This window comes from Pelodiscus sinensis, chromosome 14, assembly GCF_052426305.1.
Source record: "Pelodiscus sinensis isolate ZL-2025 chromosome 14, ASM5242630v1, whole genome shotgun sequence".
NCBI classification, from domain to species: Eukaryota; Metazoa; Chordata; order Testudines; family Trionychidae; genus Pelodiscus; species Pelodiscus sinensis.
In genome coordinates, this window is record NC_143065.1 from 470,065 (window position 1) to 1,588,292 (window position 1,118,228).

General features: G+C 43.5%; 8 protein-coding genes, 2 long non-coding RNA genes and 1 other non-coding gene across 19 annotated transcripts; 2 read left to right on the top strand and 9 right to left on the bottom strand.

Annotated features, from left to right (window-relative positions):
- Nucleotides 1-26,194: 26,194 nt before the first annotated feature.
- THSD4 (thrombospondin type 1 domain containing 4) lies at nucleotides 26,195-713,414 on the bottom strand. Of its 2 annotated transcripts, XM_075897743.2 has the most exons (18): nucleotides 713,206-713,414; nucleotides 676,100-676,208; nucleotides 667,378-667,447; nucleotides 632,554-632,984; nucleotides 587,900-588,332; nucleotides 553,873-553,975; nucleotides 447,960-448,096; nucleotides 201,726-201,930; nucleotides 146,386-146,561; nucleotides 139,214-139,310; nucleotides 138,056-138,298; nucleotides 124,175-124,304; nucleotides 120,995-121,199; nucleotides 111,602-111,775; nucleotides 82,410-82,583; nucleotides 60,061-60,240; nucleotides 35,875-36,019; nucleotides 26,195-33,639 (listed from the first exon to the last, which is right to left on the bottom strand). In XM_075897743.2, the coding sequence occupies exons 2-18, from the start codon at nucleotides 676,126-676,128 to the stop codon at nucleotides 33,497-33,499; spliced, it is 3,075 nt and encodes a 1,024-aa protein (XP_075753858.2). In that variant the 5' UTR covers nucleotides 676,129-676,208; nucleotides 713,206-713,414; the 3' UTR covers nucleotides 26,195-33,496. The 2 variants fall into 2 exon arrangements, with proteins under 2 accessions (XP_075753858.2, XP_075753859.2); XM_075897744.2 differs by lacking the exons at nucleotides 447,960-448,096; nucleotides 553,873-553,975; nucleotides 587,900-588,332; ... (2 more) ...; nucleotides 676,100-676,208; nucleotides 713,206-713,414 and adding an exon at nucleotides 321,740-322,825.
- Nucleotides 89,630-94,927, bottom strand: LOC149523565 (uncharacterized). The gene is made up of 2 exons (XM_089781859.1): nucleotides 94,014-94,927; nucleotides 89,630-93,846 (listed from the first exon to the last, which is right to left on the bottom strand). The coding sequence occupies exons 1-2, from the start codon at nucleotides 94,925-94,927 to the stop codon at nucleotides 92,304-92,306; spliced, it is 2,457 nt and encodes an 818-aa protein (XP_089637985.1). The 3' UTR covers nucleotides 89,630-92,303.
- Nucleotides 171,502-173,786, bottom strand: LOC149523566 (uncharacterized). The gene has a single exon (XM_089781871.1). It carries the CDS (start codon nucleotides 173,563-173,565, stop codon nucleotides 171,775-171,777), a length of 1,791 nt encoding a protein of 596 aa, XP_089637997.1. The 5' UTR covers nucleotides 173,566-173,786; the 3' UTR covers nucleotides 171,502-171,774.
- Nucleotides 713,415-785,408: 71,994 nt separating the features above from the next.
- LRRC49 (leucine rich repeat containing 49) lies at nucleotides 785,409-915,152 on the bottom strand. 4 transcript variants are annotated; one of them, XM_075897737.2, is made up of 18 exons: nucleotides 914,936-915,152; nucleotides 912,425-912,487; nucleotides 911,606-911,693; nucleotides 908,235-908,432; nucleotides 904,449-904,551; nucleotides 901,267-901,470; nucleotides 884,654-884,720; nucleotides 875,216-875,359; nucleotides 862,030-862,091; nucleotides 849,298-849,420; nucleotides 849,052-849,199; nucleotides 842,788-842,871; nucleotides 826,146-826,300; nucleotides 800,171-800,408; nucleotides 797,837-798,022; nucleotides 793,559-793,668; nucleotides 790,187-790,340; nucleotides 785,409-786,451 (listed from the first exon to the last, which is right to left on the bottom strand). In XM_075897737.2, exons 1-18 carry the CDS (start codon nucleotides 914,984-914,986, stop codon nucleotides 786,248-786,250), a joined length of 2,382 nt encoding a protein of 793 aa, XP_075753852.2. In that variant the 5' UTR covers nucleotides 914,987-915,152; the 3' UTR covers nucleotides 785,409-786,247. The 4 variants fall into 4 exon arrangements, with proteins under 4 accessions (XP_075753852.2, XP_089637998.1, XP_075753853.2 ...); XM_089781872.1 differs by lacking the exon at nucleotides 914,936-915,152 and adding an exon at nucleotides 914,437-914,843; XM_075897738.2 differs by lacking the exon at nucleotides 849,298-849,420 and having other exon boundaries at nucleotides 914,936-915,148.
- A 5,729-nt stretch (nucleotides 915,153-920,881) lies between these two features.
- On the bottom strand, nucleotides 920,882-921,971 carry LOC142818366 (uncharacterized). The gene is made up of 3 exons (XR_012895870.2): nucleotides 921,830-921,971; nucleotides 921,253-921,379; nucleotides 920,882-921,084 (listed from the first exon to the last, which is right to left on the bottom strand). It is a non-coding gene; the product is annotated as an uncharacterized LOC142818366 (long non-coding RNA).
- A 144-nt stretch (nucleotides 921,972-922,115) lies between these two features.
- LARP6 (La ribonucleoprotein 6, translational regulator) lies at nucleotides 922,116-933,454 on the top strand. 2 transcript variants are annotated; one of them, XM_075897741.2, is made up of 4 exons: nucleotides 922,116-922,340; nucleotides 930,587-930,782; nucleotides 931,860-932,154; nucleotides 932,323-933,454. In XM_075897741.2, the coding sequence occupies exons 1-4, from the start codon at nucleotides 922,222-922,224 to the stop codon at nucleotides 932,928-932,930; spliced, it is 1,218 nt and encodes a 405-aa protein (XP_075753856.1). In that variant the 5' UTR covers nucleotides 922,116-922,221; the 3' UTR covers nucleotides 932,931-933,454. The 2 variants fall into 2 exon arrangements, with proteins under 2 accessions (XP_075753856.1, XP_075753855.1); XM_075897740.2 differs by having other exon boundaries at nucleotides 922,118-922,340; nucleotides 931,860-933,454.
- Nucleotides 933,455-937,056: 3,602 nt separating this feature from the next.
- LOC149523567 (uncharacterized) lies at nucleotides 937,057-941,626 on the top strand. The gene is made up of 5 exons (XR_016350624.1): nucleotides 937,057-937,137; nucleotides 937,417-937,490; nucleotides 937,627-937,717; nucleotides 939,241-939,330; nucleotides 941,439-941,626. It is a non-coding gene; the product is annotated as an uncharacterized LOC149523567 (long non-coding RNA).
- A 1,364-nt stretch (nucleotides 941,627-942,990) lies between these two features.
- On the bottom strand, nucleotides 942,991-943,174 carry LOC112543684 (U2 spliceosomal RNA). The gene has a single exon (XR_003086899.2). It is a non-coding gene; the product is annotated as a U2 spliceosomal RNA (small nuclear RNA).
- Nucleotides 943,175-952,615: 9,441 nt separating this feature from the next.
- Nucleotides 952,616-971,746, bottom strand: MAPDA (N6-Methyl-AMP deaminase). The gene is made up of 10 exons (XM_075897732.2): nucleotides 971,590-971,746; nucleotides 967,228-967,358; nucleotides 966,539-966,599; nucleotides 964,944-965,031; nucleotides 964,180-964,261; nucleotides 960,326-960,452; nucleotides 959,060-959,140; nucleotides 957,583-957,718; nucleotides 955,617-955,717; nucleotides 952,616-954,208 (listed from the first exon to the last, which is right to left on the bottom strand). Exons 1-10 carry the CDS (start codon nucleotides 971,638-971,640, stop codon nucleotides 954,014-954,016), a joined length of 1,053 nt encoding a protein of 350 aa, XP_075753847.1. The 5' UTR covers nucleotides 971,641-971,746; the 3' UTR covers nucleotides 952,616-954,013.
- Nucleotides 971,747-987,449: 15,703 nt separating this feature from the next.
- TM2D3 (TM2 domain containing 3) lies at nucleotides 987,450-998,517 on the bottom strand. Of its 4 annotated transcripts, none has more exons than XM_075897736.2 (6): nucleotides 998,499-998,517; nucleotides 994,015-994,113; nucleotides 992,902-993,059; nucleotides 991,380-991,554; nucleotides 990,498-990,573; nucleotides 987,450-988,807 (listed from the first exon to the last, which is right to left on the bottom strand). In XM_075897736.2, exons 2-6 carry the CDS (start codon nucleotides 994,100-994,102, stop codon nucleotides 988,642-988,644), a joined length of 663 nt encoding a protein of 220 aa, XP_075753851.1. In that variant the 5' UTR covers nucleotides 994,103-994,113; nucleotides 998,499-998,517; the 3' UTR covers nucleotides 987,450-988,641. The 4 variants fall into 4 exon arrangements, with proteins under 4 accessions (XP_075753851.1, XP_075753848.1, XP_075753849.1 ...); XM_075897733.2 differs by lacking the exon at nucleotides 998,499-998,517 and adding an exon at nucleotides 996,816-997,109; XM_075897734.2 differs by lacking the exon at nucleotides 998,499-998,517 and adding an exon at nucleotides 996,816-997,030 and having other exon boundaries at nucleotides 994,015-994,110.
- Nucleotides 998,518-1,001,977: 3,460 nt separating this feature from the next.
- On the bottom strand, nucleotides 1,001,978-1,036,026 carry TARS3 (threonyl-tRNA synthetase 3). Its single transcript, XM_075897731.2, has 19 exons — nucleotides 1,035,670-1,036,026; nucleotides 1,033,110-1,033,202; nucleotides 1,031,746-1,031,936; nucleotides 1,030,267-1,030,390; nucleotides 1,025,757-1,025,878; nucleotides 1,023,996-1,024,113; nucleotides 1,023,487-1,023,551; nucleotides 1,021,844-1,021,922; nucleotides 1,020,951-1,021,097; nucleotides 1,012,961-1,013,059; nucleotides 1,012,013-1,012,179; nucleotides 1,009,925-1,010,087; nucleotides 1,009,095-1,009,232; nucleotides 1,006,989-1,007,066; nucleotides 1,006,781-1,006,881; nucleotides 1,005,420-1,005,524; nucleotides 1,003,214-1,003,286; nucleotides 1,002,828-1,002,942; nucleotides 1,001,978-1,002,460 (listed from the first exon to the last, which is right to left on the bottom strand). Exons 1-19 carry the CDS (start codon nucleotides 1,035,895-1,035,897, stop codon nucleotides 1,002,312-1,002,314), a joined length of 2,355 nt encoding a protein of 784 aa, XP_075753846.2. The 5' UTR covers nucleotides 1,035,898-1,036,026; the 3' UTR covers nucleotides 1,001,978-1,002,311.
- Nucleotides 1,036,027-1,118,228: the final 82,202 nt, after the last annotated feature.

Sequence of the window (1,118,228 nt, forward strand, 5' to 3'; positions counted from 1 at the left end):
CCCAGAGCCAGGCACCCCCCCACAACCCAATCCCCCTCCCCTTCCCCAGAGCCAGGCACCCCCCCACAACCCAATCCCCCTCCCCTTCCCCAGAGCCAGGCACCCCCCCCACAACCCAATCCCCCTCCCCTTCCCCAGAGCCAGGCACCCCCCCCACAACCCAATCCCCCTCCCCTTCCCCAGAGCCAGGCACCCCCCCACAACCCAATCCCCCTCCCCTTCCCTAGAGCCAGGCACCCCCCCACAACCCAATCCCCCTCCCCTTCCCCAGAGCCAGGCACCCCCCACAACCCAATCCCCCTCCCCTTCTCCAGAGCCAGGCACCCCCCCACAACCCAATCCCCCTCCCCTTCCCTAGAGCCAGGCACCCCCCACAACCCAATCCCCCTCCCCTTCCCCAGAGCCAGGCACCCCCCCACAACCCAATCCCCCTCCCCTTCCCTAGAGCCAGGCACCCCCCCACAACCCAATCCCCCTCCCCTTCCCCAGAGCCAGGCACCCCCCCACAACCCAATCCCCCTCCCCTTCCCCAGAGCCAGGCACCCCCCCCACAACCCAATCCCCCTCCCCTTCCCCAGAGCCAGGCACCCCCCCCACAACCCAATCCCCCTCCCCTTCCCCAGAGCCAGGCACCCCCCCCACAACCCAATCCCCCTCCCCTTCCCCAGAGCCAGGCACCCCCCCCACAACCCAATCCCCCTCCCCTTCCCCAGAGCCAGGCACCCCCCACAACCCAATCCCCCTCCCCTTCCCCAGAGCCAGGCACCCCCCCACAACCCAATCCCCCTCCCCTTCCCCAGAGCCAGGCACCCCCTCCCCTCCCCTCCCCAGAGCCAGGCACCCCCCCCCCCACAACCCAATCCCCCTCCCCTTCCCCAGAGCCAGGCACCCCCCCCACAACCCAATCCCCCTCCCCTTCCCCAGAGCCAGGCACCCCCCCACAACCCAATCCCCCTCCCCTTCCCCAGAGCCAGGCACCCCCCCCCCACAACCCAATCCCCCTCCCCTTCCCTAGAGCCAGGCACCCCCCCCAACCCAATCTCCCTCCCCTTCCCCAGAGCCAGGCACCCCCCCCACAACCCAATCCCCCTCCCCTTCACTAGAGCCAGGCACCCCCCCCCCCACAACCCAATCCCCCTCCCCTTCCCCACAGCCAGGCACCCCCCCCCAACCCAATCCCCCTCCCCTTCCCCAGAGCCAGGCACCCCCCCACAACCCAATCCCCCTCCCCTTCCCCAGAGCCAGGCACCCCCCCCCCCACAACCCAATCCCCCTCCCCTTCCCTAGAGCCAGGCACCCCCCACAACCCAATCCCCCTCCCCTTCCCCAGAGCCAGGCACCCCCCCAAAACCCAATCCCCCTCCCCTTCCCTAGAGCCAGGCACCCCCCCACAACCCAATCCCCCTCCCCTTCCCCAGAGCCAGGCACCCCCCCACAACCCAATCCCCCTCCCCTTCCCCAGAGCCAGGCACCCCCCCCCACAACCCAATCCCCCTCCCCTTCCCCAGAGCCAGGCACCCCCCACAACCCAATCCCCCTCCCCTTCCCCAGAGCCAGGCACCCCCCCACAACCCAATCCCCCTCCCCTTCCCCAGAGCCAGGCACCCCCCACAACCCAATCCCCCTCCCCTTCCCCAGAGCCAGGCACCCCCCACAACCCAATCCCCCTCCCCTTCCCCAGAGCCAGGCACCCCCCCCACAACCCAATCCCCCTCCCCTTCCCCAGAGCCAGGCACCCCCCCCCCACAACCCAATCCCCCTCCCCTTCCCCAGAGCCAGGCACCCCCCCCCACAACCCAATCCCCCTCCCCTTCCCCAGAGCCAGGCACCCCCCCCCCACAACCCAATCCCCCTCCCCTTCCCCAGAGCCAGGCACCCCCCCACAACCCAATCCCCCTCCCCTTCCCCAGAGCCAGGCACCCCCCCACAACCCAATCCCCCTCCCCTTCCCCAGAGCCAGGCACCCCCCCACAACCCAATCCCCCTCCCCTTCCCCAGAGCCAGGCACCCCCCACAACCCAATCCCCCTCCCCTTCCCCAGAGCCAGGCACCCCCCCACAACCCAATCCCCCTCCCCTTCCCCAGAGCCAGGCACCCCCCCACAACCCAATCCCCCTCCCCTTCCCCAGAGCCAGGCACCCCCCCACAACCCAATCCCCCTCCCCTTCCCCAGAGCCAGGCACCCCCCCACAACCCAATCCCCCTCCCCTTCCCTAGAGCCAGGCACCCCCCCACAACCCAATCCCCCTCCCCTTCCCCAGAGCCAGGCACCCCCCCCCACAACCCAATCCCCCTCCCCTTCCCCAGAGCCAGGCACCCCCCCCCCACAACCCAATCCCCCTCCCCTTCCCCAGAGCCAGGCACCCCCCCCCACAACCCAATCCCCCTCCCCTTCCCCAGAGCCAGGCACCCCCCCACAACCCAATCCCCCTCCCCTTCCCCAGAGCCAGGCACCCCCCCCCACAACCCAATCCCCCTCCCCTTCCCTAGAGCCAGGCACCCCCCCCAACCCAATCTCCCTCCCCTTCCCCAGAGCCAGGCACCCCCCCCCCACAACCCAATCCCCCTCCCCTTCACTAGAGCCAGGCACCCCCCCCCCCACAACCCAATCCCCCTCCCCTTCCCCACAGCCAGGCACCCCCCCCCCAACCCAATCCCCCTCCCCTTCCCCAGAGCCAGGCACCCCCCCCACAACCCAATCCCCCTCCCCTTCCCCACAGCCAGGCACCCCCCCACAACCCAATCCCCCTCCCCTTCCCCAGAGCCAGGCACCCCCCCCCAACCCAATCCCCCTCCCCTTCCCCAGAGCCAGGCACCCCCCCCCACAACCCAATCCCCCTCCCCTTCCCCAGAGCCAGGCACCCCCCCCCACAACCCAATCCCCCTCCCCTTCCCCAGAGCCAGGCACCCCCCCCACAACCCAATCCCCCTCCCCTTCCCCAGAGCCAGGCACCCCCCCCACAACCCAATCCCCCTCCCATTCCCCAGAGCCAGGCACCCCCCCACAACCCAATCCCCCTCCCCTTCCCCAGAGCCAGGCACCCCCCCCACAACCCAATCCCCCTCCCCTTCCCCAGAGCCAGGCACCCCCCCCACAACCCAATCCCCCTCCCCTTCCCTAGAGCCAGGCACCCCCCCCCCACAACCCAATCCCCCTCCCCTTCCCCAGAGCCAGGCACCCCCCCACAACCCAATCCCCCTCCCCTTCCCCAGAGCCAGGCACCCCCCACAACCCAATCCCCCTCCCCTTCCCCAGAGCCAGGCACCCCCCACAACCCAATCCCCCTCCCCTTCTCCAGAGCCAGGCACCCCCCCACAACCCAATCCCCCTCCCCTTCCCTAGAGCCAGGCACCCCCCACAACCCAATCCCCCTCCCCTTCCCCAGAGCCAGGCACCCCCCCACAACCCAATCCCCCTCCCCTTCCCCAGAGCCAGGCACCCCCCCCCCCCCACAACCCAATCCCCCTCCCCTTCCCTAGAGCCAGGCACCCCCCACAACCCAATCCCCCTCCCCTTCCCCAGAGCCAGGCACCCCCCCCCCAACCCAATCCCCCTCCCCTTCCCCAGAGCCAGGCACCCCCCCACAACCCAATCCCCCTCCCCTTCCCTAGAGCCAGGCACCCCCCACAACCCAATCCCCCTCCCCTTCCCCAGAGCCAGGCACCCCCCACAACCCAATCCCCCTCCCCTTCCCCAGAGCCAGGCACCCCCACAACCCAATCCCCCTCCCCTTCCCCAGAGCCAGGCACCCCCCGCAACCCAATCCCCCTCCCCTTCCCCAGAGCCAGGCACCCCCCCACAACCCAATCCCCCTCCCCTTCCCCAGAGCCAGGCACCCCCCACAACCCAATCCCCCTCCCCTTCCCCAGAGCCAGGCACCCCCCCACAACCCAATCCCCCTCCCCTTCCCCAGAGCCAGGCACCCCCCCACAACCCAATCCCCCTCCCCTTCCCCAGAGCCAGGCACCCCCCCACAACCCAATCCCCCTCCCCTTCCCCAGAGCCAGGCACCCCCCACAACCCAATCCCCCTCCCCTTCCCCAGAGCCAGGCACCCCCCACAACCCAATCCCCCTCCCCTTCCCCAGAGCCAGGCACCCCCCCACAACCCAATCCCCCTCCCCTTCCCCAGAGCCAGGCACCCCCCCCCCACAACCCAATCCCCCTCCCCTTCCCCAGAGCCAGGCACCCCCCCCACAACCCAATCCCCCTCCCCTTCCCCAGAGCCAGGCACCCCCCCACAACCCAATCCCCCTCCCCTTCCCCAGAGCCAGGCACCCCCCCCCCCACAACCCAATCCCCCTCCCCTTCCCCAGAGCCAGGCACCCCCCCCACAACCCAATCCCCCTCCCCTTCCCCAGAGCCAGGCACCCCCCCACAACCCAATCCCCCTCCCCTTCCCCAGAGCCAGGCACCCCCCCCACAACCCAATCCCCCTCCCCTTCCCTAGAGCCAGGCACCCCCCCCAACCCAATCTCCCTCCCCTTCCCCAGAGCCAGGCACCCCCCCCCCCACAACCCAATCCCCCTCCCCTTCACTAGAGCCAGGCACCCCCCCCCCCCACAACCCAATCCCCCTCCCCTTCCCCACAGCCAGGCACCCCCCCCCCAACCCAATCCCCCTCCCCTTCCCCAGAGCCAGGCACCCCCCCCCACAACCCAATCCCCCTCCCCTTCCCCACAGCCAGGCACCCCCCCACAACCCAATCCCCCTCCCCTTCCCCAGAGCCAGGCACCCCCCCCCAACCCAATCCCCCTCCCCTTCCCCAGAGCCAGGCACCCCCCCCCCACAACCCAATCCCCCTCCCCTTCCCCAGAGCCAGGCACCCCCCCCCACAACCCAATCCCCCTCCCCTTCCCCAGAGCCAGGCACCCCCCCCACAACCCAATCCCCCTCCCCTTCCCCAGAGCCAGGCACCCCCCCCACAACCCAATCCCCCTCCCCTTCCCCAGAGCCAGGCACCCCCCCACAACCCAATCCCCCTCCCCTTCCCCAGAGCCAGGCACCCCCCCCACAACCCAATCCCCCTCCCCTTCCCCAGAGCCAGGCACCCCCCCCACAACCCAATCCCCCTCCCCTTCCCCAGAGCCAGGCACCCCCCCACAACCCAATCCCCCTCCCCTTCCCTAGAGCCAGGCACCCCCCCACAACCCAATCCCCCTCCCCTTCCCCAGAGCCAGGCACCCCCCACAACCCAATCCCCCTCCCCTTCTCCAGAGCCAGGCACCCCCCCACAACCCAATCCCCCTCCCCTTCCCTAGAGCCAGGCACCCCCCACAACCCAATCCCCCTCCCCTTCCCCAGAGCCAGGCACCCCCCCACAACCCAATCCCCCTCCCCTTCCCCAGAGCCAGGCACCCCCCCCACAACCCAATCCCCCTCCCCTTCCCCAGAGCCAGGCACCCCCCCCACAACCCAATCCCCCTCCCCTTCCCCAGAGCCAGGCACCCCCCCACAACCCAATCCCCCTCCCCTTCCCTAGAGCCAGGCACCCCCCCACAACCCAATCCCCCTCCCCTTCCCCAGAGCCAGGCACCCCCCACAACCCAATCCCCCTCCCCTTCTCCAGAGCCAGGCACCCCCCCACAACCCAATCCCCCTCCCCTTCCCTAGAGCCAGGCACCCCCCACAACCCAATCCCCCTCCCCTTCCCCAGAGCCAGGCACCCCCCCACAACCCAATCCCCCTCCCCTTCCCTAGAGCCAGGCACCCCCCCACAACCCAATCCCCCTCCCCTTCCCCAGAGCCAGGCACCCCCCACAACCCAATCCCCCTCCCCTTCCCCAGAGCCAGGCACCCCCCCCACAACCCAATCCCCCTCCCCTTCCCCAGAGCCAGGCACCCCCCCACAACCCAATCCCCCTCCCCTTCCCCAGAGCCAGGCACCCCCCACAACCCAATCCCCCTCCCCTTCCCCAGAGCCAGGCACCCCCCCCCCACAACCCAATCCCCCTCCCCTTCCCCAGAGCCAGGCACCCCCCCCCCACAACCCAATCCCCCTCCCCTTCCCCAGAGCCAGGCACCCCCCACAACCCAATCCCCCTCCCCTTCCCCAGAGCCAGGCACCCCCCCCCCCACAACCCAATCCCCCTCCCCTTCCCCAGAGCCAGGCACCCCCCCCACAACCCAATCCCCCTCCCCTTCCCCAGAGCCAGGCACCCCCCCCCACAACCCAATCCCCCTCCCCTTCCCCAGAGCCAGGCACCCCCCCCACAACCCAATCCCCCTCCCCTTCCCCAGAGCCAGGCACCCCCCCCACAACCCAATCCCCCTCCCCTTCCCCAGAGCCAGGCACCCCCCCCCCACAACCCAATCCCCCTCCCCTTCCCCAGAGCCAGGCACCCCCCCCACAACCCAATCCCCCTCCCCTTCCCCAGAGCCAGGCACCCCCCACAACCCAATCCCCCTCCCCTTCCCCAGAGCCAGGCACCCCCCACAACCCAATCCCCCTCCCCTTCCCCAGAGCCAGGCACCCCCCCCCCACAACCCAATCCCCCTCCCCTTCCCCAGAGCCAGGCACCCCCCCCACAACCCAATCCCCCTCCCCTTCCCCAGAGCCAGGCACCCCCCCCACAACCCAATCCCCCTCCCCTTCCCCAGAGCCAGGCACCCCCCCACAACCCAATCCCCCTCCCCTTCCCCAGAGCCAGGCACCCCCCCCCCCACAACCCAATCCCCCTCCCCTTCCCCAGAGCCAGGCACCCCCCCCACAACCCAATCCCCCTCCCCTTCCCCAGAGCCAGGCACCCCCCACAACCCAATCCCCCTCCCCTTCCCCAGAGCCAGGCACCCCCCCACAACCCAATCCCCCTCCCCTTCCCCAGAGCCAGGCACCCCCCCACAACCCAATCCCCCTCCCCTTCTCCAGAGCCAGGCATCCCCCCACAACCCAATCCCCCTCCCCTTCCCCAGAGCCAGGCACCCCCCCCACAACCCAATCCCCCTCCCCTTCCCCAGAGCCAGGCACCCCCCCACAACCCAATCCCCCTCCCCTTCCCCAGAGCCAGGCACCCCCCACAACCCAATCCCCCTGCCCTTCCCCAGAGCCAGGCACCCCCCACAACCCAATCCCCCTCCCCTTCCCCAGAGCCAGGCACCCCCCCCACAACCCAATCCCCCTCCCCTTCTCCAGAGCCAGGCACCCCCCCCCCACAACCCAATCCCCCTCCCCTTCCCCAGAGCCAGGCACCCCCCCCAACCCAATCCCCCTCCCCTTCCCCAGAGCCAGGCACCCCCCCCAACCCAATCCCCCTCCCCTTCCCCAGAGCCAGGCACCCCCCCCACAACCCAATCCCCCTCCCCTTCCCCAGAGCCAGGCACCCCCCCCCCACAACCCAATCCCCCTCCCCTTCCCCAGAGCCAGGCACCCCCCCCAACCCAATCCCCCTCCCCTTCCCCAGAGCCAGGCACCCCCCCACAACCCAATCCCCCTCCCCTTCCCCAGAGCCAGGCACCCCCCCACAACCCAATCCCCCTCCCCTTCTCCAGAGCCAGGCATCCCCCCACAACCCAATCCCCCTCCCCTTCCCCAGAGCCAGGCACCCCCCCCACAACCCAATCCCCCTCCCCTTCCCCAGAGCCAGGCACCCCCCCCACAACCCAATCCCCCTCCCCTTCCCCAGAGCCAGGCACCCCCCACAACCCAATCCCCCTGCCCTTCCCCAGAGCCAGGCACCCCCCACAACCCAATCCCCCTCCCCTTCCCCAGAGCCAGGCACCCCCCCCACAACCCAATCCCCCTCCCCTTCTCCAGAGCCAGGCACCCCCCCCCCACAACCCAATCCCCCTCCCCTTCCCCAGAGCCAGGCACCCCCCCCAACCCAATCCCCCTCCCCTTCCCCAGAGCCAGGCACCCCCCCCAACCCAATCCCCCTCCCCTTCCCCAGAGCCAGGCACCCCCCCCCCCACAACCCAATCCCCCTCCCCTTCCCCAGAGCCAGGCACCCCCCCCACAACCCAATCCCCCTCCCTTCCCCAGAGCCAGGCACCCCCCCCCCACAACCCAATCCCCCTCCCCTTCCCCAGAGCCAGGCACCCCCCCCACAACCCAATCCCCCTCCCCTTCCCCAGAGCCAGGCACCCCCCCACAACCCAATCCCCCTCCCCTTCCCCAGAGCCAGGCACCCCCCCCACAACCCAATCCCCCTCCCCTTCCCCAGAGCCAGGCACCCCCCCACAACCCAATCCCCCTCCCCTTCCCCAGAGCCAGGCACCCCCCCCCACAACCCAATCCCCCTCCCCTTCCCCAGAGCCAGGCACCCCCCCCACAACCCAATCCCCCTCCCCTTCCCCAGAGCCAGGCACCCCCCCCCCACAACCCAATCCCCCTCCCCTTCCCCAGAGCCAGGCACCCCCCCCCCACAACCCAATCGCCCTCCCCTTCCCCAGAGCCAGGCACCCCCCCCCCACAACCCAATCCCCCTCCCCTTCCCCAGAGCCAGGCACCCCCCCACAACCCAATCCCCCTCCCCTTCCCCAGAGCCAGGCACCCCCCCACAACCCAATCCCCCTCCCCTTCTCCAGAGCCAGGCACCCCCCCCCCCCACAACCCAATCCCCCTCCCCTTCCCCAGAGCCAGGCACCCCCCACAACCCAATCCCCCTCCCCTTCCCCAGAGCCAGGCACCCCCCCACAACCCAATCCCCCTCCCCTTCCCCAGAGCCAGGCACCCCCCCCCCCACAACCCAATCCCCCTCCCCTTCCCCAGAGCCAGGCACCCCCCCCACAACCCAATCCCCCTCCCCTTCCCCAGAGCCAGGCACCCCCCCACAACCCAATCCCCCTCCCCTTCCCCAGAGCCAGGCACCCCCCCCACAACCCAATCCCCCTCCCCTTCCCCAGAGCCAGGCACCCCCCCACAACCCAATCCCCCTCCCCTTCCCCAGAGCCAGGCACCCCCCCCCACAACCCAATCCCCCTCCCCTTCCCCAGAGCCAGGCACCCCCCCCCACAACCCAATCCCCCTCCCCTTCCCCAGAGCCAGGCACCCCCCCACAACCCAATCCCCCTCCCCTTCCCCAGAGCCAGGCACCCCCCCCACAACCCAATCCCCCTCCCCTTCCCCAGAGCCAGGCACCCCCCCACAACCCAATCCCCCTCCCCTTCCCGAGAGCCAGGCACCCCCCCCACAACCCAATCCCCCTCCCCTTCCCCAGAGCCAGGCACCCCCCACAACCCAATCCCCCTCCCCTTCCCCAGAGCCAGGCACCCCCCCACAACCCAATCCCCCTCCCCTTCCCCAGAGCCAGGCACCCCCCCCCCACAACCCAATCCCCCTCCCCTTCCCCAGAGCCAGGCACCCCCCCCCCCACAACCCAATCCCCCTCCCCTTCCCCAGAGCCAGGCACCCCCCACAACCCAATCCCCCTCCCCTTCCCCAGAGCCAGGCACCCCCCCACAACCCAATCCCCCTCCCCTTCCCCAGAGCCAGGCACCCCCCACAACCCAATCCCCCTCCCCTTCCCCAGAGCCAGGCACCCCCCCACAACCCAATCCCCCTCCCCTTCCCCAGAGCCAGGCACCCCCCACAACCCAATCCCCCTCCCCTTCCCTAGAGCCAGGCACCCCCCCCACAACCCAATCCCCCTCCCCTTCCCTAGAGCCAGGCACCCCCCCACAACCCAATCCCCCTCCCCTTCCCCAGAGCCAGGCACCCCCCCCCCACAACCCAATCCCCCTCCCCTTCCCCAGAGCCAGGCACCCCCCCCACAACCCAATCCCCCTCCCCTTCCCCAGAGCCAGGCACCCCCCACAACCCAATCCCCCTCCCCTTCCCCAGAGCCAGGCACCCCCCCCACAACCCAATCCCCCTCCCCTTCCCCAGAGCCAGGCACCCCCCCCACAACCCAATCCCCCTCCCCTTCCCCAGAGCCAGGCACCCCCCACACAACCCAATCCCCCTCCCCTTCCCTAGAGCCAGGCACCCCCCCACAACCCAATCCCCCTCCCCTTCCCCAGAGCCAGGCACCCCCCCACAACCCAATCCCCCTCCCCTTCCCCAGAGCCAGGCACCCCCCCACAACCCAATCCCCCTCCCCTTCCCCAGAGCCAGGCACCCCCCCCACAACCCAATCCCCCTCCCCTTCCCGAGAGCCAGGCACCCCCCCCACAACCCAATCCCCCTCCCCTTCCCCAGAGCCAGGCACCCCCCCCACAACCCAATCCCCCTCCCCTTCCCCAGAGCCAGGCACCCCCCCCCCACAACCCAATCCCCCTCCCCTTCCCCAGAGCCAGGCACCCCCCCCCCACAACCCAATCCCCCTCCCCTTCCCCAGAGCCAGGCACCCCCCACAACCCAATCCCCCTCCCCTTCCCCAGAGCCAGGCACCCCCCCCACAACCCAATCCCCCTCCCCTTCCCCAGAGCCAGGCACCCCCCACAACCCAATCCCCCTCCCCTTCCCCAGAGCCAGGCACCCCCCCACAACCCAATCCCCCTCCCCTTCCCCAGAGCCAGGCACCCCCCACAACCCAATCCCCCTCCCCTTCCCTAGAGCCAGGCACCCCCCCCACAACCCAATCCCCCTCCCCTTCCCTAGAGCCAGGCACCCCCCCACAACCCAATCCCCCTCCACTTCCCCAGAGCCAGGCACCCCCCCCCACAACCCAATCCCCCTCCCCTTCCCCAGAGCCAGGCACCCCCCACAACCCAATCCCCCTCCCCTTCCCCAGAGCCAGGCACCCCCCCACAACCCAATCCCCCTCCCCTTCCCCAGAGCCAGGCACCCCCCCCACAACCCAATCCCCCTCCCCTTCCCCAGAGCCAGGCACCCCCCCCACAACCCAATCCCCCTCCCCTTCCCCAGAGCCAGGCACCCCCCCCACAACCCAATCCCCCTCCCCTTCCCCAGAGCCAGGCACCCCCCCACAACCCAATCCCCCTCCCCTTCCCTAGAGCCAGGCACCCCCCCCACAACCCAATCCCCCTCCCCTTCCCCAGAGCCAGGCACCCCCCACAACCCAATCCCCCTCCCCTTCCCCAGAGCCAGGCACCCCCCCCACAACCCAATCCCCCTCCCCTTCCCCAGAGCCAGGCACCCCCCCCACAACCCAATCCCCCTCCCCTTCCCCAGAGCCAGGCACCCCCCCACAACCCAATCCCCCTCCCCTTCCCCAGAGCCAGGCACCCCCCCCACAACCCAATCCCCCTCCCCTTCCCTAGAGCCAGGCACCCCCCCCCAACCCAATCTCCCTCCCCTTCCCCAGAGCCAGGCACCCCCCCCACAACCCAATCCCCCTCCCCTTCCCTAGAGCCAGGCACCCCCCCCCCCACAACCCAATCCCCCTCCCCTTCCCCACAGCCAGGCACCCCCCCCCCAACCCAATCCCCCTCCCCTTCCCCACAGCCAGGCACCCCCCCCCCAACCCAATCCCCCTCCCCTTCCCCAGAGCCAGGCACCCCCCCCCCAACCCAATCCCCCTCCCCTTCCCCAGAGCCAGGCACCCCCCCCCCCACAACCCAATCCCCCTCCCCTTCCCCAGAGCCAGGCACCCCCCCACAACCCAATCCCCCTCCCCTTCCCCAGAGCCAGGCACCCCCCCCACAACCCAATCCCCCTCCCCTTCCCCAGAGCCAGGCACCCCCCCCACAACCCAATCCCCCTCCCCTTCCCCAGAGCCAGGCACCCCCCCACAACCCAATCCCCCTCCCCTTCCCCAGAGCCAGGCACCCCCCCCACAACCCAATCCCCCTCCCCTTCCCCAGAGCCAGGCACCCCCCCCACAACCCAATCCCCCTCCCCTTCCCCAGAGCCAGGCACCCCCCCACAACCCAATCCCCCTCCCCTTCCCCAGAGCCAGGCACCCGCCCACAACCCAATCCCCCTCCCCTTCCCCAGAGCCAGGCACCCCCCACAACCCAATCCCCCTCCCCTTCCCCAGAGCCAGGCACCCCCCCCCACAACCCAATCCCCCTCCCCTTCCCCAGAGCCAGGCACCCCCCCCCCACAACCCAATCCCCCTCCCCTTCCCCAGAGCCAGGCACCCCCCCACAACCCAATCCCCCTCCCCTTCCCCAGAGCCAGGCACCCCCCACAACCCAATCCCCCTCCCCTTCCCCAGAGCCAGGCACCCCCCCCACAACCCAATCCCCCTCCCCTTCCCCAGAGCCAGGCACCCCCCCCCCACAACCCAATCCCCCTCCCCTTCCCCAGAGCCAGGCACCCCCCCCACAACCCAATCCCCCTCCCCTTCCCCAGAGCCAGGCACCCCCCCCACAACCCAATCCCCCTCCCCTTCCCCAGAGCCAGGCACCCCCCCCCCACAACCCAATCCCCCTCCCCTTCCCCAGAGCCAGGCACCCCCCCCACAACCCAATCCCCCTCCCCTTCCCCAGAGCCAGGCACCCCCCCCACAACCCAATCCCCCTCCCCTTCCCCAGAGCCAGGCACCCCCCCACAACCCAATCCCCCTCCCCTTCTCCAGAGCCAGGCACCCCCCCCACAACCCAATCCCCCTCCCCTTCCCCAGAGCCAGGCACCCCCCCACAACCCAATCCCCCTCCCCTTCTCCAGAGCCAGGCCCCCCCCCCACAACCCAATCCCCCTCCCCTTCCCCAGAGCCAGGCACCCCCCCACAACCCAATCCCCCTCCCCTTCCCCAGAGCCAGGCACCCCCCACAACCCAATCCCCCTCCCCTTCCCCAGAGCCAGGCACCCCCCACAACCCAATCCCCCTCCCCTTCCCTAGAGCCAGGCACCCCCCCCCCCCACAACCCAATCCCCCTCCCCTTCCCCAGAGCCAGGCACCCCCCACAACCTTATGCCCGGGTCCCAGAACCAGAGCTGCTGCTACCTCCATGCGCATTCTTCTAAGGGATTGGTTGGGATCGGTCCTGCCTAGAGCAGGGGGCTGGACTTGACCTTGTGAGGTCTCTTCCAGCTCTATGATTCTATGGCCTTGTGAACTGAGTGGCCGGTTTTAAGCATGTGCTGCTGGCTGGGATGCTGGTATGCCATGTGCACCCGCCCCCAATCTGATCCCCCTTCCCTCGAGCCAGGCACCTCTTCCTCCCCTCCCCCCAACCAATCCCCGTCCCCTCTATAACCGTATGTCCAGGTCCCAGAGCCAGAGCCTCTTCCACACCTGGAGCCGGAGCCAGCGCTCAGTGGCCGGCTGCTAGCTCGTGCAGGCTGGGACGCTGAGTGTGACCCGGTGTGCATGTGCAGGATCTGGCTGTGAGTGGAACGGCCTGGGCCTTGAGCACGCATGCGGCTCAGAGTGGCCCGGCCATGAGAGTGGCTGACCTGAGCGGTTCCAGGTTCAGTCCCGGTTTCGCCAGGAGCTGCAATTTTTTTTCTTCGGGAGCCGCATGCAGCTTGAGAGCTGCGGGTTGGCCACCGCTGGCCTATACAGTCTGTGGCTTGCCCTGGAGTCAAGGGCCTACACTTTGGGGCTGCAGCTGGCTATCTTGGCTAGTGTACAGACTGAGGACTGCTGATATGCCACCCCCAGAAAGGGGCAAGAATGGACTGGTGGGCACTGCTGGAGGGAAGTATCCTGAAAAGGACCCGTGGGCCAGGGAGCGATGTGAGCTCTGCGCCAGAGCGTGGAGACAGTGGAGCAGAATGACGACGGGCAAGTCACTGGCCAGAAGGTGGTGCACTCCAGCCAACTGAGCTAATTTCCAGTGTGACCAGCAGGAGGGTTGTCATAGCACAACAACCCCATTAAATGGCCTACCTATACCACAAGAGCCCAGCCAGGACTGCTATGCCTCTCCCCTGCAGGTGGGCACGCAAGGGTAGATTCTTGACTTCATGGGTCTGAGTCAAAAGTCATACTTGTGAGTCTGAGTGTCACGTTACTGGAATTGGAGGGAAGCAGCCGGATCGTGGCTGCACCCATAGGTGGGGATGCTGGCCCCAACAATGATATAGAAGGGAGCCATGTGGGGTATTGAATGGGAGCTTGTTGTTTGCTGATCCTGTGTACGCTGTTTATGTGAGTGTCTAATGTCTGTGTGTGTAGGTAGGAATCTGTAATCTGTGTGGAAGCTGAATATTTCTCCGAATGTGGTTGAGCATGGCTATGGACAGGCTGAGTAGCGAAGCCCTGTGGGACAATGGCCCTTGATGGGCCAAGGACACACCTAAAGCATGAGGGCGGAGACCTAAGAGCTGCCAGCAGAGAGAGGCTGAGGACCAGGTGACCGGCTGAGACCAGAAGAGGCCAGGAAGGGAGTATAAAGAGGCCATGTGGTCGAGGCCATTTTGTTCTCAGCTCAGCACTTCATCCCAGAGGCAGCACTGCAGGGATTGAAGAGCCCGGAAGACCTGTGAACCCATCCTGATCTTAGGATGTGCAATAAGGACTTTTAAACCAGCAGCTGCAACATCTCTGCTAGAGCCTGCATCGAGAACTGGGAGATTCGGTGCATGTAACGTACTGTACTTTAACAACCTTACTCTCAGGCTTTTCTTTCTTGTGTTAATAAACCTTTAGATATTAGATTCTAAAGGATTGGCCCAGCGTGATTTGTGGGTAAGGTCCAGAGGGTAAATTGACCAGGGATCTGTGGCTGGTTTCTTGGAACCGGACAGAACTTGTTCGGGGTAGGTGGGATTGGGTGCTAGGACCCCCCACCTGTGTATGAGGCCCGGGGCCATCTGGGGCACGGATATTGCTGGGGTGTCGGAGGGGTTTTGCTCGGGAGGCTTCAGGCAGGCTGCTGAAGCGCTCTGTGGGACTGGTTTGTGGCCTGTGTGGAGAGGTCCCCAGTCTGGGGGCTGTAAGGAGCCCCGGATTTGAGCAGTTCACCCTGAGCGGACGCCCTCAGCTGTGCCCAGACACGGCCCGGTCTGTCACACTGAGCCAAAGGGGTAATTGTAATATGGCTCAGAAAGGAAAGTAGGAACTGGATGGTTGCAATTGATTCTGCTTCGCAGCTCTTCCAATGCAACATTAACCTGGGAGGAATCCAGGTTCCAGCATTCAGTCCTATACGAAGACACACACAGTTAAACAATATCACACTCTGATTTCCTTGCTTTTTGTGATTATATTTTAATCACCATTACTGCAACACGGAAGCCTACTTGCATTTCATGATTTTAAAGGCAAACTACAGGACTAGGACTTTCAAATGCTGACCTGATATCATGGCGGGAGGAAAACATCCATAATTCCATGCCTTGGACAATTTAAATGTGAAGTGAATCATGATTTCCAAGTTTACTGGATGCTTAAAAGCAGATATTTTTCTGAGGAATTCAAATGATCATTCTGAACCAGGTCCTGTAGTGCTGTAGGCTTTCATTTTGGATACATCCTATTCATTTTATATAGGGGTTTGGCCACATCAATTTAGTGCACGACAAGCCAGGATGCAGCTGGACAATGGCTTTGGGCCTGATCTTGACCCTACTGACGTCAATGGGAGTCTTGTCATTTACCAGTACTTCAGTAGGAAATAAGGTCACACGCACTAAGGCACTGTGCAAATCTTGCTGTCACACATTAGAAAGGTCCATAGAGCCCATTGGCTTGCTGTGTGACAAGGCCTCAGATTCAGCATTCATTATCCTCACACATGGAACCAAACTATGGTTTGAGGCAATATATTGTCATCATTTACATATTGTAAGTAGGTTGCCCCCCATGTACCTCCTAATGCTAAGACAGTGCTGCAGACCCTTTGCCTCAGTTTCCCAAACCTGCTTTTGTATATCAGTGGCTCTTAATCGGGGGTACACATACCCTTGGGAGTAAACAGAGGTCTTCCAGGTGGTACTTCAACTCATCCAGATATTTGCATAGTTTTACAACAGGCTACATAAAAGCACTAGTAAAGTCAGTACAAACTACAATTTCATACAATTACTTGTGCATACTGCTCTGTATATTACACTCTGGAATGCAAGTACAATATTAATATTCCAAATTATTTTTTTATACTTCTATGGTAAAAATGAGAAAGTGAGCAATTTGTCAGTAATAGGGATTTGTCTGTGACATTTTTGTGTTTTTATAAGCAAGTAGTTTTTAAGGGAGGTGAAACTTGGGACAAATCAGACTCTGAAAGGGGTCCAGTAATCTGGAAAGGTTGGGAATCATTGTTCTATATGGCTTGGTCCTCCAGGTAAATCACTATGAAAGTACAATCCCCTGCCAGGGTAGCAGAGTCCATAGTTACAGTCCAGACAAATAAAACAACACTCTGTTCTAGCTTGGCTTAGTTCCCAGCCCCTGTAAGAGTCGTCATCCATCCACCCTTAGGGCTCAGGTCTGTCACTTCCCTGCTCCTTCAGTTGAGATGAGAACCCATTGCCAGGACCTGACCCAACAAACCTTCCTCAGGTACCTCTCAAATCCAATGTTTTCCCCTCTCAGATCCAATTTCCTCAAAGAGTCGACTTACGACCAACCTCCCATTAAGCGCATTACAGCTGGTTCCTGAGTTACGAACGGGCGATCCGTGCTTACAAACTGCGTGGTCGCATTTAAATGAATGGGGTCCGACTTACGAACAGATCAAGTTACGACCAAGTGTTTGGTACGTAACTTGTTCATAAGTCGGGGACCAGATGTATTCACAACTCAAGCACGGATCGCAACTTAAGTGTGGTAGCATATACATGCAAATATATATGCATATATATGCAAATAGCTTTTCACACTGACAGGCATGAATACAAAGATTAAGCCTTAAGCCACGGCATCAGACCCAAACAGCTAGAGTGAGCCAGGTCAACACCTCTCAGGCTCTGCCCACAAGGCTCAGCATCCAGCACTGCCTATAATGCCCAGGCGCTCCTAGCACCTCCTCCCTGGGAGCTAGAAATGCCGACACCCTGTATCCGTCTGTTCCAGCCAGCCCATCCACTTGCATCTTTCAGTGCTCACCCCACCTGGGAGACACCTCACTGTTGTGGAGTGTTCCCAGTGGAGGCCATGTTCAAAGGATCCCACCCACAGGCTGCGCGTTGAGTCCTGCATAAACCTAAACTGCATTGCAGGCCGCAAACAAACAGGCTCCATGTGGCCCACTGGCCACATGTTGAGTAGCCCTGGGTTAAAGGAACTGGACTTGGGGCTAGAGAGACCACTTGGAAGCCGTCTAGTGGCAGTTTCATCAGACACACGGTTAGAAGCTCAAAACTCCCCTTTGACTTGCATGACTCTGTTTGAGCACTAATAAAGCCTTACAGCTTTACAGCCAGATTCTTTCACAAACTCACAGAGCACCACAGTCCTGGCCATCCCGTACCTGTGGAGAGACAGAGGTAAAGGGAAATATTCCCCTTCACCCAGGAACTAGCCTGAAGGCCTTGCCACCACCATCTCCTGGGCACCCAGCCTCTGCGGACTGAATGGCTTTGTGGGCTGCACTTACTACACCTGTGCACAGCAGGAAACCCAGAGCCCTGCCTTTCAGCCCCGTTGCCTTACATAGACGAGAACAGAGAGGCTGCAGTTCTGACGGGCTACTGGGGAATGATCCTTAGCTCCCTCTACCGAGGTGGGAAGCTACAGACAGAATCTAGCCCTTGTTCTGTTCAAGCCGCCTAATAATAATGGCGTTTGCAGTGACCTGTCTGCAAGCCGAGTCACCGATAGAGGGCCCCCTTGTGCTTTGCCAGGGCTCAACAGGCTCTGCTTCTCTAGCACTCTGGTCAGCAGCTTCTCCCGGCCCTGCAACCATCTAGTTCATCTTGCACCTTGGTCCTCCAGCCAGGTCAATGTTAGTTCCCCACATTCAGGGGGAATGAATCAACTAAACAATACCCATAATGCCTCTGCCCTACCTGGACTCGCTCCTCTGCGGTCTCTCCACGGCTCCCAGGCTCTGCAGCAGTCGTCTTCCAGTCTCACGCAGCATGAGGTCTGCCAGGGCTACGTCCCTCGCTGTCTGGCCTCAAGCTCCAAAGTCCTTCTCCCCTCGGCTCAGGATTTACAGCACTATGGGTAGAAGTACCTAGGCCTCTGGGTTTTGCTTCCCTCTGGGAGTGTATAATTAGTTTTGGATTTTCAGTGGGACTGGAAGCTTTTTTAAAGGAAGTGAAGGGGGGGGGGGGGGGAGAAAGGGAGAAAACCCCAAAAGATTAAATCATTCTTTTCCAACAGAATCGCCTTTCTATAAAAGCAAGTACTAGTCTTTGATCATAATATTAGAGTAAAATGATCCTTCCCAACACATTTTGCATAGTAATAAAATTCCCATGTTTCTGCCTCTTCTTACATGCACTTTCAAATAAAACAAATGTGACTGAGGGAAGAACTGTAGATTGTTGCTAGTGAGGAAAAATGTTTCTCTAATGTCGAAATTTATCTAGATTGTTCACAAAAATCACATTGCAATTTAAAGGGAACAAATAACCCTAGGGAGTAGGAGGACAGAGGTATCTCCCATTAGTATATGAAAGTTTGCTAACACGCTGCAAATTTTGTGTGTGATGGACCTAACTACAACTGCTATAGGAGGCCATGGCCACACTAGGAAACTATTTCAAAATAATTAAATTTGACTTAGTAACTACCAATTTTACAAACTCTAACTAGCGTGTCCCTACCTCGGGGAAGCCTCAAAATTAGTCTGAGGCAGGCTCCCTTAACATGGATGCGCTACCTTGACTTAGAGCCTCAGGAAGTCTGAGCAAGACACGAGAAGTCATTCTGCCGCTCTACTCTGCGCTGGTTAGGCCTCAGCTGGAGTACTGTGTCCAGTTCTGGGCACCACATTTCAAGAAAGATGTGGAGAAATTGGACAGGATCCAGAGAAGAGCAACGAGAATGATTAAAGGTCTAGAGAACATGACCTACGAAGGAAGGCTCAAAGAATTGGGTTTGTTTAGTAGCAAAGAGAAGCTTGAGGGGGGACATGATACAGTAGACTTCCGATAATCTGGCACCTTTTGGACCTAGGTAGTGCCGGATTATCAGATTTGTCGGAGAATCGGGAGGTCCAGCACAGCTGCACGGCTTAACAGCTGGCCAGGACACAATATCCCTCCCTCTCCCCTCCCCCTTCGCGTCTCTCTCCTCCCTGCTGTAACCTGATCCTCCTCCCCCCCTTCCCCTTCGCTGAAGCAAAATGCTCTTCTCCATACTGTAACACGATCCCACTCCCCCCCTCTCCCGCAACCTTATGTTCCCTCTGGTTACAGCCAGCACCTGTGCTGAGAGGCAGGCTTTTTAATCAGCTGGTCAGGAGCTCTTGGCATTTTGATGCCGGAGTATCAGGAGTGCCAAACAGTTGGATGCCGGACTATCGGAGTTTTACTGTAGCAATTTTCAGATATCTAAAAGGGTGTCACAAGGAGGAGGGAGAAAACTTGTTCATCTTGGCCTCTGGGGATGAAACAAGAAGCAATGGGCTTAAACTGCAGCAAGGGAGGTTTAGGTTGGACATTAGGAAAAAGTTCCTAACTGTCAGGGTGGTTAAATATTGGAATAAATTGCCCCGGAAGGTCGTGGAATCTCCATCTCTGGAGATATTTAAGAGTAGGTTAGATAAACGTCTATCAGGGATGGTCTAGACCCGTGGTCCCCAACACGGTGCCCGCGAGGGCATTCGTGTGCGCCCGCCACGTACTCGGGGCTGGCCTGGCCCTGGGCACGTGGGGCATGCACAGTGCCGGAGCCGGCTCCAGGCGCATGGTGAGCGCCGGCCCCGGGGGGGTGAGCGCCGGCCCCGGGCGCACGGCGCTTGGGGGGGGGGGCGCTGGCCCCGGGCGCTTGGGGGAGGGGGGGCGCCGGCTCCGGGCGCGCGGCGCTTGGGGGGGGCGCCGGCCCTGGGCGCTTGGAGGAGGGGGGGCGCCGGCCCCGGGCGCGCGGCGCTTGGAGGGGGGCCCCCAGCGCTTGGAGGAGGGGGGGCACCGGCCCCGGGCGCACAGAGCTTGGGGGGGGAGGGGGCGCCGGCCTCGGGCGCGCAGCGCTTGGAGGTGGCCCCGGGCACTTGGAGGAGGGGCGGGGGGGCGCCGGCTCCAGGCGCGCGGCTATGGGGGGGCGCGCGGCTATGGGGGGCTCCGCCCCCGTCCCCTGGCGCCCAGCGGGCGAACGGCCACGCCCCCTGGCGCCCGGCAACCTCCACAGGTTGGGGACCACTGGTCTAGACAGTATTTGGTCCTGCCATGAGGGCAGGGGACTGGACTCGATGACCTCTCGAGGTCCCTTCCAGTCCTAGTGTTCTATGATTCTATGAAGCATTGGGGAATAAATAGTTCAAATTACTCTGGGGAGTAGTTATGTCAAAATAGTGGCACTGGAGCACTATTTTGAACTATTTTGAAATTAGCATTATTCCTCAAGAAAAACATGAGTACAGATTTTGAAATAAGCGGCCCATTATTTCAAGATAATGGGCTTGGTACTATAGACATGTAATTACCAGCAGGCAGACTTGAACCTGGGACCCCCTAGAGGTTAGTGTAGGAGCCTCTACACTATAAAGCCAGCTGACTCTCAACTTAGGCTGTAGAGCTACCTTGTTCTTATCACTTGTTGTAAGTGATCTAAGTGCCACTATATGGGACAGTGAATCACTCTAGGGGCTCGTCTACACTGGCCCCTTTTCCGAAAGGGGCATGTTAATTTCACAGGTTGTAATAGGGAAATCCGCGGGGGATTTAAATATCCCCCGCGGCATTTAAATAAAAATGTCCGCCGCTTTTTTCTGGCTTCTAGAAAGGCCGGAAAAGAGCGTCTACACTGGCCCCGATCCTCCGGAAAAAAGCCCTTTTCCGGAGGATCGCTTATTCCTACTTTGAAGTAGGGGCCAGTGTAGATGTAGCCTAGGTGTGTGGGTTACAGATGCTCCGCTTATGCATTCGACCTAACAGGGGTTATTTAAAAATAAAGCCCTAAGCTATGTCTACACTGGCGCATTCTCACGCAAAAACTGTTTTGCGGAAGAGTTCTTCTGCAAAAACTCTTCCAGAAGAGAGCGTCTACACTGGCATGTGCTTTTGCACAAGAGTATCCATGCCAGGCTATGTCTACACTGGTGCGATCTTGCGCCACAGCTATGCAACTGAGCAGGGCTCGCTGAGCCGGCGATCTGTGCCTGCGCCGATCGTTCTGTTGCATGCGCAGATCGCCCGAACCCGTCTCTTCCGGGTTGTAATCTACTCGCCATGGGTGAGCAGATTACATAGATTGTTGAGCCCTGCAAATGAGGCTAAGTGTGGAATATCGCCGAGCCTCATTTGAATAGCTAATGAGCTGCCACTTTGCGGATTTTTGTAGCCACAGCCCTAGTGTAGCCCAGGGTGAAGAGATTGATTATCTTTTGCACAATGGACTGCTGCAACATTGACTGGGTAAATTTAAGGTGGTGACCGTTAACACTGACGGGCCTGGCCAAGGACCACAAGCATAGCTTGCTCTTTTAATATTCATTTGCATGTCTGGATTTAATAATCTGACTTTGAAAAAGGCTTTTGCTCAAGGTTTTCCAGAGCTCAGCATTCAAGCCAAGCCAGAAATACCCATAGGGATGTCTCTACCACCAAGTGTATTTTTGCCATTCTGACCCAGGCAGTTAAAAGCAAAGCCAAAATAAGGCAATATTTAAAACACACACACAATTTTAAAAGCTCAATGCTTCTACTTTGTTATTTAAATTGCACCCATCCCTAGCTGTGCATCATTACAGCAAGATGCTCTGTCAGAACATAAGCTGCTCAAACTGAGAATGGTGAGAACCTGAGCTTTGACAAGGAAATAACATCAGCCCTGAGTTGGGTAGGGAAAAAGGTACACGCCATATTCTGATAGACACAGATTCATCATAGGCCGGGTTCCAAGTGGATTTGGAAATGGACTGTGCCTATTTGCCAAAGCTTTTGGTTTCAGATTTTATTTGGTTATTACACCATGATATGAATCAATCGACTTAGCTTTACTGCCAAAGCTGCCGTTGAGCAGGTTTCTATTCTGTATCACGAATGCACAATGACAGTGCACTGTAAAAATCCACTGTTGTAGAGCATTGGTCTTGCTAACTAAGCTAGACTCGTACAACGTTCAACACAATGTTTTCGGAAAGTACACAGTAATGGCAGTTTGTTTATGTTACTGTACAGTCGGTCTCACACAAACATGTGCATGCACACACTCAAGCTTTTTTCCAGTAAACTGTTTACAGCTAACTACAGGTTGAAACTCTTTAGTCCGACATATTCTGGTCTGGCATTATCTGTGGTGAGAATGATTTTAGTTACCCAGTAGTCCACCTATCATGGGTGTGGCCATCAAAAACCCAGAAAGATCGGCTGATCACATAGAAAATTACTGAGCCCGAGTTCTTTTGCTCCAGGATCTCTGTCTACCTGCTCTGAATATCACTGCTGCTCAAGTCCTTCTGGTCCCCATTAGATAGCTCCTAGCTCTGGCACAGACAGGCAGTAGGTGGACCACACCTCAGAGTAGCTGACAGAGGAAGCAGATGACCAGTGGGTTCCCAGAAGGATCTGTACTGGGCAGACCCATTTCCAGGGGGCAAGAGGGGCTCCAAACAACCCCCTCTCCACCTCAGGCCCCATTCTCCCCCTAAGTGCCCCTGCTCCACCCTGCATACCCCATGCCACCCTTCCCTTAAGCCCTGCTCTGTCCTCACTCTCCCTCTTCCCAGCCCTGCTCCTCTCTTCACCCCCATTGCACTCCTTCCCCAAAGCCCTCTCCCCCGAATGATACAACCCAGGTAGTTACCAAGGGGCCTGGCATGGGGCAGTAGCAGAGGACAAACCCCCGCACTCAGCAAACCCACTGTGCTCTGCTCTCCTGAGCCCACAGCACTCGGGGAGTGGCGCTGGCTGTGGTTGGGTCATTTGGTTTCCCACTGCCAGAGAAGCAGAGCAACTCGGCTGGGAGATGGTGGTGGAGTGGAGCAGGCTTCTGAGCGTGTTGCTCCTCTTCCTGTGGCTCCCACCACTGGGGTGAATGCACGTGGGCCCAATCCCTGCTGCTGGCTCCAGACCCCCTAGGTAATCCCCCAGGTCGCTCTGGCCCCTGCAGGCTACCTCCATATGGGGGAGTGTCTCATCCATGGGACAATAGGAGGAGCTGCCACAGGACCCTCAAAGTGACTGCCCTGAAGTGTCCGATGGATGGGATCGCTCTGGTACTGGGACTTGCTCGCTTCAACGTATTCACTGTTAATCTAGAACGAGAGAGGAACAGACAGTTTGAAGAGGATCCAAAGATGCTCAAAAATGTGAAGTCCAAGAAAGAGCTCCACAGGGATCTCACAAACCCGGGAGCTGGGACCAAAATGGCATTGAGCAGCACAAAGTAATGCTCATGGGAAAGGATAATCCCAGAGATACAGATGCACTGATGGGTTATGAGATCTTGGAGTCACCATAGGTAATTCTTTGAAAGCTGCTACTCCTTGTGGAGCAGCAATCAGCACAGAATGCAGCCGGGCAGCTGCGACTGGCTCAGCAGGGCTCCGGCCCGTAACTTGCTGGCCGCGGGTGGCTCCCCGCCCAGCTACCCCCTGGGCCACTTCTCGTCCCCCCCTTCCCCGGTACCTGTAGTTCCGGCAGATCCGTCGTGGAGTCGAGGTCGGTGTCGTCCCAGCAGGGTCCGGGCGGCCCGGTCGAGGGGTTGGAGCTCTGTAGCATCCCGTGGGCTCGTCCGGCCCCGGCGTTCCAGTACCCAGCGGGGGTCCAGTCGGTCTAGTGGTTCGGGCCAGTCCTCTGGGTCCTTGGGTTGTTCTGCTGGCTGGCGTGGCAAGGCCTCAGTAGTCCCGGCAGGGAAGCCTTGGCAGGCCTCCAGGGAGGTGGCTGAGAACGGCCTAGCCCAGGTCTTAGCCTCCCGAGGCAGGAGCTCTGGACCAGCCTCCAGCTCCCTCGGAGGCTGGGCCCTGACTGAGCTCCCAGGCAGCCTTCTTATAGTCCTAGTCCCGCCCTTTGACTTCCGGTCAGGTGAGGGGGCGGGGCTAGGCTGGGCCCAAAATGGCTCCCAGAGGGGTTCCTCCGCCTCCGGCTCAGTGGGTGGCCATTCCACCCCACTACAGTCCTGCAAAATGGACAAAGGGCAAATTTTAAAATTTGAAGCAAGAAAGCTTGGCAGAGTTTTCCACTAGTCACCAAACTAGGCACAAGGCTGTATCCACTGTGGGATTATAGCACATTTCAACCAAGCTGGAAAGCCAACATGATTTTAGTCATTGCAGAAGAGGAAAAAATATCGCCATCCAACAGTTCTGTGAAATGATCTGGAAGAGCCACACAGTCCAGTACGCCTGGCACGTCAGCAAGCTTGAATAACTCTTAATGTCTACACAGCACAGTGTTATGGTCACATCTTGTTAAACATGCAAATTACAAACAAAATTAAAAAGACATTCTATCGACCCGCCTACAGAAATGCAAACATCACTTGGCTTCTCCCCATTAACAACCTTCCTAGCTTGTTTAATTAGAGTTCTAGCAGATGCTAACAAAAACACCTGTCAAGCTTACAGTCACACTGGTAGGTCAGAGTCCGTATTGTCTGATTTCTGGATTCAAAAATAGAAGCAAGAGGAAGACCAAGGACAGAGCAATAAAGAGGGAAAAACAATAACAGAAAATGTAGAAATGGCAGAGGTGCTTAATGACTTCTTTGTTTCAGTTTTCTCCAAGAAGGTTAGTGGTGATTGCTTGCCTAGCATAGTGACTGCTGGAGAAAATGAGGTAGATTTAAAGGTGAAAATAGGAAAACCACAAGTTAAAAATTACTTAGAGAAGCTAGATATTTCCAGTCACTGGGGCCTGATCAAATGCATCCTAGAATACTCAAGAGGTTGATAGAAGAAATATATAGCCATGAGCTATCATTTTTGAAAAGTCACATAAGATGGGAAAGATTCCAGAAGACTGAAAAAGAGCAATATAGTGCCCTTCTATAAAAAAGCGAAATAAGGACAATCCAGGAAACTACAGACCAGTCATCTTAACTTCTGTGCCAGGAAAGATAAAAGAGCAAATAATTAAGGGAGCCATTTACAAATATCTGGAAGACAATAAAGCGATAAGTAACAGTGTACAGTTTGAATCTCATCTCAAAGCAAAATGCAAGTAATCAACTGTGTTTTAGCCTGACTTATGAACACTTTGAGTAAGCCTGTACCATGAAATTCCACTTAACTACCAAACTACTAGCTGAGGAGTATTCAACTATCCAGGGATTGGGCCTCCTCAGTCGCTCTGAGGCCCAGGTCCTGCAAATACTTAAACGTATTTTACACGCATGAGCTGCTCTATTCATTTCAGCGAAATGCCAGAACTGATGTTGTGAGATACAGAAAGGTCACCATTTAATTTACACACAACAGCAATACTTAGCCAGGCTTACAGAATCCAGGAACTAGGCCAGATAGTCTTGAGCCCCATCAACTGACTTATCTATTCACTGACCACTTTTATAAACACTGACACTGAACACTCTCAGAGTGGTACTGCTCATGTGAATGGAATTACACCTGTTCTTCAAGGTTTGCCAGCTCTGGTCCTATAGGACTGCCCACATGTGGAAAGTGAAACCCTTCTAAGTGTGTTTTAGGACCAAGCCTAGCCTACTAACTGCTTAAACATCCAATCCAACCACCCACAGGAGTCACTGGAGCTCTTCCATGGATTTCAATGGATATTGTATCAGACCCTCGGTTCTGAATATCTTTATATTAGGAAGCAGTGGACAAATTGGAGGGAAGTCAGACCAAAAAAAAAGTTATCAAGGACTTGGAAGGGTTGATATTGGAGGAAATATTAAAATAATTATTGCTATAGATGTATATGCAACCTAGTCAGAGAACCACTGGGGAAATATGCTAATCAAACAGTAAAGAAGAAATGTGTATGCAGGAAGTTAGAAGTTATAGAAGAAAAGTGAGCAAAGGAAATGTAGGCTCGATAGCACAAACTGCTTTCTAATGTGGAGGTCTGTAGGAATCTTCTGAAGCAAAGTGGCAGGAGAAAATAATTTACAAATGGGCAATGTGAATGAAAACATACTGTGAGAAACAACCTGGATCGGAGACAGAGAGGAAACGACTCCCCCACCCCCCGTGTCTTATGTGTATGATTGTTTATCAGGAAATCAGGATGTCACTGTCAATATTCTATAAGGTTATGCATAGTGTTACTAGATCAAGCATGTTTATTAGCTCTCTCCAGGGATCCACTCATCCTTTGATACATGTGTTTAACTCCTATGTACAGGAGTTATCTGGGGTTCACCAAACAGGAAATAAACCATATCACAGTCACTGATCTTTAATTACTTTATTTTTCACAACAATAAAAAATAAATTAGTCATAAACAAAAATAGTTAAATTTTTCCATCCGAGAAAAAATGTATACAATATGAAAAGGATGCTGTACAATTCTGGTTCAGGTGCATTGCCAGGGATACAAATTCCTGAACTAGTCACAAAGTACTTTAACTTATATCCCCCCTTTAAATCCACTGAAGGACCTGACTAATTAGAAAATTGCAAAATGGTAACTATGGATTTACAGTATGACATAAGCTATACAATATATTATACAATTCTATGAAAAGTTGGGTTAGTATGATGAAAGACCAGGACAAAAATATAGATGGCATATGTAAATAAATACACATCAAGTCCCTTTAATAAAAATCTGCATATTCTAAATAATTGAACTATTTTGGTGCAGTGGCTTGTTCTATAGACATAGCTCAGAATACATATTTCCTATAAACATCTTGTATTTACAAAGAACAAAAATAAGTTATAATAAAGTATATCCTTCTGCCCAGACAGATGACTGGGTTAAGGTGAACTATAAAGTAATTTTACATATATAAAGGAAGTTTTTATGCATTATTCAAATTGAGGCTTGATGATCTACACACTTAAGGCCCTAGTCCTTCAAGACATAGTGCTGGAGCTACAGGTGATGGGGGTGTTTCTGCACCCCCGGCTTGAAGTAGTTTCCATCATATACAATGGCTCTCAGCAACTCCACTATACAAATTGTTCCAGCACCCCTACTTCATGATGCCCCTAATGACTTCAGGGAGGGTCAGCAAGGGCACCTAGGTCTACCCATGGTGAGCTCATTGCAGGGTCAGTTCTGAAGAGACCCATGCAAAGCACCATGACAAAACAGACTAACAAAAGCAATGTTGGTAGAAAGGTCACTGGGGAAGTATTGAATGTTAAAGGAGATAATCAAGCCCCCAAAATAATGGGAGTTTTCATTTTCCAAACCATTACAATTCCAAGGAGCTTCCATTTAAAAATATTTAAGTAATAGCACTCTAGATCCTTGTGTTTCATTAAAAGTTGACCAGCCAAATTCAGAGCTAGTATTAGTGGATGCATTTTCTAATGAGATTGCAAATGCTTTCACCGGATCAGAATAATTGTATCTTACAATGCAAAGTAATTGGCCCTATTTAAAAACACTAAAGATGAAAAGTTAGCACTCCTCCCCCGCCACACACACTAATATATTCTGTAAGCCATGTTAGGAACAAAGGAAGTTTACTTTCAGCATTCACTGTTTGAAGTTCCCAATTAACTGTCAAATAGACTGATCACAAATCAATTTATAGAGAGGAGCCAAATGGCATTAAACACAGCTGTTCTATAAGAACCAAGTCCTGCAATTATTTTGATTTATTTTTTTGCTATTGACTCTATACCTGATTGCTCTAATGGAATTTTTAAAACAGTAGATGCTGTATGAGAGAATACTAGAACAATACACACTTTCATAATTGTGCAATTATAGGTACTCTGGGTTCATTGCCCAGGAATTCATTCAGTAGTTAGTTTAATAAAGCAAGCCACTAAGGGTTCAGGAGCTGGTTGAACTAGCAGGAGTCTGCTAATAACTAGTCTTATTTCTGATGCAGACTGATAAAAACCTATCTTGTTCCCTCATGCTATAAAACTAGTATTAATTTCTGCACCTGTGCCAGCTAGTCAGTTCAAAGGAAACAAAATCACTTAGCACTGCTCTGAACATTACAATTTCTTGCTGAGTAAGAAGGTATGGCAGTAGCTATTAGGCCCCCAAACCTTCAAACCTCCTGAATATGAACAGTTCCACTGAACTTAGCCAAGTTGTGGTGATCTCTTCCACATCTGCCTTCTTTATGAACGTCTCTAAAATAATAGTAAGTGTTTTTCTACTTAAAAGAACCAAATCTTGGGTCTGTCCCACTTGGTCATGGAAATGGGATCATATAAACATTGGAAAACAACATGAATGCAAAACCCTGTTTATGCAACCTGATGTACTATGCCCCAAAGATAAATCAATCCCACTACATTAAGTGTAATTAATTGTATGTGTTTTGAAACCAGGGCTGGGTTGTGTGCTCTACACTCTCATTTTTGCATCACTCCTCAAACTCTGCCTCTCTCATGTAAGATCAGCAAAATGGGTTCTCTACAGATGTGTGAGAAGTCAGACGGGGGGCAGAAAACTTTTGCCTGCGCGCCCATGGTTGTATGCTGTCAGCAGTTTGCTTTATACTGACAATCCACATATTCCCCACATGCTCTGGTCTTCTATTTATCCCAGATCATGTGACCTTAAGAATTGAATGATGAGAAGTAATGTTTTTCTACTACGTATTAACACACTATACAAAAAGCTGGCATTCAAATTCATGAGCGTGGTTGTACACTTGCTTATGCTTGTTTTATACCTGTGTAACTCCATTGAGCGGATTAGCGCCATTTCTGACTTACTTCAATGATAGTGAAAGAATTAGGAATGATACATGGTTTCAGGCTAAACTGGTTCAAACACTTGTTATAGCTAAAATGCAGTAACTGCTTTAAACAAATAGTTTTAAAAGTGCACTTCATGTGACAATGTAATATTACTACAGATAATTTAGTCCTTCTATATCAGTGTGCAGAGGAAAGGAGAGTGGACGAGTGTATATCGAAGAAACATGCATCATTATTATAGTGAAACTTGCCAGTGACAAAAAGAAATTAATCTGGCCACAATCAGGGTCACTCCTTACTAAATGGTGTTTAATTAGGTGAGATTTGATTTGGCAAATCAAAAAGTAAAGAAGTTAATGAGGGCAGACAAACAAGCTTTCATGGAGGACCTTGCAACAAAAGCTGAAGATGAAGCTAATCAAGGGGAGCAAGGAAACATGTCCAGAATCACCAAACTTGTTTGTGGCAAGTATCGTGGCAGGACAAGTGCCCCCATTAAGGACAAACACAGGCAGTTACTATCAACAGAGAAAGATCAAGAAGCACGCTGGACAGAACATTTCAGAGAGGTTCTGAATAGACTACCACTTGAAGAAGCAGCGGACATTCAGGAAACTGAGGAGGAACTGGATATTAATATTGATCCACCAGAGAAAGAAGAAATCAGTGCAGCCATCAGATCCCTGAAAAATGGCAAAAATCCAGGACCTGACAACCTGGACACGGAGTTGTTTAAAGCAGACACAGAAGTTTCAGCCACCATTCTCCAACCACTGTTTGTAGCAATTTGGGAAGGACAACAAATACCCAAGGACTGGACCAAAGGAGTCATCATCAAGATTCCTAAGAAAGGAGCACTCAGCGACTGCAACAATTGGCGCGGGATCACCCTTCTATCTGCACCCAGCAGGATCCTAGCCAAGGTCATCATCCAGCAGATCTCAGATGCTGTCAACAAGTCTCTGAGGAAAGAACAAGCCGGATTTCGCAAGGGAAGAGGATGTATAGACCAGATTTTCACCCTGAGAAACATCATAGAGCAGTGCACAGAGTGGCGGAGACATTTGTACATAAACTTTGTTGAATTTGAGAAGGCTTTTGACAGCATACACAGAGAAAGCCTTTGGTGCATTCTGAGAGCCTACAGAATCCCTCTACAAGTGGTCCAGCTCATTAAGAGTTTTTACAGCAACCTCACATGTAGCGTGGGATACTGCGATCTGTCTTTCAAAGTCAAGACTGGGGTCAGACAAGGATGCACTACTCTTCAATGTGGTGATCCACTGGGTGATGCAGAGAACAACAGCAGATGCGTCAAGGGGTAGCAGATGGACACCTTTTTCCACATTGGAAGTCCCTGACTTTGCGGATGACCTTGAGTTGCTTTCCAGTACCCATGAACACATTCAGGAAAAGACACAATGGCTATGCAACTTTGGATGCCAGGTTGGACTAAGAGTTAGCCAGAAGAAAATAGAGATTATGATTCTCAATATAGATTCGCCAGCACCAATCAAGATAGATAATGCAGACTTACCCAGCACAGACAGCTTTATGTACTTAGGCAACATCATCCGCCATGATGGAGGCACCAAGAATGACATCCAGAGTAGACTAAGCAAGGCGAGAAATGGCCTCAAGAGTATGAACAAGGTATGGAGATCTACACAGTACAGTGTCCTCATCAAGCTTAAGCAGTACCAGAGCTGCGTCATATCAACACTATTATACGGCTCAGAGTGCTGGCGGATGACAGAGTGCGACCGTGCCAAGCTCTCATCCTTTCATACCACCAGCCTTCATAAGATACTTAGCATTTTTTGCTGAAAACAATCTCCAACCATGACCTGCTTCTGCAATGCCACCAGGAGGACTTGACCACTATCATTATGAGAAGATGCTGGAGATGGATAGGGCATGTGATGAGAAGGGAGGCAGACGCCATTGTAAAGGTAGCACTTCACTGGATGCCTGAAGGACGACGGAAACGTGGAAGGCCCACGACTACATGGCGGCGTACTGTTGAGGCAGATATGAAGAGAATGAACTACAACTGGGACACACTGGAGAAAATGGCCAAAGACAAACAAAAATGGAGAATCTTCATTGCTGCCCTACACGCCAGCGAGCATAATAGGCATTAACTAACTAATACTTCTTAACAGTACATATGAAAATTGGCCTTACATCAGATAGCGGGGTTTATATAACTACATATAAGTCACCACATTCAACTAAGAAAGCAATGAACCTGAAGAGCAATACAGGGTTTTTACTTAGAATCACAGAACAGAACTGGAAGGGACTAGTCTCCTGCCCTCATGGCAGGACCAGGCACCATCTAGACTAAGGATGTTAAAATGCCATTATCTGGCCAATGGTATAGTCGACACAATTTGTATCGGCCATACGACTAGTTGACAACCATTGCTGTGCAGAGTCACAGCGGAGGTAGAGCTGGGAATAAGCAGTCCTGGCTCGTGCCAGCTTCGGCGTCACCTGCGCTGTGGCGCTGCATTTCAAATGCAGTAGGAGCTGCTGGGCTCTTACTACATCTAAAATGCAGAGGCACAGAGATCAGCACCAGCCAGGCCTCCTCTGTCCTAGCCTGCACTGAGTACAGCAGCCCCTTTGGCTCCTATCAACTCTGCCTTCTTTAATGGTAAATTAATGGAGCCCACAAAAAGATAAATCCCTATAAGCCATCCCAACTGCCATACATTCAAGAGCAAATCATTTTATAATTTGCCTAAAAACCCTGTAAAGCACCATGTTCACATACTTATCTACCAACTCACTATTTGGCTTAAATTATTCACTTTATCCACAAGTACATAGATGCGAACTATTTATGGGTCATATGTTATTGTTGTGTGAACTATAATTTCTTTCTTCATTGGGGAAGCAAATAAGCGTTACATGCTACAGATCCTTCCCTAAGGCTGATGAAATACACTTTCCTTAAGGCAAAAGAGACTAAAAAAATAGTTTAAATATGTCAGGATTTGTTGCAATGTGACATTCATCTAAAATTTATATTTTCTATCTTTGGAAATTTGACATTTGCTTATGCTTCATTTTCTCTCCATAATTCTTTGGTCTAAAATCTACTGTAACCAGTGTAATTTCAAATGTTCAAAGGGATCATTAACTTTAAAAAGTTATATAATTACCCTTTTGAATTCCATACCGGTCTCCCATTGTTTAATCCAATTAATTAAAGGATAAGCATAATTCTAACAACATTTAATGGCTCCAGTCACAAAGAATCATTATTGTGACATCAAATTTTAGAGACAAAGAAGAACTTCCACTGATTACAATGATGTTCTCCTGATCAAACACAGATAGTAATCAACACAGGAGTAGCATAATAGTCAACAGTAAACATGTATCACATATAAATGGGATTAGCTGGCACCCATTTATATCTGGATATTTAAAAAATGGACTCAGGAATAAGGATTTCACTTGGGTTTGGAGTACATTCCAATGAGTAATTCAACAAGCAAGGTATTTCCCTCCTCCTCTCCCCAAGAGAAGTCTGTGCTACTATTTTAAACAGACTCAATAAAAATGGATGAACTCTGAAATTTTCAGGTAGTTTAATACCTTTAATCTGCACTGAATGCCTCATTCTGTTTAGCTCTCCCAAATCCCAGGACTGAATACAGCAAGTGTAGAAAATGAAAGCTCATCTAACCCCAGGTGCAAATCTGTAACCACTCTTGAATGGAACAGGACGAGATGGTGTAAACAGATGCTATTCTTTAAGTGTAAGTTTACTGAGGAACATGGCAATACAGGATGAAAGCAAGACAAGTTATAGGGTAATAAGCCTTCAACAGCTGGGCATCAGGATTTCCTTACTACAGACAAGACTCCTTTGGTGGCAGCTACAGAAACAGGTGGCAATCCTAACAGAAGTTTATACACATTTGAAATGATCAAGTTACATGATGATCAATTCTGAAATGAAAAATTATTCTGCCATGAGCTTGCTATATCATGGGGGAAGATCCTCTGCTGGTCTAAACTGACAATTTAGATCAGCGTAGGAATGTCACCCATGAATTTGAGCTTCCGCTATTTGCTTCACAGGTTAGAGAAGACTTAAAGGACTTAAGGGCACTGTGTAGGGTAATATATTGCTTTCAACACCCATATAAAATATAGGCTATAACTTTAATGCACTAATTTATGAATTCGATACAAGGCACTTACAGGCAGCCAAAGTTTGTGTACATTTGCTGCTTTGTTGAAGGCAGAAAGTGTCACTACAGCAGAGAATGCTTAACCATGACACTAATTTAGTATGAAGGGTTGAGGTAATTAAACACAGGTATTAGGGTGCTGGGCAACTGATCTTAAGTGGGTCGTAAGAGTGCTGTTTTGTTTTGCTTTTTGACATAACACTTCTAGTGTACATGTTCTATAGATCCCATCTTAAGACTGAAACACCAAAAAAAGGTTGGCACTCAGCAAATAATGGTGTTACTGTGCCTGTATTGGTCAAATATCTTCAATAAATGCATTTGACTGAGTTTCCTTTTGTTCAGTTCATAGTAAGCAGGGTGGGGCGATTTCCTTAAATAACAATTATTTGATGAACAGATGCATACAATAATATCAGTAAAAATAATGCTTTAAAAATCATGGTTTTACAATGAACATTTTAAAAAGCCAGAAAGCTCCTATTATATGCTGCATGTTATGTGTGAGACATAACCATAGTCTTGATGTGCTCAGCAATATGGGAACCATCTCTTTAAAGTAGAACCTGTTGTAGTCCAAAGAGTAACACTGTTTATGTTCCCATATCGAAGTTAAACATGGGTGATGGAGTAGTTGTTATCTGCGTCCTAGAAACCCTGATTGTCTGTTGGCCACTCTTAAGCAAGATGCACAACAAGCTGTCTTGTAATAGGTATAGACACAGAGCCGGGCCTGTACCACCACATTGCAGTTGTAGTATTTGTCTTTGCAATTTTCATCTGGGGGAAAAAAAAGAGAATTACAGACCTTTATGAGTCAGAAAGATTAAGTTATCACAACAGATTAAGGTAGATTGCAAATTTATTTTTAAAGGTTCAGGTGAAAAAAAGCATTTATTTAAAAATAGCCTACTGATGTACGTAAGTTAGATTATTAAAACTACAAGAGATTTTTAAAATTAGAAAAAATTAGAAAAATGTGCATGTTTTAAAAATCTACTTTACTTTTAATGATTTAGGGTTGCTTTTTACACTTACTTTGCCTTGAATAATGAAAATAGACAGTATTTATAGTCAGGTGTGTGTCATTTTCACTTTGCGGCATGGTATTTATGGTATTACCTGAGAATCAGAGTGGTTAGATGGCTAATGCTTCAGGGGGATATTAACAGTAATGCCAACCTCCAAGCACTGAAAGGTTATGTGTCAGGCTTCCCACAATCACAAGACTATGATTTGAGACTTTTAAAAATAATAAATGTTGGGTTTACACTTTTGCCTTTTGGGTTCTGAGCTGCAAGGATGCATTCCACTCACATTTAAAAACTCTTAGGGCTAGAAACGTGCCTTTTTGATGAAAACCGATAGATTCTTATATAATCACATAACTCCAGAAGCAGGAGTATTAAGAAAAAGATCAAACAGCACAAGACACACAATAAAATCATTAGACTTGTCGGTATTAATTTGTTTTAAACAAAACTGCTTCCACTGGGGAACAACAACTATATCAGTCTTAGGCCACAAAATCATTACAAAAATTTAAATTTATGAACAAATTTGACCTGAAAGTTGATGCAGAACCGAATGAGGAGAATGAGGTTGAAACTGATTCTCCTCTTCTCTAGCAATTCTAATTAGTAAAAAAAATTAATACATAAAAGTTATGAAAAAATCCATGACAGTATCAAATTCATGCTAGCATGTTATATTTTTGTTAACAGATTTAATGAAAGAAATTTGACTCTGCCTTGATATCTAAGGTTGATATTTTAAAAATCAAGAAAAAAAATGAAATTCAGAAATTATTTTGGGGAAGTTCCATGGCCAGTATCATAAAGGAAGTCAGACCAGATACTTACAATAGTCTCTTCTGGCCTGGGGTCTATTAATGTATGCAGCTGCACCAGGAAGTTCACAATAAAGAAAATCCCTTTTGTATGCATAGTTCCTTGTAAAAGGTATTAGAACACATAGAATACTGTACATGCTCCGCCTTTCTGGGTATTACTGCTAAAGCAGTAAGAACTCACCAAAGCAAACATTTCAAACTAGAATGAATTTTCATAAAATACCTGCTAAAATTACTCTAAATGTGCCATTTTAGCAGATCCAAAAATCTCTCTTGCTCTCTGGAATTTCAAAGAGAAATCCATTTCTGATAGAGTTCAAAGAAAATGTTTTAATCAGGAAACTCCAAAAGCTTGGCTTTGGATTGTGGGGAGATATGACTACTCTCTATAATACATCAGGAAGGGAGAGGAGTAATTTAAGTTGTGTGCCAATGTGGACGCAAGAACAAATATAAACTAGCCATCAACAAGTTTAGGCTTAGAAAAAAGTTTCAGAAGAGTGAAGGTCTGGATGGCTTTCAAAGGAGAACAAAGTTGGGGTGGGGGGGGGGGGGGCAAAACTGGCTTCCAGAATGAGCTTGATAAGTTTATGGAGGGAATGTTATGTTAAGTCTGCCTACAATGGCACATAGTCAATCTGCGACTATTAACAGCAAAAATTTCCAATAGCTGGTGATGGGACACTAGATGGGGAAGGCTCTGAATGACTACAGCAAATTCTTTTGTGGTATCTGCCTGGTGAGTCTTGTCACATGCCCAAGGTCTAACTGATCACCATACTTGGGTTTGAAAAGGAATTTTCTACAGGGTCAGCCTGGCAGAGACCCTGGGGATTTTTTATTTTCCTCTGCAGCATGGGTCACCTGAAGATCTAAATGATTCTCTGTAAGTTAGAAGTCTTTAAATCACGATTTGAGGACTTCATTAACTCAGCTTTTATGGCCTGCTATGCGCAGAGGGTTAGGCTAGATGACCATGATGATCTCTTCTGGCCTTAAAGTCTATGACAACTTACTGTACCTTTTTCAAAAGACAATCTTGTTTTGTTTTAAAATTGCAACAGAAAATAATCACAGAATCCAGCCTATATAGGACTGTTAAATATTTTCTCCACTAGATGGTGTTCCACAGTCATGACTGTCACATTTTCCTGTCTCCTTACCTATTTCTGGCATACAATCCTGAGTGTTACAAAGTTCCTTTTCTTCTGGTTTAAGCTGTGGCTCACATTGGTTACTGGGTGTCAGGTCATCTGACAGACATCGCACTTCTCGAACCCGGAATCCTCCTTCACAGGATTTGGAACACTAAAAGCAAATGAATTAAAATTCAGGAAGGCAATAACATTGTACTAGGAAACTTATGCAGAGAAAGGGGGCATATGGTCTTATCCAAAGATTCCTGACCTCTTTCCATTGACTCCAGTAGCACTGGGATGCTTAAAATGCTGACTAAGAAATTATGAGAGTCATTTCCTGTAAAGGCACAAAAAAAATCCCTGCCCTCATGATGAGCAGGACAAGACTCTGTCTGGGAGAAATCACATCCATTGAAATATTCTCACAGAACCCCCTTCTGGAATATATAATCAACCATCCTGCTAGCTAGTATCACTGGAACAAAGTTATTTTGCCTTGAATAATGAAAATAGACAGTATTTATAGTCAGGTGTGTGTCATTTTCACTTTGCGGCATGGTATTTATGGTATTACCTGAGAATCAGAGTGGTTAGATGGCTAATGCTTCAGGGGGATATTAACAGTAATGCCAACCTCCAAGCACTGAAAAGTTATGTGTCAGGCTTCCCACAATCACCAGACTATGATTTGAGATTTTTAAAAATAATACATTTTGGGTTTATATTTTTGCCTTTTGGGGTCTGAGCTGCTAGGATGAATTCCACTCACATTTAAAAACTCCCTGATCCCAGGGCTTCATAGCTGCCCCAAGCAGTGACCCCTGCCTGGGGCAGTGAGGAGCATGGTTGGGATAAAGCAGTGGGCGCCCCCCTGCACCCTCTGGAGTCTGTCTTGTCACCCAGAAAAACTGGATTTAAACAAAAAAAAATCACATCACATCAGGTTGTTCCTAGTCCCAGATCAATTGGTACTCTAATCTTACCCAAAGACAATGCTAGTAGCCAATTCTATAGTAAACTAACAGAAGGTTTATTGTCCCAGACGGGTATATATGTGATAAATCCCTTCAAGTGTCAGCAATGCCCCTTTGTCCAATTTGGATAATATATAGGCCAATCTCTGTGACAAAAGATAAATGGACACAAATCAAACATTGGGAATGGTAACACCCATAAACCTGTAGGGAAACATTTTAATCTCCCTGGACATTCAATAATGGATTTAAAAGAAGCCATTCTTCTACAAAATAATTTTATCACCCAATTACAGAGGGAGACAGCTGAACTGGAATCACAAAATCACCGAATACTAGAACTGGAAGAGACCTCGAGAGGTAATCAAGTCTAGTCCCCTGCCCTCATGGCAGGACCAAGCACCATCTAGATTATCCCTGACAGATGTCAATACAACCTGCTCTTAAATATCTCTAGTGATGGAGATTCCACAACATCCCTAGGCAATTCATTCCAGTGTTTAACCACCCTGACAGTTAGGAAGTTTTTCCTAATGTCCAACATAAACCTCCCTTGCTGCAATTTAATCCCATTGCTTCTTGTCCCATCATCAGAGACCAAAGAGAACACTTTTTCTCCCTCCTCCTTGTAAAACCCTTTAAATACTTGAGAACTGCTATCATGTCCCCGCTCAGTCTTCTCTTTTCCAATCTAAAAAAGCCCAATTGTTTCAGTCTTCCCTCATAAATCATGTTTTCTAGACCTTTAATAATTTTTGTTGCTCTTCTCCGGACCTTCTCCAATTTCTCCACATCTTTCTTGAAGTGTGGTACCCAGAACTGGAAACAATATTGCAACTGAGGCCTGATAATTTACAAATTCATTTTTAGAAGTTTGACACTTATCAACTTGGGCTCAAATAAAGATATTAACTCGGGGTAAGCAATAAAACAGCAGCAGTTCACCAGGGTTAGCTCCTGGTGGGCCGCGACAACTGTATTTTCCTGAGCCTCCACAGGCATGGGCAAAGACAGCTCCCATTGCCCAGGAATGGCAGTCCACGGCCGCTAGGAGCTGTGGGTCCCCCATATCGCTGGAGGTGCAGGTAAATAATGGCAGTGTAGGAGCCCATCGGGGCTAACACTAGTGGACCAGTTCCAGCCCATGAACCCGTATTTGCCCATCCCTGTATTAACTGGTTAATGCACTACAAAGGCAATTTTCCCCACCTTTGATATTTGCATTTCCACAGCAAATGCTATAAAGGTTTGTTAGTTAAGAAAAGGAAGTAAGAATTATGGCGTGGTTAAAGCAGGCAAAATATATGGAGACCTGAGTCACAGTGTGTAATTTCATGTACTGGCAGTGATGTAATATACTGCCAGTTTCCCCAAAATATTTTCAGAATTCTCAGATTGCACCTGGGGATGTCCACTTTGCATCTGGTACACATCTCTGTCAGAATCCAAACAATCCAAAGATGACAGGTCTTTCCCCCATCCTTCTACAGGAAATAATTCAATAGGATCACTACCCATATGGGCTTTTCCTTTGATGAAGGAGAATGAGGAACCCATTTTGAATCTTTGAACTCTGATCATCAAAATGACCTCTTGCTTCAATATGACCATTTTTCTGCTAAAGTACTTCATCTGCATTCCACAAGGCTTCTTTCTCCTTTGATTACTGAAAGAGCTTACACAATGTATATGTATATTATTTCATTATACTAGGATACAGACAAGCAAAAACAATGCAAGTAACATCCCATTAGTTTTCATGAAGTTTAAACACCAACTACGCTCCTATACTTTAACAATTACTTGGCTTTATACTAATACACAGGTGAATTCGTCTGGGTCTTTGGCACAAGATGGCATGTGGTCTGTCAGCATCACTGTGGGAAAAAGAGGGAATGTTTGGGAGAGAACTTTCAGTTCCTAATCCCCAAATGCACTACATTTTCATATGGCAACTATAACTTACTCCAATGCCCTTTTGATCAACACATACACACAACTTTTTAAAACAAAATACGGCCTGCATGAAATGTATGCAATTGATAGACCAGGAGTCTTTAATTCACCCCCTATCTACAGAAAAGATTCTGCAAAAACAAAATCACATTTTCTCAATAGGAGAAAAATATTTATGGATACCATAAACATGCTGCAATATGAAATGTATGTGCATCATGCTTGATTGTAACAAACAGTTCTTGCACTGCAGAACAACATGGGAGAATGTTGGAAATGAAAAAGAAAGGGAGGGCAGATGGTACAATAGCAGCTGAGTCTTTATAGCTCAATGGCAGATGTAGCAAGCTGTAATTTCAGGAAAGGTTGCAGACCTACTTGTCATGTCTCTAAGGTCAGCCCAAGGGAGCAGTAAATATCATACATCCTCCCACATACCACGCGGCAGAACTGTAGGGACAGAATTCTCTTCTGTGTCCTTTCTACTTCCTGGATCATCCTACTCCGCATAACCACTGAGGTGCTGCTTCATTTTGGGAGCCAAGAGGACTTCACCAAGTTCAGATTCACTGAGTCTAAAGTGAGTACCATTCTATCGACTGTGGTGCAGCTGTGCCAGGGCAGACATGGGCTGAATTTGGCCCTAAGAGAAGTTATCACATTCAGATCACAGATTTACAGTGTGACTTATTACTGTCGCAGCACTTGCTTGTATGCTTGCACATACCGCTTCTAATTGCTAATAGTTCTGCTCTGGTTCCTGGAAACTGTAAATCAGACACAGAAAGAGCACTTTCAGGTATTCTGGAGACCTCCCTAAGAGGATTAAGTGTTTTAAACAAAGCAGCCAGTATCTTCACAAAGGCCTTTAAAAATTCCAGTCTTTGATAGTGGTTTCTGGAAACTGAATTAGAAACGTTATGTGGGTGTTATTACCTTAAACTCCTTTTAGCAGAGGAAAGTGCATTGGGGACTGCTATGTATCCCTCGACCATTAAATGAAAAAAAAACATCTAATCAGAGAAAAGCCAAAATAGGCACAAAAGTAGTACCGATAAATGGTAAAGGAGCCAAATCTAATTTATCTATTGTAATGGATAAATTCTACTTTCAACCAGAAGTTATGCCTCTTCACTCCATTAAAAAAATAAAACTTAAATTAGATCAAATTGACTGTGAGTTGAACACTGATGTAGAACAAGGCTACTCAACACACAGCCCACGGGCTGCATGTGGCCTGTGGCCTGTTTGTTTGCGGTCTATGGTGCCATTTGGGTTTAAGTAGGGCTCAATTCATGGCCTGCGGGTGGGGATCCTTTGAACATGGCCTCCACTGTAAACATGCTCCACAATGGTGAGGCATCTCTCAGACAGGGTGAGCACTGAAAGACGCAAGCAGATGGGCTGGCTGGAACAGACAGGTACAGGGTGTCGGCATTTTTAGCCTCTAGGGATAGGGTTGCCAGGTGTCCAGTATTGTACCTGACAGTCCGGTATTTACACTCTCTGTCTGGTAAAAAAGATCAGAAAATACCAGACAAGTGCAATGTCTGGTATTTTCTGATTTTTCCGGCTGCGCACCGGATGGAAGCCTGGTGGGAGTGGCTGGGAGTCCCAGCTAGGAGGCGGGGCCGCGATTGCTGCCGGGCGCCCTCAATTGGTTGAGTGTGAGGAGGAGGGGAAGCCTCCTCTTCACTCATGTGTTGTCAGGAGCCTGCATAGGACAGGCAGCAAGTACCCAGGTCAGTCCCGCTCTCTGCCGGCTGATTTGCTCACTCCCCCCGCTCCTTCCCGGTCGGCTGGTTCTCCCCCACTTCCCATCCTGATCTACCCCGGCCAGCCCCCCTGCACCCTCCCCCCAGCTCTGCTTCCTGCCAGCCCATTCCTCTTCCTTTTCTCCCCCGGCCAGTGCCTCTGCACCTCTCCCCGCCAGCTCTGCTTCCCACCCCCCCTTCCTCCCAGCCCCCCACCTGCTGCACCGCTCCCCACCCCCGCCAGCTCTGCTTCCCACCCCCCTTCCTGCCGGCCCGTCCCACACCCCTCCCCGCCAGCTGTGCTTCCCGCTCCCCCTTCCTCCAGGCCCCCCCGCCCCACCCTCCACCAGCTCCCAACAGGGCTTGTCTCCCAACAGCAGTTTCTCAGATGAAGAAACTCACCTCTGCTTTGCTTTGCTTTGGAGAAAGGTGGAGGTTCCTGCACATTGTGAATATGCCATTTCTCTCTAAATTATCATTCAGTTTTAAATAATCCTGTATTATGCAAGGGAGTGCATGTCCTGAGATTATCGGGTGGTTAACTTTATTGCAACTAAAAAATAAATGAAAACTCAATGCAGGAAATAGCTAATGAGAAACCTTTAATAAAATATATTTTTCTTGAGATATTATACCATAAGCATTAACGAAAGGAAAAAGCCATCTCAGAGGAAAATACTCTGTTATTGGATTTTGATCAATGTACTATTAAATAATAATCTAGCTTTTACCTTCAAATTTCTTCCAGGACATCACAATCTACTTTGGCTTATCAAGGGAATGTTGACACATCTGTTTAAAACCCATGGCTGGCCGATACCAGCTGACTTGGGCTTGTGTGGGGCTAATGAAAAGGGTCTGTTTAACTGTGCCATATACTTTCAGGCTTGGTGGGGAGGTAGAAGGCTTGAATTCCACAATTAAATAGTCCTGCCACCCAAGCCCTGCGAGCCTAGGTCAGCTGACATGGTATAGGAGCAGGTATCTAACTGCAGTGTAGACATATCCCAGAACTGCAAAACCTGGCCACTAGTATTTCATATAAATTCAGTGATCATAAAAGGTGTCAGCCTATCTGATCCCGGAAGCAATGGTGGAACCCATTCAAAAGGAACATTAGCAGCCATTCCACAACAAAGAATTAGGACTGGGAAGGTTACATAAGGGATCAACTAATTAGCAGAGAGAATGAATGGCAAAAACAGGAAGGCGTATGCAGGTAACAGAGTTAAAAGATGGGAACCAACAGGGGACAGTGAACAGAGAAGTCCAGACAATACCCACTGTTCTGAAAAAGAATCTAGGGAATCAGTGGAGGCACCCATAAAAAGTGTCAGTTTGTCTGTCCTGGAGACTGGCGTCTTCTTTTTATAGGGACAAGAGGTGCAATAAAGATGGAAGTACCGACAGGCTACCCAACTATGTGTAGCCCATAGGTTGAGGACACTTATTTCAGCCTATATGTTTCCTTTAGTCTTTGGCTTCTCTCTTGAGAGTGCCAGCAAGTTGGGAATGAGTATTGATTATCAGCAGAGTTCTTACAGAGGGACACTTGTTCACTAGCAAAATGACTTCACACAAGTCAACAAATAGCCACCATTTGCTAATAGATGTCAGTCTCCTGCATACGAAACTGAATATGAACTGATGCTCTGGCTATTGAAGATTCTGTTAACCTGTGCACCATCTGGTTCCCTTGAAAAATTGAATTCAAGCCCGTGCAGAAGTGAAATGTGGTGTTTTTCCAAAGAGGTGCACAAAATTCTATTCTATTCTATTCTATTCTATTCTATTCTATTCTATTCTATTCTATTCTATTCGACAGTAGGTAAATCAGCTCTTTCACTGCGATCTCACACTGACAGTTCACACCATCTACTCTATACTAGGCCCTTGCACTTGCACTGTGTTGTATTGACCTCCTTCGTAAGGTGCTTTGAGAGAGACTGATAAAAGGTGCAACATAAGAGCAAGGTATTACCCTCATCTACTGAAAATTTGGAGAATCCTGAGTGTTAGAATGAGCTCAGAGTAGTGTTCCACCCCCCCCCCCCCCCCGACCTGATTAAGTGGATATTCATGAGACATTCACAGCCCGTGAATGTGAAAGGTCACCACATTTTTCAGTGCAGAGTATTTAGAATCATCATTAACTGTCTGCTTTCAAACTAAGTCTGCTGCAAGATTCATGCATTTTTTCAGGCTGCTGCTTCACACATGGTGCGATGTTGTAGGTGCTGGGGTCTTAACTGGTGACTAACTTTTGCACAACATATGTTAAATAATGTATTGTATTTTAACAGTTGCCTGGGTGGTACAGCTCCACATTATTCCCTAATCACTAAATAGCACAATCTAGCCCTAAATAAATGTTTGCAAAATGTTCCCTTATTAAATCCTTCTTAAAACACTATTGCGTTCCTCCAATCATATATAGATTTACAGACTAATTTCACAGTCCTTTTCAAAATAATGTTATTAAACCCCCCACATAGAGGTGTTTTAGGGTAGCAAGTCATATCAGTCAACATTTCACTAACACCTTTCCTCATTTCCTTCAACATTGGTGGAGGACAGTCATTTGGATCTGGTGCTCTGACTGCCATAAAGTCATTTCTTTTCACCAATTCTCTAACTCCTGCCAAGAAGTCTGGGGTTTGTTTACATTTTTGTCATTCTTGACCAACTCCTATATCTTTACATTCTACAACAATTTTACAATTTGGTAGAAACATTCTCTGTAATTTTATATCCTGTATTATTTTTTCTGTCTCCTCTAATTATTCTTCTTATTTCCATTTGCTTATTTTATATACTTCTCCATCTTTTTCATTACCACACAATATATATTTTAACACTTTTAAAAGCCTATTGTTTACATTGGTTTAGTTTTTACATCACTATTTAACCACGTTGGCCTCCATTTCCCTTTCCTCTCCATGCACATTTAACCAAGAAGAATTACAATGTCTTTATCTGCAGCTGACTATTTCCCATGTGCCGCAGTGAATAGGCTTGCTATACATTACCTTTCCTGTGAGGTAGGGAATATCATCAATCCCATTGTACTCAACAGAAACTGAGGCACGGAGAGGGTAAGCATATTGGCCAATGTCACACAAAGTTTGTGGCAGAACTCAAGACTTGAATCCAGGTCTTATTTTTAGATTGATTTCTACTGAGTTACTCTGGATTTCATAGAATCATAGAACTCAAAGAGACCTCAGGGGGTCATTGAGTCCAGCCCTCTGACCAAGGATGGACAAATCCCAGTTAAATCAACCCAGCCAGGGCTTTGTCAAGGTGAGACTTAAAAACCTCTATGGATAGAGATTCCACCACTTCCCTAGGTAACCCATTCCAGTGCTTCACCACCCTCCTAGTGAAATAGTTTTTCCTAATATCCAACCTGGACCTCCCCCGCTGCAGCTTGAGACCATTGCTCCTTGTTCTGCCATCCATCACTACTGTGAACAGCCTTTCTCCAGCCTCTTTGGAACCTCCCTTAAGGAAGTTAAAGGCTGCTATCAAATCCCCCCTCACTCTTCGCTTCTTCAGACTAAACAAACACAAATCCCTCAGCCTCTCCTCATAAGTCATGTGCTCCAGCCCCCTAATCATTTTGGTCACCCTCCGCTAGACCCTCTCCAATGCGTCCACATCCTTCCTGTAGTTGGGAGCCCAGAACTGGACACAATACTCCAGATGTGGCCTCACCAGAGCCGAATACAGGGGAATAATCACTTCTCTGGATCTGCTGGCAATGCTCCTCTTAATACAACCTAATATGCCATTAGCCTTCTTGGCTACAAGGGCGCCCTGTTGACTCATATCCAGCTTCTCACCCAGTGTAATCCCCAGGTTCTTTTCTGAAGAACTGCTACTTAGCCATTCAGTCCCCAGCCTGTACCAATGCTTGGGATTCTTCCGACCCAAGTGCAGGACTCTACACTTGTCCTTGTTGAACCTCATCAGATTTCTTTTGGCCCAATCCTCCAATTTGTCCAGGTCATTCTGGACCCTATCCCTGACCTCCAGCATATCTACCTCTCCTCCTAGCTTAGTGTCATCTGAAAACTTGCTGAGGGTGCAATCCATCCCCTCATCCAGGTCATTAATAAAGATGTTGAACAAAACCGGTCCAAGAACAGATCCTTGGGGCACTCCGCTAGAAACCGACCGCCAACCTGACATTAAGCCATTGATCACTACCCGCTGTGCCCGACCTCTAGCCAGCTTTCTATCCATCTTACAGTCCACTTATCCAATCCATATTCCCTTAAGCTGTTGGGAAGAATATTGTGGGAGACTGTATCAAAAGCTTTGCTAAAGTCAAGTTATATCACATACACTGACTTTCCCATGTCCACAGAGCCAGTTACCTCATCATAGAAGCTAATAAGATTGGTCAGGCACGACTTGCCCTTTGTGAATCCATGCTGACTATTCCTGATCGCTTTCCCCTCTTCCAAGTGCCTCAAAATGGATTCCTTGAAGATCCCCTCCATGATTTTTCTGGGGACTGAGAAGACTGACTGGTCTATAGTCCCCTGGATTGTCCTCCTTCCCTTTTTTGAAGATGGGCAATACATTTGCTTTTTTTCCAATCATCCGGGATCTCTCCCGATCTCCACGACTTTTCAAAGATAATGGCCAAAGGCTCTTCAATGACATTTGCCAAGTCCCTCAGTACCCTCGGATGCATTAAATCCAGACCCATGGATTTGTGTATGTTTAGTTTTTCTAAATAGTTCCTAACTTGTTCTTTCCCCACCACGGGCTGTCTACCTTCTTCCCATACTACATCACCTAGTGCATTTGTCTGGGCGCTGACTTTGTCCGTGAAGACAGAGGCAAAGAAAGCATTGAGTACTTCAGCTTTCCCCACATCGTCTGTCACTAGGTTACCTCCCTCATCCATTTAGGGCTCCACACCTTCTCTGATCACCCTCTTTTTGCTAACATGCCTGTGGCAATCTTTCTTGTAACCCTTCACATCCCTTGCTAGTTGCAATTCTGACTGCGCTTTCTCCTTCCTGATAAGTCCCCTGCATTCTCGAGCTATACATTTATACCCCTCCCCAGTCATCTGTCCAAGTTTCTACTTCTTGTAAGCTTTCTTTTTGTGCTTAAGTTCACCAAGGATTTCCCCATTAAGCCAATCTAGTCACCTACCATATTTGCTTCTCTTGCTGCGCATCGGGATGGTTTCTTCCTGTGCCTTCAATAAGGTTTCTTTAAAATACAGCCAGTGCTCCTGGACTCCTTTCCCCTTCATGTTAGCATCCCAGGGGATTCTGCCCATCAGGTCTTTGAGGAAGTCAAAGTCTGCTTTTCTGAAGTCTGTATTTTACTACTCTCTTTTCTTCCTTTGGTCAGGTTCCTGTAATCTACCATCTCCTGATCACTGCTTCCCATGTTGTCACCCACCTCTACTTCCCCTATTAGTTCCTCCTTATTTGTGAACAGCAAGTCAAGCTGCGCATGGCCCCTGGTCGGATCTTTCAGCACTTGTACCAATAAGTTATCCCCAACATTCTCCAAAAACTGCCTGGATTGTCTGTGTACTGCTGTATTGGTCTCCCAACAGATGTTAGGGTGATTAAAGTCCCCCATGAGGACCAGGGCCTGCGATCTGGAAGCTTTTCTCAGTTGTCTGAAGAAAGCCTCATCTACCTCATCCAACTGATCCGGCAGCCTGTAGCAGACACCAACCACAACATCACTGCTGTTGTTTGCATCTCTAAACTCCCTGCAGACAGGGGAGTTGAAGAGGGAGAGCAAAGCGACCCCACCGCCGAAGAGGCTACCCGGTGAGAGTACAAGCTGTGGTGTGAGTGTGTGTGTGTGCCTGACTGTTTGAATTTTACAGTTTGAAGTGGTGTGAATTGAGTCTGATTCCAGGTGAGTGCTAGCAGTTTCAGTTTCAGCTTCTGTGGCAGTTGGGACTGAGAGCCTGCCATTGTTCCCTTGATTGCCTCTGATTAGCCTCAGGCTCAGCCTTCCCCTGTGTGACTCAGAAGGGGGCAGGCCTGACCTAGGCAAGCAGGCTTTAAAAAGCCAGAGCAGTACGACCAGGGGAGCGAAGCGGACAGGGGACTGCAGACAGGGGAGTTGAAGAGGGAGTTGGGCAGAGGGAGTGACTGATGGTGATGAAGACCCGAAGCGCTTGTGCCAGTACTTCTCCTGTCTCCTCCACCTGTGCCTGTATCCAGACAGAGAACCTGAGCATGGATGCCTCTACCCAGGTCCTGGTGTGGTCTTGCTGTATTTGTGGCTTGCAATTCCCACTGAGTGATCTCCAGGCTGGGGGAGACAACCATTGTGAAAGGTGCCTGCTAGTGGAATCTCTCAGGCAGCAGGTGGGAGAGCTACAGGAGGAGGTGGCCAGGCTGAGGAGCATTCGAAGCCATGAGGAATTCCTGGACAGTATTCCTGTGGAGTCCACGGAGGTCACTGTCGTAGGATGTGGGACTGTTGACCAGCCACTTATGGAGGAGGCAGTGGTGCAGGGTGAGCACTGGCAGCTGGTTACTTCCGGCAGCGGGCAGTGTTCCACCCCTGCTCCTAACCCTCCCACTGTGTTACATAACCGTTACACTTTACTTTCAGCAGGAGAAAAGGAGTCATCCCCCACAGTGGAGGAGACCAGGCCTTGCACCACCAAGGTTGAGCAGTCTCCTGCCACCACTGCGAGGAGGAAACGTAGGGTAGTGGTGGTTGGAGACTCTCTTCTGAGGGGAACGGAGGCACCCATCTGTCGCCCTGACAGCTCATCTCGAGAGGTATGCTGTCTGCCAGGGGCCCGTATCCGAGATGTTACGGAGGCATTGTCGAGGATTATCCGGCCCTCTGACTACTACCCCATGCTACTCATCCACGTGGGCACAAATGATACTGCCAGGTGTGACACTGAGCGGATCAAGTGTGACTACAGGGCTTTGGGAGTACGGGTGAAGGAGTTTGGAGCGCAGGTGGTATTCTCTTCTATCCTTCCTGTCAAAGGTAGGGGCCCGGGCAGAGAGAGGTGCATTCTGGAGGTGAATGCCTGGCTGCGACGATGGTGTCACCAGGAGGGATTCGGCTTCCTTGATCACGGGGTGCTCTTCCAGGAAGGACTGGTTGGCGGAGATGGAGTTCACCTTTCCAGGAGCGGGAAGGCCTTGTTTGGACACAGACTGGCTAACCTTGTGAGGAGGGCTTTAAACTAGGTTTGTCGGGGGCAGGTGAGCAAAGCCCACAGGTAAGTGCTGAATGTGCGGGACTGGGAGATGGGTTGGAAATAGGGGGGACTACGGCCTATAATGGCAAGGAGAAAGTAGGGTCAGGGCACAACAGGGAGGCAAGATCAAATCAGTATCTTAGATGCCTATATACAAATGCGAGAAGTATGGGTAATAAGCAGGAAGAACTGGAATTGCTAACCAATAAATACAACTATGATATCATTGGTATTACAGAAACCTGGTGGGATGGGACGCATGATTGGAATGTTGGTATGGAAGGGTACGGCTTGCTCAGGAAGGACAGACAGGGAAAAAAGGGAGGAGGGGTTGCCTTGTATATTAAAAATGTACACACTTGGACTGAAGTGGAGATGAATGTAGGAGATAGCTGTGTAGAGAGTCTCTGGGTTAAGCTAAAAGGGGTAAAAAACGAGGGTGATATCATGCTAGGAGTCTACTACAGGCCACCTAGCCAGGTGGAAGAGGTGGATGAGGCCTTTTTTAAACAATTAACAAAACTATCCAAAGCCCAAGATTTGGTGGTGATGGGGGACTTCAACTATCCAGACATATGTTGGGAAACTAACACAGCGAGGCACAGGCTATCCAATAAGTTTCTGGACTGCATTGGAGACAACTTTCTGTTTCAGAAGGTTGAAAAAGCTACCAGAGGAGAAGCTGTTCTGGATTTGGTTTTAACAAATAGGGAGGAACTAGTTGAGAACTTGAAAGTGGAAGACAGTATAGGGGACAGTGATCACGAAATAATAGAGTTCATGATCTTAAGGAAAGGTAGAAGGGAGACCAGCACAATTGAGGTAATGGATTTCAAGAAGGCAGATTTTGATAAGCTCAGAGAACTTGTAGGTAAGGTCCCATGGGAAGCAAGACTGAAGGGAAAAACAACTGAGGAGAGTTGGAAGTATTTCAAAGGGACGTTGTTAAGGGCCCAAAAGCAAACAATTCCGCTGTGTAGGAAAGATAGAAAATATGGCAAAAGACCAGCTTGGCTTAACAAGGAGATCTTGCATGATCTCAAAATAAAAAAGGAGTCTCATAAAAAATGGAAATTAGGACAAATAACAAAGGATGAATATAGGCAAGCAACACGGGAATGCAGGGGCAAGATTAGAAAGGCAAAGGCACAAAATGAGATCAAATTAGCTACAGGCATAAAGGGAAACAAGAAGACCTTTTATAAATACATTAAAAGCAAGAGGAAGACCAAGGACAGGGTAGGCCCACTGCTTAGTGAGGAGGGAGAAGCAGTAACAGGAAACTTGGAAATGGCGGAGATGCTCAATGACTTCTTTGTTTCGGTCTTCACCGAGAAGTCTGGAGGTGTGCCTAACGTAGTGAATACAAGCAGAGAGAGGGTAAGTTTAGAAGATAGGATACACAAAGAACAAGTTAAAAATCACTTAGGAAAGTTAGATGTCAGCAAGTCACCAGGTCCTGATGAAATGCATCCCAGGATACTCAAGGAGCTGATAGAGGAGGTATCTGAGCCTTTAGCTATGATCTTTGAAAAATCATGGCAGACAGGGGAGATTCCAGAAGACTGGAAAAGGGCAAATATTGTGCCCATCTATAAAAAGGGGAATAAGAACAACCCAGGAAACTATAGACCGGTCAGTTTAACGTCTGTCCCAGGGAAGATAATGGAGCAGGTAATTAAGGAAATCATATGCAAACACTTGGAAGGTAATAAAGTGATAGGGAATAGCCAGCATGGGTTTGTGAAGAACAAGTCATGCCAAACTAATCTGATAGCTTTCTTTGATAAGATAACGAGCCTTGTGGATAAGGGAGAAGCGGTGGATGTCATATACCTAGACTTTAGTAAGGCATTTGATACGGTCTCGCATGATATTCTTATTGATAAACTAGGCAAATATAACTTAGATAGGGCCACGATAAGGTGGGTGCATAATTGGCTGGATAACCGTAGTCAGAGAGTGGTTGTTAACGGTTCTAAATCCTGCTGGAAAGGGATAACAAGTGGAGTTCCTCAAGGGTCTGTTTTGGGACCCATACTGTTCAATATCTTCATCAATGATGCAGATATTGGGATAGAGAGTACGCTTATTAAGTTTGCAGATGATACCAAACTGGGTGGGGTTGCGACTTCTTTGGAGGATAGGGACATAATTCAGAATGACCTTAGCAAGTTAGAGAAATGGTCGGAGGTAAACAGGATGAGGTTTAATAGAGAGAAATGCAAAGTGCTCCACTTAGGAAGGAACAATCAGTTCCATACATACAAGATGGGAAGCGACTGTCTAGGAAGGAGCATGGCAGAAAGGGATCTAGGGGTCATAGTGGACCACAAGTTGAATATGAGTCAACAGTGTGATGCTGTTGCAAAAAAAGCAAATATGATTCTAGGTTGTATTAACAGGTGTGTTGTAAGCAAAACTCGTGAAGTCATTCTGCCGCTCTACTCTGCACTAGTTAGGCCTCAGCTGGAGTACTGTGTCCAGTTCTGGGCGCCACATTTCAAGAAAGATGTGGAGAAATTGGAAAGGGTACAGAGAAGAGCGACAAGAATGATTAAAGGTTTAGAGAACATGACCTATGAAGCCAGGCTTCATGAACTGGGCTTGTTTAGTTTGGAAAAAAGAAGATTAAGGGGGGACATGATAGCGGCTTTCAAATATCTAAAAGGGTGTCACAAGGAGGAAGGAGAAAATTTGTTCCTCTTGGTTTCTGAGGACAGGACAAGGAGTAATGGGCTTAAAGTGCAGCAGGGGAGGTTTAGATTGGACATTAGGAAAAAATTCCTAACTGTCAGGGTGGTCAAATATTGGAATAAATTGCCAAGGGAGGTGGTGGAATCTCTCTCTCTGGAGATATTTAAGAACAGGTTAGATAGACATCTGTCAGGGATGGTGTAGACGGAGCTTGATCCTGCCTTGAGGGCAGGGGGCTGGACTCGATGACCTCTCGAGGTCCCTTCCAGTCCTATGATTCTATGATTCTATGAAACTTAACCCATAGACTCTCAAGAGGTTTTTCTCCCTCTATATACTGGAGTTCTGAGCATTCATAGTGCTCTCTTACATAGAGTGCAACTCCTCCTCCTTTTCTCCCCCACCTGTTCTTCCTGAACAGTTCATCCCCTTCCATGACAGCGCTCCAGTCATGCGAGTCATCCCACCAAGTCTCTGTTATCCCAATGAAATCATAGTTCTTGGACTGGGCCAGTGCCTCTAATTCTTCCTGTTTGTTACTCAGGCTTCTTGCATTTGTGTATAAACACCTTAGATAATCAGTTGTTTGCCCTACGTTCTCCATTCGAATCAGGGGTCCTTCTTTGTTGCTCATTCCTCTTTGCATTTCTTTCTGGTATCCGACTTTCCCACTCACCTCAGGGCTTTGGTCACCCCCCCCCCAATGAACCTAGTTTAAATCCCTCCTCACTAGGTTTGCAAGCCTGCCCACAAAGATGCTCCTTCCTCTCTTGGTTAGGTGGATCCCATCTCTTCCTAACAATCCTTGTGCCTGGAACAGAGTCCCATGGTCTAAGAAACCAAAGCCCTCTCTCCGACACCAACTGTGCAACCACGCATTTACTTCCTGAATTCGACGATTCCTACCCTTCAACAGGGAGGATAGACGAGAACACCACTTGCACTTCAAATTCTTTGATCCTTCTTCTCAGTGCTACATAATCTGCACTAACCCGCTCAAGGTCACTCTTGGGCGTATTGTTAGTTCTCACATGGAGAAGCAGGAAGGGGTAGCAATCTGAAGGTTTGATCAGTTTTGTAAGCCTCTCAGTCACATTCTGAATTCAAGCTCCCGGTAAGCAGCACACCTCTTGAGATTCCAGGTCTGGACGGCAGATGCATGACTCAGTCCCTCTTAGGAGGGAGTCCCCGACCACCACCACCCGTCATTTTCTTTTGGTTGATTTAACTGAGGGTGGGTCTACACTGCACCGTTATTTTGAGATAACCAGCATTATTTCAAAATAACAATGTGAGTGTCTACACAGCCATTCTGTTATTTCAAAATAATTTCAAAATAACGGACGGTTTCTTCCAAAATCTGTAAATCTCATTCTATGAGAAATAATGCCTATTTCAAAACAACTATTTTGAAATAAGGTTTGTAGACGCTCCACTGCTGTTATTTTGAAATAGCCCCTCACCAGGACCATTCTAAGTTATTCCTCCCCACTGGTTTCTGGGGCTCTAAATTGAGATGACATGTCTACATTAGGGAAGTCTGCTTCAGACTAATTTTGAGACTTCCCTGCAGTATAAACATGCTATTTCGAAATAAGCTATTTCGGAATAGCTTATTTCAAACTTGTCATGCAGTGTATATGTACCCTGAGAGCCAAAGGTGCATTTTTGTTTTCAGAGAAGCAACCATTAAAGAATTTGAGAGAGAAATCTGGATTCTGCTCAGTTGTTTTGTTTTGTATTGTTTCCCCCTCTGAAAGAGGGAGGCTAATGTATTCTCCCTTCTTTTCTGCTTTCCTCTTGATGCCCTCGGGGTGGCCAGATAAATGCAAACAGAAGGACAAACAAAAAGCAATTTCTATCCTTAATGTCATGTGGGAAAAAAATGTCAGAAAGGATTTAGGATATTACTTTCAAAGGCACATGACTAAAGGTTTGCAGAAGGAAAATCAAAATGTGGCTCTGCACACAAAGGACTGTCATTTAGGATTTGATGTAAGGCCATGGAAAAGGAGTAAACTACAGCATTTGATAAGATGTCATCTAAGCGCTCTTTAGACACATCATATGTTCTTCTGAGGCAACACTGGAGATTGGGGTTTTTCATTTTTGTGACAAATGTTGATTTTTCATCATACTTCCAATAAGCTATTTTGTCAAAGACGAGCAATGTTGGGAAGATATATGGAACCAAAGTCACTTTAACAGCTTCCTCTGGAAACTGTTGCTACATGGCACGCTCTACAAGTAAGTTTTACACTCAGTGATCCCTGTATTGTGGATTGTTTTATGGTAAATATGGGATTGCTTTGGGTACTGAAACATGTCTATCATTCGTTAGTGTCCCTTAATTTTAAATGAAGCCCTAATTCTTGAAAGAGGTATGTCTTAATGTGTTAGGTAGTATCATTAAGGGATGAAACCACTTAACAGAAAAAATATATTATTTGCAATAATTATACTCAACTATAAAGGGCCAAATTTGTACCTGGTGTAAGCAGGCCCAGCATCTTTCTAATCTGTCTGAACTATTCACTGAAGGACTGGAAGGATAACTCAATTTATCACGCTTGATTTTGATCATTTACACCTATTTCACTGGAATGGACTTCCCAAACAGACACTATGGACAGTATTGCTCTTCACACAGTAGTCAAATGAAACATAATTCATACTAGGAAACTAGGGGATAATTCAAGACACACAATTAATTAATAGAACATTCATAGGTGGAGTTGTAAGAACATTTCCATTTTTGCAGAACTAATTTTCCAAGTACGGCATGTATCAATTAGTTATTTGATCATCTTCAGTGCTAAATACTTAATAGCCATTTTTCAATGCAGACTTAGTTTCAAGAAAAAAACATCTGTACCAAATTTTAATTTTAGTCATGCTTATTTCATGATTATTCAGAAATAATACCGCATACTAAGAAAGTCAGTAATGAAAAAGTGCTCTCTCTTGACCCACAATGAAATAACAAATGGAAAGTCACTATAGGCAACATCCTGAAACACTGCCACAATGCATGGTTGCTCCCCTTCCTTTGTCTCATAAGGGCTATGTCTAGACTGCAGGCCTCTTTCGAAAGAGGCTTTTTCGAAAGTATCTTTCGAAAAAGCCTCTTTTGAAAAAGAGCGTCTAGACTGCAAGCAGTACTTTCGAAAAAGCAAGCCGCTTTTTCGAAAGAAAGCAGTGAGTGAGTCTGGATGCTCTCTTTCTAAAAAGCCCTGTTGGCATTCAAGAACGCCTTTTTTCGAAAGAGCACTTTTGAAAAAAGGCGTTCTTCCTCGTGAAATGAGGTTTACCGCCATCGAAAGAAAAGCCGCGTTCGTTCGATTTAATTTCGAAAGAACGCAGCTGCAGTCTAGACGCAGGTGATGTTTTTTTGAAAAAAGGCTACTTTTTTCGAAAAAACCCCTGAGTCTGGACACAGCCAAGGTGTATTCAAACCCACATAAATATGACAGGTTTCAGAGGTAGACGTGTTACTCTTTAAGCAAAACCAACAAGGTGTCTGATGGCATTTTAAAAACTGACAATTTTATTATGGCATAAGTTTTTGTGCATTGCAACTCACTTCATCAGTTGCAAGTCACAGAAGTTTATGCCATACTCACATTTTTAGTCGTAAGGGTGCCTCCGGACTCCTTGTTGTTTCCACATAAATATGATGATAGTAACGGATTACTGATCTGTGTATAAAAAATGTTTAGCTAGAAAATCCTTCCTCTCTTTCATTAGGAGTGGTCAGTTAGGACTCCAAGGCTATGTCTACAATATAAAGGAAAGTTGGAAAAAGATACGCAAATTGTGAATCACAATTTGCGTATCTTTTTCCACTTTTCTTCCAAAAGAGGCTTTCCTGACATTTGGACTGTCTACACGAGGTCAAATGTCAGAAAAATACCCTCTTCCAGAACATCCCTTTTTCCTCGTAAAATGAGGGATGCCAACAAAATGTGTTCTGACATTTTTTTTCCAGAAAAGCAGATGCATTCCTTGGACATGGCAGAGCTTTTTCGGGATACCTCTGGTATCCCAGAAAAGCCCTGTAGTCTAGACATACCCTAATAAAAAAAACAAGTATACAATAGAAAACCTACATAGCATTTGGTTCTTTCCAACAACTTTATAAACCTTTAATTTCTATTTCTTGGGATAAGCAGCATTTCCTTTATACATATTATTCCTGCAAATAGTATTACCTTTTCTTAACATGGTTTAGTTTTTAGTTAGTTAGTCACATAAAATACTGGGATTGTAGCAAAATTTCCCAAATGCCTGTTGAGACAGATATGATGCTGGTGATATTATTTATTATTTATAGAGTATCCTAAATTGTGATAGGCACTTTCTAGGAAAAAACTAAAGGCATTATATTGGAAGAAGTTCAAAACAAATGACCAGATCCTGCAAACATTGACAAATGAATGTAGTCACTACTTGGGGAGGAACTACGGTGTTTTCAACAGAAACATTCATAGTTGTAGTTCATTTTTGTAGTACTGGACCCTTCTAATGGGAATTATTACATGAATGGGTGGGTGTGAAAAACAACAGCAGGGGTGAGGTAAGACAAAATTACAATATGAACATCACTTCTTTAGCTTCAAGGGGTAGCTGAATTAGTCTGTTACAGAAAAAAAAACATCAAGCAAATGGTCTGGTAGCACTTGATAGACTAACAAAACATGTAGATGGATTCATGAGCTTTCGTGGGCTCAGCCCACTTCTTCAGATGACCAGAGTTATGACTAGGGGATAAGAAAACTCGAAATAAAACTCACTTCTTTACTTAACTATGATATATGCACATCTTAAAGGTTGCACTCAAGTTCCTTTTAGGTTAAAATAATTCCATAAATCTCTGTGTATAAAAACTGACACATTAACTCCAGTGGGCTGCAGCATGTGTGTTATCAATTCCACCAGTAGCTGAGTGGTTTAGATCCTAATCTCCAAAAACTTTTAACTCCTTTCCAAATCTCTTTTGCCCTGTGGTGCCATTCTTTTCCTTGTATGAATACATACCAGCAAGTGTAAAGCTACAATGCTGCTTACAAACATCCTCACAGGAAGTCTCACTCAGCTTAACATTAGGACATGCTCTTCTCCTAGTGGGGAATTTCTCTGGTATAGCCTGAATATTCCTGAACATTTAGAGACAACTTCACTGCACATTAAGCAGACAATATGGTAAAATGGCACACACTTCACTCTGCAATTTTTTCTGCGAAGCAATAAATTGTGTTAGACAATCCTTGACCTGCTCTCTGAAATTTCTAGTCATTGTAAACTCATTTATTAGCAATTATTTCTGTCAAGTTATTTAAAAAATTAATCACAATTAACTGTGCTGTTAAACAAAAATAGAATACCATTTCTTTAAGTATTTGTGAATATTTTGTACATTTTCAAATATATTGATTTTAATTACAACACAGAATACAAAGAGGAAAGTGCTCACTTAATTTTTATTACAAATATTTGCACTGTACAAACAAAAGAAATTGTATTCAATTCACCTCATACAAGTACTGTAGTACAATCTCTTTATCATGAAAGATGAACTTATATAGAATTATGTACAAAAATAATTGCATTGAAAAATAAAACAATAGAGCATACAAGTCCACACTGTCCTACTTCCTGTTTAGGCAATCGCTCAGGCAAACAAGTCTACTTAAAGTTTGCAGGAGATAATGCTTCCGGTTTCTTGTTTACATTATCTCCTTAAAGTAAGAACAGGTGTTCACAGGTGTTCAGGTGATACTGTTGTTGCCAGGGTAACAAGATATTTACATACTAGATACACTAAAGATTCATATGTCCCTTCATGCTCCAACTACCATTCTAGAGGAGATGTGCCCATGCTGATGACAAGGTCTACTGAATAACAATGCAAAGTAAAGCAGACTGAAGCATGTTCATTTTCATCATCATGAGTTAGATGCCACTGGCTGAAGGTTACTTTTCTTTTCTTGTAGTTCAGGTTCTGTAGCTTCAGGATAGAAGTGGTGCTCTTCTAAGACTTCTGAAAGCATGCTCCACATCTCATTCCTCTCAGATTTTGGACAGCCCTTCCAATTATTAGATCTTGGGCTGAGCGCTGTAGCTACTTTTAAAAATCTTACACTGGTACCTTCTTTGGGTTTTGTCAAATCTTCTGTGAAAGCATTCTATAAACAAACCTGTGCTGGGTCATCATCAGAGACTGCTGCAATATGAAATGCAGGAAAAACAGAACAGGAGACATACAATTCTCCCCAAGGGAGTTACAAATTTAATCAACACATTATTTTTTAACGAGCATCATCAGCATGGAATCATGTTCTCAGAATGCTGGCTGAAGCATGAAGGAGAGTATGAATGTTAAGCACATCTGGCACATAAATACCTTGCAATACTGGCTACAAAACTGCCATGCAAACACCTATTCTCCCTTTCACGTAAATGTAAACAATTTTTTCTCTTTGAGATTGGCTGACCAAAAAGTAGGACTGAGTGGAGTTGTAGGTTCTAAGGTTTTCCATTTTTTTGTTTTCGACTGCAATTATATAAAACAGAATCTACATTTGTGAATTACACTTTCATGATAAAAATATTACTCTACAGTATTTGTATGAGGTGAATTCAAAAGTACTATTTCTTTGTTTTTTATAGTGAAAATATTTCTAATAAAAGTAATATAAAGTGAACACTATACACTTTGTATTCTGAATTATACTAAAAATCAATATATTTAAAAATGAAGAAAACATCAATAATATTTAATACATTTCAACTGGTATTGTAGTGTTTAACAGTGTGATTAATCTCAGTTAATTTTTAATCATGATTATTTTTAGTTAATTACGTTAGCTTTAATTGTCAGTAGAGTTAATGTATCAAGCCCCTTAGTAAGTTTAGCATATAAAACCTAAACAAATGAAGAACATTAAATTATATGGGTTTGGACCTAATCTCAAAACATGGAGATTCCATAGTGAATGAAAAAGGTCTGAAGGTGTGTTTACATAGGTTAATTTATCTGGATTAAGATATTTTGTGGATTTTAAATGAAATAGCTATTCCTGATAACTCCCTGTTTGGGTGGTCTTATCCCAGAATAAAATTGCCTTAATTCAAATGATCTTGCTCCACTTGGATAAAGATAATTCAGAGTCAATTTTTTTTTCCACCGTAAGAACATCCAGACAGTCAATCAGGAATAGCTAATACAGAATAACTTCCTGGATTGTTAAACCTGGACAGAAATATCTACTTCCTTTTAATTTAAAATTGAATTTGCTGGTGATCAGTATCTTCCAGGGTTACACCATATATCATGAACAAATATCGCCCCATGATTATTTTAAATTCAGTCACAAAGGGACTTATCGTTTCGGAGGAAAATGAATACCAAATCAGACTCTCAGACTCTTGATTGCACCGGCCTGCAACTGAAAACTTATTTAATCAATTTTATTGCAAGAGTTTTCTCTTGCAGGAACACATGCCCTCATGGAGCAACTTGAAGTATTGTAGTTTTCAAAAAGGCAGCTGCAGAAGGGAGCATTGTTGCATTATTGATTAAAACGGACAGCTAAAACCACAATCATGCACCACGAAAACACTGCACTGACTTGATAGCTGGGCTGCTGCAAAGCTGTGGTAAGATTTTTAACCTAGTGTCACAGAAAACTTGCTGACATTAATTTAATCAGTTAAATAAATTCCTTTCTACTCCCCTTTAGGAGAAATGTCAATAAGTATTTACAGTCATTTCTGTTTTCTGAATTTAGCCAGAAGTATTTTCTTGCTATTTCTTACAGCTCAAATATCTAAAAGGGTGTCACAAGGAGGAAGGAGAAAATTTGTTCCTCTTGGTTACTGAGGACAGGACAAGGAGTAATGGGCTTAAAGTGCAGCAAGGGAGGTTTAGATTGGACATTAGGAAAAAATTCCTAACTGTCAGGGTGGTCAAATATTGGAATAAATTGCCAAGGGAGGTGGTGGAATCTCCCTCTCTGGAGATATTTAAGAACAGGTTAGATAGACATCTGTCAGGGATGGTGTAGACGGAGCTTGGTCCTGCCTTGAGGGCGGGGGGCTGGACTCGATGACCTCTCGAGGTCCCTTCCAGTCCTATTATTCTATGATTCTATGAAATACTCTTTCCATTGAGGAATGGACCGACCAGTTCATAAAAATCCTTAGACATTTTAATTCACAGATATACCAGTCATACAAAGCTGATTCTTCAGATTCTCAGCAGAGCCTTTTCCATTTTTCCCTTTCAATAGAAACAGTTAGAAGGGCTCAGCTGTCTCCAGCTTTCAGGCAATGCACTAGGGGGTGGGGCCTGGAATTGCCTTGCAGGCTGGATCAAAGCCCTAGGAGGGCTGGATTTGGCCCACTGAGAGGCTTTTGCCCACCCCTGCCTGAGCCCCACCCAACTTGGATCTGCACTCATAGTACCCCTTACCTGGTGAGGACTCACCACTTCTTCTTTGGACAGGCTGAGCTTATATACTTCCCAAACCACCTTCAGGTAGGCTGATCTATCCCAGAAGACGAAGGATTCAGAGGAAGACTATATGTGGAAAGTTACCTCAGCTTAGAGCATCCCAGTAGAGTCAAGACCAGGTGACAGCAACAAAGACCCCCAAACACAGAATCCTCTTCTGGAATGGTGTTGGTGGGACCCCTCAAAGCAGTGGATTTCAGACCTAACCATTAATATGGATGGTGCAATTTCACACTTTCCCAAGATATTTTTTCAGGCTGTCTGCAGACTCTGGCAGAATCGCTGTACTGGTTACACTTGAGTTTTCACAATCATGACAACCAGAAACTTGATACTTTAGTTAAAATTCTGAAGTAGTCACATAAATCCAGGAGCATGGTCCTATAGGCCTATAGTTCCCATGGCTAATATTATTGACCCTGAAATGAGACTTAATATTCTTGGTATGTAAATAATGTGGTAAATAAAATGTGCTTTATGCTGTGTCAGCTGGAAAGCAGCTGGAAATCTTCCCGACGGGGCAGCCAGAGTCCCTCAACAGAATGGAATCTGGCTTGTCTCCACAGTATTTCAGATGTGTACTTTCTCTTTTGTCTGATTAACTAAACCCCGTGTTAGTTCACTTTCTTTGCCGCTGAGGAGATCTAAGGTTTTGGAGGAACCAATATACAATTCTTCTGCTCCCTTGACCATGGGCAAGTTGGGGGCCAAACACAGCATAAAGACCGATCTTGATGATGTTGTCTTGCAGTGATCCCATAGAGGTCAGGATCAGATGAAGCGGCTTGAGCCCCATCCCCTCAGCATGCCACCAATGTGGAGGGGGACGTGAGAGAGGCAGAGGAAGAGGCACTGGGGACCTCTTTTTATCGTGGGACTCCTTGGCTGTTCCTGCAGGCAAGATTTCCAGCTGCTTTGCCCCCGGAGGCAGCCCAAAGCAAGGCCTATTAACAATATAATTCATGTGCAAAATATATGAAGTCTCATTTCAAGGTCACTATTACTCCCCCAGTGCTGTTTTTCAAATAAATACAAAGGAGGTGGAGAGAGATGCATCTGGCTTGAATATAGAAAAGGAAAAACAGGACTTACTGTGCTCCACTCTGTATTAAACCACTTAGCCCCACAGGGTTTGAGGTAGCAGGATTGCTGGCTGGGAGGTCTTTCCAAAAATGAACATTCATAAGGGTTTAAAACATCAAAACTGCCTTCTGTTTTTCTAATACAAATTACTTCTCTCTGCTGGGTTCCGCTGCCACATTCAATTGAACACTGCATTAGGGAACAGAAAGAGGGGTGGAAGTCACATAAGAGCATACCTCTGATATTCCAGTCACATACTCTAGCTTCTTTCATAAATTATATATGCATTTTAGGCTAGTGTTCGGTGTCACCAGGGAGATAGACACACTTAAATAAGTATTAATCTTCTGAAGGAGGAACTTTCAAAGCTTGGTTTGCTTATGCTCCAAGTCTTGGGATACAAATCTAAAGCCTAAACATTCTAAAGTCTTCTCCTTGTACATCCTTCCTCCCACTGACGTGGATCTTTCTGCTCATCCCTAGCACTAGCGACCTGATCTTTCACTCTTTCCAATGCACTGCCCAAGGCCCAACTTTGTTTTACACTAGGAAACTGAAGGTAAAGGGTGGACTTGAAATATTGCTGCCCTGGGAAATATTAGACATAGCACTTAATCGTGGCCCCTGAGGCCCTGATTCAGCAATGAACTTTAGCGTATGCTTACTGTGGAGCCTCTGAGTAGTCCCACAGAAGTCGGTAGGACTGCTCATGTGCTTCAAGTGAAACCTGTGTTTAAGTTCTTCATCAGATCAAGGCTAGACGGCCTTGTCTCATATTTTCACTAGGGTAGAGTGGTCAGCTGGGCAGGGAGGTGGACTCGATCACCTCCTGAGGTCTCTTCCAGCCCTATAATTCTATGGTTCTATGAACTGTGCTCTGTGTAAGAACTTACGTGTTCAAGGTTTGTAAGTTCTGTCCTTTGAACTGTTCCCTATGGCTAACCAGTAAACAAACAATATACACGATTTCTATTATTTCTTTATTTGATTTGAGCACCAAATCCCATTTTTCAAAACTGACCATTATTACTTTGTTTGTTTTTTAAAGCGATCCTTTCACCTGTCTCACTGAAGCAACTAGAGCAATAATTCCAAGCTTATTCATTTAGAAACACGTAATATTTGTCATCTTAGAAAGCCTCCTAATCTAATTACATATGTCCCGCCTTTTACAGTGGCATTAAGTCCATTAATTTAACTGAAGACTAGGAAAGAGAAAAGAAAACAAAGCACTTTTTAAAAAGCATACTTTTCAACCTGTTCGTAAGACACAAGACGTCATGAAACCATTAAATTTTATTTGAAATCAGCAGCATACATTTTTTATTTTACCCTGTTCCTGTTACCCAAAATTAGGGTCAAATTTTCAAAGGTGCCTAAGTCCCATTGATTTTCAAATGAAAATTAGAGCTAGTATACACACAGTTTTTATAATGTTTTATTTATATCAGCTTAGAAGTTTTATACTAGTTTATCTGCATCTACTGTTTGTACCATGACTTTAATTGTACCAGTTTCTAAACTGGCAAGGATAGAGCAGCAAAAACCAAACCAAAACAGTACCAGTATGCAGAAAATTCTTCAAGCTCCTGAATGCCTATGCAACTTAGAAAAAAGGACTTTGGCTCCTATCACTCGGATAGTTTTGAAAAGTTTGACTCTAAACCAGAATACCTACCATTTAGATCACTCTGAAGCAACAGACAACGCATAACATTTAGTCAGCAGGTGATGAAGCAGAGTGTTCAAAAATACAGTTGACGGATTTAGAGAAAACCAACAAAACATTTTTTCCCAAAAAACTTCCAAAAAACCCCACATTCTGACGGATTCCTGTAGAGGATATGGCAGCTACAACCACTGATTTGAATTCAGAGCATGAAGTTCCAACAAACACGAACTAAATATTACTAAAACTAAGCCAAAATGGATACTAAAGCCATGACATTATTAATTTAGTTTCATGGGTGTCATTTCAGATTTGGGGGGGGGAGGGGCGACCTGCACATGCTATGATGTGTTTGTGGGGGGGGAGTGATGGCATGAGGGAGGTGGACTGAGGACAGAGACTTCAGCAGTGTTATACCTCATGCTCAGTACAAGCTAATCACCAAATGAGGGGCGGGGACAACCCCATCTGCCCTCTTCTCCTCCCACCACTCTATCCAGGGACTACTGAGGTACTGGAAAAGTCTAATTTTGGGGGGGGGGGGGGCAGATAACTTAGCAATTAGCTGACAGTAGCACTATATCTAACTCCTATATAACAAACTAAAATTAATTAAATATTAGACCCACTCAGCTCTAACACTAGTAAATTCTGACATCTTGTGGCAAGCCACGTAAGGGACACTGGTTAGCCTTAAAATTGTAATGCATATTCTTACTTTTTTAACAACTCAGTGGAGAGAGAGACCGACCCCATCAGGACTCCTGGACTCTATCTCAGCTCTGGAAGAGGAGTGCAGTCTACTAGGTTACAGCAGGGGGTAGATACATTTAAACTCTATAAAAGAACATCAGAATGGCCATACAGGGTTATACCAATGGTCCTTCTAACCCTGTGTCCTGTCATAGAATCATAGAACCATAGAGCTGGAAGAGACCTCAGAAGGTCATCAAGTCCAGCCCCCTGCCCAAGGCAGAACCAATCCCACTGTCTTCCAACAGTGGTGAATGTCAGGTGCTTTGGAAGGAATAAACAGAAGAGGAAATCATCATGATCATCCCATCGCCTAATTTGTTTGTTTAAAATCTGCTGCCTATAAATTGAATTGGATCATCTTCTTGTTTAATGTTAGTGAAGGAATGAATAACATTTCTTTATTCAATTTTTCCACACCCTTCATGATTTTCTAGACCTCTAACACGTCCCCCCCTCTGTCATCTCTTTTCCAAGCTGAAAAGCCCCAGTCTTGCTAATTTCATCTCATATGGAAGTTGTTGCTTACCCCCTAACCATTTCTGTTGCTCTTTCTGTACCTTTTCAGAATAATATAGATTTTTTTAGGTGGGGTGACCAGATCTGCATACAGTATTCAAGATGTGGGCATACAATGATTTCATATAGAGGCAAATATGGTATTTTGTCTTATCTATTCCTTTCCTAATGATTCTCAATATTCTGTTAGCTTTCTAGTCTTTAGACTGCCACTACACATTGAACAGATATTTTCAGGGAACTATCCACAAGGATTCCAAGATCTCTTTCTTGAATGGTAACAGCTATTTTAGAGCCCATCATTTTTGTATCTATAGTTAGGATTATCTTTTTCATTCATGCAAAATGCATTACTTTGCACTTATCAATACTGAATTCCATCTGCCCTTGTGTTGCTCAATCACCCAGTTTTGTGAGATCCCTTTGTAACTCTTTGCAATCAACTTTGGATTAATCCTTGTACCTCTTTTTCAAGAACATTTATGAAAAGTTTAACAGCAGGGGCCGAAATGCAGATCTGTGCAGCACAATACTCATTAATCCTCTTCCCCCCCCTTTTAAGTGGAGTACTCGACAATGTTCTCATGATGATCTAATGAGCCTTCAATTACTTGAATGCTCAGCCTTTTGTTATTCTTAATCTCTCTGCCTCCCTCTTTTTCTAACAAACTCCCTGCCCCCAATGGTAAAGCTGCAAGGAGCTCAAACTCTGTTGCTTTTAAGAGCTGTCTCTGGAGTGAAGACAGAGGCTTTAAGCAGACCTCTGAAATCCAGGAGCTCCAACCCTGGGAGGGATGGCTCCTGACCCCTAGTCCCCCAAATGGCACCCTTGTTTACTTTCACAGCTATGCTGTGGCTACGTCTACACTGGCCAGTCTTGCACAAGAACATATGCAAATGAGGTGTGGCGATGAATATCCCTGCACCTCATTTGCATACTTCATGGGCTGCCATTTTTGTGCAAGGAGCTTTTGCGCGAAAAGGAACAGTCTACACTGCTCCTTCTTGTGCAAAAACCTCCTCTTGCGCAAGAGCTGTTCTGCCTGAAAATAAGCAGCAGAATGGCTCTTGAGCAAGAGGTGGGTTTTCCACTCTACACTGCTCCCTCTTGCACAAAAGCCCCTTGCACGAAATGGCAGCGCATTAAGTATGCAAATGAGGCATGGCGATATTTATCTCTGCACCTCATTTGCATATGTTATTGCGCAAGGCTAGCCAGTGTAGACGTAGCCTAAAAGTAAACAGTAAACAAGCAAAAGGAGTAAACACGGGATTCCTTTTTATTACATTTCACAGCTGTTTGATTTTTATACTTGGTCTCAGCTTATTCTAATGATATGGCAGTTTCTTTTTCTTACTTGTAGGAATTGGAAGGTCCATCAGTGCTTTGCACACATTTTATTACAAGGACTGATTTTGCTCATAAAGAAAAATTTACAGGAAGCTTAAGTTGAACTTTGAGACCATATACTTTCACTAAGCTAAAATATCAGTTCATGATACTAAACTGAAATTAATTTGGAGGCTTTCTACTCTAAAGAACTATATTGTTAGATTTGAACATGACTGGTTACATTAACAGGTTTGTAATGTGAAAATATATAATATATAACTTGAACCATGTCGGTATGGAATACATGTTTCTGTGACAGTCTGTGAAAAGGCGCAACAGGAATGAGACATTTATTCATTAGGTTTTAAGAGGAGTCAATTTAACATTCAGCAGACATCTGAAAATAAGGACCATAGGTGCAGTCTGACCAAGGTTCAAATAGGGATGTGAAAGTATAACCATGTACACAGTTAACTGATGAGCCTAGACTCATCAGTTAGCATTCACGGTTACACACAGCCTCCCAGTCTGTGCGTGGAGCTGGCTTAAAAGTCAGCTACCTGTGCACCCTGGCTCCCAGGGAGATGCCTAATACCCCTCCCCCTGTCACTTCCTCTGTACCAGAAACAGCAGCATGGGGTAGGGGAGGTGGGAACCAGTATGCTCAGTTACTGAATTAAATAATATTCAGTTATTCAGCAAACTAGCCTCTACTGTACCAAATGCATGATGATAGCCTAACCCCACACGGCTAATACTACCACAAACATTTCCCATTTTCCTATACACAATTATTTGCCTGCAATAGTGTTAACAGACAGAAAAGGTCTTGTGACTGTTGGTATGAATATGTATTTCAGATTGCAAGAATATAGCAATATTTTCATACTTACAATCTTACATGGACTATTCTGTAAGATGGACCCTAATATTAAAATATTTTCCCTGGCTATGTCTAGACTGCAGGCTTCTTTTGGAAGAAGCTTTTCTGGAAGAGATCTTCTGAAAAAACTTCTTCCAAAAGAGAGCGTTCACACTGAATGGACGCTATCTTGCATTTAAGCTGTGATTACTATGGACAGAGTGGCCACCAGGGCACCTGTGCTTTTTCCTCTTTCCTCTTCTTTTGACAGAACTCCCTCTTCCCTGTTCACACATGCCTTTTTCTGAAAGAGCTGTTTCGGAAAAAGGCTTTTTCCTCATAGTAAGAGGTTTACCAATGTCGGAAAAACCCCGCTGTTCTTTCGATTTTTTTCAAAAGAACATGATTGCAGTGTGGATGTAAGTGAAGTTTTTCCGAAAAACCTCTGCCGTGTAGACATGCCCCCTGAGCCTCCATCATACATACAGCCAAAAGAAAACACTGGGTTGCCTCCACTGGTCTTCCATCAGAACGCATAAGAGTAGGATAAAATACAGTGATACCCACAGGTATTGACAGGCTCCAAGAGCCATGCTGCCAAATATGCTGTGGGAATGTGGTGGCATGTCCAGTTTCATCTCATGAACGTTGCTTAACCAACACATCAGGCTTTTCATATGCTTTGTCAGTGGCAACTACTGGGTATCAAATGTCTCAGAGGAGTAGCTGTGTTATTCTGTAACATTAAAAACTACGAGTGCTCCTGTGGACTCTCAGAGACTAACAAACATACAGGATCATGAGCTTTTGTGGGCAAAACCCACTTCATACAACTCATCTGATGAAGTGGGTTTTACTCACAAAAGCTCATGATCCTGTTTTTGGGTATAAAATGGTTTGACTTTATTAGTAATAGGGATGTGTTATTGAGAACTAGCCTAGAGAATGCCCAGGTCATCAAGGGCCACTGTCCGCTGGCACTTTCTGGGCAGACTGCCTGCCTTTCTGGTCACAAAAGGTTCCTGAGCTCTGAAACTTGGTCTTGATGTCAGGAGGGGAGCCTCCCAGGCCATGGACTGATAGTGGTCACACAGTCACCCACATTTAACCTAGCTGCTCCAAATTAGTAATAACCTGTGGAGCTCTTAAATGCCTGGAATAAAACCACTTGGTGTGGACATTGACACTTGACGGTATGGACCTAAATGTATTACTGCTGAATGTCACCTATGCAGCTGCACTTCCTCTCCAAGTTCTGATATTAGGCCCTACAAGGTTTAATAACTGCTCTTATTTAACATCCTTTGGTAACCAGTAAGATATTTTGAAGACACAGGCTGTAATGACACTATAACCCTGGTGACATGCAGCTCCATTTATTCTTTTCACAAGCTATGGACAATTCTTTCTCCCTCCTCTTTTGGTGCTTGTGGAAATTGGAGGCTGGACAGAAAACTGCAGACTCAGACAGAAGCCCAGTAAGAACAAAGTGATGCTAGTGGAAAATGAGATAGCTTCAAGAAACTGGTGAGCACCATCAGCTAGACCACAGACAAAGGTATCTTGCTCACCTGCAGTTAGTATTTATTTTTTATAATGCAGTGGCACGTAGGAGCTACAGCCATGGACTGGGACCCCCTTGTGCTAGGCACTGTACAAACACATAGTGCAGAGCCTAATATTCATAGTATGGGATCACTACCAATATAAAAGGTGACAGTCATCAAAAGTTTTTCTGTTTCTCGTTAACAAGATCCATCCATTCTACTATGAATATGGCTTGGCCATGGCGGCTCTTGCATGGTCTACTTATTGTAACTCTTGGATCTAGACAAGATGTTTAAGAGGAAGCTGCAGCTGGTATATAGTAAGTGGGCTGAATTGATGAGAACAAATTACACTTGTATGCTACAGCTTGAAAGACATAGTCACACCTGGATCGACTTCAAAAATCTCTGACTGCTCTACTAATTCCTACTGGGATTAAACCATATTATTTCAAGGACCAGCTATTTTGGGACCTTGCAAAATTCTTTACCAATATTCACTTCATTGCACCCAATCTTTACAGCAGCCTCTAAGTTCTGAAACACTCCCCGAAATGAGACTAGGAAAACTCATCTTTGCAAAACATGTGCCTTCACCAATGCATTCCTCCAAGGGTCAGAGCAGAAGAGAAGACAAACCCAACAATATCCTGAAGGACAGAGATCTCACTGCTTCCTGTATGTGACTATAACGATCACAGGTGACATTCAGAGAGGCAGTGTGACCTAGTGGATACAGTGCCAATGACCAGCTGGGTAACCCACGGCAAGTGCCTACACACTCTTATCACGCATCCTTCCCATCTGTAAAATCAGGACTGCTGTTGTATCTACTGGTGAAAAGCACTATATGAAAACGAAGTATTATTATCATGGCTGATCTTTTCTCTTCTATACAACAGTCCTTACATCACTGGGTTACCTAAAATGTTACAAGCCTATATGACCTGTTGTTTGCGAATGACTTGTTCCTACGTATGTTTGTTTCTGCAAACACCGAGCAAAAGAAAAAACCCAACTGATAAAAATCACCAAGCAACCCCATAATCTCTAAATTAACTCCACATATCTGCTCTGTGCCTGCAGGGATTCAGTGTCAGAGGGAGTAGTCCTCTGCAACTCTGCTGTCTAGGTCCCCTTGCTCATTCCAGTGACACTCCCTGAGCTACTACAGGAGCCATCCAGCAATAGGGTGGCCTCCCATGTGACTGAGGGCTTGTCCTCCTCTCAGTCCTGGCCAGTGGGTCTCTGCTGTGTATTCCAGTTTTCTGCATTATCTGAAACCCCTCCTTGTCCACCAGCACAAGGTAGGAAGGGAAGGAAGGCATTCTGATCGCCTCAAAGCTAGGATAGTAGTGTTTTGGATGAATGGTAGTATACTGTACCTGCACTGGATATATTCCAAAAGCCTAACCTACTAAGCTATGACATTTAAACATAACTCTCCCTGTCCTATCCTGAGTCCCAAACCTGCTGTGGGGAAGGCAAAAACCCCTGTCCCACCTCACCCAGATTGATGGTGAGGGAAAAGGAGCAACTTGTGTAATACCCAGAGCGAGTCAAGAAGAACCCAGGTTATGGGAGGATGGGTGCTTCAGACTAGTCCAAGCGAAAGAGAACTTCTCCAGGACTGTGGTATATATAAATACTTTCTTGGTTAGCTGGAAAGGCAGTGTCCATCCTCCCTCAGTGCTGACCCATTCCATCTGTTTCCCACTCTATCCAGTAAACTTTTCCTTACCTGCCCCTTTGCAGTAGTTGCAGAGGGAGTCCTTAAAGGAGACAACAAGCTCTTTTTCCTTCTGGCCAGCCAGCCCCACCAATTACAGAGATAGTGAGCCCAGCCAGCCCCACCAATTACAGAGGTAGTGAGCCCAGCCAGCCCCACCAATTACAGAGGTAGTGAGCCCAGCCAGCCCCACCAATTACAGAGATAGTGAGCCCAGCCAGCCCCACCAATTACAGAGGTAGTGAGCCCAGCCAGCCCCACCAATTACAGAGGTAGTGAGCCCAGCCAGCCCCACCAATTACAGAGATAGTGAGCCCAGCCAGCCCCACCAATTACAGAGATAGTGAGCCCAGCCAGCCCCACCAATTACAGAGATAGTGAGCCCAGCCAGCCCCACCAATTACAGAGGTAGTGAGCCCAGCCAGCCCCACCAATTACAGAGGTAGTGAGCCCAGCCAGCCCCACCAATTACAGAGATAGTGAGCCCAGCCAGCCCCACCAATTACAGAGGTAGTGAGCCCAGCCAGCCCCACCAATTACAGAGGTAGTGAGCCCAATCTGTACCTACTAGAGAACAGTATGTTACACACGGGGGAAGAGGAGACACTTTCCTCTGATACTGACCCCTGACAGAGACCGGGTCATGGGCAGGATGTACTGTAAACCTGATCCAGTCTGGCAATACCCTATTTGGTATGGGCCCAATCAGAATTCCCAGAGAAATCCAACACTGTTGCTACCAGCACACTTCTTTGTATGCCATTTTTAAAAAGGAGGGGTGTGTTCACTGATGCTGCTTCTCATGCAAGCAGGATTATAATCCCTAGCCCTGTGAAGGTTAGTGCTCATTCCTGCAGCTTTACAAATGCTCATTCGATGTGGTTTTTAGAAAACGCCTGAATCTGCCAGATTTTCCTTTAGTGTTTGCACATATCTATGTGCTGGTTCTAGTTCCAAAATGGAAATTTGGCTAATATGGGCTCTTATTACTTGTTTAAAAATTAAATACACACATGATACTGTTCCTGGCATTGTCTGAAAGGCCTTTAAAAGATTATTCCAGCAGCATGTTGGTTTCTGGGTTTCATAAAAGGGTATGATTTTCAAAGGCTTGTTCTGACCTAAAACAATTGAGTGTTATTAAAAATGGGGATTTTGTTTGTGTTTTGGGTGGAATTTTGTGATCCTCTGACCCGATACCCACAAAAACGTTGGCACCAATGAAAAAGCACAGGGTGATTTGAGAAAATCAGCATACAGTTTACTCAGGATATTTTAAAATGCACATAGAGGGGAATAGCTTTGAAACAGCAAAAGCTCCAAATCATCCAATTCCTGCAGCAGAGAGGCTGTGAACTACCTTAACAGCACAGCAATAGGCACGGTGTCAGATTCTTACCAGGAAGAACATGAGCAAATGAGCTACTGGAAAGAATGGACAACAGGAGAAACAATGTAGCTACACTTTCTTTAACGGCTGCATAGAACATCACTGCCCTTCCCTCCTTCAGTGGCTCTACCCAGAAAGCTCTAATAGTCATCCAGAGCTTCAGAAGCTGCCCTGCTTGTATCCCTTTCACTGGATGGAACAGAGCTCGTGTGCTACTATTTCTATTTCAGAGAAATGCAGTTCTATGTGGTAACCTTGGTTCTGTCAATAGAAGTTCCGCTAGTAACTTCAGCAGGTTCAGAATTTCACCCATGGGCAGTGCGGTAACTGTTGGCTATGGGAAGGCAGCCCCCCAGGTTTGCCCCTTACGCTTGAGGTCCAAGCCCTTAGGCATTCCCTCACTGGAGCCCAAAGTCCCCTGTGCCCCCTCCCCACACTGCAGCCAACAGCCCCAGAGCACAGGATGGAAAAGACCTGCACCTGAGTGGAAAAGATCAGAGGAATATTGGTGGGTGGCACAACCATAGCCCCTGAAGCCATGGTGCAAAGGGAGAGTGGGCAGCACGGCCACAGACCACCCTCTCAGCCCTGGAGTGCAGGAAGGTGGGTGGTGTGGTCCAAGCCACCCCTCCACATCTGGGACTCCTGCTGAGGAATAGGAAGTGGGGAGGCTGGGGGTGGAGCATGAGTGGGACCACACCAGGCTGTTCGGGGAAGCACAGACTCCCCCAGCCGCTGATACCAGCTATCCAGGATTTCACCCTCTATACAGATGTGTATACAAGTAAACTATGATCCAATGTTTCAACAGATTCATTTTCTCTCAGTTTTTAACTTATTCAACTCAAAGGAAAACTCAGAGTGGTAAGTGTGTAAAGGACAACCGGCAACAAGTTGCAATCCATATTTGCCACCTTTGTTTGGCTTGTCCTGGTCCATCCTCCACAAATGCAAGTCGATACGACATCATTGCACTTTGTCGCAAGCACATTCTTTCCATTTCATAAGAGTTTGGTCATGGGATCAGCCCACCATGATTCCGGTTTGCCTAGTGGCTGTTTGTGGTCTCTGGGGATCCAGTCACTGATGCAGGCTGTCCACCTACAGTCCTGCCTGATGACTACACAACCCACCCATCTCTGCTTTGTGGCTTACATCACTAGTACTATATCAGTCATGATTGTACTCCTTCTCATCTGTCCATTCAATATGTGATCAGGGAGTGAAATATTACACATCTGCCTTGCCATTGCTCTCTGGATGACAATACATTTTCTTTCTGCACTTTCATTGTTGACCAGCTTTCTGCTCCATGTAGCACTGCTAACAGAACAGTGGAATTAAACAGCTCTCGTCTTGTCTTCATGGGTTGGTCATCGTCTACTAAGAGATGTCTTTCTTATGTTGAAACTCACCCAACTAGCCTTTCGCCTCCTGCTGCATTCCCCTTCAAATGCATTGTGTCTATTCAGTTGCTGACCCCGGTAAATATATTTGTGGACTTCCTCAATTATTTTTCTAATTTACAATGATGTTTCCTGCTACGCAATGCTCATTCCTCATCCACTTTGTCTTTGATGCGTTCACTTCCCAATGACCTTGGAACCCAATGACCTTGGAAAATGTTTGCAAAATTGCTGCAATTTGTTTTCCAATTCTACTGTGTCCTTTGCCAATATTACAGAGTCATCAATAAAGAGAAGGTGTGCGAAGTATTATCTGTCAATTCTAATTCCTTCTTTCCAGTTCAGTTTGTCAAACATCAGCTCTGGTACTGTGTCATCTTGTCAGACTCTTCTACATATAGTAATAGTCCACAGGATATTGAATAATGATATCTCTGTCAAACAACTGTAGTTAATGTGTTCCAGCCAATAAATGTACCTCAGATTGATTCAGAACTTGCTGAGCGTGTTGAGCACAGCATTAATTTCCACGGAGTCAAAGGCATTTTTATAATTGACAAATGGAAGACACAATAGTACTTTGTATTCCTTTTATTTTCCAGTGAGCTGCCAAACTGGGTGGATGTGATCAACTGTTGAATACCTAAGCAGAACCCAGTTTATTCTCTACTTTTATGCATTTCAAAGTTCTTTTTTAAGCCAATTGAGTATGACATGAGTGTAGACCTAATTCACTTGTGAGAGGAGTATGATAAGATAACAGTTGCTCCACTCTTCTGGATTGCCTTTCTTCATCAATAGCATTGTTTTCAATTTCTTCTGTGACACACACTTGCTATTGATGTAGATGGTGAACCACTGCACCAATGCTTTAAAGGGACTATCTTCCCCTGCTTTGAGATATTCTGGCCAATATAATCTATTCCAGGGCTTTCCTCTCTCTTTATGTTACAAACTGCATATTTGATTTCTTCCCACATAATGTTGGGATCTTCTTCTGTAGCCTCCTGCCTTGATACTGTATGTTGGACATTTCAATGCGAGAAGAGATCATTGTAGAATTTTCATATTTCATTCATCTTGCTGCTTTTTGATGTCCTTTCACAGTTTTCATTTTCAATGCTGCCAGGATAAACTTTTTCTGCCCAACATCTCTTTCAACCTTCTTCAGACACTTGTTCTTTTTGGCTGCTTCTCTTGGCTTCTTCTTTCTGAAGTTTTCCTACCCTTCTTTGATCTTCTTCGATGATTTCCTTTGGCAATAGTCTGTATTCTTTACCAATTCCTCTTTTAATTTCATGCATGACCGCCTCACCATCAGATTCAGTTTTCTTGATGATCTTCTGCTTGCATCCCATCATTTTCAATATCTTTGCCTTCTTAGCTGCTGAGTTAATCTGAGATAAAATATCCATATTCCTCACTGATGTCCTTGTTGGCCTAATACTCAAGATCCATTTCACTCACTTCTTCTGCAGATGCTTCTTCGTTGAAGTACTATTTTCGCTTTGGTTTCTGGTTTCTCCTGACACAGTCTTCATAGGCACTGTCAACACATATTTTTGAGCACAACATACAATGATCTGAGCCTGTGTAAATGATTGATTCTCTTATTGCCACTACATCATTGAAGAGTCTTCTGGTATCCATCCATCCATAATCTGATTCAGGCTTTTCCATGTCCACTGCTGATGTTCTTTTTTAAATATTGTGTTCATTATGTGGAGATGGTTTGTCTCTATGAATGCAAGCAGACATACTCTGTGATTATTTTTTACAATTTTCCCCATTTTTCCCCACATACTTTTCCTTCTCACTCTCCTTACCCTTTGGGTGATTGGGTAGGTGGCTCTTTTCTACATTTCCTTACCCAGCTCTTCATAGAAATCTTCCATTTCTTTGACTTCTGTTTGTTGCATTGTGCGTACCAGAGTACCCTCTAAGCTGTGCAGTAGCACAGCCCCGCAGCTGCTTAATGAGCCCCGTCCAGCCAGGGGCTCAGGACTCACACAAGGAGCTGCCTGGCAGGAGGAGAGGCATTTTTCAGTGACAGCAGCAGCTTCTTGATGAGGAAAGAGCAGCCAGTCTCTCCCAGTTGGTAGGGACATGTCCCCTCTCTACCTGCTGGGAGACTCTCTGCTCTGTGCTCAGCAGAGAGCTGCTGCTGTCACTGTGGGAGAAGTTCCCCTTTCCCACCAGGCAGCTCCATGTGTCGAGCCCTGGCTTACAGGATCTGCCGACGAAGGGTTCTGGGTTGCAGCTCCCCGTCTAGACTGCCACGCTGAGTCAACAATCAGCCGATCGGCACAGCGTGGCGGTGGCCATTTTTATTTAAATCGCGGCTTCATTTCCCTTTGCCATCCTGACTAATCTACATGGCTCCGTCAATGGAGCCATGTAGTTTAGACTTACCCATACTGTCTTTGCTCTCGTGTAAAAAATTTTCCTACGAATACTTGCTCTCCATTTTTCCATTGTGCCATGAGTCTTTTGTTCTTGTTCTGTTTATCTTCATATGATATATGCTTTCACTGATATTGTGATTTCAATGTCAGTATTGATTTAATGATCAGATGATGGTGTTCTTGTGTTGTGACCTGCAACAACTAGTTGGACTGTTCTTTCAGTCTTTTCTGTTTTACATCCTGTGCTACCCTGGGTTGTGAGCACTGGTGAAGGTAACCCAAGTATCTGTGCTCAATTTCCCAGTTTACTGTGGTTTGTGTGGCATGTTTGGCAGAAGAATTTTGCAGCAGTGCATTCGGGCTTCCAGCCCTTGTGCCTTGTAACTATGGTACTCCCTCCACTTTGGCTGGGTTGCCCTAGAGAAAGAGAGGCATGGTCAGACTCCCTGCTACTCTGAATGCTACCGTAGCACATTCTCAGCTTGGTAAGACCTGCCAGAGCATACACTAAACCACACTTTGCTGTCAAATTCCATTCACTCCAACACCAACTCTGAAGTAAGGAGGAAGGATTTTGTGGGTAAGTTGCATAATACATTGTAATAGGTCAGTGAAACAAGGAAAATGTAAGTGGAAATGGCAAATGAAAACCCATATGCTATGTGTCTGATGGAGAAGCAATGCTTTTTACTATCTCAGTGGTATGCTATCTCCATTTGTCCAGACAGTCCATTTCACTCTCACTAATATCCTCTAAATTCATAGAAATTCCCCATTTGTATTGTAGTATTGTAGTTTCAAACTACTCATTATTAGGGGGACACTTTGTGTGATAAGAGTGAAGAGATTTTTAGTCTTTGGTGCAGTTGGAACCTTCAGAGATGATAAAGAAACTGAAGTGAAATTTGGGATCTCATGTTTCAGAGAGACACTACCTCTGGCTTAGTTCTAGATCCCTGTTTCTCAAAGCACCACTGGCCTGCTTTGAGAAAGTTGCTAACAGGCCAAAATTGCTAACTTACTAAATAAACAAACCAGAGTGGTCCGTTAGCAGCTCTCTCAAATTTGGCCTGCGGCTCACTCTGAGAAACACTGTTCTAAATCAGTTATGCTGTTCAAGCTATGAAACAGATCCTGTGTGTTACAAATTTGTAATCAATAATCACAATTGTCAACATATATCTGTTTGAGCAAACTATATAACATGATCCTTGTTTGGTGTACTTTATTGTAACTGCAAGGATTTGAAGCACTAACAGATTTTTGGCCTGAATCCTAGGTGAAATGTGTATGAGAGATTTTCTTCTGCTCCAGTATAGCTACAAAGGAAACAGATGCACAGATTATGACTAAGGTTTACCACAGGACTCAATATAAGTACAAAATAATAAATTACGTTTGCTAAGAACTCTGATGAGTTACTATACAGTAAATGAGATTTGATCAGGAAAAAAACGGAATGAATGAAATTATTGATTTTTGCAAGAGATTAATTTAGATGTTTTATAATTATTTTAAACTGATTACAGATCCATGAGCTTTGAGTGCAATGTCCAGGTCTTAGAAATGGGACTGTCTGCTTTTAAATGGGCATGGGTAGACATTTTCTTCGAAAGGAATCCAAAATTGAAGCCCAGTTAGATTCAATATCTGGTTTTAAACCTTAAAATGCCTTTTTTTCCCCATTGCCTCAACTTATGCCCTGCACAATATGTGTTTTTAATTGAAGTAAAAAGCTTTTATGATTTAAAACTTTGGAATACTGCTTCCCAGCTTTAGGGTGGGAGGTGATAACCACTGCATTGTCTCAACATCTCTGAAATTCTATAATGACTTATTTTTTAAAGTATTTTGGTATATCAGATAATTTAATTTAGAGGTGGTTTCTGAAAATCTGTTGAATAAAGCACAACTCCTCGGCAAATCAGTTGGAGTCCTGTTGCTATTTTATTACTGATTTTCACAATAATGGTGGTGAAAGCTAAAACTATAATTTTATTTAATAATAAACTGCTGTTCTTCACAACATCCAGGACTTGAGCAACAACTGTCAATAAATCATTACCTAGTATTTAAACAGCGTGCAGAGCAACATATGTGATTCTGACTGCAGTAAGATTTCTCTTCGTAGAGAACACATTCTAGCCACTTCTGCAAGAAACCCACATGCACATAGATGTCAAAAACACTTCAACAACTTTGGAGAGAGCTAAAGACTATTCAACTGTAACTTTGATATATGCCAATGTTAATGCCCTCCTCAAGTTCCATTCCCTACTACAAAATACCCACTATTGACAGGATTCCTAACTCGTGATCTGGTTGCAATTAGCTTTGTGAAGGAGCAGCATTTATCCTCCTACTAGCATCTTGCTCCCAACTGCAACACTGTGTGTCACTGAATGCTCACAAATGTAATGAACAGACCTATGGAAAGATGTAAGAGGCCTGCAAATGTTCTGTACAACTGCTGGTATCCAGTGTTCAATATGTTTAACACCTTTAATTTGACAGCAATTCACTGAGGTATCCTTAAGTGTTCTAAGTACATTTAAAATGGAAGGCAGCCTTTGGTCAAAGACCAGTAAGATTTGGGAAATATCTCATAGCACTTGGAATTCAGGGGAAAACCTGAGACACAACAGACAATATTCTCAACTTTTGTTAATGCCTGAAAGAATTTTCTACAGGAGACAGCCACTGTTCATCAGCAAAGGAGAAGCTGCAGCTGCCATTGCAGGTGCAGTATTGTTTTCAGATAGCAGGGATTCTTCTTCCTCAGCAGAAGTTCACTAAAAGTTGTGGGGTGAAGTGTCTTTCATCTTCTTTGCTATATAATCTAAATTGGGCAGCAACAGACAGAAAGACAGACAGGCCTCTTCTTCCTTTCCAAGTACAAACAAATGGACATCATTCCAAAAGGGACTGAAAGTGAAAAATCCATTACAATCAACATACTACACAGAGTACATTGAGAAACTGCCACACACTCTCCAAGAAACTACAAGATCATCTGATCAGCACCCTCTACAGCTGTGGTTCCCAACTTTATTTATGCAAACCCATTCACAAACCTTTGGTGGTCAGGTAACATTTTATTTGCAGATTCCTTATGCAAATAAGGAATATACAAATATGGAATACAATTGACTGAGCACATAGTACCAAACCAGGTCCTTGCTCCCCAGTGCCTAACACCTTTCTACACCTCCCCCTACAGCCCATGCCCTCTATAGCCCATGCCAACACCCACTTGCCCCATGATCCCACCATGCCCTCACCCAACACCCCTTTGCTCTCCCTAGAGCGTGCATGGCTGTCACTGCTGCGTGTGCCCTCTCTCCCCAAGTGTGTCCTGCACCCCCATGGGCGGGGAGGCGCAGAGCGCTGGTCGGGCTGCCATTACCCAGGGGGGGAGGTGCCTCCTCCTCCTCCTGCTGCCTTAGCGTTGCCAGCGGCAAAAGCTGAGACTCAGGAAGAGCACGGACCCCTGGATACCTGCCATTACAGAGGAGAGAGGGAGGCGCCTCCTCCTCCTGCCACCGCTTCAGCCCTACTGCCACCACTGGCAAAAGCGGGCAGGGGAGCGGCCGTTGGCGGCACATATGCTCCCTCCCCCTTCGCGCGCCCTCCCTCTCCAAGTGTGGAGGAGGGAGGAAGGTGCCTCCTGTTCTGCCCCCCCTGCTGTGCCTCAGCCACTGCTGCTGGAGCTGAGGCACCGTGAACAGCCGGCTTGAGCTCTGGCAGCCCGGCAGCCAGCTGACCGGGGCCCGGCGCTTGGGAACCACTACCCTATAGAAAGCAGGAGAAGATCAGGAAAGAGCCCTCAGATGGAGAGACTCTCTTACAAAACCAACCTTCCACATGGCTGGGCTTTATAAAACAAGGTAAGTCATTTACCACACACACATTTTACTTCTCTACAGAAAAAAGGGACCCTACGGTATCCAAACGCCTACACGCCACAACGGCCCACAATAACGGTACCCCAGACTCAGCAGCATTGTTAATCTATCCAGCTACACACTTAGGCTGGCAGAAGAGTCTGTCCTATTATGAGGGCTCTTTTTCTTTCCCTCCCCCTGCACATTCATGAGACAGTTCTGCAATGACATAAATAAGGGCACTGTTTTGGGAGAGAAGGGGGAGGGGCAGTAGCTGTGTGTACTGGGAAGTAACTTGCTTTTCTTTCTATTCCCCTGACTATCGGAGTGAGGAGAAACTACTTGGATTCTGTGAATACTCCTCTGCCCTCTCCCTTCACCACCCAGGAGTGAGAAGCATGCATGGAATCCAAGTACTTTCCTCTCGCTCCCTGATAGTCAGGGGAACAGGATGAAAAGCAAGCAGTGTCTTCCCAGTACACATGGCTGCTCCCCGCTCCCTGCTTTCCCAAAACGGCGCCTTTGGACATAGAAGCCTACTTTTGCTGTCTCTAATTCAGGGAATATTTCCACCACTTCTCTGAACAGCACACTGCCCTATTGATACCATCCTACCAACGCTACAAGAACTAAGATTCTACGTGGACTCCTCCTGATGGTCACACCGATGTGTACAGTCTGAAATTTTGGACAAGCAGCATCACCTCCTCACCCCATAACCTCAGACATGCAGAACACCATGCCATCCACATCCTCAAGCGAAACTATGATATTATAATCAAAAGGACTGACAAAGGAGGCACTGTAGTCATCATGAATAGGTCAGATTACAAACAGGAGGCTGCTTGATAATTCTCCAACACTGCACTCTACAGGCCACCATCCCTCTTATCCCACTGAGGAGTACCATAAGAAACGACATCATCAACTAGTGTAATATATGTCATCACATGCCAACAATGCTCCTCTGCCATGTACATCGGACAAACAGAATACACAAAAGATACAAACCAGATATTAAGAATGGCAACATCCAAAAGCCAGTGGGGGAGCACTTTATCCTGCCTGGGCACATAGTTTCAGACTTGTAAGTTGAAATTTTCAGACAGAAAAACTTCAAAAACAGACTGCAGAGAGAAACTGCTGAGCTGGCATTCATATGCAAACTTGACACCCTGAATCAAGGTCTAAATAAATATATGGAGTAGATTTTGCATTACAATAGGTAATTTCCATTCAGGTACTCTCACCTTCTCCACTGGGAACTCTTGTATTTTTCAAAGCTGGTATGCTGCATGCAGCCCAGGGCCAGCGGGATGTCCCCAGGGGCTCTTGTGGATTTCAAAGGATAAGTGCCCTCGTGGAGCTCGGAGTCAGCAGGACTTCCCGCTAGCCCTGAGCTGCACGCGGAGTTCTGCATTCCTCCTTTGAAATTCCATTGACTTCTCAACTAGTAAATTACTCGTTAGTTAACACCCTTAGTGTAACCCACACAACTACAGTGGTTCACTGTCCCATGCGATGGCACTTAGACCACTTACAGTAATAGATAAGACCAAGGCAGCTCTACAACATAAGCTGAGGACCAGCTGGCTTTATAGCTCAAGCTGTAGCGGCTCCTCTGCTAAGCTTTAGAAGTCTCAGGTTCAAATCTGGTCCGGGGCAGATACATCAGCACCACTTTTATCTATTCCTGCTTAGTGCTTTAGTGGTGACTTTGGGTACATCTACACTGCAACACTATTTTGAAATAACCAGCAGTATTCCAAAATAACTTAGCCCATGTCTACACAGCAGGCAGTTATTTCAAAATAGTGTCAAAATACTGTCAAGCTGGAGGACTTCTTACTCTGACTCATGTAACCTTCATTGTATGAGGAATAAGGGAAGACAGAGGAAGAGTGCTCTGTCTCAAAATAAGTGCTGTGTAGACGCTCCCCATCTCAAAATAAGATACACAACTGATGTAGCTCAATTTGCGTAGCTTATTTGGAGTTAAGCCTTACATTGCAGACACACCCTTACATGCCTTCCTGCTGGTGTCCCAGCCTGGCAATGGCTGTATGATGATGGGTCAGAAGACACAAATGCTGGGTTTTGAATTCCCTTAAATGCCAGAAGCAATGTCCATAGCTTTCTGACATTCTCATTTTTCTTAGGAAACTGGGTCAATATATACTTCACAAATTAGAGTACTGTAATGGGATTAAATTAAATTAATTCAGGCTGTGTCTACACTATGGGTTTTTTCCCCAGATACCACCGGTATCCGGGAAAAACTCTGCTGCGTCCAGGGAATGCATCTGCTCTTCCACTTTTTTTTTCTTTTTTTTGGTGTGTGGAAACCTTGTCTTCCAGAAACCCTGTTCTTTCGGAAACCCTGTCTTCCTCCTCCCATGAAAGAGGAGGCTTTTCTGAAATTTGGCCCAGTGTAGATGGGCCAAATTTCAGAAAAGCCTCTTTCGAAAAAACTATTGGAAAAAGGTACGCAAATTGCGGAGCTCAATTTATGAACCTTTTTCCAATACATCAGTGTAGTGTAGACATAGCCTCAGTTTCCAAAAAGGAGACTGTTTTGTCTCTACTTAGGAGTTTTTCCATATTAGCTAAGACAACACGGAGCAGCAAAACTCCACTAGTGTAGCTAGGGTTATACCAGTATTAAAGCTTTATATCAGCACAGCCCGTCTTGATTTGGCAAAGTGCCTTTCACCAGTGTAGCTCCACCTACAGGGTAGATTTACCAGAAAAGTTAGGTTGGCAAAAATGACAGGACCTAAATAGAACTGGACTGGCGCTGGTGGTAGAGAGGAATCCTTTGTAATTCTTTCACTCGTTAATCTTGCTGAGCATCATCAAGTAGTTCTACAGTAAAGGTTGGGCTATTATAAATCTAAGGGAATATCACTGAATAGTTTTAAGTGTGGCAAAGTAGTAAGAAGAACTTGTCCTCTTTTTTTTTTTTAAATTAAACAAATTCTTTTCACTGGTGCCTGAAAGCAGTCATTAAACTTATAAATATCAAGTGTAATGGAGGCATGTTTTGCTATTGGTTTTTTTGCATTAAGTTTCTGATATGTTGTGAAAAACATCACTCCAAAAGAGTTCTGGGAACACAGCCTATATTAATCAGATTGTCCCTCCCTGTTTTTATTTTAAAATGAAGAAATATTGCATTTAAAAACCACTGTTTCATTAAGTCTTGTTGCTTATAACTAACTTAGTTAGAGATTTGTAATATTATATTAGTTACTGTTAACAGGACTGTGTTGTCATACAATGAAAACGATATACCTGGATTTGGGAAGGTGGGTAGCCCCAACTTTGCTTTCCATGCTTTTGAATAGTGGGGCCAAACAAACCCCATATGAAACATAACTCAGCCTAAGTGATGGGCTAAGTTACGCTGGCTAGTCCAGTCCTCTGCTGACAGCTTTGCCAGCCAGGGCAGCGTGCCTCACCATATTCACTCCCTGACTCTGGTCTCCTCATTAAATACAGGCAGTCCCCGGGTTACGTACAAGATAGGGACTGTAGGTTTGTTCTTAAGTTGAATCTGTATGTAAGTCGGAACTGGCATCCAGATTCAGCCGCTGCTGAAACTGACCGCCAGTTCTGACTTACATACAGAATCAACTTAAGAACCCCAGCCGTCCCCAAGTCAGCTGCTGCTGAAACTGATCAGCAGCTGATTCCAGGAAGCCCGGGGCAGAGCAACTGTGCCTCGGGCTTCCTGTAGTCAGCGCTGGTCAGTTTCAGCAGAAGCTGACTTGGGGACGCCTGGGGCAGAGCAGCTGGGGTGCTACTGGACCAACCCAGCAGCACCCCATCTGCTCTGCCCCAGACGTCCTGATTCAGCCGCTGCTGAAACTGACCAGCAGCGGCTGAATCAGGACCTGGGGCAGAGCAGCTGGGGTGCTGCCGGGTTGGTCCAGTAGTGCCCACGGGCGCTGCAGGACCAATCGGCAGCGCCCCAGCTGCTCTGCCCCAGAGTCCAAAACAAAAGCCTGGTCTGCTGGGGGGGGGGAGCACACTAGCTGCGCCCCCCCCCAGCAGACCAGGGACACGGGGAGCAGAGCCGCAGCGGCAGCGGGGTGCCGCGCCTCTGAGGCTTTGCTCTGGCAAAGCTTCAGAGGCGCGGGACCCCCCCGCGGCTGCGGCTTCAGTCCGGGTGCCTGTGGTCTGCTGGGGACCGTCCCCAGCAGACCACAGGCACCGGGTCTCAAGGGGCAGCAGCAGCGGTTCCCGCGCTTCTGAGGCTTTGCTCTGGCAAAGCCTCAGAAGCGCGGGAACCCACCCGGTGCCCCTGGTCTGCTGGAGACGGTCTCCAGCAGACCAGGGGCACCGGAGCAGCTTATGAACGGGGCTTTCTCGCCCCGACTTCCGGGGCGAGAAAGCTCCGTTCGTAAGTGCGGATCCGACGTAAGTCGGATCTGCGTAAGTCGGGGACTGCCTGTAATTGCCTATACCATGGGGGAGGGAAAGGGTAGCATAGAGCTGGCTATGCTGGGTTTATATCCCTCTGCAGAGGGATCCTCAGCTGTCCTAGGGCAGAAGCATAAAAAATATTAGAGAGAGATACAACAGTAATAATACAGGAAAAAAGGAACAAAAATCTTATTTTCATGCAAATCATAATAATTTCATCCAAGTGATAAAAACAGGGGGAGAAAATGACTGCAAATACGTATCCTACCAACTGAACAAAAAATAAACACACAACCAGTTTGTAATATGCTGCATGAGATACAATTAGTCCTAAAGGTGCATAAGCAAACTGCTTTCCCACTTTAAATAATTGTCATGTTGATAAAAAATGGCTGTGAGAAATAGAAATACATCATTTTGATGTAAAACTTACCTGACTCCAACTTCCAGCAAACCACTCCACTTTACCCACACACGGTCCATTGTCACAGGGGGTTGTCTCAGGGGGTCTGTTATTCCCACATCCCTCCAGTGGTAGGCTGCTGACGTGGTTGGTCATGCAAACTACTGACCGTGTTCGCACTCCTGTACCACATTCTGCAGAACACTGTACCATGGGAGATGAAATAGACATTTATTAGCCACGTTCTTTCAACAATGGGAACACAATGAAATGAAGAGCAAGAACTATCCTGGAAGTGTTAATGATACTATTCAATGCTCATTAATATTATTTGTATTACTATTGTGGCAAAAGGCCCCAAATCAGGTCAGGGCTCCATTGTGCTAGGTACTATACAAACATAATAAAAGACAGGTCCCTGTTTCAATGAGCCTACAATCTAAACGAGCAAGAGAGATGAAAGGGTGGGGTGGAGAGGGAAGGATGGTATAGGCACGGTGATCAGAATTAAGTTATGGTAGTTCTTCAAAGCTCTTCTCCTCCATTCCAGATTTTTTTCTCCTTACATAGACACACTCAGTGGGCGTGAGCAGAGAGAAAGGGGAATGGATGAATTCAATAACCGGTTTCTCAAAAGAACAGCACGAGACATACATGGCTCCATTTTCAAACTTTGGGGCTTGAGGCAGGACACCCCATTTTACATCTGGGTGCTCCAACTGGCATTTATATACAATAGTGACAACCTAATGCTGGCAAAGAGGATGGTGGCTGTGAGGTCTTTTCTAGACCCCTGGCATTGATATTGAGATGGATTGCAGAGCATGGCTTGAAGTCTATCGGTCATGCTGCAGGGTGCGACAGCTAGAGCCAACACAGAGTGATAAAAAGGTTCAGGAAAGGGTCAGCCAAACCCAATCCAGTGGTTTTCAAACTATGGGTCATGACCACGTATTGGGTTGTGTAATGTCAGGCACTGGGTCTTGTGGCTGCAGGGGGATCAGGTGACCAGACTGCACAGCAGGCTGGCTCCTAGGTGCGGGGGGGGGGAAGAGAGAGCACACAGGGACCATGCACTGCCCCTGCCCCAAACATTAGCTCCACACTTCATTGGCTGAGAACTTGCTGCTGGAAATTTCTTGGACGCAGCATGGTCTGGGGTGCCAGGAGAGGCAGGAATCCTGCCTTAGTATCCCTGCTGTACCTCTTACCAGGAGCAGCTCAAAGTAATCCCCTGTTGCCCCAGTCCTGAGCCTCCTCCCGCCAAAGTCAGAGCCCCCTCCTACATCCCAAAGCTCTCATTCTCAGCCTCACCCCAGAGCCAAAATTGCAGTCTCATTATATTGCGTGGCAGGCATCAACAATTTTCTTCAACTGAGTCATGAGAAAAAAAGTTTGAAAACCACTGTCCTAATCCAATCATTGTTAACCATCACTAATTAGTAAACAAATCATTTCAGTGCAATACTGTTGGTTGCAATTCTTCCAGAGACGTTGCTTCTGTGGTACATTAACATTCACATTTTTTTTCCAATGTTACTTCTTAACTATATACTTCCTGCGTATAACTCAAAGCATGTTTTCTCAACTCTTCCCTCCTCCCCAATGCATACACTCACTTTCTCTCTTTCTCTCTCTCTCTCTCTCATATCTTGTATCATTCTTGTACATCATGTTGGTTCAGAAATTTCCAAAAATACCTCATTAACAATATTACAATGGGCACTCCACCTCACTCTTGAGTAACATTGCAAAGCTTCCTCTTTTTACTTCTAACAGTTGAGATTTTCAAAAGAGCCTGAGAGTAAGGGATTCAACTCCTTAGGTGCTTTAAGTAGCCCACTCTACAACTTACTTTCTTTTTAAAATTCCCTTTGGGCTCACATATTTCTGCCAGGGTCCTTGCTTTAAGAAATTTGATGTTTTTAAATTTCATTTTCAAGATTGATTGGACTCCCTTCAGTCAATTTTTCCCATTATATATCTATATCTATATCTATATCTATATCTATATCTATATCTATATCTATATCTATATCTATATCTATATCTATATCTATATATCCATGCTATTATTTTTCCCAGAACACAAATCTACTGCAAAACCAATATGGAAGTAGATTTCATGGATGACTTTTGCTAGGATTTTGCTACTTTTGATTGGATCAGTCAAGGTTATGGGAACTACTGAGGTTCAACCTGTAGTTCAACACTGTGGTGAGCTTCATCTGTTGCCATCAAAACAAACCAACCTAATGTGCTGATGTTTAATTTGATATTTTGTATACAACAGTCTCTAAATGTCTTTGTCCATTTTTGTTCTTACTATTCTCATTTTTCTTTTTAGCATTTGATCTTTTGTGTCTGGATTATTAAAAAAGAAAGGAAAAATACGCACAGATTACTGAAAGATATGTGTGCTACTAAATTTAAACAGCTACAAGCAATTATAATATATTACACATGGCAAGAACACCAGAAATAAGCATTTTTACATGGTAAAAATAAGCTTGATTGGCCTTTGCAATTTTATTCTTATTATAAAACTTCATTAGCTAGGAGGAGCTATGCTTTGCTGGTAGTTCTGTATAAAACATTTCTTGGGAAAGAGGCCTAGCTCTATATTGTTTAGTGGATCCTAACTGCATTTTTTAAAGGGATGATTCAAGGAACTGGTAATGGAACACAGACCTGGTCTCTCCTAGTTTGAATCTTGCTCCATCTGTTTACAGACTTGGTGATCTATGGAGCTAGAGATTTATGGAGTGGGTGATCACCCTCTAGTTCCAGCTGTCCACATTACAACGAACAATTACAACTGGCATTAGCTGACTTCCCTCTTGGTCTACTCAAGAAAGGCCAAAGATTGGAGGGGTGATGGGAAACAAATTACCCTCTCACCATCCAGACTGATGCATATCAGTAGGGTAATGAGGGAAACTTAAACAGCTTTTGTTACTGTTCCATGGATTGATACCAGTAATTTAGTTTTCACTGCCATCCAGCCTGTACCTTTTACAAAGCACTGAAGGAAATGCCTGGTTTAAGCACACAAGTACTTTGCTGAACTGAGACCTTGCGGAAAGTAAAGTGAGTTAACTGTTACAAAAAATACTAATTATAATTGAAATATAATTTTGGAGCTGTTGCAAATTCAGGATTTAAAACATACACTTAAGTATTTTTCTGAATTAGGATTTGAATGTCTCATAATTCCTTCTGAATCTGAAAAATAAAAATAATTCAGTTTCTTCTAAATTATGCCTGAAAGCATGGGCACACTCAACCCTTTCCCTACTGTCTCCCTCTTGTCTTCTCTCCCCTTTCCTGCTCACCCCTTCCAGCCAGTTACCTGTAAGTGACATTTGAAAAAAACACCCCTTGAAGCATGTTTTCCACTGTATGCCAGCTTGGACATGAAAAAGGTACCTAATTAAAAGCACCAAATTTGGGAATAAAAAACATCAATCACAGATTTTTTACAATACCTTGAAGTTTGTCACAGGTTTATTTGCAAAAACTTTGTAGGAAGCTGTCCTGATAAATACAAGATTAAATATTATAGACTACACGATGTACCTCTTCTGATTTACATTTTCTTAATCAGTATTTCTAAGATAATTTTAAAGTGTACTCTTAAGCCTGAATAAAGTATTCGTTTCAGATTGCTGCATACTTAATGCAGTGAAACAGACTTTATTCTAAATGAATCAGTTAGAGCAATTTAGTGTGTTCATAACAAAGTTCACTGCTTTTAGAAAAAGGGAACCCTAATTTATTTTGTGTGATTTCCATAACAATAGACATATGTATGAAATTTCACCATATGTTAATATTAAAATATGTTTCCAAAGATTTTAGGCCTAACAAAAGATTTTATATCTTTCTAACCAGTGGCAATGCATGGAAGGGAATGGGGGGGGAAGAGGGCTGCGCACCCCACCTCTCTCCGCTCTTGCCCTGCCTGTGCTCCATTCCTTACCACCTGCCTCTTCTCAGCACTCCCCAGAGCAGCGAGAAGCGGTGCCATGTGGGCTGGAACTGCTGGGCCTGAGCCCTCCCTGATACTGGTGCGTGAATGAAGCAAGCGGGGGCAAGTGTGTGTGTGGGGGAGAGGGGCGACACCCACTATGCACTGCCTATGTTTGTATGGTAATGATTTTGGTGGAGGCTGCTTTTAAAATTAGTTACTCAAACAATCAAAAGTAAAGAAAGGGAAACATTTGTCCAGCTATCTGGAAGAAAAGGGATGTTGTCCCTTTAAGGGCTCTCTTCAACAGGGGCCCTTGAAAGAAGACAGGGATGGACAGAAAGGACAGGAAGAGTTTAGAAGCGAGTTTTCGTGCTCTAATAATTAACATTAATATGTATATTTTAGATAAGGGTAGGCTTTGGGAGAATTTATTTAAAAATTATCTCTGAAGATCTAAGCAATGTACTCAGTTTGTGCATCCAAAAATCTGTGCAAGGGTTTAGATATGTGATTTTAGATATGTGATTTTATAATCTTCAGCCACAAACTAATGAAATATTTGAAGCAAATTTTAAACTAATATTCTGTAGACATAGTACAGTAAAGCACAACTATTTTTGTCAGGTATCAGAGGGGTAGCCGTGTTAGTCTGAATCTGCAAAAGCAACGAGGAGTCCTGTGGCACCTTATAGACTAACTGAAGTGTAGGAGCATAAGCTTTCGTGGGCAAAGACCCACTTCGTCAGATGCATCTGACGAAGTGGGTCTTTGCCCACGAAAGCTTATGCTCCTACACTTCAGTTAGTCTATAAGGTGCCACAGGACTCCTTGTTATTTTTGTCAGTAAATTCAAAAACTGATAGTATATACCTAGATTGACCATGCCTGTTAAACATCTTCATTACCATTTAATGGCTCTTTCTGAGGGTCAATGTTTTGTTAATAGGTCTGGGAAGATGCAAGATTCTCCAGGAACAGCCTGCTGTGGGAGCCTGCTCAAATGGTCAGAATAGGGATAGGAAGAGGGGGGCGGTTGAGCATGAATATCCAGGAACGGCATTGTCTTCCCTTGCCTCTTTTAACTGCCTGCCACTCATTGTTGCAAGTAACAGATACAATCTCAGTTTCTTTGCATGGTGCACTTTTCAACCAGGCCCAGTTGCTAAACTTATTAAAATGGTCATATGAACATTCGCAGCTCTCACACTTATCTCCCCAGTATGCTTCTATGCCATATGATTACGAATGGCAGCAAAGATGTGCAATAAAAATGGTGGCAGTTTGCCAGGCTTATTCCCTGGCAGGCTGCCACTTCTATATTTACTTGCACCTTTGCAGGTACAGCCAATGGCATCTCCTGTTGGCCTCATATCACTGTTCTCTGCCAATGGGAACTGTGGAAAGTGGCACAGACTGGGACACGGCAATCTGTGACCAACGGGAGCTGTGATCACTCATACTGCAGAGGTGCTGGTAAATACAGTGGCAGCAGCCTGCCAGGGGCTAACCCTGGTGAACCGGATTTGACATTAACAGGAGTGTTATGAGCAAGACACGAGAAGTCATTCTTCCGCTCTACTCTGCGCTGATTAGACCCTAATTGGAGTATTGTGTCCAGTTCTGGGCACCGCATTTCAAGGAAGATGTGGAGAAATTGGAGAGGGTCCAGAGAAGAGCAACAAGAATGATTAAAGGTCTAGAGAACATGACCTATGAGGGAAGGCTGAAAGAATTAGGTTTGTTTAGTTTAGAAAAGAGAAGACTGAGGGGGGACATGATAGCAGTTTTCAGCTATCTAAAAGGTTGCCATAAGGAGGAGAGAGAAAACTTGTTCATCTTGGCCTCTGAGGATAGAACAAGAAGCAATGGGCTTAAACTGCAGCAAGGGAGGTTTAGGTTGGACATTAGGAAAAAGTTCCTAACTGTCAGGGTAGTCAAACACTGGAATAAATTGCCCAGGGAGGTTGTGGAATCCCCATCTGTGGAGATATTTAAGAGTAGGTTAGATTAATGTCTATCAGGGATGGTCTAGACAGTATTTGGTCCTGCCATGAGGGCGGGGGGCTGGACTCGATGACCTCTCGAGGTCCCTTCCAGTCCTAGTATTCTATGATTCTATGACCTGCAGGCTGATATTTACTCACTTCGGAATTACAGTATATTGGGATATACAAGAATAATGCTTTGCAAAAAAAATCTAGCAGCTAATTTTGGATGCAATTTAAAATGGATCCTTTAAACACCGCTTAATTTGTAAGGAAAGAGGTGCCTGGACTCAAGCAATTGTTTTATTTTCCTAACGAAGGTTGCAAGTCCAGAACATTTTTTTGGGGGGGAGGTGGAGGCAGGGGCGGCCCGTGAGCTAGGTGAGCTAGGCAGCTGCCTAGGGTGCCGCTGGCCCGGGCGCCCGATGATGACATCATGGGGCGCCAGGGCACCCTGTGATGACGTCACGGCCATTCAGGCAGGGGCGCTGATTGCGCCTCCCCGCCTAGGGCACCAGCTGTTGCAGCTGGCCTCGGGCCGCTCCTGGGTGGAGGGCTGTGAAACGTGAAGCCACAGCTGTGGTGCTGGAGCTCAGCAAGTCCTGTCACAAATTAAGAACGATCTTTAAGGATTAAAAAATATGCTGGTCCACAATGTAATACTACAAAGTGCTTAACTGAGCCCCATAAACAACTGTATTCCAAACCAACTAAGCAAGAATGTACAGTGTTGCGTTGCCATGTCCCAGGATTTTAGTGAGAAGGTGGGTGAGTCAATATCTTTTATTGGACCAATTTTTGTTGGTGAGAGAGGCGAGCTTCCTCAGAGTAAGCTCTAAAGCTTGTCTCTCACCAACCAAAGTTGCTCCAATAAAAGATACCACCTCACCTATCTTAGCTCTCTAAGCAGGAATGTGACTGCTGTCAGCTCGGCATATTACATCAGGAGGAGGAGGGTCTATTCTGTAAACTAGTGTTTCCCAAATGGTGTTCCATGGAACCCTGGGTTCCGCGAAGTGAAAATAAGGGTTTCACGAGAAAATTCCATTACAATAACATTTTATGATTTAAAAAGTATTAATATTTAAGCATTTATTAATTTTATTGAAAACAATTTTCATTTGTGTTTGCCACGATAAGTGTCCCTGTGTAATACCAGCTTAGGCAGAGAGTGGGGACGATGATGTCACTACTCAGCGCTGCGCGCGCAGTCACTCAGTGGTGCGATCACCTGTTAAATACCACCGTGAATCCCCATTCTCATTCTCAGGGAGCGTGGATCACGTGGGTGACTGAATACGAATATACTAGCACCGCGTCGGACAAAGCTTCAGCTGTCAAACCAGTTGTTTTCCTGGGATTGCACAGGCAGTGCTCTCACGAATACTTTACTTCAGTAGAGTTGCATGATTTCTTGTATTTAAAAATTTAACCATGACTAATACAAATTGACTATGAGAGATTAATCTAGATGCAATTAAACTAAATGTTAATCTCATGACCTTGATTAGCATTTGTTTATTATTATCCTTACTTATTTGTGGTCTACTTTTTCAGCTTCATATATAAGACTGTTATGAAAGGTTCCGTAAAATTCTTTCAAGTTTAAAAGGGTTCCGTGGCCAAATAAAATTGGGAAATACTGTTGTAAACAACTGCCTCATTTCTCAGTAATTTCCATTTGACTATCTAATTTACTTCTCTGCTTCCCAAACAAATCAGAGTTAGGAACTAGCTCAATCTGTGAAATTCTCCATACGTTTCTGTTTTAAATGAGTATGGATGAGTTAGACTAATGTCTCAACTATCAAAGGAAATACCAAATGGGAAGGTATTGAGCTATCCCACTCTGGGCTGTGAGATTTTACTATAGATTGGCTACCCACAAAGGACCTGAGCAGCAAACTTAAAACATGAATGTTTCTTAGTTTAGTGTTTGGTTTTCCGTGGGTTTTTTTCAATAAGCAGAAACCTCCTTTGTGAAAGCCAGGGTTCCGAGACCCCAAAGACAGAGCCCTGTGCAGGACTAGTGTAGAGTCCGGCAGCTAGAATCCCAAGTTTCCACAGGACCTGCTGTCAGAAGAGCAGGAATGTGTGGACGCAGAATTAATAAAACAATCCCACCGAGAGTTCTACCCAAAGGGAGGGAGAGAGGGTATTCGGAGAGAGCTATGCTTTTCCTTCTACTTTTTACAGCTATGTTATGTTGCTTTGTATTCCCACCATATACATCCTGAAATTCAGAGGCCTGCTGTTTCTTTTCTTCACCAACTCCCTCCCTCCTCAGTTCAGTTCTTACAAAAAATGAAACCAGTGTTTGGAAAAGTTGTCATCTCTTGGTAAAAACTGAGGCCTGATCTGGCATCACTTGCTAGAAATACACTGGTGGTGGAAGACAATAATAGGGTGGCAATAGGAATTAGATCTGACTAGTGACTGTCCTAAATCACAACACAGTAACCTGAAGAACCATTGTTAGTGATGTAACTTAGAACAACTGGAAAATCACCCCCTCCCCCTCATGAGCCTGAACCTTGCTGAGAGTCAGACTTCTGAAGATGTATGCAAATCCTGAGGGAGCAAATATTTTTAGTGTAGTTTGTGAAATCTGGTGCGCTATTGTACTTTACTTAAGTGTTTTCTGATGAAGTATGAGCTTGTTTTACTGTAATTCTAATCTCTATGTATAGTTTCCAGTAATAAAATGTCTGGTTTTATATTAATGTCTGAAAATATAATAGCATTTGGTATTGACGAATGACTGCCTGATTGCTTATAAACAAACCAATTTGTTTTTGGCACTCACATGGTTCCTAGGAAATCTGAAACAGCTGCATCTTGTGAAAGGGAAATAAATTGGAGAGGGGAAGGACTTTTGTTAGGCATTGGCCACACTTCTTCTATCAACATGTCCCTCAAAATTAGGCTTCTTTTGTATTTCATTGAAAACTATATACTGACTTACGGCTTTCTACTGAAACAATGCAAAACTGGTGCTCTTACAGGGTTTCAACCCAAATGAGGGAAAACTTGACACATAGACTGAGTTTTACTAAAAATTCAGAAGAAAAAACCCACATTTGCATGATCTTTGGTGAGGTGCAACATCTGCACTTTCCCATGGCTCTCCCCAGGCCTTCTTTACCCATTGCTCTGCCAAACCCAGGAGCATTCTATTCCACTCACTGTTAGAAACAAATTGTTAATCATAATAGACTGTGGGATAGGGCTAACTAGGGTTTCTATTGCTTCCCCCAAGCAAGCTAGTTAAGTTAGTGTGCCAAAAAGGTCGACCATACAAACAGCCCCCGAACATCACACTGCTCTGGGCCAGTGTCTCTCAACCAGTGGTATGAGCACTATTAGGGATACTTGAGAGAAGTCTGGGGAGTATGTCAACCCAACTGAAATTTGGAGAAAACTGAATTTTTATTTTAAGTTTTACAGTGCTTTATTATTTATGTACTTTTTACACCCAAAAATTTCATCGCCCGCTCGGCTACGATTAAATTGTTTAAACAAATGTGTTGCAATGGTAGAAAACATTTTTGTGTATCTGAAAAGAAGAGGTTACTTACCTCGTAACTGTAGTTCTTCGAGATGTGTTGCTCATGTCCATTCTGATTAGGTGTACACGCGCCGCGTGCACGGATTCAGGAGCTTTTTTCCCTTAGCAGTACCCATAGGGCCAGCAGGGAGCCCCCTGGAGTGGCGCCGGTATACCGATGCATATACCCCTGCTGGCCCTCCCACCCCTCAGTTCCTTCTTGCCGGCTCCTTCCGACACGGGGAGGTGGGTGGGATGCAGAATGGACATGAGCAACACATCTCGAAGAACTACAGTTACGAGGTAAGTAACCTCTTCTTCTTCTTCGAGTGCTTGCTCATGTCCATTCTGATTAGGTGAGTCCCTAGCCGTGTCCCCCCTCCGGAGGCGGGGTCGGAAGGTGACTAAGTATTATTTTATTATTCTGCAGAACACAGAACTGCGGTCCCAACAGCAGCATCCTCCCTGGCCAGCTGCGTGATTGCATATTGCTCTGCAAAGGTGTGCACTGATGACCAGGTTGCTGCCCTGCAGAGCTCCAAGATCGGCACGCAGGCCAGGAACGCCGCCGACGTCGCCTGGGCTCTAGTGGAATGTGCTGTTATGCGCGGCGGTGGTCTACGCGCGCCCTCGTAGCACAGTCGAATGCAGGAAGTAATCCACGAGGATATACGCTGCGTCGAGACTGGCTGACCATACATCCTTTCCGCCACTGAAATAAACAGTTGATTTGACTTACGAAACTCTCGTGTCCTATCTATATAAAAAGCCAACGCCCTCCTAACGTCCAGGCAGTGCAGAGCCTGTTCCCTGGGCGACGCGTGTGGCTTAGGGTAAAACACTGGCAGGTAAATATCCTGGGACATATGGAAGTGTGAGACCACCTTGGGAAGAAATCCCGGGTGTGGACGCAACCTCACCTTGTCTTTAAAAAACACCGTGTAAGGTGGTTCTGAGGTGAGAGCCTTAAGCTCAGACACCCGCCTGGCCGAGGTAATGGCCACAAGGAAAGCTACCTTATAAGACAGATGTGTCAGGGAGCATGAAGCTAGGGGCTCGAACGGGGGCTTCATAAGGGCAGTCAGGACCAGGTTAAGGTCCCACGCCGGTACCGGAGGCCTCTCATATGGCATGAACCTGTCGACTCCCTTTAGAAACCTTTTAACCAAGGGGTTGGCAAAGATAGACCTCTGGCCGCCCCCGGCGTGGAAGGCTGCTATGGCCGCCAGGTACACCCTTAGGGAGGCTGTGGCCAGGCCCTGTTTCCGCAGGTGGAGAAGGAATTCCAGGACAGTCGGAACCGCCCCTTCACCTGGAGTGAGTGTCCTGCCCTCCAGCCAGGAAATAAACCTCCTCCACTTAGCCTCGTAGAGAGCTCTAGTAGACGGCTTCCTACTTTCCAAGAGGACCTCCTGGACATCCCTAGAGCAGGCTCGCTCCGTCACTGAGAGCCACTGAGGAGCCACGCTGCTAGGTGGAGAGATGGAAGGTTCGGGTGGAGTGCCACCCCGGTCTCGCAGCTCTGAGTGATTAGATCTGGCACTAGGGGTAGCCTGAGCGGGCCCTCCACAGTCAGATCCAGCAAGGAGGTGAACCAGTACTGTCGAGGCCACACTGGCGCTATCAGGATGGCCCGAGCCCTGAACCTCTGCACTCTGAGGAGTGTGTCGTGGATCAGAGGGAACGGGGGGAAGGCATAGAGTAGGCCCCTGGGCCAGCTGACCTGCAGCGCATCTCCCCGAGAGCCCTGCCCGTGCCCCATGTACGAACAGAACTCCCCGCACTTGGCGTTGCTCGGAGTTGCGAACAGGTCCAGGCGGGGAAACCCCCACCTCTGGAAGACCTCGTGAAGTACATCCCCCCTTAGCACCCACTCGTGTGCCTGGATTGAACGGCTGAGCCTGTCTGCCAGCCCGTTCCTGGTTCCTGGGAGGTGAGAGGCCTCCAGGCAGATGCCGTGGGCTATACACAGTTCCCATAGATCTAGGGCTTCCCGGCACAGGGGAGAGGAACGCGCCCCACCCTGTTTGTTGATATAGAACATGGCCGTAGTGTTGTCTGTCAGTACCGCCACCACTCTGTTCTGTAAGTGGGGAAGGAACGCCCTGCAGGCCAGCCTGACCACCCGCAGCTCCTTGATATTTATATGGAGGCGAGCCTCCTCTGCCGACCACGTACCTTGTGTCCTGAGGTTGCCCAGGTGAGCGCCCCATCCCACGTCCGAGGCGTCCGTGACCAGCTGCACAGACGGGGACGGCTTGGTCAATCGGACCCCCGCACACACCGTGCTCTCGTCCTTCCACCAGTCCAGCGAGCGCAGAATGTCCTGAGGGATGGTTACCACCGCATCCAGCGGCGACCTCAAGGGGTTGTGCGCTACCTTGAGCCACCCCTGCAATGGGCGCATGCGTAGCCTGGCGTGTTGGACCACATAAGTGCCCGCCGCCATGTAGCCTAGCAGCCTCATGCAGGTCCTTGCCGTCGTAGTCGGGAACTCCTGCAGCCCCACTACCAGCGATTGAATGGTCGAAAATCTGTCTTTCGGTAGGGACGCCTTGCCTACAGGCAAGTCCAGATGGGCCCCCACAAAGTCTATCACTTGCGTGGGCTCTAGCAGTGATTTGGCCTCGTTTATAAGGAGGCTGAGACCCTCGAACAGAGCCCTGGCCCTTGAGACATGGTCCAGTACTTGTTCTCGAGACTTGCCCTTTATGAGCCAGTCGTCCAAGTATGGGAACACTTGGACCCTGTGCCGCCTCAGGAACGCGGCTACCACGGTCATACATTTGGTCAAGACTCTCGGGGCCGTACACAGTCCAAAGGGGAGGACCGTAAACTGGAAGTGGTCCTGTCCCACCGTGAACCGGAGGAATTTTCTGTGACTTGGAAAAATTGAAATGTGGAAGTACGCATCCTTTAAATCGAGAGCAGCATACCAGTCCCCCTTTCTGAGCGATGGGAGGATGCAGGCTAGCGTCACCATCCTGAACTTTGTCTTCCTTATAAAGGTGTTCAGGTTTCGGAGGTCTAGTATGGGACGCATACCCCCTTTCGCCTTGGGTACTAGGAAGTAGTGGGAGTAGAAACCCCTTGCCCTTACGTCTGGAGGCACCCTTTCTATGGCCCCTAGCATCAACAGGTTGGACACCTCCTGCCAGAGGAGTGTCTCGTAAGAGGGGTCCCTGAAAAGGGACGGGGCTGGGGGATGGAAGGCAGGGTAGGAAAGGAAGGGGATAGTATATCCCTGCTTCACCAGGTCTAGGACTGCCGCTCATGTCCATTCTTCACTGCCGCTATGATGTCCACCATCGGGTCTAAGTCCTCATGAACCTCCTTGTGCTGGACCGCAAGGTTGACCGCCAGCCTCCGGAGCAGCTCCTGGTGCGCCCTGGAGTCCATAGACGGGGGCTGAGGAGCGGGGTCGGCCAGGGCCTCATCTGGAGAGGACGACGAGAAGTCCTTTGAGGGGATTGTCTCCTCGGTCATCTGTGCCTCTGGTTTCCCCTGACCAATAACCGGGGGTCTCGGCCCCGAAGCCATGGGCGAGCCACCTCCAGGCGGGGGGGCTGTCAAGGGGGTGGCAGATGGGGTGCTACCTCTTCGAGATGACCCTGCTGCCGGCCCCGTAGGGGGAGGCCCCTGGGCCTGATGGTATGCCCAGGGCGTCCAGAAAGCCCACTGAGGTTGCCCCTGTGACTGCTGCTGGACCATCGGATCCCGGTGAGATGATCTGACCGACGAGCGGGACCTATGACGGGGCCATGACCTATATGAGGGCCCGGTCGAAGCCACTGACTCAGCCTCCGACTCCAAAGAGTACTCTGATGCCGACCAGGGAGGGGCCGATGAAGCCTGCACCCTACGTTGGTCTGCCATGGCCGATGGCTTGCCCCTGTGCACCACACGCGGTGCCGGTGGTGGCATGAGTGGAGGCCTTTGCTGCGGCGGTACCGCGCCTGGGTGCATCTGATAGTCCGGTGCGTACCCCTCTGGTGCCGTCACGTGCACCGGTGCCGCGCTCTGCTGCTGTGCCCCCAAGGAGTAAGCAGGGATCGGTGCCGGGAGAGGCATCAGCATCGGTGCCGCGCGGGGCGCCTGTTGCGGCACTGCAGGTGGTGCGTAATACTGTGTGGGGCCCTGCACCGCCCAGGGAGCCGTCTGCGGCACCTGACCCTGCACCGGTGCCAGTGCCGTTGGCGTAGCGAGCCCACACGGTCCCGGAGTCGCTGCCGGTGCCGTGGGGAGCGGGCCCAGGGTCGGTGCCGGTGCCGTGGGGAGCGGGCCCAGGGTCGGTGCCGGTGCCGTGGGGAGCGGGCCCGGGGTCGGTGCCGGTGCCGTGGGGAGCGGGCCCAGGGTCGGTGCCGGTGTTCATCCCGGCTCCGGTGCCGGTGTTCTCCGCGGCACCGGGGGAAACTGCTGCTGCTGGGCCGAGGCCTGCCCGTCGCCCAGAGGGTCCCACGACTCGGCCCTGTCCTGCTGGGGGGCACTAGAGGCCTGTGCCGGCGTGGTCCACTCCTGCGGTACCCGGCCCTCCCCTTCATCCACCGCCATGTGGATGAGGTCCCGGGCTGCCTCAAAAGTCTCTGGGGTGGAAGGCTGACGGACCTCTCCTAGCCCCACTGTCTGCCCAGGGCTCTTGCCCTTGTCCGGGCTGTGCCTCTTCCTAGAGGACTTAGAAGAAAGGTGCCCCTCCTTAGGGCGCACCTTCTGGGCACACCTCTCTGCCGAGCGACCCCTTGAGCTCTTGGAGGCCCTCGGCACCGGTGACGGCGATCTGCGCCTCGGTGCCCTGCTGTCCGACGGTGCCGCCGTCGGTGCGCTGCGGGCGGAGTGAGGCCGCTCCTCGCCCTGAGGCTGCAGTGCCGACTCCATTAACAGGAGTTTCAGCCGGAAGTCCCTCTCCTTCTTAGTCCTGGGCTTAAAGCTCTTGCAGATAGAGCAGCTTTCAGCTCGATGAGCCTCACCCAGACACTTTAGGCAGTCAGAATGGGGATCTCCGCAGGGCATAGGCTTGGAGCAGGAGGCACAGGGTTTGAAGCCCTGGGGCCCTGGCATGCCCTCCCCTCGCGGGAGGGTTCCACTGCTCCCTTATCTAAATAACTATTTACAGTACTTAACAACTACTTAACTAGAAAAGAAACTTCAACTATAATACAAGGGATAAGAGATAAGCTGCTAAGAGATAGGCAATAGCCTGAAGCACGCTCCAGCTACCGTCACGGGCGGTAAGAAGGAACTGAGGGGTGGGAGGGCCAGCAGGGGTATATATGCACCGGTATACCAGCGCCACTCCAGGGGGCTCCCTGCTGGCCCTATGGGTACTGCTAAGGGAAAAAAGCTCCGGAATCCGTGCACGCGGCGCGCGTACACCCAATCAGAATGGACATGAGCAAGCACTCGAAGAAGAACTGTAGGTACTGGGGGTACTTTTATATTTTTTTAATTTTGAAAAAGGGGTACTTTATAAAAGAAGGTTGAGAAACCACCCTGTTCTACCTCCTTTGTAGAGTCAGCTTTAGGAGGATAATTGGTCCACCTTTATTATTAGAACTGGGGGCACTTCAGAATAATTAACAATTTGGAAGATTATATTATATACTGATTTCTAAATACCTCCTGGAATTCCTAGGGTGAATCTCTCAAGTGATGGAGAATGCATTGTCAAAATGTATGTCACTAAACAGTTTCACTGAAATGTACATCAGCTAGTTCTGCCAGGTTACAGAGCAATAAACTACAGTGGCTAGGCCTAGTTCGTTGGTTGAAGTTCCACCATACATCTCAAGCAGTATGTTCAAGACCAGTAAGAAGTCAGTGTAAACAGGAATAATCTTCCTAGGAGTATAAATTATCTGAAATTGACACTGAATTTTAAAAGTAGCAGGTAACACTAAAACTGGAAGGCTCAAAAGTATGTAAGTCCAGTTGGAATTTAAGCTCTGAGCTGACTTAGTTGCTTTTAAAAATGAGACTTAAGTACTTTTGAAAATTTACTAGAGACACAAGGGTGGGTAAAGTGGCCAGTTAACCTCTCTCCAATCATGGGGGTATTAGGAAACTGTGTGTGTAAGTGGGTTATCGCATGCTGTAATAAGCCATAAACCCAGTGACAAGGTAGATGAGGTAATACCTTTTAATGGACAAACTCTGGTGGGTGACAGAGACAGGTGTTCGAGGCTACACTTAGGAAGCTTATCTCTCTCACCAACAGAAATTTGTCCAAAAAAGATATGGATTCACCTACCTTATCCTGACACCGACAAAGCTACAACAACACTGTATACATAAATCTAGTGTCTCTATTTAGTCAATGGTTTTTAATGTTTACCAAAGTTATGAATTTAAAAAACCCAGGCTCATCTTTTTTTCCAGGTTTCCTTTGAGGATAAGGACCAAGAGGCCAGATATAGAGTGATTGCTTTGCATAGGCGTGTGCAGCACATTTCATTAGGGTGTGCAGGGAATTTTATTTTTTATTTTTTTTAAAGGCGAACATTTATTGAATACTCAGTCATTAAGGACATTATTTTTATTCATCAAACAAACTAAAGAAACTAAAACTTAACTAAACTTAATTTTTTTTAATTAACAACTAAACTGTAAAAAATACAAACTTAAGTATGGGACATTGTACTTAGTTTGTTTTTTACATGTGCAATTTGGCGCTTATTGCATAATACAGCAATCCATACTTTAAAACTAAAAGAGCGTATCATGTGATTAAATTAAAACGCAATGCCACTTTTTTTTGAGACATTATAGGGTTACCAGGTAGTCTTAAAAAAAAAATACCGGACACACTTCATGGGGGGGGAGGAGGGGAGCACGCAGGAGGGGAGCAGGGCTGGCCTGGAGGAAGTGGGGGGGAGGCCGGGAAGCAGAGCTGGCGGGGTCAGGGTTGGGGGCTGGCCGGGGAAGATTGGGAGGAGGAACCGATTGGTGGGAGGTAGAGCTGGCGGCGGGGGTGGGGGTTGGGTACAGCAGGGCTGGCTGGAAAAGATCAGGAGAGGAGGGGAGAACTGGCCACCAGAAGCAGGGCTGGCGGCAGGTGCAGCAGGGCTGGCCAGGGAAGATCAGGAGGAGAAGTTGGGGAGAACCAACCGGCCAGCCAGAGGGAGCTGGGGGGGGGGGGAGAGGAGCATGTTAGCCAGTGGGGACTGGGTCTGACCCAGGTAGTGCAGATCCCAGGGTACTCTCCCCCCCCCCCCGCACGGTCCAGGTGAAGTGCGAGTCAGTCCAGCTCCACCACGCGCTTGACCTGCGCGCAGGAGCGTGGACCGGGCTGCCCCTGCTCCTCACACGCAACTAGCCCTCCAAGCACCAACTCCGCCCCGCCTCCCAACCACTCTCTCCACCAGTCTTCCGGGAGCCCAGTCCGGTATTTTGCGCACGTCCAGTATTTTCTGGATTTTTTACCGGACAGAGCCCAAAAATGGACTGTCCAGTAGAAAACCGGACACCTGGCGACCCTAAGACATTAGGGTTTGCCTGGGCACACCCGGCACAACCCGTACACACGCCAGTGCTGCTTTGTGAAAAGCATTCAGCTACACTGATACTTTGTTTTTGTCTCTCACAAGTTTTCTTTGTGAGTTCATTCGAGAGTGTAATAATTATTTCGTTTCACCTACATGGCTGTTACGGGGGAAGTTAGTGGACTGGATGAGGTACGCCACATGCTGTGATTAGGTATGTTAAATTTAGATTAATTGGCTAATCGAATAGTCGATGCAAATTGCATCGACTATTCCACTGGTCGATAAGGGTGTTTCCCCAGGGCTGTTGCTACACTTCAAAGGTGAAAGCGCTGTGGGGAGCACGGCGCCAGCAGGAGCACTATCGATTAGCAGTATCAACTAGTCGCTTTCCCCATGCTATGGCTCTGCATTGTAAAGCCCAGGGAAGCTGGCACGTGAAGTCGCTAACTCGGCCCCTGCTCCATAGGTCTCTTTTCATTCATCACATTTCTCTCTCTCTCTCTCTTACACACACACACACACACACACACACACACACACACACACACACTTGAGACTCTGCACCCCAGGAAAACCTTTGTGCGAAGTCACTAGCACGGCCCCCACCGTGAGGTGTGATGAATAAAAAGATACCCACAGAACAGAGGCCATGATAGTGACTTCATGCAAGACCTCCCTGGGCTGTTTAATGCAGAGCTGCAGCTCAGTGTGTGAGGTGTGACGAATGAAAAGGGACCCACAGAGTGGGGGCCCAGCGGGTAGTGATCAACGGCTCGATGTCAGGATGGCGGTCAGTTTCTAGCGGAGTGCCCCAAGGTTCAGTTCTAGGACCGGTTTTATTCAATATCTTTATTAATGACCTGGATGAGGGATGGATTGCACCCTCAGCAAGTTTGCAGATGACACTAAGCTAGGGGGAGAGGTGGATACGCTTGAGGGCAGAGCTAGGGTCCAGAGTGACTTAGACAAATTGGAGGATTGGGCCACAAGAAATCTGATGAGGTTCTACAAGGACAAGTGCAGAGTCCTGCACTTGGGACGGAAGAATCCCAAGAATTGTTACAGGCTGGGGACCAACCAGCTAAGTAATAGTTCTGCAGAAAAGGACCTGGGGGTTACAGTGGATGAGAAGCTGGATATGAGTCACCAGTGTGCCCTTGTAGCCAAGAAGGCTAATGGCATATTAGGTTGCATTAAGAGGAGCATTGTCAGCAGATCCAGAGAGTGAGTGTTCCCCTTTATTCGGGTCTGGTGAGGCCACATCTGGAGTATTGTGTCCAGTTCTGGGCCCCCCACTACAAAAAGGATGTGGACGCATTGGAGAGGGTCCAGCGGAGGGCAACCAAAATGATTAGGGGGCTGGAGCATATGACCTACGAGGAGAGGCTGAGGGACTTGGGTCTGTCTGCAGAAGCGAAGAGTGAGGGGGGATTTGATAGTAGCCTTCAACTTCCTGAAGGGAGGTTCCAAGGACGATGGAGAAAGGCTGTTCTCAGTAGTGACAGATGGCAGAACAAGGAGCAATGGTCTCAAGTTGTGGTGGGAGAGGTCCAGTTTGGATATTAGGAAAAACTATTTCACTAGGAGAGTGGTGAAGCACTGGAATGGGTTACCTAGGGAAGTAGTGGTGTCTCCCTCCATAGAGATTTTTAAGTCTAGGCTTGACAAAGCCATGGCTGGGTTAATTTAGTTGGGATTGGTCCTGCCTAAAGCAGGGGCCTAGACTTGATGACCTCATGGAGGTCTCTTCCGGTTCTATGATTGGCACAAAAACTTCCCTGGGCTTCATAATGCAGAGCCACAGCTCTGTGTGTGAGGTGTGATGAATGAAAAGACACTCATGGGCTGCGTCTAGACTGGCACGTTTTTCCGCAAAAGCGCCTACTTTTGCGGAAAAACTTGTCAGCTGTCTACACTGGCCGCTTGATTTTGCTCCAAAGCACTGACGTTCTACTGTCCGAAATCAGAGCTTCTTGCACAAATGCTTTGACGTTCCCGTTCGGGCAAAAGCCCTTTTCCGGAAATGCTTTTGCGCAAGAGGGCCAGTGTAGAGAACTGAAAACTTTTGCGCAAAAAAGCCCCAATGTAGAAAATGGCGATCGGGGCTTTCTTGCGCAAAACCGTGTCTAGATTGGCACAGATGCTTTTCCGCAAAAAGTACTTTTGCGGAAAAGCGTCCGTGCCAATCTAGATGCTCTTTTCCTCAAATGCTTTTAACGGAAAAACTTTTCCGCTAAAAGCATTTGTGGAAAATCATGCCAGTCTAGACGTAGCCATGGCGTAGGGGCCGCGTTAGCGATTTCCTGTGCCGCTTCCCTGGGCTTTACAATGCAGAGCCACAGCTGGAGAACCAAACTGAGTGCTGCAACTGCTTACCACTGTCAAATAATCGACTAGTCAACAGAAAATCTATCGACTATTTGATTAGGGAAGTAATTGCATTTTAACATCCCTCGTCTGGCACTGCTTTGAGTCGGTATGTCCTGGTCCATGGGGAGCTTGCTACTGATGATATGCTTGGAATGGGGGATATTGTAGGCCAGAAGAGGAGATTCAGAAAATATTTATTGCAGGATGTGGTCCTCACCGAGTATGGGTTGAAACTGTTATAATGACAACCTGTCTGAATTGCAGTGTGGGATGGTAGGTGACAACTCCGGAGTGCATGGTTTGTGGGAGGATTATTCCTGTATTGGAACAGATTCTCTTGGGGGTATTTTGGATAATCCATTTCATGATTCAATTTACTTCTCTCATGGAGTGAGCTTGTTTCATGAAGGTGCTTTGAAGTGTGTTTAGATGTATATCTCAAACTTTCTCTTCTGAGTTTAGATTCTGGTGCCTAAGTCCCTGGCTATAAATAACAGATTTCTTATTATATTTTGGAGTGGCTACTGAATCTATCAAGGTAGATGTGGCAATCTGTGAGTTTCTTGTATATAGCTGTCTACGGGATTCCACTGTTGAAGCTGATTATGGTGGTGATGCTAGTGTAGGAATGTTCTCTATAGTGAGTGTTTAATCAATAGGTGGTGGTTATTGAAAGTTGTGATGGAAATCTAGGATGGAGTTTTGATTATCTGTCCAGAGGGTGAAAATATCATTGATCAAGCTCAGGTATATATTTTCATATTGGGGCCTTTATCCAGAAATTCTTCCTCAAGGTGTCCCATGAAGAGATTGGTATATTGAGGAGCCATCCTAGTATTCTAACTCTGACGGTTTGGAAAAAGTGTTTTCTGCTGTGGGTAAAGGTGCAATGGATGACTTTGGCAATGTGTTTGGGATGGATGCCTGACTAGTGTCCATTGTCTTGTAGATAGTTGAGGCAGGTAGTTGAAGCAGTCATTGGGAGGGATTAGCGTGGTGTTAACTGAACACTTCACTTTCAGCTGGCCTTTGAAATATGTGTTAACTAGTTACGCTAACCCATCTGTTCCATCTTGTCTTTAGCAGTGACACTCTGAATACAGGTGCCATACATGAAGAGGAGCTCTGTGTGAGCTTGCAAGTGTGTCTCTCTCACTAACAGAGATTGGTCCAATAAAAGATATTACCTCACCCCCATTCTCTGTCTAATATTCAGGGACCAAACTGGCTACTACAACAACACTTCATTCATCTTCTCCTTGTCTCTGTTCTGCCACTCAGGCTTGAAGATATGTCATTGCACTCTCTCAAGTCAATGTTTCACTTGTTGTGACCTACTGTTTCTTTATGGAATTTAACTTGCATAACTGAACATATGGTATTTTGGTTATAAGGTACAGGACAGGGATTCAAGTGCCCTGAGTTCTTTTTCCAGCTTTGCTACAGAGTCACTTTGTGACCCTATATATAACACTTATCTCCTGAACTTCAGTCATGGTAGGCAGCTGCAAACACATGGCAGTCAGATGCTTAGTACCTCTGACCCTATAAGGCTTTCTGTGGAAGTACTTTCCTACACAAGAGGTAAAGTGGAACTCATTGTCAGAGGTTGTTGTGAAAGCTAAAAGTATAACTGTTAAAAAATAGATACATTCATGGAAGATCGGTCCCTCACTTGCTATTAGCCAAGATGGGCAGGGATGCAACCATAGGTGACTCGTGGAAGCACTTGGGAGGTGCACCGCCCCGCTGTACCCCTGCCAAAATTTTAATTATGAAATGGAGTGCCTCCTCATGCCCCCTTCCTGTGCCTCTGGGTGGCCCTCCTTGCACCTCCTCCCCCACAGGTCTCTGGGTACAACCCATGCTCCAGGTACCTCTAAGCCTCAGACTGCCAGATGCTGGGACTAGAAAGTGGGATGAATCACTCAGTAACTGTCCTGTCTATTCCTTGTAAAGCATCCAGCAAGAGCCGTTGTCAGAGACGGGATACTGAGCTAGACAGACCACTGGTTTGACTCAGTGTGCCTGTTCTTCTGGGTTTCCATTTCCTCATCAGTTAAATGAGAATTACATCATTAGTGTCTGTGAACCACCCCAGAATTCTCTAATGGGAGAAGCAAGGTAAGTATTATTATTTCATTTTTCTGTAGTGTAGCTGAGATTCCAAGTTAGTTTTGCTTTGTTGTTCCCTAATGCACAGTGTTGTTTTCTTCTTAGCTTTTATTTTGGCTTCAAAATATCGTTAACATTTTGAAAGCACCCTCTCTTTTAAATGTGCACTTAAAGTAAAATGCGAAACAAAAGAGAACAAAAATATGGTAATGAGGACCAACAACGGAGCACTCTGGGTAGTTGAAAAGAACATGGGTGATTTCCCAGTGTAGTAAAACAGGAGAGTGCACATTCCCTGCTTCTCATTTCCCCATAAACTGAGCTACATATCAGAGCCACATGGACCATTAGCAACAACATTTCCAGGCCACATGGATCTCATCTAAATTTTGCCAGCCTAGTTTTGTTGTTATGTTTGGTAAGGGTCAGCAACCTTACACCCTGGCCTGGGTTGATTTATGGTTTTGAATCCAAATGTGGTAAAACACTGTTTTAGCATAGCACTATTTTGAGTTGCAAGAGATATTTGGGACATCAGAACCTATGCAAATGAGTTTGTGCAAACTCATGATAGTAAATTTACCAAGGTACTGAGCTTTACCATAAGTTAAAAAAAATCACAGATAATGTAAAGGTAACCTCTGGAATTTGGAGAATTAATGAAGCTGGCCAGCTTTTCTTTTTCCAGAAAAAAAAAGAAACAATGAATGTACTATGGCAAATAGAAATAGATTGAAACTTTAAATACAGGCAGTCCCCAGGTTACGTACGAGATAGGGACTGTAGGTTTGTTCTTAAGTTGAATCTGTATGTAAATCGGAACTGGCTCCAGATTCAGCCGCTGCTGAAACTGACCGCCAGTTCCGACTTACATACAGAATCAACTTAAGAACCCCAAGTGTCCCCAAGTCAGCTGCTGCTGAAACTGATCAGCGGCTGATTCCAGAAAGCCTGGGGCAGAGCAACTCTGCCTGGGGCTTCCTGTAGTCAGCGCTGGTCAGTTTCAGCAGCAGCTGACTTGGGGATGCCTGGGGCAGAGCAGCTGGGGTGCTGCTGGGTTGGTCCAGTAGCGCCGCTCCTTGGCGCTACTGGACCAACACAGCAGCACCCCAGCTGCTCTGCCCCAGGCGTCCCCAAGTCAGTCGCTGCTGAAACTGACCAGCAGCGGCTGAATCAGGACGCCTGGGGCAGAGCAGCTGGGGTGCTGCCGGGTTGGTCCAGTAGCGCCCAGAGTGGCGCTGCGGGACCAACCGTCAGTGCCCCAGCTGGTCTGCCACAGGCATCCGGAGAAAAGCCTAGTCTGCTGAGAGGGGGGGGGGGGGGGAGGAGGCGTACTAGCTGCGCCTCCCCCCCCAACAGACCAGGAAGACGCGGGCGGCAGACTGAGACGCACCGCGGTCCCGCCGCCCGGGTCCTCCGCGGCTTTACTCCTTGTCTCCCTGGTCTGCTGGAGACCAGCAAACCAGGGAGACGGGGATCAAAGCCTCTGAGGACGCTGGCAGAGGGACAGCCGCGGCGCGTCTGGGCTGCCCCCCTGCCGGCTTCCCCCGAGGCTTTGCAAAGCCGCGGAGGGGCTCGGGCAGCAGAGCAGCCCCTCCGCGGCTTTGCAAAGCCTCGGGGGAGGCCGGCAGGGGGGCAGCCCAGGCGCGCATGGGCTGCTCCGCTGCCCAAGCCCCTCTGCGGCTTTGCTCCGCGTCTTCCTCGTCTGCAGACCAGGGAGACGCGGAGCAGCTTTTCTCACCCCGGAGTACACAGGCGGCGGGACCGCGAGGTCCCGCAGTCCGTGTCCTCCGGGGCGAGAAAAGCCCCGTTCGTAAGTCGGGGACTGCCTGTAAATGTTCTGGGTTCAATCCTGTTCTTGTCGACTTTGATGGGAACAATATTTAGTGTTTAACCCACCAGGGCTCTCCCTATTTCCTATTGAAATAAATGGATATTTCTCTGTGGGCATATCTACACTTTAGATATATCTACAAAATATATCTATTTTGAAATAACAAGGCGAGCGTCTACACTACTAAGCCTATTATTTTGTAATAAGGGGCTGGTTATTTTGAAATAACAACTCTTGCTTTCCTTGGGGCTATAGCCCTCTAAATTGTAACTGTCCTATCCTGGGTTTTTTTATATATGTAGATTTGGATAGTGGCAATGCAAGGAACCTACAGAATTAATTCTCTGTGTGATTGCTTTTTAGCAGGAATATGGTAGCTGGTAATAAATTAAGATTTATGTCTTGTTATTTTCCAAAAGATGTATGAGGAAAGAGCTTTGCGGTTGAGATGACAGGTTATTTTTTAATTTTGATCGGAATCAGCAACAAAAGCTGCTAACTTGCCAGTAACTGCCATTCCATACTTCCGTATGAAATCAGATGCCAGATTTCCTGGTCAAAACCGCAAGTTCCCGCTTTTTCTTGGCCATTCTGGGATGGAACCCAAGAAAATGTCATTCATGTCTTATACATACTAATGAACTCCACCAGTATTTCCTCCAATTAGACATAGCACCCACAGAAATCTTAGGGTACCCAGCCCAACTATGGGCAAGTGGTTGAACATCTGGCACACTTTGGTGCCAAAAAGAGTATTTAGGCCCAGGAAACTGGGAGAAATCCCGTCGCTCACAGGACCCACTTCAGAGTGTTTATCTTTTAAGGTCAGAAACCAAATACCTCTATTTTATCTTTGTGTTTCTATCTGCATCTTTTATTTTGCTTAAGTTTTGCTTTTAGGTATCTCACCCACCACGTGCTCCAAGGCCTTTCAGGTGAAGGGAGGCTGGTCCTTCCACACCCAGCCTTGGGGGCATTAAGATCGTCTGTATACCTAGATAAGTTTTAGTTTGATTTTGTTAATGCCATCTGGGGAAGGTATTCAGTTAATCTGTGTTCTCGTTGCCATATTTGTTATGGTTGTTATAATTGTAATCCCCTTGGCAATAAAATTGTTTTCTATTTCATTTCCTGAGTTGAAGTGTGATTGCCATCGATCGCCTGCTGGCCCTCATGAAGGGAGTCTTATGGTTCCACCCCATTGTAACCTGGGAGAGAGGACAAACTAAGAATTTCTGATCAGACTAGCGAGCCTGACCCATCTAAATGTCACTAGAGCTCCTTCCTAGGCTACAGGGCATAAGCTTATTTCAAAATAGTTATTTCCGGAGTTATTTTGAAATAATTTCCCAGTATAGCCTGGCGGGAAGCAGGGCTGGCCGGGAGGGGGTCGTGGGGAGTGGGGCTGGCCGGGGAAGCGTGCAGGGGGAGAGAATTGGCCGGGGGGGAAGAGCTGTGGGGAACTGGCTGGCAGAGAGCGGGTCTGGCCGGGAGGAGATAGGGGGGAGAGAATTGGCCAGCAGGGAGCAGGGCTGGCCCGGGCTCACGCACATCCCGGGGTGCTGCCCGTCTCGCGCATGGCCCCGGCAGAGTGCATGAGCGAGTCCGGCCCTGGGGATTCCATCCCGCCCCACTCCCCTCCTCTCTACTGCGTAGTTGCGTACTGCCTAGCTGGTAGACACGCAGCGTGACTCACAGAGTGTGAGCGTGTCCACCAGCCAGGCAGCATGCAACTACATACTGATACTCATAATAATAAAACTTACTTAATTAGAAAATACTGGACATTTATGTGTCCGGTATTTTCTCAATTTCTTTCCCGGATAGAAAGCTTAAATACCGGACTGTCCGGTTCAAAACCAGACACCTGGCAACCCTACTTGGAGTACAAGAGTTTAAGAAGAAGAGGAGTGTTAGGAGTGTGACCATTACTGCACCAACATCTCAGTTAGGGATATAATTCAATGTAATTTTTCATTCATTTTCCTGCTTTGGATCACAGAGTGCACACTTCACATCATCAGATTCTAGGCAGCCCTCTCTGTACTATGGCTGAGGTGGGCAAGGTTGGAACCCTTCAGCTTGTGTGAGGTTGTTCTGGAGGACGACGTCTCCATCCACCTGTCCTTATTGAATTCCATCCTATTTATTTCAGAACATTTTTCCAATTTTTCAAGTTACTTTGAATTCTAATCTTGTCCTCCAAAGTGCTAGCAATCCCTCACTGTGTGGTAACATCATTCACAGAATTTATCCATGTTCTCACTATGCCAAGATCCAAATAATTTATGAGGCTATCAAACAGAACTAGACCCAGGACAGATTCCAGTGGGACCCTACTTGATACCCCTTCCAGCTTGATTGTGAACTACTGATAACTACTCCCCAAGTAGAGTTTTCTAACCAGTTTGCATTTGCATTATAGTAGATCTGTTTAGACTATGTTTCCTTTCATTTCCAGGCTCCTTCCCTGTTCACAATCTGCCTTCTGCTCCCTCCTTAGCCAGCCCCCTGTTCCCAAAGACTCTCTCTTTAAGGCCTCTAGCTCCTTAGAAAGATAATTTCTGCTTAGTCCAGCTATTGGATCCCACCAACTGTAGCAGACAATAACGGCTTTGCTGTATTATGCAAAAATGTATGCAAGAATTGACTGCAAAGTCGTCAACGCCCAGCAGATAGACAAGTGAACCTGCAATATTTATTTGTGGTGGGAAAGTGTGCTGTGAGCAAAGCAAATCATTCAACTGTGAAGGAGTAAAGTGAGATAGTCAAATGTCATATGGAGGAAAGATAGATACAGCACAGTTTGGGAAGAGAATGACCCCCAAAAGTGATGCATAGTGAGAGACATTTTAGGTTCACCCATATTATATCGTAAAACATTGCAAGTGGCAAAATATGGATCGTTAGTATTTCCGAAAGGCACTTCTTTTGACCTGCTCTTGGAATCATCATATTCTATAACTACAAACTCTGGAAATTAAAACAAAGGGAACGAGAGTCTGTTTATATTGATACTCAAACACCTAGACTATTATTCAAATACTTTTTTGGGGCTCGATTTTTCTTGATCAGTGTTTGAGTCGCTGTATTCCTTGTGTAGATTGATTTTCACTCTGTCCCCCACTGTAAAACAACATTCCATTCAGTTTACACAAATCCATCTCATGCATACCGGACAAAGGCTCTGGGAAATAACATCCCACTATTTAATTTTTCCTGGTACTTCAGTGAGTAACAGAATCTACAATAAGAAAATATTGTCTGTGTAGCATATAGTGGCATAGATCCATACATAAAGTTCTTGCTAGATACCTCTAGACCATGACAAACTGAGAACATTCCACCCCAGAACAATATACTGGCACTGCCTGGCAGATCTAATACCCAAAGAAGAGCTCTGTCTAGTTTGAAAACCTGTCTCTTTCACCAACAAAAGTTGCTCCAATAAAAGATATTACCTCAGCCACTTTGTCAGATCTATGACAAACATCTGGAGATAAAAATCATAACATCTATTCATATGGTGAATCTACATCCATATACTCTAAGTAACTGGAAACTTTTTCAGAAAAATAAGTCCTGAATCTTCACCAAATGCAGTAAACACATTTGAACTGAACCATTTTAAGGTTCCAAAGTTGTGAAAGGTTGTAAGTTCTTTCACTTAATGGTTTCCAGCCACAAGTGCCACAATACAATGAAAAAGACTGTTCTGTGATATTTTCAGCTGGGAGTGGAAGTAGACATGTAATAAATCTCACAAAGAAAGTCTGTTCTTTCTGAGATTTCTACCACAATTTTGCAGACTCAGGACATTTTATTTTAGCATCTGAACTTTTGGCTGCTTATCTGAACTATTTGTGGGTCAACCATCGCTGATCTATACTTCTTGCTGAATTGTGGTTTGGCTTAATATTTTTTAAAGAGTTGCTTTAGGAAATTAGAGTAAAAGTTATAAAGCCTACAAATCTGGGAATGCATATCATTTAAAACTATCTACCTAAATGTTCGCAAAAAAATATGCCTGGTACAAAGAGGAGAGAGGTGACATGCAAACATAAAATCGGTGGTCACAGAGCCAGATTTGTAGAGCACTCTAAGCTCCTGCTAATTTCAGGAAATTGCTACTGGTCAGAACTCCGAATATTTTATGTAAGCCCCCAACAGAAGGATCCAATATGAAAATTTTGGCCTGTATTTTTTTGTGATTCATGTAATCCTGTTCCTTTTATTCTTTTCACAAATCTAACTAAACACATTGTTGGCAGAGCTGCTGTTGAATTATGCCAGACACAGTAGCAAACATTTGGAAATCATTAATTTGTTCGCTTACTTCCATTAGCTGAAAAGGTAATAAGCCCATTATTTAGTATTACATTTTAAAACAGTCACAATAAAAAAAAAATGTTTTCAGCACAGGCAAATTCATTTTTAGGCTCTCATTTAACATATATAAATACAGTAAAATTTAAAAACATAACTCTAGATTCCAAAGTTTCCTTCCCAGCATGCAAACTGTTTTTATTGATTTTAATTTTTTAAGATAAACATTCTCAGCTATTAAAAAAGCCACACACTTAATCCTGCAGAAATGAAAATGTCAGGCTTAGAGAAGAAAAAATAGATCCCTAGTTGCTAAAGATGCGCTTCATTGAAGTCAATGAGGCTATAGCAAGTTAAGCCATCTGAGGGTCTGGCCCAGCATGTTCTCAATAGGCTAGTTAAGCTTTTCTATCTTTGAGGATAAAATGTTTTTTTTTCTTTCCCACACATAAAATATCACTTGAATTTTACAAGGAATCCAGCTCTATATGCTAGAAAAACAAACATAAAAAGGCACTCTGTGGTTTACAATATAGCAATAGGATACACTTTAGCTGTTAACTTCTGGATTACTGGCGAAGAAAGTACTTGAACATTATCTTGAGTGAGTAACAAATTCCTTGAAAATTTTAAATATTCTAGGATGCAATGAGACATTCTCCTAAAAAAATGGTACTAGGTTCCTTTTATTTCATGGCAGTTATTAGACTGTGGAGAACTGGCAAGCAATATTGCTTTCACAAGATGATTTCCACAATATTCCATTGCAGCACTAAGATTCTCTCTCAAGAAATCTATTTGACCAGGAAGGCTTGCTCTGGAGTTTGTAATTCAGATCTTAGTAAGAGTCTAATCATTCCTGCCAATTATGAAGAAGTGATGTAGGAGCCAGCTTTAACTGAGCATCTTTTCCTACTCTTGGCTAGGTAATTCCTAAAATTTAAGACATACCAACTTTTGAAGAGCAGGAAAGCCTCTATGTCATCAAAATGAGTCATACGGAATCAATAAATAATCACAGCAGGAATTAAAATTCATAGCAGTTTGACCCTGTCTTTGCCACATTGGAACAAAACATATATCCACTTTTCCTAAGAGGGGAGATGTGGAAAGAATCTTTCTGGAGCTCAGAAGGGTAGGGGCCAGGTATTCTTTTTACTGAATGGGCTCAAACCAGAACATCTCATCTCATCTTAAACCTCCCTGCCAGGAGAACCTTTGGGCAGTAACTGGTTTCAAACTTAGGGACTTGAGCCTAACCAAAGCAAAACATGAATCTAACCAAAGAAAAACAACAAATCTGAACACACCCAGACAGTCTAGATTCAGATCAGATTCCAAATCCAGACATTGGGACTTCAGCCCACAGTCTTGTCCCTTTTAATCACTTCTTGAAGCTAAAACAAAATCAGGAACTAGTTTGTGTCTTTATCTGCATCTGCCTACATTACAAACTTAATCAATTCAGTATAAGTACAAGTATCACGATTGCCTCTTTTATGACTGATACTTTATATTGTGATGTACTTAGGTCAATTTACTCAATTCTTATATCTCAGAATGGGTTAGCCCCAAGAAAACGGAGAAGTCTTACCCTGTCACTCCACTCCGTGAGGAACCAACTCTTAGCGCAGGGCCCCATGTCACAGTTCTCAATGTCATTTGGCCGTAGCTTCATATTACACTCCTCGTCATCAACAACGTCTCCAAGATTGCTGACACACTTTACGTCTCGGGTCCTCTGCCCCACTCCACACGGCACTGAGCACTGTAACGAAATAACTGTGTGTCAGCACTACATTCAAGAACTAGCAGCCATAATCAAGATCTATCTGGAGATCATCTGCCCATTTACCTCAAATACCATGTGTGCAAAAATCTACATGAGCTGCAGAAATACTGGTTGCTAAGGGGAAGATATTTCACTAGTTCTATAGACATACATCTCTATCCAATGCATTACATTGATGAGTCTGGAAATATACATTTAAAAAAATAGGGGCAAACCAAGCCATGACCATAAAAGATCTAACCACATTGGGACTGATGTGGTTTTGAAACACTGGGAAGCTTTCTTACACTGAGAAACTACCCCACTAAGCCCCAGAAAGTTTGTCTCCAGGTTTCCACATATACTCCTTGTTTTTGAGCTGCACTTATGGGCAGGAGATAAAGCAAAGAGCAACAGAAGGGAGCCCAGTTGTTCCTGATCCTCAGTTGAGCTCTTCACTCTGGTCTTGTTGCATGGACTGCTGCTCCATACAGCTGCCAATAATGTCTCTTCTTGGTAATACAGACAGCTCAGATCATGAAGAAGGAGGGCAAAGAGAACCACAAGGAGTCCTGCCTAAGCAACTTACTATCTGTTGTGCCCCAAACCTCGGATGAGACACAATCAAATGTAAAAGAGTCTAACACATTAGGAAATGGCAGACAGATAAAAAGTGACAAATTATTTAAGTGCTTGTACACAAATGCTAGAAGCCTGAATAGTAAAATGGGTGAACTAGAGTGCCTAGTTTTAAAGGAGGATATTGATATAGGCAACAACAGCAAGGAAACTTGATGGAACGAGGACAATCAATGGGACACAGTCATACCAGGGTACAAAATATATCAGAAGAAGAGAACAGGTCGTGCTGGTGGGGGAATGGCACTATATGTGAAAGAAAATGTAGAATCAAATGAAGTATAAATCTTAAATGAACCAAAATGTTCCAAAGAATCTTTATGGATAGTAATTCCATGCTATATAAGAATAAAGCAGTAGGGATATACTAGCCCTGATCAGGACAGTGATAGTGACTATGAAAGGCTAAGGGAGATTAGAGAGGCTATCAAATTAAAAAACTGGATAATAGTGGGGGATTTCAACTATCCCCATATTGACTAGGTACACGTCACCTCAGGATGGGATGCAGAGATAAAATGTCTTGATACCTTAAATGACTGCTTCTTGGAGCAGCTGGTTCTGTAACCAACAAGGGGAGAGGCTAGTCTTGATTTAGTCCTAAGTGGAGTGCAGGATCTCATTCAAGAGGTAAATATAACTGGAACGCTTGGAAATAGTGGCTATAATGTGATAAAATTTAACATCCCTGTGGTGGGAAAAACACTGCAGCAGCCCAACACTGTGGCATTTAATTTCAGAAACGGGAACTACACAAAAATGAGGAAGTTAGTTACACAAAAATTAAAAGGTACAGTGACAAAAGTAAAATGTCTGCAAGCTGCATGGAAATGTTTCAAAGACACCATAATAGAGGCACAACTTAAATGTATACCCCAATTTAAAAAACATAGAAAGAGAATGAAAAAAGTGCCACCGTGGTTTAACAACCAGGTAAAAGAAGCAGTGACAGATAAAAAGACATCTTTTAAAAAGTTTAAGTCAAATCCTAGTGTGGAAAATAGAAAATACCATACACTTTGTCAAATGAAGTGTAAAAATACAATAAGAAAAACCAAAAAAGGAGTCTGAAGAACAGCTAGCCAAACACTCAAAAAGTAATAGTAAATTGTTTTTAAGTACATCAGAAGCAGGAAGCTTACTAAACAGGCAGTGGGGCCCCTGGATGATCATGATGCTAAAGGAGCACTCAAAGATGATAAACTCACAGTGGAGAAGCTAAATGAATTCTTTGCTTCAGTCTTCACGGCTGAGGATATTGGGGAGATTCCCAAACCTGAGCCATTCTTTTTAGGTGACATATTTGAAGAATTGTCCCAGATTGAGGTGTCATTAGAGGGTTTTGGAACAAATTGATAAACTTAACAGTAATAAGTCACTGGGATGAGATGGCATTCACTCACATACACGCAAGTGGTGCAAATTAAGGTTGCAGGCAGTGTTCCCGGTAAGGGTGCTTGCAGGGGCAGCCTTATTTTTGGTATGTCCTAATTTCTGAGTGCTTGACTTTGCAGCCTTAACATTCTCTTAACATATGGTTTGGGTTTGGGTTTTCTTTTTCTAAATTACTGGTTATATACATTGTTGCAAATGCCTAGTGCCAACAATTGAAACATTCATTTTCCCCACAGGGACATGGTCTTATCTAAGCAACTTTGAAAACCATAAAAGCATCTAGCAGTAAGAACATCTCTCATGTAGGATTGCAGCTGTTTCTCAACCGCAGGATAATTGCAGAAATCCAAGTTAGGTTTGTGAAATGCTAATGCTAAACCTAATGCACTGCAGACATACCAATAACACCATGATGATGATGATAACACTACTGAGCTTTTATATGGCTCTGCATGCATATAGGAATGGTAGAAAGGAGAACAGAAAAACAGACACAGTGGATTTCAGGATGGCAGGTTTTAGTAAACTCAGAGAGCTGGTAGGTAAGGTCCCACGGGAAGCAAGACTAAGAGGAAAAACAACTGAAGAGAGTTGGCAGTTTTCTAAAGGGACATTATTAAGAGACGAAAATCAAATTATACCACTGCGTAGGAAAGGTAAGAAAGTATGGCAGGAGACCACCTTGGCTTAACCAGGAGATTTTACATGTTCTAAAAATCAAAAGGGAGTCATATAAAAAGTGTAAACTAGGTCAAATTACAAAGGATGAATATACGCAAACAATGCAAGTATGTTGAGACAAGATTAGAAAGGCAAAGACACAAAACAAGCTCAATCTTACTTGAGACATACAGGGCAACAAGAAGACATTCTACAAATATATAAGAAGCAAAAGGAAGACCAATGACAGGGTAGCCCCACTGCTCAGTGAAAAGAGAGAAACACTAAAAGGAAACTTGGAAATGAAAGAGGTGCTTAACAACTTCTTTGTTTTGTCAAGATGATGATGATGGGATGCCTAACATAGTGAATGCCAATGGAAATGAGGTAGGTTTAAAAGTAAGTTAAAAATTACTTAGAAAAGTTAGATGTCTTCAAGTCACCAGGGCCTGATGAAACACATCCTAGAATACTCAAGGAGCTGATAAAGGAGGTATCTGAGCCTTTAGCTATCACCTTTGAAAAGTCATGGAAGTCGGGAGAGATTCCAGAAGACTGAAAAAGGGCAAATATAATGCCCATCTATAAGAAGGGAAATAAGAACAATCCAGGAACCTATACACCAGTCATTTTAACTTCTGTACCAGGGAAGATGACCAAAACCCTGAGGGGAGTGGGAAAGTCGGATACCGGGAAGAAATGCAGAGAGGAAGGGGCAAGAAAGGAGGACCCATGTTTCGAATGGAGAAGATAGGACGATCAACTGGTTACCTGAAGTGTTTGTACACTAATGCGAGAAGCCTGGGCAACAAACAGGAAGAACAGGAGGCCCTGGCCCAGACCAAGAAATATGATTTAATTGGGATAACAAAGACTTGGTGGGATGACTCGCATGACTGGAGCGCTGTCATGGACGGGTATAGACTGTTCAGGAACAACAGGCAGGGGAGAAAAGGAGGAGGAGTTGCACTATATGTAAGAGAGCACTACGATTGCTCTGAACTCCAGTATAAAGAGGGAGAAAAACCTGTTGAGAGTCTATGGGTTAAGTTTAAAGGAGCAAACAACAGCAGTGATGTTGTGGTTGGTGTTTACTATAGGCCACCGAATCAGGTGGATGAGGTAGATGAGGCTTTCTTCGGACAACTGAGAGAAGTTTCCAGATCGCAGGCCCTGGTTCTCGTGGGGGACTTTAATCACCCTGACAGCTGCTGGGAAACCAATACGGCAGTACACAGGCAATCCAGGAAGTTTTTGGAGAATGTTGGGGATAACTTCTTGACACTGGTGCTGAAGGATCTGACCAGGGGCCGTGCGCAGCTTGACCTTCTGCTCACAAACAGGGAGGAACTAATAGGGGAAGCGGAGGTGGGTGACAACCTGGGAAGCAGTGATCATGAGATGGTAGATTTCAGGATCCTGACGAAAGGAAGAAAAGAGAGTAGTGAAATACACACCTTCGACTTCAAAAAAGCAGATTTTGACTCCCTCCGAGATCTGATGGGCAGAATCCCCTGGGATGTTAACATGAAGGGGAAAGGAGTCCAGGACAGCTGGCAGTTTTTTAAAGAAGCCTTATTGAAGGCACAGAAAGAAACCATCCCGACACGTAGCAAGAGAGGCAAACATGGTAGGAGACCGGACTGGCTTACAGGGGAAATCCTTGGTGAACTTAAGCACAAAAAGGAAGCTTACAAAGAGTGGAAACTTGGACAAATGACCAGGGAGGAGTTTAAAGGTATAGCTTGAGAATGCCGGGGGGTTATCAGGAAGGCGAAAGCACAAATGGAATTGCGACTGGCTAAGGATGTGAAGGATACAAGAAAGGTTTCTACAGGCATGTTAACAAGAAGAAGGTGATCAGAGAGGGTGTACGGCCCCTAATGGATGAAGGAGGTAACCTAGTGACAGATGATGTGGGGAAAGCTGAAGTACTCAATGCTTTCTTTGCCTCTGTATTCACGGACAAGGTCGGCTCCTGGACTTCTGCACCAAGTGACGCAAGATGGGATGAAGATGGACAGACCGTGGTGGGTAAAGAACAGGTTAGGAACTATTTAGAAAAACTAAACGTACATAAATCCATGGGTCCGGACTTAGTGCATCCGAGGGTAATGAGGGAGTTGGCAAATGTCATTGTGGAGCCTTTGGCTATTATCTTTGAAAAGTCGTGGAGATCGGGAGAAATCCCGGATGACTGGAAAAAGGCAAATGTAGTGCCCATCTTCAAAAAAGGGAAGAAGGATGATCCAGGGAACTATAGGCAGGTCAGTCTTACCTCGGTTCCTGGAAAAATCATGGAAGGGATCCTTAAGGAATCCATATTAAGGCACTTGGATGAGAGGAAAGTGATTAGGAATAGTCAGCATGGATTCACAAAGGGCAAGTCGTGCCTGACCAATCTGATTAGCTTCTGTGATGAGGTAACTGGCTCAGTGGACATGGGGAAGTCAGTGGATGTTATATACCTTGACTTTAGCAAGGCTTTTGATATGGTCTCCCACAATATTCTTGCCAGCAAGTTAAGGGATTGTGGATTGGATAAATGGACGGTAATATGGATAGAAAGATGGCTAGAAGGCCGGGCCCAGCGGGTAGTGATCAATGGCTCGATGTCAGGATGGCGGTCGGTTTCTAGCGGAGTGCCCCAAGGTTCGGTTCTAGGATTGGTTTTGTTCAATATCTTTATTAATGATCTGGATGAGGGGATGGATTGCACCCTCAGCAAGTTTGCGGATGACACTAAGCTGGGGGGAGAGGTAGATACCCTTAAGGGCAGAGATAGGGTCCAGAGTGACTTAGACAAATTGGAGGATTGGGCCACAAGAAATCTGATGAGGTTCAACAAGGACAAGTGTAGAGTCCTGCACTTGAGACGGAAGAATCCCAAGCATAGTTACTGGGGACCAACCGGTTAAGTAGTAGTTCTGCAGAAAAGGACCTGGGGGTTACAGTGGATGAGAAGCTAGATATGAGTCAACAGTGTGCCCTTGTAGCCAAGAAGGCGAATGGCATATTAGGGTGCATTAAGAGGAGCATTGCCAGCAGATCCAGAGATGTCATCATTCCCCTTTATTTGGCTTTGGTGAGGCCGCATCTGGAGTATTGTGTCCAGTTCTGGGCCCCACACTACAAAAAGGATGTGGATGCATTGAGGAGGGTCCAGCGGAGGGCAACCAAAATGATTAGGGAGCTGGGGCATATGACTTATGAGGAGAGGCTTAGGGACTTGGGTCTGTTTAGTCTGCAGAAGCGAAGAGTGAGGTGGGATTTGATAGCAGCCTTCAACTTCCTGAAGGGAGGTTCCAAAGAGGATGGAGAGAGGCTGTTCTCAGTACTGACAGATGGCAGAACAAGGAGCAATGGTCTCAAGTTGTGGTGGGAGAGGTCCTGGTTGGATATTAGGAAAAACTATTTCACTAGGAGGGCGGTGAAGCACTGGAATGGGTTACCTAGGGAAGTGGTGGAGTCTCCATCCCTAGAGGTGTTTATGTCTTGGCTTGACAAAGCTCTGGCCGGGTTGATTTAGTTGGAATTGGTCCTGCCTAGAGCAGGGGGCTGGACTTGATGACCTTCTGAGGTCTCTTCCAGTTCTATGATTCTAAGATAATAGAGCAAGTAATTAAGGAATTCATCTGCAAATATCTGAAAGAAAATATAGTGACAGGTAACAGCCAGCATGGATTTCTGAGGATTAAAGCATGTCAAACCAATATGATATCTTTCTTTGATAGGCTATCAAGCCTTGTGGATAAGAGAGAAGAAATGGATGTGGTATTCATAGACTTTAGTAAAGCATTTGATGCAGTTTTGCATGAACTTCTTATCAATAAACTAGGAAAATACAACCTAGATGGTCCACTATAAGGTGGGTGCATAACTGGCTGAATAACTGTTCTCAGAGCGTAGTAATTAATGGTTCTCAATCATACTAGAAAAGCATAACAAGTGGGGTTCTTCAGGGGTCTGTTTTAGGACCAATTTTGTTTAATATCTTCATCAACGATTTAGATGATGGCATAGAGAATACGATTAAGATTGCAGATGATACCAAGGTAGGAGGTGTTGCAAGTGCTTTGGCGGTTAGGGTCACAATTCAAAACGATCTGGACAAACTAGAGAAATGGTCTGAGGTAAGTAGGATGAAGTTTAATAAGGACTTCCACTTAGGAAGGAACAATCAGTTTCACACATACAGAACGGGAAGTGTTTGTCTAGGAAGGAGGACTGCAGAAAAATATCTAGGGGTTATAATGGACCTCCACTAAATATGAGTCAACAGTGTGACACTGTTGCAAAAAAACCAAACATGATTCTGGGATACATTAACAGGAGTTTTATGAGCAACACATGAGAAGTGATTCTTTTGTTCTACTCTGCGCTGATTAGGCCTCAGTTGGAGTGTTGTGTCTAGTTCTGGACACACATTTCAAGAAAGATATGGAGAAATTGGAGAAGGTTCAGAGAAGAGCAGCAAAAATGATTAAAGGCCTAGAAAACATGTGCTATAGGGAAGACTGAAAGAATTGGCTTGTTTAGTTTGAGGGGACATGATAGCAGTTCTCAAGTATCTAAAAGGGTGTTACAAGGAGGAGGGAGAAAAATTGTTCTCCTTGGCCTCTGTAGAAGCAATGGGCTTAAATTGCAGCAAGGGAGATTTAGGTTGAACATTAGAAAAAACTTCCTGTCAGAGTGGTTAAACACTGGAATAAATTGTCTAGGGAGGTTGTGGAATCTCCATCACTGGAGATATTTAAGAGGAGGTTGGATAGACATTCGACAGTGATGATCTAGATGGTGTTTGGTCCTGCCATGAGGGCAGGGGACTGGACTTGATGATCTCTTGATGTCCCTTTCAGTTCTAGTGTTCTACGATTCTATCCATAATCTCAAAGCACTTCATAAAGGAGATCAGTTTCATTCTCTCTATGAATATGTCTACACTGCAGAGGTATCCTGGAAAATTTCTGCCGTGTCCAAGGAATGCATCTACTTTAAAAAAAAAAATGTTGGAAAAGCAGATGTGTTTTTTGGCATCCCTGTAAACCTCATTCTATGAGAAAGAAGGGATGTTCAGAAAAAAGGTTTTTTTCCAACATTTGGCCTCGTGTAAACAGGTCAAATGTTGGAAAAGCCTCTTTTGGAAAAAAAAAAAAGCGGAAAAAGATACGCAAAGTGTGGTTCTCAATTTGCATATCTTTTTCTGACTTTTCTTTGTTATGTAGACATATCATATGTTACTAAGGCACAGAGACAAAGTGGCCTGCTCAGTGACCCAGACGTCGAATAGCAGACCCAGGAACAGAACTCAGCTTTTCTGAGCAACAGTGCCAGTATTCTTTTCAGTAGGTGAAAGTGACGGTAAACTTCCTTAAATGAGAAGTGCCATCTTCTCTAAGCAGAATCAGATCCAAGCATCTGTCATGTATGTTTCTGTGATGGGGAAAATGGTACTGTGCTAAATTGCTAAATATGTGTTTGTTTTTAAAATAAGGGACTTTCTCCAAAGTGAAAACCTACTTGTACTCTAGTAAGCTAACATAAATAAATGCTATATTTAAACCACAGAGTTTCCAAACCTAAATACCTCTCTTTTTGCAGTAAGTCCTTTACTCCTAATGCCAAAGTATTTTTTTCAGGAATAAATTAATTTAATAAATTAGCCAAAATTTTATTTTGATTGTTGTTTCATACTACCAGCTAAAATTACTAAAACAGTATTTGATTTATTATATTTATTTATTTACGTTGCTTCATAATACATATTTAAAGAAAAAACAACTATGCGAGCCTCCAATATCTTTGCATTTAAATATTATTCAAAATACAACTGAATAAAAAATAAAAACAAAAAAACGCACCCTACCAGGTACTGCTTCTTATACCAACACATATAATAATCCTGTATGAAATCAAATCCTGGATGATAATATATGCCCCTTAAGTATAAAGCAAGTGTTTATCAATTCTTCCCTCCCTGAAAACACACTGATTTTGCAAAGCCCCTTAATGACCATTGAATTATCTGTGTCTGCCCTGCAATCCAAGTCATGACTGCAGTTCAGATAGGCATACTTGTTAAGTATACTCAGATAACCTTTAGTCTAACTAACATGACAGTGAAGATGCAACTGCACAGACCCTGTTGTGGTCTGTACAGCTCCATCTGGGACATTGCTAACCCACAACTGATCTGTGTCATCATATCTTCACTACTATTTTTAGCCACACTAGCTAGGGTAAAGCTACCTGGGCAGGTCTGCAGAGTGCGTGTTCCTTCTCTCTACACAATCTGGTCCTAAACAGCAAGTTTTAATTCCTCATAACCACATGGCTTGTTTCAATTGTCTAAGATGACCTTCCACCTCTTTTGAAAGCTTTCCCACATTCCCATCTGTGGTTTTTAATGAAAGCCAAGTGTAATCCAATCACATCTGATTAGAGTTCTCTGGAGGAATGTTCCACTCCACTGTAACCCCCCTGAGATTTCATGCTCTGAATGAACCAATCATTCCCATTTACCGAAGTCCACTCTGTCTGAATTTGCCATTCACTGCATATCTTCAGCTGGCATGTGCTGGTTGTTTCTGGCTTTTCTAGGTGATGACATCTGTATTGCTGAACCATCAGAGTACGGTTGGCATACACTTGTCGGCACAGGACTTGTCGGTGCTGCATACCAAGACCACATGTTTTACTGCACTCAGACCACTCTCCTATATCCCAACTATTTGAGAAAAGAAAAAGGAGAACAAAATAAACATCAAATGTTAATAAAGATATTGCCATATAGTAGACATTCATTACAAAATTTGGATGATGTGCTTTGGGACCATAAAACCCACTTACACCTCTGTGAATACTGAAATGAATAATACTTATCCTTTATGTAGCGGGCCACTGCATACTTACAAAGGGTCTACTTGTAGGTAGAAGTATTACACTGGGGCTACGTCTACACTGGTATGATTTTCCGAAAATGCTTTTAACGGAAAAGTTTTCCGTTAAAAGCATTTTCGGAAAAGCACGTCTAGATTGGCAGGACGCTTTTCTGCGAAAGCACTTTTTGCGGAAAAGCGTCCATGGCCAATCTAGACGCGGTTTTCTGCAAAAAAAAGCCCCGATCGCCATTTTCACAATCGGGGCTTTTTTGCGGAAAACACTACTATGCTGTTTACACTGGCCCTTTTGCACAAAAGTCTTTCAGAAAAAGACTTTTGCCCAAACGGGAGCAGCATAGTATTTCCGGAAAAGCATGAGATCGTCAGTGCTTTTCCGGAAATTCAAGCGGCCAGTGTAGACAGCTGGCAAGTTTTTCCACAAAATCGTCTGATTTTGCGGAAAAACTTGCCAGCCTAGACACAGCCTATGAGTTGTAGAATTGGGTCCACAAGGATCTGAGTATATTGTTAGAAATTGTCTAGCAATATATATTATTTCTGGTGCCTTGAACAGCACTTCCCAAAACACACAAAAGCAAGAAGCTTGACCTGAGGAGCTTACAGACTTTTTCTGGACATGACACAGGAAGAGAAGTAACCAGACAGTTGTCTGGAGAAGGAAGGGCAGATGGATCCCCTAAATCAGCATTAACTTGCATATAAAAATAAAATGGTATGTGGTGAATAATGAGCAGATGCATTTCATTTCAGTGACAATAAGGTTCCTTTTTATACTGTATTCATTTTCAATATGATTTTATATATGCATTTGTTTCATTCATATATTTTCATCGTCATGTCATTTTTGGTGTCATGCTCAGGGATGAGGGTGCATGGCTACTGCAAAAGCCCTTCATACTGTGATCTTCAGACTTGTGGAGAGAGAGGGAGATCTCACACTATATGCATTCCAGTTTCCCTGACAGAATTCCGTCTGACTAGACAGAGCTGAATTAAAACAAAATGCTTGAATGAAAGTTTATTAAAAAGAACAAGCAGGAAACCAAGCTGTGGCTAGCGATAAGAGATCTCTGGGGAAAGCCTTTAGAGGGCAATTCAGATAACACTAGATGTATTACTTGGAAATGCTTACCTGGCTCCAGCCAGGTCACAGCCCTATTTTTCCCAACAGAGAAGGCCTAAGATCAAAAGTGACATTAAACCATAAAAAATCCCAGGGCTGGATTAACTCTTCTGTGGGCCCAGGACTATTAATTTTTGTGGGGTTTCTGTCTACAAGTCTTTTTTTCCTAATTTAAAACAAAATGACCACTTGTGGGGCAGACACTCATGGCTTCCCCTATTTTCCAGGGTGGAGCCAAAAATAAGGGGTTCAGAGTGGAGGGGGCTACAGGCTGGGGCAAAGTTTTGGGGTGCAGGAAGAGTAAGGGCTCTGTCTGAGGGTACAGGCTCTGGGGTGGGTCTGGAGAGGAGGGATTTGGGATGCAGGAAGGGCTCAGGCCAGGAGGTTGGGATGGAAGTGTGGGTTCTGGGTGGGAGTGGGTTCAGGGCTGAGATGTGGGGTCAGGGAAGGAGTTAGAGTGTGGGAGGGGGCTCAGGACAGGGTCATTTACCTCAGGCAACTCTCATTTGGTGGTGCAGAGGGGCTGAGGCTGCTGCCAGCATGTCTCTGGGGTGGAGGGGTTTCATATGACTCCAGGCACTTCCCTTACCTGCAGACACCGTCCCCCCAGATTCCACTGGCTGCAGTTCCCAAACAATGGGAGCTGTGAGGGCGGGGGCACATGTGGACAGAGCTTCCCCCAATGAGCCAACGGGACCAGGCAGGGTTGGATCAACACAGGTGCTTTAGGGGCTGCAAGCCAGGCCCCGGGCTAGAGTGGCTCTGCACAGAGATCTTTTTCCGGGGCCTACCTGCTGGGGAGGAAAGAAGCTGGCGCAGAGCGACGCCGCGGGAGCAGTCGCAGACAGGGGCCCTACAGAGTGTCTGAGACAGGACTGACTCACCCGACACTTACCCTTGTCTCAGCGTGTAGGCAAGGCCCAAGTGTGCAGCGCTCTGCAGTGCTAACTACCTTTGGGCGGATGCGGAGTGCGCTGCCTGGAAGGAGCTGTTCTGAATCGCGGCAGTTAGCTGCTGATCACTGGCTCCTAGAGGGAAGCGCCTTGTAGTGCCGGGCACATTTAGGACTAGCTCAGTGAGGTGGAAAGAAGCTGGGGGGCTGCCATCTGGGGATCCAGTCTACGGTGCTAGAACTGGGTGGGGCTGCATCCAGAGAGCAGAGAACCTGTTGCAAGGGTCACTCTCGTGGGGGGCTGCAAAGGGACATAAGGCATCACTCGACAGGATGGGGGGAATGCAGCCTGATGATTCTGTCTAAAGCTGGTGCGAACAGTGGAGATCTACTCTAGAAGAAGGGCAGCAGGAAGCCTCTCTCTCGGCAAGAACACGCAGTGGACTAGGGGAGAGATCACGGGGCAGTGCACCCCCAAATATTGCTGTTCAGAAGGGGCTGCACTTAGCCCATTGCAAATGATCCCCGGTCTCACCCAATCCCTTATCTCACATGGCATAACAGTCCTGGGATGCAAGATAAATTGCTATGGGCACCACTTCCTCAGAAAGGAGCACAAGCTACCTCCGGCCCCAGGTAGCCATCAGCCGCACTCCATGTCACAAGTGGAAAATACTTGAGATGTTCACCCTGTTTTCCTATTTAAAACAGCTACTCCTCCTTTGTCTAAGCTTCAGTGATACTGCTCCCTTCTCTTCCCCATATATTTTCTGGCACTGTCTTACAAGGCTGGGCACGGGAAGATGTTGCAGGCTTCTTCTTCTGGTGTGGGCTTAGTGCTGATGTCACAATAACTCTCAGGCACCTCCTCATGTGAGATTCTGTTTACACAGCGGAGGATTGGGTATCGTGACCCTGAAATGGAAAAAAAACCTCCAGTAAAACATTCAATATATATGTGGTTTAGCTACGGCAACAGGATCTAGTGCAGAAAACCTAAACACAAGAGAGCAAAATGACAAGGAAACCAGGCCAGATTAGTAGTTTATCCGATGTACATAAACACAGATAAACACAAGTGGAAGATGAATGCTTTGCTGCTTAAAGTAACACATCAACTGGAGATGCCTGCAAATACAATGCATAGCATAGCTTTGCAATAGAGGTTGAGGAAAATGCTGTGGTTTTGCTCCATTACCTGTGTATGGGGAGAACAGTGCCTACCGTGGGCCTGCACTTGATTTAAAAGATGCCGTCCAGCAGCCTGAACTCAGGACTGGGAACAGGAACTCGTGGGCACTAATCCAGCCTCTGTATCAAATTCCTTTTCTTTTTGCTTTTGGGAAAGTGACTTACTTCAGGATTAACATCAATTAAATGAGGACGTAAAAAATATTACCTATCTCAATGAAGTGTTGTGAGGCTTCATGAGTTAATGCTTTAGGGATAACAAGTACTGGATAGCTGTTAAGTATTTTTATTTCTCTCTCTCTCTCTCTCTTTTTTAAACTGTTTAGTCTCTTTAGTTAAGTTTTGCACCAGGCAGAAAGGCAGAGACTTCCTCTGCTTGTGTACCTTGTCCCTCAATTTCCATTAATCTGGGAATTTTCACCATTTCCACCAGCTCAGAGACTCTCACAGTTCTAGTCCTGAGGTCAAAGAAGAGTTTGTACAAATTCCCTCAAAGCCCACAGAGTTATTTCTCATTTCTGCTGCACTGTTCCAAAGATCCTTGTCAAACTTTTCCATTGCCATCTGTAGCCAATTTATTCTACTTCTATGAGACTCATAAGGCATTTTCTTCAATAGAGTGTCATAAGGAAAAGCACCCCAAATCACTAGCAACTTTTGAATACTGAAGCCCTGTTAGTATGGAGACTTATGGTGGACAAAAAAAATAGAGTGTGAAATTAAATTCTGATCTGAAAAGGAAAGATCTCGGTTAGGTTAGAAGTACGTTTATACCTCAAAATGAACTGACCACAAAGAGAATACATAATTAAAACAGCAACGCAGATAAATTGTTTACCCTTCTTTCCAGAGACATATCCTGACATTCTGTCTGTATTTTACTAACTTCTCTCCGTATTTAGGGTTTGATTCTGTTTTCCATTGAAGACAACAGAAGTTTTGCCATTGGCCTCCATGACAGTTGGGGTAGACTTTTATTCCTGAAGTAAAACTAGGGTAAAACTCTACTGAGTCACATTTACGTTAGCCACTGCTGGCTCGGGAATTTAGGGAAGAACAGTAGAAGAGAAGAGAATACAAAGGTCTGTAGAGTCCCCAGTGGGTTATCAGACACACACACATCTATCAGATCATAATAAACCAAAATTAAATTCATTCACAAGTTTAATTTTCATGCCAATGGTTTGAATCGAGATACCGGAAGGCTGGGTCATTATCAACCAACCAAACAATGAAGGTGTCGATAGTTCTTTGTCTGTGTAGATTCTGGTGTTAGTACTCTTCCTCCCTAAATGCTAACTAATAGTTGTTATCTGCTTCTTTTAACTATCCTGTCTTTAGATGTTTTGCTTGTTAAATACCAGCTCGGTTTTCTCTTTGATATTTATATACCCACTGTCTCTTTTTGTCCCCCGCCCCTCCCGTTTTTTTCCTTCCTCCTCCCCACCTTCCTTCTCCCCTATTTAATTTTGGTTCTGACATCCAACACTTTGGTCATATGAAAAAGTGTGCTGTGCCCAAGAAAGCTCACGATACCATCCATGTGTTTTGCTAGTCTTTAAAGTGCTATCATACTATTTGTTGTTTTTAAACTTTATCGGCTACCCCTCTGAAGCTATCAGATCATGTTTATGCTTCATCAAGCAGACTCTTGTTGCAGCTTTCCACAGATCACATTGCATGGCTCCTACTCTTACCCCAGACTAGCAGTTCTTCCTGCTATATCAGGACTCTTGAAGGTACAATCCTTTACAGGCAGTCCCCGGGTTACGTACAAGATAGGGACTGTAGGTTTGTTCTTAAGTTGAATTTGTATGTAAGTCGGAACTGGCATCCAGATTCAGCCGCTGCTGAAACTGATCAGTTTCAACAGCGGCTGAATCTGGACACCAGTTCCGACTTACATACAGATTCAGCTTAAGAAACCCAGGCGTCCCCAAGTCAGCTGCTGCTGAAACTGATCAGCAGCTGATTCCAGGAAGCCTGGGGCAGAGCAACTCTGCCTCGGGCTTCCTGTAGTCAGCACTGGTCAGTTTCAGCAGCGGCTGACTTGGGGACGCCTGGGGCAGAGCAGCTGGGGTGCTGCTGGGTTGGTCCAGTAGCGCCAAGGAGCGGTGCTGCGGGACCAACCGGCAGCGCCCCACCTGCTCTACCACAGGCCCCGGGCTTTGCTCCACGTCTCCCTGGTCTGCTGGGGGGGGGGGGGCACTAGTTGCGTCCCCCCCCCAGCAGACCAGGGAGACGCTGAGCAAAGCCGCGGAGGACCCGGGCCGGACCCGCGGCGCTTCCAGATCAGCACCGCAGGTCTGGCCCAGGTCCTCCGCCGCTTTGCTCCCAGTCTCCCTGGTCTGCTGGCTTCCCCAGCAGACCAGGGAGACGGGGAGCAGCTTTTCTCGCCCAGGAGGAGGCGGGGAGCGGGACCAGGCGTCCCGCCGCTCCAGTCCTCCGGGGCGAGAAAATCCCCGTTCGTAACTGCGGATCCGACATAAGTCGGATCCGCCTAACTCGGGGACTGCCTGTACATGGTAAGAGATCAAAACACCAAAGAGAATTTACTTCCTCAGAGGAAAGAGAAGCAAATCCATACAGGAACGATGTGAGAAAGTAGGGCAGAAGATATTAGCGTGGCAGCTTAATTCCTTTCTTTCACTATAAAATATGCTTGCCTTTATTTTAGAATCAAACTATGTGTCCAGAGTGCAGCAACCCGGCTGGATGTTACAGGGAGCAGCACAGGTTGCAGGAGGCACCAGAAAACCAGGTTGTATACAAATACCAAGAAAACTAGCTGCTCCTCTCTGACTAGTTCTCTTATCAACGAGCAATTTAGCTGTAGAAATATGGAGTCCTCTCCTGTTATTATCCAGCATGTAACATATAAAACATACACATGCAGAAATCAAAACTGCATAACTCTTTGTAAAATCCAAATCACACAGTTAAAAGCCTGCACAACTATGAAATTGGATCATTTGCTGACAATATGTAGCTATCTCTTTTTGCTTTTGGTGTATGTGCAGGGAAGAGTGAACAAGAGTTAATTGTAATAGCAACCCCTGGAACATCTTGCCTAATGTGGTATAAATTAGAAGCTTATTATGCTGAGTCCATCCATACTGCCACTGGCTTATATGATTGCTGACCATGCAGACTTAGGTCACTGATTTGAATTCTTGGTCTGCTCCAGCTCCTCCTCTATTTAATTATATACTTGAATCTGCAGTTTAAGTCCAGCATCTGTTATTAACTAGCCCACATTCCTACCTCCCAGTGTTCTAAATCTCAATTTTAATGGTAATGTTTGGTCATTAATGAAAAGTTTTTAACTGTGTTAAAACATTTTCTCTCTCTGTCTCTCTGGGTTCATCTTTACTGCAGCGTTATTTCAGAATAACTGATATTATTTCAAAATAACATAGTGTGCATCTACACAGCAAGCAGTTATTTCGGAAATTAGCAGTAGGGATATATTACCGACCACCTGACCAGGATAGCGATACTGACATTGAAATGCTGAGGGAGATTAGAGAGGCTACCAAAATAAAGAACTCTATAATAATGGGGGATTTTAATTACCCACATATTGACTGGATACGTGTCACCTCAGGAAGAGAAGTGGAGATAAAATTTCTCAATGGCTTAAATGACTGCTTCTTGGAGCAGCTGGTGCAGGAACCCACAAGGGGAGAGGCAATTCTCGATTTAGTCCTGAGTGGAGCGCAGGATCAGGTCCAGGATATAACCGTTACAGGACCGCTTGGGAATAGTGACCATAATATAATAACATTCAACATTCCTGTGGTGGGAAGAACACCTCAGCAGTCCAGCACCCTGGCATTTAATTTCAAAAAGGGGAATTACACAAAAATGAGGAGGTTAGTTAAACAGAAATTAAAAGGCACAGAAACTAGAGCCAAATCCCTGAAAGCTGCATGGAAACTTTTTAAAGACACCATAGCAGAAGCCCAACTTAAATGTACACCCCAAATTAAAAAACATAGCAAGAGACCTAAAAAAGAGTCACCGTGGCTTAACCACCATGTAAAAGAAGCAGTGAGGGACAAAAAGTTATCTTTTAAGAAGTGGAAGTCCAATCCTAGTGAGAGGAGGTGGGAGAGGGGAAGAGAGAGGCTGGGAGAGGGGAGGGCAACTAAAATGATCAGGGGTTGGGAACAGGTCCCATATGAAGAGAGGCTAAAGAGACTGGGACTTTTCAGCTTAGAAAAGAGGAGGCGGAGGGGGGACAGGATAGAGGTCTATAAAAGCAGGAGTTGGGTGGAGATGGTGCATACAGAAAAGTTCTTCATTAGTACCCATAAAGAAAGACTAGAGGACACCAAAGGAAAGGAATGGGTAGCAGGCTTCAAACTATTAAGAGAAAGTTGTTCTTCACAAAGCAAAGAGTCAACCTGTGGAACTCCTTGCTGCAGGAGGCTGTGAAGGCTAGAGCTGGAACAGAGTTTAAAGGGAAGTGAGATCAAGTCATGGAGGTTGGGTCCATGGAGTGCTATTAGCCAGGGGGTAGGAGTGGTGTCCCTGCCCAAGGTTTATGGAAGGCTGGAGAGGGATGGCACGAGACAAATGGCTTGGTCACTGTCTTCGGTCCATCCCCTCCAGGGTCCCTAGTGTCGGCCGCTGTCGGCAGACAGGCTACTGGGCTAGATGGACCTTTGGTCTGACCCAGGACGTCCACTGTAAGCTCAGGGCTCAGGGTCGGGGGTCTCAGTGGACCCCCTTGATTCTCTTGCACACCTGCTCCTGGGTGGCCAGGCTGGCAGCTCTCCTGCCCAAGCCGGCCACTTTCCTGTGCCTAGTGCGGAGATCGTGGACGAGGTCCACAATGTCCGCACTAGCCCAGGTGGGTGCCCGCCTTTTGCGGTCCCGGGCAAGCCGCCAGCCTGGTCCCGGGAAGAGGGGGAGGGCTGGGGGGCATCGGGTGGGTGGCTCGATCCGTGCCAGGTGCAGGGTCTGCTGGCTGGGTGCTGGCAGGCTTGCACCAGGCACCGTAGCCAGCCCGTGCCCCTTTAAGGGGTCTGGGGCCGGGAGGGGGGCAGTAGAGTTTCCCTGGTGTTGGCCAGAGTGGCCACCAGGGAAACCTGGGGAGGGCTAGCCTCCCACTAGTTTGAATTAAGGAGCTACACACCCCTTAATTCGAACTAGCTAGTTCGAACTAGGCTTAATCCTCGTGGAATGAGGATTACCTAGTTCGAACTAAGCGCTCCGTTAGTTCGAATTAAATTCGAACTAACGGAGCGCTAGTGTAGCGCCTATGAAAGTTAGTTCGAACTAACTTTGTAGTGTAGACATACCCTGAGGGGGGATATGATAGAGGTCTATACAATCATGAGTGGTGTGGAGAGGGCAGATAAAGAAAAGTTATTTATTAGTTCCCTAAATAGAAGAACTAGAGGACACCAAATGAAATTAATGGGGAGCAGGTTTAAAGCTAATAAAAGAAAGTTCTTCACACAGTGTGTAGTCAACCTGTGGAACTCCTTGCCAGAGGAGGCTGTGAAGGCTAGGACTATAATAGAGTTTAAAGAGAAGCTAGATAATTTCATGGAGGTTAGGTGCATAAAAGGCTATTAGCTAGGGGATAAAATGGTGTCCTTGGCCTCTGTCTGTCAGAGGCTGGAGCGGGATGACAGGAGACAAATCGCTTGATCATTGTCTTCAGTCCACTCTCTCTGGAGCGCCTGGTGTTGGCCACTGTTGGTAGACAGGCTACTGGGCTAGATGGACCTTTGGTCTGACCCAGTACGGCCATTCTTATGTTCTTATGTTATTAATATTTCAAGCTGGAGGACTTCTTACTCTGACTCCTGTAACCCTCATTTCACAAGGAGTAAGGGAAGTCGAAAGGGGAGTGTGCTTCCTTTGACTTCCTGCTGTGTAGACAGTGTCTAAAGTCAAATTAAGCTATTTCGACTTCAGTGATGCAATTGGCGTAGCTGAAGTTGCATAGCTTAATTTGACTTTTGCCCTGCAGTGTAGACGTGCCCTCTGTATGTGTGTGTGACAGACAGAGAGAGAGAGACAGTGTGCACACAGTACATGCAAATAACTGTGTTTTAATTGAGCTACACTAAAGTTTTGTAATAGCTTTAACTAACGCCCATGATTTAAATAAAATAAGGGTGGTTCTCCTTAATGCTAACTGTTGGCTGACATGATGGCATTTGCAATAAAGGAAATTAAAAGCTTACACATCTGCCCAACGTACATTCAGCCAGCAATATATTTAAATGAGACGTATCTAAAATGCTAATTTACAATAAAATTGTGTCGGAGCTATCTTCATTCTCCCAGTTCTAGTAGATAGTGGGTAATTTAGCAATCAGCAGGATACTCTGCTCATTAACTTTCTTTATGAATTTGTTCTTTCAGTTAAGAACATGAGGCATACTGAGTAACACTGTCACTACATTTTATATAGTATTCATAGCCAGATTCACTGTAAAGAGTTTCCATTGACTGCTAAGCTAAGGACTAGATTGGGGTTTTAAGCCACAGTTGGTGCTGGTGGACAGGGAAGGAGGACTGCTTTCAGGAGAAGTTTCTGTGGTTCTTGGAAGGTATGAATGAGCAAGGCTCATGCTCTCATATATGTCTGATGCACAGAGTTGGTGCCATACAAATACCCTCTCAGGGGATGGTAGCAGTTTCCACAAACATGGCCCTGGTACTAGAAAGCTACAGCCCAAGACAGATCAGGTGGAACAAGAGTTGGTTGATATTTGTCATCTCGGTAGCCTGGGAGTGAAGAATAAGATAACTGATGTGGGTATGGCTTGCCAGTCTGACTATATGGTTTTAGGCCTGTCCTCCTAATCTAGGTCACAGAGGTTGACAGCCCTGAAGCTCTATTTCTAGAGGCAGATCTGGGTTCCCACAACAGCAGCCATGTTCACAATGAGGATGGTACCAAATTAAAACAATTTTTATTATGACTGGTATTAAGATGGTAAACAATACAAAACACACAGCACTGATCTCACAGATTGATTCAATCATCCTGGAGCACAGCATTAACCAACTTTGGATATAGATATAACTACAGACCAGGGGGACGGGGAGCAAAGCAGAGCAAAGCCACGGAGCCCGAGGGCAGCAGGACAGCCACGGCGCGTCTGGGCTGTCCCGCTGCCCCCGTGCTCCGTGGCTTTGCTCCGGACACCTGTGGTACAGCAGCTGGGGCGCTGCCAGTTGGTCCCGTAGCGCCGCTCTGGGCACTACTGGACCAACCGGGAAGCACCCCAGCTGCTCTGCCCCAGGCGTCCTGATTCAGCCACTGCTGGTCAGATTCAGCAGCGGCTGAATCAGGACGCCTGGGGCAGAGCAGCTGGGGTGCTGCTGGGTTGGTCCAGTAGCGCCGAGGAGCGGTGCTACTGGAGCAACCCAGCAGCACCCCAGCTGCTCTGCCCCAGGCGTCCCCAAGTCAGCCGCTGCTGAAACTGACCAGTGGCTGACTACAGGAAGCCCCTGCCCCGGGCTTCCTGGAATCAGCCGCTGATCAATTTCAGCAGCAGCTGACTTGGGGATGTCTGGGGTTCTTAAGTTGAATCTGTATGTAAGTCAGAACTGGCGGTCAGTTTCAGCAGCGGCTCAATCTGGACGCCAGTTCCGACTTACATACAGATTCAACTTAAGAACAAACCTACAGTCCCTATCTTCTACGTAACCCGGGGACTGCCTGTACTTATCTAAGTATACAGATATAATTACCAACTATAATTCCATACTCTCATACCTTGTCCCAGGAGACCTGGACCTTAGAAGGGCAAGCCTCCTTCCACTGGTAGAACTTGGGTCTCAGTGAAAGGTGGAGGATTGAAACTTAGAAGCTGAGAATCTTAGAATAAGAGAAGTGAAGCATCAAGCTTTGAAAGATGTGAAGGAGATAAATACTTGATGAGGAAGAAGATTCCTCTCTCTCAACTACTGCAATAGCATTTTGTAGACCTCTTTGGGTGCATTTACACTGCACCCATAGGTTGAAATAAGGTACGCAATTTGAGCTACTCAAAATGTGTATCTTATTTCAATCTAATTTTGAAATAGCTTACTTGAAAATATGGTGCTATCTACACCGCTCCAAATTTCAAAATAAGGTGCTATTCCAAAACATCCCTTAATCCTCATGGAATGAGGGTTACAGGGACGGTGGAATAGCATACCCGTTATTTTGAAAGAAATTTCAAAATAACGTGCACATTTAAAGATGTGGAATAGTTATTTCAGGATACTTCCGGTATCCTAATATAGGCTACGTGTAGATAGTGGCGCTTTGCGTCATCTATAACCCAAACCCTTAATGCCAAGAACAGATTTTTGCACCCTGAGATATTGTGGGTACACATACTTGATTGTATGATGATATTGGGACATCTTTTGAATATGTATGAATAAGATTACTCAACGCCCCTCTTGGACCAGTACCCTGAAGTGGGAAAAGCAAGAACATTGCAGTTGGGTGCAATGCCTTCTGTTTCCTTGATCAGGATGTCATTTTGGCTGGGTCTTGCATTTTTGGGCCTCATTTTATATCTCACGAGGCGGTGAATCACATATCTTACCCTGTCCAGCCGATATGTATGTTCTGACCAAACTGAAGATTTCACCACAAAGCCTTTCACAACTTCTAAGGAGATATTAAGGATATTTAGTTTAATTTCTAAAAAAGATATTAACCCTTACTTACACACTACACTACTGCTAAAGCCAACTTCATACAGGGTAAATCCCGTAGCTTTGCATTACTGCCAGAATATAGTAAAAGGGATAAGATAGGAAAGTATAGATTTGCAGGCTAAACTGAAAAATATTTTTTATAAAGATGAATAAAATAAAAAGTCAGTGAAAAGTACATCCAATATTTATAGTTTTTAATTACAAATCAATCATTTTCTTCTCCTTTTTCCTTGATTCCAATCTGCCCTGGAATGAAAGAGAGGGCGTATCTAGACTACGCGGAATGGTCAAAAGAGGATATGCAAATTGCATGGGAAAGCAGAGCATTCGAAAGTGAAATTAATTAAGACGTGGCTTTTTCAGCGAACTGCCCCGTGTGTAAAAAAGCTGCTTTTCCTCAAAAAAAGGAGGTTTATACGGCTTTTCGACTGGGGGAAAGGGGAGTTTGCTGAAAAAGCTGTGTCTTAATTACTTTCACTTTCGAAACTCTGCTTTCGAAAGTGCAATTGGAAGAAGATATGCAAATTCCCGCAGAATTTGCCTATCTTCTTTCGACCATTCCCTATAGTCTAGATGAGCCCAGAATGACTGTCATTTAGGGGCATTTCTTTTTTTCCTTCTTCCTTTTGTGAGTCAATGACTTTTCAGAGTCGGGGAACTAGTGAAAAATTATAGAGTAGGAAAAGAAGAAACAGACAAAAAATAAACAAACAAACAGGCCAAAAAAAGAAGGAAAACAATGCACTTTTTTTCCAGTTGAAAAGAAGGCAAATGTGGAAAAATGAAAATCTGAAAAATTACCAAAAAAAAATCTCAGATTGTTTTAAAAAAGCAATTAAAATGGTCCTTAAAAACTCTGCAAAAATGGAAACTACTTCAAAATTTGAACTTTGTTTCAAAAAATTCTTTAGCCTCTCTTTACCATTTCATTTTGGGTAGAGAGAGCAAAAACCTGTTGGATCTCAACTGCCTTGGAATATTATATGGACACAGGTAGTCAACCAAGTAACTTAGGCCTAGTTTTGTAACAAATGTTCAATACTATCAGCAAATGATAGTATTCCCAATACAATATACTTCAGCAGATTAAATGTGATAGAGTGCGGGACACAAGTTTAGGACCTAGGGAAGGTATATTTATTTCAGACATTCCTCCTCTATAATTGCATGCAGTAAAGTCTCAGTTTAATACAGGGGTGGGCAATAATTTTTAGTGGGGGGCCACTCCAAGATTTTGGAAAGTGGCCGCACTTTTCTGTGGAGGGGCTGCAGGGTCTAGGTTGGAGGTTGCCCGTGGTACAGGATTGGGGTGTAGGAGATGGTGTGGGGTCAGAGTGTTTGGGTGGAGGAAGGGGTTGTGACCCGGGTCTGCGGATTGGGGTGTAGGGTCAGGGAGGGAGTGAGTGCAGGAGAGGATTCTGGCCTGGGGAGGGGTGTGGGAGGAGGTACAGAGTCTGAGAGGGAGTAGTCACCTGGGACAGGGGTTGCAGAGGGTTTGGTTGGTGATCTGGGGGAGGGAGCTGGGGTCCAGGAGGGGTTGGGGTGCCAGAGGCAGGTGCTGGCTGGGAGGAATTTACCTGTGTGTCTCCTGGCCAGCAGGCTGCAGCACCCCCAAGGCAGGCTGGGCTCCCCGCCTGCTGCAGCCCAGCCCACTTGAAAAGGCTCCCTCCACGTGGCTCTCTACTCTGGCGAGGGGGGGGGAGGCTTTCACTGCATCAGTCTCTCAGACCAATCTCTCAGCTCTGATTGGCTGGCTGTTTCCAGCCAATAGTAGTTGAGAGATTGGCAGAGGTCAGTTCTTATTGGCCAGTTGTTTCTGGCCAATAGGGGCTGAGGATTGGACTGGGGGCAGGGAGAGCGCACGAAGCCTCCTCCTCCCTGCAGAGCAGAGTGCCGCAGGGAATGTGTTTTAAATCGCGGCAGCTACATGTGCTTGCGGGTTCCCGCAGGGGAGTCCACGGGCTCGATCGGGTGGCTTGGTGGGCTAGATCCAGATCCGGCTCCCGAGCCATATTTTGCCCAGCCCTGGTTTAATAGCATGCTGACGCTTTCCTGGGATATTATATTTTTCTAGTGTTTTACTGTTTAATTTGGATTCAGATTCCATGGATGTTTCTGCTGTCAGATATTTAAAAACAGCAACATTCTGATCATAGCAAACACAAAGGAGAGTTTCCAACATTCTTCCTGTGAAGCAAATGAACTTTTTTTTACACCTGTTTACGTGCAGATTTTATTGATTTATTGATTGAATACTCCAACACTCGGTTCCTTTGCACAGAAACTTCAGCTTCCACCTTCTGAAAATATGATGGTCCTGATCCTCATTGTTTATAAGAGAGTTTATGTCTATTGACAGTGGCAGAGGATCCTGCCCACGTACCCTAATCTAAAAGCCAATTCCTAGAGCCATACAAAACAATTCTGCTTTACATTCACTGTCTTTCCCTTCCCCTCCCACCACTGCAAAGAGTCAGACCCTCAAGAGTTCTGATGTTAATAGGCTATGATTTTAGTACTGTACCATTTCCACCATAATTTCCCTGAGTAGGTCGGACTTCCCAGTGATTGTCCTGGACCAGCAAGGAATAACAACAAAAAAGAGAGCATTTGATGCACAGTGTTTAATGACCAGCTTTCCTGCTTATCATTTGAATTCATTATGATGATGATGTGCATAAGGATCAACGTGGCATTAATATTTCATGTGCTACCTCAGCTTCTTATCTTGGAGCAAGGAAAGAGCCCTAAGGAAAACTAACTAACATTTTCCCCCACAGGAAACAGGTTTGCAGAACAGTCATCTCTCTCTAACAGCTCAGTATTCTCAGTAGCAGAAGACACTATCAAGTCCCTATAAATCACCACCTTTAATTGCCTTTTCCCAGCTCAGGAATATTCTCGCTTCCAGAAAGATATTACTTTTCCTCTAGGTCCAAATTTAAATTGTCCTTTATTCTAGCTCAGACGAACCACAATATTCCCAGCAGCTTTAATTATATGGAACTTATAGAGGTGAGGTTTTTTAGGTATACTAGTAGCCCTGACACACACCTCAGTGGCCCATCTCTCAGAAAGCCCTTCCAGTCTATAAAAAGATTAGCTAGGGGGACTGTATTGACCATACATAGAGTTAAGCTTACTGGTGGCAGGATTTCTCAGGTGAGCTTCCCTATCAGTAGAATTTACTCCCCTTGGAGGTCTGTTTGAGCATGACGGAAGACACTTTCATTTGGTTTAGACTATATTTTATTTTGATTGTTTGTATAATTTACTCTTGGGATTTATTCCACATAAAAAGGTCAGTATGTACTACAGCACCCAAATTTTGGTTATTTTTAAATATAATTTGCTGATTTCCAAATAGGAAAAGGCTGTTCAGCTGCTACAGCAAAAGAGGCTCTAAAGCATTAAAACATTTTTTGAACTTCACAAATGTCTAGAAACTATACATTAGTTAGTCTTTAAAGTGCTACATAGTCCTGTATTTTGTTTCAGCTACACCAGACTAACACGGCTACATTTCTATCACTATATATTCTACTGTCTCTTATTCTTAAATAGCCAGGTCCTACCACCTGTTCTGTAAAATGTATCACTAACTTTGTCAAAAACATCAATACCCCTGTTCCTACCACTGGCTATTTCAACCAACCGTCTATGCTCCATCATGCAAAAGGTTCATTAAAGGGATAGAACCTGCCAAAAGGTGTAATTCACACCACTTATATTGTAATGGCATCTAACTGGCAAATGGAGCTCTGAAATGAACAGCAGTGGAGGAATCACTGCCAGTAAAGGTGCAATCCAGGCAAAGAGCAGGAAGATACAGACAGAGGTGCAAGAAGGACCAATGAAAGTGGAGAATTTAAACAAATGAGGAAAGGGAACCAAAGAATGCTGAGGATTAATGGTAGTGCTTCAGGGAAACATAAGAGAAGCAACTTGGGGCAATTTTCCTCAGCCATAAAAGACTGCAATAGTTCTCATTTCAGCAACAATGTCATATTTGGTTTTGTAATTAGGCTTTGAAGAATAACATTTATATCAGTAAACAACACACACACACACACACCTCTGAAAAATATTTTCATCAATAATAATGGAAATTTACAGACCAGCAAAGAAAGAAAAATGTTGCACAAGAACTTATTAGAATTTGATTTGAGGATGTTTACTATGTGTATTTTGATGGGTATTGACAATTTCTCTTCTAATGGGCATAAAAGCTTTAACTTTTTGAACATCAGTTTATATTGCCATTAAATATTTATGGACTGACCCTACTGCTCCACCGTACCCCCCCAGTAAGAGGCTGCATCCCCACCTCTTCTTGCACCCACTTTTCATTATGCATTGTTGGCTGGTGGTCCATGAAAAGGTCTGCATTGAGCTGGGTGGGCTGCAAGCCAAAAAATTTGGGAACCACTGATTTAAACTGATAAAAAACAAATGCTTAAAAATAAACATCAATATTATCTGTCAAAATGATAAAAAACTGCAGTCTGCCAAGCCTGTTTATAAACTATACGCACCATGCTCTGTTTCTTTTTCTTTTTGAATTATTTTTAGTGACATATATTTGGAACCCATGTTGTGCTACAGATTTGTCTGACTTTCTCCCAGTGAGAAACAACAGAAAGCAATAGCTCAAACATATGTCTAGTGCATACAGGGATTTGCTGGGCTTTCTAATATCCTCTTTTCCCCCATGTTTTTCTCTCCTGGCCTGGAATCCTCCTGTGTGTGATGTAAACACTGTTCATGCACTAGAAAGCATTTACCTTTCCCACATGAAGTGGTACACTCCGTTGTTCCAACCTGCTTCCAGTTGTGCTCTCGGTTTCGTCGTGGTGGCTGCACAGCAGGCACCTGGTTGTCAGGCTGATGAGAAGGAAACCGTCCTGACTGAATTACAGGAAAGTTGCCTGCTGACTGTCCAGTGTGCATGTCTGTTTCCCTATGCAAATCTTCACGTTTGGGATCTGTACTGTCTGTCACTTCTAACTGACCATTGAATGGCTCCCCTGGGGACAGGACAACAACAAGAAATTAGAAGAGTGAACATCTCCTTCAAACATTAGTGAATGCATTCAGCAATTAGCGACTTCAACAATGGTCTACAGAGATGTCAAGCTTTTATCTCCATATTCAGACTTGCTGGGTTGTTCTGCAGACAAAGATTTTGCTGCTTTTCAATGAGGCACCTGATTCTCAGCAAGCAAACACACACACAAAAGCAGAAATTCTCCAGACATTTTTAGCATGGCTGTTGTGCCTAATGTCAATCAAGTTTCCCAAGGATTTTTTTCACCATGCTCCATGTTCTGTATCTCTGTGTCAAATTCCAGCTGCTCCTCATTAAGAAACAGACCATGTAGCCAATACAAATCTGACGAGGAGAGTCAAGAACCTGAGTAGTAGTACCACATTTGCCTGCCAATTTCTTTTTTTCCCTTTCACAATTGCTGGTACAGTTAACATATTTCCATGCTATCAAATTTTAAATAATTCTGTCTAGAGAAATTTTAGCTTTGGGGGCTTAAACATTTCCACAGGATTACAAGAGCGAAGCTGAGAAAGGTTATTTCAAAATATCAAACTCCAAAAAGAAAGAAAAAGCAATTTAATTTCTGAAATACAGGCACAAACATTCAGCTTATAACAGTAACTGATCAAGAAAAAGTCACAATGTGTTCTTATTCCATGTGACATGTTAAAGACAAAATTACCATTCAAAATGGAACTATGGGACTAGACCCTCAACTGGAGGAAATCAGAGTAAACCCACCGTGGCCAATGGAGTTCCACTGCTTTATATCTGTTGAGCAGTGGGATGAAATCCTGGCCCCACAAAGTCAACAATAACATTTCCATTGATTTCAATCAGGCCAGAATTTTACTTCTGGCTCCTAAAGTTACAGAATGTTAAAGCGATTTACCTGGCCTTCTGTGAGGAGGCAACTGAGGGCTAATGATGTTGGCTTCTGGAATGACATACTCATAATGTATACCTGGGTTAGGCTGCTGATGTATCATCTAAAAGGTAAAAGAGCCAAACAAGTTTTATCCGATTCACTATAACCACCTATTAGGTTACTCCAGTTTAACAGAAACAGAAATGTAAACCAGTGAACAGCACGATGCTTGCTAGTACCAGAAAAGGCAAAGGTCTGTTTGGTACATGTTAGTGAAATATGAAAATAACCCATTAGTTTCTGAGAGGCTCAGACAAAAGTAAGGAAAAGATGCATTTCCACACCTGCACACTGCACTACATTGTAATAAGGAGCAGCTGTTACTCAAACGCCGCACTATGTACAGCTACATCATACGCATTTTCTTGGTACAGGTGCAAAATATGAAAATACAGGGGTGTTGTTAAGAGACTTTCACTGAAACACTGGGTGGCGAGAGAAGTTCATATGACAAATGGGCTGAGAATGAAATAACTGACCAGATAGGTAACTGAGAAAAGGAACTAAAGAAGGTGGGGGAGGGGAAGGGAAGGCTTCAAATCCAAATGCTTAAACCCCTGCTAGTTCTCTCCTCAAATGATTGTCAGTTCTATTTGACTAGAGAACACCCAGCTCTTCTGCCTTCCCATTGCATGGGCCCTGTTCCGTTCATTCTGGAGCATCTGGCTCTGAGCACTGTTGGAAGGCAGGGGCTCTATGGGCTAGATCAGTGGTCACCAACCAGTAGTTTGGGATCTGTTGGTAGATCTTGGAACCCATGTCAGGTGATCCTGAGAGGTTTGGCTGGGAAGGCTGTCAAGTGCTGGCACTTCATCTGCCCCTCTCAGTACTGCTGTGCTGCTCCTGCCCTCTTCTGTGGAGTTGTCTCTCACCTCCGGGAGCCTTCTGCTTTCTGTGCAGAGCACAGGAAGAAGAGGAAGGGGGGTGCTGGTGTTAGGGTGCCCCTCCCACCACTCTGTATCCCATCTCTATAGAGCAGAAGGGGGCAGGAGTATTTCAAAGGGACGTTGTTAAGGGCCCAAAAGCAAACAATTCCGCTGTGTAGGAAAGATAGAAAATATGGCAAAAGACCAGCTTGGCTTAACAAGGAGATCTTGCATGATCTCAAAATAAAAAAGGAGTCCTATAAAAAATGGAAACTAGGACAAATAACAAAGGATGAATATAGGCAAGCAACACGGGAATGCAGGGGCAAGATTAGAAAGGCAAAGGCACAAAATGAGATCAAACTAGCTACAGGCATAAAGGGAAACAAGAAGACCTTTTATAAATACATTAGAAGCAAGAGGAAGACCAAGGACAGGGTAGGCCCACTGCTCAGTGAGGAGGGAGAAGCAGTAACAGGAAACTTGGAAATGGCAGAGATGCTCAATGACTTCTTTGTTTCGGTCTTCACCGAGAAGTCTGGAGGTGTGCCTAACGTAGTGAATACAAGCAGAGAGAGGGTAAGTTTAGAAGATAGGATACACAAAGAACAAGTTAAAAATCACTTAGGAAAGTTAGATGTCAGCAAGTCACCAGGTCCTGATGAAATGCATCCCAGGATACTCAAGGAGCTGATAGAGGAGGTATCTGAGCCTTTAGCTATGGAAGACAGGAGAGATTCCAGAAGACTGGAAAAGGGCAAATATTGTGCCCATCTATAAAAAGGGGAATAAGAACAACCCAGGAAACTACAGACCGGTCAGTTTAACGTCTGTCCCAGGGAAGATAATGGAGCAGGTAATTAAGGAAATCATACGCAAACACTTGGAAGGTAATAAAGTGATAGGGAGTAGTCAGCATGGGTTTGTGAAGAACAAGTCATGCCAAACTAATCTGATAGCTTTCTTTGATAAGATAACGAGCCTTGTGGATAAGGGAGAAGCAGTGGATGTCATATACCTAGACTTTAGTAAGGCATTTGATACGGTCTCGCATGATATTCTTATTGATAAACTAGGCAAATATAACTTAGATAGGGCCACGATAAGGTGGGTGCATAATTGGCTGGATAACCGTAGTCAGAGAGTTGTTGTTAACGGTGCTAAATCCTGCTGGAAAGGAATAACAAGTGGAGTTCCGCAAGGGTCTGTTTTGGGACCCGTACTGTTCAATATCTTCATCAATGATGTAGATATTGGGATAGAGAGTACGCTTATTAAGTTTGCAGATGATACCAAACTGGGTGGGGTTGCAACTTCTTTGGAGGATAGGGACATAATTCAAAATGACCTTAGCAAGTTAGAGAAATGGTCAGGGGTAAACAGGATGAAGTTTAATAAAGAGAAATGCAAAGTGCTCCACTTAGGAAGGAACAATCAGTTCCATACATACAAGATGGGAAGCGACTGTCTAGGAAGGAGCATGGCGGAAAGGGATCTAGGGGTCATAGTGGACCACAAGTTGAATATGAGTCAACAGTGTGATGCTGTTGCAAAAAAAGCAAATATGATTCTCGGTTGTATCAACAGGTGTGTTGTAAGCAAAACTCGTGAAGTCATTCTGCCGCTCTACTCTGCACTAGTTAGGCCTCAGCTGGAGTACTGTGTCCATTTCAAGACAGATGTGGAGAAATTGGAAAGGGTACAGAGAAGAGCGACAAGAATGATTAAAGGTCTAGAGAACATGACCTATGAAGCCAGGCTTCATGAACTGGGCTTGTTTAGTTTGGAAAAAAGAAGATTAAGGGGGGACATGATAGCGGTTTTCAAATATCTAAAAGGGTGTCACAAGGAGGAAGGAGAAAATTTGTTCCTCTTGGTTTCTGAGGACAGGACAAGGAGTAATGGGCTTAAAGTGCAGCAGGGGAGGTTTAGATTGGACATTAGGAAAAAATTCCTAACTGTCAGGGTGGTCAAATATTGGAATAAATTGCCAAGGGAGGTGGTGGAATCTCCCTCTCTGGAGATATTTAAGAACAGGTTAGATAGACATCTGTCAGGGATGGTGTAGACGGAGCTTGGTCCTGCCTTGAGGGTGAGGGGCGGGACTTGATGACCTCTCGAGGTCCCTTCCAGCCATAGAATCATAGAATAATATGATTCTAGGAATGGAGAGAGTTTGCTGGCTGCTTTGGGAGTGGTGCAGGACCAGGGTAGGAGTGAGCCTACATTAGCTTCCTGCATCACCACCCAGAAGCCACCCCGGGTAAGCGGTCCCCAGCTGGAGCTCGCATTCCGAATCCCAGCCCCAGTCCTGAACCCCTCCTGCACATCAAACCCCTGCCCCAAGCTTGATAAAAGCGAGTGAGAACAGGGGAGGGAGGATGGAGTGAGCAGGAGCGGAGCTTCAGGGAAGAGGTGGGAAGGAGGTGGGGCAAGGGTGTTTGGGTTTGAGGTAGATCCTGGATTGCACTTAAATTCAAAAAGTGATCTTATGCTTTAAAAGGTTAGAGATCACTGGGCTAGATAGATGTGTCCCACTATGTTCACTCTTATGTTCTTATTAACTCCTGTGTTCTCTCATATACCAAGTTGTCCCCTTTTATAGCACTCACTACTCTACTGATAAAGCAGCATGCAAAACAGCTAATAATAACTGTATGAATATTTCATTTATATAGCAGGTGTTTAACAGTGCTCAGGTAAATAGATAAAAGTAATTATATATCTATATCAGCGATAAAGTCACCACATTATGTATACATAATAAATACTACATGTGATGACTAGGGTTATAAGAATGGGTAACTGATAAGCATGAGCTTATTGGTTACCCAACTGGCTACACAGCTATACATGGCTCCTGGACCAGCTCCTGGGGAGCTGCCTGTCACCCCGTGCTGATACCTCTGAAACAGAGGCAGCAGTGTGGGGTAGCAGGTGGGAGCTAGAATGCACAGGGAGCTGGCTTAAAAGCTGGCTCCCGGCATGTACTGGCTCCCAGTGAGCTGACTGCCGCTCCATGCTGCTGCCTCTGTATTAGAGGCAGCAGTGTGGGAGTAGCGGTGGGCTTCCCAGGAGCAAGGCTGCAGGCAGGAGCCAGAGTGCACCAGGAGCCAGCTTAAAAACCAGTTCCCGGTATATACTGGCTCCCAGGGACGTGGCTGCTGCCCCATGAGTGGTGACTGCATCACTGGTACTTGTCTTTGTTGAATCTCATCAGATTCCTTTTGTCTCCAGATTAGGAGCCAATGGTCTGGGTTGTTTCAAGAAAAGCTCTTCTATGGCTCCCATACTTCTTCCACAGTGTTTCCCAAAACAACTCACACGGAGCTAGCGGCAGTGTAATCTTTTGTAACGATTGCACTTTATTCTATTTGTGCTAGATATGTAAGCGACTACTCAAGTAGTTGACTAAGCTTATTGGGTAGTCGAGTCACTACTTGACTACTTGCTTCCTACCCACCCTTGCTGCCTCCGCAGAGGCAACAAGCAGGGGGAAGCAGGAGCCAGTACTAGCGGGAGCTGCTTAAAAGCCAATTCCCCCCAGCACCATCTCCACAGTGAGGGAGGTGGCAGGGGAAGCAGAGTCACAACTGCTCATTCCTGGTTCACACTTCCTCTGGGAGATAACCCCGCTGCGGCTTTGCAGTTGAAATATGGCAAGAGCCGAGCTGCCTATGCGTCCGACTCCTATTACATATAAATTGCAGAGCCACAGCAGGGGTAGCGAGCGCCCCTTTTATTGAGTAATCGATGGAAATTCCATCGACTACTTGAGTAGTGAATTAATTGCTACTTAATATCCCTAATTTGTACCATAGCTGGGTTATGTGCATAACAAAATTGGGCCTGATTTCCTATTCCAGCTTATCTATCTGTTTAAATTTTGCATCCACAAAACTAGAGAGCCTTTTCCTGTGCATGTGAGCTATGTCTAGACTGCAAGCCTCTTTCAAAAGATACTTTCGAAAAAGCCTCTTTCGAAAAAGAGTGTCTAGACTACAATCAGTACTTTGGAAAAAGCAAGCCGCTTTTTTGAAAGAGAGAACCCAGGCAGTCTGGATGCTCTCTTTCGAAAAAGCACAGTTTGCATTACATAGCACCTTTTTTTCGAAAGAGCACTTTCAAAAAAAGGTGTTATTCCTCGTAAAATGAGGTTTTCTGCGGTTGAAAAAACAGACGTGTTCTTTCGATTTACTTTCAAAAGAACGCGTCAGCAGTCTAGATGCAAGGGAAGTTTTTTCGAGAAAAGGCCACTTTTTTCTAAAAACCCCTGTAGTCTAGACACATCCCTGGCGAGGGAAAGAAAAAGACTGCAAGAACTAAGACAAAAGACTGACGGCCTGTTGGAATTACCATCTTCATAGCCCTTCACCTGCATACAAAGCTCCCAGGGTTCGGAGCTAAAGAGAAGTAGAAGATTCAGAAATTGTAAGACCAGAACTGCCAAGTTCAGGGAGGTTGAGGAATTGAATACTGGTTTATGCTAATATTAGCTATCTTTGCGTAGCTAGAAAGTCATAACCCAGGCGAGGGTGATTATGCTATTAACAAAACTCCTATAATTTTCTTTCATCTAAAACTTTCTGATCCCCATCGTAGAACACACCAGCACAGATGGCTCCTCAGGCACCCCAAAATGCTGTGAAGGGGAGAATGCTGATCTATAGACCAGCCTAGATGAGCCTTTAATGGTCCTAGCATCCTACAGGAAACATGAGGAAGGGGAGGAGTGATGCCAAACCAGGGGGCCAGTCCACAGCAAGAACCCACAATTCAAGTCACTAAGCTCTGCCCAAACCCATGACAACCTTGCTATTTTCATGGCAAATAAGATGCCACAAAGGGGAAAAAAAGAAGGGAGAGAAACAGGGAAAGATTAAATCAATAAATAATAGAGGCACAAATGGGCCATGAGATATAAGAGTTCTAAAAACCAAAATGCATTTTATTATGATGAATAATTTAGGGTGCTGTAAAGTTTTTGATTATACTTATTTAGGAGCACCTGCATGAATCACACATGGCTCCTTTCCTTTCTCTCTCTGGGAAAAGCAGTCATTGTACCTTCTGCACCAATTTCTTGGCAATAAAAACTTCACAGCATCTCAGCTCACACCACCCAATATTCTTTATGTAAGTGTCATAATATCCTTTTTTTTTCCCTTTGGTAACATGCCCATTTATCTGATTGTCAAAAATTCACATCACAACAAATAAAAAATCATTCCCCATCTCACATGCTATGCCTCATTAAAGCAATACATTAATAATACAATTTGTAAATAAAGCAATACATTTGTTAATTTTAATTATTTTGCCATTTGTAACTTTTCCAGTTATTGGAGCCAATGCACTTTCTATAAAAATGTCATGCACTAATTTTTGTATCATGTGTCATCACTTGTTGAGATTAATGACAATCAAACGCTGGCCAATTAAAACAACCAATATTATCAATTTGGACTGTATACCTACACTACATGTGGCCTTACAGCCAATATATTTTATTTTATATTTGTTATGGGGGTATGAATATGCCTATATGCACAATGTATTTATAGTATGCTATATTAATGCACAATTGCATTTTTATTTCAATGTTGAATAATAGCAAAAATTCACTGAGTGAAATTCTGATTCCATTGAAATCAATACTTTTGCCATTGAATTCAACGGAGCCTGGATTCCCCTGCAATTTGGTTCTGTGATGGCTTTGCAGAGTGTCTGCTGCTCAGGATTTCCAAATGCAGCATGCTGTTACAACACTGCCCAGGAATGATTCATCTAATACATACAGTAGCTTTCATTTATATATATAGTTTTTAAAAATATAGAACCAAAAAAGCTTGAATCTGCCAGAGCTCTTGACCTGCTTCACACATTTGATTTGAGTAACTATAAATCTAAACTAAGTCAAATTAGCTTCAGTAGAAAAGTGTCTGGAGGAAATCCAGCTCTCATGAAATAAAGAATATAGTATACTTTGCCACTGATTTTACTCAACAAATAAAATTGGTTTTCCTGGGTCGCTAAACTCTTGGGGTAACACAAGTACCTTTTACTGTTTAGATTTCTTATGATCAGAGGCAATTCAGAGGTACCAGCAAAGGACCTTTATTGTAACATCTAAAACAGTCATCTTTAAGGATTAAACTGAATGCTGGCATTTATTTATTGTTATTGCTTATGTTTTCAGTGACGTGTGTGAACAAAGACCAGAATTTTTGTTTTACACCAGCAAGATTAATCTGAATTTGACAGACTTACATAGACATCCAGAATCTCGTTTGTTGGACCCTCTGCTAAAAAGGACTCCCCTGCAGTGCTTGAGATTTCATTTGGGCGTTTATATGTGAACATAGTTCCTCCTCCTTCATATCTCCCGGGTCGATCAATTGCCCAATTTCCATTGATGATGGACCGTCCTGATCGACTCCTCAGTGCTATCAGGGGAAGGAAAAAAAAACACACTCTCAAATGCTGATCACAAGAAATCATTTTTATATACTAGTTTTCAGATTGTTAAACATGTATACAAATACATTCATGTATCTGGATTATACTGCCGTATAGCCTCTGATTTAATGGAATCAGTCAATATTGCAAGAACAAAAAATATTGCAAATTGCATCAATACATGTGTAAAAAAACAACTTAAAAAACCTGACATTTAAATATGTGAATTTTATTTTGCAGGAAGAGAAAAATACAAAGCTACAATAGAAAACTCATTTTTCACAGAATATCATGTTGTGATTCTGTCTCAGCTAGCCAGACGGGTACATTGAATACACATGAATAACAGGGAAGTGGTTTTCTGAACTTCCTTCACATTCATGTGAATCTTTATTTAGTGGTTTGGAAACTGCAAAGAACTGAAGTGGATACAGATTATCACAACAGCTACACTATGTAGAACCACCACCCCTACAATTTATGAACCAAAAAATATCTTGGTTTGCCAAATATTTCAATTATTCTTAATGCAGACTTTGGCAAATGTTTAATTTTCCTTTACAGAATATACATTTTGCCAAACATCTGCAAAATTCTGTTCTGTAGAAGTGCTTGGGGTGACAAGTATTCAAACTCCATTGTACCCTATCTGTAAGATACATAAAATAGAATAGGAAGATCCTGTTGCATATTTGTGTGAAACATGTGACTACCTTTACACTTACATGGCTCTAAAGTAACTATCTAATCCCAAAACAAGGGTATAGGTATTATATACCATTCAACTACAACCTCTGTTCAACGCATGGCTGCAAGAATTCATAGACTTCCTCTGAAACATTTGGTTTTGGCTACTGTTGCAGACTGTTGCAGGGTACTGGACAACATGGACCCAGATTTGATCCAGTATAACATTAGCTCAATGACCACACTGTAGCAACATATATACTCCAAAAGAGGAGAGCTGTGAGCAGAACACACAGGCTATGTCTAGACTGCAGGCTTCTTTTGGAAGAAACTTTTCCGGAAGAGATCTTCTGGAAAAACTTCTTCCAAAAGAGAGCATCTACACTGCAAAAGCACATCAAAAAAGCCATCTGCTTTTTCAAAAGATAGCATCTGCACTTGCATTTCAGCTGTGATTACTATGGATGGAGTGGCCACCAGGCCACTTGTGATTTTTCCTCTTTCCTCTTCTTTCAAAAGAACATCCTCTTCCCCATCCACACACGCCTTTTCTTGAAAAAGATCTTTCGGAAAAAGGATTCTTCCTCATAGAATGAGGATTACCAATGTTGGAAAAAGCCCTCTGTTCTTTTGGTTTTCTTTCAGAAGAATGCAACTGCAGTGTGGAAGTAACTGAAGTTTTTCGGAAAAAAGGCCATTTTTCCGAAAAAATCCTCTGTAGTGTAGACATTCCCCCAAGAGCCTGAGGGGGTGTAGGGCATCTTCCGTGGCTGATCCTTTCCAGGTTAAACAGCTAAGCCTAAATTTTGGGTTTCTCTCCTTTTCTATGACAGTGCTGATATTTTGCCTTAGGGGAAGTAGAACAAGTGTAAACCTGTTGGTGAAGCCTACTTCTAGGAGATGTCTCCATGCTGGGAACATAATAAGAAATTATTGTTTTAATGGAACTATGTAACAAAACACACATACTATGGTTATATGTAATGAATTAATAATAGTCATTTATTATTAAGAAGCAATGGTAATCTTAAACTGCCAGTTTTCAAGTCTAAATCAAACAGAATTTGTGGCATGTTAGTGACATTAAGTCAGTTTGCATTGTTCTGCATCATAAACTGACACAAATGAGAGACAAAACCATCTTTTACTTGTATTTCCCCTCCTGTCAAAAAAAGGTCCCTTGACTAGATGGGGATGAAATCATGAGCAGAATAAAATACATATGTTCATATAGTTGGTTCAGTGTTATCAAATGGGAGAATATTAGAATTCTAAACACAACAAAGAAGTGAGTATTGAAGTTAGACAGGACTTAGTAATCCTTTTAGTAACAAACAGACACAGTGGTGGTGCCAGAAATGCTATTGGCCCAGGAAATTTTCAAATACATTCACCAAATATATTTTAACAACAAGTGATATGTGAGGAATCCATGAGGGAGCTGCACAAGAATATTATGCAAGCAAAGTACACATAATTCATTGTGATTTATTCCCTCAGCTCCTGCAAGAAAACATTTTTAATAGAAATAAATCTGTTTACCTTTAAAAAGAAATCAGTAACTAAACAGTACAGGTTTCAGACTACAGCAACTGCAATGAGGGTATTAGATTTCAGCCTACGGGATTCCCTCCACCACAAGCCGTGAATTTAATATAGATCTGTTTAACAAACTATAACTTCATAACAATGTGACATAGCAAAAACAGTGACAGAAGTGTCTAGCTAAGGCCAGATTATACTTACCTGTGAGAGAAGGCAAAAAGAAACCTCCACTTTGTGCAGGCTATGTAGAGGTTAACTATCATTATAATCCCTGCTCTTAAGGGAAGATAAAGACTGCTCAGTTACTACAGGCAGTCCCCGGGTTACGTACAAGATAGGAACCGTAGGTTTGTTCTTAAGTTGAATCTGTATGTAAGTCGGAACTGGCATCTAGATTCAGCCGCTGCTGAAACTGACCAGCGCTGACTACAGGAAGCCCGAGGCAGAGTTGCTCTGCCCCACGCTTCCTGGAATCAGCCGCTGATGAGTTTCAACAGGCTGAATCTGGACGCCAGTTCTTACATACAGATTCAACTTAAGAACCCTAGGCGTCCCCAAGTCAGTTGCTGCTGAAAGTGATCAGCGGCTGATTCCAGGAAGCCCGGGGCAGAGCAACTCTGCCTCGGGCTTCCTGAAGTCAGCACTGGTCAGTTTCAGCAGCGGCTGACTTGGGGACGCCTGGGGCAGAGCAGCTGGGGTGCTGCTGGGTTGCTCCAGTAGTGCCGCTCCTCGGCGCTACTGGACCAACCCAGCAGCACCCCAGCTGCTCTGCCCCAGGCGTCCTGATTCAGCCGCTGCTGAAACTGACCAGCAGTGGCTGAATCAGGACGCCTGGGGCAGAGCAGCTGGGGTGCTGCTGGGTTGGTCCAGTAGTGCCCAGAGCGGCGCTACGGGACCAACTGGCAGCGCCCCAGCTGCTGTACCACAGGCGTCCGGAGCAAAGCCGCGGAGCACGGGGGCAGCGGGACAGCCCAGACGCACCGCGGCTCTCCAGCAGACCAGGGAGACGGGGAGCAAAGCCTCGGAGGACGCCGGCAGTGGAACAGCCGCGGCGCGTCTGGGCTGTCCGCTGCCCGCGTGCTCCGCGGCTTTGCTCCCCATCTCCCTGGTCTGCTGGTCTCCAGCAGACCAGGAGCAAACCCCGTTCGTAACTGCGTATCCGACATAAGTCGGATCCGCGTAACTCGGGGACTGCCTGTATTCCTCTAGGCATCTGATCCTTCAAAAGGGTCTGGGATTTGCAAGTACTCCTCTTTCATGCACACAATCCAATGAAAGTCTCAGAAGGGTAACCATATTAGTCGGTAACTTTAAAAACAACAAGTAGTACTGTGGCACCTTAGGGCACATTTACACAGCAGTGTTATTTCAAAGTAATTTTGAGATGGCAGACTTCTTACTCTGACTACTGTAACCCTCATTTCACAAGGAGTAAGGGAAGTTAAAGGAAGAGTGTTCTTCCTTTGACTTCCTGCTGTATGGCCAGTGCCAAAAGTTGAGTTAAGGTACTTCGACTTCAGATACGCAATTAAGGTAGATGAAGTTGTGTATCTTAATTCAATCTTATACCGCAGTGTATACATACTCTTAGGCTACGTCTAGACTGCAAGCCTCTTTCAAAAAAGAGCGTCTAGACAAAAAGAAGATTTTTCGAAAAAGCAGCTCATTTTTTCGAACGAGAGTCTAGATGCTCTTTCAAAAAAGCCCTTTTTATGCAATAGTGCCTTTTTTTGAAAGATGACTTTCAAAAAACGCATTATTCCTCATAGAATGAGGTTTGTCGCCATCGACAAAACCGCTGCGTTCTTTCGATTTTTGTCAACAGAACGCAGCGATAGTCTAGACACAGGTAAAGCTTTTTCGGAAAAAAGTCACTTTTTTCAAAAAAAACCCTGAAGTCTAGACACACCCTTAGAGCCTAACAAAATTATCATGAGCTTTCCTTGGTAAACCCACATCATCAGATGAATTGAAGTGGAAATAACAGAATCAAGCCCAGCATGTGTGTCAAATTTGTAGTTTCCTGGGTGAGCATGAGGAACCTCCCCCTGAGGTGTGGTGTGTGGCTGCTGGAAACAATTTGCTTCACTTTGGGGAGGGCAGAGGTTGTGTGTAGGTGAGGACTGACCTGTCTCAAGGTCTATAAGAATGAGGGATTGTTTTCCAGGATAGATTGTGGGTTGTCAATAATGTGCTGGAGGGATTTAAGCTGGGGGTTTTATGTCATGTAGGTGTAAATGGTGGTGTTATTTTCCTTCTTGGGCCTGTCTTGAAGTAATTGACCTCTGTGTACTTGTCTAGCTCTTTCAATATCCAGGTGGATATTTAAGTTTTAAGAATTCCTGATAAAGATCTTGTAGGTGTTTGTCTCTGTCTGTGGGAATGGAGCAAATCTAATCGTATCTTAGAACATGGTGGTAGACAATGGATCATGTGATATGTCTTGGATGGAAGTGAGAGGCATGCAGGTAAGAATAACAGTCAGTAGGTTTCCGGTATAGGGTGGTGTTTATGTGAACATCATTTATTTGTACTACAGTGTCAAGGAAGTGGCTCCGTTATGTGGACTAGTCCAGGCTAAGTTTGGGGTACAAATTGTTGAAATCCCTGTGAAATTTTTCTAAGGTCTCCAGCTATATACAGGACACATCCAGACCACTTAAATAGCTTCATTAGCAGGAGTCCTACAATTGACAGGTACTTCTTTTGCTGTTGTATATATCTTGGATTCTGTTATTTCTATTCCAACTCATCTGATGAAATGGGTCTTATCCACAAAAGTACATGATACTATACATTTTCAATAGTCTCTAAGGTGCCACAGGACTACTCATTGTTTTTACAATCCAATGAAGTTTATTAAGTTTACCAAGGCTAATAAACTGCACCCCAGAAAAGCTGCACCCACCCTGCACCTGAGCACTGCTGAAGGCATTGTGTCTCTTCTGTCTCCCCTTGGGGAGTGGTGGCTCTGCACTGCTGCTAACACAGCACTATGTAAAAGGCACAAGCAAGAACTTAGAATACCAATTAGTAACGACAGTAGTGAAGGATCAAGCCCCACAATAGTATATTAATTTTTATTGTAATTTTACCATTGCATTGTAATGCATGCTATATGCTTTCTATTGTGATATCTTTAAGTCCATTTGTTTTCTGGATCTCTTATTTTCTGAGACACGTATTACTAAAATGAAGAGTTTCTGTATCTTTGGATGTTGGCTGATACAAATAATATATTTCATGTAACTTTTTTTTTTTTTTTAGTTTAGCCATATCATTATACCCTCCTTTCTCACGTATTTCTGGGAAGCAAAGTGAAACTTCACACACTGTAAAATATGGGTTATTATAAAATACTGAGAAAGAAAATAATAGCTAAACAACTTTCTATTTACAACTATTAAATTTTAATTCAAATACCTGCAGAGCAGGACTGCAATGCATACCATAGTTATCCTGGGTTTCCATTATTTTTAATTTGGAACACTTTTAATAAAGGTTTAACTTTATGACCTGGATTTATTTCTTAAGTAGCTACTTTTAAAAATCTGCATATCAAGGGCTGAGGAATGAAAAAAAGTGCTGGCAAAGATTAAATTATTGTTAATAATAAAGCTGTAGAAAGATGGCTGTCTGGAAACCAATAAGTCTATTATATTTTAATTTGACATTCATTAGATGACCAGTCTGAAAGAGGCCTCCACATAAGAAAGGAAAATGTGCCTCTCATTGTGTTTTGATCATCTTGCATTGATCACTTCTATAGTCCTCCATTTAGAATTTTTACGGCGTTTTTAGCCAAAGCATGAGAGCATAAAAAGCATCACCAGATTCCTCATTAAGGTACAGTCTGCTGATTACATCCACATTACTTGTCAGCTTCTTCAATAAAACTACAGAGTTTATAATATCCATCAATAATACTTTGCGCCAATCGTTTGTTACATCTCAGACCACAAAATTCTCATCAAAACTTTAGTTTGGGCTGGGAGTCAATGGGGGAAAGCTCAGTGTGTTATAAAATAGATTCTGAACTTTGGGTGTTTTAAAAACATTCATTTTCTCTACTTCAGCATGCTTTGCAGTGCATTTTGAAAATAAATAATTCTTTAGAATGAACAAACAAGAGACATGAAATCTTGCAAATCCTGTTGAAATGTCAATAGTAAAGATGCCAAATGGTTTTCAAGGGAGACATAATTCCAATCATTGGATTACCCACAGGGGGATGCTTACTGTGAAGTTTAGGAACATAATGTGTAATTTGAAAATTAACTGGGTGGATAGCAGAGGACTCATACAGCATATGTAGGCTTGGAAGAATTCAGTTTTTTACTGGTAAATGTCGAAAAAGCATCTATTTAATTGTACACACACAATCTTATGAAAAATATTTCCACTGATAGTAATCAAAACACAAATAGAGGGAAAGTAAGAAAAATGCTGCTTAAGAACATAAGAGTTTGATTTTGACATATGATGTTGAGAGTTTGTTTTTTAACATTATATAGCTAACTTTTTGAATCGTAGCAGCTACTGTCATTATTGTCAGACTCTTACATAATTCTATTCAACTGTGAAAATGTGAAAAAGGCTTAAAAATAAACCCATATTATCCATCAAAATGATGAAAAATCAAAAATAAAATTCTGGTAAACCTAAGCATATAGCAATGCTAGGGTATTTTTTCTATTTAGCGGGCAACTATAAGCAATTAAGCTTGTGAAACTTTTAATGGTGAGTCTCATAAATCCTGCTTGGTAATGTAACTCTGACTAATTCTTTTTTTTTTAATTAAAATACTTGTGTGTTTTATTCTCTGGAAAAAAAAACAGGTAAGGTTAGTTACTTGTTAATTTATTATATTAAAAAAATCCATGTGCTGCAAGACCTGGCAGATGTAGTAGGCAGTTTGTCATATCTAAGAACAGGAAGGGAACTAAAATTCATATGTATGAAAAAACTTGTCTATCCACATATTAGCTTCTACAGCCTTCATACAATCCTAACTCCCACTGAAATCACAAGTAAGGATTTCAAGCTATAGATCTCTCTCTATATCTATGGAAAGAGGAACAGTTTCTGACTGACATGACAAAGGCATCACGGGGGTTACAATGTTAGTTGGTATCTACATAAACAATTAGGAGACATAAGAACAGCCATGCTGGGTCAGAGCAAAGGTCTATCTAACCCAGAATCCTGTCTTCCAATAGTGGCCAATGCTAGCTGCCCCAGAGGGAGTGAACAGAACAGGTAATCATCACATGATCCCTCTCCTGTCATCCATTTCCAGCTTTTGACAAAGGCTAGGGACATCATTCCTACCCATCCTGGCTAATAACCATTGATGGACCTAACCTTCATGAATGTATCTAGTTCTTTCTTGAACCCTGTTAAAGTCCTAGTCTTTACAACATCCTCTGGCAAGGAGTTCCACAGGTTGATTGTGCGCTGCGTGAAGAAAAACTTCCTTTTGTTTGTTTTAAACTTACTACCTAGTAATTTCATTTGGGGTATGTCTACATAGCAGGGCAAAAGCCAAAATAAGCTATGCAACTTGAGCTATGTCAACTGCATAGCCTAAGTCAAAATAGCATGTTTCAGCTTTTGGTGCTGTCTACACAGCAGGAAGTCCAAGTTTAGAACACTCTCCCTTCAGTTTCCCTTACTCCTCATAACATGAGGGTTACAGGATTCGGAATAAGAAGTCCTCCAGCTTGCCATTATTTCGACATCATGTTGAAATAACTGCTTGCTGTGTAGACATGGACTGTGTTATTTCAGAATAACGTCAGTTATTCCAAAATAACGCTGTTGGGTGGACATAGCCTTGGTGACCCCTAGTTCTTACATTATGGGACCTGTGGCATCTTGAAGACTAACAGATTTATTTGGGCACTACAAAGCTTATGCCCAAATAAATCTGTTAGTCTTTAAGGTGCTACAGGACTCCTCATTGTTTTTAAAGGTTTTGATTGTGTAGGTGCTCAGGATAAGCACGAAGGTAGGATTAATTTACCAAGTTTTACAATTTTTTTTGACTATAATCAAAACAATAAAAGCAATTGTAAAATGTTGTTAGAACCCTATGCTTCTTGGCTTCATGCTGCACCTTTGGCATCTGGGTATCCCTTTATAGCTGCACAAATAGAATACATCTATGGCAATGGTTCTCAATCCGCAGCCCAATTAGCACACAGCTGTGGCCCATGTGACATCCTCCCGGCCATTCCGGAAGTATTGGATGTAGCCCACATCACACATTGTGGGCTACGTATGCTGCCAACAATGGTTAACAGATGGAGAACCCCTGATCAACTGAGTGCTGAGTAGCTGCAGCTCTAATTGCAGACAACTGGACCTGCATGTGAGGAGCACTGGTAAGAATCTGGCCCAAGAGTACGAGTACAGGAAAGAATAGAGTTTCCATTTTATTCATCCAAATTGATCTTACAGAAAAGATTTTGGTTTAGCATTTATGTGCATTACCAGAACTTGCCTCTAGAAAGTCAAGCACAGACTATAATATGCAAGTTATATCTGGTTAATTAATGCAAATTCACAAGACAGCTTCTGAAAGATTCTGGATAATCCCATAGGGTACGTCTACACTAGCTCGTTAGTTCAAGCTAGGTAGGGTAATTAGTGCAAGCGGAGTTGCAAATGAAGCCCAGGATTTAAATATGTTTAAATATGCATGTTCCTGGGCGCCGCCATTTTTAAATCCCCCTTAGTCCGAACGCTGTGCCTCATCCTCGTGGAATGAGTAGTAACGGTAGTTCGAATTAGGATCTTTAATTTGAACTACCTATTCCGTGCTGCGTGTAGCCGTGGGCACAGAGTTCGGACTAACGGGGATTTAAAAATGGCGGCACCCGGGAACATGCAAATGAAGCCTGGGATATTTAAATCCCGGGCTTCATTTGCAACTCCGCTTGCCCTAATTACCCTACCTAGCTTGAACTAACAAGCTAGTGTAGACGTACCCATAGGTATCTGCCTGGTGTGTCTTGCCCACGTGATCAAGGTCTAACTAACTGCCATACTTGAGATGGGGAAGGAATTTTCCCCAGGCCTTCCCCAGCACAAGGAGGGGGCATGGGTCACTTGTAGGTTTAAACTAGTGCAAATGATGAATTTTCTATAACTTGATGTCTTTAAACCAGGATTTGAGGACTTCAGTAACTCATCCAGAGATCAGAAGTCTATTTGAGGACTGAGTGAGGTTCTGTGGCCTGCAAAGTACAAGAGATCAGACTAAAATGATCATGAGGTTTCCCTCCCTATGAGGAAGGAAACAGAATAACCAGAGCTTCCTTTGGACTTCAGAGAACCCTGATCATCTCCAGATCCAGGATTGGGATTCTTTATTCCAATAACATCTTATTAAACCGTATTTTTCAAGATAGTTTACATTTGAAAACTTGAAGAGAGAGGGTTGTCTGTGTGCATAGATGCATTACTGAATAGAAAGAAAGAGAAAAAAATGTATACTGGCTGGTTTTTCATCTTAAACCATTCATCCAGCACTGTAATATGTGGGCTCTGTACTAATAAAAAGATTCACACACAAATATTTTTCCTTTTTCCATAAACATCTCAAAATCTGTCCGTACTATGGATAAAGAAATGTAGCTCATCTATTTCATATCCTAAGGACCCCACGGACTGAGGGAACAACATCGAAAGTCCTACTTAATTGCTTCAAAAACCACATGAAACCTTCACCAGATGGACACAATTTGATTCCCCTTATATTAAAGAGGATGCAAAGTATGAGAAGAGAGCGAGAGAGAGCTGTAGGGAAAGAACAGAGGAAGATACGGTGATGCCATCCTCAACATGATTTCTTAAGAAGGATACTCCAGCTTGACTAAGACCTTCCTTTACAATCATAAAATGAAGGAATACTTCCTTTCTTTTGGGGAGACAACTATGGGACTTACATTTGACCGGAGTGGGAAATACTGCCCAATTGAAATACCTGGCTAACATCCCACTGACTTCACTGTGGTCATGATTTCGCTCAGGTAATCCAACCTTCATCACAGGAAAAATGTACTACAGGCTAAATTCATGAATTTGGTGGTCCTAGCTCTTACTATTTCTCTTACCACTGTTATGTAGCATAACTTTTTAAACCAGTGATAACTCCTTCATGTCTGTAGATTATGAAAAAAACCTCTCCCTTTAAAATGCAAAAGTGCATTAAAAACTTTTAGGACAACAACATTTTCAGTATTCAAATATTAGAAAATGTAGCTTTCTTCTCATACTGCAGGATTAAACACACATTAAGGGTACGTCTAGACTACAGGCTTTTGTCGACAAAGCTTCTGTTGACAGAAACTTTGTTGACAAAGAGCGTCTAGCCTACATTAAGCGGCTAGACGAAGTGACCCGCTTTGCTGACAAAGAGCATCCAGACTGCTGGACACTCTGTCGACAAAAGAAGGCACCCGGAAGTGCTTCTGGAAGGTCACAGGGGCAGCCTTACAGCCCAGGCACTGCTGCATGCTCCCTGCAGAGATGCATGCTTAATGGGATCCTCCTGGACAGCCATTGCTCTACTCCTGTTTCTGGCTTGCCTACCTCCTCAAGGGAAAGCCAAGCCGCTGCAGTTCTTGCTCTGGTTTCCCTGCTTCCTTGGACACCACAGCAGTTTATTTGCAGGTTTGGTTTTTGGCTTTTCACTTTTGTGCTTTTTGGCCAGAGAGTCTGAGCTGCTCCTGGGAAGGCGATGGCTTCTGCTGCATGCTCAGAAGAGCTTCATGACTTCTGCAGCAGAGCTGGATCCTGCGCCCAGCTTTGAGCCTCTCACTCAAGCTGCAGCCCTGCTGCCCTTGCCCCCAAACTTATTTATGGAGAGGCGAGTTTGGAGGCTGGACACCAATTCTGACTGGTGGGACTGGCTAGTTATGCAGTAGTGGGACGATGACCAGTGGCTCCGAAACTTCTGGATGCGGAAGGCCACCTTCTAGGAGCTCTGTGTCTGGCTCGCCCCTGCTCTGCAACGCCAGGACATCCGCTTGCGGGCCGCCACCCCTCTGGAGTGGCTGCCGACAAAGGGCTTTGATGTTGGCAGGGGAGCGTCCAGACTAGCGCGCTGAGCAGACAAACAGCTGATCAGCTGTTTGTCGGCTCAGCGCGGAAGCCATGTAAATTTTAAATGAAGCCGCGATCATTTAAATCGCAGCTTCATTTGCCTTTGCCAAAACAACAAACCTACATGGCTCCATTGACGGAGCCATGTAGTTTAGACGTACCCGAAGAGACCTCAGGAGGTCATCAAGTCCAGTCCCTTCCCAAAACAGGACCAACCCCAAAAAATCAGCCCAGCCAGGGCTTTCTCAAGCTGGGACTTTAAAACCTCCACAAACAGAGATTCCACAACCTCCCTAGGTAACCTATTCCAGTTCTTTACCACCCTCCTAATGAAACAGTTTTTCCTAATATCCAACCTAGCCCTCCCACACTGCAACTTGAGACCATTGCTCCTTGTTCTGCCATCCGTCACCACTGAGAACAGCCTCTCTCCATCCTCTTTGGAATCTCTCTTCAGGTAGTTAAATGCTGCCATCAAATCCCCCCTCACTCTTCGCTTCTGCAGACTAAACAAGCCCAAATCCCTCAGCCTCTCCTCATAGGTGATGTGCTCCATCCCTCTAATAATTTTCATTGCCCTCTGCTGGGCCCTCTCCAACGCATTCACATCCTTTCTGTAGTAGGGGCCCCCAAAACTGGATGCAATACTTCAGATGTGACCTCACCAGAGACGAATAAAGGGGAATAATCACTTCTCTGGATCTGCCGGCAATGCTCCTTCTAATGCACCCTAATACAGCATTAGCCATCTTGGCTACAAGGACACATTATTGACTCGTATCCAGCTTCTCATCCATTGTAATCCCCAAGTCCTTTTCTGCCAAACTGCTGCTTAGCCAGGTGGTCCCTAGCCTGTAACAATGCTTGGGATTCTTCTGTCCCAAGGGCAGGACTCTGCACTTGTATTTGTTGAACCTCATTAGATTTCTTGTGGCCCAATCCTCCAATGTCTAGGTCACTCTGGACCCTATCCATGCACTCCAACATATCTTCCTCTCCCCCAGCTTAGTGTCATCTGCAAACTTGCTGGGAGTGCAATCCATCCCCTCATCCAGGTCATTAATAAAGATGTTGAACAAAACCAGCCCTAGAACCAATCTTTGGGGCACTCTGCTTGAAACCGACCGCCAATCAGACATCAAACCACTGATCACGACCCGTTGAGCCTGACAATCTAGCCAGCTTTCTATCCACCTCACAGTCCATTTATCCAATCCATACTTCCTTAACTTGTTGGCAAGAATTATGTAGGAGAGAGTAACAAAAGCTGTGCTAAAGGAAAGGTATATCACATCCACCAACTTCCCCATCTCCTCAGAGCCAGTTACCTCATCATAGAGGGCAATCAGGTTGGTCAGGCATGACTTGACCTTGGTGAATCCATGCTGAACATTCCTGATCACTTTCCTTTCTTACAAGTGCATCAAAATGGATTCCTTGAGGATCCATGATTTTTCCAGGGACTGAGGTGAGGCTGACTGCTCTGTAGTTCCCTGGACTGTCCTTCTTCTCTTTTTTAAAAGATGGGCACTATATATGCCTTTTTCCATTCATCTGGGACCTCCCTTGATTGCCATGAGTTTTCAAAGATAATGGCCAAAGGCTCTATAACAACATCTGCCAACTCTCTCAGTACCTTTGGATGCATTCAATCTGTCCCCATGGATTGGTGTATGTCTAACTTTTCTTCCTGGACACACAATTGCAGATCTAAAAGTAGCCATCCTGCAGCAAAAAAACTTCAGGACCAGACTTCAAAGAGAAACTGCTGAGCTACAGTTCATCTTTAAGTTTGACACAATCAACTCTGGATTAAACAAAGACTGTGAATGGCTTGCTAACTACAAAAGCAGCTTCTATTCTCTTGGAATTCACACCTCCAGATCAGCTGCTAGAAGTGGGCCTCATCCTCCTTGATTGGATCCACCTGGTCATCTCCAGCCTGATCCTGGCCTGCATATTTATTCCTGCCTCTGGAAATTTCCACTACATGCATCTGACGAAGTGGGTCTTTGCCCACGAAAGCTTATGCTCCTACACTTCAGTTGGTCTATAAGGTGCCACAGGACTCCTCGTCGCTTTTGCAGATTCAGACTAACACGGCTACCCCTCTGATACTTAACTTTTCTAAATAGCTCTTAATCTGTTCTTAAGAGAGTCCTGGGAGCTGGTGGCAGGAGACCTCCTTTGGTCTGGCAAATTCTCTCGTTCCTGAGCATCAAGTCCTGATGGTGCCGGATCAGAGAGGTCCAACCGGTACTATTATTATTTATATTAAAGTAGGGTCCAAAGCTCTAAGTGTAGGATCAGAACTCTCATTTGCTAGGTCCGATGCAGCTCTGACCCCCAAAACTTGCACTCTAAGAGTATGTCTAGACTACAGGGTTTTGTCGACAAAAGTGGACTATTGTCGACAAAACTATATCTGTGTCTACACTGATGCTGAGTTCTGTCGACGTAATGTCGACAGAACTCAGCACTTTTGTTGACAGCTGTAAACCTCATTCTACGAGGAATAATGCCTTTTGTCGCCAGTGTTCTGTCAACAGAAGGCGTTATTGCATCTACACTGTCATGTTGACAAAGCGACTTGCTTTGTTGACAGAAGCTTTGTCAACAGTATCTGTCGACAAAACTTCTGTTGACAAAAGCCTGTAGTCTAGATATACCCTAATGTATGTATAAATTTTAAAGAACAAAACACATATACGCCTCTGCACTTCCTCGTTTCAGCCAAGAGCAGAAGCAGCCACACCAAACAACCCCCCAACACCTTTTATTTCAGTGTTTATAGCTAGGCTGAAACAGAGTGAACCTTATCATGTGAGATTTCCAGCCAATTCTCCAAAGCCTAGAGTCTAGATCCCTTCAGATAGGCATCCAAAACTTCCGAAACCTCGAGTCACTGGACAGTATGAAGCTGTCTGAGAGCTTTGTTCTCTCCCATGTTTCCCCAAATAACATTCTATAGTGCCCTGAGAGAGCTTCATATCTATTGAGAATTTTAAAATATGCCCTTTAAGAACCTTATAAAGGATTTCTCTCCTGGGCTTCCAGATTCTCCCATGTTGTAACCTCCTGCACCCACATTGCTTCTTGTTCTCCAGAAACTGATTCTTTATAACATTCATGACATGAACTTGTAAATTCCATTTCTTGAACTACAGGTTTATTAACACTGCTACCAATAAATTAATATTTTTGAAATCCACAGTAGGTGATAAAAGTTCTGTAAACATAGCAAAAATAGAAATACAAAAACACACTTAGGAAAACAATCATATGAACACCAGAGGGACTATTTGTTTTCATTGAAAGATTAATCATTTTTGTAATTAAAATACTACATAGGGAATCATAGTGCCACAAATATATACAGCTTGGGAATAATTTTGTAAACTATAAAAAAATTAATTATCAGGAAAATAATAAAATCATTATTTCCAGTTTATTATACTGTATGCTGGTGATTCTACTATGGAAAGTGAACTATGAAACTTGAATTACAACAATAAAAATTGCAATGTGGGAATTATCAAAAAAAACCCATTGAAGACAAAGGGAATTATTTCATTCATTTCAAAGGGCTTTGGATCCGGTCTTATGTTTGTTTGTTTTCAAATGTTGCTGTTTCAACAAACAAGTTAATCAACTCTGTGTTGGGTGGCATTTTTTGTGGGGGACGGGGGTTTCACAAATAGAAAGAATAAATTTAGCTGTGTTCCTGTCTTGTTGGAGAACTATTTTTTTCATTTACGGTGCCTGCAAATACCTGTCTGTGGCTTATGTTATCACATTAAAATGAGGTTCGAATGTTCCCCATTTCACTTCCATCAGCAAGGGACTTAAGTATATTCACAGATTAATATTTCCTTATCTCGTTCACAAATTAGAGAAAAAAGATATTAAAAAGTACAGTAACGAAACTATCATGACAAGTATTTAATAGGTTCTTTTATTTTTTGATGAATGCAGTAGAGGAGATGTGAAATAACAAAATATGGACATACAATGCATGTATTGCTAAATCAGGTTCCCTTCATTATCTGAACGTCAGCTCTTGATGATTGCACTATCTCTGTCAGCATGTGATAAAATGAATACATCTTTTGTTGGTGAATTAATTTAGTGTTGATGAAAGATGCAGGACTAACAGTTGTTGAGATAGCAAAGCATATCAAGCCACCACCAGCTACTGTACAATTTACAGAAATGCTGGTCAGACAAACCAGTCCAGGGGAGGGGAATGGTGCCCTACCATTCTTACTTTGAACAGAGAATGGTGAATCCTACAGCTGACCTCCCATGGAGACAAAATTCCTGTGGTTCCCTATAGAACAAATGCAGCAAAAGCATAAGGAAGCACTTCATACGTTACTCCAACAATGTGCCTCACCACTGATCCAGAGTGACTACCTCTGAGGGTGGGAAGATAATTTGGCTCCTGTATGTTTATTCCTGGGCCTTTCCTCTGAGACTGATAACTAAGAAGTCAATTAACATCACCTCAAAATGCTCTTTACAATATATGGACAGCTAGCCATTAAGAACTGGACTGGTACCACCACCTCATTTCACTTACGCAAATTTATGGCAGCAGATTGTACTACTGAACTTGGATTCTTACCAATTTGAGGTGGCTACTAGAAACAATGACCCAGAATTGAAAGCCACTACAAGCCAGGATGACACTATGAAACATCTAAGCTAGACATCCCCTTACATGAAAGAAGCTATGTTTTGATAAAATCACTTCTCATAAAGGATATAGCTTTGTGTTCTTTCACCAATGGGTAATGATACAGGCAATTAGACACATTATCTTAACTGCAGTTGCTTGTTATGTTGAACCCAATATTATTTAGGCATTAAGTACTAAGTAAAATACTTGGTACATTTTAAAATCATATACCTCAACTTACGGGGCTGTAGTACTTCTAAATTCATTCAAATTACACTTTTTTATTAGATAAAGAATTAAAAGGCAATAATAAAATACATGAGAATTTACTGGACACTTCTTCAGGCAGGAATGTTTTCTAATTAGACAATCAAGAGCAATTAACTTAGTATTTTCTTGTGTGGCAAGTCGATTAAACTCTGCAAAAGGTAAAAAGTGAATGGAAATTGCCGCATTCTTAACTGATGTGACAGAAGAAGTTTATAGGATCAGTGTTCTCTTTTTCGGTCATTGTCATTAGACCTGTCTTTTTCCAACTATAGTATATCATTTTGTCCCTATCTTTACAGCACACATTGTGTCCCTTTTGAACTATGTGTTTTTATCCAAAATGTTTATCAATAAAGCTATCATCAAAAAGGCAAGAAGGCAAGCGGTAAATCAGTGACGTCTGTTTCCTTTTAGGAAGAATCACATAGAATAAGTGGCATGAAATACTTTTTACCAAGTTTGCCCACAGAATCTGGCTTTAGCAGGTTCTTCCCTTTCCTGGTAAAGCAATTAAGAAGGAACTGCATATATATCACAGGACGATACTGTTCCCAGTTAATAAGGTACAGCCTTTTTTTTTATAGCAGTATGTGACCTACAATGTTTGCAGCAATTTGAAACACAGATACATGCATTTTCAATCACTTTGAATGAGACTTGATCTGTATTCAAAAAAATTAATTGCATTGGTAGCTAGATAGTTATGCTAAAGAACATTAATCTTAAATCCAGAACACTTCTTATAAAGTAGTCAAGAGGCAACAATTTCTGTGAAACAGTCTGGACTTGCCCGATTTCTCTGTAAGGGTGAGACTACACAGCAATATTACCTCGAAATAAGCAAAACAATTTGAGCTAAGCAAATTGCATAGCTTATTTTGGGGTTATTTTGAAATAGCTTATTTCAAAATAAAGCACTATTCCGACAAGTCATTTAACCCTTATGGAATGAGGGTTACAGGAATAGCACGCCCGTAATTTCAAAATATATTTTGAAATAACGGGCACCTTTAAAGAGACAGAATTACTATTTCAGGATACATCCAGTATCCCCGAATAGCCCTGCTGTCTAGACATAGTCTAAGTGAAATAGATGGTTTAAATCAATAGACTGCTAATTTTAAAAATGTCTCCTATACCACCTTGAATAACACAACATGAAATATTCAGTTTCATCTAATTAAAATTGAAGTATTTTTCTTTTCTTTGTTTTCTATTTTTTAAATCCTAGTCCCATTTATTTTCTGGGTTTGTAATACACGTTGGCTACCTTTTACAGATTCATTTTGACAAAGTTAGCCTCATTGTTGATCAAAACAGATGACGAATTTTACTGATTTTCCTTATAGACAATATTAATGATAGAATGCTTAAAACACTTTGCAAATCACTTATTACTATTTTTCATGTCACCTTGTCTTACAGTATTATTCACATCTTTAGTTCAATATTTCTATTCAATTGTATAGGAATTTCCATAAAGGTAGGAGATTTGAAAGCACCAAGTGAAATATTGGTTTCATTGAACCAGGCAATACTCCCACTGACTTAAATGGAATCAGTATTGTACCCATCATCCTGAAAATACCATGAGAAAGGGGACACAGTGGGTGACACAAAGGCTAGAAAAGAGAAAATAGCAAGGTGGGGAGGAAGGGAAAAAGTAGCATTATAGAGAGCAGGAAAGAAGGAGAAGACCATCCATATAATAAATCTGACATTTGATTCTCCACAGAAAATACAGTAGATATATTCAGAATTGTGCCTCTGCGATTCTGCTTTAGGGCAGAAGTTATCTTAAGTTGCTCGTCTGGTTCAGGATGTCATAATAATAAAAAGAACCCCAGCTCAAAACCTTAAAGCTGCCTGTTATTTTATAGCCAATTTGTAGGGGTCTTTTCACATGCCTAGATATGCATCTTTAATTTCCTGCTCTAGAGAATTCAGGACACAATGAAGGTAAACATTTTAAGGACCAGAGAAGCAGATTCTCAGCTGGTATAAGCCCACACAGTTCCATCTACTTCAATGGAGTTGCACTAATTTACATCCATTAAGGATATGGCCTTGAATGGAGGTTCTTATAAAACAGGAAAATATTCCTTCATTGTGGATACCTGCAAATTCAGCACTCAGAAGTAGTGGCCAATATTCAGATCTGGACATTAGAGGTCTCTGACAAGGATTACTTTACATTGTCACGTAATGTTTTACTTACTCGGCTTCTATTAGATCTGTGAGCTATTCTGTGGCCATTTTATTTACAAAACCCAAGACTGAATCTGTTTCTTATGTTACAATAGTTGATCAAATGGATTATTAATGGTCCTAAATACGTAATTTGTTTCTGTTCAGCTCCACAGCACATTAACTAGCTCACCATAGAAACGCCACACTCATTTGGCATAAATCCTAAAACTGGATAAACTCAACTGAATTATTTCCTAATCCAATCACAATATGGCCACTTAAGTCAGAACACACAGTTTAGTGAAGTGCACATGGGCACCTACCCCTTACTTTGATCCAACTGGCACAACAGAAAGTATTTTATAACTCTTTCTACAGCACTCCCAACTATTGCCAAGGGCGAGGAGCAGTACAACACAATTAAATAAAAACAGTGGATTCTGAAATCTGGGCAGAGCGCCAATGCTCCTTAAAATGGAAAGGCGAAACATGAAAATTAAAAAAAAAAGCATTTATAGCAATGTAAAAATGGGATTAATTAATAATTACAAACTGTTTTGAATTTCAGAAAGTATTTATCAAGAATGTATCTGTACCTGTAGCCCAAGGTCCAGTGTGATTCAGGAGCAGCCCGTGGAACTACAAATTGTATTTTTAAAAAGTTTTGCTAATACTTTTTGGCTACGTCTACGCTGGCCGGTCTTGAGGAAGAACATATGCAAATGAGGCATGGTGATGAATATCAATGCACCTCATTTGCATACTTAATGAACCACCATTTTGCACAAGAGGCTTTTGCGCAAGAAGGAGCAGTCTAAACTGCTCCTTCTTGGGCAAAAACCCCCTCTTGCGCAAGAACTGTTCTGCCGCTTATTTTCAGTCAGAACAGCTCTTGTGCAAGAGGGGGTTTTTGCGCAAGAAGGAGCAGTGTAGACTGCTCCTTCTTGCGCAAAAGCTCCGTGCACAAAATGGCGGCTCATTAAGTATGCAAATAAGGCATGGTGATATTTATCGGCATGCCTCATTTGCATATGTTCTTGCACAAGACTGGCCAGTGTAGACGTAGTCTTTGAGTTTTTGGTTACCCGTTCTTCAAATTTCTTTTTGACCTTCATAATTATATTTTTACACTTCATTTGACAGTTTGTAGGCTCCTTTCTATTTTCCTCACTAGGATTTAACTTCCATTTTTTAAACAAAGCCTTTTTATCTCTCACTGCGTCTTTTACTTGATTATTAAGCCACTGTGGTACTTTTTTGGTTCTCTTACTGTGCTTTTTAGTTTTGGGTTTGTGTGTGTGAATTATAGGCAGCTCTTATATGGCCTACTGCCAATGAGTCCCTTTTGACATGCAATATTTGTCCATATTCCTTAATTCCTCAGTTTTTCTATTCCACAAATTAGAGTCTCAGACCATTTGATATGCTTTAGAAGGCAATACTTCAATTGTCTTGCTAATTTTATCTAAAAGTTGAACAATAAATTGATTTCCTGAATCTATCCTGCCCCCATATAGGGAATTAACTTTGGTTCTTGGGGAAAAAATAAAGAAAATATAATATATAAAAAGTCAATTTAATAGTGTGTCAAAGGTTAACAGTAGGATAACCAAAAGTTCCCAAAGGACAAATGTTAGTATATTTTGTTTATAAAAATGGGATTTAAATGCATGTTTTTATTTGGATAAGTGGAGACTCGAAAAGACTGAAGAAATTCTAAGGGACCTAACAGTGGAAATGTGAAACAGTGATAGAGGTGGAAATTCACTGTTACCAAATGAAAGGTAATGCATATTAGGATTACTTTGAATTTATCAGATAAAATGCTACATTCATCATGAATTGTAACCACTCAGCAGGGAAGAAAAAAACACAATAAAATAAATCTAGGCCTCGGCACAGAATGCTCAGTGATGATCTCTGCTCTGCGTGCAGCAGCAGTCAAAAAAAATCAAGTGTTAGTGCATATACAGAATGTGATGGAAAATAATAATGAAAATATTATGCTGCTATCATATAAATCAATGACATTCCCTCACTTGGAATTCTGTGGTTAGTTCTGGTTATCCCATTTTATAAAAGATATTGCAAAAATAGGAGTAGAGCAATGAGTGATAAGAATTCATAGAGTCCAAGGCCAGAAGGGATTATTATGATCATCTTGTCTGACCTCCAGTATAAAAAAAAATAATGCCCAGGGCAGATCTATTGGAAAAACATCCAATCTTGATTTAACAAAAGTCATTGATGGAGACTCCACCACAACTCCTGGAAAGTTACTTACACAGTTAATTACTATGTTAAAAATGCATGAATTTGTCTATCTTCAACCTCCAGCCATCAGATCATGTTATACATTTATCTGGCATACTGATACATTATTAAATATTTGTTCCCTAGATACTCATATACTGTAATCAAATCAGCCCTTATCCTTTCTTAAGCTAAATTGATTGAGTTCTTTGAATCTATCACTATGAAGCACTTTTTCTAATCCTTTAATCATTCAGCAATTTAGCATCATCCTTCTTGCATTGTGAGCACCAGAATTGGAAAAGTAATCCAACAGTGGTCCCAGAAGTGTCAAATAGAGAGGTAAACTATCCTCTTTATTCCTGCTTGAAATTCCACTGTTCACACATCACAGGGTTGCATTCGTTCTTTTGGCCAGAGCTCTGCGAGCTCATGTTCAGCTGATTATCCACCATGACCTCCAAAGTCTTTTTTTCACGGTCACTGCTTCTCAGGATGGTCGCCTCCATCCTATATGTATGGCCCACATTCTTTGTTTCTGGATGTATACATTTGCATTTAGCCATATAAAAAAGCATATTGTTTACTTACCAAAGATCCAATTGCTCTGAAGCAGTGATCTTTCCTTTTAGTTTTTTTTTACTATTCCCTAATGTGTGTGTTACTTGCAAACTTTATCAGTGATAATTTTATGTTTTGTTCCTCATCAATGATAAAAAATATTAACTAGGAAAGGGCCAAGAAATACTTGATGAGCTTCCCTTATTTGCAGTTACATTTTGAGACGTATCAGTTAGCCAGTTTTTAATTTATTTTCTATCATGTTATTTTTATATCATTCCATTTTTTTAAATCAAATTGCCATGCACTACCACGTCAAAAGCCTTGCAGAAGTCTAAGTATACCAAGTGTTGCCAGGTATCCAGTTTTGAACTGAACAATCCAGTATTTGAGCTTTCTGTTTGGGAAACAAATTGATATAAATATCCAGTATTTTCTAAATAAGATGTAACGTAAATTGTGATGTAATGTCAAGTGTGTCTGGTATTTTTGTTGAAACCATCTGGCAACCCTATACACAACACTATTATCGTTATCATCCATATTTGTAATCACATTTAAAAGGTATCAAAATTTTTTAGGAACTATTTTTTATGAACTCAGTTTGATTTGCATTAATTATATTACTTTTAAAATCTTTATTAGTCAAGTCCCGTATCATCCATTCCATATTATTGCCCAGAACTGATATCAGGCTAACAAACCTATTATTACTGAGGTCATCCTACTGACGCTTTTTAAAAATGGACACATTAACTTTCCTCTGGTCTCCTGGAACTTCTTCACTGTTCAAACACTGAACAAAATCAATATTAACAGTCTAACTCACTCCTCAGACAGCTTTTGGCTGCAAGTTATCTGGACATACGGATTTTAAAAGTCTGATAATACATTGGAAACAAATTTGTTCTTGAGTTGTGCTTCTAGGGCACATAATTTGGGTTTACTCATGTACATTCTCTCAAATGATAATGATCGCAATTGTCTGCACAACTAATTGCACAAGACTGTTGCATGTTCCAAAACTCTGTCTCCCAAGAATCCTCCGCACAATTTGGCTTTGTGTTAGTTACATCAGTGGTTTTAATATTTCCATTCAAAGCCCTCACTCAGCTGCCAGGAAGAAAGGAAACAGGGACTCACTCTCCTTGCACATCAGCATTACACCAGCACGTCTCCACTGATTTCAGTGTGGGTGAAAGGTCAATTATATTCACAGTATAATAGGGAGTACTACTCTCCCATCACGTTCCCTAAGTCTAGTGTGAAATAGTCTTGTGGATGTTCTCACAAATGCATCTGGTTCATTTCCTGGGAGGACCTGAAACAAATAGAACTATCTAGGAAGGAGTCATGAGTTGACCAGACTTGAATGAGTTGACCAGAACTATCCAGGAGATGTTTGATTCTTTATCTAATTTGTCTGTGAAAGAGGATGACTTAGTTTTAACCTTTTCTATATACTTAAGGGATAGGAAATTTAAAGCATCTGTACTGTATTTCTTGGCTTATGTCACCTCAAATGAAAAATGACTGGCTATATATTGACAGACCACATGCTGAGGCTAGTTAGTGTTTTCATACATATATTATTCATTACACAACAGCCCAAGTGATGTGGATAGCTTAGAGCTACTTCATTTTGAATACTGTGTATAAAAGAACAAATCCAACTACCACAATATTTTTTTCATTACAAAAATGTTTCATTCTTCACTTGTTCTCCATTCCAATAAAAGCTGACAACTCAAATAAATTTTGGGTTTTAGCTTAAAACAACATTAATTTATTAAGGATCCTCCCTAGCATTTGGATGCCAGCAAAGAAAAATAATATATACTCTAGTGGAAAGGGTGTCTCCATTTACCTACAAACTCTTTGCAAAGAGAATTCTTAGCAGTGTACGCTGGGTGGTCAGAAATAGTTGGAAACTCATCATGTAGGCTCATTATAGATATCTGTTTTCTGATACATTATTTTTCCCTTAGCAGTCTCAAGTGAACATTATCCTGTCAATGTTATCATTTTATCCTGTCGATGTTATCATTTGTCACTGCTGTATGCCCTGCACACCAAAAGTTAAGAAGATCCACCGAGAATGAAAATAATTTTCTTTTCCATTTGAATAAAGTTATCAAACTATTTGAAACAGATCTCCTGTAACTATAATCAAGGTATAACCTGAGGCTACAACTGGACAGTGTGGAAATATCTTGCTAATATGCACACTAACTTTTTGTTACTGAAAATGGAGCAAGTAGCCAAGGGGTGGCCATTTTATACTTGATTCTGACAAACAGGGAAAATTTGGTGATGCATCTGAAGGTGAAAGGCGATTAGAGTGACCATGATCATGAGATGAGTGATTTCAGGATTCTAAGGAAACAAAGGAGTGAGAACAGTCGATTAACAAAGTCTTTAAAGCGCTACCAGATTATTTGTTGTTTTTTAAGTTTATGCTATACAGACTAACTCGCCTACCCCTCTGAAGGACTTGAAAAGGCAGACAAACTCAGAGATCGGGTAGGTAAGGTCCCATTGAAAGAAGACGTAAGGGAAAAAGGAGTTCAGAACAGCTGGCAGCTCCTCAAGGAGACAATATTAATTGCAGTTACAAAATATTCCAATGCAAAGGAAAAAGAGGAAGAATAGCAAAAGACCAATGTAGCTCCACTGGGTGCTCTTTAATGATATTAATCATAAATCATAAATTAATCCTACAAAAAGTGGAAACATGGTCAAACTGAAAAGAGTACCGAAAGAACAGAACAAATACTTAGGGAGAAATTCAGAAAGGCTATGGCACAAAATGAGTAACACTCAGCAAGAGACATAAAGGGCAATACAATATTTTAAATATAAGAAGAATTACAGGTAACATGTATAAACGGTTATACAAGGTAACATTAATAAAATAACATTTTTAAAAGGCAAAATATACCAGCTGGGAAGCATTTTTGGCTTCCTAATAAAAGAGGGAAAATGTAACAAGATAATTATGTACACCAGAAAGAGTTCTGTTCCTTTTAACTCGATGTCATTTCTACATAGATCTTCTAAAATATACGGATAAATCCTCAACTCATGGAAGAGGGATGTAGCTCCATTGAAGTCAATGGAGCTATATTAATTTACATTGGTTCATGACCAGGTCTGTAAATTAGCATTTCCTTAAAATACAGAATTATTCAGAGAAAACTACCAGTGTTACAAAGCCCTCAATGAAATGAATATTAAATTCCTTTCTGGTTGTGCTGAGTAGAAGCAGCAGGCATGTGAGAGATGGGGAAATGTATTTCTGTCATTTTAGTAGCTAAGGGTTTACAGGCTCTCCTAGGGTATGTCTACATTTTTAGTAGTTGAGGATTTACAGTCACTACTAGGGTATGCAGACACTCGAAACTGCAAATGAAGCAGGGATTTAAATATCCCGCGCTTCATTTGCATAATTGCATTATGGCACTATTTTGAAATAGCGCTATTTTGAAAGAAAAAAAGAAGAGGTTACTTACCTCGTAACTGTAGTTCTTCGAGATGTGTTGCTCATGTCCATTCTGATTAGGTGTACGCGCGCCGCGTGCACGGATTCAGGAGCTTTTTTCCCTTAGCAGTACCCATAGGGCCAGCAGGGAGCCCCCTGGAGTGGCGCCGGTATACCGGTGCATATATACCCCTGCTGGCCCTCCCACCCCTCAGTTCCTTCTTGCCGGCTCCTTCCGACACGGGGAGGTGGGTGGGATGCAGAATGGACATGAGCAACACATCTCGAAGAACTACAGTTACGAGGTAAGTAACCTCTTCTTCTTCTTCGAGTGCTTGCTCATGTCCATTCTGATTAGGTGAGTCCCTAGCCGTGTCCCCCCTCCGGAGGCGGGGTCGGAAGGTGACTAAGTATTATTTCATTATTCTGCAGAACACAGAACTGCGGTCCCGACAGCAGCATCCTCCCTGGCCAGCTGCGTGATTGCATAATGCTCTGCAAAGGTGTGCACTGATGACCAGGTTGCTGCCCTGCAGAGCTCCAAGATCGGCACGCAGGCCAGGAACGCCGCCGACGTCGCCTGGGCTCTAGTGGAATGTGCTGTTATGCGCGGCGGTGGTCTACCCGCGCCCTCGTAACACAGTCGAATGCAGGAAGTAATCCACGAGGATATACGCTGCGTCGAGACTGGCTGACCATACATCCTTTCCGCCACTGAAATAAACAGTTGATTTGACTTACGAAACTCTCGTGTCCTATCTATATAAAAAGCCAACGCCCTCCTAACGTCCAGGCAGTGCAGAGCCTGTTCCCTGGGCGACGCGTGTGGCTTAGGGTAAAACACTGGCAGGTAAATATCCTGGGACATATGGAAGTGTGAGACCACCTTGGGAAGAAATCCCGGGTGTGGACGCAACCTCACCTTGTCTTTAAAAAACACCGTGTAAGGTGGTTCTGAGGTGAGAGCCTTAAGCTCAGACACCCGCCTGGCCGAGGTAATGGCCACAAGGAAAGCTACCTTATAAGACAGATGTGTCAGGGAGCATGAAGCTAGGGGCTCGAACGGGGGCTTCATAAGGGCAGTCAGGACCAGGTTAAGGTCCCATGCCGGTACCGGAGGCCTCTCATATGGCATGAACCTGTCGACTCCCTTTAGAAACCTTTTAACCAAGGGGTTGGCAAAGATAGACCTCTGCCCCCCCCCAGCGTGGAAGGCTGCTATGGCCGCCAGGTACACCCTTAGGGAGGCTGTGGCCAGGCCCTGTTTCCGCAGGTGGAGAAGGAATTCCAGGACAGTCGGAACCGCCCCTTCACCTGGAGTGAGCGTCCTGCCCTCCAGCCAGGAAGTAAACCACCTCCACTTAGCCTCGTAGAGAGCTCTAGTAGACGGCTTCCTACTTTCCAAGAGGACCTCCTGGACATCTCTAGAGCAGGCTCGCTCCGTCACTGAGAGCCACTGAGGAGCCACGCTGCTAGGTGGAGAGATGGAAGGTTCGGGTGGAGTGCCACCCCGGCCTCGCAGCTCTGAGTGATTAGATCTGGCACTAGGGGCCTGAGCGGGCCCTCCACAGTCAGATCCAGCAAGGTGGTGAACCAGTACTGTCGAGGCCATACTGGCGCTATCAGGATGGCCTGAGCCCTGAACCTCTGCACTCTGAGGAGTGTGTCGTGGATCAGAGGGAACGGGGGGAAGGCATAGAGTAGGCCCCTGGGCCAGCTGACCTGCAGCGCATCTCCCCGAGAGCCCTGCCCGTGCCCCATGTACGAACAGAACTCCCCGCACTTGGCGTTGCTCAGAGTTGCGAACAGGTCCAGGCGGGGAAACCCCCACCTCTGGAAGACCTCGTGAAGTACATCCCCCCTTAGCACCCACTCGTGCGCCTGGATTGAACGGCTGAGCCTGTCTGCCAGCCCGTTCCTGGTTCCTGGGAGGTGAGAGGCCTCCAGGCAGATGCCGTGGGCTATACACAGTTCCCATAGCTCTAGGGCTTCCCGGCACAGGGGAGAGGAACGCGCGACACCCTGTTTGTTGATATAGAACATGGCCGTAGTGTTGTCTGTCAGCACCGCCACCACTCTGTTCTGTAAGTGGGGAAGGAATGCCCTGCAGGCCAGCCTGACCACCCGCAGCTCCTTGATATTTATATGGAGGCGAGCCTCCTCTGCCGACCACGTACCTTGTGTCCTGAGGTTGCCCAGGTGAGCGCCCCATCCCACGTCCGAGGCGTCCGTGACCAGCTGCACCGACGGGGACGGCTTGGTGAATTGGACCCCCGCACACACCGTGCTCTCGTCCTTCCACCAGTCCAGCGAGCGCAGGACATCCTGGGGGATAGTTACCACCGCATCCAGCGGCGACCTCAAGGGGTTGTGCGCTACCTTGAGCCACCCCTGCAACGGGCGCTTGCGTAGCCTGGCGTGTTGGACCACGTAAGTGCCCGCTGCCATGTGGCCTAGAGCCTCATGCAGGTCCTCGCCGTCGTAGTCGGGAACTCCTGCAGCCCCACTACCAGCGATTGAATGGTCGAAAATCTGTCTTTCGGTAGGGATGCCTTGCCTACAGGCGAGTCCAGATGGGCCCCCACAAAGTCTATCACTTGCGTGGGCTCCAGCAGTGATTTGGCCTCGTTTATGAGGAGGCCGAGGCCCTCGAACAGAGCTCTGGCCCTCAAGACATGGTCCAGTACCTGTTCTCGAGACTTGCCCTTTATGAGCCAGTCGTCCAGATATGGGAACACCTGGACCTTGTGCCGCCTCAGGAACGCGGCTACCACGGTCATACATTTTGTAAAGACCCTCGGGGCCGTACACAGTCCAAAGGGGAGGACTGTAAACTGAAAGTGATCCTGCCCCACCGTGAACCGGAGGAATTTTCTGTGACTTGGAAAAATTGAAATGTGGAAGTACGCATCCTTTAAATCGAGAGCAGCATACCAGTCCCCCTTTCTGAGCGATGGGAGGATGCAGGCTAGCGTCACCATCCTGAACTTTGTCTTCCTTATAAAGGCGTTCAGGTTTCGGAGGTCTAGTATGGGACGCATACCCCCTTTCGCCTTGGGTACCAGGAAGTAGCGGGAGTAGAAACCCTTTCCCCTTACGTTTGGAGGTACCCTTTCTATGGCCCCTAGCATCAACAGGTTGGACACCTCCTGCCGAAGGAGCATCTCGTGAGAGGGGTCCCTGAAAAGGGAAGAGGCTGGGGGATGGAAGGCAGGGTAGGAAAGGAAGGGGATAGTATATCCCTGCTTCATCAGGTCTAGGACCCAACAGTCCGACGTGATCTTTAACCATCCCTGGAAAAATAGGGAAAGACGGTCCCCAAAGGGCGGACAGATAGGCGCTACTGGTACTCTGCTCTCTGGCATACCTTCAAAATGAGGGCTTAGCTTGGGGACCGGGAGACGGTCCTGAGCTTCTCTCGGAGTCTGACCGAGGTCCCCTACGCCTGCCCCTGAAAAGGTCAGGGCGGCCATTGTTGCGGCCTCTCCTGCAACCCCTGTCGTTGTTCTGCCCCCTTCTAGGGTAGGGTCTAGGCTGGAAGGGGCGCCTCTGAGGCGCCGGGGTGTGTATCCCTAGCGACTTCAGGGTTGCCCTTGAGTCCTTCAGGCTATGCAGCTTGTAATCAGTCTGCTCTGAAAACAAGGCCGGCCCCTCAAAGGGCAGGTCCTGGGTAGTGGTCTGCACCTTGGGTGGGATGCCAGACACCTGCAGCCAGGCACTACGCCTCATCACCACCCCTGTGGCCATAGTGCGGGCTGCTGAATCGGCTGCGTTCAAGGCCGCCTGGAGAGAGGTACGCGCCACTGCTTGTCCCTCTTCCGTCAAGGCCCCGAACTCCTGGCGGGATTCAGGAGGAAGCTGGATGGCAAATTTTTGCGTGGACGCCCACATATTAAAAGCATAACGTTCCAGCATCAGTTGCTGGTTAGCTATACGTAGCTGGAGGCCCCCTGAGGCATAGGCCTTCCGGTCAAGCAGGTCCAATCTCCTAGGCACCTTTGCCTTCGGAGTGGGGCTTGGAGGCCCTTGGCGCTCCTTCTGCCCAGCGGCCTGAACCACTATGGATCCCGGAGCCGGGTGGGTAAACAGATACTCATGCCCCTCCTGGGGTACATAGTATCGTCTCTCGACCCCCTTCTGGGTCGGTGCAATAGAGGCCGGCGTCTGCCACAGGGTTTTAGACAGCTTGTCCACCGTTTTATTCAGTGGGAGCGCCACCCGACCAGGGCCCGCTGCCGCTATGATGTCCACCATCCGATCTAAGTCCTCGTGAACCTCCTCGTGCTGGACCGCAAGGTTGACTGCCAGCCTCCGGAGCAGCTCCTGGTGCGGCCTGGAGTCCATGGACGGGGGCTGAGGTGCGGGGTCAGCCAGGGCCTCGTCTGGCGAGGACGACGAGAAGTCCCTTGAGGGGATTGTCTCCTCGGTCATCTGTGCCCCCGGTTCTCCCTGACCAATAACTGGGGGTCTCGGCCCCGAAGCCATGGGCGAGCCACTTCCAGGCGGGGGGGCTGTCAAGGGGGTGGCAGATGGGGTGCTACCTCTTCGAGATGACCCGGCTGCCGGCCCCGAAGGGGGAGGTCCCTGGGCCTGATGGTATGCCCAGGGCATCCAGAAAGCCCACTGAGGTTGCCCCTGTGACTGCTGCTGGACCATCGGATCCCGGTGAGATGATCTGACTGACGAGCGGGACCTATGACGGGGCCATGACCTATATGAGGGCCCGGTCGAAGCCACTGACTCAGCCTCCGACTCCGAAGAGTACTCTGATGCCGACCAGGGAGGGGCCGATGAAGCCTGCACCCTACGTTGGTCTGCCATGGCCGATGGCTTGCCCCTGTGCACCACACGCGGTGCCGGTGGGGGCATGAGTGGAGGCCTTTGCTGTGGTGGTACCGCGCCCGGGTGCATCTGATAGTCCGGTGCGTACCCCTCTGGTGCCGTCACGTGCACCGGTGCCGCGCTCTGCTGCTGTGCCCCCAAGGAGTAAGCAGGGATCGGTGCCGGGAGTGGGAACAGCGTCGGTGCCATGCGGGGCGGGGCGCCTGTTGCGGCACTGCAGGTGGCGTGTAATACTGTGTGGGGCCCTGCACCGCCCAGGGAGCCGTCTGCGGCACCGGACCCTGCACCGGTGCCGGTGGCGTCGCGAGCCCACACGCTCCCGGAGTCGCTGCCGGTGCCGTGGGGAGCGGGCCCGGGGTCGGTGTTCATCCCGGCTCCGGTGCCGGTGTTCTCCGCGGCACCGGGGGAAACTGCTGCTGCTGGGCCGAGGCCTGCCCGTCGCCCAGAGGGTCCCACGACTCGGCCCTGTCCTGCTGGGGGGCACTAGAGGCCTGTGCCGGCGCGGTCCACTCCTGCGGTACCCGGCCCTCCCCTTCATCCACCGCCATGTGGATGAGGTCCCGGGCTGCCTCAAAAGTCTCTGGGGTGGAAGGCTGACGGACCTCTCCTAGCCCCACTGTCTGCCCAGGGCTCTTGCCCTTGTCCGGGCTGTGCCTCTTCCTAGAGGACTTAGAAGAAAGGTGCCCCTCCTTAGGGCGCACCTTCTGGGCACACCTCTCTGCCGAGCGACCCCTCGAGCTCTTGGAGGCCCTCGGCACCGGTGACGGCGATCTGCGCCTCGGTGCCCTGCTGTCCGACGGTGCCGCCGTCGGTGCGCTGCAGGCGGAGTGAGGCCGCTCCTCGCCCTGAGGCTGCAGTGCCGACTCCATTAACAGGAGTTTCAGCCGGAAGTCCCTCTCCTTCTTAGTCCTGGGCTTAAAGCTCTTGCAGATAGAGCAGCTTTCAGCTCGATGAGCCTCACCCAGACACTTTAGGCAGTCAGAATGGGGATCTCCGCAGGGCATAGGCTTGGAGCAGGAGGCACAGGGTTTGAAGCCATGGGGCCCTGGCATGCCCTCCCCTCGTGGGAGGGTTCCACTGCTCCCTTATCTAAATAACCATTTACAGTACTTAACAACTACTTAACTAGATAAGAAACTTCAACTGCGAACTATAATACAACGGGTAAGAGATAAGCTGCTAAGAGATAGGCAATAGCCTGAAGCACGCTCCAGCTACCGTCAGCTACCGTCACGGGCGGGCGGTAAGAAGGAACTGAGGGGGTGGAGGGGCCAGCAGGGGTATATATGCACGGGTATACCAGCGCCACTCCAGAGGGCTCCCTGCTGGCCCTATGGGTACTGCTAAGGGAAAAAAGCTCCGGAATCCGTGCACGCGGCGCGCATACACCCAATCAGAATGGACATGAGCAAGCACTTGAAGAAGAACAGGGTTATTTCGAGATAAAACCCTTCCCTCGAAATAACCCTTACTCATTTTTTGAGGAATAAGGGTTATTTCGAGGGAAGGGTTTTCTCGAAATAACACCGTTTTTTCTCTCAAAATAGTGCTATTTTGAAATAGTGCCATAACATGATTATGCAAATGAAGCACGGGATATTTAAATCCCTGCTTCATTTGCAATTTTGGGTGTCTGCATTTGCATTCCTTGAGAGAGAGAGAGAGAGAGAGAGGAATGAAGGATAGACATACCCCTAGTGGCTACATAAAGATGTTTAACTGGATGGAAGAAGAGATGGACCTCATGGGATTCCACAGGTGTAAGCACAGATGCGACAGAATGTTACGGGACTGCGGAGAGATCTGCAATTGCTCTTCTCTTACCACATACAGAGGTTGAAACCCTGCCTTTCTGGAAACCCAGGGGAGTTTTGCCACAGACTTCAATGAAGCCAAGATTATACCCAGTGTTGTGAGGGACACAATATCCAGAGCACCCTTATTCAATTAGAAAGTTTTAAGAGTGACCACAATCAGTAATTAAATGGTCATACTGAAATACCGTTGTATTACATGACAAAACTATGTGGTTAAATGAGAATTACATCTTCATTTATTCTGGTCTTACAACAAAACATAACATTTATTTCTAATTAGGAATGAGGAGGCTGAGTAGGATGAAGAGAAAATACCTGAAGATATCCCCAATTCCCATATCTAATAAAAGTACAAGCCCTCAGACCAAACATACCTAGTCAATCTTTTTTTTTCTTTCATATGGTTTGAGTAGGTAGCAATAATTACAAATTTATACCTAGAATTGATAACCAGCATGTTGCCACAGAAGTGAATTGGTGAGTGTCCTTCAGGCCCCTGGAAAAAGAACGAAGGGGACATATCATGCGCTCCATCATTTGTGCCTGGTGACCACAGCTGCATACAGATGTTTGCTTCGTTTTCTACTTAAAGAAGGTTTCCTATGAGCTGTCCTGATGCAATTCAATTTGTATTAGTCCTTCTGACATAAGTCAAACACCCTTAGCTCTGGAGCAGGTCAACACCGAGATATTGTTTTCAGCAGTTGAAAAGCTCTATGTGGCTCTCCCAGGAGCCTCTGCTTTAAAATTGAATGTAAGGGTCTCAACATGGTTCCACAGAGGACTGTGAGATTTTGATCTTGTCTTTACTGGGTTCTATAGGTCATCATGCAAAAGGATCTTCATGTTTGCCTTGATGTGGTTGGGAAATCAAGATTTCTGTGCAACTCTTTTAATCTGTGGAAGTAGGATGCACTATAGGACTGAGAGCCAGTCAACTGGAGTTGATTTCAATGTCCCTGTGCCTGGTATTACTGAGTTGAATATCAAGACGTTTAGTGTAACTGGCGAGAGACCACACTGGCACATAGCAGTCAGTCATAGAATATTCCAATTGTTGCAGTTCTGGAGCACCAGGATATTGTAGCCAATGACAGTATATTACATGTAATCTCTTTTAAGGAGTGCAAAACCACCAATATATGCCTTCAGTCCTCATGTACCTTTGAGACATTCTGCCTCTGGATATTATGAATGATAAGTAGATCTAACAAAAGGCATCTTTTCAAATATAGGTAAAACTATAGTAGGTTGTCATTCCATTGAACCACATCTTAAACAAAGAATCAACTAATTACTGCTTATTTAATGCTTATTGTGCGTTTTGTCATCCACTGTGATTTATTCCAAGTTGCCAACAGAGATTGGGTTAGTGAGAAAAACAGAAACATCAGGTACAGATAAAGTAGGTGTAAGAGAAAAAAAGACTGAACTAAAATGAGTTTCAAGGATCTATGGAAAGATACAGATAAATTTATAACTCAAAAGATAAAAAATGGCAGTATTTTGACTTTCAATAACTTAAATGTGCAAATTTCCAGTACCACTTTGAATGTAATTTTGTCAGTTTTCCTTTAAAGCTATAGCTAGTATAATACAAAATCCTTGTCTCTGTGCTCTGAAAAAAAAGTACATAAAAGTCTGATGAGTTCAATCTTCTTCCACTTTAATGGGATTTCTCCCATACCAATATTTCTTCATAATTATCAAGAAGGATTAGCTGTAGGCTTAGGGCCTCTTTAAATCAAAACAAATGTGGAGTAATCCTCAATCTTTTGTCAGCAGATGAGCCAACTTGACTCATTTGACTTTGATTAAGAGGAGGCATTCAAATTTTATCATTTTCCCTTTTGCCTTCTGAGTGAATAAAAGTGCATTTTCTCAAATGCTCAAATGGGAGAACATTGTCCATACTTAAGACCGAATAAAGAAATGATCCTTTCACAAGCAGTCTCTGAGGGGAACATTACTAGATGACATAGGTTATTAGAGAGTAGGGTTGCCAGTATTGACCTAGACAGTCCGGTATTTTCACCTCCTATCTGGTAAAAAAATTCAGAAAATACCGGACACCTAAAATATCCAGTATTTTCTGATTTGTTCCTGGCCACGAGGCGAAAATACCAGATGCTCCCCTTTCGCAGAGGAGCTGTCTGGCCTGGAGCAGGGAGAGAAGATGGTGGTGTTTCTCAAAGGTGCCACTCTGGTTTTTTTTTTTTGGTGGTTTGTTGGTGGTAGTTTTTTGTGTGTTTGGGAGGGGAGGTGGGAAGGGAGTTTCAGTATTTTTGGTTAAACCATCTGGCAACCCTATTAGCAAGGTACAGAGCCGTCAACTTCTAAATCACCAGACTGAATCTGACCCAAGGCAGAAATGCTAGCCAATGCAAAATTGCAGAAGTAGTGGTTTTAGTTCAGTTCTTTGTGGGCAGATGTAAACATCACCATGCCTGCCATCAACAATAACAATCTCAGTTCAAAGAGGAAGGACTGAGAGTCAGAGATAAAAATCTTTCTAAATCTTTCCACAGCAAGAACCATCTTACCTGGAGATCTCTCTCATACGCAGGCACATGAGCACCAGTGTGAGAAAGCCTGAGTTTTCCATGCTCATGCTTCACCAGTTGTGAATAAACAGAGGATTTCCATCTGGCACTCTGCATGGGCCAACAAGCTGAGCGTGGTGACATAATTTTGTTCTGACCTTAAATGACAGCATGGGCTGGAGAAACAAACTAAGATGCAGGACCAGAGTCTCTGGTTCCAAGAGGGGCAAACTGAACTTAAAGCCACTGGACATTTTTCCTGGAGAATTTCCTTTCTATATAGGGGAATCTCTGCCAGTGCCAAGCCCGATTCCACCAGCTTCTGCTCGGTAACACTGCCCTCCTGGCATGAGGCTAAGCAGGCATTGTGCTGGAAACAGGAGGAGTGTATCAGAGGGAGCATGATGGAGCGAGGCGCTATTACGCCCAATTCCTTGCCGATGACAATGAAAGCTGACCCTCTGTAGCTGTAACATGCACCAGGCCCAAGTGGCTAAGAGTCACAACTGACTCCCTGTCATTTCCCTTTCTCCACTGTGCCTGAGCTCTACATCAATAGCTCCACATGGGGGAGGCAGAAAATCAGGCTCCACAGGAAAATCCTGGGTCCACTGAGGCCAGTGGCTACAATAAGGCCAGGATTCATCCACTAAATCTAATTCAAGTCTGGCCATTTTGTGTCCCAGAATACTTGGGCATAGATTCTGAATAATCTAATCTGGGGAGCACCAGTGTGAAGGCTACTCTGCTGTTCCAATATGAATGTTAGAGCTAGCCTTGAAAACGTGTTGTAAAGCTGGAAGCAGATGAGAAAACAACTTGGAACGTTCTATGGCCAACCAGCTAACCACCAGGTTATTTCTGGCTTTTAGTTGTTTAATGTCAACTCTTAAATTGGAAGCATATAACCAATTTACCTATTTTTACTGAATAGTGAAAGTCTGAAATGGCCCAAGTGCTGGCAAAGACCCAAGGAAAACAAGTACTGAGGCGCAGCAAGCCCCAGAAAGTCAAACATATAACCCTAAGACAAATGTTAGCATCCTGAAGGGTCCTGGAGCATGTGGTATTTAAACAGTTTATATGGTGATATAGTGCAATAGCTGGTAGTTGCCAAAGTTAGCAAATGGTTGTTAGCTACATGTGGTTTGAAAAGCAACTGGATCTAAGACATATGCATGTAGCTGTGATTCATAATTACTTCTATGGATTCAGATTGTTGAAGGGATTGATTAATACACTCAAACCAGCCAAGAAGACAAAGGTCTTTGGCAGAACTGACCACTTGCTGTACAAAAACCAATACAAACACATTGTACAGTAGTGTAATACACGGTAACACACTCTATTGACATTTAACAACACTAATATATGTTTAAAATGTATTCTTAGCATTAGATGGGGGTAAATTGGAAGGATAAGTGATTTGCATGTGGTATTTCTTTTTCCCACCATTCACTCTTGCTTCCTAGTCTCCATTTTCTTTTTTTAAGCTTTTCCCCCTCTTTATTCACTTTATGCTGGCTTCTATTGTTAAGTGCCAAAAAATCAAAACTTGCGTATGGTCCCTGCCCAACTCATCCAAAGAAACCAAAACCAGCTGATTTAACAACAGTAATTTTCTCACTCAAGCCAAAAAAATCAGAGTACACATCTGCACTAAAGGCATTCTCTGCTTAAAAAAAAAAAAAAAAGTAAGAGTCATGAACTAGTACTGCACATAGCTATAATATAAATATTGTGCTGGCTGAACAAAATACATAATGGTTTTGAGTGGCATATCCGATGTAGCCAAGAAGCAGCAGAAGATCTCTAAAACTCACTTTTGTTTTCCAGCTAATTATTTAATGGAGCCTCTCTCATCAAATGAAAAATACAGGACTTTGTTCAAATATATCAGGCACATGTTCACTTCTGTTCTATTTCCAATTGTGTAAAGTGAACAGAAAGACCTTAAGATTCCCACTTAGTGTTAATCACACTATCATGTTGATTAATCCCATCGTTACTTGATTAGAAGCACAGGGAGAAACTCAATACTTTACCTAGCAAATAACCTTCTGAATTAGGGAAGAGTTTCAGTGTTCAGACTGGTGATTTAGAATGGCTTCCTACCTTAGTGTGGGGCGTGGGGGAGGGAAACAACAGAACTTTACCGTGTGCACAGAGCAACAGGGGAACACATTTTGAATTTGATTTCCTTCCACAGGTCTAACATCACCGATGCCAAGTTTCTTTGGGTGGTCCCCCGAGCTCTGTGTGGAGGGATGGTAGTCACAAACATCTCCAAGGCATAAGGCACTGCTGCCTCTTTCTTCAGAAAATCCCCGCTGTTAACCTGACTGCCAGCTGGGGTTGGAGGTGGTGAAGCAACAGCAATGTGCTCAACTTTCTATTTGTATGTACACACAGACTCCTGCACACACACAATCCATATAGCTTTGGTTAAATACCTGTAACGCCGTCCCCAATCTCTTCATTTCCCCTTTTCCACAATAAATCAGAGAAATTGCCACTGCCAGGATAAGAAGGCAGAGAGAGGATCTGCAAATGAGTGCAACTGCTGGTTCCAATTTCAGTCTTACTACCCTGAAACACCCTGCTGTGATCTGTCTTCAGGGATGAATTCTCCATCCTCATATTGGTTACAGATCACTGTTGGGTAATGTTAAAATAGAGGGATTGGTAAGCAGGCTAAAAAATGTCCTCTGTCACTGATCATGAGAAAACCGCTGGTATTGGTGTTTTATTTATGTGGGTCATGAATAACCTCAGTACTTGAGCTTTCTTTCAGCACATAAAAGAAATAGTTAATAAGATAGAAAAAGGAAGCTTAAAGGACAGAGCTGATACAGAAATGTTCTGACAATCACAATTCCAATAACCATAAGATAAGAGAACATCTCTTTATGCTGAATATACAATTCCCCGTTGGAAATGTCAGACTGAAATACTATTTATATTGTTAACAAGATACATATATGATCTTTATTTAATCAATCTGCATCTCAGTGCTTTCAAATACCATACATATGTACTGATTGGCCTGGAATCTGATTTCACAAAGTGGACCATTAGCAATCATTTGTTTTCCAAACAAAATAGCATTGTTAAAAAATACTTCCTAATTATTAAAAATAAATCTGTGATTTGATAACATATTATTTAAGCAGACTATTAAAGAAAATGTGTTTCCAAAGCAGACCAACTTAACAGATTTTTTAGGTGATGCGGATGTGCATAGAAAAAATCTAATTAGTTTCAAATTTTCGTGCATATCCTTTAACATCTATTGTCCTAACACACTATACACATTTTAAAGATTGATTCTAATAGATAGAAGAATTAACCACTAATTTTAATAAAAGAAGGACCAGCCCTGGAGAAATGCACTACTGATGCAACTTCTTAAAAAAATCAAATCACCATTTGAAATGAAAATGTTCCTAATATTGAACTGGCAAATGTTTTCAAATAGTCATGAAAATGTTGATATCAAAAAGCAAAAACTAGTAGGTTGGTGCAGCTTTGTTCATTCATTTATTGTACCTTAGGTTCTCCTATCAACAACCAGCACTCATGTCAGGGTTTTAGGACTTGATCATAAGAGTTTGAGCATCCTAAATCCCATTAAAGTCAATGGAAATTGAAGACCTGCAGCATTTTGGGGGGATACTCAGCACTTTCCAGGATCAAGCCCTAATTACTAGCCCTGATGGCAATGTTTTTAACAACAGTTCAAGATGCTAGTAAACTCTAAGATGCTTGATTTGAGTGAAATTTAGAGAGATCCTGAATACACTGCTGTTTTGCTCTGTGAAACAAAAGCTACGGTATTAACACAGTGAACAAAACCACCATCAATTTACTTTCAGAAATAGTGAGTTTGAATGCTTAGATACACATGGTTTATATCAGAGATGGGCCTGAACCAAAACCCAAGATCTATAGTCCCCTGAACTTTGAGGATGTTCAAGTATGGGGTAGATTCTGTGGCTTGATCCCTTATCAAAAGTATTTACAATGAACAGGGTGAGGCTCAAAACAGATCACACATTCCAAGTTGTAAAACAACCTGGTAAGAAGTAAACGATGACTCCCTCTTTGCCTGGTTCCAATATTTTTTTTTAAATCTCTGCCAGCTAACATTAGCCAAGAAAATCTACCTTAGAAGAATGTGATTCTCTCAGGTTACAGTGTCAGATACCAGAAGGCGTCAGCTTCATTAAATTCTCGACAAATGTACAACACCCAAATAAATGTGCATCTTTTAAGATGTTGCCAAGCAATCACAAGACTGTTTACTTAAAGGTCTGAACCTTTGAAATACTCTTCTGGTTTTATTGTTACAATTACACTGCCTTGTGCTTGCTGTTACATTCATTTAACCATCTATTATGTAAAGACAAATGACAGAGACGTAATCATCACCCGCCTGAGTGTGTTTTCTGAAAACATTATCATGTGTGCTGCATGGCCTAGACAGTATAGTCCACCCTGCTTTTGTTGCTTTTCTCATGCTTGGCCCATAAAGATTCTGTCAGAAAGAAGTTAGCAAGCATATTATTTTGTATACAAAGAACACCGGCACTACAGGCAGAAGCATTCATCACTATAAATTGTGTCATTTTTCCATTTCCTTTTTAGTTAAGCTACCAAGACTATTCACTGGGATTATATTAAATCATAAACATGTAAAGGGTCAGAATCAGCCTTTTCTACAAATCAGTACATGGGAGGGAGCCTTGAGGAGGAAAAAATCTGTCCCCCTTGCAGAGTTTTCTACAAAATCATTCCTTTGGGAGAAGGCTATGGAGACAGCAATGGAAAACCCCACAAACACTGCATATATAAGGGAAAGAGTGAAATACCTCTGCACTAGCTCTGAAGCACCATGACTCCTTTTTTTTTTTAGCTCCATTGGAGCCAAACTAAATGGTCACTCTGATTAACTGCTGTCCCTAAATTCCCTTTGGAGAAGGCATAATATAAAAGTTAATGCAGCTTGACTGATGCCCTGTATGGAAAGGTAATGTGTATGTCCTGCCCCAGCCAAACATGGATGCCTGGTGCTACAGACTGGCAGGTAAGATGATGCTATGGAGGTGACTGACTGCCACCTGACACAAGTAGGGGATTATGGCTGCACGAAAGGAAACCCTTTCTTGGTCTGAAGTTGCATTAATCAAGACTGGATAGCAAAAGAAAAAGCGTCTGGTAAAAGCAACAAAAAATCTGAGCAGATTATTAATTTGGAAGCCTGGCAACCTCTGCTAGACCCGCCAGAATTACAAGAAGGGAAAAAAATCAATTCCCCTAAGCTTTGGACTACAAACCTGAAAATGAGTGCTGAAGAAAGAGCTGAAACAGATATTCAACGGTTACTTTAAAGGTCTGCCCTTATTGAAAGATTCTTATACAAGAGTTACAGCTGCACATCTGCAGACAGATTACAGATTTAGACATTGTTGTCTCAGTTCCTGTCAAGCAATTCATAAGACAAATGTTGGACTGCTTATTTGGCCAATAAACATATATCACTTCCGAGAATTTTCCAAAGCTCTTAAATTGCTTTGCATATAAATGCTCTCAGGTTTGGGGTAGAGTCCTACATACTCATAAGCATAACAGATGTGTTTACCTGATAGGATTACTAGCTTTCTTTTTAATTTGCTGGCAAAAGATATAGAAAAAGCTTTCAAATGTTTAATACACCAAAGAACTTCAGTTTTGCTGGAATCCACATATTGAAAAACAAATTCTGATTATATAAATACATAAATAACATTGCCAAACAAACCACAGTTTCTTGTTTATCTACACATATCTGAAGACAGATTTTACTACAGTATCTCAGAATCAAAGGCAGATACATACACATGTAAATTCAGGGTTTTTTAAGCTATGGGGATGTTTAAAGTTGCACACTTACAATTTCCCATATATACACATACTAGCAGATGTACCTAACATTGCTCAGGCCTTTAAATGAAGTAGCTGGTTTTGGGGTTTGTTTGGAAAATTAAAGGAAAATGTACATGCTTTATTTAAATGATTGCATTTTTTTTAAAACGAAGGGCAAAAAACAGCTTGTATTAATAAAAGACGGAAAAAGTGATTCAAACATTTGATAGAGCTTGTTGGTAGACAATCTTTGCAGCTTTTGGAGCTTTGCAGCTTTTCCAACAAGGCTTACATGATCTGCCGACGAAGGGTTCTGGGTCGGCAGATCCCCATCTAGACTGCTGTGCTGTGCTGACAATCAGCTGATCGGCACAACGTAGCGGCCATTTTGATTTAAATGAAGCGGTGATTATTTAAATCCCAGCTTCATTTCCGTTTGCCGTCCTGCCTAATCTACATGGCTCCATCGACAAAGCCATGTAGTCTAGACACACCCTAAACGTCTTAATCTGGCCCTGGGGGTGGTGCCAGAATTAGGGTAGGGGATGGGGTGCAGAAGTGAGGCCAGGAGGCTGGGAAGGTTGGTGGGCTCAGGATAGGAGGTGGAGGGTGCTGGAGTGAGGGCAAGAAGTGGGGGCTCATAGTTCAGTGTGCAGGGGATGGTCCCCCTCCAACTTCTCCAGAAGGAAGGTGGGACTCTGTGAGCCAGCCCTAACCTCCAGCACACATACCCCACAGCTAGTTGGGGGGAAAGGGGTTCGGGGACAACCCCGGCCTCCAGCTGCTCCCCCAGCCTGCAACCTCTCCAGGGAGGGTAGCTGGAGCTTCATGGGCCATCCCTGGCCTGCACATACCCCCTGACACAGCAATGCAGCTGACTTTGGGGGCGGGAGTGAGAGATCTCTGGGAGCTTGGGGAGGGGTTTTCTTTTTTACTGTGTAATATATAGAGCAGGGGGAAAAACAATGCCAGTTTAATGAAACTGCATGTAAAAGGGTTTCTACTGAGACCCTTCCACTGGGATTACTCTCTATGGGTATGTCTACACTACCCTCCTAGTTCGAACTAGCGGGGTAATGTAGGCATACCGCACTTGCAAATGAAGCCCGGGATTTTAATTTCCCAGGCTTCATTTGCATAAGCGGGGAGCTGCCATTTTTAAAACCCCGCTGGTTCGAACCCCGTGCAGCGCGGCTACATGGGGCACGAACTAGGTAGTTCGAACTAGGCTTTGTGAAATGAGGAGTAATGGTAGTTCGAACTAGGAAGCCTAGTTCGAACTACCTAGTTCGTGCCCCGTGTAGCCGCGCTGCACGGGGTTCGAACCAGCGGGGTTTTAAAAATGGCGGCTCCCCGCTTATGCAAATGAAGCCTGGGAAATTCAAATCCCAGGCTTCATTTGCAAGTGCGGTATGCCTACATTACCCCACTAGTTCGAACTAGCGGGGTAGTGTAGACATACCCTATGTGCTTTAATAGATCTCCGTATCACAAGAACTGGTCACATAGCCTGGAGAGACCATATTCTAGTTGGGTGACAGCAAAAGATAAGGAAAGGAAGCCAGTTAGCTTCAGGAGCTGTGATTTTGGAAGCATGCAATGAGTGGCACTCCAAAACAAAAAGCAGGGAGAGGGGGACTACTCGCTAAACAATACACCAGAAGTAAAAATGAAAGAGCATAGAGGATGAAATAATTTTTGTGTTCAATTTTCTTGATGCTATCCAGGATTAGAAAAAAAAAAAGACTGAAAAAGTCTGAATTTTCAGACCTTTGGGTCTGATGAGAAGCAGGAAATTCTGACACTCTTACAAGAGAGAAGCAGTTGTCATGAGGTTTCTCGCCCAATTTTGCAGAGTTAAGGACTTTGGATAGTTATATAAACAGACTTCCGGGTGCTTTATAGGGCAAACAGAACTATCAGTTCCTTTGAGCTTTCCCTTCCCTTTCGCCCTCCCCTCCCTCTCAAACCAACCTTTCTTCCTCTTCCTCTTTGTTCTTCTTTTGATGTTGTTGTTCAAAGCCATTATTTTAATACAGATCTTACACAAGTGAGACTCCTGGCTCCTGGTTGTGGTTCAGATGACATATTTACAAGAGAGAGCATCAAAGCACCAGCAGATTGCTGTCGGTGCATAACTATAGGGAGAGCTGTTTTTATATTAATGCTGCTTACAAGTAAACGGTGAAATGACAGTAAATACTAACAGTAGAAATAAGAATGTTCCCAAACAAAATTAGGGACACATGAAGCAAAAAGGATTTGCCTAAGCCACAAAAGTCAGTCATTGTCATCATCAGGAGCATACTCAGTAAACACGCTGACTGGATGAGAAGATTAGTGTCCTCCTCCAACAGATGTACATGGATCATCTATTCCAGGGAAAGGCCAACCTACCTATGGCACTAGAGAAGAGATGAGAAGTAGAACTCTTCCAGGTGTTTATGCCTGATGGAATGTCACCATTAACTGCTGGCAGGGCAAATGTTCTCCCTCCCTCCATGGACAGATGTACCCCAGTTCTTCTGAGCAAAGGGGAGCAAGATTTAGAAAGATCACACAACAGGTCTCCATGCTGCCACTGTGTGATGGGAAGGCACTCACTGCACTGCTCCAGGGCATAGAGAAGGACAAAGGACATGCAAATAGTGGTGGAGATGGACAACTGATGCATGAAAGCTGCTCCAGTCATTAGGCTCAATAGCTGCCCTGTGGCCTGGAGGACAAGGAGTCCTCCTCTACATTCCTGATCTTATCTTCTCAGTATCTAATTTGGTGTGGGTGATGGGGAGAACATTTGCTCCTTAACAATTACTAATGAGGAAGGAAACAAATCATCCTTCATTTCCATGAGGAAGGGTAGTAAAAATGCATTTAGAACCCTACAGAGTCAGATCACAATTGCCTTTTCAGTGAATTTAGAAGGGAGGTGGCCACCTTGGAGCCTATTAGACCTTTCAAGAAACTCCTGAAAGGTAATTTTTAGGCAACATTAGAATAAGCAAAATGCGAGGTCAGCAAAGACTAATGCACTACATATGCTTTTGTTCAATAACTACCTATTGGGCGCAATGCATAAATCACTGGAAGAAATTATTGTGCAATACCTTTGAATTCATTGGAATTGCACTCACTTCCACCAGGGCTGAATTGGACCTAATGGTTTAACAACTTAAAGTGTTTAGTAAGCAAGTGCCTCAGCCAAGAACTACAGGTGGACACAATGGACACAACATTTATTTAGTAAAACAAGCTCTCTCTATAAAAGGTCAACATAAACTCATTAAAATTATGGGATTTTTTTTGAAAAGGAGAAAAATGCAGGCTATTAATATTTATCTGGATAAGAGATATTACAGATAAAGATTGAACCTCTCCAATCTGTCATTCTCTGGTCTGCCAACATCCCTGGTCCAGCACGATTTTAGTTAGTCGGTTGTCTGCTTATTGTGGGTGTGGCCCAGGTTTCTGCAGTCCCATAAAGTGTGTTTACAGCTACCAGTACTGGCTTTCAATGTTCTGTGCTGCTATTTAACTCTAAATTACCCTGAAATGTCTTTTAAGAGACCAGTAAGCAGTGGAAGAATTAGCAATACGGCTAAGGGAAAGCATGTTTTTTTATGTTTTATCTACTTACTTCCTTGTGCCAGTACAGTATGAACACTAACACTTTGTTATGAAGAGAGCTGATATGCCTTGGCTAGGCATAGGTTATATAGGTTGTATCACTACAGTCATTTATTATTAAGCAGTACTGTAAGCATTGTGCCAGGTATTCGCCTAGGTGAAATAAAAATAAAAAAGAGAACCATTTGCTGTAATATTGACCTCCTGTGATTCAGCAAATTCTCTGGTTTTCTGAAGATGTAGGACTAGAGAAATTCAACCTGTACCAGAACTGCCTGTCAGCTCACTGGGTTAAGGAATGCCTTTGGACTCAGCCAGGCAGGCTCTGTTAATCTGCAGCCAATGCCAATCCTGGAGGAGGGAGAAAAGAAGAGAGCCGGGCCGAGCTCAGTGATGACAGGAGCTAGCTATGGCCCTACCTGAAAGGAAGGATCACAAGCCTGCCAGCCAATGCAGCCCCCTAGGGAGCCTACTCCCCTAGGGAGCCTACCCCCACTGCCTAAAAGACTGAGGCCTCCTGACCAGGGAAACAAAGGTCTGGAAATCAGACATGCCTGGCCTTCCAAGCACCTTGTTACATCTAGAAAATAATATCTTATAGCCAGCTTGTCACGTCCCTTGAGTCTGAGAAAAGATAGAATGTGGTTATAATAAATACAAAGGGGCACCTTCACTGAGGCTGTAGACAGTAGTAGAAAAAAACCTGTAATCTGAATAGCCCTGTAATCTAGAATAAACCCACACATATATGAGCTTTAGCCACTACATTCAGGACTTTAAAAAAAAAAAAAAGAACATTATAACAGCAGCAGAAGGAAGGGCTGTATAAACACCACAATAACAAATTTTAATTGAAAGAAAAATAAGGATGAGGATTTTTGCACAAAGCAGTGAGCCAACACCTTAACTTGGCCGTGTCTCTTTAGATGGAGAGAACCCAAACGTGCAGAGACAGCAATATGATTACACAATTCAAAAACCAAGTCTAGACTGACCCCAAGATTCTTGACAAATTATACTGCCAAAATTTCTGTCACGTCAAAATGTATGTCAGGGAATCTCGGTCCTCTTTATCACTATCTTGTATTAATCAAATGCAGCTTGGCAGCTTGATTGCCTGAATTAAAGCCAGCATGATTACAAACTGTGCAAGAATGACTCTCAAACTATTAAATGGACTCTCTGCCAGGTCTTATTCCAGCACATAAACGTACCCTCCCAGAAACAGCAGAAGGACATTTTTAACTTGTAAAATTCAGCTATCAAAAAGCTATAGAACTAAGAGGTCCAAAACAGGACCATTTAGGCTGAGATCCAGCAGAGAAAGTCCACTGAATTAATACCATCAATGTAACCACAGAGATTTTGCCAGAATTAATAATCATTTTACTTACTTTTTGATTTATAAAATAAAACCCATTCCAAGTCTCAAGGCAATAATCATAATTCAAACAACATCCATCCCAAAGTGAGGTAACATAATCAGTATTATACCAATTCTCATATAATGGAGATGATAATTTTTTAAGATTATTTATTGGACCACAGCAAAGATCAGACTCTGCTTCTCGGGCAAAACCACAAATAAGAAAGGGACCTTCGCTGTACAATCTGGTATCTCTCAGTTCAGGACAAGATTAACTGTGGTCTTCAACTCCATTTCTTGGAGACATGCCTGTCTTCATTCAGCATATAGACCTATGCTCTTTCCATACTATGGATGACCCAAGTAAAAAACAGATTGCAATTGACCATAACACATTTATGAATCCAGGAGAGTGTGGATCTATTTTCTCATTTAAAAATAGCAATTTGAGTATCAGATGAAATATCTGATCTATTTTTCTACATATAGCTCTTTAAGTGCCTCTCAAAAAGTCCATTTCTAGCCTCATTTGAGTCCATTTGCCCTCTGCTCTATGTCAATACATCAGAACATTTAAAGACATTTCAGAGCTTTTGAATTTATTAATACTTTTAACCAAACATGTGTATCGTACAAGGATTTTTCTGGTCATATTCTAGCCTTGGTAAAATGTTCACATCTTGTTCTACCTTGAGGCCTGGTCTACACTACAGTGAAGGTCGAGTTGAGAGACACCATCTATTCAGCTCCTGTGAAGAGCAGGAGTACTGGTGCTGACGTGGACACCTTCTGAGCTTGATTTAGCAGGTCATCACTAGACCCAGTAAATTGAATCCCATGGCAACATCAATCTTCCACATTGTATAAACGTGCCTTGAGATATTTAATTATGGCTATAATAATCAACCAGTAGCAGTATAGTAAGAGTAGGTGATCTGGATTGGAAAGAAATAAGAATTTGTCTGTGCCCTCACTCATTTTTAGAGTGGCTCTAGATTAAAACCTTCTGAGCTGGTCAAAAGTTGATTTAACTTTCTTTCCTACTTGATTTTATGCTGTAGTTGCAAATCCAGGCTCTAGCCAGAACTAGAAACAAAATGCAACAAGGAACACTGTTTCCCACATTATTTCTGTTGGGACCTCTAGTTGATATGCCAGAAATCTTGCAGAAAGTCTATTCTCATAAGCTGAGCAACCCAACTCTATATACTGAGGCAGTGAAAACAGTTTGGCTAAGATGGTCTTAGGAATCCAGGGGAAAATTCTGATGAAAATTTAACTCTTCAGAAAATTTATCAAAATCAGATGAATTACCCTAGATTCCTATTCATATAACTGAGAACATAATCTGACCCCACAACTTTTCTGTACATCTGGAAACTGAACCCAAACTCCAGCCTTTTGAAAAACTGCATTAGTGGGCACCATTTTCATGCATCCAGCACTGCAGCTGTCAAAATCTGGTTTACTCAATGTTTGGATTCTCAGTTAAAACAAGCAGATAACTTCCATAAGCAAATGTATCTTTTAGAAGGAGAAAGGAAGAATTTGCCTGAAAACCTCCACTGAAACAGGAAGACATTTATGATTTCACATTGACCATATTACACTGACACAAATGAGGTTTTCACTTTACAACAAAGTTAAGCAACTATTACCAAATACTGCCTGAACCCAGTTCAACACCTGTATTCAGCTTCTGGACTCCTCATACAATGAGGTTTACCAGTTATTTCGAGAGAAGGGTTTTTCTCTCGAAATAACGCGGTTACACAGGACATTTTATTTCGAAATAGCACGATTTCAAAATAGCTCCCAGACGTGATTATGCTAATGAAGTGCAGAATATTTAAATCCCGGCTTCATTTACTATTTCAGATGCCTACATTTGCATCCCTATTTCGAAATAGGGTGCAAGTGTAGACATACCCTATTAGAGCATTCTTTAAATTCCATACTTTTTACAAACAGGTATGAAATCTTTGGCATTTATAAGCACATGAAATTTGAAATACATTTATAAATAGATTATTTTAATTATTCCCTAAGAAACAAATGTCAATAGTCTCAAGTAGGCATATGAGGTATCTGGGGAACAAGAGAACAAATAAATGCTTTCAAAAGTTTTCAAAATTAAAATGAAATGGAGGGTATTTTATTTAGCGGTACGATAAACCTAAAAGTTTGCTGGGTTAGAAAAAAATCTTTGTAAATGAATTAAAGAGATATGAAAATTTACTAGTGAAAGGAAAATCTTGCAAACACCAAGCAAAAAGAATCAGTTACAAAAATAAGCTGCATGGTAAAAAATAAAGAACTAAAAGTTATCAAATACCATTTACCTTAATACATTCTCTTGCACTACATCTGTTGTTAACAGTTCTTCTCTTTAAAAACCATATTGTACAGGTGCTCATGATAAACAGATTACAAATGCCTGTCACTGTGCCGTTTTACCTCAAATGGGCATATTTTAGTGATATTAAAGCAAGTCCTATAGTTAACTTTGCATAGAGGCTTTGTTTTTAACCGCCTGTATTCACGCGCATATAATTTTCTCAGAAATTCTCCTTTTGATCTGAATTCCTATGCTTAGTTTCAGCCTGTTTGTGAATTCATTTCTTCACATCTTTATTTTTTATACACTTTTAGCAAGAGATCCTTATTCTGAGAATGAGAAAAGTTCAGTCAAGTGAGGCAGGATTAGTGAGCAGAATGAATGTAAGTCACATATGGGTACAAGACGGTTTGCGACAACCTAGATATCATCAAAAGCTACAAGGAGTCCTGTGGCACCTTACAGACTAACAGATGTATTGGAACATAAGCTTTCATGGGCAAAGACCCACTTCGTCAGATGCATGACATGACATGCATCTGATGAAATGGGTCTTTGCCCATGAAAGCTTATGCTCCAATACATCTGTTAGTCTATAAGGTGCCACAGGACTCCTTGTCACTTTTACAGATGCAGACTAACAGGGCTACCCCTTTCATATTGGATATCATCATTGCACCTGTCATATGCAATACATATATTATGATGCATGCCCCATATAGATACACATCTCTCATGCATATGTTCTCTCTCTCTCTCTCTCTCTCTCTCTCACACACCTCTCATGCATATGTTCTCTCTCTCTCTCTCTCTCTCTCTCTCTCTCACACACACACACACACACACACACACACACACACACACACACACACTAAATTAATCTTACATATGAGATCAGATCTACAGCAAAGTTTCCCAGGGAATTTCAGCAATCACAGCTATGTTCACAGTGCTTTGAACTGTGCTATGCATTGTGAAAACAAAATAAAAATTGGGAGGGATTTGTCCCACAACGGAATTGGAAAAATCATCAGTGATTCACCCATGGCTCTCACTAGTAATCCAAGATTTTCATTGAGCTTAACTAACAGCAGAATACCATTACATATGAGTTCACTATAAGAAAGATCCCTTTGTACATATCAAACTTAGTTAAATAAATTATTCTCCTCTGGCATGAGACTAAGCACAAGCAGTATCAGATCCAAAGAAACTTGTTTCTCATGTAGTCAGATGGCATTTTGAATGAATACTTGTTTCACCCTTAACAACGGGTCCATGAATGTAATTAAATCTACCCTTGGATCCCCTTCCTTCTAGTTAGTGCTGGATCAGACTCCTGGTGCTTAGTTGTATCCTTGATGTTGGAAATTTAGATCACTGTGCTGATTTTCTCCTTTATTTTCATAGCAAATTTCTCTCAGGGGAAGACTACAATGCAATGCTATTTCGGGATACCGGAGTATCCTGAAATAGCTATCCTGCATCTTCACAGCAAAACCGTTACTTCATGCTCGCTATGCTGACATCCCTGTAAACCTCGTTCTACAAGGAGCAAGGGATGTTTCAGAATAGCGCTTTATTTGAAAACTTGGCGCTGTGCAGACAAGACCAAATGATGAAATAAAAACTATTTTGAAACAGCATCTAAATAAGATACGCAATTTGTGTAGCTCAAATTGAGTATGTTATTTTCAAGTTATGGTGCAGTGTAAATGCACCCTTAGTGACCTCATACCACTCATACATCCTAATTCCAAGCCTACCATCCTCAGACTAGCTGTATTGTACCTATTCTGTATAGCACACAACTAGTCATTCACCCTGATGGTCTGTATAATCCTATTATAATCTTTAACAGCAACAAAAAATCTCTATTCTTTACATTCTGATTATAAATACAATCAAATAAAAATGAGCTTACTTAGCATAACACAAAGCAGTCAGTCAGTCACAAATTACCTTGACATTTTAGAACTTACATGATTTAATATGACATGGGAGTACCTTTAATAATATTTATCTTCAAACTCTTCTGCAGGAATTTAAAGTACTAACCCATTTATATGCTGAAGATGTACGTACATTTGTTTAAAAATGTTATTTCAAGCTCTAGGGCTGCTAACAATTTTTCTCATGAGACATTATGTTTGAAATATTATATCTGCGGCAGGGGATATTGAATCAAAATATTTTTCACAGAATCTTTTCTCAGCTTCTTTGGCTTCATCCACTCTCATTTTCAGAACACAAATTCCTTAAATCCACTTAACCATTCAGATACACTAAGCAATATGTCCAGTTCAAGAGGACACTAACTATATCTTCCACACTTTGTTTTAAAAAAATCTTGACTTACACTTTCCAATACTTGTTTAAATACACATACTCCACAGTTTGTATTTATTAGAGGAAATAAAGCTTCAATTGTGTCACTAAACATCTAAACGTGATTCTGTTAAATATATGCTGAGCAAAATGGTTATTAATTCTAACATGACACGTATTTCTTAATGGCTGCAAAGATGAACCATTCCAGGAAGAAATAACAATAAAGACAAAAATTATCACATTTTATCTGATCATTTTAAAGTACAGGTTGGACCTCCCTGGTCTGGCATCCTTGGAACCTAAGCAGTCCCGAACCAGGGAGTCTGCCAGACCAGGAAAGGTCAATGTTCCTCACTGCAACTGGACCTTCTGGGACATCAGTCTCAGCCACTGAGCTCTGCTCCTGACCGGAGCTGCGTTCCCTGCCATGCCAGCCTTCCTGGCGCTATCCCCAGCCGGGGCTGCATTCCCCACCCCACCAAACCTGCTGCCAGGAGCCCTGGCTGAGGCTGCGCTTCCCACCACGCCGGCTCCCAGCCACCAGACCTGCTGCCACTGGCCACCCTCACTCCCAGCCAGGCTCTCTAGTCCTGCAATATCCAGACCATAGATGTTGCCAGAGCATAGAGTGCTGGATTTCAGAGGTTCAACCTGTACTAATTGTAAGAGCAACAGAGGTCAATTGTGCAAATCCTGGTCCCATCTAAGTCCAGCACACTATTTCCATTGATACCAACGGAAATTCACAATTGAGATAAAAACAATAGGCCTTCACCCCATTTCTATGTGCAGCTGCCCCTCCAGAACGTCTGTATGGGCAACTGCTCTGTTGCACCAGATGTCTGTCAGACATTACACATTGCTGAGAACCGCTTTCAAAAGAAGTAATACAAATCATCACATGGAGATTTCAGACTGCATTGAGACGAGTCTAAAACTAACCTAAGGTAGCTAGTGTGAAGGTAGGTAATCTCAATTGTAACTCGTTTTCAAACTGCACTGCTGAGGCTAAAATGAGCGAGTTGGAAACTATGCTTAATACTACTCACTGTTTAGAATAAGCAGCACCCAAGGTGAAAGTGATGCAGCATAAAATGAAATCAGAACCAAGACCATCTGGAAATTCATAATACAATCACCAGGAAAGTTTTGAGGTGTTTTTTGAAGGATACATAGCTAATAGAATTATACTTGAGACCTTCTGATAACATAAACAACCCTGAAAAAATCTAGGAACACTGGCCAAGCATAGTATGGAGATTTCTTCTGAAATGTCAAATTTAAAGACAGATGAGGTAAACTGTGTTTAAATATTTAACTTTTGAACCAGTCTGTCCTGACCTTGTGATATTTACTGTATGTCCTCTTTGAATCTGAATTTTCTGAATACCTGGACAATATCACATGTTCTGGAAACACTACAAAGGCTGTTCAGAACACTAGGGTTTTGTTCTAAAGACAACATATATTATTGTTTTAAAGAAAAAGCAACTTATAGGTCATTATCCCCTAATTACTGTCTTTCATGTAGATATTAGCCTGAACAAATTGCTGAGAAAACTACACTTAGAACTAGCAAGAATGAACACGTTACCCTCGTTAAATATTGCTGTCAAAGCCATTCTGCTTAGCACACTCTGGGCCTGCTCCCACTTACACTAAACTTCATTATAATTAAGAGTGATCAGTCAGCTTCAAACGGATTGCAAATCAGTGAGGAGAAGCATACAAATGTTTAGATGTCTGCATGAATTTTAGGTGAATTTGAATCTCTTTGTCAAGAAATCCCACTTGAAACATCACAGATGGTTTCTCCTGCCATTTCTAATACTTCCTGGTTTCAGCCAAGCTAGAAATACTGGATTGTGAGGAGATTTTTTTCTCACTGCATTATGGGATTTTATCATGGACAAAATTGTAAAGTGTAGAAGTGTGATACATTTGGTGCTATGCAAAAACTATGTAATGAAACCACATGAAGCACAGATGGTTTCTATTTTTTGTTATAAATTGAATACTCAGATTAGGTTCCCAGGGTGTGTGCTGAAGTGTGTGAACCTTTTTAATAACCCTCGGCTGACTCATGATTCTGCACTGAAAGAAAGCACATGCAACCTACATATTGTGCGACAAAAAATAAGGACCCAATTCTACCTTCTTTATAGCAAGTCCTGGTGATTCCAATGTGATTACTTGTGTGGTAAATTTCTGTTTGGTGTGAGTAAAGATGTCAGAATTGGCCCTCTAAGCCACAGTTCAGCAAAGCTATTAAGTATGTGTTTTACTCCTGATTATTTTTAAGCAAAAGTGTTACTATTTTTCTAATCTGCACATTCAAAAAAATGTTCATGTGGCCCAGCACATTTCACAAGCTGTTTTCAGAAATTGACCTGTAGTTTTAAAAGAAAAATTACCTGCAGTTTCATAGTTTGACAGCTTTCATTATGTGATGACTTCCAGTGGTTTTCCCAGCAAACTGCATTTTTGCCCATTTGATATAAGAATTCCATATTTTCTTCCAAGCATGCTGTATCTATGGAAGTTGCTCTTACAGAATAATTCATTCCCTTCACCACCAAATTAGTTAAGAGATGGACTTCGCTCAAAATGTTCAGAGAGGAAACCAAAACCTCATGCTTATATACAAATTCTTCTATAAAATTCTTTGATTGGAAAGTAGCCAAGGTCAGAAATATTACATGAATAGGCTCTCTTACAAGAGTTCCAGGATGTCTAGGTTTTAGTATGTCGGCAGAACCACAACATTGATCTTTCTTGTATTAGTCTGAAGAATCATACTTTTTAGTCAAAATAAGAAATACAAAGGGCCATATTGCAATATACAGACCTTTAGCTTTCCCCACATCCAAAGGCTCCTGTCTACACACAGAGATTTCTGTAAAACTAGTTAAATTCCTTTCCACCTCTTGCTCACAACTAGAAGAAGGAGTAGGAAATGCAAATAAAAAGCAGAAAGGATAACAAGAGACAATGGGGATAATAAGTAATCCCCTCCTTTCTGTTGGTTAGCAGTGGCAGACACATTAGAAACAGATGATGGCCGGAGAGTTGTTAAATAGAAAATTTGGACCTGAAGCTTCTAATGTACTTGGACACTTCTAGGACTGACGGCTAAGGAGGACAGTAGTAAAGATTTTAAAAAAGATGGAAGGAGGGAGATAATCAACTGAACACAAGCTCACACTCTGATGTGACCAAAAGGTTTGTTGAAATTCTTCCACAGGGAATCTGAAGTAGGAAGAGAGAGGTTATTTTACCTCTCTATTGGCACTAGTGTGACTGTTGCCGGAATACTGCAGCCAGGTTTGGGGTCCGCAATTCAGAATGGATGTTGAAATATTGGAAAGATTCAGAGAAGAGGCATTTGAATGACTGAAGGATTTGAAAACCTATTATTATGACAGACTTCAGTTCAATCTATTTAGCTTAACAACAAGAATGTTAAGGTGTGATCTGATTGCAGTTTTTCTACCTATATGGGGAACAAAAATTTCACAATGGACTCTTCAGTCTAGGGGACAAAGGTATACTGTGATCGAATGACTGGAAGTTCAAGCTAGAGTAACTCAGACTGGAGATTTTTAACCATGATGATGGTTAACCATAGGAACAATTTGCTCAGGGTCATGGAGACAGACTTCAGTTCAATCTATTTAGCTTAACAACAAGAATGTTAAGGTGTGATCTGATTGCAGTTTTTCTACCTATATGGGGAACAAAAATTTCACAATGGACTCTTCAGTCTAGGGGACAAAGGTATACTGTGATCGAATGACTGGAAGTTCAAGCTAGAGTAACTCAGACTGGAGATTTTTAACCATGATGATGGTTAACCATAGGAACAATTTGCTCAGGGTCATGGAGAATTATCCATTACTGACAACTTTGAAATCAACACTGAATGTTATTCCAGAAGATCTGCTCTACAAATTATTTTGAGAAAGTTCCAGGCCTGTTTTATACAGGAGGTCAGGCTAGAAGACACAATGATCATATCTGACTTGGAAGCTTTGAAAGCCCTCAGGCAGAGATCCACCGTTGTTACTGTTCACTAAAAGCATTCACGGTAAGTGCTCCAAGATCATTGGATTGGCTTTAAACAGTTTAGATTTGGTTTAGGCAGGAGTGAGTCTTGATGACAGACTTAAATGAGAACAGCCAGGAGTGGGGAGGATGAGTTGTGTGAGATCATGCCACTCATATAGAGTCAAATAGGAAAAACTCACTAACAGTGGACATGGCAGGTAGATGTTTGTAAAACAGGAAGTTCCACACCATCCCTCATGCCAGGAACCATTCAGCTCTGAAATCATATCTCCAGATGTCTAGTGTTAACTGACACTCCCAGATTATCATTTCCAATTTAATTCTTGTGGTATTTCTTAACATCTGAATGACACTGTATTCTGAAGATGCCTTCCCAACACAAACACACACACCCTCATCGGAGATACTCAGTTCTGTCACTGAGCAGGGTACCTTTTGCACTGAAAGGACTGCATATTGTGATGGTGTTTTTTAAGGAAATAGGACGATCCTGTTTATATGGCTATCAACTGACTAGCAGCCTGCCTTTCTGAGGAGACAATGGTCTCACTAATATTTCAGAGAAGATTTAAAAGTACTAAGTATCTTCCCCTCATGGGAGCCAATGACTAGGGAAAGTCAAAGCAAGATCAAATCGACAGGGCAAGAGAAAAAAATCATGTGGCTTGTCCTACCAGTATAACCCAGTATTACTAATAGTGAGTTAGTATTCTTGTCAGAGAGTCTGGGCAATAATGTTCATGTATGCCTTTGCCTGTCTCTCACTTTGCTGAGAGAGCACTAACTGGGACAAACCTCCAGACAAACTGCACTATAACGTGGCGGGTACTCACCTCCTTGGCATCTCCCACTGCGGGGTTGGGAATTACCTCTTTTCCAGCTCCTTTGCTCTACCACGAGTGGTTTCATGCTCTCTGTTTCTTGCCTGTCCTCACGGGTCAGGCAGTGACTAGCCTTTTCACTTGCCTCAGTGGCCCAATGCAACACCCAATCTAGCTCCTTGCTCCAGGGGCATATTGTAGTCTGATTTGGCCATTCTCATCACTGGCAAAGGGAGAATGGTCCAGGCCTGCTTGCTCCTCTGGACACAGACTTAGGGACCCTCTAGCAGCAGCCACTACTGCCTTCTTCCTATTCCCCCTTACTGTCTTCTTCCCTGGGCCACTTTCCTGTAGCCTCAGCACCTTCAAGGCCCTTCTATGTCAGAGTCTCAGTCTAGTGGTCATCAGGCTAGTGCTCCGCCAGTCTCCTACTAATCTGCACTGCTTATCTAGGTGCTCCTGGGCAACAGGACCCATTTTCCTCCAGTTCCAGACAGCAACTGCTGAGCAACTTTTTATATAGCCTTTCCCGGATCTGATTGGCTGCCTCAGCAAATCTTCTTATTAGCTTACAACAGGTCCTTTAATAATTGGAGGACTCTGAGCAGGTTCCTCTTGGCCTGCTTTAATCCTGCCTACTTACTTCTGAATGGACAGCTACACCACATGCACCAGCACACCAATCATGTTTTATCTGAAATGAAATACAACTTACCCAAATAGTTGTTGCTCTTGTACATCTCGGTAACGTTGATTTTAATGGCTCCTTCTGGAATTTCTACTATTTTGTGGTAGCCAAGGTTTGTTAGAGTGTGTTTGAAAATGCCAGAAACAACCTTGCAACCAGTGTTGTCCCCTCCGCATATTCCGCATTTATCGGCCACTTTGTCTGAGCCCAGGTAGTCATCACAGCCAATGCTCTGCAAAAATCAAACCAATATTTTTCAGAGTTTACAAATACTGTCTCATGAATCCTTCAGAATAGTAATCAACATAAACAACATCATATATGACTTTCACTGAATATAAAGACTTCATAGAGTCAATGAATGGCATTCGGGATTATTTTATTTCTTTGCTTTTCCACATGCTGAATGTAATAAAGTAATTACAAATATCCAAGTCACAGAACAGACAAAGCGATGCTCCATGACTGGAATTTTCAAATGAGCTTAGGGGTGTTGCAGCACTTGATCCTACCATGTCAGAGGGACTCATGCTCATCACCGTCAAAGCAAGTTTACCAAATGATGGACACTGCTGTGACACAGTGGCTGTGTCTAGACTGGCAAGTTTTTCCACAAAAGCAGCTGCTTTTGCTGAAAAACTTGCCAGCTGTCTACACTGGCCGCTTGAATTTCCGCAAGAACACTGACGATCTCATGTAAGAAATCAGTGTTCTTGCGGAAATACTGTGCTGCTCCCGTTCAGGCAAAAGTCCATTTGCGCAAAAGCTTTTGCTCAAAAGGGCCAGTGTAGACAGCTCAGATTTGTTTTGCGCAAAAAAGCCCTGATCGCAAAAATGATGATCGGGGCTTTTTTGCGCAAAAGCGCGGTTCCTTTTCCACAAAAAGTGCTTTTAAAAAGTGTGTTTAACCTACTGAACATCAGCAAGCAATGGCTTAATTTTATGCTTATATACACACAGGATGGATAATAAAGGAAGGCTGGGGAGTTTAGTCTCCATCAGCTACTCAATGGAAAGCCAAGAAGCCCCAAACAAGCAGTTATAGTAGCTGGTTGTCAAAGGCGAAACAAAGCAATAGTTGGAGACAAGGAGGTTACTTGCCTGTAACTGAAGGTTCTTTGAGATGTATGGTCCCTATTTGTAGTCCACTGAGGGTTTACACGAGTGCCATGTGTTTGGAGCCAGAGAATTTCAAAGTGGCATAATCCATTGATCCACACATGCACCCTTGTGTCACCTTATGGAGTAGTCCAAGGTGATAAAGGGCAGGGTGGACCGTCCACATCTCCAGTTCCTTCCCCACTGAAAATCCAGCAGATCTGCAGCAGAGCAGGAATTGGACTCTAGATAGGGACCACACATTGCAAAGAACTTCCAGATACAGGTAAGTACCCTCCTCTTCTTCTTCAAGTGATGCCCTCTATTGTATTCCACTAAGGGTAATCAACAAGCAGTTCCTAACTCAGAGGAGGATGAAAATGGAACAGTTAAGTGGAGGAAAGTCATCCATAACAAAATTCTGCACCAAGGCATGAAGATACTTGCCAAACTTCATGTAGCTACCCTACATATGTCCCAAAGCAGCATATCATGGAGAGTGGCCACCATGGATACTTGGGCTCTCATGGAATGGGCCCGTAGCCCAAAAGGTGATGACAGTCCTGACAACTAACAGCACAATGTAATGCATCCAGAAATTAATTTGGTGATTCTCTGTGTGGAAATTGTTGTTCCTCAACTCTCAGCTATTGCAATAAACAATTTAAGAGACTTTGTGATCAATCTTGTCCTCTGCAGGTAGAAACCCAAGGCCCAGAAGTCGTCAAGGGAGTCAAGTCAGTGCTCCTCTTTTGAGCCATGAGGCTTCAGGAAGAAAGCACATAAATGGATGGGTTGTTTGAAATAAAACTGAGAGGTGAATTCTGGTATAAACTTAAGATGTAGGTGCAGAGAGTAGTAAAAGGAGTGGGGGGAATGCCATTATGGCCCCAAGTTCTCCTATCCTTCTCAATGAAGTGATAGTCACAAGGTAGGTGACTTTCATGGAAAGATGGGTCATAGAGCATGAAGCCAATGGCTCAAAGTGTTGTTTAATCAGTGCCAACAGAACAAAATTGAGGTCCCATTGGGGAGCTATAAGTTGTACAGATAATACATTCACAGGAGATCTTTCTAAAACCTAGTAGTCAATGAATGTATAAATATGGAGTGTTTTTCCATGGCAAAATGGATCTTTAGAGAGTTTAGGGCAAGCCCTGACATCTTTAAGAATAGGAAATAATAAAAAAATTAAACTGTAAGTCCTCTGAGGAAAGTCCTTTTTTTGATGGGCAAAGGAGAAACAGCATTTCCACTTAGCCCAGTAGGAATGCCTGCTGAACGTTTTTCAAAATACTCAATAAGATGCCTTTTCCTTCCAACGGGCACTGTTGAATTGGGATAGCTCATCCTGCTGTTGTGTTGCATTAGCAGCTCGGAGAAAGTGGGAATGAGAAGTGGGGGACAGGCTGGCATGTACAGAAAGTTGGTAACTCTCTAGTGGTCTCAGAAATATCTTTTCTAAAAAGGACAACCCTCTTGTACATATGAGGATGAAGGCTGTGAATGCAGACCTGACGGACAAGATTATGGTTCTTCAAGTGCTTGCTTGTGTGGTGTTTCAGATTGTTTTTGGTGGAAGAAATGGGAAGTCCTGAACCATAGTCTGTGTAGGTGGGCAGATAGTATAATGTCTGCTTGTCTGCAGGTGTGAAGGCACCCATCAATTGAAATGAGGCTCTTAATCCTACAGGGGTGTTGGTTTCTTGTTCTGAAGTATTTGCTTTATCTTCTTTCATTTGCATTACATAGCATATGCATATTGTTAGACGGCAATCATGTACATATTTCATTTGTGCCTTTTACTTAAAATGTATTTTACTTGCTTATAATATAATGCTTTTGGACACACACAGATATTACCAGTGTGATGCTCCATCAAGATTTGAGACATTCCTAGAGCAATCTGAGAAATAACGTGCTCTGGATTTAAGAATTTTGCATCATAAATACAGATGATTGAGCTCTAGCCTTTTCCCTGAAGGATCTGCACCGTTTTCATTTTAAGTTTATCCAAAAAGAAATGTGACGGTGCTTATCCTCCCCTTAGGTTATCCAGTGATATTCAGGATATCAGTATATAGAGCAATCCCCTTCACATATGACATGGTGTACAATATGCACTGCTGGATTCAGTGTTCTGTGGTTTTCCATACTAATATTCTGTCTTCTATGGACTAATACAGTTTTCTTAATTCAAACACACAAACAAGCTATTTTACAGAATAAGTATTTTAGAAATACTTCAAAGGGTTTTAAATTTTTAATTGGTATATTATTCATATCCTTCTGCCTGTGAATGAAGGTGCCTTTACATGAGTACTGAGATCTGAGAGATAAGAAAATTATAATGAATCATTTAAAAAATTTCTCTAAAATTATCTAAAATATTTTAGCCTGGCATAACAAAAATGCTTGCATAGCCCATACTTCCAGATACGGTAAAGGTAGGAACATAGCAAGGTGTTTCCCCCACTGGATCAATGCAACTTTCTAGCTGTACAAAACACATATTTCTAGCATTGAACGGTCATGAGCAGTGTTCCCTTTACACCAGTGTTTCCCAATTTTATTTGGCTACGGAACCCTTCTAAAGTCGAAAGAATTTTGCGGAACCCCTAATAATAGTCTAATATATGGAGCTGAAAAAGTAGACCACAAATAAGTAAGGATAATAATAAACAAATGCTAAATAAGGTTATGAGATCAACATTTAGTTGCACATATTTAAAAACAAAAATCACATAATATTAATTAAAAAAACATAAAATATTATTGTAATAGAATTTTCTCACTGATCTCCTATCTTCACTTTGTGGAACCCCAGGATTTTGGGGAACACACAATGTTCTACACTGCGTGGCAGCACAACTTCATAGTTGATTAATCAGCCCCGCCCAGTCAGAGGCTCAGGGCTCTGTGCACCAAGCTGACTGACTGTGTGGGGCTGATTAATCACCTGAGAAACTGTGCTGCCACACAATGTAGAGGGAACACGGTCACGAGATCTTAGATCTGACTCTGTCACTGGTCCAGGACAAAATACTGCATTCCTTGGGCATCGGGCCGGAGTAATTTTCAGATGAAGGAAGAAACATTTTTCTGGAAAGTTGATTCTGAGCTTCTTTTTTAAAGGCAGCTGTTTGAAGCTGCTCAGAGGTTTGGAATGTTAGAAATAGCCTTGGTGGAGCTAGATTAATTAGTGGAGTGCTGAAGCTAGGAAAGATGCATGATATTGAATGGATCTCTCTACCACGTGTGTGATGTAGTATGGCCCCAAAGCACAAGCTTAAGCACTTTGCACTTATAATTTTCTCTATATAAACACAAACACATGCAATAATGAATGAACAAGGGCCAATAAACTTAGGAAATGAAAAAAGTTAGCTAGCTCAACCCCAGAATAATTCTCAATATATTCAGCATCCAGAATTAATGACTTGATGGCCCTGGATTTCAATGGCAGAAAATTGCCTGGAGTAGTAACAGCAGCACAATCCACAGAAGCGACCCACACTGGCCTTTGTGCAGTGTGGCCTGAAGCCAAATTGTACAGTCCAGAAAGCAGGCTGGGCTGGCTAGGACAAGCAATGAATCACCTAATATGGTTGTTTGGTAGCATGAAGTGAATGAACTTTTCTGATTAGTGTTCAGCTAATGCACTCCTCCTGTGCTATAAAAAAGTCAGTATTTTTCCTGAGGATTTCTTGGAATTATGATTACATACTTTGGAGCACCAGCTTGTTATTTCATTAGCAATGAAGCAAATACAAATGTTTAAAAAAACTCAAACCTCTCTTCTAAACTTTCAAATTCAATTGCTGGCATTCCATATAATCACACACCCCAGTTTGGATTGTTAACACATTGATTTGTGGGCACATATAAAGAAAGACATGGCTTGCCTGTGCAATAAGAATTTTCTCTTGCCCGAGCTTATCTTTCTTATGATCATGCACGTGCAGCTGTTCTTGGGTTCCAAGGGGAAAGGAGTACTGGGCATGTGACTCCTAAAATAATGTTTTATTTTACAAGTCTTATACTTTAAAAACTGTATTACAAGCCAAATATCTTCACTGTTTTCCAATAATTTTTGCAATATGTTTCAAGAAAACTTTATAAGTTACAGGTTAGCACTAAAGAGGCTATTCAAAAATTATACACAATCGTGTGCCAAAATTAAGTTAAATGAAATCTCTGGGAAAAACAAGGGACAATCTGGATGAAATATTCAGTGGTGGACTTCACAGGGATTTAGTACTGTATATGCAATAGAATGGGTTTAGTGCCAGGCATTTAAAGAGATGAAGTGCTGATTCTTGAAATGGAAAGCAGATGTTGCAATTTCAGTGCTAAATGAATGTACTAAATAACTAAAACCTTTGTTGGTACAGTGGCATACACAATACAAAGTGCTGTGCTCTAGCTATATTTGTTTATGAATGATAAAAATAATTATGTGTTAAAATATGCTGCTAATGTTCATTTCTAAATGATTTCACTGAAAAAGTTCAGACAACTACTTGGGAGACTGTGTGCTCCAGTGCCTGTGGAGCAAAGCAGATTGCTACAAGTTATACTTAAGTGTAGTTGAAAACTCTTGCGCCTATGCCAAAAAGACAACTTGACAAATACACATCTGCCACAAGTGACTTAGCCACTAAAGACATGGGGTGTGTTTACTGACAGAGTGAAGGGAATCAAGATATGTGATCCAAAAACACCCCTGAGGAAGTTATGTGGAAATCAGTATTATAAACGAGTGGTGCAACAGAGCACCAAGATTCAAATATAACTGATGACCTAAAAGTTGTGAATGCTACTAATCTCAACAGAGCAGAGCCTCTCTGGGGATCTGCAGAATTCTGTTCTGCATGGAAAACATAACATCCAACTTCAGACAGGTAGCATCAACAGGACCAGCGAAGGTCTTGAACTCTTCCTCTTGCAATAACGGTACAAAGCTCAGCTGTGCTATTGCATTGTGGGTGGTATTTGTCTTAACAGAGCAATACCACCAGATAGTGCCTTTATTTTTCTGTGCAATTTTAAGGCCATGTCTCTCTCTGTTCTGGTAAATGTTCAGTGTGAACTTAATAAGATGCTGCTTTGCAAAATTACCCCCCAATCGGTCAGACATATTTTTTGCAGATTTCTAGTCATTTATCTAAAGAATAGCATTGACAGCCCCGATACTATATATTTTTGTTAGTCTCTAAGGTGCCACAGGACTACTCATTTTTAAAGTTGCAGACTGACCTGACTACCCCTCTGAGACTCTATAATAAGAACAGCCAAGTTCAATTCGACTTTATTGAATTTAGTGTGAGGTGAATGATACCACATAGAGGCACAGAATTCCACTGAACAGTAGCACAGTGAAAGAGCCAACATGGAAAATATCTATTGCACTCCATGATGAACCGGCAAAATGGCTGATTAGATTATTCATGGACCTGACTGTGGTAGTAATATTTTTTGGATGGTCACTGAAAGTCAAAGAATAGTCTAGTGTAACACTGAGGTAGAATGGCTTTGCTTGGGTTAGTCATTTTCCAATGTGGGAGATGTCTAATTCAGGTTTAGTGCTTACATTGTAGAAGTGAAAGGTGCTTGAAACTGTCAGTTACACTTGGTTGGAAGCACAAATAGCTACAGTAAGCTCCCATCTTGGCCAGGTCGATATTCAAATTAAATTAAGTGAAAATAGCTTTGTGGCAAAGTCCGATTTTAAAAATAGGAAAAGTATCTTTACATTTCTAAGGTAACGTACATGGCAGTTACAGAGACTCTCATTTGAATTATGTATTGATAATGCTATGGTTTAGTCCCAGGTATTTTTAATAAAGGTCCCGGCCAGATCATTAGCAGTGAACAAAAATTCATGGCATGTTACCTGTCCGTGACTTGTACTACATACCCCGACTAAATCTTGAGTGGGGGGGAGTGCAGGTGCTTGGGGTGCAGGCGTTGACAATGCTGGAGGGTGAACGTTTGTGACAGTAAAACATTCCTTTATCTACCAAACTAAGGCATACCACGATCCAGGGGCTGGAACATGAAGCTAGTCAAATTCAGACTAGAAATACGGTGCAGATTTTGAACAATGTAAGTAATTAATCACTGGAACAGCTCACCTGACAATACTGAGCGTCTCTAATAATGTACTATAGCTCAATCAGAAGTCACAGGAAGGGATCTGACATTGCGGTTTATCAGCTAATTGAGTAGTTGTTGGAATTTCCATCCACTACTCAATTCATCAATAAGAGGAGGGCAGCAATCGCTATCCCAGCTGTGGCGCTGCAATTTAAATGTAGTAGGAGGTGGGCATGAGGCAGCCCAGCTGCTACTACATGTAAACTGCACAACCACAGTGGGGTTAGCTCCCGGGGCAGTATGAGCTGGGACTGAGCAATCCCGGTTCGCACCAGCTCAGGAGCTAGCCCTGCTGCGTCTCTTCAGCAGGGTCTTACTACATTTAAAAGGCAGAGCCACAGTGTCCCAGAAGCGGCGCGGAGCCCTGTGGCACCTTACAGACTAACCAAAGTGTTGGAGCATCAGCTTTCGTGGGCAAAGACCAACTTTGTCAGATGCGGTGTCCCAGAGTTGGCATGAACTGGGACTGCTTACTCCTGGCTTGCACTGGCCCCGGGACATAACCTTGCTGCACCTCTGCCTTTTAAATGTAGTAAGAGCCGCCAGGCTCCTACTACATTTGAAAGACAGAAGCACAGCGTGGGACCCGGCACAAGCAGGGACTGAAGTAATCCCCACTCGTGCCAGGTTCCTGGCTTCTGCGTCTCTGCTGGATCCCATGCTGCGCCTCTGCCTTGTAAATGAAGTAAGAGACAGGGGTTCTTACTATATTTAAAAGGCAGAGCCGCAGCCTCACCTATTACCCCCTTCTCCACCGCAGAGACGATGCTGTGCAGAACAGGCTTTTAAAGCCAGCTCCCCCCAGCACTGGCTTCTGCTCCCCCGCTTGCTGCCTCTGATAAAGAGGCAGCAAGGGGGTGGAGGGAATGCGAGTAGTTGACTCAACTACCTATTAGGTAGTCGACTATTGGACTACTTTTACATCCGTAGTTACAGGTTTGATGCCAAAATAACTAGCCAAAATTCTATGGTTCGTGCTATTCAGGAGGTCAAACCAGATTATCATAATGGTCCTTTCTAGATTTAAAACTGTGAAGTTATATGGCATGACCTATTAAAAATATCTAACAAGAGTAATAACATTATTATCCAAATACGATAGGAAATGTCTCTGATTAGGTTTTATCTCAGCCAAACCAACTATGTAGTCTGAGCTATGTTTAATTTATAATGGAAATACAGGAATTGGGTACTTTTGATATTTTTTCAAAAATCATATTTAATTTGACATTGAAATTAATAACACCAATGAGGAAGAACAGCTTCTAACTAGCTAATTTTTGTATTAAATATGACTGATTCCCCTTACAGAGATCTGGCATTTGTTATATGTTTGTAAATCTTACATACATCGCACACTGCAAAAACATCATACTGCTAATCAAACTGTCTTGGGGGAAGAAGAAAAAAGATGGACTAGTGGTGAAATCATCATTTTCCTGCCATTAAACGATGCTGAAAAAACAAACAAGAGGAGGAAAGTGTTTTAAAGTGGACCTGCAAGCATGTAACAAAGGTAAGGTTGTTCATTAGAATCTTCAAATAAACATGTTTTTTTCAGCACATTGCTAATGTTTACTACATTTCTTGTTGTTGCTGTTTCTAAGATCTGTGAAGGGCAGATCTCTGCTTCATGGTCCATGGAACATTCACACCCACACACTTCAAGCTAGATCTTGTCTAAAGGAATAAGGGAGCCCTGACTTTTCCAGATCTCAAGGTATTTTTGTTGCTATATTTATTATTTTATTAATAATTATGATTATTATAGTTTAATTACTTATATCATATAGGGAAGATCCACGCCCTAGAGATGTTGAATTTGTGGAAACAGACATGAAAAATATATACTTGCAAAAGGCAGTATGTGCTTAATGAACTGGGGAAAGCAACAAACTAAAAAATGAAAACCTTAAATTTGTGCTGAACTGATCCTTAATCTGTCTATTTAAAGCGTAAACAAGTATTATTAGGTCTGTAATATTTGAAATTATATTTACAGACCATCTTTCTCTATCTGCCTCTCTCAGACATCTGGTTTCTCTTGTCTACCCATTCTAAACAAATGAACTGCCACATAGCATGAACTGAAAAATGGAACAACAGAGATTCACAATTATTAGATTTTGCATTTGATGTATACAGTGCAGTCTCTAGAATTTTTTATTTTCTGAACAATTAGCAAGTAGCATGTTCCATCTCAGGCTCAACACTTGAGTTCAGACTCTACATTCTGTTAATGTTCAGATTTACTATCAATCTCAGAAATGGTTTGGAGTTACTTTTGTTTGCATATGAACATGCACAAAAAATATAGTACAGGCAGTCCCCGGGTTACATGGATCCGACTTACATCAGATCCCTACTTACAAACGGGGTGAGGTAACCCCGCACTAGCTGCTTCCCCCCAGCAGACCAGGGAGACGCGGAGCGGCTTTTCTCAGCAGACACCTCAGCTTGAGAATAAAGGACTGAGGGAAGTGAGGTGTGGGAGAATAAAACTGAGCTCTGGAGAAATGTTTGGCTATGGTTTCCCCTACAATATGTACCAGTTCCGTCTTACATACAAATTCAACTTAAGAACAAACCTACAGTCCCTATCTTGTACGTAACCCGGGGACTGCCTGTACCCAACATGTAGCACTTTCATAAAATGTTTAATGTAGCCATAATATGTCTTTTACGTTTTGTTAGAAGTACCTAGGCTCAGGAGACTTTTGCATTTTCTTACACCACCACATCAATTCCCTCATAGCACTGCATTGGCAACTAACACTGTATTTGCACTAGCCTCTTGATATGGTAGGGTTGCCAGATGGTTTCAGAAAAAATACTGAAAAAAAAAGGACCCCGAGAGTTGTTAAGCAAAAAAAACCCCCCAAAAAACAAAAACAGCGTGGCCCCTTTAAAAAACATGTGGTGAGGCTTTTTGGCCCTAACAGGCTGCCGGCGGCCGCCCGCCGTCTCGCCTCCCTGTGCGGAGCCGGATAGCTCCCCTGTGGAACCTGGTAAGCACTAGGATTGTCAGGCTGCCTCGGTATTGATCCGGACAGTCCCAGATTTTCGCCTCCTGTCTGGGAAAAAATCAGAAAGCACGAGACATTTTAGGTGTCTGGTATTTTCTGAATTTTTTTTACCGGACAAGAGGCAAAAATACCAAACTGTCCAGTTCAATACCGGACACCTGGCAACCCTACAATAGTTCTATTGGCCAATTAGCATTATGTAGCAATAGTCCAGGATATAATGGCTCATTTGTCCCTGTAGCTTAGGTTTAATGATATTTCAGCAGGAGAGGTCCAAGAAGTTCATAGTAACAGCAATGGAAACTAAATGCCTCAATCTTTAAAATTTTCCCCTAAAACCTGTAAATGCCTGCTAAAATACAAGGCAAATTAAGCTCATGCCAAAGTAGAGCCAAAATAGCTGTGAGGTGTTGGTTGTGGATTAAGATAGCAATGTTTTTAATGGGAGGAGAGAAGTCAGAATCAGTGCTAGATAAATTAAGGGAAATACAGCTCTCCAGGCTAAAGCTGAACAGTGAAGAAAATACATCAAATGAGAAAGTAAATCTCCCAAGTCCTTCCACCATTTTCTCCTTCTTTCTACCAACTGCTGTATCTTCTTCTTTCTAATTAATCCCTGCTCTGCAGTTTTCATGGTTCCGAGAAGGCCTTACTGTTAGAATATCATCTTTGATCTTACTTCATTCCTGCTTTAATAAACAACTTCCTTGTGTTTAGCCAACTTTCTAATATAACCATGGCTATCATGTTATGTTTGATATCTTCCCCATTCATACAGTTTGATGTTTTCACTTCCCATGCCTTTCAAAAGGAAAGAGAGTAATATGTTATTTTAAACAATTCAGCCAGTCATACAGTGGACAGCATTAAAAAGTTAGTGTGGCCCCTGGGTATTTAGGTAAAAGTAACAATTTTTAAAATATGTGAAGTGGCTTCCCACAAGCGAAGACTAATGGGACTTTTTCAGTGGCTAATGGTAACAGAAATCTCCTTTTACAAAAACAATAGCTACTATATATTTTTGTAATGGTTTCATTAAAAAACAATTTCTTTAAAAGACAAAGCCAGCATCTATTCTGCAAAACCACAAGGAAGCAAAGCAAAGCACTATGTTAGCAAGCTTGAGGAGAGATTTTTGTTCCTACACTCATGCAGAGGATGGGTTCACGTATATCCCAAAGGCTGAAATAGTTTGAGACCACGTATGAACAAGCAGTCATACTGGTCATTAAGTTGCTATATAAATGTCTCAGTAGGAAACAAACTTCATGATATTCAGTTTCAAGAACGTACCTCAGGTTTGTACCTCAGCAAGATGGATGGGCCTCTCCAAATGCCCAAGATACACAAGTTATGATTAAAAAGTAATGTATTTAGTAATGTCTTCTACCCAATATTATTAACATATTCAAGATAACAACTAGTTACAGTCAGAAAAGTGATTACATGTACCTTACTCCTCAGATTTTATTATTATTTGTATTACAGAAATGCCTAGAGGTTTCAACACAGTCGGAGCTATGTTGTGCTTGATTAATTATATCACTAATTATGCATATACATTGTACAGTCCTTGTCCAAAAGAGCTCACAATACAAATAGACACAATGGACAATAGGCAGGAGAAAGGAAGTACAATTATATCTACTCTATACATAGGATTGCCAGGTCCAGTTTTCAACTGGACAGTCCAGTATTTGAGCTTTCTGTTTGGGAAACAAATTGAGAAAATATAACTGAGAAGATATAACTGTCCAGTATTTTCTAAATAAGAGGTAATGTAGATTGTGTGTCAAGCGTGTCAGGTATTTTTGTTGAAACCACCTGGCAACCCTATCTATACATGGGGAACATTGGGATTACATGACTTCCCCAAAGGCACAGAAAATTGGTAGCAGAGCTCACTACAGTATCCAGACCTCGAGTCCCAGACCAATGTCTTAATTAGCAAATTATTCTTCATCTCTTCTCTGTGTCAGTTCAGAGTTGTATCTTAGCACTAAAGAACTTACAGAAGCACAGAAAAGGAAGACTGATTCTTTTCTGTTTTATATATCATCAACATAATTATCAACTAAATTTCAATTCTAGAATATTTACCCTGAGCTGTAACATTTTAATAGTTACTTAATGACACCTGCAAGTTCCTTATGTGAGCCAGCGTTACTGAAAGAAGCTGGTTGAATCAGTTTCTGCAAGCAACACATGTCCTTGATTTTTACCCTTTTAACTGTGAATTATCTACACACAGATAACGCATTTGTGTACTATTTGTAATTAACCGGGGGACTATCTGAGTAGTGGATGGTCATCTACGTCCACACTATGATAAAAATAAGTTCAGAGCAAACTTTTATAGAAACAAAAATGCTTATGCTGCTTTGGTTAAAAAAAAAAAAAAGGAACTTTACTGCTCATGCCACAATTCAGCCATCGATTTTCTTACTGATTCATTTTCTACATGCAAGTCCGCTCACCCCAGTTGCCCCAGAGCTTGTCATGATTTCCATTTCAGTTCAATATGCTTATAACAAACCACCAAACTGCAATAATAAATGTGAGGGCTACTGAACTCTGGATTTCCCAGCATTCTAATTGTGCATCTGTGTTAAATGATGCTGCACTGCTTCATTTGAAATGTCTCACTTAAGAGCCTTTGGTTTAAGCATGCTCATTGTGAGTTAATGAGATGAGCACTGCAGCAATTAAATTGAGCGTGAGCTTCCCAAACTTCATAAGGACTTTTTCCCATCTTGCCCTCCTTAGCCTCTGTTTTACAGGCATATTCATTCAACTGAATTCCACTCCTGACTTTTGAGTAGAAAGCCAAGTCTTCAAATGTCTGTCGAATAATAATCACTTTGTGGAAAAACACATTTTTGGCACTGCCAGTTGGTTATGGCCTCCAATTCAGTTCCCAATGAAGCCAACAGAAAGGTCAGGCAAAGCCTGCTTATTCCTGTTCTTCAGTGGGAGTGTCATCTATACCATGTGTCAAGGTAACTATTTCACTAGCTCCTAGGTTCACTAGAAGCAGCTTACTTATTTAACAAGTATTCATACTTGTGAATTATTATGTATATGACTACTATGTTATTAACTGTGAAAGGTTTTCAACATGTAGTTTTAAGGTTAATTATGTTAGTAACTATCATCGTTAATGCCCTTTCAGAGTCCTTTAAACTCAGACTCAGTATGCTAGCTCAAGAAGAACTGGTACATGTATGTCTACCTGATCTGATCATTGCAGCTCCATGCTGCTGTGTAGACATACTAGAGGTGTTAAATTTTGATTAATCAGCTAATCAGATAGACCCATGGCTCTTAAACATTTCAAAGGGAGAAAGACAGCAGGATAGCAAACGCCTCCCTTATCAAACTAATCACTGGATCTTTCCCTTTGAAATGTAGCAGGCGACTCTTGTACATTTCAAAGGGAGAGAGGCAATGGGAACCTATGCCAGAGGGGACTGAAGGAGTCCCCACTGGCACGGGTTCCCTTCTGTGCCTCTTCCTTTGACATGTATAAGAGCTGTAGGTGGGAATCTGTGCCAGCTGGGACAGGCGCGAGGAGGGACTGTTTCAGTCCCCCTTCGCGCTGTTTCCTCACTGTCTTCTTCTTCTCCTGTGCCCCGCAGAGATGGTGCTGGGAGCAACCAGCTTTGAAGCCATCCCCTCCACCCCAAGCACCAGGCTCCCTCTCCCTTACTGCCTCTATCTGATAGAGGCAGCAAGGAGGGGAAGCAACTAGTTGCATTCCTACTCAGCTACCCAATTAGCATTTGCTTACATCCTTAAGACATACCCAATGGGACATAGCATAAAACATAAAAGGGCAGAGAAACTCAACTGTAAAAAAGTGAACCTCTTAATGAAAAACCAGTGGCCCATTATGGAAGGGTCCTGTGTGCTACATGGGAACATAGGAATTGCCAAACTTTGGTCTGTCTAGTCAGCATCCTGTCTCTGAGAGCAGTCAGCACCATATGCTCTAGATAAAGAGACAAAACTGACAGAGGTGAAAGAATCTTCAGCAAGACTAGTTAGTTTTTGCAAGGAAAATGGCTAAGAAAATTCTGACTCTATACCACAAAATAGCATTTATGTACAAATAAATTCACTTTGCTGATGGCAAAAATTACTGCTGACTGGAAAATATTACTTTATAATATCTGCTGTGTTCATTCTACAAAGTCTCTTGGCTTTTAACAGTGATGTTGAGGCACCCTGGATGGCCTTCATGGACGGGATGGTAGTATTCATTTAGGTTTCACCCAAAGCCAGTGAAAAGGCTCTCTTTTCAGTAGTAAATTTGGATTAAGCACCTATGCATTTTGCAAGTATCAGTTAACACTCAAATATAAAATAAAGAGTTATTATAATAAAGAGCAAACAGTATCAATCCATTTACTTTCTCACACATTTTAACATAAATTACAATATCTTACCCCCCACTGAATTTTATCCTATAAACCTTAATATTTTCACCCACAAGGTGGCACTTAAAACCTTTACAAAGTAATAACCTAAACTGAATTGAAAAAGTCTTGTGCAGAAAAAGAAAAAAAACAGCACAGGGTGAAGATTATTTTAATTCATATTCAAAAAGTAATTATAGTTCTGCAAATGAGGCTACTGTTCAGACACACGTTAAATGTCTAATTCTTTATTATAAGGCACTATTATATAGTATTGAAATATTGTATATTCTGTGTTTACGTGAAACAGTTCATGCTCATAGCAACTCAGCAATTTTTGTGTTCTCCCCCTTTGGAGTGATCAAACACCATTTGAGTAATATATTTCTGACAGCCATCACTCAGCAATTCATAGAAGTCTATAACCTCGGGAGACAGCTTAATGGGAACCAGAAGAATATTGCATAGACCAGGAATGAAAGAAAATCTTGGAGCTGCTTTTTTCCCTCCATCAGCTGCCCTTGTTCGTCTGGAGACCAGGTGGGCTCCATTTATCAGCTATAAAAGAAAGATTTTAGGCCAAATCCTACAATCCTTCCTCAAGAAGAAATCCTATTGACCTCACCAGTTGACATTGTTTGAAAATCTGCCTGAGTAAAGTCAAGAGAAATTGGCTCTAGTAAGGTTTAACAGATAAAACTATTTCAATGCTATTCTCTTTATAACCTTTTTCAATGGATCACACATAACAGAATATAATTTCCCAACAGACTTCAATGAGACACCGCACAAAAATACAGACAGCTCACAAACAAAAATACAGACAGCTCACAAATAAATATCACGCTATCTAGCTTTTTTCCCCACTCATATTACTTCACACATAGATAGAGATGACTGAAGTTCACCAATTATTGTATTAACGTTGAGTCAAAAATTGGAGAATGAGTAACAAAACTGGCAACGAGTGAACAGGTTCAGGCAAAGCAAGAATCAAACTGAACCTTGGTCCGACATTTGAACTAACTCTTACCAAATCAATTTGAGGTTTTCAGAAGTTTGCTCAGCGTCTTTCCAACATAGACATTCAGCTGTATCAGCATAGCTGGTGCCAACAAGAAACAGAAAACAAAGCCAAGCAAATCAAAATAACACAGAAAGTCATATTATACTTTTGATCTGACTGATAGCAAAAAAGTTTGGAAATCTGAAAACCAAACAAAATTGGATAAGGTGTGAAAATCATGAATCAAAGGTCAGAAAAGAGTGAAAGTGCACAACACACATAAAAAGAAGGAACATATGTATGAGAGACAGAGATACATTCATCCACTCCTTGAAGAGATTTCTGGGGAATAAAACATACCGTATTTTCCGGCGTATAAGACGACTTTTTATACTAAAAAACATCCCCCAAAAATCGGGGGTCGTCTTATACGCGGGGTATAAACATACAGGCAGTCCCCGACTTGCAGGTACGAACGGGGCTTTTCTCGCCCCGGAGGACACGGACTGCAGGACCTCGTGGTCCCACCGCCCGTGTACTCCAGGGCAAGAAAAGCTGCTCCGCGTCTCCCTGGTCTCTGCGGTTTTGCAAAGCCTCGAGGGAAGCTGGCAGCAGGACAGCCCAGATGCGCCGCGGCTGTCCCGCTGCCGGCATCCTCAGAGGCTTTGCTCCCGGTGTCCCTGGTTTGCTGGAGACCGTCCCCAGCAGACCAGGGGCACCGGGAGCAAAGCCGCAGCAGCGGCGGGGTCCCACGCCTCTGAGGCTTTGCCAGAGCAAAGCCTCAGAGGCGCGGCACCCCGCTGCCGCTGCGCTCCCCGTGTTCCTGGTCTGCTGGGGGGCGGGGGCGCAGCTAGTGCGCCCCCCCCCCAAGCAGACCAGGCTTTTGTTGTGGACCCTGGGGCAGAGCAGCTGGGGCGCTGCCGGTTGGCCTCTTAAGGGGGGGTAGTCTTATATGGCGAGTATAGGCGAAAACCTATGTTTTAACTAGAAAATTAGGGGGTCGTCTTATACGCCCAGTCGCCTTATACACCGGAAAATACGGTACTGTACTTGGTTATTTTTAATTTGTACTATGATAGCACCTAGCACCATATGGTAGCGCCGTAAGTCTCCAATTTAGGTCAGGGGCCCATTAAACAAGACACCCATATATACACATAATTAAAACTTAATTTCTATGCCAAATAATCTAAATAGACAAGACTGAGAACAAGTAGGAGAAAAGAAACATGATCATGTACATTTATAGATGGGGAATGGAGACACAATAAATCAGTTAGTCTATAATTTGTCACAGAACTCGTTTATTCAGATGTGGTTATGGACAAGTACTTTAGACAGAAGGACTGACAGCATTTATTTGTTCGTAACTGTAATATCTAGTTCCTTTTGATAACACCTCCTTGCATTTACATCATCTGCATCTCAAAGAGGTTTTACAAGCACTAATTAAACCCCACATGCCTGGCTTAACAAAATCCAGGACTCCTGACTTCCATGTAACAGTTATAACCATTAGAAATATGGTATTTCCAATAGTCCCTCTAGTATAGCACAATGGAATGAAAAATTCTTCGCCATTTACAGGAGTTGCCATGCAACACGATACATGTCTGTAGTTTGAATTTATTATTCATAGAAGGGGCAGGTTAATAGCATTGGTACGACGTGACAGCAACTAAGCCATGCACCATTTCATGCGATGTGATCCCTCCCAGATGTGATGGTAATACTGTATGTCTAAGAATGATCTGAGAAAGATCTCAAGCAGAATGAGCATAGGAACTGTCATTTGACTTACAAGAAACCAGGGCTTCCCACTCATATGGAAGATGTTCTAGGAAGTACTACCCCCCCTCCGAGAGTTGAGAGCCACATGGAGGGAGCAGCCTGCATTTTCAAGTGGTCTGGGACTGCTACCATATGGGCCCAGGCTGCCTTGAGGGTGCTACAGGGCTGCTGTCTGGGAGATGCTTGGGTAAGCACCTCGCAGCCACAGCCTGCCTCGGGCACCCCTTCCCCTCCTGTGCCCCAACTCCCTCCCCCAAATCGCCATCAAAGTCCTCTGCATTCCCCTGTCCTAGGTCACAACTTCCTCCCAGAGCCTTTATCCCCTTCTAAACCTCTCCCTCAGCTCAGAAGCCTCTTCTGCACCCATATCCCCTCTCTGACCCTACATCTCAATCCCCTGCCCCAGATCAGGACCCCCCTCCTATACCCAAACTCCCTCTCAGACCTCACACCGTCTCCCACACCTCAGTCACTTACACTGTGCGCCATTCTGTATCCAACCTCCATCCTAGGCCCTGCACACACACATACCCACAGAAAAGTGCAGCCCCTGACAACTTTCCAAAATCTTGGAGTGACCCCCTACCATAAATTATTGCCCACCCCTGACTGAGGGCATCCATATAGGCAGAGTTCTGTAGAAAAGAACATTGCTAATGCCATGGGAGGTATAGCTGTTTGTGAAGTCCACAAAGTATCACCTTCTTGGTGCCTTCTGCAGCATTAATGCTTATTCACTTGAGAATTGCACATCACATATTAGGCTGCAAATATCCTTGTGAATCACTATGTGATAATGTGTGGTTGAGGAAGGGTGGGGAAATCACACAAGGGTTTGTTATTTTTTCTCCTGCTGGCCACTATTTTCATAGTAGAATTTGCCAATATTTATTTACAATTTCATTTCAAAATCTCTTCAGAAATTGGAACCAGGAAGTTGGTTAGTGGGGTGGGTCAAGATTATAAAAGATGCTTGAGTCATTTTAATTAAATTAATAAATGTAAACATATGAAAACATAGAAGAATCGGGGAGAAAGCACAATAAAATGAAGCATTTTATTAAATGTTTCAACCAGACACCTTCAATCTGCATCTCTTCCTCTTTTATATTTTCTATTCAGTTAGATCTATGGCTGCCAACAATGGCTCTTCCTGCCCTCTCATCATTTCCTCTTTTATCCTCTTGGTCAGGTTTATGAGATGCAATCATTCTACAGCAGGCAGCAAACTTGATTAAACTAGTGTTAAAAACCATATACTTTTAAACTAACACAAATGTGCATTCATGGTGATGGTCCTTTACTATGAGTTTACTCTCTTGCTGCTGGGCATGCCATTCTAAAACAAGCTTTACTCCTGCCTTCTTTTTTATTCTAAAGCTCAATTCATGATCATTATATAGAAATGGTGGAATTATTCTAATTCTAAATATTTAAGATAATAAGAAAAGCTAAGGTTTGCTGGCAAAAATAGCCATTGCACAAATAATTTTCTTCCAAGGAACATATAGCTCATTGTTTTGTGCAACCATGAAATTTAGTTTTTCTCATAATTAATAATTAAAGGAGAAGATTTTTAGAAGTAATTAAAATAGGGACTAATGAAGAAGATAATAAGCTGTGTTTGAAAAAAAATATAGCTTCATACACCATTGTTATAACAGAAATTGCTAGCTCCATTTTGTTCATTCTAAGCACTAATGTCCACTCTGTTGCCTTATTTCACATCAGAGGTTCCATCTTGTAGAAAATGTATATTCTCTCATTGATGCACATGTGTAACTTCCATTAAGGATGGAACATATTAATGAATATTCAAAATGTGAATATTCCTTTAAAATAAAAAAAACAAATTCAGGAGCCTAATGGTCTGAATCTAAGGATGGGCAAAATAGTTTGGTTAAAATGAGAGAGCCAACCCAAACTTTAAAAAACATATTTGTCACCAAGATTAAGACTTATTAGAGCAGTCTGAATCTTCTAAATTCCTTTTTGTGATTAATAACATTTCACATATGGCACAGATGGAACATTTAATATGTGTGTGTGTGTGTGTGTGTGTGTGTGTGTGTGTGTAGGAACATTTCAGCTATATGAAAGGTGGGATTTCTAATGAGTCAGAGCTGTTACACACAGTAAAATTTCTGTAACATTTTGTCCAGTTAAGACCTAATCATAACAGGTTTTTATAACATGATGGGCACAACCTCAGCTGCTATTAATTGGGACATCCCCATGCCAATTTATACTAAAGGAGGATCTGATCCTAAAGGGAAGATGCCTTTAATTTCTGTCCAGTGTAATATACAGTCATTGAACAGGTTGAATAATTTATTTAATTATTTTTATATTTCTGTGTGAGCCCTATGGCTCTAGTTAAGTGTTAAAACAGGCACACGAGGTCCCTTCTATTGTTCACCAAAGCTCAACTCTGGTCTCCTGAACAGCTTAGGAAAACAGCTTCTGTACAAGGAACAAGGCCTGGATAGAGAAAGGAAGCCATTCTCTTCCTTAATTTGGTGACAGGGTGTGTACCTCTGGAGCAATCCAAATTCCCAGACAGAGATAAAGATAATCCCATTCGCTGAGATGTGTCTACCTGCGTTTAGCTATAGCAACCATTTTTGCCTAAGCACTTTATCCTATGTAGGCATTCAAACATTTTCTGCTGTCTAAACCCTAACACTCACAAATCTTTGATTCTATTTAAAAACTTTTTCAAATAGTTTGGAGTCACATTTGCTTGGTGCTACTTCATTAATTACAGATTTTCCACCTGCACAGTAGGTATTTACATTGCTTATCTGTATTTGATGCAGTTCTTCATTTTACCAGTGATATCTCTCACATCAGACAGAAGCCAACTGTTCCTTTCAGCAATCTAAGAACCCAAATGACATTTACAGAATGTGCAGAAGTCTAATGAAAAAAGCTACTGCGAGAAAGACATACAAAGACTCTTGCAAAAACACATGGATTCATCAGTTTATTGCAAGCTAGAGATTTACGTAAGGAAAAAGTTTTATTCATGATAGAATGGAAAAAGTGAAGCTATCCAGGAAAAGTAATCATGTGAAAAGATATCAACTAATAACAGCTAATAAAAAGGATTAAAAATCAAAAACATGCCTCTCATGTTGATGTTTCTGACAGCACAGCTTGAAAGCTTGTCTCTTTCATCAACAGAAGTTGGTTCAATAAAAGATATTACCTCACTCATCTTGTCTCTCTACTGGAGGAAAGTTTATTGTCAAAGAATAAGACTAATAAGCATCAGTTATGTGTTATACAAAAGACTGAAAAACATATGGTGAAGATGCATGCAGCGTTTAAAACGCCTTTCTCTTCATAGTTGGAAGGTCTGAGGTACAATACAGTCAGTATCTTTTAAATTGGGCATAGTCACTTTACTAGATTAGATAAAATGGTGCATTTTGAAAGTGAGGCTCGGGAAATGACTTAGAATAAATAAGACCCAAATGTTTCTTGAAGTTTGGAAGATTTCAAATAATGTTTTCTTTTCAGACCGTTTGTTTGAAAAATTAATTACAGTCATACTTAGTTCCAGCTACAGACAAAAAAAAAATCTCAAGAATGGCTATTTACATAGAATTTCCAATTCAAGTAGGGGCATGGAAATTCAAGAGATTCCATGACAATTTGCAAACTCTAAAGGTTCATACAGTGACTCATCCAAAACCCTATTGAAGTCAATGGGAACCTTCCCTCTGCTTTCCACCGACTTTGGATGGATCACGACCACTGCACAGAGAGGCAACCCAATTTAAGAGCTTATCTGAAAACAATCTTTTAAAATGTGGGCTCACTTATTGCTCATGCTAATTATTAACATCAGCATGCAACACAAGGCACAATGGAGATTTCATCATTGTCTCAACAAGGTGGGTAAATTACATACTCTTGATACACTAAGCATTTTTTTCTAAACTGTTCTAGCCCTCACACCACAAAAACCTGCCATTCAGCATTGCCTTGTAAAACAGCAGAAAAATCCTTCTACTGAGAAAACTATAACATGGTAGATTCACATTCCTAATTCTACAGTTCCTCAGATGGGAGCAAGATAAATCATTATTAGATGCCTGGTCTTCAGCATTTCAATATCTGAACCTCAGAGCATTCATACAACTTTGTGCAAAGGTGAAAGATCATTGCATTTCTGGAAGAGTAACATCTTGTTTCCCAGATTCTTCACATTAAGGTCAGATACATCTTTCTTTAAGTTGATCCTCACTACCATCAAATTGCTCAGAGCTACAAAATCTCCCATGAGATTAATAAGAACATAAGAATGGCCATAACAGGTTGACCAGAGACCCATTTAACCGAGTATTCTATCTTCTGTCACTGGCCAGTGCTGAATGCTTCACAGGGAATGAACAGAACAGAGCAATAATTAAGGGATTCATTCATCATTCAGTCTCCGTTTCTGGCAGTTGGAGATTTAGGGATACCAAGAGCACAAGGTTGGGTTTAGATTTAGAGAGACAGGTCCAATTCCATTCAGCAAGAACTCTGCCTCTAAATCCCCATAACAGCTTTGAAAATCTCACCCAAATTTGCCTTGGGTGGCAATGCTGCTGAATGCCAGATTTATTTGGACAAAATGGATATGTCTACACTACATGGCTCCATCAATGGAGCCATGTAGATGAGGGTTGTAGACATAGCAAATAATTTAAATAATCGCCGTTTCATGTACATCAAAATGGCTGCCTCGCTGTGCCAATCAGCTGTTTGTCGGCACAGCGCAGGAGTCTGGACGCTCGGCGGTTGACATCAGACACCTTTGTCGACCGCCCCGTTATGCCTCGTGGGATGAGGTATATGGGGTGATCGACAAAGGCTTCTGATTTCGACTGCCGAGCGTCCACACTCCCGCGCTGTGCCAACAAACAGCTGATCGGCACAGCGCGGCAGCCATTTTGATGTAAATGAAGCGGCGATTATTTAAATCGCCGCTTCATTTTGCTATGTCTACAACCCTCATCTACATTGCTATGTCGATGGAAACATGAATTGTAGACATACCCAATATGTGGTAAGAAGGCTAGAAGAACACAGATAACTCCAGCTATGAAGTTAGTATCAATCTTGTGATATTTATGTTAGGGATGTGATAGCATAAACACGTAAACAATTAACCTTCATAGTTATACACAGGACTCCTCCCCATCCCCTCTCTGTTGCCTCTGTGGTACAGATTTCACCCCTGTATGTTCCCCTATAAGTGCTGTTTCTTGCTTTGCCTTTTTGCCACATTAAGAATAGTGGAAATTGTTCCCTGGAGAGAGCTATAACTGAGAAACTTCACGAACAAGAAATCTGCTGAACCTACATACTTTTGATGAGTTTTACACCTTTTACGTATAACAGATTTTATATCCTCTCAAGGCCTTATTTGAGACTACAGTGCACGGATCTTAAAATTCCACCTGTCCTACTGGAAATGACAAACTTTAAAAAAACTTGGAAAAATATTTATTATTCAAAATCCCCTCAGGACAAGTAGAAATTGAAGACTGTAGACCTTTATTCTCTGCTGCAGTCTCATTTTCACCTGATTTTTAAAAAAGGAAGGGCTGGATTATGGCTCTGTCATACTAGTTCAGTACATCTAATATTCAGCCACCTGGATTCTTGGCTGAGCATCACTGCAATACAGGAAGGAGGTGTGGGAGTCCAAAAGGGAGGAGGCCATGGAAGCAGAGGATGTGATGGCATAAGACAGCTGCTTTCAGAGTATCACAAACAGCAGAATCAGGAACACCCATTTCCTATGAGTCTAAGCAATTCCTTGAAAGAGATGGCTTCTTTGTGGGAAACTCTCTCTGTGGGTAACTTACATGTGATCCTAAGCAACTGTCAAACTTATTAAGTCTCTATGGGTATGTCTACACTACCCCACTAGTTCGAACTAGCGGGGGTAATGTAGTCATCCGCACTTGCAAATGAAGCCCGGGATTTGAATTTCCTGGGCTTCATTTGCATGAAGCCGGCCAGCGCCATTTTCAAATGCCGGCTAGTTCGGACTCTGTACAGCGCTGCTACACGTGGCATGGACTAGTTAGTTCAGATTAGGCTTTCTAATCTGAACTAGCTGTACACCTCGTTCCACAAGGCTGGCTTAAAAGCCCATGGGCACCAGCTCTCACCTCCCCCCCCCCCTTGCTGCCTCTGATACAGAGGCAAGGAGGAGGGGTGCAAGTAGTAGATAAGATTAACCAATTTGGTTAATTATGTTGTTGACTGCACATTGACATCCCTATTGCATTTGTCTGGTTTTCAACGTAAGGTTATTATCAAGGACTAAGTAGAAGATCAATACTGGGGTTCATGGCCATTCTAATAATTTCCAGGTAGCAAGATACATAAAAAGCACTTTCCAGATGCAGTCCAAATAAATTGAAAGTGTAAACCATGTCCAAGTGAGACGGTATAGTCTGCCTAGGACCAGCCTATCCTGTACTCATATAATCTTTTTATTTGTCACCTTGCAGTCAAAGAATTGTTACCTTGTGGCCTACATTAGATTCTCATGCTGTGGTGCTTCTTTCACTCAAGCTGACCTAGGCAATTATGTATTCAATTGTCCTTTCTGTGTAAGGGAACTCTTCCAGTGTGAGCAGCTCAAATACCTTTCTGGCTCTCATTAATGTTAAATAATTGTTTTAAAGAATCTATTTATTTTGTAACCATTCCTACAATTGGGAGTTCCTCTAACAGAGTGAAATTCACATTGAGTAGCGACCCAGCTGTGTAAGATAATATCTGGAGTTCAAGATCTCTCATCTCTAGATAATTTGGTAGAGGCAAGTAATCAGAAAAAGGGTGAATGAACACCAGCCCAGCTAACAGAGTCCCTCTGTAGGGGCCTCTGGAGCATATTTTTGGAAAAGTTCGGCTCATTTCTAATTTTACTGTCTCTCACTCTTTTAATTTTGTTTCCTCACTCAGACCTTCATCACTAGCAGATACCTGGTGGTTTTTAATGCACCAAGGCCTGTTTTTTTCTTACCAGACAATGGGAACTCCACTGTACGAAACTGAAGGGAGCCATGTTTAATGTCGAATATGTAAACTCTCCTGATTATACATAAGAACAAGTAAGGGTTGATTACAAAACCTTATTTTGCTTTACATTTTATTGGCAATATTATAATTTAAAAGGAAAATGAGAATAATTTAGAGATCATGTTTTCTTTTAGTGTAAATGTGTGCAGCTCTCTTTACATCAATGTGACGTACCTGTTCACTACTCCATGTCCCAGCCCAGGGACCCTGTAAATGTCTACCACTTGCTATATCCCCTCCAACTCTCCTCTGGACATCCCTGTAAGTCTCCCTGGGGCAGTTCCCCAGAGCACTGTCTTTGCCCTTGCCTCAGAGCCTCAGCCTGCAGATCCCTGAAACATGCCAGGAGCTGCCTTTAGCTCCCTTGGTGTCTGCCTACAACACTGTTCTGTCCCAGGTGCTTGCTGTTCCTCTGCCTGCAAGGAACCCAAGTCCTCCTCCCGGGAGTAACTGAACATGCTCTGCAGTCTTTATATGGAACAGACTGACAGTGACTGGTTTCACCTATAAGCTCTTCTGTGATTGACTGCCTTCTGTACTGCCTTCCTCAGGCTCTAGTAATCTCGGAGAGCCCAGTGTAAGGCCATCTCCCATCACAGTGCCATATCTCCAAAGTAAATTTATCAACTTCATAGTTAAACTATTTCAGAAATAAATAAAGCTCTGAGCAGACAAAAAGATCACTGTGTCACTCAGAAATATGAACACATTATCTTCAATTACATTTGAACTTTGACTCGGACAAAGAATGGACACCTTCATTCAGATATGGACAGGTGGAGAGATAACACACAACAGGGTTTGATAAGTATGAATCTTTACTCAAAAATAAAAACCAAGATGGCACATCTTTAAAATCTCGAAATAATGTAAAATAAAGCTCAATTCTGTTAAACACGAGGTACACGTGGGAGACATTAGGTTTTGTGAGCCAAGGAGGTCTGTAAAAATATATTTGGGAGTTTCCTGTAAAACTTTTCAGCTATCCTGTGGTGACACCTATCTGGATCACAAAACCTAAATATTTTTCACATTTGAGCAAATGACAGGATTTGTCTTAATTACACCTGCTGTTTCAGTCATTATACACATTTTACTCTATGCTTTCACAGAGACAGGAAATAGCCAGCTCCCCATGTCAAGAAAAACATGTGAACAGGGTTTGGTGTTGACCTGCCGGAGTGCAACATTTGAGCTTTCAGTGTGATGTCATTTCTCTCTCTCTCCATCTGAAGATAACAGGAACCAGAACAGGCCTAAAACACATTAACCTTTGCCAGTAAACATAACAACTATTAAACGTGTTAGCCAACAGATTTCTCTAAAATGCTGTCTATATACCAGCTCCCCAGGGTTTATCCAGTAACAGAGGCAAGAAGCATTCCTACGACAGCCCAAGTTAGGTCTTTACAGATGTGGGAAATGACTTTTTACTGATAATTTTTATACCATCACCTCCCCATTGATTCTTTTGAGGGACCAACTAAATGTTGTGAAGATCTCCAGCAAAGTAGAAGCCTTATTGTCCTCAATGCTCTTGATACTTTCAGTACTTCTCTGACAAGAATAGGCTTAGATAGTGGATTCCTGGGCTTGTTAAAAGAGCTGGAAGTGACACAGGGATAGATTTCACTGGCTAGCAGTAGAAAGACAATGCAGCAAGCTTTCACTACTCTATACTGTACTTACTTATTTTTAATGACTGTGCTTTTTTATACAGATACTTACCACCTATTTTTAAGTCCTGCGAATCTATAGGTAAGAAGGTCTACATTTAAAAACCAGGTTTACCCCACATCTGTGTATCAATTCTTCTTCTGGCTTTTTGACTATGAATGGAAGTGGAATGTTTAGTTGATTCATGTGATTCTAAGGGTCAACTGTATATCCAGGAGTATAGCTACAAAACATCTTTCCTCTCAGATAAAAAATACAATAATTACTCCTAACTGAAAATATATCAAATATACCTCCGATGATCACAAAGAGAAGACATGGAGGAAAGACAGAATATTTCCAGGAAAGGAGTTAGATATTTACCAAATATTGGAGGAAAGGAAGAAGAGACATGATATAAATATGTAAAGTAAGGAAGGTTGTTCAGGGAGTTTTCCCTGTTTCCTAATATGCGAACAAGGGGGACATTCAATCAAATTGAAATGAAGCAAATTTGACATTGATTAAGGGAATTTTTTTTTACACAAGATTAGATTACTTAACTCATTGCCAAAAGAGGATGTTGAAGTCAGGAACTTAGCAAGATTCCAAGAGGATTGGGTCATTATATGGACAGCAAAAATATCCAGGATTGCTATAGTAAATTTGAAAGTAGTATTTTTAAAGGAATGTAAAACCTCATACTTTGGAGCTTCAGCCAGTTACTAATTATTAGGGTTTAGAAGGAGATTTTTCTAAGGCAAATTATTTCATATTCCATTTTATAGGGTTTCTTGAACCTTCCTCAGAAGCTTCTAGTATAGTCCGTTATTGGAGATGGAACAATAGACTCTCCTATCTATGGAGTCATTCAGTATGGCAGTTGGAGCTCTGGCTTCTACATGCTACCATAATACAAATAACCTACATTGCTGGTGATAGCATGCTTCCCAGTGTGAGGAGACAGTCCCATGATACTGCTTAAGCTGTTATGCTACAAACAATAGTGTACCTGTAAATAGCAGGGACAACAGCTTTGGCTAGCCGCCCAAATGCATAGCTATGGGACCTGGATGGGCTTGTACTCAGGTGGCCAGCACGAGCTATCACCTGCACTCGATCCATCTACACTGTTCTTAGTGCACTAGGTTCAGGGAGATGGGAAACATTCCCAGGTGCAAGGCAGACATACCCTAAGAATATAACAAGAGAACACCAAGCAGAGAGAGAATATTACTATTAATAATCAAAACAGAGACTTTAAACACTAAAAAGAAACTGTCCAAAAATCTAGCTACTAATTTATTTATTAGGATTTTGTCACAGTGTCCAATCCTAGTCAAAGGAAACTAAAATAATGTAGTGGTACATTTTAGTATGGTATGCTTTCATCAGTACCCTTTATATTACTGATTTGTTGTATGACATCTATGCACTCATACTTTGTGACAGTTTGGGCTAATTGAATGTTTAATAAGCATGTGTGGTATTCTTTCAATAAGAAATATTCAGTTTATTTCAGCACATTTTATATACTTAGGTACATAATAATCCACTATTTTAAACATCCCTTTAAAAGTATTCTAACAAACGATCTCGGAGCAATGATGTCAAGTTTAATCGTCTGCTTCCTTTGAGAACAGCTTAGCTCCATTCTCTTTGGAACCCCCCTCTTCAGGTAGTTGAAGGCTGCTATCAAATCATCCCAATTCTTCTCTTCTGCAGACTAAATGAACCCACTTCCTTCAGCCACTCCTCAAAAATCATGTGCCCCAGCTCCCCAATTATTTTCTATGATCTCCACTGGATTCCTTCTAATTTGTCCAAATCCTTTCTATAGTGGGAGGGCCAAAAAAGAATGCAATACTCCAGATTAAGGATATTAACTAACATGTATTATGTAAATGTGTAACTGCTGGATTGTTTAGTGGTTACACATTTACTCACAGAGGGGCAGGCGGGAGCAGTGCTCACAGGAGCTGGCTTTTAAGGATCCTGCCTGCTCCTCTACACGCTGCCTCTGGTGCAGGGGACCCCACGAGAGCTAGTATGCACAGGGAACTGGCTTGAAAGCCGGCTTCTCGTGAGCACCAGCTCCCACCTGCAAACATGCAGCTGCCGTTCCTCAGTGGTCGCATGAGGTGTTGGAGAGAAGACTAAGAAGAAGATATCCTAACCCATCTGGAAAGTGGAGACTACCTTAGGAAGGAAAGCAGGGTGGGGCTGCAGCTGCACTTTGTCTTTGTAGAAGACCTTGTATGAGGGTTCCAAAAACAATCAAGGACCACAACTCGGAGACTCTTCTACCTGATGTAAAAGCCATGAGGAAGGTCATCATCCATGACAGGTGCAGAAGGGAACACGTGGCCATTGGTTCAAAGAGCAGCCCAGTAAGCCTGAAGAGGACCAGATTAAGGTCCAATTGGGGAATGGGGGAGGGGGGGGAACACATGTCTCCACTGCCCCTAGTCTAAACAACCCTTCAGCTTCCTGAAGAAGTAGCATCTCATGAGAGGGGACCCTGAAGAGATACCGGGAGGAAAGGTGGTAGGGGAGGGGAGGGGAGAGCTGGAGGATATAGCCCTGCAGCATCATGGCGAGGACCCAGCAATCCTTAGTGATAGAGCACCAGGTCGGAAGAAAAGGGAACAGATGGTGTGAGAATGTCACAAGGGAAAGATCCTGTGTATGAGTGGTGAGTCTTCCTCAATCTTACCCTCAAAATGGGTGCTTGGAGGCAGCCGTGTGATAGGAAGAGCCAGGCTGCATGGAAGAGTGTGAGTTAGACTGTTTCTTCCTAAACCCCTTGTACTTGCTCTGTTCCAAGACCTGTCAAGGCTAGGAAGGCAGAGCCACTGGGATTGGAGGCCAGAACTTCTTACAAGCTAGTCCTGGAACATCCAGGCCCTGGGTGAGGAGGGTCCTGTGGGAGTCTTTTAGTCTGTGGAGCAGGGTGCAGTGCTGATGCGGTGAATGGTTCTGTGTCAGGGACTTGTCTCTCGAATGATTGCCAGACAGTAGGAAATATCGGTCCCGAGTGTATCATCCATATTGGGGAGCACGTGCCTCTGAAGAGCTGTACTGAAGTCAGATAGGGAATATTGATGCTGCGGAGGCCAGAGCGTTACCATGGGCAGATTTGTGTCACAGTCCTGCAACTAGTGGAGTGGGCATCACCAGCATGGACAAGATGTCCTAGGCCACATGCAAGACCCCCAATAATCATGTCTATGGCCCCCTTCTAAGCACTGCAAACAGTTGCAGTGGGTATCACTCGGTCGCATGGGCTGATTATAGCTGATACACCTTGAAGCCCAGGGAATGGGGCATGGTTCAGCTTGAGGCTAAGCACCTACCAGACTTACACTGGCTAATCATTTAGAACAGTAAGTTTGAAAGCCACTGCTATATAGCATGGCATGTGTGCGCCGCTCCAGAGGCGCCTGATCCAACTCTCCTATGGGTACTTGCCAAGGCTCAATTCTGCAACCTGGCACTTCAAATGTAGATATGGGGGCCAGCTGGCAGAATAAACTCTGTAAGAACCTGTCTCTGTAGCTCACAGAGACAAACTTGTCCCGTCTCCATTTTCCTGAGATCCAAAAAGAAAAAGATTGATCACTGCCACCATCATGGTCTGCTGCCACCACTGCGATTAGGAAACGTAGAGTAGTGATGGTTGGAGTCTCTCTTCTGAGGGGGATGGAGGTGCCAATCTGTTGCCATTTCATCTTGGGAGGTATGCTGTCTGCTGGGAGCCCGTATCTGAGATGTTACGGAGACATTGTCGAGGACTATCTGGCCCTCTGACTACTACCCCATGCTACTCATCCATGTGGGCACAAATGATACTGTGAGGTGTGACACTGAGAAGATCAAGAGTGACTACAGGGCTCTGGGAGTACGGGTGAAGGAGTTTGGAGTGAAGGTGGTATTCTTTTCGATCCTTCCTTTCAAAGGTTGGGGCCCGGGCAGAGATAGGTGCATCCTGGAGGTAAATGCCTGGCTACAAAGATGGTGTCAACAGGAGGGCTTTGGCTTCCTCGACCACGGGATGCTATTCCAGGAAGGACTACTAGGCAGAGATGGCTTTCACCTTTTAAGCAGGAGGAAGATCCTATTTGGACACAGACTGGCTAACCTAGTGAGGAGGGCTTTAAATTAGGTTCGACGGGGACAGGTGAGCAAAGCCCACAGGTAAGTGGAGAACATGGAGACCTGGGAGATGGGTCAGAAATGGGAGGGAGCGTGGGCTATAATGGCAGAGAGAAAGGAGAGTCAGGGCAAAACTGGGAGGCAAGATCAAATTAATATCTCAGGGTATGTCTACACTAGCCCCCTAGTTCGAACTAGGGTGGTAATGTAGGCATTAGAAGTTGCAAATGAAGCCTGGGATTTAAGTATCCCGGGCTTCATTTGCATCTTCCTGGGCGCCACCATTTTTAAAAGTCCTTTAGTCCGAACTCCGTGCCCGTGGCTACACGCGGCACGGAGTAGGTAGTTCGAATTAGGATCTCTAACAGTCTCACAAACACACACTGTTCTTCACTCTCATCTTTCACCCAACACACATGTGAGGGATGGTTGTTACTTCTTTTACTGCTTGCAAAATGGGTTATTTTTGGTTTTGTACTGGCCTGTACATTCCATAATTTTCATTTCCCTCTTACGCTTAAATTTAATTCTTTGAGCAGTGAGTTCTAAAATACCGAACCTGTCCTAGCTGGGGTAATTATCTCTTTGGTAACTGCTGCTCCTGGAAGTGGCTGGCTTGTCCCTGCAGCCCCTGAGAGAGGCAGAGCAGGGGGTCTCCACATGCTGCCCTTGCCTGCAGACATCACTTCTGCAGCTCCCATTGATCAATAATAGGGAACCGTGTCCAGTAGAAGCTGTGAGCTCAGTGTCTGTAGATGAGGGGCAGCACATGGCACTATGGAGCCATTGCTGTACATGCCAGATGCTTTCAGGAGTGGTGCAGGGCCAGGGCAGAAGTAAGCCTGCCTTAACTGGACTGCTCGACCTGGAAACAGTCTTAGTTAAATGGAGCCCAGACAGAGCCAGCTTCCTAAACTCCTGTCCCAGCCCTGAACCTCCCCCTGCACCCAACCTCCAGCCCCAGACACGAGTCCCTCTGCACCAAAACTCCTTCTCAGAGCTTGCACCCTGAAACCTCTCCTAGACTCCAAACCCTCACCCTGGGCTAAGCCCGGAGCCCCTCCCACATCCCAAACCCTTGACTCAAAACCAGAGCCTGCACCCCAACCCCTTACCCCAGCCTGGTGAAAGTGAGTGAGGATGGGAGAGGAAGGCGGATGGAGTGAGCAGGGTGAGGCCTCCAAGAAGGGTGTAACAGGGGCAGGTCCTCAAAGAAGGGGCAGGAAGGAAGCGGGACAAGGGCATTGGGGTCTGAGGTAGATCTTACAATGCACTTAAATTGAAAAAGTGATCCTGTGGTTAAAAAGGTTGGAGACCACTGGTTTAGAAGATAAAATAAAAAAAGAACAAGTTAAAAATCACCTAGAAAAGTTACATGCCTGCAAGTCACCAGGGCCTGATGAAATGCATCCTAGAATACTCAAGGAGCTGATAGAGGAGGTATCTGAGTCTCTAGCTATCATCTTTGGAAAATCATGGGAGACAGAAGAATGAAAAAGGGCAAATATAATTCCCATCTATAAAAAGGGAAACAAGAACAACCCAGGAAACTACAGACCAGTTAGTTTAACTTCTGTGCCAGGAAAGATAATGGAGCAAGTAATTAAGAAAATCATCTGTAAACACTTGGAAGGTGACAGGGAACAGCCAGCATGGATTTGTAAAGAACAAATCATGTCAAAGCAATCTGATAGCTTTCTTTGACAGGATAACGAGTCTTGTGGATAAGGGAGAAGCAGTGTATTCAGTAAGGAGTTTGATACGGTCTCGCATGATATTCTTATCAATAAACTAGATAAATACAACTTAGATGGGGCTACTATAAGGTGGGTGCATAATTGGCTGGATAACCGTACTCAGAGAGTAGTTATTAATGGTTCTCAATCCGGCTGGAAAAGTATAACAAGTGGGGTTCCCCAGGGGTCTGTTTTGGGACCAGCTCTGTTCAATATCTTCATCAATGATTTAGATATTGGCATAAAAAGTACGCTTATTAAGTTTGCAGATACCACCAAGCTGGGAGGGGTTGCAACTGCTCTGGAGGAAAGGGTCATAATTCAAAATGATCTGGACAAATTGGAGAAATGGTCTACGGTAAACAGGATGAAGTTTAATAAAGACAAATGCAAAGTGCTCCACTTCAGAAGGAACAGTCAGTTTCACACATACAGAATGGGAAGTGACTGTCTAGGAAGGGGTACAGCAGAAAGCAATCTAGGGGTTATAGTGGACCACAAGCTAAATATGAGTCAACAGTGTGATGCTGTTGCAAAAAAAGCAAACATGATTCTGGGATGCATTAATAGGTATGTTGTGAGCAAGACATGAGAAGTCATTCTTCCGCTCTACTCTGCTCTGGTTAGGCCTCGGTTGGAGTATTGTGTCCAGTTCTGGGCACCGCATTTCAAGAAAGATGTGGAGAAATTGGAGGGGGTCCAGAGAAGAGCAACAAGAATGATTAAAGGTCTAGAGAACATGACCTATGAAGGAAGGCTTGAATTGGGTTTGTTTAGTTTAGAAAAGGGAAGATTGAGGGGGGACATGATAGCAATTTTCAGGTATCTAAAAGGGTATCATAAGGAGAAGGGAGAAAACTTGTTCGTCTTGGCCTCTGAGGATAGAACAAGAAGCAATGGGCTTAAACTGCAGCAAGGGAGGTTTAGGTTGGACATTAGGAAAAAGTTCCTAACTGTCAGGGTGGTCAAACACTGGAATAAATTGCCCAAGGAGGTTGTGGAATCTCCATCTCTGAAGATATTTAAGAGTAGGTTAGATAAATGTCTATCAGGGATGGTCTAGTCAGTACTTGGTCCTGACATGAGGGCAGGGGAGTGGACTCGATGACCTCTTGAGGTCCGTTCCAGTCCTAGTATTCTTTGATTCTATGATTCTAAGTGTATGTAAAAATATAAAATAAATCCTTTTCCAGAGAAGAAACCACTTGGAATCCCTTCTATGAGGCAAAGCTCTTCCCCATCTCCCCCAACCTCCGTTTTGCTTGGAATTGCAAAAACAAACAAAAGAACAATGGGGCTTTTAACATGGTTTCACTTAGGCACCTAGGTTTAAGGACACAAACATCAACCAATACTAGTTAACCAAAACAAAAAGAAAACACTTTTGTTATTAAAACATAACCACTATTGCAAGCATAGTAGACGACTGAGTGTTAAAAGTCATAAATTGAAATAGACTCAGGGAGTCTCGCTGGGCTGTAATTCTTAGTTACAAAAGAGAAGAGAAAAAACAATTAACCGGCTCAGACATGATTTCCAAAACCCCAGACAAGGAAAACAATAAAACCTGATGGGCTATCTAAACTTTTCCCTTCTTACACATTTTCATGAATTCAAGGAGTCTGTTCCTGGGAAAGTCCATCTCCTGCTCTGTACCTGGGGAAAAACTGCTGCTGACTACCAACAAAGGAAAAAAATCTCTCTTGTTTGTAATTCCTTACCCGCATTTCATTGACTTCATGCCCAAAGCCCCCTCTCTCAGGTGCAGAGCCTCAGTTAGCTTAACCCTTTCCTTGCCCTCCAGGTAAGTCAAACTCTCTCTTTGCAGCTCCTAGTCATAACAGTACAGCTAAGGGAAAATCTTCCGGCACTGGTGTATGTGGCAAGACACACACATCTATGTTGAATGAACATAAAATAAGGAAGCACTCGAAGAAGAAACAAATGTTTTCATACATCATTTAAAGAAGTAAAGACTTTCACTACATTATATATTTAATTTGATTAGCTTTATAATTAGCTACTGTGCACTCATCTCCAACATGGCTCATCCTCAAGAATAGAATTACCACTAAATGTATTGTGTTAATATTTAGGAAAAACAGTCTTAATAGAAACAGAACAGCAGACATGCACTTTATATCACATGCTGTAAGTATTCACTAGGGAATTATTTCACATAATGTACACTTTTCTCAGTATGGTATTTTCAGTCATAAAACTTGAGAAGAGTACTAAAATCCTACAGGGGTACTTGCTTTTCATTCTTTTCTCACCGCAATATATCAACAGTTTAGGAAATTATAGCAGTGTTTTGATTCCCCGCTCCCAGGTAACAGCTGCAGCAAAGCCTGCATCTACCTTCCTGTGAATGCCAGCCATCTAAAAACACATGAGTGTGTGTGAACAGAGAAAGGCAACAGGAAACTTTTCAAGTTAACAAATTAACTAATATGGTGTAACCCAGAGCCTGCTGCAAAGACATACTATTCAACTGCATACAGCTGGGTTCAGTTTTTCACCTCCTGAATCACCAAAGGATTATTTATATTTTTCTGTTTGAACAACAACTTGAAAAACCCTTTGATTTTGGCATCTTTTCAGCTCCAAAGAGTGAAGTAGTCGCTTTGGAAAGTCCTGCAGTTCACCATGAGGGATGATTAGCTGAAGTTGGCTGTCTTGAACTCATTTAGCCTTTGAAAACCTATCAGTCCTGAGTACATTCATTACCTCCTTTTCAGAGGGTCTTGATCCCTTTTGAGTGTTCACAACGACAACAGCACAAAGATATTTGTCATTAAGTGACCCCCTTTCCAAAGGTCTGACGATATTACTGGCCTTTAAGTGCATGAGGCTATTCTTCCCTGAACCTTTTAGTTTTATCCTCTTCCTCAGCATCACCCTGAAAAGCAGGTGGCCTCCAAGGCTATTTGTACTTCAAATGAGTTAGCATGCATCACAGCCACACAATGGCAGCTAAATCCTCATTGGCTTACAATTCTTTTCTCATCAGAGGCAGACAATAGTGCCAGAGGAGGACCTTTCAGAGTTACTGATGCAAACAGAGGTCTGCTTGTGTTTCAAGTGTCCATGTGGCTATAACAAGTGGCTGCATTGCTAGGTTTTCCTAATATTTCTGATGAGAAATCTTCATACATAAATGGCACTCCACTTTTCTTCTTTTTTGCCTCCCAAATGTCCTTAGCCTATAATGGGGCCATCTTCAACTAGCACTCCGAAGTGCACGTATATGCAATAATAGGCTCACAATTAAATATGCTGTCAGATTCACCCCTCCCAACACAAAAATGACAGGAACTAGCTAGTAAAAGAAGATGGGGTGACTAGGGAGGAGATCTCATTTTGTTGTGATACAACGAACTACCTTCGGTGGCAAAGTTCTGAAAGGGCCCAATTTCAATGGGACTTGATGATGTCACTTCTACAGAGGTGCCTAGGTTTAGCACCAAACTGCTGAAAATGAATAGCTATAGTACAATTCAGTACTGAAATTCTCAGGAGCTACACAGTTGGGGGAGATATGGTTTAAAGATGCTGTGGTAGAGATGACCAGATTTTCATTTGAAACCTATTTGGTTTTTTTAATAGCTTCTTTATCAAAACAAATATTTACGTGAAAAGTCCAATATTTTGGGAGCTTCTTAGAGAGAAATAAAAGTCTTCTGGAAAACAGGCTTGACCAATGTTTTCTTTTTTCAGTCTTTTAATTTTTCAACAAATACTGAAAACTTTTGAAGTAAAAGGTTAATAAAAATGATAATTTTTGCTATTCTCAAAATTAGACATGGAAACGAAAATCAACTCTAAAGAGGACGATTTAAACACGGTGGATACGTCTATGCTGGCATGATTTTCTGAAAATGTTTTCAACGGAAAAGTTTTCCGTTAAAAGCATTTTCGGAAAAGCACGTCTAGATTGGCAGGATGCTTTTCCGCAGAAGCACTTTTTGCGGAAAAGCGTCCGTGGCCAATCTAGACGTGGTTTTCCTCAAAAAAGCGCCGATTGCCATTTTCACAATTGGGGCTTTTTTGAGGAAAACACTACTGTGCTGTTTACACTGGCCCTCTTGCACAAATGATTTGCGCAAGAGGGCTTTTGCCCAAACGGGAGCAGCACAGCATTTCCGCAAGAACACTTATGATCTTACATGAGATTGTCAGTGTTCTCGCGGAAATTCAAACGGCCAGTGTAGACAGCTGGCAAGTTTTTCCACAAAATCAGATGATTTTGCAGAAAAACTTGCCAGCCTAGACACAGCCTGTAGGCCCAGAGGATTATACACAAGATCATGGGGCTCACAGTGGGTATTTTAAAATTTAGGTGAAAACAAAACTGGATGCTGAAATCAAAATAAAAAAAAACGCCTTTCTTCATTCAAATTGAGATAGACAAGATGAGTGAGGTAATATCTTTTCTTGGACCAACTTCTGTTGGTGAAAGAGAAGCTTACAAGTTCTACAGAATTCATCTTTCAAGTCTACCTTAAACCTGAAAAAGAGATACATGGAGTTTTTTCCATCTCTGGGTTCTTTGTAGCTTGATAGCTTATCTCCTTCATCAACAGAAGTTGGTGCAATAAAAGATATTACTTCACTCCCTTGTCTCTCTCATATATCTACAACAATATTGCAAACAACTTTTAAAGATAGGACATTTAAGATACTTTGTGCGAAATCCTAGCCACACTGAAATCAATGGTGAAATTCCTATTGATCTCAATGAGCCCAAGATTTCACCCTTTCACTCTACTTGAAATTTCTGAAACAGAAAATAAAAATTTGTTTTGGGGACTTTTTTTTATGTCCAAGCCTAGTTTTTTATTTATTCTAAAAGAACATTAATATTAGTATTTAGTACTCCCTCACCCCCATTTACTGAACAATGGCTATGTCTAAAACAATAGGTGTTGACTGCTGGTATGTGTCTTCAGTTTCTTATTAGATGTGGTCACCAAAGCCCAGATCTCCATATGCCCTGTGCATCCTGGGACAGCAAAATAAAGCTGGTTAGGGGCTAAAAAAACTGCAGGTCCTCTGCTCTTAGTTCACCCCGGAGGACATATATTCTTTAAATCCCCAACTGAGTTACATAGGCTGAGGACAGCATTGCAAACTACATCCAAGCTGTTGATTGGGATCTAGAACTACACCAAGGTTGTAGATTGGAACCAGAAAAGAAGATGATCAATCCATCGAACAGTACGAAGTAGCATAGGACTGGAAGCAGACCCTGGGACTTACAAATCTGAAAAGATTTGCCGACCAATTGGATTTCTCTACTGATATACTTTTAAAATTAGCAGGCCAATGCAGTGTTTCATAGTAGTGTCTTTAAAAAAAGTACTGCAGGTCTCAACAGCCACTGTGCTTTCAATTAACTTGTTTATACAATGTTCATCAGCAGGCCACTGGATTTCAGAAGAAACAAGGTTTTCAAAAGGATAATGTATGACCTAGAAAGCTGAACAAAAGCTTACTCAAAGGGAGGTTTGGTTTCTATAAATTATACGTATTTAAGATCTCAAAATCTTATTATATTAGACTGATGCAACCACAACACCAGACAACAACAGCAGAGGAGGTGAACTTTCTCCATTTTCCTTTAAAAAGCTGGAAAACTCAATTGTTGGACATTCTTTGGTAACTAGGCCCCTCTGCACTGAGCTTTCAGAAGCTCCTACTTCATGCATTAATCATAAAACAAATCAAGGACTAAGGTCTACTTCTTCAAGCAGCGAGTAGTCTATTGGTGTTACTTTTCTTACAGCCATACTTCAGCTCTAGGCATCAGAATGAGGGCTGCAAACTGAAACCATATTAATTATCCACGTGTCTCTATAAACTCAGCAGAAGCTTCCTGGTTAAAAACCTGAAAGGAAATACGATGCAGTCCTGTTTCATCACCACTCCATCTGGAAAAAAGAGGGCTGGCAGAACTTCTCTCTTGCTGGTATAAGATGTTTAAAGATTGTACACATACAGGCAGTCCCCGGGTTACGTACAAGATAGGGACTATAGGTTTGTTCTTAAGTTGAATTTGTACGTAACTCGGAACTGGCTCCAGATTCAGCCGCTGCTGAAACTGACCAGGGGCTGACTACAGGAAGCCCCAGGCAGAGTTGCTCTGCCCCCAGCTTCCTGGAATCAGCTACTGATCAGTTTCAACAGCGGCTGAATCTGGAGCCTGGGACAGAACAGCTGGGGCGCTGCCAGGTAGGTCCCCCCAGGACCAACCCGGCAGCACCCCAGCTGCTCTACCCCAGGTGTCCACAACAAAAGCCTGGTCTGCTGGGGGGGGGGCACTAGCTGCGGGCCCCCCTCCCCCCAGCAGACCAGGGAGACCCGGAGCAAAGCCGCGGAGGCGGCGGGGTCCCGTGCCTCTGCGGCTTTGCTCCGGGTGTCCCTGGTCCGCTGGGGGGAGGGTCCCCAGCAGACCAGGGACATCCGGAGCAAAGCCGCAGAGGCATGGGACCCCGCTGCCTCCAAGGCTTTGCTCCAGGTGTCTCTGGTCTGCTCGGGGTGTCCCTGGTCTGCTGGGAGGGGTCCCCAGCAGACCAGGGACACCCGGAGCAGCTTTTCTCGCCCAGGAGGACACGGTGGCAGGACCACTGCACGTCTGGGTGGTCCCGCCGCCTGCGAGTTCCGGGGCGAGAAAAGCCCCGTTCGTAAGTGCGGATCCGACATAAGTCAGATCCGCGTAACTCGGGGACTGCCTGTACTACCAAAATTAAGGCACTGATTCACAAAAGCACAAGCTCCTACTTAAGTCTTACCCACGTTAATAGAAATTAAGCACATTGTTAAATGCTTCACTGAATCAGGGCCTTGATCGGGGCGGGCAATAATTTTTGACAGAGGCCACTCCAAGATTTTGGAAATTAGTCGAGGGCCGCACTCTTCCATGATATTAATGGAGGAGGTGTGGGATCTGGGATGGTTAGGTGCAGAAGGGAGTGTGGGGTAAGGGACTGGGTGCAGGAGGGAGAGTGGGGTCTGCGAGGGAGTTTGATGAAGGAGGCAGTTATGACGTAGGGCAGGGGACTGGGGTGCAGGTTATTGGAATCTGACCTAGGGCAGGAGGGGGTTGTGACCTAGGGCAGGTGACTGGGGTGCAGGGGTTTTGGTTTATGACCTAGGGAAGGGGACTGAGGTGCAGGAGTTTGGGAGTAGGAGGGGACTGTTATCTCAGGCAGGGGGATTGGGGTACCAGTTCTGGAAGGGAGTATGGGTGCAGGAGGGGAGCAGAGGGTTTGGGTATGTTGAGTGGGTGGTGGGAAAAGGAGGAGCTGGGGTGCTAGAGGCAGGAGACTTACCAGTCAGCAGCCCAACCAGCCTACCTGCCTGCAGAGCTAAACGCTTGCAGAACTTAAAACATTTCTCAGCCTGCCTGGCTGGGTTCACAGGCTGCGGGGCCATGTGCTTGTATGTATAACTTAGCCAGAAGGGGTGTGTGGTGCTTCATGTGCTGTCTGTTATTTAAGCAGGCAGCTCCCATTGGCCAGTTTCTGGCCAGAAACCAGCCAATGGGATTGTGCCTTCTCCCCCTTCCCTCAGGGATCATAGTTTTGAAAGAGAAATGGCCCTGCAGATGCTTTTCTGAGTGGCATACATGGCTGCGGGGAAAGCCGGGGAGCCTGCCTGGGGCTCCCTGCTGTGTCCATGGGCCATATATTGCCCAGGCCTGGCCTAGATGAACAGCACAGTCAGCAACATGAAAGCAAACCACACTGACTATAACAGACAATTCCTACTGAATTCTTTAGACATTTCAGAAAATTCCCAAAAGCATGTAAATTGCAAAGAACAATAAGTCACGTGGCTGTACCTTTACCCATTGGCTTTGAAAATATTCCTCAATTATATACATTATCTACTTCTGCTAAAATCATAGGTAAAATAACCTCTGGTTTCTAATATCAGACTTCTCTGGCAACTCTGACGTATTTGTGAGAGTGTTATTAGATGCAAATTGCCACCAAATTCATGTAATATTCAGCAACTGTCCCATTACTAGGGCCAAAATAGTAACAACAAATCATAAAGTAGGCCTCTGTGCATTAGTATGAAGAAAAAGGCAATTTCCACTCTCTCATAATTTATTCTTTATAATTTCTCCCTCCACTTTAGTTGATGCCAGGATTCCCAGAGATACTTGTTTTCCATCATCTCCTTAACTTTACGTTCATGTTTTTCCTTCTTCATCTATCACCATGAAGATGTGCCCTAGTAGGCTATAAGTACTGGACTGGGACACCAGGGGTGGTTTTGGAATCTTAATCACTGGAGGTTTTGAAGAACAGGCTAAGACAAACACCTAACAGGAATAGTCTGAGACCTTCGACATATTGCAGCTGTGAGATAAATCAATCTCTAAGCACATACCCGTTGATGCTGGTACTCCACCAAGATGAGAATAGTAGCCGGTGTTGATGGAAGAGCAGACCTTGCTGACCTTACCACACACAAGATGCCACAGTATGCTGACTTCAGTCACACTACTTGCGTAGCTGAAGTAAATCAAAAGTGCCCATTGGTGTGGACAAGACCTAAGTATATTTGTTCCTACTCAGCACGTGGCAATGGACTAGATGATGTCTCGAGGTCTCCCATCCCCCCCCCCCCCACATCTCTGAATCTATGCTGAACAGTAAGAGACTAATTGTGACAAGCTGTCTGAATTTATACTTGACACACGTATGTGTGTGTGTGTGAGTGCATGGCACTAGTTTTACAATACATCATAGAGATTTCCATGACTCAGGCCAGGAGGATAAGAAATAAAATTGATACAGTCTCTGAAATGATCTATACCCTTTTTGAAATGAATTGGAGAATTCAGTCCTGTTTCATGCAGATTGTGTCAGCGTGTCTCAGGTTCCTACTGCAGATGGTATTGATTAGCAACCTTGTTGGCACACTCAGCAGAGAAGCTTAGAAAATATTTCAGATTTCAGTATTTTTCCCAACCTACATGATCCCACATGTAAATTGCAAACCTTTTAAAAGAACGGGGCAGAGAAAAAGTGCTTTTATATGGTTAAAATGGCGAGGGCAAAATATAGAAATATAATATTGTACATAATTTATGCAAAATCATGTAATCCATATATAAAGCACACTGAGATTATTGTGTATCTTTTCCTTGAAGAGTAGTTCAAGTGCATTCTTTTACTTTACCTCTACAATGAATGTCAATGCAACTATTCATATGCTTAAAAGTTAAGCATGTAAAATATAGACCTAAAATCTCATCTTAAACCAATGTTTATTGCAAGGACACTACAGAGAAATATTTAAAGGAAGCCTTTTCAGCACAGCCAATGGCTGACATTTTGTTTAAATTATACTATTCATTGTAAGGAAGTGTGTAGAGAGTGGGGAAACAGGCAGACAGAAAGGAGTATTCTGCACCCTTTCTCTTCCAAGACTGATTGTTGTTTGCAAAGCAGATGGCAAACAAAATGGGGGAGGGTGGAGAAAAGGCCAAGAACCCATTTGGATAACAGATGTCAGATAACAAATAGAAAAGCTAGAAACTTAAAGTTGTAAAAACACTTGTCATTCCAGTGGAAGCCCACAGGGAGAAGGTTTCACAGTCACGGCTGCACTTTTTGTATGAACATACTTGGATTAACGATATAGAAAATCAGAAAGCAACATCAAAGCCTGAGTCAGGTTATTTTCCCGCCTGGAAATCTCTCTCATCAACGAGGGAAGCCTGATGGAATTTAACTTGGCTGAAATTACTGTAACGTTCTGTTTTTATACACACACACGCTTTACTCTGTTACTTCTGCTCTTCATTATCTCTAGCAGAAATGTTGCCAGATAGATGTGGTATTACAGTCTCAAAGACAAACAGCTACATTCTTATGAACACTAAGTCCCCTTTACACTGCCATAGTAGTATAAAAAGACCTGTGTACAAATGACATCTGATCTTAAGAGTGAAATTCAGACCTGTTCAAGTTGGTGCAGCTCCTCTATCTTAGCAGATTTGCCCAATTTCACCATGTCTGGATCTGGCACCATTTGAAGGTTGCATGTTTTCAAATAACTTGTATAGAATAAATGCCAACAGTTTCACACGTGGACTAGGTTGCACCTCTATAAACCATGATTCTCTGATTTAGCAGCATCTGTGGTCCAGCAGGATCAGAGAGTCCCAACGCACTGTGGAGGATGGGGGGACCTGGGAGTCCAGTCTGATGCTGGGGATGGGGGAGGGAGCCCAGAGCATGGCCCAGCTGCTCAACTGGGGAGGAATGGGGAGATGAGGCAGGAAGTCTGGTGCATGGATTGGCTAGGCTGGGAGGAGGAGCCAGGAAGTCCACTGGAGCAGCAGGGCAGGGAGCAGAGCCAGCATCAGGGGGGCTGAAATGACCTCCCCATGTCCAGCAAAATCTCTCACCCAGGACCAGTCAGGTCCCAGGGGTGCCAGACCAGGGAAGTCCAACCTGCAGCAGCTGTAAGTGCCTACCTTGACACCTTAAAGGGACAATCATTTTTGGAAAGTGCTCAGTATCCTAACTATGAAAACCAGACTCCTTCCAGGTGCACCCGAAAACTGAGATATCTAAAAATCACTAAACATTTCAAATGTTGGCCAATGTGCATTATTACGCGGGTATCTTATCCATACACACGCTCTCTCGCTTTAATAGATATGCCAGGTAGGGTACACCTACACTTACATTAAACACCTGCTGCTGCCTCAGGCCTGCTGACTTAGGCTTGTAGGGCTCAGGGTGTGGGGCTGTGTATTTGCAGTGAAGACCTTTGGCTTGGGCCAGAGCCTGGGATCTGTGAGGCGAGAGGGTTCCAGAACTCAGGCTGCAGCCCAGGCCAGAAGCTTACACCAGTGGTTCCCAACTTTTGGTCTGTGGACCAGTGCCGAGCTGCGAACCGCTGGCTGCTGAGCTGTAGCAGCTATGGGGGCTGGGGTACACTGCCCCAAGCCTCCCTTCCCACTGCGGCTGTTGGGAAAGGTGTGTTCTGCCCTGCCTCTCAGCCAGCCAGCAGCTGAGCAGGGGCAGGACAGCTGCACGGAGCCCAACATGGCAGCCTTAGAACAGCCGTGACCCAGGCAGCAGCACTCAGCTGGCGGCTGGAAGGCAGATCAGGTCTAGGTGAGGAGAAGGAAGACTCAATCAGGGAAGGAGGCACAAAAGAGGTGGGTCAGGGTGGGAAGAAGCATGGTGAGGGTGGGGCTTTGGGTAAAGGGTGGAGTGAGAGGAAGCCATAGTGGTATAAAAAGACCTGTGTACAAATGACATCTGAGTGGAGTGGAGGGAAAGGTTGGAGCCCCCCTCACAGTTAGCAGGATATCTGGTTATTATGAGTGGAGACAAGTCTTCTGCAGTGGGGGAAAGTCCTGCCAGTCCCAGCTCTCAGAGTTCTCTGCTGCATTTAACTGTGATTTTCTCCAGGTATGTCTTGTAAGAGACCAGCACGCAGTGGCAGTGCTGGCAATGCTGCTAAGCATAAGATGTGTCAATATTGATACAGCAAAAGGTGGAATTGGAAAAGGGTGCATTAGTGTGTTTTGTGTGACTTACAATATAGGGTCATCTATAGTGTGTGATTTGAAGCAGCAAAATGATACAGAGGCAGCAAGTGGGGGGTGGGAATGCGTGTAGTCAACAAGATTAGCCTCAGCTTATTGGTTAGTCATTATAGTCGATTACATGTTGACATCCCTAGTGGCCAGCCCTAATGCTTGAGGTCAGTCCTGACATCAACAATGAGTCCGAGTTCACTGGATTTGAGGCATCTGAAAACCAAAAAATTGCTGAGTCAATGGAGTATGCCAATGGTATGTCCCATCCTGTAGCACGTGAGCCTGCCAAGGATTTGGGAGAGGAAAAAGTACTAGACTGGTTGAAAGTTAACAGAGATGCACCAATCGCCAATTAAATGATCAAGAAATTGGGCAAATAGTACAGAAGGGGAAAAAAACAAAGAAAATGAAAAAGCCAGTGATGGTGATAAAGATGATGATGAGGAAGCCACAGAAATAAATTCTATCAATAAATGTATTCAGTTGGCAACTAATTTAATAGATGGACTGGAGCAAAGACATTTAATTTCTAACAAGCAGTTGTGTCGGTAAACGTGATAAGAAAAAAAACTTAAATAAAAACCAAAGTACATGAGACAGAAGATTGGTTAATTGTAGCAAGAGCTGCAGTGAGTAGCACTCTACAGTCGAAAGATCTAGTGCCTCAAATTCATCTACTGCATATATCTAAAGCAGAGCATTTACACCCAGCCCCAGCTTCCCACCTCCTGTTGGTCCCAGTAGCAAGCCCCAACTCCTTGAGGTCCCAGCAGCTGGCAGCAGGTTCTAGCCCTTGGTCTCAGCTCCCCAAGGTCCCCGCTGCTGGCCATAGCTCCTCGCTATCTGTGAATCCCAGCAGTCCAATGCAGGTTGCAGCCTCCAGCCCCTGCTCCCTGCAGGTCCCAGCGGCCGGAGGCAGGTTGCAGCTTCCAGCTCAAGTTCCCTGCCGCCCATAGATCCAAGAAGCCCCCCGACTGCAGTTCCCTGCCTCCTGCAGGGAGCTGAGGCTAGGAACTGGGACTTGCCACTGGCTGCTTGGATTTACAGGCAGCAGGACCTGTAACTTTTGGCTGCGATCCACTGTCAGCTGATGGGACCCAGGGACAGTGGGGAGCTGGGGCCATCGATTGGGATCTGCTGCTGGCAGGCAACTGTGACCCTTATGCAGGGCACAAAATCTGGAGGAGCTGCAGCACCCTCCCTCCCCCCACACAGACACCCATACAGAGACCCATTGTCTCTCCATTCACCTTCCTGGGTTCGGAAAATTCTTTAGTTAAGCACAGCTCACATCCCGACTATGCCAGACTAGAGAATTTCCACCTGTCTACAAGCTAAGCTCCTGACCCTAAAAGCGACTCCATATAGATGTACTACCGTAGCCACAGAATTGCCATTCTCTAGGTGTCCCTAAATAAATGACTGCCAGAAACTGACTGGACCACACACAATGATTGTCCTTTTCGGTTCATTCCCTCTGAAGCAATGGCACTGCCCCGTTGGAACACAGGATATCAGAGTAGGTGGACCAAAGGTTTGATCCAGGATGCCTAGTCACATGTTCTTATGTGAGGCTATGTCTACACTACAGAGTTTTTGCGCAAAAGCTCGCAGAGCGACCACATCTCAAGTGCATTTTTGCGCAAGAAAATGTCCAGTGAATCGACAGAACAGAGGAGTTTTTGCGGGATACGTACTCCTCTTTCTACGAGGAATAACTCCTTTTCGTGTGAGAGCTCTTGCACAAAAAGGTGTGTGGGGATGGGAAACAGGGTTTTTTGCACAAAACCAGCCTATTGAAAGAAGCACAGGTGCCCTGGTGGCCATTCTGTTAATGGCAATCAGAGCTTTCTTGCGAGAGAGGGTCCATGCAGTCCGGACACGCTCTTGCACAAAAGCGCATCGCTTTTCCAATGCGCTTTTGCAGTGTGGACGCACTCTTGCGCAAGAAGATTTTGAGGAAGATCTCTTCCGCAAAAAACTTAGTGCGCAAGAAGCCTGCAGTGTAGATGTAGCCAGGGCCGGATTGAGGGGTGGGCGAGCCAGGCAGCTGCCCGGGGCGCCAACCAATGTGGAGGTGCCTGATGGAAGCTGTAAGGGGCACGCTGCCATCAGGCGCTGTGTGCCTGGCTACCACCCCCCCCCGATCCCCGCGGCGCAGGCCAGCAGCGCCCTTCCCTCCACGGCCATGGGGTCCTGCATGGCCCGGCGCACGCGCCAGCAGCGATACCTGGGCTGGGCTGGGCAGCGCGTGTGCCATGCGTCCGGGGGTGGCACCGCACTCCCAGGCCCAGGGCACCAAAATGGCTCAGGCTGGCCCTGGATGTAGCCTAACATGGGATTTGCCATTGACTTAAAAGGGCAGAGTATCAAGCCCATTCTCCAGAACTGATACATTCAGTATGCTGCACCTGTACAAGCACACAAATTCAGTTGTGAGCATTCAGCACAAAAAGATCAACAATTCACAGGTCCAGGCTTTGGGAAGCGTTGAAGTATGTATTTAAATACTCCAAATCTAATTCAGCAAAACAAGTACAGACGTGCTTAACTTTAAGCATGTGCTTAACTACCATATGCCACAAGCTTATATGTTCAATTTAATAGTCTAGAGCTCTGTGAAGAACCAAATTTGGGTCCGAGCCACACAAATGATCTAGAGATATAAAGCAGATATCTGGGTTTGCAGGGTTCTGTTAATAGTAATGTGCTTGCTCATATGCTTTAAACTATGCATGTGCTTAAATAAATTACTAAGTCAGGGTCACACATATACAAACCCTTTCAGCCAAGGATCTCAAATTGATATACACACTTTGATTAAGTTTCACATCACCCTTGCAAGGCAAATAGCAGTAGCAGTAGAATAATGAATGGCAAACTAGTTTTAAAATCTACAGCATAAGGTTGCTATATTATGTTTCCAGAAATACTGCATAGACTAAATGGGTGATGATGTGAACCCTCCAAGCTCACAATGCTCTTCATGTGATAAATGATCAACTCAGACTCCAGTGCCATTCCTTCCACAAGAAAAGTCAGGGAAACTGTAAATCAAATACCTTTAAATAAGGTTGTCACAGGCTCTGAATGAAGCTTCTACCAGTCATTTTCCAACTGGGTCCGCAGTATGGTCAGTGACAGCAGCCCATAAATAAACAGAGTACTTTGGGGCCTCTGAAGCATTAAAGATATATTTTTAAAAGCCATAAAAAAGTGCCTTGAACTTTCTGAATATCCAATAACCAACACATATACTAGATAACTTTATACCGGATAATCCCTGCTTTTGTTTAATTTATATTCCCACTTACATTTATGGCTAGAGATAAGATGATGACTTTCTTCTGTTTCCAATAACTTGTGTGTGCCTATGCTTGTATTTGCCAAATCAGTGTTCACTCTCCATATGAGCTTACAGGGCTCAAGTATCTTTCCTTATGTCACTACAGAGCTCTTGGAGACAGTTGAGAGATTTATAAATAAGAGGAATATGGGAGGTTACATGTTTCTAAGTAGCAGGTCAGAAACATACAGAGAAAGAAGTAAGTCCAAAGAAAACAAATATACTGAAAGGGATATCAATCAAATACAATGTAAAACACGTGGGCTACGTCTAGACTGGCATGATTTTCCCCAAATGCTTTTAACAGAAAACTTTTCTGTTAAAAGCATTTGCGGAAAAGAGCGTCTAGATTGGCATGGACGCTTTGCCGCAAAAGCACTTTTTGCAGAAAAGGAACCGTGCCAGTCTAGACTCGCTTTTCCGCAAAAAAGCCCTGATTGCCATTTTTGCGATCGGGGCTTTCTTGCGCAAAACAAATCTGAGCTGTCTACACTGGCCCTTTTGCGCAAAAGGACTTTTGCCCGAACGGGAGCAGCACAGCATTTCCGCAAGAAGCGCTGATTTCAGACAGTAGGAAGTCAGTGTTCTTGCGGAAATTCAAGCAGCCAGTGTAGACAGTTGGCAAGTTTTTCCACAAAAGCAGCTGCAGTCTAGACACAGCCATCTAGTTTGTAGGTAATATATTTCAAAAGGAATATTTCAATACACATTCTAACAAACAGAACACTTACTGTGCACATATATAGAATATTGTCATCACTTTAGTCCATAATGTTTTATAAAACTATCAAGCAACATGTCTTCACAAACAAAAAGATATTAATAGAGCAGCAAAGCGAAGCAATCCAAAGGCAGCAAATGACAACATCAGGGTTGTCTGTGCACCTTAATCCTTTTTCCTTGTGTGCGTGTTATGATGACTAATTATGTTGTCTCATATTATTCTGCAGACAGACGCAGACTCCATGGGTGCTCCAACCCCAGAGTGCCCACGGGGAAAAATTAGTAAGTACTGAGCACAAAATCTCCCCTATAAGCTCACCCCAACTCTCAACACTGCTGGCCTGCAGGAAGGCCCTGTGGATCAGTGCCTCTCCCCTCCTCCTGCCACCTCCCTCAATCAGCTATTTAGCAGCGTTCAGGAAGCTGAAGGGGAGCATCCCCGACTCCCACCCCTTCCCCAGCACTTCTGAAAAGGAGTGCCTGAGATTCTGCAAGACTCTAGCTTCATTCAGTGCACATGTTGGACAAAAAACTAGGTTCTTTCATTCTCAAATTACACTACAAATAGGGCATTCTTTGGGCCTCTGTGGCCGATTCAATGCCCATTGAAATCAATGGAAAAACTTCTTGACTTCATTTGGCTTTGGATTGGTCCCCATATTATTCCCTGTTATATCTGATAAATAGTCTATAGTGGAGTTTCACAGGTGTAACTAACTAAAGTCCAGTAAAATATCTCAGTCAGACTTGTATTCTGATGGATAAAAGGGTACCCAGGACCTACACCGGGGTGGGCAATAATTTTTGTTTGGGGGCCACTCCAAGATTTTGGAGGGCTGCACTCTTTCATGTTATTAATGGAGATGTGGGGTCTGGAATGGAGGCTGGGTGCAGAAGGGAGCTTGGGGTAAGGGACTGAGGTGCAGGACGGATACTGGAGTCTGGGAGGGAGTTGGGATGAAGAAGGCTGTTGTGACCTAGGGTAGGGGACTGGCATGCAGGGGTTTGGGATGTGACCTAGGGTAGGAGGGGACTGTGATCTGGGGCAGGAGAATGGGGTGCCAGATCTGGGAGGGGGTGTGAGTGGAAGAGGGGGACAGAAGGTTTGCGTATGTTGAGCGTGTGGGGGGACAGATGGCTGGGGCAGGAAAGGGCTGAGATGCCAGAAGCAGGCTGTGGCCAAGAGACTTACTTGTCAGCTGCCAAACTAGCCTGCTTGCCTGCAAAGCTTAAAGTGTTTCCCAGCCAGCCAGCCTGCCTGTCTGGCCATGTGCTTCATGAATAACTGAGCAGAGAAGAGGGGCGTGGTTCTTCTTGGCTGCCTGTTACTCCAAGAAGCAGCTCGCATTGGGTGGTTTCTGCCAGAAACTGGCCAATGGAAATGTGCTGGGGGCAGGGTGGCTCCTAAAACTTCCTCCTCTCCCCTCCATTTTACAACAGAAATGGAGTCCGGCAGGTGTGTTTCTGCATGGTGTGTGGTGCTGCAGGGCAAGCTGGGGAGCCTGCCTGGGGCTCTCCACTGCCTCCACAGGCTGGATCCGGTGGCTTGGCAGGCTGGATGCAGCCCGCAGCCCGTATTTTGCCCAGACCTGACCTACACGGTAATTCATAAAAGGAAAGTAAAGACTATTAGCAAAATCACCTCAGGTGTTCTGAATTGAAGTTCTGCATGGAGAAATATCACACATCAACAATTTCTCTTGAAAATACAGGAAAAAAGTAAGGAAAACTTATACTACATTGCTAATGACATTCTTTGTATCCATAAGTGCCTCCCATACTCTCAGTGGACAGTGTCTAAGCTTTATAGGGTGACTTATGAAGAAAAAGACCAAATTTAGCATGAGTAAGGTCTACAGAATCTGTCTTTTTATGTTTCACTTCCATTGGTCACTTTCACCTAGACTATTTTTAGTAACATCTTATGTTTGCTTCTACCACAACTTAGTTGTTCAATTTCTAATCACAATGCAATAGGAAAATGTTCTAACACTAAAAGCCTGATAATCTTCCTTCCTCTAACAGTCACTGTAAAGCAATAGTGGGTGGCCTGTGTGCTGAATGTGGCCCATCATGTGTGGCCAGCGAGACATTTTGTTTACTGATACCCATGAGCGGTTTTCATCTGCGCAGTTTTTTTCCTGACAAAATTACTCAAGTGACACATGCATAAAGCAAAGGCTCGTGAAGTGAGATGCATGCTGATTGCAAAACATGGACTGTGAGAAATGTGTTCTCTATCTACATCCAATCAAAGTGCAGCAATAGTTCGATTGGCACACACTACGAATTGTAGGTATGCAAGTTCAGTTAGCAAAACTACCCTGTCCTGGGAGACTGTCTTGGTTATATTCTTGTAGCACGTTGAGAGGAAGGAGGAACACTCATGCAATCCACTCACCAGCCTAGGTTGCCCATCACTGTTGTAAATGATTACTTAATTCCTCATCCCTGTCCAATCTGTATTAACACAGTTAGGTTGTCGCCTATTTGCCACCATGCTGTGGGTAAGGTAGCTAATGTTAGCAAAGCATTTTACAGTCTGTGCATACGCACTGGTAAATAAGAAACAAGTACAGGTTTTTTTAAACACCTATGAGCACAAGCCTTAACAAGAATTAAGCAAAACACTCAGCAAAAATAAGCTTGTTTTTTGACGCTCGAAAACTTTTCCATCAACAAAAGTTGATCCAATAAAAGCTTTCTTCTTGTCCTATGCATTTTTGTCTAGTATGTTATTTAAGGAAACACAGATGCATTAATATAAATTTTCCCCCAAATGCAAGACATTTTTGTTTCCTTAATGGATTATTTCACAGGACAACTACCGGATATTTTAAATGTATTAGTTTAAATTCAATTAAAATTCAATTAAAACAAATGAAGAGTTGTTTGATTCCATTTTCTAAACTAATCGGCGTCTAGACTGGAAAGCTTTTCCACAAAAGCTACCACAGGAGAAGCTGTTCTGGATTTGATTTTAACAAATAGGGAGGAACTAGTTGAGAAATTGAAAGTGGAACACAGTATGGGGGACAGTGATCATGAAATAATAGAGTTCATGATCTTAAGGAAAGGTAGAAGGGAGACCAGCACAATTGAGGTAATGGATTTCAGGAAGGCAGATTTTGATAAGCTCAGAGAACTTGTAGGTAAGGTCCCATGGGAAGCAAGACTGAAGGGAAAAACAACTGAGGAGAGTTGGAAGTATTTCAAAGGGACGTTGTTAAGGGTCCAAAAGCAAACAATTCCGCTGTGTAGGAAAGATAGAAAATACGGCAAAAGACCAGCTTGGTTTAACAAGGAGATCTTGCATGATCTCAAAATAAAAAAGGAGTCCTATAAAAAATGGAAACTAGGACAAATAACAAAGGATGAATATAGGCAAGCAACACGGGAATACAGGGGCAAGATTAGAAAGGCAAAGGCACAAAATGAGATCAAACTAGCTACAGGCATGAAGGGAAACAAGAAGACCGTTTATAAATACATTAGAAGCAAGAGGAAGACCAAGGACAGGGTAGGCCCACTGCTCAGTGAGGAGGGAGAAGCAGTAACAGGAAACTTGGAAATGGCGGAGATGCTCAATGACTTCTTTGTTTCGGTCTTCACCGAGAAGTCTGGAGGTGTGCCTAACGTAGTGAATACAAGCAGAGAGAGGGTAAGTTTAGAAGATAGGATACACAAAGAACAAGTTAAAAATCACTTAGGAAAGTTAGATGTCAGCAAGTCACCAGGTCCTGATGAAATGCATCCCAGGATACTCAAGGAGCTGATAGAGGAGGTATCTGAACCTTTAGCTATGATCTTTGAAAAATCATGGCAGACAGGGGAAGATTCCAGAAGACTGGAAAAGGGCGAATATTGTGCCCATCTATAAAAAGGGGAATAAGAACAACACAAGAAACTACAGACCGGTCAGTTTAACGTCTGTCCCAGGGAAGATAATGGAGCAGCTAATTAAGGAAATCATACGCAAACACTTGGAAGGTAATAAAGTGATAGGGAGTAGTCAGCATGGGTTTGTGAAGAACAAGTCATGCCAAACTAATCTGATAGCTTTCTTTGATAGGATAATGAGCCTTGTGGATAAGGGAGAAGCGGTGGATGTCATATACCTAGACTTTAGTAAGGCATTTGATACGGTCTCGCATGATATTCTTATTGATAAACTAGACAAATATAACTTAGATAGGGCCACGATAAGGTGGGTGCATAATTGGCTGGATAACCGTAGTCAGAGAGTTGTTGTTAACGGTGCTAAATCCTGCTGGAAAGGGATAACAAGTGGAGTCCCGCAAGGGTCTGTTTTGGGACCCGTACTGTTCAATATCTTTATCAATGATGTAGATATTGGGATAGAGAGTACGCTTATTAAGTTTGCAGATGATACCAAACTGGGTGGGGTTGCAACTTCTTTGGAGGATAGGGACATAATTCAAAATGACCTTAGCAAGTTAGAGAAATGGTCAGAGGTAAACAGGATGAAGTTTAATAAAAAGAAATGCAAAGTGCTCCACTTAGGAAGGAACAATCAGTTCCATACATACAAGATGGGAAGCGACTGTCTAGGAAGGAGCATGGCGGAAAGGGATCTAGGGGTCATAGTGGACCACAAGTTGAATATGAGTCAACAGTGTGATGCTGGTGCAAAAAAAGCAAATATGATTCTAGCTTGTATCAACAGGTGTGTTGTAAGCAAAACTCGTGAAGTCATTCTGCCGCTCTACTCTGCACTAGTTAGGCCTCAGCTGGAGTAATGTGTCCAGTTCTGGGCGCCACATTTCAAGAAAGATGTGGAGAAATTGGAAAGGGTACAGAGAAGAGTGACAAGAATGATTAAAGGTCTAGAGAACATGACCTATGAAGCCAGGCTTCATGAACTGGGCTTGTTTAGTTTGGAAAAAAGAAGATTAAGGGGGGACATGATAGCGGTTTTCAAATATCTAAAAGGGTGTCACAAGGAGGAAGGAGAAAATTTGTTCCTCTTGGTTTCTGAGGACAGGACAAGGAGTAATGGGCTTAAAGTGCAGCAGAGGAGGTTTAGATTGGACATTAGGAAAAAATTCCTAACTGTCAGGGTGGTCAAATATTGGAATAAATTGCCAAGGGAGGTGGTGGAATCTCCCTCTCTGGAGATATTTAAGAACAGGTTAGATAGACATCTGTCAGGGATGGTGTAGACGGAGCTTGGTCCTGCCTTGAGGGTGGGGGGCTGGACTCGATGACCTCTTGAGGTCCCTTCCAGTCCTATGAGTCTATGAAAAGTGGCTGCTTTTGCGGAAAAACTTGCCAGCTGTCTATACCGGCCTCTTGAATTTGAGCAAGAACACTGATGATCTAATGTAAGATTGTCAGTGTTCTTGCGCAAATATTATGATGCTCCCACTCAGGGATAAGCCCTCTTGCGCAAATGTATTTGCACAAGACGGCCAGTGTAGACAGGGGAGGACTGTTTTGCACAAAAAAGCCCCGATGGCGAAAATGGCGATCGGGGCTTTCTTGCGCAAAACCGTGTCTAGATTGGCACGGATGCTTTTCCACAAAAAGTGCTTTTGCACAAAAGCATCCGTGCCAATTTAGACACTCTTTTCCGCAAATGCTTTTAACGGAAAAACTTTTCCGTTAAAAGCATTTGCTGAAAATCATGCCAGTCTAGACGTAGCCATCAAGTTTAGCCTATCATTTGGCAACTGAAGTTTACTAGCCTGGTTTATTGTCTTCCCAATCAACAAGTTACAGACAAAAATTTACTAAACTCAAATGATTAGTCTCCTGGGGACTTCAATTTCAAAATATTAAGTGGGAAGTAGGGATGAAAGCAGCTAGTCGACTATCCGATAAACAGAAGTTTATCAGATAGTCAAGTAGTCCCTCAAATAGTCACTTCCCCCCCTTACTGCTTCTATCAGAAGCAGCAAGGGGGGAGCAGGAGCCAGTGCTGGGGAGAGCCATCTTAAAAGCTGGTTCCCCCAGCACCATATCTGTGGGGGGCAGGGGAGGCAGGGGGGTAGCAGTGACCAGGCACAAGCCAGGAATCAGCTGCTTCCTGGCTTGTGCCCCATCCCAGATTCTGCACCTCTTGGTTCTTAATATATTTAAAAGGCTAAAGCGCAGTGGGGGGACCCAACAGGCTCTTAATACATTTAAAAGGCAGAGCCACTGCGTGGTTAGCTCCTGGACAGGGAGATAACCCCACTGCAGTTCCCCCGCTTATCAACTAATCGACTAGTCAATGGAAAATCCATTGACTAGCTGATTAGTTGATTAAACTAAATTTAACATGTCTAGTGGGAAGGTGTGATGTGAAAGGTTTCACATAGCTGTAACTCCCATCAAAAATTCATATCCAAATTTTGAACAAACAGAAAGTCAGCCTTCATATGCATGTATCCACATATAATGGGATGCACGCCCCTAAATTGGAGATACCCATTTTCAACATTGAAAAATATACATTTGTAACCACAAACCATTTAGCTGAGGATTCATCCAAACTATGGCTTATAGAGCAAATGACAGGCAGACCTGGTAACTAAGGCTATAGCTAAGGCTGCCTGATATGTTCTAGTATAAAACTCTGTTTTCGGTTGCTTCAGTTGCTTTCCCTCCCCCCGAATTTTAACAACTTTGGGCGGAAATTTTTTACACATAGAATGCCTGCCACTGCTGATTGTTATTGGATTGGATTTTTCAGTTTCAGCAGAAACAGTTCTGCCATTTCTGTGAACAAGACAGGGAAAGACATATTGTTTCACCTATATTAAAGAAACATGTATCTGTTTCATTGAGAAGCTTACTCTGGCACTTCAATACTTTACAGCAGGGAATTGAAATTTAGCAGGAAGTTCTTTCCAGTGTCAGGGATGTGCGGTTTTTCGTCCCTGTGAAATTCACACAAATTTAGTGAAGTTATTAACCTATGAGAATCACCATGTTTAGATGCTCAACAGAGGTTCGTTAGCATTTGACAATAACATCCTCTCCTGTTTCCATCTGTACCGAGCACGGTCCAGGGACAGATGAGGACTGTTCCAGCAACTGCTCCCCTTACCAGGACAGGCTGCCATGGTGCTGGGAATCAGAGTGCCCGATTCTCCCGAGCTCTCTATGCCCAGACATCACGACGGAGACATTGAAAAAAAGCTGGAATGTAGTGCACCCTATGAGGGACAGAACTATAACAAGAGGGATGACAGCAAGAGAGCAACAGGAAGTGGGGAAAGAGTAAGGGCGACAGGCTGAAGGGGAACATTCTAGAAGCTAGGGGCAGAGGGCATGGAAGCAATCCACGAGGACATACACTGCACCGAGACTGGCAGCCCACTCATTCTTTCCGTCACTGAAATAAACAATTGAGTTGACTTGCGGAACCCTTGCGTCCTGTCTATATAAAAAGCCAACGCCCTCCTAACGTCCAGGCAGTGCAGAGCCTGTTCCCTGGGGGGTGCGTGTAGCTTGGGGTAAAAAACCGGTAGGTAAATATCCTGGGAGATATGGAAATGCGAGACAACCTTGGGCAGGAACCCCGGGCGTGGACGCAGCCTCACCTTATCTTTAAAGAACACCGTGCAGGGCGGTTCTGAAGTCAGCGCCCTAAGCTCTGACACCCTCCTGGCCGAGGTAATGGCCACGAGGAAAGCTACCTTGTAGGACAAGTGCTTCAAAGAGCACGACGCCAGAGGCTCGAACGGGGGCTTCATAAGGGCAGTCAGGACCAGGTTAAGGTCCCAAGCCGGGACCGGTGGTCTCTCATATGGCATCATCCTGTCAATTCCCTTCAGAAACCTTTTAACCGTGGGATTGGCAAAGATGGACCAAGGTGAGAGGCCTCCAGGCAGATGCCGTGGGCTACACACAGTTCCCACAGACCTAGGGCTTCCTGGCACAGGGGAGAGGAACGCGCCCCACCCTGCTTGTTGATATAGAACATGGCCGTAGTGTTGTCTGTCAGCACCGCCACCACTGTTCTGTAAGTGGGGAAGGAACACCCTGCAGGCCAGCCTGACTGCCCGTAGCTCCTTGATATTTATATGGAGGGGAACCTCCTCTGGCGACCACGTACCTTGTGTCCTGAGGTTACCCAGGTGAGTGCCCCATCCCATGTCCAAAGCATCCGTGACCAGCTGTGCTGATGGGGATGCTCTGGTGAATGGGACTCCCGCACACACCGTGCCCTCATCCTTCCACCAGTCTAACGAGCAAAGAATGTCCTGAGGTATAGTCACTACCGCATCTAGCGGCGACCTCAGAGGGTTGTGCGCTACTTTGAGCCACCCCTGCAATGGGCTCATGTGCAGCCTGGCATGTTGGACCACGTAAGTGCCCGCCGCCATGTGGCCTAGGAGCCTCATACAGGTCCTTGCTGTCGTAGTTGGGAACTCCTGCAGCTCCGCTACCGATGAGCGGATAGCCAGGAATCTGTCCCTTGGTAGGGACGCCGTCCCCGAGGGTGAGTGTAGATGGGCCCCCACAAAGTCTATCACCTGCGTGGGGTCTAATGACCATTTGGCATCGTTTATGAGGAGGCCGAGGTTTCCGAACAATGCCCTTGCCTGTGTGACGTGACCTATCACCTGTTCTCGAGACGTGCCCCTTATCAGCCAATCGTCCAGATATGGAAACTCTTGGACCCTGTTACGCCGCAGAAACACGGCTACCACCATCATACATTTGGTAAAAACCCTCGGGGCCGTACACAGCCCAAATGGGAGGACCGTAAACTGGAAATGGTCCTGACCCACCACAAACCGTAGGAACTTTCTGTGACTTGGAAAAATCAAAATGTGGAAGTACGCATCCTTGAGATCGAGAGCAGCATACCAGTCCCCCTTTTGGAGCGAAGGGATGACGCAAGCCAGCGTCACCATCCTGAACTTTGCTTTCCTTATGAAGGCGTTCAGGTTTCGGAGGTCTGATATGGGATGCATGCCCACTTTCGCCTTGGGTACTAGGAAGTAGCGGGAGTAGAAACCCTTTCCCTTCACGTCTGGGGGGACTCTTTCTATAGCCCCTAGCGCCAACAGGTTGGACACCTCCTGCCGAAGGACTGTCTCGTGAGAAGGGTCCATGAAGAGGGAAGGGGAGGGGGGGTGGGAGGCAGGGTAGGAAAGAAAGGGGATAGTATACCCCTGCTTTACCAGATCTAGGATCCAATGGTCCGACGTGATCTTTATCCACTCCTGGTAAAAGAGGGAAAGACGGTCCCCAAAGAGTAGGTAGGTAGGTGCGACTGGTACTCTGCTCTCTGGCGTACCTTCAAAATGAGGGCTCAGTTTGGTGACCGGGTGACGGCCCTGTGCCCCTCTCGGAGTCCGACCGAGGGCCCCTACGCCTGCCTCTGAAGAGGTCAGGGCGGCTATTGTTGCGGCCTCTCCTGTGGCCCGTCATTGTTTTGCCGTCTGGGATAGGGTCTAGCCTGGAAGGGGCGCCTCTGAGGGGCCGGGGTGTGTATCCCTAGCGACTTTAGCATTGCCCTTAAGTCCTTCAATCTATGAAGCTTGGAATCAGTCTGCTCTGAGAACAGGCCCGACCCCTCAAAAGGTAGGTCTGAATAGTGGTCTGCACCTCGGGCGAGATGCCAGACACCTGCAGCCAGGCACTATGCCTCATGACCACCCCCGTGGCCATAGTGCGTGCAGCTGAATCGGCCGTGTCCAAGGCCGCCTCGAGGGACGTACGCGCCACTGCCTTTCCCTCCTCTGTCATAGCCCCGAACTCCTGGCGGGATTTAGGGGGAAGCTGGCTGGCAAATTTTTGCATTGATGCCCATGTGTTAAAGGCATGATGCCCCAGCATTAGTTGCTGGTTAGCTATACGTAACTGAAGGCCCACCATGGCATAGGCCTCCCGGCCAAGCAGGTCCAATTTCTTGGGCTCTTTTGCCTTCGGGGTAGGACCTGGGGGTCCTTGACGCTCCTTCTGCCCTGCGGCCTGCACCACTATGGATCCCAGTGCCAGGTGGTTAAAAAGATGATCATGCCCTGCTTGGGGTACGTAGTACCGTCTCTCAACCCCCTTTTGGGTCGGCGCAATGGAGGCCGGCGTCTGCCACAAGGTTTTCGACAATCTGTCCACTGTTTTATTCAGTGGAAGCGCCACTTGAACAGGGCCCGCTGCCGCTAGAATGTCCACCATAGCATCTTAGTCCTCGTGGACTTCCTCATGCTGGACTGTTAGGTTGACTGCCAACCTCTTCGGAGCAGCTCCTGGTGCGCCCTGGTGTCAGGGCCGCCAGGGCCTCATCTGGCGAGGACGACGAGAATTCTCTTGGGGGAACTACCTCCTCCTCACCGAGCTGCGCCCCTGGTTCCCCTTCAGCCAAGATGTCCATATAGACCGAGCCCAGCTGGGTCATAGCCTCCTGCCCTTGACCGACTACCGGAGGTCTCGGCATCGTCACCATGGACGAGCTGTCTCCAGACGGAGAGGCTGTTAATGTGGTGGCAGATGGGGTGCTGCTCCTTCGGGATGACCCTGCCACCGACACCGCAGGGGGAGGCCCCTGGGCCTGGTGGTAAGCCCAGGGCGTCCAGAATGGCCATTGGGGTTGCCCCTGCCACTGCTGCTGTTCTACCGATTCCTGGTGAGATGATCTAACCGATGAACGAGACCTATGGCGAGATCGAGACCTGTACGATGATCTGGCTGATGTCACCGATTCAGCCTCAGACTCCGATGAATACTCCAATGCCGACCGGGGTGGGGGCCGATGAAGCCTGCACCCTTCGCTGGGCCGCCACAACCGATGGCTTGCCCCTGTGCTCCGCACGCGGTGCCGGTAGGAGCATAAGTGGAGGCCCTTGCTGCGGCGGTGCCGTGCTCAGCTGCATCTGGTAGGCCGGTAAATAACCCACCGGTGCCGCCACGTGCTGCGGCACCGCGATCTGTTGCTGGGTTGGCGCTCCCAGGGTGTGAGCTGGGATCGGTGCCTGGAAAGGCAGCAGCTTCGGTGCCGTGCGGGGCACCAGCTGTGGTGCCGCGGTCGGCGCATAATACGATGCGGGGCCCTGCACCGCCCACGGGCCCATTTGCAGTACCGGTCCCTGCGCCGGTGCCGGGTACCCAGGTGCCGGGGCCGTCGGTGCCGCAAGCGTACTCGCTCCCGGTGCCGCTGTCGGTGCTGCCAGGTAGGGTCCCGGAGTCGAGGCCGGTGTTCGTCCCGGCTCCAGTGCCGGTGCCCTTGCCGGCACCGGGAAATGCTGTTGTTGGGCCGAGGCCTGCCCTTCGCCCAGAGGGTCCCACGGCCCGGTTGTCATAGCCTGCTGGGGGGCGCTTGAGGCCGACGCCGGCGTGGTCCGCTCCTGCGGCACCTGGCCCTCCCCTTCCTCCGTGGCCATCTGGATGAGGTCCCGGGCCACCTCGAAGGTTTCTAGGGTGGAGGGACGATGGACCTCTCCTATCCCCACGGGCTGCCCCGGGCTCTTGCCCTTGTCTGGGCTGCACCTCTTCTTCGAGGCCTTAGAAGATAGGTGCCCCTCCTTAGGGCGCACCTTCTGGGCACTCCTCTCTGCAGAGCGTCCCCTCGAGCTCTTGGAGGCCCTCGGCACCGGGGACTGCGATCTATGTCTCGGTGCCTTGTCGGTCTCAGGTCGGTGCTTGGCTGACACGGGTGCCGCCGACGGTGCGCGCGGACAGAGAGAGGATGCTCCTGAGGCTGCAGTGCCGATTACATTAACAGGAGTTTCAGCCGGGAGTCCCTCTCCTTCTTGGTCCGGGGCTTAAAGCTCTTGCAGATAGAGCAGCTTTCGGCTCGATGAGCCTCTCCCAGACACTTTAGATAGTCGGAGTGGGGAGCTCCACAGGGCATAGGCTTAGAGCAGGAAGCACAGGGTTTAAAGCCCTGGGGCCCTGGCATGCCCTCCCCTCATGGGGAGAGTCCTGCTGTACTCCCCATCTAACTAATTACACTATTTACAGCACTTAACAACTACTTAACTAGATAAAACTTGAATTAGAACTATAATACAATGGATAAAGAAATACAGCTGCTAAGAGATAGGCTAATAGCCTGAAGCACGCTCCAGCTACCATCACGGGGTGGTAAAAAGGAACTGAGGGGGTGGAGGGGCCAGCAGGGGTATATATGCACCGGTATACCGGTGCCACTCCAGGGGGCTCCCTGCTGGCCCTATGGATACTGCTAAGGGAAAAAAGCTCCGGAATCCGTGCACACGGCGCGCGCACACCCAATCAGAATGGACATGAGCAAGCACTCGAAGAAGAACCAGTAGCTATCTGTAACCAGAATCTGAAATTCAACCCAGGATTCCTGAGTCTCAGCATTCTTTGCCAACTAGGGGGGTATATCTACACTTGCAGCCTAATTCGAACTAGGGCTGCAAATGTAGGCATTCAGAATTGCAAATCAAGCCCAGGATTTAAATATCCCGGGCTTGATTTGCATCTTCCTGGGCGGGTGCCATTTTTTAAAATTTACAAGCCCGAAGTAACTGCCCTCGTCTACATGAGGCAGTGAAACGGGTGTTCGAAATAAAGCCCTAGTTCGAACTACCTGTTATTTCTCCTGCAATGAGGTTTAACAGGTAGTTCGAACTAAGGCTTTATTTCGAACGTCCGTTTCATTGCCGCGTGTAGACGAGGACAGTTACTTCAGGCTTGTAAATTTCAAAGATGGTGCCCGGCTGGGAAGATGCAAATCAATCATGGGATATTTAAATCCCGGGCTTGATTTGCAATTCTGAATGCCTACATTTGCAGCTGTAGTTCGAATTAGGCTGCAAGTGTAGCCATACCATAGTAAACATCTAAAGCTCATGTCTTATTCCCTTCTCATGACTGGTTTATAGAGATAACAGCTTTTAACTGTTGCCAGTTACTCTGTTAGCTTAAGCAGCAGTGGTCTGTGGCGTAGAAGAACTACAGGGTTTAAACCAGCTACTGACCGACCTGTGGGTCTGTGATAGAATTTCGGGGGGCGAGTCCTTTTGGTTTGCTGTTCTTAAAAATACAGGAGAAACCACACAAAGAACTCCACTGAGAGAACATTAAGGTTGCAAAAGTCAGTCACTCAAGCCCAAAGAAATGCCACTTTACGGCCACACCTACGGCCCCTTGGTGTGTATGATACAGATACCAATTATATAATCACATACTATTTTTCCACAGGTATTTCCTTGATACTCAGGGCCAGATGAGGCCCTGATGTTAGGTTAATGGCAGCTTTAAGTTCTGTTTAAGTTGACTCAGCATTTACGTACTGTAAGTAATAAGGGCTCATTTCAGACTCATGAGCCTAGCAGTGCTGGATGGAGACAACACCAAGTGCCCAGCCAGTAGTGGCCAGATATAAGGTTCTCTACTGAGCAGGAATCCACGTGGTAGAAGGCAGTTGCTCCCCTATCCTACTTCGGGGCTGTTCCTGGGTCATACGTATTTATGGGCAGCCTTATGTCCCACAGCTCAGAGTAGAGAAGGCTAAGTCACTCCTCCCCTGCCTCTGGCTATACCTCAGCTTGTCTCTAGTGCAGGCAGAGTGCAGAAAGAAAATCTAAAGCTACTTACTTCAGTCCTCTACCACCCCTTCCCCAGAGAACCATTTCAGCCCTTTAACAGCAGGGAAATGGCACAAAGGAGCCACAAAAGGAGAAAGAATCTGTTTTCAAAGGATTTGTTGATCTATTCATTTAAGCATTTCTAGATACCTCTAGAAGCAGTGGTGGAAGTGTGGGGAAGAGCATCCCTTGCTGCATATGAACCAGTCACAGCCCGTACCCTCCTTCTTCCCAGCAGAGCGATATTGATTCAAAGACATGAGGCAATAACCAGCTCTCTTCCTGCCTAAGCTGGTTGTAGTAGTCCCTGTCTGAGAGGAGCTCAATTATGCCCGGTCACTGCACAGACACAGAGTACCAGAAGGAAACAAATCTCCCACTACATTCTCCAGCCCATGAAGTTTGGGCCTAACCTTTTCCATGATGGAATACCACAGATTATAGGACCGATTCTTCAAGAATCCTTCCGCAAACGTACATTCCACAGTGTTGTAGTTCTAACCCGATTTCAACACGGGGAAATGAGCTGCAATACTTACACTGTAATGGCAACATGTACCTCTCTACAAACAGCTCCTTCACTTGTCATAGCTCCACTGTCAGAATTTATAATTTATTGGTTACTAAATTACCCCGGCTGCAGGTATTAGGTAACACTCGCCCAATCTCTCATTTCATGGCAATAATCAATCACAGTGGCTGTGTCTAGACAGGCAAGTTTTTCTGCAAAAGCTGCTTTTGCGGAAAAACTTGCCAGCTGTCTACACTGGCCGCTTGAATTTCCGCAAGAACACTGACGAGCTCATGTAAGAAATCAGTGCTTCTTGCGGAAATACTATGCTGCTCCTGTTCAGGCAAAAGTCCTTTTGCGCAAAAGGGCCAGTGTAGACAGCTCAGATTTGTTTTGCGCAAAAAAGCCCCGATCGTAAAAATGGCGATCGGGGCTTTTTTGCGCAAAAGCACGTCTAGATTAGCATGGACGCTTTTCCGCAAAAAGTGCTTTTCCATTAAAAGCATTTGTGGAAAATTATGCCAGTCTAGACATAGCCAGCAAGAGCAGTTCAAGTTATCTTTGAGACCCTGTCAAAAACATTTGCCCCTTCCTATTCATGAACTCATCGATGTAATTACGTCACATTGCTATTACTGGGACGTCAAGGCTGGAATTAGCAATGGATTTCCCCTTCACCACAGCTTGTCAGTGCCTGAATCCCAGCTAAAGCACAATCATGGCTTTATTAGGAACTTTATTCTTTAGTCTCTCTCTCTCTGTACTATGGTTAAATTGTCAAGAAAATATGCTGAAGGAGGTCAAGGTACTTACTGTATTTTTATTCAAAGTGAATCCTCAGTTAGGACCCCAAAGGAAATAAATGTGATCTGATCCCAAAATTATCTTTTTCTCATTTAATTGTGTATCCCTCCCACTTCTTTCAGTCAATGATTTGCAAATAAAAAGCTGCTTCTTTCACTTAGTTCTGCTAATGCTTATAGTTCTTTATTAAATGCTACACAGGATTCAAGTCCCCATTTTTTCCCTCTCTCCACACTACCCACAAATCTTTGTTATATATATTATAAGGTATAAGATTGTTATACTTTACTGCTAAAATACAAATTTGTGTCAGTCCCATTTGTAATAAATTCAGTGGAAATTCTGCCACTGTCTTCAGTGGGAAGGGGGGCTTTCTGCATTTGGCTTTACTGAAAGCATAAGAAGTACTTTATGAATTAATAGCTGTTATTTTTTCAACCATGGCGCTCAGCAACAGAAAATGGGAATGAATGTACATTGCCCAGGCAAAACTCCCAATGCCTTTTTGGTTTGTGATTTATTGGCCTGGACTTATGTGACTTGCGTTAGCTTTGTCTGATATTTAGGTTGCTGTAGTGTTTATGACTGTCTAGTGAAAATTCAAATGTCTGTCACAAAATGAATGATTCAAATTCTCTGGAGTACAGCCAGACACCCTGGACAACTGTCCTACTGAACAACAATATATAGTCCTTGCTTTGTCTTCAGAATGCCACAACTCAAAAGCTTTGGAGCTATCCACCTTCAGTGAAAGGTAAAGCCAAGATTCTGAGTACTTGTATTCTTTAAAGGTCCCCTGGAACGTTTTGTATGAGAGGAGGTTTTAACCTCGGCACCCTGACCAAATTCCAACTTGCCTAAAAATACTCCATCTAGTTTTAGTAGGAAAAATGTTTCACTTCTCCTGAAAAATACTGTGCAGTTACAACAGTCCAGAATCCTGCTCCACGGATACCACAATATGACAGTATTTTAAAAAAAGCAAAAGATAGGGCCTGGAGTGGGGATATGGGATTTTCCAACTGAATCCTCCTCATGTCAGACATTTGAAACCTGCATAGAATTGTGGTGAGATTTTTTGCTGAGTCATCTTTCTTTAATTCCAAATTGGAATATTTCTCAGAGTCAGAGGAAAAAAGGAACTGGGATAAAGGGGGGCCTTGCAGCTTAGCTTAGGAAACTTAAGCTTTGGCTTATGTGACAGATTCCATGCCAAATGAAATACATGGGAACCTTTCCACTCACTCTGATGAGTGTTCGATCAGCCCTGTATTTTGTTGGGTTTTTTTAAGTTAATAGTGAAAGAAAACCCAGGAAGGAGATGTATTTGAATCATATCCAGAGTGGTTATACTTAGTTGAGAGCAATTCAGATAAGAGTCTGCTCCAGCAAAAACTGGCCATCAGCAGTGGGTGTATATTCCATAAAGAGAATAGAAAAGGCTAAAATTCTGCCTGTTGATCCTAACATCAACAGAAACTATGTAGAAAGTTACGAAGTTTTTCCTAGTGCCCAACAAAAACCATGATGCAGTTTAAGTCCATTGCTTCTTGTCCTATTATCGGAGGTTGAGAAGAATAATTTTTCTCCCTCCCCTTTTAGATACTTGAAAACTGCTATCATATCCCTTTTTCAGTCTTCTCTTTTCTAGACAAAACCAACCAAATACCTTCAGTCTTCCATCATAGGTCATGTTTTCTTCTCTGGACTTACTCCAGTTTCTCCACATCTTTCCTGAAATGTGGTACCCAGAACTGGATACCGTTCTTGAGTTGAGGGCTAATCAGCATAGAGTAGAGTGGAAGTATTATTTCTCATGTCTTGCTCACAACATTCCTATGAATGCAACCCAGAATGACGTTTGTTTTTTTTGTCACACAGTTGACTCATATTTAGCTTGTGGATCGGTCCACAATGACCCCCCAGATCCCTAAGAACATAAGAATGGCCATACTGGGTCAGACCAATGGTCCATCTAGCCCAGTATCCTGTCTGTTGACAGTGGACAATACCAGAAGCCCCAGAGGGAGGAATCACAACAGGTAATCCTCACATGATCCCTCCTGTCACCCACCTCCAGAGAAACAGAGGCTAGGGACCCTTCCTACCCATCCTGGATAATAGACATTGATGAACCTAACCTCCATGAATCCATCTAGCTCTTTTTTGAACCATGGTAAAGTTCTAGCCTTCACCACATCCTCTGGCAAGGAGTTCCACAGATTGACTGTGCATTGAGTGAAGAAAAACTTCCTTTTGTTTGTTTTAAATCTGCTGCCTATTAATTTCATTTGGTGACCCCTAGTTCTTATATTGTGGGAATAAGTAAATAACTTTTCTTTATTCACTTTTCCATACCAGTCATGATTTTATAGACCTCTATCATTTCCCCACCCCTTGTCTCCTCTTTTCTAAGCTGAAAAGTCCAAGTTGTTTTAATCTCTCTTCATATGGGACCAGTTCCAAACCCCTAATCATTTTTGTTGCCCTTTTCTGAACCTTTTCCAATGCCAATATATCTTTTTTAAGATGAGGCAACCACATTTGTAGGTAGTATTCAAGATGTGGGTGCACCATGGTTTTAGACTGAGGCAATAAGATATTTTCTGTCTTATTCTCTATCACTTTTTAAATTACTCCTAACATTCTATTTGCTTTTTTGGTTGCTGCTGCACACTGAGTGGATGTTTTCAGAGAACTATCCACAGTGACTCCAAGATCTCTCTCTTGAGCAGTTATAGCCAAATTAGTCCCGATCAGATTGCACATATAGTTGGGATTTTTTTCCAATGTGCATTACTTTACATTGATCAACATTAAATTTCATTAGTCATTGTTGCCCAATAACTTAGTTTGGTGAGATCTTTTTGAAGCTCTTCACAGTCTGCATCAGTCTTAACTATCTTGAGCAGTTTGGTATCATATGCATATTTTGCCACTTCACTGTTTACCCCTTTTTCTCGATCATTTATGAATAAATTGAATAGGATGGGTCCCAAGACAGACCCTTGGGGAACCACACTACAATACATTTCCGATAATCCGGCACCTTTAGGATCCAGGGGGTGCCGGATTATCAGATATGCCGGACTATCAGAAGGGGGGCTATGAGGGGTCTGGAGTGGGGTGGGAGGGGATGCCACCCCAGACCCCTCATAGCCCCCCCTTACGATAGTCCAGCTCTGCCCCAGGCGTCCCTGATTCAGCCGCTGCTGGTCAGTTTCAGCAGCAGCTGAATCGGGGATGCCTGCAATAGAGCAGCTGGGGTGCTGCCAGGTTGGTCCCGCAGCACCAGGGGGCGGCGCTACGGCACCAACCCAGCAGCACTCCAGCTGCTCTTGGGGATGCTTGGGACAGAGCAGCTGGGGTACTGCCCTGTTGGTCCCATAGCGCTGTCCCTCGGGGCTGCAGGACCAACCCAGCAGCACCCCAGCTGCTCTGCCCCAGGCGTCCGGATTCAGCCTGCTGGTGAAACTGACGCTGCTGGTCAGTTTCAGCAGCGGCTCAATCCCGATGCCTGGGGCAAAGCAGCTGGGGTGCTGCGGGGTTGGTCCTGCAGCGCCGCCCCTCGGCGCTGCGGGACCAACCCGGCAGCACCCCAGCTGCTCTGCCCCAGGGGTCCCCAAGTCAGCCGCTGCTGAAACAGGGGCAGCGCTATGAGACCAACCCGGCAGCACCCCAGCTGCTCTGCTCCTGGCTTTCCCGATTCAGCTGCTGGTCAGTTTCAGCAGCAGCTGAATGGGGGAAGCCTGTCCGGCTGCCCCAGCACTTCCGGGTTCCTGATGGCGCAGGACCATCAGGAGTCCCGGAGCATTGGATGCCGGACTAATGGAGTTTTACTGTAGTTACTTCTCTCCACTCGGAAAACTGACCATTTATTTCTACCCTTTGTTTCCTGTCTTTTAACCAGTTATCAATCCACAAAAGGACCTTTCTGCTTGTCCCACAACAACTTACTTTACTTTTTTAAGATCAGGCAACCACATCTGTACATAGTATTCAAAATGTGGGTGCACATCCCTTTGGAGAGGGACCTTGTCGAAGGCTTTCTGGAAATCTAAGTATACTATATCCACTGGATCCCCCTTGTCTACATGTTTGCTGACCCCCTCAAAGAACTCTAGCAGATTAGTAAGGCATGATTTCCCTTTACAGAAACCATGTTCACTTGCCCCCAACACATTATATTTATCCAAGTGTCTGACAATTTTATTCTTTACTATAGTTTCAACTAATGCACAGTACAGATGTTAGACTTACCAGTCTGTAATTGCCAGGATCAACTCTAGAGCCCTTTCTAAATATTGGCATCACATCAGCTATCTTCCAATCATTAGGTACGGAAGCTGATCTAAAGGATAGGTTACAAACCACATTTAATAGTTCCACAATTTCCCATGACTCGTGGGTGAATGCTATCTGGTCCCGGTGACTTGTTACTGTTAAGTTTATCAATTTGTTCCAAAACCTCCTCTAATGACACCTCAGTGTGGGACAATTCCTCAGATTTGTCACCTAAAAAGAATGGCTCAGGTTTGGGAATCTTCCCAATATCCTCAGCTGTGAAGACTCAAGCAAAGAATTCCTTTAGCTTCTCCACTAAGACTTCATCATCTTTGAGGGCTCATTTAGCATCTCGATCGTCCAAGGGCCCCACTGGTTGTTTAGCCAGTTTCCTGCTTCTGATGTACTTAATAAACATTTTACTTTTACTTTTTGAGGTTTTGGCTAGCTGTTCTTCAAACTCCTTTTTGGCTTTTCTTATTGTATTTTTACACTTCATTTGACAAAGTGTATGGTATTTTCTATTTTCCTCACTAGGATTTGACGTCTACTTTTTAAAAGATGTCTTTTTATCTGTCACTGCTTCTTTCACCTGGTTAAGCCACGGTGGCACTTTTTTGGTTCTTTTACTGTATTTTTTAATTTGGGGTATACATTTAAGTTGGGCCTCTATTATCATGTCTTTGAAAAGTTTCCATACAGGTTGTAGAGAGTTTACTTTTGTCACTGTACCTTTTAATTTCTGTTTAACTAACTTTCTCATTTTTGTGTAGTTCCTCGTCCTGAAATTAAATGCCACAGTGTTGGACTGCTGAGGTGTTTTTCCCAACACAGGGATGTTAAATTTTATGATAGTCACTATTTCCAAGTAGTCCAGTTTTATTTAATTACCTCTTGAATGAGATCCTGTGCTCCACTTACGACTAAATCAAGAATAGCTTCTCCCCTTGTTGGTTCCAGAACCAGCTGCTCCAAGAAGCAGTCATTTAAGGTGTCAAGAATTTTATCTCTGCATCCCATCCTGAGATGACGTGTACCCAGTCAATATGGGGATAGTTGAAATTCCCCACTATTATCCAGTTTTTTAATTCGATAGCTTCTCTAATCTCCCTTAGCCTTTCATAGTCACTATCACTGTCCTGATCAGGTGGTTGATAATATATTGTTAAAGCTATATTCTTATTATTGGAGCATGGAACTACTATCCATAGAGATCCCTTTCTGCAGTACTCCTTCCTAGGCAGTCACTTCCCATTTTGTGAAACTGATTGTTCCTCCCTAAGTGGATTACTTTGTATTTCTCCTTATTGAACTTCATTCTATTTACTTCAGACTATTTTTCCAGTTCGTCCAGATAATTTTGAATTGTGACCCTGTCCTCCAAAGCACTTGTGACCTCTCCAAGATTGGTATCATCTGCAAACTTTATAAGCATACTCTCTATGCCATCCTCTAAATCATTGATAAAGATATTGAACAGAACTAGTCCCAAAACTAATCCATGCCAAACTCCACTTGTTATGCTTTTTCAGCATGAATGTAAACCATTGATAACTACTCTCTGAGAACAGTTATCCAACCAGTTATGCACTTAGCTGACAGTAGCCTCATCTACAACACAAAAGCTGTCCTGGATAAATAGCAGAATATAGAGAAGGTTAAAAAAAAATCAACAAAATTTTATAATGTAATAGTTTCTAAGCACCTTTTTTAACAAAATGTCTTACAAGAGCATGGAGCACTCATCTAAGCTAAGCAATATATTTAACTATCCCATTCTAACATATACTGGTAAGCTTGCAAACTCCCCATAAGATAACACCTGAAGTCCTAACTTAGGCACTGTAAGTTTTGATTGTACTAGAAATCTTAAGCTGAATAAAGGAGCCTTCAGGAGCGTCCTTCATCTTAAACTAGTTATAACTTACTTATTTTACAGTATGTAAAAATGCACAGAGAGGTTCAATAAGCCCCAACATTTTAGTGTAGATACAAATTACACTCCAGCTCATAATACAATAAATGTAATTCCTGTATCTTGTGCTCTGACATACACAACTAAGACCTAGGAATACAGATAAGTCTTCCAGCATGATCCATACGTAATAGACTCAGGCTCCTCTAGACAAGCAAAAGAATTCCAGAGGCAAGGGCCTTTCCCTAAAAATGTTATTCTCTCCGAGTATGTCTACACTACAGTGCTATTTCGAATTAACTTATTTCAAATTAGTTAATTCAAAATAAGCTAAATCGAAATAACGCATCTAGATACAAAAACTAATTCGAAATAGCATTTTGCTATTTCGAAATAGCGCGTCCACACTGATTGGACGCTGGATCGCATTTAAGGGCAGCTGAAACTGGTTGCAGCAGGGCATCAGGTCAGTAGTTGCTTTGTGTGGCTGCTGTCTGAGGCTAGCTAAGGCTCGTGCGTAAAGGGACCCCCCTGGACAACCGGTTCTCAGCTTTCCCGTTTGCTTGCCTACCTTGCCGAGGAACAGCAAAGCGTTTTCCTCTCCATCTGATTTGGTCGCTCTCCTTTGGGACACCGCAACACTCAGCACCATGGAGCCAGAGCCACCCCTGGGCACTCTGGTGCTCATGTTAAATGTCTTGCTGCAAGCCTGGCAGCAATTGCTGGAGGCTTCCTGGCACCTTCTGCTACAGGCCAGCCCCCTGGCTCTCCCCCTGCCCCCCTGGAGGAGCGGCGCCCAGACGCCAGCGTGCTCTGCCGCATCTGGCGTCTGGACACCAGCAGTGACTGGTGGGACCACATCGTCCTGGAGTGCTGGGGAGACCAACAGTAGACCCAGAACTTCAGGATGAAGAAGGAGCTCTGCGAGTGGCTCACCTCTGCTCTGTGGCGACAGGACACACGCATGAGGCCCGCCATTCCCCTCCACAAGCGGGTGGCCATCGCCTCTGGAAGCTCTCCACGCTGGATAGCTACCGATCCGCCAGGAACCAGTTCGGCGTGGGGAGATCCACCATCAGAGCGGTGCTCATGCAGATATGGCACTCACTGGCCACTGGGCCAGGATGGGGGGCTGCAAGGAGGACGTGGGCTGCCCCAGGGAAAACGGGGGGGAGGTGGTGTAAGTGCCCTCCCCGGGAGGGCTCGGTCCATTCCGGTCGCACTACAGACCGCCTGCGGTGACCAGGATTATAGCGAGGGTTGCTCCTGGGAGTGGGGCACGGGGCAGTGGCGGGGAAAGAACACTCCAGCCACCTGGGCACCCCAGTGACACTCGGTTTTGTGCATCTCTGTAACTGATTAGTCTCTCGCACCCCACCCAAGTCCGGGAGGAGGCGATACGGTCCCCTCGTATCGAGGGACCCCTGGCCGGCCTTTTGGCATAGCTGCTGAGATCGGTCGCAAGGCGGGCCGCACAGGGAGACCGGGGAGGGGACTCGGGCCCTCCCTCTCTCCGAGTCCCAGCCCAGGGCCCTAAGGCAGGGGAAGCTCTCCCTTGACAATGGAGGGGGTTGAGACCCCTTAACCCTCAATTCACGGGGTCCACGGCTCTGCCCTGGGCCTTCTCTCCCCGGTCCGAATTAATTCACCCCCCCATCGTGGTGAAAGACTCACTGCACGCTGCCTCCTCCGAGCCCCCGCAGGGGTTTTCGGCTCCTCCGGCTTGCCCCCTTCCACCTGTCCCTCCCGGCCCTTTTGAAAGGGCCGCCATTCAGCGTCCCCTGCTGGCTCCGCCCCCGGCCGCGTCATCCGGCTCCCCGGGAGTCCCAGGGTGACGTCACGGGGGACGTCATCCAGGCGCGCCGGTCTGGGCCGCGGCCCCACCACCATGGCCACACCCGCTGCGGTCGGAGCAGCCTCAGGCTCCCCCGTGGCTCCCCCGCCGCTCCTGACAGTGCGGAGCAGCATGGTGAGACTAGCTGCCCCGTCACAGTCTCTCTGCACGTGGTCAAAGCCATCAACAGGGTGCTGCTCTGCAGAGTCGTCCACCTCACCAACCTGGACGCGGTCATCCAGGGGTTTGGTGCCCTCGGCTTCCCCAACTGTGGGAGGGCAATCGACGGGACACACATCCCCATCTGTGCCCCGGACCACCAGGCCTCCCTCTACGTTAACCTCCGGGGTACCTGGTGCTGGCCATTGTCAGCAGACAGCCTACTGGGCTAGATGGACCTTTGGTCTGACCCAGTACGGCTGTTCTTATGTTCTAAGCTCAAGGTCAGGGGTCTCACTAGACCAACTTGATTTTCATGAAAACCTGCTCCTGGGCTTGCATGTGGCCTTTGGTGGCCAGGCTGGCAGCTATCCTGCTCTAGACGGCCGCATTCCTGTGCCTAGTGTGGAGATCGTGGTCATTGGAGGCCTCCCCCCAAACCTTGATGAGGTCCATGATCTCTGCACTAGACCAGGGAGGCGCCTGCCTCTTGCGGCCCCGGGCAGGCTCCTGGGAGCCGCCAGCCTGGTCCTGGGAAGAGGCGGAGGGCTGGGTGGCAGCGGGTGGCTGGCTCATGGTGTGCCAGGTGCATGGTCTGCTGACTGTGTGCTGGCAGGCTGGCAACTGGCACAGGCACTGTGGCCAGAGTCTGCCCCTTTAAGGGCTCCGGGGCTAAGTTTTTCTGGTTTGGCCCAGAGTGGCCACCAGGGGGAACTAGGAAGGGCTGGAGGCCCCCTAATTCTAAATAAGTGTCTACACAGCACTTATTTCGAATGAGCTATTTCGAATTAGGTGTTGTTCCTCCTAGAATGAGGGTTACCTAATTTGAAATAAGGGCTCCGCTATTTCAAATTTATTTTGAAATAGCGGTTTGTATGAGTAGACAGCTATTAAAGTTAATTCGAAATAACGTCTGTTATTTCGAATTAACTCTGTAGTGTAGACATACCCTCCAAAGCCACTGAGAAATTTTTATTGGGGGTCAAACAGAGAAAATGGGTATACAGTGAAGGGCTAAATTAGCAATGAACATTACTTGGAACTGTCAATTCAAACAACGCTAACAAAAATGTTGGTGCGCATATTCCATGGATGAAAGTCTGCTGTCAGTCACATGTATGCAGCCTCATGAATTCCAACAGATTGCATGCGCTCAGCAGGGTCTTTTTGTTTAGTGTGTGCCTAGCACAATGAAGTCCTTATTTATGAATGCAAATCAATTAATCAAGCAGCAATAAGATTGCATGAATAAAACAGGAGTTCTAGTTACCTGTACAAATCAGATCCAACACGCACACATATATCAATTAATCCTTCTGATGAGGTCATGCTAGTCACTTCAATACATCATTCTTCCTGCACAAATAATGGCTTACCCAACTGGAAGCCACAAAGTTCCTCATTCTGGTTTTTCCTAAATACTTAATAAATAATTCTTGGAAAATCAGACTGTAACTGCAGCATGCACCCTTACTAGTGTATATATGTTGAATGAAAAAGTCCTGAATAATTTCCTCATTTCAGTCCTATAGTGAATCTAATATCATGCAGGGGAGTGAGTGAATGAGTGGGGGGAAGGGTTAAAACTGCTATTTTCCCTAGCGTGAAGGAGTAGAAAACGTTTAACCACAAAAGCAGGTAGAAGTGTGGCAATCATTTTTTCTGGCATGGTTAGGGTTTTTTTCCATTTCGAGACACTGCCAAAAGATATAAAAAACCAGCCCAAGAAATATCAATAGCAAGCATGGAACTAATCATTCAATAAATATACCACTAGGTTCTCTATGTAGGACAGAGAAGTTAAAAAGAGAGAGAGAGAGAGAGAGAAAGAGAGAGAGAGAGAGAGAATTTCCACCTTGTGCAAATTTATAATATTGTCCAGAGTATGGAAGTTGGGGAGCTGTATTTGCAAGTCTATCAAATTAATATCCTGGATCAAATTTGCAAGTTCATGCATGTATCACTTTGCACTCACTCATAACTAAATAAATACTTGCAAAGCAAAAGGTGATTGTTCAGTGCACAGCTCTACTTTTGTCAATGAGAACCCCAGACATGCACCAGAGCTGTATTCCCTGAAAAAGTAAGATGATTCCATAGAGCTGTAGACCTCCAATCCTGGAAGCTGCTCCATATGGAAGATACCTGTGCCAGCACAATCAGGATCCACCAGTGGAGAAAGGCTTGCAGGACTGGTGCCTGAATGCATTTCTTGTAAATAACCACTTTGCAGTCAGAAGTTCTGAAAGCGAAAAGGAGACCAACAACAGACGAGTCATTAAAACAGGGCTGGGCAAAATACAGCCTGGGGACCAGATCCGGTCCCCCAAGCCACCAGACCCGGCATGCAGACCACCGTGCCAGGACCCTCAGGCATGCAGCTGCCACGGTTTAAAGCGCAGTCCGTGTGGCTCTCTGTTCTGCAGGCAGGGAGAGGCTTCGTGTGACCTCCCCGCCCCCAGCCCAATCCTCAGCTATTATTGGCTGGAAACAACCAGCCAATAGGAGCTGAGAGATTGGCCTTGGGAATGGGGGCAACACAAGCCTCTTCCCATTCCCAGAGCTGAGAGTCAAATGGAGGGAGCAGCCCACAGTTTCAAGCGGTCTGGGGCTGCAGCAGGCAGGGAGTCCAACCTGCCTTGGGGGTGCTGTAGGGCTGCTGGCCAGGAGATATTAGGTAAGCACCTCCCAGCCAGAGCCTGCCACTGGCACCCAGCCCCACCTACACCCCAACTCCCCCACCCAGGTCACCATCCTAACCCTCTGCACCTCCTTGCTCCAGGTCACAACTCTCTTCCAGACCTTGTACTCCTCCTGCACCCCTCGCTCAGGCCTGAATCTTCTCCTGCACCCATATGCCCTCCCAGATCCTTCATCCCTTTCCCCTCCCCCAGGTCACCGTCCAATCCGCTGCAGTCTGCGCCCCCCTTTTCCCTTCTCCCAGACTTTGCACTCCCTCCTATAGCCCCTCCCCCAGGCTAGAATCCTCTCTTGTACCCACTCCCTCTCTGACCCCACACCCCAATCCTCTGACCCAGCTCACAGCCCCCTCCTTCTCCCAAACTCCCTCTCAGACCTCACACTGTCTCCTTCACCCTATCCCCTCACACTCTTCTGCACCCAACGTACATCCTAGACCCCACATCTCCAAAGAAAAGTGCGGCCCTTGACCACTTTCCAACATCTTGGAGTGGCCCCCCACCAAAATGTATTGCCCACAGCTACATTAAAAGAACTAGGAAACCCCTTCACTCTGTGTAGAAACACCCCCTGTTAAAATACACAATAGGAAAACCACTGCAAGCTATTTATCCAAACCAGGTCAGTGTGCTGGGATGCATATTATTATTTGAATCATAATTGTAGCTATCTGCTTCATTTGTGGCATCATGTAAAACAGATAACTGAATCCACAAGAATCCACATGCTTCTTTGTGCAACAGGGTGGTCATTTACTGAGCATCCCCTCATGGCCAGAGGTCACTTTGCAGGCTCTCTGAGCATTAGCCCCATCCTGTAGGCCTCCCAAGAATCATTCCGTTCAAAACAGGGATGTTAAATATTGGTTGGTTAGCTTCATGAATTCTTATTGGTTAGTCAACTATTCCATAGTCCCCAGGGAGCCTCTTGCCAACTCATGTTGCTGTGTGTCTATCAGAGGCAGCAGTGCGGGGTGCCAGGTGGGAACTGGTCTGTGAGAGAGCCCCTTGCAGACTGGTGGCAGCAGCCTGTGTCCAGGGTGGGCAGTGTCTGAGGTCCCAGACCTAGCGCGAGTCGGAACTGAGCTGCGCTGCCTGTCCGCCAGACTCCCAATACACTTTAAATGCAGAGCTGCAGCAGGGGTAGGTCCCGGACCTAGTACAAGCCGGGACTGAGCTGGATTGCTGGCGAGCCTGCTAAAAAATGTAATGGCAAAGGGTGGGGGGAAGAGGGGAATGTGTGTAGTCCATAGCATTAACTTATAAGCTTTTGCTTATCAGTTAATTGGTTAATCGACTATACTATTACATCCCTAGTTCAAAGGTTTGTTCCCCCCGGGACTGGTACTGCAGGCATCAACCCTCATTCAGCGTCTCTCTCTCCTGATGGTCCACAATAATAAAGTCTTCTGAATAGAATGCAAACTCATACAAACTTCCTCCCAGGTTCTGCAGGACACAGCCCCTCCTCCTGGAGGGAGTGTCCTTCCGCTTTTCAGTACCTCCTGTCAGGAGTCTGCCCTTCTCCCTAGGTGCCCTCAGCTAGTGCCCCTGCTGCAACAGGGCCCTGTAAAAGCCTTCTTACTAGCCTTTGCAGAGTCTACCAACAAACTACTGGTGCTTCCTCCCTTATCTTGCTCCTTTTATACCGGAATTACTGATTCCTGTCAGGTGAGGGTCGTTCTGTCATCAGGGCTGACATAGCCTGGAAATCTCCAGCTCCTAAGACTAGCCATCCTGTTACATTGTGCTGTTCTTGTGTTGTTCCCCTGGACATGTGGAACACATTCAGTACAGTCTTTATAATTCCCATCCTATTACTAATATGAATCTTCCCATCTCATATTAACAAAGTAGGAGAAGAAACATCTGCCTGATGGTTCAGTTGAAATGAATCTCCAGAGAAGCACCAAACTCCAGACTGCACACTGTCACTGTAGAGGTTTGTAGTAGCCAGGAAATTACAGACAATAGAAGGGGAATGACAGCATGTTGCATAATAATCCTTCATTGCAGTTTTAGTGGCAAAGGACCCAGTTGTGAAATCAGCAGCAAATGCAAAAATTTCAGTGTTAGCAGAGATAAGGTACTTCTAAGGGAAAACTATTAAAATATTAATTACTAGGAAAATAAAGGCAAATTAGATCAGCTTGGTCTACACTGGAAGAAATTAAAAACCACATTCACAATCACTAGAGGGTCCAAAATCACATAGGGTACATCTACACATACAGCAGCAACATGTCAAAATAACTAGCATTACAGTGAACCCTCGCTACTTCGCGGTTCGACTATCGCGGATTCACGACTTCGCGGACTTTTTTCATTACATTATGTATATACGTGAATCCGCGATGGTCGAACCGCGAAGTAGCGGTTACCAAAACTTTAAAAAGCCTCCGGGGAAGCCGGCGGGGGGGCATCCCAGGCGCGCCTGGGCTGCTCCCCCGCCGGAGCCCCTCCGCGGCTTTCAAAGCCTCGGGGGAAGCCGGCGGGGGGGCATCCCAGGCGCGCCTGGGCTGCTCCCCCGCCGGAGCCCCTCCGCGGCTTTCAAAGCCTCCGGGGAAGCCGGCGGGGGGGGGCATCCCAGGCGCGCCTGGGCTGCTCCCCCGCCGGAGCCCCTCCGCGGCTTTCAAAGCCTCCGGGGAAGCCGGCGGGGGGGGGCATCCCAGGCGCGCCTGGGCTGCTCCCCCGCCGGAGCCCCTCCGCGGCTTTCAAAGCCTCGGGGGAAGCCGGCGGGGGGGCATCCCAGGCGCGCCTGGGCTGCTCCCCCGCCGGAGCCCCTCCGCGGCTTTCAAAGCCTCGGGGGAAGCCGGCGGGGGGGCATCCCAGGCGCGCCTGGGATGCCCCCCCCCCGCCGGCTTCCCCCGAGGCTTTGAAAGCCGCGGAGGGGCTCCGGCGGGGGAGCAGCCCAGGCGCGCCTGGGATGCCCCCCCCCCCCCCCCGCCGGCTTCCCCCGAGGCTTTGAGGATCCTACTTCTACTTCGCGGATTTTCATCTATCGCGGTAGGGTTTGGAACCTATCTACCGCGATAAACGAGGGTTCACTGTATTTTGAAATAACTTTGTCCGCATGTACACAGCAGGCAGTTATTTTGAAATAAATCGAAATACTGTCAAGCTGGAGGACTTCTTACTCCGACTCCTGTAACCATCATTGTACGAGGAGTAAGGGAAGTTGGAGGAAGAGTGCTCTATTTTGAAATAAGTGCTGTGTAAAAACTCCCAATTAAGAAAGAAGCTACGCAACTGACGCAGCTCAATTTGTGTAGCTTATTTCGAGTTAAGCCCCGCTGTGTAGACGCACCCTATAGGCAGTCTGTGACAGAGTTGGGAATTGATTCCAGTTTTCCCAAGTTCCAGTCTATTCTCTGAGCCACAGGACCATCATTCATCTCTTTACAGCTGCTGGGGATCTGTGCCCACATTATTCTAGGTAAATTTGTGTATTACTAGCACAACTACAAAGCTGCAGAAATGCCTCCCACCAGAGTGGGAGAAATTGATGGTGGTGAAAGGTGGACAGTCCCAGTAGCAAAGGAGGGAAACACTCCTCAAGGGACAATAGAGGGCTCCTCCTCCTCCCTGGAAGTCACTGGCACCCATTGGCCAGTAAGAAGAAGGCGGTGCTGACCGATAGCATTCCCCAGCTCCCAGGATTTAGCTTAGTGCAGTCACCACGTGGAGCCTCTTTTGGCTCCATACCAGCAGTCCTTCTATCCTCCAGACATAGGAATGAAAACCTAACCTGATGGGGTACAGTCAGTTTGCCTGTTTAGAGGGTCAGGAAGGAATTTTTCCCCTATGGGCCAATTAGCAGAAGACCAGGGAGCTTTTTCCTTTAATCACAGCTAGCCTAGCCTCGGTGAGGTACTCGTGTGTTGTTTGTATGATGTAACTTAAGGCCAGTATTCAGTACAGGATATATGGGTATGGAGCCCTGTAATCTTGGCTCTTGATCTTGGTTATATGGTAAAAAGCCCTATAAAATGGTATAGGAGTGTATGGGTGCTGGAACAAATAGCACAATGGAGGGGTACTAAGTTTAATAAGGATTGCAGCAAGCCACTTCAATCCATGCATGTTGTCTGTCCTCATTTTGACACTGTATTCACATCAATCAAATATTAAACACTCCATTACTACGACCTTGATATTTTTTTCACTGCTCCATGAACTGTCTTCTTTCTGATTTCATGTTATTCCCTCAATGGAAAAGTCTAATTGCTGTAGGTACATTTACCCTTTATTTCCATTGTACACAATATTTCATGTTTCAATTTTCTTTTCTTCAAGTGTTTTAACCATCTTCTAGTGTAAAATGATTCCTATTTCTGGAAATGAAGCAGAGACCCATTTATGACAAGAGAAGCCAAAAACAACACAAGGAGCTAATGTTTTTGGTGGATGATTGGATTTTTACAATGAACAATGTGTTACATAATGACATCATTTTTCACAAACTTTACAATACAGTAATAATAGAAAAGGGAAAATAATGGAACAGTCAAATGGATGGAATTGCCAGCGTCCAGAAGAGGACTGGGAGAATGGAAAAGAACATTGAGTTTCATGCAATGCAGTTGTTTTTTTTGTAAGTCCCAAGATATTAGGCAGTCAACTCAGGTGAGTTAATTGTGAGTGGTTTCCCCAGGGAACTTGGAACACCACTGAGATCTCCAGATTTACCAGCCAGGACTCCCTCTCATGCTGTGACAAGCTGCAAAGACCTCAAGCTTGCATTTTCACCAATACATACAGGTAGGGACACACCCAGCTGCACATGCTCTCTCATTAGTTCCTGCATGGGATGGCTGCAGAGTAACTTTCAGCTCCTCAGGAACATACCCCATCTGGAGTATAAGCCCAAAATTACAGTATGATGGGGGCTAATTTGGCTATGACAAATCAGGAAAGAGATCTTGGAGTTATCGTGGACAGTTCTCCGAAAACTTCCACACAGTGTGCAGCGGCGGTCAAAAAGGCAAATAGGATGCTAGGAATTATTAGGAAAGGGATAGAAAATAAGACCCAGAATATCTTACTGCCCCTGTATAAAACTATGGTACGCCCACATCTTGAATACTGTGTACAGATGTGGTCTCCTCACCTCAAAAAAGATATTTTGGCCTTGGAAAGGGTTCAGGAAAGGGCAACTAAAATGATTAGGGGTTTGGAACGGGTCCCATATGAGGAGAGGCTAAAGTGACTGGGACTTTTCAGTTTAGAAAAGAGAGACTGAGGGGGGATATGATAGAGGTCTATAAAATCATGAGTGGTGTGGAGAGGGCGGATAAAGAAAAGTTATTTATTAGTTCCCGTAATAGAAGAACTAGAGGACACCAAATGAAATTAATAGGCAGCAGGTTTAAAACTAATAAGCGAAAGTTCTTCTTCACACAGCGTGTAGTCAACCTGTGGAACTCCTTGCCAGAGGAGGCTGTGAGGGCTAGGACTATAACAGAGTTTAAAGAGAAGCTAGATAATTTCATGGAGGTTAGGTCCATAAAAGGCTATTAGCCAGGGGATAGAAATGGTGTCCCTGGCCTCTGTTTGTCAGAGGCTGGAGAAAGATGGCAGGAGACAAATCACTTGATCGTTGTCTTCGGTCCACCCTCTCTGGGGAACCTGGTGCTGGCCACTGTCGGTAGACAGGATACTGGGCTAGATGGACCTTTGGTCTGACCCAGTACGGCCGTTCTTATTATATTGTCTTGTACTTCACAGGGAACTGTATAGTGTAAGCCAGAGGTGGGCAATAATTTTTGGCCGGTGGCCACTTCAAAAAGTTTTGAAGTGTCCCCAGGCAGCTCAGAAGGGGCAGGGCCTAAATCGGAAAAGGTGGGGCCAGTACACTTCTGGGCTACCCCACCCACAGACCATAATTGGTCTGTGAGTGGTGGAGCCCCTTTGCCCACCCCCTTCCCACTAGGCACCCACGCCGGTCCCTGTTGCATGCTCCTCGCAAGGCGAGGGTAGGGTGGGAGGAGGCTTTAGGCCTCCTCCCGCCCTGCGAAGAGCAGGTGGCACTTTGATGTGCCGCGCGCGAAGCGTCCTCCCGCCCTGCAAGGATCATGTAGCACTTTGATGTGTCGTGTGCTCCTCGCAGGGCCGGGGCAGGGAGTAGGAAGTTTTGTGCAGCTCCCCCGCCCCAAGCTCTGATTGGCCCGGGGGTGGGGGAGCGCCCAAAGCCTCCTCCTGCTCTACCCCTGCCCTGCGAGGGGCATGTGGCTCTTCAAAGTGCTACACGATCCTCGCAGGGCAGGAGGACGCTTGCTCCCCCCACCCCAGGCCAATCAGGGCCCGGGGGCACAGGAGCGGCGCGAAGCTTCCTTCGCTCTACCCCAGCCCGGCACGAGCACTTTGAAATGCCATGCACTCCTCATTCGGAGGGGAGGGGGAAGGAGAGCAGAGTAAACTTCGTGTGTTCCTCCTGCCCCCAGGCCAATAGCAACACTACTGCACTTGTTGGCAATCTTCTTTCTAAACACACAGTTTTTGCAAGTTCATAAGGAATTGACGTTGAATAAGAGATGATCCTGATTCTATATTTCTCTAGTTAATAAACTACAGGGGCAAAAATACTGACATTCCAAGATGGAGTCCAGCATCATGTGGCCTGGTCACATGTCCTTGTAGATACATAGCAACCATCATTCACAGGCTGTTTGGAGCCTTCACAGCAGGGATCATGAGGTGAGAGATAAGCTTCTCTTAAGGCCCATTGTTCTTTCTAGTGGCTCATTATCCCAAATAGGTCCTCCCCAACCACACATCTAGTCTGAAAGCATCTTATCTAGTGGACATTACCCATCTGAAATATGGATATTTAGTCAATATTCATAACTTCAGATACAAAAATAATATACACATAGAAATAATATAATCATAGTTCAGCAAATCATAACTTTTCTAGTGACACCTCATATGACTTATCTTGAATAAAATATATCGTAATTATACTATAATCATAGCATGATAATATCACTATGAAGAATATAGGATGAAGTATTAATAATATCTTTTATTGGGCCAACATCTGTTAGTGAAAGACAAGCTTCTGAGTTTACACACAGGTGTGCTGACACAGAACCCAGATCTGAAGAAGAGCTCTGTGTAAGTTTGAAATTTTGTTTTTCACCCATAGAAATTGGTCCAATAAAAGATTTTACCTCGCACACCTTGTGTCTCATTTACTGTCCTTGTTAATCAAAAACACAGGGAAGAATGACAAAATGGAAATGGCAAACTGGAGCAGCCCACGAGATGGGTACCACTCAGAAGAAAACTCTTCCAGTGTGTATTCAGCCAGACTGAGCTGCCTGGTAAGCACAGAACCTTATATTCTCAGTCATATATTTCTATTTAGAAAAAGTGGCAGACTGTTCCCCACCATCCTGGACCCCACAAGTTAGAAAATGAGGAGATGAAGGAGCCCTTCCCATCCCTACTGACTATTAAACAGATCACGTGGGAGACATGCTCATCCATATGCCAAATTAGCAATCAATCTCCTGCAGCTTTTGGCAGTCTTCTTTCCAAGTACACAATTTTTGCAAGTTCATAAGGAACTGTGGTGACTGACAAACAAGGAAAGGGACAAAAGAAATCCATCCTAGCTTCATTTAGCATTTTTTCCCCCTGGAATTTCCAAAAGAAAAAAGATGAAAAAGCTTTTAATTCTAAGTCAACCATGGCCAGCAGCTGCCTTGCTGAAAATACAATAGCAATTGGGATGCTAACACAATGGCAAAATTTCACATCACTAACTCGCTTTCTGGTTTTGCTTTAAGAAGCAGAACCTGACAGCCTATTCTTTTTAAAATAAAACCTCTTGATTTGTTGAAATCTCTACTATTATTTAACTTTATACAACTACAGGCTAATAGCTTGCCTGCACTTGACATTAGGTTCCCACTCTACTATCACTGAGTGCCTTTTCTGCAATATGAGACGCAGAAGGTTTGGAAATGTGGATATAAGATTAAAAAATTCCGGCCCATATCCTCCACTGGTGTAAAATGGCACAACCCCATTCCCATCAGAATAGTAATAGAGATGTAGCCATGTTAGTCTGGTCTTGCTGAAACAAGAGACAGGACTATGCAGCACTTTAAAGACTAACAAGATGGTTTACTAATAAACCATCTTGTTAGTCTTTAAAGTGCTGCATAGCCCTGTCTTCCATTCCCATCAGCTGAGATCCTGGACATCCACCTTTAAATAGAATTGGAAATGCATGAACTTCACGGCACATATATTTTTAGATTTCTGTGCTGAGCAAACCAAGTGCAGCTCTTCTAAATTGTGGTATAATTTATTCATTACCTTTTAAATGATCCTTTTACTACTTCTTATAAAGAGTTAGATTGTGTCACTATAATGTTGTTGGGTGGGCTGGCTGCAGAGGCTCTGTTAAATTGAACTTAATATGCCAATCTTCAACTTTCTGTATCTCTAACAACTAAATGGCTGATATTGGCTTAGTGCGTAATAGCCCAGGCTGGCAGTTAAATCTTTTACAGCAATTAAAGTGCTTAACCTTCTAGTTCAGATAGTATTTATTGTAGTCTCAAGCTGAAATGCCAAGAGAAAAAGGAAATGAGCCAAGAGGCCTCAGTAGCTCAAATGTGACAAAAGAAAGGGTGTCTGCATTAGTGTTCAAGTGTTTGTAGAAGAAATTTCCTTTGTCATCTGCAAGTCTTTCAATCTGACCCCAGTGACAGAGAAATAAAAAGAACATATAAGGCAAATAGTTTATATAAAAGACATTTGTCCACAGCAGTTCATGAGGCAACATGGAAAGCTTCTCCAACTTTTTTGGAAATGTTATGTTGGTTTCAATAGCATGACACATTTGTGCAGGGCTTAAACTTGACCTCTGAAAGTATACAGCTGGGAACTGTACTCCAGAGAAGAGAGAACGATTACATGTCCAGTTTTTTCAATATTCCATCACTGTTGTATCATTGCAATGAGGGGCAGGGCAGGGCTAGGCTAAATAGGCCAATCTCATCACTCATTATCACCACAATGTCACTGGCTGAGAAATGAGTCACACTGAAGCCTGTTTGAGTGGAGAGAAGAATTATAACTGGACCTTATTTTCAGCATCAGCTTTGTATGCACACTAGCTGTTGGCCATATTTAGTAAGCCAGCCCATTAATAAAAGGATGCCTTGGCATTGTCACACAGCTAGACATTATTTCTTCACGCCTTTTCTGTAAAAGAAACCACAGAGAAGTTCAGTGCAGCTCAAGCCAAGGATTGATTTATTTTTTTCATGATCTGTGATTGCTTTTCCCAGCTTCAGCAAAGGTACAAATGACCAATTGTTAATAGGTTTTCCTGGGTTTTCCCTGGATGGATATGGTTTCCCTGGTTTTCCTTGGGCTGGTTGGTCCTTTCTGATTAAAGTTAATGTTTTGCAATTTGGTCAGTACCGTGTGGCAGTCCAATACCCAATGAGATGGAGCCTAACAATGTTTTAAGACGGGGTGGCCAACCTAAACCTGAAAGGGAAACAGAATTTACCAATGCCCATTGCCAAGGAGCAAGTTCTATGTCACCAGCCCTGATCATCTCCCCACCACCACTCTTAGCACATCCCGCCCACGGGCAGCCCCACTGGTCAGTGCCTCCTTCTCCTTTTCCTCCTGCCCACTGTGATCAACTCTTTCTCCATGGGAGACACTGGAGGGGGAAGCATGGGTGTGACTGGCTCAGTGGAGAGGGAAGGAAGTGGCAGGATCCTAGGGGGGGAAAGGGTGGAGGGGGACAGCGCCAAGAGCAGAGCTGGGGGTTGAACAGTGAGCACCCTCCATCCCAGTGGAATGTTGGTATCTGTAGCTCCAGCCCTGGCTTTGGTACCTCTGTGAGGAGCCGCGTGTGCTCTGGAGCCACAGGTTGGCCACCCGTTTTAAGACTTAGCTTCCAGGGGGAAATGGCAATTAACAGACACCTTCTCTTTGAAAAGAAGAGTCTCTCCATGGCCTTTGTTAGTTCTGCTTTTTCTTTAATATGTAATGACAGTTACAATCATCCCTTCCCTCCCATGGAAAACCAGAGCCCTGGCAGTGCCATGGAAGGAACAGGGAAGCTGTGTACGGTTCCTGCTATTGTCCCCTAGTGTTGCAGTGATTCTAGTGAGGGGACGAAATGGGCACAGCATGGCACAGACACAGCACCCTATGCTGCATAGGCACCAACTTCCCCTGCAGCGGGGGGAGGGGGGGGGGAGGGGAATGCTCAATGCCCCCTGCCAACTCCAGGCCTCACTCTCATTCTACCCCTTCCCCCAGGGCCTTGCTCTACCCAGCCCCTGCCCTTCCCCAAAGTGTGCCCATCCCTGTCCCTCCCCCTCCCTCCTGGAGCTTTCTGAACATCACAAATCAGCTGTTCGCCTTGCGCTGGGAGGGTGGGGAGGAATTGTCAGCAGGGCCACCAGTAGGCAAGAGGCACACAGGGAAGGGAGATGCGGGGGAGGGAACTTGGCTGCTGGTGGGTGCTTAGCACCCACTAAAATTTCTCTGTGGGTGCTCCAGCCCCGGAGCACCCATGGAGTTGGTGCCTATGCACTCTGTCAGGATTGTGCCACAAAGTTCACCTCTACTGGAAAGTTTGACTCAGCATTTACGTACTATAAGTAATAAGGGCTCATTTCAGACTCATGAGCCTAGCAGTGCTGGATGGAGACAACACCAAGTGCCCAGCCAGTAGTGGCCAGATGTAAGGTTCTCTACTGAGCAGGAATCCACGTGGTAGAAGGCAGTTGCTCCCCTATCCTACTTCGGGGCTGTTCCTGGGTCATACGTATTTATGGGCAGCCTTATGTGCCACACTGTCAAACCAGCACTGAAGAGAGTTGCTGAGCCAAGTGCATGCAGGGTTTACAGAATATCAGTGCTGGGAGAGCCATGGTGTAACAGAGGCCAGCTGCAACCTGGGATTCCCTCCCTCCATACTCCTGGGATTGTACCTGGGATTGTACCTGGGATTGTCTTTCAGGTCATACACAAAATCTACTCTGCAATAAAGGGGAATTCCCCTCTCCTTCACTTTGCTGAATAGGGATGCGTAGAAAACCCAAGGGCCGCTTTTGCGGAAAAACTTGCCAGCTGTCTACACTGGCCGCTTGAATTTGCGCAAGAACACTGACGATCTCATGTAAGATTGTCAGTGTTCTTGCGGAAATACAATGATGCTCCCGCTTGGGAAAAAGCTCTCTTGCGCAAATGCTTTTGTGCAAGAAAGCCAGTGTAGACAGTTAAAAACTGTTTTGCACAAAAAAGCGCCCATGGCGAAAATGGTGATCGGGGCTTTCTTGCGCGAAACCGCGCGTCTAGATTGGCTCGGACGCTTTTCCGCAAAAAGTGCTTTTGCACAAAAGCATCCGTGCCAATCTAGATGCTCTTTTCCGCAAATATTTTTAACGGAAAAACTTTTCCGTTAAAAGTATTTGCAGAAAATCATGCCAGTCTAGATGCAGCCAAGATGTTTCTTCACATTAGCACAACTTTCTTGTTTGTAGGGCCAGAAAACTCTGGCTAAAGATTGCAGAATTTGGCTTGTTATAATTGTACATTATCTGGTAAAATGTAACTGTTTTTCCCCAAACCAACATCCAACACCAAGAGGTAAAATAATTAAAATGTGCACTACAGTCTGTTCTACCTGGCTATGCAAAAGGTACAATTTCACTAAATCAAGACATTAGCAAATGACAAAGGATTAAAAATCACTGCTTCCAACACGCTGATTTGTATTATTCTGAACACAAAGCAAACTTAGGTAAGGTAACCAAAAATGTCATTTTATGGCAAACATACTGCGAGAATCTCAGAAACTCTGTGCTAGAATTAAGAAATTATCCAAATATTCCATTTTCTAGCCTATAGAAAAATTAGCAGCACTTTGAAGTTCTGACACAAAATCTTCAAAGTCTGTTTGTGAGAGTAGCAAAGAGTCTGGGTTGAACTTTGCAGTTAGAAAGGGACTACAAAATTTGTAGGGCTAAATAAAATATTCTCGTTTAGATCCAACTCTTCCATTCTCTCTCCTCCCGACCCCCATTCCCTACACCCTCACCCCCTACACACAAAGTTCTGTGTGGCTTCAGACCTCCCTGACAGATTTTTCTTCCCCCTACCTTTGGCCACAGGACCTACCACTGGATTTCTACCCTGAGGCAGTGATTCAGGATTCCAGGGATCAGCATGAGGTTTCATCAGCCTCAACCCATTTCACTGCTACATTCTTTTGTGCTCTCCAAAACTATGCAGAATCCCAAAGATTACAGCATCTGTGGCACCTAATCTAACCATCTAATAAAAAAAGCAGATAAATGGATCCTGCTAAAATAAAATAAACCCTTATCCACAAGACCTACCAGCCACTGGCTTGGCTTCCTCCAACATTTCAGCAAGAATCATTTATGACACCCTGCCTCCAGCCTCCACCAACTAGCAGCAAGAAAAACAGATCCTACTTTCAGTTCACCTTTGGTCTAATTACCCAAATATTTCTTTGGAGGCTTTGAAAGTTACCAAACCTGCATTTTTATGTGAGTACTCTAGGAGCCTGATTCTACTTTACCTTGAATATTTTATATTCATTTACACAAATGAAAAGGGGATGTAAAACACTAACATTCTGACAACTTAGCATTTTACACCATTAAACACCTGGTATCCGGGGACAATACAAAGTAAAAGAGAACTGATCCCTCAGTGCATATTTTGGAAGGCTGGGCAAACCTTAAACAAGCAATAAGCAGCAAACAGTTATAAGATGGACCTTTGGTATATTTGTTATATTGGGTAAATAAATAGTGATTTCCTGGACCTTGTTCATGGTTTTTGCATATGAGGCTTATTTGCACAAATAAGTCTCTGTTTTAAACTTAAAACGAGAAAAAACAAGCTCTTTGAAAGTACCCTGTTATTTTTCACAGAACATCTATTCTGTAACCACATGACAAAACACTGACCAAGCTAATACTTCTTATAATTCATTAAAGAGTATCTCCTTGTACTTGGCAGTAAAAGTACAAAGAATTCTAAATGTAATTCTCAACATCCCCTCTCCCAGATGCTGGCACAGTTCAGAAGCCAGGGTTTTCTCAGAAGGAATGCTTTTAACTTCAGTACTAACAAAGCTGAAATTATTGTAGAGAGAAGTGTATTTCCTTTTTGTTTCCAACACCCACCGTCTTTGGTGCAATCCAGTCCAAGGTTATAGAAAACTCTATGTTCTAAGTTTGGTGATCCAAATCCTTCAGTCTTTATTTAGGCAGAACTCCCACTGAAGTCACTCGGAGTTTTGCCTGGGAAAGGACTACAGGGTTTGGCTCAGCATGTAGACGTATGCTCTAGAAACCAAGGATAATGTGACCAAGATTCAATGTTGCATGTATATAGCACATAGTCCCAGCACATACAAATAAGATGCTTTGCACCCACTATCTGGAGTGGCAGGCAGTTGTCCATGCATGTGGTGCTGGCAGGAGCAGGGAACACAAAAAAGTGTGTATGGCTGCAGGGCAGCAAAGTACCTTTTTGGTAACCAAGATGCTCGGCCCTATTTCTGAGTATGTTCACTGCCGTTCAGCACAACCCCCTTCTTCCTGCATCCATTTCAAAACACCTAGGAAACACCTAACAAACTTCAAATATGAGGCAGTGGCTACTTAACACCTCCCCTCCCACTCAATGAGGCTGCAGAAAGGATTAGCCCTCATATTTAGCCTGCTCTCTGGCTCATTCTATTACCCAGTACAGATATTCTCCCTCATAGCTCACTGCCCAAGAGATCTTTGGAGACCTTTAACTAAAATGGGATGATTCTCAGACATATTTTTATAAAAGCCACCTGCTGAGATAACTAATAGGTGGAGTAATCTGTTCTTCCTGCTAGGACTGATCCCGTTGCTGTGCCTTCGAAGTAGCTTAGTGCACCCTCTGTTTCTCACACACCCACTGGTGCAGTGGCTATAGCCCACCTTCCCTTCTGCACAGCCACGCTTAAACACCTCTGTTTCTGGACTGTAGCCCATGTTCTCTGAATACTTCCTTTTGAAAGAAGTTTATTTTTCTTTGCCTTTTCTTTTCTCTTTGCACCTTCCTAAAGTAGTGCGAACCTCAGAACCCTTCTCGGTTGCTCTCAGGATCTTGAGCTCTCCCCAAGCTCAGACATGTGGACAGCATCATTTCTCGTAAAATACTAGAGTTCAACTCAGACTTATCAGTGGGGTTCTGAGGCTTAGCCAAACCTCTTCTGCCCTTGAACCAGATCCTCTGCTTCTAGAGGGGAAAACAGAGCAGCAGTTCAGCACTTCCCTCTTTCTCAATCACTTCCCAGCTTTCATAGCTCAGTTCGGAGTAGAAAAACAAAGCCCTCCCATGCCCTCATTCTCCCTGAGAAAGCAAACATTTTCTGGGTTCCATTCTGGGATCAGCTTCCTTCCTTCCTTCTCCCACGGTGCAGGAGCAGGCCAAGCAGAACAAGCCAAAGACCAAGCAGTGCTCCATCTGTGAAGAATTTCGCTAAGGAAGCACTGAATGGGAGCTCTGCCACAACTGTTTCTGCCTGCAAACGATCACGCTGCCAAGTAAAAGGCCTGGGTCAAAGCAGCACATTGGAATCCCCTCAGCACCTCCACAAGAACAAACGGGGATAATACTTGGGAGTCAACAAAAATTGGCTGGATCTGGACTCTTGAGGTGGATACCTCCTGCCTTTCAACTGCAATGATACATCAGAGCACAAGGTACATAGATAGCAGGTTTAAAATATACAAAAGGAAGTACTACTTCATGCACTGCTCAGTCAACCTGTGGAACTCCTTGCCAGAGGATGCTGTGAAATCTAGGACTTTAACAGGGTTCAAAAAAAAGTAGATAAATTCATTGAGGATAGGTTCATTAATGGGTAGGAATGGTGTCCCTACCATCTGACAGAAACTGGGAATGGGCCACAGAGGTAGGATCATCTGTTTTGTTCATTACCTTTGGGAGCACCTGGCATTGGCCACTGTCAGAAGATAGGATAATGGGCTAGATGGACCTTTGGTCTGACCCAGTATGGCAGCTCTGATGTTCTTTTAACTTTAGGGCTTACCCTCCCATATATGTCTTAGACTGATCCTTTCTCTCTCCCCTCCCAGCTATCCCTCCCCACCATCTTCAGACTCTTGTTTTTCTCGTAACCTCCAGCTCCTCTCCTGTAGAAGTGGAGAGCTCCCAACGTGACTGCCTGAGTTAGGGAAACATGGAAAAGAAGGTTAAGAGCGCCATCAAGATTCATGCATCCGGCAAGATAAAGTTCTGTTTTAACTAGCCTGTGTATAAATCACACCATTTTCTCTTTCACATAACCAGTTTCCACTGTATAGCAGGGAACAAAGGATTTAGTTTAATCAATTCATCGATTTGATGGAATTTCCATTGACTAGTTGATAAGTAACTAACCCTACTGCAGCTCTGCCTCATAAATGTATTAACAGCTGGCAGGTCTTAATACATTTAAAAGGCTGAAGTGCAGCTGGGGGCACCCGAAACAAGCCAGGACAGCCTTTTAAACCTATTAAGAGCTGGCAGGATTAAGAGCTGGCTCTTAATACATTCAAAAGGAAGGGCCATAGCGGGGGCGCATGCCGGGTCCCTCCCCCCCCCCCGCCCCCACAATGCACTCTGCTTTTTAAATGTATTAAGAGCCAGTAGGCTCTTAGGGCATTTAAAAATCAGAGGCACAACATCTGGGACTGGGTGAGAGCTGATTCCCGGCTTACGCTGAATCCCCCTTGCCTCCCCTGCCCCCCAAAGAGACGGTGCTGGGGGGGAACCAGCTTTTAAGCCAGCTCCCCCCAACACCGGCTCCTGCTTCCTCCCTCCCACTGCCTTTCTCTGACAGAGGCAGCAAGGTGGAGGGAAGCGACTACTTGAGCATAAGCTTATTGGATAGTCAACTAGTCGCTTACATCCCCACTGAGAACCAGCTAAAATCCCATCCAAACTGTAGCTAATAAGGATGGTATTGCAAAACATACTACCTAGAATTGTTTGATCTTGGAGGGCCACTGGAAGGCAGACTTCTCAGATGCAGATGGTCAAGAAACGGGTGCAAGTAATTCAGACACGAAAATTATTTTACTTCTATTTTAGACATGGCTGGAATGCAGCATAAGAGGGAGGATAGAAAGCAAAACAGATGCCTTATGAGATTTCACCATATTTTTTCATCTCACATGCATGCTGGGTTTAAACTTTAGCAGCACAAAGTTATGTTTAAAAGTAACTCTTCCTCTTCCCTCATTCCTCTAGGAAAATATCTAAATTGTGCTGCTCCACGTTTTATCAAATATCTTTCCATGCATGTGAGAGCAGCAGAACAGCTCAACTCCTAGTGCTGCTGGAGCAGCCCAATCCAGCAAATCTTGATAGAAATCCAGCCCAATTCATGGAAAACAAAACATTACAGGACCAACAACCAGGCCTTCCAGCAATGCATTCTTCTGACGGAAAATATACCCCGCATCCTTTCCCTTCTGGTAGCCGAAATGGGTCTCGAGGACAGAAATGACTTTACGTCCTTACATGTTCCCATCTCCGAAAGGCAAAGTTGGAAGTAGCTAAGCATTTGCTTGCAACTGGTACCTGGCTATAACTGCTACAAAATCAGTATTCATCCGGCTCTAAGTATGTGGAGAAGGATGGGTTCAGCTCCTCGGTGACAAGGAAACCAGATCTGTAGCCTGGCACAATCACGGCCTGGAAATCTGCCACAATTGTGCATTGAGATTAGCTGAACTTTAAACCGTTTGTATTTTTAACGAACACAAATAAATTTATAGCTACATAAAAAATGTCATGCTGCAGGGATTAACCTTTAACAGCCCTTCCTGCTATGTTAACAAAGACATTTAACATCTGCCTCTCCAAGTTACATACAACCCACCCTAAGAAGGCAGCTCGAAAACAAAGTAGGGCCTCATTATATCTAACAGGGGATTAGTGACACCAGAAATTGTTAAAACTATTTGTGGACATTTTGTTGCTTGAGCCATTGGCTTGATTCATCCACCCACTCTACCTCAGGTATCCTCCGCCTATGTTTGAAACACAGTTGGGCAATTCTTCTTCATGTTAGAGAGGAGAAAGGTGTATTTTACTCAGAAGGTGAAACAGTGATTTCGAAGGAGGTGGTAACAGTAATCATCTCTCACAAATGACTTTTCCTCCCTAGAGCTCCAAGTATTTTACAAAGAAAAGGAAGCATCATTATCCCCATTTAAAAGTTAAAGAGAAGTGATTTGCTCAAGGACCTCAACTTTGTTGCATGAATAGAAATGAAGCTTGCAAGAACAATGGGCATCTAATTATAAGAAAAAAAGTAAAAATTATTTTGCAGCAGAAACTCAAAATAGTCTTTTAATCTCCAATCAGATTACTTGTGTCCCAATCTATGGAATGTGGAGAGACTGTGTTAATACTATAGAATACTATAGAGCATCTACTTTCATTAAGCAGGGCTATTCTTTGGGGAAGTAGCAAACTGGCTAACGTCCTATAAGAACTAGCTCTTTTTGGCCACATTTTTCGGGTTATTTCAATGTTGGAGAATACACAGAAATGACTTATCCATGCAGATTTAAACCATGGATGTTCACTGAAGTTTGTAGGACAGTTATCACTAATGGTATAACGCACCAGGGCCATGTTGTAGTGCTAAAGGGTAAGGTCCAGTGAAGCTACCAAACAACTATGGGAGATGCAGAAGGACTCTATATCCAGGTGCGTCCATGAGTAAAGCATCCACAGAGCATCAAACACAGTACTGTGCGTCAGAATCAGGTGAGACCAGTTTTGTTTTATATCTGCTAAGTGACCCTTAACAGCCTGCACTTTGACTGAAATCCAGACCTGCATATCATGGGCAACAGGTGTCGCTTCCACTAGGGGAACCTAGCTCCCCATTCTGCCTCTTCTGCCCGCAGCCCTGCCCACACTCCACAGCCCCACACTTCCCCAGGACTTGTCCTTCCATTTGGTGTCCTTGCCACCTGTCCCTCCTCTCCTCCCACCCCACAAACATTGCAGAACCTGAATAAGTAAAAACAACTTGGGAGAGCATTCGCTGTCCCCAGGCACTGTAATTGCCACTGGCCTGCTGCTTACCTGGGAGCACTCGAAAGGGCTCTGGAGTGGGGGAGGGGGGAGGGAGAGGGTAGGAAGAAGAGAGAGAAGAGGGATGCATGAGCAGCGGCTACAGATGGGGGACAGAGGAGAGGAGGGACACGGCAAGCAGTGGGGACATCCAGAGACGGGGGCTGAGTGGAGAAGAGCTGGAGAGGAGGAGCCAGGCAGTAGCAAGCAGTGGAGTAATCAAGGAAGGGGCGGAGAAGGGACAAGAGGAGACAGGGCCTCCCTGTGCTCTTATACCCACCCATGTCCCAAACCCAGTCTAGGCAGTGGGCCCAAGTGCTGGGAAGATGCATGGTAGGTAAGTGAGAAAAGACTATTTGCCAGGCCCCAGATCAACTGCAGAACCACATTGCAGAGGCTTCTTCCGTCCAACAAGTCGAGTAGCCCGCATGGGGCAGTTATAAGATTCTTTGCCATACAGCAGGCATCGGCAATAATTTTTGAAGGGAGGCCACTTCACCAATTTAGGAAGTGGCCTTGGACCAATCCGGAAGGGGCCGGTTGAGAGCTACCCTACTGGGAGCATTGCTTGGCCTGGAGTCTTGCCCCCCCCCCCCCCCGACTTCTGGCCAATGGAAGGGACCTGGAGCAGATGGGAGAGTGCTGGGGACTAGACTCCTTCCAGAGTTGTCTGGGGTAGAGGCTTAGAATTCACATACCATGGCTCGCAGCTCCTGGACCCTGCTGCTAAGCTGTTGCCTGGCAGCTGCCTGGCAGGCACAAGCCCTTTGAAGAGAAGCAATTGAAAGGGCTTGTGCCTCCTGGGCAGCCCCCAGGCAAGGGACCAGTAGGTCCGAGAGATGTGAGCCCTTTCAATTGCTTCTGTTTAAAGGGGTTGCACCACCAGGGTGGCTGTCAGGCAATGCAGCCACCCAGCAGGCGCAAGCCCTTTAACAGAAGCAGTTAAACTCGCGTGTCTCCAGCTCCCTAGCAACGCGCTGGAGGGGCCGGGATCTTCAAGCCCTTTTAACTGTTTCTATTTAAAGGCCTCTCCTGTTCCCCGCAGCTGCCAGGCAATATGTTGCCCAACAGGCAAGGGGAAGGCACAAGCCCTTTAAATAGATGCAGATAAAAGGGCTGATAGCTCCGGTGCCGCTTGCACGTTGCTAGGGGGCCAGAGACACATGAACCCTTTCAACTGCTTCTATTAAAAGGGCTCACGCCTTCCCCGGGGCTGCTAAGGAACGTGCTGGGAAGTCGCGAGCCTTTTTAATAGAAGCAATTAAAAGGGCTCGCGCATCTCCAGCTCCCAGGCAATGTGGTAGGGGCGGGGCCTAGAACTGCCTCACAGGCCAGATCCAGCCTGCTGAGAGGCGTTTGTCTCCCCTTGCCACACAAGGAAGCCTTCATAGCGACTGATCCTCGGTCTGCTGTGCGCGGATGTCCAATGGCCTGTGTAAGCTCAAGTTCCCACCATCCATCCTCTGCATAGCAAATGGCAATGCCTCCATTGCAAGCGGGCCTGTTTGGCGAGAGAGGAGGGAGAGGGATTTCCTGAAGAGAAGTCAGTGTGAGTAAAAAGCTGGCCGCTCATTTGGGATACAAACCCCTGGTAAGAACTGAAACATTTGCTTGCTTCATTTGGAATCTTAGCCACATGTTCTGGGCCTGAAAACCATTAGCACAAATCTAACTTGAGCAGGATTCTCTATGGGCAAAAATACCATTAAAACCAATTTTTAAAGGGATTTTGGCACTTCTGTTTCTTGCTGAAATGCAGAATAAAAATATGTAAAAATGCCAAAATAATGAGAAAAGCTAACTACACTTTCCTGAACTTCAAATAAATTTAGTTTGGTTTAACTTTTGGGCACAGACTCAGAGCACAGGCGTTCTTATTCTATCTGACATGGTTCTACCCCTCCCTCACAGTGAACCATTTCATGTGGACACATTTTAAAATCAGTATTGAACGTTTTTAAAGTTTTGATAAATTATTATAGTACTTTTCCTTAGTTATAAGATGCAAATAAAACTGAGTAACACATTATCTTTGTGGTTATCAGAGAGGCAGAATAGAAGCCAGAATCACACAAAAATGTCCAGGAACAACTAAACAGTAAAAGAGTGAGTGCGAAATTAGGGCTTCCCTGAATGAATTTGGTATTATTCCTACAAATGAAAGCCAATGAAGCACATGTGTCCTGGGGAAAAAAAATTTCCAGGAAAGAGATGCAATTCTGATGTGTTTAGTTGTTTTTTTTTAAAGCATGAAAAAATATTGTTCATTTTATGGCATGATTGTGTTTTTCAAATAAGTTTGTCTTAATTTTAACAGATCCTTTAAAACTTTGTTGAAGATTGTAGTACAAAAATTTGGGAATAATATATGGGAAGTATTTTCAGGGGAAGCCAATTTACAAGTAATCACATTTACAGGCAAAAATATAATGCTACTATAATGTTAGGAACAAATGAAACTGTAATTTTCTATTTAAATTAGTGAAGAAAATTTTCTAAAGCTAAATAATAATAATTGAATAATCCAAGAAACGTGAATCTACCCTATAATGATTGTATTAGATGAAAACTGTATAATGCAAAGAGAGTCAGAATAATAATGTGATTATAAAATTCATAAATTTTGGTGGACAAACTTAATGACTCCTGTTAATGACTAAATGCTTATTGGATAGTCGACAGGATAGTCGACTAATCACTTCTCCCCTCCCCCCTGCTGCCTCTATCGGCAGCAAGGGGGGGAAAAGAGAGGGTACTTCAAAGCGGCAGAACTGCACTCCATGCAGCACTGCAGCTTTAAAACACTACATGCTGGTGTCCCCAGCTGCACACGGCATTTCAAAGCAGCAACGCTGCATGGAGCCCAGGGTCAGCGAGTCCCCAGCTGACCCTGGGCTCCACATGGCACTTTGCCTATGTAGTATAGCAACAGCCCTAGGGCAAAATGCATCGACTATTCAAAAAGTTCGTTACCCGATACTTAACTTCCTTAATGAAATCAGGGTAAATACTTACCCAGCTTTGACAAATATTTCAGAACAAGTGTATCAAATGTACAGACTACCCTTATGTTTTTTACTTCTAAACCTGTAGATTCCTAATGAATGCAAATACAGACTGAAAACTAAATAGAATGGTAACTACTACAGGTGCAGTATTTGACAACCCACTTTTAAAGTGAAAGGAAAACAACACAGAGATATTTAACTGGTTCTGAAACAAACGGTATCTGCTGATTGCCTGTAAACCCATTAAAAATGGAATACTGAAACCAAAAGAAGACAACCCTTACTGAACAGAAAATGGGATTAGTACCATTTCTCCATTTTATGATTCAGAAGTTCTGGGAGACCATTGTTATAACAAGAGCAATCGAAGACTTTAAAACATATTTCAGGGCTATACTCAAAAAGACCCAGGTAAGAGAGATCTGTTAAAGAAGCCATTTTTTCCTGTGCAACAAAACAAACCTATTAGCATAATGAGCAATTCAGATACAGTCAGCTATATACCCTTCACCGATAGCTTCTAATAAAGCTTCTGAATTCGCTACACAACCCCACAACCACTATCTTATTTTGAATATGTTTGGTTTCCAAGCCTCAGACTCGGAAGTCTAGATAATTTCAGGCAATTCCTTTAAAGCCTTTTTTGGAACATTAATTGTTCAAGAACAGCTCCAGTCTCCCTCTGAGCTTACATAAACACTCTCCACAAGCCTTCATCAAGTTTCTCTCTAATTGATCAGGCCAAGTCAAAAGCAGAACTGTTCATCTGAAAACAACAAGCAGTCCTGTAGCACCTTAGAGACTAATATATAGATCATGAGCTTTTGTGGGTAAAACCCTCTTCTTCAGATGAGTTTGAGTGGAATTTTCAGGATCAAGGGGATATATAAGAACAAAAGCAGTTAGCTGTCAATTGTAGGAACAGTGTTAATGAAGCTAATTTAGTCAGGCTGAATGTGTCCCATTCACAGCATTTGATATGGAAATGTGAATATCAAAGGCTGTGGGAATTACCTTTTAGTGCATTAACCAATTAATATCTTTATTCAAGCCCAAGTTGATAGTGTTGGACTTGTAAATGAACTCCAGTTCATCTGTCTCCTTCTGTAATAGGATGATTAAATTCTTTAGTAGAAGAATGGCTATTTTAAAATCCATTATTGAAAGTCCAGGGTGGTTAAAATGTTCTCCTACAGGTTCACATGTGCTACCATTCCTGATGTCTGATTTATGTCCATGAATCCTTTGTCATAGAGACTGTCTGGTTTGGCCAATATACATGGCAGAGGGGCATTCTTGGCACTTGATGGCATATATAACTTTAGAGGATGTGTGGTAGTATGAGCCCTGGATGTTGTGGCTTATGTGGCTAGGCCCTGCGATGGTGTCACTTGTATAGATGAGTGGAGAAAGTTGGCAACAGGGTTTATATGACAGTGGTTAGATTTATAATTGATTTTATACAAACTATTTAAAATAAACACAACTGTATACTCAAAGTAGGTCATTCAATACATCATCATGATTTTACTTCATGCACCATTTTTACATATCCACAGTTTTGCTAGGGAACTACAAGACAAATAAATGAATTCTCAACGGTTTTTCTGGGTGCCTTGGAATGTTAGCTCTTTTTATTTGATCCAGATGAAGTTTATTTTTAAACTGAATTTATCTTTTATTCAGGTGTTTTTGTAGGTGGTTTTTTTATGCATATTCATGTTATAAACTAGAAAATCTAAAAATCATTTTCCTAAAGACATGTTTATTAAAATATCAAAAGATAGTCTTTCATGATATCACTAGCTGATGTCTACTAAATACTAAGAGTTTATTACACAAATAGGAATGCAATGAAATATATTTAGAAGAAATATGCATCTTTCCTGAATTTATTTCTATCCTTAAGTTAAATTTAAATAATTTGTACAAGATTTAAAATTATCAGTATTAGAGGTTTAATTAAATGAGCTATCTTAACCCCGGAGCAAGCATGACTTCTCCTAATGTGGAAAGTCTATCCTGGGTTGGCATGGACCCAGTGTTAACACAATGCAAATAATGCATGAACATCTAGGGCAATTCCATTTACTAATTTCCTCTTCCAGAATATCTTGATATACTTAGAATTATACATGTCATTCATTGTTTAATTATAGAGAAGACTAAGAGCCTGATTCAAAACCCACTGAAATCAATGGAAAACTGTTTTTGTCTTAAACATGCATTGTATCAGGCTCTATGACAGCAATAATTTTTATGTTTTGTATAATATTTATATTTTTCTGCTTTTAAAACATTGATAGGCTGGTCTTGTTTTAAAAAAATGGTCCCGACTCCAGTAAAAATGGTTTTCATTCCTCCCTGCCTACCCCTCCTGACCATCAGACCTAACACATGATGTTAAAATACTGCTCTCCATCACTCTGTTGTATGCAACAGAGGCTGAACCTCTCTACTCCAGCAACATCTGTGACAAATGCTTATCGGATAGTCAGTTGACTAGTCGATTCTCCCCCCCTTCTTCCCCCCGCAGCCTCTATCAGATAGAGGCAGAAAAGGGGAGGGGGAAGGAAGGGTACTTCAAAGAGCTGGGGATCTCTTGTGCGGGCGCTGCCACTTTGAAACCCAAGGCAGAGTTGAAACCCAAGGGCAGCCGCCAGGAGCCTGGGGTCAGCTGGGGACTCCCCAGATGACCCCGAGTTCCATGAGGCATTTCCCTAGAACTCAGAGTCAGCTGGGGAGTCCCCAGCTGATCCTGGGTTCTGCTGAAATGCTGCGCGGAGCCCGGGATCAGCTGGGCAGTCCCTAGCTGACACTGGGCTTCACGGTGCTGCCCCTTTGAAATGCCAAAGCCACAGCACCCTCATGGAGCCCGGGGTCAGCTGGGGACTCTCCAGCTGACCCCGGGTTCCACGGGGCATTTCAGTGGAACCTGGGATCAGCTGGGGAGTCTGATCCAGCCCGGGTTCTGCACGGCATACAGCGCAGCATGGAGCTCAGAGTCAGCAGGGGACTCTAATTCCCCTGCTTATCCTGGGCTCCTTGAGGGCGCTGAGGCTTTGAAATTTCAAAGCAGGCATGCCCGCATGCAGCCCAGAATCAGAGGGACTTCCCTCTGGCCCCAGGCTGCACGCAGAGTTCTGCATTCCTCCTTTGAGATGTACATCTCAAAGGAGGAATGCAGAAGTGCATATCGTCTAGTCGAGTAGTCAATGGAAATTCCATCGACTACTCAACTAATCAATTAACCGCAATTTAACATCCTTAATCTGTGGTCTGCAGGATTTTAGTAAGTTGGATGTCCACTTCTCATGGGTCCCATAAAGTTTGTTTTTAGCCACCAGTCCTGGCTGTTCTGTGCTGTTTTTTAGCTCTAATCTACTCCTAAATGTCTTCTAATTGCCCAGTAAGCAGTGGAAGTGTTGGTAATGCTGCTAGACAATACTGACGTCCCATTGTTTAGCAAATTCTCTGGTTCAGTACCAATCAGGTCCAAAGGGTGCCTAACTAGAGAGGTTCAACCTATACATATGAGAAGCATAACTGGGCTTCACATAAACCCATCGCCATCAAAAAGTGGAAACGAAAGCACTATTTAGTACGGTCCCAAATGAACTAAATACTCAGTGACTGCAGTGGGATTATTCACATGCTTAAAGCTATGCATATATATATATATATATATATATAAATACATTGCTGAACTAGGGAACCTGTATTCAATTCAAGACACACTTTAAAAATGCTGCCTTGTTTTTATTTAAAAAAGCTGTTGATATTGAAGAGTGGCCACTGATAAAAGAGGGACGAGAAAACAGTAAATATGAGTTATCTCCCTCACTATTGGAGCTAGCAGGAAACAGTTTTCCTACTGCAGAAGGATTTGAGATTCAAACACATTTCTTCTTCATGCATTAGGACAAAACTTTTAAAAACTACCATTTCAAAAAGATTATGGATTAAGTCAATTGAAAAGTTCCATTTTAATAATTTTGAAATATTTTGTTTTATTTTGTCTTCAAACCTTTTCCTTTAGTTTAAATTAAGTAAAACGTCAAAATGAAACCTTGGTGTCAACCAAATTTTTATATTTTCAAAGTGTTGAAATTAAATGTTTCAACAACATTTTTCATTGCATTTTTTAACTTGGGAAATGTGTCAAATCCAACCCTTTTCTATCCACAATTGCAATTTAGATTAATCAGCCTCATCCAACCTCAAAAATGTTTCATTGGAAAATTCCCAAACAGCTCTAATCACAATGGACAGTCTTACTGCATCAAAAGTACAGATGGGAAAAACAGAGCTTTTCAACCTTACAAACAAATGGGAATCCTTACTACTAATTATTGGATGAAAACACGTGTGGTTGTGTTTTGCTGAATTGGGGCCTAAAATTTATTGGCTTACCAACTCAGCAGCAACAGCTAATAATACATATTCTTCGAAAGAAAAACCTGGCACTGGTTAGAACTATCTGAATCTTTACCATAGAGGAAGTTTTAAAAGAAATAAAAGTAGCAGGATTTTAATACATCACTAGAGAAGACAGCCTAGTAAAAACCATGGAAATACTATTGCAAATGAAATTGCCGGACTGAGATAGATCAATCTGAACTGGCCTTGTCAAACTGATTAAGAAAATCTCGACGGAGCTCAGACACAGAGGATATAACTACTGGAATCACTGGCTGATTACTGTAGGCCAGCCACAGGGAGTCATTCTTTTTAAGATGTGGTCAATAGTGCAGAAAAATATGAGGTAATTAAGGTTTGACAAAACAATAGGTTATGCACATTACCTTTCATCAAACTTGTCAGATCTATAGCTCCACGGAGGATGGCTTTCCTCTCCTTTTCATCTACTGTACTAATTTTTTCTGTGTGTTGTTCTCCTTTTGACCCCTTCAGTATCACAGTATCCATGCATTTCAGCAATGGTTTTAAACAAAACAGCCACTCATTTGAAGGGAACAGCTCATCTACATACACCACCAGTAAGAAACATCTGAAGCAGGAGCTTCCTGCAGGAAAGGGGACGCAGGCAGCTTACACTGCTTGGCCCCACTGAGAGAAGGCTTTTGGCAGGTGAGAAAAATCATTGCTATAGACCTTTAATAAAATTTTCCAACTATGACCTGTCCCCTTGCTGACATAACACATTCTTTATGACTAAGAGATATGTAAAGAAAGCCTCGAAGTCTCAGCTCACCAAAGCTGTGAATCTGAAATTGCCCATCTTCTATGGTCAGTATGGGAATTTTGCAAATAAAGTGGAAGAGAAAGACACGTTATTTTGGCACGGCTATCTATGTTCCAAGTCATTGTCTCTTTCATATATACTGACCATCTCCATTACAATCTCACAGGTCATGCATGAGGCTTCACCTTGGAGGGTTTTTGTTTTGTTGTCTTAAGAACATAAGAACGGCCATACTGGGTCCATCCAGCCCAGTATCCTGTCTGCCAACAGTGGCCAATGCCAGGTGTCCCAAAGGGAGTGAATCGAACAGGTAATAATCAAGCGATCTCTCTCTTGCATCCATCTTCACCCTCTGACAAACAGAGGCTGGGGACACCATTCCTTGCCCATACTGACTAATAGCCATTTATGGACTTAACCTCCATGAATTTATCTAGTTCTCTTTTAAATCCTGTTATAAGGGTTTTATTTTTCTTAACTGAAGAACTCAGTATGAAATAAGTACAATACTATACTGCTAGTCTTCCCCAGAAGCACAGGCTTATGGTGGATCCTTCTTACCTTAAAAAGCTGTTGCCAGCCATAAATTTGCAAACAGCTGCATAAGATTTAGCTATTCAGCTCATATTGCCTTTAGAATTATTGGTAGCAAAAGTCACCCCTCACCCTTAAAGCATCTGCAAACAGCTCTCTTCTTTCTCTATGTTGATCAGTATCAACATTTTCTCCAGGTCTTTCCAATCTAGGAGTTTGAATTCAGTCCAGGTGCAAACACACCTTTCTAACAGGGATGTTAAAATTAGATTATCAACTAATCGAGTAGTCGATGAAATTTCCATCGACTATTTGATTAGTCGATAAGGGCACTTCCACTTTGAAATGTAGCAAGAGCCTGCCCAGCTGTTGCTCCATTTCAAGGGCGGGAAGTACTGTGCAGTGTTCTGCTATTGAAATGTTCAAGAGCCCCGGCAGGAGCTCTTGTGCATTTCAAAGATTGAAACGCTGCATGGAGCCTGGGGCCAGCAGGGGACTCTGAGTTCCCCGCTGGCCTTGAGCTCCATGTGGCACTTCTGCTTTCAAACGTACAAGAGCCCCACCGGGGATTCTTGTACATTTCAAAGGTGAAACACCGTTGCTGCGCTCCTGCCCCCTCTCAGGGAGCTGGAGGCAGCTTTTAAGCTGGCTCCCCCTAGTACTCCTTCCTTCCCCCCTCCCCATTGATGCCTCTTTCTGATAGAGGCAGCAATGGGAAGGAAGCGACTAGTGGACTACTGTGTGTCGACTAGTTGCTTACATCCCTACTTTTTGAACAGAGTATAGTACACTTGGCCTTGACATCTCTTCCCTCAGCTCCTGCGTGTTGCCTCTCTGCTGGGATGAAATCCTGGTCCAATTGAAGTCTATGAAAGTTTTGACATTACCTTTCTCCCTGTTGTCCTCATTTTGGTGTTCAGTGCTTTGCTCCTTTTGCTTTCTTTTTATGCACCCCTACTGAAGTCCCCAATAACTTCCACAAGACCGACATTTTTAACTCATTTCCTTACTATCCTGTTGAGAATCTAGGGCAATTTTGTTAAACAAACAGCTAATGTATTCAATACCTTTTCTTTCATTATTTTTGAATTTTTGCCAATCCATTTGCAATAACGTGGAATTTTTTTGTTGACCTGAAGCAGAAACATTAACACCTTCTGGCAACATTACTTCCCTGTCCAAGAAAGAATTTAATATATTTTAATGGAAGTCTTGAAAGTTCTGCAGGGTTTTATGGAGCAAAGAAACACAGTCCTGAAACTCATGTGGAAAGAGTGTTGTGCTGTTGTAAGTGTTGAAATTTACTCCTGCCAGCCCTGAAGTGTTTCTCTTTCACTTAAATACTGCTTTACCAGCTTGCTTGTGCTTATTTAGCAGCAGAAAACAGCTGCAGATGTTAACTTTTGATCTCATCTGCTCTCAATCAAATCTTAAGAACAGTTGCGTCGAACGCTGGAGCTCTACCAAGTGCCATTCCTCACTTCCATGGACTAACGGACTTTTCAGCATTGCCATTCTGACTTCTGATAACATGGAAATACATATTACTTCCTACAAGTTAACTCCTACCTGGTCAGCACAGTGCACCTTGTCTTGCATACACAGGTTTAATTTTTTCCTACCTGCCTTTGAGGAAAATTGTAAAAGAATTAGAGAGGTCTTTGTTTCACAAGTAAAATAGATGATAACTGAAGTGACACAATTAAGATTAACCTAATGAATGATGTCACAACTAGTAAATCCAAAAGATTGAATGGAAAATAAACTGCGAATTACACTGACATTGCTCAGTAATCTCAAAACTTGCAGTTTTATGTCCTAGCTAGGCAGCTACATGTGACAATATGTTACAGTCCTTGGTTCTGAAGTTAAATAAAAGAAAATATTAGCACAGGACGAAGGTCAGAGGACAAACAAACAGATATTAGAGTATGGACTCCGAGAAACTAGAACATCTATACTGCACTAAGTAGCTCTGTTGTATAGGAACAAACATTTTACAAATGATCATTTGTTTTTAACATGATGTATTGCTAATGAAAGGGGTCAGACCAACATCCTTTGTCAGCATAATTCTTTGCTTATCCAGCTGACAGGCATAGGATACACACCAATGCATAAGACTCCTTATGGCTCCCTAATGTGTCTTGAACTCAATTTGTTGGCATCACCTCTCAAGGCAAAAGGAATAATCCACTCTTCATTGCTCTTCAGTCAATGGATCATCTAGACATCTCAGATACCCGAGTTCTCTCGATTATTTCCCTTATGCAACTGACCAGCTCTTTCCCTAGTCCCAAGCATGTGCTAGGTGCCAAGTCTTGCATGGAAGAGGCTGTGAATGTAGCTTTTAAGCTTCTATCCACCATTTTCCAGAGTCCCATAACTAAGCACAGTGAAAAGAAGTTCTGTGGGGTCCAAGTACCTGAACAGCCTTTATTTTAATTCATGGAAATGCGTTAACTACTGTTGCCCAATGTTTAATACATAGAAAATTATACCTAATAGTAAGAAATACATTCAAAGCTGGTGGATAAGTGCTGAGAAGAATGAACAATCAAGTGTAGGTCCAGATAACAGTGGTCTGAACAGAATATTTCTTTTATTTGCTAGTAATGCCACAATGCCCGTTCTGATACAGTATAGTAATAGAGATGTAGCCGTGTTAGTCTAGTCTAGCTAAAGCAAAATACAGGACTATGTAGCACTTTAAAGACTAACAAGATGGTTTATTAGATGATGAGCTTTTGTGGGCCAGACCCACTTCCTCAGATCAAACTGTGGAAGAAAATTGGCACAACCATATGTACAAAAGGGATACAATAAAAAAAATGAACACATATAAAAAGGACAAATCACATTTCAGAACAGAGGGGGGATAAGGAGGGGAGGTTAATGTCTGTGAGCTAATGATATTAGAGGTGATAATTGTGATATCACAAAGAAAAAACAGTTTCTTGCCATTTCAATCAGAAAGGGCATTGTCTCAACAACTTGATTACCTGCATCCTGCTTCAAAGACATTTTAGCACCAGACTTGAAAGAGAAACCTCTGAACTGTCATTCATGCTTAAATTTGACATTTTATGCCTGGGTCTCAAAGATGCTAATTACCTTACCCATTACAAAGATAGCTTCCCCAATTATCACCTCTAATATCATTAGCTCACAGTCATTAACCTCCGCCCCTCATCCCCCTGCTGTTCTGAAATTTGATTTGTATCCCTTTGGTGTATATGGTTGTGCCAATTTTCTTCCACAATTTGATCTGAGGAAGTGGGTCTGGCCCAAGAAAGCTCATCATCTAATAAACCATCTTGTTAGTCTTTAAAGTGCTACATAGTCCTGTTTTTTGTTTCTGATACAGAGTGGCTGCTGAGGGAGGCCAAGTAGGATATTACAGGCTGCAGAAGTGGCTAGAGATTCTAGAAAAACCACAGGTGTTCCCTGGCCTCTCCAGTTACACTGGAGCAAAAGAAGAGAGAAGTCAAGCATTACAGAGATTAAGAGGATGCAGTATCCTGCCCCTGAGAAGCCCTTCATTTCCTCTCTTGACTCCTACCTTCTTGAAGCAGGACTACATGACTGGGACAGCCTGCCCAGCACAGTTAGAAGAGTTAACCGTTTATCTTTGCCAATATCCACCTGTATAGGGCTCTAGATTGCTATATAAATATGTTATATTAATCTTTTTTCCCAACTGAGCTTTCTAAATGTCATGGCAAAGGCCAGTGCTTTGACCCTAATCATCCTCTGATCCAATAACAAATCAATAACTATAATAATATGCACCAGGAGGCAATGTCTTTTGTTTCTAGCTCTTAGAAGGTTTAGTTAAACTATTAGGGTCACTGGTCAAAATTCTTTATGGCCTCTTTAGTATATATTACCTCAAAATTCAAAAGGTCTGTAATGGAATCAAGAAAAAAAATAGCAATAATTAAAAACAATCATTTGGCTGTCATTGGCCACTTAATTAGATCTACTGCGTGGAAGAAGAACCTAACTGAAGACTCGAGACATAAAAATGTTATTGATCAGAACACTAGAAAATGTGCTGCAAGACATAATTTTACATTCACAGAAAGATGTATACAATGGCCCAGTAAGTCTTTTAATTCCCTAACTTCTATGGTGCATCTCATGCTATCAGATCTCTTCTACTTAGCAATGTCTGCTCCAATAATCATTGAATTTGATGTTTGAAACTCTAGATAAAGCACTTTTCTCTGTTTCTCAGAAGCCAAGTGACCTATGAAACGTGCTATAGATTCACCTGAGCACAATGAAATTAGAGCCTCATGCAGTTTGTAAAGTTCTAAATAGGTAACAAATACATTAAAAGTGCCAAGCTGATGTGTGTAAGCATTCTAGATCCAAAGATGTTCTTCAAACCATGAGCTCTAGAGGGATTCCCATGCTGGATCTGTTTGCCAGCCCTTCCCCATCCACCCAAACTCCTACGATATAATTATGCAAAGTTGCAGCTGCAAGGGATGCCCTTTGAACAAGTCCCACCAATTTGCCACCTTTTCCCCTTGAAATGTGAGGGCATTGCACCTGACACAGGAACAATAAACCAGCCAATGGAGCACTATCACTAATGCTCTCCCCACCATAGGCAGACAGATCTACAGGCTTGTCCAGGGCAATCCCTCCACATTTTGCACATGCTGAATCGAATGGTTTTCCCAAGTCTTCATTGGAACTGAAATCCAGATTAATGCAGAGTTTCTGTCTCACTTTAGTAGTTTGTCTATCTATAGAAGTTTATGAGTGCTGCAACCTTTTGTATGACATGACTTTTCAATGTTATTTTTTTACGCTTCTCTCTTTTCCTACCCTCTTGGCATATGGCAGCCAGGTGCTGGCTCTATGGGAAAGAGAACCATGTCCCACCAAATACCTTTCAAATATTTCTAACATTATGACTGTATGCCTATATCAAATGCTGACAGACAAGATGTTTCTTCTCACTTCTCATTAATACCTGATGTGAAGTAATTTCTCCAAATCATTAAAGCAAGAAAAAAGAGTGTGTTCATGGAAAGCTGTGAAGAAATTACAGTGAGTATTTTTGGGCAAGACGCTCTATTTTCATGGCATTTCACTGGTGAGAGTAAATGATGGTTCCTAAATGAATAAAAAAGGACAGTGGCCAAAGGATATTGGTTCAGAGCACTTGGTGCCCTGGCTAAAAAACTTCACTATCACCTGCTCATTGGAGCACTAAAATAAATCTCATTTTCCAAGCACCTACAAGCAAGGGCTCAGCACACCTGTTTGAAGTGTTTTATTCATGTACAGATGTTATATGTTTCCCACCCACTAAATGCTCATCTAACAAGAATCTCGGTCTATTTTCTCTCCAATGGTTACATTTTATTACTGGTTTCCAGAACTCATTCAAGTACAGCGTATTGTTTAATATAAACAGTACCAATATAATCAACAGAACAGAGGTGTTAGTGCTGGTTTGTGCTAATGCCCCATTTTAGGAGATAGTTTATTGCTGATGAAATCAAGTTAACAAAAACATCTTACGTAAAGCTAGGGAACCTAACAAAATACTAAACTAAGAGAGAGAAACAAGATACTTTATTTAGTGAGGGTAAATTCTTCTGCTGACTGTATGATATTAAAATGTAGCATGTCTTCATAATTTTAATTTCCAACAAGCAAGGAAACAATCATATGAACGTTTTGCCTTCCCAACATATCCTTCCTCCTTATCCACACACAGTCTCTTCTCCCCCCGGAAAACAGTTATTTGTCTTCGATGAAAAGACAGATCAATAGCTCGAGGCAGACAAAAACAGATCAGCCTTTTAGTTTAATGCTGTCTTGCTCTTTCTCCACTTTAGGGTTGCCAAGTGTCTGGTTTTCACCTGGACAGTTCGGTATTTTGGCCTTCCATCTAGTAAAAAAACCCAGAGAAGACCGGACATGTAAAATGTCTGGTATTTTCTGTTTTCCTCGGACTGAAGGCTGGCGGCATCTGCGAGAGTGGGGGGAGTGAGGAGCGTGGTCATTTAGAGGTGTAGCAGCCTTTTTTTTTCTCAAAAAGATGGCCGGCAGCATCTGAGGGCAGAGGGAACGAGGAGTGTGGTAATTTAAAGACTCAGAAACCTCTTTTTTTTTTGCTCAACTAATTTTTCCCTGACTGTTCAGGATCTTTCATAAGGGTATCTGGCAACCCTACTCCACTTTCATGTGTCTCATTTTTAAAACGTCTTTAAAGAGGAGCAAGGTAAATGCTATAAATGAGATAATGCTATGTTGGTAAATAAGAGTCTTACGACACACACCTGAGGATGACATCTGATTTCTGGGGTAAATACTCCGCAGTGTGAAGAACACAGTACATGCATGCCAGCCTGTCTCCTGACCCCTGTCCATTGTATTTCAACAACACAAAGACAATATGCTTTACATTGCTGATCCCCAGCTCCCCCAGCACTGGCTCCCATTTCCCCTTCCCTCCTCTTCTCCCTGCAGCCTTTGTCTCAGAGGCAGCAGTGTGGGGGAGCAGTCAGCTCCATAGGGAGCACACTTGGAGCCAGGTTGGAAGCTGGCTCCCCACAGGTACTGGCTCCTGCCTTTTCCTTTCTGTCCCACACTGCTGCCCCTGTATCGGGCATGCATGGGGAGCCTCCCCTTTACCGCTGCTGCCGCTGATACAGAGACAGCAGCAGGGGATGGGGGTGCGTGTAACCGAGAGGGTTACATAAGAACATAAGAACGGCCGTCCTGGGTCAGACCAAAGGTCCGTCTAGCCCAGTATCCTGTCTGCCGACAGTGGCCAGCACCAGGTGCCCCAGAGAGGGTGGACCGAAGACAATGATCAAGCGATTTGTCTCCTGCCATCCTTCTCCAGCCTCTGACAAACAGAAGCCAAGGACACCATTTTATCCCCTGGCTAATAGCCTTTTATGGACCTGTGGAGGCAGGAAAAGGGAATAAGGGAATTTGTGTGCAGCCATCTTGGTCTTGTTAACAAGAGAGCAAGAGTCAGGCTAAGTCTGTGGCCTGACAACGCGAGATCTGTAATTAGACGCTGCCTTCGCCTCTCGCCTCCATACGGAGATAAGGATAGAATGCTGACTCTGGTAGGGACCTTGAGATAAGGAGCATCTGGGTGGAACTAAATAACTGTTAGCCATTGGTGTTTGTAATGGGAAGGAGACTAATTGTTATTGTTATTATATTTAATAGACACTATATAAACTGCTTCATAATTGCTTGTATTCGAAGATCTGCCTCGGGGGGGGGGTGCCCCCCCTGTCCGAACCAGTTTTTCCCTTGCTGCAGCTCGTAATAAAACTGCCTCTGGCTACTTGTTGCTTACAAACTCAGAGTGAGGACAATGGTTTCTTCCACAGACCTAACCTCCATGAAATTATCTAGCTTCTCTTTAAACTCTATTATAGTCCTAGCCTTCACAGCCTCCTCTGGCAAGGAGTTCCACAGGTTGACAACACGCTGTGTGAAGAAGAACTTTCTTTTATTAGTTTTAAACCTGCTCCCCATTAATTAGTATTTGGGTTTATTTGGTGAGCTGGGTTCATTGGTTAACCATTTACTCGGATGCATACTCGCATCCCTATTGCGCAGTCAGGTGAGGCAGACAGGTTTGAAATGGGCTGGCTGCAGGAAAGCTGTAGGGGAAGTGGGTGCACTTCCGGCTGGACTCTTCACGTCTACACCCCTGTCCTGCTGCCCCTCCCTCGCTGCATGCCAGGCAACACATGGGCAGTCTGTGGCGCGCATTACTGCTGGAGGTCCATGGGAAGAAGCTAGGGAAAGGGATCAGCAGGTCAGGGGGTTCTCGCATCACTGTCGCTTTCCCTGAAGCGCTCCCCCGCGCGCACACACACACACACACACACACACACACACACACACAGCCGGCCCACAGCTCAGCCAACATCCACCAGCCAGGAAAGGTGACTCGGCAGTGACTGGGGCTTCTCCAGCACACTCCCCCTCCCCGGCCAACACCCCCCCCCCCCCCCCCCCAGCCCCCTGCCGTGATTCCTGAACCCTCCCCCCACACCCCAACCCTCTGCTCTGAACCCCTCACAACCCTGAATCCTGCAGCATCCAATTGTTTAAATCTTATGCTGTCTATGTATATAATGTCTTTTGTCTGTGAAAAAACATTCTCTGTAACCTAACATTAACATCATGGGGAAATTGGATTCGCTTAACACCTTTCACGTAAAGTCGCATTTTTCAAGAGTTAGTGTGTCTCTGCGGCCTGAACTGTGGGCTCTGATCCACAGCCACATGAGCATTGCTAGTAACATGACCAGATCATTGTACCTTCAGGAAAGCTTGTCGTAAAATTACAGTCATGACATGACATAGCACGGTGTGTGTTAAGTAATAGCAGCATGTGTGTGTGTGGATGGTGGGGGAAGGTGCACGCATGTGCGAGCTCTTATTTTTGAAAGGGTTCCCAGGGGAAGAGGCTGGATAATTCCATTAATGCACCAACTTCCTTATATCTTCTTCAGAAAATGTATACCATAGATGCAGAGAGAGAGAGAGAGAGAGAGAGAAATACTGCTGTGCATGAGAAATAAACCCAAATACTAAATGAGGGAGCTGATAAAGGAGATATTACCTAACATAGTCAACAGCCAGGAGTTTACAAGAACTTTAAACATTCCTATGCCTCCTAATACATCAGAGCATTCAAAAATCAGATCCTTTATAACATTTCCATAAAGAGAGAGGAAAACCAGAGAAATGATCTTTAGAAGAAAGTACTATTTGTATAACAACTATATGATTTAAAAGTAATTATGGCGAATTATTTTGCTTTTGTGGCATGGATTTTTTTAAGTGAGTATCTTTCAATACATCATAATGTAAACTACCCAGCCTTGTACATTCATTGTTCCATTTTTATATTCAGCATGTTTGGATCAAATCGTAACATTCTTAGAAACTTTCTGCTACTCAAGATGAACTTGTTATGCCAGAATAAATAAAGCCATTAATATTACATTACTAAGTCTAGTCTAAATGCTGATTAATGTATTTTAAGAGGTTTATTATTTTAAAGCAAAAGAGCAAAGAACATCTAAATAAAGCAAGTAAACCACAGTACAATTTTTAAAAAGCATTTACTGTACTATTAGTTTCTGAACAACATGGTTTTCCATGTGTAAAATTCCTGTTTAAGTTATTTTAAATATGTGCCTTTATCTAGTAAGTAGTCCAACAAGTTTTTCAGAGAAAAGTTTTCTGTAAAAATGGTCTATGAAATTTAAGAATCAATGAGCTAACCAATCAAGTTTAACCATTTATCTGCCAGTGATCACATGATTTATTTAACGTATAGTGGACTGTAAGTATGGGGATATCCTTAGAAGTTATAAGCACTGGTATAAACTAATCTCTATGTTTCTCAGACGCTGCAACATAACCAAGAAATATGATATAAGCCTGACTCAGAGCCTATTAAAATCAATGAACTTTGAATTAGATCTTAAGGGCCAAAAGCTATTACCATGTTACTGTATATTCACAACTCAATGCCAGCGCACCTCACTCAGATCTGCAGTACCCCCACAAAGCAGGAGAGGATCCAGGACCTGGGAAGGATGCATGGGAAGGAATGAAGAATTATTGAGGATTGTGGGGGAAAAGAAAAAAAATTATGAAATATGAACAAATCATTTCAGTATCATTTCTACAACAATATAAATGACAACTGAGCTGATTGTAAATAATCCTAACATCCATTTCCATAGCAAAGGATAACTGTATTAGTACTGAAGTTAAAGTTGAGAGACAGCAATAGCCCCTCTAGCGAGGGTGAGTGTAGTGTAACACAACACCGTAGTACAGTGGTCACCAACCAGTAGATCAGGATCCACCCGTAGACCTTGGAGCCTCTGATAGCTGATCCTGACTGGTGCTGGCACTTCAGTTGCCCCTCCACCTACTATCATGTTGCTCCTGCCCTCTGCCTTGCAGCTGCCGCTTGGGAGCCTCCTCCTTGCTGTGCAGGATGTGGGAGGGAGAAGAGAGGGAAGCTGATGTCTGGGTGTCCCTCCTCACCCCCACTCCTGTACCCTGTCTCCACACAGACAGAAGGGGATGAAGGGAGTTTGGCAATGCACATCTCTGTCACTCACACACACTATGCATATGTCTGTCTGTCTCTGTCTCTCCTCCTGACCCAACACGTACATTGGGGGTTGTTACTACTTTTACTGCTTGCAAAGTGGGTTAGTTTTGGTTTTTGACTTGTCTGTGCATCTCATAACTTTCATTTCTCTCTTACACTTAAATGTAACTCTTTGAGTTGTGAGTTCTAAAATGCCAAACCTGACATATCTGGAGTCATTATCCCTGTGGTAATTGTGCTCCTGAAGGTGCCTGGCATGTCCCTGTACACCCCAGTCCTGCAGCTCCTACTGATCAATAACGGAGAACCCTGGCCAGTGGAAGCTGTGGTGTTGGTGCCTGTAGATGAGGAGCAGCACATGGAGCCACTGCTGTACATGCCAGATGCTTTCAGGAATGGTGCAAGAGTGAGCCTTAACAGGACTGCTCCATCCCTAGGGCAGCTGTTGGGCCAATCCTAGGGTGAGACTTGAACCCCTAACTCTGCCCACCCCAGACAAATGCCCTATCCCCATGTCTACTCCAGAACACACCACCCAGGCCCACCTTCAGCAGGTCCCTTATCCTGCCTTCCTAATGCAGAAGCCAGCTCCATCCCTGGGGAAGCCTGTGTTGGCTGTCCTGCTTCTCCCAGGGTGGGCAGGACTCAAGCCCCCAATCCTGCACTCCTGAGGCAAATGCCATATCCCCTAGTCCACTCAAGAACCCACACCGCACCTCCCTATCTTCAGAGAGTCCCTTATCCTCTGTCTAGACACTCCCTGTGTGAGCAGGGACTAAGCTGTCTGGTGGGGGGGTGGAATAGGACTCAAACACACCACCCTATGCTCCCCAGGTGACAGCCCTATCTCCCAGTCCACTCTAGTCCCCACCCCACCTTCCCTTACCGTGCTTTCCGAATGCAGGAGCCATGTCTATCCCTGGGGCAGCCTGAGTAAGTAGCAGAACTTGAATCTATCACCTTGTGCTCCCCAGGCAAACGCCCTAACCCCTAAGCCACTCCAGAACGCACCCTACTTCCCTACCTTCATTAACATCCCTTATCCTGCCTTCCTACTGCAGAAGCCACCTCCATCCCTGGGGTAACTGGTGTGGGCTGCTAGGTTGTTTGCCTGAGGCAGGGCCAGGGGGTACTTGAGACCACCACCCTATTCCACTCCAGAATCCACCCCACCTCCCTAACTTCAGAGGATCCCTTCTCCTGCTTTCCAAATGCCAGCTCCATCCCTGGGGCAGACTGCATTGGCTGTCCAACTGCCCCTGGGGTGGACGGGGGGTGTGTGTGGAAGGACTCAATCCCCTGTGCTCCCCAGGCCAATGCCCTATCACCCAGTCCACTCCACCCTCCCTTACTTCAGCGAATCCCTTATCCTGCCTTTCCCGTGCTCCCCAGGAAAATGCCCTATCCCTTGGCCTACTCAAGAACCCACACCACCTCCCTATCTTCAGAGGATCCCTTATCCTGTGTTGGCTGTCTGGTTGCTCCCAGTGGACGGAGGTGTGGGGGCAAGACTTGAACCCACCACCCTCTGCTACCCAGGCAAATGCCAGACCCCCCCAAGCCACTCCAGAACCCAGCCCACCTCCAGCAGGTCCCTTATCCTGCCTTCCTAATGCTGGAGCCAGCTCCATCCCTGGGGCAGCCAGTGTTGGCTGTCCTACCACTCCTACCGTAGGCAGGACTCATAACCAACACCTGTACTCTCCAGGTAAATGCCCTATCCCCTAGTCCCCTCCCATACTCCGAACCCCTTGGCCCAACACCAGAGCCTGCAACCCAACCCCCTACCCCAGCCTGGTGAAAGTGAATGAGATTCGGGGGGAAGGGAGAGGCAGTGAGCAGGATGAGGCGTCGGAGAAGGGGTGGAGCAGGGTGAGGCCTCAGAGAAGTGGAGGAAGGAAGCGGGGCAAGGGTATTTGGGTTTGAGGTAGATCTTACATTGCGCTTAAATTGAAAACGTGATTATGTGGTTAAAAAGGTTGGAGAGCACTGCCATAGTGTTTATGCACAACAACAAGAGTCGATATTCACAGATTGGCTGCATTTTGTGCTGTGCATTTCTGTTGGGTATGCTATAAACTTCACAGGTTCAATCCAGCCTCTTCAATTGCCCATCCACAAAGGTTCTGCAAGATTCCCATGCATCACAATGTAAAGATGACTATCCATGGTATCTTATGGGAAATCTCCTGTGCATGGTAGGAAGGCTCATGACTGAAAAGAATCAGTGCTGCTTTATTTTAGACCCATTTTACAGATGTTTCTTGGTGGGCTACTGAAATGAATGTTAGGACAATGGAAAAAGCCTACACAGCATTAAATTAAATAGTTCACCACTCTGTCAATATATTGTTAAGTTAGATGAGCAGCCACACTCCCCTGCCCACATAGGATTAGGTTATCTATTCCCTCCCCTGGCCCACAACATGTTTCCCCTGATAGTATATTTTCATTGAATCTGTTCAGTCTAGTTGTAAATCTCTTGAGCCATCAGCCCCCCACACCTTCCCCTGGCAATATTCCATGTTCAGAGTTGTTCTATTGATGTTTGTTTGGGGACAATATATTTTTATTATCCATTCTGCCCTCAGGCTAATCATCATTTAGATGAACAATTTCAGTTTAAATCTTTCAATCTCCCCGGCTTCTTAATCATTTTTGTTCATCTTGCCTAAGCACTCTTCGTTTTGATAGCAAAGTGCCCAAAGCCTAATGAATGATGGGTAAGGCAAAAGACTATGGAGAGTTAGACTGGTATAGTGGTTAGAGTGCCAGCCGAAGACTTGGGTTCAATTCCTTGCTCTGCCTCAAACTTCTGTGTAACTTTGGGCATGTCACTTGGAAAACTGAGGCACAGAGAGCCTGTTTGCAGTATCTGAGTAAGAGCACATTCCTGCCTTAACAGGAGTAATGTCCATAGTCACGCACCCCATAAATAGAGCAGAACGGGGTATAAATACATTACATTTGTGAAGCACTCAAATGCTACAGTAATGGAGCTACACAAGTACCGTATGTAGAAAGTTGAAGACAGTAAACCAGTTACAGGGGGAGGCATTATCTGCTCTATGACATGCTTTGCACATATACAGCCATGTTAACTAACTACTCCATGCTGTCTCTTCTCAAGGCACCTGACACAATTTGTGGGGCCTTTTATAATGACACCTGCAGATTCCTTTGAGTGTGCTAAAAAAATTGCTCATACATTCTACATCAGTGCAGGAGAGGAGTGAATTCTTCCATGACAGAACAAATGTTAATCAACTGGGGAAAAGTTGGTCTTTTAAAAGGATCATGGCTTGATATTGTTTACAGGGTTCTTCACTTGCCCAAGCAGTCCATTTCTCATAACAGTGAGGGAGCACATGATGGAAATACAGCCCATGGGCTGGATCCAGCCTGCCAAGCCACCGGATCCGGCCTGCGGAGGCAGTGGGGAGCCCCCAACAGGCTCCTCTGCTTGCCCCGCACACTAATCAGAAACGGGGCTGCAGAGTGCTTTCTCTTTGAATCCGGAGGGAAGGGGAGACAATTCAGACACCGCTCGCATCCCCAGTACAATCCCATTGGCCCGTTTCTGGACCGACACTGGCCAATGGGAGCTGCCTGTTTGAACAGCAGGCACCCACAAAGCACAACCCTTCTGCCCACTCACTCAAGCACATGGCCAAGCAGGCAGAAACATTTTAAGCCCTGCAAGCCTTTAGCTCGGCAGGCAGGCAAGTCTCCTGGTGAGCATCTGCCTCTGGCACCTCAGCTCCTCCCTTCCCCAACTCTCTGCCCCACTATTCTACATGCACCCATACCCCCCTCCCAGATCTGGCACCCCATTCTCCTGCCCAAGATCACAATCACCTCCTACCCTAGGTCACATCCCCAAACCCTGCACCCTAGTACTCTGCCCTAGGTCACAACTACCTCCTTCGCCCTTCTCAGACCCCATTCTCCCTCTTGCACCCCAATCCCTTATACCCCATGCTCCCTTCTGCACCTAACCTCCATCCCAGTCCCCACAACTCTTCCATTAATGCCATGGAAGAGGGCAGCCCTCGACCACTTTCCAAAATCAAATATTATTGCCCACCCCCAATTTATACCCTCCTATATGGAACAAGAGTCACAATGCTGGCATCAGCCGTGCTATCTGGCTGACCTCAGAAATAGGCCTGTCAGCCAAAGACTACTGCTACACGAGCAACAAAAAACCTGAAGATACTTTTAAAAGAAGGCTGTTAAGTGATTTGGCTCCCACGACCCAATTCAGGAAAGAATTAAAAATGTATATGTATTTTTAGAAACAAAACCCCAGCTAAAAGTTGGCCCCAAGAAACTCAGCTCTATCACAGGATGGGAAACAGTGTAATTAGATCAGGATCTGACTTGAAACTTTGGCCTAAATTTGAACCAAAGAGGTTTTTTAGGTGTGAATAAATTAGTCTAATTGAAAAGATTAGTATATTCTATTTATTTTTATGCATGCTTGCACTTCCTGCTCCTGGCTAGAAAAGGGATCAGACATGCTGAAGTACTGAGTACTAAGGAAAAGTTGTTCTCACAAGTTTTTTATTTCAAAGTTTGCATGGTTCAGATAAGTGAACTGACACTTTGAAGGGCCACCCATGATGGTTTGCCAGAGCAAGCCAACCTTTCTGCTACATATGTTGGCCACCCACAAAGCAAGGACCTGTATCTCCAACAGTTGCAACTTGCAACCTTTCCAGGGAAATATTAAGTCATGACTAGGGTTTGAATCCCAGGATGTGGGCAAGGAACTGATTCAGGTGGGATCAACTGCATTCCTGCATATCTCCTCCTGCTTTTGCAATCCATGATGCCTTGTGAAACACTGTCTCCTAGCAACAAGCCTAACTCCAACTTAGCCAATTAAAGTATCTGAAACACATTGTTCACACATTGCATCTTCTACAGTTTCAGAGGGCAGGGATACAAAGAACCATAGATTCTGTTTCCCATTTTTGAATGTTCACTTTGCTGTCTTGCTCCCTCCCCCATACATAAACTCGGGAAATGATTTGACAATCAATAAACTAATAAAACGCGTTGTATTTCTGACAGACAGCTAATGAAACTAGCCTTAAGAATGTGGTTAGATTTTCTGTGCTGCATGCTGATTACTGTAGGAAGTACAAAGCAAATGACATCCCATCTGTCTGAATAGAAGTTCTGCTTCTTTAACAAATCAAATTATTACAGTAACTGCAGAAAAAATAATGTTACCTGGACACAATATCATCCCATTGCTGAAAAGGATTCAGAAAAGAAGTTTACAACCTAGTTCCCATCCATTTAAATGCACCAAAAGATTAGCTAGAAATATACTTTGATGAGTAGTTCTTATATCAATGAAAACAACAGATGAAGGCAATGTTTATTTTAGCTTTGAGGCTAATTTGTTTGTCATGTCTATACTGTACATCTATTTGTGTGCCAGGCAATTTTAAAAATGCTAATTGCAAACAGTACTAACAACAAAGACATTTTACTAATTGCCCTCGGTTTTGTATCATATGGGTTTGGATAGGACTTCTCTAAGGAGCCAGGCTGAGTGAATTTCTTCATAAAGATTTATGCATTTCCCATAGGTTTTATTTTGTGAAGTCAGTGGGAACAAGCAACATGGAACATGTCTACCCAGCAAAGGCAAACCTGAAGTTGGCCCATGCCAGCTGACACAGGCTCTCAGACTGTTTCATTGCTGTGGACACCTGCGCTCAAGCTGGAGCTTGAGGTCTGGGATCCTCCCAACCCACAGTATCCTATAGCCTGGGCTCCTGCCTGAGCCCGGAAATTTACACTGCCAAGAAATAGCCCCAGAGCCTAAGTCAGCTGGCACAGGCCAGCTGCAGGTGTCTAGCTGCTGTGTAGACATTCTCTTAGGGCTCCATCCTGTTATAGAATCCATTCTGGCAGACCCCTATGCCCAGTCAAGCTCCACGAACTGCACAGGTGCTCTACACAAGTGCAGGGATCTTTAATATTGTGGCACAAGGGTGTAGGGATTACATTACAACATATTAAAGACAACCAGGTTGAAGACCACAGAGTTTTTTAATGGGGGAGACATTTTCTCAAACTTCTAATAAATCTGAAAAATAAGACTAGGTATAGGTCATGGTTAAAATGCCAAGAACAACCTATGTCTGTCATCCTCTGAAATATTAAATATGCTTTATGAAACCTGCTCTTATATTTCTCTACTTGTATTTAACTCCCTTGGGGTCTGATCCTCAGCTGGTGCAAGTCAACATAGCTCCACTGACACCTACAGAAATCAATAGGACTATTCAAGGAGAAAGGTATATCTCAGTATAACAGAAGTGCCACAATTCGGCCCTCCTATGTTAAAAGCCATTGCCACAATGGGAGAGGGAGCATTATTTGAGTATTCAGCTGAAAAGATTTAACCCTTACACAAGTTGGAAAGACTCCCTTGAAATGTTCACCTTGCAAACTGCAAAGGGGATATTTAAAATTCTGTGTATTCTGAAATAGAATGATGATTTTCATCAAATATGATGCAATTGTGTGCTAACATCTGAACCAAGGAATGAGGTAACATACAGCATGCTACCTGAGCTCTCAAAGTCCCCCAGAACTATTGGACGAGAGACTTCCAGATGCACATGGAGAATTCCCAGGACAACCTACCTTGCTGCACCCTGATACTCTGGCTCTGGACAAGAGCTCCAATGACATAGTGGAACTCAGTGAATGGTCACAGTGGGAGCTATGACACAGGGCTTGGAAAAAGAGCATTCTGAAAAAAAAATCTCCCTGAACTATTATTTTAAAAGTAAGAACTGGGCACTGCACTTTCTGAAGTGTTAAATTTAGATTTAAATCTGCTTCTCTTCTTTGTGGTTTTCTTATTATCTTCTCTCCAATGCCAAATAAACTTTGCTTCTTTCTTGGTCACAGCTAGTTGTATAGTCTGTTGGTGGGGACAACTACTCCTGGACAGCCAAGAAAGGAGGAGTCCATACCCTGGCCTCCAGAGACACTAAGTCACTGGGATTCTGAGCATCCCAAAGAGAGTTGCAATTTCCTCACAAGCAGTTCCAGAAAGGGTTTTGGGACTAGACTAGTGTGAGCATTTAGCATGTTGCAAGGTTACATTCACATGAAGGCAACCCCCCCCCCCTCCACCCATCCACCCTCCCTCCAAAAAACAAACAAAAAAACCCACCTAGAAGTCAGGAAAAGTGTTGCAACGCAGTTGAAGTGACATGGCATTGAGTCATTTGCTATCCCAATGACTAAAAGGAATTTTTTAAGAGTCAGGAAGGAGGAAATTTTAGCAGCTGGATTTTTTATGAAATAAAAATAACCAAAGAGCATGTATTAGAATGCAGGAAACACAGACACAAAACTATAAGGCAATACAAACATTCATAGAAGACATGCAACACTTTAAATCAGCACACTGTTATAAGGGCCACTTTTTAAAATGGCAGTTTCCTTATTTTCCCTCTTTTATTTTACTGTCTTTCCACTAAAGGAAAAATCCTAATTGAATAAATTTCCTAGAGAGATAATATTTATGTAGCCAAGATTCTGCAGCTGTAGCAGAAAAATGCACGTGATTATCCATTGGTCTCTGGCAACTCAGAGACAAAGGAACTACTCCATCACTATTAGACATGGTGTATTTTAGTTATTACAGTATATGGCTTTCATAAATAGGCATATAATCAGATTAAAAAAGCAGACTTCTCATTACTGCTTTAAAGCATATGATAAATGATATAGTTCCAAACCCCTTTTCATATGTAGTCTGCAGTATTAGCTGAAAAACTCAAGTTAATAGTATAGCAACATTAAGTATATGGTATAAGGATTACAGTTCTAAAACATTCCACATTGCACTTCTACTGCAACAGTTCATTTCCAGGTAAGAACACAGAGTTGCTTTTATTTTATTCACTAACAAGGGTAATTGGCAGGCAACACTGCGCTGCTGCTATAGATTTACTGTTTATATGGATCTCTGAAGACCACATGTGCACGCAGTGCGACAGAAATATTTTCCATATGAGCCGCCACACATTTCAAAGTCACTGGGCCTGACTAAGGTGAGTCCATTTATCATTTTCTTTATTCAGTAACAATCAATGGGAAAGTTAAAACCTCAGTGACAACTAGAGGGCAATGATTAGCTTCCAGTCACTCTGAACATCAACCCTTTTACATTCCCTGAGCCAGTGATGAAAACTTGTCCTCACTTTTTAAATTAGATCGAATACTGCATTTCCCAGCACAAGATTTCATTAAAATAAACCTAGTTTCTGGAATCACATGTTACCGTTCCTTTTTAAAAATACTCTGAAAACAAAACCCACCACTACCAACCCAGCTGCTTTTGACTTAGATGTGTTTTCAGTTCACCTCCACTTTCTTTTAGCAGGGAAAGTAATTGCTCTGGGCTTTATAAGGCTATTATAACCTTCTGACAAGAATTACAAAAGTCACAGATTTAAAGCAGAATCACCATCCTTCAGAAGATTAAGTTTTCATTTAGCTCTTATGTATGCTGTTGGCATAAAGGAGAAAAAAGGCTTATTAAAGGATAGCATATTCATTCGTTCTTTAAAATTGCACAAACATGCATCACATTTTAGTTAGGGTGTGGGAAAAGAAGAGTATCAAATGTATCGAGGAATGAGTATGTTTTTGCCAGTGACTTCATTAATAAGGATATTTCATATAATTATGATTATATAACTATATCATTATGATTGCCGAATTCTTTCCGAAATGGAAAATGACTATTTTAAATTTCTGCTTCAGTATGCAATAAGGGCTTGATGCAGAACTAGGCTGATCTGAGTAAAAACCTGGAAAAGTGCATGTAGCCCGTGAAGCAGCAATGTAAAATGTGTAGGAATGACTGTTTCATTAAATCACTCAGAATTCACATATTAATAGGAATACCACAAAATCCCTCTAAAATTACCACACATATTCTAAAATAGGGATAGTTTTTCTAACAATTCACACACACATGCAGAGGCTAGGTATAAATATATTCCATACAAGGAAACTTTACTGTTTTACACAAGAAAAACAAGTAGCAAACTTTTTTCAATCATGCATCTTTCCTGCAGAAAACTTCAACGTAGCATTGTATATCGTCAGCACTACACACTGTTACAGACACTGTTATGTATTTCTATGTATTAGCAGAGAAAAAAAGCCACACACACAAAACAAGATGTGTTCTCTGTGCAACATTTAAAATCAAGCTGGTTTTCAGTAGGGAGTTTCATTGGATCAACTACAGAATTCTGCAAACAACCATTTTCAGACAGCAGCCGACAATGCAATTCTAATATGGAATGCTTCACATTAATCTTACACAACATACAGTCATTTACAAGCCCTGTTGATAGATAGAAGAGGAAATTAAATTCTGACAAGATGATAATTTTTGACAAGACTTTACACTAGGCTTACCTCTCCCTCAGGTCTTGCTAACACTGCTGTTTGAAAGTGCAGCAATGTTAATATCAGGTAGCTGACAAACATTATTACCCAAAGTTAGAACTACCCTAGAGGAGAAATCCCTCTGCCAAGTACTAACAGCTAGCAGATGCACTTGTGTCTGAGTATCACAGCCCTGTAGGTCTGCTAGGCACCAGGCTCTCCCCTTCTGACTCACTGTACTACCAGGAGCTTTGCTCAGCCACTGCACTGAAGACAACTGGTAAGCTGATCTCTTCATGTAATGACTTCTCCCTGCTGGGGGAGGGGGCTTGAGGCAGCAGTGAGCTGGGGGCTGCAGCAGTTTGTACAAAGCAAAGAAGGGGAGGGACCGAAGTGGTCAATGCCAAGTTATGCATCTGCTCTGATTCATAGAACAAGCTAAAAGGTAACCTTTAATACACAAGGAAGCCTGTCAGTGCCTTATTAACTTAGGTAGGCATGACTGAAGAACAGAGGCTAAAGCAGCTTGCAAAGATGTCTGTGGGTGCTTAGACTGAAAGAGTTAATTAGAAGTGTGCCTTTACTAAAGAAGTTTCTAGCAAATTAATCAACTGATGCCCTAATCAAGAACTTACCTATTACCTCTCAGGTTATAAGCAGCCTTACATCAGCACAGCATTAAAGCACTAATGGACCCATCCTGCAGGGAAACACAATCAGCACTACTTCTAGGAGTAGAGGGTGCTCATTAGCTCTAGGAAGTTGCTTCCTTGCTTGCAGAAATGCACTTGATAGTAAGATTAACTGGGGTCCTTCATAGTAAATCTTGAACACCACCAATACACTGTCTCTCTCTCATGTTCACATGCAGACCAAAGACATTTTGATTTGAAGTGATACAAACCCCATCAAACGATAAACTGCTTTGACCAAGTGATCAGAATGTCAGCGTTTCAAAAATAAGGAAAGATGGAGACATTTTTTGCTTGGTTTGTTGTTAGTTGGTGATCAAGACATATTTTCAAGCAAATACTAAAACAATATACACATATGGAACACAACTTTAGTATCCAATCTGGCAATAGATGATTATATGTCTCTCTCAGAAACTAGCAAAGATGCACAGTAAGAGCCATAGAGAATCAAGTGGTTCCTTTTGCTCAGCATGCCTGTCCTCTGGAGGATGCTCCTTTTCACTGTCATAAAGAAATGAATACACAATATTTATGAAACATAAAAACACTACTCTAAAGTCATCTTGACTAAATGCATCACACTCAACTGAACATTTCTGTAATATTTAAGGTTTTTTGAGATCTCTATATCAGCCCTAAAATTCTTCTCCTTCCCTTTCTCATTTTCTTTCTTCTAATGAATACTAAAATCTTGAAAGCTGAGATTTGGTGTTTTCCATAAAGCCCTGGCTCCTGAAGTCAAGTGATTACAGGACAATCTGAATTTTCATTTAAAAATGTTGCTACCCTTTATGGTACATATAAAAGCTCTAAAACATGTCCATGTTGTAAGGTCTCAAATATAGAAGGCAAAGACAAAACAACCCCAAATTTATTATTTTTAAAGATCACATGATTTTTGTGCTAATGATGTGATTTCTGAGTGTTTGACTCATGACTTGAATTTTTGGGCTTTGCAATACTGTAACTTTGCATTTAATCCTGCATCTGTTTTGTGCTTTGGTTTACTTCATCCACTGTCTTTGCTCCATTTTTATCATCAATTTATGTACAATTTTGTTTAATACTTAACTCCACAACAATCCTTTCCTGGAGAAAGGTTTGCATATGTGGCTTCCTTGCTTTAATTTTCAGACGTTGCCCAAGGAATGACCAAGTACATTTATGTAAAATGAAGCTTGAAGATTTGTAAATTCATAAATACAATCAGACTTCTAAAAGATATCAGAATACAGGTATTCTTCTAACTGATTCTGACGAACTCTAGTGAGCAAAACTGCCACAGAGAATTTTGATCAACTAAAGGCAATAGAATTTTCATAAGAACATAAGGGCTGTGTCTACACTAGCATCCCTTCCGGAAAAGGGATGCTAATGTAGCACGTTGGAATAGGCAAATCCGCGCGGGATTTAAATATCCCCCGCGGCATTTGCATTAACATGGCTGCCGCTTTTTTCCGGCTTGGGGAAAAGCCGGAGAAAAGCGCCAGTCTAGACGTTATTCTCCAGAAAATAAAGCCTTTTCCGGAGGATTTCTTATTTCTACTTTCAAGGACTTTCAAGTAGGAATAAGAAATCCTCCGGAAAAGGCTTTATTTTCCGGAGAATAACGTCTAGACTGGCGCTTTTCTCCGGCTTTTCCCCAAGCCGGAAAAAAGCGGCAGCCATGTAATGCAAATGCCACGGGGGATATTTAAATCCCCCGCAGATTTGCCTATTCTAACGTGCTACATTAGCATCCCTTTTCCGGAAGGGATGCCAGTGTAGACACAGCCAAGGGCTGTACAGGGTCATCCTCAACCCCAGTATCCTTCTTTTGACTGTGGCCATTGCCAAGTGCTTCAGAGGGAATGAAAAGAACAAGCAATCATCTAGTGATCCATCTCAGTCATCCACTCCCAGCTTCTGGCTGTCAGAAGCGAGGGACACTCAGGCCACGTCTACACTACAGGTTTTGCCAGAAGAGGCAATGCAAATGAAGCGCTGATTAGCATTTTCTCACACTTCATTTGCACAATCTCTTCCAATCCGTTTTTGCTCAAGGGGTTTTTGCGCAAAACCAAGCAGTGTGGACGTTTCCGTTTTGCGCAAAAACGTCCACACTGCTTGTTTTTGTGCAAAAAACCCTTACACCAAAATGGATTGAAAGAGATTATGCAAATGAAGCACGAGAAAATGCTAATCAGTACTTCATTTGCATTGCCTCTTCCGGCAAAACTCATAGTGTAGACGTAGCCTCAGACTATGGGATTGCATCCATGACCATTCTAGCTAAAAGTCATTAATGGATTGATCTTCCATGAGCCTATCTAGTTCCTTTTTTATCCCAGTTATAATTTTGGCCTTCACATCATCCCCCAGCAAAAATTCCACAGTGCATTCGTAAAAAAAAGTATTTTCTTTTGTTTGTTTCAAACCTGCTATCTGTTTATTTCATTGGGTGACCCCTTGTTACTGTGTTATGTGAAGGAGTAAATAACATTTCCTGATTCATTTTCTCCACATCAGTCAAGATTTTATAGATCTCTATTATGTTTCTCTTAGTCAACATTTTTCCAAACTGAAAAGTCCCAGTCTATTTAAATTCACCTCATACAAAAGCTGTTCTATACCCCTAAGTCATTCTTGTTGCCCTTCTTTGTACTTTTCCAATTCTAATATATATATTTTTTGAGTTAGGTGACCAGATCTACACACAATATTCAAGATGTGGGCATACCAAGAATTTTTATAGAACCATTATGATATTTGTCTTATTATCCCTTTCTTAATGGCGCCTAACATTCTGTTTGTTTTTATGACTGACACTGCACACAATGATTCCAAGATCTCTTTCTTGAGTGATAACAGCTAATTTAAACCCCATCATTTTGTAATTATAGTTGGGATTATGTTTTTCCATGTGCATTGTTTTGCTTTTATCAATTTTGCCATCTCACCGTGTATACCTTTTTAAAAATGCTTTACGCATATGTTGAACAGGATTGGTCCCAGTACAGATCACTGGGGGACACACCTCTATTTAACTTTTTTCATTCTGAAAACCGACCATTTATTCCTTCCCTTTGTTTACTACCTTTTAACCAAATATCAATTCATGAAAGTACCGTTTTCTCTTAACCCATGAATCCGTACTTTGCTTAAGCCTTTGGTTAAGGACCTTGTCAAAGACTTCCTGACAGTCTAAGTACATTGTATCCACTAGATCTCTCTTGTCCACATTTGTTGGTCCAAAGAATTCTAATAGATTGGTGAGGCATGATTCCCCTTTTACAAAAACTATGATGACTCTTCCACACACAAAAAAATCACGTTTATCTGTCTGATAATTTTGTTCTTTTCTATAGTTTCAACCAATTTGCACAGTACTGAAGTTAGGCTTACCAGCCTGTAATTGCTAGGATCTCCTCTGAAGCAGTGTTTGTTTTTTAAATTGGGATCACACTATCCTCCAGTGATCTGATACAAAAGGCAATTTAAAAATTTAAACAATAGCAAGCCAAGTCATCAGTTATGTAATTTCTTATTTGGCCAAAAGTTATTTACATATTGTTAGCTCACTAACCTAGTTCCTGAGCCATTATTAACAACAGAGAATTAATTGGCTAATGTGTAACTGATGACAGAATCTGTTTATAGAAGGATTTCTGGACAGTATAAGGCAAATACTATTAGTAGAGCTGGCCAGAGGATGACAGTTCTGGTTTTGGACAGCTTTTGAGGTTTTTAATTTTTTTTATTTCATTGTACAATGGATATAAAACTTTAATAATGATTTTGAGAAACAAGTTGAAATATCCATTTTCAGATCAAAAAGGTCAGTTTTTCCATTTAGACTTATCTCCCTTCCTCTTGTCAGAAATTTCCAAATACCCTAAAACCCCTGAAACCTTACCATCTATAACACATTCTGTCTCTGTAAAACATTTCGGCATTCATGACGCAGCATCTCTCGACAAAAATGTATTTTATGGAAAATGCTACAGCCAGTTCTAAAAACCAAAGTTCCTCAGTGGAGCAATTCGCAGCATATCCTGTCATCCTAGTAATAGACCTTTTATCTCCTGTGTTGCAGAGAATATAGCCCAGCAGATGATTTTAACAACTGGAACAAAATTTGAAGGATGAAGATGAAAATGAGTAGTATGAGATCTCATTTTGGTAAGAGAACAAATCTAAAACCACATTTTAAAAAAATTGTCAATTATCTACTCAGTAGTGAAAGTTCACTTAAAAATAGGCAATTTTTCAAGCTCTAGTGATTATGCAGTGAAAAATGTTACAAATTCACATTCTCAAACATCTACTACATATATTTCCTTTAAAGAAATATAAAAGAAATAGTGAAAAATGTCCGCAATTTCACACAGCCATATCTGTGGGTAAATCAGGTACTTGGGCAAGATCTGTAGGCACCCTGGAATGCTGGGTAATTACATTCTAACCTTGAAATAAATAAATAAATAATTATATATATAAAACCAAATTTAAACCATGTTTGTTATTTTATTTAATAGTATCTGTAGAGTTTTTTTAACAAATATCTTTACCCCTTACAGTAAATAGGAAAGTCTGTTGATTTCTGTGGGGTTTGGATAACTTGCAATGCTTTTCTCAAATAAATCGGGGTCAAACATTGTTCTTCCACAAACCACCAGACAGACTAAATGGTATCCAACTGGACTGGCAAGCAGGTGATCTGTGTTTGGTACCTAATCCTGTAGGCTAAGTAGAGCTGGAAGTAACAGGGAGGCAATATACTCAGCTCCAGGAGATAAAGGATTTAATTGAGTCTCTCATATGATAGCATTAACCAATTTCAGAGAAATCTGCATCCAGCCTCCTTAGCTGGATGCAGGCCTGTTAGAATCTTGGAGGGGAAACACGTATTTAGGAAGCCTAGAGTATTCCTACAATAAAGGATTTTAATCCTAAGCTAAAAGCCTCTACTGAGTAAAATAATGTAAAAACTTTGTCTAATCAAACAAAGTGGGAAATTAAATTCTTCAGCAGTTCACGTCCCTCCCCTGGAAATTCACGTGCAGAGTTACTTTTCTAGCAATCAAGGAGAGGAGAAGATGATAAGCTTGCAGAAATGCCCCTCCATGAGTAGTCTGGGCACAAGTCTCTGCAGATTCTAAATGTGAGGTGAAAGGTGGGTGAAGCTCTCTACAGAACTATGAGTAATCTAGATTGGAGGTAGTACAGCTCAGCCTTCTATTACCCCCCTCAGGGTCCCCTGAATAGCTGGTACTGAGCTGAAAAAGAGGACCAGCCAATAGCAGAGTTGCTGCAGCAAGAGGTGGCAGCCTAGCTCATTGCTGAAAACTCCACCACACAATTCTTTGGGAAGTATAATGATGCTTATGGTAAAAACTATCCAATTAGCCCGTCATAAGACGGGATTTTTAGGTCTCTCTTCCACGTTGGTCTTCTCTCCTGAGCCTCCTCTCTCTCGCTCCGTCTCTCTCTTTCTCTTTTCCCCCTCCTTCCTCTCACACCCTCTCTGCTCTCCTCTGTCTCCGTTGGGGAAGCACGCTCGTCCAGGCCCTGCCCTCTGGGCGTGTACATTACCGCCCCGCCCCCTTCACCTCCCACTGTGGCACTCAGTTAACTTCTGCACTGCTCAGCCGGACCCCCGCGCGGGAGCAAACAGTGCAAATGGCCTCTCTCTCTCTCTCTTCTCCTCCTCCTACTGCTTCGCCCTCTCTTTCTGTCAGCTCCCCTCTGCCTTCTGCCCCCCCCCCACCTCTCACTCTATGTTTCTCTTCTCCTCCTCTTGCTGCATCTCTCTCACATGCTCATCCAGGTCCCACCTCCTGGCTGTTCCCTCTAGGTGGCGCTGTTGCCTCCTGCCTTGGCGCTTGACTGACTTCTGTGCTGCTCAGCCAGGCCGCCGCGTGGGAGCAAGTGGCGCAAGCGGCTGTTTGGGCCCCACGTTCCCCATGTAGCACCCTGCTTGTGCCACTTACTCCTGCACGGCAGCCCGGCTGAGCGGTACAGGAGTCAGTCGAGCACCACGGCGGAAGGCAACAGCGCCACCCAGAGGGAACAGCCAGCGGTTCAGCATTACAGAGTGTCAGACATTGGGCTCCTATATATATGATAATTCAGCATTATCTACATTTCTTAATCTTCTTAACAAGGCGTTTTTTAATCAGATGGGGAAAGGAGTAGTTTAAGTCACCATTTTATGGTCTACAAGCTAAATAAGGACGGGCTTATGAAATGCAGCACCAAACTTACATCTCAGTAAAGAGCTGTCTTCACAAGTATGTGTATGTGTTAATTGCCCTTGGCAATATGTTTGAACTACAAATGTAATGTCAAATGAAACTGAGAATATCTTTGCTATGAAATTCTGTCAGCGAGCCAACTTGTCCTTCAGTGTTTTCATAAGGACCTAAACATACCACAGGGAAAAATGCTACTGAGCAAATTTTCACATAATTATATCTAACAGAATTTTACACAAGAGAGCTCTTCATCTGAACCTCACAACTGCAGAGGATCAGTTATTGGAAATTAAGACTTTCTATGGGACAAACATTGGTATTTAAACGTTACAAAGTGACAGTTGTTTCATGAGTTGCAAACCAATGCCTCAATTCTGCAAGCAGCTGTATGTGGATTTACCTTGGCTCCTGCATGGAGTCCACTGAAGTCAAGAGGGTTCTGGGTGGTCAGAGAATGTCTGTCTGCACAGAACAACTTTCATTATTATGATCTCTCTCTGGGATCCCTCAAATGGAGTAAGATTTTCCTTTGGACGCCTATAACTGATGAGTACGTAGATAATTATTATGATAAACACATACTGTCTGCAAACAAGTATATTTTCTTTTTCTAGGTGTGGCAGGCAAAATGGTGGTGACCACAAAAATTAATAACTTCTTTTGCTGTTGTCATCACAAAGTGCTGCATTATTTTTCAGTGTCTAACAATATACTTATCAGAGACAGGGCTTGTTTGCTTGCTTGCTTTTGAATGGGCGAAGTGAATTGTATTCCATATCCATCTTGTATAAACCAAAGTTTGTAGATTGAATTTCCTCCAGTCCATATGCTGATATTTTGTGTATAATGTATTATCCATTTAAGCAAGGATTCTCACCAACAGAAACTACATTTACCTTCTCTCCCCTCTACTTCAAAAAGAAAGAAAAAAGATTGAGATACACACAGATATAATGGTGACTGGCAGAAAACGTAAGCAACAGACTTCCTTAAGAATGTCTGCTAAGGAAGAGGCAAGCAAGTCTTTAAATTCTTGATAAAGATCAGCAGAGACGCCATTACACTAGAACATCTTGTTTGCTTCATGGCCCTGAGTATTCACTACTTCTTCAAGGTTAGTTTTGCTGTTACGGACCATTCTAGGAAAAAATAATCTTATTACAGTAAAATGCTTTTTAAACATCAGTAATTTTGAAATGATTTTTGTAAGGTTATAAAATTATAAATAAAATTTTGCAATGGTAGCCTTTGTAGACAAGGCTCAGAGGAGTAGCCATGTTAGTCTGTATCTGCAAAAATAACAAGGAGTCCTGTGGCACCTTAAAGACTAACAGATTTGTTTGGGCATAAGCTTTTGTGGACAAAGACCCACTTGTCAGATGTATTAAGTGTAAGTTACAGAGACAGACATAAATATACTAGGGCATGAAAAGAAAGGAGTTACCTTATCAAGTGGAGGACCACTGCTAAGTAGGCCAATTCAGTCAGAGTGGACGTGGCCCAGTCCCAAAGAGTCAATGAGGAGGTGTGAATACCAAGAGTGGGAAAATTGCTTTTGTACTGAGCCAGCCATTCCTAGTCCCTATTCAAACCCAGATAAATAGTGTCAAGTTTGCAAATGAATTGCAGCTCTGTAAGAGATTTAAAAGCGGCCACCCTTCAAAAAAAAAATTCAAAAACAGACTTCAAAGAGAAATTGCATAGTTGCAATTCATTCGCAAATGTGACACCATTAATCTGGGTTTGAATAAGGACTAGGAATGGCTGGCTCACTACAAGAGCAATTTTCCCTCCGTTGGTATTCATATCGCCTCATCAACTCTTGGGACTAGGTTGTTTCAGAGTTAGATCCAGATTATTACTGGAATAATTTCATTCCTGGAGGCTCCCAAGGCACACCATTAAGTGTGTACAGGGCCAGCCAGGTGGAGGCACCGGCAATGTATATTCCTTTAGGAGTAAAGGACTACAGCAAGGGGATGGACAAGGAATCTCCAACTATTCATCATCATCACTGGGGTACTCAGGATCTCCTTTTATGTTAAAAACATCAGGCACCCAGACACACAGCTTTGTGTGCTGTGGGGTGGAGGGAGGGAATGTGAATCTACACAGGGTAGAGGGTGTGCCTGTGTATGTAGCTGTCCTAGAATGGCACCATACTGTTCATTATATCTGCCATGGTCATCAAGACTCACTCTTGGTTCTTCACTTCCAGCTCCCTGCACGTTCTCCTGTCCTCACACTCTGCTCACATCTCCAGCAGCAGCATATTCGTCCACTCACTTAAGTGCTCCCTGTCCAACATCTAACTGCAGATTGCATTCACTCCTTGAACATGTCACCTCTGCTCTGTTTTCATCTGTGGAGTTCTGCTAGCCAGACAGCTAATGGAGCTGGACAAGCATGCAGCATGGTCACTGTTGAACCCACTGAAGCAAAAAGCAAAGGGTAGAATTTATGAGAGATAAATTGAGCATACAACCTAATCTGCAGACATAAAAGGAAGCTCTCTCTAAGGACAATAGGGAACTGTTATGTACAAGGACACACTTATGCCTTTAAGCGGCCACTATGCAGCAGGTACACCAAAGAGATCTTAGAGAAGCAGCTGGACTTGATTTGGTGGCAGGAATAGTAATGGGCAGGCCAGGAATTGAGCCTCCAGGAAAGTGGGGATCCTGACATGGCAGCAAGGTATAGCAGGGACTCGTGTGGGGCCCATGTGTTTGGCACACACACACCCATTTGCTGGGAGAGCGCAACTTTCCCTTCCCACAGGACCAGGAGAGTACAGAAGGAAAGGTACGGGCATGGCAGCAGGGCAGAGGCTCAAGCCATGCTTCATTGGGAATGATCAAATGGAGGTTTACTACACAAGCATCAGCCAATAGCTTCTCCTGCTTCATCCAAATTGCCTTGAGAGATATCAGTCTTCTCCGAATCACGCAGCACGATAGGGAGCAGATGCTGACTGAATGTGGCGAGAAACCTGGACCATATGCTGCAATGCTTTGCTCTGCAATGACACCAGACCATTTATTGCTGGGTTGGCCTGGAAAGGTGTCTGACCACGGAGGATGGAATAAGGCAGACCTCCTCAGGAACCCTGTGAGAAGGATGAAAGAGTTCCTGTATGAGAGCTTTTGGAGATGTGAAAGGAGGATTCCCGCTCCTTCTCCAGACACATTAACAAGGTGTTCTGGGGAGCACCCACTGTGTAGATCACACCCAACTGCCTTCACCCATGATAAAAAAATATGAATTCACCAGAAATGCCCTCTCTGCCATCACTGCCTTGCTGCAAGACGTCTTAGGAGGAGGGAATTGTCTCCAAAGGTATAAAAAGGTCCTGGCTGTCAGTGATATCTGTTGTTCCACTCATCTGCTAACCATTCTCCTCCTCATCATCAACCACACTGTCCTCCACACTGCTGTCTATGGCTGCCAGAGGAATGTCTTGGAAGGAATCCACAGACTCGCTTGGGAAGCTGGTTGGGTTCCTCCCTAAGAATCACACGCATCTGCTCCAAGAGGTGGAATGTTTGCGGAGATGATCCAGGATATCTGTTTGTCTGCTTTGTCTTTTGGTACAACAGCCTCAGCTCCTTTATTTTCATGAGATTGCCAGGAGTTCCTGGCATATCCTTTTATCCCCATGCCCTTTGCAATCCTTTTGCTGGTTCGTAGTTCTGTGAGAACAGATTCCTCGCCCCACACAGCAATAGGGTCCAGGATCTCCTGCACACACCATATTGGTGCTCATCTGTGATCCTGGGAATTCATGGTCAGGTGTTGCTGAGATGCGCTGCCTGCTCTGAGATCTGCTCTCCATGTTGGCAGCGTAGGAAATGAAATTCAAATTTTTCCAGGACGTTTCCTGTTCATCTGGGACCAGTAGAGTTCAAAGTCCTGGCCAGAGCGGTCACCACAGGGCACTGTGGGAAATTTACCATAGGCCAAGAAAGTCAACATTAACAGCACTGCGTCTCCACTACCGTAAAGTTGAGCATGGAAGGTCGAATTTAGCATTACTCTTTGTCAAAAGCTGAAATACTAAAATCAATTTTAACAGCCCTTAAAGTCGATGAACGGGCTTGGTAGTATGGACTTATTGTTCAGAAATACAACCTAATGCGGCTAAGTTCGACCGAAACTCCTAGTATAGACCAGACCTAAAGGCTGCCCACCTGAGGCTTGTTGTTTGGGGGAAAGAGCAATGCCCATATCCCCCCAAACTCCTCCCATAATTTTAAGACCATAAGAGACCACTACCGTTATGCAATCTGACCATGACCTACACATGTGGTATAATTGAACAACACAAAATTTCACCCAGAAATTCCTTCATCAAACCCATAATGTAATTTGAGCTATATCTTGGTTTAAATACTTCAAGTGATAAAGAATCTACCACATCCCTAGGTAAACTAGCAATGGTTAATTACCTTTACTGCCCCCAAATTTGTGATTTATTTTAAGTATATTTAGCTACAACTTCTAGCCATTGGACCTTGTTTTACATTTGTCTGCTATAGAGTCCTCCCCATTAATATACTAACAGACCAATCAAATCATCTCTTACCCTTGATAAACTAAATAGATTGAACTTCTTTAATCCTTTGCTCTTGCATTAATAATAATCACACTTTGCTCCATCTTACTATTGGGTTACACATGTACTGCAACATAGTCAAACGCCTGCAAGATGATGCCTACTATAAAAACCTCACCTCTTTCATGCCTGTAAATATAGGTTACTTTGAATAAATTCTGGTACAATGATACAAACCTGCAGAGTCACAGACACAGCACAAATAGGTTCACCCCAAAGAAGCCTTTGTAAGCTGTGAGCAAACCCATTACAAAATGTCTTATCACAGGCCAGCAAGCACAGAGCCTGTAACCTGCCCAAAAGGCATGAGAACCGCTGAAAATTTACATGCAACCTAATATGTAGAACTTAAAAAACATTATTTATGTAAAATGCTTCTGTAAAGATAACTTCATGATGCATTTTTAAAAAACATTTTCATACACAAGATTTTTTTTTCAAATGGCAGAGACAGTTTCCATATAACTATATTTTTAAAAATACAGTGTTCTTCAGCTGTAGTCTTAACTCAGGGCAGAAATTAATCAGATCAAATAAACTATTTCTCTCATTTTTAAGGACCTCATTATAGGTATTAACAAGCATTTATTTCATTTTCTTTCAAGGTTGCCCCCACTGTGATATTATTTAAATAGATACATTTCTGAAGGGTGGACTGATTCTAGAAGTTCTTCCATGCATGTAGATATGGAACTAGCCACTTTAAAAGCAATTTGGATATTATTCTCTCCTTTTTCTTGAGGGATCTTTCTTCCCTTCCAGGAGAAATATGAAATAAAAACAAAATATTTATTATTAACAACATCTTATGATGCTTTCTAGTTGATTGCTCAACTACGTGGTAAAACTGCCTCCATGAAATATTTCTGCTTCTGCTAGTACTCCAGCTTATAGTGAACAAATATTCTGGGTCTTCTTATTTCTTTTGCATCTTCATCCAGCATTGGTCAAGAGTAACCAAGAATCTACAATTTGGCCCAAGAATTTGTCTGAAGTTTTTCCATGTCTTGTTCCAATCATACTGAGCTTTGCAGGGGAAACTCTGAATGGGGACATAGCATCATGTGCTTTTTAGTTAAGCAGATATTAAAATATCTTCTTGGATTAGTCCCAGAGTGCTCAGCAACTTACAGGATCATAGCTGCAGATGAATTTAAAATCCTTTGTTGAGCTTTCTCATTTATATAAGGATTTCAGGAATTAATATTTTTCTCTCTCCTTCCCAAATTATCTACATTCTTCTGCTTTTCTGCATGTTGTATTTCTTGCAAAATACGGTACTGAGATGATGATGTTTGCTTGTAGTACTTTTGTATTCCTATATATTGTGTAATACAACAATCCTTCTTCAATAATCAATTATGGATTAATATGTCCACACGGGCTTCATGAATCCTTTTACTTAATGGCTGCTTTATGGCAGGGGTTTTCAAATTCTGAGTTAAGGGTTATAAGGGTAAGCTGCTACAGCTCCCATTGGCCAGGAATGGCAATCTGTGCAGAGGTGCAAGTAAAGAAAGTGTCTCATGGGCAGCTAGTGGCTTACCCTTACAAGCCATGACTTATGGTTTGCCTTGTTTATATCCCTTCTATTTCTAAATTCTCATGTAATTACAATGTTTTTTGTCAACACAAATGTGACACTTACTAAGCTTTTTCTGTTCTATATATTGAGACACAGAGCTATACAATTACTCTGAAAAATGTATTCACCCTTTTAATAGTTTTAAAATTGTCATCCTCAACTTTCACCAAATGTCCCCTTGTATTCCAAGAAACATTAAACAGTATCCAATTCACTGTTACCGGTTGGGGATCGACTCGCTAAGCAGCAGTTCAGCAGAAAAGGACCTGGGGATTACAGTGGATGAGATGCTGGATGTGAGTCAACAGTGTGCCCTTGTAGCCAAGAAGGCTAATGGCATATATGGGTACATTAGAAGGAGCCTTGCCAGAAGATCTAGAGAAGTGACTATTCCCTTTATTCAGCACTGGTCACAACTAGAGTATTGCATCCAATTCTGGGCAGCCCATTACAGAAAGGATGTGGACACACTGGAGAAAGTCCAGGGATTAGGGGGCTGGAGCACATGATGTGTGAGGAGAGGCGGAGGGATTTGGGCTTGTTTAGTTTCCAGAAAAGACAAGTGAGGGGGGATTTGATGGCAGCATTTAACTACCTGAAGGGAGATTCCACAGAGGATGGAAAGAGATCCCAAGAGATTTTTAAGTCCCAGCTTGACAATGCTCTGGCTGCAATGATTTAGTTAGGGTTGGTACTGCTTTGGTTTGGGGAGTGGATTCAGTGACTTCCTGAGGTCTCTTGCAACCATATGATTCTATGATTCTTTTCCCTGCCCAACACTACATTTTGACTAAAACCAAGTAGCAACCTTGCTTTGTACTGGAAATGCTATTAAAAACCCATTATATGGGATCAAAGATGTTTAGATGTTAAATTTTCACTGCTCTCAGAATAATACATCAAGCTCTTTCACAACATACCTTGGATTCCTTTAAAATATTGTTTTTAGGGTTCCCGTTCATAAAATCACAATCACAAATTTGTGCCCTCCTCCCACTTCCTCTCAGAAGTAATAAAGCCTTACATTTGATCAATTTCTTGTTTAAAATTTACAATGCTACACCATCAACCATGTAGATTATGGCTATGAGGAAGTAAATGTCTTTCAGACATATCTGTGTAAAACATCGTGCTTCACATTTAGCTTCATTCACAGATTCTCGCTCTCAAACACACACCTCAAGAAAGCAAGAGAAAAAGCACAGTACAGGCAGTCCCCGAGTTACGCGGATCCGACTTATGTCGGATCCGCATGTCGGATCCGCAGTTACAAACGGGGTTTTTCTGGCCCCCGAGGACAGGAGCGGCAGGACGCCCAGATGCACCGCGGTCCCGCCGCCCACGTCTTCTGGGGCGAGAAAAGCTGCTCCGCGTCTCCAGCAGACCAGGGAGACACAGAGCAAAACCGTGGAGGACCTGGGCGGCGAGACTGCCGTGCATCTTGGTCCACCGCCCTCGTCTCCCTGGTCTGCTGGGGGGGGTGGGGGGGGCACAGCTAGTGCGCCCCCTCCCCCAGCAGACCAGGCTTTTCTCTGGACGCCTGTGGTAGAGCAGCTGGGGCTGCCTGTTGGCCCCGCAGCACCGCTCTGGGCGCTACTGGACCAACCCGGCAGCACCCCAGCTGCTCTGCCCCAGGCGTCCCCAAGTCAGCCGCTGCTGAAACTGACCAGTGCTGACTACAGGAAGCCCGAGGCAGAGTTGCTCTGCCCCGGGCTTCCTGGAATCAGCTGCTGATCAGTTTCAGCAGCGGCTGACTTGGGGACACCTGGGGTTCTTAAGTTGAATCTGTATGTAAGTCAGAACTGGCGTCCAGATTCAGCCTGTTGAAACTGATCAGCGGCTGATTCCAGGAAGCACGGGGCAGAGCAACTCTGCCTGGGGCTTCCTGTAGTCAGCCGCTGGTCAGTTTCAGCAGCGGCTGAATCTGGATGCCAGTTCTGACTTACATACAGATTCAACTTAAGAACAAACCTACAGTCCCTATCTTGTACGTAACCCGGGGACTGCCTGTATCTGATCCTGTTACTTTTAAACAATATTCATTAATCCAATGTTTCATCTTAATCTGTAGTAAACAAGAATCCATTTACAAATGTATACACATTCTTTTAAACACGTCTAGAACAGAAATGAACCAAGTAAAATCATGATGTTTTCAGGGATACAATTTTGAACTAAGCAATACCCCCTTAAATAAAATTAAACCCAGTTTTCCCCATCCCATGCTAATGGTTTTGAGTTTAGTATTGGAATCACTGGTACATGAGGAACATGGTGTGAAATACAAGAAACTAACCTACAGCTATTCCTCTCTTGAAAAACCCAAATACAAAAAACAAACAAAATATAATGGAGGAGAGAATGCAGGGTTCATTTCTTTTCAAATTATAGCTTTTAGTAATTTAAACATTTTAAAGACAAATTTGGACTGCATAGTAAGCATTAAAATACCTTATTAATGATAGATCAAAGCTAATGTATCCAATATATATCAAAAAAAGCTTTCTAAACACGGATGGGGAAAATGGGTCTATAGACCTTATTCCTTTATAAGATCTGCCTTGTATAATCAAATAAAAATATGTGAGTGCCAGCAAACAAGAAAGATAGCAGTTTACATCTGATTTAGAGCTCAATCCACAGACTGTCAGAAAAAGGAACTGGAGGGATGTAATCAATTTTGAGGAGCAGATGACAACAAAAGTTCATTTGCTTTTCTAGGGCTATAAGAACCATATTGTGCTCTAGGGGTATAAGAACTAAATTGCCATCTCTTGAGACTGTTGGGACAGTGACAAATTAGAGTGACTCATAAGTGAGGGAACACCAATATTCACAGGCTAACCAAAGATTCTCTGGCTCTTCAGTTGTAAGCTCTTTGTGGGCCTTGTGTCTAGTTTTTTGTGCTGATTGACTCAGTAGGATCTTGGCCCAGATCAGATTCTCTGGCACTAGAATAGTACAAAATAATAACTGCAGTCAAGGGGATTCTTTCCTCATGCCCAAACAGCAGCAAGACTGATGGATCAAGAAGAAGAATACACAAATGACCACATTCTACTACTTGCCCCCATGAGTTCCACCTGGCGAATGAAATCTGGTGGCATATCTGCAAATGCTAAGGAATAAAACTTGACAGTCTTTCTCCATGAAGGAGCAAATAATTTAGGATTCCAGAAGGTAACCAATATACTTAACATCCTGAACACTTGTACCAAGTATGAAGCACTTGCAAGTTCTCACTGGCATAACTTCTCGGCACTGCAGTACACTGCACTTCAGAAAGCCTCACTGAGGTCATAATTGTAACTTCAAGTAAAACACATTACAGTTATCTGGCACATAGATTGGAAAATTGTGGTGATGCCCATATTTGAGGAAGCACATAATCTCTTGCCCAACTAAAGATGTAAAGAGAACACTATAAAGACCTGACTTATGACTTTCAGTCTTTGCTGTTAGCTACTGCAGCACACTGGATACTTTATAATGACACAGTAATGTTACCCATAAAGTCTCATCTGTAGCTAACTGTACATAGGAATAGCAACAATACAGATCTATGGAACAAAGTAAAGAGGGTGAAGAGATAGATTATAAAGTTGGAAAGGGGCCTCAAATTAAAGAAATGCGCTTGGAGAAACAAAGTATGTCACACAAGCAAATGCAGACATACAACTGGACAGGAATCCCAAGAGAAGCCAGCCCGTAAATATCACAGTTGGAATGCCATCAATGAGATTTATTTCTCTAGAACAGTGTTTCTCAGCCTTTTTTTTTTTAAAGTAATTCTTTTTTAAAAAATAAATATATAAGTACCTCCAGTACCTATAGTTTTCAGACACACAAATTTTTTTTCTACCGTTGCAACACATTTGTTTAAAAACGTAATCATAGCCAGGCGGGTGATGAAATTTTTGGGTGTAAAAAGTACAAAAATAATAAAGCGCGGTAAAACTTAACACAAAAATTCAGTTTTCTCCAAATTTCAATTGTGTTGACATACTTCCAGACTCCTCTCGAAAGGTAGTCGTACCACTAGTTGAGAAACACTGCTCTAAAAACACATAGACCAACTCTCTGATTACATCAGGGCAGTGGAATAAAGCAATTCCCTCTTTCAGTACACCAAGTTTCTATTCTACCACATAAATGCTCTTGGTGAAAACAGACATTGTGGCTATGTTGCTAAAGATAATAAATACATTTGGCTGAAGACTGGGGACTCAATTGCAGTATTGATCAAAACACACTAGAATAAACTTTGTTCAGTATGTATAAATGAAAACCCACATCATTTCATCCTAAAACAAAACAGGAAAAGATATTCCAAAGCCATTCACCACACAGCAGAGAAATCAAACGAGCGGTCAGCGAGAACTAATCCTGTAGCAATGTTATTGATACTTTGGGCAGCAACCGCATGTTGCCTTTCCCATCCATTTAAAAGACCTCAGAGTCATGGAATTAGCTACACATGTCAAAACTCCCCACAGACCATCCACTCCCATCTTCTTAATAAAACTGTCAGAGACTGCTCTCAACATGCTATAGAATACATCCCAATTCCAATTACACTGCAAATTAAAAGAATTAACAGGCCTAGGTCACAACCCTAACTTGTTAGTGGGCTGGGGCTCATTTGTCACTGGTTGGGGTCTATGCCAGGTCAAGGAAACACAAAGCACCAACAGATCAGTTACACATCACCAGTGCAAATTAGAAGCATGATTTTGACGCAAGAACAAGGCTTTAATTTTCCCCAGAAGTGTACGGTGTCAACAATGATCCCTTTTTAATTAAAGAGAAACTGTCTAGCCCTACTTGTGACCATCCTGAAGAAAATTAAAATCTGAGGAAAATGTGCTTGTTTACATAACAGACTTCTGAATAGTTTCAGCTTACACGTCTGCTTGTTTTTTAACTAATTACATCGAAACACATGTTATCTGTCAGACCAAAGGGAGTATCAGCACGTTGTAGGAAGTGGTCACATATGCTGAAAGGGTTTGCAGGCAAACATAGAAGAGCCGTCATTTTGGGGCACTGGTGATTCATCTAGGTGCCTTCCATTAAGGAAGACAGAACAACTATTTAGATGTATAGTGTAAATGATCATCTTTATTGTTCCCTATTGTTCTTCGCTCCTGGTGGAACTGTGGCACCCCCTCTCCCAAGTTGCATACATGCATGCCAAAATCATTCATACATATATATCTCACCCATGTGGCACTGGCTTTCATTTAACCTCACCTGACATTTTTTGGCTAACCATGCATGAATACATGACTCATGAGATTCTTGTAACCCCTTCCCAGATGACATTGGTAGACTCTTAGGTAACAAGTAGATGTGATCAAAACTATGCCATTTTGTCCAGGAATAGGATTTGACCCATTTATGCTTACATGTTTTACTTATGCCATTTGCTGCTACCGCTAACTTTTTGAAAGTCTATATTTTTGGACACTATCATATATTAAATAAAAAAGTAGAAAATCCAGATTTACCTACACTGATGTATTCAAATGTCATGGACATTTCCACAGAATGTCTTAAAACATCTGTAAGATGCCTACTCTGAATCTAAGATTTGACCAGTTAATTTCACTTGGGGTTGTGAAAAAATATTTTTGTCATAGTGCATAGAGTTTTGTTTTCAGATTAACTAGGTGAATGGCTGAAATCAAGATGCACTGTTCATTTCTATGGTATCATGATTTTAGCAACTGCATATTTTCTACGGTTCACTTCATTCCCTGCCAAGGAAATGTACCAACTGAATAACAATAGTAAGTTCTGTAACTTTCTTGTTTCTCTTATACATCAATAGAGTCCCAAACTGAGTTTTGTGTTTCAGTTTTATCAAGTTTGATTTTTTATCATCTTCATTTTCAGTCCTTCATCCTGCAAAGAGATGCACACAGGGAGACGGTTGCCCCTAAGTCATATATGACCAATAGGAGATTCTCTCACAGTCTTCCCTTCGTCTCCTAATTTTTCCATGCACTTTTTTTTCCAATTTTGCAAGTTAAATCTTCACCGTCAATCAATCACTTTCTATTCCCTAGTGAAAAATTTCACTATCATTATCCAAGGTGATAGCTCTGATATCTTTGACCTTAAGCAAATCCTATTGTTACCATGTACACTATTCTGATCCCAAAGCATTAGTCTCTGGCCTGTCATTAACTCTCACCTTGATTACTGTAACTGATTAAAAACAACAGCTATCTTGCAAAGAGCTGACACAAGCAGTCTAAATTTTGGGGGACCGGCTTTTGCAGGAAAACATTGTACTAAAAACAGAACCAGAAGCATTACTTATAGTACAATATAAAGGCTTTACATTGCTTAGTTTTCTCTCTCAGTGATGTGCCTGGCAGTATTTTCATGTTAGAAACAGCAAGCTGACTCCAGTACACTTGTCATAGTGTCACTCTTAATGGTTATTCTGACTTTAAAGGTAGTAGAAAAACAGTCACAGCAAATACAAGATTTATATCAACAGTGGTCCATCCAGCTGTCCTCTTAAAACTCTTTCACTAAAGATAATTTAAAGTCAGATGTACAGTATTTTCACATACCCAACTAAACATAATGAAGTACTTCTGCAGCAAACAGACCAAATTTCTAAAGGAAATTAAAGTTTGCCAACAGATCTGTTTCAAACACTGATACACATGCTGTGAGGGACTGCATGGTCTACTAGCGGTCTCTGTTGGGGTCTAATTTTAAAGCTAGATCCAAACCTAACTGGAATGTGTCAAGTCATTTTCAGACCTAACACTTCCTGCCAACCTACATCAATGCTGCCACCAGGTCCTTGGAGCTTTGTCTTAGGGGGGTTCCTGCTCCCCAGACCCATGACAGTAAGCCATATCTTTAGGTACTTCAAGCCAGTGGGAATCACATAGTAGCAGCTTCACGCCCCATTTCTTCCAGTTGCCACAGCCACCTCAGTGCACTGTGCACACTCAGGAATCATCTTGAGCCTGAGAGGTTGTTTTCTAATCCAATACAAACCTAACACCTGAAGGCCAGTCCAAAGGCTCTGTGGTCAGCCATAAGATTAGTAGTATCATAACCCAAGTTTCATCAGCACTTCCATCCAAGCAAGTCACTTGACACCTGTTACCAAAAAGGCTTTTAATGGTAAGAATAGCGAACATTGCAAATGTTTCATGTTGCAATTCCTATCAAGTTTTGGAAGCACTGAAACTTCCTCTTCTCTTGTCACAAAATCCACCAGCAAAAGAAACAATCATTGTGTGGTAAAACTGAAATGGATACCAAAGTCACCAGGATCATGTCACTGGTGGTCCTTTCACAAACTCTGTTCATAGTCCCACAATAAGCAAACATTCTACATAAGCAGCTTAGCAAAAATGACTCTCTATTTTATTTATTTCAATTAACAAGAGCAAAAGAGGGCAAGGAAGAGACTATCAAATCTGGAATTTAAAAACTAACATTCAAAACCCCCCTAGCCAATGAATGTCTTTTGTAACTATGGGTTTACTTTTTGGATAGTCCAGTACGTTGTTTTCATTGGAAGAGTACTCTGCTTTTTAATCCAAAAAAGAGTCCTCATGTCATGCTTAATTTGGGTTAACATTCCTGTTACGAACCGAGAAACAATAGAAGGGGAGCTCGATTGGTTGTGGTATGATATATCTGATGTTAAAAAGATAAAGATCAACACCTCCCAACTAGAATTTTTAAAAAATGTTCCCAAAGCAAAATCTCATTAAGTCCCTCTGGGTAGATCCACAAAGCAGTGTTATTTCGGAATAATGTCAGTTATTCTGAAATAACGTATTGCGCATCTACACATCAAGCCCGTTACTTCAAAATACATTCAAAATAATGGGCTTCTTACTCTGATTTCTGTAAACCTCGTTGTATGAAGAGTAAAGGAAGTTGGAGGAAGAGTGCTATTTCGAAATAAGTGCTGTGTAGATGTGCCAAAATTCGAAATAAGCTATTTCGACTTAAGCTACACAATTAGTGCAGCTCAAGTTGTGTAGCTTATTTCGAGTTTAGCCCTGCTGTGTAGACCTGTGACAGTGCCCCCAACCCTGCACCCTCATCCGCAGCCAGATGTGACTCTGTCAGCCAGTAGAAAAGAAGGTTTTATAGCTTCTCAGAGATACAGCGCAGCATAGGCTCGATGTTAACATCAGAGCCAGGGCAGAGCCTTAGTCCTCTTGGGGGAAAGGGTTCACAGGCCCCTGAATCCCTCTGTACTGGACTTAGTCTGCTCTCTTCTTGCTTCCCCCCGCCAAGGCTAGGTGGAGGCTATTTGAACAAAGCAAGGGGCGTGGCTGCCCCCAACCCCCAGCAACTGGTCCCTTAGCCCCCAGGCAGCCACGCCCCTTGCTTTGTTCAAATAGCCTCCACCTAGCCTAGGTGCCAGAAGGCTGGACCATTGCCTACCTGCCTCCCCTCAGGGATCATCCCCCGCTGGGCATTGCACAGACACACACAGAATCTCTGCAGACCAGCATAGGGCAGTAGGAGTCACACAGCACAACACAGCAACCAGTGAATGCAAAGCCAGAGTGGCTCCAGGGCCACAAGAGTGGATGGCACTCCCACTACGTCGCAGTACCCTCTGCATTTAAATACATGAGATACAACAGTTGACAACTCAACCTGGATGGCTCAAGCTGATCCTTGAAATGCATGCATGACAGGGGAAAAATTAGACTCTGCACATAGGTGCTGTGCAGTGCTAACTAGTGCTCATCGATCAGGTGTGCCCTGACATTTGGGTAGCTTTATTTTTTAAAATGGATTGAGCTCTGATTTTGCTATGGCTACAAGGAATATTTTTGATCTGTTGTGGAACGATGTTAGAAACCAACATATAATTATGGTTATACAACATGTTTGTCATAGCTTGTATGTGCGTCAGGGATACAGTGTTTTCCATCTTAACCATAATATGTGAGCGTGTGTGAACTTCTGAGCTGCCAAATGGTGGCTACATATGACCTTTTGGATCCTTGCATTCAGTGCTTTAAAAATACATATTTGGAGTGAACACAATTTTTAAGTCAAGCTGAATGGCTAAGTACATTAATAAAGTAGGACTATTAAGTGCAAGATAGGCGCTACTATCTTGCGCAACTATAGCTTGGTTTACACTACAAAGTTAGGTCACCTTGTGTCAATCCATTTGTGCAAATATCTATATTCTAATTTGTTCCTGGCTGATATAAGTGCTTTGTTAATGTGATGCAGTCACATCACCTCCCTAAATGGCACTGAGCAATGTTTGACTTGCACTGGTCCATGCAGTGTGAGTGAGAGACTGTGGAACCAGTGGCAACCTGAAGAATCCACCACTCTGCTCATAACTGTGAATTCAACTGCCCAGCTGCCGTGGAGACCAGAATTCACCTCCCCCTTTTAAAGCACCATGTATTGTTGAAATCCCTGAATTGCCAAGCTTGGGAGCACACCTTGCAGGTCTCCAAAAAATAATGCCAGTTCCACACTAACAGCGTATTTTTTGTCTGTGGCAAAGACGCTGGTGCCAAAATAGGGCTATGCATGCTTCCTCTTTCATCACTGCAGTTCAGGAACCCCATTGCTGCCAATCTATCCACTATGACCTGCACTTTGCTTAGAGTCACAGTCCTGCATAGCAGGATATGATTAATGGCCCTGCACATTTGCATGACAAAAGCCCCAATGAGGACTTTCCAACTCCAGAATTATTTCCCTCTGCCCAGTAGAAATGCAGTGTTGCGATCCACTATGTGATTGCCACTCACGTCTCAACTGAAGTGCAGCTCTCTTTCTGGGGTCTCTGCCCTGGAGGGTTGGGGCAAGCTCAGCACACAGATCCAGGAATGTAGCCTTTTGTGTCTGAAAGTTCTGGAGCCACTGCTCATCATCCCAAATCTACAGTCAGTGCTTGTCCCTTCATAACTTGTCCTCCAAGAAATAATCATGTCCCTGTGGGTTTTCCTGCAGATCTGCAAATACCAGAGGCCCCTTTTACCTGTACTTACAACATTCATGTGACTAGTGCAGAATTAGGCAAGCTCCATGCTACTGTCAGAGAACAGACAGCAAGATGTGCCATGTGGGTTTGTTGAATTTTAAAAAGGGGAGGGACCTATGGAATATAGATGCCATTATGAGATGGAGAAAGTTGCATGCTACATACTTTAATTCCACCTCCCAGATATCCCCAAGCAAGTTTCTACACCACAACACACTGCATTGGAAAGCAGGAATGGCACACTGGAATACCTACTTGTGTTGCACTATGCTTTGTATTGACACAAATATTCCTGGTGAGTATGTGCAGTGCCAGCACAAGCAGCCAAGTATGCACATGCATGAGCAGTACAATAATTGTGGTGAATTAATTCAGGTATAAATTGTGTTGACAAAGATTGTAGCCTGGGCATGCTCTAAGTATCAATCCTTCACTTTCTCCATTGATTCAATGAGAACAGGATTAGGGTTTAAAGTCTATATTAAGTAGACACTTGCTCCAATTCTTCCATCCCACTTGTGCTTAATCTGAACACTGTTATGTGACACTGAGCTAACAAGTCCATGTGGTTTATCTTCATGGGTACTTTGTAATAGTGAAACTCCTCACCCCTTTAATAATAAAAATAAATAAACCAATTAATATTCCCACAAAAGCACTTGGAATAAGCATTCAACATACAACAGTGAAAACAAATACAATAAAAGCAATATAAAATACCACCAGCAACTGCTAGTATTTTTCTCAAATAAAATTGCTGTTGACTTTTTAAGTCATATGTTTTGCCAACAGCATCTTATGCTTTTTATAGTAGTTTCCCATCACTGTGTGTATCTGACTTTTCAATTCTTAACAGTGCAGCTAATTCCTATTGTCCTTATTTGACAAAAGCTACGACAAATCTGAATTCTTGAAAGAGATTTTACATTCCCTCTCTTTAGTAGATCAGACGGTGACCATTATACAATATTTCCCTATACATATGCAAGTCTAATTAAGGAAGGGTTTTAACATATATTTAGAAATTGTATGAGAAAATACTTCCGCATTAAATCTCCGACTGCGATTAATTCCACATTTTCTAATCACCAATGTCAAGGGTCACCTTTTAACTTATTTTACACACACACACAGCTGAACCGTTCCTGGCAGAAGTTTTACAATGTTTAATAGGACAGGACTCTGTCCCGAGTTTGGTTAAAATATGTGGTGCTTGTCGACCCCAGAGTCATGGGAAAGCTGGGCAGAAAGGTTGAACTCTGGCAAATTCAGATGTGGACATGAAGACTTCTTTTCCCCGTACAAGGAAAGTTTTCATGGACTTTCCATTTTGTATGCAATATTTTCCCACAGTCTGAGAAACTGTTTGGAGAACACTTCAACATTATGGGCCAAACCATTCCATTTAGATTACAGTACACATTGCACATAGCGGAGAGCCTCAACTTCTTCAGAGGACTCAGACAGATCGTGCACTGGCCCTGCCTACAATGTTGCATAGAGAGAATTAGTTCTGCTATTCCTACTTGTAGAAAGGACAGGATAGTATGGGGGGAGGGAAATGAACGCATACATGGAAACACTTAATTTGACCCAAACCTGCCATAGCTCAAGCCGCATAGTCCATAGCCTAGAAAAATAAAATTGGCCAGATTGGTATAAACTACTGGTCCATCAGTTGCAGCCTCATATACTGCCTGTTAGTGGCCAATACTCTGAGCAATTCAGTTTAAAGGAAGGCCGAAAGTAAAATATAATATGGATGCAATCAAACAGGAGGATTTTTTTCCTGTTTTATGCAATGAAAACTTTATGCAGCTCTGAAGATTGACCTTTGACCACCCCTAATTTCACCACAAACAGCAGCGCTGACTTTTGGTTTTCTTGTTAAGTGCTTTCCACCTTCCCGTTTCACTGTGTACTATGTGCATGCCCCTGCTACCTAGTAGAGCATCTCCTTTTTTTTTTTTTGTGGGTGCATGAGCCCCAGAGCATCCACAACTTCAGAGCTTATGACTGCAAATACAGGGGCCAAGATGACATCCCCTTGCTCACGCTGCATAGGGTCATGCTCTAAAAATATCTCATTGAAATAAATAAGGGACAGTCATGGAACAAGACACCATCCAATAAAAGTAAGAGGTCCAGCATGTAGCCCATCTGAATACCGGCAGATGTCTTTCAGGTCATGTTTAAAAATACATAGACCATATAGGTAAAATATATGAGACTATATTTAAAGTATTTTAAACTATGCCAAAATTTCATTGCATTAATAAATGTTCAGCAGAGCACAAACTACTGAATAATTACAATATAATCTCAAATGGACTGCACACATTTTAAATCCCATGATACATTTACTAATGTTGCATATAGTCACAGATGCAGCATCTTGAACACACGCCATGTGCAATACAAATAACAGATATAAGACAATTATATTAAAATCCTGAATTCTCTCAGCATACAAAACATCAACTGAATCTGCAGACCACAGCAAAATAGTGCCCTATAAAAGTGCCCCCTCACCTTTTGTCTTACAGGCTGTGCATTTGACTTCCCTGATCTAAGAGTGTATTAAAATTGGTATTTAAAGGAAGTAGAAAAAACTGCAGCAGTGCCAAGATTGTTATAAAGGTAATATATACGGAGAAGAAGGTGACAAATTTGTGCATGTGTTTGGTAACTGATAATTTCGGTTCTTTTGTTTAAGTCCATTTATCAACCCACCCTTCTTCCCCAACAGTTTAGATGTACACCAGAAAGGTAATCAGTGATAAGAATGGTGGGTTTTGTTCTGTATGTTTGTTCTATATGTTCTATATGTTTTTCATGGGACTCCTGAAATCTGGGATCTGTTCCTTAGATCTGAGGCAATTTTCTTAATTGGAAATGGACTGAGCTGGCTGAGTTTAGACTTAGACCTGGTTCTGAATTAGATTTAAATACAAGATTAGGGCTCATGGCTAGAATTCAGGTTCAGATTCAATCGAGACTGAGCTGCTAGGTGCAATTTTGGCCACATCTGGAATGGGAAATTCCAACCCAGAAGCAAAACTATCTTGTATGATTCAGACTGGGTAGGTGGATGGGTATTGGATCCAACCCCATCTTCCAAAATTCAAACAGATTAAAATCTTTGGTTCCCTTTTGGCCAATCTCTAATCTTAACAATGTAAAAGTAAGAAAATAACTGATTAGAACATTTTAGGAACCCCAGATGTTGCTTCCCCAATGAACAATGACAACTTTCTCTCTTCTAATCTGTTTCAAGTGACTGCTGCTGGCAAGGCAACTATCAAAACGAGCTCTCTAATTGTGTTTGTGTGTGTGTCTGTCACCTCGTTAAAAAGAGTTGTGAAAATGTACTTGTGAGTTGTCTGCATATTCTTTATTAGGCCAGTTGAATATGTTAGCCAAGTTATTTTTCCAGGGTATGCTTCCAACCCTGTTGCTGCTTTTTTCTGTTCCAGATGCCTAAATCACAAACAACATATAAGCTAAAGACTTTGTAAAAAGCATGAAATGGTCTAGATATCACTGAAAACCAGTTGGAATAGTACAAGTTGCAGCTGTGTGCAAATGTTTCAAAATGTGAGATACGGTATATGGGGAGATAGGGGCATGTAAGTCCCACAGGAAAACCACAAAAGGTTCCAAGCACAAACTGCACCCAGAGCTCATGCAATCCATGTGGGAGATGTTATATTTCATGACTGTTAGTGTAGTTTTACTGTCCAGCCATATGCTTGACATACATATTACAAGAAACTATAAAACTGCACATACTATTTAATGGTAGTTTAGTGATTGCAAATGGGCAGAGGCCCTATCATGCAGACAACACATACATACTAATGCCCAAACAGGGGTTTGGCTTTATTGGTAAACCAGCACAACTATATGAGCAATCTAAATTTCTCCTTTTAGTTTAGCTGTCCTTTAGGGTTTCCTCAGAATCTACTCAGTACTAGCTCCATAACATTCTCTTATGCAGTTAAGGTGGAGTAAACAAGTCACACCAGCTACATCCGCGCTAAAAAAATTCTACCATTTTCTATCAATGGTGCAGGAAATAGCACTAGCAAAAGTGTAAACACTAATATAGGGAGGGCTCCAGGATTTTTAGCAGTGTCATGAAATCCCACTCTGTGTACTAGACCCATAAAATGAGAAAGGGGAATAAAGCCTAGCATAGAGGAGTAGGTTAGGCTCACATTTTGATACAGGATACATCTAGACTTGAATAAAAGATCACCAGCATGTCCAGGTCAACTGATTTGGGCTCACAGGACTCAGGCTGTGGTGGCAAAAATGGCTGTGTAGATAGTCTGGCTCCAGCCCAAACTCAGCCATGTCCATAGCAATTTTACAGCCAGAGCCCTGCAAGCCAGAGCTGAAAGACCTGTCCAGTCCTGGGTATTTAATTCCTGCATTGACATACCCACAGAGGCCAAGCACGGTAAAATAAATCCTATGAATTGCTATATTTAGGAGAAATCACTAGATTTTACATTTATTTCTTCAGACCAGAGATGGGCAAAATACAGCCTGCGGACAGTATCCGGGCCCCCAAAAACATTCAGATCTGGCCTGCCATGATCCTTTAGGCCGCTAATGTCCCACAGCCCATTGGGACCCTCAGGCAGACTCCCTACCTGCTGCAGCTCCAAGCACTGCTCAAAGAGGCCATGTGTCTCTGCATGGTACACACCCCTTTAAGGGAGCACGGTCTCTGCATGCTGCCCACACCCTATAATCCACACAGCTCCCATTGGCCAGTAACTGGAGTGGCATGGGGCCGTGTCAGGCAGAGAGCCTGCCTGAGGGTCCCACTGGGCAGCTGTCTGGGAGCCACCTAGGGTAAGTGCCTCCTGGTCAGAGCCTGCACCTGGCACCCCACTCCCTCCTGAACCCCAACCTCCTGCCCCAGGTCACAAAACAAACCCCCGCACCTCTACCCCGGTCACAACTCCCTCATGGTCCCCTCCAGTACACATCCCCCAGATCAGAATCCTCTCCTGCACCTATATCCCCTCCAAGACCCTATACCCCCTGCTGCATCCCAATCCCCTGTCACAGGTCACAACCCCCTCCTTCACCTAAACTCCCTTCCCAGACCCCATTCTCCCTTCTGCACCCCAATCCTTTACCCAGAGCTCCCTCCTCTACCCGACTTCCATCCTAGATTCCGTACTGCCCCCGTTAATGTCACAGAAAAGTGAAGCCCTTGACCACTTACCAAATTCTTGGAGTGCCGACCCCTGCTTTAGCTGTAAGCATTTTGGAGTCAAGACAGACATTTATTATATATGTATACAGTGTCTGCTGCAGTGAGGTTCCGTACTGATTAGGGACTCTCAGTACAGCCACAAAAATAAATTATTGTTTGTGTTAAGTATGGTTAAAAGCTAATTTTGTATTTAGGCATAATTCTATCACAAAAATATTTCTCATTTATTTGGAACCTATTCTGTCTATAATTTTTGATACTCATAATATAGTATTTAAAACATTTATGATACTTTCCTAATATGATTCATCAGAAGTATCAATTGTGAGTGATCATATAAACTCAATTTAAGACTCATACATGTAATATATACAGTAACCTTTTGTTGTTTAAAGAGCTTAAAAGCTGGTTTTCTTATTCCCCCATTCTCAAGACAATAAAAAATTCTACTTTATGAGTTACTCAGTTGCCAATATTTTATAAATATTTAATTGTAAATGTTGAGTAAAAAAGCATCCGAAACTAGTAAACTTTCTGTGGCTCTCATAAATCTGTTATTTGTAACATATATGTTTTCTTTAAACTTTCTCCAGCTCCAACATATATTATGGTTTTTAGGCCAGACACATAAATACATAAATTCTTGAAAACAGATGTTTATACTTCAAAACTCTTTAAAATCCTAAATCAACAGAATTAATGCATGAATTAAAAATGAAAACAGAGTTGGCAATCATCTTCTGCTTAAACTACTTTCCGAGAGTCCAGTACAGTGCTGTCCATAATAGTGGATAGTATCTTGACATTGCAGCAGGCACTGCAAAGGACACTGTGAGGCTATGTCTATGCAGAGCTTTTCTGGGATACTGGAGGCATCCCGGAAATGCTCTGCCACGTCCAAGGAATGTGTCTGCTTTCTCAGAACAGTTTCCAAAAAAGCAGACATGTTCTTTCACCATCCCTGTATTCCTCATTGTATGAGGAATAAGGGATATTCCAAAAGATGAGGTTTTTCTGAAATTTGACCTCGTGTAGATAGGCCAAATTTCAGAAAAGTCTCTTCCGAAAAAAAGCAGAAAAAGATACATAAATTGCAAACTGCAATTTGCGTCTCTTTTTCCGACTTTTCTTTGCAGTCTAGAGTGAAGGGGAAAGAGTTGGTTTGGGATCGCTGAAATCAAGGTTTGCAGGACAAACACAGAAATTAGAAGTGAAGAACCGTTTAGATTGTTTTTAAGGTTGAAACACACAACTCAGAAAAACCTCAAAAAGTGTCAAGTTAAGACTGACATATTAGTAGCACTAACCAAGCCCCGTCTCATGGCTGTGATGCACCAAGCTGGGGGCAGCAGAGATGGGAGGATGCAACAACAAGGCGGGGTGGGTGAGCGGGTGGCCCGGGGGTAGACATGATGGAGGGCAGTGCACAGGGAGGGCAGGGTGTGGGAAGACCCGGGGGCACCTGCTCAGGGGCCAAGGGAGGCATGGGCAGGGTGCAGTGGGCAGGGACTTACTGCCAGCCCCACCACTCACAGCATCTCCCGCTTCTCTTTGTCCCCGGGCCTGATGTGCCACTCAGAGAAGTGATCATGCTGCAGCAGCAGCTGCTCAATGGACCGTGAGGCGCTGCATCTGCCATGTTCTCCTGCCCCACTGCCTCCACCTCCCAGACACACTGCCCCCAGGGCGCAAGCGCAGTGCAGGGCCCTGGCCTGCGAGCTGCCCACCCTAGTGGGCACAGCTCTGCATGGTACCACCACTGCCACAAGCTCCCCGCTGCACCTGCCAGCCACTTGCTGGGGAGGCACCGAGCTCCACCCCGAGCCCCTGCCAATGGCAACCCGAGGGTAGGGGCTCCTGCCACACATGCCCAACCCAGCGTGCCGGGCCACCTGCCTCTGCACTCGCTGCCACCGCAGGGTGGGGTTCCCCTCAACTCATCATCTCTCACTCATTCTGGCATTTTCTAGAAACTTCTCAAGTCTTCCACTGTGTTCTCATCTGTCCATGACAGACACCTCTCCTTTTAGAACAGCAGAGATGCCCGGTTCCTGCTTCCCCTGTGTTCTCATCTGTCCATGACAGACACCTCTCCTTTTATAACAGTAGAGATGCCCGGTTCCTGCTTCCCCTGTATTCTCATCTGTCCATGACAGACACCTCTCCTTTTAGAACAGCAGAGATGCCCGGTTCCTGCTTCCCCTGTATTCTCATCTGTCCATGACAGACACCTCTCCTTTTAGAACAGCAGAGATGCCCGGTTCCTGCTTCCCCTGTATTCTCATCTGTCCATGACAGACACCTCTCCTTTTAGAACAGCAGAGATGCCCGGTTCCTGCTTCCCCTGTATTCTCATCTGTCCATGACAGACACCTCTCCTTTTAGAACAGCAGAGATGCCCGGTTCCTGCTTCCCCTGTGTTCTCATCTGTCCATGACAGACACCTCTCCTTTTAGAACAGTAGAGATGCCCGGTTCCTGCTTCCACTGAAGTAAACAGAAATTTGTCATTGATTCACTAAAAGAAAGAGAAGTACAGAAGCACTGACGTCCATTAGCGCACTTCTCTTTTCTTGACAACTACATGGAAGTTCAATGTGCCAGGTGCTCTGCCTCAGACATCTTTGCATTAAGCAGTCAGGGACTCAAAAGAACAACGACTTTAACCTCAGCTGAGTTCTCAAGAGGCTCAAGTCTAGAGGGTTCAGCAAGAAGCACACAGACATGTAAATATTCCCACTGAAGTCAATGGAACTTCTCAATGTTCGACTATTCGCTGGAGGCAGGAAGCCTCACTCTCAGGACCTTGCAGGCACACGATTCTGTAAGGCTTCGTGGATTTAAAACCATTGAAATGATAAGCTGTTACTTGAAATGTTATAGGATTTTTCTTGGTCTGGCTTGAAGGCTAAGGGGCTGTGAATGCATTCCGGGCAGAGCTGCAGTCAGCCAGAAGATAAACAGCCTAAAGCAAGATGGGGGGGGGGGGGTTGTACACTGAGGGAGCAACTTCTTTCTTTCTTTCTATTTGGGGGCTCTTATTTTTTAGAACGTATGTGTTATTGTTCTAAAGTAGCATGTCATTGCTGCCTCCTAGCAAGAATATTTATGTTTGTGTCTAATTTGTCTGGTTGTATGCTGTAAACATAGCATAAAGGAATCTTGTTCTGCTTACATATGATAAAATCCTTTTGGGTTTGCTATGCAGCAGGGCCCATGCCCAGGGCACTACCAGAGGGTGTGGGTCAGCTGGGCATGGGTGTTGCTGGGCAAAGAGGGAAGAGGGTACTGTGCTGGGGGCAGTGTGGCAGGACATGCTGGATGCACTGGGCTGGGGCAGCGGGCACAGGTGGGAGAAAAGTGCAGAGGTTACAATGAAGGGGGCACTGTGAATAAATTAGGGGCAAAGGGGGCACAGGATGTGGAGTCCATGGGTGACACAAGAGTCGGGGGCATCAAAACACAAGTTTGCACCAAATTTGCATATCTTCTTTTGAAAGTGAAAGCAAGTCTAGACATGCCCGAAAAGTTTTATCTATTTTTGGACTTTGAATACTCAGGCAAACTTAATATTAGTCATATTTGAGCTAATTAAAAATGATAATTTCTTGCAAACTTGTTTTTTCCTCTATTTTCAAGCACTCAGTTTCTGAGGTATTGGCCGCTCCCTAGAAAAATAAAATGTTTTACCAATCAGTTTTCAGTTCCTATCACTGCAGTTTTATAAAGTGATTTGACTAAATCTTCAGTGTTAGAGTCAAAGGTAGCTATGGATGGGAGATGTTGTGGCAGGGGAAGTCAATCAAGGATGAAGTGCAAAAATGTAAAATATTTTAAAATATTCTTATGGAGCCCTTACACAGCAGGAAAGTTATTGTGAGTTTGAACTGACCATGAGCTAATCAAAATTTAACCTTTTAATTAGATGTGCTCTTCTCAGCTTGCAGTGCTCCAGGAGCAAGGCAAATATTCTCTCTCTCTCAAAATAGGGCAGTTTATGAATTATTCATAAGTTCTTCTAAATACTCTACAACAGCTGTATGTATTCTAAAACAATATAACCAAACAGTATTTTACATATCAGTTTATACTGAATGACTCTTAACCAGGAACTGGATACATGTATTGTCCATCGGCCACATCAAATTTTGAGTATAGGGAACAGTTAGTATGCTGGAAAAAACTGATGCTGATGTTATTTTTTAAAAAGCTTCTGGTAGCAAGTTTGCAAATTAAAATACATGCGTGGGTAGGGCCATGCACAGAAAAAGGTAATGGGGTCTGTACAGGGGTGGCCCGTGAGTATAGGCCTACTCAGCCATCGCCTAGGGCGCAGCCTTCAACAGGGTGTCCGGGAGGGGGGGGGGGGGCAAATGATGACGTCACGGCATTGAGGGCCGTCCAGGCGGGGGCGCCGATCGCGCGTTCCGCCTGGGGAGCCAGCTGCCACAGCCCACCTCTGGCTGCCCCTGGATCTGAACTACACATACAGGATGTTCTCAAATGTTATGGATAATCTTCTTGTTCCTTGCACAAGTTCCACCTATGCTTTCTTTTGTGTGAAAATGAATGGCATTGCTATAGGGGATGGTTCCAATGGAAAATGGATATGGGGAAGAGGCTGATGCAGTTTTCAGGCCAACTCTTGTTAGTGACAACAGAGAGAATACTAAGGTACAGAAGAGAAGTTGAATGATGATGCTGAGAACAGAGGTGATTGTTGAATCAGAATTGGTCATGGAACCATAAAGTGTGTATTTAAACACAAATATATGCCCAATTTTGCATCTAATCTGTATATCTGGTCTCTCCAGGTTACAGCATCCTTGTGAGACAGTGATAGAGATAGATCCTTGTTAGACAGGTAAGGACAGTGTCTCCCCTTTGCTCTTTAACCATGCCTACTTCTTACATCCAAGTTCTGCTGTGGTGATCTTGGGCAAAATGCAAATCAATCTGCTGTTCCCTTCTAGCCACATTCCACCAGAGAAACTTAAGGATAGAGAGAGATGTCATCTGTCTATTTGGAAATCTCTGCCTGCCATAAAACCTGATGTCTATTTGTTATTTAAGGGTGTTATTAATGGTAGATTCCCACAGCTAAGTTTTATATACACAGTAGAAAGATACCATCAACATGCAATGTAATCCCTATTTAGTCACATATTATTAGCACTCTGAGAGTATATTAGGTATAATGTTTTTACAGTGACTATCTCAGGAAATACTAAAATGGGTAATATAAAATAATTATTCAAGGCACAATATTAAATATTTGCCAAATACAACAAGAACAAAATGGGAAGGAAAAACATTCCGATTTGCAAGTTTCATAAGGATGGATTATGAACAGCAAGCAAAAGGTACTTTTTATTTAAAAAATTATTGGCAGGATCCAAGTGATGATTAGACACCCACTGTAAAAATGTGACCAATATTCTTGCCAGAACAGAATATTATTACCTTCAAAAACAAACAGGCACAGGGCAGGATCAGTCCATATTGAGGCCAGAAATCACACAATCCTATCAGGAAAAGAGAGGATTTTTTTCTAATGCCTGTTAGGGTCACTTACTTTTATGAACATCTGAAAATAAGGTATACAGAATTCACCTAACTAGTAAAGCATTTCAATTTTAGTCAACCAGCATTTGAAAATTTTCCAAATGTTGTAAATAACGGACTGTTTTCCCCAAGGGACACAAGTTAATAAATATTACAATGGAAAATGTAAAAGAATTCGTACATCTATTTTCGGCACTCAATGAAGAAATGAATACGAATACAGTTCAGTCAAAACATTTTAAAGAATAACTGCTTTTATAAGAATGCTGAATAAAAAAAAATCTGCCCATGATTAAAAAATCTTGGCAAACTAGGAATCTCATTCTTGTCCTTCTCTGGTTACCAGGCACTAAAAAGTCCTTCTCACTGTAATGGATAAAACTGCTCGAGAGTGGTATTGTATTAACATTACAGTCCTTTATCCTGTCCAGTGATAAAAATGACATTGCGTTTCCATTGTTTTCCTAAACATCTAACTATTTTCTAGGAGACAGCCATATTTTCTCCATTTAATTTCAGAGAGAGACCACGAGACAAACTTTAAAAAAATGTATAAACATAAATCAGTTTCATACTAGGTATGCTTCCTGTTTTGAAGTCCTAGGCAATTACCAGCAATCCGAATAAAGATGCACTGTAAATTTTCCTAACAGAAAGTAGTATGCATAGTACTGAGGGGTGCTTGTTAAACATTACCGTATATGCTGCCTCTTGGGGTAGGAAGGAGTTGTCCTTAAGTTAAAACACTTCCCTAGCTTTCTTGAGCTTTCTTCTACAAAAAGGCATAATATTAACCTCAAAGGTAAAGAGGAAACGAAGGAATCAAATACAGAGGGAATTTAATTCTCTGCACATCTTTATTGATTTCACATCCAACCAGAACTAGTGAACAGCCTTGCCAGATGGTTTCAACAAAAATACTGGACACATTTGACATTACATCACAATCTACATTACATTCTATTTAGGAAATACCAGACATTTATATTTTCTCAATTTGTTTCCCGAACAGAAAGCTCAAATATTCGACTGTCCAGTTCAAAACCGGACACCTGGCAATCCTAGATGTGTAACAGAATACATCTCTCTCCTCATGTGATTCACCCTTTATGCTTAAGATATGTGAAGAGAAGCTAATTAAACTCATTAAGCCAAAAATCCACTGTGACCAGAGTCTCTCCTTGGCTCAGACAGACTACAACCAAAACTTTACTCAGGTGCAATGAAACAAAAAGGAGTTTATTGTACTGTCACCCCCATGAGATGGAACATTATGTGCTGCAGTTTTTCTCTACTGCAACAACTAAGGTATTGTGTCAGGCCTACTTCCTTCAGGGAGACTGAGAGAAAGCCAGCTCTCAAGCAAGTCTCTAAGATGACACTGTAACTGTAGTCTGATGTCAAGATGTCAAGCCAGGCCTCCTAACTTCCTTCAGGGTTAGGGTTGCCAGGTGTCCGGTACTGACCCGAACAGTTAGGTATTTTTGCCTCCTGCCCGGTAAAAAAATTCAGAAAATACCGGACACGTGAAATGTCTGGTATTTTCTGATTTTTTTTCCCGGCCAGGAGGTAAAAATACCAGACACCTGGCAATCCTAGCACCTGGGCCTGAGCCCAGTCCGCGCCTGCCCCACCCCCTGGACTCCGACATCCCCAGGCCCCTGCTTACCTGGTTCCACAGGGAAGTTAAGTTCTGGCTTGAACAAGAACACAGAATGGCCGCCGGCAAAAAGCCTAAAGACCAAGGGGAAGCAATGCCTTCCCTGGGTCTTAGTGCTCAACCGCTCTCCTGTTCCTATCCCTATTCTAACTCTGCAGTCACTGTGAAATGGGCCATGCTATTTTAATTTTAATTTTATTTTATTTTTTTGCTTAATAAGTCTTGGAGTCCTTTCTTTTGCTCATAAACTTTGGTCTCCCCCCCTTTTTTTTCTCCTCAACAGAATTTTTTCCCTGGTGTTTTTTTTTTTTTTTTTTGAGGTGGGGGGGGGGGGCGTGTTTGGTATTTTTGGTTCAACCATCTGGCAACCCTATCAGGGAGGCTCTGACTGGGAGTCAGCTCTCAAGCAGTTCTAGAGCAAGAGTTACAGAGTTAGACCACAGAGTTAGAGCAAGTCTTCTGCTCTCTGTCCCAGACAGTCTCCAACTGAGCTGTGCTCTCTTCTTCAAATGGTCCCTCCAAGCAGCATACCTACTGCAATTATAGCAAGGCAGGGCAACCTTGAATCTTCAGCAGCTTGTTAACCCTTAGCAGGCCAGTATGAGGGTTTCTACACCTCATCACTCACACCCATACTTCACAGAAGAAATTTTCTCAAATGTCTAAAGAGTTTGATAAAAGTACAGTCCTTCTAAAAGTCAGTGGTATCCATACGCCTAAATTATTTAGGTGATTTTAAAATCTCTCCTTAAAACAACTACAATGGGCTGAATATCATTTATTTTTAAAATTAAACATTCTTCATAGTCTGCTGTGTTTTTCTGCATATACGGAATCTGCAGGTATAGGTTTCATTTCAGGATAAAAGTCAGTGTTTTCATTTACCAATATTTTTGTGAAAGGAGATTTTAATCAAGTAATTTAGCGCACAAATTCAAATTAAAAAACCTTTTCACAAAGCCCAATTAAATGGTATGCATGTGAATAAATAAAACTTCAGAGGAACATTTTCAGAACTGCTCCAGTGACGTAGGAGCCTAAATTCCATTTCAAAAGTGTTTTGGACACCTGAGTAAAATTATCATCCAAATTCATCCTTTACAGTTTCTTCAGCTATGATGCTTACAAAACTGACTACTATCCTGGCTACTCAGATGGAAAGCTGTGGCTATATCTCTTCCCCGTCTTTTCTTTTCCTACTCCATTCCTCTCTACCTCTAACCCCAAATATTAAACAAATAAATACATAAATAAATGTAAAACAAATATGTATTGCCAATCATAATAGCACAATGCAAATCATAATAATATTGGAACAATAAGCAATAGCAACAGGTGTTGCTTTTCTGCATTATTTAATGAAAGACAATTATAGAAGTATTAATAAGCAAGATATGATGTTTGAGATAGGGGAACAATTATAACAAGCAGGATTCACTTGCTCTGCAACCAGTTCTAGATGAACTGAAAGTATATTAATAAGGCACATCATACAACAAAAAAGTGACCATTTTTTCCCCTTGCACCAAAATATTAGTTTATTTATAGAAGTCAAATTACTATTTTTTCCAGATGATGAAAACTGAAAACCAATATTGCAAAGAGATGGATAAACCAAGATTGAATATGACATTATTTTCACCAAAAAGTAACCTTCCCCCACACCTCCAACTCTTAGCTATCATTCTTTTCTATTTGAGAATTATTTTAGGGTACATTGCTACTGTGTTCCAGTGAATATTTCACATAAAAACTCATACCCTAAAAGAAACCTATGATGGCACTTATGATGTTTGAATCAGCTTTGCTTGACCATTTCAAGTCTTAATGCTCCTAATATTTTTTAAGTTGCTCTACAGGTACTGCTACTTTAAAATGTTCACCAGCTGAGGAAGGGAAGTACACTATTTTACAACATTAAAGTATATACATTAATTTATAACATTCTCACTTTCATTAAGAAAGAAACATATTTTTATAAATCTCAAGCTTCCATTTCTATGCATCAAGTTGGAAATATCAAGAATTCCTAGAATGAAATCCCAATAGGATCAACCCAGCCTTTCATTGTTTTGATTCCCCAATGTTTGCAATGTATTTCTCATTCAGATGAGAAACTCAGCTCCTATCTGCTTTGCACGGACATAATAGATCCCACAACTATTGTAGTAAGAGCAGGGTTTATCTCAGGGTATTAGGCTACAAAAAAGGCATCTGGAAAATTGACAGGGCTGTAAAAGGAATAAATCTGTCCCCCTTCCTCCCTCCAATTGTTATTCAGTGTACTGCCTGAATGTTGTCTGGCTAGTTGATGAATTCCACTGCAGAGGTAAGGACACTTCAGTGGTGAAGTGATGGCATAGAATCTGGTAAGTGTATTGATATTCTTAAGAATTCACTGCTTGAGTATATGAAATTATTCCTTCTTGTAGCGATGAATCCCTTTTTACTGAAGACTAAAAACAAGCCACAGCTTTACTAATATACACACAGCTGAATGCTGTATATCATTACCTAGGTATACATTCCCTGCCAATTACTCAAATGCTCAAATGAGTGTGAGAATATGGGTGGGAACAGGGAGGGAAGCCAAATGTAAAAAATCCACTAAAACTAAAGTTTAACATATGAGACGAAATATTGCAAAGATCTCAAGCTTACTAAACACAAGTGAATGTTGGCATGTTTCTCATCTCCATTAATCAAGAAGTCCCAAAGCCAAGTGACTTCATCCTACTAGTGTAATAACTACTGTTTCAGCTTTTTTGGAAAATGTTTCATTATTAAATACTCTTTGAAGACTTGAGTATGGCAGCAGCAATCTATTTCTCAAACCAAAAATATTCTATCACCGTCCTTCCAATTTCTTCTTCTTACATGTCAGTTCATTGATGATCAACATGCTACTATTTTATCTATAATTAGTTCTCATACTTTATCCTTTAATGTGAAAAGCATAAAGAATCTCATTTCAAAGTGACAATTGGAGCTTTGTTACTTTCTCCTGCTTTCCAATCAGTCTGATTTCTATAATTGTAATTGTTACTTATTAGCTGGGCTCGACAAATAATGTAATCTACTCGCCCGTGGAGATTACAACCCGGAAGAGCAGCGCAGAGCTATCTGTGCATGCGCAGAGCACAGTATCACGCAGCTGGCGAGTGGGGCTCTCCACCGATGGCGAGCCCTACTTATTAGATTTTCTAAAATGTTTTCGCCAAACAATTTTCATCATTGGAGTAGTTATTCCAAAATAACACAGTGCACATCTACAGTACAAGCCTTTATTTCAAAATAATGTCCACCAGAGGACTAATTACTCTGACTCATTGTAACCCTCATTTCATGAGGAGTAAGGGAAGTTCAAGGAAGAGTGTTCTTCCTTCGACTTCCTGCAGTGTAGACAGCACCAAAAGCCAAATTAAGCTATTTCAATTTAAGCTACGCAATTGACGTAGCTGAAGTTGACTTTAGCCAACACAGATAAGGGACCCTCTGAAGGTAGGGAGGTGGGGTGGGTTCTGGAGTGGACTAGGGGATACAGCATTTGTGTGCGGACTGCAGGGCTGGGGGCTCAAGTCCCACCCACCCTGGAAGCAGCTGGACAGCCAACACAGGATGCCCCAGGGATACGTCCCGAATGATCATTAAGAGTGACCAACAAATGTAATTGTAACTTATTAGCAGGGCTCGACAAATAATGTAATAGTTAATGAATAGTCCTGTTGGCTCAGAAATGCATTTTTTACAAGTGAATTCTTACATGGACAAAAACCAGTTCCTGAAAAAGATGGAAATAAGTAAGGGTCACACACGTGGATGAAGTACAGCTCTTTGGGATTCCAGCGACTACTGGTAGAATATTGCTAAAAACAGATTTTCACCATTTCATTATTTGAGCTCTGAACTTGCTTGGCACGTGTGTAGGAGTGATGCAAATGAATGGTTGCTGCAACTAAGCTGATCTAAACCACTGAAGAAAGAAGGTTTTGCACTGCTTTTCAGTGACATCCATCACTTACTTAAAGAAGTTTCACTAGCCACTGAATAACTTACTTTCATAGCTTTGCTGTGCATTTTGTAACTATTTCAGATGTATAAAATAGATCTCACCGATAAAATCACAAAGTCGGTATTGCTTTTGAAATTTCAGCCTATTTGCCATAAAAACATAAGAACGGCCATACTGGGTCAGACCAAAGGTCCATCTAGCCCAGTATCCAGTCTTCAAACAGTGGCCAATGCCAGATGCCCAAGAGGGAGAGAACAGAACAGGTAAAAATCATGTAATTGCTCTCCTGTCATCCATTTCCAGTCTCTGAGGCATACCATTCCTATCCATCCTAGCTAATAGGCACTGATGGACCTAACCTCCTTGAATGTATATAATGCTTTTTGAACCCTGTTAAATTCTTGGTCTTCACAACATCTTCTGACAAGGAATTCCACAGGTTGACTGTGAGCTGCATAAAGAAAAACTTCGTTTGTTTTAAACCTGCCACCTATTAATTTCATTTGGTGACCCCTAGTTCTTACGTTATGGGAACAAGTAAATAACTTTTCCTTATTCACTTTTTCTACACAAGTCATAATTTTATAGACCTCTATCATATCCCCCCTTAGTCTCCTCTTTTCTAAACTGAAAAGTCCCAGTCTTTTTAATCTCTCCAAACCCCTAATCATTTTTGTTGCCCTTTTTGAACCTTTTCCGATGCCAAGATATCTTTTTTGAGTTGAGGCAACCACATCTGTATGCATAGTCAAGATATGGGCGTACCATGGTTTTATATAGATGCAGTAAGATTTTTCTGACTTATTCTCTATCCCTTTTTTAATGATTCCTAACATTCTGCTTGCTTTTTAGACTGCCACTGATCATTGAGTGGATGTTTTCAGAGACCTATCCACAATGACTCCAAGATCTCTCTCGAGTGATTGTAGCTAAATTAGTCCTCACCATATTGAATGTATAGTTGGGATTATTTTTCCAATGTGCATTACTTTACATTTATCAACATTAAATTTCATTTGTCATTTAGTTGCCCAATCACTTAATTTTTTGAGATTTTTTGAAGTTCTTCGCAGTCTGCTTTGTTCTTAACTATCTTGAGCAGTTTAGAATCTGTGGGGTTCCACAGTGGTCTGTTTTGGGACCGGTTCTGTTCAATATCTTCATCAACAATTTAGATATCGGCATAGAGAGTACGCTTATTAAGTTTGCAGATGATACCAAGCTTGGAGGGGTTGCAAGTGCTTTGGAGGATAGGGTCATAATTCAAAATGATCTGGACAAATTGGAGAAAAGGTCTGAGGTAAACAGGATGAAGTTTAATAAGGACAAATGCAAAATGCTCCACTTAGGAAGGAACAACCAGTTTCGCACATACAGAATGGGAAGCGACTGTCTAGGAAGGAGTATGGCAGAAAAGAATCTAGGGGTCATAGTGGACCACAAGCTAAATATGAGTCAACAGCGTGACGCTGTTGTAAAAAAAACTGAGAAGTCATTCTTCCGCTCTACTCTGTGCTGGTTAGCCTCGGTTGGAATATTGTGTTCAGTTCTGGGCACCACATTTCTAGAAAGATGTGGAGAAATTGGAGAAGGTTCAGAGAACAGCAACAATAATGATTAAAGGTCTAGAGAACATGACCTATGAAGGAAGGCTGAAAGAATTGGGCTTGTTTAGTTTGGAAAAGATTGAGAGGGGACATGATAGCGGTTTTCAGGTATCTAAAAGGGTATCACAAGAAGGAGGGAGAAAACTTGTTCTTCCTGGCCTCTGAGGATAGAACAAGAAGCAATGGGCTTAAACTGCAGCAAGGGAGGTTTAGGTTGGACATTAGGAAAAACTTCCTGCCTGTCAGGGTGGTTAAACACTGGAATTAATTGCCTAGGGTGGTTGTGGAATCTCCATCTTTGGAGATATTTAAGAGTAGGTTAGAATAATGTCTATCAGGGATGGTCTAGACAGTGCTGGGTCCTGCCATGAGGGCACAGGACTAGACTCGATGACCTCTCGAGGTCTCTTCCAGTCCTAGTATTCTATGAAAAATCCATGATTTTGAAGCCCTATACAGTCTTGCAGCAATTCCTGGCAAAGTTCAGGCTTTTAGCATCAGACTTGGGCTTCTGAGAGACTTTTCAAGCCTATAAGACTGTCTAAAAAAATCTCAGGTCTTTTAGGCTGTTCTGCACCGAGCGTTTTGGCAGCAGGAAGTGATGAGACTCACACTGATGCTGAATAGGATTAAAGGGGGAAGAGCGTGTTAAGGAAGACTGCGAATGACTGAGCCACACACTGCTTCACTGAAAACAGATGCTCAATTATTTCCCATATTTAACAACACTTTCAGAAACCAACCAACCAACACAAAAAATCAAAGCAGACAAGCACTGAGGCCAGCAAAATATCAGACTTTTTGACTCATCCAGCATATTTGAAACTCATGAGTGGGCTTTTCCAACAGCGAGTCTGGATCTGGCAGCAACTCATGGCCTTCCACCATTCTCAGGCAGCCTGAAGTCTGGTAAATTATAACATTGGCCCTGGAAACAAGGCTGTAGGTCACCCAGAGTGTAGTGCTGCCACCAGCTGAGCTGTGCATGTGGAAGCTGTACCAGCTCTGATACTTAATCCTTTGGTGCCAGGAGTCAAGTTCCCCCACACACAAGATTTGTTGGCAACCCTGCCAAGGAACTAATCTAAGGGCCTGTTTAAATCACGGGGCTTTTTTATGTGACTCCAGAGCAAGACAATCTGAACAGAGAAAATAATAACTATAAAACTGCTAATTGGGCTTTTTAAAACCTTATCACAGAAATTTATTTCTGCAGTGTGGGAACTGGCAAATGATTTCCAGAATGGTTACACTCTTTTAACTTAAAGCCATAGGTCCAGTGACTGAGATGATATGCCATTTATTGAAATCTGAGCTGTAGCAGTAATAACTTAAAGGAAACATATTTATGCAAATCAGTGTTTCCATTCCAAACAATCACCACAGAGCAGTATCCAAAGGTATTTGCCTACAGCTTCCCGTCCCCGGATGTGTAGGTCCCAGCAAAAGAAGCTGTCTCACAGGAAGAATGCAGTGTATTTTTAATTTACTAATTTTACCAATTTGCATATACAGTAGGCAACTTTGCTGGAGCTTTAGACACAGAAGCCTTTCTACAGAAACTCTTTGTCATTTACCATTTTGCTGTAACTCATTTCTTACCAAGGGGCAACATTTTAGGAACTAGATGACAAATAATGCAATGTAAACTGGAACATTTAAGCACATTCATATCCATGGTTTGTTTATGCTGCTGGAATTTTTTGCGGAAAGATTTTCAATAAAAGCTCCCGGTAGGAACAAAACCTCTCAGTCTGGGGCTGGATAGGAAGAAACCGATTCGACATTCCAAAGGGGTACATGAGGGATACATGGAGTAAACTAAAGCCTATTCTCCAAATTCAGTGGACTTTTCTGATTTAGACTTACATACAGTCTAGAGGTTGCTTTTTAAAATGTCATTGCCCTCAACAATTACAAGTTAGAATAACACTAAAAAGCACAGTTGCCTGTCTTATAGTATGCTCCCATTACTGCTCTTTTTATTAATTTGGTAAAAAGGCTTAGACAGCAGTTTAAAGATAGCTATAGAAAGGTGATGTAGTGATCTGTTCTGAAGGATAGCAAACAACATAACATGGGGCCTATTTTCTGATCAGGGATTTTATCTGAACACCTCATACTACTAGCACAATCTCAACAGCGCAATTTGTCCCATTTCTTGTGTGCTCACACTGAAATCATATCTCATCTGCCCATTAAGGTCAGCATTGCAATTCAGCTGCAACAAGAGGTCCCTATCATTTTAGTTTGATCTCCTGACATGAGAAATGCAATGGGTTCTTCTAGAGTTACTGATGCTTTCCCAATGGGAGATCCTGCATTCATTCCAAAACTAGCCCTACCGCTGCATGAGGCTCTTAAAATTGTACACTGTCAATCAAGACAGAATAAGAATCACTACTTATAGGAGGTTGCTAGTTTGCTGCTATTCTCAGCGTCCATCTCAGTTGCTGCTATTGTCTAAGAAGCAGTAGGGAGCTCAAGATGAGCTTCTGAAAATGGAGACAGGGTCATCTTTGAAAATACTGCATCCTCTATTTACCATTGGATACACAGAGGTAAAGCTATGTGAGGCTCCATTAATTTGTGACATGCTTTGAGAACCCCAGATAAGTGGTCAAGTAGAAGTGTAAATTGGTCTGTTCTTTCAGCTGGCATTAACATAATACTGGAATAACTCATCTCCTAATAAGCAAATAACTTGTTTTGAAAAAATGCATTTGCTGCCCAGTTCTTATACAAGTCTCCCTAGAGAACAGTTCAAATGGTAATGACTTTTTTTCTCAATAACCTGAAACACCTTTTGTAGCACACACTGAAATCTGTGTGAGTGCCCTGGGAAATACACAAAACTAAGAACAACAAACCAATCACAATACCCAAATTGGAAAAAACTGCTATGACTGTATACTACTGTTATTCAGTGATGAAGCTCCAGATAGAACCTCAGTCTTGTAGTCTAACTCAGGGGCTCTCAAACATTTCCCACAGTGTGACCAATACCAAATAGAGATACCCTCAACTCCCATTTGCAACCCCCAAAATCATTAAAGGGGTGTCATAGACTTTATTATTCCAACAAATAACAGAGATTCTCTTTTAGTTTAAGTGGAAGGGGTGTCTGCTTTCTGAACAGAGGGATCTTCTGGTATCCCTATTGTCACCACGAACTTCCTGGAAGCCCAGGTGCGAATCATGAATTCAGTGTGGCCATGTTACAATATCCAAATACTGATGCATTGTTAAGCTGATAAGAAAAATAAATAGTATCAAGACACTGATGAAAAGTGAATTATTCGTTTACTTTCATGCACAAAAGTGTAAGTGAATATAATTATTGAATGCTTAAGCACTGCAGATATTAAGAGTTACTACTGCACTAATTAGCTATATAAGCAAACAGCTTATAAGGAAAACCTATTCGTTTTAAGCACTTCAACAGTTATCTACTTATTTTTCATGAACCCAGAGGAATTTTTTCCTGTGATTTAGTGTGGTGATTTAAAATTCCTCCTCAGTACAGAGCAAGGGCTGAGCAAACCAGAAGAAAAACTAGCTCAGCAGCTTACATTGGGCTTCAAATCTAAAATAGTATAGAGTGTTAGTCAAAGGGGGACTATCATCTTTCTCTTGTTATAATTAAATCCTTAAATTGTTAAAAAACATCACACACAACATGAAAAATGAGGTAATCCTGTGAAAAACACAGTTATACTTTTTTGTTGCACTTTCTTGTCCTTAAGAGACTACCCAAAGCAGTAGGAAACTGCAGCTTCACTTCTGACAGGGTGATGTGCACATAAATAATGGCACGGGAAAAGACATATGAAAAAAACAGAATGGGAAACTGTCCCATTAGGATGACGATGGCATATGGACAGGTTTCAGCATCATCCCACATGCAAACACAGCTGCAAAAGATCACTCCCTTTATAGGGAACATTTCATTTAGCATCTTGTTTTATGCATTTAAACCAATGATGAAGCAGCAGGTGACGGCTGCAGAAGAAAACGAAAAAAGCTGACATCAGAAGTCTGAGCACAGCATCCCCAATTAGTGGGAAGGTTCAAAGCTGAGCCCTTCACCTTTTAAAGGGCATGACATATGCAGTCTGTGGTTGAATCTGGCTCCTGATGGCACACGGCTTTTTTTTTTTTTTAACTGCTTTGTGAGCAGCCTTTCTCTGATGATTAAAAATAGTGTGTGTGAGGTTGGGGATGTGGAACAAACTGTCAAGAAGTGTAATTATTAATATTTTTTCCTCCTTCAAAGGCAGTTGTTATGGCCGCCTGCTGAAGCCTGTCCTCTAGTAGGCAGATGGCCTAGAACACTCCCGGAGCTGCTTATTTTCTCTTGAAAGGCATTTTGAGTAATGAGTTCTGATGGCCTTGTCATTCTCCAGAACCATTTAATTTACAGCCCATTAAAAATTAAATGGATTTCCATTAGTGATTATTATCTTAATGAATAAAAACTGTGTTCCTTCAAGCAGATCCACCACCTATTGTTAGACATTTAGGCTTCCCACCAACCATTTCCCATTACAGAATAGGTGAATGATTACTTTCTATGCTGAAGGTTTCTTTGGAAGTGCAGAAAAGTTCATGCAACAGCCCATCCATCACTCAACCTGGCATCAGAGACATATCACTAGATCACCTCCATTCAGGTGAGTCCTCAAGCTGCCAAAGGGTCATTATCCTGCCCCTTAAGAATAGAATTGCTCTCCCATGCAAAACACTGTCCATGTGCACGGTATATTAGCACAGTAATGCAGACTCCTGAGCAAGGGCGGAAGGTGCCAGCAATTAGCAATCATGATTACCATGCCAAGGCAGAAGCAGTGACCACAGACACATGTTGGGCCTCATCAGTGCAGCACAGATTCACAGGAGCCCAAGAAGCTGTCAGCCTTGTAGAAATACAAAATGTGTAGTTTCAGTTTGCTTACAAAGGAGGAAATAGTTTACAGAAATACAAAATCATAAGCGCTCTGGGCACTGTTCTTACTGCAAACTGCCAGAAACCTTTTTTTCAAGCATCTACTCTTCAGATGTACTGTAAATCCTGAACCTACGTACCCCCCTCTCTCGCCTCCTTCCATTACAATGACAGGCCCTTCAGGGTAAGCCCATAATTTATACCATCTAATAAATCCTTTAGGTATTCTGTCATTACTGATTGCATCCACAACCATCACATGCATAATAATTAGTTACTCCCAAACCCAAATAGTTTCAGGTCAAACCTCATTTAATGTGAGTCCCCAGAAAAGAAAACTTTCAGTCTTTAACGGCTTTTACATCCCTGGTGCTTGAGAACTCTGACTAAATCATTTAGCGCCTGATTTTCTATGACAGCATTTCATTCTGGGGAAGCACAAGCCCCCTGACTAACTAGTTTCAGCATAGGCCAAATTGAAGTTGATTGGCACAGTGTGTTCTTCCTTCCATACTTACATAAAAGGCAAAGCAGCTAAAATGAGGTTTAGCAGCTGCTGTCAAACTCCTCAGCACAACATGCTAATCTTAGAATAATTAAATCATGTTTGTTTTCCCACACACAGATAAAGGCAGAAGATTTTCTTAAGACCTCCAGGAATACCCAAGACCCTGCTTTCACTAGCATTTTGAATCACACCATCCTTCAGAGTATTGTTATTCCAGGTACAGCAGCCTTTTCATTCACTGTGTAGCAAATCATATCTTCAAATATGCTGGCTAGGCAAGGATTTTCCCCAGCCAATGAAAGGAAGGGATTCCCTTTTCATTCAGATCAATGAAAGGAAATTATTCCTTTTAATGCCAGAACAAAACAGACCATCCTGCAGTTTGAAATGGATAGGGCTGGCCTCTTAAGCATAATGTTTGTGGAAACCAAAGGGTTCATTTCTTTGTAGTTCATAAATTTAAGGAAAGCACTAGCCCATCACCATGAAACCACTCACTTCATCTGTTCCCATCTTATCTCAATCAAGAATACTGTCTAAAGGAACAACTAAGCTCACCAGTAATTCTCAGTTCTGGAAATCCTACAGCAACTGCTTATCTTGTATTTGAGTGGAACAATTTCATCAGGCTCTAGATCACTTATGACACTTGTTAAATATAAACTTCCTGATAAACTTGCATTGTGTGCCAGAATACCATTAACAGACAAGTTTGCTTTTATGATTAGTCTAAATTCTGAGATGAAGTCTTTCTGCTCCCTTATCTCTCAACGCATGTGCTTTTCTAAGGCGCGTCTAACATTTTTAAATACACGGGGACAAATTCATCTCTAATGAAACTACACTAAAGTCAATGGAGTTAAACCAGTGATGAATTTGTCCAGTAATCTGTTACAATTTTTGTGACTGCACAGGGTTATAGGCACATCCAAAATGGTTTACAAAGTCCTTTATATAATTGAGAACAAGGCCTTTATACAGTTTAGAACAAGGATCGGCAGCTTTCCGAACCCTCATGTCCTGGGCCACGCCACCCTCCGGGGCGGGGAAGGGCTCTCTCTACCATGCACCCTGCTTGGTCTCCTGCCCTGGGCTCCAGCTTTTCTGTGGGGAGGAGAGGAGAGGCGCATGCGTGCTTCCCTGCATGCCGAATCCAGCGCAGAGTCTTGGGGTTTCTTCCCCTTCCACAGGAAGCCAGCACTGGCTCCAATCATGCAGGGGGCATGATACGGGATTGCCAGTATCGACTCCCCATTGCGGGGGGGGGGGGGGGGAGTGAGAAGGAGCCCGTTCGTTGTGCATGCCACTGAAAATCATCTTTCATGCTACTTATGGCACGTGTGCTGTACGATACTGACCCCTGGTTTAGAATATGGTATTTTACTGTATCATTTTTCTAACCATGGAAGAAATATGCTACTTCAATTAGTGCGCGTGTGGGGGGATGAGAAAGTAAAGTATTTTATACTTGTGAGGGGGTGCACTCACCACCGTAGCCCCCCTGCCGTCTGTCCTCAGGAACTGGCTCCCTCGGCGGGTAGGGTGCCTTCTCTGGGGTGGTGTTTCCCCTCTTTACTCCTGGCCGCGGCGTCCTCTTCACCACACTGCCCTCCGGCAGTGCCCAAGTCAGTCTCTGGGCCCCCCTTCCGGGGGTTGTTGTTCCTTCATCGGGCCTTCCTTCAAGACCTGCAGTCTGGAGATTTGCTGGCCAGAGCTCCCCTAACCTGGCCTGGCCTCCCCAGCCCTGCCCTAGCTTCAGGGAGCCTCCTCCTCCCCCAGCAGCCAGGTTCTCACTGCTCTTCCATGAGCAGCAGCCCATCCTCTGTCATAGCTCCCAGCTGGGCCCTAATGGACTAATACAGGCTCAACTGGGGCTAAACTCCCCGGCCCTGCTTCAGGCTGGGGCTTGTCCTTAAAGGGCCAGTGCAGGGCAAACGCCCTGTCACAATACTGTTACTTTCTTTTACTAAAACATGCTGCAATTTCTTTTCTAGGTGAAAATTTTTTAAATTCTGTTTACCCTACAGTATTTGGAAGAGGAGTTCTGTGGCTTTTAAGTAGTGATTTGCAGATGGACATTTTCAAGCACACATGACTAATACAGTCTCAGATTTCCCAAGACTAAATGTATTATAAAATAATCTGTCTTCAAAAAGATAAGCACTGTATACAATGCATTATATGATTATTTGTTAATAAATCCATCTAATAGCAAAATATATCAACCACAGATTAGCAGGCTTTGTTCTCTGCCTGTTTTTGCTTAATCAGCATGGCAGACATCTGTTATGCAGAAAGCTGGTTCACCATGTCTGGTATCCTCCTAGTTCTAGTAGTGGTTAGTACTAGATGCTTCAGAGAGAGGCTTGCAAAACAAAACAAAGCCAAACACCATGTCATATAAAACACTTAGCTATTTGTGTAATGACATATTAAGGAGGATGACAGAAAAGGAATTCATTCTCATGTCGGGGTTAATGATCTTATGTCCCACACTGTAAGATCTGAAGATGCTCTTAGTATGTAAAGTGATTCCATTTACTTTAAAAGGCAATAACTGGATTCTCAGATTAGTAATTTCTGTTAAATATGGCCCTTTTTAATGGTGGTCACTAACAAATGTTAATTTTGGCCAATAAATTATACATATATACAGTTACATTATATTTCACTTTGACTTCTCATTGCAACAAACTCCACAGGTTGACTGTATGCATTACAGTTACAGGATTACTTGATTTTAATTTCAAGTTCAAATTGTTCCTGCATTATCATAGAATCATAGAACTACAGAGCTGGAAAAGACCTCAGAAGGTCATCAAGTCCAGCCCCCCGCTCTAGGCAGGACCAATCCCAATGTGAGTGTTCTAAGGACTGACATTACATAATGGGTAAGAAGATTACCTAAAGCTAAGAAATACATGTGAACTGTCAGCTGTTGTTGATACTGCTGACTGAAAAACGGAATATGAAGTTATTAGTAGGGAGCACCATGAAATGATGTAATGTTAGTATGGGAGTGACAATATTGTGAAATGGATATTGGGCCTCATGTGAGCTGCATATGCTCCCAGGCACTGGAGCAGGTTCAGTCTGAGCTAGATGCGCATCCGGTTAACAGAGATGTCCTTCCTCTCCTGGAAAACCTGACTCAGAGGTTCTAACTAAACCATCTGCAGTGTCAGAAGCTATGTCAATGGAACAGTTTCTTCCAGCAACACAACTGGATTTGCATGGAACCCTTGCAGAAATTTTGAAACAAATCTCAACAGTTCTAGTTGAAAACCACTGGAGGGAGTGGATACAGTGAACTTGTGTGTTTTTTTTAAATCTTACTTTAACATACATTTCAAAATCCAAAATTTAACTGACATTCAAAAATAAACAAAACAAAACTAACACGTCTCCTCTTTTCCCATCACTAGGGACAGTTGTGAAGAAAATATTTGAAATGGTTGTTAGGTTTCTCTCCTACAGCTATATAAGAGCAAGAGGAAGAAAGACAGAGGATTTAGACATTTGTTTGTTAAATATCATAATAAAGAGTATGATACCATCTATTTAAATATCACCATGCAAATTATTGTTGTTATATAACAGCAACAAATCTTGCATAAAACGTGGCATGTAAGAGGTCTATGGAAAAGCTATGATTTGCTAAATATGATTATACCATTTGCATACAAGTATCATTTTTGTATATGAATCTTTGAATATTAACTATGTATCTATAGTTCAAATGTTTGCTCATGTGGTACCCACAAGCTGTTTTGGCCTGCACAACGTGAAGGGAGTATTCAAGTTAAAAGGTCCATCAGTGTATACTTCACTCATATCGGACCATGGTAGATGCCAATCCACACATGATGGACTTTCCTGTGCATGTTCTAACTAGAATATGAGCAATGGCCTCTACCTTGACTAAATAAAGCATGCATGGACATGTGACTTGCCCATGACTCCAAACTACATCTCCTGATTACCAAAAATTTTCTACAAACTAGAACAATGGGTTTCTTTTCATTTGACAGAAGCTATAAAAGGCCCTTGAAACATTTCCATTTTGTCTCTTTTCTGCACAAACTTCTCAAGTATGAATTTATACTAATTGGAGCATTCTAGCCAAGGGATTGATAAACTTCCAAGGATTTGGAAGCAATCAGAGCTTTAGTAAGCCAGCAGTTTATTCCATCACTAATACAAGCCTGAAACAAGAATTTTTTACAATTATTGTATGCATTTGATTTCTTTAGCCAATCATATTAGGAACTAAAATATTGGCAACAGCAAGATTACTGGATAAGATTTGAATTACATATTGACCTGGGTATGTGGCTGATCCTTTGGGATCCGACGAACCCTTTGGTTCTGGCAATTGGTTTTAAATAATTGCTCATTAAGTCTAGTGTTTTTATAGTGATGCAAGGACTAGAATATCTAAGGAGGCTGCTCTTCTGACTTCTTGTTAGCCAGTTAATGAAACAGAATTTTATTTTTGTTGCTGGCCGAGTATATCTTATGATGGAACAACCACCAGTTTTAGGGTGTGCCTGTCCTATTTCTCAGTAGTTTGTCCTGAATTTGCTATTCTCTTACAATCTAGACACAGTGACAAAAGGCTATAAGAATTACTTAAAGCTTAAAAGAGTGAACTTGAAGAACCAAGATTTACTAATAGAATTTGGGCTTGTGTCTAGTATACAAACTTACAACTCAAGCACAAACTAACTCAGCAAACAAACTGAACTTTACTTCAAGCCACAGATATGAGTTCTAAGTCACCTTGTGCAGCTACAATGCCTGGCTATCTTTGGAGAAAAAATAAAATTAGAAATGAAGGGAACCAGCATGGAAATGTAAATAAGAATAAATGGTTTTCTGAAAGGTAATTTTATAAGAATGGCCATACTGAGTCCAACCAAAGGTCCACCTAGCCCAATATCTTGTTTTCCAACAGTGGCCAATGCCAGATGCCCCAAAAGGGGATGAACAGAACAGGTAATCATCAAATGAACCATCTCTGCTGCCCATTCCCAGCTCTGACAAACAGAAGGCAGGGACACCACCCTTAATAGCTTGTCTAATAGCCACTGATGGACCAATCCTCTATAAATTTATGTAATTTTTTTTTAATCCTGTTAAAGTCCTGGCAATATGATATGATCTTATGTTTTATCCCTTTCTTAATGATTCTCAACATTCTGTTTGCTTTTTTTGACTGCTACTGTACAGGGGATGTTTTCAGAGAACTATACACAATGATTCCAAAATATCTTTTTTGAATGGTAACAGCTAATTTAGGTTCCATTATTTTATATCTATAGTTGGGATTAGGTTTTCCAGTATGCATTACTTTGCTTTTATCATCATCTTTTAAAGCATATTTCAAATCATGAGGCAAGCTTAACCCATAATTAAGGAAATTATCTATAACCGAAGTTAAAAAAAAATGGCACAGAAATCTAAAGCAGAACTTCATATTCACGATACGCATTGGGGAAGTTGAGAACATTTCAGTCAGGATCTGTACTTTTTGTAGAACTTTCTTCTACAGGGGTGGGTAAATATTGGCCCACAGGCTGGATCCAGTCTACCGGGGTTAACTCCTGGTAGACTCTCACCTCTTTATTTACCTGCGCCTCTGCAAGAATGGGTGATCGCAGGTCTCAGCCAATGGGAGCTGAAGGAAGCAGTGTCCCAGTCCGTAACACTTCCTGCCTCTCCCATTGGCTGCAAACAGCAATCTGTGGCAAATGGGAGCTCTGATTGCTGGTCCCCATGGAGGTGCAGGTAAATATAGCAGCAGTGGCCTGTCAGGGGCTAACCTTGGTGCACTGTCACCATTTTATTGTCCACTGCTGTTTTAATATACAATTTGCATGCCAAGGCAAATAAGTTTTCAGCTACTTTTAAAAATTAGTATTGTTCTGCTTTCAAAAAATAAGATCTTGAGTCAGGAAAATGTGTAAGCCTGCGCTTAAGTCCTAGTATATTCAGGAAATCACTTCAGCACATTCTGATCTGTTAGAGGTTAATGCTATGCATCATCTGTGTGACATGTACAGCATATCCTAGCCATTAAGTTAAAGATGTTTGATATAAATGCCACAGATTCACATACAAAAATCACAGGTAGAAAGAATTTTCAAGATCTATACAATCTGGAATGAAAATTTCCCTAATACGGGTTAATAAATTCTCCATTATCTTCTGAAGTAAGATAAAATATATTTCCTGAACAGATAACTTAAAAATGCACTTAATAATCTGGGGGAAAATAGGAGTTATTGAAAAGAGATAATAATCTGAATACTGAGTTAATACTTCCAAAAGATTTCTAAATGTCTTGGGCAGAAAGAGCAGCCAGTTGTATTTGCAACAAGATTCCTAAACAAAGTTTTGTCCAGACTGAAAAGGAGATGTAGGCAATTGTTTTTCTTTGGCTTGAATCATACCAATATATACTGGATCCCTCCTAGCTTTTGCCAATGTATTAAGATGCTGTTGATGAGTAGGGTCTATGTTCTTCAGTACAGGGGAGTTGGAGTTAATGTGATTATTTCTTAATTTCTATATTCATACATTCTCCCATAGACTTTTCCTAGGCACTCATTTTATGAACAGTAAAATTAATTAAATAAAAAGTGTCCTAGAAGGTGAGAGATTCTGTACTCATCTACTTACTGTCTGGGGAATCATGTATCTGTGCATACTAATATATTTTTTAAAAATTTAAACACTTGACTGGGAACAACTCTTCCTCGGGCTTCCTGTAGTCAGCGCTGGTCAGTTTCAGCAGCGACTGACTTGGGGACGCCTGGGGCAGAGCAGCTGGGGTGCTGCTGGGTTGCTCCAGTAGCACCGCTCCTCGGCACTACTGGACCAACCCAGCAGCACCCAAGCTGCTCTGCCCCAGGCGTCCTGATTCAGCCGCTGCTGAAACTGACCAGCAGCGGCTGAATCAGGACACCTGGGGCAGAGCAGTTGGGGTGCTGCCGGATTGGTCCAGTAGTGCCCAGAGCGGCGCTGCGGGACCAACCGGCAGTGCCCCTACTGCTCTACCACAGGCGTCCGGAGAAAAGCCTGGTCTGCTGGAGGAAGTGGTGCACTAGCTGCGCCGTCCCGTCCCGTCCCCCCTCCCCAGCAGACCAGGTAGACGTGGAGCAGCTTTTCTCGGAGGACGCGGGCGGCGGGACCGTGGCGCATCTGGGCATCCTGCCGCTCCCATCCTCCGGGGCGAGAAAAACCCCGTTTGTAACAGTGGATCCGACATAAGTCGGATCCGCATAACTCGGGGACTGCCTGTACATAATTGTATGTAGATACATTGGCCTGGGTGAGGTCGCATCCACATTTAGCTTGACAGGGTTTGTCAGCTCGCAATAATGGGAGGGGATTTCTGGGAACCCTGTTGTTTCAAGCAGTGCCCCATTCCATAAAAATTACTGCATTTCTGGTACAAATACTTAAATGTGAGGTCAAAATTCACTTTCCACAGACATCTGTGAAAGTAAAACTTGTTCACTGAAATGGTCATAGAACATGAATAGAAATAGGGCATGGACACAGCCAAAGTGCATTTATATTTAAAAACAGAGCGAGAAGCCATGTTTGCTTATGTGATTTCTGCACACTTGAACCCTAACAAATTATAATGGGATAGCTTCAAAAGCATTCTACTTCAGACAATTGATAGGTGCACCTGGTCACGTAAATCAGAAGAGAATTACAGTTTCAAATTGTCTAGTCACAAAAATTTGTGAGTCTAACTCACCTCTGATGGAGAAATGGGAGTTTGGGATGGGATAATGAAATCAGCTGTGAAGTAAATTGGAGTTCTCATCCCACCTATGCTAAGCCCCAGCTCTGGAAAACACTTTGCCATGTGCCTAACTTTAAACACATTGATAGTCACATTTCAATAAATGAGAATACTCACATGCTTAAAGATAAGCACATGCTTAAGTACTTTGCTGGACTGTAGCCATGACTCCCTTTGTGCCCTTGACTAAGTCCCACAAACTCTCTGATTCTTTTTTTTTTATCTGTATTAAGTCCAGTATAGCAATACTTACCTTCCTGTGATATTGTGAGGATTGTGTTTAGAGAGTTTCCGAGATGAAACGCATTATGTTGTACATGATAAGTATCACCACATGGCTTTGTGGTGACAAGATATTTACATAGTTATCAGAACTATCATGGCAGCAGTAATTCAAGTTACCAATGTACTGTATTTATCAAAAAATCTGGATTTTTCATACATTTACATTAGGTTTATACTGGCTGAGATCCAATCCCAGTGCAAACAATACCCTTTAAGAAAAGCAACACATTAAGTACATTCACAGACAAAAGCTACATTGAAAGAACATTAAGGCTGTGGCTTAAACCTACAAGGCATTCACATTTAGGGACCACACTTTCGCTATTCAGTCACAACAGGAAGTCACATTAGTATGGCTTAAATGTACTGCACTGTATCTAGTGAACATCTGATTCATAATTATTCATTTCCTAACTCCGATAGATTCAGATGTAAGACAGGTCTTTAATGTTTTCTTTTGGTCATTTCTGAAGCAAAAATAACCATGTTTACAAAATCTAAAATACTGCACAGTGCAACTATTTTCTCGTTATTATTGTTAGCAAAATAAGATGCATGTTACTGTACTATTTATCTTAGAGTATTTGACTCATCCCCAAGTTCTGTTGCTAGAAATTCAGTTTAAGGATTATGGCAATCAACCAACTGTAATAACATACTAGAAGATTTACCAGGTGTTGCTTGGGTTCTTCAGGGCAGGGGCTGGAGGTGTGAGGGATGCAGGAGTCTGTCTGAGGCTTGGAGATATGGAGGACTCAGGGAAGGGGGCTGGTAATGTGGGGGGTGCAGGAGTCAGGGTTGGAGGATGAGGGGATGAAGAGGGGCTCACGGTAGGGGGCAGAGAATGCAGGAGTCAGGGCAGGGATGTGGGGCTCAGGGCAGGGCTGCCGGCTGCTCCCTAGGGCTGGCCCGGGACAGCAGGGACACAGCTCTTCAGGGCTATCAGGGTGGTGGGTAACCTCTCCCCTGGGCTGGATGGCGGGGGGAGGGGAATCTTGCCCAGCTGTCAACAACTCCATGGCTCCCCGGGGCTGTCGGGACAGCAGGGGTACTCTTGATTGCTGACCCCCCTGTGGTCATTCTGGGATTTAACTGTCCTCGATGCTTGCTGCCAACTGTGGTCATTCTGGAGCATAACTTTTTCTGCTATCACAGCCCACCCTGTCCGTTTGATGAGAAACAATCACATTCCATTGTCCTGGCACAACCAAATCCAGACCTTGCTTTAAGTTAGGATAAGAGGAAGCTGCATACAAAATTTGGTGGTCCTACCTCTTACCGTTTAGAAGGAGTTCTTGAACAAAGAAACTCACAGATGGATAGACAGACATGCACAAACTCTCTCAAATACATTGTAGAGTCAATTAGAATACTTTATACATGACCAAGGATTTGAAGCTGGCATGTGCCAAAATGAATACAAACCATAGACAAATCTAATTGTGTTGCTAATCTCCTAAATATGGAACCAATTACCAACTGATGTAAGAACAATGGAGAGCTTTTCCCACTTCCAGATAGATGCGTATATCTAAGGGTGTGTTTGGGGACCAGGGTTTACAAATGATATGGCCAATTCCTTTTTTGTTCTTGTCCATTTATAGGGCTAAAAGTTTCCTGCATTTGGCAGCCCTTCTCCCAGAATGGGAGTTTCTCTTTTGCTTCTTCAACGTCGTACAGATTAAACACTATCCTTCCAAACCTTCTATTATTCTGCTTCACAATTCACAAAGTATCACTTTCTGAGGCATATCAAGTACATATCATACTATTTAGAGCTCTGTCCCTCCCCATTAGTGTAGAATATGTTTATAAAAGATTGTCATAACTCAATTGGTCCCTCATGTTCTGAAAACATATTTTTATTTCTATCTTGCACTCATGCTGGTTAGAGGTCTTTCAAAATAAAATTACTATTTATTGGTATCTCACTATTTCCATAACAGAGAATGCCTGTGTGTCATTGGAATAATTCAGACAAACAGCCAGCTTCTTCTCTAATATAAATCTGGAATTAACTCACTGTGAGGGAAGAATCATTTAATTTTAGAAATATAGGGCTGGAAAGGACCTCAAGAGAGTCATCCAATGTATATCAAGTATATCTAGAAATATACCTAGAACATCCCTGACAGTGTTTGACTGATCTGTTCTTTAAAAACCTACAGTGGCAGGGATTCCACAACCCTCTTTGATGAAATATTTTGGAATTTAACTATTCTAATAGTAAGTTTTTTCTTGATATCTATCCTAAATCTCCCTTGTTGTAGATTAAGCCCATTACTATCTGTCTTACATTCCATGGACATGGAGAACAAGTGACCATTAATGTCTTTATAAGAACCCTTAATATTTTTGGAGACATCTCTTGGTCCCCCTCTCACCCTCATTTCCTTCATCTTCTTTTTTCAAGACTAACCTTACCCAGTTTTATTAAACTTTCCACTTAGGTCAGACTTTCTAAATCGTTTATCTTTTTGTTGCTGTTCTCCTCTGTTGTCTCTCCAGTTTATCCATTCTTTTCCTAAAATATGGTGCCCAGAACTGGACATACTACTCCACAACTGGACAAAGTACTCCTCAAATAGGGAGGGTCAATTACCGCTAGTGTCTGGTATATAACACTCTTGTTACCCACAGATCCTCTTCACCAGCACAACTGCCTAACTAGTTATTCACCATTTTGTATTTGCCCATTTAACATTTCCTTTTAAATGTAGCACTTCACACTTGTCTGATTTCATCTTGTTGGTATCAGATCAATTCTCCAATTTACCAACACCATTTTTAAACTCTGACTACGTGGGAAAGAATCCAAATCTTACAGATAAATATAAACACAAAGCCCAATACATAAAAACATGTGGGAGTGGGAGAGGGAGTGTGCTCTGGTGGAAAGACTGTAAGGTAGGAAAGTTAGGCTGTATTCTTGGCTCTACCCTAGGCCAGCTATGTTACCTTAGGTAGGTAATTTTTTCTTTCTGCATTGCTACAGCCTCTCCACCCATCCTTTGTCTGCCTTGTCTATGTAGATTGTAAACCCATGGATGCAGAGACTGCTTCTCACAATGTCTTTTGTAACATACTAGGGATTTTACGTCTCACTCTTACTTACATTACACATAATAAATATAATTAAATGCATATGCTCATCTACATTATACTGCATCAATTTGCCATCTCCTCTTATTCACATTAACTCTCAAACTCAATGGTACAAACTAGAAATACCAGAGATTTTGCTGATATCACAAAACATTTTCCAGTGTGCAAAACAATATTTGTAAATTCTACTCTACTTGCTTCTCAGCGACACTCACACACTTACTCTCAGATTAACTCAGTTTACAAATTAAAATACTTTATTGTTGTTGCTGTTGCTCTAATGAGCAGCCCTACAAATAAAGTTTGACTTCCAATCCTTGGTTGTGTTCATTCCTTCACATTCACCAGGAGTAATAAAAGTACTAAAGGCCAAATTCTGCCTTTACTTGTGATGAAAATTTTTTTCTTCAGCTGCTTAAGTGTCTTACTAAGTTCTAAAGTGGACTCATCAGAAAAACTGCAGAAGAGGTTTAAATTGTGCTGAAATTGTAAAATACTCTAATTGATATTAAATGGGTGGTGATAGTGTGGATCCTTCGATATCTTTAAAACAATGTTTGGTTACAAAAATAAGAGTTTAGCTGAATAAAAATTAATAGTTTAAATTACTGTTCAGTAATGACAGTTACAAGGGTGATGCAATAAGAATGGGAGCTCATAGCCATCCATTGCATGTGATGTAATACTTTTACACCTTGTGATGGAATAGTAAATTCCTCTTCCAGTGGAAAATGACTCAACAAACCCTCAGAGATACACATTTTAGTCTATAGAAACCAATGGGGCTTCTAGATAGGAAGTAGCTAAGGTTCATCCAAAGGTCAACTGGAAAATCCCATATGAATGCATTGAGCCCATAGGCCCATATTTAATTCTATGAACAGATCCATGTGATCCATGTGACGAGGTGATGATATCAGAGCTCAACTCCAAGATGATTAGCTGTTAGGAAATGAGTATGTAAAACAAGTTAGAAGCTATTTGGTGAGCTGGAATGTCACATGTCAGTACACTTGACAAATTAGCATATGCAAATTCCTGAAAAAGATTAGCAGAATTATGATAAATATATAATGAGCTTGAATAGTTTAAAAGAGCCAAAGCTTTGCAGGGGTTAAGCTATAAGGGTATGTCTACACTACAGTGTTATTTTGAAATATCTTATTTCAAAATAGTTAATTCGAAATAAGTTATTTCAAAATAACATGTCTACACACAAAATGCATTTCGAAATAGCGTTTGCTATTTTGAAATAGCGCAACCACACTGAGTGGACGCTGAATCGTATTTAAGGCCAGCCGGAACTAGGTCCAGCAGGACATCAGGTCAGGAGTTACTTTGGGTGGCTGCTGCCTGAGGCCTGTGCTTAAAGAGACCCCCCCCCCCCCGGACAGCTGATTCTCTGCTTTCCCTGCTTGCTTGCCTACCTTGATGAGGGACAGCAAAGCATTTTGTCTCTGTATGCTCTGGTTGCCCTCACTCAGGGCACCACAGCACTCTGCAACATGGAGCCAGAGCTGCTCCTGGGCACGCTGGTGCTTCTCGTGGATGCGTTGCTGAGAGCCTGGCTGCACTTTCTGCAGGCTGCCATCTGGGCTGTCCATCAGGGGGCTGTCAGTATCCAGGAGGCCCTGCAGGAGAGCTTCCACACTGAGGAGCACTAAGAGCCTCCCTGGTCTGCCCCACTGGGGGCTTGTGACTCAGTCCACGTCCTTCCATTTACCCCTCCCTAACCCCCTTTCCTGATGTCAAATAAAATACATGTATTTTCATGAACACAAACTCTCTTTATTTAACAAAACTGGGCTGGCAGGCTTCGAGCTGGCACAGGCACTGTGGCCAGAGACAATCCCTTTAAGGGCTCCGGGGAGGGGAGAGGGAAAAGAGTGTTCTTGTTTGAGGCTGGAGTGGCCACCAGGGCACCCTGGGAAGGCTGGAGGCCTCCTATTTCGAAATTAGCTATTTCGAATTTGGTGTTATTCCTCATGGTATGAGGTTTACCAAATTTGAAATAAGCGCTCTGCTATTTCGAGTTAATTTTGAAATAGCGGTTTGGCTGTGTAGACGCTAGTAAAGTTATTTCAAAATAACTTTGCGGTGTAGACATATCCTAAGAGTTCTGCAGAGGAGCTGGAGAAGATACCAACACAGAAGAATTCCTCTGAGAAGTTGCCTGGAAATCCTGCAGAAGAACTGCTGTGGAGGCCTCCTGCTGGCTGGGTACATAGAGAGTTGTTGCTAAGCCTTAGGCTCAGGGGTTGCTTAGTAACAACCACTCTGGATACCCTGCCAGCAGGAGGCCTCCACAACTGCCCCACAAACAGAGCCCAATGGGCTTCTATATCTTCTACCAGAGCTGAGCTTTCAACCTCAGCAGCAACAGGTCACCGCCTCGCCCAGCCCTGTGTTCCTGTCACCGCAGGCATGGAGCCTCAGCATCACTCCTAAACCTTCTGACAGAGAAGAACGACCTAAGACCATTCCGAGGGAATTATAAAAGCACCTCTGTAAATAAATAAAACCCTTTACTTTGTAACATACTGAAGTGTATGGGTTTTGCCTGTCAATAAGGCTGGATGCCTGAGTTTTGTATGAGATCTTCCCCTACCCATCTGATGATTGCCTAATCAGCTCTTGTTAGATGCTTAGTGTTAAGTATTTAATTTAAAGGCTGTTGCACTGTTCTATATAATGGATATTATGTCATAAGTTTGTTAGCTATATTGTCATGTGCAATAGATTTTGGTAAATGATTATAGTTAAATTGTTATATGCCATGCAGCAGGTCTGGGGAAAATATGACCCGTGAGCCCGAACCAGCCTGTGGATGCAGCAAGGGACCTCAGGCAGGCTCCCTGCCTGCCCCCCACATCCCTGCTGTGGGGCCCTGTTTGAAAAGCTGAACAGCTGCAAGGCCGGGAGGGTGGCTTCGTGTGCTGCCCCCCCACCCCTGGTACAATTCCATTGGCCAGTTTCCAATCAATGGAGCTGCAAAGAACCCTCCCCTTAGGTTCGTAGCTATTCAAAGAGCACATTGCCCCTGCAGCCAGTGCAGGGAATCTGCCTGAGAAGGCTGCTGGCTTGTAAGTCAAGCATGTAAGTTTCCAGCCAGAGCCAGCCTCTGCCCCCCTACTACTCCACATAACCCAAATCCTCTGCCCCTCATCCTGCAACCCACCCCTCTCCTGACCTAGGTCACAGCCCAGGTCACAACCCCCTTCTGTCCTAGGTCACAGCCCAACTTCTCTGCCCCCCTCCCCCGGACCTCTACCCTATATAAACCGAAACCCTCTGCCCCCTTCTGCACCATATCCCCTCCCAGATCCTGTACCCCAATCCCCTGCCCGAAGTCACAATCCAAACCCCTTCACCCTAGTCCCATGCCCCAGGTCACAACCACATCCTTCACCTGAACTTCTTCCCAAACACCACACCCTCTCCTGTATCCCAATCCCTTACTGCAAACTCCCTTTTTTACCCAACCTCCATCTCAGACCCCACACCTCCTCCATTAACATCATGGAAGAATGCAGCTTTTGACCACTTTCCAAATTCATGGAGTGGCCCCTCATCAAAAATTATTGCCCACCCCTGCCATAGAATTAAGTGAAGTTGTTATTGTAGTGTTCAGTATTTACTATACCACTTTCTTTAGAACTGTGTATTACTTTTTTTCTATTCTTTTTTTGTTTTAACCTCACTTTCAATAAAAATATTTGTTTTTCAAGAACTTACTGCTTACTGTCCATTCTTTACTAAAGAGGTGTATATGTGTCCTATGGCAGAAAGCTAGTTAACTGTGTAGACATACACTATGACTCCTTTGTTCAAACACATATGTGATTTTAAATAAAGACCTAAATGGGAATCACCTCTGCACATTTTTCTAGCAATATCCATATTTTAAAATGTGCAAATATCTCCAAAATCAGCACATTTCCAGACCATACATTTTCAGAACCACTATTCATGAAGCAAGGGCAATGTATACTACACAGTTTTTATCAATTGCTTTTCACCCCACTTTTTTATCCATATATAGGTACCTACCGAGTCACAAACATCTGATTTACAAACACATACACACAGCCCCTTATAGGAGCACGTATTCCTCATTTGCCATCAATGCAAATCTCCCAACCCAACTTGGCTGATGGCAATTTTTTACAGAATATCACTGAGTTCAAACGTCCCTGGGATTTGCACTCTGTTGCCATTCTTTTTTTTTTTTTACATTCACGTCTTCTTTTGGCTTTTTACATACCTGACCTGATGAACAGCACCCCTGCAACTGCACAAGATTTCAGCTACTAGCATACTATAGTATGCCAGTGTAACCTTAAAGGCTACTATTGTTCTTCTTGCATGATTTTTTTTAAATTATATGCAATAAAAGAAAAATTGCCAAGTCTTTTCTGCACATTTCTAATAAAATTATCTTTAAAATCCTTGTACATTTTTCATCACTTCTCTGTGCTGATCTTACTTTCCTTTTCAATAGCTCATAATAGTCTTCGATAAATCAACATACTTTAACTAACCAGAAATTAACCAAAGAAAAAAAATTAACCAACCAAAAACTATGAAGAAGCGGAAAAACAAAATGTATTAAGAGTGAATTTGCCCTTTAGTTATAATTTTTAATGTCCTAATCTTCTAGAGGTAGCCTCTCTCAGCTCCTGGATCATGAACAAAAACAATGGCTCAGTTTTAAGTTTGGAAACATGGGGAACTGTTCTATCCCAAATCTCTACATCTACTAACACAATGAGCTAGCTTAATCTTTACTGACAGTTCTAGCTTTTTCCTTTCTTTTAAACAAAAATTTCATGGCATCCAAGGAAAACAATACCTCTTTGCCAACATACAATATAATGAGCAGCTGTGAACCCTTCCCCCTTAATTACATATTTGCATTGTGCTTGCAAAACGTTTCTTATGTTTCAATATCTGCATGAGAAACAATACATGATATGGAGAAAGAACATGGCATGATTTAAAAAAAAAATCAAAAGCTATTCAAATGCAGCTTCCATCAGTACTACATTAAGAATTTTGAGCTCTGCTCAGATGAGAGTACAATAAAAAGACATCGGAACCCCAAATTTCTGGACGTGCCAACACTGACTTCATCAATGTATATTTCCTTTACACACCCATCTTTACAAAAAGTTCTTCTTTCTTTTTTTCTATAAGATGTTACTATAAAGTGACTATGTTGCCATCAACAATTTCACAGAAACCTGGTTTCCAAGATACTGGAAAATTAGCTATTTTTTCCAGATCAAAGTGATGAGGTTTGGATACAAATTTACTTTTTCTGTAGTTTCTGTTTTAATAGCTTTTAGACAAAAACAGTGCTTTGGTGAAATGAGACTCATAAGTACCTGCTACATTTTGTGAATGCTGGATTTGAAAACAGGCTCAAATAAAAGACAGTATCAGAAGAAATCCCTAGTCAAGTCAATGACAAACTCAATGCCGCATAATAAAACCCACAGAATTAGTAACTGCTCATCCTGTGTTAATAAAGGATTAAGAACGTATCCTAGGTTTGTTTAAACTGCTTTCATGGAACGTTCTGCTGAGAATTCTGTGAGCCTGAAGCTTCCTAACCACTCTTAATTATTTGGATGGTTTGTAGCATGAAAAGCAGATTACTCTGTTTTTTCAAAAAAAGCCCCCTTCATGGGCTAGTCAACACTAGAAGAGCTATATTAGTGCAGCTCCAATGATGCAGCTGGGCTATGTTTAGACAGCGGAGCTATTCCTTGATACCTGAAGTATCCCAAAATAGCTATTCTGCATCTTTAAGCATGCACTATTCCGACGTCCCTCTAACCCTCGTTCCACGAAGGTAAGGGACTTGTCAGAACAGCGCTTTATTTCGAAATTACCTCGAAATAAGCTATGCAATTTGCCCTTGTAGGCGCACCCCTGGTGAAGATGCGCTATGCCAATAAGAGAGAGTTCTCCCATCTGCAAAATAACTCCACCTGCCTTGGACTGGGAGAGCTTTCCCTTCTGACCTAGCGCTGTCCACACCAGTGCTTACGCTGGAGTAATTTACATCATTGGGAAGAGGGTATCTTACTCACACTCCTGAGTGGCATAAGTTATAATGACATACGGGGTACAGACTCTAAGACCTTGACCTTAGTAGAAATGCTGAGCACTCATAGCACTTATTAATATTCATCAGTATTTCAGAGTGTTTAGCACGTTACAGGATTGACACTTATGTTTCCATTCACTGATTTCTAAGAAAAAAAAACCTTACTGAGAAAGGACTTAAAATAAATTAAACAAAAACTAAAATCTAAAGAGCTGCTTGGTACTGCTGTGTGATTTTTTCCTTACATTAACCACAGTTCTGTTTTACAGATGTGCTAGTGTTTTAAATGAATAGAAATTTTTCCTTAGCACAGATGCAAATCCACAAAATAAGGCAATATAATCCCCCAGGCTGGGAGTATAGATATGGCAACATACTGCAGTTCTGGGGATTATTACGTTGCACAGTGATCCCACTGTAAAGTGGAGGGGAACCACTCTAAAGAGACTCTCACCCAAATGGAAAGGTGAGTCGAAAGGTGAGTCTAAGTGCAGTACCTCAGGGTTGGAAGAGCTGGATCAAACCATTAACTACTTCATGCATGCCCTGTACCTGATGCCTCAGTTGGGGGTGGAAGAACCCAAAGCAGCAAAAGAGAACTGTGCAATGCCAAGTACAGGTTGGAAATTCCTTAAATCCCTATTTATGTTTTCAATATTTGGACAGTGTGTACTGCATAATCCCTCTTTGATATCCATATTAGTGTCAGCAACTTAACTCAAATTTGGAGGGGAGGGAATATCTTCTTTGTCTGTGTGACTATGTCTAAACTGCAGGCTTCTTTTGGAAGAAGCTTTTATAGAAGAGATCTTCCAAAAAAAACTTCTTCCGAAAGAGAGAATCCACACTGCGAAAGCGCATCGAAAAAGCAATCTGCTTTTTTGACAGATAGCATCCACACTGAATGGATGCTATCTTGCATGTAAGCTGTGATTACTATGGGTGGAATGGCCACCAGGGCATCTGTGGTTTTTGCTCTTTCCACTTCTTTCGAAAGAACTTCCTCTTCCCCACATGCCTTTTCCCGAAAGAGCTCTTTCAGAAAAATGCTTCTTCCTCCTATAAAAAAAGTTTACCAATGTCGGAAAAACCCCTCAATTCTTTCAATTTTTTTTCAAAAGAACACAATTGCAGTATGGATGTAAGTAAAGTTTTTTGGAAAAAACGCCGTTTTTCTGAAAAAAAACTCTCTGTAGTGTAGACATACCCTGTGAGTACAGTCCATAGCACAATGAGGTCCTGACCTAGGCTCCTGGGTGCTACATTAATAAGAATAGTATATAATAATTGGTAGGAACAGAAATTTAAAATGTAACTGGTTGCAGTATGTCACTAGTGTTAACTATAAAGAGAAGTTTAGTCACTAACTTTAACGAAAAAATGACTCACATTCTAATATGCATGTTTATGGGTAATCATACAGAACACAATAAAAAAAGGAAACAGCTAGGTTTGTCATTTGTCAGAACAGGAAATGTGGTTATAGTAAGAATGATGAATGAGAACATATGTGTCCTAATCGAGAACACTGGTTGAAATATTCATTTATGGGAAATAAATGTGCTCGATCATTTGACTGTAATTAATCCTGAATGATTTTACTCGGTGTCTTGGAATAATGTATCTATCTTAGATATTCTAGGAGGTATGTCTAGTTTGCTTTAGCAAATACTAAATATGCTATATTGAAATTTAAAATGTGCAGATGGAAAAAACAAATGCTTTCTAGAACATGAAAGGGAATAGGAAAAGCCTCAACCATCAAAACAATAGATCTAACTTTAAAATATATTAATTATTTTCTAGCATTACTTGCCATTGAAATTCTCACAATATATAGGACATGTCGATTTGAAAACTAGTCTATTTCAAAAAAGGAGCTTAATGTAATTTCTGACTCTATACCTGTCCTTGTGTCTCCCTACAAATTTTGGGGTTTTTTTCACTTACATTTACCTTAAAAATGTCCTTTCCTGACCCATGAGTACAAAGGAAATCCACACAAATGAGGAAAACTGCTGACTTTCTACACCAGGAAAACCAATGAAACCCACTACATGCAATGTTGTCAAACAAACAAAGTGGACTAAGAAGAGAGAAAAAGCACCTTTATCCCTAACTTCCTTCTGTGAAGAGTAAAACCCTGCAGACGGACTATGATCCCAAGGCACCTGAAGGACCTCACTGCCATAATAGCGGGAGTAGGTAAAATGAACTTTTCCTGGTGGGGGAATTTTTTTAAGACTGTGGTAATTTGTGGGAAAATATAAAACCTTTATTAAAAAAAGATGTATGTACTTACATTTGAGTGAGAGCTAGGGATCTGATGTCTATTATAACAAGAATTAAAGGATTTTACATGTTTTAAGCAAGATTTGTTTTATTCTTATAGTGGTAAAAATTGTCAGAATTCCATTTCTATGTAAAATATAATAACCAACTGTAGTGGGCTCTTTGCTATTTTTGGTAGCACAGCGAGGAAGGAGGTGTGGGGGGCGTGGCCTCTCCGTCAAGGGATTTGTTGGATCTAAGGTTTTTCAGGTGGGAGTGAGATAAAAATGCAACAGACAATGTGGGAGCAGGTGGGAGTGGACATTGGAGGGCAAGCCAGGAGAGGAATTACCAAAACAGTCCCACACAGGGTTCTAATGAAGAGGCCCATTGGGCCTTGTTTATGTAATCTGGTGTTTTGGCATATCTGCCCTCTCAAGGCAATCCTGTAAATATGCAAGTCATTCACATGCAAACATGAGACCAATTCTGTTGTATGTACAGCTGTGCAGAGAAAGGTGATGCTGTTTGACAGAGGATTTATAGATTTTGAAATCTGGTTGCATTCCAATTTGAAAAAACCCCACAAAAACAAAAAATCTCTTAGTACAAGGAAATGGAGCCTGCCTGCTTGGCTGGTCTAGAGCAGCAGATCCTGGAGTCTCCAATTCAGAGGCAAATCCAGCTACTGGGCATCTTTGGGGTCACAGAGGCAATCTGGTCATCATGGATAGAGCACCCACAGCAAAAAGCAAAAAAATAAAAATAAAAATGCAGCCATCTCCCAATCAGCTCCTCTCCGCAGTGCCTGCTGCCCACTGGTGGTCCTGCCAATCAGTGCTTTCCCCTCCCCACACTTGGGGGAGGGGTAGAACAGTGCACAAAGAGGCAGGGAGCAGGATGAGAACCCCCAGATACATTTGACAGTCAACACCAATGAACCTGATCAGTTGGCTGCTCCTCAGCAGCCTGGCCTTCCAGGAGGAAGCTAAGGAGGAGCTGGGAGCCTCAGCTGAGCCTGGAGCTCCTCATAGCTGGGATGGAAATGGGGGGGACTACGGCCTATAATGGCAAGGAGAAAGGAGGGTCAGGGCACAACAGGGAGGCAAGATCAAATCAGTATCTTAGATGCCTATATACAAATGCAAGAAGTATGGGTAATAAGCAGGAAGAACTGGAATTGCTAACCAATAAATACAACTATGATATCATTGGTATTACAGAAACCTGGTGGGATGGGACGCATGATTGGAATGTTGGTATGGAAGGGTACGGCTTGCTCAGGAAGGACAGAAAGGGAAAAAAGGGAGGAGGGGTTGCCTTGTATATTAAAAATGTACACACTTGGACTGAAGTGGAGATGAACGTAGGAGATAGCTGTGTAGAGAGTCTCTGGGTTAAGCTAAAAGGGGTAAAAAACGAGGGGGATGTCATGCTAGGAGTCTACTACAGGCCACCTAGTCAGGTGGAAGAGGTGGATGAGGCCTTTTTTAAACAATTAACAAAACTATCCAAAGCCCAAGATTTGGTGGTGATGGGAGACTTCAACTATCCAGACATATGTTGGGAAACTAACACAGTGGGGCACAGGCTATCCAATAAGTTTCTGGACTGCATTGGAGACAACTTTCTGTTTCAGAAGGTTGAAAAAGCTACCAGAGGAGAAGCTGTTCTGGATTTGGTTTTAACAAATAGGGAGGAACTAGTTGAGAACTTGAAAGTGGAAGACAGTATAGGGGACAGTGATCACGAAATAATAGAGTTCATGCTCTTAAGGAAAGGTAGAAGGGAGACCAGCACAATTGAGGTAATGGATTTCAGGAAGGCAGATTTTGATAAGCTCAGAGAACTTGTAGGTAAGGTCCCATGGGAAGCAAGACTGAAGGGAAAAACAACTGAGGAGAGTTGGAAGTATTTCAAAGGGACGTTGTTAAGGGCCCAAAAGCAAACAATTCCGCGGTGTAGGAAAGATAGAAAATATGGCAAAAGACCAGCTTGGCTTAACAAGGAGATCTTGCATGATCTCAAAATAAAAAAGGAGTCCTATAAAAAATGGAAACTAGGACAAATAACAAAGGATGAATATAGGCAAGCAACACGGGAATGCAGGGGCAAGATTAGAAAGGCAAAGGCACAAAATGAGATCAAACTAGCTACAGGCATAAAGGGAAACGAGAAGACCTTTTATAAATACATTAGAAGCAAGAGGAAGACCAAGGACAGGGTAGGCCCACTGCTCAGTGAGGAGGGAGAAGCAGTAGCAGGAAACTTGGAAATGGCGGAGATGCTCAATGACTTCTTTGTTTCGGTATTCACCGAGAAGTCTGGAGGTGTGCCTAACGTAGTGAATACAAGCAGAGAGAGGGTAAGTTTAGAAGATAGGATACACAAAGAACAAGTTAAAAATCACTTAGGAAAGTTAGATGTCAGCAAGTCACCAGGTCCTGATGAAATGCATCCCAGGATACTCAAGGAGCTGATAGAGGAGGTATCTGAGCCTTTAGCTATGATTTTTGAAAAATCATGGCAGACAGGGGAGATTCCAGAAGACTGGAAAAGGGCAAATCTTGTGCCCATCTATAAAAAGGGGAATAAGAACAATCCAGGAAACTACAGACCGGTCAGTTTAACGTCTGTCCCAGGGAAGATAATGGAGCAGGTAATTAAGGAAATCATATGCAAACACTTGGAAGGTAATAAAGTGATAGGGAATAGCCAGCATGGGTTTGTGAAGAACAAGTCATGCCAAACTAATCTGATAGCTTTCTTTGATAGGATAACGAGCCTTGTGGATAAGGGAGAAGCGGTGGATGTCATATACCTAGACTTTAGTAAGGCATTTGATACGGTCTCGCATGATATTCTTATTGATAAACTAGGCAAATATAACTTATATAGGGCCACAATAGGGTGGGTGCATAATTGGCTGGATAACCGTAGTCAGAGAGTTGTTGTTAACGGTGCTAAATCCTGCTGGAAAGGGATAACAAGTGGAGTTCCTCAAGGGTCTGTTTTGGGACCCGTACTGTTCAATATCTTCATCAATGATGTAGATATTGGGATAGAGAGTACGCTTATTAAGTTTGCAGATGATACCAAACTGGGTGGGGTTGCAACTTCTTTGGAGGATAGGGACATAATTCAAAATGACCTTAGCAAGTTAGAGAAATGGTCAGAGGTAAACAGGATGAGGTTTAATAAAGAGAAATGCAAAGTGCTCCACTTAGGAAGGAACAATCAGTTCCATACACACAAGATGGGAAGCGACTGTCTAGGAAGGAGCATGGCGGAAAGAGATCTAGGGGTCATAGTGGACCACAAGTTGAATATGAGTCAACAGTGTGATGCTGTTGCAAAAAAAGCAAATATGATTCTAGGTTGTATCAACAGATGTGTTGTAAGCAAAACTCGTGAAGTCATTCTGCCGCTCTACTCTGCACTAGTTAGGCCTCAGCTAGAGTACTGTGTCCAGTTCTGGGCGCCACATTTCAAGAAAGATGTGGAGAAATTGGAAAGGGTACAGAGAAGAGCGACAAGAATGATTAAAGGTTTAGAGAACATGACCTATGAAGCCAGGCTTCATGAACTGGGCTTGTTTAGTTTGGAAAAAAGAAGATTAAGGGGGGACATGATAGCGGTTTTCAAATATCTAAAAGGGTGTCACAAGGAGGAAGGAGAAAATTTGTTCCTCTTGGTTTCTGAGGACAGGACAAGGAGTAATGGGCTTAAAGTGCAGCAGGGGAGGTTTAGATTGGACATTAGGAAAAAATTCCTAACTGTCAGGGTGGTCAAATATTGGAATAAATTGCCAAGGGAGGTGGTGGAATCTCCCTCTCTGGAGATATTTAAGAACAGGTTAGATAGACATCTGTCAGGGATGGTGTAGACGGAGCTTGGTCCTGCCTTGAGGGCGGGGGGCTGGACTCGATGACCTCTTGAGGTCCCTTCCAGTCCTATTATTCTATGATTCTATGACAAGCTAATTTAAGGAGCCCATTTAGGCAGATATTTAGGTATCGAGTACTTGATGGTGTTATCCACCAGCTCTGTGATTCTTGGGGAACCAGAACATGGTCACCTGTCAGCCTTGTGCTCTTGGGGAGCCAGGGAGTGACATTCATGGAAAACCATCCCCCTCCCTCAGGCCTTTGCTAGAATCAAAGACAAAGCAATGAAAAGCCTGGGAAAGACACACCTAAACTGCTTCAGACAAGGGTGATACAATTAAGGAAACACCCCAGCCTCATTTGCATTAAAGATGGAACAGAGGGACATCTCATTAGCATACAGAATGGAGAGCAGCTCTTCCAAGGCAGGAACCGCAGTGAACTAGGGGACACCGAAAGCAGAGAAGCACTGCCTGATGGGAAATCCTTGCTCCAGATGCTAATTAACCTAGGCCTGCTCACACCCAAATTAGTCATTATCAGACCAATTCTAGTAAGGATCCTATTGACATCTAAAATACTGACACTGCCAAGTTGCATTGTGAGCTCGTTCAAGGAATATCACCCATAACCAGGGGTGATCAGTCTCTATTCTCTCTCCTCTTTCTCTTTGAACTATCCCTATAAAAACACCTATCTTTGCCCCAAGAAAAACTGTTCTGATACCTGGACTTAAATTGCATCAGTTCCATTGAGACTTCTTCATCTCCTGTCTGATCGTGCTGGGGGCTCTGTTCTGCTTGTCTCCTGCCCTCTGGACCCCCGGCTACCATCATCATCTGGGAATCCCAATCAGTGCAAGCTCCATGGAGTGGTGAGGTCTCTCTCTCTCTCTCTCCCCCTCCCATCAACTATCTCTCTAAGCATAGCCTTCTGACCCTGCCCTGTGTAAACTGTTATATGGTTACCTAATATTTGTAATCAGTTTCAATTTAATTTAATATTGTAATTGTTAGATTTAATATTGTAACTGTTTGACATCTATTCACTACTCAGAAATAAATCACTTTCATTGTTAAGCTGGTTGCTTCTCTCTCTTTCTTTCTCTTTTGCTCTCTCTTCCTTAAGGGGTGTTGTTTTGGCTTCCCCATTCGCTCTGCAACAACGCTTCTTGTACCTAAGCAAAAGATCCCTGTAGTGCACAAAATCCTGTGGGGTTTGCTCATCATGTGGTTTACCAGTGAATGACTGTGGTGTGAAAGTGGGCATAGTGGGTGCTGAACCTGGGGGCTTATGAGGATGGCAGCTTAAAGTGCTGTTTAATCCAGCCCACGGAGTCCAAAGGCACATGAGGGTGCAGTGTGGCATTGCTGTGAAACCCAGCCAGCTGAGTCCAGGGACATATGAGGGGGTCAGCTTGTGAGTGCTGAGTACCCAGTCCTCTCAGACATGCTCTGATTAATGGGGGTGAGTGTCTGTGTGTGTTGCCAAGGTGGTAAGAACCCCATCCTTAGGAACCTGGTACCTGCAGGAGAGCTCCAGTGGGAGGGGGAATTGGCAGCAGGGAGAATTCAGCTCCATATGAGAGCACAAGTAAGCACCAACAGCACACTGATAGAATTGTTAACCTTCCCCCAGTCCCATAAGGGTAACCCTGATAAATGAGCATACCCCAGAGTATTGGGCAAATCTGGTAACAATGGTCACAAGTACAGGGAGGTGCTCACAAAGAGCATGGAAGCAGGGGCTCTGAGGATTGAAAACCATGGCCCGCATAGGTACCTCATGAGCCTAAGGGGAGAAACATGAATTGAAGTTTATTTGGGACTTAATAGAGTAGAATCCCAGTAGGGGAATATTGTCTTACATCCCATTTGGACTGCATGGAGTTCTTAAAGAATCCGGAGATGAGAGGAGAGGAGAGGAGCGGAGTGAAGCGAAGCTAAAGCAGGGAGCATCTGCAGCACCAGTCTGCTGCTGCAGCGCAGGCATGTCTGCTCTACCACCGGCCATCACAAAAGTGTTTTTCAAGTATTTGTCCTGCGTGTACAACTGGAGTATGTGTTTTCTATAGCAGGTGGTACCTTAAGCCTACAGAGTACCAGCCTAAAGCCAAAATTAGTATAGAACCTTGTTTCATTGAGACTTACTAGACACAATAACTAAATTGTATCTGTATTTGCCAACAGCAGTGAGGTTGGGATGGTTTGCTCATGAGTGGGGATGCACAGAAATGGCAAACAAACTGTCAGGGAAGCTTCCTGTGGCATCCTGACAAATATGTTTATTGCAATCTGTTACTTAAAAATAACTGAGGCGGAAAAATCACAAGAAAAAGCATACATAGGGATGGCAGATGTTACATGGCTTTTATTACATTTCCTCTCATCTAGCGCATCGTGGCTTTAATCCCCTGAAGCAGGGGTTATAAAGCTTCTTCACAGAACCACCACTGAACAGAGAACCCTTCTTTTGGACTACTCTCCCTCCTGCTCCTAACTGTTTGGACCAATCCTTTTCCATAATATCCCAATGATACCTTCCGTAAGTGCTCACATGAAGCATCAAAGTGTTACGGATTTTAGATGGTCTTTAATGCAGCACGTTTCATCCTTTTAAAAGCATGCTAGTCATTGGGGTCTTTTTTTTTTAAACTGCCTAACTGATGTGGGATCCTGCTGAGACCTATTTTCAAAAGTGACTTTGGAAATGAGGACATTGAGTCCCACTGAAAGTCAGCAAAACTAGACTTCTAAGTCATTGGGCCAACACTGTGTAATCTTGCTATCCCATTTTTAGTCTGGTTTAAGCAAGGGTGGAATCAGGTTCACAGACCCCAGTGCATTACTCATGACTCTACCCTCAGAAATACAGTTTGTTGCCTTGCCAAACATCCTGATCTGGATGGGAAGTTGTGATTTTTTAAAGAGTCATTCATATCCTGTTTATTTGCTAATTTCGAGCAATGATCTACTTAAATCCTGCTGGCACGGTCTCTCATTGCTATTTCATTTTACAACTTCAGTCATCTAAACTGTCATAAAGTGAAAGGATAACCCTTAAAAATAAAATCCCCCGAACCCATAAAATGTGGAGAAAAAATTGTGTTTATCATCTGTAGTCTGAACTGAAGATTTACTTTTTAATATTCACATCCACTTACTTTTCAGAAAATAAAATATGCTCTAAAAACAAACCAGTATATTCTGGAAACATCTAATACAACAAGCAATAGAAATGCAACTGTTCAGTTCAGCACTGAAAATAAAGTCAAACAAAGCCAACTGCTCCATCAAACCTCCCTCACTGGGGCCGTGTCCAGACTCAGGGGTTTTTTCGGGAAAAGTAGCCTTTTCCCGAAAAAACTTCCCCTGCGTCCAGACTCAAGCCGCGTTCTTTCGAAATTATTTCAAAAGAACGCGGCTTTTCTTTCGATGGCGGTAAACCTCAATTTACGAGGAAGAACGCCTTCTTTCGAAAGTTCCTCTTTCGAAAGAAGGCGTTCTTCAATGTAAAGAGGCCGTCTTTGAAAGAGAGCATCCAGACTCGCTGGGTGCTCTCTTTCGAAAAAGCGGATTTCTCTTTCGAAAGATCCGCCTGCAGTCTAAACACGATCTTTCGAAAGAGGCTCTTTCGAAAGAAGCCTGCAGTCTAGACATAGCCTGGGTGGAGAAACATCTTGTTTGCTGTAAAATTTAACAGCTTCATATCTGAACGAAAGTTCCACTCAAAAACACAAAACCCATTAAAGTCTTCATTGCACAATGTAAAATTCATAGAAGTTCGCTGCTGCCAACAGCTGCTACTGTTCATCTCAGCTTGTTTGCGCAAGGGACCATAATGTTGAATGTAATTAATACAGCAATAAAAATAACATGCATTATTAGTCTCGCTGCCACACTGACAGCTATTAAAAAAAGCAAGTATGAACAAAACAGGACATACAGTGCAAAAGTACCCCAAAGACGAGCAATTTTTCTAGACCAGTAGTCATGAGTAAGTCTGACAGCTAATTATAAGCTCTCAAGGCAAATCGTCCTATAGTATCATAGGGCAAATGTCAATGGGAGTGATTGCACTAGGGGACATGAAAGCGTAGTTGATAAGCAGGCCACACCCGTTGCTGCTCTACACTCTTGAAAGGAAAGAAGAGGCGCTGGCATGCAAAGACACTGGCTCAGTCTCTGGTCCCCCGTAGAGTCTCAGGACAACCCTCCCCTGCGCTGCCACTCTGCATTCTGAAAGGGACAGAGCAGCGGCAGCTCGTCCTGCAGATCTCTCTCAGCACAAGCCGCCCCCTCACTCCCCCGGTGCCACTCTGCGCTCTTGAAGTGAGAGAGACCCCGCCGGACGGGCTGCCGCTTCTCTGTCCCTTTCAGAATGCAGCGTGGCAGCAGTGGGAGGGGACAGGAGGGCTTGGGCTGAGACACCCACGGGACCAGCTGCCGCTTCTCCGTCCCTTTCAGAATGCAGGGTGGCAGTGCGGGGGAGGGTTGTTCTGAGACCAGGCGGGGGACCAGAGACTGAGAGGGCATCTTTGCACTCCGGCTCCTCTGTCCCTTTAAGAGCACAGAGCGGCAATGGCAGGATTGGGGGGCTTGTGCTGAGACCCAGAAGTGAGCCGCTCCCTAACGACTAGTTGAGTACTCAATGGAAATTCCATCAACTACTCTACTAGCAAATTAATCGCTACTTAACATCCCTAATTTGCACATATCTAAAGGGAGAGTTTGGCGCTTTAGCAACTAATCAATCTCACATCTTTGTTACATGTCTGATGTCATACAACACAGAAAAGAGGCAGGATTTGTACAGATGTCTTTCTTTAATCCTTTTAGCCCAACTCAACTTTCTGAAAGCTCGAACTAAAATGGAATCATCATAGTATTAGTATCCTCTAGTCCTAGACCTGCACCAGAACATTTACTCATCTTAAAAATATTTCCAAACTCCAGAACGCAAACTGTGTGAGCAAGGAGTTCACAAACTTGGTTCTAAAGAAATATGTCCCAGGGTGACAGAGTCAGATCTAGAACACAGAATAGCACAAATTGGTTCATTTTATCATCTTCAAACAATCTTCCTCTTTGTTTTAACCAGAACTTTGTCATCATCCTGCCACTCTTCACTTCATTTGCAATAAATATATGAGGAGCTTACCTGCCACAATGACTAGATTACATCAATATTAGCAACAGCAGAGGGGTTGGGACAGTTGGATCATGAGCAGGGTCTAGACTCTCACAAATACACAGGCTCTGTGTATGTATTGTGAATGTAACGATAATAGAGAACTATTTTAAAGATTGGATACATTTTCCAAATTATTTCTGTTTTGGCACTAGATCCGGGATTGCTTGAAAGCCACAGTTAACATAGGTATATATTGTAAAAACTGAGGAAGTTGTTTGTGTAGCAACAGGAACCAAATGAAATTTCCCCCAAGAGTAGGAACCCTCAGTATGGTTTCCTTTCTGAATAGCAAGTCCACAAAGACAACTGGAATCTAGGTCTGGATTTTCTATTTTTTTCACAGGAGAGCATGCATGCCACAACCTCTTAAGGCAGTGGCACCACCAGTGCAGTAAAATCCAGCCCCTTTCTGTCCAGTTGGAAACAAGAAGCCATGGCTATACAGGTTGAACCTCTTAAATCTGGGATTCTCTGGTCCAGCAACATCTGTGGTCCAGCAGATGTTGCTGGACCAGAGAGCCCCAGTACCTGGGAATGAGAGTCAGTCAGGGAGTCCAGTGGAGGGAAGCCCCACCATTAGACCGGTGAACCCTGACCCTGGAGAGCCCCGGCCAGGCAAGGCAGCAGCGGGATCAGTGAACCCCGTCTTTGTGGAACCCCGTCCCAGCATGGCAGCATTGGGGCAGCCACAGAGCCCCGTCTCCAGAGAGCCCCAGCCAGGGAGAGCAGCAGTGTGACTGGAGAGCCCTATCCCCGGAAGCCTCGGCGAGGCACGGCAGCAGTGGGGCAGCTGTGGAGCCTAGGCCTCGGGAAGCCCCAGACAGGACAGAAGCAGGGCAGCTGTGGAGTCCCATCCCCAAGAAGCCTCGGCAGGGTGGGGCAGAAGCAGGGCAGGGCAGAAGCAGGGAGCTCCATCTCTGGAAAGCCACAGCTGGCTGGTGGCAGCATGCCAAGCCCAAGCCCTATAGCATCAGGCCTAGAGCCCAGTGACAGTGGGGCTGGAGCAAGCCATCTAGAGGGAGGAGTAGTATCCTGGGAGGCTGGTGGCAGGGGACCTCCCCTGATCTGGCAAATTCCCTCATTCGGGACCGAGGCTGCCTTACTAGGGAGGTCCATCCTGTATTTGAAAAGATAATGAATTCCAATTTGGCCACAGCTCTGTGAAATGATTTAATGACGCTTTCTCACTTAACTCCACCCAGACAAAAGTTCTAATGCTATAAATACCAAGTATGGCAAACTATAGCCTTGTATTTTTAGTGTACACAGAAAAAAATGACCAAAAATGACTGGCAGAAAATATCAATTCAGTGGTTACACAAACACAGGTGCTTCCATTTCCAGAACATACAATCTATTTGGATCAGATATCTGTGAAAGGACTGTCATAAAATAGTTACTATTTTCCTTTAAATTTCAATGTTGTGTAATGAGCTCTGTACACTTTTCTTAGACATTTACACTGACTGTAGTGTATTATGTTCTGGATCAGTGAACTCTGATGTACAGAAAAGCAACAACTAAAAGTGAATAAATGTTAGTTATGGATCAGAGTTTGAACAACAAAAATTTAGGTTAAACCTAAACTGTATCTCCTCTATATAAATACAGTATATCCATATTATTTTGCACAGCTATAAATAAAGCTGTACAAAATAATATGGATATACTGTATTGCATTTATATAGAGCCTTTCATTGTGAAAGATCCTAAAGCACTTTTCAATGATACACAGGAGCATGTAATTCATCAGAGAAATATAACTACCTTTAAGGGTGTGTTTAACAGTGCACATTAACATTATGCACCAGTTTTTGGACAGAAAGTAAAAATATTGCAGCAAACCACAGAGGGAAACTAAATAGGCAAGAAGCAAACACCGGAAATGGACAAAGCTCTGTATCTCCTACAAAAAGTGCAATCTTTAAGTAATCAGATCTCAGGTTTACAGCTCATCCAAACACCTCCCCCACTCTAGCATCACTGAGCCCTGACATTTTAGGAAGACTTTCAACTGCTGCATCACCAAAACCTGCAGGATCAAGTGATTCTTGGAGACCTCCCTCAACCAGAATTTAGTTAGATTATTAAATACTACTAAATGGATGAAAAATATATGTTAATCTTTAATTTACCAGCTCAGGGACAATCATCTGATAGTCATTCAGCATACTATAGCTGTAACGTGATGATCAGGAAAAAAATTATATAGATGAATAAATTCTAGAGGCAGAGACTTTCTGTATTTTCATTACATCACTATTAATAATGCATTTTATTTCTAGTCTATGATATCTTAGAAAAGGATTCCATGTAGCTTGATTAAAAACATTCTGCATTTCCCTTTTGAAAGCAATAAATATATGCTATAAACATTTTAATGATTTGCTGTAGACAAACTGCTTACAGGCAAAAGTTAATGTTTGAGTTAATAGTTACTAAATCTTCAGAAAAAAAGTTATCCTCACTTTTGCTACACAAAACATTTCCCAGTAGAGCCAGAAACAAAACACCATCTACATTAATAAAATGCAATATTTGTACAAAAGTAGGTAAGGCACATGAATTACAGGAAAAATCCTTACTACACAGCTAATCTGGAAATCTCATTCCATAATTACTATTCTGTTCAACAGCTGGTCTACATGTGTAAGCTCTCTCTTGTAAAGTTACTTTTCCTTGGTTTCTCTTACTTTTGTAAAACCACTGCAAAAGTTGTAGCTGCTAGTGGTAAACTTGCCTATTTTCAAATGCTTACAAAAATCCAAGAGTTTGTCTACCTGTCCAGTAGGTACCTATTTCGTCATAATGTCTAAAATATTTCCCAAGTGTGTAAACATAGAAACATCAAGCAAAACTCTCCATTGTTCTTCCTTCCCAGCCTGCAGGAAAAATAGTTTGATCTTCTATGAGATTACTTATCTGTAACTGAAGGTTCTTAAAAATTTGAGGTCCCTATTTTTATTCCATACAAGAGAGCACATGCACACCATATGCCTGAGTCTGGAAGTATTTCTTAGCATTGTATGTTGTCTCACATGCGCGTAGCATGCCCCCTCGTGTTCACAGCCGAGGGTATAATAGGTCATGTGAGTCAATGCTCCTTTCACAGCTGTGCAATCCAGTCCACAGCAGAGAGGATGGAGGGTTAGTATTACAATACAAAGAGGGATAGCACATCTTGAACAACCTCCAGTTACAGCTCAACTATCTCCTCTTCAAGTGAGGGTCCCTGTATGTACTCCATATGTCGGTGTTTTGAAAGCTGTGATCAGCATCAAGGTGGGTGATGGGATTGGGGAGCATTAGTTATGGGAGTGTCAGATCCTCTGCCAAAATGAGGATTCCCAGCAGTTCATGGAGATGCCAGATGGCCCAGAAACCCTGTGTACCTGCAGTCCAGATCCACATGACCCCTGTTTCTGCAGAAATGCAGTTAAGAAGAGACACAAGGACAAAGCCAAGGGACTAACGGCTAAGCAGATACACCATCCATTTTCTAACAATGGGGTCACAGGTGATGCCGGTTATATTTATTATATATATAAGTCTTAGGTGGCTAAGGAGGAGTCCCATAGCAGTGGGGTCTTGATGTTATAGATCAGGGCTACCCAACCCACAGGCAGCCCTCAGCCTGTTTGTTTGGGTTTATGCGGGACTTAACACGCGGCCCGTAGGTGGGATCCACAACGGCGAGGCATCTCCCAGGTGGGGTGAGCATTGAAAGATGCAAGTGGATGGGCTGGCTGGAACAGACTGCTACACGGTGTCAGCATTTCTAGCCCCCAGGAAGGAGGTGCCAGAAGTGCTGGGGCATTGTGGGAAGTGCTGGCTGCTTAGCCTTGTGGGCAGAGCGTGAGAAGTACTGACTGGCTCACAATGGCCACGTCTGGGTCCATTGCTGTAGCTTGAGGCTTAATCTTTGTATTTGTGCCTGTCAGTGTGAATGAATCTATTTACATATATTTGCATATACTGTATATTTGCATGTATATGCAACTGCACTTAAGTTGCGGCCCTCGGTTGTGAGTATGATTGTGGCCCCCAGGGCTTCCAAAGTTGAGTAGCCCTGGATTATAGCTTGAAAAATGAGTTCTACACTCGTAGAATTTAATTTGTCCTTTGTAAGGTAACTTACTACATGGAGCTAAATCTCCTGAGAATAACAAGTGTGCAATTCCGACAGATGGGAAGTTGGACCTGTAGTATAAGCCATATGTAGTCCTGCAAAGGTTATATTTCTATTCCTCTTGGCCAGCCATGAACTCTTCTGGCAAAAACACCAGGGCTCTGTCTACACTGGCGGGTTCTTGCACCAGAAAGATGCAAATGAGGCTAAGTGTGGACTATCGCCGAGCCTCATTTGCATACTTAATGAGCCGCCATTTTTGCAGAAGAGGCTCTTGTGCCAGGAGGAGAGTCTACACTGCCCCTTCTTGCACAAGAAGAACCCTCTGGCGCAATGCTGTTATTCCTGAAAATAATCAGCGTTGCGGCACTGCACAAGAGGGTTTTTCTTGCACAAGAAGAGGCAGTGTAGACAGCTCTTTCTAGCTCAAGAGCCTCTTACGCAAAGATGGCGGCTCATTAGGTATGCAAATGAAGCTCAGTGATATTCCACGCTTAGCCTCATTTGCACACTTCTGGCGCAACAACCTGCCAATGTAGAAATAGCCCAGGTGTTCTTTATCAGACGACCTTCATTACCCGCAGGCCTCTACTTCCTAGTGGAGAACCAAGTACGGGATAAATAGCATGACCTCAGTTCTCAGCTCCATGTGAATGTTGAGAGAGGCACCGAGTCAGTGCGTACACACTTGGTAAACAGCTAAGGTATAAGATCAAAGGGAGTCCCACCCCTGGTGAGTTTCACCTGGGAACCCAACCTCCAGAGTGCCCGGATTTCCCCCAGGTGGAGCCACGTCCACTGCAGCCCTGGTCTGAGGTGACAGGGACAGGACTCCCCACAGACTGAAGGGAGGTAAGCATCTCTAAGTGCCTGTTACTCTTTTATGCATTGCTCTGCCTGTGCTTACTGATGTGTCACTTTGCCGTAGCTGTGTAACCATCTGGCAGTATTAACCCTGTAATAGTAGTGTCATAGGGAAATTAATAAAAGCAACTATCCCTAATTGACTCTGTGTTGAAGCAAATCCATAATCCTGTTTGTCCATGGCCCTGTGAGCTGACAGACCATTCTAATATTTTGCCATAAGTTACAAATATTCTTAGAATCATAGAATCATAGGACTGGAAGGGACCTCGAGAGGTCATCGAGTCCAGCCCCCCACCCTCAAGGCAGGACCAAGCTCCGTCTACACCATCCCTGACAGATGTTTCTTGCTTATATTTTCCCCTTATACCATAAACTCCATTTCAACCATGAAAACTGCAGTCACCAGGTAACATGTATCCAGTGTCCTATTAAAATTCTAATTTGAGTACAATCAAATTAAACCAATTCAGTGTTTGGATGAACAGGTAAGTCAGACATTCACTGGATCAGAGAGCAATGTCAATATTGTTAGTGCCAAATACCCCAAAAAGTACACTGGGATTTAATAAATCACCCTTTGCTGAATGGCAGATTCTATGACATCATAACATCAATTAATTAACCCACACCCTTTAAGAACGAATCATACTTTATATGTTCCTGGTGGAATTCTGCAGCTGTTTCATTTTGAACTATAGGAGTTATGCAGCTCTCCAACAGGAGCCTATATAATATATTTTAATTCATAACATTTTTGCTCAACTTTCCTCTGGCTTCAAAATGGTAAAAATTTAGGGCGACAATATGATTTGAAAAGAGAATTTTAGACAAAATACAATGCACCAGGATGTCTTTGCTGCGCTGTACATGTATTAGGATTTCAGTGTTTGAAAGACTCCAACATATTTGTGGTTAAAAAGTATTGTGCACATTCTTTTGAAATATGGAAGAAATTATCCAAGCATAAACAATCATACAAATATTAACAATGTCATATTCACGCTGTGGAAACAGCTTGAGAGAAAGACTGTTCAGAAATCTTTCAACACTAGCTAAAATTGTTTTTAAAATGCCAAACAATGCTTCATATTTAGCTGATTTGTTTGGAACCACTTGGATCTAAATTCATTATTGTTTCTCAGATGAGCAAATTTGTAGAGAGATTACCTCAGAGGAAACACCTTCCATTTCCCTGACAATGAACTGCCTACTTAAAAAAAAGAGAAAAGGTGAGGGAGGTATTATGTTTTCTGAGACTAACTTCTGTTAGTGAAAGACAAAAACTTTCGAGAGGACCTGAAGAAGAAAGAGCACGGTGTACCTCTGTTCTTTTCTCTCTCTTCTCCCATTGGTAGCGGTGGGTCCCACTGCTGGCCGAATCCTTGCTCATCAGCAGCCCAACCATGAGTTGTAACTGGGAAGTCCAGTGGCTAACAATGGGGGTAAGTGATTGGGCAAAGCTGCAGTACGCAAGGCTGGCTCTTGGCCAGGAGGCTCTCACCTTACCCCTATGTGGCGTCTGGTGAGTGTGGACTGGTGGTGGCTGCTTACGTGTCACCTCTGCTGCCCACCTATCTGTCTTTTCTATGCTTCCCTACTTACTCTCCTCTCTTTGCTGTCCCTGTTCACATACACGCCCCTGACCCCGCTGCTCCTGAATATCCCTCCAGCAGGATGTCCCCCACTGCTGGCCTGTGTGGAGAACCAGCCCCTAGTTGGATCATTCCCCTCACCAACAGCCTGGTTGGCAGGCTCCTTTCCTTCCGTGGGCAGGCTCCAGGGGAAGCTCAAGATCCTACAGCCCAGGGCACTGACCAGGAGGAGCCAAGCCCTGCATTTGACAAAGGCCCCACAGCACTGGAATGGGGAAACTTCTCCACCCTTCCACTAAGCTCTGCAGTGGCGGAAAAGAAGCTCTTTCCAGCCTGTTTGCGCCCCAACCATGCAGGCTCCTTAGCAGCTCCCTGAGCAAGGGCATAGCACCCTGTTCACACACTGCTCCTGCCCTACGCCCTGCCCCCCACACCCATCAGGGCTTGCAGGACTGCTCTGTCCCCTAGGCACCCTCCCCAGCTAAGCCACCTCTCTGGCCAGGTTCGCTGAATCCCCTGCAGTCCGGTTCCCTGCGCCCTGGTGCACAATGCATCCTTAGGGCTTCACTCCTTCCTGCCCACACTTTAGTCAGGGAACGGGTGGTGGTTGGGTTATGTTGGTGGCTAGCAGCAGCTTGAAGGTGTTTGCTGCCTTTCAACACTATGCAGATAGGAAGGGACAAGCTGCTTCCAACCACAGGGGAGCATAGGAAAAGGAGGGAAAAGACCTCTCCAATACAGAGGCCAGGTCATCCCTGCCCTCCACTCCCATGTCCCTGCAGCTGGAAGCAGCTCCCATCCCTTCCCTCCCAGTCAGTGCTGTAAGGCAGCTGTTGGCCATGCTTTGGTGTAAACCGTGATTGACAGCCGAGGAGGGGGCCCATGATCCTGTGTGCCCCTCACATGTTGTCTCAAGATAACGCAGCACCAGGTACCAGGAGAGGCAGGTCCAGCCAGACATGGAGGGTGGAGAGCACTGGGCAGGAAAGGTTGGGTCAGGTCGGTCAGTCACATCCATCCTTGTGTGAGGGGAGGGAGTGTGTGTGTGTGTTTGAGGGAGAGAGAGAAAGACTGACTTCTCCCCATGCAAATCTTGTAAAAAGGTAAATAAAAAGACGCCAGCTACACTGTATTTCTTTGTAATGGGGGATTAGTCAACTTCATGTTAATTTCAAAGTTTGTGCTGAATAGTTCGGATAAATTGCCATTTAAAGCACTTGAATACAAGTAATTTTCCCAGGTGTCCCATATGAAGCATAGGGAAATATGGTCACCCTATTTACTCTACATTGCCAGATCATGTTGGTATCACTACATTGACTCATGGGTGTGGAAAATTCAAACTCCTGAGTTACGTAGTTATACTGACTTCGCCTCCAGTGTAGACAGCATTATGTTGACAGGATGGCTTCTCCATCTACATAACTACTGCCTCTTGGGAAGGTGGAGTACCTATGCTGATGAAAGAAGCTCTCCTGTCAGCATAGGTAGCATCTTTACTAAGCACTGCACTGTAAGTTTAGACAAGCCCTCAGAATGATTCACTTCATAACACCACCCAGCATGAGAAAGAGCCATCGCTTTTTAGAATTAGAAAACTTCAGGCCTGTCTCCTGTTAAACAAAAATGGCTTCAAGAAAAGCAAATAAGCTGTCTTCAATTAGGCAAGCTATCCTTAAGTCAGATAACATCATTCTCAAAGTGCAAAACTGAGGCAATGACTCAGTCCACAACACTGATGGGTTTTTTTTATTCATTTACAAAAAAATTATGTGAGAAATACCAGAATCACATCTAGAAATTTCCCTTAAAAGGAGATATTCATAATACAGGCTTTCTGAGCTCATCTGTAAGACTCCTATCTTGCCCACACCTAAGCCCTTCTTAAGAACTTCCACTTCTGCTACACTGTCTCCAGTGAATCAAAGTAACTTGTAAATATGGTTTATATCAAATGCCTATTATTGCTCTCATTCCCCAGATCCGTGCCTGATTAATGAAGGGTGGACTAGAAACCTAAGACTGAAGAGCTGGGGATGGCTGATGTTCCCATAGTGTCACTAGGAGGCCATACAGAGCCATAACCCAGGGAGAACTATTAGGTACCACAAGAAAAACCATTCAAGGGAATCAGGGTGAGAATACCCTGTAGAACTCTGATTGGCCAGCCACCTTCTATAAATCCTAGAGAGAATGTCCCAGGAAATTGCCTGGACAACATGGACTTTGGATCTGCTATGGCTCCAGAATTCACCTCATTTCCTGATCTCTGGCCTCTGATCCCAGCCTGACTCTGATCCTGGTTCCCAACTCATTCTTCCAGCCTGATAATGCCTGTATTCTCTGACCCTGGCCTCAATTTGACCCCAACTTTAATGTGCAAAGTAATATACATGAGAAAACATAATCCCAATTATACAGATAAAATTATGGAATCTAAATTACTTGTTACCACTCAAAGGAGAGCTCTTGAAGTCGTCATGGATAGTTCTCTGAAAACATCCGCTCAATGTAGTAATCAAAAAATGCAAGCAGAATGTTGGGAATCATTAAGAAAGGGATAAATAATAAGACAGGAAATATCATATTGCCTTTATATAAATCCATGGTACGTCCACGTCTTGAATACTGTGTGAAGATGTAGTCACCCATTCTCATAAAAGACATATTGGAACTGGAAAATGTTCAGAAAAAGGCAACAAAAATGACCAAAATGAACAAATTCCGTATGAGGAGAGAGAAGAAAGACTGGGACTTTTCAGGTTGGAAAAAAAATGATTGAGGGGTGATATGTCTGAAGTCTATAAAATCATAACTGATATGGAGAAAGTAGATCATAAAGTGTTATTTACTCCTCAAAGCACAAGAATTAAGGGGTCATAAAATGAAATTAATAGGTAGCAGCCAGTATTTCTTCATGCAACACACAGTCAACATGCAGAACTCTTTGCCAAAGAATATTGTGAAGATTAAAACCATAACAGGGCTCAGAGAAAAAAAGATCTAGATCAATTCATGGAGGATTGATCCATCAAGAGCTACTAGCCAGGATGGTCAGAGAGGGTGTCCCAGCATCTGTTTGCCAGAAGTTGTTCTGTTCATTCCCTTTGAGGTATCTAGCATTGGCCACTGTTGGAAGACAGGACACTGGACTACGTGAACTTTGGTCTGACCTAATATAGCCTGTCTTAGATTCTTGTGAACCAGGCTCAAGTGATTCCTCTCACTCCCATTCACTGACCACCGTCCTTGGGGTAAGGACTCCAGCTTGACTGTGACCAACAGGTTTGAGTACCTATGCCAGAGTCTCTTACAGTTTACTTGTTTTCCTTAGATTGTGAGCTCCTTGGAGCAAAGATCAAGCTTCTTAATAATCTGGAAAGCACCTAACACATTATGAACACTACTGGTGGAAAAAGCCATTACAACTACTTTGTTAAAACAGATTTCTGTCCTTTTATAATGAAGGAATAATTCTTCCAATGCCATTCATATCACAGAAGTACAGGGTCAGGTGGCTGAAATTCTGCAACACACACCAGGTTTTATGACTCAGCCAGACAAATTCATTACAGCTTAATGCTGGAAAATGCTGTCCACACACCACTCAAAACTACTTCAGTGAGCATTAAACTGGGTCCATCGTTTCAACTGCAGGGTCTGATTCAGACATCTATTCAACCCCCTTTGAGTAACTAATGAGAGGATTTGGCTGGCTGAAATTGAAATGGCGGGAGAATGACTGTGTAACACAAAAAGAAGCAAGTTTTATTTCCAGTTTTAAGGCAATGTTTGCAGTGCTCGCAGATGGAAAATCCATGGGCCCGAGCCTGCAAACTACTACGCACATATGCAGTTCTATTGACTTTAGAGACACTACTCATATAGCAAAGAGCTATCACTGTGAATAAGAGACTGAGTTAACAGGATCCGGTGCCATATAAACTGATTCACTTACATCTAGCGATCACAATGCTATTTCTTACATCACTTTTCAGATTGCAGATGCATTTTAAGGTTTGGCCAAACTATCAAAAACCATGCATTTGTCTCTTTTTGTAGACATAACTTCTGCCCAAATGCATCACCCTTCCCAAAAAAAACTCTGGGTATTTCTCAGCATAGCTCAGCTGTGCCTCTGCAAGCTACCACAGTTACATTGCTATTTAAACTTGACTTAACTTAATAAAAGCTAGAAAATATATGTGCCTGAATAGGGCAATCATGCCCCTTGCTTGTAGTGTAGACATAGTCCTAGTTAGAAAGTTTTTCCTAACATGTAATCCCTATGCCAGGGCTATTAACTTTGGAAGCCCCCGGGGGCCACAATGATACTCACACCATATGCCGAGAGCCGCAACTTAAGTGTGGTTGCATATACATGAAAATATATGTAAGCAGGGGCTGAATTGCTGCTTGCTATCAGTCAGCTAACAGGAGAGAGCTGCCCTGGGGGTGGGTATGCTCACTCAAATGGGTTAGCTCTGCAAGATAATTAACTGTTGATATGTAAATACAGCTCATGCCAGGATGGGGAAGGAATCCGAGGTGTGGTTATGTAAATCCAATTCAGCCAGGGCTGATAGAGGATCAGTTGTTAGAATGGAATGTGATGTATTATAACTAATTTGGGCTGTTGTGGGGGTCACAAATCATGCTATCCCTAAATGAGAGAACTGTAAAATATGACACCAGTGTTTGCAGGAGAGACACCATCATTGTAAGAGGTCTCAGATGAACAAGCCTCCCCTTTCCAGAGTTGAGTTGGGGGAATTGGGGGGAAAGGGCTTGAGCCATCTGGCTTCATGCCTGCCAGGTGTGAGCTGTAAGACTGGTTCAAGCTGCCTTTTCCCCCCTTGGTCTAAGGATAGACCTAAAGCAGACTCCATCAGGAGTCTTTTTGCTAGTCCAGTGGAAGGTGGACTCTCTTGCCAGCCTAGATGGTGGCTAAAGAGTTGAAATCACTAAGAGCTTAAGTCACTAGTTTGGCCTGAAGTCAGACCTATTGCAGCCAGTGGAGCTACTGGCGGGAATGACCGGTGGGTGGCCAGTAGGACCGGTGGCAGGCAGCCAGCAGAGCGGCTGGCGGGAACAAACAGCGAGCGGCCAGTAGGTGCAGCAAAAGGTGGAGCAAGTGGACCACAGGAGAAGCTCAAAGGTGACATGGCCTCAGGCTCAATGAGTGGAGTCATCAGGGTGATGTGTCAGGGTCTGCACTGACTGGACAAGAGCTGTAAGTGGGGTGTTTGAAGTGGGGTACGGAGAAAGTTTGGGTAAGTGAATGGAACCCTTACCTTGTTGTACTGGTGAGCCTGAGGGGCAAAGGACATTGCTCAATCCCTTGGAGCCGGGATGGCTACTTGGGAGGGGTTATGAACTCTGTTTGTAGTATTTTCCCAAGTTAATGCCATGTGACTTCTCTCTCTCTTTCATTAAAAGTTTATTTTCCACACACAGACTCTGTGCTTGTGAGTGGGGAAGCATTGCCTCTCAGAGGTGCCCAGGAATGTGTGAATTTCCCAGGCTACTGGGTGGAGGCTTGAGCCGGTTCTGTGTGAGATGGACCCCTAGATATTGAACCTGGCCCTGGCTGCTGCCGTCCCTACCCGGCAGAAGGGTTACAATATATGAAAATATATGCAAATAGCTTATTTCACACTGACAGGCATGAATACAAAGATTAAGGCAAGACTACACAACATGCAAGCCCCATTTAAGTCAGATCTGCTGATATTAATAAAATGCAATATTTACTGCCCATATGACAGCACTTTTAATGAGCAATGACAGTCCAGGAATTTAACTACTAAAACACATATCAACAGAAGACCATTATGTTGACTTGCCATTGTGGAGCATGCTCCCAGTGGAGGCCACGTTCAAAGGATCCCACCCACGGGCCACGTGTTGAGCCCTGTGTAAACCTAAACCACACCAAAGGCCACAAACGGGCTGTGTCCCACATGCGGCCCACAGGCCATGTCTTGAGTAGCCCTACTGTAGGGGGTCACCAAATGAAATTAATAGGTGGTATGTTTTTAGTAAACAAAAGGAAGTTTTTCTTCATGCAATGCACAATCAACGTATAGAACTCCTTGCCAGAGGATATTGTGAAGGCCAAGACTTTAATAGGATTTAAAGAAGAGCTAAATAAATTAATGGAGGTTAGGTCCCTCAATGGCTATTATCCAGGATGAATAGGAATGGTGACTCTCGACTGTTTGTTAGAGACTGGGAATGGGTGACGGGGTGGAATTGCTTGATGGTTACCTGTTCTGTCCATTCCGTCTGGGGCACTGGGCATTGGCCTCTTTTAGAAGACAAGATACTGGGGTGGATAGACCTGGTATGACTCTGTATGACTATTCTTATGTTCCTATGTTATGTTCTTATATCGTAGCTGCAGATTAAACACATTATTTCTTGCCCTACTTTCAGTGGACATAGTGAACAAACGATCAGTTGTTTTTGTAACAGCTCTTAACAGATCCTCCTGAGTATGCTGTACAACGCATGCTGCCACAACTTCACTGCTGAAGTTTTCTTTTCTCAAGACTAAACACACTCCAGTTTTTTAACCTTTCATCACAGGCCAAGTTTTCTAAATCTTTTACCATTTCTGTTGCTGTCGTATAGACTCTCGTTTTTGATGTGCGGCACTCTAAACTGGATACAGTACTCCAGCTGATTCCTTACCAGTACTAAGTAGAGCAGGACAATTACCCTTTGTGTCTTACATCTTGACACCCATGTTAATACAAAGGGATATTAGCTTTTTTTGCAACTGAATCACATTGTTAGTTCATATTCAACCCCCAGATCTTTCTCAACAGTACTATCAGCTAGCCAGTTATTCCCTAGTTTGATTTTTCCTCTCTAAGCATACTACTTTTCACTTGTCTTTTCTGCATATAATTTGGTGATTTCAGACCAATTTTCACAAATGGTGATCCGCGGCCAAGAGCTGCAATCGCCTGATACCTGCGGAGGCGCAGGTAAATACAGTGATGGCGGTCTGCTGGGCCACCATTTTTTTTACGGCCCACTCCATTCTAGACTCTAGTTTGCTTGTGAGACTGTCAAGTAGGACTCTTTCAAGATACCTGAGATCTAAAATCTTGAACTGTGCATTAGCAATTTCTACCAAAACCACAATAAATCCCAGTATGTCCACGTCGTAAAGAGGGAGTTGCACTGCTGGTTTCCAAAATAAAACACAATTGCCATCTACCATTAGGTCACAGACAATGGCCAGGAAGGAAAGCGTAGTAAAATGTAAATCCGTCATTAAAACTTTTTAACCTAGAAATGGCTTTACAAAAGAAATACTGGTCAGCACAAAATCCCATCCCTTTCTCTGCATGCCAACATCTCAAAGTTCTCCTAATTAACTATAATATAGGTGCCAGGTTACAAGATCAGAGCCAAAGTTCAGTAGGAAGCTAAAATGCATAGCTCAAAAGAGATTAAATTTGCATATTGTGATGCCACAGGGCCAGCACATTAACAACAAACTCAAACACACACCAAAGAATTGTAGGCAGATCAATGAAATCTCTCCCCCATCTTTTATTTCCCTAAAAAAAGATCCTCCATCCTCTCAGTCCCACAGAGACTTCTGTGGACATCACAAAAACATCACTCCTATAAGGAAATGCTGCCTACATTGCCACAAAAGATCTTGGAGAAGCAGGTAACAAGTAAAGACTGATGGAGTAGGGAAGAGCTGTGGACAATTAATACCAGCTGAGGATTTTCCCAAGGAAAAGCTCTGATCTTGCAAAGAGGATAGCAAGTTTATTCTTTTTTGTAAGGTATTTGAGAAAAGATCAGAAGGGCCACCATGTGACTGTTCTGTACTCCATATTTAGTGTTCAGTTCTGTTCAAAACAATACATAATACACAATGTTAGTCAAGATTTAAAACGGGCATGATAAAAGTGAGGGATTAGCTAATACATATAAAGCAACTGTAAAACATTACAAACCAAATGCCTCCCAATGGAATATCTTTGGCTGCAGAGGAATTACAATAGTGAAAGACAAACTAAATAAAATTGCCTCCATATCTTTCCAAGATCTTTAGGTGGACTCTGCTGCAACTGCCTGGAGCTTTTCCATTTCAACTGCTAAAAACTAAAAAGCTACTAGGAAAAAGACTTATGTGACTGGGCCTGTTAACTAACCTAACCAAATTCACTCTCTAACTTGGAACAGCAGTGTCACTGCTAGGAAAGAACCCCTCCTCCTTGTTTTTATAAAAAACAGACTTTGGCTAGCCTACCATTAAATAGCCAGAGAGAGGTCAACACTCAGAATATAGGGTCACCCAGAGAATTTGTTTGTTGATTTTTCGTGGGCCAGTATAAATCACAGAGACTTTTGTCTCATGTGTATCACTGTCAGCTCCAGACAGAAGTTGTGACTTAAGAAATGATAAACCAAGCTACTACCTCCATAACTCTTGGTATTGGCTGAGTATAATTACCCCCTGCTGCCATATAGACATAGTGAATGAAGTGTATGCTCTTCTTTCTATTTTGATTCAAAGATCTGCAGACCATCCCACAAGGGTTTTATTTGTGTCTCATTAATAAATGGTTTGGTTTATTTAAACCTCCTTTTTGTATCTTCTGTAACACGTTTCTTTTCTTCACCATGCACTTCAATATCTCCCTGAAATATGGCCACTTGAACTTTCTATTAACATGGCTGTGCCTAGAGGAATTTTTCAGTACTACAATGCTCACTCAGTCACAAAGGGCATGTCTATACAGTGGAGTGAGTTGACTCAGGCTCTGGCTGCAGGGTTGTAAACTTGCAGTGGAAGCATTCAGGTTGGAGCAGGTGTCAGCTGACCTGGGGCAACCACTGGGATTTAACTGAAGAAATTCCCTGAGACTCTGATTCATCAGGTCTTAAGGACAGGTCTAACCGGAAGCACATGAGCAAGCCCTTCCTTGACTTGTTAGAGACACGTTTAAGAACCCTGTTGAATCAAAGCCTATGTGAGCTTATTTGTGCTATTTGGAACAGAACCAGGACTTCATGAAAAATAAAACTGCACAATGTTGGAGAATAATCAATTATACCGTAAGAACTAACCCCAGCTTCTGAGAGAAATGTTTCACTGTTAACAACCAACTTTTAACTGGTGTTGCTGAAAATCGTAACAACTAGATTCCATTGGGAGGTCTCTTGCTGGGTCCTCAGTGTGGCTTCCCTTGCCTCAAATGGGCACTTCCCAGTGTGTATATGTAGTGAAGAAGCTGCAGGTGGAGCTGACAATTACCCCAACTGAGGACTGAGCAAGAAGACAACAAAAGTGCAAATGTTAGGCACTTCCCTATAGAGTTTATATTTTTTTCCATGTGGCTCACCCACTAATGGACAAATGTATATGTGTCTGTACCATACACCTAGGGCAGGCATTACACATTCCATTATTTGCAGTGACTTATTTACCAAAAATGTTTTCTTTACAAATAAAATAAATAAAACTACAAATATTACCTTTTGCTACCTGCATCTAAATTTGGTGACTTAGTTTCATATGTATAAATATAATCTTTACCCTGTAGAGATGCAATTCTTGTTAAGGTTGTACTCAAAGGAGAGCTTTACTAAACCTAAACAGGAATGCAAATAACTTTAATTGCAATGTTGGAATTGTGGTATATTACAGGGCTTTGTCCTTGTTCCTTACCCTCATTTCCAGTGGTATTCTAGACCTTCAGCCACCATTCTCTCGCTACTGATTCACAAATCTACCTTCACTCTAGCCTGTTCTCATCCATTCCTGCACTCCTCCTCTCTCCCCCACACCTCTTCCTGAATGTCTCCATGTCAATTTAAGATTAACATGGCCCAACCTAAACTCCTTCTTTCTCCTCCCAACTGCTCTCCAATATTGATACCACCCTCTCACTCAAAGCCATATTCCACAAGAAGGCATAATCTGACTTCTCCTTCTTGCTTGCTGCCCACATCCAAACCATGTCCCAGATCTATTCCTTGCTCCTCCAAAACTTTTCTTTTTATCCTTGCAGTCTGCCCAGGATAAGTCTCATCATCTTAATTACTGTTTTCTCTGCTTTACTATAGACTCTGTCATTTGCACAGGTCCTCAAATCTAAACAAAATGCCACCACTAAAATAACTATTCCTTACCCCCTCTTCCCAACCTCCTTTTCTGTCAATTATTGGCTTTACAAATCAGTGGTGGAAGCAGAAATGGTTTCAAATAGAGATGGTTGAAAATGGAAAGAAATATTACAAAACAAGAGTCCTTTTCATTAAAATGTCAATTTAAATTTTCAAATTTTGGAAAAAAGATTGAGTTCTAAGACTAATAAAAAACAAGATGAATTTTTATGATCATTTTCCTGAAAAAATCATCCCAATTTTCATTGAAATGTTAACAAAAAATCCATCCAAAATTTAAATTGGGAAAATTTGAACCCGCTATTAAAATTGCTGTTCATTTCACCTTGCTCACATTAGTCTGAAAAAAAACCACGCACCGCTCCAAAAGTGCATAATTTTTTCCACATGTTTGAAGTCCTTATGTACAATAAACCATGAAATGAGGTCTCAACACAAACACGTCACCTGGGTTAAGAATCCACACGAAACACTCAAAAAATATCAACATTTAGCAGCAGTTGACAAGTCTTTTTACAGATGGGGGTGAATGGCCATTATCACTCTGCTAGATCCAGTTGGCTGCCTTTACTCCTCTTTATTTACTTTGGGACAACTCCATGGAATTTTATGCAGACTGTCATTCATTATTGGATTTTTATCCAGGATACAGGGACATGCATCTCAACAGCTTTAAAAGGGGACACAGTTTTCCAGGTTAAATTGTGAGCCGTGGCATCTACATTTGAAAAGGGTGCTGTACTGAGGTACTTAATAGACAATCTATGATTTATGTTTGTGCTAATGGGCTTCTGTCCAAAGTTAGAACCGGACTGGCCTGTAATTATCATAAGTGGTCAGCGTCTCTTGTTTGAGTCTCGTTGTTAAGATAACGTCCCTACACCATGTTGAGACTTTGTTCCATGCCACCCCAGAAGAAAGTGGGCCCCATACTGGATCTTTCACACCACTTCTTATAATACCTACTTTGTTGCTGATGATTTTTCATAATGCCTCTCAAAGTACTTACTTGGCCCAAACTCATTTAGTTTATAACAGTTGATTAAATCAGACCAAACTAACTATATCAACATCTTAAGAATCAGAAAGTTTTTGAATTAGTCATCAACATATCTCTTTGGATAAACAGTAAGCATGCACATATACAATATGTGAACATATATAGTGTTTTAAAAAATACTACTTTTTTTAGTCCACAAAGTATTCTCAAACAGACAAACTAGAATGATTGAGAACACTATGTAGTCATGAAGTCAACAAAAAACTCAGCAATTTTAAGGGGAATAATATTTAAAACATTTCCAGGATTTAAATAATGCAAACTAAGTATATTAGATATAAATCTAAATATCAGGGAGTAAACCCCAGATGACAGTGAGGACAGCTTAGTATGGAGAGCCTGCTACCCCTTTTATGCATAGATATAAAGTAAAGCAACCAAAAAGAAAAAAAAAACCTTTATAAGAAAAGATACATGCAAATATACCCAAAAATGTGCAAAGAAAAAATGAATACAGGAAACAACGAGCAGTTAGCATGTAAACAGAAGCACAACTTTCAAATTATATAAAAAAACTACCCCAACCAATTGTGTCACTGGAAAGAATGAAGTATTAAAAATATTTTAATTCTTTGCTACTATATACTTGAATGCTGCTATTGCAATAAAAAAAATGCACAAATACCACTTCAAAATAATCTTTTTCCCCCGTATATTTATTTCTGAGAATGAAAGTTTAAGCCCTATAAATTATTTTGATTCAAGGCACATGAAAATTTCAACTGCAAGTTCCAACTTCCAGCCTAAATATAGTATCTGTGCAAATTCATTAGAGCTCATAATAGAAATGAGTGACCTACACACAAAATACTGCAGGCTTCAGAAGTCATGTCCGACACTATGATTTTGTGATGGCAAAGGGGTTTAAAAAGCATGGAGCATGAAAGATAAACTGTATCTGCTACATACAGTGAATTCTAAACAAACAATTCTTGTGGCAATACAATTTATCTGTTTTCATAAAATTCTTTAGGCTGTAAAACAATATGCTTATGCAGATAGGATTTCCATAGGTCAAGGACTTTTAGTCATTCCCCATTTCTTGAAATACTAGGATAAATTACAACCACCCCTTTCGCATAAGAGTTTAGGTAGTAGATTCAAGAACACTACAATAGAATCATAGAATCACAGAACACTAGAACTGGAAGGGACCTTGAAAGGTCATCGAGTCCAGTCTCCTGCCCTCATGGAAGGACCCAGTACCGTGGCCATCCTTGATTGATATCTATCATTCCAATGATTATGCTGTCTGTTTGCCACTAACAGTGCATACAGTTCTGAATTTCCATGGATAAGCATGGCTTCTATTTACATATAAAATTGTTTTCTTGAAATTTTATCATGAGCCAATGGAAAGATCACATATGCCTACTAAAAAGTTACTTATTACAGTTCCCCATGTGTGTGCATAAACTTCCCCTATGCAACATTAAGGCTAAGTTTTACAAAAATTACTCACATGACAGCCTCACAATTTGGCTGTACAACTTCCCGAAGTCAAGCACCAATAAGATATTTCAAGTGAATGAAGAAAACTCTAAACCATTGCATAAATAAATCTGAATTGCATTTGAAGCAGTGGGACCAAATAGGTTAAATTCTGTTCTTATTTAAGATTAGGCAAATACCTACCAGGAATGACCCAGGTATATTTAATCCTGTCTCTGCACAAGGAGATGGACTAGATGATCTCTTGAAGTCAAGTCCATTTCTACAATTCTATAGTGATAGAAATGTAGCCGTGTTAGTCTGGGGTAGTTGAAGCAATTCTATGACTTTGTGTGTATAGTCCCATTGACATCAATGGGAGCTGCATACAATTCTATGACTTTGTGTGTATAGTCCCATTGACATCAATGGGAGCTGCATAAATGCAACAGAGGCAAATGTGGTTTCTGGTTAGCAAATACCAGACATAATTTTTTTGATATGATGGAGGTAAATTCAGATGAAATAGACTTTGGCTGTAAGTAGCCAAGATGGTGAAAACATAAACTCCAAAATCCATTTCTACATAATTAAAGGCATTCATGAAAAACAGTGCCCTTTCACTGGCTCAAAACAAACAAACAAGCAAACAAACATACATCCTATTCTAACATTAAAACAAATTGGCAGAACTTCCAATTTTATTTTAGATTCTTATTTACTTTCAAAATAACAGAAGCCATATAACCTTCTGGTTGAAATTGGTGTCTGAAATTCATACTGGAGTAGCCTGAAGATATCAGTGATGAACTAAAAAGAACCAAAACACAGTGGAATTTAGAAGGATCAGTGAAGTGCTCACATATTTTACTGTAGTTGAAAACGTGTTTGAAAACAGGTGAACAAAACCCCAATATTGTGGGATTTTTTACACTAAGATGGCACTAATCAAAACAACCTAATGCATTCCCTAAAACAGATGGAATGTACAACTTGCAAATAACTGGAAGTATATTAAAGTTCAAGATCTAAAATAACTACAATTAAAAAGCAACAAGACAAAAGATAAGGAACTCGCTGAGTTCTTATAACACTGCTAAAGCAGCACTGATGCATTGCAAAAGTTCAAGCAGACCTATTTATAGGTTCTTATTTACTTGTTTCCTTACAATGGGTTCCAACAGTTCTCTTAGGCTACATGTATACAGCAGGGCTATTTTGGGATACTGCATTATACTGAAATATCAATTCCACATCTTTGAATGTCCCCATTACTTTGAAATATATTTCGAAATAATGGGCACGTTATTCTGGCTTCCTTGTAACACTGGTTCCACGAGGGTTAAGGGATTTGTTGAAATAGTGCTTTATAAATTTTGAAATAAGCTACGCAATTTGTGTAGCACAAATTGCGTAGCTTATTTCGAGGTAAGAGTGCTGTGTAGACGCACCCTAAGTCTGTACACTACTTTTTACAGAGAAGTGATTAGCCTCAAGGCAACTCTTCAAAGTCATCATCTCATTGTGGAAAAAAAGAAAAACAAAGACAGAGAGATATATACAGGGGTATGATGGATCCAAAATAGTTATCACTCCCTTGCAACAACATTGTAATGAGAACCTAATGAGTTGCTCTTGGATTCTCACTTCCACTAATGGGACTTTTGCCTTAATCACATCGTCTCAGACCGCAGAGGTTAAAGGAGCCATTTTAACAGAATGAACAGTTTCAAAAGATTAATTTCATGAAGGAACTGGAAAAAGCCTCCACGCTCTCAAAGGGACTATGAAATTATTAAATATTTCATAAAAAAGAAACCAGAGTAAGTGCCCAAAACCTAGATGGTAAGGTTCTATGGCTGGAAATACCAAACCTTTATTTTAATTTTATTGTATTTAGATGTTGCTGTATTCTACGATACTAAACACAGTTTCACCCAAATACCACCACTACTCTGTAAATGTGAAACTATATATTTTTGAGGAATGGAGGCTGAATCTCCTTATCCCAGGATAGTGCTCATGGCTACAAACTTGAATTAAATCCCCATTACAAACTGATCCTGTTCCCCACTATATTGTCACCAGCCTATTCCTAATGGATCCAATTGCTTAGAACCATGTGCTTAGAAGTCCTGGTAATTTTGCAAAGCCATACAATGTATTGTATAAGAAAGGCCATCCTGGGTCAGACCAAAGGTCCATCTAGCCCAACAGTCTGTACTCTGATCATGGCCAATGCAAGGTGCCCCAGAAGGAATGAAACAGAACAAATAATCATTAAGTGATCCACTTCTTATCTCCCATACCCAGCTTCTCACAAACAGAGACTTAAGGACACCCACCCTGGCTAACAGTCATTAATGCACATACCCTCTATTAATTTATTTAGCTCTTTTTTTAACCCTGTTATAGTCTTGGACTTCACAACATTCTACAGCAAGGAATTCCACAAGTTGACTGCATTGTGTGAAGAAGTACTTCCTTTTGTTTGTTTTAAACCTGCTACCTATTACAGTAAACTTCCGATAATCCAGCACCTTTCGGACCCAGGGAGTGCTGGATTATCAGATATGCCGGACTATCAAAAGGGGAGGCTATGACGGGTCTGGAGTGGGGGGGAGATGCCACCTCAGACCCCTCATATCCCCCCCTTCCGATAGCCCGGCTCTGCCCCACGCGTCCCCGATTCAGCCGCTGCTGGTCAGTTTCAGCAGCGGCTGAATCAGAGACGCCTGCGGCAGAGCAGCTAGGGTGCTGCCGGGTTTGTCCCACAGTGCCGAGGAGCGGCGCTACAGGACCAACCCGGCAGCACCCCAGCTGCTCTGCCACCGGCTTCTCCGATTCAGCTGCTGGTCAGTTTCAGCAGCGGCTGAATTGGGGAAGCCGGGCGCAGTGCAGCTCCAATTGTCCGGCTGCCTGGAGCACTTCCAGGTTCCCGATGGTGCCGGACCATCAGAAGTGCCGGAGCACTGGATGCTGGACCAATTGAGTTTTACTGTAATTTCAGTTGGTGATCCCTGGTTCTTGTTTTATGGGAAGGAATAAACTCTTCTTTATTTCCTTTCTCCACACCAGTCATGATTTTATAGACCCCCTTAGGTGTCTCTTTTTTTAAAGTTGGAAAGTCCCAGGCCTCATATGGCAGCCATTCTATATCCTTAATCATTTTTTGTTGCCTCTTTTCCGAGCTTTCCGATACCAAGAGCCTAGGTCTGGCTACAGTCTAGTCACCGTTCTAACTCTGGGATTATGGAACACACTTCTAGGTTCCGATGTCATCTGCAGGGTGCTGACAGTAATTGTGGGCCCCAAGGCAGAACAGTCAGAGAGCCCACACACACGCATAAGCCACACCCTCCGTGGACACTATCCTCTGACATTTGGACAGTGCTGGGCTAGTTGGTGCAGCACAGGCTGCCATAGAGCCTAAAACTAGTGTGGGACTTCCCAAGCCCACCCACTCCTTCAGCATTTAATCTAGGCTCCAGGAACTCTGGTCCGTTAGTTTAACCCTTTTGGGAATATATGGAAGGAAAGCAAAGAACACATGTTTAGCAAAGAAATTTCTTAACCACAGCAACTTTACTTTTAAGAACACTCAAGAGTTACAGAACCGTGAAGTCTGAAATGTACCACACCTTAGTTTGATCTCATCCAGCGTCAGACTCCATGGTTCATCAGCATCGCACACTGAACAAAGCCTGTTCCATACTCTCTCTCTCCTATAAGCTCTTATGTATGGTGTTGGCCAGTCTCCTGCAGCATACAGCAGACTCCCATTCTCCAGCAGGCCTTTATGTCTGTGTAATGTGCTCAATTAAAGAAGCTAACCAACTACGGTTAGCCCACCTGTCTGGCAAGTCTCTGTAGAAAACTCACTGTTCACAGGGAGGGAGCCAGTGACTGAGAATCACTCAAAGGCAATACTCCCAGATGATTCTCTCTCACTTCTAGCCCTTCAATGAGTGGCTAAATACATGTTTGGAGGGGGCAACTCTCCGAAACACAATACAATAAGTTGACTACAAAACAGAGTTCCCAATGTGATACAAACATATCCCAATTCTGTCTCTCTCTCGTACACGGCATTAGGGCTGTGTCCAGACTCCATGCCTCCGTCGACGGAGGCATGTAGATTAGCCAGATCGGAAGAGGGAAATGAAGCCGCGATTAAAATAATCGCGGCTTCATTTAAATTTAAATGGCTGCCCCGATCTGCCGATCAGCTGTTTGTCGGCAGATCGGGAGAGTCTGGACGCGATGCCCCGACAAAGAAGCCTTTCTTCATCGACACAGGTAAACCTCGTGAAACCAGGTTTACCTGTGTCGATGAAGAAAGGCTTCTTTGTCGGGGCATCGCGTCCAGACTCTCCCGATCTGCCGACAAACAGCTGATCGGCAGATCGGGGCAGCCATTTAAATTTAAATGAAGCCGCGATTATTTTAATCGCGGCTTCATTTCCCTCTTCCGATCTGGCTAATCTACATGCCTCCGTCGACGGAGGCATGGAGTCTGGACACAGCCTCGGAGTGAAAACCTGTGCTGGAAACAACCCTCTTTAATACAAGTTTTACATGTTTTCCCCATCTGCCATCTGAATTTCCTAAATGTGTATCTTTGCCTACAATTTGAGACAAGTCTATTAAACAAGTACCTCTATATGTACTGCTCTGTATGGCTGTTTAATATACATCCGGTCAGTATAGAATAAATAAAGAAATTTCAGTTATTGACCACAGTGAATTTTTACAGAGGCTATGTAGAGATGTTGGGCACCAGTGACGTTTAGTGAAAAATTTCAGTGTGCAATGACCTTCAAAATTCCATTTGGACACTGATCTAGGAAGTAATATGTATTGTAACAGTGCTGGATTTAAAAAAAAAAGGTTCTATTCTGAAAAAGCAACAGGTATAAAAATGGAACTCTTTTGTACAACAGATCTGCTCCCTATGTGTATTTAGGGTCAAACTGCTAACTTAGGTGCACTGCTGCTTACTGCTGTTGTCATCCCTGCAGAGCTAACACAACTCCAGTAGAATGAGCTGGATGTCACTCTGACTTGAATATTGCCAACAGAGGTGCGAATGAAATTGCAAATAGAGAAATCACAATTAGACCTTGAGATATATCTTCCCAAGCTCACTGAGGAAGATAAGATCACACATGTATAACTGAAGGCAAAATAGACCTGCAGCATCCTGGCTATCCTTGATGTGTGAACTAGAAAATCAGCTTCTCTTTCTGGTTTTCATACATTAGTAAAACAACGTCTTTACAACACAGATGGAAGAACTGTTTGAGAAACTGGGATAGGCAATAGCTCTGGTGAAGGTCATATATGACCAACTTATGAGATCACCACATGTGATGGGACTATCCTTTTGTGTGTTGCCTGTACAAAGGGACAGTTTCCAATTTTTGTGCAATGCCCACAGTACTGGATGGGGACTTTGTAAATAGAAATTAATGGATTGGGAAAGTACATCAGAGGAGGGAGTCAATATTTGAGGAGAGACATGGGTGCACCCTTCAGCCATCTACACAAATTTATTATACTGTTGTCTGAATGTTCAAAACTCTCTACATTGAGAAACATGGGAGTTTGGTTTCAAAACTTTATAAGCAGCTAAAGCCTGACAAACAAGACCTGTAGCATAGGTTAAATTAGACCTCCTGCCCCTGAAACTCCTTGTGCCTCTGATTTTATCCATTGCTTGCTAGTATTTTTTAACATTGTTTCATGAGGTAGCAAGCCTATATAATTAACATATGGACTTTTGCGTCAGGAGAACCATTTGCTTTTAATAGTATATAGGAAATTATGTGCACAGAAAATTATATCGTAGAAGACAACCTGAATGGGTAAGGGCATGGACTAAACGATCTTATAGGTCTTCACCACATCTAATTTTGATTATTCTAACAACTTAGTAACCTGCACTTATTACAAGCACAGATCTGGTGAAGAAAAGGGAAAGACTGCATCTGAACAAGCATTTTATGTTCATATTATAAAAGAAAGCAGATTTCTGTTTCAAGCCCATCTTCCCCTGCTACATAATACAGTACAGTACACACATACTTATGTTTCTAATTTCCACTACATGGCATTTGTTAAAACTACAGACAAGCCAAACTACACTAAAATACTGCCAAACAACCATTAGGTCTCCCTGCCTGTAGGCTTTCACCCACCGTCAAAATTATGAAAAAGCATTTGAATGCCAGTCTACGTTGCAGCAAACTACAAAGCTGTCTTAATGGCTTGTGGCAGACACATTATTGATACAATTAAATGCACCATCATTTAAAAAGAAAATCTATCAAATTTAATATTGAGTATGCAATTAGAATTTTACTAGGGACTTTCAACAGATCAAATGTCACTGTCTGAAACATGGAAGGAACAGGAATGTATCCAGAGGCGATTTAACCATTTCTCTGCTGAGTAAAATACAGAAAACATTTAGAGTTGCCAGCTGTGTGTGGCTGATCTGTTTTGGCCTTTTTTTCCTGCTAAAGTATTTAAGAGGAACTTCCAGGAAACATGAATTTGCTAACAATTCAGGAGTTATAAGAGCCACATTATTCCAGAAGCACAGATTTGTGACTGTGAAGGAGCCTTGGTCATAGAAAATGGTGGTTAAAAATGTCAGCCACAAAGAATAGCACCATATTTACGTTGGTATTTTAAAAAATGTGACAGCATTCCTCATGCAAACCACTCTTTATGAAGGGTCCCTTAACTAAGGCAGTCAGCATTTTTGTTTGTTTCATATGAAATCCTGTATTACCAACCCGATCATTCAAAACCTATACATCAGCTCCCCACCCTTTCAAAAAATCATGACATTGGCTTAAAAGTAAAGCGATTTTATACAAAAAGAACTCAGAATTTGTTGTTTATCTGTTGGGTTCTAAACTTTTGGTATATGTTTGTTCATATTTTTAAGCTTCTCTCCACAATCACTGGGCTAGAAATACAATTTTTTAACAAACTGAGAGCTGAGATTCTCACTTATTCACATGACTTTAGCAGTTAAGGCTTTAAAAAAGTCCAATGTCACAAGACTTGCAATAAAATCAGGAGAGCTGACAATACTGGGAATCCATAGTTTCATTAGAAAGCCACAAATGTGTCTCTGGTTTCTGGTTTTACAATGAAATCCATTATCAACCAAGTTTGATCAGGCTCAGTTTTTCCAAATTTATAGTCTTGTAACCAAATCCTATTCAATTTCACAATTTATGGTGAAAACCAGGTGATGTTCACACTTTTCTTAGATAGTGCATTGGTATATATTGGAATAAAATTATTTATTTACAAGGCTGTTTCTCTCTCTCTCTCTCTCTCTCACACACACACACACACACACACACACACACACACACACACACACACACACACACACACACACACACACACACACACACACACACACACACACACACACACACACACACACACACACACAGTATTTCAAAGACTTAATTTTTCCTACAAAAAACTAATACAACACAGTCTATCAAAGACATGAGACATACTCTATGCAAAATGCCTATATGCATACTGGACACGTTGCAATCTCTCAAATAAGTACTGTAATACACTTAAATGAAAAACACAGCCTAAATACTTCATTTCCTGTGAGACCAGAAAGATTTCAAAAAGAGCGATTCAAGTTTCTAGATTAAACCAACAGAGGTTTTAAACTCTTCCATAACACTTTGTATTTTTAAACAAAGATTAAAGATTTAATACTAATGTTATTACAATTCAGTTCATCTTGTTATTGCCTCTGATGATGGTTTGCCACAAAACTTTATTGTAATTTATTCTCAAAATTTGCTCAAAAAGTTTTTTTAAAAAAATCACCAAAATGAAATTCAGAAGTTCCTTGTGAGATTGCAGTTGGCTTTCAGACAGCATGTCAGTGAGCTGTCATTACTTGTTTTATTTGAGACTCCTTGGTGTTGCATTCTTATAGGTTGTATAATAATTTCTTTTAAAGTAAAACTCAGGCTAAAATTCTTTATTTTTATTAGCCTGACTATATATACTGCAATTGGAGGCAAATCTTTTATTTCATATAATGTATTTATAGCTTTTTGGAATTTAGCCAGAATGCATTTAAAAAACTGAAGGAAACAAAAGAACTGTGTAGGTTTCTTAATTTAAAAACGAGGGTTGAATTTATACCATTAACTTCTCACTAGTGTATTTTACTATCATTAAACAATAATTAAAATATCATAAACATATCTATCCAATGAGTCAAATGTGTAATTGTATAGTAGTGGACAGAGATAAGCAAATAATTAGTAGCACAATCTCACTGATTAATTTAGCCTAATTTAGCTTGCCAAATAGCTGTGAGCAAAGTGAAATGGCTTTTGTTATTTAAGAGTATGATGGGGCCACACTCTGCCCCTTTACTCTGATGCTCCAGAAACTGCTGAAATCCACTTTCATCATGTGTGCAGGCTGCGTTTTATTCTAAATCCATTCACCAACACTATGATTTTAATCTTTACTTTTTACAGCTCTTCTTTCTGGGGCTCCCTTCCTCTACAAAATGCTTTCATTTCAGGATATCCTGGCCCTGACCTCTGCAACCTGCAACATTTCCTTCTTGGCTTTTTTTTTTTATCAGAATGGTAAGTTCAGCTGACAGCTAATTATTTCCTTACTTCCCCCAGGCACTCCTTCTCATTGAGTAATTAGCCAATCAGCTGTTACTGGAGAAACTATTTGAGGCTACAGTGATCAGAGTGCTGACCCACCTGTTAGATCTCAGCAATCTGTCACAGGTAATATTCTAGACTATTTATTATTTTTTAAAACACCCATGACTTGATGGTAAACAGTTGTCTATGACTATTCGTTATTATTCGTTTGACCTGATTTGGTTTATTATGATTGGTCAGATAAGACACATGGTGTTGTTATTAGATATTCATACTGTGGTAGCACCTAGAAGCCCCAAACACAGATCAATACCCCTCTGTGCTAGGTGCTGTACAAACAGAACAAAGAGATGGTCCTGCCCCAAGCAGCTTAGAATCTAAGTCTAGGCAAGAAACTGACAAACAAACAAAAAACCTCAAGAAAACAATGAGGCAATCATCAGGTGTTGTCATATTTGGTGCTTCAAGGAGAGTTTTAGCACTTCCAATATAAATACTCACAAATGCAAATCTGAAATTCTGTTTCTGCAAATACTCACACTCCCAACTTTGTGATTTGTCTTCTATTCCTGAGAATGTTGTTATTTGTATTGCAGTACTGCCTAGAAGCCTTGGTCATTCACCAGAAACCCATTGTGCATTAGTACTGTGAACACCAGCATTTGGTGTTCTCAAAAATCAAACATCAAAGGTGCACAAGTATGACCCAAACAAAAATCAGAGTAAATATTCTCAAAAGACAATACATGCTATTCATCCTGCTTTAATAATGAACACAATTTACACCTGAGAACCAGTTTCTCTTTTGCCCTTTGCTACACTTACCATGACACTGTGATTTGTCTTTTTTCAAGTGCGATAGTAACAAGACTTGCCATTATAGTAACAAAATTCTTTGTTAACTCATGCCTATTACAAGATTAACTTTTCCACTTCCACTTCTGAGTGTGGTATACTATATGCCCCTCAGTGAAAAAGAAATTCTAGCATACAGCTTTACACCACCATGTTGACACAAGGTATTAACATTAACAACAGGAACTCATGAGGCCCAATTCTGTGCTAATTTACAACTCACAACCCCCCACTGAGGGCGACGGAACACACAAGCCGTAAGTCAATGTAGTATTTGGCTCATCATGTTCAATGTATTAGGGTGCATGTATACTATAGTTTTACATATCCCCTACTGCAGTGTTTCTCAATCTTTCCAAATGGGTGACCCCTTATTGGAAGTCAAACATTTTTATATTCCCCTTACATTTACTATAAAGAACAAATAAAAAAGTGTCGATGCTATGCCTACGTAAACAGCAACTATTATTATGACCACCCTACCGTCCACTCAGGAGTGCAATCCACTGGTGAAAAGCACTGTCTTTCTGTAAGTATGTATACAAATAAATTAGTTGGAAGAGTGAAAATATTATGTTTAAGTGAATCAGAGATACAGCTTGGATATCACAGGTCTGATGTATCTGTGAGGACTTGTACAGTAACAGTGTGTCTACACAGCAGCTTTAACTCGAAATAAGCAACACAAATTGAGCTACATCAATTGCACAGTTTATTTTGAAATAGCTTATTTGGGAGCGTCTACACAGCACTTATTTTGAAATAGAGCACTCTTCCTCTGACTTCCCTTAGTCCTCGTACAATGAGGGTTATAGGAGTGAGAGTAAGAAGTCCTCCGGCTAGATAGTATTTTGACATTATTTCAAAATTACTGCCTGGTGTGTAGACGCAGATTAAGTTATTTCAAAGTAATGCTAGTTATTTCAAAATAATGTTGCTGTGTAGACATACCCTGGTAATTCTATTGACAGCATGTGTAAAATATTTTCAGGATCGGGCCTACACAACTAAATGGATTCAAATTGAATTTACTATTTGTGAAATTTCCCTCTGTACGAAGAGCCAGTACACCTCTGCATCTCTGCATTACTTAAATGACACTTAAGGCCTCAAAATAAGTCTTATGTGCCAGTCAATAGACATTTTGTCTTCATCAGGAATGCAAGATAGGCAGAGACCACTCACTACAAACTTTTAGATACTTTAAAAGCTTGCTTGTCAGACAGTTTAGACAACTGTGTTAGAATAGTCCCACCACTTTTTTAAGATATATCATTGTGTGTTTGCTGTTGTTGCTTGTTTTAATTTTAGCTGAAAGCCTGGATGACATTTTTTTATTTAGATTTGCACTTGCAACCACTGATAAATTGATTAAATGCCCAGAATTTAAAGAATGGGTCTTTCACTATTCAAGAAAAAGGCAAACTGTCCTCCAAGACTATCATAAGAGAGCAAATAACTGACAAAATATTTTTAGAAAGTTAAAAGTAAGGTTTTGAAGACCTATTGGCAGTTGCCAATTTTTATTTATTTTTCTTGGTAGGCTTTAGACTCTTTATAGCTGAGTATGAATAAGAATATTATCATTGGAACTTTAAGTATCAGTGACTATATAGTCTAATTTTCATGTTTTTTTTTAATTTCGTTTCATGACCATGATTTAAAAACAAACAAACAAGCAATTGAATTCCTATAACCCAATCCAATCTTTTCAGTACAGAATACAATCACTTACTTCCCAATTAGATAGAATCACAACAAATTCTAACGTGCCCCCCATGAATCTAATCATTACAATTCAGATTTAGTAAGCTTCTGCATAGCTAGGGTGACCAGACAGTAAGTGAAAAGTTGAGTTGGGGGGTGGAGGGTAATTGGCACTTATATAAGAAAAAGTTCCAAATATCGGGACTGCCTCTATAAAATCAAGACATCTGGTTACCCTAAGCATCACAAGGCAGGCAAAAAGTCACTCATTTATTATCACAGTCTTCATCTTCCCCAGGAATTCCTACTTTCTTAACAGAGTTAGCTGTAGAGAGAGAGTATTCTTTCCATTTGCCTCCTGTTCCATATTTAGTTTGGTAAAATTTAATTAGGACACTTACTTTCTCCCATGTCATACAATGTGGTGATTTAAAACATGAGATTTTTTAAATACAGTGATTATTTATTAACAGGACTTAAGCAGCACATGTTGGCTATCTGCAGATGCATGGATTTTACTAAGTCTTCTATTCACGGCAAACATTCTATTATATTAAGAATTGACACTAAACTTTCTGAGAAACACCTGCACCAAGCTATATGAAATGGCTTCTAATAAACAAGACTGGAGGAACCCTTATGGGTACATCTATCCAGTAAGATGCAGCCCACATCAGTGAGTCTCAGAGGTTGGCTCTACAGACTTATGTGTGCGGGGCTTACGCTACAGCCCTAAGAAGAGCTGAGATGATATCCAGATTCACACTGGAGAACTGGCTTCAAAGTTTAGAGCACAGTGTGAGCTTCTAAATTTAAGTCCATATTCTGTTGTAACAGGGAGAGCCAGCTAGTACATGCATCTCTTAGTGGTAACCAATCTACCCCTTAAAATATTTCAGCCCACTGCTTGTCTGGGTGTTAAATAGAGCCCTTAAAAATCTCACTTGAAAACCTAATATTTCTTTTGTGGGCTTATTGTGTCTGTACAATAAAAGCTCAATTATGTTGTTTCTCTTTAACCTCAGAACAAAGGTCTCTCCCTAGCTGCAAGATCCTCTTTTACAATTGCCTTCCTGCCTCTTCGGAATGAATTTCAACCGGCTGTGTTTTCTTGTGCATTTTTTCTTTGAACTGCTGTTCTTCCTTCATTTTGAGCTAGTTTAATACGAAACAGATTTGGTTCCCTTGTTTATTTAAAAGGCGTTAACTATAAATTAGTAATTCTTGAATGTGAGGCATCGTGTGTGCCGCTGCCCCCTCAACCGCAGTGCAGATGTGAAAAGGAGCCTGTTTCGCTCCATTATTCCCCCTCCCTTGCAAAGGCAGTACCACGATGATCTCTCGCCTTCTGAAGGCTATCCTATTACACTAATGTATAGACTCAGGTTTATTTGACTAGAATTTGTCCTTTTAGCATTTAGGAATGGGGCAGGGAGAAACAGAATGGCTTGAATTCAACATTTTCTCCACTTTTTTTACGTCCGTTTGAACTGGATTTGTCACCATGGCACAGGACATTGAATTTAAAGGTGATCGTAATTTGTTGGCCTGCCTGTGAATCACAGTGCTCCTGGGGGCTCCATTACTTTCTTGCTGAGTGTTTCCAAAGGATGAGGCTTAGGTAATTGTTCATTATCGTCAATGACACACTTCACAGGGCTGCCTCTTCTCTCATTATTTTGCTATGTGTCGTAATGAACCTACTGGGAGAGTTAGTCAAGTGGCATGCCCTACTGTTCTTCCTGGTCAAAGCATGATTCCAATAAGAGTGAAGCAATGATACTAGGTTGGGGAGAAGCAGTAGAAAAATATGGTTAAGAAAAAAATCAAAATATCCTTCACACTAATGAGGGTTTTTGCCTGTCATTTATTACATAGGTTTGTACTCTGTGAGTAACAATGCATCATCAGTTGGTATTAGATGATCTTACAGCAGCAGTGACCAGGCAAATACTGTTTATTAGTTATACTAAAATGAGAGTTCAGGGTGCTCAGTGCCTCTTAAAAAAAGGGCGTTAAGAGGTTTCAAAACAGTGGAGAAACCAGGAATATAGGACACGCTTGAAAGTTTTTGCCATGGAATGTGGTGCAAAGAGAGAAGCAAACAAACTGCAAAGACCATTGTCTGACCTGAGGAGCGAACACAAACCTTTGGGCTGGGTGAGAGGAGCAGAAAAGAGTGAGCAAGAAGAGATTGGCAATGAATGAGAGAGAAAAAGATGGTTCTTCAGCCTGGGGAATCAAAAAGGAATCTCAGAAACAAAGACAGAAAGAACCCAAAAGGGGACACTCAGATACTCCCGCTGGGAGATACTTCCAGGGAAAGATGTAATAAATATGGGGGGTGTTATTACACAGAATGAAATGCAAATTGATTTTGTTTAGACAGAAAAAATATCTAGGCCCTGCAATAGTTTGGCAGTGTTGTTTCATTTTATATTCTTTTAAGGTCTCAGGGTTTCTGAGGCACCAAATTTCTTTGGCCTTCTATTCCTGATTAATTAGCACATGGTCTGACTTGCACTTTGTGACAACTGAAATGAAAGCTCTTTAACATGACAGTGTTGCTGCTATTAATGCCAGATACTCCGCAAATATTTAGCTCGGGGCTACCTATGTTAGACCATAAAGGTGTGCATTAGTCAGTGCTAAACAGTCATTGCTTTGTTAAAACAACTATTGTTCACGTATCTTAATCTGTCTAGATATTGCAGTCTAGGATGTCTTTTTTTTTTGTTTGATTTGTTATTTTTCTAAACATACCTAGGTTCCAAGAATCAATCATCAAAAGTGTCGTTTATTTGAGTTTACTGCTATGTTATATGAAATCTGAATTATCCAATTTATAGTAAAGCACATCCAGCTCTTGCACAGCACTTTTTAACTCTAGGTCTCAAAGCACTAGCCAAGGACAGTTAAGCATTACTGCAGAAAGGGAAACCGAGGCACAAGAACTGAAGAAAGAATTGATGTTTCCCGACTCAAAGAATATTATTCTGTCCTCTGAACCATACCTGTTTTCTCTGATGTCCTGCACCCCGTTCAAAGTGCACAGGAGTCTGAGGGTCTCTAGACCATACTCATCTGAGGGTTAACTGATCTGTTGGCCTGCTTTAACTATTCTGATATTTCCTGTCATTGCACTGTGTCAATTTCATTTCAGTTCAAAGCTGCTAAACTGATAATGAATAAAGGTAGGTCTTGAAATATCTTTTATGTGCAGTTGCTGTATATCCTTTTCCAGAAGAAAGTTAAATTAGGGCATGACTGAAGATAAAATAATCTTGTTCTATACCTAAAGGAAGTCAAAAGACAAGCTGAAAGATACTGATGTGAGTGAAGTCTTCTTAGACAAGCAAATACCAACAGAAGGAACATCTCTGCAATATAACAGAGGCTGACTTTCTTTGGAAAACACTGTTAACATGAAACTATACCAGGAGTCAAGGGGTGGAGGGTTCTTAACTCCCAGGAACCTGTTTCTTCCATTAACACCTTATTAATGCCAGGCAGGTGTTTCCCAGCGCAATGCCTGGCGTTAGCAAGTCGTTATTTGGAGAAACAATGGAGAGTCATATTTCCAGCAGCCTAGGAAACATAGAGTATGCAGAAAGGCTGAGTAAAAGAGAACATAATTAAATATATTTTAATTCTCTTTAGTTTTCTACATACTGAATTATTTCTGTTGCACATTTAGGAGCTTTACATTTTGGCCTGTAAACACAACCATTCTGAACAAAATCTTCAATAAACAGCAAAATCTCAGTTAAAATGAGAGATGAAAACAGCAAATGAGCTCAATGTTGTTTTGCTTATTAAACTAATGGCCTTATAGTAAATGAATCCAACTTTTTTCTATGAAGAAAGCAATGTACACCACAAAAATTCAGTGTTAAGCTCAAGTTTACAGCATACTGTGCTCAGTCATTGTGCACATTAAAAAACCCAGAGCATAGACCATTTTTGAATGTTTCAAACCATGCCACTTATTTCATTCTTAAAACTATTCAACACATCAACAGGAACCTATATCTCCACCTCCGGGATGCATATCAGTGTGTGGTCCGCTCCTCACAAAAGCTACCGGTAACATAGAGCTCTATGCTATTCTAGATTTTAAGATAATTTAAATAATTGCATATTCCAAAACAAGCTTTTAGAATGGAGTCACATTACCATACACACACTCTATTAGATGTGCCCCTCCTCACATGCAAAGAAAGTTCCAAACCTCAGACCCCCACTGTGTCTGTGTGGTTCCAATTAAACACTGCAGACCTGATTGTGCGGTTAAGGCACAGGCCTGTGTTTAGGTTGGTGCAGAACTGCCATGGCCCCACAGGGCGCTGCAAGAGCCATTGTACCTCAGGCACAAAGCTTTACAAAAGCTCCCTGCATGTTGGGGAAAGTGTCCCCACTGCGCCAGCTCTTCAGATGCACTCAGACAGAATGAAGAGGAGCATGGTCTAAGACAAGCAGATGGCCATGGTCAGCTAATTCATTTGACTGGATTCAAATGGGGAATCCGCCCATTGGTGCCATGCCCTCCCCCTTTACACACAAATGCAAGGGGCAACCACACACTGTTATTATTGCTATTAATCAGGTTTATTATGTCTAAAATGTAGCGCCATTGTTCCTGGCATTGTATATGCACAGAGTCTCTGCCCCAAAGTATTTAATCTATACAGACAAGACACACACCCAGGGGAAGGGAAAGGGGTATAAAGTCTGGCCCTTGCTATTTGAAATGTAAAAATCTTCAGTAGTAGCAGGGTAATAAGCAAGTATACAATAAAGAGAGCCCTATGAGAAAGAGGTTTTCCTACAAAGGAATGACCTTTCACAACCTTTCCGATGCCTACCTTCCACCACTTGTGAGTTATGAGAAAAGCTCTAACGCTTGGAAACTGCACAGTTCCACTGCTGTTTTCTGGCTCTGATTTATATGTATAATCTTTAGATTTTCCTAATTTATATTTATGGTGTGGTCCATAGTTTTGCTAACTTGACACTGGCGTCTAGGTCGCCATGGGAGCCCCCTTTCCTAACCACACTTTTGTACAGTAGAGTTACATATGAATGAACCATGTTTCCCATGGCTGACTGAGTCTCTACCCTGTAACGTCTGCTTAGATTTCAGTATTTGATAGGTGCTTTCCTCAGTATAAATTATATCTTTGAAAGGTTGTAAAATAAAATGTCTACAGATTGACTTAGGATTCTTTCTTTACTAAACTAACGCAACTTACTGACTGCATCATGGAACTGCATTGAGAGTCACAAATTCAGATATTACCTGTTAACTGGAGGGTAAAATATTAACAATGATCCAATGAGAAAATTAAACACCAAAATGAGGAGAGAAAGAGAATAGCTACTTCCTATAAGTTATATAATATAATTACTTTCTACAATTGTCATTTATAATTTAGTTTATAAGAGTTAACTTCTGTCTAGTGCAACATCTGGGGAGTGAGATAATTTCTCTGTCAATTTAGTTCTGGTGTGCAGTGCAGCAGTGCTGGGATGTCCTCTTGTAAAGTGCGGCCCCTTGTGGCTACCAGTTTCTATGCAAAATCAACTGCTTTGTCATTTGCTTTACAGCTTTGGAATAACCATTTAACTCTTTTCAAAACTACACTGCTCCCCTATTCACATGCCCTCTCCCATGTATTTGTCATGAGAGGGAAATAGACAATTTACAATACTGTCAAATTTAACATATAAAACTTCTATTAATGGTACACCAGTGAGATCAAAATGATGGCCTGTACTCTAAATGCTATAAAATAACTTCCTTCCTCAGATTTTCTTCTTTTCTTTCATACTTTTAAAAGTTTTCAAGTTCACCTTCCTGACTTGGAAAGAAACAAGAAAAGCTGATACAAATATGAAACTAAAGTTGTCACCTGGCATTAGAAACAAATTACCCTTATTTGGCTGAAGGAGATGCTGGAGAAAGATTTGTCCTTGTATTTCCATCATTGAAACTTACTTTTGTGTACATTTAGGACACCAAAGGGCAAGATAAAGCAAATAAGGCAAATATAAAAGATTATATTGTCAAATTATTTCCAGACCTGTGTTTTGGCCTAGTTTTCTCATTGGAGCATTGTTGATGTTTCATCCTCCAGTTAACTCATAATATCTGAATTTGTGAATGTCAAAGCAGTCCCATGGTGCAATCATCAAGTTGCTTTAGTTTAGTAAGTATTTATTAGCAATGTACAGCTATTCAGTATTTGGATTTAATGCCATAATGGCTAACAAAAATAGTGAGGCAAAGTTTAATGATCTGACGAACACTCAAAAGGTGAGATACTTCTCCAACTCATCAAGAAGTTTCCTGTTCAATATGCTGCAAATTACGTGCACCCGCACACCACCCCTCCACATCATCAGTAAATAAATAATAAAACTGATTCTTGAGAGATATCTGATTTGAGGTAGCCTGAAAAAACCCATAAACGATCTTTTCTATTTTTTTTCCAGGGTCACTCTTAAATGACTCAAGTATTTGTAAAAGAGGCTGGTTTCATTTGGAATTCAGAGTCCAGCCCAGGGAACACATGACAGTGGTGATGGAGGTGAGGCTGCTCTGTAATAATTTGTCAGTACCGTATATGGTGTGGCTACTGGGATGTTTATTGTATGCATACAATGATTTAGTTTAGCATTATGCTATTGGAAAAAATGTTTAGGAAACAATAATACAATAAGACATTGTATCCCCATTACCATTTCAGATAGGGCCTGAACTATTAGCTGTGATGATCCAAACTTAAAGCACCAGACACATCCCAAAGTTTATTGTGTCAGTGTTCGGGTCCCACAGACCAAGAGTTATAAGTCTTATCACTGAATTCACCAGTGGTCTTAGATTCTAGACAATTTCTGGAGAAAACAGGATTGATCTCTGTAGTCCAGGGCCCAGTCCATGAGTGAGAAAAACAAAGAATTAAAAGTATGAGGTCTGATACCTGCACTCAGAGGGAAGAGACAGAAGTGAAGGTAGGCCAGTAGCTGTGCCCCTCATAAAGTGGTACCCATGATGGCAGAACAATAAAGTCTAGCTGAATTGGTCTCTCCTGTTCACATAGCTCTCCAATTATCACCTATTATCAATTAGTGTGTCGCACTCTCAGCCCTGTTTGTGCCAAGTTCTGTGTGCTGGGGCCGGCCTCTTGTTCACAGCTTAGCTTTGCTTTATGTTAGCCATGTTTTGTCCATTGTTTGCTGGACCTCAGGCTTTCCCACACCTCGTGGAAAATATGGAGTCTGCTCAAAGATACACAATATTAGATATGGGAAAGCTTTTCATCAGGTTTGCCCCCCCCCCCCCCCCCCCGACATACATGATCACGTTCTCGGCATTTATTTCACTCTGCTGAAATAATCATTCTGTTGTAATTGAAATGAGATGGGAAGAGTCCACTGCTGAACTGGAAACAATTGCTCAAAATATTACTCCCCCCTGCAATGATCATCTAAGTACATTGGCCCTCTATATAAGAGCAGGTAATTGATGTTTCAGCTAATTGAGTGAATTTTCAATAGAGTAGATATTGGGAGACAAAACTCCATGTTAAATAAACTTCTGTAAATAGCATGGACCTGTAGCACGCTTTTAATCCTAAATTGGCAAGAAATGTGTTACTTTATAGGAATATGATTTTCATTCACATTGAACCATCTCCACTGTGTTTGTAATTTGCTGCCTTTTCAACCCATCCCTTTTCTTACTCAAGTTTATGAATGTATTTCCCCCTATTTAGCTTCAGCTATTGCAAAGGGTAAAAAGCAAGCAAACAAAATACACACCAGAAATGTTATCAAAACAGAACAGATCATGTTATGTCAAATAGGAATTTTCTCCTTGTTATCTATTAGAGCAACAAAGCATCCAGAAGAGGGAGTTACAGACTCATGTAAGCTGTCTCTTTAGACAGTATATTCAGCCATTTTTCTAAATGATTTTTACATAAAATCCATAACAGCTCAAAACAGTGGACAAATTAGAAAAAAAAGTGCAGTATATAACCACTTTCTCAATACACCTGATCACTTTGAGATATATTTTACTGCAACCTGTGAGTGAGCAGATCCCAATAATGCTAACAGTTGCTGTGTAGTATATTTTAAAATGAAAAGTATATTTTTAAATGTTAACTCAACCTATTTAATCACAACAGAGGGCAGAGCTCTAGATCAGTTCTTGTTTCATCCAAACCAGTTTGCCCATCCCTACCTGTAAGAACGACATTGACATCTATAACCAAATATTAATAAGATTGTTTCATATGTTGCTCAGGGGAAAACTGTCAAGCAAATCATAGTGGATAATACATGCTTAATAAATTAAAATTACTTGGAGTTGCCTGGCTCCTTCAAGGTAGGGGACTGGCAGTGTGGGGGTGCAAGAGTCAGGGCAGGGCCCTGGTGATGTGAAGCGTTAAGGGCAGGAGACTGGGGGCATGGGGCTGGGGATGTGGGGGGTGCAAGACTGAGGGTTGAGGGGAGAGGAGGAGCTCAGGACAGGGGGTGGGGGATACAGGAGTCAAAGCAGGAATGAGGATGGGGGCAGGAATCAAGGCAGGAGGTTGGGAGCAAGGGGAGCTCAGGGGAGGAAGAGAGGGGGGGGGCTCAGGACAGTGGGTGGGACTGGCCACTGGCTTATTCCTGGGGGAATCCTGGAGAGGCAGAGACCATGCACCTCACCCCAATTACTAGTTGCCAGTGTCTTGGTGGGGCAGGGCAAAGAAGGACCCTGCAGGCTAGTCCCACTGGTGCTCCCCAGGCCCAGCCTGGGGAAAAGGGGCAAGAGGGCCAGGGTCCCAGGGTGGGTGAGGCTGCCAGCACTCCCCAGTCCTGGGGCGTAGAGGCCAGAAAGACTAGCCCTGGTGGCATTCTTCAGGCAGGTCTGCTGGCTAGTGGGGGTTCCCCTCACCCCACTCCAGTGCTGCGGCCAGGGGGGAGTGGTTGGCGGCAGGGAAGCCACTTACCCAGTCCACTGGCCAGCAAGATGGCAAGCCTGGGCCCCAGACGGCCACTCTCTTGGTGGTGTGGCTGCCCCAGTGGTCATTCTGAAATATCACCATTCCTCCAATCAGCCCCCTCCCTTTCCATGTTATGGAAAATAATCCCATTCCAGGCAATTCCCATTTTCCTGGCACAACCAAACCCTGCCCATGTTTTAAGTTAGGAGAAGAGGAAGCTGCATACCAAATATGGTGGTCATAGCTCTTATTATTTGAACAAACAGACACACGGATACACAGACAGACGGATTGATGCAAATTTCTAAAATATACAGCTACATGTGTGTTATTGAACATGGTGCTTCATGTAAAACGAAGCCATGCAAGTAGGATTCATTACAGAAAAAAAATTACGTTTTAAAAAGACATGTTCCCAAACAGAATTCTGACCCTGTACACACGTTTGGAGAGAGGGGAAAGGGGGAAGGGGGAGATAAACTTTTTCCAAAGAATAGGCACTATATACCACAAAACACACAAATCTTTAAGTTCCTTAATTTACTACATTCTTGTGATATATCTGTGTGTTCATTCCATACCTCATGGACATTCATGTTACCAATATTTACAGAATTTTTAGATGTGCAAATATGAAAACCCACAAACCAAGCAGAAAGGCAGTATTTTCTGATTTAAAGATCCACATGTACACAAGTTACTCTGATAAGAAAACCCTAAGGTGCATGACAATTAATTTAGGTAAAACAGGGCTCTAAATAATTTCAAAACTTCCTTATTTATCAGAATGGTTAAACACTGGAATAAATTGCCTAGAGAGGTTGTGGAATCTCCATCACTGGAGATATTTAAGAGTAGATTAGACAGACATCTATCAAGGATGATCTAGACGAAGCTTGGTCCTGCTGTGAAGGCAGGGGACTAGACTTGATGATCTATGATTCTGGTTCTGGCATTCCATGATTTTATGATTCTATGCTTCAAATACAATGGGAAATATGTAATTTTTCACGATGCTGTCTGTCCTGAAAAGGTATATTACTTACAAGAGGGTAGGCATGAGAATCAGCTCATCTGATTATGGTATCGTACACTGTAAGGTAAAATCTTACTGTCTCTGACATCAGTGGAGCCAGGATTTCATGCAAACAGTTTCACACCTGCAATCAGGAAAATTAATGGGAACTTTGACTTCAAGGAGAGTAGAAATGAGCCATTATGGTGGAGGTGGGAGATGGTAACTACAGTACATGTAATAAACACTAGGTGACACTGTATACTAAGATTAGGGAAATAATAGTATAACATCCTTGAAAGATTTCCTTCAAATACCAAATCAGGTCTTTGAAACAATTAAAAATAGGTTCCAAAGAATGTATCTCAAACAGGTCACACTGGCAGTTCAGTTTAGTTTCAGATAGCAGATTGAGCATGTTGTATGTAGCTAAAAAGTGTGCCTGCTTTTTTACAATATCACATGCTACTGCATTAAAAAGCATCCAATAAAACTGTGAGACCCTGGATAAAGTTACCAACTGAAAAGGAATTTTTTAAAACACAACTGAAGAATATTTACAGAGAATCTCTAAAGGTATTTCCAATCCCATTATTAGTTTAATGATGCCTATTCTTTGTGGTATTTATTTTAATTGAAAAAATAAGGATATATATAAAGATTAGGAACCATATCCTAAACTAGTGTAAATATGGCATTGCTTCATTGACATCAGTGAAATTACACTGATTTGCACTAGCTGTAGTTCTAGCCCATATAGATCAGTCTTCATTAGTTGTGCAAGTGATTTATGCTTGTGAATTCTAACAGTGTAATAGGAACTCTATGTGCAAGCCCCTCATTTCAACTGGCAGCACAACAGACCCATGCAGGAAATGCCTGAAAGACTGAAAAGTGGCAAAACAGCCAAAATCCTTGTTACGCAGTGATAATGCCATCCAGCCTGATTCTGAGAGGCACTAAGCATTTGCAAGTCCTGTTACTGTTTTCCAAAATGCCAGATTTATGAGCAATTGCAAGCTGTTCATTAACTGCATTTCATTTCCTTTTGAGAAGGGGTGATGGGACCATCAAACAAATGTGCCATCACACAGTAGTTAAATATTTCCCCCTCTTAAAATTTACTGAAATATTTTTCAGAGCAGTGCACATGTACAGTTATGTTCATGGGCCACAGAGAGAAGCTATAAACACTGATGGCAAACTGCAGAAATTGCAGCATTAGATAATGTGTTTGGATTATTTCATTCCTCCCCATTTCATTTTCCCTATTTCCATCAACCCCTCTGTGCACATGAAAGCAAACTAGCACTGGAGGTCTACATGCCTGGGCAACTAGGCCAACATTATGGTTTTTAAACATTCATATTTTATACACATTACCTAGATGCCTTTTGAGTGATGAAAGGCATCTACCTTATTTAAATAAATAAAATACATTAAACAAACACTCAGTAGAAAACTATACAAATTTTGATCCTAAAATATAGTTTATTCAAATATCTTAAGTATACAAGAAGGCTGAGTTGACTTGCAGCCAGCCCTGTTAATTCAAAATTCAAGTTTACTCTTTTCTCCACAATTTCCATGGATAGTACAGTATAAATAAAGCAAACACTCATATTGCCTGAGTTCCCATAAACTTGAAAAGTTGTTCAGGTATGTTCTCACAGACATGCTTGTTACTGATCCTATGCCTGATTGTCAAGGGAGAGTCTAAATTTAAAAGTTAAAACACCAACCCCCTTGTAATTGCTACCACTCATCAGTACTGGTGACCCTCACAAGGGGCACAAGAATGTAGCCAGGATGAATATTTTATGAATAGCTCCCGCAGCCACTTGCATAACAATGGAGCTGATATGTGCCATATTTCCAATTGAAGACAGCTGAATGAGAGTCTCTGTAGTTTCCATTAGCACCATTCTTTAATCACATGGAAGGTTAATTGTTCAGCAAACAGAGAGGATGAATTTCTTGCCTCTACCCAAGCACCTCTACCACAGATTATACTAACATTCTAGCTGCACGTAGCTATAGAACTAATAATTTTGTCCCCTATGTACCAACCCTTTACATTTCTAGGAGAATTTTGAATGCAGTTACTATTACGGGTTTAGTTCAGCCCATGACAGGAGACACACATGCTTTGTTGTCTGATGGATACTTTACTTTTCTCCTTTCTTGGGTTTGGTTTTAGTTTTGGTGTTAGTTTACCGAGCAGATGCAGGCAACAAAATTAAGGAGGTAGAGAGTAGGTTATAAAATTAAAGTAAATCTTATCTTCTAAATGAACCCATGAATCAAGTATGGCACAGGATTGAAAAATAAACACTGCCATTTAGAACTCTGCTCGCAAAGGTATGTTTTGAATGGCCGGAGAAAATAGAACAAGGAGATGAGGTAGGGTTTTGACGATTTCCCTTGCTAGCAAAGGGAAAGGCCATGAGATACTGTATGAACTGTTAATCCCCTGAAAACTTGGATTTGCAAATATTTGTCTTAATCACTGTAATCTCTTGGCTCTCAGCAGCTGATAATAATGTATAAACATTTTGGAGGGACACACTGAGGTCAGGAGGGTTCCTCCAGATTTAGAATGGTATAAATAGAAGCAAAAGCTATCCTCAAATCTTTTTAGCACTGTTAAACTGAAGAAATCCATGAACCTTTCTGTTCGACTTTAAAGGAAGAAAATTTCTAATGGGAAACATTAAAGTAAAAAAAAATGAAGCTGTCAAAACTCTAGCTTCCTGGTTTTGTTTTTCATGTTCTCTCCTCCCCATCCCCATAAGTTCTTTCTAACAAGGGCAAATTTTTTAATAACTGCCTTTCAGTAACATGTGATAAAAGTGACTGATCCAATAAAAATGTAATTTAATACATTCCTCTTCCTGACAACATTAGGAAACAAAAACTGCTCTAAATATTCTCCTATTGTACTATAAGAAGTCAAGTTGCAATGGTCCCTTTCAAGATATAATGCAGGGAAACTTACCTCCATATTTGCTCTTCATCTGACACACACAAGCCTGCTTGTGTCTTGTGTTAGGGTTTTTGCTCACTTAAATCCAATTGCAAAGAGGCTAACGATCAGACTCTGCCTCCATTATTCTTGCTGAATAGTATCTTAGTTCATTATTTGATGGCTAACAAGGTGGCTGAATCTGGTACTTAGGGTATGACTACACTACAACGTTAATTCGAACTAAGCTAATTCGAACTAACGGATCCAGACTAAAAAACTAGTTCGAATTAGGCTTAAGGATGGCCGGAAGCAGTGCCGGCAGGGCATCAGAGGAGGACTTAGAGCGTGGAGATGCTGTCTCAGGCTAGCCGAGGGCTGTGCTTAAAGGGTCCCGAACCCCACCCCGGACAGACAGTTCTCAGGGATGCCCCGCTTGCAAAGCAGTCCTGGCTTGGATTGCCCGAAGTACCCACACTGGGCACATCACAGCACTCGGCCATCAGCCCAGCTGCACTTGCCGCAGGCTGCCATCTGGGGAGAGGGGGCAATTGGGGGGCTGCAGGACAGCTTCCACCCCCAGAAGCCCGCAGAGCCAGCCCAGTCCTCCCCATTGGGGGCGCGTACCCCATTCCTCCCTCACCTCCTTCCACTTACCCTTCCCTAGCCCCTCTTCTTGATGTACAAAATAAAGGACAATTGTGTTCAAAAATGGAATCTGTCTTTATTGAACAAAATTGGGGGAGACTGGGAAAAAGAGGTGGGAGGGGGAAGAGAGAGGGTGGGAGAGGGGAGGGCAACTAAAATGATCAGGGGTTGGGAACAGGTCCCATATGAAGAGAGGCTAAAGAAAAAGAGGTGGGAGGGGGAAGAGAGAGGGTGGGAGAGGGGAGGGCAACTAAAATGATCAGGGGTTGGGAACAGGTCCCATATGAAGAGAGGCTAAAGAGACTGGGACTTTTCAGCTTAGGAAACAGGAGACGAAGGGGGGACAGGATAGAGGTCTCTAAAAGCAGGAGTTGGGTAGAGAGGGTGCATACAGAAAAGTTCTTCATTAGTTCCCATAAAGAAGGACTAGAGGACACCAAAGGAAAGGAATGGGTAGCAGGCTTCAAACTAGTAACAGAAAGTTGTTCTTCACAAAGCAGAGTCAACCTGTGGAACTCCTTGCTGCAGGAGGCTGTGAAGGCTACAACTAGAACAGAGTTTAAAGGGAAGTGAGATCAAGTCATGGAGGTTGGGTCCATGGAGTGCTATTAGCCAGGGGGTAGGAGTGGTGTCCCTGCCCAAGGTTTGTGGAAGGCTGGAGAGGGATGGCACGAGACAAATGGCTTGGTCACTGTCTTCAGTCCATCCCCTCCAAGATACCTAGTGTTGGTCGCTGTCGGCAGACAGGCTACTGGGCTAGATAGACCTTTGGTCTGACCCAGGACGGCCATTCTAAGCTCAGGGCTCAGGGTCGGGGTTCTCAGTGGACCACCTTGATTTTCATGCAAACCTGCTCCTCGGTGGCCAGGCTGGCAGCTCTCCTGCCCTAGACGGCCACTTTCCTGTGCCTAGTGCGGAGATTGTGGACGAGGTCCACGATGTCCGCACTAGCCCAGGAAGGTGCCCGCATCTTGTGGTCCCGGGCAAGCTCCCAGGAGCCGCCAGCCTGGTCCCGGGAAGAGGGGGTGCGCTGGGGGGCATCGGGTGGGTGGCTCGATCCGTGCCAGGTGCAGGGTCTGCTGGCTGGGTGCTGGCAGGCTTGCACCTGGCACAGGCACCGTAGCCAGCCCGTGCCCCTTTAAGGGGTCCGGGGCCGGGAGGGGGGCAGTAGAGTTTCCCTGGTGTTGGCCAGAGTGGCCACCAGGGAAACCTGGGGAGGGCTAGCCTCCCACTAGTTCGAATTAAGGGGCTACACACCGCTTAATTCGAACTAGCTAGTTCGAACTAGGCTTAATCCTCGTGGAATGAGGATTACCTAGTTCAAACTAAGCGCTCCGTTAGTTCGAATTAAATTCGAACTAAAGGAGCACTAGTGTAGCGCCTATGAAAGTTAGTTCGAACTAACATCCGTTAGTTCGAACTAACTTTGTAGTGTAGACATACCCTTAATTAGTAACTATGTTGCATCACAACTGTGTTGTGAATATTGCCCCAATATTAGTGAATATTAGTTTGCACATATTTCCAATTGATTCCAATGGGAGCCCCAGTCACCCACCCACAGGCAGGATCTGGCTCTCTGTGTGCCAGAACTACAAATGAAAAAAGTTCTCTCCCAGAGTTTCCATAAAGGAGCAAATTATTAATTCTCTTAAGGCCTTATTCACCAACTGAATCACTGCACTTCTGAACTTGACAACTTGTGCTGCATTATCAAAACACTGACATATTCCATCCCACCCAAAGGGTGGTATCTACAATTAAATACAGTCATAATCCCCAAGAAAAACATTTGGGCTCCATTCAATTCTGCAGTTTTATTGGCAAGATTCTTTCGTACCTTTCAAGCTCCATTCAGAAGCAGTTTCCTGTAACGCGACCAGCTTTTGTTTGAAGACAGAAGCTTTTAATCTTGGGCTTAAAATATCCAGCCCCTCCAGGCGGCAATACTTGTTTGGTCACATCTGGAGTACCTGTGACAGGTAACGTGAGAGCAAGGGTTTGTTCCCACCTATTCCTTCACTGCCATACCTAGGAATATTAAACTATACTAGATAACCTTGACTTGTTTGTTTGCTTGACGAGAAAGAGCCAAGACTCCACAAATACTACTCCCTAATTAACAGACCCAAAACATTTGTATCAATTCATAGATGAATCCCCCATAAATAAATCAAAAGTGACTACATAAATATTCCATGAGTTATAAAGAGGTGAAGGAATTCAGATAACTTTTATACACTTGTCCTCAATTCTGTCTAAAACCTGAACCAACCTGTTTAGTGTTATGCATCTTCATCTTCCCATCCGGAACCAGAAACAGGAAATGCAAAAATAGTACATGAAAAACTATGCTTGCCATATTTGTGTCTTAACAAGAAGTGTCAGAAATGTTGCATCAAAAGTTTGTTCTCATGAGAAGTCTTGCTCAGTTTCATTGGCTCAAGTGAATAGGACAGAGAAGGTTCTCACCCGGTATAATAGTAAATGAACTTTTTGAGGTTCACTTATCACTACTACAACTAGAATCAAAGTAACTGAAATAAAAACAAGACCAAAAAAGAAAAAAAAGGTGGAATAAGATAGCTACAAAAATAGTGAAAAGAAAGGTGAATCAAAGCAAAAAACATTAAGTACAGACAAAATGGAAGAATTACACATTCCAAACAAGTTTTTTAAATTATTGAAATGGAGAATGAGATAATTGTATATCAGATGAATGGAAATGGTACATGTTATCAGTTATGATAGTATTATGAACATCCTATAGTCACAGCGAAACCACACCACATTTGGTTATATCAAATAATTTCACTGTAAATAACTACAAACTACTCATCACATAATAATTATGCAAACAACTCACGTTACTGTGTTGGTTAAAAAAGACAAACAGCTGGTACTGAATTACTGATCTCACCATGCTTGCAAAAGAAGTTGAGAGCAGATGAGGTAAAAGCATGTATATACAAAGGCAGGAAGAAGAAATGTGGAAGGTAATCATGTCAGAACAGGTGGTCAAGAAAGTATAGCGTGGCAAAATTTACAGAGTAGACAAAATAATCCCAGAAGTCTGAAGAAAGTCGTAAGAAAAAAAGAGGGATTTTATGAGTGAGTATAGAGATAGTTTAAAATAGGTTCTCTTTTCTGAAACTTACATTTTCAGAATTATTTTAATAGTCCAAGAACCTGGTTAAAGTTTCTAGTTTGCTTCCTGGGGAGCCCACCTCCTCTGAATGCACTAAAAAGAGTCAACAAATTTCTAAATACTTATCCTCTTTCAGGTGCTTCTCTTATGTGGTTCTTGGAGTGAAAGCTTTTCCGTACAAGAACAACATTTCACATTATTTCAAAGAAGACAAAATCACATTTGTCCAATAATTAAGGAGGTTTTAAATTTAATTTTTCTTGAAACCAAATAAGCTGTAGCCATCCCTCTAAATGAACATGCAGAACGCAGAAAAGCATCCCAGTTTAAGCCAAATCCCCTAACAGGTGCACAAAGGCTACGTCTACACTGGCCCCTTTTCCGAAAGGGGCATGCTAATTTTAAACTTCAGAATAGGGAAATCCGCGGGGGATTTAAATATCCCCCGCGGGATTTAAATAAAGATGTCCGCCGCTTTTTTCCGGCTTGTAGATAAGCCGGAAAAGAGCGTCTAGACTGGCCCGATCCTCCGGAATAAAGCCCTAATCTGGAGGATCTCTTATTCCTACTTCAAAGTCCTCTTTTGTTTAGTGTTATAAGATCTCTTATTCCTACTTCTACAAGCCGGAAAAAAGCGGCGGACATCTTTATTTAAATCCCGCGGGGGATATTTAAATCCCCCGCGGATTTCCCTATTCTGAAGTTTAAAATTAGCATGCCCCTTTCGGAAAAGGGGCCAGTGTAGACGTAGCCAAAGTGAAGTAAGGATACATATACACAACATCACACATTGTATTAATAAAAAATTGAGTACCTACATTGGAAAGCGTTATGGAAATGCAAATTATTTTATAAACATAACGATTGCTGTGTATAGATACTAACTTGATAGTAATAGAGATGTAGCCGTGTTAGTCTAGTCTAGCTGAAACAAAATACAGGACTATGTAGCACTTTAAAGACTAACAAGATGGTTTATTAGGTGATGAGCTTTTGTGGGCCAGACCCACTTCCTCAGATCAAGGAGCTGGTAGAGTTTATCAAGTGTAAGTAGCCAAGGACTGGCCTGGACCACCTGGACCTGACAACCCTTGAACCTCCGAGAGCCCGGCCTGATGCCCAGGTATGTGCTGAGGGGGAGAAGAGAAGTGGCCCAGGGAACACTGACAACAATTAGGCACGCCCAGTTTGGAGTGTTGTAGACTGGACCCTCGCTGACCCAGCAACAGGCTGTGCTGCTGCTACTACGACCCTGGGCTAGGATGCCAGGTGGCAGTCTCCCCTGCTCCGCCACCACAGGCTAATTGCCTGCACCTCTCCTGAGCAAAGAGAGTAGCAAACTACTGACTACTGTTCAACTGAGTTTGCTGTCCCGCCCTGAACCAAGGCCAGGGATTCTGAACTGCGTTTGTTTGCTGCTCCACCCTGAACCAGGGCCGGGAGCCTGAAATGTGGTTGCAACAAGGAGTCCTGTAGCACCTTATGGACTAACAGATGTCTTGTTAGTCTCTCCGGTGCCACGGGACTCCTTGTCGCTTTGCAGATCCAGACTAACACGGCTCCCCCTGTGATACTGAACTGTGGTTGTCGCTGCCCCTCAGGAAACAAGGCCTGGGCTAATGAACTATTGTTATAACTGTGTTTGCTTGCTGCCCCGCTCTGAACTGTTATTGCTGTTTGGTTGCTGCCCTGCCCTGACCCGGGGCCAGGCCTCTTTACTGTCTGTATTGTTGGTTGCCCCCGTCTCAAGCAAGGCCTGGGCGATGGGACTCCGGAACTAACTGTAACTGATTGCTGCCCGCCCTGAACCTGAGCTAGGGCTTCTGAACTAACGGCTTTTTTGTCACCCCACCTGGAACAAGGCTGGGGACACGGGACTACCGATTGGCCTCTCTTTGTTACTGCCACCCAAGACCCGAGCTTGGACTATTGACTTGGAAGTTTAAGTGCCTGCAGTCGTGGGGCAGAGTGGCCACGCACTAACCCGGAGGCGGAGGAGCCCCTCCAGAAGCCCTAACCGGCTACATTGCAGTATAACAGTAAGTAACAAAGCAAAGGAATCCCTGGTAGCATTGATTTTATATTCATATTATGAATCTGGAACACATATTAGGCTTCTGACATCTCTTTCAAAGGTTTGGACATTAACAACCTGCATACAAACTTCATGATGGCAAAATTCTGAACACTATTTCTCATTAGGTGACTGAAAAGCCATCATTCCTTTTTACGCTAGACCTACACATGTAGATTCATTATCCTATATTCTGTATTTGCAGAAAGCACCAGCAAGTATGGTTGCTAGGTCAACTCCACTGCTGGCCACTGATCAGAATTGTAATTAAAAACAATTTCTGGCTCTTTATGAATCAGTTTTAGATCAAGGGATCTTTAATGATAAGCAACTTCTCATATATCTATCATCTATAAAGAAAACACAAGTCTAAGATTGCCTGTACTGCTAAAAATACACAGACATACACGTGGCATTGTCCAGATGTGTACAAGTAGGAGGAATCGGGACTAATAGAAAAGATTGTATTTATATGATTATTTCTTCAGGAAAAGTAACAACTTAAACTGAATTTGTCCTTTTTCATATTTGGATTTACGAGTCATATTTGTCCCAGTGGTTAAAACTTTTGAATGTTTCTTCTGCCTACATATATTGGAAAGAATCCGGCATTAAATTGTAATTATTTGCAATCATTAGATATCTTTTCTAAACCCCCAACCATTCACCATACACTCAAAAAACAAGGTCTCTTTGGTAAATTCAACAGATAAGAGCTTTTTTTACACATTTTTCTTATTTTACTGCATCAAAGGTTTTAAATAAATATAAACACCATATTTTGCATAAGAGTGCTATTGCTCACAGAACTGATAGTTTACCCTTAATGAAGAAAATCCACACAGTAGATTGTGTAAATACAATATGGATCACAGAGAAATGACTGTATATTGAATTTACAATGATTTATGATCTACAAACACAATACCAATAAGGAGAATAATTTGCATCTCTTAACTGCATATTTGGGCTGATGGGAAAAAATACAGTGTTACTAGTTAAATGACATGTACTTTAACAGCTTTAGGGGGTAGTCGAGTTAGTCTGTAACTAGAAAACCTTAAAAAACAATGAATAGTCTAGTAGCACCTTAAAAACTAAGAAAACATGTAGATGGTATCATGAGCTTTCATGGGCAGTCTTACCATCTGTTTCAGCTGAGAAAGAAGAAGGATATCTACATTCCAAAGCTAAAAAAAATTGTTTTCTTACTTTCACTTGCATTCTTTTGGTTAATAAATTACTGAGGAGTTTAATTTGACATAGGGAAAAATACCACTTTTGCAAGAAGCAAAATGTATGAGGAAGTTCACTGAAAGTCATCTTAATACCGATCACACACTTCTACACAAATTTTCACATTTCTCAAAGTTCCTATTTTTATGGGTTTACATATCATTGAAGTATGATGAGGACACAATTTTTTAATATGTATGAAAAATATACAGTCCGTGTAAAGTTAACCAACCAAACAAATTCAGTTACAGCAATCATTATTGGAACTTGCATAATGCATAAGAGACACATTAAGATGCTGGCCTTACCTTGCACTGCCCAGAAACACAGACTGAAGTTCCATTTTGATCACATGGTGTGCCGTCTATCACTTTCTCAGCTTGTCTCACATAGAACCGGTAACCTATTGCTCGGCAATTCAGTTCACACTTCTGACTTCCCTTCACTAAAGAAAGAAAAAGGTGTCAGTTCCTGCTACCAATTCTACAGATGAGGTTTATTGAGAAAAAAAGAAATTAAATCTTAGGCTAAGAGCGGATACCTAATTTCAGAGAAAAAAGCAAGTAGACAAGAAATCTATGAATTCCATATCTCTATGAAACAAATATTGGACAAGAAAATATCTTTTCTTTGCCAAAACTATTGCTAATTTTGGAGCATTCTACAGAAGTTTTTTAAATAATAGTATAGTGCCTCCATATGCCAGCCTTATAAACCCATGATGTCCACTCCAAGCAGTTTGAACACAATACTCTAGCTGAAAACAGAGACACAGAGAGAAAACACATAGGGCTCGTCTACATTGGCCCCTTTTCCGGAAGGGGCATGTTAATTTCACGAGTCATAATAGGGAAATCCACGGGGGATTTAAATATCCCCCGCGGCATTTAAATAAAAATGTCTGCCGCTTTTTTCCGGCTTTTAGAAAAGCCGGAAAAGAGCATCTACACTGGCCCCGATCCTCCGGAAAAAGCGCCCTTTTCTGGAGGATCTTATTCCGGAGGATCTACTTCAAAGTAGGAATAAGATCCTCCGGAAAAGGGCGCTTTTTCCGGAAGATCGGGGCCAGTGTAGACGCTCTTTTCCGGCTTTTCTAAAAGCCGGAAAAAAGCGGCGGACATTTTTATTTAAATGCCGCGGGGGATATTTAAATCCCCCGTGGATTTCCCTATTACGACTCGTGAAATTAACATGTCCCTTCCGGAAAAGGGGCCAATATAGACGTAGCCCTCTATTATATAACTAATGTGATAAATGCCTAACTTCATGGCTCTGCCACCTATCACTCTGTCTTCCCTTTCCTGGTCCCATTCCTTCAACCCTGTGATTTTTCTTTGGATTAGAAGTTTTTCATAGCAGAGACTGTCTTCCTTTTTATCAATAAAGTGCTCTTGTGGGATATAAATGTAAATGTCACAAACAGCAATGGCCCACAAGGAAGAAACATCAGCATAGAATAAAAAACCAAAAATTGGATGGTTTTGTTGAACAACTCTCCTTCAAGATCCTGACACCAGTAAGACTATGACGCAGCAAAACACTTATGTGCATGTTTAACATTATGTGCATGCGTGGTTCTATATTCATTTCATGTGTATAAAGTGCTTTGCTGGATTGGAACTTAAACCAGACTTAAAATCAAAACTCAGGAAATGCATCCCCAAATCTGAGCCCATCAAAATATACTCCAGTACAATTGGGCCACAACCAATAAACACTTTCACAGGCTCCTCTGTATTATACAGTTCCAGAGATGGATGATGATAAAGAAAAAAGGAGGAAAAAGGGCAAAGTCCATTTTAAATAACATAAGAAGAAAAAGGTGTCTGGAAGTTAACTGTTCAGGATCAGTAAGACAGTGTTTTTAGTGGCTGTCTCTGAGCTTGAAATATGTTCCCTATAATTGTCAGAAATAGGCAGAGAAATCTTGGGATTTATTTATTATTACAGCAGGTGGGTTCTCACTGAGGGCTACAACACTGCAATTGTTTCAGTCAGTATTAGTGACCAATATTCTTGTATAGTTTTTAATTATGTTGGAAAGTGCAAAATTAATCAAATACTTTAATAAAATAAAGCTCTACTAATAGTCAATTTTCTCTGCAAATATGTTACTTTTTTAAAGGGAATGAAAGCAAGAAAATTAGTAAACGTTATGGAGGTTCATTTAATGTGGACTGGTAAATTTTAAAGTATACTACTAAAGGGATGTCTGTAGAAAGGCACAACAGCTTATTCTAAAGATGATGGCAATCTGTACACATGAATGAGAGTAAATGACTATGTAAAGTTTACAATATATCTGCAGGCAACATCTGTGGATATGGCAGAGACCGATATAAGCTCTCTCAGAAAGAAATCTGATTCCTTCTTCGAAGAACTTTTAACAGAATGCATGGGTAAAATAATTGTTTTTAAAAATCTATGCAAAAAATCGTACGATTACTGGTTGAACCTCTTCATGGTCTGGCACGATTTTAGTTAGCCAGATGTCCATTTATCATGGGTATGGCCAACTTTCCCGCAACCCCATAACATTTGTTTAAAGCCACCAGTCCCAGCTCTAGTGTTCTGTGCTGTTATTTAACACTAATTTGCCCAAATGTCTTCTAAGAGCCCAGTAAGCAGCGGAAGTGTTGGTAATGAAGGGTGTGTCTAGACTACATGCCTCCGTCGATGGAGGCATGTAGATTAGACAGATCGGCAAAGGGAAATGAAGCCGCGATTATAATAATCGCGGCTTCAATTAAATTTACATGGCTGCCGCGCTGAGCAGATAAACAGCTGATCAGCTGTTTGTCGGCTCAGCGCGCTAGTCTGGACATTCCGCGCCGACCTGAAAGCCTTTTATCAACATCCCCGTTATGCCTCGTAGGATGAGGTTTACCGGGGATGTCGATAAAAGGCTTTCATTGTGACAGGGGAGCGTCCAGACTAGCGCGCTGAGCCGACAAACAGCTGATCAGCTGTTTATTTGCTCAGCGCAGCAGCCATGTAAATTTAAATAAAGCCGCGATTATTTAAATCGTGGCTTCATTTCCCTTTGCCAAACAAACACATCTACATGGCTCCGTCGATGGAGCCATGTAGCTTAGACGTACCCGTACAGACAATATTGACCTCCCATGATTCAGCAAATTCTCTGGTTCAGCACCGGTTAGTTCCCAAGGGTGTCGGAATAAAGAGATTCAACCTGTAATTAGATATTTTTGAAACACTCTAGTTCAATTACCTTGGGACAAGCTGCCCTCCAGTGTGGAAAAAACATTGGGACTTTGAGAGAGGTTTTTTCCATGGTGGGAGGGGGAAGGGGGAATTGTCAACACACACAAAATAAAGAGGGATTCTAGCTCCAAAAGAGAGTGGACCTCAGTGGATTTACTTGAGACACAAGGCCTTCCAGGTAGAAGCTTTGTGTCTCCACACTGATCCTGGGCAGCCTGCCACTATCTCTAAGGGTATGTCTAGACTACATGGCAACAGAGGCATGTAGATTAGGCTACCCGGCATAGGAAAATGAAGCAGCGATTTAAATAATCGCCGCTTCATTTAAATTTAAATGGCTGCCACGCTAAGCCGATCAGCTGTTTGTCGGCTCAGCGCGGTAGTCTGGAGGCTCCACAGTCGACATCAAAGGCATTTGATGACCTCCCAGGTAAACCTCATCCCAGGAGGCATAGCTGGGAGGTCGACAAATGCCTTTGATGTCAATCGTGGAGGGTCCAGACTACTGCGCTGAGCCAACAAACAGCTGATCAGCTCAGCGTGGCAGCCATTTAAATTTAAATGAAGCGGCAATTATTTAAATCACCGCTTCATTATCCTCTGCCGGGTAGCCTAATCTACATGCCTCTGTTGCCAGAGGCATGTGTCTAGACGTACCCTAAGACAGCACAGATGTGGTACCCTAACCAAAAAACAGTTCCCCAACTCTTACTTTTTGCAAGATTCCCTGATGGATTTAATGAACACAAAGCTATCCATCCCCATCTATCCCTAGACCTCTGACTTTTATTGCAGGCCAAACCATCACCCAGCCTTCATCTTGACAGTGGTTTTGCTAGATTTCAAACCTTTCTGGCTAAAGATCATGTGTTCTTCTAGTCCAGGGGTGGACAATAATTTTTGCTCAGGGGCCACTTCAAAAATTTTTGAAGTAGCCCTGGGCCACCCCAAAGGGGGAGGGGCCTAAATGGGAAGGGGCAGGGCTACTCCACCCCCAGACCATAATTGGTGTGGGGGTGGGGAAGCCCCTTTGCCCCTCCTTCCCACTAAGCACCCATGCCCTGGAAGAGGCTTGGCACCCAATCAGGGCCTGGGGGCGGGGGAGCGTGGGAAGCCTCCTCCCACCCTGGAGGAGCAAGTGGCACTTTGAAGTGGGCTCCTCACAGGGCCGGGGCAGGGCGAAGGAAGCTTCACGCTGCTCCCCTGTCCCCACACCCTGATTGACTTGGGGGCAGGGGAACACGCGAAGCCTCCTCTGCTCTCCCCGCCCCCTGCGAGCACTGTGCGGCGCTTCAAAGTGCCACATGCTCCTGGCAGGGCTGGAGGAGGTTTCGTGCGCTGCCATGCTCCCAGGCCAATTAAGGTCTGTGGACAGGGGAGCAACAGGTCCTCCGCAGGCTCGATCCACCCGCTTAGTGAGCTGGATCTGTCCCGCAGAGGCCTTTTTGCCCTAGTTTTGTTCTAGTTTGTACAGGCACTTGGCACACTATGGTGCCATACTAGCAACAGAAACATTTCAATATAGTATGTTTTCCCTTCATTCCAGGAATGAAGAATAGATGAGCAGTTCAGCAGAGCCTATTCTACTGTATCCTGTACTATATACTCAGCATTTCTGCATGCTTATTACAAATGTTCAGCTTAGCCTTACGTTCCAAATTCCTTCTAAAGTAATCATATAAACTATCTATTTGCACAAGCCCCTGCTTCCAGAAAACTTCTTTTTGGCAGAAAGAAAATGCCTTTAACCAATTATTTAAAACAGATATCCTCCAGATATCAATGCTTCTTTTCTTGGAAATGCAACTGACACAAAGTGCTGTATTGCAACTACAGAAATATGGCAACAAATTTCAATGAAGCTATTATGCCACCTTAATGTGAGGGATCAGATTCTCCATATACCAAAATACATTAATCCTTTAATAATTGATTTCATTAGAAATACTCAGCGGGTGTAATCTGGCCAAGTTTCTGTGGTCACCACGTAGATTCATTAATCCCCAAGTTCAAATGGCAATGAAATGGGAAGAAGTGAGTATTCATCCTACTATACATGGACAAAAAAAAACCATGAACGACAATTAGGGTTGCCAGACGGTTGGACCAAAAATACCCCCCCACCCCCAATGGGGAAAAAATTCTGTTGAGGAAAAAAACGGGGGGGGAGGGGGGCAAAGTAAGTAAATAAATAAATAAATGACAAAACAGCATTAAAACAGCATGGCTCCTTTCAGAGTGAGTGCAGAGTCAGAATAGGGATAGGAACAGGAGAGCGGTTGAGCACTAAGACCCAGAGAAGGCATTTGCTTCCCCTTGGTCTTTAGGCTTTTTGCCGGCGGCCATTCTGTGTTCTTGTTCAAGCCAGAACTTAGCTTCTCTGAAGTACCAAGTAAGCATGGGGTCCAGGGGTGGGAGGTTGGGGGTGTCGGGGCCTGGGGGGGAGAGGGCAGGCGCTAGGGTTGCCAGGTGTCTGGTATTTTTGCCTCCTTGCCGGGAAAAAAAAACAGAAAATACCGGACATTTTAGGTGACCAGTATTTTCTGATTTTTTTTTTTTTACTGGACAGGAGGCAAAAATACCAGACTGTCCAGGTCAATATCGGACACCTGGCAACCCTAACCATAACTGATATTGCTTAAATGAAAAATATTCTATCCACTACTTTTTTAACAGTCTAGTGTGATAAAGGGATACATTTTTCAGACTGCACACTTAACAGAGAAAATATCTAACTCCCAGAGGAAACTGATAGCTCAAGGGCCTAGAAATAAGCTAAAAAGCTTTTCATCTCTAAGGGCATGTCTACACTAGGAAATTATTTTGAAATAATTAAATTTATAATAATAATGAGTTAGTGATCTTAGTCCAGGTCCAACTGCCAACTAGTACTTGAAATTACTAATACTCTTGGATGACCCCATTATTCTTACTAGTTTTTAAAAAATGTGCTTAGATTTGTTAGTGGGCCAAATGAAGGAAGTTCCCCTATCAGTCTGTAGCTAAACAGAAGACTTCAGCATCTTCTTTAATGTGCTGCTTTTAAATAACACAATCACCAAAAGAATGTCTGCATATTATGGCCTGGAGCCCTGCTTGGCTAGATTGGGACCTAAGGATTAATCCAGTGCAGAAAGCATTCCTTGAAGTCTGATTCAAAACAAAAAATCACACTTGGTGTGCAAAATACTTGCACTTCCTGTACTGTTTTAAAGTCCTCAATTTTCCATTCTCCAGATAGAGCAGGAGGTGCAGAATGGAAGGAGAAGGGGAGCATATAGCGCTTTGGTAAAGTTCTTGGCCTCTTCTGGAAGAGTTTGTGACACGTGCTGGTTTTGCTGCATGTTTATAACTGCCCTTTTGAGAGCAAGCCAGTTGTAAATCCAACACTAAAAGCTTTTATTGGATCAACATTTAACTGCCCTGCTGCATTTCTCTTGGGCTACAACACAGGGTAGGAAGCTGTAATGACATGGACAGGTTTTGAAGTTAAGCTTGAAAAGACAGTGTAACCACATATAAGATAAGAGAATTCCTTTCTATCTGGGACAGTAGCCCCAGGGACTGGGTCACATGCTGACAAATGTATAAAAGGTAGTTTTAATTCATTTAATGTTTGTTATTAGATCCTTTGAGTTACTCCCAATTTATTAGGTGAGATGAAGTCCCATTTGTGTGACTACCATATATAGTTTGAAAACCTCTGATTTATAGCTAGCACTTAACAGCATTAAATTAATGATGGAAAAAATCTGCAAGCGCTCTTAAAGTACTTGAGTTCATTAAGCTTACAAATGGAATGGGGCTGGGAGACTCCTAAGTCAGAAACAAATTTTGCAAATCTGATAAGATTTAGCTTTTTTTTTTTATTAAAAAAAAAAGCTAAAGGCTATGTGGCAGTTATATCAGACTCTTTCTGTGAGAAGGACTGATCGTGGAAAGGTTCTGAGAGCAGGAGGTTTCAATGGAAACTGAGGCCATTCAGCAACCCAGCTGAGCACTGTGCTGGAGTTGACCCCTAGCCTGCAGCCGTACAGCTCCCAGGAGACCTGTGCTGAGTGCAGGATGTGCTGTAAAAGGGTCTGATTTTGAGGAAACGTGTATTTATTTATATGGTTTAAAAGTGAATTTGGTGCTCATGAAAGGTGCCAGATTGACAACATTAGCCCATCAAGACATATGGATGCCAAGCAAGTTGACTTCTCGCTGCCCAACCAATATGCCCTACATCGCTCAGCTAGGGCCAGCTTTAGGATGTGTGGGGCCCGAATCGCGGGGGCGAGGCCACGCATGCGCCACGCACCCGGGGCGGCACCACACATGCGCCACGCGCCCGGGAGTGGGGCCCTCTTAGGCGCAGGGCCCCCCTCTTAGGCCCGGGGCCCAATTTGGGGGGATCAGGGGAATCGGCCTAAAGCTGGCCCTGCCCTCAGCTATAAGATCCACTTGAATGGATGAGATTTTTCATTCTCCCTGCCCATTCATCCTTGATTCTCTGCTGTGACTGGCAACACAGGATCCAATTGTTGCCAACTAGGATTCCAGCAAACAAAGAGAGAATACGGCTATTAGGGAACCTACTCATTTCCTCCCCTCACGTTGTGCATGCCTACTCATGAAGAAGTGGGTTCAGATAGGTCATTACACACAGACTGCTAACCATTCTTCAGAGGACAACAGCTTTGGTCACCACCCATCAGCAGTTGCTTTGAACTAGTATCCTCAAAGTGAAAAGCACCATTAGCTCATTAACTGCGTCCAACATCATCCAGACCTCCCCCCCACCGCCTCATGTGAAAACAAGGTGCAAATTTCAGCATAGGGATATGAATAATAATATTTAACAAGCTAAAAAATTTAAAGGCCACCTGTTTGGTATATTTTAATTCTTCTATTGAAATACAATTAGTTCTTTTGTCCTTTTTTGGAATACAAAATAACCCAAATAAACCTTCTGCATTCTAGAATTACTGGTTTAATTAAACCAGAGCTAGAAAAATTATATGATAGACTGTGTCTACTCCAATTAAAAAGAAATAGTCCAGATGTTTAGGCCTCAGCTTGACCCTGCTGTAACTCAAAGCTTGTTTATTAATTTGCTAGAGCTCTTCTCTGCCAAATTCTATACCATTTTTGCCCTTGAATGAGTTGCAAGCCAGTTTTATTACTACCCTGTGCTTCACCACTGTAATGGTTGAGAGTAAACACTGTTACGCTTGGCAATATTTTACTGCAATTGTGAGTGCACAAACAGCCTGATAGGCTGTATATGTAGCCTCAGGGAACCACAAATAACTAGTATTTTCAGGAAAGTTGGTTGAATAGTGCTGATGGTGGAACAGTGTTTCTCAAGGTGGGCGGCGGGCCCACTCTGAGATAGCTGCTAATGGGCCTCTCCAGTTTGTTTACTTAACAGATCCACAGCCCAGAGAGCCTCGCAGCTCCCATTGGCTCTGGTTCACTGTTTGCAGCCAAGGGGAACTGGAGCCAATCGCTGTGGAGCAATGAAGTAAACAGCCTGTTTTAGCTGTGCCATTCCCAAGAAACAAGGTGGGTGAGATAGTATCTTATTGGATCAACTTCTGTGTCTCTCACCAACAGAAGTTGGTTAAAAAAAAAGATATTACCTCGCCCAACTTGTCCCTCTAAACGTGAAGTTGAGAGTCTGAGTTCAACACAAATTTGAAGGGGAAAAATAAAGACTGGAGGAGTGGTGTGAACTTCCAGTGACTTGCAGCTGGAAGCTAATACAAGGCTCAAGCAGCCTGAGTGCTGACACTGTTCTTTTGGGCAGCTGTAACCAGAGTCCAGGAGAGGCAACTGAGGTTACTCAGTTTGGTTTAACTACAAATAGGGAAATCATTCCCCAAAGCTGGTGGATATTCCTGTACATAGATTTGCCAGCCAAGCCAGTGCAAAGTAGCTTGGAACCTTCTCTTGTCCGTCACTCTCTGGTCCAGCAACATTCATGGTTGCGTATGATTTTAGTTAGTTGGTTTCCATTTATTGTGGGTGTGGCCAATTTTTCTGCAGTTCCATAAAGTTTGTTTACAGCCATCAGTCCTGGCTCCCCATGTTCTGTGCTGTTATTTAGCTCTACATTACCTTTCAATGTCTTCTAAGAGACCAGCAAGCAGTGGAAGTGCTGGTAACGCTGCTAAGCAAAAGCATGTTTTGTATACTTTATCTACTTATTTCCTTATGGCAATACAGTAACAACACTAACACTTTGTGATGAAGAGAGCTGATCAGTCTTGGCTAAGCATAGGCTTATATAGGGTGTATGAATACAGTCATATATTATTAAGCAGCATTGCAAGTACTGTTTCATTTTTTTGCTTCAGTGAAATAAAAATATTGAGATACTGAGGGAGTTGGCAAATGTCATTGAGGAACCTTTTGCCATTATCTTTGAAAAGTCATGGAGATCGGGAGAAATCCCGGATGACTGGAAAAAGGCAAATGTAGTGCCCAGCTTCAAAAAAGGGAAGAAGGATGATCCAGGGAACTATAGGCCAGTTAGTCTTATCTCGATTCCTGGAAAAATCATGGAAGGGATCCTTAAGGAATCTATTTTGAGGCACTTGGAAGAGAGGAAAGCGATCAGGAATAGTCAGAATGGATTCCCAAAGGGCAAGTCGTGCCTGACCAATCTGATTAGCTTCTATGATGAGGTAACTGGCTCTGTGGATATGGGGAAGTCAGTGGATATGATATATCTTGACTTTAGCAAGGCTTTTGATACGGTCTCCCACAATATTCTTGCCAGCAAGTTAAGGGAATGTGGATTGGATAAATGGACTGTAAGATGGACAGAAAGATGGCTAGAAGGCCGGGCCCAGCGGGTAGTGATGTCAGGATGGTGGTCGGTTTCTAGCGGAGTGCCCCAAGGTTCGGTTCTAGGACCAGTTTTGTTCAATATCTTTATTAATTACCTGGATGAGGGGATGGATTGCACCCTCAGCAAGTTTGCAGATGACACTAAGCTAGAGGGAGAGGTAGATATGCTTGAGGGCAGAGCTAGGGTCCAGAGTGACTTAGACAAATTGGAGGATTGGGCCACAAGAAATATGATGAGGTTCAACAAGGACAAGTGCAGAGTCCTGCACTTCGGACAGAAGAATCCCAAGCATTGTTACAGGCTGGAGACCAACCAGCTAAGTAATAGTTCTGCAGAAAAGGACCTGGGGGTTACAGTGGATGAGAAGCTGGATATGAGTCAATAGTGTGCCCTTGTAGCCAAGAAGGCGAATGGCATATTAGGTTGCATTAAGAGGAGCATTGCCAGCAGATCTGGAAATGTCATTATTCCCCTTCATTCGGCTCTGGTGAGGCCACATCTGAAGTACTGTGTCCAGTTCTGGGCCCCACACTACAAAAAGGATGTGGACGCATTGGAGAGGGTCCAGCGAAGGGCAACCAAATGATTAGGGAGCTGGGGCATATGACCTACGAGGAGAGGCTGAGGGAGTTGGGTCTGTTTAGTCTGCAGAAGCGAAGAGTGAGGGGGGATTTGAGAGCAGCCTTCAACTTCCTGAAGGGAGGTTCCAAAGAGGATGGAGAGAGGCTGTTCTCAGTAGTGACGGATGGCAGAACAAGGAGCAATGGTCTCAAGTTGCAGAGGGAGAGGTCCAGGTTGGATATTAGGAAAAACTATTTCACTAGGAGAGTGGTGAAGCACTGGAATGGGTTACCTAGGGAAGTAGTGGAGTCTCCATCCCTAGAGGTGTTTAAGTCTCGGCTTGACAAAGCCCTGGCTGGGTTTATTTAGTTGAGATTGGTCCCGCCTAGAGCATAGTAAAAGCTGGTGCAAAATAATCATTTAGCTTTTCTGCGGACCTTATCCTCCATATTTCATACCTTCATTCAGACTAGGTCTAGAATACACTCTTTTGTTGGAAAAAGCTATGCAAAGTGCGTAGCTTTTTCCAATTGCTGTTCTGGAAGAGGTTTTTCTGCCATTTGGCCACATCAAGATGGGGCTAAATGGTGGAAAAGCCACCTCTTTTGGCAGAGCCCTAATTACTCGTACCACAAGGTTTACAGGACTCCCTGGAAGAGCCCGTTTGCTCTTCCACAAAGTAAGTGGAAGAGCAAACGCTTTCCCTGGAAGCAACAGAGTTTTTCCAGGATACCTCTGGCATCTTGGAAAAACCCGCCAGTCTAGACGTACCCTCACTGGCAACCTAGAAGCGTTTTTTTTTTTTCTGTTCTTTTTCTTAAATATATTTAAATTAATTTCTTATTTGCTTTTGGTCCATCCAGATATCTGGTCTTAAAAATTTTCCTTAATCAGTGTTCCCTGTAAGATTCAAATGCCACCCAACTATTAGCATCACTCCCCCAGCCAGCAGTATTTGTTTCTACTGGTGGTGCATATACACACATGCCTCGGTGCACATAAATATTTTTTTGCACATGGATGGAAAAAATTAGAGGCAATATTGCTCTTAATCCTCCAAATATCCATCTGGGAATAGTCTGTGGCACTTTCTATTGGCTTCACTTGGGCAAATTTCCCAGAAAGTTGAATACATTTGCCATTTAACATGGTATTCTTCCCTTGCCTCTGTAGTTTTATTTTCCTGTTTTGTCATATATAAACTTCCTGCAGCAGTAACATAGCATGCTTAAAGTAACCATCTGCTTCACAGAATCAGGCCTTCATTTCTTAACTTTTGTCCATACTTCTAAATTAATCTCATTTAGTTCCTGATCCTGCTCCCACTGAAGTGAATGGTGAAATTGACTTCAATAATATAGAAACAGGGTGCTAACAAAATCACCTTACCTCAGTTTAATATCAAGTACAAGTTCTTAAGACTGACTCTGCCTCTAGCCTGTCTTTCTGATATTCAGATTGTTCCTCAACTGAGCTTGGTGGAGTGGTCAACTGGTGATTCACAGATCATATGCAGAGAACTGGTGCTCTAGAACTGGTCAACAAGCCTCTTACAGCCTAACCCAGTTTTGGAGGGATTTGTATCTTTCCTTCTCTCAAATGAGGCCTCTCTCATATCATCTACCACAGTGCCCCTTACAGGCGTAGGGGTCACAGAACACATTGTGTGACTAGAGCCCCATTAATCCTGAGAATTCATCTGTAGGTTTTATATGATCACATGGTGCACAGTTAGAATTTACTGTCCTGGGATCATTGACAAATGCATCTTAGAACGCCACTGTAAAATTAGGTGCCGAGTGGGTCAAAAGAGAATGTTCCATTTTTCATCAGCCTCATATGCATCTTAACTTTTTCAGATTATTTGTCACAGCTTTTGGGTTCCTTCAAATCCTTTAGGCTTCAGTCAAATTCCAGCATTTGCTTGGCAACTGGACATAAAATGTCAATTAAACAATGAGCTGTGAAGCGATTGATTCCACAATGGGCAGCACATTAAGTTTTATGTCATCAGATCCAGGGCTTCAAAAAGGGGCTATCTGACCTTGGGGAATAGAGTAAAGACTTCAAGGTGAAGCTTTTCCAGACCAGCTGGCAAGAAGATGCATTTCCACTCAAAAGCAGGCTCTAAAAACCATGACACATTTACAGAGAAAATTCACTATATAGGCACTTTTCACATGCCATGTAATGGATCTGTGCGTTTTCACTGCCATGCCTGCTTTACTACAGTTCAGTCTTTGCAGCAATGCTCAAGTTACTCCTGTTTGAAGTACCTTGTGACTAGAGAGCGTAGATGTATCTTTAATGAACAATTCTGATAAAACAAAATATTTCTTTTCTTGCACTTGATTTCCATTTCACAGACTGAAAAGTAGTTCAGGTTTTCATCATAACTGTAACAAAACCAAAAGTAAGAATATTTCGCTTGCAACCTCCTGGTCAATGTCAGCTCTGAGTTCATAAGGGCCACTAAGACAGTTAAAGCACCTCTTTCCATTCAGATTTACCAACACACCAGGACTTTTTTGCATGTTTTATTAGGAGAGCTACAGACAGTACTTTTACCTCATTTAGAAGTCATAATCTCTCAATAGGGCTGTAGCTGGAAATGGGTCATTACTAGTTGCAAGGTCAACAAGTAATCAAATCCACCATGTTACTCAATTAATTGTGCCCTATTCATCACTGTGTTAAAGTTCACGCTTGCTTTAGATCTTTTCTGCAGTTCATGTGCTTACATAGGCTAATGTGTGTAAGCATGAGAAAGACAGGCAAACACACTACTCTAGAACACTGTTTATCAAATGGTCACAGTCAACCATACTTACTTCGAAATGAATGCAACATAGAAAAAAACAACACAAATTGTTCCTTTGCTTTTATTCTTGAAAGGTGCTTTAAAAAAATCATTCCAGCGTATATTATTTCCTTAATGAAACACAAAATTACTTCAAATGGAGACTTACATAGAGGTGAAAAAAAATCCAGTTGCATAACCACAATACACCTCTTCCCAAAAAGAAGGGGGAGGGATTTCAACTTTACAGCACTATAAAGAACTGTATGAGCTCATCAAGCCAGGACTTAATTGAAATTTCAGTCTAAAGCCTTCTTTGTTGGCCTGGGTAAAAGGCAGGAAGAGAACAAAAGAACAGTTTGTTTGGGAACATAAAAAAGCATGGCAAAAACAGCCCTACCTCCTCCACCATACTCTACAGTCCACAGGCCAAGAGACTTATTTAGGGACTGCATTTGAACCAATTTCTCCAACAGTTAAGGAAGTGCCATCCTCCAGCTGCATGTACTTGTGCATGACTAAGGTAGGGTAGGTCTACACTACAACGTTAATTCGAACTAACTTAGTTCAAATTACTTAATTCGAACTAAGCTAATTCGAACTAACGCGTCTAGAACTAAAAACTAGTTCGAACTAGCGTTTTGCTAATTCGAACCAGCATGTCCACATTGAGTGGACCCTGGACAGGGCTTAAGGATGGCCGGAAGCAGTGCCGGCAGGGCATCAGAGGAGGACTTAGAGCGTGGAGATGCTGTCTCAGGCTAGCCGAGGGCTGCGCTTAAAGGGTCCCGACCCCCACCCCGGACAGACAGTTCTAAGGGGTGCCCCGCTTGCAAAGCAGTCCTGGCTTGGATTGCCCGGAGTACCCACACTGGGCACATCACAGCACTCGGCCATCAGCCCGGCTGCACTTGCCGCAGGCTGCGATCTGGGGAGAGGGGGCAATCGGGGGGCTGCAGGAGAGCTTCCACCCCCAAAAGCCCGCAGAGCCAGCCCAGGCCTCCCCATCGGGGGCTCGTACCCCATTCCTCCCTCACCTCCTTCCACTTACCCTTCCCTAGCCCCCCTTCTTATTGATGTACAAAATAAAGATAACGTTTCTTCCAACATTGACTCTGTCTTTATTGAACAAAACTGGGGGAGACTGGGAAAAGGAGGTGGGAGAGGGGAAGAGAAAGGCTGGGAGAGGGGAGGGCAACTAACAAGATCAGGGGTTGGGAACAGGTCCCAGATGAAGAGAGGCTACAGAGACTGGGACTGTTCAGCTTAGAAAAGAGGAGATGGAGGGGGGACAGGATAGAGGTCTCTAAAAGCAGGGGTTGGGTGGAGAGGGTGCATTCAGAAAAGTTCTTCATGAGTTCCCATAAAGAAGGACTAGAGGACAACAAAGGAAAGGAATGGGTAGCAGGCTTGAAACTAGTAAGAGAAAGTTGTTCTTCACAAAGCAAATAGTTAACCTGTGGAACTCCTTGCTGCAGGAGGCTGTGAAGGCTACAACTAGAACAGAGTTTAAAGAGAAGTGAGATCAAGTCATGGAGGTTGGGTCCATGGAGTGCTATTAGCCAGGGTGTAGGAGTGGTGTCCCTGCCCAAGGTTTGTGGAAGGCTGGAGAGGGATGGCACGAGACAAATGGCTTGGTCACTGTCTTCAGTCCATCCCCTCCAAGATACCTAGTGTTGGCCGCTGTCAGCAGACAGGCTACTGGGCTAGATGGACCTTTGGTCTGACCCAGGACGGCCATTGTAAGCTCAGGGCTCAGGGTCGGGGGTCTCAGTGGACCCCCTTGATTTTCATGCACACCTGCTCCTGGGTGGCCAGGCTGGCAGCTCTCCTGCCCTAGACGGCCACTTTCCTGTGCCTAGTGCGGAGATTGTGGACGAGGTCCACGATGTCCGCACTAGCCCAGGAAGGTGCCCGCCTCTTGCGGTCCAGGGCAAGCTCCCGGGAGCCGCCAGCCTGGTCCCGGGAAGAGGGAGTGGGCTGGGGGACATCGGGTGGGTGGCCCTGTGCTGTGCCAGGTGCAGGGTCTGCTGGCTGGGTGCTGGCAGGCTTGCACCTGGCACGGGCACCGTAGCCAGCCTGTGCCCCTTAAGGGGTCCGGGGCCGGGAGGGGGGCATAGAGTTTCCCTGGTGTTGGCCAGAGTGGCCACCAGGGAAACCTGGGGAGGGCTAGCCTCCCACTAGTTCGAATTAAGGAGCTACACACCCCTTAGTTCGAACTAGCTAGTTCGAACTAGGCTTAATCCTCGTAAAATGAGGTTTACCTAGTTCGAACTAAGTGCTCCGCTAGTTCGATTCAAATTCGAACTAGCGGAGTGCTAGTGTAGCGGCTATGAATGTTAGTTCGAACTAACGTCTGTTAGTTCGAACTAACATTGTAGTGTAGACATACCCATAGTTATCTTTAACTGGGCTTCAGGAATGGCTAGGTCTGGCCCTTTAAAAATAAAAAAATTACAAGAACAGAAAACTGTTCTTGCTGCCATCTATTTTTAAAGCAAGTACATCACAGTGCATGTATCTGAACACTTGCAGTCACAGCATTATTTCTGTGTATAAGCATTAATGTCTGAACATTATTCCAAAGTTTAGTGAAGATCAAAAAAATAAAACCTAATGGAACAATAGGATTAAAAAAATCAGTTCATTGTTTTAATTTACTTTGAGAACAGGGGCAGCTAACAAGGAGTTTTGTGAGGGAGTTTGGGCGGAGTTGAAGAGGGCTAGGTACACTTGGCATTCTTTAAAACTTTTAAACTAAACTAAAACCAAAGCTACCTGATTAATTCTCTGTAGGAGAGAATGCAGGCAGAAGCCCAGCTACCCAATGTAGCATTTATGATTACCTGCTTGATGGACAGGTGGCATATGTGTGCATTCGATGCAAGGAGCTCCTGGCCCTTAAAGATGGCATATGGGCTTTGGAGGCCAGGATGGCTGAACTGAAGGCGTTAAGGGAGGCAGAGAGGTAAACAGATGAGGCTTTCCAGGACACTGTAGAGCTGACACCTCCAGGCACACTGCCCCTGTGCTGTTAAGGAGGGTGAAGGGGTCAGGGAAGAAGAACGTTCAACTGGAGCAGATGAAAAGCACCCCATACTTTGGACCCTCCTTCCAAATAATGTTATGGTATCCTCTCACACTGAGGATACCTCTCCGGGAGAGGAACTCCAGTTGTTAGGAAAAGGCAGGAGTTAGTAATGGGGGATTCGATAATTAGAAACATAGACACTGGGTTTGTGATGACCGGGAGAACCGTATGGTGACTTGCCTGCCTGTTGCAAAAGTTGCAGAGCTCTCTAAACATCTAGATAGACTTAGGTGTAGTGCTGGGGAGGAGCCGCTGGTCGTGATACGTGTAGGTACCAATAACAAAGGGAAGGGTAGGCGAAAGGTTCTGGAGCCAAATTTAGGCTACTGGGAAAGAGACTGAAATCCAGGACCTCTATGGTAGTGTTCACTGAAATGCTTCCAGTGCCATACACAGAACTAGATACACAGCAAAACGTCAGACTCCCAATGCATAGATGAGACAATGGTGTAGAGAGGAGGAGTTTAGATTTAAGAGGAATTGGGGAAACTTTTGGGAAAGGGGGAGTCTATACAGGAAGGGTGGGCTCCACCTAAACCAAAATGGAACCAGATTTCTGGCACTTAACATTAAAAAGGTTGTAGAGCAGTTTTAAAACTAAGGGCTGGGGGAAAGCTGAAGGGTGTGGAAGAGCACATGGAGTGGACAGAGATATCTTGTCGGTAGGGTCTATTAACAGAAATTCTCTATGTCGAAGTCAGGAGGAGAGGACGGAAAATGATCAAGTATTGGTAAGATCAGATGAGAAAAAATTAAATGAAAAAGAGTAGAACATAACAGGAAATAGCAAACACATAAATAGTGACAAATTATTAAAGTGCTTATAGAAAAAAGTTCAAAGTTTAAATAAGATGGGTGAACTAGAGTGTCTTGCATTTTTTTTCCTTTCCCTTCCCCCCCGCCACAGTGTGTGTGCTGTGGCTGGCAGGTGGAACCTGTGAGCTTCTAATAAGGGATTGAAATCTAGAAGCTTCTGCTCATTGGTTGAGCCTTAATCAGGGGGAGGGGCTATCAGGTAGTCCAGGGCTTTATAAAGGAGTGAGTTAGTGACCAGGGAGCTTGGGAACAGGGGCTGCTAACCGGGCGTTTGGAGAGGGAGTTTGAAAGGAAAGTGGGATACACTCGCCATTCTTTAAAATCTTTTCACTACACTCCTGCCCCTCAAGAAAGCATTTAGTAACAACTGAGGAATCTCCCAGAAGGAAGGCACGTATGGATGGTGATAGGTCTGCTGTTGTTACCTGCACAGCATGTGCCATGTTTGTCTTCCTCCCAGAAGAAAGAAGGGATTTCATCTGCACTAAGTGCAAGCTGGTCACCAGTTTGGAAGAAAAAAATTAGAGGCGTTGAGGCCCAAGTATCGAACCTACGTTCTTTCAGAGAGGATGAAGATTTCCTTGATAGAAGGCAGTGTTTAATCCGGCACAGCAGGCTGAAGAGCCGATCAGAGCAGTACAGGAAAAGGAAGAAAAACTGGCAGCATGTAACTTCTAGAAGAAGGTGGCGGCCAACTCAGGTATCCCTCATTCACGTAGAGGTAAGTAACCGCTTTCAGGCTCTCTCCCCAGGCACTGCAGTGGAGAATGCTTTGGCAGGGACCTCCCAGGAAAGAAATCAGAAGGCAACACCATCTACCAGAAGGTATGGGATGCGTAGTCCTAGGGATGGGGGTTCCACGACCCCTGCCCCCCAAAGAAGATGAGTGGTGGTGGTAGGGGACTCTGTCCTAAGAGGGACTGAGTCATCCATCTGCTGTCCAGACCTACAATCTAAAGAAGTGTGCTGCTTACTGGGAGCTTGCATTCAGGATGTGACCGAGAGTCTTCCGAAAATGATTAAACCTTTGGATCACTACTCCTTCCTGCTTCTCCGTGTAGGAACTAACAATATGGCGAAGAATCACCTTGAGAGAGTCACAGCAGATTATGTAGCGCTGGGAAGAAAGATCAAGGAATTTGAAGCACATCTGATGTGCTTGACATCTGTTAGGAGACCAATACAGCAGTACACAGACAATCCAGGAAGTTTTTGGAGAGTGTTGGGGATAACTTCTTGGTACAAGTGCTGAAGGAACCGACCAGAGGCCATGCACAGCTTGACCTGCTGCTCACAAATAGGGAGGAACTAGTAAGGGAAGTAGAGGTGGGTGACAACCTGGGAAGCAGTGATCATAAGATGGTAGATTTCAGGATCCTGAGCAAAGGAAGAAAAGAGAGTAGCAAAATACACACCCTGGGCTTCAGAAAAGCAGACTGACTCCCTCAGAGAACTTTGATGGATAGGATTCCCTGGGATGCTTACATGAAGGGGAAAGGAGTCCAGGAGAGCTGGCAGTATTTTAAAGAAGCCTTATTAAAGGCACAGGAAGAAACCATCCCGATGCGCAGCAAGAAAAGCAAATAGGGTAGGTGACCAGATTGGCTTACCAGGGACATCCTTGTTGAGCTTAAACACAAAATGAAGCTTATAAGAAGTGGAAACTTGGACAGATGACTAGAGAGAAGTATAAATGTATTGCTTGAGAATGCAGGGGAGTTATCAGGAAGGCAAAAGCGCAACTGGAATTGCAGCTAGCAAGGGATGTGAAGGATAACAAGAAAGGTTTCTACAGGCATGTTAGCAATAAGAGGGTGATCAGAGAAGGTGTGGGGCCCTTATTGGATGAGGGAGATAACCTAGTGACAGATGATTTGGGGAAAGCTGAAGTACTCAATGCTTTTTTTGCCTCTGTCTTCACAGACAAGGTCAGCTCCCAGACAAATGCACTAGACAACGGTATGGGAAGGAGGTGGACAGCCTTTGGTGGGGAAAGAACAAGTTAGGAATTATTTAGAAAAGCTAAACATACACAAATCCATAGGTCCAGATTTAATGTATCCGAGGGTACTGAGGGAGTTGGCAAATCTCATTGCGGTACCTTTGGCCATTATCCTTGAAGACTCGTGGAGATCGGGTGAGATCCCGGATGATTGGAAAAAGGCAAATGTAGTGCTCGTCTTTAAAAAAAGAGAAGAAAGACAATCCAGGGAACTACAGACCAATCAGCCTTACTTCAGTCCCAGGAAAAATCATGGAGGGAATCCTCAAGGAATCCATTTTGAAGCACTTGGAAGAGGTGAAAGTGATCAGGAATAGTCAACATGGATTCACCAAGGGCAAGTGACCAATCTGATTAGCTTCTATGACGAGGTAACTGGCGCTGTGGATATGAGAAAGTCAGTGGATGTCGGTGGATACCTTGACTTTAGCAAAGCTTTTGATACAGTCTTCCACAATATTCTTGCCAGCAAGTTAAGGGAATATGGATTGGATAAATGGACTGTAACATGGACAGAAAGCTGACAGAAAGTGTTGGGACCAACGGGGAGTGATCAACAGCTCAATGTCAGGTTAGCGGTCGGTTTCTAATGAAGTGCCCCAAGGATCTGCTCTAGGACCGGTTTTGTTCAACATCTTTATTAATGACCTGGATGAAGGGATGGATTGCACCCTCAGCAATTCGCAGATGACACTAAGTTAGGGGGAGAGGTAGATATGTTGCAGGACAGGGATAGGGTCCAGAGTGACCTGGACAGATTAGAGGATTGGGCCAAAAGAAATCTGATGAGGTTCAACGAGGACAAGTGCAGAGTCCTGTACTTGGGACAGAACCATCCCAAGCATTGGTACAGGCTGGGAACCGGCTGGCTAAGTAGCAGTTTTGCAGAAAAGGACCTGGGGATTGCAGTGGATGAGAACCTGGATATGAGTCAACAGCATGCCCTTGCAGCCAAGAAGGCGAATGGCATATTAGGAGAAGCATTGCTAGCAGACTCAGAAAAGTGATTATTCCCATTTATTCGGTTCTCGTGAGGCCACACCTGGAGTATTGTGTCCAGTTCTGGGGGCCCCACTAGAGAAAGGATTTGGATGCATTGGAGAGGGCAACCAAATGATTAGGGGGCTGGAGTGCATGACCTATGAGGAGAGACTGAGGGATTTGTGTTTGTTTAGTCTTCAGAAGAGAAGAGTGAGGGGGGATTTGATAGCAGCCTTCAAGTTCCTGAAGGGAGGTTCCAAAGAGGATGGAAAAAGGCTGTTCTCAGTGGTGACAGATGGCAGAACAAGGAGCAATGGTCTCAAGTTGTGGTTGGAGAGGTCCAGGTTGGATATTAGGAAAAACTATTTCACTAAGAGAGTGGTGAAGCACTGGAATGGGTTACCTAGGGAGGTGGTGGAATTTCTATCCCTAGAGGTTTTTAAGTCTCAACTTGACAAAGCCCTGGCTGGGTTAATTTAGTTGGGATTGGTCCTGTCTTGGGCAGGGGGCTGGACTTGATGGCCTCCTGAGGTCTCTTCCAGCTCTATGATTCTATCATAGTTTCATGGAAGTTAGGTCCATCAATGGCTATTAGCTAGGATGGCTAGGAATGGTGTTACTAGGCTCTGCTTGTCAGCTTTGTATCTAATGACTTTGTAGCTAATGGAAATGGGTGGCAAGAGTGGAATCACGTGATGATTACCTGTTTTGTTCACTCCCTCTGGGGCATCTGGCATTGGTCACTGCTGAAAGACAGGATACTGGGCTAGATGGACCTTTGGTCTGAAACAGTATGGTCATTCTTATGTACTTGTTTGGCCTTATCTCAGATTCCTTGCTTTTACATGTTCAGTAGCAGACTAGCATTAAGCATTTCAGGGTCCCGATTGTTACTGTTGATACCCAATCACGATATAAAATTCACTTGTTCCTTTTCTGTATTGCTGCTGTTAGACACTAACTTATGCATGATGCCAAAAGATGTAACTTGCTTCCTGAAATGGGAAAATGCCCTCAACTTCCACTAACAAACAGCGCTTGAAGGAAGCATTCGGCATTGCACCAGCCCCTCTCATTTCACTGATGGAAAGTCAGTCCCTGGAAATATTTTTGGTCATCTCAAACATTGTGTTAGTTCTCACCTCACTGCTTGGAACAGGCACTAACTTATCCCTGTGGAGAAGAAGCCCCTACGTGCAGTATGTTTTCTGGCGTGTTCTTTAATACATTAATGTCAATGTCTAACCTAACCAAAATGTTAGTATTAACAGCTGGATTCTAGTGTCAATTGGGCTTCTCGCAGGACATGAACCAAGTTATGGGTGTGACAGGTTTGATCACAGAGATCCCTTTGGGGCCATCACCCTGGTGTACTGATACTATCACTGAGCCTGCCTATCTGTCTTCTGGGGCACCCTACCACACTGTCTTGCTGGGCCAGAAGCTCTGGTCTCCCCCAGACAAGGCACAGAGTTGGGGTAACAGCCACACAGCAGAGTGACAGATCTATTCATACTGTGTCCTCTAGAATTCCTTCGCACTCACGCTCCCCACATATAGCCTTCCTTCCTTCCTTCCACTACTCATCCCCAAAATCCTATACTGGGGTCTACGCTGCAGAGTTAGTGCACAAAAACGGCCATTTCTGCGCAAAAATTCATGTAGCATTCACGCCTCAAGCGTGTTTCTACAGAAGTAAAACAAAAGAACAGAGGTTTTTTTCAGAGTAGGAATTCCTCCTTCTATGAGGAATAATTCCTTTTTGCACAAGAGTGCTTGCACAAAAACATGTGTGTGGAGAGCCAAGAAGGTTTTTTGCGCAAAAACAGGAAAGAGGAAAAAGCACAGGTGCCCTGATGGCCATTCTATGGATAGCTATCAGCACTTTCTTTTGAGAAAGCGTCCATGCCATCTGGACGCTCTCTTGCGCAAGAAGTTTTGGCAGAAGATTTCTTCCACCAAAAGCTTCTTGCACAGAAGTCTGTAGTGTAGACATAGCCTAAGAGTTAACAACATAGAGCCTTTCTGAATTTCATGCCAACAGCTGTCTTCCCACAACCTCCCATTTTAATGCATAATGTCCTTATTTGCTAGCCCCTACCCTAAGAAAATAGGCAAAAATTGTCAGTGGTAAAAGATACCACAAAGTGGGGTAAGCAGACAAAGCTAAACAGTGCTGCTGATCTATAATGAAGGATTAACCTAAGGGGATAAAATTGAGAAAGTGAAGCAGGCAGAATGCCATTGGATTGAAATGCCTTGCCCTGGCATTTTTAAGAACTGAAAATGATTACACAAGCTAGTGAGTTCCAACTGCAGGTTATTTGCTAGAAATATTTTGTTTTTATGCATCTGGGAAATATTTATGGGAAAAAATTATATTAATTCTTGATTTTAAATGTTGATATATTTCAGTTTCCAATGAAGGACTAGATCTTCATTATTTCATTACCATATATGGTATTAGAAAAGATAAAACTAAAACGTACTTCTGCTTGGATTACAAATATTAGGACACTCACAGTATTATTATTGAGATTTCCTTTAACGGAGTAGAAAGGGCATGATTTTTGTTTTAGGACAAGTGGATTTTTATTTAATTTATTAAAAGCAAGCAAAAATATGTATAGATAAAAATATAGGACTTGAGTATGGAAAAATTGATCAGATGAGCAGTCCAATTCTTGAACCCTTATTTTCCACATTCATGCACTGAACATCAGTGTAAATAATTTATGGATTCTGAATGAGGAGTCAGACATGAGTCCATCTTCAGACCCAATCCTGCCACATGCTGAACACTCCCAAGTCCCATCAATTTCATCAGGCATTCAAGGCATGCCACGATTTTGTACGATTGGTCCCTAAACTGTTAGCTGTTAAGAATCTTATTGATGTTCTTTGGAAAAGTGATTTCACTTAGATTTTCTCCAAGACTGCAACATCCTTAGTTAATGGACTCCCTAGGGGTAACAGATGTGGTGGAGGGGTTTAATTGATTCATTAAATCATATTTTTAGAAGGATACAATCTTTAAATTTAAACGTATTTCCACTTAAAAACACCACTCCGCAGATTGCAATTTCCACTACCTATTACCTCATCTTGATGACTTGGCTCCATTGCAGATTTCCCTCCCAATGCTCTAAACTCATATTTTCCCCTTTAAATAGAAAAGGAATGTGTGGTTAGACTAAGGGCTTGTCTATATGGTGCAGCAATGCAGTGTGAATTCTAACATGCTTTACCTTATTGATTGCTAAGTGACTTATGCAGACCCTCGGAGTGAACATCACAAGTTCTCTTTACATGTTAATACAATACACAGCAGTATGCACGCAGCACTAGGTTAATATCCAATAGGGGACTATTTGTGCCCACCAGCAAGGTCTACACCAATGTTTCTCAACCTTTTTTAATAAAGTACCCCTTTTTCAAAAAAAAATTAAAGTATCCCCTTTTATTTTGTTATTTATATATACGCGCGCACGCACACACACACACAACCTACAGTTTTCAGACCCATGCATTTTTTTCTATCATTGCAACATATTTGCATTTGTATTTTAGACCAAAATTGCCCAGGAAGGGCCCCAATTTAAGCATATAATTAACAGTAAGTATCTGTGTAGTTCCATTGTGTGTGTGTTGTGCATGTGCATGAGGAAACCATAAACAAGTTCCAGAAAAAAGAGGGAGAATATCCAAAAATCACAAAAAACTCCTTATTTAAAACTGTGCTTGCTCTTATTTAGCCCTAAGCAAATTACATATGCCAATCTATGAGGCTTTGCACACTTCCTTAACCTAGATGACATCCTAGAACCCGTACAAAGCCCAAGGAAATGGAGACCTCTAAAGATATATCACAGGGGAAAGAGTCCTTTCGTCTCTCCTCCAAAAGATAGAGAAGCTGGGAAGCATCTCCAGGGACACTTTTGCAGCTGCAACGGTTGCAGTTACTCTATGCAGAAGAATGGGAGGGACAACAACATTTTAGATCCAGTAGTCATGCTCCTGCTTAAGCTCACAAACTCCCTGGGCTCAGTGATCAAGAGAATTCAGGGAGAATGCAGGCTTCTCACAAACTTCCCTCCCACACAACAGAACTGGGCCAGTTCTGCTATTACTGGGACTTGTACAATCAAGTGAGATAACAGAAAGGGTGCAGAATTTGATCTTTCTGTTGACTTCATTGGGAATTGGATTGGAACCAACGTGATTTATTTTGGAGTCTAAGGAAAGCGCATGCATTCATGATTTTGATCTACAAAATTAATAGATTTGGCTCCATTTTTATTTCAAATTAAAAAAGATGGCACAAAATGAGGATACCAAGAGCATTCAAGGAAGATTCATTTTTAAATAAAATGAATCAAATTATTTCTGAAAGACTCTGATCCAGCATAATCAAATATCCCAGATTCATTTTCAGTGCCTATTGAGAGTTCTACAATTCATGAAGCAACTTAGGAAGACTATCATTCATTGCAAGCTCTCGTAAATTATTTTTGTCCCAAATCCATCTGTTTATTAAAAAGTACTATGGGTAGCCTTTCCTACCAGATTTGCGGTCAGCCAAAAGACACAGATGAAAAGTTGGCCATTATTCCTTGGTGAAATCACAAATAAATCTATTACCAACAAAAAATTCACAAAATTCTACACAAACAAAAAATAAAAACCCTTGGCCAATGAGTTATCTGGAAACCAGTAAAAATGGCGCACACACTACAAATCTGTGGAATTGCTCTTTGTTTGAACTGGTTTTAAATATGATCCACCATATCATCAATATTCTATATGGTTTCCTTTTTGTGAAAAGAGAAATGAGCTGGCTGTTTTGGAAGCTTAGCTTTTTAGTAAAATTCCTGAAATGGCTGGAATTGATTCAATCATGTCTGCCATCTTTAACTACTTCTGTCAGAGGAAGAAATCCAAAGAGTTACTCTAGCAGTTTTCAAAGGCTTCCTTTTCTAGTATGTAGAAATAATAATTCATACAATGTGGGTTTTTCCATAGTAATATAACTACTTCAAGAGATAAACATCTGGCATTTACACAGTGAATGTTGCAGGCTGTTACCAGAATAAAAACTCAACTTCTGTAAATGCTATTACCTAAAAAGAGTAATATTTATTAAAGGAAACTCCAAGACAGAGGAAAAAATTGAAAATAGAATTTTCAGAAACAAACCAAAAAAAAGATAGTTCACCTTAGTTAATTTATCCCTAAAATTAAACTATCAGTATATATCTGGCATCTTCTAGAAGTGTTCAAGCATTCAGTATTGGATAGTTGGAATACAAGGCACAACAAGGCTTTGTACAACAAAGTAATTATTATTCTTTTCAGGTGTGTCTACACTGGGCCACTTATTCCGGAAAAGCAGCTGCTTTTCCGGAATAAGCTGCGAGCTGTCTACACTGGCCACTTGAATTTCCGGAAAAGCAACGACGCAGAACTGTACAAAATCAGCCACTTTTCCGGAAAAGCTACGCTGCTCCCGCTCGGGCAAAAGTCCTTTTTCCGGAAAAGCTTTTCCGGAAAAGGGCCAGTGTAGACAGCTTTTCCAGAAAAGCAGAAGAAACGGAAAAAAGCGGTTTGGACGGTGGGAGACCCCGTAGAAGCCACGGACTTCCGGGTAACCCGAGGTCTTAAAGAGCGCGGACGCTACTGGCCGCACGTGGCAGGAGCCTGCAGGAGACCACCCTTTCCAGCTCTGCCACGTGCCAACTGTGCTGCTCAGCCACCTCAGCGCAGGCATGGCAGCTCCAGGTGGTCAGCCACCGTCACCCGGGGCAGGGCAGGAAGCCCCCAGGGGCCACAAATGCAGGGCCCCATCCTGGACCCCCAGGGAGCTGGAGACCCTCCTGGACTTGTGGGAGGAGGAGGAGGGTCTCCATGACCTGCAGTCCCGCCGCCGGAACGCAGACGCATACAGCTGTCTGGCACGGAACCTGGCCCAGCAAGGCCACCCCAGCCGCAACTGCGAGCAGGTGCGGTCGAAGGTGAAAGAGCTGCAGCTGGGGTACGTGCGGGCCTCGGAGGGGAGGGGAGCAGGACCCGATGCCTGCCCCTATTTTGTGCAGCTGAATTCATTTCTGGGCCAGCCAACCCCGCAAGCCCCAGCTGTCCCTGTGGACACCTGCCAGCACCCCCCCATCAACCGTCCCACCGAGCCGGAGGAGGGAGAGGACAGTGGCGGCGCGTCAGGAGAGGAGGCCAGCGTTGCCACCCAGCAGGCCTCCTCCAGCAGCTCCTCTGAGGCCGGGGAGGAACCCACTGGTGAGTCTTTGCAGGTTACACTCCCAAAGGGCGGGAGGCGGAGGGCGGGGGGGTGGGGGGGAGAAGAGCCAGGTGCCCGGAGGGGGGAGGGGGAGAGCATGTCACTCAGGCCACGTGAGCTGCACGCTGTGTAGCATGAGGCAGTTAGCAGCACATGCAACCACGTGCAGCCTGGTGACCGAGCGGCAGGTGGCCGTGGCAGGCAGCTGCAGGGCACGCCTGGGACCGTGCTGCTCACACACATTCAGCGGGACCAGGGGGAAGGGTGGATGCTGGCTGGAACCGGCCAGGGCCCCAGGGACTCAGCCCAGATCCCGCTGCTCCACCAACGGTGCAGCACAGAGAACGGCACACTGTCCCATGCCTGGCTGTGAGGCACAGCCAGCTGCTCCTGGGAAAAGCGCAGTGTCACACTCCTGTGACCGTGGACCCCCACCAAGCCCCTCACCTGCTCCCGGTGCCTTGGCAGGTTCCCCGAGGGAAGTCCCCACTGTGGCCACACCTGTCCCTGGGCTTACGGGAGGGATAGTGGGAGGGAGAAGGGCCCCTGAGTTTTGCTGCAAGGATGGGACATCCCCCCACTCAGTCACTCGAGGGGATCTGAGAGCCCAGACCGCCACAGACAGGTGTGCTCCCAGGCACTGCTGTGGGGATGCATCTCGCTCCCTGTCAAACACCAGTGATTAGCCCAAAGCTTTTCACAGTCTCCACCGGCAGGGAGTTCCACAGGTGAACGCAGCACAAGCACCCTCCCACCCTCCACGGGGCCAGGGTACAGACCAGTGCTTACAATACTGGAGGGAGGACCCTACTCCAGGAGCGGTCCTCCTTGCCAACATACAACACGGGAGCAGGAGGGGAACCGAGTGGGCCCAAGACACACAACTGTGCGGTCACCTGGGCTCCGGGGTGGAGGGCATGAGGTGTGGGGACAGTGGATGGCCTGCCTGACTGACCCGTCCTTTGTTCTCTTCCCTGCAGCGGGACCCAGCACCTGACCCGCGACTCCAGCAGCAGCAGCACCCCCAGCTGCCCAAGCCCAGAGGCCGAGGCTCCGACACCGGGACCAGCTGCTTCGGCGTCACGTCACCGCAGTGGAGGGGATCCAGACCTCCATTGCGGAGTGGGTGCAGGGGGACCAGGACTGGCGGCAGGAGGGCTGGGCTGCCTTCCTGGAGGAATGCCGAGGGATGCGCACCACAATGGGCATGCTGACGGCACATTTAATGCATGCCATCCACTATGGCATGACCGGACCGCATGCCCCTGCCATCCCTCCCGGAGCACAGCCCATGCCCCCTCCTATCCCTGCCCCTGCTCCTACCCCTGCTCGTGCCCCTACTCGTGGCCACGTCACCGTGCAGCCTGCCCCGACGCGGTCTGCCCAGCGTGGGCAGGTCCGCCCCCGGAGGGGAGCTCACAGGGGCCACCCGTCCCAGTAACTGCCCCCACCTCCATCTCCCAGTTAAAGCCCCCCCCCCTCCCTTTGTAAATAAAAAGTTCTGTTTTCACTTGAATCTTGTGTGGTTATTGTGTTCCTCTAGTAACTGTAAGAAATGATGTGAGATGCCAATTAGCCACTTCAATTTATCAGGGTTACAAACTGTGGACAACAAATTCATGACTATCACCGGAGGGGGGGCCCTTTTTCAGTGGTCATTGGTTTGTGGCGCATAAAGAAATACTGAGACTTTTCAGTAAAGATGTAAACCACAAACTATATTTACATAGCAACAAACAAGCACAAATGGTTAAAAGATGCACAGTACAGATTCTAAAACATAGTCTAGGCGCAGGGAGGACGATCGTCGTGTTGCTGGCCACCTCAATCCTTTGGGCCTTCCAGGCCTCAGGAGGGGAAGAGCCAGGAGATCCCTCGATGGACGATGACAGCGAAGCTGGCCACCTCAATCCTTTGGGCCTTCCGGGCCTCAGGAGGGGAAGAGCCAGGAGACCCCTCGACGGATGATGACAGCGAAGCTGGCCACCTCAATCCTTTGGGCCTTCCGGGCCTCAGGAGAGGAAGAGCCAGGAGACCCCTCGACGGATGATGACAGCGAAGCTGGCCACCTCAATCCTTTGGGCCTTCCGGGCCTCAAGAGAGGAAGAGCCAGGAGATCCCTCGAAGATGGCACTGACGTGAGCCTTCCGCACAAGTCCCAAATCCTGTTGGCTGTTCTTCAGGACAGGCGATGGTGGCCTAAACCCTAGCCTAACTTAAAAGAAAAACCCTAACTACGCCCGATGCACCCGACGAACAGACACGATGACGGCCGATGTGCTGTGACCCGACGCTTTACTATTGGGGGGGGGTAAGGGGAGGAGGTGGGGAAGGGTAGGAGATGGGACCGAGTAGTCTGAGGTGACCCAGGCAACCCTACTATGGGGCTTGGGCAACCATGTCCACCAGGGCCTCTCTAATGCGCACCGCCTCCTGGCGCGCCTGGCGGATGGCAGCTGTGTCGGGCTGGTCCAAGGTCTGTGCCTCGGCTGCCACCCATGCAGGGAGGAAGGCCTCCCCACTGCGCTCCACAATATTGTGGAGCACGCAGCACGCGGCCAGTACCTCCGTTGCATTCTGCTCGCCCATGTCGAGACGGGTGAGCAAACAACGGAAGCGGGCTTTCAAACGTCCAAAGGCCAGCTCCACTGGGTTTCGGGCCCGGTTGAGGCGGTCATTGAACCAGGCCCGGTTCTGGTCCAGCTGCCCCGTGTAGGGCCGCATGAGCCAGAGCATCAGGGGGTAGGCCGCGTCCCCAACGACGCAGATGGGCATAGGCACATCCCCGACAGTCAAGTCCCGCCGGGGGAAGTAGGTGCCCGCCTCCAACCTGTGAAACAGTCCTGAGTTCCGGAGGATGCGGGCGTCGTGTGCCCGGCCGGACCAGCCGCCGTAGATGTCCACGAAGCGGCCCCGGTGATCCACGAGGGCCTGCAGAACGATGGAGCAATACCCCTTTCGGTTCATGAAATGGGCTGCTCGATGCTCCAGGGCCCGGATAGCGATGTGGGTGGCGTCCAGGGCTCCCCCGCAGTTGGGGAACCCGAGGGCAGCGAAGCCAGCCATGGTATCATCCACGTTGCACAGGCGGATGATTCGCGGGAGCAGGACATCATTGATGGTGTGTACAACCTGCAGAATGGTGCAGAGAAACACAAGGGAACACATCACATACAGCCAGGGGTGAGTGTGCACTCCCTTGAGTCTCCCCCCTTGATTCCCTCTGTCCTCACACACACACACACACACACCCACCCACCCACAGGGCCCCCCTCGCCCCCCACCCCACCAGCGGGCCTGTACAAGGGAGGGACGGCCCAAACCCCTGGGCGACCCAGCCTGGAGTCTTGGCTGTCCCTGGGACTGGAATGTAGCACCCTCCGCCCATCCCACTCCCCCTGGGACTTACCTCGATGACAATCACTCCGACAGTGGATCTTCCCACCCTGAACTGATGTGCCACCGAGCGGTAGCTGTCCGGTGTGGCCAGCTTCTAGAGCACGATGGCAACCCTTTTGTTCACGGGGATGGGTGCCCGCAGCCAGGTGGCGGTTCTCTGCAGCGCGGGGGTGAGCCAGATCAAGAAGGTCCGCTTTCTCATTCTGAAATTCCGGATCCACTGGTAGTCGTCCCATCGTCCGAGGACCACCCGGTCCCACCAGTCGGTGCTGGTCTCCAAAGTCCAGATGGGCCTCTCCACAGTGGGGTGCTGATGCCACACGGTTGCCAGGACCTCCCTGGTGAGGGAGTCCAAAGCGATCTCTGCCTCCTGGTATGTGTACAGCAGGGCACCAGCCTGCAGCACGAGCTCTAGGCACCTGTACAGCTCCAACAGGGGCCCGAGCAGGTACATGGCCACCCATGGCTCCATAGCAGACAGAGCAGGGCAGACAAAACAAAACACCGGGAAAAGCTGTAGGGGGGCCAAAGGGTGTTGTCCCCAAAACTCACAGGGCAACCACCGACCCTGTGAAGGGTGCCAGTCCCTGGCAGAGGTCCCAAGGCACGGGAACACGAGACCAGCGGCTGCCTGGCGAGACCCCTTAAACCACGCGTCTGGACGGAACTCCAGCCCCGCTCCCGGAAAGGTCTGGTGGCCTTTGCCCTCTTCAAAATTGTTCCGGGCTTTTGCTTTTCCGGAAAAGCGCATCGTTATCATGAAAACTCCGCGGCCAATGTAGACGCTCCTTTTCCGGAAAAGCTGAAAACGGAATAGTATGCCGTTGTAGACGTAGCTTTCTAGTTCACCTAAAATACAACAAAACTGGAAGCCATTTATCTTCAAAAACATGCTTACATTCCGTATAATATCCAGAGATCTTTTCCACTGGTAAAATAATCCTTCCCAGAAATCGTCAATGAAGCACTGGACAGTGTTCCTGTTGCCCCATTTTTAAAAATACAGTTGTGTGTTAGGGAAAATATTGTTTGTATTTTTTTAAAAGCAAGAGTTGGAGTTTGACTGTCCAAACCAATATCTAGAAGAGAAAGCTTAGGAACCATAGGAAAGAGAACTGGGAATATATTATTCATCTCATCATAAACTGCTTTCCAACAGTTTGGATTCTGGGATGGTTCCAGAGGGAATGGTAAAAAGCAAGACTAAAGTCTGCTTACGCATTTTACAGACATGGAGAAAAATCTTAGGAATATCATTATAGAGGTGAAGTGAAATAAAATGTCTATTAACAATAAACATTGGTGCCTGCTTCAGATCACTGCATATCGTAAAGTTATGAATAGATTTTAAGGCATATCACCATTCTTTCACAGTGGATGGTATTTCTTTCTTTTCATATCACTGTGGTTTAGTTAAAGATTTAGGAAAAGTCACAGTCTCAAGAATTTGGTAACATGAGGGAAGTAAATTTTCTTTGCTGACCTCATTTACACCACTTTCTCCAATGGATTCAGAGGAATTGGCTTTTGGCCATCACATTTTAAGTAATTATAAATACATTTTTGTCCAGGAAATTGGTTTTCATACTTTTAAAAACAAGAACCTGTATTTTAGATAAAAATCAATAAGACAGTGGTCCCAACTGAGCAAAGTATTAGGCAAAACACTTGAGTAGTTCCTTTGACTTCAACAGGACTGATCACATGCTTAAAGTTATGCATATGCTTAAGAGATGTGCTAGATCCGTGGTCCTCAACCCGGTGCCCACGGGCCCTTTACGTGCGCTCGTGGAGCAATCTGGGCTGGCCCTGCCCCCGGGCGTGCAGCAGGTGCCAGCCCCGGGCACATGGCCGGCCTTGACCATGGGTGCGCCGCGTGTGCCGGTGCCGACACTGACCCCCGCCCCCGGGGGCGCCGCGCGTGCCCGCGCCAGCCCTGGCTGTGGCCTTGGCCCCGGCCCCGGGGGCGCCGCGCGTGCCCGCGCCAGCCCTGGCTGTGGCCTTGGCCCCGGGTGCGCCGCACGTGCCTGCGCCAGCCCTGGCTGTGGCCTTGGCCCCGGGTGCGCCGCACGTGCCTGCGCCAGCCCTGGCTGTGGCCTTGGCCCCGGCCCCGGGTGCGCCGCACGTGCCCGCGCCAGCCCTGGCTGTGGCCTTGGCCCCGGCCCCGGGGGCGCCGCACGTGCCCGCGCCAGCCCTGGCTGTGGCCTTGGCCCCGGCCCCGGGGGCGCCGCACGTGCCCGCGCCAGCCCTGGCTGTGGCCTTGGCCCCGGCCCCGGGTGCGCCGCACGTGCCTGCGCCAGCCCTGGCTGTGGCCTTGGCCCCGGCCCCGGGTGCGCCGCACGTGCCTGCGCCAGCCCTGGCTGTGGCCTTGGCCCCGGCCCCGGGTGCGCCGCACGTGCCTGCGCCAGCCCTGGCTGTGGCCTTGGCCCCGGCGGCGCCGCACGTGCCCGCGCCAGCCCTGGCTGTGGCCTTGGCCCCGGCCCCGGGGGCGCCGCGCGTGCCCGCGCCAGCCCTGGCTGTGGCCTTGGCCCCGGGTGCGCCGCACGTGCCTGCGCCAGCCCTGGCTGTGGCCTTGGCCCCGGGTGCGCCGCACGTACCTGCGCCAGCCCTGGCTGTGGCCTTGGGCCCGGCCCCGGGTGCGCGCGTGCCCGCACCAGCCCTGGCTGTGGCCTTGGCCCCGGCCCCGGCCCCGGCGGCGCCGCGAGTGCCCGCGCCAGCCCCGGCCGTGCGGAACCTGGGCAGCCGGTGCCGACCTCGGGCGTGCAGCGCATGCTTGGCCCCGCCCCCAGTCACATGGCCTGTGAGTGGCCCCGCCCCCGTACGTGCAGCGCGTGAGTGGCCCCGCCCCCAGCAGCCCCAAAACATTGGGGACCACTGTGCTAGATCATGGTCAGCGTCCCTTCAATGGGAAAGTGGACAGGCACAGAAACGGTCTTTAAGATTCTTACTTTTTACTATGTTGCAAACAGAACTCTTCTCAAAAATAAAAATAAACCGTATCGAAAATGACCAAATCTAATGAAGAGGGTTTTTTTCCTGACTGTCCACTTCCACACACTTTCATGTATTTTGCAGTCAGGATCCAGTCATCTGTCGATACAAGTAATTTTTGCCCCATTATGGTAACTAGTCACTGGATGTCTCCACAGCTCTATACAAATACAAATTAAAGTACTCGTCTGGAAGTGAAAAATAAAAGGCAGTATGTTTGTGTACCCCTAAAACTCATATTTAATGGGTTCAGCTGGTTTCTGCACAGTGGTCATAGAGATCCAGGTCCTCTCACATTCCAGGGGACAACAATTCAATGTGGAATGCATCTTTAATAATCGCTTTAAAAGCCCAGTTCATAGCACATACAATCCCATTAAAATTACCCATAGGTCAATAGATCAGTGGTTCTCAAACTGTGGGTCAGGGTCCCATCCCTGTTTTAGTGGGGTCCCCATAGCTGGTTTAGACTTGCTGAGGCCCAGGTCCAAGCTGAAACCTGGGTGAAAGCTTGAGGTGACAACTATGTTACAGGTCCCCTGCGTGGAGCTAAAGCCTTTGGACTTCAGTTTTTGACCCCCTGCAAGGGATAATGTTGGGCTTTGGTCTCCCATTCTGAGCCATGGGGCTTGGAGGGGCTCAGGCATCAGCTCCTCCTGGAGTCATGTTGTAATTTTGCCGTGCAATGAAGTTTAAGAACCTTTAGAAGAAAACCACATTGCATTTTTCCAAATATAAATAATGTGTGCCCTAAATGATAGCAAAAATTGTAGCAGTTAAAACTCCACAGCAGGAATACATGGATTTGACCAAAATTCTAAAAACTGAACTAAATTTATTTCCCAATCTTTTATTCCTTAATAGAAGTGAGTGGCCAATTAATGTGAACCTGAAGAGGTCCACCCTTGGATAATTTAGCCATTTTGGACTCCAGGGACAGAGTAGAATTGCACATCAGATCATTTCTTTGATAGGAATATAACAGAGATTCAGAAAAGGAGAGTGTTTTTGAAAAGTGCCTGGAATAGATATCGTGAAAACCTAACAAAGGTCAGAGACAGAACAGATAAGTATTTTAAAATGGCAAATACCATGGCTTGTATCCAGGCTTTATTATACTCACAATCATAAAATACTAGAACAGGAAGAGATTATCAAATCCAGTCCCCCGCCCTCCCAGCAGGACCAAACACCATTTAGATCATCCCGGAAAGATGTCTATCCAACCTGCTCTTAAATATCTCCAGTGATGGAGATTCCACAACCTCCCTAGGCAATTTATTCCAGTGTTTAACCACCCTGACAGTTAGGAAGTTTTTCCTGATCTCTATCTTAAACCCACACTGTCATTGGTTTTCCTCTTGCTTCTAAAATATTTGTAGAATGTTTTCTTGTTACCCTTTACATCTCTAGCTAGATTGATCTTATTTTGTGCCTTTACCTTCCTCATCTTGCCCCCTGAATACCTGTGGTGTTTGCTGATATATTCATATGACCTAGTTTCCACTTTTTATATGACTCCTTTTTGATATTTAGATCATATAAGATCGCCTGGTTAAGGCAAGGTGGTCTCTTGCCATACTTCCTATCTTTCCTACACAGTGGAATAGTTTCCATTTGGGCACTAAATAATGTCCCTTTGAAAAACTGCCAACTGTCTTCAGTTGTTTTTCCTCTGTGTCTTGCTTCCCATGGGACCTTACCTACCAGCTCTCTGAGTTTACTAATATGTGCCTACCTGAAATCCACTGGTTTGCTGTTCTCCCTTCTACCATTCCTCTGATCCTGAAATCATAGCGTTCATGATTCTCTTTCACCCAACTTATCTTCCACTTTCAAATTTTCAACCAGTTCCTCTCTATTTGTTAAAATCAAATCTAGAACAGCTTTCCCCAAGTAGCTCTCTCAACTTTCTGAAATAAAAAATTATCTCCAATGCAGTCCAAGAACTTATTGAATCATCTGTGCCCTTCTGTGTTAGTTCCCCAACATATGCCTCGATAGTTAAAGTCCCTCATCACCACCAAGTCCTGTGCTTTGGATGATTTTGTGAGTTGTTTAAAAAAAAAATTATCCACCTCCTCTGCCTGGGTGGGTGGTCTGTAGTAGATCCCTTGTATGACATCAACCTTGTTTTTTACCCCTTTTAACCTAACCCAGGGTATGTCTACACTACAAAGTTAATTCGAACTAACGGACGTTAGTTCAAATTAACTTTGATAGGCGCTACACTAGTGCTCCGCTAGTTCGAACTTAATTCGAACTAGCGGAGCGCTTAGTTCGAACTAGGTAAACCTCATTTTACGAGGACTAAGCCTAGTTCGAACTTACTAGTTCAAATTAAGGGGTGTGTAGCCCCTTAATTCGAACTAGTGGGAGGCTAGCCCTTCCCACTTTTCCCTGGTGGCCACTCTGGGCACCACCAGGGAAATGCGTATGCCCCCCTCCCGGCCCCAGACCCCTTAAAGGGGCACGGTCTGGCTACGGTGCCCATGCCAGGTGCAAGCCTGCCAGCACCCAGCCAGCAGACCCTCCAGCTGGCACGGCTCGAGCCAGCCACCCGATGCCCCCCAGCCCTCCCCCTCTTCCCGGGACCAGGCTGGCGGCTCCTGGGAGCTTGCCCGGGACTGCAAGAGGCGGGCACCCGCCTGGTCTAGTGCAGACATCGTGGACCTCGTCCACGACCTCCGCACTAGGCACAGGAAAGAGGCCGTCTAGGGCAGGAGAGCTGCCAGCCTGGCCACCCAGGAACAGGTGTGCATGAAAATCAAGGTGGTCCACTGAGACCCCCGACCCTGAGCCCTGAGCTTACAATGGCCGTCCTGGGTCAGACCAAAGGTCCATCTAGCCCAGTAGCCTGTCTGCCGACAGCGGCCAACCCTAGGGACCCTGGAGGGGATGGACCGAAGACAATGACCAAGCCATTTGTCTTGTGCCATCCCTCTCCAGCCTTCCACAAACTTTGGGCGGGGACACCACTCTTACCCCCTGGATAATACTGCTCCATGGACCCAACCTCCATGAATTGATCTCACTTCTCTTTAAACTCTGTTCTAGTTGTAGCCTTCACAGCCTCCTGCAGCAAGGAGTTCCACAGATTGACTCTTTGCTTTGTGAAGAACAACTTTCTGTTACTAGTCTGAAGCCTGCTACCCATTCCTTTCCTTTGGTGTCCTCTAGTCCTTCTATTATGGGAACTAATGAAGAACTTTTCTTGATGCACCCTCTCCACCCCACTCATGCTTTTATAGACCTCTATCCTATCCCCCCTCAGTCTCCTCTTTTCTAAACTGAAAAGTCTCAGTCTCTTTATCTTCTCTTCATATGGGAACTGTTCCAAACCTCTGATCATTTTAGTTGCCCTCCCCTCTCCCAGCCTCTCTCTTCCCCTCTCCCACCTCCTTTTCCCAGTCTCCCCGAGTTTTGTTCAATAAAGAGAGATTCTATTTTTGACCACACGTTTTCTTTATTTTGTACATCAGGAAGGGGGGCTAGGGAAGGGTAAGTGGAAGGAGGTGAGGGACAAATGGGGTACGAGCCCCCGATGGGGAGGACTGGGCTGGCTCTGCGGGCTTCTGGGGGTGGAAGCTCTCCTGCAGCCCCCCAATTGCCCCCTCTCCTCAGATGGCAGCCTGCGGCAAGTGCAGCCGGGCTGGTGGCCGAGTGCTGTGATGTGCCCAGTGTGGGCACTCAGGGCACTCCAAGCCAGGACTGCTTTGCAAGCCGGGCACCCCCGAGAACTGTCTGTCCGGGGTGGGGGTCGGGTCCCTTTAAGCACAGCCCTCTGCTAGCCTGAGGCAGCAGCTCCACGCTCTAAGTCCTCATCTGATGCCCTGCCGGCACTGCTTCCGGCCATCCTTAACCCCGGTTCAGGGTCCACTTAATGTGGACATGCTAGTTCGAATTAGCAAAACGCTAATTCGAACTAGTTTTTTAGTCTGGATCCGTTAGTTCGAATTAGCTTAGTTCGAATTAACTAATTCGAACTAAGTTAGTTCGAATTAGCGCTGTAGTGTACACATACCCCCAGAGACTATGTCTTCACTGCCCATTTTGCGCAAAAAATATGCAAATGAGTCAAAGTGTGGCATATTGCCACCTCATTTGCATAATTAATGAGGCCCCGTTTTTGCACAAGAGCCATTCTTCCGTATTTTTTTCCAGGAAGAATGGCTCTTGCACAAGAGGGGTTTTTTGCACAAAAAGGAACCGTGTTGATGGCTCCTTTTTCGCAAAAGCCTTTTTCGCAAAAACAAAGCCTAATTAATTATGCAAATGAGGTGTAGCGATATTTCACACTTTGCCTCATTTGCATATTTTTGCGCAAAACAGAGGCAGTGTTGACACAGCCAGAGACTCTCAATAAGTCTGCCTCCTATGTCCACCTCCACCTCAGTCCAAGTCTATACATTTTTAATATATAAGGCAACACCCTCTCCTTCCTGAGCAAGCTGTATCCTTCTATACCAATATTCCAATTGTGCGTATTATCCCACCAAGTCTCTGTGACACCAACTATATCAGAGATGTGTTTATGTATTAGGACTTTAAGTTCTTCCTGCTTATTTCCCAAACTCCTTGCATTTGTAGAAAGGCAACTAAGATATTGATTTGATTTTGAACCCCAGTTCTGCCTGGTCCCTCCTTTATCTCTGCTACTATAGCCCATGCTCCCTCCCATTTCTGACCCATCTCTCAAGTCTCCATGTTTTTCACTTACCTGCACCTGCCCCCATCAAACCTAATTTAAAGCCCTCCTCACCAGATTAACCAATCTGTATCCAAATACTCTCTTACCTCTCCTCAAAAGGTGGACCCCATCCCTGCTTAGCACTTAATTTTATTCTGTCTCCCTTCACAGAAAAATGAATCTGATGTGAGAAATACCACCATAAAGGGCTCAACCCTGTGAGGTTATGACCACTTCCTGAGAGGCACTGACAGCCACCAGCTACAAGTTGCTTTCTGTAGGAATTAGATGTTCAGACCCTTGCATACCTGACTCCACCGGAGAATCCCTGCCACCAAGTTTTGTTAGGAATCATTAAAAAAGGGATAGAAAATAAGACAGAGAATATCTTATTGCCTCTATATAAAACCATGGTATGCCCACATCTTGAATATGAATACAGATGTGGTCACCTCATCTCAAAAAAAATATATTGGCATTGGAAAAGATTCAGAAAAGGGCAGCAAAAATGATTAGGGGTTTGGAGCGGGTTCCGTATGAAAAAAAGATTAAAAAGACTTGGACTTTTCAGCTTAGAAAAGAGGAGAGTAAGAGGGAATATGATAGAGGTCTATAAAATCCATGACTGGTGCCGGAAAACTGAATAAGGAAAAGTTATTTACCTATTCCCAAAATATAAGAATTAGGGGTCACCAAATGAAATTAATAGGTGGCAGGTTTAAAACAAACAAAAGGAAGTTTTTCTTCACTCAATGCACAGTCAACTTGTGGAACTCCTTGCCAGAGGATGTGGTGAAGGCTAGGACTTTAACAGGGTTCAAAAAAGAGCTAGATAGATTCATGGAGGTTAGGTCCATCAATGGCTATTAGCTAGGATGGGTAGGAATGGTGTCCCTGGCCTCTTTTTGTAAATGAGTGACAGGAGAGGGATCACATGAGGATTACCTGTTGTGTTCCCTCCCTCTGGAGCATCTGGTATTGGCTACTGTCAGCAGACAGGATACTGGGCTAAATGGACCATTGGTCTGACCCAGTATGGCCATTCTTATGTTCCTCTAAAAAAATTAAAGATTAGAATGCTTAAACCCGATCCTCCCTGAATCCTAGTGGTACTGGAAAGCCAAACTTGTCTGAATAATTAGCTTTCAGTCCATCTCTGTGGGAATGAGAGCAGCCAAAAGCAATATGCAAAGGGGAATCGTGCAAGTTACCATGTTAAATGACAGACTTCACCAAATGTACCCTCAAATGCTAGATACAATCTTTCCTTCAAAATATTATGGTGTTTGCAATTCCATTCATCACATCAGAGAAAAGCAAGTGCAAGAGACAGAGGAAAAGAGGACATTCAAGTTTGGGCTTGCCAAGCTCCCAGCAACTTTCCAAGCAAGAGCTCCTAGAGTCCACATTTTGAGAGAATATTTAGGCTTACAAAATTAAAGGCCTTAGGTGTCGCTCTTTTCTACTGAAACTGGACAGTAACAATGTGCAAGGTAATTATTTCAATTGAAATGTGGAGCTTTATTATATTCATTACTTTTAGACTATCAAATACCTTCCGTGGGACTAGAAAAGAAAAAGAATGTTAACTTCTTTGTACACATGTAATCCAATGACATGCTAATTACCTGTTAAGGCAATGCATCTCAATGACTGTTTAAGACATGTCCTAGCCCTCTCTTTATATAAAGGAAAAACTATCAGAAAGCTTACTTATTAACCCATTCTGACTGCAGCGGAAGGGTGAAATCCAACTGTAAAACACTTATCTAGCACTCAAGCTCCTGTAAAAAAGTCTGCTAGACTGTGAGACAACAAAGCAGATTCCAGAGGAACATTCAGGATTTCTTTAACATACTCTAAATCATTTCATAGGATTAGGATAGACACCTCCCCATTTATAGCTGAGATTTTTCTGCAGCTAAGAAAATGGGAGTATGTAATTTTACTTTTTCAAAATTTCTGCAGGTGTACATCTCAACTTCTGTGATTTACACTTACTGAAAATCTGGCCTGTTATTCCTAGTACTAATATGATGAGAGGTTCAGCTTTATTAAATGGCTTTGTTTCTTTTCCCAAGCAGATTGTTGGCACAATACACTCTTATAAATATACCTGTCTAAAGAATGCAGTTACTATATCTCAATCCATCCCAGTGCTTTGCCTGAAGCAGCATCCCTAGAGAAGGACAGGAAGGAGAGGAAGAGTAGTCAAATGGCTGTCCACCTGTGCATGCTGGCAAGTACATACAGGAACAAACAGACAAATATTGAAAGAATAGCAATTTTTAATCAAATAAAATAATTTTTTTGAGACTATGAAATGGAATTCTCTGTAATATGCAATTACATTGCTCAAAAGCCACAAAAATCTAAAAACTAAAATGCTCAAAAAGACAAAATTTAATCCCTCACAAAATTTATTTTTTCTGTTAATGTATAGTTGTGCCCATCTGATTAGCATGTTGGCAATGTGTGTAAACTAATGCATACACATTACTTATACATATTGTTGCATAAATTGTCACTGGAACACGCACACACTACAAGATGTAAGAGCCTTGTAACAGAGAGGTCTCTAGTGAAAGTTCAATTGCCTGAATGCAAGTGCTAGCAGTGGTTCAGTTCCTTATTATTCTTTCCCTTTAGGCCCTGTTCTATTATACCTTATAAACTATGCAATCATTCAATTCACATTTTACAACTGCACTTTGACAATTAAGAGATTTTCTTCTTCCTGGTAATATGGTAGTTTTTTAAACTTTTCATCAGTCTGACCGTTTGCTCTCTACAAATACCTTTCCTTATAATCACTCAATGTGCCCCACATAAAGCTAAGTTTCTAAAGGATATTTTCTAAATGCAACTCTCGCTCTGGCCATCAGTCCCAACTGAGCTGAGCTGTTCCCTTTTATACCTGTGCAGCTGGAGTATGCTCAATAAAGCAGGCATACAGTGCAGGGATAACTCTCTCGGCGCAGGGATAACGCTCTCGCCCAGTGCATGGTGAATACACCCCATCACAGTTTCCAAAGGACAGTTTCTAAATGCAAAGTTTCCAAAGGATATTTTACTGACCATGCTTGGACAATAAAAAATCTCTATAACCATAGGGAGGCAGGGTAATTATTGGCAGCATTCACTTAGCTATTGAGAAACATGGGAAATACACAGCTAAGGTGTGCAAGCAAAATGACCAAATCCTTGTTTTCAAGTGATCAAACCCATCTGTCCTTGAAGCTTCTCTGCCAGAACATCAAGCATTCATCTGGGGAAGAGTACAGAATTAGGAATAGGAGCAGTGACTAAAAGTGAGCTCCATGTCAAAAGAAAACTGGGTTCTGTTACTGCTACAATCACCTAGGAAAAAATTTGTATACACTTGGAGGCATAATTATATTTGTAAGATATTGAATTAAATAAAAAAAATTAAGGTGCTGAATCTTTCATAAATATTGGAATATGCTCCTGTGTATTTAAATATTACTAAGGCCTTTGTTGGACCAAAAATATCTCAGTGTATTTCCTGAGCCTCCTTCCACAGTCTAATATAGTTCCTCATAAGTTCTGCATGCATGAGTCACCCTCTGTAGCTTCTCCCAAGAAAGCCTAAATATCCCAAAGCAGTTAGAGAAACAGGGGTAAAAGACATTGCCAAGCCAGTATGTACTGGTGAGGACAGTACTGCACTGGAGTCTGTCTCAAAGTTGATTCAAAAGTTTCAATTTGTGCCACATATTTACTGTATTGTCTCAAACATAAATCCATGCATGTACGTATGTACGTAAACGTGTACACACACACACACACACACACTTTCATCAGTCTCTCCCTACCCTCGCTCTTCAAATGACTGCCTCTTCTTCTGTGGAAAGTCAGCTAAGTGGAAGTCCTTTGCACCATTTGGTGACTGTAATGCCCAATCCACACTGAATAATTAAAAGCAGCGAGGAGTCCTGTGGTACCTTATAGACTAACTGAAATGTAGGAGCATAAGCTTTCGTGGGCAAAGACCCACTTCGTCAGATGCATGCCCACGAAAGCTTATGCTCCTACACTTCAGTTAGTCTATAAGGTGCCACAGGACTCCTCGCCGCTTTTGCAGATTCAGACTAACACGGCTACCCCTCTGATACTTGAATAATTAAAGGAAGTGAAATAAATATCACAAATTGCTATTGTTTCCTTATAAAGAAACACAAAAGTGCTTTAGGTTGCTATTCAATATCCCGCCAGCATAATAAAAACCATTAAATGTTCCTTCCATTATCTGGCATCCTCCTCAATCCTAAAACACTCTCGTGCACCAGGAACACCACATGAGCAGTCACTATTCTACCTCACTCCTCCAAGGGGGGACAAAAAACTGAACACCTAGCACATAAGATATAAAACCATGGGTGCTCCAGGGCTAGGGGACTCACAGGAAAAAAAAATCAGGTGCTTAGCAGCCCACCTCTTCCCTCTCTCCTCCCCCCCCCCCCCCCCCCGATGATAAGCTGTTTGGCGGGACCCACCAATCAACTCCTCCCACTCTCGTCCAGTCCCTCTGCCCTGTCACTGATCAGCTGTTCATAAGGGAGGGACAGGAACAGCGAAGTGTGGGGAGGATGTAGGACAGGGTTGGGAAGAGGTAGAGTGGAGCCTGGCGGGAAAGGGAGGAAATGGGGCTAGAGATGAAAGCCAGTGTAAAGTGTTGAAAACAGATCACTAAAATAACAGGAAAAAATATAGCAATTTCACAGTCATATAATTCACTAGACAGGAAAACCTGGCATGCTAAAGGGGATCAGCTAGGTTTGGAAAGGTAAGAGATTACTGACAAAAAGCCCACGCTTTCCACATACTGTGACTTTCCAGATCCCTCTGTCAAGGTGACTGATAAAATATACCAAAGAAGACTGACTGTGCAAAGGGCTCGTGGTAGAGAAACCTCATACTAACACTTCAGATGCTCTAAAACCTGCTGCCTCTATGCTGATTGGTTGTCACTGCCAGTGACACGCTGAATACAGAAGTGGAAAACCGACAGTATCCCCCAGCATCCTCCACAAAAAATCCAATACACGGAGGTATTTCCCTTGATTATGGACACTACTGAAGTGTTTTGTAGTATACTACAATTGTCAGTTCCATGCTGTCCAACACACTAGCCGCTAGTCTCAGGTGGCCATTTGGCTGGTTGAGGGTGGCTAGCTGGCTTGAACAATGTGGCTAGCTGGCCAGTTGAGTGTGGCTAGTTTGCTACAGCAGTAGCCACCATAGTGGCTACTGCTTCAGAACTGGTTGGACACCATGATGTTAGTTGAAGCAAACAAGTGGCATTCACACCACCCCAGCCCTGCCACAGACCAAAGGCATGACCTTGGGCAGAGTCTCTCCTGAGTTGGAACTCTGCACTGTGCAAGGATGTGGGTGGGTAGGTGTGTCAAAGAGGTGGATTCCATTTCCCTGATCTGAGTGCCAGGTCCAGCCCTGCTTCAATTTAGAGCTACTGCCAGGGAACTCTTAGTTTTGCCACTGATTTACGGCCCTTAATGCACTCAGTGCCAGTGGGTGATTGGCATAGTCATTGGGTGGAGCACAAGCAGCAGAGCGCCACACGCTCCAGAAGAATTCTCTGCTGGTGACTGTGGCTGGATTACAATCTCTTTATGCCACATGACTGGCAAAGTAGATTAGACCTCTAGATCAATTTGTAAAATTGGGTTGATACTATGTAGCTCACTCACTTGCAAAGATGTTTTGAGAGTAAGATTATTAATATTTGAAAAATAAAATGAAGTTCGGCAGATGAAAAGTGCCATCCAAGTGCCTACTTGTATATGTGCAAGAAAGAAACACAAATACATGCATGCATAAATACAGTTTATCAACCAGGTAAACACCTAATGCCTGCTTTAGCTTCTAAATATTTTCCACTTCTCATGAATCACCTGTGTGTTTAAGTCAGATGCCCCTGTTTTCACTGCTGCTGGAATCCCATCTGTCGTCGTAGACATCTTACCCAGTTAAGTCCTATGAAGTGGTCCCATTTTGAAAGCAGAGCTGTATTTTGACTTACTCCCTGTGGAAAATTCCACACAATTCTGCTTTACACTGGCTGTAAATCCCTTCGGTAGGACATGAGGACTACCTCCAGGCAGGTTGAATGGAAATGGGATTTGGCTAAAATATGAAGTTCATCAGAGCAAATAATGGCAGATAATCAGAGTTGGAAGGAAAAATTTAAAGAGATATTTCAACTGAAAGGCTGTGAGGTGCAGTCTCTATTATGCTTCTTGTTGGTGGTTTGATTAACAAATAAATAGCAACAGCTTCATGAAGCATTTGTGTGGCCTTGCACGATTTGCTCCCTTTTTGAGACTCAAGTAAGTAACAGCAGAGATCAGCAACATTTTGGGTTGGACCTACACTGTACAATCAGGGGTTTTTATTTTAACGTGGATTCCAAATAAGTGCCAAGAAAGTTCACAGGTACTGGACAAGCAGAAATCTTTGCTGCCAGAGATTCCACGATTGGGTCAATCCATGATAAAGTAAAGGATTAAATAAAGCATTAAATGTTATCCAACAGCCAATCAAGACTAGAACACATGGTGATTCATTATGGGTCATATTTAGGGGCAGAATATATGTTCTAGTGAATAAAGCACCGGATAGTAAATCAGGAGACCTAGGTTCAGCTCTTGGCTCAGCCAAACACTTCCAATGTGACTCTGGGGAAATCATTTATTCTACTTCTTACTGCAGTTTCCCATTTGTAATGTGAGGACAAAGCTGCCCTATTTCAGAGGGCTGTTCTTAGAACAGAACCATTAAATGTCTGAGGCATCCAGATAATACTGTGATGAGAGCAATATAAATAGGTAGAGACACCAATCTTTCTAACAGAGAGTAGCACCTTCCTCTTGCAAGAAGACATATTGATCTAAATGAAGCAACGAGCAAAGTAAGGTAGAACTCATGTGAATAAGGTAAATCTGGCCCCACTATGTCTTCAAAATAGAAGTAACTTCCAAAAGCCAGAACCACTGACAAGGAGCACCACAACAAATAATCTTCATGAAGGGGAAGCAGCAGCAGTACTATCCGCAGCAGTGTTAGACAGGGAAAAGCTTGCCTATCGCTTGGATATTATCACAGTACATAGTCTCATCTCATCTAAAACTGGCCTAGAAATGACCCACTGATAACGCAAACTGATTTTCATAAAACAGACTCAATCTCTTCTTTAATTTCCCAGTGGCTAGCAAACAGGAGCAGTAAACGGGAGGCCTGAGGGAGTTCTCCAAGTGAAGGAGTGACCATGTGAACTCTTGGGGCGAGTTTCCTGTCTGTACACTGGGTGCTTGCTTGTTTGCCCTGTGTCTGCTCTATTGAAGCTTATGGAGTGGTATAAGGATCTGTGTGCTGAGCTTAGTGGCCAGCAATGCAAGGCTGAGAGTTTTCTGGCTGGGCTTTAGACTGCCGTTTTTTATCCCTAATTATTTTTAGGATCCCTTGATGCGAGTGGGGGAGGGGAGCTTGTTTATTCATTATCATTTTTCAAACAAACAATAATAAACTAGATCCCCAATGATAGGACTGCTGACATTTTGAAGTCAAAAGTCCCAACTTAACCAACATCACTTGGAAAACATTTCTAACTTTTCTTTGAAATGAGGTATATTGGGGCCATTGTAAATACCTTGTGGAACCTCTGGAGCACAGTTTGAGAAACACTGTTCTACATGATTTGGCTCATAATAAGGGCACCTGCTTTGTAAACTGTTAATGCTTCTCAATCCTGACCTCCTGCAACATCTTTTTACTGTCATCTTGGGGTTTTGTCAGCTGTGCTAAATGGTGCAGTAGCTTTGACCTGTGTACAACTGGTAGCTTGGAACAGACAACAAAATTCCATTTTCATATTTGAACTAAGGCAGAGTTAAAACTCAAGGTCTCCAAGAATGAAGGCACAGGTACTACAGTGGAGAATGCTTTGGCAGGGACCAATCAGAGAAGAAATCAGAAGTAGGCACCATCTACCGGAAGCCATGGGATGCATAGTCCTAAGGATGTGGGTTCCACAACCATCGCCCCCAAAAGAAGATGACGGATGGTGGTGGTCAGGGACTCCCTCCTAAGAGGGATGGAGTCATCCATCTGCCATGCAGACCTGGAATCCCGACATGTGTGCTGCTTACCAGGACCTAGAATGCAGCATGTGACCGAGAGTCTTCCAAAACTGATCAAACCTTCAGATCGCAACCTCTTCCTGCTTCTCCATGGGAGAATTAATGATATGGCCAAGAATGACCTTCAGCAGGTCACTGCAGATTATGTACCACTGGGAAGAAGGATCAAGGAATTTGAAGTGCAAGTGGTGTCATCCTCCCTGTTGAAGAAAAAGGTCCAGGTAGGGACTGTTGATTCGTAGAAGTAAATGCAGGGTTGCGCAGGTGGTGTAGGAGAGAGGGCTTTGGTTTCTTCGACCACGGGATTCTGTTCTGGCCACAAGGATTACTAGGAAGAGATGGGATCCACCTAACCAAGAGAGGAAAGAGCATCTTCACAGGCAGGCTTGTAAACCTAGTGAGGAGGGCTTTAAACTAGGTTCATTGGGGGACAGTGACCAAAGCCCTCGAGTAAGTGAGGAAGTCTGATACCAGGAAGAAACAGAAGGAGGAAGGAGCAACAAAGTAGGACCCTTGATTTGGATGGAGAAAGTAGGGCAATCAACTGGTTAAGGTGTTTGTACACAAAAATCAAGAAGCCTGGGAAACAAACAGGAAGAATTAGAAGCCCTGGCCCAGTCAAAGAACTATGATTTGATTGGAATAACGGAGACTTGGTGGGATGACTCGCATGACTGGAGCACTGTCATGGAAGGGTATAAACTGTTCAGGAAGAACAGGCGGGGGAGAAAAGGAGGAGGAGTTGCATTGTATGTAAGAGAGCAGTATGATTGCTCAGAGTTCAAGTATATAGAAGGAGAAAAGCCTCTTGAGAGTCTATGGGTCCAGTTTAGAGGAGCTGGGGTGATGTTGTGGTTGGTGTCTGCTATAGACCACCAGATCAGGTGGATGAGGTAGATGAGGCTTTCTTTGGACAACTAAGAGAAGCTTCCAGATCACAGTCCCTGGTTCTCATGGGGACTTTAATCACCCTGACAGCTGTTGGGAGACCAATACAGCAGTACACAGACAATCCAGGAAGTGATCTGAAATAGTCAACATGGATTCACGAAGGGCAAGTCATGCCTGTTTTGCGTCTAGGATGAGGTAGCTGGCTCTGTTGACTTGGGGAAGTCAATGGATGTGATATATCTTGACTTTAGCAAAGCTTCTGATACGGTCTCCCACAATATTCTTGTCAGCAAGTTAAGGAAGTATGGATTGGATAAATGGACTGTTATGTAGATAGAAAGTTGGCTAGATTGTTGGGATCAATGGGTAATGATCAACGGCTCCATGTCAGGTTTGCGGTCAGTTTCAAGTGGAGTGCCCCAAGGATCGGTTCTAGGACTGGTTTCATTTAACATCTTTATTATCTGGATGAGGAGATGGACTGCACCCTCAGCAAGTTTGTGGATGACACTAAGCTAAGGGGAGAGGTAGATATGCTGGACAGCAGGGATAGGGTCCAGAGTAACCTAGGTAGATTAGAGGATTAGGCCAAAAGAAATCTGATGAGGTTCAACGAGGACAAGTGCAGAGTCCTGTACTTGGGACAGAACAATCCCAAGCATTGGTACAGGCTGGGAACCGGCTGGCTAAGTAGCAGTTTGGCAGAAAAGGGGATTCCAGTGGATGAGAAGCTGGATATGAGTCAACAGGGTGCCCTTGTAGCCAAGAAGGCGAATAGAATATTAGGTTGCATTAAGAGGAGCATTGCCAGCAGATCTAGAGAAGTGATTATTCCCCTTTATTCGTCTCTGGTGAAGCCACATCTGGAGTACTGCGTCCAATTCTGGGTCCGCCACTACAGAAAGTATGTGGACGCATTGGAGAGGGTCCAGCAGAGGGCAACCAAAATGATTAGGGAGCTGGGGCACATGTCCTATGAGGAGAGGCTTAGAGATTTTCTGCTTATTTAGTCTGCAGAAGAGAAGAGTGAGGGGGGATTTGATAGCAGCCTTCAACCTCCTGAAGGGAAGTTCCAAAGAGGATGAATAGAGGCTGATTCGGTAGTGACGGATGGCAGAACAAGGAGCAATGGTCTCAAGTTGCAGCGGGGGAGGTCCAGGTTGGATATTAGGAAAAACTATTTCACTAGGAGGGTGGTGAAGCACTGGAACGGGGTTACCTAGGGAGGTGGTGGAATCCCCATCCCTTGAGGTTTTTAAGTGTCAGCTTGACAAATCCCTGGCTGGGATGACTTAGTTGGGATTAGTCCTGGTTTGGGCAGGGGGCTGGTCTTGATGACCTCCTGAGGCCTCTTGCAGCTTTATGATTCTATGATGGACTCATCTACTACCTATTTTGCCCACTCCAGACACCTGCTATTCTAAGACTTTGCAGGATAAAGATAAAGAACAGTGTGACGGGTGTTAAGGGTGTGACCACCCCTCCCACCCAGAAGGGGGGTTCAGCGGACCCACCACCTAACTAAAGTCTGTGTCTTGGATCCTCTGTTCTTTGGGACAGGTCCCTCGAGTGTGATCTCCCTCCCCCGCGTCGGAAGGAGAGGCTCAGCAGACCCATAAGTCCCCCCACAGCCCTGACGTCTAGCCCGTGCTCGGGAGGGATCCAGCAAACGTGCGCAGGGTCTGGAGTGGGGGTCTGGCTGACAGGGATGTCGTGAACCCCTTGGATAGGAGTAGGTGGTGGAAGGGGGACCCAGGCCCGCCCTCTCCTCCAGGTCCCAGCCCGGGGCCCTAAGTGCAGGGTGTGATGCTCCGCTTGCACGGCGAATAGGGGTTACTCCCGAAACCCATCCGCCCACGCGCACCAAAGGCACACCTCCATGGGATGCTTCCTCCCTCCCTCCCAGGTAATTTGGTCCGGGGACCCATCTCGGAGCCTTACCCCTGCTGCGTCCTTCTCGGGTCCTCCTGGGCGGTCCTCCCTCGCTCCACCAGGATGCGGCCACCTCCTCTGAGCCCCCCCTTTCGCCTCTGGTCCTGCCGCTTTTCAAGCGGCCTGGGGACAGACGCCGAGTGACAGCGCCCCGCCCCCTCTGCGTTGTCCCATACCGCGACATCGGGCGGCACGGCAGAGGGCCCGCCTCCTGGGCCTCTGACAGTTTGCCGGCTGTTATGCTCTCCCGGCCTCACGCCAGGGAGCACCGGCGTGTCTTGGCCCTGCCTCCCGTGCAGTGGCGCCGCGCTGCTTCCCTGCTTATCCCCGGCCCCGCTGAGTCGGAGGCTGGGGTGCTCTGGCCAGCCACGGCACCGGCTCACCTTCTCTGCCTCTGGGGGACGGGGCCTCCCCCTCGGCAGTGCGGACCTTCACGGGTCCGTCACACACAGGTTGAAGGCATTACACCCTCCAATGAGCATAAACCAGAAATATCTTAATCATATAAGGGCATAAAACAAATATATGAAGGTCTTGTGCACTCAAATCCCCAAATGCCATGCTGGAAGTGCATTTTCAATGGTAATTTATCAAAATATGTGAACTAGAAAAATTGCACAACATTGCACAAATAAAAATTGCACAAATAAAGCCTGTGTTTTAATGTTAGCAATTTATGTTTTACAATTTGAAATTCAATTGAGTCTGCTTAAATGAAAGCAATCAAAGATACCTAACTTGCTACTGGGATTTATGTACTCAGGCCACAATCATCAACACTTTGGTTGCCTAGTTTTGCGGGTTTCTTGCCAACCATGTTAAATCTCATAGTTGGCAGAGGAAACAAAAAGGCCTCAATTCTGGATGCTGTATTTACTGCTGTAGCAAATTTCATTGAGACATGGGTAGTTTTTGTGCTGTGAATAGGAAATGTTTTAAAACTCAGTAGTGTTGCTAGACAAAATGATGTTCAATGTCCCAGCTGCACTGAACAGTACTGCAGTTCAGCTGGTTATGAGGGTGTAGTTAATGTCTCAACATTTGGAGGATTTAGGCTAATTTATTTGGGCACAAGCTAAAAGTAAGATGTTTTTGCACTATCCGTCCCAGAAGACACATTGTAATTAAATTTAAGTTTAAATCTGAGTAATACTTTTTGAAAAGCGAACTAAGCCCTGTGCTTTAACAGAGTTAACCTGAGGGGCAGGGAAGAAGAGTATGATAGAATTATACATAATATTGCCTCAGCATCCTCTGACCCTGTCACATTTACTTTTACTATTGACACTTTTCCTGCTCCGGTCAGAACCCTTGAATATTTCTATTTCTTTTTTCTTTTAGTAATGTATTTATTTGGAAAATTTCAGCAGAGATACAGTCTCTGGCTTGTTCTTGCATTCTATCTGGTTCCTGTTGGCTTTACTGAGAAACAAAAAGGTTAAGTGATTGTTCAAGGTCACACACAGAGGAAGTTGCCCCAAATCAGCCCCTTGTGTTTTCAGCTCTTTGTGCTAAATTACACAGCAGCCGCCTTAAATTTTCCCATTTGAAAGCCTGATCTGTTCCTTCCTGGTCCCTCCATGTTGACATCTCCTCATTGCCTTGCTAGAGCTGTAACCCACTTAATGATATACTTTGTTTCCTGTACTGTATTTTTCAAGCAAACTGAATAAGAGAAGACTTATTGCGTACTTAAACTCAACTATTTATTTCATCTCCTTTTAAAATACTGTTTGCAACTGCCTTCTGGAAGTCTGAAAATAAACGGCTTTTCTCTACCAGTCATTTCTATTTTTAAAAAAACACTCGCTCCCCTCTCTTAACCTTAATTGCTTTGTTTTCTAAATGCTGAAGTAGCTTCGTAATGTTAAAATAGTTTTGGAAATGGTAGTTAACTCTTGTTGCAGGGAGGACTCTGACATATAAAAAGACCTGAAAAAGGAAGTTACCAAGATGCCCACATTTTTAAAAGAATTCGTCACCTCTCTTACCGAAAGAATATTTGCATGTTTAGCTGTTACTCCCAGGATCTGAGAGAGTCAAGCTAGGTAAGGTAACCTCATTCATGGGATCAACTTCTGTCTGTCCAAGCTTGTATTTCATTCACACACACTGATCTGTTTCCCCGGACCAGAAGAGCTCTTTAGCACTGGAAAAGCTTATATTTTCCACCAGTGGAAATTGATCCAATGAAAGGTATCACCTTACCTACACTGTTTATATGAATCCATAACTTTAAAAAAGTAATTTTTTGAGAGAGACAAATAGAAAAAATGTCCCAGAAAGTTACACTGAGACCCCGATCTTCTCATCACTTATGCACAGATATAACTGTGATGTTGCATTCCTTTATTAATTGCGGAAATATTTTTTTGAATATGAATATGCCTAACTTGAATATTCTTTATGTAAAATGTGGTATGCAATCTATCACTGGAGAGCTTGTAATCTCCTGAAAATGTATATACTATTTGTGTGTATGTATCATTGCTGTATTTGAAGTTAGATTTATACTTCATATTTCTGTTTATATTTCTAGATGTGCTAGTGAAAGCCATTAGCAGTACTCAAGGAACTTAATGGTTCTGTACTCAAGACAATGGTCTGTGAATAGACTGACTTTTCCTGTAAGCCTAGACTACCATTGATCCTACAAAGACATTTGACAATATCACCTGGTGCTGGAATACATCTTGAATTTTGTACTTTACCACCATAGAGAAATTCTATAAAAAGGGTAGGGGAAGTAAACAATCATTGGTTTGAATTGGCTTTTCAGACTACCTTCCCACCTCAGAAGAATACATGAACACACACCTGAAAAACAAAAGAACTGTAATGACAGGGGTGGAAGAGCACTGGTGGATATCCCAGAAAGAATATTTCTGGCCTGTGAAGGTTTTTACCTGAAACAGGGATTAGAGTGAGATATTATGATTTATAATAAGATTTTTAGTGTATTAGATTTAGCTGGCATGTTTTGTTTTACTTAGTAATTTACTTTGATTTGTCTGTTATCACTTGCAACCACATAAACCCTACTTTTAGATTTAATAAAATCACTTTTATTTATTATTAAATTCAGTGTAAATGTTAACTGGCTGGGGGAGAGAGAGCAACAACAGCTGTCCATTTCTCTCTTTCATTGATAAAGGAAGAGAACAAGTTATGAGCTTGCTCTGTATAAAACTTTTATGCAAAATAAGATGGATTTATCTGCGGTTCTGGTCCCATTGAGTGCTCTGTCAAGTTCTAGTGACTGAGCCTTCCCAGAGCTGAGCTGTTTTTAGTGTCTGTGTTGCTCTGCTTTGGGCTGTAACCCCCAACTCTGTGTCTTTGCTGGGGGAGAGCAGAGGTTCTGGCTCAGCAGGATATGGTAGTGGAGTGCACCAGAAGGCACATAATGGGCACAATGGTATGATCAGCTTATCAGTTAACAGTATCAAGGCAATCTCTGTGACCCAACCTCTCATAGTGAGTAGTCTTACTGAAGTCAAACCCATCTTCTACATCTAATTATTGAAGGGTTTTTTCCACGTGCGTGTGTCTTAGTTTACTTTGTACCCGCCCTCCTGTTTGTAAGGAATATGCCTGTCTGCAGGTATTGTAAATGAGGCACAGCTATTGGAAAAGAGGAGAACACACTGTGCTCTTTCTGGGACATTTCTTTTGTTGTGCTTATTTTAAATAGAGAATGACATAAGTCTTTCAAACAAAATATATGGTAACATTTGGTGCACGAAAGCATAACACATGAACAGTGGGAGAGAGCTATGCCAGCTTATGTGCCACAGCCTCATGGAGATGAAGTCTGCCGGCAAGCAAACACTCCTGGCTCTCCAGTCATCTACTAGTGTATACGTCAGCAGCACATACTACCCGAGAGAAAAAAATTTTTCCTTCAATGATGAGCACTCTCCATCCTTCACATATGCCTAGTTAAATCTTGTCTTGACTAGCAATATTTCCAGCATTAAGCCCCTTGTGCCAAGGACAGAGTAGTACAAGAGTTGATCTTTATTGTTGACACCATATGTCTCTCCAAAACCAGGAGAGCAGGAAACGCCACAGCAATTACCTTAACTGAAAGCTTAACTGGATTCATCCCTTCCCCAGATTGATTCTCTTTTGCTGTGAGAGTCAGAGTGAGGGCAGAAGGGAATACACCTCAGAGCACACAGAGAATTAACTAGAGATAATGCAGTCTTTGAAGTAAATGAAAGCTGATCTCTCACTATTGCTGGTAACAGGCAATCTAGCCACACAATCAGGATTTCTAGCTCCACAGAAGTATTTTTAAAATGCACAGTAAAGTCAGGCATCCATTTTAGGAAAGATCAAATAGTGATTTTTTTTTAATGTAAACTGTGAAAAAAATCTAAACATTTCAAGTTGGGACTAGTAGCTCATCTACAAGATTGCCTCACCGAATCTCTTCAGAGAACAAGAACACAGTGAGCAATACAGTAGAGACCACGTACCTCCTAATATTAGAGTGAATTCAAACGTTCTTGATACTTGCTGAATATTTTTTTCTTTTTCAACAAAACAGTATAAACTAGGAGGAGTATAAAAAGTGCAACAGGTCTTAAGAAAATCCTCAAGTTATATTGGGCAACTTGGTAAAAGAACATTTTAAATATATAAAGATGCTATTAAATGTATTACCTATTTCTTATTATAACTTGTTTTACTCAAGTTAGAGACAGACCCAACCAAATATCAGCCCCCTATATTCTCTTTCAGCTCAGTGGAGTGGAGGAGAATGACCAGAGGCACAAGATCCAAAAGATATCACATAGTTTAGCGTAAGTATTTAGAACAATGCGTTCTACTTTCTATTTAGCTGTGACACAGAATACTTTTCTCAGACCTGAAGAAGAGTTCTGTGCAGCTTGAAAGCTAGTCTCTCTCACCAGCAGAAATTTGTCCAATGTTAGCTCACCCACCTTGTCTCTAATAATGCACAAGCTCTAAAAAAGAAACTTATTTGTGAAGTTTCTTCATCAGCTGAAGAAATGTTTTAAATTCATAACAAGATCACAAATCAGACACTAGGGCTTTGTCTACACTACACAGCTTTTAGCAGCACAGCCATGTCACTGAAAGCTGAGCAGAATAAACACGGTTTGGCAGCACTTTTGCTGACAAAATTGGCAGGAGGTGTTGTTGGCAGGACAACAATGAGCGGTTTCCACTGCCATTTGCCATGGCAAAATGTTTGTCTTTCATGGTTGTTGTTTTTAAAGCAACCGTGAACAACAAAGTTTTGTCATTCAATTTGCACTGTAGACAAAGTCTAAAAGGAATTAAACAGTCAGACCTACTCACTGAATTATAACTCCTAGGAGTTATGAACAGTTAGTCAGGACTCCATAACTGTTCTTTATTTACCACAATCATTTTATAAAATATAAACCTCTATTGCAATAATATGAATTGCACCTGCAAATAACATGGATGCAAGCAATAATTCAGCTTTTTAAAAATGTTTTACAATGGGCCTGCATTGCTCTCCCTGTGTTGGTAATCTATTCTGTTAATCGAATTTTGTCATGTGAGAGGTAGGTTCTGGAGTGTTTGTAGGCTATATACAGGCAACTCCTCAAAATATGAAACTCTATAAAAATATGTACCAGCAGAAATGTCACAATGAGGCTGTCCACATTCACCTTTTTAATTTAAAAACAGAACTATGAAATGCATGGATTAATTTTCCATTCAGTATTCATAAAGCCAAAACCTTGTCTTCTTTCCAGACCCTCTCTACAGTTCACTTCTATCACAATGCATATAACAAACTACAAGCTGATCAATACAGTATTGCTTCTCACTTGTGTGTGGCCCCCGACTGATTTTTCTGTGCGTCAGTAGTCCCTGACCCAAAAAACGTCTATCACGCCTGCTGTAAGTGGTCTAAGTGCCACCGGATGGGACAGTACACCACACCCAGGTGTGTGGGTTAAATATCTTTTACATTTTTAAACCTAGAATTCTAATGCTACAGGATCTGACATTGTTTTCCACAATTTCAATCAAGTGATATTTGATTAATTCCGAGAGATTTAGAAATTTGAGTTTATTAGCTATGCCATGCTTTAACTTTTCTGTCATAATTAACCTTCCCCCCATTAGACTATTAATTGTCAAATTAATCTTGTTTAATTTCAAGTAAATGAAATCAAGATTCATCAACTCCATGTCCCCAAAATTCCTCCATTCTAACTTTACTTAGTTACATTTCTAATAGGCTTCTAACAGGGTAGAGGCTGCAGAGGAAAAGATTAAAAATATAAATATAGAAAAGAACATGTAGAAAAATTAAGAAGCTATGGGTAAAGAAAAACATCAAGAGGAAGAGAGAATTATGGAAGAATATTTTTATGCCTCTCATATCATTTGGGATTGTAGAAACTTCTCCTATTTCTGTCTTCCCATTTTTAAATAACTTCCCTTCTTGCAATTTTCCCACCCTTTTCTGGAGGGGGGACTATATCAGAATTAACTGCTTCCATCTACTGAAGAGGAGACCTAGGCTATGTCTATACTGTAGGGAAAAGTCGGAAAAAGATATGCAAACTGCAAACTGCAATTTGCGTATCTTTTTCCGCTTTTCTTCTGAAAGAGGCTTTTCCGACATTTGGCCCATATACACAGGGCCAAATATTGGGGGGAAAACCCTCTTTCAGAACGCCCCTTCTTCCTCATAGAACGAGGTTTACAGGGATACTTTTTTCAGTATCTGCTTTTAAAAAAAAATTTTGCGTTCCTTAGACAAGGCAGAGATTTTTGAAAAGTTCTGCAGTGCAGACATGGCCCTAGACAACATACATTCTCATGGGCCCAACAGTTCTGGACAACTGTAAAAGTCTGACATTTCAGAAAGATCAAGATTTGTCCCATTGTTAATAATGGGTTTAATCTTTTAGTTTATGTATCTTTTTTGGACACTTCCCATCTCCCAATGGGAACCTTATCTCCATGGTTTGTGTCTGACCTTAGTTGTAACCAATAGTTTTTGGTTATAAATTTACTTCATAACTTGGAAATGAATATTTTAAACATGTAGAAACAGATCAGAATTGAGAGTTCCTGTTGATTTGTGCGTCTTTTCTGGTAACGGTTTACATTCTGTTCATGTTGTACCCCAAGTAGTTTTCCTTCTGGAACGGGGGGAATGGTATAGTATGCTAATCTCACCTCGATAATTGCAACAACAACAAAAAGACCCTTAAAGGAAATTGATTTATTAAAATATACAGTATTTAAACTGAGACAGTTTGAAAGCAGCCAAAATTGAAACCTGCCAAGAACTGGCTCCAACAGCACATTAACTACTTAGAACATATTTCACTCACATTAGCTGCTGCTTTCTTTCTTACACAAAATTATGTTTGCTAAAATTCTTGACTATGTTGCCCTGACCAAAGAAGATGACCAAAATTTCTTAAGTATGCAGAAATTTGAAACATTAGTGCAGATTTTCTATGGATCTTCTCCCCCACCCTTTGCACCATCTTGTCTAGACCAAGATCTAGAGGTGTGATGTGAGCAAAATTACAGTAGTTTGCACGCTTTGTTTGATAAATGCAACTGTTCCTATATTTTCTAGGCCTCTAACATTAAAAGGATTTTTCAACTCTGTTCTTGAAAGGTAAAATGCACTCAAACCCACTAACATTTCCTGCAACCTGAATTTCATCCAGTGACTTTTTTAGCATGACAGTGATTTGGGCCCCAATTCTAGAAAGCACTTTAGCATATTCTTAAATGAAACCTCTCTCCCAGCCAAAATAGTTTTGTGACAGATGAGCTGTAACGTCTCCAGAGGAAGAATAGTGAACATTCCTATCTGGACTGAATCTACTGCACACAAAACACTCTAGCCTTTTTTCAGTGCCAGTTCATGATGAACTATGCCTAAATAGCAGAGATTTTGTTTATTACAATTTTACATTTTTATTTTTGTAAGGGCCTGATCCTGCTCTCATTGCAATCAATGTGAATTTAACCATCATGTTTGATAGCAACATTTGGGCCCCAAATCACCATGATGTCATGGAACAGGTATATAACAACCAAATCAAGAAGAAAATGTTCAACAAACACATTAGAAGCAAGAAGACCACCAAGGATAGAGTAGACACATTATTCAGTGTGGAGGAGAGGGGGAGGCAATTGCAGAAAATGAGGAGCTGCGGATGTGCTCAATTATTTTTTGTTTCAGTTTTCACCAAAAGATTAGTAGTGAAATGGTATAAGATCTGAGGCTAAAATGGGGGAAGGAACAGGTTACAATTAATTTTACTCAGATATCTGAGACATTAGTAATTATCTGTGAAAAAAAACTCATGGAGATGGGAGAGACTGCAGAAGAATTGGAAAAGGGCAAATGTAGTGCCCATCTATATAAAAAAGGGGAGTTACAGACCAGTCATCTTATCTTCGGTACCTGAAAAGATCATGGAACAAATTAAGCAATCATTTTGCAAATACCTAAAAGATAATCAGGTGATAAGCATCAGTCACCATGGTTTTCCAAGAACAAATCATGTTAAACCAACCTAACAACTTTTAAAAATGTAAAAAACAACAAATAGTTTAGTAGCATTTTAAAGACTAACAAAACATGTAGATAGTATCATGAGCTTTCCTGGGCACAGACCACTTCTTCAGATGATGGGAGTGTTGGAAGTCCAAAACCAAGAATAAATAAGGGGAAAAGGGTGGGGAGGAAATGGAATGGAAAACCATTCCTAAAAAATTATTCTCAGCAGTTCACCGTGAAGCTGGAAGGGCATATTGAGTAAGGTCCCACAGGGATCAGTTTTGTGCCTGGTTCCAATCAATATCTTGCTCAATGATTCAGGTAATGGCATACAGAGTACACTCATGAAGCTGAGAGGGGTTGCAAGTGATTTGGAGGAGAGGATTAAAATGAAAAAAAAAAACCTGGACAAACTGAAGAAAGGGTCTCAAGTAAATAGAAAAACATTCAGTGAGGACAAATGCCAAGTATATTCCTCTTAGGAAGGAACGATAAATCATTTGCATACATACAAAATGGGAAATGACTACTTAGGAAGGAGAACTGTGGAAAGAGAGCTGAGGACCCTGCTTGGATTAAAAATGTGGATCCTCATCCAATCCTCACCCACTGAAAACATGCATCCGATCCGCAATTGGCTTCCTGCCTTCTATGTGTACCTGCATCTGCACCAGCAAGCAGTTTCACAGTGCCTCGCTCTCAGGAGGAGCTTCAGAGTGGGCGTCCTAAGGGTGATTATCTCATCCTTCCCCAAAAGGCATTCCGACCAGGGAGCAGAGTCAGGCACACTTGTGAAGGACCATGGTCAGGGCAAAGAAAGACAAGCACCCTGTCCCGATCACACTTTTCCACAGGAGCTCCCCATGCTCATTCCCTGGTAAGTGCCAGGCAGGGCACCCACAGAAAGCCCTGTTAGTATATGCATCTACTCCTCCAATAGCCACAAAAATGAATCGTGGATAGCCGCAGGGCTATAGGTATCTGGGAGAGTATAAGGGATCACAAGCTAAATATGAGTCAACGTTGTTAGGCTGTTGGAAAAATAGAAGGGAAGATCATTCTGGAATGGATGCAAGCTAAGAGATAATTCTTCTACTCTATGCTGATAAAGCCTCAGCTGGAATAATGCATCCAGTTCTTTGGGCACATGTTTCAGGAAAGATGTGGGCCAATTGGAGAAAGTCTAGAGAAGAGCAACTAACATGATTAATGGTTTACAAAAATATGACCCATGAAGAAATACTGAAAAAACTGGATTGGTTAGTCTGGAGAAGAGAAGATGGGGGTGGAGTGAATGGGACAGGGGACACGTTAACAGTTTGCAAGTACATAAGTGGTTATTACAAGGAGAAGGGAGAAGAAATGTTCTGGCTAGCCTTTGAGGGTAGGACAAGAAGCAATGGGATTAAATTGCAGTCTAGGTTAGACATTAGGAAAAACTTCCTAATGTCAAGGTGGGTAAGCCCTGGAATAAACTGCCCAAGAAAGTTGTGGTATCTGTTACTAAAGCCAAGGCCACATTAAATCTGCCCAGTTTCAGATTTTGTTACAAACACAAATTTCTGTCCACATTCACTGTAAGGTTTACAACCTGGGTTGATAAATACGCTTCTATCTAAACCATGCAGCAGGCACATTCGCACAAGATGTTCATTTCAATCTCACTTTAAGCTTCTAGGTTCATTCAAATCCAAACTTCTAAGCAAGACTCCAGGGCTACAAATCCACCCAACTCAAAACAGAAGAAAAGCTTTCAATGAGCCCCTGCAAACTAGTACCACTGAGTTTCATATAGCTCTGCTGTGGGCTTACCACTAACTCAAATACAGGAATTTCCTGTTTAACACACATTCAGTTTTTAAGGCTTATTTGAATGTGCCGTTTGGAACAGCATGGGCCTTTTAAGAGATTTGGTAATGATTGTAAAATATGTATTTGCCCAATGGAGTCATTAAGGTGTTTTGCGGCAATACATATTTGCTATTCAGGCATGTGCCAGTAATAAAAATCCTTATAACATGTTTTTAACAAGTAATTACAACTCAAGTGCAGTAGCTGCATTTCAAGGACTATTATCAATGCTTCAGTTTTATTTGAAAAGTACCAAATTAAACTTTATTAAAATAACGACTTCTCATTGCTAAAGTCAGCTGTGTTTTACTTCTAGCAAATATCAGTTGTGTATATTAGCATTCCTGTAGCTCCCCTGCCAAATATCTGACCCCTTTTCACTCTACTGATGATCCCATCATTAATTGCCCAATCTCAATGCACATCTGTGCTTTCTTCCATGCTGTCCTTTATAAATGAGAAACGATCCCATTCAGGATTCATCAAGACATCATCTTGTCTTCTTTCCAGACTCTCTCGACAGCTCACTTCTATCATAATGTATATAGCAAACCACAAGTTGATAAATACAGTATTTCCAAGTCTTGGAATTTTACCATGAGTTTTATTAAACCTGGTGCTTTCCCTAAGTTAATACATGGTAAATTCTACTTCCATTTAAAAAAAGGCAAGATTCTATTCAGGGTTGCAAAGAAAAGTATGAAAAAAAATGATATTTACAAGGACTGATTTTTAAGGTAGCGATAGGAGAATAGAGATGAGCGTTCTTTATAGATTCCACTGCACTGAGTAAATAGCCTCCATATTTTACTAGTAGAGAGCCACAAGAGTACAGCTTTTCAGAAAAATATTTATAACATTCTAAGAATTTGTTGGCGTACACATAGAGAAGGGTGAACAGGAATTTTTCTGTTGGAAAATTCTCTATACAATTTCTCAAGATGTCAAAGCTTAGGCCAAACCAAGTACAGTAAAACGTGTGTTATCCGGCACGTTAGGGGATTAGGGCATTCCAGTTATCTAAAAATTCTAGTTATCGAGGGTCTCATCAACCTAGGAAAAACCAATGGACAGTAATAGTAAAACTCAAGTTTTTAATATTGGTAGTTTTATAGTGTGAGGCAGTTGGTCTCACATTTCTATTTTGAGTTAAAGATTATTAGTACTTCTTAAATAAAAAATTGTTAAGCCAATCATGGTAAATCTAGCCAGGCCTATGAGTCTGAAGATGTGGCAGTATTGTTCCTGGGAGCAATGCCGGTTAACAAAGCTTTCTGGTTAACAGAGTGCCGGATGACAAAGGTTTAACTGTAGGAGTACGTCTAGACTACATGTCTCTGGCGACAGAGGCATGTAGATTAGACTACCCGGCATAGGAAAAAGAAACGGTGATTTAAATAATCGCCGCTTCATTTAAATGGCTGCCACACTGAGCCAATCAGCTGTTTGTCAGCTCAGCGCGATAGTCAAGACGCTCTGCGGTTGACATCAAAGGCATTTGTCGACCTCCCTGGTAAGCCTTATCCCAGCCATTTAAATTTAAATGAAGCGGCGATTATTTAAATCGCCGTTTCATTTTCCTATGCCGGGTAGTCTAATCTACATGCCTCTGTCACCAGAGGCATGTAGGCTAGACGTAACCTAAATGAATAGGGTTGCTCACAACAATGAAGTTATGCACAGGCATTGTTTTCACAAACAGGATTTTACAGAAGATACACTCACTTATAAGAAAAATGGGGGGGGGGAGAGGGAGAGAACTTGGAGAAAAATACTGAATTATTGACCCGGAAAAGAAAAATAAACAATTTTTTGTCCTGAGAAGTCCATCCTAGGCTTTGCCTTGTTATAGCACACATTTCACTATCTATAGGACAAGCATCAACATATATTCTGAATATTTTGCATGCCGTCTCCACCCTAACATTAACAAAGGAGCCTTCCAACATGACTTCATACAAACCAAAAGACGTGAAGAAGTCTTGACAGCATATGATGTTATATTTCCTTTTATACACCTGCAAACTCCTGTGTATAACTTGTTTGCCAGAAGAGCACCTATAGACACTTCTCTATTCTGCATTTAAACCCTCTCCCTTCTATAAAATAGAGATACTTAATGATGCCCTGTCTCGCCCCTGCTTCCTTTTTCTCACCCCTCTCCTTCCCCTCTATTTCGAGTTTTCATATCCCCTACTCATAACTCCGGTCATTTGAAGAAGTGGACTGTGCCCACGAAAGCTCATGATACCATCTACATGTTTTGTTAGTCTATAAAGTGCTACCAGAGCATTTGTTGTCTTTTTATGACTCTCTAATGCATTTCAGCAGCTCCCATAGATTAACAACACTGATTATTACTAATTCCCTCAGTTGTACACAGAGACTAGCACTGTATATATTTTTATGGGTACATATTCTTTATAAAGCCCAGTTTTATAATCGGTCTCTAAAAACAGATGTGTATTTTGGGTCTCCCACTTTGTCCAGAACCAATGTCCAGGCACTTCCTGCAAAATCTAATATTCTCCCTAATATCCTGACTGAGAAAGCTTTTCTTATAGGTGCCTGACCTCATTGTGCATTTAGTGAATAGCATCATTCATTCATTTGCGTAGGCAGAAATACTTCACTTTATCTGCCAATTGTAGAATATGGCATCTTCACTGGATCTGGTATTTGAAGTGGATCTGACTTGGGTCACACCATGTTTTAACACTAGTGTAAGCCCATTAATTTCAGTGGAGTTACTCCTGATTTACCACTTACGTAAGTGAGATTAGAATCTGGTCTAGTATCATTGGGTCATCATTGTTATCATGTAATCACTCATCCTTTCCATTTACCCAGGGCCATCCTTAGGCATAGGCAGAACAAGCAGTTGCGTAGGGCACCAGTATTTCTGGGACACCACTCTGCCAGGACGGTCGGGAAGCAGTGGAGCAGTGCGAAAAGTCGGCACTCCTCCTCCCCCTCTGAAAGAGAAAGCGCCAGCTAGCCAGCTGCTTAAAGAAGCAGCAGACTTGTTTCCTGTTTCTCCCAGGCAACGCAGAGGCATAGGGAGGTGGGGACAGAGGGAACAGTTGCTCCTGGCCAGCACACCAGGGAGTGCCGGACAGGAGTGACTCCACGTGACCCACAGCGGGGAGGGAAGCACTTCCCCTCCCCACAGGAGCCAGCGTGTGCTGCCTGAACAGCTTGGGTTGTGGCACCCAGCAACTTAGTTCTGGGGCCTTTCTTTGTGGTGCAGGAAGGTCAGGAGACCCAGGTCTGCACAGCGCCAACTCTGCAGGTAGCGCACTCTGCTCTGGGACTGCCCACGCCCTTCCTCCCCCCCTCGCAGGACGGCATCACGGAGGTAAGTTGCTGGGGTGTAGCAGCCCCTGCTGCTCAGGCAGCGTGCACGCCAGCTGTTTGGAGAAGGGGAGTGCAATCGCACACTTCCCAGAGGTGCTGCAAGATTGCCAGGTACTGGGGCCAGCTGCCCCTGTCCTGACCCCCCACAAGTACCCTGTCCCCTGCCCCCACCAACACTGTCACCAGCACCCAGCACCACCGTGTCCCTGGATCCAGCACCCTGCCACCCACCGCAGCACCCAGCACCACCCTGTCCCTGGCTCCAGTACCCTGCCAGATGTGCCAGCACCCTTGGGACCGCATTAGTGAGGCTTGTGGTTGGGTTTTTTTTGGCATCTCACGTGTGTGGCCCCAACTGACTTTTCTGTGGGTCAGTGACCCTTGACTCAAAACAGGTTCCCCGCCTCTCTCATATATAAAGACAATGCTAAAACCTTTTGAGTTTAACATAATATTTTATTTAAAAATGAAGCCTGGCCAATATGCCCCCCATTAGGGCCAAATCCCCATCTCACTGCAGCATCTTAACACTCCTGCACCACCTGACCCCAAATCTGAGCCAATCATACACTGGAACCCCCTGTCCTGAGCCTCTTACATCCCCAAACTCCTGCATCCCCACATCCTCAGTCTTCTGCCACAACATTCCTGCACCATCCACACATGGCAAATGTGTGCCCTGAGCCCATCATACTCACAAACTCCTTGCCCTGAGCCCCTCACATATCCAGCCCAAACTCCTGCACCCTCACATCCACAAGCCTGTGACTTGCTCAGCACCTCAACCTTCCACCTGAGCCCAACACTCCCCAGCCTGGAGCCCCCTCCTCGAGCCAGCGTCCCCTTCTTTTGCATCCAAATTCCCTCCCAGAGCTTGCACTTCTCACCCCTTCCCACACCCAAATCCCTCATTCCCACCCAGGAACCCGTACCTCCTCTCTCAACCCAGTGAGAGTGTACAATGGCTGGGGATAGCAAGTGATGGATAGGAGGGGAACAGAGAGGATGGGGCCTCAAAGGAGTGGGGTCTTGGGGAAGGAATGTGATTTTAATGTATTGGTGGGTTCTTTTTTTTTGCTCGACAAACCGAGGGGTTCCTTGAAATTCTGACAAGCTGAAAAGGGTTCCATGGCCAAATAAAATTGGGAAACACTGCAGTGGAGCTTGCAAGAGCAGGGCTGTGTCCTAGAGAGCTGAATGCGCTGCCTGCAGCACAGTCTGAGGGAAGGGATTGGCTGCTGGGGTCTTTGGGAAGGGGAGGAGGGAGGGATGGAAGAGCAAGTCAGGCATAGGGGCACTAGTTTAATAATCCCGCCTAGGGCATCATAAATCGTACGGATGGCCCTGCATTTACCTAAATTCGATACATATTCTCTGGATCTTTCCTATCAGATTGTATTGATTTCAAATATTACTTTCAACCACAAGGGGTCAGAATTTCACATCTTGTCATTAATTCTTCCCCACAGTTGAACAATAACTAATACATAATTCACAATCAATTGGTATATAAAATCACATGTTCTCCATCAGTTAGACATCATCAGTACCGCCAAACTTTAAATGTAATTTCATTACACCCTTGTGTTGAATTATATATCTTTCCCTACTAATGGCATCTTCCTGGCTACAATGGGCAGTTTGTCCCGGGTTTATAATTATTTTTATATTATACATCTCTAGCTACCTATGTGTTCATGGGAAATCATTCTTCTAGGGATTTAGGCTTGACTGATATATATTTTAACTTTCCTCTAAATTGGTCTGTTGGGAACTAGGCTCTAAAACCATTCCCCTCCTGGAGTAAGTCAGGCAACAGATAAACCAGCCTTCAAAATCTGAAGTTGTGTAAAATTTAAAAAAAAAATAGATTTCTCCATTTCTTGATGCAATTCCATAGTACTCTCTTCTCAAGTCATCTTTTATTTTTCCAAAACCATAGCTTTTAATCAACACAAGGCTTTTCTACTGGAAATCACTCTCTTTCACTCACAAAAAAACTTCAACACAGACAACAAAAAACAAAAACACAGCAGGCCTAAACATGAGTTAAACCAGGATTCCTTGGCACTGGTTTAATACAGTGGATAGACTGGACCATCCTCATCTAACTGCATTCTAATGTCTCTTTCCCACTCAAGATACACAATAAAGGAGAAATTGATACAATACAGAAATTTTGCTGTGTAATATTAGATTGTCAGCTCACACTTTGTCCTTATTTCTGAGCTATAACTTCTGCTCCCGATTTAAAATTATGGTTAAATCTAAAGGTCATTTTGCATGATCTGTTTAATAAATTATTTGCTTGATTTTCAGTTGCTATCCATGACTGTTCCTTTTAATGGCACATTTACCCAGTGTAAGGGGACTGTTAGCCCCTTACTAAAACTCTGTGGGAGTTTTTGGTTTGCCAGCTCTTAGTATCAACAGGGGAAGGGTCCATGAGACTGACAGACCCCAGAGACAATGGAAAGCAGCCAACACTCCAGCTCCTGCCCTGATTGACAGGTTGGACAGGCCAGTGAGGAGAGTGAGAGGCCAGGCCCCGTCCTCCCTGTGAGCTGGGATTGTTCTGGGTCTCTCTGAGCAAGGAGAGAGCTGAGAGACAGCTAAGAGCAGTGCAAGCTGTGTGCAGAAGTCCTGCAGCAACAGAGCCAGACACACACAGCTCAAGGAGCACAGACCCTGTGTTGAGCAGCAGACTGGCAGTGCTCAGAGAAGCCAAAAGGGACAAAGAAGCAACGCAAGGAGCTGGAGACTAAGGCAGCACAGCCTACAGCTGGGCGTGGTGAGCAGCTGGGACCAGCAAAGTGTGGGGAGAGGCTCTGGGCAGGGAGGTATCACCAGCCAAGAGGCCCAGCAGGCCAGACTGGGAGAGGGGTCTGGCCACTTAGAGCTTGAGGCTGTGTGGTCACTGCCAGAGCAAGCGTGTCCAGCCTGCAGCCCCCCTGCAGCACATCCAGGGCCTCTAAGGGGCCTATAAGGAAGAGACTGTGAATTGTCCTTACACTCTGCAGACTGCTGTTTTGATGTCCCCGTGCTACAGAGCAGGGCTGTGTGTTCTCATTTAACCATTCTCATTTTTTTCTTATTCTTTTCTCTTTAACCAGTTGATGTTTAATAAGTTGTATTTGCTTTGAACCTTATGAAATGATCACTGAGCCAAGAAAGCCTGCAGTGTGCAGAGAGCACCTCGGAGTGGGGACACCCTAACTCCTGCCCCTAGTGACTGCAAGGTTGGGGATTAAGCCCCAGGAAACCTGGGCCCAGCCTTGTTGGGGTTTCGAGGACTCTGCTACTCAGGAGAGGAGGGGGAGCCCTCAGGATCAGGGAAGCCGAGGGGTAAAGTAAGTGGGAGCGGGGACTCAGATCCTTTCGCTGGTCCATTTCACCGGGGTGGTATAGAAGCCAGGATAGTTCCCCACAATAGCGGGACCATTCCCCCGCTTACATAGTGATGCACAACATACAGATTTTAACCTATAAGATGGACACTTACTGAGACACGAATTGTGTGACTTTGCCAGATCTAAAACTCCAGTTCAACCAAAAGCCAACTCACTGGAACTTCTCCAGTGAACACAAAACAGAATCTTAAGAACAGTTTTATGCGTCTCTTGAGTCTGTGTATCTGGGAGATATCAGAATAAAGAACACATCTTCTAACACCAATGTCTTATATAATGCTGTCCTAGTAATGTACCACAATTAGAGTAGAAATCAAACTTTTCTGTTTCACTAAAAGTAACCCTAGGCACATCATTCAGTCAACTTAGAAGAGCCATGTTTCCTTTGATTCTCAGATTGCATTAAATGATTGCAAAAAAATGTAACCGCATTCCAAATCTTAGTATAGATCTGAACTTAGAAAATTAAGATAGGAAGGTTCACTTCCTACAGCTAGTCAGTCATTTTAAAAGGAACAGAATTCTCATTACATGCTTTTTTTTTAAAAGGAGAATTTTTCTGTCATGACTGCAAGACAAAATTCTGTTCTAAAACTTTGCTTTCTCAGTTAGTGCATGAAGAGCAGAACAATGGTAATGCTTTAATTGCAAATTGCTATTTTTGTCCCAAGATATTCTGCCAGAGCTATCCCTCTCTCACAATCCAAAAACTGTATCTACATAAATGCATTACTTAGTGGAAAGGATCTACCATACAATAGTTGCATGATCTTTTATCTGAGATACATGTATTGCAATATAGCTTTATACATGAAAAGCTGATTAAAAATCCAAGTCATACTATCTGAATTGTGACAAAGCAATGTGGTTATTACGGAAATACAATATTGTAGCTGTAGTTTAAATGTCACATGTAAGTGCGTTCAGGGAACTTTTCCACGAAATATATTGTGACTGATTTTTGTAAGGATGTCCCACTGGGGAGTAGCACTGTATTTATTAGTCCTTACAAGATCTCTGTAGCTGAAAAACATTGGCAACAAGCAATGCTCTGAGATCTGAAGTGACACGTCTGGACTTTTTTCCCCCAACGTATTAACTTTGTTATAACTTGTAAAAAAGGATTTTTACGAGGAACAGGAGGAGAGGACAATTGAATTCAAAGATTTCCTCGCCCTCCCAATCACATATTGTAAGAAAGACAAAAAACAGCAAAATCAACTTTTACAATAAGGCCTGCCTCTTTTCAACTAGCAGAGAATTTCTATTATCCTTCCTGCTATAGAGTGTGACCTGACAGGCAAGTTCCTACCTGCAAAAAACACAATTTTCCAAGAACACAGATTTCTCATCCTGATTTTACTACCTTGGCATGCAAAGCTCTCAGCAAAGTTGCTGATATAGCTCCTGAATGGTAGGGAAATCCTTTTGCTTGTCTGATGATTTGTTAAAAAGAAAAAACTACTTGCATTTGAAAACTTTAAAACTTGTTTTAGAACACTGCTTTTAATTAGGGTACTCCCCCCTAAATTACCTCAATGCTACTTTATCAGGGCAATCTTTCATACATTGCATACACAACATGCACACAAAAGTATATAATTGAGGTATGAGAAATATAGTATAAATGCTACAATAGAGATAACAGATTACAAGAGCTGGACAAAATTATGTCCGTGTGCTGCAAACAGTAATTTATAGACCCACGGAAGAGATCCATTTATCTAAAAGGCTGATCCTATGAACATGGCAGAGACCACTCTTGCAACAGGTACCATAGGAACCATAAAGGGGGACAAACAGTCTGATTTGAAAGCTATTTCTTAATTCATTGACCTTGTTTTATTGTGATCACATTGGTTTTTGACAGAGTTTGTGTGTCTTCACAGCAATGTACACTTCGGGTTAGTGAGACACAAGTGAATTTACATGTCAGGGCAGCCTGCACTTCATTTTAACCCTAGATTAAGGTTTTTTCTGAACTGTGTTAGAATTTAGGGCTCTGGCATCCAGACTGCAATGGATGGACAGGAATCAAAGTAACCCTATCCCAGAGTGCCTGGTGCTTCCCCCCACATTACACACTTGCCCTGCGAATGTGATGCACTGTGGGAAAACCCTTCTGCCCATGCTGTTTCTTAAGTAAGGTAATGCTATTGATAAGCTATTTAAAAGGAGCACATGAATACATAAGTTACCTAGTTACCTCTTCTGATGCCTGTCTCAGGAGAATAACTGCTGTTTGTGAAAGCTTTATACCAGTGATGGGCAACTTAGGGTGTGTCTAGACTACAGGGTTTTTTCAAAAAAGTGGCCTTTTTTCGAAAAAACTTCCCCTGCATCTAGACTGCTGTCACATTCTTTCGAAAGTAAATCGAAAGAACACGGCAGTTTTTTCAACCATGGAAAACCTCGTTTTACGAAGATAACGCCTTTTTTCTAAAGTGCTCTTTTGAAAAAAAGGCGATATGTAATGCAAACTGTGCTTTTTCGAAAGTGAGCATCCAGCCTGCCCAGGTGCTCTCTTTCGAAAAAGTGGCTTGCTTTTTTGAAAGTACTGGTTGTAGTATAGATGCTCTTTTTCAAACGAGGATTGCAGTCTAGATGTAGCCTTACTGAGGCAAGGCTTCTGAGATCTGCAGTTCAGTATAGAGCAGTATGAATCTGCAGCCCATTGTGGTTTTATGTGTGGTCCACAAGACATTTTGTTTACTGTTTCCCATGCTACGGTTCAATCCATACACCCCACAAATTCTAGGTACACAAGTGCAATTAGCAAAACTACCCTATTGTGGGAGACTGTCTTGGTTATAGCGACAAGGAGTCCTGTAGCTCCTGTATACATCTGTTAGTCTATAAGGTGCTACAGGACTCCTTGTCGCTTTTGCAGATCCAGACTAACACAGCTTCCCCTCTGTCTTTGTTATGAGAATCTTGCAGCCCACTGAGATGGAGGGCCACTCATGTGGCCCACCCACTAACTTAGATTTCCAAAGCTGTACTAAGCGATTTCTTCACTTAGAATTTAAAGTAATATCCAGCAGCGGGGGATAACACTGGCAAAAATACAAAATTAATGTTACTACTGTCTGAGTAAATTCTGCCATAGTAAAACATATGCTTAGGCCAAGTGCTAAAAATCAATCCTATATTGAAAGATTATTCTGAGCTCAAAAATCTCTCAAAGGGTAAAACTTCATATCATTCTAATATAATGCATGCTATAGTATGTGCAATAAAAGTACAATATAAATCCAACAATCTCTGGATCTCCTTTCTCATGTCTCAACAACAATGGAAAGACATCAGCTTACAAGGACAGAGACATGTTCACTGACACACACTGCATGGCTTAAATGTGCAGCATATGGAAAAGTATTCTAGACTGAATTGATAATCTTTCTATAGTTTTTCTCTATATATAATTTATAAATGAAACATCTCCTGCTGTTGAATTGTATGTTCCATAGCACTGGGGCCCATCTGCCTCAGTGCTGTATGGAACACTGGAGCAAGGATTATCTTCCCATAACATCACACTATTTAAAAAGACAAAATGATGGCAGATATGGGAGAATGCATGGCATAGGTGTCTGAGGTCTCTTTTGTGTTCACAATAGAGGTGGGAGAGACTAAGGGATTGTCCAAGTAAGAGAGGGAGAGGAAACCCAATATGGACCAAACCCTGGTGATAGAAAAGAAACATCAAGACCTTTTGAACAATCAGCTAAAAGAAAGTGCTACATTCATATTTAGGAATCTTGGATCCTAATGCAAATATCTACCAGTGAATTCAGGTTGTTTTTTCTAAGTTTTGTGTTTCTACATATGGGTCTCCTGGAGGAAATGTATGGATTAGAGATTTTAGGACATATCTATATTTTTATAGGCCTTAGTTCTCTTTTGACCCTTTTTTCCCCCAAAAAGTAATGTTTTGCAGTGCAGATACTACTGCACACACTATGCCAGTAAAGGCCATTCCTCCACACAGAGGAGTCTGCCTCCAAAGCAAACATTTTAAGCAGAGCATAAATCTCACTCCGAAATTACACACATCACATGTACAGGCAGTCCCCGGGTTACGTACAAGATAGGGACTGTAGGTTTGTTCTTAAGTTGAATTTGTATATAAGTCGGAACTAGTACATATTGTAGGGGAAACTCTAGCCAAACATTTCTCCAGAGCTCAGTTTTATTCTCCCACAACTCACTTCCCTCAGTCCTTTATTCTCAAGCTGAGGTGTCTGCTGAGAAAAGCCGCTCCGCGTCTCCCTGGTCTGCTGGGGGGTGGCGCTAGCTTCGCGTCTCCCTTGTCTGCTGGGGGGAAGCAACTAGTGCGGGGTTGCCTCACCCCGTTTGTAAGTAGGGATCCGATGTAAGTCGGATCCATGTAACCCGGGGACTGCCTGTACTCCAGACTTACCCTACTATGGAATTTCACTTTGTTGTTCACTTGAACAACAAAACAAATCTAAGCCTGAGCTCTCTCCCCAAAGCCGGATGTTTCTAAGGCTTTGGAAGAGGACTTTCTCTCTCCAAGCCATAGTTCTCTCTGATTTGGAGAGACACTTGCTCATACCCTCCAGCCAGAATTAACACAATCCACCAGCCAGAATCTGTCAGCAGAAATTACTAAGGGCTGTAATTTACAGTCCATCCTGACTAAAAAGGTGGTTCCCAGCAATACCCATCCTCTTAAAAGACCAGAGACTAAACTTTGTTTCACTCCCAATGTATCACCTGCTCTCCCCTTGCAAATTGCTTCAGCTCTTTTGTGGAACAGTTTCCATCAACCTGTGTGCCCAATTTGGGCATAAAGACACGGTCCCTGGGTTCCTAGGTGTCACTCCCCATTGTCTGCCAACTTAGGTGCCCGTGGTGGGGAGGAGATATCCAGTGAGTACCTCCAGCTCTTCCCACATGTAGCTGACATAACCATCTGAGCAAGACTGAAGAGGAATAGAAGGGAGGGATTAAGTCCCATGGCAGTCTGGATTGGGATGATGACACAATTTTCCCATGTATTTTATGCAGGGTTCTAGCATTTGATTAGATTGACTTAAAATTCAAGGGTTTCATTCTTGAGAAGGGTCCTAGCACCTATTCCCCATTAGAAATCCTAAGAATCACTGTCAAACTTTTCTAAATATGTAAAGAATGGCTAAGAGACAAGTAAGGGGGTATTCCATAGCCATCTGCATATCTAGGCCAGGAGATTTTCTAGTACTCTGGGGACATAAAATTAGTACTTAGTCTGAGTACTTGCTGCTGAAAAATACATTTTGTGAAAAGATGACCAGTAGGCAACATTTCTCTCAGACATGCTCACTGATTTCCCTGGAAAAGCCATTGCACTTCAGGCCCAAATTTGCCTGTAGCCAGTACAGATTTCTCAAGTTTCTAGTGTTTGTACAGGAGGAAAAGTTTAATAAAATTCAGAAAATTCTGGGTACCTTCTCTAACCCATAACACCACTTTTCTCCCCATACTGTTTTTAATCACCAGAGAAAGCAGGTATCCATCTCACAGCAAGAACTATGTATATATAGGCGGTGTGTACCATGCACATTAACCCATATACTAAATGAGTATCAGTTGATGCAAGTTCAATTATTCAAATGGAATTACATTAGTTTACATCAGATGTATATCTGGCCCATAGAAATGACTTTGTGAATAGCTAACAGCCTAATCCAATTACACGAGATAAAAAGTCAGGTGAGAGGAAAGATTTTTAAATAATTCTGAAGGATGATTTCTTGTTTTGTTATCATAGCACTACCTCTAGTGCTCTGTATTAGGCTACTTTTTGCCTATTCAACTCTCAAAACTAGAGATATTTTCCACAGCCTATATTTCAAAAATTGATGCATCACCTGTGAATTTAAAGAACACAATGCAGATCCTCCAATTCAGCTGGAGTACACTGTCATTGCTCCTTTGCATTTTGACAATTTTCATCTGATGATCCCTCTGCCTTAAGAATCAATCCCCTTCTGGGGAGTATGGTTTTCTGCCTTAAAAGTACAGTAAGAATCTTTACAGATATTTTAGGTAACAATAACATTATTAAATATAAGTAAAACAACTGAAACACTGAAGAAGAATAAATAGTGAAAGTTATTCTGAGCAGCAGACACAAAATTAAACTGAATATTTATATAAAGTTATGACCACCCACAGTTCAACTCAGGGAGAAAATCCTTCTCTTTAAAAGAATAGTTTTCAGAAATGCAATTGCAACAGCAAATGTCGTTTAGGTGATTCAACTGTTCAAAAGCACCCTTTCCTTGGTCTAGAATCCCATGGGCAATAGCCCAGTAACCATACAAAGAAAAGTTTGGGAACGAACCAAGAAAAAGTGTAGAGGGAAAAAGAGGAGCTGATTCCAAGATGCCAATGTAAGTCACTTCAGAGTAAAAAGGAGAAACTATGCCAAACAATACAATAAATTACTCTCACTATATTATTTTACAAGTGCTTTGGAGGGTGGTGGTAGTTAAAAAGTAATCTTAGCTGGGCTGTATCCAATAGAATGGAACATGAACCAATGGTTTATTGTCTTCTTCTGATGTACATTTAATCAGTCTGGAATCAGGTTTCCCTTCCTTTTTTAAATGATTTGGCACAGACTATAAAGAGCTGTTGGAAGCAACTGAAGTCCAGTAAACCCCTTGTAGAATTACTTATATATTGTCTCTCCCCCCCCAGCACTGTGAAGCCTGTTTATTCCTGGAGCTAGCTCTTATTCCCAATATAGGAAAAAACACCAAGTTAATGAATTCACTGCTCATGGTCTCCCACTTAGCTCCATACTTACTTTTGGAGCATACTATCTCAAACCACCCTCACACTGAAGTACTGTGGCTTCCCTTACTGAAGTTGGAAGAGGTCTCTACAGAATCTTGCAAACCTTTTCTGAGCTAATGTTATCTGCCTTGGTCTAAGTTTAATAGCAACCTGTAAAAACATATTATACCAGGTTTCTAGTACTCTCAAATACTTATTACCTTGAAAGCCACCTTATGGAGGTAACGGTTCATGAGGAAAGAAAAAGGTAGGATTTAATTTGAATCAGCACTAGGAAAATTAACTAGGTGATTAACAATTAGAATAATTTAACTAGTGACATGTGAAGCCTTTAAATCAAGACTGGATATCTGTAAAAGATATGCTCTATCTTATCCAGAAGTTATGGTTTTGGTGCAGAAATTACTGGGTGAAATTGTATGGTCTGGGCTATGTAGGTGGTCAGGTCAGATAATCATAATGATCCTTTCTGGCCTTTAAAAAGCCTATGAATTGATTTATCTAAGATCAAGGGAAATTCTGAATCCAGAAAGGTCAGTATTGTTTGGGAATTGCCACTTTATACATTACAGTCCAGAAGGTATGTCCCATGTTTGCACCTTGGATTATGTTATGTCTCCTAGCAATCAGGAGCTGCAGAGAGGAAGGAAAGGAAAATAGGTAAGAGTTTTCTTCTTCCTTTCCATTGGGTACTGTGTCAGTGAGGGGATGAGGACAGTGATAAATTTAATAGGAAGGCATATTCTATCACTGTACTCACTGACTTTCCTGTATTCTTCATGCATCCACCAGCACCAGTATAATGTTGTATCTCAAAATGTATCAGTTGTTGATTGGTTGGTGTGAACCCAATCCAACTTCCATCAACTCAACAGGAGTCTTCCACTGGCTTAATTGGAACTGAATTTTGATTTATAATATTGTATTATAAGTTTGGATTCTATTTCCTATTGTTGAATGAAACAGCATTATAGCAATAAAAATTATTTGGCTATTTAGTTTTAAAAGTCTAGTAAAAGGCAATAGCCTCAACTGCCAACTTTGAATTTGCCTCTCCTGCTACAGATCCCTACTCCATGCCAACAACTGAAAATATGATTTCCCTTTCCCTGTATCTTATATAAAGTGTACTATGTAGACAGGCTTCCAGGTTTTGGCAGTGAATGAATGAGGTTAAGCTGCCTAGCAGAATGGCAAAAAGTAGTGCAGAAACCTCTCTGAATCCTAATTCAGATGACATATATTCTGGCTTTAGTCAGGAATTTGAAAGCTCTGTCATGCCTGTTTGTTATTATGACCTGTGTAGGGGTTAATTGCGGAAGAACTGTGTGTGCACGTTTAGAGGTGGTGAAACATGCATTCCCCCCTTCCCCTATATCTTATGAGCCAGCAGCAAGCTTCTAGGAACATACACCATTCAAGATAAGCAATGGTGTCAATATAGCAAAAGCAAGTGGTAGATAAGGGTAAAGGGCAAGAACACAAACAATCCTGTTTACCCTAGTGTACTGATCATGTAAACAAAGCCAAAGAACAAGTAGAACAAGATCAGAACCAGATCAATAGTTAACAGCTAAGCCATACATGAGCACATGATGAGAAACTCCTGGAAATTTCCAAACTGCAAAACAAAGTGGAAATACTGTATTTAAATCTGCACCAGAGCACAGCAATTTGAACCTCACCGATGGCCTTTGGGTACCGGTGCCTCGGAAGCTGAGACAGTCTCCCATTTCATCTGCAACAAAAACGGGGTTTCCGGTTTGCAGACGGGAGATAAGAACCCCACTTTTCCTAGCATGTTGTTCTTTTAGTTAAGGAGCGCAGCTGTTAGCTGTCAGAAAATAAACCGCTTGTGTTTGACAGATACCTGTGTAGCGTTTCTTTGTCCTTTGAGAACCCAGTGTCAGACCTGAGACTTACTCTTGCTGGCAACCTGATGAATCATGTCACTATGACAGCAGCATAAAGAACAAACCAAATCCTCCACAGTTGTGTTAACTCTCTCAAGCACCTCAGAGAGACTTCTTTACATCCCTCATGTGTAGAGATGGGCAAAAATTTTGTACTAGACTTTTTAGTGTCTATGTGCCAGAAAAATGCAGATTTGGACTGACCAAATTTCATAAATTTGTATTGAATACTACAAATTGTTTTGGTCTGAAAAGTCCCCCCAAATTTAAAAAAAAACCCAACACCATTAATTTCAAAATTTTCAAAATGATTCTGTCAATTCAAAATAATTTAGTTTAGAATTTTACTTTTTTTTAAAAATTGAGCTAAAGTGTTCAAGTTAAATGTTTTGGTTTTAGTTAAATAGAACATTTCATTTTATCCCAAATATTTTTAAGCCTTTTCTGTTTGTGAAACGTTTGAATCACAGAGATCCTCTTGTGCCTGTCACCCATAGTGCTGATCATACACTGAGCCCACGTACCTGTCCTCTGGGATGCCCTAGCACCCTGTCCTGCTTGGTAAAATCTCTGGTCTCCCCCAGTAAAGACCCAGAGCTGGGGTAACAGCCCTCTGCAGAGTAACACGGAAGCTGAAACAGTTCAGGTCTGAAAGGGTTCAGTTATAGGGACTTGACAGTATTCAGGAACATAGCTCTCAGAAGGAACCAAGCCCCCAAATAAATCCATCTTACCCTGTGTAAAAATTTTACACAGATTAAACTTGTAGAGTTTACTATGAACTCAATCAATGAAAAGAGATATATGCACAACCAGGTTCCTTCCCCCCTCCCATATTTATGCTGGGTTTTATTAAGTATAAATTGTAGGATTTAAATGCAAGTAAAAACAAGCAGATCAAAATAAGTTCCTAAGCCAAAATAAACAAAACATCCCAATTAAGCCCAATAAATGAAGAGAAATTGTTACAGGGGTATGATTTCTCACTCTAGATCTTATCTCAGGAATACCCTTCAGGTCAGAGCTGATCTTTTCTCTGGCCTGGCATTAACAGTTTGTTGTGTATCCTTTCAGTGTGAGGAAGCAGTTTTCTAAAGCCAGCTGAAAATGATCCTTGATTGCTACCCATCCCTTAAATAGAATTCCCCCGGGGCAGGACTCCTGTGTTTCATCCTCCCCAATCCAATGGAAAACTACCAAATTCAAGATGGATTCTAGCACCAGTTGGCATAGTCACATGTTATTGTAGGACCAACCACAGTTTGGGCTTACAGGATAAACAAAATCCATTTATAGATCATTGTCTTGAGCACTGGACCCCTACATACCAGTAATGGCTCTTATTTGAAATTCTAGATTAATAAGCAAGTTTACACTTCATATTTCTAAATTCACATACAAGAATGATACATGCGCACAAATAGAATATACACATTCAGGGGATCACAGACTCTTCAATGATAGGCTCCATGACCTGCTTTGCATAAATTTACTTATGCATATTCATATTTTAAAACATATTTCCATAAAAATATGGAGCTATGTGTCACACAGTTCTCTGTAATAGTCAAGACGTTTTTCTTCTGTTCTGGTTCGACTAAAAAACTAATTAGATTAGCCAGCAACCTTCCCTTCCCACACCTCCCCCCTAAACAAATCAAGTTATTCACACAGCTTTATTGCTGTCCAGAGAACCTTGAAGTGTTACAAGCCTAAATGAACACTGATTCAAAAGGGACCACTCCTGTTATGTCCACACAGCATTTTACAGTGAACCTTCCAATTCAGACCAACAGAGTTTGGATAGCAGGGCTCACACTAGTGCACTGAAGTTGCAAGTTTTGACTGAATGGCAGGCAACAAGTTCAAAACAGGTGACAGACCTATTTTTGGAGTTCTAGCATGAGTCCCGCTAGCCCAAGTCTGTTGACCCAGATGAGGAGGTTTGCTCCAAAGTGCTCCATGTAGGGTTGTCAGACAGTTTCACAAAAAATACCAAACACTGCAGGGGGGAAAAAAATTGGTTGAGCAAAAACAAACAAACAAAAAACGCGTGCGTGCGCGCGCATGCACACACACACACGCGCACACACACACACACACACACACACACACACACAGCGGCCTTCTGTCCCAAGCGGCCTTCCATCCAAGAAAAAAAAAAAAAAAACACAAAATACCGGACATGTTTTGTTTTTTAACTGGACACATGTCGCAAATACCAGGCTGTCCGGTCCAATACCTGGCGACCTTGGATGGACAAAAACCTTTCTAAATTGGTCTTCCTGCATAGTGGGTTTGTCCAACTCTGGCAGATACACACAGAGCCATATTATTCTTGGAGTGACTGAAATTAGACACTCTTGAAAAACTTAAAAAAAGTTTTAATCAAGGACTTCTATCAAACCACCACACGACTTCCCTATTAATAAAGCCTGGCCTCCTAGGAGCAAGACACTGCAGTATCCTGTTAGATTGCCATAGAATCACAGAATAATAGGACTGGAAGGGACCTCAAGAGGTCATCGAGTCCAGCCCCCCGCCCTCAAGGCAGGACCAAGCTCCATCTACACCATCCCTGACAGATGTCTATCTAACCTGTTCTTAAATATCTCCAGATATTTGTGATGAAAATGAAAGTAAGTGATGGGTTTTGATTTTCAAGTAGCTAGTGACCATTTCCTTCCAATTAATATGCATACATGTTTGAAAATTTGGCATATGTAAACATATATAAATTAACCCAAAGAATCACACCCCGAGGCAGTTCAACATTTCCATGACAACATTTCAAAATTAACACTTGACGTTTCTCAGACTTATTGGCACAGTGTCAAAAGAATAATAATAAAAAAATCAGCAGACCAAAAAAAAAAAAGTTTTCTTTTTTAAATCTTGCAGCAGTGTAACTAACATACAGATCCTCAGGGAAAGCCTGCACTCAATGAGCTACGTAGGATGCATTGCGCTAGGTAAAAGCTTTTGTGTGTTACTGTTGCACATATCCCAGCTTGTTTAAAACCAAGCATCCAGCCTCTAAATGTCAATATGTACTGAATGCACCTCAGAATGAATGCAATTAAGAGAGGTATCAAATAACTTAATAGAGCATTTGGTTGTGAAGTGAGGGTGGAAGATTAGCAATCAGAACAGTAAATTACTCTTACTTCCAGAATTATTCTTAAATGGGTCCACTGCATATGCTTTCCATATACATTCCCCTACCTCCACCAGGAGTGCATATACATAACACCCATTAGCAGTAAGTCAACAGATGAAAGGACAACAGATTGTGTACAGAAAACTTTTCCAATGTCACACATTTAGTGCAGGTGATAAGATTTATCCAGGTAAGTGACACAGCTATATACAATCAATGGGAGTTGGCTTTGAAATACTGCTTGCAACTTTGTATTTTGCCTGGGGTGAGGGTTGGGGAATGCAGTCCTGTGAACTAGTTTCTCCCACTTATATCAATCTAGCTCTATTGCTTGCGTACATGAATTGTATTTTTAAAAGACGTTCTAATGAGTAAGAGGATATATACAACATTTGTCCTCACTGTAATTAAATATTTTGATGCATTTCAACTCTGTACTTACACTGGGTTCAATTTCTGTAACATAACATGCACATACAGGATGAAAGCAGTTTTAATGCAATTTGAAATGAAGCAAATAGAAGAGAATGCATTTATTCATCTTCAGATCATATTTGTTCTAACCTTCATTAGCTGAGGGAGACAGTAAATGAAGGTGAGATTTATTAACCATAACTTCCATTGACTGAGTTGTGATTTCACAAAAGATTGGAAGTACTATATATACTCTGCTGATCATTTCAGTACTTATAATGTTATATGCTGTGTATATACTGTAATGTTATATACCATATACAAATTTTTAAATGTTGACATTTCCCATAAGTCAGAAATTCCAGTTTCCAACCAACTCTAATTACACATGTAGCGCCCCCTCTCCACCTGGTTACCTTCTTTTAAAGCCAATCTCCTTTCAGGTTCGGATGGATAGGTCTGGGTTCTTCTGGATCCCGCCACCCACTCAATTTTATTCTTTCTGATTGATGTACTTGGCAGTGCCTCCACCCCCCTCACTCCTTCCTAGCAGGGTCACCAGGGCAGCTTGGGAGGAAAATTCTAGCCCAGGATAATCCCCACATATTTGCCAGATAGTTGGAGACTCCCAGAAAATAACACAAACACATACACTATAATAAACACAATTATATTAAACAGGAGACAATTATAACAGAACAGGGTAAAACACTATTTTCAGGGTCACCGGTGCCCAGCAACTGTGAGGTTAGTGTCCCATTGGTACGCGTACTTTGTTGGGGCCCTTGATGACTGCTGACCACACAATCCTTCTCTGCAGTGGTTTAGCAGTGGAGCTGACTAGGTCCAGTACAGCCCAAAGGACTCACACATGGGAGAAGGCAGTAAATCCCTCCACAGTTTAATATGCTGCAGGTAATAAAATCCCCAAACAAATTCCCTGACTTACTAACTAAAAACTGGTGCACTCACACACTCCACGAATGACCTCAGGCTGAGAGATGACTCGTCTCTGCAAAGGGCTGCTCTCTTCTCACAGGGGTCCTCTTCAGGCAGGAACCAGGCTGCTTCGGTCCCAGGATTTCCCCTCCCCGCGGAGGGGTGCAGGGCTCAAGATGCAGACCCCACAACTGCACCACAATTCAAACTACAGCCTCCCCCCCAGCATGCAGACCCGCCCAGCAGGCAGCAGCCCTGAACTCGCTGCTAGAGCAGAGCTGACCATGCGGTGACTGGTCTCACCTGGGGAGCCGGAGCCAACTCAGCCTGGCGGGGGAAACCTCCCAGCAAACTCCACAACTGGAATCAACAGGGGAGACACAAACCCAGCGGAGGGATCCTGCCTTCAGGTCCCTAGAGGCCAGTTCTCAGGGGAACCCTGCATGCAGGCCTGGGGCTTACTAGCTCCCACACAGCCAGCCTCCCCTTGCCCTGCTGGCTCCAGACTCCCCCAACAATGGTCTCTCCTTCCCCCTGGGAGGGGCATCTCACTCCCCATGGGTTGCTGGCAGACTCTGGCCCTGGTAGGGAGGGGGAGCCAAGGCAAACTCAGAGCCTCTCCCTGAGCTGCCAGCAGACAAGGCCCCGGGAATCCAAGCAATCTCCTTGGGGGTTACACACGTGTGACCATTTAGATAGGTGATCACTCACCTGAAGCTGGTTTCATGCAACTAATCAGTTAATAACTATCATTAAGCATCTTGTGCCAAATTTCAACCTAAGGCTTGTTTTGTTTGCTGTTTGCTTATAGGCTTAACTCTGGTACCCAGAGTATTTCAGAGTCTCATGCATTAATGAATAACATGACCCAAGTGAAGAAAGAAAGTATTTGTATCTATATTCTATCGATGGAGAACAGAGGCACAGAGAGATCACATTACTTTCCCCAATGTCACACAGGAAGTCTGGTGGAGCCAGGAACCTGGCTTACAAAAGAAATACGAACCACCAGCCCTGTGCCTTAGCAACAAGACTATAAATAAGCAGTTGCAACTCATCTCAAAGGTTGATAGATCTACTCCCAGTTCTGCCAGATCTGAATTTGGCTCATTATCTAAAATTGTATTGCTTTATTCGATCAAAGTGGTGGGCTGCATGTTGAAGATTTTGGCAGCATTGCTGAAGGAACTTGCAATTATTAAGCAGATGTTCTGTGACATAACTGGGGGCCTGTTTTGCTGAAATAAGATACCATATTTGTTACAATGAAGGGAACTGGTAAAGATTTGCTATAATATATTTTGCATACGTGAAGCTACCTTTGTATCAAGGGACAATGAGAAAAAACATAATAGTCTATATTTCTTTTCAGAATTGATGTCAGACTTATATTGTTTTCTTTGGGCTGAAGAGGAGAAGGGGGGAATCCAGCTTCAACTCTTTGAGGTCTGTTTTTATACTTAGATATCTAACTCAGAGGCATAATGTATCCCAAAAGTTAGCCCTTTGTTATCATCCAGCACTGTTACTATATAATTTCACTGGCACTAATCATACAGCGAGATGCCCTTGACAATTGAATAGAATTGTAGGGATTCAAGAGACTTTGAGAGATCTTCTAATCCAGTCCCCTGCACTCATGGCAATACTAAGTATTAACTACATTACCTAACCTCCTCTTAAAAATCTCCCCTCCTGGAGATTCCACAACCTCCCTGGGCAAATTCATTAATTTAAATTAGTGGTATCTGTATTTAAATTTACAGGTATTGAGCACGATATTGAAAGCAAATTAGATTCAAGTATTGATCCTATGGGTGAATCTTTGATGGATTTGTATTCGTTTGGGTAGATAATTGAATTTTGATTCAAAAAATGCTGTTAGCGGGAGCTGTCTATCATTTGTTAAATGACTTCCAACTATTGCTTAGATATTTATTATATCTTTATGCTGCTTATAAAATTTCCAGAAGCTAGTTCTGCTTTATATATTACCACTAGCAATCATTTTCTTCTGACAATATTACAATCTTTTCTTTCACAGGGGGTAAAATGTTCCCTTCTTCGTATTCACCAAAGGTTTTATAAATCAAGGATTTATAAAATGCTAGTCCAGCTACATGTGCTGGTCAAGTTGCCATCATCTTCTTTCTTACTCTGTTTCTAATCTGAATTCAGCTGTGCTGAGTCTAAGCTACCTAAACAGTAAAATAAAAAATTTAAAAAATCACACAATACTTCAGTCACAAAATACCTCAGTTTTGATGCTCAAGTGTGGATACTCAAATCCTTGATTGGGCACTTAAATAAGTAGTTTGGTTTTCCAAAAAGTGTTCACTGTCCATAACTTCCACTCAAATGAATAGTAACTGACAGTGATTGCTTTGGAATGTCTTGTAAAACGCTCTGCCTCACAACTAAGTTAGACACGGAGAAACCTGTTTATGAAGCTGGTTGCTGTTTTACTCAATGATGTAAGGTTTTAAAGATCAGAGAAACTATTACATCTCTTTTTGGCTTGATAGCATAAGAAAGCATTTTTCTAGCAAATGGTTGCAACTGATTAGAACGAATCAAATTACTCCAGAGAAACAGGTACTGCATATCTTGTTTCCCCACCTCTCTGTGTCCTGACATATCCCTTCAAACACAACTTTTGGTCAAACATTAATGTGTTGGAAAAGAACACTATTGTTCAATTTTATCTTGATCCAATCATTGAAACAAGACTCTTTTTCATTTATGGTTTCAATAATTTAGTGTTAGTCAACACCTAATTCCAGTATTTATTTTTCTCCCCCTCAAAAAAAAAAATCTGGTTGTCATTAACACCATTTACAATGACATTTACGCAGACTCAAGAGTGACAATAAAAATCAATTTGCATACCCAATTTTTAAAGGACATGGTTTCTCTTCAATCCCTTAAATCATTATATATATTAAATTTGACTAATAGATTCTTCTCCAGAAGCCATAAAACTATAGAAGAGTCAGCCATTTATCAACATTATATGAAACAAAACAGGCCATGCATAATTAGTTTTTACAAAAAGTATATTTTTGACTTATGAAGGTTCTCCCAAGATTAAAAGTCCACACCAAGAAATTATTTTTACTAGCCACCTCCAGTCCTGGCTTCCCCCACCCTCTTGTGCTGGTGCAGCTGTGGTCACAGCTGACCCTTTCTTGCCTTGCAGAGGAGCTGATCTGCAGCGCCTGGCTGAGTGTGTGCCCCTCCTCCTTCCAGCCGCTCTTCATTCCTAAGCTGGAGGACCTGGTCGTGGTAAAGGGTTGGACGGCGCATTTCCACTGCAAGATCAGCGGCACCCCCATGCCCACCATCACCTGGACCCACTTCAGTAGCTGACCCTCCCTCCCCCGTGCCCCCCGTCATCCCGTCACCATCCCGGCCCTGACCCCAGCCCCAGCTCTGAACTACCCTGCGCCCTCAACTTTTCCAGTGTATTCTCAAATGTTTTCTGTGACAGATGGCGCAACGGCAATCTCTCCTTTTATAATAGTTTAGATTATATTGGTAACACAACATCATTTATTCCGCTAACACTGCAGTGTGTTATCACTGCATCTGATGAAATCATTACATATACGCAGCATATTACCAGAGCAAAACACCACATAATATTTCACACTAATTCTGTGCATAACTTGTCACCACTTTACATTCCTTACTATGTAAGATGGACAATATCTCTGGCTGACAAAAAGAGTTTCATGCAGGGCTTGCTTTCTACCTGAATTTGAACATGTACCTCTATTTCTCATTGTTAGAGGAACACAATCAGGTCAGATTTTCCACTCAGTTTAAGTTTTGTAAAAATAAATGTTTACACCCTGTGACACCAATAGGAATAATTTATTTATTTTTTAAATCCAGTGTAAATAGTTTAAACCATCTTCCTACCCACATAACAAAGAATCATCTCCCCAGCTATGTTTGAACTCTAAACATCGCAGCACTAGACTAGAGCTAGGGAACCTGGAAGTGAAAATCTTAAGTAAAGGATCCTAAACTGAAAGGAGACCAAATTTTCTGGTTTTGGATTTTTAAAATAATTTGGAGTTTGAGTAATAAAGGCTGTATATATTAGGTGTCTACAACTTGTTTGCTTCAAGCATTTTTCACCACAAATATTCTTAATGCATAAAATCCAAATAATTTACTTCATACAACATGTGATTATACCACACACAAAATTCATGAACCCTTACCAATCTTGCAAAAATGTACAAGTCACTTTGGAATTAATAAGTTGTATTTGTAATAATGCTACATGATGGCTGTGGTAAACACTCAGAACTCACAGAAATTATATGGGTGCATAGTTTCAAATAATGAAATGGAATCACACTATTGCATAAGAAAAAGGAGAGACTATGATGATGTTCTGTTAAACCTTCTGACATGATCTGTTTCAGAAACACCAACATCTGAACTTTTGTTAATGCTACAGGCATGAATGCTGCTTTAAAGCAGCACTGTAGGTAACAGCAGTGAAAGAGAGAGATGGGAATTATCCAAACAGTTCACTGTGATTGCATTCCCATAATTTCCCCACTTAGCATAATGGACATTATCTCTTGGATCAGTAAAAATGCTGTAATGAGAAAAGAACAGAACCAAGAGCCATACTGAAGCCCCATAGAATCATAGAATAATAGGACTGGAAGGGACCTTGAGAGGTCATCGAGTCCAGCCCCCCGCCCTCAAGGCAGGACCAAGCTCCACCTACACCATCCCTGACAGATGTCTATCTAACCTGTTCTTAAATATCTCCAGAGAGGGAGATTCCACCACCTCCCTTGGCAATTTATTCCAATATTTGACCACCCTGACAGTTAGGAATTTTTATAAGTATACTGATGTCAGCACAAACTCTCAAGATGAAATCCTGAATCCACTGTCATCAATATGACATCATTACACATTGACTTTAATGGCACAAGGATGCCACCTTCAGATTTCTCACCCACCCATTCTAGTTAGTTAATTCCACAGTACAGAATATTCCAATGCAAAAATGATATTCCCTTGCTCTTTACTGAGTAGCAGCCAAGAATGAGGCAGACAATTCTGCAGTAAAAAGCCAAGTGCCACAATGGACCATGAGATGTACCATCTCCACAGGCAAACTAATCTGTTCTCTTCCTGCCTGCTCTTCTTTCAGATTGGCTTTACCTACATACTCAAGGAGCTTGCAAGGGACTTGTTCTAATTGCAAACAACCGGGGGATAATTTAAAAGCTGAGCAGAAGAAAAAAGAAAGGTGCTATCATGGTGACAATACTGAACTGAAGCTCAGGAGATGTGGGTTTAGTTCCCATCTCTGTCACAGGATCGGTTCACCAAGTGATTTTGGCAAGTCATTTAGGGCCTGACCCACTGCTACAACAACAGGAGTTTTTCTACTAACTTCAGTTTATGTAGGGTTAAGTTTTTAAATCTCTGGCCTCAGTTCCATATCTGTAAAATGGGAATGACAATGCTTTACCAGTCTAGTTATTTCTCTCTATACTGGCTAATTCTGTGGTATCCTGATCTGCTGCCACTACCATAATACAAACAAACAAAAATCATGAGCTACAGACAAAGGCCTAGTCAATATTTCAGAGCACTGAAATCCATTTGCAATAAGAGCGTCTTTCTTTTGCCAGAGCAATCTATTTATTTTATTATTTCCCTTGTAAATTTAAGATGCAGCATTCACTAGATCTATACTGCTTGCCAGAAGTGCTAGGCTGGGCTTTGAAGTGGCTTTCGGTCTTCAGAAAGGGCATATAAAACAATCCCTAAATGATTTTCAACAGTATTTTCACTTTCATGCTATTGATTTATTAGGCAATTTCTTCTGGATGAAATACAAAACATAATCAGATCTTCTTTGAAACAGTCTATTGGAGCTCCATAGACTAAGGAAAATCAAAGCTAAATCAATGCTACATCAAACACATTTTAAATACATTTACTAGCTGCAACTTCACAATTATTTCTTTAGATTCTGAACTTTAAGTACAGTCAATAGGACACTCCTCTTATAAAGCAGCCCCTAACTAGAAGGAAATTATTCATTTGCTTTCAGTGGGAGTTCTGCACGCAAAAGAAGAAACAGAAATTTTCCATATAGATCATCAGGAGAATGTGAAATTTAGTTTTCAAAATTAAATCTGCAGAATATCTAATTTGAACCAACTGTACTATTTGTTTAAACAGATGTAGATTTGACCCTAAAGATTCCACACTGATTCTGATTCTGTGACAAAGTTGCTCTCTCTACTTAACTCCTCCTGGCTGGAAGGTTTCCCTCACCTTCATCTGCTACCCTAACCATAAAATGATTCCAGCCTTCTGACCAGACCACTTTACAGAATCAAGCCCTTTGGGGCCTCATAATCCTTTGTCAACATCCAACAAAAACAATACATACACAAAACAAACCTTCAGCATCGCTGGTCTCAGCAGGTAGTTATCTTAGTGCAGGCATGCCTCTGCAGCTTCTGTTCTTTCTCTCTTATTCCGTCAATCCCTCCCAATCCTGGTACAGTCAGGCTGTTTCAGTCAGGTTTTCAGCTTGCTCATGTAGAAGTCTATCCTGTCTTCTCTTCCCCTCCCCAAGCCATGTTTGGACTGCTTCTCAAAGACGAGGCTCTTCCCACCTCCTTTCCTGGGGCTCTTCTCCCCCACAGCTAGATTCTCTTTGCTCTTTTGGAAGACAAAACCCTGCTTTTGCCCAGCTAAGCTTCACTTCTGATTGCCTTGGCCCATCCTCCAGGTCTACCCAAGCTGGTTAACTGGCCTCTGGCCCATAATAACCCTTTCACATCCTGTGTGGAATAAACTATCCACCATAACTTCATGTTTCAAAATACTGAGACTAGATCAGAAATCTTTATCTTACGGCGAAATGGCCAGCTTTGCTGACCAAAAGCAACATTTCCAGATCTGCACAGGACTCATCTCTGGTTTTGGCTCTTCTTACATGTGCAAATGTTCCACAGATGGAAGGGATATTTTTGCCCTAACAAACAATTGCATATTGTCCTAAACTCTTGTCAAAGGGGTGTCAAATACCACAATGGGATATGAAACAAGTCTCGTGTTCTATTTTCTGTGCCTATGAGAGTATGAGACAGAGATCACTACACACAGCTTTGGCAATTTATCTCAAACCTGCCTTGTAAGGACATTTTATAATTTACTCCTAGCTCCTCTTCCACACAGATGCAGTCATGTTTCTTTGGTGTAAAGACAAACCACTAGCTAATCACTGGCAATAATACAATTTCAAAATGAACCCATAGTTTTTACATTTCAAGTAATGTTTCTAGTACTCTGTCACTGGACATCACCTTTATGAGGAATGATCTATACTAACACTGCCTTAGTCTCTCTTGACCTGAAGTTAAAGTTAATGGGATTTGTGCTGCTAACCTACTTAGATTCTTTTGAAAAAAAAAATCAGACCTTTTATCCACATTCCGTTCCATTCTAATAACCTTCATTACCACACAGATTATTTGGCTACAGTTTGTAGCATCTGTAAGGGAGATGCAATAAGGTATTAGTTACATGGATGTAGGGAGAAACTTTCCTCTACACTCACTGTCTGCTCACTTTACTAGATTACCTTCTGTAAACAGCCTGCTGCAATAGAAGAGATATGATTGTATACAGTGGATCATGGCTTGTTTGAATAAGCAAGTTTGAATAAATACGCTGTAGATTATTTGAACTGCAATCTAGGAGACCCAGTCATGAATCATAACCCCACTGTGCCAAGTACTGGCACTGTACCAACACAGAACAAAAAATACGTAAAAGTGCTCTTAAAAATATAAATATTGTAGGAAGAATACTGTGATCAGGCCTTATCAGATGGGGGAGGGTCAGAAGGGCCATTAGGCCTGGGCCTCAGGAGACAAAGGAGGCCTCAAATTTTGACATTTTTCAATGAAGTCATTTCCATTTATTATACACCTCTTGCAGTTATAACAGAGACAACAAAAGAAGCTATGTATACCAGCAAAAAATTGATTTAAATCATTGTGGGACCTTGGGCCTTCACCAATTTTTTGGTCACATCCGAGTTTTCATCTGAGTAATTGGAGACTGGAGGTATCTTCTGTGACTAGGGTTGCCAGATGGTTTAACCAAAAATACAGAACACTCCCCCCTCCAAAAAAAAACAAACACTGGGGAAACAATTCTGTTGGGGGGGGGGGAGAAGCGGGAGACCAAAGTTGTTAAGCAAAAGAAATTTTTTTTTGAATAATAAAATAGCATGGCCCCCTTCAGAGTGTGCAGATTCAAAATAGGGATAGGAACAGGGGAAAGGTTGAGCACTAAGACCCAGGGAAGGCATTGCTTCCCCTAGGTCTTTAGGCTTTTTGCCAGCGGCCATTTTGTTTTCTTGATCAAGCCAAAACACAGCTTCCCTGTGGAACCAGGTAAGCAGGGCGTCTGGGGGCGAGGAGCTGGGGGTGTCAGGAGTCCGGGGGGGCGGAGCCGGGGGCTGGCCCCAGTTGCCAAGTGTGTCGTAGGGTTGCCAGGTGTCTGGTATTTTCCCAGTTGCCAGGTGTCTGGGAAAAAAATCAGAAAATACCGGACATTTTAGGTGTCCGGTATTTTCTGAATTTTTTTTACTGGACAAGAGGCGAAAATACCGGACTGTCTGGGTCAATGCCGGACACCTGGTAACCCTATCTGTGACTAGTGATTCTACGTTATGAAACACAGATTACAGTCTTTGCATAGTTTAGATGTTTTGAAAGTCATAATTAATTCTGTTACTGTAAAGTGATTTTGCTTGATCTGAGGGTGAGTTTAACCTTTAAATTAGATGTTTATCTCTGCATAAGCGGCGAGGAGTCCTGTGGCACCTTATAGACTAACCAAAGTGTTGGAGCATAAGCTTTCGTGGGCAAAGACCCACTTCGTCAGATGCATGTGACGAAGTGGGTCTTTGCCCACGAAAGCTTATGCTCCAACACTTCGGTTAGTCTATAAGGTGCTACAGGACTCCTCACTGCTTTTGCAGATTCAGACTAACACGTCTGCTCTTTGGATATTATCTCTGCATAGGAGATTTTCATATTCCTGTTTTTTCTTATGTGCCTTCGCTGCCTCTTTGTCCAGCTTTAGATTCACCTTTAAAAGCTTTTTGTGATAATAAACCTTTAATTCTAGTTGTTTAATAAACTTTATATCTAATCTGGCAATCACCCCGTGTTCGTATTCATAATAGTGCATCAGTTATTAGAGGAATTTAATAATGGGAACATGTTAGCAGACAAAATTTCAAGACTTTGAAATAAGGCTAAAAAGGCTTTAGTAAATAACACCCCCCAAACAGGTGTTATGCATTATTCATTACAAGGTATAAACAATTAAAAATTTTGTATAACCAACAACCTTTAGCAAATTAATTGTGTGTTATTATGTTTTTAAAATACCTCTTTATAAAAATGAAGCGAAGATTTGAAAGTGGTACAAGTAAGAGAAAAGGCAAGAGTGAAGCAGCAGTTAAGAGTTTAAAGCCAATAACATCATTTCTTATAGAAAAGACACCTCAGCCATTACAAAGTGACCATACTGACAGTGAAACTTCCAGTTCTGATGATGAACATTTTGTATCCACAAATGACTTTCCAATACCACTGGCTCAAAATGAGGAGGTCACTAAGACGCAGAAATGCCAACAATAGCGATAAATGCAGAATCTATGCTCGAGTTAGAGACTATGAAGGCAGAAAATGAGGACTTCAAAGATGCCATGCAGCAAGAGCAAGAACGTATGACTAGCACAGGACAAGTGTAACAACAGATCAGTCATGTGAAGAAGTGGGCTGTGCCCATGAAAGCTCATAATACCGTCTACATGTTTTGTTTGTCTTGAAAGTGCTACTAGACTATTTGTTGGTTTTTTAAGTTTATCAATTTTTTTTGTTATTATAATTGATTCCATCAAATCTTGTCTTACCCTTCGATTTGAGTCACTGCAACAAGTTTTTATTCTTTTTGGATTCCTTTCGGAGTTCAGAGAACTAAGAGGTGAAGATCTATATCCAGCAGCTGAACAGTTTTAACAAAGGTACAACAACGAAATTTCAAGAGATCTCTGTGATGAGATTGTCTTCCTGAAATGTATACATTCCACCAACTGTAAATCGGACTGCAATTTGTCCTATGCTTGCCTGTGCTAGTCATATGTTCTTGCTTCAAGAAATATTTAATCTTGGGCTGTCGACCATATTTCTTAATATCACAATTGCATTATGTATTTTTGTCAGCTTCCCTGCATCAGTGTCTTCGGGCGAATGCACATTCAACATGTTAAAACAAGTAAAGCACAATTATCATTCTACAGTGGGACAAGAGCATTTGAATGGGCTTAATATTAACAGTGATGTTGCATGTAAATTAGTTTTTTCTTCAATTATAAATGAGTTTGCACATAACAAAGCCAGAAAATCATTCCTAAAATGAAGAGTTTTGCTTGCAGTGGAAACTCACAATTAAAGTTACATTTTTAATATACATGTTACAGTCTCTCCCCAAGTTACAAATGAGTCATGGACCAAACACTTGGCCGTAACTCGATTTGTTCGTAACTTGAACCCCACTGAGTTATATAGCGACCGAGCTGTTCATAAGTGTGGGTCGCATTTGTAATTCGGGGACCTCCTTTACGACTGCTCCATGGGAACTTTGGTCTTAAATGCAAACGGTCGTAACTCGACTGTTCGCAACTCAGGGACCGGCTGTATTGGTATAATGACTTAACTCAAGTGTTCATATATTCTTTTGGTTTTAGTATGACCCTGTGGATGAGAAGTTAGATTAATCGGGAGCCTGGGACTGGGCTGGGGCCTCTAAACTCAAAATGGCCTGGGCCTCTGCCATTCTCTGAGAGGGCCTGACTGTGATGCTAGCAGATGAGGTGCCAGCTCATACCAAGACCCCGGGCCTCAATCAACACTGAAAAATGGATAGCAGGTCTCCCCTGTATATCTATATTGTTAATGTAAATATTAGAGTTATAAGACCAGTGTTCAGAATTTGTAAAATGCTCATAAAAGGTATAATGTATTAATCTGATTAATAAGATGTGTACCCAGCTGTATAAGGTTTATTTAAGGGTTTGCTCTATAACTATAGCAATGTTTGCTATAAACTTCTTCAGTAAGGGGTCAAGCATTACCAAGGGCGAAATACTAGTTCGCCACAATGAAAGGCTTAGAGATACCCAATAAGCCATTACGGAACATCAGTGGAAAGACTTTGTTGATTGCTTTCCCTCTCACTCTTGAAGAGGGTATATGCATAAGTGCTGGCCTCATCCCAACATGAATGCTGGGGAAAGGGAATAACAATCCACTTTTATCTGGGATTATTATACTTGTGCTTCTTGTATTCTGAATAGAGATTTCTAAGCATAAGCAAGTGGATTCCAATGTTTTAAATGTGGTTTTACCCTAAACGTAAAGCTTGCATATTACAGCAGCTACTATCATCTTAGAACCTAAGACTGTATCTCATCTGTATGTGTATATTCACCTGCTTTAAACTCAGACATAAATCCCTTATGTCCTTTTCCTGATTAATAAATCTTTAGTTAGTTTATTACAAGATTGGCTACAAGTGTCTGTGGTTTGAAACCTGAAGTACAATTGATATGCGTTAAGGGATAGGTCCTTTGGGAATGGGAATAACCAGAATATTGTTGTAATTTTTCGGTGGAAATGACCATCTATCACAACGGCAGGCTTACCTAGATGACAAAATAGACTGAAGAGCCCAAGGCGACTTGTCTGACTCCATGTTAAGGCTGTTTCAGTGCTTGAGGAGTTCACCCCTGTTGTTTGGTTAGTGAAATATAATTACATTACACACTACAGGGATTCGTGTCCTATTTCTTGACAGTCTACCCTGAAGTTGGTACTCAAAGTTGTGAGCCATACAGATAGCTTGACAAACACCATGAAAGATAAGCGTCCTGTTGAAGCAATCAGTTGCAAAGTACATGTCTCTAATATAGACTACAGACTTATTTTGGAATAAGCATTTTTTCGAAGACCTCTTCCAAAAAAACTTCTTCCGAAAAAGAGTGTCCACACACAAAAGGGCATTGAAAAAAGCAGCGAGCTTTTTGAAAGAGTATCCAGACTGATTGGACGCTCTCTCGCATCAAATGCCATCCAGAACCACTTCAGCCAGGGCTTTCAGTCACCAGTTGCTTCTCAGTACTGGTGCCAGAGTCTTGCAGAAACATGTGCTTAAAGAGACCCCGCAGACAGCCATTTCTCTGCTTCTGCTGCTTGCTTGCTACCTCTTTGAGGGACAGTACAGCTCTCGCAGTGTCTGCTCTGGTTGCCCTGGTTTTTTAGGATGCCACAACTTTGTTCTTTACGCCATGGAGCTGGAGCCGCCCTTGGGCATGCGATGGCCCCACATGGCAATGCTGCAGTTTTTGCAGCATTTTGTGCCAGCTGCATTCCTGATGCTGCACGAGCTCATTCTGCGGATCCACTCCCTGGGTGCAGGTGCTACACTCTGGCAACCGCACCCCACTGTGGAGAGTTTTTGGAGGCTCAGATGCCAGCCACGAGGGGCAAGCATTCGAACAGCTGAGGGCAGTTGCCATCCGACAGGCCCATCCGACCAGGGTGCGCATCCGGGAGGCTTTGAGGGAGAGATTCTCTCAAGGACCCCAGTAACTCTCCCTAGGGCCTTCTCCCTAGGGGCCTCTGGCTTGCTGCCCTATCCCTTCCCCACCACAACCCCTCCCTTAGCCCTTTCCCTGACCTCTCAATAAACACACGTGTTTTGTTTTCAACAAAATGAAGTCTGTATTTCTGAAACACTCAGAAAAGGTGGGCGGGAGAGGGGGCCTCATTACTGGGAGGAGGCGGCTCAGGGCTCGGAAGGAGTGAGGGGAGCAGCTCGATATGCCACTGCGGTTGCGGGGACCTCATCGGAGTTGGGGTTGGATGGGTCTAGGGACAAGAGAAGGGTAGACAGGAGGGGGGCTGGACCGAGGTTAGGGATAGCAGGGAGAGGGGGCATAGGCATCACTTGGGATGGGGACATGGGCATTACTAGGGAAGGGGGACATGGGCATCATGTGGGGAGGGAGCAAAGGCATCGCTTGGAGAGGGAGCAGAGGCATAGCAGGGGGGACTGGCAGAGGGGGAATGGGCATAGCGGGGGGGAGGGAGGGAGCAAGGCCCGGAGCAAGGCCATGTGTGGCCTGCACAGTGGGCCATGCCTCACAGGGGCACTGACGTGCATGGACTGTGCTACCTGCTTCACACACGCACACGCACACGCACCCCGCCCGCGGACAAGCAGCTAAGCCAGGTGTCTGGTCACAGTGGGATCCCCTCATGGGTGGCAGAGCTGCATCTACAAAACTTCCCTTTTCCACAAAAGCCTATGCAAACGAAGCGCAGATTAGCATATTGTCCTACTTCATTTGTATAATTAATTAAGAGCCGTTTTTGCACAAGAGGTTGCCAATTTTCTTCCACAATTTGATCTGAGGAAGTGGGTCTGGCCCACAAAAGCTCATCACCTAATAAACCATCTTGTTAGTCTTTAAAGTGCTACATTGTCCTGTTTTTTGTTTCAGCTAGACTAGACTAACATCTCTATTACTATTCTACAAATATGTAGTATTCACCATTTAAATAACAAATGAAATACCATCTATTCATTACAATCCTGGCCTCTCCCCAACCTGACTGTTATCTCTGATGAATCTGGTTGATTGCAGAAGTTCATGTAATGTGAGATAAGAAAAAAACGACTTAAAACAGTGTATGCAATTTTAATAACTAATCAAGCATAAATTTTAATAACTAATCAAAAATGGGAAAAGGCAAACCAAACAGACTCCTAGCAGGTAGAAACAAAGAGTGTGGAGGGCTTGTTGCCTTGAGAGATGGAGATTTAAAACCGTTGGCCCACTGGATATAATACTTTACAGCTGAATGAATTGCAACACAGCTGGATTACGTCTTGACATACTATGTGTATATTCAAAACATCTGCATGTCCACTAACAATAATTTGCAAAGGAAAATATAAATAGAGAGGAAGACTTATTGCATTGTCTGAAAAAAGTTACAAATAAAACGTCGAAGTATTATACTGAGAACTCAGTGAATGCTAATTAATATATCAAATCTTGAGTCACAAACACTACTGGCAGGCACTCTTCAGGAAAAGCCAAGAATGCATAAGCCAGGACTAAATTACTGTTGCCTCAGAGGGCTTGCACTTTCTGAGCCAAGAAATCACAGGTGTGCAGGAAACATACATCATAATGGCCTACCTTACTATGTCTTCCTTATGGACAAAATGAGAACTTGAAAATACTCCAAAGCCAATTCCTAGCCATCAGATACTAAAGTTCTACTTTCCCATCCAGAAAGTGGAAGATGATAAAATTGACACCATTTGTCACCAAATACTCAAGATAAATCTTAAAAGGTCATTTTATTTATCGAGATATCATATATATAGTTATTCACAAACACATGCGAAAATGGGTGCCAAAGGAATGACTGTAATAATGTGAATGTAAATATATATTATATACAAAAATTTGCATGTTATGTATTCAAACACATCACTTATGCACACTTCAAAATGTAATGAGAAAAATCAATATACTAAGCTGATTTAAATAAGTAATAAAATACTACACCACATAGAAGACTGTGGGCCAAAAACTTATCTGGCTTTAAACCAGGCTCAAAAAAATACATTAGCAAGTGTTAAGGCCTGGAAAATAGTTCAGCATAGCTGAGTCTCTACATACAGACACCTGATTGTGAAGGGAAAACAGACACCAATACACTTGGGTAAGTGGAAAACTGGGAAGTCACAGCTGAAAATTTGAATCAAGGAAACATAGGGGTGAAACATCGGGAGATTCTCTAGTTTCACTTTCTGCACTGAGACAACTTTATGTTTCTTATGATAACCTCTTCCATTCCTAACAGAGGCCACTTTTATAGCTTACCCACTTGAGACATATTTAGTAATATGAGTCATATACTACTCCTCTTCTGGGAAATCTTTCATTTCCATTTATTATTTGTATTACCATAGAGACTAGTAGCCCTAAATATAGACCAGGCCGCCATTGTGCCAGATACCATGCAAATACAGAACAAAAAATAACCCCAACAAGCTAAACAATCCCTGCTCTAAAGCTCTTATAATTACGAGTATAATACGAGACAGAAGCTAGATGCAGGCAGACTGGGGAGTACAGAGAGAAAAATAGTAAGCTTCTTTGAGTCAAAATCAGTATGTGACCCTCTAGGTGTGCGGCTTCACTGTAGGGCTTAACTCTAAATAAGCTACGCAAATTGAGCTACGTCAATTGCGTAGCTTATTTCAAAATAGGGAACGTCTGCACAGCACTTATTTCCAAAGAGTACTCTTCCTCCAACTTCCCTTATTCCTCGTATAATGACCGTTACAGGAGTCGGAGAAAGAAGTCCTTCAGCTTGACAGTATTTTGATATTATTTCAAAATAACTGCCTGCTGTGTAGACTAAGATACTTTGGAATAACGCTAGTTATTTTGAAATAGCGCTGCAGTATAGACATACCCTAGGTGAGTTATCACCAGAGGCTTTAATAGAATCAGGATACTGCTGAAGTACAATTTTTGTATGAATTAATACTATTGTATGAATTAAATCAGTGTTTCAGTTATGTGAGCCTATGAAAAGGTACAAGCTCTGGGAGAAACAAACTTCAAAATCTATATAGGGTGCTAAAAATATCATGAAATGACAGTCTAAATTCTTGTTTCATATTGTAGGGTTCATTTAATTTTCCATCCCTATTGAATGGCAAGAGGGTCAGTCACATGAGTAATAGCTCGCCACTTGTAGTAAGGAATTTCCATTCTGGCCCTTAAATTTCTGTGAATTTTGATTTGATGTATATGATTTGATTTGATGTATATTTAAGCCTGAAATCATAAAATTCTCCCCTAATTTGTGTTTCCAGTGTTATAACATCAAAGCTGAGAGTGGAGGCATATAAAACCTTAGTAAAATTCACAGTGCTTTGAACTGACACAGTTTTAAGCAGACCTGGCTAATTTGTATCAAGATCATGACAAATCTTCTATTTCACCTGATTTATTAAAATTAAACCATTTCAACCACATTTCACTTTAAAGGCTGAATCTACACTAGCATGATTTTGCGCAAATACTTTTAACGGAAGAGTTTTTCCATTAAAAGCATTTGCGCATGAGAGCATCTATATTGGCATGTACCTTTGCGCAAAAGATTTGCCATCACAAAGCGATGGCCATTTTAGCCATCGGGCTTTCTTGTGCAAGAAATTGATGTTACCTGGTCTACACTGGCCTCTTGCGCAAGAATACTTGCGCAAGAGGACTTATCCCTGAGCGGGAGCATCGGAGTATTTGCACAAGAAGCCCTGATTTTGTACATGATAACGTCAGTGTTCTTGCACAAATACTCGTGGCCAGTGTAGACAGGCGGCAAGATTTTGCGCATAAGCATACGCTTTTACGCAAAATCTTGCCAATGTAGTCACAACCTTTGAGATTTTGAGTTTATTCAGTGTTACATAAAATTCAGAGTGAAAATCCATGCATGCAAATCTACATGAACTGAAATCAAACAAAATGAAAGGAAATCTCTGCACAGAGAGGTCCTCTATACAGAGATCAAATCAAAAGCACAACAGGCCAGATCCTCAATTTGTAAAAATTAGAGGCAAGATTTATTAAGGATCTTGGTGCCATATTTTTATAAAAAAACAACAAACTCACGTATGAACCCTAGGGAACTCAAAGGTCAGTCTACATCTACATCCTCTTGGTACTGACCCATGAACCAGTCTTATACACAATCCACATCTTGCTCATGAACCAGATTCCCATAATCTTCTATGATCGTGTTAAGAAGGGAAAAATACAAGCTTGCTAAACTTGTGAAGAAAGAAATAGTGATTTTTAACTGAGCAAGCAATGTTTTAATGGCAATAGATGGAAATATAGATAAATACAAAGTAACAACCACAAAATAATGAATAAGCAAAAGATATTAATTATGCAGCTACGAAGTTTACGAAATACAACCAAGTCTTCAAATGCACTGAAAAACAAAGATATGCAGTTCAGAGCAAGTAATCAGAGCAAGGGAACTAACAGGAACTAATACTGACATCCTCAGAAACTATAAACAGGCATTTAGAACCAGACACCATTGTGATCAGTCTGTCACTTGGCAGTGGCTGCAAGCTTCAGTTTCAGACCTTGAAAACACATATGCCTATTATGTGCTGTGTTGTTAATTAATAAATGCTTTTAATAAATGCTAGTCATGTTTGGGTACTTGAGGTCTCTTTAATTACTAAGTAAGACTGCATCTGCAGTAATTATATTCATCTATCATCATTACACTTGGTATTGCAACATTTTGAGTACACAGATCTACAGCATTTGATCTTAATGGAACTCTAAAATATCATGACACAACAGGATAAAGTTTATATCCTTCATTAAATGTGAAACTTTGCTTTTGTTTTTTTAATACTCTTTACATTATTTGAATGTATAGTTTGACTTTGGTTTATTTTGCTATTGCACTTTGCAGATACTTCTGTTTTCTAAAAGACTGCAGAGTGAACCTCTCTAACCTGGCACTGTCTGGTCCGGCAACATCCCGGATCTGGCATGATTTCAGTTAGCTGAATGTTCACTTATCATGAGTGTGGCAACATTTCCTGCAGTCCAATAAACTTTGTTTACAGCCACCGTTCCTGGCTCTTAGTGTTCTGTGCTGTTATTTAGCTCTGATTTACCCCTAAATGTCTTCTAAGAGCCCAATAAGCAAAGGAAATGCTGTTAGACAATAATGACCGCCTATGGTTGGGCAAATTTTCTGGTTCGGTACCAGTCAGAGGCCAGAGTAGAGAGGTTCAATCTGTATAATCTGATATTCTCCGAGGTGCCAGAACTGGCAATGCAGAAACAGGCCAGGTACTTGAGGCAGTACTTCTAATACATCTTATTCCATATTCCTGACAAATTAGAAAGCATATTACTTATATTCTGGGATAATTTTGTTTTGATAGCAGTAAGACAATGCAAAAGTTGCCCCAGAGCAAACCATCTGCCCCTGGAACAGCCAGGCAGCCACCACCAGCTTGCCCAGGGCTAGAGCTGCCATCAGTTACTGGTAGGGAGGATAAGGTTGCCACTACAGATAACAAGGTGAGATGTGTCCCAATGGCTTAATGGATAAGGCATCAGCCACACCCCTAGAGCAGAATTATATGATGACCAGGATACACTGATCTATTATAGAGCTTTGTAAACTGCACAAGAAAGTCAATTTTTCAGTCCTGAAAGCAGAGATGGACTGCATACAGAAGATTTTCATTCTGTAAAAGGGAAAGTTGATTCCATTTTATCTCAGTCTCCAGTTTAGCTTAAAAAGGGCATTATCTCCATGGCAAATATAATAGGCAATACAATCATTTACTAACCCAAAGGAAATATTAGGCCCTTTGATTTTAAATAGTGAGGGGAAGCTATACAAAATTCAGACAGTTTGCAATAAACAACATATCACATTTACAGTGAGAAATATCCTGGGACTTGGAACCTCGTGCAAATTTTCCTGTGACCTCCCACAAATTAATGTAGACAATACCATATTTCAGATAAGGCTAAGTTTATTGTAAAGTCCTGATCCACCGCCTCTGAAGTCAATGGATGCTTTGCCTTTTATGTGAATGAGTTTTTGATCAGGCACCAAATGAAGCAGTTAAAAGTAACTTTTGCACCTCAGTCCCATTGCTCTGAAGATGAGGTCAATAAGTGCTAATGTCACTTTTGAAAATAGCACATAGATGCTTTTGAACCTTGTACTCATGAGGGCAAGCATTCTGAGAACATAAGAACAGCCATACTGGGTCAGACCAATGGTCCATCCAGCCCAGTATCCTATCTGCCAACAGTGGCCAGTACCAGATGCCCCAGAGGGAGGGAAGAGAATAGGTAATCATCATGTGATCCCTCCAGTCACTCACCTCAGAGGCTAGGGACACCATTCCTACCCATCCTGGCTAATAGCCATTGATGGACCTAACCTCCATAAATCTACTATCTGGCTCTTTTTTGAACCCTGTTCAAGTTCTAGCCTTCACCGCATCCTCTAGCAAGGAGTTCCACAGGTTGACTGTGTGCTGAGTGAAGAAAAACTTCCTTTTGTTTTAAATCTGCCTAGTAATTTCATTTGGTGATATTTAATTCTTATATTGTGGGAATAAATAAATCACTTTTCTTTATTCACTTTTTCCACACCAGTCATGATTTTATAGACCTCTATCATATCTTCTCTCTCCCACCCCTCCAGTCTCCTCTTTTCTAAGATGAAAAGTCCAAGTCTTTTTAATTTCTCTTCCCAGATCCTTCCCAGATTAAAGAGGTGGAAGCAAGCAACTCAGTGATCCTGAAGGGTATGTGGTAACACAAAGTGGTAGCAAGGCAGAAGTCAGCAATGGGGATGTTGGTCATTTAACTAAATGGAGTTTCCTAATATAGCTAGGAATGGGTTGTGCAGCAAAGCTCTCAAGTGCAGACTAACTGTAGTTCAAAAAACAAAGCATTTAGCAAATGTGCAGCATTACCAGGAAGGAGCATTCTAAGATCACTAGTCTTTGCTAATTGGTTGGATCTAAGGATAAAACTTCATAAAATTTAGTCAATGGGGCTCTGCGGTGGCTAAGGCTATTTCGATGCGTGGTCACCGCACTTGATCAGTCACAGGACTCCCAAACCACTCGCTAGTCCATAACTTCTTTTCCCCTGTACAGGGCTCTCAGTCCACCAGTAGTCTGCTCCACAGGGTTAATGGTCTACTAGTCACAATCAACAGATGTCCTTGACCCCAGGATACTAGGGGTTGATGGCCAGAGTCAGAGAGGTTCCCATAATTCAGGGCTGTAGGGCCTGATAGCCCGAACCAGTGAGTGTCCCTGGTTGTAGGGCAGTAGAGCCCAATGTCCAGAGTTAATAAGTGCCGCTAGTTGTAGGGCAATAAGGCCAAATGGCCAGAGTCATTAAGTACCTCTGATTGCAGGGCAGTAAGGCCTAATGGCCAGAGTCAATGAGTCAGGGTTTTGCCCCTGTTAGGGGGGATGTGGGCACACCCTGCTCCAACGGGTCCTGAACCAGGGTCCTATGAGCATAGAGGTTGCTTACTACTCCCTTTCAGCGGGGACTCCGGCCAAAATGCACAGAGGATACTTGGGTGGGAGGGGCAGCTCCTGCAACCCTACTGGTTCCATCTGGGCATCATCCCATGTAGCCATTAGGTCTCCCCATTCCCCAGCTGTGGTTTCTCCCTGGATCTCCATAGGGGTTGAGCAGTCGCTGCCTTTCGGCCTTTCAGCTCCCTCTCTCTAGATCACGGGCTGTAACAGCACTGGAGTTCCATCTAGGGAACCTTTCCCTTCACTACCAGTCCAGATTGGGCTGTTCCCTGGCCTTTTATACTGCCCCAGCACTTGTAGCATGCCCAGTCTGCTTGAAGGGGCGGGACTTCCTCCACCCAGAGGGTTTTCACGCCTCCCAATCTAGTGTGGGGTCTTCCTACCCCATCACAGTCTCCAAAGGCCATCTCCCTTTTGGTGTGGGGGAGATGACATGGTTTCCTTTCAGGCCCAAACCCTCTCTTCTGCACAAACTCTTGCATATGAACACGCCACAAGTGTCTAAGGGAAGAATCCTCCAGAGGTCAGAAAGCACCAGTACAGCTGCTCTGCAGTTCCAGCCCACCATCAATATTGTCTCTAAACACCTTCAATTCCCTTGTGGCTTCCGCCTCCCTGAGACAGCAGGAAGCGGGGAGGGAGAGGCCCTGTGGCTAAGGGCAGAGGACTGCACAGCTCCTGGATCTGGCTGGTATGTCCAGCTCTTAGCCGTAGGGACATCCATGGGGCCTCTGCACAATGCCCACATCTCAAGCACTTGACTTATAGCCCTCATTAGCCAGGAAGGGTGGTCAATGTGAATTGCAAGGGTGGTGTCTTGCACCAAGCTCCCAGTCCCTCTGCCTAGGAGCCAGACATTCCAGCTGCTTCTGGGAGCGGCCTGAGGAGCACATCCTACCACAGCCCACACCCCACCCAGCACCCCAACCCACTGCCCCAGCCTTGAGCCCCCTCCTGTACACTGAGCCACACATTTCTGCCCTTATGCTGGAGCTCACACCTTCCAGCCAGAGTCCGCATCCCTTCCTGCACCCCAACTTCTGCCCAGGCTGGAGATAGTGTGGGAAAACGAGGAAGAGAGATGTAGTGAGAAGGGGTGGGGCAACGATGTTTGGGTTTGTGTGATTAGAAAGTTGGCAACTCGAATGATACAGGAGCTTAAGGGTCTGGCCACATATCCTTGTGCATATGCTACCATTAACAGCATACAGTACGCAGTGTGAAGCAAAATGCAGGACAATGTAGCACTTTAAAGACTAACAAGATGGTTTATTAGATGATGAGCTTTCGTGGGCCAGACCCTCTTCCTCAGATCAAATAGTGGAAGAAAGTAGTCACAACCATATATACCAAAGGATACAATTAAAAAAAATGAACACATATGAAAAGGACAAATCACATTTCAGAACAGGAGGGGGATGCGGGGGGGGGGGGGGGGGGAAGGTAAGTGTCTGTGAATTCTCCCCCCTCTAATATCGTCAATTCACAGACACTTACCTTCCTTCCCCCCCCCCCCCCGCATCCCCCTCCTGTTCTGAAATGTGATTTGTCCTTTTCATATGTGTTCATTTTTTTTAATTGTATCCCTTTGGTATATATGGTTGTGACTACTTTCTTCCACTATTTGATCTGAGGAAGTGGGTCTGGCCCACGAAAGCTCATCATCTAATAAACCATCTTGTTAGTCTTTAAAGTGCTACATTGTCCTGCATTTTGCTTCAGCTACCCCAGACTAACACGGCTACATTTCTATCACTAGTACGCAGTGTGTCACTGTTGCTCTGAGGAGGTGCTACTTACACCTTTTCCTCTGTCTCCCCCAGTCCTTTCTCCACAGCAGCCCTGTCTCATTCTGCTCTGAGCTAGCAGAGACAACTCAGGGATTTGACACATAGCCAGCACCATTTCCTTCACTCCCCTGCATTGCACAATTATATGCAGAAGGATTTGGGGGAGCATTTTGCCCTTAGTGTTTATGTTGGAGCAGTGCGGACAGCAAACCCATGATTTACAACCCAGCTTTGACAGTGGAGTTATGTATAATTAGTATTATTTCTGAAAAAATACCCTTTTTATTTCTCCCTTGTTTAGACTGGTACAGCTGCAGTTCTAAACCATATTTCATATGCTGCTGCTCCAACACAAACTTCTGTCTTTATTAAAAACAATATTAAATGGACTATAAACTCTATCAATTTAGACTCTATAATGAAAAATACTAGTGGATGTTGGAGAAACAGTGGCACAAAATGGATGTAAGGCCAGGTTGTAAGGGAAAAGTCTGAGTAAAAGGATGAGTATAATAAGAACATCAAGCCATTTAAAAATTACTCTCTCTATATATATATAAACATTTTTTTCCTGTGGGATGACAGAGTGATGAATACAGGACACTTGGTAAAATTACTCCTGGTCAAGCAAATTGAATGGCAAGCAATCAGAACTACGCAGTATAAACATCGAATTAACAATAAGTTGACTGAACCCCTGTTAAAAAGAAATATTGCGTAGTAGCTAGATTATTTTTATTTACTTTCTTATCTTTAAGGCTTCAGGGTTCACACGGGGAGGGTGATACACATGTCCCCATACCCCCACTCACATACACATCTTTCCATACACCTATATCATGCAAGGTGGGGACTGGGGGGAGGGAACCAACTAACCTGCCACCCTGCCCCATGATATCCACCCTCCATACCTGGGACTGGGACTGGGCTCCACCTCTCCTGGTGCAGGGTTCCATGCCTGCCTGAGGCAATTCATGGAGGGGGCAGATTTCTGTCAGGGTTCACACCAGAATGTGGCCAGCAGCAGCTTTTAGCACTATGCATCCAGCCACAGGGGACTGGGGAGGTGGGGGGAGGGATGGCCTGGCCTTTGTCTTTGCAAAGCTCATTTCTTCTCTCCTGCCAGCACAGTCAAAAAGGCAATTAACACCTCCAGACAGCTGAGGGGCACTAACATAGCCCTGCTGCCTTCTGTCCCCTGGCTACACTGGGGGCAGGAAGGAGTTAAACCCTAAGCCTGCATTGTGCCCCCAGATGCAGGGAAACTATCCTCAGAGACATCAGCCAATCCAGGAAGAGAAGTGGGTCATCAGGAAAGGGTGCTTTGGAGATGGAGCAGCCCCTCGCTCTCTGGGGCAGGACTTTGAAGCATATGAAGAGGGTGCTAAGTTTCTGTCTGGGGGAGCTGCTGTGGAGCCTGCAACTTCAGGGTGTGAAGAGGCTGGAAATCACTCCCCTCACCACTCCAGAGCCACTGTGCCAGCACTGTGCGAGGCTTTGGCACATGCAGGGCTTGGCTCCACCTAGCCAGAGCCCAAGGCTGGAGAGTCTTGGGCTTTCCTTGGATGCCACCCAGCCAGAGGCAGCAGGGGAAGGAAGGAGCCTGCCAGCCAGGCTATTGGTGAGCTGAGTGCTCCAACTAGGGGCTTGTTTTCTGCACAGTGCCAGGTGTGGGACACTATGCAGCAGGTTGATTTGTATTCCATATCAGCAGGCCCACATGTTCACCTCCAAAGGAGTCACAAATTATCACCTCTGCATTTTTACAGTCTTCAAATCTAACAGCAGCAACATCATCTCTTTTAAATATATTGTTCTTAGTAGGGCTGTCAAGCTATTAAAAATTTAATTGCACGATTAATCACTTGCGGCTCCCCTTTGAAATGCCACAGAGGTGTTTCAACGGGGCAGTGCTGAATGGAGCCTGGGATCAGCTGGGGACTCCACATGATCTCCGGCTCCGCTGTTGCAAAGCCCCTTTGAAGCACCAGAGCAGAACTTCAAAGGGGCACTGTAGCATTAACACCTATGATTAATGTGTTAAAAAAATTAACACGTTAATCCTGTCCTGCATTAATCGCAGGCATTAACTCAGGGCAATTGACAGCCCTAGATCTTAGCAATGGTCAGCCATGAAGTTCTAAGACTCATTCCCTAATTGCACCATATTTTTTTTTCAAATGCAGATTGTAGTGGGAAGGATAGTAAGGAAGAGGACTTCCATTAAAATATATCTTATTTCAGTAGGAAAGAAAGAAAAATGTCTTTCACTCACTTGAAAACTTTCATTCCCTGAACATGTATTTCAGCATATTCTGTCCTAGTACATTAGCATTTAAAAACAGGCCTTTTACAAATTAAGGCCCCAGTCTTCCAATTCGGAGTCTATAGTATTTCAGTGGGTCTTCTCATGTCCCTAACTCAACATGAGGGGTGCAGAATTACAACCCAAGAAGAAACTGAAATTTGAAAATGCACCACTTGTATTTATGTATTATTATTGTTAATACTATTATGCAGGAGATTTTTATAATTCAATCTAGTGGCTACCTAGTAAACGAACTTTCCTACACCAAGTAAGGAATATTTGTGAGTCTCAATTGACAGTGCTTCTCAGACACAATTCATTACAGGTTGCGCCTCAAAATCCAGGATTCTCTGGTCTGGCAACATCTGTCATCTGGCATGACCATGAATGTTCTAGAGAGTCTCGGCGGGGGCTCAGGAGCCAGCAAGTGGCTCAGTTGGACTGTGAGGTGTGGGGGGCGTGAGCTGGTACGCAGCTCAGCTGGACTGTGTGGGGAGCCCGGTAGAGGGGGGCGGCAGCAGGTGGCCTGAAATGACCTCTCTTGGTCTGGTAAAGCCCTCACCTGGGACCAGTCAGGTCCCGAGGCTGCTAGTCCAGGGAGGTCCAACCTGCAGTTAAAACATTATTAAACATCAACATGAAATAACTTCTCTCTACAACAGCACAGAGCTGAACTGAGATTACTCAAAGTAAAACATGCCTAAGTAGCTAATTAGTAGATTCAGTCCAGAGAATTTAACTAGAAACCACAAAAGATCTTTAAATGGAAGACATGCATGAACGGGCAAAACTTGTCACTGATCTTAAAGGGGCAGAGCGAGAAAGTAAAAATACCTCTTTGCATTAAAGACTGTAATAGACAGCTCCACTGGAACCTGCCATTTTGATAGAAAAGCCAAAGGCAGAGAGGCTACGTCTAGACTGCGAGCCGCTTTTTCAAAAGCGAGTCTAGACATTCTCTTTCGAAAAAGCACAGTTTGCATTCAATAGCACCTTTTTTCCAAAAGAGTACTTTCAAAAAAAGGCACTATTCCTTGTAATGCGAGGTTTACTGCGGCTGAAAAAACGACAGCGTTCTTTCGATTTACTTTCGAAAGAACGTGGCTGCAGTCAAGATGCAGGTGAAGTTTTTTCAAAAAAAGGCTACTTTTTTCGAGAAAACCCTGTAGTCTAGACACACCCAGAGAGAAATTCTTGCAGGCATTATCCAAAAGAGAGGGTTACAGTATCCAGTAAAGTAGATTAAGCTACTAAAAAGCTATCTATGCAAGTTAATCTGGCTGTGGCATAGCATACGACTTCTACGGCTCAGTGTTTCATTATGTTGAAGAAGGGGCAGTTGAAGCAGGGGGCTCAGCTAGTAAGGAAAAAAAATCTAATTAAAATCACAACCTCTAAATACATTATTTTCTCTAGATTGTGAGTTTCCATCTCTTTACTGCATGTTTGGCAGTGCTACCGCAATCCAAGTGACAGGAATATCACAGGACTGAGAACAGGCAGAATGAGGGGCATGAGATAATGATTTAAAAGAATCTAAAAGAAGCAAATGGATAACTCAGCAAATTCTTCTTAACTTCCTCCCAATTTAATATTTCATGGTGACAGTCTCTGCTACTTTCAGGGGTGCACACAGAAAATATAGCCCATGGGAAGGGGGGCAGTGATGACTTTAAGCCTTCTTTGTTCCCTTGTATTCCAGAGCTGCTCCAGAAGCTGGACCATAATGGTCCCATACCACGGTCTAGAAACTCCATAGTGGTCCAGTCCACTCTCTGAGATACCACCTACATTATGAGAGGTTGTATGAGAGGTTCTTCAAAAGGAGCCAACCAGTCGTCTTCCACAATTTCTGCAACCTGAGAAATCCTCCTCCGACCAGATACAAAGCCCTTTTAGGCCTCTCCAGCTGTTTTACCAGCAATCAGCAGTAAGGATCATGCCCTGATGGTGCATATACTTCTCTACGCTTGAGTTCTCTTTGCTCCACTGACATCTTTATCGCTTTTTTGACACAGTTAATAAAGCATAACGTGAACTAGACAGCCCACAAAGAAATATTTGAAGAATACCTTTCTATATATACCATCAATATTTATGCGGTGATAAGAACATATCTCGTCAAAGGCAGGCCCAAACATTGCTCATACAACAATGAATAAATAAAATAATTGTGACCTCACAGTTAAAGGAAAAAAGCTTCTCTAAAAGACAGTTAATCTAGCCCTCTCACTGCTGAGCCATCTCCCTACTCTGAATGGTATCCCACTAATAAACTGCTGCTTTTTATCACAGAGTGTTCAGTTCAATTCCCAGCTGGGCAAACTCTTAGCATGTCTATCCTCTGCTATTCACCACATCAGCTACTGAGATGATTATAGAAAGAGAATTATCCCAAGGATTTTGAATAGGACACATAAGAACCATGGGCTTCCCTTACTTAAATGGCAAGACACTCTGTTTACAACAGTTGAGAACATAGCCCCCAAATATAAGAAAACAGAAGTGTACAGAAGTTAAAATTAATGCCCTCTAGTAGCATTAATTAAGGAGGTAACTGGGGAATATTGGTGTTATACTTTTATCAGTCATATATACCTAGAGTGGATAGAGAAGAAGGTCAACAGGATTTAAGGAAAGATATGATCTGCTGATATGTCTTAGGTTAAAGATGTTTTCCTTTCCAAAATGTACTACACGTAATAACCATAAAATGGATTTGTCTTCTTACCTTCTTCAAAAGGTTCCCATTCATAAAGTCGACCCATAAATGGTTTGTTGTTGTATGATGCACATTGTACCTCTCTGATATTTCTGCTGCTTTCAGGACACATCTATTACAACAAAGAACATGGGTGTTATGATTCAAGTGAGATTATCATCAATTTCTTCCTTAAGTATTTTTAAAAACGTATCTAATAAAGATGTTCCCAAGCTTATATCCAAAAGAATACATTACAGGAGGCATCTTTTCTACAAGGCTAGGAATTAGAAGCACACTCAGGAATTGTGGCTGTTCTATGCAGTCAAAAACATCAGTTCTCCAGTAAAGGTCTTTGTGTGAGGGGGGCCTCACTGGCAAAAGCAAGTAGTGAATATTCCTCTGAGCAATCCCCGTGTGGATTGACCAGCTTTTCCCATATTCCACAAGCAGAAACAGGCAATGAACACATTGGGGTTAATAAGTTATCTGAGTTACTTTTTACAGTTGGGGAACTAAGATACAGAGAGAGCTCAGGGTCTCACAGGATGTTTGTGACAAAGCAGGTCCAACTTAATCCAAAAATTGAAAAAAGATTTTTTGAATACAAATAAAACAACCCCCTGTTTAGCTCACCATCCATGATCCAAGTCCCCAAAATATTTGGAGCCAAAACTATTTCAAAAAAACATAGCAAATCTGAACAAAATTGGGTTGACGAAAAATGTGGGTTGTTTTGGCAAATACGTTATTTGTCAGAAAAATGTCCCTCGTCTATGGCCCTAAAGTTGATATTACAGTGATGAGCACCATAGAAATGTAAATAAACAGACATAATATAAACAAACGAACATGCTTTGGTCAAAAATTGTAATGATTATTTACAATAAAACGAAAATCAGAAGAATCCAAAGAAAGAAAACACTAATGAATTTTGTGAACTTAATGGGGTAACTTTTTTACTGAGCTGTCATTTTTTCAATCAGATGATAATTTAAGAAAAATCCTAGAGGGCACAGATTCAACACAGCTGAAACTAACACTTAGATGAAACATCCAAAGCTGGTCACTGTTATTTCTTAGCTTATATTCAAAACTCATTCAATCTACAGTTTACTTTTTCTTCCTAGCTATATGCGATTCTGTTCTTTCCATTATTTGGCATTTCGACTTGCCTCTTAGCCCCAACTGACTATTCTTGAAACTAAACAACCTGCTAGACACCAAAAATGAATGTGTACTTCACACAAAGACAACAGGATGTCACACAAAGAACCAGATCATCATGTCAAGTTTCTCTAGTGAAAAGTGAGTGATTTCAAAAGAATAGGACCACAACTTGTGCCATTGATTAACTCATTCATCTGTATCTACCTTATTGTGGAAGAAAATAGTGAGAAGAGAACTAAACTCTAGTGATATTGCTGAAATTATGTGTTGTTTTTCATATATTTATGTCAGGTGAAGAAGTTTTCCTTATTATGGAAGCCAATGTACCAAAGACACTACATAGGGAGCTGTCTGGTCATTATCTACCCCCTGTCTACAGACACGTATCTGTTTGGCTGATGGAAACAATGAAATCTAACATTGTAGTCAACCTGTGGAACTCCTTGCCAGAGGAGGCTGTGAAGGCTAGGACTATAACAGAGTTTAAAGAGAAGCTAGATAATTTCATGGAGGTTAGGTCCATAAAAGGCTATTAGCCAGGGGACAGAAATGGTGTCCCTGGCCTCTGTTTGTCAGAGGCTGGAGAGGGATGGCAGGAGACAAATCGCTTGATCATTGTCTTCAGTCCACCCTCTCTGGGACACCTGGTGCTGGCCACTGTCGGTAGACAGGATACTGGGCTAGATGGACCTTTGGTCTGACCCAGTACGGCCGTTCTTATGTTCTAACTCTCTCCCAGTTGACACTACATTGTGCCAAAGTCATATCCACGTCATAAATTGCTTTCTCTTTATTAGTATACTAGAAGACATACCCAGCATTGCCTTAGTCCACGGCTGGCCCAATATAACTGTCCCCAATGCTTCCCGTCCCCTTGTGGTGATTCGGTACAACTGTCCCTGCTGTCACACCCTTTTCTGTCCATTTGATGCAAAACAATCACATTCCATGCACATCCCATTATCCTAACACAGTTAAACCTTGACCTTGCCTTTGAGTTATAAGAAGAGGAAGCTGCATGCCAAATCTGGTGGTCCAACTCTTACGTTTAGGATAAGTTCTTGAACAAATGAACTCACAGATGGACGGACAGACAGACAGACACAGATGTACAAACTCTCTAAACGATATAGTAAACTATAATGAGCTTGCTAAAACAATGCTTCCATCCAAACAGCCATCTGTTCTTTTATTTCTTCCCCTCCCCCCCCCACCCATCTAAGATCTCCAAGGGAATTCAAATATTGTTTTAAAACAAATTCAATGACACACATACTTACACACCCTAAAAATACAGCTGAGAGTTACCAAGATATGGTAAGGATGAGATGTTACCCCCCTATCAGGAAACGCTTCACTGCAACAAGAGTTAGCTACATCATAATAATGTCAGAATAAACAAGGCAACATTAAAAATGAAGATAAGACGACTTTTTATACTATAAGACGACTTTTTATACTAAAAAACATCCCCCAAAAATCGGGGGTGGTCTTATACGCGGGGTATAAACATACAGGCAGTCCCCGACTTGCAGGTACGAACGGGGCTTTTCTCGCCCCGGAGGACACGGACTGCAGGACCTCGTGGTCCCACCGCCCGTGTACTCCGGGGCGAGAAAAGCTGCTCCGCGTCTCCCTGGTCTGCAGACCAGGAAGACGCGGAGCAAAGCCGCGGAGGGGTTCCGGCAGTAGGGCAGCCCAGGCGCGTCTAGGCTGCCCCACTGCCCGAGCCCCTCCGCGGCTTTGCAAAGCCTCGGGGGAAGCCAGCAGCGGGACAGCCCAGATGCGCCGCAGCTGTCCCGCTGCCGGCGTCCTCAGAGGCTTTGCTCCCGGTGTCCCTGGTCTGCTGGGTACCGTCTCCAGCAGACCAGGGACACCGGGAGCAAAGCCGGGGAAGCGGAGGGGTCCCGCGCCTCTGAGGCTTTGCTCTGGCTGCGGCTTTGCTCCCGGCGCCCCTGCCCAGTGCCCCTGCCAGAGCAAAGCCTCAGAGGCGCGGCACCCCGCTGCCGCTGCAGCTTTGCTCCCCGTGTCCCTGGTCTGCTGGGGGGGGGGGGCACACTAGCTGCGCCCCCCCCCCCCCCAGCAGACCAGGCTTTTGTTGTGGACCCTAGGGCCGAGCAGCTGGGGCGCTGCCGGTTGGCCTCTTAAGGGGGGGTAGTCTTATACAGCGAGTATAGGCGAAAACCTATGTTTTAACTAGAAAATTAGGGGGTCGTCTTATACGCCCAGTCGCCTTATACGCCGGAAAATACGGTAAATAAAAAGGGCTAGATCGTCAGTGGCTATAAATCAACATCATTACATTGAATATCAGAAAGGCAATATCAATTTATATTAGCAGAGGCTCTGGTTTGACTTTTTAATGTCTCTGGTTTTCTTTTAATTATTATTACTATTATTATTTTGCCACATATCTGACAGTTTGAGGTTTTGTTTTTGTTTGTTGTTCTTTCTGCATCCTTGAGCACAGAGCACCTGCCTGTCTGTATTTCTGGCATATAAATCATTTCCTGTATGCTCATTCCCTACTAGCTACAAACAATGTATGAGTAAAAAGATCAAAATATTCACTGTTAGTGATGTCAAAAAGGAGGGTTTTTTTTTTTAAATCACTGAATATTCTTTTTTTTAAAAAGTTATGGAAGAGTTACACAGAGGAGATGGTGAAAACCACCGCTTGAGTCATTAAAACTTGGACAGGACTAAGCATTATAAAACACACTGTACAAAACAATCCTGAGAATTACACTGTTAATGAGGTTTTGGCTACTTCCAAATGTTACAGAGTAATGGAAGGAAAAAGCCATTTGCTAGTAGTTTTCTTCCTTTTCATCATTGTAAATTATTATATGTACAAAAGAGTTGGTAGGAAACAACAGTTTTGCACGGGTTCTTTGTTTTGTTTTGTTTTTTAAAGATTTATTTCTCTATAGAGATTAAGGTCACATACGCATTTATAACACATTCAGCTGTTGTGCTAATAATCGTCTATAATACACACTGCTTAGGTCTGTAATAGTGTGATAACATTTATAAATCATTAACATTTATAAATTATTAATAAAGAAATACATTAAAATAGAGTATAAAACTTGATGCAGATGATATTTTTGTGCATCCAGCCTGAAAAATAGGTATTCTGAGTGCTCTGAAAGAAGGAATGAAAGTTGCATAGGCTCTCTGTGTCCTCTTAAGCCCATTCATAGCCTTTGCTCAAATGCTACAATATTGTCACTACAAAAATATAAGCAAACAAAAAATTATTCATGATTCTACAAAATCAAGTGCAAGATTTGTCAGTACCACAAAACCCCATCAATTCCCATGGTTTATTTGTTTTCTTACAATGAAGGCTACAACCAGTTTTTAAGGTTCCCATTCCCAGCCCCCACTTATCACACATCCATATTATTGCCTAGTCAAGAAAATCTTTAAGAACAGCATGAGCATCTGAGCTTGAAAAGTGTATATTCCAAGGAAGGGGTCACATTCTCCACTGAAGCAGCTTTTAGCTTCTTATAAAACTCCACGGCAACTCTCATGTGTCTTGTGGTTATTGTCAAACTGCTACCATGATATGCTATGAGAACGTCTGCTGATGACAGATGTAGGTTTGTCAGATGGTTTCCACAAAAATACTGGACACACTTGACATTACATCACAATCTACATTACATCTTATTTAGAAAATACCAGACATTTATATTTTCTCAATTTGTTTCCCGAACAGAAAGCTCAAATACTGGACTGTCCGGTTCAAAACCGGGACACCTAGCAACCCTAGACAGATGCCCTATGCTTTCTGGTCCTTCCAATAATGTTTAGCACTGGATCATTGCAAAGCTCATGTGTTGCTTTATATTTAAAAAGCATGTTCAAATGGGTGCTGCCTTCTGCTGCCCTGGCTGCCTCCCTGTAGCCCTAGAAGCCTCAGGGCCTTGCTTCAGGCCCTGCAGCCCTAATTGGTCATCTCTGCCTCAACTGCTGGCCCCACTACTCCAGTCTTCTCTCAGGGATGGGTTTTAACCCTGAAAGTGCTAGTGCAGGGCAGATACCCCATCATAGTGCCATATTTAAGTTTCTAATATTTTGAAGAAAAATAAAAACTAGAGCCCCCTTTCCACAATACACTTGCCACACCGGAGATTGATCTTTAGGTGTTTGATTAAGCAGATCTAGTTAAGACCCACTAAATCAAACTCTGAGGGCAGCTCCGGAGTCAGCATTGGTGTTCCTTGCAGTTGTGAGGCGTAAGGAAAGCCTATGGGATGGCACCAAGCCTACTCCAGCTTCATATTTTATGTAGCTACAGTTGTGTACCTTAACCCAACCTTTCAGGTCTAGTGTAGACTCAACCTAAGGCCCAATTTCCAAAAATACAGCACCCCTTCTGAGCTAACTCACACAGAGCAACCAAAGTCAACAGCCACTTCTGAATCCTTTACCCTGTGCCTCAACAGCCTCATCTGCAAGAAGTGACTATAAGGTTACATTGAGATGTAGAGTTGTGACATACTTTCATATTGTACTGTTGCCTCCAAATCAGCATCAATGGGGAACAGATAACACATGTACCATTTAAAAATTAATCTTATTCCTCATCTCTCCAAAAAAATTTTTGAAACCAAGTAGGTTTTAAATTGCTCTTGAAATCTTAGTCAGTTTAAATATCTTTTGGCTAAGTTGAAGAAAATTACAGTCACTCTCCCAAACTGGACACATGCCTGCAAGTAGCAAATCTGTTCCAAAGCTGTACTAGGATAATGCACTTTTGGAAATGCATAAATGAGTTGTTCTGATACTGAAACTACCTCTAAATGCAATTAAACCACTGACTAAGATTTTGGCACTGTTTCATTTGTCTGACAGACAGTCACTGGCAAAATCTTTTTCCTAGTCCTTACAGTCCTACTGGATTTCCCAGACTAGAGTATGGTTCACTGATAAATACTTTCAGTGTATATAAATAAGGGAGTGGAGGGGGATTTACATCAGCTTTGAAACCTTTGTTTCAGTGAGTTCCTAGTCTTTCATGAATATCATTTAGAAGGGATTTTCTAAAAGAGATAGCCAAAAATAGTCTTCCATGTATTTCTCAGAAAGTAAATGCTTTATAATAAAGTGAAATCCAGGGGTCTAGCTAGACTTCCTTTGTGTGGTGGCCCATTTAATTTTTGCTACAGTCCTATTTATTTTTATTTTATTTTCCAAAAAGGAAACATACTACCAAAAGAAATGGAAATAAGACATTTTTCAGCATCTTCTTTCCTTAAAAACAGCAATGTGCTATCAAGATCAGAATTCTCTGTCTGTGTTTTAGCTATTTCAGAATAGGTGCTGTATAGACAGGGAATGGGGCTATTTTGAAATAGAGGGCTTCCAGCCCTACCCAGAGTATCCTGCTGACCGCTCTGTCCACACACAGGAAAACTCTATTCCCCCCCTCCCCTGGAGCCTTTAAAGATGCAGACTCTGAAGATAGGGTTTGTGACTTGCAGCAGGCCTAACAGCCCTGAGCCACCCTGCAACTGCCTCTGACAGCATTTAGGCCCAAGATGAGCCAGACTGATGGTTCCAGCCAGCCCTCCACTGCTTCCTGGGAGTCTTCAGACAGCTCCCAGGAACTTGCCAGCCAGGGGCTGCAAGTTACGTATGCCTTCCTGGTCCGGTACGGAGGACCTGGACCTCACTGAGGTTTGGGGGGATGAGACAAACCTCTGGGATCTCCGCACGCAGCTGGGCAGACAGCTGGGGGAGCAAAGGCCACATCTGAACCCGAGAACAAGTGTGGATGAAGGTCAAGAAGCTCCACAAGGCTTATGCCAGGGCCAAGGAGGGCAGCTCCTGATCCGAGGCAGAGCCCCACACCTGCCCTTATTTTAAGGTGCTCAACTGTATCCTGGGGGGTGGGGCAGTCCCTCCCCTCCCCAGTTATAGACTCCGGCTGGAGACACCTGTCGTCATCCTCGCTGGGGGCAGAAATGAGGAGGCGGCGGCGGCCCAGGACCTGGACGAGGCCAGTATGAGCACAGAGGTGACCAAGGCATCGTCCAAGACTGGGGAAGGAACATCTTGTGAGTGCCATCACTTTCCCGTCACGCAGGGAGTGAGGGGGATCTAGGCACTCCACGCTTGGCCCTTGCTGGCCGCAGATCACGCAGCAACCTGTGCACATTGGAGCATGTGCCGTACTGCTCCTGGGCATGTGGCCCCAGCAGGCTGCGACAGAGGACCATTGAGCTGTTGATCATAGAGTCTCTGGAGAGACCTGCTGTGCTCCTGACCCTGGGGTGGGACACCCTCCCTCCACAAGCCACCTCTAGAAGGAGGCAGGACACACACACACGGGCATGCCCACAGTCTCGGGGCAGCTCCCACTTCCAGGGACATCAGGGACCACTGGCCATAGTGCAAATGGCCTGGCTCTCACTCTCGGCTTGCAGACGGAGGCTGGGCTTCAGGCACTGTGTCCCCTGGGATGACTGACCATCTGTAGCTTTACCTACTCGGGGAAAGCTCAGTAAGGGTGTGTCTACACCACAAAGTTATTTTGGAATAATGGCTGTTATTCTGAAATAACTATGTGAGCATCTACATAGAAATTCTGTTATTTCAAAATAATTTTGAAATAATGGATGTCTTATTTCGACTTCTGTAAACCTCATTCTATAAAGAATATTGCCTATTCCGAAATAGCTATTTTGAAATAAGGCATGTGTAGATGCTCCACTTCTGCTATTTTGAAAGAGCCCCTCACCAGGGCCATGCTAAGTTATTCCTCCTGGGGCTCTCAGTCGAGATAGCACATAGAATTATAGAACTGGAAGAGACCTCAGGAGGTCGTCAAGTCCAGTCTCTTGCCCAAGACAGGACCAAGCCCAAGGAATGGAATTAAGGAATCCTGCTTTGGACTAATTTTGAGGTTTCCCTGCATGTAGACATGCTATTTTGAAATAAGCTATTTAGAAATAACTATTCCGGAATACTTTATTCCGAAATAACTGTGCAGTGTAGATGTAGCCTAAGAGGCCACACTGCAGACTATACTGAATTGCACTGATGCAGAGCTGGGGAGGATAGTGCATGCTAAAATACAGAGAGGGACTATGTGACTTGCTTAGGGTCTCACAGGATGTTTGTAACAGAGCAGGATTCAATGCTCTCAGACTAATGCTCTAACCAGTGGAAATCCCTCCTCACTATGGGTCTTATTCAAAGTCCATGGGACTCTTTCCATTTAACTCAATGGGCTTTGGATTCAGCTTTGGTGAGGTCCTAAATTCCCATATTCATTCCTTGCTTTCAAGAATACTCTACTTAGTTTCTTCCACAAATATTTAAAAACATTAGCTTTGACAGTTTACTCTTAGTAGTATGTCCTAACAGTTTTTAAATGGGTTCTATGATTAAAGGTCTAGAAAACATGAGCTATGGGAGAAGGCTGAAGGAATTGGGTTTGTTTAGTTTAGAAAAGAGAAGACTGAGAGGGGACACGATAGCCCTTTTCAGGTATCTAAAAGGGTATAACAGGGAGAAGGGGGGAAAACCTGTTTTCCTTGGCCTCTGAGGATAGGACAAGAAGCAATGGGCTTAAACTTCACCAGGGGAGGTTTAGGTTAGACATTAGGAAAAACTTCCTAACTGTCAGGGTGGTTAAATACTGAAATAAATTGCCTAGGGAGCTTGTGGAATCTCCATTACTGGAGATATTTAAGAGCAGGTTAGACAGATATCTATCAGGGATGATATAGACTCTGCTTGTTCCTACCATGAGGGCAGGAGACTGGACTTTATGATCTATTGAGCTCCGTTACAGTTCTAGTATTATATGATTCTATATTTCACCAGTAAATCACACAAACAACTGAATCCTTAAATCAAGAGATGTTTGCCTAATTTTTTTTTAATTAGAAAGCTTATTTTTCACGGTATATTTATTGCTTTTCAAACCATATTTAATACACTAGACACCTCAACCGGAGTCCTGATTTCAGATGAAAGCTTTCAATTTCCTTTCTATTCACTTAAAAACAGTTTCCACATAAGATCTACTGAATGTATTTAAATATATTTTATCCATACATAAAATACCCATGAAGTATTAGCTCCATTTTAGTCACCAATTAAAAGATTAAAAAGGAAAAAGGAAAAGCGAAAGTTAGACATTAACATTCTACACAGGTTGAAATTCTGGCATGCTTAGCATGTTTTCCAGATACGTATCATAATGTTTTAACATGCTCACACATCATCAGCCTCTTCCTTATTCAGTCTTGTCCTTCTGTAAATCATAAAGTCACTGACAGGGCAAACATTAATATTTAGAATGTTTCAGTTCAATCAATTCAGCACTTCCATACAGAATTCCAATTTCAGCAACAACACTAACAGTGTTGGCACTATAACTTTCAACAGCCTATTGCCATGCCTAGCCTCTCCCTATTTGAGCCATATTCCTAAAGTCAAATCTGAGCTTCGTGGTAGATGGAAAGGAACAGCTACCTTATCAAGTTACCTAGTCTAATTCTTTCCAATTTAAGCAATAGGCCATTTCCCCTCTCTCTCTTTAAACTACCTTCAGATAACAACATGAATAGTCTTTTCTTGACAATGTTTCTTTGAAGGTGTTTGTACAGTATTCTATATCTCAATCTTCATTTTCCCAGAACACAAACATAAGACAAACATAACACAAAAAGTAAAATGAAGATCCTGCAATCTATCTTTTGAGATTGAATTCGCAGTAGTTCAACCATTCTGGACATGGGTCCTTTGGATTTCAAATGTTTATGCTCTTTGGGGCAGAAACTGCCATAAAGAGTCCTAGAATACTATAACTGGAAGGGACCTTGAATGGTTATCAAGTCCAATCCCATGCACTCATAGCAGGACCAAGCAACATCTAGATCATCCCTGATAGATGCCTATCCAACCTGCTCTTGAATGTCTCCAAGGATGGAGATTCCACAACCTTCTTAGGCAATGTATGCCAGTGCTTAACCATCATGACAGCTAGGAAGTTTTTCCTAATGTCCGATCTAAACCTCCATATCTGCAATTTAAGCCCATTGCTTCTTGTCCTATCAGTAGAAGCGAAGGAGGATAATTTTCCATCCTCCTTATAACACCCTTTTAAGTACTCTCAGGCTTTTATTTTCCAAATTAAACAGACCCAATTCATGCAGTCTTCCCTCATAGGTCATGTTTTCTAGACCTTTAATAATATTTGTTGCTCATTTCTGGACCTTCTCCAATTTTTCCACATCATTCCTAAAATGTGGTGCCCAGAACGAGATATAATACTCCAGTTGACGCTTTGTCAGTGCAGAATAGAGCAGAATGACTTCTTGTGCCTTGCTCACAACACTCCTGTTAATGCATCTCAGAATGATGTTTGCTTTTTTTTTTTTTTTTTTGGCAACAGTGTCACACTGTTGACTCATGTTCAGCTTGTGGCCCACTATCATCCCTAGATCCCTTTTCAGAGTACTCCTTCCTAGACACTCACTTCCCATTTTGTAGATGTGAAACTGAGTGTTCCTCCCTAAGGGTGCATGTACTGACGTTATTTTGAAATAATAATGCAAGCGTCTAAACAGCAATTCCATTATTTCAAAATAACAGACAGATTATTCTGACTTCTGTAAACCTCATTCCACGAGGAGTAATGCCAATTCTGAAATAGCAGCTCCACTGCTGCTATTTCAAAATAGCTCCTCTCCAGGGCCATTCATAGTAATTACTGCCCAGTGCCTCCTGGGGCTCTAAATCGAGGTAGCAGGTCCACATTAGGGAAGCCTGCCTCAGACTAATTTTGAGGCTTTCCTGTAGTGTAGACGTGCTATTTCAAAATAAGCTATTTGGTGGAAAAAATCTGAAATTGCTTATTTTGAAATAAACGTGCTGTGTAGACGTACCCTAAGTGGAACACTTTGCATTTGTCCTTATTGACTTCATCCTATTTACCTCAGACCATTTCTCAAGTTTGTCCAGACCATTTTTAATTATGACCCTATCCTTCAAAGCACTTGGTATCATCCGCAAACTTTATAAGCTTACTCTCTATGTCATTATCTGTATCATTGAGGAAAATATTGAACAGAACTGGTCCCAAAATTGATCCCTGCAGAACCCTGGTTTTAACACCCTTCCAGCATGACTGTGAACCATTGATAACTTCTCTCTGAGAATAGTTATCCAGCCAATTATTCACCCACCTTATAGCAGCCCCATCTAGGTTGTATTTCCCTAATTTATTGATAAGAAGGTCATGTGAGACTGTATCAAATGCTTTACTAAAGGCTAGGTATACCACATCTACTGTTTCCCCCTTATCCACAAGGCTTGTTATCCTATCAAAGAAAGTTATCAGGTTGACTTGGCATGATCTGTCCTTTACGAATCCATTTTGGCCGTTCCCTATGACCTTATTATCTTCCAGATGTTTGCGGATGGATTCCTTAATTATTTGCTCCATCAATTATTTGCTCCATTATCTTTCCTGGCACAGAAGTTAAGCTGACTGGTCTGTAGTTTCCTGGGTTGTCTTTATTTCCCTTTTTATAGATGGGGGCCTGGTTTCTCCTTTATCCCTGCTATTATAGTCACGGCTGCACCCAATTTTCACTTACCTGTGGACTTTGGTCACCTGCTCCCATTGAATTATACATTTATGCAATGCCTAGCACAATCAAGCCCTGGCCTAGCTTAATGGCTAGGCCTCATCCTAGTAAACCGTGAGTATTGATTGGTGAGGGGTAGTTGGTTGGTTGTTTAAACTTTTGCTCTGATATAGTGCCCAGGCTCTGGCTCACATGAATATCCCAAAGGCTACATTTTCCGAGTGGAATCTACATTTGAGCTTACAGGTACACACAGTTTGCACATTAAGGCAGCTTCTATTTCTTTTTTATACTTACAACAGTGTCATTTGAGAGTGTATGTTTATCAGCTTTAACCTTGTAAATATCTCTCGATGCTTTTTCCTAGTTAATAAATCTTCCCTTTATTTGAGGATTGGCTACAAGTGTTGTTTTTTAAGCAAGACAGAGGTAATATTGACCTTGGGTAAGTGACTGGTCCTTTAGGAATGGGAGTAAACTGCACTTGTGCAGATGCTCAGGAGAGATTCAGATGCTGCCCAATTAATTAGCAGAGCACCCACAGCTAGGTTTTATGTTTCTACTGGTGTTTGTGTTTCACACATGCCGCAGTGCACATAGAAAGTGTATTCTGCAATGAGTGGAAAAAATTCACTCATGATGGAAAAGATCAGAGGGAACATTGAGTTGAACATTGTGACTTTTGGTAGAAGGGATCATATATCACAAAGACAGGATTGGCCTGGGTGGCAAGACAGACCAGAATGCATAAGGCTCGAGGAGTTCACACTTGTTACTTGGTTGGTGAAATCTAAGTGTGAAACACACAACCAATAGGGGTTTATGCTCCAATTTGTAACAATCTGCCCTGATTTGGCACTCTCGGTTGGGAGCCACTCCTGACAGAACCACCCAATTTATATGAAACCCCTGTTTCTTTTCTCCGAAGAATTTAGAATCTTGATTTCTTAATATATGCGAGAATATTCCATTCTGTGTGGAAATGAAACTAATTGATCAACAATTTCTTGGGCTTTCCTTTTTAAAGATTACGGTACCTCTCCAAATTGTTATACTTGATGGAAATATATTTCTGCAGGTTTCGTAGTTTACTTTGCCAATACATCAAAAAACGCTGGTGTGCATCGCATGTAGTCCTGACTGTATAGACTCAGCTTTACCAGTTAACTCCTCCACCAATCCTGGGTTGTTCACCTTTCTTCCTTTCTCCACTTATCAATTTCATTAAGTTTTCTGCATACCTTGCAGCTAAAATATAATTAACAGGACATATCTTTTGGCTATATGAACACAATACAGATAATGACTATGTCCAGATTAGAGTTTGTTTCCAGCTTTTCAGGAGTGCAGCTGGAACCTTAAACTTTTTGTTCTGCTGCTTCTTTCAGCTTTACACCACTGAAGAGTTCTTTGAATTCACTTTCAAAGCCTTTGAAGTGTTGCTTGAACCTAATCTTTATTAATTTTGCAGTACATCAGAAACAGGGACAATGCAGCAAATGTATCTGTTATTGCTTTAGCCAGTTTTCCCAAAATAACACTTTCCAACTTAAATCACAGCCCCCTCCACTGTCAAGAAACCTCACTTAAAGCACTACAAAAATAAAAAAGATTCAAGTCTTACATAAAATTTCGTGATTCTGTTCAGTCACAGATAAATAGTCCATAATCACTCCATTGTGTATAATTTAGCATACACTGTAGTTGGCAGTTCAGCAGGTCCACAACAGAACTAGTGTGGGAAAACTAGCAATGAAAGTGCCTCCACTGCACCTAGTATTAAGGATTCCTGCTTCCCACTAAAATGTCACAGGCACAAATATTTATTCCAGGAAAATAAAAAACCATGTGAAAAAAATTAGCTTCCATATTACGTATTTTAACAATAGGACAATGAAAACAAAAGCGTCTCAGCTGGTGTAAATAGGAACAGGTCCACAGAACACAAAACTACGTGGGTTTATACTTTTGCTTCTCTTCCCAAACCCTAGATCCATCAGATAGTCAGATGTCTATTTCCTCACTCCAGAAGAAGTGAATTAAACAAAAAAGTAAGTTTTTGGATTTTTCCAACTTTTTGTCAGTGCCCATTTCACTGTGAGATGGAGAGGCCATTAAGTATGCAAATTGGGCTGTCCAAGGGATCTTCTTTGACTGTGCCTAGTCAGGCATTAGCCTTGGCTATTTACTGCAATCCTTAGCTACCTTTGTACCCTGGCTGCTCCCAGTCACATTTTTATATAAATATGCTGCAGGAGTCCATCCAAATTCAAGAATCCTTTCACTAAGACAGATTTATAGAAACCTTGGGTCATGCTCGAGGCATTTAAACAGCACACTGTTTTCTCATTTAATGGGAAACCAATTAAAGTTAGTTCTATTAGCGAAAACCTGGCAAAAAGTCTGAAGAATGTTTAATCATGAAACCCTTCAGATTAGCTAGCTCTTCAGTGTCTCATCTGGCTGTATTGTTCAAAAACACAATAAAAATTATGGCATGTATTTATAGTCATCACCAGAAAATACAACACAGCACATTTGCCCTAATGCAAGAGATAAAAATAAATCAAAATACTTTCACACGCAGTGCTTTTATAAACTAACAAATGTTTTGTTTATACAAGAAAAAGTATTATCAACTCCAACATTGTTTTTAAAAAGAGATCACTGCCAATTTTGAAAGACCGTAAGCCAAATTAATACTTGATAGGACTCCACTGAAGTCAGTAAATTTGAATTGGAGATGTGCCTGGTCCATTCAGTTTGTTGAATATTATGCTGACAATTAAATCTGCTCTAAGCTTGCTAGTGACATTTGATATGATTTAAAAAAAACATTTCTACTAGGCAACTCATTTTTGCTAAGTCATTGGGGGTAACTAAAATTAGGGTTAGATGCTCCTTTTTGACTTTCTGGTTTTGCCTTCGCTTTCTCATCATCTGTGTATGGACACTGGCATAGGGTTGCCAGATGGTTTCAACAAAAATACCGGACACACTTGACATTACATCACAATCTACACTACATCTTATTTAGTAAATACTGGCTATTTATATTTTCTTATTTATATTTTCTCAATTTGTTTCCTGAACAGAAAGCTCAAATATTGGACTGTCCAGTTCAAAACCGGACACCTGGCAACCCTACACTGGCATAAGTATTGGGCCACAATCCTATCACTGAGTCTGTGCACCTATGTGGAGTACCATTGAATTAAATGTATACCCATGCGTATGGACTTCTGCTTAAGTCAGTAGGGCTCTGCATAGATATCAGGGTCTGTCTGCACAGATTCAGTAGCAGAAGAGGAGCCTTATTTTGCTCTCCCATTTACTCCCGCTGCTCATATTTGAAGTCAACACAGAAAATAATCCTGATACCAATGAATGATCATGACTTCATGACAATGTCTCCTGCAGTGCAAAGGAAGTGAAAGCACCAGCTAAAATGCAGAGGTGTTTCAGCAGAATCCTTCCAAAGCAAAAAAAGTCCACAGTTTTCTGTAATGCACTACTGAAAATTTAGTATTTCTAAGAGGTATTGTGTACAAATCTGTTTTCATATGTACTTTGTCCTAACAATATTCCTTAATATGAATAAGGAACTCAACACAAACCAGACAAAAAGCAACTCTCTTTATAAACTCACTGTAATAACAACTTCTCTAGATTTCTGCTCAGTACCATGGCTCCTCAATCAGCATGCCAAAGATTACCTGTGACACACCATTCAGTTACAGGCAGTCCCCGAGTTACGCAGATCCGACTTATGTCAGATCCGTACTTACGAACGGAGCTTTTCTCGCCCTGGAGGACGCGGGCGGCGGGACCGCCCAGATGCACCGCGGTCCCGCCGCCCGGGTCCTCCGCGGCTTTGCTCCGCGTCAACCTGGTCTGCTGGGGGGGGCCCCAGCAGACCAGGGAGACGCGGAGCAAAGACGCGGAGGACCCGGGCGGCTGGACCACGGCGCGTCTCGGTCCCGCCGCCTGAGTCTTCCTGGTCTGCTGGGGGGAGGGAGGGGCGCAGCTAGTGTGCCGCCCCCCCCCCCCCCCGGGCAGACCAGGCTTTTCTCGCGGATGCCTGGGGCAGAGCAGCTGGGGCGCTGCCGGTTGGTCCCACAGCGCCGCTCCTCGGCGCTACTGGACCAACCTGGCAGCACCCCAGCTGCTCTGCCCCAGGCGTCCCCAAGTCAGCCATTGCTGAAACTGACCAGCAGCTGACTACAGGAAGCCTGAGGCACAGTTGCTCTGCCCCGGGCTTCTTGGAATCAGCCGCTGATCAGTTTCAGCAGCACCTGACTTGGGGACACCTGGGGTAGAGCAGCTGGGGTGCTGCTGGGTTGGTCCCCGCAGCACCGAGGTGCGACGCTGTGGGGACCTACCCGGCAGCGCCCCAGCTGCTCTGTCCCAGGCGTTCAGATTCAGCTGCTGTTGAAACTGATCAGTGGCTAATTCCAGGAAGCCCGGGGCAGAGCCGCTCTGCCTCGGGCTTCCTGTAGTCAGCCGCTGGTCAGTTTCAGCAGCAGCTGAATCTGGACGCCAGTTCTGACTTACATACAGATTCAACTTAAGAACAAACCTACAGTCCCTATCTTGTACGTAACCCGGGGACTGCCTGTACTTTTATGGACATTCTGTCATTTCTCATTTTGGGGATTCTCGCTTTCATTGAAAGTCAAGACCTTGAACACCCTCTGATCCAATAAGCTCTTACTACTGTTGTTTTGCCAACATGTTGTATCCCTCACCTGGTTTACACTTAAAAATAAAGAGACATGCCAATCTAATATTTCTGTTTATCAGAATATAAGTGCTTTATTATTATTATAGGCAGAGTTAAGAGTACCACCGGCTATTTTTATGATCACCCACCACTTTCCATTATAAGACCCTGTTCTTAGTTAATTTGACAAAGTGATAAGCAATTAGTCAGGCTGAAATATTATATGCCAAGTGCCTGAGGCTGAAACTTTTGGGAAATTTCATCCTAAATATTTCAGCCATTTGCAAGAATGAGTGAAGTAAAAAATATGTTTTTCTGGCAATTAAAAAAATTATTTGGGAAGCTTAAATGTCACCTCATTTTGGAGCAGAGATTTAAAAAATTGACAAGAGGTAGTTTTTGTGTAAGGATGTGCATTTCACTTGCCCAAATTTGGCAATTTATATATACAAAAATCACAATTGATACTTGCTCAAGGGAGACCTACTAGGGTGGGCTTTTTGGTTTGTAAACATTTTTTGCAATTTTATCTCTGGTCAACATCCCCCTTCCTCCCAAACTGCGAGAGAAAAAAATGGGGGGCAATGAATTATTTGACCAGCTCTAGGCAATACGCTATTTTTTTCCTCTTCAGGACTCATGCCTCAATCAGTAGGGAAAGACCAGGGGATGAAAACAGGGATCAACTAATTCCAGGAGACAACAAATGGAATGGAATGTGAGTGAGGGTCATAGGTTTACCATCAGGATTCCAGAATGGGACAATAAGCAAAGAATCACAGAGACTCCCGGTAGGAACCTACAACACCTCAAAGGCAACTAAGGAGTCTGCTTGGAAGATGTGTAGTGAAGGACGCAGGGAACCGCAGGAAGAGAAAGTCTCATGGTTTAGGAAACTGAATGCTGCCTTGGAGAACGCAATTCTATTCTTACTCTGCCACAGAGTTCCTACATGTTACTAAGCAAGTCACTTAAACCAAACTTTTCAGAGGTGGTTTCTGTGTGCGCAGGCGCCCTGCTGTTTGATTAGCAGAACTGCTTTGAACTCACAACTGCAAGTAAAGTGAAAGGGAGCTGTGCTTTGAAAATATCAAGTGTTTTATAATGCTGTGAACAAATTATTATGTTTCATAATGGGTGCACAAAAATCAGTGGATACTTTTGACCTTACCATCTTTGCCTCCGTTTGCCATTATAATAACCCTTCATCTCTAGGGGGGAGGGAGGATTGTGAAAATAAATTGTTTGAGAAGCACTCCAGAGTTACAATGATGAGCACTAAAGAAAAAAGCCCATGAGGAAGTCAATTCTGTTTTCAGAGCAAGGTTTGAACAGCGAGTGGTAAATAAGGCATGGGGCCACACACTGAATAATGTTGAGAAAACAAAATATTGAACAGCTGCTCATTATCTGAGCACCATCCATTCTATCCATAGCATAGGCAGGGGTTCTTCAGGGGGGAAAAGCAGTAGGTGATCAGGTAATTAACTTTAAAATTCTTTTAATGTATTTTTGTAATTTAATATTTATATAGCACTACAAAAATGTTGCCATCAAAAAGCCACCAACAAATACCTCACAGCTGCAGCCCAAGATAATTAGCATGTCTTACTATCTTCCACAAATGATAATGCAAACCACAGGCAAACAGAGGAGGGAAAAAATGAATTCCTTGGCTGGGAAGTGATTGCAAGTTTAAAGTCAGAGACACAGACAGTTGGCAGGAGATAACTGGGGATATTTCCCTGGCTTCTTCTCCCTATAAATCAATCACTGTCCTGCTAGTACAGTAATGACAGGACTACTGTTCATCTAATGTGCCCAGCTCCTTTCCTCACCTTAAATAACACAAAGAACTCAGGATTAGCTTTTCCATAATTGTAAGGTAAATGTTTGTGGGAAAACAGCATTACCGTACGTATTACTCAAAGGAAAGTCAAAGAAAATTCAGTACATGCGTTTGTGTCTACTCACACAGCGTGGCTCTCTTTCTTGGACATTATTTACTGTGCAAGCACATACCAAAGCCCAAACAAAGCACTATTGGTGGCTATCACAGTTTGCTCTCATTATTTCTCCTTTGGAGTGTTATCTATGAACGTGGCTCTAATATTCCAGACAGAAAAAGCTTACTCGATTTCTTTTCTCAGCACAATACTTCTAGGGCTAAACTTCCATTTTCAACACTTCTGAATGAGCAAGGCTTTCTATGACACCTTTAAACGAAACTATCCTTCAGCTATGCTCCAGGAAACACCCTTACCCTAGGTCTCAGCTCCCTAAGGGTGTGTGTCTACACAGCAATGTTATTTCAGAATAGCAACCATTATTCCAAAATAACTATGTGAGCGTCTACACAGCAATTCCATTATTTTGAAATAATTTCAAAATAACGGTTGGCTTATTCCGACTTCTGTAAACCTCATTATACGAAGAATAACGCCTATTTTGAAATAGCTATTTTGAAATAAGGCATGTGTAGATGCTCCACTACTGCTATTTCGAAATAGCCCCTTACCAGGACTATTTTAAGTTATTCCTCCTGGGGCTCTAAATAGAGATAGTACATCTACGTTAGGGAAGCCTGCCTTGGACTAATTTTGAGGCTTCCCTGCAATGTAGACGTGCTATTTCAAAATAAACTATTTCGGAATAACTATTCAGGAATAGCTTATTCCAAAATAGCTGCAGTGTAGACACAGCCTTGAGTATTTCATCAGCTCTGATCCTTGCTAACAGACAGCTTCAGTAGTAGAACTGCACGTATACTGCCTGCTCTCTTAGCCAGCCCACGATTCGGTGCTTCTCTTCCTTCCCCATCCACCTGTGGCCCAGCACAACAGGGCACCAAGGGAACATTCTTTCCCTGCCAGTTCTCATCCTCACTTTTTTACGCCCTTTGCTTGCTGTCTGGCTTATGCACAACCCAGCGCTTGGCGGCAGAGGTGGAGGGTGGGTAACAAATGTGCATATGTTGTAGGAATTTAGTCACAAGTGAGAAAACTGGCTGGTGTACAGCATACCTTATTTCAGATAAGTACCGTTCAAAACATAGGATCAGTCCTGTTCTAATTACTGCTGAACTTATCCACACAGCCTTAGAAATGCAAATCACCTTAAGCTGTGGTATTGGGCAAACCTTCTTACAAATGTCAGAGAAGAATCGAATCTCTCTTTCCTCCCCTACCCCCCGCCCACGCTGACTTGTTGATACCATAGTCTGCTCTCACCAAAGCAGACATTCCAGTGGAAGGTGCTGTATGACAGAATGTGTATTTCATTGGGTTTTTGGGGTTTTTTTGAGCGACGATGAAGAGTTACCAAAAGTTCAAAAAGCATCATTTTTTGGAAAACAAGTTTAATGGTATTTGTAAATGAATTCACAGGATCTCCCTTGAATGAGGTTTCCAGAAGACAGACTTCTACTGCTTCCAAAACCTGGATGCAATTAAATCAATATATAAGTAAAAAGTGAATTTCTTTTTCCAATTATGGGTGTATTTAATATTAATTCCGCAAAAATTCAAACAAAACATTGTGTATAAAAAAGACAAAGGATAATTTAAGACATGTTGTAATACTTTAAAATACCTTCTAGAAAACTAGTATGTGCAAATAAATGGCATATATTCAAATTTATACACTAATATTAAACATATATCAACAAATATGTCAGCAATGTAACAACCTGACTTTAGGTAGCTAAAGTTGTGAAGTGGCAATTTTATTTTAATCGCTTAGTTTTCGTCTTTAAATTATGGCATTAGAGGTTACCTTTGCACAATAACAAAGCTGTGCATCTAAATCATTCAGCAGTCATATTTTATTGTGAAAAAATAAATTCAATTCAACTTGACAAGCAGCACAATGATGACCTTTGACTCACCAGCAAAATTCAATTTTCTGTGCTAAAACTGTTATTTGGAACTGATGAGGTGATCAGATGTTGCAAGCCTTTTCCCCTACCCTCTTTCCTCTGTGACATACGAATTCCATTGACTTTAAGGTAAGTTTCCAGACATTTACAATTACTAAATCAAACCCTACCATAGTTAGTTGGCCAGAAGCTCAGGAAACAACGTCTTTAACAACCATTTGATATGGACTTTGCACCCAGTTATAAAAATGTTAGTCATTCATCTATTATACTCTTTCAAGACAGAAATTTGGGTCTGAGTTTTCAGAGAAACAGATCCCCACACACAACCTCAAACGGTACAGACACCCTGCAAATTTCAGAGGAGGGCTGCACACTGACAGGGACAGACCCAGTAGCAGAATCATTTACTAACAGTAAATATACTATATGTAAGTTTGGAGAAATTCAATGTTTTAAAAATTGTTTCAACAGGTATTATCAATGTTTATTTTTTTCAATTTTCTCTAAATTTTAACAATTGCACCCAATTAGCTTAAAGCCTTTCTGTCCATTCTGGCATTGTAACAGAGCAGAATGGCAAAGGGCAAGTTAACTTGGGGAGATTATTTTAAAAGCAACTTCAACTGTAATGGTAGCAGCTGTTGATAAAGTATAGATGATATACAGGAGTCATGTACATTCTCTTCCCTGCAGATTCAATATAGTACACTTCCTCAGTCACACACAGCACTCTCCAGCATCATAAAGACTTATTACTCTCCCAATTAGATTGTGTATATAGCAGAATAAATGCAACATGGATTATAGCCATGTACACTCTATGACCTGTAATTGAAAACTCATGGATTTTCAAAATGGTTGGAGAGCAGGAAGGTTGAAATGCCAATATGTGGATTTGATGAAGTATCTGAAACCCTTCCACCAAAAACAGAATGGATTCTGTACATTGAATTCAAACTGTTTTCAATATTGAGTGGATGCCAATGAAATATTTTCAGACAGAATATGAACCAAATGTCTGACTTTCACAAGTCCCTGAAAGATTTAAACAAATTGAAGGGAATTCACCAAAGGAGAGAGTGGAAGGAGTGACTCGAGGAAAGACTAAGAGAACATAACTGTGCACACAAATTGGCTAATCTTGTGTGAGGATAATGTAACTGTCTACCAGGCATGAACTCCAAGAAGAGACAAGAGAACTTTTGGCTGGTTCAGGAAGGCTATATTAAGAGTGATAGGATGAAACAGAGAATAAAGGAAAACTTAAGGTGAATACCAAAAACAGCATCTGGATTTTAATATGAGGGAGAGTTTTCAAGAGGAAAGGAATCTGATCTTGTTGCATTTCACTGAGTTTTAAAGGGAAGATTTGTTTGAGCTACATAATGTTGAAATTAAAAGTGACTATGACAACTATTTTAAATAGAAAACTGGAAGATATGCCAGTTTGATAGCATGGTCCTGAGTTTTACACATGCTGCATATTGAAGGAGTAGTTATGCCCACCTAAGATATAATACCCATGGGGACTTGTGGTTAGGGTTGCCAGATGGTCTCCCAAAAAATACCGGCACAAGGGTTTTTGGATTTTTTTTTTTTTGGTCAAGCAAGTCCCCCCTTCCCCTCCCATTCTGGGGTGCCCAGAGCAGCGATCACAACCCCGCCTCCCAGCTGGGACTCTCAGGCTGGGAGGCAGGGCCACTATCGGCACTGGGAGCCTGTGATTGCGCAGAAGCCTTGTGGGGGCAGAGGCAGTGGGAGTCCCAGCCACTCCCGCTACCCCCACCAGGCTAGGCTTCTGAAGCACCCGGAGCGGCGATCTTGGCCCCGCCTTCGAGCCGCTCCCCCCACCCACACCAGGCTTCCGTCCGGTGCGCAACTGGAAAAATCAGAGAATACCGGACTTTGCACATGTCCGGTATTCTCTGATTTTTCTTTTTACCAAAGAGTGCAAATACCAGACTGTCCAGTAGAATACCGGACACCTGGCAACCCTACTTGTGGTAAGCACACTCAAAGGCATTCGCTACATCTGTACAAAATGTAGAGCACACATCCCACTCGTGACACCTTGAGGAGAAAAATATTTAAAATGTTGGTTTATAAATTTAAGCTGGGACAATATAACATAAAATGTCTTAATAATAATTGTGCTATTATTGCATAATATCACTACAGGACAGATTTAAGGTTGCTTGAGTCTCTTAATTAGTAATTTCTTATCATAATGTGTGAAATTTAAGTGCAACCTTAACACTGAATTTTCTGAACATATACATTTATAGAATGGTTTGGGATACTTATAACATCTGTATTTATCTATCAGTTATTGACATGCACTCTGAACCTCCTTATTACAATGGAATATGTTGATGGTGTAAAGTTTTTTGGTTGAGTATGCATGTGCGCATGCACCTTGGAATATATTACACAACACTTAAAATATCTTTGGAGAAAACTGAAATCTTGTCTTTTGGAGTGCAGAAAGCCCCAGCTAAAGGAGTAGAGGTTCCTCTACTAATTCATTTCTCTGTCCTGGATACTAAAGATTTGCCTAGAATTCTAATATGTATACATACGCTATATGATTATAAGTTCTTTTCTGTTGGGGCCATTATTTTGTTCTCTATTTGTACAGCATCTCCCACAACAGGATCCTAGGCACTGCCTGTAGCTCCTAGGCATTATAGCAATAAAAATGATAATGCACATTCACTTGGGGAGAAGTATTTTTAATTTAATTTTTAATTTTTGTTAATTTTAGTCTCCATTCCTTTATCTAGGTTAGCAACCATTTTGTGTGTAATGGACATGCTTACATTTGGAGCTTATGGACCAGGGGACGGGGGAGTCAATACAACACTGTCAATACGACGATGTCAAATTACTAACTAGAGCCTCTGTTACATCCACAGTCTTGGGGGCCTTTCTTCCTCTGTACAAGTTGAACCTCTCTAGTCCAGCAACATCCATGGTCCTGGCTCTCAGTGTTCCATGCTGTTATTTATTACTAAATTACCCCTAAATGTCTTGTAAGGGTGCATCTACACAGCACCCTAAACTCGAAATACGATATGCAATTTGCACTATGCAAATTGCATATCTTATTCTGAACCTATTTCAAAAAAGCTTATTTTGATATTTGGCGCATGTACACAGCGCCAAATTTCGAAATAATGCACTATTTTGAGCCATCCCTTAACCTTAGTGCAACAAGGTTAAGCAGAACGGCAAAATAGCATGCCCATTATTTTGAAAAATATTTTGAAATAACGGGCGGCTTCTGTAGACATGTGGTAACTATTTTAGTATACTGCCAGTATCCCGAAATAGCCGTGTAGTGTAGATGTACCCTAAGAGACCTAGCAAGTAGTGGAAGTGCTAATAATTCTGCTAGGCATAATCATGTTTTTATGCTTTAGCTACTTATTTCCTTGTGCCAATACAGTAAAAGTGTGTAACAAAACTAACACTTGGATAAGCCTTGGCTAGACATAAGCTTATATAGGGTGTATCAATATATGGTCATACATTATTAAGCAGCATTGCAAGCACTGTTCTGTTTATTTGCCTTATTGAAATAAAAAGAGAGAGACTCATTCACTACAATACTGACCTCCTGTGGTTCAGCACATTCTCTGGTTTGGTACCGGTCAGGTCCCAAGGGTGCCGGATTAGAGAGGTTCAACCTGTAGTTACATTTGATGCTACAATAGAATGTGATGACTGGCCGACCATCAGCGGATTTTAGAGGATGGATCATTGCTTGCTATGGAACAAGTTCAGATTAGACAAAACACATTAAAGTGAAGGCTTCTAAACTGTAACCCTACAAACATCTCCCCCAGCCAAGTCCCTGTCATCTAGTCTGACTCTAATGAGACCTGCATAAGACACCGTGTTCCATGGAACACGGTAAAAGATCGAAAACAGTGGGCCCAGTTTATCCCTGGAGTAATCTCATTATAGCTACAGCTATAGAGTTACAGCAGAAATTAATTGGGCCAATACCTTCATTGAAGATCCTTATGTTACTCTATAGTCTCAATGGAAGGAACAAATGATCTACTGATGTACATACAGGAGTACATTTAACCGTTATTCCCATAGTAATAGCTGGCATGTTACTTCTGTCACTAATGGCTTTTGAGTTGATACTTTAAGAAATCCCACCCCAAACCTCAAAAAAACCACAATGCAGCCTAAAGGAATGTAAACTCATTTTCATAAGCTACAAAATGTCAGACTGTGAAATGCACATTCAATCCTACCCTGGTCTGAAGGAAACTCCCAAACTCGAGTCAAAGCTAAATTCCTTGGAAAAGGAACATCATCTTAACCTTATTTTGCTATTATAGCAAATACACTGCCCACATAAAACTCAAAAGAAGTGAGGCAAACAGATGTCCCACATTGACAAAGTTCTCTCTGACATTCTTACAGAGAGGGAAGGACAACTACGTATTAATGAAAATAACCTCGCATCACCCCTGTGTTGATAGCAAAAAGCCACATGGGAAACAGAACTTTCACTCCTCACAATATTTTATACAGTATTTCCCCCCAAAAGTTGTTTTTTTCTGAATCAGAAGAAAAAGCCACAAATGCAAATTATGCAGAAAGGAAATTTTCAAAAAAAGTCTGGGCAAGAAGCCAAACACCTGCAAGCCGGCCAGATATCTGAGGAGTCAGGCACCCTAGCAATCTATGAAGTTGGGCAACATGGGAAGTCTGGAAGGCAGGCAGACCAAGGAGACTGCCCACCCACCAGCTGGCTGAGTGGCAGGCAACAAGGCAGCAGCCAGCCTGCCTGGTCTCCACCTAAAATGTTGATGGAATCAACACTTTCCCATAGAACAGTTAATCAAATCAGTGTCTCCTGATTCATTTCTGATGGAAAATTCTTGTTGAAACATTTTCAGTAAACGCTAGTAGTTAATATCATTTTAAAGAAGCGACAACTGAGCTACAAACAGATTAACTGTTTTGCCTGAAGTAACAGCAGAAGGCTGTGGTATTGCTGAAAACTGAAATAAATTCTCATGAGTCCCTCCCCAGTTCCTTAATCACAAGACCATCATTTCTTCCCAGAAAATCTCTACCTAGATGTTCCGCTCTCCCAACATGCATGACATTCTTGCTGCTACATGCATTTGGGAGTGCAGATCCAAATGGAAAACTGCTGGATGGATATCAGAAGTGAATTTTCTACAGATGTGCTATCAAGGATGCTGTGAAATATCATATATAGGTAAAGTTCCAAACCAAGGGAATAAAACTGTACATATTACCTAAAATAAATTAAGGTTTACTGACTCTGTTAAACCCTTAGGTGTTTACCAAAATGTGGATGACCTATTGTCGTGCAGAAGTAGTACAACACTTTGTAAATAACAGTGTAATCTACCTAGAGGATAAGAACATAAGAACAGCCATAGTGGGTCAGAACAAGGTCCATCTAGCCCAGTAGCCTGTCTGCCGACAGTGGCCAGCACCGGGTGCCCCAGAGAAGGCGGACCACAGACAATGATCAAGCGATTTGTCTCCTGCCATCCCTCTCCAGCCTTTGACAAACAGAGACCAGGGACACCATTTCTATCCCCTGGATAATAGCCTTTTATGGACCTAACCTCCATGAAATTATCTAGCTTCTCTTTAAACTCTGTTATAGTCCTAGCCTTCACAGCCTCCCCTGGCTAGGACTTCCACAGGTTCACTACACACGGTGTGAAGAAGAACTTTCTTTTAGTAGTTTTAAACCTGCTACCCATTAATTTCATTTGGTGTCCTCTAGTTCTTCTATTATGGGAACTAATACATAACTTTTCTTTATCTGCCCTCTCCACACCACTCATGATTTTATATACCTCTATCATATCCCCCCCCAGTCTCCTCTTTTCTAAACTGAAAAGTCCCAGTCGCTTTAACCTCTCTTCATATGGGACCAGTTCCAAACCCCTAATCATTTTAGTTGCCCTTTTCTGAACCTCTCCAAGGCCAAAATATCTTTTTTGAGGTGAGGAGACCACATCTGTACACAGTATTCAAGATCTGGGTGTACCATAGATTTATACAGGGGCAGTGAGATATTCTGTGTCTTATTATCTATCCCTTTCTTAATAATTCCTAGCATCCTATTTGCCTTTTTGACCGCCGCTGCACACTGTGTGGAAATTTTCAGAGAACTAGCCACGATAACTCAAAGATCTCTTTCCTGATTTGTCGTAGCCAAATTAGACCCCATCATACTGTACGTATAGTTGGGGTTATTTTTCCTGATGTGCATAACTTTACACTTATCCACATTAAATTTCATTTGCCATTTTGTTGCCCAATCACTCAGTTTGGTGAGATCTTTTAGGAGTCCCTCACAGTCTGCTTCTGTCTTGACTATCCTAAACAGTTTGGTATCATTCGCAAACTTTACCACCTCACTGCTTACCTCATTCTCCAGATCATTTATGAATAAGTTGAAAAGGACTGGTCCCAGGATTGACCCTTGGGGGACACCACTACTTACCCCTCTCCATTCTGAAAATGTACCATTTATTCCTACCCTTTGTTTCCTGTCTTTTAACCAGTTCTCAATCCAAGAAAGGACCTTCCCTCTTATCCCATGACAATGTAATTTACACAAGAGCCTTTGGTGAGGGACCTTGTCAAAAGCTTTCTGAAAATCTAAGTATACGCTATCTACTGGATCCCCCTTGTCCGCATGTTTGTTAACCCCTTCAAAGAACTCTAATAGATTAGTAAGACATGATTTCCCTTTACAGAAACCATGGGCTGTGTCTACATTGGCACCCCTTTCCGGAAAAGGGATGCTAATGAGACACTTCGGAATTGCAAATGCCGCGGGGGATTTAAATATCCCCCGCGGCATTTGCATGAACATGGCTGCCGCTTTTTTCCGGCTCGGGGCTTTGCCGGAGAAAAGCGCCAGTCTAGACGGGATCTTGCGGAAAATAAGCCCGTTTCCGGAAGATCCCTTATTCAAGTAGGGATCCCTTGAATAAGGGATCTTCCGGAAAAGGGCTTATTTTCCTCAAGATCCCGTCTAGACTGGCGCTTTTCTCCGGCAAAGCCCCGAGCCGGAAAAAAGCGGCAGCCATGTTCATGCAAATGCCGCGGGGGATATTTAAATTCCCAGCGGCATTTGCAATTCTGAAGTGTCTCATTAGCATCCCTTTTCCGGAAAGGGGTGCCAATGTAGACACAGCCATCTTGACTTTTGTCCAACAAATTATGTTCTTCTACGTGCCTGATAATTTTATTCTTTACTATTGTTTTGACTAATTTGCCCGGTACTGAAGTTAGACGTACCGGTCTGTAATTGCCAGGATCGCCTCTAGAGCCCTTTTAAAATATTCGTGTCACGCTGGCTACCTTCCAGTCATTAGGTATGGAAGCCGATTTAAAGGATAGGTTACAAACCACAGATAATAGTTCAGCAATTTCCCATTTGAGTTCTTTTAGAACCCTTGGATGAATGCCATCCGGTCCTGGAGATTTGTTAATATTAAGTTTTTCTATTTGTTCCAAAACCTCCTCTAATGACACTTCAATCCAGGACAGTTCCTCAGATTTATCACCCAAAAAGGACGGTGCAGATTTGGGAATCTCCCCAACATCCTCAGCCGTGAAGACTGAAGCAAAGAAATCATTTAGTTTATCCACAATGGCTTTATCGTCCTTGATTGCTCCTTTTATATCTCGATAACATTCACACCACCCCAGGAGCATGAACCAATGAACAAGCTAGCTGCAGTAATGGCAAACATAGCTGGACACGCTATTGGAAATTTTGTTCACAAACATTTAGTGTATCCCCCAAACAATTCTGTTTTTCCTACGTTTCCATGATATTTTAGTTTTTTGTCAACAACTGTGCAATCAAATTTCTCTTTGTTTGAATTTTGGTTGAAAACAATTCTCGAGCTCAGAACTGAAGTTAACTTCCTAACTAAAGAAATTAATTTCATGATTAGATTAAAATAGTCCAAGTGGAAGGGAATGTTGGTTATGAAAGTTGGGGACATCCAATCAGGAAACACTCCTACATGATGGAGGCGACAAGTAAACAGCTCAAATGTCACTTGCAAATGTTGCTTGCACATATTCCATGAGCAACCTGCAGCCAAAAGACTGAATATACAGGCAGTCCCCGGGTTACGTACAAGATAGGGACTACAGGTTTGTTCTTAAGTTGAATTTGTATGTAAGTCGGAACTGGCTCCAGATTCAGCTGCTGCCACTGAAACTGACCAGGGGCTGACTACAGGAAGCCGGAGGCAGAGTTGCTCTGCCCCCAGCTTCCTGGAATCAGCCTGATCAGTTTCAACTGCTGCTGAATCTGGAGCCTGGGACAGAACAGCTGGGGCACTGCCCGGTAGGTTCCCACAGGACCAACCCGGCAGCACCCTAGCTGCTCTACCCGAGGCATCCCGCAACAAAAGCCTGGTCTGCTGGGGGGGGCGCACTAGCTGCGCCCCCTCCCGCCCCAGCAGACCAGGGAGACCCGAGCAAAGCCACACAGGCGGAGGGACCCCACCGCCCGTGTGGCTTTGCTCCTTTGCCCCTGAGCAAAGCCGCACAGGCGGTGGGATGCCGCCAGTGCGGCTTTGCTTCTGTCTCCCTGGTCTGCTGGGGGGGGGGGGGTCCAGCAAAGCCACTGGACCCCCCCAGCAGACCAGGGACACCTGAGCAAAGCCGCCCAGGTGGCGCCTTTGCTCGGGTGTCCCTGGTCTGCTGGGGGGGTCCAGCGGCTTTGCTGGACCCCCCCCCCAGCAGACCAGGGGGACAGGAGCAAAGCCGCACAGGCAGTGTGGGTCCCGCCGCCTGGGCGGCTTTGCTCCCGGGCAAACGAGCAAAGCTGCCCAGGTGGCGGCTTTGCTCGGGTGTCCCTGGTCTGCTGGGGGGGTCCAGCAGCTTTGCTGGACCCCCCCAGCAGACCAGGGAGACCAAGAGAAGCTTTTCTCGCCCCGGAGGACACGGGTGGCGACCCACCGCCCGTGAGCTCCGGGGCGAGAAAAGCCCCGTTCGTAAGTGCGGATCCGACATAAGTCGGATCCACGTAAGTCGGGGACTGCCTGTACATATTTTCTTTTGCAGACCACACATTCATAAAGAAAATGAGAAACGGTTAAGAGAATCTGTGGATCCTTTTTGAATGTCAGTCATTCACTACGCTCTAGTGGTGAACAAGCATTCAAACTCCACCGCTCCCACAATTTCATACAATTCCACTTCCAAAAGCGGTGCTCACTCCTCAAGCACCCAATCTGGCAGGCATGAATGCTAACTCATTCAGATGATCTCACTAGTTGTGTGTTGCTTTGGCCAATACTGTGTGCATATGGACATGAGCCTGGCAAGGAAAGGGACGGATGTTTCCTGCATGTTTCCATATTCCTGAAGTGCAAAGCTGCATATTCTGAGGAAAGCACGTGCAAAGCATGCTTGGAAATACTGAAGAGATAAAGCTATGTGTACAATGAGAAATTGAATTTAGTTACCTGCAAAAACACTTGAACAAATAAAAGCTCTTCCCAGTCTCTCACTAACCAAAATTTATAAGCTTAACTTATGATCCAAGCAGTCAGTCATGTAAACTGAGTGCAACTATAAATGAAAGCACATTAAATGTACAATCATGAGGAAATGATCTAACAGACCAAGGCAGATTGAGTTCTTTTGTAAGTAATTAACTACCCTTAGGAGAAATCAAACACCAGAGTACCAGTTAATAGAACCTTTTCCCATTGATAAATTATATTTACTTCTTGGAACATACAAGGAAAAAGAAAAAGAAAAAAGAAAAAGGAAAAAAGAAGCTACTGTTCTCTACATGCCAGCAGCAGCTCTGAAGCAGGTAACTGATGATAAATTAGATTAAAGTGCATGTATAAAAGTGTAGAGATAGGAAGAACAAGTAAATAAGGACTATCAGCTTTGCTTGGGCCTTGCACTGGGCCTTGACTCTTATGAGTGTTCCTACTTAAATATATTTTATAACTATTAAATACCACATCCTAGGGAAAAACTGATCCCTGAATGGCAACTGACATTCCCACGAATCAAGTGGAAGTTATGTCATCTGAACACCACCATGATGCAAGTCGATGTACCTGCAAGGAGTTAATATTCCAGCTGCATCACCTGAACTCTGTCTCTTGTTTAAAAGATCATTGAATAGGCACACCCATTTCCTTAGAATTTGGTTATATCTATAGGTGCAGAGAAATGATGGGGATATGCTCATCCATTTTTGTAGCCTGTTGCTGTCCTATCCTTAAATACAACTCCAAAATTTAAAATTATTTCATGTGACTGTATTTCCACCCTAGGTCCCCCATAAACACTAAAACATATTTTCAAATATCTAAAAGGGTGTCACAAGGAGGAAGGCGAAAATTTGTTCCTCTTGGTTTCTGAGGACAGGACAAGGAGTGGGCTTAAAGTGCAGCAGGGGAGGTTTAGATTGGACATTAGGAAAAAATTCCTAACTGTCAGGGTGGTCAAATATTGGAATAAATTGCCAAGGGAGGTGGTGGAATCCCCTCTCTGGAGATATTTAAGAACAGGTTAGATAGACATCAGGGATGGTGTAGACGGAGCTTGATCCTGCCTTGAGGGCGGGGGGCTGGACTCGATGACCTCTCGAGGTCCCTTCCAGTCCTATTATTCTATGATTCTATGATTCTAAGATGTTACAGTGAACTATATGTCCTGCCACCATCCCAAACTTCACAAAAGGTAAATTCTCTCTTCCTTCTCCATCAGTGCTGACATCTTCATAATCCTCCCCATCTTCCAAACTCACAGTTACAACTTTCTCTTCGCCCCATTCCTGGGGTGCCACCTCTTGCCAAGTTTCCACTATAATAATCTTTCTCCGTAATCAACGTTGGGTCCATCTATGCCTTGAGCTGTTCTCTTAGGGTACGTCTACACTAGCCTCCTAGTTCGAACTAGGGAGGCTAATGAGGGCGATCGAAATTGCTAATAAAGCACGGCATTTAAATATCCCGCGTTTGATTAGCATATTCCCGGCTGGTCGCCATTTTGGAAACTGACTAGCCCAATGTAACTGCCCGAGTCTACACGCGGCAGAGAAGCAGGATTCCGAGATAAACCCCTTTGTTTGAATTAACTGTTAAACCTCATTCCACGAGGAGTAACAGTTAATTCGAACTAAGGGGTTTATCTCTGAATCCCGCTTCTCTGCCGCGTGTAGACGTGGGCAGTTACTTCGGGCTATTCAGTTTCCAAAATGGTGACCGGCCGGGAATATGCTAATCAAGCTCGGAATATTTAAATCCCGTGCTTCATTAGCAATTTCGGTCGCCCTCATTAGCCTCCCTAGTTCGAACTAGGGGGCTAGTGTAGATGTACCCTTAGATACTTTCACCTTCTTCTTTCTAACTCCATCAACGCCCAGCCTCAATTCTGTGTGAAATATTTCTACTATAACCATCTTCCTCTCATTCCATATCATCCACCATTGTTACTGTATGTCATAATTTTACTGTCTTGAATAGGGATGTAAGTGACTAGTTGATTATCCAATAATTATATCGACTAGTCGCTCCCCCCATCCACTGCTGCTTCTATCAGCATGTATTTAGTCCCTTCTGGTGTACTTTAGCCTTTTAAATGTTGGCTCTTAATACATTTAAAAGACGGAGCCGCAGCGGGGTTAGCTCCCAGGCTGGGAGCTAACCTCGCTGCGGCTCCCACACTTAAATTAACTAGTCGACGGGAAATCCATCAACTACTTGATTAATTGATTAAACTAAATCTCTAGTCTTGAATTATATTAAGATCCAGATCTTTGCACGTGTTTTCAAAGATTTGCTATAGATATTTTCGCACCCACCCAACTTCCGCTCTGATTTTCCCTTACTCTATCCAACTCTAGTAACCCCTTTGAGCAAAAAACTGGTATTCTTTTGAGTTTGGAAAGCCCCTTGCATATGGTGGGCATTACCAATAATACAAACAGAAGTCTCTTTTCAGTCCTCCCTCCCGATTTTGTCCTTCACCATCTTCTTCCATATTTGGAATAGCCTGTCTCATATCCATCATGCAAATTCCACTTCCAGATCCCTCATTACACCTTACTTCTTTACTAGAACTTTCCAACACTGTTCATCTCAGTGACATCAGCTCCTGTCTTCTTACCTGAACTATTACCCACAGTATTCACATTTGTCAACCTGGTTTAGCTTCTAAGGACCTCTGGGCTGGTCTTATGTTGTGTATGTCTAGCAGGGCTATGTACATACAGAATAATCCTTAAGTATCTAATACATTTACAAAAATGACAAACTTAGGGTGTGTGTAAACCACATAACAATCCTATACAAGGGACATTCTGAGATTTGGGAGGGTGCATTAGGTGTAATGTTGACTAAACAGAAGTTTCCACTGAGAAAGCATACAAAGAGACCATTCTTGTAAAAGCCTCTGCTATGCTTTATGGAGTCATAAGGATGATGGTGTGTCTTCCTGCCCAGATGTGGCTGAGTGGCCTAAATAAAGGGAAGAATGCAATGAATGAAGACTAAAGCAGGATTTGGGGCTGAGAAAGCAAAGACTGACAACAACAAAAAACACAACCAGAAAGGATTAAGAAGCAGAATTTCTGATCACAGAAACTGTAATTTATACACCAGTGTAGCTAGGGTTTTGAAAGGGCTGTGTACCTAAAGCACATAACAGAGGTACTGAACTACTGAGATAAGGTTGTAGTGGTAAAATCAAAAAGTAGGTAAACTAACCTAAGATGAACTCCATATTTCCCAAAGAGAAGTAGTAAACCACACATCTTTCTCTGCTGGCAGGCATCGTTGAAACTGAGTCTTTCCTGTCTCTGTTACCCCATTGTACAACTGTACAACAGCAGTAATACTTTAGAAAAAACACCAATATTAATAATCCAATAGTATGGCTCTTGAAATCAACAATATTAATTCACCAGAGACTGCAAAGGAGAAGGCCTCTTGTTCTAGGTTATACATTGATAAAACCCAGCCAAGGCAAACACTGAAGAAAGACGTTTTAAGAAATTTTCAAGAAAACCAGCCAAATATTACAGCTCTCTCAATGTTGAAAATTGTTTGTGGAGCAGACTAGTGGACCCTGAAAGTTCTCAAACAACTCACTGGGAGGTCATCCCAGAAAACAGAGAAGCACCAAAACCAAACACTTTCAGACAGCTTTAAAGAAAGTATTTTAAAGTGTAATAATAGATTTTTACTCCAAAAAGCCATAGGCACCAAAAATCATAAAACCTTAGTTTATATGAATTCCCAAATGCGGCAAAAAGGAATGCCTGCCACAAAAAGGCCATATTGTCTTTTGGTTGGAGTACAGGACTGGAAGTTGAAAAATCTGATTACTAATCCCATCCTATTCTCTGCCTTCTACTGTCTGTAAAGAAAAATTAGTGCCTTCGTTTCCCCATCTAACAGGAGCCATACATACTCTTAAATCACCAGACAGTGTGATTTTTTTATTCCATGACTAACAGAAAAGCAGGATTTTTTTTCAAATTAATAAGATCAATATATCTTTTGATTTTGAGCCACAGCAAGAATAGAAATCCAGCAAGACAAGGGAGCTGGCTTTAAAATTAAGAGAGAAAAAAAATGGACTTACATTTGTGTTGCACAATTTGTACTGTCTGTAGGCACCAATGCACACAATAGCTCCAGCTCTTTGAGGGTGGGGTTGACTTTGAAATGGCGGGTGGGATGCAGAGCCCTGGTGGGTTGAGTCAGTCCCATGGAACAAACTTTGAGATGCAGGAAAGGCCTCTGAATGGGTCGAAGCCTGCTGATAAATTGAAGGCCCCATCACCTGAGGTCCATGCTCTTCTTGGTAAAGGTTCCCATGTTGAACGAAAGGGTTAGAGGGATGATTGTGCGTGTTCTCAAGACCCCGATTCTGCTCACGTGCTTGGTTCCTCATTGACTGTCGCTGCCTCCGTATTTTCTGAGGCAGTTGCCCAGTGTCAGTTTGCAGCGGTAGTATATAGGGCACTTTTCCATATCCATATTTCCCTGGGCCTATGGGACTTTGGTTGCCATTTCTAAAGGAAGGTGAAAATAAAAGTTACTGAACTGATAAATGTATGAATGTTTAAATTTCGGAATATGAACATTATCTATGGCCAAAAGCTAGTCAAAAACAGGAGAACCATAAGCTTTTATTTTGTAATAATACATGTCCAAAGTTCTGGTCTCATTTTCTATATTAGACATCTCTACAGCCCACAGAAGTCAACAGACTCAGGCTACCACGGTTCACAACTGCTGTTAAAAAATATCTATCCCGCATCTTCACAACAAGCCCATTATTTCGGGCTCGCTATTCCGACGTCCCTGTAAACTTCATTTTACAAGGAGTAAGGGACATTTCAGAATAGTGCTTTATTTCGGAATTTGGTGCTGTATAGACAGTGTCAAATGACAAAATAAGCTATTTTGAAATAGCATCGAAATAAGATACACAATTTGTGTAGCTCAAATTGCATATCTTATTTCGAGTTAGGGTGTAGACCCTAAGGCTCACTAACAGCAATTCAGGGCCTCCAGGCAGAGCAGAAAATGGGCCCTCCCCACACACACAACCCTCATTCACTTTCACTAGGCTAGGACAGTGGTCTCCAAAGTGTGGTGCGCACACCCCAGGGGCTGTGCAAGACGATCTATTGGGGTGAGGGAAGAAAATATTAGAATTTCTATTTATTTTTATCTAAAACACTAAGAAAGAAACTAAGCTTTACCAATATTCAATATACAGATTGACACTGGTGCCCTCACTCGGTCCGTATGTCAGACAGTCACGTGTCACGTACAGTAGGCAAGGTATCCTAAGGGAAGAGTGGGAGTTCCACAATGCGGAAGGATTGACAGTGGCGCCTTCACTTGTTCGTTCGCTTTCAGCATATTGCGACATATTGCAGTTTACATGTGCCCGGTTAAGTGGATTTATGGATTATATTATCTAGTTTTAACTAAACTAACCCTCAAAAAATGGACAAGTGGCTTAAAAAGATTCCTGCAAAGAAACCACGGATTGAAGATAATACTAATAATGCGAGCACAAGCGAACAAGAAAATGGCAGAGCTGGCACTTCTCCTACTCCTAGTACAAGCTCTTCGTCATCCACATTACGAGGTAAAAACAATGACGATCTAATCAGATCTGACAAGAATTCGACCAAAAAAATTTGAAATTATCAAGACTATTTGAAATATGGATTTATATCCACTATCGTTAATGATGAACCTTGCCCTAAGTGTATATTGTGCCTTGAGATATTAGCTAATGATAGTATGAAGCCATCACAATTAGCAAGACATTTAAAAACTAAGCATCCACAACATGAAGACAAATCTCTACAAATTTTTCAGCGATGTTTAAAGTCATGTGATACTCAATCCAGTACTCTACAGAATTTCACTAAACTTAATGATAAATGTTTAGAAGCCTCTTTTGAGGTTTCTTACTTAATAGCGAAAGACAAAAAGCCGCATACCATTGGGGAAACACTTGTTCTTCCCGCTGCGGTAAAAATGGTTGAAATAATACACGGAAAACAATATGGACACAAACTAAAATGCATTCCTTTATCAGCAAATACTGTTGGAAGACGCATAGAAAACATTGCTGAAGATTTGAAGAAACAAGTATTAGAACAAATTACACAGTGTGGGAGGTTTGCTATACATTTGAATTAAAGTAAAGATGTTTCTAACATGTCTCAGCTTATGGTAGATTCTGTTACAATGATGAAATACAGGAAAACTACTTTTTTGTGCGCCACTAAAGGAAAGAGCATAGAATCATAGAATAATAGGACTGGAAGGGACCTCAAGAGGTCATCGAGTCCAGCCCCCCGCCCTCAAGGCAGGACCAAGCTCCGTCTACACCATCCCTGACAGATGTCTATCTAACCTGTTCTTAAATATCTCCAGAGAGGGAGATTCCATCACCTCCCTTGGCAATTTATTCCAATATTTGACCACCCTGACAGTTAGGAATTTTTTCCTAATGTCCAATCTAAACCTCCCCTGCTGCACTTTAAGCCCATTACTCCTTGTCCTGTCCTCAGAAACCAAGAGGAACAAATTTTCTCCTTCCTCCTTGTGACTCCCTTTTAGATATTTGAAACCCGCTATCATGTCCCCCCTTAATCTTCTTTTTTCCAAACTAAACAAGCCCAGTTCATGAAGCCTGGCTTCATAGATGTACCGGAGAAAATATATTCTCAACAGTAAATGACTTCTTTACTAAAAACAATATTTTATGGAAAAACTGTGTAAGTGTAACCACTGATGGAGCGGCTGCTTAGACTGGAGTTAAAAAACTATTCTGGGGTAAGTTTACAGAGATAGCACTACACATGAAATTCATTCACTGCATCATTCACAGGCAAGCTATTGCAGCAAAGAAGATGGAGCCAGAAGTGCACAAAGTGCTACAAGATGTCATTGAAGTGGTTAATTTTATAAAAACAAGACCTTTAAATAGTAGAATCTTTACAATACTTTGTAATGAGATGGGGAGTGACCATGAAAATCTTCTGTACCACACAGAGGTTTGCTGGTTATCTCGTGGCAAAGTGCTTAAAAGAGGTGTCAAACTTAAAGATGAGTTACGCATTTTTCTTTTACAAAAAGACAAGTGTTCCAAATTTGCTGACCTTTTCTGTGATGACAAGTGGCTATCAGCAGATATTTTTGCAATAATAAACACACTTAATCTGTCCCTTCAAGGTAAAGGTGACATTTTAACAATGAGTGAGAAAGTAACTGCTTTTCAAAAGAAACTCGTACTATGGAGAAAACATTTTGAAAACAGATGTTTGGAAAGGTTTCCATCCTTATGTGATTTTGTTGCCGAAAACTATGTAAGTGTATCACCTACAAAAACTCTTGTATCTGCACACTTAAACTTGGAAACAGAATTTTCTAACCTGTTTAAAAATCTTCCAAATGAAGGGTTTCAGTGGATTTTGAACCCATTTGTTAAAAATATAAAAATGTAACACCTTCCGATTAGTTTGCAAGTACAACTGATTGACATCAGGGAAGATGGAAATTTACTAGCCGAATTTCAAAAAAAACCTTTGCATAATTGGTGGATGGGATTGAAAAATGAGTATCCTGATTTAGTAAGCGCAGCCAACAATGCACTTCTTCCATTTGGATCTATGACAGCCATTAAAACTAAGTATAGAAATAAACTGAACTTAGAACCAGACCTTCAAATCGCTGTATCACAACGTGTAAAACCAAGATTTTCAAAAAAATGAAGCATATTCAATCACATTGCTCTCAGTAAAAATTATTATTAACAATGATAATTTTTTTAGTGAGAGCAAAAAGGTTTTCTGTACCGATAATAAATAAAATAAAAAATATTTAAAAAACAGTGTATTTCATCTTTATCTCATCCTTTTTTAATTTCTATTTTTTGTGTACATTTTATAAAGTACATAATATATTAGTACAGTAGTACATGTATATAATTTATAAATAAATACATAGACATATATTGGGGGTAAGTGCTCAAACATTTTTTACTGATTGGGGTGCCCGATCAAAAAAGTTTGGAGACTACTGCCCTAGAGCAAGGGATTGGAGTGCAGGCTCTGGCAGGGAGTTTGGGTGTTAGAGAGGTGCAGGCCTTGGGAGGTGGTTGGGGCATGGGCTTTAGGCTGCAGCATGGGATAGGGGTAGTGTGCAGAAAGGGATGTGGGTTGGAGTGCAGTGCTTACTTCAGGTGGCTCCTGTAAGGGACTGGTATACCCCTTTGGAAGCTGCTCCTGAATGGGGTGGGGGTGTGTAGTGGATTGGAGTGGCCACCCACTGATCCCAAAGGGGAGGCGCCCCTCCCAGAGCCGTGGTGGGCTACATCTGGCCCTAATGAGCCACCTGGCTGGAAGCCAAGGAGCAGGGCCAGAAAGGTAAAAAGCCTGCCAGCCAGGCCAGTGAGGCGCTGACCACTGAAGAGGCCAGAGGATTCCCCTACCCCTTAAGGAAGTGGTGAGGTGGAGAGCTGGCGTGGGCCACTGGGCCTGCTGCTGCACAGCCGCCCGGAGGAACAACAGACTTCCCAGGACTTCCCAAACACCCTGAAAGCCGCTGAGGAGTGGCCAATGGACCTGGATCCCTGTGACTCTGCAGGAGACCTACATGACTGTCAGGTATGCGCTGAGAGGGAGGAGGGAAGTGGCCCAGGGGTCAGCATGGATATAGACATGCCCGGATCAGCGTGTTTTGGGCTGGAGCCCCTGCTGATCCAGCAACAGTAAACTGCTGCCTCTAGGGACGTAGGCTGCGGCATAGCGGAGTGGGCGGGCCTGTGCTTCCCCTGCCACCCACCGCTTGGGTGGTAGCCTACCCCCTCCGCTATTGCCGGCGAGCTGCCTGCAACCCTCCTGAGAAAGGAGACCTCACTTCTGTAGATCCTTTACAAACTGGTTTCCTGCGGTCCCACCCTAAACCAGGGCTGGGCCTTGATTAAACTGTTGGGCATATAAACGGTTATGCCTGCCGCCCTGCCCTGACCAAAGGCTGGGCTACAAACTGTTTACTGGCAGCCCCGCCCTCAACTAGGGTTGAGCCTTCCTCACCACGGACTTGGCGGCTCACCCTGAACGAAGGCCGGGCCTCTGCCTATCATCTGTTGGCCTGCCCAAACCCAGGCTGCCTTTGTTATTGGTTATTTTTGTCACCCTGCCCTGAGGTAAGAGCAGGGGACCCCGGACTGGTTATTTGATGTGTTAATTCCCCCAAGAGACTGATCCGGGTGTAGTGGGTTGGAATGGCTACCCACTGACCCCGAAGGGGAGGCGCCCCTCCCAGGCTGACTAGCTTACAGGGTGTCATGGAGTCTCTGTGCACCACTGCCGTTCCCAGTCAACGGGAGCTGCCGAGTCAGCGTGAGGGGTAAGGATAGTGCACAGAGATACCCTCGTGGGCTACAGGAACAGGCCATCCGCTTCCAGGAGTGACAGAGTGAAGGCAGGCAAGGAGCCTACCACAGCCCCACTGCACTGCTAGCACCAGCTGGCAGGACATGGGCCTGGGGTCACTGGGCCTTTGTCACCCAAGTCCCTGGGCACTTGTCCCCTTTGCTCCCCATCAGTGGACATTCCCACTTAATCACATTATATGACTTTACTGCAGAGAGAGAGTGAGAGTGTATTAATCCCAGTATTTTATACCACTGTAGGCAATGGGTATTTTGTGTTTGTTTTTCTTGTCACCCACTGTACCTCCATCACTTCAGGACTGTGATTTGTTGGGTTGTGGGGGATTTTTGTTTTGTTTTGTAACATTGTAGTCCTGGAGACCAAGAGCTGATGAAACAGTTCTTTTCCATTTGTACAGCTAATTATTATCTTCTGACACAACTGTTCATGTATAACCTCCCCGCAGGTCAGTGAGGGATACATTTTTGAAAGGACACTTCTATCTGTAAAATGTATTCACATATTTAATTACCTATAATTTAAGGCTGTTGATGGATCACAGTTAGCTCATGCAATTAACTAAAAAAATTAATCATGATAAAAATATTAAATTGGGATTAATCTCAGTTTTAATCACACAGTTAAATAATAGGATAACTTTTTTGGATTTTTTCTACATTTTCAAGTATATTTATTTCAAATACAACAGAATACGAAGTATATTGTGCTCACTTTATATTTTCATTACAAAGATTTGCACTATAAAAATTATAAAAGTATTTTTCAGTTCAACTCATACAAAAACTGTAATGCAATCTCTTATCATAAAAGTTCAATTTACAATGCATTTTTATTACATAACTTCACCCAAAACCAAAACAACGTAAAACTTTAGAGCCTACAAGTCTACTCAGTCCTACTTCATATGAAATATGGCATATGAATCATTAGCACATCTGGTACATGCATATCTTGCAGAGCCAACTATAACAGTCCCATGGGAATGACTGTTCTCACTGTCAGGGCACACTGTAACAAGAAGCAGCAAGCATTATATCCAGCAAATGTAAAACTAACTTGTTTGTCTAAGCAATTGGCTAAAAAAGAAGTAGGACTGAGTGGACTTATAAGCTCTAAAGTTTTACATTATTATGTTTTTGAGTGCAAGTTTTTTTGCACATAATTCTACATTTCTACAACTGTCATCATAAAGAAATTGCATTACAATACTTATAATGGGTGAACTGAACTATACAATTTCTTTTGTTTTTTCCAATGCAAACATTTATAATAAAAAAATACAAAGTGAGCACTATACAATATACTTTGTGTTGAAACTGAAAATCAATATTTGAAAATGTAGAAAATGTCCAAAAATATTTAAATAAACAGCATTCTATTTTTGTGTAATGGCACAATTAATCACACTTTTAATCTTTTTAATAGCTAAAGAGCCCTAATATAATTAGAATTACAATGAAAACGTGGTTATATTTTTGGCATGTATTTTCTAGAAGGTTGGAAGTTATAGACGTCAGGCATTAGTCAAAGAATCTCTTTGGATTCGTTTTGCTTTGTGTTTATTTCTTCCTAAGACTTGTTACACAAAAACCTTGGAAATAATTTACTTTACATTCTAGCTTTAGTGGCCATGTGGGGCTTTTAATCAATCTTCATACCCCAAGGATGCGTGAACTAGAGTGTTGATTTACCCTGCCAGGTAAGTGGCTTGCACTCAAGTTGTTTATACGAGTTAATCTACTCTGTGAGACTGATGGTCACTCCTGAGGCAAGATAAAGTATACCCAGGTAAATTCAGGTTGTGGGTGAAGGTCTGCTTATAACAGAGCTTCTTTTTCGATTAAACACATATACATCAAAATTCCCCCATAGTTCTCATTTTCACACACCTCTTCACTTTCCCATTCTGAGCAAAACCAAGGAAAACCAATCAACTTAGTTACATGATATTTCCAAACATATTTTGCCCACTGGAGAGAGTCAGGCACTTTAGTGGTCAGAGTATCTGAAACTATGGATCTTATTCAAGCTGAACCTCCAAATGGGCCTTTTTACCCCTTTTTATTGGGGCCTGCTTCCCCCAACTCTCCTCATTATGCCTACACTCAAAAGAAACCAAATCAGAGTGTAAACTGCCTGCTTGCTAATGCTCTGGTAGAGCCAGGGTCCTCACCATACCACCCAAACACAGTTCACTCTTAAGTGTTGAAAGGAAAACGAGGAGACAAAGAAAAGGCCTTGAACTGAACTTTTGATTTTGTTATTGAATCAAGGTCACAGTAACAACAGACACTGACAAACACAAATGGAGATGGGGCAGGAAGGGGACAATTGCCATGGGGCCCATGAGATTTAAAAGGGTCCAGATGGTCAAGGTTCCCACAGCACAGCGGGACTAAGGTAGCCTTCCTTCCTGAGCTCACTTTGCACCACTCCCAGAAGTGGCCAGACATCCCTGCGATGCCTGCTGAGGGGGTCTTCATGAACTCCCCCCACCATGAGCACCAACTCTGGAGCTCCCATTGGCTGGAAACTATAGCCAATGAAAACTGGCCCCCTCTCCCACAGAAACTATTACCAGAGAGGTGTGGTGGTCACTTTTCAGAGTTGCCAGAGGCAAGCACTGACCCCTTCCTACATCCCAACCTCTGTGCTACCCCAGATCTTGCACCCTGTACTCCACATCCAAACTTCTTCCCAGAGCCCAACCCCTGATCCTCTCCAACATCCCAATCTCCTGTCATAGCCCTGAGCATCCTCCCACACCCAAATTCCCACCCGGAACCTGCACCCTAACCACTGCCCCAGCCTGGTGAAAATTAGTAAGGGTGGGGAGGGCAAGTAATGGAGGAAAGAGGGAAGGAGTGAATGGGGGTGGGACCTCTGAGAAAGGGTGAGATAAGGGCATTGCCTCAGGGAAGGAGCAGGGCAAAGCTCTTTGGGTCTGTGTGATTAGACTGTTGGTAACCCTACTGGGCAGGCATGCAAAAGCTCTGGCCATGCCAAAAGAGCATGCCCAGCAGCACAGCCAACACTCACTGGGCACCAGCCAGTGCAGGAGCAGCACCACCCAGATGGTAGTCAGACCAGGTCCACGCAAGTGCAGCTTGTGCATGGGGAGGGCATTGACTGTTCTGCTCTGGAGCCCAAAATTGCTGTTGGCAGGTCAGCCTGAGCAGCTTAGAGCTGGATTGAGGTTGCTAGGATCCCGGTCTCAGTCTGGACATCCTAACATAGTCTCAGGCCAGAGGATTACATTGCCCTTAATATGAAAGAATCGTCTCTCTCATGGCAGGCACACCACATTTATTTCAAAATACACAGCCTAACATGAAGCTTCTAATAACATCTTTATCCAAGTACATGGCCTCATTTTAATGGATAGTGTTTGGAATGAAACCGCTCAGCCTTGTTTGTTTTGCCTTAGAGCGTTTTTCATTCACACTCAGCGGAATCCTTGCAAGTTAGGAATGCAGCTTGTTGTTGCATTAAGAGCTGCAGTTATGATGCTAGTAAAAAAAATGACTTGGAAGCAGTTAGCTTTTTACATTTCTTGGGTGGGGAGTGTCAGGTAAAATTTATGATGTCATGAAAGACAGAGGGAGAGAATAATAGCTCAATTCATAAAAAAGCCATGACTTACCTAATGATAAGTGCTATGTACATTACCCAAAATAGAAGGGGGGAAAAGAGATCTGCTTGAAGGGGATGGAAGTAGGCTAAGCCTAAATGGCTTGCTTTACGATTTGACCTGTCAACAGGATGGCTCAATCACTGAAAACACCCCACCTTCCCACAAATACTCAGGCCCCAATAACCTACAAGCCTTTACTCCTCACTGCGGCCTGCATGCGAGTGCTCCTCTTTCCCAGTTATTCTGAAGAAACCAGATGTTCACTTCTCCATTACCTGTTTTTTGGCAGTCTGAAATTAACGGTGCCACTCCCTTCCATCATGACCAAGATGGGAATAATGGTTTTCCCTCATCTCAAGCAACAAGCAATGGAAGGAGTGGCACCACCTAAAACTCAATGCACAGTTAGCAGGGAACCACTGGAAATTAGATTTCTGAGCAGTGGCCCGTACCAACAGAAGATGGGAGCGTCACAGATCTGGTTAAGCTCCCACAAGAGCATACCCACCACACTGCTGTGAGGGGGGGATCTAAACTCTGAATCCCACCTGCTCTTAGTTTGCTAGTGCTGGGCACTGTGCATCACTTCGGGCCAGTGGATGCTCACCCCAAGTACAGACCATATTATGACACCCCTCTTAGCCCTTGGAACTCTGCAGTCAAATTACACATACCTTGAAACAAGTGCTGGTTTTCCTCTCTCCTCCCCGGCTGCACTGCACATTCCCCAGAATGCTATCACATGTGTGAGCCTTCTGGTTTTCAGTTTAACGCCACTTGGGCATGAGACAGTTGAAAGTCAGCACACACAGATTTTTACCCAGGATTCTTACACAGCACAGAATTGAAACTTCCTCTTCAATTAGGAAGCATGAGAAACATACAGACCTATTCAAAGTTACAAACCTACATATATTTCCCTGCCTCAGGTTCCTCACCTAGGGTTGCCAACTTTCTAATCACACAAGAATGAACATCCCAACCCCCTGTCCTGCCTCCCACTAGCTCCATCCCCCCTCTCTCCATCACTCATTCTCCCCAGGCTGGGGCAGGGCGGTGAGAGCTCTTGAGGCTGCATGTGGAAGTTGTGTGGAGACAAGCAGGTAGGGAACCTGCCTTAGCCCTGGGCCCCCACTATCCCACCAACTGGACTTTTAACAGCCCAGGCAGCAGTTCCAACTAGTGCTGCCAGGATCCCTTTCTGACCAAGTGTTCTGGTCCAAAACCAGATGGTTGGCAAGTCCTCAACACTCCAGAAAGTTCTTCGGGCCTGGATAAAATCCTCTGAGTGTCCAGGTTTCTTTCCTTGTAGCTCATTGTTTGTCTTCAGAATCATAAAGGCACCTGAGCTCGCTTAGCCCTCTCTAACTGCAGCTGAACTGAACCCTGTTGCCATGAAAACATATCTGTCTCCTATACTCCCTGCCCACAGAGTCCTGTCTCAATCTCTCAAGTGAACATGTTCCGTCAATACCACCTGCTTCCTTTGTTCTGCTACTGGGAATTTTCCACTCTCTACTTCTTGCTCCTATTGACAAGGTAACAGAATTAGCATCTCCCACCCTCAGGCAACCTCCTTAGCATGCACTTTCAGTCATAGCAGTGGTTCTCAACCTGCTGTCTATGGACCATTTGTGGTCCAATCAGCACACAGCCATGGCCCATGTGACACCTTCAGGGCCATACAGGTAGTTTCAACAAAAATACCGGACACACTTGACATTACATCACAATCTACACTACATCTTATTTAGAAGATACCAGACATTTATATTTTCTCAGTTATATTTTCTCAATTTGTTTCCTGAACAGAAAGCTCAAATACTGGACTGTCCAGTTCAAAACCGGACACTTGGCAACCCTATATAAAGGGAGTATTGTAAACTACTCTCCAGTGTCCCTGTTCTAGGAGCAGAGATGATGCATATCTGTTGATAATGGTGGGGGTAGTGGAAGCACAATTTAAAGTTCCTGGTAGCGCACTCCCTCTGCATCCAATCAAAGCGCTGCTACAGTTCAGTCAGCACAGCCTGCAAATTCTAGGTACACAAGCTCTGTTAGCAAACCTACCATATCCCAGGGGAACATTTTGGTTAAGACAATCTTGCAGCTAACTGAGATGAAGGACAGCCACTTATGCAGCCAACTCACTAGCCTAGATTTCCCATCACTGCTCCACACCCATATAGTAGCATTCCCTGACTCAGTAATTTCACAGTATGAACTAAAATTCAGAAGTATCCTGAAAAACTCCACCGTGTCCAGGGAATACGTTTGCTCTTCTGCTTTTTTTGTGTGGAAGAGCAAACGTGCTCTTTCAGAAGCCCTTGTATTCCTCATTCCACGAGGAACAAGGGGGGTTCCCAAAATTTGGCCCAGTCCAGTTGGGCCAAGTTTTGGAAAAGCCTCTTTCGACAAAAGTATTGGAAAAAGATCCTCTCTGTCTACACATACCCCCAGAAAATCTAGCTTGCAGAAACAGCACACACAGAAGACTCCCATTCCCCTGAAGATAGCAATGGTAGGAAGAGCACTTCTTGGAGCTTCGGAAGAGGGGATGATTGGCAGTAACCGTTATGGCTGTGTCAATTGCACCAGCCCAAATCCACTGAACTTGCAGCTGCTTGGACAGATGTTCACAGGTATACGAGAAACCCACACAGAGCCTGACTTGGTGCATTAGTCTAAGCTTTAGCATAGCCCTTCTGGCAAGGGTCCAGATTTTGCTTTCACACACAGCCAAAATTCCCAAAGCAGCAATGGGAGATATCTGTATGTATCTGAGGACAGGATTTGGCCCAATATTTCTGAAGTGAGAATTATTTATCATGCCAAGCTGTACTAACAAAAGATAATTATCCAACTGAGAGATATGTAACCCTACCCTTAGAATGACATATATCAAAGAGAGATTAATGTTTCTATAGAAATTACTCTTAACTCCCAGTAAAACAGGCATTCACAGTCATATTTACATCTTTTAAAGTACATATTGTAAGTCGCTTCTAGTAAAATGGCTTGCTACAGTCAACACAGACCAGCTTTTGTGTACAGGAGGATTCATTTAGGTATTAAAACTAAAAGCTGGAATGCTAAGCATGAGATTGATTGCAGACTTGAACTCAAGTAGACACAAGGAGTGCACCACTGGCATTAAGTCAAAGATGAGCTTTTCCATGGTCAGGGTTGCTTTGTTCAAAACAAAGAAAAAAAAGGGGGCACAAGCTTCTTGTAGATAATTTAACTATATAATGGACAGTTAAAATACAACTGAAATGAGACCCACTATACCAGCATGCATCTGAAAACTCAAACTGCTTTTGCCACCTGAAACTATTCAAGTACAGGCAGTCCCCGGGTTACATACAAGATAGGGACTGTAGGTTTGTTCTTAAGTTGAATCTGTATGTAAGTCAGAACTGACGTCCAGATTCAGCCGCTGCTGAAACTGACCAGCGGCTGACTACAGGAAGCCCGAGGCAGAGTTGCTCTGCCCTGGGCTTCCTGGAATCAGCCACTGATCAGTTTCAACAGGCTGAATCTGGACACCAGTTCCGACTTACATACAGATTCAACTTAAGAACCCCAGGCGTCCCCAAGTCAGCTGCTGCTGAAACTGATCAGCGGCTGATTCCAGGAAGCCCGGGGCAGAGCAACTCTGCCTCAGGCTTCCTGTAGTCAGCACTGGTCAGTTTCAGCAGCGGCTGAATCAGGACGCCTGGGGCAGAGCAGCTGGGGTGCTGCCGGGTTGGTCCAGTAGCGCCCAGACCGGCGCTGCGGGACCAACCGGCAGTACCCCGGCTGCTCTACTACAGGTGTCCGGAGAAAAGCCTGGTCTGCTGGGGGGGGGGGGGGGCGGGTGCACTAGCTGCGCCCCCCAGCAGACCAGGGAGACGCGGGCGGTGGACCAAGACGCACCGCGGTCCCGCCGCCCGGGTCCTCCGCGGCTTTGCTCTGCGTCTCCCTGGTCTGCTGGTGACCAGCAGACCAGAGAGGCGCGGAGCACGCGGGCAGCGGGACAGCCCAGACAAGCCGCGGCTGTCCCGCTGCCGGCGTCCTCCAAGGCTTTGCTCCCCGTCTCCCTGGTCTGCTGGTCTCCAGCAAACCAGAGAGGCGCGGAGCAAAGCCACAGAGCACGCGGGCAGCGGGACAGCCCAGACAAGCTGCGGCTGTCCCGCTGCCGGTGTCCTCCAAGGCTTTGCTCCCGCAGCGCATCTGGGCGTCCCGCGCTCCCGTCCTTCAGGGCGAGAAAAAACCCATTCGTAACTGCGGATCCGACATAAGTCGGATCCGCGTAACTCGGGGACTGCCTGTAATAAGGAGAGGGGCATAGGAAGTTCACTACAGTGTCCTTCTATTTTAATTAGCTCCTTCCCTCTTACAGCGCCCTTCTGATGGTATATCTCACTTATGCAAGTTCAGCATTCTTTTGCACATGCTTTTTGCATCTCAGGGCAGGCTTGGTTATGAGCTTACCTCCTATATGAATTTCCTCAACGGCACTCCCAGCCTTTTCTGAATCAAATGGTGGATTTAACATTTGAAGAACATTCACAATTTTATTTTACTAGTCACTCACTTGAGAGACAGAGAGAGACACAGAGAGAGAGAGGTTCAAGTCCCTCTTCTACCGGATTTAGCACAGGTTTTTTACCCCAGCTCATCCAGGCAAGCAGGATCTTGAACCTGGGGATCTCTCATCCCAAGCCAGTTGCCAAGGACACCCTTAAGATTTATGGGGCCCTATGTAGTACTATTAAACGAATGCCCCTATACCCGATGGCAGCCAGGGGGAGGATGTTTTTTAGATATATGATTTTATAATCTTCAGCAACACATTAATGAAACATCTTAAAGCAAATTTTAAACTGAGATCCTGTAGAACTAACATAGTAATTTCAGAGGGATAGCCATTTTAGTCTGTTTCAGCAAAAGCCACAAGGAATTCTGTGGCTGTGACTAATATTTAGTCTTTAAGGCGCCACAGAACTCCTCACACCTGAAGTTGGCAAACCCCTGATAAATGCTTCAGAGGGGTAGCCCAGTTAGTCTGTAACTGGAAAAAACTTAAAAAACAACAAATAGTCTAGCAGCACCTTAGAGACTAACAAAACATGTAGATGATATCATCTGATAAATGGATGCATTACAATTTGAATGGCTCTTTCACAGGTTCAGTGCTCTGCTAATAGGTCTGGCAGGGTTTTTCACTTTTAAGTTAAGGAGATCCTCCCTGAAGGAGGTAGAGCCACAGAACAGAGACAGGAAAAGGCAGATGGATGGACATTAAGACCCATTGATGCACCACATTTTTGGGTGCCCTATACCAGTGGTTCCCAACTTTTATACCATGGACCGGCAAACCTATCCACAAACTTCTGGCAGAACAGTAACATTTATTTGCATATTTGCATATTGATGCTGGTAATTAATTTTAAGAAGTCACGTGTTATTTTACATTGCATCTGTATGCACATAATACCTGTCCTTGTAAAGGATCAGAGTTTTATCTACAACACTAAAAACATTCGGTTAAAAGAATCCTTTCTTTCCTTATCTTGAGCCATCAACACCTAGGTAAACTTTGTTTGAAATGTAATTATGCAAATGTCATGAGCTAGGCCATCTGTTCTACCTATAGCCCAGAGGGAAACAAGTTAGACACCCCACACTCCCCTCTCTTCCCACCTGCACTAGTCCCCATCCCTGGAGAGAGGGAGACGCACACAGCTAGGCCCCACTGCCTGCACACCCCATACATGAACTGGGCAGAGTGGCTCCATCCTACCTGGTGCCTCTGGAAAAGGCAGAAGCAGCTACAGCATGAGAAGCCAGGATGCTCCCAATCGCCTCCAGGACTGGGGGACACACATGGGGGTAGGGGGAAGGTCTTCTCAAGGGGCATCTGTCAGCAGCCAGGGCCCAATTAAAGTCCCTCTGTGGCTCCCCCAGCAACAGCTGGGTCCCTTCCACCCTGGTACACCACTGATCCATGCCAGGAGAGAGGAGCTGGAGAAAACACTTGGCCACAGAGGCAGAGCCACAGCAGCTAGCGCTCCGCATGGCAGGAAAAGGGCTATGACCAAAGAAAGGGAAGGTGACCAAGGGCCTGGCACCCCATCAGGCTGAGGAAGAGACCAGCATAGGGACCATGAGGGGTTGCGTTTGTACCCTTTGCACACACCCCTTGTGTGCGGGCCTGTCAAGGCATAGGCATGGCCTGGCACTGTATTACATGGCCGGTACAAGTACAAGAACTGTACCCGGTACAAGAACTGGAGACTGGGAACCACTACCCTACACAACTGCGTATTCTGCATATGGGAAAGGACGACATTGCTAACCTAACCTAGTCACTAGTGTATCAAGTGAGCTAGTTAGCACTTGTGTATACCGAACAAACTGTCTGCGGCTACACGCGGCAGTTTCAAGTTAATCCGAACTAAGTCCTTACTTCGGATTAACTGGTACTCCTCATGGAAGTTTGTTTGGACTAAGGGAGATTTAAAAATGGCGGCCGGATGGAAACATGCAAATAAATCCCGGAATATTTGGATCCCGGGCTTCATTTGCAACCCCGGTTCCTTGATTTGCTTACCTAGCTCGAATTAACGAGCTAGTGTAGACATACCCTAAGGTGCCAGAGGACTATTTGTTGTTTCTTAAGTGGTGTGGTTAACACAGTTTCTAGTGTAGACTAGGCCCCACTTATTTACCTGCATCTAATAACCGCTTAAGATTAACAAATCTTTAAAATTGTCTGCAGTGTTTTGGATATACACAGACACACCAAACTACAGTTCGAGAGTCAAACATAGAACAAGCCCCAGAAAAGTAGGTACTTATTGCCTAAGGATCATAAAATTCACACACATTCTATCTACTGACAGGCCAATTGTTGAGTCGTTTTAAGTGCTGATTATTCTGCTATTTTGTAGTCTCAAATAAATCTTTCAAAGTAAAATCCTGTCCTTGTGGTACAACCCTTCGCAAGGACAAGAGTTCAGTGTCATTCACAATCTGTGTTGTGAATGACTGAATATGGAAAGAAAGTGCCAACAAATACAACAAATAAATACAATACTCAAAGCACTTAACAGAAAACATGTTTACAGACAAGCACCATCATCAAGTGTTTCATGCCAGACAATAGCCATCAAGCATCTCTTATCAATGTGCTTATCTCAAGCACAGGCTATCCTCTTGTTTCATTTAAATCTGGCAATATCCTTCCTGCAGTACAACTTGCCCAACAGGAGTATTCAGACAAATCTAGTCAGTGAGCATGACAGCCTAAATGACTGACATTAAAATGTCATGCATATGATAGATAAATTCACAGATTTCAATTCACAGATTAGTGACCAAAGACAAATTTGACATACTAGTTTCAGTGAAGTTGTGTATTGAACTCAGGGGGTGTTGTATACATTGAAAACAAGTATTCTTTGAACCGAATAATTTATTCAGGAAACTTTAAATGAAATGACTCAGTAACGATTCTCATTTCCGCTCCACGTCTGTTCCCTTAGGTGCTCCCTCAAACCCCATTACAGCCTTTATTATCCTTCCTTTTCCTCAGCGCAGGGCTGTCCCAAGTGGAGTGTGGGTCCAGGACAAATCTGCCAGCTTGGAGGCCCCACTCTATAGCAGATCCCAGGGTGCAGTGTGGCCTCAGGGCCCTAGGTTCATGGAGCTGCAGCACCCCCTGCACCCATAGCTCCCACACCTATGTCTTTTGGGACCACCGCGCCATCCAATCATAGTGACCTGGGGGGCCAACAAAGCACAGGGCCCAGAGCGGACACCCTGATTCACCGTACCCAATGGATGACTCTGCCTCAACCCCTTCCATTTCTCCTTTTATTTCTCTTACAGTTACCGGGATATATCCTACATTGCTTGCTGAATCCTGAAGTGTGTGACCAGGCAACAGGCAAACTGAGGGAGTTTGCTTGGGAACCATCTGATGGGAGCTACTGAGCGCTGCACTGGGGGACTTCGTTGAGAGCGGGTGGGGTGAACATTCATGTGTCTGTCTGCTGTGGTCATTTGTAGGACTGGTGCAAGTTGCTGGGACTGTGTGACCGTGCGTTGGCTTGTTTGGAAAGAGTTCATTGGGAATGTTTTGTCCCAGGTGGGCCTTGAGTGCTTGTTTGGCGGAAAGGCTCTGAGCTACGCCAACTGCTTTCAACAAGTAACCTTATAAAAAGTGGCCACTTACAAACTGAGCAAGCAGCAAACAGAGGACAAGCAAAGTGGGAGTTGCCTGGGAGTTCCCACAGGGTTTTTGTGCCTTTCAGGCTTCTGTGAGCAGTAAATACAACAGCTGACGAGGCTCCTAAAAGGGAGACAATATGGATAGTGACCAACCTGGGCAGTGGGTATAACAGGCAGGGGAAGGCAATGCCTTCCGAAACAGCCTGCCTGATCCCCCCCTTCAGTGCATCTTCCCCAGGCTGTCTGGAATTCAGGTTGGGCCACCAGCTCTCCAGAGGCTAGGGCTGGGCACCACCCCACCATGTCTCTTCTCAGGGTTCCAGCAGGGGACCAAGAAGCCTGGGACCATGTGTCACCTACCCTCTCTTCCCCTCCTCCCACACTCCAGCAGCTGGGGCCATGTGTCATCTGCTCTCCTGTGCTCCAGCTGGAGCAGGCTAGGACTCTGTGTTGTCTGCTCTCCTTCCCCTGTGCTCAGACTGGGAATGCTGGAGCTGAGCTCCACCCACACTCCCTACCCTGTGGCCTGGCTGGGGCTATGTGCTACCTGCTCTTCCTCCTCCATGCTTGGGCCAGGAACTGCAGGAGCTGCGCGCTGCCTGCTCTCTCTCCTCTGTGCTCTGTCCAGAGCCATGGAGTGCTGGAGCCACATGCTCTTGGGTTGGGGGGTGGGAGGGAAGAGAGAAGGCGGAGGCATTCTGAAGAATCATAGAGAGCTATGCAGAGCAGGGAAGGAAGTTGGCAGCATGTGGCCTTCAGAAGAAGAAAAAAGAGAACTCATATATCCTCAGTGCAGAAAGAGGTAAGAAACCATTGTAAGTCTTTGCAAGAGTGTTAATGCAGACAATGGTTTTGAAGGGTTATCTGCAGAAAGGGAGCAGAAGATGACCCCACTGAACAGAGGGGTATGGGCTGCACTGTCCCAAAAGTGGGGGTTCCATGACCGCCATTCTTAAGAGGAGGAGAAGGGTGATTTTGTGGCCAAGGACTCCCTCTGAAGAGGGACAGAGTCATCCATCTTCTGTCTAGATCAGGAAACTTGAGAAGTTTCTTGCTAGAAGTGCTGCTTGCCTGAAGCTAGAATTCAGGATGTGACAGAGTGCCAAGGCTAATCAAGCCATCAGATCGCTCCCCCTTCCTACGTCTCCACCTAAGCACCAATGATGTTGCTAAGAATGACCTTGAGCAGGCCACAGCAGACTTCATGGTGCTGGGAAGAAAGATAAAGGAATATGAGGTGCAAGTCATGTTCTTGTCCATCCTCCCTGTTTAAGGAAAAGGCCCAGGGTAAGAACCATCGAATTGTGGAGGTAAATGAGTGGTTGTGCAGATGGTGTCAGAGAGATGGTTTTGGATTCTTCGACCATAGGATATTGTTCTGGGACCAGGGATTTCTAGGAAGAGATTAAATCCACTTGATGAAGAGAGGGAAGAGCATCTTTGCAGGCAGACTTTTTAACCTAGAAGGGCTTTAAACTAAATTATCTGGGAGATGGTGACTCTGAGGTAAGTAGGGAACTGGGATATGAGGAGGAAACACAAGGCAGGTGGAACAGGGGAAGCCACTTGATTCCTACTGACAAAGTAGGGCAATCAGCCAGTTATCTTAGATGCCTGTACATGAATGCAAGAAGCCTGGGAAACAAACAGGAATAATGGGAAGTCCTTGCACAGTCAAGGAACTGTGATGTGATTGGAATAAACAGCAACTTGGTGGGGTAATTTGCGTGACTGGAGAATTGTCATGGATGGATATAAACTATTCAGGAAGGACAGGAGGGGGAGAAAAGATGGAGAAGTTGCACTGTATGTAAGAGAGCAGTATGACTGCTCAGAACTCTAGTATGAAATTGGAGAAAAGCCTATTAACAATCTTTGGGTTAAGATTGGAGGCAAGAGCCACAAGAGTGATGTCATGGTAAGCATCTGCTATCGACCTCCAGACCAGGAGGATGAGGCAGACAAGGCTTTCTTAGGGCAACTAAAAGAAATTTCCAGATCACAGGTCCTGTTTCTCATAGAGAACTTCAATCAGCTTGACATCTGCTGGAAGAGCAATACATCTATGCACAGACATCGAGGAAAGGTTTTGCAGAGTATGTGGACAACTTCCTGGTGCAAGTGTTGAAGTAACCAACTTGGTCATGCCCCTCTTGACTGGCTGTTCTCAAACAGGGAAGAATTAATGGTGGAAATAGAAGATTGTGGCAATATGGGCCACAGTGACCGTGAGATGGTTGAGTTTAGGATTTTGACAAAAGGAAGAAAGGAGAGCAGCAGAATATAAACCGGGGACTTCAGATAAAGCAGAGTTTGACTCCCTCAGCTAACTGATGGGGAAGATCTCCCGGGAGGCTAATATGAGGGGGGAAATGAGTCCAGGAGAGCTGGCTGTATTTTAAAGAAGCCTTATTGAGGGTACAATGTGCAGAAAGAATATGGCAGGCGACCAACTTGGCTTAACAGAGAAGTCTTCAGTGTGCTTACACACAAAAAGGACGCTTATAACAAGTGGAAACTTGGGCATATGACTAAGGAGGAGTATAAAAACAATTGCTGGGGCATGAAGGCCAAAGTGCAACCGGAGGTGCAGCTAACAAGGGATGTGAAGGATAACAAGAAGGGTTTCCAGAGGTATGATAACCAATAAGGTGGTCAGGGAAAGCATGGGACCCTTAATTAATAGGGAAGGCAAACTTGTGGCTTTTTTTTTTTTTTTTTTTTTTTTGGCCTCAGTTTTCACAGACAAAAACACCCTCAGGATGCTGTACTGGACAGCACAGTATGGGGAGCCAAGTGAGCAGTCCTCAGAAGTGAAAAAATAGGTTAAGGACTACTTAGAAGATCTGAACATGCACAAGTCTCATGGGGCCGGATCTAATGCATCCAAGGATGCTGAGAGAGTTGGCTGATATGATTGCAGAGTTTCTGGCTGTTATCTTTGAAAATGAATGGTGATTGGTGAAGGTCCCAGATGATTGGAAGAAGGCAAATGTACTGCCATTTTTAAGAAAAGGAAGGAAGAAGATCCGGAGAACTACAGGCCAATCAGCCTCACCTCAATTCCTGGAAAAATCATGCATCAGGTCCACTATATGGTGGACAGGAAGCTGGCTAGATCATCAGGCTCAATGGTGATCAATGGCTCCATAGCTAGTTGGCAGCTGATACCAGCAATAGCTGCATTTCTTAGGATAGTCAAGGCTCGGGGGAATTAGAGCAGGAAAGAGATTTGAAAGAAGGCAGGTACATAGATTGAACATTTGGTATATTATAGACTGTTGCTCTGATGTGTTTTTAATTCATACAGGCATGTGCTGTTTCAGTGTGGTTCAGAACAATACATGCATACCAACCATATAGCAACTTGATCCTACAAGCTGCTGAGCACTCTGGCCCCGATCCAACAAGACACTTAAGCACATACTTTGACCTATTGACTTCAATGGGATTATTCAGACTACTAAAGGTGCTTAAAGGTAAGTACATGCTTAAGTGCTCTGCTGGATTGTGACCGGCATGCTCAGTACCTTACAGGATCAAGATGTTATTTCAGTTTTTAATTTTAAACTTAAATGAATATTAAGGTACTAAATCTGATCAAAACTGACCTGAGGCATACATAAACCAGTGGTATCATCAATGCAGGGTATTCCTGGCCACTCAGTACATTAGTAGTAACACTTTCCACAGTTTAAGATGCCTTTGTGCATCACCTTTAACAAGGATGTGCTTGTTACAATCATTTCCCAGGAAGACACATTTTATTTTCAGAACTATGTCTAAAATTCAGTTCCAGCACAAAATCCAAGAAAGAAAAACACTTTTAGAGTCAAGTAGAGGTCCAAACAGTATTACATTCTCAAGTCTGAATTAGTTTTAGTTTATCATATCTTGGAAATGAGACCCAGGAGCAAAATGAAACATCTGTATTTGAATTCAGACTTTGATGGTAATTAAATATTCATCCACAAATCAGATTTTTCCCTCCAACTGATGGCTGTGTATAATACACAATTCAGGAAGATAGTTAAATGTGTTTGTTCCAAACTGTGGGGAAAATTATTCTTTGTTGTTTGACTTCCATTTGGGTAAAACACTGGTACTATTTAAGTGAATTAAAAAAACAATAAAAATGATCAGCAAGGACTTACAGTCTGTCTGTCTGTCTCACACACACACACACACACACACACACACACACACACAGAGAGAGAGAGAGAGAGAGAGAGAGGAAAAACCAGGAGCCTTCTTAAAATCAGAGTAATTCCATCTGTAAGCCTTCTATAATACAGGGAGATTTTAATGTACTATTAGACTTAGATAGCTCGTAGAATTCTTTTTTGCTAGAAAAAATGCAATATAGGGTTACCTAATTTTAAATAAAATAATATTACTATAATCTTAAGGTAACTCCTTGTACTTAAACATGCAGTTTTTGTTTTAAAAGGATGGATGTGAGAGAATATTTTCTTTTGTTTAAAGGGACAGGTGCCTTCTCTGTTTCCTGATTACATGAATGGTCTGTTGCTTTGGCCTCTGTGGAATGGAAGTGTCACCAGTGAGAAAGAACACTTCGTCCCGAGTATTATTGGAACAGGAGAAGGGGAAAAATGCTTCTCAGCCTCATCACAGAGGGTCTGGCTGCACAAGTCACTCAGGCCTGAATCCACAAAGTCACAATGAGCGTTGCATAACATCCAGAAACATCACAGGAACATCACCGTGATTCACAAAGCCTGAATGAGGCACCTACGCTCCCTATCCAATGAACAGGGAGAGAAGTAAGCCTAAGCCAATGATTCACAGGTGAGCAACTAGACAGGGAGCCGCCTAAGCTAGTCCATGGAAGGTGCTGACAAAAGGGGTGTATCCTGTCCTGGAGAAATGTGCCCAAGTCTGGGCTCCAGGGAAGCACCCAGCTCAATAGCCTTCTACAGCAGGAAACTCATCATCTCTTGGAATCAGGCGGCTTAGGTAGCTAAGTCACAAAAGGGGGGGGTGGGGCTAGAAAGGGAGGATGCCATTGCCTACCTGATAACTTTCAGCCTAGTGATTAGCATATTCACCCAAGTTGTAGGGGACAGTTCCTGCATGATGGGAAGAAACAGTTCCAACAGGGGTCCTGCACCTCTCTGAAAAGTGTTCTAACCCCTCAGCTACAGCTTTGTCAATTTCTCCTATTGAAGCTGTTCCACATTGGATATATATTTAAAGAATCACTGGGACACAGAGAGTGTGAGAATGACTGTGTAGCTATGAGGGTAGGGTACCCAGCTGGAAAATAGGGACTTAAATGCCTTGGGATCTTTTACAGCAAAAAGAGGTGCCTCAGGTAGGCAGCAGCTAACAAGTTCTGTGGATTGCTGTAGCATCTAAAACTGGTACTTAGGCACCTAAGTATCTTTATGGATCTAGGCCCAAGCACTTCCAAATACCTTTGCAGAATCAAGTCCAGAAACAACAGCCTGGAGGGAGATCCTTCTGAAGGTCTTTGTAGGAATGGGCCTCTTATTTCCTGTTAATTGGAAGTGATTTTTACTAGTAGTCTCAGAAAGGTTGCTGTGTTAGTCTGCAACTTTAAAAACCACAAGTAGTCCTGTGGCACCTTAGAGACCCTCTTCTTCAGATGAATTAGGGGGCTGGAGCACTTGACCTATGAAGAGAGGCTGAGGGATTTGGGCTTATTTAGTCTGCAGAAGAGAAGAGTGAGGGGAGATTTGATAGCAGTCTTCAACTTCCTGAAGGGAAGTTCCAAAGAGGATGGAGAAAGGCTGTTCTCAGTAGTGACCAATGGCAGAACAAGGAGCAATGGTCTCAAGTTATAGTGGCGGAGGTCTAGATTGGATGTTAGGAAAAACTATTTCAGTAGGAGGGTGCTGAAGCACTGGAATGGGTTACACCTAGGGAGGTGGTGGAATCTCCATCCCTGGAGGTTTTTTAAGTCTCAGCTTGACAAAGCCCTGGCTGGGATTGGTCCTGCTTTGGGTAGGGGATTGGACTCAATGACCTCCTGAGATCTCTTCCAGCCCTAGGATTCTATGAAGTGAGTTTTGCCCATAAACACTTATGGTACACACACTCTCTCTCTCTCTCTCATTTTATATATATATATATATATATATATATATATATGGGGGGGGGGGATTTGTTAGTCTCTAAGGTGCCACAGGACTACTCGTTTTAACTAGTGGTATTTGGAATAAGTGGGCCAAATTCAACACTGGTATTAATTGAATGGAATTATAGTTATAACAGGTAGGAACATGCCCTACACAATATGTTGAAAGCAGTAGTACCATGCAATTTTATTCAGAGAGAGAGATTTGAAATGTTGATTCCTATTTTAAGAGAGAAAAAGCAGAAGTTATAGAAGGCAACAGGTCATAAAATAGTATCATAAGCAATAAAAGTTATTACAAACTTGAAACATGCTGGCAGAGGAACGAGACAAAGATCAAGCCATAAAAGCTATTTTATTTGAAATTGCAGCATACCTACTGCAGCAAGGGGGAATGTGTGGCTTAGACCTTGCAGAGTCTTTGATTGTTGCAAGAGCCTTTGAAGCAGTCAGTGGTAGTGCTGTGGCAAGTAATGTAATGCACAAAGAACAGCAAGCCATGCCTCATTGGAAAGGTTTTCCTGAAGACTTATCTGTCTTCACCTTCTGGGTGTCTAACTGACCCATAAATTACACTGCTGCTACTTACTTGCAGCAACAGGCAGTAACGTAACAATAACTTATGTAGAAAGAGAAGAGGGGTAGGGTACTATAAAGTGTCATTTAAATTCACACATTTATCGCTCTTATTAACCGACATCCCATCTGGTGTGCATATTTAATAGAAGTGGTTTTCAGTCACTTTTTGATGGTGACTTAATATTGCTGTGAACCAGATAAATGTCCTTACTAAAAGGAATCTGTGCTCTAATGCAACAGAAGCAAATATTAAACACATCTCAGTGATATGTCAGGGAAACCTACCATTCCTGGTCCCTTGGAAGTTTGACATTTATGTCAACACCTTTGAAAACATTTCAGCAGCACAGACCTGATCTTGCAGTTGTTCACTTCAGCAAAGCACTTAAATTTAGTTTAAGCACTAACTTACCTCCCATTGGCTAAAGTATTTAAAGTTGAGTAAATGCTTTCCCCTCTACATTGACTGACTTAGCAAGCTCACTGATGTCACTGAGTACAAGAACTGCAGAATTAGACCCAGTACAAACTTTCCAGAATAAAAAAGGATGACAGTAGTCCCAAACCATGTACATCATTAAACAGAGCCACAAAATAAATAGCTATCACGTAGTCCATGCTGCAATCCTATAGATTTGCAGTCCAAGCCGCTCAAGCCCTCGTCAGCTTACCTGGGTTAGATAAGTGTATATCTACATTGCAATAAAACATCCTAAGGAAATATCATATACAGGACATAAGATTTCATGGCTGCAATACAATTGGCTCAGTAAAGGAGAAATGCTACATTTTGTAGCCTGGTCTATGTATCAGGTTATTTACCTCTTCCTTGACGATCCTATGCTGTTAATATACATCATACATTATATTTGTCTTAATATGGTAAAAAAATATAAACCAGAACACATACAAAAATTAAAAAGTGAAATTAATAGTTTACGGTTGCTATTTAAATGAAAACATCTTGGGAATATTCAGAGGATATCGTGCAGTATACATCGTGAAGGGCTTTTGTTTAAAAAAAAATCTATAAGCTGCTTTACACATAAGAGAGAGAGAGGTAGAAAGAGGTAGAGGGAATTTCTCAACTTGAGTCAGTGTCATTAAACATGATACCAGGCTTCGTTTCCAGCATTATCATCTATGATTTAGAACTATAGTTGCTCTAAAATTGTCCCACTCATACCATCTCTCAAATTCTCTTACTAGTTCTGCATTGTGGTGTGCCCTAAACATTTGCAAAGCATACGATTTAGAAAACAAAGTTTAGTCTGAAAAAACTGTAGATCACAAATATTTTCCCTGTTTTTTTAAAATATTAGGTTATAACATTTTCTATCTTATTTTCTATAATAGTTTCTATCAAGCTTATAATTTGTAGTATTTCTGTAAATTCTAAGTGCACACAGTAAGGATAATGACTGATTTAGTAGTCCTGGAGAGTGTAGTGCCACCTACTCCCATGAGAAGGGGAGGGAGAGCTCTTAAGAGCCAGGTGGATTCGCACTACCATTCTGAGGGAAAGACCACCATATATCACCTCGCAGTTCTATATACCACAGCACTGTGTGGCTTTGCATTCCACGCCTTTCACCAGCTTTAAATCAATCAGGAAGAAATCGTTTAAACATGAATGAAAGAAAGGAGAACTTTGACCCTGGGTTTGTGTTGTAAAAATATGAACATATCTGCATATTAACCTGGAAAATAGCTCAAAGTGATAAACAGCCACCTTTGACAAATCTTTGATCACATTAATCTATAACCCTTGGGGACACACTAGCCCATCTTCCTTTGATTAACCACACTTTTCTGGCCTCCTATAAAACTGTTTGCACTGCTATTAGTCTCATGCAGACATTTGAATAATTATTTATTTCATTACTGAAGCAAAATTGAAGTTATACAGCTAGCAAAACAGCTTGGTTAACAATTTTAAACCCAAGTGCCTAAAGCCAAGTTCCTCCATCCATATAAAAAAGGAATGACTTTCAAAGGTAATGAGCATTGGCAGCTTTCATTGACTTAATTATGGTTTGTGACGTTTAGCACCCTTTAAAAAACAAAAACAAAGGTCACAATTTTTACATGCCTAAAAATGGACTTGGGAGCTTGACTTTAAGCATCTTGGTTTTAAAATGTTGCTCTTAAACATTCGCTGTACCTTGACTTGAATATTTGAATACGCAGAGTACCTAAAAAACACAGAGCAACACAATGTAGCTGCAAAATGCACAGTATGTTGAACACAAACAATGTAATTTACCTCTAAGTATTATAATGTTTCATTTTTGGTTACTTTCATATTATTTTATTAGGTAATTGATACTCTGCAGTATTACGGTCCAACAAATCCATACAAAATTGCAATATTGTATTTTGAAAGTGCACTGGGAAGAGTAGTTATAGAGGTTGCATACATATCTAGCACGTCAAGATATATATGAGCACAGCATAGGTTAATAGCATAAATGAAATATACCATGCTCCTCAAGGACAAAGTGTCCACTGATCTGAACATTAACAGAAGCATTAATATAGATACAATATTGCTTCAGGTTTAATACAGAGTTCTCCTTTTAATTTTTAAGTATAATCTGAGAAAATGAAAAACGAATAAAATTTAAAAAGACACTCTGCAGCCCATGTTAACCTCCCATCACGGGCCATAAGGTAAAGAACTGCACTAGAGTTATTCTGCTTTTCTGATAACTCTAAGAGCTAAGTTAGGCATCAGAATTTAAACCACAATCCAGATCTAAATTTCACAGCTGGTCCCTAATTCTGTAATAGGTTGAATAAAATCTCAGATCCCACCATCCTGTGAGTTTCTGTTTTCAAAATCTGGTTTACAATTTTGCAGCTCAGGTCCTTATCTGACGTTTGTATCAAAGGTACAGCCACATAATAGAAAACAATGGGGGAGGAGAGGGAGGAGGGAAGCAGAAGTTTAATGCATGTGGCCTGTAGCTGTATATAGGGTTTATACACAAGATATTCAAATTATGATAGGAGACATGTTTGGCTTATGCCTTCCCAGTCTTGGTGCCTATCATTTAAGTCAGTGGTGTGCAACCCATGGGTTGCAACACCCAAGGGGATCATGGCTGTCTTCCTGGGGGGGTTACCATACCAGTGGGCATAAGCCCCAGCTGCCCAGATCTAAGCACCATGTTGCGGGGCCGCCAACAGCCAGGCCCAGTCCCCGGTGGCCAGATTTAAGTGCCACGCTGTACTGCTCAAATTACCTTGGGGGTTACAAGTACAATAAAATATGGAGGTTGTGGTTGAAAAAAGGTTGCACACAACTGATTTAAGTCATTCCGTAAAGTATTCCAAGGTGCTTTACAATTAGTGCCATGTTAAGGTTTTATATATACATATTTTATAGCACTGTACAAAATCTGCTTACAGTAACTTAACAAAACCCAATATAATTAGGCAAAAACAATTTTGAGACCCAGAATATATCCTGTGGATTAACAGCCAGACAGGGTAGCATAGCACCAAGTCAACCTGAGGCCAAAATAACCTCATTTAGCTATTCATTTCCCAGGAAATACCTTGAACTGAGGTCTTTATTGTTATTAGAAATTGTTCAGAATTTCATTCAGAAGGAAAAATAAACAAATATTTTCCCCATAGTGCTATCCTGTCTTCTGAGTGTGTTGGCAATGATTTCCCTGAAGAATGTAGAGGCTGTTACTCTGAATACTTTTAAAGAACTTACATCATGTAAAGCAGCAATCCTGTTTTGTTTTTAATTCAGTTTTCATAAGCAGTACTTATGTGGCTTACAATACACTAAATAATTATAGAAATAGTTAGAAATAGAACAATAATTCTAGCCCCCGAGAAGTATTTGAATTGTGTGTCTAATTCAGAAATTTAAGCAATTTGAGAACATAGTTTCTATTGTTTCAAACTGAGGAGATGAGGTATGTGTTCACTTCCACAAACCAGGACTGAGAAGAGCAGGTTAAGATAAGTCATCAGAAGATGCAGTTTGAGGTATAAATTGGTTAATGGCATAACAGCTGTATTGTCCCTACTGAGGTTAAGTTTAGATGCGCCAACAACTGTAGCCAGACAGAAACCCGCTCCTCCTCGCCTCCTCCCTCCGAAATCCTTGGGAGGGAGAATCCGTGGGAACGAAACTCTGTCTTCAAGGCTCCAGGGCCTCCAGAGGTGCTGGAATAACTATGGCCCTGGATACTAGATAGAAACCAGATAACAGCGGCAGTTGGGTCAGCAGACGATCGGGGCCTGGGGCTGCCCTTGGCTCGTACCAGTAATTGATACGCCTACACACACCGTCCCAGAAGAGAAATCTACCGCCCCACCAGGAAAAGAATGTCCGACCCTAATGATTTAGTTACCTCTACCTTACAGGTGCAAATTAAGCTTTGCCCATTCCCAGGGGGAGTTGCCATCACAAAGACATTCCAACTTAATTGGCATTTTATGACAAGAGAAGCGTCTACGTGACCACAGGGGTATAAAGTGGGTTCCTATGCCCCACTCTAATTGGAGATCCAACCATATACCTGCTGGTCAGGCAGTCCTGGACCCCTGAGACTTTAGGGACACCTTCGTCTCGTACCGACTGCTTCCCATTGGGATTGAGAGAAACACTGGCTTTGCCAGAGTAATGATCACAGAGGTGAGAATATACCTGCTAAGTGTTTGTTTTGCACGCATTCAATAAGAGCTCAGAGAACCAAATGGTGTTATGGTACCTTTTAAATGACTTTTATTGTATTTCTGTCTTGTCTTTGTTATGTGTAACACAGAAGTAACATTTAATAGCTAAGCTTGCCTTGTAACAATAAAGTAGTAACTGTTTAGGTTTCAACCTGATTCCTCCTGTTGCTGTAACAGAACCGAACACAAACAAAAGAACCATAGCCAGTTTGGCTATCTTTCCATGGTCAGGGGTAGACGCAGTAAGAGCTGAGCGCTGAGTCATGCCGCCTCCACAGGGCAGACTCTTGGGGCATCCATCGGCCGTTAGGGTCGCCCGCTGTGAAGGGACTCTGTCCTAGAAGTTAAAGACTCGGGTGTGATAGGGCTCACAAACCACTCGTTACCCAGGCCACAGGCTAACAAGTGACCTACATTTCCCAGACCAAATATGCTGTCATATGAGACAACAGAGGTAACTTCAGAAAGGAAAAGCCACTTTTGAGAGACTGTACTCTCTTCCCTTCCCTTCTGCACAGTGCTAGAACTGCCCAACCCCTCCCACTAATCCCAGGCAGAACCTACGTGGTACAAAAAAGCACTGCAGACTTCACTTCAACTGCTGGCACCAGAAGAAAGGAAATGGAGCTGTAGCAATGTGAGAGGCTGATAATTTTTGGATTCTTTCCTCAGTACAAAGCCTCCCTCACACCCTCTTTCCACATACAAAAATGCCTTGAGGAAACCCTTCCCCCACTAATGTGTTTCCAAAACTATAGCGAGACAGATTTTTCATTGTGCAGGGAGATGTAATTTCTTTCAACTTGCACTATTTATCTAAGTCTATGTTACCCACCCACCTCATTAATATCTCATAAATCTCACCAACCTTTGCAATTTTCCCTTCTTTCAATAAAAATACACATAGCATGCACAGAGCTTAGTTCAGCCCAGAGTCCACATCAGGTTCTGCCAATATTGATGTCGCCACAGAGCTCCACAGTAAAAATTCCACTAGCAGAGGAGATGAGGTAGCGGTAACAGAAAGAAGTTGCAATGGTCCCTCCACCGCATGTGGGTGTGTAGGTAGTAGGGATGTTAAATTTCGATTAATTGACTAACTGAATAGTCGATGCAATTAGTTGATAGGGGCACCTCTCCCTTTAAAGTATAGCAAGAGCCCCAAAGATGAAAACGCTGCAGGGAGCACAAGTCCAGTGGGGCAGTCCCCCACTAACCTCGGGATCCCTGTAGTGCTTCAAAGCAGCAACGCCACATGGAGCCAGGGATCAGCTGGGGCTCCACGCAGGCTCCACGCTGTCTCTTTGAAATGCTGCATGCGGCCTAGGGATTCCCCCACTGACTCCAGGCTCCATGCAGTGCTGCTACTTTGCAATGCCACGTGCAGCCTGGGGACTCCCTTGCTGGCACTGCCACTCTGAAGTTTGTTGTAGTGGGGTGTGCTGTACACTCTTGTGGCCCTGGGTCCACTCTGGTTTGTCATTCACTGGTTGCTGTGTTGTGCTGTGGGTGATCCTACTGCCCTATACTACTTTGCAGAGACTGTGTCTATGTACACTGCCCAGTGGGGGGGAGGGTCCCTGAGGGCAGGCACATAGGCCATAGCCTAGCAACTTCTCATCTGGCCAGGGGAAGGAGTGTGAGTGATTGGTGGCTGGGGAGAAGGGGGGGTCTGAGCATGGGGAAGATGAAGAAAGCAGACCTAGAACAGGATAAGAGGTTCAGACCTAGAATAGGATAAGAACCCCTTCCCCCCCCTCAAGGGAACTAAGGCTGTCTGCCCATCCTCCTATGTCTACATCAACCTTGTGCTGTGCTGTATTTCTGAGAAGCAATAAAACCTTCTATTCTACTGCCTGGCTGAGAGTCACATCTGGCTGCAGATGAGGGTACAGGGTCGGTGGCCCCCGATGTGCCATCACAGAAGCATCCTCTTCTCTTTCCCCCCCTCCAATAGAGACAGCAAGAGGCGGGGAAACAACTAGTCGACTACTCTGTTGACTATTCAATAAGCAACTGCATTTGCTTATCAGATAGTCAACAATTCGACTAGTCGTTCACATCCCTAGTAGGTAGGGCAAGCATTGCAGCACAACTACTGGGCGCCACTAAGGGATATACTGAGGCTATGTCTAGACTACACAGTTTTTTTGAAAAAACTTCACCTGCATCTAGACTGCTCTTGTATTCTTTCGAAATCGAATCTAAAGAATGTGGCAATTTTTTCCACAGCGGTAAACCTCATTTTATGAGGAAGAATGCCATTTTTTGAAAGAGCTCTTTCAAAAAGGCGTTCTTGAACACAAACAGGGCTTTTTCGAAAGAGAGTGTCCAGATTACCTGGGTGCTCTCTTTCGAAAAAGAGGATCACTTTTTTGAAAGTCTTGTGGCTGTCTAGATGATCTCTTTTGAAAGCTGCTTGTAGTCTAGATGTACCCAAACTCAGCACAGTTTCTTAGCAGGCTCAGTTTAACACTTCCCTCCCCTCCACCTCCAACAGAGAGCAAGCAATGGCAACTTCACCTTCTCCAGTCAGGAAGAATCCCTAGTCCTTTTTGGTGCCAGAGATAATTTACACCTTCTTCCCATATCCACGTCAATGGAACAAACCATGTTCTTTAACGTTTATCATGTTAGTAGCTGCTAAGATCTGAACTGCTTTTTTAGGCCCTGAGCCTTCAAATTAAAATAGCGAGCAGGCTTCTCCTGCACTTCAAGTCCATCGGAAGCCCAGCTGTTAATTTATGTGCTGCCAAGTGCAGGATTGAGGCCTCAACTCTCTCCATTTCTGCAATTTTATTGGTGAGAAATGAAGAATTCTCAGAGCTTTAATGCCAGCCCGTGAAAGCTATTTCTACTGCAAAGGTGTTTTCTGTTTTAAATGCTCTGCCTTCCTGCACGCTCCAACCTCATTTTAATGAGGCCACTTCTTTGTTAGATGCTAATACTTTGATTTTCATACTGCCTATTTTACGTTGGTTTGTTCCTATCATTTTGCTCCAAGTACCTCAGATGGTAGGGATGATGCTTTAAGACATTATATAAAATTATCATATTGTTAAACAACCATAATGGCCCTTAGCTCTCCAAACAAGGGAGTATGCTCCCCACGTTACAGTCAGGAAACAAGGGATCTGCAGCTTTTTAAACTCCTATCCTTCCCTTCAATTTACAGAATCTATGGCTTTCAGATACTTGCACTAGGAAGAACTTCTAGTTATAATGTTGCAACAGAGAAACAACTGTTAATGATAAAACTTATTATTTGCAGTCTGCTAACACTGTCAGGGTGTGTCTACACAGCAAAGTTATTCCGAAATAAAAGTGCAGTATAGACGCAGCCTGTGTGATAGATGCTGTCCAAACAAACTAAAAGGCAGCCCCCTCCAAATTTTTTTCACCTATTGCTATAAATGCACAAAAAAGACATTCGGTTTGGGACATTTTTGTAGTGTAACTCAAAGATAGCCTTGATTTTAAAATGGACTTTGGCATGCCCATTAATCACCAATAAAATCTGAGCCCTTTGGAATTAAAACAAATTAGAATGGCCAAGACTGAGGTTTAAAAATTGGCCACTGCATATGAAAAGTATTTTTTTCCAATCAGTTTCACAAGAATTTGTATTTCATGCCAAATAATATAATTGTATTCAAGTAGGAACAGATTGTAAGCAACTTTAGTTTGCTTTTTTAAACTGTATATTATTAATTTGCGCTTATCAATTTTCTGATAATCCGTACCACAATTCCTTAAACGAGATACAAGGTCCAGCCCTTATTCACATGGGTTCCGATTCAGGAAAGCTTCTGTTTTAGGTCAATACTTATGCACACTAAAAAGACTCCGAGCAGTAGCCATGTTAGTCTGTAACTTTAAAAACAAGGAGCAGTCCTGTGGCACGTTAGAGACAAACAAATATACTATATTATGAGCTTTTAGATGAATGGGTTTCGCCCAGGAAAGCTCACAATAGAATATATTTATTAGTATTTAAGGGTATGTCTAGATTACCTGCCTCTGCCAACAGAGGCATGTAAAATAGGCTACCTGACATAGTCAATGAAGCCGGGATTTAAATATCTCTGGCTTTATTAAAATAAAAATGGCCACCACACTGTGCCGGCTCAGCTGATCATCGGCACAGTGTGCGAGTCAAGACGCGGATCGGTCGACAAGGGAAGCCTTTGTCGACCGCTCCTGTAAACCTCGTTTCACGAGGCATAAGATAAACTGAGCCAGCACAGCGTGGCAGCCATTTTTATGTTAATGAAGCTGGGGATATTTCAATCCCGGCTTCATTGACTATGTTGGGTAGCCTATTTTACATGCCTCTGTCGGCAGAGGAAGGTAATCTAGACATACCCTAAGGTGCCACAGGGCTACTTAACCATGCATTTAACTAAGTCCTTTCCTGTATTGGGGCTGTGGTATATCACTGAATCATGCAACTAGTCCCACTGGGTACTGGAAAAAGTATGAATAAGAATGGTACAGTATGCAAAACAGCATTAAAGAAGAAGACAAAGACATGCCAATAACATACCAATATTATCTATTGATGCCTATGGGATCCATACAGAGTCTGCATTAGGGAAATAAGAGGACTTCAAGATCATGTGGTAAACTCTAATTCAAAAACATTCTCCTAAAGGATTATTGATGGGGAGAAAGGAAAGGAAAGAATAAAATCCCATATGAATTCCCCACCACAAAATACAGGAAAATAAAGTAAGTCAGCAGGACTAGATTAGGGAGATGCTTAACTGCTTTACTCCACATCGTGAAGAAAATGTGTTTATTATTACATCAACAACTTCCTCAACAGTCACAATATCCAGTATTTTTCAAAGCCATTTCTGAAAGAGAATCTGCATCTTTCCATTTCAAAACAGGATTATTTTCTAGTGACCATCAGTGCTGCCAAAAGCAACTTCTTAAAAACTCACTTATTTGCAGCCTCAAGATTATTTTTAGGGAAAGTTAAAGAAAAAAGTGTCAGCAATTAGGTTTTTGGTGACACTAATTTTTATGAAAAGTGTCTGCTTTTCACAGAAAATTTTCCACTTTACATCAAATAGCCTAGCACCACAGAACAAACAAAAAATTAGTCAGAAATGCCTCTATGGTTCCACCTGAGACTTATAGTTCCATAACACTGAGTACTGGATGCCTCATGCCCTCATCCTTCTCCTTGGGTTGGGCTACACACCTAGACCACATCTCCTACAGCAAAAGAGGAGACAGTCATGCATCATGGAAGAGAGCCTGGCCTATAGAGAAGAGTAGGGGCAAGTCCCTCCTTCTCCCAAACTGCAACTCACTTGAGGCACCACAATGGCACATCCACATAAAAATTTTCAGCGGTCAGCTGAAAGTTTTTCATTTTCTATTTTTTAAGCAAAAAGTTCAATCTTTCTGTGGAATAAAACCCTATTCCAATAGTATTTAAGTCTGTGCTAGACAATTTACTTACTCCCCACTTCAGATTTAATGCTGAACACATCCACTATACACATTTCACCTATTATGGCAGTAGTCTTTCTTCAATTTCACTACTTACAAATACATAACACACCTAGAACATCAAAGAAGGATGAGGTGATTCTGATTGCTTGCAATTCTATGTCCCCTTTAGAGATGAATTAGAAGCACTAATGTTTGGTCAAAAATCTTCTTTCATAAACATTTAAAAATAAATATGGGATTTAAAATTCAAAACAACTTTGTCAGTGCTTTGTAGGTATGCAAAATTTATGTGAGCAACCATTGACACCCCTTGAAACATGCACATGTACATGCAAAGTGTCCCTCCAGCTATGTGATTTCCTTATGTACATAAAGGTTAAACGTACACTAAGAGCTGGAGATGGAAACATGTTTGCATTTGCAGAATACAGTTCTAACTACTATTAAACTCTGGAAGGCCTATGGGGGCATTTATTTGAAAAAAAAAGAATAGCAAAAGTATGTCCTGAGTTTTGCTCAAGGAACTGAACAGTTTACATCCTCTCGATGTTATGCCCTTCAGCTCTTTTACAGTGGCTTTCCCAGTTCCAATTCAGACACATTTATATTAGATAGGGTGCACGGAGGTCAAATCAAAGGTGCTTTTGATCAACCAGTCATTGTTTTTTTCCTATGGGAAAATTTCAAAAGAATTCAAACTGGGTTGTTTGGACATGTCTCTCATATTCTATTTCAACTTCCTTAGTTTCATTCCAGATTTGTCATTTTAATTTAATTGTTGATATCAATTTTAGCATTGCATGATATTTATAATATATTTTATATTAGATAATATTTAGACATCATCAAAATGAAAAGTTTGGAAAAGGGAGTTGCAGTTTTTCAAAAACAAAATAGTCTTGAATCTTCATTCCACGATACATTTTAACTTTTCATCCCAATTTGAAATTCCATTTGCTAACGAACTGTAATCAAGACAGTGTTTAACTGAAAAGGCCCTTCTAAGGTCTCCAAAGGAACAGAGTAAACATCAGGACAATAAATGGAAATGAGGTCCCATGCGCTGACTGGGGAACTATCTTGGCACCCTGTCACCCAATTCCTCTCCATTTCACATTAAGCATACTATGATTGCAACACAGAGAGTTATTACAGGAGGCCAATAAATGAAGTGGAGATCCTGCTCAGGGGCTAATGTTGTGAAACTAGCACTATATAAACATACAAGAAGTGCAGGGACAGGATGGAGAGAGTAAGGAGGGCAGAGGTAGGCAGGACTGACTGCTGCTATTACTGAAGGATTTCCCAGAAGGCAAGCTGGCTATGGATTGTAAATATAGTCATAAAATACAGTGGTGATTAAAAGAGTTGGAGTGACTGTGGTCAATTACTGAGGCATGAAAATACTTTCAGGAGACAACCCAGGACAGATCCTAATTCAGAAAAGCATTTAATGAGCTTACGTACTTTCCTGAACAGCAGAATTGGGGGCTAAATGACTACTGCATAATTAGGATAGCAAAAAAATAATTTATGCTTAATGGGCACAACTTCACGCAGCATCAAATCATTAAGTAGCACTTGACCTGGCATGAGACAGGTATGAAATTCTACCATCCAGATATAAAATGCACAAGTTGTCAAAGATTAAGAAGAAAGTTCTACTGCTGTGGGTATCATTTTCATTCAGAGTGCACTGTTACTTTTTTTAAAATTCAGACTCCTTCTCCCTCTTCTCTTGATTGGCATAAGCTACATAGTTCTGCCTCAACTAAGAAGGCGGCATACCCACAAAGAAAGCATCCATAATGTGAAGAGAGACCATCCAATGCTACTAGCACTGATGCAAGACTGAAATGGTTGTTTGGAAGAGGGAGGGGCTTCATCTTGGCTTCTCTTTCCTGCAGCTATGCACAGGCCACAAATGCAGAGAGGGGGAAAGACTTCTCTTGCTGTAGAAGAGATGCAGCGGTGGCTGCTGAGCACCCTCGTACAGGCATTATGCTTTCCATTTGTCTTCACATGCACAATTTCTCTAGGTATTCCTGCTGGATTAGTACTTCTCTCTTCCCATGTTAATACCATATGAACAGAGCAACAACAGAACAATAAGATCCAAGCTGATTTATTCTCCTCTTCCAAAATGAAACCGTTAACATTTTAAAATAGGTCAAAATTTGAGCTTATGTTGCCACTCCCTTGCCCTGCCTTTTAAATTGTCTAATTCTACCTGATCAACTGATTCTTGCAATTCATAGTTGAGTGTCTCTACATTCTCAGTTGCATTAATACACAATTCACAATTTCTGATTCCTCTACTTTCCTGGTCAACTGCCTGAGAACTTTTCCACTTGTTTCCAAAAGGTACAAACGTAGTTTGCTTCTTTGAAGAACTTCCATTGCTTGTGGAATATATTTGACTTGGAAATAGTCCCATTTCATCTTACTATGCACTCAGATGATAGCTCTTCTCAATCACAAATTTTAAATAGCTGTTTTATAGAAGTCTACTAAAATGTGGATAATTTATGAATCTGAAACAGTAATTATAAATATTCCAAAAACTTTCCACTAATTCTTACATTATTAAAATAGTCTTTTTTGAATGACTTTGGACAGTTCTTTGCCTCCCTATTTTATGGGCTATTGAACAACATTTTACAGCATATAAGTCATATGTAAAGCTCATTAATATTTGGAATTTATTTTCTACCCACAATGTACAGCACACTCCCTCATAACAAACGTTTGACCTCTGGAATTTCCAAAATTAAGAAAACATATTAGACCTGCCATACTAATTCATTTCATTTTCAACTCAAATTTTTTCCCAGTGTTTTGCTGGTGACTGTAAAGACATCTCAAAATGACACAATACAATAGGCTTTAAAGCCACAAGGACCCATTTTATACAAGGAGGAAATAATCTACCTATATATTTTAGAAAAACGCATCTCTCTGTCTGCGAGTCTGTTTGCTCATTAACTCCTCCTAACTGGTAAGAGCTAGGACCACCAAATTTGGTATTGCAGCTTCCTTTTATCTTAACTTAAAGCAAGGTCAGGGTTTGGTAGTGCCAGGAAAATGGAAAGTGCCAGGAATGGGACTGTTTTCCATAACATGGAAAGGGAGGGGGGACTGCGTGATGTGATACTGAGAGTCGCCTCTGAGGGCAGTGAACACAGGGGAGAGCTATACTTCAGAATGACCACTGGAAGCATCTGCACTACCGGGAGAATGACCAGCAGAGCTGGCCATCTTGGCTGCCACCAGACTACGTAAGTACTCCCCTTGTCCCAAACTTTTTCCCATATGGCTCTTGGTGGCAGCATTGGGGGGAAGGCCCCTGCCAGCCAGGAGGCGCTGCTGAGAGGAGACAGAAGACCCTGCCGGTGGGGAAGAGTGGGCTGAGGGAGGAGAGAAGGCCCCTGCTGGCAGAACGGAATGAGGAGGGGGGGAAGAGAAGGCCCTGCTGGCCACAGGGGAGGGAAAGAGAAAGTCCTACCGGATGGGCTCTCAGCTCCTCCTTACCTCCCCAACCCTCACTCTCGCATCCCCCACATCTCCAGCCCCTTGTCTGAGCCCCTCCTCAACTCCCCACCCTGAATCCTGCAACCTCCATGCCCCCAGTCTCCTGCCTCCCCACCTCCCCCCACATCTCCAAGGCCCTGCCCTGTCTCCTGCATTCCCCACACTGCCAGACTCCTGGCCTGAAGGACCCAGGCAATGCAGGGCACGTCTTCTAGGTTATAACTTAAGTAAGATTTGAACACCTCCATATCAATTAATCTCTTTTCAAGATTTCATCCTTGGAAAAAACTGCTGTACCATCTGTACACAAAACCCCCAACATAAACTTAAAGGAATTCCATCATACAGGAAAGCAGAGCTGAATTAGGCTTTATCCCCACCCATATTATGAGGCTGCTGTGTACAATGTTCAGTACACAGTTCTTCCCATCCTCCTCTCCTATATGTCTCCTTTTCCAACTGCAGTGGCTACCTTAAACTGAGCAATCACCAATGGCCCACCAGGAGCTGCTATCGCAGAGTGGTGAGGAACCCCAGACCAATCCATCAGACCAGAGGCGTAGCGAGGGTGTTATGAGCCCGGGGGTAAGGAAAAAATTTGCGCCCTGCCCTCCCCCCCGCCGCCATGTGGCTCGACCCCAAACCTGGTGCACAGTCGAGGTGAACGTGTACCACATCTTCCCCCACCCCCTACAGTTTGGGGCCAGGCTCCCGCATGCACTAAACCGCAAGTGGAGATGGAGGAGGGTAGGGCTTGGAGCAGAGACAGGGAGGAGGCTCCAGCTGCCGGTGGCATGTGGAGTAAGAGCACATGAGCTGAGGGATGACGGGGGAGCAGAATGGGATTAAATTGGCACCTCCCTAGCATGGTGCCCAGGGGCAACTGACCCTTCCGGCCCCCTCGCTATGCTACTGCCTCCCCTGCTGCAGATCTATCATCTTATGCATGTGCAAGATCTGTGAGAGCCGTCCCATGAATCTGAAGTTAGTATCTGTGGCACCTGCTTCTGGGTGGTGTCTCAATGCTGCCACATTCACCTCCAAAGAGGGGGCTTCCCATAGCCAGCCCTTGCTGCTGACTCCCCAAGGCATCCACAGGTCCAGTCTCCTTTCAGTGGGCCCACATCCCAGGGCTCATTGATCTTGGATCTGGCTTCCATCACCTCTCCAACCTTTGCAACTGCCCAGAGGTGCTCGCCTTCCACCTTATCCATTCCCACCTCATTCACTCCACAGGGACAGTCTGTCTCACTTGTCCTAGGGCAGTGGTTCCCAACCTTTTGGGGCTGCCGGGCGCCTGGGGGCGGGGCCGCTCACGCACTGCGCGTACGGGTCAGGGCCACTCACAGGCCACGTGACTGGGGGCGGGGCCAAGCATGCGCCACACGCCCGAGGCCGGCAGCAGCATGTGCTGCGATCCCGGGCTGGGCTGCCCAGATTCCGCGCGGCCGGGGCGGCACACCTGGGGGCGGGGCCGGGGCCGGCCATGCGCCCGAGGCTGGCACCTGCCGCACGCCCAAGGGCGGGGCCAGCCCAGGTTGCTCCACGGGCGCACGTAAAGGGCCCAGCGGGTGCCATGGCGCCCGCGGGCACCGGGTTGGGGACCACGGTCCTAGGGACTATTCTACCAAGACGTAATACAAAGTTTCCATGTAAAAGGACTCAATACAAAGCTAAAAACTTCAATGAGAGAATGATTAATACAGAGATGTGTCTACATCTGCTGCAGGGAGACACCTCTGCCTGCCTCCACCCTTCTCCCCCCAGAATCTACAGCTCCATTGCAAAGTGCAGGAGGGGAAGGAAAGAGGCTGAGGCCCATCCAATGGGACTGAAGCAGTCATGAGCAAGCCATGTCCAGGAGCCATTCTCCTGTCCATTGCTGGTGCTGTATTGCTTCAGGCATGTTTAAATGCAGTCACCTCTAGGATGGGCTGGACAGCTGTTTAACACCTACACAAGGTTTCAGGCAGGGGGCAGTGTGGGTGCCTTCCTGCAGAGCCCCCATCAGAACCACTGTGCCCTCCTGGCTTAGGAAAAGAATAAACAGGAGGATTGGAAATTAACCCACCCAGTCTCACATCTCCTAGGCAGTATCGTGTCCAGGTCTGGGCACCACATTTCAGGAAACATGGAGAAACTGGAGAAAGTCCAGAGAAGATCAACATAAATGATGAAAGGTCTAGAGAACATGAGCTAGGAGGCAAGGCTGAAGGAATTGGCCTTGTTTACCTTGGAAAAGAGAAGACTGAAAAGGGACATAAGAGCAGCTTTCAAGTACCTAAAAGAGTATCATAAGGAGGAGGAAGAAAAATTGTTCTGCTTGGCCTCTGAGGTTAGGATGAGAAGCAATGGGCTTAAATTACAGCAAGGGAGGTTTATGTTGGACATTAGGAAAAGCTTCCTGCCTGGCAGGGTGGTTAAACACTGGAATAAATTGCCTAGGGAGACTGCGGAATCTCCATCACTGGAGATATTTAAGAGCAGGTTAGACAGACACCTGTCAGGGATGAGCTAGGGCAACTCAACTTTGGAAGCCCCAGGGGCCATACTGATGCTTACAGAACATGCGGAGGGCCTCATCTTAAGTGTGGTTGCATATGCAAGCAAATATATACAAATAGCTTCTCTCACACTGACAGGCATGAATACAAAGATTAAGGCAAGACTACACAACACACAGGCCTCATTTACGTCAGCTCTGCTGATATTAAGAAATTGCAACATTTACCCGATTTCTACCCATGTGACAGCACTTTTCATGAGCAATGACAGTCCAAGAATTTGACTACTAAAACGCATATCAACAGAAGATCATTACCCTGACTACTTTTTTGTTTTGGCTCCCACTTGCCGGCCACGTGTTTGATCCCCACATAAACCCAAACTGCACCGTGGGGCGCAAACAAACTGGCCATTGGCAGCATGCAGCCCATGGGCCATGTGTTGAGTAGCCCTGGGTGCTTGGTCCTGCTGTGAGGGCAGGAGACTGGACTTGATGACCTCTTGAGGTCCCTTCCAGCTCTAGTGTTCTGTGATTCTATACTGCCTGCATGGAGTTAGATGGGAGCTGGGGCCCCCTAGAAGGGACGGATCCCCAGAGCCCATCCATACCTCCGTGAGCCAGCCTGTGCCCCCTGCCCTGGGACTGAACCGGAGCCAGCACCCCCTACAGAGGCTCTGTAGCCTCCTGAGCACCAATGAGATTTTGATGCTAGGGCCCTCCCTCAAGTTGATCCCTGACCTGGGGGTCAGGTCAGGCCCTAGTTTCTCGCACACTGTGGGGTCCCAGGGGCCATGCCCTGTGGTGCCTCTAGGCCGATGTTGAGGTGCAAGGGGAGTGAATTGGCAAGGTCCGAAGCATTCCCTCCACACGCCTCAGCAAGTCAGAGGGTGAGGGGGGCTGAGCGGATGGGAGAAGCGGGCTCAGGATGGCTGCTGGGTATCAGACTCTGCCCTTCGCTGCCATTAGTTGGGCTTCACTGTGGGCCGGCAGGCAGCTCCCAGGACTGTCTCCTTTGAGCAGGGGTGTCTTGATCACAGCATGAGCTAGACAGGGCATGATTGCTGAAGCCCCCCCACCCTGTGGTTGTTCCCCACATTAATCAGATTGCAGCGAGCCGGGTTATGCTGGTCTGTGCTGCAGTCACATCTTTGCTACCCATGTAGACAGCCCCTGAACCACTGGAAACTGAGCTTCTAGTCCAGCCTGGTGTGTTACCTCAGGCATGTCACAGTCCCCACTGAGTCTCAGTTTCCCCAGCTGTAAAATGGGAACAATGTTGGCCTCCTTGGGAAAGGCTTCTGAGTTTTACCAATGTGCAGAGCAAGGACTGGCAAGGACAAGTCTTGCCTTGGTCCCGCGGGGTTGATACCATTCCAATGGGCGGGTGGTGCCATCAGTTGCTTGATAGCGCTTTGTGTCCGGATGAAATCAAGTGAGGCAGTCCAGTGACAGACGGGTGAGTGGCTCAACGTCAGTGGGTAGGGAACCGGGTGCCAAGCGGCAGGTCACTGGCAAATTCAGCATATGGGGAAGGGGGCTCCCCACGCCTCCGCTCTCAGCACTTGCGGGTGGAGTTCACAAATGACAAAGCTCTTCTCGCTTCCCCACCAGCCAAGCCGTCACTTTACTCTGGGTCTTCAACACTTGCTGTCCCTTGCCTTGGCTGCACACTGCTCCAGGGCGGACCCAGCTCTCCTAGCCCAGAATCACAGAAGTGCCCAAAACATGGGGTTGGAGGGCACAAGCACCCAGACCCGTGATCCCCCACTCTGCTTTTCTTGCCCCAAGACCCCCCCACACATACTGTCCCACCCCCCCCCAAATGCTCCTGAGCTACCTCTTCCTCCCAAGATCCACCCCCTACTTGTACTCTCCCCCTGCCATTGCCTGCCCTTACGCACCTCTGGCCCCCCAACCCCTGCTCCATGCCCCTTGGCCCTGGCCTGCCCAAACAGGGGCTGCCGCTGGAGACTGGCAGGTTTTCTACCAGCTGATGCCAGAGCCAGGCACCCCCAGCACCTCCCACAACCAAATCCCCCTTCCTCAGAGACCGGCAACCCCAGAGTCCCCCCCCCCAACCAAATCCCCCTCCTTCAGAGACCGGCAACCCCAGAGTCCCCCCCAACCAAATCCCCCTCCTTCAGAGACCGGCAACCCCAGAGTCCCCCCCAACCAAATCCCCCTCCTTCAGAGACCGGCAACCCCAGAGTCCCCCCCCCCCAACCAAATCCCCCTCCTTCAGAGACCGGCAACCCCAGAGTCCCCCCCCCCCAACCAAATCCCCCTCCTTCAGAGACCGGCAACCCCAGAGTCCCCCCCCCCCAACCAAATCCCCCTCCTTCAGAGACCGGCAACCCCAGAGTCCCCCCCCCCAACCAAATCCCCCTCCTTCAGAGACCGGCAACCCCAGGCCCCCCCCCCCCACCAAATCCCCGTCCTTCAGAGACCGGCAACCCCAGAGTCCCCCCAACCAAATCCCCCTCCTTCAGAGACTGGCAACCCCAGAGCCCCCCCCAACCAAATCTCCCTCCTTCTGAGACCGGCAACCCCAGAGCCCCCCCCCCCCCTACCAAATCCCCGTCCTTCAGAGACCGGCAACCCCAGAGTCCCCCCCCCCAACCAAATCCCCCTCCTTCAGAGACCGGCAACCCCAGAGTCCCCCCCCCCAACCAAATCCCCGTCCTTCAGAGACTGGCAACCCCAGAGTCCCCCCCCCAACCAAATCCCCCTCCTTCAGAGACCGGCAACCCCAGAGTGGCCCCCCCCCAACCAAATCCCCCTCCTTCAGAGACTGGCAACCCCAGAGCCCCCCCCCCCCAACCAAATCCCCCTCCTTCAGAGACTGGCAACCCCAGAGCCCCCCCCAACCAAATCTCCCTCCTTCTGAGACCGGCAACCCCAGAGGCCCCCACCCCAACCAAATCCCCCTCCTTCAGAGACAAGCCCCTGAGCTGGGGGACGACAGCGTGTGAATGGCTTTGCATGACTGAGTTTGTGCCATTCATTCCACACGTGGAAATTAAAACTCAGGTGACTGGGAGCTGATTAATTTATATTTCATGTCTTTAATTTCTGTGGTTTTGGAGGAACAAGAATTAAGTGACATTACCCATAACTCAAAAGGTTAGCATCTGAACCTAGTCTGGTTCCAAGTAAGCTTTGATGTTCACACCTTACTGACAAAATGGCAGAGAGGAAGAAGGGACAGGTAAGTTCTCACATTTGACTGGTGTTTGACTAGAGAGAGTTTACTACAAGCTATCTCATCAGCCCTTTTCCCCAAAAATGGAGTATAGCTGGGATTATCTCAGGGTAAGCACAGGGGTTCACAACCAGCCAGCCAATTAAAATTAAAGAGGGGAAAAAAGACCATCGAAAGGCAAACTTTAACTAGGCAGCACAGGATCACAGGCCTCCCAAGAAATGAGGCCTCAGACTGCAGGCACAGCACACAACCACAGGTTACTTGATGATAAGTGCATGAATTAATGACAAGCTGTCTTTTGGGAGTGACAGGAACTCTGAGTTAATATTTAATCACAGAAGAGTGGCAGTGTTCAAGATTGAATCATTAAAAATATACATTTATTTTATCAGATATTAAAATCAGGACTAGTCAAGGTAAACATTTTCATTTTCTTTTTAAAAGAAAGTTCATTTGCTTGAATAATTTTTCAATAATTGGTTGGTTCTCCTATAGAAAACGAGCAAAAGAGATCTAAGAAAGGGGAGGATGACAAAAGCAAAGTCCCTTTTGTCAAAAGACAGAAAATTTTGACCAGAATTCAAAATTTCATTAAAAAGCCATTTTTATCACAAGTAGTTATGAAGACAAAATTTCAAGCCATTTCTAATTAGCATGGGCTGATAAGATGGAGTGGCATGACCCAGTTATCCTTTATTACGGTTACCATGAGGATGTCAAAGGGTAATGGATCATGGAGGGAAATTACTAGATAACATCATTTTAAGCAGAGATATTAAAACAGCTTACAGTTTCATTCTGCCTGCAGGTAAAGGAGCCAACAGACCCCTGGGGAAGATGGGGGGGACATGGCTCTGAGCTCCCAGAAGGGGGCCAGGCTGGAGGCAGCCAGTCCTCAGCACCCCCCAGAGCACACTGCACTGCATCCCCTCCCCTTCAGCCAGGCCTCAGAGCTGCCCAGTGTGTGTGCTCTACCTCACTCTTGCAGTGATTTAAAGGGGCCAGGGCTCCAACCGTCACTGTTCCCACTGGAGTGGCAGAGGCTGGGAGCCTTGGGTCCTTTTGAATCACCAGGCCTGGGGCAACAGCCTCCTTTGCACCCCTGGCTCCGGTGGTGATTTTGGATTTAGAACATAAACAACAGATATTAAAGTATAATCACATGCTATCACTTGAAGCAGCCTTCCAAAAACCAGTTTGTGACTACTACAGAACCAGGCTATTCTTTCCTGAGATTCTCCCATCTATTCATTTAAAATCTGGCACGAAGAGACATTCTTCAAACACACCACTCACACTAAGCTATGGAATCAATTACATTTGCAGGGACAGTACCTCCTCTCTGGCTTGTGTCGGTGCCTTTGAGAATGCCGGCTGCCTCTCATCATTCCTCTGTTCAGATGGCTGTCATTGCGGCCCGGCGATGGAGCCAAAGCCCAGAGACCTCTCTGAAGCCGCTCCTCATTTCTGTGAAGTGGCACGGACGTACGGATAGCAGAGATGACATGGCCAGAATAAGGAGTTAATGGATCTTCATCACGGCGGGAATGCTGGGGTGCGAGAGCTCTTTCCGAGGCTGGGTACTGTAGCCCTGGCCTAGGATAACTTCTGTCATGGTAATAGCTTGGGAGGCAGGGCCGGGTTTGCTCCATCACACCACCACTGCAACTTCGAGAGCAAGCAGACCAGGGGCCCCAACTGCCCCATACGCCTGGGATTCCTGCATTGCCGTCTTCAGAACTTTGTTCTTCTATCCTCTGGGGAACCTGAGGAGACATGTTGACAGAATTAGAGTAACCAGAAATTACACTCCAATGCAGAGGAAAACTCTATTGCCTGGTTTAAAGTCATTCATTCCACACGCGTGGAAATTAAAACCCAGCTGACTGGGAGCTGATTTATTTAGATTTATCCAGAGGCTATGTCAGACATTTGCTTCATTGTGCTACACAGGAAGTAGCATCCCTCCTAGAACCAACATCCCTTCAGAATGAAAGTTGTTTTTGGACTTTCTGGACAGGGCTGGATTTCCCTTTGGCCTCCATAGTGGAAAATGCTGCTCAGTACAAAGTTCAGAAGTGTGGAGATGGAAAACTCTTTTTTCCTACACCTCAACAGCAAAGTCAGCTGGGAGAGGAAATTAGATTTAAAAAATTTCAAATCATTTACCACGCAGTGATTGAAAGATACTACATAAAAGATCGGTGTTACTTTTTTTAGCTCTGTGACATACCAAGATGCCTCTGCTTATTTCTCCCCTGTCAATGACTGAACAATAGAGATTGAAAGTGGTAAACTGAGGGTGACAAGACATTTCAAACTGAACTTTTTATGGAAGCAGCAAAACCAAGGAGAACAAGAAAAATGCACTTTTAAAAAGTGCCTTGCATCCTCCCCTTTCTCTATTAATGCAACTTGCTATGGACTGATCTGTAAACTTACAACTTCAGAAGGAACTGGTTTATAAATCTACTTCTGCATTGTTCATGGGACGAGAAATAAGACGATACAGCTTCTTCTACATACTTTCCTCAGCTACACAGTGTACTCCCACTCACTTGTATGGTATGAGGAGGCGCTGCCAACCCGTGCCTGTTCCTCTCCATGTGGAGCATCTAGCAACGAGGATAGCCTGCACAGGGCAGTAATGGATTTCCCAATTCCTCTTTATATTGCAGGGCCATGACTAAGATTGTTTAGTACTATGTTAAGTGTTTCATATTTGCAATTCAAAAATTAAGGCATTTTCATTAGATTCAGCTCATCACAAGCTTGTTTTCTCTGAATGGATGAGCCTTTAGTCTTCGAATCAAGTTTCCAAGGCAAATGCTGGAGTCTTTCTTTTATGTAAATAATGAGAAGTCCTGTGGCACCTTATAGACTAACAGATTTATTGGAGCATGCATCTGATGAAGTGGGTCTTTGCCCACAAAAGCTTATGCTCCAATAAATCTGTTAGTCTATGAAGTGCCACAGGACTTCTTGTTGTTTATGCAGATTCAGACCAACATGGATACCCCTCTGATTTTTTTGCATAAATATCATGCAAGGTTTGCTAAAAGTTGCTCTTTCAGGTAATGTTCTGGTCAATACATTTGTTTACTAACGCATCCACTGAACTTGAATTACAAGTCCCACACACTGCAAAGAACATTTCACTTGGAACGTGAAAGATGGAATAGTCATGAATATTTTTTTATTCCATGTTCAAATATGCATCCATTCACAAGGATGAGCTTTTAAAAGCTAGACATATAGATCTCTCTTTCTCTATTTTACATTTTCTTTTCAAAAGGATGGTCTCCTTAGGACAATAGGCAATGGACTTAGAAAAAAAAAGCAATGGGTTTAAACTGAGGCAAGGGAGGTCTAGGTTGGACATTAGGAAAAACTCCCTAACTGTCAGGGGAACGAGGAGTACAGCTCGTTCGGATTAGAAGCCTAATCCGAACTAGCTACTCCGTGCCGCGTGTAGACGCGCGGCACGGGGTTCGAACTAGCTGGGATTTAAAAATGGTGGCGCCCAGCTTATGCAAATGAAGCCCGGAAAATTCAAATCCCGGGCTTCATTTGCAAGTGCTGTATGCCTACATTACCCCGCTAGTTCGAACTAGCGGGGTAGTATAGACATACCCAGGGTGGTTAAACACTGGAATAAATTGCCTAGGGAAGTAATGGAATTACCATCAATAGAGATTTTTAAGAGCAGGTTAGACAAACACCTGTCAGGGATGGTCCAGATCAGGTGTGGGGAATAACATGGTGGCGATTCAACAGGGTTAGCCCTTGGAGGGCCCCCCTATATTGACCTGCACAGTTGCTGGTACTGGTGATCACAGCTCCCATTGGATGCAGATCGCAGTTCCCGGCCAATGGGATCAGCGGGAAGCAGCATGGACTGGGACACCACTTCCCGTAGCTCCCATCAGCCGGGAACAGTGATCCACGGCCAACAGGAGCTGCAAACGCCAAAACCTGCAGCCGTGCAGGTAAACATAATGGAGGAGGTCCACCAGAAGCTAACTCTATTGGACCGAATCCAGTCCTCAGGCTGATATTTGTCCATCCCTGAGCTAGATGATGCTTGGTCCTACCCTGAGTCCAGGGGACTGGATTTGATGACCTCTCAAGAGTACTTTCAGTTCTAGTGTTCTGTAATTCTTAATAACATAACTGTCATTAATGGTTTTTCTCCAAGCATCATTATGTAGTAGGGGAAGAGAACAACAACTATATTATTTGCCTCCACTCAACGTCTGATTGAACTGCAAACCGCCTCAGCAAATCAGAGCACATTGTGGAACAACTAGCCATAAACATGGGAAGGCTTTAGTAGAATGTGGTTTGCAAATAAGGCTTGAATACATATTACAAAATGAAATCCCAAGCCAGAACAAGGTTTGTGGTGGACTACATAACTATCAGTTGTGGTCTACATAATCTGAAACATTCCCCTCGCCCCCCCCCCCCCGAGGTTCTTCTCACTCTTTCATCACCAACCACATAAAAAAACCCTCTGCATTTAATTGTAACTAGCAAATAATAAAAAGCATCTGTATTCATGTGATGTGTTCTCAGTTTCTGCCATGTTTCTTAGAAAACTGGAGCAGATGTCTCTGTATTTAATAATATTTCCTTTTCCATGGGTAGCCCATTTGGCATCAACCTATTAAATCCAATTGCCTGTACAAACTAATAACTACATAATGGCTGAAATTATGAACAACATGCAACAAGGTACGAGTTTCTGGCAGATATATTTACATTTATTTCCAATAAAAGAAAAGCACTGGCTCATTATACAACCTACAAATGAGTAATTCATCAATTTGCAGCTTCTTCAATGAACACTCACTATTTATGTTAGAGATATAAGCAACTAGTCAAGTCACTACTTGACTAGTTGCATCTCTCCTCCCCCCGCTACCTCTATCAGATAGAGGCAGCAAGGGGGGGGAGCAGGAGCCAGTGCTGGGGGAGCCAGTTCTCCCCAGAACCATCTCTGTAGGAGGGGGGGACAGAAGAGACAAAGGGGATGTGAGCCAGTCCCAGACGCTGCGCCTCTGCTTTTTAAATGTAGCAAGAGCAGGGCGGCTCTTACTACATTTAAAAGGAAAAGCCCCAGTGGGATTAGCTCCTGGGGTCAGGAGCTAACCATGCTGTGGCTCTGCTGTTTTCCCCCTTCTCAACTAATTGAGTAGTTGATGGAAATTCCATCAACTACTCTATTAGCTGATTAAATGCATTTTAACATCTTTAATTTTTATAACATCAGGTTAACAGCACTATCATAACCATAAAACTAAGATAATCATCCACTATCTTTCTTGCACTAGTTTCAGGGAAATTTACTTGTCACAGAAGTAAATGTCCATTTCTATCAGAAACGTGCCAAATTTAATTTGTCTGGATTGCTCAGTCATTATTTTATGGCAATTCACTGCAATTCAATGCCACAAGCATTAATTCAGGCAATGATCAGAATCTAGCTTTTAAACAATCTGAAACAACCACTTTAAAATACACAGTTTTCTATAAAAAAAAAAGATATAGACATAAAAATGGCAAGTGTTGACCTGCAGAGAAAGACCTTCCACTTGTCAAATTTCACCACAGAAAGAGTTGTTTCAGAAATTATATTTTGACTGGCTAAAGGCAATGGGAAAGTAGTTTCACCCACATTAATCGCAGCAGTAAAACTAGAAATAGAACTGCCAGCTTTAATGTAGGTATTTAAATCAGAAGGCAATAATAAAACAAAAAAAGCCTAGCATGTCTCATTCATTAACGGGATTTATACACAGAGGTTGGGGATATCCTGAGAAAAGAGAAAGTTTAGATAGCAGATCTGACAGCATTTACAAAGCACATTTTTTCTTCAGCGCTCTTAACAAACATTAACTAAAACCTCACATCAGTCTTAGCAGGTAAGTGAGTGGATATAATTCTTAGTTTGCAGACTAAGGAAACAGGATTTGTCCAAGGCAGCAAAGGAGTTGGAGTCTCAGGGCTTGTGTATACAGCAGCTCAGTTGGACTACTCAGACCTCTTTAAACTGGACTCGGTTAAGACAAACTATGTATCTCTTAGGTCACAGCCACAAGTAGGAGTCACAGCTCAGCACAGTTAAGGGGTGGCCTGAGCCTAAAGGCAGACACATGCAACCAGGGAAGAGGGGTGATGGTGGAAAGGGAACTAATGAGAGGTGAGTGTTGGTTCTGTTAGACTACCATTCACCCCTCCTCTTCCATATGCCTGCCCCTAGTTTTACTTTCAGGCCTACGCAGACATAGCCTAAAACAACCTGTTAACTCGATGGTCCCTTGCTCCTACTCCAGTACTGAAACCATTTCTCTGTTAGGGTGTGTCTAGACTACAGAGTTTTGTCGACAAAAATGGACTTTTGTCGACAAAACTATACCTGCGTCCACACTACCGCTGAGTTCTGTCGATATAACGTCGACAGAACTCAGTAGTTTTGTCGACGCTGGTAAACCTCATTTCACGAGGCATAATGCCTTCTGTCGACAGAGTTCTGTCGACAGAAAGCGTTATTGCATGTAAACTGTCCTTGCGTCTACACTGACATGTCGACAAAGCAGCTTGCTTTGTCGACAGAACTGAATGTAGTGTAGACGCTCTTTGTCGACAGAAGCTTTGTCGACAGTATCTGTCGACAAAACTTCTGTCGACAAAAGCCTGTAGTCTAGACGTACCCTTACTCTCCATTTAAGACTTCAGTAGTCCCTTGTGTAACAATGCATTTGCCCAAAGGAAGACTCTGACAAGAGACAGCCGCAGCCTCCATTTCTTTATCAACATGAACATTTGTTTGCATTTAAAATTATCTGAGTTCTTGGAACATTTATTTCCTTCCATGCATAAATGTCAGGGGAGAATGTCAACCACATGGTGAACATAGTACCTTTCTCTGCTAACCTAACTCAATCTGTCTACAGATTCTACAAATGACATTGATTAGGCCAGTTAGTCCATCTTCCTGCAGTGAAAGATTGTTTCCTACTGTATATTCACTAGTATTATCCAGTCTAATTGTAAATGCACCAACCAAAAGAGGTTTTCCTTTGCTTTCCTCAGGAGATTACCCAATAATCAAGATATCTACCCTGAAATTTTGCTTAACTTACTTTCTTTCATATCGCTATTCCAGTTTATATCCCTTTTTAATAGTATAAATTATTTCCTTCTCTGTCCTAGGCATGTACACTCTGAACATGTGCCACCTTAAGTCTTTAGGTGAAGATACTGATGCTGCTCTCATGCAACCAGAAAATGGGTACAGGGTAAGAGTGAAGTTATCTTCTGCCAAGCCACTACAGCACAACTGTGCAGGGGAGCATGGAAATAGAACATATTAAAAACTGATCAGTTGGCTTTGTGTAAGAACACCACAGTCCAGGATGGCCTTCATATGTCACTCCTTTATATTGGCTTTGATTATACTTGTTAACTGAGGTCAAGAAAGGACATATATATGTGAAACACCTTGTATGAGTTCTCAGCCAAATTCAGACAAGTAAAAGTCAAATAATTGTTTACTCTTACTCATTAAAAGACAGCAATACAGATAAACAGCAGCTTCTTAAAACTTAAGGTCAGAAATTTTCTAAAATCCTCCTAACCCTCCTAAAACAACTTTTCTACATTAAAAAAAAATCACTAATTTAAACTCCAAAAACTTACATTTCCCAGGGCCAGAAGCAAGAGCAATGAAAGATAGAGGAAATTCTAGCCTCGCAGTGGTATAAATCTCCCATTTCTAGCTCTGAGTTGTGAGATAGTAGACCTTAGATCTGTCACAGCAAACAACAAATTATTGTTTGTCTAGGGCATCAGCTTAGAAAAATGCTGTTGGCAAGTCCATATTTGGGGGAAAGCAAGTAGCTGCTGAGAGGTTATGAACGCTCAAAGTAGCCTCAGCAAAGATGGAACAGTGGGAAGAGTGCAGGTAAAGTACATTCTGAAGACTGTATATTATTACAAAATAATAAAAAGGCTGAAATTTTCAAAGGCCAAGACTTAAGGCACTCAATTTAATAGAATGTGGCCGGTAAAACTCTTAAGATCTTTTGGAAATCTAAGGCACTGTTTGGATGAGAATTGCTCAGGAATGTGACAGTACAGGTGTCAGTTAGAGATAGAGAAGAGGTGTTTTTTGTAACAACTCAAAAATTATAAATGCACAATTCAACATATAAAAATGAAAAAGTTTAAAGTCTGCTCTCTTTTAGCCCTTGGGAGAGCTAAAAATAAGTGGTTTTGCAGCACAGAAAAGGTGAGGTATTTAGGCACAAGATCCAGCACACACTGGTCCCAAAAAGAATCAGATTTGGGACTATGTATTTGGGTCTTTAAATACCTCTAAAATAATCTGGAAAGGGTCTTCTGTCCCTGAAATGTACAGGATATTAAATAATCCCTCTAGGTCTGATATAAGAGGCCTCATCATAACTAGGCACCTGATTTTATAGGTTCCAGAATTTTAAAAAATCCCTATAAAATACTTTAAAATTATCTAAAAAATGTTTGTGGGGTCTGGAACTTTAATTGCTGCTCTAATCTTTAAGTCCTGTGACAGTGTATCACAAAGTTCAAACATGAACTGCCTTTGAAGCTGGGGTGGACACCCAACTGGACAACAAAAAGATGATGGATACTGTTTGTAAACAGAAATTGTACTAACAATTAATTTGTGTTTTATTTAATCATTGTTATTCTTCTTGCCCAGAAAGTCACTGTAGTTAATTACAGAGGCATGACTTTCTTATGTGGCGCTAGAGACAACTGCTAAAACAGTTTTGTTTTTTAAGTGAGATATACAGCATTTGTAATGAAGTTTAATAGGAAAGGGTTTATTTAGGATTACTTGCATTATGTTTTTGCAATTCATATGCCTCTTCCAGGCTAATGCCAGTAAAACTGACACCATTCCACACCACCCTCTAATCTGTAGTAGAAAGCTAGTTTTTTGAGGGAGGGGTCATTAAGACCAAAGTCACCAATATCCCTTAATTGATACTGAAAGAATGAGTGTGTGAGAGTTTGTACGGCTCTCACACTAAAGGACAATCCCACATAGCTTTCTATCTGTATTTGAACCTACCTGACAATAATCTTGGGACTTGAGTTGTGCCCAAAGATAAGACTAACAATATGCCCAAGACTAACAACTAAACTCTCTTGCTAAAGCAATGAAGAAAAAGGCCACAAACATACCCCAACAACATGAAATAGGAAATCAGGGAAACTCTTAATATAGTGGACTGATATTCTAGGAAGCCTTTGTCTTGAGTATAATTAGCAACAGATTGCAAAAGCTGAAGTTTATGAAGGGAGCTGATAGCTAGAAGAGCAAAGATTAACTTAATCTAACCTGGGTGAAATACAAGCATGAACTACATCTCAATGCCAAATTCAACCCCATCCTAAGAAGATGCAACTCTGTTGCCAGGCTGACTGCTAAACACTTCAGAAGAATCAGGTTACTTATTTAAAAAAACCTAAGACTAGGTTATGGACATGCATGGGCTCTTTCATCAGCCAAGAAAAGAACCAACACCAAAATCAGTCATTGTACTCTCAATTGAAAAAGGACACCTCTGCTGGGTTGACATTAATTGCCTGTAGAACAGAAAAGTACTTGCCTCAATTCATTGGTTAAACCAAATACTTGGGCAACATAACTAGCTAACAGAGCTAAAGTAGGTCTCTGCCCCACCTTGGCTGGAATGCTCAGAGACATTTTCCTGTCTCAGCCCCTCCAGATTCCTGCCCCGACTCAGGTATTTCCTGCAGGCACTTATCTCCTGTCAGTTCTCATGCTCTGGCCATCTGCCTGAGAGTCACCTAATTGCTGGGTTCTTTCCCCAATTAGAGGAAGCTGCTGGCAGTTCTCTAGCCCCATTGAGCTGTTGCTTTGATAAGAACCGGGGCCTCTTCAGGCTATGAACTGACCCTTAACTCCAAAGCCTCAGCTGGGATGCAGATAATTAGTCACATGTGGGGCTGGACCCATCTCCTGTCAAATGGGCCAACAACCTGACACACACTTTGTTGACCTTAATAAATTCAAGTTCTTAGCTATGCACAGGGAGACTGATGTAGTACACAGGCAGTTAATTAACTCTGTCTGTTAGAGGAATTTACAATCTCAGCTGTTGAGTCAGGAAGATGGTAAGATCAGGAAGATTAATCGCTTGAGAGGGGGTATTGGTTCTCGTAAAGGTGCAGCCAGCTGCCTAGCTACAGAGCAAGGAATTTACAGCACTTTTTGTACAGTGGCTCCATAAATTCATTAGCTTCAGAGATCCTCTGGCAAACCATGCTGAGCACACAAACCAAATAACTGCAGTATAAGGAACTGACATACAGCAGGTCAAAAAAGTTTTAAAGAAATATTATGAACCTGTCATAGTCCAGGTCCAAGGTTGACTTTCTGGAGGGAGGAGCACCAAGTGACAGAATAGCCAATAACCTTGTGGTTAGGGTGCTTGTCTAGAATGTGGGAAAGCCATGCTCTAGTCCTTGCTCAGCATGATTTATGGCAAGTACCCTAGGTTAATGGCTATTTGAGGTGAGGGGGGTTAAGTTCTCTACAAGCTGCATGGTTGCACAGCTATTTATTTAGCCACAAAAGGCGGGAACCTGCAGCTGCAGGTGGAGGACTGACCTGTCCCCACCCACTCTTCAACTTGCTGCAGTCAGGGCAGCCCAACCCCAGTCCAGGTTTGCTACGCCCCAGGAAACCTGGAAACTGCCTGACTCTGGGACGGCGTAGTCCTAAAACAGATGGGGCAACGTGGACAACCCAGCCTTTGCCCAACTCAGCTGCAACTGTGGGGGCCTGGCCCTACCACACTGCTGCAGCCAAGAGAGTCCGGTTGACTTAGCCCTGATCCCATTCTGTGGTGGCTGAGGCCCAGTTCTGAACCACTCACCACCACTGCTGCCCAGTCCTGGACTCTCCCTAGATCTCCTCTGTCATGGCTCAAGCTGCTCTGGACACGTTCTCCCCCCCCCCCCCCCCACACACAGATCCCCATCACCTCCATATATATGCACATAAAATTAATTTCACTTGGGGTGGGAAAAATTAGAGGGAACACTTGGGACGCCATTTTTTTTTATTTTCCTAATGGTCTAATTTTGTTTGATGTTAAAAAATTTCAAAACCTGGAATTATTTTGCAAAAATGTTTTCTGACCAGTACTACAGACACTTTCTATTCAGGAAGGCTACGCTGATTGTAAGTTGCACATCTCTATAATTTTCTCTTGAGAAAACCAGGGCAAAGAAAAGAACACAAACTCATCCTAATACTATGTTAAAAATGTGAAATACAGCACTCCCAAAAAAAAAATCAAGAGAATTCAAAACTTATTTTTTCTTACAACTGTGACTCCAAAAAGTTGCATGTATGTAGTATTTTGTTCTCGTATTTTCCTAGTACAATGTAAATATTAAAGCATTATGTTATTAATGTGCATAATCTGTAGCATATGCAGCAAATTCATGTTATGGAAGAAAGTTTAATATAGTATATGATAGAGTGTGTGCGCTTTATTACTTTAAATGTTTTTCTCAAAAACACTATGAAACTAAAACACATAGCACTGGCTCAATATGCAACTATTATTGACATTACAATAATACCTGAAGTCACCAACAAGGAATCAGGGACTCATTGTGCTGGACACTGTACAAATGGTGGGGCGTGGGGAAGAAATAAAAGACCACCACCACCCTAGGGAGTTCACAGTCTTGACAAGAGAGTCTTTGAGTGAAATCCTAGAATTTATGAAATCCATGGCAAAACTCCCCTTGACTTCAGTGGAGTCAGGATTCATTCCCTGAACCTGGGAGGTGCTGAGCACCTCCTGTCAGATGCTAAGTACAACAATTAGTTCTTCCAGGATTAAATTTTACTGAAAAAATTGTGCATAAGGAATCATGCTAGTGCAATAGACCAGGAATGTCACAAGACTTGCTCACACCAGGGCACCCTTTAACACTCGACCACAGCAACACAGGCAAATCCTGCTTCAGGATCCCCTTGATGTTAATGGGGTCCACCAAATTGTCCATCTAATCCACCACACATCAGACAGATGGTTACCTCCACACACACAAGAAAATTATATTCAAGTCTAATTCAGGCCCTGGGTCTAGACTGGGTTATTCCAACTCCTCTACTGGTGAAGTACAGCAGATAGGCAGTTTTCCCATCCTACCCCAGGGAAGCCAACTCTAAGTCATCCTCCTAAGAGCCAGACTGTTCCCAATTCCTCTGCCCTTATTCTGGGGCTCACGTTCCATGTTTGGGACTGAACAAACTCAGTTCAGTAAGTGCCCCTATTCCAGACCCTCCACACTACTAGTCATTCTTTACACTTATTACTGTTCTGTCACATTCCTCACCTCAGGGCTTCTATAAGATGGCTTCTTGAAACATTCCACTCCCCAGACTCCTTCACATGAGAGTCCTACCCCACTGAGCAACTATAAAAATCAGCCTCTTGCTCTTGGGTTTGGCCTGCTCCTGGCTGAGCCAGTTCTTCCCTTTTACCTAGAGACCTACACACAAGGCTTCTACCTAGGGTTACCAGATGGTTTAACCAAAAATACCGAACGCCTCCCCACCACACCCGCCTCCTCCCCCCCCCCCCAAAAAAAAAAACACTGGGGAAAAAATTCAGTTGAGGGAAAAAAAACAGGCCCTGAGAGTTAAGCAAAAAAAAAAAAATTAAAAAATAAAATAGTACTAAAACAGCTTTAAGTGCATGCAGAGTCAGAATAGGGATAGCAAGACTGGCGCGGCTGAACACTAAGACCCAGGGAAGGAATTGCTTCCCCTTGCTTCAGTTCTTTAGGCTTTTTGTCAGTTGCCATTTTGTTTTCTTGATGGCGCCAGAATGCAGCTTTGCTGCGGAACCAGGTAGGCAGGGGGGCTGGGCCCAGATGCCGAGTGTGTCTTAGGGTTGCCAGATGTCTAGTATTTTCGCCTCCTGGCTAGGAAAAAAAAATCAGAAAATAATATATTTTCTGAATTTTTTACCGGACAGGAGGCAAAAATACCAGACTGTCTGGGTCAATACTGGACACCTGCAACCCTACTTGTACCTGGCATGTTTTCCAAGCTCTGCCCAGTACTGTTCCACTGACTCCTCAGTTCTCCCTCATTCTTCCAAACTACAGTTCTTCCCCTCTCCAGACTCATGAAACTCCCCACAGGCAACTTTTACCAGTGCCCTGCTGCTTCCTGTTCCTCCTCTTCCTACATACCACCAAGCTTTTTAGAGAGGCCAACTGCATTCAAACAGCCCCCTCTGGGAAGCAGCTAACTAGTTCTGCTCTCAACAAAGGTGGATAAGCAGGAAGGAGCAGGGTAGGATTGAATTTTGAATGTGAATGGGAACCTAATGGAGGAACTCAAATAGAGAAGTAGTTGTGATTCCAACTCTTATGATTTCACTGCAAGTCTCATGACAGTCACAATTTAAAAAAACAAACAAAAGCTGAACTCCTGGAATTATCTGATAACATGAGACTCTCAGAGTTTTTTGGGGGAGGAGGGTTGTTTGTCTTTTTTAAAAATGCAACTCTCTAGTCCTCACGATTGCAGAGAAAACACTGAATACATGGGCCTATAAAAATCTTAAAACACCAGAAAGCAAAGATACCCACAATTATTTTAAATTATTAAATTAATGTCAATTTCATTTTTGTGGCCTGGTTCATGATTTTTGAATACCTGGTGTTGGCAATACTGTGACATGGTTAAATTAGATAATAAGAGGTGCTTTCATTATATGTAATTGAGCCTTTTAGGCCTTAATTCAACAAAGTATCAGAGAGGTAGCCATGTTAGTTTGTACCTGCAAAAACAATGAGGAGTCCTGTGACCCCTTAGAGATTAAGGGTATGTCTACACTAGGCAATGATTTCAAATTTACTAAATTCAAACTCTGAGCGTCCGATTTTACAAATGTGAAGTTCCAAGCCCTCACTAGGGGGAAGAATCATATGTAGTCTGAGGTAGGCTCCGTTAAAGTGGACACACTACCTTGGACTCAGATCCTCAGGAAGCACTCTGGGGAACTGCAGGATGCCTCCCAGATGCCAATTAGTTTGAATTAGAGGCATCCACACTAATGTTATTTCAGACTTATAAGTTCAGGAATAGCATTATTCCTTGTGGCCTCCTAATCTGCAATAATGGGCTTGGTAGTGTGGACACATCACTTACAAAGTCAACACTGGGGGGCTAATTTCAGACTAAGATCGTAGTGTAGACTAGGCCTAACAGATTTATTAGGACTTAAGTTTTTGTGGGTAAAACCCAATTCATCAGATGAACTGAAGTAGAAGTTATAGAAGCAGAAGTATATATAAGGAAGAAGTTGCTTGTGTTAATGAAACTAATCAAGTCGGGGTAGATGTGGGTCATTCAAATTTCAAAATAGTTATAAGGGGAGACATCTGAACTGTGTTACTAATTCAACACTATCAATTTAGGATTGAATAAGGATCTCAACTGGTTAATGCACTACACAAAGGCAATATCCAGTCTCTGAATATTCACATCACCAGACCAAATGTTATAATTAGACCTTCCATCCTGACTGGATTACCTTAATTAACACAAGCAACATCTTCCTTACAGAATCAAGAGTATATATAACTTCCACTCCAATTCATCTGATGAAGTGGGTTTTACCCATGAAAGCTCATGCCCTAATAAATCTGTTTGTCTCTAAACTGCCACAGGACTCATTGTTGTTTCAACAAAATATGCAAACCTATGCTTAAATTAAAATCTCATTGACATCAGTGGATCTAACTCTCATGATTAAAATGAACCACCTACTTAAATACACTACTATATGGGGGCGTTAGTGAAAAAAAGGCAGAAATCCTTTTGTAGGAACTGAAGTCCAAAGTTTCCTATGCAGAACAATTTAGAAATCAATTAGCACAAGGTAGCAGGACCTTGTTCCTTCTTTTAAAAAACCAAAATAATGTAGATATATTGATTTACTAGCTAATAATAGAGTTAAGTACAGGCTGACTAACCTCCACAGCTATAATGTACTTTTCTGTGCTGGAATCCAGATACCAGAATTGAGAGGAGTGGAAGCATTTTTTTAGTCTTTTCTTCCTTCATCTATAGCAATGGCCAGGCTTCTCCCTTGAAATAGCAGGACTTGGTGTTAAAGGACTTTGGCATAATTCTAGAGCTGATCTGGTAACATTGCATTACTACTACTATGCTCTTTCAGCAAATATTGCTTTTTTGCATCTAAAAAGGAGTGGGTGAAAGTTAAGTAGCTAAAGACAAGGTATTTGGATTTCTGCTTCTTGAATTTCTCCCAATGTTGCCCTTAACAGAAATGAAACCTGAGTACTATACTTGAGGAAAACGGCAATCTTCCTTAACCACTGTGGCACAACTTATTCAATGCCAATTTATACTTTGTATTTTAATAACTGTATAGTCTACATATCCATGCTTATAAACATATTTGCCAAACTTCAATAATATGCATATTTGTTACAAACAAATCTAGATGCAGTGCATTACTGAAATTGAGAAATCAAACACTTAGCACATCAGAGAAAGTTTTTCTAGCACAGCATTAACCTGGCTACACTGAACACCTTGTATAATTCATGCTGTACACTGAAAGATACTTAAGTGTTTATTAAGTTCCTGGACATGTACACACAACTCCTGCTGAAGTCAACAGGAGCTGTACAAGTGTATCTGTTGTTAATAAAGCACTCCTTCACAATAATAGTTAATCAGGGGAGGCAAACAGGATGCATGTTGCAAGGGACCTGGGGAAACACACACAAGACTAAAGAAATGCAAGAGGTTAAACATGTTTCCTTGTGAATAAAAGCCTCCCTTTCCTCTCTTCAGGTATGTCTCATCCTACGAGGCATACCGGGGAGGTCGACAAATGCCTTTGATGTCGACCGCGGAGCGTCCAGATTACAGAGCTGTGCCGACAAACAGCTGATCAACACAGCACGGCAGCCGTTTTAATTTAAATGAAGTGGCAATTATTTAAATCGCTGCCTCATATTCCTATGTCTACAAAGGTAATCTACATGGCTCCGTCAACGGAGCCATGTAGTGTAGACATACCCTTCCAGTACCCATTACTTCTATATCTCATAGAGGTATGTTCCCTCCGTCTACAGACTTGCTTACAGCCTCAAGTAGGGTTGCCAGATGGTTGAAACAAAAATACCGAACACCTCTCCCCCCCCCCCTCCCCTGCAAAAAAAAAAAAAACACTGGGAAAAAATTCTGTTGAAGGAAAAAAAAGGGGAGGGGGAGACCAAAGTTGTTGAGCAAAATTTTAAAAAACAGCATTAAAACAGCATGTTCCCTTTAAGAGTGAGTGCAGGGATAGGAACAGGGGAGCGGTTGAGCACTAAGACCCAGGGGAAGCATTCACCTTGGTTGGCAGCCATTTTGTGCCAGCAGCCTTGCAGAACCAGGTAACCATGGGGGCTGGAGTCGGGGGACTGGGGGTGTTGAGAGCCGGGGAGGTTCGGGGGGGCATGGGAGGCCGGGCGCTGAGTGTTTGTAGGGTTGCCAGGTGCCCGGCATTTTCGCCTCCTGGCCGGGGGGAAAAAAAACGAGAAAATACCGGACATTTTAGGTGTCCGATATTATCTGAATTATTTTTACCGGACAGGAGGCGAAAATACTGGACTGTCCAGGTGAATACCGGACAGCTGGCAACCCTAGCCTCAAGAAGGGAGCTCTGCTTTGGTAATCTACAACCTGTGTCAGGAAGAGTTCCTCTCATCCTGCTCATCTTAAACTGCAATCCAATTTAAACTTTTGGCTTTTTCATTTAAAGAGAAAAAGGAAGATTAGTAAACAAATCTTTTTAAAACAAATAGATAGGGTAAAAAGTACATTTCTACAGGATCTAGACAGAAGTGTTAGAAAGAATGTGGAAATGAACAACTATGGATCCAGCCAGTTTCCACTGCTACATAATCCATCATCAGACATGATCTACCCCAAACCAGAATATGCTCGTGCAATCCTATTATTGCCCCAAAGAAAATGTGTAAAAACATGCAAAAGGTGAAACTACATAATTTGTAGGAAATCAAAACACATCTACCAATTTGTTATTTAGACTACTACATATACTTTTAAAATTTTTCTTGAGAAACAATGCTTCATTAAAGTATATAAATCAGAGGTGGAAACAGGAAACTGGACAGACACCTTTGTGTAGAAGTCTGGCAGCATTCAACTGCAAACCCACTGTTTTAGCAGGCAGCATTCATTCTGCTGGAAAATGTCAAGGGGGGGTCTTACTGACTCACTAGTGTAGATTGCTTCAAATATATAAAATAAATGGATGGCTGTGGCACTCTAGAATATGAGAGGACTGAGGGTATAAACTATTATATTTTAATTGTGTAGCAAGAGTTTTTTATGAATAACAATAACAGCTAGCTTTTACCAGCAGATCTCAAACTGCTTTATAAAGGAGGTCAGGATCACTGTTCCCATTTCACAGGTAAAGAAACTGAGATATAGGATAGGGGCAAATAAAAGTGAAAATACCTTTGGAGCTATAAATTATGTTATGTATGGGATTTAAGCCTACTTAAATCTATTACTTATTTAGCTCCAATTCGTAAGTTAATTAACTCATATTTGATATTTCTCTCTTCCCCCCAAATAAAAAGTAGTAATACAAGTGAGAATTCTAACAAACTAGAAATCAACATCTTGATAAAAAAGAGGATTTTATGATCACCTATTCATATCTTTCTAACTCTAAATATTTATATGAATTATAAGGGAGCAAAGTTGAAATGGAGTAGAACAGTGTTACTTGCAAGGGTTAATAATAAAAGGAGGAGGAAAGTGTGGCTTGTGCTAGGCAGCTGTATCCCTTCATTGTTCATTTCCAGACTTTTGAGGATTTGGGGATTTTAAATTATTCTATGGAAATTTGAATACTTTTCTGGCTTTTAAGGCAGATTCCATTGATACAATCCAAAACTATTTCCTAATGAGAACTTTGTATACTAATAGTACATAGAGATTTTTATCACAGCCCTGAAGACTTTCGCCCCTTATTCCATCTAATAATTAATTTTGATTTGTATTTTATGAAACTTGCCATTGCTGGGTTGACTGTAGAACAGTCAACATTGATTGCCTGTAGAACAGAAAAGCAGTTTCTCAGGCCTTCATATATTTCCAATATGCATAATCACTTTGGCTCTGAATCAAAAATTTCACTGCAACCAGCAGTCCATAAGCAGTTAGAAACCCAGTGCAATTTCTAACATTGCCTCCATTAGACAAGGAAGAAACAAGATCCATATCTTGGGATTTAGACAGCAGTTGTTGAAACTGTGTGAGAATGTCCCACAAGAGGAAATAACACTCGTATTTTAAGCCAGAAATATTTCACATCTTACTGGCTGTGCATGAAACTGAGGATGCAGTCATCTTTCATAAATGCCAGTTTCCTAATATTTTATACTATTTGGTCATATTAAAACTTAACAGATACGGGAATAAACACTTGGGTAAAGTGTTGCCGCTTTATAGTAATCTAGTAAACTCTCACCAGTGGCACTCCAGGGCAGAAACCTCTTCTGTTCTGTGATTTGTGCACGACCTCACTACCCTCAACCCCTCGAGCCACAACTGGCCTCTTAGTGCTTCCCGTGCCAGTGAGCTGAGCCATCATTCCTACCCATTTAGACCAAGATGACTAACATTTATTTCCCTGAGATCAGCTCACACTCCCTTGGAAGAAGAAGTAACTCTCGCAATCCAGTCTAGCACCGGGTAGGTCCGTCAAACCTAGGGTCTAAAAAAACTGTTTCTATGACTTCTTAGATACAAGATTTCATACTGAGAACACGGTGCACTATTTCCTTTCTCTCTGAACTGGGATCCTGTCAGCTCAAGGAGCCTCTCTTGGTATTTTCATTCTTTGTACCACACAAGAAGTAGCCTCTACATTAGCCGGGAGCTAAACAATTTAGGGATCTCAAGGTCATAGGAAAGGGAGGAAGTATGGTAGTGGTTAGAGGACTAGGAGAGGTCAACTTATATTTTTCCTGGGTCAGGTTAAGAATCAATCAAGCCAAATATTTAGAATCTGAAGGGATTTGTAGACAAATGAACTACACTTCAGGGAATTTCACAACCCTAGTTGTAAATTTGTTCTTAATTGCATAAAGGTAATTTTTTTAAAAAATGGATAAAGTGGTTTGCCCAAAGTAATATTTTTATATAGCAAAATTCCAAGTTTACTAAAAAAATCATTGCACTAACTAATTAAAACTATGTCATCCATAAGTGCTAAAACAAACACTGCCCCTCCCCTCCCAGTTTGAAGTGGTTTTCATCATATACAAGTTTTTCAGTTTGGAAAACCTGACTATCCTACCTAACCTTGAATAACCTAAATAACTTGAGGTCAACATGATAACATCAGTTATTTTTACTGCAGTAGCACATTGGAGATCGTGTCTGGGGTCAGGACCCCATTGCACTAGTCCCCTGTACAAATGCACAATAAAAAGACTTATCACAAAGAGCTTGCTATCTAAATATAAAATGAGACAACAGGTGAACATGAACAGCAGAAGGCACAAGGTAAAAGTGAGTTGATTTTTTTCACTTCACTTTTCATCATCCTTTCGGTGTTGTACACTCAGAAAAGGCCACAATATATTTCTCTCTACATTCTAATTTTCAATATGTAATGATCTGATCCTAGTTTTATCTCAGCTGATTTCTAATAAATAAACTGCTACATTTATTGCAGGTCATGCATATACTGACATAACTTAACACCACCTTTTAAAGTTAAGTCTGCAGAATCTACATGATTTAAATTCACTTGGAACAGGAGCACTAATATTTAATAATTACAAGAAACACACTGAATATTGGTGACTTTTACTGAGTGCCTGACAAACAAGTCCAAGCACTTCCAGATAGCATTTTTTCTGGTGAGTGGCTGAAGAATGGAACAGTGGCCAACCAAAACACCGCCACACAACGTGAACATGTCTGCCTGGTTAAAATAGCAAAGCTTACTAATCCTTTTATGCATTTTTGGAAGCCTTTAATCAGAGCTGTAGTAAACTGTTTGAATTTTACAGTACATGGTAAGTGTAAATACTACCAGATTAAATGGTTTAGATTTCCGTTCTTTGTATTTAAAAAAAAAAAAATGGCTAGACATCTGTGCCTATGAAGATTAAAGGACTGAAAACCCTGGAAATAGAAGATCTTTGTATCCATCAGTCACTGCAGAGTGCTACAATGCCTGGGAAGCTTAACTGCCCCACCAACTGATTTCATCCACATCTGAAGGGACTTAAAATATTTTCTAAACACTTGAGAAAGTAAGCCACTGATCAATTTAGCACAGTCTTTGTGTGACTAGAGGTTGAGACTTCCTCCTAAAGGTGCATAATCTTTCACACAAAAAGCACACCCATTGTTAGCCGTGAGCTTAGTGTTCAAGATGGAGAATGCCGTCCACTGGGAATTCAGCTGCAATCATGTACTTTCAGAGAAACTCAGGGCCCAGTTGTAGTCTCACATGTAGCCGTTTTACCCCAAGGCCACTTAACTGACTCAGAGGAGTTATTCCTCCTGATTTACACTGAGGTAAAGGAGATCAGTGTCAGGACCTAAGATTTTAGAGCTGAAAGGTTTCTTTAGGTTACGTCACTAACACAGTCAGGCCAACATTCAAAAATATGTTAAAACTATTTATTTTTCTGTCACTGATGGTCATGTGTTCCTGATCTTTTAGGGCGCTGTAAACTTTCTCTGAGGTCATCAGACCTCAACTGCTAGTAGGAGTTAGAGTTCAGTACCTTGCAGGAATAATCCTGAAATGCCAAGAGGCTGCTCTTGCCACTGCATCGTATTTTATTTATATAGGAATGAATCCGAACACACTGGTCCACAACCATGGCTGTGGATAAGTCCCTTTTGCATTACTACAGCAGCAGAAAAGGACTTAAAGCAGCCCTAAAGGAACAGCTAGCAACTCCCATGACATAGGTAGTCTGATTAATTTCCCTCCCCAAAATTTACACTGAGCCCCAAGTTTAGAACAGACAATGTTAGATCCTGTACCTGTGAGACACTTAAGGGTACAATATTTCCACAACTCACTGCTCAAAAAATGGGAGATTTATACAACTGAAGAGAACAATCTCCCAGTTGTCCAATCATAGCACTTGCTGTGTAGGTCCTGGAAGATCCCGGGCTTACAGTAGATACAGTTCTGTGTTCATTAAAAGTATTTTCAGAGCTCCACAATAAAGCTGTGAAAATTGGGGATTTTTTCCCACAAATATTAATAAAAAGATGGGGGATAACATCTTTTTATTTCACAAACAGGTATTGTGTGAAGAAAAGTGTCTTGTTTCTACCACTTCTATCCCAGAATTTAAAGGATGGGAAATGTGCTGACAATTTACCTCTTGCTGTCAAGCTATGCTGCAGAATTACTCTTTACAACTCATCTTCATGAGACTGTTGAACGTCAAGCTAATGGTTTGTTAATGAACTTGAGGTACTCATTATGTTAATAAAGGCTAGGGTGAGTCTCCCCACATTTCTTCCAGGTTACAAATATTGTTTCTTTACTCCAGAATCAGTCTAGGATAAGGAAAATTTTCAAATTTAAACTGTTCCTGAGTTGGCCAATGTTAGAGACCTTAGAGAGATGTGAATAGCCGTGGATCCTAAAGTCCACAACCTTAAATAAAAATAAATTAATATATCAACAACAAACAATTATCATTCTTCATATTATCATAGTGTTTAAGAGTTATGGATCAGGACCCCATTGGACTGAAGTATGTGAAAATACAACGGTTAACCATTTCACACCTGGTGATTCTGATGTGAAACACTGAGGTAATGGGTTTATTTCACAAGCTTTGTCTCACCCCACATCTCTTCAGGTACCAGAAGCCACAACTGTTCCCTGCACTCCTGCCAAAGTCTCCATCTTCCCTCATATCCTAATACCTTGACAATGTGCATATAAATCAAACAGTACAAAACCTCTGCCACTCTGGAAGTGTGGGAACAGTGTAAAATAAATTTAGTTTAATATAAAACTGTCACAGGAGTTACTTTCCTGCTTGTGATTCTCTTCATATTTGCTTTGATTTTTTAAATCTTTTTCTTAAATTCAGATGATTCTGAAGCAAAATTTCCAGGGTGTTGCATAATCCAGATCTTTTCCCCTCAGAATTTTGAATGAACTTGCCTTTCACTAGCTTTCTATTAGTTTTACCTTCTTGCTTGCCCTGAAACCTGGGCTGTTGAGCTCTTGATAACTAAGATAACAGGCTTTTGAGCTGGCAGGTAGGAATAGTACCAAAGTGGGGTTTTTTTAATCCTCCAAAACAGACTTCTTGTGAAGCATGTGGCATACACAGATCAAATCATAACAATGCGGCTTTTTCAAATTTGTGTTCAAAGAGTTTACATCTTAACATATATTTCCTGTATATTCATATATTCCATATATGTAATATAGACATGTATAAGAATTTACCACATTCACATCCAACGGTGCTAATCACTTGTGGATTAACACTGGTCTGTCTACTCCTTAACAGTATACCACACCCGTAAACAGAAGCTCTCACTTTCACCCTATTCTATTCTGTGATATTTAAAAAAATCTACTGTTCCTGGGAATCATAACATTCCATGCTAAAGAAATATGCAATAAACATTGGATTGTAGGATCACTGATGGATCTGGCTGAGAGAAAGAGCATATCAATGAGGAAAAAAGATTTGGTTTGCAAAAATTTAGTAAATAATGATGGGAAAGAAAAATACAGAAATCTTATTTTACTTAGAAGTGGGCTATGTCTTCTACCTATTTCTGGCATATTAATTTAGTGGCCAAGACACACTGAAAATTATGGCTCCAAATATGTTAAAGCATTAAAGGGATACGTTTAAAGAAGTCTTTGTGAGAACTAGAAGACATCTCTGGATTCTAAAGATTCACTATTGAGCAGCTCTGTTTAGCTATGTGGAAAGTAGGTTCTATCATTCTGAAACTTCAGAATCCATCATAAAATGTTCAGCTGAACCACTAAAAGAAATACTGTCTGAAACACATCGTTAGACTGGTGAATGACTGTGGTTGGAATGTGAACTGCATTATAGAGTTTCATAAATGTGACACGTCTGAATACACTAAAATAACCAGCTTCTATTATTCTTAACATGAGAAAAAGTTTAAGGAGAAATGAGTTATACCGCCAAGTGCTCTCTTACATCGCAGCTGTGTGTAGGGGTATAATAAGTGTTTTGTAGCACTTTATTAGCAAACGCTAACTTTCTTCTTTAGCAAGTTCTGGAAAATTGGGAATTTCAGTCACTGATGAACTTTCTGGTGGATCTTTCACTCTGACTTTCGAGGAAGAAGTAGGCAGAGATAGGACTTAATGTGCTTCTGATATAATGAGGAATTATAAAACCAAGGTTAAGACCACCCTATTGAATTGTCCATAGCGTTCTTACAAAGATTTAGGCCATTTCCCCAGTCTCTGAGCCAAATTCCAAATCTGGATATTAAATTTATTCTGCCTAACTACATTTTTACCCTAGAATTTCGAGTAGATGTATTTTTCCCTTCTCCTTCTTTTAATTGATTATATAATTTACTCAGAATTAAGTCATTGTACTCTCAATTGAAAAAGGGACAACTTTACTGGGTGCAGTAGAATGGAAATGGAGATAAATACATCAAAAAAGAGAAATAAAATAATCCACTCACCCTGATCAAATATATTATTCAGGCATGTATAGGTACGAATAGGATCATCCTTGCATATTTTTTCTTCAATGAAACTACATTTAAATTTGTAATGATCAAAACAAGAACTGAACTATCATATTAGCAACATCATGCTGATCAAAGCTATTTCCTTACTGCTGCCCATGTTACACTCTATAGCTTTGTTTACATTACAAAATTCAGAAACACTAAGGCCATCAGGGACCACTGATTATCTAATGTGTGGAAAGGAGCAGGACCAATAATGTGCTCATCTAATCTGACACCCTGCATAACATCGGCAATAGGACTTCTTTGGAACAATTCCTATATCAACTTACATTATGTATGATGAAGCATTTTGAAGTGTGAACTGCTGCAAGAGGGAGGGAGGGAGGGAGGGAGGAAGGAAGGACGGACGGACCGACGGACCAATGTAGTAATTGATCCTCCAACAGTAATAGCAAGAGAAAACTGCAATAAAAAAACACCAAACCATGCAGGTCAAAATAACTAACCCAAAGACTATGGAGATTCTACTGGCTTTTGGAGTTCTGTTTTATTTTGGCACAAGTAGGTTTAAAAAAAACAAATCTTGGTAGGTACTGAGCTGCAAAGATATCTAGAAGGAGACATGAGCAATGAGCAAGTTCTGGATTCCAGAAATCAGGAAACTTTGGACAATTATCCTTAAGAGAGAGGAGCTGCTTTATGTCAAAGAACAACTCTATGCAGCCAAAGCCAACTGCAAGAGCACTTCCTGTTCAATCTATAGTGACTGCTACAATCAGATTTAAGGCACTACTCAGGACGTTCCTCACCAGCAGTGATTCCCATACAAGCTACGATGAACAGGAGTGCTGGTCAGCACTGGGTGACTAAGGGGTTAAACTCATATAGGTAGTGGTGGTGTTGTCAGAAAGCTAAGAAAGCCAATGGGAAAGACTGTTGAAATCTGAATTGTATATAGATACCTAGCAACTTCTTCCTTTGTGTGAGTTCTAAGTTAAGGGCTGGAGAGAGCAACATGCAATTATCAGAACTACCATGCCTCCAAGGAATTTAGAGCATGTAAGTGGACTGGACCATGAAGGGACTGTGAGTAAATAAGAGGAAAATGTATATTTAGTCATGATCAGGGTATTTTTCTTTGTTTTGGTAGTTTGGTTAAACTTCTCTGTGTAAAATCCATGTGGTCTTCCCCCACCTCCCATTTACTATATAAGCTGTACCCAGAGATACTATGTTCTCTGTGCTTTAATTTGTTGTTCTCAGTTGCTCTGTAACATCTAGGCTGTGTCTCTGGTATCTCGGAAAAACTCTGCCATGTCCAGGGATCAGTTTCCAAAAAAGCAGGCGCATTCTTTTCGAAGGCCTGTACAGTCCCTCTCCGACTTATGAACCGGTTACGGACCAAGCAATTGGTCGTAACTCTGTTTGTTCGTAAGTCGGACCCTGTGACAGGGCTTTCGCCCTGCACTGGCCCTTTAAGGGCAAACCCCGGCCTGAAGCAGGGCTGGGGAGTTTAGCCCCAGCTGGGGCTGCATTAGGGGATGAGGGCCCAGCTGGGGGCTATATAAGAACCTGGGCAGCAGCTCCCAGGAGGAAGGTCAGTGAGGGCCTGGCTGCTGGGGAAGCAGGAGGCTCCCTGGAGCTAGAGCAGGGCTGGGGAGGCAAGGCAGGGCTAGGGGAGCTCTAGCCAAACAAACCCCCAGAATGCAGGGCCTGCATAACGGCCCGGTGGAGGAACAACCCCCAGAAGGGGGGCTCAGAGACGGACTTGGGCACTGCCGGAGGGCAGTGCGGTGAAGAGGATGACGTGGCCTGGAGGAAAGAGGGGAAGCCCCACCAGAGGGAAGGTACTCTGCCAGCAGAAGGAGCTGATTCTGGAGAGAGTCAGCAGACCCCCGCTACGGCGGTGAGTGAACCCCCTCAAAGACCCCATTGAGTTACATGCGACTGCACTGTTCGTAAGCACAGATTACGTTTGTAACTCGGGGTCCACCATTTACAACAGCTTTGGTCTTAACTGCGAATGGTCATAAGTCGACCATTCACAACTTGGAGACCGGCTGTATTCCTCATTTTATTAGGAATAAGAGCTCTTCTGAAAGAGGTTTTTCCCCACATTTGGCCCCGTGTAGACAGACCAAATGTCGGAAAAGCCTATTCCGAATAAAGAATTGGAAAAAGGTACGCAAATTGCAAACTGCAATTTGCGTACTTTTTTCCAAAAAAGAACTGCAGTGTAGACATAGCCCTAGCAACCAAGTATGCTTTATTAAGGATATCCTTTTTTAGGCAATAGTTTGATTTGGCTATTGATGTCCAGAGATGTTTCATCCCCAAAATTGTACAGTATGTGGAAAATAACTACTGGTACTTTGAAAGGAGCAAATCAGGACTATGACAACGCAGCCAATTAAAGCATACCACAATAAAATGAAAACACCACCAAAAGACTCCCTAAAATAATAGGAAGGTGCTAGTGCTTGGGACAAAAATTATAAATCCTGCATACTATCAAACCCTGACACTTCTATTCCTACCAGCATGATCTCTACCAGAAAAGACCAAATACACACTACATGGGAGATGGGGAGAGAAAAAATGGAAGGAATGTTAGCCAACAGTGTTAGCTACACTGACAGAAGCACTTTTCTATTGCCACAGATGTGTCTGATGATTTGTTCTGTTTTTAACTTTTTATTAAGGTAAAGTTATAATAAAATGTTAACATACTATACGTTACTTATTCATCATGATCATTCCTGAATAAATAATAGTCAAAGAACCTGGCTAAGGTTTTTGGCAGCATTGCTATGTATCAGCTAAGCTTCAGACACACAGTTCCCCTTTATTCTTCCTTTCAATCCAAATTCTTTCTAGTCTATCCATTAAAGTCCAGCTAGGAGAACGCAAATTAAGCATAAAATATAGCTAAGATTCAAATATTTTGTTTCCAGACGTCAACTCATCTATGTTTTCTAATATCAGTGGGTTGCCCAACCTAAGGATAAAGTACAGTCTAGGTACACTTATGCACATGCGCGTACACACACAGAGATCAGGAAACAAAGCAGACTACAAATTATCAGATAATATGTTCTTCAAAAGTTGCTGATAGGCACAATAATTCACATCTCAGAAACAAAATAGCATCTGCTGCAAACCCACTTTTATCTGAATCTCTGTTTTAGATTTGAAGTTAAGAACAGAGCTGTACAAATAGCTCTGCTGTGTTACTTTCCTAAAGTCATGTGAATGAGTTCTTCATTTTTAGTTCATGTGGTTCAGTCCCTATATAAATTTAACAATGCTCATTGGTTTCAAGTAACCACAAAAATTCTAAGTGAAATTCAGTTAACATTACTGTATTTGAGAACAGAAATTTTGGGATATTCCCACCTCTAGATGCAAGTGCCAAGTTTCATATGCTTTCATTGCAAAATGCATCCCAAAATTAATATCACACAGCAAAAGCACGGTCAATTTTTTTTAAATGAGCATTATCTGAATAATAAACAGTACAATCTGTTTCTGTAATAGCCCAACATTATGATTCCCCATGCCAAACCAAAAAAAAAAAAGAGGAGGGGAAATCAGATATGCAAAGAGGTGCTTTCAATTGCTCCTGAAGACAGAAGAAACTGATAATTAAAAATCTCTTCCAACTGGTACTGTTGTCCCCCACAACTTGTTTCCATTTGTATTTCTGCACTATTTAAGTAATTCAGCTAATTCTCCTCTCGCTAAATTTAGGCTGGTGTGCTAAAAATGGATTATTTGTGTGTGTTTCTGAGCAAAGTAACCTGTTCAGCTCAGCTCCTGCAGGATTTGCTGAAGAAGAGGAGTTTTTTGTCATCTAAAATATTTCTTCCTATATGTTTGCATGCAGGAACAGACTTACAATTCTTCCATATTATTAACACAACCAGTAGCCAAATCCTATTAGAAACAGATCCAAAGCAGTGAGTCAAACTAATTAAAACAAATGTTAGTGTACATGGGAAAAGTACAGATGAACTTTAGTTCAAAAGCAATATTACTCCCAAACAAGCTGAAATAGAATATAACCTTCCAAAGCTGAAGGAAAAAAAAACATTCCTTCCACTGATATCTACAGGGGAGAAGTAGATAGAAGGTGTGTTAATGAACAGAAATAAAGAGCAAAATAAATTAATAAGCCCATCATAATAACAGAGACAATGAAAAAACACCATGTGACAACTCTGCTTATAGTCATAAGATGCATGGTTCCGGCTTCTCTGTCGTAGGAATAACTCTGCACTAGGGTGCAGTTAAATTGAATTCCTGTCAGCTGCCTTGGGGATTCACTTCATTTTCCAGAAATCTTCAGACTAAGAAAATAACTGGACTATTTACAAATATTTTAGAACATTCACCCAAGTAGTCAAGCCCAGTACTTGAATTATATTTCCTGTCCCTACTTTTCAAAGCAAAAGCAGCTGTTCAAGGTGTAGATTGAGCAATCACACTATTTCCAGCACCACTAAAGCAAAGACTTATGTATGTGCTAGTATCTAAACAGTCTTTTTATTCCCAGACACTGGCTCAGATCCACACATTTAATGTGTGTGCTGATTTTAAAATCTATAAAGCCTTGTGAGACTACATAAGAAAGATGCCAAACAATATCATTCACTAGAATATTAGAAAGCTACATTGCAGAAAAACTCTCTCCAAATATATCTGCTGTTCTTCAATTCTGTCCACAGAAGCAAAAGCAGCTCAGTACAGAAAAGCACATAGAAACTGCTAGCAGGGGGAAATGTATTTTCTCTGCAAACACACACCAGAGTCAACATAAAAGTAGGAGTAACTCCCCCAGTGACAAAGCTGAGAGTTGACACTTAATTAGAAAGCTGTCTCTCTTAGCCTAAGTAGCAGACAACAAGACTGTTGTCAAACAGCTGATAGGTGGGGGCAGAGGGCTTTTGGGAAGCTTAACAAGTATGTACATTTTGTCTAAGCCCAGGTCAGCATAAATAGACTTCTGTCCTATAAGTGATCAGAGTAACATACAATCTTGGAGTCTGTGCGAAATGTTCAACAGAGAACTCTCCTCCTCTCTCTTTTCCACAAAACAAACAGCTCCAAGGTGGTCACAAAGAGTGCATCTACACTGCACCTTAGGTCAAAAGAAGATACAGGCAGTCCCCGGGTTACGTACAAGATAGGGACTGTAGGTTTGTTCTTAAGTTGAATCTGTATGTAAGTCGGAACTGGCGTCCAGATTCAGACACTGCTGAAACTGACCGCCAGTTCTGACTTACATACAGAATCAACTTAAGAACCCCAGGCGTCCCCAAGTCAGCTGCTGCTGAAACTGATCAGCAGCTGATTCCAGGAAGCCCGGGGCAGAGCAACTCTGCCTGGGGCTTCCTGTAGTCAGCGCTGGTCAGTTTCAGCAGAAGCTGACTTGGGGACGCCTGGGGCAGAGCAGCTGGGGTGCTGCTGGGTTGCTCCAGTAGCGCAGCTCCTGGGTGCTACTGGACCAACCTAGCAGCACCCCATCTGCTCTGCCCCAGGCGTCCTGATTCAGCCGCTGCTGAAACTGACCAGCAGCGGCTGAATCAGGACCTGGGGCAGAGCAGCTGGGGTGCTGCCGGGTTGGTCCAGTAGTGCCCAGAGCGGGCGCTGCAGGACCAATCGGCAGCGCCCCAGCTGCTCTGCCCCAGAGTCCAAAACAAAAGCCTGGTCTGCTGCGGGGGGGGAGGGGGAGCACACTAGCTGCCTCCTCCCCCCCCCCAGCAGACCAGGGACACGGGGAGCAGAGCCTCTGAGGCTTTGCTCTGGCAAAGCCTCAGAGGCGAGGGACCCCGCCCCGGCTGCGGCTTCAGTCCGGGAGCCTGTGGTCTGCTGGGGACGGTCCCCAGCAGACCAGGGGCACCAGAGCAGCTTACCAACGGGGCTTTCTGGCCCTGACTTCCGGGGCGAGAAAGCCCCGTTCGTAAGTGCGGATCCGACGTAAGTCGGATCCGCGTAAGTCGGGGACTGCCTGTACACAATTTGAGCAATGGAAATTGCGTAGCTTATTTCGAGTCAATTTTGAAATAGCTCATTTCAAAATTTGTCTACACGGCATTTATTTCAAAATAAATCGCTATTCCAAAACAGCCCTCACACCTCATGGAATGCAGTTTACAGGGACATCAGAATAGCAAAATAATGGGTGCACTCAAAATTTCAAAAGAACAGGCACGCTCAAAAGATGCAGAATAGCTGTTTTGGGATACCTCCAGTATCCTGAAATAGCACTACAGTGTAGACGTAGCCCAACAGTGCTTAACAGGAACAGGAAAAAAATGTCCTTTAATGACTGTCTTAGAATCACAGAACTGGAAGAGACCTCAGGAGGTTATTGAGTCCAGCTAAAATCATCCCAGCCAGGTCTTTGTCAAGCTGGGTCTCAGTCCATTTAGTCTAATACATCAGAGGGCCCAGAATTACTGCATTTCTTATTCATCTAATCCAAAGTGAATTTGATTTTTACATTTAATTTAGGAACTCAGTTAAACAGAGCAATTGTTCTCTTCAGTTGCTCTATTCACTTAAAACTACTAAGACCATGTAGGAGCTTGATTATGCCATTCTCTCTGTATTGTCAGAGTTGCAGACCAAGAGACTAAATAGCATTAGGCAGCTGAAGATGGAACAGCAGGAGTAAATATGTCTGCCTCCGTCATACAACACTCAGATCACAAAGGGATATGACAACAGAGTTATTTAAATAGGGAACATGCTGAGTAGTGCCTGTGCTTTGGACTGAAGCTGTCAGGCAGCTGTCTTGACACAAGGATTGCAGTTAGAACTAGAGCGGAGTTGGAGGAACTGCAACAGAACCATATTTCATTGTTATATGCATTTCACTCAAAATCAAAAACACTCAGAATCTGGGTTTATTTTGTTGGAATTTCAGTTTGGACAAAAATCAGAGGAAAGAAATATCAGTGTCCACATGTGACAGTGAAAGGTTTTTATTTTCATCTGGAAAGAGCATTTATTTTGGGGGACATTTTTATGTTGCACTGTATTATAAATGAATACACTGAAAATAAAACTAAACATTTTGATTTATTTTCAGTGAAAGGTTTAGCCCCAGACTTTTCCTTCAAGGAAAATCTGTACATCTTCAGGTTGTGCTCCAAATCAAACAAAGACACATTTCAAAATCTCAGTATTCTTCAAGAAATGGAACTTTTGTCCTCTATGTAGGTCTAGTTAGAACCCTCTCTGTTTTAAAGGACTTGCTATGTTATAATTGACCTAATTTAACTAGTATTACACCTACCCTCCACAGGAACTTGAAGGCATTCTTCAAGAATAGTAGAAATTAAAGTGATAGGCTTGGAACTCATGACAGAAGAAATCAGAACAATTAGGATGGCTAGTCCACAGCTACAGAACTTTTCTCCCATTAAACCCATTATAATCATCATAAATTTTACTGCCTTCAAGGGCAAATCCATACAAAAAACACCACCTTAGTTTTATGTCTTTAGCTTTTCTACAACATTTTTTTATTTAAAATGTACATGTATCTTACATGTTTGCTCCAGAAACAAAAATCACTTTATAACAATTAGGCTATTCAGTGTTTTTAACAATTGCAAGTTGCTGCTAAACTACCCTGAGGTGAGAAAAATACAGGTACCACAGAGAGAGAGGAAAAAATAATTAACCAATTTGTTCTGAGTGCAATTCAAGATGCTGATTTGGATTTATTAAAGTATGCCTCGTTAGGGTCCAATCTGCATCAAACATCTCCAACCTGGTACAACAACCTGCTAGCCAAGATGAGTAGGACCCACTCCTGAATAGCAAATCCATTAACCCATCTGTTACATATAAGGGAAAATATGTAATGCCAGCAGCAGCTCAGAAAAGTGATAATAAACTACTCCAAGTAAGTCAATTTTACCAAATTATATCCCTTAGTGGCCTCACAAGGAAGAAAATGCTTCTACGGAAGGCTAACTGATCAGGAAACCCTTCCTCCCTTATGTAGCGCCCCCTCTCCACCTGGTTACCTTCTTTTAAAGCCAATCTCCTTTCAGGTTTGGATGGATAGGTCTGGGTTCTTCTGGATCCCGCCACCCACTCAATTTTATTCTTTCTGATTGATGTACTTGCCTCCACCCCCCTCACTCCTTCCTAGCAGGGTCACCAGGGCAGCTTGGGAGGAAAATTCTAGCCCAGGATAATCCCCACATATTTGCCAGATAGTTGGAGACTCCCAGAAAATAACAAACACATACACTATAATACACACAATTATATTAAACAGGAGACAAATATAACAGAACAGGGTAAAACACTATTTTCAGGGTCACCGGTGCCCAGCAACTGTGAGGTTAGTGTCCCGTTGCTACGCGTACTTTGTTGGGGCCCTTGATGACTGCTGACCACACAATCCTTCTCTGCAGTGGTTTAGCAGTGGGGCTGACTAGGTCCAGTACAGCCCAAAGGACTCACACATGGGAGAAGGCAGTAAATCCCTCCACAGTTTAATATGCTGCAGGTAATAAAATCCCCAAACAAATTCCCTGACTTACTAACTAAAAACTGGTGCACTCACACACTCCAGGAATGACCTCAGGCTGAGAGATGACTCGTCTCTGCAAAGGGCTGCTCTCTTCTCACAGGGGTCCTCTTCAGGCAGGAACCAGGCTGCTTCGGTCCCAGGATTTCCCCTCCCCGCGGAGGGGTGCAGGGCTCAAGATGCAGACCCCACAACTGCACCACAATTCAAACTACAGCCTCCCCGCCCAGCATGCAGACCCACCCAGCAGGCAGCAGCCCTGAACTGGCTGCTAGAGCAGAGCTGACCATGCGGTGACTGGTCTCACCTGGGGAGCCGGAGCCAACTCAGCCTGGCGGGGGAAACCTCCCAGCAAACTCCACAACTGGAATCAACAGGGGAGACACAAACCCAGCGGAGGGATCCTGCCTTCAGGTCCCTCGAGGCCAGTTCTCAGGGGGACCCTGCATGCAGGCCTGGGGCTTACTAGCTCCCACACAGCCAGCCTCCCCTTGCCCTGCTGGCTCCAGACTCCCCCAACAATGGTCTCTCCTTCCCCCTGGGAGGGGCATCTCACTCCCCGTGGGTTGCTGGCAGACTCTGGCCCTGGTAGGGAGGGGGAGCCAAGGCAAACTCAGAGCCTCTCCCTGAGCTGCCAGCAGACAAGGCCCCGGGAATCCAAGCAATCTCCTTGGGGGTTACACTTATGTTGTCATTTTAGCAAGAAGATTTCCCCTCCTCCTTGCACTTTAAGGCCCTGCCTTAGAGGCTTCTTCTTTGACTTTGCAGAGAGTGAACGGCAATGCCTACCCCAGTCCACACTCAGCCAGTATGGAAGGCACTGAATGGCACTGGTCAGTCTCTCTCCCAGGAATCCAACCTGGATTTGGCAATTATGCGTGCCAACCAACACTAAGGCATAGGGTCAGTCAGCTTCCCAGCTTTTTAAATAAGATCATGCATTTAATGCCTAACACTAGAAGTATTTGCACCACGTTACTGTATGTTTCCTACACTAACACAATGGCTGTCTAGCTAGCCAGTTTTTCTGGAAAATCAGCCGCTTTTCCGGAAAAACTTGCCAGCTGTCTACAGCGGCGGATATAGGGCAGGGTGAGCGGGGCGGCTGCCCAGGGCCCTGCGCTTCAATAGGCCCCGTGCCAGCGCCGGTGTTTTTAGATGACATCACATCTCTCACCCACTTCCCTGGGAAGCCAGCCTCCCGCCACGTTTGTGCTAGGTTAAGAGCGAAGCTGAAGCGCAGACACAGCCTCCGGGGTCAACTGCCTCTTTCTCTCTCACAAACACAGGCTCCCCTCCCAGGTTGCCAGTTCAACTTGCAAGAGAGCGCGAGGGGAGCAAGGGTCTCATGTGGAGCGTGAGAGAACACACCGCCTGCCTGTGTGTGGCTCATCACAGCTAGCCCGGGGCGGATGGCTGCTGGGATCTAGAACGACATCCCCCCCCCCCACTCACACCCACACACTCACACTCACACACACACACACACAGAGAGAGAGAGATCAGGCCACCTGAAGACACCCGAATGCAGGGCCATCACCCCTCCCCAGTTCGCTCTGTCGTGCCCCACCACTGCCCTGCGCACTGCGCGTTTCGGAGAGTGGCAGCACTGGAGGGGGTGTTGCGATGCAGCTCATCACCGTGGCCAGGAGAGTGGGGGGGCCAAGGAGCAGCAACGCGCCTATTTTTAAGCAGCCGAAAGCTCCCCAAAGCGCCCGTCCCGGCGGTTTTGGGTTACCCGGGTTATAAACACGAGACACTGTCGAGGGGGGAGGGAGCCCCCGGTGCCCAGAGCGGAGCCCCAGGACGGGGGGGGGGGGCGGCCAGTGGCACTTACTGCAGCGTCTGTGCTCAGCCCTCAGAGCCCCAGCAGCAGGCAGCCAAGCGGCTGCAGCCACGCGGCACTGCCATAGCCCGGCCAGGGCTGAGTGTGGAGCGAGCCCCCTTGTGGCGGCCCTTTCCCCTCTGCTCCGCCGGGCAAACTTCTCCCGGCTTCACTTCTCCCGGCCCTATTTTGCCCCCAAAAAGGCAGGCGGGCGGTATCACTCTAACCTCGCCGGGCTAATGGGCAACCTGGAGAGAGGCCTGTCCTGGGGCAGGCTGCTGAGAGCCCCTGGCAGGTTAGCTTTGCTCTAGCAAGGGTTTCTCCAGGGGCGGATGCTTGTCCAAGCCCGCCTAGGATCACAAGATATGAGGGTCAAAACGGCAGCCTGGCTACTCTGTTTCAGCCAAAGTTACAATATAATTAAATAAACATTTGTAATTATTAATGCAGAATTTTGTTTAACAATGAATTACAATATAATTAAAATAAAAATAATCCAACTAAATTAAGTTTCTATCAAATTTATCCAATTCACATTTAGTATGATAATAGCCTTCAATCTGCGCATTTGACGCTTGTTTTCTATTTTTTCTCCAAAGGGGGCCCCACAAAATTGTGTTGCCCTGGGCCCCGCAAAACTCTCATCCGCCACTGGCTGTCTACACTGGCTGCTTGAATTTCCGCAAAAGCACTGACTTCCTACTACAAGCAGTCCCCGACTTACGTGGATCCGACTTACGTCGGATCCCTAGATACGAACGGGGCTTTTCTCGCTGCGGAGGACTCGGTCGGCAGACTGCCCAGACGTGCTGCGGTCCCACCGCCCGCGTCCTCCGTGGCGAGAAAAGCCACTCCGGGTCTCCCTAGTCTGCCGCGGCTTTGCTCCGTGTCTCCCTGGTCTGCTGGGGGGGAGGGGGGGGAGACAGGGAGACCAGGGAGACGCGGAGCGGCTTTTCTCACCACAGAGGATGCGGGCGGCAGGACCGCCCGCATCCTCTGCGGCAAGAAAATCCTGGTCTGCTGGGGAGGAGGGCACTAGCTGCACCCGCCCCCCCCCCCCCCCCCAGCAGACCAGGGAGACGTAGGCAGCGGGACAGCAGAGAGGTGCCGCAGTCCCGCCGCCCGCGTCCTCAGAGGCTTTGCTCCGCGTCTCGCTGGTCTGCTGGGGGGGGGGCGGCGCAGCTAGTGCGCCCCCCCAGCAGACCAGGGATTTCTCGCCAATGCCTGGGGTAGAGCAGCTGGGGTGCCGCCAGGTTGGTCCCCGCAGCACCGAGGTGCGGCGCTGTAGGGACCTACCCGGCAGCGCCCCAGCTGCTCTGTCCCAGGCGTCCATATTCAGGCGCTGTTGAAACTGATCAGCGGCTGATTGCAGAAAGCCCGGGGCAGAGCAGCTTTGTCTAGGGCTTCCTGTAGTCAGCCACTGGTCAGTTTCAACAGTGGCTGAATCTGGACACCAGTTCCGAATTGCATACAAATTCAACTTAAGAACAAACCTACAGTCCCTATCTTGTACATAACCCGGGGACTGCCTGTATAAGAAATCAGTGCTTCTTGCAGAAATACTATTTTGCTCCCGTTCAGGCAAAAGTCCCTTTTGTGCAAAGCTTTTGCACAAAAGGGCCAGTGTAGACAGCTCAGATTTGTTTTCCACAAAAAAGCCCCGATCGCAAAAATGGCGATCGGAGCTTTTTTGCGCAAAAGAGCATCTGGATTGGCACGGACGCTTTTCCACAAAATGTGCTTTTACAGAAAAGCATCCATGCCAATCTAGACACTCCGTTCTGAAAATGCTTTTAATAGAAAACTTTTCCGTTAAAAGCATTTCCGGAAAATCATGCCAATCTAGACGCAGCCAATATGTATTACTTCTAATGATACAAAACCTGAATTTCTGTCACTTACCTTTCTGTGTTCAATCAACTCCTGCGGGATGACCAGCTGAATTCCTAATACCACTATGGAACTGAGAAGTCTGCAAGAAAATAAATAATACACTGAACATGTATTTATTGTGGATAATCACTGAGCCATACTACTTACCCCAGCTTGTGCTACACAAGCTTAGGCACTTAAATAACTTTACTGACATGAGTATTCTCACATTCAACAACACTCCTTGGACCGTTAAACATGAGTTTCTGCAGCATTCATGATTGGGCATTCACACATGCATGCCCTTATTAAAAGCAAAAAAAAAATAAAACTTGCTAGCATAGTAATAAAAGAGGGTAGTACTGGGTAAGCCCCACAAACACACACACACACACACACACACACACACACAGATACACACACACTTTACTACTACAAACCATATCCCATGTTATGCTTGAATGAAGATGACAGTTAACATTTCCAGAAGTGTTCCATTAAGTCTGTGCACTGCCATTTTTGGTTGCCCAACAGATATATTTTCCCTGATTTTCAAAAGTGTGAAGGAAAATTTGACTGTAAACATGCAGAATCAAATCTCAGCTCCTATTTCTCTCCCCCTCCTCCCATTTGGTTGTGTAAAATAGCATTGAGGAAGCACTGAACATGCACAGAACTTCTATGACTGCAAGAGAGCAGGTTCCTCTGCAGTCAGCTGTGGAGATTAACTAGACTTCATAGCACAAGAGTGCAGAGCAGCAAAACACAGCTCATCGATCACAGTCTCTAGAGCAGGGTTTCCCAACCTACGCGTCGCCAATACATTTCAAAAGGGTCGCCAAGTGTCTCCCCAGATGGCTCTGTCCCCCCTTCCTCCCCCTGTTTTTGAATTGCCTTGGGTCACCAAATCTTCCTGAATTGTCAAAATGGTCCCATCTGGAAAATGTTGGGAACCACTGCTCTAGAGTCTCTCACCATGCCCAGGTGCCCAATACATGGTTCAATGTTTGAGCCACATTCCCCCTGCCACTCTCCTTCAATGGCATGTCAACAAAGAGACAGAGTACCAGGATTTGCAGTTGGCATCTGGGCAACCTCTGCTCCTCTCTGGCCTTTCTTCCACCACCAAATAAGTGCTGACCCACCATCAATAAGGGGCTTCTGTCACATCTATATGGGTCCAAATCCACCTCAGTGCGGGGCCACATTTTTAGCCCTGCTACCAGCTATTTTGTGCCATTCAAAAGGCTGCAATAAAGAGGTCGCTGGTCAGAGGTATGCCTGTTTTACCTCATACGTTTCTGTGATGGGGCTCGGTGCAGGGGTGCAATGCAAGCAACTGAGAAGGTAGGTCACTGCCTGCCTGGTAAACCTGGGTGCTTCACAATACTTTGCTGCTCTAGCTCCCAACCTAGGCCACACGCAACCAGGCTACAAGCACGAGGGTCACTCCCTAACTGTGTATAGATGCAGCCCTAGTCCAGCAGACTCTAGCCCCAACGGCCTTGGTTACAGCCAGCAAGATGACCCCAGCAAACTCGCAGTCCCAAGTTTTCCAGACACAGTGTGCTCTGTAATGTCCAGCTTGCTCCTGAGCAGCTCAGAGAAATAAGATCCATTTGTTCCTCTAAAAGGTACAAAACCTACCAGCTTGCAACACTGAATTAAAGTGAATGTTAACTCATTAAATCCAGCACTGGTAATTTAAATTAATGATAAAACAAATGTGTTAACAAAAGATTAAAGGATTTTAAGGGAATTCAAGTATAAAAGAAGAGTGAAATTTGTTATTAAGCAGCACCAGCGGATCCAGCTGAAGTTAGAGCTTCATAGCAGTAGGCTCTGCATATGACAGTGGTTTTCACACTTGTTTTTTCTCATGACCCAGTCGAAGAAAATTATTGATGCCCACAACCCAACATAATTTAAATAGAGTGTGGGTTCTGGGGCAGGGCTGAGGAGGAGAGCTTTGAGTGTAGGAGCAGGCTCCAGCTCCGGGTGGGGCGCAGGCCTAGGGCTTACCTTGACTGGCTCCTGGTCAGCGGTGCAGCAGGGTTGCTAAGGCAGCTTCCTGCCTATCCTGGCACCACAAACCATGCTGTGCCCCAGAAGCAGCCAGCAGCAGGTTCCAGCCAATAAGAGCGCAGAGCTAGTGCTCAGGGCAGGGGCAGTCCATGGCCCTGTGCACCCCACCCCCAGACACACCTAGGAACTGAACCTGTTGCCAGCCACTTGTGGGACACAGCGCAGTTTGCGGTGCCAAGACAGGCAGGTAGCCTGCCTTAGCATCTCCACTGGTTACCTGATCACCTTGCAGCAATGAGACCCAGGGCCTGACATTCAGTGACCCAGTACTGGGTCACAACCTGTAGTTTGAAAACCACTGGCATATGCAGTAAGCGACAGCTCCCAACCTGAACAGCATGCAAACCAAGGACAAAGGGGCTGGGGAAGGGGCAAACAGAGGCATAAAGAGGCAGGAGTAATTTGCCCAAGGTTACATAAATAAAAAGTAGAACTTGGAGATAGATCTCAAAGATCTTCCAGCTCCCATCCTATGCAGTCCTGTGTCCTAACCACAGAACGGACTGCCTCCAAGTGTATCTTGCAATTCGGGAATCACATATGCTTTTCTCTGTGGCCATGTTATTTCCTTCATAGTGCCCCATTTCAATGCATTTTTAATGGAAATATGAAAACTCCTTGCTAGTAAACAAATCACAGATTCCCCTTTCCCCAGCAGCTTCACATTATATGATTCCATAACAGTTCTGGAACATCTGATTTGCTCAAGTTGAATACCAACTTTACTTCTTTTCCAAAGGTCTTCACCTTCTGTCTGGCTTCCACTCCCCCTCTTCCCTCAGAGGGTGCAATAGGAAGTTCAGCATTTGCATAGGGAAACAAACTTTCCGGAACAGCAAGAAGCCAGACTCTGTCAATGGGCAGCACGTTTCTATGAATCAATTTTAATAAACCCCTGCATGAGGGTGGCAGTTCTGAAGTGAGTGAGGCCTGTAATCTTCAAAGCAAAATTACTTAGCAGATTAAAAGTTCCCACTTTAAAACTAAACTCCTTAGCATGTGTGTGATAACTCTGTGCCAAGCTTTGCCTGACCCTTCTCTAAAAAGGCTGCATTGTAACCCCCATGTGTGAGCACATGTGCACAGGGACAACGAGCGTAGTTTATAGTTTGTCTCTGTGTATGTGCTTGGGTCTGCCAGAACCATTTGTTATCAACCTACTGTTTTAAGCACATAGGAAATCTGGCAGGAATACTTAAGCCTTCCTGAGGAAAGCCTCTGGACTGACTGAGGCTTGTGATTTTAATAAAAAAAAATCATGTTATTTCACTTTAAGGGTTGACTTTGGCTGCTTCTCTGGAGTTGGCAATTTTATTTATTGTGCTTGACTAGTGCTAGGTTCTCTAAACCAGCAGTTCTCAGCTGGGGTTTGCAGCCCCCTGGGAGTCTGTGAGGGTATGTCTACACTACAAAGTTAATTCGAACTAACAGACGTTAGTTCGAATTAACTTTGATAGGCGCTACACTAGCGCTCCGCTAGTTCGAACTTAATTCGAACTAGCAGAGCGCTTAGTTCGAACTAGGTAAACCTCATTTCACGAGGACTAAGCCTAGTTCGAACTTACTAGTTCGAATTAAGGGGTGTGTAGCCCCTTAATTCGAACTAGTGGGAGGCTAGCCCTCCCCATCTTTCCCTGGTGGCCACTCTAGCCAACACCAGGGAAACTCTATTGCCCCCCTCCCGGCCCCGGACTCCTTAAAGGGGCACGGGCTGGCTACGGTGCCTGTGCCAGGTGCAAGCCTGCCAGCACCCAGCCAGCAGACCCTGCACCTGGCACGGCTCGAGCCAGCCACCCGATGCCCCCCAGCCCTCCCCCTCTTCCCGGGACCAGGCTGGCGGCTCCCGGGAGCTTGCCCTGGACCGCAAGAGGCGGGCACCCGCCTGGTCCAGTGCAGACATCGTGGACCTCGTCCACGACCTCTGCACTAGGCACAGGAAAGTGGCCATCTAGGGCAGGAGAGCTGCCAGCCTGGCCACCCAGGAGCAGGTGTGCATGAAAATCAAGGGGGTCCACTGAGACCCCCGACCCTGAGCTTCCAATGGCCGGACTGGGTCAGACCAAAGGTCCATCTAGCCCAGTAGCCTGTCTGCCGACAGTGGCCGACCCTGGAGGGGATGGACTGAAGACAGTGACCAAACCATTTGTCTTCTGCCATCCCTCTCCAGCCTTCCACAAACTTTGGGCAGGGACACCACTTCTACCCCCTGGCTAATACCACTCCATGGACGCAACCTCCATCATTTTATCTCAATTCTCTTTAAACTCTGTTCTAGTTCTAGCCTTCACAGCCTCCTGCAGCAAGGAGTTCCACAGGTTGATTCTTTGCTTTGTGAAGAACAACTTTCTGTTACTAGTTTGAAGCCTGCTACCCATTCCTTTCCTTTAGTGTCCTCTATTCCATTATGGGAACTAATGAAGAACTTTTCTTGATGCACCCTCTCCACCCCACTCATGCTTTTATAGACCTCTATCATATCCCCCCTCAGTCTCCTCTTTTCTAAACTGAGAAGTCCCAGTCTCTTTAGCCTCTCTTCATATGGGACCTCTTCCAAACCTCTGATCATTTTAGTTGCCCTCCCCTCTCCCACCCTCTCTCTTCCCCTCTCCCACCTCCTTTTCCCAGTCTCCCCGAGTTTTGTTCAATAAAGAGAGATTCTATTTTTGAACACACGTTTTCTTTATTTTGTACATCAAGAAGGGGGGCTAGGGAAGGGTAAGTGGAAGGAGGTGAGGGAGGAATGGGGTACGAGCCCCCGATGGGGAGGACTGGGCTGGCTCTGCGGGCTTCTGGGGGTGGAAGCTCTCCTGCAGCCCCCCAATTGCCCCCTCTCCCCAGATGGCAGCCTGCGGCAAGTGCAGCCGGGCTGATGGCCGAGTGCTGTGATGTGCCCAGTGTGGGCACTCAGGGCACTCCAAGCCAGGACTGCTTTGCAAGCCGGGCACCCCCGAGAACTGTCTGTCCGGGGTGGGGGTCGGGACCCTTTAAGCACAGCCCTCGGCTAGCCTGAGACAGCAGCTCCACGCTCTAAGTCCTCATCTGTTGCCCTGCCGGCACTGCTTCCGGCCATCCTTAACCCCGGTTCAGGGTCCACTCTGTGTGGACATGCTAGTTTGAATTAGCAAAACGCTAATTCGAACTAGTTTTTTAGTCTGGATCCGTTAGTTCGAATTAGCTTAGTTCGAATTAGCACTGTAGTGTAGACATACCCTGAGACCCTTAAGAGGAGCCACAGAGCCTGCCGCTGAAACCTGATGCCATGAGCTCCCACTCACAGCCAAGAGCAGCACGCAGCTGGTGCCCTGAGCTCCCTCCTCCCTGCAGTTGGGAGTGGTGGGTCCGGAACTCTGACATGGGCAGAAGCCTTGAGCCCATGTGCAGAGTTAAGGGGGCACAATAGTATCCCTTCCCCGCTCCAGACTTCAGTACTTTATTCAGAGAGAGACAGGCCTGGGGTCAGTTCCTCTCCTACCACCAGCTACTCTTCCCCACACCTCCTCAAGTCCTTTCTCTGGCCAGTTCTTGGGTGGAAAGTCACAGCTAGGCAGTGCAGGGAAGCCACTCCTTTTGCTGGAGCTGCCGTGGAAGGAGCAGCTGTGGCATTCCCAGGTCTGCTGCTGGTGCCCAAGGTTTTGGCTGCTCCTCAGCTCCCAGCCCCCTTCGACTGTTCATGCAGCCGGTCAGAGCTGCACAGGTGGCTCTGGATCTAGCAGAGCCCTAGGGAAGTAGTCACCAGCACACAGCTCCAGACTGGTAGGTGTCCTGCTGAAGTGAGACAGCAGGTGGGGCTGGCTCGCTCTCTCTCTGGACCCCGCTGGCTCTTGCTCCCCACCCAAATAGAAGTCAAATTATGCCTATGCCCAAGAGCTCCCACCTCAACCTTGAGCCCTACATCCCTCTCTCCTGATGGGCCCTGAAGATTTTTTAGTACAGGCAGTCCCCGACTTACGCGGATCCGACTTACGTCGGATCCGCACTTACAAACGGGGCTTTCTCGCCCCAGAGGTCGGGGCGAGAAAGCCCCTTTGGTAAGCTGCTCCGGTGCCCCTGGTCTGCTGAAGACCGTCTCCAGCAGACCAGGGGCACCGGGCGGGTTCCCGCGCTTCTGAGGCTTTGCCAGAGCAAAGCCTCAGAGGCGCGGGGAACCGCCGCTGCTGCCGCTTCAGTCTGGGTGCCTGTGGTCTGCTGGAGACGGTCCCCAGCAGATCACAGGCTCCCGGACTGAAGCCGCAACCGCGGGGGGGTCCCTCGCCTCTGAGGCTTTGCCAGAGCAAAGACTCAGAGGCGCGGCACCCCGCTGCCGCTGCGGCTCTGCTCCCCGTGTCCCTGGTCTGCTGGGGTGGGGACGCAGCTAGTGTGCTCCCCCCCCCCAGCAGACCAGGCTTTTGTTTTGGACTCTGGGGCAGAGCAGCTGGGGCGCTGCCGATTGGTCCTGCAGCGCCCGCTCTGGGCACTACTGGACCAACCCGGCAGCACCCCAGCTGCTCTGCCCCAGGCGTCCCCAAGTCAGCTTCTGCTGAAACTGACCAGCGCTGACTACAGGAAGCCCCAGGCAGAGTTGCTCTGCCCCGGGCTTCCTGGAATCAGCTGCTGATCAGTTTCAGCAGCAGCTGACTTGGGGACGCCTGGGGTTCTTAAGTTGATTCTGTATTTAAGTCAGAACTGGCGGTCAGTTTCAGCAGTGTCTGAATCTGGACGCCAGTTCCGACTTACATACAGATTCAACTTAAGAACAAACCTACAGTCCCTATCTTGTACGTAACCCGGGGACTGCCTGTATATCGGGGAGGGAGCTCAAAGGAAAAGTTTGAGTACCCCTTTGCTAAACTACAAACATTGGTTTCTCCTGCTCTGATGATTTGTTATAGACATTCTAAATATGTGGCAAAGCAAAAAAAAAGAAAAAAAAAGGAGTACACATCAAAATTAGGCACAACATGCAAAGCGGAGTATGTAAGGATCTATCATATGTCAAACCAAAACATCCTGGTAGAAAATACAGCAAAATATTCAGTGATACTTTCTTGTAATGGCAATGCCACTTTTTTTTAAAGACAATGTTATTAACACACATAAAAATGTATGACTTGGATGGTTTCTGGCTGAAGACAAGACTGCTCTTACCTGGAGAGAAATGCCAAAAGGGTTTGTTGGCACTGTCCAAGAGCCTCTTCCCCATAGAAAACCCAAGGGGCGGAAAAACACGGATAAGGATTCCTCAGTGAGTTTCTCCCGTATTATTCATTATGGTGGGGTAGAGGGCTTATCTCCTCACAGTATAAGCTTTGAGGACACTGCCATCTCCTATGCTGCTAGCGGCCATGATCGTAGCGAGTGACTTCCTTGAGCATGGGGGCTCCAGGTTTGTCTATGTCCGGGGGGGGAGGGGAGACAGGGTAAGCTGGGAGAAGTGTTCACAGAAAAAGTAGTACTGTTACAGACTGCAGTATATAGCAGATCCATTGCAGTGTAGAATTAGTGCAGCTAAAGGTTCAACACTGAAGCAGGTCTGGATGTGGGTCCAAAAGCTTGGGTCAAATTTGAAATTCATTAGAAAAGAGAAGGGTAGGACCTGAGGTGTCACTTCCAGTCCATCTTCTCACAAATGAAAGGAAAACCACAATGCCCCAACTGTCATTCCTAACTAAGGGTACGTCTAGACAGCACCCTTCTATCGGAATAAGCTATACAACTGGCACTACGCAAATTGCGCAGCTTATTCCGAGTCTAAGTCGAAATAACTTATTTTGAAATTTGGTACTGTGTAGACAGAGCCAAATTTCAAAATAAGGCACTATTCCAACAAATCCCGTAACCCTCGTGGATGCCAGAATAGTGCACCTGCTATTTCATGAAATAGCAGGCGCTTTTAAAGACACGGTGTTGCTATTTTGGGATACATGAATATGAAGGCAAATCATTCCAAGAGCATATAACTTTAATGCATACATTGCATGTCAACATGTAAGAATACAGTTTTTGAAAGTTTCAGAGGGATAGCCAAGTTAGTCTGTCCAGGATAAACTTAAAAAACAACAAAAAGTTTGGTAGCCCGTTAAAGACTAACAAAACATGCAGATGGTATCATGAGCTTTCATGGGCACAGCCCACTTCTTCAGGCATTTATTATAAATAGGAGTCATTAGAGCTCATCAAAACTGGTATTAAAAATGCTGCAAATTACAAGAAATCTCACAAACACACTGACACAAGGTGAAGAGAAGTCTTGTTGGAACAGGATCAAGGCACTGTGGGAACAGCTAGACTACAAGAGTTTTTCCAGGATACCGTAGGTCTAGGGACGCATTGCTCTTCCGCTTTTTTTTCCGGGAAGAGCAAATGCACTCTTTCGGAAGCCCCTGTATTCCTCATTCTAGACGGGCCAAATGTCGGAAAAGCCCCTTCCGACAAAAGGATCGAAAAAAGCTGCAGTCTAGCTGTACCTTAGGAATTTTCCAATTTTTTACCTCTCCTCCCAAAAATCACTACCCTTTCCTGATTGTTGTTCTTAACCATTTGGAGTGGACTTTGCACTAAGCTACTAATGGCCCAAACAATTAAAATGATGCTTGCTTGAAAAGTCTGCAGATATACAGTCAAATCAGCACTTAATCAAAAGAGTGGCAGAAGCGTAAGAAGTCATTAAAAATGTTATTGTACAACTTACCTCAAAGGTACTATTAAGCTGTCTACCATGATCCTTGAATATGAAGCCCTTCTGAGGCGAACAAATGTCCTTCAGTATGTTAGCACTTAATGCAGATTACACACAAATCCTACAGAAAGAGAAAAAAAAATAAATGTCTGTCAATAATTACTCATTACTTGCCAGAATGCCTATGAAACTAGAGTTGGGCCCCAACCAACCTGCTGTAGCTCAACTCCTATGGACGTTGCAGCAGTTTAAAGTCTACACCTATTAAGCATACCACTTCAATTTGTGCTTAAATTTAAGCATATATTCACTCAAGGAATGGACAGCCAAGTGACTGTCCATCTAAGAAAGTATGCATAACCACTGTTAAAAGGTTCAGTACTTGCCTTTTTATTTCACGCCTCTATTAGGACACTCTGATGCCTTCAGAGTGAGCCTCACATGTCAAGAGTTCAGGTCAATTAATTTTTAGGATATGACAGATTTTGAGAAGGATTTACAAATGTTAATACCAATAATCTTTCTAAGCATTCAGGTGCACAATGCAGCAGATAAGACTCCTCTATGGTACAGTCAAAATGCAAGATCCAAAACATCCTCTCTGAATTCATCACACATTTCTATGGCCCCATTACCATGGTTGTCAGAGCACCTCACAGTTTTGAACGTATTTATGCTCACAACTCCCCTGTGAGGTAGGGGAGTGATATCAACCCCACATTACAGATGCAGGGAAATCAAGGCACAGAAAGGCTAAGTGACTTGTCCATACTCACACCAGAAGTCTGTGGCAGAGTAGGGAATTGAGCCCAGGTCACAAAAGTTCCTTAACCTTGGACCTTCGTCTCCTAATTATAGAGCATTTTACATTTGGGATTTTTCATTTTGCAAACACATACTTGAATTATGTTGGCCCATTATATCATGTCCTTAAATTCTGAATATTAGGAACACTGGGGATTCTTTGTCTGGTAAAGTTGCACTCAAAATACTGAGAGTCCAATAGCCATAGTGGGATTTTGAAATATGAATGAGACTGTAAAAAATCTGCTTCAGAGGAGCTCAGTTTAGATCTTAGGGGCAGAAGGGGAAGCATCATCTCTACATTTAACTTCATGTTTGGATTGAACCTGTATCTCTGAATCTCAGAGCTGGATTAAGCTCTGTCTGTGTTTTGCCACTGATAAGTAGCTGCGTGTTGAAATGTGATGCACTGAACAGAAACATTAGAGCCCTGCTGTTCAAAGATAAACTAGCCACTTCTGTCAGCTAGCCAGAATTAAAAGCTGGCTAGAGAAAGTCAAGGTTTATGAGAATTTTTTAATAATGGATATAGTTATGTGCCCTATGCCAGAAATATGGATGGTTTATCGGTAACAGAACAAGCTGCACACTTCTTATAATCCAGGAGATTACCAAAGATCCATCTAAATGTATTTTTTTTAAATAATCACACAATTCACTTAATGATACAAAAAATCTCCCTTTCATAGTTTCTCTTACTCAAAGGTATTTAGGGGATTGGAGGGTTTAAAATACACTTAACTGGAACACAATGGGTAAGAGAATTGTTGTGCCAGATTGTTCAAAATATCTGAGCACAACAGGTGTAAACTCCTTATCAGGAAAACAGCATTTTGGTTTAGCAAAATCAACCTTTTCACCCAGCTATTCCTTGGCCTGTGGGGGCACATTTAAACAGCAGAGCTGAAGCCGAAATAAACTACCCAACTTGACCTACGTCTATTGCGTAGCTTAATTCAAAATAGCTTATTTCAGCTTTTGGTGAGGTCTCCATAGCAGGAAGTCCGAGTTTGAGCATTCTTCCTCTGATTTCCCTTACTCCTTGTAAAATGAGGGTTACAGGAGTTACAGTAAGAAGTCCTCCAGCTCGATATTATTTCAACATCATGTCAAAATAACTGCTTGCTGTGTAGATACGGACTATGTTATTTTGGAATAACGTCAGCAGACATATCCTGGGAGACATACAATCTGTTCAAAATATGCCCTCTCCCAAGATTCAACTGCTCAGAAGTACACACATTTCTCTTGGAAAAGTGTGCAATACTTTGGGCCAGATCTTCAGCTGAAGTACAGGTTGAACCTTCTAAATCCATGAATCTCTGGTCCAACAATATCTGTGGTCCTGCCAGACCAGACACTGCGAACTTCCCAATTCTTCTCCTTTCTCCCTCCCCCAAAAATCACTGCTCTTGCCTGACTGTCCTACTTAACCATTTGAACTGAAGCAGACCACAGATGTTGCCGGACCAGAGAGCCCTGCACCCGGGAGGGGAAGCTGGCCATGAGTCCAGCAGCCGGGAGCCCCACCAGCAGGGATGGCGGCAGCCAGGGGGCCTGTGACAGACTGCTGGCTAAGCCAGAGCTCTGCCACTGTAGTCTGGCTGAAGAGACTGATGGCCACAGCTGAGCAAGCACAGGCCTGAAGGGCTATTAGAAACAGCTGTGGGCCTCACTGGAAGAAGGCTTATATAAGGCAAAGAAGGAAGCCAGGAGGGGGCAAGGAGGAGCTTAGGTGTGGCTGAGTGCACTCCTAGGCAGATGGAGGAGCTGGCTGAATTGACTGTAAGCTTTGTACATAGATAGTGGTGGGAACTAACAATAAAAGGATGGGTGACTGCACCAGAAGTGTCTCTGGCTGATTCGTGGACCAGGTGTCCCAAACCAAGGGGCCTGAGTGGGGACTCTGTCACAAGTCCCATCCCTGGGGAGCCCCAGCCAGGCAGGATAGCATCAGGGCCTTTGAGCCCCATCCTCAGGGAGCCCTGGATGGGTGGGGCAGCAGCAGAGGGTAGCAGCGACTGGGGAGCCCTGTCCCTGGGGAGCCTGGGCTCGACAGGGCAGAAACAGCGGTGGCTGGGGAGCTCTGTCCCCAGAGAGCCCCAGCCAGCCGGTGCCAGCGGGGCCAGGGCTGGAGAGCAGTGGCAAAGGGGCAGGAGCACAGCCAGCCATAGGGAGGTACAGTGGGCTGGGAGAACGGTGGCAGGGGAACTCCACTGATCCAGCAAATTCCCTCCTTTGGATCCTCTCGGGTCCTAGATCAGGGAGGTCCGACCTGTAAGTCAGAGCGGATAGTGAATTTTCACCAGCTGAGGATCTGTGCAATAGTTTGGAACAGGCCTGCTCTCATTTAGGAGTCCAGCCAACCCTACACATGGCAATGGAATAGCTTTTTGAAAGATGATTTAGGAAGCTAACAGACAATTTTGAAAACAGTTAGGGAAACAAATCCCTCATTTCCTGCAATCTGGTACATCGCTATCAGAAATCCAGGGGCCAACTGTCTTTGATTTGTGATGCTAAACAGAAAGGTAGGGTAGGTATGTAGAATGGATTGTCACCAGTATGGTCTCAAAACAGAGCACTCAGATTTTCCTGTTTTATTTCCCCCCAAACATACGTTCTTCCTTCATTTATCTGCAGGATAATCTTCTCATGCCATGTGTTCCTTGAGTAAAGTTGTCCCTGTGGAATATTGCAATGGGATACAAACCCAGACATAAGAAATATGTATCTTCCTAGTACACTGCAAGTTACACCTCATTCTGAGTTGCAGAAAGACATTCTGGCAGAGACAGTGTTTCTGAGAAACTGGAAAAATACCTGTTTTTGAGGCTCTGCATAAGAAAAGTTCTAAGAATTCTCTTTAAATTCTGCCACTTTGCTTTTCCTTTTAATGTAGCTATATCTCCATAGGCTAGGCCAGGAGTGGGCAAATACCAGCCTATGAGCCAGAACCACTTCCCCCAAGGTTAGCCACTATATTTACCTGCGCCTATGCAGATACGAGCAATTGCAATTCATGTTGGCTGTGAATCACCATTGCTGGCCAATGAGAGTGTTGGAAGTGATGCTCCAGACTGTGCTGCTTCTTGTGGCTGCCATTGGCTGGGAACGGCAATCCACAGCCAACAGGAGCTGCAATTTCCCATACCTGCAAAGGAACAGGTAACTATAGTGGAGGCGGCCTGCCAGAGGCTAACCCGGGTGAACCGCTGCCATTTTATTACCCAACTTGGACTAGCCAGTGAGACAATTCCATGAAAAGCCTAGTTTTGACCATTAACTCATTGTCCTTCCCAAAACTCCTCTCATTGCCTTAAATTTCATGCGAGCCCTCTTCAAATAATGTCAATAATATATTGAGTACAATTTGTTAAAGCACCAAAGTGGTTTAGGAGCACGAGTCTTATTTTAAAAAGCACTTAGCTAAAGTCCCATTGAAAGTTAATGAGACTTAGGATTCTAAGTCACTTTTGAAACTGAAACTTAGGATCCTAAATATCTTATGCACTTAAATGATTCTTATCCATAATGTTTATAAACATAAAACTTGGAAAGCACGTCAGTCATTTGACCTCAATGAGATCCTGGGCATAAGACAATATTTTAGATGGCAAAACAGTTAACTTGAATCATATGCCATGAACTTTGAAATCTTCCATGAGCCTGATGAGGAGTTTGTAGCAACGTACACTTCAAGTACTTGTAAACTTCCCATTCACAAGAGCACGTCAACACGGCCATGTGCTTTTGCACAAGAGCATCCATGGCAGTGTGGTCACTCTCTTGGGCAAGAAAGCTCTGATAGCCATTTTAGCCATAGGGCTTTCTTACACAAGAAACCCCTGCCGCGCGTCCACACTGTCCTCTTGCACAAGAGCTCTTGCGCAAGACAGCTTACACTTGTTAGAAAAGAGTGTAGCTCTTGCGCAATAAGCCCTCTCTTATCACGCTTTATTGTAAATCTTCTTGCGCAAGGGCGGGCGGTCAGTGCGGATGCTCTGTGGAAGAACAGCTGTTCTTGTGCAAGAACCCGCCAGTGTAGACATAGCTCAGGTGTGTCTAGGAAAGTCCTGACCTGCATCCCCACACCCACTAGAAAGTGCCTGTGAGACTGCAGTGGGGAAAAGCACCTTTTCACAAGGTGTAGCAGGAGGTCCTTGGAAGAACTCCCCATGCCACTCCCATCTTTCTCCCCCCCCCAGCCTGGAGGGTGCTATGCCTGGTTGTGGCCTCTGAAGTTACCACCTCCTTCACAATGCAGTTTGGTTCCCCATTTCAGAGCCAAAATTTGGGCCCCAATATGTCAGAAAGCCGATTATACAATAATTGCAGATAACGTGCCCCACAAAAGCAGTAGCTTTCACCCTTTCCAGACCAAGGAGCTTGGGTTGTTTACCTTAACCAAAAGAAGTCTGAGGAGAGACATGATTGCTCTCTTTAAATATATTAGAGGGATAAATACCAGGGAGGGAGAGGAATTATTTAAGCTCAATATCAATGTGGACACAAGAACAAATGGATATAAACTGGCTAGTAGGAAGTTTAGACTCAAAATTAGACGAAGGTTTCTAACCATTCAAGGAATGAAGTTCTGGAACAGCCTTCCAAGGGAAGGGGGCAAAAGACCTTATCTGGCTTTAGGATTAAGCTTAGATGGGTTTATGAAGGGGATGGTTTGATGGGATAACATGATCTTGGCAACTAATTGACCTTTCACTATCGGTGGTAAATAGGCCAATGGTGGGATGGTAGGAGTTACTATAGAGAACTTTTTGGGTGTCTGGCTGGTGAGTCTTGCCCACACGCTCAGGGTTCAGCTGATCGCCATATTTGGGGTTGGGAAGGAATTTTCCTCCAGGGTAGATTGGCAGAGGCCCTGGAGGTTTTTCGCCTTCCTCTGTAGCATGTAGCTCTTGCTGGAGGATTCTCTGCATCTTGGGGTCTTTAAACCATCATTTGAGGACTTCAATATCTGAGATATAGGTGAGAGGATTATTTCAGGAGTGGGTGGGTGAGATTCTGTGGCCTGCATTGTGCAGGGGGTCAGACTAGGTGATCATAATGGTCCCTTCTGACCTTAAACTCTGAAGTCTGAGACCATGTGCCCTCTGCAGGAGGCTGATTTGTGTTGTGTACCTCAAGTTTCACCTCACTTAAAGATAGGGTTGTTGATTAATCACCGTTCACTTAAAAAAATGCTTCCCACTGGCTGGTTCCCCAGACCCGCTTCCCCCGACTTCCTCCTAGACAGCCTTGTTTTCCGCCTACTGTTCCCCCCCCCTCCCCCCCGCCCTAATCTCCCCTGGCCAGCTCCACTGCCCCTGCCCAGCCCTGCTTCCCACTGGCCAGTCCCCCCCCCCCATCTTCCCCCATCCCCCGCCAACCCTGGTTCCCACCAGCCTGTTCCTCCCTCACACTCCCCCCCCCCCCCACCTCCTCCCAGCCAGCCCCACTCCCCTCCCGGCGGGTCCCCCCCGCATCTGAGATCAAGTGTGTCCGGTATTTTTTTTTAAGCCACCTGGTTACCCTATCAATGACAGTTACAAAAGTGCCATGCAAAGGCCTGTGACAATTTTGTGAAAATGTTAATAAGAAGATGTAGAGTTATGTAAATGTAAACAAACTTGTTTGCCCTAGCGATTGGCTGAACAAGAAGCAGGACTGAATGGACTTGAAGGCTATAAAGTTTTACACTGTTTTATTTTGGAGTGCAGGTTTTTTAGTACATAATTCTACATTTGTAGTTCAACTTTCATGACAAAGAGATTGCACTACAATAACTGTATTAGGTGAATTAAAAAAAATACCATTTCTTTTGTTTTTTTACAGTACAAACACTTGTAATAAAAAATAAGTATAAAGTGAGAACTCTATACTTTTTATTTTGTGTTGTAATTGAAATCAATATAATTGAAAATATTCAAAATATTTAAATAAATGGTAGTCTATTATTGTTTAGCAATGTGACTAACCACAATTTATTAACTGCTAGATAGCCCTACTTACGAACTACTTGCTTACAATATCCAATATAAAAATACAAAAAAGTGTCACAGCATATTACTGAAAAATTGCTTACTTCCTCATTTTTAACATATAATTAAAATCAACTGGAATATAAATATTGTACTTACATTTCAGTGCATAGTATACAGAGCAGTATAAACAAGTCATTGTCTATATGAAGTTTTAGTTTGTACTGACTTTAATGCTTTTTATGTAGCCTGCTGTTAAACTAGGCAGCTGATATACCCCTCTGAAGACCTCTGCATACTTCTAGATGTATGCATACTTCTGGTTGAGAATCACTGCCCTAAAGGATAGCTGAGAACAGCAGTCACCGAGGACAGAATATACTTTGTACAAAAACTAATAAAGCCCTGGCACCACCTATCAAAGTTATACAAAGTATGTGGTACTCTACAGTACTAAATCATCATAATCACTTGGAGAAATCTGATGGGGCTCAGGAAGTTAAGAAAAGAGGGAGCTATTCTGGGAAGTCAACAGTAACCTAAAAACACAATGCCCAGAAGGATAATTAAGTTAAAAAAAGCTCCTCCTAAGAGAAGGTTTCAAAATATCCAGAAATCTAATTTATTAGATATCTTAACCTCTTAAATCTCATGGGAATTCTCACACGGAATTCTTCAACTGATTGGGCCCTCTGTTTATTATGAATAGATGGCATTTCACTTTCATAAACTTCCATGCAACCTTAGTCACTTTTTCATCAACCTAAACGTTTTTTACAGACTGTCATTTGCCATTATCTGTATAATTATCAACACAGAAACCTCTCTCTAATCTGTGTGTACACACGTGCAATAAGAAAGCTCATAAAACTATTTTCACCTGAAGCATGACGCTTCTGTCATCTAGATTTATACATAAACCCAGAATAGGTATGTGCTCTGTAACCTATTTTGTCTTGTTGGCTTAAATATATGGCAAGCTGAGCTACAGTTCCCCTTGATATTTATCTTTCTGGTTAGATTTGGGTATCTTGCCTGTTACTGACAATGGCTACTTGAAGCTGCTATGAAACTTGAGTGGCTTTTTAAAGTAGCATTTTCTAGTGATTTATATTCTCTTTTAAAGTGAAGTTCAAAAGAAAACAACACTGAGCAAGATTTGTCTTTTATAAAAAAAATTAAATACTCTTTAAAAGCATGATAATCTGAACAAAAATACATGTTGGTAAAGTAGGCTCTCTCTATTAGCTCCTCCCATCTATTAGTCTATGCACAGTATGTGTCCATTGGACCACTTCTAGTGCACTGCGTTCTCAACACTTTAAAAAAGCAGAGTGTACGACAACCATCTTGATCAAGCTGAATCACTTTTTACATACTGTGCACGTCTGCTACATGCTGTGGGACACTACTTTGTTGCAAGGTTTAATTACAAAACCCAACTTGCTTCTGAAGTTTGGATGACAGGGATCTAATTCCAACAAAATTCATAAACACGGTGAGGCAGAAATTAGGTTGTGTTGTGCTGCAGATTGTCATAGTTAAAGCATATTCTTGGATTAGCTTATCTGGAATGAATACACATTCTATGGCAGAAATTACAGGAGTTCAGGAATTTATCTTGTAAAATGCAGAGGAACGACTACAGTCCAAATCTTCAACAAATCTAGCCTAAGCATATGGTTGTAAGGCAGAAGAATCAGCACTACATGAGAGTTTAATGCTCCTGTTTGTTGGGAGACAATGTCCCTTAGCTTTTTCAGAATGTAGGAGATTCCTATAGGATAGGAATTAAGCCCTAAAAAAAGAGAAGTAGAAATATTGCCAGTATCTGTATTAAATTGGTTGCCCTTCCCAACACATTTGGCACAAATAAATATTAAAACATAAAACTTCCCTTATAAAAACTCACGTTAGAAAGCAAGTGCCTAATAGTGATTAAACAAAATGCTTCTGGAACCTTTGGATAGATTTTAAAGCAATAACCTAAAACAAGGCTCATCCTGGAGACAGTCTCACTGTACTGGGAATGATCAAGTCCCTTTGTCTGGTTGCAGACTTTTTATGAAAGTGTTTTCTGTTCATTCATCAGTTCATTTCAACTTTCACTACTCTGTGAGTCATCAGTAAGGGAAATGAATGTGTGTGTACTTGAGGATGATAAGGTTCTAAAACCCACTGAAGAGCTTTTCAACTCTACAAAATATGCTAATTGTTCAAGTATGGATTTAGTAGGGGTAATGATAGGGTTGAAAATTAAATGCTAAAAGCACTATTCTGAGACAAATCAAGAGCGGAGACTGAATTAACTGATGTCTGTGAGGAGAAAACCCACAGGAATGGTGTTAGTATCAAGCAGATTAGGATAAACCCACAAGTCCTGAGGAGGAGAGTAGGTTAAGTAGCAGATACTCTAAATTACAACAAACAAGATTGCTTTGAAAATACTAAAGTGAATGGAGTCTTCTTGTAGATTTGAACAAAGGATGTTAAGGAATGGGTACTTTGCTAATCCTGTAAGTCGATACAAATTGTATCAACTACACAATTACTCAATAAGAGGAGGCTTGCTCCAGGACTGCTGTGCCTCTGCATTGTAAATGTAGTAAAAGCTTGGCAGCTCTTACTACATTTAAATGCAGAGGCACAGCGATCCCAGACATACGCGAGCCAAGACTGCTTGGTCCCAGCTTGCGCCGAGTTCAGCAGGCCCTCCTTGCGGTGGCCCGGCTGGCTGTGGGCAGGGGCTGCTCCAGCAGTAGCTGCTCCGGCAGCAGCCTTCCCCGAGAGAGGCAGCAGGAGGAGGAGAGGTGGCACCGTGGCTTTTAAGCTGTCTCCCCCCAGCACCAGCTCCAGTATCCCCTCCCCCCTGCTTTCTCTCATACAGCCGGGGGGAAAGGGGTGGAGAGGGAGCAAGTAGTTGACAATTTGCTTACATCCCTAATTTGAACCTCTTTAATTCAGCAACATTGGGAAATAAACTATGCTGAACTCTGGACCATGGATGTTCACCACAATGAAGAATAAATAAAGTATATTACTAAAGCTTTGTATGTACAAACCACTATAGAGTTGTCTGTGTCATAACATAAATCCTTAATGCATTATATTTAAATTGTCATTGGGGGGCAGGGTCTGAGAAGGAGGGAGGGTGCAGGAGCGTGCTGGGGGTGGGACTATGGAGTCTGGTTGTGAGGGAGACGGGAGTGGGGTGCTTACCTGGTGTCCTCTCCCAGCAACACATGTAGCTCCACAATCCCCACTGGGAGCAGAAGGAGAAATGCCTCCAGACAAGCGCTTTGCTGTTCTGCCATTCCCCAAGCTGAGGGGGAGGAGGAGCAACAGCACGCAGAGCCACTTTCTCTTTCCCCTGGGCCAGACCAGCTTGCAGCTTGCCTGGATCCAACCTGAGACACTCAGGACTCTCTCCCTCCTCCAGCAACAGGGAGCCGGCAGTGGTGCTCCAGGCATGCGGGGGAACCAAACCACAGATCACAGATAAACTTGAACCTCCTTAATTTGGGTAACCGGAAGGTGTATCTCTTTCCATGGTTAAGGTTGTAACAAGCTTCCCAGTTTAAGCCTCTGTTTGCTCCCCCTTCCATTTCTCCTAAATGACTTTTAGTAAGTCACAGTGCTAGAAAATATTATTTTCTTACAATGCTACTATGTATTTACATTCTTGTGTCTAGTTCAACATTTTTACCTAGCAGACTTAGCTTTCATTAACATTAATAGGTATTTGAATCATTCTGTTTTGTCCTCCACTGCAACCTTCTTGGAAAAGCTTGTGTAAAGGTCAAAATTAGGGCTCGGTTATGCCTTTTGTCATATGACAGATCTGTTACTGGCTTTACTGTATTCCTTTCATAAAGAAACAATAGTCAGAGTTTAACATTTTCCACTTTTCTCTGAAGTAGGCAAACTGAGCATTATGCCTTGTTAAAACAGCCCTCATACTTCAAAAGAACTTGCAGACAAAATAAAATCAGACGAATAACAGCCCAGATCAGGAAAGGACAGACAAAGCTGGTTCTATCCTATATTTAAAACCTTTGTACTGTTGTGAAATTTTCCCAATATGAAAGACATGGAAAATTATTTTCCACAAAAGCATTACTTGACAGACCAGAAGCCGATCCTTCATGCAACAACTTTGATTTTAATAATGAAAATATCCCCCCCAAAGCCATTATGAAAAAGTTATTTGCTTTACCAAACTGAGCAATAGAACAATTGCAATTCATAGCCATGCAGTCTGCTAAGAAGGGAGAGCATGCTATTATGAAGTATTCCATGCTTCAGTTTAAGAGTTTTTCGCAATGAAAGCATTCCAGATAAAAAGGAGACATGAGTATAATGTACCAACTGTATCAATATCAATGTATGAAGATACCATGGATAATTGGTTAAGAAAAAGAAAGCAGCCGTGAGTTACACTGGAAGTCCAGTTCTCCCTCCCCCAGGGATATAACAAGAGTAATTCCTCTTCAGTCAGTTCTTTTAATACCAGTGTAAAATGGAGCAAAGCTAGCAACTAGTCAGCTCCTAATGCACAGAGACTACAGGCAGGCTTCCCCAGAAGTCTCAAACGAAAACAATAATGCAAGTTTCTGTCTCTGGTTATTCATCATCTGGTTTATTTTAGTCCTTTGTATAGAAGCATGAACTTGTAGAGATATAACAGTGCACTGTGTGGAAAAATGTAGCAAACAATATTATCTTCATTGAATATCTGAGGGTATTAAAGACTGTGCCGCATGCAGACAGATCTGTGGAACAAAGCCCACTGAATTTCAGGCAGTGGTGTTTTCTAACAGTTTTTCAAGTCCCCAAACAAGTGGGTCAATGAAATCCAAACAATGTTTTTCTGAGAAGAGTCCTATAAAGAGAGTAATCTGTCTGAAATAAACCAGCCTGCTGCGTCCTTCTGAGGTGAAGGAAACGTCTTTTCCAGCACGTAATCTGAGATGAGTGGGAAATAATAGCCCAACTGAAGCAGGTGAGCACACAGTGTAACTCAGGGGGGAGAATGAAGAGGTGGCTCCTTTGTCTTCCCCCTATTCTGTCCCAGCTGTGAGCTGGATGGGGCCATTGGCTTATGCTGAGGGATCAAAGAGGCTTATATGGTAGCTGGGTACAAGTGAGTATAAACATGCTCTTTCCATGCCTCTCATCTCAGCTATATCACCTGCAATTGCTGCAGGAAGGGAGAGGGTGTAAACTCTTCACTGCTATAACAGCCCTTACATTGCAAAGAACCTCTCATGGTCAGCCACACCAGCTATGGGGCTGCTTTGCATTAGGGGTGCATCAGGGTGATAGTAGCACAGACCAGGATCTGGACCGAGAAACTTGGAGTTCACACACGGCCATCTGAAAGTCTGCAAGAATATTGCAGTCTCGCAACCCAGAACTAATGCAAAGGAAGTAAGGGGAGTTCTGACAGCTTCATCATGCTGAGGGGCTGCTCATGACTGAGGGGGGCTAACAACCACAGCTCTATTAACACATTGGCTACGTCTACACTGGCATGATTTTCTGCAAATGCTTTTAACGGAAAAGTTTTCCGTTAAAAGCATTTGCGGAAAAGAGCGTCTAGATTGGCACGGACGCTTTTCCGCAAAAGCACTTTTGCGCAAAAGCATCCGTGGTCAATCTAGATGCGCTTTTGTGCAAAACAAATCTGAGCTGTCTACACTGGCCCTTTTGCGCAAAACATTTTTGCCCAAATGAGAGCAGATTAGTATTTCCGCAAGCAGCACTGATTTCTTACATGAGATCGTCAGTGTTCTTGCGGAAATTCAAGCTTTTGCGGAAAAACTTGCCACTCTAGACACAGCCATTGTGTGTCAGTCTCTCTTCTAAGCAAGACACTAGCAAATTTGAAAATGACTTTCGTTTTACTTGGGATGAACCACTTTTGCCTCTGTGGAACATTCCACAACAAGTAAAGAGGGAAATCCTGTGGGCGGAGGGGAGGTTGTGATTGCGTGCGTGGACACGTCAAGACACTCTTCCCTAACATTTTCATAAACCCAGTCTTCATTCTTATGATTGACTATTAATACTAAAAGCAGAGATGGCTTACTAGTCTAAGCAACCAATTGGGCAGACCTCTCCTCTCTATAGCCACATATTCAGATCCTGGCAGACTTCGGCAAACTAGGATTCCCAACCCTCCAGGAATTAAAAGATTAATTATTAATTAAAAATGTCATGTGGCAAACGTAAGAGGAACCCTTTCTTCTTCTGAGAGGCAACAGATAAACTGAACTGCATGCAGCTTTTCTGCAAAGAAAAGAACAAGAATGGCCTTGTTTACTCTATTGAGTTAAGAGTAGGATTTGTCCTTGACCAATAATTCCCCTCTCTCTACTAGTGGAGTATGTGCCAACTGCCTTTCCAGCTGCTCTACAACTCATAGACATGTGCAACAGTGTTTCATGTCTTCATGTTTATAAACCACTTTAAGATCCTTTATGATCTGTCTATGTCAAATGCTCTGGAGAGGATAAAGGGAAGGCAGTCTCCTTTGACTGGTGCATTGCTCAATGGGAAAGACATTAAAATAGGTTGTGTTTTCCCTGAAATCTCTTAAAATTTCTTTAGTGAAACTCCAAATGACAAAAATACCTTTTTTAAATGCAGGAAGAAAGGGTTCATTTCAGAGGACTTAAGAAAAAAATCAGCATTGTATAAAAAAAAAACTCTGATGTTACTGCAAGGAAATGACAAAGACACAGATCTGACTGTAGTCTTACAACCAAGTATAATATTAAAAAAAAAATGAGTGGCTACATAAGAAATTTCTCACACCTTTAATTTTCTTTGATCCATGCTCATCTCATCCACTGCTCAGCACAGACACATCACTTACAGAAAATGGTCTTTATCTTATTTTCTTCTTTCACCACTTGCTGGATGAAGAGTGTTTTCACAAGATAAGCTTTCTCTTTGAAGTCAGAGACAATCACAAACCTTATCACGGCACACAGCAGTTTGCCTCTACCATTACATGAGTGATCACACTGGCATCGATGGTCAGAAATGAAACACACTGGGGATAGCTATTATGATATTTGGCGAGAGTTCCCCAACTTGTAACTGTACTACTGTCAAGATGATACAGATCCATTGCTATAGCTGAAACCAAGATCACTGGCCTGAACCCCACTCCTTTCAGCAACAGACCCTTTTGGTAGCTCATGATTAGGGGTATGGAACAGCTTCCATGTGAGGAGAGATTAATAAGATTGGGACTTTCCATCTTAGAAAAAGAGACTACAAAGGTGGAGGGAGAGGAATATGATAGAGGTCTATAAAAAATCAAGACTGCTGTGTAGAAAGTAAATAAGGAAGTGTTATATACTCCTAATAATGTAAGAAGTAAGCGTCACCCAATGAAGTTAATAGGCAACAGGTTTAAAACAAACAATTATTTCCTCACACAATGCACAGTCAATCTGTGGAACTCTTGGCATTCACAACATCTTTGGCAAACATAACAGAGTTCAAATAAGAACAGGCTAAGTTCATGGAGGGTTGGTCCAAAAATGGCTATTAACTAGGATGGGTAAGAGTGCAAAACCATGCTCTAAAGCAGGAATGGGCAATAATTTTTGACGTGGCCCTGGGCTGCCCGGAAATGGTGGGGCCTCAGGCAGAAGGGGCGGGACCAGGACACTTCCGTGCTTCCCCGCCCACAGATCCTGATTGGTCTGGGGATGAGGGAGCACACAAAGTCTTTACCCCTCCCCTAGAGAACCGTCAGCTGTTCTGAACAGCTGGCAGTTCCCTCTAGGTACCTGTGCCCCTGGCGGTGGGAGGAGACTTTGTGTGCTCTCCCCTGCTGCCCCCAGGTCAATCCCTGAGGAGGGGGAGCGCGTGAAGTCTCTCACTCCCTGCCTTGCAAGTGAGCGCTGAGCTTAGAGACAGTCACCAGCTGAGCAGCAACTATAAGTGCTGAGTCTCTTGCAGGGCATGAGGAGATTTCATACTCTCCCTCACCTACCCCAACCCCTAATTGGCCTAGGGATGGGGTCGGTGGTGTGTGCAAAGTCTCCTACCATCCTGCCTGGTTCCTGCAAGAAGTGTGCAGTGCTTAGAAGCACCGCACCCCTTGCAGAGCTGGAGGAGACTTCACACGCTCCTTCCTGCCCCTGGGACAATGAGGGCTTGGGGGCAGGGGAAAGTATGTAAAGTCTCCTCCCACCCTGCCAGGAGTGTGTGGCACTTCTAAGCGCCATGCACTCCTTGCAGGGCAGAGGCAGGGTGGGAGGAGACTTTATGTGCTTCTCCTCGACCCCAGGCCCTGATTGGCCTGGGGGTATGGGGCATGGCAGAGCCTCTGTGGGCCAAATCTGGCCCACAGAGGCCCTTTTGCTCACCCCCTACTCTAAAGTGCCCACAGCCTCTATTTGCTAGAAGCTGGGAATGGGCAACAAGGATTAGGTCATTTGGTGATTACCTGTTCTGTTCATTCCATCTGAAGTACTTGGGATTGGCCACTGTAGGAACACAAGTTACTGGGTTAAATGGATCATCAGTCTGACCCAACATGGCTGTTCATATGTCCTTTTTCTCAGGGGGAAAAAAACAAAACAAAAAAAAAAACACAAGCTTCCTGGCATTCTCCTTAGCCAATATGATGCATCTCCCTCTGAGTTCTTTCTATTACATATGTCTTAAATGCTTATGGTATCCTTGATATTTTCTATGATAGGCAATTTGGACTTGCAACTTTATCCCAAATATGCCATTCAGAAAAAAAGAGGTGGTTTTGAGGGTCCAAGTTCCTACCAGACAGCGAGTCTCTCTTCACTTTTATGACACAGCGCTTATGCAAGCATGCCAAAATTTGATTTTCTGTAATAATTGCAATTGGTTATATCAATGTATATTTTAAAGAATTTTTTGGGTTTTAGCAATTAATACCACAGTTATGAAAAATTATAGATTTTAAGCCTTTTTTCAGTTATGTAGTTAAATATTCATAAATAGAAGAAATTATTGGGGAGCTCAGATAGTTGTGACAGTGGATATTGAGATTCAAAAAGTTAAAGCTTTATAACAATTAAAACTCAAACTGACAACACCGCATGTCAAAAATATATAAAATCAGTACTCTTAAATCTCACAAATTCAAAGGCAGTTTTTTTCTTACTTTGCTTATCTGTATGTTTCCATTATGGATGGAAATATGTTTTCCTTGGTTTGTGCCTGTATGGTGAAATTAACATCTGCTGACGATTAGCAATAAACAACAAAAACATCTAAGCCTGCTCATGTTAACTCATCTATTTATTTTTACCTGTTCAACTCTACTGATTTTAGTGCAGTTGCAGAAGTGATAGACATCTCAGATTCTAAGTGTCAGGGAAAAATTGAGCTTCTTCACTAATCTTCAAATCACCCCTGTGAGGTAAGTGAATATTTGGGAAGGGGCAGTGGAAATTTAAGCAGAGAGGTTGTCCGTGTGTATCATTTGACTATAGAGTCACATCAGAAATGGGATTAGAACTCAGGAGTTTCTGGTTCTCCATCCTATACTGCAGTAACAAATTCTCTACAGATAAATTCTCTGCCATTTCTGGCAACTTCATCCCCTCTGCAAACCAGACAACCTGAATGGCTACTGTTCATAAATATTTCCATTTTCTCCACATCTTATGTAAATCTGTTAGCTTTGGGAGTGAGGGGGCATGAGAACAGAAGAGACCATCAATACTTTGCGGATGCTTGAGCATACTGAAATATGCTATACGGTCTACCCACTCTATTTGAAACTGTTACCAAAAGCTTGAGAAATGAGTGATATTAATTTACAAGTCTTAATATATTTTAAACTGCCATAAGTCATTTTTGATTGAATTTGCTGTTTAAACTGCATGGCTCCTTAACAAGAACTCATTATATTTTGCTCTGATCATTAGCGTGAGTGACATTCCCATACAAGCAGATCTTTCTTGACCACAAAAACAAAACTCAGTGACATCTAACTAACTGCACAGGTGCAAAGAAACTAAAGAGTACCACATGGTCAAATTGTTTTCACTTCAAAGATAATAGATTTAATCAATAAACGGCCTAAACACATGCACTCTATTAACCAAGAAGGCAGATAGATTGTCTAAATTAATTTGGCAATCAGCACTAGTGCAGGATTTCAACACCACTGGATGTGCCTCTGTTTATCCACAGAGCAGGCATAGCTCCTTACTCTGTAAAGGGAAATTATGGTTGGGGAGAGAGGAGGTTGACTATTTAAAGACAGCAGGCTTTAACATTTAAAAGGTTAAAGCTTTGTAACTGTTAAAACACAATTGTCACCATCACGTCAAAATATACAAATTTGTCAAATTCCAAGTTCCCAAAAAACATTTCTCCTATTTGGTCTACCTGTAAATTTTGATCATGGAAATGCCTACCAAATGCGGATTCTGGATGAGAGCCAAGGGTTGATCAACCTCTTAAAAACTGAGCTATCTTATTAGGAAAAACCATAAGAAACCAATATTTCTAGGCAACCCACTAGAGGCATATGTACCTGAAAACTCCAATACCGCATATGTGAGCGCTATCCTCAGCTAATTCTCAGGAGCACCAACACCAGCTATATCCAGTTAAAAGATATTGTTTTCCCTCTTTTTACTCAGGGACTGTACCAGGACATGTAGCTCTTCAGCCACCCCTCTTTAACAAGAGCTTCTGTGAGGCTGGAGGCAAGCTGTATTTGCATATTTTAGCCAACTATTTCAGACTGTCCCACTGCATTGCTTACACTTCTGTGGGCCCAATCGTCCATTCCCACAATGCTGAGAGTAAAGCTATAGCAGTACTAAGCAGAATCCAGGGAGGTTCAGAAGTCTGGAGAAGGGAGCCATTTGTCTGTAAGTTAGGGGTTGGGAATTCTGCCCAGGTTGCTGGTGACTACAAACTATTAGCTGATGACCAGTGGCCTATGTGATGTGTTTTGGGTCCTACCAGACAGGTGTCCACGTCATGTGGTTACTAAAACTGGTTCCCTTGATGACTGTTTTAGAAAGACTATGGAGAAATTTATCATGAAGAATGATAAGCCCTCAATCCTAAATCAGCGCTTGCAAGACAGGATAAAGAGGTACTCCTGCTCTGTGAATAAACAGAAGAATGTGCAGCAGTGCTGAAATCCTGCACTTTTCAGCTGGGATTTCTAAAGGAAAAAACTAAATGGGAATTGGATGCTCAACTCCATGGGGTGCCAGTGAAACAGTAACTGAAGATTCCCAGTCTTCTATAAGAAAGTGTTATAGAATGAAAGAGAAAATAACCCAATAGAGATCTCTAGCTATCACATAGGGCTCTACAGAAATTGGTATACAAACAACTCAGGAGGACCAATTCTAAGTCGCTTAAACTGTTGGAGCTTTATAACATTCAGCAGAATTCTCCCCAGTTTACACTGTTGTAAACTGGATCAGAATCAGGATCACAGAATTTCACAGGCAATTCTCTCTCTTACAGGATTCGGTGAGTTGAGTTAAACATTGAAAAGAGTTTGCCATTCCCTATAGAATTTAATAAGGTTTAAAATATAAAGGTCATTTATTAATGAAGGAAAATAAACATTCTTCCTCAGTAGTTACTATCAAGACAATTCAAGGCAGGATTATTTGCATATCTAGATACAGACAAGGAAATAGGTTTACAGACCAATGACAGTGGACCATCGCCAAATAAATATCCCTGCTTCCACATGTTGAGGCTGCCAGAGCAATGCACAGTGGTTCTGTAGTCCGTGGCCCGGTACAATGAGCACCCCATTGTGACTCAGTGGAGTGGTGCATTACAGATCACTGGCTTCCTGCACTTTCTCTAATGGAAATTAATATGGGCATGAATCCCAAAATAACTCATTAAATACTTTTCAACACAGGTTTCCAAATGACAAACGTTTGAACCCACATTGCCATGGATGGGAAGGAAGAGGAGTGGAAAAAAAGCTAGGACCTACAGATATACATTTTAACCAGTGTCCAGAAACTATGACTGGGATTCAAGTGGTAAATAAAGGGAGCTCCTCTCCACTTCAGTTCTCTTCCTCCTATTAAGAAACAAATGTTTTATTTTGGCAGGAGGAACCAATACCCTCCCCACACCAAAAAAAATCCGATGTAAATTAAGCACCACTTAAACTAAACTAGCACAGCTCAAACACCACTGTAACTGCTATTAGAAGGACAAAATATGGCTTTAAGCCACAGTTCTCTATGGGGGAGCCAAGCAAGGGTTCACTATCTCAGTAGGAGCGGATGGAGATACTGTGCCCAATGCAGGCATCATCAGGTGAGCAGGAGTACTTACTTTTGCAAGAATAGGTCTTACTACACGCTTTGAAGAAATGCCACAAATGAGAGCCTTCAGGAATAGCAAAAAGCTTCTGTGCAAGATTGACGGAGGAGAAGTAGACGCTCCTCCTGCACCCATATGGGGTTATGGGTTAGGAACCACACAAATGCAACATCAAATCTGCGTTAATTCCAGGTCACCTAATACTGCAATATCATGGTAGTCAGATAAATCTGAAATATGTCATTCTGATTGAAATGCATCTGCAACTCTGCTCCTAAAGGAATTCAAATTACTTGGTAATGAGTGATGTGTGTTGCTTTCATTTAAAAATATTATAAGGAGAGGAACAAACTCTGGCTCATGGACAGAATAGCAGCTAGTGGTCTAGTTTATGCACATTTAATTGCATGTTTCAGAGCTGGGATCTGGCATTTTGAAACCAACTAGTTACAGACTATTCCTTAAGTTAATTAGCTATGAATAGTATATTAAGAAGCCAATCTGTTTGATGAGTTTCCAAATTTTTCCTCATTAAAAAAGTTGTCTGATCAGATTCCCCATACACTAAAACAGGATTAAATCTTCAAAATTGTTTCATTGTATTACTTTCTTTTTTATTTTATGTACCTACATAATGATCTAATTAGAGGTTTGAATAGCAGTGGGCAACCAAATACTTTTGACAATTTTTAACAGATTATCAGTCAATTTAAGAACAACATGAAGGGCTAAAATGGATCTCTCAGAGTCACTTGCATGAGTGACAAAAAGTCTACTGGATGCTTGTGATGCCAAACCGCATGTGCATCTGCAGATTGACTGCAAGCCAACAAATAATGTGGGTGCAATCAAGAATACCTATTAAAAGACTTCTTCAGAGGAGTTTTATTTATATAGAGAGCTTCTGCCCCATCACAAACCTCAGGCCAATGTTCCTACCATGACAAAATAGACACTGAGTATCCTTATCCATGGAAATACAACGTCCAGCAGGCCTGAGCTCACCAGTCTGACATTCAACTACAGGTCAAAGTTGAATTAAGAGACGCAACTTCAGCTACGTTAACTGAGTAGCTGAAGTCAAAGTAGCTTAACTCGGCTTTTGGCACTGTCCACACTGACATCTCTCCTCTGGATCACAACAGGGAAATATTTAGATCAAAATAGCAGCAGCATGCGTCAGAACAACTTTGCTGACCCTCTATCACCCAGAGAGGGGCTATTAAAGCCTCAAGAAACTGATATTTGCCTCTCTGCTCTCAGTATTAAAATGAGTGAGTTGTAACAGGAAGAGAAAAGCAAGGTTAAATTTTCCTGGCTACACTAACCAACATGGATGGCAGAACAAGATAACATGCTTATTTCTGGCTAAGGAGACAGGGTGGTATTTAAGGCAGTCTGGGGTATATTTAAAGCTCAGAATTTGCACATCTATGGAGATAGGGCCAGATTCTGTTCTCAGCTACACCAAGGTAAGCCTGGAGTGACACCTTAGACACTTTCAATCATAGTTCTCATTCAGGTCCAGGCTTGAAACAGACAATCCCTGGCCTATATCCACCTTCTGAACTTTACAAGCGAGATGTGATCTCATCGGACATGAAAGCTCACACTGTTTATTCCTATCCTGTTAGAATCTTGGAAAGATTTGACACATGGCAAGATTTTGATTTACTACTGTGCTTAGTGCCTGCTGGTGGTCCTGACAACAGTCAGTGTTTCATTCCTTTTCATGTAAACTACACTGAGTGTTACAATCCTACAGGGGATGTAGGTTCAGACATACAAAAATATAGGTAACTGATAGCTTGAGAGGCTGTTAACACAAGGGGTATGTCTACACTACAGGTCAAAGTTCAATTAAGATACACAACTTCAGCTACATTAATTGCGTAGCTGAAGTCAAAGTACCTTAACTCAGCTTTTGGCACTGTCCACACTGCAGGAAGTCAAAGGGAGAACACTCTTCCTTCGATTTCCCTTATTCCTCATGAAAGCAAGGTTACCAGCATCAACTGGAGTGCCTCTCTCACTTTGAATTGGCTGTCTTAACTAGATCGCTAATTTGAACCCTGGAAGATTGACAGCAGCAGCTTTGATCTTCCTCTGTAGTGCAGACATATACAAGGTTGTCAGACATGCCTACGTATTCTAGAAGCTCAATATTAAACTTTCCCTCTTGGAAAAGATGTCTGATGGCTGCTATCCAGGATCCTAAGGAAAATGAGCTGATGGTCTTAGCCAGGGTAGTGGACCAACAGCCACAACACAAAACCACTATCAAACATTGGCACCCTTGCTGGTAGTCTCAGCAGAGAATCTAAGAAACAAAGGGGTCATAATGCCTGTACTGCTTCTTACCACACACACAGACACACCCAGTCATTTTCCTTTCCAGGTCAGGTTTTAGTCCTGGCATTTTTCTTCCCCTGGTTCTTTACATAAATCCCCCTTGATTTCAAAAGGAGTTTGCCTGATGGTGTATTTAAGCAGGGACCTTAGAATTTGATAAATAGCAACACAGGCCTTTATACCAACCTGGGGTGACTAACACAGTCACTCGATCGGAATCCACATCTGCGAAGCCAAGAGGTAATCTATGTGCCGCAAACCTGTCTGCTGCATAAATTGTAGGCTGGTGAGGGAAAATAAGAAGCAATGTATCCAGAACTTCCATAGGGGCTAGTGAGGAGAAATTAGGCTGATGGACATTTAACAGTAGAACCGCCATGCCTATGTTCTTGGAGAGACAAGGTAGATGAGGTAATATCTGTAATTGGACTAGCTTCTATTGGTGACACAGGACCTGAGGAAGGGCCCTGTGTGGCACAAATGTGTGTGTCTCTCACCAACAGATATTACCTTGCCCACCTAGTCTTTCTAATATCCTAGAGCTGACAGGGTACCACTACATGGCATGCATCCTACGTTCCGCAGGTTGGACCGCCCGGATCTGGCATCCTCAGGACCTGACCCATCCTAGAAAAGGGAGATTGCCACATCAGGGAAGGTGACGGGAGGCAAGCACCAGCTCCAGCAATCCGCTGCCACAGCCTCATGAGTTCTGGCAGGTCTATGGACTCTTACGGCCTCCCCAGCTTTGCTGCCTTGTGGGCCCTGCTGCCCCACGAGCTCCACTGCCCTGCCAGATGGCTCCGCTCCCAGCCACCGGCAACCTCTGCCACTTGGGCTCTCTGGTCCAGCAACAGTTGCCACACCAGAAAGTTCCAGACCCCAGGGGTTCAACCTGTAATTCTTGAAGAGAGATAGGTTCTAAGGGCTGATCCAAAGTCCATTGCCTTCAACAAGTCTTGATCAGACCTTTATCCTTCCGGGCTACTAAGAGAGTATCTTTTATAAAGTGTTCAATTCACAAATTACAATAAGTTAGTTTCTTTGGAGAATGAAATACTGTTTCTTACTCAATTTAGCAGCTCCATATGTGGAATAGAAAAAAAATAGAGTCTTAGCTTATTTAATTCAACCTTTCTATAAATATATATAGCTGAAATCTGGATTCTCCTTCCTTTGTACATGACAAGGCAAAGCTGCTTCAGTTCACTAACTGAAGCACTGGTGACTGTAAAAGAATATAAACCCAAAATATAGAGTTACACCAGTATTTTTGCATGCTGAAGTTACAAAAGTGTTTAGAGGTAATTTAAGATAAGTTCAGATGTCAAGGTAATCAGAGAGTTCACCATGTGTTCTGCCAAAATTGATGATTTCACATTGTGACAAGATGTCTTATTAAACTCAAGAAATGTGTGCTATTAATTGCAATCTAAATGGACAGTCTGCTTACATTAAGAATTGGTCTCTCAAAGTTAAATCTCATGTAGTGCTTCTGGAGAATCAAATATTCTAAAAATTAACATAAAAATGCAGAGGCTGAAGACTAGTTTAAATTACATTACTACCATATTCATGGAATTCGAAGCCCTAACAGATCACTAGATAATCTAATACCTAATAGTTAATAAAGTGTTATTTATCATTATATAAAATCTCTGCCTTGGATGCTGAAATTTACCTCTCTTTTAAAAGAAAGGCGGGTAAATCTGAGATCTTAAAAATCTGATAGTCCTGCAAGTCTAGGTCCAACTCCAAGAAGTCAACTTGGACACTTCACCTCTCTTTTTAAGATACAATAAATCCTGAAACTAAGCCTGCTTTTCTAAATTATCCACAATGCAGTAGTTCCCCACTCTCCAACTCCCAATTTAGGGACTTTTGCAGAACTCCATACTCTAGAAAAGCTATTGAAATTCCTGGGAGTTTTGCATAAATATTGGGTGAAAGTTTCTGAACTCAGCCCTGATGGTGTCAGGTGAAAAGAGGTCAGTTGCTGGCAGACAGATGTTGAACTAGTTTGTGCTCAAAGGCAAATTATTATAGAGCACTGAACCTCACCTGAGATCAGCTGAAGCTGCAAGCAAAATGCCCATCTGTACACAACTGAAAAAAGGGGATTCACAATTTATTGAATGAGAAACGTCTTGAATTTGCAAGAAAGGGAATAGCAAAGCTTAGCCAAAAGCAAAACTCTGCCTTGGGCAAGCACGGTACTTTCCACTATGCTGGAAGAGAAAGATTAATATACGAAAGGAAGAACCTTCTCCAGCTTTAAATTCCTCCAGAACAGTCTGGCATCCATTGTGTAGTTTGTTTCTTTTCAGTGACCCAGACAGTGTCTCCTGTTGGATGCTTTCCAACAGGGGTACTTTCCCTACCATCTCACTTACTGAAGCTTAGTTATGTAGAGAGTTTATTGTGAATATCCATTTGAGAAAACAGAAGGAAAGCAGCACGCTATACCAGATTCAACCCATGCAGTGGCAGTTTGGGAAAAGGGCATGCGGAAGCAGAATCATGATGCACCTCCAGACCCAGCATAAGGCCTTTTTTTTGTGGATCAGCAACCCTCTCACCTGCATTGGCTCTTTGGCAGCTGTTAAAGAAGCTACTGAGTCAAGGCAGGTGTGCACCTGCACTGTAAGCCTGCATCCTGAAACATCCCTCATGAAATTTCCATTAGGACAAACAAACACTACTGAACATTTCAGAAACCAGAGTTTACAATAAAAGAGTCTTTTGAAAGAATGGTTTTGCTTTAAACTATTAAACACAATTATAGATCAGCCATAGGTAAACATTCAAAAGATGTTAATCCAGTCTCAGATGCTCTGATTTTTCACCTCCAGTCATTCAAAACTGACAAAATGTATTTTAAAAGAAGACAAACTGCACTCCCATGCAGCACCCCACTGTGCTAAGCATCAGCCAACAGCAGATCTGAGCAGCCAGGATATAACCTCTAACGATAATGGTTAGAGATAATTACCTAGAGCCCCATTGTCAGCACTGCTGTAATAAATCAAGACCTGATCCTGCAACATTCTCAAACTCCCCTGGTTGGTGCTGCATGCTCCTGATTCCCTGACCCCAACCAGAGTGCTCAGAGCCTCACTGGATCATACCCCTGATCTGTAGGCTAGAAAATTAAATGTACCTTTTGCAGAATAACATGGATTAACAGTCAAAAGCAATAACAGTGAAGCTAAGTAAAGGAAATTGCATTTTAATGGTCAGATATCACTGCAAGATCAATAGTGATATTCATCCTGAACTCACCAGCTACCAGGTCTAGGAAAAAAAGCACAGTATTTCTTTGGCTGCCAAACTGGAACAGTACTAGCAATTTAAGAGTTAATAGTTAATTTCCTTTTTTCTTTATAGTCATAATCCCTTTGGCGCTCTGGTTGAATGTTTGAATTCCATGTACAGGGTCACAGCAAGCAGGATTACCTGCTGTTCCACATTCACTTATCCACTGCACTAGTCCATGGGACTACAGACGTATTAGATACAGTTTTCATTGCTGCCAGATTCAATTATCGAGTCCATCCTGTAGGATATCCTGACTTTTGGGCAGCTTATTGGATGTCATTTTATTATAATTACTTGGAGTGGGATTGGACACCTGGTTTCTCTTAGCTAGCTGATTAAAATAAGATTTATCAAACTGTGTATCTTATAGATAAAACAATGCCTAAATAAAAATATAAATGATGTAGATCACCACCATCTTGGCAACTTTAACAAAAAACCAGAACTGATGAAATGGCATTGCAATTAGAGAGAACTGGAAATGAGAACATTTCAGAGACATCATCAAGTAAATTCTCATTGATTTTTGCAAAAAAAGAAATTAATGTTTAGAGCCAGATTCTGCCATTAAGATAATTAATGTCAACAAAGGCTATTTGAGCTATGACAATTGCATAGCTGAAGTCGAAATAGCTTATTTTGGCTTTTGGCGCTCTCTACACGCACTCTTAGGTAGTCTGAGGTAGAGCACTCTTCCTCTAACTTCCCTTACTCCTCATAAAATGAGGGTTACAGGAGTCTGAGTAAGAAGTCCTCCAGCTCAACATTATGTAGAAATAACTGATTGTAGTGTAGAGCTGGACTGTGTTATTTCAGAATAATGTCTGAAATAACGCTGCTGTGTAGATGTACCCCAAGGGAGCTACTACTCAGCACAAGTACGGGGAGTAGACGCTGGTCCTTAGCAAACTGCAGTCATAATGGGATACGCTGCAGTATCCCACTCATGCTAAGTAGCACCTGGCTCAGGTAATAATTCAGCATGAGGTGAACGTCAGCCACTAAAGAGAGAGACAGCAGCCACTAAGCAAGATACTGGGATAGGTGCTCAAATGGATTTTAAGTGATTTAAGCTAACATTAGGAGATATTTTATTTAAAAAGTGACACCACAGAACTGCTGACCTCCCACTGCCATGAATGTTTAAATCTAGCCTTAGTTAACTACTTAGCTATTACAGTCCCAATCCTGAAATCCTTGTGCTTGTGAGTCACCTTGGCTCTAGCTCAGTGTTTCTCAACCAGAGGTATGAGTACCCTTGAGAGTACTCAAGAGAAGTCTGGGGGTACGGCAACACAACTGAAATTTGGAGAAAACTGAATTTTTGTTTTAAGTTTTATAGCACTTTATTATTTTTGTACTTTTTACACCCAAAAATGTCATCGTCGCCCAGCTACGATTAAGTTGTTTAAACAAATGTATTGCAATGGTAGAAAAAAAATTATATGTCTGAAAACTGTAGGTACAGGGGGTACTTATAATTTATTTATTTATTTTTGAAAAAAGGGTACTTTATAAAAAAAGGTTGAGACACCCCTCCCCCCCCCCCCCCACTCCCTAAACTTCTAGTAGCAGGAGACAGGAACACATGAATCAAGGCAGGTGGCACATTGGAGGATGAGATAAGCTACCACGCCACCTGTATCTCCCTAAAGCTCATTGCTCTTCACTGAGGTACCAGTCACACAGATTTCTCTGCTGAACTTTTTCTTTGTCTTCTGCTGATCCCCAGATGAGAGTTCCACTAGTCAGTCAATGCAGAGGTTTAATCATTCGGTATCTCATGTACCACCAAATTTAAAAGCAGCCAAGTCTTATTAAGAGCAGCATTTTTAGAAGTCCAGGTATCATGTGAAGAACTGAATAAAAATCAGAAAATAAACTAAACAACGGAGCAGTAGAAAATGCAGCATTTTACAAAATTGTATTACACTGTCCAATTATGTAGCCATTGGTTACAAGGCGTTATACACGATTAATGTCTTTATTAAAAGAGGAGAGGGGGAATCTCAGAAGGCAATAATTCCTTCCTACACTCATTGCAGGGCAAAATTCACCTCTGTGCAGGGGACACACATAAAGTTTCTTCCCCAAGTAAGCCTCTGGCATCTTATTTTATCCTTCATTTCATGTTCAGAAGGATAAAGTGGTGAATAAGCCTTCATTTAGCTCTCTGCACAGAGATGAATTTCTCAAAGTATTTCCAACTCTCAGGAGTTTATCACAAGTCTGGCAATATTTGGAGATTTCCTGGAAGACTCACCTCCTGGAGCCCGGGGCAACATGACCATCCCAGCTTTCTTAACAACAGTAAGTTTCTATCCCGCATATCTGAAGAGAAGAGTTTGACAAACAAGAATCCTAAGGGCTCAAAATCAAAGCATTATGTGCTAATTTTAAAATCTCATGATTTATAAGCAAATCTCAAGATTTTTGGGGCCTGGCTTTTTAAGCATGGCGTTGGCAGTAATGCACTGTAATAAACTGGGAGTGAAGCAATAACAGAGCAGGGCCCCAGAAGTACCTACGTGACTATGTCTGTCACATCTCACTAGAAACATTTATCTCCAGAGGTTTAAGACTTGGTGGTTTCTCCAAACAAATCACCCAGACTTGATTTCTGTCTCACTAGCACACACACATTTTCCTCTATGAATAATTATAAATAGAACAAACACTGGCTAGCTCCTTAAAACTAACAAGAACAAGGGGTTAACACACATCTCCCCTTGCACAGATAGTCCCCTCGTGCTGGGGTAACAGGAGGGGAAATATCTTTGAGACGGGAAGGCTCCATACACAATCCTTTTTTAACAAGGCTTGACTCCAAGGTGGGGAGTTTATCCATTTACTTTCTGACATTAACTTGTTTTTAGTTGTTTTCATGATGTAAATACTAGAGGGAACTCCAGAGGTTTCGGCCAATGAAGAATCCAGCCCTAATGCAGGAAAAGAAGATGAACGTGCTTCCTTCAGCTCTTTGTTCTCCCAAGTCACTCCCAGAGCTTTTATCATTCTATTAGTTATCACAAAGTGAGCTGACTGTTACTTTTTCGGCAAAACAGAAGGACTCCATGCGCTAACAGAGAGTGCACGTGTAATTATTACCTTCCATGCCCAGGTATCTGTACACAGCTGTGTCTGAAGTTATTATACACTGTGTACAAGGCCCTTTGTTTTCGGATTCTATTTTGATACAAAATTTCCCCATGAATTTCTCTCTCTGTCCTGCAGGGGGACAGAGTGACATCATCATGTCACAGCATCCATAGGCTGGGGTGAAGGCATGGGCAGGTAAAGCCCAGTTACCAGCCCTTCCCTGCCCCTTCTTCCCTAGGCCCCACTGCCACCCCGGCCCTCTCTGGGGGCCACATGGAGAGCCAGGACTGGTGCGCCTCGGCCTTCCCTGGTCCTTATAAGTAGTATAGATTCTTCCTGTTAACAGACTATCCAAAATAGGAAGTGGGATGCCAAAAAGTAACATCACGGAATTGCCGTGCTCAAGTAAAATAGCCAAAAATCAAGTAGTACAGCTACAATTTAAAAAAAATAATAAATCCAAAGGCCACATTGAACCACATGATTTCTATTTACATGAAAAAAATTTCTACTGGTCTTTTTTTATCCCTACTATACTCCTCCTGTGAATAACATAAAGTTGGTAAATATGAAAATCCCTCAGAATATTAATATGAGGAATGCAGAAAGAGGCTAAATAACTTGACCAATGTCACCGAACAAGTCAATGACAGCACTAAGAAATAGGAGTCCAACTCCTGACATCCAGTCTAGCCAATAAGCAATCCTACCTTTTTATTTACCATGATCATTTATGCCCAGTTCGCATAGCAACTGAAACATTTCAAGTACAATGCTTGCCACTGAGAAGTCAAAAATTTACCCCTGCTTAGAAAAGGAAACCACTCGTAATTGCTGCCAACTCCAGCTGCCATTATGTGGTAGATGTTGGCAAAGGTTGATGATTTAGTGGCAACCATAGCCAAGATTATAAATATTGACCAAAGATCTGGAAATGCCTCAATTCTGCAGCTACAGAAGTCAATGTAGAAGATATTCAGCAATAACTTCACAGGGCCCCAAGGGCAAATCCTTTTGTCTCCTGCCTGGCATCTTTGGAGCTCAACGCTGGACGGAGCAGGGGGAGTACAGTAATGAGTACATTGAATTGCCCAAATGAGTCAAAACTGGAAGAGGAACTTGATGTCCTGTGAATTACCTTGTTGTCCCATCTCTAGCGAGAGGGAGTCTTGCCTGAGAGTCTGCTCCCTAACACTGCCAGCCTTTCAGCCATTCAAGCACTGTCTGCCAGGCAGTTAACAAGAGATGCTCCCAGCTCCAATGAATTATTGTCCCCATAGAACACACAGCACTTAGGTGTACTGATGATAAAACATAAGACGGGTTAGTTAAGAATAAATAGAAGTTCCACGAAAAACAAGAGCCAATAATGAAAACAGATGGTTACAATCCACAACAAAATAATAAAATGCAAACTAGGGCCCGCACTCATCCCCTATCTAAGAAGGCCGTTCCCCCTCCCACCTCCAGAGTTCAGTCTGTCGTAGAGCTGGCTGGTCTCCCAGGAACCAAGACTCAATCTTTCATGAAACACCTTACTCAAAACATCTCTTCAGTGAATGGATGCAGAGCATCTTTCTCCACCCTGCAATACACTGAATCAGTCTTTTGTCTTTATTCATAGACAGGGTAATCCCATCGATTATAATGCTGCTTTTTACCGCCAAGTGGTTTTGATGTTTATAGTCTCTGTGTTTTTGCAACAGTCGGAAACTGAGCAATTGAACAATAATCAGCTAGCCAGGGAGGAGTTACCAGATACAGATTTGCTGGTGACCTCACTTTCACTTCAAGGCTATACGGGCATAATTTTCAATAGTTACACTATTTGTTAAATCTCACCCGTACGCACATCTTGCAACAACCATGAATGTCAGCAAGAGACAAGTTTTCAGTAGAGCCTTCACACGCAACCCTTCCCGGATAGAAACCATGGATAAATATTAAGTGTAGTGAGTTTGTCAAGTCTGAGACAAGAGTCGCTTTGAAACAACAGTGAACGTTTTGCCCTTGGCACCAGCTGGCTGTTTACCAATTTCAGTATGCAGTTTCTTTCCCAGTCCCGAAGAAGAGCTCTGGTTGGCTCAAAAGCTTGTCTCTTCCACCAACAAAATTTGATTCAATAAAATCTATCACCCCACCTACTCTGTCTCTACCAAATGTCGTGGTGGTTGTCATAGGTCTTGATGTCGTGTATGACAGGATGCAAAAACAGGAAGGGACAAGGCAAGAAGTGCATCCAGAAGGGATCCCCTCTCCAAGCAGGCCTCTAACTAGTCAAACAAAATCATGGCGTGCGGGGAGAGGGAAACGTGTAATTTGTGCTTCTCCCTCCTTTTCTACAAATGCTGCAGTTTAGACTTGCCCACAAAGGAACACCTGTGTCAATACGAAAAGAGATAAAACCAGAGGACTGGGCAAGGATGGGACAGATTAAATCCTGATACCATTTCCTGCACTTTAGCTGGGAGGTTTTGCAAAAAAACCAAGCCTCTAACCAGGTAGCAGGTTTCCTTTCTGATACTCTTCTTCCAGGCACCAGCTCTTCCTGCCTCCAGATATTACCTCACCAGCTAAGGGGAAGGGAGAGCTATCCCCTTACTTTTAGCAGAGAAGAAGCTGGGCACCCTAAGCTCCTCCTTACTCTGACCCTGGTTATTGCTGTATGGATACCCTGAAGCTCCTTCCCCTGTAGGCTAGAGACAAAAAATAACATGGTGCAGGTGCCACAGATAGGGTTGCCAGATGGTTGAAACAAAAACACTAAGACCCACAGGAAGCATTGCTTCCCCTTGGTCAGCAGCCATTTTGTGCCGGCAGCCTTGTGGAACCAGGTAAGCATGGGGGCTGGGGTCGGCGGGCTGGGGCTGTTGGGAGCCAGGAGGGGACTCGGGGGAGGCCAGGCACTGAGTGTTTATAGGGTTCCCAGGTGCCCGGCATTTTCACCTCCTGGCCGGGGGGGGGAAAAAAAAATCAGAAAATACCAGACATTTTAGGTGTCCGGTATTCTCTGAACTTTTTTTTACTGGACAGGAGGTGAAAATACCGGACTGTCCAGGTGAATACCGGACACCTGGCAACCCCAGAACTGAGTAACATGGCTGGCTCTGGCTTGGGAGAAGAAAGTTGGGCAAGAAGATAAGGAAATAGACCCCCCCCAAAATTCTTTCCCGCATACCTAATCAGACCCCTCTCGTCAGTGAAAAAAAGCTCTCACCCAAGAGAATCATGGTGGGCTTCCATTCTGTGTACAGCCCCATTTGCTTCTGCCTCAGGTTCCTTAAACTCCAGATTACTATTTCTAGGGCAGCTGCAGAGATGGGGAACTTCAAATGCATTCACTTGAGGCTGATGGAACTGATGCTGTGCCACAGAATGGAACTCCTCCCTGGAACTCAACATTCCCTTGAACTCTTTGCTCAGAGCTGTAGGTTAGTATCCAATGTAAAAATAGTCAGTGGGTTCTAATCCCTTTTGTACTGTCACAAAGGCTACAGTTTGCCCCAGCATTATAGGGGAAAGTCAGATGGTCTAGCAGCAAAATTAAGGTCCCAAATGCAGAGGCCCTAACATGAACACAGCCAAAGCATGGGCAGAGGGACTACATTAGTAAAGGAAAAGTTAATTAATATCAGAATATAGTAGTAAGAGTTTTATCCTGTTCCATCAATTGAGTTTAATCAAGTATCTTTCATTTATGCGGTAATCATAATTCACAGAGGAAGATCTTTGAGTTTAAACAGTAAAGGTTTATTACAACAGAAACTGCAATAGCTACGATTGCATCAACATTACAGGTCAACTCCAGCCTTTAAGGGGAAAATTTATTTATCACTCCCTGCAACTTTTGCCTTCTCAGGCTCGGCCTCCCCTCCAAAATGAAGCAATAGTGGGAAGAGAAACAGTTCAGCCACTCTGAATCCTCCAGAATGTGAAAAAGTACATTTCTCCCCCTCCCGCCCACATGAAAGTGCTTGAAATTCCCTCAAGGTTCCTCACCTGAATGCAGCTGTTTGCCACCTGGAAACGGTTTCCTCAGTTTTCTCCACACCACTAATTTGGATGGGAGACAGGGAGGACACCACAAAACCACACATATATAGCGTACTTGTCATTCAGAGCTCCAGAAAAGCTACTGGGAACATGAACTTGTGGCTGATTAAAAAGCACAGTGAGGGGACACAGAAGCTAAGGCAAAGATCCACAGATGAGCAGGTGCATATTATAAACTGTCCCCTTACAAGCATAATCTCTGTGGCTTTTGAAAGGTGTGAAGGAGATGAGATGGCAGCTGTGCAACAGTAAGGTAAGCACGAGACTCATTCCCTGCAGTAAGGATCAGCCCTTTACCTGATCTTTCCATTACCTTCAACAGGCCTTGGATTGGAACACAGAGCGGGCCATGGCATTCCAGTGGCATTTCTAGCTTATGGAATGAATACTTGCTATTGCCAGGTACTGCAAGCCAGAGGAGCTTTGGAGTCCTGGAGACCAAAGTTCCACTTTAGCTTTCTTTTTTCTCTCTTCTCTTTTTGCGGAAAAACAAATCTAGGAAGTTCTGTTAGACACTAGGTTAAGGGAATTATCAGATTGCTAGGATTAAGTGTGAAAAATAAATAATTAGGAAATGCCAAAGCAAAGGTTGCACAAAGCAGGGTGCATGCAGTAGGATACAGAGCTAGAGCCTTAAGCAACTAAAAAAAAGATCACTTTGGCATAAATGGTGTTGAGGATGTGGCTAAGGGGCCATAATTATATAACATTTCTCAATATAATATAATACCATACAATTTTTCACCGATTGCATGACAGTTATGCATAGGCTTTTCTCCGGACGCCTGTGGTAGAGCAGCTGGGGCGCTGCTGGTTGGTCCCACAGCGCCACTCTGGGCGCTACTGGACCAACCCGGCAGCACCCCAGCTGCTCTGCCCCAGGCGTCCCCAAGTCAGCCGCTGCTGAAACTGACCAGCGCTGACTACAGGAAGCCCGAGGCAGAGTTGCTCTGCCCCAGGCTTCCTGGAATCAGCTGCTGATCAGTTTCAGCAGCAGCTGACTTGGGGACGCCTGGGGTTCTTAAGTTGAATCTGTATGTAAGTCAGAACTGGCGTCCAGATTCAGCCTGTTGAAACTGATCAGCGGCTGATTCCAGGAAGCCCGGGGCAGAGCAACTCTGCCTTGGGCTTCCTGTAGTCAGCCGCTGGTCAGTTTCAGCAGCGGCTGAATCTGGACGCCAGTTCCAACTTACATACAGATTCAACTTAAGAACAAACCTACAGTCCCTATCTTGTACGTAACCTGGGGACTGCCTGTACAATAAACTGTTATTACACAACAACTGAAACTGCAAAAGCATGGCTAACTAGCATGTCTAAGAGCTTCAGAGAGGTAGCCGTGTTAGTCTGTAACTCGAAAAACCTAAAAAACAACAAATAGTCCTGCAGCACTTTAGAAACTAACAAAACATGTAGATGGTATCATGAGTGTTCATGGGCACAACCCACTTATTCAGATGAATGCTTAGAGTAATCATCTGGCATATATAAATCACTAAATTCACAGCCACATTAACTTCATAGTTTACCGGCTCATCCCCTCACCTGCACTTACAGCAGGCTTACCGCATTTGAAAAAAAAATTGCCCATGCACTTAACAGAGAGAGCTTTTCATGTAAGTTCTCAAGCCAGTTAAGATAAAATGGAGCATTATGAAAATGACAGGAGAAAAAAAGAATGAAAAAGTCACAAAATGTTCCATATACATCTAAGGTGACGGAAAAAATACTGTCAGAAGCAGGATACTGATTAGATGGAACTCTGACAAAATACATTCTTAAAAGTGCACGTCAAATTTACCTACCCAAACGTAATGTTCTCTTAGGACCTGATCCAAAGCCCTAGAAGTCTTAGAGTCCAATGGACTTTGTAACAGGCCCTTAATGCACTGTACTTTGGGTGGTATTTTCACTTAAAAACAGAGCCAAATCTCTTATTCCATTGCCAGAGCTTTGTACTCACACAGCTCCCCTGGGATCAAAGGGCCCACAATAGCATAGAATCAGTTGTAACAGAGTGGAGGATTGGGCCCAAAATGATGACAGCAGATAAAGTGGTATTTTCAACATCTCCGCAGAGTTATTCTCTTGGGCCACCTCCAAGTCTTCCAAAGAGTTTGAGTCTCTCTTTTTATTTGTAGCTTTTGGTCTTAATTGAGAGCAGATTTAAAAAAAGAAAATTATCTAAATTATCTCTAAAGCAAATGTTTTATACTCCCATCATTAAACTCACCAGGGCACACTAGTAACTCAAATTTTCTGCAACTAAATCACCTGTTGTGAGCAAGCCTGTTGTATGAAGCAGGAAAAAGAGAAAAAACATACAAAACACAGCTAGTGCAAACATTACTCAGCATTTTGATTCCAATGGAAGGGGAGGGAGTGGGGGGAACTGTGAGCCCTGCACAACAGCTTGTGGTGAATAGGCTGCAGGAAAGAGGCAGTGCTGTGAGTGGGGAACATGTGTGCACAGGGAAATAGATGGCTTTGGCCCAGATCTCACCCTAAGAAAACTTCCCCAGACTGGATTAAGGATGCACTGACCTTGGTTCACTGCCCAGAGAAGGAATTAAGTGGACAATGCACCTCTGCAAGGGAGGTACGTGGACCTCACCAGGAGAGGTTAATATGGCGAATTAGGGAGGGAAGGCTCTATTCAGGGGCCTGGGCAGCTTTAGGTACAATATCAGGCACATATAGCCATGGAAGCTGAAATGGGCTTTTCCTTTCCAGATTTATCTAATATTCAGAAAAGGAATCTAGCACTTGCCTTCCATGTTTGAACAGGAGTGCTCAGGTTTAATTCAGGCTGCTCTTACATCATTGCTCCAAAATCAAATACTGATCCACTGTAATTTGTTGTAGAAAAATTGAGCAGCAAATGCTGACTTCTTCCCAGTGCTAACAGGGACTGGAGTTTCTATTTTCAACTGACATTAACAGGTTTGGGGGGGTTTTAGCTTTGTTCTTTTAAAAAGAAGATGTTAATATTGCATCATTTCTGTGGGGAAATCGCCAAAGAAGGGAACAAAAAGAACAACAAAGATTGGGACAGTCTTACGATAGGAATACAGATATTCTTCAATCACACAGACAGAAAATTGTTCCACTATACTAGGTGCTGGTAGAGGGATGTGTCAGAATTGATCAAGTAGCTGCTGGCTGTGGAACTTTGCTGAGCTGAGTCCAGTGACTGGTGGATTAGGGTGGTTGTGGAGACATGGTTATAGAATGTATGAATAAAGAAGGAAATAAATCTGAGGGGCATTTCCCCTGATCAAAATGAACTTTCTGCTCTCTACAAACACTGGTAAACCCACAGGGATGTACAGCTCAATGAGGAAAAACTAGGGGGATGAGGCAGCTGTGTACAGCAGTGCATTCAATCTTGCAGAGGTGTGTGATCGAAATGAAAACCAGGTCTACCATAGCAGTGCCACACCAGGCCCACACTGGGAAGGGGCCAATAACTTCTACATGGGAACCCACAAATATATTTGGCACTGGGCCAACAAAATGTTAATCCAAGAAAATCTGCTCCTAGGATATCTGTTCTTACACTGAAGACACTCATTCTCAGAGTATAAGTTTAAAGAAGCAGGTTTTCAACTCTTTTCAACTCTAACATTTTATGAAATTTTCACGAGGCCAAAAAAGAGAGAGTCAAGAATTACTAAAGTCTGGAAAATGTCACCATTTTTAGCTTTCATTTTGAATTCCTGATGATATTCTAAATGACCTGGAATCATGAGCTGGAACCAGACCCTGTGACAGGGAGAAGTCCAAGCTGGAAGACTGATAGACCAGTTAGGTGAGTCAGAATGGAATGACAGTACAACAGTAAGCAATAAACTCAGCACGCTTTGGACTCTTTGGACTCTTCCAATGCATTGCCTTGTCACAGAAGACAAGACAGGGACAGGAGCACTATGCATATAACACTGGTGGGATGTTGGAAGATAATAGGTACTGGCTTGTCATCCACAGAATTGTGTAATTGTGCTATGGTTCAATCAAAAGAACGAAGTCTTATCAGTAGAGGGGTGCATAGACAACAATGACAATCTCTAGGATTTCCATTGGGAGTTCATATCACCACAGCAACTTCTTAATTCTGCCATGTCAAACTTGGAACTTCTTTCAGTAAAGGAAAAAGATATTCATACAAGAGCTTTTTTATTTAAAAATGGCCTGAAGAAAAGGATTATGGCAACACCATTTATGAAACATTAATCCGAGTGGAAACTGTCAGCCAGATTCTACAATGCAATGTAGCCACTTTGCAGCATGCTACAATTTGTCAGTAAGGGAAATTTACTTGGTCAGGGGAGATCACCCAGGGAATACAAAGGGATACTTCTGCTGATGTGGAGCTGGAGTAATGACTTACCCCAGTCCTCCCTGCTGCTTTGTATTTGTCTCCCAGAAATACATTCATTAATTAAGTTTGTGTGTCAATTGTGTTGACATGCATCTAACAAGAGACGGGAATGTGGCCAGCGGAAAAGGAGCATTTCTGAGATGTTTCTATACTACCCAATCCTGCACTACATTATCAGTCCCCTAGAGCTCATGTAAATTAGAGGAAACCATGGGCACAGTTTCCAGGGACCAGCCTGGCACATGCAGCATCAGCTGCAGGGGAATGCAATGGGGAGCTGCAAGACACACGTTCACCCCTCACAATTTGCCCACTGCATCAAACTGGACCCCCGGATGTGGCCCAGCATGTCTATTTCCAAAGCAAAGCAGTTAGGCAGACGGCTCCTCACCCCCCATGCCAATGACTAACTTTCCCCCTGCCCCTCTTTCACAGCGCCCTCCGGATTGAGCTCTTGGGGTATGTGTGGGACAAACCGAGAAGAGGCTCGCTGCTCGCACACTGGGCTTACAGCCAGGCTGGGGGTAGTCGGGGTGAAAGGAAACGCAGCCCTGACAAAGCCCCAAAGGCTGGGAACCCCCCTCCAGCTCCTGGGAAGCTCCAGTCCTCACGGCCTGAGGGGAGCAGCATCCCTGGACTCCGGCCGCGCCTCCCGGGGCTCTGGGGTGCAGGTGCCGGGCCCGCGGGGGCTCCCGGCTCAGCCCCGGGGCTCCCCCCCGGAGACACGTGCGGAAAGGAACCGGCCCAGCCCCGCCCGGCCCCCTCCGGCCCAGGGACCTGCCCCGCGGCGCCTTTACCTGCTCGGCGTCCGGCCCCGCGGCGAGGTGGCTCCGGCAGCAGAGCCCGAGCCCCAGCCCATGGGAGCGCTCAGCGGCTGCGGCGAGCCGGCGGAGCGAGGCAGGTTCCCAGGCTCCCGGCCCCCCCGCCGCGCGGGGAGCGGCTCGTGCTGCCACCTGGCGGCCGCGCTGGGAGCGGCGCTGCCCTGCTAGCCCGGCAGGCGGGGTGGGGCGAGTCCCCGCTCGGGGCAACGCTGCCAGTCCTGGGCCGGCCCGTGTCCACACTGCGGGGAGATGCCGCCCGCTAGTCCCTGGCGGGCCCGCAACCTGCGCCTCGCCAGGAGCAAGGGAAGCGGACAGGAGCCTTCGCCCGCACCCACCTGTGCGTGGCCCGAGCACAGTTCAGATCCTTTGCTCCAGCTGCATAAGGAATGTAGCCAGACCCCTGGGGACACTGGAGGAGATGGGCCAGAGCTCTGGTCATTTCTCTTCTCCCCCCTTTAGCCTCCAGCTCACTGGGAACACTGAGCTCAGTTGGCACTAAGAGATCCCCACGCAGAGTGGCCTAGTTTGAAAGTCTTTACTTTAGACCACTGAATGCGAGAGTAACCCGCACCAATCTGCCTTTTAGAGAGAACAGGATTGGTACTGCCACACCTGACATGTGCCAACCACCCTGGAGATGAGAGATCAGCCTGGAGTCCTCCAGCACTTCAAAACACTAGAGCAGGCAGTAACTCAGAGGTATGATCTTACACAATTTATTGCAAAGAGAACAGCTGCCCTGTGCCAAGACAGCTATGCCCGCAGCAGCTCTCTTTCAATGGGAGGGGGAGCTGGAATACTTGTCTCTCAGCAACAGTGTCATTATTTAGGCTTATCCATGTCAATTATGTTACCTGCTACAGTTTTACAAAGTGCCAGAGTGTTTTGTGGCTATAGCCGTGATCCCCTTTACAGATCATTCTTCTGTGACATTTCCAGAAATAAGTCCCTGAGAGTTGAATGAACAATTTTCAGCAAATAATGTATTCCACTAATTTAGCACCTTTTTCTTATAATGGAATAGCCATAGATTTCTTTGATTTATTCATGATTAGAACCTTTAAGCTTTTCTTAGTTATAGATTATTCATTAAATGTTGTTACAAGTTTGCATCAAAATATTTATAGCAAGAGTTGTGTAAAGTGGTTTTACCTTTTTTTTTTTTGGAAATACAGTAGACTTCCAATAATCCGGCACCCTTGGGACCCAAGTGGTGCTGGATTATCAGAAATGCCGGACTATCAGGAGGTACTCTGGCAGGGGCGGGTCTCGTCGGAGGGGAAGTGGGGGAGGGGGCGGGGGTGTGCCAAACCCTCCCTCCTGCTGCAGGGAGGCAGAGCCTGTGAGCGGTGGAAGAGGAGAGGCGGTGACAGGCAGGCAGCCGCATTCAGGACGTTCTGGTCAGTTACAGTCACTCCGGCTGGATCCACAGTCCACACGCAGTTAATGTAACTTTCCTCTCTACTGCCGGAAGGAGGGGGGACAGGGGAAGGTAGGGGTCGGTGGGAGAGGGACCCCTGCCCACCGCTACAGCCCTTTTTAAATATTGGTGACACATGAGCTATCTTCCAATCATTAGGTACGGAAGCTGATTTAAAGGATAGGTTACAAACCACAGTTAATAGTTCTGCAATTTCCCATTTGAGTTCTTTCAGAACTCTTGGGTGATGCCATCCGGTCCCGGTGCCTTGCTACTGTTAAGTTTATCAATTTGTTCCAAAACCTCCTCTAATGACACCTTAATCTGGGACAATTCCTCAGATTTGTTACCTAAAAAGAATGGCTCGGATTTGGGAATCTCCCCAATATCCTCAGCTGTGGAGACTGAAGCAAAGAATTCATTTAGCTTCTCCACAATGACTTTATCATATTTGAGTGCTCCTTTAGCATCTCTATCGTCCAAGGGCCCCACTGGTTCTTTAGCCAGCTTCCTGCTTCTGATGTACTTGAAAAAATAATAGTAAAATGTTTTTTGAGGTAGTTTTTGGCTAGCAGTTCTTCAAACTCCTTTTTGGCTTTTCTTAATATATTTTAAACACTTAATTTGACAAAGTTTATGGTCCTTTCTATTTTTCTCACTAGGATTTTGACTTCCCCTCACTCTGGGGGAGGGGGAGTCCTAAAACATTTCAAATGGAAATGCAGACCCTTTGGAAATTGTAGACAGGGTGTGCAGACCCCCAGGAGTATACACACCACTGGTTGAACCCCAAAGCCTTAAAGACAAACTTTTCCTTAGTGTATTAAATACTAAAGAATTGAGAGTTGATGATTGTAAGTGAATATTGGTAGTTTGCATTGCATTAATTATATTGGTAATAGGCATAACGATGGAGCCTCAACTCTAGTCTGTGATAATTGCTTGCAACACTGTTGGATATGTAGAACACTTAGAACATTAAGTGTAGGCACATCCAATTCTAGACTGTTGATTATTTACTAATGTGGTTCACTGATGCACCTGAAGTTGTGACTCAAAAATGAAAATCCAACTGCTAGTGGGCTAGACAAGGAAAATGTTAGACTGCACATGCCCTAGGTTGTCTGAGCAAGGAGAACTAATTAAAGTGGCATGTTTTTTGTTGTGAAGTCACATAGTAGGGATATCCTTGTCTGTCCCTGATATGTCTTTGGTGCTCCCACAAGCAGTAAGGAACATTTTAGTTGCACATCAAGAAAAGAGCCAGGGTGTTTTTAAAAAAATAAAACAGACCAGTGACTACCTCCCATGCTGTTGCTTCCTCATGTTTACCCTCCCAAAAAACTCCCAACATTATATCCTGGCTAACTTTGAAGTAGGAATAAGAGCCTCCGGAAAAGGGCGCTTTTTCCGGAGGATCGGGGCCAGTGTAGACGCTCTTTTCCGGCTTTTTTAAAAGCCGGAAAAAAGCGGCGGACATTTTTATTTAAATGCCGCAGGGGATATTTAAAACCCCCGCGGATTTCCGTACTACGATAAGTGAAATTAACATGCCCCTTCCGGAAAAGGGGCCAGTGTAGACGTAGCCTGAGAGATGATGTGAGGGCAATGTCAGCATTCCCCTGACTCAGCTCCTCAGTGTGCCTTCACCTTGTCCAAGCTTGCCCACACCTGTCCCCCTGCCCTTGTGAGGCCTCAGAAAGATACCTCAGTGTGGTCTAAAGAAGGATAGGGTGCTGCTACAGAAGGGGCTAAACCATTTTTAAGCACAGGAGGGGTAGGACTCCTCCATATCCAGCAATGTGGTCTGGGGCATTGTGAGGATAAATTATTAGTATATTAGTTGCCTTTGTAAGTCATTTGCCTGTTGAAAGGTATAAAAATGCCTCTGATACCCTGTGACAAGCAGAGGATCCTGAAGAAGCCCAGACTCCTCTTATGACATTATGGTTTCACAAATATTGATGTTAGCTAAATCTTGAATAAATTGTGATTTTTTTTCCCTCCCTCCCACGTGGATTCCCAGAGTTAATCTGCCTATGGCAACACACATGACACAAGAATGAGCCCTTTGAGTAGTGATGCAATTGCTCAGTCGTGAAATGAAAAGGCTACATTTTGATTTCATGCTGTTTGATTTACTCTGGATTTTTTGTCAGCCTATTGCTATTCTTGCTAACACATGTCAGAGTTCTATTGATTATGGACTGAAATACTGTTTCGGAAGGAGGGGAAAGCTTTCTGAACTTTACCAATTCTATTTTCTTTTCCATGAAAGCCAGGCACTTTTACCCATAAATCTTTGCCATACAGTTACTTTTTAACTTACAAACCTTCACATGCTATGGGACCCAAATCTCCTCTCTCTTGACATGATACAAAGTCAAAGTCATTTAATTCACTTGAATGAAGTTATTCCTAATTTATATTTTAGAAAACAAGGAAAATCAGATCCATCATGGTTAAGCAAGGGATTATTTCTGTCTGCATGAAATGAATTCAGTTGTCTCTGTTCAATTCCCAGTCACAGCTTCCATCCCCGTTGGCACATAATGGCTCCTTAGTTTATAAGCTTTTTTATATGTTTAAAACAGGAGTCTACCTTAAGATTTTTTCCATTGGGCTGGTTTCCATGCCACCGATAAAATCACAAAGGCTTAACAGTTATGAGAGACTATTTCTGTCTCTGAAATGTGAGTTTCAGGACAGATACGTTTTTGTAAAGACATTTTTTCAGAGTACTAATTTTATTTCGGTACCCAAAGCAGTCTAGCTACCAGACCAAGATAGCAAATTTGTAAACAAAGTTGACTGTTATTCACAGCTCTTAAGCTCAGTGTAAACACAGTATATACCTGCGTTTAGGCAGGACATCTCTGTTACCCATACGTGAAGAAATATTCAATTAAAGTGAAAGGCAGCAAGTTGTGGGCTGATCGAAAGACATCCTGTATCACACCGTGTGCTGCTAGCTTGTAGAACTTCCACTGGGCTTGGTTCCTCAGTCATACCCCCTCCTGAATCAAAGTGGTGCTGCCTTGAGTTGGGCCCCCCTCAGCCAACCCCAGATCAAGTTTGGTAATATGACAAAATTTTAAACCCTTCTAGGGCAACAAAGTCCAAACAGCCAAATATCCTGACCCATTTGGGCTACTTTTTTAGCCCATCTCCTAGATTAATCTCTCAGCTTGAGGCCTATCAGACTTTTCTGTTCTACAGTTGACAACCCTCCAGGATTGGTCTGGAAACTTCCAGAATCAGCATCTATCTCCCAGTGATGTTGAAAGCAATCCCAGAGATTTCAGTGGTCTATTTTCTTTTAAAAAATGATATAACATTGTGGGGAATCTCATGGAATAGAGTCAGTCAGAGCTGGCAACCCGATTCTGTTCAGAAAGCCATTCCTAGGCCGTTTTCCCTGGAGTCTCTCCTACTCACTGTCTTCCATGCATTGGTGTTCCCTGTTCTTTATGCCTGTTACCACGGCCGACAAAACACTTCGATGCTCTTTTCACTGAGTACAGCTGCTAAGCTCACTTCCTGGAAGTCATGATACCTAGCAGGGTCTTCTCTACTGCCCAGCACTCCCAGGGATGTTGTGAAGACCAGGACTTTAACAAGGTTCAAAAAAGAACTAGATAAATTCATGGGGGGTAAGTCCATCAATGGCTATTAGCCAGAATAGGTAAGAATGGTGTCCTTAGCCACTGTTTATCAGAAGCTGAGAATGGGTGACAAGGGATGATTACCTCTTCTGTTCATTCCCTCCGGAGCACCTGGCATTGGCCACTGTCAGAAGACAAGATACTGGGCTAGATGGACCTTTGGTCTGACCCAGTATGGTTGGTCTTTCTTATGGAACTTTCCTGTAGGCATTACCTCAGCCATCTACCTTGCTTCCTGGAGCACTTTTCTCTGAGTGAGTTCTCTACTGCCCTCACCTCTTTTTATAAGACCCACCTGGTCGTCATAACATCTGTTAGTACTACTCCTTCTAGGTGGGAGGCAGTCAATTATAGCACAGGCACGGTTAATTGAACATGGCAGACTGGCCAAAGGTCTCTTGACTCTTCTAATGGCTACAAGAGATCACAGAGTTCAAGCTTCAAGAAAACAATGGACAATTATAGATAAGCATATGCAGAGTTATGGTAGCAACAATGAAAAACAAAATAAATAATAAGAGTTTGGGAAGGGATATGAACTCCCATACTTAAAGCCAGAAGCTAATCACCAACTGACAGGGATTAGGAGAAAATTTTCCCTGTAGGCATCTTATCCCAGGGTTTCTTGCTGTTTCCTCTGAGGCAGTCCTGTGTATTATGGGAGGCAGGATCATAGATTAGCTCTCCCCCCAGTCTGATGCAGTATGGCAATTCCTGTGTTCCTATGCTTCTTGCCAGCTTCAGGCTCCAATAGGAAGTCTATGTCAGATCCAGTTCAAACAGCAACTTGAGACAAATCATAATGACTGCACAGTTGCTTGTGCACATCTCTTTTAAAAAGCAAACTATCAGGACCAACTTTGTTCCTTCAGCAACTTTTGAAAATATAGACACGTTTACACATATCTTATTGCCAACATGGTCTGAGGCATACTGCATACAGGCTTCCAGGGTTAATCTTGATTATCCTACATATGTCCCTTTTAAGAAACAAAAATCCCTCAGGCCTGGAGCCTCTCAGTCCAAGCAGAGTAAGCAGCAAACACGAGATGGCTCTAAGCTAGTCCATGTGAATGGAGGCTACATGGGAATGCAGGCAGAATTAAGCAGCAGCAAGCTCATTTCAGGAAAGTACTTAACCATGTGCTTAATTTTAAGCACCTGTGTAAGTGTGCTGCACATGCTAAATTGATGCACATACTCAGGCCTAATTTAGTAAGGTATTTAAATCTCCAGTCCCTTATTCTCAAAAACATGGGCCAAAAAAGGAGAGGATGTGAATAGACAAGAGTTGCAGCTGAGGTCACATGTGATTAAGTATGAACCACAGCAAGAAAAGAGGCACATATCTACACACACTTCCCTTTGTAAGGGTAAGAGTAGCTTGGTAGCCTTCAGCAGAGCTCTTGTAAATGCAAAATTAGGTTACTTAACACTGTCTGTGCTGCTCACTATATTTTTACCTAAATGTGCAACACTGCACCCATGCCATGCAGGCTTGAACCGCTAAAACTGAAGTCATTCATCAACTTCGAGACAGAAGGTCTAGGCATGTTGAGGGCTGCTTCCAATCTACCCATAAAGGCAGCTAGTGATCACACTTCAGGAGGGAGACTTTCTCTGGTCTCCTGGGAAGACTTGCTGAAACAATAGTCTCCACCAAAATCATGTTCCTTAGATCTGAAGCAGTTTTAGGATCTGCAACGGGAACAGCTGTATCCCTGAGCAAGGCTCTGGGGAACCACCTCGAGAATAGAATGCAGAATTCCAGTCTCTGAGCTATGGCTCTGAACAGATACCAGATTACAAACCGCTGGCAACAGTACTCTGGCTCTTTGCGTGATTTCATGCTGTAAGCAGGCAACTCACTGCTAAATATTTTAATGTTTGTATCAGCAATTCAATCAGGATATTAATCTGAAGCGTAAGAAGCTTGTTTACAAAAATATAAATAAGTTTGTGCCTGATGTCAGTTAAAAAATATGTGCCTGCTTCCCCATGAAGTGGAGATGCCTAGATGTTTTGCGCCTGAGTCATGAAAACAGTTGGATCATAAGCCGACCTGCAGGCAAGCCTGATAGCAAAACATTGGTGTGGGCCCCAAATATTTTGACTGCTTGAGGACTAGCATGAAGCAAAACATTTTGGTGCATGTCTCCCCCAGAAGCGTGGGTTGATAAGCGGATCTGAATCATCTTTTACTGTCCAGGATGGGCGTTAACTCTCAAGGATCACCCTTTCTAGCCCACAGTGCAGACAATGGAACACTCTGTACCACCGAACACAAGCATTAGTGAAAGAGCAGCATGGCACCACTTTCCCTGCCAAGGGCCTGTCACACCTACAAAAGTAAAGACATAGTTTGGCCCTTAAAGGAAGGTTTTTCTTCTAAAGGGCAAGGTCGAGCCTCTTTTAGCCCCCTAGCAAGTTTCTTGTATCCCCAGCTGGGAGGAAGAGGCAGTCGTTTCACTAATGGTAATAGGAGGAAGAGAGCTTGCTTTTAAACAACCAGACAATGTGTTTAGTCTTTGCACAAATATGTAAATAGATGTCAGTTCCTTCTCATTAGATTCCCAAGACCCATTTCACCCAGGGATTTGGCATGTGCAAGGTACACGTGAATGAATAAGGTGGTTAGGGCCTTCAGACCACCTCAGCTTAGTCATGTTCTTGAAGGCCTTATTCATTACACACCCTGCATTTAACCCAGACGGTGCTAGCCTCTTCCAGACCACACACAAAAGTCATTCTTGGGATACATAATGAGGAAACAAAGCATTCCTCCCAGGCTTAAAGATTACATGTGCTTCAGCGACCTCCTAGCAGTTCATCTTGGACAAATCCCCATTTGTGAAGCCAATGGACCTGGGATCTTAGGAGCTAAAGCCATGAGCCTCTAACACATGCAGTAGAGGTTCATGCACTAAGCTCCAGAGGTCCCATATTTCATCCTGCCTGTAGATGACCAGGGTCTGCTGACATTACAAGTGGGGGGCTTTTCTGTGATGAACTGCTGGGAGGTCGCTGAAGCTCAGAGTGTACTTCCTCAACGGAGGGGAAGTACATAACCTAGAGGCATTGAGCCCACTGAGATGGGAATATGAAGTCTGCTCTACAGCGTTAGGTAAGAAGCAGCTGGCTTTTAGCTCATGTGGTAGAGGCTCATGCACTAAGCTCCAGAAGTCCCAAGTTCAGTTCTACCCACAGATGACTGGGAGCTGCCATCAATAGAGCAGAACTTTCAAACTGGGAGAAATTTTCTGGGTGTGCCTATAACATACATACACATCTACATTTAAAAAGCAACTACTGATTTGGGGAGCCCCTGTTTTTGGTTGGCCAATTCGTAATGCCTGAAAGCTGAAGACTGAGCACCCTTAGAGTGCACCTAGACTCCACTCTTAGCTTGAAATAAGCTATGCAATTGGAGCTATGTAAATTGTGTAGCTTATTTCAAATGTCTACACAGCACCAAATTTCGAAAGAAACCACTATTCCAAAATTTCCCTGACTCCTCATGGAACAAGGCTTACAGGGACATTGGAATAGCATGCCCATTATTTTGAAAGTTATTTTGAAATAACGGGTGTGTTGCCAAGACGCGGAATAGCTATTTCGGGATACAGGAAGTATCCTGAAATAGCGCCGCAGTGTACACATACCCTTAGAGTGAAAAAGTAAGGTACCCAATTCACAAGTCATTTTTTAAAATGTAGGTCCTATTCTTATGGCAGGGATCAACAGATCGTGTTGCTCAGCTCTTTTTCCTTATCTAGAAAGCAAACCTTTCATCTTGGAACACATGCTGTATTGTTGGTTTTTTGATGAAGTTTCTCTGTAGTAGTCATGGCTAGCAGCAAGAGACTTCTCTCTCTGCCATAAACTCCCTAAGCTAGAGTCAATTCCTGGGCCAAGAGATGTTCCCTAGGCTCTGTGGTAGGCCCTATGCACTGGGTCTTGGGCTGAGATGCCTGATTGGGAAGGCGGGGAGGCTTCCTGTGCACTGTTTCTGAACAGCACTTTTCCAGGACTGGGCGATATATCTGCCAAAAAAAAAAAAAAAAAAAATTACACTAAGAAAACACCCGAAGTCCATGTCTTTGATTTCTTCTCCAACAGGAAATTGACCTGAAAGGCTCTGACTTCTGTCTTCTTGGCCAACGGGCAATGCTGTGTATGCTAGTATATACATAGTCTCATCCATAGTGTCCAGTGGATTAAACTGTACTAATTGCATCATAACCCCAGATAAAATTAATAAGAAATATTGCTCCTCTTCCTGAATGAAAAACTGTGCAAAACTTGTAACTTCTGACACTGTTATTTAAATCAGATTTAATTCCTACACTATAGAAATTGAGCTACTTTCTCAAGGGCTACTTCAGCTGCTAAAAGAAATTGACCAGTAGCTTTCATTCCACACATTTGTAGACAAGTCAGAAGAAAAACCATAGGCTACGTCTACACAACAAGTTTTTTTGGCAGAAAATATGCTAATGAGGGACTCATTAGCATAAGTCATGACATCATTAGCATATTTTCTGCCATTTCTTTTTGTGTAACGGGTTTTTGCTCAAAAAGAAGCAGTACAGCTGCTTCCGTTTTGCACAAAAACCCCATTTTGCACAAGAGCCTTATGCCTCTCCGGGAAAGGCTACACTGCTTCTTTTTGCAAAAAAGAAACCGCAGAAAATATGCTAATAATGTCACAACTTATGCTAATAAGTCCCTCATTAGCATATTTTCTGCTGAAAAAACTTGTCGTGTAGACATAGCCATCGTCTTTCAGCTACACAGCAATAGCTCAATCTGCAGTGTTCCTTTGAGTCCCAGTTTCCAGTTTCTTTAGCTCAAAGCACTTCTGTACGGTTTATTACAACCCAGCTACAGAATCAAACAGGCATAAGGGGACCAAGGAGATGCCATTTCATCAAAAGCGTTTACCTCATATGCAAACCTTGCCAAGCAAGCACATACACACCTCTTAGGATTGGTGATGCTTTGGCCAAAGCAATCACTTAATAAACCCAGCCAATGCAACTTGGCTCTTGGTGTGGAAAAGGGGTTTTCTATCATTTGTATTACTCGAAGCCACCATATTTTGTCACTCTCAGATCTTCAGTTCCTCCCTCCTGGGCAGATTTTTTTTTTAATAACAGCCCATATGCAGGAATTTCTGTGGGGAGGTGTGAACCATGGGACGGGCTGGTGGCTGCCCCACCCCTGTGACCCAGCCCCACCCTTGCTCCTGGGGGGCAAGCCCAAGCCTTCCCCCAGCCAGCCGGAGCACAGGGGAGGGAGACTGGGACAACATGCCACTTCTGGCTTCCCCCAGCTGACCAGAACACTGCGGGGGGTGGGGGGTTGGGGAAGCTGGGGCAATGCACTGCCCTAGTCTCACACTTACTTGGAGGACCATGGGGGTGCATTCACACCCATTGCACCCCCCTCATGTACAGGCCTGAATAAAGCGTGAAGGGGTGTGCTCACAACTAGTACTACCTAGTGGTCTGGCAGGATTGTGTGGCAGCTTGTCTTCTCTTGTTCACTACAATAGTCTATCCCTCCAACAACTCTGCTCTCTGGCCAGGTGACGTTGCAAGTTTCTCTCTCTTCCAGGGTATGCAGAGAGAGTCCAACTTTTGGAATTAAGCAAGATTCACACTTTGCAAGTACAGTGGGTTGGAATTGCCTGGGCCCAGAGTAACTCTTTAACCCCTTCCTTCTTAATGTGGGGTTTGTTTATCCTATCACCTTCACAGGCCTACTGATGGGGGGAGCAAAGAGGGCAGTTGCCCCAGGGCTGCTGCAGAAGCAGCATCAGCTGGAGCCCCGAGCCTTCAAATCACCGCCAGAGCACCAGTGACAGTGCTAAGGGCTGGTTGGGGAGTGGAGGGGCTGCTGCCTGGCACACTCCAGGCAGGGATAAGGGCTGGCTGCCCCCAGTCCCGCTCCTTAAAGCCAAGGCGCTGCCCCTTCCAGGAGCACAGAGCATGCCCCCGACCTTGCCTAGCGGCCCCAAGTCTGTCGGACCCGCTGCACCTACAACTTAGCATTTGGGGGCTGTGCATTTCAAATGTGACTGTGTCAATTTTGTGAGTAATGACAGTAAAGTCAGAATAACCAGCAATAAAGATCATTTATTCCCTAGATTTGTTTAGGCCCTTCTAACCTAGGGCCTGATCCAAAGCCCACTGAAATCAATGGAAAGACTCCCAGTGGATCAGGCTCTTAAGCTGTGAGTAAGAAGTTACTTACATTTAACTTCTCAATTCTCTCATTCAGATTAAAAGGGCCATAACTGCCTAATAGTTAACGCTCTCCAGCGCTCTGTAGAAGAGGCAAGTTGGACTCCTATCCCTGGTGTCTCTGTCCAGGGAGAAGTTCTACCTGTGTTTCTAGCCTGCCAGTCATTCCTGTAGCAGACTGCTACCCCTCCAGTGGGGACCTGGGCACCTTGGATTGTTCAGTAACCCTGCTTTGCTGGAGTAGATTCCAGACAGATGGCTGCATTGAGTGACTGCACTGAGGGACTTCAGCCAGAAATGAAGTGGCTTTACTCTGGGCCCTGCCAAGTGAAGCAGAGATGCAATAAACTGCAGCTGAAAAGAAGATTTTCAGTGAATTCACACCAGCAGAGAATCTGTCCCTTAGTCTCCAATAGGAAAAGTAGGAGCTGCATTTACACACACACACATAAGAACATAAGAACGGCTGTACTGGGTCAGACCAAAGGTCCTTCTAGCCCAGTATCCTGTCTGCCGACAGTGGCCAGCACCAGGTGCCCCAGAGAGGGTGGACCGAAGACACGATCAAGCGATTTGTCTTCTGCCATCTCTCTCCAGCCTTTGACAAACAGAGGCCAAGGACACCATTTTATTCCCACACACACGCACATCTTGATGAAATAACACAGGAGTGAACAAAGGCACAGTTCAGACAAACCATTTCTGTTCTGTTCTGCTCTGTGACACTTGAGTAGTGTCCAGTGGCAAGTTACTGTAGCTACAGTCACTGAGCAGCGATGTGCTGCGTGGTAATCGCAGGCCTTGGCATTTCCACGGGAAACAATGGCACAGAGAATCATTAGGCTAAAACAAGAAGGCACTGATCTGAGAATGAACAATAGAGATTTGATGTCAAAATAAAGGGAGGCCTTTGCAATAAAAGTTATTAGGTTTCCAGACACTTTCACCCAATGTCAACTTCTGGTTATTCATTTCTAAATAAAAAAGTTAAGATTTCTGCAAAAGCTGACTTTGACATCTTGGAATTGTTCTGCAATAGAATGTTACGATTCATACAAGCCATAGTGCTGGGACTCTAGTAGGTTTTTTTTGTACTACAGGTTGAACCTGTCTAATCCAGCACTCTCTGATCTGACCACATGCATGGGCTGCATGATTTTAGTTAGCTGGATGTCCACTTAGCATGGGTGTGTCCAAGTTTCCTGTGGTCCCATAAACTTTGTTTACAGCCACCATTCCTGGCACTCAGTGTTCTGAGCTGTTATTTAGCTCTAATTTACCCTTAAATGTCCTATAAGAACCCAGCAAGCAGGGGACGTGGTGGTACTGTAGCTGGACAATAGTGATCTCCAATCGTCTGGCAAATGCTTTGGTTCAGCACCAGTTAGGTCCTGAGTAAGGATGTTAAAATGTGGTTAATTGACTAGTCGATGGAATTTCCATCAACTAGTTGACTATTCGATAGGCATCTCCGCATTCCTCCTTTGAAGTGTACAACTTACAAGAGCCCTGGCTGGGGCTCGTGTACATTTCAAAGGAGGAATGTGGAACTCCGCATACAGCCCGAGGGCTCTTGTATATTTCAAAGGAGGAATGCAGAAGTGCCTGTTGACTAGTCAAAAAACTATCCGATAAGCAAATGCTTATTGGATAGTTGACTAGTCTGTAACATCCTTAGTCCTGATCATGACGGACTAGAGAGGTGCCACTACAGATTGAATTGTAACTATAGGATTATACCATATACAAGTTATTAGTAAACGGTCATGCCACACAGTTGTAAACCACACACCCTAGTGTGGTTCACTGTCCCATGTAGTGGCACTTATATTAGTTACAGCAAGAGATAAGAACAAGGGGCTCTACAGCCTAAGCTGAGAGCTAGCTGGCTTTTAACTCAAGCAGTAGAGGCATCTACACTAAGCTCCAGCGGTCCTAAGTTCAAATCCGCCCAGTGGTGGTTACACAGTGTTGGAACTAGAGTGTGTATTTACTAATACCTATCCAAATGCCCCATGTCTTCGTATTTATAAAACTGTTCAGGGCTGTGCAGCAAAACAGACACATTTTGGCAAAGTAGAGCTGCTACACAAACACGTTCCAGAGGTCACTCTCTTAATGCTTTGCATGTTCTCATGTCAATTTCATCCTCTCTTTCCATAGCAGATGAATTCAGTGCATCCACTGGAACATGCCCCAGTTCAAAGGTACAAAGCACAGCTGGAACAAATCCCAGACTTGTATGCTATATACCATTGAGACATGTGTTGTAGGCCCTGCCCTTTTTATGTAATATTTTCCCAAAGCCCAAATGCTCATTTATAAAAATCTGCACGTTTCCACAGAGGGCAATTGAAAACAAGAACCTAATAAAGAGCCAAAAATAGAAGTTTAGAGCTTTCTTTATGAATTATGGATGCAATTTCCACTTTGAGAAATCCATAGAGAAAACACATAGCTATATATAGTCTATATACTGCCTGTGTAACATGTCAGGATGTAAGTACAACTTGTCAGCACAAGCACCTACTGCCAAACCACAACCGCCACTATGAGATGTGAAGTGGATGAAAGAAATAGAAAACTCACTGGAATGGCCAAAAAAATCTATCCAAGGGAGGGAGTACTAAAGGGCCCTATGTGGCCCCAATGTCCCAGGCATTTGGGCTTCTGTGGCTTAACAAAGGGTATATTTGTTTGGGGGTGGAACAGTTGCTATGCACAGCATGATATCCTGGGAAACCCACCGCAAAATGCCCATAGGCTTTCGTGTTGACTCAAACTTATTGGCACAGGACCGGGATATGACTGGCCATACCTAAGGGTTAGAGCATCAGTCAGTCCTGTTGGTTAGAACCAGGCCCCACGGTCAGAGCCTGAATCAGAGGTCCGATACCAGAGCCAGAGTCAAAGGGCAGAGTTTGGAACAAGAACTGGGTTACGCGAGGCAGGGGCTGGACTTAGACGAAGGCCAGAAGTAAGCAGACATCACAGCCATGGACAAATGCTTCAAGCAGCCAGTGACCTGCTCCTGCTGCTGGGCTTAAGAGCCAGTCTTCTGACTCTTCCAACTAATTAGGCAGCATAGCCAATGAGGCAGCCTACCACAGGCCACCTGTGCTCATTGGCTCACCAAAGCCTGGCGGGGCTGGAGGCCCTGGTTCCAGACAGTTAATTCCAGGGGGTGTCTGCTTTGCACCTGCACAAGCCTACAGAGAGGCAGGAGGCAAGTGTCATGTTTGTGCAGGCAGGAATATGGAGCTGTTTAAATGGGGCAGGGATCCAAGGAATTTCCTTATATGTTATGGGATACTGACAGTCATGCTCATGGGGGGGTCAAGCCCTGTGTCCATTCTGCAAGGAGGAAAATGCAACTCCATAACAATCTCTAATTAGAGGGGATCTGAAAACCCAAACATATTTCCTACAGGAAATTTCACAGGAAAAAAAATGTTTCAGCCAAAACATTTGGAGTTTTTCATGAGAATTGTTATTTTATTTCATTTCCAAACAACATTTTTAAAATGTTAGAAATTAAAAAGTTACAGATTTTCATTGTTTGGTCTCCAAGATTTCTCTCGTTTCTTGTCTTTTCCTCTCTATTTTCTCCTCTGAAAAAAGTTGGGGGAACTCATTCTTACAGGAAAACAGTTAGAAGGTGGATAAATAAAGGGAATTTCCCTGTGGACACAAATATATGATTTAGTCAAATCCACATTACAGTGCAATTCTTTCTGTTTCAGACACATTCCTGCTCATTCACACTAAAATACTTACATTCTGAGACCAGAATTTGACCCATGAGTTTTGTTGAATATCTTCCATCTATGGAATTTTTTCAAATGGATGGTGGGACCAGATTCCCTATCTGCAGTTATGAGCTAGGTCACGGTCTCTTGATAAATTAAATTGGGTTAATTAAAATATATCCAGCTTCTCTACCTCTAATTTTTAAAATATGCCCATGACTGAAGTAACCCAGGAGAGTGCCAAGATCCTAAATTTGAAGTATGATCAGTGAAAGTTGTGAAATACAAATAATTACAGCATTTGGAATTCCAGGATTATAATCAGTACAAGGTAAAGCCAAGCTCAACAGCACTTCTTAAGCAGTAGGAGGGAAAAAGCAATCATAAAATATTTGATAACCTTAAGATTAATAAAGCCTTTAAAGACCTGCTGACATCAGATGGAATATTTTGGAAGGTTGATTTTGAAACAATGTTGCTTATATAATCACAACTGATTGCTGCAGAAATGATTGTAGTGTCATAGAGGATTATGATTTCAAGAATTTACAGCAAAGGTACACGATTTTTTAAGCAATAATATAGTCTGCTTTTCATGCTAGTGTCCCAAACAATAAAATATGAAGCAGGAAAAACCACCAGAACATGTGACAGGGCAGAATTGTTTCGAAATAGAATGTTTTGCAAAGTTGTCCATAAGAGATTGATTACTCTAATACCCACACCAGAGAAAGTAACAGACTACAGCTAGTTTCCCTTGTAAGAACCTGAAAAATAACTCCAGCTCAGGCCCCAGAGAAGCAGGCATGACTATACATTGAAGGAGACAGAAGCTGAGCACCTAAGGGAAGTCAGATGCCGAGGAATACAGAGAAGATAGCTTTATAGATCTTTTTATTGAGTAAATTCAGATCGACATTTTCTTTTGTGCAGTGGGCTGGCAACCTACAGCTTGGCACGCAGGGATCTCAGCAATCCCCCAATCCAGGGGGGAGCCCATGCTGCCGCTGGAGCACTGCCCCTTCCCTGGCAGAAGGTTAGGCTACACCATGCTTGGTGGCAGTGGGAGGAGGCAGCACTGGGGCTGAGGCATCAGCTCCTCTGGCATCTGGGGCTGACACAGGACTGCGTGGTCACAGCAGTGGCTCCTCCAGGGCCAGCCCGGGACCGTGTGGCTGTGGCAGCAGCACCTCCAGCCTCTGGGGTCAACCCAAGACTGCGTGATCACGGCAGTGGCTCCAGCCCAGAACCATGTGGCCATGGCAACGTCTCCTCCAGTAAATAGAGCTCCGTAAACAGAAGTAAGTTAAATTTCGGCATGCCACTTCTGAAAGGTTGCCAACCCCTGACCTAGAACATCACAGCTATAGGAGCCCAGACCTGGAAAGTGCTGAGTGCTGCCGCTAACCCCTTACTTCTGAGGGAGCTCAGCACCTCGCTGCGAACATCCATTAACTCACAGTTAGCAGTAGCTGAGTATTCTAAGCACTTTCCTGATGTGTTGAGCCCAGCTCATTTTTATCTGATGGCAAATCAGGTTTCTTAGGAGAATTGTTCCTCCTTACCTCACAAACGGGGTCAAAAGGCAGAACACTGTTTTAATTTGATAGATCTTGGCAACAAATGGTGTGTTGAAAGGGGACTTTTTACATGTACTCTATGAGGTCTGCAATTAAAATGTTCTTCTTTAATAAAGCTGGAACTTGCCCGCACAAGCTGTTTTGTAAGTGGAGACTCATGGTAACAAGGAAATTACTTACGAAGGTGATCTACATTGTACAAGTAAAGATTTCCTCGCCTTCCCTCTCTTTTCTTCTGTGTATACCAAAGCCACTCACCTTTGCTACATTTCTAACATTAATTACCCTTTGCATTTTGTAAAATGGGTTCCAGTTAAATCATATCCCTTCTGTTAGCAATGGTTGTCTTATCGGGAACATCCTGGTCATTTCAAAAACGTAACATTTATCTTGGGTCTGGTGTGTATATATTCTCTACAGGAGATAACAGTGCATAAACAATCATGCGCCACAAAGGTTTTACTATCACTTGTTGTAGATGACCTGAGTAACTCATTCATGGCTTCACACAGTGTGAGTTATTTACATGAACCCAAAATAATGTTTTATTTAAGATATGAACAGATCTCGGGAAAATAATAAAATACAACCCATGACAGCCATTAAAATGCACATTAGAGAATTCCATAGCAGGTTGTATAAAACACACAACCCTAGCACAGAAAACATCCTTCAGGTCTCCAAAAATCCCATCTCGATCTCACACATTTTAGATCTCACGCATTCTGCTACAAAGACCTTTTACATCTGCACTTGAAAGGGAATCCTCTGAACTGTCATTCATGTTAAAATTCGACACTTGCCAACAAGGACTTAACAAGACTTTGAACTTTCTCACCCATTACCAAGACAGTTTCCCCAATTATCACCTGTAATACCATTAACTCACAAACATCCCACTCTCCCTACCTTTAATATCAGCAATTCACAGACACTTACCTTCCTTCCTCCCCCTTCCCACCCCCCCGCTTCCCCCTTCTGTTCTGCAATGTGATTTGTCCTTTTCATATTTGTTCATTTTTTTAATTGTATCCTTTGGTATATATGGTTGTGACTACTTTCTTCCACTATTTGATCTGAGGAAGTGGGTCTGGCCCACGAAAGCTCATCATCTAATAAACCATCTTGTTAGTCTTTAAAGTGCTACATTGTCCTGCATTTTGCTTCAACACATTTTAGTGATTCTCAAAAGCCTTTCCAAAATGATGGGCCTAGGAGCATCCAACACTGGGTTCTCTCACACCAATGGAGGGGAATTGAAGTAAAAAATAACCTCATTGATTATAACTGAGGCAGTATCAGATGGGAAGAGGAGTCATCTCTCATGCAGGCAGATCCCAAGTCACTTAAGTCTAAACTAACAGTTTATACTGTGTAAAAGGAAGAAGACAGCCAGGACAGATTATAAAATAGTGATGCAATCAATGTTCACGACAAGATACTCCACTTACCAAGCAGTCCATTGCATTCCTCAGTAGCTAATGAATACATTTAATGGGTAGGCTTTAAATCCATTCCACCCTCCTTGCAATAGTCTGGCACAGGGAGACATTGGCACTGATTACAATGGCAAAATGCACATCCAAGAGGAAAAAAAAGGGTGAAACCTGTTTAGATGCAAATGGCAAAACGCAGCCCTAGATCATCAATTGAAACTAATATTGGTATAAAGCATCTGTTTGTAACTTGGATAAGTCCATGAGATTTTAGATCCTGAACCTGTCACTGGCCTAGCTCTGTTTTTTATCAGTCCCGAGCCTTAGATGTTCTTAATTTGAGGACAGACCTTTAAAATGGAGGGGGGAGGAGTGAGAGGGGTAGATATTTCTGGGACTGTTTCTTTTTACAAAAATAATGATTCTTGCCTTAAACTGCTCAGACTTGGAAAGTCAGAAACAATTTGTGAGGTAAAGAATTAGCAAAAATACCACTGAAGCAGAATCAAATCTGCAAAATAAAAATAATATATACATCGAAAATACTGACCCATTATTTTTCTACACATGGATATTCACTTGCACTTTTAAAAAATGTTACACAAAGACACAGGACCTACATTTGAATTTCTTTATAGCCGACTTAGTGATATCCCTCCCCCCCCCCCCCCCCCCCCGGCCTTCCTTTCAATTCTACCTACATCAAGGGATTCTTAGACCTGATGGAAGAAGTGCCTGTTTGGGGGAGATGTCTTATTTTACATTGAACCTAAATCTTACTTAGCCCAACTTCCTGATGATGGCTCTCGGAAACAGGAGAGGCAGACCCCATGACTTTCATACCTGTGCCCTTCCAAACCTCTTATCAGACTTCACCTATTGGTCCATCACAGAACATCCATAGCGAGCAAAGGCAGGAAGCACCACATACTAACAACAATTTTTGACTGCCCTGTGACCAGGGCCGGCTCTAGATTTTTTGCCACCCCAAGCAAAACAATTTCCCTCCCCCCCACTTTTTTTGTTGGCTTTTACACGTTTGCACTTTGCAATTTTTTTGTTGCTGTCTTCGTTTTCATCCTGGCATTTTAGCCCTATAAATAGCAAATATAATTTTAATTTTTTTTCCATAAAGGCAAAGACACATCAAGTAAACTCCCCCTCTCATTTCACCCGCTGCTGGGTCACAACAGCCTTTTCCCAGCCCTGTCTAGCCCCTCCCTATGGACAAGCACCCCTCACTCCCGACCCACAGCAGGGACAGCGCAGGGCCAGAGGGGCATGGGGAACAGGGGAATCAGGGGGACTGGGGCTCTGGGGTGCGCAGAGTGAGAGGGGTGCAGGGAACAGTGTGGTGGATACAGGAGGGGTGCAGGGAATGGGAGGCACAGAGCCAGAGGGACACAGGGATTGGGGGGGAGCAGGGTGCAGAGGAGGCACGGGGAATGGGAGCGACAGAGGGATCAGGGTCCGGGGCAGTGCGGGGAATGGGGGGCACAGACCCAGAGGGGAACAGGGAAAAGGGACTGCGGGGTGCAGAGTGGGCGCAGAGCCAGAGAGTCGCAGGGAATAGGGAGAGCAGGGGGACCAGGGTGCAGGGGCGACGTGGGAAACAGGTGGCACAAAGCCAGAAGGGTGCAGGCCGGGGTGGGAGCAGCATGCTGGGCGGCTGGCAGGGAGCGGTCTCTCGCCGGCAAGAGGGGTGAGGCCGTGGCAGGACTGGAGCTGGCGGGGCAGGTTGGAGCCTAGCCACACCACACTCTGCAGCCAGCTCCCGGGGACACGCAGCCAGAGCCGAGCTCCTGAGGCCCTTTAAAATCAGCAGGGCGGGGTGGGGCCAGGCATTGCTGGGGGGTGGCTACTTACCTGGAAATGCCACCCCTGGAAATGTGCCACCCCGAACACGTGCTTGATTTGCTGGTGCCTAGAGCCAACCCTGCCTACTATGGCAAGACAGCCTCAGGATCCAAACTGTTCTAGAGCCTTCCTTGCACGACTCTCTTTCCTGTCTCATCTGTCCTGGCTGCCCTTCCTGACAAGTAATCTACCTGACCAGCGAAGTCTTCTAAGGTTGTAACCTTGCCTCAGAGGCAGCCAGAAGATCTGCTGCTACCTCTATGCAAATTCTTTAAGCTTGTTTAGTTGAGACTTCCTGCTCTCCTAAGCTCTTAGGCACCATGATAGTGTCAGTAATGTCTGTGAGCACAAGAAAGACTTAATGAGTCTCCAGAGCCTGTCAGAGGGGGTATGCGCATCACATGGTCCCAAACAGCCCTTTCATACCTGTGACCTATCTTCACACGTGAAAAAGCGGGACTATAAATGACCCCCTTTCATGTCCTCCATGCATATCACCTATGGCATGAGGCATATCAGAACTTGAGGTGAGGAGGGGAAACCTCCATACGACATGTCACGTAGGGGCTAGGGTAATCTTGAACTTCCTTTATAAACATGCAAGAGTTACAAATGTATCTGCTCCACCACATACACACTCAGCTGGCCAAGTGATGTGGCATGGCTCATACCATACAGCACTAAGCCACGTGAAAGGGGAGCACTGTGGTAGAACAAGCTGAGTCACTATCCAGAAATATCGCTGCTTGACAAGCAATTGTCAAAACACCTTTCCTCAAAAGCAGCCAGGGCCTTGGAAAACAGACAAGAAATGCTTCAGTCCTTCAGCTGCTGAAGTATCAATTAAAAACTGAGTAAAAAAAAACCCAGAACACCCACCCAACCTTGTGTGACAGAAGAAAAACATGTCAGTCGCTTTCCCCACCACATCCTCCACAGGCTGCTTATCATCCGGGGACTGATGAGCCTCCTGAAAAACCTCTGCCATCTCATCCTGAGCAACAAGATCCAGTTTGAAATGGAAAAAAAATAGTTCTTGGGGGTTTGAAACATTTCCAGAAATAAACCTATATAAGCCTAAAGCTGCTGGGACTCCAGCTTCTTGGCTTTGAAAAAAGACTTTCTGGAAATATCTTAATTACATAGAGGTTGATTAGAGCTGAAGCAGAGCTGTGCAATGCAATAAATTTCATCTGTTCTGTCATGTGCATGATAAATTACTGCAGTAGTTTCACCTACTGTGGCAATTAGCTGGTGCTGGCCAACAGAGCCAGGATGAGTGCCAACTCCCACTCACTGGCTCTAGGTTTCTGTAAGGGTCTTTGCAGACAGGAGGGAGAAGACCGGGCTGACCACAGCCCCAGGCAGTGCCAGAACTGCTCATCGCTGGAGAGATACAGCCAACAGATGTGGTCAATAAACAAGCCCAGCTATAGAGGGGGGAGAACCTGGAAAAAAAGAGGCAGGAAGGCCTGGAATAGCAGAGGGGCCACAGCTCAACATGAAGCTGCCTCTGAAAAACTGATGGGAAGACAAAAGGAGCCCTCAAGGCTTGGAGTTTAAGAGCGGATAGATTCCATTTAAGTTAAGAAGTCGTAGACTGGTCTAATAGTAGGTGAATTGAAGGGGACCAGTTAGAAGAAAGTTGGGACCCCTATAGAGACTGCACCAAAATCAGCTGACATTTCCTTTATCCTTTTTTCCCTCATTGGCCTCCCACAGGGATAGCTGCCCAAGAAGTGGCCCTTTTACACGGCATGCTAGTGTGAAACTGTTCCAGGCTACAACTTCCATTCTGCCTACCTTAGGTACATCAGGTAATTGTATGTAGTCTGTAGGGCACTTATTTCAACAACTGGTCCCTAACTCCGTCCCCGCCTGTTCCTAGCGAGATACTGCACTAGCTGGCACTTAATATGCATTATAAGATAGCCATCGGCCCCTTCCAAAGAGGGGTAGCAGTAACATGACACTAGTATCATTTCCAAAGACAAAGTGTTTCACCTAACCATCAGTCTCTGGTACCCAGGAATAGAAAATGTGCCCAAGAAATCAGGTCTAAACATTTGCTGTCAAGTGATTCAGCTCTGAAGATATATCGATAGTCAAAGCCTAGCAGAAGCAGGCTGGGTAGACGTGTTACCAGTTAGTAATGTTTTCTGATGTGGAAGAGTTAGAGATGAGGTGGAAAGGTGTATCTGATCAATGACAGACAGCTCATGTTCAAGCCAGAAGGGCACCCTAGTGTAGAAGCACCTTACAAACCACCTGAAAACATAGGTCTGGATGAAATCATGTTGAAATTTGATCTGTGTAAATGGCCACTTTTTATATTGGCAGTATCCCCAATTGCAACATACTCTGCATGTTCTGTTATTGAGTGTTCTTCTGCTATCACTTTAACCATTTTAGTGTCATCTAGAGTTAGGTCACAGAATCAGAGCAGTTGGAGAAGCCAAAGGTCTGCTGGTCCACCGTACATTTGTTCCCATGCTGTACATGTTTAATTTAGTCTTGTTTTTAATGTCTCACGTGCTGAGCCCTCCTTCTATAGTGTTCCTGGAAAACTATTCCACAGCCTAATAGGTCTCTGCTCAGGGCAACTCCCTACCTTGTCTCAGTAGATCATCCAGACCCTGAGGTCATGTCCAAACTATCCCTCTTCCTGGTGTTTGGCTAGGGGCCACTAGCTGAAATGATACCCCCATCTGCTTTATACCGGGGTACATAATCGTAGGAGGATTCGATTATCAGCAAGAAATATTTATCCTGATTTTTATGCCTGGTTTTCACAAATGAATGTAACTCAAAAGAAAGGGCTGTGTTCCCATAGTGGTGAGCAAGAACTTTGGGAGCACTGAGAATTGGCGGATTCGTGGCATTCTGGCTCTGGAAGAGAGGGGGACCTATCTTCACAGCCCTTTACTCCTACTTGCTATTGGTTATTTCAGTGGGCTGGACTGGCTGTTTGTTTGTTTAAATTATGCTGGGAGACAGAGTCAATTATGCATTTTTTTCAAATGCAGGCTGTGTAAGCAAGTCTATGAACAAGAGACCATGTCTGTATCTTATTATGAATATGTGGTTATCTGCATTTGCTTCTGCCTGTACACAGCCTGTTTAATGGGAACAATTACTGGGAGTATTATTTTGGGTGTTTAAATTTTCTTGTCAGTTTGCCTGGAGAGATTGTGATTGCACATTCTATAGATACTGGGGAAATGAACGCATTTTAATGCTGTTTTGAGTGGGGGGTGGGGAGTTCCTAATGTACAAAGCCAACCTACAAGCCTGCCAGGAACACTGTGAGCAACATTCCTGTGAGGCTATAGTTACAAAGGTTTTTCTCCTACATGACATTAATCTTATTGTGCTTACCTGATCATTCACAGGCCCAGGGCTCTCAGTTATCTCAGAATCCACACTAAATGCAACCAGCGCTAATAGGCAGGAATCACACACACATGCACTTGAGAAATCTATTTAGTTTCCAATTGTCTTGGGTTTCTGAGAAGGAGGGGACAGACATTAAGTTGGTTACATGTTTGCACAAAAGATGTTTGACTTCAGAGAAGGGGTTTTCTCTCTTTAAGCAAACCAGGGAGTTTACATGTGTCAAAGTCTCTGTGCCTCTAGGTAAGGGAAGGGAGCCATGGAATTAAACCTATTTAGGGACCAAAACACTGTTATAACTCCTAACATTTTGGACACAGCTCTCTCCTTTGTAGGTATTGATGCGGGGAAAGAACTGGCATGACTTGATGTGTTCTGTTTTATTGTGTGCCAGCACAGGATTAAGAACAGACTCATTGGCCCTGATTCTTGATTGCAGCTGAGGATTGCATAGTGACAACAGCGGGGTGTATTATGCATCTCCTCGCCTGGTCTGTCTCTGTGTTGGTTCTCTGGCTTAATTTACAGAAGCCTATAGAATGCACTAAATTACATCAGCTCCGAATAGCTCCAAGGGGTGGCTGGAGATCACCAAAGCACAGAAGCCCCAGCTGAGCTCCCTTTCTCTTGGCCAGTCCCTCCTCTCCCTTTATATGCTAGCCACAGGAAAGTGGGGTGTCAGGGATTTCTGAACCACTAGCACCGGGGTTCTCAAACTTTGTGATGCCACGATCCCCCCTCTAAGTTGCTGCAACCCCCCGGGGGGTCAGGACCCACAGTTTGAGAAACACAGCACTAGAGGATTCTCATTTGCTGGCGTGAACCTCTCATGACTGGCTACACTGGCAGCAGGACAACTTTGTTCCAGGGGCAAGGTGCAAATCATCTTTAATGTAGGGAGAACCTAGGAGAAGTCTATGTGAGGGTTTGCAGATTGATAGGAAGATAGTTTTGTAAATTAAGGAGAATTTGCATCTCTGTTTGAATCCTTCTCTTTTGTCTTGATTTGCTGGGAAGTAGGAATGGACAGAATAGGAATGTAAGTGGGAGTCAAGCCCTTCAAACTCCTAAATAGCAAAGAAATTTCATCCTGTTTGTCCGTAATCCAGTGTATCATATGACTTTCAAAAAATACTAAGGTTATATTGTACCTGTGCAGCAGGCATGCATGAAAAAGGTAACTTATATAATGAATCAGCCACCTCCAACTATCAAAACATGCCCAAGTCAGATACTGTTAAGTCTCTTATTAATATAAATCCCCTGACTTCTGTTACACATTAGCAAGATTGAGCATGCATCAATGTGTTCATATAACTCCTTTTAAACCAACACACACACACACACACACACACTTGAAAATTATAGTAAAGGGTCATAGGAATAAACTTGATTGGCATTCAAATCACCAAGCTGTGTGATAATAAATCCATTTCAGTTCATACTGAAATTAGTGGGAATATGGTCACTGAGATCAGCATGCTCAGGAACCCCATTCTCAGAGACTGTTACCAGTCAGAGACAGCAGAATCCACAACCCATATGTATAGCCTTTTAGAAACTGCAAACCTGTAGCTTGCTGCCCACTCTGATGTGCTGTGGAGCTCTATGTAAAGTTGATAAAACAAGATCTACCCTAAAAACTGGGGAATAATGGAGTGACTATTGTGGTATGCATTTCAAAGATACACTAAAGTATTAATTTTATAAAACCCAACTATACTTTGATGGTACAGCCTTATAGTTCCTTTGGTAAGAGTTAGTAACATGTAATGAGGCTATCAAGTGTTCCTGAATATACATTTGTCCATTTAAAATGTATATGAAGCCAAATTCAGCCATCCTAGAACTCCACTGAAACTAGTGAAGTGACAGCAGGGCTGAATTTTGGTTGATGGTGTTATAGTATAGATTCAAAGAAATTTACCATTTTGAGACATTTGTACTGACCAAAGTGATTTTGGTGGCACTAGCAACAAATGACTTACCACACTGGGTCGGTTTGATGGCCCATCCAAAACTGGTGTCTTCTCTGCTACAATTACTAGAACACATGTTTCAGTGGAAGGTGCTTAGCTGTTGCTCTCAGTAGCATTGTATGATAATGGGTTGCATGGGTCATTATATGTTTTGCAAACAAGTATATTATTGTCATAATTTTAAATATATTGCCCTACAGTTTTAGCGGGTGGTCTCCTGTTCTTGGGTAGCTAAGAAAACCAGATGGGTTTTCTCAGCACGCTCATTATTGCATGTATCTCTTGTTCACATCTTTTCTTATGTGCGTCCTTGCTAAATTTAACAGTCCTCATCTCTCCTCATATGGAAATCTCCCCAGGACTCTCATCACTTTTGTTGCCCATTTCTGAACCCCTTCTATTTCTGTTCTGTTGGAATGGGGAGGGGAGCACTCTAATCCTCTCAGCACTATTTTCTATCCATTCTTTAGACAATCTAACAGCTTCTTTGCCTTATTTTAACCACTGTGATGGGCTGAGCAGAGCCTTTAATGGTGTTATTCTCAGTGACACAAAGGCTACATCTACACAAGCCCCCCAGCCAGGGTAGACAGTGTTTTGAAATTGCAACTCAAGCTAGAGCCTCTTGCCTAGACTTCAAAGCCTGAGCTGCAGTCTGAGACAACTGTAAAGCTCTGTTTACTCAGCTATTGTTAGTGTGCTAGAGCAAAGCCCCATAAATCCAAGTCCATCAGTCTGGGTTTGGGGGCTTGCTTCTGCAGGCTGTGCAGACAAACCATAGGTCTTTCTCCTGGGAGCTTACAGTCCATTTAGAACCCAGAAGTGGATATGACTAGCTCAAATTATTTGTTCCAATGTATATTTCTCAACACAGATGTTCATCTATCATCATGCTGTTCAACCATGTGGCTCTGTCATGGCCCCCCTGAAAAGTCTGTGGGTTTTTTGGTTTTTTGCATTCTCCTTTAGGGTTGCTCATCCTAAATGTTTTTGCAAAGATACAAATTAAAAATTACTCACATTCAGTTTGCCAAATTCTTTCTTCTTTCAAGTCCTTCCTAAAGATTTATTCACAAAGCCCAAAAGAAGTGAGTAACAACCACCACCACCACCACAGCCAAGTCACTCCCTCTTCTGGCTTTTCCAGTGCACTTCTGTGTATGCTTTGTAAGGTGTCATCTCTGTAGAGCAAGGACTAGCGCATGTGGCTGGCATTTAGAAATAACAGCTACTACTCACAAAAACATGTACGTGTTCCAATAACAGGTTTCACTAGGAATTTGGCTCACATGACTGAAACATCAGGACACAGCTGAGATTCAGCAGGCTAGTATTGGAACAAACTAACACACAGAAATCCAACCAGCCAACACATGCCCATACACTCATCCTGGGTGCTTAGGCATTTCTGAAGTCACATATTCATAGATGCTATTGTAGTACACACTGTCCCCCAAATGCTGCAAGATACAAGCACAACAGAGGTCACAAGTTAAGATGCAGGATTGGTATTAACTCTGACAAGCTGTTGCATCCTTTCAACTTCTGTACTAGGGCTAAAGTTGTTTTGACAGCTTCTACCGTAGTGGCCTCTGTGGTGTGGAGCCCAGTGTGGAAGGACAGGTAAGATATTCAAGACAGGCTGATAGCTAGAAAACAGAGCATCAGTCGTGTTAGTTATAATTACTGATACACACCCACATGTGTACAATACAGTTCTGCTACTTCTTTTTGTTTAAATTGTCACAACAAATGAATACCCCTGGGGTGCTGGCATCAACTTCAAAAGTTCAGCAAAGCCCTGTCTCTCTCTTATTTTCTCACCTCAGCATTTTAACATCGGTAATCGATGGCTCACTAAACTTCTGTGTAGGATGTAACGGCATCTGCAGATGGTTCAGAGAGCTGCTGTTAGGGTACTTACTCCCCCTCATCTATCTCAGCAAGTCATTCCCATTCTGCAATCGTTTCACTGGCTTCCTGTGTGTTAGCTTATTGACTATAAAATTGCTCTCCAAATGCCCCTGCAATGGACTGCTTTCCCCCTTCTGATTGGTTTCCTCACCTTGCTCCCGGGTCATTCTCTTTATCCTTGCCTCCACTGTGCTGCACGCTGCCAGGATTGCTCAGGACTAGCATGCTCAGCATCCCTGGTTTTAATCACAGTTTCTGAAATGGTGCTCAGCACAGTTTGTCCTTGCCTATGTGTGCAGCGACATCTCGTTCATCTCCAATGCAGGTGCAATGCTGCTTACACCTAGGCTATGTCTAGACTACATCCCTCTTTTGAAAGAGGGATGTAAATTAGACATATCAGAATTGAAAATGAAGCAGGGATTTGACTTTCCCATGCTTAATTTGCATAATCATGTCATGGCATTTTTTCGAAAAACACGGTTTTGAAAGTGAAACCGCGGTCTAGACGCAGTTCCTTACAAAAGAATAGCCTTTTTCAAAAGATCATAGGCTCCTCAAAAATGAGGTTTACAAGATTTTTTGAAAAAGGCTTTTCTTTTCGAAAGAACCACGTCTAAGACCACAGTTTCACTTTCAAAATAGTGTTTTTTGAAAAAAACGCCATGATGCGATTATGCAAATGAAGCATGGGAAATTCAAATCCCGGCTTCATTTGCAATTCTGATGTCTAATTTACATCCCTCTTTCGAAAGAGGGATGTAGTCTAGACATAGCTCTAGTGCCAGCAGTTGGTCATTTCCCTGGCCCTGGTCTACACTAGGCGGCTATTTCAAAACACAACTGTAGTCTGGACGCAGGTGAAGTTTTTTCGAAAAAAGGGCAGTTTTTTTTAATAAACTCTGTAGTCTAGACATACCCAGAGAGACAAGGCAGATGGGGACAGAAGTATTTAGTAGCCAGTCAACAAGTGTACTCCACACTGTGATGTGAAGGACTTTGGAGGACAGGGCTAGAATTCCAAATGATCTGAACAAATCCGAGAATTGGTCTGAACGCAACAAGATGAAGTTCAATAACAGCAAGTGTTGAGTGCTGTCATTAGGAAGGAAAAATCAAATGCTCAAAACACAACATGAGGAATACAGGTGGCTAGGTGGCAGAATTGCTGAAACAGACTTGGGGTTATAGTGGATTGGGTATCCCATGTTGAATATGAGCACATAATAAGACACAGTTACCAAAAAAGGGCAAGCTATATTAAGAGGAATATCACATGGAAGACAGGGGGAGCTGATTGTTCCACTTCACTCAGCACTGGTAAGACCTCAGCTTGAATACCGTGTCCAGTTTTGGACACCATACTTTAAGGAAGATGTGGAAAAACTGGTGAGAGTTCAGCAAAGAGTAACCAGAATGATAAATTGTTTTAGAAAACCTGACCTATGAGGATAGGTTACAAAAAAGGGCTGTTATGAAGAGGCTAGTGATCAATTGTTCTCTATGTCCTTGACAGAGAAAGACAACAAGTAATCAGCACAAATCTGCAGCAGGGACACAACTTAGAAACTCAGAAAAACTTCTTAATAATAAGGATAGCTCAGTACTGGAATAAGTAATCAAGGCAGGTTGTGGAATCCCTGTCTCTGGAGGTTTTTAAGAACAGGTTAGACTGGGATAGTCAAGGAATACTTAGTCCTACCTGAGCATGTGGGTGATAAACTAGTTGACATCTCAAATATAGCCTTTAAGCCATCACTCAGGATCTAGATGACATTCCCAGAGTACTGTAGACTGGGATTCCTTTTCCTGGCCCCTACCCAGAGTTCACTGTATTTTTAGACAGATTGGGGTATTTGGACTGTGACTGATGCTATCTTAAAGAAATGAAGCCCATGGACCTAATTCTGACTTCACTTTTGCTGGTGCAAGATTAAAATCAAAGCCTTTGTTTAAGCTCACCCTATTTTTGTACAAAGTTTCATGCCAGATTAAAAAAAAATAAAAGGTGAAGTTTCACCCTTCCAAGCCCTCTTTAATTGTGCACCCTCAGCCTGGGATGATCCTTAGACTTAGCATTTTGTAATGTAATTAGTGATAAATAGTAGGCATTCTGTATTTTTTAGCTTTAAAAGGGATCAGAAGAAACATTTCTAAGGCTATTTATGTCAATTCTCATTCAGACTTATCTGTCCAGTTCCCATGAACTGAAATCTTAAAGCTAGCCACAGCATATTTCCTTAAATATTCTTAGCATGCTTTACTGATTCAGAGTTGTTTTTTTCCATTGTGCTGATCACAAATCAGCAGACAGGAAAGGCCCCTCTCTCCCCTCTGACATGGGGAATGAGTTTGCAATCCTTCTGCCTTTATCATTCACTTGGGTGCAAGTATGATTTGAATAGAGAGCTTCAAACAAAGTCTTTTACAGCCTTTCAAAGGCAGCATAAATGGAAAAGGACTGGGTGACAGTGTTTTCTCAGAGTGATCCATATTAGGAGAATCTCTCCAGCAACAACTCCCAAGAGAGATTAGCCTGTGTCACAGAATAGCTATTCACTTTGGACTAAGCCGCTGCTGTTCCACTAGAGATTCACAACTTTCAATGAGAGAAATCACCGATCCCCACACCTTGATTGGTCACCACACGACCAGACTATGAGGGATTATTCATAGTTTTATGCACATATACCCAACACATCCTTTCACACAGTTTCCAGCTCAGGAAGAAGGACGTGGCTTTGATTCAATCTGTTTGGACAGGCAACATGTACACAAAATATCGATCAGGCCGTATCAACAAAAAAGAGGTAAGTTTGACACCGTGGCCCCTCCCACATGGAGTATTAGGGTTCAATATGATTGTGTCAATCACCCAAGGGAAGTGTTAATGGTTTTTTTTTAAAAAGACTCCATGCAACTCTAAGTCCCCCCCCAGCTTCCCACCACACACACAAAGAGAGAGACAGAGAGGGAAAAAACCCTGAGAATTCTGAAGTGGTGAAATAAAAGACACAGAAGGAATAGACTCCACTCAAAACCCAAAGAGAACTGAGATGGTTATGCAAACAAAGAGCATTGGAATGAAATGTATAATCCTTGTTCTGAGGAACAAATCTCATTCCCAGAAGACGGAGACAATTGCTCTAACAAGGATAATCATCAAGGGTCTAAATCCTGAAGCCTTACAGAATTTTTACTCAGTCACAATTCAGACCCTCTTCAAAATTATCCCTAAGAATTTAGCATACCAACTACAAATAGTTCTATAGATTTATCTATTAAGAAACTTTTCATATTTTTATTTCCCAGATGTTCCAGTGTATTACAGGGTCATTATTTCCAGACAGAACATTTATGTCAGCTGCTGGATCAAGGACATACAATGTTTTATGGTCCTCTGGCAGTACACGCTTAGAATGTACAACTGTCTTCCTCAAAATAAGAGGTCTCTGTTGTGTTAATCTCTAGAATGTATACTGGTTTCAATGCCTTCCCACAACAACAGTGTGTTAGCAAGAGGTCAAATGCAATTGTATTTTCAGTGTCTGTGTCCATTCAATACCTGGTAAAACTACCACTAATTGAGTCCATTTAATGGCAATTGTAATGGTAGTTTTTCTGACAGCTGTTCACCAGCAATTGCTCTTTAACTACCAACAATTTTCACAGGCTGCTGCAAATCTATCAGATGCTACTGGTTTGTGCCAAATATTAAAAGAAAGAAAAAATAAGAATTACTCAGCCAAGTTTTTTGAGCTCATTTGGATCAAACAGAGTAGACTGTCTCTTTTTAAATAATTAGGAATAGCAGGAGTGCTGCGGTAACTCCTCTTGTCCCCAGTAAAGATCAAGGCCACACTCTGGTTGGCCCTTTCCAAATTCACAGTAAGGGCATGTCCACACTACCATTGGCATTGCCACCCTGGATAGGACTCAGGTTTCAGCCCAATCCTCACTACTGTCCACACACAAATTTTTCTGACTCGGTTCAGCAAGCATTCGAGACTCAGGTCCTTTGAGATCTGAGTTCAAGTCCCACAGTGAAATCAGGTCCAAGCCCTGTCATTTTGCAGTGTGGATGCATCTCAAGCCACAGTAACACGGTATGGACCTGTTAGCATGGTTGTGAGACTCGAGTCCAGTAACTGTAAATTCAGGTTCACAATGCAGTGTGATGCTCAAGCACAAGTCCCACCAACCCATATTTATTCAACAGTCCATATATGCCCTAATTGATAAGTGTCTAGGCACAGTGAATGAGGAAAGAGTGTTACTAGACATGAAATGCTAATCCATGGATGACAGGTAAGACATGGTTCAAAAAGAGGGTAAGTCTTGTGGCCATATATATCAGTGGTGGATACAAAGAACAGATTGATATGAGGAGCAGGAGGGAGAAATCTCAAAGGAGTCAAGTTATGGACTGAAGGGTGAAACTCAGCAAGATGGTCATGCTATAGCACATGCCTCTTGTGGCAAAAATCTTGGTGGAGTGTTGGACAAGGAGGGAACTGAGCTCAAAAGAAACAAGATTAAAGTACAAAAAGTTATGAGCAAGTGCAGCAGAGAAGTTTGTGCAAGCAGTACACAAAACGGGGTGTGAAGGAGAATAAAGGAATCCATTTTTCATTTGCACTAATGACTACAAGGAAGCAAAACAGGCTGCCATGCAGCAGTGAAGAAGGTCAAAGAGAATATCCTAAACAAGCTGAACTCCATGCTTGAGAACTGGCTGGCAAAGAAACTTATAGCGTTGCAAAAGTGAATCCAAAGGGAAGTGGAGGGGATATTGTATCACCATTGGCGAATGATTACTGGGAAGCTCAACTTTGCTGGCTCAGAAACACCCAGATGAAAGAAGAAGAGACACTAGTGAAAAAGGGGGTAGGAAAGAGACCCCATGGTAAGATGAAGAAGTGAGGCATTGATTGTTTCAAAGATGATAGGAAGGTGCACCTAGCGCCATCTCAGATAGATGAGGATGGGGGATGCTGACTTGACATGAAACAGGGGAAAAAAGCAGAAGCTAAGAGCCTGACTTGAAGGTTCTACAGAATAAACAGATAAATAGACCAATGGTGAGTGAGCCGAGGTTTTATCATCTCCATTTTTCAGGTTCGGAACTGAGGCCCAGAGGGATTAAGTGATTTACCCAAGGGTCACAGGAACTGAATCTAGATCTCAAGTCTCTCCAGTTCAGTGCTGGAGCCGCACAATCATACTTAGAAAGCTTTTCCAAAGCCCAAAAGTAGAAACATTTCCATGTTTTAAATTCTAGTGCAAACCACCCACACACAAATATTCCCCTGGAGTGAGCTGTATTGTGAGTGAGAGACAACAGAAGGTGCCCTAGAATCATCCTGGTCACATAACCTGGAACAGGATCTGCAGCATTTTCCTAAATGTCACGATGTGCAGATCCCTCATTTGTTCTTATGTTCACAGACTGCATCCTCGGGAAGCCACATCTCCAGGAGCAACACTTTCTAAATGCTTCCCTATGTTGCAACTATTGGCTCTGCTAGCAAAGCTGAGATCCTGAGTGTGTTCAAGGAACCTGTGGCTGCAGCAACTTAACCCCATATCATTTGATCAGACTGCTTCGGAGATAATTTAATTGCTGTGTGTTGAAAATGGCATCAACGATGGGAGCCTTATGTACCCTGGGCCACCCAACACCTGGTTGCACTAGTTTTAGCAACACCGGGATATTTTTAGAAAATTTCCTTAGGCGGGCAAGATTTAATAGGGCTTAATAGTTGTATGTCCCAGAACTCCCATTAAGTGCTTTTGATTGATTAGATAAACATCTCTACCTCGTTATAGCGGCCTAATGAAAATGTAGACCAGCAGAATGTTCACCTATCCCTTTCCATCAACCTGAGACGTACAAACCACCCTGAATGATCAGTGGGACCCTTGTGTGAAAAAGCAGGGAGAGCTGAAGCTTGAAGTGTGATCTGGATGTTCTCGGCATAGAAAGCTCTGTGTCTATCAGCACCTGGCATGCCATGAAGCAAGCTTCCACTGACAGGAATAAAATCAACACATGCTAACGTCAGAACACACCTGGAGAAAGCCTCTTGGCCAAGTTAGCTGCCTTGTCCAAATTTGTCACAGCTGCTTAGTTATTCTCAAATAGAATGGCAACAAAAACAGCTCACGGTAGTTTTACAAAGCCAAGGTATGAAATCACTAACCACATGGATTCATTTCACCTTGCTACTTCTGGTAGAAGCGCGCGCGCGCGCACACACACACACACACACACACCCCGTTTGCAGTACGTGACAGAGTTTAGTCTTGCTTAGTTGCCTTTTTATCCTCACTTAGAGCCTTTCGAATAATCATGTTTAAAAGAGGGTTATGGGAGACGCTATCACAATAGAACAAGCACATTAATGACCCCAGTTCTGCTCTCCCTGAAGTCAATAGAAGAGAGCCTGGGAATTGTGCATGAAAGGTCATCAATACAGGTAAATACTGATCAGTAGGTTTTCATTCAAATTAGTTTTAATGCAGCGCTCACCAACCAGTAGTTCAGGATCTACCAGTAGATCTTGGAGCCTCTGACAGGGGATCCTGACTGCTTTGGCCAAGGAGCTATCAAGTTCTGGAGCTTCAGTTGCCCCTCCACCCACTGTCCTGCTGCTCCTGCTCTTTGCCTTGGAGCTGCTCCCTTGGGAGCCTTCTGCTTGTGCAGGGTGTGGGAGGGAGAAGAGGGGTGGTGCTTACATCAGGGTGTCCCTCCTCCCCACTTCTGTACCCTATTTCCACACAGAGAGAGGGGGATGGAGGGAGTTTGGCTGCTCTCACACACTGCGTGTGTCTCTGTCTCTCTCACAAACACACACTTTCATCTCCAGACCCAACATATAAGTCGGTTGTTGTTGTTACTGTTTGCAAAGCGGGTTAGTTTTGGTTTGTGACTGGTCTGTGCATTTCATCATTTTCATTTCTCTCTCTGCTTAAATTTAATTCTTTGAGTAGTGAGTTCTAAAATGCCTAAAGTGTCATGGTTGGAGTAATTATCCCTGTGGTAACTGCTGCTCCTGAAAGTGGCTGGCAGCCCCTGAGAAATACAGAGCAGGGGGTCTCCACACGCTGTCCCTGCCTGCAGACATCACTTCTGCAGCTCCCATTGATCAGTAATGGGGAACCGTGGCCAGTAGAAGCTGTGGGCTCAGTGCCTGTAGACGAGGGGCAGCACATGACACGATGGAGCTATTGCCGTACATAGCAGCTGCTTTCAGGAGTGGTGCAGGGCCAGGGCAGGAGTAAGCCTGACTTAGCTTCTGGGTGGTGGAGCAGTGGGGTTCTCTCAGTTAAACAGGGCCCAGGCAGAGCCTGCTTCCTGAACTCCTGTCCCAGCCCTGAATCTCCTCCTGCACCCAACCTCCAGCCCCAGATGTGGGTCCCCCTGCACCCAAACTCCTTCCCAGATCTTGCACCCTGAAACCTCTCCTAGATCCCAACCCTCCACCCTGGGATAAACCTGGAGCCCCTCTTCACTCCAAACTCCTTGGCCCAAGACCAGAGCCTGCACCCCATCCTCTACCCCAGCCTGGTGAAAGTGAGTGAGGATGGGGGAGGAGGAGGAAATGGAGTGAGCAGAGTGAGGCCTCAGAGAATGGGTAGAGCAGGGGCAGGGCCTCTGTAAGAGTCCCAATGGGGTGGGGCCCCCTACTGTTATCTTCACCACACCCACAGTACCGTCTTTTATGAGTCTTGCTCTCCCGGTGTTTGTGGGCGACCTGCACTATTCTGGTCATCCTCCCTTCCATGACAGTGGGGAAACGGGGCCCCTGGCCCGCCCTCACTCACAGGCCCCAGCCCAGCGCCCTAAGGACTTAGATCCTACTGGGGTCCAGACTGGCTGGCGGGGCTTCCCGCCGAAACTCACCAGCCCATCAACCCAGTCAGGTTCTGCCCTGGGCTGCTTCCTCTCCCCTTCTCTGCGTCTCCCCGACGACCACCTGGGTCGGGGCCTACCAGGTCTCTGGTGTAAAAACCTCCGGCTTGGTCCCTGGGGCGGCGTTCTCCTCGGGCTGCTTCACGGTCCTCGTCTCGCCCGATCCGCCGTCTGTCCCCCTGGCACTCTGCAGCTCTCGAGCCGAGAAGCCCCTTGCTGCAGCCCCATTCCTCTGCCTCCCCCCTGCTGCTGGCTTTCCTGGTGTTTAAATCCCCCGCCGCCTCCGGCAGTGCCAGGGCGTGGGGCTGTGACGCGCACAACAGGGGCGGGGCTCCGTAACCCTCAGCGTGGCTTCACCCCCGTCGTGGCTGCGGTGCCTGTGGCCGTCAGGCTCCTCGCTGCCTGCAAGCAGCCTGCGCACAGCCAGTGCTGAGTGTCTGGCTCAGCGCACAAGGCGCGTGCGGCTGGGACTCCGGTGCGGGGCGTCTGCACCCCGTCACAGCCTCAAAGAAGGGGAAGGTAGGAAGTGGGGCAAAGGTATTTGGGTTTGAAGTAGATCTTACATTGCGCTTAAATTGAAAAAGTGATTTTGTGGTTAGAAAGGTTGGAGACCACTGAATTTTAATGTCATGTTTCCGCATGGAATAAGGAGGATCATCATCAAGTGGGCCAAATTAAAGTGAAAAGAATTTCAATTTGTTTTGTTAACTGTTTTCAAACTCTAATGAACGGTAGCAATAATTACCCAATATTGGCATTTCTAAAAAATACTCTCTGCCTATGACAATCGGATCCCAATTTTATCTGATGAAATATTGGCTTTGATAAATATAGGAATTGGGTCATTATAAATAGAGTTACCCATTAATAAGGAGAAAGCATACTGTAGAGTTTAAAATGTAGCACTCTGAATTAAAGGACCTGGGGACTCTCCTCATTTTGGCCACCGACTTGATGTGAGACCTAATTTTTCAAGTCCATAAGAATTACAGATACTCAGCACTTTTCAAAAGTCAGGCCTTGAGTATCCTACACTGAGCCCTCGAGAAATTCAGAAACCCCCAAACTACTGGATTTTTTTTTGCAGGCCTTGACGTTTTAAACCTCTTAGAACACTGCAAAGAGGGGGAAGTGTTACTGAGCCTACTAATACTGAAAACAGAATGAACAAAAATAACAAATATTGTTAAAACTGGAAACACACAAAAATGTTCTGTTGTCAGCTCATTTTTGGGTGCAAATCAGACACAGTGGAGTCCAGTCCAACCATTAATGTGCATGTGCATAATATCCAGGGCTGGCTTTCGACATGCAGAGAAGAACCTCATTTCTTTCCATTGACTTATATGCATCCTGTTCTTTTGAGGCCCATCTTCCACTGCACTCCCTGACAACATGCACCAAAGATTCCTCAAAGCACCACCACCTGCGTCTCTGCCATGACCACCACTCACCTCTAACGGTGAACTTGGAGACACTTTGAAGCCACACAAGACACTTACTCCAGGCTGACTGCTCACTCATCCATTGCTCAAACTCTCACTAGTATGCCTCCAGCGAGAGATGCAATGACAAAACAACAGCATACTCCTGCAGCCTGTTAACCACCATGATCCTACAAGCTTCCAGGCTCAGCCCCACAAAGCATACTCTGCAGTTTGCCATTTTCGTTCATGGGAGTTACTCAGATACCATGAAGCAAGAATAAGTCATTTTTAGAAAACCAAATCTAATCTTGAAAGTGCTATGCAGAGGTTCTCATTACAATCAACTTGCCTCCGGCTATTAAATCTAGTGGGCTTCCTTGCAAGGATGCAAAAGAGACAATTGAAATGCCACCCGTCTCTGAACTCAGGTTCATGCTTTAATGGATCAGCACCAATGGCAAGGTAGAGCAATTGTCTCTCAAACAATCACATACGTCAAACATAAGCAAATTCTTCACATGGGCATTTTAACTGTGTATCATTTTCTCTTTGCTCTCTGTTACCACCTCATTCCATTTTGATGCCAGTTCAGTTTTTGTCCTCTTTGCCAACAAGACAGCCAGCCGTGATGCTATATTTGACATTATGGACATCTATCTATAAGAAGTAGACAGCAATCAATAAGATACCCCACATATGAGTAACATCAACCTGGAGCAGAGCCAAAACAGTGGCCTAGAAGTGAAAACCTCTATATATCTATCAGTCACCTAACCTATCCAGCCCAGAGCTGCGTAATAAGATGATACTCCTGTTGATTAAAATAAAAACACAGATAATACTGAAGTTTAAAATACATACATTCATCGCTTGTTGCCTAAAGCCTCCACCCGAGCTATTACTTGATTTACACACACATTTTCTGGAAATACATTAATCTGTAAGGTCCTGCCAACACATGACTTAGAGCAGTGGTGAGCAACCCGTGGGTCAAGAAAAATTCTCCCAGTTTTTTTTTCTCTCTCTCTCATTTGCTCTGGGGGTCGCAAATGAAAAAAGGTTGAGCACCACTGACTTAGAGAATGACAAAACTTGCTGACTGCATTGCTGTTTAAGGGGGGCAGCTGTCTTCTAAGTGACTTTATTGCTGATGAGTAAGATGGAAAATGTTCTCAGTCAGATGCCGTGCTCTGGAAGTTATCTTTGTAACCCCTGAGTTTTGAAGCTTTGTATTTGTCTCTTTGTAACTTTCAGTTACCTTGCCTTTTAAATTCTGAACCTTGTTGAGCTTTGTAACCCTCAGCCGCTTTGCTCTATAAGTTCAGAAGCCTATTGTAAGCTTGGTGATTGTTGAGCCGTGCAACTTTGTCATCTTTGTAACTCAGCCACTTTGCTTGTAACTTGCTCTAAGCTGCACGCCCCCCTGTGATAAAAGTGTGTATGTGAAGGGAGCCTGTTTGGGGTGAGGGAAACAGCAAGGCTAAACACAAGGGCTGTGTCTACACTGGCCACTTATTCCGGAAAATCAGCCGCTTTTCCGGAATAACTTGCCAGCTGTCTACACTGGCCGCTTGCTTTTCCGGAAAAGCACTGACGATCTACTGTAAAATCATCAGTGCTTTTCCAGAAAAACTATGCTGCTCCCGTTCGGGCAAAAGTCCTTTTCCGGAAAACTGTTCCGGAAAAGGGCCAGTATAGACAGCACAGATTTCTTTTCTGCAAAAAAGCCCCGATCACGAAAATGACGATTGGGGCTTTTTTGTGGAAAAGTGCATCTACGTTGGCACGGACGCTTTTCCAGAAAAAGTGCTTTTCCGGAAAAGCATCCTGCCAATATAGATGCGCTTTTTCCGGAAATACTTATAACGGAAAACTGTTCCATTTTAAGCATTTCTGGAAAAGGGTGCCAGTGTAGACATAGCCAAGGAGACAGGAGGTGACTAATTAAAGACACAAGGCTGCCCTAAGCAAACAAAGGACCCGGACTGAGGGAAGAACGCATGCTCCCCAGTGAGAAACGTGGAGGGAAGTACCCCTGTGGGAGTGACAGGAGCCACCTAATTCCAATAAAAGGAGCGAGCATGTGGCAGAAGCCCTCTTTCTGCTCAGCTCACCAGCTGGGATCCCTGGCTAGAGGCAACCTCCCCTCCCCCCAGTCAATATGCCTTGGGCTTGCTCTGCAACCTTTTGCCTGTTTACAGTGTGTGCGCCTGAGGGAATGAATGAATGTGTGTATGGATGAACTAATGAAAATGTGTGTTGGTGTTTGTGTGGGTGAGAGAGATCACTCACTCCCCTTCAGTTTAACCCTAGAGTGGCATTCAATGACAGCCCAATCCCCTTGGCTACGTCTACATTGGCCCATATTACGGAATAGGGATGCAAATGTAGAACTTGGGAAGAGACAAATGCGCGGGGGATTTAAATATCCCCCGCGGCATTTGTATTAACATGGTTGCCGCTTTTTTCCGGCTTGTAGATAAGCCGGAGAAAAGCGCCAGTCTGGACGCGATCCTCCGGAAAATAAGCTCTTTTCTGGAGGATCTCTTATTCCTACTTTCAAGCACCATGCCCCTTTCAAGTAGGAATAAGAGATCCTCCGGAAAAGAGCTTATTTTCCAGAGGATCGCGTCCAGACTGGCTCTTTTCTCCGGCTTATCTACAAGCCGGAAAAAAGTGGCAGCCATGTTAATGCAAATGCCGTGGGGGATATTTAAATCCCCCGCAGATTTGCCTCTTCCCAAGTGCTACATTTGCATCCCTATTACGGAACGGGGGCCAATGTAGACGTAGCCCTTGAGTTTAACCCTGTAGTGGATTGTTAATTCCTCAGTTAATAAATCCATATGGCTGAGTCTAGACTGGCAAGTTTTTCCACAAAAGCAGCTGCTTTTGCGGAAAAACTTGCCAGCTGTCTACACTGGCCGCTTGAATTTCCGCAAGAACACTGAGGATCTCATGTAAGATTGTCAGTGTTCTTGCGGAAATCCTATGCTGCTCCCATTCGGGCAAAAGCCCTCTTGCGCAAATGCTTTTGCACAAGAGGGCCAGTGTAGACAACACGGTATTGTTTTGCGCAAAAATGGCGATCGGGGCTTTCTTGTGCAAAACCGCGTCTAGATTGGCACGGACACTTTTCCGCAAAAAGTGCTTTTGCAGAAAAGCGTCCGTGCCAATCTAGACTCTCTTTTCCGCAAATGCTTTTAACAGAAAAACTTTTCCGTTAAAAGCATTTGCGGAAAATCATGCCAGTCTAGACGTAGCCTATGAGTATAACCCTGAGGTGGTCTCCAGTGAAATCGGGGTAACATCTCCCACTTACTTTTCTTCCCATTTTTCTTCTCCAGCAAGAAGACCAGCAAATAGAGCTGCATTTAATCCTAAGGTCCAGCACTTGGATTCTGTGAACCCTTTCCAGGAATTGTTCCAAAAGTCTTGATGGCTTTATTCACAAATCTAGTTGCTGCCTTTAGCACCACTCCCAGTATGAGAGCCCTTGGACTGCTTTCTTCTGGATTTAATGAACACTTCCAGACAACCTGTGACATTTAGTGAATCCCTATGCAGCATTCAGCGAAATGGCACAGACACACATGCCATTGAGCAACCAACATCAAAGCTAAAACCCCTATGTTTTCTGCTGGGTTTCTCGCTCCCTTTTTCCTAATAAAATCTCAAATTTTATAAGATAGCAGAGCTTACAGAAGGACATGGAAAAGACATTAGTATTATGCACACTGTGCAGACTGTGCAGTTTTTAAGAGGCAGGATAAAAGTAAGTGCACTTTAAGAGTTAAAACAAAAATACTCCAATTTTTCAAAATAAGTTAGATCACATTTCCCAGAAGAAATAGATTCCTCTTCCTCATTAGCATTTATTTCTCTTTCCTTCCCTCACCCTCTCACATCGTCCTCCCCGCTCAACCCCATTAATAAAAAGAGAGAGAGCACAATCGCAAAATCCCCTAAAGCACAAAGAAAGCACATGAAACATGCAGACCTGGGTGCGGTTGAAGGTATCTGTACATGAGAGTGAAATTGTCTTGTTCTTTGTAAGTGCGGACACGCTAGTGATAAATATTTAGATTGGTTATTATCTATATATCCATCTATATCTAAATATCCCAACATCAATTTCATGTCCTTTACATGGGAAAGATACAGCATGACTTACCTGGAACTTGCATAGCCATCCTCTACCCCCACCACATTTTGACCAGCAATACTAAGCTGCGCTGACCATGTCAGAACGGTTTTCGGCTGCATTCTTTACAGATCAGTACAGGTGAAGATGGATCCTGCTCTGACAGCAGCTCCCTGGCCTGCTGACCACACCCAGTGCTGATCATGCTTGGAGCAAACCATCTCCCACTACCTTGCCCAAAGCGACAGAACATACTCCCGTACCTATACTGGGAAATTTCACAAAGGCTGGAGCAGGTGGGCATTTAATGAGGACTGGGAACTCATTGAGCACTTGAGGCTTCTGTACAAGAGGAACAAAAGACTCCAACATTTGCCCTGGGAGGACTCAGTGCACCATGCCCCGTCTACAATGAGCTGGACTGGGCTCCATCATAGGCTCCCTGTACAGAGCTTGTGTGGAGCCCTCCTGCCTACTGAAGATGTTTTCAGGTCACAGCCCATGAATGTTGCCTGTCTAGTGCCATGATACTGCAACCAACCATTTTGTCTGTTCCCCATCCACCCCTCTTCTGGGTTCAGAAATAGCCAAATGCCAAGGGATAGGAGGGAGAGGGAAAGTGCTTACAGATAGCGCCACCCATTTTCAACACAACAGCAGTGTGAAATGCAGGAAAGGAGCAGCTGTACCTCTGAGTGACACAGTTCACATGCAGAAAAATCAAAACACAAATGTGGTAACAATATAGGCGATGACAGCAGCGGCACTACTTTGTGCATAAACAGCTTCCCTTGCCCTGCAAAACCTTAACCAATTTTAACTCTAGTAGAGTGTTGAAATCCTTACCATACCCACAAAACGCAGTGTGCTCCACTGATGAAGAACACTTAAAAAATGGCTTCATACCGCTCCTCCCCTCCCCCCCAATAAAATCTTCCTAAATTAGGTAAGATGAAATGCTCCCAGTTACAGAGATTTGTAAACAAGTGTGAATACTGAAGACCAAAACAGTGCACAATGACTACATTACAACTCTGCACAGAACCCCCCCACCCCCAAAAAAACCCAATCCTATAGTGGCCGTTATGTTAAGAACCATAGAATATTAGAACTGGAAAGGACCTTGAAAGATTATCAAGTCCAGTCCCCTGCCCTCATGGCAGGACTAAGCACAGTCTATATCATCCCTGACAGGTGTCTGTCAAACCTGCTCTTAAATATCTCCAGTGATGGAGATTCCACGACCTCCCTAGGCAATGTATTCTAGTGGTTAACCACCCTGACAGAAAGTTTTTCCTAGAAAGTTTCCCTAGGGGTGTGTCTAGACTACCTAGTTTTGTCGACAAAAGTGGACTTTTGTCGACAAAACTATACCAGCGTCTACACTACCGCTGAGTTCTGTCGACATAACGTCGACAGAACTCAGCAGTTTTGTCGACGCTGGTAAACCTCATTTTACGAGGCATAACACCTTCTGTCGACAGAACTCTGTCAACAGAAGGTGTTATTGCCTGTAACATTGCATCCAGACTACGGAGTTCTGTCGACAAAGCAACTGGCTTTGTCGACAGAACTCAATGTGTCTGGACGCTCTTTGTCGACGGAAGTTTTGTCGACAGTATCTGTCGACAAAACTTCCGTTGACAAAACACGGTAGTCTAGACGTACCCCTAATGTCCAATCTAAATCTCCCTTACTGCAGTTCAAGCCCATTGCTTCTTATCCCAGGATCTCTCTACTGGGTTAATTGCCTTTAATATGTGCAGTGCCACAAGAAAGAAAGGCTAATGACCTTTACCCACAGTGGAACATATATATTTATGTATATACACCTGCCCCTGTATGCTGTTCTAATAGCTTCACCCACACAAAACAAGTTTGACAGGAAGGAATTATGGATGAACTTTTAGACACCTGCTGAATTTCTACGTTTATGCCAAACCTTTATAGTTTAAAGATTTGTTTAAGGTAGAGGCTGAGGCATGCACGCAAATGTATCTGCACAAATACCTGCTTGTGTTCATGAATGCAGGTTTGCACTTGCTTTTTTTTGTATTTAACTTGAGTTTCTACAGTTTAAAAGCACGACCTTTCCCTTCTCTTTAAACATTGTTTGCATGTGAATTGTTTTAGGAGTGCCATACAGATAATTTACTGTTATTCAAAAGAAAGTTTGAACATGGTGATGTTGGTTCTGATCCAACGCTTACTGGAATCAATGGGAATCTTTGCGTGACTTCAATGAGCTTTTTGTGATGCCTATAAAAATGTTTCCTCCCTTCCTATGGCAAGAGTAAGGCAAGGGATGTGGCATCGGAAGCAGGAATATGTATTTCTTTATCACATTGTCTAACTTGTTGGATTTTGGATAAATGTTACAAGTGGAAGAAAGAAAAAAAAGGAAAACATTTTCATTCTGCAAAATGAAACACTTAATAAAACAGAAAATTAGATTTGTGGAACTAGGTTTGTGCACTTTTTAGAAGCAAGTATATTAAAGACAAAACATGGGAGACTCGGTTTACAAAAATTAGGAAGAAACTAGTCTGCATTTGAGTGGAAACATGCTGTGAATTCCAGGCTGGAGTGCTACAGTAGGTCAATTATATTAATAAAAAATAAAACAAAATAGTCATGGAAAATCCAGCATCCATGGTAGAGCGCAAGATAAGCCATCTTAAGGCAACTTGAAATCCTGTTCAACTATTTTAATTTTTCAGGCTCTTTGGAATTTATGAAGTTCCCAAGAGTAGCAGAATGCCATCTTTTTTTTATAACTCCCACGTAAGTCTTTTAATTTTGTTTTACTTTGCAAATTCGTATCACAAGGATATCTTTGTGTTTGTTGAAAAGGCAGCTCTTTAGGGCCCTGATTCAGCAAGGTACTGAAGCACAAGCCTCACTTTCAGAATGTGAGTAACTCCCATTCCATACTTAAGTACCTGGTTGAACTGGTGGGGGGCGAGGTGGGCACAGAAGAGTCTTGGATGCAAGTGCTGGTTTAGATTGTAAGCTCTTTGGGGAAGGCGCTATCAATTACTTAAACATACATGAAATGTCTCAGAGGGGCGGTTGTGGTCGTCTGTATCTGCAAAACCAGCAAGGAGTCCGGTAGCCGCCCTTCATCATGAACTGGAGTGTAGTTTACAGAGGCATGGGTATATAGAAGGACAACAAAAGAAAGAGGGTACTTATAGAAACAAGGCTGATGAGGTCAGGATGGAAGTGATTGTGAATGAGCCATGAAAGTTATTCCCTAATAAATATATTAGTCTCTAAGGTGCCACCAGACTCTTGATTGTCTAAACAAATGTGATATGAAAACCAGTCATAATAACTAAGAGGAAGAGACAGTTACCTCGTCTGTAACTGGTGTTCTTCAAGATGTGTTGCTCATGTCCATTTCACATGAGGTGCATGTGCTCGCCACCTGCATAAGGGCAGGAGTTGGTCAGCGGGGCTACCTGTTGGGGGGGGGGGGCAGTTTGGCTGCCTATGGGTGTTCTTCATTCACTGATTTTCCCTGATGGGCGTTCCAGCCCCACAGCATCCATGGAGTCAGTCCTATGGTGCTCACCCATATATGGCTATGAGTTTTACGATTTTGAGAGTTACATTGAAAGCACACACACAAAAAAATGATGTGCATCATGGAAACAAATGGCTCCCCAGAGGAACTCTCAAAAAAGTTCTTCCCAGCTGCGTTGACTCTGATCCTAGCAAAAATATACAACCTCATTGAATTTTACTTTTCAAAACAAGACAGGGAGATTAGAATCATTAAAGTTTGTTCTGTCAAGACATTCTATCATATTGCTGGTGTTCCCATAGCATCTGTAGTCAAGTTAAGTCAAAAACAACTGCCCTGGACAGACAGCCCCCTAACCTAAAGCAAATTCTTTCCAGCAGCCACACATCACACCTCAGACACACTCACCCAGGAACCTACCCCTGCAACAAACCCCACTGCCAACTATCCATATTTCTATACAAGTGACACCATCAAAGGACCTAATCACACAAGCCAGAACATCTGGGGCTCATACAACTGCACATGCCCAAAAGTGATCTATGCCATCAAGTGCCAGCAATGCCCATCTGCCACGTATATTGGCCAACCTGGACAGTCTGTGAACTCCCCTCCTGTTGAAGAAAGCCTTTAAAGAACAACATTTCTTTCCTTCCTGGTAGCTGGAGAAATTAGTTTCCCTTTCTTTACTTCTGATAATTTAATGAACTAGTTTTAAGAAAACCCTCAACCAAAATCAGTGACTTCGTTATGCCTAAAATATTTTTAACATAAACATATTGTGAAATTTCATAAACATGTCTATTGTTATGAAGACCACACAAAATAAATGAGTGTTCCTAAAAGCAATGGGCTTTTTTATGAACACACAAACCACAATGACTGATTAATTTTAAATATCTTTGTTTCAGTACATTAGATATATGGCAATCTGGAATGATTATGAAATCTTAAAAGGACTTTTAAAATATAAAATGAGCTTAGAAATACTGATTAAGAAAATGTAAAGCAGAGAAGAGCTGCATCATGTATTCCATAATATTTAATGTTGTATTATGCAGAAGAGGAGGTTACTCACCTGTGCAGTAACTGACATTCTCCTTCGAGTCCTGTCCCTGTGGGTGCTCCAGTCAGGTCCTGGTGCGCCCTCACGCCACTGATGGGAGATTCTGTCTAGCAGTGCCTTCCTGCCCCGCACATATGCCGTTGCCATCTTGCACTGTTTTTGTCCATTAGATGCGCTTGCGGCGCGATCCTCCCTCGGTTCTTTTTCAACCGTTCTCGGCTGAAGACAGAGTCACAGCAGTGCTCTCCTTTCTGATAGAAAATTTTTAAAAAATAGTTAGTTTACGAGTTAATATTTAGTCGGTTTATGAATAGTTTCACCGAGTTCTTTATTTAAAAGAAACAAACAACCTCCCCACCCCCCGTTTCCCTGGTTTTTTTCCTCTCTATTCTGTTCCACTCCAAGTTCTGAATCCTCCTGTTCATTCAACATGCCAGGCTCTCCTGCCTTCAAGAAATGTGATTCATGTCGGGACTCAGTGCCGGTTTCTGATGGACACGCAGCCTGTATTAAATGCCTCAGCGAAAGCCACATACCACAAAAGTGTCTGCACTGTCAAAACATGATGCCCAGAGTGAGGAAATACCACAAAAAGAGGCCGAAGAATCCAGAGATATGGGCGCACTCAGCACCCCATGAGACGGCTAGTTCATCACCCCACAGAGGCTCTCGAGTGCCGCCGGCTTCCCTGGCATGATCACTGCCCACTACGTCCTGGACTGCCCTTTCCCTGATGCCGTCTACTTCTGGCACTGCAGAGAAACGAAAACTGACCTTGGTTAAGAGAGCTGAGTCAGAACTGAAACACTCGGCACCCGCCGACGTGGCTAACTGACCAACACTGACAAAACTGGATGTGCCAATGCCAGCACCCACAGGCATCCCAGCACCAACTGAACAAGCCAGATACTGTCAGACAGAATTAAAGCACGCTCCAGCACTGGAGCATAAAGAAGCAACTAACAAGATGTGCCACATCAGTGCTGCAATCTCTCCGATGTAATGGTTACGAGAAATGCTGTTATCCTAGCTAAGTGCAAAAGAGAGCTGGTGGCCATTGGTTCAAATGAAGGCTGAGTAAGTGTATTTAAAACCAGGTGGCGATCCCAAGGATCCGCTGCTGGAACTACATCTGGATAAAGTGCTTGTAGGCCTTTCAGGAACTTCTTAGTAAGCGGATGTGCAGATATTAAGGAATCATCTATCTTGAGGCAGAAGGTTGTCGTAGAAGCAATATAGACCTGATGGAGCTTATAGCGAGGCCTGACTGTTTAAGGTGCAGCAAGTAGTCGAGGATAAAGGGTAAGGAAGATGTAGAAGGGGCAACCTGGCGGTCTGAGCACCTTACAGAATAATAGAATCATAGAACACATTAGACCTGGAAGGGATCTTGAGAGGCCATTGAGTCCACAAGCCGCATCTTCACCCACTGCCCGTGAATACATCTTTGGATTACAGGTTGCACCTCCCTAAACTGGGACGCTCTGGTCTGGCACCATCCTGACAGATTTTCCCAGACCAGAGAGCCCCATTGGCCAGGAGTCAAGCAGCAGAAGCTGTGACCCTGCTGGGCTGGAAGCCCGGTGGGGCTGGCAGCAGCCAGGCAGGGAGCCAGGGCCAGGCCCAGGGCCATGGGATCCCAACGGGGATCTGGGGCCATAGCAGCCTGGCAGCCAGCCAAGATGGAACCAGCGGCAGGCAGCCTGGCCAGGGCTGGCAGCAGGGTGCCTAGCTGAGGCCCGAAGTAGAGCTAACGGTGGGCTGGGGGGCCAGTAGCAGGGGACCTCCCTTAGTCCAGCAAATCCCTTCGTTTGGGTGTTAGACCAGGGAGGCCCAACCTGTCAAGAGAAAATAGTTGACATTAAAACACTGCCCAGCTCCCCCTCGCCCCCATACACAGGGCAGCAGTAAAATTTCTTTCCATCTAACCCTTATTCCACGCTATCACGGTGCCGTCTCTTTCCTTTCTTCCTTCACTAGCTGGCGGGTGGGGGTGGGGGTGGGGTGTCTTCTCTGATTCTGATGATTTTGCCTTCTACCTGTCCACCATCCTCAGTGATTTCATGCTGAACACATGCTGCCTTTCGTTGCCTCGCTTTAACCTCCCTATCTGGCCTTCAGTTCTGGACTACCTACAGCCAGGTGGTCACTGCCTGCGCCTTGTCTTTGCTAAACACTGCTACCCTCCCCAACGGTGCTCTTATCTTTTCAACCTCGGCTGTATTTCTTATGCTTTCATAGAACACTAAGACTGGAAGGGACCTTGGGAGGTCATTGATTCCAGTCCCCTGCCCACACGTCAGGACTAAGCACTGTCTAGATCAGGGGTGGACAGTAATTTTTTGCTGGGAGCCATTTCAGAAATGTTTGAAGTGGTCCCAGGCTGCACCAGAAGGGGAAGGGCTAGGATACTTCCCTGCTTCCCCACCCATAGACCATGATTGGTCTGGGGGATGAAGGAGCATGTGAAGTCTTTGCCCCTCCCTCCCACCCAGAGGTACCCCCTAGGTACCCATGCCCCTGGTGGTGGGAGGAGACTTCACGTGCTCCCCTGTCAATCCCCAGGCCAATCAGGGCGTGTGGGTAGGGGAGCGTGCTAAGTCTCCTCCCGCCCTGCCAGGAGCGTGTGGCACTTCAAAGCACCATGCACTCTTGGCAGGGCAGAGGAAACTTCATGCGCTTCGCCCCTGCCCCAGGCCCTAATTAGCCTGGGGGTGGGGAAGCGGCATGGCCTCTGAGGGCCGGATAAACCTGCTTGGTGGGCTGGATCCTGCCCACTGAGGCCCTTTTGCCCACCCCTGGTCTAGATCATCCCTCACAGGTGTCTGTCAAACCTGCTCTTAAACATCTCCAGTGATGGGGATTCCACAACCTCCCTGGGCAATTTATTCCAGTGTTTAGCCACCCCGACAGTTAGGAAGCTTTTCCTAATGTCCAACCTAAACCTCCCTTGCCTCAGTTTAAAAGCCCATTGCTTCTTGTCCTGTCATCAGAGGCCAAGGAGAACAATTTTTCTCCCTCCTCCTTGTAACACCCTTTTAGGTACTTGAAAACTGCTACAATGTTCCCTCAGAATCGTCTCTTTTCTAAACGAAACAAACCCATTTCTTTTAGCCTTGCCTGATAGATCATGTTCTCTAGATCTTTAATTGTTTTGTTGCTCTTCTTTGGACCTTCTTCAATTTCTCCACATCATTCTTGAAATGTGGTGCCCAGAACTGGACACAATCCTCCAACTAGGGCCTAATCAGCACAGAGTATAGCGGAAGAATGACTTCCCATGTCTTGCTCACAACACTCCTGTTAATGCATCCCAGAATCATGTTTGCTTTTTTTGCAACAGCGACACACTGTTAACTCACATTTAACTTGTCATCCACTATGAACCATACGTCCCTTTCAGCAGTATTCCCTCCTAGAAAATCACTTGCCATTCTGTGTGTGTGAAACTGATTGTTCCTTCCTAAGAGCGGTACTTTGTATTTGTCCTTATTAAACTTCATCCTCAGATCATTCCTCTAGTTTGTCCAGTTTTGTAGCCTATTAGACTCAAAGTCAATCAGTGGCTAAACAACTGAATGGGTTCCCAGTGCAAAAATATGAGGTAGGAAAAGCATAATAATATGCTGATAGGTGAATACCTAGTAAAGTCTCTTGCCTCTCAATCAAACCAGTGTCCTGGGCTACAGAAGATTTGCCTTCTAGTTACTTATAATTTGCTAAACACTGAAAATTCTCAGTAGAGTGTTCCAATGGAACAAAATAACCAGCTGAAGCACAGCTAGTATCGTATAGTCACGAGTGTGTGACACACCTAATCTAGGTTCCCTCTCGTCCAGCTTTGCATACAGCAGTTGCTGGCTTTTCTAGTCAAGTTGCTCTCCTGTAGTAATAAGATGTAATGACTTTGTCCTGGAAACTCAGCATTAATCTGAGATTGTGTCTGGCAGTTGCCTGGGAATGAATGATTGCAAATGTTTCAGTGCAAGGGCTAATTAGAGTCCACGCTCGGTTTGGTAAAAAGACAAAAGCATATTCACCTTTCTTTTTCTGCGATTGAGAAAAGCCGAAATTGTGAGTCTCAGCATGTGGGTAGGGGAAGATCTAAGGGGAAATTCAATCTGCTATGACATTTTGGAACTGAGGTCTCACCTCTGATCAGCTACACTCCAGCTCACAGTAGGGAGAGATGGGGAGGGGAGAGTGGGCGGGCATAGATAGATATAGAAAAGCTATATCTTTGCCATACAATATACTGGAAATTAGATTGGCATTCACTCTGGCTGCATGGGTCCTTCATTTGATTTTAAATGAACTGGAATAAAAACTCGTTGTTTGTTTGGTTCCCTGGTAAGTGATGGTCCAATACAGGGTGGCACGGGTGCTGGTGGCATACAGAATGAACTCCACCTAGATGAGTTGTGAAAAGGAGATCCCACTGCAGTAAATGTGTGCAGATGTTCAAAGTCTGACCATGGTGCTGCTTGGCTCTAATGTGCCCGCTAATTTTTTCCATTCAAATGCACATTTTTTATCCGTGCATGGAATCATTTTTGTGTGCGCGCTGAGGCATTTAGAAACACAATCCCAGCTGTGGGCCCTTTGCTGATCAGCTGGGCAGCATTTTAATCTCCCTCCTGAGTGGCTGCACAAGCACCCAGCTTCCAGGGAACACTGCTTGGCTCCACTACGCTCCTTGAGCTTGGCTCCTCCTCTGTAGGGCTTAAATACAACATGGGGTTCTACTGGCTCCTGCTTGATTAGCAGGGAGAAGAAATAAGTGCAGGTGTCACCCAATCATCACTGACTTGTGGCATCAAAAGGAGATGTCAGTCACTGGCAACTGTGACCCTCCTCTGCTTTCCTCCAGCAGGGATGAAATACTTACTGCTGACTTTGAAGCCATCATCACTGAATGCCTGAGCTAACACCTCACTGAGATGAATGACACTCAGAGCTCTGGTTCTAGGCTCACTGCTGACTGTCCCCATTACATTCATTTTCCATTTTTCAACTTTCCTTCACCATAACAGCTAGAGGCAAATTTACAAGGCAAAATTAAAGCTGAGATGCTGAAGAACAAGCTAGAAGCCTCAAGAGGATTCTCTGTAGAGGAGTCTTCTTGTTCTCAAGCCTGATGATGGGGGAGAAAAAGAAAGAAAGGCAAAGAAATTTGTCAGAGGGGGACAGGAGTTCACAATGGCATAGTCTATGCCAGGTTTCTAGTGAAAATGTTCTAGCGTTGCACTTGTACTTCCAGTGCCTGTAATGATGGACTCATTAGCACTGGCTACATTTTTACCATTAAGTTGTTTAACCATGAACATTGGAAAGATGCTGTGACCAATCCACGTCAACACTAACACAAGAGGAGCCACACCAGTGCTACAGCAAGGCGGAGAAACTTTTGCTGTATCCTCAACACAAAGACTGCTAGAGGTAGCAGCAATACATTTTAGGGAAATGGATGAGATCACCATTCATCATTGCCTGTCCTGCTCCTTATTGATGCATTAGAGGAGCAAGGTGAAGGACTCGGACACCAGATTAGAAGTTGTGCTCTCCAGAGCTGAGGGAAAGGTAACTGAGCCTAAAGCCAATGGATCCCCAGCACAGTTGACATTTCCAAAAAAAACAAAACAAAAAGTGAAGATGAATACACTTACAGCATATTGTAGGGACTATCCCATGGTTCGGGATGAACATATACATTGTTACATTCTTATTGTTTTGTTTAACCCGTACAAAAGACTTTGACTATACATCAAGAATTTTGTCCAGACCACACTGAAATATGATAAAGTGTTTGTTGATGGGAATAATAAAAACAATCAAAATAAATGGCTAAGTTTAAGTCCAGAAACCTGTTTAATTTACAGCCAAAAACTCAGGTCCTGCCAGAGAAAATACATTTATGTTTTTAAAGGGTGTAGGGGAGGAGTAATGGAATAGCAGTGCCATATTTTGTAAAACAAATGGTCCCATATAACAGACATTTTTTGGATCAGCCTGGAGGCTTTTTGGGTGTTTAAAGTTTTTGGTTTTCCATGGCACCCAATTTAATTCACTAATCAAGAAGTCTCCCCATTAATTTATGGAGTCTGTCTCTAGTTCTAACCCTTGGCTTCAACAGATTCTTTAGACTTGTCTGATTTATTTACATTAGAAGGAAATACAGTCATCTTTGAGAACATAATGAGAATGATAGATCTCCGGGAGTCCAGTTCCTCCCATATAAGGGGAAATTATTCCAGAGGTTGGTTGTCTGTTGGCAAGCTGATCATCTCTGGATAGCATTAAAAGATGATTGGTTCAGTTCTGCTCTCAATTACATGAATGCAACTCCCATTAAATTATCTACAATGAGTGAATATTCACTTATTTGGTGAGTTGCCCCATAAAAATCTATGGGACAGCTCCAAATATAAATTAGACAAGATAAGAGAGAATATACGGGAGTTGCATTGGGGCTTCTGAACATAGAGCTGTGCCTGTGAATATTACTTTTAAATGGTTCAAATGCTGAAACAAATGAATTTGAGTGAGGGTAGAAGAGTTTCCATTGAACTAAGCATGGAAAATGGTGAAGTAATAATACCAGAAGTGTTGCCTATACATTACCTGGAGATAAGAAGACAGATATTGGTCTTCAGAGTTCTGGGAGACTGGAAGTTTAGGGCTGCCTTCTGTGACTCAGAAGAGCTATTAATATAGTTTGTGGGATCCATTCTGAGCTATTTTAGAAACAAGTTATTGGTAGGGATCTGAAAGGTTAACTGGTCAGCATCACCCTAAACTGTTAACCATGGGACTGGAACTGCTCCCCACCTGCCCACGCTGGGCCCAGATGCATCACAGGCAGGGGCCCACTGCAGGCAGAGCTGGACAGGAGTAACCCCTGCCTACAGCCGGGGGGCATTCCAGCCTGGCCTCAGTGCTACCCCCACTTCTGCCTGCACCCCACTTCTTCAGTTGAGCAGTTAAAAATCACGTACAACCAGTTAACCTATTAAATGGGATTTTACATCTCTAGTTTTTGGGAGTTTGTACGATCTCAAATGGAGGCTGTCTACAGTAAATGGAGCAGGGAATACCCACCAGTGAGCTAAATTACTAACCTGACGTATGGCAGAAGCATCCTTTTAAAGAAATGGTCTTCAGAAAACCTTTTTCTAATGTGTGCTGATAGGGCACTCAAAATACTGCTAGGGAAAGCTGTGAAATACAGAATTTTGCTCACATTTCTCAATGAATAAAATACAGTTTGGGCCAGTCTGCTCCAGATCTTCATTCCAGACAGCTCTAGGGTGGAGAGGCACTGAAAAAACTGAACAGTTGCTTGTACAATCCAGGCTTATTTTTATTTTATTTTAACTCAAGCACTCTCAAGATGCAGATGAAAATCCATGACTTTCTATAGCTTCTGTACTATAATTCACAGTTGAACCTTTCACATTAGGATCCAAAAATATCATCATTATTTCTTGATTTAAAACCACTTCAATTAAACCAACAGTCTCTATACTTCTCATATCTGGGGAAAACCTACGAATTCGAGTTGGGATGAAGTAAAGTTTCTTGTAGACAACATGTCATATCTTGAGTGCAATGATTTAAAAGCTTTCCAGAAGGCAGCTCTAAAGTTCCAGAAAAAGTTTTGTGAAATTTCTGCCCACAAGTTCACAGCTTAAACTTTTATGAAACTTATTTCAATTGGAAGATTAATTGATTCCTTCCTCCAAATTTTAAAGCAAGAAAAAAAGTTGGTATCCTTAGCCTCAAATAAATGGGTTATATACAAGGATGACATTGGATCACCATGTTGCAGGAGAGAGTTGTTCTTTTCCAGGGTAAATCATTCTGTTTCAAACTCCATTTTCCCTGGCTGAGATCATGAACATGGTTTATAGTGCAGTGCTTGCTTACCAGGCAGATGACACTGAGTTTTAGTCTGATGAAACAGATGTTACAACTTTGCAAGCACCACCTTGCTTTGATTTAAAACTGATGCTATTATACAATTCAAGAGAGGAGTAAAGCCAAATAACATCTTACATATTACGCAGATTTAACCTAGGAAGAAAAGTAGGGTTAGTGAGTGATGGCAGCATTTTTTACTTCTAGAAGACTAGATTACATAGATTTCCATCAGAAAAACATGCTACAGGAAAGACCAGGCCTTGAGTATATCACAGAACTGTCCATGAAACAAGTCTGTAGGAGTACTTTGCCCAGAAAAATAGGGAGCGAGGGAGAGGGAGAGGGAAGGGAGAGGGAAAGAGAGAGGGAGAGGGAAAGAGAAAGAGAAAGAGAAAGAGAAAGAGAAAGAAATGTAGTCTCGATTCTGCTGAAACCATTTTTAACTAAGCTGCAGAACTAATTTTTCCACAAATGTACTTAAAGATTTACAAGATTTTAGCAGTATAATAAATTGCCATAAAAATTAAAAGACCATAAGACTAAAACACCAGAACTTGGCTTCCCCATTTCAGATATCCAAATGTTTCTGAATAAGGATAATCAGATTATTTGAATTTTGAAGCAAAAAAGGACCAAATCAGAAAACTCAAAACTTATAAGAAGAGATAGTGAGAGATTTCCACTCTAAATCCACAAGCATTTTAATACAATATCAAGTATTTAACATATTCTAGCATAAGCACACAAAAATAAATTGGTTTATTCCATTGCATTTGATTGAGTGGAAGTTCCCCACCTCCCTTCACATTCAGGAGAATCCAATTCAGACTGGTACAGAAAAGCAAGGCTCAACTTGCCCTGCGACTGTTGCAGATGAAAGTCTTAGTTATTGAAGTCTGTGTCAGTGGCAGCCAGATAATGGACTCCCTCATCTGCTAATTCGCTTAAAATATGGAGCAATAAAAAAAAATCTCTGGGTGCACCTCTTTCTGCAACAGGATACCAGGGAAAAGCCAATTGAAAGCGCATTTGCTTACTACCATTTAATTCCACATTGATGGAACTCCCCCTTCTCCTAGGTCTCTGAAAAGTACTGCTATGCTGAGTCATATTTATATGGTAAAAAATGCTAATCAGGAGAAAGCAACAGCATCACTGGAATGTGAGAAAACTACACTTATCTGTGGTCACCAATGGTCAAATCCTAAAAGCTGCAAGCAGTGCCAATAACGTTTTTTTTAATAAAATAAAAATAAATTGAAACTTAGAAGTGAGTGGTGGCAACTTGTGGGTAGGATGGAGAGTGGCAGAAATCTCCTGGCAAGAGATAAGAAGGGGGACGACAGAAGTACTTTGTTCCTCTAGACAATTCTCAGACTCAGTTCTGAATTAAGACATAAGCTAACTGTTGGGCCTGGCAATATGAAGGATCTCTATAAAAAAAACCCTATTTCAAATTTAATCAAAATCTGTTGATAACTAAGGCAGACATGGTAAAAAGATGGTCTCTAAATACAGACATTTTCATTCAAATATGACAAAAATATACACATCTGTCTCTACACCCTTACTATACCTTTATCCTTCATTAACGATTCATTATAAACAGGCAGGAGGCCAGGGCTGGGGGGGAAAAAAGATAACTGCACTTGTAAAATTAGTATTTCTGCAACTCTTTCAAAAAAAGGCATTCTTCCTCGTAAAATGTTGAAAAAACCGCCATGTTCTTCCGATTTAATTTCAAAAGAACAGTCTAGACGAAGGTGAAGTTTTTTCGAAAGAAGGCCACTTTCTTCAAAAACACTCTGTAGTCTAGACATAGCCTGAGTGAGTGAATCTATCTGTCCTTCTGTTTGCTAAAGAGCTTCCCATAAACAGTAAGCGCTAGGAACACTTCCAGGCTTCCTCTAATCATAACTTTAAGCAAGGGCAGGGTTTGGTTGTGCAGGGTGTGTGTGGGGGGGGGGGGGGCGGGGAGAGGGAGGCTGAAACTCCACATCCCGTGCATATGGGGACACACAAAACCATACAGAAGAGAGAGAGAATCACCAGGCAGGTGAAAGCTGTTTGAATATGTACCCCCCCCCCACACACAGCCAAAACTGCCCCAGCCTTGAGCCTCCCACCCCCTAGGCATCCTTTAGGGATGGCAAGGGAAGGGCTGCAGCTTCCCCCCTCCATATGGGAACATTGCTGGCTGTTCCTCTTCATCAGGGAGTGAGGGGAAAGTGCACAATTTGCTCCATCCCTCAATCTGGCTAGGGAGCGCAGGGCAGACAAACCTGGATCTGCCCCAGCTGGGGGACATGAACTCATCCCCTGGCTGTACCCACTGGAGCAGCAGCAGTTATGGAGAGGCCCTGAGCAGCTGTGGTGCGAGAGGGCTGTGGTAGCCTAATGAACCCCTCGTTCCCAGCCCCATCACAGAGCCATGATTTACACGAAGAAAAACAAAAATGGAGTTAAGGACCTGAGCAACGTTGGGTAAACCTGCTAGTGAGCAAACATCGAGCTTTCGTGTTCATATATTTAATGTCCATTCTGTGAAAACACTTTCTTTTTATGGTATGAGGCCTCTTGCACTTGACATAGCTTAGGGCCTCAGAACATCATAATCCGGTCCTGCTCAGATTTCTGAAAATGCACCTGCCTGACAAATTCTCTGCAGCTTCCCAAGTACAGAATGTACAGAACCTGGCTGCTACCACAGCTCTCTCACCAGGTATGTTGACACACAATATGATTCAAGTGAGCAAAGCTCATTTGATTTTGCTATTAAATCTAGAACTCCTCAGGGGTCATTGTCTCTTAGGGTATGTCTATACCAGCTCGGTAGTTCGAGCTAGGTAGGCAAATGAGGGCAACCGGAGTTGCAAATGAAGCCCGGATTTAAATATCCCAGGCTTCATTTGCATTTTGCCGGGCGCCGCCATTTTTAAATCCCCCTTAGTCTGAACTCCGTGCCCGCGGCTACACGCGGCATGGCGTAGGTAGTTCGAATTAGGATCTCTAATTCGACCTACCGATACTCCTCATTCCACGACGTGTACCGGTAGTTCGAATTAGAGATCCTCATTTGAACTACCTACTCCGTGCCATGTGTAGCTGCAGGCACGGAGTTCAGACTAAGGGGGATTTAAAAATGGCGGCGCCTGGGAAGATGCAAATGAAGCCTGGGATATTTAAATCCCGGGCTTCATTTGCAACTCCGATTGCCCTCATTTGCCTACCTAGCTCGAACTACCGAGCTGGTGTAGACATACCCTTAGTCGATGCCCTTCTATCTTATGTCATGTTTGGCTAGTACTGCAAAAAGTGCTCTTGATAAGGTCTGACAAGTTTCCTATACTGTAAGAGCGTTTTCTCTTCCATTTGACTGTAAAATGCCTGTCACTTAGAAGTGAGGGCAAGGAGAGCTTTGTTAACTTCTGCTTCAAAGACTTTTAAAAATATTAATACTACTAGCTGGCTCTGATGCAGCTCTTTCCATCAGTAAATTTCAAAGCAATTTATACAGTATCCCCCCTACCTATTGACTTTGATCCTTATCTGCTTCATTTTAACTATCCAATGTTCAGGTACTTACTGATTGCCTATTCTGCCTTCCTGTTTTTCCCTTTGATTTTTGCATAACCTCTGCTCCTTGTTGCCCGCCCCCCCTTTCCTTTTTTTCCCCTTCCCCCTTCTCCCCTATTTATTTTGGGTCTGCACGTCCGAAACTCAAAACTCCAGTCATCTGAAGAAGTGGGCTATGCCCACGAAAGCTCATGATACCATCTACATGTTAGTCTGTTAGTCTAAAAAGTGCTACCAGACCAGTTTTTGTTTTTTAAGTTCACACAGGTATTGTAAGAGTCGTTCTAATTCACCTTTCATCCTAGCTGATCCCTTTGTAAGCAGAATAAATAGGGAAAAGGACCCAAAGTGAAGCATGTCTGCACCATCAACACTGTACAACCGTTTTTTCTTGGTTAGGAGCTATAGAATATATTTTCTACAAATACAGTAACGGGACACATTTTAAATAGCTGCACTATGATTACTAACTTTGGAAATTGCCCAGAGTAGTGAGACAAACACCTCTACACCCACGACCCCAATTACTCAGGGACTCCAATCATGTAATGCAACTAATTCAGAAGATGAAGCCCCTGGCAGCACAGTGTCTGCTAGTATTATGTTGGGTCAGTGGTTCAATGCTGACTCAGTGGGAAGAATGAATCACCATTTCGACTTCTTACAACATCTGGGATTTCCTTTGAGGTCTCCCATCCAAGTATGAACAAGACCTGGCCTTGTTCAGTTTATGAGTTATGAGTTACAGCCCATGGTAACACGGCTGCAGTTTTAAAGAGGAGTGCATGGGAGGGCTGCAGGGACCTTTTAATGTAGGTCTTGAGGTATAGCCAGTATTGTAAACATACATGGCACATCGCAGGAAGAACTTGCCCTCCAGAACTCGCTATCAATTCAGAAGATAACAGTATTATTTCAAGTGAGAGGGGGCCTTTGGAGTTGGAGTTCATGCCACATTCATAGTAATAATACTACTTCACATTTATATAATTCATGCTGTTTCAATGCACTTTATGACCATTAATTACAAAAGAAAATACATCTCTGATGTAGACATTATTCTACCTGTAACAGCTCGCCTCTTGCAAGCTCTCATGTGCCTACAATCCCTCAAGTTTTGAATGGAGCAACATCCACCTCTGATGGGTGGCTCCTTTTTGGCTGTGTGTGAGCGTGCTTCCTTGTTTGGGCTTACAACAGGGTGGCACCTGCCTCTGGTAAGCACCTATCCCATGGCCAATCATTGTTGGTGGGTCTTCAGCAACCCAGTCCTCTAGCCAAGTTACACACACATCTTCTGGGACATACAATCATTAGTGCTTTCTCACAACCCTAGTATGGGGCCATAGCACCACAGCTTCCTTCCCAGAGGTACTGCCTTCTTTAATAGCTCAGCTGGAGCTTATCTTGGAATCCTTAGCTGGAGTCCTTCTGGATCCATCATCTGGGCTCAGTCTGGTTGGTTTCTCAGTTCAGTCACCTTGGCTCAACCTGCATGCACTAGCCTGTCCATGGTTCTGCTGGTCTTCCAGACAGCACCTGGTCTTCAGCAGCCTTCCCTGGGCTCAGCCCTTTCTGCAGTGAGCACTCTCAGTTCTGCTGCTCTTCTACCCAGTCAGACACCTGGTCCTCCCTCTTCCAGCACCAGACAGTGACTGACTGCTCTGCCTCTGCTGCTTCCTTTTAACATGACCTTTCTACCTTCTGACTGGTTGCGTCAGCAGCCCCCCTGATTCATGGAATGCTGGAGAAAATCTCTGCTCTTCTCTGGGATTGAGTAAAACAGGGTGATGAAGCCTCCAGCAAGGGGCATCTGGATTTAGTCCACCGTGTTACAATAATCATTTTACAGATGAATGAACTGAGCCAAGGAAAAGTTAAGAAATTGTCTAACATCATACATCCTGCTCTAATCATCATAAAATGCTTCCTCTCTTATATCATCTTCACTACATGCAGTACCATTTACATTCAGGAATGAGAGAGGAAGAAGAGAGCTAGCTATCAAAAGTACTTACATCTCATTTTCAAAAGTGACTGAGGCACATCGGAGCCTACATTTCACTAAAAGTCACTGGGACTTGGGCTCCTAGGTGCCCCAGTCACTATTTCCAAAAAGTATTTTGGAATCTTAGGTTCCTTACAATTTAAATTTGCATCAAATTTGTAAAGTCGGACTAGCTGTATTAGAACTGACTTGTACAAAATACAAAACTGAAGTGAATCGCATAATAGGGAGACAGAAGAGAGCTATTGCATCTCCATTATAAATCATGGATGAAATCCTAACAATTGAAATCACTGGAAAGTTTTCCATTGCCTTTTAAAGGACCACAACTTTCACTTCATAGCAGCTGTCTTGTTTGTTTTCGGGGTTGCTTTGTGATGCTGCATCCCAGTGAGTGATTTAAATCAATACAAACTGTATTCTAAAAAACTTTATTGGCCTGTGAACTTGCATTTAAACCTTGTGATGTTTTCATAGGAATCAATTGATAACCATAAAATAACCTAACAAATGGAAACAGATGTGAGCAAATCATTTCAATGACTGAGTTATGGAAGTTTTTCTTTGGGTTACAATGATTGTTTTAGTTACCACAATTTCAGTCTACAGGCAGTCCCCGAGTTACGCGGATCCGACTTATGTCGGATCCGCAGTTACGAACGGGGCTTTTCTCGCCCTGGAGTACGGGAGCGGCGGGACGCCCAGATGCGCTGCGGTCTGCCGCCCCTGTCCTCCGGGGTGAGAAAAGCTGCTCCCCGTCTCCCTGGTCTGCAGGGAGATGGGGAGCAAAGCCTTGGAGCACGCCCGCAGCGGGACAGCCTGGGCACGCTTGAGCTGTGCCCTTGTGGGCGTGCTCCACGGCTTTGCTCCCCGTCTACCGACCAGCAGACCAGGGAGAGCCGTGGAGGACTTGGGCAGTCCCACCACCCCGGTCTCCCTGGTCTGCTGGGGGGTGGGTGCAGCTAGTGCCCCCCCCCCACCCAGGCCCCCCCCAGCAGACCAGGCTTTTCTTGCCTACCCCTGGGGTAGAGCAGCTGGGGTGCTGCTGGGTTGCTCCAGTAGCGCCGAGGAGCCGCGCTACTGAAGCAACCCAGCAGCACCCCAGCTGCTCTGCCCCAGGCGTCCCCAAGTCAGCCGCTGCTGAAACTGACCAGCGGCTGACTACAGGAAGCCCGAGGCAGAGTTGCTCTGCCCCAGGCTTCCTGGAATCAGCCGCTGATCAGTTTCAGCAGCAGCTGACTTGGGGACGCCTGGGTTTCTTAAGTTGAATCTGTATGTAAGTCAGAACTGGCGTCCAGATTCAGCCGCGGTTGAAACTGATCAGTTTCAGCAGCGGCTGACGCCAGTTCCGACTTACATACAGATTCAACTTAAGAACAAACCTACAGTCCCTATCTTGTACGTAACCCGGGGACTGCCTGTACAAGCAAACAGAACAAAATCAGAGTTTATACTCTATGTGGTAGCACCTTTAATACTCAAGGTATCCCAACATGATACACTCTGGAATAAGGATATAATTATACTATTTGGTTTGCAATCAAACAACAGCATTGAAGACTTAAGTGGCTATCACCGATTTTCCTTGTTTCCATTTCATTTTGAAAAATAAAATGACCCTTGTGTGTCATAAGTTTTCAGGTTAAACTGCAATTTTTACTCAGAAGAACTATGTGGGTGCTCTGTGATATTTAAATGTGCTGTTGCTTTGATTGTTTCTTCTTAGAGCATTCTACTTTGCATTTTATCATCAAAGATATAGCACCATTTCATGAGAAAAGTCTTTTTTATGGACTCTAAGTTTCTCAAGGCAGGGATTGTCATTATTTACATTAATAAAGTATAAATATTTGTGACTAGAGCTAAATCGCTGCAACCTGCATGAAAACTTTTTAAAGACACCATAACAGAGGCCCAACTTAAATGTATACCCCAAATTAAAAAACATAGCAAGAGACCTAAAAGAGTCACCGTGGCTTAACCACCATGTAAAAGAAGTAGCGAGGGACAAAAAGGCATCTTTCAAGAAGTGGAAGTCCAATCCTAGTGAGATAAATAGAATGGAGAGGGGTAACTAGTGGTGTCTCCCAAGGGTCAGTCCTGGGACCAATCCTGTTCAACTTATTCGTAAATGATCTGGAGAAAGGGATAAGCAGTGAGGTGGTAAAGTTTGCAGATGATACCAAACTGTTTAATATAGTCAAGACAGAAGCAGACTGTGAAGAACTTCAAAGGGATCTCACCAAACTGAGTGATTGGGCAAAAAAATGGCAAATGAAATTTAAGGGCAACTAAAATGATTAGGAGTTTGGAACGGGTCCCATATGAAGAGAGGTTAAAGCAAGACAATGTAGCACTTTAAAGACTAACAAGATGGTTTATTAGATGATGAGCTTTCGTGGGCCAGACCCACTTCCTCAGATCAAAGTGGGTCTGGCCCACGAAAGCTCATCATCTAATAAACCATCTTGTTAGTCTTTAAAGTGCTACATTGTCCTGCATTTTGCTTCAGCTACCCCAGACTAACACGGCTACATTTCTATCACAGGTTAAAGCAACTGGGACTTTTCAGTTTAGAAAAGAGGAGACTGAGGGGGAATATGATAGAGGTATATAAAATCATGAGTGGTGTGGAGAGGGCCGATAAAAAAAAATTCTTCGTTACTTCCCATAATATAAGGACTAGAGGACACCAAATGAAGTTAATGGGCAGCAGGTTTAAAACTAATAAGCGAAAGTAGTTCTTCACACAGCACATAGTCAACCTGTGGAACTCCTTGCCAGGGGAGGCTGTGAAGGCTAGAACTATAACAGAGTTTAAAGAGAAGCTAGATAATTTCATGGAGGTTAGGTCCATAAAAGGCTATTATCCAGGGGATAGAAATGGTGTCCCTGGCCTCTGTTTGTCAGAGGCTGGAGAGGGATGGCAGGAGACAAAGCGCTCGATCATTGTTTTCAGTCCACCCCCTCTGACCGTCTGACCTAGTACGGCCATTCCTATGTTCTTAAATAATAGACCTTTTCAGATAGCCATAAATGTCCATTGCAAGAAAACCATTTCTGACTAAACTTAATAGAACGGAGATTCTGCCAAGCTCCATTTTAGACACCATTTCATACTAGTTAAAACCCCCCATAAAACAGGTTTTAAAATAAAAAAGGCCCTGATCCAAAGATCACTAATGATAATGGAAACACTCTTACTGACTTACAGGGTTTTGGATAAAACCCAAAGTGAACATATAGTAACTATTATAGGTCCCAATCGAGGAAAGCATTTGGAGCCAATAGGCATATTCAGTCATGCTAGAAGTTAGTATGTGCATAATTCCTTCGTAAGTCAGGGCCGCACTCAATCGGTGGATCTCAGCAGTGCCTGCATTTGCTCTGCTAAAATCTACACAAATCACATATAAATGCACCACTGGCCCAAACAAACACAGAACTGTCCTCATCAGTAATGACAAATTCTGTATCTGATTTCAGATGGAAAACTGAATAGAAGGGTGGATAAAAAGAAAAGATTAAAAAAAAACCCTGGATTTTTTTACTTTAAATTAGATTTTTTGGCCTTTTTAAAATCATCAATAGAATAGTAAATTTCTCATGTAAAAATAAGCCTTACAATTAACTCTCATCACAAACATGCTACAGATACGCTTACAGTCTCATAAAAAAGAATTAATGACCCAAATCCAGGGGTGGGCAAAAGCCTCTCAGGGGGCCAAATCTGGCCCACTGAGGGCTTTGATACAGCCCACGAGGCAGTTCCGGGCCCCGCCCCCTAGTTCGTTGCCTGGGAGTCAGAGACAAACGAGTCCTTTCAAATGCTTCTGTTTAAAAGGCTTGCACCTTCCCCACACCTGTCGGGCAACACATCCTTTCAAGTAGGAATAAGAGATCCTCCAGAAAAGGGTTTATTTTCCGGAGAATCACGTCTAGACTGGCGCTTTTCTCCGGCTTATCCCCAAGCCGGAAAAAAGCGGCAGCCATGTTAATGCAAATGCCGCGGGGGATATTTAAATCCCCCGCGGATTTGCCTATTCCAAAGTGTCTAATCTGCATCCCTTTTCCGGAAAAGGGGTGCAGTGGAGACACAGCCTTAGTGTTCTGAGGACTTGTGAAAATTATAAGAAGAGTTTAAAGACCACTGTCAGACTGCTGAAGTTGCAAATGTGAAATCATTTATGTAACATTTAAGATTTAGTTTAATAAAATATAAGTGGCATTGTGTTTGTGCATATGCTTATTTCTTACCATTCCTAATGCATTGCTGCTGCATCTGTAGCTTGACACTGGTAATGAGTATTAGGTACTCTATCTAAAAAAAATTACTCAAAAGTATATCCTCTTAGATGTTGTAAAATGCTGTACTGAGCTGAAAATTAATCTTTTAGTGGTCAGATTTGAAGAGATTTGTTTGAAGAAATATGTGAAGTAGTATCACTGGGAAACTTGATTTAAATCAATGAGTTTTTTGGTGATTTAAATTTTATTTTACATCAATGTTTTGAATTGCCTTGATTTAAACCAATACACCCTGCTGAGTACAAATAAACTTTTGCACTTATTGTTTAGTTCTTACATGCTATAGACAGAGGTCCCAGACAAGAGCGAACATTCTAGTCTTATAAGAGTATGTCTACACTACAGCACTAATTCAAACTAACTTAATCCGAATTAGTTAATTTGAAATCTAGACCTAAAAACTAATTTGAATTAGCGTTTTGCTAATTCGAACTAGCATGTCCACATTGAGTGGACCCTGAACCGGGGTTAAGGCTGGCCGGAAGCAGTGCCTGCAGGGCATCAGGTTAGGACTTAGAGCGTGGAGTTGCTGCCTCAGGCTAGCCGAGGGCTGTGCTTAAAGGGACCTGACCCCCACCCCGGACAGACAGTTCTCAGGGGTACCCCGCTTGCTTGTCTAACTCGATGAGGGACAGCAAAGCAGTGCTGGCTTGGAGTGCCCTGAGTGCCCACACTTGGGACATCACAGCACTCGGCCAGCAGCCCTGCTGCACTTGCCGCAGGCTGCCATCTGGGGGAGGTCAATCAGGGGGCTGTCAGGATCCAGGAGGCCCTGCAGGAGAGCTCCAACCAGAGGAGCCCGCAGAGCCACCCCAGTCCTCCCCATCAGGGGCTCGTGCCCCATTCCTCCCTCACCTCCTTCCACTTACCCCTCCCTAGCCCCCCTTCCTGATGTACAAAATAAAGGACACGTGTGTTCAAAAATAGAAACTCTCTTTATTGAACAAAACTGGTGGTGGGGGGATTAACCTCTGAGGAGACTGGGAAAAGGAGGTGGGAGAGGGGAAGAGAGAGGTTGGGAGAGGGGAGGGGGAAACCTGGGAGGAGGCAGCTGGAAGGCGGAAGCCAGGACAAGAAGGAGGAGGGGAAGTATAAAACTATGGTACGCCATATCTTCAGTACTGTGTACAGATGTGGTCTCCTCACCTCAGAAAAGATATTTTGGCCTTGGAAAGGGTTCAGAAAAGGGCAACTAAAATGATCAGGGGTTTGGAACAGGTCCCATATGAAGAGAGGCTAAAGAGACTGGGACTTTTCAGTTTAGAAAAGAGGAGACGGAGGGGGAATATGATAGAGGTCTATAAAATTATGAGTGGTGTGGAGAGGGCCGATAAAAAAAAGTTCTTCGTTATTTCCCATAATATAAGGACTAGAGGACACCAAATGAAGTTAATGGGCAGCAGGTTTAAAACTAATAAGCGAAAGTAGTTCTTCACACAGAACATAGTCAACCTGTGGAACTCCTTGCCAGAGGAGGCTGTGAAGGCTAGAACTATAACAGAGCTTAAGGAGAAGTTAGATAAATTCATGGAGGTTGGGTCCATGGAGTGCTATTAGTCAGCGGGTAGGAATGGTGACCCTGGCCTCTGTTTGTGGAAGGCTGGAGATGGATGGCAGGAGACAAATCGCTTGATCATTGTCTTCGGTCCATCCCCTCCAGGATACCTGGCATTGGCCACTGTCGTCAGACAGGCTATTGGGCTAGATGGACCTTTGTTCTGACCCGGTGCGGCCGTTCTTATGTTCTAAGCTCAGGGCTCAGGGTGGGGGTCTCAACTTGATTTTCATGCAAACCTGCTCCTGGGTTCGCATGTGGCCTTTGGTGGCCAGGCTGGCAGCTCTCCTGCCCTAGATGGCCACTTTCCTGTGCCTAGTACGGAGATTGTGGATGTTGGAGGCCTCCCCCCAAACCTCGATGAGGTCCACGATCTCCGCACTACACCAGGCGGGCGCCCGCCTCTTGCGGCCCCGGGCAGGCACCTGGGAGCCGCCAGCCTGGTCCTGGGAAGAGGCAGAAGGCTGGGTGGCAGGCTCATGCCGTGCCAGGTGCAGGGTCTGCTGGCTGGGTGCTGGCAGGTTTGCAACTGGCACAAGCACTGTAGGCAGACCATGCCCCTTTAAGGGCTCTGGGGCCGGAAGGGGGGCAGAAGAGTTTCCCTGGTTTGGCCCAGAGTGGCCACCCAGAGCAAGCTGGGGAGGGCTAGCCTCCCACTAGTTCGAATTAAGTGGCTACACAGTCCTTAATTCGAACTAGTTAATTCGAAGTAGGCATTAGTCCTCGTGGAATGAGGTTTACCTAGTTCGAATTAAGCGCTCTGCTAGTTCGGTTTAAATTCGAACTAGCGGTTTGTATGTGTAGCCGCTATTAAAGTTAATTCGAACTAACGGCTGTTAGTTCGAATTGACTTTGTAGTGTAGACAGACCCCGTGAGAGTAGATGTGGCTATTGAACATACAGAATATAGTTATGGTAGGTTCATTTGATAATACAAGTTATGTGAACACTGGAAGCAAAGGGAAGAAAAGAGCTCTCCATAGACAATACTCATCCTTCACTTTCATTATCTTATTGTCTTGTAGTTCTAGTTTTTGCTACTCTTTGCATAAACCCATTAGTGGTGGTAACATTGTAGTATTGTGTCTGCACAAGTAAATGTTCTACAAGTACATGCCTGCCAAAGGTGTCATCCAGTCAAGAGAGGTTTTCATGCTCACATCCGTAAATTAGCAGTTATGAGATTTGCTGTGTGTTTACATGGTCCATCATTTACACAGGATCATGCAGATAACTTAATTGCTTTAATAAAGATTGTGCTCACTAGTCAATTCATGAGCCAGTGTTGCCTGAGGCACCATACACCACCATACGTGCTAGAGATCCTTTCTCCAGTCTCTTTCCTCATTTCTCCTTTTCTCCAAAGAGGCAAGTCAACTCCTGTATTCCAGATTGTACAATAGAGTGAAAATTCACTTTTAATTATGATTGTCGTCACCACTATTACCTTACTATTAATGCCTAGACTCTGATGTACATCTCTGTCAGGTTCTACACTGTACACCTACACACTAGCTTCTTCCTCTCTGAGGACCTGACACGCCAGACACATTTATTTTACATTAACTATGACAGTTGCATGATATGTGCTGAATTAGTAGGAGAGTGAAGTCTATATTCGGTCCTCTTATTCTCATCACTTTTAAAATCCTTTTATGACTCAATTAGGAAACACAGGAAATTCAAGACTGGCATAGCGGGCTTCACACCTATATGCTGTGGTTCAATGCCTGCTGCATGGATGCAGGGAGAGCACAAAGGCTAGCTATGGAGTTCACTTCTTAATCTTTTAACTAGATGTGGCAGCTATCTAAAAAAGCCACAGTGATTCATTATTGGCAAGTCAGAGCTTCCCTATATGCTTCTATGGTTTCTTTTGCTGAGTGTAAATAAGACTAATACCGTAAAGTCACTTGCATACCCAAATAAGTAGTCCAAATTATGTGAATGTGTAAGTAGTGCAAACGTAACATTCTTAGGCACAATTTCACTGTATTTTGAATTAGCCTTCCAGTCACTTGTCTAACGGTATATTATAAATTGATGCAAACCGTATGTGATTCTGGGCTATCCTCCCTTGTGTGCAAGTGTTAAAGGCGCAGTATTACTACAAAGGGGCTTTTTGTTATCCTGATCCTCATAAAGGTGCAGTTCCCACAGCTTGGGAAAGGTTAGTGCTGTTTGTTATCCATATCTAGTGTTCCAGAAAGAGAATAAACTTGTTTATGATCTGTTCAGTGTTCATGTGAAGCTCCAGCTGTGAGAGGTGTAAAATGAAGTGTTACTAATATACCAGCATTTCACGCTGGGGATACTAAACTGAAGGAAATATTTTGACTGAAACAAAAAAGCTCTCACGTTTATAGGTGTGACAGTTCACTAAGCTCCAGTAAAATATACCTGTAATTACATATTGATAGACTGAGTATACACTAACCTAGGGTAAACATCTGTTCTACTCTATATAGATTCTTCTACCATACTCACCACTGTAGAATCTATTAATGGATGAAGCAATATGACTAACATCTGTCACATGATAGAACTAGAAACAATGGGCTTAAATTGAAGCATGGGAGGTTTAGGTTGGACTTTAGAAAAAAAAAAACTTCCTGTCAGGGTGGTTTAGCACTGGAGTAAATTGCCTAGGGAGATTCTGGAATCGCCACCCTTTGGAGATTTTTAAGAGCAGATTAGATAAGCACCTGTCAGGGATGTTTTAGATCTGTGGTGTCCAACACACTAGGCTCTAGTGATTATTTGGCCTGTTGAGTGTGGCTAGTTGCTTTGAACAATGTGGCTAGTGAGTGAGTGTTAAGTGTGGCTAGTTAGTGGTTACTGTTTCAGAACTGGTTGGATGTCATGCGTCTAGATGGTGTTTGGTCCTGCCATGAGTAGAGGGGACTGGATTTGATGACCTCTTGAAGTTCCTTCCTGTTCTAGTATTCTGTGATTCTCTGTTTGTTCTTGTCACACAAAACTACTGTTTCCTCACTATCATTAGGAGGAAGCCAACAAGGTAGGTATGAACCAAAGGATAAGCAGGATTAAGCTCTGGAATAATTCTATTAAGCAAAATGTAATTGCATTGGAGATTCATTTGGTTTCACTCTCCTGATTATATTCTTTTTTTGGACAGTACCTTAGCCAATCAACATATTCAAAGCCATGGATTTTTATTCTTGCAAAAAAAAAAAAAAATTGCAGAGCACACTTGTGCATTGGGTGGCTTAAAATCAATAGTCACCAGGTACAGAAGTCGAGCTGTCTTATATAAAGGCACTCCACACATAAACTGCCTCCATTGTTGACAAAGGCATCTTAACCTGAGCTGTTTCCTGCATCTCTGCAAAAGAGAATCTTAACCAGCTGAAGATATTCTAGCTTGCAAATCTGTATATGTTACCACTAGGCGAGAAGAAAAATGTTTTCTTTCCCTTTTAAATCTCTCATTTTGTTTACTGGGACCTTCTGATCCAGTACTTCCTAGATGTGGTGTCCATCTACCTCTCTCTCCATCTTACACACATGCACACACAGAAAACATGGCAACTCAACGATTGTTGACATAACACTGTGATATTTTCCCATTGCTGCTGTAGCATATTTATAATGCTGGACCAAATGCAGACATGATGTGAGAGGTGGTATAAGTTACAGATTGGTAAGTGAGAATAAACAAGTTGAAGCTAAAGTCAATTACATACCAGAGAGTTGGGAGGAGGAGCTGTGTGGGGTTTTCTTTACGTGCACCTTCTGCCACCAACTTTAGATAGAAGAATATAGCAGTACGATCCTCTATTTTGCCACAAACCCCCAGTTCCTTCCTGATGGTCAGAAATGGGAAAGAGCACAGGGTGGAACATCACTTCAACTCCTTTAGACTCATGCTCAGTCAGCCAAGCTTGGACGTGATGTGCAAGTGGGTTCTAGTTATATAGAGGTAAGCTGTAACACATGCTTTCCTCCTCACTCCTTAGCACATAAAATAAACCAGCTGAGATTCATTTTCTAGTTCAAACCACTGAATTGCACCACAGTAAACAGAATCACAGGCACTGTGTGTATAACAACTCACCAAAACTTACACAACCCAAGAATAAAAGAGGAACAACTAACATCGCTGATTCACAGACACAACCACTGTTACTGCATTATAAAAACAGACAAATAGTCAACATTTCTTTTTAGTTCTACAATAATTTAAATTCAAAGGAAAAATAAGAGAAAAGACATACAAACACAGATCTTTTACAAAATATATCAGCTAGAGAGAAAACATTTACACTGGAAACTGTGTTCCAAGACACAGTATGGCTTACCCAATCAGGGAACAGAAGTATACTCAATCAAAACTAATTGCAACCACTCCAATGTTGAATACTCCCAATGAGTATTCCCATTAAGAATACTCTCAGAGGGTATGTTCGAACTAGGAGGGTAATGTAGGCATACCGCACTTGCAAATGAAGCCCGGGATTTGAATTTCCTGGGCTTCATTTGCATAAGCGGGGAGCCGCCATTTTTAAATCCCCGCTGGTTCGAACCCCGTGTAGCGCGGCTACACGGGGCTCGAACTAGGTAGTTCAGACTAGGCTTCCTATCCTGAACTACCGGTACACCTCGTTCCACGTTCGAACTAGCGGGGTAGTGTAGACATACCCAGAGAAATTACAAACCAAATTCTTCACACAAATAGTTTAGTGAACAATTTAAAGTAGAAATTAATGTATTTTCTTTAAGAGCTAGTAGCTCACCTGTGCAAGCATATAAATATAGCAGAAAGAAGCAATTTAACCTACCATTTTGATTGATGAAAAATGCATTGCTGAAAACAATGAATATCTACGTAATTTTTAATGAATTATCTTGTAGAATGAATTTAATATTTGTGTCTGAATGTTTTTTGTACAACAGCATCAGCATAGCTCTTTCTATAGAAGTCTAATGTTTTAAGGTCTTGAGAGATTTTTGTTATAAGTAATGCGATGAAAACAGAATCACTTATCACTGTGAGCCAAAGTACTCCTGAATTATGTCAAAGACCAACAGAGGGTGGAGAACAAAGAGTTGAGCTTTTTCAAGATACAAATCTAAATCCTTTGTCCTGGAAAGCAAAGCAGCTTTACTTACTTTATTGCACATAAATAAAACTTCGTCCCAGGGTTTTCCTCCACAAAACTGACAGGATTGTCTTGTGATTCGTATCAGATGAATCACCACTCTTTTTGTTCTGTGGAGACTGGATATATTAGTGTACCTATACTCTGTTCTTTTCAAAGATCACATATCACAAGGAGTTTATGAAATAATGCTCTACAACTGAAACCTTGAGCCTCAGCAGGGAGAGTTATGTGTAACAAGCAATGAAAAAGTATTTGAAATTATTTCACATAATCATCGAATTAATATACTGAGAGTAAAAGCAAAAAAATAGCCGTACCTGTCCTTGTTTTCAAAGGAAATATTTTGTCTCAGAAAACATATATTACAAAAGCTTCATAAGTAACTCAAAATTAGCCTAAGCAGGTTTTCAGAAGGTTTGGAGGTCAAGATTGGAGGACCTTTTCCACTTTTAAGAGTATTTCAGGTTGACAAAAGCAACAGTATTGTGACTGAAACATGCACACAAAGGTCTTAGTTAAACCATCCTCAAACAAGACACCTTTGGACATAATTAAATGGTAGCTTCGTCACCACTTGGACTCTCTATATTGAGCAGGTAGGTCTTCCCAAATTATACCTCAAAATTATCAGCTCAGTAACATTCACTTACCTGACAAGAATAATTTCCATTAATTGCAGGAATTATTGGTTGACATTCTATGGCCTGTGGTATGCAGTGTGGTCACATCTGGCCTGGAGACTGATGACTGTGCATCATTCCAAATGGTAAGGCTGATGTTTGCCTATTATAATATCAGGCTTTTCGTGCTGAAAAAGAACTGCTTTTCTAGAAGCAAACATCAATGTATTTTCTCAAGGTGGCACACGGTCTTCCAATGTTGCATATGCATTTAGCTACTCCAAATTGATCCAGTTTACATAAGGAATGTAATAAAAAGTTATACAAACAGGGGCCTGGGATCATCAAATGTGGAGTCCCCACAGCTCATACTAATTTCAAATGGAGTTGTAAGTGCTCAGCAATTCAGGCCTTTAGTAATTAGCACAGTGGCTGCAGTAACTAGTCACACATTTCTGTCTGATTGGTCTCAAGTAATTTCAATATGTACATTCACACAATAAATAGATTCAAAATGTAATTTAAATTGTACTGCTATTAAAATTATAAGCCCTTTTATCACACTTATGTCCAAAACCCAGTTGTTTCCTAAACAGCACATGGAAATTTAGGGTGAGTGGGTGAGGAAGTGACTGAACAGAATAGCCCTACTAAAAATAATTATACAACTGTTTCAATTTTAATGTTTTTCATTGTAAGCAGGTCAGCCAAGTAATAACCCTATCATGATACAGCTGTCACTGAAGAAAAGAATTTAGGCAATGTGGACCTGAAGCACTCACACCTCGTAGTGAACACATCACCCTGACGAGAGGTAAGTCTGCAGCCCATAGTTGATTTCTGGGTCACTTCATTCAGCTTTATCAGAGTACTTTACTCAAACAACCATATCCTGATGCAGGACCATACTTCTTAAGGGCTTACTATTATCACAGCTATGGCTCCCTCTGGAACCAACTATTTCCAGGGTGTCTCCTTGGTCCTATAGTTTTTTTTTATTTCTAAAGAGGTTTCAACCTTTTATTGTTGCTGAATGGGAGCAAACAAAACCCACTGCTTTGGCTACATCATGCAAAGAGGCACTTCCACTAAGTTAGTGCTATTTCTGTCCGCAGGCTGGAGACGTTTTTCCCCCACAAGGCTCCCCAATATGGATATATACATCTGCTGAGAAGACAACTGTCTACAGTGTTTCCCAATTTTATTTGGTCATGGAACCCTTTTAAACTCGAAAGAATTTTGCGGAACCCCTAATAACAGTCTTATATATGATATATAACAGGCAATTGCACTATTAACTGACTGCGTGCACAGCACTGAGTAGTGACATCATTGTCCCCACTCCCTGGCTTAGCTGGCATTACACAGGGACACTTATTGTGGCATAAACAAATTAAAATTGTTTTCAATAAAATTAATAAATTCTTAAATATTATTTTAAATCATAAAACGTTATTGTCATGGAGTTTTCTCACGGAACCCTTATTTTCACTTCGCGGAACCTCAGGGTTTCACGGAACCCCATTTGGGAAACACTGGTCTAGAGTATATTGTAGAAGCAAGCTTTTACCCAATGAGATTTTCAAAAGTGGCTAAGCAAATAGGCACAACCCCATTATTTTCCTATCTTTCAGCATATAAATATGTTTAAAAGTCCAGCCTTAAGCTCTTATAAGGAAACATCCTGTTTCAAGATGGAATTTAATATGTTGATTCCATGCCTTATGTTTCAAAGAATGTGGGGTGAGTTTGAAATTTATCATTTATTAGCTGGAAGGCAAAATAATTAATTATATGATTATTTAGCATACATATGCTAATAGAACAATGATAACATTCAGCAAAGCCCCCTTATTTTACTGTGGCATTTTACATATTACAGTTCACATTTATAAAGACGTAAAAGCAAGCTAATGGCAAATATCAGGAATTAAAACAAGCACAACAGTATGTGTAGCTGAGGATCTGCAATTACTTTAATATCGGTAAATTGCTCTCTTTTTATAACAGTACTTGACTGACAACATATAGTTTTCTAATCCATTGTATTAAATAATATTAAGTCTTAAATAATTAAGTTCAGGGCATGTAAACATAATAATTTATTAGCTTACACTCATAAAAAAACCACTATTCTTATCTGTGAATTATTTTTAACCACAGCAGCATATAGTCAAAAAGAAAACAACTCAAAAGTGTTCAATAAAAGCACAAGGCAAGCATCAGTGTGAACTTGTTCCTTTAAATCAATGCTTTAGCACTAGAGCAGTAGCATCAACATCAACAAAAAGCAAAAGACTTAATAAACCATGGCATATCTGTCAAGTTATTTCTGTCTCCTCACTTTAGCTAAGGATGCAATTAGAATTTTATACAAGAAAACCTGTATAAAAGAAAACTTTTGTTTTGAAAATTAGAGAGAGACATATTAGCTGTAAAACAGACTTCATTGAATTTGAAGGCATCTTTTAAAAATGAGTCCTACAGTGATGGTAATTTTATATTCTTTTGCTTTATGTCTTTGTGAAATATACCATACAATACTGAAACAAACAGCTTGCAAGTCAGCAGGAATCAGCTTTGCTATTTTTGATCGGTGATCCGCTGTAAGCAGAGTTTCATGTAGGAATTTTTATTGCGTATTTCTATCACTGCATCCCTGACAAGCTCAATGAACATCTGAGGCCACAGCTTCTGCAGAGACTCATTTTTCATATTGATGTCAGCAGCTTCTTTCACTAAGTCTTGTATGTATGTCTGGCAAAAGTTCTTTCTCTCCTTGACTTCCTGGATAGAAGAACCATTATAGATTACAAAAAAAAATGACAAAAAAGGCTAAATAACAATAATGTTTTATTAAAATGGGTCAAAAGAACTTTGTTTCACTACAGAAAATAGGGATCTGCACAAAAACAGAACCCTCCATGCTCTTCTGTAACAAATGAATTGCAATGTGTACAGACTTTTTGTTTTGTTTAATGAGTAAGGCCATAGAACCAAGCTTTACAACCATTTTACTAACCACTCTCAATTTTTTTTATTTGAAATTCCATTTAGAAGTAATTAATACTAACTTTCTCTAACAAAATTGGATTTTTTTTGTTGGTGTGGGTGATAGTAGTGATATCCATAGTATGCAAATGTAGATTATTTTTTTAATCTAGGTACTGCAAGTACATTGACACAGGAAAATATCTGTTTGCCCACATAACATTTCTAATGGCAAAGTAAACTACAGTAGGGAGAAATAAACTAGTACTCATGTACCTTTTGATATTTTTCCTGATGTGTGTATACTGTACAAGTAAATTTTTATGAGTAAATGCCAATTTCACCTTTTCCACTGATGCTGACAGGAATTTAGAGAGAAGCAAAATAAGAAAATGCTGCTTAGAGTTTGATTTAAGGATATTTACTGTTTATATTTTGAAATGTGATATTGACAATATGTTTTAATGGTTATAAAATGTCAACTTTTTAAATCTCAGCCTTTGTCATTAAATTATTAGCTGGCCCCCTCTAACTTTCCACAACCGTGAAAATTTTAATCAATAGAAAACTGAAAAAATGTTAACCTATAATTTCATTCAATTGTGAAAAAGCAAATAAAAATTAAAACAAATCCTTAAAATAATCAATATTTCCACTGATTTATTTATAAAAAAAAAATCAACACTTAATTCTGTCGAGCCTATGTAGAACATACAGTATGCACTGTACAAAAATGATCTGAACTTCTAGAAACTTCATGCTAAAAAATACATTTGCAGTAACTACTGGCACCATATTATAGTCATTCTTCAATTATTCTAATTCCTTTTTATGGAGAATTTTCATAAAATGCCATAAGATGTCCTTTGAATAGTTATACTGGTGCTAAATGCATAATCCATCTGATTTACAGTATTGTTAAAAACATTAGGACATAGCTTGGCCCAGGAAAACAACTCAGAACATTTTTATGGGAGATAAAAGAAAGTAAATGTTTTCCAGCTGCTTAGTTTGAAAACTTATTAATCAATAAATCTACTGGCTTCAGTAATTAGGTTTGCCTTGATCACATTTACTATGTCAGTTTATTGTTAATGGGAAGCGGGAATTGGCAGTTATTGCCTATCTTACTTTTCCCTTGGGACCACCAGTAAAATCGGCAGCCATATATGGAATACCATAATGAAGGACAAGGTGTGAATTACTATTGGTAACAAAAACACATGTATATTTTTTACATAATCACATGTACACTAAAGCATTATTTTATTACTATTCTCTGATTCTGGTAAAGTGCAAACAGGAGTGTCTCACTAGTTTATACGATTAATTATTTTAATAACCTTTACCATTCATCACTACTACTCCTTTCAAGACTAAACAGCTTTGGTATTTTTAATCTCTTCCACTATGCCACTATACTATATCCTTTTTGAGATGACATGACCAAAACTCAACACAATAGTCAAATTGAGTATGTGCAGGTTGAACCTCTCTAATCCAGCACTCTTTGGATCCAGCAACATCTGTGGCCCATAATGATTTTAGTGAGCAGGGTGTGGCCAAGTTTCCCACAATCCCATAAAGTTCATTTACAGCCACCAGTCCTCGCTCAATGTTTTGTGCTGTTATTTAGCTCTAATTTACCTCTAAATGTCTTCTAAGAGCCCAGTAAGTAGTGGAAGTGTTGGTAATGCTGCTAGACCAGCTGTGGCCAACCCACAGCTCACGAGTGCATGTGGCTCTTGCCCCCCAAAAGTGTGGCTTGCGAAGATGCTCCTGCGCCCTCACCAAGTGACCCCCGCCTTCCACTGGCTCCCCCACAGCTTCCCTGTGCTTACTGGGTCAGAGGTGCGGGGTTTTAAAAATGGCACCCAAGATGGTGGCTGTCTTAAAGGGGCGGCGTCCTTTAAAAAAAAAACATTTGTTTTTTGCTTGACAATTCTGTTCGGGGGGGGGGGGGGGGGCTTTTTATTTTATTTTTTTTTGATTGACAATTCTGGTGTGGCTCTTTGCCGCTGTTTTGGCTCTCTCTGTTAAACAGATTATCCACCCTTGTGCTAGACAATAATTAACCTCCCATGATTCAGCAAATTCTGTTTTGCCACCTGTCAAGTCCCAAGAGGGCTGGACTAGAGAGGTCAACTTGTACTACTGATTTACTTGCCAGCATTATGATGAGATTTATATACTCCATAAACCTGAGGAGTAAGCAAGGGACAAATGTGGGCACTAGAATGTATCTCAGTAGAGACTGGAGGCAGCTGCTATTAAAGGCTGACCCCTCAAAAGGAAGAGATGGGAAAAGATGTTCTCTCCTTCTGCCTAAGGACAGGGGTTTATAGCCAGAAAAGCAAATCTAGGATGTGCTCCGTTGAAACAAGACAGTCTGTTATTTTTTTAAATTGAAATTTGGGCTGCACTAAGTTTATTTTTTTCTATCAAGATTTAAACAAATTTTGTCATGGTTTGATTCTGCACTGAAGAATACTAACCCCCTGTACTGATCTGATAACCTTTTCCCAAGCTGAGAAATGATTATTTATTATTAATCAATGTTGCCTTCAGTCTTGCTTTATCATGCCAGATGCATCTTTCCATATACCAATAGGTCTCTAACAGTCTCTTGGGAAGCACTGTATTAAAATCTTCTGTTTCAATTACAGGATTCTAACATGTGACAGAAATGTTTTGTAACCTTATAAAAACTGTGCTGATTTATACTATCATATTCCATTATTCTAGGTACTATATAAATTCACCTTGAATGGCACCAAAGATTGGTGAGAAAATCCAAGGCTACACTTGGATACTCTATGTACAAGTCCTATATGCTAAATGTGTGACCCACAAAAGTTTCCAGAATGGGTGTAACACCCTTTTCTAAGGAAAACAGTGCTGGCTGCTTTGCAGTCTGGTATATTTGCTTTTTTTTATCATGGTAAGCTGAACTGTTTGATCATGTGGTGGAGAAACATAAATACAATACACAGAGATATGTAAAAACCAACACTCTAAAGACACCCACTAAAACTGACATACAACAGAATTTCATGGGTGATCTTTGTACACAGGGCTAGTAGAAGGATAATTTACAAGGACAGTATAATGATAATTTCTCGAAATATGCTTAAGTCCAGAAGGTAGAGAGGGTGCTCACAAGCAGAGTAGAACTGAACTGGACTGAGGGCTTTGGGGTGCAGGAAGGCTGGCTGAAAAGTCAGTGGGCTGAAGTCAGTGGGAGCCAAGCCAGCACATTTGAAAGCAGAAACTGGTCTGTACACTTTATCTTAAAAAATGTGTTTATTTTAATTGTCCCTGCATGCAGATATTCCATGGCAACATTGCTATAAGACGGACGTTAGTCATTTGGTCCCAGGGAAGTCTGGAATTACTCTGTAAATTCTTTCAGTTGGTGAAAGTGAATAACATTGTCTCAGGCATATAAAATATATCAAAACTGCCACTCAAAAAAATGTGGGATTTTCTGAGCATATGATTTTCACAGGATCCTCAAACTAACCCATTTACCTCAAACTTTTCTGTCTGAAAGTCCTTTGTGGTATAATTCAGTACAGCTCTATTTGCATTTTCTCCTCCAACTCTTCTGCTGTCATTACTTTCTTCACTAACAATACCAGATTTCTTCCCCTTTGCCTCTAGCAGATAACAGAATTGTTTCTTCCTGTAGCAAGACCGTAAAAAGATTTACAGATTTAATTATCTGAGATGTTATAAAGTGCAAGTGCTTTTTAATGCATTTATGCAGAACCCCCCTTTCCTTTTACTTTCCCTTTGAACACTGACTTTAGGAGTTTTTGGTTTATTGCATCCTGTGGCCTTGAGATATACAGAAGGTCCCAAAGATATCCACCATTATTTTGTTTCATAACAACTGCAGATTATTAAGACAAATGCTTGATTAGACACATTCCATAACACATCTCCAAAATGGAAAAACAAATCTCACAACTTAAGAAAGGTAAAGTAAAGTAAAAATATCCACAGAAATCTAGATGTACCACTGAAGCTTCTTTTCCACAAACTTTTAAATACTTTTTATTTTACAATGTCAAACTCAAAACTGTGAATGCTCACATATTTCAACTATAAAACAGCCATTAAAATGATTTCTGTATCTCCAGTATGTAACTCAATATGTACAGCCCAATACATGACACTGGAATCAGCAAAATGGTAAACTTACATGTATGTACATCTTTGACTATGTCCTATCTCAGAAATGCATATACATAAACAGCACATGAATACACAAGTTATATCTGTTCAACTTGTATGGCTATATACTAATTGTCAATGAAGAAGAAAGTGCTCAAGATTTCTGCAATGTAATATGTTTTCTTTAGTAATGTTATACAGAAGAAGGATTTGTGTAATATTTGTCATTTTACTTGTGAAGAGATTTTCAGAAGAGTATGTTAGCTCATGAGTTCTGGACTAATTCTTCTTAGTTTTTTATATTTTGCCTTCATCATCTCCCTCCTGAAGTTTCAACTGGATATGGTTAGCTTTGCTTTCTGTCCTGAAACTAACCAGTATTCTTGTATATTGTTAAACAGATGTTTAGGAGGCTGCATTTTAGCAGTGAGTGAAAAAATCCATATTGTATATACCATTAGAGAGCTCGTAGTATCTTATCTGTTTTCATTACCTTTACAGCCCTCTAGTGAGGATTAATAAATGTTTGTTAAGTATTTTCAGATCTTCAGAGGAAGCAATAAAACTGTAAAGAATTATAAAACATGTAAATGTGAAAACAACACCACAAGATGGAACAGACCTTCAAAAAACAATTGGTGGTAAACTTGCTTGTGACAGAAATGCTATGGAGAACTGGAACAAAATAAAACAAAAAAATAAAAATATCTGCCTTCCAAAACAAAGCATTTCTCATACTTTAAATAAGCAATGTATATTTGGCAGTATCATAAGCCAACAACTCTCGGCCAGGTTGGGGACATAAGACTCTGGGCTCTCCTGGGGTTTGTCAGCAGATCACCAGTCTCTCCTCCCCACAGGGCCACAGCCACCCCTGAAGCCACAAGGTCTCTGCAGCTAGCCCCAAGGCTACAGGGGCTCCAAGGCCAACTATTCCCTGCTGCCGGCCTTCTGGGGCTCTCTGGTCCAGCAATCTTCGTGGTCTGTGCCGGACCAGAGACGTTCAACCTGTTATGAATGAGTTGTAGGGGACAGGGATGAAGGCAGATCTTTTGGGGGCACAAGCAATACATGGGAGAGCAGGACTCCATGTGAGCTTACCATAGGAAACACCATTATGTTATAAACATGTAGGAGGTTACAGGACAGTAGCACTGTGGAGTGAAACTAGTTGGACTGGTTGCCCTGAGCTAGTATTAATAATTCTTCTTTATATATATATCCTAAGGAGATGTATCCCTGTCAAGATTCAAACAATAATAGGCCTTATACCCCTGAATTTCCATGGATTCCAAGGGGAAAATTCAGGATAGCAGATCATAGCAGGCATTCCCTGCATTCTCTTCTTTTCCACACTGTCCTCTGCATATTCCAACCATGCCATCAGTTTCTTGCCCCAGGCAATTTTAGCATTTTAAAATAATTTTTTTTTAATTTCCAGAAATATAAACAAAATAACATAGAAGTGGACCAGAAGAAAGCACATTAGCCTGGAGGGAATAAGAATTAAGAAAATACAAGTATTGGCTTTTCTGGAGTAAGAGGGAAGCAGTCAAGAAATCTCTTTCTCTATTCAGATCTGGTCTCCACCTGCCACATAAGAACTGGGAAGGCTTTGGAGCACTAATTCTGATGTTGGCTCACTGCAGTCTCCCAGCTCTGAGACTCAAGCAAAGTGAGTTCAGACCAGAGTAGGTACTCTGGAGCTGCACCTGCTGAGTTGCATTCATTAAATGTCCTTAGCCAATTAATCTTGCGTGATACCCAATGAAGAACTATGAACAGTTCTTATAACCTGTAAAAGAAAGAAAGATCAAACCTGGCCTGTGTGACGGTGTGTGTTTACTATGCACTGCGCCAAGAGGGCTTAATGCCCTGTGGGAGGAAGAAGTCCTACCCATCAGCCTCGCTGGGCATGCTGCAAGGGCTAGAGCAGTCTAAAAGGGAGCAGCTCAGCTCAGTTGGGGCAGGACAGTGGAGGAGAAGGACCTCCGGCAGAAGCTCCAGAGATACCACACCCAGAGACCTGGCCAACAGGAGCCCAAGACACTGGTGCTATGGAACCAGAGGACCCAGAGACCGTATGGAGCATACCCATGTTAATTCTGGTAGGAAGTGACCCAGGGAGGGTGCAGGAATGATATTTCCCACCTGAATGAGCTCAGCATGTTGCAGTTATATTCCCCGTTGAACAAGTCAAGGCCCGGTGGACTAGGCTGGGCTCGGGCCCTGCTACCAGGGCTGTTGTCCCCAACTACTGACTCCAGCCATTAGGCTGGGCTGCCCTATACTTCAGGGCTCTGTTATAGATGGTGGTCATTGGGCCACACTGCCTCAGGACAAGGTGTCCTTGAGATGCGACAACCTTATACAAGCCAGTATGAAAGCTACTTTTGCTCTTCTTTATAATGTTAATATAATACCCAAACAGCCTGATTGTTCGTGTAATGAACTAGTGGTGATCTGAAAAAAAGGCAGTTGATGCTAAAAATTTCTAATTCACACTTATAGTACAGGATCTTTGACACTATGAGCTGCTGAAATGTAAAGTAAAATTTCTCTCTGTGATTATTTTCTTTATCATCCTATAAGTTCATTGCATAAATCAATTTGTAAATTGAGCTTTTTATGTGTTTTCTTTAATAACTACTTCATTGTATCAAAAAGTTTCATTTTGAAAGAACTGTAAGTATTCTTTCTTAACACATATAAAATAACTTTTACCTGGATTCTCCAAGTAGTGAAAGCAGGCGATATTGGGGCAATTCAGAAGATGCCACAAATGCAAGAATGCCAAAGAGCCTTTCAGCCATTATTGTATCATTCTGAGTAACCTGTGAAAAAATAGGAATGGAAAACTCACAAATAATAAAATTTGATCATGTCCAGAAATGACCAGCATAAATCAAAACAGTTAAAATATGTGCTATAAAACACTACATACCAGAGATATTCCAGGAATATTTTAAAAAAAGGAAAGAATGTATCTGTATGACTTTTTCGAAACTTAGATTTATTTTTATTGGCATCTTCAATATATTCAAAGAGCAATCACACACATTACTTTTGCTTATTTTACTTATTATTTTCTGTCAACTTGGGAAACTTTAATGCATACAATATATTATTCCATGTTTCATTATACTGCTCATGAAATGGCCCTTTCTTCCACCCTGAGTGGAAGCCCACACAGGTTAATTCTTTACTATGTTGCATAAACTTACGGAGAAATATTGGAAAAGTTTCTTATCAAATTGTGATGCAGACATGAAAGGCCTCTAAATACTTAAATGATGAAAAAGTAAGCCATGGTCTCTCTGTGGTAACTCTATGGGGCAGTCTTTAAAGAAAGATTTCTTTTTTCTGTAAGGGCTAACTGGCTGGCCATTCCCAGTCCAGTAAGATTAATTCTTCCCCAGAAACTATACTGTTGCTCCAGCATAAAGTTAAAGATGTGTCTTTAAAATAATTTCAAACTGTTACTGAAATGACACCATGTATTTAAACGTGTGTTCAAAGCTCAAGTTTCTCTGCCAAGCTCTGTAATGATTCTCACCATACATAAGACATATAAATAAAAGTGAAAAAATCAAACATTCCCCTTGTCTAATGTCTTCTTTCTCTGCATTGTATTATGCTACTGTAAAATATACGAATGTTAAATAAGAATGCTAATGTTGAGTGAAATAAAAGGCTGTAATAGTAACAGCACTTAGGGAAGCTCAGATGCATTATCAGTGCTCCTTGTTGATGTATAATATGTCAAGAGAATATGCATACAATACTCAATGAATCTACACTGTCATATGGAAACTAAATCTTTGCTGCTAAACATTTTGTAAAGTTCCACTAATTAAATGTGCACTTCTCGGTTATGTAGTCCACAGTTTCAGAGGGGTAGCGGAGTTAGTCTGTAACTTAAAAAGCAATGAATAATCTAGCAACACCTTAAAGACTAACAAAACATATATATGGTACAATGAACATTTGTGGGTACAACCCACTTCTTCAGATGAATCATGTAGTCCATGGGTTTGTCTGGATTAGGAAATTAACACTTGTGCAACCACATTAAAAGAGGATTGAGTCCTAGGAGTAGAGACTGTTAGGGGAGTTGGCATTAGTTTGCACACAGCTTTTTTCTTAAGTGTACGTTTGGCTCCCAGATAAGTTTCATGTTTTCTTTTCAAAATTTGTTGACAGCATACTGAAAGGCCCAAGTTCTTGGATTTTTTCTAATGAGGTGTGGGATAAACAGAGAGGATTTATTTTCTATTTTCTTGTAGTTGCAGGCTAAAGAACTCACTAAAATCTAAAACCTTGTTTGTATTTTAAATGGTGCAGTTATTGTGTGATTTACAACAAAAGACATACATAGTATAAATTTAAAACAGCAAGGAATCCAGTGGCACCTTAAAGGCGAATAATTTTATTATGGCATAAGCTTTTGTGAGATGTAACTCATTTCATCAGACTCATGAAGGGAAAGAAAAAGAAACAGATAAAAGGGTTATAGATACAAGAGTGTTGCAACAGAGCTAATTCAATCAGAGTGGCTGTGGACAAGAAGGTGAAAATAGCTACAGAAAAATTACTTGTGGTAATGAAGCAAAATGAAGGACTATGTAGCACTTTAAAGACTAACAAGATGGTTTATTAGATGATGAGCTTTCGTGGGCCAAACCCACTTCCTCAGATCAAAATGAGTGAGCCATTTCCAATCTCTAATCAGACCCATTCTGAGGGTGTCAAATTTGCATATGAATTCCAGCTAAGCAGTTTTCTACTGCAGTCTGGTCTTGAATTTTTTTTGCTTAAGAATGGCAGCTTTCAAGTCTGTAACTGTGGGTCCACAGAGATTAAAGTGCTTCCCCACTGATTTTTGTATATTACTGTTCTTGAATCACAGACTTGAAACAGATATAGTTACAGACTTGAAAGTTGTCATCCTCCAGCAAAAAGACTTCAAGACCAAACTGCAACATGAAATGGATGAGATTGAATTCATATGCAAACTGGACACCATTGGAACAGATCTGAATAGAGATTGGGAATGGCTCCCTCATTATCATAGGTCAGTTTCCACGTTAGGTATTCTCACCCTCTTATCCACATCCACCCTGATTAAATTAGCTCTGATGTAACATTCCCATCTCTTACCCCTACTATCTGTTTCATTTTCTTTCATTTCATGCATCTGATGAAGCAAGTTGAAACTCACAAAAGCTTATGCCATAATAAAGTTGTTAGTTTTTAAATTGTCACTGGACTCCTTGTTATTTTTGCCGAAACAGACTAACATGGCTACCTTTGAAATCTGTCATCAAAATATATATTGAAATTTTTTTTTAAAAGTCATATTCAGTCTTAAAAATCCCAACTTTAAAGCTGGGGGTGGGAGGAATTTGGAACATGCAGGGCTCTGGAGGCCAGAGAAAGAGGCGACCTTCCCCAGAAACAAGACTGTAGCTGCTAGAGAGAGACCACCCTTCTTACCAGCCTCAGCTCTGTGGTTGCTGTGGAAAGAGTCCCTATGGATATTAAAATATGAATTGTGTGCTTTTATTTGTAGAACACAATACTTCAATTATTTTTAAGGGTTTTTAATATGGCGACTTTATCCAAAGTATTTTACAATAGTTAGCTAACAGTACAAACAACATTTGGAAAAATTTAAAAAATAAAAAATAGTCTAGTGGCACCTTAAAGACTAACAAAAAAATGTAGATGGTATCATGAACTTTCGTGGGCACAGCCCACTTCTTCAGATGACAGGAGTGTTGAAAGTCCAGATCCATGAAAAAATAAGGGAAGGAGGAAGGGGGGCGGGGGTAGAGGAAGAAAAAAAGAGACAGTGAGTAGATAAGCTTCAGAGGGATAGCTGAGTTTTTCCTGTTACAGACTAACTCAGCTACTCCTCTGAAGCTTTTGTACATTTGGAAAGATCATTAACTGGGATACTGAGACCCTCAGCAATTATCAAGTGATAGGTGGGGACAAACCACTAATATAACAAACACAAATGCAAAGTGAAGATTCAGTCCTGAAAGGTTTTGAGTATCCTGGCCATTATCCCACAAAATACTTCAGCATATACTTAACTGTCAAGCACCTGACTAATCTCATTTTTAAATTTAAGTACGTATTTAAGTATTGTACCAGGACTATAATTATCAGCACCTTGCCTGATTGAGCCCTAAGTTGAATTTGAGGACAGGGGTATACATTTATACAGATAAGATGTAGTTTTCCACATAGTGTAGGTGTATACCAGTATTAATGTACTCCTTTTCACTTTAAAACAATTAATGACTTTGTGTAAGAGGTAAAAAAAATCAAGGGTTCTGTTTGAGATTTCACATATATGCTGCACCTGAAATTAAAAATACTTTATAAATAATAATGTGCTACACTAACACAAGCTGTTACGTACGCACGCATGCACACGCACACACACACACACACACACACACACACACACACACACACACACTCACTCTCCAATCTTTAAATTCCAGTGCAATATTTAAATTCCTTTCAAATATATTATAACAAATCAGAGAAAAGCTTGTTACAAGAAACTAAAGAGCTGAAGTGTATGAACTCTTTACACGTTTTAAAAAAATACAAATAAACATAATACATTGACTTGCATTCCTTTATTACATGTACTCTTATAGCTCATGAACTGGATTGAATTGTCTTTTGCAATTACCAAGAGCTTATAGCAACACTATTTTCTGGGGCTACATAACTAAAAACAACAGATTAAATTTGTGCAATTAAGAACAAAGAAAATTGTATGAGGAAGCATATGTATAGCTCTTTTACTTTTGCACAAGAATAAATTGAGTGGCTCTATTAATTTGATGACTATGTAGCCAATATAAAAATGTATGAAACAAGAATCTGTTTTTTACATTAATAAGCATTCATTTCATAGGAATATTTTTGAGAGGGAAGCACTCTTTGCAGTCTTAAAGAAATATGACTTTCTCTTACCTCACTTCCATTTATCTTTTGCAGGTTAAAATGGTTCAGTCTAAACAGAACATAGTATTTCCACAGAGTAAAGTGAACAACTGGATTTCCCTGAGGGTCAACAGTCAACTGTTCAATGCGACGCAACTGTGCTAATGCATTAAACTGCTGCAACATGAGAATATTTGTCTCCTTAAACTTCAGATGCTATAACACACAAAAACAAAAAAAAGCAAAAAGCAAAAAAACCAGACATGAACTATGTTAAATTCACTGAGGAAGACACATAACAGGGCAACACACCTATGCTATAGACATCAAGTTCAGTTTAGCTCAGTTCCTTCCATGCAACTTCAATTCTCCTCATACATGGCTAACTAGCTTTAGGTCCATCTGAGCAAATGCAATCACTTGTGATGTAGAGCTTTTAATACCTCTTCAGAACAAAATGGCAAATGAAGCAGTCCCACTTTAAAAAGAAGCCTTCTCCTTTTTGTATGCACGAAATCAAAATAAACACTGGAAAATAAAATAAGAGATCTCACCGATACGGACCGCTGATGGTCTCTGAGTGGGAAAAGCTTTGCACTTAAACTCGTCTTCCCTTGAAAAAATAAGCGCACTCTACCTTTATAAAAAATATGAAAATTCATCAAGGGTGTACTAAAGTATGTAAAAATACAGTAGGCATTAACTGGTACGCATAGTTACACCTTTCTGAAAACTTCAATTTTTCAAGTATGTATAATTGTCATGCTCACTTAAGACAGACACTTTGCATTAATTGTTTTGATTAAGTTACACGTCTATAGTACCCAAATCTTCAGATTAATCACTGGTTTAATCATGCATATTCATTATGCCATCATGCGATTTCTTGGGTCATTAGCAATAAAAGGGGCAAAACACCACATTCCGCTACAGAAGTGCTGTTTCAACAAGATTTGTTTAAAATTTGTATCGAAAGAAAGGAGTGTGATATAGCTCCACTGGGGATGTTAAAATGTGATTAATTTACTAATCAAGTAGTCCATAAAAAAAATCTATTGACTACTTGATTAGTCGATAAGGGAAGGCAGTTCCAGTGTGCAGTCTGGCTCACGCTGGTTCTCAGCATAACCTCCCTAGCTGCTGCTCTACATTTTACAGCACAGGGAAGTCTCTTATTAAAAGACGCATTGAGTAGGGACTGACTCCATGTCTCTGTGAGCCGCCTTCCCTGTGCTGTAAAAACCAGTGTGGCAGCTGGACAGGGAGAGGGTTGTATGCTCAGTGATAAGAGACCTGCGGAGCAGGGACTGACCCAGCATCTCTGTGCACCGGCTTCCCTGTGCTGTAGAATGCAGAGCGGCAGCTGGGGGCATGCGACTAGTCGATAGTGCTAACCGATAAGCTTCTTCTTATCAGTTAGTTGACTAGTCACTAACATCCCTAATCTCCATTGTAAGCAATGAAAGAAGCAAGCCATATTTTGCATATGCAGTCTGATTACTTTCTGGTTGTACCAGCTGCACAAGTCATGGGCTCGCTCCTTTCTGTTGCTCCTTCCAACACTATTTCACTAACACTCCTAGAAGCAGTCTATGATGAGCCAGATACCAGAATGAGGTTTGGGCGGTTTAAAACCTGGATTCTGAGGTCAGCACTGGAAATAATTACCTCAGCGGACACATTTAAACTCATAACCTTATTTAAAAAACAAAACAAAACCATGGGGTATCTTTATAAGGACAGACAGAAGTATGCTGACCAGAAAACAAGACAAAGAGCTAGGAAGGTATATGAGACATCCTGTTTATACTGTTCTAGCTAGTTTTATGTTATTTATAGGGAGTTTACAGACCCACATTGCCTCAAGGTAATGTGGTCAGAGACTGCACATTTGCTTGTTATTGTTCTCTGAACTCCAGAGAGTTCTTTGCTTAACCAGCACCACTTCTAACTTCTGTTTCCAGTTGCTCAAACCCTCACCTTGATTCATAAATAATTCTTGAAACATGGAAATCTTGGCTCAACAACATCAAAGTATATTTCCATCTCTCAATTTAGCAACCTTTTTCTATTTTATGAAGGGCCAAAAAAGTTTGCATCAGAAATAAATTACCCACCTAAGCAGAATCCCTCAATTCCCTCTTACAATTCTTCTTAAAGAATCTTCCTCAATCAAGAAGGCCTTATCAAGTCAAAAGTACAATATAAACAAAGCTGAAGAGTTATATAAATAACTCAGATTCATATACATACGTGATAATGAGATGAAGACTAAATGTTACTTTACCAAAATAAGGTGTTAATAAAGATTATCCAAATATTCTGTAGCTATTCAGATTGCTCTTTTCAGAGAAAACATCTTACCGCAGAATTAGGAAATCTGTTTTTCAATTTTGGCAGCACTTGAACAATTTCATCAAATTCTATGAACATAAAAGAGACTGTGGTGACAGTCCCAGCTGTCTGTACACTCCAGTTTCGATCCAGAGATTCCAGAGCTCCAGAACCATACAAGTAAAGAGTGTCTCCTTCCACTTCGACTAAGTGAGAATCAAGGACAGACAAGCCTTGTACAGCATCACTCAGTATTGTATCAAGAGACCTGTAAGGGGAAACAAACAGATACAATATAAACCAGATGATCTCTTTTGTGGCATGTGAATAAAATGAATATTAATATTCGAGAAGGCCTACACTTTAGAAAAACAACCTAAAAAATAACCACTAATTTTGGGTTTCCAATTTGGGACCTAGAGCCTGATTTTCAGAGATGACACTGACTGGCAGTTCCCACTGCTGTCAAATAATGTGGATTAATAGTATCTCTGGAACTGGGCACCCCAACCCTGTGGCACCCAAAATCAGCATTTTAAAACTGTGACTTAGATGCTCGACTATTTTGTACAAGTGTTGATTTTTACAAGCAGAACTGTGCTCAAATGACTTTACATTCAAATTCAGGGAACAAAACTATGGACTCGAACCTGTAAAACAAAGGTGGGCAATAATTTTTTGCCAGGGGTCATTTCAGAAATATTTTAAGTGGCCCTGAGCCGCACAGGAAGGGGCGGGGCATCAAGCGGAAGGGCATCGAGCAGAAGGAGCATGACCAAGATATTTTCGGGTTCTCCACCCCCAGACCAATCACTGGTGAGGGAGTGCCTTTGCCCCCACCCCACATTCCCCCAAGGGGCCCATGCCTCTGGCATAGGAGGAGACTTAGGGCCTGGTAGTGGGGGAGCCTTCTTCTGCCCTGCTAGGAGTACACAGCGCACGGAGGCCCTTTTGCTGATCCCTGCTGTAAAAGTTTACTCAACATGAACAATTTCTCATGTAATTAATCCCATTACACTGGTAACTGTTTGCAGGATCAAACCCTGTCTTAAGATCAAACTCCAGGACTACAAAACCAAAGAGAGATAATAATGCTATTAATCACAGACATTGAATAAATAAGCAGTTTCGTTTTTTTCTTAAAAATTGCATCATTTGCTATTTAAAAACCTTGGCCATGTTTTCTGTCTAAAACATTATTTAATTTAAAGATGAGAATACTAAGTCATTGCCTGCACATCTCGGGTCTTATTGACCTGATTTAATCCTGTGAAATGGGAAGCAAGGGTGACGTCTCAACAACTTAAAGCTCTAGATTAACATTAAAAACACTGAATCCAACCCTAAGACTATCTACTTTATCTCAACACCTTATTGTATCATCTACAATCTTATGTCAGACACTGATGGGAAAATGTTTTGTTACAAGTACTTTCTACTTACAATTCTTCTTTTGGGGCCTGATTCAATCAATGCTCACTGTAATCAGTAGGACATGGTCCATTAATTTCTGTGGGCTATAGAATAGGCCTTAGAGCGATTATCACCCAGCTGTAAGGTTGGGTTGGTTTTTTTCCCCCCATTAACGCACCTTCTCATGTTGAAGCAACAGTATGTAAAGGTGTCGTGGACAACCATTTAAATGTTTCAGATACTGTTACTGTTTTTCAGGTATCATGGCTCAGGCTGATTTATTTCTACCAAACAAGAATCAATTTTTACCCACCAAAGCATTTTCTTAGCCCTGCAGTAAAACACTCTGGGGGTATGTCTACACTACAAAGTTAATTCGAACTAACGGATGTTAGTTCGAATTAACTTTCATAGGCGCTACACTAGTGCTCCGCTAGTTCGAACTTAATTCGAACTAACAGAGCGCTTAGTTCGAACTAGGTAAACCTCATTTCACGAGGACTAAGCCTAGTTCGAACTTACTAGTTTGAATTAAGGGGTGTGTAGCCCCTTAATTCGAACTAGTGGGAGGCTAGCCCTCCCCAGCTTGCCTTGGTGGCCACTCTGGCCAACACCAGGGAAACTCTATTGCCCCCCTCCCGGCCCCAGACCCCTTAAAGGAGCACGGGCTGGCTACAGTGCCCATGCCAGGTGCAAGCCTGCCAGCATCCAGCTAGCAGACCCTGCACCTGGCACGGCACGAACCAGCCACCCGATACCCCCCAGCCCTCCACCTCTTCCCGGGACCAGGCTGGCGGCTCCCAGGAGCTTGCCCGGGACCGCAAGAGGCGGGCACCCGCCTGGTCTAGTGCAGACATCGTGGACCTTGTCCACGACCTCTGCACTAGGAACAGGAAAGAGGCCGTCTAGGGCAGGAGAGCTACCAGCCTGGCCACCCAGGAGCAGGTGTGCATGAAAATCAAGGTGGTCCACTGAGACCCCCGACCCTGAGCCTACAATGGCCATACTGGGTCAGACCAAAGGTCCAGCTAGCCCAGTAGCCTGTCTGCCGACAGCGGCCAACCCTAGGGACCCTGGAGGGGATGGACCGAAGACAGTGACTAAGCCATTTGTCTCGTGCCATCCCTCTCCAGCCTTCCACAAACTTTGGGCAGGGACACCACTCCTACCCCCTGGCTAATACCACTCCATGGACCCAACCTCCATCACTTTATCTCACTTCTCTTTAAACTCTGTTCTAGTTCTAGCCTTCACAGCCTCCTGCAGCAAGGAGTTCCACAGGCTGACTCTTTGCTTTGTGAAGAACAACTTTCTGTTACTAGTTTGAAGCCTGCTACCCATTACTTTCCTTTGGTGTCCTCTAGTCCTTCTATTATGGGAACTAATGAAGAACTTTTCTGTATGCACCCTCTCCACCCCACTCATGCTTTTATAGACCTCTATCATATCCCCCCTCAGTCTCCTCTTTTCTAAGCTGAAAAGTCCCAGTCTCTTTAGACTCTCTTCATATGGGACCTGTTCCAAACCCCTCATCATTGTAGTTGCCCTCCCCTCTCCCATCCTCTCTCTTCCCCTCTCCCACCTCCTTTTCCCAGTCTTCCCCAGTTTTGTTCAATAAAGAGAGATTCTATTTTTGAACACAATTGTCCTTTATTTTGTACATCAGGAAGGGGGGCTAGGGAGGGGTAAGTGGAAGGAGGTGAGGGAGGAATGGGGTACGAGCCCCCGATGGGGAGGACTGGGCTGGCTCTGCGGATGGAAGCTCTCCTGCAGCCCCCCAATTGCCCCCTCTCCAGATGGCAGCCTGCGGCAAGTGCAGCCGGTCTGATGGCCGAGTGCTGTGATGTGCCCAGTGTGGGTAATCCGGGCAATCCAAGCCAGGACTGCTTTGCAAGCGGGACACCCCTGAGAACTGTCTGTCCGGGGTGGGGGTCGGGTCCCTTTAAGCACAGCCCTCGGCTAGCCTGAGACAGCATCTCCACGCTCTAAGTCCTCCTCTGATGCCCTGCCGGCACTGCTTCCGGCCATCCTTAACCCCGGTTCAGGGTCCACTCTGTGTGGACATGCTAGTTCGAATTAGCAAAACGCTAATTCGAACTAGTTTTTTAGTCTGGATGCGGTAGTTCGAATTAACTTAGTTCGAATTAACTAATTCTAACTAAGTTAGTTCGAATTAGTGCTGTAGTGTAGACATACCCTACGTCTGCTACACACAGAGGCCACACATTCCACCTACTTCCTTAACCTGACATGAGAAGTTATTGCTCCTAAAAAAGCCTTCAAAATCTCTTTCGGTTGACCTACATTACCCAATTAATTTTTGAAGATCAGCAAGACACTTAAGTCTAATAGTCTCACAACACACTCAGCTTCTTCTGGCCTGAAGGAAATCTACTATATTTTAAAGTGACTAATTCTGGTAGTTTTAAGATAAATTATAGCTCAGAGCTATTCTTTTTCTAACTAATCAATATCAAATGTGTTCACTTCTGGAGAGGTTTGGTTCAATTTTTCACAAATTGTGAGTTGCCTCATTACTACAGGTTGGACCTCCCTGATCCAGCATCCTCAGGACCTGACCCGTCTCGAATGACAGAATTTGCTGGATCAGGGGAGGTGCCCTGCCACAGGCCTCCAAGGACACTTCCCTTTCCTCTGGCTAGCTCTGCTCCAGCCCTGCTGCTTCAGAGCTTGGGCTTGGCTCAGGCCCACTTCTGCCAGCTGGCTGGGGCTCCCCAGTCATAGCTATCCTGCTTCTTGTTGGAGACTGTGGCTGCCCTGCTGGGTCAGGGCTCCATGGCTACCCTGCTGCCTCTGCACCCAGCTGGGGTTTCCCGTGAACAGGGGCTTGTGGCTGCCCCGCTGCTGCTGCACCAGGTTGGGGCTCCACGGCTGCGCCATGCCAGGTCCAGGCTCTGCAGCTGCCCCACTGTGCTGCACCCAGTCATGATGGTGGAACTCCCCGCTGCTGGACTCTTGACTGGCTTGCACTTCTAGGTGATGGGGCTCTCTGGTCCAGCAACATCCATGATCCTGCCAAACTACACATGTTGCTGGACCAGGGAGTCCCAGATTTCAGAGGTTCAACCTGTACTTCATAATTAAAAAAAAAATGTCTAGTACATCTGTCTGTGTTGAACTACCTTCAAAGGTAATACATCACATGCCAGCTGTGTGTTCTGTCTGACATTCATTTATTGCAGTGGTCCCCCGGAGGCAGGGCCACTCACGTGCCAGGCACCCGGGGGCGGGGCTGCACACGCGCTCGGGGCCACCCATACACCACATGCCCGGTGCCGGCGCCACGCATGCGCCGCACTCCCGGGGCCAGTGCCGCTCCTGTGCTGCACGGCCTGGGGTGGGGCTGGCCATACGCTGTTTGCCTGGGGCCGGTGCCGCTCTCATGCCACGTGCCCAGGGGCGGGTGCGCCCCTGTGCTGCGTGCCCGGGTCCGGCACAGCTCTCACGCAGTGCAACCGGGGGTGGGGCCACCCATACACTGTGCGCCCAGGCGCCGGCACCGCCCACGTGCCACGCGCCCGAGGGCAGGCCCAGCCCCAATCACTCAGCGGGCCAACAGAAATGGCCCGGCAGGCGCCATGGTGCCTGCGGGCACCGCATTAGAGACCACTGATTTATTGTAAATCTTGATTAAGAATGAAAGTAGACATATCTTTCACAGGTTGGGCCTCCTTGGTCTGGCACCCTGGGGACTTGAGTGGTCCCCAACCAGAAAGTCTTCCGGGCAAGGGTAGGTCAAGGCTTCTCTATTGATGGTCAGCCCCTCAGGTACACCAGCCCCGGTCACTGGGCTGCGCTCCCTGCCACGCCAAACCCTGGTCTAGGCTGAGAACCCCACCTCGCCAGCCCAGTCACCAGCTTGGCAGGGACTCCCAGCTGCCGGACCTGCTGCTGCTGGCAGGGACTTTGCTCCTAACTGTGGCCAGCCCCTGCTCCCAGTCAGACTCTCTGGTCCTGCAATATCTGTGCTCCTGCTGGACCATGGATGTTGCTGAACAGAGAATGCTGTTCTCTCTGTACTCCAGTGTTTTGTAAACTTTTTAATGAGGAACACCAAGAACTTCTATACAAGTAGAGCAAATTTCTTTTGTCCCTCTCCAAAAGCATTTTTTATTTACTCCCATGTTTGCAGTATTCAGACTCTATATATGCAACCATCATCTCTCCCCTTTGATATTTAAAACCTATTGAATACAAATTTGATGAAAATTTCTAATTTGAAAAATTCAATTTAGTTGAAAATTTACTTAGGAACATTTCTCAGGACCAACATGGGTGTGGCTTTTCTTATCTTTTTTCTTTTTTTTTTTTCAGTTGAGATGTGGGAAGGGCAAACACAGACAGACTGACTCTATCCTGGATATGGCAGATCCAGATGACCTCTATAACCACCAAGATATTCAGGGTAGGATGTATGCATACATGTGTGTGCATCTGCATGTGTGTACCTCCTTCTCTCTCTCTTTTACAATGTGTGTGAGAAACAATTCAAAAGATCTCCTGTTCATCCCAATGTGAAACAAAGACAAATTTAAAAACACCAAAACTTTGCAAAACAGAATAGCTGTTTTCTGCCTACAACTGGTTAACTTATCAGGTAAGAGGGTTTATACTAGGGTTGCTAATTAATTGCAATTAACATAAAATAATAATTATGATTAAAAAATTAATTGCTGTTTTAATCACACTGTTAAACAATAGAATGCCAATTAGAATTTATTAAATATATTGGATGTTTTTCTACATATTCAAATATATTGATTACATTTACAACACAGAATATGAAGCATACAATGCTCACTTGATATTATTTTATTACAAATATTTGCAGTATAATAATGATTTTAAAAGTATTTTTCAATTCACCTCGCGCAAGTAACCTATTGTGAAAAGTGCAAATCACAAGTGAAGATTTTATTAATTATATACCTACACTCAAAAACAAAACAATGTGAAACTTTGGTGCCTACAAGTCCATTCAATCCTATTTCTTGCTTGGTCAGTCACTAAACAAACAGGTTTGGTTACATTCATGGGAAATAATGCTGCCCACCTCTTATTTACAATGTAACTTGAAAGTGAGAACAGGCATTTGCATGATATTTTTGCAGCCAGCATTGCAAGGTATTTATATGACAAATATGCAAATCATTTGTATGCTCTTCATGCTTCTACCATCATTCCAGAAGACACTTCCATGCTTATGACACATTAAATATAACATAGTACAGTAATTAAATTTATGACTGAACTCCATCGGGGAGAACTGTATGATGCAGCATGTTGTTCACTTTAACTGTGGATTTGGCAAAACACAAAGAAGGTACCAATGTCAGATTTCTAAAGACAAATGCAGCACTCGACCCAACTTTTAAGAATCTGAAGTGCCTTCCATAATCTGAAAGGGATAAGATGTGGAGCATGCTTTAGGAGTCTTAAATAAGCAACACTGATGCAAAACCTATAAAACCCAAAGCACCAAAAAAGAAAATCAACCTTCTGCTAGTGGCATCTGACTCAAGATGATGAAAATGAACATGAGTTGGTCTGCACAGATTTGGATTATCATCAAGCAGAACCCATCCTGAACAAGGACACATGTCCTCTGGAATTGTGGTTGAAGCATGAAGGGACATTTATGAATCTTTAGTGCATCAGGCACATAAGTATCTTGTAATGTTGGCTACAATGATGCCATATGAAGGCCTGCTCTCACTTGCAGGTGACACTGTAAACAAAAAGCGGGCAGCATAATCTGCGGCATATGTAAACACAGCTGAACAAGAAGTAGAACAGAGTGGACATATAGGTGCTAAAGTTGTTTTACGATTGAATGCAGTTATTTTTGTGCATAATTCAGCATCTGTAAATTCAACTTTCATCATAAAGAGATTGCACTACAGTATTTGTATTAAGTGACTTGAAAAACACTATTTCTTTGATTTTTACACTGCAAATATTTATAATAAAATATAAAATGAGTACTGTGCATTTAGTGTTTTCTATTAAAACTGAAATCAATATCTTAACATCCAAAAATATTAAAATAAAGAGTATTCTATTATTATTTAAACAGCTTGATTAATTTTTTTAAATTGCTTGACAGCCCTCGTTTATACCTCACATGATCAAACTTGACACAAAAGCCAACTGTTGAAATTTATTATGACGACGTGGATTCAGAAATATCTCCACTCTCATTGCATTATTTAATTCCATGCTGGTAGGATAACGGACAAAAATGTTTTCTTCACTGATTGTGCTAGAAGAAATGTTCTTGTTTTCTAAAGAGAATATTAAGATTTAAAAAACAAACAGAAGTTCAAAAATGAAAAAGGTGACTAAACAGTTTAAAATTCAGTCAAGTGGGAGCCTTCTTAGTTGGTACTTGGCATACAGAGGAAGAGATCAGTCTTTAGCATCTAGATCACCAATTCAAAAGTTAAGATCACCCAGAATTGCATGAAAACATTCTAAGAGGTGCAGATAGTTTGTTTTGTTTGAATGTTTTGTATAATCAGACATTTCTGTTGATAATTTCTACAACACTTATTTTACAAATTTAAATTACAACTTTCAAAAGAGCAAATGTTAAAATACAAGGTGTAAAATTATTTGGCTAAAAAACAGTCACAGCACTCAGTCAGTAAATTACCAAGAATAAACCAATTTCACAACCAGTATTCAATATAAACAAAGAAAAGATTACACCAGAATCTTTCCTCTAACTGCACGGGAAATAAATTTTAAGTTCTATTAAAAAAGAGTCTTCTCAAGCAGTCCAAACAATGAAGCCATTAACATATTAATATTAATCTACTGCAGTTGTAAGCTTTTGCATTTTGTATGAATTATATATAATTTGCACAAGTGATTTAGAATTGTTCTCCACTTGTTCCCCATTAAATTTGAAAAGAGAAGGGTCCTTCATTTGCATTTCTTCTAAGGAGTCAACGTAATTTCTAGTAAACAATAAATCAGTACCTTCTATAGTTATGAAGAACGTACATAGGAGATGCTAACTCACTGCCTGCTTTGACCTTAAAATAGGTCTGACATATTAAATACCCCAGCCCACCAGGTGCCTCCTTCCACCTTAACCTCCCTCTAGCTCTGGGAGCCCAATCTACTAGCACAGAGCAATAAGCTTTGTTATCCGGCACATTCAATTAACCAGCAATCCCCATTCCCAGTGAGTGCTGGATAACAAAGCTTTCACTGTATTAGGATACAGTAGTAATAGGCAGTCTAGGTTAGTGAGTGGGCAACATGAATGTCCCTCCATCTCAGTGGGCCATAAAATTGTCATAACTAAGATGGTCTCCCAGGATAGGGTAGTTTTGCATTACACTTACACACCTAGAATTTGCAGGGTTTGCCAAATGAACTGTAGTAGCACTTTGATTGAATGTGGAGGGAGCATACAACGTTCACAGCCAATGTTTTGTGCAATCAGTACACATCTCACTTCACATGCCCTTGTTTTACATGTGTGTTACTCTTTAGTAATACTTCAGGGGATAGCCGAGTTAGTCTGTTACAGAAAAAAAACAACAAATGGTCTGGTAGCACTTTATAGACTAACAAAACATTTAGTCATCTGAAGAAGTGGGCTGTGCCCAGGAAAGCTCATGATACCATCTACATGTTTTGTTTATCTATAAAGTGCTTCCAGACCATTTGTTGTTGTTTTTTTAATAATAATGTTAGGGAAAAAACTATGTGGACAAAAACCTGCAGAATCTGGCAACTCTGCATGCCATGGGATGCAAGCTGCCCACCACTGGGACAGAGTAATGTTTAGACAAGGTGTTTAATGCTAACAGTGGTATTATAACTAAGTTTTGAGCTGTTTAGCGTGAGAAGCACTCTAATGAATCCAGTTATTTAGCTATAATAGTGGTTAGTTATTTAGATGACAACAACAAAAATAGCAGCACTGCATGTGCAAAGCAGAATTATACTTCAAATACTTTGTAGTCACACAATTGGAAAACAGAGTTAACACTCCAAGCAAAGGAAGTGTGTGAGTGGGAAATCATTTGGCAACAGTTGATATAATTCTAGCCTAGACACTTGAAAGTTTGTGCAAATTAACATCTGAACCATCTATGGGTTAATGGGAAATAACTGCAAAATTCTGGGACCGGGGACAGCAACTCCAGACTGTAAATCTGTTGTTCATTATTTGCATGATTAATGTACATCTGTATCATAACTATTTCTAGAAACTGTGTAATCCTATCTTTGGTGTTCAGTTGACATAAATCAGTTCTTGTCTAGCACAAATTCCTACCACTTATGAGCATTATTATATGTGTGAAAAGTTGCACTAGAAATAACTGACCTATTTACTACTTTGACAGAAGAGAATAAAGGAAGAAGGGTGAGTTGGAATGAGCTAATGCTTGAAATTTAATTTTGAAAGCAGTTTTGCTAAGTACATAGGTAACTGTAGATGAACCTCTTGGATTTCTACAGGTATCATCTTCTCTGTGGAAACAAGTAACAAAAAATCACATTTAAAAGTCTAGTTTAGACCTAGGTTTTAATAAGTTTAACAATTTTATGAGATTCACAAATCAGCAAGAGTTGTTTCATTAAATCTTCTTTTACTATTAATATTTATTTCCAAAGTTTTAACAGGTCTTTGTGCCCTCTTCAATTCTGAAGTCTTACCATTGTTCTCTACCAGGAAAAGAATAATTTATGTGTCACAGGGAGGAGATATGCAACAGTATAATCACAAAGAACATTAAGTCCAAAAGGGGATGGAAAGGGATAACAGTGAATGAAGCATAGTGATCTAATGTCCTAAACTGGTTAGAAGTTTATCACAACTTTAAAGGTCAATACACTTTAGCTCACTCTAAGTTTTACTCTATTAGTAGCAAGAATTCTGTTTTACCAAGTCAGAGAAAATGCCTCTAACATCACTAATGAAACTAAAATAATTATACAATCATCCATATACCTATGTAGCAGATACACAAGTGCATTTTATGCAAGATATGAGCCTCTGTCTGCAACTTACTTAAACGTGAGATTACAAGAGGCTTTGTGGTGTTTTGTTCATTTTATTGCTGGCATTATCAGAAATAGTGTTCTTTGACACATCATGGCCTAAATCTCCATCTAGGCATATTAGACATTCATTTTTTCTGCTAAGCAGGTGCACAATATAAAAAACACACAAAATCCCAGATTAGTGCTTCTCGGGATGTTACATATAATGGATACTGAATACTAGAATGAAAATATTACAGAAAAAATAACTATGTTAAAAGAACATTCAGGTTACTAGGTTCAGCATTAACAAGCTAGGAAATTTCAGAATTAAAATTGCCTGTGTAATATTATTTTCCCCTCCTTTGATTATACATTGTGATATAGCCTTTATGTACATGATCACATAACTTTTCCAAGGACTCCTGCCTCATTCAGTCTACAGGATGGACAGTGATTACTTAATGAGCTGCTATGCAATAGCTGTAGTTTTATCTCCACTGTTCAATGTGTGGCCACAGGCCTCATTTACTCCACATTATTCAAACCTTGCTCTGAAGACAAAATTATTAATTTAAATGTGGATTTTTCTATGGCACTCATCACTATAGTAGCTACGCATTTCACAAACATTAATTTATCTTTGCAAACTACATGAAATGAGGGGTACTATTATCCCAAATTGATATCAAAAGAAACAACAGGTTGGACCTCCCTGGTCCGGCATCTTTGGGACTTGACTAGTCCCAGATAGGAGATTTTCCTGGACCTGGGAGGTCATTTTGGGCCTGCTGTTACCGACTCCCCAGCCCTGGCTCAGCCACTGGCCTCCCAGTTGGCTACTTCTCTGCCGGCAGCCCTACTGCCACTCACTAGGCTCCTGGCCTCGCCGGGTAGCTCCAATGCTGGCAACCCACTGCACAGCTGGCCTGCAGAGCTCCCAGCCACCAGTCTTCCACCATAACTCTCTGGTTCTGGAATATCCATGATCCAGCAGACCTGAGAATCCTGGTTTAGAGAGGTTCAATCTGTACCAATTTTGAGTGTCTAATTTAAGATGCTAGGACACGATTTTTCAGAATATTTACTATTACATAGCACTTTATATATTCAAATATAGCATATATTAATTTACACTGTAGTTGAGAGCAGAGATGAAAAGAATAATTTGAAATCTTTTGATGAAGTGTTATAGAAGGGTTGGGTATCACTATTAATAATTGGTCTTCAGCTCATTAGCCAAACTGAAAAATATTTGATTGCTTCAAACAGAAACTGAATTTAAGTGGGCTGTGCCCACAAAAGCTCATGATACCATCTACATGTTTTGTTAGTCTATAAAGTGCTACCAGACTATTTGTTGTTTTTTAAGTTTATCCTGTACAGACTAACTTGGCTACACCCTGAAGCTTCTGAATTTTTTCAGTTTTTCTAAAGGAAACGACTGGAAAAATGTCATTTGTATTGAATGGAAACACAGAAACAGTTTTGATATTTTCAAAATAAAATGTTTCAATAATTTCAAAAATGTTTATTACAGTTTTATCCTAGGCAAAACTATACTGAATTTGATCTGAATTCATGTGAGGCTCCAAAAAGTGCTATTTGCTAGAAAATATTGTTCAGATCAGGCTGCGTCTACCACTTCTTTGAAGAAGTCCCAAAGGTCAGAAGCTAGGCTCCCAGAAAGTAAGGGAACACACGCTTAGTTATACCTTTAAAAAGTGTAGTTTAAATAACTTGTTTAGTGTCAAGTATTCCTAGCCTCTGTTGGCCAGTGACTGGGAACAAACAACAGGAAATGAATCAGTTGATGACTGCCATTCTGTTCATTCCCTCTGGGGCACCTGGCATTGGCCACTGTCCACAACAAGACACTGGACTAGATGGACTTTTGGTCTGACCCAGTATATCTGTTCTTACATCCACAAAGGAACTCGGTGAAGATAGAATCCCAGTCTCCAGGGCAGTATTCAACTGCTGTAACGATGGAAGACTTCCTTCTCTTCATTCAATCTCCTACATAAATCATTAAATGCTTTGCAGTTTCTGCAACAGATGAGGTAAGGGTCCTATGAACAATAGCCTCCTTTACTACGCTATTTTGAATCATCCCAGAACAGTCCGTTCTGCACACTGAAAACATGAAATCCTGTGAAACAACTGTATGTGATCACACTGTGATGAGTTAGATAACAGAAATCCCATTGGGGTTATCTCCCAATACCCCTGATATCCACTGATATCCACCTTCCTTCCCTTCAGGGCTCTCCACTACTCTGTCCTGCTGGGTCAGAAGCTCTGGTCTCCCCCAGGGAAGGCAGACAGTTGGAGTTATTGACCCCCAGCAGAGCAACACAGATGCTGAACTAGGTCAGTTCAATGAGGGCTCAGCTATAAGGGCTCAGCAACTAGGAAAACAAACCTCAAAAGGGACCAAAACCCTAAACAAATCCATCTTATCCCGTATAAAAGGTTTACACAGAGAAAGTTCATAAGGTCTACCCCCTTTTACTAATGAAAGAGTGATGCACAGTGGTTGCTCCCACACCAAAGTAACAATTATTTACACTGGACTTGATAATAAACAAGTGATTTTATTAAGTATGAAAAGTAGGATTTAAGTAGTTGCAAGTTAAAGCAGTCAGATCAAAGTAAATTATGAAGTTAGCAAACAAAAAATGCCAGCTAATCCTATTCCACTAAGAAACTTGTTTCATGCAAATTCTTACCCTCAACAGTTTTCTAAACATCTCTTTCACAAGCTATTTGCTGGAATGGCAGAAGGAACATCCTTGAAATCATCCCTCTGCCAAATTTCAAGTCCCTAGTCTAAAGCATGAGGTACGTAACCATTTCAAACAAAAAGGTCTCAAGATTTTTTTTAACATGGGAGGAAAAGAACTGTTCTTGGAAAATGCTGAACCATTTTGGCTGAATTTCCACCCCAAAATATCTAGCTTGAGGCAGACACTTCGCATGGAAAACTTCAGCCCAAATCATTAAAGTTACGCAAAATTATAAGCCATTCAAAATGGGGTCTTAAAAATTGAAATTTTGGGCAACTTTAATAGTAGGCAATGCTACCAGCCCCACCCATAGTACAGAAAATATACATAAATTAATCTGTATATAAATGCATTAACTTCTTTTTCCTATGATGATTAACATCCTTTCCAATACTGTGTGAACACCAGGGCTATAAATGCTTAAAATGCTGCATTCTCTCAATTTTTAGAGGCCTCCTCAGGTTTGTGAAAACCCAAAGATTCTTTTCATAGCCTAATATAGGGATGATAAATGGACATTAAGGACTAGATCTATGGGCTGTAGATTTCTTTTTATGCCTCTTAATGATGTCAGTGGAGCGACGTCAATTTACATTAGCTAAAGATCTGATCTTTTTTTTTTTATAAGCAGCAAATATTGTGGGTGTGTATAGTCTTTCCTTGATGTACTTTGAACTTCTTACAGTTATTTTTATAACTTCCAATAATATTAATGTATCCTGTATTGACTAAACTATACTGCTAGATGACAAAAAATATTTGCATGACTCCACTCCCTTATCTCTATACATGAATACTGTTTGTTAAGTCTATCATAGGTATACATGGCCTCGCCTCAATGCAGGAGGCACCTCTGAAGATCCCTTAGACCATAGATTTCTAAGGTTCTACATGTACAAGGTACACCTTCTTTTTATGATGTTTTGAAAAGACAGGCTCATATTTTTTAAGACCAGAAGGAACCATTAGTTCCTCAAGTTGAACTGCCTGGATAACACAGGAACTGGATGGAATTCCATGTAATGAACTGAATTTTGTATTTATCCAAAGCATATCTTCCAGAAAAGCATCCAGTCTTTATCTGGAGACATCAAGAGAAGGAGAGTCTACCTATTCTCTTGATAGTTTGTTTCAATGCTTAATGGCTTGAAGGCAAAACTAACTTAAAATAAACGTTAATTTCTTGGAGATCTTTTCCCACCTCAACAAGTGTGGAAAAGATTAAGCTTGTGAATAGATACCTTAGGAACAATATTTTCAAAACTTTACCCTCTTTTTTCAATTATAAAAAGGCAAATTTCAACTAGCTCTATCAAGAATATTACAAATGGGACTGAATGTGACAAGTCTGCCCCTTGTGAAAGCAAATGCTATTTTTAGGGCCTCTAATCTCAAGTCAGAATTTGATTGATGTTCCTTTTTCCCACATGTTCAGACACCAACATGCCTACTGGTAGCTATCATCTGGGACCTTGCAGGACATCTTTCCAACGGAAGAGAAATCAATGATATGAAGGTACAGTATACTAAAATGATCTTTTTCCTTCAAGGCACACCACACTTTAAGCAATTTCAGAACTTCACTCTAGTCTAAGCAAGCTTCCTGTGTTCCTCTCTGTACAGATCAGCTCTTTTCAGCTAAGAACTGAGCTCCTGTCTTCAATTAAATTACTCAAGTACACCAAGTAGTAACTAATGTAAAACTAGGGGACATCAATGAATGACAATAAGGCTATGCTTTCTGTACACTCTGGGGATATTTCTATACTACACATTGCATCTATGACTGGCCCTTGTCTGATTTCAGCTCACAGGACTTGAATTGCAGGGCTACAGAATTGTAGTGTAGACATAAGAGCTAAGGCTGGAGCCTTGTCTCTGGGACCCTGCCTCCTTTTGGGCCGCTACGGGTGTTTTATTGCAGTGCAAACTTACGCAAAGAGGCTTGGTGGCCTTTTATTTTGTTTTTCATTTAGCTCAGAAATTGTAGCAGAAGTCTGTTAAACTTGCACTGAAATCTTTTCACCATCGTAACACACATCATAAATGGAGTGTCATGGGTTCCCTTGATAATCTCACATAATAAGGTATAACAGTGTCCTGTGATTATTCTCAATGGTATTATCTTGAAACAGGAACATGAGTTCTCAGTAATCTTCCATACCAACATATTTTAACAAGGACCGAGCCTTAAGTTTATATTATATTTGTAACAGATTCTGAATCACTGTAAAACAATATGTGTATAGTATTAGAAAATGCAACATCTGCACAATGTACAGTGTTTTAAAAGTTTCAGCTGAAGTCTATTTGATTTTTCAAAATATTAAAAGGCAGATGGATCACAGTAGCAAACTGTGGGGAAAAGGGACTTTTTAAATCAAGTAAGCAATTTTAAAACTGAATAATTTAAAAAGCATGTAATGACTGCAGCTGTAAGGCTACATAACTGAATACTTTGAAAATACATATATCCACTATTTTTGCAAAGCAAACCTGGAACATTATATTGGTACCTTTGTTTGAATATTTAGTATAGAATTTAATATAGAATACTGCCATTGAATATATATGTATATTTGACCTATTTACAGCTGCCTAATCAGTTCACACCTTCTTATGTCCAAGCTTACGTCTACGTGTAACAGATTCTGTAACAGGAGGCACTCTGGAAGAACACTAATGACAGCAGTGGAATCAGGGCAGCATAATATATGTTTTGTTGTGCAAAGGAAGAACTTATATTAAGAGTACCAGTTAGCCACACCACTACACAAACTCTACCTTGAGAATCTACTATCTTCGGAAATATTTTGAGTAATAAGATACAACGTAAATATCAATATAAAGCAGCTTAACTTGAGATTTAAAACCTGGATGGCATATGATACAGTTCACTACTGTAGGAAATGGCCAGTGATGTTCTGTATCATGTGGGTACCCAGAGGGACAGAAACAACATAAGAATGGCCATATTGGCTCAGACCAAAGTTCCATCTAGCCCAGTAGCCTGTCTGCCGACAGCGGCCAACACGAGATGCCCCAGAGGGGCTGGACCAAAGACAATGATCAAGCAATTTGTCTCCTGCCATCCTTCTCCAGCCTCTGACAAACAGAGGCCAGGGACACCATTTCTATCCCCTGGCTAATAGCCTTTTATGGACCTAGCCTCCATGAAATTATCTCGCTGCTCTTTAAACTAGGTTATAGTCCTAGCCTTCACAGCCTCCTCTGGCAAGGAGTTCCACAAACTGACTATGCGCTGTGTGAAGAAGAACTTTCACTTACTAGTTTAAAACCTGCTACCCATTAATTTCATTTGGTGTCCTCTAGTTCTTATATTATGGGAACTAATAAATAGCTTTTCTTTATTCACCCTCTCCACACATAAGAACGGCCGTACTGGGTCAGACCAAAGGTCCATCTAGCCCAGTATCCTGTCTGCCGACAGTGGCAGCACCAGGTGCCCCAGAAAGGGTGGACTGAAGACAATGATCAAGTGATTTGTCTCCTGCCATCCTTCTCCAGCCTCTGACAAACACACCACTCATGATTTTATAGACCTCTATCATATCCCCCCTTAGTCTCCTCTTTTCTAAACTGAAAAGTCCCAGTCACTTTAACCTCGTGATGGTTCTAGTTCTGGGCACGAGCGCGTGGCCCCTCACTCGGGGTCACGGCCCAGCGAGCCCACCATCTGTTCCGGCATTTCAAAGGGCGTGAGCTCCCAGCGCCCCCTCCCCCCCGGGGGGGAGGGGGGAGCTAGGCGGGGCCCCGCGAGCCTGACGTTCCTGGTCCTTCTCCCGGTTGCCTCAGTCCATCCTCTCGGTCCGTGGGGTGGCGATGCCTCCTATCTCCCTCCCGTTCCTTTTCTTACCGCAGGGGTCGCCGCACAGAGGGATTCGGGGGAAGCTGGGGGGACCTGGGCCAACCCTCTCCACCGGATCCCAGCCCAGGGCCCTAAGGGTTTTGGGTGCTGATCCCTTACCCGGCTGATGGGGTCCCACCCCATAAGGTGTCAGCCCACGGTCGCCAAAAGGGCCCCGCCCTGGGCTGCTTCCTAGCCGTCCTCGGGGCTGTGGGCCCTGCATCCAAACCGCCAGTCCTTACCTCTTCGTTGGGTGTGCGCGGGTTTCCGCGTCGGAGTCCCCCCACTGATCCGCCTTGCCTGCTCCACCGGGGATGGGGGAGGAATCGTCTCTTGGGCGTCCCCCCCTGCCCTGCTCTGGCTCACAGCCTCCTTTTGAACCTCCCGCCGGAGGTTACATCGGCTCCCCCGCCCTTGACGTAGTGGGCGGCCCCCACGTCGGGACGTGAGGGACAAAGTTGTGCCCTGGCGTCCTCCGCCGGGGCCGTGCACATCCAACCCGGCCCACCAGCCGGCCCTATTCCCCGCAGCCGCGGGGCTCCGCGTGGCGTTCAACAAGCACGTCCTCCCGGCGGCGCGCCAGCGAGGCAGCCCCTCCCGGGTGCTCTGCTGGGGCCGGGGCCGCCGCCCGCCCCATTCTAATGTAGGCCGCCACTGGCCCGTCACACACCTCCCCCCTCGGAGGCTCTAGGTACTCCTCCCCATCTCGGTCCCATATTCTAGAGAAAAAGTCGGCGTTCTGGTGTCTCTTACCCGGCTGGTGACTTATCTCGAAACTCTACGGCTGCAAGGTCAAATACCACCGCATTATACGTGCATTCGTGTCCTTCATCGAGTTAAGCCATACGAGCGGGGCATGATCGGTTATCAAATAGGATTTGTTTCCCCACAGGTAGAACCTTAGATACTCTACTGCCCACTTTAATTTTCCTCCTCCCACTGTATACCCTAAGTACGACACCTCCGTTTTGGCCAGGTGGCACTTCTTCGGGTTTGCCGTGAGGCCTGCCCTCTCCAGCGCCGCCAATATGGAGTCAATGTGGCGCAGATGGTCCTCCCAGCTGTCGCTGTAGATGATAATGTCATCTATGTAGGCAGCAGCGAATGTCCGGTATGGGGCTAACAGACGATCCATCACTCTTTGGAACGTGGCTGTGGCTCTATGGAGGCCAACGGGCCTCGTCCTGAATTGAAAGAGGCTGAAGGGGGTGGAAAAAGACGTCTTTGCTCGTGCGTCAGGTGCCAGGGGAATCTGCCAGTAGCCTTTTGTTAAATCTAACTTGGACAGATACTTGGCCCACCCCAGTCGCTCGTCGACCCGGGGCATTGGGTAGGCGTCGAATTGTGATATGGCATTGACCTGTCGAAAGTCAATGCAAAATCTCGTCATTCCATCCAGCTTTGGAACCAGGACGATGGGACTCCACCATTCGCTTTGTGATTCTTCGATCACTCCCCACTGCTGCATCAGTTGCACCTCCTCCCACACCGTCTTCCAGATCTTATGGGGCAAGGGTCGGAGAGGTTCCTGTATCACCTTTCCCTTCTCCGTGGTGATCTGGTGGCAGCCCAGCGAGGTGCGCCCTGGCTTGGCTGTGAGCACGGTCCTGTACTGGCTTCGCAGGTTCGCAAGTTGCTGTCGTTGAGGGGTCGCCAACTCTGTGCCCACCCCAACATCCGCCTCCTCCTGATAGTCCTCCCCCCAGGGTCTGAGATCGTCCTCCAGGGGTACAGGGGTGGTTAGCAGGGTCTCTGCCATATTCCACTTCTTCAGGAGGTTCACGTGGAAGGTTTGCTTGTCCCTCCATCGCCCGGATAGGCGAATTTCAGAATCTACAGCCACGACTCGGCGAAGTACCTCGAACGTACCCTGCCATTGGGCTGTTAGCTTGGAGCCAGGTGTAGGCAGGAGCAGCAATACCCGGTCTCCTGGTTGGAATTCCCTCGCCCGCGCCATCTGGTTGTAATATCGCACTTGTCTTTCCTGGCCCCACATCAGATTCATGAGAGTGAATTCGCCAGTCCATTTCAATTTTCCTCTGAGCTGCAGTATATACTGGGCAGTCCCACGGCCAGCTGTAGCTTGTTCTTCCCAGTCTTCCTTAAGGAGGTCCAGGACTCCCCGGGGCTTTCGGCCATTCAGTAGTTCAAAGGGCAAGAACCCTGTGGTTGACTGTGGGACCTCATGAACAGCAAACTGTAGTGCGGGGAGTAGGTCGTCCCATCCCCTGGGGTCCTCTCTCACGAACCTCCGGAGCATCTCTTTCAGGGTCTTGTTGAAGCGCTCCACCAGTCCTTCCGTCTGTGGGTGGTAAACTGACGTATGGATCCGTTTGATCCTCAACATCCGACATCATTCTTTTATCAGCCGGGACATAACGTTTGTTCCCTGGTCCATCAGGATTTCCTTCGGTAATCCCACCCGTGAAAAAATTTTCACCAGCTCTCTGGCGAGGGTGGGTGCCCTAGTGTTCCGCAGGGCTACAGCCTCTGGGTAACGGGTCGCATAGTCTATTACTACCATGATATATTGATGTCCCGTACGCGAGGCCTCCAGGGGACCGACCAAATTGAGGGCTATCCGCTCAAACGGGACGTCTATAACCAGGAGAGGTATGAGGGGCGCCCATGCCACGCCTGCCGGCGCGGTCCTCTGGCACTCCGGACAGGAAGCACAGAAGTCGCGTACCTCCTTATAAATCCCTGGACAAAAGAACCTCTGGGTTACCCTAGCCACAGTCTTCTCGCACCTCAAGTGTCCGGCCCAGGGGTTGGCATGAATGAGGTACAGCACCTCCTGTTGGAGTCGCGAGGGCACTAAGAGCTGCTGTTTCTCTTCCCCCCCTTGGTCTCCCGGGTCACCCGGTACAGGCGGTCATTTTGTACCTGAAAGTATGGCCCTTGTGGCTGTCCGTGGGGTCTCCCTCCGCTCCCATCCTCCGCCAGGGCTTGGTCCCAGGTGTTCCGCAAGGTGAGGTTCTCCCTTTGTTCCTGGACGAAGTCCGTACTCCGCCTGATTTTCATCACTTCGTCCGCTTCCAGCTTCCCGCTCCGCGTGGTTCTAGCACTGTCAGCTCTGGGTTCTCCCTCCCCTGGGGCCAGGAACCCCTCGGCGGCTGGGGCGCCCTGCTGCTCCTTTGCCCTTGGGGCCTCCCCGCTCTGGCAGAGCAGCTGCCTGAAACCCGGCAAGTCTCTCCCTATTACCACCAGGTATGGCAAGGTGGGGACCTTACCCACTCTCCACACTTGCTGTCTTTGCCCGTCCACCAGCTGTACTTGTGCTGAGGGGTAGGCCCGGATTTCCCCGTGGACACACCGCATCAGTACGGGGTCCCCTTCTCTCCGTCCGGCCGAGATGAGGTCCTCCTGCACCAACATGACAGCAGACCCCGAGTCCACTAAGGCTTTTACCCCTTTCCCTTCGATCGTTACGGTGGCCATCATGGGGGCCCCTGTCCCTGTTGCTATTCAGGGGTCTCGGCACCCTCCCAGCTGACCCAATGTGCAGTCCATTAAGGGGCAATCCCTCTTGTAGTGTCCCTCCTTGCCACACTGAAAGCAGGCCCCTCGGGTCGGGGTCCTTTTCTGCTCGGTCCCCCTTCCCGGGCACACTCTGCCTCAGCCCCCTCGGGCCATACTGGTGCTAACTTACGGCTGGGGCCCGGGCTGCTCCGGGGGCCTCCAAACCGCCCCCTGCCTCCTGGGCCTCCCCTGGGTCGAGGTCCCCCTACCTTCGGTCCTGGGCACGTCACCCGTGGGCAGCTGTTCTCTCCCTCCTCAGCAGCCATATACACTTCCATTAGGGCTACGGCTTCATTTACGGTTATGGGCTGGTTCTTCTTTACCCATTTCTGGTCCTCCCGGGGCAGGATGCCGATGAACTGCTCAAGCACTATTATCTCCATCACCTGTCCGGCTGTCTTTTGATCTGGCTCTATCCATTTTCTCGTCCATTCCCGCAGTCTCTGGGCCACCGCCCTCGGTCGCTCCTTGGGCCTGAATCGCTCCTGGCGGAACCTTTGCCGGCAGGTGTCCGGAGTGACTCCTACCTGGTGCAGCACGGCCTCCTTCACTTTAACATAGTGCAGAGCATCTTTGGCTGCCAGACCCAGATAAGCAAGTTGGGTTAGTCCAGTAAGATATGGGGCTACTAGGGTGGCCCACTGGTCTTCCGGCCACCGCATCACGGTGGCAACCCTCTCAAAAGTGGTGAGGAAAGCCTCGGGGTCATCCTGGGGCCCCATGTTAGTCAGGCGGATGGGGAGGGCTCCCATCCCTGGCACCTCCGGCCCCCCAGAGGCTGCCGTCAGTCCGGCTTGCCGTGCGGCCGTGACCCATCGTTCATGTTGGGCGCTCAGCTCCTGCACCAGCTGCCTTTGTTGATCCTGAAACTGGGTCGCCAGCTGTTGCAGGAGTTGGGTCTGCTGCTGTTGCTGCTGTCTTTGGGTCTCTCCTATCCAGTCCAGCAGCTGCCGGGGCTCCATCGCCCCACTCGTCCTTGCGTAATCTCCTCCTGTAGATAATACCTCTATATCTGAGTTCTCAGGGTTCCCTAGTGAGCGTTTGGTGCCCACATTCTTCACCAGATGTGACGGTTCTAGTTCTGGCCAAGAGCGCGCGGCCCCTCACTCGGGGTCACGGCCCAGCAAGCCCACCGTCTGTTCCGGTATTTCAAGGGGCGCCAACTTCCAGCGCCCTCCTCCCGCCCGCGGAGGAGGTGAGGTGGGGCCCCGCAAGCCCGACGTTACCGGTCCTCCTCCCAGGCACCTCAGTCCGTCCTCTCGGTCCGTGGGGTGGCGATACCTCCCGTCTCCCTCCCATTCCTTTTCTTCCCACAGGGGTCGCCGCACGGAGGGATTCGGGGGAAGCTGGGGGGACCCGGGCCCACCCTCTCCACCGGGTCCCAGCCCGGGGCCCTAAGGGTTTTGGGTGCTGATCCCTTACCCGGCTGACGGGGTCCCACCCTGTAACGCGTCAGCCCACGGGCGCCAAAAGGGCCCTGCCCCGGGCTGCTTCCTAGCCATCCTCAGGGCCATGGGACCCGCGTCAGAGCCGCCGGTCCTTACCTTTTTATCGGGTGTGCACGGGCTTCCGCGCCGGAGTCCCCCCGGTGATCCGCCTTGCCTGCTCCACCGGAGGTGAGGGAGGAATCGTCTCTTGGGTTCCCCGCCCCCCACTCTGGCTTGCAGCCTCCTTTTGAATGCGGGGGGCGAAGTTGCGCCCTGGAGTCCTCCGCTGGCGCCGCGCACGTCCAGCTCGGCCCGCCAGCCAGCCCTATTCCCCGCAGCTGCGGGGCTCTGCTCCGCTCTGCCTTCAATAGGCACGTCCTCCTAGTGGCGCGCCGGAGAGGCAGCCCCTCCCGGGTGCTCTGCCTGGGCCGGGGCTGCTGCCCGCCCCATTCTAGTGCGGGCTGCCGCTGGCCCGTCACACCTCTCTTCATATGGGACCCGTTCCAAACCTCTAATCATTTTAGTTGCCCTTTTCTGAACCCTTTCTTCACAATCTGCTTCTGTCTTGACTGTCTTAAACAGTTTAGTATCATCTGCAGACTTTACTACCTCACTGCTTACCTCTTTCTCCAGATCATTTATGAATAATTTGAAAAGGATTGGTCCCAGGACTGACCCTTGGGGGATACCACTAGTTACCCCTCTCTTCTGAAAATTTACCATTTATTCCTACCCTTTGTTTCCTGTCTTTTAACCAGTTCTCAATCCAAGAAAGGGCCTTCCCTCTTATCCCATGACAATGTAATTTACACAAGAGCCTTTGGTGAGGGACCTTGTCAAAGGCTTTCTGGAAATCTAAGTATACTATATCTACTGGATCCCCCTTGTCCGCATGTTTGTTAATCCCTTCAAAGAACTCTAATAGATTAGTAAGACATGATTTCCCTTTACAGAAACCATGTTGACTTTTGTCCAACAAATTATATTCTCCTACGTGCCTCACAATTTTATTCGTTACTACGGTTTCGACTAATTTTCCTGGTACTTGAAGTTAGACTTACTGATCTGTAATTGCCAAGATTGCCTCTAGAGCCCTTTTTAAATATTGGTGTCATGTTAGCTATCTTCCAATCAGTAGGTACGGAAGCGGATTTAAAGGATAGGTTACAATCCACACATAATAGTTCAGCAAATTCCCATTTGAGTTCTTTTAGAACCCTTGGATGAATGCCATCCGGTCCCGGTGATTTGTGAACATTAAGTTTTTCTATTTGTTCCAAAACCTCCTCTAATGACACTTCAATCGACGACAGCTCCTCAGATTCATCACCCACAAAGGACGGTGCAGATTTGGGAATCCCCCTAACGTCCTCAGCCGTGAAGACTGAAGCAAAGAAATCATTTAGTTTATCCGCAATGGTTTTATTGTCCTTGATTGCTCCTTTTATATCTCAATCGTCTAGGGGACCCCACTGTTTTTTTAGCAGGCTTCATGCTTCTAACGTACTTAAAAAACATTTTGCTATTTCTTTTTGAGTTTTTGGCTAGTTGTTCCTCACAATCTTTGTTTGCTTTTCTTATTACATTTTTACACTTGGGTTGACAGTGTTTAAGTTCCTTTCTATTTATCTCACTAGGATTGGATTTCCACTTCTTGAAAGATGCCTTTTTGTCCCTCACTACTTCTTTTACACGGTGGTTAAGCCACGGTGACTCTTTTTTAGGTCTCTTGCTGTGACGTAGTGGGGGGGAACTTGCTGGTTTCTATGGGTCTGTGGTAACCCCACTGGCTGCCGCCAGTACCACAGCCCAGAAGGACAGGGATGGGTCATTATGCAAAGGGATCTCCCCCCCATGGAGAGGAATAAAGGAAGGTGAATGCTGCCCTGGCTGGGGGGAAGGGCTGGAGGAGAGTGAGTTAGTTTCTGTCTGGGAGCATGGAGGAAGCAGCCTCAGCAACAGGCTGGGGGGTTTAGAAGCCGAGACCCCTGCCCCATATCAAGGGGGGCTGAGGCATCCTAGGCCTGCCCTGTAACCTGGTGACATCTGTGCTGTGCTGTATACTGGAGAAGCAATAAACCACCTCTATTCTACGGGCTGGTGGAGTCTGTTCATGCCATTTTGGGGGTGCAGGAGACAGGGGACCCCCAACGCGCCGTCACACTTGCAATGTCTTTTAATTTGGGGTATACATTTAAGTTGGGCCTCTATTATTGTGTCTTTAAAAAGTTTCTATTCAGTTTGCAGGGATTTGGCTCTAGTCACTGTACCTTTTAATTTCTGTTTAACCTCCTCATTTTGTGTAATTCCCCCTTTTGAAATTAAATGCCAGAATGCTGGACTGCTGAGGTGTTCTTCCCACCACAGGCATGTTAAATGTTATTATATTATGGTCACTATTCCCAAGCAGTCCTGTAATCGTTATCTCCTGGACCTGATCCTGTGCTCCACTCAGGACTAAATCGAGAATTGCCTCTCCCCTTGTGGGTTCCTGTACCAGCTGCTCCAAGAAGCAGTCATTTAAGCCATTGAGAAATTTTATCTCTGCTTCTCTTTCTGAGGTGACATGTATCCAATCAATATAGGGATGATTAACATCTCCCATTATTATGGAGTTCTTTATTTTGGTAGCCTCTCTAATCTCCCTCAGCATTTCAATGTCAGTATTGCTGTCCTGGTCAGGTGGTCGATAATATATCCCTATTGCTAAATTCTTACTATTGGAGCATGGAATTACTATCCATAGCGATTCTATTGAACATGTTGATTCATTTAATATTTTTATTTCATTTGATTCTACATTATCTTTCACATACAGTGCCACTGCACCACCCACACGGCCTGCTCTATCCTTCTGATATATTTTATATCCCTGTATGATTGTGTCCCACAGATTTTCCTCATTCCACCAGGTTTCAGTGATGTCTATTATGTCAATCTCCTCCTTTAATACGAGGTACTCTAGTTCACCCATCTTATTAGTCAAACTCCTAGCATTTGTGGCCATTAACTACAGGCCCCAGCTAAAACCTCTTCGGCACATCCTCCGGGATCTACAACCTATCCTAGGTGACAAATGCTTGCTCTAACAGTCCTTGGGAGACAGGCCACTCCTCGCTTACAGACAGCCCCACAACCTGAAAAACATACTCACCACCAATCCCACAACACATACACCAATCCAGGAACCCATCCTTGCATCAAACCCCATTGTCATGTCTGTCCACACATCTACCTTAGTGACACTATCACAGAACATAACCACATAAGCTATACCATCAAAGGTTCATTCAGCTGCACATATATTAATGTGATATATGCCATCAAGTGCCAGCAATATCCCTCTGTAAATTGGACAAACCTAACTGTCTACGCAACAGAATAAATGGAACAGAATAAATCAGACATCAAAAATCTTTCTCTATGTAACATAATCAATCAGAGAACAAGAACAGTAACATACAAAAACCAGTGGGAAAATATTTAAACCTCCCGGTACACACAGACTTACAGACTTGAAAGTTACAGACTTGAAAGTTGCTATCCTCAAGCCAAAAAAATTCAAAACTAGGTTGCAACATGAAATTGCTCAGATGGAATTCATATCCAAATTTGACATCACTGCAATGGGTCTGAATAGAGATTGGGAATGGCTCACTCATTGCCATAAGTCATTTTCCATTTTAGGTATTCTCACCCACAGGGAGAATGGTTTAGTCTTAGGTGGAGTCAATCTGAGGTAGACATTGTTCAGTAAGTCCTGAAATCTTTTAAAATATTATATAGAATGCTAAATGGACACATTTTAGAAATCCAAAAATATATACATGTTTACATATATAAACTACTTAAACAGATATAAACACACATTTACATGAATGGAAGGATTAGTGTTCCCCATTTTTATTAAATATAAAACTTCAATTAGGAAATATACTTCTAAGAAAATACTTACATACCTGGTTTCTTCAGGAAATACATATGCGGCACTGCCATTAATCTGACAGGAGTCACTGTCTTTTTTATCTTGATCTGAAGAAGTTATAAGAGCAACTCGATTCTGCTGAATCTCCCACTGGTGAGCAATGTTGCCTATTGTCAATCGTTTCTTCTCCTGAAATATCAGATAAAAGCCACATGTAACTATCTGAATGCACTCACTACTAGTATGTTAGGTTGCATCAGAATACATTCCATAGTCAAACCACTAATTGACAGATGAGGATTAAGGGCCAGGGCTCCTTTCAAAAACTGAAGCCTCAGCAATTGTGTTACTCTTTAAGTGATAACTATTTAATCCTCACTGGGGACTGTGGGGATGGAAAAACTCTTGTTTTGTCAAAGCAAAGCAGGTGTCTCCCAAGTTCCCCTTTCTCTTTACTCTTTTGGGCAACAACAATTTAATAGGCAACAGCAATCTGCATATTGACTTCTTCCTGTAGATGAAGAAAATTTGACAAAGATTTAAGTTCAAAAGCTGCCCCCATTTTCTTCTTTTGTCACCAATTTTTTGTCACCAAAGGATTACTCCAAGAAAGGGATATTAATAAACATTTATTTTTGTAAACGTGTAACTGCTGAATTTCTTTAGTGGTTATATGTTTACACTCAGGGGGCTGGTGGGGAGCTAGCGTAAAAACCAGACTCTGCCTGCCTCTTCCCGGCCAGCCCCCCTGCATGCCGCTGCCTTAGAGAGGCAACACTGTGGGGGGCAACGGCTCTGCGGCAGCCGGTACATGCGGGGAGCCAGCTTGAAAGTCGTCTTTACGTGTGTACCAGCTCCCATCTATCCTCTCCCCCCCAGCTGCTCCCTTTCCATCAGAGGCAGCAGCATGGGCGTGGAAGCTGGTGGCTCCACGGGAGCCAGCAATAAAAGCTGGCTTCCCATGGGCACCAGCTCCCACCTTGTCGCTCCTTGCTGCCTCTGTATCAGGAGGAGGTCTGAGCTGATACAGAGGCAGCAAGGGAGTGGAGGTGCATGTAACCATGCGGATTAATTTATGAGCCCAGGCTTATCAGTTAATCATGTAAACTGGCTAACATCTCTACTCCAAGAATAGCAATCAAAGGGCATGCAGCTTCAGACAATTAATCAGTGAAAGCATTTCAGGAATCCAGATGATATCTTGTATGAACATGTAACACCACCAGATATTTAATGCAACTCAAGCCAATTGCCCATGTATTGGCCTTTTAATTCACCCAACTCTGTCTGGAACTCACTCATGGTGAGATTTAAGCATGAGGTGACTTGATTTTTACTTGCTCATGGACCTGCATCTGAACTGTTTAAAGCTCTAATCTGAGAACAAGGTGAATGTTTTCAAATGGTAAATTAATTGCTTGTTTCAGTTCGGTTGATTTTTCTGAACTAGATCTAACTGCTTAGCCATTCCACCGTTACAGTGCTCCTTATTGAAACTTGAATAGATAACAATCTCTGCAATATAAAAACAAAATACAGCAAAGAATTAAGTACAAAATACCAGCTCTTTCTATAGAGCGTAATGGTTTTGACACACGGGAAAAAGGCCACAAATGTTGAACATTAGTTGACAATTTTCCATCCTAAATCACGCTGCCATAGAAATGGACCCTAGAAAAGGTTCTGAGGCATGTCTACTGTGCCCCACAGTTTGGATGACAGGGGTTTGAACAGAAGTGCGCACCAAAGTGCTGCACTGTAACACTCCCCAATGGATGCTGTAGGCACAAACTAAAATGTTCTTGTTTACCTTGATATAATCTTATTTGAAGATTACAGTAATGCAAACTAAGAACCTTTTAACTCATTGCCACACACAGAAATTAAAGAGCAGCACTTGGGTGCATACTGCTATTTACAATCCTCTATTCTGAACTGTAAGAAAACATAAAGATGCCCTTAATTTAAAACTTCCAAGTTGTGGTTGGCACTTGTCAGTGTCAAAGAAAATCTACATAGAGCTCTTTCTAAAGTCTGGGAAAGGCACTCCCTGTGGCACAACAAAATGCAAGGTTGAACAGATCGTTGAACATAAATAGTTAGCACATACTGTAAGGAACCATTCAAGGTAGAGCGACCTGCTGACACTGCAACTTTTTGATGGATGACTAGCTATTCTTTATCTACCTACCAACTGTTACGTCCTCCTCTGCATCCAACATCCGTGACTAATAACTTTAGCTATATGTTTAAACTAAAATGCTTAACCAGAACTACAGGCAGTCCCCACTTACGTCGGATCCCTACTTACGAACGGGGTGACTCACCCCGCACTACCTGCGCCCCCTCCGGCAGACCGCTGAGACGCACCGCAGCGGTCCTGCCGCCTGCGTCCTCTGCGGCGATAAAAAATGCTCCACGTATCCCTGTCTGCTGGGGGTGGTCCCCCAGCAGACCAGGGAGATGCAGACAAAGCCTTGGAGGACGCAGGCGGTGGGGACCAACCTGGTAGCACCCCAGCTGCTCTACCCCAGGTGTCCCCAAGTCAGCTGCTGCTGAAACTGATCAGCGGCTGATTCCAGGAAGCCCAGGGCAAAGCAGCTCTGCTTCGGGCTTCCTGTAGTCAGCCACTGGTCAGTTTCAGCAGCGGATGAATCGGGGACACCTGGGGTACAATATGTACCAGTTCCAACTTACAGACAAATTCAACTTAAGAACAAAGCTACAGTCCCTATCTTGTACGTAACCCGGGGACTGCCTGTATAGCAACTTTTGGCTTCAGAGTTAAAAGCTCATTTAGATTTGGTGAAAAGGGAGCAGTTTGCAGCTCCTTTAGAAGGCTTTTGGCTTCTGTTTTAGGCTACTGTTTTGCAGATGTGGGAAGTCAACAGTATATTGATTTACATTTGGAAGATTATCTTTAAAAAACAAATAGTTTAATTATTTTTAAACTAACTCTAGCACTTTGTGGAAAGGAACAGATTCTGTGACCTGCAGTGTAAAATGGAGTTATTAATGTTTTGACATCTGTGTCAAACATTCTGATATCCAGAGAAGAAAAAGCTCTATAAAATAAAAAGCAGTATTATCACCATTTTGCAAACAGGAAAAATCAGAGACAATGTTTGAATGTTTTGCCTCCATTGCACTTTAGGGCACTAGGTAAGGGCCTTGGCCCATGAACTAAAAGCTTGCTGGATGTGTGATGCTGGCCAAATCCCTTAAGCTTTCATTTTCCACTGGGAAAACGAATCTTTGGGACAAAGACTGCCTCTCACTGTATGTTTGCACAATGGTTGCTCATAGGGTTGCCAGGTGTCCAGTTTTTGCCTGGACTGTCTGTTATTCGGGTCCCCTGTCTGGTAAAAAAAAAATACCCAGAAAATACCGGATATGTGAAATGTCTGGCATTTCCTGTTTCCTTCGGAGGGGACAATTTCCCTCTGCCACGTCTGATGGGGGCGTGAGGAGCACGGGGTCATTTAAAGGTGCAGCACCTCCTTTTTTTCCCCCTCAATAACTTTGCCCCCCCCCTTTTTTTTTGCTCAACAAAATTTTTTCCTGCTTTTTGGGGGGGGGGGGGGAGTGGTGGGTTTTTTTGTTAAACCATCTGGCAATGCTAATTGCTCAGGGAGGATAAGTGGACACAATTGTAATACAAATAAACAACAATTTAGCTCATACGTGAGGAGCAGAACTTAATGACTGTAGATGTTTTTGAAAAGAGAAAGCAGTACACAAACAAGCAATAATTGGCATTTCCTGACCTGAGTTTTTATCTATGTTGCCTAAACATGTTCTTAACAGAGTTTTTTGTATGGATTTTTTTAACCTAACCATTCATTGTTACACTGTAAAAGGGTGAAAGCCAACACTTTGAAAAGTACAACATCATCCATATTCTGTAGTTATTGTACTCAACTCTGAAACATTAAGACCCACTTTCCTCTTTCTAAAGCACAGCTTAGTCAACTAAATTTTAAAGCTTTATGAAAATACCAGGAAAGGTCTTCCCAATCAGATTTAAAGTTTATGGGAGTTACAGCAGAGTATTCAGAGTGATTGAATTCAAAATGTTTCTACTGGTTTTAAAGTCGTTGTCAGTTTGAGACATATATACCATACATATACTGGGGAATACTAGTTGAGCCAGTACAATCTTTGAAAGCAGTACAAATTTTTAAAATGAAATTGCTACACATGACAGACACACAAAAATGATATAAAATAATATGACTAACACATAACTGGTAAGGGATTCAAAGTTTTACATTACTCTTCCACAAGATTTCAGATTAAAATCAACAGAATTTACATTTCTTTATATATTAAAGGGATTTGAAAGTTAGGAAGTATTTGTTCACTAGAAAAGAAAATGGTAAAAAGAGAAACAAAGCTCTTATCAGTCAGTGTGAACATCAAATTTAGAATCATAGAATCACAGACTCATACCGTCATAGAATTGATAGGGACCTTGAGAGATCATCAAATCAAGTTCCCTGCCCTCACAGCAGGATCAAGCTCTTAAATATCTTAATATCTCCAGTGATGGAGATTCCACAACCCGGCTAGGCAATTTATTCCATGTTTAACTACCCTGTCCAACCAAAACATCTCTTGCCCATTTAAGCCCATTGCTTCTTGTCCTATTCTCTGAGGCCAAGGAGAACAATTTTTCTCCTTCTTCTTTGTAACACCCTTTTAGATACTTGAAAACCACTATCATAACCTCTGTCTTCTCTTTTCTAAATTAAACAAGCCCAATTCTTCCAGTCTTCCTTCACAGGTCATGTTTTCTAGACCTTTAATCATCTTTGTTGCTCTTCTCTGGACCGTCTCCAATTTCTTCACATCTTTCTTGAAATGTGGTGCCCAGAACTGGACACAGTACTCCAACTGAGGCCTAATCAGTGCAGAGTAGAGCAAAGAAATGACTTCTCATGTTTTTCTCACAACACTCCTGTTAACGCATCCCAGAATTATGTTTTCTTTTTTTGCATCAGTGTTACACTACTGACTCATAATTAGCTTGTGGTCCACTATGACCCCTAGATCTCTTTCTACACTACTCCTTCCTAGACAATCACTTCCCATTCTGTATGTGTGAAACTGATTGTTCCTTCCTAAGTGGAGCACTTTGCATTTGTCCTTATTAAACTTCATCCTGTTTACCTCAGACCATTTCTTTAGTTTGTCCAGATCATTTTGAATTTTGACCCTATCCTTCAAAGCATTTGTAACCCCTCCCAGCTTGGTATCATCTGCAAACTTAATAATCATACTCTCTATGCCATCATCTAAATCGCTGATGAAGATATTTAACAAAACCAGTCCCAAAACAAACCCCTGTGGAATCCCACTTGTTATGCCCTTCCAGCATGATTATAAACCATTAATAACTACTCTCTGAGTATAGTTATCCAGCCAGTTATTCACCCACCAGTCTCCCTTCCCCCTGCTGAGACCCAGCATCCCTAGCCCACTGCTGCCCTCTCCTGCCTGGACAGACATCCTGCCCCCGGCCTGTTCCTGTCCCTTCCCCCCGGACAGACATCCTGCCCCAAGCCTGCTCCTGGCTCCTTTTCCTGGCCCGCTCCTGCCCCCTTCCTTGACAGCTTAAAAGCTGGTACTGCCCAGCACCATCTCCACAGGTGTCAGGGGCAGTGGGGAAACAGCACAAACGTAGACTGAAGCAGTCCCTGCTTGTGCTGGGTCCCGACTGCTGTGCCTCTGCCTTTGAAATGTAGCAAGAGATCCACTGGGGCTCTAGTTATATTTCAATGGCAAAAGCACAACAGGAGAACATGGGGTGAGTGGGGACTCAAGCACCCACCCAGCATGTGTTCTCCACTTCTCTTCTGTCTTTTAAATGTAGTAAACAGGCAGCTCTTACTACATTTAAAAGGCAGGGGCATAGCCAGGATAGCAAGCATCCCACCTTCCCCTTATCGACTAATTGAGTAGTTGATGGAAATTCCATTGAATACTCGATTAGCTGATTAATATAAGTTTAACATCCCTACTCTGTACCTTTACTCATTTCATAAACTGAGAGGTTTCCACGTACTCTTTTTGATTTATGTCCTGCCTTCTAGTTTTATTTGTGGGTGTTTGCGCTTTTGGCATGGCAGACATTTTGAATTGACTTTATTCTTTATGGAGACTAAGAGGATCTTTCTGTGGTTTTTTTTATCTTCACAGAGCCAGTTTAAAAGTTAATGCCTTTTTAATTTTAATCCTGTGGTTAAAAATTCTCTCTCTGCAAAAGTTAAGTTTTGAAAAAGCAGGAGAGCTACTGCAAAACATGCTTCTTCAAACATACCATATGTTCATCTCTCTGCTTACCATAGTTACTCAATCCTTCATGCTGACACATGGCTTTTTTCTTTTTAAATGTAATTTTAATAAATACTGTCTACCTAATGCAACATTTTCTTCTGTGCTTTAAATATTTAGGAAGTCTTAAATAATTCTTTCACTGACAATCGTAGCTTCGGCAAAAAGAAGGGGAATATGTTTATTCAGATAACGGTATAAAGGATCAATCTTTGAATAGTTTCTAATTTTTTATTGTAAAACTGCTCTGCAAATGAATATTTAATATGTTAAGTCATTTTTATTTTTTAAATCAATTAAATATGCTAAAGCTGGATAAATTTCATTTTGAAATATTACTTTTATTGAAAATATGTTTTGCATATTGAAATTACCTTTTTTTTTATATTTGCCCATTAAGCATTTTGAAAGTTATAACTTGTGTAATTTAAAACAACAACATGCATTTATAAAGGGAAATATGATGCTCTTCAGGAACTTATTTCTTCACAAGTTAAAAACTATTTTTATAGTTTTTTTTCTCCTTAGTATGTCCTTTGCTTGAAAAAAAAAAATTACTGAAATCTTTCTAACTCTGTTATGACAAAGGGGATGCCTGTTTGTTGTAAAATGTTGCTTTCTTACTTAGTGTCATGTTTACATTCAATGTAAATATTTTTTGGTTTCTAATATATAATCTCCTTTGAAGATTTTTAAAGGCTGTTTTTAAAGGCTGAGTAGCTGTTGTAGTTTCTGGAACATTTCTTCTCTGCTGAGCCTCAGATAATGAGGAAAGAGAACTGAAGTAAGGAAAAAAAAGGAATGCCCATTGAAAACTTTTGATTTAGGCAGATCATGGGAATAAATCATAGCTACGAGTAGAATGACAGATGCTTTCAAATACTTCAATATGCATTCTAAGAAGTTACAACAGGACACATTAAATAACACTAGGAAAGGCTGTAGAGAAATAGAAAATTAGCAACAGCAAGTGTCCTTAGCTTTTTTCACCTGTGCCTTAGTGAAGTTTGCTCTCTTTGAGGTTCCACAGTAAGCAGAAAAAGCTGACTTCTCCCTTTCAGTACTGCTGAGGAGTACTGCATGGTAAACTTCATGTCAGCAGGGTAAAGTGGTTCAGAAAAGTGGAAGGAAGGAGGGAGGCCTTGGTGAAGGGTGACCCTTCTGTAACTCTTGCATCTTGAGAATCAGGGATAATGTTCAGGAGTGCTGAATTAGAAGATCTAGTCTGACTTGCTCTTTTAATTCATCTTCTGTGCTGGTTGGCCATCTTATGAGCACTCCGCTGTGGAGTACTGATCTCTTGTAATGCATCAGAATTGAAATATCCCATCCAACAAGTGGGATTTTATTCACTTTATTTATTCACTTCGTTTATTCACTTGAAAGCCAACTAAGTGTAAAAGTTTGGTGGCAGCTGATCATTTTTATGACCGAAAATACTTAGGTAAGACCTTGTCAAACAGGAACTCTTGCCTCTGAAGGCAGAGAATTTGGGGACAGGTTTTTCTAGAAGACACTGGATTCCACCCTCAAATGGTAAAGGAAGAAAAACTCACTGTACAGACAGACAAGCATGAACAGGAGGAAAAATGGTGAGTTAGAACTAGTGAAATGAACATGGGAATGTTTCTGAAAATTGAACAGAAGTTGTTAGCACGGTAAACTTGACAGCAGACACTTTTGGAAAAAAACAGTTGCCTTATTAAATGGGCAGTATGCCATGACATTTCATTTAAAGGAAACAAGATAAAGTTGTATAGTTTTCTCAAGAAAGTTTGTGTGGAGAAAAACATATTTTCTTGCAAACATTTCCATTCATTGGCTGATTAGTTATTTAAATCATACACTTTGCAAATTATTTCAGAGTCAATTGATTTCACTGATATATCTTTGGCAAAGAAAGTTTCATTCAAATAAAACAAGAGTCTGAAACAGAAAAAACAAAATCTAAACACACAAGGATGGAATGGAAATGTACATAGACAAGAGATAAGAATCATCTTTTTTAAAGCAAATAAAATATAATGGCAGTTGGTTGTTATGCTTCTTTACCCCCCCTTGAAGACAAAAAAGAAACCTTCACTAAAAAGAATGAAAACTTCAATTTCCTGTTCAAGCTTGAGTGAGTATGGCATTAAACATTAACAATACATGCCCCTTTCCTCCACTGGGAATTTTCATTGGCAAAATGGTTCAAGAGATCTAGGGCACCAAGATAAACAGCTTCTCCCACTGTAAGGAAACATACCTCAAAGCTTAAGAAATAGAAATAAAAAGAAATTACACTTTCAAAAATGTCACACATTTCTGTTGCTCAGTAAGGCTATATCTGGACTGCAGAGCTTTTCCGGGATACCTCCAGTATCCTGGAAAAGCTCTGCTGCATCCAAGGAACACTGTTTCTGAAAAAGCGGACGTGATCTTTCGGCATCCCTGTATTCCCTTCAGTGAGAGGAATAAGGGATGTGTTGAAAGAGGACTTTTTTCTGAAATTTGGCCCCATGTAGACAGGTCAAATTTCAGAAAAGCCTCTTTTGGAAAAAAAGCAGAAAAAGATATATGCAAATTGCGAAGTGCAATTTGTGTCTTTTTCCAACTTTTCTCTGCAGTCTAGACATAACCTGAGAGGACCAATATATTACCACCACCAAAACAACAAAAATACATGTGTCTGTTTGTACTTTCCTTATCTACACCAGTAAGAACTGACACCAAAACTTGAAAACCAGATAATTTAAAAATATATATATAAAGTCATCTATAGTAAAAATAAAATAAACTATGCAAGTATTAATTTTTAAAATATGGAGGGAAGAATATTTTCTGGAATCTGTTTTTGAACTGAACAAAGCCAAACTCAGAAAAAATGTTTTAATATTAAGATATAGAAAAACAGAAGTTTACTAGACACACTGTTGGACTACTATGTAACACTTAACCCCTCCTCTTTATCCTTTTTCCTGTTTTAACCTATTGCTTCCAGTTTAAAGTACCAATGGTTAAAATTCTGCACGTTCCCTTGATTTGAACCAGATCCAATTCTAATTTTACACACATGCTACATTTCTCCCTACTGCCTCCAGCTTCTTTCTAAAGTCCTAAATGATAGGAATTGAATCCACACTTTCTAGCCCTGTGATATGAAAACTCACCTTAAGAAACCACAGCTTACTTAGACAGCAACTGTACCCAAAGTCATGTCTGATTCACCCCTTTGCAAGATTCTTCAGAACAATACTATTCCAAACTCTAGTAAAATCTTTTCAATACTCAACATGGACAACATAAGACACTTTTGTTTCAATAGCAGGGCCTAAGAGATCTGCTAAAATGGTTTCAGTCTTTCCTGAGGAGTCACAGTCAACAAGCTGTAATAGGAAATTGTACTTTCATTACTAGACCTCTCATGTGGAGTGTCCCACAGGGATCAATTCTCTCTCCAGTCCTATTTAACACCCACGTAAACTGGTCAGATAACAGGGACTCAAGCATAAGGATTGGTCCCGCTTTGGGCAGGGGGCTGGATTCGATGACCTCCTGAGGTCTCTTCCAACCCTATGATTCTATGATTAGCAATACACAAATGAGCTACAGTTCCATCTATCCTTATGACTGAACTACTACCTGAAAATGGCCCAGTGTTTGAATGAGATCAGCTCATGGATGAATAAGAACTGGCTGAACCAGAACGAGACAAAGATGATATTGGAGCAACAGTCTCCTCTGAGTAAATCTACTCACCCCACAATTGGATAATTCAGACTGTAGCTTAGGAGTGCTCCTGAATTCCTCACTGATAGTGAGATCTCTCATAGCCAAGGGAAGACTGTACAAAGCACTGTTAAGAGACTGCATCCAAACAATGGCCTGGCCACACGTATTCATACCCTCATTAACTCTCAGCTAGACTACAACAGTATAACATATCTGGTGGCACTTACAAAATTCCAGTTAGTACAGAACATTAATACATCTCTTGAGCAACACTGACTACAGTAAGTACACCAAACTGTCCTCTGACCCTTATTCTACCTTCCTATATAGACTATCAAATCAAGTTGAAGGTCTCAGTCTTTATTTCAAGGCACTCAATGACCTAGCTCTATAGTGTCTAGAACAGGGGTGGGGAACCTTTTCTGAGAGTCAGCAGCCCCCAACTCAAAAAAATCAGTCAGGGGCCACACACAAGTGAGAAACAAACAAAAAACCCAAAGCTTCATTGACAAGGCCCTGACTGAGAAGGAAGAAGACACTCCCCACATTCTCCTTGCACACCAGAACCTAGGGCAGGGATGGGAAAGAGCCTGTCAGCAGGCCAGATCCGGTCCGCTTAGCTCTTTTATCCAGCCTGTGCAGCAGTTCCTGCCCCTGCCCTCTAACGTGTTGCCTGGAAGCCGGGACACACAAGCCCTTTCAACTACTTCTATTTAAAGGCCTCATGCCTTCCCCGTGGCTGCCATTTTAGCATGAGCCCTTTAAATAGAAGCAGTTGAAAGGGCTCTTGCATCCCCCGCTCCTGGGCAACATGCTAGCAGTGAGGCCGGGAGTAGCAAGCCCTTTAAATAGCAGGAGCTGAAAGGGCTCGCAGGTCCTGCCCCCCGCTAAGGTGATGCCTGGGAGCCACAGGGGAGGCGCAATCCTTTTAAACTCTTTCTATGTAAAGGCCTCACCCCTTCCGCCCAAGGCCTGAGAACACTTCAGAAAGTGTTGCCCACCCCTGGCCTACGGGGCCCAGGCTATTAGATTTTGTGTGCTCCATCCCCACAGGGAGATGCCGGGGTGGGGGGGCTGGAGTGCCAGCATGGGCTCCTCAGTACTGGTGGAAGCCCCAACCCTCGGGGGCCAGATCTATTCAAGCTGGGGGCCGCATCCCCATCCCAATCTAGAAGTTTGACTAAAGCTCTGTGGTGCAGCCCACGGTTCATAATTTTGCTCCCCTGATACATGGGACCATTCTATAACTCTAGGCTGCATATTTTGTAGTTTCTGCAGGCTGAGCACATTGGATCCACCAGGGGCACTTGACATTCCTCATTTCTCCCCCACAAGGTACTTCGGTGCCACCTCTCATCTCTCTCTATTTCAGAGACTCCCTGAAACTCCCCCCCCCCACCCACCCATTTCTCCTCTCCCACGGTTCTCCAGGAAAACATCTATCACTCATTAAGGGACCATGTGGGAGACAGGGCTTCCCTCCTCAGACCACTGTTCCCCATTCTTTCTGCCAAGGCAGTGGCTCAGTGCACCTCTTCCCCAATTCCTTCCCTCTCTCCCATGGCAAGGCCTCTATAGGTATGTCCACACTTCAAAGAAAAACCAACACTTGGACTATACCAGTTAACTCAGGCTCACAGGTCTCCAGCTCAAGGATCTCAGGCTGTAGGGCTATTTTACTGCTTTGTAGACTTCTGGATTCAGACTTTGCAGGGTGGGAAGTTCCCAGGACTCAGGCTGAAGTGCAAGCCTGGAAATCTATACAGCAGTGAAACAGTCCCTTTGCCCAACCCCTGTAGTCAGCTAGCACAGGCCAGCTGTAGGTTTTTCTCTGCTGTTTAGACACACCCCGTGGCAATCCTCATTTCTCCCTCTCCAATTCCGTTCCCCACATCACAAATCCCCATTTTCTTCAGTCCCCACTTCTCCCCCCACCCTATTCTCCATCCTAAACTACCACTTTCTCCTTCTCATCCTGGGTCCCAGCTTCCTCACCCACCTACCCAGTTCTTCCCCCTCGGTCCCCAATTCCATTATCATCACCACTCTACCTTCCCAGCCCCTTGTGGGTTACTGCTTTGTCATCCCTCATCCACTCACTTCCCATTCTCTGGGCCCCAGCTTCCCTACCACAGTCTTCCCTGGGTCCCTGCTTCTGCCACTTCCAATCCCACCACCAGCAGGACTCTGCTTTCATTATCGCTACTTCCTCATCCCTCCAGTCCCTGCTGCTTTCTCTCCATGCCCTCTAATGCCCCCCTTTTCCTCCAGTGCCCATTTCTCAACATCAGTCCACTTCCCCTGACCCTGGATCCTCACTTCCTCCTTACAAATCTTCCTTGTAAGACCATCTGATTTATGTTAGAATTCAAGATACTGACAAATCTCCCTCTGCAGAGAGTTAAACTACTACCTCTGACATTGATCAGTAGCTGCAGAAGCAAATGAGGGATTCCTCTGCTTGCAGCACCAAGTAGTCTGTAGATTCAATTTTCCATGAATCAGGCTTCTTCACTGGCCCAGTGTGCTCTAAAAATCAACAGACGTATGCTCATTGATGCCTATAACATTTGCTGAAATTCTAGAATGGAACAGAAGTGGTATTCCAAAGTTCTCATGTTGCAGACAGAGAAATTTTAGCGAGCCTTCATTTTGCACAGCTATTAAGGGCACAGATTTGTGTGCAGGAAATTTCCTGGGGGCTGGCCCAAGACTGTGGAATGGACTTCCATAGCAACAAAGACTACCATAAACCTCAGCACTTTCCTTTCTAATGCAAAGGTACATTTCTTAGGGTGTGTCTAAACTACAGAGTTTTGTCGACAAAAGTGGACTTTTGTCGACAAAACTATAACTGCGTCTACACTACCACTGAGTTCTGTCGACATAACGTTGACACTGGTAAACCTCATTTTACGAGGCATAACGCCTTCTGTCGACAGAGTTCTGTCGACAGAAGGTGTTATTGCATCTAGGGTTGTGTCTAGACTACAGGGTTTTGTCGACAAAGCAGCTTGCTTTGTCGACAGAACTGAATGTAGTCTAGATGCTCTTTGTCAACAGAAGCTTTGTCGAAATTTCTGTCGACAAAACCCTGTAGTCTAGACGTACCCTTAGTCTTCTCAAGGATACCCATCAGTACCACTACAAACGTCTATGCTCACTTGTGTAAACTCCTCTACAGAGTACTGCAGAGTTCTGGTCTATGAGGTCCACTGGTGATGCCACTGGTAATTGCTAGAAGAGTTTGTTGGTGGAGTTTTTACATGGCTAGTGGGGTCTTTAATATTTTGGCTACTCCATGGTCTAAACCCATCTAAAATGGCTTTCTGCTTCAAATTTTATATGTGTTGTGAGCAGAGAGAGGAGAATCATTTGACTCAGTTTAAGATATGCTAAATTAAACCTTTTGGAACACAAGAGTTAGTAAAATAAAAGTACAAATTTTCCAAAGCATATAATGCCCAATATATATGTGTCATGAACAGGAGGATTGCTGACCAGTACCCAGTGACTAAGGGGTTAACTCGGGTACCTAACAAAGGTATTGATCAGGGGGCCGGGAAAAACAATCGAGATAGCAAGCTGAAATTTGAATTGGATATTGGTTCCCTACCTGCTTTCTTTGTGTGGGAGAGTTAAACCAGGAGTTGAGATACACAGAATGATTTAAACCCAGGCAGGACCATCATGCCCCAACAGAATTCAGGGCATCGGAGCGGACTGAACAAATTGAAAATCAGAAGTAAGTAACAGGAAAATGTAAATCCAGTTGTGTTCAGGGTAATTTCTCTTTATTTTGTGGTTTGGTTTGAACTGCTCTGTGTGATTCTATGCCTCCCCTCCCCCTTTACCATCTAAGCCTTATGCCAGGTTTTTTTCTCGGTTTTAATTCTGTTTCCTCAGTTGATCTGTAACATCTAGCAACCAAGTATGCTTTATTGAGTTTATCTTTTGTTTTCTAATAAAAATCACTTATTTTAAGGTGATAATTTGATTCTTGTGTCCTGGAAGGTCTGTCTGTGTCAGCTACCAGAGACTGCAGCTTGTTTTTCTCTTTTCTTTTTTGCAAACTCTTTCAGGGCAAAAGAGCTCGGGATACTCTGGGGGTGATTTCAAGTGTTCATCCCTGGTTCTAGGGATAAAAGCACTTGGTGGTGGCAGCAAATTCCCCAAAATCTGTGTATTGCGATTCTAGGGGGGGCGTTTTTGCCTGTAGAGGCAAGGTTTTGAAGCTCCCTTGCAGGCCCCCACCTTCTGCATTCAAAGTGCCAGAATGGAGAACAGCCCTGACAACACGTTGAAAAGAAAATTCCATGTGTGCATAACATCAACTTATGTGTGCAAAAGCCTGCATATACTTTCAAAAGTTTGGACTTAGATGTGAGTTAGGGATGTGAGTAGTCGACTAATCGACTAACTGATAAGCCTAGCCTTATCTGTTAGTCAACTTAACTACTTGCTTTCCCTCCCCGCTTTCTGCCTCTATTAGCGACAGCAGCATGGGGGACAGGAGCGAAGGGAGGCTGCTGCGAAGCAGCCTTTGCCCACAGTGGGCCCAGTCTGGCTGTGGGCAGAGGCTACTCTGGCAGCAGGCTCATTCCACAGGATTCCCAGCTCTCCACTGGGAGCTGCTGGACCTGACAAGCCGAGACTGAGCAAACCCAGCTCAGTCCCGGCTTGCGTTGGGTCCGGGTGCTACCCCCACTCTGGTTCTGCATTTTAATTGTAGTAACAGCCAGGTGGGCAGGCAATCCAGCTTTCTACATTTAAACTGCAGAGCCACAGCAGGAGTAGCTCCTGGACCCAGCATAAGTCTGGACTAAGTACCCTCCCTTATCGACTAATTGTGCAGTCAATAAAAAAGTCGGTCATTTTATCAATTACACGATTAGCCAGTTACCTGCCTCTTAACATCCTTAATGTGAGTCATGGGCCAGATTATGCCTGGATGGTCCAGGGTGCACAGACATGAGAAGCCTTATATTTTCATGTAACAGCCAGATACAATTGTAGTCTCTGTGCATCACTGAATAAAAGACTGATTCCCTTAACTTGCATTCTCTGGGGTGGAAGACCAACCAAAAGGGCATGGAGGAAGTTGGGCTATGACTCTGTCCTCTATGAACCAGCTGCTCCATACCCCTGAAAATTCTCTCAGAGATCCCCCTCGGGCTGTGCAAGAAAAACTGCAGCACCTAAAAGCAAATGGTAACTTTGACAACACTCATGAAAATTGGTTTTCAAAAAACCTCTGAAGATAGGACCTGTAGTTCTGAACCTGACAGCAGCAGATGACACCAGATTCTTAGTCGAAATGTCAAGAATACTCCCAGCATACATGTCATTGACATTCTCTCCCACAACAGAAGTTTCCAAGTGGACATAAGAGACGGAGTTAACAAAAAAGAAAACACAAACCAATCCATTTCAACCTATACACAAACTTATGCTTTTTACCCTGTCCTGCAACTACACATACACAGATGACATTTGTTTAAGGCAGCATTCAAGTATGACCATTTCCAAAACTTGAAGATGCCTTAAATGCTGATTTGATTGAGATGGCTGAATACTACAGTCAGTGGCATTTACAACCAAGCATGATCAAGACAGTTTTGCATGTATTTCTTTTTTTTACAGGGACAGAGAAGATCAAGAATTGATTACCCTTCTTAATAGATATCACTTGAAACACGAATCCCACATACTCCACTGCCTCACTAGACAGATCTCTCACATAGCTTGGAAAACTGTGATTGAGCTGAGCAGAAGTTACAATCCTTTAAGCAAACAGGCTGGCACTTCACAGGATGCTAATGCTCAAAATCTATGAGCATCCAGTAACCTCTGTTACTCTGCAGTAGAAGATTGTGTTCTGGTCAGGCTCCATTTGTTTCGTTGGTTGGCTGACACACTGCAGTCAACAACAGGCACCAGAACTGGGATAATCTGACCCACAACGGTACTGTGGTTCCCCATGTTAAACATCACTCCTCCCCAATCCATCGCGAGGATATTACCTCTAGAGCTGCTGAGAAAATCACGGCAAAACGGATCTGTTTGACCACTCAAAAGCTCACTTTTCATCATGGCCCCTGCTGCGGACCCTCTTGCCTTGCCCAGGTTTCAATACGGCATGACAAATGATTTGCATGTGATGTCAGAAACCAATTCTTATAACTGAGCAAGTACTCAGCTTTGATTTGCCTTGCTGCTCAGGGGCTCTCTGAACACATTTCAAATGGGCCCAAGTCAGTGTGAACCAGCCTTCTCACCTGGAGCCAATGAAAAGCTGTGGCCAAGGACAGTCAACACTGACGACTGTATTCTGACCAGATTTGATGGTGGTCTGAGGGCTCTGCACTTTACTGATGAGGCTGCCACAAACTGTTTTTGACAAGCTCCACATCCAAGAAGAACTGATATCATGTCAGTTTTGACTTATTATCATACATGTCTCATTTTCTTGAGGTTAATAATAAAAGTAACTTTTAATTAAAGGAGGCAGTGTCTTTTTAAACTTCAGCACCAAGATTACAGAATCTATATTATTATTGTCAATACAAGTATTGTATGACATTGTATTCAATCTTAATCAGTATTAGAAAGAACACAGAAAATACCTTTAGCAACATTTGTTTGTGGCTTTCCCGCTTCTTCTCTTCCTCTTTTCTTGCTGCAACAGATGCCATGCGCCTTTCTTCTTCCTAGATTAAATAAAATCAACTGTACTTAAGCAGGAGAGGCCTATGAAAATATAATTGACAAGCTTGTAAATTCTGATGTTTGAAAGACATATGTATATTTTCAGTGGTCTATTCACCAAAATGTTACATGTAGACACTAGTAAAAAAAAGCTTAATAATAATCTTATTTCTATCTTTCTCTGACAATTTCCAAAGCTAACACTTCAACACAGTTTGTGAACCTGCATGCTGTGTGCTGCAATATTTTTGGTACAGAAATGTAATTCTTTCTGTGTTCTAAATAAAACATGTTATTAGAACATTCCAATGAATAACTGAGTAAAATACATGCCCTTCGCCATGTTTAGTGTTCACACAATCAATTTGCATACCAAGCTTTATCAGGAACTTATAGGAGTTTTATAGTTTAAAAGTTATCTGTGAAGGGAGAAAAAATCAGCATCCTGAAAATTTTTGTTGCTGATGGGTTGGTTGGTGTGTGTTTTTTAAAATTCTGCTTGGTTTTTTCATTCAAAGTTCAGATTATAAGAAATGGAACATTAGCTAACAGATTTTTCTTAAAGAATTTACGTAATTTAGTGGAGAAGCATTGTTTAGCTGGATTGTTTAAAACTCTGCTGTCTGACTTCATTAAAACACATTCCTATATGTATACATATATTGCAATATTTATTTTTATTATCACATACTAATTTCAATGACTTGCATTCTAAATAAAGCAAAACTCTGCAAAATATTCTGCACATCCATACCTTTAGGTAACATGTTACAGCTCACAGAACATGTGAGAACTACCAGTGATTCTAACAAAACCCAATGAATATTAGACATCACTGTCCCAATTTTTCTGAGGTGAAAAATAAATAGGAAAAAACCTCCCAAAAACAAAAAACAAAAAATGCCAAACAAATAAATAAACCAAACTCTTTATAACATGTTTCAGGGTTTTTTCCTATACCATAAGAAGCAAAAAAAGGGGCAAAAGCCTAAATCTTTGAAGTCTTTTGTTTTTAAGCATGACAACAATAAAAGAAAGATCTACTTTTATTACTTATTACTCTGGGCTTTTGATTTTCTTTCTTGGTTCTTTCCAGTAATTTATTTTCAACAACGAATAACATCTGCCAAATTTAGCAGACTGCAACAATTATATGAGGTTTCTTTGAGTGCTGATCCTTGTTATAGTAGTGAATTTAACTTCTATAAAACAGATTAGGGATTTTGTGTTTATATAATTTAACAACTTTATTCTTGGTTATCTGTTTTTCACATACTGAGTAATTCTAATGCTATCACCATAATATATACAGAACTATCTATATAGTCCTAATATATCTGAATATCATTTGGAACATTATTTATTAATATTTTACAAATGAAACAAAATAAATAATCAAGCCTTGTAATCCAGACCATATTTCTGTGACCAACGCTTCATCTTGCATGCAGTAACTGTAAACAATAAGATTTATCTAGAAAGGCTCCAGTCAAAACAAAACAGAATAATTCTCCAAATAGAAGTTTATCCCAACTATTTCAAGCTGTGGCCCACTACACATTGTGCGTAAGAATAAAATGGGTAAAGGAGTTAACTAGGTGATATGAAAAGGAAAAGAGACAGAAAAAAAGAGAGAGAATTTAAGAGACTTGGGGTATGTCTACAACGAGGGCTAAAGTTGAGTTAAATACACAACTTCAGCTATGTTATTAAATAACTCAACTTTTGGTGCTGTCTACACAGCAGGAAGTTGAAGGAAGAATACTCTTTCTTTCAACTTCCCTTACTCCTTGTGAAATGAGAGCTACAGAACTCAGAGCAAGAAGCCCGTTATTTTGAAATAAAGGGCTTGCTATGTAGATGCGCACTCTGTTATTTTGAAATAATGTGAGCATTTCAAAATACGCATGCAGTTATTTCAAAATATGCATGCTTCAGATACTTAAGAATTTGCTACTTAAAAAGGAGCATCATTTAGGTGGAACAGGAGGAGTGTCGGCCCCCGCTTCTGAGTTTCGTACCACCAGCTAGGAGGGACATTTCTTGCTCCTCTTTCCCTCCCCGGTCTATTGTTTGCTCAGCAAAAAGAATGCAGAGTTGTATCCGCCAGAGACAATAGAAGGGCTGGGAGCCTCCACAGAACTTTTTCAGTGAAACAGTGTCAACATGTACTCACAACACTACTGTAGGTTAGAAGAATTATGCTTTTCATACGTGGCTTTCTGTTCTAAATTTGTACAATCTTAATATATAGCTTTAACTGGCATTTTGTATTTTTTCTCTTTTTACATAGGGGGCAACCCCCCACTCACAGGCAGCTTTAGTAGCCAGAAAGCGTGAGCACTACGCTAACCAATCCCCCATTTTCTGGGGGCAGGAGCAGGCTGGAGGTGCGGGGTCTCTGCAGGGTGGTGAGTGAGGAGGCTGGGGATGCAGGATCTTGGTGGAAGGCAAATGAGAGGGAGTGGGAGGTGCGGGGTCTCTGCAAGGAGATAAGTGAGGGAGCTTGGGTTGTGGGGTCTCCACAGGGTGATGAGTGAAGGGAGGCTGTCAGTTATGAATAAACTTCAATTTGTTTTCTTGCTTTGTCTACTCTTCACCCCCCTCCCCACACACACACTTTCGTATTAGAATTAGAGTCTGCAACAATTTTAGATAATATCAACAATAATAACTGGTATATTTCCCAATGTTTCTACAAAGAAATTCATTAATAAAACAAAATAGTAATTCCTATAATGAAAATATAGAAGATAATATAGCACCAAATTTGGTGTTTTCTGCACATTAACATTTGTGCAGTGCTTTGAAAAATGGAAAGCTTCAGTATATATTTTAAGTAATCATCTTACTAGGAAGGCATTTATAACATTATTTCATTACATACCAACATTGTAATTTGAACTGGAAACTGGAAATATTTGAGAGTACTTTTTGTAGTCAACTAATTTTACACAAAACAAATAAAATAAGTCAGTGGTATTTAATTTATGACTCAATCATAGTCCAAAAGATTCATTTTAATAATTAAATTGTTCCTGTCCCCTATTGTTGCAGTGATTTAACTACCTCACTCAGTAAGGGTACGTCTAGACTACCGCGTTTTGTTGACGGAAGTTTTGTTGACAGATACTGTCGACAAAACTTCCGTCGACAATTTGCGTCCAGACACATGGAGTTCTGTCGACAAAGCAAGCTGCTTTGTCGACAGAACTCCGTAGTCTGGACGCAGTGTTACAGGCAATAACACCTTCTGTCGACAGAACTCTGTCAACAGAAGGTGTTTTGCCTCGTAAAATGAGGCATACCAGCGTCGACAAAACCGCGGAGTTCTGTCGACGTTATGTCGACAGAACTCCGCGGTAGTGTAGACGCTGGTATTGTTTTGTCGACAAAAGTCCACTTTTGTCGACAAAACTAGGTAGTCTAGACACACCCTAAGAGAACTAAAAGAAGAGAATGAAAGGGGTTTTTTTTTCCTGTAGACCACTGACAAGACTATATTTCTCATATATAACATTATTACTTACTAATGTTCAAGAAACTACATATTCATCCCTAAATACAGGGCATTTGGTAATTTTTAAGTCTTGCATCAGGACAATTAAAAAATACAGTAGAGTCATATCAGGTTAAATGTTCCTAGTTTACAGAAGTACAAATATTCTCATAGAATGGTATTTTTAGACTACATTTTCCAAATAATAAAGAAATGTTAGCTACAAAGTAGAAAGTAAAGAATTTCTCCAGCACAAACATTTGAGGATACTTTACTTTATTTACTTTACACACATAGATGGAATACAAGCTGTCAGCAACAGTATCCCTGATGACACCATGGCACAACTGATGGCCAAGCTCTGTGACTTGATCCTCACCCATAGCTATTTCAGATTTTGGGATAATTTATATCTTTAAACCAGTGCACCGCTATGGGCTCCCACATGGCCCCACAATATGCCAATATTTTTTATGGCTGACCTGGAACAACGCTTCCTCAGGTCTCGTCCACTAGCGCCCCTTCTCTACTTACACTACATCGGGGTGGGCAAAAGGGCCTCCGTGGGATGGATCTGGCCCACCAAGCAGGTGGATCCGGCCCTCGGAGGCCCTGCTGCTCCCCCGCCCCCAGGCCAATTAAGGCCTGGGGGCGGGGGATCACCTGAAGCCTCCTCCGCTCTGCCCCTGCCCTGCGAGCAGCGTGCACCGCTTCAAAGCACTGCGTGCTGCTCGCAGGATGGGGACAGAGCAGAGAAGGCTTTGCATGCTTCCCTGCCCCTAGGTGGCCTAGGGGTGAGGAGAATGCGTGAAGCCTCCTCCTGCCCTGCCAGGAGCACATGGCACTTTGAAGCGCTGCGCGCTGCTTGCAGGGCAGGGGGGAGAGCAGAGGAGGCTTTGAGTGCTCCTCCACCCTCAGGCCAATCAGGGCCTGGGTGGCAGGGGAGCTGTGTGAAGCTTCCTTCACCCTGCCCCGGCCCTACAAGGAGCCCGTGGCACTTCAAAGTACCACATGCTCCTCGCAGGGTGGGAGGAGGCTTCGTGCATTCTCCTCACCCCTAGGCCAATTAAGGTCAGCCTGGGGGTGGGGAAGCATGCTAAGCCTCTTCCAGGGCATGGATGCCTAGTAGGAAGGGGGACAAAGGGGCTTCCCCACTCCTAGACCAATCATGGTCTGAGGATGGGGTGGCCCTGCCCCTTCCTGTTTAGGCCCCACCCCTTCTGGGGTGCCACACGGGCAAAAAGTATTGCCCACCTCTGCACTACTTTGATGACATCTTCATCATCTGGACCCATGGGAAGGAGGCTCTGGAAGAATTCCACGGTGATTTCAACAGTTTTCACCTCACCATCAACCTCAGACTGGACCAGTCTACACAAGAGATCTACTTGCTGGACACTTCAGTGCGAATAAGTGATGGTCACATAAATACCACCATATACCGAAAATCTACTGATCGCTATGTTTACCCACATGCCTCCAGCTTCTATCCAGGACACACCACATGATCCACTGTCTACAGGCAAGCATTAAGGTACAACTGCATTTGCTCTAACCCCTCAGACAGAGACAAACACCTACAAGATCTTCACCACGCATTCTTAAAACTACAATACCCACCCGAGGAAGTGAGGAAACATATTGACAGAGCCAGACGTGTACCCAGAAGCCTCCTTCTACAAGACAGGCCCAATAAAGAAAACAACAGAACACCACTGGCCATCACTTACAGTCCTCAGCTAAAACCTCTCCAACGCATCATCAGAGATCTACAACCCATCCTGGACAATGATCCCTCACTCTCACAGACTTTGGGAGGCAGGCCATTCCTCACCTACAGACAGCCCCTCAACCTGAAGCAAATTCTCACCAGCAACTATACACCACATCACAGTAATTCTAACTCAGGAACCAATCCCTGTAACAAACTTCAGTGCCAACTCTGCCCACATATCTACACGAGCGACACCATCACAGGACCTAACCACATCAGCCACACCATCACGGGCTCATTCACCTGCTCATCTAGCAATGTAATATATGCCATCATGTGCCAGCAATGCTCCTCAGCCATATACATTGGCCAAACCGGACAGTCCCTACGTAAAAGAATAAACCGACACAAATCAGATAACAGGAACGGTAACATATAAAAACCTGTAGACAAGGGTAGGACTCGCTGAAGATCCTCCCCACCCCCATCCCCCGCCCCCAATTCATACAGGGACACTGCAAGCTGTTCCCTTCATCAGGGAGTGAGAGAAAGTGCACAGTTTGCTGCATTCCTCAGTTTGCTGGGGAGCTCAGCAGGCAGATGAACCTGAACATGGACATGCACTACCTCCCCCAGTTGTGCCTACTAGAGCTGCAACAGCAATGGAGAGGCGCTTCTCACCTGGCTTCAAGCTGTTGCAGTGAGAGAGGACTACTGTTGTTCCAAACAACAAAAATTAATTAAGGGGCGAGTAAATTTTCCAGTAAAAAATGTTACAACTTAAGCAAGAAAAATACATATTTTTAGTATAGAACAAAACCAAGTTCCAGTATTGTAATGTTCAATTTACATCTGAATTCAGACGTAAATATAAACATAAAAGTTTTCCATACATACTACCCAGCAATCCTATTGACCAATGTTAATGCTTTGCATATCTGACAAATACTTTTTCAAAAAGTTCCTTACCGTGATTCTCTTCATATCTAGTTGTCGGAGCTGCATCATATGATGGAGAATAGTGTTCTTGTAGCATGTCTCCTGAGCTATTGGATTTCCATCAAGAGTGATATCAGACAGGGATGAGGAATCAGCAAGGCACAGAATGTTGTCAAAACTGCACATACAAAAAGGCAGATGCGTCATTATATAAAAGTCCCAAAATAACTGATTCGGGGGGGGGGGGGGGGGGGGAGGATCTTCAGCTTGTCCTACCCTCCTGAAAGGTGCCTGTGGAATGGGAGCTTAGGGCTGGGCTCAGGTTGTGATAGATGACCAAAGGCCCATGATAACAAATTGATGTATATGATAATAAGTTGAAAGCAATGATATATTGACCTATAGGAAAAGAACACTTCAACATTAGAAACATCCCCTATTGAATATGCATCAAACATGTCAGTGTCAGCATCACATATTAAAAAAGTGGGACCCCAGCCTAGGGGCGATAGGAAAAAGAAGATATAGTCCTTGGAAGGGCCAGAATGATGGCCCTTGGTGATGATAGGGAAGGTGAAGGTAATGAGACAAGTGATCGGCTAACACCTAAGATTGTTGTAGAAGGAATGATGTAAGTATGTGGTACGGAAATATGGATGTACATTCCCTATCTTATAAAATTGGGGTGTTTGTTACTGTGCTAACTGTATTGATAAACTGTATTTGTAAATATACAAGAGTTTCTATAGTGTTAGTGTCGCAACTGTGCACATCAGAGTTCTCAACCACAGAATAACTGAATACAGCCTCTCCGTGAGTTAAGAATGAGTTACGGACCAAACACTTGGCCATAACTCAAAATGTTCGTAACTCGGACCACATTGAGTTACACTGCGACTGCGCTGTTCAAAAACATGGGTCACGTTCGTAACTCGGGGACCGCCTTTACGACCACTCAATGGGTGTTTTGGTTATAAATGCGAATGGTCGTAAATTCAAAAATATTTTGTACACGTTTGTACCAGGTTCATTAATATAATCAGCACTATAATAATCATTTTTACTGACTTTAAAAGATATTCTATGGTACTCTCTCAGCTCAATTACCAAGTGAGAATAAGCATGAGTAAGACAGACATGAAGCAAACTATGGCATCAAATTCTTTAATGTTATTTAAGTTATGTAATCAAATTATTTTATAACAATAAAATAATGTATTTCTATTTTTACTACTCATCAAATATTTTGTTTAAAATTAATGTCTCATAAAATACCTTGGGTATGCTTTATTAGACTATGAATTGCTTAAATATGCCATTATGCAATTCTAACATTGATCAGGTTAGATTTTTGCTGGATGTAATACTGAAAAAAAATTATTTTAAGCTTATAAAAACGACTAGAGTCAAAACTCAGTTACAGAATCTACGTGGTTTAAAATTATAAATAAATACAATTTAAAATTAAAGGGTATTTCCTCAGTTAGTGACCTGCTAAACTAATGTGCCTTTTCCTCTACACTTGGCCATATCAAAACCACCTAAACCTGGAAAAGGAATTCAGAGAATATAGCCCCAAGTATTATGATTGGTGTTTCTGATATGATCCAATTGCTGGAGGAGAAACAAACATGAACTTTTATTATTATAAAAAGAATCTCAATTAACCTTTAAAGCTAATCAGTTTATTGGAAAAAATACAGTGCAATATGGGGCTCATCTCCATAAACATTTCCTCCTGAATAACTTCATTTATATGAGCAACCTCATCAATTTCAGTGGGATTATTCATGCTTGCAAACTTCTTTAGGATCAGGCCAATAGTCTGCAACACATTATGACTACCTACCTGGTAATTTCATAACTCAAAAAATAATGTATTTTCAGTAAAGTTATTATTTATTACAAAAATTGCTTCCTTCTAAAAGCTTGTTATATATCTATAAATAATACAAAATTGTTCACAAGCTTACATCAATGATATTACTGTTGATGAGAGAAAATGCTGTGAGGCACAATATGAAAACCTGAACAGACATATTTGTGGACTGGAATTATAAATTCATTAAAATAATTCCTCCTTCACTTACCAGACGAAACTGGTTCTGTGATTTTCTTGCAACAGTTAACAACATACACATTTTAAGAATCAATCATGCACCATTCAAATAATGAAAGTTTTTGTTATTAATTTCACTGGGAGCAGAACTAAGCCACTCAAAGAGGAAAGCAAAATTATACTTGTTTTATGTGCTGCTGGTTTGATATTATTTACAATATTGTATTTAGAAGTCTGCTAAACTTAAAAATGAATAATAAACACTCAATTAACATCTAATAAAAGATGGAATGGAACTATACTTAATCCTATTAGGAGATCTCTTAGGACAGGAAATTATGTAATAAGGATCTCTTGGGAAGGTCTCTGTATATTGTTACTGATCTGAAATCTTAAATATAATCCCCCTGAAATGGTATAAATTAGTTGTACAGGATATTTTGTATTACACTTGAACCTCTTTAATCTGGCAAACCTGGGAAACAGGGTAATGTAGGATTAAAGAATTTTCCAGGCAATGAAGGGCACTGCAGAATCTGGGTATCAGGGAGATATGGGTGAGGCTTAAATGGTGCCCCACTCCCAGGGACACATGTGGCTCTATGCATCCCACTACTCCCAGGCACTGTCACCCACTACGGGAGCGGCAGGGAAAAGCCTCAAGAGCACTGCATCCCTGCTCTGGCACTCCCCCAGATGGGGAGAAGGAGGAGTGGCAATGAACAAAGCTGCTTCCTCCTGCCCCTGCTAAGGGTCATACCACAGGTGCTCCTGGATCAGGGACCCCTGGAGTACAGAGGTTCAAGCTCACTGCTTCCCAGGTTATATCAGTGCATTCTTCTATAATCATTCTGCTAAACATTAACTAACCCCCCCCCCCCCCACACACACACACCAGTTTTTAACTCTTACAGATGCACAACTTCAGTCTGATGCTCTCCTTTACAAAAAGTAAGAAGTGGATTTTATTTCTAATGCACAAAAAAGCTCAAGCTTATGTTTAAAAATAAGTTATTGGCCCCAGAAGTGGAGTTTGAGGAAGTCTTGAACTCTAAACACAGGGTACTCTTGGCTGGAATATTTAGTGGGGGAGGGTTCTTAGATTATATCTTTTGTTTGAAATCTGACATGGCTATCATGGCTCCCCATGGCATTTCAAAGCAGCAGCACTGAACAGAGCCCGGGGTCAGCTGGGGAGTCCCCAGATAATCCTGGGCTCCACATGGCATTTCAAACTGGCAGTGTTGCACGGAGCCCGGAGTCCCCAGCTGATCCCGGGCTCCGTGCAGCGCTGCCGCTTTGAAGTACCCCCCACTTCTCTCCTTCCTGCTTGCTGCCTCTATCTGATAAACGGGTGGGGGGGGGGCGGGAGGAAAGGAAGTTACTAGTCGATAAGAGCATTTGCTTATCAGATAGTCGACTGGTCCTTCACATCCCTATTCCCCAGAGATCCATGTGGAGAGCTGGGGCTGCCTGTGGCCCCAGCCCTCCCCTCCCCTTCCCAGAGCCCTGGGGAAGAGCCAGAGCCACTGTGGTTGCAGCCTTGGTCCAGACCTCCCCGGTGGCAGAGGGGGTAAAGAGATAAGGCAGCCATGGCTTGGCCCCTCCCGGTGGCCATGGGGAATAGCTGGGCCCAGCGCTGCTTCGGCTTGGCCCCTTCTGGCAGCGGAGGACAGAGCCAGGCCCATGTGGCTTCAGCCCAGACCCTCCAGCAGACGGGGGGAAACCCAAGCCCGGCGCAGCTTCAGCCCAGCCACTCCCAGCAAAGAGCCGGGGGAGAGCGGAAGACCCCGGGGCACAGAGCCCAAGAGCTGGGGCCAGCTGGGGGGGCAAGGACAAGGGTGGCCTTGGACCATCACAGCAACCAGGAAGGGGAAGAGCTGGGCCCTCCCCAGTGGCCAGAGGAAGAGAGGAGGGCCTGCCACGGACTTAGCCTGACCCAACTCCCGGGCACCTAGGGTTGCCAGATGGTTGAAACAAAAATACCAAACACTCCCCCTCCCCCGCAAAAAACCCCCACAGAACACCGGGAAAAAATTCTGTTGAGGGGGGGGGCGGGAAAAGGGGAAGGGGAGAGAGACCAAAGTTGTTGAGCAAAAAAGAAAAAAAAAGAAAAAAGGACTCCAAGGACTTAAGCTAAAAAAATAAAAAAAAATAAAACAGCATGTCCCCTTTAAGAGTGCAGGGATATGAACATTGGAGAGGTTGAGCACTAAGACCCAGGGGAAGCCTTGGAGTCCGGGGGGGGGGGGGACTCGGGGGGAGGGGATGGTTGGCCGGGCACTGAGTGTTTGTAGGGTTGCCAGGTGCCCAGCATTTTTGCCTCCTGGATGGTGAAAAAATTCAGAAAATACTGGACATCTCAGGTGTCCGGTATTCTCTGAATTTTTTTGCCGGACAGGAGCCGAAAATACCAGACTCTCCGGGTGAATACCAGACACCTGGCACCCCTACGGGCAGCCAGAGGAAGAGAGCCAGGCCTGCTGCAGCCTCAGCCCAACACCCCAGCGGCCAGAGGGAGAGAGCTAGGCCAGACGTGGCTTTGGCCCAACCCAAACCCCCAGCGGCTGGAGAGGGAGAGCCATGGCTCGCCTGGCCTCGGGAGCGGGGGAGGGAGGAGCAGGGAGGTATCCCCAAGGCCAGAGCATGCCAGAGCTTCCTGCCATGCCTCGGCCTGGCCCTGGCCCTACCTGGCAGCTGGGAACAAAGCTGGGGCTGCCTACCCCCCGAGAAAGGAGAATTGGCAAGCATAGCAAGCAGGGGTTGCAGCCCCCTAGTATTTAATAAAAAAACTCTTTTGTTTATCATCATACCCACTGTAAGTAATTTTTACTTCGGGGAAGCAATCACTGTGCATATCTGTTTCATTGATAAAGAGGGCTTACTTCATGAGTTTTCTCTGTGTAAAACTTTTAGATTATTTGGGGATTTGATACCTTTAGGGGTTGGGTTTCTGGATTCTGAGCCCTAAAACTGAGACCTCCCAGAGCAGAAGTGGTTCAGTGTCTGCACTGCTGTCCATGAGGGCCATAACCTCAACTCTGTGTCTTGTCTGGGGGTGACCAGAGGATCTGGGGTCCAGCAGGACAGGGTGGTGGAGAGCCCCACAGAACCAGGTGGCAAATGTCAGTGTCATAATCAGCAAATTGCAGAACAATCGTAAGGGGAATTCTATGATTGCACCTCATCTCGCACACTATTAAAAAAACCTATTAACCTTTTCTACAGGAAAAAATGAAAAAATGCCTAAAACATTTAAAATGTAAAGCATTTGTTAAATAAGGCTTTCATTTTAACAAAACCCTTTGTTCCCCTTCCCTCTAGCTGGAGATAGTTTTTAGAAGGAAATCCTCCACCTCCTTGTTTTACAGTCTCTTAGATCATATTAAAAGAGGGTAATAACTGTTATTTTGGGGAAAGGCAGTAAGTTATTTCAGATAAAGCTGAAGCTGTTATCAAAATCCAGTCCTGTTGGAGTTTGGGATTCAGCTGGAACCAGCAGAGGTGGTGGTATCATTTGGGTCCTTCTCTCTGGTCTGGACTGCACTTCCAGGATCAGAAAGACAAAGGCCCTGGGTTGCAAGAAATGGTGGGGTTGGCAAAGCAGTCATAATGGTGAAGCTCATTCCACTAGACAACTGTTCTCTCAAGAGAACAGGGGTGAAACAGCCCATCCTCTCATTTTGTCCACCATTTAGACCAGATTTTCCACATATCAGTTTTGATTCACTGGTTTCCACACCTTTCCTGCTTATTGAGCATGATCTTATCAGGCCTTGAATTATATCAACAGACCTTTTTGTTTCAGGATAAACTTAAAAAATAACAAATAGCCCACAAAAGCTCATGATACCATCTACATGTTAGTCTTTAAAGTGCTACCAGACTGTTAGTGGTTTTTTAAGTTTATCCTGTACAGACTAACTCTGCTACCCCCTGAAGCTTTTTGTTTCAGTTAGTTTTGTACTGTTTCCCCATCAATATTTGCTACTATACATTTTTGTGACATCTTAGGAACTTTCATGTAATTTTATATCTATTGAAGTCCCAGGAGTTGGCAATTACAAGCTCTTTATAGTTGAACTCCCAATGATCGCCACACACCATGATGGTTTCTTATACCTGAATATTAATAGTTTATTTTTATTATTATAGCATGTTGGAGCCCCAATCAGGGACAAGGACCTCATTGCACTAGATACAGCATAAACACAGACTAAAAAGTCATTTTTGGACTCTTGCTGAATTATCCAGACTTCTCATCTAGATTAGTATCAGGCAGAATGCTGAGAATTTTTTCCCCTCTAGAACAGAACTATTAACTTGTGTCATTAGAGCTGAGAGAGAGAGAGAGAGAGATTATTGTTACTGGTATTTCTTAATATGAAAACCAATAAGGCTATTTTTTATTCCACGTCTGGGAAATGTAAATTAATTTGCCAAAGATTATACACTTTAAGGCCAGGACTGTCTTTTATTCTGTAACTTATAAATTGTCATATTTATTTAGCAGTGCATAGACAGGCTGGGAACATGTGTAACCCCTTCATGTGAGGGTTTTGGAAAAGAGGAGAAATTTCCCCATCTGGTTACTTAGAGAGAGGAATGAACAAAGCCACTATAATCTTTGTTTCTTAAACTGTGTTCCACGGCACAACGGTGTGCCGCGAGGTAGTCAGAGGTGTGCCAGGGAGAACAACAGAATTCAAAATGGCCACCCTTAAAGGGGCAGGCGACCTTTTTTTTTTGTCAATAACTTTCCCCCGACCTTTTTTTCCCACCCAACAAAAAACCCTTGGTGTTCCTCATAAAAAAAATTGTTTAGTGTTCCTCAGTCTCAAAAAAGTTTAAGAAACACTACACTATAATGATAAGTCACATATACACCTGTCCACTATGCAAATACAAGCAGGTCAGAAACATCTTTGTGGTGGACAGTCTATAATTCTTTGGGAAATATTCTGATTTAACATAAAGGCCATATTTCTAATCAGACACATACTTCAGTAAGCATTTGATACTGTCTCGCATGATCTTCTTATCAATAAACTAGGAAAATGCAACCAAGATGGGGCTACTGTAAGGTAGGTAGATAACTGGCTGGATAATCATTCTCAGAGAAAAAAAACAATAAATGGTCTGGTAGCACTTTATAGACTAACAAAAAATGTAGATGGTATCATGTAAAGAACAAATCATGTCAGACCAATCTGATAGCTTTCTTTAATAGGATAACGAGTCTTGTGGATAAGGGAGAAGCGGTGGATGTGGTATACTTAGACCTTAGTAAGGCATTTGATATGGTCTCGCATGAGATTCTTATCAATAAACTAGGTAAATACAACTTAGATGGGGCTACTATAAGGTGGGTGCATAACTGGCTGGATAACCGTACTCAGAGAGTAGTTATTAATGGTTCATAATCCTGCTGGGAAGGCATAACAAGTGGAGTTCCGCAGAGGTCTGTTTTGGGACCGGCTCTGTTCAATATCTTCATCAACGATTTAGATATTGGTATAGAAAGTACGCTTATTAAGTTTGCAGATGATACCAAGCTGGGAGGGGTTGCGACTAATCTGGAGGATAGGATCATAATTCAAAATGACCTGGACAAATTGGAGAAATGGTCTGAGGTAAATAGGATGAAGTTTAATAAAGACAAATGCAAAGTGCTCCACTTAGGAAGGAACAATCAGTTTCATACATACAGAATGGGAAGCGACTGTCTGGGAAGGAGTACAGCAGAAAGGGATCTAAGGGTTATAGTGGACCACAAGTTGAATATGAGTCAGCAGTGTGATGCAATTGCAAAGAAAGCAAACATGATTCTGGGATGTATTAACAGGTGTGTTGTGAGGAAGACACAAGAAGTCATTCTTCCGCTCTACTCTGCACTGGTTAGGCCTCAAATGGAGTATTGTGTTCAGTTCTGGGCACCGCATTTCAAGAAAGATGTGGAGAAATTGGACAGGGTCCAGAGAAGACCAATGAGAATGATTAAAGGTCTAGAGAACATGACCTATGAGGGAAGGCTGAAGGAATAGGGTTTGTTTAGAAAAGAGAAGACTGAGGGGGGACATGATAGCAGTTTTCAGGTATGTAAAAGGGTATCACAAGAAGGAGGGAGAAAACTTGTTTATCTTGGCCTCTGAGGATAGAACAAGAAGCAATGGGCTTAAACTGCAGCAAGGGAGGTTTAGGTTGGACATTAGGAAAAAGTTCCTAACTGTCAGGGTAGTCAAACACTGGAATAAATTGCCCAGGGAGGTTGTGGAATCTCCATCTGTGGAGATATTTAAAAGTAGGTTAGATAAATGTCTATCAGGGATGGTCTAGACAGTATTTGGTCCTGCCATGAAGGCAGGGGACTAGACTCGATGACTTCTTGAGGTCCCTTCCAGTCCTAGTATTCTATGAGCTTTCGTGGGCACAGCCCACTTCTTCAGATGACCGGAGTTATGAGTTTGGGATGGGAACACTTGAAATAAATAGAAGAGGGGAAGGGGTAGGGAGAAAGAATAACAGAGGGGGGTGGGAGACAGAGCATCAGTAAGTATCTGAAGAATGGGCACTTATACCTAAGCAGATAAAAATCAAAGTCAACAGATAGATTCCCATGTCAGAAAGGATACTACTCAGACAGCTGTTAGTATCTTCAATGGTTGTTAAACTGGTAATGTCCTAACCAACCTTCATCATGACTGAGTCCATTAACATGTGAATTGAATTTGCAGATGACCTGTAATTCCAAGGCTTCTCTGTGGATCTGCTTGTTGAGCTGGTTTGACAAGACAGCTACTTGGGAGTTCTGTCATAGTATGATTTGGAAGGTTAAAATGTTCACCAATAGGTTTCTGTATGTTTCCTTTACATATATCTGATTTGTGTCCACTGATTCTTTCCCACAGACACTGTCCAGTTTGTCCAATATATATAGCAGTGGGGCACTGTTGGCATTTGATGGCATAGATCAAATTACTGGATGTGCAGTAGTTATTACTGGTTCAGAGTCATGCTGGAAGGGCATAAGAAGTGGAGTTTCCGCAGGGGTCTATTTTGAGACCAGTTCTGTTCAATATCTTCATTGAACAGATATTGGCATAGAGAGTATGCTTAATAAGTTTGCAGATTATACTAAACTGGAAGGGGTTGCAAATGCTTTGAATGATAGGGTCATTATTCACAATGATCTGGACAAACTGGAGAAACAGTCTGAGGTAAATAGGAGGACATTTAATAAGGACAAATGCAAAGTACTCCACTTAGGAAGGAACAATCAGTTTCATACATACAGAATAAGAAGCAACCGTCTAAGGAGGAATACAGCAGAAAGGGATCTAAAGGTCACAGTGGACCACAAGCTAAATATGATTCAACAGTGTGACACTGTTGCAAAAAAACAAAAAAACATGATTCTGGGATGCATTAACAGGAGTGTTGTGAGCAAGACAAGAAGTCATTCCTCCACTCTATTCTGTGGTGATTAGGCTTCAGATGGAGTACTGTGTCCAGTTCTGGGCACCACATTTCAAGAAAGATGTGAAGAAATTGGAGAAGGTCCAGAGAAGAGCAACAGAAATAATTAAAGGTCTAGAAAACAAGACATATGAGGGAAGACTGAAAAAACTGGGCTTGTTTAGTATCCTGTCTTCCAACAGTAGCCAATTCTGGGTGCTTCAGAAGGCATCAACAGAAGAGGCATTCATCAAATGATCTCCCTGTCACCCACTCTCAGCTTCTGGCAAATAGAAGCAAGGGACACTATTCCTGCCCATCATGTTATGTTAGTGAAGGAATGAATAACATTTCATTATTCTATATTTCCATACCATTCATGATTGTCTAGGCCTCAAACACATCCTCCCCGCCTCCCCCCCTTTAGTCCTTTCTTTTCCAAGCTGAAAAGTCCCAGTCTTATTAATCTCTCCTTATATGGAAACTGTTCCTTACCCCTAATAATTTCTATTGCCCTTTCTGTACTTTTTTCCAAATCCAAGATACCTTTTTTTAGATCTGCATACAGGTATTCAAGATGTGGACATACCATGACTTTTATATAAAGGCAATATGATATTTTCTGTTTTATTATCTAATCCTCTCCTAATGTAATGTGAAGAAGTAGGTTGTGCCCATGAAAGCTCATGATACCATCTACAATGTTTTGTTAGTCTTTAAGGTGCTAGTAGACAGTTGTTTTTTAATATTCTGTTAGTTTTTTTAGTTTTTAGACTGCCACTGCACATTGAGCAGATTTTTTCTCAGAACTCTCCACAATGACTCCAAGATTCCTTGAATGGTAACAGCTATTTTAGATCCCATCATTTTTCTGTGTATAGTTGGGATTATATTCTTCCATGTGCATTAGTTTGCATTTCTCAACACTGAATTCCATCTGCCTTTGTGTTGCCCGATCACCCAGTTTTGTGAGATCCCTTTGTAAATCCTTGTGGTCAGGTTTGGACTTAACTATTTTGAGTAATTTTGTAGTATCTGCAAATGTTGCCATCTCACAATTTACCCCTTTTTCAGGAACTCAGCTTGCCCCCCCCCCAACCCTCCCTAAATGGCAACCAAGTTAATGGGAATTTTCATGCTAACTGATGAATACAGCAATACTCCATGTTAAAATTGTGTCTCAAGTTCCCATTAAACTTGCCAATTTTCAGTTTAAATGCCTTGGTCAAGTCAAACTGCATTGGGCAATATATTAGTACAAAACTGGTCATAACACATTTTTTAAATAATTTCTCTGATACCAAACATGTCACTTATATAATACAAAATGCATATTCAGTGCTCTCTCACCTCCGTGGTGAAATGGCATGCCAAGATTTCAAAACGTCAGCAAACCAAATGCTGCCACCACCACATGGTGATAGACATGTAAAGCATCAGGTTAGTCCAAACAAAGTTCATAGAGTAGAAAAGTGCAATTTTCATCTGCTTTCTTATTTTTTTAAACTGATCTCAACTCTAAACCAAACTAGACATTATATACTTGCAAGATAATATTTAAGGTGTAGACATATCCTACTTAGGAACAAATTCTAAGACTGAGATGTGCACACATTGCTTCACTGCAACCACACCAAATACATTATAAAAGCAAGCAAGCTATTTGAAAATCACCTACAGATTATGTAAGCAATTGGATTTTTCAAGCTTATTTTCAAGTGCTTTTTTCTCCTTGTATATTGCAATACAGGCAGTCCCCGGGTTACGTACAAGATAGGGACTGTAGGTTTGTTCTTAAGTTGAATTTGTATGTAAATCGGAACTGGTACATATTGTAGGGGAAACTCTAGCCAAACATTTCTCCAGAGCTCAGTTTTATTCTCCCACAACTCACTTCCCTCAGTCCTTTATTCTCAAGCTGAGGTGTCTGCTGAGAAGAGCCGCTCCGCGTCTCCTTGGTCTGCTGGGGGTGGCGCTAGCTTCACATCTCCCTGGTCTGCTGGGGGGAAGCAGCTAGTGCGGGGTTGTCTCACCCCGTTTGTAAGTAGGGATCCGATGTAAGTCGGATCCATGTAACCCGGGGACTGCCTGTATATATATATAATTTTGTATAAAAAATTGTGGGAGAGGAGACTGAGAGCTGGATGAGTTTACTAGGTCAGTTATATAAAATGATAAAGCAATTAACACTGACTGCAGCAATACTTCCTGGTGACAGGGGAACTGGCCACTGCAGTCCTCCAACTGCTAAAACCTGTTTAGGATATTTGTTGGCAGAATAGAAACAAAAAGTATGTTTGAAATTTGGGAGCCAACGATTATTCAACAAATAAAATGCTAATCTCTATCTACTACTATCCAAATTTAAAACAGGAAGCAGAGGCACGAGCAGATTAATTCATGTGCAATAGCTTTAGTAAAAGCTCATATTTGATTTTCAAACTTTATTTTTAATATCTAGTAATTTTAGGGGTAAATGCTGCATCACTGTATTAAGACCTTAAGGGTCACAAACAAGTAAATTGTAGGTCTTTGCAAAGAATAAAATAAAGGTCTGCATGAAATACTTTAACTTACTAGCATAATAAAACCTTAACATTAATTATAACTTACATCTTTCATAAATTACATCTCTATAAAGAGAATAAGTACTTAAAAAACATAATACATTTTGCCAGCAATAAAGGAATGTAGTACCTTTTCTAGGTCTCTAATAAAATAATTTGATTAAGTTAAATATAGAGCTATTGAGAAATCTACAACAATTAAGATATGAGCAACCATAAATTGCTCTGTTAGCAAAATAGTGCATGCAGTACTTTTTAAAATTAAGTTTTTAAAATTTTGGGATGGTTATAAATACAGAATCCAGTATTTGAAAATACAGTTAGAATACAGATGCAGATGATAAATGCTTCTATACATTTATAATGAAACATGTTAATCAGTTTTTAAAATAATAGAAATATTACTGAGAAAACTGAATTATGTTTTGATGGCCTGGTTTGAAAGAGTGACACAATAATTAATATAGATTGCAGCTTAAGGGAACAAAAGATATTCATAAAGCAGTACAAATTAAGAATAATCTAGTCACATTAAACAAACAGATTTTCATTCAAGATTTTATGTTGAGATGAATGCATACAATGGATTATATGTTAAATGCAACACATATAAACATAAATGTAATATAGTGTTAAACAGATACTTAAATTAACACTAAAATGATACAGTATTTACAATCCTATTTTCATAACTATAATCTGTATGATCATCTTTAAACATAGTAGAATCTTCCACTGTACATTTAAAGGATGAGGGTTTCAAGAACTTTGGTTTCAATTATTTTGTATAATCTTAACATTGTATATTTCTTATTCAATCTGCTATATTAGAAAAATGTAACTACCAATAAATTATTCCAATTTTAACTAAATACAGCTGCAACGTTATACTTAAGTTACTGATAAGCAAACTGGTAGCCCCCTTACCTAGATATATTGTTAAAGCTGAGAAACAGATGTTGGAGGCAGGGCAAAGTATCCACATCTTTCTAGAAAGAATGAGAAGCAAATTCATGAGGGGAAAAAGAACATCTTTTGAACCTCTCTACTTGTCCTGATGATGATATATACACATTTCTATTTTCTGTAACCTTGCTGCAACATTGATTTCTGTTGAACATGCAGCTCCACTCCTCTCTGGTGCAGACTTCAAGGGAGTGCTTCAGTGCAGATATCTATTCTGCAGAACAAGCTGCACCACTTGCAAGGTAAATAGCTAAATAGCTTTAAAGAGAAAGAGCTGATAACCTTTTTTAACAGGCTTTCAGGAAAAGAGCCAAGGTGCTTGCCTCAGCATTCAAGCTTCAGGCAAGCATACTGTAATCAAACTGCATAAATATTAATTTGATTTTGTGACCATTCTGCACTAAAATTTCCAAGTGTAAACTCATAAATTAGCTTCCAAATTGCAGTAGCCGTACTGTCAGTGAAAGACTTAAATAAGGATTCTCCCCTATCAACCAACTCACTAGCTTTTAAATTATACAAAAATCCCAGACACAAAAAACAACATATAGATAGCTTTTAAAAGATTTTACTCCAGAGTCGATGTATTTTAACTATGTAAAACTGTTATAAATGTTTTAACATGCTATTATAAATCCTTTGGAATATTTGAAATAACTTCTAATTCAACATGTTGAAAAAGAAAATAAGAGCAAGTGGTATTTGCAAAATACAAATCCACATTTATTAGAAACAGTGGTCTGTCGTTATCTATCCACACACTCATTTATTACATTAAGTACATCTCCCCACCCTGTATAAAACTATTCTCCAACTTGCAGCTGTGGATATGAACACACCTAATCCAAGTACTAGGAGACTGGCGCAGGGGCAGGCCATTTGTTTGTTTGTTTTTCCAGTAGGTAGGCCCATATTCCCACCCTCCATCAGATTTACTCTCCATGACTTATACTTGTGATTATAATGTAGCACTTTAAAGACTAACAAGATGGTTTATTAGATGATGAGCTTTCGTGGGCCAGACCCACTTCCTCAGATCAAATAGTGGAAGAAAGTAGTCACAACCATATATACCAAAGGATACAATTAAAAAAAATGAACAAATATGAAAAGGACAAATCACATTGCAGAACAGAAGGGGGATGCGGGGGGGTGGGAAGGGGGAGGAAGGAAGGTAAGTGTCTGTGAATTGCTGATATTAAAGGTAGGGAGAGTGGGATGTTTGTGAGTTAATGGTATTACAGGTGATAATTGGGGAAACTGTCTTGGTAATGGGTGAGAAAGTTCAAATTCTTGTTAAGTCCTTGTTGGCAAGTGTCGAATTTTAACATGAATGACAGTTCAGAGGATTCCCTTTCAAGTGCAGATGTAAAAGGTCTTTGTAGCAGAATGCAGGTGGCTAAGTCATTTAGAGAGTGTCCTTTCTGGTTTAAGTGGCAAGAAACTGTTTTCTCTTTGTGATCTTGTCTGATATCTGTTTTGTGGGCATTAATCCTTTGGCGAAGTGTCTGAGATGTTTGTCCAATGTACATAGCAGACGGACACTTTCGGCACATGATAGCATAGATTATATTTCTGGATGCGCAGGAATATGTGTTCTTGATCTTATAACTCACTTGGTTAGGTCCAATAATGGTATCAGCAGAATGAATATGTGGACAAAGCTGGCAACGGGGTTTGTTGCAAGGGAAGGTACCAGGGTTGGTATTAGTGTGGTATGTCCTGTGGTGGTTGGTAAGAATCATCTTGAGGTTAGGTGGTTGTCTATAGGAGACTATGGGTCTGTCTCCCAGAGCCTCTTTGAGTATGGTATCCTGTTCCAATATAGGCTGTAGTTTATTGATAATGTGTTGGACAGGTTTAAGTTGGGGGTTGTAGGTGATGACAAGTGGTGTTCTATTGTTGGTTTTCTTGGGTCTGTCTTGAAGTAGATGGTTTCTAGGTATTCGTCTGGCTCTTTCAATTTGCTTTTTTATTTCTCTGGGTGGGTAGTTGAGATTTATAAATGCTTGGTAGAGATCCTGAAGCTTCTGGTCTCTGTCAGTGGGATTAGAGCAGATGCGGTTGTATCGAAGGGCTTGGCTATAGACGATGGATCGTGTGGTGTGTTCTGGATGGGAGCTGGATGCATGTAGGTAACTGTATGAGTCGGTGGGTTTTCTGTAGAGAGTGGTGTCTAATTTTCCATTGTTGATTTGTACGGTGGTGTCCAGGAAGTGGATCTCTCGTGTAGAATGGTCCAGGCTAAGGTTGATGGTGGGGTGTAGGTTGTTGAAATCTCTGTGGAATATCTCCAGTGTTTCTTGGCCATGTGTCCAGATCATAAAGATGTCATCGATGTACTGTAGGTAGAGGAAGGGTGAAAGGGGACGGGAGTTGAGGAAACGTTGTTCTAGGTCAGCCATAAAGATGTTAGCATACTGTGGGGCCATGCGTGTACCCATGGCTGTGCCGCTGATCTGGAGGTATAAGTTGTTCTCAAACTGGAAATAATTGTGGGTGAGAACAAAGTTACATAGGTCTGCTATCAGGTTGGCAGTAGTGTCCTCTGGGATAGTGTTTCTAATTGCTTGTAATCCGTCTTCATGTGGGATGTTGGTATATAGAGCTTCTACATCCATGGTGGCAAATACTATTTGATCTGAGGAAGTGGGTCTGGCCCACGAAAGCTCATCATCTAATAAACCATCTTGTTAGTCTTTAAAGTGCTGCATTGTCCTGCATTTTGCTTCAACTACCCCAGACTAACACGGCTGCATTTCTATCACTTGTGATTATGGCTGATGTGGGGAAAGAGCAGGACAGAAATAAACCTACAAGCTAGATGTTAAGAGATTGTGTGCATGGTGATTCTTACTCAAATCCTCAGTGTCTAGCTGATCACAATACTGTGGGATGTGACGGAATTTTCTTTGGATCGTAGTCTGCCATAGACACCATGATTTTTACAGCTGCCAACCCTCCAGGAATGTCCTGGGATCTCCAGAAACTAAAAATTAATATTGTAATGTGATAGAACCTCCAAGAATATGTCCAACCAAAATTGGCAACCCTGCACTGGAATAGCTTGCAAACATCTCAAATATGGGTATATGTTCACCCCAGGTACTGTACAGAGGACACAGACTAACTGAATTCCTGCTTCCTCCAGTTTAGCTCATTCAGGCAGAGGCTCTATGCTCTGGACAAAAACTGCCCCTTGTGGGGCTGGAACAGTCCCCTGCCTGCAGCAGGCAGAGCGCTCCTCAAGCCACCACTGGTTGGTTACCAGTTAACTAGAACCAGAAAGCATCACCTCATGTCTTTGGGTTCCTAACATGATTTCTGAAATCTTTGGGTTAGCAATACTGCTGCTTAAGATTAACTAAGATTTGAAGTTGCAACTAACATATAAGATATTTGTATTCCATAATTATTCTGTCACGTTATATTAGGTACACCACCCACAGCATCTGTGCAAAAGAAACCTATTCTTTTTAGTACCAAAATTAAATGATAATTCTTCTATTTTAGTCCTGAAATAAAAGAGGTCTGTTTACCCCATCTACTCCTGAGTCTCCTGTTTCTTCTCTAATACATAGAATTTTGGGATACTTCCCATTGACTCCTGGGACCTAAATCAAGTGTATCTGGTTCTACATAGGGTAGTGGTGGTTGGAGACTTTCTTCTGGGGGGGAACAAAAGGACCCATCTGTCACCTTGACATGACGTCCCGGGATGCATGTTGCCCGTCAGGAGCCCATATCTGAGACGTGGTGCAGGAACTGTCAAGGATCATCCAGCCCTCTGATTACTATCCCATACTACTCTTTGATGTGGGCACTAATGATACTGCAAGGTGTGACCCAGAGCAGATTAAAAGTGACTACAAGGCTCAGAGTATGGGTGAAGGAGTCTGGAATGCAGGTGATGTCCTTGTCAGTCCTTCTGGTCAAAGATAGGGGTCCACGCAGAAACAGGTGCATCCTGGAGGTGAATCCTTGGCTGTAAAGATGGAGTCACCAGGAGGTCTCTGACTTTCCTGATCATGGGATGCTGTTCCAAAAAGAGGGACTGCTAAGCAGAGATGGGGTTCACCTATCAAGGAAGGGGAAAGGAGTATTTGGATATAGATTGGCTAACCTGGTGAGGAGGACTTCAAACTAGGTTCGAGGAGACAGGTGACCAAAGCCCACAGGTAAGCAGACCTGGGAGAGGGGTCAGAAATTGGGAGGGGAGCATTGGCTATAATAGCAGAGATAAAGGAGAGACCAGGCAGAATGGGGGGGACGGGGACATGTCAGTATCTTAGTGTACTTTATCCAAATGTAAGAAATGTGGGGAATAAGGAGGAACAACTTGAAATGCTAGTAAATAAATACAACTATGTCATAGATGGTATCACAGAGACACGATAGGATAATATTCATGATTGGAATATTGGTATAGAAGGGTACAGCTTGCTCAGGAAGGATAGGCAAGGAAAAAGGGAGGAGGGGTTGCCTTATATATTAAAAATGTATATACTTGGACTCAGGTTGAGATGGACATGATAGACAGACTTGTTGAGAGTCACTGGGTAAGGTTAAAAGGGGTAAAAAACCAAGGATGATGTCATGCAAGGGGTCTACTACAGACCACCTAACCAGGAAGAAGAGGTGCATGAGGCTATTCTTAAACAGCTAACAAAATCATCCAAAGCACAGGATTTGGTGGTGATGGGGGACTTCAACTATTCCCTGTTCCACTCACTGGAACCCTCATTTTTGGCCCCACCTCAAAGTGTAGAGGGGCCCACAATTCCACTTATCCTGGAACCCCAGAAGAGTTAATCTGGCCTGAGGCCTTGAACCTCAGTACTACCTACCCTCCCTCCATGGGGCTGGGGTGCTAGAGGAGGGAGGTGTCTCAGTTGGAGCCACATCAGTGAAGCTTGGAGGAGCTGTTTTTTGCATCTCACTTGTGTGATCCCTGACTGATTTTTCTGTGGGTCAGTGACCCCTGACCCAAAACAGGTTCCCCACCCATCCCATCAATAAATACAATGCTGAAACATGTGTGTTAAACATTATTTTAATTAAAAATGAAGCCTGGCCAAACAGCCCACAATTGGGGCCAAGCCCCCATCTGGCCACAGCATCATAACACTCCTGCATCCCCACACACACTCCAACCCTAAGCCTATCATACACCGGAACCCCCTGGCCTAAAGCCTCTCACGTCCCCAGTCTTCTGCCACATCAATACTGCACAATCTACACACTGCAAATCTGTGTCCTGTGCCCATCATACTCCCAAACACTCTGCCCTGAGCCCCTCATATGCCCAGACCTCAACTCCTACACCCTCACATCCACAAGCCTGTGGTTTGCTCAGCACTCCAACCCTCCAGCTGACCCCAACACTCTCCAGCCTGAAGTCCCCTCCCTGAGCCAGCAGCTCCTTCTCCCCCTCCTCCTGCACCCAAAATCCCTCCCAGAGCTTGCACCTTTCACCCCTTCCCACATCCAAATCCCCCATTCCAAACCCAGGATTTCCCAACTTGTGAAGAAAGTGAAGCACCATCCTTCACATGAAATTCATTTAGTTTCTCTTATTTCTTATGTTAAATTACATTTATATTAAATTTTTTACCAAGAAAAATTATTTGTGCTTATTTTTAATTTTAAATAATTTTTGTATACCAAATTTTTGTGTTTATTTTAAATTACGAATTGAATTTTTTGTTAAAGGGGGGGTTGGAGGATGGTAAAGAAGAGGTGGGGGGCATGAGGGTTTCTCAAAAATCAAACAGGGGCATGATGTCGAAAAGTTTGGGTACAACTGCACTACACTGTGGTTCCATGCCAAAATAGATCTTATGGCCCTGTTACGATGCTATTGGAAATACACTTAAATGCAACATCCTTATATCAATATAAGTATTACAATAGGACCTACTACTCTGGTGTCTCAGTATGAGAGGGTACAGAAACACTCTGGCAAAGAAACTACTTCAAGCCTAGTGTTTCATCTACTATACATTTGAGAGATTTTGTCTGTCTGTCTGTTCAGGAACTCCTCCTGAACGAGAAGAGCCAGGACCACCAAATTTGGAATGCAGTTTCCTCTTATCATAACTTAAAGCAAATTAAGGGTTTGGTTGTGCAGGGTGAAGAGGTGCTGAAGCTCTTCCCCCAACCTGATTCATACAGGAACATTGTTGGCTGTTCCCCTTCATCAGGGAGCCAGGGAGAAGTGCACAGTTTGCTCCATTCCTTACTCTGGCTGGATAGTCCAGGGGGCAGATAGGCCTGGACCTGCCCCAATCAGGGGAAGTACACCCCTCCTGCAGCTGTGCCTGTTGGCACTGCACTAGCCATAGACAGGCACTTCTTATGTGGCCCCAAGCTCCTGGAGTGAGAGAGGGTTGGAGTAGTCCTCTCCCCAAGGCAGCCTTCATACTAAATCCTTCATCCACAGCCCCACACCACAGCAATGATTTAAATGAAGAAAAACAAAAATTAATTGAGTTAAGGACCCAAGCAACAAAAGGTAAATCTTCTAGTACACTATAATAAACAAGTGATATCACTGCTGGTTATCGCACCTTAGCCAAAGCCAGAAGAAGGAGTTTTAGGGTAGTGTCATGTCCTTTTGCCCTTTCAAGACAAGACAAAGCGCTGGGCCCACTTATCAAGGTTTTCTTATTTTATTTTGACATATTTCTTCTAAATGACTGCTCTAACCATTTCTTTTTTATATATATATATATATATATATATATATATATATAAACTAATTATTCATTGCACCTGGAGCCCAACTGCATTTTCTTTATTTCTATTACTTCACCCCAAACATTAAAATAAGATAAGACTGGTATTTCAAAGGCCATAAGAACTTTAATACAAACTGCTCTTCTTTCCTGTGATCTCATTCTTTTTGGTCATGTGCTTCTTTGTCTATCGCTTATGCTAACATTCAAACTCAACTAAAAAAAACCCCCAGCTTAGGCCTTTCCCCTTTACCCCTGTGACAGAACGTTACAGTGAAAATGTAAAAATAATATACTGCATTAATTAACTAGATAACATCTTCTAGAACTCAATTTCTAATAACTTTGAATTAAAATAGACCAAAGAGAAAGCACCTTCACTAAAATTACAATGACCCAAGACTGAGCATGAACATAATTTTTCTTTAACCAAGCCAAAAATATACTGAGACCAAGAACTGACTCAACAGATGCCATAGCCCAAACTAGAGATGCTATCGTGTAATTGAATTGTTATCTAACCGCAAGAAATCTTAGCAGTTACAAAACTATTCGATAGTCCCTGGGGGCAGAGCCGGCAGCCAGTGCACTCCCATTGCCACTCCTCTGAAGCCCCCTGCCACTCCATGCTGCTGCCTCTGTACCAGAGGAAGCAGCGTAGGGTGGCAGTTGGAGCTGGTCCGCAAGGGGAGTCAGTTTAAAAATCAGCTTCTTGCGCAGACCAGTTGTCTGCCACCCTACACTGCTGCTTCTGACACAGAGGTAGCAGCGTATGGTGGCAGCAGCCCCTTTCTGCAAGGAATCCGAGCTCCCCATGGACAGAGGTTGCTTCATGTGATGCAGAGTAGCCCCTGTCCGCAGCCTCTGTCCATGGCAGGCCCAGGCTTGCCACAGACAGAGGCTGCTCCATGAGATACAGAGCAGCCTCTGTCTGTGGGGAGCTCGGGCCCAACACACCTCTGATAAGAGGCAGGAGCGCAGGATGGGGGAAGGCAGTAATGCCAAGCTCATGCTGAGGGGAACAGGTTTTTAAGCCAGCTCCCCTCAGCACTCGCGCCTGCCTCCCCCGCCGCCTCTGTAAGAGAGGAAGGTGGGTCCGAGGACCCAGCACGCAAAGGGAGCCACCTTTCAGCCTACCTCCTCACCCCCTGCACTGCTGCCTCTCTATTAGGGATGTTAAATATCGGTTAATTGAATAGTTGAGTAACCTCATGAAATTTTATCGGTTAATCGACTATTGTAGAGTCCCTGAGGCAGGGCCAGCAGCCACTGTATCAGAAGCAGCAGCGTGGGGTGTCAGGTGGGACCTCGTCCACGAGGGGAGACAGTTTAAAAACCAGCTCCCCTCATGGAATGGCTTCCTGTCGCCCTATGCAGCTGCTTCTGAGAGAGTCACCAGTGTGGGGTGGCAGCAGTACCTGTCTGGTGGGGGAGTCTGAGCTCCCGGACCCAGTGAGAGCCAGAACTGAGCTGGGCTGCTTGTCCACCCGGCTCTTAATTCGTTTGAAATGCAGATCTGAAACTGGGGTAGGTACCGGACACAGCATGAACCAGGACTGAGCTGGGCTGTCTGCCCACCCAGCTCCCAATACACTTTAAATGCAGAGCCATAGCAGGGGTAGGTCCCAGACTCCTCACAAGCCAGGACGGAGGCAGGCTGCATGCCAGCCTGCTAAAAAATGTACTGGCAGGGAGAGAGAAATGCGTGTAGTCTAGAGCATTAACCTATAAACCTTTACTTATCGGTTAATCGACTTTACTATTACACCCCTACTCTCTATCAGAGTGAGCAGCACAGGGGTGGGAAGATAGATGGAGCCAATGCTCATGGGAAAGTTGGCTTTTAAACCAGCTTCTCACAGGCTCCCGCTCCCCTCTTGCTGCCTCTGATACAGGCAGTAAGCGGGGGCAGGAATGCACGTAGTGGACAAGATTAACTGATAAGCCTAGGCGTATCAGTTAATACACGATGACGTTCCTAGCCCAAACATGTTAATTCTTAAAAATGCAATAATTTAAAGAGACAAATATATCTACCATATACTAGTCAATCATTTGGAGGATAGAGACATAATTCAAAATGACCTTAGCAAGTTAGAGAAATGGTCAGAGGTAAACAAGATGAGGTTTAATAAAGAGAAATGCAAAGTGCTCCACTTAGGAAGGAACAATCAGTTCCATACATACAAGATGGGAAGCGACTGTCTAGGAAGGAGCATGGCGGAAAGGGATCTAGGGGTCATAGTGGACCACAAGTTGAATATGAGTCAACAGTGTGATGCTGTTGCAAAAAAAGCAAATATGATTCTAGGTTGTATCAACAGGTGTGTTGTAAGCAAAACTCGTGAAGTCATTCTGCCGCTCTATTCTGCACTAGTTAGGCCTCAGCTGGAGTACTGTGTCCAGTTCTGGGCACCACATTTCAAGAAAGATGTGGAGAAATTGGAAAGGGTACAGAGAAGAGCGACAAGAATGATTAAAGGTTTAGAGAACATGACCTATGAAGCCAGGCTTCATGAACTGGGCTTGTTTAGTTTGGAAAAAAGAAGATTAAGGGGGGACATGATAGCGGTTTTCAAATATCTAAAAGGGTGTCACAAGGAGGAAGGCGAAAATTTGTTCCTCTTGGTTTCTGAGGACAGGACAAGGAGTAATGGGCTTAAAGTGCAGCAGGGGAAGTTTAGACTGGACATTAGGAAAAAATTCCTAACTGTCAGGGTGGTCAAATATTGGAATAAATTGCCAAGGGAGGTGGTGGAATCTCCCTGTCTGGAGATATTTAAGAACAGGTTAGATAGACATCTGTCAGGGATGGTGTAGACGGAGCTTGATCCTGCCTTGAGGGCGGGGGGCTGGACTCGATGACCTCTCGAGGTCCCTTCCAGTCCTATTATTCTATGATTCTATGATTATTTCCATGTTCTCATTGCTTCAGGAAGCAAAAACAATTATGGATAATTTGACACACTCCATGAACAGTTTAATACCCAAAAGATTCAAGAAAATATTCCTGAGGGAAAGAGAGCAGGCACTAAGCATAAAGATGAGCAATGGTATGACATGGAAAATTTTGATCACACAACATTTTTGCTGCTCTGCGGGTTTATTTGTTTTTAATATCCTTCACTAAATGATAGAAAACAAATACATCATCAAAACTCACAAAAGATGCCGAGTAAAATCTTGGCACTGCTGAATTTAATGACAAAATTCCCAAATAAACAGTAGTACTTGAGGTAACTCAGACCTACTTTAAAAAAAAAAGAAGGCCAAGGTGCACTAAGAGTTACAATCTACTTGTAAAAGGCAATCCTATCAACTTAGAAAAAGCAATGTTCGTACAGGGAAAGTTCTATCACTCTAAGGAAGGGTAGAAGGGAGAACTGCAAAATAGAGACAATGGATTTCAGGAAGGCGGATTTTGGTAAGATCAGAGAGCTGATAGGTAAGGTCCCATGGGAATCGAGACTGAGAGGAAAAACAACTGAGGAGAGTTGGCAGTTTTTCAAAGAGACATTGTTAAGGGCCCAAAAGCAAGTTATTCCGATGTGTTGGAAAGATAGAAAATATGGCAAAAGACCACCTTAGCTTAACCACGAGATCTTGCATGATCTAAAAATAAAAAAGGAGTCATACAAAAAAAGGCAAAGTAGGAAAAATTACAAAGAATGAATATAGGCAAACAGCACAGGAATGCAGGGGCAAGATTAGAAAGGCAAAGGCACAGAATGAGCTCAAATTAGCTACGGGAATAAAGGGAAACAAGAAGACTTTTTATAAATACATTAGAAGCAAGAGGAAGACCAAGGAAAGGGTAGGCCAACTAGTCACTGAGGAGGGAGCAACAGTAACCGGAAACTTGGAAATGGAAGAGATGCTCAATGTTTTCTTTGTTTTGGTCTTCACCGCGAAGTCTGTAGGAATGCCTAACATAGTGAATGCTAGTGGGAAGGGGGTAGTTTTAGAAGGTAAAATTAAAAACAAGTTAAAAATCACTTAGAAAAGTTAGATGCCAGGGCCTGATGAAATGCATCCTAGAATACTCAAGGAGCTGATAGAGGAGGTATCTGAGCCTCTAGCTATCATCTTTGGAAAATCATGGGAGACAGGAGAGATTCCAGAAGACTGGAAAAGGGCAAATATAGTGTCCATCTATAAAAAGGGAAATGAGAACAACCCAGGAAACTACTGACCAGTTAGTATAACTTCTGTGCCAGGGAAAATAATGGAGCAAGTAATTAAGGAAATCATCTGTAAACACTTGGAAAGTGGCAAGGTGATAGGGAACAGCCAGCATGGATTTGTAAAGAACAAATCATGTCAAACCGATCTGATAGCTTTCTTCAGTAGGATAACGAGTCTTGTGGATAAGGGAGAAGCTGTGGATGTGGTATACTTAGACCTTAGGAAGGAGTTCGATACGGTCTCGCATGTTATTCTTATCAATTAACTAGGTAAATACAACTTAGATGGGGCTACTATAAAGTGGGTGCATAACTGGCTGGATAACCGTACTCAGAGAGTAGTTATTAATGGTTCAGAATCCTGCTGGAAAGGCATAACACGTGGGATCCATAGGGGTCTGTTTTGGGACTGGCTCTGTTCAATATCTTCATGAATATCTAAGTGCTCCACTTAGGAAGGAACAATCAGTTTCATACATGCAGAACGGGAAGAGACTGTCTGGGAAGCAGTACGGCAGAAAGGGATCTAGGGGATATAGTGGACCACAAGTTGAATATGAGTCAGCAGTGTGATGCAGTTGCAAAGAAAGCAAACATGATTCTGGGGTGCATTAACAGGTGTGTTATGAGCAAGACGCGAGAAGGCATTCTTCCGCTCTACTCTGCACTGGTTAGGCCTCAAATGGAGTATTGTATTCAGTTCTGGGCACCGCATTTCAAGAAAGATGTGGAGAAATTGGACAGGGTCCAGAGAAGAGCAACAAGAATGATTAAAGGTCTAGAGAACATGACCTATGAGGGAAGGCTGAAGGAATTGGGTTTGTTTAGTTTAGAAAAGAGAAGATTGAGAGGGGACATGATAGCAGTTTTCAGCTATCTAAAAGGGTGTCATAAGGAGGAGGGAGAAAACTTGTTCATCTTGGCCTCTGGGGATAGAACAAGAAGCAATGGGCTTAAACTGTAGCAAGGGAGATTTAGGTTGGACATTAGGAAAAAGTTCCTAACTGTCAGGGTAGTCAAACACTGGAATAAATTGCCCAGGGAGGTTGTGGAATCTCCATCTGTGGAGATATTTAAGAGTAGGTTAGATTAATGTCTATCAGGGCTGGTCTAGACAGTATTTGGTCTTGCCATGGGGGTAGGGGACTGGACTCGATGACCTCTCAAGGTCCCTTCTACTCCTAGTAATTCCATGATTCTATGATTCTAAGGAGGAAGTTCCATTTGCGTGTGAATTCTGTTGACTATACATTCTATAAAGGAGGCTGACTATAAAAAAACCAAACTGCCCATTTTCTCAAATATCAGCTCAGCCAGTAGACTAAGAGTGGACTTTGCTATTATGAAGAAAAGCAAAAACAAAAACACAAGGAAACAAACCTGGAAATAGGAGCTGAAGCTTCTATTTTCTATTCAGCAAAACTCACAGTTCACTTTTCTCAGAAAATCATACACCAGTGGGCTAATTAATTGACATGATCTAAGATACAGCTCAAGGCAAGAGCTGCATATATTAACTTCTCGCCTTTGTTATTATGTACTATTTGTTTCTTTCCAAGCAGGGAATACTTCGTTCTAGGTATTCAGCAAAATAGCATTTTTTTTATTTTGTGTTATCTACTTTTTGTTAAGGTTATGTAATAAGAAACTGAAACATTATCTTTTGCTGACACAGATCTTCAATTATTGCTAAGGTATTTTCTCACTAACACAAAATGTTTGAAGGTATTGGTTAATTTTAAGTAAAACTGAAAAGTTTAAAATAATGTTTTTAGTTATCTTTTAAGTTCATACTGATTTTCTTTAACTGCTATATATAAAAAGAGAGGCTACTACTAAAAAAAAGTACTCGATGCCATCAATAGCTATGATTTTTAAGTTTAGGATATAGTCAGTATATTGTTTACTATATTTTTTGCTAGCTACTTAATCTATGCACCAGAACTGAATTGCTTCTTCAAGATTTCCTAACTTTTAGCACTTCAATTAGTACTAAGAAAGCTTCACAACTATAAATAATCATTTATATAAAATACCCACCCATATGTTATTTTTAGTTTAATTTAATTCACACAAAACTAAGCATAACAGCAACCATAAGTCGTAGGCAAATGAAAACAATATAGTTCTAGAACTGCACAATGCCAGCATGGTTCAAATCAAACTATAGTATTTTGCTAACTTTTTTGTGGGGGAAGGACAACAAATACTGACTTTGTCACTTACCATGGAGGTGATTTGATTATGACGCAAGTTAAGTTCAGTCAGTGAATCCAGTCCATTAAGGTTTTCTATGTAGCTTAAAAGATTTCTGGCAAGGTTTAACACTCTGAGTTCACCCAAATGATTGATATTTTCTATTTTAGCAATCTGTAAAGAGAAGCATAATTAACAGTGAACATATTGTGCCCAGTTTGCTTATACACGTGTTAGATATACATCTTAAAGCAATTTAGATACATACTAACATAATTCTACATTAGTTTTTATTTTTAATAGTAGATATTTATGTTTTCGGTTGACTTCCACTAGATTTCCAGCAGCCCACTGGAAATTATACAACATTATCCAGTTTACTAATGTTCTTTTTGGTCACGGAATGATGTAATTAAGTCAGCAGTCCTTATTCTTTATCATCAGAGCTCTCTGTGTTTATGCTGTGTGGGACAAATATGTGCTACTTCCAGGTGAAAGTAACCTAAATTTCTTACAGATACTATCCTATCACAACCCGCTCCTTCCCCAAGGGCTAACCGTGGGGAAGGGGGTGGCCATACAAAAGTACCAGCAAGAAATTTAAGAGTGGGGGTGGAGTGCAGGGAGCTCGGGGCAGAGGGTTCGGGTGTGTGTAGTGTACAAGAGTTAGGGCTGGGTATGGGAATGCAGGAGTCAAGGTTGGGATGTATGAGGGGCGCAGAGCAGGGCAGAAGGTTGGGGTATGTGGGAGGGTGCAAGAGTCAAGACTGGGGTGTATAAGGGACATAGGGTATGAGTAGGGTCTCAGGGCAGGGGTTTGGGGTGTATGGGGATGCAGGAGTTAAGGATGGGGATGCAGGAGTCATGGTTGTGTTGTATGAGGAGGGGGCTCAGGGCAGATGAGTTGGCGTGTGTGGAATGTGGGAGGGTACAGGAGTTAGGGCTGGGGACAAGGATGCAGGAGTCAAGACTGAGGTGTATGAGGAAGGGGCTCAGAGCAGAGGACTGGGTGAGTGAAGGGAGAGCTAAGGGAACATTTCAGGGGTGGGGGGCTTCAATTACCCTAGTCTCTGACTAGGGAGTGAGGCAAAGTTTTTTCTTTTTCTCACTACTGAGCAAGGCAAATTTCACATCCATGAGCCTTCCTTCTCTGCCCTCCCCTGGGCAGCCAGGAGTGAGAGCAGGCTGTGAAACTAGTCTCACTCCCTAGTCAACGAAAAGGGGGAAAAAATCATTCAGAGACTGGGGTAAGTGCAGCTGCAGCCCCCATTCCTCCTGAAATGGTGGGGGGCTCTGGGACGGGGCAGTTCTAGACACACACACACACACACACACACACACACACACACACACACACACACACACCCCATCAGCTCCTCTAACCTGTCAGGCTGCCTGTTTCTAGTGTGGCAGCCTGCAGAAAGCCAGGATCCAGGCTGGAAGTGCCCCAAACCTACCCCTGCAGCTAAGTGCCCCAGTCAGGCAGTTTCTTGCCAGAACGATGTACCAGGGTGCACTGGCTTTCTGTCACTTCTGGCTGCTTCTTCAATGTTCTGAGAGCCTTATTTCAAACCAGCCTTGCAAATTCACTCACTTCCCCAGCAAGCATGGTGCTTCCCAGGCCATCAATTTCTATCGAATGTAAGCTTTAACTGGAAAAAAATCTATAGCCCTTATGCTTGTGAAGAGAACTTTTTAAAAGGTGAACAGAGTGCAATGTGGAAGAGTGTGTAAAGTCTGCCCCCGCACTCCATAGCGCCTAGAAAGAACCACCAGCTGTTTTGAACAGTTGGCAGTCCACTGTAGGCAGCATGTGCCCCTGGGAGAAGACTTCGTTCGCACTCCACTCAGGGACTGGGGAGGGGTTGCACATGAAGTCTTTGCCCCTCGCCCCCATCCTGCAAGGGGTGCATAGCACCTAGAGTGAACCGCCAGCAGTTTTGAACAGCTAGCGGTTCCTTCAGGTATTGTATGTCCTTGGTGGGGGAAGGAGACTTGCATGCTCCCCAGTCCCAAAGTTGGCCTGAGGGCGGGAGAACAGCAGGGTGGCTGCGGTCTGGATCCACTGGCTTGGTTGGCCGGATCTGGCACGCAGAGGCTGCCTTGCCCACCTCTGTTCTAAATGGTCCTTGCTTCTATCGCTGCTGCAGAAATCTGGGTTTCATTAGTAATTTATGGAGATGTTATTTATAACTTTTCTTAGTCATAAGTCTCTGTCAACAGTAATGGAATTCTTTCCTTCTTTTCTATCACCCTTTTTAATACAAAGACATACCTGCTTTAGCCATTATTTTTATTTTTAGGTAATAAGCCATTGCCTTTTCATTCTACAGGCTGGACCTCCCTCATCCGCCACCTTTGGGACCTGACTACTCCTGAACAAGGGGATTTGCCAAACAAGGGGAGATCCTTCCCATTATGGTCCATGATGAACCTGGCTAAGACTCCACCTGAGCTGTACTGCTGTCTGCCCAGCCATGGTTCCCCAGGCTGGAGCTCTGCGGCTGCCAGAGCCGAGGTTGTCAGGGCTGCTGGGGCTTCGCAGTTGCCCGGACGTTGCGGCTGCTGTGGGGGCCAGGACTTCACAGCCGCTGGAGTGAAAAGGGCTCTGCAGCTGCTGCAGCTCTGTGGCCACTGCCAGTCCCCACTACCGCCCAGTAACAGGGGCCAGAACTCTCTGCTACGCTGCTTGTCCCTACCGCAACACAGGACTCCTGGCGGAATCGTACCCGCCCCCCTCCTGCCCTGTGGCCTGACCTCCTTTTAACTGGACTCTGTGGTCCAGGAGCATTGCTGGACCAGAGTCCCAGTTAAAGGAGGTACAACCTGTAGACCATTACAAGTGATATTCTCTTTAACAAATGTAAATGACACACATCTAAGTCCCTGTAGACTATTTTCTACTTACCATAAATAAGTAATTGATAATCAGTTTTTCGAGGTGTTTTGCATTACATTTAAAATAAGAATGGGAAATACCTTACTTTTAAATAAATGTACAAAAAGCACAATACGCTCTATTTTCATGTTGTGTGTTTTTGAGAGTTATAGGATATTTAGATAGTGAGAAAATTTGAAAAGCTCAAAGAGTCAAGATAAAAATGCCTTTGAAAATTTTATGCAGCACATAACTCATCAATAATGAAATACCACAAAGATAGCATCCGTTTCTGATGTATTTCTTGTGTATATTCAGAAGAGGTCTTTGCTTAAAAATTTCTTATAGCATAGATTTCTTATATTTATGTTGCTGAACTTCCAGTAAGAAAACCCTGACACATAATTAGATAACTAAGGAATACTCAAAGCAGCGCCAATAATAATTTGATTTTATTAAATGAAATGATATGGCATAAAATCTATTCTATATGCAGTGGGACAATTTTTTCTGTCAGTTACACGTGGGCCAAGTCCATTAATTTTGACAGGGCAGCCTGGTGTAACTGGAGAAAAGTATTTACCCCATTATGTCTTTACCTAAAATACCTTTGAAGAGATTTAATGAAATACTGTACTGAAGAGCAGTTTAATGAAAAGCTTTTGCTTACCCCATAAGTCTGGTGACCATATTTTCTGAACCAAAATTAGCGACACGCTAGCCATACCCCAGGCCCCCATTAGCAACGCCCTCTGCTACAAGAAATCCCACCTCTGGAGGTAGTACTCCAGGAGTCAAGATGGACACATCACCGGTAGTAAAGGATGTCATATGACCCCTCTAAGAACACCTCCTACCATCCTCTACCCATAGGAATGGGTTTGGCCCCCCACAGGATCCCTTCATGCAACTAGCCTGCAATTGCATTAACCCAACTTACATAAGAACATAAGAACGGCCGTACTGGGTCAGACCAAAGGTCCATCTAGCCCAATATCCTGTCTATCGACAGTGGCCAGCACCAGATGCCCCAGAGAAGGTGGACCGAAGACAATGATCAAGCGATTTGTCTCCTGCCATCCCTCTCCAGCCTCTGACAGACAGAGGCCAGGGACACCATTTCTGTCCCCTGGCTAATAGCCTTTTATGGACCTAACCTCCATGAAATTATCTAGCTTCCCTTTAAACTCTATGGGTGTGTCTAGACTACATGCCTCCTTCGACGGAGGCATGTAGATTAGCCAGATCGGAAGAGGGAAATGAAGCCGCGATTAAAATAATCGCGGCTTCATTTAAATTTAAATGGCTGCCCCGATCTGCCGATCAGCTGTTTGTCGGCAGATCGGGGCAGTCTGGACGCGATGCGCCGACAAAGAAGCCTTTCTTCATCGGCACAGGTAAGCCTCGTGAAACCAGGTTTACCTGTGCCGATGAAGAAAGGCTTCTTTGTCGGCGCATCGCGTCCAGACTGCCCCGATCTGCCGACAAACAGCTGATCGGCAGATCGGGGCAGCCATTTAAATTTAAATGAAGCCGCGATTATTTTAATCGCGGCTTCATTTCCCTCTTCCGATCTGGCTAATCTACATGCCTCCGTCGAAGGAGGCATGTAGTCTAGACACACCCTATTATAGTCCTAGCCCTCACAGCCTCCTCTGGCAAGGAGTTCTACAGGTTGACTACACACTGTGTGAAGAAGAACTTTCTTTTATTCGTTTTAAACCTGCTCCCCATTAATTTCATTTGGTGTCCTCTAGTTCTTCTATTTAGGGAACTAATAAATAACTTTTCTTTATCGGCCCTCTCCACACCACTCATGATTTTATAGACCTCTATCATATCCCCCCCCCCGTCTCCTCTTTTCTAAACTGAAAAGTCCCAGTCGCTTTAACCTCTCCTCATATGGGACCCGTTCCAAACCCCTAATCATTTTAGTTGCCCTTTTCTGAACCCTTTCCAAGGCCAAAATATCTTTTTTGAGGTGAGGAGACCACATCTGTACACAGTATTCAAGATGTGGGTGTACCATAGTTTTATGGGGCAGTAAGATATTCTGGGTCTTATTTTCTATCCCTTTCTTAATAATTCCTAGCATCCTATTTGCCTTTTTTTACCGCCGCTGCACACTGTGTGGAAGTTTTCAGAGAACTGTCCACGATAACTCCAAGATCTCTTTCCTGATTTGTTATAGCCAAATTAGCCCCCATCATATTGTACGTATAGTTGGGGTTATTTTTCCCGATGTGCATTACTTTACACTTATCCACATTAAATTTCATTTGCCATTTTGTTGCCCAATCACTCAGTTTGGTGAGATCTTCTTGGAGTCCCTCACAGTCTGCTTCTGTCTTGACTATCCTAAACAGTTTTGTATCATCTGCAAACTTTACTACCTCACTGCTTACCCCTTTCTCCAGAGCATTTATGAATAAGTTGAAAAGGATTGGTCCCAGGACTGACCCTTGGGGTACACCACTAGTTACCCCTCTCCAATCTGAAAATTTACCATTTATTCCTACCCTTTGTTTCCTGTCTTTTAACCAGTTCTCAATCCAAGAAAGGACCTTCCCTCTTCTCCCATGGCCATGGAATTTACACAAGAGCCTTTGGTGAGGGACCTTGTCAAAGGCTTTCTGGAAATCCAAGTATACTATATCTACTGGATCCCCCTTGTCCGCATGTTTGTTAACCCCTTCAAAGAACTCTAACAGACTAGTAAAACAGGATTTCCCTTTACAGAAACCATGTTGACTTTTGTCCAACAAATTATGTTCTTCTACATGCTTCACAATTTTATTTTTTACTATTGTTTTGACTAATTTGCCCGGTACTGACGTTAGACTTACCAGTCTGTAATTGCCAGGATCGCCTGTAGAGCCCTTTTTAAATATTGGTGTCACGTTGGCTACCTTCCAGTCATTAGGTACACAAGCCGATTTAAAGGATAGGTTACAAACCACAGATAATAGCTCAGCAATTTCCCATTTGAGTTCTTTTAGAACCCTTGGATGAATGCCATCCAGTCCCGGAGATTTGTTAACATTAAGTTTTTCTATTTGTTCCAAAACCTCCTCTAATGACACTTCAATCAACGACAGCTCCTCAGATTCATCACCCACAAAGGACGATGCAGATTCAGGAATCTCCCCAACGTCCTCAGCCATGAAGACTGAAGCAAAGAAATCATTTAGTTTCTCCGCAATGGCTTTATCGTCCTTGATTGCTCCTTTTATAGCTCGATCATCTAGGGGACCCACAGGTTTTTTTAGCAGGCTTCCTGCTTCTAATGTACTTAAAAAACATTTTGTTATTTCTTTTTGAGTTTTTGGCTAGCTGTTCCTCAAAATCTTTTTTTGCTTTTCTTATTACATTTTTACACTTGGTTTGACAGTGTTTATGTTCTTTTCTATTTATCTCACTAGGATTGGACTTCCTGTTCTTAAAAGATACCTTTTTGTCCCTCACTGCTTCTTTTACATGGTGGTTAAGCCACGGTGACTCTTTTTTAGGTCTCTTGCTATGTTTTTTAATTTGGGGTATACATTTAAGTTGGGCCTCTATTATGGTGTCTTTAAAAAGTTTCCATGCAGCTTTCAGGGATTTGGCTCTAGTCACCGTGCCTTTTAATTTCTGTTTAACTAACCTCCTCATTTTTGTGTAATTCCCCTTTTTGAAATTAAATGCCAGGGTGCTGGATTGCTGAGGTGTTCTTCCCACCACAGGAATGTTGAATGTTATTATATTATGGTCACTATTCCCAAGCGGTCCTGTAACGGTTATATCCTGGACCTGATCCTGCACTCCACTCAGGACTAAATCGAGAATTGCCTCTCCCCTTGTGGGTTCCTGCACCAGCTGCTCCAAGATGCAGTCATTTAAGCCATTGAGAAATGTTCTCTCTGCTTCTCTTCCTGAGGTGACATGTATCCAGTCAATATGGGGGTAATTAAAATCCCCCATTATTATAGAGTTCTTTATTTTGGTAGCCTCTCTAATCTCCCTTAGCATTTCAATGTCAGTATCACTGACCTGGTCAGGTGGGGAGAGGCCGGGGGCAGTGTTCCCTCTAAGATTTTCCACCCATGAGCAGAGTGGGTTTCGTCTTCCACACCAGTATTGACTTCACGTGTGCTTGTTCAGATGTGTGCCACTGTGGCAGCCAAATTATTAACAAATATCTTATAAATATCTCCCTTTCCCCCTCAGCTGCCATCTCTCCCACTCTCCCCTGGTTTTTGCTGCCCCCCACCCCTCACCCTCCTCTGCTGTCCTGGCTCCTGCCCTTCTCACTCTCCTCAGCCTTTTGGGGACCTGCTTCCCTCTCCATCCTCTTTGACCCCTGTACCAGCACTTCTCTTCCCCCTGTGGCTACTCCTCCTCTAGCCCCACTCTGATCATCTGTAACTACACCTCCCCAACCCCTCTCCTAACACCTATCATAGAATCATAGAACCATACAGCTGGAAAAGACCTCAGAAGGTCATCAAGTCCAGCCCCCTGCTCTAGGCAGAACCAATCCTAACTAAATCAACTAAATCAACCCAGCCAGGGCTTTGTCAAACCGAGACTTAAACACCTCTAGGGATAGAGACTCCACTACTTCCCTAGGTAACCCATTCCAGTGCTTCACTACCCTCCTGGTGAAATAGTTTTTCCTAATATCCAACCTGAACCTCTCCCACTGCAACTTGAGACCATTGCTCCTTGTTCTGTTATCTGTCACTACTGAGAACAGCCTTTCTCCACCCTCTTTGGAAGCTCCCTTCAGGAAGCTGAAGGTCTTGGCAGAGGAGGTGAGTGAGGAGGCTAGGGAAGTGGGGTCTCAGCTTGTGGAGGTGGGAGACACTTACTTGCTTTTGCGTGACTCCCAGCACCTACCACTGCTTTTTAAAATCTAGCTAATTTGTTTTGCGTTAATTGCTTAAATTAACTATGATTGAGAACCTTAATTTTCATGCCATTCTGTAAGTTGAGAGTTTGCCCTCACCTGCAGTGCTGGCTGTATTCACTTTTGGTCACCCTACCTCCAAAAAGATGTATCAGACACGGAGAGATTTATGGTCAGTGGAAAGGAGAGTAAAAGGCATTCACTAAAGCTTGTACAATTTTTCTGGGGAATGTTTAGGAACCATGCTGTAAAAACAGATACAAGTTCTCCTCGTTTCAAACTTTCACCTTGTGTGCATCAACAACTCAAAGACTCCCAGGGGTAGCCATGGTAGTCTGTAACTGAAAAAAACTTAAACAATGAATGGTCCTGCAGCACCTGAAAAACTAACAAAATTACAAGAGTAGAACAAATTGACACACAGCTTCCGGGTTTGTAGATAGATGCATGTTTCAAAGAGCTTGCAAATAAAAGTTTCAGACTATAAAACAACTAACATCACACCTAGTACCTGCTACTTCTGACTCATAAGAGCCAGAACTCTACCACATACCATGTATTAATTAGTAACATAGGATTTTTTTAAAATCATTAAGATCAGAGTTTTAGATATCTGCAACACTCAAAAAAAAAAAACCTGTTGAAAGAATATTTTTCTTTTTTATGTTAAGGCATTAATACCTATGTTTGAAATGTAATCATGCAAATATCCTCCTGGTACACACACACCATGCAGCCTGCTTTCCCCTCCAGCTTTCCCTCCAACCAAGCCAGACAGAGAGGACTGCAGCAAGTGAGTCAGGACACCCCCAACAAACTGCCCTTAGGGTTGCCAGATGGTTTCAACAAAAATACTGGACACACTTGACATTACGTCACAATCTACATTACATCTTATTTAGAAAATACCAGGTATTTATGTTTTCTCACTTATATTTTCTCAATTTGTTTTGCGAACAGAAAGCTCAAATCTGGACTGTCCAGTTCAAAATCAGACACCTGGCAACCCTAACTGCCCCCTGACTCTACCTCACTGCAGAGATGCCAGCACGCGGTCACTCCCTTTCCTCACCTAACCCTGTGAAATCTGACCCCACTTCAAGTTGGCCAGGAAACTAATGCCTTCGTTATAGATTAAGTGATTTGCCCAAGTCATATTGGATATTCTTGGCAAACCTAGGAACATAGCTCAGATTTCCTAAAGCTCAAGCCATTGCACTAATCAGACAACTACCTTCACGTATTATTCGAATTATTGTACTTTATGCATTAAGTCATTTGTAAGGTAACAGTATATCCAATATTTCACTAGTTACGATAACCATTTTAATTTTTCTACCATAAAAATGACTAAATATTATTTTAGCTATATCACAACTATTTTGTGTGAGGTGAATATATTGTAGCTCAAAAATAACTAGATCAGTTCAGTTAAAGTTATATGCAAATTTTGTACATTTTTATTTTACTTTTCATAAACTTCTGCAAAAAGAGAAACTGGAGACAAAGATTCAAAATATCATCATGCTACCTTTGAGTAATTTATAAGTTTCTGTGAACTCGCTAATAAAACTAGTTGTAAAACCATTACATCTCCTTTATAAAAACAATACTACAGGGAAAGACACTGGAGCTTCAACATGCCTACATCACTATTATTTGCAAGCAGTTCAAAATAGCAGATGTACTTACTGTACAGTACCTGATTTCCATGAAGATCCAAAACATCAAGATTTTTCAAGTTCTCCAGATTAGAGATTTTCTTTATTCTAAAAAATTAAAAGGTAAACAATTTTTCATCAAAATGTAAGATGTAAGTATTTAGCCTATCATCTATTCCCAACAAGTACAAATAAGATGTTAATTGTCATCCAAATGGTATACACCATTCCCATTCAAGACATTTTAGGAACCTAATGATATAGGTGTTGAGTGAAGGCTAAATCTTAATACCAAGATGCTACTGTCATTAGTGAAATAACAAAACATAGCACCTTTCCCTATATAAAACAATGTAACAAAGTCTGTTGGCATTAACAAGATGGTTTATTAGGTGATGGACCATTCTACCATTTCCTGGACACCACAGTATAAATCACCAATGGTAAATTAGATACCACTCTCTACAGAAAACCCACTGACTCATACAGTTACCTACATGCCTCCAGCTCCCATCCAGAACACACCATATGATCCATCGTCTATAGCCAAGCCCTTCGATACAACCGCATCTGCTCTAATCCCACTGACAGAGACCAGAAACTTCAGGATCTCTACCAAGCATTTATAAACCTCAATTACCCACCCAGAGAAATAAAAAAAAACAAATTGAAAGAACCAGATGAATACCCAGAAACCATCTACTTCAAGACAGACCCAAGAAAACCAAAACTAGTACACCACTTGTCATCACCTACAGACTCCAATTTAAACCCATCCAACACATTATCAATAAACTACAACCTATACGGGAACAGGATACTAAACTCCGAGGCTGTGTCTACATTGGCATCCCTTTCCAGAAAAGGGATGCTAATGAGACACTTCGGAATTGCAAATCCGCGGGGGATTTAAATACTTTCAAGGACGCGATTCTCCGAGAAATAAGCCCTTTTCCGGAAGATCCCTTATTCCTACTTTCAAGTAAGAATAAGGGATCTTCCGGAAAAGGGCTTATTTTCCGGAGAATCGCGTCTAGACTGGCGCTTTTCTCTGGCAAAAACCCCGAGCCGGAAAAAAGCGGCAGCCATGTAAATGCAAATGCCGCGGGGGATATTTAAATCCCCCGCGGATTTGCAATTCCAAAGTGTCTCATTAGCATCCCTTTTCCGGAAAGGGATGCCAATGTAGACACAGCCCATGAGGCTCTGGGAGACAGACCCATAGTCTCCTATAGACAACCACTTAACCTCACGATGATTCTTACCAACAACCACAGGACATACCACACCTTGGAACTTTCCCTTGCTACAAACCCCGTTGCCAGCTTTGTCACATATTTACTCTGCTGACACCATCATTGAACCTAAACATTTCAGTTATAAGATCAAGAACATATATTCCTGCTCATCCAGAAATATAATTTATGCCATCATATGCCAACAGTGTCCGTCTGCTATGTATATTGGACAAACTTCTCAGACACTTCGCCAAAGAATCAATGCACAAAAAACAGACATCACACAGTTTCACGAAGAAAAAACAGTTTCTTGCTATTTCAACTAGAATGGGTATTGTCTCAACGACCTGATTACCTGCATCCTGCTTCAAAGAGATTTTAACACAAGACTTGAAACACAAGACTTCAAAGAGAAGCCTCTGAACTGTCATTCATACTTAAATTTAACACTTTACAAATGGGCCTTAACAAAGATGCTAATTATCTTACCCATTACAAAGACAGCTTCCCCAATTATCACCTCTAATATCATTATCTCATAGACATTAACCTCCCCCCCCATTCTCCCTCTGTTCTAAAATCTGATTTGTCTATTTTATATGTGTTCATTTTTTTTTAATTGTATTCCTTTGGTATGTATATGTATATATATATATATATATATATATATATATGGTCATGCCAATTTTCTTTCACAATTTGATCTGAGGAAGTGGGTCTGGCCCACGAAAGCTCATCATCTAATAAACCATCTTGTTAGTCTTTAAAGTGCTGCATAGTCCTGTCTTTTGTTTCAGCAAGACCAGACTAACACGGCTACATCTCTATTACTTTTGTGATTAACTGAGGAATATTTTTTGGGAAGTTAGAAACAAAACTGCCAAGAGGTCACCACTAGAAGCAACTTACTAAACAGGAATTACAAAATGAATGTAACTGAATAAAATCTTTCGGAATAACAATCAGTCAATCAAAATAATTATAACAAAATTATTACACTATTACAGTTTTCTGATAGAGTATATCAGCTGTGGCTTGTAACTATGTTTTTATGTATTAGCCTTTTGGTGTATGTCAGGCATTCAGGAAAGGAATACATATATAATACATGTCTGATTTTCATTCAGCAAGATGCTTTCTTGCCAGTGCCACCAAGCTAAAATAATACTGAAAGAACGGATTTTGTTTAACTTAGGACTTTCACACACACATACTCTACCCACAAAGCAGAACTCAATTTTCCCTTATTTAAAATTAAAAGAAAAAGTATTTTAATCATATCAATTTATGTCAGCTCAAGTGAAACTAGTCAATCTTATATCCAAAAAATAAAGTTTGAGCTCTCAGGAGACCCCTCACTTTAGGTGATGCAGCGTAGTGTCCAATTATCTAAGGCTGGAGTGAGGAACATCAAGAAGGAGATTTAAAAGCATTTAGAAGTATGGGTTCTTTTTCCCAAACCCCAGATTGCTTTCCTGGGGCCAGTTCCTATTTCTTAGTGACTACTTGTCTATTCTAGAAGTAATGCTCTTGGAACAATATTGCGGGCCTATCTCTAAAATTGTCAAGGGTCAGTACACCTTTTTATTGACATTAAAAATCAATAACAACCATTGGAACCTTGTGAGATTGTCACATTTACTCTTAAGTTGGAAATAATATCTGAGTCTATTACATCACAGATAGAGTTTACCCAAATCACGTATGTCCTGAAATAGCTTCTGTTCATATATTAATGTCCCTAGGAAATGGCTCTTCCATTATTATAGCAGGTCTGCATTTACCAGTGACTGTGGATCACCAAAAATAATCCAATTTATTTTATACCACTTTGAAAGTGAACAGATTATATCCATGTCCATTTCATAGTGACTGGTTTGAGAACAAATATTAATTTACTGACTTACATAGCTTTTCCTTTCCCCACTTGGTTACCTAATTTTTAAACATATTGCCACACTTTTTTTAAACCCAATCTCTCTTTATTTTCCATGGTCTGTTGTTCTGCAAGATTTTAAGTATTTTCTTCTCCTTTGTTGTAGTTGCTGTGTTATAATCTCCAACCTCACGTCTCAACTCAACCATTGCCAATATAAGTTTCAGAGGGGTAGCTGTGTTAGTCTGAATCTACAAGAACAGCAGTTTCTCCACTCTTGGTGTTCACACCTCCACATCAGCTGCTAGAAGTGGGCCTCATCCTCCCTGACTGAATTGACCTCGTTATATCTAGCCTTACTCTTGACTGGAACTCTTTTCTTATGCCTGTATATTTATACCTGCCTCTGGAATTTCCACTACATGCATCTGACGAAGTGTGTCTTTGCCCACGAAAGCTTATGCTCCAATAAATCTGTTAGTTTATAAAGTGCCACAGGACTTCTTGCTGTTATTACCAGGGTAATGGGAGAACACCCGCGGCTGGCAGCGTTGCATGACGTCACTGGAGCGATGGACAGGGAGGGGAGGATGACGTCACATGCCGAACAAGAGAGCGGGGAAAGGATAAAAATGGGAGGGGGAACACAGGCAGGGAGGACAGTGGGGAACAGAGGAAGGTATGGCGGCCAGAACTCGGGGAGGGACGAGAAGGGAGGATAACCCCGCCGGGGTCGACAGAGGCCCAGGGTAGGGTCATGGAGCCCGAGAGTGGGCGCGTTTAGGGGTAAACCCCCACCTGCTACCACTGGGGACGAGATTCCCAGTGTTAGGGCCCTGGGCCCGGATCTGGGAGCATGGGTGGGCCCGGACCCCCTTCCCTGCCACCTGTAGTCGAACAGCACACCACACCCCAAGGCAGAAGTTTGGCCCTGCTACGGTCACATGACTGTGGGGGACGTGGGTAGTACGAGTAACTTGAGATAATCAGGGCGTGATAGATGTGTAAAATAACGGGACCCAGAACCTGAATAATCATAGATTTGTGACACCCTGGACTTGCCACTAAGGAACTTGTTGCTCATTCTACTCTACAATGGAACGAGATCTGAAGCAACAGTTCAAGGTCTCATCCTAATTCAACCTTAAAATATTAAATAAGTGTGTTGACTACTGTATTATAGTTACATACTGAACCTGCAGTTTTAACAAGTGGAATATAATAGAGACAAACGCCTTAATTTTAAAATAATTTTAAATCTAAGATGCATCCATACCAGTTTTACCGTGTTACAGCCCAGGCCAATTAAAATAAAATATATAGATCAAATCATAGTCTTCAGTATAAAATATGAAATATACTATTAAACTAAAACTAGAGCTGACCTGTTGGTCTAGCTTCAATGAAGCACTCTGTCACTTTGGGGGAGCGGAATAAAAGTCAAGAACCTATGCTCCTGACTCTCATCCTGACTGTCAATAGTAATAAAGAACCAAAGTGTTCAGCCTCCGAGGAGGAAAAATTGGAAATGAAATACTTTTTCCAGAGAAAATGCTACTGGTTGAAGTGGAACACTACTGGCAAAGAAGTGATCACGTTCCTTCTCACTAAGAAGAAAAACAATAGTGATACAGGCTTTTGAGAGTTTGGAGGAAGGAGATTCTAGTGAGAAAAGAACAAACTATATTAAACTGAAGAACACTGGGCTTTTTTTAAGTAATACAAGATGTCAAAAGGAAAAGTAAAGGAAGATTTTTTTCTTTGGTTGGCAACATTTCTTCTCAAGCACATTCCACTGTTTGCCAAGACCTAACTCAGAGCCCTGAGGAGTTCCGCTATTTTACTGCTTTTTTCGGTTGTTGTTCTTTTCCATTTGCTGAGATCCTAATCTCAAGACACTATACATTATTATATAGCCCACAGCATCACCTACTGGCAGATTGTATTAAACATCCCATGTGCTATTCTTCAAAAACAAATTAGAAAAACCAGAACAATATGGAAAAAAGCTCTCTTTCTAGCCATTTATCAAAATACAACTCTTCAGAGGTTATCCCCAAACCTCAACTTTTATATACAGCATACTGTAACAGCACTCTGACATTACTATCTGGAAACTTTGATTTTTCATGGCATTCAAAAATCAGCGTTTCATGTCATGTTTTATATCATGCTTAAAATTCAGAAGTAAAACACTTAATGCTATAGTGCAAAAGAGCTAGGAACCCTGCTCCCCTTCCCAATAAACAGGAAAACACAATACATTTGGACAACAACTCTTTAATGGATAATATTTTTAACATTAAGAAACACTTCCTTAGTAATCATGTGGCTAAACCACAAAAAATTTGCTTCCAATGCAAGTGATTAAGTATAGCCTTTTCCTGGAGATGGTCAAGATGAATGATATGAACAAACACAGGACCCCATGGCACAGCCCTTAGTCATACAGCTATGCCTACCGATTAGATAGGAATACAGTGATTCCTCACTTAACACGTAACACGTGCCTGCTTAACACATTTTCGGGATAGCATGATTTTTTTTTAGGGAACATTTTTCAAACAACACGACCCTGTCCCCGCAATAACACGATTTCCCCTAGGGCCGGCCAGTGGCCAGCAGCAGCATGAGGCTTCCCCTGCCTCCCTGCAAAGCAGCAGAGGTTTGCCGCTCGTAGCGCTGTTCCCCGGTGACCCCCTCTGGCCGGACGCAAGGCATCTGGCCAGAGGGGTCACCGGGGAACTGTGCGGCGAGCAGCAAACCTCCACCACATTGTAAGGAGGCAGAGGAAGCCCTGGGCAGCTGCCGGTGATCGGCCAGCTGGGGAAACCCAACCGCTGGCTGCAAGCCCCCTCTCCTGTTCTTCCTTTCCCTTCTCCAGTGCCAAACTCCTCCCCTCCCTGCTACAACCCAGTCCCCTTTCTCCTCCAACCATATGTCCTGGTCCCAGCTGCTAACAAGTGCAGGCTGGAGCTGCGAGCGCACGTGCGCTTGAAACACAACCCCCACCTTTTCCATTATTTTCAATGGGAAAATTGACCCCGCATAACACATTTTCACTGAGCACGATCATTTTCTGAAACGTATCTACCGTGTTAAATGAGGAATTATTGCACTCATATGAGTAAAGGTTGCAGGATTTGGCCTATATTTTTGTGAAGTTATGTTACTCACTAGTTATATTTCTTACCAGAATCCATGAAACAATGGGGAAATCTATTCTATTTACTATCTTCCCATCTAAAGATAAACTACTTAAAGGAAATATTTCAACTGGCTGGAAGGGACAATTTAACAGCCTACTTTGTGTGCAGAAAGACAAAGGCCTTCATCGGTAGCAGAGAAATGTGTAAAATATTAAAACTAGTTTAAGAAACAAATCTTCAATGACACAATTACATGGGCTCAAGGGTACATTTAAAGGAGGACACTTATGAAAATACTCTTAAGTTTCATGTAAAAAGGCACAGCAGGAAAAGATGGCTGTAAGAATTGGAGCATACATATCTTCTGTAATGACTTCAACATTTATTAAGATGCAGTTAAAATAAATCAAGTTTGAGGTACACATTAGCTTGTCCTGTACATTAGCTTCTGACAAAAACTTTCTTCCAGCCTATACACTGACTGAAAATTAGTATTGGCATGTTTAAAGAATTCACACTCAAAAAGAAAAGGTCCAAATGAGACCTTTATTCTGGAAGAGTGGAAAGGAGAAAGTGCAGCGTGCTTACTGGTAACAAATCTATTATGACAACATCACATATTGAATTTGGCATTGCACTGGTTTTGGCAAGATCAACTTTAACTCTAAAATAAAAACAACAAACAAAAATTAAGAGTAAATTATTCCTACAAAAGCTAAATACAAAGGAAACATTGACCAATACTAAAACAAATGCAAAATGGATCAGAAAGCCAACAGCTGGAAAAAATGGAAAAGAACTTGATGGAGCAACGTGTATCCAATGGGTATTTAGAAAGGAAATGGCCACTGCTCTGAGCATGTCAGAGCCTAAGCTGGCTGCAAGATTCTTTTCAACATCTGTTAAAAAAGGACATCTGGAGAAGACGGCAAGAATGGAACGTTCATTATACAAAAAGATAGAAAAGTTTTAGTTTTACAAAACCTTCTTCAGTTATATCTTTTGCAAAAAGAAATGAAAATCAGGACAGTTCAGTTATGGTCCTATTTTAACTGAGGAGGGATACAGAAACTTAGTTCTGGTTTTGGCCTATCATAATTTTAAAGAAAAGGATAAATAGGATAGTTTTTAATAAACATTGGTATAAATGTGGGAAAAGTGGAACACTTGTGCACTTAATGGGACTGTTATTGTTTCCTCAAACTTTTTGGCTGGAAGCATCCTCTGGGTTAAAAAAAAAAAAAAATCAAAGATTGAGGTTATCTGGGACCCTATCGTGAGAAAATATATTCCAGCAGCATAGGAAAGGCAACCTCTCTCCCTGGCACGAAAGCTTTATTTCGGGAGGTGGGGGGGAGGACCCAAAATACTCTCAATCTCATTTTGGCTGACTGAAGTATAATCTTTCCATAATAATTAAAGGGTACATTTAATGCATACATGATTTTTAAATACAGCCGGTCCCCAAGTCACAAACGCGTTACGGACCAAACACTTGGCCGTACCTCGGAAAGGTCGTAACTCGGAACCCATTGAGTTACATTGCACCGTGCTATTCGTAAGCGTAGATTGCGTTCGTAACTCAGAGCCCACATTTACGACCGCTTTAGTCGTAAGTCGAGGTGGCTGTAAGTTGGGGACCAGCTGTAGATGGCTCCCACTTTTGAATAAAACTATACAAATAGAAGACTAAACCTTTGGACTTCTTTAAAAAAACTATTATTCTTATTAAAAATAGCAAATGTCTTATCACTGATTATTTTTAGCCAATACGCAAGTGTACTATGTTCTTCCAGAGTACATAAAAGTTAAGGTATAGTCAGCTTGCCCAATTTGTAGTTATTTAAAAATATGTGGGGCAGGAGGTTAATTTTTGGTTAAGTTTCAGTTTTAAGTTTTCTGAATCAGGATGTCAAAACATTTTTTTTTATTTAACCTAATCTTCTTTAAAAAGCACTGTACCATTGGTCAGACTTTTTCCATCACTAAATAGGATAGACCAAATGTACTGCACATGACCTAACTCCATCATATTTATTGAGTTACGTCAAGGATGAATTTTCCCCATTGAGATTCAGTAATCTCACAAAATAAAACATAAAATAGCTCAACCAAGTATCAACAAGTAAAAATCCTCTTTTTAAATGGAGTGCAATATATTCATAAAATCCTTGAAGGTTTTGCTTATAGATACAACTCCAGTTACAGAAAGAAAAGGGTTAAATTTGTTGCTCCTACATGTTGTTCTGATTTTTTTTAAACCACTAACAGAAAACGAGAGTAAGACAGATAAGACACCTGTTTTAATGGCTGTTTCCATGGAAACTCCCTGGAATAGTGTCTGGTGACTTATAACCTAAGGCCCTTCTTTATTTTCATTCCTTTCAAACTAAACTGATTTATGCTTATGTAGATTTTACCCTCCTCGGTAAAGTGAAAAAGTATCCGTGACACAGAAGAAAAGGGCATTTGATTTGAACTGGAGAGAGAAAGGGGAGAGAGCTTTAAAAGTCAGAGAGGAACTGAAAGAATGGGCAGAGTCAGAACTAGGAATTCCAGCAATATTGTGCCATCTAATTAGGAGAAACAAAAGCAACAGACTGACAAGCCTGGCAGTTAGCAACAGTGAGCAACTCATGGTAAAGTATGGTAACTCTCATCTTACCTTCAGTGAAAGGTAGTTCAATGTCCAAGGCATCGGAAGAAACTACTGTGCCAAAGATGATTTATAAAGAAGTTCATAAGTGATTAATTTCTTCAAACTAACATTCAGTATTCCCTGAACAGGTTTGACCAACCAAAAGAAGACCTGACCTGAAAGCCAGATCTAAAACAAGACTGGATCTGAAGTAGATGACTTCTAGCATCTCTCACCGACAGAAGCCACTAACAATGAATACCTACTAGTGCACAGAAATTGATACCTAGGAGAGATTAGATATAAATTAATCCAGAAAATTCCCACTAAATATAATGCCTCATCTAAGAAAAGTGAAATGTTATGTTCTCAAACTAGCTCAAGTTTAAATCTTCTATTGAAGCCTGATATCCAGTCATTGTACAGTGCTTAAGAGTGAAAGAAATGTAACTGTACAATCCTAAAACTGTAAAGGCAATTCCTCCACTGAAACCTTCATATTTTTATTTATATATATATATATATATATTTTAGGTTAACTGACATTCTAGAGTTAGTTTTGAAACAAAGATTCAGTCTTATGATGACGGGCCAGAATCTGTTATCAACAGCACTGATGTAAACCACAGTTTACAGTAGACCTCGGAGTTATGAACACCAGAGTTATGAATAAGGATGTGAATGGTTAATTGGCTGCCTGGACAAGTTGGAGCAGCCCCTGCAAGATGCCGGCAAGAGGCTGCTCCAGACCAGCTGGGCCTGCCATGACACCCGCAGCATGGCATTCTCAGCCCAGCCAGAGCAGCCCCCTACCCACCCGCGATGCAGTAGGCCAGGCTTTGCTAGAGCAGCCCCCTCCCGCCTCTGTTTAAGTGGTTAACCAGTTAACCATGATATATAACCAGTTAACTGATTAAAGGGAATTTTACACCCCTAGTCAAGAATTGACCAATCAACTATGCACCTCCTTTGGGGGGGGAAATAAATACAGAACTGTGTAAAACTTTAAAAAAAATAAAGAAAGAAGTTTTAAAAAGAAGAGTTGACAAAGAAAGGAAACTTCCTGTGCTTGTTTCATTTAAAATTGAGATAGATAAAAGGAGCATTTTTCCTTCAGCACAGAATAGTATCAAAGCAATAAGAAGTCAAAGTACAGTTATAAACTTTTTAATGAACCACCATAACATTTTTGCCCAAAATAACTAATATTTGGCTACGTCTAGACTGGCCAAAGTTTTTCCGTTAAAAGCATTTGCGGAAAAGAGCGTCTAGATTGGCACGGACGCTTTTCCGCAAAAGCACTTTTTGCGGAAAAGTGTCCGTGCCAATCTAGACGCGGTTTTGCGCAAGAAAGCCCCCAATTGCCATTTTTGCCATCTGGGCTTTTTTGCGCAAAACAAATGTGAGCTGTCTACACTGGCCCTCTGCGCAAAAATATTTCCAGAAAAGGGCTGTTGCCCAAATGGGAATGTCAAAGCATTTGCGCAAGAAGCACTGATTTCGGACAGTAGAACGTCAGTGCTTTAGTGCATCATCAAGCGGCCAGTGTAGACAGCTGTCAAGTTTTTGCGCAAAAGCATGCAGTCTAGATGCAGCCCCCCAGAATTGTGAACAACCTCCAATCCCAAGGGCTACGTCTAGATTGTATCCCTTTTTTGTAAAAGGGATGCAAATTAGACGTATCGCAGTTGCTAATGAAGCGGGGATTTAAATCTCCCCCGCTTCATTAGCATAAAAATGGCTGCCGCTTTTTTCGGCACGGAGCTTTGCCGGAAAAAAGCGCCAGTCTAGACGCGGATCTTTCGGAAAATAAAGCCTTTTCTGAAAGATCCCTTAACCCTCTTAAAATAAGGGATAAGGGATCTTTCAGAAAAGGCTTTATTTTCCGAAAGATCCGCATCTAGACTGGCGCTTTTTTCCGGCAAAGCTCCGTGCTGAAAAAAGTGGCAGCCATTTTTATGCTAATGAAGCGGGGGAGATTTAAATCCCCGCTTCATTAGCAACTGCGATATGTCTAATTTGCATCCCTTTTACAAAAAAGGGATGCAATCTAGATGTAGCCAAGGTGTTTATAAGGCTCCACTATAAGCAGAACTGCAGTTTTCACTGATAAAATTGTGATCAAAATCTGATGACAACAACGCGCTAAAATTATGTTACTGTATTGAACTGACTAGGTTTTTTATATTCCCTGTTTTATTTATGCACATTGAACAAATTACGCTTCGACCACAGCAGTCGACCAAGGCTTCCCTTGTCGACCACGCTGCGTCTAGACTGCCGCACTGTGCCGGATGATCTGATCGTCAGCACAGCACAGCGGCCATTTTTATTTTAATGAAGCAGGGATTATTTAAATCTCCGCTTCTTTGACTATGCCAAATAAACTATTTTACATGGCTCTGTCGACGGAGCCAAGTAGTCTAGACGTACAGGCTCTGCTGTATAAAACTTTATATATAAGCTTTATACTCTAGAGCCTGCAGCACAGCCAGCCCTAGGAGTGCGGCCAGCAGCCCGGAGAAGGCTTCATTGAGGGCACTGCAGTATAACTTTTATACTTAAGAGCCCACAACGCAGAGTGACAGCCAGCTCCCCATAACGGAAACCAATAAGCCGATGCTTACTGATTAACTGTTTAAATAGCTACACTTTTATATTTCTAATTAAGATTTTTAACAAATGAGATTTCCCCCTTTTCCTAATATGCTTTCAGAAATATTATACAAAGTTTAAATATTTTTCCATATAAATTTCCATTTAGATGTTTTTTTTCAGTAACAAGCAAAAGCAAAAGGCTTAATTACTGCAATCAATCACATTTTTCTGTTCAGTTTTGTGTTGCTCTTGATACTATAGATATTCCCAAAGGACAGATGTCAGCAGTTCCCAAATGTAAAAAAATATTAAGCAGTTCCATGAAGTTGGTGAAAAGTCTCAGAGGGGTAGTCATGTTAGACTGTAACTTTTAAAACAATGAGCAGCCCTGTGGCACCTTTTACACCATCAAAAACATATAAGATCATGAACTTTCATTGCTAAGGATTTAAAACAACTTAAACAACAAAACACGGAACTCAGACATCCAAGACCGTTGACAAACCTAGGGTTTTTGACAATTTTTTACTAGAACCTGAAGTTTTGCCAATACACCATAAAATATTTTTAAAAAGCCATCACATACATCTTTCCCATTTATAATCAATCACAATTCTGAACTCCATGTTCTCATTTATTCCTCCCCCTCACCACTATCTTGCTGTTGATCCTTTCCCCCAAACGTTTATCATTTGTGATCCTTTTTTGCATTATTCTCAACACCTCTTTTCACAATTTTCAGTCTCTATAAAATTTAATGCGCTTTACCATGGTTTCCTTTGATTTTTTATTTTTCTTTTTTCCTTCCTTATTTTTCTGTATCTTCTGTTTGTTTCTTACTCATCCTACTTAGGAACACAGGAATTTCCATATTACATCAGAACAAAGATCCAAGTGGGCATCTACCAGATGCTTCAAAAGAAAGTAGAAAATTCTCATAGGCTACGTCTAGACTGGCAAGATTTAGCGCAAGTACTCTAAACGCAAGAGTTTTTGCGTTAGAGTATTTGAGTAAGAGAGTGTCTATACTGGCATGTGCTTTTGCGCAAAAGCATCCGTGCCAGTGTAGACGCTCTCTTGTGCGAGAAAGCTCCGATGGCCACTTTAGCCATCGGGCTTTCTTGCACAAGAAATTGATGTTACCTGTCTACACAAGCCTCTTGCGCAAGAAGACTTATCCCTGAGCGGGAGTCTCAGAGTATTTGCGCAAGAAGCACTGATTTCATACAGTAGAATGTCAGTGTTCTTGCGCAAATACTTGCGGCCAGTGTAGACAGGTGGCAAGATTTTGTGCAAAAGTGGCTGCTTTTACGCTAAATCTTGCCAATGTAGACACAGCCATAATGTATATGCCATAGGGATATACTTATGCCTATTTACCGGTCTTCTCTTTCATTCCATTTATTTTTCATGCTCCATTTTCTTGTCACAGTCTTCACTTATATCTGCCACATCATTTTCCCTTGATTTAAAAAGTGGACTTTCTGCCCACCTACATCTTGTCTACTTTGTACAGTTCTATGTCAAGCTCATCATTGTAGCATCTGATCATTTTCCAGTAGTGCATTAAGCAACATGAATACATATCTGTCACATATTTGCTCTTTTGTTATGGTCCTTATTTCCTATGGGATATTGTTCCTGTGAATATAGTTTAGAGTAGGGATATTAAATTGCATTTAATCAGCTAATCGAGTAGCCGCTGGAATTTCCATCAACTACCCAATTAGTCCATAAGCGGGAAAACTGCAGAGCTGCAGCAGGGTAAGCTCCTAGCCCAGGAGCTAACCCCGCTACGGCTCTGCCTTTCAAATATATTAAGAGCTGCCAGGCTCTTAATACATTTAAAAAGCAGAGGCGTAGCATCTGGGACCAGTTGCAAGCTGGGACGGCTGATTCCTGGCTTGAGCTTGGTCTCTCTACCCCAGCTCGTGACCAGACCCCTGCCTCTCCTACCCCCCCAAAAGAGACAGTGCTGGGGGGAACCAGCCTATTAGCCTGCTTAGTAATGATTAATAATTACTCGACTAGTCCCTTACATCCCTAGTTTAGAGCATCACTTTAATCTTTTCTCAGTTCCCTGCCTCCTCCCTGCTGCTCCCTTTCCATTACCATAATTTAGAAGTCCAACTGATTTCATAATCAAAGGCCTCCACTCTCTCTTAACGTCCCAGAGGAACAGGGAGTGTCAATCAGATGAGCTAGCATATATACCTACTATGCCAGAACACTCAATCTCAGCATTCTCCACAGACAAGCATCCCTTAGCTGTGTGTAAGTATTATGAATCGTGTATCAGAAATCATTGCTAGTAGCATCATGAAGGAAAACGGCCCAAATGCAAGCTGAAAGATCGGCTCATCCTTAACTATGCTTCATGTTTCCAGCACATTTTACTAGTGGATATTAGCTTAAATTTAAACCTGTGAACTCAGGAGATATTTGAAGATTGATTACATCCTGAAGTAATTTTATGTTTTTTTTAATGTATTGTACAGGTGCAATCTTGAATAAGTTAAGTAAAATTTCCTGAAATAATATAGTTTAGCCCTAGCCTGATACCCAAAAATACTTATCAGGTCTCTGAAGTTTCATCGTAAAGGTTTTCTATTAAGATTTTTTTATGGCAAAACTATTCATATCACAAAACAATTATTTACTCCTAGGCAATTTTGTTGGTTGATTGGTGTTATTTTGGTTCTGAAATTAAGAACAGCACAGGAAAAACTTGAACGTCTGCTGATTTAGCATATGCAATGTGTGTTCTGCTTTGTTAACACATAACATAGTGGTAATGCCTGATGGCCAAAATGGGCTAGTAGCCATCCAGAGCAGTGTTCAAGTATGCTTAAGTGATGGGTAATCAAAGACACTGGTCAGAGTTCTCATTGAGGTCACTAGTCAGGCTATCTAATCCAAGGGCTGGGACAGTAAGTTAAAACAGTGAGTTGACAACTCAAGGTGAGGCAACATAGCAAGGCAGCCAGGCAGGGTTAGGCAAGGCAGCAGGGAAGTATAATAAACTTATGCAAAAGTAACAAGACAAGGCAATGGTCTGTGGCTCAGACAGCTTCCTCTTCCTACTAGGATCTTTATATAGCCTAGGTGAATCATGTGAATCAGGGGCCTGGGTGCAGCTGTTGTGGGACTAAAGGCTTGATCATAAAGGTGGGTGTTTGGGGGGTTGGTTCAATGTACTGACATGACAGAGACTAGAGATACCATGTAGACTCTCAGCAGAATGAGATTCAATATTGGCATTCTAACAATAGCTAAACAGAAAAAAGCATGAGCCCCATCCCATGTAAGACCAGTGGCAAGATCATATATAATCCTCAAGTATCTAGAGACAAATTCTACAGTTAGAAAGTATGTTGCTTTATATGAAATATTTCACACACCAATACATACATTGCCTTTGACAAAGAGTATAGATTAAATGGCACTAGTGAATATGAACAATGGTTTATAAGAGCATCAAAATCATTATTTTTTTTAAATCCCTACAAAGAAAGGTAATGCCCTACACAGAGGAAGACATTCTTTCATTCCATAGCACACACCCTTGTATTACTGCAGGATATAAAACAACACAAAATAGAACTAATTGTTTAGCCCACTCAGGCTTTAATCATTTAGCATCAAAGGTGACAAGTCCCGTTGTGTTAGTTAATTTCATCACAGCTGTATTGGGGCAATTTATGCACTAGGAACTTGACAGATCCAACATTGGCTCCGTCCCCATGCCTCTACTCTCTTGGAGTGGTTGTAGCAGAAAGGTTGGCACCAGTTTTATACTCCTATTTTCCCTCTACAATTTAAGCTCCCCCTCACCGCAGACCAGTGGTCCTAAAGTTAATACCCCACTGAGATGCAGTTTCTCTCTCAAAACTTCTGTTGAAGTCTGACTGCAAAGTTACCCTGCTGTCACTGCACAAGTTATATCTGGGTCACATTTTCAAGTTTTTCTTTGCAACCAGGAGTGTCAGAAAACGGTGGGTTAGAAAATTCTTTTTACATTTAAATAAAAGCTGAGATTCTGATGTAACAATAACTTCAGGAACAGTGAACTTCATTCTTTGTTCTCAGAATCATGCAGCTAAGCCAGTTTATTTAAAAAAAAAAACATTTTATTGGAAGTGAGCATGTCAAAGAAATCACTACTAATTCTTGCACAATAATCTTAATTTGTGCAATCCTTGCAATATCCATTGTCCTGTATGACAACATAAATTGTTAATAAGTCAACTTTTATCTTACATTACACTGTCAACAAAACTGTATAATTTGAAGCACTATCATACTCAAAACCATTTACATTATTTAGCTCTACTTATTAGTATGGTCCTCCATATTTATTTGTGGTTTAATAGCCACTCCATTGTATCAGAAAGTTATATTCAAGATCCTGTCACAATGGCACAAAATTTCACAGTAGTAAACCCTGAATTTCACAGAAATACTTATTTGAGCATCATGAAATACCCTGCATTCTTGTCCTCCCCTGCTCATACAAAAACATGCACATCTCACAGCTAAAAATATTTATTTGTGTGGAATTAATCATTATTACTGTCATGTTTTAAACTATGCTTTCAGAGCAGTTTAGCTCCATTCTTGTAGCCTCCACTCTCCTTCCTTTAATATACGCCAGGAAAGGGGACTTAGTAACCAGCTTCTGAAGCTCCTTTCCCCATTCCCTACACCTTTGTTACTGCTATTCTTCGCATGGTTTACGTTTCTCCCTCCTTCCACTCCCTAGCTACAAGTTGGATTCCAGCTCTTGGTTCTCAAACCTCTTGCTACCTGGATACATCAAACAGTGCAGGGATTATGCACTGTAATCCAATTATTGCCCTCTTGTTGGGAAGGCTAGAGAGCAAGAGGCACCAGCAGGCAGTTTCTGGCAATGCAGGGAGATAAATGTTGTTCAAAACTTGGCGGTAGACAATATGGCCAATTCCATAGCACAAATGTTGAGTTCTGTGGTAGTTTGGAAAAATGAAAAATCCCATCATCATGCTCCACGTTGGTTCTATCACAGGTTAATGAAACAATTTGCAGCTCTCATAACTAATATAACCATCAGAAATTTTAAGCAGAACACAGCTGTTACACCAAAAATAAAATATACAGATAAATTCAAATTTTTTACCTGTTCTTCCCCAGCAAAAGAACACGCAAAGACCTAAGAGTTGAAAGCCCACTTATTTCCTCTATCTGATTATCATATAAATCTAAGAAAACAAGATGCTGTAGATTAGAAATATTTTGGATCCGAGTTATAAAGTTATGCTGGAAGTTCAACAGGCGAAGATGCTCGTCCCCATCAATAACTGGACAAACTGTCAGTTTTTGTCTGAAAAAGATAGGTAAGTAATAATTTTGTAATAGATTATTAGAAAATTAAAAAACAAAGTAAGTGATAAGAATTAAATGTATTTGTAAATATATTGTGTAAATGTGAACTGTACCAAAGAATCCTGAAGAGATTACAATTTTCAATATTCTATTCTGCTAATTAAACATACAGAATAAAGCCATTTCATTGCACTTTATTGTTAAACTTAATTTTACTTTAAAACTGTTAGAACTGCAGGATGTTAACTGAACTTAATATACAATTTTTTCACCAAATTATAATAAATATGGCTAAAGGCTTCCAATGTTTCCTAAAACCTTTCTTTTAATCATCATCTATTTACCTGTTAGTCAGCAGGGCTGGTAATAAGGATGTGAATGTTTAACCAGTTGACTGGTAAGCTCACCCTTAAGTGGTGATGCTCACCGGTTAAGGTTAAGCAGAAGGGGCTGGAGCAAGCTTCCTTCCTGCGGTGGAGGGAGGGGGCCGCTTCAGACCACTGGCAGGTAAGGGAGTCCCTCCAGTCTTCCCAACTCCTCCCTTTAATTGATTAACAAGTTAAACAATATGTTTAACTGGTTAACCAATTATTTTACATCTCTAGTTGCTACAGAACCATCAGTTTCCTTGGTCCACATGATAGTCCCCCAATAAGCAGTAGTTGCCAAAGTCTTCCTGGATACCATATCAGCAGTCCATATTTATATTAATGCCAGTCAAAAACTATCCTTTTGACACTTTTGGGGTAGGGGATTAATTGATTTACTGAACTTTTAATTTATAAAACTAATAAATGAAACAATATATTTTAAATAGGACAAGTAAAAACAAAACCAATCTCAGCTATACAGAAAAGTAAAACAAGTTGTGGGTGTGGTACTGGGAAGGGTTACAACTCCTCTGATGATTGCTTACAGAAGGAATCCTACTAACCTCATGGGACTCCTTAGGAGAGTAACTATGTGGTGGGATAGTATGACAGTTTAAACACCTTTGCTTTTTTAAATTTTTATTCTAAAAGTTAAAACTCTGTATTTATGTAGCCAGAAATGACATCACAGCCACAATATGTTAGCTCAGAAATTCATAAAAGTCCATAGACAAGATAAAGTCAGGATGAAATCCTGGTCCGGCTTAAGTCCATAACCAAGCTCCCATTGACCTCAATGGAGCCAGGGTTTTATGCTGAATGTGTAGATAATTTTTCTAACCTTACCATGTTAGGAACTAAATTTTTAAAATAATTATACATCATTACCGCAGGATTGTGTCACCCTTTGCTTGAAAAAGAGAAGAATATAATATTTTTACAGTTTAAATATGAGATGCCCATTTATAAGACATCTATTATTAGGTATGGAAGAATCAAAACAAGTTTGCACTAGAGAAAAGAAAAAAAATCTTCTTTAATCAAATGTATATAAAATTAAGTTTTTGCTAAATTTGCAAATTCTGCAGTGACTTACCACCATTTTTTCCAGACAGGATACACCACTAGCTTTTAGCATTGGCTTCAATCTCTACCTAGGGTCCTAACACCAGCTGGGGGAGCGCCAGTGCCTAAAATAGTCTTGCAGCGTCTTAAAGACTAACAAAACCTGGAGATGATATCATGAGCTTTCATGGGCACAACCCACTTCTTCAGATGAATGGAATTAAAGGTCCTGTTTTAAAACAAATAGGAGATGGGGGGGAAGAAGGTGGGAAAAAAGGGGGGGAAGCTCTTGATACCATTTACAGGTTTTGTTAGTCTTTAAGGCGCTGCAAGACTATTTGTTGTTTTTTAAGTTTTTTCAGTTACAGACTAACTCAGCTATCCCTCCGAAGCTCCAGTGCATAGTTTAACATTCACTCACATTGTGACATGCTCTCTCCGGTGTTTCATCATCTGCCACAGCAGCAGCTCTCCATGCTTCAGAAAAGTATTTTTCTTGCAAAACCATAAATAATGCATGAACCAGCTTATTCTGTGGAGCTTCCTAAGTGTTTTATTAAATATTTCTTTGTGCATTGCTATGAGCTGAGGTGTTCCTTTACCTTGTGTTTCTCTTGCATTTAAAACCCTTGGTGCATCAGTGCCTCCCCTTTGTTACTGAGGCCAGAAAACCAATAGAAACAGTTTTAGTATCACTGTAAGCCAGAACATTTCTGATGTGTCACCACCAAATCAGGGTGTCGTGAAAAGGGAATGTCTTGGAAGGAAGGCAGGTAGGCCGTTCAGCATCTCCAAGCATAGTACTATGGCAGAACAACATCTAGGATACACAACCATGTTCCTTGCATTGCCTGCCTCAAAATTAATCATAATCTTTATGCATGCTTTTTCTTTTGGTACTACTCTTGAGCATCTTAAGTAGGAGAATAATTATCTATAAGGAAGAAAGTTATGGTCAGTGCATGGGACTAGGACTTTAATTTTTGGCTTTGGTACAGACTTCCTATATAACCAGGGGTAACTCACCTAACCTCTCATGTCTTGATTCCTCATCTTTAAAAAGGAGATAACCATACTTCTCTACTTCAGAAAACAATTTTTGGTGGTACACAGCCACCACAGTGATGGAAGCCAACAAATGTGCACCATCTACAAAAATGGGGGTAAATTTTAACTGTGGCATCTGAGCATTACTTTGACAATAGTAATTAATAATTACAGAGAGTTTCTTTAATGTACAGATTCTGACATATCAGAGTTCAAATTATAGAACAAACTACAGTAGTTAAAATGCAAAATGTGCCTATTCAAATATAACAAAAAGACATCTGTCAAATTTGAAAAAAGTTAGCCCTTAAACTGAGACCAGACATAAATGGAGTATCTGTCAAAGTCAGGATAAATTACACTGAAGTTTTACATAGAAGATTGACACAATAAGCTTTCAAAAATCTTTTTGAAGTGTAGTGCACATCTTTCTCATCTACACAGCATGATACTTACAGCATTCTCAAATGTATCTTAACAGAACACTTTTTACCTTTCAAGGGTTAACCTATCAGAATTCAGTATTTTCTCATCAGCCACACGATGCGGAATGGGAAATGCTGTTACTGACGAATTGCTCCCAAAATGTATGTTGTCTATCAGAAAATCATAGAAAAAATAACTTGAATTAGGTATTTTAAAAGCTGTTTTATTAATTCTGGAGAATAAGATGGCACATTCCTACGTGCCAAAAATTAAATATGCATTGGTCACGTTTGTTAGGACTCCATCAGGGTACTTAATTAACTTCACCCAATAACCATACTACACATAGACTTTTAAAAATGTAACCACTAATTTGGTTGATTTTACATAGCTTGATAACAACAGATTGTCTATCGTATGTTGTAAATTTGGAACTTGCTCTAAAGTTAACTATTATTGTTTTAGAATGCTCCTGAAAAATTCAGACATCAGGTTACAGGTTTCATTCATGTATTTAACTCCAATATCTGAATTCTAAGGAAGACATCTTCCAAATGAGAAACAGATGAACTAGAAGAATTTTATTTTACTTCACCCCAACTCTAAGCCTATAATTGGCCACCTGAAGTTAGACATTGTTTTAAAGGGGGGAAAACACGTCATGTTGGTGTGTGTGGATGACAATATTGTAAAAATGCAACAAAATTAAGCAGCCTAACATTATGAGGTCCAGTCGAGCAAATGCTAAGTAATTACTCACAAGGCCAGGAGTTCACAGCACCTTATAGGAATGGGCCTTAAATTTCCTTCTGTTATAGTAAAAGAAATGAGTGGGATGCCGGGGCAGCCTCTGTCCTCAGTGAGCCTGCACCTGCCATGGACAGAGGCTACTCTGCAGCAGCCTCCCCTGCGTCCCCTCACCCGGCGAGGGTGGGGAAGCTGTCAGATCCAATGCATGTGGGGAACTGGCTTTTAACTCCCCCTCCCCTTTGCTGCCTCTGATACGGGTCAACAAGATTAACTGATAAATCCAGGCTTAATTGTGTTGTTGTCTACACTTTTACATCCCTAATTTGGAGAAATAGGTCACTATGGCCATATATCAACATAAGAATGGAGACGCAAGTCCTATAAGTGCACAGCACAAATTCCTCCTTACATTATAATTAAAGTAAGTTTAAATTGGGGTTGGGATAAGGGAAGAATTTGAAAGAAGTAAAAAGAATAGTTTCTTTGACACATCAGAAAGTTCATTCCTTCTTGCCTCAAACCTACACTCAGGCTATACACACTGGCTACGTCTAGACTGGCATGATTTTCCAGAAATGCTTTTAACTGAAAAGTTTTCCGTTAAAAGCATTTTCGGAAAAGAGCACCTAGATTGGCATGGACGCTTTTCTGCAAAAGCACTTTTTGCGGAAAAGCGTCCGTGGCCAATCTAGATGCGCTTTTGCGCAAAAAAGCCCCAATCGCCATTTTCGCGATTGTGGCTTTTTTGCGCAAAACAAATCTCAGCTGTCTACACTGGCCCTTTTGTGCAAAAGTTTTGCGCAAAAGGGACTTTTGCCCAAACGGGAGCAGCATAGTATTTCCACAAAAAGCACTGATTTCTTACAGTAGGAAGTCAGTGCTTTTGTGGAAATTCAAGCAGCCAGTGTAGACAGCTGGCAAGTTTTTCTGGAAAAGCGGCTTTTTTTCTGGCAAACTGTCCAGTCTAGACACAGCCACTGATGGATACTGTGATTAGGTTGGATTTTTGGGGCTTGGGGTTTGTTTGTTTTTTTAACATAACACTTTCAGCATTTTCCCCTATTTTTTTCTAAACTCTTGTTTCTATTTCTTTGTAGGAAGCAGAGAGTAAGATGATAATAATAAAAATAATAATAATAATAATAATAATAATAATAATAATAAAACAACAACAACAACAACAGCAGCAGCAGCAGCAACTATGACATGGGGGAATATAATAAATAGCTAGAGAAAAATGAATACGTTTTGTACCCTACTAACCTTTACTTTGGTCTACTAAAATGATATTTGCTTTAGTTAAATAATGGTTTATTATTTTATCCTTATTTTCCTTTATATAGATTTTAAATATGCTGGTAATGCAAGGGGCCTACAGAATTCAGGTTCTGTAAGATGGCTGATGGCAATAGACGTAAGTGGTGAAATATATGCCTTGTTTGTGTAATTTTCCATAAAGGGGTGAAGCAAGAGTTTGTAGTCGGCGCAAAAACTTTATTTTTTTGAATCCTACCTGGAATTTATGGCACAAATCTGCTAAAATGACAGTTGTGATTGCACAGAGATTGAAATGTTCATAACTGTCATGTTAGCAGATTTATGCCATAAATTCCAGGTAGGATTAAAAAAAAAAAAAAAACTTTTTGCGGGAGATTTATAGACCGCAGCTTCCTGTGCAGCTTCCCGCACTTTCTTTGTGGCATAGGGACAGCATCCAAGAAACATCAGTCCCCATAATAAATATTCCTAAAATACCCAAAGATCTCTTCCAATCAAAGATGGTACCCTCAGATATCTTGGGGTGTTAGGTCCAGTTTTGGAAAAGGGGTGGTATATCCAGAACATTTTGGCACCAAAAGGGGTATTTAGGCCTAGTAATCCGGGAGATCGGGGCTGCGGGATCAGCACAGCTGAGAAGCAGTCCACTCTGGGGTGCTTTATTATAAGGTCAGAGAAACTAAGTATTTATATCTATTTCTCCCTTTTGTACTTCCTTGCTTTCTTTCTCTAATCTTGTTTAAGTCTGCTTTTAGGAATCCTACTAACACTTGATTCCAGGTCTTCCAGGGGAAGGGAAGCCACCCTTCTCCATCCAGCCTTGGGATCCCTGTGTGTGTAGGAATTATTATTATTCTTTGTACACTTAGATAAGGTTTAAGTTGATTGTGTTAATGACATCTTGGGAAGAAATTCAAGTGATCTGTGTTCTTACTATTGTTTTTGCTGTGGTGATCATAATCATTATTCCATTAGCAATAAAGCTGTTTTCTATTTAATTCTCTGAGTTAAGGTGTGGTTGTTGTCCGTCGCCTGTTAACCCTCAAGAGAGGGAGCCTTGTGGTTCTACTGAACTGTGACTTGTGATAGAGGACGAACTTAGATCTTTTCTGATGAGATCGGCGAGCCTTACCCATCCAAATTTACTAAACTCCTTCCCAGGCTACAGTTTTATCATAGCTATTTGGGCCAATACAAGCAAGATCAAAGACTTGAAAAATTAATTTGAAACATAACAGGATGCTTGAGCAGAGTACAGTACACTACTGGACAGTGGTTCATACAGGCAATAAAAAATTAGGGAAGAAGAAGAAATCTATATTTTAAAAAGATGCCCTTTTAATTTAAAACAACTAACAATTTATTGATAAGACTCATTCTGATCCTCATAATACAAAATCATAAAATTTGTAATTAGGGATGATAAAATGCGGGGGGACGAGAGGGATCTGGTAATTTTCAGAGGTTAAACATTTACATGCAGGCGGGAGAAAGGGGAAGTGGCTCCGCAGGAGCAGTGCAGAGGGTGCTGCTGGGAGCAAGTATACACAGGGAGCCTGCTTAAAAGCTGGCTCTCCGTATGTACCGGCTCCTGCAGAGCCACATCCCCCCCACCCACCCCATACCAGGGCAGCAGCACAAGGGTGGTTAGGAAGCCTTGTGTGTAACCATGACAGTTAACTGATGAGCCCAGACTCATCGGTTAACCATTTAAACATGTACACGATTACCACCTTAGTTGTAACCTACAACTTTTCCTCAAGACACATAATTAAAAAGAAAAAAATTGGACTACATGTCAACACAGACTAGTTTCCATGGTTACCTGAAACACTTGGCCCAGCACTATGACAGCCCTGTCGGGTTCTGAATTTTGTAGGAGTATGAACAGAAGAATCCCCAAATGCAGACTGATAGCCTGAACCTTGTTTCAATTCCAGACCAGAAAGGTCTGCCAAATTAGCTGCTACTGGAACATACACCTGCTTATTTCGCACCAAGGGAGTCAAAAATCTTCCATCTCCTGAAGGAAAAAAAAGCAAATTACCACAAAGCTGCAGTTCATTGCACAATAAACTAAATTACACGAGATATATAGAAATCAGTAATTTATTTGTTAACATTTGTTTCTTTGCTTGTTTATTTTCATTTTAAACGACTTGACATGCTGTGACACAATACACCCCTGATAGTCACACCCTAAAGGCTACTGTAATAATCTTTGTACAAGTATGCCTTTGTCAGGTATCATGAAAACTCATACTTTGCTGGTCAATACTGTCCTGATCACATATAACCTAAAATATGTATTGTAACATAATAAGATTTCCCTGTATGATGTTATTAGCATATGTTACAAACCCCTCTACTCCCAAAACCGAAGCTGGCAAACAGGGCTGTCCTAAACAAAGGAATGTGTTTACCACTTAAATGCAAATTAACCAGAGCAGAGTCATCAAGCATGAAGGGAAACAAAAGAATCTCGAATAGGTGAAAAAGGGAACATCCTTCCACATAGACTCTGATTGCTAGTGCCCAGCGGGAAATGTTTTTCCAAGAGAGGAACTGAAATAAGAAAAAGGAGGGATAAACATCCCAACTAAGGATGTTAAATTTCAATTAATCAACTAATCAAGTAGTTGATGGAATTTCTATTGATTACTTGATTAGTCAATAAAGGGGACACTTGCTATACTATTGCACCTCTCCCTTTGAAATGTACAAGAGCCACAGATGGCTCTTGTATATTTCAAAGGGAAAGGGGCAGCAGTTGGGACTGGGGCGAGCAGGACTGTTTCAAACCCCGCCCATGCCATTTCCCCACTGCTCTCTGTCTCCCCTGCCCTCCACGGAGATGGTGCTAGGGGGAAACAAGTTTTGAAGCTGGCTCCTCCCAGCACCAGCTCCCCCACCCCACGCTCCGTTGCTGCCTCTCTCTGACAGAGGTAGCAAGGGGTGGAAGCAACTAGTAGAGTTCCTATTCGACTACCTGATAAACATTTGCTTATCAGGTAGTCTACTAGTCGCTTATATCCCTAATCCCAACATATCCCTTTCCCTCTCCTTGCCTACCACAGTCACTGCACTTGAAGCAGCAAAGGAAGCATCTGTTAGATTCTGAATTAAAGGTCCTATAGGATTTGGTCAGGCTCTTGAAACTATGTAGTGAGAAACTGCTTGAATCTGTTGCAGTTTCCAACATAATCCCAACTATATATACAAGATGATGGGGATAATTTGGCTACAACTACTCAAGAGAGAGATCTTGGAGTCACTGTGGATAGTTCTCTGAAAACATCCATGCAGTGTGCAGTGGCAGTCAAAAAAGCAAATAGAATATTAGGAGTCATTTAAAAAGGGATAGAGAATAAGCCAGAAAATATCTTACTGCCTCAATATAAAACCATGGTACTCCCACATCTTGAATACTATGTACAGATGTGGTCGCCTCATCTCAAAAAAGATATATGGGCACTGGAAAAGGGTCAGAAAAGAGCAACAAAAATTATTAGGAGTTTGGAGCTGTGGCGTAGTGGGGGTGCTGTCTGCTCTGTGACCCGGGGTCCCCCTGCGCTGTGATGGGAGATTCTCACTGACTCTCCCAAATGTGTATTAACCCAGACTCAGCCTCCGAGGGAGGGAGACAAAGGAAGGAAGGTGGAGACCAACACCTGGTTGGGGGGCAGGGCTGGAAGTGAGTTTTAGTTTCTGTCTGGTATCATGGAGGAAGCAGCCTAAGCAATGGGCTGGGATTTAGGGGCCCAGTCTCCCCTATTTCAAGGGGGGCTGAGGCATCCTAAGCCTGTCCTGTAATCAGATTACATCTATGCTGTGCTGTATCCTGGAGATGCAATAAACGCCCTATATTCTACTGGCTGGTGGAGTCTGTTCATGCCATTACGGGGGTGCTGGAGGGAGGGGAACCCCGACGTGCCACCACAGGAACGGGTCCCATATGAAGAGAGATTAAAAAGATTTGCACTTTTCAGCTTAGAAAAGAGGAGACTAAAGGAGGGGGGGATATGATAGGGGTCTATAAAATCATGACTGGTATGGAAAAAGTGAATAAGGAAAAGTTATTTACTTATTCCCACAATATAAGAACTAGCAGTCACCAGCAGGTTTAAAATAAACAAAAGGAAGTTTTTCTTCACTCAGTGTACAGTCAACCTGTGGAACTCCTTGCCAGAGGATGCGATGAAGGGTAGAACTTTAACAGGGTTCAAAAAAGAGCTAGATAGATATAAACCAAGGTTTCAGGGCAGAGTGACACAGTTGCTCATTAGTTTTGATTGTAACAAGGTATGTCACACATGCATAAAGAACTGAGTGGTGTATAGAGACTTCAAAATCACTGTAATCAAACCAATCTTATGTTTACACAATCACAGTTCCTGTAGGACTGCAGGCAGCAGCAACATGGCAAAAAACAATGAATGGCTCCTTCCATCCTCAATACAATTAACAGTGAAATCTTAGATGACTTTTTCCTCCCAAAGGCTAAGATGTCTCCTTATTTTAAAAAAAGTACTTGGCAAATAACTCCTATTTTCTTCCCAGCAGAATTATTCCCCACTTTAAATAGGACTTTGATTTAAAAACAGTCTTGTTTAGTTCAACCAAAGCAAAAAAAAAAAAATCCTTCAGGCACACAGTGGTGGTCACTCCACAATATAGCTGCGCCCTTGTGCTTGCTGTCCCCAGAGCATAACTGTCTCTCCAATCAGGCCCTTTCCATGTTATGAACAATCAAATTCCAGGCACAACTTGCCACAACCAAACCAAACTGACTTTGCTTTAAGTTAGGTTAAGAGGAAGCTACATACCAAATTTCATAGCCCTTCATATAGAACATTAAAAAGTTTCCATGGAATGATGGACAATTTATATGATTTTTATAAAGCATGATATGATTATTACATGAAAAGCTACATTACTCAAATAACATATTGGTAAATAGCATTACATGTTAAAGCAGCAATCACCACCAAAATTGCATTACAATGAATTTGTAAACCAACACAAAATTAAAATTAGAGATAATCTCCCGTGCCCATACACCAAGATGAGAATACAGTCAAATCTTTCATATACCAAAAATAAATAATATATAAAAAACACAAAATAAGTTTCTGTATGCTAGTTAAACCATTTCTTTTACAATTAATGCAATTTAACTAGCGAAGGAAACATCACCTTGTTTTCCTGAATAGTTTTTTTCCAGATCATGTTGCAGGAGCCTGTTGTGGAAAGACGACTGGTCTTTATTTATCCTGAATTCAAACTGCAACACAATATTTAAAATGTGACATAAATGAAACAACAATTTAAATACACATATTGCTTTCCAGTTAACTGTAATAATTTGTTACACTGTTATAATTTAATTAAGAAAAATATTTCTTTTCTGAGGGATGATAATTAATAACAGATTTACCCTATGTTAAAATGTATTAGTCACTTCAATTAAGCAGTAAAACTCACATTTCACTATGTAGTACCAGAAATACTTCATATGGCAGATTTAATAGGCATATTATAAGTATCTAAAACAGATTACATACAATTATGTTAATTTAAAATATCTCATTACCAACAAGAAAATGGACAGAAAATACAAACAATACTACAGTTATGCTGAAGTTTTCAAAGGTGCCTGGAGTAGATGAATAACCACTTCCCAGCAAAGCTGAACTGGGGAACTTGCACCACACCAGACAACAGACTCCCTGCCCAGCAGAATAGGAAAACTAGAAAGGAGGCACAACCAGATGCTGAAACTTTTTCTGGGTTCATTGCAGAGCAATGATTGACCCCAGTGCTTATATTTTATATAGCTGCCCCCAATGAATGAAATAAATCATCATAAATCAAAATACTAACAACCAAATATGTAAAAAGCTATTTTAAAAAGGGAAATTTTATCTACAAGAATACTTTTGCCTCTATATTAATTAATACATTTCAAATATCTAATTTATAGTTCAGTAATTTATATATATATTTAGAACTCACTGGTTTATTTCTCTCTGCCACTGATGAGGTTTGGATAACCAGCTGAAGCCCGCAGTTGTTAACCTGTAAATTGAAACAAAAATTTCATTTTGCAAAAACTGGATGCTTAAAACAAAAGGCCAAATATGTCTTATTAATGTGGAAAATTCTCTGATTCGTTCAATAAAGAAGACAGTCTTAGACAACATTGTCATAAAGGGTCAAAAGCAAATTCATTTATGATAATCTGAACTCATGACCCAGAGTCATCATACTTTCTTTCAGCTTTATGCTTAGGACATGTTTACTCAGAAGCATTATTTCAGAATAACTGACGTTATTTCTAAATAACAACATGTATATCTACACAGAAAGCAATTCTTTCGAAATATTTTCAAGATGGTGGACTTCTTACTCCAACTTCTGTAACGGTATGTCTACACTGCATTCCTCTTTTGAGAGAGGAATGCAAATGCAGCCGAGCGAAATTGCAAATGAAGCACAGATTTGAATTTCCCGTGCTTCATTTGCATAATTGTGTCCGGATGATATTTTGAAATACCCTATTTCGAGATAAAAAATGCCATGTAGACGTGGTTATTCTGAAAGAAACCCCTTCTTTCAAAATAACCATTAAACCTCATTTTTTAAAGAATAAGGGTTATTTCAAAAGAAGGGGTTTCTTTCAAAATAACCACGTCTACACGGCGTTTTTTAGCCTTGAAATAGGGTCTTTCGAAATAGCGGCTGGACTCGATTATGCAAATGAAGCGCAGGAAATTCGAATCTGCACTTCATTTGCAATTTCGCTCGGCTGCATTTGCATTCCTCTCTCAAAAGAGGCAATAGCACAGCATGGGGGGGTGGATCTGGAGCTCATGGGGAACCTGCTTATAGCCAGCTCCTCACAGGCACTGATTCCCTCTCCCCCCAACACTTTGTTGCCTCTGATACAGAGGCAGCAAGAGGGGTGGGGAGTGTATGCAGTTGCCTATGCTTATTGGTTAATTGTTTACTTGACTATATGCTAACATTCCAATATCATATACTGTTATCCTCTCACCCAAGCTGTGCCTTCCCTCTACAATGCTGCTGCCTGGCATAGGAAAAGACACTGCTGGAGCGTAAATGTCCTGCTGCAGCGTTACCCAACCAAAGGGAAAGTCTCCAAGGGTAGTCTGCTTGCTCTGCCATTAGAGCTTTTCACATTGACACATGTGCAACTTGCTTTTCACTGAGGAGCACAGTAGGGATGTACAGGTTACTCAAGTAACAGCTTAACCGATAAGCAACTACTTATTGATTAGCAGTCCTGGTTAACCATAACAACTCCCCTCACTCAGAAAGGCAGGCTGGCTCCATCATAGCCTGCTGGTCTGAGTTTCAAAGGAAGAGCATGCAGGGGAGCCACCTACCACCCTGCACTGCTGCCTCCATAGCAGCCCCTGTTGGTGGGGGACCCGAGCTCCCCATGGAGAAAAGCTACTCCAGCGTCCCACGGAACAGTCGCTATCCGAGGCAGGCCCAGGCACCCCGTGGACAGGGGACGCCGCCACCCTGTGTTGCTGCCTCTGCTACAGAGGCAGCAGTGTGGGTGGAAGGGAGGTCCCTGGGAGTGGAACCGGGAGTGCACTGGCTGCCAGCCCCACCCCCAGAGGGGCACCAAGTAATCCTGTAACTGCAAAGAAATTTAGCAATTACACAGTTATTAAAATAACAGATTTCTAACATCCCTAGTGTACAGCTAAACATAACATACCCCACAGAACCGTGGTGTATAGGGTAGCACAGCTAGTAAAGTATGTGAGTGCACACGCACACACACACACACAGACACACACACCCGCACACACACACACACACACAGACACACACATACCCACACACACACACACAGACACCCACACCCACCCACCCACACACACACACACCCAGACACCCACACACATACCCACACACACACACACACACAGACACCCACACATACCCACACACACACACACACACAGACACCCACACCCACACCCACACACCGCTTGAAATAACCTCTCTGGCCTCCCCTTCGGTAGCTGCGACATGGGAATGTCCCTCCGGGACGGTTTCAGACGCGGGGTTTGTTCACACTATCACAGAGCTCATTCCCAAACGTTTCTAAGTCAGCAGCCGTCGTTGCAGGTAAAAGTGCCCAAGCAGCGCGGCCGGGCCGCCTCGTGCCTTACGAACACACCGGGGGCAATACACAGAGCCGCGGCCCCGCGCGGTAGGGCGCGAGCCGCTCCCTGCTGGTCTGCGCCGCTCGCCAGCGGCTACCGAGAAGCAGCGGCCGGGCAGCCTGCGCCCCGCCCCGCCGCTGCACGCGAACGGCACAAGCGGGCAGCCCCGACCCAGGCGCTGCTGGCCGCACGCTGCCGGGCGGGGGCAGAGCCGGGCGGGGCCCAGGCCGCCCGCGGGCGCGTAGGGGCACAAAGATCCGCGGCAGCGCGCTCCCAAGCCCCGCACCTGCCCCCCAGCGCAGGGCCACGCGCCACCTACAGTGCTGGGCCCGGCCCTTGCGCCGCCCGGCCGGCACTTGCTGGGCACCATGGAAACGAGCCTCCCCGCCCGGACACCGCCTCCTGCTCCGGCCGGCGGAAACCGCTCCCGCGTCGCCCCGGCAACCGCCGCTTCCGGTCCGCCCCTGGCCGCTCCGGCAGGGCGGGGACACGAGCCGCAGCTCGAGCGCACGGACCGGGCCCGGAAGGGAGCCGCTGGCTCTGCCCCCCCCCCCCGCGCGGGCAGGTGACATGTCCCAGGGCGGGGCTGCTACCTGAGCTCCACGGGCAGCCTCCTCGCCGCGTGTCAGCGCTCCCTGCACCCGCCCCTGCCGCCCCGGGAGCGCGCGCCCTTCCCACGCGGACACGCCCCGGGAGCGCCCTTCCCACGCGGACACGCCCCGGGAGCGAGCGAGCGCCCTTCCCACGCGGACACGCCCCCGGGAGCGCCCTTCCCACGCGGACACGCCCCCGGGAGCGAGCGAGCGCCCTTCCCACGCGGACACGCCCCCGGGAGCGCCCTTCCCACGCGGACACGCCCCCGGGAGCGCCCTTCCCACGCGGACACGCCCCCGGGAGCGAGGGAGCGCCCTTCCCACACGGACACGCCCCCGGGAGCGAGGGAGCGCCCTTCCCACACGGACACGCCCCCGGGAGCGAGCGAGCGCCCTTCCCACGCGGACACGCCCCGGGAGCGAGCGAGCGCCCTTCCCACGCAGACACGCCCCCGGGAGCGCCCTTCCCCACGCGGACGCGCCCCCGGGAGCGAGGGAGCACCCTTCCCCACGCGGACGCGCCCCCGAGAGCGAGGGAGCACCCTTCCCCACGCGGACGTGCCACCGTGCTAGAGGTTGGTGGTTGGAAGCCAGTGATAGAGCAAGGTGTTGAATCTGTATTTCCCATTCCCCAAGCTCACGCCCCGTCATCAGAGCCATGTTTCCAAAGGTGTCCGCAGAACCCGGGGTTCTGCAAAGTGAAAATAAGGGTTCTGCCCCTAAGTTCCATTACCATAACACTTTATGATTTTAAAAAAATGTGTACACATTTCATGTGATTTTTGTTTTTAAATATGTACAATTAAACTCACTGTTGATCTCATGACCTTGTTTAGCATTTGTTTATTATCCTTACTTATTTCTGGTCTACTTTTTCAGCTCCATATATAAGACGTATTAGGGGTTCCACAAAATTCTTTCAAGTTTAAAAGGGTTCCGTGGCCAAATAAAATCGGGAAACACTGCATTAGACTATTCTTCGCCTTCTTATATCCCACATAGGCTAGAACAGTGTTTCTCAACCAATGGTACAAGTACCCGTAAGGGAACTTGAGAGAAGTCTAGGGAGTACATCAACACAACTGAAATTTGGAGAAAACTGAATTTTTGTTTTAAGTTTTATAGCACTTTATTATTTTAGTACCTTATACCCAAAAATTTCATTGCCTGCCCAGTTACAATTAAATTGTTTCCCCAGTTCCTTATAAATCTAAACCCCTCCTCCCTACACCATCGTCTCATCCATGCATTGAGACTCTGAAGCTCTGCCTGCCTACCTGGCCCTGCGCTTGGAACTGGAAACATTTCTGAGAATGCCACCATAGAGGTCCTGGATTTCAGTCTTTCCTAGCAGCCTAAATTTGACCTTCAGGACATCTCTGCTACCCTTCCCTACGTCATTGGTACCTACATGTACCATGATCACTGGCTTCTTCCCAGCACTACACACAAGTCTATCTTGATGCCTCGAGAGATCCGCAACCTTTGCACCAACCAGGCAAGTCACCATACAGTTCTCCTGGCCATTGCAAACTCAGCTATCTACATTTCTAATGATAGAATCCCCCATTACTAACACCTGCTTTTCCTAATGACTGGAGTTCCCTCCCCTGGAGAGGTAACTTAAGTGCAAGAGGATACTTCTACATCTGGAAGGAGGGTCTCAACTATGGGAAGGTTTCCCTCTGCTCCCGTTGACTGCTCTCTTTCCCTCCTTAACAGCGCAGGGGTCGGCCTGACCAGAGGTGGGACAATTCTATAGTGTCCTGGAAAGCTTCATCAACATACCTCTCTGCCTCCCTCAGCTCATTCAGTTCAGCCACCCTTCAGTGTGCTCTAGGATGTGGGGATGTTTTGTTTGTTTGAAGGAGAGTGTGCTGTGGCCAGTAGTTGGAAGCTGTGAGCATCTAAAGAAATCTAGAAGCCTCTGGTAATTGGCTGAGCCTTAGTCAGGAGGCGGGGCTATCAGGAAGGCCAGGGCTTTATAAAGCAGTGAGTCAGTGACCAGGGAGAGCAAACAGGGAGTTTTGAGAGGGAATTGGAAAGGGGCCAAGGTATCTTGCCATTCTTTATAGTTTAGTTTAAAGGTTTTAATCAAAACTTCCTGATTTAACTAAAAAACCTGTCAATAACCTAGGTAGCTGTAGGAGAGAATGCAGGCAGAAGCCCAGTAGCAGAGTGAGGGCTATCCTATTTATTGCACTCAGTGTTGCATGCATGATTACCTGCCCTATGGGCAGGTGGCATATGTGTGCATTCGCTGCAAGGAGCTTCTGGCCCTCAGAGACCACGTAAGGGCTGCTCTGTGGGGGGGGGGGGAGGCACATGGCAGGTGACTGCCCACCCCAGAAGCTGCTGGGCAGCCACCACACAGCCTGTCTGGTGGCTGCCGGAGCTTGACCCTGGGCTGCAGTACTAAAAATAGCACCATGGCCCAGCTCCCGTCTCAGCACATGGGGCAGTCCTCCACACTGCTGTGTGGCCCAGTCCGGGGGAACAGCTTCAGCCATAGCTGCGTGGTGGCTGCTGGGGGCAGGAGAGCAGTACCAAAAATAGCACTGCTACATGGAGCGTGCTGCCCTGTGTGCTGGGACTGGAACCAGGGCTACAGTGCTGTCCCAGCCACCCCAAGGCTAGGGCGCATGGTGGGCAGCTGTCCCTTGTGCCAGGACTGTGTCAGGATGGCAGAAAGGAAGAGAAGAGGCAGGAGGATAGCTAAGGGGAAGGTTGGGGAGAGGAGATGAAGTGGCTTGTGTTGAGGGGAAAGGAGGGGGCCAGGCAGGAGAAGAAAGGGGAAGGCACCAAGTGGCAGGATGGAGGAAACACAAATGCCAGGGGGCCAAGAGGAGACAATGAGGGGAAAGGGCAGGAAGAGCGGGGTGGGGAGGAATGGGAAGGTATCAGTGGGGGTGAGAAAGGGGAGGAGACAGGGTAATGCTGGGAGAGGAGAGGGGAGAAGTGGGTGCCAGAAGAGGGGTTGAAAGGAGGGATAGGCATGGGGAAGGCGGGGGTTGGAGCAAGTCATGTGTGAGGGCGCAGAGGGTGGTGAGAGAGTAGGCACCAGAAAGGAAGTGGGCAAGGGGGGCAGGTGTTGGGAGGGCAGGGGCAGTGAGGGAAGGGGGAGGCACCATGAAGGTGCAAGGGGTAAGGGAAGCTGCAGGTGCCAGAAGGATTGTGGGGGTGAAGCAAAAGGGCAGGCATAGGGAAGGGAGTAGAGGGGAGGGACGGACACCAGAAGACAGAGAGGAAAGGCAGGGAAGGTGGGTAGACAGAAGTATTACAAGAAGAAATGAGATGGGGTGGGTACAAGTGGGAAGGGCAGGTGCAGGGGTCAGAGAGGATGGGGAGATAGGGCAAGTTCCAGGGGGGGCTGAGGGGAATGAGAAGGGCAGGAACCAGGAGAGCAGAGGAGGGTGAGGCATGGGGGGTGGCAGCAGGCATCCGAGGAGCCCATGGGACAAGGGGAAAATGGGAGACATGGCAGCAAAGGGGAAATGGGAGAGGTTTATAAGTTGGGTGCCACGGTGGTATATCTCTGAACAAGCGCACATGACCTCAATATTGATGCACAAGACAAAACTCACTCTGTTCATGGACAGAAAATCTTAGAAGGAAGACTGCCCACCAGTAAAGTCTTTAGCAGACTGGGCGGCAGCCCGGCTCAGTTCTGGCTCACATCGGGTCCAGAACCTATCCCCGCTGTGGCCCTGCATTTAAAGTATATTAGGATCCAGGTGGGCAGGCATCCCAACTCAGTTCCAGCTTGCACCAGGTTTGGGAGCTCAGCTCCCACCCTCTTCCACCCCCCCAGATGGGGGCTGCTGCCACCCCAAGTTCCTGCGTCTGTATCAGAGGCAGCAGCACAGAGTGGCACGGGGCTCCTTGGGAGGGGGATGTGAGCTGCCACCCCCACCCCCAGGGACTATAGAATAACCAAGTAACTGATAAGAATTCATGAGGTAATCGACTATTCAATTAACCAATATTAACATCCCTATACTGAGCCATGATTACTTTCATTTCTGGCCAAAGAATAGGAGTCCTCGGGTAATTTTACTTCTGTCCTCTGTATATCAGACTGGTCAACTATATAACTGGATAGTTTCCACTCGTATCAGGTCTGAACCTGTCCCCCTGAAGGGCTGGCAGACTCACACTGACTTTGGTGGTACATAAATCAAACCCACAGTACTTATACCCATGTCTTTCCTGGAACCAGTTTTTATGACTAATCCTACTCCCAGTCAAGTCAATGTCAAAACTCCACTGATCTCAGTAGGGCAAAGTTGAACTCTTCGGGTACGTCTAGACTACATGGCTCTGTCAATGGAGCCATGTTGATTAGGCAGGACGGCAAAGGGAAATGAAGTTGCGATTTAAATAATCGCCTCTTCATTTAAATCAAAATGGCCACCACACCGTGTTGATCAGCTGATTGTTGGCACAGCGCGGCAGTCTAGATGGGACTCTGCCGACCCCAGAACCCTTCGTCAGCAGATCCTTTATGCCTTGTGAAACGAGACTTACAGGATCTGCCGACGAAGGGTTCTGGGGTCGGCAGATCTCCGTTTAGACTGCCACGCTGTGCCGACAATCAGCTGATCGGCACAGCACAGCGGCCATTTTGATTTAAATGAAGAGGAGATTATTTAAATCGCAGCTTCATTTCCCTTTGCCATCCTGCCTAATCTACATGGCTCTGTCGACGGAGCCATGTAGTCTAGACACACCCTTTGTCTTACCTGGGCCAACATGATACAATACTTGAAGACACATTTGTTAGTTGCACAGTTACATAAGGAAGTGTTGTTTTTTTTTAATGAAACAAAAATAAGAGCACCTAACATTTTCTCCACACAAAGCATGTTAAAAATAAGCCAAAAACCATCATGGCAGATGGTGATTTTTATTACATTAAATGCTAACAGATCTACCACCAGAATACTCTTTGCAGAGTAACAAATCTCAGAGGCTAACACAGTCAGCCCTCTATATGTAAAAACGAGGAATCCTGTGGCACCTTAAAAACTTACTGATTTATTTGGGCATAAGTTTTCATGGATCAATACCATTTCAGTTATGAATGAGCCTGTAACGTGCCACAAAACTCCTTGTTTTTATTCTTTGTAGAGTGATAAAAATGATAAATGGCATCTAATGGCAATGAACATGTTTGCAAATTCAGAATTTTAAATAGTGGACAAATGCACTGAAATGAAGTATGACTTTCACTGTATAAATGAGGGAACCAAGAAAGATACTAAGAAAGAGAGGAACTGTACCAGACACAACAGAGATTCAAAATCCTAGCTTCCACCACATGGTTCATGTGAGAACAGTAATGAGAGAGAGATCGATCTTGAGGATCTTCCCCAATTAAGGAATAAATGTTCTTGTGGTAAAATTCTACGTTCTAGGTTCCAATCCTGGCTGCAAGCACATCCATGATTTACTTTAAACTTGGAAACAGACCACTCAAGTCAATGGAGCAACTCCTGCGATCCAAATTAAGCATGTGCATAAGTGTACTTTGTTAGCTGCTCAGAGCTCAGGCCATGTTGATGTAAAGCTCTGTAAAGCACTATTCCCATCTATTATCCTATAAAACAAAACATATGCAGTCATTTCTGTTTATTCACATTTGTTATCTTTCTGAAACCTTTACAACCTCAGAAGGCATAGAATAAACCATTTTTATTTTCCAGAAGATGAGACATAAGATAGAATTCAAACTCAATTTAAAACAACAGTCATGAGTTCCTTTAGGCTGTTCATAGTTACCACATACTTCTTTGTATGACTTTCACGTTATACTTTGGAAGCTGTGCAGTTCTTTATGAAGTTATTAGTTGCAAAATCACATTAGGTCTCAAAGCTGCGGACCAAGATAAATAGCATATTGTAATATATTTAGCAAATCAAGGAATAGACAGAAGACAATCATAAATCCAACTGGAATATGTTGAACCCTTATAGCTGCACTTTCCTGATAACCCCATCATTTTCTAATGAAATTACATTTTTTAAAACATGTAATTCCTACCTCTTATGGTTGTCAAGCCAATCTATTTTGATCTAATGAAACACTTTCTTCAAATAGCAGGAAATAATTCATGTGATACAAGTGTGAAGGGATGCCAGTCATCTCATGGAAATGTTACCTCTGAAACCTACCAATAACATAATACAACAGTAATTATTTGGCTGATAATAATTTTGGCAGGAACATGCAGTGATTGAGTTTGAGTAGCGTGTCAGCCCTCTGTCTATCCTTCTCTGTCCCAAACTGAGGTTGAGTTATCACCCATTCCCTGGCCTGCAAGCCCCTGAACGTTGGCACAGAGCAGCCAGATGGAAAATGTGAAAATCAAGACAATGAGGGGGATTATAGTTGTTATGTAAGACACAACACCTAATGTCGGCAGGGGGCTGATGACGTCCAGAGGTTTGGTCACCTCGCTATCTTGGATAAAGGGATTTCTCGGGCCCCTCCTGCATACATGGGGTTACATAGAGGCTGCGAGGAGGAGAAGTCTGGCAAACAGTGACTCTGCTTGAAGTGAGGGCAAGGCCCCTTTCCTGCCTCGACAAAGGAGCGAGCCCGTCTCATGGAGACTCACCCAGCAGAATCCTTGGGAAGCGATCTGTGCCGCCAGCGCCACCGCTCCGAGAGGGGCCAACACAGGGGAGACGCTGTCCCTAGGCCGGTGGAGCCCGGGCCCCACGTCCAGAGCCTCCCCACTCTTGCGTGGGCGGGTGAGGGGGCCTCTGCCCCACTCGCAGACCCCTCCCCCGTGCCCGGGCTGGGAAGTCGGTGCCTGCCCGGCCTTCCCCCTTCGCCCCGCCGGCGCCCCTGCGTGGAAACGCCGCGGGCTGCCCGGGGAGCGGCGGGGGGCGGGCCCAGGAGAGGAGGGGTCTGGAGCGGGGCGCAGCCGGGCTCAGAGGCGCCGCGGGAGGAGAAGGCGGCGGCTGCAGGCGGCCCGGGGGCAGCGCTGCTCGGCGGGCTCTGCCCATGGCCGAGGTGCCCGAGGCGCGGCCCGGCGGCCCGGCGCGGATCCGCGTGGCCCTGCAGGCGGAGCAGGGCGGCGGGGCGCCGGGCGGGGGCAGCTGTAGCGAGGATGCCAAGTCCAGGTACCGCGGCCCGGCAAGCGGGGCTGCTCCCCGGGGGGTTCGCCCAGCCACGGGCCGGCGGGGCCCGCCTGATGCAACCAGGGCTCGGACATAGCGGCCGGGCCAGCGGGGACTTGGTGCAATTCGGCCGGGACGTTGCACCAGCGGCCCCGCCCCGCGACGCGCGCAGGCGGGAGGCTCCCGGGGCCCCGGCCCGCTGGCGGGGAGCAGGGCGGGTGGCTGGCGCTGGAAAGCCGCGGGCGGGGGCCCGTCAGGGAAGCCCGGGTCCCGCAGTGAAACGAGGCGCCGCTAACGGTGCGGGTGGGTCTGCGGGCAGATGCGCGTCTCCCAGCCTCGTGGGTGACAGCCGGGCTGCAGGGACCCGCGGAGACAGCGCCCAGTGCCCTGCAGAGACACAAGCCCCAATAAAGCAGCCGAGTGCTGGGTCCGACCTGTACTCCGCTTCCTGGAGAGCTTAACAACCTCCTGAGCCCTGGACACTCAGCCGGCTCGTCTGTGACTAAGGCAGGATGGTGCGAGGAAATCGTGAAGAAGTCTGGAAAACGCCGACCCGAGTTATCCTTTGCCAATGTATTGCAGTGCGGAAATAGAGAAGGCAAATATGTTTCCTGGCTGGGGGGAAAAGAGGATGAAATATCCCAGGCCATGACTCACCTAGAGAACCTTTCACAAAAATTATTGGTTAGGTGTTTCCTTCTGAGCTGGGGACTTTTCTAATCTGATTGAGGAGGTGATGTTTACATGGCAAGAGTTGGGGTAGGAGGAGAAAGGAGGATTAGAACCAATTCAGTCCTTAATGCTGCCTCAAGGCACTAGTGTGTTGCTGTGATTGGAAGCTATTTCCATCATTGCTCATTAGCACAATTGGTTTATCAGTCTCCTTCTGAAGTGTGACGCACTAGTCAGCTCACCAAGGAGTTACCCTAGAAATAAATGAATCAAAGGCCTCATGACAGCTCAGTCCAACGGCTTTATTTCAGATTAAAACTGTAGTAATGAGCTGGGGCATTCCTGCCAGGTGGGGTGCCGGATGCTCTTAGCAAAACTCTCTGCTCTGGAAATTAGAGGGACTTAGGTCTACTACTAGTTTCTTGTCCTGACACTACAGTCTGTTCTGTAATTATGCAGCATTATGTAGATGAATTACTTGTAGGCACAATATTCTTCCTGTCATGTGTACATCCCAGTGGCTGTAATGATCTTTTGAGGATTGCTGATAATGTTATTGTGACAACCTGCTTTTACGAAGTACAGTTTGTGCAAATTTTATTACACATGGAAGCAAAGTCTGTTGGATTAACTGAGACATACAAACACATTTAAACATGAGTGAATTGGGGCTGTATGGTGCCTAACAATGAGTTAATAACACCTGAACATGTTTTCTAAGGCTTGGTCAAAACACATTCTTTTGTATTAGTACAACTGTTTCAGTTAAGGATGCGAGTGGTGGTTTGTTTTTTTAAACAGATCTAGTTACACTAGTATATCTCTGGTGTGGAATCAGTTATACTGATATAAAAGTGCTTTATGCCACTATAGAATATTCTTTCCTTACAGGAATAGACATAACATTATAATTGTGTGCACATAATGGGCTGGACTGATCTGAGCAAGCCTATACAACCTGTATAAAGACAATAAGACTACGCATTTTTTCAGGATAGACAATACCATTTTGGTTGTGGGGCAAAGTCTCTGTGCTGTGTAAAGAAAAAGGTGTGTACAGGCAGTCCCCGGATTAGTACAAGATAGGGACTGTAGGTTTGTTCTTAAGTTGAATCTGTATGTAAGTTGGAACTGGCATCCAGATTCAGCTGCTTACACTAATTTCGGTCAAACAAAGTTGCAGCACTAGAAAGTAAGACACAAAGGTTTCCTGGAAGGACACCAGTGGTCTTTCTAGCAATGTAAATCCAGGTAATCCATCTCTGTGAGCAGTATTATCTAGGCCAACTAACATATTCTTCCTCTGACCTAACTGCATCCACACAGGGCTTAGGTCATCTTGACCACAGTACACAGGAGGATGAATTTTTCCGAGCCCCTGACAATGAAGATTGTAATACTCAAATCTATTTTGGTGGCTGGGTAATTGAAAAAGGTTACCAATGTTTTTCTAATGAGAAAGTTTCCCTTCCCGTACACAGAAACAGCTTAACTGTTTTTGCTCAAATTTAAAAATGTTGGGGCACAGACTAAGACTGGAAATCTTCAGCCTGATAGGTGAATGTTTTGTGATGTTATGATATTCTAAAATAGTGCTTTAGAGAGGAAATTGTTTTGCAATTTGAGAGGCAGTAATTACTGTGGCTCACTGAGGAGTCCAATCCTGAATCCATTTAAATTGATACCAAATGCCTGTTGTCTACAGCGACTACAGCAGTGGCACTGTAGCTTAGAGCAATTCATTTTGCTTGGCTCATATAAGGCAGGATCACTTTCAAATGAATTAAGACAGAGATTTGTCAAGGTTAGAAATGTATCCAAACAGCTTAATATTGATAACCCTACGAGCTTGATCTCCAAAGGACACATTTTACCCACAGTGCACAGATGCATTTGGTTTCCTGCATGAGTCATCTCCAGATGAGTCAACCTAAATAAGTTGTTTTTCAGTCTGCCCATGCAGCTTTGACAATCAAATCCTTGGTAAAAGATCTCCAAGGAAAGAGAAACACTAAATGCAAGTTGTAAACATTATACATCTATTACAGGGGTCCCCAATGTGGTGCCCACGGGCGCCATGGCACCCACTGGGGCATTTATGTGCACCTGCACCAGTGTTTTAAAACAGTCATCTCCAAAGTGGGGTGCGCGCACCCCTGGGGGTGCACGAGATTATCGGAGGGAGCGCATGCCGCCAAGCAACAGCTGAGAGGGGAGATGCCAGGTTCGCAAGACATCTGAGGGAGCTCATGTGCAGCGTGTTCAAACACCCGTGCAACAGCTGAGAGGGGAGATACTCGGCGTGCTGTGACATCACAGCCTGGGACTTTAATTTTAAAACTGCGCGGCCCAGCTCCAGGCCAGGCACATGGTCTGGGGTCACGGAAGCAGCTGGGGCCAGGCCCAATCACAGATTCAAACTGGAAGGCAAAGGTGGGGGTGCAGGAAAAATAGGGGGAAGAGGTGGGAGAGGAAGGGGCTTGTGCTGAGGGGAGGGGGGCAGGTCAGGAGAAGAAAGGGGAAGGCACCAAGGGACAGGGTGGAGGAGAGACAAATGCCAGGGGGCCAAGTGGAGACAATGAGGAAAAGGGCAGGAGGGGAGGTGTCAGTGGGAAGGGGACAGGGTGATGCTGGGAGAGGAGAGGGTGAGGGCTGGAGGGGAGCTGCTGGGAGAAGGGGTGGGCATGAGGAAGGCAGGGATGGAGCAAGACGTGTGAGGGCACAGGGGCATGAGGGGAATGGGGGCAGAGGGTGGTGAGGTGGGCATCAGGGGCAGTGAGGGAAGGGGGAGGCACCAGGAGGGTGCAGGGCTAAGGGAAGGTGCAGGTGCCAGGGGATTCTGGGGTGAAGCAGAGGGACAGACACCTGCAGGGGAGGGACCAGCACTAGAGAGGAGAGGCAGGGCAGGTGTGTAGAGGGAGGTGGGAGGCATTAGGAGAGGTGGTAGCTCACATGATGAGAGTGGGGCTAGTAGAGGAGTGGGCAGAAGGGAGAGAGAAGTGCTGGTGGAGGAGGGCAGGGCTTAGGGCAGTTAGCAGGGCAGGAGTCAGGACAAGCAGAGGAGGATGAGAGGTTGGGAGGCAGCAGGCACCAGGGAGCTGATGGGGCAAGGGGAGGAGACATGGCAGCAGATGGTGGGGATGGGCAGTGTGAGAATTAAAGGTGCCATGATTTTTGGGGGGAAGGGTGCTTTTTTTGCTCAACATTTGGACATCCCCCCCTTTTTATTAATGCAGAATTTTGCTTAAACTGAATTACAATATAATTCAAATAAAAATTATCCAACTAAATTAAGTTTCTATCAAATTTACTCAATTCACATTTAGTATGAAAATAGCCTTCAATTTGCACATTTGATGCCTTTTTTCTATTTTTCTCCAAAGAGGGGGCTGAATAATTGCCAGATCATTTAATTAATACCTTTTACATGTAAAATTACCTTTTCTATCTTATGCATTCATATATTATGTAATATTATGTTTTTCGTATTATTTAATGTACAAATACAAAGTAAGCCTTGAAAAATTGTTGGCGCCCGCCCCACTCTTCTGAAAACATGAATGTGCTATTGGCCACAAAAAGGTTGGGGACCACAGATCTATTAAGACCCTTTTTTCTTCCATACAATCCTCCTAACTCTCTAACATAGATTACTGAACATACTATGTTTTGGTGTAATGAAAATGGTGAGTGCTTCGAGTTATGAGTACCAGAGTTAGAACAAGTGCATGAAGCTGATTGTAAATAAAAATGCCAATGTTCAGTATTTTATAAAAAACTAGCATTACCCATCCCGCTGTGATGGGAGATGTACACGTGCCCTTCCCTCCCCGCTGTTCCAGGGGGCAGGACAGCTCGGGCTGCATGGCCACCTCACTCCTGCTGCTCTGGAGCAGGGGAGGCTGGAGCCACGTGGCCTCCTCCCTCTCCTCTGCTTCTGGGTCTGGGGAGGCTTGACCCAGCTTGGGCAGTGGGGCCTCTTCCCTCCCCACTGCTCCAGGGATGTTGGGGTACATGCACTCTTCCCCTCCCTGTGGTGGGGTAGGCGTGTGCACTCAGCCCTGCTCCCCCACTCTCTGTGGTGGGGACAGGGCCTCAGAGGGGGGCGTGGCAGTAGGTGGGACTTGGGGCCTGCCTCCCACCGAAACTTCTGAAATGTTCTTGGTGACAGACAGCGTGACGAACACCTCTCCGTTTATAACAGTATAGATTAGAGCTTAAACATCTAAAGGAACCTCAGATTTAAAAATGTGTCAAGTGAAACCGTCCTTTGCCAGATAGAACTGAAAAGGTGTATGATATTTGAGATGGAGAGGACTAGCAACGCAGTAGCTCAGACCAATGAATCAGGAGGTGAGGTATCCTGCTTCTGGCAAGTATCTGATACTTGAGAAGGTAAAATGGGACCCGCTAGCTTTAATTCAGGGTTTTAATACTGTAGGCATGGCACTGACCTTTGTAAATGAAAAGCTTATTCTCTGAAGCATAAAGCTCTTCCCAGATTTTCCTCCCACATGTATCTTAACTTGGTGGTAGTTAATACTAATAAATTCAATGTAAAAAACCTTAATGGCTATATGTTTGGTACTTACATTTATAGTAAAAATAATTCCATAATGATAGCTAAGTGAAAATATATCTAGAGTTCCAAATACTCATTCTAATTAGATGAAATAACATTTTGTATCTGTAGTGATACAGCAAAGTGAGAAATGGTCAAATCTTTGAACTGGGATGCTGATAGTTTCCCTTTACATCCCCCTCTGAGGCCTCAGTCTAAAAGTAACTGTACTAAAAGGGCACAAAACTTGATTATCCTCATGGCCACCTGCTGAAGACCTGCCTTTCCAACAGGCCCCTTCCTTTTCAGTTGTACTTCCAACATCATCTAGCTGGCTGAAGGGTCTTAAAATAGGGATCCTTTTAGAATTGTTCCAGTATTTGCTTACTTGATGTAGTTTACGATGTTACTATGATGGCTCAACATGTAAGCATTGATTCATTCACAGTAACAGAAGCAGTGGCCCTTTTGAATCACCAAGCCCCAGAGCAGTTGCACCTTTTACCTCCAATCTCAGCCCGCCCCGCCCAGCGTTGGCAGGCCTGCCTCTGCTTGACATACTGTCCTAGCAGAGAAGCATTCCCCCTTACCCTACGAGTGAGCAGCCAACAAAGTGCCTCCTTTGAAAACCCCGGGAACTTGCTCCTTCCATTGAGCCACAATAGCATCATTATGCAGATCTTTAGGGCTTGTTGCAAAAGCCAAATAAAAATTAGAAGGAAGGATGAGAGGATCTTCTGGGGGCCTCTTCTGTTGATTTGAATTACTTGGGTGGCTGAGTTAATCTATCACTACACTTACTTTATGATCATTGTGATTTATGGTGCCAACAACTTTTTGACTAGGCATTTTTTAATTTAAATCTAAAATGTATTTGTTAGGTGTGGACTCAAGTTAATTCCAGGATGAGGCCCTACTGCAGATCAAGCCTTTAGCAGATAAGACACACACCTGTTCTGGATATCCCATGCTAAACTGCTGCAAGCTTTGCTATAACTTCTAGGAATGTACTCTTGGGCTGAGTTCAGGGACATGTGGTTACTTAATTTGCCCAGCTCTGTACTTTACACTACAAGTGTTGGGAGCTGTAGAAGGACAGAGGTCCATGAGAACTGGATTAAGAATGACTGCTTTGGTGTGATGACTTCTTAGTAAGAGAACTTTAGGCAAAGAGCAAGATCCGAAGTGGCTTTTGAAGGCCTCTCCAAAGGGAAGAAGAGAAGCAGAGACCTGTTTGCTCACATCCCAAACCAGTTAGATGGCTACTGAGCAAGAATGAATCCTGAGCAGGGATGTAAAGTAGCGGTTAATCAGCTCATCGAGTAGTCAATGGCATTTCCATTGGCTACTCAGTTATCCCACAAGGGGGTTAGCTCCTGGAGGCAGTGCAAGCTGGGACTGAGCAGTCCCGGCGCACTCTGGCTCTGGGACGGTTGCAGCTCTGCTTTTTAAAAGGTATTAGGAGCTGCTAGACTCTTGCTACATTTAAAAGGCAGAGCTACGGCAGGGGGACCTGGCCTGAGCCAGGACTGAGTAGACCCAGCTCACGTCAGGTTCCTGACCACAACAGCTCTGCTTTTTAAATGTAGTAAGAGCTGCCAGGATCCTATTTAAATGGCCCACGGCTCATGTCTATAGCACTACCCCGCAGAGGCTGGACCCACAAGCGCTTTAAATAGCCGCAGCAACCTTGCGCAGCTTCCAGGCAATGCAGTAGTGGGGAAGCCGGGAGCCTTTAACTGTGTTTTTCATTCAAGGCCTCTGTTGTGAAGGCCAACCTGTAACTGGGTTCAATAAAAGGGAGGAATTGCATGGAGAATGGCTCCTCCCAGGGTTATTAGCCACAATGGCAAGGGGGACAGCCCCAGACAACTCTGGGTAGAGGCTAGTTCTCAGCCTTGCCCCTTCCACTCTAGGTCCCCCCCCCTTCTGAGTGTTGAGCTGGCCCATGACCAAGTACCAAAATTCATTGTGCTCCCCCCCCATGAAAATTATTTCCCATTCCTGCTCTAACCCATCTCTCTTGTGGAGTTAGCATAGGTGCCTTCACTTGTATGGAAATGGCATTTGAAATGTGTGAAGTATAACCCTCTTCGTCCTGTGCAGTGTATAAATGCTTGTTAGAATCCTAGCTTTGATAGCAATTTGCATCGGATTTTGTTAGCTAACGAAAGACTTGGACTGGTTTGTGAACTGCTGAGGAATACTGAAGCTGGAACAGTTGGGTTTTGCGGAGAGCCACTGAACCAAACTAAACCTCGTATATAATGGAAGCCCCTTCAAGCCGGGGGATGATGCATCACCCCCTGTGGCCCTAGTTTCAGCACCTTGAGTACATGATTCAGTGTTCTATGAGATCTGCCTTGCAGTGAGCAGAGGATTCTGGCTCCCTAGGCTGACTGAAAAGATTCCACTTCTGAAGAGGCATCCTTCCGCGCAGAGAGAACTGACTGAATTTACTCACTGTTTATCAAATACTTGTGTAGAAAGAATCCGTGCTTTTGCTGTGCTGTGGTGCCCATGTGATTCTGAGAGTTGATGAGGGAAAAGGCACATGCCGAGTTGGCAGTTGAGTTGTTGAGATCCCCAGTGAAAATTAGATGATTGTCCCCCAATACCCATAGGCCTATTTGTCATTTTCTGTTCAGAGGAGCCCGGGACCAGGAACAGAAAAGTTTTATGTTGTGATGAAACTTGCATGTGCTTCTAATCACTGTCCTCAGTTTCTCATTTGACAGCCTGCTTTCCCCATTCCTTTCCTCACTCATGTTTGGTACATTTCTACAGTGAAGATGGACTGTAAGAGCCACCGCCAAATTAAGCTCCATGCTGGGATTGAAGGGTTGACACTGCTTAGTTTAGTGAATCAAATGTATAAAGTTTCCAGGACCGCGTGCTCTAAACAAGCATCAGCAGTTGGCTAACTTGATTTTTACTACTAAGGCAAATGAGAAGCAAGAAAGCCATGGCCAGATTAAGGTCAATGTATAAAAATGACTTTGTTGTCTTGCTCTAGCGGCGGGGAGAATGATGGCGACGACTTGGACCAGGACTGGAAACCCCCGGATAATGAGCTGATCCAGAAGCTTATAACGCAGGTTGAATATTATTTCTCAGATGAGAACCTGGAGAAAGATGCCTTCCTCTTAAAGCATGTGAGAAGAAACAAGATGGGCTATGTCAGTGTTAAGTTACTCACTTCTTTCAAAAAGGTGGGTTCATTTCTAAAATGCCTCTTAAAATCTACTTTCTCCAGGGAGAGGTCAGAGGCACTGGGCACAGGAAATGAGCTACTGAACAGATACCTCACACTGCTGGTTTTGGCCAGTTTGAAAGATTGAGGTGGTTAACCTCCTACTGTTGCATGTATTCTTTTCTTCTAAAATGTTGTAGAAACAGTCAGACACAGTTTCTTGGACACCTAAAGAAGTTTAAGTCCATCAAGCCTAAGAATGAAGGAAATTTGGAAAAAAATCCTTGAAGAACTTGCTTGGAAGGATCCAAATGGTCTTCCCCCTACCTCCCTTAGGAACTCCTAATTTTAGGGAGAAGCAGAAGCGTAGCTATAGGTGGGCTTGAGTGGACTGTGACATACTCACTTAGCATCCAGGCCCATCCAAATCAGGGCTGGAGGCCCTTGAATCTGCTGGCTGGGACTCCTGACCCCAGCTGGGTGCCCATTTGGGATGTGATTGTTTAACCAGTTAACTGGTAATCCTCGCCCTTGACAGTGAGGCTTATCAGTTAAGTTTAACCGATGGGGACGGGAGTAGTGCCCCACCTGCTGAAGGCAAGGGGCTTCTCCAGCCCCACGAGGGACCCTTTGCAGACCGGGGCTAGTGTCCATCAGCTTGGTTGCATCCTCTCCTGCCAGCGCCACATGCTGCTGCCAATCTCCAGCCCCAGCACTAACCCGCATGTTCAGCTGCTCAGGAGAGATTCAAATGCTGTGCAGCTGATTAGCAGAGAGCCCATAGTTATGGTTTTTGTTTCTACTAGTGGTGAACATCTGCACATGCCCCAGTGCACAAAAACATTCATTCCACACATGGGATGGGGAAAAAATTGCATGTGGATGGAAAAGATTTGCAGGAACATTGCTGCTGGAGCAGTAAAAGAGAGTGGGGGGAGGCACGTCCCCCATACTTCCTGCACCTAGTTTCTATTTAAGAGGGATCTTTTATTTGAAATCTAAATTTCTATTTGCCTCCGGCTTTCAGTAGCTGTAGAACTATAGTTCTGAGGGTTTCAGTGAGCTGCATTAATTAGTGTAACCCTTTTTCTTAAAGGTAAAACAGCTTACCAGAGACTGGAGAACTACAGCCTACGCCTTGAAGTATTCAGACACTCTTGAGATGAATGAAGATAGCAGGAAGGTTAGAAGAAATACCCCAGTTCCAGTGTTTGCTAGTGAGAACCTGCCTAGCAAGATGTTGCTTGTGTATGATATCCACTTGATTTCTGAGCTACAGGTTCTGAGCAACGATCAAGAAAATGGATGCACACAAGAAAAGATGATGGAGCATCTTCTCAAGACCTTTGTTACTTTTGGTGTGATCTCATCAGTTCGCATTCTCAAGCCTGGTAAGGATCTTCCACCTGATGTCAAGAGATTCAGTAATCGATACACTCAAGTTGGAACAAAGGAATGTGCAATAGTAGAATTTGAAGAAGTAGATGCGGCAATTAAAGCTCATGAAATAATGTGTATTGAAAAGAATAACGAAACTGACATGAAGGTTGTTCTAATAGGTATGAAGCCTCCAAAGAAAAAAGTTGTGAAAGATAAGAGCCATGATGAAGATCCCAGCAAGTCTCTCAACAAAATGAGATCCCTGAATAAGAGAGTTGAGGAACTTCAGTATGTTGGAGATGAATCATCAGCAAACAGCTCCTCTGACCCAGAAAGTAATCCTACATCTCCACTGTCTGGACGCAAGCCTACCCCTACAAACAAGTTGAGCCCTACCACCTATCCAAACAACCACCTGAGCCCTAACGTTTCACCCCGATCAAGCCCCTGGAATAGCCCATCTTCCCTGCGCAAAGTGTGCAAGAAGTCTCCATTGGCTGACGACGGCAAACTGAACCCTACTACTAGCCCTGAAATCTCAAGGAAATGTGCAGATTACTCTTCAGATAGCAGTATCACTCCTTCTAGTAGCCCCTGGGTTCAGAGAAGACGACAAGCTAAAACTGTAGCACAAGAAAAAAGCCCAGTAAGTAGCCCAATGCTTGCCCGGAGAATCCAAAATGCAGATGGCTTACCTGTCGGAGTGTTGCGGTTACCCAAAGGGCCTGATGGTACTAAGGGATTCCATAATGGATGCAAAAGGAATAAACCTATGAAGAATGAATAAATCTTGGATTTTTTAAACAAGTTTCACAGATGAATTTATTTTTGCTCGGTAAAAAGACTAGCACTTAAGTGATGGAATGAAGTCCGTATTTAATTTTTAAAGGTTTTGTATCATGTAGAGACTCATTTGTATATTTGTATTTGCACTTAATCTGCATTATTTTTATATTTGTGTGTGTTTGTTTAAAAGAGCTGAATATTGAAATGTTGTTTTTATTGCCAGGTATTTGAAACATATTATGTAACTGCATTTTTGTGCAAAGCTATGATTCTGAACAGCAGTGTGTAAACACTTGGTAATATTTAGCTGTTGTACCATAGCATTTCAAAGCAATACATCACCAGTCTGTTTACTAAGAGGTTTGAAATCTTCCTATTTTCAGTATGTTGAAAGGAATACTAAGCTGTAATGTCATGTCAGACACTTGTTAAATTTGTTTGCTTAAACTTCCAAAGATGATGTTATGTAATAGAACCAAACAGTATTTTCTGTGAGAATAAAAAAGTACTGAGTAATAAACTGTTTTCTAGGTACCAGATTCTAATGTTCAAAATTACGAGATAAGACTAAAGTGTGTGACCATCTTCTACACCAAATTGTTTAAATGGGTGTTTCCTACAAAACTGCCAGACCAGTTTCTTTGAAACATTGAATACCTACATCTTCCAGCCCAGTTTGGCCCAAGTTTAGGTTTCAAGTTTCACACGATGCGCTCCACCTATTCTGCGAGGACATCTTGTATATTTCAAGTGATTGTTGGAATTTAGAGTAAAGCCTATTTGTAAACTAGACCTTCTGTCAATGTGTATAGGCAGCCCAAGGGCTAGTCTACAATGGCCCAACTGTACAGAGGTGCTGTTAGTGCAGATTCACCATAGCAACAGGAGAGAGTGTCCTGTCAGCATCATTCCACCTGAGTGGCAGGTGAGCTTCTCACACCAACATTGTGCTGTTAAGAGCAGTGCTTAGATCTTTGTCACTTGCATCACTTTTCCACACCCCTGATTTCAGTATAACCTAATTGGCACCAGTGTGTTGAACCCCCAAATTTAGCTCATTGAGGACACTGCTCTCAGAAATATTTGTCTTGAAAATGAGTCCAGACAGCAAAGCTATAAGCATTCAATGTATTTAGATGAAGGTAATAGATTGTTTACTTTCCCTTAAGTACATGTCACTACCTAGAATATTTCCTCAGGATTGCACAGGTTTGGGCACATGGTGTTCATTTTTTTTAAGCCATTATAACTGGCAGGAGTCCACACTAGATGAATCATCTTATCTGTGGCAATTCATGTATTTATGAGAACTTGTCAGAGGCTCACTCTTCTTGTCAAGCAGAGTAATGTGCCTCTAGATAATGAGGAGTAACGTTAGTTCGAACCAAGGGGTAACATGCCAGAGAGATCATGCTAATGAAGCACGGGATATTTAAATCCCTGCTTTATTGACTATTTCGAATGCCTATATTTGCATCCCTAGTTCGAACTAGGGTGCAAGTGTAGACATACCCTAGGTGTCTAGCATTAGTCACTGCCAGGGGACTGAACTGTTCTGACAAAACATGGCCATTCTGATGGAAAACAGTAACTTAACATTTCAAAAGTCAGTTTCCTCTGAAACACATTATTTAGCACAAAAACTCATCTCTATTTGAAGGGGAGGCAACATATGCTTAAAAAAAAGGAAAAATAGGAAGCTGCTTAGAGCTGTAATAGTTTTTATTCAGTATACAGGCCTCAAAAGTAAAATTTACTCTTGTGTATCACTGATATTTTGAATACAAAATCGTTTCTTGGACTCAATCAGCCAGTTTTGCATGAAACATTTTGATGCAACAACGCAATTAGTTAGCATCAGTGAGTATCTGACAGCAAGTTGGTCCTTTTTAAATTCACACAATAAGTACTATTTCACAGCCAACCCATCAGGAAACTATTACTGGAAGAAAGCTAAAAAAATTCCGCAGGGAACACCATGCTATTGTTTAGAAACTGATTTATTCCAGGTGCTAAAACACGACTCAACTATGCCATCCTCCAACTGCAGTAGCTCACGTTCAAGCCAGCAGAAGGGCTCTCAAGAACCCTAATGTAGAAGCACCTTACAAACCGATTGAAAACATAGAACTGGACAAAAAATGTTGGAATTTTATGTAAATAGCCACTTTTATATTTGCAATATCCCTGATTGCAACATACTCAGCATGTTCTGTAAAAGGACATTGAGTGCTCTTCTGAGATGACATTAACCATTTCAGGGTTATACTAGACTTAGGTGACAGAATCAGAGCAATTGGAGAAGACAAAGACCTGCTGGTCTGCCAACCCATAATTCCACACTGTACGGCTGTGTCTACATTGGCACCCTTTTCCGGAAAAGGGATGCTAATGAGACACTTCGGAATTGCAAATGCTGCAGGGGATTTAAATATCCCCCGCGGCATTTGCATGAACATGGCTGCCGCTTTTTTCCGGCTCGGGGCTTTGCCGGAGAAAAGCGCCAGTCTAGACAGGATCTTGCGGAAAATAAACCCTTTTCCAGAAGATCCCTTATTCCTTCTTTCGAGTCCAGGTAACAAGATATCCAGACGGATTTCATTTCATTTTCCTTACCTCACCATGACAATATACTTCCTGGTTGAGAAACATATTTTGAGGAAACCCAGATTATGAAGCTGCCCTGTAGACTCATTTTTTGCCAAATCTCTGGCCTGCTACATCATCCGTTTGCCATTCAGTGGTTGCCTTTGAAAATAAATCACTGCTTTCAAGAACTTCTATTTTAGTTTCAAATTAATTACTGTAGTCTCCCACTAGCATTTCATAATGTCACGCTTTAGGGCATGTGTTTATTTTACTGATATCTTAATTCCAAAAAAGACTAAGTCACCAGCAACTACAACATTCCATATTTTATACACATTCGATAAACTTACAAATTAATCATGTAGACACCTTGGAACTGCAGCCTGTACATGTGTTTAATATCAGCTGAAGAATGAGAATGGAAATTAGAAAAAATTAAATTATTTTTATCTGGATAACTTTTACTTCAGCTATTAAATATGATGGGCATATAAACAGTTTGATCATCATATTTTGAGATGAGGTGCAATTATGCATCAATGGGAGCTGAAACATAAGTGTAATTAAGCGCAACATTTGGTTTTTTTGCAGCTACAATCACAATCTATATTTGGTTATTATGGGAAAAGCGCTCGGTGTCGTAATCAGTCTGATAAGTTAAATATGTTTTTTTACATTGCAAAGAACTAGCGACTTCTAAATTCAATGGAAATTTTGCGCAGTAAATAACCCCAGACTTCAGTCCTTTCTAAATGGTTGAAAGTTTCACTGAATACATATTACATTGGTTGCAAAGATCAATTTGAAATATATATGTTTTAACTACACCATAGTTTCTATATTTTAACTAAGCAAAATTAGGTCAATTCTCTATTATGGTCTTAAGTACTAATATAGCATATTGCAAATAAGTTACAATTTACTGATGATATTCTGCCACTTAGAAATGGTATCAAAGCAACATTTAAAAACTGCTCTGATGCTGTGTACACAGTGTGATGGTGTCAACAACATCAAATTATATGACCTTGTGAAAAACTTTGCGAATCCAGCATTGCAGAACATGCAAGGTAAGCATGGACCTGAAGAACTGAAGAGATAAAATGAAATAATTTGCAGAATTCACTTGGGATGGGTCCTGACAGCAGGACATTAAGGACAAAAAATTAACAGATTTTTTTTTTTTCGAAAATGAAGAGTCACAAATGTGGTATTTCCCAGTAAGTGGGTAGAGCGGGTTTTCCTCAATTAAGGAGGAAATTATTCTTCCTCTTTTTGTCATAACACTATCGTCCCTTTTGTGTCTGTTCATAAGAACACACATTTTCAAATCTAAACTTTTCCTTCCTTTTTGTATCAATGATCCACTTACTTAACTGGTGCACTTCTGTTCTAATAACCTCTTTATCAGACAGCTTTTAATGAGTAATAAAGCTCACAATACAGCTACTCAGTTTCAGGTCTCAAATGATGATACTGTTGCTTCACAAATCATAAGGTCATAGACTCCATGTTAAATACATTGTGAAGTCATTACTTGAAACTAGTTGTACAGAAATCAGATAAAACCCAGTCTCAGTCAACACCTAGGCTGATTAAATCATGTGCTTCTGTGCCAGGTGAGTAAATTCAAGGGGAGAGCATTTGGTGGTGAAATTCAGTACAACCTAGTTTACAATAAAATAGGTTTACATTCAAATTTATATTAGAATCAGTATTAATTCCAATAAAATACTGTGTTCTTTTAAAATATATATCTGTGAATGTAAGTACCTTGTTACACACAAAAATTAATCTATATTTGAAATAGTATGTGTGTGAACTATTTTATAGAAAATAATTGAACTTGTAGCATTATTTATTATTTTTTTTTATTATTTTATCTTGCTAACTTTCAGAGACCATAGTTACACCAAGAGTCTTTTCAGACCATAAAATGGACAACAGATCAAAAGTGTATCTTACTGATCTCGTAAGTATGTTTTTCTCCTAAATTGCACAAATATTTCTTGCTGTCTTGGGGTCTCACAGTTGAATCATCATCCTATTGAAGTCACTAGAACTGAATCAGGTTCCAAAATGAGGTTTTAACTATTTCTGTGCTCTAGGAGAGGAGGAGTTTTCTGATGTACCAAAATGGAGCAAATACAAGGAATAGCAAAGCCCAAGCCATGCAAGCTAACCTCGTTTCCTCTTCAGGTAAAATGATTCAACTCTTGATTAAACCCCAGCTTACTGTACAGAATCTAAGTAGAAGACCAATAGAGCATTTTGTTTTTAAATTATTGAAATTATTTCAGTTAAGACAAATGGGCCTTGTTTAATGCAGGGTAACTTTTGCTTTTTGTAAAAATAAGCTTTCACAAATCCATAAAACCTGTCAAATATTTTTATTAATTCTCTTAAAATTCCAGTCAGTCTTTTAAAATTCCTTGGCACTCTTTGCCTCTCAAAAACTGCAACCCAGGCCTTGTGCACAAGAACCTAAAAGAGGAACTGACTTGAAACTCACTGTAGTGAGAGTGACTCATCTATATCGCTGTCCAAACAGAGAGAAATACAAAAATCAAAGCCAACCACTATCTAGCTTCATTTGCTAGCAACCAATCTAATTTGTGCATTGTGCTAAAAATTATCAAACCCTAGTTTTGGCAGACAGCAAGAGGAAACAAACATCCAAGGTGGAGGGCTTTCCATGAAAGATCTGCCGACTGCCCCTAGTAAATCTGCCACATGAACAAACACACAGAGTAATTGCAGGAGCATATAGGTGGCAGAAAACTTTGTCAGAGAGAAAAGCAATGGGGTTCAACCAGGGCTCAATGGTTTTAACTACACTGGAGAAATTTTCCCCAAAATTCAAACTGAACCATTTTTCAAGCTTGTTAGAGCTGCAACATAGAAAAGGAGCTGTCGCCTGGCACAATTTTTAGAGACAATTTAGTTAAACCAAAAGGTGTGGGTGTGCGCGCGCATGTGCATTCAATATGCCCAATGTAGATGATGAAGCCATTGTGGCAAAGCAGCAGCGTACTAATACAAACTAAAAATTCATTTGCACTACTTTAAGACTATCTGATAAACTAGCCAAACCTTTAAAAGAGAACAAGGTTGTTTTAAAGAATGTAATACTCAACCAACCATAATGAAACAAATTTTAAGCCACATTTGGTGAGACTGTGTCCCCTCAAGTGAATTACAGATAAATCTAATGAGGTCCCTGATGAAATGAGTTCAATTATGGTCTTGCCATGCCTACAAAATCATCTGCATTTACTCAAGAAAGTAACATCATGGTCACAACATTACTTAAAATATGTCCATGCAAGGACAAACAGGCTGCAAATCGCTTCACTATTGCTCTATGCAAAACCAAATTCTACCCTATATGATCTCTTGTCTCTTTTCCAGCACTGGGCAACCGAATGAAAGATAATATGCATTATTTCCCCCTCTAATTTTCTACCTTTTTCCTCAACAAATGTGAGGTGACATCACTGAGTATATCTTCATTTGTAACACACAATACACAGACAAATCCATTCTCCTTTTTCACATTGTTTACATCAACATTTAAATAAAATTAGTAGCAAATAAATATTTGGGTCCAATTCTTCAAAGCTTATATATGCAGGGTCCCACTATAGCCCCTGGCACTAATCACAGGAGTAAGGTTTGTAGGACCAGGCACTTAGTACAAAAATTGTATTTCCCTTCTTCAGATTGTGGTCCTGTATTGAACAGAAAACAACTCAGCTACATCAAACTCATAGACTCCATCAAATCCTGGAGGACTGCTGGCAAGCCCTATGGTTAGGAACATTTTGCTTTCTTTGTGTCTGCCAGTTATCGATCTAATCTGTCTTCCAATAGCCATTAGTATTAGTAAGTCAATCATGAAATGGTTCTAAGAGGCTGTGGGTAGCATATAAGATGATGAGTCACAAATCTGATTTTACCAACATCAAAACAAATTTCAAATTAATCTTTAAAGCTATAAAAATATTTGTATTGCAAAATGGAGAAAGATTATGGAAATAACAGTGATGGAAATAAACTAATCAATTTTTAAAACATGTGCCTAAATAATGGTTTTGATAACTTGATTGATAAACCAGTTTATTTTTAGTTCACTAAAAGCCTACTTGGTGCTTTACAAACATTAAAGTCAAGCTCCCTGCTCTGAAAATATTTAAATTGAAAAGGGAAAAAAAAGCCTATTGTGATAGCAAGAGTAACTTCTAGCATGAGTCATATGTCACACAATAGTATTAGCATTAAAGTCAGTTTTGAATAAAGAGGTAAGCTAGTAAAGTACAAATTTGAAGTCATTTTCTGAAAAACAAAACTACCATCATACTCATTTCACATATTGTTTCATTAGTCCTTAGTGACAATAAGTTGCATGAGTAAAATAAATATATTTAGTACTAGCACATTTACCCAGCATTGCTCAGGTCCCTAAGGAGGGGCTCAGGGCAGGGGTCTAGGGGTGTTCAGGAGTCAGGGTAGGGAGTTGGGAGGTATGGGGGGGGGGCTCAGGACAAGGGACTTGGGTGTAGGAGGGTTCGGGGCTAAGAGTGTGGCGAGCCTCTGGAAGTGACAGAGGCAGGGGTAAGTATATTGTGTTAATGAGGCTAATAAAGTCACAATGGAAGAGGCTCATTCACAGCATCTGATGTGGAAATGTGAATATCAAAAAGAGGCAAATTTGCTTTTGTAGTGTGTTAATCAGTTAAGAGCCAATGGAATTCAAACCAAATGTGACCAGAACTCATTGGTTAACATAGCAGTGTTATAAAGTCTCAGAGGGGTAGCCACGTTAGTCTGTAACTTTAAAAACAATGAGTAGCCCTATGACACCTTAGGGTATATCTACAGTTCATAGCTATTTCAAAATAAACTATTCAAAAACAGTTATTTAGAAATAGCACGTCTACACTGCAGGGAAGCCTCAGAATTAGTCCGAGGCAGGTTTCCCTAATGTAGACGTGCTATTTAGATTTAGAGCCCCAGGAGGTACTGGGGAGGAATAACTTAGAATGGGGCCTGGTGAGGGGTTATTTCAAAAGAGCAGCAGTGGAGCATCTAGGCTGTGTCTAATCTACACCCCTTTCTCGAAAAAGGGATGTAAATAAGACACTCCAAAATTGCAAATGAAGCTGGGTTTTAAATTTCCCACACTTCATTTGCATAATGGCGACTATGGTTTGGTTTTGTTTTTTTTCAAAAAGGGGCTTTTCAAAAGAAAAATGGTTGTTTAGACGGGGATCATTCGAAAATAAAACCATTTTTTGAAAGATCCTGTGCTCCTTGAAGGTTTTATTTTCGAACAATCCCCATCTAAACAGCCGTTTTTCTTTCGAAAAGCCCCTTTTCAAAAATACATGGCCACCATTATGCAAATGAAGCACGGGAAATTTAAAGCATGGCTTCATTTGCAATTTCGGAGTGTCTAATTTACATCCCTTTTTCGAGAAAGGGATATAGTTTAGACACAGCCCTACACGTGCCTTTTTTCAAAATAGCTATTTTGGAATAAGCGTTATTCCTTGTACAATGAGGTTTACAGATTTTGGAATAAGCTGTCTGTTATTTTGAAATTATTTTGAAATAATGGAATGGCTGTGTAGACGTTCACATTGTTATTTCAAAATAATGCTAGGTATTTCAAAATAACGGTACATGTAGACTCACCCTCAGAGACTAACAAAAATATATAGTATCATGAGCTTTCATGGGTAAGACCCACTTCATCACTTGGAACTGACACTACTATTGGCAAATCACAGAAGAGACTGAAAAAGGGTGATTAAACTTAAGTTCTTGGGAAATTTTTCCCTTGGGTAAATTTGTAAAAATTGAGTTGACACATTCTTCCTATTTCACGTGAGCTATTTCTGCTTTATGTCTCTCACAGTGTGCGACCGATTCAGTCTCTGGGCTAGTTAGAGGAAACAACAGGAGAAAATGAAGCCAAGCCTGAACAAATAACCGCAGCTACTCTTTCACTAATCTTACCAGTTGAAATCCAGGATGCCTTGTTAGGTTTTGTCTAGTGCAGCTTCTTTCCCTCATCTGCCATGAAAAACATTCAGCCAATGAGAAGGAGTGTTGATTTTTACTTTTTATGGTACCTTTTACACATTAACCCTAAGAATATTTAATATAAAAATACACAGCAGATAATAATTGGATTGGTGCAACACAAGTGTCCTACATATGCCGTCTCCCTTCCATATTTGTTGGAGAATTGGTATAATTTTTAATGTGAGCCAAAGTATCTTACATTTTATATAGCTCCTTTCATCCTAGAGTGCTGTCCAAACTGTATACAGAAAACTCCGTAGCAATAATGTCACTTACTTGCATATCCATGTAAGGGTTCTTCACTGGTCCAGTTGGATTCTGTGTGTTATTCCAGTTAGCTATACAGGCAGTCCCCGGGTTACGTACAAGATAGGGACTGTAGGTTTGTTCTTAAGTTGAATCTGTATGTAAGTCGGAACTGGCTCCAGATTCAGCCGCTGTTGAAACTGATCAGCGGCTGATTCCAGGAAGCCTGGGGCAGCCGCTGATCAGTTTCAACAGCGGCTGAATCTGGATGCCTGGGACAGAGCAGCTGGGGCGCTGCCGGGTAGGTCCCCACAGCGCTGGCGCTGCGGGGACCAACCCGGCAGCACCCCAGCTGCTCTACCCCAGGTGTTCCCAAGTCAGCCACTGCTGAAACTGATCAGCGGCTGATTCCAGGAAGCCAGGGGCAGAGCTGCTCTGCCCCAGGCTTCCTGGAATCAGCCGCTGATCAGTTTCAACAGCAGCTGAATCTGGAGCCAGTTCCGACTTACATACAGATTCAACTTAAGAACAAACCTACAGTCCCTATCTTGTACGTAAGCCGGGGACTGCCTGTATAGCTAACTGTATAGCTAACTGCGTCCTCCACGGTGAGAAATGCATGGTCTGCTGGGGGGGGTGCACTAGCTGCGCCCCCTCCCCAGAAGACCAGGGAGACGCGGAGCAGCTTTTCTCGCCGCGGAGGACGCAGGCGGTGGAACTGCCTGCGTCCTCCATGGTGAGAAAAGCATGGTCTGTTGGGTGGGGGGTGCACTAGCTGCGCCCCCGCCCCAGCAGACCAGAGAGACGAGGAGCGGCTTTTCTTGCCGTGGCTTTGCTCCGCGTTTGCCTGGTCTGCAGGGGGTGCCCCCCGGTCTGCAGGGGGGAGCCCCCCAGCAGACCAGGCAGACGCAGAGCAAAGCCGCGGCGAGAAAAGCCGCTCCGCGTCTCCCTAGTCTGCTGGGGGACCCCGCGCCTTTGAAAAAACCTTTAAAAAAAACGGCACAGACACACACAGCAGAGATTTTTTTGGGGGACTTTTATTGACACACTTTTTTTTTTTTTTTTTAAATAATTTACCTCTCCTTCTACAAAGGGCATTCAGGTCTATCTTTGGCACCGTACAGTGGTTCCCCGAGTGGAGGTGCACCGCTCCTGGAAGTACTGCAATACCAGGTCGATACGTGGAGTGGACGGAACAAGCTCCTGTTCCGACCCCCTGCTCCAAAAATCCATTTAAAATAAAGATCTCAAATAGAAATCATATCAGATATTAAACTGATAAGGAGCACATGCGACGCTTCCAGGTAAGGACCGAGCGTTGGGCAGTCAGGCGAAATGCCCTGCCAACGTCAGGGTACTGACTTGGGAACCGTTACGACGCCAATACAGCCTACTGACCCAGCCCCACCTTTCCGCCATTCGCACTCCTAGAGCATGCTTACGCTGGTCTTAGCCAAAAGGCCGAGAAGCGATGGCTTGTGTCGCCCCCCCGACCGAGGTACCCCCTCGCCCACACATCTCCGCGCTACCGGGAGCGCCCGGCATCCGCGCGCTGCCCATCCGCGCCGGTCGCCAGGCTTCCTGAGCCACCGCTTGGCGGCCAGGGCCCTGCAGGCGACGCTCCCTCGCCCCAGGGGCAGAGGGCGTGCGCCGGCCACGCTCACCCACCGCCCCTGGGAACCCGCCCTCAGCGACTGGGGCCAGCCCTTGCTGAGGCCGCTCCCCGCGGCGGGCCGGGTTGGCTGGCCGGCGTTCATCTGCATAGCTCCTCCTGGCGCCCGGCGTCATCACGCTGACAGCCGGGCTGGCTGGCGTGTGTTTGCGGCGGCGGCTTTGGCATGGCCTCGGCTGGGCAGACACTCCTTCCTTCTGCTTGCGATGCGAGTCAGGCCAACTGAGGACGGCGGCAGCCTGGGAAAAAAAAAGAAAAGAAAAGAAAAGGGCGCTTGGGCTGGCCTCCAGCCGAGCGGCAGACTTAGCAGCCCAGAAGAGTGGCGAGCCGGGACATACTATAAACTACACTTGATCTTAACCAAAAGGCGGAGAAGCGAGCGAGCCCAGCCCGCATAGCCGGGGGGACGGTAAAGGAGAAGGAAAGAAGCCTGCCCTGAAGCCGGGACAGACAGACCTACTATATACTACACTCCATCCCAGCCAAAAGGCTGAGAAACGGGGCCGGGGCTGGGGCCGGGCTCTCCCTCCTCTCCCCACCCCTCCCCTGGAAAAAGGCCTACCTTGCCTCACCTCACGGCGCACACAGACGTACTCTCCCCCTCCCAAGACGTCCCCCAGCGCGGGGGAATAGAAATTTTCTAAGTCCCGCCCGCTCACTCACCGCCCGCCGCCCTCTCCTCGCTCACGGCGACCGCACCGAGACCGACCGACTCACCCACCCCGCGCGCCTCCTCCGGCCTCCCCTCCCTCGCAGCAGGGAGGCCCGGGTGGTGGTGGGGCGCCGAGGGCACTCTGGGCAGCGCCCCACTCGCCTCCCTCCTCCCTTCCCGGCAGCCTCCGCCAGCCCCCGGGCTCATCTGCATGCGGGCTCCGCCCCCTCTCCCCCTTGCTTATCCGGCCTGCTGGCTGGCTGGCCGGCTGGCCCGCCCACCTGCCCGCTCGCTCTGACCAGCCTTGCCTCGCCTCGCCTGCAGAAGCGGCTAGTCTAGTGTTCAACGGGGCTCGTCAACTACTCCCTGACAGCCCTGCTCGCAGGTCGGATGCGCTGCGCCGCCCCGCCCCGCAGGCAGGAGCAGCAGGTGTGAATGGGGCTCGTCAACAGCTCGCTGGCAAGGCCAACGCCCCGCAGACTGCTTGCCCGCAGTCTTTCTGCTTCTGCCTCTGCTCTTCCAAGCACGCACACCCTTTCTTGATTTAAAAAAAATAAACATAAAATTAAAATGAAAAAAAGTGACGGCTTGCCAACGCTGCCTTTGAAAAAGCTCCCTCAGGAGACCAGGGAGACGCGGAGCGGCTTTTCTCACCGCGGCTTTGCTCCGCGTCTCCCTGGTCTGCTGTGCGCCCCCCCCCCCAGCAGACCAGGGAGACGCGGAGCAGCTTTTCTCGCCGCGGAGGACGCGGGCGGCGGGATAGCGGTGCATCTGGGCAGTCCCGCCGTCTGCATCCTCGCGGCGAGAAAAACCCCGTTCGTATGTAGGGATCCGACATAAGTCAGATCCACGTAAGTCGGGGACTGCCTGTATTCAGAACTGAGGTCCAAATACTACAGGGTAATCACTCTGGATGACTGAACAGTCAGGATGCTAGTCAAACTGCATCTGTTTATCCATCATACTCTTAAAAGACATGGCAGTTCATATGCATGATAGAATAGATATTTAACAGCTATTTCTCCTGTCAGCACAGTATCTTGCATGTGTTTTGGATGACCATAACAAAAGCCCTGCTCCTGGTATCACAGTCTGTGTATTAGAGAGGTAGCCGTGTGAGTCTGGATCTGCAAAAGTGACAAGGAGTCCTAGGGAAATACCGGGGTGGGTATAAATATACAGGCATAAGAAAAGAGTACCAATATACAGTATGCCTGTATATTTATACCCGCCCCTGGTATTTCCACTACATGCATCTGACAAAGTGGGTCTTTGCCCAAAAAGCTTATGCTCCAATAAATCTGTTAGTTTATAAAGTGCCACAGGACTCCTCATCGCTTTTACAGTCTGTGTAGACACTTGAGCCTTCTACTTACTTTACACATGTATGCATAGAACTCCCTGTCATTCCACGTAAATATCGAACAGAGGAACAAGACTTCCTTACTGCCTAGTAGAGCAAGACACTAGAGGAGCGATAAGTGACACAGTAACTGGGAGTTCAAATTTTAGTAGACTGAGGCTTAAATCCTTAACTTTTTAAAAGATTTGTATTTTTTGTTGAGACTAATATAAAAGGAGTATTTTTAAAATGTATTTCCAAAGAATTTGGGTATTTCTAAATGGGGCATCAAATATTGAAGTCCTTGCTTAAAATGGACTCCCATTGAAATAGAGGAGCTCTGGACTTGTCATCTCCCCTTAGAGCTCTGCGAATATACACATCTTTGTAAAGTGTCAGTATAGCCATTATATACTTATTATGTATAAGCAGGGCTTGACAAACGGTGGCGAAATCAATTCGCTAGCCCCACACTGCAACTGCACAAGACCCGCATTGCGCATGCACGTGCAGCCGGTGAACGGGGCAACCGGCTGAAATCTACTCGCCATGGGCAAGTAGAAACAGCGATTTGTCAAGCCCTGTGTATAAGTAAATAACAGTAGATACTAGTATGTAATCCGTTGGGGTGCTCCCCGGAGAATGAAGGGGGCTCCCCTCAGGGTCAGTGGGTGGCCACTCCAACCCACTACAAGCTCCTAAGCAGTCAGTAGCTCAGCTCTAATCCCGGGCAGGGGCTGCAGCAGTCAAGCAGTCTAAGCAAACAATCAGTAGCCCAGCCCTACACAAGGCAGGGCTGCAAGAGTTAACAGTCAATAGCCCTGCCCTAGGGCAAGCGAAGGGCTTCTCCCAGGACAAACCAACCAGGTCACAGTCAGTACCCAGGTTCGTAGTCTGTCCCCTTACTCAGGAAAGGTTCAGGCCCTTAGCCCAGGCATGTCCAAAGTCCGGCCCGCGGGCCAATTGCGGCCCGTGTTCCGATTTAATACGGCCCCCGCTTCCTCCCCCTCTCCTGGCTCCCCAGCGCTCTTTTGAACTGGCGCGCCCAGCGCGCCGCTTCCGGCTGCGCCGCCGCTGCCCATGGCCTCCGCGGTCCTAGAGCATGCCCTGTAGGGCACGTCCGCAGCCCCACTCCCCCGCTCGGCTGTGGGTTCGCCCTGCCCCCAGGCCGCCGTGCCCTGCGCTCTCCGCCCGCCTCCGACCCTGCGGGCCCTCCGCCTTGGGGCTGAGAGTGCGGGGACGGCTCTCACACATGTTCACTTCTTCAAATCTGGCCCTCTTTGAAAAAAGTTTGGACACCCCTGCCTTAGCCTGTGGCTGCATGCCGCCGGAGGGGAGACTGCCACCCAATCAAGGTGTAGCAGGGTGGGCACGGGTCCTTCCTTCACCACCGCACCCTGGCCAGGGTCCTAATAGTAGCTGGTAATCAGCTGCCAGGTCAGCCGGGATCCAGGCCAAAACTCACTGACCTGTTGCACCGGGGTCAGTGGGGGATCCACTCCACAACCCATTGGCCCCCGGACAGACCAAGGTCACCCACCCCTGGGCTGGCTCCAATTCTCCCCTCCATCCCGGGTACCTGGTTCCCTGGGAAGTCTTCCAGGTGGCCCAGGGTGGGGTCCTCTGGCCACAACAGCAGGCCCACGTGGTAATCCTCCCAAAGAGCACTGGGAGGCCCAGGCCAGTTGTCCAACTCCTCCGCCGGCCAGGGCGGGGAGGCTTTTGGCTCCTCAGTGGTCAGGGAAGCAGAGGCCTCTGGCTCCCTTGCTGGCTGGGGAGAGTGCCTGTGTGTCTGTCTCTGGCAGGGCCCAAACTGGCCTTGCAGGAAGTCCTTTTCTATCCCTGGGCCCATCCCCTGACTTCCTCCCAGGTGAGTCCTCCAGGTGAGCCCAACCTGGCTCAGGGAGGGGCACTTCCTCCTCAGGGTCAGTGGGTGGCCACTCCAACCCACTGCACAGTACTATGTGTCATTACTGGAAATGGCCAAGTACGAGTGAGGAGAAAAGAAAATATGACAAAAAAATGTGATGCTTTCCAAAAAAAAAACAACCTAATGCACTTAGACAAGATCACAATATTATTGTACTACTAATGATAAGCAAGGGGACTTTAACCCATTTTCAAAACAAGATGTGCTTCCAAGAATATTCTCTTTTACAATGCGTGGTCCCAGGATACCACCACAGTGTTTGCACCATTAAAATCAACGGGAGATTTATTACCTACTTCAGTGGAAAGAGGACAGAGCCATGAATGAGTAGTGAGTAGACTATAGTGAAATCCATCTCTTTTCTTACTGCTTTAGTAGGGTGGGTTCCGTCTGCCCTCCCCCAATATAAACCATCATCCATATTTAATGTCAACCTACATCGGATTTGAATTTTATGTACTTGCAGATCCCATGTTCCCAAGTTTAGTATAAATGGTTTGGATCTAGATATGGAAGAAGTATACAATCACTAATACTCAGACATCCTCATGGCAGGAACTATTCAGTATTACAGGAATGTGTGTATAACTGTAATAATACACTGAAGTCCTGATCCTGAAATTGGTTCTTCATGGTCAGACCCCTGCATATACATGGCCATCCATTGACTTCAATGAATATCCACAGGGAAGCGAGCATCAACCCATGTGTGGAACAAGTTGTAGGATCAGGGCCTTAAACACAAACTAAAACCAACATGACAATTCATGCATGATTACTTTAGCTTTGCTTTAAAAATAAAAAGGCAGACAGATTGTTATTCAAATCTATTTTATTTATTTTCAGTGGAAAAGCAAAACAAAAAAAATTTCGTTTACCTGTTACTACAATTGGGATATGTTTTAAATTCGGAAACAAAGCTAATTTATATTTTAAAAGCCAATAAGAGGGCTCCAGCTAAAGGAGAAATTAGGCAGTTTGCGCCTCAACCACGGCACAAAAAGGAATGGGCGATGGAAAGAAAAATACATTGAATACTGCCTGAGGAGTCCCATGGAATCATACCCTCTTCAGAAGGGTTAAAAAGACTTTGCTACACAGAAAGGCTGCATCTAGACTAGCAAGTTTTTCCGCAAAAGCACTTGCTTTTGCGGAAAAACTTGCCAGCTGTCTACACTGGCTGCTTGAATTTCCGCAAGAGCACTGACTTCCTACTGTCTGAAATACTATGCTGCTCCTGTTCGGGCAAAAGTCCTTTTGCGCAAAAGGGCCAGTGTAGACAGCTCAGATTTGTTTTGTGAAAAAAAGCCCCAATCGCGAAAATGGCAATCGGGGCTTTTTTTGTGGAAAAGCGCGTCTAGATTGGCACGGACGCTTTTTTGCAAAAAGTGCTTTTGCGGAAAAGCGTCCTGCCAATCTAGATGCTCTGTTCCGCAAATGCTTTGAACGGAAAACTTTTCTGTTAAAAGCATTTGCGGAAAATCATGCCAGTCTAGACGTAGCCAAAGTGAACGGCTAGCTTCTGACCCTCACAGTGTTTCGCATGGACACAAGTATGTATTTATATTCACAAAACATAATGTTTACGTACCACTGTGCATGTTCAAAATGTTGAATGAACCAACATAGCCTAACAATCTCCATTTACCCTCATGATATCTCCACTCCTGACCCTTGTTCTTTTCTCAAGAGCATCCCATCTCCCATCAGCAGTTTTAATATTCAGTAGAACCTCAGTGAAGCCTCAGGAATGGAGGTTGTTCATAACTTAGAAATGTTTGTAACTCTGAACAAAACATTGTTTCTTTCAAAAGTTTACAACTGAACCTTGACTTAATACAGCTTTGAAACAGTTCTACGCAGAAGGAAAATGCACTTTTTCTTTTTCTTCGTTTTTGTTACATACTTCTGGTTTCAAATGAGGTGTGAGCCTTTATAGGTCAGTTCACAACTCTGGTGTTTATAACTATTGTAAAGTCATATTCTGGCTGGTCTGCCAGTGATCACACAGCAATTTCCATAGATTACTTGTACATTTTGTCTGGGGCACAGCGGATCCTAAACCTGAATGGTTGATAGGGTATTCACTAAAAACACAAGTACCAGAGCTCCTCACCCTAGCCTAGAGTGTTCTTTCCTTGGCCTCAGGACTGGGGGATGTGGGAGCAAAATGCAACGTATGGGTCTTGTTCTTCCCCACATATATATAAGCAGCAGCTACCTGGAAGTGTATCACAATATACAACTTAATCCCTAGTAAGGATGTTAAATCCCATTTCATCAGTTAACTGGTTAAATTTTAGGTTTAACCCATTAAGCAGGATCCCGGGCGGGGGGACTGCCCCACCCCGGCTGGAGCAGCACCCAGCCCCACGTGGGGATGGAACAGCCCTCCACCCACAGCAGACCACATGCGGGGGGTTGCTTTTGGGCACCAGTTAACCAATTATCCAATAAGCATCACCCAGTGAAGGTGATACTGGGGAATCAGTTACTTGATCGCATCCCTAATCCCTAGTTCAGAAGTCAGAGTGATCTTCTGCTGGGACACAGAAAAGAACTGGAGAGCTCAGCCTGGACAGCGCCTTCCCTACAGAGCAGATGTTACAAAGCTGTGGCTGTTTCCTACATTCAGCTGCTATTAGGTGGTCACATTACTCATTGTCTGGACAGAGTTCTTAGCACATGAGAGGTGAGTCTTCTCAGCAGAAAATAACTATCCCTCTACCAGGCCACTCATTATTTAGCAAAAGCCAGAGGCTTCATTCTTAATGACAGATGAGAAAGCTTATCCTGCCTGTGATGGATAGGAGGAGTGCTGGCCGGTGACTAAAGGATTAAACTCAGTTAGCTGGGGGGGGGGGTTGCAGAGTAAGAAGAATCAATTGGATACAGTACTGAAATCTGAATTGTATAAGATACCTTGCCTGGTTTTTTTAGTTAAGCCAGGAGTTGGAAAACAGCATGATTTAAACCCAGACAGGACTACCACGCCTCCAAGGAATTCGGGACATGGAAGTGGACTGAACTAGGAATGGATCATGAGTAAATAAAGAGAAGATATGTATTTAGTTGCAATCAGGGCATTTTTCTTTATTTTGGTTGTTTGGTTAAATTTATTTGTGTGACTCTATGCCTTCCCTCCTCCATTCACAATCTTAAGAGCATGCTCAGAGATGTTCTCTGTGTTTTAATTTGTTTTACTTGGTTGCTCTGTAACACCTAACTACCAAGTATGCTTTATCAAGTTTATCTTTTTGTTTTGTTAATACAATCACCTTTTTTAAAGGTGATGATTTGATTCTTATGTCCTGGAAAGAAACAGGAGGTCGCTGTGTGTATGTCTGCTTAGCTTGAGAGGTCAGCTATCAGAGATACAGTTTTGTTTCCTTTTGTTTCTTTTTCCAAGCTCTCTTGTGGCAGAGGAGCATGGGGTACTCCTGGGGAAGGAAGTCCAAGTGCTTTCTTCCTGGGTTCAAGAAGAAAGGGGTTTCTTTTGTTCTACTTGGCTGTGGCACCTATCTCTGAAAGTCAGTGAATCTGTAACTCAGGGGAGTTTTTGTAAGCAGAACCTATAGAGGCAAGGTATGTAAGGTCTCTTGTGGGCCCCCATCTTCTGCACTCAGAGTGCCAGAGCGGGGAACAGCCCTGACACAGCCACATAAACATTTTAACTCTATCTCCAAATTTTATCACCGTAAATCCTTTTTCCAAATGGCTCAGCCACAACATCAAGTTGCCCTGACATTTAGGGACCAAAGATGGGAAGTCTTTTACTAGACTTGTGGAGTTTGAACATATCACAAATATTTGAAACATTAGCCATCCTGATAGCTGTTGCAAGACTTCCCCCTTGAGGAAGATTTTTAAGGTACCAATTGTCTGAGACCCTGGCTGGACCAGGTAGAGCAGAAGTTACAATTACTCGATGAGGGCAACAACATAATCCACATTCCTAATCTTGTTATGGGTGTCTATCACAAGGTAGAAAAAATTATTACCTGTGACAATTCTCATAAATCAACAAAAAGAAAGCACAGCCAGAGGCTCATTCAAATAGATTGCCTTTATATCTTCAGAGCATTCATTAGGGTCTACTTTCAATAGCACTGCAAAAAATGCAGTCTGTCTTAGTCCCTTAGTAGTCTGGGCCCCTGAACTCAGACAGCAAAGGGCTTTCCTAAAGTAAGGTGAAAGCTTTGTTATCTGGCACTCATGGGGAATGCTGGTTATCAGTTAACTATGTGCTGGACGCTCACGCAAAGGGTTAAACAGACTGAGGCCTGGTGAGGGGAAGGAAGTACTTCTTGATGATGTCAACCGGCAGTGATGTCAGTTAACAAAGTGCCGGATAACAAAGCTTTCACTGTAATAGGGCCAAAGTTCTACACAACGGCATCTCTTTCCTATCCTATGAAATTAAATCCCAATTCCTAGTACAATTACTTGAATTGCTTGCAAAACATGGTCTCTTAAAATTCATAAGGGCAACATATGGCAAGATTGTTTTGTCAGTAATTCTGAGTGTGTCAGATCTATCAACCTATAAATTAATAACATTGTCAAAATCCATATCTCAGTCCCAGAACTAAAGCACTCCCTGCAGTGTCAAAACAGACATTCATAGAATCATAGAATCATAGGACTGGAAGGGACCTCAAGAGGTCATCGAGTCCAGCCTCCCGCCCTCAAGGCAGGACCAAGCTCCGTCTACACCATCCCTGACAGATGTCTATCTAACCTGTTCTTAAATATCTCCAGAGAGGGAGATTCCACCACCTCCCTTGGCAATTTATTCCAATATTTGACCACCCTGACAGTTAGGAATTTTTTCCTAATGTCCAATCTAAATCTCCCCTGCTGCACTTTAAGCCCATTACTCCTTGTCCTGTCCTCAGAAACCAAGAGGAACAAATTTTCTCCTTCCTCCTTGTGACACCCTTTTAGATATTTGAAAACCGCTATCATGTCCCCCCTTAATCTTCTTTTTTCCAAACTAAACAAGCCCAGTTCATGAAGCCTGGCTTCATAGGTCATGTTCTCTAAACCTTTAATCATTCTTGTCGCTCTTCTCTGTACCCTTTCCAATTTCTCCACATCTTTCTTGAAATGTGGTGCCCAGAACTGGACACAGTACTCCAGCTGAGGCCTAACTAGTGCAGAGTAGAGCGGCAGAATGACTTCATGAGTTTTGCTTACAACACACCTGTTGATACAACCTAGAATCATATTTGCTTTTTTTGCAACAGCATCACACTGTTGACTCATATTCAACTTGTGGTCCACTATAACCCCTAGATCCCTTTCCGCCATGCTCCTTCCTAGACAGTCGCTTCCCATCTTGTATGTATGGAACTGATTGTTCCTTCCTAAGTGGAGCACTTTGCATTTCTCTTTATTAAACCTCATCCTGTTTACCTCTGACCATTTCTCTAACTTGTATCACTAAAAAGAAGGAAAGCATCCCTAAATGATACAATGTAACATAATTTACTGTAGAATATACATGCTTCAAATCTACCGATCCTAAGCAAAAGCAGTGGTTTTAAAAACACAAAATCAAGTAAACTATTTTTTGTTTTTTAAGAAAAATTGAAAGAAATAAACTTTAAATTATAATAAAGCATTATAAAAACAATATCCTATACACGTCTCAGTTGAGATTCTTTTTAGATTTTTTTTCTGCTTGCCAGTGTAATAGAGACAACATAAGTCACTTAATACTGAGTGTGTTGATAGCATATTGTATTCATTAAACTACCTACAGAAGTCCTTGGTCAGACATCTTAGCAGAAACTGTTCTAGCATTACTTTTAACTGAGTGCAAAGTTCTTATTGACAAGGCTTTTCTCCTCCCTGAGATTTTCCATATCTTTCTGCTCAATGAGCCTACTTAAGGTTGATACAGAAACACATATACATACTGTTTAGCATATTATTGCTATATATTTATGGCGATCTTTTCTTACTCATCTTTATTTTACTATGATTGTTGCAATATTTTAACACATTTGAGCAAAGTCACTAACACCCCTACTTTCTCTCCAGTGAATAAGATATTTAGTACATGAAAAATCTGGAATTTTACTCAGACTTTTTCTCTACGGACTGTGGATATCCTGCAAATATCCTCTCATCCTTAGAGTCCTACAAATCTGTGGATATCCACTTTATATCCACGATTATCCACATCTGTGAATCCATGGCTCATTTTTTTGCAGATATAGATGCAAATTAAAGTTTTGTTATTTAGAACCCCGCAAATTTGCAGGTATCCACTTTATATCAGCACGTAACTGCATCTGCAGATATCAATGTGGATATCTGTGACTCATTTTTGTGGATACAGATGTGGATACAAGTTTTGTATCCCCACTGGGCTCTAGTCATTCTGATTAAATAAGGATCTGTTCCTGTAGCTCTTAATTCATATCAGCAGAGGTTGCACAACTGGGCCCTATGGTTGTACAAAAATTAAAAAGGCCAAAGGCAGACCTTCTTAGGCAGATCATCTCTATTAACAGAGCTAGTATATTCGATTTTCATCTATCCATAACTATAGTTTATTTACTTAACAGACATGGTTTCAGTTTATGCCACTGTTCCTTTAGCTTCAATTTTACACTATTTGAAGCAAAGATATAGTTGATTGATTCATAAGAGAGGTCCCACATCTGTGACTGCGTCAGATTAAATGTTTTAGCAACCAGCTGGTACTCCTGAGACAGGTCTGTTGCAAAGACACCTTTATCGTCAGTCTGGCAGGGGGGAAAACAAAACAAAAAACAAAAACAACAACAATCAGTGTGTCTAGCTTTGAAAAACAGAAAATTAATTCACGACCAGTTTCACCCTACTGTATTTCACTGTTTCTTGTAGTTAGTACTTATTCTTTCTGTTAAGTTAGCACAATCAAAATAAATACTAGCTGTAGTAAACTGAAATATAGTAGGGTGAAACTGATTGTAAATTATTATCAATATCTCAGCCAAAAATATATGTTGAACAAAGAAATCTAAATGAAAGAACAGTTCATTTATAAAAAACATGAGGTCTATAAAACAGCCAGTGTCTCTGTGCTTTATTCTATGTCTCCTACTACTCATGAAACACCCTCTCCAAACTAATCTATAAAGCTGTGTCTGCCTTTCCTCCTCAAGACCCTTCTATTATGATGCCTAAAGAGAAGTGCTAATGACTAATTGGAGGGGCTGTGTGGATTGCTAGCACCTATTTGTATGTCAAAGAAATTCTGATGATTCATAACCATCAAGTTATGCACATGTGCAACTTGTGTAAATGTGTGACCATACAACTGTTTTCCTTTCCCCTTCCCTGTCTCACATGTAACCCACACATACTTACTAGCTGCATCTGCTCTTCTATTATTTATCTTTGGGACAGGGTCTGTGACATCCTGTACAACAGTGCCTAGTCTAGTGCAATGAGACCTTGACTTTGATTACAGTCCTTGGGCTGCTACCATAACACAATAAATAACAACAATTACACAAGTGTTTCCAGTTGAAATGTTCAAATTAGGATCATTTAAGGACTAAGTTAGTCCCTCCTCACCAAGCCAGGGCTCTTGTGTGGGTTCATGAGAAGTCCCTACATTTACCTTATTTAACCTGACCATTGTGATGCTTTCTAACTTGGATGTTTTTATAGATGCTGGCAAAGGCAGCTGAGATGCTTGGCATCTCATGGATCAGGGCTAATTACCTACAAGAAAGGTCCTATATGTTTCTCTGAATGCAGCAAAAAATGTACTTCAAATTACATGAAAATAACGACAAAGAATTACAATTTAAAAATAAAAATGTAGGGGCTAAGGTGTTCAAGAAAAATGTTCCTTGGTTCATATAAAAACCTATATAGACCTCAAATTTCATGTCCTTTTGATCTAGTAGGATTTATTTCTTCATTAAAAATTAGAAGTTGAATAACAAGGATTTTCCTAGATTTTTACTATATATTTCTCCCTAAACAGAGCATTGGATTTCTTGTGAGTTCAGAGAAATTTCCAGTCCAGTTAGACCTGATACTATCTATACAAGAGCTATTTCTCTTAAGAGCTTATTTATCTTATGGAAACTTATCTGCAGTTTCCATATTCTGTTTGGTCAGCATCTAAACGTATTTTGTTCTATCAAAATGTCTTACACAAAGTACAGTAGGGTGGCCCAAGTTGTACCAGTATCCAAAATGGTGTTTGTCACAGGAAGGTACAGTCTGACTTTTGAAGTTCGACGTCATGCAAAGTTCTAAGCGATAAAAGGAAAAAAGTCTGAATTAAAAGAAAAAAAACAAGGATATGTACAGAACCAAAAAATATTATCTGTGTGTAAATTAATGTATCTATTTCAGACATGAGCTGTATAGTTCAACGTTACCTGTTTTTTATAAATGTGTGGGGAGTCATGACTTTTACAATATTTTGGATATATCACCTCAGAATATATTCAAACGAGGGATGTGAACGGGTAACTGGCTACCTGATAAGCATCACCCTTAACTGTTACCTGGGAGCAGCTCGCTGCCTGTCGGGCTGGAAGTGGCAGCTGGGGGGTGGGGAAGAGAGCTGTGGCAGTGGGGAGGAGGGAAGCAGCCTCACCCACCTACCCTATTTAGTCAGTTAGCCAGTTAAAGTTAATTTTTAAATGCAGAGCTACAATGGTGATTGCTCCCAGGGGCGGCACGAGCTGGGACTGAACAGTCCCGGCTTACGCCGGCTCCAGGACCACTGCGGCTCTGCCTCCCTTCCCACCCCCTCCGCACTGTAGAGATGGTACCGGGGGGAACCAGCTTTTAAGCCGGCTCCCCTCAACACTGGCTTGTGCTTCCTCCCACCTGTTGCAGCCAGGAGGTGGGGGAAGCAAGTAGTCGAGTAGTGACTCAACTCTCTGATAAGCCTAAGATTACTGGGAGTCGACTACTCAAGTAGCTGCTCACATCCCTAGTGGGGGGTGGTTCAGGGCAAAGGAGGAGGGTCTCAGAAGAGGGAATTGGGTGATTTCGAGGGTGAAGGGGAGGGAGGGTGCAGGCTTCAGGGCACGGGGTGGGCAATGAGGTCAGGGAGGTCTGGGGAGGCTCACCAGGGCCACCCAACAGCACAGCAACTGGCAGAACCCTCCTCAGTTCCTCAGGGGGTGGTTGGGACTGCAGTGCTGGTCCTGACCCCAACAGTCTTTCAGAGGGCAAGGTCTGTGTGGCCCCAGCAGCTTGTGGGGGAAAGGGGCCTGACCCATGCTCTTGGGAGAGGCCCAGGTTGGCACAGCTCCAGCAGCACTCATGGGGAGAAGAAGGGCCCAGGTGGCATGGCCCCAACAGCTCCTGGGTGGCGGGGGACTGGGGTTGCAAAGTCCAGCCCTGGCAGCTCCTGGGGGGCTGTGACTCCCAAGGGGCAAGGGAGTGCTGGGTAGCAAAGCCTCCCTCATCTGGTGCTGGTCCAAGGGCTGTGGGCAGGGAAGCAATGAGGTAAGGAGGGCCACTTACCCATGGCCAGTAGTCAGCAATTTGGAGAGCTCTGGCCCTAGCTGACCATTCTCTTCCTGGCAGTCACTCTGCAATATAACTGTCCCCTACACTCAGTAGCCCCAGTGTTCACTGTGGAGCATAGCTGTCCCTGCTCTCAGCTCCCTCCCTTTCTGTGTTATGGAAAACAATTGGATTCTAGGCACATCCTGTTTTCCTGACACAACCAAACCCGACCTTGCTTTAAGTTAGGATAAGAGGAAGCTGCATACCAAATTTGGTAGTCCTAGCTGTAACGGTTTAAACTGAGCTCTTGAACAAATGGATTCAGAAACGGAGGGACGGACAGACACACAAACTCTCTAATAAAGATAGATAGATAGATAGATAGATAGATAGATAGATAGATAGATAGATAGATAGATAGATAGATAGATAGATAGATAGATAGATAGATAGATAGATAGATGAAAAGCAGCAGCATTAGACGTACACTATATGCATCAGTTATCTTCTCACAGTAGCTATATATTTCCACATCACAAATACCTTTCCATATTTATTTCTGGGCGATGTAAATAAACTAAAATTTACTGAGTCATTTGCGAGACACATTTTATCAAATGTCAAGCATTTTTTAAATCTTCTTTCTTACCTATAGGTATTTGTTTCTGTCTCACAAGCTGCACAAGGTCCTCTGAACCTATTACAGAGTTGAGAAATGTACCATGTCCAATTCTGTCTGGAGGCAGGCCAAGGAGAATTTTGGTCTCCTCTTCTTTATTTGGTATCTAAACAGAATACAACCCCCCCCCCCCCCCAAAAAAAAAAGAAAAGAAAAACAGAGTCTTTAACAGCATCATAATGCAGTTGAATAATCAAAGTCCTAAGTCAGCTCCAAATCAAATCCGGGTTCTAGTTTATTTTGTATTCAGATATTTTATAAACAAGGAAAATGAGAAACAAGTGTGTCTGCTAATTAGTTTTAGTTATGCTTTGGAGAAAGAAGAGATGCAGAAAATGGGTCTTCATTTTGAACTGGAAGATGGAAAGGCACTAATTGGAAAGTGGAGTAAAGGACAGATTACATTAGTTATTTGCATTTCTGAAATACTTTTAATTGGGGCACCTCAATTAGCTTTAAAAACTTTAATGAAATAATCCTCAACCACATAGTGAATGAAGGTTATAATTATCTCCAATCATATATGGATAAACTGACTGCAGAACAGAGACGTTACACAACCAGAGATAGAAAGAAGGTGAAACACTCAGAAGTACGTCTTCAGAGCACTGCACAAGAGTTCTATGCAAAAAATTCCTTAATACTCTCAGCCATCATTTCCTGACCGAAAGGCGTTCTTTCTGGTTTGGGGCAGGTGAGGCTGTCCATTACCAGTCCCCAAGTCCAAGCCCTTCCTGCCATCACCCCACCCTCTCGTCCTATAGCTCCCTGTCCCAGAGGACATGGTTTTGGGGATCACCATGGGGAGGGCCTGATGTTGTGCAGCGGGGGAAGCAAAGCACACTAGGTGGAATACACTCACTCTACTGTTCTCTATTTCCATGCGGCTCCTGTCAACAGAACTACTCATGTGAGTTCCAGGTATACATCAGGTGAGAGGCAAAAGATTGGTCAATATGTGTGTAAATTTCAGTGAATTGTTATATATCTGAAATATCAATAAATTAGGGCCAACAGTTCCTCCAATAACCCTTAATAAGCATGACTTATTCATACTCTTGAATCAGGGTTTTCTCTATGATACTGAGGTCCTCTTTGTTTTCATAATTTAATAAATCATGTATGGATCTTGTAGATTTAAAGGCAAAGTATGTTACTCTAATTCTTTCTGCGGTTCCCTAGAAAGAGAGAGGACATTTAGTCAAGGTTACCTGGCAATTGGCTATGTGGTTGGGTGTGGGTTCATTGTGGTTCCCCCCCCCTTTAAAATATATATATTAGAGTGTTTACTTTACATTTCTCCTTTCCAACCAGATTTCAAAATGCCACAAACCAACATTACTTCAGCTTAACAACTTGAAAATCTACAGACATTACTTTTAATTAAAGTAGATTTTTATTTAAAGGAGGCTGCAGAAAAATGTTAGCACAAACATTAAGAATTTACCTCTGAAAGATGCAATGCCAGTTTCAGGCCTGCCTTTTTTGCTTCAAAAAGAGGTTCAAAAAAATCTTTGCCATGTCCTGCCTTAAAGAAAAAAAAAATGCATTCTATATCAGGGTATGTAAATTATCTCTTTCCAATTACAAAATCATTATGAAGTTTCAGAATATTCATATATATTTCATTCAAAAACAGTTAAGTTTAATCATTTTTCTTTTGGCATATCATAACAAATACAAACAATCAAGTCTTTTCACTTCAATTTGAGAACTATATTCTTTAAACTCTTTTCTTTATAACAGCAGCACACCAGATGCTTGTATTTTATGACTACATGGCCTGCAGTTCAAACTATGGGAAGTGGGAGAGACAAAGATATGTTGGAGGGTAAAGATGAGGTTCCTAGAGTGACCTAGAGAAATTGAAAGACTGGGCCAAAAGAAATCTGATGAGGTTTAACAAGGACAAGTTCAAAGTCCTGCACTCAGGATGGAAGAATCCCATGTGCTGCTCCAGACTGGGGACTGACTGGCCAAGCAGCAATTCTGCAGAAAAGGACCAGGGGATTGCAGACAATAAGAAGCTGGATATAAATTAATCGTGTGTCCTTATTGCCAAGAAGACTAATATCATATTGGGCTGCATTAGTAGCAGTATTCCTAGAAGTTTGAGGTAAGTGATTATTCCCCTCTATTAGGCACTGGTGAAGCCACATCTGGAGTTTCTCCCATCGACCTCCGGCAGATGCCACAGAAATTTGACCTAAAGTATATTGACTTCAGCTGTGTTATTCACATATCTGCAATTTTGTATCTTAATTCGACTTTCTCCACTAGAGTAGACCAGGCCTAAAAATGGAAGATGGGACAATGGATTTTGCTCGGCAAATCCTAAGTACTGTACTACATTGACCACTGCTGTCTGCTCTTCTGTCTTTAGATTGTGTGCCTTTTTTATGCTCGAAAAATACTTTATACTATATTATAATACTTTATACTATATTTGTTTAGAACAAATTAAATAGTAACAACAACATACCACGCTTTCAGTGTTGGCCAATATCTTCAGATGAGGGCAAAGTCACTCCAAAATGCATCTACACTCATTTAATATAACGCTTTATGGGCGCGGGGAACACAATAATTCTTAACCCTTGCCGGGAACAGTTAATGCCCCAAAGGAAAATTACCCAAAATAAAGTAAAAATAAAATGTGATACTATAATCATTACAATAATAAAAGTATCCATCTTCAAGGGAAGTAACTTACGGTGGGATCACCACTGAGGTCAAGCCCTACCACAATCCCATCGGTGGAAAGGAGGAACTCTTCAGCAAGTTTAACAGTCTGCTTGGCCACAGTAGGTCCACCTCTTCTATCTATTGCTATTAGAAACCTAGAATAGAGATGTACATCTCACAATCAGACTGAACAAGTGATAGAAGGTGACTGACAATCAAAATTAAAGTTTTGGTGGCAATTATGGGCATGCAGAGAAGCACATTTGACATCCACATGCATGTCCACTCTAATTCCAGCATCACGTTCATGGCATCTCCCTTCCAGCCAGACTGAGGCAAAAATAGACACGATGGATATGACACTGAAACAAAGGACTGGATTTACACAGCTGAATACAGGGTATTGGAATTCAATCTTCACTTTGGATAAACTGATTTTCTTTCATTGTGCTTTAATAATTTTATTGGTATGGTTTGGTTCTTCCTTTTTCATATCAAAACCAAACCATCTTTTTTCCAGGCCATGGGAAAGAAAAGATATGGTCAGCTGCAATTCCAGAGAAGGCCCTCTAAATACTTTTTTAAAAGTACACCTCTCATGTAAGACACAGCAAAGAGTTATTCTGCCCTCTGGACAAGCAATATCCCTCCAGCCACTGCCTATACTTGCATCATGTCACACAGTCTGGCTACTAGTCTCTGCACACCAATATACTGACTTTCAGATATCAACTCTCTCTCTCTGCAGCTACTATCAATGCCATTTTCTGGATTAGCCAGCAAGGCCTGCTAGTCCAGAAATTTCAGCCCTTCCCTTCCACAAAGAGCTTAGAACTTGACCTCTGCTACCCTATATCTCAGGTACAGGCAGAAGATATTAAGACCAATGCATAAGATACTAAGGAACCTCCTAATTGGCTCTACAAAGGCTGACAATAGAAACATAGCATTATATTGTTATGATATAACAACAATGATCTAGAAATGATACATGTATCTTAAGTCACATTTATATCTAGCTAGTTTGTTATGACACCTCCATTATGAAAGGCACACTGTATCTTGCCACCCACCCTCTCTAAAAACCCACCTTTCTGGTCCAAATTTTCAAAGGCAGATGCAACATGTAGCAAACAGAAAAGACACATTTGAATTTTAGACTGAAAAAAATGGACTCTGTTCACATATTAGTGTGTCTGTGGGGGATGCAATTACCCATTCAGGGTATAAAATGTGTATTTCTGCAAATGCACCATCGCAACCCTCTGAAAAAAGTAGGCCTATACATTAGGTAGTATACAGGAAGCCATGAAAGAGGTCAAGAACCAAGGACAACTTTTTAGGACAGATTTTTAGGCAATTTCCCAAAGAGTAAATAAAGCTGGATCCCTAAACAAGCGGGCGCTTATCTTCTTCGGGTTTTACACTATTTAGTTACCATGTTTCTGATTTACAAACAATTCAGAGAGGTTTTAATAAACCTTATTTTTGTATTGGTTTGCATCTTTTGTGCTCTTTGATTTTTTAATCATCAGAAACAAGTGAAACACAGAAGAAAACAGTATATCATAACCAGTACTCCTTAATACAGCTAAACAGATGCTGTCTGCACAAACAGTATGTGTTTTTTCCCTACATTAACTCCACTGGGATAGGTTAGTCATTTTAAAACAATTTAAACTTTTTAAAAAATTGTCCAATATATTTGTGAGCAGTTTTTGTTTATTTAGGGTTGGTAATTTTATGTTTGCTTATTTTTTGTTTGTGGGATTTTTGTTTAATAAGTAATAAAACTGCTCAAAGTTTGCACATGGTAAAAGACTGAAAGGCCATTTCACAGCAAAAGCAACTTTCCCAGAGGGTCAAAGTAAGCACATTCATAAAATAACAGCTCAATGTGCAGTAATTAGCAAAACAAATACTCAATGGCTGAAGTACTCTCATTGTGATTACTGCATTGTATCAAAGAAAATTACTAAAATTCTATAATAGAAAGACAGACACATATTACTGCTATATTGGTGATTATGATGATAAAATGGTTAACTGGTTAAATGATAGCCCTTAACCAGTTAACTGTTTTAACCTAAGTCTCACTGCCTGCCCCACTGCTTGATCCTGCCATGGGATCTTGCTGTGGCTAGGGTCCCACAGCCTGGCCCACCAGCCCCATGGCCAGGGCTGCACAGCTAGTCACCATTAAGGATGTTAAAGCATTTACTTATTGGGTAGTCCTTTGACTAGTCGACCGGCACTTCTGCCTTCCTCCTTTGAAATGTACAAGAGCCCCCGCTGAGGCTCTTATATATTTCAAAGGAGGAATGCAGAACTCCGCATGCAGCCCAGGGCCACCGGGAAGTCCCACTGACTCAGGGCTGAATGCGGGTGCCCCCAGCGGGGGCTCTTGTGTATTTCAAAGCCATGGAGCCCGGGGTCAGCGGGGAATTCAGAGGACCCTGTTGACCCCAGGCTCCATGCTATGCTGCATGCTGCTAGGAGCCCAGGGGAGCCAAGCTGTGCAGCGGCTGTCCCTTTGAACCACGCATCTGCACAAATCAAAGGGGCAGCTGCGGGGCTCCCCGCTGGCACTGGGCTGTACTCGGAGTTCCACATTCCTCCTTTGAAATGTACAAGAGCCCCACCAGGGCTCCTCCCAACATTTTAAAGGAGGAATGTGCAAGTGCCTATCAACTAGTTGACTGGCCGATAGAAATTCCATCGACTAGTCAGCTAGTCAATTAACCGCATTTTAATATCCTTAGTCACCACCAGACTTAACTGGCAAAGGATAGTTAATTGATACGCACACCAGTGAGCTTCATATGTATGAGTGCTGTATGCTTACCGATCAAACATCCCCATTATTGCGTTGACTTTTGATAGCTAATTTAAAATTAAAGTTTATACTATCTGTTAAATTACTAATAGAAACTGGAATGTCTTTCTAAGGCCTATTCTACACACAGTTATTGTCCCAATACAACTAATTCATTTAGGGAACATCTTCACTCGCCACGCCAGAGATCGACATTCTGGCAGTCAATTTAGTGGGTCTAGTATAGACCTGTAAATCAAATGCTGAGGGCAGCTCTGGCTGGCACCTGTACTCCTCGCAGTTTCAAGGAATAAGAGAAGTCAAGTCAACAGGAGAATTTGCCCACATCAGCCTCCCGCAGTGTGTATGGCACCAAGCTTGGTTTAAGGTAAGCTGACTCCAGCTACGTAGTCTGTGTAGCTGGAGTTGCATACCTTAAGCCAGTCTTCCAGGTCTAGTGTAGGTAGGGGCCTTAGGGAGTTGATTTTTTAAAACAAATTAGTTAAACCAGTAGAACCGCTCATATGGATGCGATTATGCGAGTATAATGATGCTCCAGACCAATATAATATATTCCCCTCCACATATCAGAATAACCTATTCTCGTATAAATCACCTTTACACTGTTATAACTACATCAACACTGGACGGCGGCAGTAGGACAGTTGTACTGCTCTAACTATGCTTGTATGATTGAAGTGATACAGACAGGCCCTTAGTCTGATATCTCCTGAGAACGCTGCTTTTGCTGTAAAACATTGCAGATAATAGAGACTTTTCAAATCTCTGCTAGTTTTGAAAACTATTTAGTAAAAGGGTTAATAAAATACATGTTTCAATATCTAAAGTGTACAATCATGTGTGTGCAAATCCTTAGCCAAATCCATGGAGTTTTAAGTAAAAAAAAATCATCTGATTTCTTTACAAATTTCTCCCTACTGTTCATAATCTGTAAACCTGACCCAAGCACCAAGGGAGGGGAGGCCGGAGGAGACGTGCGGGGTGGGTGAGTCGGTCGGTCTCTTCATAACAAGATCCCAAATCAGAAGATTTTTCTGTTATTTTACCTGACATCTATATCCACATCTTCCTCTTTACACTGTTTTATTCCTTCAAGTACAGCTTCCACATATGTCCTTTTGGTCATGCCTATAAAACACACACACAAGCATATGCACATCTGATCTGAGTCGATGTAAGTGGACCAATTATAAAAAGTTATGTTTGATGAAATCCCAGGCAGAGCATAAAAATATTTTTCATTTTAACTTTTTCCCCACATTTTACTCATTAATCTTATACTTCATTTGTACTTGGGGATTGATTTTATCCTGGTAGTTTCATTTTGCATCTTGATATTATTCAGCGAGTGTAGGTTTTGTATAGGTCTGTTTTTACCAATGAATGTTTACTTCGAGGCCCCTCTTTGGATTGTGTCAACTCTGATTTTATGGAGAAAAGAAAAAAAAACTTTACATAAGAGCCTGTTAATAGGGTTTCTTCATGCCCCAGAGTCCCTTTTTGACTGGGCATTCCAGTCGAAAACCAGACACCTGGTCACCATAATATACAAATTAGGGAAAATTCATTCCTCAAGCAGTTCAACTGGTTTCAATGAAATTACAAGAGGAATTTGTCACTGTGTGAAAGATTTAACAAGTTTGTCACATATTTATTAAAACAACTGAATTTCTAAAGTGACTACTGCCATTATTTACATGTCGGTCATAATACACTTAGTACTACCCAAACATAATAATTATAACTTTTTAATGTGAGAAGTTCTATAATACAATCCAGAATATTCATTACAAGACAGAACACTTTGTACCAGTGCTATTTTCCTCTCTAGGTGTGCTCCTTAGCTCCAGATACTTGACACCATCTGCAGCAAATTCTTTAATAACATCCTTAGTTACCTGGTTAAAAACAGCAAATACAATATTTTGAAATTAAAGATATATACTCTGTTACATTGGAGGATTCTTAAAGATAAAGACATGCATGTAAACATTCAATGTGAAACATGGAAATATAGGTACATAATATTAATAGTTGTCTAAATCCCACTTTATTTTTATCTTTGCCCAGTTTCATCAGGGTATCAAAACTGCTCTGGCTAATGGGGATTTTAGTGGCCACGTGGTGAAACAGTACATTCCACTGCTGCCCTACCCATGACTGCTTCCTTGGCAGTCATCCTGAGCACTTCAGGATTGCACTGGCTGCCTGAAACTCACTCTAAAGAGGAAAGGTTCACAAACACTTTGTACCACTCTCCACTCCACACTAGGGATGTGATAATGTAGTCGATTAACCGATAAGCAAAAGCGTGTTAATTCTATGATTCTATGATTCTATGAAGCCACACATTGCCCTCACTCCCCACCAGTAAACTTTTTAGCAGGCTGGCCAGCAGCCATCCTCACTCCTGGCTTGCGACAGGTCTGGGACCTACCCCACTGCAGCTCTGCATTTAAAGTGTATTAGGAGCTGGGTGGGCAGGCAGACAGGCAGCCCGGCTCAGTCCTGACTCATGTTTGGTCCTGGACCTATCCCTGCTGTGGCTCTTCATTTGAAGTGTATTAGGAGCCGCATGGGAAGGCAGCCAAGTTCAGTTCTGGCTCATGCCCAGTCCGGGAGCTCAGATGTCCCCTCGACAGGGGCTGCTGCCACCCCATGCTGCTGCCTCTTTAACAGAGGCAGCACCACTGGGCAATAGGCAGTCAGTCTGCAAGGGGAGCTAGTTTTTAAACTGGCTCTCATTGAGGACCAGCTCCCGCCTGGCACCTCACACTGCTGCCTCTGATACAGAGGCAGCAGCATGGAGTAGCAGAGGGCTCCTCAAGAAAGGCCAGAGTGCACTGGCTGCCAGCCCCGCCCCTGGGTACCATAGAATAGTCGACTAACCAGTAAGAGTTCATGTGTTTACTCGACTATTCAATTAACCAATATTTAACATCCCTACTCCACACCCTGTGATAGGCTTTCCCACTAGTAGATCTCAATCTCTCTCTCTTTCTCTCTCTATCTGTGTTAGACCCAAAAGTGAACACAGTGCTTCTCTAGTATGAAACTCTGCATATACATTGAGACAAAGAAGTATTAAGAGACTCTGCTAAAGTAGAGCTTAGGTAAATATGAATGAATGTCACATTCATAAGTTATCATCAGTTCAACCAACTTGGAGCACAGACTGATGTCCAATATTGGTAGTTCACTACTCTGAAGAAAATACAGAATTTTAGACATGCCAAAATGCCATTGTTGGGTAACATATTACTGAATCTCTGAGCTCAATAATTTACAGCCAGTTCAATTTGATCTTCACATACTGGAGACAGACACAGTACCTTGCTACCTTTCCAAGGAATTGTTTATGAAGAGAGAAATGCTCTGATTTTGTCAAAACTTTGTATAACTTACCATTAATATATCTTCAGTCCTACTGGTAATCTGATGAATGATTTTAAACATCTGAAAACATCTACAACAAAAAATGAAAAAGCTAAGCATATAAAGCCTACTGGTGGAATGAGCATTCCCAATTGCAATCCCTTATCTGAGTAACAGTATTTACTGTCTTTGTTGCAGCACAATCATAATTATTGTCCTTCCTAGACTTAAAAACTACTAATTCTGTATTGATTAAATGTATAGCATTTATAGCATAAAGCTTTTATTAAGAACATATAGAAAAACAGAGATTAAGTTACTGGCTATATTCATGCCCAACAAGAAAATCTTGCATGACTACATTTTCTCTCAAGAGCCCATGCTCTATGTAAATATTTCCCATCATCTGATTAAAATGAAGACAAAGCAATAAGGTAACAAGGATACGTGTTCAGTTTGCACACAAGCAAGAAGTGACTTCACAGATTTAAAATGAAAATCTATCTTCCCCTAAAGATATGTTTAAAAAGCAATACTTTCCTCAATGATTTTACTTGGAACTTTAATTCAATTATATAATGCAACCTTTAATTTTAATTATGTTTTCTATAGTCACAGTGCAAGATTCTACTGATTCTACAGATTCTACTGATCTCAATATATTCAGAAAGAACTGGGGCGGGGGGAAGGAATTAAGGTAATAATTTTTAGATACTCACTCTTCTAAAGTCCTTTTCTTCTCCTTGTCAATCATTGTCATTCTATTATGGATCTGAAGATATGGTTTCTGGACCATAAGTTTCTTCATGGTAACAGAACTGATGGAGCCATTCAAGTGGGCATGGAGCTCCTAAGTTATAAACAAACCAAGAGAGGTAAACAGTGGTATATTAAACAGTGGTATATTTAATTTCAATTGAAAAAAAAAAAGACTTCCCTATCAATACTAAATGACAATTCTGATTTGGGTTTCTATACACCAATTCCCCAAATGAAACTGTCTTATTTACTTTGCACTGGGAACATTAGCAGTGATGTAAGCAAGAATATAGACGGCAGTGTGAAGTGTGTTACAGTCTCAATTAACTGTTGGGGAAGGAGGGAAAACAGATCTTTTTAAGATTGAAAAAAATACAACATGAGTACATCTGATTTATAATGGGTCAAATATGAGCCTAAATTGGTTCACGGTGTTGTCTTCAAGTCGTCATTGTCAAGTTCAAGTCGAGTCTCAAGTCACTACAGTTCAAATCTCAAGTCGAGTCTCAAGTCACTAAAGTCACTTTTGAGTCAAGTCACAAGTCAAAAACAATGAACCCGAGTTGAGTCTCAAGTCAAGTCACCTAGGCGACTCAAGTTGGACTCGAGTTCAAGGCGTGGGACTCGAGTCAACAACTCTGTTGGTTCATAGTTTCTTTTTAGACTAACAAAGGAGTATTTTTTCTACCTAGACATATTCTTCCTTTCTAATATTCTTAAGAGCACAGGGAGCTCTCACTTCTATCTACAAACAGAAAACAAAATTAGCAAATGATCCTTCATCTCTGACCTTTCCCAATCTTGCTGTCCCTGTCACCTGGAATAGTTTTCTTGTGCTCCTCCATCTTACTTCAAAACGTGTCTGCAAAATACCTAACTTGTCCCACACATCTTCACTCTCCTGCCCCTTCCTTTGGGCATCTGTTTTTATTAGAGCTCAACCTGGCAAAATGTTTTCACAAAAAACTTGACTGATAATTATGATGAAATTCTGATTATTTATGTAAAATATTTTAAAATATGCACCCGTTGAACTATACAAAGCAATAATACGTCTACGTCTACACTGGCAGCTTCTTGCGCAATAACTCTTTTGCAGAAGAGTTCTTGTGCAAAAACTCTTCCAGAAGAGTGTCTGCACTGGCATGTGCTTTTGCGCAAGAGCATCCATGCCAGTGTAGACGCTCTCTTGCCCAAGAAAGCTCTGATGGCCATTTTAACCATAGGGCTTTCTTGCACAAGAAATTCATGTTGCCTGTCTACACTGGCCTCTTGTGCAAGAACAGTTGCGCAAAAGGGCTTATTCCTGAGCGGGAGCATCAGAATTCTGGTGCAAGAAGCCCTGATTTCATACATTAGAACAATGAGAATCTGCCAACAACAAAGAGACAATACAGTTTTCACGGGTACCTTCAAAACACCTTTTAGCAATGGAAGCCCCAAAATGTAGTAATAGCATATAAATAATCTCAGTTTTGCATCATGCACCTGGTGCCCATTTTAATGAATAAACACTTAAATGGTGGACATGACGTCTGTTGTTACGTGACTCCAGAATTTTTGAGCTTGATAAGAGTTCCAGGAACATATAGCAAACGATACCAGGAATGTAGCAGACCACACCCTTTAAGATGCTGCAAATACTGTTATCAGAAGCAGACTTACAGAAGTGGCTTCCAGGAGAAAAAAATAAATTGAATTGATTTACCTGCAAAATAAATCTACAGACCTTGAAAAAGAACTGTAAGGAATAGGGATGTCAGTGGTTAACGTTACTGCGTGATGCTTACTGGTTAACTGGTGTGGATAGAGGGCATTCCAGCTTGGCTGGGCAGGAGCAACCTCTGTCCATAGTGTGGTGGACCCGGCCTGGCCAGAGCATCCCGCCTTGCTGCGAGTGGGGGACACTCCAGCCTGGCTGGAGCAGTCCTTACCCATGGCAAGGGGCCACTCCAGCCCAGTCAAGCCTCCCACTTACCCCCGTTTATATGGCTAACTGGTTAAATGTAATGTTTAACCAGTTAACTGATTAAACAGGATTTTACACCCCTAATAAGGAGTCAGTCTACAAGCATTTTAGCTGTGATTGAAACCAATTCAGAACCTTAGGACAAATAAACATGACAACAGGGCTGTACGACGTCCTATGAACTAGGGTTGTTAACATGTTGTCAGTTACACAATTAACTGATAAGCATTAATTAAACCAGCGTTTCTTAAACTGTGTTCCACGGCACACAGTTGGAGATGTGCCATAGAGAACAGAATCCAAAATGGCTACCCTTAAAGGGGCATGCAACTTTTTTTTTTTGCTCAATAACTCCCCCCGACCCTTTTTCCCCCCTCAATAACTCCCCGCCCCCAACCTTCCCCCCTCACCTTCCCCCCCAACAAAAAATCCTTGGGGTTCCCCATAAAAAAAATTGTTTGGTGTTCCTCGGTATTAAAAAGTTTAAGAAACACTGCATTAAACGCACTCCTCCCTTTCTGCCTCTGTATTAGAGGCAGAAGAAGGGTGGGAGGAAATGGGAGCCGTTGTCTGTGAGGAACCAGCATTTAAGCTGACTCCCGCAGAACCAGCTGCTCCTCTCTGCTGCCTTGCACAGAGACAGCAGTGTGGGGGTGGGGCAGGCAGGAGCAGGTGGTCAGGGGAATCTGTCTTAAAAGCCACCTCCTGCCCCTCCCTCCACACATTGCTGCCTTTGATAGAGAAGCAGCCACATGGGAGCTGATATGCACAGGGAGCCAGCCCCCACCTCGCTGCCTCTCAGAGGCAGAAGCATATGGGGGGGAAGGCAGGCAGGAGACAATCCTTCCACGCTGCCCATGCATATCGGCTCTCACGGAGCCACCTGCCCCCCTGGGTTGCTGCCTCTTTATTGGGGGTGAGGGGGCAGGAGACATTTGGGATCTGGTACTCATGGGGACCCAGCTTAAAAGTCAGCTGCCCACAAGCACTGACTCCAGCCTGCCCTCCCAGACCCATGAATGAATGTGTAACCACTAAAAAAAATCCAGCAGTTACTTGTTTACACAAATACACGATAGCTAACATATGTATGAGGGCACCACAAGCGGTTTGGTTGGACCTTTTCCTTGAAAGATGTGCAGAAATTGCTTTTGTTCAAATACACTGGTCATAAAGATCTACAGCTGACCAGTTTTGTCCTCAAACTCTTTTAGTGGTTGTAGAATGCATTTGATCTGCAGGCTGCTTTTACAAGTGGTTCCTATTTTGAATAAGGAGAAAGCTGCACCTCCACTCCCCGCACCAATCCCAATAATGTGTATATGATATAGAGCAGCGGTTCTCAACTTCTCCAGACTACTGTACCCCTTTCGGGAGTCTGATTTGTTGTGCATACCCGAGTTTCACCTCATTTTAGAAAAATGACTTGTATTTTGTAAGCAAGAGTCAAGACAAACGATTGCTGAGAATGCTTACTTTCTCATTTTTGCCATATAATTATAAATCAATTGAAAAATAAATATTGTACTTACATTTCAATGTATAGTACACAGAGCAGTATAAACAAGTCATTGCATAACAGTTTAGTTTGTACTGACTTCCCTAGTGGTTTTTATGTGCGCTGTTGTAAAACTAGGCAAGTATCTAGATGAGTTGATGTATCCCCTGGAAGACCTCTGCATACCCCAGAGGTACACACACCCTTGCTTGAGAATCAGGAATGCAGAGAGTCTTGCAGAGAGGAAAGTGATGGAGGCAGCTCCACATCACAGCTGCAGTTCAGCTGTGTAAAATCCTTGAGGATCTGTGCATGCTAGGGCATGGAGAATCCAGCACCATTGCGGGAGATCAGCTCCTCTTGTTCCACCCCAATTCCGTCGACCAGAGACAAAAGGATCAGATTTACTCCTAGAGGCACACGAACAGGTCTAGTGGTGCGGACTTCAGAGCCCTAAGGAGGCTGGAAAACCCGCACGCTGCGGGGGAATTGAACTGTCAAAGTGCGTGAATCTCTTTTCTGCAAAGGCGGTACAGACAGTGCAGCCATTAAAGAAAAACGTTCAGTGCCTGCCCCGCGATAACCGAAGGTGGGGAAATCTATGGGAGCCCAAAACCAACCAGACAGGACTTCTGGATGGCCCGCTCTCCCGGAGCCCCCGCACCAGCGCCCAGCGGTGCTGGCTGATTTGCTCTCAGCACAGGTGGGTGCGTGAGCAGAGAGGAGAGCTCTCGGGACAGAGCCACCCCGCTCCTGTGCCGTGCACCGCGCCCTGGCTCCCCAGCGGCCAGCCCCGGCCCGCCTGAGCCCCACGCCCTGCCGGGCCCGGGAATAGCGCGCGGCCGCCGCTCTCACCACTTTCGGAAGCGCCCTGTAAAAGCGCAGCTGCCGCTCTTCGTCCGCCATAGCGCGAGGTCACATGGCAGCGCCACAGCTGGAGCCGCCGCCCCGCCCAGGAGGCGGGGGAGAGCAGCGGGCTGCTGCCGTGCACCGGGCCTGGGCAGGGGCCTCGCCCGCACCTGCATGTGTTGTGTAGCCGGCAGGGAGCCGGTGTATAGGCAAAAAGTGAAACCGCTCCGTTTTTGTGACGGTCACAGTTTCTGTCAAACAAACATGACATTCGGTATAACTGCTCAGGAATTGCTGCCTTTGCTGGCTGGTTGCAAATTCAGAGGAACTGTGTTTTTTGGCAGAACAATCTCTCAATTTGCTACCTCCTGTCTAACGGACTCAGGGGTCACAAATTCAGAGGGACTGTGTTTTTTGGCAGAAAAATCTCTCAATTTGCTACCTCCTGTCTAACGGACTCAGGGGTCACAAATTCAGAGGAACTGTGTTTTTTGGCAGAAAAATCTCTCAATTTGCTACCTCCTGTCTAACGGACTCAGGGGTCACAAATTCAGAGGAACTGTGTTTTTTGGCAGAAAAATCTCTCAATTTGCTACCTCCTGTCTAACGGACTCAGGGGTCACAAATTCAGAGGGACTGTGTTTTTTGGCAGAAAAATCTCTCAATTTGCTACCTCCTGTCTAACGGACTCAGGGGTCACAAATTCAGAGGAACTGTGTTTTTTGGCAGAAAAATCTCTCAATTTGCTACCTCCTGTCTAACGGACTCAGGGGTCACAAATTCAGAGGAACTGTGTTTTTTGGCAGAAAAATCTCTCAATTTGCTACCTCCTGTCTAACGGACTCAGGGGTCACAAATTCAGAGGGACTGTGTTTTTTGGCAGAAAAATCTCTCAATTTGCTACCTCCTGTCTAACGGACTCAGGGGTCACAAATTCAGAGGGACTGTGTTTTTTGGCAGAAAAATCTCTCAATTTGCTACCTCCTGTCTAACGGACTCAGGGGTCACAAATTCAGAGGGACTGTGTTTTTTGGCAGAAAAATCTCTCAATTTGCTACCTCCTGTCTAACGGACTCAGGGGTCACAAATTCAGAGGGACTGTGTTTTTTGGCAGAAAAATCTCTCAATTTGCTACCTCCTGTCTAACGGACTCAGGGGTCACAAATTCAGAGGGACTGTGTTTTTTGGCAGAAAAATCTCTCAATTTGCTACCTCCTGTCTAACGGACTCAGGGGTCACAAATTCAGAGGGACTGTGTTTTTTGGTAGAAAAATCTCTCAATTTGCTACCTCCTGTCTAACGGACTCAGGGGTCACAAATTCAGAGGAACTGTGTTTTTTGGCAGAAAAATCTCTCAATTTGCTACCTCCTGTCTAACGGACTCAGGGGTCACAAATTCAGAGGAACTGTGTTTTTTGGCAGAAAAATCTCTCAATTTGCTACCTCCTGTCTAACGGACTCAGGGGTCACAAATTCAGAGGGACTGTGTTTTTTGGCAGAAAAATCTCTCAATTTGCTACCTCCTGTCTAACGGACTCAGGGGTCACAAATTCAGAGGGACTGTGTTTTTTGGCAGAAAAATCTCTCAATTTGCTACCTCCTGTCTAACGGACTCAGGGGTCACAAATTCAGAGGGACTGTGTTTTTTGGTAGAAAAATCTCTCAATTTGCTACCTCCTGTCTAACGGACTCAGGGGTCACAAATTCAGAGGAACTGTGTTTTTTGGCAGAAAAATCTCTCAATTTGCTACCTCCTGTCTAACGGACTCAGGGGTCACAAATTCAGAGGAACTGTGTTTTTTGGCAGAAAAATCTCTCAATTTGCTACCTCCTGTCTAACGGACTCAGGGGTCACAAATTCAGAGGGACTGTGTTTTTTGGTAGAAAAATCTCTCAATTTGCTACCTCCTGTCTAACGGACTCAGGGGTCACAAATTCAGAGGAACTGTGTTTTTTGGCAGAAAAATCTCTCAATTTGCTACCTCCTGTCTAACGGACTCAGGGGTCACAAATTCAGAGGGACTGTGTTTTTTGGTAGACAGGAGGTAGCAAATTGAGAGATTTTTCTAACGGACTCAGGGGTCACAAATTCAGAGGAACTGTGTTTTTTGGCAGAAAAATCTCTCAATTTGCTACCTCCTGTCTAACGGACTCAGGGGTCACAAATTCAGAGGAACTGTGTTTTTTGGCAGAAAAATCTCTCAATTTGCTACCTCCTGTCTAACGGACTCAGGGGTCACAAATTCAGAGGGACTGTGTTTTTTGGTAGAAAAATCTCTCAATTTGCTACCTCCTGTCTAACGGACTCAGGGGTCACAAATTCAGAGGAACTGTGTTTTTTGGCAGAAAAATCTCTCAATTTGCTACCTCCTGTCTAACGGACTCAGGGGTCACAAATTCAGAGGGACTGTGTTTTTTGGCAGAAAAATCTCTCAATTTGCTACCTCCTGTCTAACGGACTCAGGGGTCACAAATTCAGAGGGACTGTGTTTTTTGGCAGAAAAATCTCTCAATTTGCTACCTCCTGTCTAACGGACTCAGGGGTCACAAATTCAGAGGGACTGTGTTTTTTGGTAGAAAAATCTCTCAATTTGCTACCTCCTGTCTAACGGACTCAGGGGTCACAAATTCAGAGGAACTGTGTTTTTTGGCAGAAAAATCTCTCAATTTGCTACCTCCTGTCTAACGGACTCAGGGGTCACAAATTCAGAGGAACTGTGTTTTTTGGCAGAAAAATCTCTCAATTTGCTACCTCCTGTCTAACGGACTCAGGGGTCACAAATTCAGAGGGACTGTGTTTTTTGGTAGAAAAATCTCTCAATTTGCTACCTCCTGTCTAACGGACTCAGGGGTCACAAATTCAGAGGAACTGTGTTTTTTGGCAGAAAAATCTCTCAATTTGCTACCTCCTGTCTAACGGACTCAGGGGTCACAAATTCAGAGGGACTGTGTTTTTTGGTAGACAGGAGGTAGCAAATTGAGAGATTTTTCTAACGGACTCAGGGGTCACAAATTCAGAGGAACTGTGTTTTTTGGCAGAAAAATCTCTCAATTTGCTACCTCCTGTCTAACGGACTCAGGGGTCACAAATTCAGAGGAACTGTGTTTTTTGGCAGAAAAATCTCTCAATTTGCTACCTCCTGTCTAACGGACTCAGGGGTCACAAATTCAGAGGGACTGTGTTTTTTGGTAGAAAAATCTCTCAATTTGCTACCTCCTGTCTAACGGACTCAGGGGTCACAAATTCAGAGGAACTGTGTTTTTTGGCAGAAAAATCTCTCAATTTGCTACCTCCTGTCTAACGGACTCAGGGGTCACAAATTCAGAGGGACTGTGTTTTTTGGTAGAAAAATCTCTCAATTTGCTACCTCCTGTCTAACGGACTCAGGGGTCACAAATTCAGAGGGACTGTGTTTTTTGGCAGAAAAATCTCTCAATTTGCTACCTCCTGTCTAACGGACTCAGGGGTCACAAATTCAGAGGGACTGTGTTTTTTGGCAGAAAAATCTCTCAATTTGCTACCTCCTGTCTAACGGACTCAGGGGTCACAAATTCAGAGGGACTGTGTTTTTTGGTAGAAAAATCTCTCAATTTGCTACCTCCTGTCTAACGGACTCAGGGGTCACAAATTCAGAGGAACTGTGTTTTTTGGCAGAAAAATCTCTCAATTTGCTACCTCCTGTCTAACGGACTCAGGGGTCACAAATTCAGAGGAACTGTGTTTTTTGGCAGAAAAATCTCTCAATTTGCTACCTCCTGTCTAACGGACTCAGGGGTCACAAATTCAGAGGGACTGTGTTTTTTGGTAGAAAAATCTCTCAATTTGCTACCTCCTGTCTAACGGACTCAGGGGTCACAAATTCAGAGGAACTGTGTTTTTTGGCAGAAAAATCTCTCAATTTGCTACCTCCTGTCTAACGGACTCAGGGGTCACAAATTCAGAGGGACTGTGTTTTTTGGTAGAAAAATCTCTCAATTTGCTACCTCCTGTCTAACGGACTCAGGGGTCACAAATTCAGAGGAACTGTGTTTTTTGGCAGAAAAATCTCTCAATTTGCTACCTCCTGTCTAACGGACTCAGGGGTCACAAATTCAGAGGAACTGTGTTTTTTGGCAGAAAAATCTCTCAATTTGCTACCTCCTGTCTAACGGACTCAGGGGTCACAAATTCAGAGGAACTGTGTTTTTTGGCAGAAAAATCTCTCAATTTGCTACCTCCTGTCTAACGGACTCAGGGGTCACAAATTCAGAGGAACTGTGTTTTTTGGCAGAAAAATCTCTCAATTTGCTACCTCCTGTCTAACGGACTCAGGGGTCACAAATTCAGAGGGACTGTGTTTTTTGGTAGAAAAATCTCTCAATTTGCTACCTCCTGTCTAACGGACTCAGGGGTCACAAATTCAGAGGGACTGTGTTTTTTGGTAGAAAAATCTCTCAATTTGCTACCTCCTGTCTAACGGACTCAGGGGTCACAAATTCAGAGGAACTGTGTTTTTTGGCAGAAAAATCTCTCAATTTGCTACCTCCTGTCTAACGGACTCAGGGGTCACAAATTCAGAGGGACTGTGTTTTTTGGTAGAAAAATCTCTCAATTTGCTACCTCCTGTCTAACGGACTCAGGGGTCACAAATTCAGAGGAACTGTGTTTTTTGGCAGAAAAATCTCTCAATTTGCTACCTCCTGTCTAACGGACTCAGGGGTCACAAATTCAGAGGAACTGTGTTTTTTGGCAGAAAAATCTCTCAATTTGCTACCTCCTGTCTAACGGACTCAGGGGTCACAAATTCAGAGGGACTGTGTTTTTTGGTAGAAAAATCTCTCAATTTGCTACCTCCTGTCTAACGGACTCAGGGGTCACAAATTCAGAGGAACTGTGTTTTTTGGTAGAAAAATCTCTCAATTTGCTACCTCCTTGCTAACGGACTCAGGGGATGCTGGTGTTTTGCCTTGGGCGGGGGCCTTTTGCTCCTGGTCCATGGGTCACAAATTCAGAGGAACTGGGGTTTTTGGTCCTCAAAACATTTCCCTCAAAACATTTCCCTGAGAATTGTTCAAAACAGGAAATAGTTAGTGAATTTGAAAATAGGAAAATCAATTCATATAACGGTCAGTTCAATTAGAAAATATGAGATGAATATTGCATACGTATAAGCAAGGTCAAACAATATTAACATGGCCTGATTGTCAAGCCACTGACAATACAGACATACATTAAGTTAAGGACCATGCACAAATCTCCAGAATTGATGTGTGACCAAAAAAGGATGTATCCCATCAATGATGATCTAATGTTTTTTGAGAGTGCTATTACCTAGAACCTTGGTTATAGTCATTGCTTGACAAATAAGAGAAAACATGACTTGACAGACAGAAAAGGGACTGGCCACCACAAGAAAAAAATGTACTTAAAGCTAATAAATTCCGAGTAATAATAAGAACAGTATTTGCAAATACATTAGTAATAAAATATGCTCCCTGTTATCAATGCATGCATTATAATCTTCAACTTTCTGCCCTATTTTTCCATGTCTCCTCCCATTTGCTACAGAAGCTACCCTATAAAATGCTGCCTCCTAACCCCTAAAACTCATAGTTCATAAAGCAGATGAATGAACAATAAAACAGTTCTGTATGAATATTGGACAAGTAAACGTACCTTCCATAATGATGTGTGTAGTACAGGAAAGTTTTTGCGTGTTGAAAATATATGTGGAACAGATACTGTAGAAAAAGTATTATGGATGTGAATTAAAAGAAATAAGTAGAACACTTGGGGTGTGTCTAGACTACAGGGTTTTGTCAACAAAAGTGGACTTTTGTCAACAAAACTATACCTGCGTCCACACTGCCTTTGAGTTATGTCGACATATGTAAACACCATTCTATGAGGAATAATGTCTTTTATCGACAGAGTTCTGTCGACAGAAGGCATTATTACATCTACACTGTCCTTTGCGTCCACACTGTTATGTCGACAAAGCGTCTTGCTTTGTTGACAGAACTGGATGTAGTCTAGACGCTCTTTGTCGACAGAAGCTTTGTCGACAGTATCTGTCGACAAAAATTCTGTTGACAAAACCCTGTAGTCTAGTCATACCCATACATATGACTATGACTTGATACTCAATACTGCATTTAAAGAATCAGTTAACAAAAATGTTAATTGTCAAAAATAATATATTGTAACTAGATTATAGAGAAAATTGTATATCACTGTAATGGATGTGAGGTTCTGCACAAAATTGGTCCCTGTTACAGATATAGTACTGGGGTGAGCTTAGCAATTCTATCAATTCTACACAGCCATTAATTCGAACTAATTAATTCGAACTAGGCGTTAGTCCTTGTAGAATGAGGTTTATCTAGTTCGAATAAGCGCTCCGCTAGTTCTAATTAAGTTCGCCCTAGCGGATCGCGTGTGTAGCGCCTCTCTGAGTTAATTCGAATTAACGTCTCTTAGTTAGGGTACGTCTACACTACAAAGTTATTTCTAAGTCCTTCTTCACACTTAATTTTCCCAGAGAGAAGGTCAGTGTTCTTGTGCAAATACTCAAGGCCAGATAAGAAAAGGGGCAAGATTTTCTGAAAGGGGGGATGATTTGGAGCAAAATATTGCCAATCTAGACACTGCTACATTTTTTTATATTTTTATTAGAACCGTGAAAAGCTCAAAGGAAAATAAAAATGCACTAGAAGGCACACGGTGGGATATCACAGTGTATGAGGAATGCAAGGGAAGTTATTTCTGTTCATCACAAGTCACAGGCCCCATCTCAGGACCTGGCTGTATTGCGGACATGATGTGGCTCAGACACGTGCTCTGTCACTGGAAAAATCCTCTCATGTTGCAGCTGTACTCTTGACTGGGGGAATCTCAATACACTAGGACTACTGCCCAGTGTCCCCCTGAATGAAACTGGCTCCAGATGGTTCCAGCTCCACCCCATGACTCATCTCCAGTTTCACTGTTCCTTAGAAATGATTCTAATCTGCATCTAGTTCACATGGATGATTGTCTGGCCACCCTGGCTCTGGTTGTTGCAGCTTTGAATATAGCACAAGTCTGCTCTGTGGCCTGCTTCTGTGACTCTGCTACGAACACTGACATGCTTCCTGTGCTGATTTCGTGGCACCTGTGTCTCTGGCCCTGCTCAGATCCACAGCTCAGCTCTGAGAAATGCTCTATGTAGGGTTCCCAGGTGTACAGTTTTGAACACACAGGCAGTCAGTCCATTATTTTAACTTTCTATTTTTGAAAAAAATTTATAAAGTATTATTGATTCAATAGCACTGTCTTCAGCATGTGATCAGGACGATGGAATGTCCAGTGTGACATAATGGGAAGTGTGCACAGTATTGGTGAAAACATCTGGCAAGACTAGCTCTATGCTAAGCTGGGGCCAAATGTGTCTGAACAAGGGTAATCAAGCACACACAGAGCACAGGAAACTAAGAGCATCGTTGCTCCCTGATTAGCCTGACCACCCTGTTAATGTGGATAGCCTATACGATTGGACTCTAACCGTTTTTCAAGGGGACTGTCAGTATCAAGGCAATGATTTCAGATTCAACCCTCCACTTTCTGTTGGTGTTGTGAAATAGCCAAGCCAAACACCACAACTGAGTTTTATTAAGGGAAATACAATGGCACTGTGGCAGCAGGCACAGTAACACAAATGGGTCTGGACCCTCGCCTGTTATCAAGGCTTGGTATTGTGGACAGTGGACTGGTGAGGTGGTGGGAAGTGAAGGGGGGATGTGCAGTGGGGGAGATAGATCTATGGGTGTCAGTGCACTGTGAAGCGTGGGGGGTCTGAGGAGCACTGCAGTTGTGCTGGTGGGAATATGGGGGGAACTGAACAGTTAATGAATATTGGCGGGGGATTATGTGGGGGCACAGGGCATAGCGGTCTGTGGGAGGGCAATAGGCGTAGTAATTTGTGGGGGTCTCTGGGTGCTGTGGCATTGGGTCTAGGGGGCTAGAGGGGTGCTAGGCAGGGTAGCACAGTGCGGCATGGGCCTGCCCACAATAAGAAGAAGCATGATGGCATCAGCTCAGTGCCAGGAGGGCTACTGTATGTCAGTTTGTAAGCAGTGCCCTTGTACGAGGCTGGGTGGAGCAGGGCTGGACCTGCGGTGATATAATAATAAGAAATTATCAGTAGGGATATATTACCGACCAACTGACCAGGACAGCGATACTGACATAGAAATGCTGAGGGAGATTAGAGAGGCTACCAAAATAAAGAACTCTATAATAATGGGTGATTCTAATTACCCCTATATTGACTGCATACATGTCACCTCAGGAAGAGAAGTGGAGATCAAATTTCTCAATGGCTGAAATGACTGCTTCTTGGAGCAGCTGGTGCAGGAACCCACAAGGGGAGAGGCAATTCTCGATTTAGTCCTGCGTGGAGTGCAGGATCAGGTCCAGGATATAACCGTTACAGGACCGCTTTGGAATAGTGACCATAATATAATAACATTCAATATCTAACGTCTGTCCCAGGGAAGATAATGGAACAGGTAATTAAGGAAATCATATGCAAACACTTGGAAGGTAATAAAGTGATAGGGAATAGCCAGCATGGGTTTGTGAAGAACAAGTCATGCCAAACTAATCTGATAGCTTTCTTTGATAAGATAACGAGCCTTGTGGATAAGGGAGAAGCGGTGGATGTCATATACCTAGACTTTAGTAAGGCATTTGATACGGTCTCGCATGATATTCTTATTGATAAACTAGGCAAATATAACTTAGATAGGGCCACGATAAGGTGGGTGCATAATTGGCTAGATAACCGTAGTCAGAGAGTGGTTGTTAACGGTTCTAAATCCTGCTGGAAAGGGATAACAAGTGGAGTTCCTCAAGGGTCTGTTTTGGGACCCGTACTGTTCAATATCTTCATCAATGATGTAGATATTGGGATAGAGAGTACGCTTATTAAGTTTGCAGATGATACCAAACTGGGTGGGGTTGCGACTTCTTTGGAGGATAGGGACATAATTCAGAATGACCTTAGCAAGTTAGAGAAATGGTCGGAGGTAAACAGGATGAGGTTTAATAGAGAGAAATGCAAAGTGCTCCACTTAGGAAGGAACAATCAGTTCCATACATACAAGATGGGAAGCGACTGTCTAGGAAGGAGCATGGCGGAAAGGGATCTAGGGGTCATAGTGGACCACAAGTTGAATATGAGTCAACAGTGTGATGCTGTTGCAAAAAAAGCAAATATGATTCTAGGTTGTATTAACAGGTGTGTTGTAAGCAAAACTCGTGAAGTCATTCTGCCGCTCTACTCTGCACTAGTTAGGCCTCAGCTGGAGTACTGTGTCCAGTTCTGGGCGCCACATTTCAAGAAAGATGTGGAAAAATTGGAAAGGGTACAGAGAAGAGCGACAAGAATGATTAAAGGTTTAGAGAACATGACCTATGAAGCCAGGCTTCATGAACTGGGCTTGTTTAGTTTGGAAAAAAGAAGATTAAGGGGGGACATGATAGCGGCTTTCAAATATCTAAAAGGGTGTCACAAGGAGGAAGGAGAAAATTTGTTCCTCTTGGTTTCTGAGGACAGGACAAGGAGTAATGGGCTTAAAGTGCAGCAGGGGAGGTTTAGATTGGACATTAGGAAAAAATTCCTAACTGTCAGGGTGGTCAAATATTGGAATAAATTGCCAAGGGAGGTGGTGGAATCTCCCTCTCTGGAGATATTTAAGAACAGGTTAGATAGACATCTGTCAGGGATGGTGTAGACGGAGCTTGATCCTGCCTTGAGGGCAGGGGGCTGGACTCGATGACCTCTCGAGGTCCCTTCCAGTCCTAGGATTCTATGATTCTATGATTCTATGATTCTATAACATTCCTGTGGTGGGAAGAACACCTCAGCAGTCCAGCACCCTGGCATTTAATTTCAAAAAGGGGAATTATGCAAAAATGAGGAGGTTAGTTAAACAGAAATTAAAAGGAACAGTGACTAGAGCCAAATCCCTGAAAGCTGCATGGAAACTTTTTAAAGACACCATAATAGAGGCTCAACTTAAATGTATACCCCAAATTTAAAAACATAGCAAGAGACCTAAAAAAGAGTCACCGTGGCTTAACCACCATGTAAAAGAAGCAGTGAGGGACAAAAAGGTATCTTTTAAGAAGTGGCAGTCCAATCCTAGTGAGATAAATAGAAAGGAACAGAAACACTGTCAAATCAAGTGTAAACATGTAATAAGAAAAGCAAAAAAAGATTTTGAGGAACAGCTAGCCAAAAACTCAAAAAGAAATAACAAAATGTTTTTTAAGTACATTAGAAGCAGGAAGCCTGCTAAAAAGCCTGTGGGTCCCCTAGATGATCAAGCTATAAAAGGAGCAATCAAGGATGATAAAGCCATTGCGGAGAAACTAAATGATTTCTTTGCTTCAGTCTTCACGGCTGAGGACATTGGGGAGATTCCTGAATCTGCACCGTCCTTTGTGGGTGATGAATCTGAGGAACTGTCCCGGATTGAAGTGTTATTAGAGGAGGTTTTGGAACAAATAGAAAAACTTAATGTTAACAAATCTCCGGGACCAGATGGCATTCATCCAAGGGTTCTAAAAGAACTTAAATGGGAAATTGCTGAGCTATGATCTGTGGTTTGTAACCTATCCTTTAAATCGGCTTCCGTACCTAATGACTGGAAGGTATCTAACGTGACACCAATATTTAAAAAGGGCTCTAGAGGCGATCCTGGCAATTACAGACCGGTAAGTCTAACTTCAGTACCGGGCAAACTAGTCGAAACAATAGTAAAGAATAAAATAGTGAAGCATGTAGAAGAACATAATTTGTTGGACAAAAGTCAACATGGTTTCTGTAAAGGGAAATCCTGTCTTACTAATCTATTAGAGTTCTTTGAAGGGGTTAATAAACATGCGGACAAGGGGGATCCAGTAGATATAGTATACAGGCAGTCCCCGAGTTACGCGGATCCGACTTACGTCGGATCCGCAGTTACGAACGGGGCACTTCCTCTCCCTGGTCTCGAGCAGACCAGGGAGAGGAAGCAAAGCGGCGGCGGAACGTGCGGCCAGCTGACAGCCCAGACGCGTCTGGGCTGTCAGCTGGCCGCGCGCTCCGCTCTGCTCCCCCCCCCCCCCCCGTCTGCAGACCAGGGGGAGGGGGAGCAGAGCGGAGCAGAGCGGAGCAGAGCAGAGCGGCGGAACGCGCAGCCAGCTGACAGCCCAGACGCGTCTGGGCTGTCAGCTGGCCGCGCGTTCTGCCGCTCTGCTCTGCTCCACTCCGCTCCGCTCCCCCTCCCCCTGGTCTGCAGACCAGGGGGAGGGGGAGCAGAGCGGAGCACGCGGCCAGCTGACAGCCCAGACGCGTCTGGGCTGTCAGCTGGCCGCGCGTTCCGCCGCTCTGCTCTACTCTGCTCCCCCTCCCCCTGGTCTGCAGACCTGGGGGACGGGGAGCAGAGCAGAGCAAAGCCGCGGAGCCCGAGGGCAGCAGGATAGCCACGGCGCGTCTGGGCTGTCCCGCTGCCCGTGAGTTCCGCCGCTTTGCTCCCCGTCCCCCTGGTCTGCAGACCAGGGGGACGGGGAGCAAAGCAGAGCAAAGCCACGGAGCCCGAGGGCAGCAGGATAGCCACGGCACGTCTGGGCTGTCCCGCTGCCCCCGTGCTCCGCGGCTTTGCTCCGGACGCCTGTGGTACAGCAGCTGGGGCGCTGCCGGTTGGTCCCGTAGCGCCGCTCTGGGTGCCACTGGACCAACCCAGCAGCACCCTAGCTGCTCTGCCCCAGCTGCTGAAAATGACCAGTGGCTGACTACAGGAAGCCCCTGCCCCGGGCTTCCTGGAATCAGCCGCTGATCAGTTTCAGCAGCAGCTGACTTGGGGATGCCTGGGGTTCTTAAGTTGAATCTGTATGTAAGTCAGAACTGGCATCCAGATTCAGCCACTGTTGAAACTGATCAGTTTCAGCAGTGGCTGAATCTGGACGCCAGTTCCGACTTACATACAGATTCAACTTAAGAACAAACCTACAGTCCCTATCTTGTACGTAACCCGGGGACTGCCTGTACTTGGATTATAGCATACTTGTGTAAATTACATGGCCCTGGGATAAGAGGGAAGGTCCTTTCTTGGATTGAGAACTGGTTAAAAGACAGGAAACAAAGACAGGTAGGAATAAATGGTAAATTTTCAGATTGGAGAGGGGTAACTAGTGGTGTACCCCAAGGGTCAGTCCTGGGACCAATCCTTTTCAACTTATTCATAAATGATCTGGAGAAAGGGGTAAGCAGTGAGGTAGTAAAGTTTGCAGATGATACCAAACGGTTTAGGATAGTCAAGTCAGAAGCAGACTGTGAGGGACTCCAAGAAGATCTCACCAAACTAAGTGATTGGGCAACAAAATGGCAAATGAAATTTAATGTGGATAAGTGTAAAGTAATGCACATCGGGAAAAATAACCCCAACTATACGTACAGTATGACGGGGGCTAATTTGGCTACGACAAATCAGGAAAGAGATCTTGGAGTTATCGTGGACAGTTCTCTGAAAACTTCCACAGATAGTGCAGCGGCGGTCAAAAAGGCAAATAGGATGCTAGAAATTATTAGGAAAGGGATAGAAAATAAGACCCAGAATATCTTACTGCCCCTGTATAAAACTATGGTACGCCCACATCTTGAATACTGTGTACAGATGTGGTCTCCTCACCTAAAAAAAGATATTTTGGCCTTGGAAAGGGTTCAGAAAAGGACAACTAAAATGATTAGGGGTTTGGAACGAGTCCCATATGAGGGGAGGCTAAAGAGACTGGGACTTTTCAGTTTAGAAAAAGAGGAGACTGAGGGGGGACATGATAGAGGTCTATAAAATCATGAGTAGTGTGGAGAGGGCCGATAAAGAAAAGTTATTTATTAGTTCCCATAATAGAAGAACTAGAGGACACCAAATGAAATTAATGGGTAGCAGGTTTAAAACTAATAAAAGGAAGTTCTTCACACAGCGTGTTGTCAACCTGTGGAACTCCTTGCCAGAGGAGGCTGTGAAGGCTAGGACTATAACAGAGTTTAAAGAGAAGCTGGATAAATTCATGGAGGTTAGGTCCATAAAAGGCTATTAGCCAGGGGATAAAATGGTGTCCTTGGCCTCTGTTTGTCAGAGGCTGGAGAGGGATGGCAGGAGACAAATCGCTTGATCATTGTCTTCGGTCCACCCTCTCTGGGGCACCTGGTGCTGGCCAGTCGGTAGACAGGATACTGGGCTAGATGGACCTTTGGTCTGACCCAGTACGGCCGTTCTTATGTTCTTATGATATGACACATTGACCCTGGACAGACAGTCGCTATGAGGCAGTGGTCACCAACCAGTAGATAGGGATATACTGGTAGACCTTGTATCCTCTGTCAGGTGATCCTGACTGGTGTGGGCAAGAGGATATCAAGTGCCAGCCCTTAAATGCCCCTCCCCCCACTGCTGTGGATGTCCTGCACTTTGCCTTGCAGCTGATACCACGCCTGGGAGTCTGCTGCTTTGTGTGCACGGCAGGGGAGGAAAAAGAGGGGTGCTGATGTCAGGGTTCAACATATACCATTCTGTATCCTTTCAACACAGGACCAGGGATGGAGTTTTCTTGCAGCTTTAGGTAGTGTTACAGGGCAAGGCCATGGGTGAGCCTGCCTTAGGCACACTCCACCACCATCTAGGAGTCACCAGCAGTGACAAAATGGAGCATACATCACTAACTCCTACCCCTGGCATGAACCCAGTCCTGTATCCAAGCCCTTATCATTGCTCTGAGCACCCATGCATCCAAATACCCTGCCAAAGCCTGCACCTAGAACACCACAGTAAATGCATGCTCCAAGAGCTGATCAGAGCCCTTCTCACACTCCAGATCCCTTAAGCAAAGACCAGAGCATGCGCAACCAACCGTCTGACCCAGGCTGATGAAAGAGACTGAGGATGGGCAAGAGAGGGAGGATAGAGGGAGCAGGATCTGGGACTTGGAGAAGGGGTAGAAAGGAAGCGGGGAAAGGGTATTTATATATAAGGTACATATTGGATTGCACTTTGAAAACGTTGGAGCCCCCTCCTCTGAGCTCTCTGACCCATGTCCCCATTGACTACGGGAGGAATCACTAAAATTTCACTTGGCCATGTTGGCGAGGAGTCCTGTGGCACCTTATAGATGAACAGAAGATAGTGCCACAGGACTCCTCAACGATTCTTCAGATTCAGACTAACACGGCTACCCCTCCGATACTTGCCCATGTTTGGTGATCAGGATCTGGGACGGAGTTTGGGTGCATAAGGGGTGCTTGCTAGGGGGAGTTTGGGGGACAGGTGCGGGCTCTGCCATGGGTCAGGGGATTGCAGTACAGGAGAGGGTATGGATGGGAGGGACTTTAGCACATCAGCATAGTACACAAGAGAAAGGAGATGCAGTGTCTTCTGATAGACAGAGAATCGAAGAGAAAACTATTAAATACTAAAAAAGTGAGAGGCAGAGTTTGAGACAGGAACTGTATGTAGAATATTTCACACTTGTACACATACAGAGGAACGGTGGTGTCTAAGCATTGACCATCTAGGAATTGGGAGGCCTGTGCCTTTAAGAACTCAAGCCGAGGATCCCGCCCCCTGCTCGGGGGCTGACAGGCAGTGTCCAGGTAAAATAAAGAAAAAAAGACTTTGCACCCATGGAAAACCAATTTTTACAAGGACATCAGGTGGCTTGTCCTGCTGGGTGACTGTTCCCACCTGTCCCCCTCCGTAAACGGGGGTTTTGTCGTGCACAGGGTCTGGCAGTGTCCCCCCGCCCGGGGTTAACCAAGGCTACCACCCCCCACCCCCCGATTTTTTCAATTTTGCACATCTTATGCAGCTAAAAAAAGAAGATTGATGCCTCCAGCCAGTAAATTTCTGCCCCATGATCAGAACCTGACACCCCCCCCCCTGCAATTTGCCCCCCTTCATCATTTTAAACACCTCCGAAGAGGAGGAAGCAAATCTGAGGAGGCAGTGAGGGCAGAGAGGGCAGCGGCTACAGCGAGGGACACTGAGTTTGCTCAGTTCGGGTGCGCATGCTCAGTGCACCCAAAGTAGCAAATTCGGAGAAGTTAGTGTTTTGCTCGCTACACCGGCCTTACCTGCTCTGCCGCGCGGGACTAGGGACCAGGCTGGAGCTAGCGCAGCAAACCCCGCAGCACTCAACACAGTCTGGGGCTATTGTCTTGAGCCTAAATAACTGTGCTTCTTCCAGTGCTACATAGTCCTGCATTGTGCTTCTTAGGGACCGCGTGGTAAGCTTCAGGACACGAGACAAAGCAGCCCCGTAGAACCAAACCGCAGGTAAGGGAAAAGCAGAGGGGGACTCAACACCCCAGCACTGAGCCAATGGGTAGTGTTCTGCAAGCCAACAGGCAGGGCCTCGTTCGAACTAGCACAGAGCATTAGGATACAACAGCACTAACTTGGAACCAGTATCTAGTTCCCTACAATTGCAGCACCCCCTTAGTGACTGTTTAGTTGCATACAGCCTCAAAAACATAAACCATAGTCAACTCACCAGTATTAGCAATTCACTGGTAGTCTGGAACAGGGGCACTGATTGGGCAGATTATACCTTTCAGATCAGAAAAATATTACTTGTCAATGGATACCTAACTGCATTAAAGCTGCCATTTAAACTTCCATTGCTCCTTTAACTGATAGGAATTCAGAGCTGCAGTTTATTCACAGTGACATTCATTAGTGTCAGAAAAATAGTGACATTTAGATTAAGTGAAGGTAACCATGCCAAAAAAGCCCATCAGAGTTTAGGAACACACAGGGAAGCCAAACAGTGGAATTAATAATGTCCGCACAATCAACTGCAAAAATGCAACTTACATGGGTGAAGTTTATTTTGCAAGCAGGGCTGACAAGAACATTTCTATTTTCCACCTCTCCCCTTCCAGAACATACAGATTAAAAGAGGGACAGCAAGTAATACACTGAATATAATATAAAAACACACTACTTCATTAATTTTCATCATTTAATTCAATTGAAGTTTATCCACCTGACAGTTTTCAGTGTAGTGCAGTTTAGTGGATTGCTATAGAAGACCTTGGAAAGAGAACATGTAGCTGAGAGGTAGGACTTTTGTTTTCTGATTTTTTTTCAAGTTAGACAATATTGTCCAACTTTAAAAACAAATGTTACATTTTCTAGAACATTTACTTAATGTCAGTGAAGGTTGTTACAAGTAAACATACAAATATTTCCATAAAAAATATTTTGTTACCAAATCTTTAACTGATAATTGAAATTCAAAAAAAAAAAAAAAAAAAAAAAAAAAAGAGACCTGGTAATGAAATTAACACCCTGTAAGTTTTGAGTACAAAAAAAATATGCAATATATAGTGATCTCAGGTCAAGGCCAAGCAGAATCATCATCATGCTGGAAACAAATCCTGTGGTGTACTACTTACGTGATTTAGGATTAGATTTTTAGTATTATTGCATCCTATTTTTAAAAAGCCACAAATTTACAGTTACAACAGAAAAATTAAGCTTATGACATTCCAAAGTGAAAAAAAGAAGAGAAACTACATATAATTAAGATTACAGTAAGTGGCAATCTACATATTGCCCAAGTAGTTTAGGCTTTCTGCAAGCAATTTATCTTGCCATGAAGATGAAAAAAATTCTTGCTAGCATATTTATGGAAGCTTGTTAGCTAAATTCACACAACATACAAATATGAGGTAAACAATTCTCAGCTTAGTGTTTAATTCATTTATATTTTCTTAAGAAACAGTAGTCAACTTATTTAGCTGTGCAACAAACTTTTCATAGAAAAAAAATACAGTACTTGCAAGCCAAAGGAAATCAGTTACAAATAAACATTGTTCAGTGATCCACTCATTTATTTCACCTTAGTTCAAGGCAGGCTAAGTACAGATACTGTACGTTATAATATGTGCACACAGGGAACACATTACTAGTTCTTTAAGGAGCAATTTCTACATTCTTTCTTTAGGCCCCTTCCTAAATTTGATCCTTCTCTGAAGCATGTTATATGTGTACTTAAATGTAGAGAGATCCATCCGCAGGTCCCACATAACCAACTCCTATTAGCAGCACATCTATTAGTGTCCATATTCCCAGTCCGCCAAAGCTGAAGAGTTTGCCCAGACCTTCACGCCACTGGCCCAAGTAAAAACGATCTGCTCCAAATCCACCAAGAGTGATGCTAGGAACACAACATAACAATTAAAATAGTTGTGCAGAATCCCAAATTTGGATGTCAACTTACCTGCAAATATTTATAGCACACGAACACTAAATTTTACTAATGATGTTCAATTTCGATTAACTAACTAGTTAATGGGATTTCTATTGACTATTCGATTAGTTGAAAAGGACTAGCGTGGCATTCCGCCGTTGAAACATAGAAGAGCCCCAAGCAGGGACTCTTGTACATTTCAAAGTTGGAACACCACCGCTGCACCCCTGCCCCCTCCCACAGAGCTGGAGGGAGATGGCTTTTTAGGTAGCTCCCCCCAGCACCCCCTTGTCTACCCCCCCCCTTTGCTACCTCTTTGTGATAGAGGCAGCAAGGGGGGGGGGTGAGTGACTAGTCAACTATCCTATAAGCTTTTACATATCAGATAGTCGACTAGTTGTTTATATCACTCATTTTTACATATCTCGAGTCAGGAAACTAGCTGCAGATAGAGAAGGAAACGGTTCTAGCTCCAAAAAGCATGTCAGACTGGTCTTAACAAAACTTATTACTTTTTTTGTTCACACAACTTATGGTAAATCAGGTAGTACAGGCTGAGCCGCTCATATTAGCCCCCATGTTTTTCACCTTTTAAGGGAAACTGAATTGTTTCCTTAAAAAAGGTTAATTCTTGTTTCACAGTCAAGTTGTATAAATACGCTGAGATCCTGTGGCAACATCCTAATCACCACACAGTGAGTACAATGCTTTGGGGCTTAATGTGTGAAGAATCAAGTTACAGCCTGGTTTAACTGTGTAGCATCCAAGCACATCTATACCGAACTGTCATCTTGTTTTCCAAGATCTCATTTCTCTTTAATACCTGTTGATACCTGTTGTGAACCAGTTATATAATCAAGGTAGGGATATCTATATGAGTCTGGAACAGCTCTAAAGAGTGAACTGCCTCATTCATTTCAGTTGCCCAATGATAATTAACATCTCAACACTGTTAGCTCTTTCACTGCTCATTAAACTGCGTGTATAAGAAAGTGTGGAATACATAGACTGGCAGACTCTTTTCGGGGATAGCCAATACGCAGAGCACAGGCTAATCCAGATCACCAAATGCCTTTGAATATTTTTATTTACTTACTATGGCATGAAAACTTCTCTAGCGTCTGGACTCATTACAGCTTGACTAAGAAATCTGAACCTTGACAAAAAGAACTGACTACCTGACTCTACAATGACCAAAAGTTCCCTTTTGGCACCATAAGCAGATGCTGTTTGGGAAACACCACCATTTTTTCTTCCAGTCAAGGAATCTAATGAAGTTCAGCAAGGTATCACGCTCCAAAGATAAAACCAAATTCAGAACTGCTTGCGTGGTCACAACAGACTGTACAGATGTTCCAAGTCTCATTTTGGTTATTCCCATAAATGTAGCTTACTCCATGGCCAAAGCTTGGAAGAATGCTACCTTTTTCCACCTAATATATGCATACTTAATTTTGAATCCCAATTACGGGAAACAGCCAACATTGAGCATTTTATATTAAAGCATAAGCATACTTTTGGTCAAAAAGCCACAGAAAATATTAAATGGTTTTGTACTCACTTTCATTTAAGGTTAGGAACTATATCATTGAAAAGAAACTCATTTAAGGAAAGGTATACAATTTGAACATGAAGTTAAAGTATTGCATAAGTCTACCTTAGTGCCAAGGCTGTAGACCATTTATAGCCTCCAGTCCAGTTGCAGTAAAGCATCTTAGGAAAGACACGCTTACCTAAGACAACAAATGAAATGCATTCAAATCCTGATGCCATTAACAAAGCCCAAAGATTGGCTAAGAATTTGAAATATGAGGTGCAAATATGTCAAATTACTCTTTACAACAAACATTGTCCAGTGAAATAGCGTCAGTAGCTGAACTCACTGTATTTGAGACCAGTGTTCCCTCTAAGCTCCGCTGCAGCACAGCTTCACAGTGTTTAATCAGCCCAGCCCAGCCAGTCAGCTCCATGCAGAGCCCTGAGTCTCTTACTGGACATAGCTGATTAATCACCTATGAAGCTGTGCTGCCGTGCAGCTTAGAGCACTGGTCACCAACAAATAGATCAGGATCCACCAGTAGATCTTGGAGCCTCTGACACGTGATCCTGACTAGTTTGGCCAACAGGCTACCAAGCTTCTTGATTTACATCCTGTATTAAAATTCTTGCTATTTCAAATGTTAACTGACAGGATATTTTTAATTTATGTCACAAAACCCCTCATTGGAAATTCTGTTGATGCTGGATCAAATAATTCCACTGGAGAAAACAAACAACACTTTTTTCACTTATATTAGTATTAATTGAAAACACTCTCAATGTAAGACTACGGTGCTGTTGAGACAATGGTTCTAAAGCATCACATCATTTTAAAAGTATTAAGAGTCAGACTACAAAATGAAACTAAACAGTGAAATAATGCACATTTCAACAAAAACTAGACACTGAAATTCCATGTTTATCCACTAACTGAACCAAAGAACATTCACAAATTCTTCGCAATAGAACCCTCTATAAACCATTTATTCGTAGCGCTTACCTAGACAATGAATATGATCGTGTACTGTACAAGTGGCGTTATATCGTTGTCGTGGACAAGAGACTGTCATGCAGTTTGTAGAATTAGTACATACATAATCAGTAGGTTCAAGCTGCCAGCAAAACTGACAAGTCATGTTGATTGTGAAGTTCTCTACTTGATTGTTTTTCTGATCCTATAAAGGACAGTATAGTATTATTGGTCTTAATAATCCTAAACAGTATATCAAGAATTTGAAGTATTTGTTAATATGTAAAACAGATTGCACTGCTGTGCAAAGAAAGGACAAGATGACGGTGTTTTATTTGCCACCTTGTGACGGGAGGCCTTGGAACCCGCCGCAAGCCGGTACACACGGCAGGAGATGCTCCAGACCCGTTGTGCCGCCTGCTCGGCGGTTGCAGCGCAGCTGGGAGGAGGCGGGGTTGAACGAGGACGTAGCAGCCCACCCAACGCAGAAGGCGGGGCCGCCCACGCAGACGGCACCCTGCACAGCGCAGGGGTGGGGTCGGAGACGGAGGAAGGATGAAAAGCATACCGCAACTCAAGAGCAGACCAGGGGGAGGAGACAAGTCCAAGGACGGACCCATAGCCCCAGTATGGCCATGAGGAGCAGGAGGGGTAGGCAGTGGCCCAGGGCAGGGCTGTGCTAAAGCCCGTGGGCTGGCGAGTTGACGGAAGGATCCCCCGCCAGCCAGCCAGGGACTGCGCTGACCCTGTCCTTAGGGCCCTGGGCTGAGACCCATGAGTGAGGGTGGGCACAGGTCTCCCCGCAGGGAAATGACAGGCGAGACGCCGTCACGCACCGGCCGGTACAGGAGCCGGGAGTGAGAGCGAGAGCGAGAGCACGAGACTGAATAGCCATACGAGGGACCAGGCTGAGAACCCTGGGTGTTAGCCCTGCTGGGGCAAGGGTGGAGAGCTGTCACTGTGGCCATCCGGTAAAGGGGCCCCGGCAGGGCCATTGGTTGCCCAATGCTGGGGACACCACACTGATAGGGCTAGAATGAACCAAGACAGGGAACCCTGAGAGCTTGGCCCGGCCACGTCTGAGGCCATGTCAAGGGATCACCCTCTCACACACCTACATATTATATTCAGCATTTAGTGAGAACAGATACTAGAGAAGTTGGGAAGAAATAATCATACTTGATAAGTAACCATTTATGCCTATAAATTTGTTTTGTAAAGTCTACATGAGTTTCAAGACATAATTAAACTGCACTGTGGCCTTGTCTCCACTATGTGGTGAATCAACACTGCAATGATCAATCTACTAGTGGTTGATTTATTGAGTCTGCTTAGATGCAACAAATTGATCTCTAAGCATTCTCCTGCCCACTCCAGCACTCTACCAAGGAGAGCAGCCACCAACCTTACAGCATGGAAGTATTTGCAATAAGTATTTGCACAGCTGAAGATGCTTCAGGTGGATCAATGGGAGGGGGGTTAGTATAGATAAGGCCTGTACCATTAACAAGTGATTTAATTCCAATTACAAAGAAATAGGTTAATTACTTACAACACAATGAATTTGTGGCTTGACCTTGCAATCAAAAGTTGCTGGCTTCCCATATACACAGGAGACGTTTGTTGTACAAGTCATACAATCTGGTGGCAATTTGCTGCAGAGCCCATTGCTGGGACACTTACTCACATAAGATGGAATCTCTGTAGTCTCTGAAGGGTGAAAGGATTTGTTATGAATAAGAGTTTTAGCACTGCCTACGCTACAATATAGTCACAAACGTTAATAATTTCATAGTAAAGTACTCTCCACTTACAGCTAACATAAATCAGTAGCTTATATATCATGGCATCCTGCTTTTACCAGCAGCAGTATCAGCTGCTTCAAAGGAAGAACTTTGCAGCAGCATTCCCTCTTCTACCCTCACTCATATGGAATCAATTTTGTTACATTCACCAATATGGAGGTAAAGTGACATGACTTTCATACTGGTGCACATACCAAAATTCATGGGGACAGAAGGTTGGGTTGCGAAGGTCTAAGGTTCCAGATGGAGGTCCAGGTTCTGGGATGGAGTTGAGGATGAGGTTTCAGAGCTGGAGCAGAGGGTTGGGATGCAAGGATATGGAGGCTAAGGAATATGGAGTAGGGCCAAGTTCAGGAGAGGTTTGGAGTAAAGGAAGGTGCTCCAGGACTACTGCAGAGAGAGGATTCTCTTCTCACAGCAGCATATGGGTTGAGAGAACAACCCCTCTTCCCACCTTGGCAGGGGCCGGGTTGTTAGTCCCAGCAAGATCGGGGCTAGCTTACGTCAGACCAAGTCTGATCAACTCATGGCACGGTCTGGGCCAGGGTCTACTGGCCCTGGCAGGTTGGATGGCAAGCTAATTTGGAGTCAGGGTAGAGCAACACTCCCCGGCTGACACAAGTCCCTGCCCTGCATGGACTCTTTGAGCACTGTTATATAGGCATCTGGCACAGCCACACAGTTTACAGGGAAATTAGAGCAAGACTATGTTTTTCTAAAAGATATCTGGCATGCATTATTTTGGGAAATTCTAGGGCCTATGTAATCCAGGAGATCAGACTAGATAATCACAATTATCCCTTTAGGCCATGGACTCTATGTTTATTTAGGAGCTATAACAGAAGAACAAACATTTCTACCTGTTGCTCTAGTATATGGAGTACTTGTACTAGGAGATGTTACAACTTTAGTGGACACAAACTGTTGTTTCGAGTGTTCTGTTGTCATCAGAGATCCTGCTATAAGAAAAATGAACAGATTCAATGCACTATAGTTATTTCTATAAAGATAGTAATCCAGAATTTAACTACAGTTCAGACACTATTTGATCCCAGCCCTCTTAAAAAACAACAACAACAACAAAACCACACACAGCAATATCTGTGTTATACGGTAGGATCATCTTTGGGATAAAATATTTTAAAAGCCCCATAGATTCCCCTACTTCGTTGCACTACAATTTTGCACTTAAGACAACAAAACTAGGGAAGTGAAATTTCGATTAATCAGCTGATTTGAGTAGTTGATGGAATTTCCCTCAACTACTTGATTAGTTGATAAGGGGGTGTTCAGTATCCTCTGCGCCTCTCTCTTTGAAAGCTACAGGAGCCACGGGGTGGCTCTTGCACATTTCAAAAGGAGAGAGTCAGTGGAAACCCGAGACAGCAGGGATGAAGTAGTCTCTGCTGGCACGGGTTCCCCCCTGTGCCTCTTCCTTTGAAATGTAAAAGAGCCGCAGGTGGCTCTTGTACATTTCAAAGGGAGAGGAGCAGCAGTTGGGACCAGCGCAAGCAGGACTGTTTCAATCCCTGCTTGTACCGTTTCCGTGCTGCCCTCTGCCTCCCCTGCCCTTGGAGAACACTATGCTGGTGAGGGGCAGCGGGGAAGAAACTGGCTTTGAAGCCAGTTCTCCCTAGAAACAGCTCCTGCTCCTCCCCTTGCTGCTTCTCTGATAGAGGCAGCAGGGGTAGGGGAGAAACTAGCCGAGGTCCTACTCAACTACTTGATGGTCCAATAGTCACTTACGTCCCTAAATAAAATACAATTATAATTTGTTTCTGATTACTTTTGCTCTTTAGTTCTTGTAACCTAGCAAGAAGCCACGCTGTTTGGAGTGCAAATGTTATAGTATACTATCTATGACAGAACAAAAGTAATTAGTCAAGCAAGTCACTGGCCATTTTACTAGGAAAACTGCACCACAGAAGTAGTTGGAGACCATGGCACCAATTCTGCAAACACTTATTAAATATTCAGCTCTGCTGATGTAAGTAGTTCCACTGACTCTGTGGGACTACTTACATTCATTACTATTTGAAAAAAAATCAGGGCTTAGACCCACAATGCAGGATCACACAGGGTGCGTGAATCACACCAAGATGGGAAATAAACATATTTACCACATTTATCTGTGGTTAAGATAATCAAAATTCCTGCTAAGCAAAATGTTAACATTTCTTAGACATTCCTTGCCCTGGAAAGTGCATGTCTAATCAGAACTATCTTCAAGTCACTTTTACCTAGGGTTGCCACGTGTCCAATATTGTACCAGACGGTCCCGTATTTGCACTCTGTCCGGAAAAAAAAATCAGATAATACTGGACACGTGCAGTGTCCGAGTATTGTCTGATTTTTCCAGCTGTGCACTGGACAGAAGCCTGGCGGGGGCGGGGGACCAGCTGGGAGGCGGGGCTGCGATTGCCACCGGGAACCCTCAGTTGGTTGAGTGTAAGGAGGAGCAGGGGAAGCCTCCTCCTTGCTCCTGCGTCACCAGGAGTCTGTGCAGGACGGGCAGTGCCCCGGGATCTGCAAGTGCCCAGGTCAGTCCCACTCCACGCAGGCCCATTTGCTCATACCCCCTTCCTTCCTGGCCGGTTCTCCCCCACTTCCCCTCCTGATCTTCTCTGGCCAGCCCCCCTGCACCACCTCCCAGCTCTGCTTCCCGTTGGCCCTTCCTCTTCCCGATCTCCCCTGGCCAGCGCCGCTGCACCTCCCCCCACGCCAGCTCTGCTTCCCTTCCTCCCCCCCCCCCTTTCCTCCCAGCCAGCCTTGTGGCCCCTGACCCTCCCACCCCAGCTGTGTTTCCCGCCCCTTCCTTCCTCCCAGCCAGCCCCGCAGCCCCCGCCCCCCAGCTGTGCTTCCCGCCCACCCTTCTTCCCACCCTCCCCCAGCTCTGCTTCCCACCCCCCACCCTAATTCCGGCTGGTTCTTCCCCCCCCCCCCCAATCAAGTGTGTCTGGTTTTTTTGGGGGGTGTACATGGTAACCCTACTTTTATCCAACGAACATTTCCGCAGTAAGTCTAGCTCTTGAGTTTTCGACTCTTGGGCACACCCCAATGAGTTCCACAGATGAGTTATTCATTCTGCACAATTTCCTCAGATCGCTGACATTCGCTGTTTGTGCAGCTACCCCCCCCCCCGCAGCCACCCGCCCAGCACAGGCCGACAGGCAACCCGCGCAGCGCAGCCACCCCAGCTCGCGGCAAGGGGCCCACAAGCGGCGCGTTGGCACGAGCAGGGCGCCGAATCCCACGGGCACCCTCGGGCCCTGCCGGGGACAGCGCGGCGCGGAGATAAGCCGGCGGGGAGGGGCGCCCCCTCGCCTCTAGCAGACGGGCCCCGAGGAGGCGGCAGACGGGCCCCCGTGAGGCGGCAGACGGGCCCCCGAGGAGGCGGCAGACGGGCCCCCGAGGAGGCGGCAGACGGGCCCCCGAGGAGGCGGCAGACGGGCCCCGAGGAGGCGGCAGACGGGCCCCCGAGAAGGCGGCAGACGGGCCCCGAGGAGGCGGCAGACGGGCCCCCGAGGAGGCGGCAGACGGGCCCCCGAGGAGGCGGCAGACGGGCCCCCGTGAGGCGGCAGACGGGCCCCCGTGAGGCGGCAGACGGGCCCCGAGGAGGCGGCAGACGGGCCCCGAGGAGGCGGCTGACGGGCGCACTCACCGCGGCCCGACAGCACGTAGAGCTGCGAGAAGAAGAGCGCGACGCTACAGAGCCGCTCTAAGGCCGACAGCCCGGGCCTCGCCAGCGCCGCCATCTTGGCTCCATCCGGGGCCTCAGCCAGTGCCCCTCCCGGCAGGCGCACGGGACGTAGAGCCCGCGCCCGCGAGCGAAGCCGGCCCCTTTCCTCGCGACGGGGGGGGGAGGGGGCTGTCCCAGAGCGCGCGGGATCTGAACGCAGGGCCCGTGACCGGGAAAGGCACCGGGCTGGGAGCTGACGTAGCACGTCCTGTTCGCGAATAGCTCTTCCGTCTGATAGGCCGACCTTCGCCCCGCCCCCGTCTGAGCCTAGAAACGCAAGGTCTTAATTGGGGGGGGGGGGGTAATTTGGGAAAACACCACAAAGTTCATAAACAGAATCCATGAGTAAGATTCCCCCCCCCCCAGTACGGATCCCCCTCCCCCCCGCAGTACTGATCCCCCCTCCCCTCGTAGTACTGATCCCCCCCCCCCGCAGTACGGATCCCCCCTCCCCCTACAGTACTGATCCCCCCTCCCCTCGTAGTACTGATCCCCCCCCCCCGCAGTACGGATCCCCCCTCCCCCTACAGTACTGATCCCCCCTCCCCTCGTAGTACTGATCCCCCCCCCCCCCGCAGTACGGATCCCCCTCCCCTCGCAGTACGGATCCCCCCTCCCCCTACAGTACTGATCCCCCCTCCCCTCGTAGTACTGATCCCCTCCCCCCGCAGTACGGATCCCCCTCCCCCCCGCAGTACGGATCCCCCCTCCCCCCGCAGTACTGATCCCCTCCCCCCGCAGTACGGATCCCCCTCCCCTCGCAGTACGGATCCCCCCTCCCCCTACAGTACTGATCCCCCTCCCCTCGTAGTACTGATCCCCCCTCCCCCTACAGTACTGATCCCCCTCCCCTCGTAGTACTGATCCCCCTCCCCTCGCAGTACGGATCCTCCCTCCCCCTACAGTACTGATCCCCCTCCCCTCGTAGTACTGATCCCCCCTCCCCCTACAGTACTGATCCCCCCTCCCCCCGCAGTACTGATCCCCCTCCCCTCGTAGTACTGATCCCCCCTCCCCCCGCAGTACTGATCCCCCTCCCCTCGCAGTACGGATCCTCCCTCCCCCTACAGTACTGATCCCCCTCCCCTCGTAGTACTGATCCCCCCTCCCCCTACAGTACGGATCCCCCTCCCCTCGCAGTACGGATCCTCCCTCCCCCTCAGTACTGATCCCCCTCCCCTCGCAGTACGGATCCCCCCTCCCCCTACAGTACTGATCCCCCTCCCCTCGTAGTACTGATCCCCCCTCCCCCCGCAGTACGGATCCCCCTCCCCTCGCAGTACGGATCCCCCCCCCCCTGATCCCCCTCCCCCCGCAGTACGGATCCCCCGTCCCCTCGCAGTACGGATCCCCCTCCCCCCGCAGTACGGATCCCCGTCCCCTCGCAGTACGGATCCCCCCTCCCCTCGCAGTACGGATCCCCCGTCCCCCGGCAGTACGGATCCTCCCTCCCCTCGCAGTACGGATCCCCCCCCCCCTCGCAGTACTGTCCTGTTCCTTGCAGGTCCATAAGCTCAGCAATGTACATGTCACCTGCAGCCCCCCCCCTGCACCTCACTGCCAGGTGCTGCCCTTGGGGAGTGGGGGAGGAGGGAGGCACCTTACATCACGGGTCACTTGCCCTCCGCGGGCTCATCACTGCCCTTCTGGCCTCTCGCTAGCCTCTCTGCCACCAGCCTGCTGGCCACTGATGGGGTTGCTGGCACCCACATTTCTCCACCTCCCACCCTGCTCACTGCTCTCACCTGCTTGGGGTGGATCTGGCTTTGGACAAAAGCCCAGTAATTTCAGCTTTGAGTGATTTCAGTTCTTGGTCCAAAGTATAGTCCAATATCCACTGGAGTAAGTTGAATATCATAAAAGAGCCCTTAGTGAGCCTATTTTAGCCCTATCACAGAGACAGTGGGGGAGAAACTGAACCAATCTTACAACTAACATCTGGAGGGTATGTCACCCACTGATTGAGAGTTCTGCCCTCCCCCACAGAACTCTGGCAGTGGAACTTTTGGCCATTTAAGGTCCTTTAAAGTGACAAGGTCTCCTTTTGAAATGGGTCTGTCTATCTGTCTGTCTTCCCTCACTAATTGCAAGCATTAGTGATAATATTTCACAATTGCTGCATTTAGTATTAACATAATTTGTGACCCCAACAACCAAATTGATTACAATGATCAAAACACCCCTGTATCGACAACCTCTCGCGGTCCCTTCTAGTCATAGTCGATGATTCTATGATATGATTCTATGAATACCTCGTGAATCTAAACAAACAGGAGCAAACTGTATTTACATGCTCATGCCCAGAATATAATTCTTTACACAGAGTGTTTCCCTCTTTTGAGCCATATTAAGTTTTCTTTTTTGTATTCCCACAATAATAAATTTCAGACATTGCAAATATTAATGAAAAGAGTCATAAGAACATAAAGAATATAAGAACGGCTGTACTGGGGCAGACCAAAGGTCCATCTAGCTTTCCTGTAGTACAGATGCTGTATTTCAAAATAAGCTTTTCCAGAAGATCTTTTCTGGAAAAGCTTCTGCTGAAAGAAGCTTGCAGTGTAGATGTACTCTTAATCAAAAGTATCATTATGTCCTGCTGTAGCCAGACATGAACCCCATCTTCGTTTCCGCCCCCCTCAGAGAGCAAGAGAAAGGCAGTCAGCCTTTGATGCTCTGGGAACGCAGGTGTGCTGCCTGTCCCTGACTCCACCATAAACAGAAACCAGACAGTAAATGGGCTAGCTGACGACCCAGGGCCTCCCATCACCCTGATGGCTATTACCAGTAATTGACATGCCTGCACTGTCCCAGGAGAGAAATCTTCACCCATCACATACCAGAGGTGCCCATTGTCTTAATTTTCCCAGGTGTGAATTATGCTTTGCACCCTTTGTGGAAAACTTGGCATTCAAAGCCATTTTTCGTAATTGGCCACTTGAGACCAGGAAGAAGCCTACATGACCCAAGGGGTATAAAGAGGGGTTTAGTAGCCCACCCCATTTGAGCTCCAATCATCTACACCTGCTGGCAGGTATTGATTGTCTCCCGAGGTCTGTGGGACACCCAACCTTGTCCTACTTCTTCCCAAGGGATTGAAAGACGTTGGCCATGCCAAGTCTGGAACACAGGGGTTAGAATATATACCTGCTAGGTGTCTATTTTGCATGCATTTAATAAGAGCTCAGAGAACCAAAAGGGTTTCATGGTACCTGTAAGTGACTACTTAGTGTAATTTGTGTGCTGTCCTTTTTAGTGGCTGTGTTATCTGTAACACAGTAGTAGCATTTAACAGCTAAGTTTACCCTGTAACAATAAACCTGTAACTGTTTAAGCTTTAACCTGACTCCTTCAGTTGCTGTACCAGAACCAAGCACAATTTAAAAGAACTTCAGCTGGTCATTAGGGACAGGTATAGGAAGAGCTTGGAAGTTTTGGATCGTGTGACTCCCAGGTGACAGATCTGTTGGGGCATCTCTCAGTCTTCCCTAGACTGCCCGCTGCGAAGGGATCCTGTATCCTAGCAGCTGAAATCTGAGGTGTAATAAGCTCTCCCTGTAAACTTCTTGGGGCGCCCGTCATCCTTCTCCAGGTTGCCCACTGCGAAGGGACCCCTGTCTCAGCAGTTGAAGTCTCGGGTGTATCACACACACACACACACACACACACACACACACACACACACACACACACACACACCCACCCCCATCGGCTGACACCTGCTCTTCATGCAAAATTTCCTATACTAATCTGTTCCTTGTTCAAGGACTTTCAGGACTGGATCCAAGGAACAGATTCAAAAGGTGCACAGATGTCAGATGGAAGCTTAATATTAAACTCTGAATTTTCTCTTTAAGCAAAATACTTACACGTTATAGCCTATTTTCTGCTTCATTTAAGAGATCAGGTAACTATGTAAGTCATAATTTAAACTGATTATACAATTGGTTGGGTAATTTAGTATCATAAAAAATTAGACAATCCATGTGTTACTAAAACAAGTGTACAAAAGAAAGTGAAATCAAATTAGACTTGTATGGAGAATAAACCTCTCAAAACAGACTGTTGTACTGAAGATTTATTCAGTTGCCAGGAACAGTAAACTATTCAGTCTAATTACAAAATGGAGCAATTAAAATAACTAATTTAGATTCAACATATGCATAGCTGATGTTATCAATGAACTGTCCTAAAGATAAAATTACAGAAATTTACGTAACAGGTTTTCAACATTTTCCTAGTGTCCATGCCCCAAACAAAGCAGAAACAGTGTAATCTATGGAAGGTCTGGGGTTTATTTTAAAGTTTTAAAAGTGAATTTAGTGCTTGTGAAAGGAGCCAGGTTTTCAGCACTGGAAATGGAGGTCTTCAATGTACTCATAGAACAAGAACACTACAGTCAACAACCTAAGTTCCTTACAGCGCTTAGTCTATATTATTCAACCTCTCTAGGTAGTCACTAGACCATTCAGTGCCTGTCCTTGCTGTTAAGACTTCCAAAAGGAGTAGCAACATGTGTGTGGCCTGTTAACATTAGTCCAGTAGGAACTAGACACACCCCAAAACAAATATGAGAATTTTAATTTCTTATACAAGCTGTCAAGTTTCTGATGCCAGACAAGTTACATAGCTATCTTTTGACTGATTGGCTACGTCTACACTGGCCCCTTTTCCGTAAGGGGCATGTAAATTTCGCCTATCGTCGTAGGGAAATCCGCGGGGGATTTAAATATCCCCCGCGGCATTTAAATAAAAATGGCCGCCGCTTTTTTCCGGCTTTTAAAAAAGCCGGAAAAGAGCGTCTAGACTGGCCCCGATCCTCCGGAAAAAGCGCCCTTTTCCGGAGGCTCTTATTCTTACTTCAAAGTAAGAATAAGAGCCTCCGGAAAAGGGCGCTTTTTCCGGAGGATCGGGGCCAGTCTAGACGCTCTTTTCCGGCTTTTTTAAAAGCCGGAAAAAAGCGGCGGCCATTTTTATTTAAATGCCGCGGGGGATATTTAAATCCCCCGCGGATTTCCCTACGACGATAGGCGAAATTTACATGCCCCTTACGGAAAAGGGGCCAGTGTAGACGAGCCCATTAAGTTTGTTAGCAGTAGCCGAAGTACACTTTCCAGTGTTTTTCTCTTGATCACTTTTAGAGTACCAGCTTTAAATATGTAGCAGAAACAATACATTTTGTAGTATAGGTGAAGTTTTTTTCTAAACTGAATTTTCCAGTTGCTATGGTTTCAGATGATTTCCTTAAGTCATCCAAGGTTTGAATCTTTTCTTTTACCCAATCCCGAAACACCCATATCTATTACATTTTTGTGCATTAATTACAAAACCTTGCAAATAATCACAACAGTGTTATCGAGGGGAGGACAAATTTTCAATTTCATTTAGAGGTAACATTGCTGCTAAGTGGGAGCCATTTCAGAATTCTTCCTCTGCATATAAAGTATGTGATTTCTTAAGTTGCTTTAGTTTTTCAATGGCAGACGTTACCAAAATCTCTCCATGAACCTTATTGTCTCTTGTTCTCACATTGACAGCATTATTTGCTTTTTCCTTCTCTCCAACAACTGCAAGAGGAATATTCCAGAAAAACATTAATGGATATGCAGCAGGCATGTAACTTTTTAAAAGAGTACATAATTTTTAGGAAAAAATAGCACAGGACCTGATGCTAGTCACCATTTTAGCTATATTATCTTCCACACATTAAAGAAGGTATTCTCTACCACTTAACTATGAAACTATTACACAATCATACCTATTACTTTATTTAAAAAAAAGTGAAAAGAAACTCTACTTTAATTTGCTTCAGTCTGTTTAATCTCCTGCTTAGATTATGAAATTTAAAATAAACATCAAAATCCATGACATCTGTTGTTTATAACCAAAATTTAAAAAAACATTTACAAAGATCAGAAACAAATACACAATTACCTAAAATAAAGTTATATTGTGCAAGCTGTGCATTTCTTATTTTCTTGTTTAATGTGCAGCTGTGATCTACATCAACATCAGCCATAAATCCTGCTTCAAAAAATTCATGGCAAACCTACAATAAAGTTAAAAGTTCCATTAATATTACACACACAGGCTTCAGTAATTCATTCTCTCTCTAAGAAGCAAGAGCCCCCAAAAATATTATTTTCGTTCGGAATTTCATGTCCTCATATTAAATTCATGACAATTTTAGAAGGTAATAAAGACTACTTCAACATGTATAGGAGTTTACACATTTCTGTTCTAGGTTGGAATTAGAGATTATATCGTGACTGTTAAAATAAATTTTACTTCAATTTTTTAAAAAGCAAGTCTACTTTTACCTGTTCAGCATATTTTTCACAAGTAGGCCCCACAGGGACAATCATCACCTGGCGAGGAGAGAGCCAGAAAGGCCTGGCAAATAGAACACAGATAAAATTTATATAAAAATACATTGTATATACACTTACACTAAACACACCTTCCATTCATGCAAGCGTTTATATGCTTGAATATATAGGTTCGCAAACTGGTGGGCGTGCCCTTCTGGGTGTGTGTGTGAAGAAATTCCAGGGGGGGCACGACACAACCCAGCGCCCCCCCCATTAATTCCCCCCCCCCCCCCCCCAAAGAAAGAGCCCTGTCCATCTGGTTAAAAAAAAAAAATTCAGAAAATACCATGTGAAATGTCTGGTATTTTCTGTTTTTCCTGCCTTGGGCGTCCACCGGAACATGTGCAGCTCAGGCTGGTGGAGACAGAGGGAGGATGGAGCATCCTGGGCAGACTTAAAAATGGTCACCTTAAAAGGGCAATGCCTGCTCTGCTTTTCCGCTGGAGTACTGGCACTTTTAAAAAAAAAAAAAAAAAAAAAAAAAAAAAAAAAACAAACAGTGGTCCTGGGAATTAAAAGGGCCATGACTGTTTTTTGGCTTTGGTCAGTTTCTTTCTTTTTTTTTCCCTCTCAACAAGTTTTGCTGCTTTTTTGGGGGGAGGGACGGGGGAAGAGGGAGGAAAAGAGAGGTGTGGATTTCTCAAAAATCAAAAAGGGATGTGATGCCGAAAAGTTTGGGAACCACTGCTCTAACAGTAACTGAATAATTTTAAAGAAGGTTTAATTATAGACATCTAGGCTAAGGCATGGTCTTTATCCTGCCTAATTCACCTGAACATATTAATGAATAATTCTGGCTCTAGGTTAAATAGAAAATTTACTGTTAAAAACTAAAATAACATCATGAATCCAATCCACCTCTGTTGTGGCTAGTTGGCTCCCAACAGAGGATGATATTTCGACACTACTGAATAGTGTATGCACCACTTTTCATACTTTTTTAAGTTTAAATTTACTTTTGTGTTAATGTTAAGAGAAAAATGTTACCGTGTACTAAATCAACATATTTAGGTTGCATTGGAATCAATTCAGATTATGACATAAAGCAAGAATCACTTACAGGTATCATTCTCTGAAGGAACTATTCTACTTAAATTACCACCACTTCTGTTTGTAATTTCAGTACACAACTAGTTTAGAATCCCTTGAGTGAGCTCAAGACACAAACCAACAGGCCATGAAGATATATACACAATTTTGGTCTCTCGTTCCTTTCCAAGTTACACATTTCATTTAATAATTCAACTACAGTTTAATTTCACACATTATCTATGTCCTTTATTTTATACTTTTAAAATAGGGGGACTGTATGTTCGTGAATGAGATCTGTTCCCTTTCCCACCTTCTCCATTTAATTGTACTTTATTCTCCATTTTATGGAGAAGTTATCTTTCAGATATTAGTCATGAAAAAGGGAGCAGCGTTCACTATTTATACATGTTAAAACTCTAACTTATTAATCAATACAATATATGTATTATGGTTTACAAATTCATTTTTATACTTCTATGGCTAAATAATGAAGGGCAAATAAAATATATTCTACAGATGTTTCAATTGCCAATTTAAAATATGGTCTTACTGTATTAGTTTTACTATAATCTTGTAAAACTGAATTTCTACTCTTATCTTAGTCTATAATCATGTCATGTTTGAATTTGTCTGCTATATGCATCAAGGGTGGACAATACGTGGCCTGTTTGGCAGATGCAGTTTGACAGGGTTAGCCCCAGCCAATGCTTTATTTACCTGCACGTTTGCAAGTATAGCAGCTTGCAGCTCCCATTGGCCATGAATCACTGTTCCCATTGGCTGGGAATGGCAATCTGCTGTCATTAGGAGCTGTAATACCGGTGGATACATAGGGAAATTAAAAGTGCCTGTGGCCTGCCAGGGGCTAATCTTGGCAAACTGCCTTTGGCTTACTGCCACCCTGATAAACATAATCATTAATATTTGTAATATGAACCATATTAATGATTTTATGGTACTCAAGCCTCACTGAGACATTCCACATTTTCGTTGTTTTGCCTGTACTACCTTGACTAAGAGTCTTGGCGAATTATTTTTATTATGATGTAGTGGCCATTAAGAAGCTTCTGTATTTTTAGCTTTGTTCCTAATTGTTTCTTAGTACTATACATGAGCCACATACCATTTTCCTCCATAATTTTCTGCTAGAATAGCTATCATTCTCTCCACTGAGCCCAGAATAGCTCTATGAATGATCACTGGCCTTTTCTTATCATCACTATCCTTTCTGCAAAAGAAGAAGAAATATTAAGACATTTACCTTAATCAGTGCACATAAGCTTACTGTAATTTTTTCCAATCTTCTGCTTTGGTTTTATATAAAACGCAGAATAAATATTATCAAATTATTAATTGTTTTCACTCCAAATGTACTCTCTTTAATACATACTGATAATAATAAAATAAATTGGTAGTCAAAGCAGGTTGAAATAATCCTGCCTACATATAATGAGAAACGGGCACAATAAAATCCTGGTTTTGTAAATCACTTTGAATTTGGATTCAGATTCTAACTTTATGACTCAGGTCCACTTCAAGATACTTTCATATCTGATGTATCTCTTTTCCCTCAATTTTTAATTCAAACGTCAATAAAAATATCTTCATTAGGATCTTCCCTGTTTCTACTGCTTATTTCCCATTTGAGACGTCATCCTTTGGTTATTGTGATAATTATCATGCTGTGAAAAACAAACAATTGGGATTTCAGATGACGGGAAGTTGCAAGAGCAGGTAAAATCCAAAACAAAAAAAAATTTGTTTTTGTTATTTCAAAAAACGAGGGGAGACAAATCATGACACAACCAAATACATGAAAATGGGAAACCAATGGAAGCACTCATCCAAGAGCATGAAAGTCACAAAATGTGCTTAACAAAAAAGTCGTCTCAAATTGGAAACTAAAAATGATATTTCTTTTCTCAAAAAAGTGTCCAATCCTGTACATGTACAATTTATGCACCTCCATCAAGGTGAAACTAGTTGATCTGACCTTTACTTTAAATAGTGACTGTGTCAAGAACCCAAACCTGCAAAATGCTGATAGTTTGATGTGTAACCTGTGATAAGAAGATGCATCCAACAATAGTGACTGATTAGTGTGTTAGTCCCATACAGCCGTTGAGGAAACTTTAAGGTCAGATACATGCAGTTCTCTTCAGGAAGAGCAGACCAGAAAGACAAATCATCATTCTTTCCCCCCACTCTTCAGTATCATTTACAAAGAAACAGAGCAGTTGAACAAACTACTAAAAGAGAGGAAAGCCTTAGCTCACGGCCAGTCCAAGTACTCATTTCCACAGCTGGGGATCTGTTGCCTCCCACTGCACCTATGCATTTAATGGTAGGTCAGCAGCTTGTCCAGAAGCCAGTAAATAATTAAAATGCTTTTTTAAAAACTCATTTTTAGTGGGAGCTACAAACAGTGAAAGTAAAGAACTCCACATCTGTTACAGTTGACAGTCTAACAATTCAACCACTTACCCAACATAATTAAGGTTAAATCTGATTGGTAGCTGGAAGTCAAGTTGGATAGTAGCACACTGATGATACCTGCCAATTGCATCTTTGATTTTAATATCAATCTGTAAAGAAAATGCTTCTGTTACTAGATACAGGTTTTTGGTTATTCTATTATGCACTAACCAAGCTGCATTCGAATTTTATTTTGAATTTTCACAGATTTACTAACCTTAGGACCATAAAATGCTCCATCTCCTGGATTCAACTTCCATGGTTCTCCAAAGTCATTCAAACTGTTCTGTAATTGCTAATTATAAAAATAAGCAAGATGAAGTTTAATGGTCATGGGTTTTTTTTGTTTATTTATTTAACACAGTCCTACCAAGACCTCTCATGAAGGGGAAGATGAGGGAAAATAACTACGTCATACTATGTAAGAAAATGGGTAGTACCAACTCAAACATCATAGCAATATAAAGAGTTTTGAACTAATGAACTAAACATAATTACTCTAAATCCTGACTTTTGTATCAAATATAGAGATCAACAACAAGAAATTTCTGGTAGAAAATCTGTTCAAGCTATAGGTAACTATATCAATCAGGAGATTTGTTTTGTCAGTGCTTCATTTCTCGCAGCAAACACACCTATCAAGTACAGATTTTAGAGCTCTATCCTAAAAAAACCCTACTTCATTTAAGTAATCTCACTGATTCACCATGACTGAAGGTTTGCAAGACTAGACATTAGATAGTTGTATGTATCAGAGGCATAGATTCTAATGCCAGAAGGGACAGGCCACTGTGATCATCTCATCTGACCTCCTGTATAATACAGGCCACAAAACTTCCTTAAAATAATACTAGGAGAATGTATTTCAAAATTGGCTGTGCAGAATCCACCATGACCCTTAATTATATTGTTCCTATAGCTAATTACACTCATTATAAAAAATATGCTGTATTTCCAGCCTGAATTTGTATAGCTCAGGGATGGGGAACAGGCTTCCAGCAAGCCAACTCCAGCCCACCAAGTCACCAAACCCAGCCTGCAGTCGCTTCACCAGGATCCTTAGAGAGCAGTCCATGCTTTCAACAGCTAGCTGCTCTCTGGTCTGGACAGCTGGGGACAGAGAAGGGAGGCCTCACATGCTGCCTCTGCCCCCAGCAAAATCTCTCAGCTCTCATTGGCCAGTTTCTGGCCAATAGGATTTGAGATATTTTGCTGGGGGCAGGAACAGCATGTGAAGCCTCCCTCCCCTCCCCCCATGCCTGCAGCAGACCCATGCGGAGCAACCAGCTGACTGAGACTTCAGCAGAGGCAGAGAGTCTGCTTCAGGTTCCTGAAGGGCTGCTGGCTTTGAGCAGCCAAGCTAAGTGCCTCCTAGCCACAGCCTGCCTCTGGCACCCCACCTGCTCTTTCCCCCACAATTACCTGTCTCAGGTCACCACCCAAACCCTCTTTCCCCCCTTCTCTCTTCTCCCAGGTCACAACTTCCTCCCAGACCCTGCACCCCCTCCTACACTCCTTCCCCAGGCCAGAATCCTCCCCTGCAAACTTATCCCATCCTGGACTCTGCACCTCAAGCCTCTGCCCCAGATCACAACCCCCTCCTTCACCTAAACTCCTTCTCAGACCACACACCTGCTCCTGCACCCTATTCCCCTACCCCATGCGCCTTTCTGCACTCAGGCTCTGACCCAGACCCCTGAAGTGCAGCCCTTAACCACTTACCAAAAGCTTGGAGTATCCCCCCATAAAAAAAATATAAATATATCAATCAATCACTGCCCGCCCTCGGTATAGCTTCAACTACCAGCTATTGGATCATGTTAGACCTTTCTCCACTAGACTGAAGAACATGATACTAAATGTGTTTACCATGTAGATACTTGCAGATTATAACCAAGGCATTATTTGAGCTCCTCTTTAGTATAAACAGATTGTGCTCTTAAATCTAAGGCAGGTTTCTAATCCTTTAAATGTTCTTGTGGCTCTTCTCTAAACGCTCTAATTTTTCATTATCTTTCTTGAATTGTGGGTACCAAGAAAGAGGCAAAACAGTCTCTCCATTTCTATTCTAGATTCCTTTGTTTATGCATCCCAGGAGGACTTGAACTCCCAGCATGATGCTATGGCCAGAAGAGCTAAAGTTTAGCTGATTATCCACCATGTCCTCCAAATCTTTTTCAGAGTCACCGCTTCCAGAGAAGAGTCCCCTGTTCTGTATGTATGGCCTACATTCTTTGTCCTGAGATCTAGGCATTTACATTTAGCCATATTAAAATGCATTAAGTTTCTTCAAATTAAAGTATTAAATACCTTTCCGTGTTACCTTTTCTGCGTGGTCCCAAATCTGTACTTCTCCTAGGAAATTTTCAGGTCTTGTAGAAAGGTGCAGTTGAAAGGTAAAACCAAAGACTTCATAAACTGACTTCAAAAAATTTAGACAGCCCTTCATTTCTTCCTCAATCTGAAATTTAAGCAACACAGATCCATTTACAGAACTTCAAAAAATGCTGGCACGGATCACTGGTTGTTTGTCTTCAATCAGGCTTGCTTCATGGTTTCCTAAATCAGAAGGATATTTCATAGAGGTTTGGGATTATGAGACCTGGTTCTACACTGCCACACAGTGCCTTAATTTACTCTGCATTGAAGTCTTTGGATGACTGATGGAATAAGATACTACTCAGTATAGTTAAGTGGAAAACATCATCCAGATAAACCACTTATTTCATTTTTTTGCCGGTTATTTGATCTCTTGGGACTTTATTGTTATTGCTTAAATATCCTTGTGGTGAGACAAAAGCGTAATATCCTGTATAGATTTTTTTTCCTGTTGATACACAGCTGCAGGTAGCCATACTTAATAACATCTCAAAAATACACACCGTTCTCCTTTACAAATAAGCAACATTTGTGTCATAATAGAAAAACTTAATAAAACATCAGGACATTAGCCTGTTGGCAATTTCAGACATTGACATCATGAACAATGGGATACTGATGCAAGCAATTATATAGTCATCTAAAGACTTACTGAATCCCATATGAATTAGAAGGAAGCAACTTAACAACAGGGAAGAAATAAAAGAAACAAATGTTGCACTTAAGCTACAGAATAACCTGTCAGGACAAAATAAAGGCAGAAAAGTTCTTTACCTGTTCCATTGTGCAAAAGATGTGTGCATCATCCTGTTGGAAACGCCTGACTCGAGTCAAACCACTCAAAGTTCCTGAGAGTTCGTTTCTGTGAAGAACCCCAAAGTCGGCAAATCTAATAGGCATTTCCCTCCATGACCGAGGGCGATGAGCAAACATCAAGCTAGAAGAGACAAAGTATACCCTGGATTTTGTAGTTTCCAATCCAATTCATCTGATGAAGTGCTTTTACCCACAATGCTCATGACCTAATACATGTTAATCTCTAAGGCGCCACAGGATTGCTCGCTGTTTTTAAAGCTACAGACTAACATAGCTACCTCTCTGTGACTTTTATATGCAGGTAGTAAAACTTATACCCAACATTCTTTTGAATTAAATCAGCTTAGGCCAGTCCAGAATATTAGGTTACATAATACTTTTCAAGAATACACCACTAATTACGAATCTCCAAACCACCGTTCAACAGATGGTGAAAAGGAGTCTACAGACAAAGTCCCAGTGAGAGCCAAAGTTAGAACTCAGGGATTTCCAGCACCCCGTCTTACTCTCTCTAGCCATGAAGTCATCCCATCCCTATCCAAGGTATATTTTAAACCCAAGAGAGTTGCAAATTATAACATTCCTCCCCCCCCCAAAAAAACCAAACAAACAAAACCCGCATGTATTTCATGAATGGCCCAATTTTTTTTGGCCATTATGTATCCAAAAAGCTAAGCTTCTTACTTCAGTCTTCAGAAAGGAAATACAAGAAATAGACTGACTACATTGATAGAAGTAATAGTACACTGAAACCTGTCTCAAGCACCAAAAACCTATTGTTCAGTAGAATTTGGGATCCTACGAACATATCTATGCCAACTGACAGAGAGCTCGCTGTTCTAACCAGCAACTCCTATCAGGCCTGACAAACTCACTAAACCGATCACACTGCTTTCATAGTATTTATCTAGAAAAAATGGCATGTGAAATCTTAATTCAATGACCACTGTGATCCTGGCATTAACCTAACTGTGAAATGTCCATACTGACACGAAGTAAGGAGCTGTGAACATATACACATTGAAAAATATGTTTTCATCTTCGGATCAAAGCAGAGTTGACAAATACGTTTTGTCCAACAAAGAATATGGAAGGACCAGCCTGCCTCAAATCACATGTAAATTAAGTACTATATGCCAATGCAACAGAAGCTCCATTTGTCTATCAAGTGAAGTGAGAATGTGACAGCAATATAGAGTCAACATACCACGCAACAACTTATAGGGGGTCATCCTGACTCTGTCGGGGCAAAAGATGTATTTTGGGGGACATAAGGCGGCAAAGGGACATCCCAATATCTTTCAGTAAGGAAGATGAAAGAACAGAATTTTTTTCATTAAGGAAAGATGGATTCCTGCCATTTGGTTGTGAATGCTAGGAGATTGTTTTAGACAAGCAATTACTGTAGATGAACAACTACTTTAGACAAAGTTTAGGTCAATCCCTTAACAGGTTTAAACAAAAGACAGAACTATGTAGCACTTTAAAGACTAACTATCTTGTTAGTATTTAAAGTGCTACATAGCTCTGTCTTTTGTTTCAGCTAGACCAGACTAACACGGCTGCATCTCTATCACTATTTAACAGGTTTAGGAAGCGTGTTACGCTTGTTTTCGTACATAATCATTTCTATTTCCACTAGTATCCTTACTATATCTTAATAAGTTATTTTCATATACATATATCTCAATGCTGTGATATTATAAAGGAGTCAGTCTTGAGTTGATTCAAACAAGCTAGTGTCTATTCATTTAGGGAGATCAAACCTGGTAGCAAGTAATGATGAAATTTCTCACAACCCTGTTTACCCTTAAGGAGTGTGACTGAGGGACTTTCCAACATGTATGGAGCCAAACTGTACTCAAATTCTCTAAAGATACAATAGGACAGGCACTGAGGACAGCTGATGCCCTCATAAAAGGCTGTCTTACTGTATAGGAAAACCTATACAATACTTCAGTATATTAATTTCTCTGAACTTCAAATCACTGCCCTTCTGAGTAGGAAAAAAGGTAAGAAGTTTTTAATGAAGCTAAAAATACAAACCAATGTCCTGGACAGTTCATGGGCTTAAGGGCAAATGTTTCCTTCTCCACATCAAATGAGAACATGTTTTCATTGTAGTGCTGCCAATGACCTGATGCTTCCCAGAGTTTACTGTTGTAGATGTTAGGGGATACTACTTCAGTAAAATTACGCCTGTGATATTCCTCCTAGAAAAATAAATTCAAAAGGTGATGCAACCAAAAACAAAAACCCCTCTAAAAAATCCACAGCGTTTTTTACATAGAGTAAAGGCCTGATCCTGTAATCCTTACTTATAACAACTCTTTCCTGAAGTTTAGTCTCTACTCTCACACCCCTGAGCAAGAAAGTTGAAACACAGTACAGCATAAGGGTTAAATGACTAGGATCAAGTTATAAATGTGTTGTGATTTAACAATTAATCACCTGCTTACTTTTGAAAAAAAGTTAAGACCAAATTCTTCCTGCAGTTACCCACTTCATCCACACTAAAGTTTCAATATCTGAACAAAAATATATACACAGGCGCACTTGTTTTGGTGAGGAAGCCTTAATGCAATAATTGTATTAATAAGAATCAAAGACTAAATCGACACTTAAAACATTGAAGCGCTGCTTTAATATGCAAGTATGGCCATGGCACAAGCACTTGGACAGAGCTCCCCAGTGCAGTATGTCAACCACCTAAACAAGGAGAGTAGCGCCCAGTGCTGGAAATCCATTTACACTGGTGCTCTTTAGCGCTGTAACTTGCTGCACACATGGGAATAGAAAGGGGGGAGGTATCACACTCCTGAATGAAAAAGTTTCAGTGCAGTAATGTGGCAGTGTAGACATGATCACAAATGTAGGGTAGGAAGAATTCTGAAGAATGTATCATTTAAGCTATGGACAGTGGAAAAAAATATATCTTCAAAAGAAAAACATTTAATCATGTTCATTCGAAATTCTAAAGACATGCCTACTTACTCGTATAAAATCCATTAGTGTATTATAAAGAAAGGCACCTCTGGGGAGGAAAAAACAGCTTCCTGGACTCAGATCATGGAAGAAGAAAAGTTCTTGCTCCTGTATAAGTAAAGATAGAATTCAGTAAGCTCTTTAAATTTTGTCCGTAAATTTTTTTCCAGTTCAATCAAAATTTTTAATTGACTGTGTTCAGACTCTAGTATCTTTCATTATTGGTAGCAAGGAATGTATCAACAATAACTACAGAAGAGAACAAGATTAAGAAGGCTGAGAAAACAATTCTAGTTTTCAGAAGGCATGTGACACTAGAGACCCATCTCCAAAGGTATAACTGACGAATCTCACATGTCCTCAAATTTCAGACTCTTTAAAATACAAACAAACAAAACAGTCTCATCAGTGGGTATGACATTCCTATTCACTCATGCAGGATAAGAGTCACCTGGCAGGTACAAACCACTCACTGATAAGATAATTTAAGATTCTGAGCCAGGAGATACTTAGTCAAAAACTTCTTAGCATGTGGGCATCAGAACAGGGATTTCATACATTTTTCTTAGGATATATTGTAGAACCTCTCTTAGTAACCTATCACACTAGTTCATCCATTTTGAACTGGGAAAGAAACAATGTATATTAACTATATATTTGAGAGAATCTGTCCATCCATGCATCCATCCATCTGTTCAAGCACTTATCCTGAACAGTAAGAGCTAGGACCACCAAATTTAGTATAAGTTGAAACTCTCTAGTTTGGCACTCTCTGCTCCAGAAACATCTGTGCTTTGGCATAATTTTAGTTAGCTGCATGTCCATTTACCATGGGGGTGGCCAAGTTTCATGCCATCCCATAAAATTTGTTTTCAGCCACCTGTCCTGGCTTTCAAGCGTCGTGTGCTGTTACTTAGCACTGATTTACCCCTAAATGTCTTCTAAGAGCCCAAAAAGTAGTGGAAGTGTTGGTAATGCTACTAGAAAAATTGACCTCCCATTGTTTGGCAAATTCCCTAGTTTGGCAACAGTCAGTATCATAGAATACTACAAGTGGAAGGGATCTCGAGAGCTCATCAGTTCCAGTCCCCTGCCCCCTGGTGCAAGACCAAGCACCATCTAGATCATCCCTGATAGAGGTCTATCCAATCTGCTTTTAAATATCTCCAGCAATGGAGATTCCACAACCTCCTTAGGCAATTTATTCCAGTGTTTAACAACCTTGACAGTTAGGAAGTTTTTTCCTAATGTCCAACCTAAACCTCCCTTGCTGCAATTAAAGCCCATTGCTTCTTGTCCTATCATCAGAGACCACCAAGGAGAACAATTTTTCTCCCTCCTCCTTGTGACATCCTTTTAGTTACTTGAAAACTGCTCTCTGTCTTCTCTTTTCTAAATAAACCCAATTCTTTCAGACTTCCCTCCTAGTTCATATTTTTAGACCTTTAATCATTTCTGTTACTCTTCTCTGGACCTTCTCCAATGTTTCCACATCTTTCTTGAAATGTGGTGCCCAGAACTCAACACAATACTCCCACTAAGGCCTAATCAATGCAGAGTAGAGTGGAAGAATGATTTCTCACGTCTTGCTCACAACACTCCCTGTTAATGCATCCCAAAATCATGTTTGCCCTTTTTCTAGGAAGGAGTACTGCAGAAAGCAGTCTGTGGGTCATAGTGGACCACAAGCTAAATATGAGTCAACAATCATGTTTGCTTTTTGTTACAATAGTGTCACACTGTTGACTCATATTTAGCTTGTGGTCCACTATGACCCACAGACTGCTGTCTGCAGTACTCCTTCCTAGACAGTCACTTCCCATTCTGTATGTGTGAAACTGATTGTTCCTTCCTAAGTGGAATACTTTGCATTTGTCCTTATTTAACTTCATCTTATTTACCTCGGACCATTTTTCCAGTTTGTCCAGATTGTTTTAAATTATGATTAGGGATGCTAGATAATATGTAACTGAATAGTCGTGTAACCACATAAAATATTAAACGGTTACATGACTATTTGATAGTCCCTGGGGGGTGTGTCCAGCAGCCAGCGTGCTCCGATCCCACTCCTGGGAATACCCCCTGCTATGCCATGCTGCTGTCTCTCCATCAGAGGCAGCAATGAGACATGGCAGGCAGGAGCTGGTCCACAAGGAGAACCAGTTTAAAAACCAGCTCCCCTCATGGGCCGGATACCTGCAGCCCTCTGCTGCTGCCTCTGATATAGAGGCAGGTGTGTGGGGTGGCAGCAGTCCCTGTCTGTGGTGGGGTCTAAACACCCCATGGACAAAGGCAACTCTGTGGGATGTAAAGTACCTTCTGTCCAGGAGAGCTCAGACCTCCTCATGGACAGAAGATGCTTTAAGTCATGCTCTCCTGCCCTTGCCCCACCCCCACACTGCTGCCTCCAACAGACAGGGCAGGCAGATCCACGGGAGCGGATACGCATGGCTGTCACCTGCCCCCTCTCACTCTGTGCTGCTACCTATTAGATGCAGTAGTATGGGGGAAGGGGAGGATCTGGTGCTCGTGGGGAACCTGCCTAAAGCCACATCCTCATGTGCACTGGCTCCTGCTCCCCCTATTGCTGTCTCTGATACAGAGCAGCAAGTGTGTGTGTGGGGGGAGGGGGAGTTTAGTGTGTGTGTATAATCAATGGGATTAACCAATTAGCCTAGGCTTATTTATTCGACTATATGCTAACATCCCTAATTATGACCCTATCTTCCAAAAGACTTGCAACTCCTCCCAGCTTGGTATCATCTGCAAACTTAGTAAGCGTACTCTTTTATGCCAAAATCTAAATAATTGAAGATATTGAACAGAATTGGTCCTGAAACAGACCCCTGAAAAACTCCACTTATTATGCCCTTCCAGCATGACTGTGAACCACTAATAACTCCTCTCTGAGAATGGTTATCCAGCTTTATGTACCCACCCATCTAGGTTGTATTTCCCTAGTTTATTGATAAGGTCATGAGGGACTATATCAAATGCTTTGCTCAAGTATTGGAATACCACATCCACCACTTCTCCCTTATCCACAAGGCTTGTTACCCTATCAAAGGAAGCTATCAGATACATTTGACAGGATTTGTTCTTTACAAATTGATGCTGGCTGTTACCTATCCCCTTATTAAAGTCCCGATTGTTTGCAGATGTGTTCCTTAATTATTTGCTCGATTATCTTCCGTGGCACATAAGTTAACTGACTGGTCTGTAGTTTCTTGGTTTGTTCTTATTTTCCTTTTTACAGATGGGCACTTGGACCTATTCCAGTCTTCTGGAATCTCTCCCAGCTCCATTTTTCAAAGATGATAGCTAAAGGCTCAGATACCTCCTGTGTCAGCTCCTTGAGTATTCTGGGATACATTTCATCAGGGCTGGGTGACGAAGACATCTAACCTAAGTAATTAACTTGTTCTTTTATTTTTTACTTCTATACCTATCCCATTTCCGCTAGCATTCACTATGGTAGGCATCCATTTACTATATAACATTTTGATAAAAACCAAAACAAAGAAGTCATTAAGCACCTCTGTCATTTCCAAGTTTACTGTTATTGTTTTCCCCCTCTTCACTGAGCAATGGGCCCATCTTGTCCTTGGTATCTCTCTTGCTTTTAATGTTTTTGTAGAATGTTTTCTTGTTACTATTTATGTTTCTAGATAGATTGAGCTTATTTTTGTGCCTTTGCCTTTCTAATCTTGCCCCAACATACTTGCATTATTTGCTTATATTCGTCCTTCGTAATTTGACCTAGTCTCCAATTTTTATATGGCTCCTTTTTTATTTTTAGATTGTGTAAGATTTTGTGGTTAAGCTAAGGTGGTCTCTTGCCATACCTTCTATCTTTCCTATGCAGTGGAATATTTTACTTTTGGGCCTCCTAAATAATGTCCCTTTGAAAAACTGCTAACTCTCTTCTGTTTTTCTTCTTAGTCTTGCTTCCCATGGGACCTTACCTACCAGGTCTCTGAATTTACTAAAGTCCGCCTTTCTGAAATTCATTGCCTTTATTTTGCTTTTCTTCCTTCTACCATTCTTTAGAATCACGAACACTACAATTTCATGATCACTTTCACCCAAGTTGCCTTCCACTTTCACATTTTCAACCAGTTTCTCCCTATTGGTTTAAATCAAATCTAGAACAGCTTCCCCCAGTAGCTTTCTTGACCTTCTGAAATTAAAAACAAAACACCACCCACACACAAAACCACATCTCCAATGTAGTCCAAGAACTTGTTGGATAATCTGTGCCATGTAGTGTTAGTTTCCCAATATGTGTCTGGATTGTTGAATTCCCCCATCACCACCAAATCCTGTGCTTTGGATGCTTTTGTAAGTTTTTTTAAAAAACCTCATTCACCTCTTCTGCCTGGGTAGGTGTCTGTAGTAGATCCCTAGCATGAAATCACGCTTAATGTTTACCCCTTTTATCCTAACCCAGAGGCTCTCAACAAGTCTGCCTGTCTCCTGCATCTCCAGTACAAGTATAAACATTTTTAACATACAAGGCAACACCTCCTCTTTTTTCACTGCCTATTCTTCCTGAGCAAGCAGTACCCTTCTATACCAATATTCCAATTGTGTGTATTACCCCACCAAGACTCTGTGATACCAGCTGTCACAGTTTTATTTGTTTACTATCATGTCAAGTTCTTCCTGCTTATTTCCCATAGATTGCTATATACAAATGCAAGTAGTAAGACACTGATCTGATTTTGTCTCCCTGTTCTGCCTTGTCCCTCCTTTATCTCTGCTATTTTAGCCCACGATCCCTCCCCTTTCTGACTCATCTCCTAGGTCTTTGTGTTTTTCCACTTACCTGTGGGCTTTGGTCACCTGCCTATCGAATCTAGTTTAAAGCCCTCCTCATTAGGCTAGCCAGTCTGTAACTAAATACTCTCTTCCCCTTCCTTGATAAATGAACCCAACCCTGCTTAGCAGTCCTTGTTCTTGGAACAGTATCCCATGGTGAAGGAAGCCAAAACCCTCCTGGTGACACCATCTTCGCAGCCAGGCATTCACCTTCAGGATGCACCTGTCTCTGCCTGGGCCCCTACCCTTGACTGGAAGGACTGAAGAGAATACCACCTGCACTCCAAGAGCCCTGTAGTCACTTGTGATCTGCTCAAGGTCACACCTTGCAGTATCATTTGTGCCCACATGGATGAGTAACATGGGGTAGTAGTCAGAGGGCCGGATAATCCTTGACAATCCCTCTAATGTCTCGGATATAGGCCCCCAGCAGGCAAAATACCTCCCAAGATGTCATGTCAGGGAAACAGATGCGTGCCTCCATTCTCCTCAGAAGAGAGTCTCCCACTACCACTACCCTATGTTACCTCCTTGCAGTGGTGGCTGCAGACCTCCCAGCCTTGGGGGTACATGGCTTCCCCTCTTCTGCCTTAGGGGTGATTTCTTATCTCCTGTATCCAGGGCAGCGTAACAGTTCTCCAGAACCATGTTGGGAGGGTTGAGAGCAGGGGTTGAGTACGGCCTGCTGCCAGAAATATCTAGCTGCTAGTGTCCCCCTGCTGACCCATATCCTCTTCCATCAGTGGTCAGGTCCAAAGGGTGCTGAATTAGAGAAGTTAACCTGAATATAGCTTCCTCTGCTCATAATTTAAACCAAGGAAAGCATTTAGTTGTGCCAGGAAAATGTCACGTGCTTGTAATGGGATTGCTTCTCAGAAAGCCACACAGAAGACAGAATCTCCAGACCAGTGAAATGAGCTGGGGACACGCCACATGCCATTGGGGGAGGGTGTAGGAGGCTGAAGTTCCCCCTCCCTTGCTCCCCCAGATTCCTACAGGGGCACTGCTGGCTGTTCCCCTTCGTCAGGGAGCATGGGGAAAGTGCAAAGTTTGCTGCATTCCTCACACTGGCTGGGGCATGCTGGGGGTCAGACAAACCTGGACCTGCCCCAGCTGGGGAGGGGACCTGCATCCCTCCCCAGCTGTCCCTGTTGGAGCTGTACTGGCCATGGAGAGGAACTTCTCACTCGGCACCAAACTGCTGTGGTGGGGTAGTCCTCTCTCCCCAAGGCAATCTGCATACTGAACCCCAGCCCCATCCCAGAGCCATGATTTAAATGCAAAACAAAAATTGAGATGAGGACCCAAGCAGCAGGGATCTTATTTTGTGAAGTAGGAAGCCATCTGCTGGCAAAAGTTTTCAACCTATCTACTGTATTTTTTTTGTTCTACTCTGTGAAATTGTTTGAGTTAGTAACCTGAGCAATACCTGGTAAATCTTCAAGACCGTACGTAATTATTTTCATTTTAAGACATCATTACTTCTCTTATCAGCCCTCCAGTTCTGATGCTTGCTTGCTTTCTCGTCAGTTTTAATCCCATGTTGATTCAGAGTCCTGCTCTCAGAATCTCCCAAACAACAGATTGATCTCCTAATATCTAGACTATAAATCAGAAAATAGAGTATGAAGCAACTACTTGATGACTTAGGTGCACATATGTACTACAAATAAATTGAACTCATTAATATATTATACTGAAACTTTTTTACAGGTACCGAGTCTCCATCAGTCCTATTCAGGTTTCTATATGCTTCTCCAAACTTACTCTTACCTCGCTTGTTTGTACTCAACCTTACCTAAATCCTAGACTGTAAACTCAAGATTGAGACCTGACTAGCTATATGGGGAACCTAGTACACTAATGAGAATTGTAAACATATTCAACTTGACCTGTGTTTGATCACATTTCATATTAGGATTCCATTTACATGTTTTTAAAGGGGTCAATAAAATGTAAGTCTGTTGCAGGCATGGTCCTATGTGTGTTAGAGATAGTTTTAAGCACATCAGTATGCTTTGTTATAACTGTATGAGCCACATATTGACTTCTTGGACTCTAACAATAAAGCAACAAATTACAACATTTGGATCACTTATAAACCCTTTAACAGGAGGTGTGATCTTTTGTTCAATATGCAAAGATTCATCTGATGTTGCTTGGGTCCTTAATTTTTGTTTTTCTTCATTTAAATCATTGCTTTGGGGTGAGTTGGGGACGAGGCATTCAGCATGCAGGCTGCCCTGGGGAGAGAGGATTACCCCAGCAGATTTTGGCCATGTGAGAAGCACTTCTCTATAGCCGCTGCAGCTCCAGGCGAGAAGTGTGCATCCCTCTACTGGGACAGGTCCAGGCTCATCTGCCCTTTGTGCTCCCTGGTCAGAGTAAGGAATGCAGCATACGGTGTACTTTCCCCCGGTTTCCTGGCAAACAGCCTGCAACATCCAAGTATTAATCGGGGAGGAGACTCCTGGGTGGGGTGAGAGGCTCGGGAAGTGCCTTTCATCTGCCTGGTGATTCTGTCTTCTCAATGGTTTTATGAGCAGCAATTCTATTCTGGGCACATCCTACTTTCCTGGCACAACCAAACTCTTATCTTGGTTAAGTTAGGATTAGAAGGAGCTGCATACTGAGTGCAGTCATCCTAGCTCTTGCCATTTAGGAGGAGTTCTTGAACAGACAAACTCTCTCATCTGTTAGATAGTCTCGCTACAAGGCAACCATCATTCCACATGTGAGGAGGATTTGAAAAAAGGAAAGAACATTTTAGGTTGGTCCGAGTGAGAATAAGTAAGAGTAACAGGATTAAATTAAGCAAAGGAACATTGAGGATAAATACCAGGAAACAAAACAATAAAAGCCATCAGATCACAAAAAACAGTTTGAAGGGAAGGGATGGAAGAAAAAAAAAAGTTACTGTTGGTCCATCCTTCTGTTCCATATGGGTTGTCAAAGTGGTCTGACTAGTCATTTCTAATACCTGGTTTTTATTATATCATCTGCAATGGCAAAGTCAGACTTAAGCTTTGTGGATGGGTCAACCCAACTGTAGACAACATTTGGCAGTAGCTAATAGTGCTCAACTTTCAGAGGGTCTTCTTGGGGGGAAAATATATTTTGGATCATCATTACCAGGACAATACCTTTTAACAGTAACAAAAATATCAACTGTATCTACCTTTCCAATTTTCCTATGATCCCGATTTCTGGCTTCTTCTTGAAATTTTTCCCATTCCTTCATCATTTTGTTATCCGGGAAGGATATTCCATAGATTCTCTGTAATGTTTCCATGTCAGCCTTTCCCTCCCAATATGTAGAAGAATTCTAATGTTAAAAAAAAAAAACCACCCCAAACATTTTTAACAAACAGTATTGTACAAACAGCTGCAGAGGAAGAAGAAATGCTAATGCAATACAATTCTCTGACTGCTTCTTGGGAAAATAATTGTGCAAAATCATCCAATATTGGTTGGAAGACAGAGATACTTGTACACACTTACAGTCCCCTTCAAGCCACCCAGGGCAAGCATTCCAGGTTCAGAAAAAAAAATATAGCTATAGTTCCTGTGGTCACCCACTCTACAGTATCTTGTTGGGTGTGAGGGAAACCAGCTCAACACTGTGCTCAACAGAAGATGCGGGGACAGCATGTGGTAGCAGACTGGGGTGGTCTTGAGATGCACATGTGCTAGTTTCATCACCTTAGCTGGCCAACAGGTGGCCAAATGAATGGGATTTAAAAATAAAGAAAAGAACAAAACACTGTTCCCTTATTTTGGGTACACTAATAATTTATAATAGTGAGTTGATCCCGTTCATTTACAATGCTATAAAACTGAGAACAATTAGAATGGAAAAAGTCAGTTGATTTTTGGGGGATGAGGCAGGGAGGAAAAAAGTTAATCAGTAATTTTATTTGGGGTTGAGGGAGTAGGGGAAAAAATTAAGGATGTCTTTGATAGTATGACAATCGGGGGGGGGGGGGAGGACCCAGACACCACACTGACATTTAAGAAAAATCTTGCCTCTATTCACCTGAGCTTGGAAAGCTTAGCCATTTCTATTGTTACCTTAAAAATCTTTAGAGCCTTAATTTTTCCCGTATGTCTCACATGAGGGCCCCTGCAGAGATCAATCAATGGACCACACCTACAATAAAATAATTACGACACAAATCTTATTCCTAAAATGTTACAAACACTTTTAAAGGTAGTCAATAATAAGGTACAAGAAAAAGGTGGGATGACCAGCACACATAGACCAATATATATATATATATATATATAACTACTGTAAGCACTCAGTTTTGAGGGATGCAGTTGTGTAGCATGAGGTCTAGGACCCAGAACCACAAAGGCTATGTCTAGACTGCAAGCCTCTTTCGAAAGAGGCTCTTTCGAAAGAGAGCGTCTAGACTGCACGCAGAACTTTCGAAAGAGCAAGCCGCTTTTTCGAAAGAAAGCACCCAGTGAGTCTGGATGCTCTCTTTCGAAGAAGCCCTATTTACATTCATGAACGCCTTCTTTCGAAAGAAGCACTTTCGAAAGAAGGCGTTCTTCCTCGTGAAATGAGGTTTACCGCCGTCGAAAAAAAAGCCGCGTTCTTTCGATTTAATTTCGAAAGAACGCAGCTGCAGTCTAGACGCAGGTGAAGTTTTTTCGGAAAAAGGCTACTTTTCCCGAAAAAACCCCTGAGTCTGGACACAGCCAAATTGTTTTCCACTGGAGTAATAAGGAATTGACTCTTGGGAATAACAGAGTACCTTCCCTCAACTACCTAATGACGCCATCTTGGAGAGTGGGATACGTGGAGATCTTCTGGGAGTACAGCAACTCATCTAGACTTTTGCTTCGTTTTACAACAGGCTACATAAAAAGCTCTAGCAAACTCAGTACAAACTAAAGTTTCATGCAATCACTTGTTTATACTGCTAATGTACAATATTTATATTCTAATTGATGTTTTACAATTATATGGTAAAAGTGAGCAGTTTGTCACATTTGTGCTGTAACACTGATATCTCAAATGTCTGATTTTATAAACAATTAGTTTTTAAGTGAGGTGAAACTTAGCGGCACACAAAACCAGACTCCTGAAAGGCATATAGCAGTCTGGAAAGGCTGAGGGACACTAATCTAAGACATCCTGTGGTTTGTGCACTCTTCCAAAGCTGATCAGAAAGTTTCCATTTAAATAAAATTGTCAAAAATCATTTGAGCCAGCTTTGCCTTCTACTACAGCAATTGGACACAATTCACATACAACGCCATGCCCGTAGTTAACATTAATGGGGTCAAGTTGCTTGTGACCATTTATTTTATTCTTCTCCCTAAGAGGGGAGGTAATTACTACATACATGGATTTGCTCCCTTGTCTACCAATGAAGACAGGAGAAAATTTTGTGAAGGATGTGCCATTCTCCTGAAGATTCAACTGTTTGTAAATATCAATTGCAAATCTAGGCCTCAATCCTGGATACATGCTTAACTTTAAGTACTGGACTTTGGTGTTTCATGTGTTTAAAGTATATATAGAATAAGAGTCCTAGTTAAAAAGAAGGAAACGTTCACGAAGTCTGGGATGTTATTTAATAAATCCAGGGAAAATAATTTCTTCCTTTATCTACATTAAACATCTGTCCAATTTCCTGTTATAGAAGTATAGTGTATAGTTATTCAAGCAATGAAATAATATGTATTTTTGTATATTTTACCTGTATATGGTGGTAGTCTGTGTGTTAACTTTCTCATTCAAAATTCGACATTTAAACTTATTATACTACAATAAAAGAGAAAAAGGGAAAAAAAATATTTGTAATTGGAAGTTTATTAACTTCAGTTACTAAATCAACATTCAGGTATAATGGTAGCACTCATTTGTGTCATTAGAAGGCACTCAAACTACTCAAGAGTGCCAATCACCCATAGCAGAGAAAACCTGACATTCCTTCCAGAAGAAAAGAGTATTATAAAATATACAGAGAAGACAGGACAATCAGATAGACATAGCTAATCAGTCTAGGTATAAGTGGATAGAAGAACACTTCCCATAATCTGCAGTCTCAAAGCGCTTTTACAAAATACTAAAAGACTAGTAATTCAACACCCTTTGTGCAGATGGATAATGTAGTAAATAATGTTATCCACACGAATAAAATTCTATTTTAAAAAATCATTTTAAATGCCCATTACTCCAAATCTTGCAGTAGTTCCAAAGAATTACCTTAAACATATCTAATAGGATCTCTTTACTGACTTCCAATCGTTCAAAAGGCTGCTTCTCTTTTATGATATTTTTACATGTATTCTCCAATGTAGTAAATTCAGTACTAGACACACCTCTAAACAAAAAGATTGTAGAAAAGTTACTATATATCTTTAACAACAAAAAAGTTTACTAGGACAATTTATTATCTCTTAAATATCACTAGGAAACCATATTCATTTACAGTTGTTAAACACATGCGTAAGTGTCTGTAGGATAGAGCCTCAAAGAATATATACTGTTATATAATGGTCCTATTTATTTGTACTGATCCCATCTCCAAGGCACCGGAGAGCATTAAGGTATGGATAAAACATGGGTAAAAAACACTCCAGCCATGGCCCCAGCTGGCCCAGGTCAGCTGACTCAGGCTGGTACTGAAAAATTGCTGTGTAGATGTTCATGTTCAGGCTGGAGTTTGAATTCTGAGACCTTTCACCTTCCCAAGGTCCCAGATCCCAAATGTCTACACTGCAGTTTGAGCCCCAAGAGACCTTAGCACCAGACATTTAATCAGACTTTAATAAAAAAAAATAAAAATTCAGGCTTATCAAATATATCGTAGAAAAGCTTTTTGGTGCAAAATATTTAACACTACCCCCCCCCCCCCCCCGTCAGATGACAATTGAGAAAATAGACACTTAAATTCTTCCAATTTAATAGACAGAAACTTTAGGAAAGAACAGGGAAAACAACTTGTTTTTCATGAAATTTCCAAGTTTAAACAAAACAAGAAGAAAAACATTTAAAACAACATTACATAAAGGAGTAGAAAAATTCTCTTTACTATTCATTTTTAACACATGGGACAACACTGAAAAGCTACATGTGGCCCAAGTCAGCTTAATGAGGTTGTGGAATCTCTCTTACTGGAAATATTTAAGAGCAGGTGAGATAAACATGGTCAGGGATGATCTAAATGGTGCTCGGCCTTGAGTGCAGGGGACTGGACTTGATGACCTCTCAAGAGACCTTCCAGATCTAGTATTCCGTAAACACCATATCTACACTACAAAGAAAAGTCGGAAAAAGATATGCAAATTGAGAACCACAATTTGCATATGTTTTTCTGCTTTTCTCCCTAATGAGGCTTTTCCAACATTTGGCCCCTCTTTTGGAACATCCCTTCTTCCTTGTAAAACGAGGTTAACAAGGATGCTTTTCTGAATTTTTTTTTCAGAAAAGCAGACATGTTCCCTGGTACACTGGAAAAGCTTTATAGTCAAGACGTACCCGAAGAGACATCCTATTAGTTGAGTTCGGGTTCTCTTTTTTTCTCCTTTATGTATATAGCCAGCAATAGAAAACTGACAAATATATTACTGCAAATAGTGATAACTTAGTAGCAAAAGTCCCATTTTCGAAAGTGACACGAGGGACATTTAATTCAAAGTCACAGAAAACTTTTGAAAATGGGACTTAGGCATCTTAAAAAAAAAAAGAGTCCCAAACATTCTACTTTCTTCTACAAATAAAAAAAAAAGAGTCCCAAACATTCTACTTTCTTCTACAAATAATTCAGTAATCCCAAGTCTTGAGAAGGAATCTGATAGGAACAAATTCCAGAAATAATTATTTCTTCTAAAAAATTGTCATGAGAAAGTTTTAAATCAAAATATTGATAAATTTTACTTCTTCTACATATGCAAGTAGAAACCTGATTCAACCTAACTAAATCATAAAAACTCAAGTCAAAGCCAAAATGTTTAAATGTTTTACCTGTCTTCAATGTACATATCATAATAAAATCCATTCTCAATAGGAGGCCCATAACACAAACAGCCTCCATAATAACTTTCCATGGCCTCTCCAAGGATGTGAGCACTTGAATGCCAATAAACCTAGAAATTAATAATAAAGTCAGAAAAGCAGGTCACAGAACATGACTTTTTGATGTTACATAATTCAAAAAAAAGCATTTCTGTGGAAAAGGAGTGTTGAGATGAAGCCATGATATTTAAATTTGAAGCAAGGAATGCCTCTTCTCTTTACTACTAGTCATCTAGTATGTTAGATGATGAATGTAGATTCAGTCACTGTATTTGATAAATGTTGGTTCAAAAGCGTGATGGTAGCTGTACCATTGTGGCCCTGTTTTATTCTAATTTGCTTGGTGATTAGACATTTGGTGTGATTCAGCAATGATAATCTTCTGTGTTTTATTCACATGTAACCAGTCGGATGGCTTGAAGTCAATGGCTAAAACACCACGAGTAAATGCGTTTTAGTCTCCTGAGTATCACTGAACCATTCTACAATGGCCGAGTGGAAACTGAGTGACGAGAGGCCAACATGGAAAAGGTGCTAGGCCAACATGGAAAAGGACAACCCTCACTGTGTGTACTTATAATTGTAGGTTGCTGGTGAGGGAGGAAATGTTAAACCATCTGATGGAGGAAAAGAAAAGGATAAGATGTGACATCCTCGGTGTCTGCAAAACCCGATGAAAGAAGGAGTTGGAAGTGAACTGGAAGGATGGAAGCACTGAGGCTCGGAAAGGGAGACGGTGCTAGAAATGTGTGTGTGTGGGGGGGGGAGTCGGATTTATTGTCAGTAAGGACTGGTCTTTGAAAGTTATATCATGCCAGCTAATATCATCACGTATTGGTGTGCTTCATCTTCAGATAGAGTCAAAGGCTACCCTCAAGGTCATCCAGGCCTATACCCCCAAGTGAGGATGAAGTGCAAGTGAGGATGAAGAAGTGGAAGAATTCTACTGAGAGCTCAAAAGAGCCCTCACGCAAAAGTCCACTGAACTGTCACGATGGGAGACTTTAACGCCAAGGTCGGATGAGGGAAAGCTGGCGAAAAGTTCATAGGAAGATACGGCAGTGGCGAAAGGTTAGTAGCGATGGCAGAAATAAAAGAACTGTACATGGCAAACACCTGGTATTTAAAGAAGATTGCAAGAAGGTGGACGTGGATCACACCAAACGCAAAGAGCAAGAATGAAAGAGACTATATTTTAGTCAATAAAAGGTGCATCATTCAAGACATCTTTGTGGTGCAGCCTTTCAACATGAGCAGTGACCACCGCTTGCTTAGAGCAAAGTTGATTGTCGATGAACTGGTGGTAAAGAAGGCATTACAAATGGCAAATACGAAAGCGGCTGAAGACATTAGACGAAGCAAAGCTGAAGAAAGCGATTTCTGCGTTTGACTGGAGCCAGACGGAAAAGTGTGATGAGGACTATAGTATCTTTGCTGACAAGTTGAGACGTTGCTTAAAAAGCAGCTCAAATTGAAAAGTCGAAGAAGATGAAGAAGAATTTCGAAGGAATCGAAAAGCCTGCTCACCAAGCAGAGAAACATGAAAAGGAGCTCGGATAACAACTTGAGTACTCGATTCTGTGCAAGTTCATATGGGAAAAGCTGAAGGATGACTTTGAGAACTTCCAGAAAGAAAAACTCCTCAGAACAGCTGAATCGCGCATATCCTGAAGCTCTTGCAAGTGGGAATTGATGCAGTATAGATTGAATGTAACAGCACTGAAGAACAAGGATGGAGAGACAGTAATCAACAGAGCAGGGACGGAAGAGATCTGTAAGGACTTCTATACAGAACTACCGGTATTCAAATTAAGAATCAATGTCCCTCTCCCAATGCTCCAGGAGTCAGAAGAACTCCAATAATCGTCAGTGAAATCTGAAGTGCACTATACCAGATGAAGAAGGGAAAAGTTCCAGGCAAAGATGGAATAACATCAGAAATGATTTCTGCAGGAGGTGAAAAACTGTGGAAGGCCCTAGCTTTAAGATTCAGTCAATATCTTGAAGAGGGAAATATACCATCATCAAGCTGGAAGGAGTCAAATACCATCTTGCTGCACAAAAGGAGCTATCGAGAAAATCTTGAGAACTTCCACCCTATATGCCTACTCTCTCATATTTACAAGCTCTTTACAAAGGTTGTAACGAACCAACTTTCACAGAGCCTCGATGAATAACAGCTGAGAGAACAGGCAGGGTTTCAAAGAAATTTTAGTACCATCGATCATATATTTACCCTTAGCCAGTTCCTAGAAAGAGCAAGGGAATACAAACTTCTGCTGTGCATTTCTTTAGTCGACTATGAAAAGGCCTTCGATAGCGTCGAGTTCAACACAATATTAAAGGCGCTCGCAGAGCGGGGCATTAACACTCAATACATTAATTTGTGGAAGGAAGCCAATACTGGATGTACAACAGATACTACTCTTCTCGAAACTCCCCTCTGTATCCCAATCGAGAAAAGCGTGAAGCAAGCAGATATGATTTCACCAAAACTATTCACTGCATGCCTCGAAATGGTTATGAATAAGATCAATTGGAGAATTGGCGTCAACATAAACAGAGAATGATTCTCTCATCTCAGATTCGCGGACGACACTGTATTAATTGCCAAAAGCACCAACCAATTGCAGGGCATGCTACGAAGACTTGACAAGAAAAGCAGTCAGGTTGGTCTGAAAATGAACCACTGCAAAATGAAGTATATGCAATCAGACGTCTTACAAAAAGCCCGAACAACAATAACGGGAGAAGAAATGAACAAGTGGAACAGTACATATATTTGGGCCAAGAAGTTAATATGCACCAAGACCTGAACGGAGAACTCTCGAGAAGGATTTGGGCAGGATGGTGTGCATTCAATTCCATCAAGGACGCTCTCAAAGGAAAAATCTGTAAGACCACACATACAAATATCTTCAATTCAACAGTGCTGCCAGCCATGTTGTATGGCAGCGAAATGTGGGCAGTGACGAAGAGAGAAGAGCAGCGACTATTGGTAGCTGAAAGGGCAATGGAGCAATCTATGTTGGGAATTTCCCTTCTGGATCATATTCCAAATGAAATTATCAGAGAACGCAGCAGCGTGAAAGATTTTATTGTGGAAAGCAGACATAACAAAATGCGATGGGCAGGCCACACAGCACGGCTGATGGACAATAGGTGGACTGCAATTATTGCTGAGTGGTACCTGCGAGAACAGAAAAGACCACCCGGTTGGCCTCCAAGAAGATGATATTGTTAAACGTTTTGGACGAACATGGAGAAGACAGACAAGAGTGCAAGAAGAATGGTGGACATGTTGTGATCAGTGCAGTCTTAATGATAGCTGAAGACCGATCGATCCAGGTATAAATAGGCTGATCTCAAACCAGATCATTTTAAATTTATATTGAAATAATGATTATCTACACAGCAGTCGATTATAAACGCTGTTATGCACATTATCTGAGGACATTTGATAGACACTTCTATAATGACAAAAGCTTTTTAGACTTGAATCCTACAAAGATTTATTCAAGGACTTACCATACTTTTATGCACTGTGATTAGTTCCCTATTGTAATCAAATAAGACGATTCACAGTGCACAAAGTTAAGAATATTTTTAAGTTTTTTTAGGATTGAGGCCTTTAGCTCATAGCCAGGCAAATAATCAGGCAAAACTTCAAGCACATTTCCACTGAATGATATAAAGCCGGTCCCTGAGTTATGAACGTGTCGATTTACGACCGTTCACACTTATGACCAACCTCCCATTTACTCCATTACAGCCCGTCCCCGACTTACAAATGTAAGTGAGGATAGTGCAAACAGCACGGCTGTATTTAAAAGCATGTATTCCCGACTTACGAACAAATAAGAGTTACGACCAGGTGTTTGGTACGTAACTCGTTCGTAAGTTGGGGACCGGCTGTACATGCATGCCTGACATCAATGAAGTGCTGCAGTTTCAGGTAGATACAGAATTCAACCTATGAAAGAAATATATCCGGATGAAGTTTCAGAAAAGGTCTAATATATTCCTCGTGATGTTAACATTTAGAACCTGACTGTTTTGCCAGGATCAAATCCTTAGAGGCTTCATCCATACCACTTAGAGATAAAATTAACCAAACTGCTTTTACAATTAAACATATGAATCTAGCTAATTTTTGTTTTGTTTTCAGTCAAATTCAATACATTAGCTAAGGGATACAGGGGGAGAGGGAGAAAGAGAGCACCCCCCAAAGTTTTATCCATAAATTCCCTTTTCAAATACCACCTATATAATCTGTATCAAACATACTTGATCAAATCACAATCATCTGTGCTTGACTAATCATTGAACAATTTTGTTGCATCAGTAACTTACACAATACATTGAACTATATCAAGGACTAGTAATGTTCAGAATTTTTATAAAAAAGAAAACAAAGATTAAATCAATCAAGTAATATCAAGACAGACTGTTTACTTACTGCCTGAGCTTCTTCATTATCAAACATGAGCAGTTCCAGTGAACAATCTCCCTCCAATGGACGATCCAGGTCCCACAATTCATCATTCACTTTGGCTATTACTGCATTATCAGCCAGTCCTCGACTAACAAAAACATGAGTATGAAAGGTATTTTGGGACACATTTTTAGACAGTTATGTAGGTGCCAAGGTATTTTTGAAATCCCACTAGGAATCTATCTACATTTTAGGCACTCAAATAACCTCCAAAATATGGTCCTTTGGCCTCTCCAGACTTTTAAAATATTTTCAAACCTGGTTTGCTTTTGAGTTACAGACTATAAACCTTATAATCACTAAGACTTAACCTACAACTGCTCCCTTCAGGAAAGGAGGGAGGGAGGGAGGATGGGAACTCTTCTTAGTGAATAGTAAATCTCATGTTGTACAGGCAGTCCCCGGGTTACGTACAAGATAGGGACTGTAGGTTTGTTCTTAAGTTGAATCTGTATGTAAGTCGGAACTGGCGTCCAGATTCAGCCGCTGCTGAAACTGATCAGTTTCAACAGCGGCTGAATCTGGATGCCAGTTCTGACTTACATGCAGATTCAACTTAAGAACCCCAGACATCCCCAAGTCAGCTGCTGCTGAAACTGATCAGCGGCTGATTCCAGGAAGCCGGGGGCAGAGCAACTCTGCCTCGGGCTTCCTGTAGTCAGCCGCTGGTCAGTTTCAGCAGCAGCTGACTTGGGGACGCCTGGGGCAGAGCAGCTGGGGTGCTGCCGGGTTGCTCCAGTAGCGCTGAGGAGCGGCGCTGTGGGACCAACCCAGCAGCGCCCCAGCTGCTCTACCCCAGGCGTCGTGGGCAGAAAAGCCTGGTCTGCTGGGGGGAAGGGAGCACTAACTGCCCCCCCTCCCCCAGCAGACCAGGGAGACACGGAGCAAAGCAGCGGAGGACGCCTGCAGCGGGACAGCCCAGATGTGCCGCGGCTGTCCCGCTGCGGGCGGCCTCCGTGGCTTTGCTCCCCGTCTCCCTGGTCTGATCAGCAGACCAGGGAGACGGGGAGCAGCTTTTCTCGCCCCGGAGGACGTGGATGGCGGGACTGCGGCTCATCTGGGCGTCCCGCCGCTCCCGTCCTCCGGGGCGAGAAAAGCCCCGTTCGTAACTGCAGATCCGACATAAGCCGGATCCGCGTAACTCGGGGACTGCCTGTATTATTATTTAGGATTCAACAAGATTTCAAGTATTGGAGTTAACTGCTAACAGTTTCTTCTAAGTTTATAATCCAACAAAACCATTATCATCACTTTGTTTGAATTCGAGCATTAAAAAGGCCAAAGAACCACTGCAGAAATCACCGGGTGTAAGTCTAAGACCTGTATCAATACTTCCTCAATGAAAGTAAGGAAAAGCAAATATTAAAAAAATAAGCCAGTCACTCACTCAACTAGCTCCCAAGGGGGTGGGAAATTAACAAAACCACTCTTAAAACTTTTTACCTAACTCCTGCAGCCAACTGATATGGTGTCGTTTTCCAAGATTCCCCTTCAATCACTTTACCATCAGTCAGAATCACTCTAATAGACTTGCTCTGACTGGCTGCTCTGTAAGCAAGTAAGGCATCATGCTCTTTTTTCAGTGTTTCATAAAGCTTCAGCCTGTCTTCTATGAAACTTGGCTCACACTGCAGCTGTTTAAAAAAAAATCATATAGTCACAAAACTAATTTAAAAAGAACACAAATGGGGAGGTTAATGTACTGTGTACTGGTGCAACATTTATCACAACGAGATTCTTATTTTCATTGGTGTCTCTAGGTGCTTCTAAAATATAAATGCATACATTCATAATCACTTCTTTCAACCCCAAAGCATCTGGCCTTAGTAACTCATAGCCATTTTCAAGTGTTATAAATGTTAGCACTGAAATATTCTAAAATACAAGCCTCACTAGGGTTATTCAGCATTCACCTGGGTCAGTGGTTTGCAAACTACAGGTCTCAACCCAATACTGGGTCACAGAATGTCAGGCACTAGGTCTCGTCACTGTAGATTGATCAGTGGAGATGCTAAGACAGTCTAACTGCCTGTCATGGCATGCAGACTGTGCTGCACCCCAGAAGCAGCCAACACCAACCTCAGCTCCTAGGTAAGGGCAGGGGGGCAGACGAGTGTACAGGGCTCCGTCCATTGATCCTGCCCTGGGCACTAGCTCCACACTCCCATTAGCTAGAATATGCTGCTGGCTGCTTGTGGGGCACAGCATGGTCTGCAGTGCCAGGACAGGCAGGAAATCTGCCTTAGCATCCTGGGTGTATCAATGACCGGGGCCATGTGAGGTAAGCCCCTTCTGCCCCAACCCTGCCCCAACCCCAAATATCCCAAAGCTCTCATCCTCAGCCCCATCCTAGAGCCCACGCTTAAATCAAATTATGTTGGGTCACAGGCATCAATTGTCTTCAACTGGGTCATTAAAAAAAAATTGAAAACCACTGACCTAGATCCTCCCCTGCATTCTTGCTCACCATATGCAACTCCTCCCCCAACAGTATCACTCACAACCTGCTGAAATCCCCTTTCCACGCTTATAGCTGATGTAACCTTTCTGATTCAATGCTTAACTTTATACACTCTAAGAAGTACTGATGAACTCATTAGGGCTAGTGAGTGCAAGTGTGTAAGTCTTAGCCAGTTACTAGAAGTCTCCCACATCTCCCTAAAGGCAAACATCCCTCTCACTCCTAATTATGTTACATAAATTAGCAAAATCTGTCACAGACCCTAAATATCTTAGGAGGCACAACATGTGACAAAGGGGAGGACCCGCTGTGAAGCTAGCAAGGGCTCTATAAAATATCTGTTTACCTCATTCTTAAGCCCATTCACAACTTCATTTTCATTTTTCTTTTCCTTTTTATTCTTATTTTGGGCACCAGTCAGGCCTGTGTTGGAGACATTCTTAAAAAAAAAGAAATCAAGTGTTACTACTATGTTTACTAGGATGTATCAGGTACATGATTTAGATAGATTTGCAGCAATATAAGACTATTCAGAGAATGGACAGTCTGATGATAGGATACAGATACAGATTATTTATTCTATCAGAAGTCATTTTATAACTAATAAAAACTGTGTCTGGCCAAACAATGTTCTAGGTATATATCTACTGGTCCAAGCCCAGCATCCAAGAGACAGTGTCTTCCCAAATCTTGAATTTTCTCTTTGTTAATACACACTAACATTCTCCTCTCCAGCAAAAGTCTGAAGAACAAAAAGAGGCTTGAGGGGCAAGAAAGTCAGGCTCTGGTGAGAAAACAAAAGAAGTCAATTCTGTGCTCAGACTGCACTGAAAACAAGCTAACTATAGAGATGTACTGTGATCCAAAATATAAGGCTTTATTTCCAGTTCTGTTACTGACTTGATATGTGACCTTAAGCTAATCATTTCATCTCCCTGGAGATGTCTGTTTTCCCACCCACCATCTAATCTATTTTAGACCCTAAACACTTAGGACTGAGCATAATCTATTAGTACTGACGAAGTGGGTCTTTGCCCACGAAAGCTTATGCTCCTACACTTCAGTTAGTCTATAAGGTGCCACAGGACTCCTCGTCATGTTTACACAGTGAAGCTTAGATGCTAGCGGAGGCCTCCAGACACAGAGAATGATCATTAAATCAGAGAGAGAGAGAGAGAGAGAGAGAGAGAGAGCGAGAGCGCGCACGCGCATTAGGTTGTAACCCATGTAATGCTGTAAATCTAAATTCCATCCAGAAATGCATTGAGAACAAGTACATCTATTTGAGTTCCTGTATTATCTACTTTCTCCAACACCACAAAAACGGACTGCTACAGTCTCTCAAGTTTGAGCGACTGTAGAGCACAAGTGTATGAAGAACATATTGCAATAACTTAATCTTAAAAAAAAAATCATAGAAATGTAAATCACTATGGCAAGGTCCTTATCCTAAAGGAGTTATTGCCTTCAGTATTACCAATAATTGGCAGCTATCTCTACCCAAGGAAGTAGAATCACACAGTGCACCCAACAGGACATACAAGTTGTGAAGAAAAGACCAATACCTCTCCTTATAGACACGGTTTGTGTCAACACCAGGCATTTCTTCTAGTGCAGTAGTTTTCAAACTATGGATTGGGAAGTGGGTCACAACCCCTTTTAATGAGGTCATCAGTGCTGGTTTAGTTTGCCTGGGGTGAACCCAAGTCCAGGCCCAACCACCTACGATCAAAGCCCAAGCTGGAGCCCCGATTCCCAGGGCAGAAGCAGAAGTCCTTGGGCTTTAACCCTGGACAGCAGGGATCAAGTTATAGGTCCCCTGTCTGGAGCCAAAACCTTTCAGCTTCATCTTTGCAGGCTCCCCCCACACACCCCCACCCCCGCCAGGGTTATGGGGTTCAGGGTTTGGCTTTGACCTTCCTGCCAAATGGAGGGGCTCAGGCAGGTTCAGGCTATGCTCACCCCTCCTGGGGGCATATTGTTTTTGTAGTCAAAACAGGGCTGACTACAATTAAGTCTGAGAATTCCTGTTGTAGTCTCAGAGGGGCGGCTGTCTGCAAAAACAAGGAGTCCTGTGGCATCAGATTTACTGTGGGCAAAGATCAACTGTATCAAATACATGGACTGTTCTAATACATCCTTGCCCTAACAAATAACCTTTCTTCTACCTGGCTTGAGCAGCAGATAGTTTGTCTTAATCCAGCAAGGCACTACACCAGTTTGTTGAACAGTTATACTTGACATCTGTATAGCACCTCACCTTTTCAAAGCACAAAGCAAACCATACACACTATGCAAATATCAATTGACTAAAAAAAAAAAAATTCCTGGCACTGATCCATGCACAACGCAGGCTCAGGAAGCTACTCTCCACCTTCACAGCATTTCTGCACAGGTCAAAAGAAATAAGATGATCGCCTGGCAGAGAGGGTCGACCTTAAATTGACCCAACGCTAAACAGGGAGGCATTTTAAAGAGTCTTAGGAGTCTGGGTGATGGTTGCTGGTGCTCATGTCACTGGAGCCCCAACAGCTACCCAACTTCCCAACCCTCTCCCGCCCCACAGGCTGCAGACCGCCCCGCCCGGCCCCACACGATAAGGGGGTCAGCCCCGTCCCGCCCCACAGACCGCCCAGCCCGGCCCCACACGATAAGGGGGTCAGCCCCGTCCCGCCCCACAGACCGCCCAGCCCGGCCCCACACGATAAGGGGGTCAGCCCCGTCCCGCCCCACAGACCGCCCAGCCCGGCCCCACACGATAAGGGGGTCAGCCCCGTCCCGCCCCACAGACCGCCCATCCCGGACTAGCCTCGTCCCGCAGGCCGCCATCCCCGGCGGTTCCACGCCACACCCCTGCCCGGGGCCACACGCAAGGCAGGTGCGGGCCTGCCTCCCCCGCGCGCTACCTGGCCGCCGGCTGCGCGGCCCAGCTCCGCTGCCAGGCTGCGCCGAAGGTGCAGGAGCCGGTAGCGCAGCTTCTCGTTCTCCGCCCTCAGCCTGTGCAGCTCCGGGCTGCTGCCCGCGCCGCGCTCCGGCTCCGGCTCCTTCAGGCGGCCGATCTCGGCTGTCAACCAGCGGATCGCCTCCTCCTGCCGGGCCAGGCGCGAGGCCACGGCGTCGGTGGCGGCCGCCATCTTCTCCCCGCCCCGGCTCCGCGCGGGGGCCCCGGGAGCTGCCTTTAGAGACCGCCCGGCTGCCCGTGCCTGGCGCTAACCACCTGCGTAACCGTTAGGGGAGGGGCGGGCCTCGCGTCTCCTCCGCGTGCGTGTTTCAGTGCTAGAGGGGCGGGGCCGCTCCTGAAATCACCCCGCGATGTATCGCGCGATTGACGGGGCGCCCGGCGTCGGGCGGGGGGGGGGGGTTCCTCTCTTTTCCTGAAGAAAAACCTCTTGGCGGGGCCCGGCTGTAGGTGCGCGGAGGGACCGTCCCCGAGAGCCGGGCAGTCTGCGTCCCAGCCAGCCGGGAGTGCAGCGGGCCAAGGGAGCCAGCACACAGCGCGGCTGGGAGGATGGGGCCAACACGGCTCCTGCTGCTGGTAGCGAGGCCGCCACAAACTTGCCGAGCGTGTGAGGTAAACGAGCGACCAGACACGAGATACAATTACCGGTCTGGCAGTGAATGTTAACAACGCTGAGTACAGGATTCAGGCGCGAAGGCTCACATCGCCACGGCCTGTCTGTGCCGGAGGGGTTAGCCCCTCAGACCCGCTGGGGGTCATGCAGCGCCACGGTTCCTGCCAGTACACCCCGGCAGGCATGCACCGTAGATGCAGAGATGAGAAGCGAATACAGCCAAATACATTCCAGTCTCAATACTAGGTTCACTTGACACATTGTTTTTGTGGTTGAATAAATTATCCTAAAACCTTTCCAAGTGAGTTACTGACATAATACCTATATGCTTCAAGAGAGTCTCGAATATTGTTAGCAATACCTGCCTAATTTATGGAGGAATTATTAATAAGCTAATATTTAAAATTGCCAGAATGCACACAAGTGACTTGTGCAGCTCAGAGACTATCATCCTTTATAGTTCAGCTAATCTGAAAAATTGTTCCTTGAAAAGCTTTTTCCTGGCTGATATGGGAAGCTTGTGATGGAATGAAAACCTTGTGCTCCACTTCTATATAAAATGAATCAATATGGTCAACGTTTCCCCAAAGAATCTTCTTATTATTCAAAATGCTGTATCGTGTACTGTGGCGAGACCACAACAAGAGTAATTTGTGGGAAAGGGGGCAAAAGACAAAGGATACACACACATTAATATCCAAATAATCCATTTCTTGAGATTTACTTCACTCTTAACTAATCTGAATCTTTCTTGCAATGTCAGACCTCAGAGCACAAGCAAGGATTTACCACCCACCTATCTTGGGCTGCTCTTTGAATGGCTTCTATGTTGTGAAGTCCCATAAGATTTCTTCCTCTCAGTGTTTGGTACAGGGATTTTTTGAATATCCCCCGTGTATTCCTCCAACACTTCTGTTTTGGCAGATGTCTGGCTTCAACCTTAACGTATGTCCCTAATATTGCCTTTTTCTTTCCTGGATAACCTTTGAGGTAAGGAGTGGTTGAACTCTCTGATTAATTTCAGCATTAGTTACAGATTCATTCCATATAACAGGTACTTTTTAAAGTCATTAAGCCATCGAACTGGATCTTTAGGATTTTCACCTTTCACATCCATATATCAATATGGAAACAACATTTGAGCAGAAAGAGTCTGCTAGTTTGTTGATTATCTTATTTTATATGGTAAATAAAACTGCCACCTTACCAGTTTGTGACATTTCCTTTTGAACATCTCCCTTAGTTTTCACATTACTGCAGTTTGCTTGATACCTAAATTGTCTCACTTCTTGTATTCCTGTGCCCTCTAAAATAACATTTGTCATGGGAGTTAGCAGGGTTTCTCATTAGATTTGTCTTTCATAATTAATTAATTATCACATCTTTTTGTGATGCTAAATAGTCTTTCAGTCTTTACTTGTATGTTGGCCCAGATGTCACTTAAGCTATGTTGTCAGCAAAATCTCCTACGCTATGTCTACACTGGCATGATCTTGCACAAGAACTCTTTTGCGGTAGAGTTCTTGTGCAAAAACTCTTCCAGAAGAGAGCATCTACACTGGCATGTGCGTTTGTGCAAGAGATATGCTTTTGCGCAAGAGCATCCATGCCAGTGTAGATGCTCTCTTGCGCAAGAAAGCTCTGATGGCCATTTTAACCATAGGGCTTTCTTGCGCAAGAACAGTTGCACAAAAGGGCTTATTCCTGAACAGGAGCATCAGAGTTCTTGCACAAGAAGCACTTATTTCATACATTAGAACATCAGTGTACTTGCGCAAGAACTCGCGGCCCGTGTAGACAGGCAGCCCTACTGTACTGTTGGTGAGCCATGTGAGGTCTGTGTTGTACCCATCTACATTTTTTTTGATGGTGAAGTCAATGGCAATGCTAAAGATGTGAGAGAATGCATCCTTATTTGGCACAAAGTGTGGCTCTTTTAATGGCTGTTTCTTGTGCATACCAGCATCACTATTCTGCCAATATACCTACCCTTGATTCTCTTTGAGAGTGGCTAACATCCATTTTGTATTTTGTGTTGGCATTAATGGTATCTGACTGATTAATTTCCATGAGATTCAGCAAAATATCATTTTTATATAGAGTCTTGGAATCTGCACCAAGTTGAGTCAGCTGACAAGCTATGTAGGCACGTCTACACTGCTATAAAAAGCCTGATTCTGAATCCAAGTCAGCTGATTCAGGCTTGTAGGCTTGGACTATGGTGCTAAAAATTGCAGGTTAGATGTTTGGTCTTGGGCTGGAGAGGGAGATCAGGCTCTCAAGCCCTCCCCTTCACAGGGTTTCAGAGCCTGGACTCCCACATGAGCCCAAATGTCTACACTGCAATTTTTAGTCCTGCAGCCTGAGCCCTGTGAGTCCAAATTAGTTCACGCAGGTTTTCTATTGCAGTGTAGTCTTATGCCAGACTTTGCTTACTCATGAAGACTGTGAGTTTGAAAAGCTAGAGATGATATGCCCAGTTTTGTTTATTCAGTGAATATGCATTGCTGTATTTACATAAATATCTTGCCATTGAATCCCTCACTTCCTTGTGTCAACTCACAGGGGCAGAGCCCAACAGGGTTGTGGATTCACTTCAAGACAGAGTCGATTAGAAATAGTTGCTTTTATTAATCTCACTACGTCACTACTATTACAGGCTTAATACTGTCAGATGGTTACACAACTACTGCAAAGTAATACGCCAATAAGCATAGGAAAATCAATGCATAAAAGAATAACAGGCACTTGGAAATGCTTACGCCCCTTCAGTTTGCAGGGAGTCCCATTCTGGTCACCTTGATTTGAGTCTAGAGCTATGATTAGAGTCCTCCCATGTTTTGGACGTTCTAGTTGGGGTGAGGGATGAGGGCAAAATATGGCCTGTGGCCAGATCCAGCCCTCCAAAGCTTAAGATACAGCCCACTATGATTCTCTGGCCGCCAATGTCCTCCAGGACCCTGGGGCAGACTCCCTGCCTGCTGCACGCTGCTCCAAGCAATTGGCTTCTGGTACCAGATGCACCTCTGCGTGGCACACACCCCATCAGAAACCAGACACCGGGAGCTACCGGGGCTGGGCTTGTGAGCAGGAGGAGATTGTGGAGCCACCCTCACCCATGGTATGCCATGCAGAGACATACATGGCCTCAACACCCAGCTGCTTTGAGCAGCATGTGGAGTGTGGGAGGCAGGAAGCCTGCCCCAAGATCCCGCTGGGCTTCTGGCCAGGAGCTGTCTATGGTACGTCCCTCCCAGCCAGAGCCCATACCTGGCACTCCACTCTTGTCTGCACCCCAATGCCCTATCCCAGGTCACAACCCAAACCTGTACCCCTCCTGCACCACTGCCTCTGGTCACAACTCCCTCCCTGATCTGGCACCTCCTCTTGCAGACCAATCCCCTCCCCCGAGGTCACACCCTCCTCTTTCACCCAGATTCCCTCCTAGACCCCACAGCCTCTCCTGCACCCAAATCCCATACGCTGAGCTCTTTTCTGCACCCAGCCTCAGTTCCAGACCCTGCACTCTTTCCATAAAAAAGTGTGTCCCTTGACCACTTACCAAAATCTTGGAGTGTCACCCTCATCACAAATTATTATCCACCTCTGCTCTGGTTGGATGGCTGGGGATTACCAAATCAGAATGGTACTATTCAATTTTGCACAGCCACATTGCACATATGGAAATAATTACACCATGGGCAAGGGAGGTATGAATCAGATCTTGTGTCTGTTTGTTGCTTTATATTTTGTACTTGCATGTGCAATAGGTAATGGGTAAATGCACCTTTGCTATAGCCATAAATAACCACAAGATGGCAGTGCTTCAGAATATTTCCTTTAAGGCTGGCAAATCATATATTTAGCTATAGAGATGTAGCTGTGTTACTCTGGTCTAGCTGAAACAAAAGACAGGACTATGCAGCACTTTAAAGACTAACAAGATGGTTTATTAGGTGATGAACTTTCGTGGGCCAGTATCTCTGAGATACTACTGACTTCCTGAGAAAACTACAAAACATTGATAACCTCCCCGATAACACCATCCTTGCTACCATGGATGTAGAAGCTCTATACACCAACATCCCACATGAAGATGGATTACAAGCTATTAGAAACACTATCCCAGAGGACACCACTGCCAATCTGGTAGCAGACCTATGTAACTTCGTTCTTACCCACAATTATTTCCAATTTGAGGACAACTTATATCTCCAGATCAGCAGCATAGCCATGGGTACACGCATGGCCCCACAGTACGCTAACATCTTTATGGCTAACTTAGAACAACTTTCCTCAGATCCCGTCCCCTTTAACTCCTTCTCTACTTATCCATTTCCTGGACACCACAGTAAAAATCACCAATGGTAAATTAGATACCACTCTCTACAGAAAACCCACTGACTCATACAGTTACATACATGCCTCCAGCTCCCATACAGAACACACCATACGATCCATCATCTATAGCCAAGCCCTTCGATACAATCACATCTGCTCTAATCCCACTGATAAGAGACCAGAAACTTCAGGATCTCTACCAAGCATTTATAAACCTCAATTACCCACCCAGAGAAATAAAAAAAACAAATTGAAAGAGCCAGACGAATACCCAGAAACCATCTACTTCAAGACAGACCCAAGAAAACCAACAATAGAACACCACTTGTCATCACCTATAGCCCCCAACATAAACCCATCCAACACATTATCAATAAACTACAACTTATACTGGAACAGGATACTACACTCTTGAGAGGCTCTGGGAGACAGACCCATAGTCTCCTATAGACAACCACCTAACCTCAGGATGATTCTTACCAACAACCACAGGACATACCGCACTAATACCAACCCTGGAACTTTCCCTTGCAACAAACCCCGTTACTTTGTCCACATATTTACTCTGCTGACACCATCATTGGACTTAACCAATTCAGTTATAAGATCAAGAACACATATTCCTGCTCATCCAGAAATATAATTTATGTCATCATGTGTTGACAGTGTCTGTCTGCTATGTACATTGGACAAACATCTCAGACACTTTGCCAAAGAATCAATGCATACAAAACAGATATCAGACAGTTTCACAAAGAAAAAACAGTTCTTTGCCATTTCAACCAGAAATGGCATTGTCTCAATGACTTGACTACCTACATCCTGCTTCAAAGACATTTTAATACAAGACTTCAAAAAGAAACCTCTGAACTGTCATTTATGCTTAAATTTGACACCTTACCACTGGGCCTTAACAAAGATGCTAATTATCTTACCCATTACAAAGATAGCTTCCCCAATTATCACCTCTAATATCATTAACTCACAGACATTAACCTCTCCCCTTCATTCCCCCTCTGTTCTGAAATTTGATTTGTCCTTTTTATATGTGTTCACTTTTTTTTGATTGTATCCCTTTGGTATATATGGTCATGCCAATTTTCTTCCACAATATGATCTGAGGAAGTGGGTCTGGCCCACAAAAGCTCATCACCTAATAAACCTTCTTGTTAGTCTTTAAAGTGCTACATAGTCCTGTCTTTTGTTTCATTTATTTATCTGGCATTGTTGTATTCCCTGGTCAGCTATGATATGGGGTCATTAATGGGTGGAACTTTGGAGATAGAAGAGGCCTGAGAGGAAGAGACAGTACTTACTCCTGAAGATGGTGAGGACCAAACATGATGTTATCAAACTTGACTTCCTAGACTAGACTCCGCAAACATGTCTTTGAATACATTTGCTTTTGCTGTACAATTGGTCAAACATCTCTAACACTGGTCCCAGAGGAGGCCGCACAAGTAAGGGTGATGGATGGAGCATCAGTAGCTGGGCAATGATGGAAACATATGCACCAGAACATCAGCAACTGGGATGAGATGGGGCTTGCTTACACTCTTATGATGGGACGAGGGAGTTCAGAGCGGCAAAAGGAGAATATGAAACAAGAGACTAAAAATGGTACCTGCAAAATGAGAAATTCCAGTAAACTTCAGAGATTTGCAGTCCTTGAGTGAGGTGGTTATATAAGTGTGCAATCCCCAGTGAATGATTACCAGTGGCAGAACACCTACAGTGGGATTGCTGTAATCTTGTCTCTTAATTCTGCTTCATCAAGTGGAAACTATAATAGGGTTTTATATTAATCAAACATAATTTAGTACATGTAAACACAAAGGAACTGCAACTGTTCTACATGTTAATCTTCACAGAGAAAGTATACACACTTTCTCCTTTATTTCCTGGTTCATATGTTGTTTTTAAAAATATGTCCAGAAACTATGCGTTAATTACTTTTCTATTCATTTTTCTAAATGTGTAAATATAACATATTGTCTATATAATGCTTCCTAAAAGAGTGATAGTGGATAGTTTATACTGGGATTTGTGTCATGGTCCTCTAGAAATACACAATTGAAAACCATAGAAGACACATTCTTATCTTGTACTCTTCAGCTATTTGGGAAAATTATTTCAGTTGGATCAGTTGTCTTCTTTAATAAGTCATTTATTGCAAAGGAGTATCTCTGAAGATCAGTTACGGAATTAAAAAGTAACAGTAGCTAAGCAATTCTCAGTCTCATTATGGTTCAGAAGATGTTAACAGTTATAAAGGGCTAATTAGTGTAAAGTAATCCTCTTAGAGGGCTGCAAGCAGTGAACTAGTTTTATTTATAATTTGGATGTAGGCCTTCTTTATTCCAGTAGAATTACAATAACTACAACAACAATATGAATTTGCACTTTATCTGTTCACATTATGCATACATTGTATACTGAAGACTGCGCAGCAAACATTGAAGTAAAATTTTTTATTTTGTATTTAAATGCCAAAATGTTTGGAAGAACAGCCAAATCTTGTTTTTATAACTGCGAAAAACCTACCAAAAGAGAAACTGGGAAGGGGAATAAATGGTTTTCTGAAATCCTGAACAACCACAGAGAGAAGATACTGGAAGAGCTGGATGTGAACAAAGTGCTGTCATATTTGTTTTATGAGAGAGTCTTTTCCTTGGAAGAATACAAAGATATTTGGTCCCAGGAGAGCTATAAGAAGAGAGCTGAATATTTTTTAGATAAACTCACTTTAAAAGGCCCAAGTGCTTTTTCTGCTTTCTGTTCAATTTTGGAAGAGGTCTGTCCCCACTTGCTCACATGCTTTCTCCTTGACTATAAAGGTAAGGTCATTGTTTGCTTTGAAATGTTCAAATGCATATTGGTAAAGTCTCGAAATCCTCTGACGCTAATAGTTATTCACTGTAATTAGTATTTACTTTCTCTTCTGCACTAAACATTTGTTTTGTATATGGCTCCTTGTCATAAAAGGGAAATTCAAAGGAATACCTAGGTGCATAAATAAAACGAGCTGTTCTATTCAAGTGATATATTGTAAGCATGGTACCTTAATTATATGTGCCTATTAAATCACAATTCTTCTCACAGGGTATATTTTGCTACATTGTATACTACACTTGTTTAAAAAATACATACTGAATGAAAAATGTAGCATTTCTAAATATCCACATTACTATTTAAATGAATGAGAATATTCTCTGGCCATTGGGCCATACAAATTTGTCAATTAATTCAAGTTGTTTATTAGATGTGAGTACATATAATATGGAAAAAATCAGAGTTGTTACAAAATATTCCCTCATGTCGTAGAATTTTAAAACGTCTGTAATATCCCACATTTTTTAAGCTTTGAAATCAGTGCAAGTCCACTTAGTAATGATTACAGGACTGTGCTGAAAGATTATATACAGTTTGTAATTTTAGAATTACATTGAAACATGAAGACTTTTTCCTAATAAGAAAAAAAGTTTTAAAGGCCCTCAATATTAAAATTATCAATATGGAAACAGTAATAAATCTAGTCAATACAAATTTTTGCATTTTTAGTCAATACAAATAAATATGATCATATAAAGAAAATCTGAAGCCATTTTGCCTTTGAAATAACTATAGCTTTCTGTCCCCGCTTGAAAATTTAATTACCTTTAAAATGGACAGTTACAAATCCAATTATGCAATAGGGTAACAGTTCATTTACCATTATTTACTTATGAACAGATGTCCATTTAGTATACCTTGTAATTATTGATTTAAAGGACAGATTTATGCAGTTACATGAACATAAATGCTTGAGATGCTCAAATATCCTTTTGGAAAACCTCCCTTTATTTCAAAATAACAAGGTGAGCATCTGCACTACCAAGCCTGTTATTTCAAAATAAAGGGCTTGTTATTTCAAAATAATGACTCCTGCTGGTGAAGAGAAATAATGCTATTTCCAAATTACTATTTCTAGAGTTATTTTGTAATAACTTTTTTGGAAATAACTCTTTAGTGTAGATATTCCCTCAACTACAATGTGGGGTTTAGCTTTTCCATTGGCTATTAGGCTGGGGGCTCAGTATTTCTCCGAGAGGTTGTGACCAGTAGAGTTGGGGGCCCCTGATACCGTTCTACATCACACAAGGTGATGGCACAGGGAATAAAGGAGAGAAAGCAGAGGCTGCATATTTCCCAGACAGCAATAAAGGATGCTGCTGATACTGCTCCCCCTCTTCCCTTATCCTTTCTGCCTGTCTCTGCCCTGTGTGTGCAGAATGCCCCAGGCTACTTTCCCTCAGCCACTGTGGCTCCAGTTTTCCTTGCTCTCCTGCACCAGCATGCATCAGCTATTCAAAGCCACTGTTTTAGACTCTTCTAGTGATGATCTGATGTCAGGGTAAAAGAAGCACATGCTATTTTTCAAATGAATACAAACACACTGCAGGCTCAATACACACAGGCTTCAGATTCATTTTTACACACATATGCATTTCAAGTTCAAATTCATACATGCACTCTGAAGAGTTGATTAAATGATCAAAGGTAAACAATATTATGTATCTGCATGTACAGATTTTGTGTTGTTTTAAAATGAATGAGTTAATGCATTGAACTTCTGTTCAGTAATGCATTGAACTTCTGTTCAGCATCTCTGTGACTACAGAGATGAGAAAGGATCAACATTCTTTCTTCTCACCTCACATAAAAACTGAGTGAATGGGCAGAGTTTTGTGGGGGTGGAGGGAATTCTCTGCTACAATCCAGATCCTGAGTTTCTGTGCAGTTGCCACATATCTGCCAGTCCCCGTAGCTGCTAGTCCATGGCTTATAATCACAGCTCTAGAGGGTTTAAGATTTGGAAGCCAAGAAATGAAGAGTTCACTGGATACTCTGATTCAGGCATACTGTCCTCTCATCCCAAGTCCTCTCTCTGCTGTGGGGGAAAGAAACACCAAGAAGCAGAAGAGAACAGATGGCTTGACATCCTTCTGCACGGATTCTCTGAGGCTTCCCCACATGGCAGTTCCACTGTATTTAGGGCCTTCAGCTCCTGGGCAGGCCAAACATTCAGTTTCAAGCCAGACCATCCTGGTTTTGGAAAAGTTTGTCGCAGGTCGTTTTGCAGAGCACTTTGCCCCGCCCCTCCCCCTGCCTCTGCCCCTGCCAGTGTGACCTCCCACACATCACATGGGGATGGGAACATGCAAGCCAGGGCAGGACCATGCCATTCCAAAAATTCCAGAATGAATGGTAGTCTGAAGTTATGTCAGTGGCCACCCTATGCACACCTATGAGGTGAGACATCTTTAGGGCCTGAGCTTTGCTAAATGGCACCATGTACAATGCATTTATCTGGAGACAGTGCAGTATTTTCATTGCATGTTTAGGACCAGATTCTCTGCTGGTGTAAATCAGCCTAGCTGCATTGACTTTGACTAAACTATACTGATTTACACCACATATACACTAACATTTTATAATGAAGTTTAGGTAGAACTGAGCATCTGCAACACAAGGGAAAGGAAATTGTGAAATGAAAAGAGTATTCTGTATATAATTGCCTAACCGTATTTTGGGAGTAGCAAAACAGTGCGAGGAATAAGAACTAAAGCCACTTTCAGACAGATGTAGATTAGGCATGTCGAAATTGCTAATGAAACAGGAACTGAAATATTCTGTGCTTCATTAGCATAAACATGGCCACCGCTTTTTTTCAAAATGGAGCTTTTTTGAAAAAAAACAAACATCAGTCTAGACACAGATCTGTCAAAAATAACCTCTTTTTCGACAGATCCTGTAAAAAAGCAGCGGACATGTTTATGCTGATGAAGCATGGGATATTTAAATCCCTGCTTCATTAGCAATTTCGACATCCTTGATTTGCATCCCTCTGTTGACAGAGGGATGCAGTCTAGACATAGCCTCAGACATTACTTCTTACAAATATTAAATGCCTTTCCAATAAGAACAGAAGTCTAATCTGGATTGGAGTATCACTTCCCTAAAAGATATTTCAACTTGTTTCCAAAACATGTGTTGTCCTGCTACTCTGGTAGAGAGAAACAGGTGACAGGTACTGAAATTAGTGCAGGTTTCCAGATAAGCAGTTTCTCAGTCTCTAGAGCAGGCATGTCCAAAGTCCGGCCCGCGGGCCAATTGCGGCCCGTGTTCCGGTTTAATACGGCCCCCCAGGTAATTTGGTAATATCTATCTTTTATGGCCCCCAACGAATCCATATGTATGGAGATGAATACATTGTAAAATCTCAGTTAATGTCAGTTGGTCTAAATCAGTTATAAATATATTTGGACACAAAACATGTATACTTGGTGTTATGTTCCTGTTCAGATTTTTTTAACTTAAAAGTTGACAGACAACCTTTATTACCAATAATATGTAATGTACTTTACAATGTTCCTGACATATATTTCAGCTTCCTGGATTTTTTTTTTCATCTGGCCTTCAGATATGAAAGTCAGAGTGATTTAACACCTGTTTAGATTTGTCATCCATGTGACTAAATGAAAAGTATGCAGTTTGCAATAAACTTTGCATAAAATAGTTAATTTGCATTTAATTTTAATGGTTCAAAGAATGTCAGACAAAATGGTCGGCCCTCACGCATGTTCACTTCATCAAATCCGGCCCTCTTTGAAAAAAGTTTGGACACCCCTGCTCTAGAGTAACTCAGTTCCGCATAAAGACAGTAAACTGTGCCAGTGAGCTGTGACCAGTGGTTGGTGTGTACTGTTGTTCGCTCACAATTGATTTAACAGCACTCTGAATTCCTCTGCCTCATTATCTCGTGGAGGATTATATCCTGAATAATTTAAGAGGTGTTAAGGTCAAAGTTACTTCTCAAGTCATGAGTGACCTGATTCTCCATTCCCTCCACACCACAGAGTTCTCATTAATGTCACTGGCAAAACTCCCACTGCGTCAGTGGGAGTGAGATTGGGCCCGTACTCTGGGGAGACCAGTGAGTATAGTGAGAAATCAATCAGTCCTTCATGGGCCAAAGAGGCACACAGATGGAGAAAATATTGTTGGATTTGTTCCCAAATTCCTGTTACATGTTTATTCTGCCATGTGCCTTTTCAAGGCAAATAGACATATTTATATGGAGATAATTTGACTTCTTTGTGACTCTTCAGAACTTGTGCCAGAGTTGAGTTTGTAGTGGACTGTTTCCCAGTACTCTAAATCATTTACTATGACAATGGACTGCTGATCAGCTAGCCCCAAATCATTTCTGTAAAATCTGTTCTTAGGCTTTGGATCCTTAAGTTTGAAGATAAATGTCTTCAGTTATGTCTACTGCAAAAGATATACTCTAAATTGAGAGCTTGACCCCAAGCCCATTAAAGTACATTGGAAAGAACTAGGACCAGGAAAGATAAGGATCTTTTAGCATCATTATCACTGTTCTACCCAACAGCAGGTAACCTTAAGTTACATATAATTAGCTTCTAGCAACCCAACATAGTTATTATTGTTAATCTTTTTATTCTTAAACTAGTACTGTATAAAGAATCAATATGGTTAATCTATTATTTGAACAGTTTGTAAACAATTAAGGCCTTGATCCTGCTGATGCACGCATTGGACTGCTGAACTCATATGGAGCAGTGGATCTGTGTGCAATGAATTGCAGAATCAGGGCCTAAATGCATTTCTTTCCATTGCCCCTTACTTCCAGACCAGCTTAGACAAGGGAAGAAAAGCAATAACCAGGATGGGTCTGTAATCTGGAGTTATCTGAACCTGAAATTATAGTAATTGATCTGTGTTTTCCAGGCAGTATCAGGAAATAAATCAATGGGGGCACATAACTCCACTGTATGATAAATGACTGGTACACACACAAGTGCTTTCACCCCCAGAATCTTTGTTTTTATTGAGTCTAATGCACACATCTAAAATAACAGTGGTCTAAAGCACCCAAGACACAGTTAGCTGCTGTCTGAAATGGTGTCAAATGGGCTGTAGCAGAGTTCTGGTGGTCAGCCTTCCTCCTAGTCACTTGGGATTTTGATATCAGTCTCCTACCTCATTGAAATTCTCTCAGAAACTTTTCCAAAGTGCACACTCTAACTAATTTATTTTATATGTTGCTCAAGACAAAGCCCATAACTCATAGTAACCCCAATGGGCTGACAATTTCCCCAGTAACAGCAAAAAGACCGATAATTTCTACTTCTCAGCAAAGCAACTCCTACCAAGAAACTCACATCCAGATTCAAGATAAGCTATTCAGACTTTCTTCTATGCTCATGAATCCATCCTTTATCTGTTCTTATTAGAAACACCGTAGCTGTGTAGCTGTTTTTGTCTGCATAAGCAAAGACCAAATTATTCCTGACCATGTGGTATCCTCACTTCCAGCTTATGGTGGCTAAGTACACAAAATGGCTGTAATTACAAGTCCAGTTGTCTCATAACAGGAGCCCATAAATATAGTAATTTATGTTTACTGCAAAACAAATATCCACTTATAGCATTATAGAGAGTGTCCTTCCACTACCTATGATTCTACAAGTGGTAATATCAATTTAGTTCTACCAAGCAGCAGGTGACTTTGAGCTGTATGTCAGCAATTAGAAAAATGTCTTTATTGTTATTCAGATCAGATGCATAGAGGGTTCTCACACTTATCCGAAAAAACAAAACTGAAGGCTATATCAGAGATGGAGCTGCATGAAACCTATGAGTCCAGTAACCCAGAAGGAAACCCTTCTTCTGAGGAAAAACTGAATCAGTCATTCAACAGGTACAGGTGAAAATTACTAATATTATCTGTTCTTAATCCATCACAATAGGTGCTGTTAATTTCCATGTGTATTAAATAATTCAGAGATCATAATAGGAAGTTTCTAGTTGCATTTGGTTTCATGTGCTATTTCTGACATATGTTGCTATCAAAACCCTGTTGCATGAACTTGACTTTTGATTCTCGTGACGGTCTCAGTTCTTCATCATTTTGTATTTTGCATGACAAGGGTAGATAATTTGATTTACAATCATTTGAGGACAGGGAGGATGGGAAATTCACATGTGCCTTACATGTCTTCCTCTGTAACCATGTGACACTTGGTAGCACCATTAATTTTCAGTGTTCAGGGGTAATGTAGTTATTCGGAGGATACTCACTACTCATGTCCTCATCATATTAACTAACTGTTCTCATCATCATCTTATTAATTAACTGTAACTAACAGATATCTGGTTCCTCACTAAGGAAAAAAAATACACAACAAAACTGGCATAGTTTAAATAATTTTTTCAAGCCTTCTACTAGCTATCAGTCCTCACAGGCTGTTCAAGGAGCAATTTTGATATCCAGCTGCTCCAGTTTACTACTTACAAGAATCCTATCAGTGCCTTGTAGGGAAGCTACATAAGCTGGGATATGAAAAGGACCTGAAGGAAGTTAGGGTATGTTTACACTACAGCACTAATTCGAACTAACTTAGTTTGAATTAGTTAATTTGAACTAAGCTAATTCGAACTAGTGCATCTAGACTTAAAAACTAGTTTGAATTAGCATTTTGCTAATTCAAACTAGCATGTCCACATTGAGTGGACCCTGAACCAAGGTTAAGGCTGGCCGGAAGCAGTGCTGGCAGGGAATCAGGTTAGGACTTAGAGCGTGGAGCTGCTGTCTCACGCTAGCCGAGGGCCGTGCTTAAAGGGTCCCGACCCCCACCCCGGACAGACAGTTCTCAGGGGTTCCCCGCTTGCAAAGCAGTCCTGGCTTGGAGTGCCCTGAGTGCCCACACTCGGCACATCACAGCACTCAGCCATCAGCCCGGCTGCATTTGCCGCAGGCTGCCATCCGAGGGGGGGGGGGGTAAATCGGGAGGCTGCAGGAGAGCTTCTACCCCGAGGAGCCCGCTGAGCCAGCCCAGTCCTCCCCATCGGGGCTCATACCCCATTCCTCCCTCACCTCCTTCCACTTACCCCTCTCTAGACCCCCTTCCTGATGTACAAAATAAAGGACACGTGTGTTCAAAAATAGAAACTCTCTTTATTGAACAAAACTGGGGGAGACTGGTAAAAGGAGGTGGGAGAGGGGAAGAGAGAGGGTGGGAGAGGGGAGGGCAACTAAAATGATCAGGGGTTTGGAACAGGTCCCATATGAAGAGAGGCTAAAGAGACTGGAACTTTTCAGCTTAGAAAAGAGGAGACTGAGGGGGGATATGACAGAGGTCTATAAAAGCATGAGTGGTGTGGAGAGAGTGTATAAAGAAAAGTTCCCATAAAAGAAGGACTAGAGGACACCAAATGAAATGAATGGGTAGCAGGCTTCAAACTAACAACAGAAAGTTCTTTTTCACAAAGCAAAGAGTCAACCTGTGGAACTTCTTGCTGCAGGAGGCTGTGAAGGCTAGAACTAGAACAGAGTTTAAAGAGAAGTTAGATCAAGTCATGGAGGTTTGGTCCATGGAGTGCTATTAGCCAGGGGATAGGAATGGTGTCCCTGCCTTCTGTTTTGGAAGGCTGGAGAGGGATGGCACGAGACAAATGGCTTGGTCATTGTCTTCAGTCCATCCCCTCCAGGGTATCTAGTGTTGGCAGCTGTTGGCAGACAGGCTACTGGGCTAGATGGACCTTTGTTCTGACCCAGTATGGCCGTTCTAAGCTCAGGGCTCAGGGTCAGGGGTCTCAGTGGACCACCTTGATTTTCATGCAAACCTGCTCCTGGGTGGCCAGGCTGGCAGCTATCCTGCCCTAGATGGCCACTTTCCTGTGCCTAGTGCAGAGGTCGTGGATGAGGTCCACGATGTCCGGACTAGACCAGGCAGGTGCCCACCTCTTGTGGCCCTGGGCAGGCTCCCAGGAGCCGCCAGCCTGGTCCCGGGAAGAGGCAGAGGGCTGGGTGGCAGCGGGTGGCTGGCTCGAGCCGTGCCAGGTGCAGGGTCTGCTAACTGGGTGCTGGCAGGCTTGCACCTGGCACAGGCACCGTAGCCAGCCCATGCCCCTTTAAGGGCTGCGGGTCCGGGAGGGGGGCAGAAGAGTTTCCCTGGTGGTGCCCAGAGTGGCCACCAGGAAAAGCTGGGGAGGGCTAGCCTCCCACTAGTTCGAATTAAGTGGCTACACAGCCCTTAATTCAAACTAGTTAATTCGAACTAGGCGTTAGTCCTCATGGAATGAGGTTTACCTAGTTCAAATTAAGCGCTCCGCTAGTTCGAATTAAGTTTGAACTAGCAGATCGCTAGTGTAGCGCCTATCAAAGTTAATTCGAACTAACGTCTGTTAGTTCGAATTAACTTTGTAGTGTAGACATATCCCTGGGTATCCAAATTCTGGTGAGATTTAATGAGAGTTAGTCAGCTAACTTTGATACTCCTTTGACTTTCCCAGTGGTAAAGATCATGTGGCACAGAAGGAACATATCATCATGTGTATGAATTCATATATTTTTTAAATTTACTAACTGTTCATTAAATTTTCACATAAAAGACATGCAAAAATGTAGGGAGGATGCTAGTGTTGTGGGTAAGGATGTGAATGGGGATTCTAGAGACTGGGTTTATTTCTTGGCTCTGTCATGGACTACCCTTATCACCTTGTGTAAGTCACTTAGGGTATGTCTACACTGGAATTAAAAATCCATGGCTGTCCTGTGCCAGCTGACTCAGGCTCATGGGAACTCTGGCTTCCAGCTATGAGAATAGTGTATTTGGAGTTGACATATCTCAAGTCAAATTTACATGGCGGCTCCACTGTGGGAGGTTGATGGGAGAAAATCTCTCATCGACTTCCCTTACTTCTCATAACCTCATAGAGTACCAGGATCAACGGGGCTGCCATCAATGTTTGATTTAGTGGGTTCTTACTAGACCCACTAAATCAAACCCCAGAAGATCAATCACTGGAGCATCAATCTCCAGGTATGTATAGACAAGGCTTAAGAGGCTATTGAACTGCATTGTAGACATTTAGGCTTGGGCTAACAGTCCAAACTCTGGGCCCCTCTCCTGTATGGGGTCCTAGAGTCCGGGCTCCAGCCCAAGCCCTTAATGTCTGCACCACAGTTAAATAAACAGTTTCTTGCCGGAGCCCCTTAGCCTGAGTCAGATGGCATGGATCAGCCACAGGTTTTTAATTGTAACATAGACATATGTTCAGTTTCTCAGAACATCAGCTCTCCATTTAGAAGATAAGGCTAGTACTTTCCCACCTCACAGGAGTTCTGTGAAAGTAAATACATGAATAACTGTAAGATGATCAGTTACTATGATAACGAAGGCCATAAAAGTACCGTACAGACAAAAACCCATCATACAAAAATAAATCCCATGACACTTGTTACAATACGCTGTATGTTACATGAATAAATATTGGCCCAGATTGGAATAGCTCATCCAAATCTGCAGATGAAATCTAAATCAGTACTTTGTGGCTCGCGCCTATATCTAATTGTAAGTAGAGTATGTAATTATTCAGAATGTGAATGAGTGCAACCTAGCTATAGCTAAATTGGTTCTCCTCTACTGGTCTCATAAGTAACTTTTATAGATTAATTAAAAAGATATCTGTATGTAAAGAATTACGTTAAAGAAGCAATAGATAAATATGGAGGGTCTCCTCAAGCCAAACTACAATGTAAATTCTTAATAGCACAAAAAAGCACTGCATAAAATATGCTATTTGTAGTAACTACAGACTCATCAACAATCAAAGAAACCTCACCGTAATATTGTAATACATATTCTTCCCCTCTGATGAGGAATTATCTCTCATATTATTGCCTAAATTCTAGCTATTCCTGTATGTGCATTACAAGGGGAAAATTTACTGAGAGCTATACTCTCCCATGCACACCTGTGCAGTGTACCATTATTAATTCTCCCAAAGTGCGGAGACTTCTGGCTGTTGTGGCCAGAGGTACTTCACAGCCACAGTAGATCATGGTCACCTCTGTTGAGGGCCTGGCCATAAAGAGGGCAGGAATACAAATTAGCTTCTAAACAGCCTCCTCAAGATGATTCTTACCAACCACCACAGGACATACCAGACTAATACCAACCCTGGTACCTTCCCTTGCAACAAACCCCGTTGCCAGCTTTGTCCACATATTCATTCTGCTGATACCATTATTGGACCTAACCAAGTGAGTTATAAGATCAAGAACACATATTCCTGCGCATCCAGAAATATAATCTATGCTATCATGTGCCGAAAGTGTCCGTCTGCTATGTACATTGGACAAACATCTCAGACACTTCGCCAAAGGATTAATGCCCACAAAACAGATATCAGACAAGATCACAAAGAGAAAACAGTTTCTTGCCATTTTAACCAGAAAGGACACTCTCTAAATGACTTAACCACCTGCATTCTGCTACAAAGACCTTTTACATCTGCACTTGAAAGGGAATCCTCTGAACTGTCATTCATGTTAAAATTCGACACTTGCCAACAAGGACTTAACAAACATTTGAACTATCTCACCCATTACCAAGACAGTTTCCCCAATTATCACCTCTAATACCATTAACTCACAAACATCCCACTCTCCCTACCTCTAATATCATCAATTCACAGACACTTACCTTCCTTCCTTCCCCCCCCCCCCCCGCATCCCCCTCCTGTTCTGCAATGTGATTTGTCCTTTTCATATTTGTTCATTTTTTTTAATTGTATCCTTTGGTATATATGGTTGTGACTACTTTCTTCCACTATTTGATCTGAGGAAGTGGGTCTGGCCCACGAAAGCTCATCATCTAATAAACCATCTTGTTAGTCTTTAAAGTGCTACATTGTCCTGCATTTTGCTCCTCACAGTTAGGCTTAATACCTACAGCACAAAGACAAAAATAAAAACCATGCAGAAGCAATATTGTTTCCCACAACTGCACTAATAATGTACTTCAAAAATATGAACAAAAATCTTCACACTTATTGTTGTGTACTAATACTCCTATCCCTCCACCCAGGGAAAAGCATCATTGGCAACCAGCCTTCTGTATAATTTCCAAAAGTGTCACAGCCACTTCAGTTGTCAGAAAGGAAACCATACACATTCCACACAGAGTATGGGGGAAAATAGGTCCCAAGGACTTGTGACAATTTATGAAAATGACAGCCCTACTTTTGAAGAAAACATTATAGCCGAAAGCAGGTCAAATGTGCCACCCACGGAGGCCTGCATTAATTCACACAATGTTAAAAACCAAGGCAACGGTCTCCCCTACCAACCAGGCAACCAATCAAAAACAGACAATACTGTCCATAAATATAACAGTACAGTATGTGTGAGTTACACAGAGACAGTTAGGAAAACTAAGCAACACTATAGCAAAAGAAACAGCAAACACAAAGAGAAAAACAAAAAGTCCCCTAGTAACATTTACAACTATTATTTAAAAAAATATCAGATAAAGCATATGGATACCTAAGGCCAAATCTTTCTCCCATTGAAGTAATGCCAATTGACTTTAATGGGAGCAGCATTAGTCCCTAAAGTAATAAGGAATAGATATTATGTGATGTTAGACTGTACTGCTTTTTATTACGCACATAATGTGTTCATTACCATGGTCTCTAGGTGCACTTTAAATAGGTTAAATTGGATAATCATTATCTTTCTGAATGAGAAGAGAAAAGCCATTGTGTTCCCATGCCATATCAAGCTTTAAGGAAGAAGACAGAGAAGGAGCTATCCTGTTAGTTAAGAATTCAGTACTACATCCTTCAGACAGTTGAGAGATTTGGGTAAAGAGAGAGAAAAATATTTCTATGGGCTCATGCTAAATCAGAATAGGAGGTTCTAGAAGTGAGAGTTCACTACCCAAAATGCTCTGCCCCAGCTCTCACAGTCTTCATCCTTGGGACAGGGAGTTCCAGCATTTCAGACCTATGGGGGTTAAGATATGGCCTTTAAAATAATCAAAACACAAGTAATTAGGGCATGTCTACACTAGGAAATTATTTCAAAATAAGTTATTTTGAAACAATAATTCGTGAAATAAGTATTTCAAAATGGTGTATCCACACTACAAGGCAGCATCAAAATAGCGCAGAATTCTTTCAAAATAGCATTTCCATCCTGATTGGACCCTGCATTATATTTAAAGCCCCGGTAAGCGCTTCCTGTAGCTGCTTGCTGAGGCTAGCTGAGACACATGCTTAAAGGGGCTTCTCTCTATGATTGCATCTCACATGTCACTTCTCCACTGCCTATCCTCTTGTGGGACACCAAACTCACGCTATGTGCTCTGGTTGCCTTGGCAGGCAACACAACACTTCCATCATGGAGCCAGAGCTGCTGCAAAGCAGTGCCAGGCTCACAAGCCTTGTGCTGCACCTCATCCACCTTGCCCCTGTCCTGAATCAGGACCACGATGAGCAGCCTGGAACGGGGGACCTCTTTACCTCTTTTTGTGGTGCTCTTGCTGCAGCAAATGATCCTCCATCTCCTGCACTCCATGGAATGCTGCTTCTGGTGGAGGGAGACCAGTTCTAACTGGTAGGACCACATCTCCATGCAGCAATGAGACGACCAGCAGCGGCTCCAGGACTTCTATATGAAGAAGGACACGTTTTTGTAGCTCTGCGAATGGCTCGCCTCTGACCTCAGGTGACAGGACACCAGCATGAGACCTGCCATCCCCCTGCCAAAGTGCATCACCATCACATTCTAGAAGCTCACAACGCTGGACAGCTTCCGCTTCATGGGGAATCAGTTCGGCATGGGGAAATCCATGATCAGGTCCATGCTCATGCAGGTAGTGGAGGCCATCAACACCATCCTGCTGTGGTGGCCCCTGTGGTGGTGGTGGGGACTAGCAGGAGAATCCAGGGGAGTGGGAGCAGAGGTAGGGAGTTGGAAGGCAGGGAGGTGGGCAGGGAGTTGTAGGAGGTGGGGGCTAGGAGGTGGCCTGCTCCATACACACGCCCATGTGCTCCATGACTGATATTATTAAGGAGCACACGGCCTCGTGCTGCATGACAGTTGCTCCCATCTGGCCTTGCTCTGCTCCCGGTCAGCCCAGCGCTCCTCGCTGTCAGCAGCTCACTCCTGGTGCTCCTCATTGAAGCTCCGGATAAGGGATTGCAACCATCTGATCCCACAGCAGTTCTTCCCTCATGCGCTTCCCCCAATAGATCTCGCAGAGTTGGGAAGATGACGTTGGAGGTGGTGGATGTGCTCGGAGCTGGCCCAGCTGTGAAGAAAAGTGAGAAGGGCAGTTATCACAGGAGACAGTGTGTATGAAGTCTAGCCCTAATTTCTGAGCCAACACTAAAGGTCTTGGTTCAAACAATGGTGATGTGCTTCGAACAAGTCTATATGTTGCTTACACAGCGGGCACTTCTCTGGAGGGGAACGGACTTCCCAGGGGAGCCATGCTACTCTCATGTCCCGGGGACAAGCAGGCTGGCTAGGCTAGAAGCCTGCGGGTGGGAGTGGGAAAGGGGGTGGCTCGACTGCCTTCTGTGTTCTGCACACACCAATTCTGACACTGGTGGTGTCCCACAGAGAGAAGTTCTACCCCTACCCTTGGAGGGGGGTGTTGTTGGGTGTGGTGTGTGTGAGTGGCAGAGGCCGCTTGCCAGAGAGAGTGTTACTGGGGTCTCCACCTCTTCCTTCCCTCGTCAGGTTTCCATGCAAAGGATTGGTCTCCTCCACATCACTGCACTTGACGAGGAGTGGATGCTGCCCGAGTGCGGGCATGAGCCTATGCCACGTGCAGCACAGCTGTGTGTTTCCATGACACCACCCTCCTTGGTGATGGCTTGTCATGCAAAGGTGTCCCATCATGGAGGCAGGAGTAAGGCAGGCCTGTCCAACCTTGTGAGAAGGAGCAAGGGGTTCCTGCGTGAGAGCGTCATGGGGCTGAGTGCTCCATATGGGCACAGCATGTGCACCCATGTGCACATGCTGTTGTGCAAGCCCCAGGCCAAGAAGGCCAACCAAGGACTGCACGTCCCCCACGCAGCCTGCTGCCTCCCCCAGCATGTGTATAGGAAAAGTTGAGGAACTCACCTGAAGTGCCCTCCCCAGCCTCATCTGAGCCCAGGGAGACATCCTGGGAGGGGTGAACCTGCTCCAGGCTGAAGATCAGCTCCTAGCTTGCAGGCATGGTGTCCTGGCTAGCCCGCTGCTTCTTCTCCTCCTCGTCCTCCACAACCCTGCCCTCGATGAGGCTGATGCTGGAAGTGTCCTGTCCAGAGTCGACAACAACGAGAGACAGGGCAGTGACCAGTCCCCCTCACTGGATGGCATAGAAGCAGCAGGTTTGCAGTGCCATCCCTGGCCTTTGTATAGGCCTGCTGGAGCTCTTTTATGTTCATGCGGACCTGGTCCAGGATCCTGGTGTGCCCTTTCTCCACCAGACTGGTGGCCATCCGGCCTTACACATCAGCATTGTGCCTTTTGGTGCAGACATCCTGAATGTTAGTCTCCTCCCCCTAGACCTCGATGAGATCCAGGATCTCTGCACCAGTCCAGACCGGTGTACTCTTTCACCTCTGGCCAGGGGCATCAGAGGGTGCTACGGGTGTGTTGGCAGCTGAGGGGGGCACAGAGGAAGTGCTGGGGTCACTCATGATTCCTGCAATGGGTTCTGTGTGGCACGGGGCTAGCAGGACTTGCCTGATGCCACAAGCCCTCTCCCCTCTGCCTCCAGCTTTGAACTCTGCAGGAGAAGGGGAGCACTGGAGTTGCCAGGGTGTGGCCAGAGCAGCCACAAATGTAGCCGTGAGAAGCTTCTGGAGGCCAGTTATTTTCCACACTAATGCTATTTTGATATAACAACTTTGAAATAAACATTATTTCTCATGAAAAGCAGGAGTTGTTATTTCAAAATAACCAGCCTGTTATTTCAAAATAATGGGCTTGGTAGTGTGGAGGCTCCGATTGTTATTTTGAAATAAGGGGAGTTCTTTCAAAAGAACTCCCTCGTGTAGACCAGGGTGTAGATACTTTTGCATGGCGACCAGTAATTTGAACTTCACTCTGCAGTCAGCTATCTCCCAAATGCCTGAACAAAGATGTTGTGCTGAGGAGATGGGAGAATGGAGCCCTGCGAGACTCTTCATCTTCACCCCATCTCTATCTGCCACACTTATAGTTACTCTCCTAATCTCTGAGTATGTCAGACTGCATGACTTCTGCAAGTCTGGGTCAGTTTCGAGTCAGAAGGTATTATCTGAGGTTGTGCCCATACAGCCCCAGGCCTCCATACATCTAGTTCTCAGAATTATTGTTGCCAAAAGGAAAAATAATCTTTGTTGGATGGGGACATGGGGTTGTAGCAGGGGTCACAGGCAGTAGATTATGTGCTCACACAAACAGTGCTTTTGCAGCTTTAGTTTGCTAGCTTGGTTTCTTATTCCCAAAGCATCATTGCACATTTTAACTTAGCCTCGTGAAATTCACACAGATCACATATGAGAAAATGTTTAATTATTTCCCTCAGCGTCTCTGACTTTCCCTCCTGTCAGACAATGTTTTTTGCTACCTCTCCTTGAGGGATGAAGAACTGAGGCATATGTCTCATTAGTATGAATAGAATGTATATTTGTCAGTCCCTCCTGGATCAAGAGAAAACTGTTCCACAGTGTCAGAGGAATTAGCAGTGGAAATAATATCCAAACTGAGAAAATGAGATGCTGTTTTGAAAGATGTTATGATGCAGGCCAGTTATTCTCAAATGTTGAACATAATAGATTTTACATACAGTTTTTTTCCATGTAACTGGGGTGTATGTCTCAATATGCAAATTTGTTTCATGAAAAATTAATCCTTTTCCTACCAAAGTATTTAATACTTTACAAATTATGTCATATTCTGGCTGGTCTAATGGTTTGAGACACAATCCTTAATATGTTAAGGAGCCCAAGGTACCCGGTGACGTGGGTATGTGAGAATAACCATGGGTACATCTACACTACTACCCTAGTTCAAATTAAGGTGGTAATGTAGGCAACCGGAGTTGCAAATGAAGCCTGGGATTTGAATTTCCCGGGCTTCATTTGCATAAAGCCGGACGTCGCCATTTTTAAATGTCCACTAGTGCGGACTTCGTGCCGGGACTAGGTAGTTCGGACTAGGCTTCCTAGTCCGAACTACCGTTACTCGAGATGTGAGATGTGATACAGAGGAATAAATATCTTTGTTATATTTAGAGTTTTAGTTGATCTTTTTTTGTTTTCTAATAAGTTAAGTAAGGCTGATAAGAAAGATGTCTGCTTATTATCGCTAAAGTACACAAAAGGCAGTCATGATGCAATAATTAGCAGCTAACAAATATATTGTTAGATGTACCATGGTCTTAAAAAAAGTCTTTATCCGGTTTGATTTGACCACTAGATGGTACTATTATATAGTTATTAAAAGATTTGAGCAAGTTATTTGAAATTATTATTACCTGTGGTTTACATTACTCTAGGACTGAATTTATGGACCAGGACCTCATTGTGTTAGGCACTATACAAACACAGAACAAAATGTGCCATTGATACAGATTTGCTCATGTTGATACACTTATGTAACTACTATTAGCAAGAATTAATGAGCCTTGTCAGTTCTATGCAGTGCTTTTTTTTGTAAGAAAAAAGGTGCCGGTACTGTAGGCTCAAACTTTGGGAGCCAAAACGCCACGCTGAGAGCTGGAAAAAAACCTGCCTCGCATCCCGAGCAGGCTTCCGTCAGGAGACGAGTGGCACCAGGAAAACAGGAGCTGGTACACGTGGAAAAATCCCCTTCATTTACTGTGTGCTAGGAAAATAGGTGACGGTACACCGTACTGTCACAAAAAAAGCACTGGTTCTGTGTACTTCTAATCACACCATTACAATTTTTGACCCAGACCACCAGTGACTTCCACGCATGGGAAAATGTCCACCAAAATGGAGCCTGAATTTGAGTAGGTGTGACAATTCAATATATGGGGAAATTGGGCAGAATTATCTGATGCCCTGCACCTTATGCAGTCATTTATACCAGTGCAAACTAGGTGTAAATGTTGACCATTGTGGACTAGTAACAATTTACATTCACTTTTAACATGCGTAAATGATGATACTAAGTACAGGGAAATGGTAAATCAAGCCCATTATGTGCAAACCTAGGCAGCAGGGACAGTTATTTAGACAGAGTTAGGTTTCGTCTAATAACCCAGTTATAATACATCTATATTCTAACTATGTTATAACAAGATTTGCTTTTTCTTTTGTAAAGCATATTATAACCATGGAATACAATGGGATAAAATTAAATAAAGGAAAATTAGGTTGAATATCGAAATTTTTCCAGTATTGAGAAGAATGAGGCTGTGCCTAGTTCCCTTGCCATGGCAGTAACACAATTAGGTCTAATGTCTTTTTTTAATTCTAATTTTTTACCAATATTTCTATTTTTCCCTATTTGAATGATCTGCAAGTCAGTCAGTTTTTCTGACAGACGTGTTCTTCAGCAGATGGGCTACAATTACACTACAGAATTATTTCAGAAAAAAAGCTGTTTTTTCGAAAAAACTCCACACTGCAATTGTGTTCTTTTGAAAGAAAATCGAAAGAACAGAGGCATTTTTCCGGCATTGGTAAACCTCTTTCTACGAGGAAGAAGCCTGCTGTTTGGAAAAAGGCATGTGTGGACAGGGAAGAGGGAGTTCTTTTGAAAGAAGAGGAAAGAGGAAAAAGCACAGGTGCCCTGGTGGCCACTCCATCCATAGTAATCACAGCTTACATGTGAGATAGTGTCCATTCAGTGTGGATGAGATCTTTCAAAAAAACTTTTTCGATGCGTTTTGGCAGTGTGGACTCTCTGTTTCGGAAGAAGTTTTTTCAGAAGATCTCTTCTGGAAAAGCTTCTTCCGAAACAAGCCTACAGTGTAGATGTAGCCCCAAATTCCAGATTAGTGGCATCTGTAATAATGGAGGGATACTAAGAGTAAGATTTTAATGTAAAAGTTCATTTGTCAGAATATTTTTCAGAACTTTCTATCCAAACTAAGCAACTCCTTAGACTTAAAGAACATTTAGGTTGGAATTTAACAATGACTTTCATGAGTTTCAACTGAATTAGTACACTTTTAGATTTGAATATCCTATCTAGCACCATACTGGCATCTATCCTTCATTGTCCCCAAAACTGTATTTGTTAACTGTTGAACCTTTCATCTTCAGGCTCTTACAGTTTCCAAATAAAAGGTTTATTCTCTAAAAAAGCCATTTTGGATTTGTCTTGACTAGAATTCAAAGGTGAATTGTCAGAATGTGTTAGCACACTTTTAAGCAATGTTTTAAAAAGCCACCCGTAGGCTTCAATTCAACCAGCTGGCATGCACTGATGTGAAGCTTACACTGCCTACACTAGATTTTTAGAATGTGTATATTAGTATGTGTTAGCAAACACTTTCCAAAACATGCTTTTAAATCCAAGTCAAGATAAACCTCAGTTGTACCAGACAGAATGTCCACTTGGCTCCGAGGCAATTAAACTTTTTAGTATTTAAGCAAATCTGTAAGGAGAAAAATCTGAAATATACTAGGGTCTGCCCAAATATCTGTATCTAGGGACAAGAAATGTGACAATTCAGAGCCTGGGGAATCGCTTTTCAAAAAGAATTGTAAGTTATTGCAGGTGATTTAGATCACCTTTACATTTGAGATAGTCATTCCCATATGTCAGGACTACTCAACATGTGGCCCATGGCCTGTTTGTTTGTGGCCCATGATGCCGTTTGGGTTTATGCGGGACTCAAGATGCTGCCTGCAGGTGGGATCCTTTGAATATGGCCTCCACTGGGAACACACCTCCACTAGGAACACGCGAGACATCTCCCAGGTGGGGTGAGCATTGAAAGATTCAAGCAGATGTGCTGGCTGGAACAGATAGGTACAGGGTGCCAGTATTTTTAGTTCCCAGGGAAGTGGTGCTGGGAGCGCTGAGGCATTGTGTGAAAGAAGCTATTTGCGTATATATGTGCATGTCTATGCAACCACACTAAAGTTGCGGCCCTCAGCATGTGCTGAGAGTATCATTGTGGCCCCCAGGGCTTCCAAAGTTGAGTAGCCCTGCCATATGTAGTACCCCAGGAAAACAACAGATCAAAGACAGTGAGGATTATATTCTTGTAGCCCAAGGTCCAGTGTGTTTCAGCAGCAGCCCTGGGAACTACAAGTAGTGGACTACAAACCGCTGCATGTTGGGAGAACTTCCTGGTTCCTTCCAGGATGTGCCCTCTGCCCCCAGCAGGGTCTCAGCAAGGACTGTGCTAGAAGCAGCACACAGCCTGCATGCTGAGAGAAGGGGCTGCTGAACTGTTTTCCTCTTCTATGTTTTTTACAGAATAAAGCCTGTTCCTGGTGATTTGTCTGAGTGGATCTGGTCTGAGGTGCACTCACACATGCACAACGCAGAGCACACCAAGCAGCCTCAGGCCTATCCCTCCCCCCACAGTGGTGTAAGAAGTCACAAGGCTTCCCCTATGCTGAATAACCTCACACTGGGCTAGCCAACAGGAGGGGTTATATTTTGATGGAATGAATGGCTTCTGTTTATCCCTTAGGGTATGTCTACACTACCACCCTAGTTCGAACTAGGGTGGTATTGTAGGCAACCGGAGTTGCAAATGAAGCCTGGGATTTGAATTTCCCGGGCTTCATTTGCATAAAGCCGGGCGTTGCCATTTTTAAATGTCCACTAGTGCGGACTCCGTGCCGCACTAGGTAGTTCGGACTAGGCTTCACAAGGAGTAACGGTAGTTCGGACTAGGAAGCCTAGTCCGAACTACCTAGTCCGTGCCGCGTGTAGCCGCGCGGCACGGAGTCCGCACTAGCGGACATTTAAAAATGGTGGTGCCCGGCTTTATGCAAATGAAGCCTGGGAAATTCAAATCCCGGGCTTCATTTGCAACTCCGGTTGCCTACATTACCACCCTAGTTCGAACTAGGGTGGTAGTGTAGACATACCCTTAGAGATACCAACATTTCATGTATTTTAAAATTAGGCTAGATCGTGCTCCTTAAATTGGCACAGAAGGAACTTTCCAAATTGTCCCCCTTCATTTTGGGTGCATCTACACAGTACCCTTATCTTGAAATAAGCTATGCAATTTGTGCTACGCAAATTGTGTAGCTTATTTTGAGATAATTTCGAAATAGTCTACACAGCGCCAAATTTCAAAATAAGGTGCTATTCCAAAATGTCCCTTAACCTTTGTGCAATTATGTCAGAATAGTGAGCCTGTTATATTTTGATATAACAGGCTTGCTCTTAAGACGCAAAATAACTATTTTGGGATACCTCCAGTATCCTGAAGTAGCTCCACAGGGTAGACATAGTCTTTGAAAGTAGAGCTCAGTTGCCTATCTGGCACTGTTCCCTTTCTGTCCCCAAGATGCTCTCTGCATTGTCTGGGGAAAGAAATTGGCTTGGTAGTGATGTAAATCACCTGCCTTCTAGCTCTGTGGACATTAGCCAGAAAAGAAAATACAGTTTGGGGGACTATTCTCCTTCCTGGGGGGAAACCACAGCCAGTACAGTGCCTAATAGAGAAGCTGCACTGGAGCTGCACTACTGCATGGAAGAACAGGGCTTCTGCATTGATGGCCTTGAACTCCTGTAGTATTTATACAGATTCTTGGGAACCCACTGGTTTGGGGACAGATGGTTTTCTTCACGGGGGGTCAAATCTTGCCACCCTGATGAAATGATGTGGGAGGAAGCTCTGTGAAGGAATCCTCAGAGTTTTCCTCCTCTGCAGCCCCCTCCTTTATTCAGCAGGAGGATATGAGCTAGGCCAATGTAATTAAAGCTCAAGCAAGGCAGCAATAGCCATTTCCTGACAAAGTTTACTGAGATGAAACCTTGACTGGCTTCCTCCAAACATCCGTTGCTCTGCATGACTAATTCAGTTGCCAGTACAAAACACTGTAAGATTGCCATCCCTATTTTTGTATGTATTTTAATATAAAAATATACATTTCTGCTTGATCAGAATTTAATGTGGCAGGAAGTGAGCATATGGGTAATGTTTTACTTACATAGATTATGTCAATTCCCAAGGGTTCTTTGAAAGGTATCAGGATTAGGTTCTGATGAGCTATATGACTACACAGTAACACTCTCTTATCAGCTGACATTTTTATTAACTGCAGCAACAACAAAAGCTAGTCTTGGCCTCCCTAACAGCTGTTACCAGGTGGCTTGTGGCACCACAATCATGAGGTCAAGGTAAATGTGTCAAGCAGCATAGGCTTGTTTTTGACAGGAAGCTGTTCCTCTCAGTTTGCCATCTGAACCAGTTGTGCTATGATTGTAGTCAGCATTAGAAAGAAGTGCAAAAAGCAAATGAAGGGTGAAAGGAGAACAGCAAATAGACATCAGGACTTGCATCTTTCACTAATGGAATCAGAGTTTCACCATGGGGAACTGAAATCCCATGAGATATCGTTTTTAGTTTTCATCAGTGTATCTGCATAAACATTTGCTGCTTTGCCTTCCCATTCCACTCACATGAAGATAAATTGCCTATTTCTGATGTCTGAGCTGCATTTGTTAGCAGTGCTAACATCCCTCATGCTGTTGCTCAACTTTCCTTTCTGTCACTGATACAAATATTCTTGGATTTTGCCACCATTTGCAATAATTAATTTAGTTACATTATCTTTCCTTTTATATGTATCTGTATTTTTAGTTCTGCAGGTGAATTTTTGATTGTCCTTGTAAATAAGGTTTAATAGCATTTTTGTATGTTTTCATTTCTTTTTTAGTGCAGCCTTTTTCTCAGTAAGGCACAAAGCAAAATAGTTTAAACAGATAGCTGCAGCGGCACAGGAGCCAAGCAAACAGAGCTGTAAACAGGGAGTTTGAGTGGGAGTTTGTAAAGGGAGTTTGGATTGTGGGACTTGTTTGGAGTTTGTTTTTGCTGTGGAGGGGGTGTTTTGGTTGTTTTTGTGTTCACCGGACTAATAGGATTTTGGTGAGAAAGTAGATAAAACATAGAGGCAGTAGTGGCCATGGCCCAAGTAGTAGAGAACACAAGGAGGATGACTGGATGTGGTAGCTGCGGTATGTACATGATTCTGGAGGGGGTACCTGAAAGGAGTTTTGTTTGCATGACATGCCGCCTGATCGAGCTGATGGAAGAAAAGATCCGAGGACTGGAGATGCAGGTGGAAACTCTGGTCGAGTTTAGAAGGGGGTTTGAGCAGATGATGGGGCAAAGGCATGACGTGGCTGAAGGGGAAAGTTTAGATATGCAGATGGAAGCAGGATCAAGGGCCTCAGAGGGGGGACTGCTGGGCGAAGAAAATGGACAGTGGAAGCATGTGACTCAGAGAACCAGGCAGAGGAAAAGATGGGTCAGTGAAGGAAAAATAGAGCTCAAGAACAGGTATGTGGAGCTGGAGAATGAAGAAGGGGTACAGCAGGTAGATAATGAAGATGGAAGGGTGAGGAAGAAGAGAAGAGTGGCTAGTCCCATAGATAAAGGGGAAGACTTAATGGAGACAACACCAATAATGAGCATTAGGAGGATACAGGATGGGTTAAAGAGGATTACAAGGGAAAATAGGAATGGCAAGGACTTGCAGCCAGAGGAAGCTAGAGATAGACTAGAGAATTTCACTGTCACTAGGAAAAGGCAGGTCTATGTGATTGGGGACTCCTTATTGAGAAGAACAGATAGGCCTGTAACCAGAGCTGATCCAGAGAATAGAAGGGTGTGCTGTCTGCCAGGTGCTAAGATACGAGATGTGGAACTGAGGTTGAAGAGGATTATTAAGGGAGCAGGAAGGAATCCATTGATCATCCTTCATGTAGGAGCAAATGATATGGCTAGATTTTTGCTGGAACGAATTAAGGGAGACAATGCTAGGCTGGGGAGGATGCTCAAGGAAATTGAGGCTCAGGTGATTTTTAGTGGGATTCTGCCTGTTCCTAGAGAAGGGCAACTAAGATGTGACAGGATTATGATGATCAATAGATGGCTCAGGCAGTGGTGCTATAAGGAGGGCTTTGGGATGTATGGTCACGGGGAGGCATTTATGGACAGAGGACTGTTCTCTAGGGATGGACGTCACCTAAGTAGGGAGGGAAATAGACTTCTAGGATGGAGGCTGGCTCAATTGATTAAGAGAGCTTTAAAGTAGGAATTTGGGGGAGATGGTTGGGAGATGCCCAGGTAATCTCTACGCCAGATTTTAACACTGAGAGGGAGGAAAACGAAGTAAGAAAGGATATAGCTGGGGATAGGAGAATGAACATGAGGAAGGGTGGGGTGGATACTAGTTTAATAGGTCATATTGGAGGTATAACGTCTGTGCCAAATTGGGTAAAGAATGTGAATGAGGCCAAACAGCAAAAATTAAGATGTTTATACACCAATGCGAGGAGCCTAGGTAACAAAAAGGAGGAACTAGAGCTATTGGTCCAGGAAGTGAAACCAGATATTATTGGAATAACAGAAACATGGTGGAATACTAGGCATGACTGGAGTACAGGTATTGAAGGATATGTTCTGTTTAGGAAAGACAGAAATAAGGGTAAAGGTGGTGGAGTCACATTGTATATCAAAGATGAGGTAGATTGCAAAGAAATAAAAAGTGATGGAATGGAGAAGACAGAGTCTGTTTGGGCAAAAATCACATTGGGAAAGAAAACTATCAGATCCTCCCCTGGGATAGTGCTTGGGGTGTGTTATAGACCACCAGGATCCAATTTGGATATGGATTAGAGACCTCTTTAATGTTTTTAATGAAGTAAATACTCATGGAAACTGCATAATCATGGGAGATTTCAATTTTCCAGATATAGACTGGAGAACAAGTGCTAGTAATAATAATAGGGCTCAGATTTTCCTAGATGTAATAGCTGATGAATTCCTTCATCAAGTAGTTGCTGAACCAACAAAGGGGGATGCTATTTAAATTTGCTTTTGGTGAGTAGCGAGGACCTCATAGATGAAATGGTTGTAGGAGACAACCTTGGCTCGAGTGATCATGAGCTAATTCAGTTCAAATTAAATGGAAGGATAAACAAAATTAAATCTGAGACTAGGGTTTTTGATTTCAAAAGGCCTAACATTAATAAATTAAGGAAATTAGTTAGGGAAGTTGATTGGACTAAAGAAATTATGGACCTTAAAGTGGAGGAGGCCTGGAATTATTTTAAGTTAAAGTTGCAGAAGCTGTCAGAAGCCTGTATCCCTAGAAAAGGGGAAAAATTATGGACAGAGGACTGTCCTCTAGGGATGGACTTCACCTAAGTAGGGAGGGAAATAGACTTCTAGGATGGAGGTGTGTTAGACCAAGCTGGATGAGCAAGCATCTCAGAGAGGTGATCAAGAAAAAGCAGAAAGCATATAAGGAGTGGAAAATGGGAGGGATCAGTAAAGAAAGCTACCTTATTGAGGTTAGAGCATGTAGGGACCAAGTGAGAAAGGCGAAAAGTCAGGTAGAGTTGGACCTTGGAAAGGGAATTAAAACCAATAGTAAAAGGTTTTATAGCCATATAAATAGGAAAAAAACAAAAAAAGAAGAAGTAGGACCGCTAATCACTGAGGATGGAGTGGAGGTTAAGGATAATCTAGGAATGGCCCAATATTTGAACAAATACTTTGCTTCAGTCTTTAATGAGGCTAATGAAGAGCTTAGGGATAATGGTAACTTAACAAATGGGACTAAAGATATGGAGGTAGATATTACCATATCCGAGGTAGAAGCCAAACTTAAACAGCTTAACGGGAGTAAATCGGGGGGCCCAGATAAACTTCATCCAAGAATATTAAAGGAAGTGGCACATGAACTTGCAAGTCCATTAGCACAAATTTTTAATAAATCTCTAAACTCAGGGGCTGTACCATTTGACTGGAGAATTGCTAATATAGTTCCGATTTTTAAGAAAGGGAAAAAAAGCGACCCAGGTAACTATAGGCCTGTTAGTTTGACATCTGTAGTATGTAAGATCCTGGAAAAAATTTTGAAGGAGAAAGTAGTTAGAGACATTGAGGCTAATGGCAATTGGGACAAATTACAACATGGTTTTACAAAAGGTAAATCGTGCCAAACCAACCTGATCTCCTTTTTTGAGAAAGTAACAGATTTTTTAGATAAAGGAAATGCAGTGGATCTAATCTACCTTGACTGTAGTAAGGCATTTGATACAGTACCACATGGGGAATTATTGGTTAAATTGGAAATGATAGGCATTAATATGAAAGTTGAGAGGTGGATAAGCAACTGGTTAAAGGGGAGACTACAGCGGGTCATATTGAAAGGTGAACTGTCAGGTTGGAGGAAGGTTACTAGCGGAGTTCCTCGGGGATCAGTTTTGGGGCCAATTTTATTTAATCTTTTTATTGCTGATCTTGGCACCAAAAGTGGAAGTGTCCTAATAAAATTTGCGGATGACACAAAGTTGGGAGCTATTGCCAATTCAGAAAAGGATCGGGATATCATACAGGAAGATCTGGATGATCTTGTAAATTGGAGTGATAGCAATAGGATGAAATTTAATACAGGCAGTCCTCGACTTATGCGGATCCGACTTATGTTGGATCCGCACTTACAAACGGGGCTTTCTCGCCCCGGAGGTCGAGGTGGCGGATTGCTACCTGCGAGCTCCGGGGCAAGAAAGCCTCGTTCGTAAGCTGCTCCCGGTGCCCCTGGTCTGCTGGAGACCGTCTCCAGCAGACCAGGGGCACCGGGACTGAAGCCGCAGCAGCGGCGGGTTCCCGCGCTTCTGAGGCTTTGCCAGAGCAGACCACAGCAGACCACAGGCACCGGGAGCGAAGCCGCAGCAGCGGCGGGTTCCCGCGCTTCTGAGGCTTTGCCAGAGCAGACCACAGCAGACCACAGGCACCGGGAGCGAAGCCGCAGTAGCGGTGGGTTCCCGCGCTTCTGAGGCTTTGCTCTGGCAAAGCCTCAGAAGTGCGGGAACCCACCGCTGCTGCAGCTTCAGTCCCGGTGCCCCTGGTCTGCTGGAGACAGTCCTCAGCAGACCAGGAGCACCGGGACTGAAGCCGCAGCCGCGGCGGGGTCCCGCGCCTCTGAGACTTTGCCAGAGCAAAGCCTCAGAGGCGCGGCACCCCGCTGCCGCTGCAGCTCTGCTCCCCGTGTCCCTGGTCTGCTGGAGGGGGGGGGGGCGCAGCTAGTGTGCCCCCCCCAGCAGACCAGGCTTTTGTTGTGGACCCTGGGGCAGAGCAGCTGGGGCGCAGCCGATTGGTCCTGCAGCGCCGCTCTGGGCACTACTGGACCAACCCGGCAGCACCCCAGATGCTCTGCCCCAGGTCCTGATTCAGCCGCTGCTGGTCAGTTTCAGCAGCGGCTGACTTGGGGACGCCTGGGGCAGAGCAGCTGGGGTGCTGCTGGGTTGGTCCAGTAGCGCCAAGGAGCGAGGAGCGGTGCTACTGGAGCAACCCAGCAGCACCCCAGCTGCTCTGCCCCAGGCGTCCCCAAGTCAGCCGCTGCTGAAACTGACCAGCGCTGACTACAGGAAGCCCAAGGCAGAGTTGCTCTGCCCCAGGCTTCCTGGAATCAGCCACTGATCAGTTTCAGCAGCAGCTGACTTGGGGACGCTTGGGGTTCTTAAGTTGATTCTGTATGTAAGTCAGAACTGGCGGTCAGTTTCAGCAGCGGCTGAATCTGGACGCCAGTTCCGACTTACATACAGATTCAACTTAAGAACAAACCTACAGTCCCTATCTTGTACGTAACCCGGGGACTGCCTGTAGTGAGAAGTGTAAGGTTATGCATTTAGGGATTAATAACAAGAATTTTAGTTATAAGCTGGGGACACATCAGTTGGAAGTAACGGAGGAGGAGAAGGACCTTGGAGTCCTGGTTGATTACAGAATGACTATGAGCCACCATTGTGACATGGCCGTGAAAAAGCAAATACGATCTTGGGATGTATTAGGCGAGGTATTTCCAGTAGGGATAAGGAGGTGTTAGTGCCATTATACAAGGCACTGGTGAGACCCCATTTGGAGTACTGTGTGCAGTTCTGGTCTCCCATGTATAAGAACGATGAATTCAAACTGGAACAGGTACAAAGAAGGGCCACTAGGATGATCCGAGGAATGGAAAACCTGTCTTATGAAAGGAGACTCAAGGAGCTTGGCTTGTTTACCTTAACCAAAAGAAGGCTGAGGGGGGACATGATTGCAATTTTTAAATATAGTAGAGGGATAAATACCAGGGAGGGAGAGGAATTATTTAAGCTTAATACCAATGTGGACACAAGAACAAATGGATATAAGCTGGCTAGTAGGAAGTTTAGACTTGAGATTAGACGAAGGTTTCTAACCATTAGAGGAGTGAGGTTCTGGAATAGCCTTCCAAAGGAAGTAGTGGGGGCAAAAGATCTATCTGGCTTCAAGATTAAACTAGATGGCTACGTCTACACTGGCCCCTTCTTCGGAAGGGGCATGCTAATTTTGAACTTGGGAATAGGGAAATCCGCGGGGGATTTAAATATCCCCCGCGGGATTTAAATAAACATGTCCGCCGCTTTTTTTCCTTTGAAGTAGGAATAAGAGATCCTCCAGAAAAGGGCTTTATTCCGGAGGATTACACCAGTCTAGATGCTTTTTTCTGGCTTTTTCCCAAGCCGGAAAAAAAGCGGAGGCCATGTTTATTTAAATCCCGCAGGGGATATTTAAATCCCCCGCGGATTTCCCTATTCCCAAGTTCAAAATTAGCATGCCCCTTCCGAAGAAGGGGCCATTGTAGATGTAGCCGATGGGTTTATGAAGGGGATGGTTTGATGAGATAACATGATCTTGGTAACTAATTGACCATTCATTATCAGTGGGAAATAGGTCAATGGAGGGATGATAGGAATTACTAGAGAACTTTCTGGGTGTCTGGCTGATGAGTCTTGCCCACATGCTCAGGGTTTAGCTGATCGCCATATTTGGGGTTGGGAAGGAATTTTCCTCCAGGGTAGATTGGCAGAGGCCCTGGAGGTTTTTCGCCTTCCTCTGTAGCATGGGGTACAGATCACAGTTAGAGGATTCTCTGCATCTTGGGGTCTTCAAAGTATTTGAAGGCTTCAATATCTGAGATATAGGTGAGAGGATTATTCTGGGAGAGGTGGGTGAGATTCTGTGGTCTGCACTGTGCAGGGGGTCAGACTAGGTGATCATAATGGTCCCTTCTGACCTTAAAGTCTATGAGTCTATAATTTGGTACTGCTTAATCTATAGCAGATAGTCTAAAATCAGGGTAAATTGTGTTGTCATGGTACTAACACATGTTGATTTTTCATTTTCATTTATATGTACTGGTTTTACATAATATGCAAAATTCAAAATAGTTAATCAATACAAATGTGCATGATTTACATTCTGAATCTTAAAGCAGTGTGATATGATTAGCTGGAAGCAAAGTGTACTCCGTGTCAGCTTGAATAGTTTCCTAGATTTTTGGCCTGATTCTGCAATTCTGCTCAAGTCAATGGGAGTTGTTAGCGTTCAAGGAATGTAGGATCAACTTGCATACAGCTTGCAAACAGGGGCTGTTAACAGGGAGTTTGGAGAGGGAGTTCTCCAGATAAAGGAGGAAGCTAATACAGGATCCTTGAGGGAAGTGGCTGTCTGTTGTGTGCGTTTGTATTTGGGGTCTTCTTGCTGTGTGCTGAGCTTGTGTTTGGCTGTTTGGGTTTTTTTTTCTTTTGTCCTTTCCCTTCCCCCTCTCTCCCACCCCGCTCACAGAGTGAGTGCTGTGGCAGGTGGAAACTGTGAGCTTCTAATCAGGTTTGAAATTTAGAACCCTCTGCTTATTGGCTGAGCCTTAATCAGGGGGAGGGACTATCAGGCAATCCAGGGCTTTATAAAGGAGTGAGTCAGCAACCAGGGAGCTTGGGAACAGGGGCTGTTAACAGGGAGTTTGGAGAGGGAGTTGGGAAGGGGGTGAGATACACTCGCCATTCTTTAAAATCTTTTTACTACACTCTTGTCCTTCAAGGAGGCATTTCATAACAACTGAGGAATCTCTCAGAAGGAAGGCAGGTATGGATGGTGATAGGGCCACTGTTGTTAGCTGCCCATCATGTGCCATGTTTGTCTTCCTCCCGGAAGAAAGAAGGGATTTCATCTGCACTAAGTGCAAGCTGGCCACCATTTTGGAAGAAAAAATTAGAGGAGTTGAAGCCCAAGTATCAACCCTACATTCTATCAGAGAGGATGAAGACTTCCTTGATAGAAGGCAGTGTTTAATCCTGCAGGTACAGCATGCAGAAGAGCCAGTCAGGGCAGTACAGGACAAGGAAGAAAACAGGCAGCATGTAACCTCTTGAAGGAGAAGAAGGCCAACTCAGGTATCTCCCATACCTTCGTAGAGATAAGTAACCGCTATCAGGCTCTCTCCACAGACGCTCCCAATTTCAAAATAAGCTACACAATTGATGTAGCTCAATTTGCATACCTTATTTTGAGTTAAGCTCTGCAGTGTAGATGCACCCTAAGGGGGGATATGATAGAGGTCCATAAAATAATGACTGGTGGAAAAAGTGAATAAGGAAAAGTTATTTACTTATTCCCACAATATAAAAACTAGGGATTACCAAATGGAATTAATAGGTAGCAGGATTAAAACAAACCAAAGGAAGTTTTTCTTCACTCAGTGCACAGTCAACCCATGGAACTCTTTGCCAGAGGATGTTGTGAAGACTAGGACTTGAACAGGATTATAAAAAACACACCAGAAACTAGATATATTCATGGAGGTTAGATCCATCAATGGCTATTAGCCAGGATTGGTAGGAATGGTGCCCCTTGCTTCTGTTTTGTCTGGAAATGGGTGACAGGATCATGTGAGGATTACCTGTTGTGTTCCCTCCCTCTGGGGTCTCTGGTACTGGCGACTATCGGCAGACAGGATACTGGGCTATGGACTTTTGGTCTGTTCCAGTATGGCCGTTATTATGTTCTTGCAGTTTTTACTTAAATGCAAGTAATGCTCATAAATTGACTACACAATATTTATTGTTCTATAAAAGGTACAACCTATGGTAACCATTACCATAGCAATGAATATTGTACATGCCATCTGAGACACATAATACCTTAGCCCAGTTCTCAATTCTGCCTTAAAACAGGAACAAAGGAACAGAAGCTTTAAGTCACTTTTATGATTCCCCTATTCCTGGCCTAAGCCCCAAGTTAGAACATTGTCAATACTGCTCTGTCTTATGCTAAGCTGTAAGGCTGTGTCTAGACTGGCAAGTTTTTCCACAAAATCATCTGCTTTTGCGGAAAAACTTGCCAGCTGTCTACATTGGCCGCTTGAATTTCCGCAAAAGCACTGACGATCTAATGTAAGATTGTTAGTGCTTTTGCGGAAATACTATGGTGCTTCTGTTCGGGCAAAAGTCTTTTTCCGAAAGACTTTTGTGCAAAAGGGCCAGTGTAGACAGCAGAGATTTCTTTTCCGCAAAAAAGCCCCAATCGTGAAAATGGCGATCGGGGCTTTTTTGCGGAAAAACGCGTCTAGATTGGCCACGGACGCTTTTCCGCAAAAAGTGCTTTTGCGGAAAAGCGTCCTGCCAATCTAGACGTGCTTTTCCGAAAATGCTTTTAACGGAAAATTTTTCCGTTAAAAGCATTTCTGGAAAATCATGCCAGTGTAGACGTAGCCTAGGAGAACCCAACAAGCTCTTCTTGCAATCAAGAATAGTCAGAGCTCAGCAGTACTGGACCTGTACCACCTACTCTGGAGCTTTGGCGGGAGCTGCCTTTACAGCTGTAGTGCCATCTCCATTCAGGGAACCTTTGACATCAGGTACACTGACCTTAATTGTCAGCTGTGCTGGCTTAATGGCTCCTTTTACGTTGTCAAAATAGTCCAAGGACTGCATTATAAAAGGAAACTGGACCTCATTGCCTGTTTATCCAGTCAATTGTCCTTTTCAGAGGATTGTTTTCTATGGATTTTTTTTCATTCTTGAAAATGTATATTTTGTAAAGAAAAATAAACTGGAGCATGCCTTTTTAAAAAAGAAATGTGTATTAGGGGAGATGAGTGTAACATATACCTGACAGAAAAAATCTTTTCACATTTCTTACGTAACTTTGCTCCTCTATTGACACCTGGCAGATGTCAGAGCTTTTCAAATCTACTTTCCATTGGAGGAGAAACTAGTGACATGAGATCTGGAAATATTCTTAGTGTAACATTTATTTTACACTATGTTCACCAGGTGTTGGACAGAGGTTGTCACAAAAAACAAACACAGACAATCTTCTAGGAGTCTTAGCCACAGAGTTCTCAGGGAACAACTTTACCTCAAGAAGTAACACTAATTAGAGATATTAAGGTAGAGAGCAAATTCTTCTGCTGCTTGCTTACAGCTTCTCCAAAAACAAACTGAATCACAAAACTAACATCAATACAAGCATTTCTTCTGAGGCTGAACAACACTAGCACACTAAAAAAAAAAAAAAAGACCTTACAAAAGTATACGGAACATTGCCACCTGGTGGCTCCTGCCATGACAATATTTTCATAGGAATGTATTTGTATTGTAGATTATTGTAGGCGGCAACTATGTATTTTTATATGTCTAGCACAAAGGGGTCCCAATCTAAACTGGGTTCATTAAGCACTGTTATAATATATATAGTTCTCCTAACAACATATTACTATTTAGTTGCTACAAAAGCAGCTTATATTCTAGAGTATATTATTATTTTCCATGAATTCCTGTAGCACCTATCATGGACCTGAATGTTGTTGTACTTGGCGCTGAACAAAAATACATAATGTATAGTCAAATGAATCTCAATGCAAATCTATAAAAGGTCTAGCAATGAACATGGATGTTGACCTTTATTGGGCAAATGGATGATTTGTTAGTGTGTAGACAGGTAGGGCCAGATCCTCCAATGGTTCAAATTGGTACAGCTTGATTTACACCAGGATCTGGCCCTTAACTTTCCCATACTGATACACAACCTTTTAAGTTTTCAGCCTTATCTCTGACATTATTAGAAGTCAGAATATTATTATTTTCTTTGGATTCATCTATAAACAAGAATTTGTATTATCTACAAATCCACAAATAGATTAAGATATTAAACTTAAAAATGCTAGATAATCTTTTAAACAGGTTGCATATATTGATCCTCATACACACTCTTCTCTACATTTAAACTTATGTTGAATGTTGAAGTGATAGTAAGAGGCACTAGTTGACAATATTACATTTTTTCACATTTTACGGAGTTCAGAGAAAATCATCAAAAGCAGACAGAGGGTAACATAACAATTTTAAAAGGAAGAAGACATCAAGTAAATGGTAACAACTATCAGCTCTCAAGATTCATTTTACATTTAAGCAAGTTAGACATTATTCTGCATGAGGAATGCAAAAATTGTGCAGAAATGGGATAAATACATTTTCATAAATAGATTCCAAAGGATAATGTCTTCTACCCGTACATTTTCCTTTGTTTATTTCGAGGTCCCTTCCAGTCCTAGTATTCTATGATTCTGTATAAAAATGTTTAAAATCAAGGTTCAAGTTTTATTACAATATATTCTTACCCCAGAGTCTGTGATCTGATAGGGTGCGTCTATTCAGCAGGGCTTAACTCAAAATAAGCTAAGCAAATTGAGCTATATCAATTGTGCAGATTATTTCAAAATAGTTTATTTTGAAATTGGGAGCATCTACACAGCACTTATCTAGAAATAGAGCACTCTTCCTCTGACTTCCCTTACGCCTCCTACAATGAGGGTTACAGGAGTCAGAGTAAGAAGTCCTTCAGCTTGACAGTATTTCAGTATTATTTCAAAATAACTGCCTGCTGTGTAGATATGGACTGTTATTTCGAAATAACGTTGCTGCATAGACATACCCATAGTGAATAAGGATCAAAATTTTAACTTCACATCTAAGGATTATGATTTAGAGTTGTAATTTCTTCTAAACTGCTTGGCTACGTCTACACTGGCCCCTTCTTCGGAATAGCCATGCTAATTTAGAACTTTGGAATAGGGAAATGCGTGGAGGATTTAAATATCCCCCGCGGGATTTAAATAAACATGGCCGCCGCTTTTTTTCCGGCTTGGGGAAAAGCCGGAAAAGAGCGTCCAGACTGAAAGTAGGAATAAGAGATCCTCCGGAATAGGGCTTTATTCCGGAAGATCGCGCCAGTCTGGACACTCTTTTCCGGCTTTTCCCCAAGCCGGAAAAAAAGCGGCGGCCATGTTTATTTAAATCCCGGGGGGATATTTAAATCTCCCGCGCATTTCCCTATTCCAAAGTTCTAAATTAGCATGGCTATTCCGAAGAAGGGGCCAGTGTAGACGTAGCCCTTATGTGGTAGGTCTATACTACTCTAACTTGTGTCACTCAGAAGTTTGAAAAAGATACTCTCCCACTGCCTCCACCTGAGAACACAAGTTACAGCAACATAATCACTGTCCACACTGGTGCTGTGTTGTCAGATGCTCTGCTGCCGACATCGCTTTCCCTTCTTATGGATGTGAAGTAATTATGTCTATGGGAAAATACTCTCTGTTGGTATACAGCATCTTCAAGTATGCTATGGCAGTATACTGAGGTAGTACTTCTAATGTAGACCTTCCTTGTGATACTCTTACAAGGACAACCTTTTTGTTCTGTGTTTGTATAGGGCCTAGCGCGATGGGATCCTGATCTGTTACTCCATAACTAGAGCTTGTAGGCACTATAGTAATATAAGTAACAATAATAATAAGTATACTATCTTATTTTCTACTTATAAACACCTTGCAAACTGATGGTGTTAGCCCCAGCAAGAAAAATTATTCACTATGGAAAGTAGGGTTGCCAGGTGTCCAGTATTGGCCCGGACAGTCTGGTATTTGCGGCCTCTGTCGGGTAAAAAACCCAGAAAATACTGGTATTTTCATTTTTTCTCAGAAGGAAGATCTCATGGGACATTCTTTCCCTGCTGCGTCTGGCAGGGGTGGGAGGAATGGAGAGATTTAAAGGTGCAGTGACTCTTTTTTTTTTTTTTTTTTTTTTTTTTTGGTGTGTGTGTGTTTGTTGTTTTGGTTTGGGTTTTTTTCTCAACAACTTTGTTTTGTGAAAGTATCTGGCAACCCTATGGAAAAGTGCTTTTTTTTTTCCCCACTGACAATCACTTAACAACACATTATGTATTCCAGTTTGAGTCAAGTGTATATCCTTGTTAGCATGGAATGCTATGTCAAGGGGTTAGAAAAAAGAAAGTTTGACAAGGCCGCCTTCTTGTAGTTCTTTTCAGGGAAACCCTGATGGGGACCATTCATAAGGCAAATGTAATAAGATATCAGAAGACCTCTCTCATAATACATTTCTCTTTTATGAATGGAATTGGAGAGGAATCTTCAGGGTTAAGACTCCATCCTTCACATTCTTACCTATATCAGTAGTCCTTGCTTACATGAATAGTTTACTAACATTAGTAAGGGTTTGTGGAATCAGTACTCTCCTGCCAATGCTATTCCTTGCTTGGGTGCTAGGAGATGTTATTAAAGAACAAAGAGCTATATTCGCAAAGGGGGTCTCAGATGCTCTGCTACATAGTGGAATTAAATGGCCTTAAATGGAATTAAAGAGCCCGTGCATTGTATTAGGAGAGTTAGGCATGTAAAAAAGAGTCTTAAAAGGCAGGAAGCTGAGCAGAGAGCTTCCAAAATTAGCCAGGAGTGAAATGAAAAGGAAATGGGTAGGGTGTTTACATCATCAGGGGCAACATTTCAGATTTGGGGGGGGCAAGGTGGGGAAGGAGGAAGAGAGTGAGAGTATGGTGGGACATAATGAGGACAAAGGTTTCAGCAGTGTTACTGAGCATGCTTAGTACAAGCCATGCACCAAATGCGGGGGGACCAACCCCATCCGCCCTGCCCCCCACATAGATCATCTCTATACAGGGGCTACTAAGACACTGGAAAACTTTACTTTTTTTGGCAGACAACTTAGCAGTTAGCTGAGAGGAGTACTGTATCCAATTCCTATATAAAAGAAAGAAAATCAAATAAATATTAGACCCCCTCAGCGCTAACACTAAATATTCTGACATCTTGTGGCAAGTCACTTAAGGGACACTGGTTAGCCTTAAAATATTAATGTATATTCTTACTTTGTTACTAACTCTGTGGAGAGAGAAAGACCCTTGCCAGGACTCCTAGGCTCTGTCTCAGCTCTGGAAGAGGAGTGGGGTCTAGTGGGTTACAGCAGGAGGCAGATACATTTAAGCTCTATATAAGAACATCAGAATGGCCATGCTATATCCGACCAATGCTCCTTCTAGCCCTGTGTCTGGTCTTCCAACAGTGGCCAATGTCATGTGCTTCAGAAGGAATAAACAGAAGAGGCCTATTTTGTTTGAAATATGTTGCCTATACATTTCATTGGATTAGCTTCTTGTGTTATGTTAGTGAAGGAATAAACAATGTTTCCTTATTCTATTTTTCCACACTATTCATGATTTTCTATACCTCTAACATATCCCTCCACCCTTTAGTTGTTTCTTTTCCAAGCTGCAAATTCCCAGGCTACTTCTCCACTGGCATGATTTTCCAGAAATGCTTTTAACGGAAAAGTTTTCTGTTAAAAGCATGTTCGGAAAAGTGCGTCTAGATTGGCAGGACGCTTTTCCGGAAAAGCACTTTTTCCGGAAAAGCGTCCGTGGCCAATCTAGACGTGCTTTTCCGCAAAAAAGCCCCAATCGTCATTTTCGCGATCGGGGCTTTTTTGCGGAAAACGCTACTGTGCTGTCTACACTGGCCCTTTTCTGGAACAGTTTTTCGGAAAAAGACTTTTGCCCAAACGGGAGCAGCATAGTTTTTCCGTAAAAGCACTGATGATTTTATATTAGATTGTCAGTGCTTTTCTGGAAATTCAAGCGGCCAGTGTAGACAGCTGGCAATTTTTTCCGGAAAAGCGGCTGATTTTCCGGAATAACTTGCCAGTGTAGACACAGCTCCAGTCTTGCTACTCTCTCCTTATATGGTAGCTGTTCCTTACCCCTTAGTCATTCTGCTGCCCTTTCTGTACCTTTTCAAAATACTATAGCTCTTTTTTACGTGGGGTGACCAGATCTGCATGCAGTATTCAAGATGTGGGCATACAATGACTTTATATACAGACAATATGGTATTTTGTCTTATTATCTATTCCTTTCCTAATGATTCCGAATATTCTGTTAGCTTTTTAGTTTTTAGACTGCCACTGCATATTGAGTAGATGTTTTCAAGGAATTATCCGCAAGGATTCCAAGATCTCTTTCTTGAATGGTAACAGCTATTTTAGACAACATCATTTTTGTATCATAGTTAGTATTACATTTTTCCATGTGCATTACTTTGCACTTATCAACACTGAATTCCATCTGCCCCTGAATTTCCCATTCACCCAGTTTTGTGAGATCCCTTTGCAGTCAGCTTTGGATTAATCACTGTTTACCTCTTTTTCAAGAATGTTCATGAGAAGTTTAATAGCAGTGTTCCAAATTCAGCTCTCTTCAGTCCAACACTCATTCCTACTCTTTCCCCCCTATCTTTTAAGTGGAGTGCCCAGCAATGTTTTAATTATGATCTGACGATCCTTTGATTGTTTGAATTGCCAGCCTTTTGTTATTCTTAATCACCCTTTCTCCCTCTATTTATAACAAACTCCCTGCCCCAAAGGCAAAGCTGCAAGCAGCTCAAACTGTTGCATTTAAGAACTGCTTCTGGAGTCAGGATATGGGCTTTAAGCAGACCTCAAGTGTAAAATCCAGGCATTTAAACTCGGGAGGGGGGCTACTGGCTCCCTAGCCCCTCCCAAATGGCGCCCTTGTACATCATATATCCACAAAAGGATTTAGGTGCTTAAATGGCGGGCTGGAGGGAAACACTTATCTCTACCTGGGAGAGACAGCCATGAATCCTCTCCACCAAAGCCAGCTCAGCCATTTCTAGAAAAAAATGAGAAAGAAACGGAGTGGAGCTCCATTGCTACAGCTACTTCAGCAATCATTTGAGCTCCATATATGCTCCAGTTACTAATTCTCCTCTTAATTCTTCTTGCTTTCTGTCTGTCTGTGTTCCAGCGATATGACATAATGAGAAGATAGAATACAGTACAAGCAATTTTATTATATTGTTTAATAATCTTAAAGATCATAAAGATATATCCTGAAATCACCCAATCAAGATTCTGGGGAAACATTTTAACTATATTTTGGTTTCTTAATTAGTTTATATTTTAAATAATATACAAGATTTAAGATAAAGTTATTTAATGTTCCAAATTAAATGTTATTTGTCCTAAGATTACTGAATAATAGATTTTATGATGATTTAAATACCACACAATATCTTAAATATGTTTTCTGAAAGATCTGGGGCAGTAAATCCCTTCTGGACATTTACTCTGAAAGTACATTGAGAGGAATAAACAGCTGTCGGGAATATAAATGCTAAATCATCAGAATGCTGACTCAGTGCTGTGGAAATTGCAATATGTTCATACAATGCAGAGGTAACATGTCATGTACCAACTAGTCATGTTTTCTGTTTGGACAACTATAAACCAATTGAACTAAAAGGTTGGAACAAAACTGAGGAGTAGACAACAAAGGAGAAAGTAAGGAAGATTTTAAAATCAATGCATTTTTCAAGTTAGTGGTTCTCAGCCTTTCTAGACTACTGTACCCCTTTCAGGAGTCTGTTTTATTTTGAGTTTCCCAAGTTTCACCTTACTTAAAAACTACTTGATTACAAAATCAGACATAAAAAATACAAAAGTATCACAACACACTATTATGATAAATCGCTTACTTTCTCATTCTGTTTGTATGAAAGTTTAATTTGTATTGACTTCACGGTGCTTTTTATGAAGCCTTTTGTAAAATATCTGCACTACGCGGAAGATTGACGTTGCTGCGATCACTCTTCCAGGGTTTGATTTAGTGGGTCTAGTGAAGACCCACTAATTCCAATTGAGAGGGTACCCCCATCAGCGCTTGTATTTCGGCTCCTCACTAAGAGTAAGGGAAGCGGATAGGAGCGTTTAGTCCTGTCAACCTCCCGCTGTGTAGAAGGTGATTAAAGTATGTGGATTCCAACTATGTAATTAACATAGCTGGAGTTGTGTATCTTAGGTCGACCTTCACCTTTAATATAGACATGCTCTAGATGAGTTGATATACCACCCGGAAGACCTCTGCATACTCCTGGTTGAGAACCACTGCCAGTGGCAAAAAAGAAATACTGACCAATAAAGCTAAGAACTGTTAAACCCTCAGCTTCTATGAAAAGGAAAATTATTCTTTTAAATAGGTTGCTTTCTTTTAACCATCATTTCCTTACGAGCCTGATCCTGTTCTTAGTGAAGTTAATTGAGTTAATCCACTGAATTTAATGGAAGCATCCTGCCAGCCCTTATTTACATGGAAGTCCCACTATGGTCAGTGACTCCAATTCTCAGTTATCCTGACTTGGTGCAGCTATGAAGATATGTACAAGAAGCTTTGTGCTCCCCATATTCTTGGAGTAGCCAGGAGCTTGCCTAGCTCTGGCATGAACTCAAGTAGCCTTAGAGTTCCTCTAACTTACATATGTGGCAAGGATTCGACCTCTTTACTCATTTCTCCTCACTGCAGCATCTCTGTGCCAGGCAGGGAAGCTGCTTATGCTGAAAAAGTTATCTTAAAGGCTCCCGATGGATCCTGACATCACCCAAACAGTATCAATAGGCTTTAGGATAAAGGAGAATCAGACTGAATAGATCTACTTGCATAAATAAGGACAGATCTCAACATGAGTTAGTGTTTGCAGGAATGGGTTCTCATGCTGGATGTTCAATATGAGTTGATGCATGCTACATTAATTTTCCTAACAAGTTTTCTTCCAGGGCAAAATCTAACAACTTGGTATTAAAAAAATTGTTACTTTATTTTATGGACTTTCTGATCTGCTGACAAAGATGTAAGGATTTCAGATCCATTTAGCACTGATGGATTCATCCTCTTAGGAAAATAATTACAATCTATTCAAGCACTTCTTATCTATGCACAACTCACTCTTTTATTGCACTTTGAGTTAGGTGCAATTTGTCATGCTAGAGTCAGTGAGCAGTGAGATTGGCCCAATCTCAAATTTTTCTGAGTAAGCGATGCCCTAGGAAAAGGAGGGCCTAGAGTGAAATAAATTACCCTAGAACTCATTTGTTTCAAAATTTTTAAAAATGTATATATGCATATTCCTTAAATCATTTTTCATTGTTACCAGTTTTCACCTTCATACCTCTTCACCAGTATTCCCTCTAAGATTTTCCATCTACGAGCGTCATGAGTTTTGTCTCATACACCAACATTGAGCTCATGTGCACTTATTCAGATGTGTGCCACCGTTCCACCCACCAGTTACTAACAAATATTATTCATATATATATATATATATATATATATATATATATATATATATATATATATATATATTTAAATGTTATGGAAGAAAAAAATACTAAAACAGCCCTTTCCCAGTCATAGAGAATAAAAAGAGTTGTTGAATCAGAACTTTCACCCACTCATCCTTATTATTATGGCTGACCCTAAGTGCCAATGTACTGTATTTGTCTAACACCCTATGCACCCAACATCCTTAGTTCTTATTGTTGTCATAGAGCTCATTACAGAATCATAGTCTTTTTCTATAGTTACAGTGTAATTTTGAAATTTGGATGATAATATTCAATTTCTAATTACTTAGTTGAGCACTATACAAAAACCCTAAGATAAAGATCTGAACATATCAGGGGTAAATAGATGGGTATTCATTGACTTAAATGAACTTTTGCTGATTTTCAGCAACTGAGGGTATGGTCTACAATTGTTTTTAATGATTATTTTGTCCCTGTTATTTTTTATTATGAAGATAAATACAGATGAAACTTTTTGTAGTACAGGCAGTCCCCGGGTTACGTACAAGATAGGGACTGTAGGTTTGTTCTTAAGTTGAATTTGTCGGAACTGGTACATATTGTAGGGGAAACTCTAGCCAAACATTTCTCCAGAGCTCAGTTTTATTCTCCCACACCTCACTTCCCTCAGTTCTTTATTGTCAAGCTGTGGTGTCTGCTGAGAAAAGCCGCTCTGCGTCTCCTTGGTCTGCTGGGCGGGGGGGGCGGGCTAGCTTCACGTCTCCCTGGTCTGCTGGGGGGAAGCAGCTAGTGCGGGGTTGCCTCACCCCGTTTGTAAGTAGGGATCTGATGTAAATAGGATACATGTAACCCGGGGACTGCCTGTAGTTGACTAGCCATTGTCCAGACAGTACCACTACAAAATAAAATCTTCAAATATACATTTAAACTATACTGAAAACAGTTATTCTGTGTTAAAAATAATATTTTTATTGGGCAAAGACATAACCTGATTTTTGCAGCTAGTTTCCAAAACAAATAACTCTTGCATCCAGTAACCTATATGTTGTGCTTCTGCCAAGGTGTTAATACAGCAGAAATTGGCTATGCCTACGCTGCAGAGAAAAGTCAGAAAAAGATACGCAAATTGCGAACCACAATTTGAGTATCTTTTTCTGCTTTTTTTCTGAAAGAGGCTTTTCTGAAATTTGGCCCATCTACATGGGACCAAATTTCGGAAAAAACTCCTCTTTCTGAACATCCATTATTCCTCTCACCAAGAGGAATACAGGGATGCCGAAAGAACATGTCTGCTTTTGCGGAAAGCTCGGCAGTCTAGACATAGCCATTATCAGGTTTTGTATATCTAGGGTACTTCTTGACAAATAAGGAAACTGTCTCGAGGCTCACCCAGAAACTTGGGAAGACTAAACACAACCTCTACCTTTAACTTCCCCACTCTGAGAACATGCACAAACAAAGGAATCTTTATCAGGAGAAAGAGAATGCTTATCATTAATGTGGAAAACACAACCATTTATATGCAGCTCCCTTTCAGTAATTTTGGCAGTAAGCCATCTAATTCTCTGTCCACCAACCAGTCAGAATGTCCCACAGGTTCATGCCTCTTGGCCTCACCTTCCACCATGTGGCCTAGGCCGCCGCCCCCCGCCATATGGCCTCTGGCCCGTGCTGGGGCCACTGCCACCCGCCACATAGCTGCTCCAGCTCTGGGCCTGGCCAGCGCCACCACCACCTGTCACATGGCTGCTCCAGCTCTGGGCCTGGCTGGTGCCACCACCACCTGTCACATGGCTGCTCCAGCTCTGACATCAGCCACCACTGCCACTACCTGCCACACAGCCTCCAGCTCTGGCCCTACCCAGGGCCATCGGAGCAGCTGCTGCCAGCTATGCAGCCTGCAGCTCCAGCCCTGAGGCAGGGCTGAAGCTAGGGCTAGGGCCATATGAGGGCTGCCTGGTTGCTCCTGGCATGCGGCTGCTGCCCGCCACGTAGCCCCGTGCTGGAGCAGGCTCTGCTGAAGAAGTGAGCAGCAAGCATATTCTTGGTGTGTGCACCTTAGAAGGAACACTGCTGTTCACTGATCTCATGTAATTCTTTGTCCAGTAAAGTTTCTTAGCTCTGGTCTAAGCCCTTATTTCGAAATAACTCCCCTTATTTTGAAATAACAAGCGGAGCATCCACACTGCCAAGCCAATTATTTCGGAATAAGGGGCTCGTTATTTCAGTATAATAACTCCTGCTTTCCACGAGGAATAATCCTTATTTTGAAATCGTTATTTCAAAATAGCAGTAGTGTGAATGGTCTACTGCTGCTATTTTGAAATAATTACTCTCCAGAGTCATTCAGGGTATGTCTACACTACCACCCTAGTTCGAACTAGGCAAATTAGGCTTTCTAATTCGAACTACCATTACTCCTTGTGGAACGAGGTGTCACAGTGGTTCGAATTAGAAAGCCTAATTCGAACTACCTACTCCGTGCCGCGTGTAGCCGCGGGCACGGAGTCCGAACTACCGGGGCTTTAAAAATGGCGGCGCCTGGCAAAATGCAAATGAAGCCCGGGATATTTAAATCCCGGGCTTCATTTGCAACTTCGGTTGCCTACGTTAGCCACCCTAGTTCGAACTAGGGTGGTAGTGTAGACATACCCTCAGAGTACTTGCTCCCCAGTGCTTCCTGGGGCTATAAGTTAAAGTAGTGCATTCACATTAAAGGAGCTTGCCTCAGACTAATTTTGAGGCTTCCCTGTAGTGTGAACACGCTATTTTGAAATAGCTGTTTCTGGAGTTATTATTTTGAAATAAATTATTTCAAAATAATTTCCTAGTATAGACATACTCTTGGACAGTACAATCTATGGCTTATGAAGGGACACTTGCATGGTCCTCTGGATGGTCTGCCATTAGTCCTTCAGCCCTGTTGTGACTGGAGAGAGAGAGAGGGTATGTCTATACTGCATTCCTCTTTTGAGAGAGGAATGCAAATGCAGAGGAACGAAATTGCAAATCAAGTGCGGATTTGAATTTCCCATGCTTCATTTGCATAATTACGTCCGGGCGCTATTTCGAAAAAACAAATGCAGTCTAGACATGGTTATTTCAAAAGAAAACCCTTCTTTCGAAATTACCTTTAAACCTCATTTTATAAGGAGTAAGGGTAATTTTGAAAGAAGGGTTTTCTTTCGAAATAACCATGTCTAGACAGCATTTCTTTTTTTGAAATAGGGTATTTCGAAATAGCGCCCGAACGCGATTATGCAAATGAAGCACGGGAAATTCAAATCCGCGTTTCATTTGCAATTTCGTTTAGCTGCATTTGTATTCCTCTCTCGAAAGAGGAAAGCAATGTAGACATACCCTGAGAGAGAATATGTGTGTGTGTGAGAGCGAGAGCGAGCGAGACAGAGAAATAGAGAGAGAAAATATATACTGAGAGAGGCTATTTTAAAATATGACTTCAAAATTAGAAAGCCTTTCTACCTACAAAATGAAACTTATGGACTAAAATCTAAACCAGGAAGCTTTGTAAAATAAAATTAATCTAAAAGTGAAAGATGACAGAATACAGGTGCATTGCTTAAAGAAAAATAAGTTTTCATGAAAGATTATTTCACAGAGCTTCTTTTAAACTTTGTATCTGCCAGCACAATTTTGTGATTCATCAGACCCCCTCAAGCTATCAAGATTTCTCAAGCCAAAAACCTTTGTAGCAGAAAAATTTCTCTGCTGGGCTCTCTGATCTCATGGCATCTTTGTCATGATTACGTTACCATCCAGCTTTACATGGGAACCTAGGGTTCTGCAAATCCAGTCTGGAGGCATAGTTTCATTCCTCTAGGAAAAGTTGTCTCATTTTGTAAGCTGACTGAAATTTGCCCTGCACTGTCAAGTCAAGCCTCCTGGTTCGAAGTCATCCAGCTATTATTAATGTGTAATGTAGTTAGTATTTCTCTGTGTGGTATCTATGATCAGTTAACCTTTCCTATATGATAATCAATAAACTGATTTTAAAACTTTATTTTAAAACTATATTACATTTACAATAAATCAAAGCAGTAGAAGGTGCCTTTCAGCTAAACTGAAGAACAAAATGAACATACCATGTATATACACATCGTATATATATATATATATATATATATATGAATATGACTTATATAATTACAAACATACAGTTATTACGGTGGTAAAACTACAACCAGCTCCCATAGGAGCTTCCTGAAGAAAACCAATTTCTTTTTATTTGGAAAATTGGTTTTACCAGAAAATTGCCAGATTCATTCTTAAGACAAAGGAAATTGTTTCTGCAAACTTACAAGAAAATTTGTCAAGCATATTTTGAGTTATCTTTAAAAAAATTATCACAATTTGAAATTTTGAATTTTGCCTAATGTAGTTTCCCCACCTCAAAAATGACTTGCACTATTCCATTACATTTCTCATCTTCTTTATTACTTGTTTCCTCTGATTACTTTATTCAAAATGTATCAAGGAATCTTTTTCCATTCACATGTATGACACATATATAGGTAGAGCATCTATGTTCTTGCCCTCTCAAGCCCTCTGCCTGGAGAAGCTTTTGGTGTTTGGGAAAATGGTTATCTTGTCCAGACTTTGACATCTGGCACTAAGATCAGCATAGATACAGAGAATCTGAAGTAATTTAACCTTGTGCCCTAATCCCAACTTCTGTTGAGCAGCCTTTCTTCGGCGGTTGTACTTCCAAATTAGCCCAGGATTTCTTATGTCATGGTAGCTCTAATCCTTCCAATCAGGGACATATTATCTAGGGGCAGTACTAAAGCAAGATTTTTTATCCTGGTTGTATTCAAAATAAAGAATTCATTTCCATTTCTTGCTTTCCCACCTCTAATCATTCTGAGGGGGAATTATGGTTGTGCTTGTGTTCTTATGCTATGAATTTGTGATTTTATTTTTATTGTTTCTGGGATTATAGCTGGGTTCCTGTGTTATTCCTTTAAGGGCATCTTTACCTTGAACAGTGCTGCCGAATAGGACATCTTGCTTCATTAAGCTTAGCATTTTGCCTCTGGCTTCTGATTCTGTGGTTCAGCTTTTTCATTTGAAATAACAGTAAGCTTTGGATTTGCTACTGATCTCAATGGCACTTAAAAAACATCTCTTCACAGGGCAGGATTCATTTCCTGCTTCTGCACTTCTGTTCCATCTTATCCATCATCCTTTTTTTTTTAACTTTCTCCCACTCCATTCATTTATCTCTTATGGACATGAAACAACTAAAGCATAGGTTCAACATACATAATTTCTGTATGCTGTTTCTGCCTGTCCAGGTTTTCTAGGCCCACCATTTCCATTGTGTCGTTCCTTGCCCTGAATGTTCTCTTCTGTAAAGGATGGTTATTCTCTACCTTTTGACAATCTCATTTCCTCAATGAGCCTCTCGTGGAAATTCTGTCCATTGAATAGTATTGGCATTCTTCCCTAGGACTTTGGAGTAGATAAAGAGTGTTAGTGTGCCTGGACCTGTGTAAAACTTAAATATAGACTGAGCACTTTTATTACTTAAGTTCCTGTTCTCCTACAAAGGTAATTCTGGAGATTTCTTTCTCATCTACTATATATTTTAGAGTCCGTGTGTCTGCCTGTGTGTCTGTTCCTCTGTCTCTGAGTCCTTTTGTTCAAGAACTCAGTAAGAGCTAGGACTACCACATTTCGTATGCAGTTTCCTTTTATCATAACTTAAAGCAAGGTCCTGGGTTGGTTGTGCCAGGACAAAGAGATGTGTGTGGAATGCAATTGTTTCTCATCAATGGAAAGGGAGGAGTGTGATAGCCAGGGACAGTTATACTCAAGAATGATCACAGGGGGGCAGCAAGCATAAGGGATAGTTATACTCACAAATGACCATGGAGGGCAGCAAGCACCTCAGCACTGGGGTGCAGCCACTGGCTGGCAGCACAGCCCCTGCCATCCCAGCCTGTCCCAAGGAGTGCAACCCCCAGCAGCCTGGGCTGCCCCTGGGCCACCACATGGTGCCCACTGCCCTGAACTGCCGTTGGGAAGCAGTGCCTGACTGTGTCATGTGGCTCCCTCCACCCCGAGCTGATCCGTGGGAAAAGCTTTGGGTGGCTTGTGCGCTCCCCCCCTTCCCTGGGCCAGCCCCAGGGAGAAGCCAGTGGGTAGCCTGCATGGCCCCTCCCCACCTCCTGCCCCAGGCCAGACCTGGACCTGGGAAACACTGGGTAAGTCTTCTAGTAAGAACACAAGATAAGACTTGCTTTTAAATTCACCCATCCCATAACCAAACTATGGGCTAGATCAGCCAACCCGCAGCCCATGAGCCGCATGCAGCTCTTGCCCCCCTAAAGTGCAGCTTGCCCCCCAAATGGCCCCACCCCCCGCTGGCTCCCCCTCAGCCCCCGGCTTCCCTGTGCTTGCTTACTGGGTTGGAGCTGCGGGGGTTTTAAAAATGGCATCCAAGATGGCTGCTGTCTTAAAGGGGCAGCCTCCTTTTTTAAAAAAAATAATTTTTTTGGTTTTGCTCGACAATTCTGTTCTGGGGGGCTTTTTTTTTTTTTTTTGCTTTACTATTATCTTCGCATTTTTGCTTTACTATTATCTTTGCATATTATTTTGCTTTACTATTATCTTCGCATTTTTTCCGCCGCTGTTTTGGCTCTCTTTGTTAAATGGGTTGGCCACCCCTGGGCTAGATCCTCAGTTGGTATAAGATGACATTGCTCCATTGAGGGCCTAGATTATGAGAGCTCCTTTTATAGCAGGCAAATAATAACCTTTTAAAAAATCAGTGTGAACTATATGAGTGGTTGGAGCTTTAGAGTACCAGAGCCACTGTATAATAAAAACCTGGCACAGAGAGATTGCTGTCATCGAGAAATGGTAGGTTGTTGCATTAAATAAAAGCAATAGATGAATAAATCCATTTGCTTGCTTGCCGTTGCTGCCAGCCTTTAAAGCTATGATTAAGTTTTCTGTTGCTGGCCAGGTTTAGTATTTTATTTTTATCTCATTTTCTTATATGTCTGCTTTTCACACACACCCTCCACCCCCACCCCAATGAAATCCTGACTCTAGTCATGTCTCCTGAGACACCTTCCTATAAAAGCATCTCTTACAGTAGAGAGCAATCTCTGAAAAACCACAGACTTCTCTGGGAGGAGTTTGCTCATTCTTTTTATATGGATCACTTAAAATCTTCAAAGACCAGCTGTACCTATGTATTAATGCTCATGCAGGACCATATGTTCTGCTTCTGCATAAACCCCCTGTAAGGAGAACAGTTACATAAAAATCTCTGTAGCTTTTGTTGCTGCGAACAACTGCTGCATGCTCCCTTTGGTAAGATTGAGATGTGCGGATATGGAAGAAATAAGGGCTCGTGATTTTAATTCCATACACAGACTGGAGACACACCAACCCTCTATGCACGTTGTTATTTTTTGCCTGTTTTCTCCCTCTCCTCTACCTATGCAAAATGGGCCATACTTATCAGTCAGTCACTGAGAAATCTAGACTATATACAATAGCTAGGCACAATAGTGGGCCTTAAATTAGCTTTTTCCAGTGTTGTGGTGTTCTGGATAAACCAGACCCTTTAATATTGTTTTCACATTCTGTATGTGAATTTCCTTTTAACTTTAGTAGTGTTGTATGTTATAAATTAAAAATAAGAGAGAAACTAAATCTCTCATAGAATACAAATGGAATTCAAATACCCATACAACTCAAAACAGTCACATGAGCCATTCTTGCCCACTCCAGTAGCTCCCATTGGCTTCTACACTTTTTGCTGTTCATGTGATTAAGATCTATAGACAGGTGTAGAGGATTGGTGGTACTTATCCTTCTTTCTGTAGTCTAGGGTAAGAAGTGCAAGATGAGAACAGTTTATACTACAGGACCTAGAGATCTTCTGGTAAACACCATTAACATATAGAATAAGGAAAACATTTTATGGTGTTATAAGCCATTCCAAGGCTTAGTGGTATAGTAATGTGAGAGACAATTTGAGGGTAACTTAGGGCATGTCTGCATGAACAAAGAAGATCAATCCACCGGAGGTCGATCTAACATTCAATTTAGTGGGTCTAGTGTAGATCCCCAAATTGAATGCTGAGGGCAGCCCCCACCAGCGTCCTGTACTCCTCATTCTGGGAGGAGTAAGGGAAGCTGATTGGAGTAGCATTCCTGTTGGCCTCCCGCAGTTTAGACTAGGGATATAAAATATCAGTTAATTGAATGGTTGATTAACCTCATGAATTCTTATCAGTTAGTCAACTATTCTATATTCCCTAGGCAGCCCCTGTCCAGGGAGGGGTCTGAGTTCCCGGACCCAGTGCGAACTGGAACTGAGCCAAGCTCGCTGCCCACCTGGCTCCTAATACACTTTAAATGCAGAGTAACAGCAGGGGTAGGTCCCAGACCTGGCGGAAGCCAGGACTGAGCCAGGCTGCTGACCAGCCTGCTAAAAAATGTACTGTCTGGAGGGGAAATGTGTGTAGTCTATAGCTTTAACCTATAAGCTTTTGTTTATCGGTTAATCGGTTAATGGACTACACTATTACATCCCTAGTATAGACGCTGCAGCGGCTCAGCTTAAGTTAAGCTGAATCCAGCTATGCATTTTGCATAGCTGGATGGTGTACCTTAAGCCGACCTGTTACGGACTTGGTTTCTTAGCCAATGGATATGGCATCATTCGTATTTATGTGTGATAGAAAGCCAGTTTACATTGCCTTTAGAGCATCTTCCTTGTGGCTGCAAAGGTATGAATTAAACTTACTGATGCAGAAGGAGAGAGGCGTCAAAAGTGCTCAGAAACATGATCTCTTTATATTGATGCAATGTAATTGCTTGTGTGAAAATCTTCAGTGCTTTCATGTGTGCTCTTTTCCTATTATCCTCTTTCTATTTGATGGTAGCCAAAAAATGTGCAATTAATAAGAGACTGTGCTTCAACATCTCCTAACACAAAGAAAACAGCAGAATTACAGAGCAGAAAATGAACGTATTTTCCCCAAGGAAGGCCAACTGGGTTCAAAGAGCAAATAGTTGATTACTAGAATAAAAAGTGTTAATGCGATTCAGTGAGATGACGCTCAAGCCAAAATGTGACAAATATATGACTGCAGATTACAAGTGAAAATAGGAATGGAATTTTAAAGTGATGTTACATGCCACTAGAAATGTACTTGTCATCAGTGCAGGTTAGATATGTGCACAGATATACATGTGTTCGTTATGTAGTCTTTACACCACAGTATTACAATGTATTTATAAAGAGCCATGCAGGGTATGTAACATGGTCCAGTAGGTAAATGGGAAAGATTACGTGAAAGCTAAATCTTAAAATGTCCTTGTTTTTATCTTAATGGTTAGATTTTTTTTATATAAGGTTTTTAATTACATAGTGTCTTTTAAATATTAGTTTAAAAGGGAAGGGACAGATTAATCCCGGAGGTGACCCCATTGGAGTTATACCAACAAAGAGGTTGGCAAGAATCACCACTGTCTTTCTCCTGTTTTATACTAGTGGTAATACCATTGTTTTCAGGACAGTAAGGTCAGGTCTACACTACACCCAGAAGGTCAGCTTAAATTACGCAATGCCAGATAAGTTATTTAAATAACATAGCTGGATTCAGCGTACCTTAAGCTGAGGTTGGTGCCGTCCCCACAGTGGGAGGCTGATGGGAGAAAACGCTCCCATTGACTTCCCTCTGTGAGGAGTACCTGTGCCAACAGGGGCACCCTTAGCTTTTGACTGAGTGGTTCTTTGCTAGACCTTCTAAATTGAATGTTGGAAGATCGACCTCTGCAGTGTCGATCTTCCCGCAAGAGGAGACGCAGCCTTACACTGGCATAAGTATGAATTTATCACAGTAGCAAATAAAGCCCTGTGTGTTTATATTTCTTTTAACAGAATGTTCAGTTGTTTCTTAGGTATGATTTTGAGTCTAGTTAACTTGGACTATAATATAACTTACTTAAATGAGTTTGTGCTTCTAGTGCAACACATTCATAATAAGATGTCAGGTATTTGTGCAGAACAAGAGGAAGAGATGCTGAGAGATGGCTATCAGCACAACCAATGGGACTTGCTAATAACTTCAATTCCTTTTCTGCGGCATAATCCTTCATAGAGGATACTGTTCTTTGGAACTAGTACAAGCATCACAACATTTTCATTTCACCCCTGCCCTGACTTTGTACTCCACAAACTCCTGCTTTGCCTGTTACGGAAAACAGTCCCTTTCCTGAGACTTCCAGTTGTCATGGCACAACTGAACTCTGAGCTTGCTTTAAGTTAGGAGAAGAGGAAGCTGCATACCAAATTTGGTGGCCCTACCTCTTACTGTTTAGGAGAAGTTCTTGAACAAACAGACTCATAGCCAGACACACAGACAGCCAGATATACTCATCAGTAGATAGATAATGGAAGGGGAACAAAAGAATACAAAGGCAGAAAGACTGAATAAATCTCCCATTTTTTTATGTTCATGGTTGGAAAGTATCATTTGAAGGTGCAAATATTTCAGGTCAATCAATAATAATGTAGCTTTAGTACCCTCATGATCAAGATGAAGTCTGCTCTGCAGGCAGCTCTGAAGAGTAGGCATGTGCAAGAATGCAGCAGGGAAAGTCTCTTCTACCCCAGAGGCACCTGTTTCAAACCCTCCAGCCCCAAGTAAACACAGACACATTGTAAAGTACAATGAAAATAGGGAAAGGAAATATTTATTTATAGAGGGATGAGAGAAGAAAAACAACAGGCAGAAATAGAAGGGGAATGGTAAAACAGGAATCAAGGCCCCACAGGTCCAGTGGTACCACAGTCTAAAAGGGCAGACACTGAACAATGTGACTGCACACATAGTTCAATGGTCCTGGACAAAGTTTTAGTACAGTAGTGAGTCTTGGGTGCGCCTATTCATTTTTGGTGCCACTAAACTTTCCCCAACAAATCACTCCAGAGCCCTCTTCTTCCGTGCTCTGCAAAGCCACACGGAGCGACAACTCCCCCGGCCCGCCACACACTAAACTAGGGTATGTCTACATTTCAAAGTTAATTCTAACTAACAGCTGTTAGTACGAATTAACTTTCATAGGCGCTACACATGCAAACCGCTAGTTCGAACTTAATTCAAACTAGCGGAGCACTTAATTCGAACTAGGTAAACCTCATTCTACGAGGACTAACGCCTACTTCGAATTAAGTAGTTCGAATTAAGGGCTGTGTAACCACTTCATTCGAACTAGTGGGAGGCTAGCCCTTCCCAGCTTGCCCTGGTGGCCACTCTGGGCCAAGCCATGGAAACTCTTCTGCCCCGCTCCCGGCCCCGGAGCCCTTAAAGGGCCACGGTCTGGCTACGGTGCCTGTGCCAGGTGCAAGCCTGCCAGCACTCAGCCAGCAGACCCTGCACCTGGCACAGCAAGCACCAGCCACCCGCTGCCACCCAGCCCTCCCCCTCTTCCCGGGACCAGGCTCACGGCTCCCAGGAGCCTGTCCGGGGCCACAGGAGGCAGGCGCCTCCCTGGTTTAGTGCGGAGATCGTGGACCTCATCTAGGTTTGGGGGGAGGCCTCCAACGTCCACAATCTCCGCACTAGGCATAGGAAAGCAGCCGTCTATGGCAGGATAGCTGCCAGCCTGGCCACCAAAGGCCACATGCGAACCAAGGAGCAGGTTTGCATGAAAATCAAGTTGGTCCAGTGAGACCCCTGACCCTGAGCCCTGAGCTTAGAACATAAAAACATAAGAACGGCCGTACTGGGTCAGACCAAAGGTCCATCTAGCCCAGTAGCCTGTCTGCCGACAGTGGCCAGCACCAGGTACCCCAGAGGGAATGGACCGAAGACAATGACCAAGCCATTTGTCTCGTGCCATCCATCTCCAGCCTTCCACAAACAGAGGCCAGGGACACCATTTCTACCCCCTGGCTAATACCACTCCATGGACCCAACCTCCATGACTATATCTAACTTCTCTTTAAACTCTGTTCTAGTTCTAGCCTTCACAGCCTCCTGTGGCAAGGAGTTCCACAGGTTGACTATTTGCTTTGTGAAGAAGAACTTTCGTTTATTAGTTTGAAGCCTGCTACCCATTAATTTCATTTGGTGTCCTCTAGTCCTTATATTATGGGAACTAATGAAGAACTTTTCTTTATGCACCCTCTCCACACCACTCATGCTTTTATAGACCTCTATCATATCTCCCCTCAGTCACCTCTTTTCTAAGCTGAAAAGTCCCAGGTCTCTTCATATGGGACCTGTTCCAAACCCTTAATCATTTTAGTTGCCCTTTTCTGAACCCTTTCCAAAGCCAAAATATCTTTTTTGAGGTGAGGAGACCACATCTGTACACAGTACTGAAGATATGGCATACCATAGTTTTATACTTCCCCTCCTCCTTCTTCTCCTGGCTTCCGCCTTCTAGCTCCCTCCTCCCAGGTTTCCACTTCCCCTCTCCCACCCTCTCTCTTCCCCTCTCCCACCTCCTTTTCCCAGTCTCCCCAGAGGTTAATCCCTCCCCAGTTTTGTTAAATAAAGAGAGTTTCTATTTTTGAACACACGTGTCCTTTATTTTGTACATCAGGAAGGGGGGCTAGGGAAGGGTAAGTGGAAGGAGGCGAGGGAGGAATGGGGCACGAGCCCCCAATGGGGAGGACTGGGGTGGCTCTGCGGGCTCCTCGGGGTGGAAGTTCTCCTGCAGCCCCTCGATTGACCCCCCTCCCCGGATGTCAGCCTGCGGCAAGTGCAGCTGGGCTGATGGCCGAGTGCTGTGATGTGCCAAGTGTGGGCACTCAGGGCAGTCCAAGACAGGACTGTTTTGCTGTCCCTCATCAAGGTAGATAAGCAAGCGGAGAACCCTGAGAACTGTCTGTCCGGGGTGGGGTTGGGTCCCTTTAAGGACAGCCCTCGGCTAGCCTGAGGCAGCAGCTCCGCGCTCTAAGTCCTGGTTCCGGCCAGCTTTAACTTTGGTTCAGGGTCCACTCAATGTGGGCATGCTATTTCGAAATAGCAAAACTCTAATTTGAATTAGTTTTTAGGTCTAGATGCACTAATTCGAATTAGCTTAGTTCGAATTAACTAATTTGAATTAAGTTAGTTTGAATTAGTGCTGTAGTGTAGACATACCCCCAGCTAACAGCCTCCCTCCTTATGCCCCATGCAAAGTCACAAGCCCCATTCCTCATGGCCCAATACAGCTCTGGGAAGCAGTGATACTATGTCCAGCTCCAGCTTGTCCTTCTCAGGCGATTCCTCTTTGGCACAGGGCTGCTCCTGGTTCCTCCCCTGGGGTGTCCCCAATCCCCTCTATCCCTGCCAGGCTCCATGCTGGTTCTTGGCTGTTTCACTCTGTGAGAGCCTGCTTGCTGTAGCCTTTCTTGTCTGGAGCTGCCAACTTTCACACTGTAAATAAGCTCCCTGACTTTCACAATAAGCCAAAAATCAAGCTAAAACTGTTCAAAGCAAGGCCAAGATAAGCCAGTCCCTAAAAGAACCCCGACACTCTAATGTGATCACATCCCCCCTCCCGTCATGCACAATCTGGGATTGTGGTGGGCCACTGAGCATCCCTGAACTCTTTCCCCCTTCCTTCAAATTACTGGGAGTCAGTTACAAAAGGAAGAAGCAGCAACATGATACAACAAGCTACAAACCAAAAACTAGCCCACATTTCTGTGGTTTTTCAGTGGCTTTGGTAACAATCCCCTGTCCCACTGCTCCTGGTTGGCCTTAAGGCTGGGCAAACTGGGCCCATGCCTGGGGCACTGTAGTCAGAGGGTGAGGGGCAACTGGACACGGGTGTTGCTGGGCCAAGGGGGTGGAGGGTACTGCAATGGGGGGGATGGAGCAGTGTGGCAGGACATGCTGGAAGCATAGGCTGGGGTTGGGGGCACAGATAGGAGCAAAGTGCAGGGGTTGGGTTGAAGGGGGCACTGTGCAGAGGTTAGGGGCAAAGAGGCACAATGCAGGGGCTAGTGGTAAAGAGACCACAGGATGGGGGTTCAGGGGTTGGAGGCCCCTAGGTGCTAGGGGAAATGAGTGGTGCTATGCCCACAAGAGCCAGGGGGCACCAAAACACAAGTTTGCCCAGGACACCTTTTTCCCTAAATTGGCCCTGCACCGCGCTTCCTCTTTCTGGAACAATCAGCACTTCCCTCTTCGGGTACGTCTAGACTACAGGGTTTTGTCGACGGAAGTTTTGTCGACAGATACTGTCGACAAAACTTCTGTCGACATAGAGCGTCTAGACACATTCAGTTCTGTCGACAAAGCAAGCTGCTTTGTCGACAAAACCCTGTAGTCTAGACGCAACCCTACAGGCAATAACACCTTCCGTCAACAGAACTCTGTCGACAGAAGGCGTTATGCCTCGTAAAATGAGGTTTACCAGCGTCAACGTTATGTCGACAGAACTCAGCGGTAGTGTAGATGCAGGTATAGTTTTGTCGACAAAAGTCCACTTTTGTCGACAAAACTCAGTAGTCTAGACACACCCTTCAGGAAAAAGATTTAAAGGGGCCATGCTCTCTAAACCCTGGTTACTGTTATTTGTTGATCAGTTTTTAAGTTTGGGAAGAATAAATTCTGGTAATGAAGACATTGTATATATTGCTGTTATGTACAATGCCTAGACAGGGTAATCAAGAGAAAGCTGAGCAAACCTGAAAATAAACAGTAACAACAAGAAAAAGAGAAAAATAAAATTCACAACTTTTGGTGTGTAAGACTACTACACATTTCCAGACAAATAACATATTACTGAATTGTTTCTTTAAGCAGCTGATGGTTATGTAAAAGGTTGTGTTGTGTGGAGACAGAAATAGCTGGCTGCTCACCATGGCCTTGCTCTGGTTGCCCTTGTGTAGTTTATTCAGTACTTTAGGGCCTTTCTCCATATTCATACTGTAGCAGCAACATCAGTACAATGGAGACAGTTTTATTTTTATGCCAGGGACAATTTATTTTTTAAAGCCAGAACTGAAGGGTACTCTTGTTTTCTTTCTTATGGATTTTATTATTAATATTTGCGCAGTGAATATACTCTATTTTTAAAATAATTGCTACCCAAGAACAAGATTGGGCTGCTATGTTGTTATATTCTCTACTTTCTTTATATCTCTTAGAATGCTATGTTAAAATGTTTAGTTAAACAATTATGGTATTGTGTATCCCGTCTACTAATAACTAAACTGTTTCTAACAAATACAATTACTGAGCTAATCAGGTCAGTACACATCTCCTGCAATCTAAGAACTCATCATTAACACATGCAAAAGTCCAGATGTGAAATTAGCATGCCAAACTTTCCAAGTTTGCACCTGACTAACATGTTAGCAGCTGTATTGGTCTACAGGGAATCCATTCTCTCTGTGATATGCAATGCTGCCATACCCATCTGCTTACTTTACACATATATTTGAATGTGACACCTTTCAACAGCTAGATGTGTAACTGTACCACTGCATAATGAAAAATCTCTCTTTGGCTATGTCTAGACTGCATGCCTTTTATCACAAAGGCTTTTTCGACAGTATCTTTCGAAAAAGCCTCCATCGAAAAAGAGCGTCTAGATTACATTATGTGGATTGAAAAATCGATCTGCTTTTTCAAAAAAGAGTGTCCAGACTGCTGGATGCTCTGTCAAATAAGGCACCTGGAAGTGCTTCTGGCAGGGCATGGGGGCAGATTTTATTTCCAGGTGCTGCTGCCTGCCCTTTGCAGAGACGCGTACTTAAAGGGATCCCCCTGGACAGCCGTTGCTCTGCTTCTGCTTCTGGCTTGCCTACCTCCTAGAGGAAAAGCAAAGATGCTGCAGTTCTTGCTCTGGTTGCCCTGCTTCCTTGGACACCACAGCAGTTTATTTGCAGGGTTTTTTTCTGCTTTTCACCGTGTTTTTAGCCATGGAGCCTAAGTTGCTCCTGGGCAGGCGATGGCCCCACGCTGCCATACTGCAGTTTCTGCTGCATCTATATGACTCTGTCATGAATCTCCTGCCTCATATGGACCCAAACCACACTGAGGAGACCCTCCTCTGGCATGCAGGAGCTCTGTCCTTGCTCCCAAACTTTTTTGGCCACAGGCAAATTTGGAGGCACAAGACAAGTTCGGACTGGTGGGACTGGCTCGTCATGCACCTCTGGGACGAACATTGGCTCCGGAACTTCCTTATGCAGAAGGCCACATTCCTGGACCTGTGTGCCTGGCTCGCCCCTGCTCTGGAACACCAGGACACCCACCTGTGGCCCACCATCCCCCTGCAGAAGCGGGTCACAATCGCCCTGTGGAAGCTGGCCACCCCCGACAGCTACCGCTCTGTGGGACACCAGTTTGACGTGGGGAGGTCTACCATCGGGGCCATTTTGATGGAGGTAAGTCACTTTCGGGGGACAGGCCCTGCTGAGTGGGGGGGGATTGAGAAAGGGGGACTGCCAGGAAAGGGCAAGAGGGGGTGGGGGATGGAGTGGCACTTGGAGGCCGCTCCTCGGCCAACCCTGCGCTGATGCGGGGGAGGGGGCAACCTGACAAGGGAAGGCGTAGGTTGGGAGGAGGAGAGGGTTCTCCTCCCAAGCGCTTAGGTAACTTGTCTAACTCCCTGGTTTCTGTTTGTCCATTTGTCGGGTGGTCGGGGTGGGCACATGATGCCTGCATATTCCGTAATTCCTACCTGTACCGCAGGTTGCAGGCAGGAACATTTTTCCCCCAGTGGCACCTCACACTCGGGCACATGCAGATGCCTGTGTGCATAGTGGCTGACCCGGCCTACCCCCTGATGCCGTGGCTCATGAAGCCCTACACTGGCCACCTGGATACGAGCAAGGAGCTTTTCAACATGCATCTTAGCCAGGCTCGCATCCAGGTGGAATGCGCCTTCGGCCGGCTGAAAGGGAGGTTCTGTTGCCTCCTCACATGCCTGGAGATGGGCAAACGCAACATCCCGGAGGTGGTGGCCGCATGTTGCGCCCTCTATAACCTGGTGGAGAGGAAAGGAGAGGCCTTCCTGCTGGGATGGGGGACAGGTGCTGATGGCAAGGAGAGGCAATTTCAGCAGCCTGGGCAGCTGCCATCCGCCAGGCTCACCAGGCTGGTGTCCAAATCCAAGAGGTCCTGAGGGAGAAATTCTCAGAAGGAGGCCACTGTCTCTCCCCAGGGGCTTCCCCATGCGGGGTTTGGCCTGGCCCACCCTACTTTTCCCTCACTCGCCGCCCAATAAGAAGACATAGACCTGGTTTTCTTTGGAAACAGAAATGTTTTTATTAGAAACACTAGCAGTACAGAACAGGTGCGAACTGTGTATAAAACACCTTTGTCTTCTTACTGTTCAACTGTTTATAAACAAAGTAAATCTGTCAGTCAAAAATAAAGATTTTGTTACATGTCCTTTAACTGGGCTGGTAGGGGACTGAAAACCTGGACTGGGGAGGAGGACTCAAGTAGGCCGTTGCTTCCCTGATCGCAGGGACCTGCCACCTTCCTGCGTCCTGGAATCTCCATGGCCTTGGGATTGGGTGGAGCGAGAGCCTGGCCTGGCCTGGGCAGGAGGAGGGGGGGCAGCTGTTGGGCCTGTGAGGGCTGGGGGGGAAGAGGGGGCTGGAGGAGCAGGTGGGGCTGGGGGAAAGGGAGGGCTGGAGGAGCAGGGAAGGCTGGGGGAGCAGGAGCCTGGTGTGCAGGAGGAGCAATGCCCGTGACAGGGGCAGGCAAGGCTAGGACCTCCCGCATTGTGGCACAGATGTCAGTGCGCTGCTGGACCAACTCATCCAGCAGCCTGGTGCGCCACTCGGCCTCTGCCTATGTCCTCTGCTGGAGGGTCCTGTTGAGGTCCTGCAGGGCCACTACGTGCTCCCTCAGCAGGTCTGTGTAGACCAGCCAGTGCCTGTGGGTGCCACAGGTCCAGGATGGTGGTGGGGCGGGGGTGGTGCTCCCCTGTTGGGTGGAGGGTCCAGCTGTGGAAGAAAAGAGGAGGAGACAATCAATGTCTGTGTGCACCCCTGCTGTCCCGGGGGCATGCCGTGGCTGTCGGGGGCTCTCCTTTGGACAGGAGACTCAGGGGTGTTACATGTGACACCGACTGTGAGTTGGGCAGCGGCCAGAAAGCCTCACAGGGGCCCCACAGTGCAATGGGACTAGATGGCCCCCCACACTGCCACCCCGCCACTGTGTGGTGACCCCTGAAAGCACTCACCTGATGTTCCCTCCCCGCTGTTCACAGATGCCTGGGAGGCCACTGGGGTCTGGAGGACCAGCTCCTGGGAGAGGGTCCCTACTGCCTCCACTTCCTCCTCCTCTTCCTCCTGGTGCAGCTCTCCTGCCTCGTCTTCCTCCCTCAGGGGTCAGTCCATGATGTGGTGGGGTAACCTGGACTCCACCACACACAGTGGAGTCTGGGCTTCACACCACCCAGGATCTGCTCCAACTCCTAGTAGTAAGGGCAGCTCTCTGGGGCTGCCCCAGTGCGGGAGCTCTGGTCCCGGGCCCTGGCATGTCCCTGCCGCAGCTCTTTGACCTTGACCCTCACTTGTGCCATAGTGCGGGGATGATGCGCTTTGGTGGTCAGTCCCTGGGCCAGGCTCTCATAGATGTCCGCATTTCTGTGACGTGCCTTCAGGGCCTGCAGGGCATCTTCCTGAGACCAGAGTTCCAGCAGGTTTTTTATTTCTGGCCCTGACCAGGCTGGTGCCCACCTTTTGGTGCCCCTGGGTGGGTCCTCCTCTCTGTCCCGAGAAGGGCCAGAGGGGCCTTGAGGCTGGGACATGGCTAGCACGGCTGGCACGGTTGCTCTGGCTTGCTGCCGGACAATAAGGCGTGTCTGACGATACTAACCTGTTCAAGATAGACAAGACAGAAGCAGACTGTGAAGAACTTCAAAAAGATCTCACCAAACTGAGGTATTGGACAACAAAATGGCAAATGAAATTTAATGTGGAGAAGTGCACATTGGGAAAAATGCACATTGGGAAAAATAACCCCAACTATACATACAGTATGATGGGGGCTAATTTGGCTACAACTAATCGGGAAAGAGATCTTGGAGTTATCATGGATAGCTCTCTGAAAACTTCCATGCAAATAGGATGCTAGGAATTATTTAAAAAGGGATAGAAAATAAGACAAATAATATCTTACTGTCCCTATATAAAACTATAGTACGCCCACATCTTGAATACTGTGTACAGATGTGGTCTCTTTACCTCAAAAAAGATATTTTGGCCTTGGAAAGGGTTCAGAAAAGAGCAGCTAAAATGATTAGGGGTTTGTAATGGCTCCCATATGAGGAGAGGCTAAAGAGACTGGGACTTTTCAGTTTAGAAAAGAAAAGACTAAGGGGGGATATGATAGAGGTCTATAAAATCATGAGTAGTGTGGAGAAGGTGAATAAAGAAAAGTTATTTACTTGTTCCCATAATACAAGAACTAGAGGACACCAAATGAAATTGATGGGTAGCTGGTTTAAAACTATGGAACTCCTTGACGGAAGAGGCTGTGAAGGATAGGACTATAACAGAGTTTTAAAAAGAGCTAGATAAATACATGGAGTTTAGGTCCATAAAAGGCATTAGGCAATGGGTAAGGAATGGTTTCCCTGGCCTCTGTTCATCAAAGGCTGGAGAAGGATGGAAGAAGACAAATCGCTTGATCATTGTCTTCAGTCCACCCCCTCTGGGGCACCTGGTTACTGGCCACTGTCGGCAGACAGGATATTGTGCTAGATGGACCTTTGGTCTGACTCAGTATGGCCATTCTTATGTTCAATTGGGTGCCTGTGCCTTTACGAGGCTGCGGCCAGGAACCACAGAGGTACCCTACATGTAAAGGCTAGACTGTCCACCAGGGCTTCTTCCTGGAGGCCTTTTTTTTTGACAGAACTGGCTCCCTGCATCCACACACACCTTTTTTCGACAGATCTCTGTTGAAAAAGGCATTCTTCCTCATAAAACGAGGTTTACCGCTGTCGACAAAACCGACGCGTTCTGTCAATTTACTGTCGACAGAACACGGCGGTAGTCTAGACGCAGGTATAGGAGTTTTTTTTCCCGCAAAAAGGCCAATTTTTTTGAAAAAACCCTGTAGTCTAGACACACCCTTTATTCCAACTATCTGTATCACAGAAAACATAAATGCAGTCTGCATTACATACATTGTGGGGCTTATCATTGCTGCCCAGCAGAGAAGAGGAGCTATTTTGGCCTGAAGACCAATATGTTGTGATGCCAACATAATAAAAACAATAGTTAAAAATGTACACTTCTTTTTCTTCAGAAGGGTTGCAGTGTCTTTCAACAGAAGGATCCTGACATGATTTACAGTGAATGTAGAAATCTCTTCACCCATTGTAGAAATGCAGCTCCCGTCTGGACGCTTTTCTCTGGCTTATCTCCAAGCCGGAAAAAAGTGGCAGCCATGAAAATGCAAATGCCGCAGGGGATATTTAAATCCCCCGCGCATTTGCCTCTTCCCAAGTGCTACATTTGCATCCCTATTCCGTAATAGGGGGCCAATGTAGACGTAGCCTTTGGGTACATCTACACTGCAACACTATTTCAGGATACCAGAGTACCCCAGATAGCAATCTCGCGTCTTCACAGCAAGCCTGCTATTTCAGGCTCGCTATTTCGACTTCCCTGTACACCTCCTTCTACAAGGAGGAAGGGACATTTTGGAATAGTGCTTTATTTTGAAATTTGGCACTGTGTAGACAAAGCCACATGACAAAATAAGCTTTTTTGAAATAGCATCGAAACAAGATGTGCAAATTGCATAGCTCAAATTGTGTATTTTATTTTCAGTTACAGTGCAGTGTAGACCAGTGTTCCCTTTAAGCTGCAGGGCTTCACAGGTGTGTTTAATTAGACCCGCCCAGTCAGCTCCATGTATGGAGCCCTGAGATTCTAATTGGGCAGGGCTGATTAATCACCTGTGAAGCTATGCTGCCACTCAGATTAGGAATACTGGTGTGTAGGTGCACCCTTTGTGGAACATGACACAGGAATATCAATTGCACTTTTCAGTTTGAAGCATTTTCACTTTCTGGTTCTAATGTGCTAGCTCAATGCTGAACTATTTACTCTGTTAAGGTGTAACTATTTTCATTTAAGTTTAAAAATCAAATTCCATGTAATATTAAGATTTGTAAAATTGTAAACAATTATAAAACTTAAAATATGGTGGCTAAACTCTCAGATAATGCCTCTTTGGAATATAAATATCTTCCAGTCTTATAAGACAAGACCTGTGTATTTCCATTATTAGGAAAAAAGTGTGCTTATAAAGAAGGAAATTATCATGTGGATGAATATAGAGCATCTTTAACACAGTAGGCAGTCTTTTAATGAGAGCCCTGGTAACACTTTTGTCTCCTTTTTGTTATATTAGTTTATTGTGTTTTTGCTCCTAATTATAGTAAATCCTATTACATTAATTTTCATTGTAGTATTAATCTGATTAAAAAGAGTGCAGTGTAACAGTCACACACATTGTAATGAGAGCTGCTTCCTTTCTGGCTACCCTCCTTCATAGGATTAAAACGATTTTTCATGTTTGTAATCAGTGTGCAAATACAAAATTAGGCATCTCAAACTGCCTACAACTAGCATTCTGAAGCATTTCAATACATTCATGTAACATCCAGCTAGCCTCCAGGGTCTGCAGGATCATGGATGTGGAAACACTTCCGTTAGGATTTAATCAAAGACATTAATGGAGCTAAATAAGGCCCTGAATCTGCCAACAGTTGAGCATGACCTATGAGGAGACTGAGGGATTTGTGTTCATTTAGTCTGCAGAAGCGAAGAGTGAGGAGGGATTTGATAGCAGCCTTCAACTTCCTGAAGGGAGGTTCCAAAGAGGATGGAGAGAGGCTGTTCTCAGTGGTGACGGATGGCAGAACAAGGAGCAATGGTCTCAAGTTACAGTGGGAGAGGCCTAGGTTGGATATTAGGAAAAACTATTTCACTAGGAGGGTGGTGAAGCACTGGAACGGGGTTACCTAGGGAGGTGGTGGAATCTCCATCCCTAGAGGTGTTTAAGTCTCGGCTTGACAAAGCCCTGGCTGGGATGACTTAGTTGGGACTGGTCCTGCCTTGGGCAGGGGGCTGGACTTGATGCCTCCTGAGGTCTCTTCCAGCTCCATGATTCTATCATTCTGTGTATGTAATGTTACTTGTGTGAATGGTCTGACTCCAATATGAAGAGTCACAGGAGCAAAATTATGTATGAGCTTAGGTGTTGGCAGGTACAGGGTCTTAAGCACTAATACTGTACCCTCTGATTTTCACCTAATTATCTTGATGTGTGCCATGAATATGCACAAATACACTGAAATAACACAATTTAATAGGAAATATTGAAGAGCAGTCCTCCTGCACAGTCTTTCTTAAAATGTATCCCTAGTCTAGGAAAGGGACAGCTGCCTCATTAATTGTTTCTAATTTTCAAACAATCTACAGTGATGTTATAGCATTTGCCATCTGCTGTGTATTTTGCTAGTTAACAGGCTGTTCAATGAGTTCCCTTATTAAGATTAAACTGGTATAAGGGTCAGTATATATTATTTAACACCGAACATCATCTGGAGTAAGTGTCTCAGTTATTGATGAACAAACATCAAGAGATTCTCTGATGACTTCTTTCATTAGTGTCCTTGTTTTCACAGACCTTTCTCCTTATTTTGGCCCACAATATTCTATATTCTCTCTTCATAACTTTGGGTATGTCTACACTACAAAGTTAATTCGAACTAACGGATGTTAGTTCGAATTAACTTTGATAGGTGCTACATTAGCGCTCCGCTGGTTGGAACTTAATTCAAACTAACGGAGCGCTTAGTTCGAACTAGGTAAACCTCATTCCACGAGGACTAAGCCTAGTTCGAACTTACTAGTTCGAATTAAGGGCTGTGTAGACCCTTCATTCGAACTAGTGGGAGGTTAGCCCTTCCCAGGTTCCCCCTGGTGGCCTCTCTGGGCACAACCAGGAAAACTCCTTTCCTCTCTCCCAGCCCCGAGCCCTTAAAGGGGTAGACTCTGGCCAGACGGCACTTGAGACAGCCATCCCTGCCAGCGGTCTCTGCCCCTGACCCAGTGGCCCCACCATGAGCCAGGCAGCCACTGGCAGCGAGCCATGTCCTGCCCAGTCCCCCAGCACCCAGGGGCCAGCCAGGGGCCGTACATGGTGCGCGGCCTCCCGGACTAGTGCGGAGGTCATGGACCTCATTGAGATTTGGGGGCAGGCCCCCAATCTCCATGATCTCCACACTAGGAGGAGGAACGTGGCCGTCTACGGCTGCATAGCGACTGCCATGGCCCGAAAGGGACACAGGCGCTCCCGGGAGCAGGTGCACATTAAAGTGAAGCAGCTGTGGCAGGGGTATGCCAGGGCCACCAGGGGCGGCGCTGCTGCATGGGCTGACACCTGCCCCTACTTCCCCGCCCTCAACAGACTCTTGGGGGGCGGGGCGGTCTGTGCCAGCCCGGGGGACAGCGAGCCGGGACCGGAGAGCCCTGACCCGGGCACACCGGAGGGGCCACCGCAGGATGTCCCAGCGTCCAGGGAGACCGTACCGGGTAAGTAGTTCGAATTAAGTAGTTTGGGGGGGGAGGCGGGAGGGAGACCAGAGACCACGCGCATGGGCCATGCCTTCCACGGATCACGCAGACACCTGTGCACATGCTCGCACGTGCCATGCCACCCTTGGGCAGGTGGCTCCAGCTGCGTGACACCCAGGGGCCATGGCCCAATAGGCACATGCTTGTGCGAAGAGACCTGACATGCTCCCGACCCCGGGGCGGGACCCAGCAGGATGCTTTCCCTTCACATGTCCCCTCTACACGGAGGCAGGGGACATCTCCCCCTCCCCCCCGCCGCCCCGGCCACACTATACATGGCACAGGGACATGGGTGTGGTCTTGGGGCAGCTCCCAGTCCCGGGGAGAGCCAGACATCCTGACCATGGCCTCTGTACAAGCACAGCGGCTCTGATGGTGCAGGGCATGGTCACCCTCACGTTGGGGAGGGGGCTGGGCATCATCCTCTGCGTCCCCAGGGAGAACTGACCACTTCTCTTCTTTCTCTACAGCTGCACCAGCTGCTCGTGCAGGGCGCACCCCCCCACCCGGGACATGCTCCCGCACCCGGGGCCTGCTCCGGACCGCCAGCACGGAGCAGGTGTACTGGGACCAGCACCTGGGGGCCCTGCGAGCCCTGCACCGCACACTGGAGGCCTGGATGCGGGCAGACCTGCAGCTCCGTTAGGAGCTGCTGGCTGAGGTCCGAGGGCTGAGCACAAACCTGCAGGCCCTGCTGCAGAGCATGGTGCCCCGTGCTGGTCCTGCGCCTGCTGCCCCCCCAACTGCTGTCCCTCCTCCCACTCCTGCCCCCCTCCCACCTCTTCCTCCTCAACCCCCAAACCCTCTTCCTCAATGTCCACACTTTCCACCTCAACCTCCGCACCCTCCACCCCAACCCCCGGGGACGCTGAGGCCCCCTCCCTCGCCGTGCTGGGAGGCGGTTGGCCTGGCGAGACCCCCACCCCTGATCCTTGAGTTTCCACACCCCCTCCTTTCCCTTGCTTCCCCCTTCCAGCTCCCTCCTCCCAGTTTTCCCCCTCCCCTCTCCCACCCTCTCTCTTCCCCTCTCCCACCTCCTTTTCCCAGTTTCCCCCAGTTTTGTTAAATAAAGAGTTTCTATTTTTGACCACACGTGTCCTTTATTTTGTACATCAGGAAGGGGGGCTAGGGAAGGGTAAGTGGAAGGAGGTGAGGGTGGAATGGGGTATGAGCCCCCGATGGGGAGGACTGGGCTGGCTCTGCAGGCTCCTCGGGGTGAAAGCTCTCCTGCAGCCCCCCAATTGCCTCCTCTCCCCGGATGGCAGCCTGCAGCAAGTGCAGCCGGTCTGATGGCCGAGTGCTGTGATGTGCCAAGTGTGGGTACGCCGGGCACTCCAAGCCAGGACTGCTTTGCAAGCGGGGCACCTCTGATAACTGTCTGTCCGGGGTGGGGGTCGGGTCCCTTTAAGCACAGCCCTCAGCTAGCCTGAGACAGCAGCTCCACGCTCTAAGTCCTCATCTGATGCCCTGCCGGCACTGCTTCCGGCCATCCTTAACCCCGGTTCAGGGTCCACTTAATGTGGACATGCTAGTTCGAATTAGCAAAACGCTAATTCGAACTAGTTTTTTAGTCTGGATGCGTTAGTTCGAATTAGCTTAGTTCGAATTAACTAATTCAAACTAAGTTAGTTCAAATTAACGTTGTAGTGTAGACGTACCCCCCCTTCTCTTTCTGTTCAGTGGCCTGTAGCAACCCTTTGTGCTCATGATCCTGTGTTCTGCCTCTAAATATTATGTGCTCAGAGGCTTCCTCCTCAAGCATATCAACTATATCAAAGCAAGGCAATAAGGTCCCAGACTTGACCCCAGAGTCAAGTACAGTGGCAGTTTTGACAGTTTGCATCTAAGGAATCTATCTAATTGGATCTTTGCGTACGGCCGTTGTGAGGCGTTCCTGATGACAGTGTGTTTCTTAAGCTCTTTTATGTGAAGTTATATTACTTACAGTTCTTTTTTGTAGCTTCACACATTGGAATTGTATACACGGGATTTCTTCCCTCCAGTAGTTTTCTGCATGATTAAACTATATCAGAGAACACTAATAGAATTCATGCATATGCTTATTTTTTCTACATTAAGCTTATTTAATCCTATTATAGGGTCATGTTTGTCAGGCATAATATACTATGTAGATAATGTTGATTTTAAGTGCTTTTTCTTTTTAAATATTAAGGAAATCTAGGAGCATAGGTACAGTCCATATCTTAACTTCAGCAACAGCCTATATTTTATTGAAGAAGCATGAATGGTCTCCACACAGATCTAGCAAGGATGGTGTGATGACTTAAAACTCACGGGGGCGTTGCTGAATGGTGAAGATTTACATCTTTCAAAAGGCAGGGCAGGGGGATTGTAAGGGGATCTGATCCTTCTCGTGCCATTGACTCTAGCCCAGAGTCCAGTGCGGGCTATTAAAGATCTCCTAGGGATGCATTAGGCTGCCTTTCCTGAGCCACTTCCTACCATCACACTATTGTCCAAACAAAAGACAGAACTATGTAGCTCTTTAAAGGCTCACAAAGCTACACCAGACTAACACGGCTGCATCTCTATCACTACTGTTGTGCAACATTCACCATCTGTGATGGGGAGATGTGCGGGGAATCATGTCACTGCTTGGCACCTCCTTGTGGCTATGCATGGTGTGGGAGCTTCTTCTCTCTCAGGACAGCAGCTGCCTCCTCCTGTGCCTTGGCCCTCAGCCGTGTCAGTTCCAAATGTCTCCCTTGCTGGATTAGTTCATAAATAAAACAAGGGAAATTTGTCCATGAGTCTGAATTCATGAGTGGGAAATGCCTTTCCTCAGAGCGGGATCTTGAGGCAGCTGTATAGACAAATCCTGACTCCCCTCTGCTCTCTTCTCATACATGACAAGCTGCAGGGCTACTCTCTGACCTTGTGTGCCTCCTTGTCAGCTAATCTGATTCCTTTTAACTGTTCCTCCTGTCTGCATCTCTTGTAGGTGTGGCAGGGCTGGGCTGGCTGATCCCACAACAGCTCCTTAACCCTTTGGTGCTCAGTGTGGAGTTTGTCTACCCCATCGCAGATAGCGTTAAAACTTTCTTTCAAACAGCAGGCCATGTTCACAGCAATTGCTGCTTGGACGTTACTAATGAGGTAAATTCTAGCAAACCCCTCCTTGACAGCCCACAGTCAGAAATATGGCATGCACTTCCCTAAAGAGCAAGTTTAGAAACCAATAGATAAAAGATAGTTCTGCTTCTTCAGAGGCAACACAGAGAAAGCTTATTTCCTTTATGTAGATTTTAACTGAGAGAAGCCTCATTCTACTTTGAGAATTAAAACTAAAGGATTAAGTTATTTTAGAAAACTGTGTATAATTCCTATACAATGTATAGCAACTGGGGCATTTCCTTCACCATAGCCCTCTAGAAGCTACTGCCAACTGGACAGCCGTGTTACAGTGATACTTCAGAGGTAAAATGGCCAGTCATGTAATAATATGGTTATTTTGACTCAGGTCTGAGCACTGTCATGTGGACACCAGAGGCCTAGGTTTGAGCATGGGTTAGAAAAGTCTTAACATGAGCCTCAGGTTCCCTAACATGGATCTTCTAATTCAAGTCCCACTGCCCCTGACACTATAACTAACTGCAGTGTAGACATATCGTGGATCACAAATCCAAATGACAAAATAGCCTGTTTCATAGATTTCCCTCCCCAGAAGAGCTACATGAACACTATGTTTATATTTAAGTAAATGTTGAAATGTAATGGAATAACCCACTTTGAATCAGGAAGCTTTATGAGTCAACAGTGTGATGCTGTTGCAAAAAAAGCAAATATGATTCTAGGTTGTATCAACAGGTGTGTTGTAAGCAAAACTCGTGAAGTCATTCTGCTGCTCTACTCTGCACTAGTTAGGCCTCAGCTGGAGTACTGTGTCCAGTTCTGGGCGCCACATTTCAAGAAAGATGTGGAGAAATTGGAAAGGGTACAGAGAAGAGCGACAAGAATGATTAAAGGTTTAGAGAACATGACCTATGAAGCCAGGCTTCATGAACTGGGCTTCTTTAGTTTGGAAAAAAGAAGATTAAGGGGGGACATGATAGCGGTTTTCAAATATCTAAAAGGGTGTCACAAGGAGGAAGGAGAAAATTTGTTCCTCTTGGTTACTGAGGACAGGACAAGAAGTAATGGGCTTAAAGTGCAACAGGGGAGGTTTAGATTGGACATTAGGAAAAAATTCCTAACTGTCAGGATGGTCAAATATTGGAATAAATTGCCAAGGGAGATGGTGGAATCTCCCTCTCTGGAGATATTTAAGAACAGGTTAGATAGACATCTGTCAGGGATGGTGCTTGGTCCTGCCTTGAGGGCGGGGGGCTGGACTCGATGACCTCTCGAGGTCCCTTCCAGTCCTATTATTCTATGATTCTATGATTCTATGAGAAGGGGACATTATTTTTAAGAAGGAAATTCAGGAAATTAGGAAATTCAGCTAATAGTGGAGCATAGTCATTTAATGACAAGTTTTAATGACAATGCTGTATCATGTTAGACTCTGGAATGTTAAAACATCACTTTAGCTACTGAAGTGTGTAATATGAATTGTTCATGTCATATTAAATGCTGCAGTAGTGTAGAAAATCCCCAATGTGTATTGTGAAAACTGTTGGCTAATGCTTGGCATAAAAGCCTTATGAAGAAAAAAAAGTATATACTAAGGATATGGGGCCTGTTGGCCAGAGGGTTGTGGATGATACTTCATGTCAAATTGATAAATGTGTGCTACTCAAAGTTTTTTCTTCTCAGTGAGTGCTGTGCCCTTTCCTTTGTTTAAGTTATATGCTCTGTAGCCTTGCTTGGACTTGGAAAATTGGGACCCTCAGCATAGTTCCAGTGATGGAAGCTGCAGTATGGACAGAATTTGGAAAATATTTTCCACGGCAAACCAATTTATGATTTTCAGGAGACTTGCATATGGTAGGTGTTTTCTATTTGCCAGTCCTCTTCAGAGAGAGCTACAGTAGGTTCTGGTCAGTATTCCACATGCTAATTATTTTTTTAAAGCTCCTTCTTTTAGAAAAGGCAGGCTTTGTGTTTATCACATCCCTGCAATTTCAGATTTGGGAGTCTTCAAGAGTCAGGGCAGCAGAGAGACATGTTTTGACTTAGAATGAAAAATCTGAAGTTATTTTTATATTTATTATTGTGCATTTATATCATAACAGTAAGGATGCTGTTATGCATTTGTGGGCCCATTGTGCTTGGTCTTTGTATAATACATAGGAAAACATAACCCGTCTCAAATTATTTACCTCCAACTAGGTTGATCTTTTTATTCCATCTCAACAAATAAAAAATAAAGGTGAAGTCATAACTTAAAAGGGCATTATAATGTATGTGAACACAAATACTAGAAATAGATCCATGTCTATCCTGCACTGGCTGATAAAGTGAGTTTAGAGTCTCAAATATTACTGTAAAAACGTCATTATTGGTCTCTTCGTTTATCATGGCAATAATTTCATATCGAGAAATTATATATATATAACTATATATTTCTAGTTGCCAGAGTTGTATATTCAATTTGGAATTTGAAAATGAAGCCAAAAATGCTTTATGTAGCTTCATCAGTAATAAGGATTGGCTAGCATTGGACAGATGTAAATGATTGTCTTAATGGAATTGTACAACTGTAATTAAGGGCAAAACAGAGTATGGTAAATGTAATTTAGCTAAAAAATTCTGTTGATGATAGGTCTGAATAAAATTCAGCTTCTGCTCTCTCATAGCCTTGTGTGGGCTCAGGGGTTAACATGAGTAAAAACATTAGAGTCATTTAAAGTCATTAAAGTAAACAGAGACCATTCTGCATGTACACAGGGAGTAGGTCAATTGAACAAGAAAGTGGCATTTTTCAGTCACTTTTCTGATCTTAACCACATCTTCTATTTCTCTTAAGGTTTATGGTGCCTAATTGAGTAGGTCTGATATTCTGTTCTTTAGATGGCAATCATACACATACACAATAGCAGGCCTGTATTCAGGAATTTCTGTGTGGGGGGGGGGTTTGAGTCATGGGAGGCGCTGGTGGCTGCCCCACCCCTGCAACCCAGGCCCATCCCCATCCCAGTCCCCATCCCCACTCTTGGTGGCGGGTGGGGGAGACAAATCAGCCCCAGCCTTCTCCCAGCATCTAGCGCGTAGGGGAGGGAGGTTGGGGCACTGCGCCGCTTCTGCTTTCCTCCAGCCAGCCAGAGCATTGGGGAGGGATGCTGGGGCAATGTACTGCCCCAGCCTCATGCTTACTTGGAGGACCATGGGTGGGGAAGGGTTGATGCGATCACATCCTTCATACCCCCCCCTGTGTACTGTACTGTGCTGTCAGCACAGCCACGATTCCCTGCATGGTAACCTGTCGGGAGGGAGGAAGTGGAGGGGACCCCAGTAGCATTCTCCCAGCAAGCAGCCTCTGCCACTCGCACACACCTCTCACAAACTCCATCCTCCTCTAGCGAGCAGGGATAGAAGTTCTCTCTCTGCGAGATGCCGCCAGTGCTGGACCCGGTGTGTGCAGGACATGGAAGGAAGCCGAGCTGCCCTGTCTCCTCCTGCCACCCGCAGGCTCCTGGCCTGGCCAGCACCTTCCCATGCTTGCTTGTCCCCAGGCTGTGGGTGTAGCAATGCTCCCCTGGGACATCCGTCCCCCTGCAGGAAAGTGCCTGTTGTCAAGACAACATATAGCCTTGCTCGAAGCAAATCGCTATTGTCTGAACCAAGAACTTCAGTGTCAGCTCAGCGATTAGGGCTAGGCTTCATATACAGGGTCTCCTGGGATGACTGCCCTTGTAACTTTTCTTCACAGCTGAGCCAGCTGTGAGTGTGATGTGTGCACCACCTCCCATGCCATCTTCCCGACTCCCGCCGGGATCTGCAGGAGGAAACATACTTGGGAAGATCTAATGAGGTAGCAGATGGCCTGCCTCAAGCCCCTCATCCAGGGGCTTGAAGAGGAGTGCCAGGAGCAGGCTACTGACCAGGAGCAGTGGAAGGGTCCCTGGAACCAGCTGGCACACCAGCAGGAGGCCATGTGCTCCTCCCTCACTGCATTGATGGAGCACATGGCCTTGTGCATGGAGCAGGCCACCAACCATCTCCCCTTGCCTTTCCCTCCTAGCTCCCCCCCAGGAGCCACCAGGGTCCCAGAACACGGGGCAGTGGGACCTCTAAGGCACACAAAGCCTCCCAAGCTACCCAGTCAGTCCAGGCCCCATCCCTGAGATCGCCTCCCCCTCCTGCATTCCAGATTCTTTCCCCCAGTTCCTCCCCTGTTTTATATCCCCCAAATAAACAGTCTTGGTTTTTTTTTAAAGGCTTTTTTATTTGCTCTGCAGGGGCAGGGGAGGTGGGAAGGGGTGGGGGTCTGGGAGGAAAAGCACAGAGAGGCAACGTAAGGGGTCCTGTGTGGACAGGCACAAGGGATAGTCTCACAGCTGACCTTGGCTGAAACTCTCCCTCAAGGCCTCCCTGATGAGCAAAGCCCCTTTATGTGCTTGTCAAATGGCTCTGGTGTCCAGCTGCTTGTATGCCCCGGCCATCCATGCAGCCTCTGCCCCCAACCTGGCAGCAAAGTCTCCCCTTTGCTCTCACAGAGGTAGTGGGCACACAGCAGGCCACCACCACAAAGGGGATGTTATGCTTTCTGAGTTCCAGACGGGTGAGGAGACTCCAGAACCTCCCCTTTAAATGGCTAAACACACACTCCACAACTATGCAGCACCTCCTCAGCCTGGCAGAGTCATCTTGGTGGGTCCCAGGCTGCCTGTGTAGGGCTTCATAAGCCAGGGGAGCAAGGGGAAGGCTGCGTTGCCCAGGATGCTGTTGCCTGAGGGCAGGGGCGAGCCATTTGCAGTGCTCCAGGAAGGTGGCCTTCCACATGTGTGGAGTTCTGGAGCCACTGCTTGTCATCCCATTGCTGCAGGATGATGCAGTCCCATGAGACTGAACTGGTCTCCCTCCATCAGAAGCATCATTCAATGGTGTCCAGGGGATTGAGGATCATTTGCAGCAATAGGAGTGCCAGGACCTGGGTGATGAGGGCCTCTGGTCCGGACTGGTAGTCATCCTGCTGGAGCAGCAAGTGGGCAGTCTGGATGAACTGCACCATGCGGTGCAGCACAAGGCCCGTGAGCCTAGCACTGCTTTGCAGCAGCTCTGACTCCATGTTGGAAGTGCTGTGGTGTCCACCAGGGCAACCAGAGGACATGGCATCCGTTTTGTGTCCTGTGGAGGAGTGGCGTGTGAGATGCAGCCATGGAGAGGAGGTCCTGATAGCATCTACCACAGCTTGCCTGACCAAGCAGCCACACATGCCTTTCCAGGAGTGCTTCCAGGGGCTCTAAGTCCAAGGCGGGCTCCAATCAGTGTCAATGCGCTATTTCGAAATCATTCTGAGTAATTTCGATGCTCCCTGTAGTGGGGACGCACTATTTCGATTTTGTTGTTTTGGGAGTTATTATTTCTATGTTACTTATTTCAAAATTATTTCCTAGTGTAGACATGCCTCTTGTGAGCCTGGGATACTATTTCCCAGTATTCACAGCCAAGCTCATTGGTGGCATCTTTTGTGCCAAAGCCCAAACTACTTTGTCTCCTTTTTGCTAGTATTTTGTTTAAAGACTTTTCTATGTGTGGACATGAAAGATTCCTCAACATATTTTACTCTAATATCTGTAGCCAAAAATAATCTCAATGCTATCGGTCAGTTCGTCAGCTACATGCTGGCCTCTGCCCCAGAGATGTTTGACCTCAGTGGTTCTATAAAGTACATAGATAGCATTATACGATGTTACCCTATTATCTCTCTACACTGTCTTTAGAATGAAAGCCTTTTAGGTCAGGAACTTGTTTTATAGTCACCTATGGTGTGCCATGAACATCTATCACACTATGTAAATATTAAGGAACTTTGGGGAGAAAGGCCCAAAATAAGTTTAAGAAATCATTAGGGGGCTGTGCCTCCTGCTCTCTACACTTACCAATCTCCCCATCTATCCACTGCAGCTGGATTGTGGCCTATCCTCTTACTGTGCTGCAGCAGGAAGGGGGCTGCTACCAGCCCTTCCTGTGACCAGATGGGGACTGGACTGCAGGGTCTGCCCCAAGATCAGGGCTGGGGACAGGAGCTATGGCCAGATGGGGGCTGGGCTCCGACTGGGCAGTGTCTGGCCTGGGGGAGGAGGCAGGAGCAGTCGGGGGTAGAGTGTCTGGCCAGGGGAAGGAGGTGAGACAGCTGGCCGGGGGTACATGAGGCACTGGGATTGCAGGGGCTGGGCATGAGGGGGCACTTACTTTTTTTCATGCCACCAAGCACCAGGGGCTTTCCCTGCTGCTCCAATGGGGAAGCTGCCTCTGGCTCCACTTCTACTTCCAGGTCTGGGGTCCTGATTCTCTGTGAACCATTGCCTGCCTTGGGCGGCTTCCTGCCTGGCGCTCCAGCCTCGTGCTGCCCTCTCCCCCACCCCCAGGATTATAGCGCTAGCACTGGCTTCCTGTAGGGCAGGAGAGGAAGAGAAAGATCCAAGACTCTGCATTGGATCTGGCATGTGGGGAAGCGCGTGTGCTGCTGGCTCTGTAATCTTGTGAGGGGGGCACATGAGGCAGGAGTGCCAGGTAGGCAGTGGCTCAGATCCGGAAGTAGAAGTGAGGCCAGAGGTGGCTACTGCCACCACCCCCTAACTCTCCTATAGGGAAGCCAGGGGCCAGTGGGGAGCCCAGGGCATCCCTGAGGAGGGGCTGAAGGGAACCCAGACTCTAACTGCAGAGTCTGGGGGAGCAGGGTGCAGTAGAAGGGCCGATAGCAGCCCCCCTCGTGCTGCAGCACATGATTACATCACTCTGTCGTCCCACAGGAAAATTATTTTACATAGAGAGAGATTATTAGTGTAATGTTTTGAGTGTAAGATTCAATACATGATTGGTTTTAGCTATTTTTGTTAAGGTGCCCAGAGAGTGGATGTCTAGGAATGAATATATCACATTTATAGGTTTGATTTAATGGCCATAAGTCTTTCAAATCTGCAGTCATTTCTATCATTTCTCTGGATGTGAGAGAATCAGGAATGATATTTTGTTATTTCTGCTGTTGATTCATTAGGCTTTGCATAGGATTCCACATCTCTGTGGTGCAGAGGTGAATGTAGGGCAGGTGATCTTAATAATCCTCTTTCTTGTCCATTTCTTTCTCTCTGTTCAGAAGATAGTTTTGATTTAAGGTTCTACTTCTGGGAAGCTCCCCAGCTCCTATGCCCAGGGCACAGTGGGCATTGCCTCTGAGCAGTAGCCAGTTTGCATTTGATGTGGTGCTTGGCTCCACAGCCTGATTATAGCTAAATCACAAGTGATGGGGGTAGGGATTACAATAATATGGGACTATTCTAGACGCTAATAAGATTAGAGAGGCGGGGACAGAAACCTAGAGGGCAGAGGGCAGCGCCAGGCTCGGAGCATGGCAGCAGCAAAGCGGCACTGGGTAACTGAGCTGTCCGTAGGATATGGCATAACACTGCTCTGGAAAGAGGGAGGAGACAGACCCCAGTTACTAGCAGTGGGTGGGGAGAGGAAGAGCCCAGAGGCCCAGTGATGGAGGATGGGAAAGCGACACCCTCTTGGAAACCCTGTGAGGGGCAGGGTGTAGAGCTGAGAGAAAGGCCCCAAATGCCCAGCGATGTGGGGAGGGAGGACCTGAGAGGTCTAAAGATGGGGGGCCAGAGAGAGGTGCCTAGAGAAATGGGGGGGCATAGAGAGTCACCTAAGTGCCTAGAGGGATGGGGGCATCACAGAGATGAGGGGTCAGAGACTTGCAGGTGCCTAGAGAGATGGGGGGGTCAGAGACTTGCAGGTGCCTAGAGAGATGGGGGGGTCAGAGGCCTCCAGGTGCCCAGAGAGATGGAGGCCCCAGGGTGCCCAGCGAGATGGGGGGTCGGAGGCCCCAGGGTGCCCAGCGAGATGGGGGGTCGGAGGCCCCAGGGTGCCCAGCGGGAGGGGGGGTCGGGGCCCCAGGGTGCCCAGCGAGATGGGGGGTCAGGGTGGCCCCAGGGTGCCCAGCGGGAGGGGGGGTCGGAGGCCCCAGGGTGCGAGGGGAGGGGGTCAGGGTGGCCCCAGGGTGCCCAGAGGAGGGGGGGTCGGAGGCCCCAGGGTGCCCAGCGAGATGGGGGGTCGGAGGCCCCAGGGTGCCCAGCAGGAGGGGGGGTCGGGGCCCCAGGGTGCCCAGCGAGATGGGGGGTCAGGGTGGCCCCAGGGTGCCCAGCGAGATGGGGGGTCGGAGGCCCCAGGGTGCCCAGCGAGATGGGGGGTCGGAGGCCCCAGGGTGCCCAGCGGGAGGGGGGGTCGGGGCCCCAGGGTGCCCAGCGAGATGGGGGGTCAGGGTGGCCCCAGGGTGCCCAGCGGGAGGGGGGGTCGGAGGCCCCAGGGTGCGAGGGGAGGAGGTCAGGGTGGCCCCAGGGTGCCCAGCGGGAGGGGGGGTCGGAGGCCCCAGGGTGCGAGGGGAGGGGGTCAGGGTGGCCCCAGGGTGCCCCGCGGGAGGGGGGGTCGGAGGCCCCAGGGTGCGAGGGGAGG

Excerpts from the sequence above, each read along its gene's own strand:
- LOC149523565 (XM_089781859.1), bottom strand. The coding sequence starts at position 94,927 with ATGCGTCCCATACTAGACCTCCGAAACCTGAACACCTTTATAAGGAAG. Across the intron at positions 93,847-94,013 it reads CATATAAATATCAAGGAGCT|CCCACGGCATCTGCCTGGAG; the intron begins GCGGGTGGTCAG and ends AACTGTGTATAG.
- LOC149523566 (XM_089781871.1), bottom strand. The coding sequence starts at position 173,565 with ATGGGGCGCTCACCTGGGCAACCTCAGGACACAAGGTACGTGGTCGGC.
- THSD4 (XM_075897743.2), bottom strand. The coding sequence starts at position 676,128 with ATGGTAGACAGCTTAATAGTACCTTTGAG. Across the intron at positions 139,311-146,385 it reads ACGAGATTCTGGATGTCTAT|ATGATACATCAGCAGCCTAA; the intron begins GTAAGTCTGTCA and ends TTTACCTTTTAG. Across the intron at positions 33,640-35,874 it reads GGATTGTATGCCAGAAATAG|ATGAAAATTGCAAAGACAAA; the intron begins GTAAGGAGACAG and ends TTTTTCCCCCAG.
- LRRC49 (XM_075897737.2), bottom strand. The coding sequence starts at position 914,986 with ATGGTGCCCAGCAAGTGCCGGCCGGGCGGCGCAAGGGCCGGGCCCAGC. Across the intron at positions 904,552-908,234 it reads TGCTGGGCCAAGTGTTTCAG|ACAACATACATTTTGGGAGC; the intron begins GTAACCATGGAA and ends ATTTTCTGATAG. Across the intron at positions 884,721-901,266 it reads CTTTTGCTGGGGAAGAACAG|AATAAAGAAAATCTCTAATC; the intron begins GTAAAAAATTTG and ends TTAATTTTTTAG.
- LARP6 (XM_075897740.2), top strand. The coding sequence starts at position 922,222 with ATGGCCGAGGTGCCCGAGGCGCGGCCCGGCGGCCCGGCGCGGATCCGC. Across the intron at positions 922,341-930,586 it reads AGCGAGGATGCCAAGTCCAG|CGGCGGGGAGAATGATGGCG; the intron begins GTACCGCGGCCC and ends GTCTTGCTCTAG. Across the intron at positions 930,783-931,859 it reads TACTCACTTCTTTCAAAAAG|GTAAAACAGCTTACCAGAGA; the intron begins GTGGGTTCATTT and ends TTTTTCTTAAAG.
- MAPDA (XM_075897732.2), bottom strand. The coding sequence starts at position 971,640 with ATGGCGGACGAAGAGCGGCAGCTGCGCTTTTACAGGGCGCTTCCGAAA. Across the intron at positions 966,600-967,227 it reads AAGAAAAGGACTTTAGAAGA|ATGTTTTCAGATGTTTAAAA; the intron begins GTGAGTATCTAA and ends TTTTTGTTGTAG. Across the intron at positions 960,453-964,179 it reads GATGTGGATATAGATGTCAG|GTTTCTAATAGCAATAGATA; the intron begins GTAAAATAACAG and ends TCTCTATTCTAG.
- TM2D3 (XM_075897733.2), bottom strand. The coding sequence starts at position 996,909 with ATGGCGGCGCTGGCGAGGCCCGGGCTGTCGGCCTTAGAGCGGCTCTGT. Across the intron at positions 994,114-996,815 it reads CTACGTGCTGTCGGGCCGCG|CAGGATCTCTGATGACAACA; the intron begins GTGAGTGCGCCC and ends TTTTTCTTATAG. Across the intron at positions 988,808-990,497 it reads TCTACAGCCTTGGCACTAAG|CATCACTCTTGGTGGATTTG; the intron begins GTAGACTTATGC and ends TTGTGTTCCTAG.
- TARS3 (XM_075897731.2), bottom strand. The coding sequence starts at position 1,035,897 with ATGGCGGCCGCCACCGACGCCGTGGCCTCGCGCCTGGCCCGGCAGGAG. Across the intron at positions 1,025,879-1,030,266 it reads ATAATGAAGAAGCTCAGGCA|GTTTATTGGCATTCAAGTGC; the intron begins GTAAGTAAACAG and ends ATTAATTTCTAG. Across the intron at positions 1,006,882-1,006,988 it reads GAGCATTTTATGGTCCTAAG|ATTGATATTAAAATCAAAGA; the intron begins GTTAGTAAATCT and ends TTTTCTTTACAG.